At 47.3% G+C, this 1,150,961-nt stretch overlaps 2 protein-coding genes and 1 non-coding gene across 5 annotated transcripts; 2 read left to right on the plus strand and 1 right to left on the minus strand.

Annotated features, from left to right (window-relative positions):
* Positions 1–1,165: 1,165 nt before the first annotated feature.
* On the minus strand, positions 1,166–310,396 carry SYF2 (SYF2 pre-mRNA splicing factor). The gene is made up of 7 exons (XM_069648604.1): positions 310,182–310,396; positions 247,375–247,482; positions 232,241–232,366; positions 225,637–225,754; positions 167,885–167,975; positions 131,115–131,213; positions 1,166–1,533 (listed from the first exon to the last, which is right to left on the minus strand). The coding sequence occupies exons 1-7, from the start codon at positions 310,191–310,193 to the stop codon at positions 1,368–1,370; spliced, it is 720 nt and encodes a 239-aa protein (XP_069504705.1). The 5' UTR covers positions 310,194–310,396; the 3' UTR covers positions 1,166–1,367.
* A 6,948-nt stretch (positions 310,397–317,344) lies between these two features.
* LOC138570732 (5.8S ribosomal RNA) lies at positions 317,345–317,494 on the plus strand. The gene has a single exon (XR_011303765.1). It is a non-coding gene; the product is annotated as a 5.8S ribosomal RNA (ribosomal RNA).
* A 153,359-nt stretch (positions 317,495–470,853) lies between these two features.
* LRRC72 (leucine rich repeat containing 72) lies at positions 470,854–956,947 on the plus strand. Of its 3 annotated transcripts, XM_069648605.1 has the most exons (9): positions 470,859–470,989; positions 550,849–550,925; positions 579,404–579,473; positions 700,004–700,085; positions 728,814–728,927; positions 760,470–760,559; positions 846,048–846,212; positions 880,198–880,225; positions 954,232–956,947. In XM_069648605.1, the coding sequence occupies exons 1-9, from the start codon at positions 470,918–470,920 to the stop codon at positions 954,395–954,397; spliced, it is 864 nt and encodes a 287-aa protein (XP_069504706.1). In that variant the 5' UTR covers positions 470,859–470,917; the 3' UTR covers positions 954,398–956,947. The 3 variants fall into 3 exon arrangements, with proteins under 3 accessions (XP_069504707.1, XP_069504708.1, XP_069504706.1); XM_069648606.1 differs by lacking the exon at positions 579,404–579,473 and having other exon boundaries at positions 470,854–470,989; positions 550,845–550,925; XM_069648607.1 differs by lacking the exon at positions 880,198–880,225 and having other exon boundaries at positions 470,855–470,989.
* Positions 956,948–1,150,961: the final 194,014 nt, after the last annotated feature.

A 1,150,961-nucleotide genomic window follows, 5' to 3' on the forward strand; every position in this document is an offset into this window, starting at 1 on the left:
TCATGTAGTTGGCATTAGCTAATGGAGCTGGGGACGAGAAAAGTATATACAACTTGAGTTCAATTCAACTTCACATCCTTTTCCACTGGAAAAATCTGGAAAAATGTCAATGTAGTCTGTCAAAGAGACTCTTGGAGGGAAAAGGCTTTGGGGCAAAGGGCTTATTGTGTGATGTTGCGTGCCTCTGCAGACCTGTAGGGCTGAAGGCTTTTTCACATGCTCCAGTGTCCTCTAGTGGATGACAGGGGCTCAAATAGCCATCAGCCTCAGAAGATGAAGCTCAATGTCAATGACTTTGAGCTGGTGGACACCAAACTCACTCTTATCATCAAATGTGGCCAGGGTCATGATTTTTGACTTTGAAGATATTAACGATTAAGCACTCGATGTCGAACCAAGACAGCAGTGACTGTTGTGATTCCGAGTGACTTCCCAGTGCGTTAGAGCTGCCCACATATAAACCATGATGAGGTGAAAACTCTTTTCTAGAATAATTCCTCCCAGGTCCTGGGTAGGGGATCGGGAGTGCTCAGTAGAGACTCAGATTTGCTCTCAGGATGATGCCCTTCCTGTCCTTTAAACACTAGGTGGCATTTACAAAACAATTGGGCACGTAGAATTTTAGATAGAATTGACTAAGATTTAAAATTCAGAAAATATGTTTCGTGGTCCCACCCTTGGACGATCCCCATCATCGTGAATTTTAATGACCATCCACTGATGGTGAAGATGCAGTTCCATTTGTATTAGTCCCACAAACAACCAGTGATAAAACACTGTTTCTAATATGCTTGACAGTTAAACAGGTTTAATTTAATTTGCACTAATTTCTGATATGTTGTGTTACTATGCTTTTGTACTGCCCTGAATCACCACTGATGGGGTAACCAGACCCTTGTCTGCTAGGAACAAAAGTATGAAGTAAAAGTTAGAGAAAGTAGATTTTGTTTTTGCAGATGTAGGGAAGGATTTAGGCAGGGCTAAATCTCGTAGAGAGGGAACATGGAAGAGTATGGTTTAGCTATTATATGCACTGGAATTCTAGGGCAGTTGGGGAATATTGGAAAAGAAAAGTAATTAGTTCCTGGTAAATGGTTTTATGAGTTGCAAGGCAGTTTAAAAACATTCAGTATGTGTTCTCCTTTGTAAATATGCCACAAAATGCCAAGATTCAAGTTTTTAATAAAAGGGTGAGAGCACATGTCTCAAAATGTCAATACAAATTCAGGTCGGTTTCCTACATATTGAGACTTGTTGAGAATGGATAATAGTCAATTTGTTTAAAGAATAATTTACTGATGGACATTTTTAATCGTACAAGCATTTCTCGTCATAGAAGTCTTTTGAAGAAGTTTATTGAGATGAGTTTATACAGCGGTTCCTCTCTCCAAGTTCTGTTTGATCTCTGCGGTATATTTGCCATAGAACCGCTCTGCTTTCTTATTGAACTTGGCATTTCTTTCATTAATGTAGTCTATGTCTGAATCATCATTGTAGGCCCGTCTTCGACTGTATTTTTCCCGTTTTTCAATTCTGTAAGAAAATCAGAGAAAGGTCATTACCACGGACCAAAAACTATCAACAGCAAAACGTCCATGAAACCAATATGCAATCTGATCTGGTATGACATTGTTTATTTATATAGCGCCTATACACAGGCAAGTGTTTCCAAGCGCTCAAGGAGGGTGGAACATAAGAGGGGAAAAAAACTGCCTCAGAGCCCTTGAAATTCTGAGACGATAATAGTCTGCACTTGAAGAGTAAGTGCATAAACAATACATTTAACAGTTTGGGATACAGCAAATAAGCCGGACAGCGATTCTGCAGTTTTAACAGTGCAACTAAGGGGTGAATACAAGGGAGAACAGACAGACTATCTTCAGGCGAGGTGCTTACAGATGGAGCAAGTGCACTGAGGGTCACAGGGCCGGGAGGATCATGTGCACCCGTTCTTTTTAGACTGAGCTAAGTGTAGAGAGAGACACTCTCTTGGGTTAATTTCTCAGTGCATCGAGTGTGGGTGGCGTGTAGGGACCTGGGGCAAGTGCGAAAGAGGACTGGCAGGGGTGCCGAGAACCAGTGAGACTCTGAGGCACACCCGGTGGCCAGTCGGCATGCTGTAAGGAAGAGGAGGGAGGGGAAAAACAGAACTAGGTTAGCAGGGTAGAGGGAGAGAGAAGGAAGAGGTGAAGAGGAAAGTCTTGAGGAGTTTGTGGAATTTAAGGAGCTCCGGCTCAAGACGAAGGGTGGCAGGAAGGCTATTCCAGAGGGAGGCACCTGCTGAGGATAAGGATCTCCCTCCAAATCTCTGCTCGAGAACGGGCTCACTCACAGAAAGTTGGAGGTGGATGAGTGGAAGGCTTGTGAGGGACAGTATTTAGGTAGGCAGAGTTGCAGGTAGGTAGGTCCCAGGGCCAAGAAAGCATTGTGTAAAAATGCAAAGGGTCTTGAATTTGATCCTTGCGGCCACGGGGAGCCAGTGAAGGGATTTCAGCACCTGAGTGATGCAGTCCCTGGGCTTGAGGACAAGGATAAGTCTTCAAGTTCTGTTCTGCGGGAGTTGGAGGGCGCAGGGCAGAAGGAGGAAGGTTGAGGAAGAGGCTGTTGAAATAGTCCAGCCTGGAGAGAACCAGGGCTCTGGAGACAGTGAGCCTCTGGGGGAAAGTGAGAAAAGGTAGAGTACCTCCGAGTAGGTGTAGCTGATAGTTATGATTTTTTAGAGATGTCTGAAATGTGAGAGGAGAAGGGGAGAGTGGAGTCAAAGATGACCTCAAGGTTTCTTGCTTCGCAGGTGGGTGCGGACTCAGGGGCAAGGGAGGCCGGCCAGAGTGAGAGTGGGAAAGCTGGAGCAGGGGTCCCAATGCGAACAATTTCAGTCTTAGTGGCGTTGAGGCAGAGGCCGTTTGCAGCACACCATGACTGAATAGCAAACAGACCATCATATATGAGCAAGGTGGAGGCTGAGGGTAGCCTGAAAGATAGTTACATGTCATCTGCGTAGCACTGGAAGTTAGAGGTGAAAGTGACAATCACACGTGCCAGGGCAGCCATATAGACGTTGAAGAACCAGGGGGATAGGTTAGCTCCCTGGGGAACGCCACAGGTTGAGAGAGTGATAGACGAGTCAAAGGCTCAGAGTTCCTCCTGGGATGGGCTGTTGGAGAGGAAGGAGGTTATCCCTGCCAGAGCCTGACCTGTGATTACCAGAGTGTCAGAGACGTGTGATCAGGATGTTGTGGTTAACTGTGTCGAAGGCAGAGGAGAGGTCAAGGAGAATGAGGATAGAGGGGGTGTTGGTGTTTAGATTTGAGAGAGGGTCTTCGCGGGTGTTCAGAAGAGCAGTTTCCGTGCCTCTGTATGCTCGAAAGCCAGATTGGTGGTCGTGGGAGGAACCAATAGATCAGTGTGGAGGGTCAGCTGAGAGATAGCCAGTTTCTCCAGGAGTTTGCCCAGAATAGGAGTGATGGAGATAGGGCAGTAGTTTGCTGGAATGGAGGGGTCGGCAGAGGGTGCACAAGGGAGTGCTTAAGGGCAGTCGAGTGAGTCGATATTGTCTTTAATGTTTTTGGAGTGGCAGGGGTCCACCTGTTTGGATGAGGCCTTCATAGATCGGACTTGTCTAGTGACCTCATCTGATGTGACGGGTAAGAGAGAAGAGGGGGTTAAGTGGAGGCCAAGGGAGGCTCAGGTGTTGGTGTATGCTGTGGGAGAAAGTGTGGAAATGATATCCTGGGTTTTTGTGGTAAAGTGTGCAGCCAGGGCCAAGCAAAGGTACTGGATGGGTGTGACAGAAGAAGCTGCTGCAGGATTAGCCAGTTCCTTGCAGACTTTGAAAAGTTTGGCCATGTTCGATGCCGCAGAGATGTGGGCTTGAATAAAGACTCTTTTCTTTGTGCGGATGCAGAATCGATAATGATTTGAAGGAGGCAGAAGGCCAGTTTGTCAGATGGTTCGCCCGACGCATTTGATTTATTGCGGTTAAGGGCAGCCAGGTCGGAGAAGTACCAAGAGTTGCACTTTTTGGAAGGCTTCAGTCGGACCCTTATGACAGGGGCAAGAGTCAGAGTATTGGAGATTGAGGTTAGCAAGGGCTGTGTCAGGGTGGGAGTCTGCCATGGGGAATGGGTGGAGGAGAGTAGGAGGAGGCAAAAGCAGCCACTGTCACTTTTTTCATGGGTCTGATGACTTTGAAGCCAAGTGGCTGTGCTGGATGTATTGCTGCAAGAGGAGAGCTTCTGGTGTGTTGAAAGAGGAGAGTGGGCACTCCAAAGGGAGAGAGGTAATGAGAGGGATAGAGAGAGGGATGTCAGTAGAGATGAGAGCATCTAAGGTGTGGCCCGCAGTGTGAGTGGGACCAGAGGGTAAGATAGAGAGAGTCACAAATGGTTGCGGAAAGGACGAGAGGATTGGAGAGTCCAGATGGATGTGAAGCTCACCCATCAGGAGGAGGTTAGAAGAGGAGGAGAGAAGGGAGGATGCCAGGTCAGCCCATTCAGAGAGGAAGAGAGTGGACTGACCTGGCGACCCATAGAAGGTGGCCATAATGGGAGAAGATTTTGGGGATAGTGCTAGTCTGCAAACTAGGCACTCAAAGGAGGAGTAGGGATGAAGGACATAGGTATCATTCTGGTAAGCTAAGTGCCACTCCCCAACCTGTCTTCTTAGGCCTGGGCGCAGAGAGGATGTTGTAGCCTTCAGGGAGTAGTGTCAAAGCGTGTGACAGCAACTGGGAACAGCTAGATTCTTGGGAGTCCAGATGAGATGAAGAGAGGAGGGACAGTCCCAGGTGAGAAGGAAAGGATCAGTAAAGTTAGTGAGGGGAACGGACCTTCAGATAAGCGTTGGATGCTCCATTGATTACAGTGATGTCCAGAGAGCCTGGAGTTCTCCTCAGACTCAATTGCCCGTGGGGGGGGGTTGAGGGGGACCCACAGATCTGGTCAGGCAACAGACAGGGGAACAGACAGGGCCTTAAAAATTGGGCCTTTGTTGAGGGGGCCGGCTAAAGCCTGCCGGTCCCCGGTTGGACAATATAGGGATCCACATGGCCAATGAAACTTGCAGCAGGCAGGCAGGCTACAAACTTGCAGCAGGTCAATGAAATCTGTAGCAGGAAATATGGCTCCATGCATACAACTGGCAGCCGTTCCTAATGTTCTTGAAGAGACTTCACCTCCCTCTTCAGGCCTTATGCAGGTGTAGAGATTGGTATATAAATAAATATTAAAGCATGCTATGTGCATATGCAGCTAATTCATATAATCAAATTGTACCATTGTGGGAAATCAGCCACTAAATTTGACAAAAACAAGCAGCTGCCAGACAGCTGAAGTGTGAGATTTTACTACTCCGCTCTTCATTGTGCGATGAAAGCGAAACCTAGCCAGGGAAGAGAGGTAGGAGGAAAGGTGAGGGGTTGGGAATGACAGCCTGGGTCTGGAGAGGTGTGAGGGGGGTTCCATAGGTGGGTGCCCCCCCACGCTCTCTGATTACTATGAAAGAGCAGGGGGATGGTGGGGAGTCTGTGGGAGGACAGGGGTTCTCTAAAAAAAAAAAATTTAAAAAATTACATTTTTTTTCCTTTTTGGGGGTGTTATCCACCCAACCCCTTCTATACCCTTCCAGGCAGCCCCCTATTTTTAGAAAAAATTTTCCAGGGGGGGGAAAAAAAAATAAATCCATTAAAAAATGCATCATCGATGAATGGACATCGTACCCTCTGCATAGTGAGGAGGGGTAAGAGGAGGTAAGCTGTTGTGGAACAGAGCATGAGGGATCCACTTCGGAAACACCTGCTGCACAAAGAATAAAGTTCAACAGGAGTTTTGAAATTGATACATTTCTCAGTGTGCACAATCGTTTTACAATGAACGTTTCTCATAAAGCAGCCTGTTCCAAGCATTTTTCATTTATACAGAAAAACATAGATGTGAAATATAAACCTGCGTTCATTGGCAAACATGAATAGTTTGGGAAATTGCTGTTTGTTTGTTTGTTTGTTTATTTATTTGTATAGCGCACCTTACCCAGGGGCAACAGGGCGCAGGCAAAAGATAATTCGAAGCTTACAATGTTGCAGAAATATACACTTTGAGGTAGTCATAAAAATAATCAGAATTACAGGAATAAAAAATATACAAATCTTCATATATACAGAGTCAATATCTATGCAGGGGTAAATATACAGATATGTACAGGGCTGTTAGAGGCGGGTAAACCTAAAGGAATATTCAGGATTACAGAGTTAATAAGGAATAAGAGGTATACAAGTCTTCAAACATTAAAAGTCAATATCTATACAGGAGGTAAGTGTACAGAAGTGTGCGGGGCTGTTAGAGGCGAAGGCAGAGATACGAACAAGAGTATCGCTATCTATACATAGGTGTAGGAGAGTGCAGCTAAATACAAGGGTTATTGGAGTTAAGGTGACTGATGAGGTGTCTTCTAAAGTGCGAGTATGGTTGGTCAGCTCTTAGGTTGTGAGGCAGAGAGTTCCAGAGCGTGGCAGCTTTCACCGGGAAGCTGTTCCCACCAATGGTGGAGAGTTTGAATCTGGGGATTATCAGACGGTTGGAATTGATAGTTCTTGTTAGTCGGATGGAGGACTTTCTCTTTACCTTGTCCATCAGATAACTGGGGGCGGCATTGTTGAGGGCTTTATGGGTTAGGGAGGCCAACTTTAGTTTGATTTTGTTGTCTGTAGAGAGCCATTTCTGTTGGCGTCTAGTGGTTGAGATATGATCTCTCTTATTAATGCCGAGGGCAGCTCTCAAGGCATTGTTTTGTAGGATTTGGAGCCTGTGGATAATGGCTTTGTTGGCACCGCTATAGAGGGCATTACAATAATCAAGCCTAGATAGTATGAGTGCTCTTGCCAGGATCAGGCAGCTGTCATTGGATAGGAAAGGTCTACCTGCCCTTATTAATTTGCAAGTGTACGCAGTGGTAGATGTTAGTGAGTTAACCTGTTTAGTGAATGACATAGTGGCATCCAGATAAAAGCCAAGGGTTTTTACTTCCCTGGATACTCTGATGAGATTACCATCTATGTTGAAATCAGCATATTCAAGGCCTAGTTTATTGATATTAGCAGGGGTACCTAAGATGATGAGCTCTGTCTTGTCATCGTTCAAGCATAGACCATGAGATGCCATCCATGCCTGAATGATGAGATATACCCTATTCACCAACTCACTGTCCTTACTGTGATCCCCTGAAAGTGGGAGGAGAATCTGAGTGTCATCAGCATAATTAGTGTAGGTGACACCCAGATGGTCCAGATCGTCGAACAGGGGTTTGGTGAAGATGTTATATAGGGTGGGGGGGACGCAAGAGCCCTTGTTCTTTAATCAAATTTGACAATATAACTTCCATCCTGTCGACCATTAAAATCATTGCTTGATATGATCACTCTGGTGAAAACAAAATCAGTCAAACAATCCAGGGCACCAAAACTGGTTCACACCTGAGTTAGGGGACTTGAAAAAGAAAATACAGGCGCTGGAACTACTCTGGATAAAACATCCTTCTGACGCAACCCGGTTGGAGTGGAAACAATGGGACAAATCCTATAAATTCTTAATCGTAGACACAAAGAAAAATGTTTTCAACTCTCAGATGCAACAGTCTTCAAAGATTTGAAAACTGATAGATTGAAATCCGTGGAAAAACCTAAAGTCTCTGAATCCCCTTTTATAGCCAACGACTTAGACCGTTATTAAAAGGCAGCACCCTTTAAGGAGAAAATCTCCACTGCCAGGGACAGAATTTGCTAGCCCAGGGTCTAGCCACTGCCACAGGAGCACCAACCCACATGACAGAGAAAGGCACGTCTTCTCTTAGTTGCTCTTTTTCTCCGATCTGACTTGCAGATAGGACTATCATGCTCTCGTCCATGCATGGGACTACCTGGCACTTCAATCTTCTGCCCCCTAAACTCATCTTGGAGCATAAAGACCTGTTCGCACCTTTCCTTACTCAGTTTGCCAATGCTTCGTTTAGAGACTGCAAAATTCCCACGGAACTTAAGAAAGTAACTATCACTCTGATCCCAAAAAAACAAACCAATCTGGATCTCACTGACCCTAGTAATATAAGGCCAATTACCAACATCCTCCAATTCCTATTGAAAATCCTGGATAAGGTTGCAACTGCCCAATTGCAAGCCTTCACAAAACGTAACACCCTTCACAGACGACAATCAGGGTTCCACCCTTCTTTTACCAAGGAAACCGCACTCGTGGATCTCCAATACCATCTATTGAAAATTATGGAGAAAGGGAAAGCCGGGATTCTGATTCTATTAGACCTGTCCGCAGCTTTTGACCTAGTCAACCACAAGCGTCTACTTCTGTACCTACGGCATCAGGGTTCCTGTTCCTCAGATGCAGTAAATTGGGTTCAGTCCTTCCTGACCAATCACAAGTCCAATATTCAATAGGGTTCAGCTTCCTCTGCCTCCCCTATTGAGTATGGTGTGCCTCAGGGAGCCTCCATTTCGCCACTGCTTTTCAATCTTTATGTGTGTTCCTTCTGTTCACTATTGGAAGACCTGGGAGTATTTCTTACCAACTACACCGATGACACACAGCTGGTCATCGAGCTGTGTGGGGACCACTCCGAGGACTTCTTGATACTGAACAACATCTAACTCCATCGAGGGATGGATGTCCAAAAACTGGTTATGTCTTAATGGCCTCAAAACCAAGCTCCTTATATTCGGATCCCCTCAAGCTCGTTCCAAACTCGACTCCTCATATGATAACTTCCTGTTACAAGGTAACAAAATCATGACCCACACGGAAGTCAGAACCCTAGGGGTTTACCTAGAGGCCTCTCTGAATTCAGATGCACAGGTGCAACATCTTCGACAGACTTGTAATTATCATCTTAGGCTTCTCCGGACCATCCGCCCCCATCTTAATGAAAAGATTTCAGTGATCATAGCTCGAGCCACTACTTTATCAAGGCTAGATTACTGGAACACCTCGTTATGTTGTGCCTCTAAATCTAACATCCAGGCCTGCCAAATCATTCAGAACGATGCGGTCCGCGTGTTTCTCAACATCCCCAGAAGATCGCATATTTCCAATTTCAGGAAAGATCTTCACTGGCTCCCTGTGCAGGAGCGAATTCAGTTAAAAATTGGCACATTAGTGCACCACACTCTTTACGGCAAGGCCCCAGAATATCTTAAAGCCTTGGTTCTACAGTACCAACCCGCCAGAAATTTGCGATCCTCCTCCCTTGCTCAGCAGCAGGGAATTTGGTACACAATATCCAGGGGTCTAGGAAGATCCTACCCGCCCATTGTGTCCTCTTTTTGGAACACCCTACCTCTTACCATTACAGCCATGCCCAACCTGATGCTTTTCAGAGAAACTCTGAAAACTCATCTTTTCAGGTAACTCCATGGCTTTACTAGTTATGCCCCCGCCCCATGAACCCTGATTTCTTTTTACGGTTGTTCACTGTCTCGTCCTTTTGTAGTCCTTCCGTGTTTTTGTTGCGCCCCAATGCCTGCGGGATGTCGGCACATTATAAATAAATAAATAAATAAGTATTAAATAAACTTGCAGCCCAGGCATTTTTCCAGTGAGGGGAGATGCAAGTAAATACAGGATTGGTTGCAGTTTAAAATTTGAAATGCTGATCTCTTATTAAATTGCAGACCTATGTAGTCACTCTAATAACTTGTATGCCCCATGACGAGTGGCTGCCCTATTGCAGAAGACAGCGGACATACACTTTTAAAACATTCCATGGCATTACAAAAGGAAACTCAGTTGGGAAATAGACGATCCAGTTTGAGACTGAAGGAAGCCACTTTTTAAGTTTCCTTTAAAGATGATCGTCTACAGAGAGCCAAAACAAAGTAACACGAACATACAATTTTACAATAGCAATCTAAATTCAGCCTTATACTCCCTTTTGCATCCCTGAGGTGATAGGGATTTGACCGGGGAACAGATGGGGGATCAATTTTAGCAAAGGCTTTCCTAAGAAATGGAGGCAATTAAAGGATTGCATATGGCCCACGAAATCCCATCTGGTTTCAGCCAGTCAAATTATGTATGTTTTGCATGTTGCCTCAAAGGGAGACAATATCTAGCATGGCAGGACCCGCGTTTCTTTTTGGGGTAGAGATCTTGATTTGGAAGGTCCAGTCTCGATTTAAACCACACATGGAGCTGTTGTAATGTCCCTGTAATGCCACTTTTCCAGAAAACCCTGGGCATAATAGTGATTCAGTAATGGCTATACCAATTCGAAGAAGTAATTAACTAAAAATCGTTTGGCGAATTGGTGTACCTGCAGACTTGGAGTATTCTCAAAACAAGTACGGAGGCCCAGGTCTGGTAAGCAAATTTGTATTAAACCCCAATTCATTTTAAATTCTACAATATACACAACATTAAAATTCCAGTAACCTGCCCTCTCTTCACAACAGAGAGGTATGCTGTATACCGTTACATTACACATACAGATACACATCAAAGCACAGGAATTAAGTTTTATGGAAGATGGTTACATAAAGTATATCCTTGCAAGTGAGTCATATTGTTCAACAGACAAAGTTGAAAACCAAACATGGTGTGCATTTTTTGTAGAACAATCATCAGTCAAAACAGTTTGCTGAAGGGACATTGTGGCTGCAATGCAAAACAAACCAACATGTTTTTCTTTTTTTGTGTGCCAGTTATGGTTTATAAATCAACCATACAATAGCTCTGCCACAGAGGTTAGGTTCATATTATTTTCGGCGGTTTAACGGTTTGGTTAAACTCGATAGCCTAATATTTTGCTCTATGAATCTTATTTACTGCACACCGTTTTAACAGATTTCCATCCAATCATTTTATATTAACAATGTATTTGTGGCTGAAGGGCCTCTTCATTGGTATGCAGCCCCTGGATAAAGCGAAGGCCATGACAGGATGATCTTCAATCTAGAGTTGGTCAGGTCCTCATTGTGTTAATTTCCAGTGAAAGTAATGGGAATATCCAGGGGATTTTAGTTTTGTTACATCAATGTAACAATGTGTGTTACCTTTGCCCAACAGGGGATAGGCCAAGTAACTTGCGTAGTCAGTCAACATCACATCCATGAATGGTTTACCACCAACTCAGGATGTGACTGCTTACTTCGCCATGCTCACTCTTCCACTTACGGGCAGTGTGCTCCAACACTACTCCGTTTTTGTATAATTCACCTCAAGAACTACTTCTGTCATTCTCACGATGCACTTACAGGCAGAACATGCTTTTTTACCTCTCCTAGATTGGCCGACCTGGTTTTGGCTTTGAGGGGGTGGGGGGAATTGATCCTCTAAATATTCTCCTCACCTCTCCTCATTGTTTCCTCCAGCATATGGCCTTCTCGTGAATCGGATAATCCCTTACTTGGTTTTCAGCAGTAGCACATTTATTACGAGTTTCTGGTTTAGAATACTCCAAAGCTCATAGGCACTCCTGAGCACACCTCAAGGCCATCACTCAAATTCATAACATGATTAAAACAAGTAGTATTGCAGCATGACACTAGTATCTGCCTCCATGAAAGTTTGCTTGCCAATATGGGCCAGCCTGCTTTCCTCTTTAGCTTGCATTATATGTGATCAAAACAAATCTTTGCTTGTATCCCAGCGATCATTTTACACCTCTCCGTTGCATTTTCCGGCATACCTGAACTTCTGCCCATCTGTCTGGCCTCTTGCCTTCACCCATCAGCATCTCTCTGCTGCGGTCTCTAAATGTTAGAGCTAAAATACCCAGTATCCTGTTCCCTTAGTTCTTGGATAATAATCACTGCCACTACACTAGTCACCAGAGGTTCAGAACCACAATGTGCCATCTTCAGTTCTCTTGGTTGGTTCTTTGGAAACGATCAGAATCACTGCTGTACAGTCTGTGGTATTTTTATAATAACAATTTCCAGCATTCCTTTCTGACAGAATGTCATCTTTTTAATTTTTCATTTTAAAAAAATCACATTGGTAATTCCATTTGAGAAAGTAATATCTGCTGGGACGGACTACTGAACCTCCAGCAGCTTCCTTGTAGTATAGCAACATGGCAGTTACAGAGTAACATGCAAATGCCTGCAAACAGCCTGCTAGAAACCAAAGTCACAACAGCCAGGTGCTGTCTTTAACTCAGGGCAACCCTGGTCCAAATGATATATAAAATTGTATATAATTGTGTACCCGCAATACCTGGTGGCAGATTGCTAAATAAATATAAACCATACCACGCTTGAAATGGTTGTCCATCAGGGCCGGTGCTATCACTAGGCAAGGTTAGGCGAGTGGCAAAATGCTGACTGCCCTGCCTTACCTGTGATCGCACTGGCCCTGTATACTGTCTGCAGGGTGCTGCTGGCTGCCAGCAGCAGAGAGGCCAGGCAGTGCGGTGCAGTGAAGGTTGGGGGTCAGGCCTGCGTCATGCTGCTCACAAGTGGCATCATGCGTGTGGCTAAAGCTCGTGGCTGTGAGCGAGCACTGGCACCTGCACCTTGCAGAGCAAGCATTTCACGTGCCCCTCTTGCTCTGCCTTCTGTGCGTTGGTCTTCGGACTCGTTAGTCAGGGATGCGGATGGACTGACTCTGGTCTCGTCTGGCTAAGAACATGGAGAATACTGATCGATTCAGATGAGAAGTGACAACTGGGCCACCCGCAGCAGACATGATTACATTATGCAATAAAATGTGGGTTTAGCCGCACTGCCCACGTTCACTTGAAATGTGTCAATCTCTCGCAAGAACTTAAAGGAGGTGCACAATCCTTGCATTTCAATTTGCAACCTTTTTACAGAGTTTGTTTGTGGCTCCGATTTGTTGTTGGATGAGTGACTCTAGCAGAGACTATAGTTGCAAAATGGACCTAAATTTTCACATGTATTCCCAATGTGTTGAAATGCAGTCTCCTCTTTGTGGAAAGCATGGGCGAGTGGGTGACGGGTGTAAACCCAGAGAAAATAGACTTGTGAGCCACTGTTTGATATACAATTTACAGATAAGGTGGTTGCTCTGTGACCATTGGGGCAACACCATTGAGCTGCTCATCAGGCTCTAACTTACCCCCCCCCCCCCACTGAACTTTTGGGCTATGTTGTCTTGACCTGGCTGACCTACAGAGCTGTGTCAAGACAGAACAGAAAAAAGACATTAAACGGCACCTGGACTTCCCTTTTAACAAAGGCCCAACAATTACTAACTTAAAGGATTTCACAGTCAGGCTCAGCACCTGCATTCATATGCATACATTTTTAGGCAATCGAAATTGTGATGTGGGGTTAGCATTTGCATGCCAGGGGAGCGGTTGGAAGGGTATAGAGGGGACAGGGGACCACTCATTCTCACAGCAGACCTTAAGTGCTCTGTGTCATACCCTTGTCCCTGATTTTGGCAAAGAGTATACCCAACACATGTATCGCTCTCCAGATTCTCTTAACCCTGCCTGTTTCAGTGGCAAGTGGCGAAAGAAGCTTTTTAAAGCTAAAGTTGATCAAAAGTTATATTCGATCTTCTATGATGCAAGAAAGACTTGTTGGGATAGCAACCTTGCCAATAGAGCATGACATTGCTCAACACATTGATATCAAGAACCTCGTTTCCATATTTGAGAAAATTAAAGCTTGGAAAGGTAATTTCTAATATGCACTTTCCCTTGTTTTAACACACATCTGGTATGAAGTCACATGCATTCCCAGATATATGTGTGATTTATATGTCATGATGGCTTTGGTGACCCAGGCATGTTTCATAGTTTGTCAACAGGTGGCTCACGCACTTCTGCTCCTGTGTTTCTTGGGTTTTTGGATGGTTTTGGAGAGTCACTCACTGTTTTTCACTATTTTAGGTGTTTTAAAAATAAGAGACATATTGCAAATTACTGTTGAATTTATACACATCATAGTAAGTAAGAATTGGGACACGTTTAATATTTTGTACAAGGTAGTGCTGCTTATGTGCTTGCAGGTGTCTAGTATGTATTACTAAAATTGTTTTCCTACTGTCTGTATTGCCTATATACAATTTACAGAAAGGATTAGCTCTGGATGCCTCAGTATTACATTTGCTGTTGCTATAGTATCATTGACTTGTTAAATAAACCTTTATGAAATACAGAGGCTTTAATTTGACTTCTGAAACCTATCACTGTGAGTGGACGTGAGGGCGAAGAAAGTGCAATGAGATCCATCCACACTAGAAGAAGTGAGCAATGTGTTAGGTCGAGGTAATGGGTTTGCAGCAATCATTAACAAAATGAGGACGGTTGGTTGAAAATGGTGAGGATCTGTAGTGGGGGGCGAGGGGACGCCAATCTGACAGTTTGCCTAGGTAGGCAAAATTCCTTGCACCGGCCCCGTTGTCCATGGAAATGTACAATTATGCTAGCCAAGAGTGTCCACCAGATTTCATAGGTGGCTCCCATTTCCTATGTCCTCACCTCACTTCATGCAGACAAAGCATTCGGACAGATTTAATTAGACTCTTCTCAGAGCAGCCAGGTGGCTTGAAAATGACCCAACCCACCATCTAGTCCATCCAATGGACAAGATAACGGACTAACCATGCGTTTAGCATTGTACCTTTGAACATAAGAATGCTTCACCTTAAACTGTATGGGGTACAGTCTACCTACAGTATTGTTTGGACAAGTCTCATCTGCTACTCAAAAATTGGCAACCAAGATCCTGCTCAATTAGGTGACAGCCGCTGCTAATACCAATCTCTATAAAGTTTTAGGAGAGATATACTATCACTCTATCCTTAGTAACTGTAGTTACTCTAGGATGTATGAAAGAATCTCAAAGGAGGACTGTGGGTCTGCAGCAACACTGCCCATAAGGAGCGGTGTGTTGCAATAGTAAAATACAGATGCCTTTAAGAGTTATGGTGGAAAAATAGACTGCATAGGAAAAGTAGAATGCAAAGAATTAAGGAAAAAGGTCCAGAAGCCCAGCAAAAAGTGCTGGGGGCCTCATTAGGAGAGGGCATGATGCATAAAATGATAAATCTCCCCAACAACAAATACCCTGGGTTTGTCACAACAGGCAATTGTCTCCACAGCAATATCAATTCAAAATGTATGTCTTACACAGTTAAGTGTAGGCCTAAACTGTCAACTCTTAACATCTGTTTGGCCCTTAAAATCAGACGAGGGGTATTAGAGACAATTTTATTTTATTGTTTAAAGCATGGACCTAGCTTGAGTGCAGCAGAACGCTGTACAGAGTGTGTGTAGCCACTTTCTGTACCTTCATTTTTTCTGCTAGGCTTCTCAGCATTTAACCAGGAGTCTTGGTTCTCTCAGCAGCAAGCAGGTGTTGAGTAGGGAGAGACATTAACGGAATGCAGTGCGGTTTGACAGCGGCTTGTGAGTTGAAGACTTGGAGGATACAAGTAGACAATGTTGGGTTGGTGGAGTGGCAAAGCTTGGTCGGCCTCAGTTGGAGAAATGAAGACACACCTTTGGTTGCATTTTAGACATAAATAGACTTGCTGTACAGGGAAACCGCCTCTAGAACCTGAAGCTCTACTAGGATAACACTGACAAACTGTTTTCCTTCCCAGAAATCACTATCTTATATGTGTATGCTGACTAAATGCAATTATCTTATTACTTTGTGGGTTTGCGTTATTACCGACAGTACGGTAGACCTATCAAACTCTTGTAACAATTGTGCGCGTTTAGCAACTACAAACTAAGAAGTGGCCTTTTGAAAGTATAGTAAAGTATACCTATGTGTGTTGGTTTATTGTGCTAAGTATTTAACAGTGACGTGTGTAAATATAATAAATCTAGATTTTAATATAAATATATGTGTAAGTGTTTCTTTGATGTGCATTACTAACTAGGTTCAGTGTACTTCCCTACAGCTCACATATTCATCTTAAGATAAGCCTGACTGCTCTGCCACTTCACCAAGGTCTTGGAGTATTAGAGACAGATAGTAAGAGTTGGGGGATGTACAAACCACTGGGATAGCTTACTTAAATCTTACCTCCAAGTGGGGAAAAACTCCCCTAGCATTCATTGTTTCTCCCTAAGGGGGAGCCATCCCCTTTAGGACTAGGGAGTCACAGGGAGGGACTCCCCCTTAGGGCACAAGGACTCCCAATGTTTATTAACATCTCCATTAACCCCAGTTTTCTCAGCATAAATGTATGTAAACTAAAATACCAAGTTGATAAAACCTTTGTCCGATAGAAATGCTGAAACCCATCGAGTGTGAAGTCTTGTAACCAATGGAACTTTGTGTCTGGTTACAGAACCCCTATAAAGACCCATTTGAGGAGGGACCACAGATCGTACGTGATGGGCAAGCAACCATAGGAACACTGCCAAGCACAGGAGTACAGAACAAACCGGGTCCTCCTCTCGCATCCTGAGAGATGTCGACAGATGTAGAGAATGATGCTGGCAAAGCCACAAAAAAGGTTGCCATAGGAATCCCAAGAAAGATACCATCAAGAAGGATACAGGAAGGTTGCCACCAGAGGAAAACCGAGAAAGTGCTTTTGAAACCCACAAGAAGGCAGCCGTGGGAAATAAACAGAGAAAGCACCGGCGAGGCCACGAGAAGGCCGACACCAAAGAAGACCAAAGGCCCCAGTAAGCACTCTGGCTCCAAGGATCCCACCGCCACTACAGCCAGAGAGGAGAAACAGGTACGCGGTATGGGCATGAGAAAGGGAGGTGGGCGACGAGGTCCACAACAAACCCGAAGAAATAACCAATCAGACGATATCCAAGGGAGGCGAAGTGTATGACAATGCTAGCTGCCCGGTCCCTGAGGAGGTACCTTTAAACTCCAAGTGAATCCAGTATAAGCGAGGAAATACAAGAGTAGGGTGTAAACTAAGGGGCTATAGGGCTCAGTGAAGGTTGAGCGCGACCAATTAAAGATATTGAAATTCAGGATAATGAAGTGGGCGAGGAGGTCCATGAGATAATGATGGCCATAGTACAAATCCCAAGTACAGTCAGAAGAGGTGTAGTTGCCCTGGAAAGGGGGTTAGCAAAATATACCCAGAGTATCTGCAAGGGGATGAGAAAAGCAACCATTTTTCTTTTTATTCAGTGAAACTTCCAAGTTTGTGGATGAGTGAAAGGGAAACCAGTTCATTTTAAGAGGCTTAAGAGAGTCCTATTGTCATGAACTGCAGCAAATTTAAGGATCTTGGAGATGTTGACAAAGGAAAACTAGAGAAAATTGTGAACGTTCATTTTCAAGAACTGTTAACAGAGGAGGCGATCAACTACAAGATCCGAAGACTAACAGGCATTTACTTTAGGGATTATAATTTGTGTTTAGTGGTAGGGCCAGTTAGATTGGGTTAGGTTTCGAACCGAGGACAAGTGTTTTTATGTTGACTGGTCATCCAGACGAGCACCTTAGTATTTTAGTGAATATCGGGAACTCATCTTAGCACTAGGGCAAGGTAAGGTAGGATTTTCATTTGCGTTAATAAAACAAATAAAACAAATCTTTCGTCTGACCCAAGTCTTTTCGTCTGACCCTTACATCTGGTTCGCCACACCGTCTACCCAGATCTTAGGACCCAAAAGGCCCAGTTTCATCCTAAACTCTGCATTTTCTGCATTTTCATTTACAGGGGTTGGTTACTAGTGTTTTGTAAAGTGTTTTTGTATTTTCTTTTCAATTAAAGACTCGTATTTTTATAGAATCTTGTTTGGGCATTCCTTTATTTTTGTACCACAGCAATATTGTTGTGTGGATGCTTCTTTGCTAACTCAAACCGCCTCCTGAAGAGTTTTGCCTGCCTTTGGCCTACGTTACCACAAGACGTGAAGGAAGCATGCTGGTCTGGTTGCGACTGCTACCCCTCTATGATTGGGATCACTGCTTGTTTAGTATTGTGGTGCAGAGTAAGAGTTTCAATCACTACTTACCTCTGTACACCTGCAGAGCATTAGTCATTTCTTTAGATCAGTACTTAATTCTTTGGTAGTTATCAGCTAATCGTGGCTATGGTTACTGGCACTTTCAGAACCACGATTCCCAGACAGGAGTGCAATTCAAAGGTTATTTTAGGAAAAAATCCCAACATTACCTTAATTGTTTCTAGATTGCTCGTCAGCGCCACTGTGATATAATCTTGGAGTAGTAGAACCATAGCTTCCAACATGAACATTTCCTTTGGTTCCCTTTCTCTTGTAGCTCCGGGGCAGTAGTCTCCCAACATGCACCTCGCTTTACTCTACTTCCTGATCGTCTTCCACCACTTCAAATGTTTTTCTAATTCCTATGCACCAGTACCTTTAGGTTGGTTCATCAACCTCGATTTGCTGCTTTGTGTGCGTGTGTCTCACGATTTTCCATGTCCATTACAGCTTTGGATTTTGAGGCATTTCAAGAACGGCTCCTACTACTCATTCCCAGCGATCAGCTATGCTGCGATTCAGCTGGTTTGCAAGCTCCTGCCCACTTGTCAGCATCACTCACTTAAGTGTTCCTCGCTCGATCCATGTCCTTGTGGGTGTTAGAGAGTTGAGCAGTGCCATCAGTGTGCTTGCCATATGCCTCCCAGATACATGCCGTTTCTTGGCAACCCAGCTACGTATCTCTTGGCATCTCAGCCTCTCTTGGAGATGTACTTCCAACCCTTATCTGATGCCAGACTCCTTGTCTTCAGTGTCCTTTTTATTTCTGCTCCCAGAGGCTACACTGGCCATGAACAAAACATGTTTCTTCTCCCAATCTTAATGAAGGAAAAAGCCTTAAGGGTTCATGGTTATTGCAGGGAATGGGCTTCCCTATTGCTGGAAAGGGATGGATTGTCTTCCACTTTTGATTTTAAATCTCTTAATGTGCACAGAATTTTGAAATGCTTGAAAGGGCTGGTGGTGATGGGTGAAGTGCAAGTGGCTGCATTATCACAAAAAGTTCTAGGGACTGAAAGATGATGGAAATTATATATTTCCAGGACAACAGACTAATGTATCTGGCACCGTCGGCCTGAGTAGCGAAAAGGAATTCCCCTGATAATGACATGCCAAGAATCATCTGCTGCGCATGTATGGTTAAACCAGTCAACCTGATCCATGATGCTAGACCCACAAAAAGAAGATAGCAATTGGCCAAATCAGCTACAACATTGGGTGCATTTGCTACCTGATCTGGGATTCTTCAGCCTTCTTTCACTATTTCTAGCATGTCCTACTTCTTGCTCACTGGCAGAAAATATATTATCCTGTGGTGAAAGAACTATTGCCAAGTAACAGTACATGTTCCAGCACTACTACTGAAACAGTGATCCAGTCAAAGGTGAAAAAAGGCCTAAATGAATTGTATATCTCCCTCCCCTCTCAAGGTAGCTGTGTCAAGGGAAGGCTATACTCTTTGTGCTGTGTGAACCAGTACAGAAGCATCCAAACAATAGCACAGGGAATCGAAAAAACAAATGGCTGCCAACACAGGGTTCTTATAAAAAAAATAGTTACACAGAAAAATTGTCAAAAACACTGTACAATGCCACCCCTGTGAAGCAAATGCACACATCACTGGAAAGTGTGCGACTCTTGGTATAAATTAAAGGAGAGAGGAACAATAAGCATTAAACAATTAAAATGCTATTTTCAGAATGCCTTTTAAGGCAGGGAATGGTAGCCCTAAATATCTCTGCAGCCCATGGTAAACAGGTGAGATAGGCAGAATGTATAAAAGCTTGCTTTAGGAGCTTCAAGTCCACTCAAACATTACCTTATTGTTTTGTAGCGGTTTGACAGCGTTAAGCTGGTCTTCTTGGTCATGTTTCCATGGTGGGTGTTCTGGTCCAAATCGTGAGCAACTCAACTGGATTAGAGCACTGATGCATGTTGTGCAGTTTATGGGCTGCTGAAGGAACTAGATGGTGTCCAATGGCAGGTAGCAGTGGCTCCAGTTGTCCCAGCTCAAATGCTCAGCAGGTGGCTTGAAAGTAAAAAGGCAGGCGATTTGGTCTTGCTGGTTCGATGCAACAAGGAAGTCTTGAACATATGGGGGTCAGTGGAGAGTGGTTTCCATTCAAGACTGGATTTTCTGGGCAGCTCGTCGTAGCAAAGCTTAGTTCAAAACACACGTGCTAGGAAACTGTCAGCAGATTACCAGTAATTCAATGTCAGCTTGATGGGCTCGATGTAGCTCAAATCAGGAAATGCTGGATTCTAAACCCAGCATTGTCAAAGGCAGCACCCTTGGGTACTTACGACCTTTCTGTTAAAGGCCAATCCATGTCATTCTAGTGGTTTCCTCTAGTCCTTGACTTGTAAGAAGGTGTTTAGTAGGGAAAGGAGGCCAAAGTGTTCTTCCTATAGCTTTATGACCTCTTTGCTTCCCTGGACCTCCCCTGACCGCTCTGTTCCACATCAAATGGTCTCCCCCTGACCGCTCTGTTTCACATCAAATGGTCTCTGTGCTAATAATCACTTTACAAGTATTTCTGGTCTGTTCTGCACTTCCCTCAAGGTGCCTGTTGCAGACGTATTGTATTGTATTTTTGTAGAGAGCTTATACACAAATCAAGTGCTTCAAGGCGGGAAGGGAACAAGGGAATACAGTAGTCATTCTTAGGCCTTGAAGTTTCCAAATGATCTAACAAAATCAATGAGCATACTAGACCTGAGGCATTTCTACTAAGGGCATGACAGGAGGGAAGGCGAGAGGGGGGGGGGGGGGGGGGGGCGGAAGCGCATACAAGTGCAAGTCAAGTGTTATGGAGAGAGGGAGGGGAGATGAGGGGGGGGGGGGGGAAAGACATACAATCGACTAAAGTACTAGACTTGCCGACATTCTGATTGCTTGATGATAGTCCATCATCAATAATGCGACTATGCTCAAGTGTTTCAGGCGCAACCAGGCTAGGGAGGGGAGACAAGTGAGGATAGGACAATGATCTTGCTAGGCCTAGTGCATTTAAGGTTGTGCAAGTGCGCAGACAGGAAGTGCGAGGGAGGGGGAACAAGTGCACCCAGTACATCGGGGGCCTGGGTAAGTGCTGAGTCGATGCCCCTCACATGGAACGTATTCTGAGTGCAGTAGTGCAAGGGCAGAGTGCAGAGGCCTGAAGGCAAGTGTATGACTGGTGGGGGAGCCTGGGACCTGCAAGGCTCTGAAAGTACACCAGGCGGGAAGTCAGCGAGACTGAGCAGAGTTGGGGAGGATAAAGGAGGAGCAAATCCAGAGAGACGAGGAAGAAGGTTAGCAGGGGAGAGGGAGAGAGAAAGGAAGATCATGAGGAGGGTCTTGAGGAGTTTCCGGCTCAAGACGGAGAGAGGCAGGGAGGATGAACCAGAGTGAGGCACCTGCAGAGGATAGCATTCTACCCACAAATCTGGAGAAACAACTCATCCGCAGAGAGTTGGAGGAGGCAGAGCGGAGTGCTCTAGAAGGAGAGTATTTAGGAAGAGCACGTTGTAGGTAGTGTGGGCCCTGGCCCCAGAAAGCCTTGTGGACTATGCAGAAGGACTTGAACTTGATTCTTTCAGCCACTGCGAGCCAGTGGAAGGATTTCAGCGGAGAGATGCGTTCCCTGGGCTTGAGGCCAAGGATAAGTCTTGCGCTTCTGTTCTGGATAAGTTGTAGAGGTCAGAGAGTAGAAGTAGGAAGATTGTGAAAGAGGGCTCAGGAGACGAGTTGCAGATGGTAGTGGGACTTTTTAGAGATGTCTGAGATGTGAAAAGAGAAGGAGAGAGTGGAGACAAAGATGACCCCCAGATTTTTATCTCACTGGTGGGTGAGGGTGCAGAACCAAGGGAGGCAGGCCAGAGTGCAAGAGGTAGCCAGCTTCTCCAAGAGTCTGCCCAGGAAAGGAAAGAGATCAGGTGATAGTTTGTCAGAATGGAAGGGTCGGCAGAGTTTTGTTTTGGGGTGCAACAGAAAGTGCTTGAGATATGTGGGGAAAACTCCAGTGGCGATGGAGAGGTTATAGAGGTTTGCAGGGGCGAGAGAGTCGATGTTGTCCTTGATGGCTTTGGAGGGGCGGGGGTTCACCTGTTTGGAAGAGGCTTTTATAGACCGGACTTGTCTGGAAACCTCCTCAGATGTGACAAGGGAGAGGGAGGAGAGAAGAGGAGAAGGGTACGGGGCGGCCGAGGGGGAGCCAAGAGATGGTGCATGAGCGGGTGCGGAGGAGAGAGAGAGAGAGAGAGGACAGGATGTCATGAGTTTTGGCAGTGAATTGTGCATCCAGAGCTGAGCAAAAGGTCTGGATAGGTGAAGTAGACGATAAGGCTGGCTAGTTCCTTGCAGACTTTGAAAAGTTTGGCCGTGTTGTTGGATGCAGCAAAGATGCGGCCTCGAATATGGACTCTTTTCTTGGACCGGATGCAGAGTCTGTATTGCTTTCGAAGAAGGCGGCATGCCAGCATGTAAGAAGGTGCACCTCAAGATCGAACAAGGTACTGTGCGAGATTCCTTGCTAGGAGCCTTGCTGTCCAGAACGGAACTACGGACACCGATCAGTACGCTGCGGACACAATTGGACCCATAACCAACCAGAAGGAAAAAAAGACTTGGACTAACTGCGAACACCAACGCGTTGTGACATGAACAAGGCACGTAAAAGGTTGGGCTGGGTGCCCCTCTGCACGTAACGGATGGATGACTAATGATAAAATGAACTAAGGAATTGGTCCCGAGGAGGATAACCCAAACAACTGATCATTGAAATATGTCGATTAGCAACTATACGACTGTCTCCAGGTCACATGAGAGAATTGCTTGAGAGTAACAACTTTGAATGACAAGTGTCTATATGACACTAGATTGGTAAGTGTCACTGATTTAATTGATAATCACCACAATCACAAAGAAAGATACTGCAGTATTTACCATAAAAAAATGAAAAACAGTTCACGTATTATTTACGTATCCCAGTAATTCATACAAAGGACTTTCTTAACAGAGTGTGCTCGCACACTCTTCTTTTTAAACCTACCTTTTTAAGGTGGTCGATCATACTTCACGCAGGGATGATAAATGACATGGCAGTATACCATTCATCGAATACTCCCATGTGAGCTACTCCACTACCTCTTCAGTTATGGGACAGGTTTCCAAATTGATTTGAACAAAACAGGTTCTCATTGTAGGATCAGGGTAAGCTTACGCCTCTCCTTTTTCTGTTAGATAGGCGGCACCCCAGCGCATTCTAGGGTTAGAACACCAGAGGGACAGGGTGTTCTTCGGTGAGGGCAAGGACTAGGCAACACAATAACAGTTGAAAAAGTTATCTTGTTTATAATAATAATGTTGCTCCTTTTTCTGTTTTGTGTGTCAATGTTACATTGATATAATAGAAAGGACAATTTTCCCACACAAGGCATATATAGAAAATAACCCTGAGTTTGTTGCAGCTCAAGATCCCCATTTCCGTTCTGCTGCCCAGCACTTGTGTTTAAAGTCAGCCAGATCAGGGTTCTACCAAGAGTTGCACTTTTTGGCATGCTTCAGTCGAACACTCATATCGAGAGTATTGGCGATGGAAGGTGAAAGTTAGAGAGGGCTGTGTCAGGGTGGGTGTCGGCTGCAAGAATAGGAGGGGAGTAGGTGGAGGCAAAGGCAGCCACTGACACTCTTTTCATGGGTCGGGTGACCTTGAAGGTGGGAGGCAAAGTAGGGTGTGCCAGGAAGAGGTGAGAGGAGGAGGAAAGGAGAGAAGATACCAGGTCAGGCCATTCCGAGAGGAAGAGTGTGGACTGGCATGGCAGCCAATAGAAGGTGGCCAGAGTAAGAGAGGAGACAGGCGAGAGAGAGCCTGCAGACCAGACATTCGAAGGAAGAGTAGGCCTGAGTGGGAATGATGGAAACAGAGATCCACTCAGGAACGATCAGGGCTACTACCCCTCCTGGCCTGCTGGGTCTGGGCTCAGAGGATCTTACAGTCTTTGGTTAGAAGTGTCAAAACTTGGGACAGAGCGGTCCCTGAACCATGTCTCGGTGAGAGCAAAAACACCAATGTCTAGGTGAAGGAGGTGGCACATGTCTGAGGAGTGCTTGACTACAGAGCGAGAGTTGGCAACGTGGAGAAGATAGTCATTTTTGAAAGACTTATGAGGGGGTGAGCCGGGGACAGAGGTCCCCCCCCCGTAAGCGGTGCGAGTGCTTGCGAGATAAGAGGCAGGAGAAGCTGGGTACAGTGGTAGATGGCAAGTGAGCCAGTGAGGAGGAAGGTGGAAAGTTAATAAGGCGAGGGAGGAGCTTATTAAAGAGAAGCCCCCCTTCCCTCGAGGAAGCCAGCCTTCCCACCAGGCAGAGGTGTTGCTATCCCCACTAACAGTGGAATACATTTCCTAGGTGTAACCTGGACCCATGTGTTCTGGAAGCAGCTTCAAATAGCTGCAGTAGACTTCTCATCTGTAGGTCAAAGACGAAAGCCTGAGTGCAGAAATAACAGTATGCCAGCAAATTCAGCTTTTGCAGTTTAATCTGAAAGGTGCTGTTCCCCATGCTTAACAGGCCAATAGGGTGATATATGGAGTAAAGTGCATGCTGGTAGATGTAGTGTCTGGGTCTCAGGCCACATTAACTGTGGGATCTTTCGAAACATTAGCAAGACATATGGCGAGGATAGATGACTACTGGGCAGTTGTACTAATCAGCAAACGCAATGTCAAATATATCTGGCTATGCCCTGCAGGTCAACTACCCCAGGTTTAGAGAGGTCCCTGGGCTGCTCGGACTGTGTTACATCCATGTCCCTGTCGCATTTGGCAATTACTGTTGTCCAGCACAAAATATACATTGGGCATCGTATAAAGAGGTTGGTAAATTCAAATATGCACACCGAACACCTACCAAAACCTGTTTTTAAAACACAGAACACTGTCTGGAAATGAGACCGTTTCAGCAGATCTGACTTGCATGGCAGAATCCATTCACTTAAGCTCTTTATATTTAAAAAATCTGGGAGATTACCCCTTCTCGCAGATGGAAATCCGTTACACATCTTTTTAAAAAGAAATTCCACACAGACAAGTCAAATCTAGGCCAGAAGTACTAGGGTTGTTTCCACAGCGTGTGTATTGCATCTCATAAGGGAAGATACAGCTTTGCCTTGAGCCAGAGGCCCTCTCTCTTAGCTTTCCTGTATGGCATTTTCCAGCAAATGGGACACTCCTATACAGTGTGTTTGTCGGGGATATCATCTGTGCATAGGCTACGACTACCTATTTTTTCTCCCTCACTGCAGTGATAAAAAGTACAAGACAACAAAATGCGGAAAAAAAGTTTTCCTCCACAGGTTTTATGCGGTTTATAAAGCTGAGAAATGTTGTGTAAAGTTAAAAAGCTTCCCAAACCTCCATGTGAAAAAATTATTTTACTTCAAAGAACTTGCTCCTATTGGCAGTACAGTGCATGATGGAAGGCAGTAGCAATTTGCTGCCTTAAAGTGACAATTTTCTTCTCAGGTTTTCATTTCTTGCTGGTTTTCTCGTTTGTGTTTTATTTACTATAGTAACAATGTAGGAATAGGTTTGCTATTTTAACTTTCCTTCAAAAATAATGTATTTATTGTGCGTTAAGAAAAGGTTTGTCATTAATAAACATTGTTCAGTAGTCTTGCTATCTGGTGTATATGAATAGAAATGTGGATCCAAGTTGGAGAACGGAAGGACAGACCAAAATGTATGCCCAACGGCAGGATTCACTGCAAATGCAAATATGTTTACACCTGCACCAACTCACTACACCTATACTGCTTCTCTTGAACACTCTGGGAGGGAGTAGTGGTAACATTAATTAGCTGTAGCTTAATAAAGAAAAGAGAATTAACTGTTTCAACAGCTATTCCCTTGAGTCCTCAGTGACCCACAACAGTAAATTGTGTCCTTTTGGCCAAGGATTATAAACAAAGCATAAGAGGTACCGCTGAGAGCTATTTATTTTGTCACATTGTTTAAAGCGTTTCCAACACTGGCATTTCGTGTTCATTGTTAGGCAAGAATTGATGTAGTAACCCTGGAGGAAGACTACACAAACCTTGTCCTCTTAGTATTAGGTAACCCACCTATTGGTAAAGGTCTGTACTACACAAGTTGGTAGTGTGACTGAGCAGCCAGACATTTCTCAAGAGGGGTAAATGTGTGCTGGAGCAAAGAAACCCACCAATACAATTGGCTAAGTAACACCTAAACTCAAGGTTTATGCAATAAATAATTATTTAAAAGTAGTTTGTAAAGCATTCTTTAAAAGGGCAATATATGCAGCAATCAAATACACTTCAAAATACTTGTTCAGAATTAACACAACGATTAGTATATACTCTTTAGAGATGCTTCTTACACACCTCCTACACCCAGAGGTGACTTCACCAACTAGGACAGTAATTGCATTTATACATCACTTTGTAAATTCTGAGGTTTGTAGAAAGGAAAGGTTAATGGAGCATGTGAGCACTTTACATTTTCCAATGAAGTTTAGATAAAAACCTTTCCCACCAATATTAGTTTAAAACCAATATAGCACACGTGGGACAGTAAGAATCAAAGTCAAATGAAACAGAAGAGTCTGCATGGAGCCAGGACAGCCAAAGTCTATTGGAGCAAAGTCTATGGAGCCGAGGCACTTTTTAGATACTAAAAAGTCTTGCACAAAGTTAGAGTTTGTTGAAGAAAAATCACTGTATGGGCACAAGCTGTTACACTTGTGAAGGGTAGAGCTGAAATGAACTCTAGCAAAGCAGCTACTGCAAGTCTCAACTGAGACGAGCAAGCTACAGACACCGAGGTAGGTACCCCAAGTCAGAACAGTACCTTTGGTTAGAAGACGAGGGTCCAGCGGTCTTCTGTCTGGTTGCAGTGATGCAGATTCTGTGTTCCTGGGCCTCAGTCATGGGGACAAGAGGGAGGACGTGAAAGTAAGCATCCCCCAAAAGGCATATAACACTCCCCAATGAGAGTCAATGATGGACACACCCCTGGAGGGAATGAGACCAAGACCAAGTGCGGTTGAGAGTAAAAGTATTTTTATCTAAATCAATATAGGGCATGCAAAGGACTCTGCAAACTCCGAGAGCGCTCTGTCTGACAATAGCAAAGACCGTCATTTATATTACAAATACACATCATGTATGAGCTAAGCTATAGGGGCCACATAGGCTTTGGGATTGGATGGCGATGACTAGCTACTATGTCGGCTGCAGGCACAGTGCTCCATGATTGGCGGGGATCCACGTGGTGGCATCACAGAGTGCTTGGGTCAGCCGGGCTCATCGGGGTGAGGTGCCAGGACACAGGCTTTCCAAGGAGATTCACTACTTCAATACTAAAACTTGCCCTTGCGGCCACTCATACACATTTATCACACTCGTCTATGTCAAGGTGGTATTTAAAACCTTTAACACATCAATCTAGTACCAGGGAGGGGACACAGGAAAACAGTATGCAATACGAGGCTTCCTTTATACATCATCATAAAGTTGATATTAACAAAGGATCCAATCTCATGGGCCCAGGTGTCTTGTCAGGGGGCACGAGTTAGGCTATTTTCATCATTCTATTCTGTTAGATGTAGTGAGTGATAGTTTTACGGTATGTTGGTACAAGGGTGAATAACTATTTCTATGGCCCATTAAACTTAGGGTGAACTGAAATAGCGTTGGGTCGGAGGGGGCACATAGCTAATACCTCAAAAGGCGATGGAAGTTGGGGTTGTGTGGGTTGTAATTCCCCTTGGCCTGGCCAGGGCGGCACATAGTGATTTTATGGTGGCATCTGGCGTCGGAGGCATGGGGGAAGGTAAACGCTTGGTGCGGGTCCAGCAGGAATGCAGGGTGGTGTAGCTGTACTGTTTCAACAACAGAATACCGGGGGCCCTTCGAGCCCCGGCGAGCCTTGAGGGGAGGAGGGGGGGGTTAGATGTGCAGCTCTCGAGAAGGAGGGGGAGATGGCCTTGTAACTTTTCGCGGGTCCCTGTTCACGGAACAGCATGGATGCTATTACAGGGCCGAGTGGCTGGGGGCATTATGTAAAGGGCACATTTTTATAATTCACATATACTCGTGTTTACTGAATCAATACAATGAAAGGTTTTTATTAACATTACATCATATAACATTCATTACTCTGTTGTTTTGATTCCACGGGGGAAAAAATGTACACAAAACGTTAGGTCAAACCTGGTTGGTGAATGCATGGGTCTCAGTGACACGTCACAGTTTTAAACACATACTTAGGATTTGTGATTCAAGGATTGGAGAAACAACAAGTTTGTCCATCATTTCAACCACAGCGAATGTGGCTCAGAACGTCTAATAACCCACAAATATCACAACGCTCTCAATCATACTATACACAAGCATTATATATATTGCTCTTTTAATCGTTTTACACTAGCAGCAAACATTGGTCAGTAAAAGGAGGATTCGGATGTCCATACGCTTGACACCCTTACATGGAAATGTCCTGTGGGTAGGCGGGGTTCGTACCATAATAACATGAGCAACTGGCACTATGGGTTTTGAGCCTTTTAGCAAAAGGCTTAGCAGCCTTGGATAAGGCTGGGAGACCCAGGGATTGTGGGATGTTTCAACCCACTAGTCCAGGCCCTGCAACATTACTGTGCATTGCTTGCAGCAGAAACATCAGAATGGCCACCGGAAAGCATGCTGCTCGCTAAAAAGCACCAGAAAGTGCGCAGTAAACATCTGAAAAATAGGCCGCCATACACTTTTGTCTATGTCAGTGGGAACACAGGAGACCACTGCCAAAACCCATCATTTGGTTACCCACAGAGTAAAATCATTGCAAAAGAAACACAGCTGTTTTAAAAATCAGTTTTTTCCCTGGCTGTCAAATTTGCAAAAATCATGGCTCACAAACCACCCAAAAAGATACAATCTCCTTGTTGGGTGATAAACATCATTCTACTTCGAGAATCCACATAAATACAATGTCCACAGAAGTATATATTAGCTGAACAAAGTCCACTTTTGAGGATGATTGAGCTAGAAGAAATCTGTCAAAAATGGGTGTGGTACCGTTACTCACCTCTGTCAGAAGCTGGCGATTTACAACCTGTCATGTGTAAAGTTGTACATTGAACTCAAACTATGCCAATGAAAGACTTGCTATCAGAAGCCTAAGAGGTGGCTACAATTCAAAACTATATTCTGAAAAGGCTTGAAGAAATAGTTTGATGTATTTGTTAAAAATGTAAGTTATATTTTAGGATAAGACAATTTCAGACATTGTGTTAAAAGTTAAAGTTTCCCACACTGGGCTTCAAACACATTCCACACATCCTCCCTAAACAAAGGAATCTGTTCTCCTGTGCTCTGCTAAGAAACTGGTAGGCTGGTGTGAAAAGGAACTGGGAGGGGCACCCTGGCCTGTTGCTGTGAGTGCAGACAAAGGGCTCCCTTGAGCTGAATGGAGATGCTAATTTGGGGCGTCAATATAAACTGCCCTGGCAGGAAGACAAGCCATGTGACTCTCTGACTCAGCCAAAACCTTGGAGGTGGGCCAGACTGAAAATGTGGATTTGACATTGGATTAAATATATGTTTAAGGAAAATACTTCTAAAATAGTGTACCGAACTGACAAAAATATGAAACTTAAAGATTATTAAAATGAAAAATGTGTTCACAGTTTAAAACTAATCTGGAATCTGTGCGATGTTCTGAGACTGAACCACATAGGTTTTTAATATTGTAGCTAGTGTGGTTGTGCTAGGACCATGAAAAATTACAGAAGTATGACCAGAGGGTATGTGCATGTATATGTAAAAAATTGTACAGATCCAAAAATGTGTAACCAACCAAAAGCGGGAAAAAACTCATTTGTGAACCAAAACTCATAGGAACATGGGCCTTGAACAGAGACGTGCCTTAATTAATCTGTGATGTGTATATGTAATATACACAAGTTGTGCATATGGGAAATATGTTTTTCGAGAAAAATAGATTTTCTAAGTAAAAGCAAAGGGGAGGTTCTTCCCTAGGTTGTAAATGGCAGCATGACTATGACACATGATGACACACTGTTCCCTTCTCAAATCAGGGGACAGGGAATTCTCTGACCTATCAGATCCTTAGAGGGTTGGGCATAGACAATCAGCCTCCCCACTCACTTTGGAAAATGGATAAATAGGGACTGTTGAGGACCCACGGACACACTTTCTCACACATCAACTGATCCCCTGGCGAAGCACCCTGCAGGAAGAACCAGACTCCAGATCCAGACTCTAGAACCCTGAAGCAGAGGCCTAATCCAAAAAGCTGAACCCTTTTCAGCAGGCTTTTAAAAATCTTGCAAACCTGATTTTAACCCCTAAACTTCCAAGGGGCACCACAAAATCCAACAGCCTGGCTGAGCGGTTTTGCTTCTGGCCAAGAACTTGTGCTAGAACCAAGATCCAGACCCATAGAGCAGAGCTGTATCCAGAACCAACCCGTCAGATCCAATCCAAGAGGCCGCACAGACCAGAGTGCCTTGCTGAGAGCAGAGTCCAGGTGCCCTGATCCTGTCCAGTGGCGAGTGAAGTCCAAACCTTTGACCAGATCTTTGACGGGCCCATTCCATTCCAAAGCCATAGAAGTGAGTATTTAGTATAGAACTGTCCATAGTCCTCTCTTAAAGTAATCTATTCAATCCATTTCAACCTATCCAGAAGTGCATTATAGAATATTGTGCCCATCCTGAATCCTTCTCGTTATATAGTCTGTGATAATTGTAGCGATAATCATCTGTGCCCTGATATTTTCTGAAGAAAGTCAAGTGTCCTGGTGCACAGCATCTTGTACTTTCATAGCTCCTTAGTATAAGTCCATCTTGGTTCCTAATCTTTAAAGCGCATCTTTCATTTTGAATCTTTTCTGAAAAATCTTCCTCGACTAAAACCTCTAACTTTTGAACCGTACATCCTAGAAACGAAATTTAAATGTCATTTTGAAGCTAAATTCCTCAGCTTTCAAACCCAAAACGACATTCCCGTTCCTTATAGTTTTTCCGTAATCGCGTTTCCCACACGTGGAAAAATTGCAGCGAATTTGTAATTCGGCCCAATTTCACCATATGTAAAAATAGCCATTTCTTGATTTCAACTTCTGAATTTCGTTCTCCATCTGCATTGCTAGTGTGGACCTGAACCAATCCAAAGCAACTCTCACTAGTTCTGCATCCCATTTAGCGAATTAAAATCAATTTTAGCATTTTCCCCATTCATTGCAAATCACATTCAAAAGCATTCTGACCTGTTTTTAAAGCATTCCTGTTCTCTCTAAACTTGCTGGGGGGAATTGAACTGCATTGTTGATTGTTATTCCTGATACCTGTGTGTCCTCATTCCATCTCTTCATATTGCATAGGGGGGGGAGGGAGTAGTCACAGGGAAAAGAGTGATCATATTGTCTTTTGATTGAAGTCATATCTAGTCTTATTTCTGTGTTGCATTCTTTCCTATCAGTGCATTTCTTTGAACCGCACAAAGTATTCTCTGCTACATTAATCCTCCTAATTGATTAAAGAGATTGTTGATATTGTAATCTTACCCATTGCTGATCATTGTTCATATTCATAAGGAACAAGTTACTTACCTGTAACTGTTGTTCTCCAGCATGGGTCTGGCATGGATTCACATGCTCATGAATATTCCCCGTCGTCAGGCTGGGAATCCTCGGTAAAGAAAAAACCAGTATCAGTTTCGTTTCTGATCTGTCTTTCGTAGTAATAACCAATCACTGGTCTCTGCGTCATACTGACCACAGCCAATGACTGCCCTCTACCTAAGCACCGCCTCTGGCAGCCATCTTCAGATTTGGAAGCACGTGAAGTGGCAGTATGACCAAGTGAAGAGCCGCAGAGGGGTAGGCGGGAGGGTTCGCATGTGAATCCATGCCAGACCCATGCTGGAGAACAACAGTTACAGGTAAGTAACTTGTTCCTTCTCCAGCATGGGGTCTGGCATGGATTCACATGCTCATGAATAAAGAATACATAGCAGTACACACATGCACAACCACGGGAGGTGGCAAAGGCTCAACATTAAGCATCACATCAACTCAACATTAAGCATCTTACCTCCTCACCAGGCTCACCTCAGGCGAACAGGTTGCGCAGCACTGCTTGGCCGACCCTGGACTCCTCCCTGGAATCCCGGTCGACGCAGTAGAATTTCGTGAAGGTGTGCGTCGACCTCCACGTAGCAGCCCTGCATATGTCCAGCAGGGGCACACCAGATAGGAACGCCGTGGTAGCTGCGATCGCTCTGGTGGAATGGGCTCTCGGACGGCCAGGCAGCGGTCGGTTTGCCAACCGGTGACAGTACATGATACAGCCGGAGAGCCATCTGGAGATGGAAGCCTTCGAGAGAGCCTTCCCCTGATTGACAGGTCCAAAGTTCACAAAGAGTTGTGACGTCTTCCGAAAACCCTTTGTGCGGTCCACGTAGAACTTCAGCGCTCTAGCTACATCCAGCGAGTGCAAAGTCCTCTCAGCCGGCGACGAAGGCGACGGGAAGAACACAGGCAACACCAAGGGTTCGTTGAGATGGAAGTCCGACGGTACCTTGGGCATGAAGGAGGGGTGCGTCCTGAGCACTACCCTCGTGTCGTGGAAAGTCAAGTACGGGGCCTTGCAGGAAAGGGCCTGGATCTCTCCCACTCGTCGTGCGGAGGTGATGGCCACAAGAAAAGCTGTTTTCCACGATAGAAACTTCAACGGGGCCGAGTGCAGAGGCTCGAACGGAGGTCCCATGAGCTTGGTCAGCACCACGTTGAGCTCCCACGCCGGGGCCGGAGCCTTCACCGGCGGGAACGATCTGAACAGTCCCTTCCTGAACTCTTTCACCAGACGATGAGACCACAAGGACGTCCGCCCCGTGGTTCTGGTGTATCGGGAGATCGCAGCAAGATGAATCTTGATGGACGCGTGTGCCAAACCAGCTTTGGCCAGCGTCAGCAGGTACGGCAGTACTTGGGGAGCCGTAATCCGTAGAGGGTTAATCTTCTGCGCGTGGCACCAGACAGAGAACCTCTTCCATTTGTGTCCGTAGCATTTAAGAGTCGAGGACGCCCTGGCCTTTGCAAGAACCTCTCTGCAATCGGCCGGTATGTCGTATCCTCCAAACTCTAGCGCTGCAGGAGCCAGGCCTGCAAGTTCAGCGACTTCGGGTCGTGGTGGAGGATGGCGCCTCCTTCCCTGGAGAGTAGATCCGCGTCCGCCGGCAGCTTGATCGGCGGGGACGCTGACAAGTCCAGAAGGTCCGGGAACCATATCTGCCTCGGCCACGCAGGTGCGACGAGGATCATCCTGCACCGTGACCTCTTGAGCTGGTTGACGAGCCGGATTAGCAGAGGCAAGGGAGGGAACGCGTAGAGGAACAGGCCCTCCCAGGGGAACGAGAAAGCATCGCCCATGCTCCTCGTCTGGGGAAACCTGCTGGCAAACCTCCGGCACTTGGTGTTCGTCGCCGTCGCGAACAGGTCGATCTGGGGTGTGCCCCACCGTCGGAAGAGGCGATCCACCAGATCCTGCCGTAGTTCCCACTCGTGGCACGAGCGCAGCTCCCTGCTGAGTGAGTCGGCGATGGTGTTTTTTATCCCTGCCAGATGAAACGGCACCAGAAAAATCCCTTGGGCGACGGCCCAATGCCACAGGTCCTGCGCCTCCTTGGACAGCGCTGGGGACCTGGTTCCGCCCTGTTTCCTGATGTAAAACATGGTGGTGGTGTTGTCGGTGAAGATCCTCACCACCTTGCCCTTGAGGGACGAAAGGAAGGACCTGAGGGCCCAAAACACTGCACGGAGCTCCAGGACGTTGATATGCAGGGACTTCTCCGTCGGGAGCCAGAGTCCCCTCGCGTGCAGATTTTCGGTGTGCGCTCCCCACCCTTCCAGGGAGGCATCCGTGGTCACAGTCTCCTGGTGGGCTGGGGTCTGGAAGTCCATGCCCGCCGTCAGATGCGCGCGGGTGCCCCACCACCGTATCGCTCGTCGGAAATTCTCGTCGAGCTTGATCCTTTCCTCGAAGCTGCCCGTCGTCTGGATCCAGCGCGCATCCAGGAATTCTTGCAACGGGCGCATCCGGAGCCTGCACATGGGAATGAGGTAGATGCAGGAAGACATCATCCCGAGGAGGGACTTGATGGATCTCACTTTGGCCGCGTCGGCCACCAACATCCGTTGCACCTTGCCCAAGATGGTCCTGGTCCTCTCCTCCGACGGGGAGGCCAGAAGGGACACTGTGTCGAGCCTCGCTCCCAGAAACAGTGCGACTTGCGCGGGCACCAGGTGGGATTTGGCGTAATTCACGGAGAATCCCAGGTCCGTGAGGAGTTGGAAGGTCCTTGCCGTGTGGACCACGGCGAGCTCCTTCGTCTTGGCGCGGATGAGCCAGTCGTCCAGGTAGGGGTAGACGTGAATCCCCTCGCGGCGCAGCTGCGCCGCCACCGGTGCGAGGCACTTGGTGAATACCCTGGGTGCCGACCGTAGTCCGAAGGGAAGGGCTTTGAACTGGTAATGACGCCCTTGGACCACGAACCTGAGGAATTTTCGGTGCCCCTTTAGGATGGGAATGTGGAAGTAGGCATCCTCCAAATCCAACGACGATAGGAAGTCTCCTTCCTCCAGTTGACCTAGGACGTGCTGGAGGGTGACCATCCGGAACTTCTGCGCCTTGATGAACTTGTTCAGCCGTCGCAGGTCCAGGATGGGGCGCCATCCTCCCGTCTTCTTCTTCACGAGGAAGTATCGCGAGTAGACTCCGGAGCCCCGAAGCCTCTTTGGGACGAGTTCGATGGCGCCCTTTCTGAGCATCGCCTTTACCTCCAGGAGAAGTTGAGGGACGTGAAGTTCTTTCCTGGCCACGGGGGGGACGCGCGGGCACCTTCTTTGAAACTCGAGCACGTGGCCCCGGGCCAGGGCGTCCAGCACCCAACGGTCGGTGGAGATGGACTCCCACACGCTGACGAAGCCCGCCAGCCGGCCTCCCACCGGGGTGCTTCGGTGGGGGCCCGACCCCACGGCCGGTTCAATCCTGCTTGGACGCGGCCTTGCCGCCTTGACCTCCTTGGCGGCGACGGCGGGGTCCGCTAGACTTGCCTCGTCCTCTGTAGGCCTCTTGCGACGACGAGCGGGCCGCTTGACGGTAGGAAGCGAAACCGCCGCCGGAACCTTTGGAGGCGTCCTTGCCTCCGCCGCTCCGAAAGGGCGTCCGTCGTTGCTGCAGGACTCCAAGGGCCCGGGCCGTCTCAGTATCCGCCTTGATGGCCTGAAGGGAATCGTCCACTGTCTTCCCAAACAGGTTGTTCCCGTCGAAGGGCATGTCCAGGACTCTGGTCTGGACGTCCTGCCGAAAGTCCGTAGCTTTGAGCCATCCACGACGTCGAAGGCAAAAGCCGTTGCCCAGCTGGCGGAACCCAGTGTCGGCGATGTCCGTCGCCACGGTGATGGCGTGGTCCGAAGCCACTTCACCTTCCTGGAGGATCTCAAGGGCCTCCGCCCTCTTGTCGTCCGGCAGAAAATCCAGCAGGGGAGCTATCTTGTACCAGAGCTCCCTGTCGTAGCGGGCCACGATAGCCAAGGCGTTGGCCGCTTTAATCGTCGTCGCTGCCGACAAGATGACTCTACGTCCCATAGCATCCAATTTCTTCCCCTCGCCGTCCGGCGGGGAAGTCGATGTGGAGGCCGCACCCCCCCCCCGCTTTCTTCCTGGCTGCCGCGGAGACGACGGAGTCCGGGGTAGGCTGCGCCCGGAGGCATAGGGGGGCCGTGTCCGGGACCCGGTACTTTTTCTCGTACCGGTCTCTTCTAGCTGGCGTAGTGGAAGGGTTCTTGAGGAGGGAAAGGCCCTCATCCCAAATGTCGTCCAACAGAGGCACTGCGAGGACCGTCTTCCTCTTGGCCTCGCGCCGCTGATAAAGGAAGCCTTCCTTTTTCTTCTCCTCAGGGCAGAGTTGAAAAAGCTTGGAAGCCCTGGAGATCATGGAGTGGAAAGATCCGATCTCGTCGGGCGGAGAAGCCCTGGTGGGAGGCGACGACGGAAAATCCTCGTCGTATGCCTCGTCGTCCGTACCCGTCGCTGCCGTGTCAGTCCCCGTATCATCCCCTCGGGTGGACGGGGAGGAGGGCTGGACGGGGCGCGACGGTTGAAAAGGAGGTGGAGGATGGATCCTTCTTTTCTTGGTAGGGGGAACACCAGAAGGTCCCGGTTCTGGATCCCCCGACGGGAGAGGTTCCTCCGTCGGTAACGGTAGCCTCGTCCTTATCTCGGTGCATAACGACTGTATGGCCAACAAAATGGCCGCCGAGTTGTCTCGCGGCGCTGGCAGAGGGGAATCCGACGGGCGAGCAGGGGCCCCGTCGGTATCCTCGACGATGTCGTCGTCGTCACCCGCGTCGGGGTCCATTCCGACGGGCTGGCCTTGTTCCACGCCTAGGCCGTGGCTTAAGACCTCGATCAGCTCCTCTTCTGAGGTTGAGGCCGAATCTACGACGACGCCCTGCCCCCCCTTCTTCTTCCCCACGGAGGGTTTCACGGGGGTCCTATCGATGGGCACAAAAGAAGACTCCCTCCGAGGAGGCAGGGAGATTCTGGGCCCTGAGGTCGCCACCACTGGCGCAGCCTCCACAGGCTGAGCCAGGGCCGCCGCGACCGTTTCGATAGAGGGCTTGGTCGGATGGATCAAGGCCTTCACCACCTTAGGTGCGCTCACCGCCTTATCCTTGAGGGAGGGGGCACTGCCACGCTCCTCCTCTGCCTTAGAGCTCGACCGGGGCCTCTCCAGGAGCTTCGCCGGGTGCTCGGCCTTCCTCTTACCCGACCCAGAGCGTTGGCTCGTGGTTGATGGTGCCGGGGAGGGTGCGCCCTGCCTGGCGCCCGTAGAGCCCGACCGTTCGGCGCTCCCGGTGCCAGCGGACTCGCGGTGCTTGGCCTTATGTTGGGCCCCCGTCGCCGGGGCGCCCTCAAAGGTCTTAGAAGATCGCTCGGATTTCTTCTTCTTCTCGCCAGACGGGCTCTTACCCTCCAGCCAGTTGGCGAGACGTTGATGACGGTCCTTCATGGTCCGTTCCGACATGTTGCCGCAAAACGCACAGTCCTTCTCCACGTGCGTCTTGTCCTCATGAAGGCAGTAAAGGCAGAAAGAGTGTTCGTCTTCCTTAAAGACGTTCTGCAGCTGGCATCCAGGGCAGACCCTGAACAGCTTTCCGGGCGTCGAGCTTCCCTTCTCCTGGGCCATCTCCGAGACCGGGCCTGAGAAGCTTCTGGAGTCCTCCGAAGTGTAGCTCGACGAAATCTTCACCCTTGAGGGGCACAGACGAATCCGACACGGGTCCCCGTTGATCGGATGTAGGATCGGTGGAGCTTGAGGCTCTTTTGACCGAAAAAATTGAAGTTTTTTGTGAAAAAGCGCGAAAAAAAGCACTAACGCTCGAGAGCAATAGCACGAGGATCCCAACACATGAACGTGCGGTAAAAATCTGAAGATGGCTGCCAGAGGCGGTGCTTAGGTAGAGGGCAGTCATTGGCTGTGGTCAGTATGACGCAGAGACCAGTGATTGGTTATTACTACGAAAGACAGATCAGAAACGAAACTGATACTGGTTTTTTCTTTACCGAGGATTCCCAGCCTGACGACGGGGAATATTCATGAGCATGTGAATCCATGCCAGACCCCATGCTGGAGAAGTGTGATATTCAGATATTATTCATAAAAGTATAATATATGTATTGTTCAGTTCTTCAAATAAATCTTTTAATTTGCAAAACAAACCTATTTCTTGGTTCAGTGAGACTGGGAGGATTCAAAGAGAGGGGCGTTATATAAGGGTACATCATCCAGAATTAAATGAACTTTTGACATACAAATATATAAATAAGGGTTTCCATTGGGAATCCCATACTAGGCGTTGACTTAGTTGAGTGCCGGATTGAAATCACTTACAGGATTAACATTCATGTTTAACACTTTAGCTGGGGGAACAGGGTTGGGGGGGGTTCATGAGCACCATATATCATGGGTGTGGGGGGTCTGCGCAGGGTCGAGGAATACTTGATAGGACGACTTTGTTCTTTCCCAGACCCCAACTAAAAGTCAGGTCACCGCCAGGGCAATGATGTACTGCGGAAGGTAAATGATACAGTGTTTGTTCTGGTACTTGTTTGCATCTAGTTGCTCGTGAGAACGGGCCTTCAACGGATCTACCATGGGAGGGAGGCTGCGGGGAGGGGAGTGCGGGGGGGCAAGTGCAGGGCTCGCTGTGTGCGGACGAGTGGGGTGTGAGGTGCAGCTTCTTCAGGAAGCCTGTTCCACAGAGGCCTGGGTTCAGTATACTCAAAATGGAGTCTAAGTGTATTACAAAATGGAGTCTACGTTATGCTACAAGGTGAGCCGTGCAGCCCTACGTGTCGATCCGCAGCCACCCTGCCTCCTGGGCCCAGGTGCATGGGGGCTGCTGACGAGTCATGAGCCTCACTTAAGTAACGAATATTGGAACTCACCCAACCTTTCGCGTTCCTCATTAGCTACTGCTTCATCCTATGTTGGTGTCCCCTTGATGGGCATCCATGCCCTACACATCCCTTGGAGGCTCTCTCCCACCCTAGCATACTCATCCGGAGTGCAGGTCATATATGGGATACATTACTCACCGTAATCGTATTTCTGATGCTTGTATCTGCTTAGATCACATGCTGTGCATAGGCCGACATCTAGTGGAAGCTGCGGAGTATTACAGTTTGTTTTTCGAAACTCGAAAATGGGTGTCGACACAGGGCGTGCCAGTAATACTATCCCTAGTGTGACGTCCACTGTACCCAAGATCCCTCGCGCTTCTAGGATCCTCAGATTGTATTTTTTCTGACATGAGGTAGCATGAGGAGTAGCGCGAGTACAGATAATCCAAGCAGATAGATAGAAAGGTAAGACTACAAGCAACCATGCGCCTTCTCTCAGAGGGGAGGAAGGGTGGGTCGCATGTGAATCTAAGCAGATACAAGCATCAGAAATACGATTACAGTGAGTAATGTATCCCTTCTGAGGCTTGTGGAATCTGCTTAGATCACATGCTGTGCATAGATTAGCGAGCAGTACCTGAAGGAGGTGGGATGTGAGAAGGGTCATGAGCAAATAAGTGTCTCAGAACCGCTTGTCCCACTTGTGTATCTGCCTTGGAATGGGTGTCAATGCAGTAATGCGGAGTAAAAGTGTGAATAGAGCTTCAAGTAGCTGCTTTGCAAATGGTGTCAAGGGGTACATTTGCAATGAAAGCCAGAGTGGCCCCAATGCCTCTAGTAGAGTGGGCTCTTGGCGTGAAAGGCAGAGTTCTTTCAGAGAGTGAGTAACGCAGCTGGATACAGTTAATAATCCACTTCGAGATAGCACCTTTAGAGACGCGATCCCCCTCTCTGCCTGTAGATACGGAGACAAACAGTTGATCTGTTTTCCTTAGCGGTCTGGTTTTATTTACATAGTAGAGGACCGCCCTACGCACATCTAGGGTGTGTAGTTTCACCTAAGCCGAGCTTTGAGGGTCCTGGAAGAAAGCCGGAAGCTTGATGGACTGGTTTACGTGGAATTTAGATCTAAAACCAGTTTGTCTTTATGAGCAGTAAAGAAGGGATCCTGCACTGACAGGGCCTGAATTTCACTGACAGGGCCTGAATTTCACTGACCCTTCTTATAGAAGTAATAGCTACTGAGAAGGCCGTTTTATAAGTCAGGTGTTTGAGACTGCTTTTATGCATGGGCTCGAAAGGGAGGGCCCATGATCTTAGATAGCACCACATTAAGGTCCCACCCTGGTGGTGGGTTTGAAATAGGAGGGTGAAGTCTCTTTACTCCTTCCATGAAGGCTTTAACTACTGGTACTTTCCACCACGAGACCTTGTTATGGGAAGTGGTGTATGCCGACAGGTCTGCCAGGTGTACTTTCAGTGAGTTAAAAACCAATCCTGCATCTAGCAGGTGGAGCATGTATGTAACAATAGTGGAAGGAGTGCAATCAACTGGGTTGATTTGTCTACTCTGGCACCAGATAACAAATCTCTTCCACTTGTCAAAGTAGCAGTGCCTTGTGTTTGGTTTCCTAGATTCCTTTAGGATGTCCATACACCTCTGTGGTAAATTGAGATGTCCAAACTCTATGACCTCAGGAGCCATGCTGCCAGGTTCATTGAGTTGGGTTGCTGATGCACTGTTTGACCTTCTTGTTGACCACCTTCCTGATGAGAGGAGTTGGTGGAAAAGCGTATGCTAACATCCCTGACCAGTTCATCCACAGGGCGTTCCCCTGGGAGTCTGGTTGGGGAAACCTGGATGCAAATCCTGATCATTGTCTGTTTTCGCTTGTGGCGAATAAGTCTATAGTGGGGAAACCCCACTGAGAGAAGATATCTTCTACGACCTCTCTGTGTAGAACCCATTCGTGTTCCTCTGGGAGGGAGTCTCTGCTCAGAGCTTCCGCTAGGGAATTGAGCTCCCCTGGAACATGTTGTGATGACAGGAAGATGTTCCGTCTGAGTGCCCATATCCAGATTTTCTGGGCAAGCTTGGACAGATTTGGCGAACGAGTCCCTCCTTGCTTGTTCAGGTAGAACATGGCTGTCGTGCTGTCCGTCCGGATTTGCACTGACAGGTTTAGTAGGTAGGGCTTGAACGCTTGAAGCGCTCTGAATACTGCCAGAAGCTCTAGCAGGTTGATGTGGTTCTTGGCCACTGAGGGAGACCAGAGACCCTGAGCTGTGTGGTGGAGATGGTGAGCTCCCCACCTCGTCAGACATGCATCGGTAGTGACTACTGCCTGTACTTCGGGATCGTAAAAGGGTTTACCCTGTGCAAGATTCTCTCTTGTCCACCAGTGAAGGCTTTGTACTAGTGTTGGCGAAACGACCACTAGATCGTCCCACTGACCGCTTGCCTGAGACCACTGTTTCGCCAACCATTCCTGCATGGGACGCATGCGCAGGCGTGCGTGGGGGACCAGGTAAATACATGACGCCATCATGCCCAGCAAACGCATTGCTTTGCATACCGTTATTTGGTGACCGGACTGATAACGCGGAATTTGCAGTAGTATATTCCGAATTCTTTCCTCTGAAGGAAATGTCAACCCCTCTTGAGTATCTAGGATTGCTCCTAGGAACTGTTTGGAGGTGCTTGGCACCAGGCTTGACTTTTTCTCATTGATTGAGAAGCCTAATTCGTGGAGGAGGTCGATAGTCCTTTGAATGTTTGTTCTGCAAATTACTAGGGTTTCCCCCGTTATGAGCCAGTCGTCCAGATAAGGGTACACCGGGATTGCCTCCCTGCGTAGGTGTGCAGCCGCCACCGCCAGTACCTTGGTGAATACCCTTGGTGCCGAAGCTATCACGAAGGACAGTACCTTGAACTGGTAGTGCCGACTGTCCACCTTGAAGCGCAAGTACCTTCTGTGCGCTGGGAACATGGAAATATGAAAATAGGCATCTTTCATATCCAAGGTTGCAATATAATCCCCCTTTTTTAGGAGGGGGATTACCTCTTGTAGTGTAGACATTCGAAACTTTTGGGGCTTGACATACTTGTTGGCAGGCCGTAAGTCCAATACTGGGCGCATTGTGAAATCTTTTTTTGGCACAAGGAAGTAAGTTGAATAAATACCCTTGTTTACCTGGTGTCCCGGGACGAGTTCTATCGCGTCCTTTGCTAGCAGATTGGCGATCTCCTCGAGGAGAATCTTCTGATGTTCTAAAGAGTGTACTCTTTGTGTGGATACTGTTGACAGCACCCATCTGTCTGATGTGATCCCTTCCCAAGCCTGGGTGAAGTTGGAAATGCGTCCCCCTACTGGGGTTGCGTGAGAAAGGACCCTGAACTGAGCGTCACTGCTTTGGTGGAGGCGTGCCGCCTCCTCTACTGGGGCTGCCTCTGCCTTTACCACGTCCTCTCCTATTACCCCTGCCGTAACCCTGGGTAAACTGTTGGCTGTTGTTCCACTGTGTACCCTGCCCCTGGGAATAGTTTGATCCTCTCTGGTAATTTTGGCCGCGTGGGCGACGAACATTTCCATTCCCTCTCTGGTTAGGGGGTTTATTGGTTAACTGGCCAAGGGACTTGAGTGTCTCATATTCGTCCTTGGCATTCTTCAGCGCGTCCTCGACCGCCTTACCAAACAGATCGGCTTCCACCGGTTTGTCCAACAAGGATGCCTGGGTTTTTGCCTTAAAACCAGACTGCTATAACCACGCATGTCTCTTGATAACAGTACCTTCTGCTATCAATCTGCCTGCGTTGTCCGCGGCGTCAAAAGTTGCTTTTAAAATGCAACCAGACCCGGCTCTACCCTCTGCGGAAATTAGTGCCAACTGGCCCTTCAAGGGTTCTGGTGCAGAGGCTATGAGTGCCGCGACTTCTTCCCACTGATGGCAGTTGTAGCTGGCCAACAGGGTGGTGGAGTTTGCAATCCTTGCCTGATAGGCGGACGTTGAGGCTACTTTCCTGCCGAAACCATATAGTTTTTTGCTTTCCTTGTCTGGAGGAGCTTCGGACGATGCAAGGGTGTTCCAGCCCTCTTACGAGTGTTAGTGACAACCAGGGAGTCTGGCTTCAGATGTCCTATTATATAGAGAGGGTCAGACTGGGCTGCCCTGAAAAGTTTTTCAACTCTGGGATTGACTGCTCTGGTGAGGTTCGGGTTCACCAGGGACGGGTCTATTCTTCGCTGAATAGACTTAAGGATAGGGATGGTCTGGGCAACAGGCCTCCTTTCTCCCACTAACTCCTCGGCGAAGTCCCTCTCTTCCTGGACACCGTGGGTGTCAATATGGAAATGTTCTGCTGCTCGTGCGAGAACCTCGTTCAGGAGCGGTTGGTTATCGACAGGGGAGTCGGTAACCGGGGCTTCCTTCTCTACCGGGGAATCTACTCTGTAGGTTTCAGGGTCTTCCTCTTCTTGGTCCTCATCATCTCCATAGTAGCCCATCCCGGTTTGCTCTTCTACCATGCCAAATTCTTGGTCCTCATCAAAGGAAGTCTCTCCTTGATACTGCGAGTATGGTTGTACATCGAAGGGGTCCGCAGACCTCATAGGCGTCTCAAACCGGGGCTTCTTACTCGGGGGGATAGGATCATTAGAGCCTGAGGTTGTAGCCTCTTGTGGATTATATGAAAGGAAATGTCTGCATTTTTATCATAAAAGTCTGCCAAAGAAGACATCCTTGACATGACCCTATTTATGTCATCACTCGACCATTCTTTGGAACTGGGAATGACTCTCAGAAAGTCTAGGAGACTTATCCTGAGTAGATTTGCTGGTTTTAGAAATAGCAGCAGACTTGGGCTTGTCTGTCTGTTTAGGAGGAGTGGAGTGTTTCACAGGTGTGGAAGAGTGCAGTGGCTGCTTCTGCTGTTTTTCCCCCTCCCCGTGAGTGGAAAAGTGTTTTGCCTGTCCCTTTGTGGTTCTGGAGGTTTTCGACGCCTGGCGTCGAGGATCGGGGGTAGAGTCCCTGTCCTTCGAACGTGGGGCCGCGCTGATCTTGTCTGCGGGCTCCGACTCCTGGAGAGCAGCCTGGGGGTGGAAGTTGTCTTCGTCCTCCGACGATCGAACTTCTGTTAGCTTAGGGAGCGAGGCACTCTTGGCAAGAGTGGATGATTGCCTGGAGTCATGCGGCAATCTCGATCGAGAACGCCCAGAGGACACCGATTCGGACCGTTCTATATGTGCCTCTTTCCGAGAACTCGACGTCGTCGAGTCTCGGTTGGACTTCGTGTGTTTTGTGTGAGTGGTGTGTGAAGCGCTTGTGTCGCCGGGGGTCTTCTCGATAGCCGCCCTGTCGGACGACCTTCCGAGGTCGGGGACCTGCGCTCGGCTGTCTTTCGACGCCGTAATGCCCTCGCCGTCCGAGAGCACGGCGTTGCTGCCATCGCTGAAGGCGTGCCCTCGCCGTCCGAGAGCACGGCGTCGCTGCCATCGCTGAAGGCGCCCTCCGCTGCCATGGCCACCTGCCTGGCGTGGTGGGCCCAACGCTTCGTCGAACAGTCCTTAAGTGTCTTAGGTTTAAACCTACTACACGCTCTGCAGTTCGCCTCGGGGTGGTCCCTCGGCAAGCAGAGATTGCACGTGGCGTGCCTGTCGACCCAAGGGTATTTGCGATAGCACTTGGGGCAGAATTGAAAAGGGGTACCCTCCATACGCACCTTGAGGCAGCGGGCTGGTAAGTGTAGGAAATGTATAAGGTGTACCTATATACCAAGAGTGTAGGGTATGTCCAACCCCCCACTCTCCCTACTTGCAGGGCTGAGGCCAGAGGCCTTCCAAGGCCCGGCCAGAGGCCTTCCGAGGCCCAAATCCGTCGTGCAGCAGCTGACGGTCAAATTCTTCTCCAAGCCGGCGTCGAGTGTCGAAGTTCGACGTTGGGATGGGGAAAGGATGTAAATTAATCGATATTTTAGCAAAAGTATGGCTAAGGCCAGGGGACTCCGCAAAATGCTTCCGACCAGTATGGCGGAAAAAAACAATTTGAAGATCCTAGACGCGTGAGGGATCTTGGGTACAGTGGACGTCACACTAGGGATAGTATTACTGGCACGCCCTGCGTCAACGCCAATTTTCGAGTTTTGTAAAACAAACTGTAATACTCCGCAGCTTCCACTAGATGTCGGCCTATGCACAGCATGTGATCTAGGCAGATTCCACAAGCCTCAGAAATATATATATGCATATGAATGAGGGGGGAGGGAATGGAACCGACATGGGGAATGGAACCAAGATGGTCAAAGAAGGAGCCTATCTAATATGGGATGGCTTTCAGCTCGTATGGGGATATGACACTCACCCTGATCCTGAACAGCACCCAAATCATACTAGTAATAAGCTGACCCATTAGGGAGTGTTATATGCCTTTTGAGGGACGCTTACTTTCAAGTGGTGATGCCTTAGACGTGATTCGGCTTTTTGTCCCCTTTTGGCACGCGACATCCCCGGCCACAGGGGAGACGCACAGTGCGCCCCCTCAGAGAGCTGCCCGCCTACGGCAACAGGTATGCTTAGACGTGCGCATGCAGTAGGGCTAGAGGGGACGGGTCCCACTTCAAAAAGCCCTTAGTATCGCTCGCTGGGGGCGGCCATTGAGTGTGAGGCACCGCCGCCTGGACCGACCTAGTCCGGAGAGTCTCAGATCAAGACGGGCACCTGAGTATTAAGTGCGAGTGACATGAATAGATGTCGGATATTGATAGAAGTGTACGAGGTTAGGATAAACTAAAGGGGGTTCTCTTAGGGATAGATTAACTGTTGATTTAATACTCCTCTTTCTGCTGCATGTAGCTATTAGGATAAGTTAAAAGGATTACGAGGTAAAGGAAGACGGGAACCTAGCTCTGCAAGGGGGTAGAAGGTGGCACCGCATAGTGCTATCTTGACTAGTACTGGGAATAAGTGAAATAAGGGACAATATAAGTAAGAGTCTTAGAAGAGTAAGACTCTGTGTAAAAAATAGAAAACGCTTTTTTCTCTCTCCTTTTTTCTAAAACCTGCACACAAAAAAACAACAAAAAAAAAAGGGGGGTCCGACATTTCAAAGGCAAGAGGGTGTAACGGATCAGCGGGAAAGGGATCCTTAGAACAAGAATACCAGTGGACCCAGACATGTTTATCCAGGGGTTAAAAACACTGGCACGGGTGGTCCCAGAATTGAAGCACCTAGAGTGGAGGGTGCCTGCAGAATTTGTTTTTCCCCCCATAGCACGCCCAGGTATGCAATGTTCCTGGTGCCACTTGACCTGATAAGTCACACTGCACATAACTGTATATTGTAACCCTATGACTACATGCACCCTGTTATTTCATTGCTCCTTGACCTTGATCCTGCCTTGTTTATACCTGCCTATTGTAACATCGCTGATGTCTGTATTTTCCTATTTATCATGTACTTGTAACTAAGTTGAGGATATTCTTGTCTTTTGCGCCCTGATGCCCCAGGGTCTGGTGCGCTCTATAAATAATAAACTAAACTAGTGCCAGGAACAGTGATGTTGTTAGACTTGCATGCAGTTCAGGTCTCAGCACAAAGAATAGCGGTCACTGCAATGGACATACATGGCTCGAAGTGGCGCACAGTGTTGTGCATCAATGCCGTCATTGCACTGCGAGATTTATCAGATGAAGACCTCTTTACAGACTCAGATAGTGATGGGGAAATAATAATGGAAATAGCAATCCCATGTGATATTATGATACAGACAAGACAGGTACCAGTGCAACTGATGGCAGTGGTAGGAGCACCACCTTCATTCTTTGACAATGACATGCAATCAGTGCCGGGTGACCTGTGGACTACCAGCCCACATGATGTGGGACTGTTGCATGAGGTGACACCAGTTACGATAAAACTCAAACAAGGAGCATTATTACCCAGAGTATAACAGTACCCCCCTGTCTTGGGAAGCAGAAAAGGGGATAAAAGAAACAATACCGCATTGTTAGCACAGGGAATAATAGTACCATCATATTCACCATGCAATACCTGTATCTATCCCATTAAAAAAGCAGAAGGCGGGGCTTGGAGGATGATCCAAGATCTACGGCCACCCAATGACGTCATTCAAAAAGAGTTCCCATTAGTCCCCAATCCTGCATCAATTCTATGCAGCATCCCGAAAGATGCGTCTCGCTTCACAGTGGTCGATTTGAAGAACGCATTCTTCTCAGTACCACTTGCGGAAGAGTCTCGATATCCAACAGCATTTACACTGGGAGGAAAAAGGTACAAACATTGCAGACTACCCCAGGGGTACTGTGAAAGCCCAAGTATATTTAACAGAATTCTACACGAAGATCTAAGAAATGTGGTCACAGACAGCACAATTATTCAGTACGTGGATGGTTTGCTGAAAAAAATGAGGAGTGCAGGAAAGATTCTATTACACTCTTGACATTGTTGGCCCACAAAGGTTACAAGGTGGATAAAGCAAAGTTACAATATTGTCAAGAGGAAGTGCTGTACCTGGGACAACTAATTTCAAAAGACAGTAAGAGAATCATACGACAGAGTGGCTGCCATTAGAGCAGTAATCAGGCCAAAAACAGTGAAGGAAATGCAGAAATTTCTCTGCATGTTTAACTACTGCCGAGCATGGATATTAGATTATGCAGCATACACAAGGCCATTACTGCAGGGACTCAAAGAAGCTCAGAAAACATAGAAATATAATGGTCAGCGGAACTGGATGATGCCTTCACAACACTTAAAGAGCTCATTTCAAACGTGCCAGTACTCGCGAACCCAGACTATGAGCGTGAGTTTTATCTGTTCTCACATTGCAAAGGGGCACTCATGACAGCAGTACTGACACAAAAAACATCTTTGGGACATAAGCCACTGGCCTATTACAGTGGAAGACTGGATGCAGTAATGCAAGGACACTTCGTTTGCGAGAAATCTCTTGCAGCCGCAGCGTTCGCAATTGAGAAAAGTGCAGCAATAGTAATGGGATGTTCCGTGACACTGTTCGTGGAGCATTCCCTATTCGCTATATTGGAAAGGTCAAAAAGCACACTCACAACGCAGAGAGCCACAGCGTATGAAATAATTTTGTCCAGTGCAAACATACACATAGTGAGATGCAAAACAGTGAACCCTGCAAGATTCATCACAGAAACATGCACGTGGAAGACATGCAAGTGCACGACTGTGCAACTTAGAGGTGAGGAGGGGGACACACCAACAGTAAGTGAAAACGCACTAGCTGAAGGTGAAATATATTTCATAGATGGATCAGCATCCATAAACTCAGACAGGAGAGATACACTTGGAAATAGCTGTTGTAAGACTGGAGGAAGAGGAATATGAAGTGCTAGTACAGCAGCGATTACCAGCCCATTACTCAGCACAGGCTGCCAAACTGGTAGCACTTATTGAAGCCTTACATGCCGCCAAAGGGTGTGCTGTCACAATCTACACAGACTCGGCATACATGACTACCACAGTGCACGGCGGACTGGCCCGATAAGGGAGAAGGGAATTTCACAGCGCAGATGGGTCACCAGTGCAACACGCGGAATTGCTCAAGGAAATGATAGAAGCTTTGAAAGACCCTACAATTGTAGCCATCATGAAATGCCAGGCCCACACAAACACTGGTTTTCTCTCTTTGGGGAACCTGGCAGTGGACGCTGCCACCAAGGAGGCGTCTTACCGAACGAAAGAAAGAACAGGCGAGTACTTGATACAGAAAAACGTAGAGGAAGATCTCCCAGAAGGGTATAATACAAAGCCCGTATCACAAATAATAGAACTCCAAGATGGGGCAGCAAATGAGGAAAAAGAGGTGTGGGAGAAAAGAGGGTGTAGCCAGTCGCCCACAGAACTCCTATGACATCAAAACACAGGCAAGGTGGTTATGCCCTGCAAGCTACTAGAAGGGAATAGTTTCTTACCTGTAACTCCATTTCTCCAGCATTGGTATCTTTCATGGATTCACATGCTTAGAATATTCCCCGTCGTCAGGCTGGGAATCCCAGGGACATTATATAGACCCTTTCCCGTAGGAAAACTTTTTCGACGCTTATGCGTCCTATCCACCTCGTTTTGTATCATGCGTGCCCGCGCCGTCAGGACGCCATGATATAAATACAGGACCCGCCCCCGCGCTCCCTCAGATTTCGGCCCCCAAAGTAGTGGGGGTACCAGTTTGCATGGCCAGGGGAGGCAGGCGGGCGCATGTGAATCCATGAAAGATACCAATGCTGGAGAAATGGAGTTACAGGTAAGAAACTATTCCCTTCTCCAGCATTGGATCTTTCATGGATTCACATGCTTAGAATAGATTACATAGCAGTACCATCCCGAAGAGAGGAGGCGTGCATGCAAACTCACATACTTTCCTCACAATGCTAGTTCTCTATGGTCGTGCACCCCTCGGCAATAGTTAGCATAGAGAACGAACAATATTCAATCATAATTGCAACCAGATCTAACCCCTCAACCGGGGCTTACCTTATTGGAATAGGTGTCGAAGCACCGCCTGTCCCATCCGAGTATCTTCGGCATGTTGTTGTGACAGGCAGTAATGGCGGGTAAAAGTGTGTGTAGCCGCCCAGGTAGCCGCCATGCAGATGTCCCCCAGAGGGACTCCAGACCACAGCGCCGTTGACGATGCCGTCGCTCTAGTGGAATGAGCTCTTGGGCGTCGCAAAAGAGGCTTTCCAGCCTTGGAATGGCAGTACGAAATGGTAGACGATACCCATCTTGACAGTCCTTGTTTTGAAATGGCTTTGCCTTTAGCACCCAGACCATAGGCCACTAACAATTGCCTCGTTTCCCTGAAAGGTTGCGTGCGATGAAGATAAAACTTGAGAGCCCTCTTCACGTTTAATGTGTGTAACGTGCGCTCCGCTCCCGAGAATGGCTCTGGAAAAAACGTAGGTAAGACAATAGAGGAATGTTTATGGAACACTGAAGGCGCTTTCGGTATGAACTGTGGGTTAGTGGCAAGGACCACCTTGTTCTTAAAAAACCTTAAGTATGGTGGGTCTACCATTAGAGCTTGGATTTCCGAAATACGTCGGGCTGAAGTGATGGCCACCAGGAAGGCCAATTTCCAGGACAAAAACTTTAGAGACGACGATGACATTGGTTCAAAAGGAGGTTTCATAAGAGACGCTAACACGAGATTGAGGCTCCACACCGGAGGAAATCTCTTCTCGGGAGGGAAACTCCTGAACAACCCTTTAAAAAAGTGCTTAATCAGGCGGTCGCTGAATAACGGTGCAGAATGTCGTTGACGCGTAAACCTGGAGATGGCGGCCAGGTGTACTTTTATCGACGACACCGATAAGCCCTTTTGAGCTAAGAACAGCAAGTATGGAAGGAGCTGTTCCGGCATAATCGGCTGAGGATCCAAACCTGGTTGATCCCCACACCACTGACAGAAACTCCTCCATTTGTATGAGTATGAAGTGTTTGTGGAAGGTGCTCTTGCCGCTTGCAGAATACGACGACACTCCTCTGGAATCGCTAGCTGGCCAAATTCGGCGAAGTCAGGAGCCAGGCCGTCAACTTGAGGCTGTCCGGGTCGTGATGCCAGACGATACCCTCCTGTCGAGACAGAAGGTTGGGGATCTTCTTGAACCTCATTGGCTCCGCCGCAGCCAAGTGCAGCAGGTCTGAGAACCACACTTGTCTGGCCCAATACGGGGCTACCAAAATCACCCGACATGGGTACTTGAGGATCCATTGCAACGTCCTCCGGATAAGAGGAAAAGGAGGGAATGCGTACAGGAATTTGTTTGTCCATGGGAAGGAGAACGCATCTCCCAGTGAGCCCTGCTGAGGCCATCTGCTTGCATACTGCGGGCATTTTCTGTTGTCCTTCGTCGCGAACAGATCGATGGAAGGATGTCCCCACTTCTTGAATGCATGTTGTAGTTGCTGGTCGTTCAGCACCCATTCGTGAACCTCGTTCATTTCCCTGCTGAGGGCATCTGCCTCCACATTTTTCACGCCTGGTAGGTGGAACGCCAAGATTAGCATGTTGTGTTGCAGGGCCCAATGCCAGATTTTCTGTGCCTCCGTCGACAGGGACCTGGAACGTGTTCCTCCTTGTTTCCTTAAGTAAAACATTGTAGTCGTGTTGTCCGTCATGACACGCACCACAGAGTCTCTCAGTTGAGGAAGAAAAGATTTTAGAGCCCACCGCACTGCTCTCAGTTCTAGCAGGTTGATATGCAGGGAGGACTCTTCTAACGACCACCGGCCTTGAACTTGTAACGTCTCCAGATGAGCTCCCCATCTGCTCAGCGATGCATCCGTCACCACCGTCTTCTGGAACTCCGGTTCCACCAGAGGCATTCCTTTCGTTAGATGAGTAGAAACTCTCCACCAGCGGAGTGCTTGTACCAGTTGTTCGTCGATGACCAGGCTGTCGGACCAGTGACCTTGGCTCTGCATCCAACGGTCCGCTAGAAATTCCTGGCAAGGTCTCAAACAGGCGGCAGTTGTTTATCAACGGAATGCAGGACGACATAGTCCCTAGCAGGGACATGTATTTGCGCACCAACACCCTGGTACCGCATTTCCATTCCGACGCCTTGCTTTGTAGCTTCTGTGTTCTTTCGCTGGATGGTCTTACAAGGCCTGTGTGCGTATGAAACTCCGCTCCTAGAAAGACCAAGGTCCTCGAGGGCTCTACGGAGGACTTGCTGAAGTTTATCGCGAAGCCCAGTTCCTGTAAAAGGGACATCGTGGCCCCCAGACTGTTTTGTGTATGTTCCATGGACGAGCCTCTGACCAGCCAGTCGTCTAAATATGGATAGACATGGTGACCGTCCTTCCTTAAATGGGCCGCTATGGGGGCCAAGCACTTGGTGAACGTCCTTGAACTGAAAATGCTTTTGCCCGACGACGAACCTTAAATATCTCCTGTGTCGTGGACGTATTGGGATATGAAAATATGCGTCCTGAAGATCTAGCGACGACAGATAATCCATGGGTTGCACTGACCTGATAACCTCCTGGAGCTTTAGCATTTTGAATTTTGAGTTCTTTATCCATTTGTTGAGTACCCTCAGGTCGAGAATGGGCCTCCATTTTCCATTTGGCTTCTTGACGACGAAGAACCGGGAATAAACCCCTTGTCCTTCCTGTGCCACCGGAACCCGTTCTACCGCTCCTTTTAGTAGCATAAGAGCCACCTCTTGTCTTAGAACTCGAAGGTGGGGCTGGGCCGAAAACACTGGCGGAAGACTTGGAGGCTTGTTTTTGAATTGCAGCGCATGACCCATGCGAACCGTGTCCAGAACCCTTCGATCTGTGGTGATGCATTTCCATTGGTCGATATGATGAGAGACTCGACCCCCCAGGACGTTCCGAAGGCCGTCATTGGTTGCTGTTTTGCTTGTCCTTCGTCGACGAGGGACCCGAGCCTCGTCGTCTGGAGGCTTGATAATCTCTGCCTCTGCGAGCCGACTGGGATGCCCTTCTGTAGCCTTGTGAAGAGTATGAGGGCCTGTTAAATCCACGGTCCCTGGAGGCTCCAAAGTGGGAGTTTCCGGAGGCGCCCCTGAAGGGGCGAAAAGAACGAAAACTTCTACCTGTCTGGAGGGCGCCAAGAGACCTAGCGGTATCCGTGTCTTCCTTCATCCCCTTCAAGGCTTCATCAACCTTGTCTCCGAACAGATGTTCACCTTCACATGGCATGTCTAGAACTTTGTACTGGACTTCAGGTCGAAAAGTAGTACATTTGAGCCACGCTTGTCGACGAAGTACTACACCATGATTGATTTGTTTGAACCCCGACTCTGCTAGGTCCACCGCAATATTAATTGCATGGTTCGAGGCCTCCTCACCATCCCGTACTAGTAACATGGCTGCTTTGCGATGTTCTTCCGGCAGGTGTTCTAGGATAGGGGCTATTTTATGCCACATCTCCCTATCGTAACGCGATACAATCGCCAAGGAGTTGGCTGCTCTTACCGTCGTGGCGCCGACTGAGAGCACCTTTTTCCCGAAGGCGTCCTGTCTCCTTGCCTCGCTTTCTGGAGGGGTTGAACATTTTTGCTGTACTCTGGCCTTCCTAGCTGCTGCCGCCGAAACCACAGAGTCTGACAGTGGCTGTGATGTTAGACATTTTGGAGTGGACTCCGGAGCTTTAAACTTTTTCTCAATACGCCCCTTAATAGCCGGTTCCGAGAACGGATGACGCATCGTCTTGCAGCCTTCTTGCCATACGTGGTCCAGGATTGGGATGGCAAATACCGATTTCCTCCTTTGACCCATGTGATCAAAAAGAAAGCAATCTTTCTTTTGCTCCTCAGGAATTAAGCCGAACTCGGAACACGCTTTCCCCATCATTGCATGGAAGGCTCCCACATCATCCGGCGGAGATGGTTGTGCCTGGCTCCTCGTAGACTCTACCTCTACATCCGAATTCCATGTTGGGTCTCTCGACGGTGAAAGGGAGATGTCCGACCCCGAGTCACCTCGTATAGAATCGGACTCCGATAGCTCACCCTCCTCCTGCGCTCGAGGACATCTTCACCACCTGGGAGGTCGAAGGGCTTTTGGTCGTCGTGCGAGCTGCTTGTGCTTGTTCGTCGACGGAAGGTGCAGAAAATATCGACGATGAAGTGCCAGGCTGAGGGATCTGCGTATCCAGACGCTGCAGGAGCTTCTGAAGTGTATTAAGCACATCCAGAGACAAAACCGTCTGGGGAGACAGCAACGTCGAGGATAGAGGGACCACACCCCCACTCGCACTCGTCGTCGACGTCGACGTATTGGAAGGCCGTAGGCCCAAGTCCGACGGCTGCATAACCATGTCACCTTCTCCTTCCACCGACGACCCCGGCAAGGCTGTGTCTTGCAGCAGGACCTCAGGGGGGGCCGGTTCACAAACCTCTGGCTGCAAGGCCATAAATTGAGTCCCCGTCGACGAAGGAATCCCCACCGCTGCTGCCTGAATAGTAATCGGCATCGTCAGCGATACCGGGGTCGACGAGCCAGTCGCCGGCACCGAGCCTTTAGTCTTCGTAGCCGATTTCGTTGCCGACTTCCCTGCTGAAGCGTCTCGACTCACGGAAGACCTAGGACGGTCCCCTGAGGAGGATTTTGATGCCGCTTGCCTCTCCGTCTTAGAGGATGAGGAGGAGGAGGACTTTTTGTGTGATGAGGAAGACCCAGCATGCTTCCCCGCATGCTTGTCCGCAGGGCATTTTTCGACAGGCCTCACCTTCTTCGAGGGAGGTTCCGACTTGCTCCTGGAGGCCGTGGAGCCAACTTCTGATGCCGGATAGGCACCCGCTCCGTCGTTAAGCCAGTCGACCAACCTCCTTTTTCGGTCTTTAAGGGTTTTTTGGGAGAAACCCTGGCATATCTCGCATGTATCCGCCGTGTGGTGCGGGTGGAGACAGTAGATACAATCCATGTGGGCATCACCTTCATAGACTTTTTTGAGTCCACATGTCGCACAAGGACGGAATAAAGCTTTTCCAGACATATTTTCTTCAGAACGTAACTTCGCCGAAGCGAAAACACAACCTAACTTCAATTAGCAGTAACCGCGAGGATCCCACTACTTTGAAAGACGGTTGAAATCTGAGGGAGCGCGGGGGCGGGTCCTGTATTTATATCATGGCGCCCTGACGGCGCGGGCATGCATGATACAAAACGAGGTGGATAGGACGCATAAGCGTCGAAAAAGTTTTCCTACGGGAAAGGGTCTATATAATGTACCGGGGATTCCCAGCCTGACGACGGGGAATATTCTAAGCATGTGAATCCATGAAAGATCCAATGCTGGAGAAATAGCGTTCCAACAAGTCCACTTTCCAGCCCACAATGCCAAACAGCACATTGCAGCGGAGATACAAGAGAGTTGGTTTGTCCCAGGGTTACAGGACCAAATTTCCAAACTTGCAACGGAATGTACAACATGCCAAACATAATTCAGGAATGACATTGAGGACACTGCGAGGGACATTACCCAAACAGTCAGGCCCCTTCAGAGAACTGCATATTGATTATGCAGACATGGGAGAGAGGTGCAATGGGTCGCGCTACATGATCGTAGTGGTGTGCCCATTTCCAAGGTGGGTTGAGGCAGGACCGTGTGCCCACCCGGATGCGAAATGTGCTGCAAGGTTCTTAGTGCGGGAGGTATTCCCACTTTGGGGAATTTGTGACACGATTCGCTCCGACAACGGCACACACTTTGTAAACTATCTCTTCAAGGAAGTAACGGCCCTGCTAGGGATAAAATACAAGCTATGTTCTATTTATCACCCACAAACTAACGGCGTGGTTGAGAAGATCAACGGCCTACTCAAGGGGAGATTGGCAAAATTATGTTTTACTCTGAAAAGAAATTGGGTGTATAGTCTGCCCTTGGCCGTGTTTGAGCGGAGAAATCAACCCAGCAAGGACCACCACCTGTCACCCCATGAAATTGTAACAGGAAGGCGCATGCACGCGGTAAATTCTCCGCTCCGTAGGCAGTCAGACGCCCACAGAAGTGCTACAGTATTAGGTGAAGAATTCAATGATTATCTGACAAAGCTCACAAAAGCAGACCGTATGATAGCAAGACAGCTCACGCCCCGTTCATAAGTAAAGAAGGAAATGCGATAACAACCCCTACCACAGAAAATGCAACAGGCCAGCTACTGCCAGGGGAGATGGTCTATGTAAGAAGTTTTGTACGTAGGCGGAATGCTCCAAGGTTTCATGGCCCATGCGAAGTAGTGTATTGCACACAGACAGCGGTTAAAGTGAAGAGCCTGAGATATTGGATACATTTAACAGACGTTCGAAAAGCCTATGATAATGTTACACAGGGACAGGATGAGGGAGTGGAGACGAAGGAAAAACTGACATTAAGTACAAAAAGAGAGCAACTCCCACCTAGCGGTAATGATTGATGTAATATAAAAAGGATTCAATGAGTGATTCTTATAATGTACATACTGTTAATAATGCACTACAATATCTCTCTCTCTCTCTGCTTACCATTAGACAGTGGTGTAACAAACAAAATAACTGAGTAAAATAATTGAGTAACTTTTAAAAGTGTACATAATTTTGATAATGCAATACAGAGCTCTCTCAGACGAAAATGTGGAAGTAAAAATAATACATATCTTTGGAGATGCTTAATGCACTTTTATGTTTCAATATATAGGAGAAACCATGGCAACGGACGGGCCGCCCGCAACGAATCGTAATGGGGCAGACAGGAATGGGAATGTAAATTTTGATTTGCGGAGATACTCATATGAGTGTGGTCTGTTTGTATGCGCGGTCATATTTTTTACACTAATGTTTGGACTACTTCTATACTGGGCGGTCTGTCGATATGAATGAGGGTGGAGGGAATGGAACAAAGATGGTCAAAGAAGGAGCCTATCTAATATGGGACGGCTTTCAGCTCGTATGGGGATATGACACTCACCCTGATCCTGAACAGCACCCAAATCATACTAGTAATAAGCTGACCCCACGTCCCACTTCCCCGTACAATGCCTCGGAATATAGTGTCTATGGTTTAAATGATCGTAATCCCTCAGTTTAATCATGGTTATATGATACCACCGCCACCCCTGTCACGCCAACAGCCCATCCGTCCATAGAATATGAATCCCCCACAAGTATACAGGAAGAAAATGCAGAAATGACTGAAGGAACAAGTTACTTACCTGTAACTGTTGTTCTCCAGCATGGGTCTGGCATAGATTCACATGCTCATGAATATTCCCCGTCGTCAGGCTGGGAATCCTCGGTAAAGAAAAATCAGTATCAGTTTCGTTTCTGATCGGTCTTTCGTAGTAGTAACCAGATCTCTGCGTCATACTGACCACAGCCAATGACTGCCCTCTCCCTAAGCCCCGCCTCTGGCAGCCATCTTCAGATTTGGTAGCACGTGAAGTGGCAGTATGACCAAGTGAAGAGCCGCAGAGGGGTAGGCGGGATGGTTCGCATGTGAATCCATGCCAGACCCATGCTGGAGAACAACAGTTACAGGTAAGTAACTTGTTCCTTCTCCAGCATGGGGTCTGGCATGGATTCACATGCTCATGAATAAAAGAATACATAGCAGTACACACATGCACAACCACGGGAGGTGGTAAAGGCTCAACATTAAGCATTATATCCAAAACTCAACATTAAGCAATTCTTACCTCCTCACCAGGCTCACCTTAGGCGAACAGGTTGCGCAGCACTGCTTGGCCGACCCTGGACTCCTCCCTGGAATCCCGATCGACACAGTAGAATTTCGTGAAGGTGTGCGTCGACCACCACGTAGCAGCCCTGCAGATGTCCAGCAAGGGCACAGCAGATAGGAACGCCGTGGTAGCTGCGATCGCTCTGGTGGAATGGGCTCTCGGACGGCCAGGCAGCGGTCGGTTTGCCAACCGATGACAGTACATGATACAGCCGGAGAGCCATCTGGAAATGGAGGCCTTCGAGAGAGCCTTCCCCTGATTGACAGGTCCAAAGTTCACAAAAAGTTGTGACGTCTTCCAAAAACACTTTGTGCGGTCCACGTAGAACTTCAGCGCTCTAGCCACATCCAGCGAGTGCAAAGTCCTTTCAGCCGGCGACGGGAAGAAAACAGGCAACACCAAGGGTTCGTTGAGGTGGAAGTCCGACGGCACCTTGGGCATGAAGGAGGGGTGCATCCTGAGCACTACCCTTGTGTCGTGAAAAGTCAAGTACGGGGGCTTGCAGGAAAGGGCCTGGATCTCTCCCACCCGTCATGCGGAGGTGATGGCCACAAGAAACGCTGTTTTCCACGACAAGAACTTCAACGGACCCGAGTGCAGAGGCTCGAACGGAGGTCCCATGAGCTTGGTCAGCACCACGTTGAGCTCCCACGCCGGGGCTGGAGCCTTCACCGGCGGGAACGATCTGAACAGTCCCTTCATGAATTCTTTCACCAGACGATGAGACCACAAAGACGTCCGTCCCGTGGTTCTGGTGTATCGGGAGATCGCAGCAAGATGAATCTTGATGGACGCATGCGCCAGTCCAGCCTTGGCCAGCGTCAGTAGGTACGGCAGTACTTGGGGAGCCGTAATCCGTAGAGGGTTAATCTTCTGTGCGTGGCACCAGACAGAGAACCTCTTCCATTTGTGTCCATAGCATTTAAGAGTTGAGGACGCCCTGGCCTTTGCAGGAACCTCTCTGCAGTCGGCCGGTATGTCGTAGCCTCCAAACTCTAACGCTGCAGGAGCCAGGCCTGCAAGTTCAGCGACTTCGGGTCGTGATGGAGGATGGCGCCTCCTTCCCTGGAGAGAAGATCCGCGTCCACTGGCAGCTTGATTGACGGGGACGCTGACAAGTCCAGAAGGTCCGGAAACCATATCTGCCTCGGCCACGCAGGTGCGACGAGGATTATCCTGCACCGTGACCTCTTGAGCTGGTTGATGAGTCAGATCAGCAACGGCAATGGAGGGAACGCGTATAGAAACAGGCCCTCCCAGGGGAACGAGAAAGCATCGCCCATGCTCCTCGGCTGGGGAAACCTGCTGGCGAACCTCCGGCACTTGGAGTTCGTCGCCGTCGCAAACAGATCGATCTGGAAGAGGCGGTCCACTAGATCCTGTCGTAGTTCCCACTTGTGGCACGAGCGCAGCTCTCTGCTGAGCGAGTCGGCGATGGTGTTTTTTATTCCTGCCAGATGAAACGGCACCAGAAACATCCCTTGGGCGACAGCCAAATGCCACAGATCCTGCGCCTCCTTGGACAGGGCTGGGGATCTGGTACCGCCCTGCTTCCTGATGTAGAACATGGTGGTGGTGTTGTCGGTGAACATCCTCACCACCTTGCCCTTGAGGGACGGAAGAAAGGACCTGAGGGCCCAAAACACTGCACGGAGCTCCAGGACTTTGATATGGAGGGACTTCTCCGTCGGAAGCCAAAGGCCTCTCGCGTGCAGATTTTCGGTGTGCGCTCCCCACCCTTCCAGGGAGGCATCCGTGGTCACTGTCTTCTGGTGGCAGGGGGTCTGGAAGTCCATGCCCGCCGTCAGATGCGCGCGGGTGCCTCACCACCGGATAGCTCGTCGGAAACTCTCGTCGAGTGTGATCCTCTCCTCGAAGCTGCCCGTCGTCTGGATCCAGCGCGCGTCCAGGAACTCCTGCAACGGGCGCATCCGGAGCCTGCACAGGCGGATGAGATAAATGCAAGAAGACATCATTCCGAGGAGGGACTTGATGGACCTCACCCTGGCCGCGTCCGCAACCAGCAACCGCTGCACCTTGCCCAAGATGGCCCTCGTCCTTTCCTCCGACGGAGAGGCCAGAAGCGACACTGTCGAGCTTCGCTCCCAGAAACAGTGCGTCTTGCGCGGGCACCAGGTGGGATTTGGCATAGTTTATGGAGAATTCCAGGTCCGTGAGTAGTTGGACGGTCCTTTCCGTGTGCTCCACAGCGAGCTCCTTCGTCTTCGCTCGGATGAGCCAGTCGTCCAGGTAGGGGTAGACGTGGATCCCCTCTAGGCGCAGCCGCGCCGCCACCGGTGCGAGGCACTTGGGGAACACCCTGGGTGCCGACCTCAATCCGAAAGGAAGGGCTCTGAACTGGTAGTGACGCCCTTGGACCACGAATCTGAGAAACTTTCGGTGTCCCTTTAGGATGGGGATATGGAAGTAGGCATCCTCCAAATCCAACAACGACAGGAAATCGCCCTCCTCCAGTTGACCCAGGACGTGTTGGAGGGTGACCATCCTGAACTTCTGTGCCTTGATGAATTTGTTCAGTCGTCGTAGGTCCAGGATGGGACGCCATCCTCCCGTCTTCTTCTTCACGAGGAAGTATCTTGAGTAAACTCCGGAGCCCCGAAGCCTCTTTGGGACGAGCTCGATGGCGCCCTTCCTGAGCATCGCCCTTACCTCCAAGAGAAGTTGAGGGATGTGATGTTCCTTCCTGGTCACAGGGGGGACGCGCGGGCACCTCTTTAGAAACTCGAGCGCGTGACCCTGAGCCAGGGCGTCCAGCACCCAACGGTCGGTGGAGATGGACTCCCACACGCTGACAAAGCTCGCCAGCCGGCCTCCCACCAGGGTGCTTCGGTGGGGGCCCGACCCCACGGCCGGTACAGTCCTGCTTCGACGAGGCATTGCAGCCTTGTCCTCCTTGGCGACGACGGCAGGGTCCGCCCGACTTGCCTCGTCCCCTGTAGGCTTCCTGTGACGACGAACGGGCTGCTTGACGATAGGTGGAAAATCCACCGCTGGAACCTTTGGAGGAACCCTGTTTGCCTCCGCCGCTCCGAAAGGGCGGCCGTCGTTGCTGGTGAACACCAAGAGCCCAGCCCGTCTCCGTGTCTGCCTTGATGGCTTGTAGGGAATCGTCCACTGTTTTCCCAAACAGGTTGCTCCCGTCGAACGGCATGTCCAAGACTCTGGTCTGCACGTCCTGACGGAAGTCAGTAGCCTTGAGCCATCCACGCCGCCTAAGGCACACGCCGTTGCCCAACTGGCGAAATCCAGTGTCCGCGATGTCCGTCGCTATCGTAATGGCGTGGTCCGACGCCACTTCTCCTTCCTGCAAGATCTCTAGGGCCTCCGCCCTCTTGTCGTCTGGTAGAAGTCCAGCAGGGGGGGCGAGTTTGTACCACAACTCCCTGTCGTAGCGGGCTACGATAGCCAAGGCGTTGGCAGCCTTAATCGTCGTTGCTGCCGATGAGATGACTCTGCGTCCCATCGTGTCCAATTTCTTTCCCTCGCCGTCCGGCGGGGAGGTTGACGTAGAGGCTGCGCCCCCCCCCGCTTTCTTCCTGGCCGCCGCGGAGACGACCGAGTCCGGGGTCGGCTGTGCCCAAAGGCACAAGGGGGCCGCGTCCGGGACCCGGTACTTCTTCTCGTACCGATCCCTTCTAGCCGGCGTTGTGGATGGGTTCTTGAGGAGGGCGAGACCCTCATCCCAGATATCGTCCAGTAGAGGTACAGCGAGGACCGTCTTCCTCTTGGTCTCGCGCCGTTGATAAAGAAACCTTCCTTCTTCTCTTCCGGGCAGAGCTGGAAAAGCTCGGATGCCCTGGCGATCATGGCGTGAAACGATCCAATCTCGTCGGGCGGGGAAGCCCGGGTGGGAGGTGACGACGGGAGATCCTCGTCGTAAACCTCGTCGTCAGTACCCGTCGCGGCCGTGTCAGTTCCTGTATCATCCCCACGTGTCGTGGACGGGGAGGAGGGCTGAGCAGGGCGCAAAGGTTGAAAAGGAGGTGGAGGATGAATCCTTCTTCTCTTAAGAGGAGGGCTCCCAGAAGGGCCTGGCTCCGGGTCCCCCGTCGGGAGCGGTTCCTCCGTTGGTAACGGCAGTCTCGTCCTTATCTCCGAGCATAAGGACTGTATAGCCAACAAAATGGCCGCCGAGTTGTCTTGCGGCACTGGTTGAGGGGGTTCCGACGGGCGATCAGGAGCCCCGTCGGCACCCTCGACGTTCTCGTCGTCTCCCACGTCGGGGTCCCTCGCCACAGGATGGTCTTCTTCCACGCCAGCGCCGTGGCCTAAGACTTCGATCAGCTCCTCCTCAGAGGTTGAGGCCGAATCCACGACTACCTCCTGCCTCCCCTTTTTCTTCTCCGTTGGAGGTTTCACGGGGGTCCTGTCGATTGGCATGAAAGAGGACTCCCTCCGCGGTGGCAGGGAGATTCTGGGCCCCGAGGTCGCCACCACTGGTGTAGCCTCCACAGGCTGAGCCACGGCCGCCGCGACTGTCTCGATAGAGGCCTTGGCCAGATGGATCAAGGCTTTCACCACCTTAGGTGCGCTCACCGCCTTCTCCTTGGGGGGAGGGTCACCACCTCGCTCCCCCTCCGATGGGGCCTTCGAGCACGACCGGGGTCTCTCCAGGAGCTTCGCCGGGTGCTCGGCCTTCCTCTTACCTGAGCCAGAGCATTGGCTCGTGCTTGATGGCACCGGGGAGGATGCGCCCTGCCTGGCGCCCGTAGAGCCCGACCGTTCGGCGCTCCCGGTGCCAGCGGACTCGCGGTGCTTGGCCTTCTGTTGGACCCCCGTTGCTGGGGCGCCCTCAAAGGTCTTAGAAGACCGCTCGGACTTCTTCTTCTTCTTCTCGCCTGACGGGCTCTTTCCTTCCAGCCAGTTGGCGAGACGCTGATGGCGGTCCTTCATGGTCCGCTCCGACATATTGCCGCAAAACGCACAGTCCTTCTCCATGTGCATCTTTGTCTTCATGCAGGCAGTAAAGGCAAAGGGAGTGTTCGTCCTCCTTAAAGACATTCTGAAGCTGGCATCCAGGGCAGACCCTGAACAGCTTTCCGGGCGTCAAGCTTCCCTTCTCCCGGGCCATGCTCGAGAAGGGCCTGAGAAACTTCTGGAGTCCTCCAAAAGTGTGGCTCGACGAAATCTTCACCCTTGAGGGGCATAGAAGAATCCGACAGGGGTCCCCGTTGATCGGATAAAGAAACGGTGGAGCTTGAGGCTCTTTTGACCGAAAAAGAGAAAATTTTCCTAAGAAAAAGCGCGAAAAAAGCACTAACGCTCGAGAGCAATAGCACGAGGATCCCAACACTTGAACGTGCGGTAAAAATCTGAAGATGGCTGCCAGAGGCGGGGCTTAGGGAGAGGGCAGTCATTGGCTGTGGTCAGTATGACGCAGAGATCAGTGATTGGTTACTACTACGAAAGACAGATCAGAAACGAAACTGATACTGATTTTTCTTTACCGAGGATTCCCAGCCTGACGACGGGGAATATTCATGAGCATGTGAATCCATGCTAGACCCCATGCTGGAGAAAGGTTTTTGACCCTATATGATGAGTGGGAAAAGGGGGGGGTGAACAAAGCACAACACTACAAGCAGCAGGGAATCCGAGAGGTTACCTCAAGAACAGAAGGAGGAGGGAGGTTGGGCGGAGGAAATATGACGAGTATTCCGGCATGGGGCTGGACACAATAGAGGACCCTAGACACCCACATCAATCAAATAAGTGGTATGCGGATATGAGCTTCACCGCCAAGCAAACAACCAACGAGAGCTGTTACATGTGCACTCTGATACCCCACGCCTCAGGAACATCTAAGGTACTACTGCCTCAAGAATTACCTCTTGCAGATGCCCAGTGTCTCCTTCATCTCACCCTATGTAGAATCAAGAACACCTTCCAGGCGCGCACACACATGCTATTCGAGACCCAAAGGAGTGATATGTTTCAAAGAACCGTTCTTAGTGATTAAAGGAACATTATTTTTGGAAAATAAGTGGAAAGAGGATGTAATAACATGCAAAGCAGAAGCGCTACGAGGATTGCCAGCAGAGAAATTGCAATGGGTCGAGAAAACATGCACGCCAGTGTGGACTAAGCACATAACAAAGCTAACCTGGGTGACAGCCATAGAAAAACCCTTCAAATTGCAAAAAGAAATCACATATGAACTATGCTTCCTTGGCGAGGGAAAAAACACAACTTGGGCACAAATAAGAACTGTAACAAAACGCTCATCATCCCCGACATGAAGAAAGGGACAGCTGCCCTTATGAACACCTACTGGGTCTGCGGTAAACAAGCATACCTGCACCTCCCACAATCCTGGAGGGGCACATGTTCTTTGGTGACGCTGCATTCCGCCCTGATGGTGGTTCCGGAGAGCCATATCGAAGGGGGAAATGGACTGCAAGCCATCCAAGTCCCAGAGCACATGCAACCAACGGAAGAAACTCCAATGTATGCCCTATCCGCGGACAACATGCAAAGTCGGATGTCGAGAAAGCAGAGATCATCCAACTACATATCCAAAGCTTCCACAGAACTGTTGGCACAGATTCCTGACAGGTTCCGACTATTTAACTCAGCTGAAACATTTTTTGCCTCCCTCATCCCTAGTATCCAAGCGCGAGCCAACGCAAAATGGCTGCAAATAACGCGCTGGGAGCTGATCCAACTGTCCAACGACACTGAAGGAGTCAACATAATCAAGGTGGAGCTAAGGGCCCTATGGCTAATGACAATGCAGAACAGGTATGTCCTAGACCTGTTGACGGCGATGGATGGAGGCGTTTGCTGAAAAATCGGGAGCGCGTGCTGCACATTCGTACCTTCTGCGGACGCAGACAATGGAACCCTGTCACACATTATTGCGGCCGTGCACAATTTGGGGGAGCAGATGAAGAAAGAAGGTGGAGTTGACCCGAGCTCTTGGTTCGACAACATTTTTTCATGGGTGCCGACCTGGCTTGGAATGATTGTCAAAATGCTGATACCCATTATCGAGTTTTTGCTCCTGATTTTTTGTGTGTGCCAGCTAGGTGTTCGGTGCTGCGCAAAAGCAGTTCCTAACGGTACAAGGATGATGGTATGATGGTGGCAATGGGCAACCCTAGAGGAACAGCGCAAATTATGCAAAAGGCACAAGTACAAACAGGTGAGGATCCCAAACCCAAATATAGAATGGTGGCTTTATATTATGATGGGGACATAGTGGACAGGTTATACCACACAACAATAAAAGAACCCCTGGAACGAGAATGGTACAAGGAAGTATGGGTAGATTTGGGGGGGGGGGGGGGATATATATATTCCCCCCCCAAAATCTATATATATATATATATATATATATATATATATATATATATACATATATATATATATACTGCACTCCGGAGGACTATGCTAGGGCGGGAGAGAGCCTCAGAGGGGTGTGTAGGGCATGCCCATCAAGGGGACACCAGCATGGGATGAAGCAGTAGCTAAATGAGAAAGAACGCGAAAAGTTGGGTGAGTTACAATATTCGTTACCTAAGTAACGAAAGGGGGGGAAATGTATGGAGGAAAGGTCTTTAGGATCCCCCTCCCCCACATTGCACCCCTATGTGAGGCTCATGACTCGTCAGCAGCCCTCATGCACCTGGGCCCGGGAGGCCGGGTGGCAGCGGATCGACACGTGGGGCTGCACGGCTCACCTTGTAGCATAACGTAGACTCCATTTTGTAATACACTTGGGACTCCATTTTGAGTATACTGAAACCAGGCCTCTGTGGACCAGGCTGCCAGCAGAAGCTGCACCTCACCCCCCCACTCGTCCACGCACAGCGAACCCTGCACTCCCCCCCCCCCCCAGCCTCCTCCCCATGGTAGATCCATTGAAGGCTTGTTCTCACGAGCAACTAGATGCGAACAAGTAACAGAACAAACACTATCATTTACCTTCCGCAGTACATCATAGCCCTGGTGGTGACCCGACTTTTAGTTGGGGTCTGGGAAAGAACAAAGTCGTCCCTATCAAGTATACCTCGACCCTGCGCAGACCTCCCACACCCATGATATATGGTGCTCATGACCCCCCCAACCCTGTTCCCCCAGCTAAAGTGTTAAACATGAATGTTAAACCCCTGGGTCTCCCAGCCTTATCCAATGCTGCTAAGCCTTTTGCTAAAAGGCTCAAAACCCATAGTGCCAGTTGCTCGCGTTAATATGGTACGACCCCTGCCTACCTCTAGGACATTTCCGTATAAGGGTGTCAAGCGTATGGATACCCAAATCCTCCTTTTACTGACCAATGTTTGCTGCTAGTGTAAAACGATTAAAAGAACAATATATATAATGCTCGTGTATAGTATGATTGAGAGCGTTGCGATATTTGTGGGTTATTAGAAGTTCTGAGCCACATCCGCTGTGGTTGAAATGATGGACGAACTTCCCCAATCCTTGAATCACAAATTCTAAGTATATGTTTAAAGCTGTGATGCGTCATTGAGACCCATGCATCTACCAACCAGGTTCTACCTCACGTTTCGTGTACATTTTTCCCCGGTGGAATCAAAGCAACAGAGTAATGAATGCTATATGATGCAATGTTAATGAAAACCTTTCATTGGATTGATTCAGTAAACACGAGTATATATAAATTATAAAAATGTGCCCTTTACATAATGCCCACAAACTCCCAGTCACTCAGCCCTGTAATAGCATCCATACTGTTTAATGAACAGGGACCCACGAAAAGTTACAAGGCCATCTCCCCCCTCCTTCTCGAGAGCTGCACATCTAATCCCCCTCCTCCCTTAAGGCTCGCCGGGGCTCGAAGGTCCCCGGTGTTCTGTTGAAACAGTACAGCTACACCTCCCGGCATTCCTGCTGGACCCGCACCAAGCGTTTACCTTCCCCCCCCCATGCCTCCGACACCAGATGCCACCATAAAATCATTATGTGCCGCCCTGGCCAGGCCAAGGAGAATTACAAACCACACGACCCCAACTCCCACCGCCTTTTGAGATATCAGCTATGTGCCCCCTCCGACCCAACAGTATTTCAGTTCACCCTAAGTTTAATGGGCCACAGAAACAGTGTTTCACCCTTGTACTAACATACCGTAAAACTATCACTCACTACATCTAACAGAATGATGACGATAGCCTAACTCGTGCCCCCTGACAAGACACCTGGGCCCATGAGATTGGATCCTTTGTTAATGACAACTTTATGATGATGTATAAAGGAAGCCTTGCATTGCATACTGTTTTCCTGTGTCCGCTCCCTGGTACTAGATTGATGTGTTAAAGGTTTTACATACCAACTTGACAGACGAGTTTGATAAATGTGTAGGAGTGGCCACAAGGGCAAGTTTTAGTATTGAAGTAGTGAACCTACTTGGAAAGCCTGCACCCTGGCACCTCACCCCGATGAGCCCGGCTGACCCAAGCACTCCGTGATGCCACCACGTGGATCCCCGCCAATCATGGAGCACCGTGCCTGCAGCCGACATAGTAGCTAGTCGTCGCCATCCAATCCCAAAGACTATGTGGCCCCTGTAGCTTTGCTCATGCATGACGTGTATTTGTAATATAAATGACTGTCTTTGCTATTGTCAGACAGAGAGCTCTCGGAGTATGCCTTAGCAAAGTAGTCCTTTGCATGCCCTATATCGATTTAGATAAAAATACTACTTTCAACCGCACTTGATCTTGGTCTCATTCCCTCCAGGGGTGTGTCCATCATTGACTCTCATTGGTGAGTGTTATATGCCTTTTGGGGACGCTTACTTTCGGACATCTGGGGACTCCTGCACCAGCACTTCGGAGGTCAGTGGCAGCTACGGGCTCTTTTCCGATCAGCGGTACTTCGCGGTTTCACCGTTCAGTAAATAGCACCACTGCGGATCTTGGACACCTGTTGGGCTTCCTTCACTCCTCGAGTCCTTCACTCTGTTGAGGGGACTCAAGCTCTGGTCACCCTGCTTCTGGAGGTTCCTGCTGAGATTCCTAGAGCTTTTGGCCATCTTTTGCACTAGACTACGGATTTCTCGACCCCTGGCACTCGGTTCCTGCAGCAGAAAAGAACTGCGTCTTTGGTCATCATCTTCGGTTCTTCCATTCCAGTGGTTGGTCGACATGTCTTTTGCCTCAGGATCCTCGCCTTTTATCCAGGAACCCAGCCAATCAACACTCGTGCTACATTCAAACTTTGTGGAGTGGCTTTCCATTCAGGACAGCCAACCCCCCCAGTTGGAACTGGTTCCAAGCGGACACCCTACAAGACAAAGAACAGCAGAGTTTCGGACTCCTGCCCTGCTTCCTGTCCTCGCAAACACACTGGAGCATCGATGGGCTTCACAAAGGATTCCCGCCAGGGACAAAAGTCCAACAAGGACCTCGCCTACCCAGGTTGGCACAAGGCCCAAGAAAGGACAAGCACACAAGAAATGGTGAAAAAAGAAAGAAGACACCATTTTGGGTAAATAGTGACCCTTTTGTGCATAGCAGCAGCTGTCGAGATAGACTGCAAGTAAATATTGCACTATAGTGGGTAGAACACATCCACTGCCTCCAGCCATTCAGGTGTGCTTGTCACCAACATCAATGTTACAGGAGCAATGAGAAAGGGGCTACAAGGTAACCCATCAGCACTCCACATAGTGTGGTGTGTGCCGATCTCACAAAAGGAAAAGCCAAGAAGGATAAAAAGTAATATTTCTTAAGGAAAATAGAATATAAAAAGGAGATCCCAAAGGGCTCCCAGCAAAACTGAGCAAAAGGTGCTGTGTGCTGCAAAAGTGAAACACAGATGCCTTTAAAAAGTATGGAGGAAAGCCTGACTCCATAAAACAAAGAAAAAACATAATGAACAGGGTTCCCATGGTCCAAGCAAAGAGAACGAATGAGGGGAAAAAGACTCCCCTCATTCAGGATAACAAGAAAAAGGTCCAAGAGTCCAGCAAAAAGTGCTGGGGGTTTCATAGGTAGAGGGGATTTGGCATAATTATGAAAAATCTCCCCAACAATAGAATAGTTACTTGAAGCCTTCCTGAGAAACACAATATGTTTTCCCGATTTACCCAACAGCCATAAACCAGTGCAAACTTAGTAACTGTTTAACAGTGCATTGATTAGAATCCCTCATATGCAATGAGAAAGGTACTCCTTTGCTGTAGATCGAATACTGAATGTGAGAGTTTCACATTTAGAGAGATTTAAACGGTGTACTGGATTATTTCATGGCATATAGCCTCGTCTTTGAACAGCCAAAGAATGATCTACCTTCCTAAATAAGCAAGCATTGAACGCGTTTGGTGAGGAGCGCTTCCTCTATACAACACTAGTACAATATTGCAAGGCTTATATATATTGGGCGATTGTAAATTCAAAAACATTCTTGAAAGGTCACTTCAGGGAGCGTGAGGTGAGATTTTTGCGTTTTTCGGCTCATTAGGCTTACAGTGCCCTCATCGGATATTGAATCAAAAATATCAAGGTTTCATTGTGCAATTCATATTTTGGTATGGATTCGAGTACAATTCTCCCTCTGCTTACTCTTCAGATACTAAATTACTTTGTCATTTTAATTCCTCTGTAGGAGACGAATGAAAGTAAATGGGAGCAGAATCATGGATTGTTTATGGTTTCCAAATCGTCTCAAAAGCGGTGGGGTCTTTCACCATCTTGAGAGCACAAAAAGAGACTCGCATGCAAATTCCCTCCTCCAATGCAGGCCTCTACCAATGTTTTTTTCCCCATAAAACAGAGACTAGAAGATATGTGGGTGTAAAATGTTTCACTGAGAAACATCTATTTTCTAAAGGCATGAATTGCAAGCAAAGCTTCACTGATGCCCTACTTTAAAAATTAAGACTAATTTGCATATGGCTAGACCACCTCCTTTATGAAAAAGGAGCAAAAAATGCAATGGACTGCTACATACAAAAATATACTGTGGTGAAGAAGCATGAGAGAACCAAAAAGAGACGGCTGCCAATACTTGACTCAAGTGAGTTTTTAAAGTGGGTACAGGTATGCTGAGAGTGGATCCCTTGCTTGCTGGGCTCACGGAATCCAGCTACACCTCACAAGACAAGAGGCCCAACAATGCAGAGACATGTTTGTGGTGGCTGGAGTTCTCATGCAGAGGGGACACGGCCTGGAATGTGAACTTTGCAGTCAAAATAGATTCTCACATGGCTGTGGCATTTCGGAAATGTCACAGACCAACGAAAAGATAATGGAGTGGAAAACTAGTTAGCGAATTGCCCAGTGTTCGAGTAGTGCTCAGGTTGTTGCATCCATTTTTCTTTTTAGCTTTCTCCCCGTTTTTTATAGCACGGCAGGAACATCTCAAGGTATTAATAAAATTACAGGAATTTCCCATTCTATGACCAACTAAATATCTAATAAAATACAAATACGATTATGTCTAGTAAAAGTAAATCAGGTAATATCTATTGTAATATGCAGGGGAAATTAAATATTTCCCAAGTCACAATTACTTCTGAAAAAAGACAAGTATGAACCCGAATGACAGCATCTGTATTATTCTAGAAAGTTCATTACTGAGTGTCGGCATTGGTGAAGAAGAATTGAAAAGTGGTAGAGAATGATGCTGTGTACTGCTCCATGCAGACTAACCCCGGTCTGTGTTATATCACAAATGGTGGGCTCTACGATTACAAATATTTTAACCTCGTTTGGTTTGCACTGATGCCATTCAAATCTGTTTGGCCAATTGTAAACATGGCAAAAGCAAAGAAACAAACACAATTCACAGAAAAAAAACATGTGTTGCAATGTTAATTGATGCCCCTGACTTTAAATGAATTTCAAGCTTTCACAAGGACTCTCGGCTGCATGTGCCCAGAGTGCATAAAGCAGGTCACACATCCCTCACTGAGGAACACGGACGTAATCTCTTCTCGGCATACCACAGAGCCTGGGAAACTTACATTTCTATGCCAGCAGCCCCTGATCTTTCAGTCTAGGAATGCAGAGGGCATAGTTTTTACCTTTGTGAGAGGTCTTTTGAGAAACGGCACAATAGGTTATAAAATACTTCCCTGTGTTGCAACGAAGAAACACAAGCATGGTCATGACGTTGAGGGGAAAAACTGTAAATTTAAACACAGATTCCAACGTTCATACAATGGATTCCTTTCTGTGGAGAATTGGTGATCATTTAAAATTAGCATTAGAAGATATAGCGGGTAAAGAGGTGACGCGAACTATGCCATTATAAAAATACATTTATAGTAACAACGCCCGACTACCACGGAATTTCATTTTACAGCTAGTCACCACAGATAAAAGTAAATTAAACCTCTGACTATTTTCCCGTTTTGACAGTAAAAATCATATTGAATGACTCAGTGGAAAGCTGCAACAATGCTTTCACTTCATAGGTCGGAATCAAGAAATGAGCAAATGCTAGTAGGGTGTACTGCGAAAGGTAGCTGCAGCATTGCAACTTAAAGAAGCAGAGTCTTTTTTTTAGTGTTTACATGCCGGCCTCTTAAGGTTTCCCTTTATTTTGGAGGCTATGTTAAGGGCTTTCATGGTTTAAATGCAGCACTCGAATGCTTCGTGGGATTTGTATTGGTGTTCAATCAAAACAATAAGCGTCCGTGTAATAATGAAGATCACACGACGGAGAAATATATTTTGTTAATGGCATAGTTTTTTTTGACTATTAGAGTTGCAAACTAAATCTACATCATCAAGACCACCTTCATCCATCCTAGCTTTTTGCCCAGCAGCACTTTGCTTGCGGAGTTCGGCATTACAGTTTTGCCTTGCCCATTAAAAGTAGGAACCTAAAATGCCCAGCATGCAGCCTCTGCTGGCTAAATAAGTGAAATGAATAAAGAGGTCATGCTTCTTCATGGGTCTTCTATACAGCAGCCAACGGCACGGCCTCCAGGTACGTTGGGTCATTCAAGAGAAGGTGGTTACTTAAGCAATAGGCCCCGAGCAGAGGGGGTATACCACTTCAGGTAATGCCCCGGGGACCATAGTTACAGGCCCGAGCGAACCGAATGACTTAAAGGCCCTGAGGCATTACCTGAGGTGGTAGTGACCCCCCTGCGAGAGGCTCAGAGCCGGCCCTTAAGACCGGGGTACTAAAAGCATATTTATTTCTGTTCCGAAAGGCTGTGGAGTTCCGGAACAGAAAAAAAAAATGTTAATAAATTCCATGGCGGGCGGACATCGAAAAAAAAAAAAAAAGGGAAAAAAGGCAACCAAAAAAAAAGAGGACTTACCTCATTCCCCGGCAAGGGGAAATAATTGCCGCCAGCCCTGAGGAGGCTCAAAGCGGCGGTATTACTGTATGGTAACGCCCGCATTCTGAGCCTCCCCATTGGCTGGGAGGCCGCCACACACCCCTCGTCGGGTACTAAATGGGTTTAGGGAGAAGAGTAAGGATGTTGCTGCTATAATAGAGCTAATACTCTGATCAGATAAACCATGCTTTTATACAGGCAAGCGCCTGGATATAACATGCATTGGCAATGGCAACAGTTTGGGCTTTTGTGAAGGCATGACAAAGTCACTTGCCAGGCACAGCTGTGTGGTATTAACTGGCCATTGATGGTAGCAGGTGAAAAATGATGCGAGTACCTGGGCATCTAACTGGGTTCCATGTGATATAATCGTGGCAAAAATTGCTGTGGTAACAAAATATTGCAGCAAAAATGCTGCCTTTTTTGCGCCGCAGTCCATGTAAAACATGTGGGGGACCCCTGGAGTCAAACGGCAGCATTTTTACTGCAATATTTTTTTTTTACCGTGACATTTTTGCAGCGATTATATTACCGGATACCTCTAACAGCAGTGCATGGCAAATGCATAACACTTGTACATAAGCCAAAACTGTTGGCTTTGCCAATGCAGTGAAGGACAACAATAGTGCTTATAAACTAAGTGGCTGAAGGCAGACACCAGTAGCATGTTTACAACTCCAATTAAGTCATTAACTCTCAGAAGACTGCTTTGAAAAAACACTGGCAAGAACTTTGAGTGTAATGTTTGATAGAAAGGCTTGATTCAAGCGTGCTCAAAGTGTTCCCATAGGAATGTGTTTGGGCGAGGAGGGGCAGGAACTGAGTGGGAATGGCCATAGGTATTAGCATGGCCATGGCAATCAATGGGTGGGCACATTTCCAATCAATGGTTGGGCACATTTCCAAACACCACCTCCAGTCTGTGTGTCCCTCCTCATATCAGATTTCTCTCCATCTATACTCTAATGCAATGGTCTAAGCTTATAAGTGTCGCAGGTGACACATAATAGCCCAAACTTAAAGAGTGATAGCCTTTAGCCTGCCACCAGGGACAGTCCACGCTCTGTCAAGAAGGATCCAGCAGCCAATATTTACAACATGGCTCTTCCTAGAGTAGTTTGGAAAAAGCTTTTCCTTTCAGTTTTCAAACATTCGTTTTTAGTCTATAAAATGGGTATGAGCTTCAGCTGTTGTTGTCCACTTACATATATGGTATTAGGTTTCGATCTACACTAGCACAATTAAGTTACCTTCTATTTTCCTCCCCAGGATTCTTACCACTTCCTTGATGAATAACAGCTGGGATTTCAAGACAAGGAAAGACAACATTCTGTACTTTGAAGTGCAGATGGATAAATGAGCAGCAATGACTTGTAGGTCCTTTTCTGTGGTATTGCTGGCCACACCATCATTATGGCCTGGTAATAACGTCTGATATGTTTGCATATTTAAATATGATTCTCTGTGAGAACTGCACACACAGGTTAGGTATAACCTGTAGCCATGATGCATGCGTAGTACCGCTGCCCACAGCATCCCCTGAACGGCACTGAGAGCATGGTATGTCAGAATGGCTCAGTGTCATAATCCCGGTCCAAGCCCTCCCGCCCTCCCACCCCCCCCCCCAACAGAACAGGGTTTGCAGCAATGCCTTGTAGGCACAAAGCACGACCATGTTTACACAGTATCGACAGGAAATAGCATATGGCGGGTCAAGTACTCAAAGGGCAGAGGAACATTAAAAAAGGCCTTATTTGGTAAGATTCAACTATTATTTCTGAGTTTTTATCGCACACTTTATATACCTAAAGAAGTAATCACGCCAGACATTTAATTCCACTGTAGAAGCAAACATTTACTAACACTACAACATTTCGGTCCATACTTTAATCGGGCAGCATAAGCCATATTATGACTTTAGAGCGCCGGCAGACAGTAAATAGTATCCTGTAGGTATTTAAAGGGAGTGTTCACCATGATGTCCTCGCAGCGGGTATTATTTCTATTCATTAATGTGTAAACTGGCTATTGAACAAGCCTTAAACACAATAAAATAACCAAACAAAAACTTGATTAAAACACATTATGGTTAAAAGGGAAAAACATTTCATGTCTACAAATAAGCCGTTCAAATGTTGCAAAGAAAAAAGAACTTAATCATTCCATCAATTTCAAAAATAAAAGGCTGAAGATGTAATAACTAAATCAGCTCTAAACAAAGTATTCCAAAACAGGTCTGAGTCAATCAATCTGAAATCTATTCAAGTATTAGAGTACCCTCTTTTATAGTGGCTTCATCTTTTGGCAGGATGTCAAAACAGGTCTACTTGTTTCTACAGCTTTGCCGCATAGTCTACACGGACGGGCTTCATGGGGTATACCACGCTATTCTCTCAATTGATCCATAGTTTCCAATAAATTAAGGTGAAGCCTTAGAATAAAAACGCTTCAGCGTTTGCGAGCAGAAAGGTATATCAACCGTAAAACTGAGTGGACTATTCGGCATATCTACTAGTATTAGAACGTTTTCCAATGTTCCCAATTCTGTCTCTCGTTTTGGCTTTTCTTTTCAATGATAGATCCACAGAAGGGCTGGACAGTGCTTCCTCCAATGTGATTTCTAAATAGGACAGATCGTCAATAGTGAAGGACCTCAGTTCCAACAGGAACCGATTGTTATTCTTTACATGGTCTGCAGTACCCATCATAGTTAATAAGCAGCAACTATTGTGTTTGACACACACACAACAGCCAGCGTGATTGCAGTCGGAAGCGGCCGCCCAATTCTCTGATCGACTGAGTGGGAGATTGAGTGGGAGATTGTCTCTGCGGTGCGGCTTGACTGACGGCCGGTTGTTGCCAGAGGTTCTTTCCTCTAGTCCTCCAACACTCACGTCTACCAGCTCCCGGAGTGTTGTGGGGAAGCTGGGTGCCGAGTGCTGGGCGTTGGGCATTGGAGCGCTGTTGGAGTGACCAGCGCGCTGTCGGGGGAACCCGGTCGGAGAGGCAAGTACTCGCTGCGAGTGGGGAGCTGCAGGGGGCCTCTTACGGTGGTCGGCCCGCGCTTAGAAAAACACCTACACACCGAGTGTTGAGAACCTATACTTTCCCCCGACGAGGTGGAAGCGCGGAAGGAAGGTGCGAGTACGGTGCGGGTACGGTGGCCAGGACCGCTGTATGTAAGGTACCGGCATAGTTGGTGCCTATTGGTGCCTATTTGTGACCCTACTGGTGCCTATTGGTGTCCTTGCTCCCCCCCCCTTCCCCCTCTTCTTAGCACATTATAGTAAACAGCACCTGTGGTGTAGGGGACACCCTAAGTCTTTGCTGGGGTGGTGCTAGAACTGAAAGAGGGGTGGGAAATACTCCCTGTATCTACAGTAGAAGAGGCCCAACGGAGCCCCCCCCCCTCTTTATTATAACCCCTTCTTTTTTGTGTTTGTATTTTTGCTGGGGGTGTGACGGACAGGATTACCACCCTCCCTCTAATTATGCATCCAGGGAAGAAGACAGCACAAAACAAATACAATCTACGAAAGACGTCGAAAGTTCGTGAAGTAGAGGCATTGTTGGGTGAGGAGAAGGGCAGTCCTAAGGAAACCTCTATGAAGAAACTCAAAAAATCCACCCTCCCAGGTCAAGGGAAGATTACTGGTTTTTTCCCTACAAACTGTAGACCTGAAACTAACTCAACGATAATAGAGGAACCAACATACACTGGAGGAGGTGGGGGTGACTGTATGAGTTCCACTAATTTCGATGACATTGATAATAATTCTCTACTTGATTTATGCCTAAACATACAACGTGGGATGACCCCCCTGATGCCTAAGAGGCAGGATGAAAAAGATCTGACACAGGGAACGCATCCTGTGGCTTCTCCTGTCACCATCTCGGGCTATTCTGAGCAGAGGGGCAGATTATCAGCCTCCCCCAACCTAGTAATGGTATCTATGGAGGACGTCCCGAACAATGAGGATGTGGACCCTTCTATCCTGTCTCCAGGAGCAAACGCAATAGCAGAGATACAATCCTCTGTAGCCTCTATTCAGTTTGCCCTAAAAATTCTGCTCCAAATGACCGGACGCATCCTAACCAATACCACTGCGCCGATTATTCCCCAAACTGATGAAAATCCTGTGGAAGATGAAGCAGAAATCAATTTAGCAGAGGCTATTGATATAGCTGAAGAGATAAATGTTTTGCCCAATAAAGAAGCATCCGCAAACATGGACCGGAGCGAGATGGTTTTTTACTCTCGCAAACAGCGCAAACTGGCCAAGAAGGCGCAACAAAACAGGAAAAAACTGTCAGAGTGCCCCTCAGTAGAAGAACTTGCGAAAACCGGGGGCCGTTCAAAAAAAGCAAAGAAGAGGGCTGCCCGAGCTAAGAAAAGGAACAACTCTGGAGGTGGTTGCCTGACTAGTTGGCTGATTACAGACCAAGATCAGAACAAGGAACAATCGAAGATGCCGTCAATGCCTGCCAGGGAGGATGAGGATATTGAGGCTAAAGGTACATTAACTTTGGATGACCTAGAAGCATTGGACGAAGAGTGGGAACAACTTGAAGATGAAGCTCAGCTCACTGAGGAAAGGGAATGTGGGCCCTCGGTGAAACCATCCCACCCGCCGCCCCCTCAGGCTAAAACCATCCATCCTCCTAGTAAACCTATGGAGGAGGGTTCAAGTACTCCGTTCAGCAGGATATGTCGGATCAAGAACCTTTATAATAATGGCGGGCGCAGATGGTTGTCTCGGTCAGAACTCTTAACCCGCCTACACTCTGTTCCGGAATTGCGAGTATTGCAATCTGATGACTTTCAGTTTGTGGAGCCACTGAAGGGGCGGAATTCGTGTGTTTCTGCCCTGCATTGCAAGTTTCTTTCAACCGCACAGCTAATCAGGAAGTATCGTGACGAACTTTGGGCAGTTGATGTGGAGATAGATGCCGACTTGGATGATCCTGACACCTGTATCGATAACGGCGAAACAAGTGGTTTAGCTGTCCTAGATGTATGCCCGATTTTACCTAAAGGAAAGAAAGTAGAAATGGCAGAAATACAACGCGTGCTAAAATGGTTGGCTGAAGCGCTTCCTGAAGCTCTATCCAATCATTGAACCTGGACATTACTGTCGTGGAATTGTAGAGGATTTACGCACCTGCTGTCCCCCGAGGGGTCAGCAAACTTTGTCGCCAAACATGAGTTACTATGTTTACAAGAGACCTGGGCGATGGACCCATTATTATTGGATGGTTTTGTGATTTATCAGTCTTTTGCGAATAGGGGAGAGAAGGGCAGACCATTCGGCGGGTTGTTGATTGGGGTGGCAAGTTGTTTGATCTCTAAACAGATACCCTCTAGCCTAGACAATAATCTTTTGGCAGTGGAAGTCAAATATGGGCCTAAGGACAAAGAAGAATAGCTACTTTTGATAAATATATATAATCCTCCTCATGCCCGTATAAGTGAACCACTTCAAGCGGCCCTTCAAGAATTGTTGGCCTTCTGGTCAGCAACTCAGGGAAAGGGCGCGGTAATGGTAGTTGGAGATTTTAATTGCCGAATACCAGGGGAGGGAGGGTTACACCCACAAAATACTAGGCTTAGAAACAAGCGGTTACTCACACATAGCAAAAAAGATACTGAAGGCCCGCAATGGCGTCTTCTGTTTGATGACTGGGATCTTGAGATGGTGAACGGTTACACTATTAGTGATCATCCAGGAAAACAAACATGGACCAATGGTTCTTCCTCCAGTACAATTGACTATATATTTATGTGCCCTAAAATGTTGCAATGTGTTGTTGACCTAACGGTATCTTTAAATGAATGGAGTGACCATGCTGCACTTCAGTGTGTATTAAATATTGTTCACACTAAATCGAAGAAGAGCAATCTGGGTACAATCCAGGTAAATAAAAAGGGCTCTAGCATCAGGTGGACTGCCCAGAACATACATTTAGCCTCAGAAGCATTAAACATGGAGTATTGGTCCCTATTACCCAATTTCAATGATATGTCTATAGAAGCCATAGAAACCTGGATCAGTCGTTTTTCTAATATTCATGCCTTATCCCCTAATCGGAGTATGATCAAATTAGAGGGTGGGATACCCCCGTTTAACAAAAAGATTAGAGACATTAAGAGGGAACATAGAAGGGAGCTGCGTATGATCAATCAAAGGAGGGAACCCTTAGAAAATCTTAGGGCGGCTCTTAGGAAATGCAAGAATAAATATAGAACTAATATCAAAAAACTACGGCTTACCGAAAGAACTCTGGCATACCAGAAGTTGATTCACACCATCTGCTCGAAAAACACTCGTAGCATTTGGGCACTCCTACGTGAAGCTAGAGAAACTACTAAGGGGCAACTTGCAAATCCTATTGGTGTAAAGGAATGGGAGAATTTCCTGTTGAATCGTAATGCTATCATGCAGCAAGAGGAGAGTCTGCCATCGCTTCTGCCGAGATCAAGTATATCATTTGACATGTCATACACAGCAATACTTTGTAAGATAAAAACTCTAAAATCCTCTAGAGCTCCCGGCCCTAATGGCCTAGCGAACATAGTTATCAAAACCCAACCTGAGTTTTGGGCGGGATTGTTGACAATTATGTTTGAGAAAATTCTGAGCCAAGGAGTTATACCGAAGACATGGCAAACTGCCGTGTTGATCCCGGTATTTAAAAAGGGAAACCGTCTTGACCCGAATAATTACAGACTCCTCTCTATGCTAGACACGACAGGCAAATTGTTTGCCGCTCTGTTGCTTAAGGACCTTCAGATATGGGTAGATGAGGCCCATATATTATCCAAATTTCAATGTGGTTTTAGAAAAGGCTACTCCACAGGTTATAACTTGATGGTAATGAACCTACTAAGAGCAAGAGCTCGCAAAAGGGATGAGCCACCATTGTATGCACTATACATTGACTTTAAAGCAGCTTTTGATATGGTACCCAGAGAACGCCTATGGTCTAAACTGGCTTCCCTAGGCTGCCCTGCTGACGTACTATATTTTCTCAGATTACTGCATCATAACACCTCAGTCAGGTTAAAATTGGATCAGGAGGGGCATCTGACTGGTAAGGTATATCAAAACAGGGGGGTCAAACTGGGCTGTGTGACTGCCCCTCTAGTGTACAATCTTTATGTGCATGATATCCCGCTTGCTCTATCCTCTATTCGTAATTGCCCCCCCCAAAATAGGGGACTCCGCTTGTACCGTCATGGCATATGCTGATGATTTGGTCATTTTTTACCATACCATCAGTGGCTTACGTAGATCAGCTACTGCATTATGGGAGTATGCCGAATCTAATGGTCTTATCATTAATCTAGACAAAACGAAGGTACTGAGATTTACTAGCAAAAAAGTGTCTCGTGTGAACCTTATGGTAAATAACAACCTGATTTCATACGCCCCACTCTACCGTTATTTAGGTATTGATTTTGAACCTAATGGGGACTATGTGGCCCTTAAGCTTTCACGTACGATGCGAGCAGCACAAGTAACATCCTTAATAGCCAATTTTACTAATCAACAAGGAGGATTTACACTTTGGGGTACGCGTCAATTATATATGCAGGTATTTATCCCTATGATGACCTATGGTCTAGATTCACTCCTAGAATTAGATTTTAGTTGGCTTCAAATCATTGAGGGTAAGTTCTGGCGTCGCATACTTAGCCTGGGCCCGGGAGTCCCGATGGCAATTATTCGACTAGAACTAGGGTTACCCTCAATGAAGGCTATCGTCATGAAAAGGAGATTGGGGCATTTTCTGAAAATGCGCAGTACAACAGCTAATCCGCTCCTGCTTACCATCTTCCAAGAATTATGTAATAGACAAAACCCTCAGTCTCCATCTGTGACGATGACAAAATTTCTTGCTACCATTGGATGGACCTGGCGAGCAGGCCCATATACCAAGCAAGTCCAAAATGCACTTGATAAGAGGGTAGAAATGTGGGATTGGCTAGAGAATTTCGATCTTCTTAGTACGTTAAAAAGCTACGCATTTGTACAATATAGGTTGTACTCTTTCTTGCAGCCTCAAGGGTATCTCAATCTATGCCCCTCAAAAAAACTGCGACGATTTATCCTTTTATTAAGGATGGGCCAACTGCCCATTCTGTTGGTCACGGGCAGAAGACAGCAGCTGCCATTGGAACAACGCATATGTCGGTTGTGTGTAAGAAACAAAGTATTAGAGTCAGCAAGACATGTTTTGACAGAATGTGGCACTATGATTAATGTAATTCATTGTCATCTGGGAAAGTTTTCTCATAATCTAGCATCAATCGGAACGTCATTATTCTGGCATCACTGCATGAACTCTGAGAGCATGCGAGAAATGATAGCTCTCTTCAATATTTGGATTAAGGTAGAAGAATTATTGAATATTCAGATCTAAAACCAGTATCCGTAATTTTTAGCTATCTTTGACCTGGCCTTTTGGTCTTCTCTTTTTTGCACTTTTTTGTTACCGGAGCTTTGAGCTTGGAGATTGATTTATATGTGAAAATAGGTTATTATTATTACAGTGTTGTATTTTTGCTATATTGTTATTATTCTGTTTGTGGAAGTTTAATTTTTATATATGATGTTTACTTATTAACATGTGTAAAGTTTATTAATAGTTTGTTGGTATTGAGCTTACTAGGCAACATTTCTAGGTAAACCAATATAAGTTGGACTGCTTAGTTAGTAGTAAATGAAATGAGGCCCTACTCTAGCCTCAAAGCTTCAACTGGGGTAGAGGAGAGGGGGATTTAAGATTTTCCCTTCTATTTCATTTAACCAGGCGACATGGGTTTGGAGGCAAAGATGCCAGACCACACATTAGGCTTGGTATAATGCTTACCTTGTATTCCTCCAAGAGAGCCAGAATATTAGAGCCCCCACTTTTACCAATATATTGTTTTGCAGCTGACCATTTTCTCCCATTTCTACATATATATGATATGCTCGGGTACATTTTAATATTAAAACCCAAATAAAAATAATCAACTATCTCGAGGAATGTTCTCATTTAAGTTCAAGGTAAATTTGGGTTTCCTTGAAGCAGTACCATTCAAAAGCATAACCTTGGCCTTTTTAGTGTTAATGGTCATATGGTTATCTTTTGCATACAATGCTCGTGCAGCAGTGATCGATCTTTGTAGGCCTATTGGAATTAAGTCAAATAGGACAGTGTCATACCAACTTATGGGGATACCATTTATTTTAGGAGGATAATTCCGAGGTGTGCTTAGATCAAGAGGGAGGTCAGCCACATATAGGTTAAATAAAATGGGAGCTAGAGGACAGTCTTGTTTCAAACCGCGATTAGTTCTACAAGGGGCAGGTATTTGTGTATAGTCTCTTAATATAGTATAATAAACAGGGGTCTATTCCCCATTTCTCAAGTTTAGACCATAGCAGTGGGCGAGATACACTATCAAAAGCATGCAATAGAGGTCTCTTTTCCCTTTGCTCAATTTACAATTTGCCATAGGATATTGTATCAGTAGGATATTGTTCATAGTTTTTACGGAAACCCGTTTGGAATTGTTTCAGTAGCACTTTCTCATTTACCCATTTGTTTTCTTAAGAATATTGAGATGAATAGTGTATGACTTTAATTTTAAAGACAGCCCTTAAAAGTGAACTTCCTGCATGGAGCGGATTTCGGCGCAGAGCTTAGTCTGCCCCAGTCCGCCCAAGGCATCTGTGATGCTGGAAATGCATCGTAGGGACAGGGCCTCCGTATCCTTGTCCTTTATTTCTTTTTATCGTGTGTTCTGTGGTGTTTTCCGCGCAGGAGTTCATGTGGGACTCCTGGCGGTGCAGCTCTCTCTCTTTTGGTTTGGTGAACGGACCCATGGGATACCCTTATGGCACCCATGGGTGGGGGGGTAGAACCCTGTGCCCCTAGTGTATGTTTTTGGGCACCTGTGGGTGGCCCGCAGAGCAGGGTATAGGCTGGTGGCAGATCCATGCTGAATTTGACAGGTGCGCGGCGTATCCTCCATTTTGGGATACCCCGGCCCTGCCATTGGGATCAGTTGATTCCTGATGGAAAACAAGATGGCCCCTGTGGCCTCTTGCTTTCTATTACCTATTACCTTGTTTTCCCAAAGTCCTGGGAAGCCCTGATTCTGCCCCTTCCCCCCTGACTGGCTGTTGGGTGGAAGTGCCATATATGGTGTTGTTGTGAAGGCCCGGCCAGACTGCTAGCTGGAGCCTTCCCAGTGATGTATGTTGTAGGTACCTCCTGTGGGTGGGACCTGGGTGAATAGAGTGTGTGACGAATATGCATTCTGTGTTGTGGATGTCTAGTATCTGGTGGTTGACACAATGACTGAGACAGCCCTGCCCGAAACCGGTATGAATGCAGTTGGGAGTGTTGAATGGCTCGGTACTTGTCCCAATACACATAACTTGTGAGTGTCTGGAGAGACGTGAATGGCCTGAATACCTCGTGTGCCCGATTGGCTGCCTGCCTGCCTGCATGAATGCCCTTAGTCGTGATTGGATGCTTGAGTGTGACCCAGCAGAATGAATGGGAGATCAACAGTATATCTGAGGACCTCTCACTGCTAGGAATCGTGTTGAGAAGCTGAAGTCCACTACGAGTAACTGGAGTAACTGAAGCTTGACCTTGAAGCCCCGCTGGACGAGAAGAAGTGCTGTTGCTCTCCTTCACAATCTGAAAGCTGCTGTGTCTCCAAGGACTGACCCAGAGAGGACCTGGTAAGGCGCCCTCTTCCCGAGCTACGAGGGACCATCGTGCACCAGCTGATCTTTGCCAAAGCTCCCTGGTAGACAGACCTTTCGACAGGCTGCCGACCCGAGACGGGGACTTCTGCGGAATCTCAAAGAGAAGCACTCAGACTGTTGACCGCCACTGTCGCCGACCGCCGTCGCCGACCGGAGCCGCCGTGCTCCCGTTTGCCTAAGAACTTCATTCGATCATCGGACGCTCTTGTCTGCATCGTCGCCCGCTTTATCCCGCTGGAGAAGGCCCGACCGTCGACGCGCCGAGGAGCATCCGCCGGTGGGTTTCCCGCCACATATTGACCACAGAGACGCCGACAACTCGACGCCCTTGCTGGGCCACAGTTCTTCATCATCTCTTTGCGGTCCAGAACTATCGTCACCGAGGTGCCCCGCACGCCTCTTCCTTGCAGGACACCAACGCTCTGTCGTTGACGAGCACCGCTAGGAACGAAGCTGCCACTTCACGGCCGTAGTTCAACCTGTTCGCCGTCGGACGTTTGACGACCCGTGACTCCTGCCGTAAAGGGAGGGCACTCAAGAAGGGCCGTCGATTCCCTGACACCGAACGCCTAGTTCCTCGACGCCTCTCGACGATCTGTGGCTCCTGCTTTAAAGGGAGTCACTCAAGAAGGATCGGTTGACGCCTCTTCGGAGAACTCTACTCCACCAGGTACATTGGGGGGGGGGGTAAAACCTTAGTAGGAGGAAATAAGACTATTGAACAATATATGGACTGGGCTTGTGCTATATATCTTTATTTACAGGTTGCCCAGGTGGGGGGGGGATCTCCACACAGAACTGTGCCTAGCGGTAGGGGTCAGCATTCTGCCTATTGTTTCAACCATCTTGCATTCCTTCCTATCTCTATTGCTGGTTTCCTCGTTATTGATCTGTGTGACATTGTAACCGTACAGTTGATGCACTTTAATGAGATTCGATAACATTGGTGTTACCACTTTAGAATTGTATATATTTATCATTGTTGACTTCCGAGTACAAAGTGCGTTATTGTGATTGTGTACATACCTTTGAATATTTATTATATAAAGACTGTTTTCAGTAATAGTGTGTGGACATTCCTATGTGGGAGTTCGGGGACTACACCGTATTTAAGAACAAGCCTGCGGTTTTCCAAGATGGCCACCGGCATTGTGTGACGTGCCGACGGCTATTCCGACCCCACAGGCCAAGATATGGAGGTTCCACCACCCCCTTCTTGTCAGGTGGGCATCCGGGCGGCAGTGGAGGCTAGCCTCATTTGGGGGCTGCGAGAGAGTTGAATTGCGGGGCCCCTGGGATCGAGAGGTGCAGGCAAGTGCTGCGCCAGCAGGGAGGACGGGCCGCACCGACGTAGCATCTGTGATTTGGCGGCCCGCGGAGCGCTGGTGAGAGCGGAGTGGAGGCAGACTTCACCTGTGTGGATGGCCCCGGCCCCCCTGTGGGGACGAAGATAGCGCCTGGGTGGCGGCCCCGCATCAGGTTCTGGAGGAGCGCGGAACCCCTTGGCAGAAGGAGGAGGGGTGGGAAGCCGGACCGCCCTGCCCCCTCTCGGTGGAGATTCAGGCCCTGGAGGGCGACGTGCGACCGGGCGGCGGCCTCCGTGGAGCCCCCGCATTTCGGAAGGTGAGGTGCGGGGGAGGAGTGGTGCCGCCACCCCCCCCCCGGACTGTGTGCAGGCGGGCGAGCCGCCCGTTAGAACTGTGACGCGACGTCTGCTCAGTAGCGGCTCGCGAAAGTTGGCTGCAAGCTGCTCGCAATGGGACGGCTCCAGGAGACTCTGTAGAGACAGGCAAGGCGCTTTGGGGAACCTCCCGGCTAGGGGAAACGTGAGGGGCACGGTGCCTTTGGGGTGGGGGAAGCGCGTGTGGGTCCTGTTGGCCTGGCGGGTGGGTGAGCCGTGTCCCCCGTGCTGTTCGACTGGCTGGCTGGTGAGCTGTGCCCCCTCCCAATCGTGCTTGGTTTTGTAACCTGCCTGGGGAGAGGGGCTGGGAGGCTCAGTGGTGTGGTGGCATGCAGACAGATCGGTGCAACAGAATACGCACGTCAGAGGTGCTGTAGGTGGGAAGTCAAGGTCCCACATTCTGACTCTTCCCCTGGTCTGGGCCCCCGCTTTCCACAGGGTGAACATTAGTGGAGCGCTGCAGTCTCCCGTCCAATGGAGAGGATTGTCTGGTTGCAATTGGAAGAAAGCGGGGGCTCCACACGGGGGGGGGGAAATCGACTCTCGGTCTATTTTTTTTTAATAAGCGGGTTGCGGCCGGCAGAGGGGTGTTCATAATCTGCGGGGCTGTCCTGTGACGCCTGGAGTGGCTGGCTTGGCCTTGTAACAGATGTCTTCTAGATCTAAAGGAAAGTCTGGAGGGGGTGGTCACCCTGGCGGTGCTGCTCATGGAACTCTGCCTACGCTATGGACTGCTACAAATACTAGGGAGGGGCATAAATCTGGCGCAGCCGCTTCGCAGGAGAACGGAGGTGGCGAAGCAATGGCGGAATCGACGCAGATGACAAGGCAGGATCTCAGAGGGGAAATGCTGTCTCTGAGAATCGTTGGCCCAGGCGTTCCAGGAGCAGTTCCAACTCATGCGGACTGACCTCAATGCCGCTCTGGGCGATATACGCCGGGAAGTCGCTCAATTAGGAGAAAGGACAGATTTACTCGAGAGGGGACTAAAGGAGAATGAGCGAGGGACAATGGCTAATTCTGAGGCCATAGACCGGCTGGACTCCGCGACAAGGAATATGGAGATCATGCTGGAGGATCTAGAAAATAGGCCTCGGCGGGTTAATGTTCGAATTAAGTTGTTGCCCGAAGCTGTGGCGAATCATCAACTGAAGGAGGAGTGCCAGAAGATTTTCGCCGAGCTTGTGGGCGAAGAGGACCCGCGCACGATAGTTCTAGATAGGGCCCCACAGGGTGGGTCGGGCATTGGGAGGAACAAATCCTAGGCTGCAGGAGGTGGTGGTGGTGGCCTTTGCTAGGTATGGTCAGAAGGAAGCAGTGTTACGGGCAGCCAGACAGAGAGAGCCAGTTCTCTATAAGGGTCCAGAGATTCAGTTGGATCAAGACCTGGCTGCAAGCACGTTGTTGAAAAGAAGGAATATGGGCCCGGTCCTCAGAGCTGGCAAAGAAGGGGATCAAATATAGGTGGTCCTTCCCTTTTGGTCTGGTATTTACATGGGAGGGGAGTCAGAAGCGAGTGACCACTCTTCAGGAGGCGGCCAGCATTCTAAGCGTGGATCTAGATAGCGGAGGAGGGGACCTTGTTGTTGGGGATCCCGCGCCTCGGAGAGGCCAAAGGGAGAAGAGCATGCCATGGGAATGGTCGACGGTGGGAGAGCGAGGCAAGAAGAAGGGGGCAGGGCTCGGCCCCACGGGTAAGAGGTTGGCTCGAAATGCAGAGGGCGGTGGCAATGGAGAAGGGTCTGGGGCTCCCCAGGAGCTTTGGGGCAGCAGATGGGGGGTGGTGGACACATGGGGTATGAATAGCGCCTGGGGGGGGGGGTGTTAGGAAGAAACCTGTACAGTTCTCTTTGGGAACACTGCAAAAGATTTAGGACTACAGGTGTTAGCAGTAAACCCACTTGGTAGCAGTCTGTACCATCCAGATTTACCTGGTAGCTGTGGCTGAGCAGTCAGACTTCCCTCGAGAAGAGTTAGGCAGCATGCAAAGTATACACAATAGGCACTCAGATACAATAGCACAAGCAAACACTGACCAGACCTTTGGTATCAAAGTATATAATTATTTATTTAAAAACACACTAGCACTCTTATTTGTAAAACACTCTAAACAGAGTTACTATTATGAAATATACAACCCTTATTCCTTATCCGACAAGTCTTAGTTAACACCACTTATTTCCAGACAGAGGTGAGCGCTTAACTATAGATGGCACTCCAATAAGTTCATGAAAAAGGGAGGGAACAAGGCAGAATATGTAAAGATACACCACTCTAAGATTTAGGAATACTTTTAGCAAGGCAGAAGAGCAAAAGTCACATGTGAGCCAAAGTCCATAGGCCGGGCCCACTCTTAGAGAGAGCAGAGCACAAATGCGCCCAAGATCACACAGTTACACTAGGCTTTGAAAGTCTTGCAGAGAGTTCGAAAAGAGTTTAGAGAGGCTCAGAAAAGTTTAGCCAGGGTGTCCCAGCCTAATCCAGGTTCGAAAGTCGGGGGCTAAATCTACCCCGTACAGTCGGTGGCAAGGGAAGCCAGGCGGAACACAGTACCTTAAGTGGGAAGGATCCTCCAGCGGTGGCAGTTGTTCCTGGCAGCGGGTGCAAGTCTCTGCGTCGTCCAGAGGAAGAGAAGATCTCGACTTAGAGGAAAGATGAAGGTCGTTGCACTGCCAGGGAAGAAACCAGCCGCAGAGTTTTCCGGTTTAAAGGTACTACCCTTTATTTTGCAGTCGTGGTAAAACGTGGTATTCCGGTTGCTGGGGTGCTTGGCACAGGCAAGGCGGCCACGAGATGCGTCGGGAAGGTGAAAAGACGGTGAAACTGGTTATCCCCACCAGTCAAAGGAAGAAGACTCTCCAGCGGGAGATCTCCTCTGTCGTTGGGAAAAGTGGTGAGACGGACCAGCAGGGCTCCACCCGTGGTGTCGTCGTAGCAGGTCGGCTCAGCTTCTCCCTCGTCGGATTCTTAGGTCCTGTGGCGACTTCTGAAGTTCCAGTCCCCAAAGACCTGCTTTTATGCAGAAAACCCCCATTCACTCAGCCTAGCTGTCACTCAAACATGCTAAGTGGTGAGCCGGCCGGCTCACCACTTGGGCCAATCAGGACAGAGTGCGACTTGAGTTGCCTAGGCAACTCAGTCCAGGGTGCCTAAATCTCCCTCCACCCCTCCCAAGTACCCCAGACAGAGTGGCACCACTTTGGAGGGCTTCTGTGGAGAAGCCCGCCAAAAAGTGGAACAAAGGGCTCGACTTGGGTTGGAGTCACAGAAGAGAACGCCATTTTAGAACCGAGTTTTGGCAAAAAATACCAACCGGAGAATTAATAATTAAGAGAATTAAGAATACATAATAAATAAACCGGCGGTATGTTCGAGGCTATCGTAATTAAATAAATAAAGATAGTAGCCTCGAACAATGGGAAAATCCCATTGAGAAATATTTGCGGTTGAATATAAAAAGTAGTATCCACTGCCACCAGCCAAAACTCGATCAGGGGGGACGGAGACGTGGCCAGTACGTCCACAATATGATGGTTTGTACTGGTTCTGTTCAGAATTCAAGACTAGTTAAGTCAATGGTGACTTTACATTCCCTGGGAGACAGTAGTCAGTCCCAGGGTATGGAGTCTATACTGGGGGGTCACTATGACACCCCTGTGTTACTGCACTGAGGGTGCTGTGTAACACATCACAAAAACACATGAAGCCCTATGGAGTAAAAGACCCCATAGCCCATTAAACACACTCAAATAATGTGCAGGAGTGAGGGTAAAAGAGTCTGAGAGGGGGTAAGTCGTCCTTTTGCTCTTAATTGGGTAACGCATAATGTGAGGGGTTTGAATTCCCCCCTCAAGCGGGCGAAATTAGAACGTTTTGTTAGAACGCATCTCTCGGATGTTGTGGCGCTGCAGGAGACACATTTATTACGTATTGATCAGGGCCGCCTGCGTTTGAAAGGCTTTCCGCAGATCTTTTTTGCCTCAGGTCCGACTAAGAAGGGGGGAGTGGCCCTGGCGTTTGGTAGAGGGGTGGATTTCAAAGTTCAAAACGTCCTTCGAGACAAAAACGGGAGATACCTCATGGTGAAGGGAGAGTGAAGAGGGGCAACATGCACCATTGCTTCGGTGTATGCTCCGAATGCGGGACAGGAGCGGTTTTTGAGGGAGCTTCTATTGGCGCTGGATGGATTTGCGAGAGGACAGATTGTCCTGATGGGAGATTTTAATCTGGCATGGGATAGACGGTTGGATCGGACGCAGCATGCGGGCGGAGGAGGGGTGGCTTCTCCTCAACTGAGGGAACGGTTTGAAGGGGCAGGGTTGAAAGATGTATGGAGGGTGATGAGGGGAGAGGAAGAAGGTCATACTTTCCTGTCGGATGTGCACAGATCTCAATCGAGAATAGATTACATTTGGGTAGCTGCCAGCCTTGTGGGAGGTGTTGAAGAGGTAGAGACAGGCCGAATAGGTATTGCAGATCACAAGGTGGTGCAGATGAAATTGCGATTGGGTAGGCGAACGGCGATCTGGAGTTGGCGCTTCCCAGGGGAACTTCTGAGGGACCAGTTGATTAGGGAGGAGTTAACCACTTGCATTAGATCATTTTTTTAAAGAAATAATGACACTGATACGAGTCTCCGCATACGGTGGGATGCTTTTAAGGCCACCCTGAGAGGGGAACTCATTGCTCTAAAGGCAGAAAGGAACAGGCAGCTGCGTTTGTTGGAGGCTCAGCTGGAGGGGGAGGTGGAGGCGGCGAGAGTGAGTTTACGGGAGGCCCCCTCCAGGATTGCGTATAGGGAGTATAGACTGACCGAGGGGCTACTGAGGGTTTTAAGGACTAAAAAGGCCAAAGAGGCGATGTTGAGGGTTAGGCAGCTGTACTATGCGAAAGCGAATAAGGCGGACTCGTTCTTGGCGCCATTATTAAGGGGGAATAGGGAGCAAAATGCGACCATGGCTATAAAAGATGAAAGGGGGGAGGCTTTCTCGCTCGGAAGACATTGCAGAACGCTTAGTTAGATTTTATGAGGCTTTGTACACTCCGCAGGACCAGTCTTCTCAGTCCCAGCGAGATTTTATGGGGGCCATGTCCCTTCCGCGTCTTTCTGAGGAGGATGCCGAGGCATTGGGGCAGGTCATTTCGTAAGATGAGGTGTGTGCTGTCATCGCATCTCTCCCCAATAACAAAGCGCCGGGCCCCGACCTCCTTTTACAAGGCTTTCTCCAACATCTTATCCCCTTATTTAGCACAATTATTGAATTCATTTGGCACATCGGGAGGCATTACCCAGTCCATGGGAGAGGCAAAAATGTCTTTAATCCACAAGGCAGGCAAGGACGCGGAGGATTGTGCCTCCTACAGACCGATAGCACTTATTAATTAGGACGCGAAAATGTATACTCAAATTTTGGCTAAGCTCCTGAAGGCTTTCCTGCCTACGCTAATCCATCGGGACCAGTCGGGGTTCATCCAGGCCGACAAACGGCAGACAATATTAGGCGGGTGGCCCATCTGGTCGAGAAGTCGCAGAAGACCTCCACTTCGGCGATCCTCTTGGCGCTGGACGCGGAGAAGGCTTTCGACCGGGTGGAGTGGTCTTTTCTGTTTCTGACAATGGCAAGAATGGGATTGGGGGAGAGGTTTATACACATGGTGCATGCAAATTGTCAGACTCCCGTGGCACGCTTGGTGGTGAATGCCATGGTATCACGTTCTTTTAAGCTTGGCCGGGGTACGAGGCAGGGGTGCCCCCTCTCGCCGCTGTTCGCTTTGTATTTGGAACCACTTTTGGTGGCAATGAGGGAGGATGTGGATATTCGGGGTGTCCCCTTTGGGTGGCAACAGCATAAAGTGGCCGCATTCGCGCATGACATGCTACTCTCATTGACGAATCCAAGGAAGTCCAGTGGGGTGTGTATGGCGCTCTTAACCAAATTTGGGGAGGTTTCAGGTCTAAAGATTAATTTGCAGAAATCTGAAGTATTTAATCTTTCGCTGGAGGGAGTGGAGGCCAAAGCTGTGAAGGAGTCCTCTCCTTTTAAGTGGAGCCCGGGAGGGATACGGTATCTAGGGATCAAGGTTACTCCTCAATTATCGGGGTGGTTTGGGGCGAATTATCCTCCCCTTCTGACCGCAATTAAAAAGGATCTCAGGAAGTGGAGCTCCCTAAAGCTGTCGTGGCTTGGCCGGGGCGTGGCGCTGAAAATGGTGATCCTCCCGCGGCCGCTCTACCTGTTTCAAGCAATTCCATTAGCTATCCCACCCAGCTTTTTTAGGGAATTGAATAGAGCAGCTAGTGAATTTGTCTGGGACGGTAAGAAGCGCGCGTGGCCAGGCGATTGTTGATTGCGTCAAGAGCGAGAGGGCGATTGGCTTCGCCAGACTTCCGCCGCTATTATGAGGCGGCACAGTTGCGGGTAATTAGGGAGTGGATCTCTGCGGATTATATCAAACACTGGGTTCAAATGGATAGAGCGGTAGATCGGCATCATTTAGGTGAGGTACTTTGGCTTCCACGAAGGCTCAGACAGGCGCATCTTTATTTGTGCAGTATCACAAACTGTCTGTTAGATATATGGGATGGGGTTGTGAAGAAACTGGGGATTACTATGTTCCCGTCACCATTCACCCCCCTTTTTAACAATGGGGACTTCACACCGGGGTTGGGAAAGGGGGCGTTCCAGCGGTGGGAGGAAGGGGGATGCAGGGTCATTAGGGACCTGTTCCGTAACCAGCAGGTGAAATCCTTCGAAGACTGTAAACGGGAATTTGGTGTGGGCAAGGGAGAAAGGCTCCGGTATTTCCAACTCCGACATTGGGTGATGTACACAGAGATTCGTACAGCGGCAACCCGTGAGCTGACTCCTTTCGAGCGCTATCTACTCACGCATGGGGGATATAGGGGGCTGATTTCGGATCTTTATAGGCTGTTAGAGGTTATGGGCCCGATTACTAAATGGCCATATATGATTAGATGGGAGGAGATGATTGGCGAGGAGGTGGAATGGGAGGAGTGGGTGAGGCTCTGGAGACTGATTCCGAGGGTGGCTAGGGCTGTTCTACTTCAGGAAGCTTGGTATAAATATTTGCTTGGTTGGCATTACACGCCGGCTCGCCTGCATGCAATTTACCCAGGGGATTCGAATAGGTGTTGGAGGGGTTGTGGCGAAGAGGTTACAGTGGCTCATATTTGGTGTGATTGTCCGGCTATCAAGTCCTTCTGGGTGGTTGTCGTGCAGGCTTTGGTCCAGGCCCTGGGGGAAGGTGTGGGTCTGGACCCTCAGCTGATTCTTTTGGGAAGAGGTCGGGAATCGGGGGAGGGTGGGAAGAGAGTGGAGCAATGCAAAGCTCAAATAGTTTTTGTATTGGCTGCGATGGCGCTTATTGCCCAGAGGTGGAAGAGCCCGTCGATTCCGACGGAGCAGGACTGGTTGAGGAAAAAGTGGGAAATAGTGTCTCTAGAATGGGCTTCATTTGCAGCTAATAATAAGTTGGGGGATTTTGCAGAGGAATGGGGAGAGACTTTGGACTACCTGAAGGGAGACTTTCGGGAGCAATGGCGACCGCAGAGACTTAAGTTGCTAGACCTTCATACCGGATGAGTTGTGTTGGAAGGGGGCTTAGGTGGGGTCAGGGAAACGGGGGCGAGGGGGAGGGGGAGATTTAGGGGTGTTGTCACTTTGGGGAACGTTGGGATATAGGGATTGAGGGGAAGTTGAATTGTTTCGTGTTTGCCTGTTGTATTCTGTGTAAAATTAAATAAAAAGATTTTTTTAAAAAAAATTTTAAAAAAAGAACCAGCCTGCATCACCTCCCGAAAAGCTAGGCCTTGATTGCTCGTCCATTGCTACCAAATAGAGAATCTTGGCTGGGGTCCGCTGTGCCTCTCCTCTACCATATAGAGAGTGGAAGTACAGACACCCCCTACCAGTACACTGGTGGCAGCGGTGGGTTGCTTATGGTTTTAAGAATCAGTGTATAACCGTGCCACTTACAAAATATCTGCACTTTATTAAAATTAAGGTTTGGTTGTGTACAAAATAACTGCATTACAAGCAATGGAGTCTATTCCGAATGGTAAATTGACTAGGATGAGCTTAGAGGCTCTCCAGAGTGCTTGTGAAGCCAGGGAGTTAGACTTTGTGGATAAGTCTAGGGCGGAGCTGATAGCTGCCCTAGTGGACTACCAGACCGATGGTGAAACTCTTGATGAGGGGGGGAATGCAACCAATGAGGACTCTGCCCCTGGGGTTTCTACTGAAACTGTTTCTGGGAATGCCGTCATTCCTGCTGCCTCTATTCCGAACCCCAGCAATTCCTTGGAGCTTGAGTTATTAAGGATGAAATTGGCCTTTGAATAATCGCAAGTTGGAAATAGATGCTGAGTTTAAGAAGGAGGAGTTGGCTCAACAGGTTGAACTCAAGAACAGGGATCTTGAACTCAAAGACAAGGACACTGAATGTCAGAGAATCCAGCTAGAGTGGAGACTTCAGCGAAACCCAGTGAGAGGGTCAGGTCCCCACTAAATTTATGAAAGATTTGGTTGGTGCGTTTGTGGAGGGTTCTGGTATCCTCCAATGGATTGAAGCGTTTGAAATGGCTTGTGCAATTCATGATGTTGACAAAAGAGATTGGGCTAAGTGTTTGTTAAGCAGAGTGCCTCAGACTGGGTATGACTATTCTGAAGCCGAGTGTGGAAGAAAGGGGTCAGTATGAGTGTATGAAATCTGCTTTGATTGCCACGTTTGGCAAGACACCTACCCAATACCTTAAAAGGTTCAGGGATTTTAAGAAAAGAGAGAATATGTCTTGGGTTGACTGGGTGAGTGCTGCACACATGAATAAGATGGGGTGGATTGACGGTTACAAGGTGAAAACTTTGTTGAATTGTCCCACCTGTTTTTTGAGCATTTTCTGAAGCCTGTTCACCGGAGCTGCCTCAGTATGTTGCTGACCAGAACATATTGGATCCCTTTAAGCTGGCTAGGTTGGCTGACAAGTGGGTCTCCCACTGGGTGTCCCCCAAGGACTCCAGTGGGAAAGACAAGGACAAAGAAAAAAGGGGCCTCTCAGAAAGCTGAGGAGACTCAAAAGCAGTCACAGTCGGGTATACCCAAACCCTCCTCTCCGAAGATCCAAAAATCTAGTGGGGATAAGTCGTCTGTGGGTGGGAATAAGAGTAGTGGTCCACCTGCTGCAAAGCAGGCTCCCAGTGGTTCCAGTACCATACCCCGCACTCCCGGCACTTGTTGGGACTGTGGGGCTCTGGATCACAAGAGGGGTAACTCCAAGTGTAACGGTAAGGCACTTGGAGTACAGGCCGTCAGCCTGACCTACCCTTACCCCATGTCTGAGGTGGAGGCCACTGTCCTCCCCTCCTCTACAGGGATCACATTTGGTGCTCCTGTAGAGATTTCCTTAGTGTCCCTTGGGGCTTGGGACCAGTACGCGGAAGTACTGGCGACTATCCCACAGAACACCCGTAGATTTTTTAGAACTGTCCTCCTGAATGGCCAGCCTTCTACTGGTTTGAGAGACACTGGTGCAAGCATGACAGTGGTGGACAGGACCCTGCTCAAGCCAGAGGACTATGTAGATGCTCCTCCGAGAACCACCAGGTTAGCTGGTGGGCCTCCCAAATTATCGCCTGTAGCCTTAGTCACACTCGTAATGGAGACAAGACAGCAAAGCTTCCTGTCCTGGTTCAGGACAATGTCCCTGCTAACATTCTGTTAGGAAATGATCTAGTCGAGTTGGGATTGATCTCGGATGGTCTTCCCATGACTGCTGCTGCGGTCACTAGGTCACAGGTGACCCCGGGTCTGGCTGCGAGTCAGGTACCCGAGCCAAAGGCGCGGCCTAAGGCAAGACGAAGGAAGAGCAAGAAAGCCACCTCTGTGGAGGGAGCTCCTTCTCTTCCTGCTGTTCCTACAGCACCCATTGGGATCCATGCTCCGGACGGGCTGGGTCCAGTGGTAAACCCTGTCTCAACTCCTGTGGGAGAAGAGCCAGAAGACTCTCCTGTGGGAGAGGTGCTCAACCCGGAGGATCATCCCGATCTTCAATGCTTGTTAGCTGAAGGGGGACCCTCCCGGGCAGACTTCTGTAAAGGACAGAGTCACTCTCTCGAGGGTCTGAAGAAACAGTCCCTGTCCCAGGCACAAGGAGAAGTGCCTAGGACATTCCAGATTTATTGGGAGGGTGAGCTCCTTGTTAGTGAGCCCACTAAGCCTGAACCTGGTGCCCTCAAGAGGTTGGTGGTACCCCAGGTTTACAGGCCCTTCCTACTGCAGTTGGCGCATGAGGTGCCTTTGGTTGGTCATCTTGGTACCAAGAAGACTAAGCAGAGGTTCTCTGCCCATTTCTACTGGCTTCGGATGGGAGTAGAAGTGGAGTCCCACTGCAGGACCTGCCCAACTTGTCAGTTGTCTGGCAAGACTGGAGGCAGTGTCATTGCCCCACTGCAGCCATTGCCAGTGGTTGGCACGCCATTTGAGAGGGTGGGCATCGACATGGTCTGTCCCCTTGACCCGTCCACGTCAGGTGGACATCGGTTCATCCTGGTTTTGGTAGATCATGCCACCAGGTACCCTGAGGCTATACCCCTTCGGACTGTAACCGCCAAGGTGGTCGCCAGGGCTCTCCTGGGCATTTTCACCCGTGTTGGATTCCCCAAGGAGGTAGTCTCTGACAGAGGATCTCACTTCATGTCTAGTTACATGAAGACCATGTGGAAAGAGTGCGGAGTAACCTACAAGTTCTCCACCTCTTACCAACCCCAGACCAATGGTCTGGTTGAGAGATTTAATAAAACTCTTAAGGGCATGCTAGGAGCCTTGGCAGAGCCCCCACGGAGGAAATGGGATCTCCTCCTGCCATGCCTGCTGTTTGCTTACAGAGAGGTACCTCAAGAGGGTGTTGGTTTCAGCCCCTTTGAGTTACTCTTTGGACATCCCGTGAGGGGGCCCCTCGCCTTGATCAGAGAAGGTTTGGAAGCCACCCCTCCAGGTCCCGCCAAGCAAGTGGGGGACTATGTGTTAGGCCTCAAGCGGAGGATGACACAGATGATGGGTCAGGCAACAGCAAATCTCAAGGCCAGCCAGGAATTGAACAAACACTGGCATGACCTTAAAGCATCGCAAGTGGATTGGACTCCGGGACAGGAGGTTCTCTTGATGGAGCCTACCAAGCCTCGAGCATTGGCAGATAAATGGACTGGACCCTTCAGGATAATCTCCAAGATGGGCGAGGTCAATTATCTGGTCGACATGGGAATCCCAGGGGTAGCCCCTCAGGTATTCCATGTTAATAGGCTCAAGCCTTTCCACAGGCGAGACTTCAGAGCAAGAAGAGGATGAGAGTGAGCCCCTTACGGATTTGCTGCATAGCAACCCTCAGGATGGCTCAGTGGAGGGAGTGCAGCTCTCTCCAGTTTTGACAACCGAGCAGCAGATGGCCTGCAGGACTTTGCTCCAGCAGTATGCCTCTCTGTTTTCGCTGACGCCAGGCCTTACACCGTGGTGTAAGCACGAGATTGACACTGGTGACAGCGTGCCTGTCAAGAGCAGGAGCTACCGAATGTCAGATACGGTTAAGAACCATATCCAGGCTGAGGTCGCCAAGATGTTGGATCTGGGTGTTATTGAACCCTCAACCAGTCCCTGGTCCAGTCCCGTGGTCCTTGTCCCCAAGGCAAGTTCCCAGGCAGGTACCAAGGATTGGAGGTTCTGTGTGTGGACTACCGAGGAGTCAATGCCGTCACCAAAACTGACACGCACCCATTGCCCCGGGCTGATGAGCTTGTGGACACCATAGGTGCTGCCAAATTTGTGAGCTCCTTTGACCTCACCTCAGGCTTTTGGCAAATAGCTCCGACGGACCATGCCAAGGAAAAGACGGCGTTCCCAACACCAGAGGGACTCTACCAGTTTAGGGTCATGCCTTTTGGGTTGAAGAATGCCCCTGCCACCTTCCAGAGATTGGTCAATCAAGCTCTCAGTGGGCTGGAAGCCTTTTGTGTGGCTTATTTAGACGACATTGCCGTCTACAGTTCCACTTGGGAAGAGCACTTGACACATCTGGGTAGGGTGTTGCAGGCCTTGAAAAGGGCTAACCTCACTATCAAGGCCACCAAGTTCCAGATAGCTCAGGGGAAAGTCACGTATCTTGGTCATGAGGTAGGAGGGGGTCAAATCCAACCTCTCCCCAGTAAGGTACAGGATGTACAGGACTGGGAGACTCCCACTACTCAAACCCAGGTGAGAGCCTTTTTGGGCCTCACTGGGCATTATCGCAATTTCATGGCGGACTATGGAACCATAGCTGCACCACTGACAGCTCAGACTTCACCCAAACAGCCTAGGAAGGTTAATTGGACAGAAGACTGTCAGAGGGCCTTTGATGGCTTGAAAGAAAGTCTGTGTAGGGCACCTTTGTTGTGTGCGCCTGACTACAGCCAGCCCTTTATCGTCCAGACGGATGCCTGTGACACCGGAATTGGAGCCTTCTTGTCCCAGTTAGATGACAAAGGGAGAGAACATCCTATCATATTCATGAGTAGACAACTCAAGGGTAGAGAACTTAAGTGGGCTACTGTTGAACAGGAGTGTTTTAGTATAGTTTGGACCCTTAGGCGTTTTAGGCCCTACCTTACGGGGTCTACCTTCAAGGTCCAAACAGATCATAAGCCCCTGAAGTGGCTTATGCAGATGAGAACCCGAAACTGCTCAGGTGGTCCATTAGCCTGCAATCTATAGCCACCATAGAGCACAGACCAGGGAAGAGTCACGATAATGCAGATGGCCTTTCCAGAAGGTATGTTGACCGTCTGGATGAGGGTGTCTATCCCGTGGGAGATTAGGCACCCTCCACCTCAGTCTGGAGGGACAGGGCCTGTGTATCCTTGTCCTTTACTGCTTTTTATCGTGTGTTCTGTTGTGTTTTCCGTGCAGGAGTTCATGTGGGACTCCTGGCAGTGCAGCTCTCTTTTGGTTTGGTGAACTGACCCATGGGATACCCTTATGGCACCCATGGGTGGGGGGGGGTGGGTACAACCCTATGCCCCTAGTGTATGTTTTTGGGCACCTCTGGGTGGCTCGCAGAGCAGGGTATAGGCTGGTGGCAGCTCCATGCTGAATTTAACAGGTGCGCAGCGTATCCTCCATTTTGAGATACCCCGGCCCTGCCATTGGGATCAGTTGATTCCTGATGGAAAACAAGATGGCCCCTGTGGCCTCTTGCTTTCTATTACCTATTACCTTGTTTTCCCAAAGTCCCGGGAAGCCCTGACACTGCCCCTTCCCCCTTGACTGGCTGTTGGGTGGAAGTGCCATACATGGTGTTGTTGTGAAGGCCCGGGCAGACTAGCTGGAGCCTTCCCAGTGATGTATGTTGTAGGCACCTCCTGTGGGTGGGACCCGGGTGAATAGAGTGTGTGACGAATATGCATTCTGTGTTGTGGATGTCTAGTATCTGGTGGTTGACACAATGACTGAGACAGCCCTGCCCGAAACCGGTATGAATGAAGCTTGGAGTGTTGAACGGCTCGGTACTTGTCCCAATACACATAACTTGTTGTGAGTGTCTGGAGAGAAGTGAATGGCCTGAATACCTTGTGTGCCCGATTGGCTGCCTGCCTGCATGAATGACTGCCCTTAGTCGTGATTGGATGCTTGAGTGTGACCCAGCGGAATGAATGGGAGATCAACAGTATATCTGGGAAACTCTCACTGCTAGGAATCGTGTTCAGAAGCTGAAGTCCACTACGATGAGTAACTGGAGTAACTGAAGCTGGACCTTAAAGCCCCGCTGGACGAGAAGAAGTGCTGTTGCTCTCCTTCACATTCTGAAAGCTGCTGTATCTCCAAGGACTGACCCAGAGGACCTGGTAAGGCACCCTCTTCCCGAGCTACGAGGGACCATCGTGCACCAGCTGATCTTTGTCAAAGCTCCCTGGTAGACAGACCTTCGACAGGCTGCCGACCCGAGACGGGGACTGCTGCGGAATCTCAAAGAGAAGCGATCAGACTGTTGTCCGCCACTGTCGACGACCGTCGTCGCTGACCAGAGCCGCCGTGCTCCTGTTTGCCTAAGCACTTCATTTGATCATCGGACGCTCTCGTCTGCATCGTCGCCCGCTTTATCCCGCTGGAGAAGGCCCGACCGTCGAGGAGAATCCACCGGTGGGTTTCCTGCCACCTAAAGACCACAGAGACGCCGACGACTCAACGCCCTTGCTGGGCCACAGTTCAACTCTTTGAGGTCCAGAACTATCGTCACCGAGGTGCCCCGCACGCCTCTTCCTTGCAGGACGCCAACGCTCTGTCGTCGACGAGCACCGCTAGGAACGAAGCTGCCACTTCACGGCCGTAGTTCAACCTGTTCGCCGTCGGACATTGGACGACCCGCGACTCCTGCCTTAAAGGGAGGGCACTCAAGAAGGGCCGTCGATTCCCCGACACCGAACACAGAGTTCCTCGATGATCCCTGGCTCCTGCTTTAAAGGGAGTCACCAAGAAGGATCGGTCGACGCATCTTGGGAGAACTCTACTCCACCAGGTACATTGGGGGTGGGGGGTAAAACCTTAGTAGGAGGAAATAAGACTATTGAACAATATATGGACTGGGCTTTTGCTATATATCTTTATTTACAGGTTGCCCAGGTGGGGGGGGATCTCCACACAGAACTGTGCCTAGCGGTAGGGGTCAGCATTCTGCCTATTGTTTCAACCATCTTGCGTTCCTTCCTATCTCTATTGCTGGTTTCCTCGTTATTGATCTGTGTGACATTTTAACCGTACAGTTGATGCACTTTAATGAAATTCGATAACATTGGTGGTACCACTTTAGAATTGTATATATTTATCATTGTTGACTTCCGAGTACAAAGTGCGTTATTTTTGATTGTGTACATACCTTTGAATATTAATTATATAAAGACTGTTTTCAGTAATACAGTGTGTGGACATTCCTTTGTGGGAGTTCGGGGACTACACTGCCTGCATCACCTCCCGAATAGCTAGGCCTTGATTGCTCGGCCATTGCTACCAAATAGAGAATCTTGGCTGGGGTCCGCTGTGCCTCTCCTCTACCATATAGAGAGCGGAAGTACAGACCCCCCCTACCAGTCTTTACAGCATCCAGCTGACGAAGCGCAGCACGGCGGGAAGCGAGGGCTTGCACGGTCCCCAAATGCATCACAAATCACTTCATAACCGCCGAAAATTGGAAAATGGAACGCCCCTTGAGGTAAGCATACAACCGATGAACACTGGTGGTGATGCGGTTGGTTTTGTTGGCAGCGACCACATTGTACCCTCGCTTGCCTTATTAGTGCAAGCAACTCTGAATTTGTGTTCCGTAGGATGCGAGAAAAATCACGCTGACACCCAGTTAACTAACTCGGAACGTGTCAGTAAACTAGCTAATTCATCAGCTGTGTTAAATGAATTGAGACCACCGTCCTCCGTCTATGTAGATGCATGCGATGCTCCTTTTGATTTTCGATATAGCAGACATTACAGACTCAGACCTGTTAGAGATCCGGCTACCCCTTGATGTAGCACAGACAGAATATGTATGGCTCTCGCTGATGGCGCCTCAGCTAAATCAAATTGCTCACAAGTGCAAATAGACGCAAAATGGAATAATGAGATAACATACAAACCTGCTCCTCCTCCCTTTTCTGAACAGTTTACAATTTCACCATGCAAAAAGATTCACTCATGTACATCCATGGAGGCTGACCACAGAAACAACTCTTTGCGCCCAGGCTCTGAAGAAAAGTCAGTACATGCCATGAACAGTCTCTAGAAAACCACTCAAGAAGTTGTAAATGAAAAAAACACAATGTGTAAAAAGATTGTCGATTTGCCCATAGTAGACACGATACCTAGTCATACTATAGCAATTGACGTAGCGACCCCGGAAGCCCACCAGTCACAAAGACTAAAAGCCGATTTTCTATTGATGCGAGAGCCCTAGATGCCAGCTACTTACAAAAATAAGCAACAACGCCCGAAAAAGCACAAAGATTGCTTAGCGAAATTGGATAAGAATCTTACAAACAGAAGTACCCCGCTTACAAATGCTTGTCTTCAACTACAGCACGTGCTCACTTGGATTCGCCAGGTTATAGGCAAATTGTGGAAAAGGGAGTGGATATAAAATCGATGCCCGCCCAAAAAAGTACATGCTATGCGAGCCAAAGAACCTTCTACACCCAGCCCACAGACTTCAACAAATCAAGGAGAAGCTGGAAACGAATCAATTAACAAAGGAAATCTATCAATGGCTGCAGGATTACAAATCCAACAACGTATTGGCAGCCACTTCCATCGCCCTCTTACCATTTATGAAGCTGTACGAGTCTGTACCAAGGGTCTCTATTGGCAACAGCAAATAATAAGCTTCTGGCTCTGGAACAATTCACCGAACACCTCACTCAAAGGCTCGACTACGAAGCTGATCTATCTCGAAAATGGCAATCTTGTCTTTTTGAGGTTACAAGACATAAGGAGAGTGTAAAAGCTGATCTAATGGAGGCAGTGGTGTAATGCACAAAGTGGATGCGACACAATGTGTCAACAAGACAGTCGGGCAGCCCATGCACATGCAACTGTACATACGAAGAAAAAAGGCCCAAGGCACCGGCACACAATCTACAAGTGGCTACGTAAAAGGCGAACGACAACCGAAACAATCTGAAGCCCAGCATTAGTATTGAGGTGCAAACTGTTCGACCCAATACAGGAAATGCACTTTGATTCTCAAGGTCCAACAATCGAGGGAGAATAAATTGTGCCGAACAAATGCGAGTGCAATATTGCCTGCAGCAGATTTAGTCAGAGCACCTGCAGATAAAGTTGTCCCTGGTACAACTGGAACTTTGAATCAATCAATGCAGGGTGACCTGAAAGCCCAGAAACACCCAGTGGATTATGATAAAGGGCGACGTCCGACACGCCCTGAAATTCAAGATTTAACAAACAAGCTATCATTTAGAATTTTTACAGGAGCAGCAAAAACACTACAAAAGACAACTGATTCAAATGCTAAAGTAAAAGACAAATGCAATGGTCTTTTGAAAAAGCCCAATCTAAGACCAGTTGCTAAAAGAGCTCGTACTAACAAAGCAAAGAAATTCATCACAAACCTTACTACGCCACCTCGGATTGGGGTTATTGGAGCGCAGCAGCAAGGAGTCAAAAAAATCAACTCAGCAGCCAATCGTACAGAATGAAGTCACTGAAGTTCAAGCAGCCTCTAAACCTCATAAAAGATCAAGAATGGAGGCTGAAGTATCAGATGATTAAAATTCATCTTTTGATCTCTGAATTCTCAACCTATTCAATAGATGAGTACTCGGAATCAGCAGACGCTTTTGTCCACATTTCTGGCGGCAAACAAGACCCTCTGCTAATTTCGAGTCACTCAGTCAAGCAGAAGCCAACTGCTAATAATGAACAAATTGGAGTGAGGCCAAAAAAGGAAACCAATTCAAAAGTACCAAAAAGTCTGTTCAAGGGTAAAAGAGAAAATCAAGTTAACATACCCAAGAAAAATGGAAACCATAAAACACAGATAATATCAAAGCTAAACCCTAAACAGACTAAAGCCCAATCTCTATAAGAACATTAATCATATGAATTTGGAAGAAAGTCGTCAGAACAGTCAAAAAATTGTCTGTGGAAGCTGGAACTAGAAAACATTCTAGAGGAAAAAAAGGAAGTAAATCTAAACAGGAACAACATAATGAAGCTGCTGCATAGCATTCCGGCTCTACGTACAATTAGATCAGACAACATAGAAATTGTGGAATACAAGTTGGAAAGTTCCTCAGACTGGGTGATTTTGCACATGAAATCCAAGTTTATTGCCTAGTCTGTACTTGAGGCAAAAGAAGATTGATAATTTTGCGGTTTTGATATGGCTCCACATGATGAGGTGTCTACATCTCAAGAGTCATCAGAAGACTCACAAGACTCTCAAATAGAACAAACTGCAAATGAACAAAGAAGAGCGGAACTATGGGAGCAATTTAAAGTAAATCCAAAATCAGTCACGGCTAATCGCCAAAAAGGACCAAATTCGCACACTGCTTGGCCAGCACTAAACCAGTGATAAAATCAAAATTAGCAATGAAATGAAGATATTGAAGCCACCCACCTGGTGACCTTAAGGAACACTCGAGGCTTTGTCCATCTATTCCAAGATGACTGCCACTTAAATGACAAGAATTTTATAATCGGTCTTCAGGAAACCTGGCTTCGAGAGATTCCAATACGGGATGGCTATTCAATTTATTTAAATGCTGCTAGAAAGAATCTATTTGGACGGCCGTTTTCAGGACTAATCACAATGATCAAACACAACTGTAGTTGGAAGGTAATTAGCTCATCAAATCCAAATCCGTTTGTACAAGTTACCATTTTACAACACAGTGGGCCTCATTCTGAGTAGGGTGGTAAGGGTTAACTGTCCCTGGTAACGAGACCGGTGCCGTTAAACCCTTACCGCCCTACTATGAGTTCCCTTTGCGGGTCCTTCCTTAATGCCTGCTTTTAGGAGGCATTAAGGACGGGACCCGCAAAGGGACTCTGGCGTCAATAACGGTACCGTAATTTACGGTACCGTTATTGCCGCCTTCCCCCTTCCCATTGAGCCATATGGGGGCACAAATGGGAATGGGGAATGGCCCTGGTGAATGGGGAATTACTGATCCCTCCGACCTCGGAATGGACCGGTAATTACTCCATTCACCAGGCCGGAGTTTGGACTAGTTCGGAGGCAGCCATGCCGGAAATAGCGGCGTGGTTACCTCTGAACTCAGAATGAGGCCCAGTCTCATCATTGGGTCGAAACAGAAACAGTTAATGATTATAAATACTTATTGGAACCCTGCAATGATCTCCCAAATAAAATGTATTTCTTCAGTAACTGCACAAATTGACGACTGCCTGTTAGCCTATGATGACCCATTCATCTTAATATGTGGGGAATCTAAATTACTCTTGGTTCAATGACTCAAAAGATTGTATTAATCCAAAGGAACAAAATAATTCTGTCCATCAGTCAGATCGTGGCTCTTGATAGGCAAATGAGATGGCTCTAAGACAATGCGAAATGTTAAATGGTTGCACTAAAGGTGACATCTCATCAGCATTCACCTGGCACCAAGACTCATGTAAGAAGACACTGGACTACATCTGGGCCTCAAGAAACATGCTAAGTAAAATCTATGAATTAACAACGTTGATGATGACAAAGAGTGACCATGATGCTTTGATGCTGTCCTGGTTCTAGGCTGAAGAATCTGTGCATGTAAGTTACAACACACGCCTGTCTATTAACAGTGGAAAAAATAGACTATGGATAAATGCTAATCAAATAAGCAAAGTAACATCCAATTTCATCAATGTGGAATTTTGATGACCAAGTCAACTATGCTCCGCTACTGATGCAATTCAAGACCAGACAACACAGTGACAAAACTGAAATAATAGGCAGACAACATCCCTATAGCATGTCAGTTGAAAAAGAGAAGAAGCTGTTACTAAAGGAACTAAGCTGCATAAAGAAAACAAAAAGTGAAAAATGTGCAGAGTTGATAAAAAAAAACGGCGTCAGCGTTATCGAAACTGGCTGAAATGTTTAACTCAATTCGTGATCAGGAACAGGCCAAAAAATGCTACGATTGATTACGCAAAAAGACAGCAGGCACACCTGGGAAATAATAAACACGAGACAGTTAAATCAAGCATCTGCATTGGCAAATGGAGTAAACGCATCCAGCTGGGTTAAACATTTCTCATCAGTCTTTGACACCAACAGTAAAACAAAATCATCTAAATATGAAATTAACTTCAAGTTGGAAGGTCATTGAATCACAAGAAAACATCGAAATGGCAATTCAAAAACTAAAAAACTCATGGGCAGCCGGTCCCGATGGAATATCGAATGTGATGCTTAAGCAAAATAAATCCCAGTGGGCAACCTTAATTAAGGTACTGTTTGCTTTACTATGTAATTGGCCTATACAGGAGAGATGGAATGGCCAGACCTTTGAGAAATAATGAAAGGTGTATTCTGTTACAGTGCAGAAAGCTGCCACATGGTAATTATTTCCATACAGTTTTTGCATACGGCTGCTGGATGTCGCATACATTTTTCTCACTTGCAGAAGGAGAAGATTTTTACTCTCTCAAAATCTCATTTACTCTCAAAGTATAAAAATGGGCAGTAAAATACTCCCACCTCAAAATCTTATCTGGAGCACAGGATAACCCTATATACAACCAGGTTGAGAATGTTACCAGGATGAAGGAAAGTGAGCATGACAGGAGCCTTTGCAAAAACAAAGGTCGAAACCAGTCCTGGGCGCAATGTAGGAGTAACATAATTCCCATTGTTTGAGAAGAGGGGAGGGTGGCCGCAATATATAGCATGACCCCAAATGGAGAAGGACAATTTGAGCTGTAAGCTACCAAAATTGACTTCCGGGGCAGGAAAGTTGACTTATGAACTAGAACAACTGACTACAGGAATGATGCTAACAAATCGGCGACAAAGAGCTGGCTTGCCGCCACCATGGGTGAGCAGACTGATGACATATGGAAAAGGGTGGAGTACCCTGGAGTGACGCACAGAATACAGCCAATGACAGGGCACCATTTAATAATTGCAGATGTATGGAGGGCATTTAGAGGAAGCCGTGGAGCAGACCCCCTCCTTCACCAGAGGAGCAGGAGCTCCCCCGGACCCTGCAGGAGCAGTGGTCTCCCTTTCCTGGATCCATCCTGAATTGCCCTCGAATTCGGGTAAGAATCATTATTCCGTGCGAGATTCGTTTTTTCTCGCTGCTAATTGCACCAGTGATCCGCCGACCTGCAAGAATATCTACACAGCCTGCATGTTTTAAACTTGATGCCAACAGCTGCTGTGTTTGCCCCTGCCACCATTAGCCACCACGAGGTTTTTACACTTCCAAGATGGCCGCCCGCCATGTCTCAAGGAACCCCAGTGCCTAACTGAGCACATCCGACTGTCCTCGCATCCGATTGGCCATTGAGCCACCTTAAGCAGCCTATCGCCAGCCGGTAGGCGAAGCCGGCCCACTCCCAGCAAGGCCCAGGATAATAAGGCCAATACCTGTCTTCACCTGTCCCAGCCTTCCTCGCCGTTCGCCCGGACCTCCTGCCGGATTCCAGACCAACCTCAACGGTAAACGCCACTTCGCTTTTAAATTGAACTGCCTAGACTCTGGAAAAGGCTTTGTTACCACAAGCTACTTATTGCCACTCTCGTGCACTCAGGCCTTATTGCATGCTGTATCTGTGCCCAAAGTTGCTGCCATTTCCAGTACATAGGTGCTCAGTCGTATTTAGACTATTGTGTCGCTAGTCATCCCTGTAACATATAACTGCACTGTGCCTCACTGCTGCTCGGCTACCCTATGCAATTCTAGTTGCCATTTTTAACCGCATTGTGACCATCTGCTCTGTTCTGCTGATCTGCTCACCAATTGCCTCTAGATCTGTTGACCTGCAGCCCAATGTGTCCCCGCTCAACATACTTTTATAGCCACTAAACTCAATGTTGTGCTATTCTGAAGTTAGGGGTTATTCTGATTCTAGGTGTTATCTTGAATTAAGTGTTACTCTGAACCTAGGCGCTATTCCCATTCCAGTCGCTATTCTGAATACATGCTACTCTGATCCAAGATGTTAATTGGTACACTGGCGCAATTCTAAACCTAATGCTGTGCTAATTGACAAACGCTTACTATGACCACTTTGCTTACCTGTACCTAAGTCAGATGCCAATCTGCAACCTTGCACTACATGGATTAGGTAGTATTCGGCTACTCCAAGCAGGCCGCACTGTCCACTGCTAGATTTCGACCCTAGACAGGACACACACTGCACCTTACCCCCCTCACACAATGTTCCTCCCGGGCCTTTACTCTATACTAATGAGAACCATTCTCCACATCACCAATTCCGCATGCCTGCCCAGCTCACCCCTTAACTTGACCAGCCTAGGCACCGCATCACCCACCCTCACAGAGCCCAGCACCACAATCATGCTTACCCTACTCGCTCCCCCATGCCTTTCGGACAGGCTGACCAGATTACGATCCAGACTTCCCAAAATACACGAGCCTAGAGCCAGGGACTCCACACAATCCATACTCCCACACCGAACATCCATTAGCTCCTGCGCTAACCTTATGCTTAAAAAAACCCGAACCTAAACCCGTCAACTCCACTACAACCAACAATAGAGCGCTCAGCACAGCTACCACCCCCACCCCTGCCAAAGCCAAAACCCTACCTATAAAAGGTGCCCTCATCAACGCACGCTCCATGATTGCCCATGCCACGGACATCGCTGATCTCATTTTAGCTGAAGATCTAGACTTCCTAGCCATAACAGAGTCCTGGCTTCATGCAGCCGCAGGCCCAGCCCTTTCGCTAGCCATCCCCACTGACAACACCATCATCCGAGTGGACAGAACTGAAGCTAAAGGCGGTGGTTTGGCCATCATTGCCAAGACCCACCTTAACATCAGACTCAACTCCGCCACACACCTCCCATCATGTGAATCACTTACAGCCAAACTACCCATCGCTAACTCCCAAACAATATCCATTCACTTACTATACAGACCGCCCGGACCCCCGGGATCTTTCGAGGAAGACCTCAAAGCCATCCTTACCGACAACCTAAAAAACTCCTCACAATGCCTTCTCTTAGGAGACTTCAATTTAGGCTACAAAGACCCCAAAGACAATCAAGCCACTCTCATCAGTAACACCCTGTCTGAACTAGGCTTCACACAAAAAGTAACCAGCCCCACCCATAACAAAGGGAGAACCCTTGATTGGATAGCAGACTATAACTGTGCCGTATCGATCACTAACAACACTCCCCAATCCTGGACCGACCACCACCTCCTCTCCTTCTCACTTGAGGCCTCAAGCCCTACAACCAACATGGCACTAGCCCCAGCCATCCACACGAGAAGCAAAAAAAATATTACAGTAGAAAAACTGATCCCACTCATTCTTCCTACACTAAGCCAACTCCAAGACTCTAATCCCTATGACCTCGTAGAAGGCTATAACAACACCATGCGCATAGCCTTAGACGCCATTGCACCATTGAAACTTAGAAAATCCAAACCAAAAAAGCACCTCAACCAATGGTTCTCCAGCCATCTTAAAACCCTTAGATTGGAAAAGAGTAAACTGGAACAAGTCTGGAGACAATCTCCGACTGACCACAACAAACTATTGCTTAACAAAATAACGGCCAACTATAAAAAAGAAATCATAGCGGCCAAACAAGAATCCTATAACCAGAGAATCTCCCAATCCAACTCCAGCTCCAGAGAATTATTTACTATCCTGAAAGAATTGGAAACCCCGGTAACAATCCCAGATACTTGCGTTAAAAACAAACAATGGTGCACCAGTGTCCAAAATGCACTAAACAACAAAGTCACTGGCCTTCAAACAAAAATTAAAAATAAGAAAGACTCCCTCACCAATCTTACCAACCCCATCTACGCCCACTCGAGCCCTCCACCCTCACACCACACACCTAACACTGCTCGCTTCAGCTTTTCCAAAGTCTCTTCCCTCGAAGTAGAAAAAATAATTCTTGGCCTTAAACCCTCCAACTGCAAAGGTGACCTCTGCCCCCCACAAATCATTAAAGACGCGGCACGAGACCTCTCGCCATTCATCACCAGACTCATCAATGCCTCTTTTTCCTCAGGAACAGTCCCCAGTAACCTTAAAGAGTCCTGGGTCCTCCCTCTCCTCAAAAAACCCTCCCTTGACCCGTCCATCCCAACCAACTACAGACCGATTACCACCGTCCCATTCCTGCTCAAGATACTAGACAAGACAGCATACCAACAAATTCAAAAGTATCTTGAAACAAACCACCTTCTAGGAATAAGACAATCCGGCTTCAGACCCCAACATGGAACTGAAACAGCCCTGATAGATCTGAAAGCCCAAATAGACGTCCTTAGAGATAACGGGAAAACTGCATTACTACTCCTGCTAGACCTCTCTGCGGCGTTTGACCTAGTTGACCATAAAATCCTATGTAATCATTTAGACTCAGCTGCCCACTTTTCACAAGAAGCCATCAGTTGGATTGAGTCATTCCTCAACAACAGATCCATGCGAGTCTTCTCCTCCTCTGCCGCCGCCGAACCCATCCCCATTACATGTGGAGTCCCACAGGGCTCGTGCGTCTCCCCCACTCTGTACAACGTGTTCACAAAGCCCCTGTTTGATGATCTAGATGGCCTGGGTATCACCTACACTAACTACGCCGATGATACGCAGATCCTCATCCCGTTGACGGGAGATTACAACCAGGATTTGGCCTTGGTGAACAGGGTGTATCTCATCATCCAGGCATGGATGGCTTCGCACAGTCTATGCCTGAATGATGACAAAACTGAACTCATCATCCTTGGTTCTACGTCCAACCTAACCAAACTCGACCACAATTATGCCAACTTCATCATAGATGGGAACCTAATCAAGGTTTCGAAAGAAGTAAAAACCCTAGGAATATACCTCGACTCCTCCCTAACCTTCCACAAACAGGTTAGCTCGATGGCATCCTCTACGGCCTACACATGTAAGCTCATAAGAGCAGCCAAACCCTTCCTCTCCACCCACAGCTGCACTACACTAGCCAGAGCATTGGTATTATCCAAACTGGACTATTGTATGGCCCTCTACCTAGGAGCCACCAAACAAATCACCAACAAAATTCAGACGCTACAAAACAACGCCCTTAGGGCAGCACTCAATATTCCCAGGAGGGAACACATTTCCAATATAAGGAAATCCCATAACTGGCTCAGCACAACAGACAAAATCCTGCTTAAAGTAGCATCGCTCACCCACAAATGCCTGAATAATGCTGCCCCACGCTATCTGGCAGACAGAATATGCAACCACAGCCCCATCAGACCCACCAGAACCTCCAATGCTAATCTGCTCACCGTCCCCAGGTTTAAACGCACTAAAATGGGTGGCAACAGCTTCCAGGTGAAAGCACCTCAACACTGGAACTCCCTACCACCATCGCTCAGAACTCCCCAACCTTACTCACTTTTTAGACGCAACTACATCCATTGGTTAAAGAACACAAACCACTAACACCTCTAACACCACACGGCTGCTCTCCGCGTTGCATGCTTTAAGAGAATCTGTAAATTTGTAATACTAAACTTGTATATATTTGTAATTCTTTAAATACATCTACTGCATTCTCTCCTGCCAAACTGTACACATGTTCCTTCATCGTCACTCTGTAATTATGTAATGTAAAGTATAATTATGTAATGTAAAGTATAAGCATCCTGTAACCAAGCTTTGAATCACCTTGCTGCTCATGCGCCCTCATACCCTCGGGTCTGGTGCGCAATACAAATGAATAAACTAAACTAGAGTACAGTATCCAGACTCAGACATGTGTGATCATGATGCGAATGATGCATGAAGATGAAGACTCCTTTGCATGCATCCAAGAGATTCAACAGCGATGGAGTCTTGAAACTCATGAACCGCAGGACAAAAATGTGTCCATTTTGTATCATATTATGTCAAGGCCTACCAGAACCAGTGCAGAGACAAATGAAAAAAATAGGTATGGAAGCGAAACCATGGCCCGAGATCCAATTGACCATAGTTCGCCATTGTTGAATATTACAAGAGAATAACAGAAAGAAACAAAGATGGAATAAGCTAAGTTAGTGCAGAAACAATTGTCAAAATGTTCAATGGAAGGTGCAATGTTGATAAGCGGGGGGGTGGGTGGGAATGGTTATACCAGAAGCGCAGAAAGGACAGCCAATGGCTGCAGGGAACGTCGCAGGAAGGGGAAGAGTACAAATATTGGTCGCGAGAGAGGGTTCGTAGGGCTGGTATTTTTCACCCCTCCATTACAATAGGAACCTTGTTCCTAAGTGACCATAATCTGCTGAAAGCAACCTGGGAAATTCCAAATCATGCGATCCAGTTTTGTGAATCACAAAGTGAGCCCAACGCCCAACGAAACCATCTTAAATTGACAGCGGCTAGAATAAAAATGCTAACTTCCAACTACCAAAAAAAAAAAAAAACGCTTGGCAATACACCGAATATGGCAACACCGGATTACCAACCACTACTGAGCCCGTTCAAGATCAGGGCAAGAAGAAAAAAAAAAGTTGCAAAACAAACTTTCCAAGAGTAACGTTCCATGGTGTAAGCTCTCAAACAAAGATGACATCAAAGCAATCATCTGCAAACTAAAAACCTCACGAGCGCCAGGGCTGGATAGAGTACCCAACATTGATCTTAAATCCTTCCCGGAGGGGTGGGCTCCTCTCATTAGCAGGTGTTTGACAGTTCTGGGGTCGTGGACCTTCGGTTGTGCTCCCAATCTTTAAAAAGAGCGACAGGGCCGATCCGTCAAACTATCGGCCGATCACTCTTTTAGACTGCAACGGAAAAGTGTTTGACATGCTGTTAATGCACGAATTCCAAGCATGGGCAAAGTCTGCACCGCAAAACAACACGTTTCAAGTTGGTTTTCGGAAAAACTCAGGGACCTCAGTCAACATCACGATCCTGAGTGCACTGAAAAGCAAAGCACTTGAAGGGGAATCAAAAACTTATTTAGCGTTCGTAGACCTCTCCCACGCTTTCGATAAGGTAGAAGGGAATAGTTTCTTACCTGTAGCTCCATTTCTCCAGCATTGGTACCGTTCATGGATTCACATGCTTAGAATATTCCCCGTCGTCAGGCTGGGAATCCTCGGTAAATTATATAGACCTTTTCCATAGGAAAGATTGACACTTTTGTGTCCTATCTACGTCGTTTTGAGCCGCGTACGCCTGCGCCAGGTGGACGCAGAGGTATAAGTAGCCCTGCCCCCGCGGCTCCCTCAAATTTCGACCCCCAAAGTAGTATGGGGGGACATCTGGTTTGCATGCTAGGGGAGGCCGGCGGGCGCATGTGAATCCATGAAAGATACCAATGCTGGAGAAATGGAGCTACAGGTAAGAAACTATTCCCTTCTCCAGCATTTGATCTTTCATGGATTCACATGCTTAGAATAGATTGTATAGCAGTACCCCCCATAATTGGAGGTGTGTATGCAAACCAATAACACTATAACCATAAATGCATATTCGCCATGGCTAAACTTCAAATCATAGTACATGAACAGCTAAAAAACAACACTTTAAAGTACATTAGCTGAAGGATATACCCCCTTTATTGGGGCCTACCTTATTGAAACAGGTGCCGTAGGACTGCACGACCCATCTGTGTATCCTCAGCATGTTGTTGTTCGAGGCAATAATGCCGGGTAAATGTATGTGGTACCGACCAGGAAGCCACCTGACAGATATCTCCCAGCGGAATCCCGGAACACAATGCCGACGACGCCGACAAAGTGGATCTCTTCGAATGGGCTCGTGGACGTCTTTCCAGCGGTTTCCCAGCATTTGAGTGGCAAAAAGAAATGGTAGATGACACCCATCGGGACAGTCCTTGTTTTGAGATTGCTTTACCTTTAGCCGAAGGGCCATAAGCCACAAATAGCTGTCTTGTGTCCCTGAGATTTTGAGTGTGATGGAGGTAAAATTTCAGGGCTCTTCTCACGTCCAATGTATGGAGAGTCCTCTCCGAAACAGACGAAGATGTTGGAAAAAACATCGGTAGCACCATAGAAGAGTGCTTATGGAACATGGTAGGGACTTTAGGAATTAAATGAGGGTTAGTAGCCAACATGACTATTTTTGAAAAACCTCAAATATGGTGGATCGATCACTAACGCTTGTACTTCTGACAGACGTTGAGCCGAAGTAGTAGCCACCAGAAAAGCCAGTTTCCACGATAAGAATTTCAACAACGACGATGACATCAGCTCAAAAGGAGCCTTCATTAGTGCTGCTAGAAGCAGGTTAAAACTCCAGATCGGAGGAAACTTCTTTGTTGGAGGAAAAGTTCGGAATAATCCTTTCATGAAATGTTTAATCAACCGGTCACTAAACAATGGAGTCGAATGTCTCTTCCGAGTAAATCTCGAAATGGCAGCCAGATGCACTTTTATCAATGAAAAAAGATAAACCTTTTTGAGCCAGGAGTAGCAAGTATGGTAGAAGCTGCTCCTGTGTGATGTTAAGTGGATGTAAACCTGGCTGATCCCCGCACCATATACAGAATCTCTTCCATTTGTATATATACGAAGCGTTCATGGACGGCGGCCTTGCAGCTTGCAAAATGCGACAGTCCGATGGAATTGCTAACGTACCAAACTCGGAGAAATCAGGAGCCAGGCTGTCAGACTGAGGCTGTCCGGGTCGTGGTGCCAAAGCGCCCCTTTGTCGTGAGACAGAAGGTTCGGGATCCTCTGGAACCTCATGGGTTCCGCTGCTGAAAGAGGGAGTAGATCGGAGAACCACACTTGTCTCACCCAGTACGGTGCCACCAGGATCACCGACATGGATATCTGTGGATCTGTTGCAGCGTCCGACGTATGAGTGGAAACGGGGGTAACGTATACAAAAACTTGCCCGTCCACAGGAAGGAGAACGCTTCCCCCAGTGAGTCTTGCTGTGGCCACCTGCTCGCGTATTGTGAGCACTTCCTGTTCTCTCTCGTTGCAAAGAGATCTGGGGCCGGACGACCCCACTTTTCGAAGACACAGTGTAGTTGTTGGTCGTTCAATTCCCATTCATGTAGTCGATTCATCTCTCTGCTGAGAGAGTCTGCTTGCACATTTTTGACTCCTGGTAAGTGGAACGCCAATAGATATATCCTTTGGCGGAGGGCCCAATGCCAGATCTCCTGGGCTTCGGTCGACAGAGTCCTGAAGCGAGACCTCCCCGTTTTCTCAGGTAAAGCATGGTTGTCGTGTTGTCTGTCATTATCCGTACAACGGATCCCTTTATGCGTGGTAGAAAGGACTTCAGGGCCCAAAGCCCTGCCCTGAACTCCAGCACGTTGATGTGAAGGCTGGACTCCTCCGATGACCATCAACCTTGAACTTGAAGGGAATCCAGATGAACTCCCCATCAAGTCAGAGAAGCATCTGTCACCACTGTCATCTGGAACATAGGTTCCAGTAAGGGCATTCCTTTTGTTAGATTTATGGAGATTCTCCACCACTGAAGTGCCTGCACGAGCTTGCTGTTGGTCAATTTGTCTGACCAACGACCTTGATTCTGTGCCCATCGATCTGTTAAGAATTCCTGAATGGTCCTCATGAAGAGACAATTGTTGATTAAGGGTATACAGGACGCCATGGTCCCCAGCAGGGACATGTACCTTCTTATTGACACTCTGGTGTTGACTTTCCATTCCGATGCTTTGTGTCGCAGTTTCATAACTGATTCGACAGATGGTTTTAACAATCCTGACTCCGTCTGGAACTCCGCCCCCAGAAAGACCAAGTCCTTGATGGCGTTAAGGAGGACTTTTCGAAGTTTATTGCGAAGCCCAAACGCTGTAGGAGGGACATGGTGGCATTCAGACTCTCCCGTGTCCTTTCCGGAGATAATCCCCTTACTAACCAATCGTCCAGATATGGGTACACATGATGACCTTCCTTCTGTAACCAGGCTGCCACTGGAGCCAAACATTTCGTGAACGTCCTGGGAGACAATTTTAGTCCGAATGGGAGGACCTTGAACTGATAGCGGGTTCGCCCAACGACGAACCGCAGAAATCTTTTGTGTCGTCGACACATCGGTTGTATCGATCGGATAACCTCTTGCCGTGTAAGCATTTTGAACTTTAGATTCTTTAGCAGCTTGTTGAGAGCCCGCAGATCTAGAATGGGACGCCATTTTCCATTGGGTTTCTTGACCACGAAGTAACGGGAGTACACTCCCTTTCCTCTTTCTGCCACCGGGACCAGTTCTATCGCCCCTTTCTGCAGCATAAGCGTCACTTCCGGCACCAGTATCTGAAGATGGGATTGTGGCGAGAACACTGGTGGAATGTGTGGCGGCTTGTCCTTGAACTGTAGGGAGTGACCCAGATGTATCGTGTCCAAAACCCATTGGTCCGTTGTTATGCGTTCACACTCGTCGACGCGATGAGACACTCTGCCTCCCAGGACTTCTTGAAACCTGTCATTGCTGGGTTTTTGCCTGTCAATCCTTCGCGGACGAGGAGTAGGAGCCTCTCCTTCTTGAGGACTGATAATCTCTGCCTCTACGAGTAGCTTGGGCTGCTGGTCTGTAGCCTTGGGAAGAGTAGGAGGGTCTACTGAAACCTCGGTCTCTAGGTGATCCAAACCGGGAGTTTCTGGAAGCTCCTCTGAAATGACTAAAGGAACGAACATTTCTGCCACTCTGGAGGGCTCCGAGTGACCGAGCAGTGTCAGAGTCTTCTTTCATGCCCTTCAAGGCTTCATCCACTTTTTCGCCAAGCAGTTGTTCACCTTCGCACGGCATGTCCAGCACCTTGTATTGCACCTCCGGTCTAAATGTCGTGCACTTAAGCCAGGCTTGCCTTCTTAACACTACGCTGTTATTGATTTGTTTAAAACCAGCCTCCGCCAGGTCGACAGCAAAATTTATGGAGTGATTGGAAGCCTCTTCACCTTCACGTACTAGCAGTATAGTGGACTTCCTGTGTTCCTCTGGCAGAGATAGGAGCCAAACGATGCCACATCTCTCTATTATACCGTGCCATAATGGCCAGGGAGTTGGCTGCTTTTACTGTAGTCGCACCGACTGACAATACCTTCTTTCCAAACGCATTCTTGTCTCCTGGCATCGTTGTCCGGCAGGGTCGTGCATTTGTGTTGCGACCTCGCTTTTCTGGCCGCAGCAGCGGACACCACCGAATCCGGCGAAGGTTGAGACGTCAAGCACTTGGGAGTTGACTCCGGAGCCTTGAATTTCTTTTCTAACCGTCCTTTTATTGCCGGTTCTGAGAAAGGATGACGCATGGTCCTCAACCCCTCTTGCCAGACATGGTCCAAAATGGGGATAACAAACATCGATTTCCTTCTCTTGCCCATATGATCGAAGATAAAGCAATCTTTCTTCACTTCTTCCGGTGCTAAGCCAAATTCCGCACACAATTTTCCCATCATTGCATGGAAGGCCCCAATGTCATCCAGCGGTGATGGTTGTGCCGGGCTCTTTGGAGTTTCCATTTCCGCATCCGACTCCCATGTTGGGTCCCTTGAGGGGGATAATGAGACGTCTGAAAGAGACCCTTCACGTTCTGACTCCGACTCCGGCAGTTCTCCCTCCTCCGAGTGTGGGCGAGAACGATCCTCCTCCACCGGGCAAGTTGTAGGCATTCTGGTCGTCGAGAGAGGAGCCAGGCCTGGTTCGGCGATGACTGGCGTAGCCTGCGGTACCGTCGGGACACTAGTGTGAGGCAACTGCGTGTCCAAACGCTGTAACAGCTTCTGTAACATGTTCAACACCTCCAGGGACAATAGAGACTGGGGATTCAGCAAGGAAGAGGCGGCTGGGATGGCACTTCCACTCGGGAGCTCCACCGAACTGGTTGCACGTAACCCCAGATCGGTCGGCTGTACGATCGGACCACGGTCCTCCTCTGCCGACGAGATGGAGAAGGCTGCTTCTGGTTGCAACAAGGCCTCAGGCAAGATCGGGTCGAAAACTTCCGGTAGCCAACCCACCGAAAGTGCCACCGTCGACGACATTTTCTCCATAACCGCTGTTTGACCCGCCGAAGTGATCGCGGGAAGAGCAGGCGCAGATGGCAAGAAGACGTTGATGATCTGGCCGTCGTCGACGACGAAGTTTTTGGTGCAGAGCCCTGGGGCGTACTCGATGGTTTTGAACTCAACTTGTGGGTCGACGACACTCGACTCGAGACATGGCAGTCTCCCGAGGAGGATTTCAATAGACCTTTTCTCTCCTTTTTTGATGAGGAGGAAGAAGATGACGTTTTCTTTGACGAAGAATCCCTCGCAGGATGTTTATCAGAGGGGCGTTTTTCCGATGAACGTGGTTTCTTCGTGGAAGGCTCTGCCGACACAGAGTGACGAGGGGGCACCGGAGATTTAGATCTCGAGGCAGTAGAGCCTACCTCCGATGCAGGGTACGCACCCGCCCCGTCATTGAGCCAAGTTACCAGGCGTCTGTTTCGGTCCTTCAGGGTCTTCTGGGAGATGCCTTGACAGATCTCACACGTGTCAGCCGAATGATGAGGGTGAAGACAGTAAATACAGTCCATATGCCCATCACCTTCATATACTTTAAGACCGCATGTAGCACACGGACGAAACAACGCCTTTCCAGACATTTTCGAGGGAAGTCGAAGAAGAAATACGCACAACCTAGCAAAAATAGTAGATACTCGAGGTAATCCCACTACTTTGGAAGACGGTTCAAATCTGAGGGAGCCACGGGGGCGGGGCTACTTATACCTCTGCGTCCTAGTGGCGCAGGCGTATGCGGCCCAAAACGACGTAGATAGGACACAAAAGTGTTGACATTTTTCCTATGGAAAAGGTCTATATAATTTACCGAGGGTTCCCAGCCTGACGACGGGGAATATTCTAAGCATGTGAATCCATGAAAGATCCATTGTTGGAGAAAGACAGTTACTCTGGGAAAAACTTTCTGTTGCAAACTGCCCTAAAAAGATGCTGGACCCAATAAAAGCGCTATACTCAAAAACATCAATGCGGGTAAAGCTAAATGGAAACGGCACTTTATCGGAAGAAATCCCAATAAAAATGGGGTTAAAGCAGGGCTGTCCCCTAGCCCCGTTTACCGCTTTTATTGGAGACTACAAGGACTCAACGAAAGCCGTGAACACATTTCCACCAAAAGTTGGGGGAGCCCAAGTTCCAAGAATTCTCTATGCGGATGACGATCACTTTGATGGACCAGACACCAATTGGCCTTAAATGTCAGTTAGCAAACTTAGCAGATTACATCAACAAAAACAAGCAACAAATAAAAAAACCAAGATAATGATTATGGAAAAAAAGAAGAATCGTGCTCCCTCAACATTTTGGCAACTGGAAAACAGGCTAATCGAAACAGTCCCAAAGTTCAAATACCTGGGGGTCATGCTGGACAACACCCTACAAGAAACGAGCATGCAAAGTTTCATCTGGTCCAAAGCACGCACCATGACAACACTAGCGCGCATGCTGGACAATAAATTCGCCCGTTTTCCGCTGATGCCGGTACTAAAGTACAAGCAAAAGTCATCCCATGCCTGACGTACAGCGCAGAGGCAATGCCAATGTTACCGGAGAAAACCTGGCAAAAGATTGAAGGTTTTTTTGTAGAGATCAGTGCTTGCCGTCCCCAAATCTACCTCACTACCTGCAATCAGGAGAGAATTGGGGCTCATCTCCTTAAAAGCATCAGTAGAAAACAACAGCATGTCATTGTACAGAAAAATTCTTCTTCCAGAGTCATCGACCATGCTGAGCAATGAAATCAAAACAGGTGGTTCCAAAATGATAACATTGTGGGCTGCAAAAAGTCAATCGCTTGTTCGCATGAAGATCTGGTCTCAAATCCACTCAAAATAAAAAGGAAATTAGAGGAACTGGACTGGATAACCACTATGGAGATGGCTGACAAGAACAAACTCCTAAGCCATCTGCCACCTCTTCAAAAGGAAACTTAACGATCCAACGGAAATATACAAAAGATTTCCTAACAGACCACTGAGACTGCTCTTTCTAAAAGCGAGGCTGAATCTACTGCCGACAAACGAAATCTTGCACATCAGAGGCATCGCCACAACAAACATCTGAAGGCTGTGCAAAGAGGTGGAGGCTCTGGAATCAGTCCGACACTTGCATCATGTCCGGCGCTTCAGAAAATGAGACAAACTTATCTGTCAATCGTCTTAGAGCACTCTTTAATTTGTGAGGAGGAGACATGGTGGCCACGTCTAGCAAGGGGGCAAAAAACTTCATGGGCATTTCGCGTTGATAGCGCAACGAGAAAGAGAAACAGAAGGACTGCAGAAGATAGAAAATAAATTGAAAACAGAAAAAGTAACCCCTTGAAAAGACAATGAATAGACAAGAATGCGCAAAGAAACTGACAAAATTCACAAAGCTGGTAGACACCTTTCGTCTTTGTTTAAACCAGATAGTTTTTGGTAAATACAAATAAAAATAAATAAATAAAACAATTGTTACAGGAGCAGAGAGAAAGGTGATACTGAGTAACTATTAGTGGTGTGTGCTGATCTCTCATAAGGAAAAGCTAACCAGGATAAAAAGTATCCCTCTAACCTTGAGAACAGTAGTTTTTAAGGTAAGTAAAAATATAAAAAGGAGAGTCGAAAGGGCTCCCAGGAACACTGCAGAGATTTCGTGTTCACAGATTCATATGCTTGCTTTTTCTGCCACCTAGTGTCAGCCCGTTGGAACCGTATTTTTTTTTTTTTTAAATCAGCAAAATAATGTCTGCACAAATACCAAGATGACCGAAAACCCCAAATTCCCTTGCTTTCGACACCATGTTCAGATGAAATAAAAGCTCTTCGACTTTAATTTTCTTTTTCAAGCATATTCATTCTGGACCGTATGTTTCACAGGAAAGACGAAGAAAGGTTATTTCAACGTATTATATTATTCAACGCAGTCTGAACTACTCACACAACTCAAACACAAAAGGTACCGTGTATAGCTGTGATGCAAATGTGCTGCCCAGTTATACTAAAGCTGGAACTTCACTCTTGGGATACTGCTCATAATAGCCAGGCGCATCGTGTTCGCCAGCAAGCGTTCATCAGTGCATGCATCTTTGTTTTAACAGTCTCTTTTACTTTTATCATTGGTATGTGTTCTAGAGCATGTCAACCTATTGAGCCTTTTAAGAAAGGTCGACTGCCAACCCTGACTGGAGAAATAATAATGGTGATGAAATGCGCCAATTGATTAAAACATCTGAAACGCGGTTTGCAGAGAAAGTATCGCGAGACAGATAACAGCTCGTTTTTAAGGGGCATTATTAATCAATTGACGACGCACACAAGTGCAGAGTTAGCTTTTCATGAAAGAAATGTAATATCGCATCTACGTTAGCTTAAACAACCTAAGGCTATCATGTCAAAACTGGTAATCAAGCAGTGCTATTCGCAGCCTATGCAATGAATCATTCGTTTTACGTTATGTTATACAGCATGGTATATGCCACAAGTGGCATCTTGACGCCAATGAACATGGTATATGGCACAAGTGGCATCTTGACGCCAATGAACCTTTAGCTGCTGAGGAGTCTACCCACTAGAAGTGCCTGGTCTTTTTGGTGCTTCTGGAATCAGCAGATGCGTTTTGCAGGCTCGAATTCATAGCAACCGTTTTTCTAAGAGAAGGCACAGACCTCAGATTTGATGATATATATATATTTTTTATCCGGGGTGTGTTATTGCCAGCTGCAAGACTATGGGGGGGGGCGTAAACGTCTCGCCAGTGACAAAAAATGCCTTTGTCATAACCTAATTGGAGCTTTAATTCCGCTACCACTGACTGTTCTGCATGGCTGCGGTAGGTGTGGGAACAGTTTTTTGATCATACGCAATTATGATAGAAGCTAGTACTTTGCTATTACTGTACATCGCCATTTCCACATTTTCAACAATATTGGCAGGCACAGGGGTCTGTAGGCAAGGTAGATTGCATCTCCACACAGGGGGCATGGTGTACGGATTAGCATTTCAGTTTTAGATGTACTTCACGTCAGGAAAGTTTCTCCCCGTCCAGTTATCTAACGCTGGGATACAATTCCTGAAGGAATCTCATGTCTGGGATTGAAGCAGAAGGGGAGATCTCAAATAATTGGAGTATCGTCTGCATAATTAAAACCCAAACCCCAAGAGTTGGGGGATCAGGCCTGGGAGGAACCCTACATATGTTAATGTTAAAGGATATTTGTACCGTGCACTATCGCCACCGGAGTGGTCCCCTGGCGCTCTGAAAAAGGGAGGAGGGGGTGAGTTAGTGGGAATGAGCTGGACAAGTGCAATATAGCAGTGATGTGCTGTTGGCAGCCTCAGCCCGGTGGGTCCGTTGGCTGAGCTTGGGGTGTTTTTCGGTTGGTAGTCGCTGTGTGTTGTTGTGCAGTGTGGTTTGTTTTGTAGTTGCAGTGTAGTGAAGTTTGTGCGGTTTGCTGCGTTTAAGGCTTGTGGTTGTGTTTGGTTTGAGAGGTGTATGCAGAGGAGTGAAATTGTTAGTGGGTTGGTTAATGATACGCGATTGCACGCTTGGTCTAGGCTTGGCTGGAGAGTCGTATATCAATCATTAAATAACATCTCTATCTGGATGCGACGCAGGCTATGTTGAGGATTCCAGCTATGTGCGGCATATGCCGACATTTACAATTCTATCTAGATTTGTTGCATGCTAAGCTTAGGAGTTCCCTCAATGTGTGTACATGCTAACATTCACAATTCTATCTAGATGTGATGCAGGCTACGTTGAGGATTCCAACTAAGTGCAGCATATGCTGACATTTACAATTCAATCTAGATGCAACACAGGGTACTTTGAGGATTCCAACTAAGTGCGACATATGTTGACATTTACAATTCTATCTAGATGTGTCGCATGCTAAGCTTAGGAGTTCTCTCTATGTGTGCACATGCTAACATTCACATTTCTATCTAGATGTGACGCATGCTAGCGATTATTACACCTGTGAAAGGTGACATAGGCTGATCTTGACCGTTCTCTATAGGTTAGTCAACATTGGCACTAGTTAAGATTGGCTTTGCGGACCTATCAATGATATACAAAGCGCTATACAAATGGCAAGCAGCATAACATAACAGTATGTTAGTGCATAGTGTAGTGCAACATTTATGATAGTCAATGTTATGGAGGGGTAGCTAGAGTGGTGAGGGCTTTCTGGAGTAGAGTGATTGCTCTACCCCCCCCCCCCCACCCATGCGACACTTACAGGTTTGTTGGTGTCTGTTAGCTGCTGGCTTATTTTTGCTTCCCCTGCCCTACTGAGCTATATGCACAGGGTGGATTCCACGCCGTAGGCCCGGTGTTGTGGGGTATCCAGGGCCACCAATCAGGGGAACTGACCCTCCGGGAGGCGGCACAAGCCCAGAGCCTGAATATGGCTGTGGCGCACTGGAAAGCTGCGCTCCACGTGTTCTGTGAACACGATATTGGGCCGAAATGGGGTTCTGGGTGTCGAGGGCCTGCAGGGGTACTCGCCTATGCCGGGTAAATGATGGGAATGAGGCATCTCACGGGCGGATTCCACGCCGTAGGCCCGGTACATACATCATGAACAATACTAAAAAAAAGGTTTTGAGCATTAGGGCATGCAGCAAAAAACATGTGTGCAACTAAGGAGGAGGATCGGAGGCACTTCGCAGTCTCTATCTGGGAAATAATTAAATAGAAGTGATGGCTGTGCCCTTGCCACCCATCTTCCTCCATCTAGAGAGGACAGTGAATTTTATCACACTGTCAATGGTTACAGCGAGTCCTTTGCCATCGTAGATGGAGGATAGGGGCCATCTGTTTATGATATATACACAAATGCAAACACACACGCACACCACTCTGCAGCACCACCTGTAAGCAATGTTTTTACAGTGACAAAGGTTTTTATAAAGAAAATTAACCATAACTTTTATAAAGCTTATTCATTGCATTTTTTAAAAAGAATATGCTCTACAATGCGTGTCCATGCCCAGACAAGCATCTCTCCCCGCAATTCCCACTAGGACCTGCAGCCATGCCCCAGACACCGTTACCATGGCAGCACTGCCATGTTCAGACATGCACTGCCTGCTAGGCATGGCAAATATCACATTGCCAGGGCATTAAAATGCCCCGGACCCAAACTACCTTCTCAGCAATGCATAAGCCATACCAAACAGTCTGTGTGCGCCCAAGGTATGTTCTGAAGCCATGTACTGATCAGTGACCCTCGCCACACTACCTATGACCTAGCTGTCCGTGTTCTATGACCTAGGCAAAAGGACCCTGCCTGCATTGCCCACTGATCATGCCAGCAACCCTCCCTGTGCAACACTTTGGCTAAAGTTCCCAAAGGGAAAGGTTTTTTTTTTTGGACCGCCCCTTATAACTTTACATCCTCCTTGGCAGGACACCACAGAACTTTGCAGAAATCTCTGAAGTTTGCTGCACATAATTTGTGAAAAGTTTTATGCGGTAGGTAGATTGACCATTTACCATTTGTATGCTTCATCCCCTCTCCTAGTGCGACCCCAAGCACTTTTTTCTGGACTTCAGGACGTTTTTCTTTAAATCCTGAATGAGTGGAGCCTTGTTCAACTCATTCATTCTTATGGGCTCGGTCTTCTGGAACTCTGTTCTCAGTGTTTTGCCTTCACTAGGGAGTCTACTTTCCTCCATATCTCTTTTAAGGCATCTGTGTTTAACTTTTGCATCACACAACTCCTTATGGGCAGTGTTGCTGGGAACCCCTTGGGTCCTCCTTGGAGATACTTTCTGAGAGATACTTTGTATCTCTCCTAAAACTTTATATCGGGAAATTGGCACACATGGAGTGCCAAGGGAATACCTAGTATCTCCCTTCTCTCTGCTCCTGTGACCTTTTAGTTACATAGACAACCATCTAGTTCTAGCTGGTGGCAGTGAACGTGTTCTACCAACTATTGTTCTAGGTTTTACCGCAGACTGTAATCACAAACCCTGGTTGTGCACAATAGGGTCATCCAAGTACTAACTTGTTGTCGTCTTTCTTTTTTTGCCATTTCTAGCGTGGTTGTTCTTTGCTAGCCATTCTACCATTTCGGGAGGGGGAGTTCTGTGTGTGTTTTGCCTTTGGCGAGAATCCTTCGGTGTCCCCGTCTAGCCGCCAGTGTGTCTGGGCAGGCAGGAGTGTCACGCCACTTTTGGGGAGACCGGGGTCTGTTGCACCCGCTCCCTCTCCCACCTCCTGGCGGATCTACCCGCGCTTTCGCGCTTCGGCGTTCGCCGGGGGAAGAGGTGCTAGGGCCGGTGCTAGAGGGCTGCGCCGCATGCGCGGGAAACCACTGTCTCGGTTCCGCGAATGCGCTGTAGATTGGGCCTCCGCGCTGGGAAGGGCTTGCCTTCCAAGCCTCGTTCTGGGTCCGCCGGCGCTCGGAGACGAAACGGCTTGTGTTCCAGGCCTCGCGAGTGCCGGCGGCCCATAACAGGAACCGCGAGCAGTAGCAAATCGCGTCTCAACGCAGTTGCTACGGTCGTGTTGCTCGCTCCTGCTTCTTATGGTTCCTGTTCCCTGTGCCTCGTCTTGCTTCAGCTCCAGCCTTCTCTTTGGTCTCCCTGCCTTGCTGGTCCCCAGCCTGCCTGGTTCCCAGTCTCCTGTTACCTGCTTGGGTTCTCCTTGGCTCCTGTCTGTTCCACAAGCCTCCCTGGGGTCCAGTTCCCAGTCCCCTTCTTTTCCCTGGTGACCCCTGCTCCTTGTCCTGGGTTCTCACTCGGTCTTTCTGGGCTTAGCCTCTCCTCCAGCTTTCCTGGGGCCCTCGTTCACTGTCCTTGGATTTACCTTAGGGATCCCAACTCGTGGTGGTCTCCCCTCCCAATCTGGTTCCCTCTTCCTGTCTGGACCTGCCTCGTGCCTCATCCTTTGGACCTACTGTACCTCGAGCAGATCAGTCATTCCAGACCAGTTACGTGAAGCTGCTTGAACTTGTCTCCCTGTGGACTGGGGGCCTTACCTTGTATTCATCTGAGAGGTTCCTGGACTATCTTGCTTCATCACCGGATCACATACCTTTGGAATAAACTCTTTTGGACTTCACCCGTATCCAGTAACTTTCCATCAGACTGTGGCCTCTCCTACCTGTGCTTGCACAGTCCCTTCGTCACGGTAATCAGGAGAGTGCTTTCCGTGACGCTGGGAGTTGGTCCATTCACCACCCTGTGTCATTAGGGTGGTGGAGAGGCTGGTTCCCCGAGTCACATGCTCGTCATTTCACTGGATGCAGCCTGGCGGTCCCAACTAGATCCACTGTCAAGAAAACAGGTACACAGTTCTCACGCACTTCTCTGCTTGACAGATTGAGACGCCTGCCTTCAGACCCAGAGATGGAGGATTCGCAAGAGATGCGGAACGAATTACAAGCACTCAAGGCGGAGATGACCGCCTTACGCCAGGAAAATCAGACTCTACGCCAAATGATAACCCAAGGGGCTATGAGTACCTCGCAGGTTGAAGGATCCTTGGCACATACAACACCAATCAAGTTCGATGGAGATCCACGTCAAGTGGCTGAATTTTGTAACCACTGTCGAATCCATTTTCTTTTCAGGTCGACACATTTCAACAACGATAAAGCCAAGATTGGCTACATCTTGGGGAATTTAACCGGGAATGCTCTGGCCTGGGCGACTCCGTTTGTAGTAACAAACAGTCCGATTCTGAATGACTTTGCAGCCTTTGAGAAAGCATTCCTCAAGGTTTTCCAGACGCCAAACCTGGCCCCCGCTGCGCAGAATCAACTGATGGATTTAAAACAGGGGAGTGCCGACATGATAACATACATCAGTCGCTTCCGCCTATTGGCAACCGATTCCCAATGGCCTGAAATCACACAAAAAACTCTGTTTCGTCGTGGGCTGAGAGAGGAGTACAAGGATGAGCTACTCCACATTCCTGAACCAGAGTCTCTTCAACATCTAATCGATCTGGTGCTCCGAATTGATCAGAGACTGGCAGAACGAAAGGCCGAGAGACGTCGGCTTGAGAGAAGTTCTCCCAGAACGACCAGTTTCCCTGCCGGATCGTTTGGTTCTACCGAGTCTGGGCCTGAGCCAATGCAATTGGGTGCCATGAGGGGTCCGTTATCTGAGGAAGAGAGAAGCCGGAGAAGAACGTTTCGGTTATGTCTCTATTGTGGAGCTGCCGGGCATTATCTGGGTACATGCCCCTTACGACCCCATAAGAAGAAAGCGGGAAACTAGAGGACCTGTCGCGTATTGGGAAGGCAGCGACAGGTCCCATTTCCTCCTCAGACCTTTCCCCGTTTTGCTCAGAACTTTACCCCATGAAACCCGCAGTGTTACAGACTTTGAAGATTCAGATCAAGTTGCCTGACAGAACCCTGGAAGTGTTTGGCCTGTTGGATAGCGGGGCTTCCGGCAATTACATTGATGAGACCTTTGCTTCTGTAAACCGGATTCCACTCCTGCCCAGACCCACTGCTCTGCCCGTGGAAGTCATCGATGAAACCCCTTTGTCTTCCGGACCCGTCCGTCAATGTATAGTGGGCCTACTTCTTCAGATTGCGGACCATTTTGAAAACCTCGCTTTGGATGTTATCAAGTCCCCTACCTACAAGGTGGTTTTGGGGTTACCCTGGCTGCAACATCATAATCCGGCAATTGATTGGAGAACGCACACTTTGACCTTCTCCTCCGCAGTTTGTGCCCAGAAGTGCGGTTTGTCCGCTCCGATCCGAGCTTCTTCGACCCCCTTGGAATCTATTGGCAAAGGGGTCAGTGTGTGTTCCACCTCTCAAGTTCCACTGGTATATGCTGATTTTGGACAAGTGTTTTCTGAACCAGGCGATATACCTCTACCACCACATCGCTCGTTTGATTGTTCAATCGAGTTGTTACCGGACTGCGTGATTCCTCATGGGAAACTGTACGCTTTGACACGGGACGAGAGACAAGTGCTTCAAGACTACTTGTCAGATTGTTTACAGAAAGGATACATAGTTCCGTCCAAGTCGCCCGCAGGGTTTCCCCTGTTTTTTGTGAAGAAGAAAGAGGGCACTTTGAGACCTTGTGTGGACTATCGACAACTAAACGACATAACTATCAAAGACCGGTACCTACTTCCATTGATTCGCAGTATCCTGGAAACTCTACACACAGCCCGGATCTTTACCAAACTAGACTTACGTGGAGCCTATCACCTTGTGCGCATCAAGAGTGGAGATGAGTGGAAGACTGCATTTAAGACACTTTTTGGGCATTTCGAGTATAGAGTCATGCCATTCATTCTGTGTAACGCCCCAGCTATCTTTTAACGGTTCATGGACAACATCTTTGGTGATCTTATTGGCTTGTCAGTCTGGGTATATCTGGACGATATCCTGGTTTTTTCCAGAACCATCGAAGAACATGTGGGACATGTACGTGAGGTCCTTCGCCGTCTGTCTCTCAATCATTTATTCGCAAAGGAGGAGAAATGCTGCTTTCACCTGCCCAGTATAGAATTCTTGGGGTTTGTGATCAATCAGGACGGGGTAGAGATGGATCCCAAGAAAGTTCGAGCTATTCAGGAGTGGAAACAACCCCATGACATAAAATCTTTGCAATGCTTCTTGGGATTCGCTAATTTCTATAGGCGCTTTATTCCACGGTTTTCTCAAATCTCAGCGCCCCTCACCAGGCTGACCAGCAGTAAGATCATTTTCAAGTGGGATTCCCTTGCGTCTCAGGCATTCAACACCTTGAAGTCGGCCTTCATGGCTGCCCCGATTTTGCGTCACCCACAGGATGACTTACCTTATATTGTGGAAGCAGACGCTTCGAATTTCGCAGTTGGGGCAGTTCTCCTGCAAAGAGATCCGGTTACGTCTGTTGAACATCCAGTGGCCTACTTCTCATGAAAGTTGAATCCCAGCGAAAGAAATTATGCGGTCATCGAGAAGAAGCTGTTGGCCATCAAAACCGCATTCGAGGAATGGAGGCATCACCTACTTGGAGCCCGTTTTTCGGTAGAGGTTCGTACCGATCATCGTAACCTGCAGTACCTGCGCTCCCTGCAATGTCGAAGGCCCCGTCAGGCTAGGTGGGCCTTCTTTTTCTCCCCATTCGTGTTTCATGTCACATATGTCCCAGGAGCCTCCAACTTGAAGGCGGATGCCCTCTCCCGATCACTGGAAAAAGTGGAAGAAACGTCCAGTTCGGATCAGCCGCTGATTTCCCCTCACCATTTCCTGTTGACGTTGTCTCCTCATCTACAGTCAATTGCGGATGCCACCCGGACAGATCCTGAAAGATCGGCCCTTCTTTGGCGAATGTCAGTATCTGAGCATGACGGGCTCCTGTTTTGTCGGAAGAGGCTTTACATCCCCAAGGGTACGATTCGAGATGGCATATTGCATGGGTTTCATGATTCACCTATTGGGGGTCATCGAGGGGTGAGAGCTACACGTGAGATGATATCCCGACAGTTTTGGTGGCCTAGGTGGGCTACCGACGTCCAGAAATACATCAAGAGTTGTCCTGTCTGTGCCCAATGTAAGGTTTCTAGAAGACGACCTTTGGGACTGCTAGTACCCACAGAATTAGCACCATACCCATGGCATACCATCGCTACGGATTTTGTGGTTGATCTACCTCCTTCTAACGGGTTTACTTGTATAATGGTCGTGGTGGATAGCTTCACTAAATATGCTCATTTCATCCCGTTTAACAGGATCCCTACAGCTACTCAGATGGCTTCAGCTTTTTTCCATGAGATCTATCGACTACATGGTCTTCCTGAAAAGATTATCTCGGATTGTGGTTCTCAATTTCTCTCTGCTTTCTGGAACAAGGTGTGTGGTCATCTGGGAATTCGTAAAGCTTTGAGCTCTGGCTATCACCCGCAGACCAACGGGCTCACCGAAAGGACAAATCAGACTTTGGAGGAGTATCTCCGTTGTTTTGCTAACGCAACTCAGTCCAACTGGAAGGCGTACATAGATCTTGCAGAAGTATCCTACAACAATACTGTCCACGCTTCTATTGGAGTTAGTCCGTTCTTCTGCTCAGTGGGTCAACATCCCAAGTTGGTGCCATTTCATCCTGTGCCCACCAGTACAGTTCCATCTGCTGATGTCCTGGTCTCTACCATTCAACGACAACAGGAATTGGCTTGCAGGATCCTGAAGGAAGCCAAGGAGCGGATGATGGCCCAGGCTGACAGGAAAAGGAGTGTGGAACCAGACTTTCGGGTTGGGGATAGGGTTTGGTTGTCGTCCAAGAACCTGCCACTTCGCAATTTACCGGTCAAATTAGCTCCCCGGTATTTTAGTCCGTTCAAAATCACCAAACGGTTGTCTTCTGTGGCCTTTCGCCTTCAGCTACCTCCTTCTTGGCATGTACACCCTGTTTTCCATGTCTCCCTTTTGAAGCCCTATGTGGTCGATCCCTATGGCCGATCCTGTCCTCGCCCAGCTTCTGTCCTTGTGCAAGGGGTCCCAGAATTCGAGGTTCAGGAGATTTGCGATGCCCGCTATCGCAGGGGGGTGCTTCATTTTTTGGTTGATTGGAAGGGGTACCCGGCTTGTGATCGTACTTGGGAACCACGTCGGCATGTGCATGCTCCCCGCTTGGTTCGCGAGTTCTATGATCGATTTCCTTGGAAGCCTGGGGCCCCGGGCCTTTCTGGGAGGGGGCATAGTGTCACGCCACTTTTGGGGAGACCGGAGTCTGTTGCACCTGCTCCCTCTCCCACCTCCTGGCGGATCTACCCGCGCTTTCGCGCTTGGGCGTTCGCCGGGGGAAGAGGTGCTAGGGCCGGTGCTAGAGGGCTGCGGCGCATGCACGGGAAACCACTGTCTCGGTTCCGCGCATGCGCCGTAGATTGGGCCTCCGCGCTGGGAAGGGCTTGCCTTCCAAGCCTCGTTCTGGGTCCGCCGGCGCTCGGAGACGAAACGGTTTGCGTTCCAGGCCTCGCGAGTGCCGGCGGCCCATAAGAGGAACCACGAGCAGTAGCAAATCGCGTCTCAACGTGGTTGCTACGGTCGTGTTGCTCGCTCCTGCTTCTTATGATTCCTGTTCCCTGTGCCTGGTCTTGCTTCAGCTCCAGCCTTCTCTTTGGTCTCCCTGCCTTGCTGGTCCCCAGCCTGCCTGGTTCCCAGGCTCCTGTTACCTGCTTGTGTTCTCCTTGGCTCCTGTCTGTTCCACGAGCCTCCCTGGGGTCCAGTTCCCAGTCCCCTTCTTTTCCCTGGGGACCCCTGCTCCTTGTCCTGGGTTCTCCCTGGGTCTTTCTGGGCTTAGCCTCTCCTCCAGCTTTCCTGGGGCCCTCGTTCACTGCCCTTGGATTTACCTTAGGGATCCCAACTCGTGGTGGTCTCCCCTCCCAATCTGGTTCCCTCTTCCTGTCTGGACCTGCCTGGTGCTTCATCCTTTGGACCTACTGTACCTCGAGCAGGTCAGTCATTCCAGACCAGTTACGTGAAGCTGCTTGAACTTGTCTCCCTGTGGACTGGTGGCCTTAACTTGTATTCATCTGAGAGGTTCCTGGACTATCTTGCTTCATCACCGGATCACATACCTTTGGAATAAACTCTTTTGGACTTCACCCGTATCCAGTAATTTTCCATCAGACTGTGGCCTCTCCTACCTGTGCTTGCACAGTCCCTTCGTCACGTTAATCAGGAGAGTGCTTTCCGTGACGCTGGGAGTTGGTCCATTCACCACCCTGTGTCATTAGGGTGGTGGAGAGGCTGGTTCCCCGAGTCACATGCTCGTCATTTCACTGGATGCAGCCTGGCGGTCCCAACTAGATCCACTGTCAAGAAAACAGGTACACAGTTCTCACGCACTTCTCTGCTTGACAAGGAGTGGTGGAGGAGTTTTTCACTCCCCTGCTCTTCGTCTGCCCGAGTGCCTGAATGGAACCAGCTCCCACTGGGGGTCTGGCTGTCCTGATTGGACAGCCACCAAACCTTTCTGTAAACTGCAGGGAGAGATTGCAGAGAAGTGTGTGCTAAAACTTAATAAAAAGGTGAGGTTGCTGAAATGAAAGACAAGTCGACCACTGGAACTTTTAAGTAACCGAAGAAGACGGCGGCCAAAGACATCTGCAGACCCTTTTGCAACACTGAAGCAACCACTGCTGCCCTGACCCACTTTTCTATGTGACAGAGGAGCTTCAAAGAGGAGGACTACTTGGCTTTTGGAACCAACCAGCCCAGAGACCAACTGCAGTCATCTCCCGAGGATCTGTGGTGTTCCAGAGGTGCAAACAGCGAATACCAGGCTACCTTTGACCCAATCATAGTGCATCATCTTGCCAAAGCTAAATCCATCTAATTCTTTGCTGTGCTCCAGGTGAAACTGCAGAGACACAATCAGACTCATCCGAGTCCCCTCACCAGAGTGCAGGACTCCAGGAATCAGAAGATTGTCTGGGCGAATCATGTCCTTTGTTGGTGCTGCAGAAAAGGCACCGAAATTGCAGTGACCAGAGAAGCTGATGAAATCCTTGCCAGAGGTCCTCTCTCGAGACTGCTGCGGAGAGATCCGGTCCATTGTCCTGCCTTTCATCAGCAGATCAAGGAATCCAGAGTCGGTCCAGCGCTGCCACATGGAGGAGAAGCTAGTCATGAACATTTCTGCTAACCAAAAGGTACTGTGGGGAGAAAAGGTATTGCTTACCTTGATCCAAGAAGTAGCTTCAGAGCATTGCAGTGCATGTAAAGGTGTAAACTCATGCTTTGGACCCAAGATGCTGCCCATGTCCCTTTTGCGAGTCCTTTTAACAGGGTCTCCACCAATGTTATTCTTCTAATATCCTTAGCTAGAGAAAGTATCCACAGGAACTTTCGCTATTCTGCTGCTTCATAAGACTATGAGCCATCTCCGAACTGCCTTTTATCTCGGGTTGCGAATTGGACTTTAAAAGACAATGCATGATGAAACTGCCCCTAGAGCCTTAAGCTCTGCTACTGTTTTACTAATCCACTGTTTTCCTTCCTAAAAGACCATCTTATGTGGTTTTGCTAACTAAATACAATTACTGTATATCTGTGTGTGTGTGTGCACACAAGTGCGCATTATTACAGATAATACAGTTGAACTGTCATTAGACTTACAAATGTAACGCAAACTACAAATCTGTGGCCTTTGAAAAGTATCTACAAGTAATCTTATTTGTTTTGGTTTAATGTGCTAAGTATTTTAAAACATCTCTTGTGTAAATATAATAGATATTTTATATAAATGTGTTGTGTGTTTCTTTGAATTGCATTACAAACTGGGTTCAGTGTACTTACCTACAGCTCACATCTTCCTCTTATGATAAGCCTGACTGCTCCGCCACTCTACCAAGGTTCCATGAGTAGTACAGACTGATACTATGGGTTGGAGACATACCATTGGGATAGTTTTATGAAGTATTACTACTAGTGGACTTTCGGAAAACTACCCTGACAGGTAGAGTGGATTTGGCATTAAAATGAAAAATCTCCCCAAAAATATTCATTTGTTTGAGAGAGTTTTTGCATCATGTTATCAGCATCTCAAAAAAAAAAAATTCCATGGGGATTTCAATGTTATTAAAAACAGCAGTGTCACAATCACCGATTCTCCAATAAATGTAATCCAATGTGCTATGTCCTGTGGGCGGGGGAATATTCAGCACTCATGAATCTTGGGCGGACTGCTTACTGGAAACCATATCATCAACAACTTGTTTTAGAAAGACCATTTAAGAACATCTGAATTATTGCACATCGCATGAAAAATGGCACCTGTGCTAATAGTGGGTGCTAATAGTGGGTGCAATAATAGTAGGGTTCCCAGCCATGTAAGGAAAACCAGAGGAATTTCTGCCATGGTGCAATTTTAAATTAATTCAGACATGGGTTGTATTAAGGAACACTCCAGTCACAGTCAGCATTAAGAAGAGTCTGGAGAAATGCCAAGCAATGCACTTAATAAACCCTACAGGATAGGACCACTTGCTATGATAAAACAAATAGTATTTTTACAAATACCAAAGTACTTACTGCTTGTCCAAGTCTGCAACCATTCGGTCTACACCTTCCTTGGATGGCACGTGTGTTCCATGAATTAGACTGTTGGATGTTGGAAAGAATTCTTCTCCACTGAACGAGAACATAAATAAAAGAGTTACTTCGTATGGCACATCAGTAAGAGCAGCAGGAAATAATATTCTACAAGCAGCAACCTTAAATGTTGGGCCCCGCCACACTTGTTCAGAAAGCATTGATAACAGATGGACTATACCTTCCACAACAGTGAGGAAATGGATAAAATGGGCTTAAGCCATTGCTTATGGGAGAAAAATATTTCAGAAGGCACTATCCACAACTGTAAAAGGCAGGTGGTGGTAGGCAAGACTTGAACAATGAAAATGTTGCAATGTCACGATATCAGCAGAACGCCTTGGTCAGCAAATGGGACGGGTCCGAGTGATTTGCATGCCCATTCTGCCACCAGCCACTTGAAATGACTTTCGTATCATAATTCAGAGGTTGAATAAACATGGTAGCTCTACATGTATGAAATTGTGAAAGTCGCAATACAAGACATTAAGTAATAACTCCCAAGGCACGAAGTGTTGGGTACAGTTGGTACAGTCACACTGTGTGAGACAAAAAAACACATCTGCTTGGCATTAGTTAACCCACTTTTTGGTATAGGTCTGTACTACACAAGTTCGTAGTGTGACTGAGCGGCCAGGACTATCTCAAGAGAGGTGCACATGAGCTGTAGAGCTGTAGCAATGAAATCCATAAATACAAGTAAACAAGTAACACTTGCACTCAAGGTTTCAGTTACAAATAGTTCTTTAATTAACATCAATTTTCAAATAAGCATTTTTTAAAAGGCAATTCATGTAACAATGTAAATATACTTTAAAATTACTTTTCAGAATCAGCACACGTTGGTGGATACTCTTAGAATACGCTTCTTACACAATTCCGACACCCTGTGGTGACTTCAATCACAAGGACAGTAATGGCATTTATATATCACACTAGTTATACTTACTTTGCAGATTCAGAGGTTGCAGAAAGGAAAGGTTTAAAGGAAGGAAAAGGTTAAACAGGTACTCCGTATATTTGAGGACACTTAAATCTTCCAATGAAATCTAGACGAGGCTTTCCCAGTGTTAGGCAAAGTTTGAATGCAGTACCCTCTGGGAACACTACAAACAACTAGGACTACAGGTATAGGCAACCCGACATTTGATATAAGCTTGTACTACACAGTTTTGATAGCGTGTTGAGCAGCCAGGCTTATCTGAAGAGGGGAAATGTGAGCTGTAGTGGAGGTACACAAAGATTCGCAGTTACAGGTATTCAAATAAATTCTTACACTCAAGGGTTCTTACATAAACAATTAATAATGTATCAGTCAGTTATAAAGCCTTCTTCAGAAGGTAGCAATAGAATAGTAAAAGACAAATATACTTCAACACTGTACATTCTGAGTTTCTGAATCAGACAAGGCCCTTTTGGGATGACCCACAGACACAACCTACACCCACAGGTGGCTTCAGTAACAAGGTGCTGGGGACATTAATACCTTACTGTTGGCATTCAGAATACTCTTAAAAAGTTCAAGGAAAAGGTTATTAGAACACAAGAAATTACAAATGTTCATAGGCACGGCAAATATTTTCAGATAGCACTTAGAAGAGTCATTCAATTCAATAGGCTAAGCCAAAGTCAATAGGCCAAAGTCTTTGTATAAGATGCAGAACTTCAGGTAAGTAAATGCAAAAGTCTTTGCACAAGTTCTTAGGAGTCTTTGATAAAAAGAAGAACCGGATGTAGGGTCACAAGCGGATTCGAATTGTGAGTTGGAGGTTACAGGCACTTCCACAGTAAGAGGTAAGTTCTCTTAGGCTGGTGTTACAGTACCTTGGTAAAGAAGAAAAGATGCAACTGAAGACTTCAGTTCCTGTGCACTCTGCAGATCTCACTGTTCCTGGGCCTCAGTCGTGGGGACGAGGGAGGACGTCGGGGGACTCCTGCACTGTACTGGCACAGTCAAAGCTGGCAACCGGCAAACTTTACTTTCAATGGCTGTTTCGCGTTTCAGCTCCTTGCGGTACAGCAAATAGCAATAACCGCGGTTCCTTGCTGTCAAGGTGGACTTGCCTCACATCTGAGGTCCCGCACTCAACTAAGGGGGAGGGGGAGTCAGGCTTGGTCAGTCCTGCTTTTTGGGAGTCCGGAGGATCTTCCTAAAGCTTTAGGCCAGCTTACAAGCAATGCACACAATCTGGTGTCGCTCTACCTGGTTCTACGGTTTCCTGCAGCAACTCTGAGGAAATTCAACCAGCTCCGAGATGGGTGTCCAGGTGGCTTACTTGGGAGTCGATTGGTCCAACCAACTCAAAAAGGGAGAAGTCGTCCTTGCAGAGGCTTCTCTGTCAAAGCGACTTGGCGATTCGGACCTGCAGCAGGGCTTCACCGAGCAAACCAATGGTCCAAGAGTTGCAGCAGTCGTCCTCTTCAAGCTCTTCTTCGGTTCCTTCATACAGTGGTTGACTCTGCCTTCCAAGCCGAGAGACTCGCCTTTTATTCAGTTCTCTCCCATTCATTCCAGCCTAGCTGTCCTTCACCCAGCAGGGTGGCTGTCCTTGCCAGATAGTCAGCCATCCAATCACCAGAGAGCGCATTTGGGTCTCATAGGAGACTAAGCACAGGGAGTTTTGGGCACCTCCCTCACTTCCTGCCTACACCAGACACTCTGGAGCCAGAGGCGAATAAACAAAGAGACCAAACCTGGTTTGGCGCACAGAGAAAAACTCCAGCAGGACGTTTCCACAAAGACATGGCGAAAATAGAAGATTGGGCACCATTTCACCAAGGATGGCTGGACGCCATTTTGGAAAAGATGGCTCCCGCGGTTAACGTTACCGGGTCGGCGAACAGTCACAGTAAATGTAAACCACTGCCACCAGCCAATCAATTGAGGAAAGGGGAACATAAAAAATGTTATGTTAGCATTTAGACATAGGGGATACTAAGTAACCCTTCCAGCACTCTATTGTAGGATAGGGTGTGCTGGATCTAGCAAGTGCAATGCTAAGTAAAATCAATTTCACTTTACTGCTCTGGGAAACGGTGGTTTAAACCAGAGAAGGTATTTAAACCTTGGGAAATCTAAAATACTTCCCTGTGCCACTGCACCAAAGGTGCTGTGTGACAATTATAAAAGATTATGCCTATGGAGTTTGTTAGACACCATAACCAAAAAAAAAAAGAACAGTATATAAAATCACATTAAAGTACATGAGTGGAAAAAAGGGTCTCACTCTCCAGGTTAAAAAAAAATGGAGTCCTCAAAATCCAGCAAAGTTGCTAAGGTGGAGGGAATTGGCACATTTTTGAGAATTCTCCCCAACACTTGTCCCCCCCAAACTAAAGGACAGGAGGATTTAATCCACCTCTCCATGAATCTCCTTAGTCCGGTCAGTCGTACTTTCTGGAGAGACCATCAGCATTCCGGTGATTACACCCCGACCTGTGTTCAATGATAAAATCAAACCGCTGTAGGCTGATTGACCATCTTAACAATTGACGATTCTCCTCCTTCATCTGCATTAACCATCTCAAGGGTTGGTGGTCTGTATGGTCTAAACTTCAATGACCGCACAATGGCAAAACATTCCTGTTCTATGGTTGCCCACCTTGTTTCAGGTTCCTTCAGCTTCCTGCTGATGAAGCAGATTGGGTGTTCCCTGCCTTTCTCATCCAGCTGACTCAGAATTGCACCTATACCTGTATTGGAAGCATCTGTCAGTACAATAAAGAATTTGATGTAGTCAAGAGCTCTTAAAACTGGAGCTTGACAAAGGACTTCTTAGTGCACTCCTCATTCCACCTGACCTTGGGGAATTTGGGCGAGGAGATCACATTCAAGTGAGAAGCTATGGACCCATAGCTCTCAATGAAGTTCATATAGTACCCTGTGAGACCTAGAAAGGCTCTCACTTGGGTTTTAGTAGTAGGTGTGGCCCAGTCTTGTACAGCATGTACCTTGCCAGGCAATGGACTTATTTCACCTCCTCCTACCTCATGTCCAAGGTAGACCACTTTACTCGGACCAATTTGACATTTACTTGCCTTTATGGTCATATTGGCCTGCTCAAGAGCCTGTAATACATATCCTAAGTGGTGAACATGTTCTTTCCAAGTAGGGCTGAACACTGCAAGGTCATCCAAGTATGCCATGCAGAAGTCCTCCATCCCATTCAGTACATGATTCACCATACTTTTCAAATGTAGCATGTGCATTTTTTTAATCCAAAAGACATAACCTTAAACTGGTAGAGGCCTACTGGGGTTAAAAATGCAGTTTTCTCCTCGGCATGGTCGGTCAGAGCTATTTGGCAATAGCCTGATATTAGGTCAAATGTACTGAGATACATGGCTGAACCAAGCTTGTCCACCAGTTCATCTGGCCTAGGTAAAGGATGGGCATCAGTCGTGGCGACTACATTAAGGGCTCTATAGTCCACACAGAATCTCAATTCCTTGGATCCTGCCTTTGGTACTAGTACAACTGGAGTCTTAAATTAAATTGGAGAAATTAAGAGTCTTAAATTTGTATCCAAAGTAAAAAATCTGGGTTGTATGTGGCAAGACGACCTGGGCTGTGAAGCTCAGGTGGGAGCCAAGACTAAAGCAGTACATTTTGTCCTCCGAATGCTACGTCAAGCACTCCCCTATATACCAACCAAAGATCCTGCATCCGTCGTAGGAGCTTTAACTAGTGCCCACTTAGACTATTGCAATAGTCCATTGTTTGGTATTCCTACCAAACAGCTTCAGCGGCTTCAGAGGGCACAAAATGCAGCCATCAGACTAATATGTAGGTTGAGGAAAACTGATCATGTTTCACCTTTTTGCCGGAAGCTGCATTGGCCATCAGTCAATGATCGTATCAAATTCAAGACAGCTTGTATTATCTATAAATGTGTTAATGGTATCACTCTGCTGTATTTACAAGAGCAAATACAGCCATTTCAACCTATGAGACAACTGCAATTTTTTGACGGACATCTCCTTACTATCCCTCACTCGCTTTTTATAACCAGAGGTGACAGAAGCTTCTCAGTCTTTGGTCCCAGGTTGTGGAATTCTCTGCAGCTATCATTAAGAACTATGAGCTCACTTCTTCAATTTCGCCAGGCACTGAAGACTTTCCTTTTTAGGTAGATGGTCCTATTTCATCTGGGATCTTTCTCTATTTTTTTGATCTACCTTTAGTCGTGTAATCTGCGCCGATATACGGTTCATTTTGTTTGGTGCGCTTTATAAATGTAAAAAATCAAATCAAACCAAGGACTTGTAGATGACTCTATTACCCCGAGATCAAGCATCTTGTTGACCTCTTCCTTTATGTGGGCTCTTACATTGTCTGACATTCTGTAACCTAGGTTTTAACAGGTAAACAGTCACCAGTGAGAATCTCATGCTGGCCCTAAGGGGTCAAGCCTGGTGATAGTGAAAACAGAGGGGCAAACTGATTTAACAGAGCCTTGCACTCCTCCTGTTCTAGTGTCAAACCAGATGAGAGATGAACTCCCATCTTTAGGTTGTCCCCGGAGGAGGTTGGGTTGTTGTTGTTCCTCCTCCTCCTCCTCGTCCTCCTCCTCCTCCCAGAAACCCCCCCCCCCCTACAGACATAGGCCTTTAGTTGGTTGGTGTGAAAGACCCTGGGGGCCTCCTCAGGGTTGCCCAAGTCCACTAAATAATTGACCTCTCCAGGTTTTCCCACAACCTTGAAGGGTCCAATCCATTTGTCCTGCAAGGCCCTCTGCCTTGTAGGCACCATAAAAAAACTTGCTGGTCTTGAGTAAACGCAACCATGTTGGCCTTCTGTCATGCCAATGCTTAACCAGAGCCTGACCTGTTTTCAAGTTTTCTGAATCTTCAGTCATCATGTGTGTCATTCTCCTTCGGAGTCCTAACACATAGTCAGTGACTCTCACTGGCTTGTAGGAAGAAGCACTCTCCAACCCCTCCTTGATTAGGGCCAATTAACTTCTAACCGGATGACCATGGAGAAGCTCAAAGGGACTGAATGCAACCCCTTCTTGAGGGACTTCTCTATAAGCAAAGAGAAGGCATGGCAGTAGAAGGTACCACTTTCTTCTAAGGGGTTCTTCTAAAGAACCCATCATGCTCTTCATAGTTCTATTAAACCTCTCTACCAACCCATTTGTCTGGGGATGGTAGGCAGTTGAGAACACATGGCCTGCATGTAGTAGGACATACAATTTGATCCCCTGTCAGAGATAACCTCCTTAGGAAATCCTACTCTGGTAAAAATACCAAGTAGGGCCTTAGCAACTGCCTGGACAGTAACAGTCCTCATAGGTATAGCTTCAGGATACCTGGTAGCAGGGTCTACCAGAACCAATATAAATCAGGTAGGAGGGTCTAAGGGACCAACAATGTCAATTCCTACCCTCTCAAAAGGAACTCCCACCACTGGGAGGGGTGCCACATTCTTGGCTCCACTCTTGCCAGATGTCCGACGAGTTGACAGCTCCTACAGAACTTATCTACATCAGACCCCAACTTAGGCCAGTACAAATAAAGAGAAAGCCTTTCCTTGGTCTTCTTAAAACTTAAGTGACAAGCTAAAGGAATCTCATGGGCTAACTGTAGGAACTGATATATCACCTCCTGGGGCACTACAAGTCTTCTGTAGTCTCCTGGGGGGTAGACTCAGTAGGTTCACTGTAGAGAAGGCCATCCTCCCAGTATAACCTGTATTTCCCTGGATCTTGCCCTTCCAGCTGGGAAGCTGCCTGTTGGTTAAGTCCTTAAAGAGTAGGACACTCTCTTTGACCTCTGCTGAAGTCTGCCCTTCTGCCAGTAAAGACTGCAGCTCAGGATGGTCTTCAGGATCTAGATCTCCAGACAAGGGGAAGGTCTTCTTCCAGCTCTGAATCCTCAGCAGCTGACTCAACCTCTCCTGGTTGGTTCTCACACTCAGCCTCAGCTGGTTGAGTAGTCACAGGTGCTACCATGGACTGCCCTCTCGGGGATGTCCTGGTTAGATGTACAGGAGTGCTATCTTGTTTCCTAAGACCTTGGGTTTCCCCTTTGTCTCTTTCTTCTTGGAAATAGAAGTTGGCTTCTCCTGTGGACTGGGTGTTCTAGGTTCTTCTATAACAACCCAGTGAGAGTCATTTAAAGTGAGCTCTCTGGCCTGCCTAGTCTGCTCTTGCTTACTTTCACGGGGGGCCTGGAGGTTCTTGATACAACTCCAGAGTTTAAGTCATTCCCCAGTAGGACTCTCCCAGGCACCTCAATTTGTACACTAACAGGTATTCTTACAGTCATGTTGCACTGGATGAGAGCTGGTAGTATTGGAACCATCTGGATAGGGCCTCCAGCAAGCTTAGTGGGATCTTTGGGTGCCTTAGCAACATCCTCAGGTTTGAAGAAGTGTTCATCTACCACTGTGATGCTGGCCCCAGAGTCTCTAATGGCAGGGGTCTCCAGACCATTTACAAGTACACGGTCCTTGCAGTAATCTTTGGTGTTAGCAGGTATGACAATACATTACTTACCGTAAAAGCATTTCCGATGGTTGTATCTGCTTAGATTCACATGCTGTGCATAGGTCCGACATCCAGTGGTCACTGCGGAGTATTGCATTTTGTTTTTCGTAGTCGAAAAAGGGGACGTCGACAAGGCGTGTCTGTAACACTATCCCTATAGTGACGTGCGTTGTACCCACAATCCCTCACGCGTCGAGGTCCCTCTGTTTGTATTTTTCTGCCCTGAGGGAGCCTTCTAGACGTGAGTGAGTACAGAAAAGAGAGAAATATAGCAAACGGATGTCTATGTTCCTTCCATCTGAGCGGGGAGGAAGGGTGGGCGCATGTGAATCTAAGCAGATACAACCATCAGAAATGCTTTTACGGTAAGTAATGCATTGTCTTCTGATGTTTGTTAATCTGCTTAGAATCACATGCTGTGCATAGACTAGCGAGCAGTACCCAGAGTTGGCGGTGGGTTATGAGAAGGAACAGTAGAGAAAAGATATCTTAATACTGCCTGTCCCACCTGGGAGTCAGATCTAGAGTGTGCATCTAGACAGTAGTGTTTTGTAAAGGTGTGCACAGAACTCCAGGTAGCCGCTTTGCAGATGGACTCAAGGGGAACATTTGCAATGAACGCTATGGAAGCCCCAGTGCCTCGAGTGGAATGTGCTCTTGGCTTGAAGGGTAGTTCTCTCTTAGCAAGAGTGTAACAGAGAGTGATGCATTGAACAATCCATCTAGATATAGTGGACTTTGAAACTGCATCTCCTTCTCTTCCTGCTGCCACAGAGACAAAGAACTGATTAGTCTTTCTCAGTGGTCTGGTTCTTTCCATGTAGAACATGACAGCTCTGCGTTCATCTAGTGTATGCAGACTTTTTTCTCCCAAGCTGGAAGGGTTTTGAAAGAACGTTGGTAGTTCTATTGACTGGTTTACATGGAATTTCAAGATGAATTTTGGTGCAAACCTTGGGTGTGTGCGTAGAACCACCTTATCCTTGTGAACTGTTACGAAGGGGTCTAGTACAGAAAGAGCCTGTGGTTCACTTACTCTCCTAATGGAGGTGATAGATATTAGGAAAGCAGTCTTAAGAGTGAGGTCTTTAAGAGTTGCCTTGTGCATGGGTTCGAAAAGGAGGACCCATGAGTCTAGAAAGTACCACATTTAAGTCCCATCCGGGAGCTGGGTTAGCTATCGGAGGGTGTATTCTCTTTACCCCCTCCATGAGGCCTTGATAACTGGTATCTTCCACCACGGCACTTTATGTTGGGAAGTGGTGTATGCAGAAAGTGCTGCTAGGTGGACTTTAATGGAATTGAAGACTAGAGCTAAATCCAGTAAATGGGTCAAGTACAGAACAATGTTAGTGGGAGAGCAGTCAACCGGGTTGATGCTCTTACCTCTACACCAGATGACAAATCTTTTCCACTTGCTAGAATAGCAGTGGCGAGTATTAGGTTTTCTGGCTTCCCTGAGGATGTCCATACATCTCTGCGGGAGTTGTAAATGTCCAAATTCTATGATCTCAGGAGCCAGGCTGCTAAGTTCATGGTCTGAGGGCATGGATGCAGTGTCCTGCCCTTGTCCTGTAACAGCATGTTGTACGGGCAGGGAAGTTTCACTGGGGGAGATAGGGACATCTCCATCAAGTGAGATGAACCATGGCTGCCGGGCCCACATTGGGGCCACTAGTATCATGGTAACCTGCTCCTGGTGCATCTTGTGTACCACTTTGTTGAGAAGGGGAGTCGGGGGAAAGGCGTAAACAAATTTCCCTGACCATTGAATCGACAGACCGTTCCCCTTGGACTGGTTCTGGGGGTAACTGGAGGCGTAACTTTGGCATTGTGAGTTCTCCAGAGTTGCGAACAGGTCTATTTCCGGGAACCCCCATTGCGTGAAGACGTCTAAGACGATGTCTTTGTGCAATTGCCATTCGTACTCTTCGGGTAGGGGGAAGTCTCTGCTGAGTTTGTCTGCTAGCAGATTGAGTTCCCCTGGTACATGTTGTGATAGTAGAAACATGTTGTGTTTGAGAGCCCACTTCCATATATTCAGGGACAGCTTGGACAGTCCTGGAGAGTGAGTGCCCCCTTGCTTGTTGAGGTAGTACATGGCTGTGGTGCTGTCTGAGGACCATCACTGTCTTTCCTTGTAGGTGTTCCTGGAAGGCTTTCAGTGCTTTGAACACCGCTAGTAGTTCCAGCAGGTTTATATGCTTGGATGCTAGGCTCGGAGTCCACGCTCCGTGAGCAGTCTGATGGGATAGGTGAGCCCCCATCCTGTGAGGGATGCGTCTGTGGTTAGAGTGGCTTCCACTGCGGGTGTGGCAAAAGTTTTCCCTAATAACAGGTTTTCTTTTGTCCACCACCGTAGCGAGAGAACCAAGGCCTGCGAGACCACCACTAGATCCTCCCATTGTCCGCTGGCCTGACACCACTGGCTGTAGAGCCACTCTTGCATTGGGCGCATGCGCAGGCGCGCGTGAGGTACCAAATAAATACATGACACCATCATCCCTAGCAAGCGCATTGCTTTGCGTACCGTCACCTCTCGACCTGCCACATAATGGGGGATCTGAAACCTTCTGTTACCTGAGATAGGGGGACAGCCTCTATAGCTTCTTTTTTCAGTAGCTCTTCTACTTCTTGAAGAAGAATGGTGAGGTGTTCCGGTGTCATGCGTCGGTTCCGTGGGGGTCTGTACTTCGGGGAACCGTTGAATTCGATGCAGTATCCGTGGGCTATGGTGGATAAAACCCAGCGGTCTGACGATATTCCCTACCATGCTGATAGGAACGATGTTAGCCGGCCCCCGACCGGTGATGCATGGGAGGGGACCCGAATCTTCGGGTCATTTGTTGGTATTGGGCGTGGAACCTTTGGGGCTGGAGCCGCGACCTCTTCCTTTGCCACGGCGTTGGCCTCTTTGACTGAACTGGTTGTTACCCTGGTTAGAGGGCCAGTTGGTAGCAGAGTAAAATTGCTGTTGGTTTTGCTGGCGTTGGCCACGAAAGGAGCGTCTATTGCCATAGCCGCGTCTGTTAGGGGGCCTAGAAATTTGGTCAAGAGTCTTGATGGTATCAAACTCCTTCTTCGCATGTTCTAGGGCCTCATCAACTGCTTTCCCAAACAGATGTGTTTGTTCTATGGGCTTATTTATCAGGGAAGCCTGGGTTTCCGGCTTAAATCCCGAATTGCGCAGCCAGACATGGCGTTTGAGAAGTATTCCCTGAACCAGGGAACGGCCAGCCGTCTCTGCGGCATCTAAGGAGTTCTTTACGATGCCCTGGTTTACAAGAGTTCCCTCTGAGATGATAGCTAACAGGCGTGAACGCAGGGGTTCTGGTGCGTCCTCTGCTTCGCTGCGCAGCTTGCTCCACTGTGCATCTGCGTAGCTAGCTAGTAGGGAATTGTTATTTGCAATCCTAGTTGAGAAGGCTGGTCGTGATTCTCTTCCCAAGTGCATAGAGCTTCTTGCCCTCTTTGGCAGGTGGTGCCTCACTAGTGGATAGTGGTACCCCCGCTCTTTACCTTGTATTAGTAACTACAAGGGAGTCCGGAATAGAATGTCCTCTGATGTACAAGGGGTCAGAGGACGAAGGGCTGAAGAGCTTTTCTATCCGAGGGTTGACCCCTCTGACTAATGCAGGATTGGAAAGGGAAGGAGTTATTCTTCTCTTTATAGAAGCCAGGAGCGGAATAGACTGACTTACAGGGGCTTTTTCTTTAATAACTTTTTCTACAAAGTCTATGTCAGGAAGAGTTTCCCCTGTGTCTATTTCAAAATACGCTGCTGCCTTGCGCAATAGTGCATTAAGTGAAGGTTGGTCATCTATGGGAGAGGTGTTTCCAATAGGTGAATCCTTGGGAGGAGAAGGGTGAAAGGCATCAGGGTCTGAGTGCACTGATGGGGATTGCCAGGGCTGCGAGGTAGCTGTATCTTCTTCAAAAACTCCTGCACTAGTGTAAGGATCTTCTTCTAACCCCTCTTCCTCATGTTCTTCCTCTCCACCCAAACCCTCCCCATCTTCCTGGAGGTATTGCTCCTCTTCAGTGAGGTCATATACGTCTGTAGAAAGGGGAAACAGCCTAGGGATCTTGACCCTAGGGTCATCCTGGGGCCATTCTCTTGGTCTTTTGTGTGTGGGTGGGTTTTGGCTTCCCAAAAACCTTTCCATTTTCTCCATACAAGAATGGAGTCTTTCAAGGGTCTCATGGGGGACCCCTGAATAGTCTAGAGGGGGGAAATCAGTGTTTTCACCTTCCAAACGCTTAGAACGCTCCCACAACGTCGAAGAAAGGTTTCCGTCGCCCTCGGAAAAGCCCTCCGGTAGTTCAGAAGTGCCCTTAGATGAAGGGGGCAGTTCCTGGCTACTCTTGTGCTTTTTCAGCGTTTCTATAGCTTTTTGTGCGGTATTCGACGTCTGTTTCGTCGTCCGCTTACGATGGTCTTCGGAAACAATTCTCGCCAGGCTCTCGACAACGAGTTCATCAGTAGAGGGCTCTGGTGTCGACGTTGGCTGCGTTACGCGTTGTTTCTCGACGGGCGCTCTATGGAGCGTTACGTCGGATGATTTTGAGGTAGCGCCCGTGTTTGATGAAAGCCCAATCGCTGGTCGCGGCTGCGTTTGCGGGTGGGGCTTGAGACCCTTACGGTCTGAGGTAGACGCCAGAGTGCCCTGCGTCCCCTTCGGCGCTGATGGATCCTTCGTCTTCGACGAAGAAGAGCCGTGGGTTGTGTGCTTAGGCCTATGGGGTCTATGTGCGTCCTTGTCGCCGGGTTGTTCATCCCCATAAGCAGGGCGTGAGCCGAGCCCGTCGGGGACGGACGTCGAGGAGCGCGAGCGCTCCTTCTGGGGGTTAATGACTTCCGTAACGGACGTCGAGTTATCACCCTCCTCGTCACTTTCTGTAACAGCGGCGGCGGGTGAGGAAACTGACTTCGACATAGCGTAGTCCGCCCACCTCTTAACTTTCCGTTCTTTAAGAGTTCTTGGTTTCAAGAGGTTACAGGCCGCGCAGCTGTCCTCCTTATGATCGAGGGTCAAGCAACGATTACAGAGCTTGTGTTTATCCTTCCAAGTGTATTTGCCCCTACAGCGTGGGCAAAACTTAAAAGGTGTCCTCTCCATAGCTGAGGCAATAATAACTGGTGATAACAACCCCAAGGGAAAGATAGGGGAGAAAGAAAGACATTCTCAAAAAGAAGATAAAAGTTTGAACCCCCACTCTCCCTACTGTATGTTGGCCGGCGAGGCCAGGCCACGTGTTCGGCAGCGCCGAAGGATCCCCTCCGTCGAAAACTTGCTCGGCGGAGAAACAGCTTCACAGGTAACGTCGAATGGAGGGATCTTTAACAATATAATAAGTATAATTAAGGACCGAGGTCCGTAGTAAGTATTTTGCAATGTCTCTCTAGGAGCTCCGCGTAATGCGACCAGAAGCTGGGCGGAAAAAAACAATCTGAGGGACCTCGACGCGTGAGGGATTGTGGGTACAACGCACGTCACTATAGGGATAGTGTTACAGACACGCCTTGTCGACGTCCCCTTTTCGACTACGAAAAACAAAATGCAATACTCCGCAGTGACCACTGGATGTCGGACCTATGCACAGCATGTGATTCTAAGCAGATTAACAAACATCAGAAAAAATTCTACACATCTATATTCTGCTGTTCCCACAGACCAAAGGATACTAAAGAAACACTGGCAGAGACTCCAATGGGGTCTTCAGCCAATAATTGAAAGTTTCCTTTGTCCATATGTACTTCTCCCTCAGGGATGAAGGTTAAGGAGGCAGTGCGGACCCCTGAAGGTTTACCATTGCATCTGGGATCCCCTTTCACATGGTCAGTAGACCCACAAGCATAACATTTTCCAAATGTTTTGACAAATGGTGGCTTCTGCTGACCTCCCTCTAGTTTGGCACCAGATGTTTCACTAGACTGACCTGGTTTCCCCATGTGGCTTACCCTTCAGTTTGTGGCCCTCTTTTAGATTGGAGGTTTTAGAATTCTCGGTCATCTTTCTTGTGCTGCTTCCCCTCGTACTTTTTATGAGTGGCCCTAGCATCCTTGTGAGTAGCCCTGTTGGAAACCCACAAGTCGGCAGCTTTTGATAGCTTCTTGGGATCAATATCTTTAGAGTCAGCCAAATGCTACCTCAGCTCAGGAGAGCAGGCATCAAAAACATATACCAACAAAAACGGATTCCTCATTCCTTCAAAAAAAGTTCACTCTGTAACCCTTAACCGAACCATCTAAGTTTTTCAAATATTCACACACCCAGGTAGCCCAATGGGTAGCAGCAGTCTTTTGAGGGTCCTAAACATCTTAAGGTACTAGGAAGGAGTAAAAGTCATTGGTAGGAATACCTTCTCTGGTTTGTCCCAGAGAAGGTATTTAAACCTTGGGAAATCAAAAAGACTTCCCTATGCCACTGCACTGAAGGTGCTGTGTGACAATTGTAAATGATGATGCCTATGGAGTTTGTAAGACTCCATAACCAAAAAAAAGAACAGTGTATAAAAATCACATTAAAATGCATGAGAGTGGGAAAAAGGATCTAACTCTCTCCAGGTTTACAAAATCAAGTCCTCAAAATCCAGCAAAAGTTGCTCGGGGTCTCTAAGGTGGAGGGAATTAGCACATTGTTGAGAATTCTCCCCAACACCCAGCAATAACAATCTAAAACAAGTTACCACCTATGAGGGACAAACAATATCAAAAACAAAGGGCCAGAAGAGTCTGCAGGGAGTCGGGACAGCCAAAGTAATTTGAAACAGTGTATGGAGCTGAGGCACCTCTTAGAATCAAAGTCATGCACAAAGTTAGAGAGTTTGTAGAAAATCACTTGTAGGGACACACGCGGTTAAGCCTGTGGAAAGCAGAGTTGCAATACACTCTAAAAGTAAGCTACTGCAAATCTCAACTGAGAAAAGCACAGCTAAAAGACAATGCGGTAAGTACCACTGGATTCTGTTCAGTTAGCAGCGATGCAGGCCCTGGGTTCCTGAGCCTCAATCAAGAGGGAGGACGTCAGGAGGGCTCCTGCGGCAGCACTGCAGCTACGGGCTCTTTTCGGTTCAGCGCCACTTCGCGGTTTCAGCACTTAGCAAATAGCACTTCCTTTCCTCCTTGGGCTTCTAGAAGGGATTTCAGACGTTGCACTCGAATACAGATTACTCGACCCCTGGCACTCGGTTCTTGCAGCAGCAAAGAGGTACAGCCAATCAAGGAAGATGGTCCAGTGGAGTTCGTCTCGGGGTAAGTTGGTCCCACTAACCCAAGGGAAGAAGTCGTCCCTTCCGGAGCTTCTCTGTCTAATTGAAAAAGGAGTTTCAGCACAGCAGCAGGGCTTCACCGGGCAATTCACGGGTCCAGGAGGATGCAGCAAGCTTCGTTCACAGGTTCTTAGTCGGGTGTTTCTCCCAGTGGTCGACTCTGCCTCTAGTCCCAAAACCCTTGCCTTTTAAAGCAGGTTTCTCCCAGTCATGTGCAGCCTAGGCTGTCAATCACACAGCAGGGCGGTTGAACAGCCAGCCAGCCAGCCAATCAGCACTGGTTGCATTCAGGCATTCCTATAGACAAAAGACAGGGGAGTTTTTGGGAATCTCCCTCACATCCTGGTTTCCAGACACACTGGAGCCAGAGACTGGTTTCAGGGCTGAAGCCAGCCAAAGGAAAAAACAAAGGGCTCAAACCTGGCTCAACGCGCGGAGTAAAACCCAAGATAGACTTCACAAACAGAAAATGGTGAAAAAAGAAGACCGGGGCCATTTTGACCAAATGGTCACCCATTGGTGCTTTAATGCAGCCGAGGGTTCAGCCTGCGGCAGAAAAGCACAATGGTAGGAAAATGAAACCACTCCCAACAGCCAATTTAGGTAGTGAAGGTAACAAACATGTTACATGAGAAGGTAGGATAAGGGGCTACAAGGTACCCACCCCCCCAGCACTCCACACTAGATGGTGTGTGCTGGACCTACAAAGAGAAAAAAGGTTAGAAGTCAATTTCACTTTACTATTCTTGGGAACAGTAGTTTGCACAAGAAAAGGTAGTTAATCTTATGAGAAATCTAAAAGGATTTCTCTGTGACACTGCACTGAAGGTGCTGCGTGTCATCATACAAAAAGTAAATGCCTATGGAGTTTGTCAGACTCCAATAACAGTGAAAACTCATAATCCAAATCAGGTCAAAACAATTAGCACAGAAATGAGAATTCTCCCTAAGAGGGAGCATTTATGAACAGGTAAATGGCTCCGGCCCAAATTACAGGACTCAGCATGGTGAGTGCCTTAAAAGCGGCACCACCAATTGGATTATCCCTAGTAGCAGCCCAACATGATTTCTGGGTTGCTAATCACAGCTTTTGTTTAAAATTCAGAAATGGCACAGTAGCTGCTTTGCAGCTTTAAAATAACTGCAAGTAAAAATGACCGCCATGGGAGAAGGGAGAAGGGAACTACACCTAGTCCCCTCGCCCTTTCCAGCCATTGCCGGAGCAGGGAAGAAGCAAAACTGCAGGAGTGAAGGGCATCAGACGCGAAGGGGTCCTGTGTAGGTGTGTTCGAGGAGTGGGTCCGAGGCGGATGAGGCATCAGGGAACTGGGGCACGGGGGTGCAAGGCACGGGTAGAGTATGGGCTTGAGCCCTGACATGGATGATTGCAGCCTCCCTTAGTTAAGGGGGCTCAGAACACTGGCAGTATCATTTTGGTAAAGCCTGTGCTTGGAGCTTCCTGATTGGCAGGAAGGCACTATGAGGTCACCTCCCAGATGCTAAAAATTTAAGAGAGAAAACAGATTTACCCCAAACTATGTTGCACAGAAAGTTTCATGAATCACAAAAATCAATTCTCAACAAATAAATAAATCTCACAAAAACAATGCAACAACCACACTGCAGTGAAATCTGACTTAAAACCAAAAGCCTGGCTTAAGATTACCTAAATCTCACAACCTTACTCAAACAAATTAGTATTGGCCGTCTTAAGGATCTGCTAAGCACATAATGGTAAAAAGTAAACTAACTGCCTCATCTTCCTTCCCTGTAACTCATCTCTATGTTGAGCATTGAAGGCACGCCCACAAATGGCAGAACAAAAATGCAACCCGCTAGGGCAAAAAGGTCAAGAGATTCTTGCAAGGATAACAAGTTTTAATCGCACCAAAAAAGAAGCATGTCAGCAAAGAACTCTGCTGCTCAAGAACATTCTGCCGAAAAATGGTACAAGCAGAAAGTTATAAAGGAAGACCAATGGCATCACTGATGCACACATACAGTACGAAACCTTTGTGGCTGCTTGATGCGACCCTATACATGGGTGGCCTGCCCCATAAGGGGTACCAGGCTACCATTGGTCCCAGCCCTGTCCGTCTTCCATCATGTCTGGTCTGCTGGGCTCATCTCCATGGAAACAGGGCAAATTCACAATTATACACTAAGCAAGACAATGCTACTCTATCATTATGGCCTGCACCTGGGAGGCTCGGGGACTGGCACAAGGGGGGAGAGGGGGGCTAAGTTTGCGCTGACCCACACATTCCTCACTCATTCAGTTATCTCACTCTCCGCACCCAAGACTTCCACCTTCGCTTTATGGGATATTTTGACCCATTCCAATGTGCCCACTGCATCACTGTACTGCAATGGTGAAGGAAATGGCCCAAAATGGATGCGCCGACTCCTGTGCACACCAAAATCTTGAAACAGCGTTTTGTAATAACCAGAAAATGGCTGTACACCCTGGTTACACAGACGGGGGTGGGGTGGGGGTGAAAACAGAGTTCTCACTGCAGCAGCATGCCAGTGGGTTCTGCAACATTCAACATGGAGCAAAGGAAAGAAGCAGCAGTACTTTGCTGTAAACCCAAAATGCCTCTTTAAAATGTCAGCTTTTCAACCATAAAAAGTGCTGTTTTGTCACTAGATCCATTAATTTCCACTGAATCATTGAGATTAAAAGGGCCCTGCAAAGCCCAGAATCATCCAGTGTGGCTCAGAGGAACCGGGCTTCATTGAGTGACAGCTCCTAGCAACAGTATCTTTGCAAAAGCAAACCAGGGAATGTGTTGTCAGGGAAATGTGGCTAAAACTTTTTAACAAGTATCAGAATCAGCTGTGCAGAGAGAAACTCTAAACAAAGGCATGATACATGTATCCAGGCTGCAAACATCTCCGGCACTCAAGGGAAGAACTAATGCTGACAAAAATGTGTATTTGCTGCAGATGAAAATCCAATTTAAAGAAATCAGTTTAATGTGCTTTTTCATGAATGAAAGGCAAAATCGCCTGTTTTTAAAGTATGTTCTTGTGTAAAGGCTCAATTCTTTAAGAATGTCAAAGGATTGCTAATGTTAAAAAAAAAGGTTAACTTAAAGCTAGACCCAGTCTGAGTGATCAACTATTTGAAAAAAACAACACTGCTTTGACAGTTCTGAGTCCTGAGAAAGGTTGACACCTCCACTGCTGGCAGGAAAGGCTAATTGCTGCTGGGAAGCCTCGCATACTCATGACAAGACATGGCGGCTTATCAGGTACTCAGTATTTAACAGGAACTACAGCACAACTTCTGCATTCACTACCTGCATTTTACAAGAAGGGGCGGCCTGGTTGTCCAATCAGGACAGCCAGCCCCGTGACCCCCCCCCACTGAGATTTGTCCCCATTCAGGCAAGGAGCAAGAAAAAGGGCTGCAGAGTTTTGGACTCCTCCCTCATTTCCTGCCTTCACAGACAGGCTGGAGCCTGGGTGTGTAGTCCAGGGGACTCCCGCTGAAGATAAAAATCACACAAAGGAATTTCCCACCCAGGATGTCAGGGGAAGGAACAACAAAGGACAGGAAACACTAAAATGGTGAAAAAACAAGGCAGGGGCCATTTCGGTAAAATGAGCACTCTTAGGTGCCTTCACTGCAGCTGTGAACACAGCCCGCGGTAAAGGTACACCAAATTAATACAAGGTATCACTGCCACCAGCCATTGAAGGTAAGCTTGTCCATCTAACAGAATTGTTTTAGTGTGAAAGAGGATGCATTGCATCTCCCCAGCATTTCACATAAGGTGGGCTGTACAGTAACAGTAAGAAGCATTGTACAATGATAAAAAAAAAGTAGTAACAAAGTCACAAGACTAGGGAAAACAATGTTTCCCAGTACTGACAGCCTGAAGTACATGTCAGTTTCCCCTTAACAGATGAGCAAAAGACAGTGTAGTGAAGCTGAAGGCTTCTCTGCACTGTAAAAAGTACAGGCCAGGATAAAAAATAAAAGAAAACGTTTGGGGGTCCATAGAAAGTGAAGGAAAGGTGTAGTAAAAAGAAATCTTTCCTAACACCCCCTCCTCTTGTCTCTGTCACCCACTGCTTATGATACTTCTCAAGTGTCTCGATATAGTAGTAGGGCATTACACATACTCTGTTGGGGGTTCTCCTCCCATGTGGTGGTGGTCATGCCCTTATTGCCCTTCTGTTTGTACTGATGCGAAGCACACAGTGTTCTAGTTTGTCAAAAAAACACAATCGCTTTTCATACCCTCCCTCCTGTCCAAAAATTCAAACTATCGTGGAATTCAGAGGTCTGGGTGGGGGTTGGAGGTCTGCTTTCAGGTTAGCGGTGATAAATGTGCACTGTGAGGTGCCTGGTACTGTCTTGCGGCCTTACAGGGCACATTCCTTCTTGGGATAACACGCATTAACAGTAGTTATGGAACAAAGGAATGTTTCTATGGGAGCTAGTAACGTGCGTCTCTCTTATCAGCACTTGGGCCTATTTAGGTTTCTACGTTGGGTCTGTTTACCATGCAGCAATGCTGGGCCGAATGTTTCTACCATGGCTACGAAAATAGTGCTTATGTGTGCACTAAGTCTACGCATCCATATTTAGTGTGATATTTTGTTCCTGCAGGGTGTCTTAGCACGCCCCTGCCTCCTGGTACATCGCAAGTGTAATTACAGAATTTGCCTTATTGTAAAAGACTTGGGGGGTGGGAGAGGTTAATTTCCTTCCCAACAGCATTCTCATGTCATGTGTGTGTGGCGCCGGAATAAATCACACCAAATACATCAATACACAGAAAACCATTTGTAGCATTTGTTCAAACTTAGTGTGAAGGTTCAAATTTTGCTAAGTTACACACAATGGCCCTCATTACGACCCTTGCGGAAATCGACCGACCGGACCGCCATAGCGTAAATAGCGTTTCCGCCATTGCACGACGGAGCAAAGTGCGGCTCATTCCGACCCATCGGGCACGAGCACCACGCCATGGCGGAAGTGCAAAGTCCGCGATGGCGGAAATGACCCCAAAACGGCCCACACCGCCGCCGTACGGCGCCCTAGGTGCAATTCCGCCACCCATCTTAGCGGTCACCGCAATGAGCGGCAACCGGAAAGTACGGTGACCGGAAATATACGGAAACGGAAGTAAAAACATGGTCCCGGAACGGGAAACATCACGCCGTACACCTATAAAAACACTATTTCCACACAACCATTAAAAACACTACCCTGAGACACATCCCAACCCGTCAGCCACCCTAGTGAAACCAAGAACAATGGGAAAAGTAGCGAAGAAAGCGTGCGACCGCAAGCGGCAGGTCCACTTCTCCCGTGAGGAACTCACCGTGCTCACAGAGACCCTCCAGGAGAATGCTGCCGCCGTCTTCTCCACGCAAATGACCAGGACGGCACTTGCGAACAAGAAGGCCATATGGGCCCTGGTGACACAGCGGGTAAGTGCGGTGGGGACCGCACCCCGCAACCCACAGCAATGCAGAAAGCGATGGGACGACCTGCGGATCCGCGTCCGTAGCATACTTTCTGCCAACCGCAACATTGCCACAGCTACCGGTGGGGGATCGGAATCACCCATCAAGTTGACCCCCTGGGAAGAAATCTGCGCCTCCACCATTGGAATGGAGAGTATAGAGGGAGTCGGAGGGATGGAGAAAGGAGTGCAGACAACCGAAGAATCAGGTAGGTGCCCCAAATAAAACAATGCCATAACCACAATGTCCAATCATGTGAAGTACCACGTGTCCACATAGTGCAACAGTAACACATGTCCAGGAGAACGGCCACATGCATAGGCCTGATAGCACACTTTAAAAGTCACATTAAATACATAAATAATTAAAAATCCTAAAAGCACCCTCTACACGTGCAGCAGGCACACCCTAACTGCAGGCTGCAAAACAACTGCACCCTCACTCCACACACAAATGAAACCACCTCCAAGGCCCCAACCCAAATCACCCTCAGGTACCACCCCAATGCATGTGATACATTGCCATTCCAATTTCCACAGACCCATTAATAACGCTCGCCCTCCTTTACTCCACCACAGGGTCCGATTCAAACGACGAGGCTCCAGGACACCCCTACCAGCACACCTGCAAAGAGGGCCAAGACCAACGGCCAAAGACCCTCCACCTCAGCTGCACGCATCAAGACACGGCAGCAGCACAAATCGAGTGGCAGCACACAGGAGGGAACTCCAACAGGCACCCCAGCAGCCAGCATGCCCACAACAGCACCACCACAGGTCCCCCCAATGGATGCCACAGTAGGCACTGCTTCTGGTGGCAGCAGCACCATGGGTGACACTGCATTAATGGCAGCATGCTCCGACACAGAAAACGGGGATGTCGAAGTTAGATCCATCCATGACCTGTCTCAATCCCCCTGTCTGTTTCATCCCGTACACCATGAGGATACCACGCAGGGGCACCCACAAGACGACTGGCCATCCCCCACAAGCCCTGTGGCAAGGCAACATGAGGTGAGCAGCCCCTCTGTGACACCACCGCAAATGGCCATGGCACAGCAGAGGCAACAGTCCCTCGACCAGGTGATCGTGCAACAGCAGCAACTGGCCACGCTCCTCAAGGACCATGCTGATGAATGTGGGGGTACTAAGGCAGCCATAGAAACATCAACTGAGACACTTAGGGCAGAAATGGAGAGAAGTACAGAGAGCCTGAGAGTACAAATGGAGAGAAGCACCGAGAGCCTGAGGGGGGAACTGCATGCGACGTCCAAAGACGTATGTGCTGAACTTGCCGCTGTGCGCCGTGTGCTCACTGAGCTCTCACAAACCCTTAGGGACATGCATGGACGTGAGCAGGCAGAGACATCATCCGTTGCAAGTTCCGTCCAGGGCAGCCCCCAACGTAGATCTGGGAGGAACCTGCGCTCCACAGGCAGGGGTGCCCCTGATACCCGGAGAGGGGGCTTGCAATAGCGACTGCCCACTGACAATGAGCATCTTTGGACACTGGTGTTCGGGGGGGAGGTAGGAGGGTGGAGGGGGTGTGTTGGGCTTACTTGGGTGGCGGGTCGATAGGGTGTTTAACATGATATCACATATGCCATGAACAATGCACGATCATACAATGAGATGCGTGGACATTGATCTTTGTGTACGAGGCCATTATAGGCGTACAGTCCATATAGTGCATGTTCCAGACACACACTGTGCCACAAGTCCCGTGTCCATGTATCAGCCACCAGGCGTGAGTGCTAGAAGCATGCATCTATGATATGCTGACGAATGTCACGGCCCTCCTGTGCCTCGCAGACTCCTTGAGGTGCTGTCACATCCCCACCCTCATCATGACCATCTTCAGGTGCTTGCAGTTCTGTGTCAGGGGGCATGGGCACATTTCTACGTACGCACATGTTGTGTAGCATGACACATGCCATGACCATCTTTGCAACCTTCTCATGGCGGTACAGGAGTGCCCCGCCAGACCTGCTGAGGCAGCGGAAACGAGTCTTCAGTAGGCCGAATGCCTGTTCAATGACTACACGGGTACGTGAGTGGGCATGGTTGTAGTCCTCCTCATGCTGGTCCCGTGGGTTGCGGACTGGTGTAAGGAGCCATCTCTTCAGTGGATACCCGGCATCACCTGTATGTGGACAATGAAGGTATTTTGAGGAATGCCATTGCTACGTACGCACCCCCCCCCCCTTCCTGCCAGGTCATTGCCGCATCACATACCCCACACTATCATGCTTGAAATGAGACTCACCAAGTAGCCAGGATCTGTTCCCTGCGTGTCGCTCCATGTAGCGTGGTATAGTAGAGTTCCTCAAGACCATAGAATCATGGGTTGATCCTGGGAATCGGGCACAACAATGTGTAATGATCCTGTTGGAGTCACACACCATTTGTACATTCAGGGAATGAAATTGTTTTCGGTTGCGGTACTGGGCCTCCATGGCATGTGGGACAACCAATTCCACATGGGTGCAGTCGATGGCACCAATGCAACCCGGTATGCCGGCAAGTGCATGGAATCCCAATTTTGCGTTCGTAATTTCCTGCTCAGAGCGTGGTAGAGAGATGTAGTCGTCTGCGTGCAGCAGGAGGGCATCGAGCACTTGCAATAGTGTCCGTGAGAACAGTGGCTGTGAAATGCCATGCAACTGTCCGACTGTGTGCTGGTAGGTCCCTGTGGCCAGGAAGTGGAGTACAGACACCACCTTTAGTAGGGGTGGGATGGCGGTTGGGCTATCTATCATGCTGACAAGGTCAGCCTGTGTCATGTCCACAATGGCGGTTATGGTGTCCCGGTCCAAACGGTAGAGGGTGTGGATCTGCTCATCAGTGAGGTTGAACGGCTGTGCTCGGAGGCGTGGGATAGCGGGCTGCCTGCGTGGTGGTAGTGGCTGTGCTGGCGGCCCTTGCTGGCCCTGCCTTGCCCTCCTCCTCCTCCTGCGTCTCCTCCGTGCGGCCGGTTGTAGTCGGTGTTCGTCTTCTTCTTGAAGTTGGAGTACTTGCAGTGCTATCAGGTCCCCCAGGGCCAACATGGCTAGTCCTGCCGGTAGCATTTCGGAGTGGGTGTGGTTGTGGGAGGGGGTTGGGTGTGCAATCAATGTGTTTCCAGGCTGTAAGGCCTCCACCTTTGGTGATTCATTCCACCTGTGCAAGCTGCTCTCCCCTTTGGGCGAGCACGTCCCGCACACAACGCTGCAATTCGACGAATGACATCTAGCCATTACAATCATGTATTTGTACCCGATGGCAGTGTAGCATTGGTTGATATGTTCATTCTGCTTTGGTCCCATTGTTTCACATACTATCTTTGCAGTCGCGAACAGACTTGTGAAGGGTCAGTGGAACGTAGTACTCGAGTAACGGTGGACCCTCATGCAACACTGCACCGAGGTTCACCGACGGGCGGGGCGTCCCATTTGTGAGTGAAGGCAGTTGCCATTTTCACACACAGCCGCACTAGATGGATTAATTTGTGATTTCAAGCGGCCACAGATGCCTTTTCGACGTGATGTTGCAAATGAGGAATTCGAAGGACGGCGCTTTCGGTTTTCAGCTAGCGGCGAGGAGATGCCCACAGGTCTGACTGCGAATATAACGTTCTATTGTTCAATGTCCTTGGGACAGGGGCCATGGCGAGGATGCAATGATTGATATGAATAGTATGGGATGCGCAATAGCGAAGTGGGCGATGAGGCCGGACGTTCCCAATTACATGTTGCTTCACAACACTGGAATTACGGGCTGGGGGAACAGTGGATTTTGCAGGCTGCATTACGCACAGACTCAAAGGAAGTTTCACATGTCATGTGAGTATGGAAGCAGGCGTTTGTGATAGTGTTTTCACCTCGATATAGATAGTTATGATTCGCTAGTGGTTTTTGGTTGGTGATGATCCTTTGGAGTGGGCTAGCATGCATATGGCTGTGGATTTGGTGTGATCATTGAAGTGAGTTATTCAAATGTAGTTCTGATGGCCATTCTATTCTTTTTCATTTCGTTTGGGTGACAGGTATCTCCTCCCCTTTTGCCACTGCCATCTGTATGCCACTCCTGCAGATGGATTTTACTCCCGACACCTGCTGCTTCGTGTTAATCAGTGGAGCAGCATTACGATCTTATGGGACGATCGCCAATGGGCCACATGCCCTTACGCAGTACTAGTGGCCTTTCAGCTGGACTAGTGCCTCCCTATTGGGACGGCCCTGCGGGTCGAGGCGCTTCCATGTTGCCTTTTCGTACGAGAATGTAGCCCCTGTGTGCCATGAGGGTACAGGGCGTCACACAAGTAGTAGCTGGTCATTTCTTGCGGATGCAGGCCACAATGGTGAAATGTATTTTGGAGTTCATGGCCTGATGGCTGTATGGGCTTGGTGAATTTGTTGTGCATTAAATTCCTATTCTGATATGAACCGTGTAGCGTTCTTCTTTGCAGGTGATGTGTCATATTCCTATTTGGGGAGCGATGTATTGTGAGGAGATCTGCATTGGGTTCCAGCTTCGGAGTATAGTTGCGTGGTACTGTGCTGGGCGCGTTTGCCTACGAAGCCCAGTGAGGTCAGGGATGTGGGCTGCCAATGTGACTGTTTTGGTGATGTGATGCTCAGGGGCGGGGGAATGGCTTTTGTGTAACAGATGCCGGTCAGCCAGTTGGATTGGTGGTATGATGTGATTATCAGAATATGGCTGGTCACAGGTGCCTGTGTTTGCGTGCGTTTCTTGGAGGGAGACTGAGGTCATGTCCATTTGTGTGGCTTCTGTATTCGTGCCATCTGTGCCCTGCAGCTTCCATTGGCCCCTCTTGAGATTCATTTGTTCGTTGGCAGGCATGGATGACTTGTACATTTCACTGGTTGCATTGTGTGGCTTCATTGCACCTACGGGGAGTTGTACAATGTGGCCAGGGAGCGGTGTACAGGCACTCAGTAGGGCCGTTTACGGTTGGTTCGCGATGCCGTACTTCTCACCATGGCGGAATGGTACTTTCCGCCGTGCTTGATGGCGTTAGGTGCATGTCCGCTGGGGTCAGAATTCGCGTACCGTTGCGCCATGGTGGTAATTGCGGTTTGGCATGGCGCGCGTACTTGGTGCAGTTTGCGTTGGCGTTCACTGCGGTGTCGCTAATGGCATCGTACTTTACGGTGACGGGTCATAATCGCACCGAACGCTATTCGATGGCGGTATTGCATTTCCGCCATCGTTTTTCGATTTCCGCAAGGGTCGTAATGAGGGCCAATGCCTTTTATCCATCAGACTTTAATTTAATAAGGAGCATATAGTTGGGCACGGTATAACATTTAATCAAAAACTGGAATAAATGTGCCTAAATCATTGTGAATATATTTTGAGAGGAGATATATATATATATATATATATATATATATATATGCTTGTATCTGCTTAGATTCACATGCTGTGCATAGGCCGACATCTAGTGGAAGCTGCGGAGTATTACAGTTTGTTTTTCTAAACTCGAAAATGGGCGTCGTGCCAGTAATAATATCCCTAGTGTGACGTCCACTGTACCCAAGATCCCTCACGCGTCTAGGATCCTCAGATTGTATTTTTTTCTGACATGAGGTAGCATGAGGAGTAGCGCGAGTACAGATAATCCAAGCAGATAGACAGAAAGGTAAGACTACAAGCAATCATGCGCCTTCTCTCAGAGGGGAGGAAGGGTGGGTCGCATGTGAACCTAAGCAGATACAAGCATCAGAAATACGATTACGGTGAGTAATGTATCCCTTCTGAGGCTTGTGGAATCTGCTTAGATCACATGCTGTGCATAGATTAGCGAGCAGTACCTGAAGGAGGTGGGATGTGAGAAGGGTCATGAGCAAATAAGTGTCTTAGAACCGCTTGTACCACTTGTGTATCTGCCTTGGAATGGGTGTCAATGCAGTAATGCTGAGTAAAAGTGTGAATAGAGCTCCAAGTAGCTGCTTTGCAAATGGTGTCACGGGGTACATTTGCAATGAAAGCCAGAGTGGCCCCAATGCCTATAGTAGAGTGGGCTCTTGGCGTGAAAGGCAGAGTTCTTTCAGAAAGTGAGTAACACAGCTGGATACAGTTAATAATCCACTTCGAGATAGCACCCTTAGAGACGCGATCCCCCCCCTCTGCCTGTAGCTACGGAGACAAACAGTTGATCTGTTTTTCTTAGCGGTCTGGTCTTATTTACATAGTAGAGGACCGCCCTACGCACATCTAGGGTGTGTAGTTTCACCTCAGCCGAGCTTTGCGGGTCCTGGAAGAAAGCCGGAAGCTCGATGGACTGGTTTACATGGAATTTAGATATAAATTTAGGTGAGAACCTAGAGTGTGTGCGTAAAACCAGTTTGTTTTTATGGACAGTAAAGAAGGGATCCTGCACTGACAGAGCCTGAATTTCACTGACCCTTCTTATAGATGTAATAGCTACTAAGAAGGCCGTTTTATAAGTCAGGTGTTTGAGACTGCTTTTATGCATGGGTTCGAAAGGGGGGCCCATGAGCTTGGATAGCACCACATTAAGGTCCCACCCTGGTGCTGGGTTTGAAATAGGAGGGTGAAGTCTCTTTACTCCTTCCATGAAGGCTTTAACTACTGGTACTTTCCACCAACCTTGCTATGGGAAGTGGTGTAAGCCGACAGGGCTGCCAGGTGTACATTCAGTGAGTTAAAAACCAATCCTGCATCTAGCAGGTGGAGCATGTATGTAACAATAGTGGAAGGAGTGCAATCAACCGGGTTGATTTGTCTACTCTGGCACCAGATAACAAACCTCTTCCACTTGTCAAAGTAACAGTGCCTTGTGTTTGGTTTCCTAGATTCCTTTAGGATGTCCATACACCTCTGTGGCAAATTGAGATGCCCAAACTCTATGACCTCAGGAGCCATGCTGCCAGGTTCATTGAGTTGGGTTGCTGGTTCTAGTGTTAGGTTTTCTTGCTTCTTTCAAGATATTCATGCACCTTTGTGGTAGGTTAGATATCAGAATTTCTGAGAATTCAGGGTGCTGTCCCCGTAACATGGCCGCCGACCTGTCTGTTGGGGTCGGGGGCCTGCGCTTGGGAAACCAAAGTAACCCAGTCTTTGCCATCGAATACCGCGACTTTACTGCCGTTGCTGAATGCACCCTCAACCTCCATGGCCTTGAGTTGCCTGGCATGATGGGCTCAGCGTTTAGTGACGCGGTCCTTCAATGTGTTGTTTTTGAAGAACATACACGCTCGACAGGAACCATTGACGTGGTCCCGAGGGAGACACAAGTTACACACCAGGTTTGTTGACCCTCAAGCTTTTTGTTGCACTTGGGGCACAATTTAAATGGGGTCTTTTCCATAACGAAAACAAACGGCAGTTAGGCGAATGTAGTGTACGAAAAGGGGTATATACATTCTAGTATGACCTCCCCCCTCTCTCCCTATTGTGTGGGGCGAAGCCCGGCACAGCCTTCCAAGGCCGGAACTGAACCGAACGGGAGTCTTCAACTGTCGTTTCTTTTTCTCCACCGCTGTCGGATGGTCTCGATAGCCGGTGGATATAAAGGGTTATAAAGGATAGTAAGAAAAACTATTGTTAACTGTATAATAATAAATGGTGACAAGCCGAAAGAACTCTGTGAAACAGCATCCGTCTATGAATGCGGAAAAAAACAATCTGAGGGACCTCAACGCATGAAGGACCATGGGTACAGTGGACGTCACACTAGGGATAGTATTATTGGCACGCCCCATCGACGTCCCTTTTCGAGTTTCAAAAACAACAACTGTAATACTCTGCAGCTTCTATTAGGCCTATGCACAGCCATGTGATCTAAGCAGATTCCACAAGCCTCAGAAATATATATACATACTAGCTGTTGTCATTACATGCTACAATTCCACTCACTGTGGTACTCGCCTAGTGAGCTTGAACAGTGAAAAGCAAAGCAAGCCAGAGGTCATTTGAACCTATCGGTCTGTAGATAAAAGCATATCCTGGTCATTGGCGTATTAAATCACTCAGCACAGGGTCAGTAGAAGAGACGATAAGAGACGCCAGGAATATCTCAAATGTCAAAAGGTGACACTAAATACATTTATTTCACCAGGTAAGGGGGCTAAATGCCCAGAGCACTTAAAACGTCATTCACTAAGGTGAACTGTTCTAGACTGTGCGCAGGGCTTCATGGACTGCCTCCCCAGCGGTGGAAAATGTAGCGTGTTATGAAAAACAAATACGTCTGGGGGTGCGAATACATTTCACACAACAGCGGACATTCCAGGGGAAAACTATGTTGATACTAATTTTAGTTCTATTAAACCCGTGTTCGAGACTTAGAGCTTTCATTTTGTAGGCTTGTAAGCAGCATTTGAATGCATTGTGGCTTTCAATGACGGGCTTTGTTAACTTTAAGATAATCAAAACTAAAATGAATGAGATTCCTTTAAAAACTAATGCACATGGTAGTTCTCACTAGTTTCTAGAAGCTTCAACTCCCATATCAGAGTGTGAAAGCACAGCTTCCCGAAGCAGCTGTTAACTTTGTCCGTCTTGCAATTCCTAATCATTATAAAGTCAAACTTTGGCTGTGGTTTTTGGGGTAGGTGAAAGACTTCATTGAGCCAGAGATGAATGAGGCCCTTGGGTACCCAAAATGGCTCTGTTGAAAAGGGCAAAACAATCTAAGAGCTGGTGCTTGCCACACATCTAGCCTTCACTAGGGGCCTGCAAATGCTGCAGAGCTGAATACACGTTTGTTGTAATGTCTGGAATCAATCTGTGCGCAGTTTAACATTTGCACTTTATAAAGTCTACATGTCTGCAATGCATTATCCCCTGAATACCTTACTTACAAGACGGAATGTAGTATTGTATAATGCAAGAATGACAATGCATTACTTACCGTAAAAGCATTTCTGATGGTTGTATCTGCTTAGATTCACATGCTGTGCATAGGTCCGACATCCAGTGGTCACTGCGGAGTATTGCATTTTGTTTTTCGTAGTCGAAAAGGGGACGTCGTCAAGGTGTGTCTGAAACACTATCCCTATAGTGACGTGCGTTGTACCCACAATCCCTCACGCGTCGAGGTCCCTCTGTTTGTATTTTTCTGCCCTGAGGGAGCCTTCTAGACGTGAGTGAGTACAGAAAAGAGAGATATAAAAGGAAGTCTATGTTCCTTCCATCCGAGCGGGGAGGAAGGGTGGGCGCATGTGAATCTAAGCAGATACAACCATCAGAAATGCTTTTAGGGTAAGTAATGAATTGTCTTCTGATGTTTGTTAATCTGCTTAGAATCACATGCTGTGCATAGACTAGCGAGCAGTACCCGGAGTTGGCGGTGGGTTATGAGAAGGAACAGTAGAGAAAAGATGTCTTAATACTGCCTGTCCCACCTGGGAGTCAGATCTCAAGTGTGCATCTAGAAAGTAGTGTTTTTTAAAGGTGTGCACAGAACTCCAGGTAGCTGCTTTGCAGATGGACTCAAGAGGAACATTTGCAATGAATGCTATAGACGCCCCCGTGCCTGGAGTAGAGTGTGCTCTTGGGTTACAGGGCAGTTCTCTCTTAGCAAGAGTATAGCAGAGAGTGATGCATTGAACAATCCATCTAGAAATAGTGGACTTTGAAACTGCATCCCCCTTCTCTTCCTGCTGCCACCGAGACGAAGAACTGATTAGTCTTCCTCAGTGGTCTGGGTCTTTCCATGTAGAACATGACCGCTCTGCGCACATCTAGTGTGTGCAGACTTTTTTCTCCCAAGTTGGAAGGATTTTGAAAGAACGTTGGTAGTTCTATAGACTGGTTTACGTGGAATTTCAAGATGAATTTCGGAGCACACCTTGGGTGCGTGCGTAGAACCACCTTATCTCTGTGAACTGTAACGAATGGGTCTAGAACAGAAAGAGCCTGTAGTTCACTTACTCTCCTGATGGAGGTGATAGCTATTAGAAAAGCAGTCTTAAGAGTAAGGTGTTTAAGAGATGCTTTGTGCATGGGTTCAAATGGTGACCCCATGAGTCTGGTAAGTACCACGTTAAGGTCCCATCCGGGAGCTGGGTCAGGTATCGGGGGATGTATTCTCTTTACTCCCTCCATGAAGGCCTTTATAACAGGGATCTTCCACCACGACACTTTGAGTTGAGAAGTGGTGTATGCAGAAAGTGCCGCTAGGTGGACTTTAATGGAATTGAACACTAGACCTGAGTCCAATAAACAGGTCAGGTATAGAACAATATGTGTGGGAGAGCAGTCAATCGGGTTGATGCTCTTTCCTCTGCACCAGATGACAAATCTCTTCCACTTGCTAGAATAGCAGTGGCGAGTGTTAGGTTTTCTGGCTTCCCTGAGGATGTCCATGCATCTCTGCGGGAGCTGTAGATGTCCAAATTCTATGATCTCAGGAGCCAGGCTGCGAAGTTCATGTTCTGGAGGCATGGATGCAGAGTCCTGCCCTTGTCTTGTGACAGCATGTTGTACGGGCAGGGGAGTTTCACTGGGGGAGATAGAGACATCTCCATCAAGTGAGCGAACCATGGCTGTCGGGCCCACATTGGGGCCACCAGTATCATGGTCACTTGTTCCTGGTGCATCTTGTGCACCACCTTGTTGAGAAGGGGAGTCGGGGGGAAAAGCGTAAACAAATTTCCCTGACCATTGAATCGACAGACCATTCCCCTTGGATTGGTTCTGGGGGTACCTGGAGGCGTAACTTTGGCATTGTGAGTTCTCCAGGGTTGCAAACAGGTCTATTTCTGGGAATCCCCATTGCGTGAAGACGTCGAAGACGATGTCTTCGTGCAGTCGCCATTCGTACTCTTCGGGCAGGGGGAAATCTCTGCTGAGTTTGTTCGCCAGAAGATTGAGCTGCCCTGGTACATGTTGTGACAGTAGGAACATGTTTTGTTTGAGAGCCCACTTCCATATATTTTGGGCCAGTTTGGACAGTCCTGGAGAGTGGGTGCCCCCCTGCTTGTTGATGTAGTACATGGCTGTGGTGCTGTCTAAGGACCATCACTGTCTTGCCTTGTAGGTGTTCCTGGAAGCTTTTAGCGCCTTGAACACAGCTAGTAGCTCCAGTAGATTTATGTGTTTGGATGCTACGTTCGGAGTCCACACTCCGTGAGCAGTCTGATGGGATAGGTGAGCCCCCCATCCTGTGAGGGATGCGTCTGGTTAGAGTGGCTTCCGCCGCGGGTGTGGCAAAGGGTTTCCCTCTTACCAGGTTTTCCTTTGTCCACCAACGTAGCGAGAGAACCAAGGCCTGCGAGACCACCACTAGATCGTCCCATAGTCCGCTGGCCTGACACCACTGGCTGTTGAGCCACTCTTGCATTGGGCGCGTGCGCAGGCGCGCGTGAGGTACCAAATAAATACACAACGCCATCATTCCTACCAAGTGCATTGCTTTGCGTACCGTCACCTCTCGACCGGCCACATATTGAGGGATCTGAAACAGCATGTTTTGGACCCTGTCGTTGGAGGGGAAGACACGGCCGTCCTTTGTTTGAATTAGAGCCCCTAGGAATTGTTTGATCTGGCTGGGGTCTAGGCTGGACTTCTTTTCGTTGATGGAGAAGCCCAGCTGGAACAAAAGGTCTGCAGTCTTTTGGGTATTGGAGAAGCATGTTTCGTAAGAATCCCCTGTTATGAGCCAGTCGTCGAGGTAAGGGTAAACTGGGATGGACAACCTGCGCAGGTGGGCCGCTGCCACTGCCAGTACCTTTGTGAATACCCTTGGTGCAGATGCTATGCCGAAGGGTAGCACTCTGAACTGGTAGTGTTTGCCCTCTATCATGAACCGGAGGTATTTTCTGTGCGCTGGCAACATTAAAATATGAAAGTATGCATCTTTCATGTCTAGTGTTGTCATGTAATCTCCTTGTGATAGCAGGTTGATCACTTCCTGTAAGGTCACCATATGAAACTTCTGGGGTTTGACAAACTTGTTCGCTGGGCGCAGATCTAATACAGGGCACATGGTTAGATCCTTTTTGGGTACAAGGAAGTACACTGAATAAATACCTTCCGTTACCTGAGATAGAGGCACGACCTCTATGGCTCCTTTTTCCAGCAGTTGTTCTACTTCTTGGAGAAGGATGGCAAGGTGTTCTGGTGTCATGCGTCGTCCCCTCGGGGGTCTGTATGTTGGGGAACCGTTGAATTTGATGCAGTATCCGTGGGCTACGGTGGAAAGTACCCAGCGGTCTGACGTTATTCCCTCCCATGCTGGAAGAAAGGATGTTAGCCGGCCCCCGACCGGTGTTGCATGGGAGGGGACGCGAATCTTTGCGTCACTTGGTGTTGTTGGGGGCTTGGGAGCCTCTGGGGGTGGACCCCCGACCTCTCCCTTTGCCACGGCGCTGGCCTCTTTGGCTGTACTGGCCACTATTGGTCTGGTAATTGGTGGAAGGGTACTGTTGCTGCTGAATCTGTTGTTGGCGTTGGCCACGAAAAAAGCGTTTGTTGCCATAGCCGCGTCTGGTAGTGGGCTTAGAGATCTGGTCAAGAGTTTTGATAGTATCAAACTCTTTTTTAGCCATCTCCAGAGCCTCATCCACCGCTTTCCCGAAGAGGTTTGAGTCTTCAATAGGTTTATTTATTAAAGACGCCTGTGTCTCCGGTTTGAACCCTGAGTTACGCAGCCATACATGGCGTTTTAGGAGTATTCCCTGAACCAGGGAACGTCCCGCTGTCTCTGCAGCATCCAGAGAGTTCTTCACAATGCTCTGGTTGACCTGGGTTCCTTCGCCAATAGTTGATAGCAGGCGTGTCCGTAGCGGTTCCGGCGCTTCTTCGGCGTCTTTGCGCAGTTTGGCCCACTGCGCGTCCGCGTAGCTAGCTAGCAAGGAATTGTTGCTCGCAATTCTTGCAGAAAAGGCAGCTGAGGATGTGACTCTCTTTCCAAAGGCATATAATCTCTTGCCCTCCTTGTCAGGTGGTGCTCGCTGGCGGACAGTGGCACCCCTGCCCTCTTCCTTGTATTGGTTACTACAAGGGAGTCAGGAATAGAATGTCCCCTGATGTACAGCGGGTCTGAGGGTGAAGGAGTGAAAAGTTTTTCAATTATTGGATTAACTCCTCTGATTAGTGCGGGCGTGGATAGCGAAGGGATGATTCTTCTCTTCACTGAAGCGAGGAGGGGAATGGTCTGGCTGACCGGGGGTTTCTCCTTAATTACTCTTTCCACAAAGTCTATTTCAGGAGAGATCTCCCCAGTGTCCAGTTCGAAATGTGCTGCTGCTCTGCGCAACAGGGCATTGAATGTGGGCTGATCGTCTACGGGAGACGTGTTCCTAACAAGTGAATTGTCAGGAGGATTTAGGTTTAGGACATCAGTGTCCGAATATACTGATGGGGATTGCCAGGGATGTGAAGGCCCTTCTTCAGGATTTTCTCCGAAGCCTTCTCCTATCATGTCTGGGCTGTCTTCCAGACCTTCCTCCTGGTTCTGTCCCTCTTCATCGTCCACAAATTCATCCTCCTCCTACAAGTATTGTTCCTCACCAGTGAGGTCATACACATTATGGAAATCTGAGGCTGTGTCCTGCTGGGAGGGATTGAATAGTCTCGGATATTTAGCCCTGGGGACCTCCTGAGGCCCTTCTCTTGTTCTCTTGGGAGTGGGAGGGTTCTGGGTCTTCATAAACCTCTCCATTCTCTACATGCAGAGATGGAGCCTTTCCATGGTCTCATGGGGTACCCCTGAGGGGTCTAGCGGGGGAAAATTAGTGTCTTCCGCCTGAAAACGGCTCGACCTCTCCCATAACGTCGAGGAAAGTGTCCCGTCGCCTTCAGAAAAGCCTTCCGGTGTGCTGGGGGTCCCCCCGACTGAAGGGGGTAGTCCCTGTCTTTCTTCGGGCTTTTTCGGCGTGTCTTTCGACCTTTGCGTAGCGCTCGACGTGTCTTTCGGCGTACGCTTCTGGGCGTCAGCTACAACGATCCTCGCCAAGCTCTCTGCGACTCGTTTGTCAGAGGAGGGCTCTGGTTTCGACGTTACGGGTGTCGATCGTTCTACGGCGGCGTGCGCTCTCTGCTGGTGCGCGCCGGCCGATGGTTTGGGGGTGGCGCCCTTATTTGCCGAAAGCCCAGTCGCTGGTCGCTGCTGCGGTTGCGAGAGGGGCTTTGAACCTGAGCGGTCCGAGGAGGCCGCCGGTGGAACCTGCGTCTCCTTGGGCGCTGATGCTTTCTTCGTCTTCGACGAAGAAGAGCCGTGGGTTGTGTGCTTATGTGTGGTATCGTGTGCGTCAGTGTCGCCGGGGTGTTCATCCCCATAAGCAGGGCGTGAGCCGAGCCCGTCGGGGCCGGGGACAGACGACGAAGAGCGCGAGCGCTCTTTAGAGGGGTCTACGACTTCTGTAGCGGAGGTCATGTTATCACATTCCTCGTCACTGTCGGTGGTAGCAGCGGCGGGTGAGGAATCGGCCTTCGACATAGCGTAGGCCGCCCACCCCTTGACCCTACGGTCTTTTAGAGTCTTTGGCTTAAGAAGCCGACAAGCCGTGCAACCCTCCACCTTGTGATCGAGGGGCAAGCAGCGGTTACACCGTGAATGCTTGTCCTTCCAAGTGAACTTGCCCTTGCAACGCGGGCAAAACCTAAAGGGTGTCCTCTCCATAGCTGAGGCAGTAAATCGTGATAACGAACCCAAGGGAAAGGAAGGGGAAAAGGAAAGGCATTCTCAGAAAGGAAACAGATGTCCCCCGACCCCACTCTCCCTACTATATTTGGCCTGCGAAGCCAGGCCACGTGTTCGGCGACGCCGAAGGATCTCCTCCGCTCGTCCCCTCCGTCGAAGATCTTGCTCGGCGGAGAAACAGCTTCACAACTGCGTCGAGGGAGGGATCTATGTGTTATATATTAATAGGAAAGCGACCAAAGGTCGAGGAGATGAAATCTGCAATGTCTCTCGAGGAGCTCCGCGTAAAGGCGACCTGTAGCTGGGCGGAAAAAAACAATCTGAGGGACCTCGACGCGTGAGGGATTGTGGGTACAACGCACGTCACTATAGGGATAGTGTTTCAGACACGCCTTGTCGACGTCCCCTTTTCGACTACGAAAAACAAAATGCAATACTCCGCAGTGACCACTGGATGTCGGACCTATGCACAGCATGTGATTCTAAGCAGATTAACAAACATCAGAAATAAAGTTATACGCTAGTGAAAATGACAAACAAGCACGAAATAAATTAACTTTTTGGCCTTCAGAAAAAAAAACTCATAAGCACTGAAGTTACTGACAAAGTGTGCTTGAAATTTACACAAAAATTAAAACAAATTTTCTGAAAATACACAATACCAATTTGGAATGGCCAATAAAAATGGGATAGTCGCACCACTTAATCAGACGATCTGTCTAACGCCCATTTCGTTTCCAGCTTTGCCTTCCTTGCACACCTATAATCCTCTTGATTGTTTCAGGAACTATGGGTGATGCTGGAACTCCACCCCCCACCCCCAACTCGACAACCAAACAGCAGTTCTGTGCATTCCTCAACATTTCTAAAGTTGTTCCTTCCTAGGACACCCGACCTCCCAGTCCCCACCCCTCAGAAAAGTTATTTATCAACGCTTTTTTACAGATCTACAGTGACAAGTTTGATTGTTTATGCATTGAAACACATGTCATGCACTCCTCCCCACTCTACTGATTGTCTTTACACTGTATATAGTCGCTGTATTTTTTCTGCTTAGGCGAAACACCACGCGAGTTTCACTGTTCCCAAAATAGGCAGGGCGCATGAGAGTGTGGAGAACGCAGCGTGGGTCGGTATTTGTATATTCAATTACTGAGGTGTGGGGGTTGGGGGCGGGGAGAAGAAGAGTGGGTGCACAAGTTTCGGCCGCTTGTTCAGGGAAAACAGATCTGGCAAGGACACCTTCACGGTCTGAAAACGTGCCGAATAATATTTGCTCTAAAACAACTATAACGTGTGGGTGGAACTTGTGTGCAGGTTTATTTTTAATTTTATGAGCCTTTTGTGCTGGGTTCAAAGTGTGGCTCAAAGCGTAGCCAATGGTGGCTTTTAAGAACACTGATGGGGGAGTTCCACAGTGACTGAAGTGAGCGGGCACGGTCGCGAGCAGTGTTCCACTACTTTATTTTTTGCGGTTTACCATTCCTCTACTTTTTACAACCATATTCACCAGTTTATATAGTGGATTTGTCCATTGTCCCTTTACAAGTGTAAAGTTGTAATAGGAGCCTTAGTTACTAGTCACTTAAGACTATTGGAATGCCCCGCCTGCAACACTTGTCACATGTCGCACTCTGCTTCCACCTACCGTCTCCCCTGCCGAGACCACAGATCCTCTACTTTTTTTAGTCACTTCTACCAATGAGTTCCATGTGTTTCATTGGCGATTGAAAATATAGTCGTTGAAACGTTACCTGCATGCAAGACGATTGCACTTTGTGGTCTTTCACATCATTCTAAATTAAGCAGACTAAAGGACAGAAAGAAGAACATTTCACTTACTGCTTCTCACGCAACTTCTCATATTCCTCCATGTCGGGTTTGATCTGCTTGGTCAGCCTGTGATACTGACGCAACTGAGCCGCTGCATAATCTGCAGATTAAAAGAATATGGTCAATTCTAACCCTATAGACACTACACCTTTTCAGTCTCTGTGCGGATTACATGTTGGTGGAAATCCCTTTGTTAAATCAAGTAAAGCAAGTGTGAGTAAACTATTCAGAATTCAGCCTAGCTACGAACCCTAAATTCTTTCAACACTCTACTTGTAACAGATTTTATGACATGCCACACTCCAGCCAGGGACTTCTTCCACTGACACTGAAGGTGGCGCACAATAAAAACTTCTTCATTTTATTTGATTCTTGGTTGAGTAGGACCCAACACGTCTCACGCACACCTTGACAAATACCCTGTGTCGCAAATGGACCATTACCAGGCTGGTGTGTAACAATGACATTTATTTTTAGAATTCAATGGAAAAATCAGAACAAAACAAAATTTAGGGCAGCAGCCACCACTGTGTGGCAGTATATATGCAGATATCCCAGACCAGGACCCAGCAGAGAATATAATGGAGGAAATCCCTCTGCAAGATGAATAGGCAGAATACGAAGTAGAGTAGGCTCTAAGGGGGGGTGGGGAGGAGGACGCAGTAGACATTGTTTGAGGTGTGCAAACATTGACAATGTAATATGTACTGCAAGTTTGGTTTTGTGTGCTTTGTTGAAATAAAATCAAAAAAATTGTTTAAAAAAAAAAAGAAAGTGATTTTCATGAATGCAGTATGTCCCAACAGTAGAACAACTCACCCAAATCCTCCCAACAATCCATTCTGAGTTTGGAATATATATTGGTTTAAACTTTTAATATGTCAGTTCAGTCTTTAGAAATGCAAGTTACATTTATTATAGTGTATTAGTCACATTTTTTAGTAACATTTAACAATAATCTAACACAATTTAAAATCCAGAGACATAAGAACAGTACAGACTAATACAAAATATAAATTGTACAACAAATATATCATGTTATCATAAAACAACCATCATGTCAAGTCACTTCAATTAATTATGCTTTAAATGATTAATAATTTTTCTTCTACAAGCAGCCAGAGGTTAGTCAAAGCAAATACGAGAGAAACTTGTCTAGCAGACAAACATTTCCACCAAAATTCTTCTGTTTTTTTTTAATCATAGTCTAATGGTTTTCAAACTTTACCAAACTATCTCTATTGCTTGTCAAGAGTGCACAGACAGTTATTTATCACCAGTACATTTGCAGAGCAGAGCAAATACTTTGAACGCAGGTAGACGGAGCAATAACTCACAACCAGACACGCAGTTAGCAAAATAATGAGCACTTATACAGTTATTTATTTATAGCTAAGAAGCTAAGAAGCAACAAGTGATAAAACAGAAATAAATCACAGAAACGATAGAGAAATCAAGATAATGCATCACCATGGGCGTAACTGAATCCCTCATCTCGCCAGAAGCAGCTGGAAGACCCCGGTATCAGCCAGGCAGAGAGCACAACAGCCCACAGGAAGGTCAGAACAAGGCGTCCCCCCCTCCGACTGAGGTCTTTCTGTTTTTTCCAACTGGTCTTTCCAGAGCTCTGCATATATGCACTCCTCAAAAAGGGGTGGCAATTTCTCGAACCTTCTGGCATTAGCGCTTGCGCATTTCTGAGTGACTGTTGGTTGCCGGCCGGGACAACCTACAGTAACACCAAGGAGCAAAGCTTCCCTCTTCTAAAGCACCACGGAAAACAATTCCATAACTCATCCTGAACAAGACATAACAAAACCCTTTTTTTTTATATCTGGTGCCAGCCGTCAACTGTGGATCCCAGCAGCGTTCCCAGCACAGTGTCCTTGATTGAGGCCTGCATACCAGGCTCAGCAACAAATAACACTGAAAGCATGTTTTTTAGCAAAGCAAGTGCAGTTTTCACTGAGGCAATGATTAAATATCCATTATAGATTTGAGTGCCCCCAGAATTCACTGCGCATCAGCGCCATGTTTTAGCTCAAGCATAACCCTATCGCAATGTGAATCAGCTTAATTTCTATACACTGTTAATGTTAGCAACGTAGTTATACGTTACACATCTAATCTAACAATATAATAAAAGGCCAGATGTATGTTTGCTCCTGTATGTTTGTCCAATGCAGTAGCTTTGCCTGCTGTCATCACTAAAGGGAGCGGTTGCCTTAGGATACATAGCTACAATGCCAATTCGCATAACGTGATGAGCTTGGGGAAGTGAGCCCCTTGCTTATTTGCATTTGAGCTTTCTTTTTTTGAGAGGTCTGAGCCCGGCAGAGGGTGACGTATGAGAACTGTGTAGTACAAGAACTGAGCCCGAGAGTGGGGAATCTTTGCGAACTGGTTTGATGAAACATCGTTTTAAAGTCTGAGAAAATAGAATTAACGTGGAAGGCCTGGTGGGCCTTGATCCACGTGAACTGCTCATTGTGCAAGAAGTTGGACCCGAGTGTGCCACCTTGTCCCATGCTGAAAACGTGGAGAAAGGAGTTTCAGTACTCAGTCATTCTGAAATATTATTTCATGCACACTATTTTCCCATACCAATTTGTTATTTGTGTAAGGATTGGCAGTAGTTTTCTTTAGTATAGGCCATTTTGTTTTGACAGACTCCACTACTATTATTTATTATTTGATGGTCGAGACCACTCCCATCTTAGTTATAGTGCGATATAGGCGTTTTGCCACCCCATCCATGTTCAATAAAGATCCTTCAACTGTGATCACTTGTGTTGGTCTTCACTGTTTGATAACATGCCTTTCTTACAGGGTGGTGTGTGCTGCACCCACAAAAGAAAAAGGCAAGTAAGACAGGAGTCATCTTACTATTCTTGGGAACAGTAGTTCACCCAAGAAAATGTATTTAAACATTAAGAGTCCAAGAGACTGCTCAGTGGCAAAAGAGCTGGGAGTCTCAAAGGTGAAAGGGAATTAGCACAGAAATGAACATTCTCTCCAACACCTTAGGATATCCATACACCTCTGGGGAAGTTTTAAGTGCCCGAGCTATACGACTTCAGGGGCCAGGCGCCAAGTTCATAGACTGAAGATGTGGATAGAGTGTTGTCCCCCCCGGGACATCATATTGTAGGGGCAAACGAGTTTGACTGGTTTGCACATCGCCAGTTTGAGCAGATGTGGAAACCATGGTTGTCTTGCCCACACTGGAGCCATCAGGATTAGCGTGGATTGTTTTGTGTGCATCTTGTGCTATATGTTGCTGAGGACTGTTGTTGGGGTTGCGGGGGGAGGGGGTGTAAGCACATTTCGGTGACCAACTCATCCATCCACAGGGCGTTCCCCTTGGACTTTTGGTTGGGGAAACCTGGACGCGAAGTCTGGGCATGGTTTGTTTTGGCTTGTGGCGAACAAGTCTAAAGGGGGATGACCCCATAGGGAAAATATATTGTCTAGAATATCTTCAGAGTTGCCACTCGTATTCTTCTGGAAGAGGAAGTCTGCTAGAGAATGGAGTTCCCCTGGAATGTGTTGAGTTTGGACAGACCTGGAGAGAGTGTGCCACCCTGCTTGTTTAGGTAGAACATGGCAATGGTACTGTCGGTGAGGACTTGTACTGTCTGACCTAGTAAATGCTGCTGAAAAGAAAAATTGCAGAGCTTTGAGAACTGCTAGAAGTTCTAGAAGGTTCATGTGGTTTTGAGCTGTGGTGCGTGTCCACTGCCCATGAGCTGTGTGGTGCAGGAAATGAGCTCCCCATCCTGAGAGAGAAGTGTTCGTTGTTAGTATCGCCAGTATTGGTGGATTGTGAAATGGTTTTCCTTTTAATAAGTTATCCTTGGACATAGTCTGTACCAGAGTTAGCGAAACCACTAGATCGACCCATTGTCTGCTTGTAGACCATTGTTTTGTCAACCACTCTTGCATTGGGCGCATGCACAGCCTCACGTGTGGAACTAGGTAGATGCATGAGGCCATCATCCCGAGCAGGCGCATTGCTTTGCGTACAGTTATCTGGCAACCGGCTAGATAGGGAGGTATCTGTAGTAGTATGTTCTGAACTCTCATTTGAGGGGAAGACCAGATCTTCTCTGTATAATTGCACCCAGGAATTGTTTCGTTTGACTGGGTACAAGACTTGACTTTTTCTCGTCGATGGATAAACCTAATTGGAATGGAAGGTTAAAACTTCTCTGGGTGTTGAATTTGCGTTGTCTCCCGTTATCAGCCAGTTGTCTAGATAAGGGTCCACTACGATTGACTCTGCGTAGGTGCACTGCCGCTACTGCTGGCACTTTTGTGAACACCCTTGGAGCCGAGGCTATGCCAAAGGGGAGCACCTTGAACTGCTAGTGTTCTCCCGCTATCTGGAAGCGCAGATATTTTCTGTGTACTGGGAACATTGAAATATGAAAGTATGCATCCTTCATATTCTATGTTGCCATGTAGTCCCCTTACTTTAGCAGGGGAATGACTTTCTGAAGTGTTGTCATGCCAAATGTTTGTGGCTTGACATACATGTTTGCTAGGCGCAAGGCTAAGTACCGGGTGCATTGTTAGATCTTTCTTTGGCACAAGGAAGTACGTTGAATGAATACCCTTCTTTACCTGGTTTGCTGGGACGAACAATATGGCATCTTTCGCCAGTAGGGCTTTTAGTTCCTCCAATAATATGTGCCTTTCTTTCAGTGTCATTTTCTTGTGTATTGGCGAGTGCTTGGGTGTTTTTTTTTTTTTTAGAAGTTCTATACAATATCCGCTTGTCACAGTGGACAACATCCAATTGTCTGACGTGATCTCCTCCCATGCGTGGGTGAATTGAGAAATGCAACCTCCTATAGGGGTGGCATGGAAGGGGACCTGAAGCGGGGCGTCATTGTTTGGGTGGGGTAGATCCTCTGGCTGAGGCGGTTCTACCTCTGCCTGTGGATCTTTTATAGCCTCTTTGAAAATTCCAGGAAGAGGATTGTCCCTGCGAGTTGCCTCTGGATTATGATTGGCTACCCTCGCTGTAACCAGAGGATCGTTAAGGGCCCTGCCCATGGAACCTTCTTGTGTTGGAAGACCCTCTCTGCATGAAAGGCTTGTTGGACAGCTGCCCAAGAGATTGTAAGGTGTCATATTCTTCTTTGGCGCTTTTAAGGGCATCCAAAACCCTTGCCGAACAGAGTATTGTGTTCAATAGGCATGTTGAGTAATGTGGCCTGTGTTTCAAGTTGAAAACCTGATTGTCTAAGCCAGGCATTGTTAGGGACAATTCTCAGAAATGTGCCAATTCCCTCTACCTTGGAGACCCCCAGCAACATTGCTGCATTATGAGGACCTGATTTTGGACAGCTGCCAAAGGACCTGATTTTATTAACCTGAAGACAGTGAAGACTCTTTTTCCACACTCTCTCATGTATTTTAATGTGATTTTTGAACTCTGTTTCTTTTGGTTGTGCAGTCTGACAAACACCATAGTCATCATCTTTTTACATTGTGCCATAGAGCACCTTTAGTGCAGTGGCACAGGGACGTTGTCACGCCACTTCGGGGGAGACCGAGGTCCAGGGCGATCGCTCTCCCTTCTCCTTCCTGGCGGCTCTACCCGCGCTTTCGCGTCTGGGGAGCCGCCGGGAGGAGAGCTTCAGGAACCGCTGTTGGTGGGCTACGGCGCATGCGCGGGAGACCACTGTCTCAGTCCCGCGCATGCGCCGTAGATCAGGCGTGCACATCGGGAAGGGCTCGCCTTCCAAGCCTCGTTTTGGGTCCGCCGGCGCTCGGGGGTGAAACGGCTTGCGTTTCAGGCCTCGCGGGCGCCGGCGGCCCATAAAAGGAAGCGGCAACAGAAGCCAATCGCGTCTCAACGCGGAAGCTTCGTTCGTGTTGCCCGCTCCTGGTTTTCCTGTGAAACCAGCTTCCCGCTATCCTGCCCTGCCTACAGCCTGTCTGGGAATCCTCATCTACTTGCCCAGCCTACTACCTACTGCCAGCCTGGGTACCCTGTCCTACTTGCCCTGCCTGTCCTACTTGCCCTGCCTGGACTACTTGCCCTGCCTGGACTACTTGCCCTGCCTGGACTACTTGCCCTGCCTGGACTACTTGCCCTGTCTGTCTTACTTGCCCTGCCTACAACCCTCCTGGGTATCCTGTCCTACTTGTCCTGCTGGGTACCCTGTTCCACTTAGGGCCCTGTTGCTTACTTACCCTTTTGTCTGCTTGAGGGGTCCAGTTAGCTCTAGGTCTTTTGGGTCTCTCTGGTCCCTATTTCTGTACCTCGGTTCCTTGTTCTGCCCTGCGTCTTGCAGGTTCAAGGGTCCCCCCTTATTTCCCTGAGACCTTTAGCTCGTTCCCAATCTGGTTCCTCTTTTCCAGTCTGTCTCAGCCTGGTGCTTGGTGCTCCTTCTTCTTACCAGCTATCCGAAGTCAGCCTGCAGCTTGGTGCATCGACCTTCAACTTGGACCTCGCCTTGTTACGACACTTCAGACTGATCGTAGCCTCTCCTGTCTGTGCTTGCACAGTCCCATCGCCACGTTAATCGGGAGAGTGCTTTCCGTGGCGCTGGGAGTCTGCCCATCCTCCACCCTGTGCCATTTGGGTGGTGGAGAGGCGGGTTCCCCGAGTCACACACTCATCGTTCAGAAGACTGCAGTCTGGCGGCCTCAACAAGATCCACATCAAGGAAAACAGGTACACAATCATCACGAACATCTCAGCTTGACAGATTGAGACGCCTGCCTTCAGACCTTGAGATGGAAGATTCGCAAGAAGTGCGGAATGAGTTACAAGCACTCAGGGCAGAGATGATCGCCTTACGCCAGGAGAACCAGACCCTACGCCAAATGATAACCCAAGGGGTTCCGAGTACCTCACAGGTGGAAGGATCTTTGGCACACACAACGCCTATCAAGTTCGACGGAGACCCACGACGAGTAGCAGAATTCTGTAATCATTGTCGAATCCATTTTCTTTTTAGATCGACGCATTTCAATAACGACAAGGCCAAGATCGGTTATATCTTGGGTAATTTGACGGGCAATGCTCTGGCCTGGGCAACTCCGTTTGTGGTTACCAATAGCCCAATCCTGAACGACTTTGCAGCTTTCGAAAAAGCATTTCTTGAGGTCTTTCAGACCCCCAACCTGGCCTCCGCTGCGCAGAACCAGTTGATGGATCTAAAACAGGGGAATGTCGACGTAATAACATACATCAGTCGATTCCGTCTGCTGGCAACCGATTCTCAATGGCCGGAAATCACACAAAAGACACTGTTTCGCCGTGGGCTGAGGGAAGAGTTTAAGGACGAGTTACTCCATATACCCGAACCCGAGACTCTTCAACTACTAATTGAGCAGGTGCTCCGTATTGATCAGAGACTGGCGGAACGGAAGGCAGAGAGACGTCGGTTCGAGAGGGGCAGTTCCAGGATAACCGGTTTACCAGCCGGATCCTTCGGGTCTACTGAATCTGGACCAGAACCTATGCAACTAGGGGCTATGAGGGGTCCTTTATCAGAGGAAGAGAGAAGACGGAGAAGAACTTTACGTCTATGTCTCTATTGTGGAGCTGCTGGGCATTTCCTGGGTACATGCCCTCTACGGTCTCAGAAGAAAAAGGCGGAAAACTAGAGGACCTGTCGTGTGTTGGGAAGGCAGCGACAGGTCCCTCTCTCTCTTCAGTCCTTTCCGCGTTTTGTTCGGTTCTACATCCTATGCAACCTGCGGTACTACAGACTCTGAAGATTCGAATCAAGCTACCCGGCAGAAGTGTGGAGGTGTTTGCTCTGCTGGATAGCGGGGCTTCCGGCAATTACATAGATGAAACTTTTGCTTCTGTGAATCAGATTCCACTCCTGTCCAGAGCCACTGCTCTGTCTGTGCAAGTCATCGACGGAAATCCTCTGTCCTCTGGCCCAGTCCTGCAATCCACAGTGGGTCTATCTCTTCGGATCGCCAACCATCTTGAGGAACTCGCTTTGGACGTCATAAAGTCTCCCACCTACAAGGTGGTTTTGGGATTACCTTGGCTACAATATCATAACCCGGTAATCGATTGGAGAAAGCACACTCTGACCTTTTCCTCTGCTGTTTGCACTCAGAAATGCTGTGTGTCTACGCCCACTCGGGCTCCATCGACCCCCTTGAATCCTAACGGAAACGGGGTCCGTGTGTGTTCTGTCTCTCATGTTCCTCAGGACTACGCCGAGTTTGGCCACGTGTTTTCTGAACCGGGCGATATACCCCTACCACCGCATCGCCCGTTTGATTGTTCTATCGAGTTGTTACCCGACTGCGTGGTACCTCATGGGAAACTATACGCTTTAACACGGGAGGAGAAACAAGTGCTACGGGACTACTTATCGGATTGCTTACGAAAAGGGTACATCGTTCCGTCTAAGTCTCCTGCGGGGTTTCCTTTATTTTTTGTGAAGAAGAAAGAAGGTACCTTGAGACCTTGTGTTGATTATCGTGAACTCAACGAAATAACAGCTAAAGATCGGTATCCTCTCCCTTTGATACGCACTATCCTGGATACTTTACATACTGCCCGGATCTTCACTAAACTGGATTTACGCGGAGCGTACCATCTGGTACGTATCAAGAACGGGGACGAATGGAAAACGGCTTTCAAGACATCATTTGGCCATTTCGAGTATAAAGTCATGCCGTTCGGTCTGTGCAACGCCCCGGCCGTTTTTCAACGATTAATGGACAACATCTTTAGTGATCTCATTGGTTTGTCGGTCTGGGTATATCTGGACGATATCTTGGTTTTTTCCAGATCCATTGAAGACCATGTAGAACATGTTCGTGAGGTCCTTCAACGCTTATCTTCCAATCACCTATTCGCAAAGGCTGAGAAATGCAGTTTTCACTTGTCCAGCATTGAGTTTTTGGGATTTGTGATCAATCAGGATGGGATTGAAATGGACCCCAAGAAATTACAAGCCATACAGGAGTGGACTCAACCCCATGATATAAAATCTCTGCAACGCTTTTTGGGATTCGCAAATTTTTACAGGCGCTTTATACCACTGTTCTCTCAAATCTCAGCGCCCCTTACCCGTCTGACCAGCAGTAAGATCACTTTCAGGTGGGATTCTCTCGCTTCCCAGGCATTCGACACCTTGAAGTCGGCCTTTATGGTCGCCCCCATTCTGCGCCATCCTCAGGACGATCTACCTTTCATCGTAGAAGCGGACGCATCGAACTTTGCTGTGGGTGCAGTCCTTCTGCAGAAAGATCCAGAAACCTCAGTTGAACATCCGGTGGCCTACTTCTCGCGCAAGCTAAGTCCCAGTGAAAGAAACTATGCCGTTATCGAGTTAGAACTGTTGGCTATAAAAACCGCGTTCGAGGAATGGAGGCATCATCTGCTCGGAGCCCGTTTTTCGGTGGAAGTACGTACCGATCATCGCAATTTGCAGTATCTACGCTCCCTGCAATGCCGAACACCCCGACAGGCTAGGTGGGCCTTCTTTTTCTCCCCTTTCGTATTTCACGTCACTTACATTCCGGGAACAGCCAATCTGAAAGCGGATGCTCTATCACGATCCCTGGAGAAAGGGGAAGAAACGCCTAGTTTGGATCAGCCTCTGCTTTCCCCCCAACATTTCTTATTGACCTTGTCCTCTCACCTACAAGCCATCGCTGACGCCACCAGGACGGATCCTGAAAGACCGGTCCTTCTTCGGCGCAAGTTCGTATCGGAACATGATGGACTCCTGTTTTTTCGGAAGAGGCTTTACATTCCCGAGGGTTCGGTTCGTGAAGACATATTACATGGGTTACATGGCTCTCCCATTGGTGGGCATCGAGGGGTGAAAGCAACATGTGAACTGATTTCTCGACAATACTGGTGGCCTAGGTGGGCTACCGAGGTTAAGGGATTCATCGAGAGTTGTCCCGTCTGTGCTCAATGTAAAGTCCCAAGGAGACGACCTCTGGGTTTACTGGTACCCACTGAATTGGCACCATACCCGTGGCATACTATCGCCACTGATTTCGTGGTTGAACTACCTCCCTCTGACGGGTACACTTGCATCATGGTTGTGGTCGACAGTTTCACTAAATATGCCCACTTCATTCCATTCCACAAGATCCCTACGGCTGCTCAGATGGCTTCCGTCTTTCTCCACGAAATCTATCGATTACATGGTCTTCCAGAAAAGATAATCTCAGATCGTGGTTCTCAATACCTTTCTGCCTTTTGGAACAAGGTGTGTAATCATCTGGGTGTACGTAGAGCGTTGAGTTCTGGTTATCATCCCCAGACCAACGGTCTTACCGAAAGGACTAATCAGACCTTGGAGGAGTACCTCCGTTGTTTTTCCAACGCCACTCAGTCCAACTGGAAGGCATGCTTGGATCTCGCTGAAGTATCCTACAACAACACTATTCATGCTTCCATCGGAATCAGTCCGTTCTTTTGTTCTACTGGTCAACATCCCAAATTGGTGCCGTTCCATCCTGTACCCACTAGTACCGTACCATCTGCTGATGCCTTGGTCTCCAATATACAACGACAACAAGAATTGGCATGTGATATCCTGAAGAGAGCGAAGGAACGGATGAAGGCCCAGGCTGACAGGAAAAGGAGTCCGGAACCAGATTTACTAATAGGGCATAAGGTGTGGCTGTCCTCCAAAAATCTGCCTTTACGCAATTTACCGGTTAAACTGGCCCCCCGGTATTTTGGTCCATTCACGATAACCGAACGGCTATCCTCTGTGGCCTTCCGTCTTCAGCTACCTCCCTCTTGGCATGTACACCCTGTTTTTCATGTCTCCCTTTTGAAACCCTATGTAGCAGATCCCTATGGTCGGTCCTGTCCTCGCCCTGCCTCTGTCATAGTCCAAGGGGTTCCAGAATTTGAGGTACAAGAGATTTGCGATGCCCGCTATCTTAGGGGGGTGCTCCATTTCTTGGTGGATTGGAAGGGGTATCCGGCTTGTGATCGCACTTGGGAGCCTCATCAGCATGTGCATGCCTCCCGCTTGGTGCGGAAGTTCTATGATCGGTTTCCTTGGAAACCCGGGGCTCCGGGTCTTCCTGGGAGGGAACATAGTGTCACGCCACTTCGGGGGAGACCGAGGTCCAGGGCGATCGCTCTCCCTTCTCCTTCCTGGCGGCTCTACCCGCGCTTTCGCGTCTGGGAGCCGCCGGGAGGAGAGCTTCAGGAACCGCTGTTGGTGGGCTACGGCGCATGCGCGGGAGACCACTGTCTCAGTCCCGCGCATGCGCCGTAGATCAGGCGTGCACATCGGGAAGGGCTCGCCTTCCAAGCCTCGTTTTGGGTCCGCCGGCGCTCGGGGGTGAAACGGCTTGCGTTTCAGGCCTCGCGGGCGCCGGCGGCCCATAAAAGGAAGCGGCAACAGAAGCCAATCGCGTCTCAACGCGGAAGCTTCGTTCGTGTTGCCCGCTCCTGGTTTTCCTGTGAAACCAGCTTCCCGCTATCCTGCCCTGCCTACAGCCTGTCTGGGAATCCTCATCTACTTGCCCAGCCTACTACCTACTGCCAGCCTGGGTACCCTGTCCTACTTGCCCTGCCTGTCCTACTTGCCCTGCCTGGACTACTTGCCCTGCCTGTCCAACTTGCCCTGCCTGGACTACTTGCCCTGCCTGTCTTACTTGCCCTGCCTGGACTACTTGCCCTGTCTGTCTTACTTGCCCTGCCTACAACCCTCCTGGGTATCCTGTCCTACTTGTCCTGCTGGGTACCCTGTTCCACTTAGGGCCCTGTTGCTTACTTACCCTTTTGTCTGCTTGAGGGGTCCAGTTAGCTCTAGGTCTTTTGGGTCTCTCTGGTCCCTATTTCTGTACCTCGGTTCCTTGTTCTGCCCTGCGTCTTGCAGGTTCAAGGGTCCCCCCTTATTTCCCTGAGACCTTTAGCTCGTTCCCAATCTGGTTCCTCTTTTCCAGTCTGTCTCAGCCTGGTGCTTGGTGCTCCTTCTTCTTACCAGCTATCCGAAGTCAGCCTGCAGCTTGGTGCATCGACCTTCAACTTGGACCTCGCCTTGTTACGACGCTTCAGACTGATCGTAGCCTCTCCTGTCTGTGCTTGCACAGTCCCATCGCCACGTTAATCGGGAGAGTGCTTTCCGTGGCGCTGGGAGTCTGCCCATCCTCCACCCTGTGCCATTTGGGTGGTGGAGAGGCGGGTTCCCCGAGTCACACACTCATCGTTCAGAAGACTGCAGTCTGGCGGCCTCAACAAGATCCACATCAAGGAAAACAGGTACACAATCATCACGAACATCTCAGCTTGACAGACGTCTTGCAGATTTCCCAAGGTTTAAATACCTTCTCCAGGATAAACTGTTTCCCAGAGCAGTAAAGTGAAGTTCACTTCATTTCTAACTTTCTAGACTCAGCACACACTATCTTACAATAGGGTGCTGGAGGGGTTACTTAGTATCCCCTTTGTCTAGCTTCCCATGTAACATTTTTATGTTACCCTTTCCACACTGAATGGCTGGTGGCAGCGGTTTACATTTAACTACCGTGGTGTGCATTTACCGCGGGCTGCGTTCGCCATTTTTTTGTGGAAATGTCCTTCTTGAGGTTTACTCTGCGTGCCAAACCAGGGTTGGTCCCTTTTGTTCACTTTGCCTCTTGCTCCAGGGTGTCTGGCGGGGGCATGAAGTGCGGGAGATGCCCGAAAATCCCTGTGCTTAGTCTCCTAGGAGACTAATGCACTCTGTGGTGATTGGCCGGCTGACTGTCCGGCAAGGACAGCCACCCTGCTGGGTGACAGTTAGGCTGGGATGAATGGGAGAAACCTGAATAAAAGGCAAGGCTTTTGGCTTGGAAGGCAGAGTCGACCACTGGACGAAGGAACCGAAGAAGAACTTCAAGAGGAGGCCTGCTGCAACTCCTGGACCGTTGGTTTGCCCGGTGAAGTCCTGCTGCTGTGCTGAAACTCCAAATTCGTATTGACAGAGGAGCCCCTACAAGGACGACTTTTCCCTTTACCAATCAACTATCCACCTGGACATCTTCTCAGAGCTGGTTGAATTTTCACAGAGTTGCTGCTGGAAACCAAATAGCCATGGAGAGGAACACCAGATTGTGTGCATTGCTTTTACGTTCGCCTGACTCCTAGGGAGCAGGACTGGCTGAGCCTGAGCCCCCTCAGAGTGCGGGACCCCAGAAGTAAGAAAAGTCCATCTTGACAGCCAGAAACCACAGTGTTGTCATTTGCGGTAGTCGCGAGGAGCTGAAACACTGAAGTGTCACATGTTTGAAGATTGCAGTGCAGGAGTCCCCAGAAGTCCTCCCTCTTGTCCCCACGACTGAGGCCCAGGAACAGTGAGATCTGCACAGGAATAGAAGTCATCTGCTGCACTTTCTCTTCAACCCAAAAGGTACTGTAAAGTCTCAGAGAACCTACCTCTTATTGTAGAGTTGCTTGCATCTTTTTACTACTCACACGCCTAAGACTTTTTCTTACTTACCTACCAGAAGTGCTTCAGCTCATATAGACCCTTGCCATTGACTTTGGCTTAACCTAGTACACTGAATGACTCTGCTTAGGGATCCGAAAGTATTTGCTTGCTTAACAATATTTGTGATCTCTTGTTTGTTTTAATAACCTTTTCCTTTGAACAATTCCCAAGAATGTTCTTAATACAACAGTAAGATATTAATGTCCCTAGCACCCCAACTATAGAAGACAACTGTGGGCCATCCCAAAAGGGTCTTTATTGATTTAGAACTTAAGAGTGTGTAGTTTTGGAGTGTATTTGTGTGTTACTTCTATATTGCTCCCTTCTGAAGAAGGCTTATTCTAACTGACTGATAAATTAATAATTGTTTATTCAAGAAACCTTGTGTGTAAGTATTTATTGGAATACTTGTCGCTGTGAATCTCTGTAATTCCCCTACAGCTCACATTGACCTCTCTTGAGATAAGCCTGGCTGCTCAACACGCTACTAACCTGTGTAGTACAAGCTTATACTAAAGGTTGGGTGCCTATTGCCAGGAGGTAAGGGTTGTTGTAGTGAACCCAAAGGGTACTGCATACAATCTTGCCCAACAGGCATGACGCTTAATGAGCGTGCCTTCCAGGTTGTTCTTTAGGATGCAATTAACAACTTGTTTTCCTTGAGTTATAGTTTTCAGGAGCTGAGATTTTATGGGTTCTGGGACTGTTTCAATATGTAGTAGCGGTTCATCCCATTTATGGCAACTGTAGCTAGCCAAAAGGGTAGTATTTTTGGCTATCCTGGTCTGATAGGCAGCCACCTTCCTGCCAAGAGTGTACATTTGTGTTCTATATCAGGTGGGGCCTCTGAAGAGGCCAGAGGTGTGCCTGCTCTTTTCCTAGTTGTGGTAACCACCAGGGAATCTGGTTTTAGTTGACCCCCGATGTATAAAGGGCTGGTAGGGGCTGGTCTGAACACCTTCTCAATGCAGGGATGGACAGCTCGAGTAAGGTTAGGCGTTCAGTGAGCGGGCTGAATGCATTTCTGAATGGATTGCAGGAGAGGAATGAACTGTGTTGCAGACTTTTGTTTCCAAGAATGCCTTCCACAAAGTCCTTATCATCTTGGACCTCTTGTGTGTCTATGTTTAAATGTTCTGCGGCCTTGAGGAGCAGCTCATTGTATTGGAGCCGGTTGTCGACCGGGGAGTCAGTCACTGGTTGATCTTGATGGTCTGGCGACTGGATGACTTAGATGTCATCGTAAAATTGGTCTTGGTCATCCTGGACATGATAAGAATAGTCCCCTTGACTCCTGAGAGGGGCCGAGGGGTAGCCTGGCTCTGGGTGGAGGTGCTGGGCTGAACAGTGTCCAGGCGTGCCTCCTTGGCTGCTGGTTCATCCCTAGCTGTGTAAGATGGGCCCTGAAGTTTGAACAGTTCTGTAGGGTGCCAGTCCATGGAGTCTACATAAGAAGAAATCGGTTTCATGACCCTATCTAAGCTTTCTGGGGTCCACTCAGATGACCTTGGGAATTCTTCAGTAGGAGTGTCCTGTAATAGTGTAGGCTCCTTATGGTGCATGGTCCCTGAAAGGGTGTTGCAGTGTCCTTCCATCTAGAGGGCCCACTATATCTTGGGAAGTGGAGGACCCGGGACCCTTTTTTTTTTTTTATTTATTTTTTTTTTTTTTAAGGAGTTCTCTCATTTTAGAGGTAGTGGCATGGGCCATCTAAGCACCTTTCGACGCATGCCTTTCAGCGTGCGAAATGACGTCTATGCGCAGTGTCAGAAATGGACTTGTGTGTCTGTTTCGGAAGCCACTCATGCAGCGATCATGATGGCCCAGAGGACATGGATGAAGGGTTCGAAATTGGTAGGAGCTGGGAGCCATTTAGCTACTTTTTTTTAAAAAAAAAAGTATTTCTTTTTTTATGTTGAATAATTTTTATCAATATTGCTAAGCATTACAATTTAAGAATAAATAAGGTGGTTTCTTAAAACCGACATACAATCTTTGGTGGAATTTAAATTTGTTCTTTGCATAGATTTGAAAACATGTATGCTTTGTCTTGTAAAAATCTACCCAAATTGAATGCCCCATGGAATATCTTTACATCATTTAATGTAAAATACTAATGAAACCAGGAGCTACTTTTGACTCCTGGTGAAAGTGCTGCCATACAAACCTAGGTATGTGATATTAACTGTGTATTTATGGGGATGTATATAAAGGAGGTTAAAGAATACACTTCAGGGACATTTAGAGCATATTGGATAACATGAAATAGACACAAAGCTAGAGTTTGCATCTTGCACAAAGTTAGATTTGTTGCGCAGTCTGTAATAGCTCCTGGTTTCCAAGAGGTAGTTCCTGCCTAACTGGTTATGCCGGATACCAATGAGTTGCTTTTTGCTCCTGGTCAACAAATCCCAATTACGATCCCTGGGATGACCTTTCCTTTGACACTGCATGGCTTTCAACCGTCGACAGCGTGGTCGAGCGTGGGATGTGTGCTTGGGGTGGCGTGTAGTGTGCGCACTTGTGTCTCTGGGTGTAATCTCCGTAATAGGATGGCCGGCATGCTTATTGGAGTCTGTTGAATCCCGTTGGCGTCACTTAGGACATCAGCGCTGCCATCACTGAAGCTCCCTCCACATCCATGGAGGCCTCGGCCTGCATGGTGTGGGCGACCCATCGTTTAGTTTTACGGTCCTTTAAGGTCTTGGCTCGAAAGAGCTTCCAAGATTTGCAGTGCTTTATGGATCCCGTGGGAGACAGTGGTTGCACACCCTGTGTGTGTCTACTGTGATAAACCTGAAGGTCTCTCACCCACTAATCCCCGAAGAGATGTCATCCAGGTGGCCAGGACACAGCCATCGCTATTGGATCCAGTTTCTGGGGGTGGACCAGTGTGGGAGGGGTTGGGCTGTTCAGGGAGTGGAAGTGGGAAGCCGACGAGCGAGACCCAGTACCCACTTACTTATAACCTCTTTTCCCCACCCTACCCCGTAGGATACTTAGAAGCTCAACCCTCACCCCCTTTTCCGTCACAAACACTTTCCTACACTGTGAAAGACAACGGACTAACATCAGAGTCGTTTGCTTGACATGTCCCAACAGAAGGGTCAGGCAATTGACAATAACTATACACACCTGACTGGCCTTTCCCTTTCCCAGAGGGATAAAAGACGGAGCATGAGAGCACACTGAGCAAGGCCGAACGCACAAGGAAACGGCTACACAGGACCAGCAGTTGAAGCAGAGGAGAAAGGCAGTGAGACCTGGAGGGACAAAGGGGGGTGGGGGGGACAACTGCCTTTGCCCTTTTAAACTCAGACCCGCGAAGCCTCCGAAAGGGAAATCATTAAACCGTTCAGTCCAGCTGGCGTGTGGTGTGACGGGTGTCAACAGCACACTGTGCCCCGCGCTGATAGCCAAAGCGGGGAGAAGCGCTTGCCGCCGCAGTGCCATCCTTGACTCCCGAGACAGGAAACTCCAACAGTTCAGCACAGCCGGTGAGTCGGAGAAGACAGATCGTAAAAACAAACTGTGCTGAGCCCAAGTATGCAGGCGGCAACCTTATTGAAGAAAGAAATTGGGTAATTGAACTTTAAAGAAACCCTATTAGAAGGACTGGTCAGGCGTCGCAGAGCACTAATTCGAAGGACTAACTGAAGCCTTTGTGGGTGGTGTTTGTTGAAACCACGAGAACCAAGAGGCCTTAGGAGAGGCCAGTTTGACATGGCAAGTGGTCCTAAGAAGGTCGAGCAAAACCCCTCGTACACTCGAAAGTCTTTGACACATTGGAGAAAACTGATCGAACTTTGAAACTTGCATATGTGAATCCGACAGAGGGATGCCTGCAAATTAAGGGTAAACGGGGATATACCATGAACATTGTGACGACAAGTGTGAACCCGGCTGAGGGATGCCCACAATGGATAGTTGTTTAAAAAGGACACCGACACTGTTGAATGATACTTTTTTTCTGAAAGGCCGTAGTGAACCCGATTGCGGGAGGCTAACGTTGCAAGAAGGACAAGAGCCCAGCTGTGGAGAATCCAAGGGGTGAAGAGCAATCGCCCAACGTGAAAGATTACCAAAGGAATTTTTGTTTATGGTACAGCAGGTCTTCTAAGGCAAGAGACTTGCAGTAAAGAGACAAGATCCTGGCATTGTTGAAAGGAACTGTAACCTCGTGCTGGCGAGGCACAGGAGTGTGCAGTGCTCAAAAGGTCCTTCCTTGTCCTGTGCTAAAATCGTCGGGAAGGGAGACCCCATCCCTACCCATCCTGACTTATTTGGTGAACACTTCATGTGAACATTATCCCACACTACCTTGTAACATAGTTGGAAGGATTGGCAATAGTTTTAGTATAGGACCTTTTTATTTGACAAGACGCCACTAGGAATGACTTAATATTTGATGGTCGTAGCTTGCTCCCATCTTAGATTTAGGTTTAGATTAGGTGTTTTTCTCACCCATTACACAGTTTAATAAACACCCTTGGACTGTGATCAAATGTGCCTGTCTTTACTGTTGCCACCACGTGTCCCTTACACTACCCTGGGGTACTTCCTATTACAGGAAGGGCAAAACCTGAAAGCTGTTTATTTTGTGGTTAATGGAAATGGCAGCACGGCAAACAGAAGGAAATGAGGAGAAGAGATAAGGCATTCTCTAAAAGAAGAAGTATGTCCTCCCTCACTCTTCCTACTGTGATGGGCCGAGGTCCGGTGAGGCCTGTGTAGGCCGCATTCAGTGTCCGTCGAGATGATGTTTAGTTGTCGTCGACGATGCCTCCATCTGTCGAACTCCGCTGCAGAATATTTTGCGGTGGGGTAGGGCTGTTATGGAAAGAATACTAAGAAAGACAAAGATACACTTTTTCTCATCAAAGGCATCAGTCTGAGGGACCTCGACGCGTGAAGGAACATGGGTACAACAGACGTCACACTAGGGATAGTATTACTGATATGCCCAGTCAACGTCCCTTTTTGAGTTTGTGAGGGGACCTGCAGCAGGGTTGTCATTGTTTGGGAGATGTCCCTCCACCTCTGAAAGTGGAGGGTCTCCCCCGGCCGCGGGAACTGCGCTGTACTCTAGAATTGCCTTGGGACGATTGATCCCAGTTGGTGTTCCAGGTCTAAATTTTGATTTTGTCCATAGCCGGAGCCTCTTTGGGAATTTTGTCAGCGAAAACGTCAAAAATTGTTTCCGCCTCTTTACCCAGTTTGTTTATTGGTAAGTTGGCCAAGGGATTTGAGAGTATCATACTACTCTTTGGCCGACTTCAGAGCATCCTCCACTGCTTTACCGAATCGTACATTTAGTTGCACTGGCATGTTGAGCAATGCTGCCTGTGACTCCAGCTTAAAACCGGATTGGCAAAGCCAAGCATGGCGCTTGAGAATGGTTCCTTCTGCAATTATGCGTCCGGCCTCATCTGCAGCGTCGAGGTTTTTTAGCAGACTGCTGGCAGCAGCTTTGCCTTCAGCTGCTACAAGGCAAGTTTAGTTTTTAGGGCTCTGGAGCAGAGTCAACAAGGGCTGTAAACTCGTCCCATTTATTGCAGTTATAGCTCATCAACAGTGTGGAATTGTTGGCGATCCTAGCTTGGACTGCTGCCGAAGTTGCCACCTTCCTACCCATGGTGTAGATCTTCTTACTCTCCTTGTCTGGGGCAGCTTCCAAAGAGGCCAAAGGTGTACCAGCTCTCTTCCGGGTAGTTGCGACGACTAGTGAATCCAGCCTAAGCTGTCCTCTGATATATAAGGGATCAGATGGTGCCGGATGGAAAAGTTTCTCTATTCGCAGTTTGACTTCCATGGTTTGATTGGGTGTTTCAAGTGAGGGTTGGATACTCCTTTGAGCTGACTTTAAAATAGTTATGAACTAGGTGGCAGCTTTTTTTGTCCCCCAGGATATCCTCGACAAGATCTTTGTCCCACTGGGTTTCGTGAGTCTGAATCCTGAAGTGCTCAGCTGCCTTGATTAAGAGGTCATTAAACAAGGGCTGATTATCCACTGGAGAATCAGGTAAGGGGGAATCTTTTGGAACTGGAGAGTCTATAGTATAAACCTCTGACTCATCGTCATGGTTATCCCCATCATCATCCACATCATAGTATTGCTCCTCCTCCTAATCCCCTTCTGTGTCTGCACGCATATCATAAAGGTCAGCAGAAGTGCGAAACTGCTTTGTTGGAGGCTGGGATAAAGCTAGGGGCAGAGTAGTGAAAGACCTGGGCTGAGAGCTTGAGGCCTGACCAGTGGGAGGTGTATTTTGTAAACTTTCTTAGGCATGAGGGTTCTCTTCAAATAAATTTGCAAAGAAAGTCGTTCTAGACATCACTATGTCCTCTGCTGACCATTTGGTTGAGCTGGGGGATTACCACAGGGTAAGTTACAGCAGGTGTGTGGGGTGCGGGTAGGTCCTTATTATGTAGGGCCTCACTTAATGACCCCCCACTCCTCTTGTGGGAAAGTTTGAGTCTCCGTGGAAGGGGCCGACTCTACCCTATGAGACCTATCTTTCTGGGTCTTGTCTTTATGATTAGGTAAGATTTTTTGGAATACAAAAAAAAGAAAAAAAACTTTAATAAGGCTCTCTGGGGCATGTTTTTTAACCAGGTGTGATAACCCTGAATCGACTTCCCTACAGAATTTGACAAAATGCGTCCAGTTTCGGCACTGGGAAGGACCACTGCCGCATCTGCTGACGTTCTGTGTTCGGTTGAAGAAGTTTTATGGGCGGCATCTTTCGTTTTATGGGGCCTGTCATGAGGCGACCGAGTCTTGGAGTGCCCAGAGGACAGGGAATCCACTGATCTGCCCCTAGACGGCGAATCTCAGCGTTTTTCCAACGGAGCCGACAGATTGCTGCGGGTTGTGTGTTTAGTGTGGGAAGATGGAGTGCTCTTGCCGCTGGGTGTAGTCCCCCAGACCACTGCCGCCGGCCTGTCTTCCAGGGTCGGGGGCTAGCTCTTGGGAACGTGGCTGTTGCCAGTCACCCTCGCCGTCCGAAAAGGCAGCGTTGCTGCCGTCACTGGAGGCTCCCTCCACGTCCATGGCGGCCTCGGCCTGCATGGCGCGATAGGCCGTGCGTTTTGATATGCAATCTTTAATGGTCTTTGGTCGAAAGAGCTTACAAGCTCGGCATTGCCCTTCGTCGTAGTCGCGGTTTAGACATAGGTTACAAACTCTGTTTATCGACCCACTGAAACTTTTTATTACAGTTTGGGCAGAATTTAAAGGGCGTCTTATCCATGTCTGGGGAAGGCAGCCGGGTGATGAGCAGAAGGGATGGAAAATGCATTGTATAATGACCACCCCCCACTCTCCCTACTGTAAGGGCTTAGGCCCGTTGGGCCATGCAAGGCTGAAAGGGGTCCGTCGAAAGTTGACTTCATCAGCTGGGTTGTGTTGTCCTGGTCTTGATTCTTCACTGCGTCGAGAGCACGGCGTCGGGCGAAAAATGACAGAAATAGTAACTATATTTTAAACTGCATAAGCAAATGGCGTCAGCCGAAATTGAACTCCGCTTAATGCGACCCCTCACGATGGCGGAAAAAAACAATCTGAGGGGCCTCGATGCGTGAAGACCACGGGTACATGTGGACGTCACACTAGGGATAGTATTACTGGCACCCCCTGTCAACGTCCCTTTTCGAGTTTCAAAAACAACTGTAATACTCTGCAGCTTCCACTAGATGTCGGCATAGCATGTGATCTAAGCAGATTCCACAAGCCTCCATGAATTTTGACCCCCTTCCAACATGGCCACACACACACACCACCCCGTCCCCCCCCCCCCAGTTCCCTGCTCAACAAATCTTACAGCCATTAGTCTTCTTCAAACCTTTTCAGGGCTCATCCCATCATCAGGAAGGCAGTCTCAGCTTGCTGTCAGTGCAGGTGTTTTACATCAGTCAAGTTTCTGATGCCAGATGATTAAAGGACCGTTGACAGTCATTCTGCCACGTAGCACCTTCCCTTTCCCTTATTCTTTAGGAAATGTCACTTTTCTATATTGAAACCTTGTTTTCCCCTTCTATTCGTCACACCACTAAGATTAATTATTTATAGAACTGTTTTTTAAAATCGGACAGTGGATATGTTACGATTTGTTGCTTTTAAGGCAAAACTTTCCAAGGCCGTGTCTCCAGCTATTCCTTTCGCTTAGGTTGGCTGTGCCAGAACAGCTCCCTTCACATGCACAAATGGCTTGGCATCTCTTCAAATGCCCCAGGCAGTGAACGTGTAGCTGCAGCTCAGATGCGTCAGCTTTTTTAGACCACCAGTGAACATGATTCATGCTAGACTTATTATGCGAGAAGAAAGTTAATAGGGATGTGTGCACAGGGTATACAGACCTGCAAAAGCACCCAGGTTAGACTACAAACAAACACGAAGAAGGAAGTCTTGAAAAGCATAAGCTATATAAAAATTAAATACAAAACATTCTGACCCTAAAAGTAAAGGTACAGGTTTGTTCTAGAATGATGGATTTGTCAGTTGACACCAGGTCAAAGAGCACAAGTGGTTTTACAGTGCAGTGCGGTTTTACAAACATTGCCATCGACATATCACAATTTCCCTTCTTTCACAGAGATTGGCAAACCAAATCAAATCACACCACAAAGTCTGGTATTCCCATGGAAGCCTACCATGCAGTTCAGAAATTCCATTAAGTGCTGTACTGTGTCTCTGCCCAGGTTTTTTAACATGGTGTTAGGGAGAATTCTCATTTCTGTGTCAATTCCCTTCAACCTTAGAGACCCCCAGCTCTGTTGCTGGACTTAATTTTTAACCCTGGAGTAAGAGACCTTTTTCTCACTCACTCAAGTGTTTTGACCGGATTTGGATTATGTGTTATCACTGTTTTTGGAGTCTGACAAACTGCATAGGCATCTACCATTTGTATGGTGACATACAGCCCTCTCAGTGCAGTGTCAGAGAAATCCTTTAGATTTCTCATAAGGTTTAAATACCTTTTCTTGTGTGAACTACAGTTCCCAAGAATAATAAAGTGAAAGTGACTTTACTTATCTTTTCCCTTTGCAGGTCCAGCACACACCATTTTATGTGGGGTGCTGGGGTGTTACCTAGTATCCCCCTATCCTACTCTCTCATGTAACATTTTTATGTTACTCTCACTACTTTAAATGGCTGGTGGCGGCAGTTTAATTTTCCTACCATTGAGCTTTTCTACCGCAGGCTGAATCCTCCGCTGCAGCACAGCACCCACGGGTAACCATTTTGTCAAAATGGCCCTGGTCGTCTTTTTCGTCATTTTCTGTTTGTGAGGTCTTTCTTGGGTTTTAGTTTTGTCATTGACATGAATCCAAATAGTTTAGAAAAAAATTATTTCTTTGACATCAGATCTTGTGATATAGCAAATGTAATCTTTATATTGGTATCAGATGTTGTATGCAACATGGCTGGTTCCATAGGGAAGACCAACAGCAGATGCAGAACTCTTATTATTGAACATAGGAGTCGTTTGAAAAACTACATTGAGGCTGTGCCCCTAGTTAAACATTTTGTGGATAAAGGCCATTCATTCACAGATTTTCAGTGGTCCGTGCTAATGAAAGTGAGTGCCCCCAACCAATTGATTATAAATAAGAGACTGTTACAGGCAGAACAAAAAATGATATACATGACCAAGTCATCACAGGCGTGAATGAAAATATGGAGTGGCATCATGCATAAATTCAAGGAATAACTGTATAGGCCTCTTTCTATATGACCGGGGGTAGGGTTTCTGTGGATAAACAGGTGAAGCCAGAGGGAGATCGTCTGATAGGAGTGCAATCTTGTGTCACTTCCTCCTCCTCAGCATAAGGTTCCTACAAAATATGTACGTATATAATGTATACTATTTTCCATAGTGGTTAAATTGCACACAAGTGGCATAGTCTCACGAGGGTGAGCGGGCTAGGGATTGAATGGCGCTTTGGTTCTTTCGAAGGTTGACATGAGTTGCCATTTCGGAACAGTGTGACATTTGTGCGATTTAGATTACATATATGTTTACACTGTGTACTGTGATCTATGGGTGTGGTCGCTCCTTGGCATCTGTACTGTACTGTGTGCATTTGCTGGTCCTCCACGGTTGAATATGGAGGATGGCAAAGTTGTTTTAATAACTATGACCCTGGGAGGCTTTAACTTACACTGTGTCTTTAAGAGGTTGCAAGAGTGTGAAGGATCATGTGATCGGCGGCACAACGTGAAATGTAAACGTAGCATCATGCCGGTTTCTTCCTTGAAATACATACGGTTTGGAGGCTCTGCAGCCCTATATTGATGTTACAGAAACTGTTGGTGAGAACTGCGACTTTTCCTTTTTGGTAAACTACGTTTGTGGTTAGGCTATTTAACAGAAAAAACATGTTGCACACTGTTTTGTACTTCAAAAGGCAGTGTTATTGTTGGCTTAATCAAATGTTGTATAGCGTGAAAAGACACATGTGTATTGACTTGTCCATGGGCTCCGTGGTAGCGTTACCATGAGCATGGTCCGCTAGGTGAGCTCAGTCTTGTTTGTTTTTTGATTTGAAGGTGGCTGGTTTTGCACTTTGGTCACACTAGGGTCTGGTGTTTTTTAGTGTCATGATACATGCGGGGGACATGAACCTTCAAATGCATGGATACACATGATCAGTGGCATGACCATGGAATTTACCACAAAAGTTTTGTGACAGTTGAAAAGCTGAAAATTAGATGATACCCATTGGGGATGGCACACAGACACTTCCTACACCCTCAGGTGACTTAAATAGCTAGGACACTGGACAATGATTTATCACTGGTACATTCAGAGCAATACAGAGTTTGGTATAAAAGATAGATCGAGAAACAAAACATAGGTTAACAAATAATTCATAAACAGGTAAGTACTTTTTTTAAACCTTCCTATGAAGAGTAAATTAACCCTTTCCTGGGGGAAAAGGCCAACCAAGTCAGAGGTAAAGAAGAATCTAAGGGAGCCATGACAGCCTATGTTAATTGCACAATGTCATGGGGGCTGAAGATCTTTGTAGGTAGGTAGAAAAGCCTTGCACAATGTTTTTAGACATGTTTGTAATAAAAATAGAATAGAACACTTGAAGGGCCACAAGCTTGGAGGCTTGTGAGGGGCAAAGCTATAGCAACTCTGCAAGACACCCAAGACCAGTCTCAACTGAGAGCAATTAAGGCTACACAACAAGAGGTAAGTTCTATTAGACTTAACAGTACCACTGGTTAGAAGAAATGGTTCCAGCTGGCTTCTGTTTCTGTATAGCTCTGTATATCTTGTTGTACCAGAGCCTCAGTCGTGGGGACAAGAGGGAGGTCATCTGGGGACTCCTGCTCTCCAATGGGAAGGTCCACGGCAGCAATGGGCAAACTTCAATTCAGCGGTTCTTCAATGTTTCAGCTCCTCACGTCTGACAGCAAATAGCAACACTGCGGTTCTCGGATATCACTCTGGACTTTTCTCGCATCTGGGGTCCAGCACTTGGTTGAGGTGGCTCAGGCTTGATCAGTCCTGCTTCAGGGAAGTCTGGAGGATCTTCTGCACGCTCGGGCCAGACTTAAAAGCAACGCACACAATCTGGTTTTCCTCTCCCTGGCACTTTGGGTCCAGCAGCAGCAGCAGTGGAAGTACAGCCAGAGGATGTCCAAACGAGTTTATTTTGGAGTGGATTGGTCCCACCAACTCAAAGGGAGAAGTCATCCTTGCGGGGCTTCAGCACAGCAGCATGGCTTTTACAGGGGAAACCACCAGTCCAGGAGTTGGTCCAAGTTCTTCTTCATTCAGTCGTCGACTCTGCCTTCCAAGCCAAAATGCCCCGCCTTTTATGCAGGTTTCTCCCATCCATTCATTCATTCATTCATTCATTCCAGCCTAGCTTTCAATCACACAACAGTGTGGCTGTCCTTGTCGGACAGCCAGCTGGCCAATCACCTTTGGGTGCATTCCTGAAACCAAAGGGATTAAGCACAGGGAGTTATGGGCACCGCCCTGCCCCTTCCAAACATACTGAAGCCAGAGTGAATCCTGCCAAGTGCTGGAACTCGCTCTCTACAGCCATCAGGGCTGAACCTTCTTTCTGGAACTTTAGAGCTAAAGTGAAAGCTTGGCTCCTTGCCCAGCAACATTAAACCTAACCTTTTACTGCATCCTCCACTTCTATTCGCCTCCTTCTCTTCCTCTGTTGTTCTGGAGTCCCAAGTCTGACTCGTGCCCTTTTTCTGTGGGTTTTACCCCTTTTGCATGTTTGTTGACTTTCTTGTAACCATTGTTCACCATTATGCAACTATGTAGGTTTGTTGATCGTTTTGTAACCTTTGTTGACCATTACTACGGGCAACTGTGAATTGCTCCTCAGCTGCTGCAGCCCCCCATTATTCCTGATGTTGGTACGTTGACCAACTTGTAACTCTCATCAACAAGCCCTTTGTCAACTGTATATGTGTATGTACTTGTAATAATCATCTATGCTCAAGCACCCAGATACCTCAGGGTTAGGTGCACTCTACAAATAAACTAGGTGAAGGGAAGTGAATGCTGCATTGAGAAAGGAATGGAAGTGAATCCTGCATCGAAAGAAAGCAAGAAAGTGAATCCCGTAACACTTGAGAGTAAGGTGAATGTGAAGTCAAGGGTCAGCACCCAGAAGAGGAGGACCCAGGGGTGAACCCATCACCCAACAAATATTGGAAACAAACTTTCGTTTGTTAAAGGAGCTTTTTTTGTCAGATGAACACGCCAGGCCCTTGACACTTCCAAGTGAAACAAGACTTAGCCATCAATGGTCCTGCAAGCTGCCATTGGAACTGTCGTCTTGGGCTGAAGAAGCTAGAGACTGTACTGGTCTCAGGTGGATAGCCCAGCAGCAACATACTCGCCTTGGAAGCAAGACGACACGGAGCAACACTGGTTCGATCCCCGGGTCCGCGCTTATAAACCACCGAGTATTAAGAGCATTACAAATAATCTAACATATCATACTGTGCGCCAAGCTCCCACCTTACCCTGTGATCAAAAATGTGGGGAAAGGAGACCCAGGCTACTGCATCCTACTTTGAAAACACTTCTTTTTCTTAAGAAATATCCCACACCCTTTTTTGTATTAGTTGTGAGGTTTGGCAATAGGTTTCATAGTATAAGCCCTTCTTATTTTGACAACGCCACTAGGACTGCCTTATTTTTCATTTCATGGTCGACACTTGCTCCATCTTAGATTTAGGTTTAGGATAGGCGTTTTTCCAACCTGCATACAGAATTCATTGTTCAACAAACACCCTTGAACTGTGATCACTTGTGTCGGTCTTACTTGTTGTCACCACTAAGTACCTATTGTGAGAAACCAGAGGGCGTTCTCACAAGTTGTCCTCAGGGATCCGTCGCTCAGGTGACGAGGGGGGGCATCACTCTTGGATCCCAACCCTGGGGGTGGATGAGCGAGGGAGGAACACCTGGGCCGGGGGTCTTTGGGAACTGCGAGGAGAGCGTCCGAAGGAGAGACGCAGTATCCCAACAGGACGCTAAGTGGGGAAGAGAAAGTCCTGGAAGCTTTTATAGGATATGTTGGGGCCATCATCCCTGATCCAGGCCACCTTACCCTGATACAAGTGAGGACAGGAAAGGATTTGATTATAGAAAAGTAGGCGAGACAAAAGATCCAATAAAACAAATACAAGGTCTTAAGGGAAGTATCCATTCACCTTCCAGTACTCTGGACCACAGGGAATACTATCAAGTACCATGCTTGTATGCCACTATGTCAGGGGTACAGAGAGATCTACCAAGAGAGAAAGCTATCCCTTTGGTTTTCCAGTAGCTGCCGTCAGTCACCTACTAATGTTTCACTAAATAAATCTAATCAACAATCACATTTCATCCTCCCCCCTTCCCATTTCCAATAAGTACTGGGACGAGGAAGAGGCAATTGGGAGCAATGAGGATTGCCCATAGAAACATCATAGGGATACAAAGTGAGGTCTACCATCTAACACCTTTGAATTGTCCGAATAAAAGTCAGGCACTTTATTCAGACAATTCACACCCGACTACACCTGTATAAAAATGCATGGTTCTGAAAAAGAGTATGAGTGAGCTGGGAATGCTGACTGGACTGGAGACAAGGAGCTTGCAGCAAGAGAATTCTGGAGAATCCGGAGGAGAATGGTGTACCGAGACACTGGCCCGGTGTTCGTGAGGTGCTGCAGCGTGGCTAGGGAGCCGCATCTCCAGGGAGCCGGAGCGGGACAGCCTGTATCCTGCCGGCGGTATTCAGGGAAGTGCTCAATCCCTTGGGACGAGTGCCGGTGCCAAGGGTGTCTGAGGGGCAGGGAGACGAGACCCTGACCTCAACCCAAACCCATTTGGACCTGCTCGCCGGCATCAGGCTACTGTTGACATTCATGAGACACCGAAAAACTCAGTAGTGTGCGGGTGGCTGGAGCGGTCGCAGGGGCGTTGTTGAAAGTGAGCAGCCCTGTGAGCAAAAGCAGGAAGAAAGCAAGCGAAAGCTGGAAAGCAGTGAGAGAAAGCAAAGCAAGAAAAAAGGTAAAAGCGAAGCAAGCATAAGCTGGAAAGTGGTGAAAGAGAGCAAAGCGGAACGATATAAAAGGTGCGTTAGAGGCACGGAAGTAATGAAACAAAACAAAGTGTGCTGGCAGCACAGATGTTAGGCAAGAATTGATGTAGTAACACTTTGTGAGACTACACAACACTTGTCTACTTGGTATTAGGTAACCCACCTTTTGGTATAGGGCTGTAGCAAACAAGGTGATAGTGTGACTGAGCAGCCAAATGCTTTGCCTTGTACAGACTGTTGGGTAAAAGGAACCAACTAGGGATACAGAACAATGTGGGAATCCAGTTAGAAAAACTGGAATTTTGAAGGAAAATGCTAGCTTTCACCACGTGTCAAAATGGGCTTTTGCAAAACAAAGAAAATACCCGTTTTAAAAGTGTAGGTTGGATAATGTCCTGCCCTTATCTAGCAACGTGAAGGGGTTTTTGCTGTGAGATAGATATGAGGGATGTTTTATTCAACAGGCTTGTTTTTTGATTCAGAACAAAAATAAACAAAATAAGGAATTATCTGGCAGTGGCTACATGGGGGGAAAAATCAGCCCAAAACAGGTTTCTGCTGGGAGGATGCTAGCAACAAAAGGACCCTCACAGTAGATCCTAGACACACAAGTGATAATTGATTTCTACAAGAAGCTTCAAGGGAAAACTCCACGACAACCCTGAGCTTAGGGGGGTAGCTTGGAAGCTATGCCCATATACGGGGAACAATACTGAGTATTTGTTTCCAAAAACTATTTTATAAATAAAACTTGTAAGACTTTGCAAAAAAAACAGTTTAAATGTGATTTTATGGGATTTCAATTAAGACGTCAGACTTCACTGACACATGGGGAATAGAAATGGCAGAGAATTGGGTACTATAAGGAAAGTATCCATCGTGCCATTGCAAATTTTAATACTTACATCCCTTATGATAATCCACACCCATGTATAAGGATACAGAATTTTAGGCCAAATATTTCATACTCAAAATGACTAAAAAGTATTAAAAGGCGAAACAATGTCTCACAAACTGGACAGGATTGGACAGCTATGCTCTAAACAAAATATGTAATCTGCCTATGTAATTGGTTAAAATGCCACAACTGTACAAATGTGTAAATTATCTTCAGGTTCATTTTTGGCAAAAAGGTCTGTGGGAAGTCTTTTCATCTCATAAAACGTAACCTCATGAACTGAGTTACCTCCTAGAGGAGGCAACCAACATTGATTTTCGAATCCATTTGTTTAGAGGCGTGCTCAGCTAAGCCTGCCCCCACCCTATAGTCTATGATATCACTATGCATTATAAATAAGAGTCCCTGACAGGACTCCAGGCGCCATCTCCTGAATTCCATGTGCAGTGTTCCTGATATTCCATCATCCTGCCAGAATCCAGAGCCCACTGCAAAGCCAAAGCTTAGCTGATTCCAGATTTCACTGCCAGGCCAAAGGATAGCTGATTCTACTCCAGCAAAGGCCTATATTCAGAAAATCCCATAAAAGGGGAAAAGCTGGGGTACCCTTTTTGGGAAGCATCCTGAAACCAGACCAGATTCTTGTCACTACCTGCATGCACGCACGCACGCTGACCTTTAGTATCCGGTGACCAGACCTTGCCCAGCTGTCTTTTACCAGGAGAGTCCGCTATCCGGTGACCAGAACCTGTTGACTGTCCAAAAATCCCAGATTCAAAAAGTGGACTGAGTATTTTTCCCAACCGATAGAAACGCATAGCCTACCTTATCCTGGCCCTTTCATTTTGTTCCCTTTCTAGTAATCCTATCCATACCCTGGTAACTTGTTAAAACTGTAAGAAGTCTCTGTGTATCTTGTCATCTATCTCCAAGCGTTTGCGTACTTTCCTATTCCTTTTTGTCCTGCATAGATCAGAAGCCCTCAGTCATATTTGGAATAATCAAAGTAATTTCCAGATAAAGTTGAACACTGGGATGACAGGGTTGACGCTGTAAATCAACATTGGATCTTATTGTGTCTCTCTTTATCAATATAGTCTTGATAACTGAGTTTAAGTCAAACCTGTACTTTTTCTCCGCAGATTTCCTTTCCTCTTTCACGGCTTTGTTTACCCAAATCGGACCTTTTTCTATCTCACATATCTCATTCAGTTTTGTAGCTAGAGACATCCTTTCGCCTCTATAGTACCCCTGTGACATACATCTATTCCCCAACCCAAAGGCCGCATTGAAAATCCAAGTATTTCACCCGTTTTTCATAAAATTTGTTCGTCATTTTAAACAGGAATTGAAAACAAATGCAGTTTTCGAACGTGTGAATTCGGCTGCAGCATGTTCAAGCTTTCCACTCGTTTTAGAATTGTATGCCTTTTGTTGATCCATTGCCTTGTGATTGCTAGTGTTTATGCCTTACTGCCTTTGTGAGAAATCATATGTGCCTCATACATTTAACCACACATTAATTATTTGTCAATTTCCGAGTGTCATTTTATGCCTTTGCAAGGGGTTTAAAATCTGTTTTTTCCCTAGGGAAGGTCGGATTTTGATTCTGTTTGCTGCCTCTTATACCAAACTACCTGCTGCTTCTTGCTATCCACTCAAAATTTGATTATTTGTGGTTTGAGGGAACATTGCAGGGGGAAACCTTAACTTAGGTCCTGGACAGAGCAGCCAGGCTTATCTTAGGAGGGAGAGAGTGCTGTAGAATCAGTACAAATGAAACTAATACAAATTGTCCAAAGAAACAATGAAATACTATGTGTTGTAAAAAAAAAATCAATGGTTTATTTAAATAAAATTAGACCCAGATAAATCTTGGGGGAAATAAGTACTATCACATTATATGCAATCACAATTATAAAAACACAACAAAATGCTTGAAGGTACACAGGGCAAACCATACACCTTATTTGGAACACCTAACAGTAGTTCTAGGGAAGTCAAACCTTTTCATACACATTCAGTATAGGTCACAACTATTCTTGGGGAGTAAAATAAAACAATGGTTACTTTTCAGATTACATTCAGTAATTCAAGGGTAGTAGACCTTACCAGCTGTACCGTGACGCTCATCAACAAATCCCATAATCAGTCAAATGGACAGTTGTTAGGCAGGATTTGGAGCAGTACCCTTTGGGTGCACTACAACAACCCTGTCCTCCTGGCAATAGGAACCCAACCTTTAGTATAGGTCTGTACTACACAGGTAGGTAAATGGCATTAATAACGCGCCTATAAAGAAGTGTTTCAAGGCACCACGAGGCAAGGAAGGGGAACAGAGGGAGGACAGACCACGATCCTACTAGGCCAGGTGTCATTCAGACTGCGCAAGTGCATGGGAAGGGGGGGGGGGCAAGGGACAGTGCAGTACAAGGGAATAGTTAACAAAAAATAAGTAACGGCCAGCAAGTGGCAATTGCAGGGGTAAGTGCAGACATAAGGTGTCAGGGGCTGGCAGGGGACTGTAGGGATACAGAACAGTCCCCAAGTGCAGGGATTGCCAGGCGGGCAGTGCAGGTGTGACGCTGGCAGGGGATGGACCTGGGCCCGAGAGTCAGAGGGTGTCCAGGTAGCCAGTGCAGTTCTGGTTACAGCCAGGAGGTCTGCAGAGGAGAGGAGGAGAAAAAGCAGAAGCAAAGAGAAAGGTTTTGAGGTGTTTCTGGAACCGGAGATTTTTCTCCTCGAGTTTAAGGGAGGCAGGGAGGCTGTTCCAGAGGGAGGCACCAGCCGAAGAGAGAGAGATCTACCACAACTCGTTGCTTAGAGAAGCAACTGACTCTGAGGGAGTTGGAGGCGGATGAGCGAAGAGCTCGAGAAGGAAGATATTTACGAAGATGCAGTTGAAGGTATTGAGGCCCCATGCCCCAGAGAGCCTTGTGGACCATGCAGATGGTTTTGAACTTAATCCTCGCAGCCACAGGGAGCCAGTGCAGAGATTTCAGTCCTGGAGAGATACAATCCCTGGGCTTGAGGCCAAGGATAAGTCTTGCAGTCCTGTTCTGGATGAGTTGCAGTGGGCGGAGAGTAGAAGCAGGCAGATTTAGAAAGAGGCTGTTGCAATAGTCCAGCCTGGAGAGCACCAGAGCTCTGGAGACCGTGAGCTTCTGGGGAAGGAAAGGCAGTTGGTAGTGGGACTTCTTAGAGACGTCAGAGATGTGAGGAGAGAAGGAGAGTGTGGAGTCGAAGATGGCCCCAAAGTGTTTAGCCTTGCAGGTGGGAGCAGGAAGAGGGCCAAGAGATGCCGCCAGAGAGCTGTAGGAAAGGAGGGAGCGGCTGTGCCGATGAGGAGAATCTCAGTGTTGTCAAGCAGCCAGGCTCATCTCAAGAAGGGTCAATGTGAGCAGTAGGGTGGTTATTCACAGTGACAAGTATCCAAATAAACACTTAAACTCAAGGTTTTTTGATTAAACAATTATTAATTGAACAGTCAGTTTGAATAAGCCTTCTTCAGAAGGGGCAATATCTCTGTAACATACAATTACGCTCCAGAAAAACACACTCTTAAGTTTCTCTAAATCAGCAAATACCCAATGGCGATGGCACACAGACACTTCCTACACCCTCAGGTGACTTAAATAATAGGACACTGGGCATTAATATATCACTGGTGCATTTCGAGCAATACTGAAAAGCATGTCAAAGAAAAGGGTTATGGAATAAAACAAGAGATCACACAAGTATTCTGAAGCAGGTAAGTACTCTTGAACCCCCAATGCAAAATAAGTTCATCCCCTTCATGGAAGGAAAGGAGAGTTATTCAGGGAGCCAGGCCAGCCAATGGCAATTGGGCAAAAGTCTAAGTGATCTGAAGCACTTCTTGTAAGTAAGTAAAAGTCTTGCACAATGTTTTAGAAGACTTCTAGAAAAAGTAGAATCAATGTAGGGTCATAAGCTGGGAGGCTTGTGAGAGGTAGGAGATGCAAGCAACTCTACAGAAGCAACCAAGACAAGTCTCAACTGAGATCAAGTAAGGCTACAACAACAAGAGGCAAGTGCTCTCAAACTTTACAGTACCGTTGGTTAGAAGAAATGGTTCCAGCTGGCTTCTCTTCCTGTGCAGCTCTGTAGATCCTTATTCCTGGGCCTCAGTGGTGGGGACAAGAGGGAGGACGCCTGGGGACGCCTGCACTGCACTGGGACGGTCAGCGGCAGAAAAGGACAAACTTCTATACAGCGGCACATCGCGGTTTCAGCCCCTTGCCTCTTAGCAAATAGCACCATCGTGGTCTCACGGAGGATCTGTGTTGCAAGCCTGAGGATACCACTCTGAACGTTCCATGCATCTGGGGTCCAGCACTCTGTTGAGGTGGCTCAGGCTTGTTCAGGCCTGCTTCAGGGGAGTCCGTGGGGGTGGGGAGGGGGCATCTTCCTTCAGCACAGGTCCATCTTAAAAGTGATGCACTCCATTTAGTGTTCCTCTCCCAGGCACTTGTTCCAGCAGCAGAAGTACAGCCAGCTCAGAGGATGTCCAAACAAGTGCACTTTGGAGTTGATGGTCCCACCAACTCAAGGGAGGAAGTCGTCCTTGCAGGGCTTCGGAGCTTCAGCACAGCAGCAGGGCTTCACCGGGCAAACCAACGGTCCAGGAGTTGCAGCAGGCATCTCGCACTTGCCACCAGCTGGCCCTTTTTATTTATTATTTATCTTTTTTTTTTTTTTTTTTTTTTTTTTTTTTTTTTTTACGCCACTTACCTTGTTCTGCACTTTTCCCCCCACCTCCTCCCCCTGCACTTTCTCCTTTTCCCCTTACCTCTGCACTTGCGCGATCTGAATGACACCTGGCCTAGTAGGATCGTTTGTCCGTCTTCCCCTTGTTTTCCCTCCCCCCCTGCCTCGTCGCGCCTTGAAACACTTGTGTATAGGCGCGTTACAAATACCATATCATATCATATCATATCATACCAAGTTCTTCTTCGGATTCCTTCGTCCAGTGGTCGGCTCTGCTTTCCAAGCCAAAAAGCCTTGCGTTTTATGCAGGTTTCTCCCATTAATTCTAGCCTAGCTATCAATCACACAGCAGGGTGGCTGTCCTTGCCGGACAGCCAGCCAGCCAATCACCTTTGGGTGCATTCCTGTAACCAATGGGATTAAGTACAGGGAGTTCCGGGAACCTCCTGCTCTTTTTGCCCCTGCCAGGTATACTGCAGCCAGAGGCGGACTTCACTTGTGAATTCCGCCAAAGACAAAGCGAACAAAGGGACCAAACCTGGTTTGGAGCGCAGAGTTTGTTTGTTTTATTATTTGTATTGCGCACCAGAACCGTGGGTATCAGGGCGCATGGCATAAGATAATTCACAGCTCTGTTACACATCAAGGTTAAACAATATGTCTGAAATATACGGAACAAAGCCAATGTACAAGCAGAGAACTCATGTAGGAACAGAGGCATGGCAAGGTCTGACATGAGGACATATACAACGACAGTCAATAGTATATCAAATAACTAAAATATTTACATGGAAGCAGAGTCGGTTAGCTGTGGGTGTCTGGTGCATGTCTAGTTGTCAGACTCTTTGAACCATTTTATTATGTGCTAGCGGAGGTTTTGGTAAGATTGAAGATTGATCTACCCTTAGCGGGAGGTGTGAGGAGTTCCACAATTGGGTTGCCTTGACCGGGAAGCTGCAACCCCAGATTCTAGATAGCTTGAATCTGGGGACAGCTAGGTAGTTAGTATTGGATAGTCCGGTAGTCCTTGTCGAGGATTTCTTGGTGAGTCTGTCAGATAACAAGGTGCGCATTGTTCAGGCATTTATATGTAAGTGAAGTGACTTTCATTTTGATTTTGTCGTGTGTTGAGAACCAGTTGTTGGATCTTCTGATCACAGAGATATGTTCTCTCCTGGCAATTCCAAGTGCTGCTCTGAGGGCGTTATTTTGCAGGAATTGGAATTTCTTAATGGTTTATTAACTCCTATGTTCAGCGCATTATAGTAGTTTAAATTTGACAAAATGAGCGCCCGTGCCAGGGTAATACAGCTATTATTCGACAGGAAGGATTTACCTGCGCTAATCAATTTAGACGTATATGGCATTGACCTGCTTATTGAGGGATAAGGTAGAGTCCAGGTAGAAACCCAAGGTTTTCACCTCCTTGGCGATGGTGAAATTATTGTCAATATTGAAGGCAGAGTATTTGGGGCTCAATTTATTGAGAGTTGAGGTAGTGCCTAGGATGATGATGATCTCAGTCTCATTATTCAGGCATAGACCATGAGTGCCCATCCATGCCTAGATGATGAGATATATCCTATTCACCAAGGTCAAATTCTTGTCATAATCCCCAGTAACTGGTAGGAGGATCGGAGTGAAGAGGGAAAATCGAGATCAAACCCATGCCCCCTCACCCCAGGCGCATATACAGAAGAACAGCAGGAAGAACAAGGAGCGCACTTATCATTTGAACCAGGCCCCAGCGCACCCATGGGTGACAAATATGCTGAAACACACCCACTTCACCAACAGTGCAACTTCCATGCTACATTAGAATCAATGCTGCAATATCAGAATCTACAAACACAAAAATCCCTGTTTAAAGGCTTGCAAATGCCTACATGAATTAACATGGTCTAAATGCACAGTGTAAAGCCATGTTTCAGGAAAATTACAGCCAAGTTCATTTCTCTCACTGAACACTGGCTGCAGAAGCCTTCAGCAATGTTCCTCGCAAAACCTCTGAGCTGCCAAGGTCGCACATTCAAGATAAGATTGATTTCTGCAGACAAACATTTTTAATTATCCACAAATGCAAATAAATCACGGCAACCAAGAGTGCTTTTTTTTTCTTTCTGGGAAAGAAAGACATTTTCTCAAGGACTCGCACAACATTTGAAACATAAATTGTAACAAGAATGGCGCAGCCCGGCTAATCAGCGCCCAGAGCCCAGGTGCGAACTGCTTGCTTCAGCTAAAAAGTTATGGGAACAAGGTCATATTGCAACAAGTTAGAATTAGGTAATGGGGGCTGGCACAGCTAAACCAACCCACTGACGCAAAAGGCTAATATCCAATTGTCAGGCTCTCTATAAGGGCTACATAGGTAACCTATCACTTAGCAGCCAATAGCAGGAGGAGTTAGGTTCCTGGGAACTGATCAAATTCTTTGAGGTCAGCCTGCAGTGTGATCATAAAGCTGGCTTGCAAGCCAGCCCCGGGGGAGACGGCGCCTGAACTCTCGATGTGCACGATGCTCTGCATGTTTTTTTTTCTTTTTGCTGCCCAGAAATAAACGCAGTTTGGAACATGCTGCTGCCTGCTTGGGACTCTGTTGCATTTCTGGGGGCCATATGGGAGGTGTTGGGGTCTCCCATAGATGGTGAGGGTATGGCTGCTGGCCCCCACTGCCCTGGTGGGGGTCCAGCTTCTCCCCAACAGGTTGGTGCCCTCTGTGAGGCTCATTGCAACATGGGTGAATGAGCACTGCCTGCGCAAGCCCTGCGTTGAACTGAACTCCCTGCCGCCGACTCAACAAAGCTGTGGGACCCTCGCCTGCACCTGAAGACCACCGGAAAACGCGTAACCGGCTAAAGGCTTCGGGGGCCACTTGGAAATACCCCGCTTGAGGGCAGGTGAGAGCCCTGCAGGAGAAGGGGTCCGGTGAAGCGCCTTGAGGGGGTGTCCAGCAGCGGAGCAACTGCCAATGCAGCATAGGAAAATGTAAGTCAATTAGCAACATGGGCTTTGAGGGGGGAAACGTTTAAAGTATTATGATGCATTGTTAATCAGTATGTTGCAGAAATGTTAAGTTCTTTTGTTTGGGTAGAAACTGAGGGAGGCATTGTAAATTGGGTGGTGGGTGATTGTACATTGTCGCATAATTCAGCGCATTGGTGGTGATCAGCACGTCAATTGTAGTTGGGACTGGGGCGGTGGCAGTGGACCCTTCTTTTGTTTTTGAGCCTATTGGGTGGGGTAGTGACTCCCCACATATAGGACAGAAGTGTCGCACCGGTTGGTCTGGATGGCGATTTCATGTACGGGGGTCTGGATTTTCTATGAATTGACATAATAGATCAATGAGTAGATGAGGTTCCCTGCTAATTGAGCGTTTTAGTTCAGTGAGTGGATGATGTTTCCCCGCAGAGGTAGCTAGATTGTTCCCGAGTGCGGAAGATAGTTGGCTGGTTAAGGTCCCCTGGTGAGGAGCGTATCACACGTGAGGCGACGCAGCGTGTGCAGTCCAATTATAAGAGTTTTTATTATAGTTTACCTTGTTCCAGTTGAGACAGGAAGACAGCTGTGGGGATTGTGGGGTTGGGAGAAATGCGTTATTGTTCTGTGTATGCACCTTTGTCTGTTCATTTGCACTGTGTTTTTAGTTTGGTGACGTCACCTTCAGATTGATGTATAGGACACAGAGTTTTGATGGCGAGGAGATAGTGGTGTGGTTTTGGATTTGGAGAATAGGTGACCCAGAGGCGGTGTGTGGAAGACACATGCGCAAGATTGTGGGGTGTGCCGGAGAAGTCAATGGTTTGGTGGAGATGGGCTGCACGTGGAGTGCACTGGCTAAGGTGCGGAGCCAAGAAGGCTCACAGAAGTTGAAAAATGTTCAATTATCTTCTAACTTTTGCTCCCTGAACAGCGGACTATCGGAATTTTCAAATTGAATAGAGGTAAAATGTATCACACAATACAGAAATGACTCCCCTTCACCTGTTGTGTAGCACACAGCTTCCATGCCGAAATAAGTAAGTAAAACATAGTGTGCAAAGATTCAAAAGTACTGAAGGTAAATTAAAAAAGACCATGGCTGCTCATAGGCGGCTTCTCCAGAAGCGTGCAGCAATCGCTAAGGACACACATACACAGCACTTACACGGGAATAGCTTTAAAAGCACATGGCTACAGTTGAACTGTGTGCACGAAGGAAAGGGAAGATGCGAGGGGTCCGCTGATGCTGAACCAGCGCGAGCAGAGGGAAGAGGGGACTCACCCTTCTGAACCTCCGGGAGTGTAATATTTGATGACACAGATGGTAAGCAAGGAATGCATTGCATGAGAGAACTGAAAACAGCAGAAGGACATTTAAACACCACACACACACAATCACAATACACAAACAGGAAGGTGCAGAACAACCCACTAGCAGCACAGGAGTGAGCAAAGGAGGGCTGCAGTGCATGGAAGCAGATTTGAAGGCACAGGTACAGAGGAATTAAATTTATAGGGAAGATAACGAGGGAGGTGCAAGGAGTAACAATAGCAACAGAGAGGGGGAACTGGAAAGGGAAGAAAGGGATTGGAGGAGGAGAGAAGGACTGAACGAGACAGCACAGCCAAACATGATAGAGGATCAGTAAGGGGTGGTGCATCATGCATGGGGTTATGGAAGGGAGGAAGGAATGATAGCGCGCTAGACATTGACTGTGTGCATTGTAGATTGTGGCAAGAAAACGCAAGGGCAGAGAAAGGCAGATGAGGACAAGTAGGCACAAAATAAATTATTAAAGTATGCAATGGGAGGGGCAGTTAAAAACAGCCTCAACACACACGCACAAGAATCACAATAGCAGTGTCAACAACCACCACAATATGCACCGCCCATGTGGGGAGGATACATGGGGCAGGATGGGATCATTTCAGCACACACCACAAGCACCAATGCAGATACTGTCACCACTACATGTACAGACACAACAAATGACAGCACCACTACCCCAGGACTGACTAGAATCACAACACAGGGGCACTGCACAGCAGCCAGCACCCATACAGAACACTGACACAATAGCAATGTTACCGGTTACATGACTGGGTGGGGTCTTCCTGATGGGGAACAAACCTTTCAAAGGACATACATTGACATTATACCGCTAATAGGACAGCCCAAGACAAACTTGATTTGACTCACTCTGCCACACACACTCATGCTCCACCTCCCCGACAGAGCGGGCGAGACGCGCGCCGACACACACACACTCACGCACACTCAATAATGCAGAGGACAATTGCATAGGGGTGGTGATAGGTATCAAAACATTTTCTTTTCTGGGTGACAGTGGGGCGCCTAGGCCATGCATTAGGGAAGAGACATTTGTGACATCATGAGCGATGTGGATATGACCACCTTATTAACAGAGAAATCCATAACTTGTTAAACACCAGGCATACACATGTTGAAAGTAAGGAAGATTGTTTAAGGATAATGGGGGTACACGGTACAGAGGGGGGTGCATAATGATAGCGCATCACAAGGGAGTACATTTAGCTACATTTTGAGCACACATCTTTCAGTGAGGAGACTGGGCTCATGAATACACGATTAACACAGAACAATTAAATGAGACACAAGGTGGAAGAAGGTGCACTTGAGGGGGAGAGGCCTACATTTCATTGACAGTTCACCACAGGAGGAGAGAAATAGGGGTAAAGGGTGGATGATCCATGTTCCCAACAGAATTAATTTGGCGACAAAATAACAGTGCAAGTGGTGATGCCACTAGCGCTTTTGAAAATAGCACTGGCACAAATGCATTAGCCAACACACATAGGGAAAGAGGTCATTGCTGCACGAACTGGAGAATGATGGTTGTATTAAAATTTGAGAGCATAATGGGGGGATAAATATATTGTTTAAATGTAACAGTAATTAAAGTAGTGGAGTAATAAAATACTAGACTAAATGAGTAACATAGTAGGTAGGGTTTAAAAAGTGGACATGGGGTGGGATAGAGAGAATGGGAGTAAATTGTGAGGGTTGGGTTTGCAAGAAAAGAGGAAATAAATAAATAAATAAATACAAAGAGGGGGGAGGGACAGGTAGCGAATAATTGGTAGCTAATTTAATTAGTACCAGCTTAAAGTGCCTGCAGTTCACTGCGAGGCACGCCCTGAGAAGTTGAGAGAGGAGCCATAGAAAAAAAAAGAAAAAAGATTTAAAAACCCTGCGATTATCTTAACTAAGTAACATGGTGCACTTAATTTAGAAACACAGCCACCCTATATGACAAATTTACCACCCTGATGTTTCCCCATTTAGCTTGTCAGTGCCTGATGCCCCACGGGACAAAGGCACGCACTATAAATAGCTTACAACAAAAGCACAGTAAATATAAAGATCCAAAGGCCCATTTGTACACTAGCACCTAAATTGCGTATATATGATCCAAGTGTGTAATAATTTATGTGAAGATACTCAAGTGCCTACCCATTTTCTGAGTACATTTCGAATTGTGTAACAATTTACAGTCAGACCGCCATTGAACGCCACCAGGTGGTGACAGGATGGTGCACAGGTGTACCATTGGCTCCTCCCACTAGGACACTGAATAGTGTGAGTAGTGCAGAGAGGTTAGGTCAAGAAATTGAAGAATATGTAAATTCTCAGGTCTTAAGCACTTCCATTTAATTTCTCGCCAGATATAAAGGTCCCAGGGCAGGCCTGAAGACAACGGACAACCAACACCCAATGGCTATGGACTACATTTTCCCCTCCTGACAGACTTTGTTAGATGTGTGAGGCGTCAAGCCCTACAAAGCGGTGGCCACCCTGGCAACGCGGGAGCAACGACCAACAGGGCCAGCGCAAGAGATTTTCATGAACTGCAAAATAGCACGAACACTCCCGAGTTAGGGAAACATGGCCATCCTATGGTCCAACGCACACTAGCAACTAGAATAGGGACTGACACACGCATTTCCAAAGTTTAATTGAGTTTCATATTACATTTTGTGCACCTACAGCTGTAACACTGTTTTGTTCCTTCTCTTTTCCCCGCACATGCAGGTTGTTGCGTATGTATGCTGTTAGAAATGTGTAGGAAATTTCCTTAATATTATCTTCCATTAGAAACTGTGAGGCCTACTGATTAAAACATTGTGTAGCATTCCCCACTCAATTGCCCACCCTATCAAGAACCTCAGACCCCTTAGATCATGTTTTCCCTGAAGTATATTTCCTTGCTTCCATTGAATAAACAAGATTTTCCCTACCCATATTGAGAAATTTTGAAAACACGAAATGTCCAGGGGGAGGTTTGATTTTTGCCCTTAGTGATTGTTTAGTTCGCGGAGCTTGAGGTTACTAACAAGTACTAACGTATTAACGCCTTTCTTGCGATTTTCAGGCGGGCAACTTTATCATCTCATCAGCTGCAAGGACCCAGCAGCGTAAGTGGTTATGGGCAAGTAAATAAGGGCTTTTACCTTCACGATGGGACTATTAATGATGAACGAAATAATGGAGGTGGTAATTTGAAAATTATTTGTAATAGTGAGCATTACCGCTGTATCCCCTGCTAACATTCCCTAACCTAAGCAGGAAGAGTTACGGCGTCAGTGGGTGAGGAAAAGCTGCTGCTAAAGTAAGGAGAGTTAAGGGCAGACACAAAGGGAGTAAAACATACACATAACACACATATCAGAAGTGACCAACAACATGCACACATGTACAAAATTGGTAGGGACACCGCTGGAGAGAGCTGTCCTGACTGTTCTTTAAGATATGCCGGAAGAGAATTGATTACAACATAAATTACTACAGCAGAGCATGACGCCCATGTATGCCAAGGTGCGAAGAAGATTGCAAGGGAAGACAGCAACATTGAGATTGATAAGAAAAAAAAGGGGGGTAATCCCCTATGGAAGATGATTACATAAAGCAGCTAATTGGAGAACAACTGTATGTGGAAAGTGACGAGAGAAGAAACAACGAGCAAATGCACAAGTGAGCAAGCTGCAAGAGAAAAAGAAAAAAGAATAAATAAATAATAAAAGAAGAAAGAAAAACAAAAAGAGAAGAAAAAAATAAAATAAAAGAGACAAAAATATGTTAAGTGCCTAACGGAGTGAGACAAAAGAGCACAGATGGTCTCTTGGGTGGAGAATGAAGAAGGACGTATACTGTTAAGGTACCAGCGTTATGTTACCAGCACAACAGTGACAAGAAGTGGACAATCATTCTGGATGCAAGAAGGTTGAGAGAAGTTGCGAGATGAGAGCAGGAACATCACTGCTTATGGACTACTATTGAGCACATGCATAAAAAGATCAAGAGAAACTACCACTGAATTGGGGAGGAGAGTGTTCATTGGTGCGCATCAGCATGCCCTTGTTGGTGATGACCAAGGAAGATGTGAAGAGTGACACATTCACCAAGATGGAAAACAACGGAAGAAGAGAAACAGACAGAGGAGTAAAAAGAGGGGGGAATTACTTCTCGAGCGAGACAGAAGAATAATTGGGTGAAGTACCAGCATACTAAAGAATGATCAGCAAAACTGCATCTGAAAAGAGAAAGCAAAGAACTAGCTAGTGCTTCCATGGTAATGGAGGACATCATGACTGCCTGGTTGATTGAAGGTGATAACGGAAGGACTAGTACCGAGCACAGCATCATTGTGCAAGATAGAGATACATTGCAAGAGAACAACAGAAGAAGTTATCGGAATGCAAATAAGAGACATGGTGAAAGGAAGAGCCGGAATAAGATAGCGGTGTGCAACATGGTTCCAGCAGTAATAAAGGTGGCCACTCCCTGTGATCAGAGGAAGTACGAAGGGAAGTGAGTGTGGTGGAACACAGAAGGAGAACACTCCTATATGTACTGTTCATCAACAACAATGCAAAAAATTATGGACACTTCAAGGAATTGACAAAGATATGCAGACCGGAAGGAGGTGAATGTTGCTTGGTGGTGTGGTCGACAAAGTCGACCAGAGGGGGGACTGAAGAGGGAAAATCGAGATCAAACCCATGCCCCCTCAACCCAGGCGCATATACAGAAGAACAGCAGGAAGAACAAGGAGCGCACTTATCATTTGAACCAGGCCCCAGCGCACCCATGGTGACAAATATGCTTAAACACACCCACTTCACCAACAGTGCAACTTCCATGCTACATTAGAATCAATGCTGCAATATCAGAATCTACAAACACAAAAATCCCTGTTTAAAGGCTTGCAAATGCCTACATGAATTAACATGGTCTAAATGCACAGTGTAAAGCCATGTTTCAGGAAAATTACAGCCAAGTTCATTTCTCTCACTGAACACTGGCTGCAGAAGCCTTCAGCAATGTTCCTCGCAAAACCTCCGAGCTGCCAAGGTCGCACATTCAAGATAAGATTGCTTCAAACATTTTTAATTATCCACAAATGCGAATAAATCACGGCAACCCAGTGTTCTGGGAAAGAAAGACATTTTCTCAAGGACTCGCACAACATTTGAAACATAAATTGTAACAAGAATGGCGCAGCCCAGCTAATCAGCGCCCAGAGCCCAGGAGCGAACTGCTTGCTTCAGCTAAAAAGTTATGGGAACAAGGTCATATTGCAACAAGTTAGAATTAGGTAATGGGTGCTGGCACAGCTAAACCAACCCACTGACGCAAAAGGCTAATATCCAATTGTCAGGCTCTCTATAAGGGCTACATAGGTAACCTATCACTTAGCAGCCAATAGCAGGAGGAGTTAGGTTTCTGGGAACTGATCCAATTCTGTGAGGTCAGCCTGCAGTGTGATCATAAAGCTGGCTTGCAAGCCAGCCCCGGGGGAGACGGCGCCTGAACTCTCGATGTGCACGATGCTCTGCGTGTTTTTTTTTCTTTTTGCTGCCCAGAAATAAACACAATTTGGAACATGCTGCTGCCTGCTTGGGACTCTGTTGCATTTCTGGGGGCCATATGGGAGGTGTTGGGGTCTCCCATAGATGGTGAGGGTATGGCTGCTGGCCCCCACTGCCCTGGTGGGGGTCCAGCTTCTCCCCAATAGGAGTATCATCTGCATAGTTAGTGTAGGTGATACCAAGATGATCCAGATCATAGAAAAGGAGCTTAGTGAAGATATTATTTAGGGTAGGTGAAACGCAGGATCCCTGAGGCACTCCACAAGTGATGGGGATGGGGTCTGCAGCTGCAATGGGAGAGAAGACTCTCATAGTCTGGTTACTTAGAAAGGATTGTATCCAAGCTATGGCTTCTGCTGAAAATTGAGCGGCAGAGTCCAGATGGCTACATAAGACCCTGTGGTCCACAAGGTCGAATGCAGCCGATAAGTGCAGGAGAAGAAGGGCTGAATTCCCTTTATCCCCAAGTTCGTCAATCTGGGCCTTCAGGTCCATGGCACTGTGGTAATCGGTCGGTATCGAAGGTCTATTTTTTCAGTAATGGGAGCACCCACGATTCCTTAAGGTTGGATGGGATATTACCTGAAGAATATGAGGCATTCATGAGTTTCGTGATGAAAGGGGCCAGGTATCTGGCAGCATCCTTTATGAGTTGTGCAGGGCATTGATCACCCTGACAGTTAGTGTGTTTAAGCAATAATATGATTTTTTTCAGTTTCAATTATGGGGACTTTAGATAACTTAAAGCGGGGGGGGATCATCAAAGTTATTAGGTGGTATGTGGAGTGGTTATGGGGGGAATGGTGCTAGGTTTTTCTTGGCCATATTTTTTTGCTAGGTCGTAACTTTATTGGCTAGTGCTTTCTGTATTGTCGAGCACCATGGTTTATCTTTTATGCAGTTGTCTGGTACTGGGGTGGGGGCTTCTAGCTCTTTCAGGATAACGAAGAGTTCCTTTGTGCTTCATTTGGTCTGTGATATTCTGTACGTTTGCTAGAAGTATTTCACTTTTATAGAGAGCAGTTATGGAGTGGAGGTTAGTCTTATTTTCCTCAGATGGTAGTGATCTCCAGGATGCCTCGCATTGTCTTTTTTTTAAAGGGTTAAAAGGTTTTCAGGTGTGGTGTGTACCATGAGTTAAGGTGGGCTTTAGGTTTGCTTTGTCTCATTTTAAATGGTGCTATTAAATCTAGGGAAGCGGACATATCTTGATTATATTCTTTAACCAATGCATCAGGTCCCAGATTAATCAGGGAGCGCATTGAGTGTGGGAAGAATGAGAGGGAGTAGGTGGTCATAGGTAATGTTCTTTTTATTCCTTGTTTGAATGGGTAGAGCTAACGAAATGGGCATGGAAATGGGGTTTGCAGTTGCTAAGGAGAAGGTTACAAGGTGGTGGTCTGTCCAGATCTGGCGGGATATGGATGAGATTAAGGTGTTGCAATTGTAGTCTGCTACCCAGTCCAGTGTTCATTTGTTATGAATAGGGTGAAGCACTCTCTGGGTAAAGCCTAGTTCGGTATTAGTCACGCTGGCTGCATGTGAGTCTTTAGGGCCGTTGAGTCCTAAATTCATGTCCCCTAATAGGAAGAGAGGAGTTTTTTTAGGTTGTTAGACAAGATGTTGGAGATATCTTCCTCGAAGGTACCGATATGGCCTGGAGGTCTGTATTTCAGATGGATCTTAAGAGCCTTGGAGTTGTTAATAGTAAGCTAAGCTGTGAGAATCTCACATGATTTAATGTCGAGGGGTGGCGCTAGTCTGATTGGTAGGTTAGCTTTAGTGATAAGGGCAATACCTCCTCCTCGGGTTTCATTTCGGTCAGATCTTAAAATAGTGTAGCCATTAGGGATAGCCAGTGAGGGCTGGGCCTGCAGCGGCATGTAGCCATGATTCAGTGATTGCTACGAAATCGAGGTGTTCCGATTGGATAATGTCAGTTATCTCAGTTGCATGTGCGACCAGAGATCTGGCATTTATCAGAGCGCCCTTAAGGAATGGGTTGGCGGATGCTAGTGAAGGTGAGGCTTTTGAACTTTGGGTCTTAGAAGTCGTGCGATTGAATGATGCATATACTGGATGAGTGCTAAATTGGTATTTTCTTTTGATATTGGAGGTTTCAGAGTGTAGGTTAATTTTTTTATTTGGGATGGCCAGAGTTCTAGCTAAAGGTTCAAATAATTTGGCTAGTCTCGAGCGGAGACTTCGGTTTCTGGCAGTCGTGTTGCAAGGTTGGGAGTCATGCATAGGTAACTGTTGAGGGACTATGCTAAGTTTTGCTGACCATTGAGTATGAGGCGGGCTATTTGTTTTTTTTTTTCTTCTTTTTTTTTTCGACTTTACAAACTTTATTTCAATATCACAACAACAAAACGTCAGAAGCGAGCAATATAATGTCCAGACAAATAATGAGTAGCACAATTAAAAAGAACAGTTTTGTAGAGGATAGAAAAGAAGAAAGGGAAATCAAGGAGGATAGAAGAAAGAAAGCTAGAAGCCAGCAAAGGACAGAAAATCAGAAAGTAAATGGTAAACATATGGCGCCATCAATGTAAAATCAATGAAACATTAAATCAAATGATTACAGATATGAATTCGCACTGCAATAGCAAATAAAACAACATATCCTATTGTGTACAGAAATTCAATCGTAGACCTCCAGGAATATATTCCAAATGTCCCAGAACTTCCCAATATCATCCGCTTCCTTGTAAATAGTCGGGCTATTTGTATATGTAAAGTACTGGGTCGTAATACAATTAGGGATGTTATGGTAGTGGGGTACTGGAAGAATCGTGTATATACAAATTATGGCTATTAATATGGTGAGAGAGGGCAAAAGGTTCCTTAATCTAAGCATTTTAAGTATGGGAACTGTAAGGTTGTAGTCCAAGGGTACATTACATTAAAATCCTGTATCCTTGTTTCGATTTATGCAGTAGGTTCCTTAGCAGAGGTAAGACACTCAGAGCGGTCAGGTCTATACTCCAAGGGGGCAGTTGACCGAAAAGACTGGATCAAATCAGCGCAGATAGGGTGACTCAAATCTACCCCTAGTGGGCTAAATCAAATATATGCAGAACAGGCTAAATCTAAAATTGCATAGTGTAGGCTAAATCAAGTTTGCACAGAGTAGGCTAATTCATATCTACACAAGATAGGCTAAATCAGACGTACGCAGAATAGGCTAAATCAAAAATTGCATAGCGTGGGCTACATTTGCATGGTGAGGAACATACCAACATTTACTAGTGCGAGCAGGCGCGTTGTGTTAAATGTGCTGTTTGGGTTTGATTGCATGGAACAGTAGTTAAACAATGTTCAAAACCAGTGTGATATAGTCACTAAAATCTCGATGTTCGTAGGTGCTAACCTTGTATACGTGGCTAAGTATTACTTTCCCATATATGTCGGTAAGGTTGGTTTGAACAATAGTCTGTGGGTGCAAGAAAAGTCAGTTTGCTTATGGGACAGTTTATGAAATATAGCGGGCCAGGCTTTCGCTCACAGTTCATACATGCGGTACATGTCTGATAAGGATCGTGGTGTGGGTGGCGGGATACGCCGTTGATGCTCGCATCATGGGCAGGAACCCGGGAGTGGGGACTAGCAAATGCAGGATGTTTGATACGGTGCATGTACAAGCTTCCTAGTCGGAACAGTGTTTATAATGTATACAAATGACATGATATAGAGTTAGGAGGGCGGTCTTCTTTGCAAATGCTACGCTTACCAAGTTGATTCTTGTGTTCGATGGTACTGGCAAAGGTGAACCAGACAGTTTCTGGCCCTGGGCTCTGGTAAGCTCTGGTCAGGAGCCTTTGTCTGCCTTTCCTTGTAGGCCGGCTCATGCCTGCCAGTGCCTCCCGATTGGCTGTATAGCCACAGCGGGCCAATCAGGCATCGGTGCTGGTCTCCCGGGGAAGCACACTCAACAACAAAGCGGCCATTTTGGAGCGGTATTCTTTCCCCATGCATGGTATGTTGGCAGTGTTATTGTGCCAGAGGAGGATCTCCCACAATCACAATTAAGACTCTGGAGGATGGGATGAGTAGCGGGCCCACGAGTGCGCAATTTAGATTAAAAGTGGCTGCAGATCGATACGGCAAATGCACATGCCGTTGGAGACTCGTGGCTTACCTCATGTGCTCGGGTGGGCCGAGGGAGGGGAGTAGGCTGCTCTTGCAGCCAAAGGATGGAAGGAGCTCCTGCTCCGGGTGGAAGGCGGTGGTCAATGAGTAAATCAAGGACATTTCCACCAAGAAATGGCAAAAAAAAAGAAGACTGGGGACATTTTGACAAAATGGGCACCCATGGGTGCCTTAATGGAGCAGCGAATGCAGCCCGCGGTAAAAATACACAATCTTAATAAAAAGTAAACCACTGCCACTAGCCATTAATTGTAGAAAGGGTAACATAAAAACATGTTACATGAGAAACTAGACAAAGTGGATATTAAGTAACCCCTCGAGCACCCTATGGTAAGAGTGTGCTGCGTCTAGAAAGTTACAAAATGTAAGTAAAGTCAATTTCACCTCACTGCTCTTGGAAACAGTAGTTTCAGCAAAAGAAGGTATCTAAACCTTTGGGAAATCAAAAAGAATTCCCTGTGCCACTGCACTAACAGGGCTGTGTGTCGCAATGTAAAGATGATGCCTATGGAGTTTGTCAGACTCCAAAGTCACAAGTAACAGAGTCCAAATCACAGAAAAACACGAGAGAGTGGGAAAAAGGGTCTCACTCTCTCCAGGTTAAAAATGAAAAGTCCCAGAGTCCAGCAAAAGTGCTGGGTGTCTCTAAAGTAGAGAGGAACTATCACATTTCTGAGAATTCACCCTAACAGTATATGTTTTGTGAATGGTGGAACACTTCTACTAGGTACAGTAAAAACCTATAACTACTTTTGTGATAACACACAGTTATACTAGGTGAATAAAACCTAAGCATGTAATATTCAGTTACAGGTGCTTTTGAGATCAGTGAAACACAGATTGAGATAAGCAGGAACTCTGAAAAAGTATATGGGTGTTGCTTACCTTGAGTTAGGTGTGTGCCATCCAAAAATAAGTTTCAAAGAGCCATCAGCAACTTGGGGCAGGTATAAACCTAAGACTCTTTTTGTGCCTGGCTAAAACAAACCAGGGAAAGCAAAACCCAATGTTACACTTTATGAAAGACCCAAAGTTATTCTAGGTAGGTAAAACCTAAAGCAGACTTATTCTGGACAGGCTACCAGCAAGTCAGGGGAAGCAAGACCCAGTTGGGTGGACACTCCTACAATTATCCTAACGGGAATAACAAAGTGAAACCAACATCATAACTTTCAGGAAGAGGCACAACCAAATCACAGGTGAGTAATATACCCATACATCTACTTTATGAATGGAAAGTTAGAACTTGAAGAAGACGCCTACTGCAACTCCTGGACTGTTGGTTTGCCCGGTAAAGCCCTACTGCTGTGCTGAAACTCCAAATTCGGTTAGCACTGCAAGGACGACTTCTCCCATTGAGTTGGTGGGACCAATCAACTCCAAAGTAAGCATCCTCTCAGAGATGGTTGAAATTCCACTGCAGTTGCTGCTGGAACCGAATAGCCATGGAGAGGAACACCAGATTGTGTGCGTTGCTTTTAAGTTGGCCAAGAGCTCCAGGAAGATCCTCCAGACTCCCAGTAAGTAGGTCTGACCAAGCCTGAGCCACCTCAACAGAGTGCTGGATACCAGTTGCACGGAAAGCCAATCTCAACCGCCAAGAGGCCGCGGTGGTGCTATTTGCTTAGATGCAAGTAGCTGAAACCGCAAAGTGCCACTGAATAGAAGTGGATCCTTTTCCGACGCTGATCGACCTGTTGCAGTGCAGGTGTCCTCCAGACGTCCTCCCCCTTGGCACCACGACGGAGGCCCGGGAACACGGGATCTGCAGAGCTGCACAGGAACAGAAGCCAGCCAAAGCCCTTTTCTTCTAACCAAAAGGTACTGTACAGGCTAAGAGAACTTACCTCTTGTTGTATAACTGCACTTGTTCTCAGATGAGACTTGGCGTAGAGTTGCTGACAGCTTCTTTACTTCACAAGCCGAAACAGCTTGTGGCCCTACTTTGATTTCTTCTTTTCTACAAAGACTTCTAAAACATTGTGTAAGACTTATAACTACCTCTGAGCAGTGCTTCAGCTCACCTAGACATTTGGCCCAATCGACTTTGGCCTAACCTGGCTCCCTGAATGACTCTTCTTCCATCTATCATTGTGTTTGGTCTTCCTTCCAGGAAGGGGTTAACTAACTTTGCATTGGGGGGTTTTCAATGGTACTTACCTGCTTTCAGAATATTTGTGAGATGTTTTGTCCCAATAACCTTTTCCTTTGACAACCCTTAAGTCAGATTCTAAATGCTAACAGGGATATATTAATGTCCATAGTGTCCTAGTTACTAAAGTCACCTGAGGGTGTAGGACGTGTGTGTGCCATCCCAAAAGGGTACTTAATGATTAAGAAATATTAAGAGTGTGTATTTTGGAGTGTATTTGTGTGTTATTATATTATTGACCCTTCTGAAGAAGGCTTATTCAAACTGACTGATTATTAATTTAGTTATCAAGAACCTTGTGTGTAAGAGTTTATTTCAACACTTATCATTGTGAATCTCTGTGTAACTGCCCTACAGCTCACATTGATCCCTCTTGAGATGAGCCTGGCTGCTCAATCACGCTACCAACCTGTGTAGTACAGACTTATACCAAATGTTGGGTTCCTATTGCCAGGAGGTCAGGGTTGTTGTAGTGCACCCAAAGGGAACTGCAAACAATCTTGCCTAACAGGTTCTTAAGTAGCAAAAGTCAGAGTTCATTAGAAAGACTTCAAACAGATGAGTATTTTACTTTAGAGTTAGTTGAGTGTCTAGGGGCTTCACACAAGACACCCTAGCAGGATTCCAGCAGTGAGCCTGGGTGAACTGGACGAGAGGCCTCCCAATCACACAAAACTATACAGGAAACACAAGAGATTTAAGTAAGTAAATATCCAAGCCAACACAATACCACACACAAAAGAAGATGATTTCACAGCAGGAGAGCTTCAGGCTCTGCAGCCAAAAAAACAGGGTGGATTCCTTGTCGTGGTGACTGAAAACAGGACCTTGGCAGAGACTCTGCAGCAGGGATCAAAGAGGAAGGCTCTAGGCAAGGTTTTCCTCGCAGCTGGATGCGGCTCTGTGGATTCGGCACCTTTTTCAGGAGCAGAGAAGAAGACAGAATATTGCTGGTCGGATTCTCGTTGTTACAAAGGTCCAGCACTCTGGTGAGGGGAATTTTCAGGCTCGATTCCTGTCTTCAGAGATCCAGCAGGATGCCCACGGAGTTTCAGCAGGATACGTAATTCGGAAGATCATGCACCGCACAATGGCTCGAGGTCCCAGGGTATTGCAACCCCGCAAGGTCGCAGCACGACGTGGGATGGCTCAAAATGCATATCTTCCTAAGGCTAGTGGGTGTCATCAGGCTATGGGAAGGGGGCGTTGTTTTCTGAGTCCCCACGTGGATTGGAAGGAAGGGCTACAGCATGCTCAGGTTTACATAGCAGGCTCTCTGGTCGCTGGAAATCATCTCAGCCGCTTTTCCTTCATCATCCTCTTCGGTTTTAGTCCGGAACTACAGCACAACCTCTGCATTCTCTTCCTGCATTTTACAACAAGGGGCGGTCTGGTTGTCCAATCAGGACAGCCATCCCATCCTCCCCCCACTGGGATTTGTCCCCATTCAGGCAAGGGGGAAGACAAAGGTCTGAGGAGTGGGGCTCCTCCCTCACTTCCTGCCTGCACAGACAAACTGGAACCTGGGTGGGGAGACCAGGCGACTCCCGCCGAAGATAATCACAAAAAAGGATTTTCCCACCCTGGATGTCAGGGGAAGGAAGATGGAAGGACAAGAAACACTAAAATGGCAAAAAAACAAGACAGGGGCCATTTTGTTAAAATGAGCACCCTTGGGTGCCTTTACTGCAGCTGTGAATACAGCCCACGGTAAATGTGCACTGAATTAGTAAAAGATAACACTGCCACCAGCCATTAAAGGTAAGCTTGCCACTGTAACAGAATTGTTAGTTTTAGTGTGAAAGGGGGATACATTGTATCTCCCCAGCACTCTACATAAGATGGGGTGTGCTGGTTTCACCAAATAAAAATGTAGTTCACTCAAGGTTAGACAGAGAAAGTTAAAAGGGGAGCCGCTAGGGCAACCCAGCAACAACAAGCACGTATTGCCTAAACGTTGTCAAAGAGGAGAACATTTAAAAAAAAACACTGTGGAGAGTCTAAAAAATTACACGCATAAAAAGAATAAAAGATTGTGTGTGCAAAGAGGTTCCCACTCACAAGGGTATAAAGAAAAATAATCCACCAGTAAAGCAAAAATGCTCTGGGGTTGACAACAAAAGTAGCCACTGCAAGTCTCAACTGAGAAAGGCAAAACTAAAGACACTGAGATAAGTACTCCAAGTCTGAACAGTACCTCTGGTTTAAAGAGTGGTCCAGCTGGATTCTGTCCTGTTGCAGTGATGCAGATCCTGGGTTCCTGAGCCTTAGTCGTGGGGACAAGAGGGACGACATCTGAAGGATTCTTGAGCCAGCAATTTGTAGGTCGGCGGCAGTTACGCGCTCTTTTTGGATCAGTAGCAGTTTGCGGTTTCAGCGCACGGTAAACAGCACCACCGAGGATCTTGGATACCAGTTGGGCTTCCTTCACTCCTGGAGTCTTGCACTCTGGTGAGGGGACACACGCTCGAGTCCTGTTTTGGGAGGGTCCTTAGGAGACCTACTGGAGCTTCTGGCCAGATTGCAGACGTTGCCCTCTACGATGGATTTCTCGACCCCCTTCGCACTCTGCTCCTGCAGCAGCAAAGGAGTACAGCTAGTCGGGGGGTGGGAAGGGGGGAGAGTTTGTCTCGGGGTTAGTTGGTCCGACTAGCCCAAGGGAAGAAGTCGTCCCTACCGGAGCTTCTCTTGTCAAATTGAAAAAGGAGTTTCAGTACAGCAGCAGGGCTTCACCAGGCAATTCAAAGTTCCAGGAGGATGCAGCAAGCTTCGTTCACAGTTTCTTCATCGGGTGTTCTTCCCAGTGGTCAAGTCTGCCTCTAGTCCCAAGACCCTCGCCTTTTAAGCAGGTTTCTCCCATTCATGCACAGTCTAGGCTGTCAATCACAACGCAGGGTGGCTGTCCTAAAAGGACAGTCACCAAGCCAAATCGGGACTGGTTGCATTCAGGCACTCCTAGAGACAAAGGGCAGGGGAGCTTCGGGAACCACCCTCATTTCCTGCCCTTCCAGACACACTGGAGCCAGAGGCGGGTTTCAGGACTGATGCCCGCCAAAACGAACAAAGGGCTCAAACCTGGCTTGGCGCACAGAGTAAAACCCAAGAAAGACCTCACAAACAGAAAATGGGGAAAAAAGAAGACCGGGGCCACTTGTCACCCATGGGTGCTATACTGCAGCTGAGGGTCCAACCTGCGGTAAAAAAGCACAATGATAGGAACGTTAAACCATTGCCACCAGCCATTTAAAGTAGTGAGGGTAACATAAAAAATGTTATATGAGAATGTAGGATAAGGGACTACTAGGTAACCCCCCCAGCACTCCACATAAGATGGTGTGTGCTCGACCCACAAAGAAACGGTAAGTAAAGTCAATTTCACTTTACTATTCTTGGGAACGGTAGTCCGCCCAAGAAAACGGTATTTAAACCTTACGAAAAATCGAAAAGATTTCTCCTTGACACTGCGCTGAAAGTGCTGTGAGTCATCATATAAAAAGTAGATGCCTATGGAGTTTGTCCAGAGACAGTGGAAACATAATCCAAATCAGATCAAAACACACGATCAAGCGAGCAAAAGGTCTCACTCATTCCAGGGTTAATATTAAAAGGTTCTAAAGTCCAGCAAAAGAGCTGGAGGTCTCTAGGGTTGATGGGCATTAACACAGAAATGAGAATTCTCTCCAACAGCGGAAACAGCCAAGAGTGGATGCGAGAGAGACCCGAAAATAAGGAGAGGGGTGCAAGCGACCCAAAACAGGAAAGAGGGTGCGCGAGTGACCCGACATACTGGAAAAGTGAAAGTAAAAGCGACAGACAAATACAAAGAGTGCAAGAGGCACATTAAAGGGCAAATGAAGGTGCAGGAAAGCATGGTGAGAACCTGAAGGTGCAATAGAGCACGGCGAAAAGTAAGGAGAAGGGTGCAAGAGGCACAGAAAGGTGGACAGAAGGCGCAAGTGAGCACGACGGAAATAGAAAGTGTGCAGGAAGCACAGTAAAGTGGAACAGGACAGAGTGAAAGAGGCACATAAGAGGAAAATGGTGCCAGAGAAAAAGGAGAAGGGTTAGAGGTCAGAGTGGTTGCGCCTGGTAGGAGCAAAGAACCAGGCATTCTCGAAAGTCTGATACTAACCCCATGAAAGAACTACAGTGAGAGGTGCATCCTGACAAGAGGAACTTTTTGTTTGGTTTGTTGAACTTCATAAAGAGGGGCCTAGGCTTGAGAAGGCAACCCTGAGAGGCTTAAGAGGAACTGTGTCTTTGTTTGCAACTGGAAGGATCAAAGCCTGGGGAAGGGATTCCCAAGAGACCCAGAGGCATTGTGAACACCATTGACTTATGGTAAGAGCACTACGTGGAAGGCTCCAAGGGCAACCCTTATGAGTTGAACTATTTTGAACTGGTAGAACTACACCCATTGATAAGACTACCTGAAACCAGCTGTGGTTGGCATTTCTATTTTTTTAACCACTATTTTACTTTAAGACGACTTATCACATTTTGTCAAAGAGTCAGGGCAAGCATAGGTATAGACGCATGGTTTCTGCTGGGATTGGAACCCTTTTTGTACGTTGGCGTTGGATCGGGTGATGACCGTTTTCAATTGACAAGACGTTAGGGTTCTTCAATAATATTGTACACCTTGTTGACTGAAAAAATATTGGGTTTTATTGTGTCAATTGTTCACACTTGTTCGTTGGTTAACATTGGTTGTCACTTGTGTGACATACATCCTAATGCGTACGTTGTTCTCAACGCAAGTCATGAAGCTACGTGCTTAGGACTTAGGTGCCGACACGTGTTTCAACCGATGGTTTTCTCAAGGCTGTGCTTTTAAGTGAGGTGGGTGTCACTATTATTGAAGAAGAACCGAACGTCTTGCCAATTGAAAACGGGTCATCACCCGATCCAACGTACAAAAAGGGTTCCAATCCCAGCATAAAACATACTTAGAACTTGGACTGCGGGTGCTCTGTCCGTTTGGAAACCCACATACGGCAGCCGGAAATAACCAGTCCACCATAAATCAAGCCCCAACACAGACTAACAACCTAGCGCAGAGATCCACAGTTCCTACAAGCTCCAACCACATCTCACAAACTAGGTTTAGACACAGACAGAATTTTTGGACTCAGACATCGACAGCCCTTAGAAACATCAATTGAGGGTACAATCCCTTTAGAGCCAAGGCCAGTTTGGTGTTACACTAACTGTGATGCTGGAAATGCATCGGAGGGACAGGGCCTCCGTATCCTTGTCCTTTACTGCTTTTTATTGTGTGTTCTGTCGTGTTTTCCGCACAGGAGTTCATGTGGGACTCCTGGCGGTGCAGCTCTCTTTCTTTTGGTTTGGTTAACGGACCCGTGGGATACCCTTATGGCACCCATAGATGGGGGTACAATTCAATGCTGAATTTGACAGGTGCGCAGAGTATCCTCCATTTTGGGATACCCCGGCCCTGCCATTGGGATCAGTTGATCCCTGATGGAAAACAAGATGGCCCCGGTGGCCTCTTGCTTTCTATTACCCATTACCTTGTTTTCCCAAAGTCCTGGGAAGCCCTGACTCTGTCCCTTCCCCCTGACTGGCTGTTGGATGGAAGTGCCATATATGGTGTTGTTGTGAAGGCCCAGTCAGACTAGCTGGAGCCTTCCCAGTGATGTATGTTGTGGGTACCTCCTGTGGGTGGGACCTCGGTGAATTAATTGTGTGACGAATATGCATTCTGTGTTGTGGGTGTCTAGTATCTGGTGGTTGACACAATGACTGAGACAACCCTGCCCGAAACCGGTATGAATGCAGCTTGGAGTGTTGAATGGCTCGGTACTTGTCCCAATACACATAACTTGTTGTGAGTGTCTGGAGAGAAGTGAATGGCCTGAATACCTAGTGTGCCCGATTGGCTGCCTGCCTGCATGAATGCCCGTAGTCGTGATTGGATGCTTGAGTGTGACCCAGCGGAATGAATGGGAGATCAACAGTATATCTGGGGAACTCTCACTGCTAGGAATCGTGTTCAGAAGCTGAAGTCCACTACGACGAGTAACTGGATTAACTGACGCTTGACCTTGAAGCCCTGCTGGACGAGAAGAATTGCTGTTGCTCTCCTTCACAATCTGAAAGCTGCTGTGCCTCCAAGGACTGACCCAGAGAGGACCTGGTAAGGCGCCCTCTTCCCGAGCTACGAGGGACCATCGTGCAAAGCTGATCTTTGCCAACGCTCCCTGGTAGACAGATCTTCGACAGGCTGCCGACCCGATACGGGGACTGCTGCGGAACTCCAAGGAGAAGCACTCTGACTGTTGTCCGCCACTGTCAATGACCGCCGGCGCCGACCTGAGCCGCCGTGCTCCCGTTTGCCTAAGAACTTCAATTGATCATCGGACGCTCTCGTCTGCATCGTCACCCGCTTGTCTCCCGCTGGAGAAGGCCCGACCGTCGACGCACGAGGAGCATCTACCGGTGGGTTTCCCACCACCTAAAGACCGCAGAGATGCTGACGACTCGACGCCCTTGCTGGGCCACAGTTCTTCATCATCACTTTGCGGACCAGAACCATTGTCACCGAGGTGCCCCGCACGCCTCTTCCTTGCAGGACGCCAACGCTCTGTCGTCGACGAGCACCGCTAGGAACGAAGCAGCCACTTCCCTGCCATAGTTCACCCTGTTCACCGTCGGACGTTCGACGACCCGTGACTCCCGCCTTAAAGGGAGGGCACTCAAGAAAGGCCGTCGATTCCCCGACACCGAACGTCAAGTTCCCCGACACCTCTCAACGATCCGTGGCTCCCACCTGAAAGGGAGGCACTCAAGAAGGATCGGTCGGTGCATCGTCAGAGAACGCTACTCCACCAGGTACAATGGGGGGGTAAAACCTTAACAGGAAGAAGTAGGACTATCGGACAATATATGGACTGGGCTTGTGCTATATATCTTTATTTACAGGTTGCCCAGGTGGGGGGGGGATATTTCTCCACACAGAACTGCACCTAGAGGTAGGGGCCAGTGTTCTGCCTATTGTTTCAACCATCTTGCGTTCCTTCCCATCTCTATTGCTGGTTTACTCGTTATTGATCTGTGTGACATTTTAACCGTACAGTTGATGCACGTTAATGAGATTTGATAACATTAGTGGTACCACTCTAGACGTGTATATATTTATTGACTTCCAAGTACAACGTGCGTTATTGTGATCGTGTACATACCTTGGAATATTAATTATATAGACTGTTTTCAGTAATACAGTGTGTGGACATTCCTTTGTGGGGGTTCGGGGACTACACTGTACTTAAGAACCAGCCTGCATCACCTCCTGAGAAGCTAGGCCTTGATTGCTCGTCCATTGCTACCGTAATAGAGAATCTTTGCTGGGGCTCTGCTGTGCCTCTCCTCTACCATATAGAGAGCGGAAGTACAGACACCCCCTACCAGTCTTTACACCAACCCCGGAACTTTATTAAATAAGGCGTTCAAACTATTATCTTTGAGTCTGTCTCTCTTGATACCATGACTGCCTCACACTATCTACAGTCCTCTCTTCCTCTAAGGATAAGCCTGGCTGCTGTCATTGCAACCATTATCACTGTTGGTACAGGTCTATACTAAGAGTTGTAGTTTCTGTAATGCCCAAGGTATAGTTTTATAAAGCACCTGGGTGGACTTTAGAAAAACTGTCCTAACACCCACCAGCTTGAGAAACTACTGCGAAGGTTCGTCGGTGGGCATTCTGGAGGAGGAAAGACTGAGCGAATTTGCTTTACAAAAAAACAAATTACAATGTACATTTCTCGAGTGTCTCTGCTGGGCTGAAGTTGATCGCAGCTCAGCGAGTACTAGAATTCAGTCTTCTCAATCATGCAATTTTAACAAAACAGATCAACATGTAATACCAAAAATTGTTCTTTACCTGAAAATCCTATATCAGGGTTTTTTTTCTTCTTTTTCCGTTCCCATTTTTCTGCATCTTCAGCACTGATTTCCAATAACTTTGCTCGTTCATAATTTTCACCTTTAGCAGCACATTCCTTAAACAGAAAAAAAATAATTTTTAAAAGATATTTTGTGATAAATTAACAATGGGAGATGGAGTATTTCATCTTTTAAAAGTAATTTGCTGTACATGTAGCTAATAGTTCTCTTTCCTCGATACTATTGGGATGCCTGCCCTTCAGGATGGCACCAGTGCCTTACGCACAGCGAAAACTCTAATTTTTCAAAAAACACCCTTGAGGAGCCAGTGCATATGTGCGGCGCCCTTATGGAAACCGGACCGTGGCTCTGCTCTTCAGGCATTTTCATCTACCCAGCCGATCCGAACATGAAGCCAAATTAAAGTTCAGATGGTGGGAAGGAATATGGAAGAAAACAGGAATATGGAAGAAAACAGGCTATGAACTAGTACCATCATAGTCACCATATTTAGTCATTTTCACCTACGCCTACGTGCTGTCCCTTTTCCTCCATACTCTTGGTACATTCCCAGAGCAAGAATAATGCAAAGGGAGGTTACAGCAAAGCAGGGCCTCAGGCCTAGAAATGACGTCCATGCATCAACGATTAAAGAAAGAAGACATGCGTTTCCAGGAGGCTGCATTATGGGTGACATCAATTGGACTTTGAAATGCCACCAGAGCAGCTAAAGGTGCAAGATCATGTGCGTGAAGCACCTTAGAAGGCAGATTTTTGTATGCTTCTAGGATGCAGGGAACAATCCACAAAGGATGACTTGGCGAACATCCCTGGTCTGCAGGGTACATACATCTTCAGAGAAAGAATTTGTGAAGAATGTCGGTAAGCATATATGCTGGTTCATGTACAAATCTAAAATTACTTCCAGAAAGAAGAAGTGGTGAATTCAAAAGACAACATTAGCATTATGAAAAAGCGTAAATGGCTCTGAGGCTGATCAGGCTCTGAGGCTGATCAGGCTCAATTCCACAAGCTGAAGTAACTTAAATTAGAAGGGCAGCTCCAAAACAAGTGCAGGATATCTGAGAACATAGGTTTGAAAGTTTTTGGGATTTAAATATTCAACACAATATTGAAATTGCAACTTGGATGAGGTAATTTACTGGCAAGTGCAAACATTTTTAGTTTCGACTATTAATGTCCAGTGTCCTAGCTATTTAAATCACTTGAGGGTGTAGGAAGTGTCTGTGAGCCATCCCCAATGGGTGTTTGTTGATTTAGAGAAAATGAGAGTGTTGTTCTGGAGTGTATTTGTGGGTTACTATTATTGAATGGGAATTTGATTTTTTATTTCAACTGGGCCTCACTACGCAGGATTGTAACATCAACCATTAAGCACCACGAGGCTACTAGCCACTCCAAAATGGCCGTGCGCCATCTCCTTGCCAACACCTATGTGTTGAAACACATCAGGTCCACCATCTAACTGATTGGCCCATCGCATCTACTCGAAAGCCAATTCCGAGCCGGCAGGCTCAAGCCGACCCACATTCAAAGGCACACGTTTTAAGGCACCTTTTCCTGTCGTGAGCCTGTCAGGAGCCTTCGAGCCTAGGGCCATGAGTCCCACACCTCGCATACAACGTCTCGTTGTGCCCCTGCCACCCCTGCTAAGCCTATCCAACACATAGGAACTCCGGCCATGCTGTTTCACCATCTTTTTGCTGCCGCTCCCGGCGCCACCATCATGAATCAGCTCCACCGGTAAGCACTGCTGTTGACTTTACTGTGAGACACGGATTTGTTCTGGCCACCTGTTGCAATCGTCACCTTGCGCTATTCCCACCTTCCAGTAACCTACTAGCCATGGAACTATATGGATCATTATATTGTGTGATCACTACACCACTGCATAACGCTGCCTGCTCCCAAAAGTAGTCAAGATCGATTAATATGCACCTAAAACTAATGTTTAACATCACTTGTCTCAGCCCCTTGCCTCCTACCTATATCTTAGTGTGTAAAATTGGGTTTGCTTGTCTTTACATATGTACTGCCTGCAACTATTGCCCTTGACATGATGCTAGAAACTGTATGAAGTAATTATCTACAGACCATGTTAAATATCTCCTTCCCAATAGCTGTTTGTTTTGCTAATTGCTCCGTCTGCATTGCCCTCCATTTGTTTGGCCACTCAGTAAAACTTCCGCAGCTATTCAACTAAACACAGACCCTTGCCCACTGTTCATACTCTGTACTAGCCTGGCCTTATGTTGACTGCTGCTATTCTGTACTAGCCTGGCCCTATGTGGACTGCTGCTATTCTGTACTAGCCTGGCCCTATGTGGAATGCTGCTATTCGGCACTAGCCTAGCCCTATGTGGAATTCTGCTATTCGGCACTAGCCTAGCCCTATGTGGAATTCTGCTATTCGGCACTAGCCTAGCCCTATGTGGAATGCTGCTATTCGGCACTAGCCCAGCCCTAAGTGGAATGCTGCTATTCTGTACTAGCCCAGCCCTATGTTGACTGCTGCTATTCTGTACTAGCCTGGCCCCATGCCTACTGTTGTTATAGTGTACTAGCCTGGCCCTATGTTGCTACTCTGTACCAGCTTGGCCCTATGCCTACTGCTACCATCCAGAACTAGTCCATTCCTACGCCCCACACTTGCCAGTAATAGGCAAGCAGCCCTACCAACACTGAGATGACAACTCCCATGTCCAATCTATCCACTTGCTCCCTAGCCACCCTTACCACACTTACTGCCCTATCTACAATGGCAGCCCTCCACTATAGACTCCCTACAGCAACGGAACAGACTAGCAAGATGCATTTCCCAGCCTTCAACCCAACAGTCATAAGATCCCATTACCCAGATCTACCAGAGACAGGTCTGCCCGACCATACTAAGAAATTATAGATTAGGATCTAGACTGCCTAAGCCACCACGAGCCCACCAGTCACACGGCCTCTCCAAGACAGAGCCTACACAAGCCGCTTCTAACACTTCAAAAACCAAACCTATCCGTACTCAGAAACCCTGCACTAAATCTTCTGAAACCCTGATTAACAATGACCACACTAGTGATACCATGAAAGTAACATAACCTTAAGGGAGGCCTTATCAATGTTTGATCTTTGATAGCACACGCTTCTAAAATTGCCGACATCACCTGCAACCAACTCGACCTCCTAGCAGTGACTGAAACATGGCTGCATAAAGCAGCTGGCCCAGCCCTAATGCTAGCCATACCCACGAACTTCACCATCTTTAGAAAAGACAGAGAAACCTCCAAGCGGGCAAGCTTTCATCTGCAGAGCCGATCTCACTATCAAAGAAATAGATCATATTATGCCCTCAGCAGAACTACTCTCGCTAAAACTAGGAATCTCTGCATCACGTACTATTACTGTGCACCTTATCTATAGACCTCTGGGCCCACTAGGTACCTTTGAAGAAGCCATAACTACCCTTCTGCACACGAATGCCAAACCGGGGACACAAATCATCCTGCTTAGGGATTTCAACCAAGGCCTCAATGACCCTAAAGGCACTAATGCATCTATCCTAGCCAACACAATTTTGGAAGCAAGCCTCACCATTAGGAACAACGGCCCCAGGCATTCCAAAGGCTGCACAGTGGATTCGGAGGCAGATATCAACTGCGCCTCCCTTATAACGGCCATTGAACCGTGTATATGGACGATCATGTTCGGATCTCGTTGACCATCTCAGACTTACCTCAATCCAAGACAACCAAACTACCAGCACCTCCAGCACTCAACCGCTGTAAAAAAAACATAACAGTCACGAATCTCCACCCTCTGATTCAGCCCATCACCAATCACCCCAATCTGATCACTAACCCTAATGATCTGGTTGACCTGTACAACAACACCATCAACTCAGCTACAGACGCCATTGCACCTGCATGCCTCACAGAGAAATTCACCAAGCATACATCCGAACGCCCCATCAGAAAGGCTCAAGCCAATAGTATTAGAATCCTAACTTCAATCTGAAAAGAACTGGAGGTCAAGCTTCCCAGTATTGGCAGCTCATCTATGGAACTCTATCCCGGATTCCCCAAGAGCCACACCTTCCTTCCACTTGTTCAAAACCAATGTTAAACTCTGGCGACACACCAACGACTGCTGACACTTTACCTTTGACTGACCGGTTTCCACCTACCTAGACACTTGTGTTGTAACCAACACACCCACGCAAGCTCTCCTCTCCCTATACCTCTGGTAATCCTGTCACCGATCACTGTAAATGTAAACCTCATATGTCATATATTTATTAGTAACCTCACCTGTGGTGCACATATACTTGCTGCCTCCAGCTGTTTTTTTGTAAATACAAATAGAACCTCACTTGTAACTGATACCCTGACTGTAAATGTAACATATTTATGTAACTGTAACCTAAGAAATTTATGTAACTGTAACCTAAGAATTCACAAGCGCCCGGTTGCCCAACGGCCCGGTGCACTCTACAAATAAACAATACAATAGAATATTGCCCCTTCTGAAGAAGGCTTATTCAAAATGACTTAAATTAATAATGGTCTAATCAAGAAACCTTGTGTGTAAGAGTTTATTTGGATACTTGTCACTGTGAATCTGTAGAACCACACTGCTGCTCACATTGACCCCTCTTGAGGTAAGCCTGACTGCTCAGCCAAACTACCAACCTGTGTATTTGTATTTTCTTTATTTATATAATGCACCGGGCCCAAGGACATCTGGGCACATATCCGAGGAGGCAAGGTTACAATTACATACACGAAGAAATGGTAGACTACCGGCTTACAGTAAACATGCCAGTAGGGCTACGGTATGACAAAAATATATACAAAATAAAGTACAGAGAGGCATGTACATGCGGGAGGGATATACAATCAGTTCCTCTAGCAATAAAGCATAAGACTGTTATATAGGCACAGGAAGAGAAGTTAACTACGTACAAGATATAAATGCAAAGAGGATTACAGACGTTATATACACGTGAACAAAACAGGAGAATGCTAAGGTGATTGAAAAAGTAGCAGTATCCATAGTATGACGTCAAATAACTGATATGTTTTGTGCTGAGAGCCACACTTTAGTTTTGCTCTTAAAGGATTGGAAGGAGGGCTCAGCTCCGATAGCATTGGGAAGGGTATTCCAGGGTTTAGAGGCCAAGACCGGGAAGCTAGCGTCGCCAGCTTTTTATAGTTTAAACCTAGGGGAGGTGTAAACTGTGGGCTTGGGCCGCTCTTATGGGTCGAGTGTAGGCATGGGGTGTGAGTCAGTTGGCTAAGTAAACGGGGACCTGGTTAGTCGGGCACTTGTGAATGTCAGAACAATGACCCTTCTGTGCATTACTGTTGCTGGTTTGACAGCCTCCGGGTAATATTAACACACAAGTAATTGAAATATGTCCACTGCCACCAGCCATAACTGTAGGCTTTTCACAGTAACAAATATTACTGGAGCCGTGAGAAAGGGGATACTCTGTATCCCTTCAGCACTCCACACAAGGAGGGGTGTGTGCTGATCTCACAAAGGGGGTTGTAGAAAGGATACAAATTATCCTTCTATCCTTGGGAACAGTACTTCAAACAAGGTACCCAAGAGAAAATAAAAGGGGAGCACAAGGGGCACCCCAGCAATACTGCACAGTGCTGCCATGGGAAAATGCATGAGCCCAAAAAGTTATAAGAAAGTATCATTCCCAAAACTTATGGAGAGACATAAAAAGGTTGCCCATAAAAAGAGTAAAAGAGAGGGCGAGTGGGCAAAAAGAGTCCCACTCACCCAAGAACATGGAAAAATAATCACCAAGTCCAGTAAAACGTTCTGGGGGTTGGGGGCCTCACATGTAAGGAAGATTTAGCATAGAAATGAAAATCTACCATAACATCCACCTATCAGACTCAACCAGCCAGTGGGATTTGCTCCTACAACCTAATATATGTTGATACTCTAGCAGCAATAGGGGGTGCTGATGGTAGTGGGCTATGAGCTACCATGCCACAGGGATGCTGGAAAATGTTTGGGGCCTTAGATATTCTTTTTAAATTAAGCACTAAGCAAGTGGAAATGTCTGCTCCAAAGAAACAATGGCGAACAAAGACGTTTTGGTCTTGTTGAACCAAATATAGTGGAGTAATTAAATTAAAACGATTAAAAAGTTGTACAATCACACTGCGACAATCTCTGAAATGTTTGCTGTAACACTGCATTAATATTGATTGTTTGCACACATCAGCCGACAAGTGTTGCGAGCAGAAAGGCTCTTCTTCAAAGGATCCAAGTTGTGTTGTTGGGTATAGATCCAAATATTAAGGAGGCTCGTTTGCCCAGAGGTCAAATTCAAATGCCTCATCGTTTGACCTTATTGTGGTGTATTGTGCAAGATACCCACAAAACTACAATCACCCGCTGCCTTTCAGACAATATATCTTTTGTATGCAAGCGCTAGGGTGCCCGTTTCTTTTTTGCCCTTGAATGTTTGTAGTAATTAAAATACCAGTTGCAAGTTCCCACAGAAACACTATTTCACATGTACTGCCCTCAAAGCAAAAAAAGAAGAAAAAAATGATCATATCAACCTTTTTCTTTTCTTCCTCCTTCAGCTCCCATTCTAATCTGGCTTTTCTCGATTCCCAATTTGCTGGTAATTTTTGCCTTTTATCTTCTTCAACAACTTCCTGGTGGTTAAGTTTGCGCGCTTCTTGCTGAAAGAAAAATATGAAAGTACTGTTAGTCCAGACAGTGTTGTATCAGATTTCCCAATAACAGTTTCAGCATAACACAACATTGTTCTAGGGGAAGAATGGTGATTTGAGGGAAAAAAAATTGTACATGTCCCAAAGTGGATACAAGCAGCAAACCTACAGAAAGGTGAAAGACAGGGTGATCAGCAAGGTTTTAATCAGACATGTCACCAAAGGGCTAAACCTGCTCATCTACCATGGAGGTAAAGGAAGTTAAGAGACCATACATTGAGTTTTTAAAGTGAAGAAATTCTGAACTGCAATGTCCAAAAAAAAAAAAACACTTTGTGAATGGCTGAATGAAGAGAGGTCAAAGAACAAAATAATTACTTCGCCATGAAACTATAAATGCAGAGAGGCTCAATAAAAATAAATTTAAAATAAAACACAGGAATGGTTTTGCAAGCTAACTGATTCATCAAAGTAAAACGTTGCCACCAATTAACAAGAGTAAGGGAAAATCTGCCTTTTTAAATTCAGCTTTTAAATTAGAATCTAGTGCAAACCTGGACACCAAGGTCACATCGATCATTAATATGAATCTTAAGAGCGGAATAGGACTGTAGAAGGAGTGCACCACAGGCAAACCTTGAAACTTAAAAGTTTAATAAACCAGCCAGGATGCTCGCCTAAAAATGCAAATCTTCCCAAAGAGAATAGCTTAGTGTGACAAAGTGAGTAGGAATTTCTGTGCCAATTCCCTTCAACCATAGAGACCCCCAGCTGGACTTTAGGACTTTGGAGTGAGTGAGACCTTTTTGTCACTCTCTCATGTGTTTTGACCGGATTTGGATTAGGAGTTTCCTCTATTTTTGGAGGCTGACAAACTCCATAGGCATCTACTTTTTGTATGGTGATACACAGCACCTTCAGTGCAGTGTCAGAAAATTCCTTTAGATTTCTCAAAAGGACTAAACTACCTTTTCTTGTGTGTGTGTGTGTGTGAACTACAGTTCCCAAGAATAATAAAATGAAATTGACTATACTTACCTTTTCTCTTTGTAGGTCCAGCACACAGCATCTTATGTGGAGTGCTGGGGGGTTACCTGGTAGCACCTTATCCTACATTCTCATGTAAAAAGAATGTAAGTTACCCTCACTACTTTAAATGGCCGGTGGCAGTGGTTTAGTGTTCCTACCATTGTGAATTTCTACCGCAAGCTGAACCCTCAGCTGCAGTATAGCACGCACGGGTGACAAACGGCCCCAGTGTTTTTTCACCATTTTCTGTTTGCGAGGTCTTTCTTGGATTTTATTCTGTGCGTTGAGCAAGGTTTGATCCCTTTGTTAGTTTTGCCTTTGGCGGGCCTCAGCCCTGAAACCCCTCTCTTGCTATAGTGTGCCTGGAAAGGCAGGATGTGAGGGAGGTTCCTGAAACTCCCCTGTCCATTGTCTCTAGGTATGCCTGAATGCAACCAGTCCCGATTGGCTGATTGGCTGGCTGGCTGGCTTTCCTTTCAGGACAGCCACCCCTGCTGTGTGATTGACAGCTTAGGCTGTGCACGAATGGGGGAAACTTGCTTAAAAAAGGTGAAGGATTTGGGGCTAGAGGCAGAGTCGACCACTGGGAGAAAAATCTGACAAAGAAACCGTGAACGAAGCTTGCTGCAGGCTCCTGGGCCCTCTAATTGTCCGGTGAAGGCCCTGCTGCTGTGCTGAAACTCCTTTTTCAAATTTGACAAAGAAGCTCCGGAAGGGACGACTTCTTCCCTTAAGTTAGTGGGACCAACTAACCCCAAGACGAACTCCACTGGATCATCTTCCCTGACTGGCTGTACTACTTTGCTGCTGCAAGAACTGAGAGCCAGGGGTTGAGTAATCCGTAGTCGAGTGCAATGTCTGAAATCCGGCTAAAAGCTCTGGGAGTCTCCCAAGGACCCTCCAGAATCAGGAGGACCAGAGCTCGAGTCCCCTCACCAGAGTAGGACCCAAAGAGTAAAGGTAGTCCAACCGGTATCCAAGATCCGCAACTGTGCGGTTTACTAAGCACTGAAACAGCGAAGTGCAGCTGAACCGAAAACAGCCCGTAGCTGCGGACGACCTCACAACTACCGCTGCAGGAGCCCTTTGGACGTACTCCCTCTGTCCCCACGACAGACTCAGGAACACGGGGTCTGCACCGCTTTAACAGGACAGAATCCAGTATGGTTTAGACTTGGGGTACTTATCTCATTGGCTTTTAGCTGTGCTTTTCTCAGTTGGGAATGGCAGTGGCTTACTTTTTCAGTGGATTCCAACTCTCCTTTCACACAGCGTGTGGCCCTACAAGTGATTTTTCTAACAAACTCCATAACTTTGTGCAAGACTTTGATTCTAAGAAGTGCCTCGGCTCCATAGACGGTTTCAAATTGGCTTTGGCTGTCCTGGCTCTCTGCAGACTCTTCTAGCCCATTGTCGTTGATATTGTTTGGCCCTCACAGGTGGTTACTTTTTTAGAATGTTATTGCTGGGAAAGGCTCGTCTAGATTTCATTGGAAGATTTAAGTGTCCTCACATATACAGAGAACCGGTTTAACCTTTTTCCTTCCTTAACCCTTTCCTTTCTGCAACCTCAGAATATGCAAAGTATAACTAGTGTGATAGATAAATGCCTTTACTGTCCTTATGATTGAAGTCACCTCATGGTGTAGCAATTGTGTAAGAAGCATATCCAAAGATTATCCAGTAACTTGTTCTGATTCTGAAAATTATTAAGTATATTTTCATTGATACACGAATTGCCTTTTTAAAAGAATGCTCATTTAAAATGTGATGTTAAATTAAATATTTATAACTGAAACCTTAAGTGTTACTTGGTTACATGTATTGACAAATTTCGTTGCTTCAACTCTACAGCTCACATTTACCTCTCTTGAGATAGGCCTGGCTGCTCAGTCGCACTACCAACTTGTGTAGTACAGACCTATACCAAAAGCTGGGTTACCTAATACCAAGCAGATAAGTGTTGTGTAGTGTAGTCCCACAGTGTGACTGCACCAATTGTTACCTCAAAGGAGCAGACACCCTCTCGACGGCTGGAGTTCCTCCGGTTCATAGTGGACACAGAGGACTGCCTCCTGTGGCTCCCCATGGCCAAAATAGATGTGACGTGTCCGGAGATACACATGCTGTTCTGCAAAAGGAACAAGTTACTTACCTGTAACTGTTGTTCTCCAGCATGGGTCTGGCATGGATTCACATGCTCATGAATATTCCCCGTCGTCAGGCTGGGAATCCTCGGTAAAGAAAAAAAATCAGTTTCAGGTTCGTTTCTGAACTGTCTTTCTCCTAATAACCAATCACTGGTCTCTGGGTCATACTGCCCCCAGCCAATGACTGCCCCCTACCTAAGCCCCTCCTCTGGCAGCCATCTTCGGATTTGGTAGTACGGAAGTGGCAGTAGGACCAAGTGAAGAGCCGCAGAGGGGTAGGAGAGAGGGTTCGCATGTGAATCCATCCCAGACCCATGCTGGAGAAGAACAGTTACAGGTAAGTAACTTGTTCCTTCTCCAGCATGGGGTCTGGCATGGATTCACATGCTCATGAATACAAGAATACATAGCAGTACACACATGCACAACCACGGGAGGTGGCAAGGCTCAACATTAAGCATTTCATCAACTCAACATTAAGCATCTCTGACCTCCTCACCGGGCCCGCCTTCAGGCGAACAGGTTGCGCAGCACTGTCTGGCCGACTCTGGACTCCTCCCTGGAATCCCGGTCGACGCAGTAGAATCTCGTGAAGGTGTGCGTTGACCTCCATGTAGCAGCCCTGCATATTTCCAGCAGAGACACACCAGATAGGAACGCCGTGGTAACAGCGATAGCTCTGGTCGAATGGGCTCTCGGACGGCCGGGCAACGGTCGGTTTGCCAACCGGTGACAGTACATGATGCAGCCGGAGAGCCATCTGGAAATCGAAGCCTTCGAGAGGGTCTTCCCTTGGTTCACAGGTCCAAAGTTCACAAGCAGCTGTGATGTCTTCCGAAAAAACTTTGTGCAGTCCACATAGAACTTCAGCACTCTAGCTCCATCCAGCGAGTGCAAAGTCCTCTTGGCCGGCGACAAAGGCGACAGGAAGAAAACAGGTAACACCAAGGGCTCGTTGAGATGGAAGTCCGATGGCACCTTGGGCATGAAGGAGGGGTGCGTCCTCAGCACCACCCTCGTCTCGTGAAAGTCAGGTATGGGGGCTTGCAGGAGAGGGCCTGGATCTCTCCCACTCGTCGTGCGGAGGTGATGGCCACAAGAAACGCTATTTTCCACGACAGGAACTTCAACAGTGCCGAATGCAGGGGCTCGAATGACGGGCCCATGAGGCTGGTCAGCACCACGTTGAGCTCCCACGCCAGGGCCGGAGCCTTCACCGGCGGGAACGATCGGAGCAGTCTCTTCATGAACTCCATCAGGCAATGGGACGACAGGGATGAGCGTCCCGGAGTTCTGGTGTAGCAGGAGATAGCCACCAGATGGATCTTATGGAGGCATTGGCCAGCATCGCCTTGGACAGCGATAGCAAGTACGGCAACACTTGAAGGGCCGTAATCCATAGAGAGCTAATCTTCTGTGCCCGGCATCAGACAGAAAACCTCTTCCACTTGTGTCCATAGCACTTGGGAGTCGAGGACGCCCTGGCCTTTGCAAGCACCTCCTTGCAGTCCGCCGGAATATCATACCCTCCAAACTAGTGTTGCAGGAGCGAGGCCTGCAAGTTCAGCGACCCCGGGTCGTGGTGGAGCATGGCACCTCCTTCTCTGGAGAGGAGATCCGTGTCAGTCGGCAGTTTGACTGAGGGGGTGGAGGGAGGGGGAAGACGCGGACACGTCAAGAAGGTCCGAGAACGAGATCTGTATTGGCCACGCCAGTGCGACGAGGATCATCCTGCACCGGGACCGTCTGAGTTGGTTGATGAGTCGCAGCAGCAACTGTGAGAACGCATAGAGGAACAGGCCGTCCCAGGCGAAGGAGAAGGCATCGCCCATGCGCCCCGGCTGGGGAAACCTGCTGGCGAACCTCTGGCACTTGGTGTTCGTCGCCGTCGCGAATAAGTCGGTCTGGGGATTGCCCCATCGTTGGAATAGCAGATCCACTTGATCCTGTCGCAGCTCCCACTCGTGGCACGAGCGCAGCTCCCTGCTGAGTGAGTCGGCGATGGTGTTCTTTCTCCCTGCCAGGTGGAAGGGTACCAGAAACATCCCCTGGGCGACGGCCCAGTGCCACAGATCCTGGGCCTCCTTGTATAGGGCTGGAGATCTGGTGCCTTCCTGCTTCCAGATGTAGAACATCGTGGTGGTGTGGTCCGTGAAGATCCTCACCACCTTGCCCTTGAGGGATGGAAGGAAGGACCTGAGGGCCCAGAACACTGCTCGGAGCTCCAGGACTTTGATGAGTAGTGACCTCTCCTCCGGGAGCCAGAGGCCTCTTGCGTGGAGATCTCCGGTGTGCACTCCCCATCCCTCCAGGGAGGCATCCGTCGTCACCGTCTCCTGATGCGCCAGGGTCTGGAAGTCCATGCCTGCCGTCAGGTGCGCGCGGGTGCCCCACCACCGGATCGCCTGGCGGAAGGTCTCGTTGAGTGAGATCATGTCTTTGAAGCTGCCCGCCGCCTGCATCCAACGGGCGTCGAACTCTTGCAGTGGACGCATCCGTAGTCTGCACAGGCGCACGAGGTAGATGCACGAGGACATCATGCCGAGAAGGGACTTGATGGACCTCACCCTGGCCACGTCCATGGTCGGCAGCCGTCGCACCTTGCCCAGGATGGCCTTCGTCCTTTCCTTCGACGGAGAGGCCAAATCGCGCCACTGTGTCGAGCCTGGTTCCCAGAACAGTGCGACTTGCGACGGAAACAAGTGGGATTTCGCAAAGTTGATGGAAAATCCCAGATCCGTGAGCAGCTGGACGATCTTCACTGTGTTCTCGACTGCAAGTTCTCTTGTCCTTGCTTGGATGAGCCAATTGTCCAGGTAGGGGTAGACGTGGATCCCCTGCAGGCGCAGCCGCGCCGCCACTGGTGCTAGGCACTTGGTGAATATCCTGGGTGCCGATTTCAATCCAAAGTGGAGGGCCTTGAACTGGTAGTGCCTTCCTTGGACTACGAATCTGAGAAACTTTCGATGTCCTTTTAGAATGGGGATGTGGAAGTAGGCATCTCCAAGTCCAGCAACGATAGGAAGTCGCCCTCCTCCAGTTGCCCCAGCACCTGCTGGTGAGTAATCATCCGGAACTTTATGTACTTGTTTAAACGACGAAGGTCCAGGATGGGTCGCCAGCCGCCGGTCTTCTTTCTTACGAGGAAGTATCGTGAGTACACTCCAGAGCCCCAGAGCCTCTTTTGGATGATCTCGATGGCTCCTTTCTTCAGCATCGCCCTTACCTCCAGCAGCAGTTGAGGGACGTGGTTTTCCGTCCTGGCCACGGGTGGAATGCGGGGGCACTTCTTTAGAAACTCAAGAGTGTGCCCATGGGCCGGGGCATCCAGCACCCATCGGTCGGTGGATATGGACTCCCACACGCTGACGAACTTCGCCAGCCAGCCTCCCACCGGGGTTCTCAGGTGGGGGCCCGACGCTACAGCCGGTTCAGTCCTGCTTGGTAGCGGCCTTGACGCCTTTGCCTCCTTGATGACGACGAGATCCTCCCGACTTGCCGGGTCCTCTGTAGGCCTCCTGCAATGAGGAGCGGGCTGCCTGGCGGTACGTCGAGGCGCTGCCGTCGCCGAATTCTTTGGCGGCACCTTGCTTGCCTCAGGAGTTCCGAAAGGTCGGTCGTCGTTGCTGCAAAATTCCCAAGGCCCGCGCCGTGTCCGTGTCGGCCTTGATGGCTTGCAGTGACTCGTCCACTGTCTTGCCAAACAGGTTGTTTCCGTCAAAAGGCATGTCCAAAACTCTGGTTTGTACATCCTGGTGGAAATCGGTTGCCTTGAGCCAACCACGCTGGCGAAGGCAAACACTGTTGCCCATCTGGCGGAAGCCGGTGGCAGCAATTTCCATGGCCACCGTTATAGTGGTCCGACGCCACCTCACCTTCCTGCTGGATCTCCAGGGCCTCCGCCCTCTTGTCATCTGGGAGGAAGTCCAGCAGAGGAGCGATCTTAAACCACACCTCCCCATCGTAGCGGGCCACAATCGCGAGGGCGTAGGCAGCTTTAATCGTCGTCACCGCCGACAGGACATGACCTGTTGTCCCATGGCATCCAATTTCTTCCCTTCGCCGTCCGGAGGAGAGGTCGAAGTTGAAGCCATCGCCCCCGCCGCTTTCTTCTTGGCCGCCGCTGAGACGACCGAATCCGGGGGCGGCTGCGACCTAAGGCACATGGGGTCGGAATCCGGGACACGGTATTTCGTCTCGTACCCGTCTCTCTTGGCAGGGGTCGTAGACGGGTTCTTCAGGAGCTCCAGCCCCTCGTCCCAGATTTTGTCAAGTAACGGGACCGAGAGGACCGTCTTCCTCTTGGCCTCACGCCGTTGATAGAGGAAACCTTCCTTCTGTTCTACGGGGCAGAGCTGGGTGTGGAAGGAGCCAATTTTGTCGGGCGGAGAGGCCAGAGACGATGGTGATGGTGATGAAAGGCCCATCCTGTCGTCACCACCATCGTCATCCGCCTCCGTCGTGGCCGTCTGTTCCCGTGTCAACCCTTGGATCCGGGGAAGGAGATGAAGGCTGTGAGGGCCGCGCAGGCTGGAAGGGCGGTGGGGGATGAGTTCTCCTCTGCTTCCTTGAGGGCTTCCCGACGGTCCAGGCTCTGCTGGGTAAGGGCAGCCTTGTCCTTATCTCTGTACACAAGGCCTAGATCGTCATCAAGATTTCTCCCGAGTTGTCCTGTAGCCCAAGTACCGGCTGCGACAGTTGGGGAGTGGAATCCTCTGCCTCCACGGGAACCTCATCGGCGCCAACGTCGCTTTCTTCGTCCGCCCCGTCGGGATCCCTCTGTTGGGTTGAAAAGAGGATTCCCTCCGCGGTGGCAAGGAAACTCTGGGCCCCCGAGGTCGCCTCCACTGGGGTAGCCTCCATAGGCTTTGCCAGGGCCGCCACGACCCTACGAGTTGTTCCAATGCAATAGGTAGGCCAAAGTCAATGGGCTAGAGTCTAATGTAAGTAAAAACGTTTCTAGTTGTTAAACGGAAAAGTCTTTGCCACGGTTCTCAAAAGTAGTTCATAGAAGAAAGATTCAAATGTCAGGTCACAGGCTGACTAGGCCTGCAAGTTACCAAAGTTTCACACACTTTTGTAGTGAGAGGTAAGTTCTCTCGGTCGGGTTTTCACAGTACCTTATTTTGAAGAAAAAGATGCAGCTGAGGACTTCTGTTCCTGGCAGTTGCTGCAGATCTCACTGTTCCTGAGCCTCAGTCGTGGAGACAAGAGGGAGGATGTCGGGGGACTGGTCACAAAGCTGGCAAACTGGCAAATCTTCGATTCCGTTAGCTGTCCAAGCACACAAACTGGTGTCCTTCTCCCTGGCTATTCAGGTTCCTGCAGCACTCGGAGTTGGTGGGACCAATCAACTTGTAAGCCACCTGGACACTTCGGAGCTGGTTGTATTTTCCTCGAAGGAAGAAATTGTCCTTGAAGGGCATCTCTGTCGAGATGAACTTGGCGATTCGGACCTGCAGCAGGGCTTCACCGGGCAAACCGATCGGTCCTGGAGTTGCAGCAGCTGTCCTCTGCCGGCTCGTCTTTGGTTCTTTTCTTCCAGTGGTCGACGCTGCCTTCCAAGCCAAGAGACTCGCCTTTTAAACAGTTTTCTCCCATTCATTCCAGCCTAGCTGCCACTAACCCAGCAGGGTGGCTGTCCTTGGCGGACAGTCAGCCAGCCAATCACGCCAGAGTGCATTTGGGTCTCTTAGGAGACTAAGCACAGGGGGTTTGTGCACTTCCTGCCCACCCCAGACACTCAGGCGGCAGAGGCAGTCGTCAGTCCTGAAGCCCGCCAAAGGCATAGGAACAAACGGACCAAACCAAGTTTGGCACGCAGAGACAAACTCTAGAAGGACCATGGCAAATAAAGAAGACCAGGACCCGTTTAAACAAAGGGGACTCAGACACCATCTTGAAAGACATGGCTCCCGCGATTTAAAGCTACCGGTGTTTGTGGGCGGGAAAAATCATGGTAGTTCGTTGTAAAACCACTCACCAGCCATTTCAATAGGAAAGGGTAGCATTGGACTGCTACATGAGTTTCTCGACATCGGGGATACTAGGTAACCCCTGTCATGATCCTTGCCCCTGGCCCTCACTGGCAAGTCAGCCTTCCAGTTAGGGCCAGGTCAAAGGCCTTAAACCTCTTCCAAGACTCTCTTGGAGTCAGTCCTGGCACCTTTGGCGCCAGGCTCATAACCATCATGAAGACCAACATTAGAATGGGACTATTTACTTGGGACTATTTAACTTGGGGAGGGGGTTCAGCCAACATGGAGGCACACACATAGCTCAGTTACAAGGAACTGAGCTATGCCGTCTAGTCTTTTGGGTATGGCAGGCCTGGGACTACTTTACCTGGACTACTTTACCTGAGACTATTTAAACCACACCAAACAGCAGAACATGCTTTGCGTTATTCTGCTATGGGCAGCGTAATGCTCACTGCGTCCAGTTCTTTGATGCCAATTTACCTGAATCCAAGGACCTGCAGAGAGAGAAAGAACACTGCGAAACTTACCTGAACAGTATCCTGTCTTCAATCCATCGCTGACTTCAGTTCCACTCACCTGAAGGTACGAACCCAATCATCCGGCACCGCATGCATCCTGGAATACCATAACCTGGAAAGAGGAGAAAGAAAGACAGCATTAGTAAGTGTTTACTCACGTTTCCTCCCAAATGAAGAAAGCCACACAATTCTTACTGGGGTAGTCATCTCCTGGTCAGTATCATTGCTGGAACATTTGAACATCGCAACCTGCAAGGAGAGAAAAGACACAGGTTAGCAATATGAAAGGCTAAACAGCACTGCGAATCGTGCATTACTCACCAGACAGCATCGCGCACACCGCGCTTTCGCCTACCGGCCCATGCTCACCTTCAAACTGCATGACAACAGCATAATACTTTTCCATACCTAAAAAGGAAAGAAGCAAGACATTTTTCGAACTAAGAACATAAGAACTGCTTATAAAGACTGTAAAGCAGAAAACCTACGGAGTCGCAGCAGGCCTGGATTCCCACAGGGGGGCTTGCACCAGTGAAATAACTTGGTCGCTGCTCGCCCCCACATCTACGCGCCCCTGCCACGCGGAGCAGGACGGAGAATCCACCTTTTACAATATTAAGGTGAGGAGAGGGAAGGAGTTGAGGCCAAGGGAGGTGGGAAAACAAAGATAATCTGGTATTGAATCCAGCTCTCCTATATTGCAGACCCATCTTTAACCAGAGGCATTACCAAGGGTTCCAGAGTGCAAATCATCCAACCAGGGCTTGGTGGCGTCCCCGTGGATACCAGGTGAGCGCAAGACCCCTCCAGCACTCTATTGCAAGATAGGGTGTGCTGGGTCTAGGAATTTAAAAAGACTAGTAAAGTCAATTTAACTTTACTTTCTCTCGGGAAGGGTAGTTTTATCCCAGTGAAGGTATTTAAACCTTGGGACAGCCTAAAAGGTTTCCCTGCGTCACTGCACTGAGGGTGCTGTGTAACACACATGAAAAGATTATGCCTATGGAGTTGTCTAAAACTCCATAATCAAAGAACACAGGAGTAAAACACACATCAAAATACATGAGTGGGGGAAAAAAGGCTCACACGCTCGCCAGGTAAAGAAATGAAGTCCTCAAAAGCCAGCAAAGTTGCTGGGGGTCTCTAAAGTGAAGGGAATTAGCACATTTATGAGAATTCTCCCTAATAGGGTAACCCCACTGTGAGAAAATTTGATCTACGACATTTCTGTCTAGTCGCCACTCCTGATCTTCTGGTAGAGGATCTCCGTTTAGCGAGTCCGCTAGGGTGTTGAGTTCCCCTGGAACATGTTGGGAAGTCAGAAACATCCCCTGTTTGAGTGCCCATTTCCATATTTTCTGTGCTAGCTTGGACAAATTTGGAGACTGTGTGCCCCCTGCTTGTTGATATAGAACATTGCAGTGGTGCGGTCTGTGAGAATTGTGTACCGTGTGATTTGTCAGGTGCGATTCGAACGCTTGGAGCGCTTTGACTACTGCTAGCTAAATGTTCCAGCAAGTTGATGTGGCTCTGTGCTGTGATTTGAGTCCACAGACCATGTGCTGTGAAATGAAGGTAATGGGGCCCCCCACCCGGAGAGTGATGTGTCTGTTCCAACTACAGCTTGCACCACTGGGTTGTGAAAAGGTTTTCCCCTTCAACAGGTTCTCCTTTGTCCACGAGCATAAGGCTTGTAATAGTGTTGGCGAAACGACCACTAGATCGTCCCACTGACAACTTGCCCGAGACCACTGTTTCGCCAACGACTCCTGCATTGGGCGCATGCCTATTGGTGCGTGCGGGACCAGGTAAATACAAGATGCCACCATGCCGAGCAAACTCATCGCTTTGTGTACACTTATCTGGTGACCGGCTTGATACGGAGGCATTTGCAGCAGTATGTTTTGGATGCTTTCCTTTGATGGAAAGACTAGCCCTTCTTGTTTTTATGACAGCTCCTAAGAACTTTGTCATGTTTGGTAGAAGCCCAATTGAAAAATAAGGTTGATTGTTCTTGGGAGTATTTTGCTTGCAAATTTGGGTTGTTTCCCTCGTGATCAGTTAGTCATCCAGGTATGGGTACACTGGTATTGCTTCCCTGCGCTGCCACCACCGCCAGTACCTTGGTGAATAACCTTGGAGCCGAAGCTATGCCGAAGGGTAGCACCTTGAATTGGTAGTGCTAGTTTGCTATCTTGGAACGCAAGAATTGTCTGTGCACTGGGAATACTGAAATATGAAAATAGGCATCTTTCATATCCAAGGTTGCCATGTTGTCCCCTTGCTTTAGCAGTGAGATTACTTCTTGTAGCGTTGTCATGCAGAATATTTCTGGCTTGACATAGGTGTTTGCAGGGCGCAAATATAATATAGGGCGCATTGTCAGATCTTTTTTGGGCACAAGGAAGTACGTTGAATAGATGCCCTTGTTTACCTGGATCCCTGGGACAATTTCGACAGTGTCCTTTAACAACAGCCCTGCAACCTCTTCCAGGATTATGCACTGTTCCTCCCTTGTGGTGGCTCTCCGTCGCGGGGGGTGGAAGGAGGGTTGCTGCAGTAGTTCTATGCAATAACAGCCCACTACGGTAGAAAGCACCCACTTGTCCGAGGAGATTCCCTCCCATGCGTGGGTGAAGTGTGTCATCCGTCCTGACCTGAAGCGGGTGGCCATTGATTTGGGGGTGTGGACCCATCCTTGGAAGAGGAGGATCTGCCCTGGCCACAAGATTGTTCGCTAGCCGCCCCTGGAAACCTTGAGATGATTGCCCTTGATTGGAACCCCAGGATGAACCCTGACCTTGGTTTATTCGGCTACCCTCTGCAAATTTTGGCCCCTGAAACGACAAAGATGATTTCTGCCATTTTGACCCAAGGGCGTGTCAGTGAGTTGACCCAGAGACTTTAGAGTGCCATACTCTTCCTTTGCACTCTTTAATGCATCCTCTACTGCTTTGCCGAAAAGCACGTTAGGCTCTACTGGCATATTGAGGAGGGTTGCCTGTGTCGCCAATTTGAATCCTGACTGGCGCAGCCATGCATGGCGCTTTATAATTGTGCCATCTGCTATAATTCTGCCAGCGTTGTCAGTTGCATCTAAATTATTTTATTTAAACACAGTTAGATACAGCTTTCCCCTCCGCTACTGCGAGGGAATTGAGATTTTAATGGTTCCGAGGCCATAAATTGGCTATTTCCTCCCACTTGTGGCCATTGTAACTGGCCAGCAGAGCGGTGTTGTTGGCAATTCTTGTGTGAAAAGCTGCAGAGGTGGCTACTTTCCTTCTAAATGTTTATAGTTTCTTACTCTCTTTATCAGGGGGGTGCTTGCAATGAAGCAAGTGGTGTTCCCACCCTCTTCCTTGTTAACTACCAGTGAATCAGGTTTTAATTGCCCCCCTTATGTAGAGCTCTGATGGGGCTGGGAGGAACATCTTCTCAATTCTGGGTTTTACTGCCCCTGTGAGGTTATGGGGCTTGTGAGGTTATGGGGCTCTAGAGGGTTGAACCCTTTTTATGGATTTTATTAATGGGATCAATGGGGTTACTGCTTTTTTTGTCGCCCAATATGTCCTTGACAAAGTCTTTGTCGACCTCGGTTTCCTGCGTTTGAATTTGAAAATGCTCAGCTGCCTTCAGCAGCACATCATTAAACTGAAGTTGGTTGTCCACTGTTGAATCCACCACTGGCGGTTCTACATGATCTGGAGAAGGTAAGACGTAGACGTCTTCTTCATCATCAAAATAATGATCTACCTCCCCTGGGTTCTCTTGATCCTCAGAATCTGTATTGGGGTCAGAGATCTAATTGGTTTAGGTCCTACTGAGGGGTGTCTTGAAATGTGCCTGGCCGCGCTCTTTTTGCTGGGAGTTGAGACATTGTCGCCCCGGTAGCTGATGGTGTGTACTGAAGATTACCCATAGATTAAAACCCTCAATTTACAAAAAAAACAAAAAACAAAAAAAACAAAAAAAAAAAAAAAAGGAGGATGTGCATCAAGTCAATTCTGCTCAAAAGGCAGTAAACTATGTCTCTTACTCCATGTATATGGCAGTCCTGCAGAACTCTTCTAGTTGCAGTTAGTGTTTGATATTTATTCTGCACCTCTGAATAAGCTCATTCGTACTTAGGGTGTTAAACAACTACACTGTTGATACATGCCTGATGTTGAACATCTCTCCTACCAGAATCTTCTTTCAACTGGGTTAGCGGTCAATTTGCCATTAAGTTTAGGGTGAACAAGAGAACTCTGAAAATTAACCCAACCCTGACCTCTACTGTGTTGGATGAGGCATCTCAAGATGAACATCCACTCAACTTTAGAGCTGCAAGACCGTCCGAGACTGGTTTCTTAGGTGAAACGTTTTGGAGGCCGGTTTGATTTTAAGTTAACTATGATCCCACAGGTTTCATCAGTGGCTTTGTTACATTTGTTCACTTTTTTCAATGGACTTGCAAATGACATCTTTCTGAGGCACCTCCATAACAGAGCAAACTTATGCAAAGTGTCCAAAACATGCGCTGCGTGTGGGCCATATGAGCATCTCTATGTTGCTTTGCTTTAAGGTGGCTGCCTAATCAACTTGAACGATCGCTCAAGGATTTTTTTGCCAGGCCTTTCCAGTGGCAAATTGAATTCATAAAAACCCTTCTTGCAACCCTCCTTGTGTAAATCTTCCCGCTTGCTTAGCTCAATCGCCATCATTAAAAGGAGTCAGCCAGCTGAGCCTTTTTCGGTTCTTTCTGCCACGTTGTAGAATACCCGCCAAGTCTTAGAGCACTAGATGAGCCTCAAATCTTTTCAACAACAGGTGCCAATTCGAGCTACTGTTTGAGAATTATTCAGTGCCAAGCGGCCCATAATAATGTGTTAAAATGTGCTGGAGTAGAAGGAGTAGAACACAACACTTTGAAGAAACTGTAAATCCCTCCTAGAAAAACCTCAATTCATGCTTTGCACATTCAATCGGAAGAATTAAATCCTTGGGCTTCTTGTACCATTACTCTATCCTCTCCTTGTGTCCGTCTTAGTGCGAACTGCCTAAATCACGGGTCTGAAATATGCAGCTCTCAAGTTGTTTAGGACTTTACATGGAGAGTCAAAGGTTACAGAGCCCGGATCTAAATGCTCTCAATTATTGAGGGGAGGAAGGATATAAACATGCCTCCAACACGGTGAATTACAGATTTAATGTTTATTCATTTTTTCTCCAAACACAAATTAGTGGAATGAATCCATAAATAATTGCATCAAAAAAGATAATCTTCACCAACAGACAATATGCTGATTGATTGTATTGCTTTCTAACATATGGTTCTTTGTGAGGACTTTGCTTACCCGTTTCATATGAAGCTCTCTGAACTTCCTGAGCCTTTCCTCTCTTTTTTGAGCAGCCTCATCATCAGCAAAGGTGGAAGATAATACCTCAGAACTAACAGGAGATACCTGGAACAATATAAAAAAATGTGTTCAATTGCATTTGTCGACGTTACAATTTTCACAAAACAAAACGACGTCAATTAATGGAACCAGCAACAAAGAAAAACTACAACGTATAAATAAATAAAATCAACTATAGGTTTTCGGCTTCTCAATTTGTGAGGTGAACAAACTATAAAAGAATCTGAGCATCATACAAGAACACACACGAGTAAGCATACAGATATAAAATTTACAATAGGCCAAGAATGGATCAACAGATTGCTCCCCCTGGACGAATCCTCACCAAACTTGGCAAAAAAAGTTTATGGCCCACTCTGATTTTTTTTGCCAGGTTTGGTGAGGATTCGTCCGGGGCCGGCGGGGGGAGGTCGGTGGGGACGGGAGTTATAAGGGGGGTCCCAAAAAATAGATTTTTCCCCATAGACTGAATTTGGTGAAAATCCGTCCAGTAGTTTTTTAAAAAATGACCAATGCCCCGTGTCTCCCATCTTTCCGTCCTGGGTGTTAGTCTTAGCAGTGCACGGTGGTGACGCGAGTTATGGTTGCTTAGCTTACCATAACTGGTGAATTTCAAGGGTTTTTCGGTTTTAGTTGGAACCATAACGTCCCTTTAACAAAGTTTTTTCACTGAATATATATTTTCACTAACACAAACATTGCTAAAAGGGACGTTATGGTTAAGGTGCACTAGCAAAAACCTATGAAATTCAATGGAAAAACTTTTTTACAGGGACGTTATGGTTACAGGTAAAACCGAAAACCCCCCGAAATTCGACAGTTAAGCTAAGCAACCATAACTAGTGCCATCAGTGTGCCCTGCAAGGACTAACACCAATGACATCAAAGATGCCATACAAATCTCATTCATGACATCACTGATAACATCACATGTGCATTTAGTTTTAATAGGAAGCCTTCACAAGGGATTGTTATTGTAATGATGGCAGAAAATTATCAAAGATTATTGGAAGAACTATCATGAGAGAAGTAGGTCATGGAGGGATGCATTTCTGTACACAGCATTGCATTACACACTTCTTCACTGTACATGAAGGAACTCATGTGCAAACGTAGCCATTTTCTGCACCATGCCTCATGGAAGTGTAACCTTCAAAATCTTTCCACGTTACATAGTGAAATCATGAATGCATTCGTTTTAGAGTGTTGAGTACTGTGAAACATGTAAGAAGTAGCTACCATTGCCTTTATAACTAAATAATTGCAAAACTGCACATATACCATAAAGACACCACAATGCATACAAATATGACCATTTACAAGGGATTTAAAGTAAGCTAAAAAAGGAGCAGTATTACCAGAAACTGTTCATAACATTACTGATTATCTTCATGCACAGAAACCAGTGCTGTGTTTTACGCTTTCCACTTCCCTTTTATGTATATGTAGCATATGATGTGAGTGAACCGTAAGGAAAGTAGTGTAATAACATACGAGAAGGGTGCCGTACACAAATATAGAACCTTTTGAATTGTTTGTTCCCGAGTGTTAGTGAAGAAAAGCACCAGCCCTACTTATGGTAGTGAACAAAACAGAGGGAGCCACACATGTGATGTCATCAGTGATGTCATGAATGAGATTTGTGATGGCATCTTTGATGTCATGGGTGTTAATCCTTTCAGTGCACACTAGTGGCACGAGTTATGGTGGCTTAGCTTACCATAACTTTCAAATTTCAGTTTTTTTTTTGGTTTTACCTGTAACCATAACGTCCCTGTAAAAACGTTTTTCCATTGAATTTCATAGGTTTTTGCTGGTGCAACTTAACCATAACGTCCCTTTACCAATGTTTTTGTTAGTGAATTTCGTAGGTTTTTAGTAGGGCACTGTAAGGAAAACATTGCTTTAGCATAGCGTTTTCTGTTAAGAGAAAAGGCATTTGCTACGGCAACATAACCATGACGTCCGGTTTACAACGATTTGTTACCGATTGCTTGGCTGCCCTCATGATGAGCGTGTGGAAAAGGCTAATTGTCTGGTGTATGTATACATTTGCGCTACCACTTACTTTTACGAATAGTGTTGGTGTATCGTACCAATTACAGATGTCCATAGTAAATGTTGGTTAGTGCGTCAGTATCCTCTCTTTCGTGCATGGTAAATGTGTGCAGCACACTACTGGCCGAGATGAGTACACATGAGCAATATGAACGTTTCCTAGAGACACTGCACCTGGGTGGCATATGTGCAATCACAAAGCAACTCCAAGTATCCGTAGGACTCCATAGTAGGCCGCATGTCCACATCTTCGAAAGCACTTTTAAGTAGTTGTGGAAGCGCACGTGTTTCCGTTCCACACCTACACTCCATGCATAGTTCATCCACTGTATGCTGGTAACACCACCCCTGTCGCCAGCCCTACGGATTCATGCAGTAGGCTACCACATTTAAAGTACTGATGAAGACTTCATGGCTGGCTCTGCAAACCTACCAATGTCTGCCTAAAGTACTCCTAACTGTATAACGGCCACTGGTAAAAAAGGAACAGCAACCGGCAGTATGAAGAGGTCGCCTGCCGGTCGTACAGGTGAAAAAAGCATGCAAAGCTGGTGGTGCACCTTCCTCACGCACATACTAGTGTATGTAAAGGCAACTAAGGAAACAGCAGAATATGCAGAACGCAAACAACCTTAGTGTTGGTTAGAAAAGCGCTGTAGCTGCATGGGACGCACAGAATAAGTGGCTTCCTGCTGCACGTAATAAAGCTGTGGTCTGCGTTGTAGTAAACATTCTTGTATTCCACAATGTATGTATATCCCTGAATGCTGCCCCTAACACTAAAGGCGTAGCATAAAGTGTTTGTACTGCATGTTACAACAAATGAAATCGAAGTGCTAGAGACCAGTGGGCAGGCTACCGCCCGTCCAACAATTCTGTACGGTACTTTTATGTACAGCATTTCCCACATCTGCTGCGAGCAACAAGAGGGGCACTCCTTTGAAAGGGGCCCCTAGGGGACCCTGACTTCTATGGAAACAAGGCGAGTCACCACACACGATAGAGACGCCAGACACGAGGTTGTATTCCCAAAACTAGGGAATTATTGCAAAGCAAAAGTCTCAGTTGGCCAACTCGGTCTCGACGCCCCGCGACGTGTATCTCTAGACCTTGTGGGACGCAAGAGAGCGAATTACGTACATCAGTTACATATATACAAAATGTATATCAAACAATCAGCTATGTCATGGTTAACACCCCTCTTCATTGGGTTTCTTTGAACTTGGTGTGACGATGGACATCTCCGGCCACTATGACACCTTCAAAACATCTATTCTAGTAACAATTTGCAATTTGTGAGTGCGTAGGCATCTTTTGGTTATTGATTAGAACATGGCGCTTCGGTTCTTGGAAGCGAGCTACATGCAGAGGGGGTTACATTTCGGACCTTGCTATCAGGTGCTATTCGCGTCCTGGGAGCCGACATGCTCTTAGCGGGCTCAGAAAAAGGGGGCCGTTAAAAAAGCATAATTCAAGCCTTTAGCGGTATTATTCTAACATGTTCTACCATATAACAAGACTGGCTGGCAGCTGTGAAATGATTAAATGCCCTGCGGCTCTGCTTCAAGGCTACATTAAGGAGGGAGCCGGGCATTCTTCCTGGCGCTGCCTATGTTTGTGTTTCAGCAAAACTCTTGTTATCCTCTCGGCCCTGTGGCCTTGTCCTTTTCATATACAGACAGCATTGTTCCTCAGTCGAGCAGTGTAAGCGAAAAATATACTGCGAAGCAATAGGAACAGAAAGCAATGAGCAATGGTTAAAAAACAAAACGGCGATTCTTGTTACATCAAAATGGCTGTTCATTAGAACACTCGAAAACCTATATTCTGTTGTATCGTGCATGAGACGGTTGGCGCACGGCCACCAAAATACGTTTGCGGTCTCGAATTAGATTTCTAGACTGACAAACCCTCCTTTGGCCGTATGCCAAACGTCTCATCTATTTATTGAAACCTCCTCTAGTGATGATGAATCTGAAGCACTTATGTCTGAATCTCGCATGCTATCGTGGTCATTATTGCCTTCAGTAATATCTATTGCCAACAACTTTTTCATTACTCTCATCTCATTTGGGTCAGGGCTAGTTCGATCATGAGGTTGTTTCTTCTTTGTCATCATTTGCATGCATCCTTCCGTACATCCCTCAGTTACCTCTGCACCAACTATGGGTAAACAATGTATACAACAACAACACGTTAGGAATATTCCGAACACCACTACTAGTATCGAGATCAGCTTCCATCCCCAAGATCGTAGTATTCCCCAAAACCAAGATCCTATTTCCCAGCTCCCTTCTCCCGTGGGGAGTTCAGAGCTTAGAACGTGCATTTTCTTTATTGCTTCAAAGATCGTGGGGGAATAGTCATCGACATAAACGCAACATGCTGATCCCACCATTTTGCAAATTCCCCCACGATCAACCAGGATTACATCGAGAGCCATTCTATTTTGCAGCGTCATTAACCCGATTCCTCTTACTTCCAATGTCATGTTGAATAATAAATCTGTTGTTGTGTTTATTGTATTCTTTAGGATTCTGGACAATTGCCTTATATTATAGGAGTTCACTATCTGTCCTAAGAATGGAACGAATGATTTTGCTACATCAGTTGCTATTAAAACACCTTTGTTAGTCCTTTTGACTAATTCTGGTTAATTTGGCCATGGCTGCTGTCTCCAAGAGGAATACTCCTGGGAACAGTAGCCCTAGGTAACATGTACCTCCCCAGTTTCTGGGCAACCAAGGGTATGCTTTCTCTCCACATATAAAATAAACTGGATCACCTACGTACACTGGTTGTATTTCCTATTTTAGTACCACCGTATTCATACAACCAGTATATGTTCCGACCGAAAAAGATCTGTTTTGCCTGAAAAAGAAAGGGACAGTTCTTGGGCTATAATTCACTGTGTAAAATGGGGGAATCGCATCTTTGTTCCCTTCTGTTCTTACACGAAACGCCATTACAGATGTTTTTTCTGGTGGGGACAATCTATCTCGTCTATTTTGTCGTGTTATTTTACGTGTGCTTTTCCTCGTGGGCTCTGGGGTTATTACTTGTGTTTTATGGAAAATGGAACAATTCACAGGCTTCATTATTATCTCCTCAAACTCATTCATGTTGGTTCTGTCTAATTGACCCGTATTACTCTCATTCCATTTCCCATAGAACATTGCACCTAAAGATGCACTACATGCAGAACTTAATGGTAACGGCTGCACATACCAGCCTATTCCTTTCCCAGCATGCTGTGGTAAATGGGCACATACCCAGCAGTTTGTTTTCTTCAGGATTGCATGTGTCATGATTAATAATAATGTATTATTCCCAAAACCTTCCCTGTGTCTTTCTTCCATTGGGGGTAGGGTATAAGTGATCACCTGAACCAGGCTTTCAGTAGTGGATATATTAATTATCGGTAAAAACATTTCTAATGGGTGTATTGTTTCTACCCACCATAATATTAGGGCTGGTGATATTGGTGCTACCATGCTCAAAGCACATCATTATCGTTAGTGTCAGCATACAATTTGTTTTACCATGCGTTTTTCTTAAAGCTATAGTCTTTATAACTGACTCATTTTCAGCAGTGCTGGTGCAGGAGGAGGCTGGAACCGGTCCCGGCATGTTTCTCATCATCGTCCTTCCTTATCACAGTTCGTTGTGGGCATCTTTCTTCGTCGCATTTGCTCTGATGTCTATAAGTTCAATGAAATTCTTCCTGTTCAGTTTTGCCTGTCCTTTCTTGTTTTAGCCTGGATTAGATTATTCGTTTTTAGGCAAGATCACTTGTCCCTTTTTATACTGCTCAGAGGACCTTTGATCAGTTTTCGCCTCAGTATCATGCGCGCCCAGCTTGTCCGCTCTGGTTCCGGACACATGTACTTTTATAATCGCACCGAGGAGCTGCAAGTCTTGAATTGTCCGACTTGCACAATTCTGACGCTTCTCTCCTCTACACCCCTGGTTCCTTCTCTGTCCATGAGCTGAACCAGAGGTTGACATAAACACCAAAAGAAAAAGAATGCAGCTCACCTTGTCTTCCGAGGCTGCAGATTGTATCGCCTTGCTCCTGGTATCGTATGATCCGTGAACAGTGCCCGTGCACTTTCAGATTCAGGCTTCAAGTCACCCTGCGGCGCTTCTGCAGGTGCTGGTGTGCGCCACGCCAATAATGCAGATTCGGTCTTTGGCGTGCTGGAAAGTGCTGGTGGGCGCCAAAGGGGTAAACTATTTGTTTCTGCTGGTATTTGCAAGGCAGATTTCACGTCGGTCAGCAGTGATGTCGATTCTGCTGGGCAACGTTGGGGCACTCTTTGCCCTTCCCCCCTCTTTGGCAATCGTCTCAGGCTTTGTTTCGAGTTTCACTTCATGTTTTGGCAGACAAGTTTCTTTTGTCTCTGCGACCGCTGTCTCTTTCCAGTCATCTGTGTCAGGCAAGACTTTCAGTGCAGTTGGAATCTTCTTGGCATGGGTGGCATGGATCCAAGACTTCCTTCCATCCACCCGGATTGCCGTTTGCTTCGCCAAAAGTACTTGATAGGGCCCGCGCAACGTGGGTGCTAATGATGACTTTCATTCGAAGTTTTTTTAACAGCACCCAGTCTCCTGGCTTCAGCGCGTGCCCCGCACCGGTATCCCGCACGGGTAATGCCTCCTGCACCTGCTAATGAATCAAACGCAATTTCTGCATTAAAAGGCCACAATAAGTACTAAGCACAGGATGTTGTATCTCAATTAGTCGCTTTGGCTGAAGTGTGCACCAAACATTTGCCGGCCTCCCCATTATGATCTCGTATGGGGAGAGCCCAGTTTTAGCCTGTACAGAAGTACGCATGCATAATAGTGCTATTGATAATGCATCCACCCAACTCAACTTGCTTCCTGCACAAATCTTGCTAATCTTTGATTTAAGTATCCCGTTGTGCCTCTCCACAAGACCGGCAGTACTTGGATGCCTTGAACTGTGGAATCTCTTATCAATCTGGAGACCTGCACATATCTGTAACACCACTGCACCCACAAAATGTGGTCCATTATCAGACCATAGGACACGGGGCAAGCCAAATCTGGAAAAATACTCCAACATTGCTTTTGCCGTACTCATCGCTGTGCAGTCTTTTAAAGGATATGCCTCCACCCACTTACTGAATGCACAGATTACCACCAAGACGTATTTTAAGTTTTGGCACCTTTCCATCTCTATGAAATCAAAATGAACTACCTCAAACGGCATGGAGGGCGGGCCAAAACTTCCTGTTGGTGTCACTGTTCCCTTTCCTACATTGTGTTGTAAACACGTGATACAGTTCTGCACCAACCTTTCTGCATTCTTTTTTATGTTTACATTCTGCCATACTGTAGAAAAGTGCTGTATCATTTTCTTGGCACAGATGTGCGTAGGACTGTGGGCCATTGTGACCATTGCAGTCACATATGAATTTGGCAACATCCAGTTTCTAGTTCTCTTGTCCACCCAACAACCCTCCAAATCCAAATCAGCAGATCCCTCTGCCCATCCCTGTATTTCATTGGCCGTAGCCTCGGCCTGCATTTCTTTGACAGTCGCAACTCCATCTTCTATCATACAGGGTACTTCCTCTGTCTGAACCGTCATCATCTTGGTATTTAAATCAGTGGCAGTTTGTTTCGCAATCCTCTCTGCAAACGCGTTTCCCTCTCCTATTTTGCATGTAACTTTTTTATGTGCCTCGCATTTCACTATTGCTAGGCGCTTTGGAAACGTGAGTGCAGACAGCAATCGTACAATCAAAGGGCCATGTTGAATTCTGCCACCATGTGATGTCAGAAACCCTCTCTCAGCCCAGAGTCGTCCAAAGTTATGAACCACTCCAAACGTGTACTGACTGTCAGTATATATATTCACGTTCAAATTTTCAGAAATCTCGCAGGCTCTGATTACTGCTATTATTTCTGCAGCTTGTGCTGAATTATAGGGGATTCTTTTACTTCCTACAACACTCTCTAGGGTAGTGATAGCGTATGCAGCAGTTGTCGTGCCATCTGGTAATTTAAAACATGAGCAGTCACAAAATAACTCTCCATCCGGCTCTTTCTGTGGAATATCACTTAAATCAACTCTCCCCTTGGTTTCTTCCTCAGTGACCATTAAGCAATCGTGGGGGGAGGGGGGGAGATTCATTCTTCCCAATTGGTTAATGGCATTAATTCTGCAGGATTCAAAGCGCTACACCTCATAATTTGGATATGGGGCGCAAACAGCAGCCGCCGCGACAGATCGCAAACATCGTGGTAGTGCGCACGCTACAGGGTCCAGCGCAGATGAAAAATAGCCGCAAGGCCTATTTCTTCCACCTTGTTCCTGTGTCAAAACCGCCAATGCACATCCTTCACTTTCATACACAAATAGTCTGAAAATGTTCTTATAGTTCGGCGTACCCAAAACTGGAGCAGAGCATAATTCAGTTTTCAATCCATCAAATGCTCTCCGACATTCCTCATCCCACTGCAAAGGCATAACCGCATCCTTTCTAGTCAAATTCACTAATGGTTTCACAATCAACGCAAAAATTACCAATCCATTGTCGGCAATATGAAGCCATGCCCATTATGGCTCGGACTTCTTTTTGTGCCTTTGGAATAGGCATACAAGAAATACTTTCTATGCGTTCTAGCGTTAGTCTTCTCCCTCCTTTCGAAAGTAGGTAGCCCAAATAAACTACCTCCTTTCGATTATACTGAAATTTCTTCAAAATAGCTTTATGGCCATGTGCCGCTAGGTGTGACAGTAGTAATACAGTGCTTTCTTTACAAATCTCCTCTGTGTCTGCAGCTAGTAATAAATCGTCTATCTATTGCAAAAGTACACAACCCACGGGTAATTCCAGCATGTCTAGCTGCTCTTTTAATGCTCTACTGTACTTGGACTTTCCGTGTAACCTTGTGGAATCCGTGTAAATGTAAATGATTGTCCTCCTAATGTGAACGCGAACAAGTATCTACTGTCCTCGTCGACTGGAATACTAAAGAATGCGTTCTTCAAATCTATTACACTAAAATATTCTGCTGAAACAGGTATCATTGTCAATATTGTAGTGACGTCTGGCACTAAAGGAAATTGCGGTTTGTAAGCGATATTCTAACAACACTACAGCTAAGTCAATGCCTAGTCTGGGATGCTGAGGAAAACCCTTATTGATGTATTTTTATATCCAGTTCAGTACTCTGGATGACAACCCTTGTATAACACCCCCCTTTTAGAATCCCCCTGACCCCACTGAGCCAAGAAGCAGGTTTGTTTTGCAAATTAAAAGGTTTATTTGAAAATTTAAACAATATAGATATCACACTTCTATAAATAAATTGATAATGGATATTACACTTGTGAATATGAGCAGTAATCAGCAAGAGGTAACTATGAATAGGAACAGAAGAACAAGGTGGGAAGGAATGCTTCATATGGTTCAAGGAAACGCAAGGTGGAATAAAATGCAGTACAGAAATAACTTATGATTTTAGCAAAAGGTAATATGATCACTTTTTCTTTTGACACTTCCCCCCCCCCCCCCCTATGCAATACCAGAAATGGAAGGAGAGCACACAGTCTTCAAGAATCCCAACAAATCACACTTTATAATGCAATACACAGTTCCAGTTCTCCCAGCAAGCTTAGGGAAAACAGGGATGAGTTTTAAACACAGGCGAATTACTTTAATGTGGTTTGCAAGGAAGTGAAAAGGTGCTAAAATTGCTTTTAATTCCCTCTAGAGGTTCAGGGTAGGTGATGGCTACTTTATATTAGTTCAGGCTCACTTTAACAATACTCTATGAATGATTAGCAGATCGCAAACGAATTTTAGCAAAGAGAAGCAAAAAGCTGCTGATTTCTACAGATGAAGAAATCGGGCCAAATCGCAAATCGCAGTAAATTTCGCGAGTGCGTGTCTCGCGATTACGGAAAAAGTATAGGGGGTTCCGGAGATACGGATGATTTAATAAAGGTAGATTTTCGGATTTAAAGTAAAACTCAAAATGACAGGTGACAGCTTGCAGCTGCAGAATTGACAGGTGACAGTTGTGAAGCTTTACAAATGACAGATGACACGATTTCTAGGAGGCAGTGTCATGATCACTGCTTCCAAGGAGCCAGGATCAGCCCAACGTCCTTGGAAGCAGGCCCACAGGGACCTTTTGGACCTTGTCCTGGCGCCGGTGGCACCAGGCTCATCAGAAGCATCGGTCCCGGCACTGGAAGCGCCGGGCTCATCATTGGTGTGAAGGTGCTTGGGTGGACTTACCTGCGGCAAACCATGCTGCTTACTTACCAGCCTCTTAGAAGCCCTCGGTGAACAGGGACTACTTTCTTACCTGGGTGGGGCAGCTCCACTCCCTGGATACAGCACTGAAACTCTTCTGGAAGCAGGAACTCTTTCCTTACCTAGGCGGGGCCGTGGAAGAAGACGCCTCATCACTCCAAGGCTATTTAAACCACACCCGATTGATGAAACGTGCTTCGCGTTATTCTGCATCTGCAGCAGAACGCTCACCGAGTTGGTTCCAGCCTTTCTTCTTTTGATCCTGAACCTGCAAGAATTATACTTACCATTCCTGTACCCGATCAACATCAGCACCTGCAAAAGACCAGAAACAACAGGTTAGCAAGACGAACTTTAAACGCAGTGCTTACTCACCTGATCCATCGGCAGCGGCCGTGTCTCACGCTGCACCTTCGCCTGCAAAGATCAACAGCATTATTATACTTACCGGCACGCTGTGCATTCCGGATTCTTCATTCTGCATCGTCGCCTGCAAAGACAAAGAAAGAGACATTAAGCAGGTACTTACTCACGCCCATCACGCTCGTCGCAATCAAACGCCTGCGAATACTCCGGCGCCTCTTCAACACTAACTAATCTGCAAGGAAAGAGACAGTTAGAGCGCTTGCCATACTTACGAATTTCCAGGCGCTTCACTGCCACACATTAAAAGACTATAAAGACAAAAGGTGTCCAGAAACTTACCGGTCGTGCAGACAACGACGGTAACCATCCTCTGAAGTCAAGAGGCCAATGTTTCACCAGTGAAGGAACTGGCAACGGCACCCTGCACTAGACGCAGATGGAGAGCCCAGCATTCACCTATCTAAGGTGAGCACGTTGACCTGGGAGGGGGGCTCTACAGACAAGCTGGGAAGAGAGAGAGATAGGGACATTCAACAACCCAGACCTTTAATCCCCATATTCTTTCACCTGCAGAAACCTCACCCTTCGAGTCCGACACACAGTGCGAAGAGGTTCGACCCCAGAAGCCAATCGAGTCCTGCACATCACTTTTCGAGTCACAGACACCTTCCTGCCAAGACCTGCGCCTCCGTGGGAATCAGGTGAGCGTTACAGAACACAAATCCCACCACAAAACTCCTACCCAGGCGCAATGGAAACCTCAGACACTGATCAACTAGCCCAGTTGCTTGGGGAATTAAGAGCAGAAGTACATGCAGCTCGTCAGGAAACGAACTCTCTAAGAAGAGAACTGATAATTTCCAAGGAGCGAACAGAGGACCTTGCTAGGCAGTTGTTACAAACGCAGGCAGGACAGACACCTTTGCCCGTTCCAGGAGGGAGTTATCCTTCTGCATCAGCTTCAAATCCAGTGCAAATCAATCTGCCCGGTAATGTGCCCTTGGCTCCGCCCGAACGCTTTTCTGGTGATCCAAAGAAATTCGCAGTGTTCATCAACCAGTGCCTCCTGCACTTCTTATGTCGACCAGCTGCATTCCCAGCAGACCCGGCCAAGGTGGCTTTCGTGCTTTCTTATCTCAGTGGCAGCGCTGCAGATTGGTCGATCCCTTTAGTCACCCAGAATGATCCGGTTTTACACGATTTTCAGGCCTTCCAGTCCTGCATGGAGAAACCGTTCGCAAGACATGCACAAGGGCAGGCCTTGGACAATGAACTTCTCTCATTACGACAGGGTAATCAAGACCTCTTGACTTATATAGCCTCTTTCAATAGACTCATGGTGGAAACACAATGGCCCGAGGACAAGAGAATAACGCTTTTCTACAGAGGCCTGCGTGGAGAGCTCAAGGATGTGCTAGCGCAAGTTGTGAATCCTCCACAAGAATGTTCTGACTATATTGACTTAGTTGTCCAATTGGACCATAGACTACAGAACAGGAAGGCAGATCGTTCCAGATTTGATACCCGAGTGTTTTCTAAACCACAGACCTCGAATAAGGGAGCCGACACTGTGGAACCCATGCAAATAGGGGGCATGAAAGGACCTTTAACCCAGAAAGAGCGGGAAAGAAGAAGGCAGCTGCAATTATGCCTCTATTGCGGAAACTCAGGAGACTTTCTTCGGGACTGTCCAGTGAAACCAGCTAAGAAGACTGTAGGAGCCGCGGATACCTGTATCACAAATTATGAGCAGGGAAACGACCTCGCCCGACAAGAGTAGAGGTCCTCTTGCCGAGCGTTAAGATCTGTCCCGTGACCTCGCATTTCGTGATACCCATGGTCCTCATTAGTCCTGAACGTCCGGATCGTTTGCATGCAATTGAAGCTTACATTGACAGCGGAGCAATCGGTAACTATGTGGACCGTGAAATGGTATCAAGGATGAATCTACCCCTTGTCCCTGAGGCAGTAAAAGACGTCATCACTACTGTGGATGGCACGGAGATAGCCTCCGGACCAGTAACGCATGCCACCCAAGAAATGACGCTAGTGAGTCAAGATCGACACCGGGAGAGAATCGTGTTCGATGTAATCAAGGCCACTCAGTTCCATATCATTCTGGGAATCCCTTGGTTAGAGAAGCACAATCCTCAGATCGATTGGCGAGCAAAGACGGTTCAGTTTCCAGAGTGTTTTACCACTTGTTATCCTCGGCCTGATGTTTCACTGGCGGCGATCTCTTCTGAGGAGGTTCCCAAATTACCTCCCGAATACCAGGAATTCCAAGACGTCTTCCGGAAGGATCAAGCTAACACCCTGCCTCCTCATAGGTCTTGCGACTGTCAAATAGATCTGATACCTGGAACAACTCCTCCTTGCAGCAGGATCTATGCCCTCACCGAGCCAGAGAACCTTCACCTCAGACAGTACCTGGACCAATACCTAGCGAACGGGTTTATCCGTCCTTCAAAATCTCCAGCTTCATCGGCTTTGTTCTTCGTTCCGAAAAAGGAAGGAGACCTTAGGACTTGCATAGATTACCGCGCCCTGAATCAGATCACTGTTAAAAACAGATACCCGTTACCTTTGATCCCTGAACTTCTGGACCAAGTCAAAGATGCATGTATATACACAAAGCTGGATCTCAGAGGAGCCTACCACTTGGTACGGATAAAAGAGGGCGATGAATGGAAAACGGCCTTCCGCACCAAGTACGGGCTATTCGAATATCAAGTGATGCCCTTTGGACTGTGTAATGCTCCTGCTGCTTTCCAATATTTTATGAACGATGTCCTTAGAGAACTCATAGACGTGTGTGTTGTTGTCTACATTGACGACATCCTCGTCTATTCATCATCTGAAGAAGAACATCAGAGACACGTTAAAAAGGTTCGAGAGATTGCGTCAACATAATCTTTTTGCTAAGCTTGAGAAATGCGTTTTCAACGTAACAGAAGTCGAGTTCCTGGGATTCATATTGTCACCTAACGGAGTCCATATGGATTCAAAGAAAGTTGATGCAATTATCAAGTGGCCATCACCAACCTCTGTAAAAGGAGTTCAAAGCATGTTAGGATTCGCTAACTTTTACCGCAGATTTTTTCCTGAATTTTCTCGGATAGTCCAGCCCATCACCGCTCTGTTGAAAAAGAACAAACGTTTTGAGTGGTCTTCTGAAGCAGAACAAGCTTTTCAAGACTTAAAAGCTAAATTCATTTCTGCACTTGTTTTAAAACATCCTCGCCCAGAACTTCCTTACATCATGGAAACGGATGCTTCTAGTCTTGCTATGGGGGCAGTGTTATCACAAAGAGATCCGGTCACAAACCAACTACATCCTGTTGCCTTTTGGTCCCGCAAGTTTTCGCCTCCCGAGATCAACTATTCAATTACAGACAAGGAACTTTTGGCCATCAGATCGACCTTTAAAGCCTGGCGGCATTATCTTCTAGGTGCCAGACACACAGTCACCGTAATGACTGACCACCTCAATTTACAATATCTAAAGACAGCCAAAGCTCAGTCTTCCAGACAGCTTCGCTGGGCTCTGTTTCTAGCAGAATTTGACTTTATAATTACTTATCGACCAGGCAGTAAGAACGGAAAAGCGGATGCCCTCTCCCGGATGGGAGTAGATGAACATTTGATCAATCCAGATCCAATACCCATAATCCCAGAACAAAGGATTTTGGGTTTGGTCAGCACTCAATCTTTTGAAGACATCAAGACCACGGTTAAATCACTCCTAACTCCGGCCGATTTGCAGGACTGGCAATTAAAGGGAAAAGAATTCTCAGTAGATCAAGACCTACCATATTTCCGAGGACGATGGCACTTGCCCTGTGAGAAATTACAAAAACAAGTAATCTCCTGTTATCACGATTCTCTAATGGAGGGGCACCCTGGCATTACCAAAACCATGGAAAAGATTAAAAGACATTTCTGGTGGCCATCGTGGAAAAAGGATATTAGAGACTTTGTAATCTCCTGCGGTGTGTGTGCCCAGAATAAAAGTCAAAAGCAGAAACCAGCCGGCCTATTACAGCCACTTGACATCCCTCCCTGTCCTTGGCCTACCCTGTCCATGGATTTTATCACGGACTTACCTCCATGCTTGGGATATACTACCATCTTAGTAGTCGTGGATCTATTCTCCAAGATGGCTCACTTCATACCCCTGAAGGGTCTACCTTCAGCCGCAGTATTGGCCCGAGAATTCTTGGCAAACATCGTTCGCTTACACGGTTTTCCTTCGGTTTCAGTCTCCGATAGGGGAAGTCAATTCATCTCCCACTTCTGGCGCAGTTGCTGTCATCTAGCCCAAGTTGATGCAAGACTTTCGACCAGTCACCATCCCCAAACTGACGGACAAACCGAAAGGACAAATCAGACACTAGAACAATATCTACGTTGCATGCTCCAACAAACAGAAAACCCCTGGAAGGACATTCTTTGGATCGCTGAATACGCTCAACAATTCGACTCATTCTGGAACCGGGAAGACTCCTTTTTTCCTATTATACGGACACCATCCTAGAACCTCCAACCTGGATCCTCCCCAAGAAATTGAAGCACCTGCTGTGGATCACTTGCATTCGGAGATCACCTGTGCTTTTAAGGAAGCCACTGCCCATCTGCAAAGAGCTAAAGCTCAATTCAAAAAGGCAGCCGATCGGCACCGTTAAGAGGCCCCTCACTACGCTGTAGGAGATCAGGTCTGATTATCCACTAAGCACCTGCCTTTAAAAGGACCCCGCACCTTCATTCCGAGATACCTTGGACCCTACCTCATATCTGCCATAATTAATCCGGTGGCTGTCAAATTGGAATTACCTACGCATATGAAAATACATCCAGTATTCCATGTCTCCTTATTAAAACCAGTACAACCAGAAACCCGATTGACTGAACTCCCAGAACCCGTTTTGGTAGACGGAGAACTCGAATTCGAAGTAAAGAACATCCTAGACTCCAAAATCTCCAGATCTAAATTATACTATCTGCTTGATTGTAAAGGATACGGTCCCCAGGAAAGGTCTTGGGAACCCTCAGAACATGTCCACGCACCTCGTCTGGTCAAGAGATTCCATCTCAATCACCCCGACAAGCCAAAACCCCCAGAGAAGACACACTTAGGAGGGGCCTTGAGGGGGGGGGGGTACTGTCATGATCACTGCTTCCAAGAAGCAAGGATCAGCCCAGCGTCCTTGGAAGCAGGCCCCTAAACCTAATCCTAGGCACCAGCCGGTCCCCACAGGGACCTTTTGGACCTTGTCCTGGCGCCGGTGGCACCAGGCTCATCAGAAGCATCGGTCCCGGCACTGGAAGCGCCGGGCTCATCATTGGTGTGAAGGTGCTTGGGTGGACTTACCTGCGGCAGACCATGCTGCTTACTTACCAGCCTCTTAGAAGCCCTCGGTGAACAGGGACTACTTTCTTACCTGGGTGGGGCAGCTCCACTCCCTGGATACAGCACTGGAACTCTTCTGGAAGCAGGAACTCTTTTCTTACCTAGGCGGGGCCGTGGAAGAAGACGCCTCATCACTCCAAGGCTATTTAAACCACACTCGATTGATGAAACGTGCTTCGCGTTATTCTGCATCTGCAGCAGAACGCTCACCGAGTCTGTTCCGGCCTTTCTTCTTTTGATCCTGAACCTGCAAGAATTATACTTACCATTCCTGTACCCGATCAACATCAGCACCTGCAAAAGACCAGAAACAACAGGTTAGCAAGACGAACTTTACACGCAGTGCTTACTCACCTGATCCATCGGCAGCGGCCGTGTCTCACGCTGCACCTTCGCCTGCAAAGATCAACAGCATTATTATACTTACTGGCACGCTCTGCATTCCGGATTCTTCACGCTGCATCGTTGCCTGCAAAGACAAAGAAAGAGACATTAAGCAGGTACTTACTCACGGCCATCACGCTCGTCGCAATCAAACGCCTGCGAATACTCCGGCGCCTCTTCAACACTAACTAATCTGCAAGGAAAGAGACAGTTAGAGCGCTTGCCATACTTACGAATTTCCAGGCGCTTCACTGCCACGCATTAAAAGACTATAAAGACAAAAGGTGTCCAGAAACTTACCGGTCGTGCAGACAACGACGGTAACCATCCTCTGAAGTCAAGAGGCCAATGTTTCACCAGTGAAGGAACTGGCAACGGCACCCTGCACTAGACGCAGATGGAGAACCCAGCATTCACCTATCTAAGGTGAGCACGTTGACCTGGGAGGGGGGCTCTACAGACAAGCTGGGAAGAGAGAGAGATAGGGACATTCAACAACCCAGACCTTTAATCCCCATATTCTTTCACCTGCAGAAACCTCGCCCTTCGAGTCTGACACACAGTGCGAAGAGGTTCGACCCCAGAACCCAATCGAGTCCTGCACATCACTTTTCGAGTCACAGACACCTTCCTGCCAAGACCTGCGCCTCCGTGGGAATCAGGTGAGCGTTACAGGCAGTTCTACTTAGTTAAAATAATCAAATCCAATTTATTTTAACTAAGAGATTGGTTCCGCACAGTTCTGCTAGGTACTCACAATATAAATTTGATAATGGGCCTCGTCACGGTCTGGTCAGGTTGGACGGGACTTCCGGCGGGTGGTTCTGAAGTCCCGGCTATCTGGGTCAGCTCTGCTCTCTGCTGGTCTAGCCTCTCTGGATTCTGGATGTAACACTGCTTTCTGGGTACTGCTACACGTTCTTGGAAAAATTATTGGCAAAAATTCAAACAGCTCGACCGGCTGTTGAATAGTTTGGTTAGTTTTGAGGCCTGCTGAAGAGGATTCAGCTGGTGGATTCAGGCCTCTCTGCTACAAATTCTGGAGTTAATTTCTGCTACAGGTTCTGTAGATTGATGGATTTGAAGTCTGGATCTCTGGATGTGAAGTCGTCGGTCAGCATGCTCCGCAGCAAATGGAATTGAATGTCTCTACCTGTCCCAGCAGTCTCTTTTTATGTGTTTTGAAAATGGGTGTGTGCCTGGGCCTAGCTAAGCCTGCCCCTCTCTACTTGTCATTGGCCCAATTCTCCGCTCTCCCATGATTGGGGGAAGGAAATGGATTGTCAGCATGATGAGGTCTGTTTATGGGTCAGAGGATCCTCCCCTGGTCAGTTTGCCCACAAATCTATATTTGATTCAAATACATCTTTCCCAGATACACAATTTGTTGAAATTACATGTACACATTATATATTCCTTATGGTCCATGCTTGTCCGCCTCTGATCTTCCTCGGGGCTTGCATTAAAAAATGACAACATTTTGCGCTTTTTGACTGGTTTTGCAATATCGGACATTTACCCAAAATTACACACATGTGCGCAAGGAGTATGGACATTAATTGATGAAGTGTCAGATTTTTTAACATGCAGGCATTTGGAGTAAGACCCTATTTTCCGCTAGCAACCCCCCAGAATACACCACAGGGTCCTAACGCCTCTTAAAATGTGCACCGAAAAATCACAAGAATAATGGTATTACTTATATAATTCTGACAAGTCCGTACTATGAATTATCCATCTTTTTTTAAATTATGCCCTGGTCAAAAAGGGGTGTGGCTTCCCACATCACATGGTGGAATAACTGGTTTATCCACTTCCCCCAAGCCAGCTTGTTCACAGAGGCACAGCTGCCGCCCAGTTTCTCCCAAGAGGAAGCTATTTTACGACGCCCCAATATAACATTTGCCGGAGTCAAGGAAGTTGCATTGTTCTGTCCCTTCCATTTCCCAGGTGCTCCACCCCTAATCTAATCAGAGAGGTGTCAACTCCTTTTGGCAAGGGGCAGCAGGATGCAGCTAGGCCTGAGAAGAGTGGCTGAACAAGTTTCTCCTGTCGGGGGTAGAAGTCAGCCATAATCCAGTTTCATTAAGCCAGGTTTCAGCTAAATGTCACTTTTTGTTCCCAGTTTTCTACATTCAAATCAAACTGACAATGTGTACCTATACATTAAATAATTACTTCCTTCAAGTCATTTCAGGATATAGTTTTACATTGTATCCACCTCTTAGCAAGTCTTTCCTGGGTCTGGTTTTGTTTCATTTGTTCAGTTTTACACAAAAGTCTGGTGGTTTTAAAACGCCGGCTTTCTGATAGTGGTGAGTACTGGTAATGCAACCATTTTTGGGATTAAGAAAATGAATTCCCCACAGTTCCGAGTTGCTTTTTGGCAATCAGCATTGCCATTCCTAATGGTTTCAGGCTACTGTGTGTGTAGCCCAATGGTGGTTTTAGGCAGTGCCCTCCTGTGCTCACAACATAGGCAAAAATGGGTGGCAGCCTATTCTTCATGTTTTCCCTGTGCACTCTCTGGGGAGTTCTGGCCATCATGATGTTTTCCATGCCAGTACTGCACAGTTTTATGGTAGGGCTTGGATGCATGGGTAAAAACATCCCACAAGCTGTACTACCTTGTTTAATGCGCGTAGATCAATTATGAAACAGTATGGTACCTCATTACCTCCTTTTTTATAAACCGGAAGGATCGGGCTGTTACATGTACTGCCTGTGATTTCCTCTATTACCCCTAATTTCATCAAATCGGTAACAATACTCTTCAATCCTTTCTCACCTTCAACCGAAATTTTGTATTGGGGTATTCGCGGTAGGGTAACACCTTCTTTTAAAATAATCTTTACTGGCTCCATCTTTAAACATCCCACATCGTTGTCATGCATTGCCCATATACAGGTTGGTACTTTACTTAGTTCCCCTGGTAATGCTTCGGACATGAATTCTGACACAGGAGCATCGTGTGGCCATATCGTTAGAAACACTCCGTCTGCCGTGCAATGTATAACAAACTAGTTTTTTCAACAAATTCAATCCCAACAAATTTTCTCCACAATTCTCTGTTAGAAGGAAAGGACAATGTTCAGTGAATGGTCCTATGGTAACTGGGACTGGTTTGGACACTGGGTTTATGACTGGTGTACCTGCGAACCCTACAGAAATATTCTTTTGCCCTGACAGTGGTATATTTGGAACCAAGTGATGGTCTATTGAACACTTCTGTGCTCCTGTATCTACAAGAAAGCCATGCTCCTCATTCCCGACTCTCATTTCTACGTAGGGTCCTCTCTGATTCACGGGAATAGACACTGGTTCCGACCCCTGTCCTGGGCGGTCCTATTGGGGAAATAACACATCGTCCGATGTGTAATCATTACTATTACTGTAATACGTGTTTGGCTGTGTATCGAAAACATTTCCACTCTTCCTTCCATTTCCCCCATTCTAATTTCCATATTGTTGATTCTGCTGTCCCCGACTCTGGTTTGGGGCATTTTGGGTTTTGGTCTTGGTTTTAATTACCTCCATTATTACGATGCTGCTGCATACTATTCCTATTTGGTTCATTCGCTCCTGGGTGTCCTCTATGCTGTCTCCTTTGACCAGACCCATTTCTGTTCTGTAAATGCGGGCATTGCGCTCGCCAATGTCCTTACTCTTTACAATATGCACAATTCGGCCCCACTGTTCCCCCATACATATTCAAACTACTTCTCACTTGTGCGTTCCCTCGCCCTCTAGTATGTCCTACTACTTGCTGCATTAATACCTGTGTCCTTAGATTTACCCTATCCCTCGCTTTTTCTTTTCTTGCAGTCACTCTGCGCTCATAATATTGGGCCATATGCAGTACTTCGCCCAACGTTTCTGCTTGCCATGCACTCTCTGATGTCATTATTAGATAACCCCCTCACATATTTGTCAACAAATAACCTTTTCCCTGCTTCTGAACCCACATCCTGCCAGCTGAAGTCTGTGAATATTTCTTCAAATCTATTATAATAATCTGTAGCCAACTCATCTTTGCCTTGTACACATGCAGTCAGTTTGTCCCATTGGATTTTTTTCTCTGGAACAATTGTTTTTAACTTCTGTACTATACGTGCTGGTAATGCCACCAGGTTCAGTCCTGGTGTTCCTCCAACCGCTTTATTCCTATCCTCTATCATCAAATCCGCCCATGTGGCGCCAAAGGCAGTTGTGTTATCTACCTTCCTTATTTGTTTCCATATATCTGCTGGCAGGATCACCGGGAATATTAGGTCTATATCACCCATGGTAAGCACAGGTGATTGTATGCAGGACTCTACTTCCTTGCAAAACCCTGCAGGATTCTTTCTTATATCCGGAATCGTCTGCTTTATGTTGTTCACCTCTTGTCTGGAAAAGCGGACATGCAAGTATTGGGTGGTGTAATGGGCTGGTGTTACCTGCGCCGCTACATTGCACACTGCGGGAGCCTCCACTTTGGGCACAAAGGTAGGTGGGACCTCTCTCATAGGGAATGCCCCACTTACCGTCCCTCCCCCTTCTCTTAGATGCAACAATATTCCCAGATCCAATGATAGGGCCGTTTCTCCTGTTCCTCGTTCTAATGCTCTCCTATATACTGCCATTATTTCAGGCGGGCTGGCCTTATCGTTTTTTATATCTTTATCTAATAAGTGTTCAACCATCGATTGTAGCGCTTTTCTTTTCATAGAAATAGAAAATTCATCAAATATCTCGTGTATCTACATTGTGGGAATACTAGGATTTGACATCCATGTAGACGCTTCTCGCATACATACTTTTAACTTGTCACCCCTTTGTACTGATGACATCGAATGTCGTCGCTGTATATATGGCTCTACAGTTTTCTTTCTATTTCTCCCAATATCTTTTTCTCCCAATATCTTTACTCCTATATCCGGGTGCAGTAAACATTTCGGCATAGTCATTATCTAATTCATCCTTTAACTCAAAAGTCTATACACATGTTCTCTTACTTCTTCATCCCTCTCCCTACAGCGTGCTAATGCATTCAGATCTAACAATCGCTGCAGTGGTAATTTCCCAATTAGCTATTTCCATCTCTCCACCAAATATTCACCCATGCATTCCAACACTACCTGTGTTTCGTTGCTTCTACGAAAGTCATATCGAAGCCACTGTTGCCGTCCCATCATTCCCGTCTATATACAGACCCTCCAGCCCATAGCGTTTTTGCGATCCCGCAAAATGCAGCGAAAACGGCCGTTTTGCGCAAAATGCCGCAAAAATGGCCGTTTTGTGCAAAAACAGCATCTTTTTAAAAAAATGTTTACTTTTTTTTTTTTAAGTAATCTGGAAAAATTACTGTTTTGAAAAAAAGAATCCTCAGGGTGCCAGGTCCTCAACTTTTTTTTGTTTGTTTTTTTACACAAGAAATTAAATCACTTGCGCCCCAAAAAAGTGCAGCCCAATCCACAAGGGACACATGAATGGGCACAATTTATATGCGCGCCCATTCAGATGGCCTTTTTCTCCTCCTTGATCAAATAAAGTGGCGTTTCTGTCAATTTAAAAGCGCATCCCTCATTTCCAAGCAAGATGCACTTTTAAATGTGCAGAAATTGTAGGCAACCCTACGCGCACGGGATGTGGGGCTGCCACTGCACGACAGGGTCTTTCCTGACCCCGTCATGCATTTCTTTTAAGGTATGAACCGCTGCTGAGTCGCTTGCATTTCTGTTCCTCAAACAGGATAAAAATGCATTTTTTGGGTCGCATTTTACAGCGGCAGGCACCTGGAGTGCCTGTCCCTGTGAAAGGCGCTAGGAGCTTGCAGAACACTGTCGGGAGAGCTATTCTATGCAAAGTACTGTCCCTTTTGATGACAAAAATCTATCGAATGTTACAATTTGACCAATTTCGTCCAATACTATTCGATCGATTTTTATAAATAGTGAACATGTGTTGGGGGGTATCACCCGCTCCCCATGTTCAGTATTTTTGGTCTATGGTGGTTGCAGAAGTGTTTTCCCCTTTTTTCCTCAAAATTGGAGGCGGGGACAGAAAAAAAAGAAAATAACGAAAAATGGATCCTGCGGAGTCGGATCCGACCCGCGTTCGAGGGACGGATCTGGCACCGCAGGGTTGCAGGGGAAGCGGCAGCGAGCAAGCAGTTAAGTAGGGGAGGGGGTCGGGTGGTGACTACGGTCAATTCTGCCGCAAATAATTACACTTCGGTCAAACAACCCAGAACACCATTCAAGGCAGCTGCCAGCGCACAATTTGCGCTACAGCTCAAGCCTGTGGAAATGCGCCGGTCACCTTTGAGAATAAGGTGACCGGCTCATTTCCAAAAATGGGTTGTCTAAAAATAGCATATCCTCCGTTCTTTTTTTAAATGCCCCATTATATGAGGAACTGGGTCAAAATCTACATTTAAAAAAATAAAAAAATAGTTTCACTATGAGAGAGAGGGCGAATGATGGGTGAGATGTGAAGTGATAGGCAAGAAAGCAGAGGGAGAGCAGTCAGTGGAGGAAGTGCTGCACAAGAGAGCAGAGGAAGCAGTGATGCGGTGGGCCAGAAATCTGAGGGCGAGCAGAGGTACAGAAAGTAGAGGGAGTGTGTGGTCAGTGAGCCAGAAAGCAGAGAAGAAGCGGTTGGCCAGAAAGAGGTAGTGAGCTGCAGATTGGGAAAAAGGATGAGGGAAGAATGCGATAGAATGGGAGAAAAGATGCAAGATGCAGAAGCAACACAAGAATGAAGGACTGTATATTGAGGGAGGAATTGTAGAGTGTAAGGTGTGAGTTGGGAGTATGATTCGGAGTGTGGCACGGGCTGGGCAGTGCAAATTGTGACTTGACAGTGTGACATAGCACGTGAGTATTTGTATGACAGAGTGAGAGGTTAAGGAATGTAAGTTGTGATGGAGAGTTGGTGAGATGTGTGTTGTGAGAGAGGTGTGTGGGTGGGGGATTGGAGAACATAGCAGGGGAATATTTTCAGCATTACAATTGATAATGATCAATTTAGTTAATACTATTAAATAGGCATGAACATTAAACCAGAAATGTAGCCAAAGCAAACACTGTTCTGCCAAGCCAGAGACAGCTGGGGCTCTTCCTATTAAATTAATACAAAAGATACATAATAATGATACCCTGGCTCTCTTCTAGCCTTGCACTCTGCCTATTTCCTGCAATGTGGCAATCTTACACCCTCCAGTTAATACAAAATGTCCTGCAAAAATGCTGCAATAAATAAAGGTTTGTGCCGCAAAATTTGCCATTTCATGCCGCAAAATTTGCCATTTCATGCCGCAAAATCCTGGAAGGTCTGTATATACATCTCTGCCTGTTGCTGCAATTCCACCTTCCTCTCCTTGCCGATTGCGCTGTGGGTTACCCTTGTGCACTGCCGTTGGTCAGTCCCGCCTCTTGCCCCCGCGGTTTCAACTTCAACCCCGGGACGAACGGACGGTACCGAGTCTGTGTCTAAGGCGGGAGGTGCGGATGGGACAATGGGAACAGCGAGTGTCTGTTGTGGGCCGGGTTGGCTAGTAGGAAGTGTTACGTGCGCGGTCTGTGGCTGTGGGAGGGCTTGAGCTACCGGAGGGGGAGCCTGAGCTACGGGCGGGGTCTGGGCAATAGTTACTAACGTATCTAGTCTTTGTATGAGTCAATATATTTTCTATCAATTCATCTGTCATGTGTAATTCTCGTTGTGGGTATATCTTTTCTATATTCATCTAGTCACACCTGCCTCCCCTTCCTAGACTCTCAGTCCACTCCTCCTCTTCTTTTTCTTCCGCTACCTCACCTTTTGATTTATGCCTGCGCGCAGGCTTGCTCTGCTTTTAAATCGGAGCATTGCTTCTTTTCTCCAGTCTTTAATAGTTTCAAATGCCGCAGGGCGCGCTTTCTTTCTTATCAACACCCTTTCCAAGTTATCTATCCTCGCCATCTCAAAATTACCATTAATCGGCCACTGGTGGTCTTGTTGCTTTCTGGTTTGCCTATGCCAAGTCTCACAGAATATTATCGCACCCACTCCATACTTCACATACATCTCATACGCCGGCGTTCCCCCAGGTGGTACAATTTGGCCATCTTCCAAAGATTGTCTACCACAGCGGAAAAAACCCTGCTAAGGTGGACAATACCCCAGGCATGTTTCAACCTTCCCCTTGGTTAATCAGCCTTACCTAGGGCGTTTGGTTTTGCAAAGTCAACTCTCAACCAATATCAGGATGCTATGAATCGGGGAATGACTCACCTGATAAATCAAGTCGGCTGTATACTGACGCACCAAAGGACGTTGTGTCTGCGTTTCTTGGCTTCCGCCTCGTTTCAGGACCCTCGCCTCCTTGTTCTCTAGCCAGGCACGTCGATCAGGGATCAGATGTGTGCAGATCTGCAAAGGTGACACTTCACTTTTACAAGGCCGAACACATCTTGATCCCGGCTCGATCGTCCCGTCCTCGCTGTTCTCTGCCTTTCTCAATTACAACGTTACGCGAAGGAACAAGTGGGGGAGGGTCCCTATTCGGGTGCCATCTTGAAAGGGGCCCCTAGGGGACCCTGACGTCTATGGAAACAAGGCAAGTCATCACACACGATAGAGACGTCAGAAACAAGGTTGTATTCCCAATGCTAGGGTTTTATTGCAAAGCAAAAGTCTGTTAGCCAACTCGGTCTCAACGCCCCGCGACGTGTATTTCTAGACCTCGTGGGACGCAAGAGAGCGAATTACGTAGATCAGTTACATATATACAAAATGCATATGAAACAATCAGCTATGCCATGGTTAACACCCCTCTTCATTGGGTTACTTTGAACTTGGTGCGACAATGGACATCTCCGGCCACTATAACACCTTCAAAACATCTATTCTAGTAACAATTTGCAATTTGTGAGTGCGTATGCATCTTTTGGTTATTGAATAGAACATGGTGCTTCTGTTCTTGGAAGCGAACTACATGCAGAGGGGGTTACATTCCGGACCTTGCTATCTATCAGGTGCTATTCGCGTCCTGGTAGCCGACATGCTCTTAGCGGGCTCAGCAAAGGGGGGCCGTTAGAAAAGCATAATTCAAGCCTTTAGCGGTATTATTCTAACATATTTTACCATATAACGAGACTGGCTGGCAGCTGTGAAATGATTAAATGCCCTGCGGCTCTGCTTCAAGGCTACATTAAGGAGGGAGCCGGGAATTCTTCCTGGCGCTGCCTACGTTTGTGCTTCAGCGAAACTCTTGTTATCCTCTCGGCCCTGTGGCCTTGTCCTTTTCATATACAGACAGCATTGTTCCTGAGTCGAGCAGTGTAAGCGAAAAATATACTGCAAAGCAATAGGAACAGAAAGCAATGAGCAATGGTTAAAAAAACAAAATGGCGATTCTTGTTACATCAAAATGGCTGTTCATTAGAACACTCGAAAACCTATATTCTGTCGTATCGTGCATGAGACGGTTGGCCCACGGCCACCAAAATATGTTTGCGGTCTCGAATTAGATTTCTAGACTGACACCTTTAGGGCAGCAGAGCTGTAAAACAACCTTTGCAAACCATATGCAGCGCTACAGACCCTTACCCTGCAAAGGGCACTGTATTGTGCAAATACTGCAACGCGCTAATGTACAGAGGGAAGGTACTTGAAGTGCGTGGGAATGATCCTTACGGGAGCATTACAATGACTGGTGCCCAGGTAGGTGAGGGCCACCCAATAATTCAGTCTCCCGGCATGTCCCCTATAGTATCCAGGCAGGTGCTGGGCCTTCTGTACCGGACCTTTCCTGCCGTTCCTTCTGTGGCGGTTTTGAGAACAGCATAATAAAAGGAAAATGAACTGGGAAAGAAAAAAAAAATGGTTAACAAAGCACCTTTCACAAATCAATGCACGCATGCAGGATTGGAGGTGTGGCAGTGTGGTAAACACTATAGTTTAATCGGTTAGAAAGGGCATCGCTGTGCAAAGAGGTTTCTTTACGTGTTTCAGAGCGTTTTGAAGAGAGTCAGTGCACAGCACTTAGACAAAAATCTCACTACTTTCAAGAAGGGCACCAAGCCAATTTAGATTGGGTGTGCAGAAATCGGGAGGCTGGCATAGTAAGATGAACGTTATAGCTGGGGAAAAGTATTTGTACTCTGAAACGTCATATTCCCATGGGCGAAGTATGCCATTGGCACATGGCGAACAAAGGCACAAATCCACTTCCTTGCAATGTACCGCGCTGTCTGCATTCACGGACCAAAGAGAAATTACGCTGCCACATCGGTGGCTGCATAATGTGATAGACGCTTATGCAAGAGATCGAAAACAAATGCATGAACTGGGCAAGTGCCTCCTTCATCGCAAACGGCACGGAAACTCGTGTAACATGCTGTGCAATTTTCCCTGCACAATGAACAACAATAATAATCGGCATGATTGCAGGTCTCCAAAGTATCAAACAGAGAAACCAAAATCAGGCACTTCATTGTAGCTACTCCATACCACGACATATGCACATGATAGATTACAAAATGAGTAGCCACTACACAGTGTTTTCCGTTCACTTTCAGTCAATGCATGTCTGAATCCACTAAAACCCGCACATTGTGCCTCATGAAACACAGCCATAACTGTACCCTCTGCATTTCTGTCGACAAATACACTGTCTAGCGCAATCTCGCCATACACACCACACCGACAAACTATTTCCCAACCCCGTAGCCTTTACAGGCCCATTTCTATGGCCGTCATCTGCAAAAGGTGTGTAACACGTGCCACCCTGCAACTATCGCGATATTAGCTGACTTTTCGTGCCGGGCGCGCGTGGGAGTGGGGGAATAACTTTCAACCAGGGGAGCGTACGCCGTTAGTTGTGGTGGGTCTTAATAATAATGATTACCACAAAGGTTCTTTTATTTTTTTTAAAGGTTCCAAACACTTTTTGCAGTTTTCATACGTAAATGTGCGTTTTCAACATTAGCTCACATTCTTACAATAGGGTATTCACTGCAGTCTGTAGATTGTGAAACAACATTTCATTGCCACTCTTCGACAAAGACATACCATTTGCCTTGAAAAGGTGCATGTATCGCGAACCAATGTTCTCATTCTCACAGGAGAACATACCAGCAGCACTCAAAGTCACAAATGCTTCTGTTGATGAGACCCCTTCTGACAGTTGGCTAGCGACAGGAATCATTGGAATACTTCCACACTATTCTCGGGGGTATACATGAGAAAAGCACCTTGGCAGTAGGAAAAATGTGCTGCACTGCTTTCATCATGATCTTCAGTTGACTGGACACACAGTAACCAGGCAAGTAACCCAAAAAGAAGGCTCCAAAGTGCACAATCACAACATCAACAGTTGCTGAAGACGCCACGCGTCGACATTCTACAAGCAGTCTGCCAAAACAGCACGATTCAACACTACACCACAAAGTGTCACTCCCTCCAAACCGAAATTGCCAGACAAGTCTTCTTGGAGGGCATACACGCACAGATCATCCACAAAGCCATCACCCACGATGCAAAAATGTGCGTTTTATCATTTTTGCCAACCGCAGTACACAAAGTAATGGAAAAAGTGAATGCCATCCTTTTCTGTGACCCAGGGCACCTGAATGTCCAAAGGCAATAGTCCCATTCCCATTGGCCACCGTGGTAAGAAGCACAAACTGTGCTATGTGCCTTTCCCCAATGACCGCGAGGGCCGCGCCCCGGTGAAGCAGGAGGACTCCCTCTCCCTATTGGTGCCCTTTCTTGTAACGTACACCCTGAGCACCTGATTGGCTGAAGGCCATAGTCCCATTTCCATTGGTCAGCATGCTGAAAAGCGCACAATGTGGCACGTGCCTTTCTCCTAGAACGGCGAGGGTCACACCCCAGTAAAGCTGGAGTCGTTCTTCCTACTGGCGCGCTTTCCTGTAACGCACACCCCCAGCACCACCTGATAAGACAATTGCTACAGTCCCATTTCCAAAGGCCAGCATGGTGAGAAGCGGCTAATGTGGCATGTGCGGCTCCCCAAGTACGGCTAGGGCCGGCTCTGAGTGAAGCAGAGGTCCCTCTTCCTATTGGCGCACACCCTAAGCATCTGATTGGACAATCCCCAGTGTTACATTTCCGTGGCCACCACCTGCAAAATCCCCGGATTTGGCTTTCATGCTGCGTACGGGCATGGGGATGTGACTTCCAATCAGAATGGGGCGGGTGGGGAAAGAGAAGGGGTAATTTGCGTTAAGGGGCGACTCTTAAGAGCCCGTTTTTCTTTTTTTTTATGCTTCCACAGAACCGCCTTTTTCTCGGTTTTTTTTAGATTTTGTGTTTTCTTGTGCTCACATTAGTACAGTAAACTTTTCACCGCAACCTGTAGATGAGCAAACAAAACTGCATTGCCAAAGGGTGACAAAAAATGCAATTTTCTTGAAAAAAAACTCTGCATTTTCACAACTAATTAGGTCATTGTTGCAGAAGAACATTCCACAAGTGGACAAAAAAGTATACATGCTTCTGTTGGTGGGACACCTTCCTGCGTCTGGCTCAGACAACATCCATGAGCAGTGGCCCATACTCTTGTGGTATTATGGATTAGAAAAGGACCTTGGCGGTGGGGAAAAAGCGTCCTCACGACATCTCCTCAGTCTACAGAACAAATCAAAGCAAGCCAGGTAACCCAAATGTATGCCACCGTAGTGGATGACTGCTGGAAAACTGGCGAGATCTTTGCAAAGTGCATGCATGTCGAAGAAATTGCACTCATACACAGCGTTCCACAATGCGTCCACTCCTTCCAAACCAAAATTGCAGTCAAAAGTGTCTTTCCAGGGCATAGTTGTGCAGGTCTAGCACAAAGGGATCACCTACAGTCAACACAATGCGTTTCGCCATGTCAGCCAACCTCAGAACGCAGAGTATATATAATGTACAACAGTTTCACCTCCCCTTCCCGATAACCACAGACACACTACCCGATTGGCTAATCCCCACACTGCCATGTCAATAGGGCAAGGTGGTGTAAGGTCAGATTTTGCACATACGCCTCCCAAAGTAGCACGAGGGCCGCGCCCCTGTGAAGCTGGAGTACTCTTTCTGCCCTTTCCACTATCTTCTCTGCAGCTCTACTTCATTGGGTTACGTGTAAATGGGCACACACGCATCCACCAGTCGCATCAAAGCCGCCATCATCCAACACCGTTACTTCTGTAAAACACTTTAAATGTACTGTTACACATTTACAGTACAAATGTTATGCCATTCCAAAGCACGTCCACTACAAAAGGTCAATGCAAGTAGGCACGATTTCTCCATCCGCATAGCCACCCAGGATGTGGCACGTTTAATCCTGAAAGTACCGCATAATCCACTACCTTTTTGTGATAGTGATGTTGGGGGGGTGGGGTGTCGGAGTAAACAATATCAAACTGGGTAGGGGATTCGGTCTTCCATCGTTGATGTATAAAGGTTTTTCTGTTTTTTTGACATGCATACAGCATTTTAGACTTTGTGTATTTTCTCTTTATAGGCGTTTGCCTCTACTCCCATTTTTACCACATTCTGGTCAATGCTTCTTACAGTGTAAAAGAAAAGAGCATTGCCAATGGCGCTCAAATAAATGCCATTTCTTCAAAACCACAGCATATTTTGCGACCTCATGATCTCATAGTGAGTGGAGAACATGCCAGCAGTCTGCATAAACGCATGCATAATTCTGTTTAAAGCACACCTTTCGACCTCTGGCTGGTGACAAATTACACCATCATGGAACTATACTTCTCTTGGTGTTATGCATGAGAAAGCAACCTTGGCAGTATCACTGTGGTCAGCAACCTCTTCAGGTGACAGATTAATCGTCCAAACAACATGTAACCCAAATGTAGACTTCAGTTGTGCACCACGTTCGTGACGGACGCCACTTCTGCAAAGGCAAACCATCCCGCTGAAACTGCTGTCACCCTCACGGGCCCAGAAAGCGTCCACTGCTTCCAAACCGAAATTACCAGCAACGCCTCTTTGCACACAACACCAGTGCAGATGGCAGACAGACAAAAAAAAAAAAAAGAAAAAAAATGTGCATCACCGACGATAAGCAGCACTGTGCGTCTCTCCATCTCGACCACCCTCAAGACACACTATTGGGAAGAAATGGTACCTCCCCTTCCTATGAACCACGCCCTAAACTGCTAATTGGCCATTTCCCTTTCCACCCTGCTCATAATGGCAGGATGTGCACGTGCGCTTTCCCATTTACAGTGAGGGCCACGGGCCGGTAAAGCTCACACTATAATTCTTCCCTTTGCACAGTCATCTTTTGCAGCACTCCCCCTTTGGGTGATGTCAAATTTTTCAAACACGCATGCAGAAAGCACATACAAAACATCTGTATTGTACCGTGTCATTTCTATATCCCAGTCCATATTTACTGTTAAACACCATCAGTACACGTTCCGTTTGATTGCAAAGCCCCCCCACCAGAATCATCTGCTAAAGATGCACGATTGCAGCATCCACAAAAATCCAAAGATGCACCCAACACAGTACCCAACACAACACATCCAAGGAAGCGACCATGTGGGCACCTAACATTATGCACAAACGTAACATATGTAGCACCACTTCTACCCAACTCCCCCACACCATAAAACGTCCAATCACGAAAACGTGTCACACTTCGCAGAATCCACAAATATACCACAGCCTGCACCACCCCTATGTACTGCCATTCACAAAGTATTGTGTCACTGGCAACCTATGCACAACAGCTTCACAACATTGGGCCTACTTCAATAAATCTACACACATCACAGTAACCAACCCGATATAAGCTGCACTTCACTCATACCCACTTCCATACTCCCATTATTTACACACTGCACCCTGTGGCCACACTACACAACTTCTCACTGCACCATCTCCTGCCGCACACCAAGTACTGTAGCATGTTGGAACTATCACCACAACCATGGAACGCACAATACACGCTTCGCAACTCACTTGTGGTACTGTAGCATGTCGACAATGCGCTCCACACCCATTCTCCAAAGATCACCACCCTGTGCCTAATGCACCGTCAAAACTGCATTTCTCCAGTGGGTGTGCTCCTTGCACACATTCCCTCCACCATAATCAGCAACTACCACTATGCACATACGCACCACTGGCACCAGCACTCCTAACCAACCTCCAGACTGCAATGGAGATGCACAGTGTTACATGCAACAGTTACCATAATGTATAAATAGTACACCGTCTCTGGCACCCCTACGCCCTTTCATTCATATACTATTGTCCTACCCACTTCCACTCAGAAAGTATTGTGTCACTGCCAACTTAACCACAAAAGGTTTACAACATTGCCCATACTTCAAGCATTCTCCACACAGCACACTATCCAAGCACATATAAGCAGCTCTTCAACCATATCCTCTACCATACTGACAGTATGCAAACTCTGCACCCAGTGTGCACACTGCATGACTTTTCACTGCAACATCTCCAACCAGAGGGCACCGCCAGCACCACTGTGTACTTTCATTCACATACTATGGGTTTACCGACTTCCATTCACAAAGTACTGCGTCACTGCCAACCTACCCACATTCTGTTTGCAACACTGGCCCTACTGAAAGCAATCTGCACACACCACACTATGCAAGCACCACCCTGTACCAGATTCAGAGGCAAACATGTCTTCCTGCGGTGGTTATGGTGCAGCCATACACAAGTGCATGCCCTACAGCCTACGGCCATGCACCCAATAGGGTAATCCTTCCACAGACCCACTGCACCTTCATTCAACCATGCATGCCTCCATGTGCCCAACTACCGAATTCTATCCGCAGCACATCACCACCCGCGCTCCCACACAATCTATGTCATGTGCAATGGACTCCCCATCTGCAAATGACCTGCCACCACGAAAAGAACAGATTGCGGCAGAAGCTATGGGACAGTTACAACAGCTGCCTCCAATAACCACAGAAAGTACTCGCCTACATATGTCACATGAACCACTTCTCACTCCCCCAGCCTTTACCTTCCTTATGGCCGCCAACACAAAGCCTACGTTACATTTTCGAGACCCTCCCCCCCCCCCGCCGCACTGTACTCTGATACACCATGGCGGCTTTCCCCCAAAAAAAAATGTTTTAAAAGTGGACACACAGCACGCTTCCCTCCAGCCAACCACGCGCCGTGTCCAAACTTCTCCGACACCACGTCATACCGCGATCCAATGACACTTCTGTCCACAGAGCGAACAGGGAAATGGGTCCGCAGAGCGCACCCAGATATCACAAATTTTTGGGGACGTGCATTTCAGTATTTATAAGAAATTACGGATCGGATTTCCACCAAACACACAAAAGCACACTATCTGACCTAAAAGTTGGGACCCCTCCCCTATAACTTTGCCCCCTCTGCAGGAAACATGCTGTGGAATATATATTTCTAATTAAATAAGATACCTACTGCTCAAACTAGAACCACCCGCCCCACAAACCACTATGGACTTAAGAATTGGCTTACGCTTGAAACTCTTTGGACAGTGCTTGATGCCTTCATTGCACCCTCAAACCTCTCAGGTGCTCAAATCGCTGGCAAATTATATGGAAATTGGGATGTAGCAGCATATAGGGTCATAGGCCAACAAAGGCAATTCTTTTCCAATGTCTATAGACATTTGCAACGAGGATACACAAATGGTGAATGTGAATCCTAATATCAAGGACATCTTCCTGCAGCTCCATTTATAGTTTTAAGAAGATCGGAAAGCAGTAGGCAATGGGAGGTTGATGACCTGTATGACAGGCCAGTAAACAGTCTTTATTCACAAGGGGACACAAACCCCTCTCTGCGAGGGGCCAGAGGCTACACAGAGACATCCAGAGCCAGTCCTACCCCCGAGGTGGACGGTGGCAGCAGAGAGGTTGCCAATTCAAACCCACCTTTATGCCAGAATGCTTGCAGGCAGACCCCTTTTTTACTACAATGCCTTTGGAACAAGATGCTTGCCTGCGTTTCGCTTCTCTTTTGTTTTCAGACCCAGAGCTGTTCAAGATCATAGGCACAACTGACACAAAAGTTCGGAAGAACAAAAAGGAACAGAAACGGAAACCCTCCAGCACTGTGGCACGACCCGTGACCCAGAACCCCACTGGCATGGTCACATGCCAGGTAGGGTTAGGGCTCGGGGTTCATTTGGGGCCCCAAGGGCCTTGCATTTTTACCGTGGACTCTTCTGGAGTCAGTCCTGGCGCCTTTGGCGCCAGGCTCATATTTGGAATGGGACTTGAGGGGACTACTTTTTGTGTGGAGGCCTGCAGCCAACATGGACACCCACACAGTTTAGCCCCTAAGGACCAGACTGTGCGGTGCAGTGTTTTAGCGTGTGGTAGCCCGGACTACTTTACAGGGTAGGCTATATAAACCACACCCAAGCTAAAGAACGTGCTTCGCGTTATTCTGCAGCAAGCAGCGTGACGCTCACCGTGTTCAGAGACCAGCACCTGGCGTTCCTGGAATCGCGGACCTGCAGAGGAGACAAAAGAACATCATTAGCAGTTCCAGCTTACCTGCAGCCTTCTATTCTTCAATCCCGGCTGCTCGCGGTCTTCCATCCCGTTGGCTGCATCTTCAGGACATCGCGCTCGCACCGGAACGAAGCACCTGGAGGGGAGAGAAAAAGGGACAATGTTAAACAGGTTACGCACGGCAATCACAGCAGCAACCAAGATCTCCTCAACTGGCTGGGCATATCTTGGCCGGTTCCGCTCTGGAAATCACTGCACGCCCAGAAAGATCATCGTAACCTGAAAAGGAATAAAGAATACAGGTTAGCCCAAAAAGACATTAGCGCGCCACACTTTGCGCTGAACTTACCTTTCTTCATACGCTCCGCGTCCATAAATCCCGGCAGCAGGAGCCTAACCCAACCAGCGCACCCAGCGAACCTCTGCATACCTAAGGGGGAAACAATCAGGGAAAGACATTAATAGCCCGAAAGAAAAGCAAAGGCCCTCAGAGACTGCTATAATCGAACTTACCTCCTTAAAGACAATTGAATGGGTTGGCACCAGTGAAGTTAACTCGGTCGCTTCAACCCGCAGAAAACTACGCGCCCCTGCGCAGAAAGCAGGATGGAGTGCATGCCAGACATCATAACAAGGTGAGGAGGGGGGGGGCCATCAGGTGGAGTCCAAGGGGCTGGTGGGAGGAAATGAAATCTGTGCCCAAGTCCAGTCCTCCTGTGTTTTCAGACCCACCTGCCATAGAAGACATCATTCCGAATTGAGTACATCTGGGGGGAATCCGGCAACCAGGGCATACAGACGTCCCCGTGGATACCAGGTGAGCGTAACACGATGCTTTAACAGGGAGAGCCAACCTGAAGCAGCCTGGAGAATGTGGGGGTGGGTGAGGGGGGGGGGGAGAAAGAGCAAGAGAAACCGCAGAAAGCCGAAAGCCTGTGCAGCAGTCAGAGACGAGGCAGGGCTGCCAGGAAACACTGGCAGAAACCTGCAGTGACTAAAAGAGGAACTCCGCTTGCTGCATGCCCATCCTACTCCATTCAGCAAACCAGGAACACAAACTGTTGGTTTCAACTGGGCATGCCACAAAGGACAGTACACAGCGAGCCTACGTTGAGACAATGGGCAGGGCTTAAACCTCTTTTCAAAGGTTTCCTGTGCACATACACCTCCTGGGGAGAAAGAGCAGCTCAGAGTGGCTGGGAAAATGTAACCAATCCCAAACGATGGAGGGGTCGTTAAGGGAAGAACTAGAAGCAGGAAGTGTGGGTTAATCAGGTGAGGTCAGAGGTGGAGCATGACCAAGAGACCAGCCGGGGGAAGGAGAGAGTGGCAGGGAATTCTGGAGGGCAGTATTGGTTTAGGAGTGAAACTGCAATTTAATTGTGTGTGGAGAGTAAGTAGAAGAAGTTAATGCAAGTAGAGGAAGATAGTGCAAGGAGTGCATGTGGAGTGGTTGGTACAGAGCGGGAGAAGGGTGCCTTTGTAGCTTGGATGGAGGAGTGGGAAGAGGAGTGAGGGAAGGAATGCAAGAATGGGAGGAGTAGAAGTTTGAAGAAAAGTATTAAGAGCAATATGGAAAGTTTTCTGTGCCATCTGCTACACTTGATGATCCTCAGGTTGACCAATAGGTATGGGTTAGACAGAAATAAAAGGTGGTCAAGCATCATCAATTTTCACCCATGCAGTTGATACAGTGAGCACTGGAAGGTTGATCTGGTGCTTCACATTTTGACCAGTTAGAAACATTTTTAAAAAGCGGTCAAAAAACTGCACCCCAATCGCCTTTCACCCATGGGGCAGCCCAAATGTTCAAGGAGGACCCAGTGGAGCGGGCTCGGCAGCCACCAAGGAAGGCAACGTAAGAGGGCAATGAACTTTAAAAAAAAAGGGGGGCTCCTCTCCCCACCAACGCACCAAGGTTCTGATAAACAAAGCACCCTCACTCAGGAAAGGGGGCATCCGGTGATGGCCCACCACACACCGCACCCAACATATACGTGCTGGGCCAAAGGAGAGGCGGACCAAGAAGCTCCATAGGGTCGGGTCATCAGGGAGCCCCGCGGAACCTAGACAACCCCACGCTGACCCCTGACTCGTGCCCTTCACGGAGACACAGAGAGATACCAAACCAAGGACAGCATTAGGCAGCCAGTAGAGTGGTATATGAGATCACCACCCAGCACCCCCTCACCCCCCTCCCCCCAGCAGGAGCCAATGTCAAAATTCAGGGGCAGGGGGGAGCCCATATGACATCGTCACACTCCGAGTGGAGGGGACTGCCCTCTCCAGACAGGTCCTGTATTACAGCAAGAAGAAAGACGGCTCAAATCGCGCTCCAGGCACAACAACCTCCGCATTATCGGGATTCCAGAGGATAAGATAGGCAGTCCCATGAAAGACTACATCGAACGCACCCTGCTTAGGTTTCTAGATTCCCCGAAACTCTTCCCGCAGTTCGCAATAGAGAGAGCCCATCAAACCCGACAGCAAATCCCAGACTGGGAGCACCTCCTCGCCCCATAATTGCAAGAGTATTAAACTACCGGGATAGAGCTGCTCTTCTTCGTGCGGCAAGAGCCAAGGGCGGCCTCTTCCTCTGCTCCTCCAGAATCCACCTGTATCCAGATTTCTCTGCGACTGTTCAACAAGAGAGAGTAAGACCTTTCTGACTACCAAGAAGAGGCTGCGAGACCTAGGGGTCAACTACTCAATGCTTTACCCTGCTAAACTCAGGATTGAACACTCGAACCAAGTCTTTCTTCAGCATCCCCGAAGAGGCCTCTAAATGTATCGATGAACATTTCCCAGGATGATCAATCACGACGCAGATGCTGTAGTCACGCCGATTTGTCCCTCGAGGATTGTGCAACAATACCAAGAGTGAAACTGGGTTTTGTCAATAGTGGACCCTAGTTTGCTACTGCACCGGATCAACTGATATCCAGTTCCGTTTTGAAAATGGCAAAACGAAAAGGTGATGGCTGGAAGGTTTTGAATAAATCATAACCACGGGCAAAGCTCTGGGCAACCCTCCAGACCATCGTTTTTCAGTCTGCCAAGCCATTACAGAAGGGGAAAAAACATATGCAAATCAGGCATGGTCCTACCCCAAAAGGGGCAGTCCAGCCCGAACTGCTAGGTCACATCCCTTCTGCACGAGACCACAAGCATCCCCAGACATGTTTCAGCCTTGTTGGGCGTCATCAGTGAGGAGTAGCTTGGGTCTCTAGGCCCGGCAGACTCGGGACCCACGTCTGGGCATACCCGTCCCACTCGGGGTGACTTTAGCAAAACGAAAAGGTGATGGCTGGAAGGTTTTGAATAAATCATAACCACGGGCAAAGCTCTGGGCAACACTCCAGACCATCATTTTTCAGTCTGCCAAGCCATTACAGAAGGGGAAAAACCATATGCAAATCAGGCATGGTCCTACCCCAAAAGGGGCAGTCCAGCCCGAACTGCTAGGTCACATCCCTTCTGCACGAGACCACAAGCAAAACGTTTAGCAAAACGAAAAGGTGATGGCAGTGGTTAAGATTCATTCTAAACCTTCCAGCCATCACCTCTTTGTTTTTGCTGTGTCACCCCGAGTGGGACGGGTATGCCCAGACGTGGGTCCCGTGCCTGCTGGGCCTAGAGACCCAAGCTACTCCTCACTGATGAGCCCCAACAAGGGCGAAACATGTTTGGGGATGCTTGTGGTCTCGTGCAGAGGGAATGTGACCTAGCAGTTCGGGCTGGACTGCCCCTTTTGGGGTGGGGCCAAGCCTGATTTGCATATGGTCTTTTCCCTTCTGTAATGGCTTGGCAGGCGAAGAACGGTGGTCTGGAGGGTTGCCCAGAGCAACGCCAGTGGTTAAGATTCATTCTAAACCTTCCAGCCATCACCTCTTTGTTTTTGCTGTGTCACCCCGAGTGGGACGGGTATGCCCAGACGTGGGTCCCGTGCCTGCTGGGCCTAGAGACCCAAGCTACTCCTCACTGATGAGCCCCAACAAGGGCGAAACATGTTTGGGGATGCTTGTGGTCTCGTGCAGAGGGAATGTGACCTAGCAGTTCGGGCTGGACTGCCCCTTTTGGGGTGGGGCCAAGCCTGATTTGCATATGGTCTTTTCCCTTCTGTAATGGCTTGGCAGGCGAAGAACGGTGGTCTGGAGGGTTGCCCAGAGCAACGCCAGTGGTTAAGATTCATTCTAAACCTTCCAGCCATCACCTCTTTGTTTTTGCCGTTTTGAAAATGGTCATCATCTATTATACATTGTTCTTACATTATGGACCACATAATGCCTAGTCAATTCCCCATCTCAGAAGCATTGCCACTGATGGCCAGCGCACAACCTCCCCCCCCCCCTCAAGCGATGTTGCCACTGTCCTTGGTTGCGTTTGAAGTTGTTTGGGTTTTCACCTCTCTGATTGGGGGAGCAGTGGGAGAAGGCTGCAAGGGATTGTTTTGTTAAAAAATGCATGACATGCGACGGGGAGCTAGAGTACTCAAATCGGCGTCTATAGTTCGTGGTCCTACACACAGTTGTGCTAGGCCCAGTGACCAAACCTCAGATTCAGTCTTCCGTCTATAGATACCCGTTATCGATCCTAATGGCTGAGGATAGCAGCGTTTGCATGAGTTGGAATGTCAGCGGACTGGGTAATCGCACCAAAGTGCATATATTACAGTTATATACTGAACGGCACAAAGTTAATTTACTTTTTGTGCAAGAAACGCATGCTTGCGCTGGCGGATACGAGAGGTACGCTAAAGCATGGGGTTCCCGACGCTATTACACTGACTATTTCACCCAAACCATGGAGTCATGATCCTAATACATAAGCAATTCCCAATAAGTTCGAGCATAAAGTGATTCATGTCGACTACCTGGGTAGCTATGTTTTACTGTTTGGGACTCTGCTGAACAGAGAGGTTGTGTGTGTTTGTTAATTTATTTAGTAAAGCCCTTATGTTACTTAACATATATGGCCCCAACATAGATGACCCTGACTTTTATACAAATCTTTCATGCCCGCTTTCTGGGTTCCCCCTTGTCCCTATCCTTTGGGGTGAGAACTGCAACACGATCTTAGATGTAGACCTTGATAAATCAGTCTCCAGACCCCGCCAACTCTCCAAAGCAGTCAAAACCATCATAGAAGCGCATGCCCAGTTGATGGTGTTGGACGCATGGAGGCCGTTTCACCCAGATTCATGATCGTACTCCTTTTACTCCTCAGTACATGATTCACATTCACAAATTGACAGATTGCTCGTCTCGGGTATACTAATCAGAACCATTACACATATGGCGATCCTCCCCAGAACATTTTCTGACCATTCACTGATAACCTCCCTTAGGTGGGGTGCAGACAACCCAGGGGCTCGCACATGGAGGTTGAAATCACATTCTTTATTAGACACTGCCTTTGAGACAGAGATCGGGACAGCCACTGATGACTTGTACATTAAACACAGGTTCAATCCAATCCCAGATTACCCTCTAGGAGTCGTTCAAACTCTACATTAGGGGCATTGCGATCTCCAAAGAGCCCGGAAATCTTAAAGTAATCCAGAGGGGCATCACAGAGAGCGAATCTCTCCCTGGAGACACAGTACGCTTCCTCTCAGTCGCTCGGATACCCTTTCTGATATAGGCATGGAATTCGATACATTCCGCTAATATGGAGAGGGTGAATGCCCTGGTCGTGTCTTGGCTAGGCTGCTCTGCCAGGAATCAGGTTTACCCAACATTCCGGCTATAAAGAGGGCCGATGGCACCCTGGCCCTATCATTGCAAGACATTAATGCAGAACTCTGCTCATTCTATGAAACACTCTGTTCCAATGTTGAAAATGTCTCCACAGCTGTTGAGATATACCTGGACAGACTTCCACTCTCCGTCCTCTCCACCGAAACCAGGGATACCTTAGACCCTGGCCTCTGGAAAAGCCCTGGGATCCGACGGCCTTCCTGTTGAATTTTACAAGCGCTACAAAGCCTGCTTGGTCCCCCAACTGTCTGCCCTGTGGGAGGAATCTTGTGAACTGGCCATTCCCCACCCCTCCCTTTGAGAAACTATCATTTCTGAATTACTCAAACCAGGTAAACCACCCCCCAAACAGTGTGGTTCATACCGCCCTCACTCCCTTATCAATTACGATGTCAAAATCTATGCTAAAGTGTTGGCCTTGAGACTGGCCCCATACATGTCATATTACACACCCAGACCAGTCTGGGTTTATCCCGGGGCGCTCCACTTCTCTCAATCTGCGTCCCCTATTTAACATTCTCGCCTGGGTCGACGCGAGCATACAGGCAGTGGTGGCCACCCTCAATATGCAGAAAGCATCTCCTGGAGCTACCCCTGGCGGGTCCTCGTGAGGTGCAACTTTGGACCCCTTTTTCAGTCCTGGGTCAGACTCCTTTACTCCTCTCCCATTGGCAGGGTCTGCACAGAGGATTGGTGTTCGCCCTTATCCATATAGCCAAGGGCACGAGGCAGGGTTGACCCTTCTTGCCCTTAATATTTGCTATAGCCATCATGCCCTTAGCTGACAGGATACGCCAAATGCATGCACATGGAGGCTTGAGACTATCCGGCTCCCCCGAGATCATCTCCCTATATGCCAATGATGCCCCTCTTTTTCATTCGATCTCCTGCACAAAACCTTGCCCCTATTCTAGATGATTATGTTCTCTTTGGCGAGATATCAGGACTTGGGGTGAACGGCTCTAAATCTATACCATTTCCTTTAACCAAAGTCACCTCCCGACCCTTTAGGCTTCACATGGTCACAAGCCGAGATCACCTATCTTGAAGAGGTGGTTGCACGCCAACAAAATTCCCTATACATAGCCAACTTTGGGAAATACCCGACCACCCTTGCTAGAAAATGCGCAAGCTAGGCTAGGCTAAATTACCAATCTCCCTGGCCGGTAAGGTCGGCATCTTTAAAATGATTGTGCTGCCGCAACCCCTATACAAGTACCTGAACATCCCCCTACGGCCAGGCCGCAAATTCTTTCAGATACTGACCCGAATCGTCAATACCTTTCGGTGGCATTCTGGCGCTGTCCGCCTAAAACTATAAACACTAAATACCCCAATGTCCGGGGGCGGCTTTAGCACCCCTAACTTTGAGAGGTATTGGATAGTTGCTCAAGCACAATATGCCTCGCACTGATTTATATCCACTGACCCACCACTGCACACAAGGCTTAAACGCCTAGCTGTGGAGGACCGCAATATCCGTTCACTAGTTCACCCCCTCACAGCATGTCAAATTCGAACCCCTCTACCCCGTTGGATCTACGACACTGGCCTTGACTAAGCTGTGGAAACAGGCTAATACCTCACAAACCTTTCATGGTAACTGTCCCTTTGGAACCCGGAATTTCCCCATGTAGCACCCGCAACAACACGCCTCTGGACTAGGTTTCGAGTCTGCCCGAGATGTCTTTGACCAGGGTAACTTCCTCGAATGGCGAGATCTACCAGTGCCCCTGCGAGGGAAGCCCCCTCCATTGGCTACAATGTTTGGGTCTCTGCCGCTCCCTTAAGAACAGGTACCCGGACTTCCCCACAATCCCCTCAGATGATGCTGTATTGTCTTCACCATGTCCTTCAAGGTGAAGGTCTCCAGATTGTATACTCTTCTTCAGTCCAAGGCCACACCCTCTTTTGATAAAACTCAGACGCACCTGGGGCAAGGACCTTGATATGGAAATAACTGACCAACGCTGGGACTGCATGTGTGCCCATATCGACGAAATCTCATTCAATTCCAGTTTCAAACTGATCCAATTTAAGGTACGCCACAGATTCCACTATACACCCGATTAGACTACATTGGATGTCAAGGGACCACCCGGCCAGGGTGGCCCAGGTGTGGCCCGGATGATGCAAATTACATACATATGATGTGGTCCTGTCCACGCCTCTCTCACTTCTGGGAGGAAGTATGTTCGATCACGTCTAGAATCCTAGATTACATTATTACCCCCATCCCCATTGACATTTCTCTTTCACAAACTCCCCCAACTAGGGTGCGAATCCAGGAAATTAGCTGGGCTATGTATGCTGCTAGCAATCCGTTGTATTATACTGCTCTGGCTCCACCCTCGGGCCCCTACACATGCTCAGTGGCTCCGGGCTGCCACCTGGACCTCCGCCACAGAGGAGGCTTAGGCAGGCCAGCAACCACTAGTGTGTAGGCCCAGAAACATCTGGACTCCATTTTGCTCCCATGTCTCTTCCTTGTTGGCTGACACCGATGATACTGTCGATCTACCTTCCCCAGCTCCAATAACCGTTTAATGCATTTACCTTAATTGCCACACTGATATGTTTATTTCGGATTACTGTACCGCCAGTTGGCTCGCTACTGCCCTGTACAAGCTGCGTCATTCTGTGTATGTCGATTCTTTATCTACAAGATGCCCCTCTTGTTGTAATGTCAAGCACAATAAATTCAAAAAATAAGAATCCTGGGGGGGTTGGGGGTGGGGTGGGCCCCCCCCCTTAGACAGGTAATGGTGCAAAGAAAGCCCAGGAGGGAGGCAAACAAAAGATGTGGGGGCGAGGAGCGGCCTCCTCACCCCTGCAAGAGCAAATCCAGGAGCACTCCGACAGCGGGGACCCATCACCTCACGAACCACAGGACCAAGCAGTCACCCACTCTCTCCTCAAGCAATGTTTCCTGGAATTTGGAGACAAGATCACCAAGACTGTTCAGACCCAAATGGATAAAATGAGGGGGGACCTGGCAGTCACCCTGCAGGAAATTAAGGCCGATGTTAGCAAATTGGAGGAGAGGGTAGACGTCAATGAAAGAGCACTACAAGAGCTGGCGGATGACTCTAGAAAGTCGGAGGTTCTACTGGAACAGTTGGCGAATGCAACGCACAACCTCGAAATTCAGACGGAGGACCTGGAAAACTCGTCGAGGAGATTGTACATTCGCATGAGGTCCCTACCGGAAGAGGTACATAAGGATCTGAAAGCAGTCCAGAACATCTTCACAGACCTACTGGGGGGAGGGGGAGAGGGGAGACGGCAATGGAGGTCCAACTGGACAGTGTGTACAGAGTGGACGTGCGCAAATCTGATCCGGGGGGGGGACCGGCCAAGGGACGTGCTGGCAGCCGTTCACGACTACTCCACGAAGGAGAGGATTCTGGGGGCTGCAAAGAACGCAGATCACATAACATACAACAGAACTGACCTATCCCTGTTTCAGGACCTATCCTCAGTCACACTGGCGAAGTGGAAACACATGGCTCCAGTCAGAAGGGCCCTCCAAGACAAAGGGGTCCGCTACAGGTGGACCTTCCCCTTTGGGGTGGTATTTGAGTGGCAGGGGAAGCAAAGAAGGATTGCCTCACTGGAGGAGGGGGCAAAATTGCTTGGCATGGAGGAAGAACAAGTCGCAAGCACCCCAGCGACAAGCAGCCAAAGCAAGCCAAGAAGCTTGGAATGGTCTACGATCCGACCGAAAAAGAGCAAGAAAGGAGGGTACCAACCCCAACTGAAGGGCCAGCCGACCGGTGGACCGGGAAAGATGGCACAGATACCGATGAGGGACCCACAAGGGGAAAGAAGCATGAAGAAAGAAAAGGTCAAAAGCCGGCAGCAAAGCCTGGGAAGGGCAACTAAGGGAGGCTTCAAGTTAGGTCTCAGGGGGATACGGGGAGGGGTGGGATCTACACACGGTTTTAGGATACCCTGCATATGACTCTGGTCAGTATTAGTAGGTCTCTACCATGTATGGGAACCGCAAGAAGAGTGGCTAGGGGGGCCTATGCCAGGGTGGGGAGGGAGGGGAGAGAGGAGTGGGAGAAGGGGGGCAGGAAGTGGGGGGGCACAAACAGAGGGTTCAAAAAGGGCCACACATGCCAAACACTAACAGGGTAGATACCACCCAACAACGGTGTGAGCAACGGGATACAAAGGCATACTAAGTTAGATCCACATTCAATTGTCTGACACTTAAAATCCGGGGTTTAAATACCCCATCCAAACACGTAAACTGGAAGGCCTCCTATCAAACTCCACCACACCTGGTAGCTCTCCAGGAGACAAGATAAACATAAGCTGAAATTGAGGCACTACCCCAAGATCATGCAGGCAAATGCGGGAGGGAAGAATGCAGGGTTTTTTTAAAAACGCAGAATGACAAACATGCTCTAAATGTGGCGAGGAAAATGACGGGATGACGCATATGTTCTGGGCATGTCCAGAAATTGAGAAATTTTGGAGTGGCCCACAAATTGGAAGAAAAAGGGATACAGATAAACATGGAAATAGCATGGGCATGTCTGATAGACGGGGGGGGGGGGTTCCCAGATTGTGTAAAAACTTAAACATATAAGCAAACTAAATGATTTGGCATATATACTTGCGAAGCACCGAATAGCTATGGGATGGAAGGTGAGTCAAAGGCAGAGGATAGAAATATGGTGGAAAGACCTTCAGAAATGGGCAGAAGCTGAAACTACTGTGGCAGGAAGCTAGCAACACTGGAGGTGAAGAAGAAGCAGAAGCCCTGACAGCCTGGAAACATCTAATGATCACATTGTTTGAGCCCGCACAGAGCTGGTCGGCCGACCAGGACTCAGAAGAGAGTACGGCTGAGAGAACCTCGCTGCAAGGTGAAGAGGCATAGCGTGAAGCAGAGTAGGCTCAGTTGGGGGGGGGGGTGGTATGGGAGATGCAGTAGACACTGACTAAGGTGTTAAAAATTTGTAATATCGTGACATGTAATACAAGTTTGGTTGTTGGTTGGAAATAAAACTAATAAAAATTATTTTAAAAAATAAAAAAATAAAAAGAATGCAGGGGTTCTTATCGCTTTTAAGTGGGATACTCAAGTGTCTGTCCTGAAGTGCCTGGCAGATAGGGCTGGCCGCTCCCCGTTTCACTGTCTGAGGCTTGGCCCACTCACCCTTACGGTGGTGTCGGTTTATGCGCCAAATGCAGGTCAAGAGGGGTTACTGAAAATGGTCGTCTCCAAACTTGAACATTTCACCAAGGGGGGGGACATAATTCGCCTGAAGGACCCGAATATTGCTTGGGATCAAAGTATTCCCAACACCCGGTGTCAAAGGCCCTCAAGGAGAGTTTCCAGAGGATGACCCTTAGAGATGTCTGGATTTCGATTAAAGGGGATGAAATTGCATATACACATTACTCGCACATGCACAAGTAATTCTCGAGAATCGACTATGTCTGAGCTGCGGGCACGCTCATAGGCAGGGACAGAGGTAAAACAGATCATGCATAAAATGGAGATCGACTCCTCCCCGGATCTCTACAGGCAATATAGATTCGCTAAGGGACAACTGGACCTCCTTCACACTAAACAAGCGGAAAAGAGTCCGCTTTACTTGAAACATTTAGCCAGACAGCTTCGGCAAAAGAACGTGGCGCAATCCATCCAGGCTATCGAAACCACCGCGGGCAATAGGATTATGGCCACAGAGCACATAGCAGCACAGTTCCACGCCTATTATACAGCTCTGTGCATCGGATAGCCCCAAACAGAGTTTGCAACAGGAGTATTTCAAATCTGCACCCATAAGACGATATCGGTCCAAGATAGAGACTCCCTGGAGAGGGAGATCACACAGGAAGAAATTCTCACACTATTGAACCTCCCCTCAAACTGAGCGCCAGGCCCAGCTTCATTTAAGTGTTTCAAGGCAACGATGACCCCCAGACTGGTGACTGTGTTTAACTCCTTTGCTGTCTCAGGAAAGATGACTAACTATGGAGGAAGCCAAGATGGTACTCTTCCCCAAGGCAGGGAAGAACCCCACTAACTGCGGGTCCTACCGCCCTACTGCTCTGATAAATACAGATGCTAAAATCTATACAAAGATTCATGCCGACATTGATCCATCTGCAGCATACAGGGTTCCTAAAGGGGTATGAAACGCACAATAACCTCATGAGAATATGCCATCTGTTAGAAAAAAGGTCGAGAAAAAGGGGGGCCCTGCAGTGCTGGTGTCCTTGGACGCGAAGAAGGCATTCTACCAAGTCAAATGGTCCTTCCTCTTCAGTTCACTCCACAGTATGGGGTTTGGCCCTAAATTTATAGCGATGATTTGGGCAAACTATGCCCACCCCAGAGCGTGGCTGATGGTAAACAGCCAGCTCTCGTCTCCGGCTATCCTCCAGAGGGGAACTAGGCAAGGTTGTCCCCTCTCCAGCCCCCTGCTCTATGCACTGCATCTAGAGCCGCTTCTCGCAAGACTGCGTAACTTACTCAATCAGGGGCATCTCCTTTGGGGGGAGGAGGGGTGAGAACCATAGGCTCATGGCATATGCAGATGACATGCTGCTCACTGTCACCAAACCGATCTCTTCCCTTCCAGCGGCGTTGGGGGAGCTGAAAGGTTTGGCATGGTCGCCGGTTTAAAAAAATCAACATATCGAAGTCAGAAGTCCTGAACCTATTGGTTAATCAGGCTGACTTGAGAGTGGCGAAAGCGGTAACGCAACTTAAGTGGGTAACGGAAAGCATCCATATCCTGGGGGTGTCCATCATGTGTACGTTAAAGGGGCTATATGTAGCGAACTACCATCTATTGTTTGCCCAGATTCGGGCAAAACTACAGACATGGTCGCCCTAGCGGTTTCCTGGCTGGGGAGTGTTAAAGCTATTAAAATGCTCATACTTCCATGTGCGCTATATGCCTATTCCAGGCTCTGCCGATCTCCATCCATACTGCCTATTTTAGGACACTAAATAAATTGATTTCCAAATACAAATGGCCGAACAAAACACCCCGAATCGCATTGAGAAGTCTGATGCTCCTGCCCTGAATAGGGGTTGCCTAGGTCTCCCAAACCTCTACGAATACCACCGGCAGCGCAGCTTAGGGTCATTAGGAAGTGGTTTGGGGGAAAGCAAAAACAAAGATGGGTGCAAATGGAGAGGGCGGTTGCAGGACCCCATATGGAGGTGCGGGGGAGGACTATGGCTGCTAAGAACAGACGAACCCCGCAATATCCACTACAGCTATATCACGAAAGTGGTGGAGGACACATGGGATCAAGCAGTGCGCATCCACCACCTCACGACATTCCCATCCCCATTCACACCACTTTTCAATAAACCGCAATTCTCCCTGGGTCTGGACCCGGGCGCATTCCCCCATTGGAAGTCAGCTGGACACATATTTGGCGCAACTGCCCAGCACTGCGGGCATACTGGGAGGACGTCAATAAGATCGTAAGAGACATGTATGGCCTTAAAGCAGACAGGGCGTATGGGGAAATCCTCCTGAGATTGACAGGCCTAGACAATAATGAGTGGCCAAATTAAAAAATAATGATCTTTTATATCTTGCACTTGGAGGTACTTCTGGTTATTGCTCACAAATGGAAGGCACCGGACCCCCGGGTGTAAGCAGTCTGGCTTCATAAACTGTGGGAAATGAGAGCCTTAGAATGGGTCACCTATCCATTCAGGGGAATCAAGCCAAATTCTCAAAAGAGTGGCCCCCAATCCTAAACATTTTGCAGGGGGACTTTCTGGTTCAGCATTGCCCGCACAAATTGCGGCTATTGGACATCTCTCAGTTGCGCTGAATCTACACTGTGGGTCTAGAGGAACTCTGTGTGCCAGGAGGGGGTGTTTTCTGTATCGATTGTACAAAACGAATAAAAATACATTTGAAAAAACTGGGCATATACTACTCATCCCAGTAATAAAACGAGTAGTCGAGAGTCAGAATAGCTTAGATATTGACGGAGGACAGGCTTTACTTTGGACTTCACTACTGACATGCACCCAAGTTAGTTGCGTTAGGCATGGAAATCCTTAAATTAGAGATAGGGAGGCATTTTTCTAATAACAATGTGTTACAAATGTCCACAATGAGTCTGTATCCTCCTTCGGATTCTCCACAACACACAAATTACCATTCAGATGCCCAAACATATGCCTCCTTTCAAGACAATTGTTGTCACACACAAAAAAGTGTTAAACAATCTCTTTTGTGCGTCTGCATTTGACACACCAAAAAGTGTTTTAGTACATCATCACATTTTCCACACATATGAAGCAGGACTTTGCAAACCATGAGAAACACCCAGTTTCTGTTTTCAATCTTTTGTTAGGAAACTACATTTTGAAAGTACATTTACAAAACCCACAGATCAAACTCTTAACCTTCTTTGTAGTCAGACATTTGTGTGATAAAATAACACCACAATCGTAATCTTATTGCTATTTCTATAAGCATTTATATATTTGGTGTGTGTACTTTTCAAGACTTTTTCATAACCCGGAGTATTGTTGAAAATTCAAACATGGCAGGCGAGGATGGAAAGAGGGTATTGATGATTTGCAGTTACAGGGATTTGGGAATGGAGCGCCTTGTCTGGAAACTGGAGAGGTTATTATTCTCCCTGTCGCTGGGCATGTGTTGATTTTCAAGGCACAAGTCCATGACACATATAGTTGGATGGCGTACCGCCCACTTATTCCAGGAGGGCAGGCGTCATCTCTCTTGGGTGTTTTAAGGACAGCATTTAAAACATGTTTTCAATTGTGCGGCCACCAGGATTTAGGGACAGCCTATCACTGTTTCAGGAAACTAGCCTACTGTGAGAAACCTGAAGGTGTCTCATTTACTAGTCCCCGGGGTTCTGTCATCCAGGTGGCCAGGACACGGCCATCACTATTGGATCTAGTTCCTGGGGGTGGACCAGTAGGGGAGAATCACCTGGATGAGGGGTCTTTGGGGCAGTGGAAGTGGAACGGCCAAGGGTGAGACGCGGTACCCCCTTCCTTTTGACACCTTTTCCCCAGCCTACCCTGTAGGATACGTCGAATGTCTACCCCTCCACCCCTTTTCACACACAAACACTTTTACACTGTGACAAACAATGGACTTACACCAGAGCGGTTTACCTGACATGTCCCAACACTAGAGTCAGGCAGAGTCCGGCAATTTCAGATAATTACACACACCAGACTGCCCTTTCACTTCCCTACAGGGATTTAAGGCGGAGCATGAAAGCACACTATGAGCAGGGCCCAACGCACGAGGAAACAGTTATTCCCGGACTGGCAGTTCAAACGAAGAAGAAAGGAGACGAGACCCGAAAGGTTGACAAGGAAAGACGACAACGAGGGAAGTGCCCTTGCCCTTTTCAGCCCAGACCCGCGAAGCCTCTGCAGAAGGAAACATGAGACCGGGAAGTACAGCTGGCGTGTGGTGCGACAGGTGTCATGAACACACAGGGCCCTCCCACACTGATAGACAAAGCAGGGAAAAACACTGGCTACCGTGGTGCCATCCTTGACTCCCAAGACAAGAAACTACAGCAAGTTCAGCACAGCCAGTGAGCCAGAGAAAAGTGATAATAAAACAGAACTGTGATGGGTCCATGGTTGCAAACGGCAACATTGTATGAACAAACAACTTTTGTGTGCGTGTTTGAACTTTAAAGAAAGCCCAGTTGAGGTCCAAATGCAGAGTGGTGCGACACCATGTGGGCGTTCATACGAAAGACTCTGATCGGGACCGGTTTGTTGAAACTGCATATACCAGGAGGCCTTAGGAGAGGCCTTGGGAGAGGCCAGCATGAGGTGTCAGAACGGTCCTACAAGGGTCATGGAAAATCCTTTGTACAATCGAAAGTCTCTAACCCATTGCCAAGAGAAAGCTGGGGAAGGGAACCCCCTCCCACCCGCTTTTTTGATGAGATTGTGAACTTTTTGTTAAAATGGCTGTGAACCCTACAGTGGGTTGCCAAGGAGAAAACGAGCGAGAGTGAATCCCAACTGTGATAAAGCGAAGTGAACTGTATCTGGCAAATGTGAACCCAGCGGAGGGATGCCAGAGAATCGGGGTGAAGCATAATACTCCCGATAACATTTTGAAAAGCCGTAGTGAACCCGACAGAGGGAGGTCAAGACAGAAAAGGATCGAAGGCCGACAGAGGGGGATCCTAAAACGAAAAGTAACCACCCAACGTGGAAGATTTATTCAAGGAACTTTGTTGTTTTTGTGACACATACGGTCCTCTGAGGCAAGAGACTTGCGAGAGAGAGAGACTTGGCCATAGAAGGCCCTGATATTTTGGAAACAAATTGTTAACCTTGTGCTGACGAGGCCCAGGAAGACCTGCCTTGTCACGTGCTGAAAACATGGGGAAGGGAGACCCCAGCATAACATCCTGACATTTTGAGAACACTTTTTCTGGTGAACATTATCCCACACTATTTTGTCACTTAGCAGCAAGGATTGGCAATAGGTTTTTTATTTATTTATTTGTAATGCGCCGGCAACTCACAAGTTTCGGGGCGCAGAAACATGGACACGAGGACTAACAGAAATGGGACGAGACAGTTCCTAGAAATAAAAGGTTTAGGGGTTCAGGAGTGGCGAGGTCAGTTAAAGAGATACGTTTTCACTAACTTACGAAAGCGTAAGTAGTTAGGTTCTTTCCTTTTGTGGACTGGAAACATTTGACTTGCAATGTTCACCTCCTGAGCGTATGTTAATGAGCCTCCCACTTTTATTTTTAGGACTGGAGCTCTGTTGATTCTGCTAACATTTAAGGGCCTGCAAAACTGCTTACTCTCAATCTCTCAAGACCTTCCAACTAAAAAGGCTCTGCCTCGATTGCCCTATAAGGTAATCCTGTAGTAGCAGCAAACTGTCCCGTCTGCCCTAGGCCCAACCCTTCTCGGACATCCGTTAAACCGACACAGTAGGAGACATTCTACAGGCATGTAGCTCTGTGTAGGTTTCAAAAACAGGCATTGGCAATGGCAATAGTTTTGGCGTTTACTGCTGTTCATTGCATATGCCAGTCAGCACCACTCCGGATTATGAAATGGCTGGTGCAGAGACAGGTATGTAACATTACCCTTTACCTGCTCACAGCCCTACAGATATGGAGACTATTGGCTACTGTCACTCCCTAAAAACAGGCAAATACTCTGCAAAAATAAAAATAGGGAGTATAAATACTGCCAACACAAAACTGGAGACACATAGAACCATGTGCCCCTGCTCCCACCAACAGAGCCCCAAGGCTATGTTTGGACCAGTAGTGCACGTAGTACCACAGAAAGATACTATTCTTATTATTATTTGTTCATTTAAGCAATAAACCTGCACCTTTTACAATGTGCATGAATAACTAGTGGCAAATAAATAATGATTACAAAACAAATCTGTGTTCCATTTACAAAATAATTTTACTCGCTTAAAATTGGACTTGCGTGTTTTTACTCTAAAAAATAATTTTACACCCAAGTGAAATACTCCCACTTCCAAATCATATCTGGAGCACGGCCTGCTCATAACTCCTTCATGTTCATAATGCAGGGCCGAGTCGATAACAATGAAGCGTCTGCATAACGGTGCGTCGGTCCAATAGCAGACGTTTAAGTGCTAAACGACAAGCAGAAACTAATACATATATTCCCTGCAACTAAAACACGGCAGTTTGGAAGAAACTGAAGCTGTTCTTCAAACGACTTAGCCATACGCTGTCCCTGTGTTCGGCTGAATAGGTTTAGGGACAAGCAGAGCATTGTAGTGTCTTAAGCAGCTCAGCTCTACTGACCCCGCACCTGAGATTAGCACATCAGGCAGGCGCAGCCCGTCCTCACACTAACCCACTGGCTCAGGCCATGTGCTTCAACTCCACAGGCCAGCAATGCTCCAGATTGTTACTGTTGGGAGTGGCGGGCGGCACGGATTACAAAATTACATCACCCCTTCCTTACCTGCTCACATTTCCATTCTGTGGTCGGAAGTTGGAATACAGGGTTCACAACAACTAAACAATGCAGTCAGACAACAGGATTAGGTTGCACGTTAGCCCTGCAGGCGTTCATTCTGCGGCTATTTTTCAGAGGCTGTTGTTCAGAGTCTATGATGTGAAGTGCCCGCAATGCCCAAGAGACAGGAGGTTATAGGCCTGCGGTTATTTGGGGCCTCAAAAGCGGCGGATTGGCAGCAAGTCACATCAAAGCTAAGTAATCACTTGTTAAAACATTCAGGTTCACAACTTTACTGCAAGTGTGCATACTTTCAACAGATAATCGGAGGTGGAGGTGGAGGCAGACAGGAGGCAAACGACCAGTTCACAGCCCAGTAATTTCTACTGCCACCTCTACTTTAAAAAATAAAAATAAAAGGAGGTATTCAATCATACCTTAAGGTCGTATGTCGGATCTGAGCAGAATCCGGTTGTAAACTGTATTCTACCATGTAATGAAAGAAGGCTTCGTTACGAGCAAGGTTCAACAGTTTACAAAAATGCAAACTTGGAGAAAAAATTAGGAATGCTTCTTTAGGAGCGAAGACAAGCCGAGTAAATGTCTTTTCAGCTAAATCCGCTTAAGCCGGGCCAGCTGCCCAGTTAAGATAACCGGAGCCCGGCCGGCGGACGTGGAAGAAGCCAACGTGTAGAGCCCCAGGCTGTGCTGAACTGCTGTATGCCCCGGGCAGGAATGCAGACTTCAGAACTTGGCATTTCCACACCGAAAAAGCCACTGCAGATTGCCCTCTATGGTAAATAAAGTGTAAGGCAAAGGGGGCGGGTATCCAGGGCTGAAAACTTCTCTACGCAGAAAATAAAATAAAATTGGCGCACTGCCACCGGCGTGCACAGGGATAGAGGGAGCTTACCCCTCTTCTAATGCTGAAATAAAATGGCTTCCTGGGGGAAATAAACCCAGACTGGAGATCCAATCACATCATGCTGGCATCACTAACTTCAAATCCAATCCAGTACTACTTACAGCAGAAAACACTAGACACCCACAAGCAAGTACATGGACATTTTAAGAGACATTTTAGAACAAAACGTAACTATAACTAGTTTATTTTTTAGTACAAAATACATTCAAATATGTAACATAACGCATCTATCCAGTCAAATAACTTTTTATTAACATTAAAACATTGCAGCTGCCATTTTGGAAGTAAAAATGTCATGACAAATTCAGCACACAATACAAACGCATGCAGGTAAAGAGTGCAGAAAGGGGTGGAGAGGAGTGCAAGGCATAAAATAAGCAGTATTGCATTGCAATTTGCGATACAATAACGCTGGTTTGCTTAATACATTTAGTAATCACGTTGCAACAACTGCAATACGATTCATGGTACCGAGTGCAGAGTGCAGAGCTTAAAGGCACAGATAACTGTGCCTTTTTATTTAAGCTCTGCGCTCCGTGCACCTACAGCGTGCAGGCAGAAGCTCCCGGGTTGGGCCAAATACATTGTATCAATGTATGAGCCCAACCTGGGTGCAGCATCATGAAGTCATGCAGACAAGAGACTACAGCAGGAGCACCCCAGCTCCACTCACAGACCTGGCTACAATCCAAGGTAAGCAGTCACGCTGGAGAGGTTGGGCGAGGCCTTCCGCAAGCCCCTTGTCTGTGGGGCTGGGTTTTAGCAAATGGCCGGTGCTAGGAAGAAATATTCCCCCTGCCCGTTTGGGTGGGAGAAAGATCAATTCTGGGCACTTGCTAGCACCCAGTCCGACAATAATATGGAATGCTTGTGATTAAAGGTGCCATAAGCACTTTAATCACAAGACTGAAAGAAAATGCCCTCTGCAAGCAGACTATGTTATTACTGCAGGCCTGGGTGCTTAGAAAGTGGGTGGAAATAATTGCCACTTTCTAAGCACCCACGCCCTACACTAATAAAAGCATGGTTCTGCAGAAGGCATTTAAATATTCCTTCAGTCTCATGGGTAAGGTGCCACGGGCACTTTAATAATGAGACTGAGATGCCAACATTCTGGGATGAGTTTGAACAATATTATGTAGCATATGATGACATTACAGGAAATGTCATCACTTTTACCCAATAAAATGACAATTAAATAATCTGGGTGTTAAGAGATGCTGATTATTGCTAAATAGCCAGGCACCAGGAAGCTGAAACAATAATACCCACTGAAAAGCTATAAATCCTATGTCAGCAAGTGCCTGCTGTGGAGGAATCAGAGTGAAAAGGCAACGAGGTGATAACACTTCTGTATACCCCAAGAGAAGTGACGGCCACAAGGTCCCCCGCAAATGCAGCTTGTAAGGCATTAAGGCCCAGAACAAAAATATATAGAGATAAATATATTGATGTGCTATGTAATAACACTGGTAACTGGCAACACAGGGCAGTTGCTGGGACATCCCTGAGGCTCATGGCCCTTGTCAACTGAAAAGATTGAAAGGCCCCAACGCTGTCCCTGGTTGCCGGGCTTGGTGTTAGCAAGTGGCTGGCAGTAATATTTCTCCTACCCTACCCGTTCAGGTGGGACAATATTATTTCCAGCCACTTAGTAACCAGATTGCTGTGGGTAATCAGTTGCTCTTTCTCTATTTCGTAGACATGGAATGTGTCTGTAGAGGAAGATAACGGGCAAGAGTGGACCTTCACACTGACTTGAAAACAAAGGAAGAGTTACCCGAGAGGCAAGCAAAGCATATCCCATCTTTTTACACAAGAAGAAAATATCTTTTCCGTTTTGTCCCATGGGCAGGGCTTTAGGAGAATGGAAGAATATTTAAAAGGCATTCTGCAAGCAGGTTGTGTTATTGGGGGTTGTCACCTGTAGTCTTATTTTCAGGGTGGTGCAAATACTCCCCCTAAAGGTGGTTGCTTTGAGCGATTTGTATCCTTTGTAAATAAACAACCATATTGTGGTTCTTGAAACATAACAAACGTGTACTAATTAGAGTTTGGAAAGTATTTGGCAAGTTGCTTAAATTACTGGTAAATTCTGGCTTCACTGCTTAATCAAGCTGTGTGATCCTGGACAAATCATTTGACCCAACCCAAACACGCCAGTGTGCTGGAAAGAACAGAAATGTGCATTATTTATCCTTCAGCGGTGTTGGTGGCCTGACGGGCATTACATTGCACAATTTGCTGCTAACTTGCCACTCAGTACTTCCCACAATGCCGTGGAGTCACAAAAGGCAGTGCCTGTGTGCCATATTTGCTGCTAACTTGCCACTCAGTACTTCCCACAATGCCGTGGAGTCACAAAAGGTAGTGCCGGTGTGCCATATGTTTAGGAAAGAGATTTCCAACCTCTTTGGCACACTCATGATGTTTGTTGGCTTTTAGGTGTCTGGGACGGTACTCCCTCTTTAGATCATTTATTTTAATCTTTTAAATCATCTCAGCTTTTGCTGACTTGCAATACGCCAGAACACAAATGGATGATTAACTTGCTGCGCCCATTTGTCTTGGAGACAAGACTTTACAGCACTAGTTACTGGTAAGTGCTGCATCAGTGCCTAACTGACCTAGTTAGGCAGACCAAGAGACTGGCATCTGGGCATTTGGTTCCGCAGAATGAGATATCTAAGGTCCCCCAAGTTGTTGCCCCCAGTTTGTCACAAACTCCTTGTAGCTGCTGTCCTCATGTTGAGCAGTTGCTTGTGGCTGTTTTATGCCAAACACTAGCTAAATTAAACTTGATAATGAAATAAAAATGGCACAGGCACAATTGAGTCTTTATTGATGGCTTGTTAACAATTTGATGGACCCTGCACTATGCACCACGGACTGCTGCAAGACCCAGCTGCACAGAGCCTTTAACTGAAAAAGGCTTTCAGAACTTTGTTTCTTTTTAAATCAGATCAATTTTTTTGGTCCATTCATGCAGTGAACCTTTACATTTTACAGACACTCTTTTCACTAGTGTAGGACTTAAGGACTTATGAGGTACATAGAAATGCTATATTGTTGCTAGTAGTAGGTCTTGGGGTGCAATTAACTTCTGGTGACACTTAAAATAGGAGTACACCATTGCTTATCAAATAAGTTTGTTTGCTAATCAAAACAATGTTATAGTAAATTCTGCTAATCAATTTGTGAAAACTAATGTATACCTGGAGTGGGAATAGTTTTGACTTGGAGATGGACGTTAAATGGGTGGGACAATAAGCCAAACACAAATCCATCCTCATAGGTCATCTGCATTGAAAAGCATTGGAGACCTTTGTTCAACGCCCCAATTTGAAGCTCTTACGGTAAAGCTCTTATTTTAATGACAATACTTTAGGCTTAAAAGGTAGCGGATTCAGTGCCACCTAATAGCCAAAACTAATAAAAGCATTGTTTGAAGGATCATTTAGTTTGAGAGTCAAAATAAACATCTGTAGGTTCTTAAAAGGTTATAGTTTGGACAACATGCCTAAATGTATAGACCACAAAAAATGTATAGACCATAAAAATAAAAGCAAACGGGAAACATACACAAAAACAGTTTGCCTGATCTATCAAAACCCAACCACTGTTTTTTGTACTGCATTCAACAGTCAGCTGGCGTTTTCAACCTAAAGTTGCAAAAAAGCCGGTAGCAAGGAATAATTCTAACTACAGCTGGTAAGATGTGACAAAGTGTCTGAGTTGCAGACTGGTCATCTCATTGACTTTGCCACAAAACCGAAATGTGCGCTCCTGTGCAAATCATTTTATCTAATTGCAAATCATTTTATCTAATTAGGCCTTATCTGCCAAAACTAAAAGTCTATACAAGTGATTTAGCCAATTCTGTTCGCAACTGCAATGAAGCCTCACTCCTGAAATTATCCAAAATGTAATATTAACAGTGTCAATTACATTTAATATACTGGATATCATAGGTTATCTATCTCTTGGCAACTTGCTTTACTAACTTCTCATAATGCACTTGTGATGTCACCACATACACAAACAAGGGGGCTGCACACATTTTTTCATGCCCAGGACCACGCAAATCCAAGGACCTGGTCGGGCAACTTCTTCTCGGGGAGATGTGGGAGGAGCTTGGGATGTGTGACAAAGCACCATCCGTTCGAGACTTCCCTCGGCACAAGTGGAATGTAACTAGCAACTGGGTGTGGGAAGGAAGTGGAGCTGAGAGCAGCACACTTCACGGGCCGGCTCTGTGTGCCAATGCCCACACAACGTCCCCACGCTGGCACACCACGGCTGCCGGTCAACAGTGTACCAGACAGAGATGGAAGGCTTGCTCTCCCAGATAGGGGTTGCTTGTGTGGCCCAATCTCTGCTCACATAGGCTGAATACTAGGCCACACCACTGTTAATATGAATATCTAAACACTAACCTGGCGGGCAGAAGTTTAGGAGGCCACCCTAGTTTAGTGGAACAGGAGTATCTTTAGGACAAACCAGATCAATCTACGATAACTTGGCAGGCGGAGGTCCAGACTAAGTCTCAGGAGGAGTGAGAGTGATTGGAAGCCCACAGTGAGTGCACACACTAAGACTCCACAGATTACTCTTAGACAGATGTATCAAAAATACATTTATTATAGTCCTTATAATCAAAAACACAATTAACCCAGTTTGAAGAAACAATGCCACACACATACACTTACATATATACAATAATGCTATGAGCCTACGGCTGATGATGGGGGAGAAAATAACTACGAACTGTAACAGCAAAGGGGTTAAATCAACATAAATATCAGTTTCGGCAGTCCTTCAACAATCTCCAACTTGTGTAGTCCAGCCCAACGAAGAGAGGAGCCTAGCGCTCAAAGTAGAGATGCGAGTTAACAACACGGTCGTGTGCGTAAATGAACAAGCTTGATGCAATGAACCTTAAATTCCTATTCCCAGAAGAGGGTCTACCCTTGCGGATAGAGTGACTTTTGGAGTTCGGGCATAGCTGGGAGCGCAGGCTAGCCCAGCCAAGGAGAGTATCTTTTGAGGGACACTCCTGCGCAAAAATGAATGGATGTGCCAGGGGGCCACCGTAAGTTAGGAAAGTACTCCCCGACCCTCAACGCAGTCCAGACCAAACTTTGGCAGTCTAGCCCCTTTTGCCTGTTGGTGTTAACCCTGCAGTTTCAGGATGCTCTGACTCTCAGCAGCTGTGGTACAGGGCAATTATCCGTGACGGGACGTTTGCTTTTTCTCAGCCCTTGAAGGGAGAAGGTTTGCTACGGTGCGGCTCGTCTCAGGACACAGAAGGTAAGAACTGCAGACACGTTCAGCGATGGTCAGCACAGCGATGGTCATCACAGCGTGGCGACGCATTGACCGCAAATGCTCGCAGTGTGGCACACTCTTGTAAAACGTGACCCAGAGGATCTAGGACAGCGAGTTTTGGTGGGAGAAAGGCCAGGACCACAACCTAGCGATTCCTCAAGTGTCCAGTCTCAACTCAGGATGGCAGCGTTCCTGTGCGATACCCTGGGCTCGAGCTTGTCAATTCACTGGATGGCCCAGGAACACTTCCGAAGAGGCTCTTTTCAAGGATAAGTAGAAGAAGCCGAGAGTAGTTGTTCCCACTACTCCAAGGGAGAGAATCACCCTTACAGGCCTTCTTGGTGTGATTAAGAAACAGAGGGCCGAAGGGACAGCAGCAGGGTTAGGGTGCCAAACCTTCCAAACAAGTCACTGGTGCTTCCTCAAGTCGGCTTTCTTCTTAAAGATACTTAGCTCCTTATGACGTTTGGTGTGAACCTCAGTAGCTCGACCTGGAATGGATGCAGAGCCCCTTCCCTTATCCAAGATTCGGTTTGCGCTCAATTCTCAGATAGCCAATGGAAGATCTGATCTCTTGCATGCATGCCAGACGTGAGCCAATCGTGGCCCACTGTGTTCCAGTCATACATGGCTATGGGACATACTGGCACCGGTAGTGTGGATTGGGACCAGACAGTCCCAACCCTCTTGCTGGGCACTAGCACATGTGACATGCAGGAGCCCGCAAAAGTTGCGGTTTCCGCAGGAGGCTGCATGTCCAAATAAGGAATACCTGGGTCTCTCAACCTGGGGAAAGGCAAAGGGACGAATTAGCCAACAAAAGTGGCATGGCCATTTTCAGCCCCGACCTCAGTCTTGGGCCAAATGCGGTAAACATGGTATGGTCCGTAAAAACGAAGTAAAAATACTTTAAAAGTGAACTGCTGCCACCAGTTTGTCCTAGGCATACCCGTACGAACACCAACAAATCCTTATAAAGTGGCTAGGGACATAAACAAAAAAGGACCCCTATCCGCGGTACTGTAAGGTACTTGGCACATAGATAAAAAGTTACCCAAAAATGGCAATTAATTCAAAGACCAAGGGAAACAGTTTTCCAGTACCAACAGCCTAAAGGACGTGCCAGTTTCTTCATAACAAAATGAGTGAAAACCCAGGAGAAGCACAGCTGAAGGCTGTGCTTCACTGGAAAAAGTCGGCTTAGCTACTCCATACAAAAGCAAAAAGTTTGGGGGGGGTTCACAAAAGGAGGGAATATTTCACCCAAGGGAAATCTTTCCTAACAACCACCACCACTTTCGGAGAAGCAAGCAGGTTACCCTAGGATGAACCAGCAAAGTGGGTCTCACTGAAGGTACTGGGAATAAACGACAACAAAATAAAGCAGTGAAAAGGCTGGAAATACTAACCATAACCAGACCAGGGGGACAGCAACTGACGGTGAAGAGAAAACCACACTGGTGGCTACACTGCCCCACAGTTAACCATGCAGAAGTGCCAGTGAAGAAACATCAGAATTTGCCCTTGCCAACCAAAATAGATAGTGGCGGTGGGAGGTGGGGGGGGGAAATCTTTCTCCTTGTCCACCTCTATGTATCAAAGAGGATCCAGGTCTCTAGCAAGCATGAGACCACAGTCCACACCCCAGACACACCATGCATTCCAAGGATGCACTGTGGTAGATATTGATGTTCATGAGGCATCTGCCACACAAGGGCCCCGCTGGGATCTATAGATGGAAAAGCTAGAAATGTTTATCAATGCCTCCGCGAGATGGAAGATGCCGCCATCAAGTCGATGCAGATGTTCTAGGTAGGTATTCATACGCAGCAGTCAAACACGCGATACATACTAATCGCTGGTCAACAAGGACTGGGAGCAATTCCGCTTCTACAGGATCTTTTCTCTTTTTTTTTTTTAAATAGTTTATTGTATTTGGTTAACATAACCTTTTACAACCAAAAAGAGCATAAAACATCACAGAGGATATGATATGGCATTTATAACGCGCCTATACACAAGTGTTTCAAGGTGCGAGATAGGTATATCTATATAAAACAAAAGAACAGATTTCATATCTCATTTTGAAATCCATTCCAAATAAAATACACCCCTACCAAGTTTTCTATTCCTCTTTCATCCTCGCATACTTCATCTTAAAAATTAAACAATCAGAAAGTTTTCTATCATTTCCATCTAAAAGATCGTACTCCCAACCATATCTGAAACAGTCAAAGCCTTCCACACCAGATTGTGGCAGCTGGCAAGATTGTACATTCCGGAAGATGAAATCTGAGCACAAATCCAGCAGAGTTTCTCCGCCCAGCTCTGCAGACAAATATTGCATGAACCTGGCATTTCCTTACAACACATCCTGGAATTCAGCAGGTCCCCATCAGCATCGTACAAGGTAGAAACAATAAAAGTGCGACACGTTGAAGAGATGCACACTGTAAGAACCCGACACACAAACTAAAAGGGCATGGTTCTCCGACTCACATGGCAGGCCACAACGAGCTCTGAACAGGTAAATGGGATATGTGACGCATGCAGAGGATCCTTCACACATGCCCAATGGTGTACAGCAGCGGACAGACCTGCCGAAGGTGCAGCAAGCAAAATCTATGTCAGGACATGCAGGACACCAGGTCTGTTACAACATTGACTAGCGCCATCACCCAGCACCAGCAAGCCGGGGAGGAGAGAGGGTGGGGGGAGCTACAATCATCAAGGAAGACCAGGTTTCTATTGCAGACCCAGAAAACAATGAGACATGGAAGAGGTGTTGATCTTCTCTGCAGTGTGAGAAGGAAGAAACACCAAGCAGTGGCAACCATGCAATGCTGCAGCAGTCCAATTGGAACAAGTGTCTGTCCAAGTGCCTGTCCTACTAGACAATGGAGCACCAGTAAATGTTATGCCACGGCCAAGTTCAGACTCCTCAGCTCAACTCCTCCTGTTGCCAAACACAAGATCTGCATCTTTGCATGCGGCTGGAGCCACCCATTTACCTTTGAGGGGACATGCAACATTTAACTAATGCATGACCACAACTCATCACTGCCCACGTTCTACGTCAGTCCTGAAGCTAAAGACACTTTGCTCGGATGTGATATTGTCGAAGCGCTAGGGTTGGGCTACTTTGTGCTCAGCGAATGAGGATGATGTCAAAGCACTTCCAGAAACCTACCACAATCTGTTCAAGGGCATAGGCTGCCTGAAAAGTCAAGATGTATGGACGCACATAGACCTGAAAGTTCAGTCCTTGGCTCTCAGGGAATCACTGGATTCCATTTCACATATAGTGTAAAGTAGGAGGTGGCCACGAAGCAGCTGAAAGATTATGAAATAATTAAAAGCGTGGAGGGACCAACAATTTGGGTTTCACCAATAATGGTGGCCCACAAATCGAAGAAGCTGGACCAGGTCCGGATTTGCATGGACATGAGGTTGCCCAACCGGGCTACATTAAGAGGGGACACTCCACTCCCACGTTGGACGATACCATAATAGACTTACAAGGATCCATTATATTCTCAACTCAAATCCGACTACCATCAGGTGCCACTAAACTAACGGTCACACAACCCATCATGGTTTCTCTTCACATGTCGGCGTACTCAAGTATAAAAGGCTTACTTTCAGAGTCTCGCCAGCAGCCAATGTGTTTCAACACATCAAAATGGGCATGTTGTTAGAGTCCCATGGGTCTTGAAAGTCAGTGGCGATACGCTAACAAACACCTCTTCTGAAAGAGAACATCTGAAACAACTGGCAGCAAGATTTTAGAGGCTGAAACACCTTGGTCGGACGCTTAATCAGAAAATTGCAAATTTTTGGAAAGGAAAGTGGATTTCTGTTCCAGGAAAAAGGCCTCTCGGTGGACTCAGGTAAAGTTGACAACATGAAAGTAGATGCACCCTCATCACCCCAATTCCCCCATCAACACGATCCAAGTTACGAAACTATCGGGAGGCTCCCTGTTCAAGCAGCATTTGAGAATACCAAAAGAGCCCTGGTTGCCGAAACAACTACAGCATTCTTTAACCCCAATTGAGTCAAGAGTCTAAAATAATTGCGGACCCCAGCCCATTGGGCTTGGAAGCAGTCCTAGTTCATCGCGACCAAGCAGGTGTCAGAGGGCTGACTGCATATGTCAGCAAAGCCGAGACGCCAACAGAGCAATGATATTAGCAAATCGAACAGGAAGCTATGGCTCTAACATAGGGTATTGCCGTTTTCACATTTTTGGACACCGCATAACGGTAATCAACCCCCATTCCGCCTTGAGCACTGGCTGCTTTAGCTTCATGACTTCGGGGTCTCCTTCCATTTCAGAGGTGGGGTAATCTTCATTACACCGAGTTCTGGTCTTTCTAGTCACAGTCCTACAAGGACTGCGACGAGGAAGACGGGCAGAGGTTATGTATTTGAGTAACTATTGCTGCATTTTTTTGTAACGCGTTGAAAGTGATATTGTGACTAAGGACTCCCCATCTGTGCGGGACTTCCCTCGCCACCATGACATGTGAGCGAATAAACAAACGGATCGCGTTACAGGTCATCTCTTCACGTTAGGACTGGATATGTCAGCGTAGTCCTCAAAGGGGACCCCCATTAACACGAGCCCTAGACAATTGACAACTCAATTCATAGGAGCAATACTATTAATGTACAGAAGACCACATTACACGGCGACAAGGCAACACATTTGTCGCATACATTACCTCAGTCGCCATGAATTCTCTTCAGCTTCCCGTCTGATCTATTTGTCAACACAGGGGCCGGGCTGCAGACTCTTCTTATTAGAGGAAAGGCCGTAGCAACGCGTCCTCGCGTGCTTACTATCCCTTTCCACGGGACGTTGGTCCTTCGCTAGATCATGCTATAACCAGGTCAAGTTACACGGTAGCGACTAGTTCCCATCCGAGAAAAGGACCATAGCAAGCCCGCCCCTCGTTGTCACGTGACCTCTGATGTCATCCGTGTGCTTTTCAGAGCAGAGAAGCAATTCCGGAGCACGTTCAGTAAGCGGGCGGGGGCTGAGCGGGAATTTTGAACGCTCTGGCTACCGCCGGTGCCAGTGCAACCGGACCCTGCCAGCCTTTTGCTTGCAGCGTTTGGGTTTGGCATTTCAACACCGGGAACATTTCTAGGAGGCCCTGGAGCGTCCTGAGCGGCAAGGCTCAGGCTGCAGGAACAGCAGCAACTCGTGTGCTTTTGGCTGTAAATACAATTGGAATTTTGTGCTTTTGGCTGTAAATACAATTGGAATTTTCTTCCGGATACCGTGAACGTTCCTGCAAGACACCCGATTTAGACGGGGGAGCAGGAAATTACATTTACTTTAAAAATCATGCTCAGCTATTCAACATGAAAGGTATGGAGGGCTAAGAAAAGGAATAGGGAGACAGTGTATGCTTGTGTTTAACTGATCAACGGGGTTAATAGAGTGATTTAATGTTTTATGAGGGTGTGATTATTAGGATGCGTGGTTTTAGAGGGTTGGCTGGGGCTATCTGCGTGTGATTCGGAATGGCACACAGGCGTCTGTTGCAAGGGGGAAGGGGCATGTTGCTATTTGGAAGAAGGATCAGGCATTATGGTATTGGACTAGAGGGAGGGATTGGGCATCTTGCCGGGGTCTGAATGGTTGGATAGGGGCATGCTGGTGTAGGTCTGGTGGGATGGGGCACTTTTGTGTGGCTCTGGAGAAAGGGGGCACATTTGGTGTGGGTCTGGAGGGATGGATAGGACATAGTGGTGTGGGTCTGGGTGAGGGATAGGGACAGTGGTATGGGTTGGGGTACATTGGTGTGGGTCTGGGGAGGAATGGAGGGCATGGGTGTGTTTCTGGAGGGAGAGATGGAGCACAGTGGGTCTGGAGGGTGGCATGGGTCATCTAGGTGTGGGTTGTGAAGTGGCACAGGGCATTTTGGTGTGGCTCTGGAGGGAGGTGGTGGGGCACATTGGTGTGGATCTTGGCAGAGGGATGGTGCACCTGGGTGTGTTTCTGGAGGGAGAGATGGGGCACAGGGGGTCTGGTGGGTAGCATGGGTCATCTAGGTGTGGGTTAGGAAGTTGGACGGGACATCTTGGTGTGGCTCTGGAGGGAGGTGGTGGGGGCACATTGGTGTGGATCTGGGTGGAGGGATGGTGCACATGGGTGTGTTTCTGAAGGGAGAGATGGGGCACAGTGTGTCTGGAGGGTGCCATGGGTCATCTAGGTATGGGTTGGGAAGTGGCATTTTGGTGTGGCTCTGGAGGGAGGTGGTGGGGGCACATTGGTGTGGCTCTGGAGGGAGGTGGTGGGGCACATTGGTGTGGATCTTGGCGGAGGGATGTTGCACATGGGTGTATTTCTGGAGGGAGAGATGGGGCCCAGTGGGTCTGGTGGGTAGCATGGGTCATCTAGGTGTGGGTTAGGAAGTTGGACGGGGCATCTTGGTGTGGCTCTGGAGGGAGGTGGTGGGGCACATTGGTGTGGCTCTGGGGGAGGTGATGGGGCACATGGGCGTGTTTCTGGAGGGAGAAATGGGGCACAGTGGGTTTGGAGGGTGGCATGGGTCATCTAGGTGTGGGTTGGGAAGTTGGACAGGGCATCTTGGTGTGGCTCTGGAGGGAGGTGGTGGGGGCACATTGGTGTGGATCTGGGTGTAGGGATGGTGCACATGGGTGTGTTTCTGGAGGAAGAGATGGGGCACAGTGTGTCTGGAGGGTGGCATGGGTCATCTAGGTGTGGATTGGGAAGTGGGACGGGGCATTTTGGTGTGGCTCTGGAGGGAGGTGGTTGGGGCACATTGGTGTGGCTCTGGAGGGAGGTGGTGGGGAACATTGGTATGGATCTTGGCGGAAAGATGGTGCACATGGGTGTTTCTGGAGGGAGAGATGGGGCAGAGTGGGTCTGGTGGGTAGCATGGGTCATCTAGGTGTGGGTTAGGAAGTTGGGCGGGGCATCTTGGTGTGGCTCTGGAGGGAGGTGGTGGGGCACATGGGTGTGTTTCTGGAGGGAGAGATGTGGCACAGTGGGTCTGGAGGGTGGCATGGGTCATCTAGGTGTGGGTTGGGAAGTTGGACGGGGCATCTTGGTGTGGCTCTGGAGGGAGGTGGTGGGGGCACATTTATGTGGATCTGGGTGGAGGGATGGTACACATGGGTGTGTTTCTGGAGGGAGAGATGGGGACGGTGTGTCTGGAGGGTGGCATGGGTCATCTAGGTGTGGGTTGGGAAGTGGGACGGGGCATTTTGGTGTGGCTCTGGAGGGAGGTGGTGGGGGCACATTGGTGTGGCTCTGGAGGGAGGTGGTTGGACACATTGGTGTGGATCTTGGCGGAGGGATGGTGCACATGGGTGTGTTTCTGGAGGGAGAGATGGGGCACGGTGGGTCTGGTGGGTAGCATGGGTCATCTAGTTGTGGGTTAGGAAGTTGGACGGGGCATCTTGGTGTGGCTCTGGAGGGAGGTGGTGGGGCACATTGGTGTGGATCTGGGTGTAGGGATGGTGCACATGGGTGTGTTTCTGGAGGAAGAGATGGGGCACAGTGTGTCTGGAGGGTGGCATGGGTCATCTAGGTGTGGATTGGGAAGTGGGACGGGGCATTTTGGTGTGGCTCTGGAGGGAGGTGGTTGGGGCACATTGGTGTGGCTCTGGAGGGAGGTGGTGGGGAACATTGGTGTGGATCTTGGCGGAAAGATGGTGCACATGGGTGTGTTTCTGGAGGGAGAGATGGGTCACAATGGGTCTGGTGGGTAGCATGGGTCATCTAGGTGTGGGTTAGGAAGTTGGGCGGGGCATCTTGGTGTGGCTCTGGAGGGAGGTGGTGGGGCACATGGGTGTGTTTCTGGAGGGAGAGATGTGGCACAGTGGGTCTGGAGGGTGGCATGGGTCATCTAGGTGTGGGTTGGGAAGTTGGACGAGGCATCTTGGTGTGGCTCTGGAGGGAGGTTGTGGGGGCACATTTATGTGGATCTGGGTGGAGGGATGGTACACATGGGTGTGTTTCTGGAGGGAGAGATGGGGACGGTGTGTCTGGAGGGTGGCATGGGTCATCTAGGTGTGGGTTGGGAAGTGGGACGGGGCATTTTGGTGTGGCTCTGGAGGGAGGTGGTGGGGGCACATTGGTGTGGCTCTGGAGGGAGGTGGTGGGGAACATTGGTGTGGATCTTGGCGGAAAGATGGTGCACATGGGTGTGTTTCTGGAGGGAGAGATGGGGCACAGTGGGTCTGGTGGGTAGCATGGGTCATCTAGGTGTGGGTTAGGAAGTTGGGCGGGGCATCTTGGTGTGGCTCTGGAGGGAGGTGGTGGGGCACATGGGTGTGTTTCTGGAGGGAGAGATGTGGCACAGTGGGTCTGGAGGGTGGCATGGGTCATCTAGGTGTGGGTTGGGAAGTTGGACGGGGCATCTTGGTGTGGCTCTGGAGGGAGGTGGTGGGGGCACATTTATGTGGATCTGGGTGGAGGGATGGTACACATGGGTGTGTTTCTGGTGGGAGAGATGGGGCACAGTGGGTCTGGTGGGTAGCATGGGTCATCTAGGTGTGGGTTAGGAAGTTGGGCGGGGCATCTTGGTGTGGCTCTGGAGGGAGGTGGTGGGGCACATGGGTGTGTTTCTGGAGGGAGAGATGTGGCACAGTGGGTCTGGAGGGTGGCATGGGTCATCTAGGTGTGGATTGGGAAGTGGGACGGGGCATTTTGGTGTGGCTCTGGAGGGAGGTGGTTGGGGCAGATTGGTGTGGCTCTGGAGGGAGGTGGTGGGGAACATTGGTGTGGATCTTGGCGGAAAGATGGTGCACATGGGTGTGTTTCTGGAGGGAGAGATGGGGCACAGTGGGTCTGGTGGGTAGCATGGGTCATCTAGGTGTGGGTTAGGAAGTTAGGCGGGGCATCTTGGTGTGGCTCTGGAGGGAGGTGGTGGGGCACATGGGTGTGTTTCTGGAGGGAGAGATGTGGCACAGTGGGTCTGGAGGGTGGCATGGGTCATCTAGGTGTGGGTTGGGAAGTTGGACGGGGCATCTTGGTGTGGCTCTGGAGGGAGGTGGTGGGGGCACATTTATGTGGATCTGGGTGGAGGGATGGTACACATGGGTGTGTTTCTGGAGGGAGAGATGGGGACGGTGTGTCTGGAGGGTGGCATGGGTCATCTAGGTGTGGGTTGGGAAGTGGGACGGGGCATTTTGGTGCGGCTCTGGAGGGAGGTGGTGGGGGCACATTGGTGTGGCTCTGGAGGGAGGTGGTTGGACACATTGGTGTGGATCTTGGCGGAGGGATGGTGCACATGGGTGTGTTTCTGGAGGGAGAGATGGGGCACGGTGGGTCTGGTGGGTAGCATGGGTCATCTAGTTGTGGGTTAGGAAGTTGGACGGGGCATCTTGGTGTGGCTCTGGAGGGAGGTGGTGAGGCACATTGGTGTGGCTCTGGAGGGAGGGGGATGGAGTACATGGGCGTGTTTTTGGAGGGAGAGATGGGGCACAGTGGGTCTGGAGGGTGGCATGGGTCATCTAGGTGTGGGTTGGGAAGTGGAACATGGCATTTTGGTGTGGCTCTGGAGGGAAGTGGTGGGGGCACATCAGTGTGGCTCTGGAGGGAGGTGGTGGGGCACATTGGTGTGTATCTTGGTGGAGGGATGGTGCACATGGGTGTGTTTCTGGAGGGAGAGATGGGGGAACAGTGTGTCTGGAGGGTGGCATGGGTCATCTAGGTGTGGGTTGGGAAGTGGAACGGGGCACTTTGGTGTGGCTCTGGAGGGAGGTGGTGGGGCACATTGGTGTGGATCTTGGCGGAAGGATTGTGCACATGGGTATGTTTCTGGAGGGAGAGATGGGGAACAGTGGGTCTGGTGGGTAGCATGGGTCATCTAGGTGTGGGTTAGGAAGTTGGACGGGGCATCTTGGTGTGGCTCTGGAGAGAGGTGGTGGGGGCACATGGGTGTGTTTCTGGAGGGAGAGATGGGGCACAGTGGTTCTGGAGGGTGGCATGGGTCATCTAGGTGTGGGTTGGGAAGTTGGACTGGGCATCTTGGTGTGGCTCTGTAGGGAGGTGTTGGGGGCACATTGGTGTGGGTTTGATGGGAGGGATGGGGACATTGGTCTGGGAAGGGATGACCGCATATTGGTGTGGGTCTGGAAGGAGGGGACGGGGCACATTGGTGTGGGTCTGGGCGGATGGGGGCATACTAGGATGGGTGGTTTTAGAGGGGGTTGGCTGGGGCTATCTGCATGTGATTCAGGATCGGCACATGGGCATCTGATGCAAGGGGAAGGGGCATCTTGCTATGTGGAGGGAGGATGGGGCATTATGGTTTTGGTCTAGAGGGAGGGATGGGGCATCTTGGTGTGGTTCTGAGAGGAAGGGATGGTGCACATGGGTGTGGGTCTGTAGGGAGGGATGGGGACATTGCTGTGGGTATGAAGGGAGGCATAGGACACATTGGTGTGCATCTGGAGGGAGGGATGGGGCACATTGGTGTGGGTCTGGAGGGAAGGATTGGGGCTCATGGGTCGGAGGACGGATAGGGGCATCTTTCTGTGTGGAGGGAGCATGGGACATCATGGTATGTGTCTTGAGGAAGGGATTGGGCATTCTGGCGTCTGGATCGGAGGGGGCATTGTTGATCTGGAATGGAGGGACAGGGCATATAATGGGGGCATGTCGGAATGGTGGAGCTTGTGGGTCAGGGCTGGAGCGCTCTGGTGGGAAGGAAGGGGGCATCTGGGTGTGAATGGAGGGATATGGGGTATGTTTGTCTGGAGAGAAGGCTGTTGGTTTATTGGAGTGGTGGGAGCATGTGTGTGTCGAAGGGATGGGGTAATCGGGTGTGGGTATAGAGAGGGCGAATGGCGCCATCTGAGTGTGGAGGTAGAGATGAAGCATATGGGTGTGGCTCTGAGGGGTGGAGCATCTTGGTGTAGGTATGGAGGGACGGATGTTGGTGTCTTTGTGTGGGTTCGGATGGAGGGATGGTGGCATGTAGGTCAGGAGGGAGGTGGCATTTGAATCTGGAACGTGTTTGGAAGGAGAAATGGGGCGTTTGAGTGTGAATGTTTTCTGCTTGTGGGTGGGGGCATAAAGGATCATTAACAGCGGAGCAGCGGGAGAGGGAGCCGTGGGCCCGACCTCGGTTGCATCCCAGACGTGCACACCCACAGCCCGGGGCACCTCTCGCAGAGCGGTCCAGTGCGCGTGGTCAACCAGCCCCCTCTCCTCACTGAGCCCGCATCTGCGCTGGCCGGGGGCGCACACTCCTCTCTCTGACCTGCAAGCTAGGCTTGGTGGGCACACCCCGGTCACCAGGGAAGCCCCGAGTGGGGGCAGCCGGGAGCCGAGGGAAACATAACTGTTCTCGAGGGGTGCCTCCCCAAGCAGACAGGCTGCCTCCCCATGGTGCAGCTGGCTCACTTGACGGTGGGCGCCAAGGTTCCAGCCGCCCAGATCTGTGTGTGAGCAATGGCCAGGCCTGCTTGCACAGTGGGTGACCTTCCCTCTTGCCCAGGTACCTGGAGCTGGGCCCTATGCAGCAGGGCTGGGGTTTGAAGACTCTAGTGGTCCCACCCGACCCCCTGTCTGTCTGTCTGTCTGTGCTGTCTCTGGCCTGCCTCGTTGTCCATCTCCCAGCCCCCCCTCCCAAAGGGGAAGGGGTCGGGAAGGATGAGTGGATCGGGCCGTGTGGGCAGGTGGCGGAGCGGCCTACCTCCATCCCCCTGGGAAGCGCTGTGCTGCTGCAGCTGGCGGTCAGGCTGAGCACCTGGATTATTATTATTATTATTATTATTTTTAAAACCACAATGGCTAGACAGGGAGCTGGGCTGTCCTGCCACAGCCAGCGCTGCCTCCCCCAACCTCTCCTGCACCGGCAGGGTCAGGCCGACGTCTAGGACAAAAAAAGTTGCCTGTGGCTCTTGGCGGTGGATCACTCGACTTGTGCATCGATGAAGAACGCAGCTAGCTGCGAGAATTAGTGTGAATTGCAGACACATTGATCAACACGTCGAACGCACCATGTGGCCCTGGGTTTTTCCCGGGACTACCCCTGTCTGAGGGTCGCTGGTACATGAATCGCCCCGGGGTTCACTCCCAGGGTCGTGGCTGGGGCTGTTGCAGGGACCCCATTCCATTCATCCCCCTAAGGTCAGACCCCGATCAGCACCGTCGCTGGATCCTTGGATCTCGCGCGCAAGCTCATTGCCGACGCGTCCTGGCTTCCCCAGTTTCCCCTCCTCATGCTGGTTTCGGGAGGGCCGGGTGGCCGACGCGCCCTGTATGTGGTGGCGGCGGCAGCAGGCTTTAAAAAAGCCTGGCGCACCTTCACCCCACCCCGGGGCACCTGGCCGTGCTGTGTGTGTGGCTGTCTTTGGTGTCCCACGGCTGCCGGCGCAGGATGACCATGGAGCGCGGACCTCATGACCATGTGGGCTTCGGTCACAGATTGGGACAGAATACACTCGCCTGCGCCAAGGGCTCGGGCAACCCCATGTACGGGCCCGAGGCCAGCTGCCCTGAGCTTTGTGCTCCCCGACCAAGGCCTCAGATCAGACGTGGTGACCTGCTGAATTTAAGCATATTACTAAGCAGAGGAAAATTAACTAACCAAGATTCCCTCAGTAAAGGCCAGTGAAAAGGGAAGAGCCCAGCGCCGAATCCCCATTCAGCAGCAGGCATGGGAAATGTGGCGTACAGAAGACCGACTCCCCGGCATCGCTCAGGGGGCTCAAGTCCTTCTGATCGAGTCTCCCCACGCGGATGGTGTTAGGCCGATAGCGGCCTCTTGCACACCGGGATCAGGTCTTCTTGGAGTCAGGTTGCTTGGGAATGCAGCCCAAAGCGTGTGGTAAATAAGGCTAAATACGGGCGCGAGGCTGGTGGCCAACAAGTACCGTAAGGGAAATTTGAAGAGTTCAAGAAGTTGTGAAACGGTTCAGCGGTAAACTGGTGGGGTCTGTGCAGTCCACCCACAGGATTCAACAGGGCAGGCAGGTTGGTCACCTGGAACGGTGGAGGCCCTTGCAGGTCTGCGGCCCGGGCACATCCAGCCCCAGCAGGGCGCATTTCCTCTGTATCGGTGCAACACGACAGGCTGGGAAGGCCCCAGGGGGCAGGTGGCTCTCTGCTCCAGCAGAGAGTGTTACAGCCCCCTGACAGCAGTTTTGCTGTGTCCACTGGGCTGAGGGAGATAGACCGCCACCGGGCCCTTATCCGGCAACTGTCCTGGCCCCTCTTGGGGGTTGCTAGAGTGTCATGGGAGACGGGGCTCCCGATGTGACTGTGGTGGACTGCCCTCTATACGCCCCAACCACGTTGTGCTGCCGGGCGGGGAGGCCCACAAAGGGTGCCAGGGGTCTGAGGTGATGTTGGTTAACCACCCGACCTGTCTGGAAACACTGACTAAGAGTATAACTCCTGCCCGAGTCAGAGGGATGAATGAAACCCTGTGATGTAATGATGTTGAGGGCCGGTGCCCGGCGATTGCAGTGGCATCCTGTCGCGCTGGGCCCTCCACCGACCCGTCTCGCCCGCTCTGTCAGAGAGATGATGCATGAGCGTGTGTGATAGGACCCGAAAGATGGTGAACTCGGCCTGGTGGAGGTCCGTAGCGGTCCTGATGTGTAAATCGGTCATCCGACCTGGGTATAGGGGCAAAAGACTAATCGAATGATATAGTAGCTGGTTCTCTCCGAAGTTTCACTCAGGATAGCTGGCGCACGGAAACCCCAGTTTTATCTAGCAAAGCGAATGCTTAGAGGTCTTGGGGCCAAAATTAGCTCAACCTGCTCTCAAACTTTAAATGGGTATGAAGCCCGGCTTGCTGGCGTGGAGCCGGGTATTGTATGAAAGTGCTCAGTGGCCAACTTTTGGTAAGCAGAACAGGCGCTGCGGGATGAACCGCACCCGGGGTTAAGGCGCATGATGCAGATGCTCATGAGTCCCCAGAAACGGTGTTGGTTGATATAGACAGCAGGATGGTGGCCATGGTAGTCGGAATCCGCTAAGGAGTGTGTAACAACTCACCTGTCGAATCAACTAGCCCTGAAAATGGATGGCCCTGGAGCATCAGGCCCATACCAGGCCAGCGTTGAGAGCCGCGGGGGCTAAGTCAGGCGAGTAGGAGGGCTGCTGCAGTACGCACAGAAGCCCGGGGCGAGGGCCCGCGTTGAGCTGCCGCAGGTGCAGATCTTGGTTGTAGTAGCAAATATTAAAACGAGAACTTTGAAGGATCAAGTGGAGAAGGGTTCCATGTGAACAGAAGTTGAACATGGGTCAGTCAGTCCTAAGAGATGGGCGAGCGCCGTTCGGAAGGGATGGGCTATGGCCTCCATTGCCCTCAGCCGATCGACAGGAAGTTGGGTTCAGATCCCCGAACCCAGAGTGGCAGGGACGGGCGCCCTTGCGGCATCCAGTGCGGTAATGCAAATGATCCCAGAGAAGCCGGCAGGAGCCGCAGTTTTTATTATTTCTTTTTAAAACAATTTTTATTTTATATAACACATTAAACATTACAATTCTTGGGACTTCCATCATCCGATTCAGCGTCAGTGTTACAATCAGCATTGTACAGTCCCATTCCCTCCCTCCCCCCTGACCTGAGCCAATATGTCCATGTCATCATCCTGTGATTTTTCAGGCGGGTTTATCGTCGTCTCTTTATCCGTTTCATCATCGCTCTTGATCAGACTGTGGGGGCCACTCATGGTAGCCACCAGCTGCCTCCATTCAATTAGGGGTCCTACCTCCTCCTCCCCTCCCCTACAAACCGTGTCCCACCAAACAGCCATTTCTGCCTCTGCCCATTTTAAGAGGTCAGCCCACCACAACTCTATCCTCGGCCTCTTGGCTGCCTTCCAGCACATTGCTATCCTTCGTTTGGCCAGGACATATGCTAGATCTTTCATTTTGCTTATGTGCTTTAAGTTACGTGGCCTAGGGAATTCCCCCCCCCCCCCCAGCATGCATGCCCAGGCCGACTCCACCTCCAGTGTAATACCGGTTCCTGCTAAGCGTGTCTTCACTTCTTGCCAAAACCGCCCCACCTCAGGGCTGGCCCAAAACATGTGGAGTAGCCCAGCCTCCTCCACCCCACATCTAGGGCATTTCTGAGTCGTATGGCCCTCAAACCTAGCGATCTTACTGGGGGTGAGATATGCTCCTTGTGACATATAGTTGGATCTGCTGGAGCCTTGCGTTCCGGGACACTTTTTTTATATCATCTTTGGGCTATTTTCCAGAGCCCATCCGACATAGGCTCTCCCACCTCATCCTCCCAAAGTTGTCTCAGTTGGGTCAAGTCCTTCCCCACCTTGGACCCCAACAGCTCGTATATGCAGGAAATCTCATGCCCACCCTCTGAAATATCATATATAGCCTCCATGGTGGCATCCGGTTGTCCGGTGAGCACCTCTGTTGGCCACTTCGCTCGTACTCTCTTGACAATTCTGGTGTAAGTTATGTACTGCCCTTTATGCACCCCAGTATCTTCGATCACGTTCGGGAACTCTAATGCCTCCCCTTCCAGCCATATGTCTCCCAGGGTACTTGCGGACCCCTTGTATCAGCTGGGGATCCTCTCCACATAGTGCTGCAAGCGGCACCTGCCTAGAGTACAGAACCAGGTGTCCCGCAATCTGCCACGTTCTGTGCCTTATCTCCCATCCCAGTACCAGCAGCCCGCCATCCCCCGGACCCTCGACTTGGACAGCCACACCACTTCTTTGAAGAAGAAGGGGAGCGGTTCCCTGCACAGCAGCCTGGTTTCTGCCGTCTCCTCGTCAGACAGCCATCTTGTTGCATACTGCAGCTGCCCTGCCAGATAGTATAGCTCAAAATTTGGCAGGTTGATGCCTCCCCTATCACACGAGTTCTGTAGTTTCCAGAGGGCCACCCTGTTCCTGGAGTTGCCCCAGATGAAGCCCCTACACGGGCTATGGAGGCTAGCGAAAAAGCGCCTCGGGATCCCATGCGGGATGTTAACAAAGAAATGCAACAGTCTGGGCAAAACTACCATTTTTAACAGAGCAGCCCTCCCCACCATAGCCAGGGGTAACCTGGACCAGAATCCCATGCTGTTCTTAATTCCTTCTACTGCTTTAACCGTGTTGCGTGCATGTTCTTCTTCTGCCGTATGGTATATGTCAATTCCGAGATATCGGAACGACTTTGTGTGCCAGGGTATCGGCAACACTGGCAGACTCCCGGGCAAGACAGGCTTGTATCTCCCGAGAGGGAACACGCTAGACTTTTTGGGGTTAACCGCTATGCCAGAAAGAACGGCAAATTGCTCCATCATGTCTAGAATATATTTCATGTTCTCTTCTGGGTAGCGTAAATATAACAGTATGTCGTCCGCATATAAAGAAACCAGGTGCATGCCACCCGCTGTGCGAATACCTATCTCCTCGTATTGCTGTCTCAGGCAGGTGGCCAATGGCTCCAGTGCCAATATGTATAACGTGGGTGACCACGGGCAGCCCTGTCTAGTGCCTCTGCTTAGTTGCCATTTGTCCGAAATGATAGCACCCGTTTTGACCCTGGCGATCGGGGAGCTGTATAACATTGTCACCCACCTGAGGTACCCCGGTCCCATTCGATAGCCCTCTAAGGTCGCGATCAACCAGGGCCATCTCACTCGTCGAAGGCCTTGACTGCGTCTAGTGAAACTATTGCCAGTTCACCTGGGTCATTTTTTGCCTGGTCTAGGATGTGATACAGTCTTCTGAGATTATCAGTTATGTTCCTGCCCGGGACATAGCCCGTTTGGTCGGCGTGTATCAGTTTACCAATGACAGCCTTAAGCCTATTTGCCAGTACAGCAGTGAGGATTTTACTATCCTGATTGAGCATCGATAAGGGCCTGTACGACCCACAATCAGTGCTAGGCTTGCCCGGCTTCAGAAGCGGGATAATCACCGCCTCTCGCAGAGTCTCTGGTAGCCTGCCTTGCTCATACGACTTGTTAAGCATGGCCAGCAGCGGGGGAAGCAACTCTTGTTTATAGGTTTTATAAAATTCACTTGGAAGCCCATCGGACCCGGGGGCCTTACAGGTGAGCAAGTAGCGAACCACAAGTTCGAGTTTTTCCATCGTAATAGGGGCATCTTGGTCTGCGCGTTCTGCCTCATCTAAGGTGGGTAGGCCCATGTCCTCCAATGTTACCCGAATTTCGTGGTCTCTAGGGCCACCTGGGTCCCCATAAAGATGTTTATAGAATCTCAGGACCTCCTCATTCACCCCCTCCTGGGTATTCTGAGTCCACCCTCCCTTGCCTTTAATTTCCCTGATCACCGTTCGCGGCGTCTCACTCTTGTATAGCCAGGCCAGCAACCTGCCGGGCTATCTCCCCCTGCGTGCTGTCTCTCCACATATTTCTTATAGCTTAGTTTACATAACCTGTCCCAGCAGTCCCCACTGGCCTTTTGTAATTGCCTTATCCTGTCTCTGTCCTCGTCAGCGGTGCCTTCCTTACTCATCCTGCCCTCCAACTCCTCCTCAATTCCCTTCAACTCCTGCTCTATGCCCCCCTGCACCCCCATAGACTTCGAAATGGCAACCCCCCGCAAAACCACCTTAAACGCCTCCCAAACAGTTCCCATAGAGCTTACACTACCAGTATTTATCTCGAAGTACTCAGTGATCGCCTCTCTTAAATCCTCCCTGAATCCCGGGTCCTGCAGAGGCTCGGCTCTGAGTTTCCAAGTGGGAATCCGTGCCCTGGGAGGTTGATGCCGCCACTCCAGGACCAGGGGGGAGTGGTCCGAAAGCACCCTAGCTTTGTATTCCGCACCTTCCATCTCTCCTGCCAACTCTGTGGAGGCGAACACATAGTTTAATCTTGTATGAAGGGCGTGTGGTGCCGTATAGTGCGAGTATTGTCTATCCACTGGATGCAACTGCCTCCAGACATCCACTAGGTCGAAGTCCCTCAGGAGGGCTTGTAGCACCTTTGCTGCTGGGGTTGGTTTGTCTATCTTACTATCCGATCTGTCAACATTAGGGTTAAGTACACAGTTAAAATCACCTCCCCAAATAATCCCAGCAGAGGGCCGACTCTAACGTACAGGGTCCTAAAGTAAGCCTCTGTGTCCTGGTTAGGGGCATATAAATTTACAATACACACTTCTCGGTTTTCCAATGTACCCTTCACAACAATCAATCTACCATCTGGGTCACCCTTGACCTGAAGCGGCTTAAATGGCACCTGCGGCGCCACCCAGATGATAACTCCTCTAGCGTAGGCCGAGTATGTGGATCCCACCAGGCACCCCCTCCACTTCTTCTTAACCACCTCCAATTTCTCCCTAGTGAGGTGGGTCTCTTGCAATAATGCTATGTCGGTCCTCATCCTTTTCAGATACATCATCACCTTGTTACGTTTCAGATAGCTGTTGAGGCCCCTGACATTCCAGGTAACCACTCTAAGGCACCCTGGCGCCATCACCATGATATCCGGCACTCCTTCCCCGTCTCTTATCCCGCCTGTTAAGGGTCACATTTTGGCTCAATACCTTTTCCCTCCCATCAAACATCCCTCCAACTCCCCATTCCCCAACTTCAAACCACTGCACACCCACTCCCCCCCCCCTTAGTCTACCCCAACCCCAACAAGTGCCCAGCTCCATCCCTGGATCTCAGGCCCCCCCGCGTTTGCTTCTGCCCTAAAAGGCCCCGGCCCAGACCCCAGCAGGGTGTCACCGAACTACCAGTGACCTAACTAAACTATTCGCTATGGGGTTGTGAGGTCATGCTCCGTATAGCTCCTATATCTATATCAAGGTTTCCAGTGCCACCGTATCATATTTATAATTGTAGCTCTGAACACACTCCTCTGCCGGTATATGCAATGCTATATTCAAGTCCCATTGTCATGAGCTGCAGCACCTAGGGCGCTTTACCGACGCATGTTACTTATCTCCACCTTCTGCTCCCTGGATGTCCGGTTCCTGGGGACAGCTCTGCGCATCTAACCAGCCCATGGCGTCCTCTGGGGTGTCAAAAAACAAGGTTCTGCTCTTGTAGAAAACCTTCAGTTTAGCTGGATAAAGCAGCATGTACCTATGGCCCACATCCCGCAATCTTCTTTTCACGGACCCAAAGTTCATGCGGCTGCGCTGTACTTGCAAGGTATAATCCGGGTATGCCGTTATGTTCGCAGCACCTCTTTGTATCTTGCCGCCCTTTTTCCCGGTAGTTTAGGATCTTCGCTATCACCGGCCTGGGGGTGTTCCCCGGCGGTGGCTTCCTCATCAGGGCCCTGTGTGCCCTCTCTACAGCGAACCCCTAGGACAGGGCTCCCCCGGTTATCTCCTGTAATAGCATAGACTCAATGTATTCCGTAGGGTTAGTTCCCTCAGCTCCTTCCGACAATGCGAATATTGTTCCTTCGGGCGCGACCCTCCGCCTCTTCCGCCCTGCTCTCCAGATTGCCCACACGTTGTACCAAGGCGTGAAGTTCAGATTTATGGGCAGCACAGGCTGCTGTGTTCAGGGCCACCTCTTTTTCCAGGTCCTCCGTGCGCTCAGCCAACAATCGTACGTCTTGCTGGAGAAGATTTATGTCCACCTGCACCGCTCCAACTTTGAGCTCAAGTGCAACTTTCAATTCACTGATTGCCAGGCCCAGTTTGGTCTCCAAGGCCACTTTCAGGTCAGCAATCGCCGCAAGTACCTCCTGGTTGCCCATAATGTCTGGGCCCCCAGCGGGGGTCCTGTCTTTCTTCCTGGCCCCTTCAGCACCTGGTGGTGTTTTGGCAAAATCGTCCAGTGTGGGCTGCTTGCCTTTCTGTCTGATGGGTTTGTAGTGAGTCGGCCCCAAAACGTGCTGTCCTCTTTTAGAACGTGCTAAATTGCCCAAAATGTCTAGGCCCGGCCTGATCGTTTCAGGGGTGTCCTCCAGCGACCTCCCCTATTTCTAGAATGGACTGTGTCCTCCCACGTACCCATGTGGGTTAATTCCTCCTTCACAGGACTAAGGCCCTGCCCCAGTCGATCTGGCTCCCCGGGATGTCTGCCTGGCGCTGGTGTGGCTCTGCGGGCTTCGGTGGCCAATCTTGCCGGTCCCCACTTTCATGGGGCAACCCCGTACACCTTCATCTGCAGTTACCTCTTGCAGCCACCTCGGGCACGTTGTGTGCGTCTTTGTTCCCACTTCAGGCGGCTGCAAGTCTCTGTGTTTCTGTCTATGCCTGTCTGTGCCCCTCGGGTGGCTGGATCAGCATTCGTGAATCAATCATAGGCATGTCTTGTGCTTTGTTGTGCTATTGTGTTTACTAGCCTCCACAGGATGGTTTAGTGGAATTTGTTTCAGGTTGGGTTGCAGATGTGTGCCTGCGCCTGTTCGTCTCATGGTGCGGCGCTGGGTTTATTGTGTCATGGGCATTTCAGCTTATCAGCTGTCTGAGCAGCTACGGTGCTCTTTTCTCTCCTCCCGTCACCTCGTTAAAGGAGACGGACGCTCCCAGCGTCGCCTCCCTCTGAGCGATCCGCTTGGCGCACAGCGTACCGGGCAGCTCCCCGCGTCTATATACACGCGCGCATTGGCGCAATTTTGAATGCGCTATCCAAGCTCTGCATCGCAACCCATTCAAAGAATTGCTTGGCAACGTGATAGTCAGTTCAATATAAGTCAGTAGTGCTCTGGTCGCCACCGGTTCATTCTAGTTACTGGTTCCACATTCCACCATGCAATAGTTCCATGTTTGCAGGGTCAGCGCTGTGAATGACCCTGCCCTGTGCTACAATTGCAAGATCAAGTCCCTTGTCCCCGGTGGATGCGTGAACTTATACACGTTGCAAAGGGTAATATGATTAAGCTGACATCTGTTTTGCTAGGAGCTGCTACCACATCTAATCGGGGTCCCCCTGTGTGCCTCCGTCAGGTCTTAGGCAACCCTTAGGCTGTGCTCGGCTTTACTATCAGTGAAACTTCATTGCATCCGTTTCAGGGTCTTCCTGTGTGGCACTCCGTATACTAAGCTGGCCCTGTACCTCCGTCCGGATGGCCGCAACACAGAGCCTGCAGCCGTGGGCACCATGCGCAACCCGAAAGGCTGCCCCATCATGGGCCTGTCTAATGGCCAAGTCTCCACTGCGGCTGCAAGTGAACCCGCCCATAATGCTTGGACGGCTCACACGCCGTCACTTCGCTACAGCTGCTTGTGGGAACGCCGGTGCCTCGTATGTGTTGCGCATACACTGCTGAGTATTGCAGTGTATATTGTACTGTCACTTATTCGTGGGTGAGCAGCCTCGTAGTCTATCACGCATACACGCGGACTGCTTGGGGTTCCAGTCCCACTTCGTCGCGCACCGGGCATGCACTTTTCAATCACGGCACTGTTTGTTTGCCGTTTTACTCCGACGTCGGGCTTCTCCCCCGGGTCCCGCACTGTGGCCACAGAGGGTCTTCACAGCTCCGCTCTACTCGCGGCCCCTTCTGGCAGACCCGATCTGAGCGCAGCTCGCTCTCCTACAACGGGCTGCGCGCGAGTCAGTTGTCCTCCACATCTCTTTGTTGTTGGCGGATCACCATTTTGGATTCCTCAAAAGCGCACCGCCACAAAATTCTTCTGGCTGATTTCGCTCGCATCACAGCGCTGATCCTCACCATCTCCAGCTCCGGTTGGGCAGTGTTAGTTCATGAACTCTGGCAAACGATGTATTCCGACCAGGATGGTTTCAATGTGTCACATTTTCTCGGATCATTTCAGGATCATCAGGAGCCTCCTTGGAAACGCGTCCTCCTACATGGCTCTGTAGCCAAGCCCCCAGCCGCACAGAGTTCTTTTCTTTTCTTTGTGAAGGGCAGGGCACCCTGGAATGGGTTTGCCCCGAGAAAGGGGCCCGAGCTTTGCAAAGCGTCGCTGTTCTGGCGGCGTCCGGTGAGCTCCCGCTGGTCCTTAAAAATCTGGGTGAGATTTTGTAAATCTCGCGCCAGGCCTTACCCATATCCGCAGCATGTCTCCAAGGCGGACCACCTCTGGCATGTCAGAACAATGTAGGTACGGGAAGTCAGCAAGTTAGATCCGTAACTTCGGGAAAAGGATTGGCTCTAAGGGCTGGGTCGGTCGGGGTGGGGCGCGAAGCAGGGCTGGGTGCGCACCATGGCTGGATGAGGCGTCTTCCCGCCTCCCCCCGGGGGCGGCTCTGCCTCTGGATGCGAGCCGGGCCCTTCCTGGGGATCACCCCAGCTGCAGTGTTCGCCAATCTCCCCCCTCTGGGGGTTCAGGGCCGGCATTCTGCCTCGGCCGACACCTAGCAGCTGACTTGGAACTGGTGCGGACCAGGGGAATCTGACTGTTTAATTAAAACAAAGCATTGCGAAGGCCCGTGGAGGGTGTTGACGCAATGTGATTTCAGCCAAGTGCTCTGAATGTCAAAGTGAAGAAATTCAATGAAGCGTGGGTAAACGGCTGGGGTAACTATGACCTTTAAGGTAGCCACATGCCTCGTCATCTATTTAGTGATGTGCATGAATGTATGAATGAGATTCCCACTGTCCCTATCTACTATCTAGCGAAACCATAGCCAAGGGAACAAGCTTGGCAGAATCACCGGGGAAAGAAGACCCGGTTGAGTTTGACTCTAGTCTGGCACTGTGAAGAGACATGAGGTAGGATAAGTGGGAGGCCCTCGAGCCACTGGTGAAATACCACTACTCTTATTGTTTTTCCACTTACCCGGTGAGGCGGGGGGCGAGCCCCGTGGGGCTCTTGCTTCTTGCTCCAAGCACCCGGCACCTGCCGGGCACGACCCGCTCCGGGGACAGTGGCAGGTGGGGCGTTTGACTGGGGTGGTACACCCTGTCAAAGGATAACGCAGGTGTCCTAAGGCGAACTCAAGGAGGACAGAAACCTCCCGCGGAGCAGAAGGGTAAAAGCTAGCTTGATCTCGATTTTTCAGTATGAATACAGACCGTGAAAGCAGGGCTTCACGATCCTGCTAACTCTTTGGGTTTCAAGCAGGAGGTATCAGAAAGGTTACCACAGGGATAACAGGCTTGTGGCGGCCAAGCCTTCATAGCGACGGCGCTTTTCGATCCTTCGATGTCGACTCTTCCTATCATTATGAAACGGAATTCACCAAGCATCCGATTGTTCACCCACTAATGGGGAACGTGAGGTGGATTTAGACCGTCGTGAGACAGGTTAGTTTTACCCTACTGATGATGTGTTGTTGCAATAGTAATCCTGTTAAGTACGAGAGGAACCGCAGGTTCGGACATCTGGTGTGCATGCTTGGCTGAGGAGCCAATGGGATGAAGCTACCATCTGTGGGATTATGACTGAACGCCTCTACGTCCGAAATCCCCCCTCCACCCCAGACCGTGATACTGCAGCGCTGTCGAGCATCGGTTAGCTTAGGATAGCTGGCCTCGGGGGCTGGTGTGTAGAGCCGCTTGCCTCAGGACTTGAGTGTGGACAGAAGGGGGCCACCTCTCTCACCCATAGTGCACCCCATGTTTGTGGGGAATCTGGTGCTAAATCATTCATCGACAACCTGATTCTGGTTCAGGGTTTCGTAAGTAGCAGAGCAGCTACGTCGCTGCGATATATTGGAAGTCATCCTCTGAGCCAAGCTTTTGTTGCAAGGCGGCAGCACCGCCAAGGTTCTCCATCCTTCCTCCTGGGGCCTGCGGGGTGCACAGGCAAATACCACCCACCCTAGGGGCGCACCCGCGGGGGTGTGCGGGCTGGGCGGGGAGCACTCTTCTCAACTTTCCTGGTCAGCCTGGCAGACCAGATGGCCTTGGGCCCGGGCCTTCGAGGTGGTGCCTTAAGCCCCCGGACAGGGCCGGGGAAGAGAGGATGCAGCCACCCCAGGGCGCAGGGTTGTAGCTAAAGCCTGTGCCCCTGGACAGTGGGGTTGGGGCAGGCCCGGCTGGCCACTGGGCCACCTGGCCTGGTAGGCCGAGATGGCCCAAGTTGTGGCTGGTGGACCAGATGGCCCGAGTTGCGGCTGACTCCTGCATTTGTCTCCGGTCGGGTTCCGTAAGCTTAATAGTCGGCGTGGAAGTGTCTTCCCGGCCCGAGAGCACTGAGGTGGTGCCTTAAGCCCAGGGCGGGGAAGAGAGGCAGCAGCTTAAGCACCCACCCCAGAGCACGCAGGGTGGTACCTTAAGCCTGTGCCCCTGGGCGGTGGGGGCAGGTACGGCCGCTGGGCCATCTGGCCCGGGGAGTAGGCCCAGATGGCCCGAGTTGTGGTTGCCGCGGCCGACTCCTGCATTTGTCTACGGTTGGCATGGAAGTGCCACCTTGCGGCCTTCAGGGCGGCCGTGGCGCAATTACCGGCTTTAGTTCAATGGCGTTCGTGGGTTGCTCCCGGTCCTCTGTCTAGTATCAACCACGTGTGGTCCGGTCCAAGACGAGGTGCGTGTGTCGAGGGGCGCCCTGAGCGGGTCCCTTTCCTCCGCATGGGGGTAAATGCGCTCGCAGTGGCCGGCCCTGAGTTCCACAGTGTTTGTGGGTTAGTCCTGGAGGGAAAGGCTCTAATGTTGTGGGAGCAGCTCAGGCCAGACCTCCAGGGTGAAAGCCCCCGGACCCAGTGGTAGTCGCATCGCTCCACACAGGGAAAAGCTCTAAAGGGGCCCTGCTAAAGCTCCAGGGTGGCTGGCGGCGGGGGTTTCCTGGCCTTGGGTGCCCATCTCACGTCTGGGTTGACTATCCCCAAGCCTGGTGGTGATCGTGGGGAGCCCTGTCCCTCTCTGGAGGGTAAAGCTCTAATGTGGCGGACAAAGCTCTAAGGCGGCCCGGGCCAGAGCTCCAGGGTGGCTGGGGCTGCTGCCCCCACTGGCCTTGGGTGCCAGCCTTGTGCGTGTGGGTGGAGTCCCCAAGCCTTGCGGTAATTGCGGGGAGCCCTGGAAGGAGAAGCTCTAAATGGGCCCTGTTAAATCTCCAGGATGGCTGGGGGGGTGCTGGTCCCCCCAAGCACCCAGCCTTGGGTACCTGTCTCACATGTGAGGCGACTGTCCCTCCCCAGAGGGATAAGCTCCAGGGTGGATCAAAAACCTCTTACGTGGAGGGAGGGGGGGGACTCTAAGGTGGCCTTGCCAGAGCTCGAGGATGACGATTGGTGCTGGCCCATGCCTTTGGGCACCTGCCGGTGCCCTGTCCTTTGTCAGGTGGGGGGGGGGCCAAAGGCCCTTCCCATCCAGGCCCATTGGAATGCTTTGACCTACCAGATGGCCGCTCTCCGAGCCCGGCCATCTGGTTATTGGCCAGAGGAATGTCTGCAAGGACCAGGCGGCTTGGCTGCTCTGGAAGTTCTGATGGGCGTCAGTTTAAAATGTTTCTCCAGTTGGGTCTATAAGGAGCCCGACGCTTTTGCCGAGAGGTCCCACTCTGTCACTCTGGGTACACAGATGACAAAACTTAGTCTCCTTCCTCTGGATTACTATAGACTGGGTGAGAGGGACATGTCTGCGCTCCTCTTGGTTCTCGTTGCCCAACCCGGGCTCTATGGTGAAAACCCGGGCCAGCCAGGGGGCGTGCCCCACGCAATGCCCCAGCAGAGACTGGCCTGCTGGGGGTGCTCTTCCGAGCACTCCATGGGATCGATTTGGTGCACTTGGTCTGTCTAGGGTTGGACTGCTTGGCCATCCTCGGCTGTTTCAAGCAATTTGCTTCCACCCGCCTTGGGACCGTGTCAAGGGTTTGCTTCCCTCGGGGAGGGCCCCCTCGTGTGGGCAGCTCTAGAGCGAAGGCTAAGCAGCCCGGCAACTCCCCAGTGGTCAGATCAGACTGGATCCCCTCGCAAGCCACGACGCGGCCCCTCCTCCACCAAGCACGTTTCTCCAGCAGTTCGGAACACACGTTGGCTGCTGACCCCCTCTGTCGCCATACCAGTGGCAGCGTGCTGGCAAACCCCCCACCACCGCCCCCCCCCCACCGGTTCAAGTTGTGCCTGGCCTCTCCCACCCACCCTGTGGCATGGCTGAGCAGACCCGGCCGCCGGCACCCTCGTGACCAACCTGTCCACCTGACACGCACACGTCTAGGGATGCTCTTTGGCGCTCGGGTCCTGCAGGCAGCCCCAGAGGGTGCGAAGGTTGGCTCTGAGGCAGTCGCGCGGCTCCCCCCGTTGCCACCCTCCATCAGGTGCGGCTCCCTCATTGATCCTGCCAGTAGCATATGCGTGTCTGAAAGATTAAGCCATGCACGTGTAAGTACAAACGACTGGTACAGTGAAACTGCAAATGGCTCATTAAATCAGTTATGGTTCCATTGATCACGCCATCTGTTACTTGGATAACTGGTAATTCTAGAGCTAATACATGTCGACGAGCGCGGACCTCCCGGGATGCATGCATTTATCAGACCAAGAGCAATCCGGGCTCGCCCGCCCGCTTTGGTGACTCTCTAAATAACCTCATGCCGATTGCACATCCATGTGACCGCGATGATGCATTCAGATCAACTTTCGATGGTACTTTGGTGACCCGGGCAATGGGGAATCGGGGTTTGATTCTGGAGAGGGAGCCTGAGAAACGGCTACCACATCAAGGAATGCAGCAGGCGCCAAAATTACCCAATCCCGACTCCGGGAGTTAGTGACGAAAAATAACAGTACAGGACTCTTTCGAGGCACTGTAATTGGAATGAGTACAATTTTTAAATCCTTTAACGAGTACCCATTGGTGGGCAAGTCTGGTGCCAGCAGCCACAGTAATTCCAGCTCCAATAGCATATATTAAAGTTGCTGCAGTTAAAAAGCTTGTAGTTGGATCTTGGGATTGAGCTGCCGGTCCGCCATGAGGCGAGCTACCACTGCCTGTCCCAGCCCCTGCCTGAACGTCCGGGGGGTCTGAAGTGTTTACTTTGAAAAAAGTACAGTGTTCAAAGCAGGCTGGTCGCCTGAATACTTAAACTAGGAATAATGGAATAGGACACTAGTTCTATTTTGTTGTTTTTCGGAACTGGGGCCGTGATTAAGAGGGACGGCCAGGGGCATTCGTATTGTGTCGTTAGGTGACATTCTTGGACCAGCGCAAGACGAACCAAAGTGAAAGCATTAGCCAATAATGTTTCCATTAATCGACTGTTGTTTTTGGTTGTTGGTCTTCAGGTCTGCCACTCTGCCAAATTCCCTTAGGAGTGTTGTTAACTTCCCGAGGGGAAGTGTCCATGTCTGTTAGCACGACTAGGAGGTCGTCGGCAAAGGCCATTGCCTTATGGTCTTCCCCACCGAATGTAATCCCTTTTATTCCCCTCGCCTGTCTAATTCTAGCTAGGAAGGGCTCGAGAAAGTTTGCGTACAGGAATGGTGACATGGGCAGCCCTGCTTAGTACCCCTAGTGATCCTTATCGCCTGGGAGACATGCCTATTGATAGCCAGTCTGATAAGTGGTGCTCCATAGTTGACTTTGACCAGGTGGACAAGGCCCGGCTAAACCCCATAACCATCATGGTAGCAAACAAGAATGACCATTTGACTCGGTCAAATGCCTTCTCTGCATCTAGTGCTAACACTCCCTGCCCTCTGGACTGCCCTGTTTGACTTCTCTATCAGGTGGGATATTCGCCTAATGTTGACAAACGTTTGTCGCCCCTTGACAAAGCCTGCTTGATCCGGGTGGATCAGGTCAGTGATTACTTTATCCATTCTAGATGTTAGAATTTTTTGTAAAGATTTTGGCATCAAGGTTCATTAGGGCAGTAGGGCGGTAGGAGCTACAGAGGGTTTGTTTCTTGTTTGGCTTAGGGAAGAGGATTACCTTGGCCTCCTCCATGGACTGGTAGATGCGGCCCGTATCGGAGAAGGAGTTGAACAGGGATGTCATTAACGGGACTAATGTGGTATGGAATGCTTTATAGAATGTGGCGGGGTACCCGTCCGGGCCTAGGAATTTGGTTGTAGCGCTTGGATCGCTGCACGCACCTCTTCTTAGGTAATCGTCCCTTCTAAAGCGTCACGCTGGCTCTGTTCTAATCTTTTTAGCCAGCAAGATTTTAAGAAGGCCTTTTGGAGGTCACTCTCCGGTGCCTCCGCAGAGTAGAGGCTTGTATAGTACTCTGTGAACGCCTGAAGGATCTCTTCTGCACGTGTGGTTTCCTGTCCCTGCACCATCTGAATGTGGCGTATTGTACCTGCCGCCTCCTTCTGCTTAACCTACCTGGCTAAGAGCCGGCCTGTCTTGTTTGCCTGGAGGTAATACTTCTGCCTCAAGAATCGGAGCGATTTTACTGCTTGTTTAGCTAGAAGGATATTGACTTGCCCTTTGATATGCCTATACTCCCTCCTGATCATTACCCCCACTATCGGTCTCCATTACCCCTGTTCTAGGTCCACCTGAAGGGCCTTCTCCTGTTTGGCTCGAGATGTCTGCTTTGCTATGAGCATCCCCCACATGGTTGCCCTAAAGGCGTCCCATACTACATGTTCCTGCACTTCTGGGGTCTTATTTTCCCCAAAGAAGTTGCGGATGGACTTGTGTATCTCGTCGCAAATTACTGCATCTCTCAGCAGATGTCAGGGGAACCGCCACTTCCAGAACCCCCCCCCCCATTGGATTTGTAGCTGCAGGGGAGTGTGGTCGGGCATGGCTATTGTTTCCCTTTCTATGATCCATACTTGGTAAAGCATTGTCTCCGAAACCAATATGTACTCAATTCTTGAGAATGTTCGGTGCACATGTGAGTAGTAAGTATACCCCTTGGAGTCCCCTTTTAGTTCATGCCATGCATCTGCTAATGCCATTCTGTGCTAGCCTGTAGTTTACTAGATGGGCCTTCAGATGTGGGTGTCCTGTCTGCGCTTCTGTCCGTGGATGGGCGCCACGCCAAGTTAAAATCCCGTCAGTATTAGCTGGCTTGTTGTTAATTGGTTTAGCTTCTCCAAAACCCCTTGCAAGTATTCGTCCTGCCCGGAGTTGGGGGCGTACACTGTGGCGATTGTGAGAGGCCACCCCCCATTGTAGCTGGACGAAGAGGAATCTACCTTCCTTGTCGACTTTTGTGCCTATTATTTCGACGTCAGGTAGGTGTCTAAACGCTATGAGGACCCCTCAAGCTTCGTTGGCCTGCAGAACCTGGGGTTATCCTCAACTTCATTCTGTATCTGTCTTGCTTACGGATATCGGTCCCCTGGAGCGTCACAATGTCGGGCTTGGTATCCTGGAGGAGGTTCTCCAGTTTCTGTCTCTTTAGTCGGTGTGTTTAGTCCTCTAACATTGAGTTTTAGTATTTGGATCCCTACCCATACCCTGTTACATTCTGACAGTAACCATGTCGAAACGATCCCCCTCCGGCTGGACTCGGCTCAACTTCCCCAGGCCGTAACATCGCCCCCTCCGGCTGGACTCGGCTCAACTTCCCCAAGCCGTAACGTCGTCCTAGGTTGCTGGATCTCGTTCCCATCCCAGAGAATAACTGTGCGGGGAGAGCCATTCCTCTGCTCTCCCCTGTTTCCAAGATCCGTCACCCCCCCAGCCACACCCTGCCCCCCTCCCCGTCTCCCGGAGCCGACCCTTAGGCTGACAATCCCTGTGTAACCCCACCGGGTCTTAACCCTTGTCTCGTGATTTCCCCCCCCCCCCCCTGCTGCTGTTAAGTGGACAGCCTATTCAGCCTGGGGCTTCGGTTGCTATTTCCCCCCCCCCCCCAAACCCTGCAATTGTTTGTGTCTCGGCTCTAACCTCTCTACTCTTCTCCACTCCCATGGCTTCTCTTGGTGGCTTTCATGTTCTGGCCTCCTATTAGGTCCTCCCCCTGCATCCCCTTCTTCAATATTCAGGATCTTGGGTCCCTCATCCAACTTAGTGATGAGGTGTTGGCACCCTTCCCACTTGAAGGCCATTCCAAAGGGGAATGTCCACCTGGATCTTGTCTGGGCTTTGGTCACCGGGCCCATTTGCCTCCTTATTGTTAGTATGGATTTGGCCAGGTCCTGGAAAAGTTCTGACGGCGCTGTTCGCTTTTATCAGGGTTGCTTTCCTCGCCGCTTGGAGGATCCATTTGTTTCAGTTGTATCGCTGTAAAGCCATCGCCACTTCTCTTGGCCTGGCCCCGGGTTCTTCTCGCTGCGGACCTTCTATCTGAGAATTTCTCCCCCAGCCATGCCCAGCAAATCTTTGAACACGTGCTGCATCGTTTCCCTGAGGTCGGCATCGCTCACACTTTCTGGCAGCCCCTTCACCCTGATGTTGGACCTTCCCGAGCGGTTCTCCAAGACCTTGGCTTGGAGCTCCAGGTTGTGTCGCTACCGCCTGCTGCTTCGCTAATACATCTATCTTCTGGGTGTTTTAAGTGAGTTCTTGAATTGCGTTTCATTTGTATCAATTCAACTGTCGCCTTTGATTTCCTGCAGGGATTGTGCAAGTTCTCTGTATATTAGGCTTAATTGTGTCTGAAGGGTAGCAGTCATTTGGTCACTGAATGCCTTAAAGCACTGTTGCAGCCCCTTGCTCGTGACCTCTTGCCCCTGTGGTAGCGTCAGGGGTTCCTCCAACTGCTGCCTCTCTGTCACCGATGGATCCTCTTCCTCCAAGGCTTCCCCCTCATTTCTCCATAGCTTTTGGAGGGTCCCTTCTGTTTTCTTGAGATCTTTTTGGCCTCCTTGGCCTTGTTGTGCAACATTCCTGCTGATGGCGAGTGCCTGCCTGCACCTTACTGTAGGGGGCTTCTTCCCAGGCCTCTGAGGTTCTTCTTGACCCCGGGGTATTGGCCAGTTGTTCTGTAGGAAGGGGATGCTTTTCTCTCCCTCCTGTGCGCAGCGGGGGTCTAGCTCCCCTTTAGAGCCTAGGTTGGTTGCCCCCTGGGGGCCGTGGGGCTAATATGCTCAAAGGTGAAAGTGGTTATGGTCGCAGTGTCACACAGGCCTGGAGTCCAGGAGCTTCTTGAATTTCTTCCCGGGGGGCCCCCGTGCTCCCTCCACTCCTGAGCCTCTAAGTATGCTCTTAAACCCATGGAGGTTCCTTCTCGGTTAATCTTGCATGGCAGGGTTAGCTTTCATAAGGGTGGGTGTTGGAGCGAAGCAGCGCTCTCCTGCAGAGTCAAATGCTGAGGGTTGGGGGCACGTGCCATCCCCACCCCTCGCCCCCGGGTTCCTTCCCTGGCCGTTAGCAGGGGGGATGCTGCAGGAGACTTAGTGCTGTCACCCTTCTATTACTGCAGTTTGCCTCTGATGTTGCTGAATGGTATGGGCATGGGCCTTTAGCGGGGTCCGGTTATGCTGCGGGTCTCCTGCCATAGGGGGGTCCCCTTCCAAGTGTAGGTTATGGTGCGCTGGGGCAGATGCTTTCATAAACCTCCATGTCCGTTGTTTGGGAGGGGAGCGTCTTGCGTGCGCCTGCTTCATGGCTGCCAACTCCCTTAATTATGCCTACTTACCCTGCGCCAGCTGGGGGCATCACAGCTCATTGTGGTCCTGCGCCGTGTGGTTCGTGGAGGCCCTGTGCTGCGTGGAGCCGGGCTTGCTGTATGGGGCAGAGGCAGGCGCAGGATTTCTGGGGGATACTACCCGCTCCCTCTCATTTGTAGCTGGGTGTCGGGCTGCGCCAGCTCTGCTGTACTGCCAGTGGATCCGCGGTGGTCCGCTCACACTCCCCAGTCTTGCCTATGTTGCCTTGGCTGAATGGGCACCCTGCGTCTTCTGCACCACCCGCGTGGGTTCGCTGATCTCCTCCGGCTCGACTGCCAGTCCCCACACAGGCATCGCTGCTGGCGGTCTCAGGTCCACTAACTCTGCCCCCAAACGCTGCAGTTGGAGTTTTCTTGGGGACCGCTCGCTTCACGGGTCGTCCCCTTTGCTTTTACTGCCCTGGAGTCTTGTAACGCCGTTTACTGCTCCTTTTTCGGATGGCCGGGGAGGAGCGCGCTCCTCACGGTGGGGTGGTCATGGGGGCCCTTTTGGAATCTTCTTATGAAGCTTTTTGAACCTTCATCTGCCCTTTCTTGAGTAATCTTTCTTCCACACTTCTCAATCCATTTTTCGTCCAGGATGTGGCACAGAGGGGGTGCTGGTCTCCAACGTTGATGATGCGGCTTGGCTGCACAACTCTGGCAGCGTCGGTGCTTATTACTTGATTTATCTGCCGCCTTTGAAACCGTTGACCATGCCGCCTTGCTCGTCTGGGCCGGCCTTTCTGGTGCCGTACTTTCCTGGTTTTCTTTGCTTCTCTCTAACCGAACAGTCAATTTCCATCCCCCCTTTTCACTCTGTACCGTCTGCCTTGAGATGTGGATTCCCTCAGGTTTCCTCCATCTTCCAGGTTTTGTTTAACATGTACATGTAACCTCTTACCAAGCTTATCTGCTATCACGGCTTCCACTGTTATTCTTAACAGATCACACAGATCCTGGTCTGTTTAGATCTCTCTTGTCAAGGCAGCGACCAGATTTAGGTCCTGTCTCGAAGCTGTGGGTGCATGGATGTGTAATAGCTGGTTCAAGGGGAAAAAATGAGGTGTTGGTGGTGGGCCCTCCTTCCTCTACTGCCTTTTGGACCCCCTCTTTTTGGCCATCTTTACGGGTAAATATGTCATCTGAGATTCCGCAGACAGAAAAGTTAAGTCCAGTATGTCAAAGGGGCCATCTTCAACTGAAAACCCCATAGTAAGGTTCTTTGTTTACTCCTTTCTCAGTTACGTGCCCCTGTGGTGTCCTTACTTGTTATGTCCTCCATGGAACACTGCAACGCCCCATTTCTGGCACAAACTGGCTACTTCTTATGGCACCTTCAGGTCCTGCAGAAATCTGCAGCCAGAGTAACACACCTAGTTGTGCTCACATTACTCCATGTGTGCACCATCTTCATTGGCTACCCATGGCAAAGCCCATTCAGGTCAAGGGCTAATGTCTAGTGCATCATGCCTTTTAGGGAACTGGGGCAGAATATCTACAGGCCAAATTCTGTTTGTACATTTGTGCTCGGCCACTCCGCTTGGAATGCCTGATATTAAATACCGAAAAAAACTGCCTTGTACATATAAATCCATTATACATCCATAAGTGCTGTGTGCAAATGCGTCATAAAGTCAAAGCAGAACCATATTACTTCAAGGCAAATCGTAACTATTGGAAATGCCTGATTAAAGTGTAAAGTGCAAAGAGTATAACAGATTCAAAAAGTGCCGAGTGCGCTTGAGAAAAGTGTCAAGTGTTTCTGAGTTCCTTCCACTCTAATCACATTTTTAATTTTAGGCAGTGTGAGTTGCTTTTCATGTTATTTTAGCTCACTGTCCTATAAATCCATATTTCGAGTGACATTTTTAACTTGGAAATGTTCTGAGACATTTAGTTGTCTATAGTTTACCTGTACTTGTTCACATTACAGCACCATTATGAAAAGCAAATAATTTAGATCGATAATTGCGTTACAAACCTCTGGCACTGTGTATCATCGTGCCCCTGCTTAAGGTGTTAAGTCGTGATATCTGTTGAGCCCTTACAGGAAATATTGTGACAAAAGATTGTGAACATTTGCAATAATACAGTTTACTTTTTCTTTTATCCAATTCATGCAACGACTCATGTGCAGTTATGAGAACTGTTTTTCCATAAATGTTTCACTATTCGGCTTCTTTTTCCTTCCAATCCCCCAGGTAAAACAGGTTCACTTCATATGGCTCCACCAATTTGATCTTTGGTTTACACATGTATATGTATTATTTGTTGCTTTACAGTGTAAGCACTTGTCATAATAAAAACACTTAATTACCCAATTGTCTATTTCTTTAAGCTAACGTGTTATTTGTTTTTAACCCCTTAACTGCCAATGACTCCCACCGCGCGCCAAGCCCTTTTTTGGTGGTTTCGGTATGTCGCCATTCAATCCCTTGTAATGCTTTATTTACATGTATCTGTATTTGTATTTATTTATAAAGCGCAGCCAGGCCCGGGGGCATACGGGCGCGTAAGGTAGAGCTGGTTACAGAGGAGCAGTTAAACAGAGTTATGTTACAGTTACATAAATGTTCAATCAAAACAATACAGTCAGCCAATAAGTTCCATAATAGTTACAGGTAAGAACAGGCATAATAAGCAAGTGCATACGCAGATATATTAATTCCAGGTGATTGGCCAATGTCCATAAGGCTAAGGTTAGGCTGTCAGGAGTCCATGTTATCGAGCCAACACTTCGTGCTATGTTTGAACCGGTTAAAGGAAGGTTTTGCACGTAAATGCGTGGGAATGGTGTTCCATAGTTTGGATGCTTGTACCGGGAAGCTAGCTCCACCCGAGTTGTGGAGTTTAAATCTTGGTATGGTCAAGGTGTTAGTTTGTGCTGCTCTAAGAGGTCTCAAGGAGGAGTGTGGTGTGAAATGGTTAGTGAGGTATGCTGGAGCAAGGTTACCCTAACTTTGTGTGTGAGGGCCAACGTTATCAGGGATATTCTATGCTTGACAGGGAGCCAGCGTAGGTTACGTCTGATCTCCGATATGTGTGCTTTTTTGGGGATGTTAAGGGCAGCTCTGATTGCATTGTTTTGGACTACTTGTTATTTATTAATATTTTTGTGGCTAGTGCCCAAGTAGAGGGCGTTGCAGTAGTCTATTTTGGAAAGAGAGTGATACAGTTGGGTGCAGAGATGAATGGTCTGCAGGCAGTGATAAGCTTGCAAGTGTATGCAGCTGATGACGCTACTGCGTTAGTTTGTTTAGAGAGGGATAAGGTAGCATCGATGTAAATACCAAGAGTTTTAGTGTTATTTGAGACTGAGATTGCCATCTATAGTAAAGGCTTTGAATGAAGGATTAAGATTTTTAAGTTTGGCATGAGTGCCCAAGATGATCAGCTCGGTTTTATCGTCATTGAGACACAAGCCATGGTGTGCCATCCATGCTTGTATAACGGAGTAGATTTCATTGAGGGTAGTGCTGTCAATTTCGTAGTCGTAGTCATCCGCATAGTTGGTATACATGACACCCAGATAGTCTAAGATATCGAAGAGGGGTTTTGTGAATATATTATAAAGTGTCGGGGACACGCATGAGCCTTGCGGGACACCACAAGGTACTGGGGCAGCCTCGGCGGAATCTGTGGGAGAGAAGACCCTCATGGTTCTGTTCACCAGGAAGGAGCTGATCCAAGCCGTGGCTGCATCTGAAAAGTGGGCTGCGGATTTCAGGTGTTGACAGAGTGTTTGATGGTTGACCAAATCAAATGCTGCTGACAGGTCAAGCAACAAAAGGAGTGCAAGTTTGCCATGGTCTTTCATGGTTTGGATCTGGGTGGTAAGGTCAATTAGTGCAGTTTACGTACCGTGTCTCGGTCGGAAGCCTGATTGCCTGAGCCCTAGGAGATTATTAGCTTCTAGATAAGCCTGTATTTGTAGGTAGGCTGCTCTATCCAGTATTTTTAATAGGAACGGTACAGTCGTTATTGGTCTATAATTAGACGGGTTGGCTGGGTCAAGCGTGAGTTTTTTGAGGAGTGGAATGACCCAAGCGTCTTTAAGATTGTCAGGAACTATTCCAGATTTGAAAGAGGCATTGATGAGATTGGTGATGAATGGCGCCAGATCGTGTGCAGCTGCTTTAACAATCGGGGCAGGGCAGGCATCACCTTGGCAGTTTGAAGGTTTTAGTTTCCTGATGATGTTTACTACTTCCCAAGTTGAAAGGGGTGAGAAGCTGAAAGGTTTACAAGTAGTCTGGAAGGTTGGAGATATGTTAGGTAGTTGTTTGTGGTTAGGGACGCAGATAGCACAGATTTTTTTTTGCGTTCAATTTTGGATTGTAGGCGGGCTATTTTATCTAATAAGGCTTTCTGGATGTTGCTACACCACAGTGCGTCAGTAATACATTTGTCAGTAGGGGCAATAGGGGATTCTAATTCTTTGAATATTTTGAAAAGTTCTTTAGTATTGGATTCCGCTTGTGTAATCCTTTTGTTATAGGAGTCTTTTTTGGCAAGGAGTATGGCTTCTTTGTAGCTAGAAGATACAAGGGTTAGTTCAGATTTGTTAGGAGCTGTGGGGTGTTTTTTCTAGAGTGCCTCAGCGGTTCTTTTGGCTTTACGTAATTCTCTTAACTGTGGCGTGAACCATGTGTTAAGGTGACGCTGTGGTTTCGGTTTCCGCAGTTTTAGAGGGGCAATGGAATCCAGAGCTTTAAGTATAGCCTGGTTGTAAGTGTCCACTAGAGCTGTAGGGTCTGCATCTGAATCAATATTATTCAATATGGGGATTAGTATAGGTAGGAGTTTGTCAGGAATAATGTCTTTCTTGTTCCTCGTGCGGATGGCAGGGGCGATGATCGGCGCCAAATGAGTTCTACCTTTTGATATGGGTGGATTCGTGGATGATGTGCGATAATCATTAGGCATTGCGAGGGCCAGAGATGGGCTGGATGCCTCATTAAGCCAGGTTTCAGTGACTGCGAGGACATCAAGGTTTTCATAGGTTATAAAGTCAGCAATGTCGAGAGCATGGGCAGGAAGAGACCTGGCATTCACTAGAGCTGCTTTGATGAGTTTATCTTTTTTGAGGTTTTTTCCAAATGTTAACGGTGGATTATGGGCTAGACTATCGACGTCAATGGGGGGAGCAACGTGATTATGGGCAAAATGCAAGTGTTTCATGGTGCGGGCCCTTAGTCTGGAGTTTCTGCTTAAGATGCTAGGGTGGTGAGAGTACGGGGAGGTAGGAGGACTGGTTCGGAAGTTCAGTCTAGTATTTCTCTTCAGTGTGCTAGGGTGGAACGAGCCTATGGGTGGGTGGTCTAGTTTTAGAGTTCAGTCTTGAATTTCTGATGGTGATAGTACAGGGTTGGTTAGGTATTGGTTTGGAGGCAAAGTAGCGTATCCAGAGTGCTGGATCATCCAAGTATGGATTTGCAGGTGTCATGGTACTAGGCCTCAGGGAGGAGGTGGTGGGTGCCATACCTAACCTAGTGGAAGTGTAATGTTTAGAGTGTGGGTTGGGCTGACTAGACCAATAACTACTGTAAGTATACAGTAGGTGGATGAGCGTTGATAGGCACCAATACATGATGTTTAAGGTGATACTGGTACACAGGGTGACGGGGGTGGTCTATTAGCAAACAGGCACAACATAGATTGATTCAATGTGATCGAGGAGTAGCTATGCAGGGCATCATAACAAACAACGTGGTCTGTAGGCGACCAAAAGGCACAACAACTGGTAAATGTGGTCTAGTAGGCGACCAAAAGGCACAACACGATGGTAAATGTGGTCTGATAGGCGACCAAAAGGCACAACACGGTGGTAAATGTGGTCTGATAGGCGACCAAAAGGCACAACACAATGGTAGATGTGGTCTGATAGGCGACCAAAGGCACAGCTCAATAGTAAATGTGGTCTGATAGGCGACCAAAGGCACAGCTCAATAGTAAATGTGGTCTGATAGGCGACCAAAGGGGCACAACAACTGGCAAATGTGGTCTAGTAGGTGACCAACGGCACAGCACAGTGGACAGCGGTAAGTAGGTGACCATGAAGAGCAATAGTCAAAGTGGTCTGTAAGTGACCAAAAGGTACAACATAGACCTTAAATGCGTGGATTAGTGATATGTGGACTGTCCAGTGTTATAAGACACCCGACCATCATGGTCCAAGGGCGGCATCAATAAGTGTTTGCTAAGAACAGATGCGTAGACAACAGCGGAGTTGAGCACGCTGCATGATCTGGGTGCACAACATGTGATCGGAGGATGTGCCATACGGGTGTAATATACAGTAAACAGAGACACAAGTGAGGCTTCGTATGAGTGCAGGAATAAGGGCACAAATCTTACCAGAGTGTTAACGGGGGTAGCTCTAAGCCTGCTTGGCGATGGGCGGCACGTGTGCATTGTCCTGAAGGCAGCAAAGGTTCCTCCAAGGTCGAACTATGAGGAGCGAAGCAGTGTCCCGCGCCGTGCCGCTGGGTGCGGACAGGGTGCAGACAGGAAGGTCCTTGTGCTGCGTGGGCCTTAGGTGTGGTGGGCCGGCTTCCGCCTCAGGCTCACCTCCTGGCCTATGAGTTCCACAGAGGGAGGTTGCGATATCTCGCTCAAATTTGGCCCCCTTTCTTCCCACATGTAGGTGATCATAACGCCACCTAGGAATCCTAGTTTGCTGTATGGGGGTGAGAGAAAATAACCGAAAACGGAGCACATTTCGTGTTTTTTCAGACAATGGCAATAAAATTATGTACAAAGAAGCCGGTGGGTGTTTCCTTGTAAGAGCTAGGAACAAATGATTTGCTGTGCTGAATTTGCCATTTTCCAGGCTTTCAAGAACAGGTTGAGTGAAAACCAAAAAAATAAGGTTACTATCAATTTTGTGAGAGCTATGCAAGTTTACCACTCCCCCCCCCCCCCCCCCCAAAATAGTCCATGCGTGGATGGAATGGAAGAGGAGGGTAGGAAAGCTGAAAGGGAAGACCAAGGCATACATTTCTGAAAAGTAGACAAAATTCCAAGTTTAGGAAAAGTGATTTGCGCAGGTGAGGCAACATCTATGTAGGGAAAATGTCCATAGTTTGGGGAAAGATTTGAAAAATTAGTTAAAAAAGGTATGTGCTGGACATGGTTGGAACTGTAAGGTAACGGCTTCTATGAATATTGAGAAAAGCAGTGCCCTGTTACATTCCCCTGACTTTTCCAGTTAGGAAATCGCATGTACCATAAGCCAAAAACGGAGCCATAGTACACAGGAATTTTATGCTGACGGCCTAAACAGACATACTTAGCATGTGTAAATAAGGAAAATAAATGTGAGGAATGGCAAGCATACCATTTTTGAAAGAGCACAGGCAGCCCTTTTGAAGGGTAGGTGACATGAACAGGTTACAAAAGCACACAGTGCTTAAATCGGCAACTACATGTAGTTCACATTTGGGAAATTAAAGGGTTGTGTAACAAAGTGCAATAGCAAATGTATGAAAATGTTAAACCAAGAGAAAACAACAAATGTCCTACCATCCGACATACACACACATGTCCTGACGAAAACTGTACCTCATGTGTCGGTGCAACTACCTGGGTACAAATGGAAAAGGCTAAACCACTGGTAACCGAAGTGTTTCACGAGAGCAGACTCCCGTAGGAACCCACAGAGGTCTGACTTGTGCCAATTGCCTTAGAACTTATTACCAAAAATCCTGGCAAAGTCTGAACTTTAGGGAAAATAAACACAATTTTCAGACATTTCCAACCTGGAAACTACTGAAACATACCGCCGACACATGGCCTACCTTCCCAAAGGTGTCTGGATGAAAACAGTACCTCGTGTGGGTGTACCTACCTGGGTGAAAAAGTGTTGACCATCCCCCAAGTCCAACGGCAGTCCCAAGGAGCACCAGCAGGGTCTCCATCCGTTCCCTGAGGGGAAATTCTGTAATGCTTCCCAACCAGAGCTCCAGGATGGTCTGGGGTGATGTCCCCGACCTTGGATGACTATCATGTGGGTCCACCATCTCCAAGTGCAGCAGGACTCCCAGGGAGCCCCGGCGGGTTCCCCGACCTTTCCCAGAGGGAGAAGCTGTAAGTCAGGCCAGCCAGAACTCCAGGATAGTTTGTTCCTGGCCTTGGGCAGCTATCTCCCATATGGAGTGACCATGTCCAAGTGCAGCGGCTGTACCAGGGAGCCCTGACAGGGTCACCTACCCTGAGGGAGTGGCACCCTTCTGAGGCTTCCTGGAACCGCTGCTGGGCTGCAGGATGGTCAACCCACATGGGAGACAGCCGCCCAAGGCCGGGCACTTTACCTGCAACCATCTTGGAGCACTGGCTGGCCTATGCTTCAGCTTTCCCCCACCAGGGAGCCCCGGCAGTGTGCCTAAACCTCCACGAAGGGAAAAGCTATAATGTAACCCAGCCAAAACTCAAGGACGGCTGGAGGTGATGTCCACGGCCTTCGGCATCTGTCTCCCATGTGAGTCTACCATCCCCAAGTGCAGTGGCAGCGACCTACCCCAAAATATGACATTTAAAAAAATTGGTACAAAACATTTGGAAAAAATGCAACTACTTCAGGTTCAATTTCAACACATAGATCCATAATTATGCCAATGGCTAAAATATTTCACACTTTGGTCCAATTAAATGGTTCTAATAAATCTTGAATATGATAAATATGTAAGAACCACGAACTGATAACTCAAGTAATAAAATAAATGAAAATAAGGCCTACTTTAACACTATAAATACTTTCATGGAATATAAATGACTTAAAATATGAAACTGTCAATGAAAAGAATTACATGTTGAGTACAACAATGAACTGAGTGACAGCATAAAAAAGGAGAGAACTGTGAATATGTTTCTAGGTGGACATATGGGAATGGAGCTACGAGACCCTGGAGGGGCCTGTACTTTCAGAAAGATAATAGCCAGTATATAAGGTAATCCCAAGGTGTCTACCCTATCCACTTCATCCTTTGCCAGGTACCGGTCTGTAATTCAAGACCTGGTAGGTTTTGAAGAATGAACAACTCTGCATTAGAAGGTCAAAAGATTTGTGGGTATCGTCTTTGATCCCACTAAAAGTACATTTGAATACACAGTCTGCAGGATAGACTGTGGAAAAGACCTACTTGAGCTTGGTTATGTAATGAAGTTGGCATATGAGGAGGTTCAAGGTTGGCAGAGTTATTGTGCAGCTGCCTGCAGGATGCACCATGGTGGGGACAGGCAGCTACCATGACAGCGCTGCTTGACTTCAAGTTGGCAGCTTACAATTTATAACTGATACGGATCCCTAGATCTGAAGATGGCGAGTTACTCAGAAGAGCCAATGACTTTGTCACGTACACACAAGGAGTTGGGCACATTAATTAACACCTTTCCTTTTCCAGTATAAAAAGGGGCAGGACTATACAGTGAGGCTTTGGTAGAAGGCCTGGTATGGGAGTTTGGAAACAAGCGTTGCAGTAAAGAGCGAAGTAAAAGAGGAAGAAGGAAGGCGAAGGGAGTTGAAGGAGATTAAGACTTGAGGTGGATGGGAGAGGAAGGTGAAGATGCGTCAAAGGAAGGGAAAGGGGAGAGCAGCGTGAAAAGGGGAAAACTAGCAAGGGGAGACACAAGAGAAAGGAAGAAATTACTTGGAGAACAGATGAAATCGGTGTAGGAAGAGGGCCACCGATGGAGGAACATTTTTGGAAAGGTACTGAGGAAGAAAAGGAAGGTGGAGGAAGGAGAAGTGCAGAAGGTGGACCCTGAAAATAAGGTAAATGGTGTGGACGAAAGCCTGTGTCCATTAAGTATTATGCTAGCTGGTGCCTTGTTGTACATCTTAACCTAATACCTAGCCCATCAAAAGTAGAGAGGGGTATTGGAAAGATGAGGAGGGGTGCAGTACCCAGGGTAAACACACTTGACCGTGGTTTAACTCTCAACACCAAGCTGAGTGGGCCTCTCTTCGGTTTCTGGCCCTGCCGATGCATCACATCATCAGTTTCTGGCCCCTGGAAGGGCCTATCTTTGTCTTCAAGCCCAGGAGTGCCAGCGCATCTTCAAGCCCAGGACAGACAAATGGTCTTTCTGGCCAGGAGAGCAAACAAATCTTCATGCCCAATAGGGCCAATGCATCGTCAATCCGAGGAGGATCAACCTATGCTCATATAGAGCACTAGAGGGGGACTAACTGAACCATTCCCACTTGGCAATACAACTCTAGTTGAGTAATATTAGAATACGGAAAGTGGCCATGGGATTAAAGTCCTCTAGAAGAAAGGGGGACTCCTTACAGTGTTAGGAATGTCAGCAGAGGGAATCTTATGGGTGTAGCATGTGAACAGAGAACACTAGAAGAGAATGCAAGGCAAGTTGTATGGTGGTTGGTGTAAGGGTGAGGACAGAGAGTTGTTACAGCATAAAGATGAACTTAAAAGAAATGAAGTCACACATACTGGCTGTGTTCTGGTTCACTTCCTTAAATGGTGATGAGTTGCGGCAATGACAAAGAGCCTGCACTTGCCATTGAGTGTGGTTGCCCCGGCTGAACAGGTACAGGGTTAGTTGCACAGTCAAAAAGGTGGCTCAGTGGGACTCTCCAGGCATGTATTGGGGATTATCTGGGCTGTGCGTGAGCCTATGAGGACACAGGAAGCACCCTAGCAGCATAGCTGTGCATGCAGACAACGGCCACGTGATCCAAGGACGCATCGTCCGGTGTTGCAAGTTATTACCTGGCAATTTTAGACATAAGGAGTTGACATGTCTGTTGCTTAGCTATGTAACAAGCTGAAGGCCTTCACTGCGGACACTGCGCTCCGTGCTGTGCCTGTTCCACGTGCACTGTAGCGACCGAAAGAAACACTTGCACACATAAAGAATGGAGCATGCCGTAGCACAATTGGCTGTTACTCTGAGAGGTGTTTTTTCATTGCACCTTAAAAGGGAGATTACAGACATTTGTCCCTGTGAACAAGGTGACAAATACCAAGAGCACAAAAATAGGGAAGCAACAGAAACTAATTCAAAGATTATGGGAAATATACCAGGCACTGGGTTATTCCTAGGTTATTAAATCGAAAGAAAGATTGCAGAAGTATATGTTAGCAGTATATGGTCCTAATTATTTGAGTAAAAAGAAAGAGGCACTGTTTCTTTGTCGAAGTCGGGCTGGACAACAATTTCTTGAAACAAGCTGAATGCATCAAGATGGGCAACCAGCTTGATGTATGATAGCCAAGATGGACAAGCATTACGAGGCAAGGGGAATAACATTTTGGCTTGTTATCAATTTTCCATCAGACAACAGAAATGTTGTGAGACCATTGAGGAGTTTGTTACAGCACTGAAAGGGTTGGCTATAAAGTGTTGTTTTGAACATTATCAGAAAGAGGACATTCGGGACAAGTTGATGATCAACAGGAGATCAATTGGTCCCCTTGTCTAATGGGAACTAGCCCACTCACACTGAAGCAGCTATTTCCCATTAGAGAAACGGCCCTCTGGCCTGGAGAGGCAGAAAAGTCGGAGGGCCGTTTCTCTAATGGGAAATAGCTGCTTCAGTGTGAGTGGGCTAGTTCCCATTAGCCGAGAGGACCTTTCTGCCTTTCCAGGTCGGAGGGCCCTTTCTCTAATGGGAAATAGCTGCTTCAGTGTGAGTGGGCTAGTTCCCATTAGACGAGAGGACCTTTCTGCCTTTCCAGGTCGGAGGGCCGTTTCTCTAATGGGAAATAGCTGCATCAGTGTGAGTGGGCTAGTTCCCATTAGACGAGAGGACGTTTCTGCCTTTCCAGGTCGGAGGGCCCTTTCTCTAATGGGAAATAGCTGCTTCAGTGTGAGTGGGCTAGTTCCCATTAGCCGAGAGGACCTTTCTGCCTTTCCAGGTCGGAGGGCCCTTTCTATAACGGGAAATAGGTGCTTCAGTGTGAGTGGGCTAGTTCCCATTAGCCGAGGGGACCTTTCTGCCTTTCCAGGTCGGAGGGCCCTTTCTCTAACGGGAAATAGCTGCTTCAGTGTGAGTGGGCTAGTTCCCATTACCCGAGAGGACCTTTCTGCCTTTCCAGGTCGGAGGGCCCTTTCTCTAACGGGAAATAGCTGCTTCAGTGTGAGTGGGCTAGTTCCCATTAGCCGAGAGGACCTTTCTGCCTTTCCAGGTCGGAGGGCCGTTTCTCTAACGGGAAATAGCTGCTTCAGTGTGAGTGGGCTAGTTCCCATTAGCCGAGAGGACCTTTCTGCCTTTCCAGGTCGAGGGCCCTTTCTCTAACGGGAAATAGCTGCTTCAGTGTGAGTGGGCTAGTTCCCATTAGCCGAGAGGACCTTTCTGCCTTTCCAGGTCGGAGGGCCCTTTCTCTAACGGGAAATAGCTGCTTCAGTGTGAGTGGGCTAGTTCCCATTAGCCGAGAGGACCTTTCTGCCTTTCCAGGTCGGAGGGCCCTTTCTCTAACGGGAAATAGCTGCTTCAGTGTGAGTGGGCTAGTTCCCATTAGCCGAGAGGACCTTTCTGCCTTTCCAGGTCGGAGGGCCCTTTCTCTAACGGGAAATAGCTGCTTCAGTGTGAGTGGGCTAGTTCCCATTAGCCGAGAGGACCTTTCTGCCTTTCCAGGTCGGAGGGCCCTTTCTCTAACGGGAAATAGCTGCTTCAGTGTGAGTGGGCTAGTTCCCATTAGCCGAGAGGACCTTTCTGCCTTTCCAGGTCGGAGGGCCCTTTCTCTAACGGGAAATAGCTGCTTCAGTGTGAGTGGGCTAGTTCCCATTAGCCGAGAGGACCTTTCTGCCTTTCCAGGTCGGAGGGCCCTTTCTCTAACGGGAAATAGCTGCTTCAGTGTGAGTGGGCTAGTTCCCATTAGCCGAGAGGACCTTTCTGCCTTTCCAGGTCGGAGGGCCCTTTCTCTAACGGGAAATAGCTGCTTCAGTGTGAGTGAGCTAGTTCCCATTAGCCGAGAGGACCTTTCTGCCTTTCCAGGTCGGAGGGCCCTTTCTCTAACGGGAAATAGCTGCTTCAGTGTGAGTGGGCTAGTTCCCATTAGCCGAGAGGACCTTTCTGCCTTTCCAGGTCGGAGGGCCGTTTCTCTAATGCGAAATAGCTGCTTCAGTGTGAGTGGGCTAGTTCCCATTAGCCGAGAGGACCTTTCTGCCTTTCCAGGTCGGAGGGCCCTTTCTCTAATGGGAAATAGCTGCTTCAGTGTGAGTGGGCTAGTTCCCATTAGCCGAGAGGACCTTTCTGCCTTTCCAGGTCGGAGGGCCCTTTCTCTAATGGCAAATAGCTGCTTCAGTGTGAGTGGGCTAGTTCCCATTAGCCGAGAGGACCTTTCTGCCTTTCCAGGTCGGAGGGCCCTTTCTCTAACGGGAAATAGCTGCTTCAGTGTGAGTGAGCTAGTTCCCATTAGCCGAGAGGACCTTTCTGCCTTTCCAGGTCGGAGGGCCCTTTCTCTAACGGGAAATAGCTGCTTCAGTGTGAGTGGGCTAGTTCCCATTAGCCGAGAGGACCTTTCTGCCTTTCCAGGTCGGAGGGCCGTTTCTCTAACGGGAAATAGCTGCTTCAGTGTGAGTGGGCTAGTTCCCATTAGCCAAGAGGACCTTTCTGCCTGTCCAGGTCGGAGGGCCCTTTCTCTAATGGGAAATAGCTGCTTCAGTGTGAGTGGGCTAGTTCCCATTAGACGAGAGGACCTTTCTGCCTGTCCAGGTCGGAGGGCCCTTTCTCTAATGGGAAATAACTGCTTCAGTGTGAGTGGGCTAGTTCCCATTAGCCGAGAGGACCTTTCTGCCTTTCCAGGTCGGAGGGCCGTTTCTCTAATGGGAAATAGCTGCTTCAGTGTGAGTGGGCTAGTTCCCATTAGCCCAGAGGACCTTTCTGCCTTTCCAGGTCGGAGGGCCCTTTCTCTAATGGGAAATAGCTGCTTCAGTGTGAGTGGGCTAGTTCCCATTAGCCCAGAGGACCTTTCTGCCTTTCCAGGTCGGAGGGCCCTTTCTCTAATGGGAAATAGCTGCTTCAGTGTGAGTGGGCTAGTTCCCATTAGCCGAGAGGACCTTTCTGCCTTTCCAGGTCGGAGGGCCGTTTCTCTAATGGGAAATAGCTGCTTCAGTGTTAGTGGGCTAGTTCCCATTAGCCGAGAGGACCTTTCTGCCTTTCCAGGTCGGAGGGACCTTTCTCTAATGGGAAATAGCTGCTTCAGTGTGAGTGGGCTAGTTCCCATTAGACGAGAGGACCTTTCTGCCTTTCCATGTCGGAGGGCACTTTCTCTAATGGGAAATAGCTGCTTCAGTGTGAGTGGGCTAGTTCCCACTATTATGCAGGACTTGGCCACTAGGAGCAAAAAGGGCCATTTTTCTAATGGGAACTAGCCTTCTCAGTGTGAGTAGGCTAGTTCCCATTTTTATGCAGGACGTGGCCACTAGGGGAGCAAAAAGGGCCATTTCTCTAATGGGAACTAGCCTTCTTTGTGTGAGTGGGCTAGTTCCCATTATTATGCAGGGCTTGGCCACTAGGGCCAAAAAGGACCACTTCTCTAATGGGAAATAGCAGGACTTGGCCACTAGGGGCAAAACGGGCCATTTCTCTAATGGGAACTAGCCTTCTCTGTGTGAGTGGGCTAGTTCCCATTATTATGCAGGACCTGGCCACTAGGGGAGCAAAAAGGGCCATTTGTCTAATGGGAACTAGCTATCTCTGTGTGAGTGGGCTAGTTCCCATTATTATGCAGGATTGGCCACTGGGGCAAAAAGGGCAATTTCTCTAATGGGAACTAGCCTTCTCTGTGTGAGTGGGCTAGTTCCCATAATTATGCAGGACTTGGCCACTAGGGGAGCAAAAAGGGCCATTTCTCTAATGGGAACTAGCCTTCTCTGTGTGAGTGGGCTAGTTCCCATTATTATGCAGGACTTAGCCACTAGGGGGCAAAAAAGGGCCATTTCTCTAATGGGAACTAGCTCACTCACACTGAAGCAGCTATTTCCCATCTGAGAAATGGCCCTAACAACCGATGGTCCGTTTCTCGGATTGGAACTAGTATCAACCCTCGTTACAGTCCAGCTAGCAATACCTACATTTCTTGAGGAAGAACTGACTGATGTCGTTCCGGAGCAACGCTCTGACTGACAGTTTATGATGTATGCCAACACGGGCAATCTGATTTGTTGTCACATAACGCTTGCTTCTCAGTTAAGGTCTTTCAGATTGTTAGCGGGCGATCCCGCCGCCCCCGTGAGCCCCCACACCCCCGTGCACACAGAGACACACGGAGACCGATGTTGTTCGTGTGGGCTCCCCGGTGGCTCTGCTGCCGCCGGGCGACGCCCCTTTATTTATATGGCACGCGACGGAGTGAACGTCACTCCGTCGCGTGCTTGCCCTTAAAGGGGCCACGCCACACTCCTCCTTTTCCATAACAACAAACACAAAGGAGGATACAATTGTTCTACGTTCTACAGCACACAAAACTGACTAATCACTACTTTACAGCACACACATTAGGAATCCCCCATTTATTGGCAACCACCCTGGATCCCCAGCGGTGCCTTCATACAGTCCGGCGACCCATCGCCAACATGACCCCAGATCAGTCCGTCACATAGTCACTCAGGTGGGCAGGTTTCCCACGCCCTGTTCTCAGGGGGTACCTCCTGCCACTGTCCCTTACCGGAGTACTTGAGTCGGTTCTTCCACGAACAGGCGAGTCCATGGTGGGGACATCTCCTCCACTATCGTCGGGTAGTTCTTCGCCAGCCTCTACTCGATTCGCTCCCGGGTCACCCAGTCTCCTAAAGAAACTGGCATTTCTGGTCACCGACGATGTCCCGTCTGATGCAGTCACCATAGACCCCTTCACCGCTACAACATCCAGGGGGGCGGGCTCGTATGTGAGGGAGAGCTTGCCCTGCGGATGACGGTTCCTCACTAATACCTCATCCCCTGGGGCAATGTTGGGTGGCTTCAGACCTCTTCTCATGTCTTCCGCCCGAGTTCTTGCCAGCCGATCTTCCTCCACCTGCTCATTGTCAATGATGGCGGGCTCTCGGGCCCCTACCTCAGGTACGACATCCCGAGGGCACCTCTGGAAGAGGGCCTCCGCCGGTGCTACTCCTGTCGATGAATGGGGAGTGGTTCTGTATCCCCGTAGGAATACATACAGGGCCCTCTGCAGACATTCACCCTTGCCTTGGGCGATCCGGAACACCTTGTTAAGGGTGCGCATCATGCGCTCGGCCTCCCCGTTTGCCCTGGGCCAGAGGGGTGTGACCTTCCTGTGCTGAATGCCATAGTTCTTTAAGAGTTCAGCAAAGCTCTCACCCTGATACGGTGCGCCATTGTCAGTGCACACAACCGATGGAAGGCCATGGGTGGCGAAGATCTTTTCCACGGCGATCACCACGTCACCAAACGCCAGCGACTCCACAAATTCCACCTCCGGGTATCGCGACCACTCGTCGACCATCACTAGGAAGTGTGTCCCTCTAGATGTAGAGCCGAAGTCAGCATGCACTACTTCCCATGGCTTGGTTCCCCTAGGCATTGTCTCAATGGATGGGTCCCGCTGGGCTGGGGATGCGGCCTGACACCACCGACACGAGGCCACAAACTCTTCTACCCTCCGCTCTAGCTCCGGGAACCACACCTTCTGGCGAAGCCGAGCCTTTGTTTTGGGCGCCCCTTGATGGCCCTGGTGGGCGAGAGCGATTATCTGTGGGATCTTCGTCTGTGGCACCACTATTCTGTCGCCTCTCAGCAGGAGTCCCGATTCCGAGAACGCAAGTTCTTCCCGCACCTTCCAGAGCTGTTCCAGTGCCTCCCTGGCTTCGCATGTTCGACGGTCAAGCGATTCAAGCACCGTCTTCCACGCACCTTGTTGCATGGCCAGTCTTAGAATGGCGAAGCACTCGTCATCATTCGACGCCAGCTCCAGCTCTTCCACCTGCATGGAGTTGGGGGTGGCAGACTCAACGACGAGACGAACGTGTTCATCAGCCTCCTCCGCGGACACAGACGCCCAGGCATCCCCACATGGGTGACGTGACAGATAGTCTGCAGCGTTGCTTACACCAGGCCGATACACCAGCGACACGCCGTATTCAAGCAGGGCAAGCATCCAGCGCTCTATCCTTACTGGTGGTCTGGAGGAGGAGCCTGCCATGATGGGTAGCAGTGGTTTGTGGTCAGTGATGACAGTCACAGGACGCCCTAGAATGTATAGGCGAAAATGCCTGCAACCCCACAACACCGCCAGGGCCTCCCTCTCGATTTGCGAGTAGCGTTGTTCAGTGTCCGAGAGTGCCTTGCTCGCATAGGCTATTGGCCGAACTTCCTGCTCGCGCCCCACTTGAGTGAGGACCGCCCCCAGACCATAGGGACTGGCGTCCACGACTATTTCCGTCTGCAGGCTAGGGTCAAAGAACGCCATGGTGTCTTCTGCCGCTAGGGCACCCCGGATGTCATCAAATGCCGCCTGCTCGAGGGGCCCCCACTGCCACACAGAGTCTTTCTTGGTTAAAGATCTTAGAGGCTCAGAGCGGGACGCTAGATTCCTGATGAAGCGGCCACAATAAGTGACCATGCCCAGAAAACTCCTCACCTCAGCGACGTTTTCAGGTGGGCGGGCCTCTCTAATGTCCTTCACCTTACGGGGGTCGGGTGACACCCCATCCGCTTTAAACACGAACCCAAAGAACTCGATTGTTGTCCTGAGGAATTCGCATTTCTCTTTGTGTAAGGTGAGTCCCAAGAGACGTAGGCGCTCAAATGTCTTCGCAAGGCGGGCCATGTGTTCTGCCTCTGACTTGGAGTGTACTAAGATGTCGTCACTGATGTTGATGACCCCATCCAGATCTGCTAACGCCCCTCTTATGATATTTTGAAAAACTTCCGCTGCAGAGGACACTCCAAAACTCAGCCTCTTATACCGATACAGGCCCCGATGGGTGGTGAAGGTGGTGATGTATCGGGACTCAGGGTGCAGAACCACCTGATGATATCCTGCCCTCAAGTCCAGCTTGGAGAAGAATCTCGCCCCCTGTAATTCTGCAATGATGTCGTCCATGGTGGGGGTTAGGTGTCTCTCTCTTTTGATCGCCTTGTTGGGCAGGCGCATGTCGACACAAATCCTTACTGCATCTGGTTGTTTGGGCTTCCGTGCGACGACAATGGGTGAGACCCAAGGAGTGGGGCCTTCCACCTTCTCAATTATGTCCAGCTGAACAAGGTTGTCTAATTCCTGGTCTACCAGATCCCTGAGGTGAAACGGTATGCGCCGGTGCTTCAGAGCCACCGGTTGTATGGACTCATCAATGTGCAAGCGGACTGGTTCCCCCACCAACTGTCCAATGCCTTCAAAGAGGGATGTGTGCTTCTCCAGGAGCTCCTGGATGTCGTCAAGATATACGTTGTATGCGAATGTCACAATCCCCAAAGCTTCAGAAGCTGCGCAGCAGAGGAGCGTGTTGGTGCTCACCGGCGTGACGTAAAACCTTGCCCGAATGCCTGAGTTGCCATATTGAGTGTCAGCCACAAACACACCATCCAGTGGGATTGGATGGTTGCCTCCAAATGTGAAAATGCGTGCTCTCGGTGCCGCCAGCGGTGGCGGTGCCTGCATTGCATCATAGTGTTGCCTGGCCATCACGTTCACGGACGCCCCCGTGTCCACCAACATGGGTACTGAATCCCCATTGACCAGTACATCGCATCTCGGCTGTCTCTTGGAGTGCGATTTCAGCATTCTTACGCATGACACGAAGAAAACATTCTCTTCATCATCTTCTTCCTCCTCACCTTCTTGAGGGGGGCCATCGTCGGCCTGGTCCACCTGGGCAACATTGGATGTTCTCTGGGGGCGGAAAGAGCCAGCCCGAACAGGTCCCCTGGGGACCATTTTCGGGACCGTCGATCTGCACACTCTTGCAAAATGGTCTGTGCCCCCACATCGTCCACACTTCACTCCCGCTGCTGGACAGTCTGCTGGGTGCGGGAGGTCATATCCACATTTTAGGCACGAGGACTGCGCCCCTTGGGGCCGTGGACTTTGAGTATTCATGGGGCGTCTTGATCCGCGACCTCTTCCGACTGCGCATACCTCTTCCACCCTACCAGGGCGCACGCCCGCTTCCATCCTTGATGCCCGCAGCTCCGACACCTCGTGGCACCTCCCCAGTTCTAGGATGCGGGGTAGTGTTATACCAGGCTCGCGCAGGATTTGACGTCTCAGCTTACCAGAGGAACAGCCCTGAATGAGGTGGTTGCGAATCATCTCATCAGGGTCATTCCAAGCACAAGGTGCCGCCAGCCTGCGCAGCCGCCCATAAAACACATCCAAAGTCTCGTCATCTTTCTGTCTGGTGTTGCCCATTAGGAACCGTTCGTAATCCACATTGGCCATGGGCAGGAAGTGATTGTGGAGCGCAGTTTTGGCGGCATCAAAAGACCCATCCGCTGGTTGCAAGGACAAGAAGATCTCGTGCACAGCAGGGCCTGCAGAATACAGGAGAGTGGCCAACTTACTGTCGTCACTCGTCTCCATCGTGGCCCTGAAGTACATTTCCAGCCTGTCCATCCACATCTTCCACCTCTGTCCCAGGCTTGATGGCGTGCCCGAGACATCAAACTCTGGCATTGGCTGCAGGGTACCGGGAGGTCTCTGCAATGGTCTTGGTGGAAGGGCAGGCGGAGGTTGGGCTGGAGCAGCAGCCTGCTGTTGGGCCACGGCGGCCGCTGCACCTTGATCCATGGTGTAAAGCGCACAGGCACCCCGTGATGGGGCCGCAACTTGGACACCAAACACAACCAGTACCTTGATGAGGATCCCAGCCCCTCAGATGATTCAGATGATGTCCAGGTTCGAGGGTTTTCCAGGCAAATGTAGGACCACCAGGTTCCAGACTTCAGCCGGTGTAGGATTGAAGAGTCCAAAAATTGAGCAGGGTGGGCCCCAGTGTGCATCCAGTAGGCCTCCAGGTAGCTCCACCCTTAAACTCGATGAAAAACAGTGAAAATGCAAATGACTTGCATTTCCACCAGCATGTGTTGCAAGCAGTGACTGTCCGCCACTGGATTCTCCAAAAATTGGGTCCGGATCTCTCACAGATGCTTCGTTATGAAGCCGTGAGTTTCCGAGGCCTTGCCGTCAAAATGGCCGCCGGCCATGCGTGTCTCTCCCCTCTCCGCGGCCAACATTCACGGATGCGCTCACACGCGATCATCTGCGCATCTCGGAAACGTTGCCACCTGTCCCAGGGATCGATCCGACTTCGTCGCCATTGTTAGCGGGCGATCCCGCCGCCCCCGTGAGCCCCCACACCCCCGTGCACACAGAGACACACGGAGACCGATGTTGTTCGTGTGGGCTCCCCGGTGGCTCTGCTGCCGCCGGGCGACGCCCCTTTATTTATATGGCACGCGACGGAGTGAACGTCACTCCGTCGCGTGCTTGCCCTTAAAGGGGCCACGCCACACAGATGTTTCAATTGAAATAGGGCATCCCGTTACTAGGGGGCGTGCGACTCTGACAAGACAAAAAAAGCTTAATAGCTGTTTTAAGTTGTCATTTACGATTTCAAATCTGTGCTGGCTGCCTTTGTTTTTCTAATGGACAAGCCAATACATATATCCCATGATCTGCAACAAACTATTCATCCAATATGTTCATTGCTTTATGCAGGATCTTGTCACCGAATGAAGCTCGAATGTGGGGCTGGCTGAAGATAATCGCATATTTCCTAAGGAAGCACCGTCTTCACAAACTAAAGGCAGTGTCACTTTAAAGGCAGGCTGCGAAAGACAGGCCTCTTTAAAAGGTGTTAACATATCACAGATGTGTTTTACCATCCTCATAGCTCTCAACCATTTATGTCGCAAAGGCGGGTGAAAACCCCCGATTTTATTTTTGGCGGGTGAGAGGCCCATTGAAACGAATGGGCATGCATGAGGCTTAGTGGGTGAGAGAGCTGTTTACAAGGCGGGTGACACCCGCCTAAAGCGTGTGAGTTGAGAGCTATGTATCCTTTCATGTCTTTGGTATTGGGGTAGTGTAGTGCTGTAAATGGAAAAAATTACTGGGGCAACCTCTCCCCCCCCTTCTTTCAAGGGGGGTGGATTGTCAGTGGTATGGGCAGGACTGAGAGGCAAAGCTAAGTGGCACATTTTTATTTTTTTATTTTTATTGACATAGCTGATATAAATCAACTTTACAATATCATCATATAAAAAAGCATAATAAAATTCATTGTACACATGAAAATTATAAAAAGAAGAGAGCACATAAAAAAAGACAAAAAGAACTCATTTTAAAACAAACACGAAAGGACTTTCGAACACAAAGCCAGATTAATATATCCAATTTTTAAATCAACTTCTAATCATAGGGGGGATGTGGCTACAGGGTCATGTAGACCGATGTGTTCGCGGAGGAGCTCCTGCTGATCCTCCATTGATCCGGCATAAAAGTGCACAAAAAACTACTGGTAACACATGAAACTACCAGTGCACATGTGTGGAACAGCGAGGCTGGGCAGGAGCGTGTTTTTACTTCACTGGATAACGTAACTCAGAAGTTCTGAGCCCTGGAAGATCGAGACGGCTCGCTGAGAGATGATCCAAGATGGCGAACTGCCAAGAACAAAGGAGTGGGGCGAGACAGTAAATGGTTGGCGAAATCGGAGCGCACACAAGCGCCACAGACAGACCGCGAATGGCGAGGAGGCTTTGAAGCAGGACCGGCGTGCAGTGCCTGTGAGGGCGCGGGCTGACAGTACTGAGAGTTAGGGGAGAATTACCACCGGGACTGTGTACCCGACAACAACTGCGGGGCAAGCGGTCTGGCCGCCGGCATCTGAACTTTGCTTTTTCACAGGCTGCTCGCCAGCCCACGGGACATCGCCCCCAACACGGCTCCGATCACTCACGCGGAAGCAAGCGGACACAGGAAGGGGGAAGAAGCGGAGCACCAGGCGCCCAGGAGAAACTGCGTGAAAGGCGGGCCCACAGTGACACTATATCTCATGTGGATCCAACCGCATGGGCAGACCAACAAAGCAGACACAGAATAAGAACACTGGGTAACAGCCGAAGGTCAAATGGAACAGCGAGCAGAGATGCTCGTCGAGACAAGATATGGGTGTGGATGAACGCGTAGCGCCCGCAGGAAACACAGCTACAAGCGCATTGCAAGCCCCGTGCTATGCCTAATATACAACAACGAGAGCGCCCATAAGGTCGCGGGGGGCACAGAAGCCTGATGCACGACTAGGCAGGCATAATAGACACTTTGCCTGGACAGAGGCATAAACGGCAACATATCAGAACACAGCTACAGATAACTTGGAGGCCGCCTGGGGGCTCAAGGAACAAAGGCGCGCTGCGCCTCCCGTAAGACATCTGGGAGAGCACTCGCAGTGCGCTGAGAAGCACGCATGTGAAACTTCACCGTGCCGGCACCGGAGAGAACCAGAGAAACAAACCAAGGTCCGGTGGGTTGCAACCAGAAGGGGAGCCCGAAATATAAAGCAGAGCGGGCCGGCGCAGTGGGCAGAGATCGGTGGCAAGAGGTGACAGGAGGAGGCAGCATGTAGCTGGGAACAGAACCCCTGTCAGCAGAACAAAGGAACCGCCCACGACCATAACCTGCAGAGTGGGGATCTGTAAGACCCAGAACGAAGAGTGGAAGTGTGGAGCCCTGCTGCGGTCTCAGGTGATGCTTGTGTGACACCAGGAAGCTGTAATGCCCTTCAGCTAAACTCAAGCGGGCCCAGAAGAAGACCAGAGGCAACTAGTTACCCGCAGCAGGTAACGAGGTACGGACAGGGGGTCAGATGTATACCGATCGTGCCCGGCATATGCGCAGCACAAGTGCATAACAAGCACTAGACAGCGCGTACAGAACTTGTCAATAGAAACAGATGTGCTGGCAACCAAACTGAGAGCCGGGCAAGCAAGACCGTCCCACAGAGATCCACTAATACAAGTGGCCCGAGCAGGACAGAGGTGCAATACAAGTGCCACGCAATAGAGTACCTGAGTGGCAAACCAAGGCACAGCGCACAACCGAGAGGAAAACGCAATTGTTACCCAGAAGAATATAGCAACAAAGGAGGGGCCCGACATGGCTGTCAAGAGGGTGGACAAGTCCAAGGCGCCCACCCATAGCGAAATACTGCGATCACAATCAGGAACTGTCAGGTCCAACACAGGCTGGAGCAGGACCACAAACCCTCGAGAGTGCAGGCAGTGACACGACCCAACAAGGGCAGGGATATAAAGACAACAGAAGTAGCAGCGGCCAGGGACGTGGGAGAGCACAACCCACTCGAGAAACAACACAAATAGCACACGCAGACTTCAACCACAGCCTCCCTCATGCACCAAAGTTGATTACAAAATAGTCTCGAAGAGCCGGAGACCACACTCCCGATAGCCCAAATTGAAGTATACGATAACATCGAGATGGCGAGCAAACAGACCAAAGCAAAAGCGAAACAACTGACGCTGGAGGAATTCGCAAGAACACCGCAATCGATATAAGGAGCAGGGAGAAGATCCCCGCCACGGCAAGCAAAGATCAGCAGATCATGGAAGCAATTGCGGATCTGAAACTAGCGTGGGAAACTACACTGGAATCAGCCATGGTCGAACTGAAGGCAGCACTGGAACTTAGAGTTGGCGCATTCCAGGAGGAAGTGAATCTCCTCAGACAAGACGTCAGAGCGCTAGCAGAACACACAGGTGAACTGGAAAAATAAGTGACCCCAAATACAGCTGCATGTGCGTCCCATACATCGGATATCCACATCTTGGAACAACGCGTGAGCAACCTGGAAAATAGAGCAGAAGAAGCGGAGGGACGCGCCCGTAGAAACGGCATACTATCGTGGGACTACCGGTAGGAGCGGAGGCATCAACCCAACGGACTATGTCGAGATGATGCTGCTGCTGCAAGAAATTGGAGGAGGGGCGCTCACTCAAGGATTCGCAGTGGAAAGAGCGCACAGAGCCCTAACAAAGAGGCCGCCGCCAGGAGCTCCCCCCCAAGACCAATAATTGCCAAAATCCTGAACTATCGAGACAGGGAAAAGATCCTAGAACATTTCCGGAAAGGAGGCACGATACAAAGGGCATCAGCGAATATCACAGCGTATCCGGACTATACACTTTTGGTGCAGGGATGACAAATGAACTATGGGTCAGTGAAGAAGAGACTGCGAGAGGCAGGCTACAAATATATGTTAATGTACCTGGCGAAACTGAAGGTGTACCACAAAAATAGAGCACTGTTCTTTGACACCCCAGCAGACGCGTCGGAGTGGTTGGACACCCAGAACTGCCCATCGGAAACAAACAACCAGAAAGAAGACGGAGCAGATAAGTAAAACAGAGACTGCAGTATCCAAGGTGTGGTAGAATTAGACACTGGGACTGGAATATAAGATAGGGCGAAGCCAGCTGGGATAGACACGAGAGGGGCTGCATAAACATAAATGCCCAAGCATGGCGAAATAGAGCAAATTCGCAGGAGACTTGAGGGACTCGCTCTCTCATCCCCATAGATAGATTAGTTAGGTTACCGACAGATTGGTAACACCCTGCTGGGCTCCTGATATCGGTACTACTGAGAAAGGACCAAATGCGGGAGAGCCTGAGATCCAGGGATGGAGCTGGGCAACAGTTGGGGACGGGAAGGGAGGGAACGTAGTTGGGAGAATTGGGGGTGGGGGGGCCATTTGGGGAGTTCATGTTGAAATAGGACAGGGAACAAGTCCACATTCACGCCAAGCAAATTCGGGGAGAAGAACAAGGAGGGAGGGAGAAGGGATAAAGTATGGATGTTTGTTTGTTTGTTTGTTTGTTTATTTATTTATTGTGCGCACCAGACCCTGGGGTAGCAGGGCGCAAGAGAACAAGGAGGTTTACAGCTTAGTTAACGTTTACAGGTTACAGATTAGTTAACGTTACAGGTTACAGGCATAGTGGACATTTCGAATCTGCAGGGTAGGGCAAGTGCAAGTGCAGATAAGGCGTAGCTAAACAGTCAAATCTATGGCGATCAAACAGTAAAAGCAGGTTAGTACAAACATTATAAGAAGACGTTACGTATAAAGTGACAATGAGACATGACAATGGGAGATCTTAGAATAGTAACCTGGAAAGTTAGAGGCCTCAACAGCTACTTGAAGAGGAATAAAGTAATGATGTACCTGAGAAGGCAAAAAGTGGACATAGCATTACTGCAAGAAACCCCCCTCACCAAAGAAAAACTAGAGGTGGTTAAGAAAAAGTGGAGAGGGACCACCATAGGAGCAACGTACTCAGCATACCAGGGGGGTAATCATTTGGGTGGCACCACACATGCCCTTCCAGATGTTTCAGGCCACGGTGGAGCCAGACAGGAGGATGGTAGTGATGTGGGGGCTGTTAGAGAATAGAGAACTGAGCATCATAAATACATACGCCCCCAACCAAGACACAGCGGCCTACTTTAGGATACTATATAGCAAAATCAGCACCCACATAGGAGGCGCGATCAAATGGGGAGGGTACTTCAATTGCACGCTAATCCCCAAAATGGACAGATCAGACACAAAATCAGATAAACCCAGCCCCGCCGTGAAAACGCTACAGGCCCTGCTAAGAGACTTTGGGCTGGAGGATATTTGGAGGCAGCAACACCCGTATGATAAGCACTACTCACACTATGCCGCCCTGCATAACCTGTACACGAGACTGGATTACATCTTCACCACCCCGGGACTTGCTGTGGAAATGACGGGCTCAGAATATAAGGCGAGAATATTGTCGGACAACTTCCCTCTGGTCCTGGAGTGGCGACATCAGCCCCCCAGAGCTAGAATCCCAACATGGAGGCTTAGGGCCGAGGCTCTGAAGGATACTGCATTTCGAGAGGACCTAAGGGAGGAGATTATCAGGTATTTCGACAATAATACAGGGAGTGTGGAGTCAGAAGGTACCCTATGGGAGGCCTTTAAGGTGGTAGTCAGGGGGGCAGCCATATCTAAATCTAGAGGGCTCCAAGGGGGCATAGAGCGAGAGTTGCAGGAGACAGAAAACAAACTAGAAGAAATTATGAAAAGAGGAGGTACCTCACAGGAGGACGCCGAGCAAGTGAGCCAACTACAATAAGCTAGCAGGGGGCTCTCGGAGAAGCTATGTAATCTGAATTACAAAAAGTATATTGAAAGGCAACATGCAGGGAGGAGCAAACCGGGAGGCTTCTAGCATGGCTATACAAAAATGAGACACAAGATCAGCAATCATGGAGATAATGGGAGAAGAAGGCAAGGTCTGGAACACCCAGGAGAGAGTGAACAAGGGTTTCCTTAGATTTTACAAACGCCTCTATGAAGACGCAGGGGAGGCTGCAGAGCGGGAGATTCAGGAGACGCTGGAAGACATAGGATTACCTAAATTAAATGAGGAAGAAAGGGAGAACCTGGAGGCTCCAATCACAATAGAGGAATTAGAGACAGTGGTATTGCATCTACCCTCGAGCAAAGCCCTGGGGTCAGACATGCTCCCTAGTGAATTCTATAAAACATATAGACAAGAAGTGATCCCCACGCTACTGGCAATGCTAAATGAGGCCTTTGAGAAAAGAAGATTGCCGGAATCCCTGAGGGAGGCAGTAATTATTCCGCTCCCCAAACCCGATAAGCCAAGCACGGAATACGGGTCGTACAGACCCCTATCCATGTTAAATCAGGACAGCAAAATTCTTACGGCTGTGTTAGTGTTACGCTCACCTGGTATCCACAGCGACGCCACCCAGCCGGGTTACTCGCTGGTATGCTTCTTAGCTTTGCCCTGATGTGGTCTGCGGGGAAGGTTCTGCCTAAAAATACTGGAGGACTGTGTTCAAGACTGACCAACTGGGGTAAGTATCCTCCCACCACCCCCGTATGATTTCAGTCCCTCTGGCCCCCTCTCCTCACCTTGTGGTAGAATTAGGCGTGCTCTCCGTCCTGCCTTCTTTGCAGGGGCACGTTGTCTTTCATGGGTGAGTGCGGTCCAGTTACTTCACTGACGGCAGCCCGTTTGATATTGTTCAGCTAAGTCTTATTGCTGTTCTTTAGTTTTGTTGCTATCCTGCATGCCTTTCTTTGTTTAAAATGTCTCTTTTTTTTCTCCCTTAGGTATGCAGAGCTTCAGCGTGGCAAACTGGCTTGGTTGAGCCCCGCTGGTAAATGATGCCGCATTAAGAGCGCTATGATGCGGTAAGTAAGCGCTATGCGCAGCGCTGCAAAGTCTTTCCTTTGCTAATCTGTGTTTGCCTTCCTTGTAGGTCGCAGTGTTCTTCAGCGCGAGTGGAATGTTCGGAGTGGTGCCAGCTGAGAGGCGACCAGCCAGGTAAGCCTTTGGAGCAGTTCGTAATTTATAAATGTCTCTGCTGCTTTCTTTAATGTTGCCTCTATCTTCCTCTTTCAGGTCGTTCTGTCCGGGAGGCATGCAGATTCGAGGAAGCTGTTCTCAGTAGCTGTGAGTGTTTAAAGACGAAGAGTGCAGATAAGATGCTGCTGCTGATGATGTTCCTTTTGTCTCCTTGCAGGTTCTGCTTCTCCGAAGTTCGAGGGAATAGCTGGACACGGTGAGCGTCACGTTGCAAGCTGCAAAGTAACGCGAAGCGTGTTGTCTTGCTCGGGTTTGGTCTAAATAGCCCCAACAAAATAGTCCAGGTAAAGTAGCCCCTAGGCTACCACACCCAAAACACTAGACCACATAGCTTGGTTCTTAGGAAGCTATGTGGATGCCTCCATGTTGGCTGACAATACAATAAAGTAGTTCCAAAGCACATTGTTTTTCATGGTGTATGAGCCTGGCGCCATAGGCACCAGGAATGGCCCCATGAGGGCTTTTGAAGAGGATGCCAGGCTCTAGAGGCCCGAGTCCTGACTCCACCTGGCCAATGGGTTTGCCAGAGGGGGTTTGGGGCGAGGGTCGTGACAGTTAGCGAACCGACTTAAAAGGGTAATAAACAAACTCATACACCCCGATCAAACCGGTTATGTCCCAGGCAGAAGTATATCCGATAACCATAGGAGGCTCCACCATATCATAGAACAGACAGAGGGTGACCCAAGTGAAATAGCAATAGTCTCGTTAGGCGCAGTTAAAGCCTTCAACTCCGTAAGGTGGCCTTGGATGATGGCGACCTTGAAAGAATACAGGATGGGACCAGGGTACCTGCGGTGGGTGAAAATGGTGTATAGCTCTCCAACAGCCAGGGTCAAAATGGGAGCCTTCATTTCAGATAAATGGCAATTTAGCAGAGGCACGAGACAGGGCTGCCCATGGTCCCCCATGCTGTATATCCTTGCACTAGAGCCATTAGCGATCTGTCTAAGACAGCAGTACGAAGAAATAGGGGTCCACACTTGATATCATTGTATGCGGACGATATGCTGCTATACCTGCGCTTCCCAGAGCAATATATCTTGGAGGTGATGGAGCGCTACGCGACTCTTTCGGGCATAGCGGTGAACCCCAAAAAGCCATGCATGTTCCCCCTGGGGAGGTACATGGGAGTCCCACACGAGAACCTACCTATCCTGCAGATACCCTGGCAGAACATTCAGATATCTGGGGATTAATATATACCACACGATTGCAGACGAATATAAACACAATACAGAGAGGGCAGTGGAAGGTATCAAGAACAGCATGGGGTTCTGGGTGAAGCTCCCCCTAGCCATGGTGGATAGGGCGGCCTTGCTCAAGATGGTGATCCTGCCCAGGCTACTACACTTCTTCACAAATATCCCATATATGCTGCCCAAACGCTTCTTTACTAGACTCCAGAGCTTATGCAGGGGCTTTCTATGGCACAACTCTAAAAATAGAGTAGCCCTATGGAAATTGCAGAACTCGTATGACAGAGGGGACATAAACCTGCTGAATCTTGACATATACCACTTGTCAGGGCAGCTACAATATGTCGCCAGGTGGTTGTCGGAAGACGAGACAGCAGAATCCAGACTGCTGAGGAGTGACTGCGACCCTTACTTTTTAAAAGATCTGATATGGCTACCTAAACCAGAGCTGCAAGGGCGATCGAGATAGCTGGAACTAGGCTGGAAGATATGGCGCAAAGAGTGCCGAGTCGTGGGAAACCCGACCCAATGCTCCCTGCAGGTGCCACTCGTGGAACTATGTGGAGTGGACGAGCAACTGAAGAAAGGGATCCGTAAATACTGGGAGATATATGGCAAGAGGGGAAGGCACTAGACTTTCAAACGATAGTGGAAGGAACCAGGGTACATATGGGGCAATACATCACATATACTAGAATAATCAAACGGGTGGGGGAAACGTGGTACGAGGTAGCATTAGCAGAACAACCCAACACCGCCATTGAAATGATGTATGATATCTCGGAGGGAGGGCACAAAATATCCGGATCTATGAACTGCCGATGTCTAGAGTAGGTAAGGAGTTGCTCCAACGGAGGCAGGATTGGGAGGAGGAAGCGGGAGAACCTATGCAAGACGGGCAGTGGGAAAGAGCCCAGAGATATCATAAAAAGGTGTCCAGGAATGCGAGGTTGTAGCAGAATCAGTTATATGTCACCCATAGGGCATACATGACCCCCCGAAAGATCGCCAGGTTCGGGAGCACAGTAGCACAAAAATGCCCCACTTGCAGGGAGGTGGATACTGGGATGATTCATATGTTCTGGGCGTGCCCGGAGGTGGGAAAATTCAGGGAGGAAGTCAATCAACGATTATCCAAAAATGGAATTAAGCTAGATGTGGAATCTGTATGGGCATGCATGATGGGGGGATTTACCAGACCACGCAACCTAAAACATATCTGTAAACTCAAAGACCTGGCCTACATTCTGGCCAAAAGGAGAATTGCTATGGGCTAGAAAGCAGCCCACAGACCCAATTTAGAGGTGTGGTGGAATGATCACCTGAAATGGGCAGACGCTGAGACAGTATCATGGAATGAGGCAGCTAGTAGAGGAGGGGAAGAGGAAGTGGGACCTCTGATAGCATGGAGACAAATGGTAGCCACACTGTCGGGATCCTCCCATGCTGAATCCAGTGAATATGACACGTCTGAGAACGGTGAAGGGGATTAACCCCAAGAGAAATGAAATCCATGGTACTGAGGTGGAAGCTCAGGTTAAAGGGGACAGAGGGGGGAAGACAGCAATGAACAATATGTAAATGTATGCTAAGAAGCTTGTAAACGGAAATGTTGGATGTGTTGGTTATGTTTGGTGTGTTGTAAAAATCAATAAATATTTTTTTTAAAAAAGATTCTAATCATAGTTAGAAAAGTCTAAACAGTTCTTGGACAACCATCTATAATCCTAGTCCACAAACACTCACATCTACTAGACTGTTGTCATTCTTGTTCCTGACTTAGCATGGTCTCATTGACAGTACTTTCATTGCTCTCCTGCAATTTCAGACCACGAAGAAACACAATGGCCCTTAATCTAGTCTGGGTGTAAATTCCAGAGTGTATTATCTTCCATAGAATTTCAGGAGTAAGGAATCGGATAAGTTCTTTCAGTGTTAATCCAGTCACTCTGAAAGAGTTTTGTCTTAACTTGATTAGGACTTTGAATCAGAGTGACTAGAGAAACATCTGCAAGTGCGAGGGCATAGATGACTAACTTCCGCCACTTCAAGATAAAAGAGTCAGTTGAAGAAAGGACAAATTCTGATAGTGTGCCTAACACAGAACAAGTTTGCAAAGCTATCAGACATTTTCTAAATAGAGCAACTAACTGCCACATGTACCGAGCAAATAAGGAGATCAGACCCAACTCATTATGAATCAAGGCTACTGAAGTCAAGGGTGGAAGCTGCAGAATTCCTCGCCAGTATTTGCCCTCAAGCCTTGACCAAAACACTTTTGATAAGGTCAATTTTGACTCAGATGCATAGAGGAGAATAGGAGTGGTCTTCTGTCGATAATAAGTCAAGGCTGGCACGATAGTACATTTTCCAAACTTGGCTTGGATTAGTGTGGCTTGATGACTAGAGGTAATAGTTTTATCTTGTAATAATTGTTGGTGAGCACAGGATCCTCTTTGACTGGTGATCAGGGTGCCCAAATAGATGTAATGTTTGACAATTTCGAGTTGGGTTCCCCCCAGAAACCATTTTGGGGTTCTCTTAATAGAGTTCTTGGGACGAAGAAACTGCATCATCTTGGTTTTCTCTAGATTTATGGTGAGAATATTGTCTTCAGTGTATGTGGCCAAGGCATTTAAGGCTGTCTGCAGACCCTTCAGTGTTTTAGAAACACGCACAAGGTCATCGGCATACAGCAAAAACAAAACCACTTTGTTCGCCAGTTTAGGGGGATCAGTGAGAAGATGTAAAAAAGCTCTTCCAATATCTGGAATGAAGAAGTTAAAGAGAGCCGAGCCCAAGGTAAAACCTTGTCTCACCCCTCTAAACGTCTCAATAGGTTCCGAAAGTTTGCCATTAGATGTTAGTCTCACACGTATGGTGTTCTGTGTGTGGAGGGCTTCAATGAGCGACACAAGGTATGAGGGACACCCATGCAGGTGCAGTTTTTGAAACAAGAGCTCCCGCGAAACAGAGTCGAAGGCGGCTCTTAAATCAACAAAGGTGACATATATTGGTTGTTTCGCGATGCAATGATGTGAGTGTTAGTAGATTCACACCAGTGCCCATGCTAAGTGGCAAATAATGTGGGTGTCCTGAACATAGGATGCTGGCTGCTTTGTTTAAAAACATAAGACTGACCACCAATTTATCAAACATGTCTGTCTTAGTAATTCAACTGTGCCTTCCAAAGCATGAGACATATATATTTATATATATATATATATCCAAGGAAAATACTTTAGTTGCGATGTTAAGGTGAGAACTTAACGCAACAAAACCCCTGAAATTCAGCTAAAGCCACCTTGATTTCGCACCCCCTTTTGCGCAGCCTATGACCACGATGATGACATCACAGATTAGATCACTGATGACATCACTAATTACATTACAACAGTAACTGGCATACAGCCATGGTCAGTGTGCATGGGCAAATATATTTTAACACATGAATAGGTACTAGTGAGGGCCTTCAGTTATGGACAGTGGTCACAACCTTCACCCATATGCACTGAATATTTTAAAACACTAACAGGCTACCAACCATAGATGTTGGCCTTTACCAGTGATCTGCTTTCAACCGTGTCCACTGTAAAATATATACACTGCAGGGATCCCCAAAGACCCTCAGAGCAAAACGAATCCGCTGCAAAAATGTGGGCATTGGGCCATATGACATCTTCAGCTGGAAACACAGGGACATTTATTTCCGACGAGAGGTCTAGCAGCCTCGAATTAGAGATGGCGGCCTCAAAAGACGACTTTGCAACAAGCTTCCAGGAATTTCAGGATAAGTTCCTGGCCTCATTTCAACTGCAGTTTTCTTCTTCTACCACGGAACTTAGGCAATATCCGACTTCAGCAAGGACATTGCTTCCCTCAGAGAGCATGTAGATATCAATGAGCGGGCAATCCAGGAACTGACACAGCAGAGCAAACAGTCTGATATTGCCCTTGAAGATTTGGCCAGGCCATGTGAGGACCTTGAGAATAGATCTAGATGCTCTAACATACGGATAAGAAACTTGCCGGAATCGATCACGGAGGCCGACTTGGTGGTGGTGGCATAGGATACTGTGGTTGACCAGGTAAAAGGCAGTAGAAAGATCTAACAAAAGAATGAGGGCTGGCTTGCATTCGTCTCTGATGGGGTCTAGTTGATTTTTTTAGGTCCAGCAGGGCTGTTTCAGTCCCCTGACCAGGTCTGAAACTGGATTGGTGTAGTCCAAGCATCCAGCTGGATTCCAGATAGTGCTGGATCTGACGATATGCAGCCCTCTCCAAAATCGTGAGCAGAAAACCCACTGTTGTGATGGGTCTGTAGTTGCTAGGCATAGCTGGGTCAAGTGAGTTTTTTTTAGGAGGGGGAGGACCCATGCTTCCTTCAGTGCAGTAGGCACTGCACTAGAGGAGAAAGAGGCGTTGATGAAACTAGTGATGTATGGGATGAGTGCTTCTGCGCATTCTTTGATGACGGGGTAGGGCAGGTATCTCCCTTACATCTTGAAGGTTTGAAACTTTTAAGGATGGTACTCACTTCGGTTTCTGAGATGTGTCGGAAGTGCAAGGAGACTTGGTTTAGGCTGCCAGAATGTGGCGGGTTCGGTAGCTAGGCTTTAACAGAGGATTGTTTAATTGCAATTTGTTCCTGAAGAGTGGCCACTTTATTTAGGAGGGCCTCTTGAATGGTTGCACACCAGGCTTTGTCTTTGATAATACCTGGGGGGCTGGTGCCGGGGCTTCCAGGTCCTTAAGGATGGTGAAAAGCTCCTTTGTGTTTGAGTTTGCTTTAGCAATTCTCTAATTTTAGGAAGTGGCCTTGGCCTGGATGATGGCAAGTAAGACTTGGCTGCAGACCTAAACAGTACTTTGAGGGAGTCTGTTTGGTGTTTTTTTCCAGGAGGCTTCCACCTGGCGCTTCTTAGCTCTCAGGATTTGGAGGTCACCAGAAAACCATGAGTTAGCATGGGAGTTACGGGGAGCCAAGGGGGCGACTGTATCAACTGCACTTTCTAGTGTCTTTTGCCAGCCAGCAGTGCTTGTGTTTTGCCCAATGCATCAAGTGGTCTGGGTGAAGGTTGGAAAGGAGTGGTACTATCATTGGTGATTTTGCGGGAGCTTCTTGCCCAGTTAGGGGGTCTCAAAGTATAGGTAGGCTAGTTGTGCTGGGCTAGTAGGATGTCAAAGCTTATGACAAAGTGGTCAGACCACGGGCATGGAGAGATATCTGTGACGTTCACCAAACAATTTAGGTCTCCCAACCAGTCCAGGGTGTGGCCCTTGGCATGGGTAGGAGTATTGATGCAGAGTGTGAGGCCTAGTATTTTTAGCACATTCGCCATTGAGGTAGTGTTGTGGTCTGCAGGGACATTGAAGCCTATGTTCAATAAGCATAGGACGATAACTTTAGAAGTCGGTTGGGGGTTGGCATTGGGGAGATGGGTGAGATCGTCCTCGAAGGTGCCTACATATCCTGGTGGCCTGTAGAGTAGGTTGAGTTATATTTTACTAGTGGCATAGGTGGTGGTTTAATGGAGAGCAGGTTGCAGTTCCCGCCTAGTTTTGCTGGGCACTCTCTTTATGGATTAGAGCAACCTCACTTCCCCTAGTTTCCTGCCTGTCTGCTCTTAGAATGGGTGGTGACAAGGGATAACGCTGGTTCTGAGGCTGGGTAGAGCCAGGACTCAGTGATGGCGAGGCGGTCCAAGTTGTGTGAGATGATGAGGTCATGGTTATCTAGGGCATGGGCTGACACTGTATAATCAGAGCACTTCTTAGTAGGATTGGTTGCGAGATCGGAGTGTTGGTGAGGCCTGGTCCAACAATGGTGTTATCGGGTGTGCCTTAGTAGGGACTACGTCAGATGTTGTAGGGAGCTCAGAGGGTGCATAGTGTGAGGCTCTGGTGGGGTGGGATACATAGTTTCTATGGTAGGCTGAGGTGTGTGCTGGATGCGGCCTACTAGCCTGAGGTTTTCATGGCGATGGGCTGTGTATATATTGGATATTCGGGGGCTGTTCTGCTTAGTATCCTCTCATTTCTTGATACCAGGGTGGATTTATAGGTGATAAATTAAGATTGACTAAGAATTGATTTTTGATTTGGCATTGTAAGTGGAAATTAAGCGGGAACAGGGGGATTTTTGCCCCTGCGCAAAGGAAATTCTACATAAATTACAAAAAGGCCATTTGTAAAAATGAATATATTTGAATTAGATGACGCATCCGAGCGAGTACCGAGTTGAGTACCGCTTTGCCGCTCAACGCTCCCCATTTGCTTCTGCTCGGATTGCTCTTTTGTGGATGCCGTCTGCTGCTGCTGCCGGCTTCGACTCAGCCAACAGCTGAGAACATTGTGAGAACAGATTGAGTGACAAAGGCAGATTTGCCCGCCCTCCCTACACAGGGATTGGTTCTCTCCACCTCTACGCTCCATTGGCTATTGTATTTGTATTTGCGCCGCACGCGCATCCGAGCGAGTACCGAGTTGAGTACCGCTTTGCCACTTAGCCGCATAGCCGCGGCGCGGGGGGTAAGCTGCTCCACGCAGTATTTCTTGTCTGTCCTATTCACATTTTCAAAAGCAAGCATTTGTGAAAATATTCATTTCTTTGTTTAATCTTGTTGTGTTCACTATTACAAATATTGGTGGCAATTAATGTTTCTCTATAACATAACCCCAAAATTTTGGATTGTTTGAAGTGTGCGTGAGTGATAGAGTATAAGTGAGCGTTTCGATTTATTTACATAAATCGCACGCTATAAGGATGACCTTCTATACGTCATATAAGCTCACGACCAATATGCCTCCCATTGCACTGTTGACTCTTGTCCCACAGATACAATCTTCTGCCTTGGGGCATCCCAACTCTGCCTTACCTTAATCCTTTTTTACAGCTATGTCAGTTACTCCTCAATCTTCACGCAGACAAACTCGTTTTCCGTTTAATGCCCCAAATGACAAAATAAGCATGTCTTCGCCGTTGTCCTCGGCTTCTGGGTCACTCAATGAGACACGCACTCCTTCACCTCTAACCATAGGGAAAGTCAGTGCCATGTCCCGAACCCCCTCGAGACAAATTAATAATCGACCCATCTCTGATTTGACAATGATGGAATCGACTAAAAATTGTCCCTTGGTGCGCATTCGAACATGTCTATTTCCCCAATTTCCTTCCCTCAACTAGTATCAGATTCTATCGCTATTTCCATTCACGCAAGCACATGCGATTCGGAACGTGTCTCTAGTGTGCCGTCTGTGTCATGTATACCTAATGATATGCCGTTAAGCAATGCCATTCCAATGCTCAAGTCCTTCGCCTTACCGACTCCACGACCTAAAGAACTCTATCCCATTGATAATGCTGCCCAATCGCTGCTAATGATCCAACCTACATTAACTGCAATTAACACTGCCATCTTTAGTTTATGCAAATTATTCGAAGCATTGGATACCAAAGTAGCCTGTCAATCCAATCAGTTGGAAGAATTAATGAAATGGCTTTCTATGCAACAACTTATTAAAGCGTCACTGAGCAAAGAACACCTTGAAGATTATTATGTTACCTAGCGAAGTGGCGCAGTCTAATGATATTCCACCTCCTGTTCAAGCGCCAACACCTTTGGTAACACAGGTCATCCCCGTTGTGTTGGCACCTTGCCCACTTCCACCAATTTCGGGCATCATAGGCCTTGAACCTATAACCACTGACTCCATTTCACAGCTGGTAATTGAAGACCGAATGAACAAAGCGATGTCTCATCACTCTGGAAAATTGCCCGCTTAGCAAATTCCACAGAATACTAATCAGGGTCTGAGTCATTTGCAAAAATTGAAAGTTAAAAATCCTAAATGTGTGAATAATAGCAAGAAAACTCTGATCTCCATAAAAAAGACAAAAAATATGATTGGAGCAAAAAACTCGAAAAGCACATTGTCTACTTTTTTTAAAGCTCTTGGTAAGTCATCTACCACAGTAGACAAACAAATTACTAGTGCCATGGTTCCCGTAATAGATGTGCATTCGACAATGGCAGGAGTTGTCAAACAACCTACTCCGCTCCGTCACACCACAGAAGATAAATTACATCCAATTTGCCTATTTCGCCCCTGACACAATTGGTAAATGCCCTAAGCAACCCACACAAGTCTTCTGCACTTTCCTCTGCACCAGACAAGCCCAGTAGGATTGGAAACAGCCAGAATATTGTGAACACTGGATTTTTCCTTCCAACTCAGGCATAATCCCAAGCATCTTTTGTTCCTTTACCCCAACCGAAATCTGTCTCGTTTGTGCCTATGCCACAAGTGACACCATCCTTGAATGTTGCCTCTCAACAAATCTTAACAGAAGAACTCAAAAAGAGTGTAGACGAATATCTATCTGCTAAATTGGTGGATACTCTTGCACAATCCCAATCTGAGTCTGCCCGCCCCATTGAAGAGCAAGGGAGAGGCTACCTTAAGTCTGGTGAGCAACAACAGCCCTCCAGAGTTGCTTCTAATGACATTATGACATCAAGACAGGGCTGGCCATCTGGATTCCCAAGCACTCCCAGCAACAATAAATGGATACCGTGTAATACTGATAAACGGTGGCTCTCGCGACACATTCACCCCCAAAGAGCAAAATTTCACACCTTAATTCTCAAATGCAGAGAAGGTAACCACCCGGTCTATGACCTCAATTGAAGTAGTGTATTGAACATATTTGGGGACATAGACGAATTATGCAACATTACCACAGATGACATTGACCAAATTGAATTCCTAACTGACTCTCCACTCACAATAATACGACTTTGGATTCCATCAGGGGTAATTTTTCAATCTATTTGGCGCAATAAAATGGTCCTATTTAATATGAGTTTTCTCTTGGCCAAAGACCCAGAAATTTCTTGTTTAACCCCCGAAGACCAACTGCTATACCGAAAATATATCAAGGCCAACGTAGTGATTCTCGAGAAGCATGGTCGTCTGAGAACTCATGACAATAACCATCACAAAGTGACAATACAAGCCAAATTAATGTTGTAAGTTGGAACACAAGGGGGCATAAACATTTAACTGCGTCTTTTAGCGACAAATCTGCTCACCATCATATTATAGCGTTACAGGAAATCTGGCTCATTAAACCCCCCCCCCTATGGGACAATTATGAATTGGCCCTTATTCCAGCAAACCCAACTGGAGGTAGACCTTCTTCAGGCATCCTTGTGGCTGTCAATATCACAAAGGGCTTCTGAATTGTCCCATGGGCCCCTGTTGGAGCACACATCCAACTAGTTCGAATCACAAACAATGATTTGGTTTTTGCCCTAGTTAATATATATCGTAACCCGGGCAGCATGTCTGATGATATCTTTTTTGCGGGCCTTCTTGACATATTCCACATTATTTCACTGGATAAATTGGTTACATATACCATATTCCTAGGTGACTTAAATCTAAATTGTTGGAAGGTGGGACCACAAATCCAAGGGGTCCGCCAATGGTTATCGATCATGAATGAACGTAAGTACCATATGGTAAATGGTTCAGTAAAAGGAGATGTCCCGGCTAATTATACATGTCATCGTGGGCAGGTTAACAGCATCATTGACTACATATATGTTGACTCTAAACTAATTCTATATACGGAGCACTTTAGCGTAAAAGACCACCCAAATAGTGACCATTGTATGTTGATCCTCCAGCTCAAACTGAATCTCACGTCAACACAGAGAGATCTATATAGTTCCACCAATTTGAGAGTTAATAACTCTGGAATTCTTCTGAAATGTACTGTGACCACCTTGAATCAATTTGAGCAACAAATTGCGGCTAATTCCTCTTATCACAGTGCTAACGAATATACAGATTTGTTGCACTCATTTGCCGAAACAGTAGTTATTCCTCAGTTCAATGTTGTCAAACATTCCCATGTCTTTGATGCCTCTGTATCCAAAAGGAAGGCAGAGTACAGAATGTTAAAAAGGCAAATCCTACACTCTGAGTCTGCAAACAAGTGGCAGGCACTAAAGTCAGCCAAATGTACATATAAGAACTGGCTCTGTGGGCGGAAGTCCATACTTTTTCAACAAGATAGCGAGGCAATGGCCCATGCCATGCGAAATAAAAATTCAGCCGGAATGTGGTCTCTTCTGAATAATCACACCTGCCACCATCAAGCAGATGCCCAACTAAATGGCGTAGCCGAGCACTTGTGGGTCAAGCACTTTTCTACCTTGTATGCTGATCCCAAATATGAAAATTTCGGCCAGCAAGTGTTGTCAATATCGTCTTGGGAACTAGAAGCCTCAGAAGAAGCCATTTATGATATCATCAAGAAGTTAAGCTCTTCGAGAGCTGAGGGTCCAGATGGCCTTTCAAACTATATGTTTAAAAAACATCCATATAGATGGGCACACATCCATAATTTTTCGGGATATTCTAACCACTCGTCTTATTCCACCTTCGTGGAAAGCTTCAATTATAATCCCAATATTTAAAAAGGGTGATCGGACTGTCCCGGCAAATTATCGACCCTATTAGATGCCCCTGGAAAAATCTTTACTAAACTGGTACTTCATAAATTTAACTGCTGGACTGGAATCAATAACCATCGTGATTCAAATCAGACAGGTTTCATGGCTGGCCAACATCAACCTTCTGACCTTGAATGCTATAAAGGCTCATTGCCACGAGAATAAGCAACAAGTCTTTTTTGTGTTCATTGATTTAAATGCCGCCTTTGATCCTGTTAGTCGCTATCTTTTACTACAGAAGCTTGCAAGAGATAATGGCCTCACAACATTATTTGATATCATTCACGCACTACATTATAACACTTTTGTTCAAATACGCATTACTCTAGATGGTATTCTAACGAAAAATATTCCCACACACCGAGGCCTAAAACAGGGATGCTCGTTAGCATCAGCAGTGTTTAATTACTACATCCACAATGTGAAAATACAGTTGGCACAAGTCATATCAGACTCTCCAAAACTGAATGATCAACAAGTACAATCATTGATGTACGCTGACGACCTGGTTCTTGTCTCTAGAACCCAGGTCGGACTACAACGGCTATTAGGTGTGTTCCAAGAATATGTAAAGATTAACAAATTATCTATTAATCCAACTAAAACCCAGATCGTACAATACTCGCCTAGACACTCAGGGCCCTTAACATACATGTGGACCATTGGTGCAATTCCAATTAGTGTGGTCCCAAACTATTGTTACTTGGGTACGATCTTTGATGGTCAGCAAGGAGCACATGGGCAGATGGAGAGGGTGGAGTGCAAGTTGGTATCGGCCATCTCACAGGCACACATTATAATGCATAAATATGTAAAGTTTTCCAGTCTACCTGCATGGCACTTTTGGACAAAAGAAATTGTCCCTGTTCTTTTATATGGCCTTGAAACTTTCCCGATTGATTCAAAATTCAAATTTACACAATGGGAAGCAAAATTGTGGCGTAAAATTCTTCTTCTTCCCCAATGCACTACGATCCCGTGGATGAGATACAAACTTGGTCTACTTTCTGTCGAAGCCCAATACAGCTGGCGCATGTGCTCATTATTCAGAAAATGTCTGATGTCAACAAATGACAATACACTGCTTGAAATCCTTTTGCAATATCTCTTTTAAAAAAAAAACAATCTAAGTTTATCTCTAACTGGTTAGACAATGTGTATGCGACACTAGCGAAAGCTGAAATTTCCATTAATTTGTTGATGTATAATCCTGACAAAGCCAAGTCCAAAATCTATCAAACTGACTGGATTAATACTTGCGAATCATGTCGATTGTATCGCGATGGTGATGCAGTACGATTTCCTCCAAAAAAACTAAGCATCTTGCCAAACTACCTGATTCGCTCACCTGCCCCGAAATATCGGTGTGAAATACTCCGCCTTCGCTTTAACCTGTGGAATACACGGGACATCAAAGCAAGACGAGGAGTAGTGAATCCTGAACAAAATGTATGTCGATTTTGTAAAGACAATACTAAGTGTGAGACTCTTGCCCACCTGTTTACAGAGTTTAGCATGTTCACAACTCAGAGACAAATAGCGTTCACCAGACATTGCCAATTTTTGGGAAATATATCCCAAGCTGAATGCTGGGCGGCCCTGCTAGGGTGCAATAACATGGCAATTCAAATCGCAGCTGTTAACTTTTTAACTAGTCTCAATTTGGAGGTGGAGAAGCAAGAAAATTAATCTACCTCGTTAGAATATATCATGAATAATGACCAGCAAAACAAAATATGTGTGTATTGACAATATAGAGCTTCTATCAATCAAATGGCCATAATTGGTATGCACCTCCAATTGAGTGGTTTGTTGTACATATGTATTTTCTTTTTTTTTATATTAATCTTTTTATATGAAATATGTTGATTTTGTTGCTGCTTAATGATTTATGCATGTATATTGAAATGATTTATGTATGTGTTGTATGAATATGTTTTGAAAGGTTGATTGAATTCAACCATATCAAATAAAAAAAACAAATAAAAAAAATTAGATGATGCCAGAAGACATCTTATTAAGCTGATCATTTGTGATGAGTGGATGAAGGGAGCTGGCAAGCTAAAATGAGGCAAGATGTCGCATCAGAAGGAATTGCCATTTGGTGTCAAGTTGGGATATGGCACAAAGCATTATAGGCATTTTACATGACATGAAATGCACAAGAAGAACTGAGTGAAATGTCTCAGCTCACAACTTGTCTACTTTTCCACTTGCAGTTAGTGGAGGAGCAAGTGCAGAAGAGTGAGATCTGTGTGCGGAGGAGTCGGACTGAGATTCTAAATGAGGCGCAGAAAGAACTTAACCAGTTAGAATATCAAGCACAAAAGAACCATACTTTGAGTTAAAACAAGAAATCCTCATGGAACAAATCAAAAATGTGTTAAAATCCCAGCAGCAGGAGAGTGCAGAGCGTGAAACTGACAGGCTAATTCATAGAATCCAGCGCACAAGTAGCGCACGCGGCTGGCGCACAGCGTGCGCCTGCGATAGTCTGCGCCAGGCACGTGCGCTAAAACAGATTTCCGCGCACAGCGTATTCATGGATTTCAAGCTCCCAAACCAGCCGTGGCGCAGAGAATCGCAGCGAGCCTGCAGCAGCGCCAGTAACGCCCCCAAGAACTCCCTCGCGCAAGGAAAAGCCATCAAAATCGCTAAATCATCGCTAAGGGCTGCGCTAACCCTGGACCACTTCACAGGGCAGGCAAACAAGGAAAGCAAAGCGGGCAATCTTCAAATCATGAGTACGCGGGAAGTACTACACGCGACTAGGCAGGGAACGTGAATTACAGGGGTACGCGGGAATCACCACACGCGAACAGCCAGGGTGCGTGTATTACAGGGGTACGCGTGAAGTAGAACACGCGATAGGCCAGGGAACGTGTATTACAGGGGTACGCGGGAATCACCACACGCGAACAGCCAGGGTGCGTGTATTACAGGGGTACGCGTGAAGTAGAACACGCGATAGGCCAGGGAACGTGTATTACAGGGGTACGCGGGAATCACCACATGCGAACAGCCAGGGTACGTGTATTACAGGGGTACGCGTGAAGTAGAACACGCGATAGGCCAGGGAACGTGTATTACAGGGGTACGCGGGAATCATCACACGCGAACAGCCAGGGTGCGTGTATTACAGGGGTAGCGGGAAGTCCAACACGCGATTGGCCAGGGTACGTGTATTACAGGGGTACGCGTGAAGTAGAACACGCGATAGGCCAGGGAACGTGTATTACAGGGGTACGCGGGAATTATCACACGCGAACAGCCAGGGTGCGTGTATCACAGGGGTAGCGGGAAGTCCAACACGCGATTGGCCAGGGTACGTGTATGACAGGGGTACGCGTGAAGTAGAACACGCGATAGGCCAGGGAACGTGTATGACAGGGGTACGCGGGAATTATCACACGCGAACAGCCAGGGTGCGTGTATTACAGGGGTAGCGGGAAGTTCAACACGCGATTGGCCAGGGAACGTGTATTACAGGGGGACGCGTGAAGTAGAACACGCGATAGGCCAGGGAACGTGTATCACAGGGGTACGCGGGAATCATCACACGCGAATAGGCTGGGTGGGCCCTCACAGGTGTACCCTGTACACCCTCCACGGCCCCTGCAGGCAGCCCACAAAACAGTGGACTACCCTGCACACCTGATCATGTCCCCCTGCACCCCCATCCACCAGGGGCACCCTCCACCAGGCCCCCACCCATGTCTCCCACCACCCCCACCCCCCAGCAGTGCAGGGGCACCTGCCATCAGGCCCCCACCCATGTCTCCCACCACCCCCACCCCCCATCCACCAGGGGCACCCTCCACCAGGCCCCCACCCATGTCTCCCACCACCCCCACCCACCAGCACTGTGGGGCACGTGGCCAGCAGGCAGTCAGGCAGCAGCAGATGGCAGGTGGGAGCGTGCTCAGGGCTCTGGGGGACTTTAATTTGGCCTCCTGGCCAGGAGCGTGGACTTTCGTGTTTGAACGCGTGGACAGCCTGATAGGGAGTGATTTTGCACGTGAAAACCCCACACTCAGCGAATCGCGTTAAAAGCCGTCCCCAGCATATGTGCGTCAATAGTTACCTGCACGTGCAGTGTCAAAGCGAGTGATTGGTGAAAAAGGATCTACACGCAGGAGTGACAAAGCGTGTGATTGGTGAAAAGTGAGCTACACGCAGGAGTGTCAAAGCGTGTGATTGGTGAAAACGGATCCACACGCAGGAGTGACAAAGCGTGTGATTGGTGAAAAGTGAGCTACACGCAGGAGTGTCAAAGCGTGTGATTGGTGAAAAAGGATCCACACGCAGAAGTGACAAAGCGTGTGATTGGTGAACATGGGCCAAGCACGTACACGCCGTAAGTGACGCTGTACGTGTGGGCCTGTATAAAAGGTAGTGTTGAACACCATTTCCTTGTACGTGCTTTTCGTGGAGAGCGAGTGGGTGAATTCTGTACTTCTTGTCGTTTCACACGCGATTGACTTCACGGCGTTTCCAGTTCGTACTCCCTGTTACCTCTGACAGCTTTTTCTCTTTTTCCTCTAGTACTGGTTTACCTGGGCCTGTTCCCTCAAACAGTGTCCCCTTCTACTGTTGTCCTGTCTCCTCAGACAGCGTACACATCTTCTTTTGGCGGGGGTGTTGCCAACCAAACGCGCTCATTTTTCACGCTCTTTTACCTGGCAGACGGTGAGTCACGCACGTATCTAACTTCTGTGCTTGCCCCGTGTGTAGCCTACCCCTTCAGAGGTCATTCTAGGCTGCGTGTGACACGCATACGTTCATTGTGTTACTGGATGCCACAGCGTAGTGCAGGGTTTTCCATCAGCACACGTGGTCTAGGAGGGGTATTGTGCACGTTCCTTAACTTTTTTGGGGTGCCTGTGCGTTGCGTGACCCGTCATCTTTCCCCAGGGGTGTCATATAGCCTTGCCACTGCACTAGGGTACGAATACCATCTGGTACCCAACCCCTTTGACACCCAATTGCCCAGGACAATTGTGCACACCGACTCCCATACGCACAATACCATCAGTGCCATGGTTGGGAGGCGTGCAAGCCGTAAGGGTGGCAAAGGTGGCCGAGCCACACGTGGTGGCCGTGGAGGATCCACTAGGGGACGCGGTTGTGACTTGCAGGGTGCCCCTGTCCCCCCCAGTCTGGAGGACCAGTCAGGGACACCCATGCCCCCCCCCCCCCCCAGTTGAGAGTCATGTGGCTGATACCAACCCTGATCAGCCCTTGTCGGACCAGGCCATTGTGGCACCAGACCTGTCCGAGGGTGATCCCATCGCTGACACCCAGGTCAGCAGGTCCACTGCACGTGCACCGGTGCACATTGGTGTCATCAGGGCACGCGCATCTATGCCAGATAGGTCATCTGCTGGCCCCCGTAGCCAGGGTGTGGCTCCATCCACCCCACCTCTCATACACCCTGCCAAGACTGTGTCGGTCCTAGTTCATGCACCTCAGATCAGGCCTGACCCCATCCCACTACACCCAATGCCTGCACCTACTCCCATGCTGAGTGGGCAATCCCACACACCCAGTACTGAGTCCACCACGGCTCCTGCCCCTAGTGTCCACAGCGGCGTAGGACACTCTGGATCCCCACGCAAGAGGAAGAGTGCACGTCCGGCACAGGCTGATGCACCAGGCACGGCTGCACAGTCCGGCCCATCAAGGAAGCCAAGCTTCACAGACGCCGAACTGAATGCACTTGTTCAGTATGTGTCAGATCATGATAGGGAAATGGTCATCGTTGCAGGGTCCAAGACCACACATGCCAGACGCCAGGCACACTGGCAGACCATTGCTGACAGAATAAGTGCCCTTGGAGTAGTGAGGCGCACAGCTAGTGATTGCCAGAAGCGCTGGAATGACCTTAAGCGCAGGGCAAAGGATAAGCTGGCCTCAAGTCATGCCGCAACCTTGGTGACTGGAGGTGGGTCCCCAGCACAGGAAATAGAACTCACACCACACGAGTCCGTAGCTGGATCCTACGTCACCGAGGGACAACTCCAAGGTGTGGGAGACCTCCCTGATTACGAGGCATCATCCGGTGAGTGCACATGCATGTGTGTATTATCCATGTGCATGGTGTGTGTGTGAAGCATTCATGTTGGGTGCCTGTCAAGGGGGTGTGTGGCAGAGTTGATAGTGGCACCCATGTGCCCCATCCAGTATGTTCAGTGCAACACCATCTGCCCACAGCACTATCCCTACTGGCAACAGTGCACATATGGCCCGACACCATGGAAGTTGCCCTTGAATTGTCATTTTGTCACTACATTGTTGCTCATACTCCCCTGTCTATTCATCTGATGTCTTACATACCATTCCTATACTTTCCCCCAGCCATTCAAGTTTCATCTTCACATGCCTGACATGCAATGATACCACATGCTAATGCGTCCTCTGTATATAAATGCCAACCAACATGCTGTCATACTGTGGATGTTGCCTTGACATCCACCTCCTACCTGTGGGCTTTGGTACCGTCTGGTTTCGAGCCCCATTCCCTCACACTCCATGCTGCTCTTCATGGTCTATCTTCCATGACTTCTACAGTTCAGACCATCGTGCCCTACTCACGACACCTGCTTGCCAAAAGTCAAATGAGGGCACCCTGCCCTCCAATGCGACCCACCCTATTGCTGACCAGTGCATCTGAGCCTACTCAAAGCTAACTCTCACTGACATCTGCTCATACATGCCTTTGCCTGTCCCATAGACCCTTCACATGGTCCCTGTCCTCTCTCCTTGCTCCTCTTCCACCATCAATGGTGGGACCCGTTGGGGTGTACTCCTGGCCTCCTTCCAATCCTCAGAGGCCACTATTGATGTGCATGGTAATGGGAGCGTCCCAGTCCAAGGCCCTTAGGCCAACCTCAATCTCCTTGAGAAATGCTACCCACATCTCATCAACTTCCTTACCTCTCCTGCTGTCCCCCCTCCTCTCTCCTCATCAATCCTGCACTGCCTCCCTGCACCCTCCCATGAACCTTCTCCGCCTCCCACTCCAACTCCTACACATGCTGCACCCCTGATCTCTAGCACTCCCCGTAAGTCCTACAAGGCTGTCAACCTCCTCCACAATTACACTCCTTTCACTGCGGCTGCATCAGGCATTCCTCCGATATCTGTCACTTACATGAGGTTATGCACCTTGACATCCTTGGTCTCATGGAAACATGTCTGACGGCCAGCTCTGTCTGCATCCTTCACACACTCCTACCTGATGTTCAGGAGACCCTCTCCTTGGCCCGCCACTACTGTGCAGGGGGGGTGTGCCCTTGGCTTCCCTGAGGGTATTCCTGCCACTGTCACTCCTACTTAGACCTACTCCACTCTGGAATGGCTTGTGTGACGTCTCTCTCCACCACACCTTGACATTCTCAAACAGTGCGTACTGTGTCTGGGAAAACTGGTCAAATGTACTACTTCCTTTCTGAGTGTCCTCACCTCTCCTCCTCACTCATGTCCCCAGACACAGAAATCCTCATCCTTGGTGCTGTACGCATCCACCTGCATGCTTGTTGACGCCCCCACGTGACCTTTCTGTGACCTCAGCAACTCCCTCTCACCCTCTAGACTCCCGTCTGTCCCTACTCATTCTGCAGGGCACACTCTTGATGCTCTGATCTCATCTGACTTTCCCCTCTCCGTCCATCTCTGCACTCCTCTCTCCTGGAGTGATCACATTCTCCTCTCCTCCCAGCTCACCCTCACCACCCCACAGGCAAAGCCACCCTCACCACTGTCACACACCTTCTTGGTATTCCGACCCATGAAGTGTGTGTCAGTCGAGGCTCATGCTGCCAAAATCTCCCCCCCATCCAGCTCCCCCTTAGGCTCACTCCCATCCTGACAGGGCACACTCCATGCTCCACTCCATGTCAGGTACACTGGATGTCTTTGCCACGGTCATGACCACCTGTCTGAAGCCCCATGCCAATGCAGAGTCCTGGCATGACTCGGATCTTGTGAACCCAAACCACAGGTGCCGGGTGGCAGAGAGGGAATGTCCTGCATCATGGCCATCCTCTGGCAAACTGGCCTGCCACATGCTCCAAAGGCAATAGCGCCTCACCCTTTTCACCAAGATGAGATCCCCAATCCAAGGGCACATATCTGCGGCATGTGACAACTCTGCAGGACACATAGAAATCTGCAAGGACCTTGCCGAGCCAGATGCAGTGTGTACCTCCCCTGTCCCCTCCGAGCCCACAGCACTGCATGATTGACTCTGTACCCCTATAGGCCACCCCCCCAGCACTTGTCTGCGCCTAACACCATCTGCCCTTGACGTCAAGTCCTACTTACCTTGTACAGCACTTCCAGCCGCCACTTCCCCTTGCACTTCATTGTGCCACCCACCCCTGCACTTGTGTGACATGAATGACACCAGCACCAGTAGGATTGTTGACTGGCATCCCCTTCTGCCCCACCACCCCTCAGTGCTCCGCTGTACCTTCATACATTTCTGGACCGGTGCTTCACGAATGCAATATGATTCCTTTACAGGTGATGGGGAGGTGGAATCACATTGTTTACTGCATTTTGTTGATGTAGACAAGGCACTGTGCATCGTGGCCTATTTGGACTAGCAGATCCATGTACAACATGTATACTTATTGAAGTGACGATGCAATGTCAGGACCAGAGTGGTTGAAATCCAAAAAACTCGCCCTCCTCTCCCTCTTCACTTGGTGGCTATGTCACATGCCATGTGTGTGATGGCATGTGCCTTTGACATGGCAATCACCGGCCAATGTGTGATGGCAGTGCTAGGCAGCATGGTGAGCAGGCGTTGCTCTCCAATCTGTACATTGTATGCCCTGAGCCTCCCCTACAGACCCAGTGATGGTGAATGCATAGGAGGTCTCCCAGTCATGTGGGACATGTGTCGTAGAACTACTGCCTCTGTTGTTCATCAGCCCTTGTTGCATGCCATGGTGCTAATGCCTGTTTCCATTTTTCTCTTTCATGTCTTTGCAGGGGACGAAGCACTTGTTGATGCTGGGGATGTGGTGGTTGAGCCGTCCCAGGAGGGCAACCCGGGCCGACCTACCACAAGTGAGGGACGTGGTGTGTTTGTGGGTGAAAACCCACAAGTGCTGCAGGCCGTGCTGTCGAGGGGTGTCTCTGGGGGTTCCTCCCCCGAGCAGTATTCAGGTGTAGACTCGGAGGATGACACCTTTGTGCAGTCGCAGGTGAGTGTTCTTGGGAGAGAATCTCCTCTGTCCGACCCACCTGCAGCCGGGCCATTGCCCTCAATGGGGATGTCAGTGTCGGCAGATCAGCCTCCGGTGGTTACGGATGCAGGGCCACACCACCCAATCTCTGATCCTGTTCCTGGGGCTGCAGATCAGAGAGGGAATGCAGTCCTGCAGCCTGAGGCCTTGCCGGCACAGCAAGGCGCAGTCCGCCTTGCCCCAGGCAGGTGTGGTGCCCGTCAACGTGGTGGCCGTATGCCACCTGGCAATACCGTTTGGGAGCAATCCATCTACGGTATGGCCACCCAACAGGCAGCATCATCCGAGATGATTGCACAGGCCATGGATAGGGTGGCCACTTCCATTGTCCCCCCAGAAAGGCTGATGGAGCGACTGGAGCAGGCTACAGAGTCCATCTGCCAGGCACACAGGGAGGATATGTTGGCGTCCAACATGGACAGGCGGGCGGCACTGGCGACTCTGCGGGAATCACTTTCCATGGAGTCCCAGCGCCACAGGGAAGGCCTGAGGGAAGAACTCCGTCACCTCAGGTCGACCCTGTTAGAGCTTGAGGCTTCATCCCATAGAAGGACAGAGGAGCAGCTGGAGCGTCTGACACGGACGCTCTCGGCCGAGATGCAGGCAACTCGTGCGGAGGTCAGGTCATCCCGGGAGTTACTGCATGGGGACCTCCGCATGATTATAACCCAGAACCAGAACTACCAGACCCGCCTGCTTGCAGCCATGGAGGAGCAAACTCGTGCTTTGCGTGGGCTGCCTCCCATTGTCACACCATCTTCTGAGGCAGCTCCCCCACCTCCAGAGTCAGCTGCAGGGTCTGGCCAGAGCCATAGCGACTCATCTCCCACAACAGAGTAGCCGTGTGGGCCACGAGCCTATGGGGGGTTTTCGTTTCCCATGATCCACACAGGTGGATTGTGGCGTGCATCCTGTCCTCGGACCTCATAGGTGCCCCCCCCCCCCCCGCCGGCCCTTTCATGGCCATTTTTTCTCTATTTTATTTTTATTTTGCAAGAGTGTTGCCTTGTGTGGGTACCTGGGCATACACTGTATTGTGGCTGGGCACATGCAGGCTTGTCCTGAGTTTGGTTTCGATGCTTGGGTAGCAGACATCCACACCCCTCCTGCTTCCCTTTCCATGGGCTTGCAAAGGGTGTGCCCAAGTGACATCAAATTACACGGTGACATTGGACTCCCATGAGCTGTTGGCCAGTCCATAGTCAATACTGTGTAGACATTCATAGTGTTCATTGTTGTTGCACCTAACTATGCATGATGGTTTGATATGTGCCTCTACTTACATATGTTGCTCATGTTTTGCAGGTATTTCACACAGATCTTCACAAGGGCATACTCTCTGGAGTCAGACTACATGTCGGTAGATGTGCACTGACACTTTTGCATGGCGCCATCACTGTACATCTGGACGGTGAGGACATACCAGCAGAATCAGGTAATGAGACTACCATTGATTACATGCATTGTGTCTTGTTTGGGTGGGCTTCAGGGTGGGTTGGTGTGTAATTTGATTGAAATTACTCTTACACAGGTGTGTAGTAGTGGCTCCAGGTCCGTTAGCTGCTCAAGTGCGGCTATGTTCCATTTGGGGCACTGCTATTTGTGACACTGGTGTCATGTTGTGATGGCCAGTTTGTTTGCTGTCACATACCATGACATGGTGTCCTCAGTGGCGGGACTGTGAAGGGAATGGGTGACATGGCAATGTTGTCATGTAGTGAATCGCCTGTGGCAATGCATATTAGATTGATGGAGTTGTGTCTTTGCGTTGTGATGCATTGCTGGTGTATGTGTAGCTAGGGGTGCACACATATTGACACTTCCATGTTAACAATCTCAGGCTGATGTGTATCTGACAGTTTATTGTCAAGTAAATTTCAGACATTGTCAGGTAGTGTCATCATTGATTGTCAGATGGTATGTGCCAGAGCAGTGTGCACTAGCCAGCACTGTGATTCCTAGGTGAAGAAGTTGGCCACCAGTTGCGTACGGGCTGCCTCCCCCCGTGCCCTTTCCCCTCCCATGCGCAGCGGGCGTGCATGTGGTTGTGGATGTGGGGGCACCACCATGTCCACGGGCAGGCCCCGGCGTGTTGCAACGTTGTGCAGGACACATGCTGCCACTATGATCCTGCACACTATTCGGGGAGCATATAACAGCTGCCCGCCAGAACGGTCAAGGGAGCGAAAGCGTGACTTGAGCACTCCGAATGTGCGCTCCACTATGCCCCGTGTTGCAATGTGGGCTGTGTTGTACCTTACCTGGGGTGGCGTGGTGGGGTTCCGGATTGGGGTCATCATGTGGGGGCTGATAGGGTAGGCACTGTCCCCTGTGGAGGTGGTGATGGGTATCATTAGTGGTGTTGTGTCATGACCCAGTATCTGACATGCATGCATGTGCAGTGGCATTCATGCTCACCAAGCAGCCATGTATCTCCATGCTGTCCAGCCTCTAGGTCCCGGCATAGGGTAGACATTCTGTAGATGAAGCTGTCGTGGGTGGACCCTGGATAGTTGGCATATACTGATGTGATTATTCCCTTGGCATTGCATACAACTTGCACGTTGATGGAATGCCAGTGCTTGCGGTTTCTATAGATGCTCTGTTGCCCTGGGTGGACGTAGAGCCACATGTGTGCAGTCAATTGCACCAAGCACTTTGGGGAATTGAGCCACACCATAGAATTCCTGGATGCACGTCCGCCTTTCTGCATGAGTCCTGGGGAGATATATGTGCCTGCGGACTGATGGCCGTGCAGTGATGATGTTCAAGACCTGGTGTAGGCAGCGTGACTGCGTGGCCTGTGACACCCCACCCACTATGGCACTTGTCCGCTGAAAGGATCCAGTGGCCAAGAAGTGCAGTACATTCAGGACCTTCTGCAGGGGGCTGAGTGCTTGGGAGCACAGGGTGGGTGATGTGAGGTCATCCTCCCACTCACTGACCAGGTCCAGTATGATGTGTGCTGGAAACCTGTACCTCCCATACACCTGGTCATCAGGCATCCCGAATAGGCTGGTTCTGGGTGTGAATATTCTGGCCCTGACTCTCCTCCTCCTCCTCCTTTGGTAGCCCACTGCCACTGCTGCTAGGAACGGTATGTTCATCCTGGCATCTGGCTTGTTTTTTGAAAAGTGCGCAAATTAATGCCTTGCGCGTGTTGTAGGCGAGCGTGTGAGCCTCGCACCCCTGGAATCGAGTTCCCACTCCAATCGCGTGTGGAAATTCCCACGCAGCAGGCATACAGGTGCGCTGACGTACTTGCTTGTGTAAGTGGCCGCGCACCCCTGAAATACACGTACATAGGCCAATGGCGTGTACGCGCACTTTTGGCCAATTACACGCGATGAAATACACGTACATAGGCCAATGGCGTGTACGCGCACTTTTGGCCAATTACACGCGATGAAATACACGTACATAGGCCAATGGCGTGTACGCGCACTTTTGGCCAATTACACGCGATGACACTCTGACGTGCAGTATTTCCGCGTGTGCTCCGTCTTCACGTGCTGAGTGGGGAACGCCCGTGCGGATCACGTCAGACGCGCTTACGCGATGAGGGACTCTGGTCCAATAGAATCGCGTATGCGTGCTGACGCACTTACGCGCTAAGGGCCTTTCCTCGGATTTCACGCTGACGTGCAGGAATTTCACGTGCCAAATCACTCCGTATCAAGCTGGCCACCCGAAAACACACGGAACACCACGCTCCTGCCCCGAAGGCCGAGTTACTGCCCCCCCAGTGCCCTGAGCAGCCTCCCACGTGCTATCTGCTGCTGCCTGCCTGCCTGCCTGCCTGCTGCCACCGTGCCCTGCCATTTGGTGCCTGCACATCAGCCATCTGCAGGGGTCCAGTTGCTGTGTCCACCCCTGCTGGAACTGAAGACTCCCAACTGGGATTACATCGCTCCACAGCCCAGCCCCAGGACCCAGTTGCCCACCCACACCTGCCTCTGGGGTTGCCATGTCGGGCACTTCTACATCTGGCACCAGTGGCAACCCCAGGCCAGAGGGGCAGAGGGGCACCAGCTTCACTGCCACCGAAGTTGGTGTCCTGGTGGAGCATGTCCTGGGGCAGTATGATGCCCTCTTTGGATCGTCCCGCGCCAGCAAGGAAGGACGGGAGAGGATTTGGGCCGACTGTGTGGTTGCCATCAACGAGGAGGGGGTGGCAACCCGCAACGTCTTGAAGATCAAGAAGCGCTGGGAGGACTTGAGGTCCAGGACCCTTGTGAAGGCCCGGCGCCTCGTGGAGGGGGGCCGGGGCCACATGAGTTCCATCCAGAAGAGGGTCCTGGAACGCGTACGCCCAGCGCTCCACGCCCAGATCCTTGAGAGGGAGACCCGTCTGGAGTTGAGCGGTAAGTGTCCAAGCATCACTGTGTGAGACAGTGCATGTTGCGGTGTGCTGGTTCTATGATACTTGCCTGTATGTGTGCCATGGGCCATGTATGCATGTATGTGTGCTGGGACATCATGGTAATGCATGTGCGACCAGTGATGTGTGACCCACATGGTTGTTGCATGTGTTGAAATGCGGCATGGGGAGCACTATGCAGATTTGGGACATGAGAGCATGCCAGTCTCTGTACCTGGACATGGATGGGGGTGAAGGATGGGTGCTGATGCCAGGTACATATATGGTAGTCATGTCTGTGTGCCTGACCTGCATGTCTGTGACTTGTGCATGCCATGGATGCATGACACATGTGTGTGACAATGCACAGATTCAGTGACGCACCCAACTTCCCCTTGTTTTGCCTGTGTTCGGTGTGATTGGGGCCAGATGGATGTGACTGAGGTGAAGTGTGTGCATGTGATATGCATGAGCCATGATGCATGTGAGTTACATATCATTGAATGTTTCAAGAGTCAATTGGACATGCATGGAAATGTGCATGGCATGCACCATGCCTGTTACTGTGTGTGTTTTGCCTGGACTGACCCATGTGTTGTGGAGGGACATGATGGAAGTGTACTTTGACAGGGGTGCTCATCTGCTATTGCTTCCTGTCTAGGGGACCATTGTACAGTAGCCTGATGCTTGTGTCCTTTGTCTCCCTCTACGCAGCGGCTAGTGAAGAAGAGGGCGGAGACGGCGCTGTGGAGCAAGGCGGCGGGGATGCCCCCACGGCTGCAGCGGAAGGGGTGGGTGAGCCCCCACAGGGGCCTGCTACGGCGGGAGACGGTGAGGAGCCATCCAGGTTGGTGGTTTGCACAGAGGAGGAGGAGGCCGACACTGGTGCACACATGGGGCCTGGTGGGAGCATCCCTGCTGGTGCAAGTGGTGCAGTCCAGGGCCAGGGGCAGGAGGCAGCACAGGTCACCGTGGAGGTGCCTGTGCATGTCGCTGTCCCTGACCCTGTGAGTGCACCACCATGCACCAGCAGGGATGCCCCGTCCCAGGCCCGTCCGCAGGTAGAGGGGATGTCCATGTCAACTGACTCCCCTCCACCTGCGGCCGTGGGAACCCCTGGCCGCGTGGAGCAGGTCCTGATTGGGGTCGCGATGCGCACGGCTGTGATTCGTGATGCCGTGCGTGCTTCCCGGGAGGAGCACGCACGTCATCACGAAGTGCACCGTGCCGACGTGGCCCAATTGGGATCGGCCATGTTCGGGGGGTTCCTGCATGTGTTGGCCAATCTGACGGCCCTCTCCTCCTCTGTGCAGGCTATCCACCGGTCGTTCTCCTTGCCGTCTTCCGGCCCAGATGCCACCATGGCCCCCTGTGGACCTGCCCCGACCAATGCAGCCAGCTCGGTGGGGATCCCATCCCTGCCGCAGTTGGGAGTCGGAGGTCCAGCAGGGGTGGACGACACAGCAAGTGGACCCCAGCAGATGGAAGATGTGCCGGCATCATCGGGCAGGGCACGTGCACGACGGCGTCGGTGGTTACCATCAGCCTGGATGCCGTCGTGCTGGCAGAGGCAGTGGCGTCGGAGGCAGCAGCGGGCTCGACGTGGGAGGCATCATGGCTCAGGGCCATCAAGATCAGAGGGGCAGGCATCGGCCGGAGGGCAGGGCAACCCTGGCATGGCGGTGTGTTCCGTGTGGGAGGAGTTTGGCCAGCGGATAGGTGCGGAGCGGCAGCGGGCGGAAGAGGAGCGGCTCGCCATGGCCAGGGCGGAGATCTCCATGCATCAGGCATTGAGGCGGGCTGAGTGCCTCGAGGAGGCTCGCAGGGAATTTGGTGAGCACATGGGGTTGTCCCTGCGAGACCTCGGGGCCAGGACTGAGTCCCGCCTCCAGGACATTGACATGGAGTTCGAGGATGCCCTGGCCAGCATCACCAAGTGAGCCGCAGGACTAGCCCGCTGCCTTTGTATATAGTTTTTTAGTTAGTTAGTGCTAGGTTTCCTTTATTTCTTTTTATTATTTTGGACCGCTTGGACAATGGCCACTTTTTTGTACATATTTTTTAACTTAGTTAGTATTAGGTTTCATTAGTGGTGTTGGGCTCATGGACCCTTGAACATTCCTGTATATATTGTTATTTTTTGGGAGATACATTTTTTTAATTTCATATTGTTTACACCATGTCGTAATGGTTTATCTTTGATTTCATGCTACATGTGTTTGCTTTGGACATAATCTATTGATTTTTCTATCCTTTGTTTTTTGGTTTCTCATTTTTGTTCCCGGACATGGACCTTTTATTTGCTTTGCCAGATAGTTGTATTAGTTTATTTTGTTTTTTATTTAATACATTTTTATATTATCTTACACTTGTGTCATTTTTTCTTTGGTTTCTTACATGTCATGATATGGGTTTTGACATTCACTTGCACCCATTGTGTATGTGTGTGTGGCGGACATGTGTTCTTTTGCATACTTGCCTTTGGGGTTGTGTCATGTGATTGCATTCACTATGTGGGTGCATGCAATCCTTGCCTGGGTGTTTGTGCTGGGTATGCTGGCCATTACTGCCATTATTGTGTATCGTCAGGACCAGGGGCCAGGGGGACATGGGTGGGGGCCTGGTGGAGGGTGTCCCTGGTGGGTGGGGGGTGGGGGTGGTGGGAGACATGGGTTGGACATGGGTGGGGGCCTGCTGGCAGGTTCCCCACAGTGCTGGGGGTGGGGGTGGTGGGAGACATGGGTGGGGGCCTGGTGGAGGGTGTCCCTGGTGGGTGGGGGGTGGGGGTGGTGGGAGACATGGGTTGGACATGGGTGGGGGCCTGCTGGCAGGTTCCCCACAGTGCTGGGGGTGGGGGTGGTGGGAGACATGGGTGGGGGCCTGGTGGAGGGTGTCCCTGGTGGGTGGGGGGTGGGGGTGGTGGGAGACATGGGTTGGACATGGGTGGGGGCCTGGTGGAGGGTGTCCCTGGTGGATGGGGGGTTGGGGGTGGTGGGAGACATGGGTGGGGGCCTGGTGGAGGGTGTCCCTGGTGGATGGGGGTTGGGGGTGGTGGGAGACATGGGTTGGACATGGGTGGGGGCCTGCTGGCAGGTTCCCCACAGTGCTGGGGGTGGTGGGAGACATGGGTGGGGGCCTGGTGGAGGGTGCCCCTGGTGGATGGGGGGTGGGGGTGGTGGGAGACATGGGTTGGACATGGGTGGGGGCCTGCTGGCAGGTTCCCCACAGTGCTGGGGGTGGGGGTGGTGGGAGACATGGGTGGGGGCCTGGTGGAGGGTGTCCCTGGTGGATGGGGGGTGGGGGTGGTGGGAGACATGAGCAGGTGTGCAGGGTAGTTCCCTGTTGTGTGTGCTGCCTGCAGGGGCCGTGGAGGGTGTACAGGTAATGCCTGGGAGCACACAGCCAATTCGCGTGTGGAACTTCCCGCGCACCCCTGGAATCCACGTACCCTGCCATATCGCGTGTTGAACTTCCCGCGCACCCATGAAATCCGCGTAGCCGGCCATTTCGCGTGTGCAACTTCCCGCGCACCCCTGGAATCCACGTACCCTGCCATATCGCGTGTTGAACTTCCCGCGCACCCCTGAAATCCGCGTAGCCGGCCATTTCGCGTGTGCAACTTCCCGCGCACCCCTGGAATCCACGTACCCTGCCATATCGCGTGTTGAACTTCCCGCGCACCCCTGAAATCCACGTAGCCGGCCATTTCGCGTGTGGAACTTCCCGCGCACCCCTGGAATCCACGTACCCTGCCATATCGCGTGCGGAACTTCCCGCGCACCCCTGGAATCCACGTAGCCGGCCATATCGCGTGTGGAACTTTCCGCGCACCCCTGGAATCCACGTACCCTGCCATATCGCGTGCGGAACTTCCCGCGCACCCCTGGAATCCACGTAGCCGGCCATATCGCGTGTGGAACTTCCCGCGCACCCCTGAAATCCACGTAGCCGGCCATTTCGCGTGTGCAACTTCCCGCGCACCCCTGAAATCCACGTAGCCGGCCATATCGCGTGTGGAACTTCCCGCGCACCCCTGAAATCCACGTACCCTGCCATATCGCGTGTGTAACTTCCCGCGCACCCCTGAAATCCACGTACCCTGCCATATCGCGTGTGTAACTTCCCGCGCACCCCTGCAATCCACGTAGCCGGCCATATCGCGTGTGGAACTTCCCGCGCACCCCTGAAATCCACGTTCCCTGCCATTTCGCGTGTGGAACTTCCCGCGCACCCCTGGAATCCACGTACCCTGCCATATCGCGTGTGGAACTTCCCGCGCACCCCTGCAATCCACGTAGCCGGCCATATCGCGTGTGCAACTTCCCGCGCACCCCTGAAATCCACGTTCCCTGCCATTTCGCGTGTGGAACTTCCCGCGCACCCCTGCAATCCACGTACCCTGCCATATCGCGTGTGGAACTTCCCGCGCACCCCTGCAATCCACGTAGCCGGCCATATCGCGTGTGGAACTTCCCGCGCACCCCTGAAATCCACGTTCCCTGCCATTTCGCGTGTGGAACTTCCCGCGCACCCCTGCAATCCACGTACCCTGCCATATCGCGTGTGGAACTTCCCGCGCACCCCTGCAATCCACGTAGCCGGCCATATCGCGTGTGGAACTTCCCGCGCACCCCTGAAATCCACGTTCCCTGCCATGTCGCGTGTGGAACTTCCCGCGCACCCCTGTAATCCACGTACCCTGCCATATCGCGTGTGGAACTTCCCGCGCACCCCTGAAATCCACGTACCCGGCCATATCGCGTGTGCAACTTACCGCGCACCCCGGTATGCACGCACACGTTTATTTTTTCTCTCTGCGCGTGTCTGTGTTTGTGGGTACCCCTTTGTACGTCATTTGTCCTGGAGGGCCACAGTATTGGACATTGATCATGTCTGTATATATGTGCTATTTGTTGGCGCACCTTTTAGCGCACATTTCTTGCAGGCGCAGAGACGCTACCGCCTGCTTTCTTGTGGCGGTCGTGTTTGTGCCTGTTTGTGCCTGTGCGCTGCTTTGAGCGTGCGCTTTTTTGCCCTATTCTATTCCATGAATACGTGTTGTATGCGAGCGTGTGGGCGTTCCGCGCACTTGCCTCCTTGAATTTCCCCGTGCCGCCCACATTCTTCCCCATTCCGAGTGTTGTGCCCCATTTTATTCCCCATTCCGAGTGTCCCGCCCTGTGTCCCGCCTACTTTAGAGCTGTGCGCTGCGCTCGGAGTGATGGCGCAGTGGCCGTGGCGCACGACGTTGGTTGACCTGTGCGCCGGCCTGCGCCGCGCGTTTTTTCCGCGCACGTCCTCTGCTTTTCTTGCGCAGGGACTTCCATGAATCGACGTGCGCTGGTTTCCCTGCGCTTTGCGCTGATTTTCGGCGCAGCGCACGTATTGGCCCCTCTGCGCCGGGATTTTCGGCGCACATTTATTCCATGAATCGGCCTGAAAGTTTTCTACATATAAAGAGTGTGGGGAAGGTTTTACCACACTGCCACATAAGGTAAATTATCAGACTATTTATAATAGAGGGCTGTTAGATGACATTATGGTCTTTCAATTACAAATAAATGAGTTGAAAAATTAAAAGTCAGTTAATTATAAAATTACTTTGATCAGAAATATCACCAGGTACATACTTTAAAACAACTGAAAATTCAACTGGTGAAGGAAAAATACCTCTTGAACCAGGAAAAAATGGTTTCTTTGCACAGGAGGTGTACCAGTTGAAAAGGGATTTATAAAAGAGTCAGTCAGGTTCTCAGATAATGACTGGAGCTAGGCAAACAAATGTAGAACTCATGGACAAAGTGTGTTATGACTTTGTGAATTTCTTTACAGAGAATCTAACATTTGACTTTAGGTTGGTTCATTGAACCCTTACCTGATAGGTACCAAGTAATGGGGAGCCTTCCCGACTCCACCTCTGGCCCTGAGAAGGAGAGAAAGGGACAAGGGTAAAGCTGGGGAAACCCTCCTGGGGAGAAAAACATGTGAAGAGCGTGAAGATAATTGACCAGTGACGGATTGTCTGAAGATTTTAATGAAAGCTTCATGGGTAGGCTATGTAGCCTTTCAGTGTGGCACAGGAATAAGGAGGTCTTCTATTGTAATTCAGTTCCCCACAAAGCTTCCATGTAGGGATAGAGAAAGAAAGAAAAAAGGAGTTTAGTGTGTGCTGAGTTTTCAAAACAGAGATGGTTGAAGTCAGGAATACAGGAATAGTTCAGAAAGACTTATGTAATTTGTACTTACCTTTAGGAAAGACTCTCTGCACTTTTAACTGGAAGAATGGTGCACAGGTTGAAGAGGCTGGAGAATGATGCACGTGTTGCGTATCATTGCAGGTTTGTTTTGGATAACTGGTATGGTATGATATGATATGATATGGCATTTATAACGTGCCTATACACAAGTGTTTCAAGGTACGATGAGGCAAGGGTAGGAGAACAGAAGGAGGACAGACAGCGATCCTACTAAGCCAGGTGTCATTCAGATCACGCAAGTGCATGGAAAGGGGAAGGAGGAGAGGTGCGAGAGAGAAAGGGGAGAGGATAGTGCGGTACATGGTGTAAAAAAAACACAAAATTAAACAGTAAGTAAAAGTACGGCCAGCAGGTGGCAAATGCAAGGATAAGTGCCGACACCAGGTGTCAAGTGCTGGTAGTGGGACTGTAGGATACAGAAACAGTCCCCAAGTGTGGGGGTTGCAAGGAGGGCAGTGTAGAAGTGCGACTGGCAGGGGAGGGCACTTGGGCCCGAGATCAGGGGGTGACCAGTTAACCAGTGCAAATTCAGTGCCAGCCAGGAAGTTAGCAAGGGAGAGGAGGAGAAAAAGCAGAAGCAAAGAGAAGGGTTTTGAGGGGCTTCCAGAACCGGAGATGATTCTCCTCAAGTTTCAGGAAGGCAGGGATGCTGTTCCAGAGGGAGACCCCAGCCGAAGAAAGAGATCTACCACCAACTCGTTGATTGGAGAAGCGACTGACCCTGAGGGAGTTTGAGGTAGATGAGCGAAGAGCTCGAGAAGGAAGGTATTTGGGGAGAGAGAGTTGAAGGTATTGAGACCTCTGGCCCCAGAAGGCCTTGTGGACGATGCAGAGGGCTTTGAACTTAATCCTCGCAGCCACTGGGAGCCAGTGCAGAGATTTCAGTCCTGGAGAGATACGATCCCTGGGCTTGAGTGATGCACGAGTTGTGATGATAAAGCACTCATGGTTTAGATGGAAGCTGAGATTGCACGAGGATATTTTTAAAGACTCTTGGATTGAATGAACAGAGTTTGCTGGGCCAGTGATTCCTCCGATGCAGATAGTCCTCTACAATGGAATTGGGAGAGTGGAGCTTTGAAAGGCGCCAGTCCGCTAATGTACAGTTTGCATAAACAAACACACGGCACCGAAAAGGCGGAATAAAGCTCACAGTGAAGTGCGCATAATGCAATAATGGGGGTTAAGTCATAAGAGTTTGTTTCCCGATATAATAGTTCACTCGAGATTAACAATGGAAGGAATTTCGGGCATATGGGCTGTGCAGCGAAATGCCCAGAAATGCTAATTTCAGAAATAAAGGAGGGAGAGAAAGGCACAAGGAAGTTGGGAAGGGAGAGGTAGGAAGGAAGAAAGCAAGGAGCACTTACTCGGTATGAAGTCCGGGAGCTCAGCAAGCAGTCAGCTTTGAAGTAACGCGAGGTCCGCAATGCAAGGAGTGCAGTTTAAAGAGTAGAAAGGGAGGAGTCATGGCAGCCATCCTTGAAAACAACTAGATTGTGCAAGATGAATATAAAGAATAGAACTGTTAGATGCCATGTTGGAGGTGGGATGAAAAGGAATTATTTGTGTACTTTCCATTTCTTCCACAGAGAATAGCGATGCATGACAGAGTGAGGCAAGCAGAGGCTGACGCGCAAGAGAAAGAGATTGGTATTTTGAAAGCAAACCGCTTTGAATATGCGCGCGCAATGCAGGCAGCACAAAACAAAAATGAGTCAAGTTAGAATGAAATCAGAGAATTGAAAGATTGCTTAATAGCCCAGAGTAAAGTGCTCGAGACGAATCAGGCCCTGGTCTCAGAGTTAAAAAGCCAACTCTCTGAACACCGTCAGGAAATGAGGACAGAGAGAAGCAGGTGTGAATATTTGGCAAATGAAATTGACCAATCAGGATATGGGATAGGGCCCTCTGATCCAGGGGTGATACCATCCCCATCAGGAACCTCATGCCAGTTAACTACAACTTCCTATGAGCTGACTGCGACTGACCTTATGCTTTCCACCTACCAGGCCCAGAGAAACATGAGGCACCTAGACTTACCCAGCCCTAGCAAACTGATTCTGAAGGCCTTATCTGAGATTGAGGAGTATTCACCTCTACCATATGGAAGGGGAAGTGGCTGGACCAGTGTATCCTGGGAAGTAAGAAATAATCTAGTGAGTACTTCAGACCATGAAAACTCCCTTGATGAGAAAATGAGGGAGTTGGACTTAACACAAATGAGATTGCAGAGAGACCAACTAGCTTGCTTCAGCTGGAGAAGACCCTTTAAAGCTTTAGCCCAGGTGGGGCATGATAAAAAACCTCTGTACATTCAGGAGAAGGGGGGAATTCCCCAGATTCCCAGGAAGGAGGGATGAGGAAACTGGATTCTATAAAGATTCTATCCTGGGCCTAAAAGTAACTACAGGGAGAATGGCCCTTAGAGTTCACTTATGCCCAGGCGATAGGAGTCCAAACCCTGTGGTTCTGGGAGATATTCCCAGTCTCATATAGATAGGGAGCACCTAGAAGACAGGAAAGGGAGTACCAGTAGCAGTTCTGAGTCAGAAGGTGAATGGACTCCAATGCAGAAGAAGAAAACGACAAGGGAAACTGAGCAGTGGTTTTGTGAAAGACCCAATAAGACAAATAAGGCCATAAAGAGATTCCTGACCCGATACCACAAGGATGCCAAGTAATCGGTATGGGAGCACCTGGAACTTTATGAGCAGATGATGGCATCCTTCCAGACAAAAAATGTGAATTATATAGCATTTGCAAAATTATTTTTCACGTGAATACTCCAGTTTCTTTGCAGTACTGGAGGACCAGGATAATTATACATGGTCCACCCATAAAGCAGCCATTTCTACAACATTTCTCCTCACACAGAAACCCACAGGAGGCCCGTAAGGCTGCATATAATTTGCAATGTGGGGAGGATCAGGCTCCTAGGGAGTTTGTGCAGGAGCTAAAGCGTGCATTTGCTCAGATTTCCTGGTGGGTGAACACAAATAGTAGGGAGTTCCTAACTATATATTTCTATGCGCTCCCCAAATCCTGACTCAATTGGTGCATGATTTTCATGAGCAAAGGACCCTGGATTGGGTGATTGAACTGGCACCAGGATCTATGCGGTCCAAAAGCCAACTGAGAGTAAAAAACACCCCCAAACCATCTAATACCCTGCAGCTGCAAAGGTGGCAGTGGTAAAAATGACCCCTCCATTGGACCTGGAGACAACGTGGCAGAAGGGACCCCCACCAACCCGGCCCAACTGAATGGTAGTCAGGCAGGGGCCCAGAACAATGATCCCTCAGACCCTGCCACCTATATAAACCCTATGTACAAGGGTACCAAACCAATCCTGGGATATGTACTCACACCCCCGGCCAAAGCGAGGGGAACCAATCAGGTAAGTACTGTTGGGGAAACATCCCTCCAAACTTCCCTCAGGAGAGAAATATCACCCCACCTGCCAATTTGACATTTTTCCCCAGATATCTCCCGAACCAAAACTTCCAAAATAATCAACTTTGCTCATGCTGATGCATGCTATGTAGTTATGTACGTAATCCCATTCCTCTATGAACTGTGCTGAGTTTATTGTCCTTCACCGCACCACTTCTATCGCTGGGTTTGTTAGTATTACCTCATACCCTGAAGATCTCTGAGTTGTCAGTGTTGATTTTGTTTTCTCCAGTATGGCAAATAATGCATGTTCCATGTATAAAACTACTGGACAGTGCCATAGATATTGCTGAAGCTTTCTCAACAGCAAATGCAACAGCAGCAAGTGCCTGCTCACATGGAAAATGTCCCTGCATTACTGCATCCAGTGACCCACTGTAATATGCAAGTGGCTTTTTGTGTCCTTGTCTCCTTTTTCTGTGTCAGTGCTGCTGTCAACACGTTTTTTACATCTGAATGAGAGAACAGTTGAAACATCTCTTTGTAACAGGGAGTTGCTAACACTGGTGCATTTACTAGCTCATGATTTAGCTCATCAAAGCTTATTCCCATTTAAGCTGTCCATTTTATGTGTGTTTTGTTTTTCTGTGCTTCTTTTAGTGCTTGCAACAATGGTCTGGTGTATGTGGAATAATCAAACACCCATGCTCTGAAGTAGTTGCACAAGCCCCAAAACTGCTGCATCTCTTTTACTGATTTTGGTCGTGGAGTCTTGTGTATGGCCGCTACTCTTTCTGGTGTTATTTTTCTCCCATCTACTGACACAATCTGACCCAAGTATACCACCTCTTTTTGACAGTATTGTAATTTCTCCCTGTCCTCTTTGTATCCTTTGTCTGCTAGTGAAGTCAATAGTGTCACTGAGTCCCTTCTACACTCCTCTTCTGTCTGGTTGCACACCAATAAATCATCAACGTACTGTATTACTGTGCTAGCAACCTGCAAATTGCTCAAGTCCATTTGTATTACTCTGTTGAAGATGCTAGGCCCATTGTAGTACCCCCGAGGCATTCTAGTATGTTCGAACTGCGTCCCGCAATACGTAAAGGTGGTGAGATACCTGGAGTCTGGGTGTAGTGCAATGGAGAAAAAGGGTTTTTTAAAATCAACTACTGTGCAATAGTTTGCCTTTGTGGGAATGCTGCAAAGAATTGTAGTGGGGTTGGGGACCAACGGATACTCTGCCTCAATGTCTTTCAGAGGGTGTAAATCCTGTATAAACGCCATGCCCCTCCCTTTGGATAGATTGCTGTGTTGCAAGGTGATGAGTTTAGGCCCTCATCTGCTTCTCGAGAAAGTGGGTACTGCTTTACTCATGGCAATAGTGCTCCTTCTTTTAACTTGATATGTACTGTCCCTGCCACTTTGAGTATTCCTACATCATGGGGTCCTGTTGTCCACAAACATTTGGGAACTTTTTCCAAATCTTCCTGCAAATATTGTGCTTTCTTTTCTGTTATCTGAGTCATCTGGGGAACTGCCCTTTCTTTTATGTGTACTGGGCGGTATCAGTTAATATCGGCCTCATACATATGGTCGCCATACATAATGTCGCTGGGAAACGGTTGTGACTACATTATATATGGTGACAATAAATATGGGGTCAAGGGGAGTAGGATTTGCGGGGGTGTCCCCCGCTCCCTTTGACAAACAAAAGTTTTGGGGGTTGCAGCAGTGTCCCCCGCATGTTCAATGTAATAATGTAAAAATTGCCATTTTTCCAGCGACTTTTTTGCCAGGCGACATGTTTGCAGGGACATTATTACATGGAACCTACTGGGCAAGGTATGCTCAGTTCAAAAACTACCTCTCCTTCCTCATTGTCTTTTGTTGCAAGCAATTCTGTGTCACTTTTGTCAATGTCAGTGTGGGGTCATTACATTATATTGAACGACATTTCAGTGGCAACTGGTATAATCATGACTTTTCGTACCACTACTTCCTCCAGGTACAATAGAGTGTGTGTGCCTGAGCTAACTGAGGAGGGACACTGAGTCCTGAACAGAAATGTGTTGGACAGCCAGAACACCTTCCCCTCAATCCCTGTCAACCATCCCAACAACATGAATAGCCTGTACAGAAACACCTCTACGTGTGTGGGTATGCCTCTCATTGTGCTGTGTGCATAGCATGCCTGAATCAGTACTGCGCATAAGCTAGATACATCCCGGGTGTGATACACACCGTCCCAATCTCTGAAAATGAAATTGTGGTGTTAAGTTTGCTGAGCAGGTGCCTCCCTAGAATGCTGATGGGAGTGTCTTTTGAATACAGCAAAGGCGCTACAATATGCTGTGTTCCTATTGCCAGTGGTAAATCGTTTTTTGTCAGAGGAACTTTCAAAATTGTCCCCGAAAAGCATTGTGTGTCCAAACTTTTATCAGATAATGGAAATCCTTCTTCCTGCATGATCTAGTTGCTCGAGTATCTATAAGAAAGGAACCACCCCACTGTCCTATCTGGACTGCTACCTCTGTTTCCTCCTCTGAGTCTTCAGTTACTGCTAGAACAGGACACACTCGCACTCCCGGTGGCCACCCCTATTGGGAAAATGTGTTTGCGGATTTATTTTATTTTGTTGCATTTGTATAGCGCACTTGCAGCCCAGAGGCATCGAGGCGCTGTTACGGGCATTTTGTAGGAAATTTTGATTATTAGGTAAAATGGCGACCCAAAGGTCTCTTAGTTACAGGTACAATGTACATGGCAGACAAGTCTGATCGGAGTTACACAAGGTGAACAGAGTTACACATAGATAATTAATACAGTGGAGCAATATACATAGTGATCATCATCAATATAAAGTCAGACAAAAAGCTTGGTTTTGATTGCTTTGCAGAATGCTTGGTGGGACTCAATAATTCTCAAGTTGGTGGGGAGTGCATTCCAATGGGTGGCTGCCAGGGTAGGAAAACTGGAGTCCCCAGCGCAGACTTTTCGCATCTTGGGCGTGAGAATCATGTTGGAGTATACCTTCCTCAGAGGTCTGATAGCGGTGTGCTTGGTGATTCTTTGAGCCAAGTAACGGGGTGCAAGTTCATGCAGGCATTTATGTGTGAGGGCCAGGGCTTTGAAGACAATTCTCTCTTTGACAGGGAGCCAGTGAGCCTGGTTTCTCACTTCAGAGGTGTGGTCTTTTCTTGAGGTTCCTGTGGCCGCCCTGAGGGCGTTGTTTTGGAACAGTTGGAGTTTGGCCAGATTTTTGCATGAGGATCCTCCAAGGAGGGCGTTACAATAATCAAGCCTAGATCCAATTATTGCCCTAGCAATGGTGAGGCAGTTCTGGCGTGATAAGAAGGGTCTAGCTGCGTTAAGGCCTTTGGAATAATAGGCTGACGAGGAGGCGATAGCATTAACCTGTCTATCCATAGTCAGATCCGAGTCTAGGTAGACTCCCCGTGTCGTAACGTTGTTGGAAACCTTAATGGGAATATTGTCAATGGTGAAGGAGGTGTACTGCTGATCGAGGTTGCCCAAGGTGGTGGGTCACCCTATGAGCAGCAGTTCAGTTTTTTCACTGTTAAGGCATAGCCAGTTGTCTGCCATCCATGATTGGATAGTGGAGTAGATGGTGGTGAGGGTGTTTGTGTCTGCTTCATAGTCACCAGAGAGTGGGATAAGCACCTGTGTGTCAGATGATGGATTACTGCCCACCACTGTCACCCCAGTGTATTGGGGCATGGTGTTCTGTCCCAATATACACCTTCTGGGATTTGTGTCTGTAATGGTGCCTGAAGTACACTCACTGCACCTTGAGTTCCTGCCGTTACCACACTTTGTACCTGCACTTGTCCCTGGGAAGCAATAACTTATGTTTGCGTGGGCTTTATTTGTAATTGCTGTTGCTGCAGAATTACCTACACCTGTTAAGGAGTCTGCTACACGAATGCCTGCTGTTGCTGAACTGCCTGTACAATAAGTGGGTATATACGTGCACAATGTCCAAAATTCCCAAATGCGAAGCACTGTACTCCGAAATGTGGAGTCATTGCCCTCTATACCATTCCCCTTCCACGTGCATCATATTCTCTTCCATTCTGATACTGTCCCATGTACCCATTTCCCGCTCCTGCCTCCATGACCCCTGGCTGCTGCACATTTATGAATGCAGGCTGATGCTGCATCTGCACCGTTCCCCACAGCTGGTTGGTCGGCACCTGAGTGCAACCTCCTGGCTGCATTACTGCGGCCACTGGAAGCCATCCTTGCTGAGCTTGGGGAACGACAACTGACCCTGTGAGTACTGCTCCCTCCATATGTATTCCCCCAGTTTTTTCTGAACTCATTTGTTTTCTGCTTTGGTTGCATGTCGACTGTCTCCTTATCCTTCTCCTGCTTCCTTTTGCAACAGTGTTCAATTGTCACCTGTATCTCAGGCCACCACTTTGCCTCAATTCCCACTATCATTTCTAAAGAGACCTGCATATCTGCAGGGAACCCTCTCACTAAAATATGGTAACAAGGGTATTTTTTCTTCCATTACTGTTTATTTTCCTGTCTCCACATTTCTTTTATGGATTGTATGTATTCCGCAGGATCCTCATCAGGCTTCATTTTACGAGCCAATATAGAACCCATGTCTAACGTATCTGGATACAGCTCCCTTAGAGCCTTCCAAACATGTGCTCGATAGTTATTGAAAGGTGCTCCATCGTGTATATTAGAGCTTAATTTTACCCCTGTGTATTCAGCCTGTTGCCATATTTTGTCACTTCTCTCCCTGACCAATACTGCCAATAAACCTTTTATGTCTCCTATGGCCAATGGGATTCCAGCTGTCTCCTTTTCGAAAACAGAAATCCACTTGCTCGCCCCCACCATCAATGAAGGTAGACTGTAAACTAAATTATCCCTGTTCATTGTCTGCCATTGTAATGAACCTCACCCCTTGCTTTCTGTAAACGGGTCATTTGTGTGCGAGCTCTGCGTTTATTGCCACGTTGTGGTCTTTTCGCTACCCCCTCAGCTGTTTTTTCTGCTCCGAAGCCTATTACCCAGTCTCCCATTGATTCTTCTCTTTCCTCCTCTTCTCTCTCATATCTTCTCCTTTCCCTTCTTCTATCTGTCAAACTGTGTGTCTCTATTTCGTCATTCCCATGATCGCTATCACACTGTCTTCCCAGTCTGATATAGTGTGCCCTTCTTCTGCCGTATCAGTTTCACTATGGACTGAGTCCTGTCCCCACTTGTCTGTTTTATACTTTATGCATCCTGCGGTCCACCCCTGTTCGTTGGCTACATTATCGTGTTCCTTTCCTTTCTCCTCTATTTCCATTGCTTTTTCTGCTTCCTTGAGCACACTGTCAAATTGCAGCTGTGCGTTCGTTTTTATGTCACTTAAATATTTCCTCCTCCTTTTCTCGTCCTTGCTAATAATGCTTGTGTCGCTCTCCTCTTTCTTTTTATGTGTTTCTTCCTTGTTTTGAGACACACATTTAGGATTCGCACACCTTGCAGCAGGTTTTAATAACGGGTATATTGTGTAGGGAGGGGGCGGTGCACTTCCCTGCTCCTCCTCCACATTCACTTTCTCCGTCCCTTTTTCCTTCTCTTCGTAAAATTTCCAAAGCCTCAGAATGTCCTGTCTCTTTTTAAGCTTTGCTCCTTTGTATGTAGCTGCTAAATACAAATACATACTTTCTATAATAACTTTATTGAATGCTCCCTCTTCAGGCCATTCTTTATAACACTTTTCCACTGTGTTGTGGACCCACTTAAAATGGTAATTTGCTATTTTATCACGATATTGGGGCAATTTATTGCACATGTGATTAAACAGAGCATCCATCCAATAGGAAGACCTTGTCTCCGCCTTGTTCCTTACTATTGAAATATTCTTCCCTCCCTTTCCCTTCCTTCCCCTTATTATTTTAAAACTTTAAACTCTCACTCCCTCTTCAAGTAGTCCCACTCACTCAATTTTTATACTTACCACTTTGCTCAATCACCCTAGTTTCACTCGCTCTGGGCTTCTCCGCAGGTCCTACCCTTTCACTTTCACACCTCGCACTCAGTGCTTGCACACAATGGCCTTGTCAACAAGAACAAATCAAACTGCACTCCTGATTTATCCACAAGATTCGTTTTTTAGAATTGTAAACTGAGAATTAAATAATATCAAGGTGCGGAGGAGAAAAGAAACAACCCTGGCATATGGGTTGCAAATATGTACCAAAAGATAAAGTTCCCAAATGCAGGAACTCCTGTCCTCTGCACTCTATCAATGGCTCACATAGGAGTCCTGAATTTTTATATATTAGATACATTGTTAAATGGTGGTCTTATGTTTAGAATAAACATACACAAGAATTAGGTAATTTGCTTAATAATACACGTTAGTACACATTAACACAATTGAGTATTTTTAGAACAAATCCAATAATTTATTTGGAGCCCAATGCGTTTCGTGAAAGAATTCACTTTTTCAGGGGCAATTTGCATAAATCTTTCACAAAGAAATCTGTAAAACAAAATATTAAAGCAAGTACATATTATTCCCAATTTTCTAAATAAGTTTTATACTTTTATACTTTCAAAAGAGACAAAGTATTATATGGATCAATCTCCTATATACATTTCAATAAAGTGTTCAACAACCTAAAAAGTTGACATTAGTCAGACATGTCATCCAAATTAACATTTCCATATTATCTGTATTATTCATTGTGTAACCATTATGTCATTTTTGTATTGAAAAATTAATTACCTATGGAAATATATCCATGAGTCATGAGTTGCTGCCTGTTCATCACAGAGAGAAAAGTTGCACCAAGAGAAGAGTCCCCTCAGTCACCAAAATGTATGGGAAAGTCTTAGTGGGATGAAGGCTGTTTACCGAGATGCAGAGTATTTTTTCAGACACTATGTAATTCCATGCGGGAGAATTCTATTCTGTGGAGATGACATTATTAGTTTCCATTGACCATTCACGAGCCAGTAGATGGTAAGTGATCACTCTACTTAGTTTCAATCCTTTTATCTCACACATCAGATCCTTTATTCTTGATTTTCTTTGTTTATTTTTCTGCATCTCGGTAAACAGCCTTCATCCCACTAAGACTTTTCCATACATTTTGGTGACTGAGGGGACTCTTCTCTTGGTGCAACTTTTCTCTCTGTGATGAACAGGCAGCAACCCATGACTCATGGATATATTTCCATAGGTAATGTATTTTTCAATACAAAAATGACATAATGGTTACACAATGAATAATACATATAATATGGAAATGTTCATTTGGATGACATGTCTGACTAATGTCCATTTTTTAGGTTGTTGAACACTTTATTGAAATGTATATAGGATATTGATCCATATAATACTTTGTCTCTTTTGAAAGTATAAAACCTATTTAGAAAATTGGGACTAATATGTACTTGCTTTAATATTTTGTTTTAACAGATTTCTTTGTGAAAAATGTATGCTAATTGCCCCTGACGAAGTGAATTATTTCACGAAATGCGTTGGGCTCCAAATAAATTATTGGATTTGTTCTAAAAATACTTGTGTTAATGTGTACTATGTGTATTATTAAGCAAATTACCTAATTCTCCACAGACCCGCCTTGTTATATTGTATTAGTACAGAAATGGCCTTCTCCCCAGGTCCACCACTATAACAAGAAAGCCCTATGTTAGTACGTTAGAAAAAGCAGTTTCCTCTCACTCAACTGCATGAGTTACTCGCGCTACGCTGCTTTGAGCTATTTACAAGATATTTCGGCTCCGGCTCTTCTGTTTTTTCCACAGCCACATAAAACGAACACTACGACCACCATCCACAACACTAAAAAACAAACTGCCACTACTCACAAAACATGTACCCAAAAAGATTTTTTCCCCAAAGAAAGATAAAATTACACAAGTATACCAATTGCCTGCACTACATGCAACTCTTGTCTAACAAGGTCAGCCACTTACTACGCAACCCTCTGCTCTAGTGCAGATGTGCCACCGTCTACCTGCTCCCTATGGGAATGGCAGACCTAACATCTAATACTACGGTCAATCGCCCTCCACCACTAATAAAGGTACGTCATACACACCATAAAAAGGGTCCCTCCCGCCCCTAGGGTTTTCATGCATGGGAACACCATACTTGCCAACCCTACTGATTTAGGCAGCAAGCTACTACTTTTTGAGCAGTCCTACTGCCAACAGATTTGGGTGACAGATCCTACTGCTTTTTACAGGGGCAGGTAATTTATGTGACTCTAAGGCAGGCTGCTTGAGACAGGCCCTGGACAAAGCATGCAACACATTAGTAAGTTAGTCTGTCTGTGCAGTGGGCAGGTAAGTGATTACTTTGAGTGATGGACTCGGACCAATCAACTAACCTGACAACTTCGTGACTCTGCCCTGCACTCTGGCCGGGAAAGGTCTTCGGTGAATCACCAGTGAAGGCAAGTGGCAGAGAGTACCACCATCACAGAGCATCTACATATCAGACTGAGGAGGATATCAATCTCCATGTTGTTCAGTTATTCATCTTGCACTGCAGGAATAAATATGTATTGCCCAGGCTTCTGCTACAGAGCAATGGGAAACATTGCCTACCAGCTCTGTGTGATTACCTTCTGTGAAGATAGGTAATTGGATTCGGTGTTAATTTACCATTCACAATTATACATTTTAAACGGTGTCCAGTCATAATTTCGAAAACATAATTTCGAAAGTCAAAAAAGTCGAATCAAAAATGTCGAAAAAAAAAATGTCGAATTGTTTTTTTTTTCAATATTTTTTTTTGGGCTCTAGTTTCTGTGAAAAAAATAGGTAAAAATAAAAAAAAGGGGGGTTAGGGGGGGAACCCCCCATTTCGAAAAAAACGTCATTAAAAAAAATTCGACATTTTTTTTCCGACGGTTTTTTTTCGACTTTTTGACTTTCGAATATTTTGTATTCGAAATTATGTCTATGAACCATTTTAAACATTTGAGCATCTTTCCATGTTGTGCTTTATGATGGGTTGTGCATTTTAGAATGCTGCAGTGGTGCCAACAACGTATGTTTTGTATTTTCCTGTGATGTCATTGTTATGTAAAGTATGCTTTTTGAAACTTGAAAAATCCTACATCTTTTTGGTCACAGAATGTCGGCAAGTATGGAACACATATACCTTTAGGAGAGTCTTCACTTCTCTCGACCTCAGAGTCTCCCTTTAAAGGCCTGCACTTCAGTCGAAGTGAAGGCAGCGCCGGACTATGCAGACCGTTGGGAAGTGGCGTCCACTGACCTCTCCTAGCTTGAGCTCTTAGTACTGACCAACGGACGCTGTCCAGCACTCCCCCGGGAGCACAGCTGGAATTCCCACGCCTCGCTCGAAATACAGAGATATCTCGCTGGGGCCTCCAAAAATATATCGGGCGTCACCTCGCAAAACTCACCAAAATATTACAAAAGTAGTCAAAAAGGAGTGTAAATATACACCATAGATTGGATAAGAGCGCAAGAGGAATGACAATCACTGAAGTCATTTGGAAAACCTGTACAAGAAAAGAGATGTCTCAACTCACTCCCAAAATACTTGTGCTTGTTTCCGAATTGGCACTACAGGGATCAATTTCTGAGGCTGAGATTGAATCTGTTTGCAACCAGGGTCAATTTACACAATAGAAAGGGAGCCGAAGGTTTGATAACATGCAGACTATGTGAAGACGAGAACTCAGTGGAAACACTCAGACACTTGTTATTTGTCTGCCCGGCAACAAAAGAAAATAGAAGAACTCTATTGGCACATGAGTTAAGCTTGTATCGAACAAGATGTGTGGGCGAATGGTGGAAAGAACTAGTACTAGGAGAACAGACTTCGACGAGTCTTGCATGGATTAAGCTTTTGAAACTAACAATGAAGAGTCTTCAAGAACTGAAAGAGTGAAGATATGATGCATCTGTACAATGGGCGTTGTGCATTTAAAGAAACGACCAAATTAAGCAAATATGGACGTGATAGAGTACTATTTGTTGTTTTTTATTTTTCATCTTTTTAAATGCTAAATTCACTCTACTCTGCTTTTTGTGTGTTTTGCTGCAACGCTTTTCTTTTAACCCCTTAACTGCCCTAGGTCCCACCCCCCAGTGACAAGGCCTTTTTTGGTGATTTAGGTATGTCGCCATTCAATCCCTTGTTACCTTTTTGTTACATGAGATATCTCAGGCAAATCTGGCCCTTTTTTCCCCGCAGGTAGGCAGTCGTAACGCCACCTAGGCATCCTAGTTTGCTGTAGGGGGATGAGAGAAAATAACCAAAAAGCGAGAAAGATTTGTTTTTGTAAGAAAATGGCAAAAAAATTATTTTAAAGAAGCCTGTGGTTTTTTTCTTGCAAGAGCTAGGAACAAATGGTTTGCTGTCCTGAATTTGCCATTTTCCAGGCTTTGAAGAACAGGTTGGGTGGAAACCAAAAAAACATATTTTGATATGGTTACGAGCCGTTTTTTGAGAGGTGGGCGATTTTGGCCTTTTTTTCCAATGGGACATGTGTGGACGGAATGGAAGAAAAGGGTAGGAAAGCTGAATCGGAGGACAGAAAGGCACACATTTCTGAAAAGTAGACAAAATTCCAAATTAAGGAAGGGGTGATTTGCGCAGGTCAGGCAACAACTATGTAGGGATAAATTCCATAGTTTGGAGAAAGACTGGGAAAATGACAGAAAAAAAGGTATGTGGTGGACATGGTTGGCCTGGTAAGGCAATGACCTCTGTGAATTTTGAGAAAAGCAATGCTCCGGTACATTCCCCCGACTCTTCCAGTTAAGAAATCACAATTTCTTTGTAATGTTTCGCAAAACAAGCAATACCACAAGACAAAAACAGAGCCATGGTACACAGGTTTTTTATGCTTACGGCCTAAACAGACGTTCTTAGCATGTGTAAGTAAAGAAAACAAATGTGGCGAGGAAGCGCTCGTATACATTTTCTTAAAGAGCACAGACAGACCTTTTGAAGGGTAGGTGACTTGTGCAGGTTACAAAAGTGTATAGTGCCTAAAGCAGCTACTAAATGTAGGTCACATTTTGGAAAAGAAAGGGATGTGTGACAAAGTGCAGCAGCAAATGGTTGAAAACGTTATGAAAACCACACAAACACAACACATTTCCTACCTTTCCGCATTCCTACAGGTGTCCCAACGAAAACGGTACCTAACATGTGTGGGTGCACCTACCTGGGTGCAAAGGGAAAAGGATAAACCACTGGTAACCCAAAGTCTTTCGGTAGAGCAGATTTTGCAGGATTTTGCTCATGTGGACAACCTGCAGATTTGGGCCTAGGGTGTCGAAGCCACCAAGGAAAACAGGGAACCCCATGCATTTCTGAAAAGAAGACACCCCTGGGAACCCACAGAGGTCTGACTTGCGTGAATCGGCCCAGAATTTATTACCCACAATCCTCTGCAAAGTTCAAAATTTGGCAAAAAACCCACAATTTTCAGATTTCCCTCTGCCCACTCACCGAAACACATTGCCAACACCACATGTCCTACCTTCCCATGTTCCCACAGGTGTCCCTACGAAAACGTTACCTCACCTGTATGGCTGCACCTACCTGGGCGCAAAGGAAAAAGGCTAAACCACTGTTAACCCCAAATATTTCGGCAGAGCAGATTTTGTGGGATTTTGCATGCACATGTGGACTACTGTCATGACCCGGAGATTACTACGCCGTCGAACCGGCATCAGGACCTGGCGTTTGCCCTGGCGTTTGGATCATCAGCACCAGCGCTTATAGGGCACTATGGGATCCAGCTGGCCTTGCACTCCGTCCTTGCCCCGGCGCCTCCCTCAAGTGTTCCAAGCCTCGTTTGAGGAGTCTTGCTACTTAGGCCACGCCCCCTCAGACCTCGCTGCTCCGAAACCGTCTCCTTACGGTAGCAGCGTTTCATTCCTTGATCTGTTTTTTCCTGCCTGCTTGATTCCTGGTATTTCGACTCCTGCCTGTGATTTGATCCTGTTTCTGGATTACGTTCTGTGCATTAGATATTCTTTGTGCTTCACACGGTAAACAAACTCGGACTGCTTGTGACCTCTCTCTGCACGCCACTTTTCAAGTCTGTTTGCCAGCTTCCCTCCCTCCTCCAGTTCATTGTATAGAACCTGTGTTTTGCCCTCTTCACTCCTTCACCCCAGCTCTCGTGGAGTGACATCTCTTTGTGTCAATCTCTGCGCTCTTGATTCTTGGTTCTCTGCGACCAGCTGGGAACCATGTTACTTACTTATACACACTTACCATTGGATTACTGCTTGCCCGCCCCTCACTCCACTGGACACTCTGCTGATTGAGTGAAGGTTGTAGTCTGATTCTCACGTTCAGATACTACCTTGGACACTCTGCTGGTGTAGGTAGTAAGGTAAAGGACGCTCTCCTGATTCCCTGTGGATTGTGATTGCTACCCACCTTAGCTGCGTCCTCGTTCCGCCTGGGTCAGGGATCTCCTCACGGGATTTGACTCTCCAACAAAAACGCTTTGCTGAGGCCACTGTGGACTTTTCATCTTTCCTTCTGTTGCGTCCTCGTTCCGCCCGGGTCAGGGATTACTGTGTACCATCAACACCACCTGCATTACTTTTGAGACTTTTACCAGTATCATCCATGATTCCAGCTTGTGTCATAACACAAGTAGGTATACCAACAATCCAGGGACATGCACAGGTAAGCCTGGGGAATTGCTGGAGTGGGAGATTGGCATACGTGCCAGACAACAGTGTGTAATAGTTGCCTTGTTTTTCTCCCTTTTAGCTCTGCTGTTTGTCCCGCCTTTTTGCCCGAGCCCTCGGCCTGAAAGGTTGTACTACCCTGCAGGCGGTTGTCATGCGCTGCATGCCATGGAGTCTGTGGTCCCGAGTACGACTATCTCGTGCCATTACAGAGTCCACCACGTTTTTCTACGCAGCGTTTTTAGTGGTCTAGTGTTGCGGCTACCACATCTGGGGAGGCATATTAGACACACCCTCCCTGGGTGCTGTGCGTTGCAACCCTGCTTGGTCAGCCTGGCGGCTGCTGTGCTATTTTCTCTGTTGCCACAACGCTTGTGTTTTTTTCCTTTTTCCACTGTTTTTCCTCTTGGGACGCTGTCCCTGTACTTTTCGCTCTCGGTACGCCTCAGGGTGCGCCACTCTCCTTGATTCCGCTGTTGTTCCTTTGGGGACGCCTGTCTCTCCCTTCCGCTCCGCCAGTCCTCGCGGAGGGCGGCTTCCTCGCTCTCTTCCGCTCCTTTCGGTTTCTCTCCTTCGCGCTTGCCATTCTCTCATCTCTCTCCTTTCCTAGCATCTGCTTATCAAATTTCTGATTCCACAGCTTTTGTGGATGTGCTCAATACTCTTGTTCAGTAGTTCATTAATGCACTTGGGTTACTTACCTTGGGTACACACTCATTTACATCTCCGTGAAGTCTGTGGAGCCCATTTTCCACTCTGCATTGGAGCGGTCTGATCTTCGACATCTGCTACTCTGCTGCTTGGGTTTTTTTGTGCCTGAATAGGCTTTTTCCCCAAACTGTCCCTGTCGGAAGAGGAGTCACAGGTTGTGCTGTTGGACAGTTTTCTACTGTGGCTTCCTTCCGGGAGAGAGAAGTATTCTACAAAAGAAAAGGAAGAAAGAAGAAGGATTACAGAGCCCAAAGACCCCTTTCCTCTGAAACTCCAGACTTTAGTCTGTCAGGTGAGGAGGAGGAAGGAAGTCAGGGTCTTTGGGAGGATCAGCCGCAAGGGGTTGACAGTTTGCAATGCCTAGATCAAAGGATGGCCACTGCCGAACAGCTACAGGAGATGGTAGAAGCGGTCCAGAACCTCTCAGTAGAAGTACGGAACCTCTCAGTGAAGGTACAGAATTTAAAGACAGAGAACAATGTGTTAAAACAGATGGTTACAGCTCGTGACGCTAGACAGGTCGATTTGCCACCCATGGCACTCCCTTCTAGGAAATATGATGGCACTCAAAATAGGTTGAAGGAGTTTCTGGATGCCTGTAGTATTCATTTCACATTCCGGCCAAACACTTTCACTACGGACCACACTTGTGTGGGTTTTGTGATCTCAAATATGTCAGGGAATGCCTTGGCATGGGCAACTCCGCTTGTGACTGGAGCTGATACGGTGCTCCAAGATTACAAGGCTTTTCTCACTCTGCTGAAACAGAATTTCGAAAGGCTTGAGATCACCTTTGCTGCCTGTGAAGACCTCCCGGATGTGCGCCAAGGCCAGGCTGATGTTCTCACTTATATATCGGCTTTCAAGCGGTTAGCCACGGAGACAGGATGGCCTGAACAATCACATTTTGTCATATTCCGGAGAGGCCTCCGGGAGGACATAAAAGATGAGTTGGCAAGATCCCCTCGGTCAGCATCTTTTTCCGAGCTATTTGCTGCAGCAATTCTGATTGAATATCGACTTCAAAAAAGAAGACATGAGAGACGAAGATTTTGCAATCCTGCACTTTCCACGGCTATTCCTCCTCCTTCATCACCTGCACCGATAGGAACAGAAGATCCCATGCAAATAGCTACTACTCGACCATCATTAACCCCCGAAGAACAAAAGAGACGAAGAGAACAGGGGCTATGTGCCTATTGGGGTTCCGACCAGCGCCGGATAAGGAATTGTATGGAAATTCCCTCCCGGAGGCCGGGAAACAAGAACCCTCGGTCCTAGGAGGGACGGGATACCGAGGGGTTACGTCCAGTCTCTATGTTTCCTTATCTGTTGGGCCAACTAATCTTTCAGATGATTCACAACTCATGGTACTTAAGGTTCTGCTCACTATGAATCAACGTCAAGTGGAAGCTTTGGCCCTGTTGGACTGTGGCACGGCGGGGAATTTTGTCGACCCAATATGGGCTGACAAGGTAGGCCTACGCAGAATTGATCGCAAGGAAGACCAGAAGGTGGAAGAGGTGGACGGTAGCCCTCTAAGCTCCGGACCAATCACGCAGACTACGGAACATTTGAAGCTGTGTATAAAGCAACATTTTGAAGATATCCAGTTCGATATTATCCGCACCGCACACTTTCCATTAATACTGGGAATAACATGGTTACAGAAACACAATCCCCAGATTGACTGGTCTACCAGCAGTATAAGTTTCGACTCAGTGTTTTGTGGCAAGTGTTGACTGCAAGATTTGCTTTACCTGAAGGCAAAGGCACATATCATTCCTCCGGGCAGCACTGTTGGGGTACACTCTCTTCCATTTGATATCCCTGGCTTTGAGGCAGTATTCGCAGAGAAGACCCCACTGGATCTACCACCACACCGGACAGAAGACTGCTCTATAGATCTAATACCCAACCCGTTGGTTCCTTTTGGTAGGATGTTTTCTTTGTCCCAGGTGGAAAGGAAAGCTCTCCATTCATATTTGGATGTAAATCTACAAAACTGACTCATACGTCCATCTAAATCCCTGGCGGGGGCCCCACTGTTTTTTATTCATAAGAGGGATTGCCTTGATCTTCGACCCTGCATCGATTATCGAGGGTTAAACAAAGTTACTGTTCGGGATCGCTATCCCATGCCTCTCATGACAGACATCTTGGAGGCGGTGCAGGGAGCTAAAATATTCACTAAGCTAGATCTTCGCAGTGCTTACCATTTACTTAGGATCCGTTCAGGTGATGAATGGAAAACTGCGTTTAGAACACCTTTTGGCCTGTACGAGTATCACGTGATGCCATTTGGGATAGTCAACGCCCCAGCTGTGTTTCAGCGGTTCATGGACCGTGTGTTCTCGGATCTCATGTTCGTGTCAGTTATTGTGTATCTGGACGATATACTGATATTTTGTCAAGACCCACAGCAACATAAATCCCACCTAACAGAAGTTCTCAATCGTCTGAAGCAACATCGGCTCCTCAGCAAAAATGTCAGTTTGGTGTCCGCTCTGTACCCTATTTAGGGTACATTTTGTCATCAAAGGCTTTCCAGATGGATAAGAGAAAGACAGAAGCCATTCTGAGCTGGCGCTCTCCCACATCGATCAAGGAGGTACAGAGGTTCTTGGGGGTGGCTAATTTCTATATGCGCTTCATGCCCTCTTTCTCAGAGGTGGTCTTGCCTAACACTCGCCTATTGAAGAAGTCCTCCTCTCCCTTTGCCTGGGATTCCAAGGCTGAAGAGGGTTTTACATGTCTCAAAGAACTGATTTGTAGCGCTCCCATCTTGCGCCATCCAGATCAAAGTAAACCTTTCATACTATAAACCGATGCCTCCGCCACAGCTGTTGGAGCAGTATTACTGCAAGAACAAGACCACGAGGAACATCCTATAGCTTATCTGTCATGTACACTCACAGTAAGTCAAAGAAATTATTCAGTGATTGAGCGGGAGCTCCTCACAATGAAACTGGCCTGTGAAGAATGGAGACACTTGTTACAAGGAAGTAATCACCCATTTAACAGATCAGATAACAAGAATCTGCAAGTGCTCCAAACCATGGATTGTGTAAATTCACGCCAAGCCCGTTGGGCTCACTTCTTTGCTCAGTACGACTTCCGGATAACCTTCATCCCTGGAAGTCAGAACACTCTGGCAGCTGTTCTATCTCGCAAAGGGGTGTCTCTGGGTTCTAGTCTCCCACCTTTGGAAAGGCTTTTTCCCAGAAACAACTTGGTCAGCCAAGTGACAAATTTCCTACAACAAGTCAAAGAGGCTTTGGTTACGACAGGGCCAGAAGAAGAAAGGGAAAGACTCGCAGAGCAAGACAGACTATTATTCCATGAACAACGGCTGTACATACCCACGGGCTCCCTCCGTCGTCAGGTTCTGGCTTGGTGTCATGATCACAAGATTGCTGGCCATCGTGGTAAATCAGGTACTTTGGACCTTATCCGGAGATCTTTCTACTGGCCCGGTTTACGGTCCGATGTTAAGAGTTATGGTCAGTACTGTAAGGTGCGCAATAGCAATAAATATCGTACCACCAAGCCCTTAGGCCTGCTTGAACAAAGTCCACTACCTTTACGCCCCTGGAGCCATATCTCCACTGACTTCATTGTAGACCTTCCGGAGTCTCAGGCTTGTACATATATTATGGTAACTATAGGTACCATGTCCAAACAGGCCCATTTTTCCCCTCTCTGTAGTTTACCGACAGCTGCAGAAATGGGCGAGATTTTCATAAAGGATATTTTCCGTTTACATGGTCTTCCTGATAAGATCACCTCAGATAGAGGCAGTCAATACATCTCAAAATTCTGGTCAGCCATGTGGCGTAGCTTGGGCATTGAACGGGCCTTATCTTCTGGATTCCACCCCCAGACCAATGGGCAGTCAGAACGATTAAATGGCACGCTCGAGCAGTATCTCCGCAGCTATATCAACCAAGAACAGGACAATTGGGTATCTCTTCTTCCTACGGCTGAATTCTCTTATAATAATTCAAGGCATACTGCGTCCAGTCTCACTCCATTCTTTTGTACATATGGGTTTCATCCCCGTGCCATACTACCCACTGTCCCAGCTACATCCAATCTACCAGCGGTGGAAGATACATTGACCAAGATACAGGAAGCCCATAGGACTGCCTAACGGAGCCTTGTAGACAGTCAAAAGACGTACAAGATTCAAACCGACCGACACCGTTTGAATGTGCCAGAGTGGAAGGTGGGCACCAGGGTATGGCTCTCTATGAAGTTCTTACCTCGTTGGACACGTCCATCCAAGCTGTCTCCTCGCTTTATTGGTCCCTATCCCATTGTGGCCAAGATCAACCCAGTTGCGTTTCGACTTAAATTGCCCCCTAGCCTACAGCGAGTACACCCATTTTTTCATCCCTCTTTGCTTCGAGAGGAGGTGCCGGGCTCAACTTCCAGACCAATTCCGCTGCGGCCCCCGCCTGATTTAGACGAAGAATATGATGTGTCTCAAATATGTGATTCCCACTATAGGCTGGGTTGTCTTGAATACCTGGTTCATTGGAAGGGGTATTCCAGGGCGGAAGACCCATGGGAATCATCCTCTCACATTAAGGACCCTATTTTGCTTAGGAAGTTCCATCGGGCTCACCCCGGTAAGCCGAGGGGCTCCCGGCTCGAGGGGGCATGCGGTCATGCACTGCATGCCATGGAGCCTGTGGTCCTGAGTATGACTATCTCACGGCCATTAGAGACTCCACCATGTTTTTCTACGCAGTGCTTTCAGCCGTCTAGTGTTGCAGCTAAAACATCCGGGGAGGCATATTAGCCACGCCCTCCCTGGGCAATGTGCTTTGCAACCCTGCTTGGTCAGCCTCGCGGCTGCTGTGCTATTTTCTCTGTTGCAACAACGCTTGTGTTTCTTTCCTTTTTCTGCTGTTTTTCATCTTAGTAAGCTGTTCCCGCACTTTTCGCTCTCGGTGCGCCTCCAGGTGTGCCATTCTCCTTGAATCCGCTGTTGTTCCTTCGGGGACGCCTGTCTCTCCCTTGCGGTATGCCATTCCTTCCGGAGGGCTGTTTCCTTGTTCTCTTCCGCTCCTTTCTGTTTCTCTCCTTTGCGCTTGCCATTCTCTCATCTCTCTCCTTTCCTAGCATCTGCTTATCGCATTTCTGATTCCACAGCTTTTGTGGATGCGCTTAATACTTTTTATCATTAGTTGATTACTGTACTTGGGTTACTTACCTTGGGTACACACTCATCTACATCTCCGTGAAGTCTGCAGAGCTAATTTTCCACTATGCATTGGAGCGGTCGGATCTTCGACATCTGCTACTCTGCTGCTTGGGTTTTTTTGTGCCTGAATAGGCTTTTTCCCCAAACTGTCCCTTTTGGGTGAGGAGTCACAGGTTGTGCTGTTGGACAGCGTTCCACTGTGTCTTCCTTCCGGGAGAGAGATGTATTCTACGAAAAAAAGGAAGAAAGAAGAGGGATTACAGAGCCCGAAGACCCCTTTCATCTGCAACTCCAGACTTTAGTCTGTCAGGTGAGGAGGAGGAAGGAAGTCAGGGTCTTTGGGAGGATCAGCCGCAAGGGGTTGACTGCGATGCTCTCGGGAAGAAAGTCTATTTTTCTTCAGAGGCGTGAGGTCGGCTTGGTCGCTCGGACCACTGGCGGAATCTACGGAGCACGACAACTACCTACAGATTTGGCCATAGGGTGTCGAAGCCAAGGATCCCCATGCATTTCCAAAAAGAAGACACCTGTGGCAATCCTCAGAGGTCTGACCTGCACGAATCGCCCCAGAATGTATTACCCACAATCCCCGGAAAATCCGAAATTTGGGCGAAGAAGCTCAATGTTCAAACATTTCCCTCTGCCCACTCACCAAAATACACACCCAACACCACATGTCCTACCTTCTCGCATTCCCACAGGTGTCCCGATGCAAACGGTACCTCACATGTGTTGGTGCACCTACCTGGGCGCAAAGGGAAAAGGCTAAACAACTGGTAACCCCAAGTCTTTCGGCAGAGCAGATTTTGCAGGATTTTGCTCATGTGGACAACCTACAGATTTGGGCATAGGGTGTCCAAGCCACCAAGGAAAACGGAACCCCAAGCATTTTTGAAAATAAGATACCCATGGGAATCCATAGAGGTCTGACTTGCGCGAATCGGCCAGAATTTATTACCCACAATCCCCAGCAAATTCAGAAACTTGGGGGGAAAAAAACACACATTTCAGACAATTCCCTCTGCCCACCCACCGAAACATGCCGCCAACACCCCATGTCCTACCTTCCCACGTTCCCACAGGTGTCCCGACAAAAACGGGACCTCACATGTGTGGATGTACCTACCTGAGCACAAAGGGAAAATGCTAAACCACAGGTAACCCCAAGTCTTTCGGCAGAGCAGATTTTGCAGGATTTTGCTCATATCGACAACCTACAGATTTGGGCCTAGTGTGTTGAAGCCACCAAGGAAAACAGGGAACCCCATGCATTTCTGAAAGGAAGACACCCGGGGGAATACACAGAGGTCTGATTGCACGAATCGGCCAGAATTTATTACCCACAATCCCCAGCAAATTCAGAAACTTGGGGGGAAAAAAACACAAATTTCAGACAATTCCCTCTGCCCACCCACACGCCGCCAACGCCCCATGTCCTACCTTCCCACGTTCCCACAGGTGTCCCGATGAAAACGGTACCTCATATGTGTGGGTGCACCTACTGGGGCGCAAAGGGAAAAGGCTAAACCACTGGTAACCCCAAGTTTTTCGGCAGAGCAGATTTTGCAGGATTTTGCTAATGTGGACAACCTACAGGTTTGGGCCTAGGGTGTCGAAGCCACCAAGGAAAACAGGGAACACCTAGCATTTTCAAAAATAAGATACACGCGGGAACCCACAGAGGTCTGACTTGAGCGAACCACCCCAGAATGTATTACCCACAATTCCCAGCAAAATAAGAAATTTGGGGAAGAAAACACAATTTTCAGATATTTCCCTCTGCCCACCCACCAAAACACGCAGCCAACAACAAATGTCCTACCTTTCCGCGTTCCCACAGGTGTCCCAACAAAAACGGGACCTCACATGTGTGGGTGCACCTACCTGGGCGCTGAGGGAAAAGGCTAAACCACTGGTAACCCCAATTCTTTTGTGAACATGATAAGTTCCTGATGGAGGAACTCCAGTCCCCTGCACACTTTCACAAGCTCATAGATGAGCTAAACATTTAGGATAATTTTTAGAAGTAAATTTCAATTCATACATTCAATTATAGTTGCTGATATGCAAGCATATTGTAGTTTCCAATGATTAATCTCAAAGATGAGGATATTTCTTCAAAGGTGTTTTTATTATTCAAAAGTTCATAGTTGGCCCAACGCGTTTCCAGATAAACATCTCTTCTTCAGGGGTATATTCAACATTAGTACCCGGCGAGAGTCAAGCAGAATGCAACACGCATTCTGATTGGCTCTCTTTTCCTTCGATTCTCGGCCGGGACTCCAGCTGCCTTGTCCTCGGCGGGGGGGCGTGGCAGCCCTCAGCCAATGAGGAGGCTCGAAGCAGGGCCATCCCAGCTCCGAGCCTCCCCACGGCTGAGAGGCTGCCTCCGCCCCCCGCTGGGGACTCGGGTAAGCTTTTTTTTTCCCTTCCCTCTCTCCTCCCTCCCCCACCCCACTTACCTTCTTGCCCCTGCGTCCCTGGTGGGGGACGATGGCAGCCTCCAGCAGTGTGGAGACTATGCGCCTCCACACAGCTGGAGGCTTCCATCGTCCCCTGGCAGGGACGAAGGGAGAGTTTCCCCTTTACAACGACACCTCCCTCAATCTGAACGGCACAATAGTGCCGCAGATTGAGGGGGTGAAAGGTGGAGACTCACCTTTCATTTTCACTGCGGCAGCCGAAAATGGCTGCCTCAGTGAAACTGAAAGAAATCCAACCCCTGGGCTGTGACGAAGAACCTCCCCCTCACATAGCCCAGGGGTTGGATTTCAGTTTTTGTGCGATCCCTGCTTTGCAGGGATAGCACAAAACGAAGTGTCAAAAAGGACAAGCTATCTCGTCCTTGGCACTGGGAAAGTTTTTGGCACTTAAGAGGTTAGTATATGTAAAGGACTTGAAAAGGCAAAAGGTTATTTTTAATAGACATATAAGTCTAATAAAATAATAAAAATAAACTAATCAGAACAGAGCTACAAGGTTCCATAATGCTGGAATACTTACAGAACGGAATCTTCTCCCATGTCCTAGTAGTCAGAAATGAACCAAGACTCTTCCCGGACAATAAGAACTTTATAGTGCAATGGAGTTATATTGGTAACAAATGCAGAAGAGACTGGGTGATCTTAATTATAGACACCACAAAAGAAGTAACGGAAAAGATACTAATCGACCTACATACAAAAGAGGAAGAAATTTAAAAACTGGTCCCATTAGACTAGCAGAAGAACTACTGTCAGAAATGAAAGAATTTAAAGAGGATCTAACAAGGGAGCTTATAAGAAGAATGAAAAAAGATGTATACATCTTTATGCATGGAAAAGCATTTAGGTACACTCAGGAAAATTAAAACCCAAAAGAACAGGAAGAGACTGTGAAAAATCAAAAACAGCCCAATGAAAAAAGAAGAGTGAGATTCAGAGGTACCTCCTTCAGCTCGACTGATGACAATATGGGAGATGGTAGAAATGTAGGAAGAAGAGGGAGAAACTTTTACTACACAGCAGGGAGAAGGAACCCTAGAGGAAGACAAGGAAGGAATAGAAGGAATAGCAATAGGAGTGGATACAATGGACACATTTTTTTAGAAAGGGACCAACAAGACTGGGATGTGGAGCCAAGAATAACTCGCAGTATGAAAGCATTTTGGTAAACATATCTAAATATAGCTTAATGAGAACTGAAATCACAACTCTAGGGAAAGGGTTAGGATACATCACCAGCAAAAAATATAATCGCTTTGGCTTCTGAGAAGAATTCTCGGAATTCATGCGGAAGATTAATTTAAAAAAAAATTGCCAGATAAGGAGTATGAAAACGAAGAAGACAGTGGACTGCATAACAAATCAAGATTTACACCTCCTGCACAAACACTAAGTGCAGAATCCAGAGTATCTGAAAACAGAGTTCTACAAGATCTAGAAGAACTAGAAAAGAAGACAACCAAAGAAAAGAGCTACCAGAACATCAGTAAAATGGAAAAAGTGACGTTGAGATCACTACTACAAAATGAAAACATAATTATCCACAGAGCGGACAAAGGAGGTGCAATTGTGATCTTGGATATACATTTATATATTCAATAATGCAACAAACAACTAGAGAATGTGGAAATCTATTAATTGCTGGAAGGAGATCCAACACGGAAACTAGAGACCATGATATATCATCAAGTTGACAAAGCATTGGAAAGAGGATGGTTATCAAACAAAGAAGCAGACTTTCTCCAGTTTGAAAAACCAAGAATACCGCAGTTCTACATCCTCACTAAAATACATAAACCACTCAATACACCACAGGGACGACTGATTGTATCAGGAATAGACTAGGTACTAGAACCACTATCCGAATTTGCAGACAGATTCATGCGACCCATGGTTAAGAAAATGACATTGTATATTAAAGATACAACCCAGATGATACAAGAAATAGCAGTTTCCTTTTCACAAAACAATGTGATTTTGATCTGTCTAGATGAAGTTGCATTGTACACAAACATCCCACAAAGATTATCCATAGACATGTTAGAGGAACGCTTGCAACTGGAAACAAGAAACTCCAAAACCCGTCATCATTCATTCTGTGGTGTGCGGAAGTTGGCCTAACAGAACATTAATTTCACTTCAATAGGAAATTTTACAAACAGACCCAAGGGACAGCGATGGGAGCTATCCTGGCCCCCAGTATTGCAAGCCTTTATATGGAAAGTTTTGAGGAGAATTTCATATATAAGGAAACCAATCCTTTTAAAACACATTTTCGTCTGTGGTGACACTACATAGATGATGTCTTTGTATTATGGAAAGGTGTGAAGAAGAAGCAACATCCTTCTTTTCATGGATAAATATGCATGATAGACATCTGAAATTCACAAATAGTTACAATAAAGATGAAATAAACTAGTTGGACATTACAATCAATGTAGATATAGAAAACAGCAAACTCTTTGTAAAGCCATACAAGAAACCAACAGACAAGAACTTGATCCTGCATTACAAAAGCTTTCACCCACGACATGTACAGGCTAATTTAACCCTGGCCCAATTTCTGTGATTAAAAAGGAATAGCTCAATAAAACTGATTACAAAGATGAATCCTGCAAACTGAGAGAAAAATTACATGGAAGGGGCTACCCACCAGAATTAACAGCAAAAGCCATGAAAAGAGCAAGTAATAATAATCGAGAAGCCCTATTAGAACACAAGAAGAAAGAAACAGATGGGAAAGGAGAGAACATAGTATTTGTTAATACGTACAGTAACTTGTCTAATCGGTTTAAAAAGATCATTAACAGAAACTGGAAGATAATGGCAAAAGGGAAACACCCAGTAGAGAGACCATTAATTGCATATAAGAGAAGCAAAACAATCAAAGACCAGATCATGCATAATGACATTTAAACACAAATAAAGCAACAACCAACTCTACAGAAAGCTGTGGAATGGAATCCCCAAAAGAGAACACTATCTCTGTGGAAATTGCACATGCTCCGGACAGACAAAAAAAAAGTACGGAAATAGATCTGGGCCTGAATAAAGCATGCTGACAGGAAGCATTGACAAACTGCAACTCCAAAATGGTGGTATATGCCATATGGTGTCCATGCAAAAAGATCTATGTAGGGAAAACAGAAAGGGAAATTAAAACACGGATCACAGAACACAAGAGGTGTATAAGAAATAGATTACACACAGCGCCACTTGTGAGTCATTTCATAGAACAGACACATAAAGCGGATGAACTAACATGGAAAGTAATATACCAAATAAAACTGGGAAATTATACTAACACAGACAAAAACAGACTCATAAAAAAAGAAAAATAATTAATCTTCCTTACTAAAAGTATTGAAATAGAGTTAAATGAAAGATCAGAATAATAAATGAGTAAGTGGATCGGTGGTCCGAAAAACTAGAAGCAACTCGTTCTGAATAAGTTGCGAAAAATAGAAGATCTGTAAAAATATACTCAAAATTACAAAATGGATAATAGAAAAACTAAAATGAAAAGCATGAAAAAAAGACGAAAGGGGCAGATGAGATAGGATTCAGATGTATCATCATAGTATCAACTGTATTTACCTGAAGAGGTATGAATTAGTACGAGGTGCCATATTACATACTTTAATGGATGCTGAAACAATGGAACCAACATCCAATAAAAACACAGAAATAATCAGGTCATGCAATGAGGATGAAATCTCAAAAAACGGCAGTTGTTTATTAGGTTCAAGGTTGCCATAGTTAACGCGCAGTATGAAGAAGAGTAGAAAAAATACATACAATCGACAAGAATTTAAACTAAAACATTACGCTCACAAATATGCCAATACACTATACGTGATGCAGAGTAAATCTTGTAGAAATCGTAGCTATTTACTAGGTTCTAGGTTGCCATAGCAATGCCTGGCATGAAGAATGCATGAGAAAAGCACATAAAAAACAGAAACCAGAATCATAACAACACGCTCACTGATGTGCTAAATAGACCTGACCCTAAGCACTTTGGGTAGTATAGAGTAAAGAACCCTATCAAAGTGCATAAAAAAGAAATGCCGTGGACCAGGGACGATTAACATGAATATCCGGGAACACGAAAATGGAACATGAAAGAATGAACTGTGCAGGAAGTAAGGTAAGCGAGCGATCGACAGTAGAATGCAATTCAAAAAGCTTAAGAAGAATTTAGAGATGCACTTGTTTGCCGCAGGAAACTTAGAAATTGAATTCACTTTAAATCTGCAGCACAAGGACAAACAGTGAGTGCAGAGAAACTTTACACGTCGCGCTCGCGGAAACTAAGAAACACCTGGAATGCCTGGACTGTATTCAAGACGAATAACGGTAAGCACTGTCAAAATTAACTGATGGTCTTTGATAAATAGTAATGAAAGAAACCCAAGAGATTAGCTTAACTAGACATAAAATTAAAAGGAGGTTTCGTTTTTATCAACAAACAGTAAACACACCAATGTAATAACAAGTGAGATGGAAAAATGTTTGGATTTTGACATTTAGAAATCCTGTAAACAACGTTAGGATACCAGCATAGACGGTGAGTACCTGTGGCAACATATATATATGAAATTCTATCTATAAATGTTTGTGCTTTAGTGAAAACAACGACCCTTATGGTCTGTCTCCGCATTTCTGTAGCGCAGATATTGAGAACGTGCTGTTTCTCATTAAAAAAGAGGGAAAGGAACTAAAATTAAACTAAAGGAGTAATGCCCAGATAGAAGAGATGGAATGAATTTATACAATTCAAATTGAATAAGAAAACTGCCAGCTAACAGTTGGAGTCATGTAAGTAATGGAGCATTCGAAAATTACGCTGTAGAAAAACAAAGGGAATTAATCTCCCGCCTCGATTAAAGAGCATAAAATACAACTCAGATGTAATAAGCTTGGTCAAAATTAAACCAAGCTTATTTGTCTTTTCAGGAAAACATCATGACTGATGGAAAAACCCAAACAACAAGGAATTTAATAAAATCAATGATTGTTCTGATAACAGACAATAACAGAACAAAGGAGAATAAAGATGACTGATTGTTACTGAAGTGTATACCCCTGAAGAATTTCCAGTATATAGAATGTGAATTAATGATTAGTGAGGAATTAAATATGTTGGGACGAATGTATTGATTGAAAAGAGGAATAGAGAGTAGAGACCCCTAAACCTAAACAATTGATTAATTGAATGTTTTTCGATGTTCAATGGTTCTCTCCAAGAAAAACGAAGAAAAACAATAACATAGATTCTCGATTGATTACAAGAGGTGGAGAAAAAAAATAATTATACATCTTCAAAAATTGATCAATCAAATCTTGTTAACACAATGTTTTCAAAAAAAATATGTTTTTAAGATTAATACAAATGTATATTTTTGGATAAATATTGCATTGTTCTGTGAATTTGTCAATGATAGATAAGAAAGAAAGATATATCTCATTAAAAAGTTCTATCTGAAGTAGGCTGGAGCGCCAGCGATGTGGCTGCTCCCCTGAGGCCCGCCGTGCGAGGCCCGCCGCTTCTGGGCCCCTAATGCGGCTCTACGCCTCGATACCGGAGCCAGGCTGATTCTATGGATGTCGGATGGCCTGGGGCTCATACAGGCTGAAGCGGGGATCATAACGCCCAGCGGGGACGACGTTATTCGCCCCGGCTTCCCGAGCCGTCTTCAGCGACGAATTCCCAAGATGGCGGCCGAGCTCATCCCCCGGCCCAGGAGGGCGAAGAGAGCTCCTTGAGGCCGCATCCGGACGCGGCTCAACTCCTCGAGTGCCCGGGGCACGGCGGAGTGGCACCAGCCCCCCGGACTTTTCCTCCGGTGGTCTCCCCGAAGCGACCGCTGCGCAGCTGAGCCGCCCGCGGGGGGCCTCCGCTTCCCGCGCTACCGGCCCAGGCCTGCCCGCCGCTACCCGACGAAGAACGGCACGGACGGTGCCTATCAGGTAGGGGCTGCTGAGGGTGAGGACCCGGGTGGCGGGCTGGCCTCCCATCCCTCCGGGGCCACACGAGAGGAGCCCTCCAGACCTGCCACAGCACCTGAGGTGGGGGCCACACCACCCCCCCCCCCTCCATCCCCCGGCGGCCCCGGAGCGGGCTCCAGCCTCCACTCCTCGCTACCCGACCAATACCCGGAGATCCTGACCCCATACGGCGCATTCCTGGGGCGCCCCGGCCCATACCGACGTCTGGGGCCTCCGTCCTGGCCCGGGACCTGGAGGTCCCCTCCCATTATCATCCCCACCAGGGGATCCGGGCCTGGGTCCACGGAGGAGGGGTGGTCCTGGCCTGGCCGCGTTGGGGGGTCCACAGCTGCAAGCCCCGAGGAGGGCCTGACCTACGCACCACGAACCAACGCCGCCCACCTGGAGCCCCGGCCTAAGGCCCTAACCGACGCCCCCCGACGCGGCAAGGCTAACCCCCGGGCCTGGCCGCCCCTCCGCCCCGGGCTACCCCTGACTCCGGAGGGGAAGCCCCCCCTCAGCTACAGAAGCGACTTGGCTGCGTGTTTCCTGGGGCGCCCCGGCCCACTGTATCACCCGCTCTTTCTCCCTGGCCCAGTCCCAAGCGGGCGCACAACAATCTATCTACCCACCGGGACCTATGCCCCACACATCTGCCCACCACCAAGATCTGGAGAGCTCACCCCCTTATTTGAAGCCACTGTGCACCGGCCAAGCTCGGAACCAGCATTCCCTCTCCTCAATCAAGAGCCTTGACGCCCGACCACAGGGTGGGCCTTCCAAACCATCTTCCCACCCACGATTCGCCACCATGTCTAGACAGTCGAAAGCTACTAAAAACGTGGACATTGCCACCATGCTCACCGCTCCTGACAAGGGAAAGAAACCGGATTCAGCTAAACCCACCCCAACGATCTCCCAGGAGGAGGGTGACACCCCAGCTACCAGAGGTGATCTACTGGCGTTTATGGCAGACATCAAAGCTGAGTTTCGGTCCTGCATGTCGGAACTCACCACCAAATTGGAACAAACGGACCACAGGGTGACCGAGGTGGAGCAGAGACTGAGTGAGATCGAGGACCGCTCCCAAGACCAAACATCTGCTATGGGAGATATCCAGCAAACAGTAAGAGCCCTCCAAGACAGGTGCGAAATCCTCGAACACAAACAAGAAGACTTAGAAAACAGAGCCCGTCAGAATAACCTCCGAATCCGGGGAGTTCCGTCCTCAGTCCTCGACAAAAATCTTGCAGACTACATAGGAGACCTCTTCCAAACCCTCCTCCCACAACTAGATAAATCCCAACTGCTGCTGGATCGGACTCACAGACTGCGTCCGCGTCGGGGAGTAGACTCCGACCAGTTCCCAGATGTCATTACAAGAGTTCACTATTTCTCCACAAAAGAAGCTATCTCTGTTATCAGTCGGTCCGGAGATGAACTCTCCTTCCAAGGTCACCCTCTTCAAATTTATCAGGACCTCTCCCTCTCAACCCTACAGAAAAGAAGGGCTCTCCGACCTTTAGCCCTCTTCCTCCAGGAGCGTCAAGTCAAATATAGATGGCTCTTCCCCACAGCATTGCAATTTTCTTATAATGGCTCCCTCCGGAGAATATCCCATTTAGAAGATGCCGCTAAAATCATGCAGAAATCCTCCTCCCCCGAAGGAACTACCTCCCCAGACTTTGATGCTTCAGGGAGCCCTACGTCAGCCTTTCCTCCCCAACCCAGGCGACCCTCATGGTCCAGGGCCTCCCGAAACAACAGAAAAAGATAGCCGGAGTCCGAGCGGCCCTAAATATCTTCCGCTCCTCCGGCGTCCCAGACGCCCGACGCCCTTTCAGCTAAACCCAGAAGCGGCAACTCCGGCCCAACACAGTCCTATGTTCACCCAGTGCGGCGGGCTTCTTTCACGGCCTATGCCCCCCTCCAAGGTCCGCTCCATTTTAGAGTCCTTGGATGCGTACGTTACTTTTTCAGATACAATTGGCCCTGTTGGCCTGGGGTGGGGTTACACCCACAATGTTTCCCACCCCGCCAGTTAAAAAGTTGGCCTCCCGTTGGGGGCCTCCGTTAAAACTGCAAGTGCGGTACAGATCGCTTCTACACCCTCTTCACGATGGCAGCTAATGGACAACCTGGAGTCCCCCCTCCATCCCCCAAGCATGGAACCTCTAGCTCCCCGATCCCGGAACACCAGACGCTGAGATGCCTTTCCTGGAATGTTAACGGACTCAACTCTCCCCCCAAGCGCAAATCGATTCTCCAGAAGCTACAAGATGAGGAGGCCGGAGTGGTGTTCCTTCAAGAGACTCATCTCCTCCCGGCAGACTTCGGTCGTCTCCGATCTAGCATGTATCCACGCCAGTTTTTCACCTCGGGGAACTCTAAAAAGGGGGGCACAGCAATTATGTTCTGGAAAGACCTGCACCCCCAGATCTTAGATTCCATGATGTGCCCGGAGGGCCGCTTCGTGGCCATCAAGTGCTTCCTACTGGGGGACCTCTACACCCTGGTATCGGCATATGCACCCAATTCGGGACAGGCAACTTTCTATGATTCACTGGGCTCCTCCCTCTCAAGCTTTGCGGAAGGCCAGACAATAATTGGAGGGGACTTCAATGGGGTTCCAGACCCCACTAAGGACAAATCCCACCCCCCTGCTCTTGGCGAGTTTGGTCAGGCCCTCAGTCTGCTGCGGCTCTTCAGAACCCTGGAGGTGGTGGATACATGGCGGGTGCTTCACCCCACCGAGAAAGATTACTCTTTATTCTCAGGCGTTCACCGAACTTATTCCAGAATTGACCTCCTCCTATCTTCCCCCCAAACTCTCGCCCTCGCTAATGAGGTATCTATAGGCCAGCGAATTCTATCAGACCATGCTCCGATAATAATGGAATTAAGCATTCAGAACACCCACGCTAAGGCGCCACGCAGATGGGCACTCTATGACCCGATCCTCGATGATATGTCAATCAGAGACAATATAACTACCACCATCAAGAACTTCTTTGAGGAGAACCCAGCCGCGGACACCTCCCTAGCCAATAACTGGGATGCAATGAAGGCTGTAGTTCGGGGATCCCTGATAGCCCAAGGCGTAGCATACCATCGAAACCGGAAACACGTCCGTTTATCCTTGGAGGAGGACTTGCGAGCAGCTGAGGAAGCCCAGAAAAAGAGTGGCTGGTCTCCCAGAACGCAAAGAGCGCTTCGTTCGGCCAGGAAGAAACTGGAGGCCCATTATGCGGAACACACTGCGCAACTTTTGGCGAAGACCAAACAATTTTACTATGCCAAAAGCAACAAGGCCAACAAGCTGCTGGTAGCCAAGCTAGCTAAAACAAGACGGACTAACACAATTATAGGGCTCCGAGACCCACGGGGGGTGATGCATCACTCCGAACAGATGAAACTACAACTAGCTTCGGACCACTTAACCCAGGTCATGACAGCGCCCCCCCCGAGATCGGACGAGGCAGGAGGCATACCTGCGAAACGCAGCCTTAACGCGTCTCCCAGACTCCACACGAGAGCAGTTGGAAGCCCCAATAACAGATGAAGAAGTCGACGAAGCCATCAAGGCCCTCAAACCGCGAGCCCCGGGCCCAGATGGATTCTCCCCGAGGTTCTATAAGATATTTAAGCTCCAGCTCATCCCCCACATGGTGGCTCTTTTCAACTCTTTCCAGGTTTCGGGTTCCGTAACCCCCACAATGCAAGAGTCGGTGACGATCCTCCTTCCTAAGCCGGGGAAAGACCCGAGGGATCCGGCGTCATACAGACCCATCGCCCTACTGAATATTGACGCCAACCTGTATTCGAAGATTTTGGCTAACCGCCTGGCACTTATTCTCCCGGAAATAATCCACCCCGACCAAACAGGCTTCATTCTTCATCGAGCAGCAGGGGACAACATCCGGCGGACTCTGAATCTGGTGGACATTGCCCACCGCAACTCCCAAGGCCTGGCCTTAATGGCCCTGGACGCAACCAAAGCCTTTGACAGAGTCGATTGGTCCTATCTGGAATGTACCCTGGAAGCATTTGGGTTCGGCCCGACAACCTGAGCCATGATCCTAGCGAACTACAAGCAGCCAAAAACCATCCTCAGGATCAATGGCGCCCACTCAGCCCCGATATCTCTGACCTGTGGGACAAGGCAGGGCTGCCCGCTGTCACCCCTGCTCTTCGCCCTCACGATGGAGACCTTCGCCCAGAAGATCAGGCGGCATGAGTCCATCAAGGGACTTCAGGTGGGCCCGTCCCACCACAAAATTGCTCTCTACGCGGACGATGTACTACTGACACTCACAGAAGCCAGTACCTCAGCGAAGCACGCCCTGGCCGAAATAAAGGAATTGGAGGAGGTTACCGGCTTTACTGTTAACTTCGCCAAATCAGTGGCCCTGGGAATCGGCCTCCGCCCAGAGGAAAAAGAGGCGTTAACGGGTCTATGCCCGATCGAATGGCGGGACCACTCGATCCCCTACCTAGGAGTTTTCATCCCGGCGAACCCAAGGGAGACCTATCAGGCGAACTTTCCCAAACTGATCAGGGAGCTGGAGGGAGACCTGAAGCGCTGGACCACGCAAGAGATCTCACTAATGGGCCGGATTACAGCCGTCAAAATGAACTTGCTCCCTAGGTTCCTCTATGCCTGCTCGTCCCTATCGGTGCCTTTCCCGGCCCAGACCCTCCACCACTTACAGAGGAAGATATCGAAATTCATATGGAAAGGCAAAAAGGCCAGGATCCCCCACAAGACCCTGATTGGTAACGCCAGGCTAGGAGGCCTGGGGGTCCCGGACCTGCAGGCCTATAGCGCAGCGGCGCAACTATCACACATACACGCCTGGCAGTCGAGCACAGCCCGCCCCAGATGGGTGGAACTGGAGCAAGCCCAGCTTCCGCTCCCCCTCCGGTTCCTCCCTCACATCCAACCCTCCCTCAGGGCGCGTTGGAAGGACGTCCTACTGACAACGAAGCAGACCCTAAGCTCCTGGGACTGGGCTCTAAAGCAGAAAGGAATCCCGAGGGGCCAGAGCCCCCTCTCGCCGATCTTCCACAATCCCAACTTCTCCCCGGGAACTCATCCCCGCAACTTCCAGAATTGGATAGACGGGGGCCTTGAAACCCTGGGGCAGATGTACTCGGAAAACAAACCCCGGACCTTCAAACAGTGCAAGGAGACATTTCGGCTTCAAGAGAGGGACAGATTCACGTACTGCCAGCTCCGCCACTGGTGTTCGCACCCCCGGACCCTCCAAGCGGCAACTCGCCCCCCGACTCCTCTGGAGCTAACTCTCGCGGATCTGCCGGCTAGAGGAAGAACTTCAGCCATATATAGACGCTTCTTGGGGGATTTCCTGGTGGCAAAACCCTGATGCATGGCCCAGTGGGAGGCGGACCTAGGCCACCCGATTGAGGACCAAACATGGGTGGACATATGGTCCCGCACCCACTCCTCCTCCACCTGCGTCACCAACAAAGAATGTGCATACAAACTCACCCTGCGTTGGTATTACCCCCCTCTCAGACTCCACCACATGAATCCACAAGTGGACCCCGCCTGTTGGAGAGGCTGCACTCAGCCAGGCTCTTACCTTCACATGTGGTGGACGTGCCCCAAGATCCAGCAATTCTGGACCAGGTGTCTCTCAACCATTGAACAAATCACCGGCTCCGCCCTCCCACTGGACCCTGAAACAATTCTGCTGGGGATCCCGGTCCCCGGAATCTACCCCCGGTCCGGCAACAGGGCTAAGCTCCTCACACAATGCCTCTTGGCGGGCAAGACAGTTCTGGCCCGTTTCTGGAAGTCGCAAGATGGCCCCTGCCTAGCCCACTGGTGGGGAAAACTGTGGGACATCTTGATAGCGGAAAAGGTCACCGCAGCGAGAGCAGGGACTCTGCACCGCTTCCAGAATGTATGGGCCCCAGTGCTGGACTATGATCAGCGATTTCCCGCAATGACGTTCAAACCAATCAACGCCCGTTGGGCCCTGAGGGACCGGGAGAGTACACACCAGGCGGGGGTGATAGACTGAATCTCTGGCCCGGGAAAACCGGAATGATGGGGGGAAAAGGACACACAGCCAGAATCTTTCTTTTGCTATGTTATACTGCCATCCGATACTGTTTGTAACCTATACTGCCTTGCTATAAATAAACATTTAAAAAAAAAAAAAAAAAAGTTCTATCCAACAGTCATTTGGTGAAAACCTATGAAGACAAAGGACCATCCAAACATCTTGGTTGTACCATTATTGCAAATGCATCCCCCATTTATGATCTGTAGCCACCAACTTCAAACAACTAACTTCATACAACAAAAACACTAACAAAAAACTATGGTCACAGGCTGGCCGAGAGTGATAAATGGCCTGGAGGAAGCAGAGTCCTCATTTGCTGATCATACAGATTTACAACTAATTTAAAAGGACTAACTTAGGCCTTTTTCCCAGCAACCACAAGTCCTATTGCATTGATTTATGTGTCATTTTTGGGATAATTTCAAGGCGATTTTGTTGAAATAAAAATCATCCATCTGCGACTTAGGGAACTGTAATGACGAGCTGAAATGGTTTTCTGGCTGATCTGAAAATATTCCGGAGTTAAGAGTTGGCGAACTTGTGGAGGGTAAAATTTGTAATGTGGGAAGTAAATTGAATGCTCATAATTGTTATGCGTTTTGTGTAAACCCAAAGAAGGTGGCATGTGTAGTCTAGTGTAATTTCTATTACCTATAATTCAAATAAATACAAATATATTTCCTGTACACCGGCCTGATTCTTGGCTCATTGGTAGCTCAGGGGGAGGGATCAGATGGGCATGATATGAGGCTGAAATAGGGCTGGATAAAAGAACTGACATTAAACGTTTATTGTGTGACGATTAGCCTCTCCCTGTGTTGAGGGTGGTCTCTCAATAAACCGTTTCAGTTTGCTGGCCGATTGGTTTGGCTGAGGAGACACTGATGGATCTATACAGGTAAGTGCACTTAGATTAAGTAGAAGTAAGGAGCTTGCTGCTACAGCGTTGACAAACACTCTTCTCTCTCCCGTTGTAGAAAGTAACGCCTTTGCTTCATTCTGTTGCAGGTTTAGGTGTGTGGTTCCTCTGCAATCTGCTGGAGTCTCTCGTAGGCTGTTCTGTTATTTTCCACTCCCTGTGCATGGTGGCACAGGTAGTTTTCTAAGAGAAACAGAAGGATACTGGGCCGCATCATGCAAGACAAGTATGGGGTGATTGACAGTGGTACTCTGCAGAAGCATGCTGGCACTATAAGAAGGGACAGAGATTGGGGTCTTCCCAACTGCCACCTTTCCTGCACTTGGCTTCCTCTCTGGTAGGCCTCAAACCCCAAGTTGATAAGGGTCCCCATCCCCTCTTGACCGGGTCCGCTTTCCGACCCTGTCACGGCTGCCCAAAACTTATTGGTGTCATATTCATGTCAGCTTAGTTGCTAATGACTACAGGGTTGTAAGTTTATCAGCGTCTTGGATTTGGGTTCCCTTATTGATCTGTCTGGAAAGGTTTGTCACCTTAAGCTGGGTTAGCCTGGAACTACTTTTTCAAGGAGAGCCCTGCCAGTACGATGCCGGACTCACACCAGTGTGGTAATAAACAGAAGCTCTGCTGCAGTACAGACCGGAGACAGGGTGGAGTTAGAGTAATCAGTAGAAACACCATATTGGATTCCTCCAGGGCTCCCACACTGCCTGTGTGCCTCCTCCATAATTCCTGCAGACAAAGCACTCTGGGTATGTCCTCGCCAGGTAATGGGCTCTGAATCAGCAGCCAGGATTGGACCCCATAGTGATCCTGTCACCCTGGCCTTGACCCCTAGTTAAAAGTAAAACCCCACTCCCTAACCTTTTAAAAACCATTGGCAGTGAATTTGACTCTGCTGTTGAAATTATTGCTTGTGCACACCCATCTTCAGGCCCAGAGTTCCTCCTTTCATTAAAATGTCGGCATATTATATATTGTCTCTTACAAGTGTGAGTAATAGTGTGTTTTACTTTTGTGTTTTTATTTATTTTGTATAAAGTGTCCTGTTTTTATAGGACCTTCGCTGAACATTATTTTATTTTGGTATCACAGTACTATTGTTTGGACTGCTTTTGTGCTAACTCACATCTCTCCTGAGGTCTATAGCCTGCCCTTGTCCAACATTGCCAAAAGAGGCAAAGGCACTATATCTGTCGAGATATGCTTGTTTAACATTTATGAATGGGATCACTGCTGATTTAATAGATTTAGCAGTGGTCATTTTGTCACAGCAGTCCCTTTACTCCTGTTACCATCTCAGCTGGGCATGACAAATCTGAGGCACAACTACACCAACTGTGGAAACCAGGCCATAATCCCTTAAGTAACCCAGACAGCAAAGATAGAGTCAGCTTTTATTTCCATGCAGCTGTGCAGAAAAGGACACAGAAACTGGCAGAGTATACCCGTCCTCAAAATGTGCCCCCTAAACTGACAATCCTCAGACTTTTTTAGGGTTTTATACAGGACATCATATAGAAAAGTGAGTAAAATACATTTCGTCAGTTAGATTAACAATGAGCTTCCCAATAGAACATCATCTGGCCTTGAGAGACATGGCTTTATAGCACCATGCAGGCCTGCACAATTCAGCTCAGCCGATCCACGTGACACAACGTGTCACTAGGCATGCTATCGCCCGGCTAAGACTAACGTCATGGTCACCTAGCCTAAAGGCAAATCTCAATTTCTTAACTTTTCAATGTGTCATTGCCCCAGCAATGGCTGTGGCTCTTCTTGTCCGTGGCAAATGTACGTCTAGGGGCCTGTGCGAAATACAAAATACTGCCAGTTTCGACAAGAGCAATAGTTTGCCTAGCTAAGGACGTTCAATGATTACATTGAATGTGAGGTAAGAGGATAGAGGAAATCAAGAGGGATCTGGATTGAGGCAGAGATTCAGCGGCGCTGGGGAATATTGGGAAAGAGCGCTAGAGAGGTGAAAAAATAGGAGAGAAAACCACAGAAGGAGGCGATATTGCAAAGTAGAGCGAGGCAGAATTGGAAAGAAAGGGTGTAGTCACTGCAGGAGCTGGGCCAGATGTTCCACAGATTCGGAACCTAGCTGATGTGGGCTGGTCTGTGTTGCCTCCAGAGGCTTGCAGGTGATGAGAGAGGTTACCTTTTACATACATTCTTTGGTATAGGAAAGTGAAACAAAAACCATATTTGCAAGAAAAACCATTTCAAACCCATAGTGTTCGCATCTGCTTTTGCACTTTAATTAGATACACAAGATATGAGCAATGAAGCATGTCAAAATATAAGCAGTTGGATTCTTTGATGCAAACAAGCAATGTTATAGCAATGGACATAAATAGATATAGATGAATTGTGGGGCTTACGGCCCTTAGTCTATGAGATCTCCAGCTCACTCTTGGCCCTGGTAATCCCTTCAGAAGGGCTGCCGATTCACATGCCTCGTCGTACCGGGGCCCCTCACGCGTGCATTTGAATTGAACATTGGCCAGTGAAGCCTTCTCTGCAGTGCAGGATTTAGCTGCCCGAATCAGGGGTGTCCGGTGTTTGGCAGAATCTGCACACCTCTCCAAGATGGGGTCTGCAGCTAATCATAGAGTGCTCACCGTGCTTTAAGTGGGATTAGAAATCAAGGGGGGCTCTCATTAGGGTGTGTGTCCTACTTAGGCTGAACCCCCTAATGAGAGTCCCCCCGTCGCCTAAGGGGGGGTGGGCTGGTAAAAGAAGTAGAGCAGGGGCGCACTGGCATTACTACCTTTGATGCGCCAAGCTCTTGCATTTAAACAAAATTAGGGGCTGAGCGCATCAAAGGTGTGACACCAGTGTACCCCAACACACATGCAGAAGGCACTCCATTCATTCAAGCAGCCGCGTGGTAGCAAACGTTTTAACCACAGGCTACTTGAATGAAATGTCTGCCTGCTGCTGCAGCTGTCTCGGTACTCTGCAACAGGAGGAGGGCTGCGTTGCCCAGCTCTCCTTTTGATTCTGAGTAGTCATCACCCAGCATGAATCAAAGGGGCTTTTCTGGCTCATTTCGCACATGTACTACACTTAGTGAGCTCTCTTCCCGACATTGGACAGCACTGGGTAAGAGGGTACCTGTAGGCAAGATGACACACTCTGACTCAGACTCTTAACACAGTTCACCAAAAAGTTCACATTGTCCTCCTCTATCAGCCTCAGACCTCTTAAAGCAAAAGTTCACATCGGGCTCCCTCAGTCGGGTTCAGAGCTTTCACAGCAAAGGTTCACATTGGTCTCACTCAGTCGGGCTCAGACCTTTGAAAGCAAAACAAAACACTTACACGGGTTCCCTTCCCCAAGCTTAATTCACCTACTTTAGGGGTTCCCATCACCCAACTTATTACACCTTCAGTCTTCCTCATTCGGGCTCAGACGGTTTCCTGATGTCGAAGACTTTCGAATATGCGTGGCTTTTAATATGGACCTCCGCAGGACCACTTCGACTTTCAGCTTTCAACTCCCACTCCTATATTATTTTCCCCAGTGCTTCCTGGTCTGGGTAGTTCACTGCAGCCTCCCCTGTACTCACCGGCAGGCAATTAGGCAGTCCTTGGTCCTCCAGGCCTTCCAGGGTCTCTTCAGCTAGAATTCTCCTCCTGGCCTCTGTGCTCCATCCAGCATCCCCAGCTCGCTTAGAAAGTGCCTGTGTGCTCTGTCTTTTATATTGTTTGGGAGGCTCAACAGGTTTCTGGGGGGAATGATTGTGGAGGGAGGCTTGGCCTTGCCTGGCCTCATTACTGGGACTAAATGGCGACTGCCCATCGGAATCCCTAGTACATTGGTTCCTATGGGTATTCTTCATTGTTACCTTTTTCCTCTTCTTCTTCTTAGTGTTTTGGTGTTCTAGTATAGAAATTGGATTCCTAGAATGGAAGTAGGAATTGTGGGAGTTGTTGTTTTTTTGAGTGGTGTTAGAAAAAGGAAGAAGAATATTGTCAGAAGAAGGGGAACGATTTTGTTGTTGTGAAATATAGGGTGTTGTTTTTATTCTCCTACGCCTCCCCTCGATGTTGGTACCTGTTGGAATTGGGGTGGGGGCAACGGGACAGAATTTACAACAACCTATATAGGTGGAGGTGTCAGGTAGGAGTGTGTCGTAAGGGGAGGAATACCGCCTCTCTCCCGAGGGCATTTCTCCAGCAGTCCCCAAGGACACCCTGCCCAGGTGATCCTCCCGCACTGGTCCACCCCCAGGGTCTGGTTCCAAAGGTGATGCCCATGCCCTGGCCACCTGAACAAGTGAGAACGCCCTCAGGTTTCTCACAGTACATAGATATCAGGCAGACCGCACTGCATGGTTACTTCTGCTACTTGTAGATGTCAGTACTTCGGTTTAGAAAAAAAGAAAAGGTGAAGCCTTTTCTTATTTTCTAATCTGAAGTGCTGACACCTGTAGGCAGCTTGTGTAACCTGTTGGGGTATTTTGTGAGCCCCAGAGACACAGGACTACCTGGTGTTATTCATATATTGGGCTCAGGAGCGTCAAGCACAAAACCCGGAGCTTGTGCGCACTAGGGTAGAATTTCTCCACCTTAGTGGTATTATATTGGGGGTATTTCATTGGTGGTAGAGGCTCAGAATAGACTTACCAGGTCACCTGAAAACTGCAATATGGAGAATCAGCGCCTTTGGATTTGCCCCAGCTCACAGTATTCTGGTATTTAATTATTTTTTTAATAAAGCGCCTATTACCATATCGGAGTTCGGTTTGTAAGCGCGGATCCAGGATTCAAACCTCTGTTGCTCTGCGTGGTCTTGCTTCCCCTGTGCTGTCCTCCGTGCTATACTTCGCTTTTACCACGGGCAGTAATTGAAAATACCTCCTTAGCTCTTGTCAGCTCTATGAGTTATCACAAGTGATTATGGCACACAAAAAATAGACCAAACTGATATATTTCATTCATATACTTTATAAGTAAGACTGCCGGTTTTATGGTATTTATTTTTCTGCCATTTCCGTCTGTGTTTATTCATATTTATTTGTTGCACTTTTTCATATAAAAAGATAATTCAAAATCAGTATTTTTCTGCATATGACTAATAAAAAATGTATTTATTAATGCACACATGCGGTCAAATAGGAAAGAAATGCTAGCTCAATTTTTTCCCTAACAACAAACGGTTGCTCCTGTGACTGCTGCTGCCTCAAGATATATGCTGTCTGCAATTTGAAGAACTGTAACGCTATTTGTATGCAACGTTTATACTCTCGATGCTGCCAATCTACAATACGATTGGCCCGCGATGTATGAGTGACATCATAGAGAACCAGTCAGAAAGACCAGTTTTCTGTTTTTTCCATTTTTATAAATAAATACAGACAGAAAGCAGATTGATTTCCATGTGTATTTATGTGTAAAAATCAATCTGGAAGCCTTATTTATAAGCAACTGAGATTCATGAGTGACACCAAACAGCATATTCAATGCAATGAGTTTGTTTATGTTTATGTTTGTTTATTCATTTATATTGCGCGCCAAACCCGAAGGTATGAGGGCGCAGGAGCAGAAAGGTTATTCTCAGCTTAGTTACAGTGCTGTACATTAATTTACAGTGTGTACATATGTTAATACAGTTACGATGAATACAGTAAGATACAGTTTACAATATATACATATTTACAGCATTTGCAAAGGCTATGTCAGTTATTGGTCCTTGTTCTTTAACCACTGAATGTAATTACGTATCAAGTATGGGTAGGTTTGCGGTGTCCATAAGGAGGGTGGTAAAGAGTTCAAATGTTGGGCTGCTTTCACCTGGAAGCTGTTGCCGCCCATTTTGGTACGTTTGAACCTGGGAACTGTGAGCAAGTTAGCATTGCTAGTCCTAGTGGGCCTATTGGGGGTGTATCTCATTATTCTGTCGGCTAGGTAGCGGGGGCTGCGTTATTGAGGCATTTGTGTGTTAAAGAGGCTACTTTGAGCAGGATTTTGTCGGTGGTAGTGAGCCAGTTATGGGTTCTCCTAATGTTAGAGATGTGTTCTCTCTTAGGGAAGCTAAGCGCTGCTCTGAGAGCATTATTTTGTAGGGTCTGGATTTTATTGGTAACTTGTTTGTTGACTCCTACATAAAGGGCATTACAATAATCCAGTTTAGATAGTACAAGGGCTATGGCTAGAGTAATGCAGTTCTGAGTGGATAGGAAGGGTTTGGCTGCTCTTATAAGCTTGCATGTGTAGGCTGTGGTGGAGGCCAAGGAGCTAACCTGTTTATGGAAGGAGAGGGCGGAGTCAAGGTAGATACAAAGGGTTTTCACTTCCTTGGCTACCTTGATGGGATTGCCGTCTATAATGAAGCTGATGTAGTTGTGCTCCCGTTTTAGATTTGGGGTGGATCCGAGGATAATGAGTTCAGTCTTGTCATCATTCAGGCATAGACTGTGGGAGGCCATCCATGCCTGGATGATGAGGTACACCTTGTTCACCAAGGCCAAATCCTTGTTGTAATCTCCCGTCAACGGGATGAGGATCTGGGTATCATCGGCATAATTAGTGTAGGTGATACCCAGACCATCAAGATCATCAAACAGGGGCTTCGTGAACACGTTGTACAGTGTGGGGGAGACGCATGAGCCCTGAGGGATCCCACATGTGATGGGGATGGGGTCAGCGGAGGCCGAGGTGGAAAAGACGCACATAGATCTGTTGCTCAGGAACGACTCAATCCAACCGATAGCTTCTAGGGAGAAGTGGGCAGCCGAGTCTAAGTGGTTGCATATAATTTTGTGATCAACAAGATCGAATGCTGCCGAGAGGTCTAGAGAAGCAGTAAAGCAGTTTTCCCATTATCTCTCAGAGTGTCGATTTGGGCCTTAAGATCAATGAGAGCAGTTTCTGTCCCATGTTAGGGTCTGAAGCCTGATTGCCGGATTCCTAGGAGATGGTTTTGTTCGAGGTATTTTTTCATTTGGTGATAGGCTGTCTTATCTAGAATTTTGAGCAGGAAGGGGACGGTGGTGATGGGTCTGTAGTTAGTAGGTATAGAAGGGTCTAGGGAGGGTTTTTTGAGTATAGGGAGGACCCAGGATTCTTTGAGGTAATTGGGGATGGTACCTGAGGAGAAGGAGGCGTTAATGAGTTTGGTAATTAATGGTGAGAGGTCTCTTGCCGCATCTTTGATGATTTGTGAGGGGAAAGCGTCGCCCTGGCAGTTTGACGGTTTAAGGCAGAGTATGATCTTTTCCACTTCTAGCGTAGAGACTTTGGAGAATCTGAAGCGGGTGAGTGGGTTGGGTGTAGGGTTCTGATGAATGGGGCATAGGGGAGTGTTGGTGGAGTTAGTGGAGTTAGTTAGTGAGTCTTTCTTGTTGCTGATTTTGATTTGAAGGCCTACGACTTTATTGGATAGGGCGTTTTGGACACTGGTGCACCATTGTTTATCTTTCACACAAGTGTCTGGGACTAAGACAGGTGTTTCCAGCTCTTTGATGATAGTGAACAGTTCATTAGCGCTGGATTTGGCTTGTAATATTCTCTGGTTATAAGATTCTTGTTTAGCGATAATGATTTCTTTTTTGTAGGTAGAAACTATTTTGTTGAGGATCAGCTTGTTGATGTCTGTAGGGGATTGTCTCCAGGCTTGTTCCTTTTTGCGTTTCTCTAGTCTGAGAGCTTTTAGGTGGCCAGAGAACCAGGTGTTCAAGTGTTTTTTCGGCTTACATTTTCTCAGTTTTAGTGGTGCGATGGCGTCTAAGGCTGATCGCATACTATTGTTGTAGCTTTCTACAAGATAGTGGGGGTTGGAGTTAGCAGAGAGTTGGTTCAAGGTTGGGAGTATGATGGGGATGAGTTTTTCCACTGCGATGTTTTTCTTGCTTCTCGTAGGGATAGCTGTGGCTAATAATTTATTGGAGATGGGGCTTGAGGCTTTAAGTGTGAAGGTGAGGAGGTGGTGGTCGGACCATGGTTGCGGGGTGATAGCGGTGATAGAGGCCACACAGTTGTGGTCTGCTATCCAGTGAAGGGTTCTCCCTTTATTGTGGGTAGGGGTGGACACCCTTTGGGTGAAGCCTAATTCTAACAGTGTATTGTTGATGATGGTAGAGCTGGGGGTCTTTGGGGTCTTTTAGGCCAAGGTTAAAATCTCCTAAGAGTAGGCTCTGGGAGGTATATTTTAGGTTGTTGGAGAGGATGGAAGTGAGGTCTTCCTCTAAGGAGTGTAGGTGCTTTTCCCTGTCTTACTACGTGTGAGAGAAAAAATAAAATAGCAGACAACACCCCTTGTCGGGGAAAGAGGCACTGAGACCCGGCTGCAAGAGTTCAAAGGATGGTTTATTTCTCCAGCTAGGAAATAACCCAAAAAACTCTATCACATTACATCAGTGCCAACATTTATATTAGTTAAATTAACTCTAACAAAAAATACTAAAAGACGGTGTGGTGCTGTAGGTGTGGGTAGCATCTCTTCCTCCTGGTTGGCTGAGTAGCTGACGGACGTCAAACATCTTGTGCTCCATGTAGGTCAGAGTCCGGTCACTGTGGTCACTACCTAAGCTAGTATTGTTACATACTAAATGACAAAATATTTAAAACATTTTATGCTACTTGTCACATTTCTACATAAGTTACACACAATGATTATTGTCAGTATAATTGGGTCATTCGTGGCTTTAATTGAAGGCCTTGACCTTTATTGTGCATGTAAAAGAATGAGGCTATGTTTCACATCTCTTTCTAGGTTTCAAACTCATTAGTGCAAGTAAAAGCATATATAATAATAAAAATGCTTAAGGTTAGTAGTGGGTGTGTTGGGTGGGTTTCGCAACACAGGCGAGGGTCTGGCACTTGAAAGAAATACCTTACAGGGGGTGCAGGGTCAGGATGGCAATAAATTGTTCTAATGGGGGTGGGTGGCTTGCACGTTTATGAGGATGAATCGAGCAGAAAGTGCCTAGCTCATCTTGGTTCACATGCCGGTTCTCAGGCGAACAGTGATCTCAGAGGAAGAAAACTGTAGCATATTGATTGTTGCCACTTTCTCCGGCTTCAGCATGAGAATGGAAGCACAGAGCTTTCCTTCGCAGGGGGAGTGCAAGGGAGGGGGCCAGCCAACTGCCTGCGCGCCTTGAGTGTGTGTCTTTGTCCTTTGCTGCTGCGGTGGAAAGGGGAGCTGACTCCAAGATGGAGTCGAAAGGGGGCACAAAAGATGGATGCCCCGTGTCCTGCTCAGTAGTCCCATCTATGCAGCAGTCAACCGTGGTTAACTTTACATAAGGGCAAGGGGCAATCCCACTACCGGAGGCACGTGGTCCAAACCTCGTACTGAGGAGTGAACGACGCGAGGGGGCCTGAGGACCCTTCGCTCCCATACAGGAGCCTAGGGGTCCAGGAGGTCTGTAGAGTAAGTGGATGATAATGGTTTGGGAGTTGGAAGTGGAAAGCTTAGCTGTGAGTGATTCACATGATGACTTGTGGTTTGTGGTGTCAAGTCTGATGTTGAGGTGTGTTTTGGCAATTATGGCGAGGCCTCCGCCTCTGGATTCTATCTGTCCGCTCGGAGGATAGTGTAGTCATCAGGGATGGCTAGCGAGAGAGCTGGGCCAGCGGGTGCATGAAGCCAGGACTCAGTGATGGCTAGGAAATCTAATTCTTCTGTCAGAATGAGATCTGCTATATCTGTGGCATGGGCTACTACAGGTTGCGCATTAATTAACGTGCCTCTTATGGGCGAGGTGATAGTTTTGGTGCCTGTAGGTTGGTGGTTAAGTTGTGAACCTTATGCTTAGTCGTAGTATTAGTTAGGCTGTGCTTGGGAATATCTGTGGGCGGTTGGTAGGGGTGACCGCGTGCATAGGTGGGGTCCGGTTGGTCAGTTTAGACTGGATGGTGTCCCTGGCTCGAGGCTCATATAGTTTGGGTAGTCTGGCACGTATTTTGGCATTTCTGGCGGAGAGGCTGCAAGGCGTAGAGAGGTGCATGATGAGTGGAGAGGTGGTGCCTATGGGGGCAGGGCTGGAGGTAGGGCTAAGATAGCTGGATGTGTGGATGAGGTAGAGAATGACTCTCAGCAGTGCTGAGTAGATGCCTGGTAGGTACATTCTGTTGGGTGTAGGTGAGGTGCAGCAGTCAGGTGGCAGTTAGCTACTAGGTACTAGTTACTAGCTACTAGGTGCATCTTAGATGACCTGAGTGGAATTCAGAAGCAGGGCAGCTAGGTCCAAAGTGCAGTAATCAAATGCAGTAGTTAGATAGAGGGTAGGTGGCTACAGCTCTACTATACAACATTCTGGCAACAATTATGGCAACAGGGTCTGTCTAGTTCAAAATTCCCCAAAAAAGCATAAATCACAGTAGAATATACTATGTAAAATGAGTCTGGGGGCAGTGTTTCACCTAGATTCGAAATTCCCAAAAACAGCAGAAATCACAGTAGAATACACTATGTAAAATGAGTCTGGGGGCAGTGTTTCACTTAGATTCGAAATTCCCACAAACAGAATAAATCACAGACGAATACACTATGTAAAATGAGTCTGGGGGCAGTGTTTCACCTAGATTCGAAATTCCCAAAAACAGCATAAATCACAGTAGATTTCCAGTCAGTATGACTTTTTCTGCAATACAGAAATGAAAGCGCACATCGCTACTTCATATTTTACCTTTGCAGTGATAGCAGACTCCACACTTCAGGCCAAAACAGAACTGTGGGCACATTTCATGGTAACTGCCTCTCCCACGATAAAGCCTTTCTCCCACAATAGATTCCAATTACACTTTTAGTAGTGCAATTCAAAATACTCTTATATAATGGCCTTGAAACATATCGTTCACTTAAGCAGAGCCTTGAGCTTTCAATTTATTAATAAAAAATCTGCTTCTTGGACAGAGAAGAAAATGCATGAAAATAGCTGTCTACATTTGTAAGTGTAAACGTTTGCCAGCCTGCACCTGAGCTGCCCACAATATGCAAACACACAAACACACACCTCACTTGTTACTTTTGTCCTCACCTAAAGAACGCTTGAAATCTTCTCGCCAGTGAATTCAGGGAAGTATCGGTTCAGTCTGCTGGATGTGAATTGTCTCACCTTTCTCTGCTGCTGAAATTCTCTCACTCCACAAGCTCACAGGAAAAGAACAGCAGGCTGCCAACCAGCCCACAGTCAGCAAACAGCAGCCAGATCCTCCGAGAGACAGACCCTCTTTCTCTCTCTGCACCACCCTTTTAAGGCTTCTCTCTGTGATCTGCTCCTTGATGCATGTTTTCCTACAGAAAGTATAAGAATTGCCTGCCCCTGCCTGTGATGTCACCTCCCAATCAGACACCACCTCCCAATTGGCCAAACCTCTACAAAGTTCCAGAGAACACGTGTTTTGCCTGTTACCTTTCCACAGAGATTCAAGGCAGCAAACGGATGGCAAAGTGTTACATTTCTCTATGCTGGCTTCCTGCAGCAGGACAAGAACCATGGAGCTAGATTGAGCAACGTGAATTTTCACATTTCTCAGCTCACATCTTCATTGCAGAAGCAGCTTTATTTCTTGTATTTTTCAAGCAACGACGCACTGCCTGTGCTTGCAATCTTATGCAATGGGTGTCAAGGCCACAGGCCCCAGAACACAAAAACCACACCATCTAGAGATGGAGGCAATGGGTCACTTGACTCACGTATGTCCCTCTGGGACCCATAAACACAGGGGCCCTGGCTGGACTCAGTCCTGGTGCTTTTGGCGCCTAGCTTATATAGAGATGTTAGCAGGAACACTTTATTTCAGTGCAGGAGTGCTTTTACTTTATTTCAGTGCAGGAGTGCTTTTATTTTACAAGAACTGTGGCAGGGTGTGGCAGGCAGGCTGAACCTGGTGGGCGTGGCTTCAGAAGCTCAGCTATATAAGCTGCTCCATATTTAAGGCCGGTGCTTCGTGTTACTGTGCACTCGCATGCAATGTGATGCTCACCGCCGCTTGGACCAGTTTACTTACCTTTGAAACCAGGCGTTCTCCTGCATACTCACCTCCAGGAAACCGGTACTTAATTGCTTCATCTGCAGACTCATCTCCTGACATCCACTGATCTTGATCCCGATGCCGAAGCACCACACTCCACATCCACAAACTCGGACCCTGTGAAGAAGAAGAAAGACAAGGTTAGAACATCCGTCCTAGGGCCGCGCCGCATTTGAACCTTGCACGCCCGCTAGTTAACAACTTACTAGCTACTGTACTGCTGCAGCTTCGTTCCTCATTCCTTCCGGCTGCCGTCTCGAGCTCCGCAGCTTCTGCCAGGTTGGCAACATCACCTGCAAGGGAAGAAAGCAAAATACCAAACAGCACAAGTGGAACGGACAGCAATACAAGACAACAAACTTTACAATACAACAAAAACAGACGAGGAAAGACAAAGGCAAACAGGAACACTTACCTGAAGTATAGTGGTTTAGTCGCAGCAGGACTGGACTACCACGTGCAAAGGACCAGTGAAGGAACTTGGTCCAGATCATACAAGCGGCCCTACCAGAAGCAGCAAGATGGGGTGCTCACCAAAACTAATCAACAGGAGCAGTCCAGAGCAGCATCACTGATTACCACCAGTCACCACATAAGCACAGAGGGCGAAGTCAGACCCGAGTGACCTCACCTCGTGAGGGCTGCAACCGTGCCCCAACACCTTCGCAGAGACCAGGTGAGCGTAACAATAGGCCAATTTGTACCAATAATCCGCACCAATGAGCTATGGACTGAGCTGCCTTCAATATTAGTAAGGAATTAAAGATTAGTAGGTTAGAGTATTAATGGTGATTAATTATTAGTCTTATGCTTCATTGCAACTCAGTCCAAGCTATACCATGATGTGGCACTATGCTATGGTATGGCCACCATGCAAAGCTAGGTTCAAACCCCAATTTATTTCTATTGCCTTATATGACTACACAGTTCTGACTCACACCAAATTTACATCAGAGTCTCACACCCCTTGCTGTCAGAGTCTGAGTTTTTGATACAATTTTGGCCCCAGCTGAAATTCGGCAATCCATTTTCACTCCAAACTGTGCAGCCGCAACACGGGTTGCCCGAGGTGTCTGCGTGGCTGGGGCTAGTCCTTCGGCGGACAATACAATAACTATTCTCCCCGGCTTGGTCATCTGACATAAATATATGACCTTGTCTTCGCAGCAGAAATACATGTTTACTAGCTGAGCCCAGAGCCCAGGAAAACGTAGGCTTTTATTGCTGTTTCATTGCAGTAAATGGAAGTGAATATCCAAGATGGCCGCGCATCAGCGCCATGTTTTCTGGCTCATTTCGCACACGCACTACACTGAGTCAGCTCTCTTCCCCACGTTGGACAGCACTGGGTAAGGCGGTCCCTATAGGCAAGATGACACACTCTGGCTCAGGCTCTTAACACAAAGGCAGTTAAAGACATGATTTGAGACCCACCTGGCCTTCCACGTTAAAGTCTTACTATCCAATTTCCAAAACACAGTTCACCAAAAAGTTCACGTCGGTCCGCCTCTATTGACCTCAGACCTCTTAAAGCAAATGTTCACATTGGGCTCCCTCAGTTGGGTTCAGACCTTTCACAGCAAAACAAAACACTTGCAAAGGTTCCCTTCCCCAAACTTAATTCACCTCCTTTAGGGGTTCCCATCATCTAACTTATTACACCTTCGGTCTTCCTCATTCAGGCTCATACGGTTTCCTGATGTCGAAGACTTTTGAATATGCATGACTTTTACTATGGACCTCCGCAGGATCACTTCAAGTTTCAGCTTTCAACTCACACTCCTATGTTATTTGCCCCTGTGCTTCCTGGTCTGGGTAGTTCACTGCAGCCTCCCCTGTACTCCCAGGCCAGGCAATTAGGCAGTGCATGGTCCTCCAGGCCTTCCAGGGTCTCTTAAACTAGAATTCTCCTCCTGGCCTCTGTGCTCCATCCAGCATCCCCAGCTCGCTCAAAGTGTGCCTGTGTGCTCTGTCTTTTATACTGTCTGGGAGGGACAACAGGTTTCAGGCGGGAATGATTGTGGAGAGAGGCCTGCCCTTGCCTGACCTCATTACTGGGACTAAATGAAGACTACCCATAGGAATCCCTAGCACATTGGTTCCTATGGGTAATCTTCATTGCTCCGTTTTTCCTCTTCTTAGTGTTTTGGTGTTCTAGTATAGAAATGGGATTCCTAGAGTGGAAGTAGGAATTGTGGGAGCTGTAGCTTTTTTGAGTGGTGTTAGAAAAAGGAAGAAGAATATTGTCAGAAGAAGGAGAGCGATTTTGATGTTGTGAAATATAGTGTGTTGTTTTTACTCTCCCATGCCTCCCGTCGATGTTGGTACCTGTTGGAATTGGGGAGGGGGCAATGGGACAGGACTTACAACAACCTATAAAGGTGGCGGTGTCAGGTAGGGGTGTGTTGTAAAGGGGGGAATATCGCCTCTCTCCCGAGGGCAATTCTCCAGCAGTCCTGAAGGACCTCCTGCCCAGGTGATCCTCCCGCATTGGTCCACCTCCAGGGTCTGGATCCAAAGGTGATGGCCATGCCCTGGCCACCTGAACAAAGAATCCCTGGGGTCTATAAGTGAGAACGCCCTGAGGTTTCTCACAGTACATAGATATCAGGCAGCCCGCACTGCATGGTTACTTCTGCTGCCTGTAGGTGTCAGTACCTTGGTTTAGAAAAAAATAAAAGGCAATGCCTTTTCTTATTTTCTAATCCGAAGTGCTGACATCTGTAGGCAGCTTGTGTAACCTGTTAGAGTATTTTGTGAGCCTCAGAGACACAGGACTACCTGGTGTTATTCTTATATTGGGCTCAGGAGCGTCAAGCACAAAACCCGGAGCTTGTGCACACTAGGGTAGAATTTCTCCACCATAGTGGTATTACATTGGTGTTTTTTTATTGGTGGTATTTCATTGGTGGTAGAGGCTCAGAATAGACTTACTAGGTCAACTGAAAACTGCAATATGGAGAATCAGCTCCTTTTGATTTGCCCCAGCTCACAGTATTATGGTATTTAATTGTTTAAAAAAAAAAAAATAAAGGCCAATTACCAGATCTGAGTTTGGTTTGTAAGCGCAGATCCAGGATTCAAACGTCTGTTGCTCTGCGTGGTCTTGCTTCCAAACCAGCACATTGCCCCTGTGCTATCCTCCGTACTATACCTCGCTTTTTACCACGAGCAGTAATGGAAACTACCTCCTTAGCTCTTGTCATCTCTATGAGTTATCACAAGTGATTATGGCACACAATAAATAGACCAAACTGATATATTTCATTCACATACTTTATAAGTAAGACTCCCGGTTTTATGGTATTTATTTTTCTGACATTTCTGTCTGTACTTATCCATATTTATTTGTTGCCCTTTTTTCTGTATTGATCCACATTTACTTTTTGTCATGAAAAAAAAGATAATTCATAATCATTATTTTTCTGCATATCTTCTAATAATATGTTATATTTATTATTGCACACATGCGGTCATATAGGAAAGAAATGCTTGCTCAATTTTTTCCATAACAACAAATGGTTGCTCCTGTGACTGCTGCTGCCTTAAGAAATATGCTGTCAGCAATTTGAAAAATTGTAACGCTATTTTTATACAACGTTTACACTCTCCATGCTGCCAATCTGCAATACGATTGGCCCGCAATGTATGAGTGACATCACAGAGAACCAGACAGAAAGACCAGTTTTTGTTTGTTTCCATTTTTATAAATAAACACAGACAGAAAGCAGATGGATTTCGCTCTGTATTTATGTGTAAAAATCAAACTGGAAGCCTTATGTATAAGCAACTGAGATTCATGAGCCTATGAAGTGCAATGAGTTCCAGTCAGTATGACGTTTTCTGCAATACAGAGATGAAAGCGTACATCGCTATTTCATATTTTACTTTTGCAGTAATAGCAGCCTCCACATTTCAGGCCAAAACAGAACTGTGGGCACACTTCACGGTAACTGCCTCTCCCACGATAAAGCCCTTTCTGCCACAATAGATTCCAATTACACTTATAATATTGCAATTAAAAATACTCTCATCTAATGGCCTTGAAACATATCGTTCACTTTAGCAGAGCCTTGAGCTTTCAATTTATACATGTAAAATCTGCTTCTTGGACAGAGAAGAAAATGCATGAAAATAGCTTTCTACATTTGTAAGTGTAAAAGTTTGCCACCTGCACCTGAGCTGCCCACAATATGCAAACACACACCTCACTTGGTACTTTTGTCCTCACCTAAAGAATGCTTGAAATATTCTTGCCAGTGAATTCAGGGAAGTATCGGTTCTGCCTGCCTCGGTCTGCAGGACGTGAATTGCCCCATCTTTCTCTGCTGCTGAAATTCTCTCACTCCACAAGCTCACAGGAAAAGAACAGCAGGCTGCCAACCAGCCCACAGTCAGTAAACAGCATCGAGATCCTCCGAGAGATAGACCCTCTTTCTCTCTCTGCACCACCCTTTTAAAGCTTCTCTCTGTGATCTGCTCCTTGATGTATGTTTTCCTACAGAAAGTATAAGAATTGCCTGTCCCTGCCTGTGATGTAACCTCCCAATCAGACACCACCTCCCAATTGGCCAAACCTCTACAAGGTTCCAGAGAACACGTGTTTTGCCTGTTACCACAGAGATTCGGGGCAGCAAACGGATACCAAAGTGTTACATTTCTCTATGCTGGCTTCCTGCAGCAGGACATGAACAATGGAGCTAGATTGAGCAACGTGACTTTTCACATTTCTCAGCTCACATCTTCATTGCAGAAGCAGCTTTATTTCTTGTATTTTTCAAGCAACGCTTCACAGCCTGTGCTTGCGATCTCAAATTTGTACCAATAATCCACACCAATGAGCTATGGACTGAGCTGCCTTAATTAAAGATGGAGAGGAATTAAAGATTAGTAGGTCAGAGTATTAATGGTGATTAATTATTAGTCTTATGCTTCATTGAACTCAGTCCAAGCTATACCATGATGTGGCACCATGCTATGGTTGGCCACCATGCAAAGCTAGGTTTAAACCCCAATTTTGTTCTATTGCCTTATATGAATACACAGTCCTGACTCACACCAGATTTACATCAGAATCTCACACCAGAGTCTCACATCCCTTGCTGTCAGAGACTGAGTTTTTGATGCAATTCTGCCCCAGCTGAAATTCGGCATCCCATTTTCCCTACAAACCGTGCAGCCGCAACACAGGCTGCCTGTGGTGCCTGCGTGGCTGGGGCTAGCCGGAGGTGGGTCCCAGCTCGGAAGCCCTTTTTGGAAGCTTTTTGGAGCCAGGCCTTGGCCCCTGCCCACTTAAAGCCCTGAGTGATCCCCTTACATAGCTTTCTCTATTTGTGCAGTGGTTAGGCAACACTTCTAGAAATGTCCCACACCATTCAACAGATATTACATGTTTCTTGCCAATAGTGCTACACAGTGAAGGCTGTGCTGGGCTGGAAACAACAGTTTGTAAAAGAGAAATCTGCCAAAAAATTGTACATTCCTTTTATGTCGCATACAAAGAGCTGAAACTCTAAATCCGTTGGTTTGCTGAAATTCTGTAGCGGTTAAGAAATACACGTTCTTTCATTAGTTCTGCATAACAGCAGCAGGCAAGCACATATATATTATTTCACTTGTCTTTTATTCTAACATAATGTATCTCTTTTCCCATGTTTTCCTTGCTTCCGGCCGGCCCACTACACCAGCAAGCAGAATCTGAATCTTGCCTCCACAGACTGTACACATCATGATTAGCTCTCCCCAGCCTTGGTGATGAACTTTAAAGCTAAGAGGAGGCTCTGCTTTGTGAAATAATCACTTTATTCTGATAATGATTTGGTATTTAAATAACGATTTTGCCAAAACCGTGTACATAGAAAGAACATTTACATACAATTTTCACCAACCAAAGTCGGTACTCATTTATCGAAGATTGAAAGACTGTGTTGGCATTGCTGGGATTCAAACCAGCGGCCCAGAGATCACATACAGATCACACACAGATCGTACCAGCGAACGTTCAACCTGCTGAGCTATCTTTCTGGGTTTCAGTGATTGGAATGGATATGTAGCTGTCTTGATAGTAATTTAAACCCTGATTACTTTTTAGGGTGAAATTACTTTATATGCTGGTAACTGTAGGCTTCCATCCGGGATGTACAAAATAAAGCGATCACACTCTTTGTGCTCAAAATTATTTATACGGTCAAGTAGGTTTACTATAGGACCTGTGCACACTTGAAGGCATCTACATAATTGGTTTTGTCGAATTTTGGTGGTGTAGCCACCAGAATATTGGCAAAACATTGCTACTGTATAACAACTGTAAAGGGGAGTTTGGGAGCAGTGTATGGAGCTGTCATGGGATTGTATGATTAAGCTGCTACCTTGTTGCACGTGTATTTTTAAATTAATTTTTGCTCCCTAAATTTCCCTTTGGTGATTCCTTTTATTTCGTGTGTACACGACTTTGCCTCCCGCGGTATAGCAGCGTAGTCTTTCTTTACACGCTTGCTATTGCCACAATCTGCCATTCATTTTCGCGTATCTTGCGGTCACATGGCACTCCTAGCTGCCTTATATGTGTCATCCTTGCTGGCAGTGCAGCGGACAGGTGCAGTAGGCACACCTGATGTGCGCCAAAGGTGTGCAAAAGGCACGCCCGTCTGGGTTGCAGCAGGGTCGGTGGGTCCGGGTTTCTCCCCCTTAACTGGTGAGGCTGTTTCTAGTTCTTCCGCTTTTGGCAGATGGAAACAGCTTAATGCTCTGGCCCTGGCCCCACCCAAAAGTATCTGGCCCTCTGGATTTCCACTTAAATTAGCAGCTATTACTTCTGGCCCAGTATCTAAACCCTATCAGTTGAACTGTCTGTTATGTAATGCTAGGTCTTTGGTGGCCCATGCTGCGCATTGTTTTGATTTGTTATCCAACTTCAAACCAGACTGTTTACTGGTGAGTGAAACCTGGCTTTCTGAGTCTTCAGGACGTGGTGGTAGCAATGCTTCCTGATGGTTAAAATATCCCGAGAACTGACCGAGTTGCCATTCATCCTGGGGGTGGCGTTGTCTTCATTTTTAAATCCAGATTTGATCTACTGCGATTCCTTTATCCTTTCACTGCAAGATTGAAGCACTTCTGTGCAGATGGTTCTTTCTGCGACTACAACTGTTCCTTTTCTAGTGGCTTACCGCCCACCAGGCTGTGACTCTACTTTATTGATATGTTTGCTGGTCCTGTAGCTTCATTACAGCTTCAATACACACATTTGATGGTCGTTGGGGGATTTTAATTATAGGTGCAATGACCCTTCTGATAAAGCTGCTGTCAAGTTCATTGCTGCTATGGATGATCTTTCACTGGTGCAGCTCGTCACTGAGTCAACACATATTCTTGGAAATCGTCTGGATCTGGTGTTTTCTAAATGTGACCTGGTGGTTGTTTCCACTTCTTTTTCGGATCACCTGGTCTGATCATTTTGTTATCCCATTTGTGTATGATTATATTGATTGCCTTTTGTCTCTGGGAATCAGAGAGTACAGAAGTGCAATTGGAGTGCGGTCAATCTCTTTTTGTTTGCTGCCCATATTAATGCTTGCTGCGGTGTTGTTCCTTCTCTGGATCTTGGTGCTCTTTCTGAAACATTTACCAATGCGGCTGATTTACTGGCCCCTTTGGTTGAGATTTGGGTAAGTGGTCGGCCATCTTAGCCTTGGTTTAGTGACGGTCCTCTAACTCCGCTGGGGATAGGACTGATTTCTGTGCCATCACCTTGTCTTATTATCTGGCCATTAAACAGGCTAAACAAAAGTTCTTCACCACCCAAATTGAGAGTTTGATCACTCATCCTAAAGAGCTTTTTAGGGTAGTGCATTCTCTGTCTGGCAAAGAGCCTTCTGATGACTCCACTCCTCTGACCCAAAAAAGTTGTGATTCTTTGGCTGCTTTTTTTGTCCATAAAATAGACGCTATTCGGGATAATATCTCTGTCACCCGCAATCAGGCTCTGGTGACGCCAGGTTTATCCTCTGCTTTTCTCCCGGAGCCCATTTTACCATCTGGTACTCTCTGGGACTCCTTTCCGCTCTTTACTCCTTTCCGCGGATGTCACTTCAGCAGTTGAGAGAATGAAGTCGGCCTCTCCTACTGATACCATCCCTTTGAAAATGGTGAAAGACATTCTGCCTTTGATTATGTCTAACATCATGGTTGTGGTCAATCATTCTTGCTCGACTGGGACTATTCCTTCTGTCCTAAAATGCGCAACAGTGCTTCCTTTATTAAAAAAGCCTTCTTTGGACCATTTAGTCCTTGCAAATCTTCTCCCTATTTCACTTTTGCCGTTTTTTATGAAGTTGTTGGAATGCCTGTTCTCCCTGCTGCTTGGGCAGTTTTGTGAAAATATGTCCTTATTTGATCCTTTTCAGTCGGGTTTAAGACCAGGACGGGGTACCCAGACTGTTCTGGTCTCGGTGCTTGATGACCCGACGCTCATTGCTGATCAGGGTGGAGTGGTGGTATTGATCCTTTTGGATATATCTGCCGCTTTTGATACTGTCGATTACGCCATCCTGATCAGCAGTCTTTTAGTGTCTGGAGTGTCCGTTTCCGTCCATTCTTGGTTCCACTCTTTTCTTTCTGATCGTTCGCAGATGCTTTCACTCCAGCTCTTTCTCTCTGCGGTTTCTGCTCTGGTGTGTGGGGGTCCTCAAGGCTCTGCCTTATCTCCCACTCTTTTTAATATCTACATCCAGCCTCTGGTCGTTCTCATCCGTTCCCATGGGTTCAGATGTTACTCTTATGCTGATGATACTCAGATTCTTGTTCGGCTAGACCTTGGCCCATGCCTCACAGAAACAAGAATATATGTCTGTTGTGGAGTGTGGGATGAGTGACAATAGGCTTAACTTGATTGAGGATAAGTCAGAGGTTATGGTTGTGGGTTCTATTGCTGTCATGTCTCCTTGGACTTCCTCTTTCTGGCCCTTTTCTTTTGGTTCTTTTCCTGCTGCTGTCCCTGTGATTTAAAACGTGGGTGTGAAGCTGTCTGCTTCTCTTTCTATGACTTCCCAGATCAGCTCAGTTTGTCAGGCTGGTCATTCTTAGTTGAAGATACTTAGGAAGGTTTTGCAGTTTATTCCTTTCCATCTACGGGCCTGTAAGGGTGCGGATGGGAAAGACCACTCTGGAAACAGATTGTGTTGAAATCACTATAATTTATTAACTTATATGGCTAACAAACTGTGTCTTTCTGTAGGCAGACCGCTCGACCCTCCTTTCTCATAGGCAGTCTTTTGATAAATGAGGGTTTCAGCTTATGTTTAGGGAGACTTAACTGGCCGATGTTTCAGAATGTAAAGTCCAGGGACCAACTCATGGGAAGGACTCTACTCGAGCAAACAGTTATCCCTTCCATTCAAAAGGCAGGTGTGGTAATTTCCAACAGGCTCTCTCTCTCATTTCCCAAATCTTAATGCGTTATTATTCAATAACCAGTTCTTTTAATATCCTCTTCGGCCTTCCTAGTCAGTTCATCTCATCCCCTTGGTAAGCGCAGCATTTTACGTCTTCTCCTCCTCTCCTCCCATGTGGGAAGCCTTCCCCTCCTCACCTCCTTGCTTCGTGCTTCGTTTCGCTGGAAGCGGCCGCAGGGATTCCACACTCCTCCTCGGTATTTAGCTTCGCTTCCCAGTCTCCACGAGACCGACTGTCTCCGGAGACTTCGCCCCTTCTTTAACTGTGCCCCGATGACCGTTGACAGATCACGGCCGGCTTGTCTCCTTCGTTACAAAGACTCCGTGTCAGCTGTCACACGGCCCGGCTCCGCCCTTCCAAGGGTGGGGGCCGGAGTGAGGGAGCGATCACCGCTCAGCTGTTTGTACGTGCGGCTTGTAGCGTACACAGCTGACTTTCGCTTGGTCGGGGTTTATCGACAGGCTCCGACAAAGCCGCTCCGCATCAGGCGAACTTCTCATAAAATATAAACGTGCTCAACAGGAGCGCTTTAACTTCTGGTATTAGTCTCTTTCTCTAATACGCCCACTCATACTTGGTAGGTTCTTCCTGAGAATCTTCTTCCTCCTCATTTCTCTCTGTAACCTGCCGGCCAAACAAAAAAAACAAATAATAACAACATGACCCACGGAAAAAGAAAAAAAACAGTAATATTCAAGAAAAGCACCTCCTAGGCAATCCTTCCTCTCTCACAGGACCAAAGCCATGTCTTTCCTAGGAAGACCCTCCCATAGTGACATCGTGACCTGCGTGACATCACAATCCTCTCAGTCCTCCCAGCCTTCCTGGATGACTGCACCATTACTTAATTGGCTCTGACCTGCAGCTTTTCTCCCTGATTTGTCACAGGGCCCGGGTGGTCTCTGCGTTGGTCCTTAGTCGGATTGACTATTGAAATTCTCTTTATCTGGCCCACCCTGACTACTTATTACGCTACCTTCAAATTCTTCAAAATTCAGCTGCCTGGCTTGCCACTGGTGCTCCATATCAGGAGCACATTTCTCCAGTTCTCAATGCTTTGCATTGGCTGCCAGTGGCTAAACGGGTGCATTTCAAATCTCTCTGTCTGGTGCACAGGGCTTTTTATGCAGCGGGCCCTGAGTATCTGCAGTCGAAGTTTCAACCCTACAGCCCTGCCCGTGAGCTATGTTCTAAGGATAGTTTCCTTCTGGCTGTCCCTAGGTTTTACTGTGCCAGAATTGGCAGCCGTTCATTCACTGTTAAGGCTGCCATGTTATGGAATGCCCTACCTATTGCTCTCCACTCTGTTGCCACCCATTTGCAATTTAGAAAGGCTCTGAAGACTTTACTCTTCAAAGCCCATCTTCCTTTAATAGTGCTAATTCATGCTTAGCGCCAGGTTGCCTTTGGGTGTCAGTTGCACTGCACCTTGGTAAGAAAAATCCTAACATAAAATGCCAACGCTTGGCGATGGAATGGCCGAAACAACAGCTGGACCTTCACCCTCTCAGCGATGTCCGCTGCTGCTGCCGGTGAGCTGTGTACGCTAACCAAGTAAAAGCAAAATGCCTGCATTTATCTATATGGATTTTCATTTGTATGCACCAATGCTTTTTTTTAAGTTGAAATCCATTTTGTTCCTTTGTGTCGTGTCGAGAGGCAGAGATAGTGCCTCTGTGGAGCTGCAGAGCGTAGTCCCTGGAAAGCGGTGACCAGCAGTGGGGTGCTGTGTCTTTAATACATGCCCTGCTCAGAATGCGCAGAAAAGGAGGAGGCTGCCAAGAATGATTGGCCTTGTGTGTCAATCCCACCCTGTCCATGGCTGGATTGCTTTCCTTCAATTCCTCTTCTGTGCGCTCTGTTTTTCGTATGAAACAAGGTTAGTGCACTGGGGTGTGGGGTTAGTGGGAGCATTGTGTATGTAGCCCCTACTCCCCTCCTCGGTTGGCAGTGGGGTGGTAGTTATGGGATACGGGTGGCCTTTATGAGGGCAATGGTCACGACTTGATGGTTTCTAGTCTCAGCAGGGAGGCCAGGGGTGAATGGGCAGTCATGTCTTCGCAAGTCGGGATGGATGGGGGAGTGGGGGGAAAGGTATTGCAGTGGGGAGGCCAGTGTTCAATCATAGCTCTCAACCATTTGTGTGGCAAAGGCGGGTGAAAACACCCGATTTTGTTTTTGGCGGGTGAGACGCCCATTGGAATGAATGGGCGTGCAGGAGGCTTGGTGGGTGAGTCAGCTGTTTACAAGGCGGATGACACCCGCCAAAAGCGTGTGAGTTGAGAGCTATGGTTCAATGCGCAAGCACATCAGCGACGGTCTAGTAAAGTCAACGGGGCAGCTGTTCCCCGCACAAACGACATGGCACACTGCCCGACATGCATTCTGATGTGCCTTGAAGCAATGGTTGGGTAGGGGGGAACAGGCAGGGCTCAGGATGTATTGGGGCCTGTGGGAATGGGGGTGGGGTAGTACTTTGGGGGGGAAGGAGTTGCTAAGAGAGCTTATTCACCAGGGCTATGGAAAGCCAGTTGTTAGGCCGGGGAGTTCATTGGCTGCATCAGGTAAATAAGCATTGAGCTAGGTTTATAGCAATGGGGGAGAAGGGCATGGGCGTAGGACATGGGGGACAGGGAGAACAAATCTCCCCCACCATTTTAAGTGGAGGGTATATAATGGCATTTATCCCCCTCAGAATATGTAAGTAGAAGTGTTGTGCATGCAGCGTGTTTACATTTGCAGCGTTTAATTTATACTTATGCAGCAGGGGTCAAGTTCCAAAAATTAAGGTGGGGGGACTCGTCAACAAATGCAATGGGCTGCGATGTCACCAGAAATTAGCATATCAAGGTGAAATATGCACATTTCATTAAATTGGCTTTGCATAACCACCCAAATTGCAGAGGACGAATGTCATTTGCCTTTCATGAAAACAACACACACACAAATCCCAGCAAGGATTTTTCTTCTAAAAGTGTTTTTGAAAACGTTAAAAGACGTTTTAAACTCCAAGCACCAATACAAATGTTTTCCCTGGGAATTGCAGTACAGAAATGAAACATTTTACCTTTAGTTGTTTGTTATTTTTGATCAGGTTATATAATGCAGTGGTGAAGTGTCCGGCCTACAAACCTGACGACAGTGGTTCGATCCCTTGGTCGGCTATAATGCATAAATTCAAAGAGGACATTAACTGTTTATCATTTTAGCTGTAGGGGAGTGAGTCCACCCTCTGAAAAAAGTGGGTGGACTATGTCACCCCACGTGTACCCTCGACTTGAGCCCTAAGTACTTCTGCTCGCTTTGTGCCATGCGCCTGCATATTTGGTACATGCCCAGGCCGGGGAATAAACTGCACGTGCCCCTGCGCAGTGCCCTGTTGCGCAGCCTCAGCCTGCGTTTGTCCAGAGGCCAGAGGCCAGAGCGAAGTGGAGCAGCCAGGCAGTGACGCGTGCAGAGAACTCTGCAACAGCATTTGATTATTGAGGCGAGGGAGTGGGAGACTAAAGAGAGACTCGACTCGAGCTAGCTGAGGTAAGTGACTCAGTAGTAGTGTCTGTGTGATGTCGTGTGACTGGACGAGAAGGGACAGCGTGACTGAGTGTGATGTCGTGAGGGGGGCTGTCAGGTTCCCTTGGCCTTGGCCACAGTCCTCCAGACCAATAGCACCCGCAAAGGCAATGGCAGTGCACTCAGGCCAGGCCAAGAAACAGGCCTGGAAGTGGAATGGATCTGAGTTTAAAATGCTGCAAAACGTGTTGCTCAAGCCAAGCGACACTCATGACTTCTGCACTCTCGCCTGGTGTAGCACGCATAAAGTCCCTCCCATATCGCTGAGGTCTCCCAGGGGGCATGTGGCTATATCACACCAGGACCCCAGACACGCACCCACGGCACGAGGTGGTGTTCTCTTCTGACAGTGCTCTGGGGCTCCTCGCCCTCAAGGACCCCCTAGCTCCCTTGACCCCCTGCACACTAGCAACCCAACCCTGCCTCTTCTTAAGTCACTCCTATCTTTCCAATAAGGAGGACCCTCCTGTTGTGCACCTGGCAGATGTGCTCGATAATTCTGCACGGCCGGGCCCACATAGCATTCCACGTCACCTGAAGAGGTCCTCACATGCTGGATACATCCCTGAAGATTACCAGGCCATGTGAAAGTCACGCGGAGGGGCCCTCGCAGCCTTTAACATCATTACTGGGGTCCTCATGCACGACCCATATAAGGTGCTGAAAATGGAAAAAGTGAGCATTGCCTGGGTTTGGGTCTCGGGGCGCTACTGCATGGCACACTTTGCCTTAGTCCAGTTCTGCCTTACTCTGGTATTGCATACCCTGTCCCCATCAAATGATGGGCCCTTCCTCCTACTGTCATACAATGGGACTCGCGTCTGCATCACATGTCAGAAGCCACTAGATCCTCTGTGAGTTGCCCATACAGTCCCGGCTTTCATCTGCATTCTGGGACGCTTTTCTCGTTTTGAATAAGTGGCTGCAATCCACATATTCCAAAGAGCTATGCCTTCAGAATGCTATGAACATCTCTGGAATGTTCTGGAGTGTGTAGCCCCTTGCCCCAGCTCTTGATTTCCCTCCTTCCCTAAAAATGTTACCCCATCACTGACCTCAGCACTCTGTGCAGAAAAGCAATGCAAACCAACAGGACGTATCCTAGTGAAAGGACTCCCAACACTTGTTTCCCGATTAAAAATGCTTTTGGAGGCCGCAGAAGTTAATCAAATGTAAATGCCTACACGTGTGTCAAAAGTAACCTGAAACATAATAATTGCAGGCTGATACTTTAAATGTGGCCTAGTGTAGGAGGAATGATTATTCACTACAACTCTAGGTGTATTGCCTACCCAGATCTCAGTATAGACATCTATGGCTCCCAGGACCCTTTAACACCTGCACCCAACAACCTGTCATGTACATTCCCAGAGTCACATAATGGAGACAATGCCGAGCACGGGGGTGCATGTGGGGGGCTGAAGCTTCCATGTTAGGGCCTGGTCGGCAGGGGGTGCATGTGGGGTCTGAAGCTTCCATGTTAGGTTCTGGTCGGCACCGGATGCATATGGGGGGCTCAAGCTTCCATGTTAGAACCTGGTCGGCGGGGGGTGCATGTGGGGGGGCTGAAGCTTCCATGTTAGGGTCTTGTCTGCGGGGGGTGCATGTGGGGGGCTGAAGCTTCCATGTTTGGGCCTGGACACCGGGGAGGGGCATGTGGGGGACTCACACTTCCATGTTAGGGCCTGGTCGGCGAGGGTGCATGTGAGGAGGGGCTCACGTTTCCATGTTAGCGTCTGGTCGGCACGGGATGCATATGGGGGGGCTCAAGCTTGCATGTTAGAACCTGGTCGGCGGGGGGTGCATGTGGGGGGCTGAAGCTTCCATGTTAGGGTCTGGTCTGCGGGGGGTGCATGTGGGGGGCTGAAGCTTCCATGTTAGGGCCTGGACAGCGGGGGGGGCATGTGGGGGACTCAAACTTCCATGTTAGGGCCTGGTCGGCAGGGGGTGCATGTGAGGGGCTCACGTTTCCATGTTAGGGCCTGGTCAGCGGGGGGTGCATGTGGGGGGTTCAGGCTTCCATGTTAGGGCCTGGTCGGCGGGGGGTGCATGTGGTGGGCTGAAGCTTCTATGTTAGGGCCTGGTCGGCGGGGGGGGGTGCATGCGGGGTGGCCCAAGCGTCCATGTTAGGGCCTGGTCGGTGGGGGGTGCATGTGGGGGGCTGAAACTTCCATGTTAGGGCCTGGTAGGCAGGGGGTGCATGTGGGGGGCTGAAGCTTCAATGTTAGGGCCTCGTCGGCGGGGGGTGCATGTGGGGGGTTGAAGCTTCCATGTTACGGCCTGGTCGGAGGGGAGTGCATGTGGGGTGCTCACGCTTCCATGTTAGGGCCTGATTGGCGGAGGTGCATGTTGGGGCTCAAGCTTCCATGTTAGGGCCTGGTCGGCAGGAGGTCCATGTGGGGGGCTCAAGCTTCCATGATAGGGCCTGGTCGGATGGGGGTGCAGGTGGGGGGTTCAAGCTTCTATGTTAGGGCCCGGTCACCGGGAGATGCATGTGGGGGGCTCAAGCTTCCATGTTAGGTCCTGGTCGGCTGACCTGCAGAAAATGACATGTCATGTTATAACGCAGAACTATATAATTGGCAGCGTTTTGTTGGTGGGCAATCTGATTGTCCTACCATTCCATTATAAATGCACAGCTCTAGCTTAGTTGGAAGAAAGCCACGTTTCCTAAATGAATGGAAGCAGAGTCAGGGAAGCAGAGCAAACGTACCCTGTGGTTGGCAAACAGTGCCAGCAAACGAGCAAAGCGCGAACTCTGAAGAGGCAGCCGTGTCTCACATATATGGCAATGGCCAGATGTCTACGTAATTAGGGGCTGCACTGTCTATTTTTAAGCACTAATGTAAATTAACAGCACGCGTTTTGGGAGCTGTGTTATGAATGTAATATTGAAGCATCTTCTGATGACTAAAGAGGAAACCATATGGCCGACATCCCAGGCATCCCTCCAAAAGAGTTCCATATTAGTGGCCCCAACCTTAATGCAGGGGTGCACAACTTGTTTAGCTCGGGGGCCGGATGTTTGATCCTCCCACCATGATTGGTACAGGTTCATGATGATAGAAATTACAGGTGACCACGTGGCAGCCAGTGGGGTAAGGAGGGATTAGGGAGAGGTTGTGGATGGGTGGGGGAAAGTAGGGAATACGGGAAGAGGGTTAGGGTAACAAAATTGGATAGGTAGAGGGATGTTAGGGGATAAAACACACCTTGATACCCTGCATACCCACCTAGCGACCTGACCTCACCTAATAGTAACCAAATCTGCCTGCAAAAATAGACTACTGCCTTCCTAAATCACTACAAACATACATTCCTCTGACCCCCTTGTACCTGAACATCAGAAACAAAGCATCAGACATGTAACACCCCCTTAATGGGAGTTGAGGCAGCAAAATGTACATAGCAACATAATGAAATAAAACAGCAGGGAGCTTCTCCCCTCATGATTGACAAAATTCATGGAAAGGGCCCAAGGGTTCTGCTTGAGCGGCTGGGGGAAGAAGGGCACATGGTAAGTGGGAACATGGTGCAACTTATGTCAAGGGCTTGAGGCTGGTACACGTTAACGGCCAAGTGGGTAAAACCGGAAAAACAATGTGGCCCCCCAAGGGCAGCATAAAGGCCTTTCAACCATTTCATTTAAAAGGGGCCTCGAACTTCCAGATGACATTGACCCGCCATTTTGCCAAACGGCACCTACAACATAGCAATATATTCCTTTGTATATTACATTCGTTCTGGGGCTTATAATGTGCGCTTTGCTGGAGACCTTCCGGACGTCATTTCCCTCAAGTCTACCTTGGGCACTTCCCTCATACACAAAAGCAAAGCCCCCAGGGTGTCCCCCCCAGATTTTATGTGTCTCCTACACCCCTGGAGAAAGGCATGCAGGCCATACAGCGGTGCGAGTCACCTGAGCAGCCCATCCCTGGTCACCATTTTCGTTTCTGCCCATATTCTTTGCACCTTGACTGGGAAATGGCCAGCGTGTGTGCCCCCCACCCCACCTGTATGCTCCATCCATCTCAGGTGTTCACCATAGGAACCTCCTAGGATAGGGGGAAACACAGCACCGTCCTAGAGCCTATCGTTCGGGACATGAATTTAAAGCCACGATGATAGGATTGTGGTGCAACATGTGAGAAGGTTTTTACATCTGAGAATGGGGGACGTGATCAACTTGTGCTTGGTAATAGCTTTATTGCAGGTCTCGGACAAGTACTGGCGATTCAGGGGGAGACCAGAATGTCAGGTAGGCATTATCTTGCCTGGTGAAACTTACAGGGCACAGGGACGTCCTGTTAACACTTGGCAAGCAGAGGTAGGGTGGATGGGCGGCTAAGGCGTCTGGGGATCATTTTTTGACCCCCAATTTAGCTGCCAGGCACAGTGCTGGCACCGAAACACAGTGGGGGAGGAATTAGCGAAAGGTGTGGAGGGCGGGTCTAGGGGGACAGCAAGATATCCCTACAGGGAGGCGGGGGGGTCAAATTGTTGGGAGGCACACACCAGGTTTCAAAATATAAACGGGCAAAGATGGGGACACGGAGATGGTTTGTGATCCCCAGGGTCGCACGCGCATTTCTTGTATCAGTGACAGAGCCTTTCACGCGAGCGATCGAACATTTCCAAAATTGGAAGCTCGTGGCGCGCCTTGCAGGCATGTGAGAGTTGGAACGAGCAACACAAGGCGCCATGATGCCTCAGGTCTGCTGTGCACTATATAAATGCTAATAAATAAATAAATGTGGAGATTGGCAGGGTCGGACTAGGGCATAAAATTGTCTCGGGCACAAATGAAAAATTCCTTTCGTGACAGATTGTTTGAATAGCACCCAAGACCGAGTTTTTTAAAATAAAAATGTGATGCAAATTGTGCATTTTAAAGATATTCATTAAATTCATTCAGCAAAACTGGTCAAAACTACTAGCTGCATAGTTAAGTAAATCATCAAACTGGACCACATTGGCCAAAAAAGTGGCCCACTTTGACCACACAAAAAAAAAGCTGGCTACACCAGCATTTTGCATTGTTGGTTCGGGCATTGCCCTATAGGCCAGTCCCAGCCTGGGGATTGGGTATGCCAATGATGTATGGTGTAATGACAGGCAAAACTGGAGAGGCTTTAGGATCCTAGTCAAGTGTTTTCAACCTTGTATATGACAGTGAGCTGGAAGTGCTTGTGACCGGGTGCCGGCATGCCTAATTTGGTTATTCCACACCTGCCTTCATTACATGTCTTTGGTGCATTTCGGGAATCACAGACAGTACAGCTGGGCTGGCTGGAATGTCGAGGGTGGCAGCGCAGCTACTGGATGGTTAGGGCGATGGGCACTGTTGTGGGGGCCGGCTACTGTCATCATGCCGGCCCCCTTGGTGCTACAGACATCAGCACCTTAGAGGCCCAGCACTTCGGGTTGCGGGGTGGCACCCAGTCTTAGTTCGGGTAGGGCGAACCATACCCAGACCATGCAGACCCTAGCCACCTTGCTGGCACGAGGGTCTGGCTGCATTATGGCCGGCACGCCCATGCTCACACAGTATGGGCCTGCAAGCCTAAATGAGACAGAGACTCAGTCGTACCCGTCTGGAGCAGACTGAGGCACGTGCCTGTAGTTGCTCCTTTTATTAGCTTTGGCCATGACACAATCATGGCTCACCTTAAAAGGGCAATACACATGGGAGGGCCGCACATACAGCTGCCCATCTTAAAAGGGCAATACCCAAGGGAGGGTCACACACCACAGGCACTGGGAAGACCAACTGAACTGGGCGGTGTATGCAACATTCCACAATGGGGAAGTTCCTCAGGAACACAGTGGGGCTGGCCACGGGGGCTAAAAAAGCCTGGGAACCAAAGGGGGTGGCGTTGTTCGATAGAATGTGAGGCAGAGTGTGCATTTTAAAGGATATTCATTCAGTAACACTGGTCGAAACCACTAGCTTCATGACGAATTAACTCATCAAAGTGGCACCATAGCTCTCAACTCTCACGCTTTTGGCGGGTGTCACCCGCCTTGTAAACAGCTGACTCACCCGCCAATCCTCCAGCACGCCCATTCATTTCAATGGGCGTCTCACCCGCCAAAACTAAAATCGGGTGTTTTCACCCGCCTTCGCGACCCAAATGGTTGAGAGCTATGAGTGGCACACTTTGATCAATAAACTAGGCAAGTACTGGGATTTTGTGTTGGGGTTTGGGCATTGCCCTATAGGACAGTCAGAGCAAAGCAGGGGAGGTTGGGATAGGGGGTGCAAGCTTGCTCTTGGAGCAGGGGGAAAGCAATATGCGTGAACACGCAGAGCCACGTGGGGATGCTGCAAACAGGGCTGGGTAGCTCGGTGAGGGATGGCGCCTGCAGCAATAGGGGTATAGTACGCAGACTGCGTTTGACGGCGTTTGGCAATAACGCACGGGAATCAATGAGCCATAAATTATCACTGGGGTGATTTTACATCCTGGTGCCTATAAATGCAAAAAGCAAACAACAGTAAACACCAAAACTACTGGCATTGCCAATGCTTGTTTTTCTTTGGTGTTTACACTTGACTGGATTGCCATTACCTCCACTTCCACTCTTCCTCGTCCCAGTACTTACCTCATGAGGCACCCGCCTCCGACACAGGACCTTCTTCTATTTCTTCTTATTTCTATAACTCCTCCCCCACACCCACGTCACTTAGTTTAATTTTTCCTGCCTCCGGCAGGTTGGGCTTGTTTTTTCTTCCCGGCGCGGGGCGCTGGGGAGCTCCGAATGCTGGCCCCCTGGTGGGGCTGTGTGGCGGGGCCTTCGGCTCCTTCAGGTGTGGCAAGACTCCTGGGTTCCCTGTGGGGCTTGGGACCCGGTTGAGTCAGGCTGCCTTGCCTGGTTTCTGCTGGGCTTTGGCCAGCGCAGGGCATCGTGGCCCGGTTCTGGGAGAACGGACCCGGGTTAAGGTAAGGAGAAGGGGGGCATGTTTTTCCTGTTGCATGGCCATGCTGCATGGGCGGTTGTGCACGGATTGGCGGCTCCTTTTTCTTGTTTGAGCCACGTGCTCTGGAGGAGGGTGGGCTCCTCCTCTGGTGCTACAGGCATGTTGCCATAGGAATTAATTGATGTTGTTCCTATTGGTTGTTGTTCTTTCTGGCCTCTATTTGAATGTGGGAGAGGCACGTTAGCAATTGTTTGTATGTGGTGCCTTGATTCGGTGTACAGGGGTCTTTGGTGAAGCAGGCTTCCTTGGTCACTGTTTTTGAGCTTACTCAACATGGGAAAACATTCTACAAAGAGCAGGCATCTGGTCCTGCCTTCTTTTTCTTCGTCTTCCTCTTCTCCTGATTTACACAGAAAGAGAAAGAAGAAGGCTAAGCGTTTTTCCCTGACCAGAAAGGAGTTGAAGAAGCTGCTTAAGCATCATAGAGGGTGTCGCACACGTGCTCATGGACACAAGCGCAGGCGTCTGTCTTCCTCATCCTCCTCTTCTTCTGGCGCTGAGTCATCGGCCTCTTCTTGTTCCTCTTCGGCTGATGCTGAAGGGAAGTATCTGGACAGAGAGGGAGTGGAGGAGGTGCTGGCTCAAGTTGGGGATTGCATGGGATTTTCAGAGCCCCTGGTGCCGGTGGAGGGGGCCGACCCTTCTATTAGCCAGTATATGCATACACCTAGGAAGGGGTTGCCATTGGTTTCCGATATCCGGGAAAAAATCCTCCGGGAATGGCATGACCCGGAGAAGATTGCAATGCCCCGCCTCATGTCCAAACTTTACCCTTTGAAGGGCGAGACTTTGCTGTCTGATCCAGTTGAAGTCGACGATATCCTCGCCAGCCTGGTGGGTCGCTCCTCCATGTCGGCCGAGGAGGCGGCCGTCCGGGATCCAGTGGACCGCTGAGTTAATTCATGCAGGGGCGCATCTGGCCCTTTGAGCAAATATCTATGGTTCCTACACAGCTGAAACAGTGTTGAATGGTTTCAGTGAGTTGAAAAAGGCTGTCAATGAAGGCTCTGATTGTGCCCCTTTGCTTACAGACATGCAGAGACAGGTTGAGTTTTTGGCCGATCTTGCTTTTGATGGGGTGCATGGTTCAGCCATGGCCATGGGGGCTGGTATATCTGCCCAGAGGCATTTGCACCTAAGGGACTGGAAGACTGATGGGTCTGAGAAGGCGGCTGCCCTGAAACTTCCTTTCACTGGGTCCAGGCTTTTTGGTGATTGCCTTGAGGATAAGGTGCACAAAGTTTTTAGGGCGGACAAACATGCTGACAAACTTCGACGCAAGCCTCCTTCAACGGCCAAGAAATCTTCCTCTGGGGCTGGTCCAGTGACCAGCAGGTCTTTTCCTGGCTCCTCATCACATTCTTTTCGGAGAGCTAGGGGGGGTCGGGGTCCTCCACGCTCTTCACGTCCTGGGCCGGCACCTAAGTCCCGACGGTTTGGAATTGCCGGTGGGCGGGCGGCTCCGGCAGTTTTTTCCAGTATGGGAAAGGTGGTGTTCCGACTCATGGGTTCTGGACACAGTACATTGGGGGTATCGAGTGCATTTCCTGTCTCCTCCTGTCCAGCATTGCATGGTTTGGACTGTGGTTCCCAGGTCTCGGCTCAAGAGGTTGGCCATGGACGCCGCGCTCTCCAAATTAGTGTTGAAGGCGGCCATCATGCCCGTTCCTCTCCCTGTGCAGGGTCAGGGGTTCTACTCACGGGTGTTCCTGTTCGCCAAACCTTCAGGGAAGTACCGTCTAATTCTGGACCTCAAAGTCCTGAACTGCTTCGTCCAAAAGGAACACATCAAGATGGAGACTTTACAGATCATTCTTCCGATGTTATTAAAGGGGGATTGGATGACATCTCTGGATCTCCAGGACGCTTATTACCATGTGGCTCTCCGTCCCTGGCACATGCAGTTCTTCCGCTTTGCAGTGGGATCCCGACATTTTCAGTTCAGGGTGCTCCCGTTCGGACTGCGATCTGCCCCCAGAGTTTTCACGAAGCTGGTGGCTCCCCTGGTGGCGCACTTACATCTGCGGGGCATTCAGATATTTCCCTACCTGGACGATTGGTTGATCAAAGCGTCCTGCCGGCAGACTGTCATTTCTCATTTCCGATTGGTCTGCCAGGCATTGCAGGACTGGGGTTTCCTGGTGAACTGGCAGAAGTCCCAACTGGAGGCTTCACAGGATCTAGTTTTCATTGGTGCACAGGTTTGCACCAGGATGGGGAAGGTGTTCCTGTCCCTGGAGAGGGTCCGTCGCTTGCTGACTGTTCTGGGCAGGGTTCTTGGGAGGCAGTATGTCCCGCCCTGCCTATTGCTGAAATTGCAGGGGCACATGGCTTCTTGCGTGTTTCTAGTTCCATGGGCCCGTCTTCATCTACGCCCCCTGGTATCCTACCTTCTCTCCCACTGGCTCCCTTCATCTCAAGCTTTCGAGGCTTTGATTCCGGTGTCTCTGGCGCTGCGGGTCTCCCTGCAGTGGTGGTTGAGGTTTCCGAAACTACGGGCTGGGGTGTCCCTGAGCATTCCTCCTGTGACCACACTTACTACCGACGCCAGTGGAAGGGGCTGGGGAGCTACGTTGGGAGTCCTCTCTGCTCAGGGGTTGTGGGATCCGGAAGAGAGCCATCGGACATCCAATTGGCGAGAGTTGTGTGCCATTCTCCGGGCTCTGGTGTACTTCAGGAGGTTGCTGATGGGCTGGGCAGTTTTGGTCCTGACGGACAATACGACAGCTTTGGCTTACGTCAACCGCCAAGGGGGTTCCGGCCGCTCCTTGAATGCCCTGGCAGCTCAGATAGGTGCTTGGGGGGAATCACATCTGGTGTCCCTGGTGGCTTCACATATCAGGGGGGTGGACAATGTTCGGGCGGATCGACTCAGCCGCCAGTTTCCCTCCTCGGTGGAACTGGTCCTCTCGACCCAGGTTTTTGCAGAGATCTGTGTCAGGTTCGGGACCCCTATTCTGGACCTGTTTGCGTCTCCAGCCTCAGCAAAAGTTCCCCTCTTCTGCTCTCGTTTTCAGACAGAGGGTGCGTGGGGGGTGGACGCCCTCTCTGTGCAGTGGCCTCAGGGTCTCCTTTATGCTTTTCCACCTATTCCTCTTCTGCCTCGGGTGGTTCAGCGCATCAGAATATCCAGGGTGACTGTATTGTTGTTCGCTCCGTACTGGCCCCGCCGGAGTTGGTTCCCCTCTCTGATGGAGCTTGGGTGCCAGGAGCCTTGGCTGGTTCCGAAGTGGCCTTGTCCCCTTCTGGGGGAGCTACGGTTGGGGGTCCGCCAGATACAATGGGCAGTGTGGATATTGCACGGGCTAGGCTGATATCTCAGGGGTTTTCTGGTCCTGTGGTGGATTCCATAATGAATACTCTTAGACCCTCCACTCTGAAGGCTTACGGCAGACATTGGAGCCATTTCCGGGACTGGTGTGGGCGGTCTGGGATTCCCCCCCTGCGTTCTGGCCTCCCCGCTATCCTTCAATTCCTCCGGGATGGGTTTGACAAGGGCCTGGCGGTTTCCACGCTTCGCTCTCAGTGGGCCTCCATAAAATTCCTTTTGGGGGACTCTGATGGGCACTTGGATGGGGAGGTGTTGGTGGGGAAGTTGCTCAAGGGTTTTTCTTCTTCCCTTCCTTGTACTTATAAGGGGCTTCCTCCTTGGGATCTCCCTCTTGTCCTAAAGTTTCTTCAAGGGCCTCCCTTTGAGCCCATTTCCGAAATTGATATGAAACATCTGACGCTGAAGACTGCTTTTCTGATTGCCATAACTTCTGCCCGTAGGCTTGGGGAGATTGGGGCTCTGTTATGTCACCCCCCTTTCCTGAGGGTTCTGCCGGACTCAGTGGTGCTGAGGTGTGATCCGAAGTTTCTCCCTAGAGTTGTTTCTCGTTTTCACACCTCTCAGGATCTGGTTCTCCCTGCCTTTTTTCAAAATCCGCAAACGCCAGAGGAAGTGACTTGGCATAACATTGATGTGCGGCGGGCGGTGTTGGAGTACTTGGCTAGAACTGCCCCTTTCCGCCGCTCTGACAGTCTTCTGATTACTTTTGGCCCGGCTGGGGCTGGGCGTAAGGCATCTGTAGTGTCCATTAGCCGATGGATCCGTCTTGTGGTCTCCATGGCCTACGTGGCTTCAGGCCTGCCTGTGCCTGCGCACGTTCAGGGGCGGTCCACCAGAGGTTTGGCGGCCTCATGGGCCGATGCTAGGGGGGTTTCTCTACAGGAGATATGTAGAGCTGCCACTTGGGCTGATCAGAGCACCTTCATCAACCACTATAGGTTGAATGTCTCCCACTCGGGGGTTGGTTCCTTCGGGGTTGGAGTTTTGTCTGTGGGGATGTAAAATTGGAGTTATTAAAGGTGTGTGTTTCTGCACTGTTTTGTGTCTCATTGGGACCTTTTTCCCCGTTTGTTGCTTTGGTATACCTCATGAGGTAAGTACTGGGACAAGGAAGAGTGGACGTGGAGGTAATGTTCTGATTACTTACCGGTAATCTTCATTACTCCTAGTCCTACTCTTCCTCGTCACAGTACTGACGACCCTCCTCACCCTCCCTGCGGGGAAGGTCCCATGCTACGGCTTGGTAATATAAAACTAAGTGACGTGGGTGTGGGGATGAGTTATAGAAATAAGAAGAAATAGAAGAAGGTCTTGTGTCGGAGGCGGGTGCCTCATGAGGTAAGTACTGTGACGAGGAAGAGTAGGATTAGGAGTAATGAAGATTACCGGTAAGTAATCAGAACATGACTCCGCTCGTAACCCTGCACAACGTTTACCCACCCCAAACCACTCACTCCGCAAGCTGACTCCCCTCTCCCCATCTCTGAGGAATGCTTTCCCGTTTGCAGCACTCAGCAAGTGAGGCAAGGGAAGTGGATCAAGTGCCTGGGTGAGAAGGGAACTGTAAGGAGAAAGAAAACAAGAAAAAGGGCGAAGGACAAATGGACAGTAATGGTGAGGACAGAGAAGGGGCGAGAGGAAAACAAGGGAAAGAAAACGGCAAAACGTGAAAGCAAAAGAGAAGGGGGAGAGAGAAATAGAATTAAAGAAATGGGGTGACATAGAAAAGGTATAATAAATTGAAAGAGAAATAAAGGTGATAAAGTAAGGAGAGGAAAAGCGAGGGGGTTCAATAGCCACAGAGAAGAATGGACAAGGCACAGAAATACTGAAGAGCGAAAAGAGCGAAACAGCGAGGAGCGAGGGAGAAAAAAAAGAGAACAAGCAGAGAAACAAATGAGCAGACGAAATATAGAAGGGGCGAGTACAGGATGGGCGTTTGAAGTGGCCCAGATCTCTGATAATGTATGAAACAAGTACTGCTAAGGAGCCATGCGACTGGTCTATTTTGGCTTAGTTGTCGGTTTTCATTTGAGCAAAACTTTTGCCAAAAGCGGGTCAACCCATATATCGTGCTTTAAGTCGGTCAGTTCCTTTTGAATAGGGCGTCTCTATCTGAACCTTCCCGGACGCCCACACAAGCGTCTCACGCAGTAAACGCCCCACCCAATCACCTTGCAGAAATAAAACGATTTTAGCTTCGAGGGCGGAGCAGTGCCACGTACACGGGCGTAGCTGGTTCACGTGGAAGCGTAGGATGTGCTTTGCATGGAAACAAAACACGTTTGTCACGTGACAGGGACGCGTTGCTATGGTACTCACAAATGCGTTTTGGTAAAAATAGTCCAGTCCAGGCGGGAAGCAGAAAGCATCAAAGTTCTAGAATGGCGAGTAAGGTAAATTAAACATGTGATGAAGGAACTCAGTGTGATGGGGGTGTTCACCAGTAGACGGAGTAGTCGATATGTCATGAACTCTAACATCTCACAAAGGGTTCTTATAGTTACTGAAGAAAACGAGCCTATCCGCGCTGGAAATGGCAATTTTAATTGTTAAAAGATTGAGCTGTAGCTAAGCTCTCGAGTTGATCAATAATGATTCGATAAGAATGCGCATGCGAATGCTTTAAAAAAGACTCAGGATAGCCTTTCATACTTTATTGATTGTACGTACCTTTAACATTATTTCTTGCACTCTGCTTGTACACCGACATGCATTTTAACCTTTACCACGCCTCTCGGGGAGATATTTACACAATTAAAAAGTTAAAAAGTGTTTACTATATTAAACATCGCATTGTTATCATAGTTGACAATATACTGTTACACAGAAAATGCAAGTGTTGGCTATAAGGCACTTATGTGTTTTATCCGCTTCACATTTTGGCTTTAAAACATTTTTTTTGTTTCGATTCTTTTAAGTATATGAAATTAATTTATTAGGATTTATTATTATATTTAATGTGATGAGGTCGTGGTTGAAGATTCTTGGGACCCATCTCAACTTCCTGGCCACCTTTATTATCTCCTGTGGCCATGCATATTGATTTCACATTCTTTCTATAAATAATTCATTTGATAAATTAGATGTCATGATTTTTTATAGATCTTACATTTTATATTCATTGGTGTTTTGGATGAGTGAATTGATGATTGACGGATGCTTGTGGATGAATGGTTGCAAGTTTGAATAGTATGAATTTTATTATTATATAGATGTTTTCTTAAAGGTTTTTTCCTGCTATGTACATTTTCGCAGTAAGTGCAGATTAAATCATGATTTAATTCATGTCCAAAATGTATCAGGTCTAATAAAATCCCTTGATACCCACCTTCAAATTGTACCCTTTGGATGTTTTTTCCATGATGAATTATTATATTAATACCCTAATCCAGAGCGTGGGGTTCCCTGTGTCTTTCAGAAAATATACACATTTTATGCTACCCTCCTGACACAAATATAGTATGTTGTTGCTCATACAATATTTGTGTCTGGACAATTAGCTCATATTACAAAATAATGAACCAAAACATAACCTTGTTTTTTTTTTAAAGAGAGTTGGTAGTGATGCTAGTGATCTAATCAGAGAATGTAAAGTTCAGCTAATGTTCACAAATCTTTGTTAATCGGTTATTTAGGAAATACTGTCATAAAGTGTATGACCCAAATGTATAAATAGTGCCTAAATGCCCCTGTGCTTCAGGCCATAAATTTGACACTGATCACTAAAGCCATTTATTTACTAATTTAATTAATTATGATGTATTATATAAATATGTATACATTTGGTCTACTGTACATTTGCTTGATAGAATATGCCAGATACACAGGACACCAAGGTCAAGGTAGCATTTGGAATATCTTTCACTAACAGTGATAGTCGAGTAAACGGGTACCTGTTTATTTTAACCCCAAGAGCTGGTATCAAATATCCCACTCCCGCAATAAAGGTTTCCCAATCTGTGCTTGTCATAGAGTGGGGCTGAGTGGGAAACGTAGGAGCTACAGACATAATACATCTCATATAACAACTCCCTTCCCAATTGATGGGCAACCAGGGGTAAGCTTTTTCCCCACAGAGGAAGTAGGTTCCGGAATAAATAGCATATCCAAATTAGGAAAATTAAGATTTCAGTTTGAAGACGAATGTGACATTATTCATCACCACACTAGAGTTAGTGGACTGGTAATACTGACATTTGCTGCTCTTTGGTTGGTATAACATAGGATGTCAACTGCTGGGGAGGAAAGAGGGAGGGCAGCGGGTTTAATGTGTACTAGGTCTAGGGTGGGAAAATTTGGAGGATCGATAAAACCCAAGTGGGAATGTGCATCCCTGCAAGGTCCTGGGCCCAGGGATTGGATAACCAACTTGAGATCCAAACAGACATCCCCCCACTGGAAGGGGATAGGTGCAATAGGAAACCTGGAGGATAGATCATGTGGCAAATGGGCACAAGCACAACAATCGGTCAGATTAAATATGTAGGCATACTGCCAGGAGAGGTGTAAATAAGTATTTTCACTGTGAGGGACTGTCACGTCACTGCAAGTGGTGCGGAAGTTGTCTGTCTGTCACAGCGAAACAAGAGTATATCAAGATTAACAACCACCATGGAAATATAGTGTGAGGAATCAGGAAAGAACTCAGACACAAGACGAACACGGTTTTGGCCAAAGACCTTTATTGATAAATAAAAGGGAATTGGAAAATGCCTTGCTATCCCTATGCTAAAGGTGTTTACCTACATAAACTCAAAACTAAGGATCTGTCAGCATCAGAATGTCCAAAACAGAACCGTCCTGTGTCTAAAGTACTATTCTGACCTTCACATTATAGGGAAATAAATCTTAAGATAAGACGGATAATGTCTTTGGCCTTCAGTGTTTCAAAAATGTTGAAATGATTAAAGTAATAAATGACTCCAACAAAAAGTCTCTCAAGGATATTGCTCCTTGATTTAAAGGGGTGTTTCCCCTCCCCTGTATTCTTATTTATGGCTTCTTGAATAATGACAGTTCTTGTTTTTCCTCTTGTTTAGTACCAATGTCATGTATAATTATCTTAGGCCTTTGGGTTGTCGGGATACCTAGTATACCCTCCTGCCAGGGTTTCTCTCTTCCCTTATAGTCACACACTTGTGATTGCCTTGTATACTCGCCTGCCAGGACTTCTTGTATTCAAACACTTGTGATTGCATGGTATACTATCCTGCCAGAACCTCTTGTATTTATACACTTTTGACTGCCTGGTATTACCCCCTGCCAGGATGTCTTGTATTTGTACACTTGTTACACACTTGTAATTGCCTATCACTGCAATTCCAGTTTTTCTTTGTTAGTGTCTTGCTCACACTTCCAATTTTGGTAGTTCACCACCCCCCCCAGCACTATCGGCTAATTCACATTGTCCAGTAAACATTGACTTGTTACTGTTTCTTATCCTTTGTACATGAGGGCAAACTTCAAGGATCCCCTTTCGTGGTGAATGTACTTTTACTTTCTCACTTTCTTTCTTTATCCGCTTTGAGTGCACGCAGCCCACTGATGACAGCTGCTGGGTGTTTTCTTTCTCGCGCTGTTCGTCTTTCCTGCTTTCTGTGGGTTCTCTTGAGCTTTTACTCACCTCGCGGGTCTCTAGTAAGCGTCCTGAGGCTACTTTCCACCGGTGGGCGCCACGGAGTTCTATACTTGTGTCTGGCATTCCTGTGTGACATCTTTTTCTCACAGCCTTTCTCTGCTTGACGCGTGAGCTGGTTGGCTCTGTTTCCTTCTCAGCTCTTCGGTAGCACGAAGAGCGGCCGTCCGCTCCCACCAGCAGTCTGCCATTTCTTGTGGCGAACCATTTTTAAAGGTGCCGGGCACTGGTGCATGCTCCCAACAACTAGAGCGTTCCCAGTGCTTGGGGCTTCGCCCGCTCTGTATTCATCCATTCCTCTTCCTCGTCGCAGTGTTAAGGTGTTTCTGGGAACAGTAATTCCTTTGAACTAACTTGCACATTGGAGAAAAGGTTTTAACATGTTCTGAAGGCAAGTCCGTGTTTGAAAAGTTATTTTCAGATTGAATTGAGAGAAAGTCAGCACTCTTCTTTTGAGAGAGCAGGGAAAAAGAAGCACAATAGGCCATTATGGTGTTTCCTATGGAAGATTCATTCTGCAAGGGGAAATGGGGATGCCATGTCTCATTCATGGATATCACCAATCCCTCTCGGCAGCCACCTCCTCCCATGTGATCCTCCCTCATATAGCCGTCTCTAGGATCAGGATCAGGTAGCGGCTGTCGTCCCCTGGCCTCATTGGAGAAAGTCACCCCTGGGAAAAAAGTGATGACTCCATCGGTTTCATCACACTAGCCTGACATTGTTCGCATCTGATCCACTCTTCGTGTGTCCATGTCCTGAAATCTAGTTGTTCCTTTGTGACAACATTTCGTAGTCTGGAGAACAAATTTCACTTCAGTTTATCAAGCGCAGTAGGATACAGGATGCAGGCAAAATAAATCCACTGGACCAAACTTCCAGTTCAAAGTTCTCGGGCTCTGTGAAGAATGTGATGAATCCGGTGGGATCATCACTGAAACCCCAGTACGGACCTCCTCTGATGTGGCATGGGAAAGGCAGCAGCTACCTAATTCTCACCCTGGGGGCGGTATTATCTTGGTAGAGCACATGGGAGGGGATTCATATCAGGAGGAATTGATGACCTCTTTAATTCAAGATTCCCCTATCATTCCTACATTCATAGCATATTGTAAAATAGAGCAAATTAATGTAACTGCCATGCAATCCATTATGTTCTTCAAGATCCATAATGCCCTTGATACTGGGATGAGGAAGAGAGGCCCAGAGCTGGTGAGGATCAACAATACCAGAAAGTGCGGTCTAGTTGTAATAGACTAAACCACCTGAGTGGGACATTTAAACTAAGGAATGAGTTGCAGGTGAAGAGAGATGCCGAATTAGTAGCTGAGGCGTTGGCAGATCAGAGTGCTTAGTCTGTTGCAGAAGTTGAAGGGAGAACTCCAGCTGATGCCAACGCGAGATATGCAGGCTTGCCACATTGCAGAGTAAGAACAGCTGGACACAGTGTCTGGAAAAAAGACCCAGCCAAGAAGGAAATGCCCTCCCAAACCGACGTGCAGAGCTCTAGTGTGCAGGAAGCAGCATAGGGCCAGCAGAGTTGGTGGACCTCTGGAAAGCAACTGCACAGACTGCTTAAAACACGGGAGTACTGGCAGGAGACAGGCGACCCACTGCAGCATCGGCAAGGGGAACAGAGATGCCAGAGAAGACCAGTGAATGTGCCTAACGCTAAAGGTGACCCTGGTGCGCTCCGAGCAGGACGTTTTACAGAAACCCATAATTTTGAATACCGAACAAATAAAGCAGTACAAAGGCAACAAGGGCGTAACTCTCCTTCTTTGGGACACCAACTAGGGGAAACAGCCGAGAGGCAGCAAAGGAGTGATATTAAGGCAATAAGGGTGCAACTCCTCTTTTAGGGACACCACTAGGGAAAACCTATAACCTGCATTGCCAACAGCCAGGAGGCTGCAAAGGAGTAGTACAGAGGTGACGGAGGCACAACACCCCTTTTATGAGACACCAATTAGGGGAGACCTGTAACCCACATTGCCAAGAGTCAAGAGACTATAAACACAGGCAGCCATTGTTCAACCATCCTCACATAGGATACCTGTGTGGAAAATCTTGGAACAAATATTGCCACTAAGAACAATTGTAGTTGTAGTAGGAATTTTACATCCTGGCAGGCGAGTAAACCAGGAAAGAAGATGTTGATCTGAAGCAGTACGTTAGTGCCAAAGAGGTGTAATGAAAATAACTTATTAACACTATTTTATTTGAAGCACAAGTGTGGCTTTACCAGAAGTAGTTGCTGTGCTATTCTGACAAAAGCATTTTATTTGAAGAACAAGTATGTGTGAGAAACTTGAAGGTATCTCACCCGCTAGTCCCCGGAGATCTGTCGTCCAGGTGGCCAGGACACGGCCATGGCTATTTGATCCAGTTCCTGGGGGTAGACCAGTGGGGGAGGATCACCTGCATGAGGGGTCTTCGGGGAGTGGAAGTGGGACACTGACGGGCGAGACATGGTACCCCCTTCCTTGTAACACCTTTTCCCCATCCTACGCCGTAGGATATTTAGAAGCTGTACCACCACCCCTTTTCCGAAACAAACACTTTCTTACACCGTGAAAGACAACGGACTAACACCAGAGCCACTTACCTGACATGTCCCAACACAACTGTCAGGCAATTGACAATAACTACACACACCTGACGGCCCTTTCCCTTCTCCACAGGGATAAAAGGCAGAGCACGAGAACACACTTTGAGCAAGGCCAACCGCATGAGCAAGCAGCTATTCCGGACCAGCAGTTCAAACAGATAAGAAGGGCAGTGAGACCCAAAAGGGTGACAAGGAGTGAAGTGCCTTGGCCCTTTTCAACCCTGTCAAGCTTTTGCGTATGAATGGGCTAAATACAACACTGAGCAGAGGCTTTATTCTAAACTCTTTATTTGTATTTTTAAAGACCTTTTCTTTGTTCAAAAGGGGTAAAACATTTGGGTAGATGCAGCTGCTTGGTACTCGCACGTTTATTATGGCACTGCTCACTCCTCATGTGGGTATGTCCCTTGCCTGCTGTCCCAAAAAAGATAGTGCCTGTTTTAATAGATAGTGGTTGTTAGCTTTAATAACGAAAGTTCCTGCAATTGGCACTGGTAGATACAATTTTATAGGAGTGTATATTTTCTCTCTCTTCTCTGACTTTGATTACTTCAGTCTCTAGATTTAAACTAAATGTCTATTGTTTAGTTTCCAGGATACTGAAGGAACAGTGTAAGGATCTGTCTTTTCCTGCATCCTAGTGGAATCTGGAGTGAGTGTTATGAGTGACATTGGAATGTTACTGGATGGAATGTTTGTGTATGACTGGTGTTCTCTGGAGGGGAGTTGAAGATGTAAGCCTGAGAGAGAGGATGCCGGTGCTTGCCTATGTGAACTGGAATCTACTATCTGATTAATATGACTCTAGAAACTGGATGTTATGCTTGGAAACATAATAAAGAAGTCACTCATCCATACCATGATATCAGAGTCATTCTACCTGAACCCAGATTTCCACATTGGCGACGAGGATGCTGGCTGTGCTGGGGGGACAGCACAGAAAAAGAGACAAGCACCGCCCCCCAAACCAAGGAAGACCCTCTCTCTCAGGTAAGGCGAACGCTAAATGCAGTAGACGCAGAAGGGCCTAGCGCCAAGGGCACAGGCGAAGGCAATAAGGAGCTGCGCCAGGGCCAGATGCCAGCTGGCCTGTCAACAGTTGGACAGGTCAAGCACAGAGAAAGTCAAGAGACGTTGGCAGGGCTGAGGGCCCAGAAACAGTTTTAAGGGGTTTGGAAAACCAAGCTGCGGCATGGAGGGCTTGGAGCCCAGGGAAGTAGCAAGTGAAGAGGCCTGGGGCCTAAGTTACGCCTGGAAATATGGGAAGCCATGCTTCGCAGCTGGGGGCTTGGAGCCTAGGGCAGCAGTATTAGAAGAGATTGGGAACCTAAGCTGCCCCTAGAAGTGACAGAGAAGTTGGATGAAGAAGCTGAAGAAACTTGTGGTTCATGTGCAAGGCACCTGGAGCAGAGGAGGGTCCTGATGGTCATTCTAGCGCTTGGAGGGGTTTGGAGCCTGTGACTCGGCTTATAAAGGAGCTCGGAGCCCATTTGCAGCAACACCATAATGAGTTGGAGCCCACAACAGTAGCGTCTTGTGGGGCTGGGAGCCTGTGCAAGTGGGTTTGAAGGAGCTTGAAGTTTTTTGCTACGTTCTGCTGGCATTGTGAATTCGTGGTTCAGCACCTGTGAGCTTTGACTGGACTTGAAGAGTGCTTGGAGTTCGTGATGTGCCTAGGAGGGGCATGGTGTCTCTTGCCAGATAGCAGAGGGGCAGTGTCTTTGCCTATGGTTTGGAGAACTGTGTGTTTATTGTTTTGGGAACTGCATTATACAAGGATCCCCAGAGGTACTTTTGACTTTAAAAGATGCTGCCACGAGGAACAGTAAAAGAAGAAAATTGAGTTTTGCTTTTGATGATTTTGGTTTAAGTAGTCAATTTTAGTTGTTGACTTGTATGTCATTGTCATGTGAGGCTTGTTGATTAATTGGTCGTTTCTGTGTGAATGAATTGGAGTAAATGGAGTGAAGGTAGAGTGCATGTAGTAGCCGCTGTGGTTTTAATAGGTATTTAGCAAAATGATGATTCTAGGTCATTGGCGTGTATAACAAATTGTTTTTCACACAGATGGTCTCAAAAGTGAATTACAGTGTTGATTGACCAGGATGGTAGAGATACCTGGCTCAAGTTAATATGACACGTGTTTGCTGCACTAATAATTTTCTTTTCCAGGATGGACATTTTAGTTGAGAGTGGAAAACACTGATGTTTTAAATTCAAATGCTATGACTTGACTAATATTTTAATTTTTCAGGTGGATCGGTTTATACATGCTAGAGTTTTAAGAGTTTTAAAGTAGTGTGTACAATGTTGTTATTAAGTGCAATGTTAGGAACATTATATGTGAAGATTAGGTAATGAGTATAACGTGAGTGATTCTAGTGATAAGTGATACACTAGTGGTATGTATGTAGTGTAGTACTCCAGGAGTTAGGTTTTTGTGTGACGAGAACTTTCAAAACGGGGAAATGAGGGGTAGTGGGGTCACTGAGTTTGTGAAGTAGTTACCCGAGTATTAGATATACTCAGCCTGGTTGGAAGTGGTGTGTGTTTAGGCACACCTGGGTCTTGTGATTGTAGGGTGTAAGGGAGTTAAGTGTGTGTTCTATTGTGGGATGGTGGAGTTAGGATTGGTATGAGAGGTCTGGGTGCCTCTATGTGTGGAAAGTTTAGTTATGGTATTTCAGTAGTCGGACGTGCCTCTTCTTCACTTAGCAGAAAGGGGAAGGGACATTGTTTTAAAGTGTGTCCCACGGCTGTGAGGACGTTCATTGGTGTTGGGAAGTTGTTAGCAGAATGTCTTTGTTTGGTGAGTTGATGCATGTGCATTAAACGTGTAGGTGTCTGTGTGTGTGGGTGTTTTATATAGCTGTCATGCTGAGTTAGCTGGTCGTGTTTTTGATATCTCTAAGGAGGGGAGATATGTAAGGATCTGTCTTCTCCTGCATCCTAGTGGAATCTGGAGTGAGTGTTATGAGTGACATTGGAATGTTACTGGATGGAATGTTTGTGTATGACTGGTGTTCTCTGGAGGGGAGTTGAAGATGTAAGCCTGAGAGAGAGGATGCCGGTGCTTGCCTATGTGAACTGGAATCTACTATCTGATTAATATGACTCTAGAAACTGGATGTTATGCTTGGAAACATAATAAAGAAGTCACTCATCCATACCATGATATCAGAGTCATTCTACCTGAACCCAGATTTCCACAAACAGCTTTACAGTTCAAATCCAATGTTCGCCCCTCACACTGTTTTTTTTTTCACTGCCTGTGCTAAATACCTTCTGTGTTAGTCTGAGGTGCAGATAGATGTCATATTTATAATCCTATGCACTTTGTCTCAGAGTGTGCGTCAGTTCCACTCAACACAAAATGGATACGTTTGCAATTCGATCAGGGCCTCCCAACTTCTGCTGCTTTTCCCTAACACGTTCGTGGTTCGTGTCCGGTCCTCCGCTCACCTTCTTTCTGGCTTTCTGTGTACCTTTGGTCTCACTGCTTTTCCGCCTGTCCCTATGGACTTGCTCGTTGACGGAACTCCTTCCGCGTCGGGCGATCCCCTTCACGTCTCATCTTACGGGGTTCGCGCTGCAAGCGTTCTGGCTTCCCCAGTCTCCCGTGACAGGAATTCGACCAGCTGAGGCGTTGTCCTTCTTCCCTCGCTCTCTCTTTCGTTTCCTCTCGCCAGCTTCTCTCACGCACCAGGCTTCGCGCCCCGGTCTTCCCTCGCAGGAATTCGATCAACAGCAGAGCATACGCCAAACACGAGCTGCCTAACGAACTTGAATCGTTAACTCTTTACTAACCAAACGTGGCTGCAACTTCTACCGTTAAAGTGAATAACTCTGGAATTTCATTCGGAGAGTCTTTTCAGTACGCCCACTCAAAGTTCTCCTCCTCTTCCAGCCTTCCAGTCCCTGTCAGGAAATAAACAACAACAACCCCACCATTAGTTAGGGGGCAGACCCTTGACCATTCCTCCTCACTGGTTACTTGTAGGAATTCAGGTCTGACAATTTCCCCAGAGACCCTCCCCCATGGCTATCCATGCACCCTTTCACTGCCATGATGGCCTGTAACGCCCAAGCTCCTATCCAGTTTCTGCTCCTGTGGATTAACCCCTTCACATACCTCCCCCTCTAAGCCCTTACGCTCGGGAAGTGCATGGGACAGAAAGTCTGCTTGGGCCAACCTTCGACCAGGCTGATGAGTGGTTTGGAAGGAGAAAGGCTGAAGGGACAAGAACCATCCTAGAATTCTTGGATTGGTATCTTTGTTCCTGGCTAGCCAAAACAAGGGGGCATGGCCTGTCACTAGGGTGAAATGACGTCTTAGGAGGTAATAGTGAGGGATTCTATGGCCCATTTGATGGCCAGACATTCCTTCTCTATTTTCGCATAACCCATCTCATGGGTAAGTAATTTCCGGCTGATGAAGGATATGGGTCTTTCTTTCTCTCCTTGGTTTTGATATAGACTGCCCCCAGGCCTGTTCCCGATGCGTCGGTATAAAGGTAGAAGGGTGCTTCGTAATCTGGGCATTGCAGCACCGCTTGTTCTGTGAGAGCGTTAATGCATTGAAGGTAACCTTGGTTGTCTCGTTTTGCCATTGGTTTCTGGCTGGTGCAGTGTTTTTTAGTAGTTCTGTTAGCGGTGCCGCTATGGTGGAGAAGTGGGGCTTGAACCGGTGGTAGACCCAATGAACCCTAGGAAAGCCCGGACCTGTCGAGGATTAGCTGGATATTGTAGCCTCTGAATTGCCTCCATCTTCTCTTTCTGCGGTCTGATTTTCCTTGTCCAACATTATACCCTAGCTATTTCATGTGGAAGTTGGCCAGGTGGGTTTTCTTTGGGTTGATATGTAATCCAGCTTTTTGTAAGGTCTTCAGGATGGCTTCTAGGTGTTTCATGTGTTCACTCCAAGACTGACTGTATATAATTATGTCGTAGAGGTATGCTCCAATGTACTGCACCTGACACCTCAAAAGGGTATTCATGAGTCTCTGGAAGGTGGCTGGTGCTCTGTGAAGACCAAAAGGTAGTACGGTAAACTGGTAGAGGCCGTTGGGAGTTGCGAAGGCAGTTTTCTCTTTATCAGGTGGGTATAGTGGAATTTGACAGTACCCTTTTGAGAGATCCACGCTGGTGAGATACCGAGCCTTACTGAGTTTGTTGAGGAGGTCTTCAATTGTTGGCATGGGGTATGCGTCAAACTTTGAAATCTCATTTAGTTTACGGAAATCCATGCAAAATCTAGAGCTTGCGTCCAGTTCAGGCACCAAGACCATGGGAGAACAGCAGTTACTGTGGGAAGGTTCTATAACATTTGTAGCACTGCCTGTACTTCTTGGTTGATAGTTTGGATCCTGGCTTCGGGAATTCGGTAGGGCCGAGGTCTAACAATAATAGTATCCGGAGTGGTCTCTATATGGTGGTAAGCCAGTGTGGTTCATTCTGGACAGGATGAGAACACCGATGTATACTGATTCACCAACTGCAGGAGCTCAGTCCTTTGGGTGGGGTTCAGTTCGTAATTTATATTCGAGGCTTTTTTTCCCCACATTTTCCCAAATTTGAGGAAAGTATTCTGCAGTTATTTCTTCATTGTTTATAATAGCGACTGTCGTAGCAGGAGCTATCCATTTTTAAGCAGGTTAATGTGATAGGTTTGCAGCACACCTCTGTGGTCTGTTTGACATACCTGGTAGGTTACAGGCCCCAGGACTGTCTCTGTTGTGTAGGGTCCTCTCCACACCGCCAACATCTTGTTTTCTGTGGTTGTAAGTAGCACTAGTACTTGATCTCCTACCTGGAAGGATCGCATTTGCGTCTTTTGATTATAGTATTGCTCCTGTCTTCCTTGAGCCTGCTGTAGATTAGCTTGCGCCTAAGCTTGTAAATTCTCCACCCTCTCTCTGAGCTGGGAAGCATATTCCGTAAGTGTAAGCTCTTGGTCGGGTTGTTCTTCCCACCCTTCTTTTAAGAGGTCGCGTAGCAATTGCACTGGTCGACCAAACAGGAGTTTGAATGGAGCAAATCCCGTGGAGGACTGTGGGGTATTACGCAAAGTCATCAGTATCCATGTTATCAGCCTGTCCCAGTTTCTGGCTTCCGGATTTGTTGTTTTCCTTAACATTTGCTTGATGGTTTGGTTATATCATTCCACCAAACCATCTGTTTGATGATTATATACCGCTGTTCTCAATTGTTCAATGTGTAAGGTCTCACATACTTGCTTGAGTACGGAGGACATGAAGTTAGTACACTGGTCTGTCACAATTTTGCGGGGAATGCCCACATAAGCTATAAAAGAGACTAATGCGTTGCAGATCTGTTGAGCATTGACAGACCTCAGTGGAAAGGCTTTCAGGTAACGGGTGGCATAGTCCACTATCACCAGTATGTACTTATGACCTCTGCTAGTGGGATCCAGCAGCCCTATGATATCCATTCCAATGCAGTGAAACAGCTCCTGAATTAATGGCATAGGCTGTAACGGAGCTTTATCGATGTTGGCTCTATTCTTCTTTTGACACTCTCCAAGCTGCTGGCAGAATCTTGCTACTTGTCCATAGATTCCTGGCCAATAAAATCTTCCGAGTATCTTCTGGGTCGTTTTCTCAGCTCCCAAATGTCCCTCCCCCACTTGTATGTGAGCCGCTTCTAATACTGCACGCTGGTACTTCCTCGGAACCACAAGCTGCCGAATGGATTCTTCTCAATGGCCCTTCGAGATTCAGTAGAGTAAGCCTTTGTCTTTTATGAACTGTGGACCGTCCCCAGCCTGGTCTGTTTCAGCAGAAGCTCAGGCATGATTCAGCACCAGATCCAACCTGTGTGCCATTCAGAAACTGTCTCCTTGTTCATCCAATTTTCAATCTACGGCCACAGGAAACATGTTTTGTTTGTACCACTCTTTCTATACCTTCCGTTTCTCTGCTCTGCTTTTTTTTACTTGGTGGGTGGTGCCACAATCTCTTGGTCATGGAAGGGAGCCCTCTTTAGCCAGCTTTTCTCTATATTTTGTATTATGCGGGGCAGGTTGGGGACCTCCGAGCCAATCGGGAGCGGCTCTGGTAAAACAGGCATCACGGCAGCCCTTACATCTACTTGTTCCCCTGCCTATTTGATTTGAATCTCCTTAGTTGGGTGTCTTTTTACATCCCCATGCACACATCTGATTGGGATAGTTCTAGCAGATATAGGGGGGTCACCTACCAGTTCAGGACAGAAGGCTGTTTGTAGACTTACGGAGTCGATCATCGCTCTTGTCTGCCTTCCCTCCACCTCTGCATCACATGTATATACATAGCGAGATTTAATGTTCTGGTCAGGTTCCAAAACCTCTCCTTCTCTTGGTACATCAAAGGTTCCGACATTCATAGGCTCTGTCTTGGATCTTTTAGGACATAGGGGAGCAAGATGTCCCCACTCCCCGCATTCAAAGCATTGTGGACCTTGTGACCCAAATCTGGACGTTCTACTCCCTACAGTTCCCTCGCCAGTGGGAGAGGATCTTGGGCCCTCCAACTCTGGTTGCTTGATCATGGAGTTAGGCCATCTCGGAGGGGCTGTATTTTTAATGGCATTGGAAGTAGAACCAGTGCTGGTTCTGGGTTGTATAGGGTATGTCACTAGTCGGCCTTGCCCAGCCTTCTGATAAGCAGAGGCGATGTTAACTGCCTCCATTAGGCTGGGTTGATGATGTTGTCTCACCCATCGTTGTATGGGAATAGGAAGTGCCTCCACAAACTGTTCAAGGACAATCTTTTCTGCCATTTCCTTGGTCGTGGTAGTGACGGTCTGCAGCCATTTGTCTCCCAATTCTTTTACCCTGTAAAAGAGTTGTCGAGGAGCTTCTTCATGTAGTAGTTTTGTTTCCCTAAATATTATCCTGTATGCCTCTTCATCATGGCCCAGTCTCTCTAACACCACCCTCTTCATGTCAACATAAGTTGTATCCCTGGTAGGATTAGCCGCCTGATAGGCACTCTGCATCTCTCCTGTCATCGGGGGCGCAATATAGTGACACCACCTCTCTGCTGGCCATTGGGCATTCCTGGCTACTCTCTCAAAATGTACAAAGAAATGTGCTGGGTCTTCTCCGGGGGTGAACCTCTGCAAGACAGTAGCTGGTACCTGGGAGGTACCTAGGAGTGTCTTCTTAAATTAGTATCCTCAATTAATTGTGCTTGCTGCACCTGCAGTGCCTGTTGAAAAGCCTGCCTGTCCGGTTGCGCTTGTTGATTTTGTAATTGCAGGGCTTGTTGCAGTTGATGTTGAGTTAATTAAGGCCTCCATGGATTCCTCACATCCCACAGCTGCCACCAAATGTCAAGCTTTTGTGTATGACTGGGCTAAATAAAACACTGAGCTGAGGCTTTATTCCAAACACTTTATTTCTATTTTTAAAGACCTTTTCTTTGTTCAAAAGGGGTAAAAACTTTGGGTAGATGTGGCTGCTTGGTACTCGCACGTTTATTATGGCACTGCTCACTCCTCATGTGGGTTTGTCCGTTGTCTGCTGTTTTAATAGTTTGAAAGTTCCTGCAATTGGCACTTGTAGATACAATTCTATAGGAGTGTGTATTTTCTCTCTCTTCTCTGACTTTCTTGATTACCTCAGTGTCTGCATTTAAACTAAATGTCTATTGTTTGCTTTCCAGGATACTGAAGAACAGCTTTACAGTTCAAGTACAATGTTCGCCCTTTCGCTGGTTTTGTTTCACTGCCTGTGCTAAATATCTTCCGTGTTAGTCTCGGGTACAGATATATTTCATATTTATAATCCTACGCACTTCGTCTCAGAGTGCGCGTCAGTTTCACTCAACATAAAACGGATACTTTTGTAATCCGATGGGGGCCTCCCAGCTTCTGCCGCTTTTCCCTGACACGTTTGTGGTTCATGTCAGGTCCTCCGCTCACCTTCTTTCCGGCTTTCTGTGTACCTTCGGTCTCACTGCTTTTCCGCCTCTCCCTCTGGACTTGCTCACTGATGGAACTCCTTCCGCATCGGGCGATTCCCCTTTACCATCTCATTTTACAGGGTTTCGGCTGTAAGCGTTCTGGCTTCCCCAGTCTCCTGTGACAGGAATTCGATCAGCTGAGGCGTTGTCCTTCTTCCCTCGAACTCTCTCTCATTTCCTCTCGCCGGCTTCTCTCACGCACCAGGCTCCGTGTCCCTGGTCTTCCCTCACAGGAATTCGATCAACAGCTGGGCATATGTCAAACACGCGCTGCCTAACGAACTTGAAGCGTTTACCCTTTCCTAACCAAACGTGGCTGCAACTTCTAGGACCTCATCACGACCTCGGCGGTAACCCTTAAATCCGGCAGTAGCGCTATTACCGCTGGATTTAAGGGCCCGCCGAATCAGGGCCTCGGCGGATTTCAACCCAGCTCTGAGCGGGAAATCCGCCGGCAGTATGAGCGCGAAATTTCCCCATTGAGCCCAATGGAGAATGGGGCATTCCCGAATGGGCTTAATGGGGAATGGGGACTTCCAAGTCCGCCCAACTCGTGATCCAGCTGTATTAGCGCCGGGGGCTATGGCGGTCGCGCTAATAGCCCCTGCGTTAATACCGCCGAGGTCGTGATGAGGCCACTACTGTTAAAGTGTATAACTCTGGAATTTCATTCAGAAAGTCTTTTCAGTACGCCCACTCGAAGTTCTCCTCCTCTTCCAGCCTTCCAGTCCCCTGTCAGGAAAAAAACAACAACAACCCCACCATTAGTTAGGGGGCAGACCCTTGACCTTTCCACCTCACTGGTTACTTGTAGGAATTCCTGTCTGTCAATTTCCCCAGAGACCCTCCCCCATGGCTATCCATGCACCCTTTCACTGCCATGATGACCTGTGACGCCCAAGCTCCTCTCCAGTTTCTGCTACTGTGGATTAACCCCTTCACAAACCCAGATCCCCGAAATATCAGTGAAAAGAATCATAAGACTGTGATTTACAGCTGGCGTGGGGTGTAACAGATGTCAACGGTGCACAGGTGCGTCCCACATGGATAACCCAGGTGGGGAGGCTCGCTTGCTACTCTGGTACCGTCCTTGATTCCAGAAGTAAGACAAGCCAACAAGTTCAGAATAGTCAGTGAGTCGGAGAGAGCCGATAGCGAACCAAACTGTGTGGAGCCCAAGGTTTCAAACGGCAACATTATAGGAACTTGTGAACAAAGAATTTATGTGTGTTTGAGCTTGAAAGAAAGTCCATTGAAGGATCAGCTGCAGAGTGGTCCAGTGCCATGTGATCGCTCCTGCGAAGGACACTGGGTGGTCCCCTTTCGTTGAAACTGTAAAGACCAGTTGGGCAAGAGAAAGCTAGGGGAAGGGGAACCCCTCTTTCTGATGAAATGAGCAAATCATGAACTGTCTTAGAATGGCTATGTGAACCCGATCGAGGGATTCCAAGGGGAAAGCTAAGGAGAGTGAATCCTGCATTGTGATATAGCAAAGTGAACTGTGTATTTGGCAAATGTGAACCCGGCTGAGGGATGCCTGCGAATTGCAGTGAACTGTGATACACCTGTGAACACTGTGTTGACAAGAGTGAACACAGCTGAGGGATGTCCACAGTGAATGGTTGTTTAAAAAGACATTGAGACTCTTAAATGTTACTTTTTGATTTGAAAGGCCGTAGTGAACCCGACCAAGGGAGGCACACGTTTCAAGAAGGATCAGGAGCCCGATGGAGGGAGATCCGAGGGGCGAAGAACAGTCGCCCAACATGAAAGATTACTGAAGGAACATTTGTTTGTTTGTTGTTTATGGTCCAGCAGGCCTTTGAAGGCAAGAGTCTTTGCAGAAAAGAAGCTTGGCCCCAGAAGGTCCTGGTATCGTCGAAAGGAACTGTGAACCTCGTGCTGGCCAGGCCCAGGAGTGTGCTGTGCTCAGGAGTCCTGCCTTGTCCCGTGCTAAAAACGTGGGGAAGGGAGACCCCAGCTATACCACCCTGACTTCTCACTTCATAACACTTCTTTCTTTTCTTGTGAACATTATCCCACACCATTTTTGTAGCATAACAGTAAGTATTGGCAATAGGTTTTTTAGTATAGGCCCTTTTGATTTGACTAGACGCCACTTGGACAGCGTTATTATTATGTGATGGTCGTAGCTTGCTCCCATCTTAGATTTAGGTTTAGATTAGATGTTTTTCTCACTCATTATACAGTTTAATAAACACCCTTGAACTGTGATCACTTGTGTCTGTCTATTCTTGATACCATGCCTTCCTTACATATGGCATTACCAGAAGCAATTGCTGTGCTATCCTGGAAAAAGTATTCCATTTGAAGAAGAAATGTGATATGCTGATAATTGCTTTACATCCTGTGAAAACCAATTACCTTGATGTATGAACTTATAGTTTGAGAGAGACATTTTTGCTTTACCAAGAGGGATATTGGGAAAGGCATCAATTGCTTTTATTTGTGGAACCAGTGTTTATGAAAGGGACATTTACTTTGACAAGTTAAAAGTAGCATTTGAAGGAAAGGATTTTTTGTGTTGAACTGAGCTGAACTTCTCAAAAGGTATTCCTGCATTGATCCAGGGGAAGGGAATCCTACCCTGGTCACAAGGAGTACTTTCAAGAACCTATAACTTTGAGCTGTTATTCTGTTGTATTGAATTGAAGACAGCCAAATATTCCTTACTCGTGTAAAAGCCTGTGTAATCAGGCTAACGTGTGTAAAGAAAGACATTGGGCTTCATTACGAGTCACCCGGTCTGGAAATAATGGTGGCGGTAAACCCGCCGCCACCATTGTTTCCGGACGGGGTGATCTCGAGTTCTGCAGGTGGGAGCTGTCATTCCCACCAGTTCTGACCTGGCGGGTTTAACACCACCCACCTGCAGGCGGACATGGAAACACCGGAACCATCACGAGATGGTGCCGGTGTTTCCACTTCCCCATTCCCATTGAGTCCTATAGGACTCAATGGGAATGGGGATTTACCTAATTCCGCCTCCGGAATTCCCAAGTCACCGGGGTCATAATGCCCCGGGAATCACAGAGGTGGAATGGTAATACGAGTCCGGCGTTAACCTGCCGGAATTACAGGCACGGTTACCGCCGGACTGTCAATAGAAAAAAAGAATTGTAAAGGATCTTGCTCCTTTTATGTGGAGGAGTAATAACCTCAAACAAAATTTGTCAGAATCCAATGAAAGAGCACCATAGTACATACAGCCAATTTGTATCTGCTCCGTTTTGTCTTGGATTTCACTTACGGGTTTTGGAATCAATTATATAATGTTGAGGGATGTCAGAGTAATACAATTCACGTGCAGCATGATTCTCTTCATTCAACTTGAAGAATGCTGTTAAAGAGGTATCCCTGTCTTTGGCCTTTTCTGCAGCTAATTGTATGTTATCATTATTGAAATACACATTTTGTTCGCCTGGAAGATGAGCTTGAAGTCGTCTTATTGTATACATAAGGCAACAGCTTCTGCTAGAAGTGATAACATACATCTGGCATTTTATTATATAGATGTTATTTTGTTGTATATATTAGTGTGAGGGTCAGAGACCTCTGGACACTAGGTCATTTTTCTTTAGTTTAGTGTGCTAGATAGGGACATCTTCGTTAGGATAGGGAAAGATAGGCATTTATCTCACCCCTTTTTATTTAATAAATGGCAAACATTGAGAAAACATTACCTTTGTGTCTGTTTTGCATTTCTGACCCCTCACAAGAAGCAATAAAGTACAAAGCAATGCTCGAAAGTTCCACCCAGATTCAGTGATGAGCAACAAAATCCACGGCTCACAGTTTAGGATTGATAGTTCCACCTAAGAGTCCAAACTACAAATATCTCAGATACCAGAGCCAAGAAATATAAGAGTCACTGTAACAAAGAGCATGACCAACAAATGATAGTAGCGAAGGACCGTAACTTGCAGATCTTGGGGAATTGGCATCAGTGGCATCTACTCTTTGCCAGAGCACCACAACCTCAGGGGGTGTTCATCGTCGTTGAGAGATCGTTCCAAAGGCGAGTAAATTGACCAGTTGCCACTTTGTTCAAAACTACTGTTCAAAACGACTGACTTTCTGGTATCTTCCCACTGGGCCATACAGCGTACCTCTGACAGATTGTACTCTAAGGTCCAGAGGGGTCACACACTGAAGATGATATGCCAACAGAGGGGCCTGAGTCATGGTTGTTCCTTCTGGGACTTTGATCTGCTGATGAAAGAGCTTTAGCAGTAGCTCCTGCCGAGTCCTCACTGTGTTGAAAAGACTCAGAAGTTGGGGATTGCGTTTCAGCACGTGAATGTATTGATTTGTCTTGGGTCGTGCCCTCGCCCTCTGTTGCAATTCGCTGTGTGTGTTCAAGAAACCCCTAAGAGTTGAAGGCACGCGTCCCCAACCAGCACGATCCTCCCCGCAATGAGAGACAATGATGGACTCTCCCAGAATGGGAATAAGGCCAAGACAAGTGCGGGTGAGCGTAAATGGGAATTTATCAATCAGAATAGGGCATGCAAAGAACTCTGCAAACTCTGAGAGCGCTCTGTCCGACAATAGCAAAGACAGGTGTATATATTTACAAAAAACTTCATCAAAACCTACACACTATAGGGGGCATACGTTCAATGGGATTGGGTGCCAACGACTAGCTATAGGTGCTGCTGTGATTGGTCTTGGCTGGAGGACATCACTGGTCAGCCTCGTGGGTTGGGCTGGGCCTGGCGGGTCAGCTGGGTCCATCTGGGCGGTGTTGTTGTGCCATTGTGGCCAGTGTCAGAGATGAATGTCTTTTCCTGACTTCTTTGCCCAAGGCCATGCACACCGCAGTCATTCAGTCATTTGCAATATTATCCTCTTGAGTAAATCTCCCAATAGGTTATGCTACAGGTTAATGCAACACAGGAGGAATGCACCTTGAGAGGGGTTTAATGACGATTCATCAGTACATGGTTACCAGTGTCCTGTTGACCGGGTACCATAGGTCGTGGGGCTGGGTCTCAGGGCATGGGACAGACGGTACATGTCCTCCTGTCTTGTTAGAAGTCGTTATGAATGCGTTGCTGTAATGTTGCCATAATATTGGGTGTCCTAATTGTACAGGGGCCATTAACCTAAGGTGATCCGGTGGGTTGTGGGGTTTAAGAGAGGGCGCCTCTGGATTTGTGTATTCAGGCGGAGGTTTACTGCTGGGCTGTAAATAATGCAGGTGGCGGGCCGTGGCCTTGGGTGCTGCAGAGGGAACTACAAAATCTTTGAAGCGGCTCCAGCCTAGTTGGGGGAGGTGGAGCAGCGCGGTGCGGCCCTTTGCTCTCTCGTCTGGCAGGCTTCGCAGGGAGGGAGGGGGAATGGCCTTGCACATATTCACAAAAGGTATCTTCCTTGTGTGTTGCCGATTTTAGGTGAAAGCATCATAAACATTCGAATACTATACCATACTCATTGAATCATTCCAAAGCTTACATTTTAACTTTGCTAAATGCCTCTCAAATATAGCCAGTCCGAGCACATTATTTGTACACTATGTTTTAACAACTACAACATTTTGTCATATGCATATACATTTGCAGTGAGTGATGTTGGTTGGGCACATAGAAAACGACTCGCCACCGTACGTGACGGTAGTGGCACATAAAGGGCTTGGACATACACCCATGAAGGATGCATGCCCGCGCGTCCTTCACATGAGCCCTCAGTATGGTTGCATTTGTCTTTCTTTGCACTCTAGCAGCATTAGTTCGGTTATGGCGCGGGACCGTGGGGTGTAAACTTTTCAATGATACACATAACAAATAACCCCCCGGGACGCTTCTACTATTTGTACATAACTGTAGTGGTGTGGGTGCTTCATTGCTAATGCCATGTAAACATGCATTCTACCATATTTATACATTTTACAGGTTTTCTTAATCAAGGAGGTTTGTGGAGAAAATGCGCCTATCGCAGGTAGTTTTGGCATTAGTATTTGGGAACTTTTGCTTTTCTCCGAGGGCCATTTTACAGTTCTTTTTTCCACCCAGGCTCTGCTGGCCGGGTCATGTTGGGAGCAGTGATACACTGCGGAAGGTGAAATGCTACAGTGTTTGTATCTTACACTAGCTCATGTCCGTCTTGCTCGTGGGAACGTGCTCACAGCGGATCTGCCAGGGAGCTGTGAACACAGGGATAATTGAAACTCTCCAAAGGTGGGGGCGCGCTGTAGTGCGCCGAGCTCACACCATCTTTATTAGACAAAATGGTTTCTGAGGCCTAGCTAAATTCAATATGTTTGGGCGATGTCTTCAAAAGGTGAGCCATCCACCACCTGGGCCCTGGTGGTAAGGAGGGGACGCCTGATGAGGCATGGCTCTCACCGGGGGAGGGGATGTAGGCAAGGGGGGGTCTTTTGGACCAATCCTCCCCTACAGAGTCTAACATTGGAAAATAGTTGTAGACGTCACTGATGATGATGGTGGTGGTATCTGTGGTCGTGGTGGAACTGGAGCCAGCCAAAGGATGATCGGGGAACACTGAGGTGATGGCATCGACGGGGGTGGTGTCTTTGCAGCATTTTGATGCGTAGATCCAGGCCGGGATCCCCTCACATTTGATTGTTGCGTTGGTCATGAACAGAATTCAAAAAGATCCCTGTTTCCTTGTCTGGAGCACAAACCTTCGCTGATGGACCTTCACCAGGACCCAGTGTCCTGGCTGTGGGGATGGAAGGGTCCAGTAACCAGTTCAGGCAGACCTTCACGGACCTAGGCATGAGTTTGCTGATGGCCCTTCACCAGGACCCATTGTCCTGGCTGTGGAGGCAGACCTTCACGGACTTGGACATGAAGAGATCAAACTGTTTTAATCAATGTGGTACAATATTTAATCAAAGAGTCCTCCTCTCAAGATAAACTTTAACTGGGAGGAACTGCTGGGGTGCAGTCCCTATTCTCATTGGACGACCAGTGAGGATTTGGTAAGCAGACAATTTGTGTTTACATTGGGGGTTGTTTCTCATAGCGAACAAAACCAGTGGCGGGGCTTGGGTCCACTTCAATCCCGTTTCTTTGCACACTTTGGACAGCCTCATCTTGTGGCCGCCGTTCCGGCGTTCTAGATGTGCACTTGAGCGCAGGCGATGAGCACAGTTGAACTGCTGAGCTATTGTTAGAGCTTTGCAGACTTCCCTAATTACCTGACCAGTCAAATGGGTACCTCAGTGGCTGTCTATACTGAGGGGTAATCTGCGATATAAACTCAGCTAACAACTTCTTGTCGCAGTGAGAGCAGCTGTTTTTCTACAAGGATAGGCCTCCACGCACCCAGAAAACACACCTACCAAAATTAAGCAATTAAGATAAGTCATACAAGAGGGGCGCTGTATGAAGTTTGCCTGCACGTTGTCAAGGCATTGTGAAGGATACAGGGACAACAGAATTAAAACTTTGGGATATAAACTTTTATTAAAAGAAGGTTGGAAAAGGCCCAACTTGCCCTATGCTAAGGTGGGATTTACCTACCTAAATAAAACGAAGGATAGTCTGTGTCAGGAAGTCCAAAGCAAATGGCTGTCTGTGTCCAAAACCTATACTTGCCCTCACATCTATTTGTATACAATGTGTAGGGATGTCAGCATCAAAATGATAAGTGTTCAAATAAAAGTTATGCGCTTCTTCCAGCTCTTGGTTTTCAAAGGGGTTCCCTTCCCCAAGCTTTCAAGTCTTTCAACAACTTCAAAATAACATACTATTTCCCGGCCCTTCTGATTTGGTTACCTTTCACCAATTTCATAGAGTTCAGCTCCTTAATTTCAGATCACACAAGATTTCCTTATAGTCAGTCCCAAACTTTTTTGGGAGTGCTTTAAGTGGCTTTTCCATAGATGGGTGTACTCTGTCTAGGTGCAGTTGTTGGACTGCACGGTCCACCCATTACAGGTCATACAACCAACACGCCTTGCTTGCTTCTTCTGTATATACTCATTGCTACTGCTTCAGCTTTGCAGTGGTACTTGCTTCATTCTCATTTCACACCCTTGTGATGCTTTATCATAACTTGTTTTGCCACCGTTCACTTGATGCACCTTCACATACTTTCCTTGCTCTTGCCAATGCTTGTTCACTCAAGTTACACAGTTGCTTTATGGCTCTTGACAATGCTTGTTCACTCCAATTACACAGTTTATTTTATATTGTGTGATTTCACAAAACTGCTTTCTTCCATAACAGTATTCAACCGTACTTGCTTTAATTTTAGATTAGTATTTAAAATACTGGCTTTTTATTCAAGCGGTCTTCAATATGCTTGCTTTTGCTTTCATCAACTTTCTTATAAGTCTTACATGCTTGCATGCTGTCCTGGTGTCCCCCTTCCTAGGTTGACTCACCGGTCGGTGCTTACAGCATCCCAGGGAGGCTTCCGGCTGTCGCGCGCTCTCTCTCGCTCGTGCAGCACCTCGCTCTGTCTCCTCAGCGGCTTTCTGTGGCTTCACTCCCACCTCTGATGCGTTCTCGCAGCTCGGGCCGCAGCTCCGCCTGGTCACGCCGGTTTCGTATTCTGCCACAGGCCTCAAGCTTTCGTTAGCCTCGCTTCCTGCTGCATACACTCTGCATCTTTCCGGGGGCCCTCGAGCACTCCGTCTGCAAAGCCGCATTCCAAGAGAGGTCTGCTCTCGTCCAGCAGTCCTTATACTTGCTTCCACAGCCAAATCCATGTTTACTGTTCTTCCTGCTTTTAAACCTCCCACCAGGCTGATTGGTCCCAAAAGGACTTGACCACTTATTGCTGTTTTGGGAGTTCTGTATTGCTCTTGTTTGCCACCTCCTCATCCCAGTACCTAACTGGTGTGAGTGTGGGTGAGTCAATAAAGGGAGGATGTATGGTTCTGGGTTGTCGCTTCCTCGTCCCAGTATTTAACTGGTGTTTACTAGGAGATGGTTTACTAGAAAAATAGGGAAGGGACTGGTAATAGCCCACAAAGGCCTGGGGAATTTTGAACTCATTATAAAAGGGAAATGGGTGATACCGTGTCTCACCTAAGGGTGTCTCATCCCCACTCCCCATGTCTCCTCTACCCAGGTGATCCTCCCTCGCATATCCACCCCGAGGGTCAGGATCCGATAGCGACGGCCTTTCCCCGGCCACCTGGGAGGATGATATATGGGAGAAAGAAGTGAGGACACCCTCTGATTCCTCACAACGTACAAACTGCTCTCCTGATATTATATGTCGAAAATGTCACACAATTTTCCCAATAATTCTGGGCCATTGAGGCTAAACCATAAGCCATCCAATCTCGATGCAACAGGGCAGTCAAGGTGTTTATACCTGAATGAGCCACGCTGTGAGCTTCACAGACCAGATAGGGGAGGAGTACCTTGGGTGCCACCAGGCGGCCGTCTCAGGAACGCTGCAGCGAGTCTACTCCCATGCTAAACCTACATTGAGTCCAACTCACGTTTTCATTCTCTGGAGCTTGATCTTGGAGAATCACGAGACTGAAAAGGGATGGGATAGGTGATTTGTGGAACCGCAACACAAACAAGACATTCATTAGGATCCAGGGGCCCTTGATTCATTAGGATCCAAGGCCACTGAGCGAGCTGCACCATCTGCTAAAGCATGTCCTTAGGGTGTGAATGACTGAGGGATCACTTCCCTTCCATTTCACAATGGCTACTGCTGCAGGGATTAACAGGTTTTTAGTAGAGCTGATACGTATTTTACATTCAATATTGGGGTACCCGTGGACATTAATGGCCTGATTCATGGAAGCATTTTATAATGGTGCAGTCCCGTTGGAAAACTCTCTGTGAATCATAGTGTCGGTATCCATGCTGCTTCCATAACAATCAATTGTGGACCACCTCTTCGGCATACCTGGGCTTGATATAGATCAAGACAGACCTATCTTGAACCAGTGCACACGCATGGGTGAGGGCCACAAATTTCACAACCTGTGCTGATTTTGCCAGAGGTAGTTGATATGCTTCTAGAACATCATGGGGGTACATACAGAATATCCAGAACCCAATTCCCCTGCTTCCGGAACACAAATACAATTTCTGTCAACTAAGAGATTGATGTCAGGGTTCAATAAAGGTACATCGGACAACCAGGGGTGACACGAGTGTCTCTATGACAACTTGATAGTCACGTGGCTCCTCATTCTCAGAAGTTGGTACAAAGAGGCAGGATTCAGAACTGAACAGTGACTCAGAGTTACATTAACAATGGAAATGAGCAACCTTTCATATCAGGTGAGACAGGAATTTGAGACGGGAATTCGACACATGCTGTGTCTTTCTCTTCTGCAATAAAGACAATCCAGCACGGGGAACCGCAATTGTGACAGGATGCCCTTGGACTAAGTCAATTTCCGCTATCAATATGGCAGCAGTGGTGATGGCTCACGGGCAAACTGGGAATCCTGCAGCTACTTGGACTAGAGCTATGCTGTGATAAGATACAGGCTGATGTTTATCTCTGTGTAACTGAGTCAACACGCCTTGAGCAAACCTATTGCGCTCATCTCAAAACAAGACACTGGGCTTACTACAATCCGGCAGACCTAAAGCTGGAGCCGTTGTGAGTGCTTGCTTAGTTGTGAGACAGGCATCTTCTGCTTCCTGAGACTATGGCAGGGGCTCAGGGGTCGAATTGTGCATGAGGTATTGTAGGGGCTTAACTTTGGACATATCCTGGGACCCATTGTCTGCAGTAACTGACCATCCCGATGAATCCCATTATCTGCTTCTTGGTCTTGGGCTTAGGGACTTTCTGGATCACTGCACTCCGATCCTGAGACAAATGTCTTTCCCCAGCAGAAATCTCATGGCCCAGGTATCGCACATAGGGCAGATACAACTGTAATTTATCTTAAGGTGCATTGTGACCCTTTTCGGCAAGCGCTTTCAACAGGACAATTGAGTCTTCCTCACAAGCTTCCAAGGAGGGGGGAGAATTATGAGCAGATCATCTACTTACGAGATCTGTTAGAGTATTCTCTATCACAGTAACCCTAACTGTACGCATAACTCTGAACAGAAAACCGTTACCCATTATTCATTTTGTATTGTATTTTTGTATGTACATACTTTTGCTTTACTGCCAAGAACCAGAGCCCAGATGTCTTAGGGTTCAGTGCGCTTTACAAGTGTCAAAATAAATACTGCACCAGCATCGACCCTCCTGGATACTGTACCAAATCCAGATCTTTCTTTAAGATTTGGGAAAACAGGGTAGGGCTTTCTACATACCCCATTGGAAGCCTAGTGAATGTGTATTGCGTTACTTTATGGGTAAATGCGAAAAGTTACTGACTATCAGGATGTTTGGTTATGGAGAAAAACACTGAACACAAAGCTACAACATTAAAATACTGTCATGACATGCAGCGGATGGAAGCTTTGGCATGTCTGGAGATGCTGCCATTGACGTGCCGTATCATTGCTCTACTGACTTGCTCCACCTTTCTAGTTGTTTTCAAGATGGCGCTGTACCATTCCACTTATCATTCAGACAGTTCCACTCGCCGACGCATTGCAACCCTTTCCTACTTTTCAGGGTAAGATGCTGGTGTACTAGCTATGCTCTGCTTCTGTCTACTTCTCCGCTAGCTACCGGCACTCTGCCCCTCATTGTTACTGGTAATTCTATCCACCTTCTGTCCTGCCTTGTGTTCCTCCTTCTGTGCTTGCTGCTTCTACCTTTCTATTATGCCTGCCTCATTGCTCATGAAAGGGACCCTCCATAGGATCTGCATCTCTTCTGCTGTGCCTACTTCCATTGCATTCGCATCTCTATTGAGCAGCTGGAGCTCCCAGAAGACCCAGAGGTTTTTTGTGCCTGTTTGCTTTTTCCACCTATTGAGGGCTGTGCCCAGGGGACCACCCAGTTAGCTGTATTAAGAGGCTGACAGAGTGGCTTCCTCAAGGGGCAGATCTTACCTCTTTGAGGGTCCGCGCTCCAGAAGAAAGAAGACGCCCAGCCTTCGGCAGACTAAGGACTCTTCCGATTCCGAATCAGGAACACTAGGTGAGGAAGAGGAAGAAGTTTGTGAGAGTTTGCAACACCCATATAAGATGTCAACAGCAGAACAGCTTCAATAACTGGTCTCTGCTGTTCAGGTACTCGCATTAGAAGTCCAGTCCCTAAAAGCTGAAAATGCCATCCTCAAGCAGTTCGTGGCTAACCGAGAGGGTCATTCTTCGGATCTACCACTCTTGAACTTGGCTTGTGGCAAGTTTGATGGGTCCCCTAAGAGGCTGCTGGAGTTAATCGATACCTGCGTTGTGTATTTCACCTTTCACCCAGCCACCTATGCCAAAGATTGGCCCAGAGTGGGATTTATGGTTTCCAACATGATGGGAAATGCCTTGGCTTGGGCAACTACGTTAGTGACTTCTGCCAACCAGGTTCTTCAGGATTCTTCAGCCTTCGCTACATCTTTGAGACAAACCTTTGAATTACCTGAAGTTGCTTTTTCAGCCTGCAAGTCCTTATTGAATGTTCGACAAGGTACCATTGACCTTATGTCTTATATCTCCACTTTCAAATATATAGCCACTGAGGCTGGATGGCCGGAGGCCGCACAATATACAGTGTATAGAAGGGGCCTCAACAAGAACTTAAAGAACGAGTTAGCTTGCACAACTCGTGCTGATTCTTTATCTGAGTTGGTGTCACTAGCTCTTCAGATAGAGTACAGAATGTCCGAAAGAAAGGCTGAATGGAAGAAGAAGGGCCCCACTGGACCTCCACCCACTGTAGGGAACCCAAATTTAGTAGCAGGCCAAGACCGAGGAGAACCTATGCAGATAGGATCTGCATGTCGACCTCTTACCACAGCAGAACGAAAAAGAAGGGACATGGGATTGTGTTTATACTGCGGGTCCAGTGTCCATCTACTCAGTGACTGCCCTGAAGTGCCTCCCCGACATCATGGAAACAACAGACCCCGGTCTTAAAAGGGGCATCTAACCGGGGTAAGCTGCATTGTCCCACTCTGTCTACTCTCTTTTTCGGGAGCCCTGGATTCACAATTAATGGTGGTTCCCATCGCCTGGTACTTTCTGAAGGAAGAGAAATTTAGACGTCTGCATTATTGGACAGCGGGGCAGTTGGCAATATTGTGGATATCATCTGGGCCGATAAGGAGAAGATACCCTGTTGTGCTAAAGAAACCAACCAACCAGTGGAAGGGGTGGATGGCAGGCTCCTTTGTTCAGGTCCTATTACTCATTGCTCCCTACCAGTGTTGGTGACTATTTTTGAACACCAAGAAACCATCAGTTTTGACTTGATTAGAGCAGCCCATTTCCCAGTCACATTAGGAATACCATGGCTGCGTTTGCATATTCCTGCTATCGATTGGACTAGGAATACGCAACACTTTACTTCTGACTATTGTATAGTGCTAGTCAACGGCCTGGCAAGGACCATGCTATGCACCCATGCAGCCTTACCTTTCTGGAGTTTTTCAGCTTCCAGAGTCTTTACAGGAATACTTTGATATTTCTGAGGATAAGATGCCTAAGGAACTCCCTCCGCATTGAGCAGAAGATTGTACCATAGACCTGGTTCATGAGGCTATAGTTCTGCTGTTTGGTAGGATGTATTCCCTCACTTTGCCAGAGAAACAAGCCTTGAGAGAATATCTGGATACCAACTTGCAGAATGGTCTCATTCGGCAATCAACATCGCCAGCAGGAGCCTTGTTGTTCTTCGTTCCTAAGAAAGACACTAAGGAAATAAGACCATGCATAGACGTTAGAGGTCTTAACAAGGTTACCATCCGGGATCGCTACACCATGGCACTCATTAAGGACATTCTTGAAGCGGTTCAGGGGGCCAAGGTTTTTTTTCAAGCTCGATCTCGGGCAGTGTATCACTTGCTCAGAATACGAAGAGGAGATGAATGGAAGACAGGGTTCAGGATGCCGTTCTGACACTTTGAGTACCAAGTGATGCCCTTTGGCCTGGTAAATGCAGCATACATTTTGCAGCTTTTTATGGACAGACTATTTTCGTATCTCTTGTTCCATTCAGTAATCGTTTATCTTGACGGACGATATTCTTGTGTTTTCTAACTCTATGGAGGTCCATTGAATCTGTATCAAGGAAGTTCTGGAGTGGCTACAGGGTAATCGACTACTGGACAAACCTGAGAAATGCTTGTTCAAGATGTCCTCCGTTCCCTATCTGAGATTCATCCTTTCGGGCAAGGGCGTTGAAATGGACCCATGGAAAACGTCTGCAGTACTTCAATGGCTAGTTCCCAATACCGTGAATGACATCCAGCATTTCTTGGGACTAGTTAACTTTTATCGGAAGTTCATCAAGAACTTTTCAGAATGTGTCCTTCCCATCACAGCATTGCTCAAGAAAGACACTCCCTTTAAATGGCATTCTGAAGCCTCAGAGGCTTTCAAACGGCTGAAAGACAACTTTTGCTCAGCGCCTATTCTTCTGCAACCAGATGAAACACAGCCTTTCATTGTTTAGACTGATGCAGCTTCAGAGGCCATAGGAACGGTTCTTAAACAACGCACAGGGGATAAGGAACATCTTATTGCTTACCTGTCCAAGACTTTAAACACCAGTAAACCAACTATTCTGTCATAGAGCAAGAGTTGTTAGCCATGAAATATGCATGCACGCAGTGGCATCATTTGTTAATGGTGGCAGTCTTTCCCTTCGAAATACGCACTGATCACTGAAACTTAAAGGTACTCCAACAGATGAATTGCTCCAATGCAAGGCAAGCTTGCTAAGCTTATTTCTTTACACAATTCGACTCCCAAATCACCTATATTCCAGGAAGTAAAAATGTTCTTGCTGATTGTTTATCCAGGAATCCTGCAATCATATCTGACCTCCCTTCTCACAAGGAACATTTACTTCCTGGAAAGCGTTTTGTGTCTGTGGTTACATCATTCCTACAAGAAGTCCAGGAAGCTTCATCGGGTTATCAGATACCTGAAACAAGCAGGATACGACCTCCTTTGATAAATAGGGATGGCTTACCTTTTCACTGAGAAAGACTGGCGATTCCTACTCGTTTCATTCAAAGACAAGTAATGGCATGGAGTCGTGATTCATAGATTGCACACCCCTTATGCCGTCACTCGTGATTTAGTCTTTCGGTCTTGTTGGTGGCATACCGCTTGAGAAGATATCAAGGAGTACATCAGTGCCTGTCCCATTTGTGGCCAGGGGAAATACACTACCTCCAAACCCTTTGGGTTAGTAGTACAAAAAGCAACACCAACGATACCCTGGTGTCCTCTGTCTACCGATTTTGTGGTGGACCTGCCTGCATCACAAGGCTTTACCTTGACTCTTTCAGTAAGATGGCTAATTCTTCTCCCCTTCCAGGATTACCTACTGTACCCGAGATGGCTAAGGCATTCTTTCAGGACATATTCCACATACATGGGCTTCCAACGGCTACCACATCTGACCGAGGTTCTTAGTATACCTTCGCCATCTGGACGTCTTTGTGCTCTTTTCGTGGGGTTCAGCGGTCTTTGTCATCTGGTTACCAACACCAAAACAAATGGGTAGACGGAAAGGTTAAATCATACTTGAAGCTCCCGGTTTTATGGTATTATTTTTCTGTCATTTCTGTCTATATTTATCCATATTTATTTTTTGTCATATAAAAAGATAATTCATAACCAGTATTTTGCAGCATATATTCTAATAGAAAAATGCATTCATTAACGTACACATGCAGTCTTATATGAATGAAATGCTAGCTCCATTTATTCCATTAGAACAAACGGTTGCTTGTGTGACTGCTGCTGCCTTAAGATATATGCTGTCAGCAATTTGAAGAACTTTAATGCTATTTTTATACAGCGTTCACACTCTCTGTGCTGCCAATCTGCAAGGCGATTGGCCCATGATGTAGGAGTGACCGCGATTGGCCCACGATGTAGGAGTGACCTGATAGAGAACCAGACAGACCAGTTTTTTTCAATTTTATATAATTAAATTGATTTCTGTCTGTATTTATGTGTAAAAATCAGAAAAAACAGAAAACTGGAATCCTTACTCATACTATGGAGCAATATTTGCGCTGTTTCACCAATGATAAACAAGACAATTGGGTAGAATGATTGTCAACTGCCGAATTCTGCTACAACACCCTTCACTCATCGATTGGGATGAGTATGATTTATTGCACATGCATATATCATCCTAGATATCTGCCCTGTGGACCTTTCCTTCCTTCTCGCATACCTCCAGTTGACTCCCTGTTAGAAACTTTAGGCAAACTCATGCTCTTGCTTACAGCAATTTGGTGAAGAGTAAGCAACACAACAAGGAGTATGCAGACAAACATTGCAGTCCCGTGCCAGAATGGAATAAAGACAGTTTGGTTTGGTTTTCGACCGAATACTTACCAAGATGGTTTCGTCCTTCCAAGTCATCACCAAGATTTATAGGACTTTACAGGATCGACAAGAGGATCAACCCAGTGGCCTTCAGACTACACTTAACCAGATACCTACAGAGGATATACCCCGTTTTCCATGCATCCTTGTTGCGCTCTTACCAAACAGATGATTATTCCCGAAGGACATTGTCCAATCAGACTTTACCAACTGATGATTCCGATGAATATGAGGTTGCAAGGATAGTGGATTCCAGGTACTGCAAGGGTACTCTGCAGTATTTGGTACATTGGAAAGTCTCACACAACAAGGCCCCCGCTTTAGTTTCCATCGACTACATCCTGGCAAACTTGGTACGGTGAGGCTGAGAAGGAGTCATGAAATCACTCTACCGCCCTCTTTGGACCTCCTGGTCCATTCAACAGCGTGCCAGAATGCTCCCCACACCCTCTCAACATGGCGGACGCCTCTCCTCGATTAGCGGTATAGTTTCTAGCGCGCCTAGATAAGCGCCACGCCCCTGCGGTTCTGTGCGTGTCAATGCGCTCACAATTCCTTGTTCGAGTGTTGTTCCTCGCGCTCGCTCCTAGGAATTTCCTTCGCCTCGTTGTGCCTTCCTGGTTCTTCGCGACCGTGTCTTCCTCCTGCCACGGTGCTCTTGCGGTTGCCCTCGGACCGCCTTACCTCTACCCAGGATTTCCAGAGACTTCCGGACCTCGACAGCAGCTGCGACTCACCGCCTTCCGGGGCTGCCCATCCAGGACTGCTCCTGCGGTTGCCCTCGGACCGCCTTAGCTCATACCCAGGATTCCCAGAGCTTTCCGGATCCCGACTGCGACTGCAACTCACCGCCTTCCACAGCACTCCCTCCAGGACTTCTGCAGTTGCCTTCGGACCACCACATCGGGCCACACAATTCATCAGTTGAACGCTGAACTCTAGGTTAGCTGCCATAGACAGAGTGGCGTCTGAAGAAGCCCATCCTTACTTCCGCGAGACCCGCACCTCCAGGAAACACGGGCAGCCAGATCAACAAGAAAGAAGCTTACTAAGCCTAAACAGGTGAGCCCTCAAACCAGCAGTGACAGAAGGGGGCATACTGTCATGACATGGCGGATGGAAGCTTTTGCATGTCTAGAGATGCAGAAAAAGGGGGTAAAGGTGGGCAAAACCAATTAATTAGATGATTGTATTCAATATATGCAGTGATTTTTAATGTAAAATCAACAAAATCTCTGGAGCAAACGGGAGAAAATCCCTAGCCCAGGGCAAAACATTGCAAAAAGAGGATCAGGGAACAACCCTGGTCCGGCCTGTTGCTCACAGTATGTAAGTCGTTAAACTATCATCATATTTGAGACGCTTTGGTCCATTAGTCTAACAACCTATTCCTTTACAAGATACCAATAGATAAAAGTTCAGTAGGTATTTATTTCATCTTTTCAAAAAATGCAGTATGCATTGCAGAAACCAATGCGTTTCGGAGCGGTTTCCGTCTTAAGGGCTAATAACCAATGGTATAGCCAGTGTTCAAACAATACATCAAACAAAACATCAAACCAATATAATATGTCACATATAATTTCATAACATATAGCCCCCCCAAGAAATTAGATACAATACATATGCATGAAAAACTGATTAACTGACACAGAAATAAAGTAAAAGAGAAAGAGACAAAAGGATTGCCATTAGCATCTCTGTTGGCTGGGCCCAATGCATAAAAAGGAGTGATATATATATATATATATATATATATATATATATATATATATATATATATATATATATATATATATATATATAGTGCTTGTTTACCAGCAATTAAAGACTATCATCGCGTGATACTACAAAAATAAAGAGATGACACAAAAGCACATGAAATATCTGTTGGTACCTAAACACCCATTTTGATCATTGAAAAAATATAGTTGCAGCCAAAATGTAAGGAATATTACTTTACCTCAGTCTTGTCATTCCACCTAGTGGTGCTTGTTAAAAAACGCTGTGTTAAATAAACAGAAGAAAGAAAGAAAAAGGGAAGAAGTGCTGTCACGTTGCTCTGCCGACTTGCTTCACCTTTCTAGTTGTTTTCAAGATGGCGCTGTGCCGTTCCACTTATTATTCAGGCAGTTCCACTTGCGAACGAGTTGCAACCCTTTCCTACATTTCAGGGAAAGACTATTGTGTTCTTGCTATGCTCTTCTTCTGTCTACCTTTTCGCTAGCCACCAGCACTCTGCCCTAAATGTTACTGGTCCTTCTATCCACCTTCTTTCCTGCCTTGTGTTCCTCCTTCCGTGCTTGCTGCTTCTACCTTTCCATTATGCCTGCCTCATTGCTCGTGAAAGAGACCCTCCGTAGGATCCGCATCTCTTCTGCTGTGCCTACTTCCATTGCATTCACATCTACGGTGAGCAGCTGGAGCCACATTGAGGGCTGTGCCCAGGGGACCACCCAGTTAGCTGTATTAAGAGGCTGACAGAGTGGCTTCTTCAAGAGGCAGAACTTACCTCTTCAGTGCTCCAAAGAAAGAAGATGCCCAGCCCGCGGCTGACCAAGGACTCTTCTGATTCCCTGTCAGGAACACCAGGTGAGGAAGAGGAAGCAGTCTGTGAGAAATACTTGGCTGTGTAGGGGATTATAGTGTCTGTGTTCACAGGATACTTGGCTAAGATGCAGGAGGCACGCAGGAGCTGGTAAGTATGGAAGTAGATGAAGCTTTGTTACGTTACAAGGTATGAAGGAGCGAGAGAGGTCTGGTAAAAGCATCCCTCAAGCTATCACTCCCATACTGAAGTCCAAACTGACATTCCGGAACCCTGAGGGGACCCAGGGTTCCGTTACTACTAAACATTCCATAGGCTTGTATTGAATACAGCAATGCAAGCACCACACTACACATCCCCCTTCCTTATAAAACTGCAGGAAGGGTTAACACACACTCATCCACGCCAGACAAACTATCTATAAGCATTGCCACATTCGCAACCACCAAAGCGTAGTCAATCAACCCCGTAGCTAACAATCAACCCCATGAAATGAAAACATGCCAACATATATCCGATAGCTACCACCTTTGACCACAAACCACACTGTACAACCATCACAGCGTATTCTCCTTTCACCCCACCTGCCACACAGGGTCTAGGGCCTGCCACGCCCAAGCACATTTGCATCCATGAATAGAAACAAAACAGTGTTCGTGACCCGAGCCCATTCACAGCCACCTAACAACAAAACCATAACCTAACACACCACTGCACTCTCACACTTGGATTCTGTCACACGCAAAGCCAACTCCAAAATAAGACGTTTCCAAAATAGAACACATGAGCACCGGACGTCGACTACCGCAGACGGTAGAACTACATCTCCCTAAAAGGCTCACAGAAAAGAAAGGAAAGCCACAAACAATACAACAAGCACATAGAAACGGATGTTGCTGCTGGAGAAGGTGGAGAAGAAGAACATCAATAAAGACACACAGGCACAGGTTAATTACTCCTATATAACTGCGTTGAGAAGATGGAATACCTGCATGCATGCCAACACAACTAGTATCACATTTAATGTGCACAGAATTATAGCACTTTAATCTAGTCATACTCTCCGTACAATGGCACTTAAATGCATTATAAGGCTCACCAATCATTTATCTCCTTTTCAAACTCTAGATATAAAAATGGCTCACAGACATCAACTTATTGTTCATGGCAGTAAAACGAGAATAATAATGTATATTATCAGGCACATAGCCACATCACATTCATTTATCACGTATAGCATACCAAGACATACATTTCTAAATTCACATTTTAAATGCATCTATTAAAATACACATGTGGGGATGTGAAGTCATCATAATATAAGTCACAGACAACAGATTAAAATTTGTTCTCAAATCTTTTTTATTAACTTAAAAGTCAGGCTGGAGTAAGGCCTAATTTGCCCTATGCTAAGGTGGGATTCCCTACCTAAAGAAAACTAAGGATAGTCTGTCAGTAAGTCCAAATATAATGTGTGTCTGTGTTGAACACCTAACTGTATACAATGTGTAGGGCTGTAAGCATCAAAATGAATAGTGTTCAAAAGAAACTTCAGAGCATCTTCCCCTTCCCCAAGTTCAAAATAGTTCACAATACATCAGGGTTCCCTTCCCCAAGAGTTCAAATATTCCAGCTTTCAAAAATAACAGTTCCTTGGGACACTTCCCAGTTCCTTTGATAGCAATACATCAAAAAATGTTTCTAGTTCACGTAGGCATTTCTGTTTCTTGGCTTCAAAGTCACACACCAGGTTGTTGCAAAACACAAGATTCTTTATGTATACATTCATTATTCATTCTATGCAGGGCACTCGGTCTAGGCGCAGTTGTTGGACCACACAGTCCACCCATTGCAGGTCACGTAGCCGATATCCCTTCTTGCTGCTTCCATCAACAATTAGCCACTGCTTCCATCTGCAAGTGATGTCTAGTTGATTCCCCAGTGTCAGACTCTGTTGTCACTGTAATGTGGCTTGCTTTGCCACCATACACTTTGTTACACTTTTCTGTATTCCGCTGGCTCTTGCCAATACAGGTTTCCTATTAACCTTCAATTCCTAGGACCCGTTCTGCTTTGGGGTCAATACTTGGTTTCTCCTTCCATACCCTTCTTGGTAATCGCTTGACTTTGCCACAACTTTTTTTCATACAATACATTCCATGGTATTGGCTGCATGCATCCATTTTCTTTCACTCCTTTCACGAGTGCTTAGCTTGCGTTTTTACTCTGTGCAGCATTCATAAAGTGCTTATACCAGCATGGGCACCGGGGCCATGCCATAACAATAGTGCAGGCACGGGGGCAGGGGGAGTGGCTGGCAGCCATGGTGTAGGGCTGCCTTGCGTAGAGCTCCTGCCTGATCCTGCAATATCCAACGAATAAAGGCAGAGATAGCGGTTCATATTAACCAGGAATGCTGCCACATCGGTGGGAAGGTGCGTAGCGCAGATGCCAGCTATCCAGAGCTCTAACCGAGCAAGGATCATTGTGTAACACGGAGGGGAGGACTGTTGGCGAGGATATGAAAATGGCGGACGGAGGGAGAACAAAGCAGTTCCGCTGAAGTCAATTGAAGCGGGATGCCAGGATCACCCTGTGCACCTGGAATCCACCCCATGACTAAGGCAGGACCTGAGCGATCGGCCCCAAGAGACAGCACCCTTGCAAGCGAGGTGCGGAGGAACGAGAAGAACATCAGGATTGCATGCACATCGTGGAAGCGGGTCTCCCAGCGATTGGTGGTGTGGTTGCGGGCAGTGGCAGGCGGCTGGGGACATGAGTGCACAGCGGAAAACAGACAGAGGTGCGACGGCACCTATTCCAAGGTCGTGGTGACCCCCGTTTGCTGATCTGGAGCTGCGGGTTACCCGCATGAAGTATAAAAATTTGCCAGAGACTGTGGTGCATTGGCTGGATTTTAGCTGTGATGGCAGTAGACATAGGGGTTAGGGGGGGCAAATAACGTGCACCGGATGAAGCGAAGGCTGGGGTGCAGGAAGATGAACTGTTAGGCAATGAGAAAGCCCCAGGTGCCACACAATTGACTTGCGATCGTTGACTGCAGACCCTGCTGTCGCGCAGCTGGAGCACCTCCCTGTGAGAGGGAGAGCATTGTGGAACGTGTAAGCAGCTGTCACAATGCCCGCTCCCGGGGAGCCGGCTCAGGCCCTGCGTCCCCGAAAGCGGACATCAAGTCCCCGGGGAAGGTCCCAGCAACCCCTTATAGGTGCCCTTTGTACAGCGTCCTGGCGCATATGGCGCCAGGCTCATAGAAAACGTCAGTCCTGGCGCCATAGGCGCCAGGCTCATTATGAAAGTGTTTGGGTGCACTTACCTGATGCAGACCATGCTGCAGAACCCCGGCTTCCTTGAGGCCTGAAAGGAACTACTTTACCTTTGGGACTCATTTACCACCCGGGCGTGGTCGGGGAAGGATACATACCTGATTGGAGGAAGGACACATTCTAGGAACTTCTTCCAAGGCTATTTAAACCACACCCGATCAGCCACACGTGCTTCGCGTTGTTCTGCATCTAGCAGCTGGACGCTCACCGTGTCTGCTCCTCCATCTTGACTTCTGCCACACCTGCCAGCATCCTGAATCACCTGCAAAGGAAGGGAGCAAGAGAACAGAAGAAGGAAAAGGCCTCACCTGCTAAATTTGCATCCCAGAGACATTTCGCCGACAATCCTGAAAAGGAAGACATTTATTTTTAAAAGCACATCGCATCGATCGCTGCAGCGCCGCATTCTACTCACCTTTACAGGGCGCCTCCATGTTCAGAAGCGACCAACCGGAATCGCAGTCGCGCCCCCGCGCCTAGGGAGAAAAAGACAAGAACAAAGGTGAGAGAAAGAAGGGAAAAGGGAAGCTAAAACTCCATGTCAAGACTTACCAGTTGGGTCATTCCCTTTTCATTTCGGGTCCGCGCCGCATCCAGGCATTTTCGGACCCCGGCTCCTAAGGGGAAAAAAGACATCAGCGTTAATGAGTGAATGAAAAGACATTACCGAAACACTCATTAAAGACTTACCTGATTTCCACAAGGATTTCACTGCTCACCTCGGGTCGGTGCCTGTTCCCCGGCATTCCGTACCCCGGCCCCTATGGGGAAAAAGACACTAGCATTAGAACATTAATGCATGGACACAAGGGGAACCACTTAGAGAAAACTTACCTGGAAGCCAAGCAAGTTTGGTTCTCACCCATCCGAAAATCCAGTGACGTAACTGGATACCAAAGCGCCCCTGCATCAGAAGCAGGATGGAGAGCTCGTCCTTCCAGACCCTAAGGTGAGACGCTACGGGGAAGCACTGAAGGGTTTTGAGGAGGGTGAGAGGGGTAAGTGGGAGGCCGATTGCATTACCCCGCAGACAGTTAACCCCATATTCTCACCTACAGAAGGATACTTCTGCGAGTCAGACAAGCCAGATCTGGGGCCCGGTCCAGTCCGTCTTCCGAACCCTGCGCATCACCTTAGACGAGGTCACAGCAGCGCGAACCAGGCCAGCGCCCCCGTGGGAGTCAGGTGAGGTCACAGAATGCGAAGCCTTCCTACAAATTCCCACCCAGGCGCTATGGAAACTTCTGAGACTGATCAGTTGGCCCAATTACTGGGGCCGAAGTACATGCCGCTCGTCAAGAGACTAATGCCCTCAAGAGGGAATTAATAATATCATAGGAAAGAACTGATGACCTGGCCAGACAGCTTTTGCAACGTCAAGCTGGACAAACTCCTCTACCCTGTTCCGGAGGGAACCCCGCTCCTGTGGTTCCCAGTAACCCTGTGCAGATTAATCTACCTGGAAACATGCCGCTGGCCCCACCTGAACGCTTTGCTGGGGACCCCAAACGATTCGCCGTATTCATGAATCAGTGTCGTTTGCACTTCCTATGCAGACCTGGGGCCTTCCCTAATGATCAGACCAAAGTAGTCTTTGTATTGTCATATCTCAGCGGCTGCGCTGCCGATTGGTCAGTTCCACTGGTTACTCAAGAAGACCCGATTCTCCGTGATTTTCAAGGGTTTCAAGCAAGCATGGAAAGGTTATTTGCTCGACACTCTCGGGGGCAGGCTATGGATGACGAACTTCTATCCCTGCGACCGGGCAATCAGGACCTCCTATCCTATATTGCAACCTTTAATAGACTAATTGTGGAAACGGGATGGCCAGAGGATAAAAGAGTCACGTTATTTTATCGAGGTCTATGCGCAGAACTTAAAGATGTCTTGGCCCAAGTTGTAAATCCGCCCCAGGAATGCACAGAATATATAGACTTAGTGGTCCAATTGGATCACAGACTTCAAAACAGAAAAACAGATCAGTCCAGGTTTGAGACCCGGGTGTTGGTCAAGACCCATGCTAACCCCAAGGGAGTTGATGTCTCTGAGCCTATGCAAATTGGAGGGGTTAAAGAACCCTTAACTCGAAAGGAACGTGAAAGGAGGCGGCAGTTAAAATTATGTCTTTATTGTGGGAACTCTGGACACTTTCTACAAGATTGCCCGGCAAAACCGCCCCGAAAAGCGGTAGGAGCCGCTGATAAAAACCATGAAGACTCTGTTTCGTGAAACGACTCAGCCCGACAAGCGTAGGGGTCCGCTTGCCGAGCTTGAAAACTAACTCTCAGACCTCGCATTTCATTGTGCCAATGATTCTCGTAGATCCAGAAAAGCCTAAGCGGTTGCATGCAATAAAGGCATACATCGATAGTGGGGCTATTGGAAACCATGTGGATCGTGAATTGGCCTCTAGGATTACCTCCCTCTCCGTCCTAAAACCAGCAAAGATGTCATCACCACAGTCGATGGAACTGAAATTGCCTCTGGACCGGTAACACATTCCACTACTGGGGTGACTCTTATTGGTCCTGACGGCCATCGGGAGGCAGTTGTGTTTGGTGTAATCAAGGCTCCACAGTTTCAGGTTATTCTTGGAATTCCTTGGTTAGAGACACATAATCCTCGAATTGATTGGCGAGCTAAGAGAATAACCTTCCCGGATTGTGCACAAACATGCTACCCAGAAAACCTGAAGATTAATCTAGCATCTGTAACCTCTGCCTCCACGCAATTACCTCCGGAATACCAGGACTTTCAGGACGTCTTCCAAAAGGAACAGGCCAACACATTACCTCCTCACCGATCGTACGATTGCCAAATCGATCTGGTGCCCGGTGCACAACCCCCTTCTAGCAGGATTTAAGCCCTTACCGAACCTGAGAACCTGCATTTGAGACAATATTTGGATCAATACCTTGCCAATGGTTTTATTTGCCCGTCAAAGTCCCCGGCATCCTCGGCTTTGTTCTTCGTGCCTAAAAAAGAAGGCGACCTTAGAACTTGTATCGATTACCGCGCATTGAACCAGATAACGGTTAAGAAACGTTATCCTCTGCCTCTGATTCCTGAACTCCTTGACCAGGTGAAGGACGCTTGCATATACACCAAGTTAGATCTCCAGGGGGCATATCATCTGGTGCGAGTAAAAGAAGGCGACGAATGGAAAACAGCCTTCTGTACAAAATATGGATTATTCGAATACCAGGTAATGCCTTTCGGGTTGTGCAATGTGCCTGCTGCCTTCCAATTCTTCATGAATGATGTCCTTCGGGAACTCATCGATGTTTGTGTTGTCGTCTATATCGATGACATTCTAGTGTACTCCTCTTCGGAATCTGATCACAGAAAACACGTTAGAGCAGTTCTGGAAAAACTGCGCCAACACAAACTATTTGCTAAACTGGAGAAATGTGTTTTCCAACTACAGAAGTTGTGTTTCTCGGTTTCATCCTGACACGCAAAGGAGTCCGAATGGACTCAAGAAAAGTGGATGCCATCCTCAAATGGCCATCACCTAGCTCTGTAAAAGGGGTTCAAAGCATGCTCGGCTTTGCCAATTTCTATCGCAGGTTTATCCCGGAATTTTCACGCATAGTACAACCCATTACAGCACTCTTGAGGAAAAATAAACGTTTTGAATGGTCTGAAGAAGCCGAGCAGGCCTTCCAGGATTTAAAAGCTAAGTTTACCTCCGCACCTATATTGAAACACCCACGTCCAGATCTCCCGTATGTCGTCGAAACTGACGCATCCAGCCTAGCCATGGGAGCAGTTCTGTCTTAAAGAGATCCTGAAACCAACTAACTGCATCCCGTAGCATTTTGGTCCAGAAAATTCTCGGCACCAGAGATTAATTACGCAATCACTGACAAAGAACTGTTAGCCATAAAGTCCGCTTTTAAAGCCTGACGGCATTACCTGCTTGGCGCTCGACATACCATCACGGTGATCACTGATCACCGGAATTTACAGTATTTGAAAACCGCCAAGGCTCAGTCATCACGGCAGCTCCGATGGGCTTTGTTTTTCGCTGAATTTGATTTCGTGATTACCTGTCGACCTGGCTGCAAGAACGGCAAAGCAGACGCCTTATCCCGAATTGGAATGGGAGAATCTGATACAAACTCAGAACCAGTACCAATAATTCCCGAACAGAGAATTCTAGGCATGACTTTGTTACAGACGCTTGAAGACATTCAAGTCAGAGTGAAACAACTCCTGGACCCTACAGTCCTACAGGATCGGATACAAAAGGGATCAGACTTTACCATAGATAATGGTTTACCTTATTACCAAGGATGCTTATTCCTGCCGCACAAGGATTTACACAAACTAGTTATTTCAGGTTATCATGATACATTAATAGAGGGACACCCCGGTATTGCCAAGACAATGGGAAAGGTGAAACGACAATTTTGGTGGCCCTCTTGGCGAAAAGATGTTAAATCTTTTGTGATGTCTTGTGGTGTTTGCGCCCAAAATAAAGGTCAAAAGAAAAGACCAGCCGGTCTCCTTCAACCTCTAGACATACCACCAGCACCCTGGCACACCCTATCAATGGATTTTATTACGGACTTGCCTCCTTGTTCGGGATACAATACCATTCTGGTAATTGTGGATTTGTTTTCCAAAATGGCTCACTTCATTCCTTTGAAAGGTTTACCTTCAGCTTCTGTCCTAGCCAAAGAATTCCTCAAAAATATTGTTCGGCTACATGGATTCCCATCTATACTAATCTCTGACCGGGGAAGCCAATTAATTTCCCACTTCTGGCGCAAATGTTGTCAAATGGCAAAAATCAACGTAAGATTATCGACCAGTCACCACCCTCAGACCGATGGTCCGACCGAGAGGACAAATCAGACCATTGAGCAGTACTTACGGTGTATGTTACAGCAATCTGAAAGCAACTAGAAAGACATTCTTTGGATAGCCGAATACGCATATAATAATTCGGTACACTCTGGAACTGGCCATAGTCCTTTTTATACCTTGTTTGGACATCACCCTCGAACCTCAAACCTCGACTCACCTCGGAGTGCCCGCAGTAGAACATCTGCATTCTACCATTACCTGAGCCTTCAAAGAGGCAATCACGCATTTACAACAAGCCAAGAGAAAATACAAGGAGAATGCTGACCTACATCGGAGTGAAGCACCTCCGTATCAGATTGGGGATCAAGTGTGGTTAGCTACCAGACATTTACCCCTCAAAGGGCCTCGAACTTTTAACCCAAAATATCTGGGACCTTATTCTATTACGGCAATAATGAACCCAGTAGTGGTTAAACTTGATTTACCAGCTAATATGCAAATTCACCCTGTTTTTCATGTGCCACTTCTGAAACCAGTGGTCCCCGGAACCCGACTACTCAAACCTCCAGAACCTATTCAAATAGATGGGGAACCCGAATTCGAAGTGAAGAACATTTTAGATTAAAAAATGTTTAGGTCAAAGCTTTTCTACCTAATTGATTGGAAGGGGTACGGACCTCAGGAGAGGTCGTGGGAACCCAGTGACCAAGTGCATGCACCTCGATTAGTCAGGAAATTCCACCGACTCTTCCCAAACAAACCAAAACCCCCGGAGGGAACAACCTTGGGGGGGGGAGTGCTGTCACGGTGCCCGCTCCCCCGGGGAGCCGACTCAGGCCCTGCGTCCCCGAAAGCGGACATCAAGTCCCTGGGGAAGGTCCCAGCAACCCCTTATAGGGGCGCTTTGGACAGCCTCCTGACGCCTATGGCGCCAGGCTCATAGAAAACGTCAGTCGGCGCCAGGCTCATTATGAAAGTGTTTGGGTGCACTTACCTGATGCAGACCATGATGCAGAACCCCGGCCTCCTTGAGGCCTGAAAGGAACTACTTTACCTGTGGGACTCATTTACCACCTGGGCGTGGTCGGGGAAGGATACATACCTGATTGGAGGAAGGACACATTCTAGGAACTTCTTCCAAGGCTATTTAAACCACACCCGATCAGCCACACGTGCTTCGCGTTGTTCTGCATCTAGCAGCTGGACGCTCACCGTGTCTGCTCCTGCATCTTGACTTCTGCCACACCTGCCAGCATCCTGAATCACCTGCAAAGGAAGGGAACAAGAGAACAGAAGAAGGAAAAGGCCTCACCTGCTAAATCTGCATCCCAGAGACATTTCGCCGACAATCCTGAAAAGGAAGACATTTATTTTTAAAAGCACATCGCATCGATCGCTGCAGCGCCGCATTCTACTCACCTTTACAGGGCGCCTCCATGTTCAGCAGCGACCATCCGGATTCGCAGTCGCGCCCCCGTGCCTAGGGAGAAAAAGACAAGAACAAAGGTGAGAGAAAGAAGGGAAAAGGGAAGCTAAAACTCCATGTCAAGACTTACCTGTTGGGTCATTCCTTTTTCATTTCGGGTCCGCGCCGCATCCAGGCATTTTCGGACCCCGGCCCCTAAGGGGAAAAAAGACATCAGCGTTAATGAGTGAATGAAAAGACATTACCAAAACACTCATTAAAGACTTACCTGATTTCCACAAGGATTTCACCGCTCACCTCGGGTCGGTGCCTGTTCCCCGGCATTCAGTACCCCGGCCCCTATGGGGAAAAAGACACTAGCATTAGAACATTAATGCATGGACACAAGGGGAACCACTTATAGAAAACTTACCTGGAAGCCAAGCAAGTTTGGTTCTCACCCATCCGAAAATCCAGTGACGTAACTGGATACCAACGCGCGCCTGCATCAGAAGCAGGATGGAGAGCTCGTCCTTCCAGACCCTAAGGTGAGACGCTACGGGGAAGCACAGAAGGGTTTTGAGGAGGGTGAGAGGGGTAAGTGGGAGGCCGATTGCATTACCCCGCAGCCAGTTAACCCCATATTCTCCCCTACAGAAGGATACTTCTGCGAGTCAGACAAGCCAGATCTGGGGCCCGGTCCAGTCCGTCTTCCGAACCCTGCGCATCACCTTAGATGAGGTCACAGCAGCGCGAACCAGGCCAGCGCCCCCGTGGGAGTCAAGTGAGCGTCACAGCAGCTCAATTCTGGAACGAACAAAACGCTCCAGTAGACTTTTCTCATAAGACTCCCGCTGCAGGACTGTGGCATTGGCCAGCCCGAGACATCCGGCTGCCGCGAGCACACTTCAGCCAACTTCCCAGTCCCACTGCCCTGGGCCCTTGCCACTTCTTGCAGATGTTTTTGCCGACACCGGGCTCCTTGTGTCAGCACCCCCGAGAGATGAGCACTGCAGCCAGGTATGTGGACCTCCGCTACTCAACCTCAGTGGGACATAACCGCTTATCTAGGGAAGAATACGGCAGCAATATAGGAGGGAGGCCCAGAGGCAGGCGGGGACAGCAAGTCAAGAGGGTGCTGTTGGCTTAACGCGACTAAAGAGCGTACTCCCGAGTGGCGATGGGTGCTATCTCTTGTAGGGGTGTTGCAGCCCCCTTACGCTGGTATAAGAGGGGAGGTAGGCAGCTTGAAGGGGCAATTGAGTCCTGCCCTGGCTTCACAGCGCTATACCAGCAGGCAGTTGAGCGCTGAGGCCCCTGAAAAGTGCAGGCCCTATTAAGAGCACCAGAACACTTAAGTTCCTGGGTAAGAATCAAGAGGAAGCAGAGCCTGGAAGCCTGAGCTGAGACTGACACAGGCAAACAAGAGGTGCAAGGACATTTTAAAGGGTCCGGCCATGCCAAATACGCTAGGTGCCTCCTGCTGGTCAACCACACGTACTCACCACACGTACTCCAGCGTCCATTAAGGCAAGGTGCCGGCCATTGGTACTGCGGCACTCGCACGCAAAGCTACGGCAGAGGTCCTGGAGGGAATCTCTTCCTGCTTGTGGCCTACGAGGTGAGCCACTGACCCAGCAGGTAAAGGAAGATACCATGTTACATCCTTTCCGACCTATCTGATGACAAAGCTGCGTAAGTAAGGAGCGGTTGTATGGGAAAGGAGAAGGCCCAGCGCCCTTTCGCAGTGCATTTGGGGCACTGCTATTGGAGATACGATTAGACGGGCTGCTACCTTGGAGGTCCTCCCATGGGCATTGAGAGTACCGAATGCCCCCTGAAGCTCCAAAGACGAAGGGCAACCAACGGACACTCGACAGCTGCACTGCTACACAGCTGCAAACTCCCACAGACGACATGGCAACGTCACGTGATAAGCCCAAGTCATCAGGAGATGAAAATGGTCAGATCCTAGAGGCCATTGCGGAATTGAGGACTGCGCTTAGCTCCAAGATAGATGTTGTTATAGTCGATGTAGGACTACTGCGCCAAGATGTGAGAAAGCTGGCCCGAGAGAACCACTGCGTCGAGGAACAACTGAAGGAAAACATGGCGACGACGCAGGAGCATGACACCAAATTTGCATCCTGCAACAAAAGGTCAAGAGGGGAACAGAGCGGAGGATGCCGAAGGCAGCGCCTGGCGTAATAACGTATGCATAGTGGGCCTATCGGAAGGGGAGGAAGGGGCGGGCCCTACGACTTACATTGAGAACATGTTTCGCCAGGACATTGGCCCGGGGATCCTCTCAAAGGGCTTCACAATCAAGAGAGCGCATAGGGCCTTCATCGGGAAACTGTAGAGGTACAGTCAGACATCCTCACTCCAAGCTCCGCCCCTATGTTGCCTATATGTTGGGAACCAGAGATGATGACATGTGCAGTCCCTGTCAGTATACCAATACCGCAGAGAAGATTCGAGACAAGGTATCCTTTGTGGAAACCCTAATTAAATACACAGAGACATAGTATTCTTTTGGATGAAGTACCGGAAGAAATGTGCATTTGAACAAAGAAAGGAGCCTGATGACGTCACATGAAATAGGAGTTGACGTATCTAGAGGCTGAATGAAGAGAAGAAACATTACAGTATTCACTAAGAATTGAAAAACAGATGGTACAGATGAACAACATTTCAGGCTCGAGATGGAGTTGCTCATGCTACAGAAACGCTGAAGAATATGTAAATCAGTTTACACGTGTACAGTTGCTAAAACGCAAGTAGGGAAAAGTATTCACGAGGCTTGCTACGTAGTAAATTAGATTGCGGCGATGCACCAATGTATATACATAGGAATGTATATAACCTGGATGATTCCACAACACACTTTAGCATGAACAAGAAAAAGACTTTCAAATGAATGGGGCCGTTGGAAATTACTGATGGCAAGGCAAGTTTCAGAGAAGATGGGGCTGGCCCAGAACCAAGCAGATAAGACCACAGTGAAACTGATGCATGTCAAGAAGGCTACAACGAATGTGAGAAAGAACACTCTTCTGCTTGAAGTAGTATGAAAAAACACTAAAGGTTTCAACAGTTCATCATTTAATAGGATTAAATGCTGTAAATGTGCCGAAACTAAAAGACAGTGAAGCTGTACCCCCGTTTATTTCTCAGACGAAGTCAACCGTTACAAAGCCAAGTTCAAAAGCTTAATTGTCTGATAGACTGAAGGAGTGTTGATGGACAGTGGGTTAATTGGAGCAGAGGCATGATCAAGCCGAGCTTCCATGCACCCGGGATGGTAGCCTGCGTGTTGCTAGCGTGTGGAATATTTTAGAGGGGTACAAGGGTGCCAAACCATTCATAGTTGGCGGGGTAATGAAGAGCCCTATAGTTTGAAGAACCAATTAATCGTTGTGTATTTAGTGACGGCAATGATGACCAGTTATTGGGGGTGGGTTTTGATGCCCACCTGACTTGGGTACCCAATCATAACCAGTGGCTATATAGAACGTATACGTAGATGTTCACTGAAAGCCAACCACAGGTACTCGTAGGTTTTGTAGTTTACCACGTAGGATGACGTCAGCAGTGACACATTTTTGTTATAAAAGAGCTGTTTTTGAGGATTGGCCACCAGGGGGCGCACAGATGATGTTCTCTTCCGTGTGAGCTCCGTCCCCGTAGGTCTGCGAGGTGACCTTAGCCCCCACCTCGTGACACCCCCACGGTGAAAAGAGCAGTGCATCGTGCGTTGGAATACTCCTGCACCTCCCTGGAGAAAACCCGATCGAATTCGGACCCGGGAAGCCCGATTAAACTTCGGGTGAAGTTCTTCGCCGGTGACGGCGCGAAATCGGAAGCGGATGGGCCGGGCCAGCGAACGGGCCCATTGGGAGAGTGACTCGCAGCATGTGCGGCCCTGGCCAACGCGCCCCCCCCCCTCCGCCCCACAGAGCTGCTCCCTTGCAGTGCCCCCACTCGACCCACGGCATGGACCCTCCAGCCGCGCCCTCGGGCCTGCGGACTATTGGAACACGGCGGAGGCCCCGCCAAGAGGTAAGCTGCGCCTCCAACCCTGTACAGCCCACGCTGTCTCACGCGACCACGGTGCATCAGAGCACCGCTTCTTGTATGCAGGGCCCCAGCTCTCAGAGGAACTAGCTGAGCTCACGTAGTGGTGGGCCTCCACGACGAATGTTCTGCACATCGTGGATACATACCCTGGCACACACGAAAGACACGTGGGGTCCCGCTTGATCGTGGGCGCCTGACTCCAGGACCTCCGCCCACTTGAGAAGCACGGCCTATGGTGCCTGGTCCCCCTCTGTCCTAGCAGACAAGCTAGAGGGCTCGATTTGGGGGGGCCTGCTGCCTCCCCCCCCTTGAAATCCCATCTGGGGAAACAGCCTATAGCGACAACGGACGAGCGATCGACCCACTAGGGCAGGGGTGAGACGACGTATCAACCAAGTGCCCTGCGAAGACCCCTACGCCCAGACCTCTAACACCTAGGGGTGCACTCCAGGGCCACTACAACTTCCCTGAGTACCTACAACGAACATTGTTACGTGCAAAATGGAGATACACGGGGCGAGCTGAACCCCAACATCGCACAGTCTTTTACCAACCCCCCCTCCTCATGGACACACAGCCTCCCGGGCCTCGCATATCATCTGCCCCTCCCAGTGCACAGGGCATCGATCCTTCGGACTGAGCGTAGGGCCCCCGAAACAGGGGCGTGTGCCTCCTCAGGTCCCCAGTACCGATCGGAGTTGAGACCAGGGAGACATCTTTCAACCTCGTTCCTGCACCAGGGATCCAGCAAATTCCGAAGATTACCTGCTGGGGGGTGTCGCCAACTTATCCCCCCTACTGGGCGAGCGCATTGCCACTGGCAGACGACTGAGAACTGCGTGAGGTTACAGAGCAGTCTAAGGGTGAAGCCCACACGTCCCTCCCACGCCTTCCCAAATCTGGGACATTGAGGTGAAGCACCTACGTATATGCAGGCCAAAATAAAGCTAGCCAGTTATGCTTACGCTCCTTCCACCCACACACTCATCGCCCCCACGATGGCAACGGAATCCGTGGCACATGTAGAGACAGCAGCCACGAAAGGTGACATAGCAGCCCTCCTGATGGAGATAAAGAATATGGGGGCCAACATAGGCGGCAAGATTGATAAAATCACCCAACGCATGGATAAGATTGAGGACTGGTTGGAGGGGGTAGAAAATAACCAAACCTCCATAGATACTATGGAAATACAACTCGAACACAGAATCACGGATCTTGAACAGCGGGAAGAGGAATACAGGCTAAAGATGGATGATTTGGAAAACCGGGAGAGGCGGAACAATTTACATTTTTTTGGGATCCCGGAACAGGATGGGGAGACAGAGGAGAGCTTCAAGGCAACACTTCATGATATCATCAAAATCTTGGCAGCAGATAATGAGATTGACGAACCGAGAAACGAACGGATCCACAGAGCAGGTGGCCCACCTGGAGGCCTGGGATTGGTCCTTGCTCACTTCCATAGATACCAGGACAAAGGTAAGATTCTCGAGAAGGCAAGGCGTGGAGGCGTGATCACCCTCAACGGTGCCCAGGTCACCATATATCAAGACCTGTCTGCCATGACATTGGCGCTGAGAAGGATGTGTGGCCCCCTGACGAAATGGTTGAAGGAACGAGACACCAGATATTGGTGGGGATACCCCTTCTCGCTCTCTTTTGAACACGAAGGCACGAGAATCAGACTACGGTCGGAGAGGGAAATAAAGGCCTGCATAGCCGAACTTGTTGATCCCCGCGAACGATGGGAAGATGGAAATAACCCGAGAAACGAAGGGAGAGAATGGAAACTCCAAGGACCTAAGAGGCAGAGAGTTAAAGGGCTGAGAACATTTCAGAGAGGTAACAGCTCCCCGGAGGGGGACAAGTGAACTGGACTAGCGGCGACTACGTTGGCACTATGAGTATGTTCGAGACATGGGCCGTTTTCGGCCCAACCCAAAAGTTATATTCAATGGTTGTAAGTTGCGGTTGAAGGGGGGATGGGGGCGGGGGGGGGGGGGCTCAGACCTATGTGGTGTTCATTGATAATTAAAGGACCGCGCGATGATGGTCCCTACTGGTGGTCCGGGGCTAGTTCAGTGAATCTAACTGGACCTGCTCGGATGCCGACACATGCGGGGGATGGGCTGCGTGGGAAGGAGAGGGAGGGATATGCAAGACAAGGGGGAAGGTGGAACTGTTATAGAACTTTTACTCGCTGCTGAGATGGGACAAACACTAATATTGGTTGAGGGCTCTAAACACAAGGTATGGCAATGCATTGTTGTGAATATTGTACTGTCATATACTGATGGCCACCTCTGATGGTAACACACGAGGCCCCTTGAAAGTCGGGACGCTTAACGTCAATGGCCTTAACTCACCTACTAAGAGGTCGTTAGTGCTACGGGAATTTAGAAGGGCTAATATTGATATCCTACTCTTACAGGAAACAAAATATATGAAGGGGAGGAGAGGTCCATTCTGGAGAAACGTTTCGGCATGGAGTTTTGGGGCTTGGGGGCACTGCGTAAAGGGGGAGTGGGAATCCTTATCAGAAAGGGACTTGATTTTCTTGTCTCCAAGACCTGGTCAGATGCAGAAGGGCGAGCCTTACTAGTTGTGGGGACTATTGGGAAGGTGGAAGTAACAATTGCCACAATCTATTCCTCCAATGTAGGACAGCTCCGATTCCTCTCTAAAACTGTCCCCAAAATAATGTTGGAGGCCACCTTATACTAGGTGGGGACTTCAACTTGTGGGCGGATCACGACCTGGACTGGAAAGCGAGGCGCCCGGGAGTTGAAGTTCCTGTGAGAGGGGAACGTAGTGACTTTGTAAACATGATGCAGGTATATGCGCTGGTAGACACATGGAGGGCGATGCATCCTGATGAAAGAGGGTATACATTTTATTCACCCCCACACAATACTTTTACCCAAATAGATTACATCTACCTTTCACGAGAGCTGAACGACACCACCACACATTCGGGGATTACTCCAATAACATAGTCCGACCATGACATGGTCACGGTTGATATACAATGGGAACATCTACAGATTAAGGGTGGGAAGTGGAGATGTAACGAGGCCCTGTGGAGAGACCCTGTTTTCAAAGAAGAACTCGAAACAGAGATCAAAGAATACTTTAAAGCCAACGATACTGGGGAGGTCTCTAAGCAGAGTGTGTGGGAGGCGGCCAAAGCAAGCTGGAAGGGGATCCTGATACAAGAGGGGGCTCGGAAGAAAAGGGAGAGAGCCCTTATCGAGAATAAGCTCCGGAGTGAAATATGTCAACTTGATAGAGAGGCTACGGTGGGGGACACCATAGACCCCGATAAGATCCAAGAGGCTAAGAAAAATTGGGAAGAACTCTGCCACCTAGAGCATGGCCAGATAGCACGTAAACTACATTTATTGAAGCAGAAATTCTATGAGAAGGGATATGAGGCAGACGCGCTGCTAGCGGCTAGACTCAGGATCCAGTGGGCAGAACGTAGGGTGAAAGAGATCACGGATCCAACCCCTGACCAAGCGCAACATACATCCGCCATCCCAGAACTGTTCGCAAACTTCTATGAGTCCCTATACACTTCAGAAGTAAATCCACACTCACAGGAGATAGACGATTACCTCGCCAGCATTGCCCTTCCATAAGTTGCAAGCGCTGACTCTGCCCATCTAGAATCCCCCATAACTGAGGACGAAATACACGAGGCGATCAAACTACTCACACTGGGCAAGTCCCCTGGTGAAGATGGTTTCACTGCCGGCTTCTACAAAACATTTTGTGCCCTCCTAACTCCATTCCTGACCACCCTATTTAACGATATCCTTGACCCGGGGACTGTCCCGGACTCCTTCGACCGAGCACACGTATCGGTCATTCCCAAGGAAGGAAGAGACCCCACGTGTTGCGGATCATACCGCCCCATATCCTTGCTCAATCTTGATGCCAAAATGTACACACGAGTCCTGGCAGCCAGGTTAGAGGTCCACATGCCCCATCTTATCCACCCCGACCAGGTAGGGTTCATAATTGGACGACAAGGTGCAGACACCATGAGAAAGACTCTCCATTTGATCGAGGCCTCCCAAACCATGTGCAATGATCCCGCTTTACTCTCCGTCGACGCTGAAAAAGCCTTCGATAGAGTGGAATGGGGTTTCCTTGCTGCACTTCTCCATGCCGAGGGAGTAGGACTGAAATTTAGACGGGGGATAAAAACAGTTTACACTGCTCCAAAGGCCTCAGTGTCTGTTACCGGGGAGTACTCGAGATGGTTCGAGCTGAAACGCGGTACCCGGCAGGGATGCCCCCTATCGGCCATCCTCTTCGCCCTCTCCGTAGAGCCCTTGGCCCAAAAATTACGACAGGATACCGAAGTAGCAGGCATGCGTCTGGGGAAGAGGAATTTAAAGTAGCGCTGTATGCCGATGACCTACTTCTTCATGTGACGAACCCCACCACATCCATTCCCAGAGCGTTGTACCTCCTGGATGAATACGGCCAAGTATCCGGGTTCAAGGTTAACAAATCCAAGTCCACACTTTTCCCCTTATAGGGCTCATTGGAAGCAAACACTGAAAGATACCAGACCCTGGGCCTTATGATTGAACATGAAAAAATTAAGTACTTAGGAATACAGGTCACAAGGTCGCTAAAAGAATTATATGAAGCCAATTTCCCAGCGCTTCTCCAAAAATTTCACGCAGACCTCGCCAGATGGGACAACCTAACCATATCCTGGTTGGGGCGTTTAAACGCGATAAAAATTACCTGTCTCCCGAGATTTGTATACCCCTTTCAAATGCTCCCCATTCAGATGCCACGCCAATTCTTTACAGAAGTCAAGAAGGCGATTCTGAAATTTCTATGGCTGTCAGTCTAGAAATACGGATACCTCTACTTTGAGACCGCAAACGCATTTTGGTGGCCGTGGGCCAACCGTCTCATGCACGATACAACAGAATATAGGTTTTCGAGTTTGCCAATGAACGGCCATTTTGATGTAACAAGAATCGCCATTTTGTTTTCTAACCATTGCTCATTGCTTTCTGTTCCTATTGCTTCGCAGTATATTTTCCGCTTACACTGCTCGACTGTGGAACATTGTTGTCTCTATGTGAAAAGGACAAGGGCGCAGGGCCGTGAGGATAACAAGAGTTCGCTGAAACACAAACGTAGGCAGCGCCAGGAAGAATGCCCAGCTCCCTCCCGAATGTAGCCCAGAAGCAGAGCTGCAGGGCATTTAATCATTTCACAGCTGCCAGCCAGTCTCGTTATATAGTAGAATATGTTGGAATAATACCGCTAAAGGTTGAATTATGCTTTTCTTACGGCCCCCCTTTTGCTGAGCCCGCTAAAGCATGTCGGCTCCCAGGACGCGAATAGCACCTGATAGATGGCAAGGTCCGGAATGCAACTCCCCCCCCCCGTATGTAGTTCGCTTCCAAGAACAGAAGCGCTGTGTTCTATTCAATAACCGAAAGATGCCTTCGCACTCACAAATTGCAAATTGTTACTAGAATAGATGTTTGAAGGTGTCATAGTGGTCGGAGATGTCCATCATCACACCAAGTTCTAAGAAACCCAATAAAGGGGGGTGTTAAACATGTCATAGCTGATTGTTTGATATGCATTTTGTATATATGTAACTGATGTACGTAATTCATTCTCTTGTGTCCCTCGAGGTCTAGAAATACACGTCGCGGGGCGTGAGACCAAGTTGGCCAACTGAGACTTTTGCTTTGCAATAAAACCCTAGCTTTGGGAATACAACTTGTGCCTGGCGTCTCTATCGTGTGTGGTGACTCGCCTTGTTTCCATAGACGTCAGGGGCCCCTTTCATGGCAAGGGGAAAAGCCCAGGATTGCTTACTCCTTACTCCAACTTGACATTACCGACAGACAAGGGTGGAGTGGGCCTCCCAGACATCCAAAAATATTACGAGGCGGCTCAATTACAAATCCTTATTCCCCATCTCCGTAACTAAAAATTGCCCCAGTGGATCTCTATGGACAATCATTATCTGTCCCCAGCAACAATCTCTGAATGGCTGTGGTCCCCTAGAAGTCACCTCTGGTCACCGGGCATTAACGACAAGATCCCTAATGTGGAGAGGTTTCAAGCTTGGTATGAGGCAGGCCTGGAGAGGGTGGGACAGCTCTTGAGGAAAGACTCCTTCATCACGCTTCGTGAACTAGAAGAGGCACTTGGAATAGGCACACTGTCAGCATTCCGCTTTCTGCAAATTAAGGGAGTTTTGACAAAACCAGAATGGAAGGATAAGCTGAGCAGGGAACTTACCCCGTTTGAAATCATACTCGACTCCAGGACAGAAACGAAAGGGTTGATATCTGTTTTGTATAAAACACTAATGGAAGCTGGAAAGGGCTCAACAGAACCGCTTAGGCTAAAATGGGAAAGGGACATGGGCGAGCATATCGACCCAGAGACATGGGATAAGATATGTAGGATTGCGCCAAAAGCCTCGATCTCATGCCAATATAAGTTGCACTCGATCAAACTGTTGAATAGGCTCTCTAAGATGTATCAGTCATCTAGTCCAATGTGTTGGCGGGGATGTGGGGCCACAGCGGATTACTGGCACATGTGGTGGGGTTGTCCTCAGATCAAAATTTACTGGAACGAGGTGCTAGGTTGGATTAGGGATCTAGACGGGATCCAGCGAACAGCGGACCCCTACCTGATCTTATTTGGTCTTGAGAAAATCGAGCATGAGTTGAGAAGGGTCACAGACATAGCTGCACCACTCTTACTAGCTGCAAGGGCTCTATTGACCATAAAATGGAAATCCCCAGTTACCCCCACAGAAAAAGAATGGGTTAACGTGGCCTCCAATATGTGCATGATGGAAAAAATTGCAGCATCAATACATGGGGAAAGCCACGCAATGTGACATCTTATGGTTGGAGTTTGTCAATAAATACATCCCCGGAATAGCTCACTAACACCTACCGAGCAATCAGTGCCATGGGTAATGAAACATCATAATGTCCTCCCGAACAAGGTAGGCCTCAAGGCCTGACAGACCTATTAACCAATCCGCCAATTGCTAGACAATACATCTCTTGGCGGCAGAGTATAAAGTCTTATGGGGTAGAGGGAGGGGGCAGGGAGGGGAAAAATGGGAGAAGATTAATCAATGTTTGGTGACGATGTAAAGAGGAGCTACTTATTGATAGAACGGAATGCAAGAATTTTGCTGCAATATAACACTGAATCTTAAACGCGTTCTCTATTTTACTGTAATACCTGCTTCTATGTTATGATGGTTCGTTTTGGATGTATAAGCTGTAATCTGTTTGATATAAACTCCAATAGAACTAAGTTTAAAACAATTAAAAAAAGAGCTGTTTTTATGAAATCTTTCGAGATCGAACTGTGCGTTGTCGGATGATGCCCGTTGTACTCCCTGTTTTAGATAATTGATATTAAAACAGAAACGCACTTTCCCAAACTTCCTGATTCGTTTTGATTATTGATGTTTGAGTAACTTCTGCATTCCTCTGAATATTGCTACCTCGTCTTAAAGGGCTCTTAGGAGTAAGAGTTCAAAACCACTGCCAGGAGCCCCACAGCGACCAATAATCGTTTTGAATTACAGAGACAGAGAAAAGATTTTGTCCTTTTCAAGGCAAGGCGGTACGATACAAAGGCCGTCTGCAAGCATATCGGTGTATCCGGATTACACCTTCTAAGTCCAGAAAAATGGGGCACAATTCACATCTGCTAAGACAAGGCTCTGCAACACAGGTCTGAAATATATGTTAATTTACCCTGCCCACCTCAGGGTCCTGTATAAAAATCGAGCCCTATTCTTTGATCTCCCTGAAGACTGGATGGACAAGGAGAAGATCAATCCACCGACGGAGGATAGTACCTCCAACAGGAAGCAGAAAAACACTTTGAATACGGATGCCTGCACCAAAGATGGCCCGGACTGTAGCTGAAACACGCTGACCACTAGAGCATTTCACCTGGGTCTGCTCTGCGGCCCTCTGTCCAGATACAGAGACATGATGGGAAGCCGCCCCTGTGGGCTACAGGCGTTGGCCTGAGATTGTATAGGTGGCAGGATGCATTCCGCAGCTTCACTCTACAAACTTGAACAAAGAGACCTCACCTACAGCTGCCATAAACCCACCCACAGAATTTTATTTCCTCTTGTTCTTTCTTTGGAGTGCTTGTTTATGCGCAGAGCCCCTCTGCACAAATCTGGGATCGGCCTTCCGGAGACAATTGCGAAGAACGGATACGCCTGAGTATGGGTAACTACGCTGGGCGATTGTTGTTTGTTGTAGAAGTTGGGGTAGTTAGTAGGGGGGGTTGCTAGTATTAAGCATTACACTTGTAATCCCCTCCTTGAAACTGGGGCACTCACCACGGTGTAGGGTGGAAGGTTGGGGAAAGGGGCTGGGTGAAAAACCATGTTTGATAAGAGAGCTTGATGGCGGCTAAAGGGATAAAACTATTGCTTGGGACAGAAGGGGCCTGAACAATTTTGTGAAAAGGAATAGAGTGTTCACTTATCTCTGCAGGCACCATGTTGAAATAGCCATGTTACAAGAGAACCACCTCACGGCAGAGAAGCAGGTGTTGTTAGCCAGAAAATGGGGAGGACAGATGATAGGTTCCACATATTCGGCGTATGCCCGTGGGGTACTGACTTGGATTGCACCCTCAGTGCCCTTTAATGTAACCCAGTCTAAGACAGATAATGAGGGCAGGAGCTCTTAGAAAACGTTGACACCTTTCGGGTAAATACGTACGCACCCAACCACAATACGGCTGCTTTCTTCCAAAGTTTGTACCCTATGCTGGGGCCGTTTAGGAATGGAAACATGATATGGGGGCGGGGAGGTAGACTTCATCTGTGTCATGAACCCTTGCATAGACAGGTCGGACTCCAAACACTCGCGGCCAACCCCACTCGCTGTTGGAGTCATTTGAATTGGTTGATATTTGGAGGAAGCTCCACCCGAACACCATTACTCCCACACCATTTCACTACAAGCTGTCCAAACCAGGCTTGACTATTTCTTTGTGGGGGAGGTGTGGCTAGCGCACATGGCGTGAAGTAGCTAAACTGCTGAGCTCCCGTCCGTGATCCTGTAATAGATCCTGCAGCGGCATATGGACATTTAACCTACAGCTACAAAATGCTGATTCCGGCAGGGGAACCCTTTCCCCACCACCCGGTGTGCAATCTGACACAGGTGGGACTCAGAAAGCCGCTACGGAGACCGTTTTTGGAGACCCTCCCCCCTGCTCACAAAATGGTGCTGACGGCCTGAGGACGATGTTCGGAGCGGGGGTGCGACTGTGGAGCCCTGTGGTTCGCTGGCCCCACAGCAGTAGATCAGGTCTCTCCCCGAACGGCCCTGCCTGCACCATCCAGCAGAACACCCACACAGTTGCAGCCGGGGGATGTGACGCCTGGACCCGCGGCTGGCCGCCCGCATAGCGTTGGCCCTTGGTGGTAAGCTGTGATGAGATGGAAGCGCCCGCGGCTGCCGCCGAGAGAGGAGCTCCAGGAGTGCCCCAAGATGTGCCTGGAGAACTGGAGCCAAGAGGAGGAAGGAGGTGACACCCGATGAGCATACTCGGGTACGCGGAGCTCCTGCTTTGCGGTCCCCAGTGTGCAGGCATGTTCTGGAGGCCTGGGAGGGCCCCTGACACCCCCATCCCCCGACCCCCACCACGGGAGGAGGCATTGAGCCCAATTGGTGCGCTCGAGAGGTGGGGAAGCGACAAGACCCCACGCACATACTGGAGCCGCCAACCCCCGGGTTATGCGGCCTTAACTGCAAACGAAACACAGGATGGGGCGCAGTAACGCCACAAACAAAGTCGGGGGGGCACCCCAGAGACAACACCGGACTGGCCGATAACGGGGAGGAGGAAACCTCCCTGCTCCTGCATGGTTAATCGCCACATGGGCATCACCTCCCCAGGGGCAGCAAATAACAAGCCCCGGACACCAAGGCAGAGAACAAAGCTGTCACAGGAGGGAGGACACATTGGTGAACCCCATGAGGGGCACAAACAGAGAAGAAGACTGATCAGGGCCAGCTAGAGACACCGCAATACGTGGTATTGCAGCCAAATAAAACAGAAAGGGAAGGTAATTATTCTACCACTGAGGAAGCTCTAATAAGGCACCAGCACTGCTGCCAACACAAGGAGAACTTTGTTGCCTCACAACCATTCCCCTTTTCAGTTTCCTAGACCTGGACTGCTGGAGTAATTAGCCCAAAGGACAATGAGCACACAGATTACACGCAGGCCGAGACACTCTGGAGGTACAGTGACATTGAACAAAGGCCACCATATCTACAGCACTAGCCCATCCGCAACTGGTTGAGTTTAAGTGATAGAGCAGAGGCTCGCTCCTACAGCTGAGACCGGCAGTTCGAAAGGACCTACCTTCCTGAAACTGCCATAAAACCCAACTCAACCTGTTGGCAGGTGAACCTGACGGCGTATATCCTGAAGACGCTTTGCCAAGCAAAATAAAAACAGCACAGTGCGAAAAAAAGGCCTGCAGGGTACAGCTCTGCACCCGACTCATTAGAGGAATTACGACATAACGCCGGCGGCCGCGCCAGTCCACCTAATACCACGACACCATTCGGAATGCCACAATACCGGAGAGTCAAGGCTGAACCCTAGAATGCTGCAATAGGCAATGTCCCTCACTAAGAACAAACCTAAAGCGTCCATAATGGATTAATTCTCGGCGGCCAGGCCGAAGATGCAGTCGCAGCAGGAGACTTCTGAGTGCCATGAATCTCTCCCATTGGATGACACTTCCAAAGATATGCAGGTGCTGCAGGCCATTGCGGCCCTGAGGACATTGATCGACACAAAGATAGATGAGGTGAAAACTGACATGCAGCTAATGCGCCAAGACGCCCGTAATCTGGCAGAAAGAGTGACCACGGCAGAAACAGGACTTCAGGAAACCATAGAAACGAACACTGACCTGAAAGCCAAGGTACAAGAACTGGAAATGAAGGTAGCGCGACTAGAAGAGAGGTCAGAAAATGCAGAAGGACGTGCACGCCATTACAACGTCCATATTCTAGGGATCCCGGAGGGAATGGAAGGGTTAAACCCGACGGAATTTGTAGAAACTATGTTGCAGCAAGAAGTTGGAGCAGGGTAGTTGTCACAGGGTTTCTCAGTGGAAAGGGCCCACAGATCACTACAAAAGAGGCCCCCACCGGGCTCCTACCACCGTCCAATGATAGCGAAGATTTTGAATTTTCGAGACAGGGAAACAATACTCTGGGACTCCCGAGAAGGGGGTGGGGGGGAATAAAGAGTGACGGCTCCAAGATTGCTATCTACCCAGACTACACCCCTGTGGTACAACGAGCCAGGAACTCTTTTGTGCCAGTCAAAGCAAGGCTCCGGAAACGGAACCTCAAATATATGCTACTATATCCGTCTCGTCTCAAGGTGATGTATAATGGGAAAACAATCTTCCTACAAACATGTGCAGTGGCCAACATGTGGATGGAACACAATGGACTCTCTGGAGATGAGGAGCCCATTACTTGAACACCATTTGTATGGGTGGGAGGGCTGGGTTGTACCTAAAGCTGTAGAACAACGTAAGAAGATGTGGCCCGTCGACCACATCGCTTAATTAACTGGCCGCAATATCTTCTAAACCGCCAAATCGGATGGCGAACTCGCAGAGCCACACTCGCAGCAGACCGGTACCCAGCCCCCGAGAGACCAGTTGCCAGCACTTCACCCACGCCGAATGACCTGGAAAGGTCCAAATGGCGAGGGGGCTCCTGAGCGCTGCCACCCTGGGGCATCAGCTGGGAGCAGTTGTTTGTTAATGTTTTTTCTTTTTAGGTTCATTGTGTTATATGTTCTGTTGGTTACAAAGTCTCCAGAAGATGGGGGGATGGGGGGTGGCACTGGGCGGAGGGAGTGGGGGGGATATGATCGAGGCATCCAAGACGCAGACTCTGTCCATGTTCTGAGCGAAAGGGAGGGGCCGGGGTCGGGCGACCGCAAAAGTCACTTAAAAATAGTATGGCTGCACGATCAAAATCATAACATGGAATGTCCTGGAGATTGGCTCGTTCCTTCGGAGGAACAGAATTAAATCCTCCCTGAAGAGAAAGAAGGTGGGAATAGCCCTGCTACAGGAGACCCATCTGACGAAGGAATCTACGGCCAAACTGCAGGGGCAATGGGGAGGACAGGGCTACGGAGAGGCATATTCCAAGTTTGCCAGAGCGGTGTACACATAGATAAATTCACTTTCAACTGGCGGGGTTGGTATCGGACCCGGAGGGCAGATACACAATATTGTGGGGCCACATTGAACAGACTGAACTATGCATAGTAAACTCCTACTGTCCCAACTGTAATAGTCCGGCCCACCTAGATCTGGTCCACACCAAGATAGCCCAATACAGGAGCTGCTTCTTTCTCTGGGTTGGGGACTTCAATTGTGTCCGTGACCCGGACCTGGATAGGTCGGTTCCTCCATCAAACCACATAACTGCCTCCACCGCATTGAATGCGGCGGTGGAATGGTTAGACTTGGCAGATATCTGGCGTGAGCTGCATCCGGGGGTGAGGGGTTACTCTTACTATTCTTCCCCACATGGCCTTTACACCAGGTTGGACCACATATTCATAGGAAAAGAACATATGCCCCAGATGGAATCTGCACACTACTTGGGGCGATCTATTTCTGACCACTCCCCCTTGATAGTAGAATGGAGGGTGGCTGGTCCTAGGACCCCCATCCCGATATGGAGGATGCCTACTGATGCAATGAAAGACCTTGCCTTTAGGGAGGAGCTCTGTGACATTCTTGAGAAGTACATAGAGGAAAACGAGGGCAGTGTGGCACAGTTTAGTACGGTATGGGAGGTCCTAAAAGTTGTAATCCGAGGGGAAGTCATAGCGAAAGCGGGTGGCATCAGGAAGCTACTGCGAACTGAGCTGGAACAGCAGGAAGACGAAATCCAAAACATAGAAGCCGCCACCTTGAGTGGTGAGGGGGAGGAGGACAGACTAAATCTGCTTAGGAAAGAGTGCAAAGAGATATGGGGCAGACTAGTCAAATTTGATTACACTGCAAGGACCATTAAAGCACATATGGAGGCAGATAAACTAGGCCTCCTACTGGCATGGCTCTGTAAAAGAGAGCACCCCAAGCACCTAACGACAGCACTGAGAGATGCGGGAGGTGCACTGAGACTGACTCAGCAGGAAATCAATGACACTTTCCAGTCATTTTATGCCCACCTATATTCACATGATGCCCCGGTTCCCCAGGAGGATATTCAGAACACGTTGGAGGAGATGGTCTCCCGAAGCTGACACCAGCACAAAGAGAAGCCTTAGACACCGAAATCACTATTGATGACGTGACAGAGGCGATAAAGTCCATAGCCACAAATAAGACCCCGGGTACCGACGGGTTATCCCCCGAGTTCTACAAAATATACGGGTCCTCCCTTGCACCGCTCCTGCATAAAGTATTTCAGGAGGCATACGACAGAGGGGTGCTGCCAGAAAGCATGAGGGAGACGCTAGTGGTCTTGATGCTCAAACCTGGAAAAAAGCCAGAAGAGCGTGATTCGTACCACCCACTTGCCACGCTCAATTATGATATCAAAAAACTGACCTCGATACTGGCGAAGCGGCTTTCCAAGCAGATAGGTGCATGCAGACCAATGCGGTATCGTGCCCGGTCGCAACACAACAATGAATCTTCGCCGGCTCCAACATGTTATGGACCAGGTGGGTCAGCGATGGGGATCTTATGCATTGCTATCACTGGATGCTATAAAAGCATTTGATTCCATCTACTGGGAATGGCTCTTAGCAACCCTTAAGGAATTCGGATTTGGGGATGGTTTCATCAAATGGGTGAGAATGCTATACACTAGACCGAGGGCGAGGGTGAAATCTGGGAAGTTTATTTCCTCGGCATGGGACATACGCAGGGGCACCAGGCAAGGATGCCCGCTATCCCCTATGCTTTACATACTGGGCCTCGAACCCATCGCTGTTTTTTTCAGGAAGCAATTTTCCGATGCTAGGATTTGAGTGGGAGGAGTGAACCATACAATATCATTATACGCAGATGATGTCCTCCTGTATGTGAGGGACCCGCATCTGAATGTGCCGACCATGCAGGAGGTCCTGGATAATTATTCAAAAGTCTCTGGCATTCAGTTTAGCAGACAAAAGTCCTGCATGTTCCCGCTGGCAGACATAGGAGGCAGCGATGTGAAAGACCTGCCCATGGTGGGAATTCAATGGCAGACAGAGTCATTTAAATTTTTAGGAGTTAACATAATGCATACACCAGAGAAAATGTATGAACACAACACGGGGGACACACTTAAGGTGTTACGCAAATCAATCAGATTTTGGTCCAAGCTTCCCCTATCTGTAATGGGCAGGGCGTTAATCACCAAGATGATCCATTCTCCCCAGGTTTCTGTACCATTTCCAGAATGTGTGCTACTACATTCGGTCCTCCTTTTTCCATCTACTTGAGACAATACTTCGTTTTTTTTGTGGGGAACAGGCAGACATAGACTGCACTGACCACGCTGACTCTCCCCTGTCGCGTGGGAGGCATCCAACTCCCCGATCTAGAGAAATATTACCTGGCAGCACAACTTGGCTAAGTGGCTCGGTGGTTATCGGACGATGTCACGACGGAAACCGGACTGCTACAGCACTTGGTGACCCCGCTACACTTGAGGGAAATTATCTGGGCTCCTCCCAATGGCCTGGACAATATGCCCATGATAGTAACACTGGGGAGGCAGATTCGGCATAGGACCAGGACACTGTTACGGCTGGATCACCCCTACTCCCCCAAGATCCCATTGATCTCAGACTTGGGCAAAACCACAACGGATCTAGTGAACATCGGACACTGGGAAAGAAAGGGGGTTTATTCCTGGGGAGACCTATATGACGAGGGAACATTTATGGACTTCACATCACTTCAATCTGTAGTGGGACTGCCTGGAAGTCAATTCCTGTGGTACCAACGCATCAAGTGGGTAGCATAGACAAAATGGGGCGAGTGGCCAGAAGAAACAACGGCTGACCCCCGTGGAAGAGTGTCAAGGGACCACAATTCTCTGCGTGGTATAGTGAGCTGGAGCGCTGGGTAGAAGCGGAAACCAGTGCCTGGGAGGACGGCATCTCCAGATCCCCTGATGACGCCAGTGCGACATTCAAGGCATGGAAGGCTTTGACAAGAGAAGTGTTTCACCCCTCTGATGATAAGCCCCCTTGAACCACTGCTCATACCAGCAACAATAAGCTTGGCATGATAGGGGGCCTGAGCCACTATGTCACTCTGCTCTATGAAGTGCAACCTTCCTCCCTCCCCCCGCTTGCCCCTGCCTCATGCTTTCCACTCATTATAAACTGCAAAATGTGCTATACATGGAGACAGTTATTTTTGTTTGTTATGTACCATTGAAGTTGTTGTTAGAATACTCAGATTGCTTCTAGTGAAAAACACTGATTCGGATAAGATTGTATGCGACTGTAAATTAAGAAAATGCCAATAAAGAAATTTAAAAATAAAATTGACTATTTCTTTGTGGGGGACAATTTGGCGGAAGGATCACTGACAGTGGAATATAAGAGTACGGTGCTATACGATCATGTCCCCTTGCTACTGCAATGGCAATACACAGCCCGAGACCCCCCATTCCGGCATGGAAATTGAGAGGCAAAGCCCTAACAGATTCCACTTTCCGGGAGGATATTAAAGTGGGTATCAAAGAATACTTCCAACATAACAATGGTAGTGTCGACATCGCGGGCACCCTTTGAGAAGCCTTAAAGTTAGTCACTAGAGGCATAGCTATTGCCAAGTCGGTGGGGGCATCCAAGCCACACTCAGCAGGGAATTGTCTGCTGCCGAGGACGCACTGCAAGCGCTAGCACAATCCCATGCTGACTAAGGGTACAGATAAATGAGGGAAATAGCCTTACAGCAACAGTGCCTAAACTAGTGGAGATGCCTGGGTAAGCACAGTTACAGTAAATATGTGGAGAGGCAACACGTGGAGGGGGATAAGCCAGGCACGATTTTGGCGTGGCTAAGTAAAAAGTAAAAAGGATGGTAGAATTTGAGAGGAACCCCGGGTGTGCACTCATGTAACAAATGTTTGAGTGCTGCCTCTATCTATTCCCGGATTAACACCACTCACCCATTTTTGTAAGACAGACATAGCAAGGCACCATGTGCCACACCCAGGAAGGTATTAACGCGGTGCTCTACGAGTTCTACCGCAGTCTATACAAAGACATGCGCGCCCACATCCCCACAGACATGGAAGAGATCCTGAACGACATTGATCTCCCTAAACTGAGCGAGGAGGCATCACACGATCTAGACACACCAATCACATTAGAAGGGATGATAAACACCATAAGAACGCTACCCATTGGGAAAACTCTGGGTTCAGATGGTCTGCCGAGCGAGTTCTACAAAGAATTTGCCATGGATCTGGCCCAACACCTCCTGCAAGCTCTGACGGAGGCGCATGATAATTGCATCCTCCTGCTCAGCTTGAGAGAGTCTATAATAATCCCCCTGCTGAAACCCAATAAACCGCCACACGATTGTAACTCATCTAGACCCTTGTCTATGCTCAACCAAGATAGCAAACTTTTAACGTCAATGTTAGAGACAGATTGAAGAGGGTAATACACACGCTAGTGCACCCCGATCAAACAGGATATGTGCCGGGCAGGAATATGTCCTGTAACCTGAGGCTGCTACATCATATGTATAGCACAGCCTCTTGGGACACACTGTGCGCTATCGCAGCCTTAGATGCCATAAAGGCTTTCGACTACATTAGATGGGACTGGCTATTTGCCACCTTGCGCAGGATATGCTTTGGGCCATACTACCTCCAATGGGTCAAAATTATTTACAAAGACCCGATGGCTAGAGTCAGGACAAGCAGGCACTTCTCGGAGTCCTGGGTGCTGGAAAAGGGCACTAGACAGGGATGCCCACAACCCCCCCGCTGTTGTACATTTTAGCAATGGAACCGGTGGCTGCATATCTGCGGGTGGAATATATTACAGCAGGTATACCGATTCTAGGGAGGCATCACCTGATCTCTGTATGCAGACGACACACTTATACGTGCAAAAACCCGAAGACAATCTAGAATTGATAATCAAAGCACTAGCGTGCTTCTCTCAGATTTCGGGTATTACGGTCAGCATGGACAAGTCATCCCTGCTTCCATTGGCTGCACTGTCGAAAACAAAACCCAACAAACTTCCAGTGCTGGCTCTTAAGTGGAGCACGGCCTTGTTCTGATACTTAGGAGTCGACATGTATCAAGATCCGGCCGAGGAACACAGTAATAACACACTAAAAGCCTTGTGGAGGGGGGCAAGAACTCCATAACGTTTTGGACTAAGATGCTCCTCTCATTGATGGGCAGGGTGGCGTTCTAAGGATGGTTGTCCTCCCATGTCTACTACATTACTTTGTGAATGTGCCATATAATAGTCCGAAAGCCTTCTTTAAGAAGTTAGACAAAGTGTGCAGGGAATTCTTGTGGCGTAACGGCACCTTCAGGATAGCATTGGCTTTAATACAAAGACCCTACGAAGAAGGGGGCATTAGAGTGCCCCATTTTGAGCCGTACTACTTAGCAGGACAGCTACAGTTCATGGTAGGGTGGCTAGTGGACAAATCTATCCTGGATACTCGGCTTCTCCAACCGGCGGATCCACGTATCGTCCTGAAGGAAGTATTGTGGAATAAGCGACTGCACGCAGGGGCCCATCCTTATCTGGTGACACTGGGCATTCACTTATGGGACAGAGCAATGGCTTTACTTAAGATGAAAGACCCATTTATGGTACAGATTGCCCTGGCCTCGCTAGCACCAGACGCAACCCAAGTGCGACAGGTTATCCGCACACACTGGAAGCCGAAAAGGTGTTGCCACGGTGGGAGACCTGCTCACAGGTACTGGATTTACACCATTCTAGGAGTTAGTGGACAACACGGGTCTCCACCATGGTCAATTTCTACTACACAGAACTCTGATGAACGCGATCATATGTAGATGGCCCATGTATGTGGAGTCGCTGGAAACATACTCAGTTATAGACACCCTGTATGATATTGCCGAAAGCACACACCATTTCTAAGCTGTACTTATGGCTCCTTACGAGCAGGCCCATACCCGAGCTGTCCATACAAGCTAAGTTGGAGAAAGATTTGGGGGCCCGATTCAAGACACACAGTGGGCACACATACTGAGGTACCACAAGAAGGTGTCCAGGAATGCGAGATTACAGTTGATCGAACTGTATGTGATGCACCGAGTGTACCGAACTCCCCTTAGAATATCAAAATTCCCTGGAGCAGTTGCGCATGGCTGTCCTAGATGCACAGCCTCGGATTCTGGGCATTCTGCATATGTTCTGGTCCTGTCCCATCATAAGGAAGTACTGGGAGAATATTGCAGATAAAATGAAAGAGGGGAACCTGAACATATATCCACTATCGCCTGCAGCCTGCTTACTAGGCCGGTTTACACGCCCGGATCATTCATGCTCAGCTTTTGTGCTGGCGAAACGCAAGATAGCAATGACATGGAAATCTCAATAGGGTTCCTGTATAGCGGATTGGTGGCGGGACCTTAAACAATGGGCACTGGCAGAAACAACGGTGTGGAAACGGGCGGCACACTTAAGCCGCTCAGATACCAATGCTGATATCCAGGCATTATTCACGCCTGCGCCACCAGGAACAGAGGCTGAACAAGCACCCCACGCAGCCACCTAGACAGACCTACACCAACACCAGCATATTACGGGAGCAGTGCATCGAGTACTGCATCACTAGCAACTGGGAGGGGGGGATGATATGTTGGGGGGCTGAGGGTTTGGTAGCAGAGGTTGGCTATTTCCTTTTGGTTAAAGTGGTGCAACTTGGCATATTGTATTGTTTGCTCTTGTCTGATTATGTATTTCTTGTTCCGCTGATGTCATGTGTATGAGTCATATTAAAATCAATAATAACTGTTAAAAAAACAAAACAATAGTGCAGGCACAGACCTGTTAAAAGTTCTTGGAGCTCCTTGTGCCTCACTCCGCATAAACAGTCACATGACTGTAATGAAAGTGCAACGCAGCCCTACCCCACGGGCATAAAAACCTGGAGGGACATTTCACAACAGCTTGACCCTTATCACCCTGCGCATGCATTTCATCACGGAAGACTGAAATTCAATAAGGACTCTGACAACGCCTCACCAATTTATAGTTTATGGGTTCACAGGATACTATGGTACGATGCAACAAGCACTCAGGAGCTAGTGAGCTTGAAAGTAGATGTAGCTTTATTATGTTACCGGGTATAAAGTATGAAGGAGGGAGAGGGGCCTGGTAAAATCATCCTACAAGCTATCACTCAAATCCTTAATGTCCAAACTGACATGCTAAGGTGGGATTTCCCTACCTAAACTAAGGATAGTCTCCGTCAAGAAGTTCAAAGTAAAAGTCTGTCTGTGTCCAAAACCTAAGCTTACCCTCACAGCTATTTGTATACAATGTGTAGGGATGTCAGAGTCAAAAATAGAAGTGTTCAAACAAAAGTTCAGAGCGTCTTCCAGCTCATAGTTTGGGAAGGGCTAGCCCTCCCCCCAAGGTTCAAGATTGTCCACAATGCAAAAGGGGTCCTTTTCCCAAGCTTTAAGCTTTTGAAAAACAAAGTTCTTCGTGATAATTTCCAGTTCTTCTGGTTTGGTTATCTTTTACAGTTCCATATTCCTTAATTTCAGTTCACACCAAATTTTCTTAACACTCAATTACAAGCTACTTTACTGGTATTTTAGGTGGCTTTCACATAAGTAGGTGTCCTCGGTCTAGGTGCACACGGTCCACCCTTTACAGCTCACGCAACCGACACACCTGTCTTGCCTCTTCTTCCTAGTATACATGTTGCCACTGTTTCAGCTCTACAGTGGTACTTGCTTTATTCCCATTTCACATCCTCATGATGCTTTTACATTTCTTGCATTGCCACTACTCACTTGTTGCCCTTTCATATATTTCTATGGCTCTTGCCAATGCTACCTCTCACAATTAACACAGTTCCTGTGCTTATTTTCTTGCGTTCGTTCTCCCTTGGCAAGGCTTAAAACCTCCTCTTGGCATTCGACAAAGCTTGCTTAAACTCACATTTTCATGTAATTCACCCTGGGGTTTAGCTTGGCTACAGGTTAGCCTTTATTTTATATCTTTTATAGCTCGGTATTCACAAAACCTTTCATTCGGTTTTCTTAGCAGTTTCATGTCACCATGATTATCAAAAGTATTCAGTAATTTGACTGAATTCAAACTTGAGTAACCACAAAGGGGAGTTTAAAGGCAGTTCCCTCCTGCTTATGCCAAAGTATTGTAACACTCAAACAACAGAAGGTAAAGTAATTATAAAGTTATTCCTATGGCTAAATCCCTAGCCAACATTTAAATGACCCTATCTGTGCGTAATCTCTTACCAATTGAATAGGGGCCCTAGTTGGTGCTGCTGGGCCGACTACAAGTGGTGTTGAGATCTTGTCCCTGAACTCTCTAAAAACACTTTCCTGGTGTCTAGTACGTGCACACAGATTGGAGGTCGATTCTTGTATTTTTAATTTGTCGCCCCCAATGTGTGTGTCTTATCATTAAAAACACAACAACACAACACCCAAAGAAACTGGTTTAGAGAACAGTTGTCAGTGGGAGAGATTTTGCTAAAAACAAGGGGCAAAACGCGTATTTCTCGCTAGTCCAAACTTCAAATGAACCACTGTGTGTGTGGATAACAGGTTAAATTTCTTTAAACAAGCCCTTAATTTTCTTTATAAGGGAATGAAGGTCTGGGTTATCCACCAGGCCTAGCGAGAAATACACGTTTTGCCCCTTGTTTTTAGCAAAATCTCTCCCACTGACAACTGTTCTCTAAACCAGTTGCTTTGGGTGTTGTGTTGTTGTGTTTTTAATGAAAAGACACACACATTGGGGGCGACAAATTAAAAATACAAGAATCGACCTCCAATCTGTGTGCACGTACTGGACTCCAGGAAGGTGTTTTTAGAGAGTTCAGGGACAAGATCTCAACACCACTTGTAGTCGGCCCAGCAGCACCAATTAGGGCCCCTATTCAATTGATAAGAGATTACGCACAGATAGGGTCATTTAAATGTTGTCTAGGGATTTAGCCATATGAATAACTTTATAATTACTTTACCTTCTGTTGTTTGAATTCAAACTTGACCGGCATTCATATCACCCAAACGGTTTCTCCCTTCCTTGCGAGCAACCCGACCTGCAGCAACCACGCGGTCTATACCTCAGTGTCCCAGAGTCAATCAGGCTTCTTGGACTAACCGGGTTCGCTGTCTCCAGGTGCTCTTCTCTGTAACGGCAGGCCCGCTGTGGCTGTCGCTTCTCCTGGCTCGGCATGCCTTTCCTCCCGGGTGTCCACTGCCTCTGCTGTACGGAGAGCGAATCTCTCTGACTCCAGGAAGTATCCAGACCAGCTCTGCTGCCAGAGACCTCTCGTATGCTCCTGCCACAATCAGCTTCCACTGCAACAACTCTGCAGCTCGTCGGCGCTATGGGCACGCGTCTCTCTGACTTTACCTCCAGCTTCTCCAGCAAGTGTTCCATTGATGATTCTCTTGGCCTCACCTGAGGTGGGCCATTTATACCGCCCGCTTGGCTTCAGGTGTAGGCAATGTTCATTTATTAGATAATGCTCTTGGTACTCGGCATCCCTCTTCCTCGTCCCAGTACCAGAGTGGTGTTTATTAGGGAACGATTTTCGGGAAAACCATGGAAGGGATTGACAACAGCCTATAAAGGCTTGGGAGACATTGGACTCATGGTGAAAGACAAATGGGGGACACTGTGCCTCACCCAAGGGTGACTCGTCTCCACTCCCCAAGTCTCCTCCACCCAGGTAGTCCTCCCTCGCATATTCACTCCCAGGGTCAGGATCCAAAATCGACAGCCTTGCCCTGCCCACTTGGGGGGGGGGGGGAGAAGAGAACTGAGGACACCCTCGATTCCTCACACTGTCGAATTCGGGAATCATTCAAAAGCACCTGAGGATGGCGAAACCCATTTAGAAATTTGAGCTCGTATTTCAGGAGTAAACGGGCCAGTCATATGATTTATTGGAGTGGACTGATGTTAAGTTGTCGGTTGGATGGAATCTGGGCTAGCAGGTCGTAGATTGGGAATGACGTTATAAGTGTCCAAAATATCTTCTGGGCTTTCTTTTATCAAGGGCTCCCCTTGGACAACAGGATATAATGGTTCATGCCTGGCTTTATGGGCCTTTATCATCAGGTTGGAGTAACTCGGTTTTCATGGATTTTACCTGCTCCTGGAGCTTTTCTTGAGAGTCTTGCAGTGTCCGGGTCTTAGATTCAGTCTGTACCTTAGTGGCTTGGGTATACCAGTCGCGGTAAATGTCCCATTGGCATTGGTGTACACCTGCTCCTTTCATCTCTAATGCCTTACGTAAATGTGTTATCCTGTCTAAGTCGATTGTGCCTTCCTGATGAAAATGTTTAGGTGGCTCACTCTTTTTATATTCGTTCCATTGTTCCAGGTACTGGAAGGGTCCAGAAGTAGACATGGGATACAACGGTGGCATGCTTGTCGGCATGAACTTTAATTTAACAGAAAAATAAGGAAGAACCTTATCTATCCCTGTAACGAGGGGCTTCCCTGCCTCAAATAAAACTAAGTATGGTGTCAGAACATCCGTCAAAATCAAATGGTCCATTGTCCTGTGCCCAAACCTATATCCGTCCCTTACACTTCAAAAGAAAACAATATAATAGGTTGTGCCATGATTCATTAATTTTTGTTTTTTTTTAAACTTTATTTTTGAAATTTTACAGAACAACAGAAAACACAAGCACACCATCAGGGTGCACTAACTGAGCAAGGCGGAACAGAGGAGAAAAGGGGACGAATTGAAGAGAGGGTAGGGAAAGGAAGGGAATAGAATAAAGCGAAAAGAAAACATAACATTTCCTGCTCCCGGGTTCGACCGCAGAGCCACCCCACCCCACCCATGACCACAACAACAAGCATCAGGAATTTCCTGGTTAATTGTCAATCACCATTAAGGCACAAATATATAGTGTCTCCCAACCTCACAGATCTGTTTCGGAATTAGGAGCTCTCAGTAGTGGAAGGAGCTGCACTGTTTAGCAGATATGTAATACACGGCCCCCAGATGTCGGGGGGTCGAACATGCAGTGGTAGGGTTCTTATAAATTCACTCTCTACATCCTGACAATAGGTAATGTCTTTTTAACAATCTACAATTTTGGGTAGGGGGCCCCGGCTCCAGGCCATAGCTATCCGCCTACGGGCCAACACCAGGAGGAGCGCTGCCAGTCTGCGGGATGTGGAACGTAGGGATTTTGTGAGGCCGAGGAGGGCCGCCAACGGTAACAGGGCTACTTGTTCCCCAATAATATCGGCGACGATCTGCAGGACTGAGGCCCAGAACCACTGGATTCCGGAGCAATCCCATGCCAGTGCCCTGATTCATTAATGATAGGGGGGGGATATCCTACTTCCCCTGTCCCACACTATGCTTGTCTGTACAGTTCCACATGACAAGGGTGGAGTCTCCCTTCCCCATGCCTTCTCAAGCGATTCTTTGCAGTACAACAAAGGTTGGGAAGTTTCTCTCTTTCCCAGGCCTTTCTGAGGCTCTCCTTCAATAGTCTCAATGATGTCTTGACTTTTGCTAGAGGATATAACTTTCCTCCTCTGCTCTTCTCCTGACTTTTGCCAAAGCATATCTCTCTCTCCCCCTTGTTTTCTCTTCTCATTGTGTGGGTCCCAGACCCCCTTCTCAGGTTTATGTCTCTTAATCGGGCCCGGTTCACTATCCTGCCAGGCATTATCTTGCATGCACAGTTTTCTGATTCTCTCAGCATATGGATCCCAGACCCTTGTAGCTCTTTTGGTTTCTCCAGGGTGCTCTCTCACCCAGTATGTTTCAGTTTCATTTCTCTTCTCAGTCCCACTGGGACGAGGAAGATGGTTCTGCACTTCCTCCCAAGCAAAAGCCTCCAGGAGTTCCCCGTGCCTTCCCAGTCTCCCTTGCATACCTTTCAACTTGGTCCACAGGGCCTATGGTCCTCCTCAACACCAGCAAGGTTCTCTGGCATCCCCTGGGCTCTCGCACTGTGCTCATGGCTTTCAGGAACTGCACCACGCTGGTTTCTCCCTGCACGTCGGATCTCACCTGGACCACTCTGTTGGATTCCTTCCTGCCACCGGATGTCGGGTTTCCCAGCCTAACGGTAATTTTAGGATTTCCTCCGCCTTTTCAGACTCTCACTGCTTTCTACAGGTGTCCGGGTCTGCAGCTTGTCTTCTCTGCGCAGCGTCCCTCTCCTCCTGAGGAAAGTCCTTTGTCAGTTTTTATGGTAGTCCTTCGTCAGTTTTTATGGTTCGTCAGCTCTGTAATCTCAAATAGCTACTTTGTCTTGGTTCCACGTTGGGCTCTTTATTGGTCTACTCTTCGTGTCAGTACTTGTGTAGTCAACTACTCCTACAATTTGACAGGGCTACTATGCATGAAGTAACTAACAGAATAAAGAGGAGACATAGAGGGGTGCTTGGGCTCTATCCTTGTTGTGTGGTGGATAATGTATGGCAAAATGGTGGTTGTCATACTGCGCTCTCCCTTGATGGTCTTCCCTTCTCCCTCCGAGGGGGTCCGCTCCCATGGGATCCTCCTGATGAGCACCAGCCCCAGGGGGACTATTGTGTAGCAGCCTCACCTTCCTGGCCTCATGGTAAGGGTCCACCTCCCGAGGAGAAGTCACGACATCAAGTGATTCGTCACAGTACTTGCATGCTTTTGGCAAGTAGTGAGTAAACATGAAGTGTGCTGGGCTTCCTTTAAGAGGAAGTGGCAATTGTCTAGACTGCTCTGAACCCATTCTCATATCGGGCGGAGGGTGAGACATGGTAGAACTTTTTTTGGACCCAGCTCTGTTCCGAACTCAGTCTGCTTCGGGACACTGTTGAGTCCTGTGGCTGGCGACGTGGGTACGGCTCATTAGCTTAACTGCTCTGCCATGTCTATTCAGAGGCTCAGGTATCATCCCCTGAACCCCGCTCCTCCCCGGTACAGACATTTCAGAAACCCCCTCAGTTGTTGGTCAGATTCAGATGACAGCTGAATACCAGCTTGTATCCCATTACGCTCCCCAAATGCAGAATGGTATTCAGCTTTTTGGAGACATGTGTAGGTAAGGGTCAAAGACAAAACACATAATCGGTTGATACAAAGCCTATTACATCTCTAGTACGCGCATAGGGAATATTGTGAAATATACAGCCTGGTCACCACTGAGTTGCACACTTAGGGTTTCAAGTAACAAAGTGCTGTTTAAGACAAGACAATTAAGGGGCTCTCATCCAAATATTTTCGTCGCACTCATACAGAGCACATTCATCCTAGTCCCTGATCGGTACTACCCTACTCTGACCGGTACAGTAGTCTCATGTACACTTGAGCCAGTAGGGAGCATGGAGGTGCTGCTGTGGCCAGCCACTTTTACTTTTTCTCACTTCAGGTAAACAGTTAGGCAGAGTACTTTCCCTTTTGTATTCTCAGACAATCCCAGCAGATTTTAGACTTCAGGTTTCAGTATCGATTTTCAGATTTCAAAGACAAACATTTACCCCAACCTATTTCAGACAACAGAATGCAAGACATAACAATAAAGTGACACAATTACCTGTGTTCACTAAACCATGATTTTACGATCGGCTCTTGCTACCATGACTGCTCTGCCTATCCTCCTTGAGTGTCTGGTTGCTACGGGCCAGCTCTTCCGTCTCTCTTTCGTGTCTTTCCTGGGGCCGGGAGATCACTGGGAAGTGTGCCTGGTGGCCCTTGGACCTGGCTGGAGAGCAGCAGGAATCCGAGTCACGGAAACAAACCTGTGTTGAAAAAATGACCACTCACGATTCCAGTGGTTTGTGAACAATTTATTAGTCGAGGCAATAACAAACAGAACCAACGGCACCACGAGACTGTTGCACAAATGACCGCCCGCCCCTATGTGCACTGTTCTCTTTTACCCAAAGGAACACATGCATCATGGAAGGGGTGGTCCTAACCCGGCAAGCTCTCACCTTAAAAATTATTGCTGACAGACAACAAAGCCCCATTATGCAATCCTTTGATGCCAGCTGCAATCTGTCCTCATGGAGGACAGCATAGCATAATATATTTAGTCAAAGTGAATATACACCTTAAAGATTTACACACACTCAAAGCCAGAAGGGAGCACTTGCAATATGATGACTTCCATCTACTATTGCAGCTTTTCCTTGGAAGGGAGAGCCTAAAACACACTTACATAAGCCAAAAGGGAAACATGTCAGATGCAAGACCTGTTTATTTTCAAATTTGTTTATTGGTATTTGTTATTTGGTACAACCACTAGGCAACCAACACATCTGCAATCAAAGGATAAGGCGCTTTGCATCTTAAACAATAATAACTTAACATTACAACATTAACTATCTCCAAGTGTTTTGTTTCCTGATAAGCCTGTGTTGTTTGGTGGCGCCGGGGGGGGGGGGTCTGGTTCATCAGGGGAGGGGGGTTTCCAGCTGGCAAGGACCGCATGGAGTTATGACTGGTTGGTCTCAGGGACTCCGATTTAGTCCATAGATCTGCCTTCAGTGGTTTGGTCCCAGCTCATGGGGACTTGTCATCGGAGGGGTAGAACAAGGGGTCTGTGAGTACTTTCCAGGCATTCAAGGTCATGTTCGAGGCGTCTGTAGATCTGGCCACACTCTCCTCCCAGGCCTTCGTTTCCGCTAGCACCCACCGTTTCAGTTCTCTGTGCCAGATTTTCTGTTGAGGTCCCAGTGGTTTCTTCCAGGACATCGCAATTGTCCTCCTAGCCAGTATGCACATGATGTCCATTAATCTAGCAAGGTGCTTTAGCTTCACCGGTCTGGGATATGTGCCCAGGAGGCATTCCGCGGGAGTCCATTCATATCTGGTCAACCCCAGAGACTCACTTGTCTGTTGTATGGAAGTCCACAGGAGCTGTGTCTTGGCACACAACCAGAATACATGAAGCAAGTCTGCATCGTCCATTTCACACCATGTACATTTGGAGCTCTAAGTTTTATTAAATTTGGCCAGCCTGGATGGGGTTAAGTATGTCCGATGTAAGAGGTTCAGTTGTATTTGTCTAAATCTATGGTTTCTGGATACTGTTTTGGGAAATGTGAGAGCCCTCTCCCATTCAACGTCTGTCAATTCCCGGCCTATATCTGCTTCCCATCTTGTTTTTAATTCAGCACTGCGTGGGTTGGGGGTGTCACTTAGGTGGCTATAGATCTGAGACACTGGCCTCCTTCCCTCTCCCAGTTCGTACAGTAGCGTGATCAAGGGGTTTGATTCTGGTTCCTCTGGCCATGTCGACCACCTGGTTCGTGCCGTAGATCTTATCCTTTGGTACCACAGGAACTCGCCTGTGTGGACGCCATTTTCTTCCTGAAGCGTTTCAAATTCTTTAAACTCCCCCTCTGTATATAGGTCCTCCCATGAGTATATCCCTTTCTGTTCCCAGTGTCTGAGGTGTTGTAGGTCCTCAGGGGATCTGCATAGGTCCGAGAGCAGCGGTATGTTCGGGGAGTACTGGTGTTTAGCATGGGCGAGGGTTTCGGTCCTATGCCAAATTTTTCGTCCTAGGGTGGCCATGAAGGGAGCATCTCGTATTAGGTGGGTGGGGGCCCAGGAAAGTTCTCTCATATACAACGGGGGGATCAGTGGCTGCAAGAGTGGCGTCTCAGATGTGGCATCATCTGCTAGCCACTTGGTGATAAAGCTGAGCTGTGCTGCCAGATAATATTTTTCAAAGTTTGGGAGTTGGATTCCCCCTTGGGTGTATGGTAATGTCAAGGTGGCGAGTGCTATCTTGCGTCTTCCCTTCTCCCACAGGAAATCTCTCAGTATTCTTTCCAATAGGCGGAAGAAATGCGCTTTGATGTGGAAATGTACATTTTGGAATCCATACAAGAATCTCAGAAGAACCATCATTTTAATTATTGAGGCCCTGCCCATCATGGATAGGGGAAGTTGCGCCCAGAAGGTCATGGATTTTCTTAAGGCAGGAAGAGCGGCTTTAGTGTTGTGCTCATGCATTTGCTCCGGGGAATGCATTATGTGTATCCCTAAATATTTGAACAAGGTTCTTTCCCATTGTATTCCCACCAAGGGAAGTTTTGTTACATCTTTTCCCTCAAGGCCTGCCAAAGGGAAGAGGCAGGATTTTGCCCTGCTGAATTTTATGCCTGAAACCTTTGCAAAATTGTCTAGGACGTCCAACATCGTGGGCACATTGTTGTGTGGGTCCCTGACGAATAATAGTACATCATCCGCATAGAGAGAGATAATGTGGTCAATACCGCCCAGCCGGATCCCAGCATCAAAGAATTGCTTTCGAAAATAGATGGCAATAGGTTCTAGTCCTAGTACGTAGAGCATGGGGGAGAGAGGACATCCCTGTCTGGTGCCTCTGCATATGTTCCAGACCTCTGATATATGTTTCCCGGTTTTTACTCTGGCCCTGGGTTTTGTGTATAGTATTTTGATCCACCTAATGAACCCCGGGCCGAAGCCAAACCCTTCTAGAACTGCCACTAGCCACTCCCAAAATATCGAATCAAACGCCTTGATGGCATCGCGGGACAGCAGTGCGTATGCTTCTGTGTGGGCCTCGGTTTGGGCGATGACATGCTGCACTCTGCGCAAGTTCATGGTTGTGTTCCGGGCTGGTATGAAGCCGCATTGATCTTCATGTACTACTTCCCCTATGATTCTGGCCAATCTGTTTGCTAACACTGTTGTAAAAATGTTCACATCATAGTTGAGCATTGCTGTCGGGCGGTAAGAGTCGCATTTATCGGGGGGTTTATTGGGCTTGATGATCGGGATCAGAAGGGTCTCCCTCATGCTGTCAGGTAATATCTCTCTCTCGTGTGCTTCCTGAAAAACCTCGTGTAGTAGGGGTGTTAGGGTGGACTCATAAGCTTTATAGAACTCAGTGGGTAGGCCATCGCTCCCAGGAGTCTTGCCTGTGGCTAGTGACTTAATTGCCTCCGTGATATCCTCAGTTGTAATATCTGCGTCTAGGGCTTCAGATAGTTCAGGGGACATCTTGGGGAGTCCTATCTCTTCCAGGGTGTCCATGATTTGCTCTAGGGGAACCTGGTCATTGTGAGAGTAGAGGTGTTCATAGAAGCTCTTAAAGGTGTCATTTATGGCTTGCTGTGTCTGCGCTACCCCTTCGTCTACAGTCTGTATCCCAGTGATTGTGTGTCTGGGGTGTTCTTTCTTGCAGAGCCAAGCCAGCATTCTGCCTGGTTTATCTGCTTCTGTATGTATTCTATTAGTTTTGGTGGCATAGTCAAATTTGGCGAGTCTATCCCATGCTAGAGCAGAGTTAGTTCTAAGTTCTTTGAGGTTGTCTTCCCTTTGTTCAGTGGCCACCGGGGTTTCTTCGAGTTGTTCAATCCGCTGCTCCCAGTGGTTAAGTTCACCCCTCAGTTGTTTTGTAATGCCCCCTGCCTTCGCTATGATTTCCCCTCTCATCACTACTTTTAGGGCGTCCCACATTGTGCTTAAATGGTCAACACTTCCAGTGTTTCTCTCAACAAAACTTTCTATAAATTTGTGTAGCTCTTCCCTGAATGCCGGGTCACCAAGGGCGTCAATCGGCATTCTCCACATTGGAATAGGAGGTTTGGGGCCAGCGTGATTCCATTCCACTAGGAGTGGCGAGTGGTCGGAAATGGTTCTGCCTAGGTGTTGGGCCTCTTCTATTTGTGACAGATGCTCATTACTTATGAAGACATAGTCTAGTCTCGTGTGGAGATCGTGTGGGGAGGAGAAATATGAGTACCCCCTGGCGTCAGGATGACACTCTCTCCAGGTGTCAGCCAGGTGCAACCTGTCGGTTAATAGGGAGAGGGCTGTCGTAGCCGCTGAGGGCACTTTTGGGTGCGGGAAGGACCTATCAAGTATCGGATCATGGACACAGTTGAAGTCTCCCCCCCCAGAAAAGGATACCGTGTCTGTATGGCGCAATTTTGGCGTACATGTTTAGGTGCGTTGGAATGTTGGTGTTGGGGAGGTAAGAATTTACTATGCAGATCTCTTCTTGTTCTAACCGGCCCCATAGTATCACAAACCTACCCTCTGGGTCTGTCTCGGACTTGATTAGATGGAATGGGAGTTGTGGGTGAATCCAAGTGTATACCCCTCTTGCGTATTCAGAGTACGAAGTTCCAACCCCCTGACCTCCCCAGTGTTCTCCCAGTTTCGCCAGGGAGACCGCCGTGCAGTGTGTCTCTTGCAGCAGTGCTATCTGCACTTTCTTTCTGTTCAGATAGGACTTGATTCTATTCCGGCCTAGGTAAGAGCCCAGGCCCCTTACATTTCAGGTCATTATTTTTATATTTGCTTTAGACGCCATAGCGGAGCGGTTGGGTTTCAATCGCCGTTGCCCGGCCTCTGCTTGTGTCCTTTACTCGTTCACCTTGTCCTGGCCTTCTCCCCCCCTGTCCTCCTGTCACGGCTTCAAGCTTTTCGTTAGTTGGAGATTTTTTAACTTGTGTAACTCCCATTGCGTTGAATGGGGAAAACTCAACAAAACTATTCAAACTGTCCCCAGCAGTTGCTTTTAACTTGCAGTGCTCCGGGGGTTCCTGAGCCTTCCAGGCCACTCCTGGCCTTCTGGATCAGGTAGTGTGTGAGCAAACTGCTTACACCTTTTCTGGTGGGGTGGGTTGCTTGACTGTCGCTCGTATGTTCCTCCGAGCTCTCGTCCGATGTAGCTTACTTTGCAGTAGAACTTCATAGTGATTCGTTTGCCTACTGTTCGTTTTTAATTCCCCCTTCGAGGGGACAGCCCGTTTCTTGCGCTCACTGGGAGGTGTGTGGTCAATTTCGGTCTGAGTTCGGTGGTTCTTCCCTGTCGTCGGCCAGGTTATTATGTTCGAGCCACATGTTGGCTGCGGCTGGGGTCTCTAGGAATGTTGCCTTTCCTTTATATAGTATCTTGAGATGTGACGGATAGAGCAGCATGTATTTCAGGTTGAGCTTCCTCAGCCGGGTTTTTATTGGAATGTAGGAGTTTCTAGCTCGTTGCACTGCAGGGGTATAGTCCAGGTATATAACTATTTTTCAAGATGCAAGACTTGTTAAGGTGAGCAGTCCTACATGCTAGGTGAAGGGTCTTCATGGAAAAGACATGCACAGTGCAATCTACTGTCTCGCCCTACTCAAGCAAGAAGCAGTGGTTTAAATATGGCAGAAAAGTGCGTCCGCAACATTATACTGTGGTAATATGTAAAGTGAGTCATAGCATGTTTCATTTCCCAAACCTTCCTCCACAGTCTGATGTGAGGGGTATCTAGCTGCCCATAAAAGCAGGGGTTGAGAGAGATGAAGCAAGGTGCAGAATATAACCTTGAGTAGTAGATGAAACCCCAATTTGAAGAAACAACATCGATTTGTTGTCATCTCCACCCCATTTCTATTCTTTGTAATGTGTCCCAAGAAGTTCCCATGGAAGGAAGTACTGCAAAATAAGAGAAATTAAATATTACTTTTGTGGTGATTCATGTGCTCTTCATTTGTAACTCTCTCCCCTTCAAAATCCTCACTACCATCCACTCGTTCATATGTTACTGTCCCCATGTTAGTGTTTGGCATAAGCCACAGTAAGAAATCGGGTTTACTTGCTTGCTCCAATTCCAGGAAAATCTTCACGGCCCATCTGTTTAGAAGTTCATTGTTTCATTCAGTTCTCTGAGGTCAGGTAGAGAACTGCTGTAGGGGGGGGGACATGGTCGCAGGTCTTATACATTCCAGTGATGTGCCAGCACTCGATGCCGAATTGACTTTCTACAGTGATATCATGTCAGAACAGTGTACAACTTGAACACCGGATGGCCATATGCAACAATAACCTTTTTAATTTAGATTATTCTGCAAATTCATTAAAGCATTCTAAAATTAAATCAAATGTTTCTGCGCCACAAAGAAAATTAAACAATGACAATGTTTTAGGTGATTCGTGTATACAAAATATAGTTCATAATACTTTTCAGCTTTGACATTTTACATGCATTTTTGTAAAGCTCATTTATTATGTGTGCATTTATTTGTATTCATTTATTTTATTGTTCATTTATAACCTGTGTTGCGCTGCATTGCCTTGCTTCCAAGACAAACACGTTATATATGTGTATATGTTACGTTTTCCCATGTATTTTTAACGTAACAATGAGTCTTTCTGTGTAAGTTAGCAGGCAATAGAAGACCAGCTACAGAAACGGGTCTACAAAAGGGCTACAGACGTCGAAGAATTATACCTTGCAAGAAAGTGAGTATGCGTTGAATTCAGTTCAAACTGCTGTGCATACTGAATAGTTTACATAATCGCTTACAAGCAGTCATTTCAACCATACCTAAACATCTACACACATTTTAGGCCTGTATTTAAATAGAATGAGGAGATTAATGATAATTTACAGAGGGCACTGCACCATGCAGAATGTTCACTAAGAAATAAAAGGGAAGATGATTTATTGATAGAATTGTGCAGCATGTAAGGTATTGTAAAATTAGGTACATGTCGAGATGTGGTCATGTTCCTACTCTGTTGTATTATGGAAGACTTGGGAATATGTCAACAGCTTGCTACTGACCTTGAAAGTCTTTATCATTCTCCTTGAAGCATGAAGTGTTCTTCAGGTTGTCTCATCTGAGTCTTTTCTACCTGCTGCAAGGCCAGGAGATGGTTCACCTGACAGGGAAGACCGAGTTTGTATGTGATCTTTTATTGTCCACTATCAAGGGCATGTAATCACACCTACTATTAGCCACTGGTGGCAAAGTACAGGAGCTCGCTATCCTCAAGCTATTGCTTGTGGCAGTCTAGAGGCAGAAAAACACAGGTGCGTTCAAGTAGGCTCTTCGCCTCTCCTCTCCTGTTTCACTTCCTTGCCAAAGTCTTTAAGTGCTTACATGGCATTGCTCCTCCCTATCTTTCCTCTCTTATTTCTCTCTACACTCCTTCCTGCACCTTGCGGTCGCAATCTCAATTTCACCTTACTGCCCCCACTCCTCCTTGTGCCTCTTCTCGTTTCCACTCTTTCTCTTTTCTCGCGCCTAAGCTTTGGAACTCTCTCCCTTTAATTATTCGCTCTACTCCCTTGCTGCATCTCTTCCGCACTCGTCTTAAACCTCATCTTCTCGCTACTCTTTAAACTAAATTTATACTTTTTCTTTCCTTGTTTTCCTTTGAATTACATATTACATTTTGTTTGTACCGCTATAATTGAATTGTACAGCACTTTGGCGAAAGCGCTTTAAAGCTTAAATAAATACACATAAATACAAACAAGATTCTGGTTCTCAGACCTTTTACAGAGAAGATGGACTTCCTTTATTAGTAGAAGGGTTTTTCCCTGCATAGTTATCTCTGAGCTTTGCATTCTTGTTCATTGAGCACTTGACACTCTGTCATCTGGGATTACCTAACTACAAACTGGAAATTGGACAAGCAACAAGAACATCTTCCATGAGGCTACTGTATTGCAGCAAATGCTTAGGATTTTGCATTTAAACCCTTAAGAGGGAATACAACTAACTTGTTTGGTCCGTATCTCATGTATCATTTACTCATCTGGTCAGGTATTCAGGTGGGCCCTTGCAAATGATACCGTTCATATATTTATGTGCTAAAGGCCATACAGAGGCCAAGCTGCCCGGCCTCCCAAAATTGAGACTTGGAAAATGGCAAAGCTGCACAGGGGCATTTACAAGTAATGCAAGTTCCTAAAATCTATCACACGGGTTGCATCCCTTCCAAGTGACCAGATACTGTGGTTGACTGCAACAATATCTAGTATTGCAAATCTGAGCTAACTCATATTTCAGGTCCTGATCACATAGGAAATGTGAAGGAGGTGGGTGATGTCCTGAGGATGGTAGAAAAGAATGCTTCGGTTAACACACATAGAAAACAGGGTAGACTCTTCTCCATGTATACCCCTCCCATGATACCCCTGCCCCTCTAGCTCCTCCTCCCCAATCCTTCCCCTCTTTCCCCATGATCATCTCCCTCCACCCCATTCTCACCCGTTTACCCCTTCTGTTTCCCTCCTCCTCCTCCTCCTCCTCCTACCTATCCCTCCCTCTTCCTCCCAGTTCTACTGCACTACTCTCCCTCTTCCTTTCTGACTAATTGCTCTACTTACTGTTTTGTTGGTCTGATTCATAATTGTAAATTGCTTCTACTGTTACTGTTATTATGTTAATTGTTATATGTATCCTGTTGTTAACATGTGCAGCGTTTTGGAGTAAAGCACTATATAAACTTAATAAATGCAAATACAGATACAAATACATGTAGGAGGGAGCTGCAAGTGATCAGTCACAGATTTGACCATGAGAATAATACAGAAGGGTTCAAAGTATCAAGGAGACAACTTGGACGGGGTTAGGTGTCTTGGAAGATATCGAGAAGACAGCCATAACAGCCCATTGGCGGCATAAAAGAGTGGGGAGTTCGTTTGGCAGTCAGCAAACTTCTTAGTTGTGGGATGGGCCTGATCCAGATTATCCACAGTCTCTTTTTGGATCTTCTGGAGATCTGTCAACCATCAATCCACAGAGGGTAACTGGTTAGTTTTGGATTGGAATGTGCAAAGCACATTCAGATGAAACCCATTCGTTCTTTAGAATGGGCTGAACTTAGCAGACATGTGCATGGTGTTATTATAGGAGAACTTTGCAAACAGAAACAAGGAAGCCCAGTTGTGTTGTGCCACCTACGAAAAGCTGCACAGATGCTGCTCAAACATTTGGTTTACGCTCTCAATGATTCCATTACTTTGAGGGTGATACCCCAATGAAGAGGCTTTTTTGTATCCTAATCCAGGGCTCTCCGGGACTTTAATGCATACTAAGTGCTAAGGTCCGAGATGATTGTTTCAGGAGGCCATCTAACCAGAAAATGTCTGTAAAGAATTCTTTGGACATTTTGGCATTAGTGGGTATTTTTTGGATTGTGGAAACATTAGCCATTCTGGTAAACAGATAATCTGTGACCATGATAGTAGTACCTCCTCTGATATTGATTTTGATATTTTATTTATATCACGCTCGTACACAAGTGTTTCAGAGCACGACCAGACAGGGAGGGGAAAGAACGGTCTTACTAGGCCCAGTGACATTGAGAACGCGCAAGTGCATCGGAGGGGGGGAGAAGTGGAAAGTGTGGAGCAAGGAGAAAAACAAAATAAGTAATAAATAATAATAATAGATAAAAATAAAGAAAACAAACATTGGTAGTGCAGCCAGCAAGTGGCAAGTGCTGGGTTTAAGGCAGCAAACAGGGTATGTCTGATAAGTGCAGGAAGAAGAGGGGGCTGTAGGGGTACAGATACAGACCCCAGTGCAAGGGGTGGCCCTGAGGCATGCAGGAGGGTGGCAGGGTGAGCAGATACCTTGGCATGGAAGACCGAGGGTAGGTCAGGTGCACAGAGCCAAGAAAGAACAGATTAGTAGGGGAGACAGGGGGGGGGGTGAAGGCAGAAGCAAAGAGGAAGGTCTTGAGAAGCTTCCGGAACCACAGATGGTTCTCCTCATGTTTCAAGGTGGCAGGGAGGCTGTTCCAGAGAGAAGCCCCAGCCGAAGACATAGATCTACCCTCCCGCTCGTGCCTTTGAAAAATGACTGACCATGAGGGAGTTAGAGGTAGAGGAGCGAAGGGCTCGAGAGGGGAGGTATTTGCGGAGGGATAGCTGAAGGTATTTTCGACCATGGCCCCAGAAAGCCTTGTGGATAATGCAGAGGGTTTTGAATTTAATCCTTGAATCCACTGGGAGCCAATGGAGAGATTGCAGTGCTGGAGAGATACGATCCCAGGGCTTGAGGCCGAGGACAAGTCTTGCAGTCCTGTTCTGGATAAGTTGCAGAGGGCGGAGAGTAGAGGCAGGTAGATTTAGAAAGAGGCTGTTACAATAGTCCAACCTAGAGAGAACCAGAGCTTGAGAGACAGAGAGCTTCTCGGGGAAGGAGAGGAAAGGCAGAGTACCTCCGAGGAGGTGAAGTAGGAAGTTTGACTTTTTAGAGACATCAGAGATGTGGGCGAAGAAGTAAAATGTGGAGTCAAAGATGACCCAGAGGTTCTTGGTCTCGCTGGTGGGGGTAGGTGTGCCTATGAGGAGGATCGCCGTCTGCTGGTATTCAGAAAAAGATTGTTGGCGGCACACCAATCACGAATGGCAGTTAGGCGATGAGAGAAGGAGAGGAGATGGCCGAGGGCAGCCTGGAAATGAGTTGAGTGTCGTCAGCATAGCACTGGAAGTTGGAGCAGAAAATGGGTTGCCAGGTATTGGTTAAAAAGCCAGGGCGAGAGGTTAGACCCTTGGGGAACACCACAGGTAGAGAGGGAGATAGCCGTGGAGACAGCCAACAGAATCAGAATGAAAGTTAAGCTGAGAGATGGTCAGCTTTTCAAGGAGTTTGCTCAGAAAAGGAGTAATGGAAATTGGGCAATAGTTAGCTGGACAAGCAGGATCAGCAGTGGGTTTCTTGAGAAGAGGCTGCACAAGGGAGTGCTTCAGAGGGGAGGGGAAGGATCCTTAGGCAAAGGAGTGGTTGCAGGAATCGGCATGGGCCGGAGATAGTGCATCAATGTGGTCCTTGATGGTTTTAGAGGAACAGGGATGAACCTGTTTTGACGAGGCTTTCATAGATAGGACTTGTCTAGCGACCTCATCAGGTGAGAAAAGCGGAAAGGATGAGAAAGAGGGTGGTGGTAGGTGGTTGAAGGAGGTCTAGCATGCACAGACAAGAGGGGAGAGGAGTGGGAGGAGAGGAGAGGGTGGACAGGATATCCTTGGTTTCCGACATAAGGTGAGAGGCAAGGGCATTGCAAAGAGCCTGGGAGGCAACAGGAGGGGAAGAGACTGCAGTAGGGTTGGCCAACTCCTTGCAGATTTTAAAAAGTTTGGCCGGGTTGTTAGATGCCGCAGAGACGCAGACTTCAATGTGGACTCTCTTCTTGGTGAGGACAGCAAGTCAGTATTGCCTTTGGAGCAGGCAACAGGTCAGTTTGTCAGAGGATGAGCAAGAAGCCCTCCATTTCCTCTCAGGAATTTCCTGAACAAAGACTCTGCTGCCACTGACCATTTATAGTAATGTACCCCATTGACTGCAAGGTTAAATGGATGTAAACTAGATCGTGTATAGTCATAATTTTACACACTGTTTTTATAATTAGAGTGGAAATTAAATTATAAGTATAAAAATGATCTGCCTCTGCATGATTATGCACTCAGGACAGGAAGTCTGAAAAATACAATTGTGCAATACTGGTTTGCTTTCACTGGAAAAAAGCATAATTTGTTAGAAAATTGTAACGCTCACCTGATTCTCGCAGAGGCGCCGGTCTTGACTGGGCGACTACCGTATCTCCAAAGGTGATGTGTAGCACCCGGTTGGCTCTTGGGCTGGACCTCTGTGCACTGTATGCCTGACGTGTAGAGTAAGATGTCTGCAGATAGAAAATATGGGGTTAATGAACTGGGGTTATTGGGGTGTCCCTATCTCTTTCCTCTTCTCCTCTCCTGTAGACCCCCAAAGGTTAACGCTCTCACCTTAGGTAAGTGAATGCCGAGCTCTCCATCTGCCTCGGGGCAGGGTGCTGTAACCAGTTTGTTCACTGGATAGGTAGCGCAGGCCTCTTGACTTCAGAGGACTGCTGTCCGTCGTTTACTGCACGAACGGTAAGTTTTGAGTCATTCAAATGTCTTTAAAGTCTTTAGTAATGATGTCTCTTGTTTTGCAGGGTTCCGACGATGGCGGATGACGGGCTGAAGTGAGTTGAAGATGGAGCCCGTGTGATGAATAGAAGCGCCTGGAAGCACGTAAGTAAGCGCTTGTTGCCTGCTTCACGATGCGCTCTAACTGTCTTTTTATTTTGCAGGTACGAGTTCGGAGCGGCTGCAGGGTGCCGGAATACCCACTGGATTAGATGTGGAAAGGAGTAATGGCACGTGAGTATTAAAGTTCCCCAATGTCTTTAAACGCACCTTGTTTTGTCTTTCAGATGCGGGATGCAGCGCCGAAGGCCTCCGGAGCGTGCGAAGAGTTGGTAAGCTTTTGTCTTTCAGATGCCGGAATGCAGTGTGAAGACCTCCGGAGCGCACGAAGAGTAGGTAAGCCTTTGCCTTTCAGATGCCGGAATGCTAACCTGTTCTTTCTTGTCTTTATAGGTGTTGCTGAAGAGTGGATTCAGGATGGTAAGCCTTTGCCTTTCAGATGCCGGAATGCTAACCTGTTCTTTCTTGTCTTTATAGGTGTTGCTGAAGACTGGATTCAGGATGGTAAGCCTTTTTCCTTAGGCCCAGGACCGGATGCAGAAGACACGATGAGCGTTCTGCTGCAGAGGTTGCAGAATAACGCAAAGCAAGATTCATCCACCGGGTGTGGTTTAAATAGCCTCCTGTAGTGATTCGGTGTCTCCTTCCACAGCCACGCCTAGGTAAGAAAAGAGTTCCTGCTTTCCAGAAGAGTTCCAGTGTTCTGAATCTAGGGAGTGGCTCCAGCCCCACCCAACAGGAAAAGTAGTTCCAAACAGAAGGGGATCAGAGGCTCAACTGGCAAGCAAGTAAGCAGCATGGTCTGCTGCAGGTAAGTCCACCCAAGCATTATGAGCCCAGCGCTTCCAGCGCTGGGACTGGGCATATTTATGAGCCTGGTGCCACTGGCGCCAGGACTGGGTCCAAAAGGTCCCAATTGGGACTGGTTGGCACTCGGAACCTGGGTTATGGATCTGCTTCCAAGGGAGTTGGGAAAACCCTGACCTTTTGGAAGCAGAGATCATGACAGTACCCCCCCTCAAGGCCCCTCCCAAACCGGGCTTCTGCGGGGGTTTTGGCTTGTCAGGAAATGTTCGGTGAAATCTTTTGATTAGGCGAGGAGCGTGGACATATTCAGCAGGTTCCCAGGATCTCTCTTGGGGGCCGTAGCCTTTCCAGTCAATTAGGTAGAATAGTTTAGATTTGGAGATCTTGGAGTCCAGAATGCTTTTAACTTCAAACTCGAGTTCTCCATCAACTAGGATAGGTTTTGGAGATTTGGTTAGTCGGGTTTGAGGTTGCACGGGTTTTAATAGAGAGACGTGGAAGACCGGATGTATCTTCATGTGCGGGGGCAAGTCCAACTTGACCGCTACTGGGTTTACTATGGTAGTGATGGAATAGGGACCAAGGTATCTTGGGTTGAATGTGCGTGGCCCTTTTAGAGATAGATATTTGGTGGATAACCAGACTTGATCCCCTACTTGATAGTGAGGGGCTTCCTTCCGATGTTGATCTGCTCCTTTCTTGTATTGTTCTTTAGCCCTTTGAAGGTGAGAAACAGCTTCCTTAAAGGCTTGGGTGATTGTAGAATGCAGGTAGTCTACTGCTGGTGTTTCAAGATCTTGGAGGGGATCCAACTCCGAGGTTCGAGGGTGACTGCCGTACAAAAGAAAAAACGGGGTTTTCCCAGTTCCCGAATGGACAGAGTTATTGTAGGCATATTCGGCTATCCAAAGGATATCTTTCCAAGTTTTTTCAGTTTGTTGCAGCATGCAGCGTAAATACTGTTCCAGAGTTTGATTGGTCCTCTCGGTTTGTCCGTCGGTCTGAGGGTGGTGACTGGTCGATAGTCTCACATCAATTTGAGCCGACCGACAGCAACTTCGCCAAAAATGAGAAATAAATTGACTACCTCGATCCGAAATTAGAACCGAAGGAAAACCGTGCAGTCGGACAATGTTTTCGAGAAATTCTCGGGCCAGAGTTGCTGCTGTTGGCAAGCCTTTGAGCGGAATGAAATGCGCCATCTTGGAGAATAAGTCCACGATTACTAGAATCGTATTGTATCCGGAGCATGGAGGTAGATCGGTGATGAAGTCCATAGAAAGCGTATGCCAAGGGCGAGGTGGGATGTCAATAGGGCGTAAGAGGCCTGCTGGTCTTTCCTTTTGACTCTTGTTTTGGGCGCATACTCCACAGGACATTATAAAGTCTCTGATATCTTTCTTCCAAGACGGCCACCAGAAGTAGCGCTTGATCTTTTCTGAGGTCTTGGCCATACCGGGATGACCTTCCATTAAAGAGTCGTGATAACAAGAGATTACTTTTTTCTGTAAATCTGTGCTGGGTAGGTATAATCGTTCTTGGAAATACAATAAGTTGTCCTTTACTGCAAAGTCCTTTCCCTGCAGATGCCAATTCTGTATGTCTGCTGGAGTTACAAGTTGCCTGGCTTTATCCTTAACTTCCTCTATGGATTCGGTGGCGATTACACCCAGAATTCTTTGTTCGGGAATGATTGGTACAGGTTTGGGGTTGATCAAGTGTTCTTCCACTCCCATCCGAGAAAGGGCATCAGCTTTACCGTTCTTTTGTACCAGGTCGATAGGTAATTATGAAGTCAAACTCAGCAAAGAATAATGCCCAACGGAGTTGTCTAGAGGATTGGGCTTTTGCGGTTTTCAAATATTGCAGGTTTCGGTGATCCGTAATCACAGTAACGGTGTGTCGGGCCCCCAGCAGGTAATGCCGCCAAGCCTCAAAGGCAGACTTGATAGCCAGAAGTTCCTTGTCAGTAATCGTGTAATTGATTTCAGGAGGCGAGAATTTGCGGGACCAAAATGCCACGGGATGCAACTGATTGGTTACCGGGTCCTTTTGTGATAGAACTGCCCCCATGGCAAGGCTTGAAGCATCAGTTTCCACGATGTAGGGGAGTTCGGGGCGAGGGTGTTTTAAGATTGGTGCAGAGATAAATTTAGTCTTCAAATCCTGGAAAGCTTGTTCCGCCTCGGTAGACCATTCAAAACGTTTGTTTTTCTTTAACAAGGCAGTGATGGGCTTGACTATTCGAGAGAATTCGGGGATAAACCTGCGGTAAAAGTTAGCGAAGCCTAACATGCTTTGCACACCTTTTACGGAGGATGGTGATGGCCATTTGAGAACTGCATCGACCTTCTTCGAATCCATACGCACTCCGCCAGGTGATAATATGAATCCCAAGAATTCAACTTCAGTCACGTTGAAAACACATTTTTCCAACTTAGCGAAAAGTTTGTGTTGACGCAATCTTTCGAGGACCATTTTCACGTGTTTCCGATGTTCAGATTCCGATGAAGAATAAACGAGGATGTCGTCAATGTAAACAACAACACATACATCTATGAGCTCTCTGAGGACATCGTTCATAAAATATTGAAAGGCGGCCGGGGCATTGCAAAGTCCGAAGGGCATGACCCGATATTCAAATAGCCCATACTTGGTGCGGAAGGCCGTCTTCCATTCATCGCCCTCTTTTACTCGTACCAAGTGGTAAGCTCCTCTAAGATCCAGCTTTGTATATATGCATGCTTTTCTGACTTGGTCCAGGAGTTCAGGGATCAAAGGTAACGGATATCTATTCTTAACGGTGATCTGGTTCAGGGAGCGATAATCGATACAAGTTCTAAGGTCTCCTTCCTTTTTTGGAACGAAGAACAAAGCTGAAGAAGCAGGGGACTTGGAAGGACGAATAAACCCATTTGCCAGGTATTGATCCAGGTATTGTCGAAGGTGAAGGTTCTCAGGCTCGGTGAGGGCATAAATTCTACTACAAGGAGGAGTAGATCCAGGTATCAGGTCTATCTGGCAGTCATAAGACCTATGAGGAGGTAGAGAGTTAGCCTGATCCTTCCGGAAAACATCTTGGTATTCTAGGTATTCGGGAGGTAACTGGGGAGTCTCTGAAGAAATTGCGGCCAGTGCAACACCAGGTGGAGGGTGACAAGTAGAGACACATTCTGGAAACTGGACCGTTCTTGCTCGCCAATCGATCAGAGGATTGTGTTTCTCTAACCAAGGTATTCCTAGAATAATCTGAAACTGAGGGGCCTTGATCACATCGAACACGATCTTCTCATGGTGTCCATCTTGACTTACTAGCGTCACCTCTTGAGTGGTATGCGTTACTGGCCCGGAGGCTATCTCCGTACCATCCACCGTAGTAATGACGTCCTTTACAGCCTTGGGACAAAGAGTTAGATTCATCCTCAAAACCATTTCATGATCCACATAATTGCCGATGGCACCGCTGTCGACGTAAGCTTCAATTGCATGTAATCGATCCGGATTATCAGGGCTAATGAGGACCATAGGTATCACGAAATGCGAGGTCACGGAACTGGTTTTCACGCTCGGCAAGAGGACCTCTATTCTTGTCGGGCGAGGTCGTTTCCCTGCTCAGAGTTTGTAACTTTGGTAACTGCAGCTCCTACTGCCTTCTTGGCAGGTTTCACCGGACAGTCTCGAAGAAAGTGCCCTGAGTTTCCGCAATATAGGCATAATTGCAACTGTTTCCTCCTTTCCCGCTCCCTTTGTGTTAGAGGACCTTTCAGACCCCCTATTTGCATGGGTTCCCCGGAGTCTACTCCTTTGGAAGGAGTTGGCGGTTTGGAAAATACTCGAGCATCAAACTTGGAACGATCGGCCTTCCTGTTCTGCAGCCTGTGATCTATTTGAACGACCAAGTCTATATAATCCGAACAGTCTTGTGGGGGATTCACTACTTGGGCTAAAACGTCTTTGAGCTCTCCACGTAGACCTCTATAAAACAGCGTAATCCTTTTGTCCTCAGGCCATTGAGTTTCCACTATTAGTCTATTGAAAGATGCAATATAAGCCAAAAGGTCTTGATTACCCTGTCGCAACGAAAGAAGTTCATTGTCCAAGGCCTGCCCCTGTGAATGTCTTGCGAACAGTTTTTCCATTCTAAGCTGAAAGGCTTGAAAATCATGGAGAACCGGATCATCTTGATTAACTAGAGGGATCGACCAGTCTGCCGCATTGCCACTAAGGTACGAAAGTACAAAAGCTACTTTTGCTTGATCAGTTGGAAAGGCTGCTGGCCGGCATAAGAAGTTCAACCGGCACTGATTGATAAATACTGCAAACCTCTTTGGGTCACCAGAAAATCGTTCGGGCGGAGCCAGAGGTACATTCCCAGGTAGGTTGATCTGCACTGGATTCATAGAGGATGTTGAAGGAAGATTTGCCCCTGATGCGGGTAACGGGGTCTGTCCGGCTTGTGACTGTAGCACTTGTCTAGCAAGATTGTCTGTTCTCTCCTTGGAAATAATTAGTTCCCTTCTTAGAGCATTCGTTTCCTGACGAGCTGCATGCACTTCTGCCCTTAGTTCCCCAAGTAACCGGGCTAGGGGGTCAGTATCCGAGGTTTCCATAGCGCCTGGGCGAGAGTTTTGCGGTAGGCTTTGCGTTCTGTAACGCTCACCTGATTCTCGCAGAGGCGCCGGTCTTGACTGGGCGACTACCGTATCTCCAAAGGTGATGTGTAGCACCCGGTTGGCTCTTGGGCTGGACCTCTGTGCACTGTATGCCTGACGTGTAGAGTAAGATGTCTGCAGATAGAAAATATGGGGTTAATGAACTGGGGTTATTGGGGTGTCCCTATCTCTTTCCTCTTCTCCTCTCCTGTAGACCCCCAAAGGTTAACGCTCTCACCTTAGGTAAGTGAATGCCGAGCTCTCCATCTGCCTCGGGGCAGGGTGCTGTAACCAGTTTGTTCACTGGATAGGTAGCGCAGGCCTCTTGACTTCAGAGGACTGCTGTCCGTCGTTTACTGCACGAACGGTAAGTTTTGAGTCATTCAAATGTCTTTAAAGTCTTTAGTAATGATGTCTCTTGTTTTGCAGGGTTCCGACGATGGCGGATGACGGGCTGAAGTGAGTTGAAGATGGAGCCCGTGTGATGAATAGAAGCGCCTGGAAGCACGTAAGTAAGCGCTTGTTGCCTGCTTCACGATGCGCTCTAACTGTCTTTTTATTTTGCAGGTACGAGTTCGGAGCGGCTGCAGGGTGCCGGAATACCCACTGGATTAGATGTGGAAAGGAGTAATGGCACGTGAGTATTAAAGTTCCCCAATGTCTTTAAACGCACCTTGTTTTGTCTTTCAGATGCGGGATGCAGCGCCGAAGGCCTCCGGAGCGTGCGAAGAGTTGGTAAGCTTTTGTCTTTCAGATGCCGGAATGCAGTGTGAAGACCTCCGGAGCGCACGAAGAGTAGGCAAGCCTTTGCCTTTCAGATGCCGGAATGCTAACCTGTTCTTTCTTGTCTTTATAGGTGTTGCTGAAGACTGGATTCAGGATGGTAAGCCTTTGCCTTTCAGATGCCGGAATGCTAACCTGTTCTTTCTTGTCTTTATAGGTGTTGCTGAAGACTGGATTCAGGATGGTAAGCCTTTTTCCTTAGGCCCAGGACCGGATGCAGAAGACACGAGGAGCGTTCTGCTGCAGAGGTTGCAGAATAACGCAAAGCAAGATTCATCCACCGGGTGTGGTTTAAATAGCCTCCTGTAGTGATTCGGTGTCTCCTTCCACAGCCACGCCTAGGTAAGAAAAGAGTTCCTGCTTTCCAGAAGAGTTCCAGTGTTCTGAATCTAGGGAGTGGCTCCAGCCCCACCCAACAGGAAAAGTAGTTCCAAACAGAAGGGGATCAGAGGCTCAACTGGCAAGCAAGTAAGCAGCATGGACTGCTGCAGGTAAGTCCACCCAAGCATTATGAGCCCAGCGCTTCCAGCGCTGGGACTGGGCATATTTATGAGCCTGGTGCCACTGGCGCCAGGACTGGGTCCAAAAGGTCCCAATTGGGACTGGTTGGCACTCGGAACCTGAGTTATGGATCTGCTTCCAAGGGAGTTGGGAAAACCCTGACCTTTTGGAAGCAGAGATCATGACAAAAATATTAATTCTCAATTGCAGCTTAGTTATCCATTTTATTAATTTTACAATCCTAAAATGCTAGTAAAATAAATATGCACAGTGCTTCTGTTTGCTCCATGAGCAGCAACACAGCAGAAGCTGAATGGGAAAAAATATTTCTTTTATCACAGTGTGAAGTTTCTTTCTTTTGAAAGGCTTCAGAGAAATACATTCTGTTTCAAAGGGTGCTTTTTCATGGCTTGTCATTACATCCATGTAGATAAAAATCAAAAGAAGCCTTCTGGTGTCTGTCAAGTAACCTGACCTTTACACTGCCCTCTGCCCTAAACTTGTGTGCAAATGTAGACAGAAAAATAAGCTGTAGTATTTACATGATTTTCATGCGTAAAAAGGCCTGGTACGCACCTTATCTGGAGGCCTGAGTGTAACTTTATGTGCAGTTTAAAGATGCTACTCTGTTCGTCAAAGTAAAATGTTTTGAAGAATTATGCTATTGTTAGGACCCATCTGCCATCTGTCTTGCTAAGTGGCAGCGTTACAATTAGAATGCTTCTGTTATTCAGACCTCAATGTATATACAGAATGTATTATGGAAATGGATGCTTGTGTGTGAGATAAATGCACGCAGGTTCATTTCATTTTTTTTGACAAACTTTGATTGTGTAACATTGTGGTGACTTCCCATGTATAAAGCCGGGGATAACCTTTCCATTGATTTTATTTTAATAAAAACAAAATATTGATTCTGAAACTAGCCTGTTTCTTATAACCAGAATTATGAGGAGGGGCTATATGTCAGAGGGTATTATATTAGCGCTGTGCACATGATGTAGTAACCATGCGTTTGCAAAAATATATCTTGCAACTATCATCAAGGTGTATATACTTACATTTATCAGCCTCAGAGAGAGGCACGGCTAAATCTGTTTTGCCAGGTTTCGAAACTCTGATCTGGCAAATGAACACAAATCTCTGTACAAGTGCTTGACTCACTGATCTATCTTCTAAACCAATGTGGCACTAACCTCTCATCAACATACGTTTCATACTTGGTTATTGACGTGATCAATATATTTCACAAAGAAAGGTGAATAAGGAACATATTTTGTGCTGTGGTTAACACAAATAGCATGTACAACAATGAATCCAGAATTCATTAGTGGATGAATTGATCAATTAAAACCTTACTTTTCAACAACAGCCAGAAAGCCTGCTGAGCCCCTCAGCAGAACACCATACAATATCGTAAATTGTTACTTGCATTTCTAAAACATGCGCACTGACTTCTGTGATGACTTTGATGGAGTCACCACTGTTTTCCAGGCGGTCACCTCCACCCACCCCCACATGGCCAGGGGACAGCAGCTGATACCTGATCCTGACCCTGGGGTGGCTGAATAAGGGAGGATCACATTGGGGGAGACAACCTCTGGGGAGATGTCTTGACTTCATTGGATGAGACATGGTTTCCCCCATTTTCCCTTGAGGATAACCCTCTCATACCTAATACCCTCATGGCCTATTGTCATACGTCTCCTCATAATCCTATGAAGGGTAGTAAAAAGCTTTTGCCAGTACCCTTAGGCCAACCTTAAAACTCTGAACTGCGTTGTGAAACATATGAAAACGCCTTTTCCAGTTCCACCTACCAATCATCCTGAACTGACTTGCCCTTGAAAACTATTAAGAATGTTTATCCAAGTTTATCGTGCAAATTGTCAAGAATGGACTTCCTTTCCCAGAATGACCAGAATACTGGGATGAGGAGAAACTGAGCAATGCAGAATGAATGAGGCCACAAGCGCAGGAGCACTCCAGTTGTTACATATACACACCTGTGATCGGGAAATGTAAAGAGCAGAAGCAGAGAGTTGAAGTCTGCTGCTGGCGGCAGAGAGCTGCACCTCTCCATGCGGATCGAGACTGAAAGGCTGACACCAGTGTTGTGGAGCTCGAGAGCTAAAATGAAAGAAAACTGCCACGTGAAGAGGACATGCTGCAGGAGCACCAGGAGCCAACGGTAGACTGCTGGGTGTTTGCAGGTGAGAGAGAGCAATGTTCAAATCACTGGAGCCTGGAACAAAGCAGACAAGCCCAGCGGAAACCAAAAGGGATGGGAAAGCCAAGGGGAACCATCGCGAGAAGGAACCAACCAAAAGACTGTCACAGGCAGACCGTGGGAGACACCAGGAACGCCAACAAGAACTGTTGAGTACAACCAGAGATAGCGCAGACACCAGGGCGTATCGGCAGCCATGCCGAATGCAAGCAATTGTAAATAAAGAAACCAAGAGAGAAAGAGCTTATTGTTAAAAGGGGAAATGAACTGCGAATGAAAACCTTACAAATATGTGAATGTATACAAGTATATGGGACACCCGCAGAGGAAAATATATCAAACAGATACATCATCAAAGAAAGTAAATGTGAAAGTCTGTGTGAGAGGGCAGAGGGCCCATATGAACAGAAGCCCTTGCAGAAGAGTACACTGGGCAATTACAAGTGTGTGAATACAAGAAGCCCTGGCAGAAGAGTACACTGGGCAATTACAAGTGTGTGAATACAAGAAGCCCTGGCAGGAGATTATACCAGATAATTACAAGTGCGTGAGTACAAGAAGCCCTGGCAGGAGAGTATACCATGTAATTACAAATGTGTGACTTCAAAAAGCCCTGGCCGGATAGTATACCAGGCAATTACAAGTGTGTAATTACAAGAAGCCCTGACAGAAGGGTATACCAGGCAGTTACAAGAAATGTACAAAACTTAAAAAGGTCCTGAGAAGAAATATCAGGACTAGAAAAAGGATGGTGTTAACCAGGAGAGAAGGAGCAAAAGCCTGGCAGGAGAGTATACCAGGTGTCCTAAAAGAGACAAAAGTAGAGAAACAGACAGTTTTTTGTGCAAGTGTTATTTATGGTCAAGAAAGGCACACAGAACTGTTACTTGTGAACATATCAGAAAGTAAAGAGGAATCCAGGGGAAGGGAGCCACCCACTTGAGCAAGGATGTTGTTCTTTGAAGAACTTTAGTGTTGGAGCTATTTATTCTTCATTTAATTTTTAAACACCTTTCTAAACCACCCAATGCTAAAGAAATTACCGTCTTCAGCCATAGAATTTAGTTTATGGTGTAAGGGTCAGAATAGAACTTTGGACACAGGACTTTTTTCTTTTGGACATTCTGACACAGACCGATCTTGAGTTTTGGTTTAGGTAGGGAAATTCCTCTTGGAGCAGGGCCAGAGTAACATTTTCCAAACCACTTTATTTTCAATAAAATTCTTTAATCAAAGTCATGACTCACTTGTCTCGGAGTTTCATTCCTGACTCCTCACATTTCTTTGTATCGGACAACCATGTGAAGGGTTTAAATATGTTTACATATACATTCATTTAATAATTGAACAAGGCATATCCCCACTCAACACTCTTCCCATCCCCTGTCTTTAATGAGAATGGCTGTACCCCAGGGAATAGAGAGTGGGGCTTTCCCCTCAGTCCTGTCTACATTACAGAGATGGGAGATTGGAGGAAGGCAGCTGGAAGTAGGAGAGGTTGAGGGGGAGAAGAGAGTGTGCCATTGGAAAGAGGTACCCCTAGGTATGCAAACAGAAATAAGGAGAATAGTGTTTAAGGAGTGTCATATGAGGATGAAAAGAACATCGGAGGAAAGGGGGTAGACAAGTCCTAAGGAGAAGCTTGGAAATCACAGCAAAGGAGAGCAGGAGGTGAGTCATAAGAGGAAGCTGGAAAGAACAGCAGAAGAAAGGAGGAGTCAAAAAGAGGGACACAGGAGGAACATCAAAGGAAAGGAGGAAGAAAATAATGATGGGGTTGAGAGGTCCTCAAAGTGGAGAAATGGTGAAACCTTTGGAAAACTCTTCAACAAAATGAAAAAGGAAAGGGTGAGGAGAACACCCAGGGTGAGAGTATTAAGGTGGTGGTTAGAGACAGGAAGGGAGAGGGGAAGGCATCGAGGGAAGAAGTGGGGTTTTAATGAGGAGGATGCTGAGGAATGGACCACAACGAAGGGGCAGGGGGGCTCCAATGGGTGAGAGTGTGAAAAAGAGATTGCAAGTAAAGCAGGAGGATAAGACAAACTGAAGAAAATGGAGCAGGGAAGTATCAAGCCTGTGGGGAGAGACTTAAGGTAAGAGAGGCGGAACAAGCAAGTGTCACAGCATTGAGGCAAAGACTGAGGACAGAGGAGGAGATGGGATGTTGGAAACGGAACAATAAACTCAACAGAGGTCGCCTTAGGTACGTGACCCTTGTAAATCATTGAGGAAGAAGATGAGGACTGATTTTCAGGAACCAAAGCCAGGATCCTGAGGCAGGGAGGTTGCTAAATTGTTCCAAATAATCTCTCTAGCCAAAGTCCTTCACACAACCATATGGTGAGCTCTATGGAGACTTGGTCAATGCTGTTCAAACCAAAAGCTACCCTTTCCTAGGCTAAACATGCAAGCACATGTGGAGGCCTTGATAACCAAAAGCAGGGTCTTCCTGAAGACGTCAACCAGTAAATGTGGCCCTGATCTATCGAGACCAGAAATACCAGAAAGAAGTACAGGAGACAAATTATCCCCCACCACCTGAGGCCCCACTTATCCTCTGAAACTCTGACAGACTAAGTAAACACCAGGACACCACAGGAGTAGAGGCTATTAGAACCTGAACACCAGGAGCTTGAATTCCAAGGAGACGTCTTCCTGAATATTTCTTTCTTGTTTTCCTGGGATGGTCAGTATGGTGCCTTTGAAGTATTTTGTGGAGGATTGCTTACTTTATCCCTTCTTTGTTAAACATTCCTAATAAAAACTCTCCTGAGACAAATAACTTCTGTCTGTCTTCTGGTGTTGATCCTGTACAGCTTCCTGACAATAGTCTGCAAGTATGCATTCCTGGAAGTGCCCCATTAGATATTGCATTTTCTCCTGGGTAGGGTGGGATCACATTTCAGATATAGCTTCCAAGTAGGTTTTCTTCACCATCTGTCTGTTACCATGCCTGATAGCTTGAAGATGGATGTATTCCATTTCTGGAGGAAAGACATTTCATGCTTCATCAGAGCATCATAGGATAATCAGCAAGCCCTCACATTTATGCAGCTTCCATGCTTATGTGCATTACCTACTGTAGTCAAGAGTACATCGAGACATATCACTATTTTCTCCTCACTGGAGAGGTAGAACAGTGAGATAAATCCACAAAAAGAATGTTGACTTTGGCTTGGCATTCAACTGCAGAGATGCAGGTCCACTCAAAGATTGCAGCTGCCAAAATACACAGGTATCAGAAAAGGAAACAACGGCTCCTTCTAGTCTGAATCACAATCCTTCATTCATGTGTTTATTCACTAAAGTAAAGAACCAATTTGTAAATGCAAACAGAATGCAGTTACATCTTAACTACCAAGATGTGCATCGCAGCACTTTTAAAAATATTAAAATATAATTTTCCAAAATGTAGATATTTAAAAAGTCAAAACTGCTTTTTTTAATAAAAACGAAATCCAACATCACTTAAACACAATTTAAACATAGTTAAAAATGCATGTAGTCCAGGAACCAATGAGTGGATTGTAAGGGTGCAGAAGGAGGAGACTGACGCACAGGTGGCATAGTGGTTGCTGTAGACTTTTATTTGAAATTAAAATAAAGAGCAAATCTACCTCTGCCTATATCTATGAGGAACTCCCTGCCTCAACTAAAGTACTAATGAGTCTGTCAGGATGTCTTACGTGATGAACCCAAGGTTTACATTCATTTTTATCCCCAAGAAAATCTTCTTACTATTAAGGGAACACATACACTAGAACAATCAAGATATTTCTGTAAGTCGCAGTGGGAGAGAGATCTAGGGCATCCGATCCAGGATCAGGCCTGGACCGATATCTGGTCAAGCACACACTCATCCTCCTTCTGCATTACCAATCGGGAATGTGCGCATAAACTTCTCCTGAGATGGTATTTCCCACCGCTTCAACTACACCACTTCAATCAGTCGCTGGACCCACAGTGCTGACGCTGCTGCGGCTCGCCAGGCTCCTAACTACACATGTGGTGGACGTGCCCGATGGTGACAGTTTTTTGGACCCAATGCATCGCTACCATCGCAGACATTACCCAGATCACCCTGCCACTAGAACCGGAACCACTCCTGCTGGGGTCCCCGATTCCAGGCATTTACCCAAGATCTGGCGCGCTTGCGGCCCTCATCAAACAATTGCTCTTGGCCGCGAAAATCACAATTGCCCGGACGTGGAAGTCCCGGAGGGCCCCCTAGCGGTGCTGTGGTGGTTGAAAATCTGGGACATCTTCATCGCTGAGAAGATCATGGCGGTAAATGGAGGCCGCCTCCACCGCTTCACGAACATTTGGTCTCCGGTAATAGACTACGTACGACCTGCGCTTCCCAGCGCTGACATACAAACCACGTCTGGTGGCAAATGCCCAGCGGGCTGCAGACGGGGAACAGGCTGGGTTGGCAGGGGAGCAGGCCCCGGGAGACAGCCAGAATCAGGACACGGAGACGGAAGCTCGGGATAGAGGTGGAAGACTCTTTGGTGTAAGATATGACAGGGGATGAGAAGTCGGGGATCGAACTTAATGGGCAAAGTGACAGTCCACAAGAGGCAGACCGAACTAAAGGGTGGTAACGGGTATGGGGGGGATATTCAACTATGTGTTAATGCTGCTAAAAAGTGCTGAATGTATAAGCAAATTTTGTTTTCCTGTGTGCTAACCAAAAATAAACAAGCTAAAAAAAAAAAAAGTCCTTTTGTACATGAAAGGCACTGAAACGAGGCCCTGTACTGTGGTAAAGAACTGAGGGAACTGCTGGCAACTTTCCTGTTGTTGCCAAAACACAAAATGCAACCATCTAATAAAAAGCGAGCAAATACAAAGTAATGATAGACAAAGTAGTAGCAGTTGCGGTTGTAATAGCAGTAGAAGTGGTGAAGGGAAGCTGAGAAGTGTTGGCCATGGAGTGGGACTGAGAGATTGCTGCAGGTGAATAAGAAAGGAAGAAACAGAAGAAAATGAAAGTAAAGGCTTTTCAACCAGCACACAAAGCCAGCAACAGAAAAGCAGCCTGAAGCAAGATAGGTACAAACACTGTGACCGGTATGGGAACGCGGGAAGCGTTCATGGAAGCTAGCAGCAGTGGGTGAAAGCAAGTTGGGAAGTATTGAGTGGGTTTGCGGACTCGATAAATAATCTGGCAACATATAAACCGGCGAAGCTGAGAAGAAGCCGGCAATCAACAGGGTGCAGCAGAGAGGGGAAGCACGAAGCAGCAGTGGGGAACGGTGGCTGCCGATGCAGTAACCAGTTATTTAACCCATGATCCCCACGACAAGGGGAAGGACGGAGTAGCACGGGGCAAAAGGAAGCTGCAATTAAGCATGCTGGAGACCAGACTGGCAATCTGCCTGTTGGCTTGTATTCCCCGACCCAAGAAGTGAGAGGAGGGGATATCTTGGGAGAAGTCCACTTCCTGGAGTTATGTTATGTTATTGAATTCTTATACGGTGCAACACGCCCAAAGGCCTCAGTCCGCTGAAAGAAAGGGGGCCAATACCCGGGGCCAGAACCAGGCCACCTGCGCAGAGACCCAAAGGGAGTAGGAGTGAGAATACCCTTAGGTTTCTTACAGTAGATCCATTTACTATTTGCTTGAAATGCAATGTTTCCAGGAGTGCACAGAGTAAGTTTGCTGTGGGTTTATTTTCTTTATTGAACCAGATGTTGAAGTCTCCCAGTATGACTAGGTTGTCATGGTAGGTTAATAAAATGGCGGTGGTGTCAGCTAATTTTGTTGCGAAGTTGGGGCTGTAAGGTGGTGGTCTGTAGATCAGGAGCAATACTACAAATAGTAGTGCAAATGAAATATTGCCACATCCAAGTAAAAATGACATAAACAATTGTTTATGTACAACAGGGCCATGGGTCAACTAGGCAGCAGTAAGAAACGATGAACATAACCGGGCCAGATGAGACTGAATAAAGTAACCTGTATAGACACCAGGAGGAGCAAAATGTATACCTTATTATAACACCAAGGAATAGGATTGTCCCTTTGGCACTGAGTACCGGACAGTAAAGACCAGGAAAGGGGATTTTTCCCCGGGCATTATAAGAGCAAGGAAGCGGTTTGTCCCTTTGGCATGGGATGGGCTTCTTTTGTCTACCACTAAGGAAGAAGGCCGCTTCCTTGGAAATAGCACACAGGCATCACTGAGCCAAATAGGCAGTGAGCCATAAATGGAGAACATATTGTTTTCTTCTCTAATAGCAGTTTTGGTAGGAATGTAGTGTGAAGGTTAGAATAGGTTTTGGCCGCAGGACAGTGGACTTTATTTTGGACACCCTGACAATGACTGGTCCACTAGTTAGTTGTGTTGAGGCAGGAAAACCCTTTATAAAGTTAGGGTCAGTGAGGCATTTTTACCACCCCACTTTTTATTTGGATAAAAAAGTTATGAAGCAAACAACCCTGTGTCCGTCTCCTTACTCTGGCCCTTCACACTTATTAACTTAAAGAGTCCACCATCCTGTGTCAAAAATTCCCCATCTGTCTCTTACACCTGTAACTAAACTAAACAATTGTACCAAAGTTCTTAGTCCAGGATAATGACTCTGTCCTCCTGGACTAGGTGGTACAGTTCTGGCTGAAAGTTCTCCAGTAGGGCGAGATGGCTCTCTTCCACTGTTTCCAGCACTTCACAAATAAATAAAAAGGGTGTAAATCCTTGAACGCTCTGCATCACAAAGTTCAATAATTTGTATCCAAGGGGGAATGACTCCCTTCCTTGATCCTTGATGCTTGATCCTCCTTGTGGTTGGCTTGCCAGGAGAATTACTCTCTTCTCCTGGCCCCTGTTAGTTTTGCTTTCCCAGCACACAACACCAGGGGGAATACCTCCCTTCCCCTGGTCCATTTTAGACTTTAGTTCACAGTTCACAGCACCAGGGGGGAATGTCTCTCTTCCCCTGGCCTTTCTTAGGCTCTACTTTACAGTTCACAACAGCAGAGGGAAAGACTCTGTCCCCCCTGACCATTCTCAGGCTCTGCTTTACAGTTCACAACACCAGGGGAATGGCTACCTTCCCCTGACCTTTCTCAACAAGCAAAGAGCCTATTGTGGGAAGGGTCCCTACCCTGGTTTCCTTTTTTCTTCTCCAGATGTACTCGGTGTAGTTTCCTGCCAAGTGCTGCAATGCGATATAGGGGTTCATACCCTTCTCTTTTGGGTGCGTGTCCCAGACCCGCACTTATTTATGGTTTGTTTTTGGCAAACCTGGTTCACTCTCCTGCCAGGTACTGTCACGAAGAAAACAACTTCCAATATGTTCTCTTTCACTTTTTTACTTTGGGAGTGGTTTTTGACCAACCACTGTGCCAAGGAAGATGATCCCTGATGCACTATTTCTCACTCTTGACTATGGCTTTCACACCCGGTCCCGATCCGGACTTCCTTCCTTTCTCTCCCGTTATCTGTTTCCTGGGAGCTCTGCACTGGATCTCTGCAGGGCAGCAGATCTTGGTTTGCACTGCTCATGTTTGCTCTGGGAGATCTTGCATGGCTTTGCTGCAGGATATTGTTGGCGGCCACAGTGTTGTTCTCTGGACACCTCGTCATCCCACTTCGGCTCACGCCACTGTCCTTCAGCCTTCAGCTCTGTCTGAGTGGTTCCAGTCCACCGGGACAGGGGTTCCCCTCTCCAGTCTCCTGCCTTGGAGAGCAGGTTTGCTTGCGGCTTTCCTGGCATCCTCTCTTTGAACTTCCTGGGCTGGACTGCCTCTCCTGCTGGCTGGTTGGCTCCCTTCATGGAGTCCTTCATCTATTTTTATATCGGGTGGTTGGCAATGGTTAGCATAATATACTAAGTTCCTTTTCAGTGTCTTTGGCCTTTTAATCGTTATTCCTCTGTGCCTCCTCCTCATCCAACTACTTCTATTAATACTCTCGCTTGGGTAGTCCATGAAGTCAAGTCTCCGGATCCACATAAATACATGGGTTGGATTGGTATAGGACTGGGATTTACAAGGTGGGCAGGTGTATAGGGTGGTGGGTGGTCGAAGTTTATTATACTGCATCTCTCTTGGATGTTCATCCTTGTCCCTAGAGGGGGAGTCTCCCTCCCCATTAGATCCTCCTGCTTAGCACCACCCCCAGGCAGACTTTCAGGTAGCGGCCTCACCTCCCAGGCCTCATGGGAAGGGGCTCCTCCTCGGCAGAAGTGACAACATTCAAGGGTTCGTCATAGGATATAGCAAATACTTTGGCATACTCTGTGTGAAACAGTGGGTGAAATCTTAATTCCAAGATGGCCGCTATTGTTGCATAAATTGTTTTTTCTACTGTTTTTGGCAGAACAACATGGAAGGCAACAAGGAAAGTAAAATTGCTGCGAGCAAAATGCAGCCAATCATATTGAACGAAAAGGGACATTTTTATCTCATTTGAAATTACAAATGTGATCACAACATTAGGATAATGCTCAGTGAATTAAAGAGATTTCCCCTAAACCTACAGTTTTAGCCATGTTGTTGATTTAGGACTTTCTATCCAAGGCTCGTGTTTTTAAAGTTGAGTATTTGCAATTTGAATAGGTGCTATTAGTAACAAGCTTTTCAAGTTAACCTTTTCTCTACCAGGATTTCACAACATAATTAATTGCGGTGGAAGATTCATCTCCAAAGACCTCTTTCTGGGCTTAAGGCCTTTACTGATGTTTTCGGGAGTATATCAAGGGTGCACCTCTATGGCGTGCCGCTGTGCAGGAAATACTCCACAGCGGCACGCCATAGAAGGATATGCTTGACATTTTACTTGGGTACTATGGGAATTAATGAGGCAAAGCCATATATCCTGTTGAAGTTACAACCTGGAAAGGTGTCACAGCACAATTGCGTAGGTTTTTCAATATGGAGTTTCAAAGAGTTACTTGGTATGACTGACATGCCCAAATATTTAAATTACTTTCCCCTCACCATAAAGATATCTTCAAGGTGCCACCTCCTATTGACTTTGATGTTGCAGCGCTCTAGTTTTCATTCTATGGTGCTGATCCATAATCCATTCCTACTTGAGAAGGGATGTATGACATCCTTCACTTTCTACTGACCCAATGGGGTCTGCATTACAACATTATCATCAGAGTATATCAATGCTGGATTTAGGGCTGTTTTAATTCTCTGGGACACAAGCATTGATGTCTGTCAAGACTCTAAGTAACCTGGTCATGTAGGCGTTGAATACGAATTGCACTAGCACACAACCAGGGCTTATTTTGCGAATCCCCATAAATTACGTGTAGGGCATCAGTCACGTTTGCACTTTGGCGCTCAAAAGTTCCCTGTGTAATTTTCTTCATTTTCACATCGGAGTACAAAACCGAGGTGTTAATTGGAGGCAGACCCACCTTTTCGCCTGCATTTTGCACTCCACCATGTACATCGAATAAACAAAGCCTGCCATGTATGCATGACAGGCAGCGTTTACAATGGTTTCCTATTGAAGGAGCCTGCGCCACCATGAAAATGTCATGGTGACTTAGCTGTTGCAGCATTTGTTTGGTGGAGAGGATGAGTGAGGCAGAAATTGATATTTCTTACTGTGCCCCCTCTCTTGCTTACAAGTTTAACGCATTACTTTTTTACGCAATAATTTTTACTTTACTCCTCGACGAACATGAGCCCCAGACATGCGTTAGGCCACTTTTGAAGTGACTGTTGTAAGTACTAATGCCGTTTCCATCAACCCCCAACTGTAGTCCGGTTTTATGTGCGTATTGCTCTTTTCCACAATAACTACCACAATAGAGCTCTTAAAAAAACATAAAATGCTGCAAGCTAATGATGAAACTTATTTAAATGGAGGACTCTTCAAAATCACCAGCCATGTGAACTCTCACTGATATTTCAGTCATTAGTTGCTATGGAACATGCATGGTTCATGACAGCCGAAAGTGACTCTATCTGCATATAGGCTGTTCACCCTTCATGTTTCTATTTAAAGCATTAGTTTGTTACAAATAGCCGGCGACACACCGTTTCCCCCCACAGTATGCATTGCAATTGCTTTCTACATGTTAGCTACTAGAAGAGATGTGCATGAGAGGTAGCATGGGATGAAGTAATGTTATTAATTTAAGGAATAAAGTACCTCTCACAGTACTTGAACAGGATATTGCAATTGGCCATAAAGTTCTTAGACCTAAAAAGCTCTTTAGGTCCAGTGAAGCTGGGCGTTCGGCCTACTTCCTCCTTCAGGTCTTCTGAACTCCTCAGGTCTCTACATATCCTATAAGCTAGGGGAAAATGTCACCTATGTGAGAAACCTGAAGGTGTCTCGCCCGCTATTCCCCAGGGATCTGTCATCCTGGTGGCCAGGACATGGCCATCGCTTTTGGATTCAGTTCCTGGGGGTGGACCAAAGCGGGAGGCTCACCTGGATGAAGGGTCTTCGGGGAGTGGAGGTAGGACACCTGACGGTGAGACGCGATATACCCTTCCCTGTAACACCTTTCCCCCATCCTACTAGGTAGGATACTTGGGCACTGACACCTTGACCCCCTGGCCCCCCGGACTAACACCCGAGCCGTATACCTGACATGTCCCAACACAATGGTCGGGCAGAGTCGGGCAACTACTGATAATTACACACACCTGACTTCATCACACTTCTCCACACAGATAAAAGGCGGAGTACGAAAGCACACTCATAGCGAGACAAAGCACACGAGGAAGCAGCAGTTCCAAGATGGCAGTTTAATACGAGGAGAAAGACGGCAAGACCGGCGAGGGTTGCAAGGAGGGAAGTGCCCTTGACCTTTTCAGAGCAAGACCGTTCCTGTCGAGAGCCTTCAAGAATAAGAAACATAAGACCTGGAATCAAAGCTGAACAGACCTGCAGTGTGTGTCGGAGGTACCCGGGGCTCTCCCGCGTTGATAGCCAAGGCAGGCAGAAGCATTTTCCACTGTGGTACTGTCATTGTCTCCTACAACAAAGCAGCACCAGTAAAGTCAGCACAGCCAGTGAGTCAGGGAGACTAAAACCAGTCCGGATTGTATTAGCGGCAAGGTTGCAAGTGGCAACATTGTATAGAGAGATCTGAAGAAGAACAGTGTGTGAAACGTATGTGACGAATGACGTGAATAACTAAACGGCAGATGAGTGACTGAATTCTTGAAGCCAAGACGGATACCATAAACCGAGTTGTCCGGAGCCACGTGGGTGCTCCTTCAAAAGTCTCTGTCAGATATCCAACTGAAAGCTGTTGTAAAAGAGATCTGTGGAATCAAAATGGTCCTGCAATGGGTCAAGCTAAACTCTGTGCACATTCGAAAGTCTTCGATAGTTGAAACTCAAGGAAATTGGTCCAAGCCCGGCTGAGGGAGACTAATTGTATAAAAGGGGATCTGAGCCCAGAAGAGGGGGACCCAAAGTATTGAACATTGTATAGAAGGATCTGAGCCCGGCTGAGGGGGATCCGGTGTGTACCGTGAGTCACCCGAGCAAGAATATACAATGGACATTGTATAAAGGGATCTGAGCCTGGCTGAGGGGGATCCGGAATGAAGAGTGAATCACCTGAATTGAAGGCTTGTAAGAAGTGAAGAACTTTTCATTTGTTTTTGTACATCATGCCATCTGAATCAACAGACTGTGATAAGGAAAGTGTAAGGAACTCATGGTGGTAACAGTAAAGACAGACCAAAGTGATCACAGTTCAAGGTGTTTATTAAACTGCAAATGCAGGGTTGAAAAATGCCTAACCAAAATCTAAGATGGGAGGAAGTGTCGACCATCAAATGATAAATAATGCTGTCCTTGTGGCGTCTTGTCAAAGTAAAAAGTCCTATACTAAAAAACTATCGCCAAATCCTTACAACTAATTACAGAAAGAATGTGGGATTGGGTTTTCAATAAAGAAAGAAGTGTTCAAAAATAATAATTCAGGATGTGATTGCCAAGCTTCTCCCTTCTCCACGTTTTGAGCACGGGACAAGGCGGGTCTCCTGAACACAGCACACACTTGAGCTTTCCCAGCATGAGCCGACAGTTCTGCATCCGCTATCAGGTTCTTCGAGGGCCAAGTCTCCTTTAACAAAAAGTCTCTTGCCTTCAAGGCCTGATGTTCTCGACAAACATACAAAGACCCCTCAGAAGTCGTAGTTAACAAATTAACAAGACAGTTCCTTTTTCAGTGAACTTTGGGTGATAACTTCCCACCCCTGGATCTCCCTCGGCCGGGCTCAGACCCAAGATGACAAGGGGGACACTTCCCTTCCCCTTGTCTTGCAATGCTTCTTGCTTTCACAAATCTTTGTCCTTTTAAACAGGTTCTCTGTCTTTTCTCTTATTTGTCGGCTTCCCTCTGCCGGGCTCACTCTTGCCAACCTTTATGAGACACAGTTCATGTACTAGTTTTCATCATGCAGGATTAACTTCCCTTAGCTTTCACAATTCTCTGTCGGTCAAAGAGTTTCAATGGTACAGAGGAGTTTACTTTACAAGACCCCTGTATGACCACTTTGACCGTTCTTTGCCTCTTCCCAAGGCCTTCTGGTTACGGGTAATTCTGTTGGGCAATTGCCCAAAGTTTACTGCGTGAACACCCACTTGGTGCCAGACCCCTCTGTATCTGGTTTCCCCCTTCTTCGTTAATAGTAGCTTTTTTGCTTTTCAAAGTTCAACTTAACCTTCGACTACTTTTGTGTCAACACAGTTTGGTTTCTTATGGACACTCCCCTCTACTCACTGGCTGTGATGAACTGCTTGGCTTTCTTTTGCCTCAGAGTCAAGGTTGGTACCGCTGAGACAAGCGTCTCTACCCGTCTTGGCAATCAGCGAAGGAGGGTCTTGTGTACCGTTGACATTTGGTGCAATACATGCTGGCTATTGTTCACATACTTATTTCCTCTGTGGAGGTTTCACGGGCCATGGTCGGAAAGGGCAAGATCGACTCTCTCCTTATCACCCTCTCGGTCTGCGCCGTCTTTCTCCTCCTCTTGAACTGCTGTGCTGTCTTCGCTCTTACGTCATGCTGTCTGCCTTGCTCGTAGTGTGCTGTCCTGCTCCACCTTTTATCACTGTGTGGAAGGAAAAGGCCAGCCAGATGTGTATGATTCTGATCAATTGCCTGACTTTGCCTGACCCTTGTATTAGGACATGTCAGGTAAACGGCTCTGGTGTTTGGCCATTGTCATTTGTGTTGTGCAAAAGTGTTTGTGCAAGAAAAGGTGGGGGCAGTGTCCTGGAATATCCTACATGGTAGGAGGGGGAAAAGATGTTAGAAGAAGGGGGATACCACGCCTCACCCGTCGGTGTCCCACTCCCCAAGGACCCCCCATCCAGGTGATCCTCCCACACTGGTCCATCGCTAGGAGCTGGATCCAAAAGCGATGGCCGTGTCCTGGCCACCTGGATGACAGATCCCCAGAGACTAGACAGGGAGACACCTTCAGGTTTCCCACAAAAGAGACTTGGACACAGAAGGCCCTGATGATAGTGACTGAAGTGTATCCTCGTACCAAGAAGCCAGAGATTGTACTTCGCTTGGGCGAACCGCCTTGTCTTGTGCTGAAAACGTGGGGACGGGAGGCCAACGGCCTGAGCATCCTGACATATTTTTGTGAACACTTCTTTCTTTTTCATAAACACTACGTCCAAACTATTTGTATTTAGAGGTAAGGATTGGCAATAGGTTTTTTTTATAATATAAGCCCTTTTTATTTGAAAAAGACACCACTAGGACTGCGTTATTATTTGATGGTCATAGCTTGCTCCCATCTGTAAATTTAAGATTACATAGGCGTTCATCATACCCTTGTTGAAGTTCAATAAACACCCTTGATCTGCAGTCCTTTGTGTCTGTCTTACTGTTGATGCCATGCCTTTCTTACACCTATCGTAAGAGTTATTACCATTTATGTCAATGCACTGAGATATAATGAAATCAAAATCCAATTGCTATAATTATACTCACTCAAAATATTCTCTGAAAAAGAAATGTTCTTCTTTATTTATCCCAGAGGACTGAAAGAGGTTGATGACTTATCAAAGTTCAAGACACTGAAATATTTGTGGCTGAACCATAACAAGGTATGTGTGGTAATCAGGAACCTATCCAATATCTGCATTAATTATTTGATTTCATTTTGACAACTGAATAAATCATGAAATTCATGTGAAGTGTTTTCTTTCAAGTTTCCTATTAGACTGACAATGTTCTCCTTCAATCATTCATTCCGTTTTAACTCTAACTTTTGCAAACTAGATATCTGTAACTTGGTTATCTATTTATTCTCTTTGCCTGGTGAGCCCATATCCAACAGGCAACGTAAAGCTGCACTGCATCCTCCATCGCCTCTTTCGAAAGGGCCTGAAAATATATTGGTTCCTCCATACATTATCCAGCTATTCTACTTCCACTGATACCACTTGTCTATCCTAATCTTCCTGTCCTATCCTGCAAATGTTTAGTAACTTTTGTTTCACCTCACACCTTTTGAACCTAGTAATGTGCTGTGAGATCTTCTGCGTATGGCCAGCACTGAATAACATTTCTAATAAATGACTTTACTAAAAATTAGAAAAATTATGCTAGTGGGTATAGTTTCTTATCCCATGAGAGCTAATTCCTGGCTTAAGCGTCACCAGTCTCTGGCAAAACTGACTCGGATTAGACATGAGAAGCCCAGGCTGCAGAAATATTGTGCCAAAGTGACGAGGGCAAAAGCCACCAGTGAGATAGGCGAGGAGGTTCTGTGTATCCAGTATTGCTAGCAAGTATGGACCTTTTGCATTCTGTCCAATCTTTTACCTTTTGAATTGAAAGTGATGGCCTTGGATATTGTTGCAAGGACACCGTGGAGTCTGTGGGAAGCAGCTCGTGATTTAAAGAAAAGAAAGTAAAACGCTGAATTTCATGTGCGCAAGATGGCTGCAACATTTCTTTCTCTCTGAAACCTTTGAGGAAACAGGTGTCTGTTGTGACCACCCTCAGTGAACAGTGACGGTGGCAGCACGTTGATCTCCACTTAAAGCAGTATTAACCCAGTTACAACTTAAGGGTAGACTAAGGCCTCATCACTTGATCTATGGACACAGTTTCTAGATGCTGCTGAGTTGTGATCTTCATTGATCTGTGATGCTTTAAGAGATTGCCAGTAATCTGTGTGGACAGCCTTTATGCAGGGAACAACACTCTTCCCTTTTACTGGAATCACTGCCACACAACGTCCAGTTTTGTTAAATATGGTGGTGCATTTGTCCTCCAAAAGAATCTTCATTGCCATCCAAAAGTGATTGCTGTTGGTAAATCCTGTATCTTGCATTTAAAAGACAGCCTAGAGTCTATTTATTGTTGACAGATGACGGTCACATAAATTGTCACATGCTACACTAAGGTATTTGCAAATCATGGAAGAACTTGATGTGTTCCTATTTTTAATGTCAATTCAGATTTGTGCATTGTATGAGTTTCTATGTGAAGAAAATAAATAATTTTGCCTTCTGGCAAATACACATCAAGCTCCAGTGCCAAATACTATTGAGAGGGTGGAGAGTGGGGCACACCAAGCTTCTTAGCATATCCTAGTGCTAAATGTCAGATGATTGTTCAGCAACTCCATCAGCTTTCATATGCTTGAACCCTAACACTATAAGGGCAATTTGTTACACATTGGAGTCAACTTTTAGACAGAGTGGGCAATTTCAAGAGACAGAACTGTATGTCAAGACACATGCATCAGTCTCCGGATGTGCTGAAGTTCAGTGCTCATGGAGCATTTTTTGGTTTGTAGAAACGCTTTATTAAGTTGGCAATAAGAAAATACAAGTGTTTATAAGACTATTCTAAATTTACTACTTGTCAAAGCTCAAACAGATGAAACATAATATAGAGTTAGTAACCCGTTCCAAGGGCTGGAATGGGGGGGGGTAACAGCCCGGCAGCCTGAGTTATCGGCCCAAAGTGGTAACCCGGGGTGTTAAAACAAATAAATATATTCTCATTAAAAAAAACAGGATGTGCTTGCGTTCATTGAATGAAAATACTGTGCCAAGATGGCCGCCATGGTTATGGAAGGCCGGGCTCCTCTTTCATTTCCAATGGCGGCCGCAAACCAAGAAGTAGGAACGCTGCTTCAGCGGCAGGTGCCACCCCCACAATCGGGTAAGTGGAACTGGGGAAGGAGGCTGGGATAAGTTTAAAAAAAACAAGGGAAAGGGTGGGTAGAAGATGGTGGCCCGGGGCGGGGGAGGCTGCCTGTGGGTACCATGGAACCTGGAACGTGGGCTCAGATCGCTGGTTTCAGCCCGCGATCCGCTGAACCTGATTGGCTGCTCCCGCCCCGGGTGCTAATTATGTTTTACTATGGGCTTATATCGAGTCCATATTTTGTTCCCCCAAAACCAAAAAAATGAATTGTATGACCCAAGAAATACTTCCCCTCACCAGTTAGAGTCGCAAATAACCTAAAGAGGATTAGCATTATGCATTGAGCAAGTGTGACATATTTATCAGAAGCTCTGTGACTCTGTTAGCTTATGGTATCTTAATTGCCATTATCTGTGAGCTAAACAGCCTCATTATGAGTTGTGCAGTGCAGCTCAAAATTACCGCCACATTACTGCACTGCCCAACTATGGTTTTGATGGTGGGTTGGAGGAAAATCCTCCATCAAAATGCTGGAGGTCATTCCACCACCTTACTGCCAAAAAACAGCAATTTGGGGGCGTGGTCAACACGTGAACGATGCGGACGTGAGCCTGGTGAGCTCCCGCAGGCGCCAAAATAATCCTGCGTTTACATCCTGATTTCTGGGGATCTCGTGCTGACCAAGCACCTCGACCGAAACCATGAGGCGGTGGGCTCTCGTCGACGGAGTTTGCAACACCTACCCGGCCAGGCGACAGAGAAATCCCACAAAACACAGAGGGCCGGCATCCCTGGAGCCGCCGACCAAGATGGCCACCGGCGCTTGAGGACGGCTTCCATCCAGCCGCCTGAGACGTACGTGGCGGCCCGGCTTTGCAGGGCACAGAGAAGAAACTGAAGCCGACATCGGTGACCTCCCCCGAAACACAAACGAAGGGGGGAGAGCGGGGACCGCAGGGTCTGCGGATGCCCCATTGGAAATCGCAGGACATCCTGACGGAGCCGATCTGCCGGAGCTGTGTGCTTTGAAGAGGGGCGCGGTGCCCAAGAGACGATGGGAGAAGAGCAGGGCCCTCCTGCGGTCCCGGCAACGCGAGGCTCCCATCTCCTGGGTTTGCGTGCCGCTCGCCGCAGGCGAACGTTCTGCCTTCTGGATTCCCAGACGCGGCTGCACTCTGGGAGGAGTAGTGCACCCTGGCGAAGTGCGGCCTGAATGCAGCACAAGTAAGTGGGCCCCCCCCGTTGACCGAGTCTTGTAAATGGTGCCCAGCACTGACTGAAGCACACCGGGAGCAAAGGGGCGGCCACTGCTCACTTGGGAAGGCTGATGGAGGTGCTGAAGGTCCATGTGCACTAAGAGGGCAAGAAGGGCCCAACAAGGGATACGGGCCCCAGGTGTGGGCCTCTTGGGGGAATTCTTACCCCATAATCTTCCGGCCCGCCACGGGGGGATCCCCTCACCCCCAGCGGAAATCGCTCTGGGGTACTGACAACCACCCAATTGACCCATTACAAAAGCTACAATACAGTGTACCTGTTGGGTGCAGCCATCTTGACTCTGCACAAACAGTGGTATCAGACCCCAGCGCACCCGGTCTGCCATCCCTGGGTCAGGATACATTGGGCGGATTCTCCCATCGCAGTATAAACCTCACAACCTCCGTAAAGATGGGCAAAGATAGGCCAATGAAACCCTCCACACAAAGCAGCATGGACCAATTTGCGGTCGCTACTACCCCGGCCCCAGCAGCACGACCAAGCTCCCCCACGGGCAAAGACCCTCTCTCCTACGAGACGTGATGGCTTCCATCGCCAGCTCCCGCTCCTCCATGGAGATTAAAATGGATAGTATCGCAGTGGATGTCTCCTTCCTGCGCCACGATTTACAGAAGCTGACTTCCATAACTGGAGAGGTGGAACACCGAAGCAGAGGACAACATCAACGGGATTAATCGGCAGCTGTCCCAAGCTTTAAACCACCTGAAAACCCTAGAATATAGAGTGGACGAGGGAGAAGGAAGGTCCCGCCGCAATCATTTTCGCATTTTTGGTCTGCCGGAGGGGGAGGAGGGACAATGCATGGAATTGTTCCTGGTACAGTGGCTTGTGGACATCTTTAAACCCCATTCCTTTTCAAAATTCTTCTCAGTGGAAAGGGCCCACAAAATGCCGTCGGGCAAACCGATTCCAGGTGCTCCGCCCCGAACAATAATCGCTAGATTACTTAATTATCGCGACAGGGAGGCTCTCCTGCAGATGTCACGCTCACAAGGGACGATCACCCATAACGGTTCACGAATTGCCTTCTTTCCGGACTATACCAGAGAAGTGCAGCGCGCACGACAATCGTTTCAACCACTCAAAAATCAACTTTCTCAGCTGAATGTGAAATACGGCCTGCTCTTCCCGGCTCTAATCAAGTTTTATCATAAAGGAACCACGGTTGACTCTACTGATCCACAAGAGGCCTGGAAATGGGCAGAGGCTCACATTGAGGGGGATTGGACCACAAGACCAAGGAGACAAAGAGGAAGGCCCTGACCCGGGCCAAGGCGGGCCTCCCCGACGAGAAACCTAGAACTGGCGGGACAAGTGGTCCTGGAGCCAGCTGCGGAACGGGATGAACGCTGAACAAATCACTATCCTTTATCAGAAGGTGTAGGTGAATTGCCGCAACGCACGGACACGCTGCGTTCATGCCTCCGATCCCGTCACATGATGTTATCCACCATGAATGATGTTCACAATGGGCGCAAGAGAGGGGACTCCGGGAAAGGCTCAAACCCCTCCCCCCCCCCCCGGTGAACCCCCTTCTCTTTTTGAACACTATCTAAGTGTTGGGATTTCGAGCTGACACCCTAACTTTGGGTGTCAGCAATGTTTGGGCGACAGGTACTTCGTGTTGGGGTGGAGTATAGGGAGGGGGAGGGTTGGGAGAGTTTGAAAGTTGTTTTGTTGTTCCAGGACTACTACATGTTCACAGGTCGATTTAATCACTATCCCCCCATTTGGACCACCTCGCACCACTCCACATGGTAACCTCACTCCCACTCCCACTGCACAGGCGGGAAGAATACCGCCATCTCTCTTTGGTCACAATAGCCTGAAAATCTCCACCATGACCCGTAAATGACGTCTACACAAGCCCAGATATCTAAAACTGCTCACCTGGAATGTGAACGTAATGGGATCAGGGATCAAAAGACGCCTCATCATGCAATTTTTAAATAGACATTCTCCTGACGTGGCCCTTTTAACTGAGACGCATCTGGCTGGGTCAAAATGTGCCTTCTTCCAAAGAACCAATTATCGTCCTGCTTTCCATGCGGGGTACACAATGGGATCTCGGGGCACCCTTATTCTAATACACAAGCGTATCCCATTTATCCTGCAAACTGTAAAACAGGACCCCAGGGGCCGCTACATGTTCATTTTAGGAACGCTTTGGGGTGAGAATATGGCTATTTCTTTGATCTACTCTCCACCTGGGCTGGGGCAGGAATTATTAGATGACCTAACCACTCTTATATGGAAACATCACCCTGACACGTACATTCTGGTGGGGACTTCAATGATGCCATGAGCAACAGCATTGACCGCTCCCACCTTAGGAAACATAGCCCAGATACCCCTACCAGACTGGCCAACTTTACATCTGCTTTGGGGCTCCGGGATGTGTGGCGGGAGTTACACCCCGGTACTAGAGAGTACTCTTTCCACTCGGGAGCTCACGGCTCCATGTTCAGGCTAGATTACTTCTTTCTACCAAATACTGACCTCCACAAGGCGATGTCCGAAGAATTGCTTCCCCGAGGTATCTCGGACCATTCATTGTCAATGGAAATACGTATGCAAGGTGCTCTTCCCCCTAGAACATGGAGATCAAATAACTACTACCTAGGGTTCCCAGAACTGATTGATCGCCTTGATGAAGTGTCAACCAAATATTTCGAAATTAATGAAGAATTGGTAGACAGCCCTGTGACAACATGGGAAGCGTATAAAACGGTGGCGAGAGGAGAGATACTCTCCTGGACGGCACATAAAAGGAATACTCGGCTCCAGAAGATACTGGAGGCCGAAGGCGAAGTGAACAGTTGGGAAGCTAAACACATCACTGATCCCACCCCTGAGACTCACCGATCCCTTCAACGCGCCCAAGAGCGCCTTCGGAACAGGATGATGGATAACGCTAAACAGGTCCACTGGCACTCTAGAGCGAGAATATATGAACTAGGGGACAAGGCGGGCAAAATGCTTGCCTGGTTGGAGAAAAGGCACGAGGGACAGCGCCATGTCCGGGAGATAATCACTTCACAGGGCAACCAGTGTCAATTAGACGCTGAGATAGCAGAGGCTTTTGCCGAGTTTTATGCAGACTTGTACCGAGCCCCAACTCTCCCACTAGACCCCTCCTTCTTAGATACCATAACACTGCCGGCTCTCTCTGCGCAACAGAAGGACCAATTAGACTCCGCCTTATCAGAAACCGAAATTTCAGAAGCGTTATCTCAACTACAAACAGGGAAAACGCCGGGTCCAAACGGATTCCCAGTTGAAACTTGGCAAAAATTAGGGGGAGACAAGATAGCGCTCCCCTTCATAGAATGTTTCTCAGCGTCCGAGAACAAGGGACCCTCCACCCAGACCTATGCAAGGCGACCATCGTAGTCATCCGCAAACCTGACAAACCCCCTGACAAATGTGCTTCCAACAGACCCATATCACTGATTAACGGGGAAGCCAAGGTCCTCGCTAAGCTCCTAGCAAACCGATTACAACTAGTTGCACCCATCCTGATCCACCCGGACCAGTTTGGATTTATGCCACACAAATCGACCCGGAAGAATCTACGATGTCTCTATCTGGCACTGGAGCGGTCTCCGGTTATAGATGGAGCTTTAGCTATATTGGCAATTGATTTCGAAAAGGCGTTTGATTCAATTCGATGGGACAGCCTTTGGGAAATCATGCGCCGTATGGGGTTTGGAGAGGCCTTTTTGGGATGGGTACGGTTGCTCTACACCAACACCCAGGCAGAGGTAAAAGTAAACGGATGGTCCTCCCGATCCTTCCTTCTTGGTAGGGGCACGCGTCAAGAGTGCCCACTTTCCCCCCTTCTCTTTTCCCTTGCAATTGAGCCGCTTTCTCTTTGGCTTCGACAGAATACAGCCTGGATAGGGTTTAGATGGCCAGAGGGTTACGACGATCGGACATCTTTGTACGCAGACGATCTCCTGATATACCTGGGGAATCCAACTCGGTCCTCTCCCACTGTGACGCAGATGCTCGTCCGTTTTGGTGAGTTTAGCGGACTTAGAATCAATTGGGGAAAATCTGTTTTCTTTACTGTAAAGGGCGGAGCATAGGCCACCCCCAAGGACTGCCCGTACCGAGTGGAACGACAGGGCATCCGATATCTGGGGATTTGACAGGGTATATAAAGCATAATCTCTGACTGATCACGGACCGCTTCATCATCGATGTTCAACATTGGAAACTCCTCCCCCTGACTCTTATGGGCAGAGCTGCGCTCTTTAAAATGATGACCCTTCCAAGATTCCTTTACATACTTCAGAATGCCCCGCTCAAGATCCCAGACTCGGAGTTTCACCAGGTGAAGGTACTTCTCGGAGAACTCGCTAACCACACTCCAGAGATCGATCTGGGACGACGGAATAGGAGTCCCTAGTCTCCAAACCTATTATTGGGCATCACAATTGGCAGTGGTTAATGACCTGCTCCATGGAGACCGAGAACTGCCCCACATACGGGCCGAGATAGCTACTATACATAACATAGACCCACTGACCCTCCTCTATCAACCCCTTCCGAGACCCTCTCCACGAACAACCACAAAACACCTCATTATGGTCTGGAGACAAGCACACCATTTTATAGGGTGGGAGAACAAAGTCACTACCGCACAACCCCTATGGCAAAATAGCAACTTGACTGAAATCTGGAAATTCGAGCCATGGCCCAAATGGGTGAGCGCCGCGGTCATGAGAGTTGGGGATATTCTCACAGATGGGAAGCTAGGCTCATTTGACACTCTGCAATTACAATTCCAGATCCCGATTACAGAACTATATCACTATACGTGGCTGGCCCATGCCTTAAAAACCCACATACCAGCAGACGCAAATGTACCAGAATACACCCCTATTGAGCGTAATATGTTACCGTCGTACATCCTCCACTAAATGCACCTCTATTCTATATAACGCTATATCATCCTTTGCCACCCCCAAACTGATCAATTTGAAAGCGAAATGGGAAGTGGATGTGGGGATAATAGACCCGGAGGACTGGATACAGGTTCTCATGCACCTCCTCGAGGCTTCGACTTGTACAGCTGAAAATATTGCACCGGGTATACTACCCTAGGACACGCCTATACAGTTGGAAACGGGCTGCAAATCCAAACTGTCTTCAATGCGGGGAGGGAGAAGGAACCTTCATTCACATCCTATGGGCATGTCCCCGGATACAAACCTTTTGGAATGCATGCTGTAGTGAAATTTCCAAAGTCCTGGCCCCTACTATACCATTGGACCCAAGGGCCTTACTCCTAGGCATGCCTTACGAAATAGAGGTTAACAAATGGGAGAGACTGCTCCTACATACGGCAACAGGACTAATTAAGCGTAATATAGCGCAGAAATGGGGAGCTCCTGACTCCCCGACACTGGACCAATGGAAGACGGATATGGACACATGCGCCATGATATAACATAGGATCTATTCAGCAACGGGTTGTCCCAACAAAGCCTCGAAAATATGGGATAGGTGGGAAGAAGAGGTGACCCAAGACTCCTTTCCACATGTTGTGGGAGCACGAACTATACACAAATGTACTTAATTTAAAAGCCTTTCGACCATTGACAACATGTGTCATACCTTTTGATTACGAATGAACATGATAGTCCTTATGTTGGTTTTGTTTTTGTGATTGTTATATTAAAACAATAAAAAATGTTTTATTAAAAAAGACAGCAATTTGGCAGAATTCCCACTAGCGGTAATTCCGCCTGCAATATGGACTCCATAAATGGGCACTTACACTGCCATACAGCCACTTGAAATCCAACTGTCATTCCGCCGGACCAAGTGGTGGTAACTTAGTTTGGTGGTATCTTGGCAGATTTACCGCCGAGATACCACCAAACTCAAAATGAGGCCAACGGCTTCTTGAGACAATAATATAGATTGCAGTTATGTTATTCTGCTTACAAATTGATGTACATTATTAAAATTATGAAGTTCTCATTGATCTAGAAGGGATTATCACTGCCCATCGCTCGATGTTGGGGTGTGTCTATATGGTATTAGAATATATATGCATTCTTTTGTGCATCAGGCAAGCTTTCTCGTTTACATGTAGGAGACTGGATGAAAATGCCCTTCTTGAAGGCAAATGTACTTTTATTGTTGTGGACAGACACACTCTGTTTTAATGCAATTTAATTGCATGGAAGCTGAATGTCAGACCTGAGATGAAGCATCAGTAAACATTGTTCTTAGTGTAGTCTCAGCTGACAATAGACATTATGGAATGTTCAGGGCATGTTTAATTTTGATCTGTACAGAAACCAGGAACAAATGTGGTCTCCGGTAGTTTAGCATCAGTTCCGCCTCAGGCTGCATGGGGTCCTGAGCGGTCGTCAATGTCTTTGGGGCAGAATCAACGCCCGTAAACCTGTGTGCAGGGTTGTCATCAGAAGGCGGTGTAAGTGCACAATCTTACACGATTCAGGACACTCCAGTTTCACAGAGAAATGATGGAGCTGTGCATGAGTGTGGTAGGGTCAGTGAAGACTTCGAGAATGGTGCTGTAGTTGGCTGAGATATGGAAATAAGTATTGAAGTGTGAACACCTTTTACAGTTGTATCTTTGCAATGTGGATATGTCTGTGACAATCTGCTCCTTCTTTCTTGGAGAGCTGCTGGCAGATCCTTGAGTTCTATTGGTTTTGCTATTTGGAGAAAGGCAAAGTCGGCTTTAGTTAAAATTAAAGATAGCTTACCTAGTTTGGTCTAAACTAGTGGTTTGCCAGTCTTTTCAGCCCATTTTCATTGGAAGAATCTTTAGGTTGAAGGCATTGTGAGTGGCCAGAAATGCGAGGCGAACACAAAGGTATAGTTTTCTCAATGTTTGCCATTTATTAAATGAAAAAGTGTGAGATAAACGCCTATCTTTCCTATCCTAACAAGATTGTCCCTACCTAGCACACTAAAATAAAAGAAAGATGACCTAAAGATCTCTTACCATCACACTAATACAAACAACAGAAGTATACAAGGAATATTTGACTGTCTTAAGTTCAACAAAGCAATGTCAAAGTTCAAACTTAGAAACTACTCTTTGTGAACAGGGTTGAGCTCCCTTCCCCTGGTTCAATTCAGGAATACCCTTCGAAAAGTTCTAATTCAATAAAGTTATTTTCAGTTCAATACAAAATGTCATTTCCTTTCTACTGCTTCCTTCCACTTGGTAAAGTAAATGTCTCTTCCACAAACACTTGTTCAAAAATCAAAGCAATTGTTATTTCCACAATATCCTTCTTGGTAAGGCAAATGTCTAGTGAGGAAAGGGGGAGGAGGCACTACAATAGGTTATTTGTACGTGTCTATTATTCACTGATGACAGAATTTATCCGTGTGTTGTTTATTTATAGTGTAGTTAAGGTTTCAGGTGCTCCAGGGCAAATGTCACGGGGCCACTCGGGACTGGTAAAGAAACTGGAGAGAGAGAGGCATGTATTATTACCTGTCAACCCTTAGTGCACTCCCAAGGGAATATAATCCCAAAACATGTAAATGTGGCAGGCACGTGAGCTCCGATAAAGCTTCCACTGCTTGCGATTCTGAGTTTAGCTAAAGGTGTCGATCTCTTTTATCTAGGGTTCACAGTTGGTGGGGTAAATGGAGTGGTCAGGTGTGTGATCGCTGCTACCCGATAAGGTTGCCAAGCAGTTGTGTTTACCTTTCTAAATTCACTTCACAGAGTTTTACAATAAGTATATTAATTCATTGATGTAAACCAATAGAACTTTTGGGAAAGTAAAGAGACCCTTCATGGGTTGTTTTTAATGAAACCAAAACAATTTTTTCACTTTCAAAATTCGTCAAGATCCATAATTTGTACAGTTAACGACATCTTATTCATAAATACATAAGGTTCGGTTCTTTATGTACATAAATTCACAAAGACCCTTTACGGTAACAACAAAAAATAACTAATTTTTAGAGTAGCAACAAGAAAAGTAGTCAAACAGATTTCCTAGTTATAGTCAACAAAACAAATTAGTATCCAGATTTATCAATGTGTTACCAACGCGTTTCTGACTTTTCTGACAGTCCATCTTCAGGGCTAAATGATACTACTTCTTCCAAAATTCAATTCCTACCGTAAAAACATATAGATAGTATTATACTCTAAGTGTTTCAAAACTTGTTCAAGATAAGACAGCTTAACAACACGGGGTTGTAATTTATAATATTATATTACTGATACCATAAAACAGGTTTACTCTTAACGCACCTTTTTCTGATGCCACTGGCATCTGCTTTCTGATTTTTGGACAACCTCTTGTAGATAGGTATGGCTGCACCTAATCTGTTCTGTGTAAGGACACTCGTACTTCATGGAGTTTATTCTTCGTCAAAACAGTTTCTAAAGAAAATGGGAAGGAATAGTGGTCTGCTTAGTGTATCTGTCACTGGAAGGTGTTTCAAGATTTACAGGTTACACCAATATAGAACGGAAATGCCATTCCCCCCTATGGGGAATCTGGCTGTATTATCCCAATCAGGTAAATGGTCTGGTTGTAGTATTCGAGTCAGGCTAGAACCAGTCTAATCTCTTAGAATTTCAAGACGGTTACTGTAGTGCGGTTATTCTCAATCTAAGGCTACTGCCCAATAAGCCTTGCTGAATCATGCATTTTGTATAAATAGTTGTAGGGTGCTAATCAGACCGAATCTAGTCTGGCCCCTTAAACCTTGCATAGAGTTTATCCAGTGCAGTGGTTCACAATCAAAGAGATTTTGCCTAATGGGATCGTATAGATTCTGTCTCTTACCCACACGTCCGGCGTGCATGTATCCACGGAGGTCCTGAGGTCCACGGAGCATCGGATGCGGTGCTTCGGTCCCTAGCGTACTTACTGATTGTGGTTTTATGTGTTTGTCCCAGGGGTTATTGCGCATGTTCACCCGCGGGCTGGAACGCTAATCTATAGCGCATGCACAACGTAGTGATCTCTATCCTACGTGTGTGCGCATGCGCGTGAGCGGGCTGGACCGCTAATCACTTGCGTGCGTGTAAACGTGGGGATTGGTAGAACTCTTATCATGCATGCGCGGTTCTGCAGTGCGCAGCAACTACTGCTGGTACACTGTTTCTTCGTGCCTGCGCATATATGTTTCTAACTGCCTCGGGAGCGGACTGTGTATTATATGTAAGGGCTGATCAGAGCCACGAATGGTGACCTGTCGGTTCCAATACCAGGCAAATGTCTTGCTCATAAAACACAAGTGCATAAACCAAGGCAATGGTTCTCCTCAGGATGTAAAGCAATTATTAGCAAATCACACTTATTCTTACAATGGAATATTTTTTTCAGGATCGCACAGCAGCTACCTTTAGTGATGGAACCCGTTTGTCAAAATGAAAATAAAGTTAACACGTTCTTTGTAACATGCCTTTTTGCCACAACCACACTTCTTCAAAACATCTTCTTCTTTCCTGGTACAGTCGCATGCCAGGACTAACTACTATGATCACTTTCCTGGTGTACTCACCTGCCAGGAAGAAAACTCCTGCAACTACAATTGATCTTAGTGACAATATTTGTTCCAAGATTCTCCACACCAATATCCCATGTGAGGAGGGTTGAACAATGGCTGCCTCCTTTTATACTCTCTTGACTCTTGGCATTGCATGTTACAGGTTTCCCTCAGTTGGTGTCCCATAAAAGGGGATTTACACCGTTGTCGCCTTTGTACTTTACTTGTTTGGTATTCAAAAATATTTTATTCTGCCAATTCATCTTTTGACTCGGGCCAACTTATCGGTCTTCTTTGGTGTCTCTACTTTCCTGCTAACTGCGGCGGCAGACCTCTTGCGTCCTGGCCGCTTTGCTGCCAGCTGTTGCGTAACTTCAGCGGACTGCACAGCTCTTCTCCGGAGCTCTGCCAGCACTGTTGGTCCTCTGCTTCCTCTCGCACACCGAAGCGCCACACGTTGGGCTGGGAGCACGTCTGCCCCCTTGGCTGGACTTCTCTTCCTGATGCTGCTTCTTGCTGTGCACACTCTGCAAGGTAATACGCCTTCACTCCTTGCGTCGGCATCAGCTGGTGTTCTTCCTTCTACTTCTACGGCAATCCCCACACACTGGATTGCCTCTGCCTCAGCTACTCCTTCCGCATCTCTCCCCAGCTGCAACTTATTCCTTAGTTTAATTGTCCCACTCAGGTATCTTGCTGTATAACAACAAGACTGCATATTCTGGTTAATAGCACCTTTGATGCTTACTAACTACGGCCCTTCTTCCTCATCCCAGTACCACAGGCATTATGGATCCTGAAGTCCTTATTGGTTTTGGTCCCTTGATATTTAGTTAGCTTGGACTTCTTTGTGAACTGAGAGTTGTCAAACTTACGGGATGTTAGGAAAAAGGTTTGATTTAACATTGGAGGTTAGGACTTCTATCTAAGGCAGAATTATGACTATTAGAGGATATTATATTTAATTCCTGAACTCCCATTGTGCAAACCTTGTTCCGTGTAGATGACTTTTCACAGCATGTTCTTTGGATAGTTTCATGGGAGGGACTTGTTCACTGAAAACGTGCCATTAGGTCTTTGTGAATTATGGGACCCTTCTCCTGACAAGAAGATGAATACTGCGTCTCTTCCAAAGGAGTCACCACTTCCCCCCTGACAGCCACCTCCTCCCATGTGATCCTTCCTCAGGTTACAACCCCAGGGTTATGGTCAGGCAATGGCTGCCTTCCCTTGGCCTCATGAGAGGAGATCCTAGGCACGGGTTCAGTGATGACTCAACAGGAGTCATTACAGCATCCTCCTGACTTCATTATTTACAAATGTGTACACACGTTGTGTGTGTTTTCTACATGACAAGCCGTATTCATATTTACCAAAATTTCCCTCCTGCTTTAATGTGTGCCCAGCCCATGACATTTTGCAAGGCCTGTTAATTTGTTCACATCTCCTTGCTGATGGAATCTCAATTAGTAACTCTGAGTGAGAAGGCCTGTGAAGTGTAGTGGAACATTTTTCTGTCATGGTCCATTAGGGTAGTTGGGTTGATTGAATACCCACTCACCCCAGAGCATCTAATTCTGAAGATCGATTTCCCCGAGTGTTTGCAAGTAAGCCTCTGGGTATCCCAGGTGTGGCATTAGATAGTTCTCTTGTCCACTTGTCTATTTTTCTGCTCATATACCTTCTCTGGTGACTAAAAGATGTCTAGTAAAGTACGTAAGGTGAACAAACCCAGTATGCAGCTTCGGAGCCACTCTGTCCCATGCACTCTGAATGGCACACATTCAGCTCACCTTGATGGTGATGGTCATACCGCTTTACTAATTTCCACTAAAGAGGTGGACATATCCCCAGCCAAGTCTGTGCAGGGGGAAATGACATCAGCAGAGTCATCGGTTATAACAGAGGCACAGGATGGGGGTCATTCCCTTTCTCGTGATACAGTACTAGAAGGCTCACCCACAGAGGAGGGTGCTGAAAGAGAGTGATGTAGAGGTTATGGTATCCTCACGAAACATGGATCCAAGTGCAATCTCCAGAGAGCAAGGTCCCGTGACAAACAACCCACATATTTTCCCCTGGGAAATGTATGAACACACTAAGGTAAAAGACAGCGAACCATGAGGAAGCCAAGAAAAGGAGAGCAAACCAAAGCAGCATTTTGCCGACAGCAGTAACGTCCGCATACGAGACGTTGGAGCAGCGTGCTTACCAAAGAAAGGAAACTGCTTACAAACAATGGGTTTCCCAGAGAAGCATTATGAGACAGAACAATATGTACACTTACGGGGCCTCAAAGGGATGACTCTGAGACAGCTAGGTGCTTTACATAAAATCGGACCGGTGCAGGCATGGAAGGCGACATTATGGAGTAAAAGTCTGGCAGTATCCAAGGGTGTGGGAAGAGCTATGACTTTAAACTCACGTTCGACGTGGGAATACAAGAAAGGTGATTGTTGGATGGGGAGGAAATGGGGGATAAAAGACAACAAGCCTGATACATTGGGTCTTTTGTGTTTCCCACATCAAAGGAACAGGACTACAACGATACGATCCAGGAAGTTTACCCTTGGGCATACTAAACTTCAAAGAGCCAGGAGCCGGCGGAATCACCCTTATCGAAGAAGCAGTTGTGATAAGGACATTGGTGTTATTTTGCTACAACTGAAGTTGAATAAAGGAATTTTTCATTAACAGCACTAATGTCTCCCGTCTCCTCCTTATAACAATGGTGGCAGCTTTGGTATTTGGAGGAACAACGCCATGGAGACGTTGATAAAAATCCTCGCTCAGGCACAGCAGCAGCTGCAACAGTTAATACAAATGCAATGCCATCATGCACAAGCCGACAAGCAAGCACTGTCTTAAACTATCCAGAGCAAGGGAGCTGCCCAGAAGAAAAATTAGGAAGCTATCAAACAACTGCAAGGGGCTGTCGGCTCCACACGAGTACACCCTGTGGTGCCAGCCGCGATTTTGCAGAAATACCAGCCGGGAGAGGACCCATGTTTTATTTTTTTTTTCACCAATTTTGAACATATTGCCCGGAATTCTCAATGACCGCCCGAACGCTGGGGACATTATGTGGCACTGCTCCCTACAGGCACTATGCAGGGTGCCTATCAAAAAGCAAACCCCACAGGAGAAACCTTGTATGGAGAGGTGAAAAGGGTGATCTTGGAAAGACTGGGTATGGATGATGAGACATACCGGTTACAATTCAGAGAACAAGCTAAGAACCGGAGAAACAGCAAGACAATTGTTTTATCGTATCCAAGATTTGATAGAAAAATGGTTACAAACCCAGATGGCTACAGTTGCTCAAATTAGGGATAGAATTCTACTAGAACAGTTTGTGGAAGCCCTTCCACCACCAGTTCAGAGGTCGGTGCAGCAACACCACAAACCCACTCTTCAGGAGGCTATTGATATAGACACAACCTACCAAAAGGCAGGATTCCCTTCGGTTCTCCGGTGTGCCCCGGATAAATTAAGCCCAGAACTCAGCCATGTAAAACCACTGATGTCCCTTTGGTCATCAGGAGAACAAAAACCAGGGAAAGAGGAATTCTGTTCTCCCTTGACAAACCCGGTACCGAGGCAACCCCAATGTTTCAAATGCAGTGAGTGGGGCCTGTAAGGAACTCGTGGTGGCAACAGTAAAGACAGACATAATTTGTCACAGTTCAAGGGTGTTTATTAAAATGTATGCAGGTTGGAAGAATGCATAATCTAAAACTAAATCTATGATGGGACCATGCGCCGACCATCAAATGAAAATAAGGCAGTCCTTGTGGCGTTGTGTAAAATAAAAAGGGCCTATACTAAGAAACATATTGCCAAACCTTACAACTAATGCAAAAAGGGCGTGGGATGGTTTTCAAGAAAAGAAAGAAGTGTTCACAAATAATATGTCAGGATGCAGTAGCTTGGATCTCCGTTCCCTACGTTTTGAGCACGGGGTAAGATGGGATCTTGGAGCACAGCACACACTTGAGCTTTTCCAGCACCAGTCGACAGTTCCACTTGCAGCAGCTGTCAGGACCGTCGATGGCCAAGTCTCGTTCCTCCTGAAAGTCTCTTGCCTTCGAGGGCGTGACGTATTCAATAACAAAACAAAAAGTTCCTTCAACAAAATTTAAGATTGCTTCCTGGTTTTATTTTGGGTGAGTATTTCTGACCCCTGGTTCCCCCTCTTCTGGGTGTTGACCCCTCTTTACTTTCTGCCTCCCTCCTCCGGGTTCACTATGGCTTTTCCTTCGCCCACAAATCTTAATGTCTTTTCAAACAGCTCCAGTGTACATCCATCGGTCGGGTTCACCTTTGTCAACACACTGTTTCTTGGGACTTTAGACTTTGCCCCTTTCTCGACAGCATCCCTCTACCAAGTTCACACTTGCCAACTTCACATTTACATTTACTTCAATGTTTATGGGATTCAATTCTCTTGCTTTCTTTAAAGTTCATAGGTTAAAGGCTTTCGACTGTACTGGGATTTTGCTTGACCTCCTGTATGACCACTTTGACCTATCTTGGCGGCTCTCCTATGGCCTTTTGGTTTCTGTAATTTTACACAGGTGGGGCTCGACCAGAGTTTCTCAGAGCAGCACCTACGTGGTGCCGGTCCCCTTCTACAACTGGTCTCCCCTTCATAATTTTACAGTTCTTTGAAATTTTTCACTTTGCAACTTTCATTCACCACATCCCGGTTCTTATCGGCTCTCCCCTCGACTCACCGGCTGTGATGAACTGCTTGGCTTTCCACTTCACTTGCGTCAAGGCTGGTACCACGGAAGCAGGAGTCTCCCTCGCTCCGGCTTATCGGCGTAGATATGCTCGGTGTACCCTTGACATCTGCAGCACACTTGGGCTGTTGTCCTTGGTCTTACGTTTCTTTCAGCAGGGGGCTCTCTTCTCGTCAGCCTCTGAAGATTTGCTGCCTTTCTCCTCCTCTTGCATTGCCAGGTCTGGATAGTTGTTTCAATGTGCGGTCTGCATTTCTCGTACTGTGCTCTCTTGCTCCATCTTTTATCCCTGTGGGGAAGTGAAAGGGCCATCAGGTGTGTGTGATTCTGATCAATTGCCTGACTTTGCCTGACCCTTGTATTGGGACATGTCAGGTAAACAGCTCTGGTGTTAGTCCATTCTCTGGGGTGTCGTGTGAAAGTGTTTGTGTCGGAAAGGGGGGGGGCATTGTTTTTGAATGTCCTATGGGGTAGGGAGGGGAAAAGGTGTTGAAAGAAGGGGGGTACCACTCCCCGAGAACCCCACATCCAGGTGATCCTCCCTCACTGCTCCACTCATAGGAACTGGATCCAATAGCGATGGCCGTGTCCTGGCCACCTGTTGACAGATCCCTGGGGACTAGCTAGAGAGACACCTTCAGGTTTCTCATAGGTCATATTGCCAGATTTTTTCTGAGGCGAAGCAAGTCAGAAACTATGGAAATCAGAATGTTGCAAACACAGAAGTATCGCAGATGGCGACTGCCCTACACTATGGAAGTGACAGTGGATGGGACGGCCACTCAGGTCCTAGTAGATAGTGGAAGCCAATAGACAGCAGTGAGTCCACAACTAAGTGAAGCAGATTTAACTAATCCTGTATGTATTATCTATTCGAAGTGTACACAAAGATGTTAAGTTCTACCTATCCCGCATGATAAAACTAGGTACTCCCATGACAACTACAAACATAAGGGCCACCATGAAGCCTACCTTGCCTGTACCAGTCTTAATAGGGATGGACCTACCATATTTTCAGGAAAATAGCAGAACAAGAATGGTTGCTGTGGAAAACCCGAGGGTCTTTCCCACCCTACTCCAGGGGGACCTTCTACACAGGTGGCCAGGGCAGGGCCATCACTATTGGATCCCGACCCTGGGGGTGGGACGAGCAAGAGAGGATCACCTAGGTGGAGGGTCCTTTGGGATTGGAGAGAGATTTCCCCAAGGTGATACATGGGACCCCCCTTTTTCCAATAACCCCCACCCGACATTCCCTCATATTATATGATTGCAGACTGTCCCCCTTTCCCTTTGACAAAACCTCCCTGCTCTGCTAAAATCCGACGAAATCCAACACAGGCACTTTTCCATTTCTATCAATGTCCCATTAACAAGGACAAGCAAAGTCAGGCACTGAATACAGACCGAACACACCTGAGGACTGTTAACACACCATAAGGGGAGTGAGCCAGAAAGACAGCATGAGCGAGCTGGAGCCCGAGGAGTTCCACAAGTCTGAGTACAAGATCACGAACGAACTAGGATGTCCAAAGAACCCATGAGCTACTGGGGGAGAACAGAGGGGTGAGAAAGTGAGAGCCAAGGGTGTAAAAGGGCTAACAAAAGCGTGGCGAGGGAGTTGTCTCCAAGGCGCCAGAAGGGGGTTATGTGAAAAGCTGTTCTTCATAGTGAAGTCTGTGGAAGGGTGTTCATTATCCTGGACCAGAGAAGCCGCCAAGAGAGTTGGAGGGGCGCTGAGGAGCCCTTGGTCTTCAGTCGATGAGACGGCAACAGTGACGTTAAATAAATCACAACCAGTGAGTTCAAAGCCAAAGGGTATCCCGGTTGATGATAGCGGCAAAGCACGACGATTCAAATGTTGCAAGAAGTAAAATAATTACAAGGACGAGCATAGGATAAGAAGCATGCTGAAGAGGAAAGCTTCGATTGTCCGTTGTAGAAGTTTAAACATGAGAGAAACAAAGTAGCTAACATTCACTTGTATGTAAACACGTGGTGAAAGGAGCTCTAGTGAACAGAGACATTGTGTGCAGGAGTGAAGTTCACGGAGACAGCAAATATGGAAGCAACTGAAGGGGGGGCTATGCTTGAGGAAAAACGCACGCTGATAGACCGTGAAAACTGATAGAGAGGCCTAGGTATCAGTGGTCCCACACAGGGCCGGAACTACTGTGTGTTCATCGAAAGTCTCTGATACGTTGAGCAGCTGAATAACTATGTGAGAAGAGCCAAGGGGTCAGAGGGGTCCCGCATGGGGCTGAGGAATACTGGGCGTTGTTGAAAGGCTCTGATACACCAATACATCAACCTGTTGTGAACTGTGAAAGTATCGTGAACTAATGATAAATTGCAGACTTCCTGAGGAGAGGTGACGCAGAGTAACTGTTACCGAAACTGTTTGAACTTTATAAAAGGAACTTTATGCAGTTCCTTTGAAAGTCGAGGAATGCATGCTGAATCCCAAGTGGCTCAAGACTTGGGGAAGGGAGCTGTGGACCAGCTCCAGTACTATCCTGACCTTTACTTTGAAACACCCTTTTTATTTAGTCCAATCCCATGCATATTATTGTATTAGAAAGTGTGATGGCAAGCATAGGTTTAACGCAGACACATTTGTTTTGAATAACTTGACTGACTTTGGACTTATATTTTTGTTGATGGTCGAGACTACTTCCATTATAGATGTAGGACAAGTTAGGCAGTCTCCAAACCCCCTTCTTTACAAAATAAAGGTTTTATAAACTTGAATCATTGTTTCTCTCATGATACCATGCCTGTCTCACACTGCGGACAGCGCAGTTCTCTCAGGAAGAAGTAATATCCGACCCTAAAAACCAAAGAAAGACCTGTAGCAAAGTCTGACCAATCAGATTGGAATGGAATCGAACCCAAAGAAACATATGCATAACTGACTGGAAGTTAGACAACCATATACCCTCATTTAAAACCGAAAGCCAAACCGATGAGACCCTACAAAGAGCCAGAGAACAAACTATAAGGTCGAACACAACCCAGTTGGATGGTAGCCCGTGGTTTAAGGAGAAACATAAGCTATACTACTGGGTGACTAGAGGACCAGATCAGAAGGACAGAGAACAGTTGTTGGTTCCTAAATCATATAGGGAACAAGTACTGAAGCTTGCATGCATTTGTGCCTCTGGAGGACACCTGGCAGAAATCAAAATGTTGCTAAACACATTACAAAGGTTTTATTGGCCAGAGATGTACAGAGAGGTAGCTAAATACTGTCAAAGATGCCCCACGTGCCAACGGACCAGTACCTACATACTTCCACATGCCCCTGTTCAGAAAATGCCCCTCATTGTGGTGCTGTTTCAAAGAGCTGGTATAGAACCTGATCGGACCTATGGAACCAAGTAGCCGTGGATTTTCCATGAGAGTTGCCTCAGCCAAACAGGTCTGCGACTTATTGTTGCCTTATTTCGCAAGGAGATAATAGTTGACAAAGGGCGTAACTTTATGTTGAAGGTCATGAAGCAAGTCTACCAAGCATTACATATTACCCATTTACCTACTCATATCTATCACCCACAGACCGACAGTTTAGTCGAGAGATCTAATAAAATGATAAAACAAATGCTAAGAAAAGCAACAGATCCCAGTGCCATAACTGGGAAAGAGCCTTACCGTGCTTTTGATGATTTTACAGGACACACCTCAATCTTCCACTGGTTTTTTCCCCATTGGAGTTGTTGTTCAGTCGATCACCAAGGACGATCCTGGACATCGACAAGGATTAGTGGGAGAATCCAGAAGAGAAAAACAACTCAGAGTAAGTGAATGGACTGAATGTCCATCTGGATCACTTAAGGAACGTGGCACAGGAATATCTAGCACAAAAAAAACTAAGAAGAACAATCTAACATGAATAGCCGAATTAGGTCCTTCCAGGTTGGCATGGTTCTTGCACTGCTTCCCACAAGTAACAATAAGATGCTGGCCTGGTGGAGGAGGCCTTATCTGATCAAACAGGCATTAGGTCCTGTAAATTACCTGGGCAGCCAACCCGACAGAAAAAACAAAGAACAGAACTACCACATAAATATGTTCAAAGAATGGAAGGAAGCCCCTACCAACATGTCATTAATCATGGTATACTAAGATATACCAGCAGAACAAACCTTTCAGATGCAAACCCAGACTATCCAAGATGTCCAATGGTAGACACACTTACCTAAAGACAAGCAGGAAGAACTATTGTTCCGGCTTGATCCACTTTCACACGTCTTCTCCAATGTACCAGGTAAAACAACACTGGTGGAACATGCCATCTAAATGGTCCCAGGAAAGGTGATCCAACACCGTCCATGTTGCATCCCCGAAACAAGGAAAAACGATATAAAGAAAGAAGCTGAACTTGGGCATTACTGAACCATCTAAAAGCCCATGGTGTTCACCAATCGTCTTAGTTCCCAAACCAGATGGTCCTACCCGTTTCTGTATGCATTTCAGCCAGCTCAATGCCATTTACACTTATGAAGCCTATCCGATGCCCAGGATAGACACGCTGTTAGAAAATCTTGGTTCAGCCCACTACTTGACTACTATAGATCTGACCAAGGGATATCGGCAAATCCCTTTGAGGGAGCAGGACAAAGAAAAGACAGCTTATTCCAGCCCTCAAGAATTTTACCAGTTCACAGTATTGCCTTTTGATCTACATGGGGCTCAAGTCATTTTTCAAACCCTGATGGATCACATCCTGCAGCATAACGGGGACTATGCTTCAGCATATTGTAAGGAACTCATGGTGGCAACAGTAAAGACAGACACAAGTGACCACAGTTCAAGGGTGTTGGTTAAACTGCAAAGGTAGGTTGGAAAAATGCCTAATCTAAACCTAAATTCAAGATGGGAGCAAGCTTTGACCATCATATAATAATAAGGCAGTCCTAGAGGCGTTGTGTCAAATTAAAGGGCCTATGCTAAGAAAAACCTATAGCCAATCCTTACGCTAAATACAAAAAGAAGTGTGGGATAATGTTCTTAAGAAAAGGAGGAAGTGTTCACAAATTATAAGTCAGGATGCGGTACTTGAGGTCCCCCTTCCCCACGTTTTGAGCACAAGACTAGGTGGGACTTTGGAGCACAGCACACACTTGAGCCTTCCCAACACGAGCCAACAGTTCCGCTTTCAACATTCAGGGCATTTGATGGATAAGTCTCTTTTCTGCTAATAGTCTTTTGCCGCTGTGGGCCTGATGTATGCAAATAACAAAGAGTTCCTTTTCACATATACATTGGGTGATGTCTTTTCCCACCCTTGCCAATTTTAGGCTTCCCTCTGCCGTGTTCACTGTGGCTTTCAACAGAATCTTCCTTGTGACTTTCACAAATCTAAATGTCTTTTTCAACAGTTCACTGTAGACATCCCTCGGTCGGGCTCACTATTGTCAACACACTGTATTTCAGTACTTTTAGACTTCACCCCCCCCCCCCCCCCCTTTGTTGGCCTCCCTCCTTCGGGTTCACACTAGCCAATCTGTTAATCGTAGATGCGTTATTCACTTCCCTTAACTTTACAATCATCTGTCAGTCAAAGACTTTCGACTGTACAGAGGATTTTACAAGACCCCTGTATAACCACTTTGACCCCTTTTCTTGCCTTCCCCAAGACCTTCTGGTTTTGGTAGTTTCAATACTTGGGTAATCGGCCAGAGTTTCCTGAGTGAGCACCCACGTGGTGCCGGACTCCTCTGTTGCTGGTTTTCCCCCTTTCACATCAATTGCTTCTTTATGCTTTCAAAGTTCAATTAGCCTTTTGCTACTTTTCGTTCAACACAGTTCAGATTCTTATCGACTCTCCGCTCCAGTCACCGGCTGTGATGAACTGCTTGGCTTTCTTTCTCCTCGGAGTCAAGGTTCGTACCATGAGAGACAAGCATCTCTCCCCGGCTTGGTTATCAGCGGAGGAGGGTCTTGTGTACTGTAGACATCAGTTGCTAAACACGCTGGCTATTGTTTGTGGTCTTATGATTCCTTCTGCCGAGGTCTCGTGGGCCATGGTAGGAAAGGTCCAGGTCGCTTCTATCCTGGTCACCCTCTCGGTATGTGCCTGCTTTCTCCTCCTCTTGAACTGCTGTGCTGTGTCAGCTACCTAAATGTGTGGTCTGCCATGCTCGTATTGTGCTCCACCGTTTATCCCTGTGGGGAAGGGAAAGGGTTGCCAGGTGTGTGGTTCTGGCCAGTTGCATGACTTTCCCTGACCCTGGTGTTGGGACATGTCAGGTAAATGGCTCGAGTGTTAGTCCGTCATCCTTCGTAATGTGCGAAAGTGTTTGGGTCGGAAAAGGTGGGGGTAAAGTGCTTGTGTATCCTACGTGGTAGGTTGGGGAAAAGTTGTCGGAAGAAGGGGGCTACTGCTTCTCACCCATCGGTGCCCCACTTCCACTCGCCGAGGACCCCCATCCAGGTGATCCTCCCTCACTGGTCGACCCCCCAGGAACTGGATCCAATAGCAATGGCTGTGTCCTGGCCACCTGGATGATAAACCTCCAGGGACTAGTAAGGGAGACACCTTCAGGTTTCTCACAATGTATAGACAACATCGTGGTCTTCAGCTCCACTTGGGAGAAACATCTGGAACACCTCCATCAAGTGGTTTGGGTTCTCGAATTTGCAGGATTACAAATAAATCCAATGAAAACTGTGCTGGGGGCAGACCAGACCAAGTACCTTGGGTACACTGTAGGACGTGGGGTGATTACGACTCAACTGAATTGGATTCCAGTCATACGAGGACTACCATTTCTTGATGCAAAGAAGGAAATATGGGCATTTCTGGGGTTCGTTGGATACTATTGGCGGTTCTTGTTAAATCCCTAACTGAAGCGCCTGATAAACAACTACAGCAGGGTCCTGCGGGAATATGAGCAAGCAAGAATAGCTTTGCAGCAGTTAGTGAACATAATATCAACTTCAATCTGCCATTTTACCTACAGACAGACACCTCAAGAAGTGGCATGGATGCCTGTCTTGATATGGGCCAAATCGTCCTCGGGACCAGCCCTCGGGAGCAATAATTACCCAATTCAGCCCAAAATACAGGTTCTATTGTGCTGAGCAGTGATCTCATGCTAGTGACAAATGACACCTTCAATAAGTTTTAGTATTTATTCTAAACAGTGAATTTCATATACATTTGGTATTCAAGTTAGAGAAGATTACAAAGCACAAAACTTAGAGAAATGCAACATATAGAGAAACATAGAACTTAGATAAACATAGAGAAACATTGAGAAACACAGTCTTACGCCCCTTCAATCAGCACTGGGAGACCCTGGCCCTCATAAGCTAGCTGTAACAAGCCCCGCTCAGAGGATAGCGCTGTCGGGATGCCGTCAGAGCTCCAATTCCGGGCACTTGATCTGGCTCGAACCAAGTCCACATGACGATCTCCCACCCGAGTCATGTGAGCATGCATATTTTATAATCTCGTGCTGCCCGTCCATGACGCACAGTTCCAGAACTTTCCCTGTGCAAAATATAGGCTGGCTCATGGAAAAAACCCAACTCTGTTAATTTCCACTGCTCCTTCTTCTGAGCCCCTCCCTGGCTCCCATCTGCGCGAAAGCTCAGGAATGTCTTATCAGTGCCTTCCCAGAGAAAAGGAGATTAGCTTGGGGCCATGCAGGGCTACCGTTAGTGAGGCAGAATATTCTAAGGGAAGCAGGGATGTATTAACCCCATCTGCAAGCTCTAAAAGGCATGCACTCATAGCTTAGTGTTCATAGCGCTTAAGACTGGCTATCTAAGCGCTATATAGGTGCCATAATGTTCCAAACACTCCAAAAATGTCCATTAGCTTACAGAGCTGGGGCCTTCGCCCTGCCTGTCTATCAACAATGCATAATGTGACCTATCACTCATACTAGGCCTGCATATTCCTTGTAGCTCACTACTGCATAATGGAAGTGCTACAACAGACTACTGTCAGCATTTTTTGCACATACTTTGAATACACTATTGGCTTTCAGCGGCTAATGCTGTCATCTAAAGCCCTGTTTGGCAAGGTTGCAATTTTGTGTATCACTACAGTGCCATACTATCTCAAGGTGATGAAGAAGATCTGCGCCCAGTTGCCTTCATCATTCGGAAACCTTTTCCAGATGAACTACCTTACTCGACCATTGAAAAGGAATGCTTGACCATCAAGTGGGCGATTGAGTCCTTTAGATACTACCTTCTGGGTCGGCACTTTACCCTGTTTATGGACCAATGCGCCTCTCCAGTGTTTGGCCGTCCAAAAGGACTCCAATCATAGGGTGTTGCAGTGGTTCCTTTCTCTTCAACCTTTTGATTTTACAATGTTACACAAACCATCCCCGTTCCAGTCCATTGCAGACTATCTGTCCCGAATATCAGATTCACCCAACCGGCTTGATCCCTCAGTGGGAGTTTGTGATGCAGAGGTTATGGTATCCTCCTGAAACACAGATGAAAGTGCAATATCCAGAGAGCAAGGTCCTGTGACAGACAACCCACGTATTTTCCCCTGGGCAATGTATGAACGGACAAAGGTAAAAGACACCCAACCATGAGGAAGCCAAGAAAAGCAGAGCAACCCAAAGCAGGGTTTCGCTGACAGCAGTAACACTAGCATATGGGACGTCAGAGTAACATGTTTACCAAAGGAAGGAAACAAAGGAAACTGCTTACAAACAATGGGTTTCCCAGAGAAGCATTACAGGACAAAACTATATGTACACTTACAGTGCCTCAAAGTGATGACTCTGGGACAGCTCAGGGCTTTACATAAAATCCGACCGGTGCAGGCACGGAAGGTGACATTATGGAGTCCAAGCCTGGCAGTTCTAATGGTGTGGAGGGCGGCGGGGGCATGGCTTTAAACTCATGTTCGACGTGGGAATACAGGAAAGGTGATTGGTGGCTGGGAAGGAAATGGGAGATAAAAGACAACAAGCCAGATACATTGGGTCTTTTGTGTTTCCCACATCAAAGGAACAGGACTACGATGATACGATCCAGGTTGTTTACTGTTGGGCATACTAAGTTTCAAAGGGCCAGGAGCCGGCGGAATCACTCTTATTGAAGAAGTAGCCACGAGAAGGACATCACAGTGTAATTTTGCTACAACTGAGCCTGAATAAAGGAAAATTTCGTTAACGGCACTAACGTCTCCCATCTCCTCCTTATAAGAAAGAGCCCTGGGTGAGACTGGCTACATCCAGGGTAAGGGCCTTGGACATTTTTAAGAGGAAATGGTATCCCTTTTAAAAGCAAATTTGGGGGATCCGAGTGCATAATCCATCTCGATCACCGGAAAAAAGCTAAGGAAAAGCGTAAGCGCCTGGCTGAGATTGTCTTTACCTCCATAGCAGGACAGTGTGAGACAGACCACAGACTCAAGTTTCAAAGAACTTTATTAAAATGTCAGGATGGTGAAAGGCCTAACTTGCCCTATAACTAAGGTATGGATTTCTCCTGCCTAAAGAAAACGAAGGGAAGCCTGTGTCTGTAAATCAAAAGTCTGTGTGTGTCAAAACCCATGCTTGCCCTCACAGCTAGAAATAAAAATGGTGTGGGGTTTCTCTTTGGAAAACAGTGTTCAAAAGTAAAGTCTCAGCTGCTCTCAGCGAAAGTCCTTCTTGGGCTTTTTTTTTCAGGCTCAATAGAGCTCCAATAGCTGTTTGTCCCACCAATGTTCAACCAGGCCTTGAGGTTCCCTTCCCCAAGTTCAATATGGTACATTTCACACAGACGCTTGACCCTCTCATTCCCACCAACTACCGCCCCATCACCACGGTACCCTTTCTACTGAAAATCTTGGACAAAGTGGCCTATGTCCAGATTCAAAAATACCTAGAACTACACAAATTACTAGGCTCCAGACAATCAGGTTTCCGCCCATTACACGGCACGGAAACTGCCCTCATTGACTTGAAGACCCAAATTGATGACCTGAGGGACAAGGGAAAGACAGCACTCCTCCTCCTACTTGACCTCTCCGCGGCATTCGACCTTGTCGACCACAAGGTCCTCTGCAGACACCTGGACTCAGCTGCTCATTTCTCCCCAGAAGCCATTAGATGGATTGAATCCTTTCTGAGCGAGAGAACAATGAGAGTCTTCTCCCCATCAGCAGCAGCAGACCCCTCTCCTATTACCTGCGGAGTCCCGCAGGGCTCATGCGTCTCCCCCACATTATACAACATCTTCACCAAACCTCTGTTCGACGATCTGGATCATCTGGGTGTCACCTACACCAACTACGCGGATGACACTCAGATTCTCCTCCCACTTTCAGGGGATCGCAGTAAGGACAGAGAGTTGGTGAATAGGGTGTATCTCATCATTCAGGCATGGATGGCATCTCATGGCCTATGCCTGAATGATGACAAGATAGAGCTCATCATCCTGGGTATCCCCGCTAATATCAATAAACTAGGACTTAAATATGCCGAATTCAACATTGACGGCAACATTATCAAAGTATCCAGGGAGGTAAAAACCCTCGGCTTTTACCTGGATGCCACTATGTCTTTCACTAAACACGTCAACTCACTAGCATCCACCACTGCGTATACCTGCAAATTAGTAAGATCAGGCAGACCATTCCTATCCAATGATAGCTGTATGATCTTGGCAAGAGCACTCATACTCTCCAGGCTCGATTATTGTAATGCCCTATATAGCGGTGCTAACAAAGCCATTACCCATAGGCTACAAATCCTACAAAATAATGCTTTGAGAGCTGCCCTCGGCATTAATAAAAGAGAACATATCTCTGCTACCAGACGCCAACACAAATGGCTCTCCACCGACAATAAAATCAAACTAAAGCTGGCCTCCCTAACCCATAAAGCCCTCAACAATGCTGCCCCTAGTTACCTGATGGACAAAGTAAAGAGAAAGTCATCCATCAGACAAACAAGAACTATCAATTCCAACTGTCTGATAATTCCCAGATTCAAACTCTCCACCATTGGAGGTAACAGCTTCCCTGTGAAAGCTGCTACATTTTGGAATTCTTTGCCACACAACCTGAGAGCCGATCAACCCTTCTTGCACTTTAGAAGGAATCTCATCAGTCATTTGAATTCCAACAACCCCCGCATTTAATTGCACATTTTACACTTCTGTATAGATACTGTTACTTTCTGTTAGAGGCCTCTGCTCTCGCCACAAACAGCCCTGTACATATCTGTATATTTCACTCCTTTGTATAGATATTGATATTTTTATGTGTGAAGATTTGTATTTTTCTCATTCCTGTAACCCTTAATTGCATATGTCTATAATTTTATCTCAACTGTATATTTCTGTAACATTGTAAGCTTCGCATATTCTTTCTGCCTGCGCCCTGTTGCCCCTGGGTATGGTGCGCCATATAAATAAATAAATAAACAAACAAACAAACACAAAAAGAAGATCTTGAGTTTCCCTTCCCCAAGACAACACTTCTCAGTCCCTTTGATTCTCAGCGTTCCCTTCCCCAAGATTTCTATGTAGAACTTATTCTAAAGTCACTTGTTCAATGCAACAAAACAACAGGTTCACCTGATCTGCCTTCTGTCTTGCTTCATCAATTAGTTCTCAGTGGTCTACGCAATGTCCTTTGCTGGTCATCGTTTAGGGCTCCCTGGTCTAAGCACAGTTTTTAGACCCCCACGGTCCACCCATCACAAGTCATGCAACCAGGATCCCAATGCTTCTGCTTGGCTTGATTCAGGATGACTGTGATGTTCACAGTTGAGAGCTCCTTGGTCTATGCACAGTTGTCAACTGCACGGTCCACCAAATACAGGTCGCCCAACCATCCGCCTCCCTCTTTAGGTTTGTTTGGCCCCTCAAAGGTTCTTCTGCCTTGGGCTTTGGGGTTTCCACGCTTTTGTTTTACCTAGTGCAACCCTTTTCTGCACCAGTCTTTGCTGTGTCACAAGTTCATAAATCTTCCTCACATTTGTAGTTTGAATACTTAAGTATTTGTTCAATTTGCTTTAGTTCTGTTTACAATGTTGCGGATAGAACAATTTGACATTCACTATCACGATTTAACTTCAAAATGTTCTTTTGGTATTCAATATCACTTGTTCTTAATCAAATAGCAGTTTCCATTCAGTTCGACATTCAATATTACTCACATTCACTTGTGCTTATGGACTGTTACTTGCCTGCGGTCCCATGGGAGCGCTCGGGTCTTCCCGTGTCCTCTGACACTCAGCGGCTCTTCACGTCTCCCCAGCGGTGGTCCCTCCTGCACCTGCTCGCCTCTTCCGTAGTCTGGAAGCAGACTGCATATGCTCTACTCATTCGCCAGGCACGTCCCGGCACACGCCAGCATCCCAGTTCATCGCAATGAATGTGGAGCGCATTATCTCTACTCCCAGCTCCTTTCTGCAGGTCTGCTGTTTGGCCGCTCTGTCTGCCCGCCTTCCACTTTGAAGGCTCCCGGTCCTGCGAACGTAACGCAACCTGTTCTCCCCAGGTCCTGCAGGTCTTCCAGGATCGTTTCCGGTCTTCAGACTGCCTAGTCTCACTCCAACCTCCATCTCTCTGCACATGGTTGTCTTTCTTTCCTTTATGCACCTGAGCCTTTTTAAGGGGCCTCAGGTGTGTGTTGTTGATTTGATTTGCCTGGCTATAATGACCCCAATTAATGGGACTTGCCTGAACTTCAGTACTGCATGCTCTTACACCTCTCTTCTTCGTCTCAATACTAGAGTGGTATTGGTAATTGTAAGTGTTCATTGCTCCTAGTTGCCTCTTCCTCTTCTCAGTACTTTGTGGGCATTTACAGGGAAAGATAGGGCATGAGTAGACATAGCCCATGAAGGCTGAGGGAAGGAAGGGCAAATCTGTATTGGGGAAGTGGGGATACCATGGCTTGCCATCCAGCACTCTCTCCTGAAGGATCCTCCACCCTGGTGATCCTCCCTCGTTTGTCCACCACCAGGGTCGGGATCCAAAAGCGATCGCCCTTCCTTGGCCACCTAAGCAAAAGATCCCTGGGGAGTGGTTGTGAGAGTGCCTTCTGGTTTTTGACATACCCTATCCCTATGCGGGTTGGTGATGCTTTGCAGGGGAATATGGAGGGGAAGTCCACATTCCCTTACTCTCTTCCTTTTTGATGTTCCACTGAGAAGCAGTATGGTTGTAGGTCCAGAAACCACCACATAAGCCTGGGGTCTGATTCCTTTATTTGGCTATTCCAGACTAATGAAGAATGGTCTGTGATTAATCTGAATTTACGCCCCAGTAAATGGTCCTTAAAATGTAATATAGCCCATTTTAAGGCCAAGGCTTCTAGTTCAATAACAGAGTAGTTTTTCTCCATGGGGAATAATTTCCGACTGATGTACAGAATCAGATGTTCTAGACCATCATGATTCTGTGATAAGACGGCACCTAGTCCTGTCAGGGAAGCGTCGGTCTGTAGAATGAACTCCTTGGAAAAGTCAGCCACTTTTAAAATGGGGCTCTTGCGGTTTGTTTTTAAATTAGTATAGCAGATGTCATCTTCCTCATCACATTTAACCCTTTAGGGCTGTGCACTCTTCAGCTTATCTGTATGTCTGGAGGTTGTGTTAGAAGAAGATAAACCTGTGGGAATATCCTACTTGTCCCAGGAAAGCTCTTAAGTCCCTTTTAGTTTTTGGGGTAGGGGTTTCAAGAACAGCTCTTACTTTTTCCTGTTGGGGTTGTACACTATCATTACCTATGAAAATCTCAAGATAATTAACAGCAGACTGGGATAGTTTACATTTTTTCGGGTTGGCAGTTAAACCAGCTTTCCTTCGAACTCTCATGACTCTATATGGATGGTATAAGTGATCTTCACAGGTTCTATTGTGGATTACAATGTCCTCAATGTATGCCCGCAAAAGTCTGAGTATGTTTGTAATATTCGGTCCATTCGTCTCTGGAATGTTGCAGAGCACCATGTAATCCAAAGGGCAGGACCTTAAAATGGAATAGTCCTATGCGGGTGGCAAATAGTGGAACCTGCCAATACCCTTTGGTGAGATCTTGACAAGTAGACAGCATTACCTAATGTATTTATCTATAAGTTTGTCAATACGTGGCATTGGGCAAGCATCAAAAACGGAGATCGTATTGATTCTCCTAAAATCCAGGTGCAATCTCAAGCTACCATCAGTTTTGCCACCAATACGATGGGTGAGGACCAGGGATTGTTTGAAGGCTCTATTATATTGGCTTTGAGCATTTGTGCTATTTCCTTAATCATGATATTCTTTCGAGATTCAGGTAGTCGATAAGGTTTTAAATGTACTGCCTTGCCTGGGGGAGTGCAAATGTGGTGATATATATATTTCACTCACCCCGGCTCCTCACAAAACAAATTGGGAAAATGGCTCACTAGGTCAATAAGGTCTTGTTTCTGATTATTTGTAATGATAGAAGGAATTAAGGTGGCATTCTCTACTTCTTCTGGGACCAAACAGGACAGTATGGCAGCATTGGCTTCAAAGGGATTCTCATTCTACTCCTTGAGTAGGTTTATATGATAAACCTGTGTTTTTAGGCGGCAGTGAGGCTGCAAGATGTTATAATTGCAGAGCCCAACCTGCTCTACTTCCTCAAATGGTCCATGCCACTTATAAACCAACCTATTATTGGACGTAGGCAAAGTACCAATACCTTTTGTCCCATAGAATAGGTTCTCAAGGCACGTTTTTGATTATAAGAAATTTCTGTTGCGCCTGGGCTCTAACCATATGAGTACTAAGGGTCTTACGGCGGTATGAGACAGGCATGGTATCAAGAGAGACACAGACTCAAGGACACTTGTTTCAAAAACCTTTATTTGCTAAAGTTCCTGGGATGGTGTAATGCCTAACTGTCCCTAACACTAGTTTGTCAGGATGTACCTTTCTTTCATATCCAGTTGTTTCAAAGGGGTAGCATCAGAGACTTTTGAAAACACCAGGTTATTTTCTCCTCCCATGCGCGACCACTCCGAGCTTTAACCCCTCTTTTATTTCCTGCTTTTAACCTTTTGCCTTCAGGGGCTTTTGGCACCCCTTCTTGTTCCCTTATGTTTTCTTGACTTTTTCCTCATGCCCACTGGCACCTTTCTTTCTTTCTTGTGCTCTCTTGCACCTTCCTCTCCTTCTTGTGCCCACTGGCACCTTCTTTAACTTCCTCCATGCACACTTGCACCTTCTTTAGCTTTCCTGTGCACACTTACACTTTCTTTGCCTTTCCTTGCCCACTGGCACCTTTTCCAGCTTTCTTGGGCACACTCCTCTTGCAAATTCCGGCACTACCTGAATTGTCGTCAGGCAAAGTAATGTTGCTGCTTGTTTGTCTCATTCTCTTAACCACCCCTCTACCCTTCCTTATCATTGTCAATTAGCTCTTACTCTATCACTTATGTCTCATGACCTGTGAACGGAAGCGCCCCCAATTCAGCACGATCCTCCCCGCAATGAGAGACAATAAGGGACTCTCCCGTAGTGGGAATAAGACCAAGACAGAGTGCGGGTGAGCGTAAGTGGGAGTTTATCCAAGGATAAGGCATGCAAAGAACTCTGCAACCTACGAGAGCGCTCTGCCTGACAATAGCAAAGACAGGCGTATTTCTAATACAAAAAACGTCATCAACACCTAAACACTATAGGGGGCACAAGTCAATTGGGATTGGGTGGTGTCGACTAACTATAAGTGTTGCTGGCGCGGGGTTGGTCTTGGCGGGACAACGTCACTGGTCAGCCTCGTGGGTTGGGTTGGGCCTGGCAGGCCGGCTTGAGGTCATCCATGCGGTGTTGATGTGCTGGGGCAGCCTGTGACAGTAACGAATACCTTTCCTGTCTCATTTGCCCTAGGCCATGCACACTACAGTTATTCAGAAAATGACATTTACGTTCATTAATAAATCGCTTCACTAGCTTATCTTATAAAATAAACACAACACATGAGGAATGCACCTCGTGAGAGGTCTGGTGGTTGTTGGTTGGGGTGAGATTTACCTGAGTCTTATTGACCGGTATTTTAGGTCACGGGACGGGGCTCTGGGACCTGGGCCGAGTGATACATGTCTGTCTGCTGCGTTAGAAGTTATTATATAGATGGGTCTCTGTGTCTTGTCCCAATGATGGGGGTCGTCCTTACACGGGGTCAGGATTCTTGGGGGGGTTCGTGGGGATTTATGAGAGGGTGCTGGTAGATCAGTGGGTTCATCCGTGGGTTTATTACCGTGCTGTAAATAACACAGGTGGCGGGCTGTGGCCTTGGTTGCGGCGCCGGGGCCTCTGACTCTCTGAAGTAACGCCAGCTTGGTTGGGGGAGGTGAGGGAGCGCAGCACAAGTCTTAGCTTTTTTATCTGGCAGGCTTGGTGGGGTGGGAGAGGGAATGACCTTGCATATACTCACAAAGGTATTTTCCTCGTGCGTTGCTGATCAGTGAATGCAGAAGTTTTATACTGTTCTGCCTCATTTTAACGTTATTCAGACACACATATATATATATATATATTTCATTTTCGTTACACATTTCTTTAATACAGTCGGTTCCAGTACCTTTTCATTACCTAACATTATGTTCACTACATTGTGTGCGTATTGTATGTACATTAGACGTTATACGAGGGATATCTAGGTTATGGCCTACAGAGATTGATGCTCGCCGCTTTGGGTGATTCAAAACATATATGAGTTCAAGTTTCTACATACTATTGAAAAACACTTTTACAAATAGAGGTTACACGTTTGGTCAACATCTTTCTCCGTGGTTATAGCAGCATTAGTCCAGACCTGGAGGGATATCATATAACGTTACATTTTTATGGTTCGTTCACATTTTAAACAGAGGTAGTTCATTAACACCAATACTTGAACTATTTTCTACCTTCTTCAGATAGTGATGCTTCAGCTTTTTTCCCCGTTGCCCCGGCCTTGCGGTCTGGGTCATACGGGGTGCAATATCACATTGTTACTAATATAATGTTGCCGTGTTGGCATCTCGGGTTTAGCTCATCTCCGACTTTCTCATGGGAACGCGCTCGCAGCGGATCTGCCAGGGCTGCTGAGGCGGCAGAGATGCATGAAAGGCCCTCCAAAGGTGGGGGCCTCGTTACAGTGTGCTGAACTCACACCATGTTTGCTGTGCACGATGGCGTCTAGGCCTAACTTAAGTTTCGGTAAATGCAAAGACAGGGTGCGTGTGGGCAATGTCGTCGGCGGGTGAACCCCCCTCCACCTGGGCCCGGGTGGCATGAGGGTGCTCCCACCGAGCCATGGTCCTCACCTGGGGAGGGAGCTGTAGGTGAGGAGGGCCTCGTGGCCATTCCTCCCCTACATTTCCCCCCTTTCGTTACTTAAAGTAACGAATTTCTTTAGCTCTTCTAATCTTCTACATTCTTGTTCTTCTAACACTGCACCATCCCATGCAGGGGTTCCTTTTATAGGCATCCATGCTCTGCACACCCCCCTTAAGCTCTCACCTCTCCTAGCATACTCGTCTGGTGTACATGTCAAATATATACAGTCGCCGGTCTCTTCCAGATCTACCCAGACCTCCTCATACCATTCCAGTTCTACGTCTCGTGGTTCTTTAATCGTGGTGTGCCATAGCTTATCTACTATGTACTTGTCACGGCACATAGGCACTAACTGGTACCTGGGGGTGTTGTCTGTTCCTGTCTGCACATGTACTTCTTGTGTTGCTTTAATTGCACCACCGGAGTTGCCCATTGTCACCATCATCATTGCACCGTTAGGGACTGCATTAGCACAACATCGGAGGCCCACCTGGCACAGGCAGAACATCACAAGGATGATCACCACTATTGGTATCAGGAACTTCATTGTCACTCCAAGCCATGAGGGAACCCAGGAGAAGATATTGTCGAACCACGAGCTATCCTCAGCTCCACCTTCCATTTTCATCTTCTCGCCCAGGTTATGTACTGCTTCAATAAAGTGGGACAGGGACCCATTTTCTGCGTCTTCAGAAGGTACGAACGTGCAGCATGCACTTCCTATTTTTCGGCAAACACCTCCATCGATTGCTGTTAACAGGTCTAGGACATACCTGTTTTGCATGGTCATTAATCGCAGAGCTCGTAGTTCCACCTTTATTATGTTGAACCCTTCTTCAGTGTCATTGGCCAACTGGATCAGTTCCCACCGTGTGATCTGGAGCCATTTTGCATTTGCTCTTGCTTGGACACTTGATACTAGTGAAGCAAAGAATGTTTCCACGGAGCTGAACAGGCGATACTTGTCTGGGATCTGTGCCAATAAATCAGATGATGCTTGTGATATGTAGTTCGAGGCTCGCTTGTTCCTTGAGAGCTCTTCTCCTTTCCCTCCGGAGGACAGGACATAAAGGTGCGCTTGTGTAGTTGGAGACGCTGCATTCTGGTTCAAGCCTTCGTTCATCGTGTTACTTCTGTCAATATGGCTTTCAGGAATCACCATTAGTGTTGAATGCAAAGTGGCCATTGAGCAGCTACCACTCCATGATTGGGGAAGGTGCAGGTACGCCTTGTTCCCGCATACCCAGTAGGTGTCCATTAGTGCTGCTGTTCCTTTTTTCATATCTGGGATGGTGAGAGTTTTGTTACAGTTCTTGTTCGTTCCTATTGCCATTTTTCCTTCTCCCTTGAAACATAGTTTGTTTTGTATTTCACTTTGTAGCTTAAAGGGTTTTTCCATCGCTGTTACCCATGTTAATTTAGGGATGTGTTCTTTCCATATTGGCAAGCACGTTCTTTCCATCCACCGCAACTTTTCCGGTTGAACACCCTTCAGTGCTTCTGCCTTGCACAGCACTTCTTCGTCTTTCCATTTGCTTTCGGAAAACAGTGTCCCTTGTATTGCAAAGAAAGGTTCTTTAAGGCAGATCACTCCAGACGCTTGCGAATAGCACGTTTTGTTGTTCTGTACCATTCTGAAAGAGACATCGTGTGCTTGGAAAGTGTTCTTTATTCTACACAGCGTGAGATGAAGGAGACATTGGGCATCCACAATGGGCAATTCTCGTGGCAACAATACTTTAGGTGTGCCTGATGCATGGGGGATAAGTGAGCAGACATAACAGCTCTCATTGGTTGTTTGTTTAGCTGTTGTGCTCATATCTGCATACCATTTATTTGCTTGGTGAGGGTGTCGTGGGTCTTCCATTTTGTCTAACCCTAGCCCATAATACTCATCATACCCTTTTCCACCAGTCTCTCTTCTCCGCCTACTTTTCTCCCTTCTTCTGTACCTTCTCGTTATAGGAGGTGAAGAACCAGGCCCCCCTTCCTCCCTCCCACCCCCCTTTTCTAATTCTTCATATAGGGACGTGTGTTCTGTCATCATAATCACTTTTCCATCCTCATTAATAAACAAGAGATCGTTGTTTGAAATTGGGGCGGGAGGGATCGTGTGGTTGTTGTATGTTCCAGGTTGGGACATTGTGTCATTATCTACATTTTTGGTTCTCCATTGTGAGAGGACAGCAGTGGGTGGTGTAGTATAGTATCCCCACACAAAGTGTGATCCATCCCAGATCAAGAAATCACCTTCTTTGATACCTACAGTCGGAATTGTTTTCGTTCCAGGAGCAAGGGTGGTGTTGTTCCCCCCTCCCCCCTCGTTCATCTCGGTAGAGATGAACGCTATAATCCAGTGTAACACCAGACAAAACATTGAGATGAAGAACACGATAGCACACATTGATAAACCACATTCAAATGAATATGTTAATCTAGCCACTAACATTTCTCTAAATCTAACATATCTATTAGTTGCAGGCTGCCCATTCGATGCCATGATAAATCCTGTTTGAGACACAAAAGTTCATTAAATACAAACATGTAAGCATTTCCACATTGTAACGTTTCGGTGATAAAATATAGGGTTGGGTGAGGAAGGGGGTTTGTTGACAGACAAGGTAGCTTTAGTCAATATTATTCGTAACTTACTATATATATATATAAATAATAAAAAAAACATGACATTTTTAAAAACAACAATAATAAAAAACATCTTAAATAGTACAGGAAGGAAAAAAAGAACCCCACGCAAAACTTTCAAAAATTGTAAAAAGAAAATTTACATATACATGTGTACATGTTTTAGTCCAGGACATTTGTTGCGCGCTAATTGTGTTCACTGTTCATCTCATGAAGCACACAAAATTCAAATCATTCATTCCGCACAACTTCATCGTCCGCTGTTGCCTGTGCCTCATCCTGCACCTCACTCTCCGCAGCGCTGTAAGCTTTACGTACATCTGTCAAATGCACCCAATATCGCAGGCCCTTAACCTTTACTGCTGTAGGCGTGCAAAACACTACCTCATAGGGGCCATGGAAGCGTGGTGCGTTCCACCTCCGCACAAAACTTCTAACATATATAAGGTCCCCAGGCATTAGCTGTAGTGGTTTTTCAGGCAAACCGTTTGGTTCAGTCGCGTTCCCCTCCTCTCTTGTCGAGGGGGGGGCTAGTTGCTTTGAAATTACGCGCGCTGCCCGTGTCAATTTTCGCAGGTATTCTGTGAACTCCTCCCCCAATATGGCTGCGCTTCTGTGTGCATCAGAACGCTCACGGAGAGGCGAATGCGCTGTGTGCATTCTTCTTCCCGTGACGATCTCGTGCGGGGACAAATGGTGATCCTTACTTGGCTGGTTTCGTAGCTCAAACAAGGCCAAAGGCAGGCAGTACATCCAAGTCTTTTTAAGGGAAAAACAAAGTTTTGATAATCTGCTTTTTAACAGGCCGTTTATCTTTTCTACGACGCCATTACTTTGAGGATGATAAATCGAACATAATTTGTGCTTTATTCCCAATAATGTAGTCACTTCTTTAAAGAGTTCATTAACAAAATGCGTCCCGTTATCTGAGCGAATAACGTCGCAAATTCCCCAGCGCGGAAACACTTCCCGCACTAGGAATTTCGCGGCGCCCTTCGCGTCAGGGCGGGCACAAGGGCCTGCCTCCACCCACCTCGAAAATGGACATACAACCACAATCATGTATCGAGCCCCGTTACACCTTTCTCCCATGTCTACATAATCAATGTGGAGCTCTCTGAATGGGCCACTTGGTTTTGGTATCGTACCCCTTAGTGTACGCAATGTCATACCTGAGTTGTAAATTTGACATGTCGTGCATTCTAGAGCTAACCTTGTGACGTGTTCCTGGAGGCAAGGTGTAAACCAATCTTCTTGTATCTCTGCCATTATGTGTTTCTTTGTGTTGTGTGCAGGAAAGTGTAGTTGTTGAAATGCTATTTCTAACAGCGTGATTGGCATTACCACTTTTCCTGAACTCTCTTGTCGCCACAATAAATCAGTCGGTGATTTGCTGCATCCTCTCTTAGTCCACAGCAATTTTTCCTCTGCACTAGCTCCCTCTTGCAGCTCTATTATCTCCTGTGTGGACATCATGTTGTATCCTGTGGGGACTTCTTGGCTTGCTGTGTGGTGCAACATGTACTCTCCTATTTCACCTTTTTGTAGATATGAAGCTGCTTTGGCAGCGGCGTCTGCTGCCGCGTTCCCCAAAGATACAAAATCTGTATTGGTGGTATGAGCTTGACATTTTACGATGGCCACTGCCGTGGGGTCTTGCAGGGCCTCAATCAGTTCTTTCAATAATTCTGCATGCTGGACTGGCGTTCCGTCTGCTCGTCGGAACCCTCTCCGCCCCCACCGGGCCAACCCGCCGTGAACTGTTGTTGTCATGTATGCTGAGTCTGTATATATGGTCACTGCGCACCCCTTGGCGGCATGCAATGCTTCTATTAGCGCTATTAGTTCTGCTGCTTGCGCTGAATAGTGTGATGGGAGGCGGTGTTGTACTAGTATCTCATATTCATCTTCCTCTAATCGTACCACTGCCATACCCACATGCTTTTCTCCTGTCTCCATGTCTATTGATGCTGACCCGTCCACAAAATACACCTCACCCTCGGTCAGGGCATTTTCAAAAATCACTTGATCCTTACTTTCGTCACCTGTGTACGTGGCGCAGTTGTGGTTTTGCATGTCCTCTATGGTGCATGCCTCTGTGATGAATGTGGCTGGGTTCACTGTTTTACATCTTACTATATGGATGTTAGCGCTGGACAGTATTATCTCATATGCTGTGGCGCGTTGTGTTGTCAATGTGCTCTTTGTTCGCTCTAATATTGCAAAAAGTGAGTGTTCCACGAACAGTGTCACCGGGCAGCCCATTACTATCGTGGCACTTTTTTCAATTGCGAACGCGGCTGCAGCTAGGGATTGCTCGCACGCGAAATGACCTTGCATTACTGCGTCTAGGGTGCCGCTGTAGTAAGCTAGTGGTTTGTGCCCTAAGGATGTTTTCTGTGTCAGTACTGCTGTCATCAATGTTCCTTTGCAGTGTGAAAATAAGAAGAACTCGCGCCCATAATCTGGGTTTGCTAGTACTGGAGCGCTTGATATCAGCTCTTTTAGTGAGTTAAATGCTGTGTTCGTCACCTCTGTCCATTCTATGTGTTTGTGTTCTTGTTGTGCTTCTTTCAGTGCCTGTAGCAGGGGCCTTGTGTACGCCGCATAGTCCAATATCCATGCTCGGCAATAGTTACACATACCCAGAAATTTCTGCATCTCTTTTACTGTTTTGGGCTCCCCAATTGTTCTAATCGCCTGTGCCCTGTCTGGTATAATTCGCTTGCCATCCTTTGATATCAACTGACCCAAGTATAGGACCTCCGTCAGACAGTATTGTAACTTCCCCTTGTCCACCTTGTACCCCTTATTTGCCAATAATGTCAAGAGTGTTATCGAGTCCTGTCTGCATTCTTCCTCAGCCTGTGCACAAACCAATAAATCATCAACGTACTGAATCACTGTGCTTTCTACAGACAAATTCCCCAGATCTTCATGTAGTACCCTATTAAATATGCTTGGGCTCTCGCAATATCCTTGTGGTAGTCTGCAGTGTTCGAACCTCCTTCCTCCCAATGTAAATGCTGTCAAGTACCTGCTCTCTTCTGCCAAGGTAATCGAAAAGAATGCATTTTTTAAGTCAATTACTGTGAAGTGTGATGCTATTTTTGGAATGTTGCACAGTATTGTCGCCGGGTTCGGGACTAAAGGGAACTCCTTCATTACCACATCGTTCAATGGGCGTAAATCTTGTATCATCCTCCATGAACCCCCCTTCGCTTTTTTGATTGGGTAAATGCATGTGTTGCATGGGGAGTTTGAGGGCACTATTATACCCTGTGCTAGCAGTGCTTCTATTGTCTCTCTGATCCCTTCTTCTGCTTCTCGCGACAGTGGATATTGTTTCACCCGGGGTAGTATTGCTCCTTGTTTTACTTTTATCACCACAGGCTGAACTTCATGTAGCAACCCTACATCGTGGGGGCCATTAGTCCATAAGTTAGCGGGTACTGAACTCATGTCTTCATCAAAAAATGTATGCGGTGCTCCTACTACCGCCATTAGTTCAACTTTAGTTTGTCTGGCTGTAACTACGATGTCGCAGGGCATTGCCAGTTCCATCACTACTTCACCATCTCCCTCAGTGTCAGAAAATAGCTCCTCGTCCGAGAGCTCTCTCAGGGGGATATTTGCATTTGTACACAATACTGTCCGCCACTCACACCCTTCCATGTCAATACCAATCACGCATATTCTGTTTGCTGATACATGTATTGCATGCAAATCCAATGATAGTACTTCCCCAAGAGCAGTGTCAGGGCTTGCTATGGGACGAAAAAGGAATTCTGCTGGTATTCTCCACTCCACCCTTTTTAGTTCTGGTACTATGAGAGCCAATGTTCTCATGCCTTCAACAAACATCTCCTCATTTCTTGGTACCCCTCTGATCTCTTTTATTGTTGTGTGGCCGTGTATTACTGCTAATATACGGAGGGGGCATATGCCTGGCGTTGAACATACGATGCCGCTCCCTGTGAATGATATGGTCATGTTTAGTTTGCTCAAGAGATCTCTCCCCAGTAAGTTGATGGGAGAGTTTTAATAGTACAGTAAGGGTGCTTTCACTGTTTTACCCCCCACTGTCACATCCAATACCTCTGTGTAAGGAACTTCAATTACAGCCCCAGAGAACCCCTGCGTCTCTAACGTTCTATTAGATAACGGGAACCGGCCCTCTCTAATGCATGATTTCTCCGCTCCCGAATCCACCATGAATATGAATTGCTTGTCTCCTGTCTGCGCTCCTATCAATGGTTCCTCTGATGCATTGTGGGTCGTAGACAGTACTGGACACGCAAGTGCTCTCTGTGGGCTGTCCTATGCGGGGTGTCTCATTGCCCCCCCTTGATCGAAAATATTCCCCGAAACTACTGACACTCCACTGTAAGGTGCGGGGGCTGGTGCCCCATTAGCTCCTGTGGCGAAAGTATTACCAGGCGTGTAGTGCACATTGTCATTATTCTGTGGGCTGGTTTGTGTTCGGTATTGATGTCCGTGTAGTTGTGCGTTACTCCTTTGTACTACATTGTCTGGTTGCTGGTATTGTCCCATGGGGAGGCCGTAGGGGCTTCCTGGATGGGGGTGTCCGTACTGTTCTATCTCTTGGAAACCGTTGTTTTGTCTGCTCCTACATTCCCTTGAGTAATGCCCCCATCTCCCACAATTCCAACAGCTCCCCTGTGGACCTCTGGGACCCTGCCACCCATTTCCTCCCATTCCTCCATACCCTTGTCCTCCTCTTCGCCCCCTGTACCCACCTCTTCCTCCTCTTGGGGCCCACTCTTGCCACGTTGGACCTCCGTTCTGCTCCTGCTCTGTCCACTGTCGTTGCCCTTGTCCTGCCCAATTCGCTGCTATTCTTCCTTGTATTGCTATTTGCCCCTCCTCTCCTTCCTCTCCCTCCCGTATGAGTGGGAGTCCCGCTACCGCTGCTGCGACCTTCACCAATTTTGATTGCACCAACTTCGCCTCGTCCGCCAACCTTTTCTGTGCTACTTCCCTCTCTCTTTCTTTGATCCTTTTACAATGGTGTACTATTATGCTTTGGATCTCCGGCCAGCCTTTTGCCTCAACACCTGCTATTTTATCTAGTGCCTTTTGCACTTCCTTTGGGAGCCCTCTTTTAATGATGAAGTAAAATAGAGACGTGGATTGGTGCCAGGGCGTACCCGTTTCCGCTCTCCACATCTCCTGCACCCGGAGAATGTAATCCATAGCGTCCTCCCCATCATTCATGGTACATTGCATTACTGACTGCAGATCAGGGGTATCTGGGAAAGTTTCCCGCAGTGCGTCCCACACCCTTGCTCGCACGGTGTTAAAAGAAGCCCCATCATGGCGATCACACTCCAAAGTTACAGCTGGAAAACCCGCTTTAGCCCACACTCTGTCTGCCTGATCCCCTACTGAGGACACTAGTAGGCTTTTCACATCGCCTACTGCCAGCGGTATACCCGCGGTATGTTTTTCAAATTCATATATCCACTTGCTTGCCCCTCCTGACAGCTGTGGTAGTAATTTCATTAAGTTAGCCTTGTCCATCTGAGCCCACGGTATATAGTTCGGCCTCCCACCTCCCCTGTGGAGTAATGGTAGTTGTAATTTCCCTTTTGCCGTTGCAGCTTCCTTTTCCTTAGTCACTGCTTACTCTAATGACGCCATCTTCCCCACCCTATTTCTTAGTCGTCCTATCCATTCATCCTCTATAGTCCCCAGTGAACATGCCCCATCTAGCTCCTCGCCTTCTCCTCCTACTGCCATGCTCAATCTATCACTCTCATCCCCCCCTCCTCTGACATCACATAACAAATCCTCTCTGATCCCTCTCTCTCTCGAGACATCACCAATGCTTCCTTCTGCTGTCCCTACTTCTATTATCCTGGTCGGTTCTTCCTCAATTCTGAACAGTATTTCCCCCTTTTTCCATCCTTCCTCAATTTGTCTACTTTCGCTCGACGCTCTAGACGTGCGTCCAGATTGTGTGGGGGCGCACGCTGTGCGTTCACATATGTCTTTTATTCTTGAGAGCTCATCTCGTGCCACTGTAAGCCTCGACTCTAAGTCACTCGTTAACTTCTCTATGTCCACTCTCTGTGTGCCTCCCTGGGTGTGCTCTCTAGTGTTTTCGTATGGTGGGGGTGCAGTTGGTCTTTGTGGCGTGCTGGTTGAAGGGGGAGGCACATAAATCGGGTCGCTATATCCTGTTGCAGGGGCTGGTTTAGGTAATATTGGGTACAACATAACCACTTCCGCAGGCTGTTCTGTACTTAACTGTTCCTTTTCCTCTCGCGGGATCATTAGTGGATTGTCTGTGGTGGAGGGTAAATCAATATTTGGAGCTGGAGCTTTGGGTGGGGGTACTTCCTCAAACAATCTCCAAAGATCTAATATCTCCTTCCTGTTCTGCCATTTTTTTCCCTTATACTTAAGGCGAATACATGTACATACCATATCAAGAACGCTTTTGTCAAAAGACCCTCCTTCTGGCCAAATCTGGGGCAACCCCTCCCCTTTCAATTCTGTTAACCATTGATCATGATATTTATTTATGCGTTCAGCATATCCCGGCAAGCTCTTGCAAATGTGTGACAAGGGAGTTTCAGCCCCCATCCTTTAAATCGCTAGCGCTACCTTGTTCGCTTTCGTTACCTTTTATTAGCTGTAAATATGCGTATGTATTCCTTTATGGCACAGACAAGAGCGGACCTCTTAAAATTATCACCCACCGTTATTCACTGCACAAATCTCTTCTCACTCACCATATCTCATCTCCTTCCCATTCCCAGGCACTCTTATGTGATCTCACTTGTAATTGATCAAGTACTGGTTATGGCCACACTCTCTGACACCACCTCGCGGCCACCCGTTCGTCTCTCACACTCGTACGGTGCGCGCACCCTTCACAATGCTTTCCACTCACACTCTTTGTCTTTCTCCTCCCTTTCCTCCCTAACCAGCTGTCCCTGTTTTCCTGCTAAGGTTACTGTGTTCACGTCTGTACGTGCCACTACTGAGTCCCCGCTTTTTAAGATGTTCTAACTTCTTTATACCCTTCTCATTTTCGCCCCCTACCCCGTGGAAATGGAAAAACAAGAAATAGAGAGAGAGAGCACAATCACTAAAAAATATTCCCGGTGTCTCCTTTTGCTAGACACCAATAACTTATTTCTCACTTCTTCATATATTCCCAGTACTAGTCTAGATAGCACTATGCGGCGCCGCCTTCCACCCCCTCTCGGAGCTAGGTTTCCGTCACTTCTACCACGTCACTTATTTCTTACTCCTAATGGCCATATGCAAAAGAAAGAATAAAGAAAATTTCAAGACCCGTCTGTAGTAGACCCCCGATATTCTTCTCCTCTACCTGTCCCCGTTCTGTTATTCCCAATTCCCTTTCTTTTCCCCTTGACGATCACTCGCACTCGGTACTCACGTGCCCGTCTTGAACCGATACTCTCCGAAACTGGGTCCGTCCAGGCGGCGTCACCGGTAACTCAACGGTCAGCCCCTGGCTCCGGCGAGCGGCACTCAAAGGGGATTTTTTTCCAATCGGGATCCCGTACCCTTTCTCATTGAGTGCGCACTTCTTATTGTGCCGGTCGCCGTTGGCGGGCGGCCTCCCGGAGACGGCTCACCGTGCGTATCCCTTCTCGACCGGAGATTCTCGTGCCACAAGGGGGTCGTTTAAGAAGGAGTTAGGAAAAATAGTTTGGAGATATCACGCTATCGGGGTCACCACTGAACGGAAGCGCCCCCAATTCAGCACGATCCTCCCCGCAATGAGAGACAATAAGGGACTCTCCCGTAGTGGGAATAAGACCAAGACAGAGTGCGGGTGAGCGTAAGTGGGAGTTTATCCAAGGATAAGGCATGCAAAGAACTCTGCAACCTACGAGAGCGCTCTGCCTGACAATAGCAAAGACAGGCGTATTTCTAATACAAAAAACGTCATCAACACCTAAACACTATAGGGGGCACAAGTCAATTGGGATTGGGTGGTGTCGACTAACTATAAGTGTTGCTGGCGCGGGGTTGGTCTTGGCGGGACGACGTCACTGGTCAGCCTCGTGGGTTGGGTTGGGCCTGGCAGGCCGGCTTGAGGTCATCCATGCGGTGTTGATGTGCTGGGGCAGCCTGTGACAGTAACGAATACCTTTCCTGTCTCATTTGCCCTAGGCCATGCACACTACAGTTATTCAGAAAATGACATTTACGTTCATTAATAAATCGCTTCACTAGCTTATCTTATAAAATAAACACAACACATGAGGAATGCACCTCGTGAGAGGTCTGGTGGTTGTTGGTTGGGGTGAGATTTACCTGAGTCTTATTGACCGGTATTTTAGGTCACGGGACGGGGCTCTGGGACCTGGGCCGAGTGATACATGTCTGTCTGCTGCGTTAGAAGTTATTATATAGATGGGTCTCTGTGTCTTGTCCCAATGATGGGGGTCGTCCTTACACGGGGTCAGGATTCTTGGGGGGGTTCGTGGGGATTTATGAGAGGGTGCTGGTAGATCAGTGGGTTCATCCGTGGGTTTATTACCGTGCTGTAAATAACACAGGTGGCGGGCTGTGGCCTTGGTTGCGGCGCCGGGGCCTCTGACTCTCTGAAGTAACGCCAGCTTGGTTGGGGGAGGTGAGGGAGCGCAGCACAAGTCTTAGCTTTTTTATCTGGCAGGCTTGGTGGGGTGGGAGAGGGAATGACCTTGCATATACTCACAAAGGTATTTTCCTCGTGCGTTGCTGATCAGTGAATGCAGAAGTTTTATACTGTTCTGCCTCATTTTAACGTTATTCAGACACACATATATATATATATATATTTCATTTTCGTTACACATTTCTTTAATACAGTCGGTTCCAGTACCTTTTCATTACCTAACATTATGTTCACTACATTGTGTGCGTATTGTATGTACATTAGACGTTATACGAGGGATATCTAGGTTATGGCCTACAGAGATTGATGCTCGCCGCTTTGGGTGATTCAAAACATATATGAGTTCAAGTTTCTACATACTATTGAAAAACACTTTTACAAATAGAGGTTACACGTTTGGTCAACATCTTTCTCCGTGGTTATAGCAGCATTAGTCCAGACCTGGAGGGATATCATATAACGTTACATTTTTATGGTTCGTTCACATTTTAAACAGAGGTAGTTCATTAACACCAATACTTGAACTATTTTCTACCTTCTTCAGATAGTGATGCTTCAGCTTTTTTCCCCGTTGCCCCGGCCTTGCGGTCTGGGTCATACGGGGTGCAATATCACATTGTTACTAATATAATGTTGCCGTGTTGGCATCTCGGGTTTAGCTCATCTCCGACTTTCTCATGGGAACGCGCTCGCAGCGGATCTGCCAGGGCTGCTGAGGCGGCAGAGATGCATGAAAGGCCCTCCAAAGGTGGGGGCCTCGTTACAGTGTGCTGAACTCACACCATGTTTGCTGTGCACGATGGCGTCTAGGCCTAACTTAAGTTTCGGTAAATGCAAAGACAGGGTGCGTGTGGGCAATGTCGTCGGCGGGTGAACCCCCCTCCACCTGGGCCCGGGTGGCATGAGGGTGCTCCCACCGAGCCATGGTCCTCACCTGGGGAGGGAGCTGTAGGTGAGGAGGGCCTCGTGGCCATTCCTCCCCTACACCTGTTTGATAGCAGCTTGTCTGTCTCTTTCCCCCCTTTTGCTTTCTCCTCCCTCTCCCCCTCCAGCACAATCTATTTGTTGTCAGGCCTAGTATGATAGTCGCTTGATTTGTTTTTCTCCTTCTCCCTTTACGCCAACCCTCCCCACACCCCCACCCCTGTTAATTCCGGCACTAACTCAATTGTAGCCACTTGTCTTTCTCTTTCTCCCACCCACCCCCTCCCCATCATTATCTATAGCACTTGCACTATCTGAAATGTCACCAGGCTGATTATGATAGTTAATTTTTCACATTCTGAATGTATCAAGGACTTGTAAGAATGTCACTGTATTTTCACATGTTCCCTCCCTGCCTTGAAACACTTTGAAACACATAGTGTGTAGGCGCCATATTAATAAACAATCAAATCCAATCACTTGCACACTTTCCACTCTGCTGGGTCACTTGCACCATTCTCTCTCATTTCAGGTCTCTCGCGCCCTATTTATTACTGTCCTTTTACTTGGCACCCCTTGTGCACTCTGCTTTCTTTCAATTTTGCTTTCTTTCAATCTAGATTGCTTTACTACTTCCCTTTTCTTTCCTCTTTTTCGCTCCATGCCACTTTAAGCATTTTCTTTTGCCTGCTCCTCTACAGTCAGTCACATACTCCTCAGTCTCTCTCTCTCTCTCTCTTTCATGAGACTAACCCGGGCAGCAGCGTGCTGACGTGCAGGCCTGAGGTCATGATCTCACCACCTGCCCATCAGGCACTCTTAGGGCCGGCACAGGGCCCAAGGGAATGAGCAATGTTCTGACTGCCGACAGCAGCCTGCAGGGTACTTCGTTCCGGCTCTCGAGACACAGCACCCTAGCCACGCTTTAGCCCTTCACAAACACAGAGCCAGCCTCTCGGCACGCCATTCGCCTCTGGGCCGTTGATACTGCTGCTCTCTGCTCCTTGGCTCTTCTGGTCCAAACAACGTCCCCAGCTTGCTCTTTCAACTGTGTAGAACCACACCTTTTATAGTTAAAAAATCAGTCAAGTGGAGTCAGGTGTGAGTGATAATTAGTAAATGCCTGACTCTATCAATGACACAACTTAAGATATTTTTGCTGCTGGCTTCCCTTAGACTCCCCATATTATTCCTATGGGAAATCTTCACTACTCCCGGTTGCCTCGTCCGAGTATTTGTTTGAAATTGGGAGGGGGAGATGGAATGGGTTTGGAAATGCCCCATGAAAGTTGAGTGAACAGGTTTTGAAGTGGATTGGGAAAAGGGGGAATACCATGTCTTGCCCTTGGATGTTCTCCGTCCAATCCTCTGTGACCCTCCACTCGGGATCCTCCCTCACTTGTCCACCCCCAGGGTTGGGATCCAAAAGCTATAGCACTTCCCTCGCTGTAAAACGTGATATTATATGAAGAGGCCTGGTATGTTATCATTAGAAATTCATTACTCATTTAGTGATTCATTAGTAATTCATTCATTCTGAGTAGTGACATTAGCCATCCATATTATTCAGCCATTTGGTTTGCTAGAGAAATAGGCCCTGTTATATGAAGTGCCTTGCTTATACATGTTTAGACATATTGTATTATGTATTATGTATGCAATTAGACACACGCATTAATGTGCACTTAGAAGTATGCATTGAATCCACATTGGTTTAGAGCTTGGTTTGTGAGTGAATTTGTTTGGCACTATAGAGCATGGAACTGGCATTCTGAAGCCATTCTAAAGAGACATACAGAGCAGCTCCATTAGGCTCTGCGTAGACATTGTTATGGTACACGGTGTGGGAGGAATGTAAACAGTTTCTTGGCAGAAGAGGTGACTTTTGCCTGAGTAGAGAAGGAGACGGGAAGCTTATCAGCAGGCCCTGGGTTGCTCACAGACAGACAGAAAGGTGGGGACATTTGCAGGGAGTGAGGGAGTGAAGAGCTTTGCACAGAGACATGCATGGAGAGAGGGATTTCAGTGAATGAGAGAAATGGGAGGATGGTTTCGTAACACAGTAACTCAGACAGGAGAAGGCCATAGAACACAGACAAGATAGGATGTACAATGTCACGATGGCAGAACAGACTTGAATAGTAGAGGACAAGATTTAACAGACATGTTGACGCTTGTAGAAATGCTGGCTTGACAAGAGAGTGAATCTTAGCTTAGAGAGGATGTAACCATGGAGAAAGAGTATGTCATTTGACACTATAACTGGAAGCCTGAAATGAGCAGTAGGGGAAGACGTTTCGATTGAGTGGTGGCATTGGGGTTGGCATTGGAGATAGAGGCGTTTGGAGTTTAGAGGGAGACGATTGGGGGAAAGCGTTTCGGGTGCAGTTTGGGATGAGATTGGCATGCAGCCTTGGCAGACCAGCTTGGGAGAGATCAATGAGCTTTGCAGAGGCTTGAGGGAGGCAGTTCCAAAGAGAAGTTCTGCAAGGGAGCTGGAGAGGGAGGCTCAAATCGTGCTGGGAGAAGACCTGTCTAGCAGAGACGGGATGACACATTCGGGGAAGCAGTGAGGCTGCCTGTGAAGATTGTCCACACACACAGGGGAGTAATGTTGATTGAGGCCTATTGATTAGACTGTTTGTAAGACACGTGCAATGGGTAATTTATACAGACACTTACACAGAGCTTTTGGTTTTATAGAATGGGAGATTAGACAGGGCTTGTCTGAGAGAGAGTGTGATGTGTGGTGTGGATTGGAGAGGAATGCTGACGCTTTGTTGAAATTAGATTGCTTGCATAGAAGCCAGTATGTTTTGCTAGTATTGTTTATCATGCACACAGAACTGTGCATGAATAAAAGTGTTTTTATTATTAAATTGATTCATGTGTTTTCTTTGTGTCTTATGTTATTTCATTACATTTTGTGTCTATTCTTAGGATTATGGTATTGGGGTATGTTTGTGTGTCCATAGCATAGCAATTTGGCAGTAACACAGTGCACAACCGCCCTGAGATATACTTGCAGGGGGGGTCAGAGTGGTCCACCCCCCCCCCGAGGTAGATTTGTCAGTTTGACATGACCACCTGACTAGAGCATCCCGGGGGAGTAGGCGGAAGAAAACCATCAGGTTTCTCAAAGCAGCCATGTGTTCTTTAAGTCTAGTCGCCGTTTGTAAGAGTGGTATTGGAGCCTCTCTGCTTTCCTCCCAGGTTTCTCTCGGCATGTCCATGATGTCCCAGGGCTGCCGCCCATAAAGCAATTCAAACGGAGAAAACCCAGTGGAGGCCTGAGTTGTTTTCCTGATTGCAAACAGAGCCCAATGTATCATTTGATCCCAGTTATTGCCATCCCGGTCTACTATTTCATGTAGAATGGTTTTAAGAGTCTTATTAAACCGTTCTACAAGGACATTGATTTTAGGATGGTACACAGATGTGCGCAGAGTAGGTATGTGTAATAGTTCCTAAACTTCTCCCATAAGTTTACTCATGAAGTTAGAGAATTGGTCCGTTAATATTTCCCTTAGGAAACCAACCCGAGAGAAGAAAGGGAGCAGATGTTTTATTAGTTCTCAGGGGGAAGGCCTCAGGGTATCGGGTAGCATAATCCACTATCAATAGTACCTGTTTGTTACCCAATTTAGAAGGCTCGAGGGGACCAAATATATCCATCACGATCCTTGAAAAGGGAATTTCAATAATGGGTAAGAAGTTCAATGGACCTGGTGGTGGTATGTGAGTACTAGTACTCTGAACGATATCACAGGCTTGGACAAAGGTCTTAATGTGCTTATGAATCCCTGGCCAATGGAATATATTGCTTATGTGTGCTTGTGTTTTGGTCTGTCGTAGGTGTCCCCCTATTAGGTGAGAATGGGCTATTTCAAGAACCACTTGCTTGTGGCTCCTGAAAACCACCAATTGACTTGTGGCCAGGCCTTCAGTGGTCATGTCCCCTCTGTATAGCATTCCATGTTTTAGAAAAAAAAGGCACTCCTTTTCCTCGCCCTTCAGATTCAGGTTTTACCTGCAGAAGGGTCATGGCCATTAGAGGGTTGTTTCTCTGGGCAAAAGCAAAGTCAGGCAGGGTTTCAGCTTCGTCCTCAATTGGTTTACAGGGCAATGAGATGGTAGGTTTTCCATCAGCCTCCCCAAAACCCTAAGTGCCCCCATCAGTCTCCTCTTTCTCGGTTTCTTCTTTACACTTGGGAAACACTGCCCTTTCAAGTATCCCTTGGGTGATCTTCTCCCCTGTTGCATCTGAAAAACGTCATTCCTATGACTCTGTAACAATAGTCAATAACACCGGCCAGGACATCTAGCCCAAACTTCCAAACGAGTCCTGACTTGGGTGCCAGTCGTATGTAAGTGCGAGGGGGTGGTACAAGCACTAAGTCAGTAGGTATTAGCTTTATTTCCCCAGGAGGCTTGGTCCATTCCTGCTACTACAGATATCAATCCAATGAAGTCCCTTCCAGCCACCATGGGACTTGATGCTATGTCACTTAGCTTCTCATATTTCAGGGTCCCCCAATCTGTATGGGTTGAGCTGCATCCCACTCTGACACCATATGTGAGACAGGCATGGTGTCAAGAGAGACGACACAGACAAAATAACCAAGTTTCAAAGAACATTATTAAAATGTCGGGATGGTCTAAGGCCTAATTTGCCCTATAACTGTCATGCCTGCGCCATGGGCGCATACATTGGCGATCAATATGGACCTTTTTTCCCATTTGCGAGACTTTGGTGCTTTTCTATTTTTTCCAACAAACTTCACTTACCACAATGCACTTGGCTATAACCATCTATTCCTGGCTATTCCTATTTGTCATCATCGGAACTACAATCCCCAGAAGCCCTAGGGATCAGCTCTGCTCCCACCTACTCAGGAACAGAGAGGGAGGAGGCAGATTGTATGCAGGTGTGCTGATCCAGGTGCGACCAATTAGCCTGCCTCTGTGCTGGGCTGGGCGGTATAAAAGCTGCTGCCTGCAGGATCTCAGTCTCTTGCATTAAGAGTCCTTCCGGCACCTTGTTGCTTCGAGCTACGGATCTTGCATGCGGTTCCTCCTTACTCCGGCTTTGGATCCAGTGCCCTGCCGGGCTCTCTACATTGTAGCTGATCACGCTCTGCTGCTTTCCAGCCTCCGCCCTTGCCCTGCCGGGCTCTCTGCTTTGCAGCCGATCACACTCTGCTGCTTTCCAGCCTCCGCCTTTGCCCTTCCGGGCTTCTGCCTTGCAGCCGATCATGCTCAGCTGCTACCTTCTGCCCTGGTCTTCCAGGCTCCTGCCATGCAGCCTGCCTCACTCCGGCTGCCTACAGTCCTTGTCCTCTGGGCTCCCTGCTCTGCAGCCTGCCTCACTCCGGCTGCCCAAAGCACTTGTCCTCTGGGCTCCCTACCTTGCAGCTTACAGTCCTCTGCAGCCTTCTACAGTCAGCGGCCCTGCTCCTCTGGGCTTACTCCTTGCTGCCGGTCCTTCTGGCTCCTTGCCACGCAGTCTGCTTCTCTTCGCTGCCAACAGCCCTTGTCCTCGGGGCTTCCTACCTTGCAGCCGATCACGCTCTGCTGCTTGCTATCTACAGCCTTTGTCCGCTTGGTTCTCAGCCTAGCAGCCCTCTACAGTCCTCTGCAGCCTTCCACGGTCAGCAGCCCTGCTCCCAAGGGCTCACTCCTGGCTGCCCGGCCCTTCTGGGCTCCTTGCCGTGCAGCCTGCTTTACTCCGCTGCCTTAAGCCCTTTCCCTCTGAGCTCCCTACCTTACAGCCCTGCTCCTGTGGGCTTGCTCATTGCTTTCCTGCTCCTCTGAGCTCTCAACCCTGTTCCTTACTGTCCTCTGCTATCCAGTCCTGTTACACAACTTTCCCTTCATTTCCTTCTGCTAGTTTGCTACCAACTTCCTTTTCCTGGATTTGTCTGTAAGTATCTTCTCTTGTACTGTTTGTAGACCCTTTTGTACAGAGCTTGTCTGTTGGTTTCCATCAGGCAACCTCTGCCCCTTCCCTTGTCTCGTTTCTACGTTACAGACACCCAGGGCTCCAGATAAGGTGAGTACTAGGCCTTTTTACGCATGAAAATCTTGTAAATACGCCAGCTTTATTATTTTCCTGGGTACATTTACACACAGGTTTAGAGCAGAGGGCAGTGCAAAGGTCAGCTTACTTGAAGAAACCAGAAGGCTTCTTGTGATTTTTATCTACATGGATGTAATTGCAAGCCACCTCTGAAACAGAATGCATTTCTCTGAAGCCTTTCAAAAAAATAAACTGCACACTGATAAAAGGAATGGTTTCTTTCCATTCAGCTTCAGAAGCACTGTGCATGTTTTCCTAGAATTTTAGGATTGTATAATTAATAAGATGGAAAACTAAGTTGCAACTGAGAATTTTATTTTTTTAACAAGTTATGCTTTTTTTCCAGTGAAAGCAAACCATTATTAGACATTTGTATTTTTCAGAGTTCCGGTGCCGCGTGCATAATCATGCAGAGGCAGATCATTTTTACACTCCCAGTTTAATTTAGTCTATTTATAAAAACAGTGTGTAAAATGATGACTATGCACAGTCTAGTTTACATCCATTCAACCTTGCAGTCAATGGGGTACATTACTATAAATGGGCAGTGGCAGCAGAGTCTTTGCTCAAGGGTGAGTAAGTTCACAAATCTTGAAGACTACAAATAAAACATCCAAACCCTGATTCTCAAGAAAGTGCAAGCGCTGTTCAAAAACAAACACATGAAGGTTACATTGCTAATTGAAATAGAAACTCAGCAAATCCTGTCCCTGTGATAATCCAGATAGGTATTTAACTTTATGTAGCACTTCATAAATGGTTCGTCATACATCTAGGTGCTGTGATCATTATACCTCAGTCGATACTCAGTTAACCAACCTCGGAAAGATGTTAGCCAATAAGATAGCTCAGCCGGTTGAGCACTTCCTGCAATCTCTGCATGATCTGTGGGTTGCGGGTTGGAATCCCGGCAAGTCCAACTCAGCCTTTCATCCTTTCGAGGTTGCTAAAGGAGTACTGACTTTGGTTTGGTGGTAATTGTGATAAATATGTTCTATGTACAGCGTTTTTCCAAAGGAGCTATAGAAATAACCATTTGATCACTAGATTAGATATAGAATTTAGCCTGGAGTCCTTGCCTCTCTGGACTGTTGTATCATAACATTGGCATACCATTAGGTAGTAATAGCTCCAGGAAATTAGGACTTTCATTAAACATCAAAAGACAATTCTGCTATCAAATCTCAAAACACACAATACAAATTCATGTATGCTTTACTATATAATTGGCGAGGTTTTTGTGATTTCCACATTTAAATATATACAGGAGAGATCAAATAGCCAGAAATAATAAAGGTGTACTCTGTCACAATGCAAAAAGCTGCCGCATACTAATGATTTCCATACAGTTTTTTCACACGTCGGCTGGATGTCGCATACATTTTACACTCCTGCGAAGGGGAAAAGTCATTTTTACTCTCTTAAAATCACATTTACTCTCAAAGTTTAAAAATAGACAGTAAAATACTCCCACCTCAAAATCTTATCTGGAGCACTGCAGACACCCATAGCTGTTGTTCCAAGCCATGAGCAAACAGCGTGGGCCTCTGTTATAGCAAACTGTGCAGAAGGCTAGAGTTTTTCCTAAGGTCCGTGGAATACTCTTTTCCTATATCTGCATACACCCCTAGAGGGAATCCATTCTGTTGTACCTTATTCCTTGCTACACTTGCCTACTCTTCGTTCTCATTACTTTCAGCTGTGTGTGTACTTATCTGTCCGCCTTACTTCGGCACAGCCACCCAAAACCCTTCCTGGGTGTCCTGTGCCTCTCTTAACAGGGTGCCATTCCGTGACAATAACTAAGGTATGGATTTCTCCTGCCTAAGGAAAATGAAGGGAAGTCCATGTCTGTAACTCCAAATCAAAAGTCTGTCTGTGTCAAAACCAATTCTTGCCCTCACATATAGAAATAAACATTTTAATTGTGTTGGATGAAAAATTCAATAACAACTCCAGTTTATTTTTACACGAAAGGAGAGGTAATATTCTCAAATTTTTCTTTCTGTCTGGGATAACCTACATAACCATATTAGAGTGGCGATCTACCCAAACGTCTAAGGAAATGATAATCTCTCCAGCTGGAACCACCCCTTCCTGCGTACAGAACAGACCGTAACTGTTCCCCTCCACTGTTTTCGGTATAGGAATAATGGCCTGGGGTAATAATGAGTGAAAGGTTATTCCCATCTCTGGACTTAGAAGGGATCGGGTCCCACACTTTCCCGCCTTTCCCAAATCTGATGGTCTTGACTCACCGGAATTGGACCGCTTGCCTCTAACCTTTGGGGAAAAGACTGGCTGAAAACAAAAATAAGATTGGCTGTCTCAATTCTCCTGAGGTTATTCTCCAGGTTAGAGATTCCACTATCTAATTCCCCTGATTGTGTCAATTCCTCCCAGTTGTTACTCAGGTTAATTTTAACGAGAAGTGACTCAGAGGCTTTAGTAAATTTGTCCTTCTCAAGGACTCACCAACTTGAATCGGTTGAGTCGCATCCCGCTGCTAACATCATTTGTGAAGGCATCATGAAGTAGACACAGACAACAGATTCAAAATTGGTTCTCAAAAGTTTTATTTATTCAAAAGGTAGGATGGAGTAAGGCTTAACTTGCCCTATGCTAAGGTGGGATTTCCCTACCTATAGAAAACTAAGGCTAGTCTGTGTCAGGAAGTCCAAATAAAATATCTGTCTGTGTCCAAAACGTATACTTGCCCTAACAACTAACTGTAAACAATGAGTAAGGATGTCAGAATTAAAATGTGTTAAAAAGAAAGTTCAGTGCTTCGTCCAGCTCTTGGCTTATAATCAACTTCCCCAAGTTCAAAACATTTCACAATATCTCAGGGTTCCCTTTGCCAAGAGTTCAAATCTCCAGCTTCCAAAACAACACAATTCTTTGGGACACTTCCCAGCTCCTCTGATATCAGTACTTTTCACCAGTTGACATAGGCAGTTCTCTTTCTTGACTTCAAAATCACATGCAAGATTGTTGGTAAACAAAAGCTTCTTTTTATTGGCTTTTCCATACAGGGGCACTCAGTCTAGGTGAAATTGTCGGACCTCATGGTCTGCCCATTACAGGTCACGCAACCGATACCCCTTCTTCACTGCTTTCCATCTTCAACATACAGGGGCACTCGGTTTAGGTGCAGTTGACGGACCTCACGGTCCACTCATTATAGGTCACGCCACCGATACCCCTTCTTGACTGCTTTCCATCAACAATTGACCACTGCTTTTCTTTGGCATTGAAGTTTGGTTTCTTCATCAGTGTCAAACACTTCTAACACTGTACCGTGGCTGGGTTGGCCACCATGCACTCTGTTACACTTTTCTGTATTCCTCTGTATGCCAACACACGGTTCCCCCTAACATGCAATTCCTGACATAGTTTTACCTTTGGGCCAATACGTGGTTTCTAATCTCATACCCTTCTTGGTATTCTCTTGACTTCGCCAATGCTTGTGTTTTATACAATACATTCCATGGTATCTGCTACATGCACCACCTTTCCTTCACTCCATTCACGAGTGCTCAACTTTCTTCTGACTCTGTGGCATTCAAAAAGTGCTAACAATGACTTTCAGTTTGTTCGATATTCAAAAGGACTTGTTTCAGCATTCAAAAGTATTTGCAATAACTTTCAGTCTGTTCGGTATTCAAATGACTTTGTTACAGGTTCCTGGTGTGCCCCTGTACGAGTGGTTCCCTGGTTCCCATTCACCAGTGTCATACAGCAGCTCCATTCTGCTTGTTCTCCTTCGCGACAGACCTCTCAATGCTCCTCACTCTGCTTTCTGGCTTCCCCAAGCTTTGCCTTTCTCTCACGGCAGCCACAGAGAGCAATATTCGCTCTCCTGGTCTCCTACGGTGGCTGGGATTCATGGGAGTGCCACAGCTCTGGCTGTGCAGACCCAATAAGAAGGGTAGCAGGACCTCCAAACTCTCTTGAGGCTGGCCTCACATCTTTCTCTCCTGATCGATACTACTCCCAGCACCTGGGTCTCCAGCTCCCTTCTCTCCAGCCCATCTCTCTTCGTTCCATGCGGCAAGCATTTTTATATCCGTTAGGTGTGTTAAGTGACCCCAGATGTGGGTCATTAAATACAATTACCTGACATTGGCAAAACCTATTAGGTGGACAGACCTGGTTGTTCCACCTGTGTTCCTTCATATCCCTCTTCTTCGTCTCAGTACCAGAGTGGTGTGTGTTTGTGGAGGTTTGATTTAATAAAATAAGTATGTATAACTCTATGTTGTCTCTGATAGTTGTTTGTATCAATCAAATGAGGATGCGTCTTCTAGTTGGTCTGGTCCTCGTCCCAGTATGGAGGTGAGTTTAAAGGGGATAGTTTGGGGGGGGGAAGCAAAGGGAAAGGGCTGACAGTAGCCTACAAAGGCTTGAGGGATAGAGGGTTCATTCTGAAATGGGAATGGGGGGGGATACCATGTCTCACCTAGGAACGTCCTCTCCCCATTCCCCAAGTTCCTTCCATCCAGGTGATCCTCCCTCGCATATCCACCCCAGGATCAGGATTCAAAAGCGATGGCCTTTCTCTGGCCAACTGAGGGGAGGATATTTTGGGGAAAGAAGTGAGGATGCCCTCCCATTCCTCACAGCTCCCACTTCAGAAAGAAATTTCAAAGAGAATGTTGTGAATAACAAAGTGAAGGGGGTCTGGGACCCATTCCCTGACCAGTAATAAAGGGGAATACAAACTGTGCATATAAAGATGATATTCACAGACCTTGGCAGGGAAGTAAACTAAGGCTGTGGCTTGAAGAAAGATCAGACAAAGAGAACTGCGAGAATAACCAAGTGAAGGGGCTCTGGCACCCACACTGGGGAAATGCACCCCAAACAATAATAGAGAGGAATATGAACAATTGTACTCACGCTCCCCTCTTGCTTCTCCACTCTTTTGACTGCTAACTCTCTGTTCTCTCCTCCTTTCCCTTCTCCCTTTTCCTATCTCCTCCCCTTACTTCTATGCACTTACTGTATCAGAATTGTCCCTGGAGCTAGTATGATAGCAACCTTGTTGGTCTTCTGCCCCCTCCCTTTACTGGTTCCCTCCCCACCACTATCTGAAATGTCGTCAGGTCTAGTATGATAGTTGCTTGTTTTGTTCCTCCCCTACATTTCTGCACCCCTCTCCCTCACCTTTTGTTTTTCTCCTGCTCTACCAGAAATGTCGCCAGGCCTAGTACGGTAGTCACCTGTCTGATTCCATTTCCTTCTCACTCTCCCTCTCCCTTCCTTATCTATGTCTTAGCTCTTGCACTATCTGAAATGCCGTCAGGCCGAGTACAATAGTTAATTTCACATCCTTACTGTTCATGGCCTGTAAGAATGTCATTGTAGTTTCCCTTGTTCCCTCCCTTGCCTTGAAGCGCTTTGAAACACATTGTGTATAGGCGCTATATAAATAAACTATCATATCATATCAGATATAAGTGGTACTCACAGACCTTGGCAGGAAAGTGAACCAAGGCTGTCGGGTGAACAGAGAATTATAAGAGCAACCAAGTGAAGCGGGTCTGGAACTCCTGGTGGGGTCATGCACCCCAAACAGTGATTGAGAAGAATACGAAGCTTACATGTACAAGTGACACTGGAAGACCTTGGCAGGAGAGTAAACCAAGGCTGTAGGTGGAAGTGAAGACGGAGAGAGAGTACTGTGAATCCAAGAACATTGAGTACCCTACTTGGCGCGCGTTTGCAGAGTGCTTGGTGAGTGCAGTTGTGCAGGAGGAACCGCCGGATTTGGATGTACAACACTAATCTTGAGCTATTTTTGAACAGTGTTTGAACTTTTGTGGATATTGTATACGCTCCCCCTTTTGCTCCGCCCCATTGCCACCAACTGCCTATAAAAACAATGGTTGTGCTCATTTGCCTGCTCGCATTTGCAGAGTGGTTGGCAAGTGCAGTTTGGCAGGGGGCAAGGGGCTGTGGGTTGTACATCTGTTTGACTGTTAAACTTTGCCTATAAGAGCTTTCTAATATTTAGAAACAAGTGGCTCTTTATTTTCATTTTTAATTTATAAATGAGCTATGTGTATACTTTGAAATCAGCTGTGCCGCCTATTAACAGCTCGGCCATTAGAGCGATCTTGCTTTCCACCAAATGTGCAGGGAATGAGCCGTCTAAACCAGCTTTGTGACAGAGATCTTTTCGCGCTGGACAGCGAGCACTATCCCTAACTACTGACATTAGAGGATTCCAGAAGTATGGAGCTTTCACATAGCGCGGCCCCTGAAATCTCTGACCAGATACTAATTGACTTTGTTGATTCTCCAACGCTGGAAGTCGCGTTGGGTTCCTTATCGTCTACCCAACGCCCGACTCTTATTCACACTCACCACCTGCCGACTGTCGCCACTCTGGCTTTTTAATACCCTGCAGACTCTAACACGTCCGAGTGGCTATAAAGTCCCTTTCTTTATTTAATAATGTACAGACTATAACGACTCATGTTAAGGATCCCTCTCCTCTAAGTAAGAGTGTTTCTGGTAACCTTGTTTCATATTCGCTAGATTCCAGTACTTACTGACCCACTTCAGCCCCGTTTGTCTGCGATTGATCGAGGGGGGAGGCAATTCACCCTCATTTGGTGTCAGCTGTTTTCAATCCCACCCCACCCCACTCCCCCCGCCCCATGCTCTAACTGTGTCAGCTGTTATTCATTCCTCTCCGCCTCCACCTTCTGGTTTGCCACAGTTACCTGCTATGTTCTCAAATTCTTCCGCCACTTCTTCACCCTTATCAATCTTATATGCTAATCCCACACCGAGGAGAATATCATATCCACAACAGCCCTCCAACACTTGTTGAGGTGACCTTAGGAGCAATGAACACAGCACTAGCTTCCATGGCTAAACTTTATGAAGCGCTGCATGCAAAAATGCATATACAGAATTATTTACTGGCAGATCCTATTTCCAAAAGCGCATTGAACGATGGTGTTGCTTTTTTTAATGTACCTGGATGTGTGTGTCAAAAATATGCTTCAAACGCCATATGTGATCTTCAAGGCACTGAGATAGCTCCTTCCATTCAGTCCTCCAGGAAAATAATTTGCGTTCTCTTACACTCAAACCTAGTTACTTCGATATTATTCAGGAAGGCACTATTGAAGCAGCCCAAGATTTAATACACCATTCAAAATGTAATTACTTCCAATTCTACCGGCCCTTCTTTCACTATCTTTTCCAATACGAAAATGCAGGTGACCCAAATGACCAAAAAAACGAAAAATCAAAAGGCTCCCCCAAGTCATCTCATACAAGTACACAAAACTCTATTCAATCATTAACATTGCCTGATAAACTTTACGAGCAAAAAATGTTATAACAAAGAAATATGCTAAGATGACACAGGCCTAAAATGATTCGGAGAGAGTTAAATTAGCTCACTTACCTAACTCATCCTCTTCTCCTCCTATACATTATGAACCTTTTGATGACTTCATTTCTGCAGCAGAGCTCTTAAGTCATGCAACTGGATCTCACCAAAGTTAGGGCTGAGCGCAAAAAGGTCATTCCCGATGAACTTGAGTCTAGTGAAATCAAGGCAAGTCAAAATGTGAACACCAATGCGAAAATGTGCATTTAATGCCAAGGTGACTTCTACTGATCACGAAAATAATTTGGGTGCTTTTCGAACTTATCATACTTTAATACTACAGTGTAGAGGAGGCTCCCATCAGACTTGGGGCCTTATCACGACTTTGGCGGTAACCCTTAAATCCGGCGGTCGCGCTATTACCGCCGGATTTAAGGGTCCGCCAAATCAGGACTTCGGCGGATTTCGCCCCAGCTCTTGGCTGGGGGGAAATCCGCCGAAAATTTGCGCTATTACCGCCAGCGGGAAATTCGCCGGCGGTAAGAGCGCACATTTTCCCCATTGAGCCCAATGGGGAATGGGGCATTCCCGAATGGGCTCAATGGGGAATTACATTACCACCAAACTCGTGATCCGGCACTATTAGCGCCGAGGAGTTCGGCGATAGGGCTTTACCGCCAAAGTCGTGATCAGGCCCATACACTCTTAATCGATCTAGCATACTGAGTATATTTAGTGATATCACGGCATTGGAAGACCTTTGCTCTTTGGATATTAATCAAGTTGAATTCCATCTTGATCAAAACTGGACTCAGGCTAGACTATAGATCTAGTCTGGTATCGTCTTAAATACCATATGGAAAGTAAGACATGAGCTATTCCAGTTGGGATTTACTTTAAAACAAGATTATCTTCCCAAATGAACACAGGCAATTGATCAGGGTGTTTTAAATGGCAATTATTCTGTCAGTACTGCCTCTACATCTTCTTTAATAATTACGTGCTCTCGAGGTGCCTTCTGTTAGGCAGAAACCTGTGCAGTTCCCTCTGGGACCACTGCAAAAGATTTAAAACTATAGGTGTTTGGCAGTAAACCCACTTTGTAGCAGTCTGTACCACACAGATTCACTTGGTAGCTGTGGCTGAGCAGTCAGACTTCCCTCAAGAAGAGTTAGGCAGTATACAGAGTATTCACAATAGGTCAAGAGAACACAATAGAACAAGTAAACACTGACCAGGGCTTGGTGTAAAAGAGATATAATTATTTATTTAAAACCACATCTAGAAAAACACACAGGCACTAATAGTAAGCAATTCAAAAACACGGTCGCTAAAAGATATACACTCCCTTAAAAGAATATTAGACAAGTCTTAAGTAAAGCCCCACTTATTTTCAGACAGCGGTGAGCGCTTAACGTAGATGGCACTCTAATAGTTCGTTTTAAAAAGGGAGAGAAAAGCAGAGAACAAATTTAAACAGATCCCAACGCTTTTACGAGAACATAACAAGAGAGGAAGGCAAAGTAAAACCGTGAATTCAGAGTCAGTAGGCTGGATCCGCTTTAAGAGGATCGAAACTAAATGTGTCCAAGGTCACACGGCTGCAGTGTGCTAAAGTCTTGAAAAGGTTCAAAAAGGAGTTGGACCAAAGAAAGGGACCAGTTAGAGGGTCAAGGTGGCCAGCCCAGTTCAGAAGGTTAAGGAGTTATTATTACCTTGTAGCAATCTTTAGAAAGGGAGGCCTGGCGGATACAGTACCTTAAAGTGGTGAGAAGACTCCAGCGGGGGCAGTTGTTCCTGGCAGCGGGTGCAAGTCGGTGCTTCGTCCGGGGGAAGAGAAGATCTCGTCGTGGAGGAAGGCAGGAGTCCGTTGCACTGCCAGGGAAGAAACCAGCCACAGAGTTTCTCAGGTACAAGGAGCGGTCCGTTGATTTGCGGTTCAGTGGAAAGTGGCTATACGGCCGCCGGGGTGCTTGGCACGGGCAGTTCGACCACAAACCGGTCTGAGGTGCGAAGAAGGAAGGTAAAACTGCTTGTGCCCACCAGTCAGGGGAAGAAGCCTCTCCAGCCGGGAGATCTTCTCTGTCGTCGGGAAGTGGTGAGTCGGTTCCGCAGGGCTCCACCGGTGGTGTCGTCGTGGTAGGTCGGCTCAGCTTCTCCCTTGTCGGATTCTCAGGTCCTGTGGCGACTTCTGAAGTTCCAGTCCCCAAAGCCCTGCTTTTATGCAGCATACCCCCATTCACTCAGCCTAGCTGTCAATCAAACATGCTAAGTGGTGAGCCGGCTGGCTCACCACTTGGGCCAATCACACAAGAGTGCGACTTGAGTTACCAAGGTAACTCAGTCCAGGGTGCCTAAACCCTCTCCCACACCCCCTGTGGTACCCAGACAGAGTGGCACCACTTTTGGAGGCTTCTGTGGAGAAGCCTGCCAAAAAGTGGAACAAAGGGCTCGACTTGGGTTGGAGTTACAGAAGAGAACACAAACGCCATTTTAGAATCGAGTCCTGGCAAAAAATACCAACCAGTGAATTAATATTAATTAAATAAACCAGCGGTATGTTCGAGGCTATGAAAATTAAATAATTAAAGTTGGTCGTCTCGAACAATGGGAAAATCCCATAGGAAAATATTTGCGGTCGAATATAAAAAGTAGTTTCCACTGCCACCAGCCAAAACTCGATCAGGGGGGACGGAGACGTGCCCCCTCGACTAACAGACCCCGGGGCAATCGAATTGCCCCTACCAGTACGTCCACAATATGATGGTTTGTACTGGTTTCTGTTAATAATTTGGGACTAGTAAAGCCAATGGTGACTTTACATGCCCTTGGAGACAGTAGTCAGTCCCAAGGTATGGAGTCTATGGTGGGGTGTCACTATGACACCCCTGTGTTACTGCACGGAGGGTGCTGTGTAACACACATAGTAAAAACACATGAGACCCTATGGAGTAAAGGACCCCATAGCCCATAAAACACATTAACAGTCAAAGGAACACCATAAATCATGTCCAAGAGTGGGAGAAAGAGTCTCACTCTTGGCAGGAGAAAAAAAACAAACTCCAGAAATCCAGCAAAGCTGCTGGGGGACTCACTAGGTTAGGAAATTCAGCCTAAAGAGAGAATTCTCCCTAACACCTTCGACTCAATGAGACAAGTCAAATCCATTCCAGCACCTAACTCACAGGGTATCTGGACATCTAGACATCCTCAAGTTACTCAAGGTGCATTTGAAGCATAACAATCCAACAATGTCCATTTAAATACCTGCAAGCAAGGGAGTTGGAGCACCAGAGGATTTAAACACCTATTGTCCATAGACCAAAATCCTCTAAATAATTTCTATATCATCTTATTGCAGGAAACGTGGTTTCCTGCTGCCCACCAAAACATCGACTTGACGCAGAGCATCGGGGGGACTCATGTTTGACATTAAAGCAAATATAGGCCTTGTTTTGGAGCATTTGGCCGCCCCCAATAACTTTACACAATTAGTTAAAATAAAAACTTCCTCGGCCACTCTTGCTGTACTAAACGTATCCTGGAATCATCTTGGAATTGTTGACACTATTTTTTTTCTTTATCTAGAGCAAATGCTAGATTTCATTTTTACATGATCCCACTATAACCTTTGTTCTTTTTAGCAGGTTACTTGAACATTCATTGCCTTTCGAACAAGGCTGATAAGAGATCTGATATAGCTAAAAAATGGCTCGCATTGATACACAAAATGCTGAATGGAGCCCTTAAGGGGGACATTGCGCCACAACCGACATGGAGAAGAGGTAACCAAACATAAATAATTGATTACATATTTGTCCAAAGAAATATGCTTGACATCATCAAGGACTTTCAAGTCCTATCGTACGTCATAGTGATCATGAACTATTAGCAATGATTTGGTCATGGTCTACCCCTCTATTGACCCAATGTATTATAACTACTCTCTAGAGTTTCTGGGTGGGCGCAATAGGCTTAAGTGGTCCATCCACCTAGTGGCTGAGATCGAACAGTGTTTCACGAACCGTCCATCTAAACCCTGATCCTATTGTGTGCTGCGTGGTTGGTCATGTGGCAGTTATAAGCCTATTTAAATTGCAGCCCTCACTGAATCAAAAAACAGTGTTCAGACATAAACATGCTTTTGACCACGAGGTGAGCATTAAAAATACAGAATTGAGAGAAAATATGACGGCTAGATCATCTAGCCATGGGTCAAAGGTTAATTGAGAAACAGACCCTATATTGCAGTATACAAATTGGCTCAAATGTCATCATGCTGCTATTTATCAAAGAGACTCTGCCTTGATGCTCTCAACTTTAGATTAAAAAAACAGTGCTCAAATATGTTTTTTTTTAAACTCGGCTAATCATGCCGCTCAAACCCCTTAGGTTAATTCTGTCTCAAAGGAGACTTGGGGTCAATACTTTGAAGATGTATATGATTGCCAGTATTGATAATATGGTATTTGATAATGATGATATATTAAATCAAATATCAAGTAAATACCTCTAGAGCTCCGAGACCGGATGGTCTCACAAACTCAATGTTAAAAGTTCATCCAATACAATGGGCGGCGGTGTTTGTTATATGTCATCTTTTTAAAGGTAACTAAGCAAAGGCAGATTCCGCTGACCTGAAGAAAGTTCATTATTAGCCTGCCATTACTTTTTGCATTTCGAATTTGCCTGCCATTACTTTTTGCATTTCGTTTTTGCCTTGCTATTGCATATGTTGACTATCTGTGCCCAATTAGCCTGCCTTTTCCATTTCGTTATTGCCTGCCTTTACTTTTTGCATTTCGTTATTGCCTGCCTTTATCTTTTGCATTTCGTTATTGCATACGTTGACTATCTGTGCCCAAATAGCCTGCCATTTCCTTTTGTACTTCGCTTGTGCCTAGCTAATGCATACGTTGATTATCTATGTCCATATAGCCTGCCAGTACCATTTTGCACCTCATTTGTATTTTGCAACTGCCACCGCCGAGAGTATCTATGCCCAAACTACATGGCAATATGTTATTATTCGCCACAAGGACTCTGCCAACTGCGCCTAGTAGGACAATCCTCCTCCCAAACAACATACTTTGCTACCTACCGTGCCACCCCTCACCTCTCCCAATGTAGCCGCATCTCAGTATTTGCTGCTTTACCATACCTTACAGTGCTCATAGTGAAAGCCCAGGCCTCCTGCCATTCGTGCCCTTCGCTCTACTATCTACTACTTCAGCTACTACATTACTCGCTCCCCCTGCAACTACACACTTATCCATGCTGTCATAAGCTCAGAACCACTGGCCTACCTACACCACACTTATGCACACCACACCATAAAGATGATATATTACATGAAATATCAAAAGTAAATACCTCTCGAGCTCCGGGACCGGATGGTCTCAGAAACTCAATGTTAAAAGCTCATCCAATACAATGGGCGGCAGTGTTATATGTCACCTTTTTAGAGGTAACTAAGCAAAGGCAGATTCCGCCGACCTGAAACAAGTCCATTATTATCCTGCCATTAGCTTTTGCATTTCGAATTTGCCTGCCATTACCTTTTGCATTTCCTTTTTGCCTAGCTATTGCATACGTTGACTATTTATGCCCAATTAGCCTGCCTTCACCTTTTGCATTTCGTTTTTGCCTAGCTATTGCATACGTTGACTATCTATGCCCAATTAGCCTGCCTTCACCTTTTGCATTTTGTTATTGCCTGCCTTTACTTTTTGCATTTCGTTATTGCCTGCCTTTCCCTTTTGCTTTTCGTTATTGCCTGCCATTACCCTTTGCATTTTGTTATTGCATACGTTGTCTATCTGTGCCCAAATAGCCTGCCATTTCCTTTTGCACTTCTCTTGTGCCTAGCTAATGCATACGTTGATTATCTATGTCCATATAGCCTGCCAGTACCATTTTGCACCTCATTTGTATTTTGCAACTGCCTACGCCCAAAGTATCTATTCCCGAACTACATGGCAATACGTTACTATTCGCCACAAGGACTCTGCCAACTGCGCCTAGTATGACAATCCTCCTCCCAATCAACATACTTTGCTACCTACCGTGCCACCCCTCACCTCTCCCAATATAGCCGCATCTCAGTATTTGCTGCTTTACCATACCTTACAGTGCTTATAGTGAAAGCCCAGGCCTCCTGCCATTCTCACCCTTCGCTCTACTATCTACTACTTCAGCTACTACATTACTCGCTCCCCATGCAACTGCACACTTATCCATACTGTCATAAGCTCAGCACCACTGGCCTACCTACACCACACTTATGCACACCACACCATAAAGATGATATATTACATGAAATATCAAAAGTAAATACCTCTCGAGCTCCGGGACCGGATGGTCTCAGAAACTCAATGTTAAAAGCTCATCCAATACAATGGGCGGCAGTGTTATATGTCACCTTTTTAGAGGTAACTAAGCAAAGGCAGATTCCGCCGACCTGAAACAAGTCCATTATTATCCTGCCATTAGCTTTTGCATTTCGAATTTGCCTGCCATTACCTTTTGCATTTCCTTTTTGCCTAGCTATTGCATACGTTGACTATGTATGCCCAATTAGCCTGCCTTCACCTTTTGCATTTCGTTTTTGCCTAGCTATTGCATACGTTGACTATCTATGCCCAATTAGCCTGCCTTCACCTTTTGCATTTTGTTATTGCCTGCCTTTACTTTTTGCATTTCGTTATTGCCTGCCTTTCCCTTTTGCTTTTCGTTATTGCCTGCCATTACCCTTTGCATTTTGTTATTGCATACGTTGTCTATCTGTGCCCAAATAGCCTGCCATTTCCTTTTGCACTTCTCTTGTGCCTAGCTAATGCATACGTTGATTATCTATGTCCATATAGCCTGCCAGTACCATTTTGCACCTCATTTGTATTTTGCAACTGCCTACGCCCAAAGTATCTATTCCCGAACTACATGGCAATACGTTACTATTCGCCACAAGGACTCTGCCAACTGCGCCTAGTATGACAATCCTCCTCCCAATCAACATACTTTGCTACCTACCGTGCCACCCCTCACCTCTCCCAATATAGCCGCATCTCAGTATTTGCTGCTTTACCATACCTTACAGTGCTTATAGTGAAAGCCCAGGCCTCCTGCCATTCTCACCCTTCGCTCTACTATCTACTACTTCAGCTACTACATTACTCGCTCCCCATGCAACTGCACACTTATCCATACTGTCATAAGCTCAGCACCACTGGCCTACCTACACCACACCTATGCACACCTCTCTCCACCACTCTTCACACAATATGCATCTAGCTTACACAATTCACTACCTACCACTTATACCCTGCACCGTTGTACAGCTTATCACGTATGCAAAAACAACCACGCACCCATGCTCTCCTCTACAGCCTGCAACATGCCCAACTACACCACGCTGACCCTGAGCAACAGGCTCCCCCCATCAGACAACATTTCCCCTTCAACATTCCTACCATCCTGTCTTAATCATGCCTCTAAAACCATACAGCCCGCCTCGTCTACACAAAATGACCCCTATCTCAATTCACCAACCCTTTGGCTCAAACAATTTGCTTGGAAACCTACTCCTAACATACCATGCGACCTAAAATACAGGAATGATAGACTAAGTACTAGATTCCTTCCAATCCCACCTCCCCCCCAAGTCTTCCTCATTGGCCAATCCTTGGCCAATCCACAGGCAAGCTCTTCACACCGAGCCAACCTCCCCAACAATATACTTACTAGCGAGACCCCACTGCGGGTAACCACCTCACATACACACAACAAGCAGATTCCAGACAAAACCTCCTCACACGCACACAATAAGCAGAATCGGGACAAAACCTCACACTCCGTCAAAAGTGCCCTAATCAATGCCAGATCTCTACCAGCCCATGCATTAGATATTGCAGACTACATCACTACCCATAACCTTGACATCACTGAGACCTGGCTACATGCTGCAGCCGGGCCCGCTCTCTCACTAGCCATACCCAATGGGTATTGCATCATGAGATGCAACAGGGATTCTCACCTAACCAAAGGGGGAGGTGTCGCTTTTATCCACAAAACCTCCCTAAGCCACAGATCATTATGTAGCCACTCTACCCTCAGCAGAATGACTATCTGTCAAACTCCCAGTCTCAGCCACCCAAACGTTTACTATGCACCTTATCTATAGGCCACCCGGCTCAATATCCACCTTCGAGGAAGATATTGCCACCCTTCTGTCCGCAAAAACTAAACTGAGCTTGCAGATCATTCTACTGGGTGATCTCAACCTTGGGTTCCAAGACACCAAAGATGCCAAAGCCTTAGACATTGCTAATACCATAACTGAACTTGGCTTTACTCATCGCATATTCGAACCCACCCTCACCAAAGGCAGGACTCTCGACTGGGTAGCAGATCTCAACTGTAACATCAATTTTCTAGCCTACACACCCTGTGTCTGGTCAGACCACCATCTGATCTCCTTCACCATCAAGTACAACAACCAGAGACCCAAGCTGAATCCATCCCCACCTATACGTACCAGAAACAATAGGGACATCACACTCGAGAAACTGCTCCCTTTCATACTACCCATCATCAACAACCCTACCGAATCCCATCCAGACTCTGCTGCATTAGTGGACCTGTACAACCTAACCATCCTTAAGGCCATGAACTCCATCACCCCTCTCAAACTGCGTAAGCCTAAAGCTCCAGCTCATCTTAACTTGTGGTTCACACCACACCTCCGACCCTTACGCAAACTAAAAAGAAATGCAGCGTCTCTGTGGAAAAGCCTCCCTATAGCAATGAACAAGGATAATCTATTGATAGCTACCCTCAACTACAAAGTTTACTCAAAGAACTTGAATCCCCGTCAGCGCCACCCGACACCTGCATCAAAGTCATAAGCGAGTGCGCCAGCATTCAACAAGCACTCCTGGGTAAAAACACGATGCTCCAAGAAAAAAAAATAGAGTTTAAAAAGTCTAGTCTCTCAATCACCTCACCAACTCTCAACACTTCTCAAACCTCAGCCCAAAATACCAGTAAGCCTTTCAAATTATCCCCACTTTCAATTAAATAATAATAATAATAAATAATAATAATAATAATTTGGCACTTATATAGCGCTACGAACCCTCAGGTATCTGAGCGCTGATTATTATTACCCACAGTGTGTGGTGCTCATTTATCGACCTCGGAAGGATGAAAGGCTGAGTTTGGCCCCGCCGGGATTCAAACCTGCGTTAGCAGGCTCTGCACGGATGTCAAAGCGAGCGCTCTACTCGCTGTGCCACTTGACCGGCTTAAAGATGTTGAAAATTTAATACTTAAATTAAAACCATCCGATACTCCTAAAATGGCTGCCGGGGCAGGGAGACGTGTCTAGGTCTCTCTCCCACCGGGCTGCTGGGGAGCACCACAATAAAAAAGGATAATTTAAACTTAATGAAAGTAAACACCAACCTGTAACTCCACCGCAGCAGCCGGCACACCGGGCATGAAATTGCCGCCCCCGCAGAAGCGGACTAAAGGAGACACGGGAGCGGAGAAGCGCGGCCCACCCCTCCCCTTCTGAGGAAATTCATAGGAGCCCGCAGAAGGGGAGGCCGACAGACAAGGAAGATACTGGTGGCAACAGGGGAACCCAGCAACGCAGAGCTCATGGACCGGCACTTGTGAGCAGTGGAGCACCTCCCATCCTGGCCACGGAGAATACGCTGCCGTGGCGGAGTCCTGCGGCGGGCGCGCCAGTGTTGAGACAGGGCGCCTCTCTGTGGGGGAATGCGCGGCCCCTCATTTAAGGAAGCAGTGCACCGGGGACCGCGCCGTGGGGCAGCTGCCAACAGTCGCCACGTGGCGCAGGAGGTGAGCAGATCCCACCCCACTCCCCCCGCCGCCGCAAAGAAGACAAAGGGGCATCTAACCTCACAAGAGGCACCCCTCCACTACAAAGTCCCCCTGGTAGGGCGGCCCGTGGTCCCCAGCAACGAGGCCACATACTGCAGGGGTGGAGCTGAGGGGGTGAAGGAGGAATATCAAGCAGAGTGTCCCCCTCCCCCAGTTCAAGCCCCGCCAGAGGCTGGGGGGGGTGTTGGACTGCAGCTCCCACATCTATAACACAGACCCAACGCTCCCAAGGGGCAGTAGAAACGGCCCCCCCCCCCACACTGCCAAGACAAGGTCTGCCCCCCCTTCTGCCCCGTTTCGGCCAAGTGGAGGACTGCAAGGGCAAAAACTGAAGGCACGGCAATGAAGTCATCGTAAGGCGCCCTCCTCCAACAGAGGAGCTACCCAACAGAGGCCATGTCCAAGGCAAAGGGGAAAGGGGGCTCGACCCTAACAAACCCACAATCAGCCAAACAAGACGCTAATCTGATGCAAATGTGGGTGTCGGATACCCCGGTACATACTAGAGGAAGGGTACGGAGAAGCCCCCAGTTGTCCGCAACCCTCCCAACACATGTCAAACACCACCATAAAGGGAGGACATGCATGCATGCATGCATGGTTCATGGAGCTACAGGACAAGTTTATGTCAACGGTTCAGGACCAGTTCGCCTCGATGTGGAATGAAATGAAGCAGGTGGTCCAAGAACTGAAGTTAGATGTGGCCAGACTGGAAGAGAGGACCAACAAGCTTGAAGAGAATCATCCAGAATGCAGAAGAAGAAGCACAGCAAAACAGCGAAACGCAGAAACACTTGGTAAGGCTGACCCACAACCTAGAGATTCAATGTGAGGACCTAGAAAACCGGTTCCGCAGATCCAATATTCGGATTAAGAACATGGCGGAGACGGTACTCGATAAGGATCTCAAAAGTGCAGTGCAGGAGTTGTTTAGAGATATTCTTGAGGTCCAAGATGCAGAAATCATTGGAATCGACACGGTGCACAGAGTGGGCACAAAAAGAACAGGTGCGCCAGGGGAAAGACCAAGAGATGTGCTAGTGGCTCTCTCCTCATACCCGCAAAAGGAACAAATCCTGTGGAGGGTGAGGCAGTTGGACCACATAAGGATGAACGGGACGGACATCCAGTTATACCAGGACTTCGTCTTGGTGACTCTACAAAAAAGAAGAGAGATGGCACTGTTGATCAAGGAACTGGTGGCGAGGGAAATACCATACAAATGGACGTTCCCATTTGGTCTGCTGTTCGCGTGGGAAGGTAAACAGAAGAGTGGCTACTTATGAAGAAGGGCTCCACATAATGGACATACCAGCAGAAGGGGCGGAGGGAGGGGACAACAAGGCAAGGGGAGAGTACCACAAAAGGGCGAGAGGCTGGGAAGAGGTACAAAAGAACAAGCAAACTGGAGGAAGTACAGCACAATGAACACAGATGAGTAGAGGGAAATTAAAGTCAAGACAAATGCACAGGGGACACAGCCAGAGCAACAGGAGGTTGGAGAGGCGAACACTTAAGAATATCCGGTGAACTTACAAAGCAGCAGCCCGGCCAAGGGCAATGGAACTGGAACTCAGTAAGGACGGAGGAAGATGCGGAGTATAGGAACCCCCGCGAAGTTCACCCCGAGATCATTGAGGTCTCGGAGCGATAGGCTCCACGCCCTAGCATCCTTAGGTACCCGAGCCCTCCTCTGGATAATAATTGGTTCAAAGTTTATTGTTGGGGGGGGGGGTGTTAGCAGGTTTGGGGGGTTGGGGTGGGAGGAGAACTCCGGAAGAAGGAAGGGTACACAGTATTTGGGAATCCTTAACACTCACAACGGGTCAAGACAATATGGGGAAAAGTAGAATTCTAACATATAACATAAGGGGTCTGAACTCCCCTGTCAAGAGGAAAAAGGTAGAGAGCATGCTCAAGAGGGAAAAGGCGAACATTCCTCTACTACAAGAAACCTACATAAGAGCCCAGGACAAACAGAAGGTGCACCTAAGAGGGTACAAGATATTGGCTCGATCCAATGCTTTAGATAAAAGGGCTGGGGTGCTGATAGCAGTAAAAGAGGGAGCGGACGTTATGCTTACTGATGAGCTAACGGATAGGGATGGGAGGTTTACGTTTGCTAACATAATGTTAGACGGATGCCGTCTCACCCTGGCTACGATTTAAGATGGTTTCTTATGGGACACGATGGGGAAGCTTGAGGACTTCGCGAAAGGAGAGGTGATTCTTGGGGGTGACCTAAACATAGCGTGGCACCCACAGACAGATTGGAGCACCTGGGGGGGTGGTTCCCAAAGCCAGGGGACACCGTCCAAGCGTCTCAAGCAAAAGATGGACCAGATGACGCTTTGTGACGTATGGAGGGAACTAAAGGGCCAACAGAGAGGGTACACGTATTACTTGCATGTCTATAATGCAATGTCAAGAATAGACTATTTCTGCGTGTCGGTGGGCTGATGGGCAAAATACAAGGAACGGAATTAGGCTCCATATCATTGTCGGACCATGCACCATCTTGGTTGGAGGTTGTGACCCCCGGGAAGGGGGGGGGGGGCTATGGCGTTTGAGGCTCCCACAGGACCTTCTCCTGGACCCGTTAATGGGAGAAGCGATAAGGGACAATATCACAGAATATTTTGCACAAAACGACACAGGGGATATCCCATTGGGAACAGTTTGGGAAGCATTCAAAGCGGTAATTAGAGGCCAATTGATAGCACTGAAAGCCTCCAAAGACCACCAGAGGCACTGCTGGGAAAGAGAACTAGAAAAGAAAATAACAGATACACGAGATAAACTACTAAAGCACCCCACCAGCAGTCTCAAGAAGGCTCTGAGAGACGTGCAGGGGCAACTGGAAATGCTGCGCACCAAAAAAGCAGAGAAATCCCTCCTGTATCTAAAACAACTATACTACATCAGAGCCAATAAGGCAGATAGATACCTGGCAAGGCAACTTTGCTAAAAACAAAAGTCAATGAACATCATGAACATTCGAAACGTACAAGGAGAGACTCAAACGCGCACCCAGGATATGGGGGAGGCCTTCAGGGAATTCTATCAAAAGCTGTACACCACGGAACACCCGGTTGGAAGCGACCAAGACAAGTATCTGTAATCTCTCCCCATTCCAAAAATACCAGAGGAGGACAGAAAGGCACTTGAGAACCCGATCAGCGAAGAGGAAGTGAAGAAGGCAATAGCAGAACTCCCAAATAACAAGGCACCTGGCCCAGATGGCTTCACTGCCCCATTCTATAAAAAGTATGCGGACATACTTGCCCCAGTTTTGACGAGGCTGTTAAACACCTTCAAAGAAAGTGGAAGCGTAACCCCGTCAATGAATGAGGCTAAGGTTTTGGTGTTCCATAAAGTAGGAAAAGACCCCTCCTTCCCCGGCTCCTACCGCCCAATAGCTCTGATTAATTTGGACTCTAAGATTTACACAAACATTTTGGCAACTAGATTATCCCCACTATTGCCCAGCTTCATAAACACTGACCAATCTGGCTTTATACCGGGTAGACAAACGCATGATAACCTGAGAAGACTAATACACCTAGTGGAAAAGACGGGCATTACACACACTCCGGCAATCCTGCTCTCACTAGATGCCAAAAAGGCATTTGACCGGGTTGAGTGGTCACTACTATTTAAAACACTGAAATGCATGGGTTTTGGAGATCAATACATAAATATGTTAAGAGCCAATTATAACACCCCATCAATAAGGATTGCCATAAATGGAGAGGTCTCTGATAGGGTTGAAATAACTAGGAGCACCAAACAAGGATGTCCTCTTTCCCCCCTCCTATATGCCATATTCTTGGAGCCACTGCTAATCAGAATCAGGGAGTCACTCCATATAAAGGGGATAGAGATGGCAGGCAGACAGCATAAAGTAATAGCCTACGCAGATGACATGATGTTGGCCTTAGCAGAGCCGGGGAGGACATTAGCCCTAGCAATAAAAGAATTGGAGACATTCGGGGCAATCTATGGCCTTAAAAATTAACAGAAAAACGTTGGAGATATTACTCTTGGCAGGCGAGAGAAAAGAAATGGAAAGGGAGGCAGCAGCACTAGACCTAAAAATAGCAGAAAAGGGAATCAAGTACCTGGGTATAACACAAGGTTGACCTACTGTATAAGGGAAACTATCCCCCACTATTGGAGCGGGTAAGGAGGGATCTAGAGCGCTGGAGTCCTCTAATGGTCTCATGGTAGGGCAGAATCCAGTCAGTGAAAATGAACATTCTCCCCAGGATGCTATACTATTTTCAGGCCCTCTCAATAGCGGTCCCTAGATCCTTCTTCAGGGCACTTTCAAAGGCAATCTCGACCTATATTTGGAATAGAAAACCCCCAAGGGTTGCTAGAGCGACCCTAACGGCACCAACTAGAGCGGGGGGAATGTCCCTTCCACATTTTCAAAAATACTACCGAGCAGCGCAACTATGGGTACTGAAGGAATGGCTGAGGGAAGACCATCAAACAATATGGGTAACACAAGATAGGGTGGTAGCCAGATCTCCATTGGAGGAAATATTATGGAAAACAAAACAACATAGGCACCCTAATCTCTATATCAGCGAGGTCATGAGGACTACTCTGGAAGCCTGGGATGAACAAACGTGGAGGGGCATCATGACCTCAGTGGAAGCCCCCTTCACACCCATGTGTAGAAACCCCCAATTCCCGCCGGGAATGGAACGTGGGGCCTTTGAGAAATGGGAAGCCGTAGGGTGCACAAAAATTGGGGAAATGTTCCAAGACAAAGAAATAAGATCATTCGAGGAGTGTAAAGCTCTACTAAACGTAATAGAGGCGGACAGGTACAAGTACGACCAGCTCAGGCATTGGCTGGTGACACCAGAAGTCAAACAAGCGGCCACAAGGGACCGCACTCCTTTTGAAAAGTACTTGATAACCAACTCGGATCCAGGAAGTTAGTCTCCTCCCTATATAACTTTATCAACTCCTAAGCGGAAGAAATGACATGGGCCTACATGATTAAATGGGGGAGAACTTTGTGGGAGGATATCCTAAAACATCAGTGGGTGGATCTGTGGAACAACATTCCAAAAATGACCCGATCAGGGCAAAAAAGGGAAACTTGGTTAAAATAGTGACCCTATGGCACTACACACCGGAAAGACTGCACAATATGTATCTGCAAACTCCCAATCAATGCTGGAGGGGCTGCTCAGAGGCTGGCACATGGAAACACATATGGTAGGACTGCCCGGGGATCAAAGGCTTCTGGTCTGAAGTGAAGACCGAGATGAGGAAGATGTTCCCAGATGTGGAGCAGTTAGGGGAGAAAGTGTGGCTTTGCGGGTTGAAAGACCAGACGTACAAAAAATTCAAGAAATCACAATGGAGGAGTTTTATGGGACTAGTCATAGCGGCATGGGCTGCAATAGCCCGAAACTGGAAAAAGAAAGACCCACCACTACTGTTCGCATGGCTACAGAAGCTCTGGTCACAAATAACCATGGAAAAGCTTACACATATCATACAGGGCTCAAATGAATCCTTCACAAAGGAATGGGGAGAGGTGCTGGACTACCTACAATCAGACTATATGGAACAATGGTGCCCGCATAATATTAGAATAACAGACATATTTAGTTCATAGTCATTCCCAAGAACAAAAGAACCATAGAGAAGATCTTCTGGGGTGGGCGGGGGAGTTTGGGGGAGTTGCGGGATGATACTCATTTTCTTTTTCCTTTTGTGTATGCATTTGAAAATAATAAAAACATATCTAAAAAAAAAAATTAAAACCATCCATCCAAATGCAGGGAGACCCCTACCCCCCCACCATCATTAAGGAGGCCTACAAAAAACTAGCACCATTCATAACATCATTTATCAATGCCTCATTCAACACCATTACAGTCCCTAACAACCTTAAAGATGCATGGGTCCTCCCACTACTCTAGAAACCATCACTAGACCCCAGTATCCCCACTTACTACAGGCCCATTACCACAGTCCCCTTCCTCTTGAAAATCCTGGACAGAGCAGCCTACCTGTAGATCCAGGAGCACCTCGAAACCAACAACCTCCTCGGCAGCAGGCAATCAGGCTTCAGGCCAAGGCACGGGACGGAGACAGCCCTCATCGACCTGAAGATTCAAATTGATACACTCAAAGATAATGGCAAATGTGCCCTTCTCCTATTGCTGGACCTGTCAGCTGCTTTCGACTTGGTTAATCACCAAGTCTTATGCAACCATCTCATCTCGGCAGCCCACTTCTCCAACAAATCCACCACATGGGTACAATCCTTACTTGAAAACCGATCCATGAAGGTCTATTCCCCTTCAGCCGCAGCCAATCCGGCTCCAGTCACATGCAGAGTCCCCCAAGGCTCATGTGCGTCTCCAACGCTTTATAACGTGTTTACGAAGCCCTTGTTCGACATCCTCGATCCTTTGAGTGTCACCTACACCAAGTATGCAGATGACACCCAAATACACATCCCATCATAGGAGACCACAAAGCTCATTCCAAAGCACTGAATGACATTTACCTTGTAATTCAGGCCTGGATGGCACAGCACGGGCTCTGTCTTAACGACGACAAGACAGAGCTACACCTCTTTGGAGCACAACAGAGACTTAATAAGCTTAGCACCGACTTTGACTCATTCATCATAGATGGTAACTCTATCAAAGTGTCCAAAAATGTAAAAACACTCAGCATCTACCTAGATTCCGCTCTTACATTAGACAGACAAACGAATGCCATAACGTCCCCAACACATGCAAACTAATCACTGCATGCAGACCATTTCTAACCACCAGAAATTGCACAACCATATCCAGAGCATTAGTTATGACTAAACTTGACTATTGCAATGCACTATATCTAGGGACAAGCCGACGTAACACCAACAGGATACAAGTACTACAAAATAATGCCATTATGGCGGCGTTAAATATCCCAAGATCCCATCACATCTGAGAATTCAGACACAGTCTCAACTGGCTTTCGATCAATCAAAGAATCTCCTACAAATCTCTCTCTCTCACGCACAAGTGTCTAGCAAACTGTGCGCCTATCTACTTGTCCAATTTATTTGCACACAATTCTTCAGACCGCCCTGCCAGAGTTGCTCAAGCTCACTGTCTGAAAATCCCAAGATTTAAGCTGCAAAATGCGGGGGGAGCAGCTTCCCTGTGCTCACCGCCAAACTCTGGAACTCACTACCTTTTTCACTCAGATCAGAGCCCTCCTACCATTCCTTTAGAAGCAAAGCCAAAACCGGGCTTCTAGCGCAAGAGAACTAATCTACCCACTCTAACGCCTATTAGAAACCTGCGAGCAACTTCCTAAAACATGTATATATGTTCTGGTTTTGCATTCATGTTTTAATGTCTATAATATTTATGTTAATTATCGAACGCTAGCGTTCATGTGTTACTCTAGTCATCTCTGCTATCTCTGCTATCTCTGTATATATGTAAACTTTGTATCATTGTAAATTTAAGAAATACAAATGTAATGTAAAATGCAACACTGTAAAACTAAGAAATGCAACCAGTTGCCCGTGGGCTTGGCGTGCATTACAAATAAACAAAATACAAATTATTCCAATATTTAATAAGGGCGATCAAGAACGACCAGAAAATTATAGTCCTATTGCATTGTTGGACATTGCGGGCAAAATCTTTGCACGCCTACTACTCGGATATTTCTCTTTATGGGTTAGAGAGGCAAAGGTGTTTGACATCTTTCAGACAGGTTTTGTTCCGGGTCTAGGAACAGAAGTTCATTTATTTTCAATCTCAGCTATTAAGAATCATGGGTTGCAAACTAAACAGCCTATCTACGTGGCATTTGTAGATTTTAAATCAGCGTTTGATTCTGTATCAAAAGAGTTGCTAACTGTCAAGATGGAAAAGGCGAACGGTCCACCCTGTATACAAGCCTTGGTCTCGCAATTCTATTTGCAGACCGCTGTTCAGATTCGGTTATCGACAAATGGTCAGTTATCAGAGTCCATTCCACCATTCAGGGATCTGAAACAGGGCTATATTGTAGCGTCTTCCCTCTATAACTATATTTTTTTAATATTTGTCGATATTTTAAATCTGTAATCTCTGATTCTTCGAAACTTGGCTCTACTACTTTGTTGTAGCTATTATATGCTGACGACCTCCTACCTCTCTAAAACTCTGAGAGGTCTACAAAATTTGCTATCAGCGCTGGAGTTATATGCCACAAACAATCAATTGGTCATAAATCTGGACAAAACCAAGATACTGATTTGTGCCACTAAACGGCAAGCTAAGAAGTGCAGGTTTACTTGGCATCTCCAGAGATCCCGCCGAGAGGTAATAAATGAGTATTGTTATCTTGGCTTAAATAAATCATCCCTCGGATCTTCCGCACCATTTCGAAAAAAAAAAAGAAAAGTAAAGACTGCAGCTGCTCAAACCTCGGTGGTTCACAGAACTTATTGTAAATTTTCATTGGAGCCACTTTTAAAATTTTACAGTTTACAAGCAAGAAGTGCTACTGGTTATTACATGTGGTGCAGAGACCAGGGCTCATATGGACACACCCTTCTGGACTAGGCTTGAAAGTCGCTTCAGGAAGAAGGTTCTGTCTCTCCCATCCACCATGTGTATTTTGCATCCCTAGAGGTTAATTGCTCATAGGAAATGCTTTATTTGTACAAAAAATGCACCACCAGCAATGAACCTGGCTCCCTGCTGTCGATGTTAGCTTTATATCTTGACTCAACTGATGATGTCATAGTAAAGTGGAAAAAATAAGTTATTGCTGTTATATTGGCAGCAGACATTACATTAGATTTGTTGCTAACTAATCCAGATCCGGCAAAAATAGAATTGTGGATCTGTGATTGGATTACCACCGACAACAATGTATTAAATATAACACATTCAGAGACCGGGGTTTTAGAATCAAAGATCTAAATAACACAGAATTGTACTTAATCAAGTTCCCAGGTCAGAATTACAGAACAATGTTTTTACGATTGAGACTGAACCTTTGGCTCATGAGACAGGTGGTGGGTACAAGGACGAAGGCTCCACACCAGTATAGGGTGTGCAGATTCTGTAATAATATTTTGTAACTTGAAACACTTAAGCATCTTCTCACTGTTTGTCCAATTTTGCTTCATAAGAAAGCACTTTTTACAACACTTCTTTCGAACCATCAGCCTCTAACTTGTGATATGCTATGGCAGAGCATTTTTAATGGGGAGAGAATCTCTGTAATTATTGCAGCCATTCATTTTTTGAGTTCACTTTGTTTAGACTTGACCAGCTAACATATATCAAATACATTCTAAATGAATGAAAGTTGAGTTATCATACCTTGCCAAGTCAGCTTGGGCTCATTAATCATGTAGTATTCGCCTACGCTAATTTCCTAGGCTAATTCCCAGATATTAACTCAAAAAGAAAATGTTATGCCCATTTTGAAAAAATCTGCATTATGTATATATATATAGGTATTTCTTTGAAGAGTAACTTTTGTGTTTTTAAATGTGGCTCATGGATACTAGTTTGATCTATTTTTGATGTAATTTGAAAGTAACATATTGTATATTGTATATGATGAAAGGTTGATATTACAACCATATCAATACAAACTTTAAAAAATGTGTCGGGATAGTGGGCCATGAAGAGGGTACTAAGAAAGGGTTGAAAGGGTTGTGGACCCTCAGCACAGCTTGGGAGAGAGAACCAGGCTATTCATGATTGATGCAACTCTTTCCTGGGACAGTCTAACAGGGCAAAGTCTTCAACCCCCCCTTAAACAAGAGACTGTCTATAACCTTCCTAAGAGGTCTCATACCCAAATATCTTTTGGGACAAACAGGAGGAGCGTGAACCATTAACCCCAGGGACACCCCTCAGTGATTTCCTGGGATCGGAGACACCCGATAGACCTAAAGGTAGCGGACCAGGCTCAGACGCTATAGTGATAGGGGGTGAAAAAGGAGATCTACCTTCAATTATTCCCCCATCTCCTACCCTAGACCAGAAGTGCTTCTCCTGTGGAGACTTTGGCTACCCTGCAAGACATTGTCCCTTCTATATCTTACCTCCAGATTTATTAACATCCAAGGAAGAAGACCCTATGAGTGATCTAAGTCCCAATAAGAGCAGGGAAACCCAAGGAACAAGTCCTAATCTACTTTTTCGCCAACATCCTTTGTACAGGGACCACCACCCTAAATCCAGAAGACAAAATCCAAAAATGTTCCCTTATAAAGAAAAAGCGACCCCTGTTAAAGAACAAAAACACCTGCCTGTTCACAAGTGTGAGTAACCTTTATAGGATGCACACCACTATTCAAGAGGAAAGGATGAGAGCAAGTCTAGATACTTGAAGTAAGGGTTGCTCCATCCATCCTCAGTTTCTGCCCATAGGCTGTAAGGAAGTCTTCCGGAACAAAGCACAGTGTGTTCACGGCCATACCGAGTCTTACCCTTGGACCAAGTTACGGGTGACCATTAAGAGGTGTTCTGCTTGAGCTAAAACATGGCGCTGGTGCCCAGTGTATTCTGGGAGCGCTCAGAGTCATAATGGATATTTACTTCATGCCGCAGTGAAAAGCTGTACTCATTTTGCTGAGAGCTAGATTTACTATGCAGAAGAAAACATGCTTTCCAAACCTGGTATGCAGTCAAGGACATTCTGCTGGGAAAGCTAGCTTTGTTATGTCTTGTTATGAGTTATGGGACTGTTTTCCATGGCGCTTGTTTTTAGAGGAGGGAAGCACTTTGCTCCTTGAGGTTACTGCCGGTTGACCCAGCTGGCAACCAACGGCTGCCTATCAATGCGCAAGTGCGTTGCCAGAAGGTTCGAGAAATTACCACCCCTTTTTGAGGAGCGCATATATGCGGAACCCCTTAACGGTCAGACCGGACCTCAGTCGGAGGGGGGACGCTTCCGTCCGGCATACCTGTGGGCTGTTGTGCTCTCGGCCTGGCTGTTATCGGGGTCTTCCAGCCGCTTCTGGCGAGATGAGGAATCCAGTTACGCCCACGGTGATTCTCTTTTGAATTCTCTGTTTCTTCTGTGATTTATTTCTATGTTATCACTTGTTGCTTCCAAGCTTTGAATGAATAGCCGTATAAGTGCTCATTATTTTCTAAGAGTGTGTGTGGTTGCAAGTTATTGCGTCTACCTATTTATTTATTTATTTAAATTTTTGTAACGCGCCAACATGCCCGTGGGCTTCAGGGCGCACATAGAACAAAACAAGACGAGGACAAACAAGAAAGTGGAAGAGGAGAAATGAGTCAGGACATTATTCCAAGTTGAATAAGTGAGTCTTGACGGCACGTTTGAACGCGGTGTTACTCTGGATCTGCCGTATACCTGCTGGAAGTGTGTTCCACAAAAGGGGACCCTGAGCATCCAGTGTTGTGCCTCCAAATTTGGTTGTCCTGAATTTGGGATAATTGAGAGTGACCACCAAAGAAGAACGAAGGTTCCTCACGTTGGGTTTGATGCCTATACGGGATGACAGATAGGTTGGGCTGCTAAAACTGAGGCATTTATGGGTCGTAGTAAGCATCTTATGCGTTATGCGGTATATAACGGGTAGCCAGTGGAGTCTTTTCCTAAAAGTAGAGATGTGTGTGCGACGTGACTGATTGAAGATGTTACGCACGGCATTGTTCTGTGCCACTTGTAAGGATTGAATAGAGGCTGTGGTACCCGCCAGGAGGCTGTTACAGAAGTCCATTCTTCAATTTATCAATGCAGTGGACAATAGAGCACAGTTCTCTTCTGATATGAATGGTTGAATATATCTGATTCTCTTGTTTATAATGCTACAACTAGATTTTATGCTGGAAATGAGGTTTCATGGAGAGTACCTCATCAAGAACTACTCCCAAGGTCATGACTTTTTTTTGAGCTGTGATGGTGTTGTTGGCAATATGAAAATAGGCGTAGTTCGGATCCAGTTTTGCCCAGGTGTTTTTAGATGCCACAATAAGGAGTTCGGTCTTTATGTCATTAAGGGCCAGGGAATTACAAGCCATCCAATCGTGTATGGCTTTATATATTCGGTTAATGGTTACAGAGTCACCACTGTATGAGCCACTCAACTGAATAACAAACTGAGTGTCATCGGTGTAGTTTGTATATTGCACTCCTAGTTTGTTCAAAAGATCGAGAAGGGGTCGGATGTAAAGGTTGAGGAGCAGCGGCGACAGACAGGAGCCCTGAGGGACGCCACATGTCTGAGAGATAGGGGAAGATTGTTTATCACCCACGCAGACCCTTACCATTCTGGGACCCAGAAAGGAGGCGATCCATTTGGATGCAATTGCAGAGCAGTTGGCGACCTCTCTGCGCCTTGACACTAGTAAGCTGTGATCAACTAGGTTAAAGGCTGCGGAGAGGTCCAATAGCATGAGCAGAGCAGCTTGGTTTTTGTCAGCTATGCTAGCAAGTGTAGATTTGAGATCAAGCATAGCTGTCTCAGTTCCATGACGAGCCCTATATCCCGACTGACGGGTGCCCAAGATATCGTATTTTTTCAACATGGGCCTGTAGCTGTAAGTAGGCCAGTTTATCAAGTATCTTGAGAACATAGGGCACGTTAGTTATGGGTCGGTAGTTGTCATTATTGGCTGGGTCTAGGCCTTCTTTTTTCAGTAGAGGAGTGATCCATGCCGACTTAAGCAGGTCGTGCACTAGACCCTCATCAAAGGAGAGGTTAACCAGTTTGGTGATCCATGGGACCAGGGTCTCTAATGACTCCTTAAGAATACTGGTGGGGCAGTCATCTGCTGGACAAGATGTAGCTTTGAGATCCTGAATGATTTTGAATACTTCCTCTTCAGTGTAGTGCGTGAAAAATAATGGGGGGATAGTATTTTCACAGGTGTTGGGTGAGGTGGTATCAGAAGTGGATTGTGTAATGACTACATTATCAAGGGCTTTACTGATTTTTTTCTTTGTGAGAATCAATCTTGAGTAGAAAGGCATCATGAATGCCCTGACCCCACTTATCATCCTTGATAATGCTGTTCGTGGGAGGAGGCTGATTTTGAAATTCCGCTAAGATTTTAAATAGCTCCCCAGTGTTAGATTTAGCGTTAACTATTCTGTCATTATAGTGTGTGGCCTTAGCTTCAGTGATGAGCTTTTTATAGTTGAGGACAGATTTTTTGTATTTGGTTAGGGTGTTATCATTGGGGTCTTTTCTCCAAGCTCTTTCAAGAGCTCTTTTTTCTTGTCTAGCTGTGAGAATTTCATTATTGAACCACGTGTTCTTTGTGGTTTCAATCTTTATTGCCTTCATCTTCAGAGGGGCAAGGTTGTTTACTACTTCTTTGATGTTGGTAGACAGATGGTTAATCAATTTTGTGGGATCATCAAAGTTGTCTAGGGATTGAAGCTTGATTAACACACGTTCAGTGAGTTTTGGTGCTGTTAGATTCTTTAGATTGCAAAACATTTTGTGAATACGTGAGTTCGTATTACGTTTGGGAGGAGGTGGTGAGATCTTGGTTTGGATGAGAAAGTGGTCCGACCAGATGCACGGTGTAACCATGATGTCAGAAATATTGGTATTTTGGGACAACAGCCAATCTAAGGTATGTCCCTTGCTTTGCGTGGGAGACTCTATCCACTGGGTAAGGCCAAAGGAGGTGATAGTATCCATAAGGTTGGTACCTACTTTGTCCTGCTGGTCATTGGCCCAATAGTTAAAATCACCCATGACAATAACAGGGCCTTTAGTGGCACAGATCTGGGTTAGGAGATCACTAAACTGTTCTTCAAAAAGGGGCATGATTTTAGGTGGACGATAAATCGTGACTGTGCTTAGTGTGGTGTTTGGGGAGGTTTTTATTTTTACCCATAGACTCTCACAGCCTTCCGGAGAAGTGTGGGGAATTTCGTGACATTCAAGGCTTGACTTGCACATCATTGCCACTCCACCACCTTTGCCCAGCAAACGGTCTGCTCTGAAAAGAGTGTAATCGTCAGGCAGGGAGAGTGCGGCCTGGGTGGGTAAGTCAGGGTTGAGCCAGGTTTCCGTAATACCAAAGAAATCGGGCTTCTGATCCTTGGCATAATCGGAGATTTCAACGCCATGTTTGTATAGCGAGCGTGTGTTAAGAAGAGAGAGAGATAAAACTAGCAATGGCGCAATCTTAGATCTATTCATGGTTGACTGGTTCAGTGTTTTCTTCAAACACATGAATAAGCAGTGGAAAGAAGTATCTAAAACTTACTTTGTGAGAGAGAGGATGTATGGGCTAGCTAGTCACTTGGCCCACAGACGCGGGAGTTACCAGCAAGCCGGCGAGCTGCGGCGTGACCGGTGAAGACCGGCGCGACCCAGAAGTTCCGGCGCTGAAGCGCCTGAACAATAAACAAATACCCTAGGGGTCTTGGGAAATGTAGTTCAAGAAAAGTACTTTCCCTTTCCCGAGAATCCAGACAATCAAAACGAGAGTGCTTATCTCTCTGCCACTCGCACAAGCAAACACACAGATTGAAGTTAGTAGCACTTGTGTAAAACAGAAAAGAAATGCTTTAACAGTGCAACTTCAAATGGACCAAATATAAAGAAACGTGGAGCAGTGCGTGATGTATAAGCACTGGCAAATAAGAAAAAGCCTTTAAAGCGAACAGCAGCAGCAGTACCTGTTGGAGAAAGAGGAACTGCAGGGAGTCCACAGGTTAAATAGGGTGCGCGGCGTGACCGGTGAAGACCGGCGCGACTCAGAAGAGCCTGCGCTGAAGCGACTGAACAATAAACAAATACCCTAGGGGTCTTGGGAAATGTAGTTCAAGAAAACTACTCTCCCTTTCCTGAGAATCCAGACAATCAAAACGAGAGTGCTTATCTCTCTGCCACTCGCACAAGCAAACACACAGATTGAAGTTAATAGCACTTGTGTAAAACAGAAAAGAAATGCTTTAACAGTGTAACTTCAAATGGACCAAATATAAAGAAACGTGGAGCCGTGCGTGATGTATAAGCACTGGCAAATAAGAAAAAGCCTTTAAAGCGAACAGCAGCAACAGTACCTGTTGCTGCTGCGTTTAAAGTATTAGCTCCGTAATTGCACTGGTGATTAATGACTGTCCGTGCACTCTGGGCGAGTGTTCTGCTTAATTTATGCTTAGTTCAAAATGGCGCGGGCGTGCAATGCATTCTGGGAGCGTTCAGAGCCATGTTGGATATTTACTTCACTCCGCAGTGAAAGGCTGCACACATTTTGCTGAAGTATTAGATTCACAGTGCTGAGACAAACATGCTTTTTCAAACTTGGTATGCAGTCAAGGCCATTTCTGCTGGGAAAAGCTCATGTTGTTATGACTTGCTACTATTCTCCGTGGAGCATGTTTTTAGAGCAGGGAGGCCCTGCGTTCCTTGGGGGGAGCTCTCGATTGACCCAGCTGGCAATCGATGGCTGTTCCTAAACTGCGCAGGTGCAATTCCAGAAGGTTCGAGAATGAACTCCCCTTTTGTGGAGTTCCTATATATGCGGAAACCCAGAGGGGTCAGGTGAGACTTCAGCCAGAGAAGGACGCTCCATCTGGCCTTCCTGTGAGCTGTAGCACTCTCCTCCTGGCTGCCCCCGGAGTCTTCCAGCCGCTTCTGGACGAGATGAGGACAAGAATTACGCTCACGGTGATGTATTTCTTTTGACTTCTTTTGACTTCTTTACTTCTTCTGTGATCTATGTCCATGTTAGTTTTATGAGTTATTTCTATGTACTTGTGAATAAATAGCCGTAAAGAGCTGATTATCTTCTAAAGAGTGCGTGGCTGTGAGTTATTGTGTCTGTCTGTTTACGGGTTGAAGTATTTGCTCTATAATTGCATTGGTGATTTATGGTAGTTCTGTGCACTTTTAGAGAGAGAGCAATACATTATGGCGCTGTGAGCAGGGTTATTTGTGATGAAGTGTTCCAAATATTCCAGCATCTGTTTGAACGTAGATAGGCTTCGGTTATCTTGCAAGCGAAAGTAAGTTGGCAGTGAGTGTTGAACTGTGTTAAGCTGTTTTTTTTTTTCTTTTTTTCTTTGCTGGTGTATGTGCTTGTGGGAGTGATTGCAGAGAAAAGAAAAAAAAATAGATATAAAGAGTGTTAAAAAAAGGGGCCGCACCAGGTAGGTTACAACAATCTTTATTGTAACAGAAGTGTCTTGAGCACATAGACTAAAGACCCCCAGCCTCTCCCACAACCAAGGCTCAACTGACACTCTTTGAGGAACAACAGCAACATAAACTCCACATTCCAGAATAGATACCTCATAGGTTCATTCTAAGAATGAACCTATGAACACAGCAATTCTAACAATCCAGGTAAATGGACATTTATACAACACACCCCCCTCCCTTCAAAAAAAAAAAAAATTCTTTATTTGAAGAAATACACATATAGAAAAACAAAATGTATACAGAATGATGATGAAAATAATACCGAAACATCATGTAACTCTAACTCTTTATCTTTGCAACTCTAGACATATTCCAAATTTGCCAGCTCTCCAAATCCACAGCATTTCGGAAAACTCTCACAACCTTAACTGGGTCCGAATAAACAGGTTCCCCTTTCATAGAGACCACAGCCTTTCTTATCCGAACCCGTTCTCCAATCTCAACCTCAGTTTTTCTTCTTCTTGGATGCTTTTCATTGACCTTTTTCACCCATTTGTCCTTACGCGCATCCATCCTCTTTCTCACTGCATCTACAACAACATCAGTCTCCTTTGCCCTACCTAACCAAGCTGGAGACACCACCGTGTTCGCCCTTCGACCTCTCATAAGTTCAAACAAACTCACACCTGTCTCAAGACCTGGGGCCATTCGCAACGCAAATAGTCTTTCTCTCACAGCCACTCTCCTGTCTAGACCACATGCATTTGCTCCTCTGATGGCTTCCATGATGCATCGATTGGCCCTTTCAACCATACCATTACCTTGGGATAGTATAGGGGAGTTCTTTTGTGTGAAATCCCACATTTCTCAAGATATTCCAAGAAGAACTTCCCTAAAAACTGCAGACCATTATCAGAGAGAATGCTCCTGGGAAGACCTTCTCTCTCAAACACACCCTCCAAGAATTCTATGATCCGCTGACATGTCACTTCTCTCAAAATCTTAAATTCAGTCCACCTTGAAAAAGTGTCAACTAAGACCAAGATAAATCTACCTTGACCCGTACCCATGTCAACCGGACCGAAACGTCCATTGCCAGATCCTGCCACACTCCATCGGGTGCTTTGGTCTTACCCATCGGCTGAGACACCGCCACTAAATTCTTTCCTGATTTAACACAATCAGTACATGCACCAACTACTTTTTAAATTTCACGACCGATCCCTAGCCACCAGTAATCCGCCTTTATCACCTCTTTGGTCTTATACACACCTATATGTTTTTGATGAGCAGATCTTATTAACCTTTCCCTCAAACATCCAGGAACGACCAATTTGTCCCACCGATACAACATTCCATTCCTCACTGATAGTTCCATCCTCACCTCCCATAATGATCTTTCCTCACTGCACAACAATCTCTTCTCAGGCCATTCTCCTTTTACAAAATTTATAATGCGTTTTCACATTTCATCGGATTCCAAGACACAAATCCATTCTTGCTTTTGTACAATACCTTCCACTGTGACCATATCATTTTCACCACACGTTTTGACACATCCCTCACTTTCGCAGTCTTCCAATTTTACCCTAGAAGCATGATCAGCTTGTACATTCTCCTTTCCAGCAACAACCTCTATATTAAATTTGTGGAACTGCATTCTTGTCACCCAACACGCTACTCTCCTTGATACTTTGTCAAGTACTTTACTCTCAAAAATTGATTTGAGTGGCTTATGATCAGTTCTTAATGTAAAATCCTGACCCCACACGAAATTCTTTAACTTCTCTATGCCCCAATGGCACGCCAACGCTTCTTTTTCCAACACAGAATAATTGAGTTCCGCCCCCTTCAACATGCGAGAAGCGTGCATCACGACCTGCTCTGAACCATCTATATCCGGTTGCAACATCACAACCCCTACACCTGTGTCGCTGGCATCAACGGAAAGAATGGTTTTCTTTCTCGTATCAAACATTGCTAAGGGTTTTGGGCATATCAATTTTTCTTTTTATTTCCTCAAATTCACTTTCACAATCCCTGTTCCATTCAAAATCAACACCCTTCTTCAACAACGCCCTCAAATTCATTACACAGTCAGCATAGTTCTCAACAAACCAATGATAAAATTCAATGGTACCCAGGAATTACCTCAATTCAGCTTTATTCTTAGGCGGTTGAGTTTTCAAAATGGAATTTACTAAATTTCTTTTTGGTTTTAGACCCTGTTCTGATATTTCATGACCCAGATACTCAACAACTCGGGTCATAAAAACACACCTTTCTCCACACAACGTTATACCTCTCCTTTTGAATACTCCCAGGACCACCTCAAGTCTCTTCCTCACCTCTTCCTCGTCCTTTCCACATATGAGAACATCGTCTTGGAAACACCACACTCCACTGACATCCCACAACAACTTGTCCATAACCTTCTGAAATACGGAGGACGCTGATATTAATCCAAAAGGCATCCGCCGAAATTGATAAATCCATTTGTATGAATGCAGTTAATTTGCGAGATTCAATGTCTAAATTGATCTGATGATACGCACTAGCCATATCCAGTTTTGCAAAGAATTTTGCATCCCCAATCCTACTCAGTAGTTCTCCCATGTTCGGGGGTGGATGGCGATCAGCCACAACACACCGATTAAGCTCCCTCAAATCAATGCACACTCTCAAATCACCATTGCCTTTCTTTACAGCCACCAATGGAGAAATCCATTCTACTGCCTTGGCAGGTTCAATGATGCCTTCTCTTTCTAGCTTCACTAACTCCTCCCGCACAGCTTTTCACATAGACGGTGGTAAAGGTCTGAGTTTGGCTGCAACTGGTCTACTTCCCTCTTTTATAACAATTTTATGCACCATCCCTTCAAGACATCCTACACCTTTGCTGAAGACCTGGATATTTCAAAATCACCTCATGACCTTTATTGCTGTTTCTATCCGACCCCAGTACATTGCTCACATTGAGAACTTGTTCCTCACTATTAGGATCTAACTTGATCCACAATCCCCTCTGCTCCCTCCATCCCAGCAAAGTTTTCCCTCTTTTGGTGACATATATTTTTCCATAGGTTACTCTTCCTTTAAACTTAAATTCAGCATTGCAACATCCTTAAATATCAATTTTGTCACCATTGTATCCACCAGGAATCTTGTTAGAGGGAAACAGGTGTTTCATCAAACCTCCTATCACATTCTCAAATACCACCCTGGACATCAAAGTAATCTTCGAGCAGGAGTCTGCCAGCATTTTTACTTGATGACCATTCACTTCTATCCATGCCGAGGGATGTTTGCTCTCATCCGACCCCGTGCACCGTACCATGTGCACAGTAACAATTTAATTCTCTGACACATCGCCTTCTTCAGACGATGCACCATCATATTCTTCAATAAGAAGAGTTCCTTTCCCACCACCAATCCTACAATTTTTATAACAGTTTTCGAAATGGCCCCATTTCTTACAAATGCTACAATTTGCGCACCTCCCAGGACATATGGGAGATGTAGATAAGTGACGTGCACTCCCACAACAAAAGCACAATCTATCTTCTCTTTTTACATTTACTTGTGTGGCGTCTTTCTGAATATGCCTACTGCCTTGATCACCACCTCCACCCTTGTTTTGAATACTCTCATACCGTCTACTCGCTCTAGCTTTGTATTTCTTTTTCTCTTTTGGCACAATATTTCTCTTATCTCCCACTTTTAATACCTCAGTAATTTGAGCAGGTTTACTCTCTTTACCAGACAATTTTGCCACACACTGTAACGTATGCTCGGTCCTTTTTGCAATGCTTATAACCTCTTCCAAATTTGGATCATCCTTTAACCAAATTTCTTCACAAATTTTGTCATTAGAACAATGGAGCATAAACAGATCCCTAATTTGTTCATCTAGACCGACACCAAACTTGCAATTTAGTGACAAATGCCTTAAAGCAGTAATGTAATCTTCAACAGATTCTCCTTCATGCTGGAACCTCATGCCAAAATGATACCGTTCCAGCACCGTGCTTGTTTTGGATTCAAAGTGCTTGTCCAACTTAGCCAATGCTTCATCAAAGTCATTAGAACCCCCTTCTACATCCAATTCAGATATTTCTGGGAGAGTGTCATATATCCTCTGACCTTCATATCCCAGAAAATGCATTAGCATTGCCACCTTGCGTTCCACTGACATACCATTGCCACATGTGGCCTTGACATAGTGTAGGAAACCCTTTTTCCAGGGAGTCCACTTGATCCTGGGCGGACCCGGGGAGGGCATAAACACCTGTGGACCAGGAACCCCAGAAAGTGCCATATTACAATTCCAAAGCGAAAACTGGATGCAGTACATAAGTCACAGTTACAGATAAACAATTTCTGCTTCCTTCAATTCCCAGAACACGGTAAAAATTAGTCAATATGTCACAGACAGTTCAATTGCCCATAGCAGTGCATCAACTATGCTCCTGTGATGCACTTCACCAGATTCCTTTTTCTTTCGTCATGCACGCTCTCACCTGTGCCATTTACAACATACCATCATTCCTGGACTGGTGGCGGTGTCAAAATGTGCTTCTTGTATACCCCACTGCTTGCGCCGACACCGCCTTCCCAAACGGGCCCTGGGCGTGTCGGCAATGCCTCCCGATTCGTCTCTCCGCAGAGACACACAGTACTTCCTGGTACTGGCTGCGTGTCGCCTCACGTAATCAGGATATGTGGGGCGGAGTTTCCCCTGTGCGATCCGACTTGTACTCCGATTGGACGGAGAAACACAGCGGAACCAGGAGGGCTCACTCCCTGCACCTTACACGGAGGCGCGGAGGTTCCAGACCAAGCTCCTCCTCTTGAAGGGAGCGGGCAAGAAAGCTCTCTCCGGGGACCCGCTCGTTGCGGGGAAACTGCAGCTGGTCCGGAGCGTGCACGGGACGGTTTCCTCGATGCCCGCCACTCCTCGCGGGACCAAAAACCAAGCCGCTCCTCCCGATCAGCTCTACACCCAGCTGGCTGCGCAGGTATAGCTTTCCCCAATAGCCTTGCGCAGAGCTGGGAGCTCAACAGCCGCTCCCAATCCGGTCCGCGATCGGCAGCTATACGATCAGCTGGCAGCACGGAGATGGCTCTTCCCAGTTGCTTCACACGGAACGGGAGGATGGATAACTTCTCCCAATCGGCTCCACGGTCAGCAGGCGGAGACTGAGAGGGATTGGCAGCAACTTCCTCCGTTGGGGGTCTTTAGATTGCGGCACGATTTCCAATTCTGTTCCTCCATCCCATCCCCGTCTCCAATGTCAATAAAAGGGGCCGCACCAGGTAAGTTACAACAATCTTTATTGTAACAGAAGTGTCTTGAGCACATATACTAAAGACCCCTAGCCTCTCCCACAACCAAGGCTCAACTGACACTCTTTAAGGAACAACAGCAACATAAACTCCACATTCCAGAATAGATACCTCATAGGTTCATTCAAAGAATGAACCTATGAACACAGCAATTCTAACAACCCTGGTAAATGGACATTTATACAACAAATAGGTTTTGTACCATTTTGCAGTAATGAATAGTTTGTTCAGAAAAAAGAGTTTTCCCGCTGGCGGTGAATGCTCTGATGTTATCATTCCAGGCCGGACTAAGAGTCCATATGTTAAGTTGGCTCAGGCATGAGCCTGTGGTGCCGGGCTAAGTGAGACTTGGGATCAAGGATTAGGGGATGCCGATCCGGCTGATGTAATTGCATGCTTGCAACAAGTTTCAGTAGAACGTGGTAAAGAAGGTGTGGCATTGGGCAGGCGAGGTTGGGTTCTTTTGCATGCTTATAGGAAAATACATCAAAGGCAAATGGATATGAAAAATTAGGTTTTGAGATTAGAAAGAGAGCTGGCTGCAGAACGGCAGACTGCGTTAATGCAGCAGATTCAAATGAAACTGTTTAAAGATACGGCTGACACATATCAGGCGGTGGCCGAGAGGGCAGCAGTCAGAGTAGCTCCTTATAAGTATAGGAAAAGACGGGGAGGGGTCAACAAAAGAAAGGTTGCAACTGTAATCGCTACCGCTGGCGCAGACTGGGATCCAGACAAATGGGATGGTGATATTTTTGATTCCACCAGTCCAGAAAGTAGTTCTGCAGAAGAGTCTGACCCCAAACCAGAGGTGAAACAGAAAACAGTGGCGGCAAAGCCTGTTAGAAGGCGGCGAGTCGGACCACACCCGCAGAATCCTGGTGGTGGTATGGTGGATTTAACCACTTTGGAAGATTACACACAACAGGAGGTTGGGGAAATGATTACCCGTTTGAGGCAAAAATCAGGGGAAGCTTTATTGACATGGATGGTGAAATTGCTAGATGGGGGTGCTGCAGGGTTGTTGGTAGATTCTACTGATTCACCACATTTTGTACCCCTGTCAATTGACACCAATGTACAGGACGTCTTAAGAGCAGGACCGCCCCCTGATGCAAATGGTCAAGATACGCAGGTGTCTTTGTTGCTCCTGATAGCCCAAGCCTGTAACCGTAAATACCCCATTACCACAGACTGGCCTAGTGAAGCAACAAAGTGGTATACATTGAGAGAAGCAATTCAAAAAGTCAGAGAGCATGCTATGAAAGAGGCGATTCACATAGATGCTCCTGATCACATGGGAGCCGTACCGCTCTCAGTTTCAACTCGCAACATGGTTATTAGAACTGCGCCACCCGCATACAAAAGTATCATTATGACTTTGCTCGTAGGTATGACGGGCAAGGCTACTGATGAGGTAGCAGATGCAGATTTGGGAGAGTGGGACAAGAGTGATAACAAGCCACGAGAGAGAGAGGGGCGCAGTGAGAGAAGAACTGAAGGCAGGCAGCAAGATAGCAGAGACTCCCGAGTGTCCCGAAAAGACATGTTTTTGGCTTTGTTAAAAGATGGTGTGCCACATGAAGAAATTGATGGCATTAAAACCAGAGTAATGTATGAATTATACAAAAAACGAGGACTTTCATCAAAAGCGCGCTATAAACAGGTTAAGAAACAAGTAGTCACCACACCACAGGGGGATGCCTCACCTTCTGTTCCCCTGCAGAAGAACAAGATGAAGGGTCTATGGGGACACCTTCCCCGTACCAGCCGACATACGCTGATTTGATAAAGGTGGTGAGTGCAATGCTAGAGGCAGAGTCAAGTCACACTCATTCGAAGTTTGACTAGGGCTTCGGCCAAGCTCCGGCAGCGTCTGGCATCACGAACAGGATATTTGTGATGAATTGTTCCAAATATTAAAGAATTTGTTTGAACGCAGATAAGCTTTGCTTACATTGCAAGCGAAAGTAATTTGGCAGTGAGTGTTGAACTGTGTTAAGCTGTTTTTTTTCTTTTCTGGTGTGTGCGTGCTTGCGTGAGTGATTGCAGTGTGGAAAGAACAAAAAAATATAGATATAAAGAGGTTTTGTACAGTTTTGCAATAATGAATAGTTTGTTCAGGAAAAAGAGCGTTCCCGCTGGCGGTGAATTGTTCTGATGTTATCATTCCAGGCTGGACTAAGAGCCCATATGATAAATTGGCCCAGGTATGGGCAGAGCCCATATGATAAATTGGCCCAGGTGTGGGCATGCGGTGCGGGGCTAAGTGAAACATGGGATCAGGGATTAGGCGATGCTGATTTGTCTGATGTAATGTTGTACTTACAACAAGTTTCAGTGGAACGGGGCAGGGACTGCGCTGCGCTGGGTAGGTGGGGTTGGGTCCTCCTGCATGCTTCTAGGAAAATACATCAAAGGAATTTGGAAATGAAAAATGAGATTTTGCGATTGGAAAGAGAGTTGGCTGCAGAAAGGCAGACTGCGTTAATGCAGCAGATTGAAATGAAACTTTTTAAAGATAAGGCTGACACATACCAGGCTGTGGCCGAGAGGGCAGCAGTCAGAGTAGCCCGGTATAAGTATAGGAAAAGACTGGGAGGGGTCAATCGAAGAAAGGTGGCAGCTGTAATCGCTACCGCCGGTGTGGACTGGGATCCGGATAATTGGGGTGGTGATTTTTTTGACTCAACCAGTCCAGAGAGTAGTTCAGCCAATGAGTCAGACCCCAAAATGGAAATTAAGCAGAAGACAGTGGTTGCTAAGCCAGTTAGAAGACAGCGAGCCGTGCCCCTCCCGCAGAATCCTGCAGGCGGGGTTGTGGAGTGAACCCGTTTGAGGCAAAGATCAGGGGAACCTTTATTGACATGGATGGTGAGGTTGCTAGATGGGGGCACTGCGGGGTTGTTGGTAGATTCCACGGACTCGCCGCGTTTTCTACCCTTGTCAACTGACACCAATGTACAGGAGGTCTTAAGGGCAGGGCCGCCCCCTGATGAGAGTGGTCACAATTCACAGGTGTCTTTGTTGCACCTAGCAGCCCAAGCATGTAACTGTAAATACCCCATTACCACAGATTGGCCTAGCGATGAAACACAGTGGTATACTGCACCACCCGCATACAAAAGTGTCATTATGACTTTGCTCGTAGGTATGACGGGCAAACCCACTGATGAGGTAGTGGATGCCATTCGGCAACTGGCAGATTTATGGGAGTGGGACTAGAGTGATGACAAGCCACGGTAGAGAGAGGGGCGTAGTGAGAGAAGAACTGAAGGCAGGAGGAAAGATAGTAGAGACTCCCGAGTGTCCAGAAAGGACATGTTTCTGGCTTTGTTAAAAGATGGTGTGCCAGGAGAAGAAATTGATGGCATTGAAACTAGGGTAATGTATGAATTATACAAGAAGAGAGGGCTTGCAGCCAAAGAGCGCTATAAACAGGTTAAGAAACAGGTAGTAACCAAGCCACAGGGAGACACCTCACCTTCCGCTCCTCCTGAGGAAGAACAAGAACAAGAAGAAGGGTCTATGGGGACACCTTCCCCGTACCAGCCAACATACGCTGATTTGAGGAAGGTGGTGAGTGCAATGCTAGAGGCAGAGTCAAGTCACACTCATTCGAAATTTGACTAGGGCTTTGGCCAAACTCCGGCAGCGTCTGCTCGCATAAAAGTTGATAGGCGGCCCCATGTTAATGTTAAGATTTTTTGGAGGCCAGGAAATAAGCAAGGGGTGTGAGCATTGATAGACACCGGGGCGGAGGCCTCTCTGATTCATGGCAATCCAGCACGATTCAAAGGCAGACAATTTACTATTACAGGTCTCGGGGGAAAGGAGACCCCCGCAGTACAAACGGAAGTGGAGATGAAAATAGGCAATTTGAATAGGCAGAAATACCAAGTGTTGATTGTCCCGATACCTGAGTATATAATTGGCTTTGACATTCTGGAAGGGTTGACTTTGGGACTTGGAGGTAAAACGTACCAGTTTGGGGTGAGTGCATTGATCTGCACACCCATTACCGTAGGCAAATTGAGGATGCCCCCAGTGCGAGTGCCTGTGGCAACGAAGCGGGTAGCAATGAAGCAATACCGCATTCCTGGGGGCACAAGGAAATTTCAGACACCATCAAAGGGTATGTGGAGGCGGGTGTGTTACGCCCTATCACCACCGCATGGAACAATCCTCTCTGGCCTATTAAAAAGGGGGATGGGTCTTGGAGGATGACGGTGGATTCCCGTGATTTGAATAAACACACTCCTCCCTTAGTGCCCGCGGTCCCAGGTGCCATTACCTTGATTGAGAATGTCCAAAGGTTTGAGGGGACTTGGTATGCAGTGGTAGATTTAGCCAATGCATTTTTCTCTGTGCCAATTGCTGAAGAGTGTCTAGAGCAGTTTGCATTTTTTTGGAGCGGGCGTCAGTACACCTTTACAAGGTTACCTATGGGGTACATACATGGCCCGACTATCTGTCACCGGCTGGTGGCAGAGCACTTAGACAAGATACCGTGTAAACCTGACATACCAATCTCTCACTACATTGATGATATTTTGATTCAGGGCAAGGATGAGCACAGTGTGCAAAACCAGTTAGATGTCATTATGGAAGGACTGAAGAAGGAAGGGTGGGAGATTAACCCGAATAAAATTCAAGGCCCAGCTGAAACAGTGATATTCCTAGGGATTCAGTGGCATAATGGGCATCGAGAAATGGTGCCAAAGGCCTGACAGAAAATACTTGAGTTCACCATTCCAATTAACAAAAAGCAAGCTCAGCAGTTTATAGGGCTGTTTGGGTTCTGGAGACAGCACATTCCCCATTTAGGGCAGATATTGTCCCCCCTCTACAAAGTGACACGAAAGAAATATTAGTTTCAGTGGGGGGAAGAGCAGCAGGAAGCATTTGATTTGGTGAAAGACACCGTGCAGCAGGTGCTTGATTTATGGCCATTGAAGGAAGGCGAAGTGGAATTGAATGTGTCTGTACAAGACAATTATGCTAACTGGAGTGTGTGGCAGAAACAGGACAGGAAACATGTGCCATTGGGGTTCTGGAGTCGTAAGTTACCCGATGCTGGTAACTCATACACTTCGTTTGAGAAGCAGTTGCTGGCATGTTATTGGGCCCTTGTTGATACCGAGCAAATGACGGTGGGCCATGATGTATTGATGAGGCTAGAAATACTGATTATGCAATGGGTACTGAGCTCTCCTAAAACACATAGGACATGCTCAAGAAGCCAGCATAATTAAATGGAAATGGTACATTCAAGACAGAGCCAAATCAGGGAAGGGTGGAGTTGTGAAATTACACGAGCAAGTAGCCAACATACCGCCCTCAGATTACATACCACCGGAAGTGCCTGAAAAACGCGAGTCTCCCGTAAAATGGGGAGTACCTTATGGCGATTTGACCATGGAGCAGACAGAGCATGCCTGGTTCTCGGATGGCTCAGCCCGATATCTGGGAACTGAGCGACACTGGAAAGCAGTGTCGTACAATCCCAAGACAAAAAAGATTTTGACAACGTCAGGGAAAGGGAAGAGCAGTCAGTTTGCAGAGCTTTACGCAGTTTACCAGGCATTGAAACAAGAGACCCCTGGTCGATGTCATGTGTACACGGATTCATGGTCAGTGGCGAATGGATTGGCGTTGTGGTTGCCAACCTGGCAAAAGAATGGGTGGAATATTCATTCAAAAGAGTTGTGGGGAAAAGAACTGTGGCAAGATGTGCAGAAATGTTATCACAAAGTGAAGTCACTGTGTATCATGTGGACGTACATTGTGCTACAGACTTATTAGAACGTTGGTTTAATTCTGTTGCAGATGAACACACCAAGATTTCATCTGTGGATGCGGAGGCTCAGGAAGACGATTTGGAGGGTTTGGCCAAGTGGGCTCACCAGCAATGTGGGCACCTTGGAGAAAAGGCTTCTATCTGGTGGGCACAAGCTCGAGGAATCAGTATTCCTTTAGAGGTAGTAAAAACAATCATTTTGCAATGTTCAGTGTGCCACACCAACAGCATAGGCCTATCCCTCAGATTGTTCGTGGTACATTGCGAAGAGGAAAACTACCAGGTCAAATTTGGCAGATTGATTATATCGGTCCCCTGCCAATCAGTAAAGGTTGTCAGTATGCATGCACTATTGTGGATACATACTCAGGATACATGATGGTTTTGCCGTGCAAGCGTGCCACACAACTGAACACCATTAGGTTGTTAGATCAGATCATATTGCATTACGAAGTGCCTTTGCAGATTCAAAGTGACAATGGGTCACACTTCAAAGGCAAATTGATACAGGAATTTTCTCAGGAAAAGAGCATTGAGTGGCTCTACCATGTGCCTTATTACCCTGCCGCTTCAGGGCTAATTGAACGAATGAATGGGTTGTTGAAAGAACAGCTGCGCAAATCTGGAGATGGCAATTTGGCAGGCTGGCGTGATCGTGTGTTTGATGCGGTGCAAGTGCTAAACATTAGGCCTGTGAATGAGCATGAAACTCCTTTGATGCGGCTAATGACTCCTGCTTTACAGATTCAACCCAATTCAATCAGAGAAACCCTATTGTACTGGGAAATTACCCTGGGTTCTTTAGCTCCCTATCGGGCGATTCCATAGTCAGCAGGGGTAGACTTGCATTCCCATGAGGAAATCAGATTAGACCCAATAGGAATTGTTGTAATTGAAACAGGGATTGGAGTACAAATTCCCCCAGAACATATGGGGTGGAATGGCCCTAGATCTGGCCCAGCATTGAAGGGAGTTCAAGTGTTGGGAGGGGTAATTGATGCCGATTACCAAGGCGAGATCAAAGTCATCCTGATGAATAGTGGGGACCAATTGTTACCGATCCACAAGGGTTCGGGAGAGTTAAACGGCATGCTGCTACCAATGAAAAATGTCACATCTGTGCCAGCGATCAAGGAGAAACTGATAATGATGAGTAAAGATGTTCAAAAGCAGCCCTATGCCGATGCCGAAAAGCCAGCCAGACCGAAGACATGGATTTGTGAAATGCGGCAAACACGTCAGGCACAAGTGAAAACAGCATTGATGCCAGTCAGGCGAGAGGCATCTTCAGTACGGCGAAAACATTCTCCCATAATCACCCAAACGGAGAATATGTAGATATACCTGGCACAACAGGTGCTCAACTTTACGCACTTTTGCCTTACTGACGTGCCCAATGCTGAAGCCTTACTGACTACATGCTTAGTAGCAGTGCCAATGCCATTTCCGGTTCTAAAGCATATTTTCGGCATCATCCACAATGATTCCTTGGTTCAAGATTCCGATATCAGGCAATCCTTTTCCGTCGATGAGTACTGCAGGTTTTGCCAGGAAACAGATCGCAAATGGAGAAATTTGATATGTATTATAACCTATAATATAACTCAAGGTGATGTGTGTTACCTTATGACATGAAATGCAAAAGAAATTGGCAAATGCCAACAGCTCAATTTAACCAAACAGCAAAATCAAACTGTGTTCGAGCAACAATTGTGTTCGCGAGTTCCACGCACATGTACCAGTGTGAATAACACTATGGGCCTCTTTACGAGTCCGGCGGTAACCGAGGCGGTAAAACCGCCTGGTTACCGCCGGACTCGTATTACCATTCCGCCTCTGTGATTCACGGAATTACCGGGGCATTACAACCCCGGTTTCCCGGGAATCACGGAGGCGGAATGGTGTTAATCCCCATCCCCATTGAGTCCTATCGGACTCAATTGGAATGGGGATCATGGAAACACCGGCAGCATCTCGTAATGCTGCCAGTGTTGCCTCGTCCACCAGCAGGCCGGCGGTGTTAAACCCGCCAGGTCAGACCTGGCGGGAACATCACCTCCCGCCTGCAGGAGTCGGGATCAGGCGGTCCGGAAACAACGGTTGCGGCGGATTTACTGCCACCGTTATTTCTGGACCGCCTGATTTGTAATGAGGCCCTATGTCTTGTAATCATACAGTGATAGCTGCCAGTCATCTTAATCATGTGAAACTTCCAACAGGATGGCTCTTTTCATGTGGCAACATCACATACACTTATATTCCAGCTAACATTTCCATGTGCCTTAACTCGATTAGGACTAATGATGTTCCCTTTACACCCAGAGATATCTCGAGGCAAAAGGTCAACATTTGAGTCTGTGGGTCTATCCCCCGATTGTGATTCACATGTGCATTTGCTATCAGAAGCTGAGGTCCTAGCATTAACCCTTTCATTAGTGAGAGTTTGGGGTTTAGCTGCTGGGGGTTACAAATCTTTGATCAAATTAGCATGTTTAGTAGTAAAAGGACTTAATCATACTTCTCAGGCATTAGAAGAGTTACTCCTTGATAGCAAAGTTATTAGAAAAGCAACTTTGCAAAACAGAGCTGCTGTTGATTATCTATTGCTAAAGCATAATTTAGGTTGTAACGCAGTTGAAGGTATGTGTTGTTTCAATCTAAGTGACCATTCACGATCCATTGAAAGTCATATTCGAGGTTTGAGGGATCTCATTTCTCAAGTGTCCCAAGATCAAACTGGAATTGGTGGGATTGGTTATTTTCATGGATTCCTGATATTGGGGGTACACTGCGTTACGCTTTTGCTTGTATTTGCATTATATTAGCTATCATAATAGCTTGTTGTTGTTGTATTCAATGCATTTCCTACTTAGTTTTCATATTTCGTCGGTTTCAGAGACCGGCTCCTCTGCCACTGGGCTATGGAAGATAAATACCCAAGGGTGGAATTGTTATGCTTCAGCTAAAACATGGCGCTGGTGCGCAGTGTATTCTGGGAGCACTCGGAGCCATAATGGATATTTACTTCATTTTGCAGTGAAAAGCTGTACTCATTTTGCTGAGAGCTAGATTTACTATGCTGAAGAAAACATGCTTTCCAAACCTGGTATGCAGTCAAGGACATTCTGCTTGGAAAGCTAGCTTTGTTATGTCTTGTTATGAGTTATGGGACTGTTTTCTGTGGCGCTTGTTTTTAGAGGAGGGAAGCACTTTACTCCTTGAGGTTACTCTCGGTTGACCCAGCTGGCAACCAACGGCTGCCTATCAGTGCGCAAGTGCGTTGCCAGAAGGTTCGAGAAATTACCACCCCTTTTTGAGGAGTGCATATATGCGGAACCCCTTAACAGTCAGACGGGACCTCAGTCAGAGGGCTGTTGTGCTCTCGGCCTGGCTGTTATCGGGGTCTTCCAGCCGCTTCTGGCGAGATGAGGAATCCAGTTACGCCCACGGTGATGTATTCTCTTTTGAATTCTCTGTTTCTTCTGTGATTTATTTCTATGTTATCACTTGTTGCTTCCAAGCTTTGAATAAATAGCCGTATAAGTGCTCATTATTTTCTAAGAGTGTGTGTGGTTGCAAGTTGTTGCGTCTACCTGCGTTTAAAGTATTGGTTCAGTAATTGCACTGGTGATTAATGACTGTCCGTGCACTCTGGGCGAGCAATACAGGGGGAAAGAAGTGGCAATAATTCCCAACTTACTGGCACAGTTAGTCTTAGAAAGTTGAGTAGTCTTCTTGGTACGAGAGTGGGCCACGAAGAAGTGTACCAAGAAAGAACCAGGCTATTCTTGATTGTTGTAGTACCTGGGAGCTAGGCCTACTTAGAAAGGGTCAGGGTACCTCAGCACAGCCTAGTAGAGAGAACCAGGCTATTCTTCATTGACGCAGAACCTGGGAGCTGGGCCTGCTCAGAAATGGTCAGGGACCCTCAGTATAGCTTAGGAGAGAGATCAAGGCTATTCTTCCTCGTCGCAGTACCTGAGAGGGGTACTGAGAGTAGGGTCTGGGGCCTGTAGCAATTGAGAGAAAATAAGAGCGCAGCTTGGGGAGAAAGAAACAGGCTATTCTTTATTGTTGCAATACGTGGAAGTCGAGTCTGCCCACCAAGGCGCTAGGACCCTGAAGACTGCTTGGAAAAGGTGTCCATGCCATTCTATCTTGTTGCAGGGCCTAGGCGCCAGGCCTACTAAGTAAAGATTAAAATGTATCCTGGCCATAAAAGATACAGAGGCAATCATGGATAACGTGGAAAGACTCTAGGGGGGGCGAGAGGTGGGAATGAACTCCTCGAGTCTTGTGGACTTTTGTTTGCTTTTTACACCTTTTTGGAACTTTTGTTTTGAACCACAAGGCCGGGCTGCATGTCGCCAGTCAAAGAGACATTTCTTTTTTTCACCTTATTTTGAGTTTAGCTTGTGAGGGATAGGTTAGGATTTGGACACAAGACGGCGAACTTTACTTTGGACATCCTGACACAGACCGTTTATTTAGCTAGTTTTGTTAAGGTAGGGAACCCCCTCTTAGGGGTAGGGTTAGTTGGGATTTCCTCAAGCCCCCTCCGCTTTTGTTATTAATAAACGTCTTTGGCAATCAACATGCCACCCTTGTATCTGACTCTTACTCCTACACCCTCATATAACATGACTACATTTTAAATTCCATGATGGATGGCTCAGCCCTACATAATTTTGAAGTTGATAAATTATCAATACCATTTGTTACTGCGCTTATCAGGAATAATCCTTCATCAAGTGCTATATACAAAGTTATATCACTTATTATTAGTAAAGGGCAATGTGGAGAATCCTGTGGATCCCCCACTAAAACCCTGCCTAAAGTCTCCTCCCAGGTGGCCAGGAGAGGGAAGATGCTTCCTGCTCCCAATCCTGGGGGTGGTGTACTGCGGGTGGATCACCTGGGTGGAGATATGGCCCAGGGCGGTAGGGTGATTTCACAGGGTGAGACACAGTATTTCTCCTTGTAGAGGGATACTCTTGTGACTGGGTTAAAGGGGGAATGGGCTTATTGGCAATTTAAAATATCTCAACCTCCTGCTAAAGATGGAAAGATAAACTTCCAGGATATAAGTCAACAAAATTTGTAGATGCCTCCATAAAAATATATATCCTTCCCAATGCCAAAGGTATACCAAAGGGGATGATGGAAATGTGATCTTTTCTGTCCCACCTATCTCTAAAAAGGTTAAGCCCTATGATTCCTCTTCCAACAATATCAGGGAAAGTGAAAGTACTATCAAAAGTAGTAAGGGAACAAGAAAACTGGATTTCCCTAAAAGGGACTACATGTCCCAGAATCCCTCAGGGACTATGACAAAGAAGAGGGCTGAAGAGGCATGTAGAGGACAGGCTGGCAAGCCTAACAGCCTGGGCCAGGGTCAGGCAATCAACTCTAAGGGCCTGCACCTGAAGCCAATTAACGCACCTGAGGGGCATAAAAGGCTTTTGCAGGAAGGAGCAGCAGAAAGAAGCTGCAGTAGGAGTCAGCAGAAAAAGAAGCAGAGCATGAGGCTGACAGTTCACTAGGAAGTGTGACCACAGAAGGGACGCCAGAGCGAAGGAAGATCAGATGTCGCCTGCAGGCTCTGAGTTGGTCCTGTGTTTACAAACCCTATTTGGCTGTGGCTGCATTGGAGACTGGAAGAAACTGTCATTTTTCCAGGTGCACCTAATAGCTGTGAATGCAGGGCTGAAGTGTTACGCTCACCTGGTATCCACGGGGACGCCACCCAGCCCTGGTTGGATGATTTACACTCTCGAAACCTCTCCCGGTCCCTTGGTAAGGCCTCTGGTTAAAGATGGGTATTAATATTGTAAAAGGTGGATTCTCCGTCCTGCTCCTCGTGGCAGGGGCGCGTAGATGTGGAGGGGGGCGAGCAGCAACCAAGTTACTTCACTGATGCAAACCCCCTGTGGGAATCCAGGCCTGCTGCGACTCCGTAGGTTTGCTGCTTTGCAGTCTTTATATGCAGTTCTTATGTTTGAGTATAGGATATCCTTTGTTTCAAACTCTGGTTCTCCGTCACCTAATACTGGGTTTGGTGGTGTTGTAACCCGAGTACCAGGTTGTACTGGTTTCAGGGTGATATGTGAAACACAGGATGAATCTGCATAGTGGGTGGTAGGGCTAATTTAACTGCCACTGGATTTATTATGGATTCAATAGAATAAGGTCCCAGATATCGGGGACGAAAGGTCCGAGTCCCTTTTATGGGCACATATTTTGATGCTAACCAGACCTTGTCTCCAATTTGATATTCGGGGGCTTTACTACGATGTTGGTCAGCAATTTTCTTTTCTGTTCTTGGCTTGGAGTAAATGTTCTGCTGCTTCTTTGAAGGCCTGGGAAATAGTTGTATGTAGGGTTTTAACCGCTGGCATTTCCAAAGGGGTTGGGAGATCCAATTCTGAAGTATGTGGATGTCTACCATATATAGTGTAGAAAGGGGTTTGTCCAGTGCTGGTGTGTAATGAATTATTATAGGCATATTCAGCTATCAATAACAAGTCCTTCCAATTTCTTTCCACTTGATGTAATATGCAACGTAAGTATTGCTCGAGCGTTTGGTTTGTTCTTTCTGTTTGGCCATCTGTTTGAGGATGGTGACTTGTGGATAGTCGAATGTCAATTTCGGCCATTGAACAGCATTTCCTCCAGAAGTTGGATACGAACTGACTGCCTCGATCCGAGATCAAGACCGATGGAAAGCCATGTAGCTGTACGATTTCCTCCAAGAATATTTTTGCTAAACTGGATGCATTTGGAAGACCCTTAAAAGGAATAAAGTGTGCCATTTTTAGAGAACAAGTCTACAATTACCAAGATGGTGTTGAATCCTTGACTGGGAGGTAGATCTGTGATGAAATCAAGGGTCAGTGTGTGCCATGGTGCGGGAGGAATTTCCAATGGTTGGAGAAGACCAGCTGGTTTTTGCTTTTGGGACTTGTTTTGTGCACACACACCGCAAGATTGGATAAATTGGATGATGTCTTTACGCCATGTGGGCCACCAATAGTTTCGTTTTACTTTAGCTAGAGTTTTGGCAATTCCAGGATGACCTTCAATCGGGGAGTCGTGAAAACCCGAAATAACCTGCTCTTGTAAATCTTTACTTGGCAGGTATAGATGGTTCCTAAAATATGGTAAACGGTCTTTAATGGTGTAATGTTCTCCTTGAGTACACCACTCTTGTGAGAGAGTGGGATCCATTAAGAATTGGATCTTGTTTTGGAGTTCACCCTGTGTCAATGTTGTCGTAAGACCCAGGAGTTTGTCTTCTGGAATGATGGCTACTGGATCTGGAGTTATGTATACCTTTTCATCAACACCCATGCGGGACAAGGCGTCTGTCTTTCCGTTCCTGGCCGGTAGGTGATCACATAGTCATATTCAGCGAAGAAAAGTGCCCACCGTAGTTGACGGGATGATTGAGCCTTTGCTGTTTTTAGGTATTGCAGGTTTCTATGATCAGTTATGACCGTGACAGTATGTCTGGCACCAAGGAGATAGTGTAGCCATGCCTTGAAAGCTGATTTTATAGCCAAGAGTTATGTGTCTGTGATAGCATAGTTGAGTTCGGAAGGTGAGAATCTTAGTGACCAGAAGGCCACAGGGTGTAACTGGCCAGTTCCTGGGTCCCTTTGTGAGAGAACAGCTCCCATTGCCATGCTAGAGGCATCTGTTTCAACTATATAAGGGAGGTCTGGGCGAGGATGCCGTAGAACTGGAGCAGAAGTAAATTTTTTCTTAAGTTCTTGAAAGGCCTTCTCTGCTTCTTCGGTCCAATGGAACTTTATATAGTTTTTTCGCAATAGTGATGTAATTGGATGCACTATTTGGGAAAAATCTGTGATGAATCAGCGGTAAAAGTTTGCAAAGCCCAACATAATCTGGATTCCTTTAAATGAAGTTGGTGACGGCCAGTTAAGAATGGCATCTACCTTGTGCCTATCCATTCTGATACGTTTTGGTGTGAGGATAAAACCGAGGAACTCCTCTTCGGTGACATGAAAAGAGCATTTTTCGAGTTTAGCATACAGTTTATGTTGGCAGAGTTTAGTAAGGACGGAGCGGACATGCCTGACATGGTCTTCTTTTGTAGCAGAATACACTAAAATGTCATCAATGTAAACCAGGGCGCAAAACGTCGATTAACTCCCGCAAAACATCATTCATAAAGTACTGGAATGCAGCAGGAGCATTGCAAAGTCCAAAAGGCATTACCTGGTATTCATACAAGCTGTATTTGGTGTGAAAGGCGGTTTTCCATTCGTCTCCTTTCTTCACTCGAACAAGATGGTACGCCCCCTAAGGTCCAGTTTGGTATAGATTTGGGCGTCTTTGACTTGATCCAATAATTCAGGAATAAGGGGCAGTGGATAACGGATTTTTACTGTGATCTGGTTTAATGCGCGATAGTCGATGCAAGTCCTCAAATCTCCTTCCTTCTTTGGAACGAAGAATAAGGGACTGGCTACCGGTGATTTAGATGGGCAGATTAATCCATTTGCCAGCACTGATCAAGATAAGATTTCAAATGGAGGTTTTCTGGTTCAGTAAGTGCATAGATTCGGCCACAAGGAATTTGCACACCAGGTATGAGGTCGATCTGACAATCGTATGGCCTGTGCGGTGGTAGAATATTGGTTTGTTCTTTCTGGAACACGTCTTGAAAATCTTGGTATTCATTTGGTAGAGTACTAGTCACACCTAGTACAATCGCCGCCGTACTGGGAGTAGCAGATGTACATAAGTAAATCTATTAGAGGGTTGTGAGATACCAACCATGGCATCCCTAAGATTAGTCGAAACTGAGGAGCTTTGATGAGATCGAATTCAATAGATTCTCGGTGTCCATCCTGGCACAGTAGGGTTAGTGCTGCTGTACATTGGGTTACTGGTCCGGAAGCTATTTCTGTCCCAACAGTAGTAACTTTTTCAGTAGTCAACTTAGAGCATAAGGGAAGCCCCATCTCTGCTGCCAGATCTTGGCCTACATAATTCCCAACTGCTCCACTGTCTATGTATGCTTTGACAGCATGCATCCGAGATGGTTTTTGGTGATTGATCAAAATTACTGGCAATGCAAAGTGTGAGGTCTGTGGCTCATCCTTCTCGCTCGACAAGTGGACCTCTACGCTTGCTGGGCTTGATAGTTTTCCGACTCCTTGTTATTATCTTCCTTCTCTGTGGCTCCAACAGTTCTCCTTGGTGGTTTCACTGGACATTCTTTGAGGAAGTGGCATGATTTTCCGCAATATAAGCATAATTGCTGTTGCCTTCTCTTGTCTCTTTCAGTATTAGCTAAAGGGGGCCATACACCTCCGATTTGCATGGGTTCTACCGTGTTTTCCAATGTACGTGGAACATTATCCTTTGACCGGACATACACAGCTTGAGTGTCTAACCTTATCCGGTCTGCTTTTCGGTCTTGTAATCTGTGATCTAATTGCACCACAAGGTTGATGAATTCTGCACAGTCGTTAGGTGGGTTAACCACTTGAGCAAGGACATCCTTTAGTTCCCCTCGTAGACCCAGATTAAATAGTGTGGTCCTTTTTTCCTCAGGCCACCCAGCTTCAACGACTAGTCTGTTAAATGTTGCTATATATGTAAGCAAGTCTTGACTTCCTTGACGGAGTGACAAAAGTTCATTGTCTAATGCTTGGCCTTGGGTATGACGAGCAAAGAGTTTTTCCATTTCCATCTGGAAACCCCCAAAGTCATGTAACAACGGGTAATCCTGACTTATCAATGGTACCGACCAATCCGCAGCACTGCCACTCAGATATGACACGACAAAAGCAACCCGCGCTTGGTCGTTAGGAAAAGCCCCAGGTCTGCATAGGAAATGAAGACGACACTTGTTCATGAACGTTGCGTACTTCTTGGGGTCCCCTGTAAATCGTTCAGGTGGAGCTAAAGGAACTGCCCCAGGAAGGGTTATTTGTACTGGATTGGTGGAAGAAGTTGGTACAGGTGCTGGCGGAATGTTACCAGGCAATGGGGTCTGTCCTGCCTGTGATTGGAGCAGTTGTTTACTTATTTTGTCGGTACGATCCTTAGTAACAATGAAATCCCTCCTAAGAGCGTTGGTTTCTTGCCTGGCTGAATGTACTTCAGCGCGTAAATGTCCCAACAACTGAGCTAACTGGTCAATCTCTGAAGTCTCCATGACGCCCAGGTGGATAATATTATTGAGGCTTCGTGTTCTTTTACGCTCACCTGGTATCAAAGGGGACGCCACCCAGCCCTGGTTGGATGATTTGCACTCTTGAACCCTCTCCCAGTCCCTTGGTAAGGCCTCTGGTTAAATATGGGTCTTAATATTGCAAAAGGTGGATTCTCCGTCCTGCTCCTCGTGGCAGGGGCGCGTAGATGTGGGGGGCGAGCAGCGACCAAGTTACTTCACTGGTGCAAGCCCCCTGAGGGAATCCAGGCCTGCTGCGACTCCGTAGGTTTGCTGCTTTATAGTCTTTATATGCAGTTCTTATGTTCCTCTTAGTTCGAATAATAATGTCTTGCTTCTTTCCTTTTAGGTATGGAAAGGTATTTTGGTGTTGTCATGCAGTTTGAAGATGAGCATGGGCCGGTAGGCAAAAGCGCGGTGTGCGCGATGCTGTCCGGTGAGTATTGCGCGATGCGGCGCTGTTTCGCCTTTTATATTGCTAACCTGTGTCTTTTCTCTCCTTGCAGGTTGCGATGTTCCTCGCCGAGCGATGTGATGCTCCAGCAATGATACTGACCAGGAGATGACTACCCAGGTAAGAATTGTGTGGCTTTCTTTGTTCGGGAGGAAACGTGAGTAAACGCTTATTAATGCTGTCTTTCTTCCTCCTCTTTCCAGGTTATGGTATTCCAGGATGCATGCGGTGCCGGATGATGGAGTTCGTACCTTCAGGTGAGTGGAACTGAAGTCGGTGATGGATTGAAGACAGGCTACTATTGCAGGTAAGTTCCATAGTGTTCTTTCTCACTCTGCAGGTCCTTGGTTTCAGGTAAGCTAGCATCAAAGAACTGGACACGGTGAGCGTTATGCTGCCCACAGCAGAATAACACGAAGCATGTTCTGCTGTTTGGGTGTGGTTTAAATAGTCTCAGGTAAAGTAGTCCCAGGCCTGCCACACCCAAAAGACTAGACCGCATAGCTCAGTTCCTTGTAACTGAGCTATGTGTGTGCCTCCATGTTGGCTGAACCCTCCAAGTTAAATAGTCCCAAGTAAATAGTGCCATTCTAATGTTGGTCTTCATGATAGTTCATGATGGTTATGAGCCAAAGGCGCCAGGCCTACTCCAAGAGAGTCTTGGATAAGTCTCTTCCAGTTAGGGCCTTTGACCTGGCCCTAACTGGAAGGCTGAGGGTTAAGGGTCATGACATGAAGCTGTGCGTTTACCCGAGGCCTGTGTGCAGAAGCAAGCCGAGGGAAGCTGGAGTGGAGACTTTCCCTTATTGAGGCTGGATCGGAGACACCCGTACTGTGGAGAGGTGTGGGTCCCAAGAAAGCCTGTAGCAGTAGCAGAAGTCAGAAAGTCGGGAAGTAGATGCAGCCCACAACCGTTGTGATTTCGGAGTCGGTGAGTGAAGCTGTGTACTCCAACTCACTTAAAATACCTTGCCGGTAACTTTAACCAGCAAAGTTCACACTCGCGTAGAAGTTAAAGCAAGAAGAATCATTCACAGTCGCAGTCGTGGAAAGTCCTGTTTATAAAAGGGAATTGTAGCACGCGCAAAAGGGAACGCAAGTTTATAAGTCGAAGTTCTTCATCAAAAGGAGATCACGTATACCTAAATTTGTTTCTGAAGGGAAACCTGAATCTTGTAACACTTAGAAGAAACGTTTTAATAATTGCAGAAGTTATTTAAGTCACAGAAAGAACAAGCATTACCCAAGCCAGTACACAGAGCCTTCCTAAGGTTAAACCAGCCCAATTAAGAACTGAACACTGTGGTTTTGGAGTTGTTCAAACTGTTGTAAACCAAGGGCCCTCTGATGCAAGGGTGACAAGATTATCCAAGGGTGGAAGAGTAGTAGTACAGCTTTGGGGTAACTACTGGAAAAAGAAAGGTGTCTCTAAAGCTAAAGGGAGTTGGGTGCTTGTTAAAATAACTAATCAAGAATCTGTGAAGCTGAGACTGGTGAAGCAGGGAGGGAGAAGCAGTCCAAGAGCTCAGACAGATTTCTTTGGTAAATTTGATGACCGTGTACCCACGATCGGGTTGCGCGACTCGCACTGGATATTTAACTGCATGCCGGGTACAGATTGCCTGTATTGGAGACCGCACTATGTTGCCCGCTTAGTAGGTTCCATCACTCCCATATAGTAAACGATCAGCCTTATTTTCTGTGCAAACGCGCTCACATACTAACCCACAGCGCTTTTGGGTAACCCACAGATCCTGTCACTGTGCTCTAGCTAGCACTCTATTAATGACCACACACCGTCCACGGCACCCATCGAACAGGTTTTTGACGCTCCTAGACAGATATTCACCTCGCCTGGGTGAGTGATTGACCCTTTAATTTATACCTACCTTGTTGTCACTTCGTGAAACCATGCTGAAAATAGATTATCCACATTATTTATTGCAGCTCACTGGGCACCCGCTTTACGCTGAATTATTTTAGAATTCACTGTCCGTTTGAATCCTCTGTTTATGCAGAGCCACCACTAAAACATATCAGCACAAAGGACTTCTTTAGTCTTGGTGAGCATTTCCAGACATTTTTTTCAGAATATCCATTCTTATTGAACTCTGCCATTTCACTATCGCCCTGACAATTGACTATTTGGCCATACTTTGTTTTGGTTGCCTGTGACTTTGGATATAACTCAATCTCGAACTGTGTAATTTGATCCTGAATACGATTTTTTTGTTGTCAGTACAATTGTTGAGACACTGTACGTGTCATCCTACTGGTAGAATTCGACTGTATGATGATAAACACTTGATAGATTGTGGAATTGATTTGATAGCAACACTATCCTGATTGTTCTTTTCTTTATTTTCTCTACATTTTTTACATCTAGTTCTTGTACATGATCTTTGGCTCATGAAGAAGAGAATATACTTCTTGAAACGAGTCAGCCGTCTTCAATGAACTGAATTTTCTCTGGCTTCTGCGTTTGGAATAAATAATACTTGTTTTTTACATTTAAAGAATGGATTGCATTATTAACTTCAGTTAAACCTGTTCTCTAATTGAAATGTGTACTTACACTATAATCTTCTTGAATTAATATCAAGGCGTCATTCTGATGCATTTTTACAGTGTGCAGGGGACGGGAGGGTTCCAGTTTGGATCCTCTTTCCTCTCTTAGATTTCTTTGGTAGCTCAGCAAGACTGAAAGGAAAGGCAAAGAGGCTGCCCTTTCATATAATATAGAGAGAAGAGTTTCTTTCCCTATGGGGGCTCAAATGGGAATGGGGAATGGTCAACTGAATGGGGACTTACCGGGTCCGCATAGGTCGGAATGTCCCGGTAAGTCCCCATTCAGCCAGACCGGACACGGACCTGGGTTTGGAGGCAGCCCTGGTGCTAATAGCGCCATGGCTACCTCCAAACTCGTAACTCGTAATGACCCCCACTGTGTCTACCCTAGTTCGTGAAATGAAATCAGTCAAAGCCAAATGTGATGATTTCAAGTCAAGGTCAAGAAGAAATAATATACGCATCGTTGGGGTCCCGGAGAACGCGCTCAAAGGCCGGCTGGAACTGGCAACCGAAAACCTGCTCAAGGACTTGCTAGGAGACCCCGCCTTCTTCGCTGTTGAATGAGCCCATCGTGCCTTGGCCCCGCGCCCTAAACCTGGAGAGACCAGGATCACATACTCCGGCTTGCACGAGAGAAGGGAGAACTCAGACTTAGACTTAATGCGCAGGTTATCAGGATCTCCCCAGACTTCTCCACAGGAGTGCAACGGGAGCATTGTCAATTCACTGGAGTTAAAAAAAACTGCTTAGGGAAAGGAACATTGCTTATGCCATACTGTTTCCTGCTCGACTGAAGTTCACCTTTAATAACAAACTATACTTCGTAGGGATTGTGTCCCCCGACGTATTCCTTATCTTTGATAATACATTTCCAGCTTGCTGGCCTCGGAAATGTATTCTGTAGAGGGCTCTGCGCGTCGACGTCCGCCAAGTCGATGTCCCTCGACAGCCACCGTATCAGCGCCGACATCGCCATGCCCATAAATAGCCATGCGCTGCTTCCATTGCTCAGTTCCGTTTTTCCGCGCTTCGTGGTGCCTCGGAACGTCGTTGCTCAGTTCAGTCAGGATAACCCTATATCTACTCGAATAAATACCTACTTGTTCTCGATGGCATCTTCGATAACGGATCCACACAGGATCTGCTTGTGGTGCTTGGGAGCCGAGCACCATTGTTCGGAGTGTGAGGACTGCATGTCCATGACGGCGAAAGCCTTGAAGGAGCGCAAGGAGAAGCTCGAGAGAGGTAAGTCAGTCAAAACCTCCTCGAAGGTTTCTTCGGCTGAGTCGAGGCATTCGTCTCCTCGCCGTCGAAAACATTCCCATTCTAGATCTCGAAGTAGCTCCCACCATTCATCGAGATCAAGACACTCAAAAAAGAGACGTCGAAGATCCCCTTCCTCGTTGTCTTCTGTTTCCCCAGAAAGGGTCTCCTGTCCCACAAAACACAGCTCTCAGGCTGAGTGTGAGGAATTCAGAAAGAAAATGTTAAGCGTCTTCAAGAAAGCAGCCTCGACCCCCTCGAAGACAGCTGAGGGTGATACCCCGGGTGAAAAACCCAAAAAATCAAAACACCGCGAGTCACAGCACCCAGCGAAACATTCCACCCGAGAGCACTACGAGCCATCCCAGGGGAACATGCTGAAACACCCTATAGAACCCTTATGGCAAGAATTATTGAATTTATGGGTTGGTCTGCGCTTTCGCCTGTTTTTCAACAGGATGACTTAACAGACATATTAGACAAAGGTCCACAGGAGGACCCTGTGGTCCTCTTCCATGCAGCCTTACAAAGGAAAATTACATCTAATTGGGAAACTCCTGAAGTTATCCCTGCGGTCAATAAAAGATTGTCAGCCAAGTATAGGGTAGCGGCTGCTGACCCTGAATACTTATCAAAACACCCGACTCCAGAGAGCCTGGTGGTTCAAGCGGCAACTTCATCTAGCAGTAGGACCGCTTACCCTACTGTCCCAAAGGATAGAGATAACAAGAAGTAATATTCTATGGCCAAGAAAGTCTTCTCTGCTTGTAGTATGGCGTTGAAGTCCATCAACGCCACCTGTACGCTCGCCAGGTTCAGTCACACACTGTGGGAGTGTGCTTCATCAGCGGCTGACTACATACCCGAAGGAGAGGAAAAGGAAGCCTTCCTTAACATTAGTAAAGATGCCATGTGCGAATCACTTCAAACGGGCATCGATTCCGCTGACAGTATCAGCAGGGCCATGGCGGCAAGTACAACAATCCGCAGGCATGCGTGGTTGCAAAAGTCTGGCTTTGCTCCAGATGTACAGGCCAGACTTTTGAATATGCCCTTTGACGACTCTTCACTATTCATAAAAAAGACTGATGACAGTCTGGAAAAGTTGCAGACTTCTAAAGCAGCAGCAAAATCTTTAGGAGCTGCTATACGCCAAACTCCTTTTTGCCCCTCAGGAACCTCTGGGAGAGGAAAGTCCTTTCGCTATTATTCCGCATTCGGGAAAGGCAGAGGACAGCTGACTCAAAGAGGCCAAAGGAGATCCACCCGAGGTGGACGGGTCAAAGGTACTAAGGCCGCAGCAGCAGCAGGTGCCTCTTTACCCTCGGCATCTGCATCAGCCGCCCCCAAACCACTCTGAGGCCTTTCCACACAATACACCTCTAGGGGGCAGGTTAACTCACCATCTGACGGAATGGCAGGCTACAACGTCAGATGCTTGGGCATTGGAGACAGTTGCCCAGGGTTACTGCCTACCTTTTCTACACATCCCTCAGAGTCATCCACCGGGGAACAGCTCTCTAAAAGTTCCAGATCCGCTCCTCTTGCAGGAAATTATAGACCTGCTAGAGAAAGGTGCCATAGAACCGGTACCTGTAGCAGACAGGAACAAGGGCTGGTACTCCCCCCTACTTTCTCATACCAAAGAAGGACGGAGGACTGAGACCCATCCTGGACTTACGAGAATTGAACAAGTTCCTCAGGAAGGACAAGTTCAAGATGGTAACTCTCTCTCAGATCCTTCAGGCGCTCCAGCTCCAGGACTGGCTGGAATCTCTGGACCTTCAGGTTGCTTATTTCCATGTGCCAATCCATCTCAAACACAGGAAATACCCGAGGTTCGCAATTGGCGACTCTCATTATCAATTTGTCATTTGGGCTGACCTCCGCCCCGAGGGTCTTCACCAAGCTTATGTCGGTAGTGGCGGCGAGTCTAAGGAGGGAAGGGATCCACGTCTACCCCTACCTGGACGATTGGCTGATCAGGGCTGTATCTTTGAAACAAGCCCAGGCCCAGCTAGATTATGTCTGCCACTTCCTTCACAAACTGGGCTTCTCGCTCAATTTAAAAACAGATGATACAATCACAGGGACTCCAGTTCATTGGGGCGGTCCTGGACACTTCCCTGGGAAAAGCCTCGTCACCAGAGGTGAGGGCTCAAGATATTCTACAGATGGTCACCAAGTTTCAAAATGGCCAACGTCTCCCAGCCTTCGACTTTTTGAGGTTGCTAGGCCTCATGGCATCCTGCATCTTCCTTGTGCCAGAGGCTCGCCTGAGAATGAGATCTCTTCAGTGGGCACTGAGAAGTCAGTGGTCGCAATTCTCAGGGAGAGTGACAGATTCCGGACAAGGTAGCCCGCGACCTTCAATGGTGGGCCTATTCAGAGAACATCTTGAAAGGAGAATTGTTTTGGCAACCATGGCCAGAGATAACAGTAGTCACAGACGCCTCACTCACGGGGTGGGGAGCCCATGCCAACGACTTGACCATCAGCGGTCGTTGGTCTCCATCGGAGTCCAGACTACACATCAACCTATTGGAGCTGAGTTTGATCAGACTATCGCTGAAAGCTTTCCTGCCATCAGTACAAGGGAGAAATGTCCTAATAATGACGGACAACACAGTGGCCATGCACTACCTCAGCAAAAGAGGAGGCGTAGCATCACTGCCACTGTGCAGAGAGGCAATGCAGCTCTGGTTTTGGGCAATCCAAGAAGGAATCTCTCTATCGGCAGTATACCTAGCCGGAGAAAAGAACTTGACAGCGGACGCTCTGAGCAGGCAGAGCACAGTCTCCCACGAGTGGGAGCTAGCTCAGGAAGTCCTTCAAGAGATCTTCGCCCTTTGGGGAACCCCTCAGGTGGATCTGTTCGCCACAAGCACCAACAGGAAGTGCGATCTGTTCTGCTCAAGGGAATTTCCCCCGAGAGCAGCTCTAGGAGACGCGTTCGTAGTGGACTGGGAGTTTCCACTCCTTTACGCGTTCCCACCAGTCCCTGTTAGTCCTCAAATGATCAGGAGGTTGAGAAGATTCCGGAAACCATGATCCTACTTGCCCCGGATTGGGCCAGGAGAAAGTGGTACCCGGACCTTCTAGATATGTCCATCTGTCCTCCAATCCGTCTTACACTCAAAGAGAATCTTCTCTCGCAGAAGGGAGGTCAGGTTCTCCATCCAGACACCAGAACCCTCAACCTTCACGCTTGAATCATGACATAGAACATTCGGGGGATAGGCAACTTCACCAAGGCAAGTAAAATAATGGCCTACGCACAGAGACATGGGGTAAAGATACTCCTACTAATGGAGACCCATGCCTCGGGCCGCATGGCAACATGTGTGGCACCTTCCTGGGGCCCCAGTAGGTTTTACACAACATACTCCACACAGTCCAGGGGGGTGATGACTCTTCTCCATAAAACGGTACTATTCGTGCTGAAGAAAAGCCACATTCACCCTGAGGGAAGATATGTTGTCCTATACTGTGCTTTAGCGAATGAGGAGTACCTGTTGGTAAACACACATTGCCCAAATGTAGACTCCCCAGAATTTTTGGACACTATTGTCACAATGTTGATGGGATACATCGGGGTTCCTGTGATCTGGGGAGGGGACATGAATTTAGTTATGGACAGCGCTCTAGACAGAACGGGAACGGATCCGCGAGCACTATCCGGGGCAGCTAAATTGGGCATGCGCGATGTATGGAGAACTTTACATCCCCAAGCCAGAGAATACACCTTTTACTCATCTGTACATGATAGCTCGTCCAGGATAGATCTGATCCTAGCGACGGGCACACTACTGGGCAGGGCTGTGGACACACAAATACTTACATGCATTCTGTCAGATCACACCTCAGTGGTAATGCTCGTGGAGCTTTGGACAACCCCACCTCCCCGCTCTGCTTGGCGCTTCAAATCTGTTGGATATAGTGTTCAACGCAGAAATCCTCTCAGACATAAAAGCCTTCTTTGAGTGTAATACACCACAAGATACAACCTGCGGGGTCCGCTGGGAAGGTACGACGTCCTTTCATCGCCTGCTTTTTCATCCCCAGGCTTTTAAACGTGCACATTCCATCAAATGTGCTCATCGAATTTTTTAGTGGGGGTGGCAAGGGGCAGATAAGGGTTTGGGCGGGTGGGCAATAGCAAAAAATGTGTGGGAGAGGGGGCTGGGAGGTACCCCTCCCAAAAAAAACAAAAACCATGAGCACATTCGATGGAATGTGCACATTAAAAAGCCTGGGGATGAACAGGCAGGCGATGAAATGACATGGAACCCGCTGTGAAGCCTTTAAGGTATACATAAGGGACATGGCGATCTCCAGGGAAGCGGAAATACTGAAAACTATTAGGAGGGACTTAGCTCATGCTGAAGCAAGGTTAAAGGTACTGGAACGTAACTGTCCAACAAAGCTACACCCTCTAAGCTTGCACTAATCAGGGAGGAATTGGAAACATATGAGTCCCATGCCCAACGGGAAATAATATACTTTGGCCACCCGTGTGCAGCGAGGAAATATGGGGTGGGAGAAATGCCGGGGAGAACGCTCGCCAGGCTTGTTCGTGCTGAGGGTGGCAAAGTCTGTATTAAATGTGTAAACTACACATGGGGTTCAACAATGGTCAGACCAACAAATATTTGACATTTTCTCACAATTTTACAAGGACCTGTACACACCGAAGCACGAGCACAATCTGCAAGACATTCGAGAAACACTTGATCAAATCCCCATGACATACATATCCCAGGAGACTAGGGAACAGTTGGAGGCCCCAATTACACTAGAGGAAATAGTCGAAGCCATCACAGACCTCCCTAGAGGTAAAGCACCGGGCCCAGATGGCCTCACGCCAGAATTTTACGAGGAGCACGTGACACTGCTGGCACGTAGGTGTCATGACCACTGTGAGGGGGCACAAGTTGTGCCACAAGCAGGCTCCCACCAGAACCCTGAGGGCCTTAATACCACTGCAAAAGGGGTCCTGGAGCCAGTCCTGGCACCTTTGGCACCAAGCTCATATGTAGGAAGAAAGGGCTGCTCAAACTAGGTCCCATTTATGGACATGGGCCTTTAAATCCAACATGAAAGCACCCACACAGTCTAGTTCTAAGAACCAAGCCATGCAGTCTAGTGCTTTGGGAGTGGCAGGCCTGGAACTACTTTCCCTGGTACTATTTTACCTGGGCTATATAAACCACACCCTGACTACAGAACACGCTTCGTGTTATTCTGCAACCAGCAGCGTGATGCTCACCGTGTGCAGCTCCTGGTCTTCAGCATCTTCCTGTAATCCTGCAAGAACAAGAACAAGATTATTCTGTCTTGCCTGAGAAAACACCATCCAGCACTCAGCATCTCAACTGGGCTGCAATCTGTGGAAACCGAGAGAAGAAGAAACATCACTCACCTGTGAGTACTAGCTTATGGACCTCCGGCGAACTGCTACCACAGCTGCTGTTCGAACATTGTGACCTGCAATAACGAGAAAGGGAAAAACAATATTAGAATGCGTGCCAAAACATTGAATTCCATCAGTCTTACCTGAATTCCATCGCGCTACGCCACGCTTCCATCCCGAGCACCACAGCAACATCTGCAAAGGAAAAGAGACATATTCAGGTTCGCTTTAAATGTTAAACAACCGCACAGCGCTGTACTTACCTTAACGGATTCTCGGGGCCTGTTTTTCATCGCGCTCTCATCCACTCGCAGCACCACAGCGGCCTGTGAGGAGAAGAAGAAGAAAAATCAGGTTCGCTTTAAAAAACAATAAAGGCGCTGCGCTTCGCACTTTCTCTTGCCTAGAAACGTGCCTCTCTGTCCGACACACCAGAATCAAGATCTTCGCACCTGAAAAGAAGGAGATAAAGACATTAACAAATTCCCACCATAAACAGAACAAAGACTTACAATTAACAAACCTACCTGCCTACCAGCAGATTCGGGGACACAGAAGGCCTGGTCCCAAGGAAGGCGTACTGCACCAGTGAAGCAACTCGGGCAGTTCGCCAAAAAAAACATCAAGCGCCCCATGACAAGAAACGCAGGATGGATAGTTTACCCACCGGCTCGGCACTTGTGATGTTACAGTACTATAGACTGCGGGCCGCTGTTCGAGATAGATGGTCTACATTTCCTACCGAACCTCCAGACACACCCACAATGCAATACATAGCTAACTCTAGCAACGGCCGAGGGGTAGTGTCCTCGCTTTATAAAACACTGCTATCAGGAACTCCAGTCCTACTGACCAAGTCACATGCTGCATGGGCCAATGAGCTGGGTCTTGAGATTATGGATGCTATGTGGAGGAAAATGTGCTTGCACACATGCAAGGTCTCACTCAATTTCAGATATTGCTGCATACTATACAAGCTACTAAATAGAGTATACTATACCCCAGCTAGGCTGTCTAGGTTCGACCGGAGTCGTGCACATAATTGCTCTAGGTGTGGCTCTGAGAGCGCTGACTACATGCACATGTTCTGGTCTTGCAATTCACTGTTCTGGGGTGACATTTTTGAGGCCCTCTCTGATATTGTGGAAATTGGTCTTGACCCTGACCCGTTGTGTGTGCTGTTTGGGTTGTGGAGTGGGGATGATGTCAGGAAAATGGCAAAGTTTCTGAATGTGGGTGTTATAGTATCCAAAAAATGCATCCTTCAGTGCTGGAAACGTCCCTCTCCTCCCACGTTCAAAATGTGGCTGGAGAAACTGACCTGGACTCAAACCTGCGAAGAGGAATACATTGCCTCAGTTGACGCAAATTCACGCCCCAGGAACATATGGTCTGCCTTCCCCAGCTACCTTAATCGGCAAGTCGAGGCGGAACCTGACTCGCCAGTGCCACCTGCAATGTAGACTTAGCCTTGAGTACTAGGTAGCTTGCATGACTTGTTTTCACCACATGCTGTTGTGCTCATTGCCTATTGAGTTGCTCTGAGATGTATCTGTGTGATTGTACACCTTTGTATACTTTGCCCTTCTGCCACTGTACCACTGCCAATGGCTTCATTAAGTTCAGTATTCAATGTATCTCAGTTTCTATTTAGTTTGAAGATCTCAATGAATATTAAAAAAAACAATGTTGAATTTCCATTTAGTTAGGTATTCAATATGAATTGGAATTTTAAATGCTGAATTTCCATTTAGATCGGTATTCAAAATGTGTGCAATTATTTATTCTTCTGGAGAGTTACTCACTTGTGGTCCTTTAGGAGCTCCCCTGTGCAAGAGCGCCTCACCGACATTCGCCTGTCTTCCCTGCTTCCACCCGCTGATTTCTCACATCTTCCTTTCACATTCTGAAATCGGGAAAACCCACCGTCGCGAACTCTGCTCGTTCGCCATATGCTACCTGCTTCATACCGGCACCTTTGATGCTGGTTTCCAGATGCAGACAGCATCCTTGGCATTCCAGGCTCCTTAGCAGCTCATGCTGCACACACACAGGTGTGGGGGCTCCCAGGGTTGTGGGGATACAGCGCCCACTTAAATCGAGTCCCACAAGTCCACTGGAACTTTCAACGGCGTCTTTCTCTTGGGCCACCACGGCTGCCCCCTTTGACGGGTCTCCTGCTGCTTCCCCTGTCGCGCCCTGCCCTGTTGGACGGATCTCCTTTGACAGGCTGCAGGTGTGGAACTCTGATTAGTCCTGCCTGACCACAATTACAGGGACATGCCTGACCCTCACAGTTCCTTGAAGGCATCTTATTCGTCCCAGTACCAGAGTGATGTAAAGGGGTAATCTTCATCACTCTTAGTTGCATCTTCTTCGCCCCAGTACTGTCATGTAAGATTTGAGGGGAACTAGTTTATAACAACCACTGAAGGTGGGGGAGGGGGTTGGGTTGGTCACTTATAGGAAAAGGGGTGTACTATGCCTCACCCATCTTACTCTTAGTCCTTTTCCCCTTCTTTCTGGTGTGTCTGGACTGGTGATATTTTCTATTACTTTCTAAGCCAGTAGAATAGGAATAACAATATCACATGATTGACTCTGGAATCCCAGAGAACCCTCCACCCAGGTGATCCTCCCTTGCTTCACCCCCAGTTTCAGGATCCAAAAGTGCTGGCCACCTGTGCAGAGGATCCAAGGGAAATAGATGTGAGGAAGCACTCAGGTTTCTCACAATGCTCAATTTGAAATACTTCATAAAGAAATATGATCCAGCTCATGTTGCATGTTTTGTGCAAAATATTAAGAAACACAACAGCACAGAAAGAAAACCATTTTACAAAGATGTATATGGTGGGTAAAAATCTATATACACTGCCTAATAGTTGTTCTCACATTTCAGATACAGAAAATCATGTGCTTGACGAATAACTACTGTCTCTCAGAACTATATCTTAACAACAATGAGCTCAAAGATATATCAGGTACTGTACTAGTTCACATTTTCACAGATTTCATTTTTAGAACTGTTTAATAAGTGCATTTGCAATGTCTCTAACAATGTCCAAACCATATCTTCAAAACCATACCTTCCGATTGTACTCCTTAACATGCGTAGTCTTAATGGTGAGATCTGAATTTAGATTTTTCCATGCATTTTTGTCACTCTTAAAATGTGTTCTTCCCATAGCATTTCATTTAAAAATGAAACCTGTCGCGTATTTGCTGTAGGCATGTCATGCTTTTAAACTCAGTAATGTCAACATACGAACCAGAACACAGCTATACACTGTTAGGGACAGTGGCAGAGTTGTATACATCATGTGATGATTCACAGGTTCTAGTAACTTCTCCCCTGAGGGGAGCCCTTCTCTATGAGGCTAGGGAGGTGAGACCACTACCCAATCATCCCCCTGGTATGGTAATACGTGGTAGGACCTCATAGGGAGAGACTCTGATCTGGGGATAAGGACTCTTTCCTTTAGACCCTTTCATCCTTCTAAAGTATAAGCCCCTCAAGTTTCTGTTTATTACTGTGATGCTTCACCACTCGCACATACACTCCTTAAAGGTAGTGAGAAGAGGAATAATGGAAAATCCATAAAGAGTGCTTGTTGGTTGGCAGCCAACCATACTGAGACAAAGAAGAGGGAAAAAAGAATGGAGATCAATCCACAAAAACAAATGTAAGACTATGACAGTCTGCTGAGGAGGAAACGGCTACAAAGTATAAAGAGGAGGGTCTAGCAGAAGGGAGAAGCCGGCATGGACGCTGGAAACCCTGGGAAGTTCAAACCTGGAAGCAAGCTGCAGCAACCAGTCCTCGGCAGAGAGGATACCTTGCCCTGGTCGGCTGAGCACCTGAGGGAAGACAAGAGAGCCAATGTGCCTGACAATTGGGAGAAGGACTTTCGTGGCGTGACCTCAGAGAGGTGGACTGTTAGGTCCTACAATGACGCAGAAACCGAAGGGCCACAGACAGCGCAGAGCCAGAGCGGAACACTGGAGATGGGAGAACGAAGAAGAAGCAACGGCAATGAAAAGTGACCGAATCCAAGATCCCAGGAAGAGCCAGCAACATGATTGCTCCAAAAACAAGGTAAGAGGAGCCACGGTCGACCCGGTAGAGTTTTGGGGGATGTAAGAAAGGCATGGTATCAAACAGTGAAGACAGACAACAGTGATCAGAGTTTAAGGGTGTTTATTGAACTTCAGGGGGTTGGTTGAACGCCTATCTAAGCCTAAATCTAAGGGTGGGAGCAAGCTACAACCATCAAATAATAATGCCATCCTAGTGGAGTCTCTGTCAAAATAAAAGGGCCTATACTAATAAACCTATTGCCTATCCTTACTTCTAAACACAAAAGGTGTAGGACAATAATGTATGCAAACCGAAAAGTGTTCAAGAAATAATACGTCAGGATAATTGAGCAATTCACTTCCCTTCCCCACGTTTTCATCACGGGGCAAGGCGGCACATTCAAGCTTTGCACACACTCTGGCATGAGGATACAGTTCAAAACATAGGTATCGGGGCCGTCTGCCAAAGCCTCTTTTCCAATAACAGTCTCTTATTGCAGAGGGCCTGTCGTAACAAACAAGCACCAAAGTTCCTTTCTCATCAGGATTTTCACATTCACATGTTCTCGCTTCCAGTGTTCATCATGGGTCCTCCTCCTTCAGGCTCTGACCCCTTTTAACACAATGTTCACAATTGGTCTCCTTCGTTCGAGCTCGAACCATCTAATCTCTCTTTTTAAGTTTTCCTCTTTATAATAAAAAATCGAAGACTTTCGAATGTGCGAAGGGTTTTGCTTAAACCGTTGCAGTACCACTTAGATTCACTTCACTTCTCATTCATACCAATCTTCTACTTTCATTTCTGCCACTTCTTGGATGGATACCTTACAGAGACCTTCGATTGAGCACCCTCACAGTGCTGGAACTCTCTGTCATTAGTATTGTATATTTCTGCGTTAATGTTCAAACATCAGCAATTAAGCTTTCCTCGCTTCTTTCATCACACGTGTTACCAATCTTCGTTCTTGCGCTCTTTATACAATGTTTGCCGCTTGCAACCTTGACTTCAACACAGACCGGCCTTGCATCAGTCTCCCCAACTCACCGGCTGTGTTGATCTCTGTAGTGCTGCTTTGATCTTGGAGCCAAGGGCGGTACCAAAGCAGCTGCTGTTCCTCCCCGACTCGGTGAGTCATGCTTTAGGGCCCCGGGTATCTCTGACACACAATACAGGATTCTTCAGTCCGGTTTCCTGGCCTTACGCTTTTTAATCTGAAGGGTTCTGGAAAGTAACGGAAAGTAACGGTTTCTAGACGGAAAGGTCAAGGGTATCTCCCTCCTTATGTACCCTTCTTGGTTAGCCGTCTTTCTTCCCTCATTCAGCTGCCATCGGGAAAATACTGTTCCTTCGTGTGCTTTGCCTCGCTCAGAGTGTGCTTGCGCGTTCTGCCAGTAATTGCCTGACCTTGCCTGACAATAGTAGTGGGACATGTTTGGTACAATGCTCGGGTGTGAGTCTATTTTTCCCCAGAGCAGACTGTCCGTGTAAAAGTGTTTGTGAAGGGAAAGGGAGGGAAGGGTAGAGTTTCTAAATATTCTACTGAGTAGGATGGGGGTAAAGGTGTTACATGGAGGGGGATACCACGTCTCGCCATCAGGTGTCCCACTCCCTGAACACCACTGACCAAGGTGATCCTCCCGCACTAGTCCACCCCAGGAACTGGATCCAAAAGCAGTGGCAGTGTCCTTGCCACCTGGATGACAGATCCCCGAGGACTACTGCTTGAAACACCTTCTGGTTTCTCACAGGGAGCTTAACCGATGCATCAGGAGTTATCTTCCTCATCGCAGTAGCCCCAAGGAAGCTACTGAACCTGACGTATTTCTTGGGAATAGTCTCCCTCGTCACAATAGCCCACAGTAGTGATATACAGAGCTGCAGGAGTAAAATATTTCTCTAAAGTAATCTCCCTCATCACAGTAGTGATACTGAGGAAACCAAGAGCCAAGTTTTCTTCGGGAGCAATCTCCCTCGTCCGAATGGTGACATGAGAAACCATAAATCTGCAGAGTCCCACAGGAGTGAACTTCCTTGTCACAGTGGAAACTCAGCATATGTGAAAAGTACCAAAACATCCAAGAACTGTTGGGGTAATCTCCAATAGTCAAGATATGAAAAGTCCTAACAAGGCTCCTGCAATAAGAAGAAGAGTTGATAAAGTCTTAACTCTGTTGTATTCAAACCCTTGCGAGCAATTAAAGAGACTTTTAAAGACGTGTCTAAAGGACTATCAAGGGACAGTCACCAGAACTCTTCCAGATAGACCAGGAGAAGGCAGTCCTTCTCCAGGTCTAGGCATTTTTGGTAAATCAGACCCTATTGCAAGAGGCTGTTGTTAAATATCCAAAGATTGGATTGTTTGAACAGGAGAAGGGAGTAATTCTACTGGTGACTTGGATGAGAAGTTCATTGAACTCTTTTCTTGTTGGTGTATTTGTTAGTGGTAGGGATAGAGTAGCAGGTTTGGACAGAGGACAATATTTTTGTTTCTTTTTACTTACATCCTGACAAGCACCAGAGTTATCCTGTGTTGAGGTAGGGAAAACACCTCTAGGTTAGGGAGACATAGGTTTTCCTCATTATTTTGAATAAAAGTCTATAGCCAAAAAGATACCATCTTGTCAGTCTCCTTACTCCGTTACACCATAGTCAGTAACTTTAGTAAACTACAGATGTCAAGGAATGTGTTTAGTTTCCAAATACCATCTAAAGTAGGCAGGGCTTCATGTCATCACCCATCCAATATGAAGCAGTCTCCCAAAATAATTATTTGACACAGTATCGTTTTTTTCTTAATAAATATTTAATTATAACATTCTTGAATTAAATGTAGCGATACGATATTCAGTCATGGAAGTGTGGATATATTAAATACAGTTAGATTTCTTCATGTTAAGTCTACTTGACTAGCATCCTCGGGAAAGCATCTGAACAGTGTGTCCAGTTCAAACATCATAAAGACATCCTGCCCTTTCGCCATGCAGTCATCCAAAATGAACCTCTGCGAGAAACATCGAATATACTTTGATGATATTACAGATAGCATCACTTCTCCATGGAGAGACCCCTCTCCCCATGAGGCCAGGGCAGTGCGGCCACTACCCAACAATACCCATGGGGGCGGTGGACTGTGGGAGGATCTCCTGGTGGGAAATGTCCCTCATGGGGAAAGTGGCATAGGGCCGTACCAGGGGTCCTGTAACATCAACACCTGCGACTTAAAACCCTTCCCCTATTCCTCCTCAATGGGCAATGTAGTAGAAACAATGTGTTTTTGTAAAACCTCTAAAACCTGTAATTCATTAACCATCATGACGAGGAAGAAATGGCAAAAGCAAATAGTAAGGCGCAACCATATCAATACACCTGAAAGTCAGGTGACTGACGCTATGCAAGGGATGGACTTCCTATTTAAACCTGAACGCAAAGGACGATGAGGTTCGCTAGCATGGAGCTGCTCTGGTAATTAAAAAGTCCCTGAAAAAAGAAAGATGAACGAGCTCCAGGAGGACTTGCCAAGTTCGTAGTTTTACTCTGGTCGCCAGAGTCCTATTGAGCCCTACTTGCCCCAGAGAACTAGCAAGCAGGGATACCTGTGAACCCGGTGAGCAGGCGAACCTTAGAAGAGAGGTCAAGGTGAGTGCCGACCGAAAGGCGTGAAGATGTGGGACCCAAGGAGGAGGGAGGACCAAAGGCGCGGCCGAAAGCTGCGTCTTCCAACGTTGAGCAGCAGCAGCAGGAAGGCGAGCCCAGGCGAGGGTGATAAGGGTGATAAGGGTTGAAAGCAAACCGCAACCCTATCACCAACATCGGCCTCCAGGGGACGAGCGCTGAATTGTTTAAGACGGAGAGGAAGTACCTTGTATAGTCTTGGTTCCCGCGACCAGAGGAAGAACTGGTGTTGAACTTGCCGAATCAAGGTACTTGGGAGATGCTAAAGTCTGGGTGGGGTCGGGAACCTAACCATAAAATACCCCGTAGTGGACATCACTTTCGGTCTCAAGTACCTGGCCAATATACCACAAGGAGATAATACTTGAGGGATTGGAGGAAAATCCACTACTACTAAAATCCTTATTGTCCCAGGCGGGACCACATTGACGTTTTAGTTTGTTTGCTTTGGAACATTTTCGATGAACTTTGTTTGTTACACAACACTTTGAGCCTTACTTTACTTTGGAACTGTTTACTTTCGTCACAAGGAGCACCGTTTGTCTCTAAGAGGATTCCGCTGGGAGGAGGGAGACATCCTTCCAGGTTTATCGGACCTTTGTTTTGAGACTTTTTTTTACCCCCAATAAATTGTCAATTTTGCTGAAGGGGAGAGAATGATCCCCCTTGGAGTACAGGGCATCCTATAGTTGGGTTAGGTTTTGCTGTATTATTAGGCATAGCAGGATTTTGACCAGAACTGTTTATTTTAAGAAATCGACTGACCTGACCGCCCCAGTTTATCTTTTGTTAGGTAGGGAAACCACCTTAGAATATGAATGGATAGGCGTTTTCTTTTTGTTTAACAATAAAAACATTGTAAACCATGCCTTCTCTTGGTCAACCTCCTGCTTCCTCAAGGCCACAATGCCCAAATGGATAAAGATAAAAACCAGAGCCCTCTAAGATCTGTGGCAAGCCAGAGGAAGGATTAGGACCAGAGGACATAGTTTACACGTAACTTTAATTTAAAGAAAATGCCTCACTGACCCTATTCTAAAAGGGAGATCCTTTCCCAAAAAATATTAACTAAGATACTTGTTGATATCCCAATATAGAGTAGTCTTGTTTCAAACCTATACACTAAATGGGACCTACCACTTAGAAAAACGTATAAGAAAAATAGGTTGAGTGCCCTGCACTCTGGGGTTTTCACCACAATCTCTCTTGGCGTCCCAGGAATCCCTACTAGGTCTTGATCCAATAGTCCTTAGTTAATACCAGTTCCGCTCAAAGAAACAGTTCTTGACAGTCTGTAAAGGTTCCTCAAAGGTTTCCTCAAAATTCCAACAAAAAATCTCAACTCCCTGAAAATACAAAATGACCACATTTCTTTAGGTGGAGGGATATTTTCCAGATCCCTCTCCATCACTTCTAGTTGATGTCTCCCCACTTAAATTAACTGTTGGGTGCATCCATGCACCCCTTATATCTGTTCTTTACTAGTTTATTTGGCCCTTGTGGCTCATTTGGGTCCCACTGTCCCAATGTTTCACTTAACTCTCTTGGGTTTTGATGACCCCTCTGACCGTTTGTCTCTCTTATCTTTCATGGGTCCCTCTGACCCTTCTGAAGGTTTGTACAGCTCGTGTTTCTCGTGCTCCTGCAACTCTTCAGGGATTCCCTCTCGTCTCATATCCATGTGGTCCCTTCGGATGGGGCTAGGTTAGTCCTTCTCTCTGCCCAAGTCGTTTGTTCCTGTCCTCTCCTCCCGCTGATATGGGCAACACGTGTATTTTCCCTTCCCCCCTGAAGCACTCTCTTGTGCACCCTCTTCTTAAGAAACCCTCCGCCAACCCCTACTGTCCGGCTAACTATCGCCCGATTGCCACCACTCCTTTCCTGGGCAAACTCTTGGAAAAGCTGGCCATCTCCCATCTTAATCTTCACACTGAATCTGTTGGTTGCCTCCATGACCATCAGTCTGGCTTCAGAGCCGCCAAAAGCACGAAAACTGCTCTCCTGAACATCCGTGAAGATCTGCTCTCCAACCTTGATTCTAATACCCTGTGTCCTCATCTTACTTGATTTCTCTTCTGCCTGTGACACAGTCAACTATGCCATCCTGCTCAACTATCTCCGTGATAACATGGGTATCACCGATCAGGCCCTTGCTTGGCTGACCTCTTTCCTCTCCGATCGACTATTCCAGATCCAACTTGGGTTCTTCCTCTCCTCTATCTCTCTCTCTACCTGTGGTGTTCCTCAGGGGTCTTACCTATCTCCCTGGCTATTTAACCAATACGTGGCACTTCTTGCCCACCGCATTGCAGCTCTATGCCCCAACTTTCAGTGCTATGCGGATGGCAATCAGCTAATTCTCAGGCTCCCTTTTGCCCCCTCTTCTCCTTCTCTCATCTCTGACTTCCTGTCTGCTATCCAGGAGTGGTGTGCTGACAATGATCTCTGCCTTAATGCCAGTAAGACTGATATTCTCCCCGTTGACACACCTGCTCCCTTCTTTCCTGTCATTCTCTGGCTGGCCTCTCTTGGCCCTCTTCCTGCTCCCACCTGGGAAGCTAAAAACCTTGGGGTCATCTTCGACTACACACTCTCCTTTTCTCCTCACATCTCCAACGTCTCTAAGAAGTCACACTACAAACTGCACCTCCTCAGAGGTATTCTTCCTTTCCTTCCCCCAGAAGCTCACTGTCTCCAGAGCTCTGGTTCTATCTAGGCTAGACTACTCCAACAGACTCTTTCTAACTCTGCCTGCTTCTACTCTCCGCCCTTTGCAACTCATCCAGAACAGGACTGCGAGACTTGTCCTAGGCCTTAAACCCAGGCATCATATCTCTCCAGGACTGAAATCTCTTCACTGGCTCCCAGTGGCTGCGAGGATTAAGTTCAGAACCCACTGCATTGTCCACAAGGCCTTCTGGGGGCTGGAGCCTCAATACCTTCAACTCTCTCTTTGCAAATATCTTCCTTCTCGAGCCCTTCGCTCCTCCGCCTCCAACTCAGTCAGGGTCAGTCGCTTCTCCAAGAAACGAGTTGGTGGTAGATCTCTTTCCTCGGCTGTGCCCTCCCTCTAGAACAGCCTCCCTGCCTCTCTGAAACTTAAGGAGAACCATTAACCGCAAGACTTTCCTCTTTGCTTCTGCTTTCTCTTCCTCTCCCCTGCTGAACTCCTGATTGAAATTGAAACTGCACTGGTCACCTGGGTACCCTCTGATCTAGGGGCCCAGGTTCTGTATCCGTACTGTCCCCCACCAGCACATGCCACTTGATGTCTACACTTACCCTTGCACTTGCCACCAGCTGGCCTCCCTTTTTATTTATTTGTATTTATTTGTTTTGTTTTCTGTGTATTATAATATGGCATTTGATATAATATTGCATTTATAACGCGCCTATATACAAGTGTTTCAAGGCGCGAAATCCCATGTACCGCACTGTCCCCTCCCCTTTCCCCTTGCACTTCTCCCCTCCCTTCTCCCCTGCACTTGGGCGATCTCAATGTCACCTGGCCTAGCAAGATTGTTGTCTGTCTTCCCTTTGTTCCCCGCCGCATGCATCGTAGCGCCTTGAAACACTTAACGTGAATAGGCACATTACAAATGCCATATCATATCATACCTGCGGTGTTGCAGGGTTTGCTCCAGTGAGGGTTGTTTCCACAGCAGCGTTAGCGTTCTCCACGACTTGCAGCCCTTCAGTAGTGGATGCTAGCATTTTTTGCGTCCCGCTCGTCTCAGCATTCACTGGCCGGTTTGCTCTCGTGTTGAGTGCGGAGCACCCCGTTCTCCCTTGTGTCCTTATTCAGTAGATGTTTGTGGGCTCTGGGCCCATCACATCCTGTACGGAATCACGCCTCCAGGTATGTCCTTCTTTGCACGGCCTCTGCTTCTCATGCTGCTGCTGGAAGGATGTCCTCTCCCTCGGCTCCGCTGTCCTGGGTGGCTATGCCCCTCGCTGACGTTTGTAAAGAATGCACTGTATCAAAGTAAGACAGACACAAGTGACCACAGTTCAAGGGTGTTTAATGAATTTTATCAAAGGTGTTTATAAACACCTATCTAAACCTAAATCTAAGATGTGAGCAAGCTACGACCATCAAATCATAATAATGCTGTCCTAGTGGAGTCTCGTCAAAATAAAAAGGGCCTATACTAAAAAACCTACTGCCAATCCTTACCGCTATGCTACAAATAGGGTGGCATAATGTTCATGAAAAAGAAAGAAGTGTTCACAAAATGATAAGTTAGGATCTTCAGGCCGTTGGCCTCCCGTCCCCATGTTTTTAGCACGGGACAAGGCGGTTCACTCGAGCATGGCACACTCTTGGTCTTCTTCGGCACGGGGACACAATTCCTTTTACCAACATTAGGGCCTTCTGTGCCTAAGTCTCTTATGTTCAAAGTCTCTTGATTCAGAGGGCCTGATAAATCAAAAACAGCAAAAAAGTTCCTTTCTAAATATTTAAGTCGGGCGAGTCATTCTTCACTCTGGACCCCCCTCAGCTGGGCTCAGATCCTTTTTGTGCAATTAGCCTCCCTTAGCCAGGCTTGGACCAATTTTAGTTTGGCGGCATCCCTCAGTCGGGTACACATTTACAATATCTTCTCGGGTGACTCACGGTTCACCCCGGATCCGCCTCTTCCGGGCTCAGATCCCCTTTTATACAATTCGTCTCCCTCAGCCGGGCTCAGACCAGTTAAAGTTTGTTTTTAGCTTAGAAAGACTTTCGAATGTGCACAGGGTTTGGCTTGACCCGTTGCAGGACCACTTCGATGTTACAGTTCACAATTCTTGCATGCTCAGTTGGATACCAAACACGATACCAAGACCTTCGAATGAGCAGCCACGTGGCACCAGACCACTCTGTATATGGTACCTATTTTGGTTTCATAAAGTTCAATCACATATGAGTCATCTTACCTCATACAATGTTGCCGCTTGCAACCTCCATCGTAACACAGTCTGGTCTGCTATCAGTCCCTCTGACTCACCGGCTGTGCTGAATTCACTGTCTGCTTTGTTGTCAGAGCCAAGGACAGTACCACGGCAGCAATTGCTTCTCCCCTCCTTGGCTATCTATGCGGGAGGGCCCTGTGTACCTTCGACATACACTACACTGCTCTTCAGCTGTAATTCCCAGGCTTATGCTTCTTTTCCTTGAGGCCTCTTGAAAGCTGCGGTTCTTCTCCAAGAAGGTCAAGGGGGTAGTTCCCTCCTTGCAGCCCTCTCTGGTCTCGCCGCCTTTCTCCTCGGTTTAAACTGCCATCTCAGAATTGCTGCTTCCTCGTGTGTTTGGCCTTGCTCAGATTGTGCTTTCATGCTCCAACTTTTATCCTTGTGGGGAAGGGTAATGGAAGTCAGGTGTGTGTAATTATCAGTAATTATCTGATTCTGACTGACCCTTGTTTTGGGACATGTCCGGTATACGGCTCTGGTGTTAGTCCATTGTCGCTCACAGTGAACTATCCGCGAGAAAGTGTACCTGTTGGAAAAGGGGAAGGCACTGAGTTCCTAGATATCTTCCCTGGTAGGATGGAGAAAAGGTGATATTGGGAAGGGGATAGTGCATCTCAACCTCCGGTGCCCCACTTCCACTCCCTGAGGACCCTCATCCAGGTGATCCTCCTGCACTGGTCCGCCCCCTGGAACCTGTTTCAATAGCAATGGCTCTGTCCAGGCCACCTGGATGACAGGTCCCTATGGACTTGCTGGTTGAGTCACCTTCAGGTTTTTCTCAAACCCTTCCTCGATGCGATGTAGCCGCATCTGTTTCATAAGGGAACCGACAAAGGAAACCCACGTTCCCTTGATCTTTACCTTTTCGGTGCTCCACAGTAAAGCAGTAGGGTTGCAGGTCTAAGAACCATTGCATGATTCGAGGGTTAGAGTCTTTTCGTTGGCTAATACAAACTAGTGGAGAATGGTCAGTGATGAGTGTGAACTTTCTTCCTAGGAGGTAGTATCTAAGATGTATAGTGGCCCACTTGATAGTAAGGGCCTCTAATTTCAGCACAGAGAATTTCTTTTCACGTGGGGAAAGTTTGCGACACGTAAACAAGATGGGATGTTCCAATCCGTCACAAACTTGTGATAAGACGGCTCCTAACCCTGTAAGGGAGGCGTCTGTCTGCAGCAGAAATTCTTTTGAGAAATGTACTACCTTTAGTATCTGGTTCTGGCACAGGGTTCTTTTTAGGTTGTTGTAACATATATTATCCTCATCAGTCCCATTTATTTTCTGGGGTTCGGCATTCATTAGTTTATCTGTCCGCCTAGCTGTCCTGTCTGAGAAGTTAGGGCAGCTTCTCTGATAGCTCTCATTATAGTAAAGAGATGGAAAAGGTGGTTGTCCCAAGTTTTACTATAAATGACAATAATGTCAATATAAGCTCCACAGAAATCAGAATAGGGATGTAATATTTTACCCATTAGCCGTTGGAAAGTGGCTGGAGCCCAGTGTATGCCAAAAGGGAGGACTTTGAACTAAAACAGGCCTAGGGGTGTCAAGAAAGCTGTCTTTTCCTAATCGGGTCCATAAACTTGGACCTGCCAGTACCCTTTTGTTAAGTCTAGTGTTGATAGAAAGATGGCATTTCCAAGTTTATTAATTAGGTCATCGATGCGTGGCATGGGATAAGCATCGCAGTCGGAAATGGCATTAACCTGGTGGAAGTCTATGCAAAACCTTCAGGAATGGTCATGTGTGGTGACCAATACGATGTGGGAGGACCATGGGCTTGAAGCGGGTTTGATATTGTTTGCTGTTAACATCTTATTCACTACCTCAACCACTATCTGTTTGCAGGCTAGCGGGACTCTATATGGCTTCAGATGAACCGCTTTTCCCTTGTGTGCCTCACTCTTCCTGGTTTCTCAGAGAATCCATCGGGGAATGGGAAAATTAAGTCTCTTAAGTTCAAAGTCTCTTGATTCAGAGGGCCTGATATAGCAAAAACTAGAAAAAAGTTCCTTTTCAGATATTCAAGTCAGGCGAGTCAGTCTTCACCCTGGATCTCCCTCAGCTGGGCTCAGATCCTTTTTGTACAATTAGCCTCCCTCAGCCGGGCTCACACCAATTTATGTTGGTAGGGATCCCTCAGTCGGGTTTACATTTGCCACAACAATATCTTCTCGGGTGACTCAAGGTTCACCCCGCATCCACCTCTTCCCAGCTCAAATCCCATTTTATACAATTTGTCTCTCTCAGCCAGGCTCAGACCAATTACAGTTCTTTTTAGCTATTGAAGACTTTCTAATGTGCACAGGGGTTTAGCTTGACTCATTGCAGGAACACTTTGTTGTTACAGTTCACAATTCTCACACGCTCAGGCGGATACCAAACAGAGACCTTCAAATGAGCACCAACGTGGTGCAGCACCACTCTGTGGGCCTCATTACGACCTCGGCTGTAACCCTTAAATCCGGCGGTAGCGCTATTACTGCCGGATTTAAGAGTCCGCCGAATCAGGGCCTCGGCGGATTTCAACCCAGCTCTGAGCTGGTGTGAAATCCGCTGAGAATTCGCGCTCATACCGCCGGCGGGAAATCTGCCGGTGGTATGAGCGCGAAATTTCCCCATTGAGCCCAATGGGGAATGGGGCATTCCCGAATGGGCTCAATGGGGAATGGGGACTTCCAAGTCTGCCCAACTCGTGATCCCGCGCTATTAGCGCCGGGGGCTATGGCGGTCGCGCTAATGGCCCCCGCGCTAATACCGCCGGCGTTACCGCAGAGGTCGTAATGAGGCCCTGTATATGGTACCTATTTCGGTTTCATAAAGTTCAATCACACACAAGTCATCTTTCTTCATACAATCTTGCCGCTTGCAGCCTTGATTGTAACACAGTCCGTTCTGCTATCAGTCTCTCCGACTCCGGCTGTGCTGAATTCACTGGCTGCTTTGTTGTCAGAGCCAAGGACAGTACCACAGCGGCAACCACTTCTCCTCGCCTTGGCTATCAATGCGGGAGGGCCCTCTGTACCTTCGGCATACACTACACTGTTCTTCCGCTGTAATTCCTGGTTGTATGTTTCTTTTCCTCGAAGCCTCTTGAAAGTACTGGTTCTTCTCCGAAAAGGTCAAGGGTAGTTCCCTCCTTTCAGCCCTCTCTGCTCTCGCCGCCTTTCTCCACGGTTTAAAATGGCATCTTGGAATTTCTGCTTCCTCGTGTGTTTTGCCTTGCTCAGAGTATGCTTTCATGCTCCGTCTTTTATCCGTGTGGGGAAGTGTAATGGAATCAGGTGTGTTTATTTATCAGGAATTGCCTGACTCTGCCTGACCCTTGTGTTGGGACATATCAGGTATACGACTCTGGTGTTAGTCCATTGTCGCTCATGGTGAACTGTCCGCGAGAAATTGTTTGTGTCAGAAAGGGGGCCGCTGGGGGCTGAATGCCTAGGTATCCTACCTTGTAGGATGGGGAAAAGGTGTTATTTGGAGGGGTTAACCGCATCTCACACTCCGGTGTCCCACTTCCACTCCCTGAGGACCCCTCATCCAGGTGATCCTCCCGCACTGGTCCACTCCCAGGAACTGGCTCCAATAGCGATGGCCATGTCCTGGCCACCTGGATGACAGATCCCAGGGGGCTAGCGGGTGAGACACTTTCAGGTTTCTCACACGTTGTCACACCAGAGGCTCGCCTCGGCATAGGGTTTTTCCTCTTCCATTCAAGGGTTGTTAGCCCTTTGTTCTCGCTCTGAGATGGAAAAGGGGAGGACTGTTCACCACCGGCTGTCAAGTCTGTAGGAAGGTCAGCACTACCTTGAACTAAACTCATAGAGGTAATGTCAATGTAACCTGAGTCCATCATATAGATGTCACGTCAGCTCTTTCTTACTCCCATGTAGGCAGATAATAAGTATGTATAGAGAGTTCCCCATGAGAATGAGAGTCCTTTTCCCCTGAGGGGGAGTGACTCCCAGTGAAGTAGCACTTTCCTGAAACCCTATGATATGGCATTTATAACACACCTATACACAAGTGTTTCAAGGCGCGACGAGGCAAGGGTGGGGGGAACAGAGGGAAGACAGGCAGCGATCCTACTAGGCCAGGTGTCATTCAGATCGTGCGAGTGCATGGGAAGGGGGTGAGTGCGGGTGGGGGGATGGGACAGTGCAGTACATGGGATAAACGAATAAATAACAATAAGTAAAAGTACGGCCAACAGGTGGCAAGTGCAAGGGTAAATGCAGACAACAGGTGTCAAGTGCTGGTAGTGGGACTGTAAGGATACAGAAAAGAGCCCCCAAGTACAGGGGTTGCCAGGAAGGAAGAGCAGGTGTGCAACTGGTGGGGGAGGGGACCTGAGCCCGAGATCAGAGGGTGGCCAGGTAACCAGTGCAGTTTCGGTTTCAGCCAGGAAGTCAGCAGTGGAGAGGAGGAGAAATGGCAGTAGCAAATAGAAAGGTTTTGAGGTGCTTCCGGAAACGGAGATGATTCTCCTCAAGTTTCAGGGAGGCTGCTCCAGAGGGAGGCCCCAGCCGAAGAAAGAGATCACCAACTTGTTGCTTGGAGAAGCGACTGACCCTGAGGGAGTTGGAGGCGGATGAGCGAAGAGCTCGAGAAGGAAGATATTTAGGAAGAAATAGTTGAAGGTATTGAGGCCCCAGGCTGCAGAAGGCCTTGTGGACAATGCAGAGGGTTTTGAACTTAATCCTCGCAGCCACTGGGAGCCAGTGCAGAGATTTCAGTCCTGGAGAGATATGATCCCTGGGATGAGTTGCAGAGGGCGGAAGCAGAGAGATTTAGAAAGAGGCTGTTGCAATAGTCCAGCCTAAAGAGAACCAGAGCCTTGGAGACAGTGAGCTTCTTAGAGACGTCGGAGATGTGAGGAGAGAAGGAGAGTGTGGAGTTGAAGATGACCCCAAGGTTTTTAGCCTCACAGATGGGAGCAGAATGAGAGCCAAGAGGGGCCGGCCAGAGAGTGACCGGAAAGGAGGGAGTGGGTGTGCTGATGAGGAGAATCTCGGTCTTACTGGCATTAAGTCAGCAATCATTGGCGGCACACCACTCCCGGATGGCCGACAGACAGTCAGAGATGCGAGAGGGAGAAGAGGTGGCTGTGCGTAGCCTGAAAATGAGCTGAGTGTCATCCGCATAGCACTGGAAGTTGGGGCAGAGTGCGGCAATGCAGTGGGCAAGAAGTGCCACGTATTGGTTGAAAAGCCAGGGAGAGAAGTTAGACCCTTGGGGAACACCACAGGTAGAGATAGAGATAGAGGAGAGGAAGGACCCGAGTTGAACCTGGGCAGGTCGATCAGAGAGGAAAGAGGTCAGCCACGCCAGGGCCTGAACAGTGATCCCCAGGTTATCACAGAGACGGTTGAGCAGGATGTCATGGTTGACCATGTCAAAGGCAGAAGAGAGATCAAGTAAGATGAGGAACAGGGGGTGTTGGACTCAAGGTTGGAGAGCAGGTCTTCACGGATGTTCAGGAGTGCAGTTTCCGTGCTTCTGGCAGCTCTGAAGCCAGATTGATGATCATGGAGACAGCCAACAGATTCAGTGGAGAGATTGAGCTGGTAGATGGCCAGCTTTTCCAAGAGTTTGCCCAGGAAATGAGTGATGGAGATTGGGCGATAGTTAGCCGGGCAGGACGGGTCGGCAGAGGGTCTATTAAGAAGAGGGTGCACAAGGGAGTGCCTCAGGGAGGAAGGGAAGACTCCAGTGGCAAAGGAATGGCTGAGAAGTCGGCCAGGGCAGGAGCCAGGGCGTCAATGTGGTCCTTGGTGGTTTTGGAGGAACAAGGATGAACCTGTTTAGACGAGACCTTCATAGATCAGACTTGTCTAGAAACCTTGCCTGCGGAGTACAGGGGAAAGCAGAGCAGGAGGGAGGAGAGGTGGCCGAAGAAGGGCCAGAGGAAGAGCAGGGAGTAAAGGTAGGAAGGGGAGAGGAGGAGAGAGAGGACAGGATGTCCTGAGTTTTAAAGATGAAATGAGAAGCCAGTGCCGTGCAGAGGGCCTGGCAAGGGAGAGGACAAGTAGAGACTGCGGCAGGATTGGCCAGTTCCTTGTAGATTTTAAAGAGTTCATCCACGTTGTTAGATGCCGCAGAGACGCAGGCTTGGATGTGACCTCTCTTCTATGGAGGCTTTTGCTGAATGGGCTCACCTCCCTAGCCTCAAAGGTGGTGGGTCCCCCTAGGGAAGAAGGGATGAAGTCTACAGATTTGTCACATACCCCTCCCATTAAGCAGGAAGCACCCCCCCATCAGAGGTAAGAAACGATTGCTAAGGAAGTCCACATTCTCTTGTTCTTTTCCTTTCTGATGTTCCACAAAAAAACAAAAAGGTTGTAGATCCAAAAACCAGCTCATAACTTGGGCATTCTAATCTTTCTTGAGACTCATCCAGACCAGTAGTGAATGGTCAGTTACCAGTCTGAATTTCCTCCCTGTCAGAAAGTAGCAAAGATTGACTACTGCCAACTCGGTGGCTAGGACTTCCAACTCACCAGTGGTATTGGTCTGTTTCCTAGGAAACACCTTTCTGCTGGTAGATAGGAGAGGATATTCTAATCCGTCATGTTCCTTGGAAAGTACTGCCCCAAGCGTACTTTGTAGGGATCTGTTTTGAAGTATAAATTCCCGGTTGAAGTCGGGCATCTTCAACTCAGGCTCCTGACAGAGTACTTGTTTCAGGCCTTCAAGGCTTAGCTTATTTGCCTTTCCCCTGAAGCGTTTTTGTAGCTGACAATTCTTTAACTTATCAGTAAGACTGGCGGCTAGAGTAGAATAGTTGGGGATAAACCGCCCGTAATACCCTGTCAGTCCGAGGAAGGCTCAGAGATCTTGTTTTGTCTTGGGGATCGGTGTTAACTAGACTGCCTTAACCTTCTCAGCTGTGTTGATTATTTGTGTTGTAATTATCTTTTTACTATGTGAAGCCACTTTGAGAGTAACTTTTCCTGTAACAGCGCCCTGATGCCCCTGGGCTTAGGCACTTTATAAATGTAAAAATAAATAAAGCTTGGGGCTGAATTAACCCATTCTTTATGAGGTATCCGAGATACTTCACAGCAGATTCAGCTAGGTGTCACTTATTGGGGTTAGCACGAAGGCCTGCTTGCTGCAAGGCACAAGTAATCTTGTAGCGATGGTGCATATGTTCTGGCCAGGTGTTATAATGTATGACAATTGTACAATGTCAGGTAGGGCCTACCTGGACAACGTATAGTCCAGGTAGGCCCCCTGCGAAATTGGAGTATGGCCTTTTTACTTTATCCATTAATATCGAATGTGGTGGGGGCCCTGTGCAACCCAAAGGGGAGGACTTTAAACTGTAAGAGTCCCTGTGATGTATAAAGAGTGTATTTCTCCCTCTAAGATGGATTCAGAGGAACTTGCCAGTAATTTGCAAGAGGGCCAGGGACTCTCAGAGGGTTCAATTATGTTTGCCTTAAGCATGGCTGAAAGCTCTTCCTCAATGGTCTTTCTCCAGGCTACTGGAATCCTATATGGTATTCGATTTACTGTTTGTCCCAGCAGAGTATGAATAGAGTGGAAACAATTGCATTCCCGACCAGGTTCTTCTTAGAAGACTTCCGAAAACTGTTTCAAAAGATTATGGAGGTCTTCCTGTTGGGAAAGAGGCAGGTTTTTTAATATTAATTGAATTCCATTCCTTTAAGAGATTGCTATGATATATTTGAGTCTTTTGGCATCGGTCTGGCTGAGCAACTACATAGTTTAGGGCTACTTTTTCTAGGATCTTATAAGAGTCTCCTATGGAAAAGGACCGGGCTACAGCCTGTTTATCATGTACAGCTTTTTGGTGTTCTTGTGCCCTGGTTATATGATGTCTCCCAATTTCTTGGACCACAGCCATATGGGTCTTAAGCTTCTGGGCAGTCTGAGAGATGAGTATGGTAGCCTCTTTCCTTTCTTCCCAAGTTTAAGACTTCTCGCTGTTCCCGGCCATATAACGGCTCGAATTGGGAATATCATAAGAATGCCTGGGGTGTTTTCCTAATGGCAAAAAGAGCCGAGGGGATTATTATGTCCCAGTGTTAGGGAGAATTCTCTTATAAGGCTAATTTCCCAAACCTAGTGAGTCCCCCAGCAGCTTTGCTGGATTTTTGGGGTTTGTTTTGTTCTCCTGCTAAGAGTGAGACTCTTTTACTCCCACTCTTAGGCATGATTTGAGGTATGTCTTTGACTTGTTATGTGCTTATGGGCTATGGGGTTTCTTTTTACTCCATAGGGTATCATCTGTTTTTCTGTATGTGTGGTACACAGCACCCTCAGTGCAGTAACACAGGCGCATCACAGTGACCCCCAAACATATACTCCATATCCTGGGACTGACTACTGTCTCCCAGGGCATGTAAAGTCACCATTGTCTTTACTAGTCCAAAATTGTGAACAGAACCAGTACAAACCATCATATTGTGGAAGTACTGGTAAGGGGTAATTCGATTACCCCAGGGTCTGTTTTCGAGGGGGCACTGTCCCGTCCCCCCTTGTCAAGTTTCTGGCTGGTGGCAGTGATTACCACGCAAAATATTCCACCGGAATATTCTCTATGGGATTTTCTCATTGATTTTAAACGCACCACTTTTTTGTGCAATGTTAAAGATACCACCAGTTTATTTATTTAATATTAAATCACCGGTTGGGTCTTTTTGCCAGAACTCGATTCTAAAATGGTGTTCGTGTCCATCTCTGTAACTCTGACCAAGGTCGAGCCCTTTGTTCCACTTTTTGACGGGCTTCCCCACAGAAGCCCTCCAAATGGTGCCACTCTGTCTGGGTTCCACAGGAAGGGTGGATGGGGGAATTGGCACCCTGGACTGCGTTGCCTTAGCAATCCAAGTCGCACTCTACTCTGATTGGCCCAGTGGTGAGCCACCTGGCTCACCACTTAGCATGTGTGATTGACAGCTAGGCTGATGAATGGGGGTTTTTCTGCATAAAAGCAGGGCCTTTGGGACTGGAACTTCAGAAGTCGCCACAGGACCTAAGAATCCGAAGAGCGAAGAAGCTGAGCCATCTGCAACGACGACACCACCGGTGAAGCCCTGCTGCAACTACCTCACCACTTTCCCGACGACAAGAGAAGATCTTCTGCTGGACGAATCTTCTTCCTCTGAGCTGGTGGGACCAACCAGTTCGCCCTTTTCGCCTTCCAAAGACGTCTCTTGGCCGAACCACCTGTGCCAAGCACCCCGGCAGCCAGATAGCCAAGCTCACCACTTTTGACTGCGAATAAAAGGACTGCACCTTTTAATCAGGAACCCTGCGGCTGGTTTCATCCCTGTGCAGTGCAACGACTCCCCGTTCCCTCCTCGACGAGATCTTCTCTTCCCCTTGTCGGAACCATGAACTTCAACCACTGCCAGGAACAACTGCCCCCGCTGGAGCTTCCTTTCTCTTTAAGGTACTGTGTCCTGCCTGGCCTCCCTTTCTACAGATTGCTAAAGGTGACCCTTAAATCCTTGGCTTCTAAACTGGGTTGGCTCCAGGCCTTCTAACTATATCTTCTGAATCACCCCAACCTCTTTTGAACACGCTGCAAAGACTTTTAGTGGACTTTAAACACTGTGATCCTGGGCACATTTCGCTTTGCTCCATTTAAAGTGGGCCTGGCCTATGAACTTTGGCTCTACAATATAACATGCCTTTCTCCCCCTGCTCTGAACTCTTAAAAGTGTTGGGAACTGTTTTATTTTTATGCTCTGCCTTTTTCTCTCCCTTTAACTACATCATCAGAGTGCCATCTTGGTTAAGCGCTCACATCTGTTCTAACAAATAGTGTTTTAACCCTGACTTGTCTGATAACTATTAAGGGAGGTGTGTATACTTTACCTGACTGTGTTTTAGCTTGCTTTTGATTGAGAGTGCTAGTATATGCCATAAAGTGTGTTTTAAATAAATAATTATATACTTTTTATACAAAGCTCTGGTCAGTGTTTGTTTGCTGTACTGTGTTTTGGCCCTATTGTGTATACCCTACATACTGCCCTACTCTTCTTGAGAAGTCTGACTGCTCAGCCACAGCTACCAGGTAAATCTTGGAGGTGCAGACTGCTACCAGTTGGGTTTACTGCTTACTCCTGTAGTCTTAATCTTTTTGCAGTGTTCCCCAAGGGAACTGCACAGGATTCTGCCTAACACCCAGTTACGAGCTTCACTTTCTACTAACTAATGGAGGATACTTTTGAGAGTCTGATTAAATCGCACCACAAATGCATCGGTCTGAGTTTCAAGGTTCATAAGGTTTTAATGTGTAGGATCTTCTTTACCTCCTGTATGATTTTGGAAATAAAGGTGGTGTCTTGACCCATAATGATCTCTTTAGGTAACCCTACCCCGGAAAGAAAGGGAAATATGTGTTTCAGAATTTTTTGACTGGTGTTATTCCTTAGTGGAAACGATTCGGAGTACCCTGTAGCTTAGTCAACTATTACTAGTATACATTTATACTCCAGCTTAGATGTCTCTAGTAGTCCCACAATGTCCATAGCCATGCACAGAGTGGAATCTCAATAATAGGTAGGAGTTATAATGGATCGCGGGATACTGGAGTAGTTTGGTTTTGGCAATGCTTGTTGATGTCTTGTTCAACTATTGCCTTCCTCACTCTGGCAATAATGGTTATAGTCTTTCTGTGATGATGTTCTCTTGTTATTTAGCCAATGTGATTTACATGCTTGTTGATGTATTGCCCTCTCTTTACTTTGGCAATACTTGTTATAGCCAACTTGGTTCAGTATTGCCCCCCTCTTTGTCTTGTTAACACTATAGGCTTTGATGGTAATGATTATGACCTTTCTTTATAAAATGTGTATGATGCCAATGGGACTTTCTGTTATTTCTGTATTCAAAATTATGATTAGTGGCCAGCGGTTGATTACGGAACGTACTGGAATTTCCTTACAATGGTTAACTCACCAATGTCTGCTAATGTGTCCACTCAATCCGCTGCACATCTTTGTTCTGCCTCTTCTGCTGCCTCTTGCATGGCAGACTGCTTTGTTTTTCCCAGGGCCCGCACCGATTGGGAAAGAGCTTTTCTCGCTCCCAGTGCACTCCTGTGCTTGCCAGCCAGTGCAACACAGCACACAATAAAGAGAGCCTTTCTTTCTCCAAGGGGAAAGCTTGCTGCGACAACGCTTCCCACTGCTCAATCTCTGAATTTAACAGCATCAATCAAGGAGACCCTCTCAGTACCCACATCTGCATTAAAGAGAGCGGCGGCTTTGGCATCTCAGTTTCCTTTCTTCTTCCACTGCAACTGGCAACCTCTGCAACTACTCCACATCCTTGTTCTAATGGCCTGCACCTGAGGAGGCTTTATATATTCAAATGTCCTGCTCAAGTGTGGGTCATTAGAACCACTAGACTGCATAATGCAGTTTAGTGCCTCTGAAACCCTCTTCCTCGTCCCAGTACTCAGGGCACTATGGGACTTGGAAGTCCCCAATTTTCGGATTACCTTTTCCTTCATGAATACAAACTTTAACTTTATTGGATTTACTCTATATATTGGAACGATCTCCAAAGAAGTGTTTTAGATGTGTCAATGTTTGTTCCAGATTTAAGGGTAAATTATATTCATCAGAAGTCAGGATATTACGGTTCGGGCTTCCAACCATATTTTTCCCCTTTTGATAGTTTTCACTGCCATCAATGTGGGTAGCTTTGTGAAGGGAATTCTTACTCTGACAACAAGCCATTAAATATTCTGGTCCCATTGAAAGCTCTCTCTCTGAGAATGATTAATACTGCTTCTATCCTAGAGGAGCCCTCCTATTCCTTTGGTGCCCTTCTACTCCCAGGTGATCCTCCCGGCTGGTACCACCGCCAGGGTTAGGATCAGGTAGCGGCTGCCTTCCCGTGGCCACCTGGAAGTAGACTTTAGGCAGGGATTCTGTGAAGACTCTGCAGGATTCATCAAACTCCTTTGGGTCCCTCTGTCCTAGTGTCTGTTTTAACTCTCCCCTAGCTCTCATGGGTTTCTGTGACCCTTCTGAAGGATTGTACACCTCTGGATTTCCCTGGCTCCTGCAACCCGTCTTCTCTTCTGGTAGTCCTTTCCTCTAGGGTCCCTGTGATACTTGCATGGGGTTAGGGTAGTACTTCCTACTCCCCCACTCATTTTTTCCTCTCCTCTCCCTCTGACCTGGGCAACACGCGTATCTGCTGGGTTGTAGTGATCGCTCCAGTGAGGGTGCATTTCCCCAGCGGCGGTAGTGTTCTCTGCGGCTTCCCGCCCTTCAGTAGTGGAGACTAGAGGTTTTTGTGTCCCGCTCGTCTCGGCGTTGTCTCCCTGGTTGACTCTCTGGTTGCCCTCCCTTCTTTCCTAGAATCGGCAGCTGTTTGCAGGCTCTGGGCCCACCACGTCCTGTATGTGGTTGTGCCTCTTTGCGAGGCGATTGCCACTAAGGTCCAGTGCGTTTTGCTCTGTTGGGCGCCGTCTCCCTCGGGCGCCTGCTTTCTCCCACGCTACAACTGGCTCTGCTGTTCTGCGTAGCTGCAGCTCTCGCCGATGTTGTCACGCCAGAGGCTTGCTTCAGCGAAGGGTTTCTACTCCTCCATTCAAGTGTTAGCCCTTTTATCCTCACTCCGAGATGGAAAAAGGGCAACTGCTCACCGCCGGCTGTCAAGTCTGTAGGAAGTTCTGCACTACCTTTAACTAAACACATAGAGGTAAGGTCACTGTTACCTCGAGTCCAACACATAGATGTGATGTCAGTATTTCTTACTCCCATGTAGGCAGAAAATACATAAGGAGTTCCTTATGGGAGCCTTGTCTCCTGAAGAGTAGTCGTTCCCAGTGATGTCCTATTTTCCCAAACCCCTAGGGAGCGTTTTGCTGAGCTGGCTCCCCTCCCTAGCCTCAAAGAGGGTGCCTCCTGCTTGGAAAGAAGATAGAAAGTCTCCAGATTCGTCACAGACCCCATACATACACTTACCATGTCTTCAACTTCTACATTTCTAATGGTTAGCAGCCTTCCCCATTTCTTTAGAATTGTATTATATTTCGTCCGTCCACAGGAACATTAAGGGGACATTAGGGGTAATCTGGCTGCAGTGATATAAGACATTCAGCCCATATATCACCCATTGGGCCCTCCCCCTTCGCAACGTTTTGCTCCATCAATAATGCCTTCTCTATTTTAACCCATTTGATCATATCCATATACTATTTTTCTAATTGTGTATGGGAAGTCCCAATCAAAGGTTTTGCGATTAAACTTTATACAACAGGATCCGAAGACCAATTCATTTTCCCTTCAACATTATTTTTGTTTTGTTTTGGAAAATGCCCAGTATTTGAGCACATGTAATTCATCACACCCAGTGCTCATACATAATTTGTGGTTCGACTCCATTTCCTGTGAAAAGGCACACATGTCCATATCATGTGTATGAAATCCACTATGCCCTGCCTGCACTTGTTACATTTGGGGGAATCGTTCATTTATTTATCCTCCTCTGGGTCAGGTAGACCCTCTGCCATATCTTAAATTGCGTCAGTTTAAAGCTGGCCTTCAGGGAAACCCACTTGAGGTGAACACAGATAATTACCCATTCCAGCTGAGAAAAGTCAGAACCTATGTCCTGCTCCCAGTTTGTCCTGATGTTGATATAGTCCTGTAACAACGGAGAAAGTAATGCTTGGTGTACCACTGCCATTTTCTTCCGCCCTTCTACCAATATCACCATAGCATGTGTCAATGTAGATGCCGCTGGTTCTGCTGCAAGTTCTGGTGTCATGTCTCCCAGCGTTCGGCAGCATCACCCACCAGTCATTCACCACCATCGGAGCTCACGTGACTTTCGTGTCCCTGCACACGAACGGCAGAGATATCCCGCCAAACAAAGGAGACCCGTTCATTACGGCCCGAGGGCTCTTCGCCCCTTTCTTCACTGGCACCTCCCATGGAGGTTCTCGCACGACTGGCGCTACCGCTTGGGCACACACAGGACCGTGCGTCATGTGACGAGGCATCCACAACGGCCTTCGTCATCATTACGGGTCATGTGACCCGGACCCTCACGTCCCCTACGTGATGTGGATCAGGTGACCCTCCACACAGTTAAAAGAAGCAGGGAAACACGGAAGCACCGCTTCACAGCTGCTTCTTTCACGGACTGCTTTGGCGTTTTGGATACTCTTGACTACTACGATTGCTCGACCACGGAACGTTACACGGATTGCCTCATCTCTGCCCCGGATATCACGTTGCTTTGTCTGCCTTGTTGGAAATCATCCCAGGATTGTTAACCCGTTGGTTTCCATTGCCTCTTACTGGTTTTTTGACTCGGATATGTTCACTGGACTGCCCACGGATCTCCTCTAGCTGAACTTAATGGTTAACCTTTGGCCCTCGACCTCGGAACTGTTTTTTCTGGACTGCTCACGGATTGCCCTACGTATTTGTCTCAGGTGTTTCCATCTTCCTGAATACTATCAGAGAAACAACCGACCAGTGTATGCTGTACCCCCACTACTCCTCCATATCTCACAGGCCGCCATCTCCCTCACTTTTGGGTAAGCCCCTTTCTGAGCTTCTATCACATGGTATTGTTATTCATTCCCTGTTTTGATTAACTCTCCATTGCCTTACAGTGGTCGGGGGATCCTTTGGCGTTTCTGGTTCCTGATCAACGGCATTTCTTCACCTGTGACCTCAAGTGCCGCACGGGTAGTGTTTTTTTTCTTCTGGCCGTGTGGTGCTTGGGGACGGAGGTAGTACTAATCTGCACGACCACCAAGAGTTGAACATCTGGCCACAACTTCCTTTGCTCCATTTGGACTTTTATTCACGTACAAATGGCTGCAGTATACCTGCTCCACTTACTACTACCTTCTGTCCTCTCCTATATGGAGCTCTCTTACTGCTATGCTTCTGTGAATTTCCAGTTTACTACTCAGTCTCTTCGTGGTCACAGGGATTCCCCAGCTGCTGTTTGATGAGTCTCAGAGCTTAAATCATAGGGGATGAACACCCTGACCGCTGGGTGCTTGAGAACAATGCAGGGAAGGTTTGATAATTCACACATTTCAGTGAAAACAGTTTGTGATTCCAAAATATCTGGACATACACTACCACAAGAGGATGGACAATGTTTGTTTTGTATGTATTTGTTTGGAGATACAGAGCTCACATAATAATTTCTGGGTAACAGCAAAGACGGAGACAGTTTTATTTTCTTGCCAAACAATCAACAGAGCCTCGTGTTCACGCTATCAGAACTATCCGCAACAGCCTGACCCACCCACCAAGCCTCGCCACTATGTCACCGACACCGAAACGTAAAGAAGAACCTCAAGTACAATAGGCCACTATCCAGTGTCTGGGAGGAGAATGTCCTCCTCTGTCCAGTTCTTTCTAGAAGATTGGAAAAGTCAGCCATATTTTCTGTCTGCTGATCACCGGACCTGTATCCTTCTGAAAGGCTCCAGACCAAATGATGATTTGGATGACCATTTTACACCTCATTCCTGTCTGTAAATGTCCATTGCTGATTGTCTGTAAAACATGGTACCCCTGGTTTCTTCAACAGAACTGCTGACTTGGCAGCTTCCTTGTTGGCAAACAAAAGATGCATTTGGTCGCGAAAGTGAATTTAATAGCGGGAAATGACGCATTAATAATACATCGATCATTATATTGAAGTCTAACCAATGGCACAGTGAGCTCACGTGATTGGTAAAGAAGAAAACATAACAAATAATACATCTCCATCTCATTAAAATTGGATGCACTCCTAAAAGTGTATGTACCTGTACACAGTACGCTTGGGTATGCTAATCACCCGACAATTAAAGCAGCCTCATTTCATTCTGAGGATATTTGTAAATATGTACTTGGACATGGAATCCTTTATTAACACATTGATGAATTCACACTTTCTAATTTAGAAAATTCACCTTTTTAAAATATTTTGTATTAAACATAAGTGAATAAAGAAGCAAAATCTTCCTGAACAAGATATATTTTTTATCAAGCATTGAAGCGCTTTGAAACACATTGTGTATAGGCGCTATATAAATAAATGATCATATTATATAATTAACTACTAAAACAGGTTGCTTCATAAAAACCATAACGGAAACGAATAGCTATATAAAAACAAAAATAGGTAGATATGACACAAGAAGTTATTTTATACAGGTCACACACAACAGCACAACACAGTGTTCATTCGTAAAATGATGACAAGATTGCACCATATTTGTTGCAGCAATGTCTTAAAGTATTAAACCTTTCCCCTGCTGATAGCACTGTTAAGTTCTAGATCTATTCCTTATGATGTCCAATATTTCAAAAAGGTCTTTTTGCCATGATCAGGGATCAATAGTACTAACAATCTGATATTTTGCATGGCTTGAAATGAAGATTTGACGAGCGGGAGCAAAATGTAGCTCCTGTTATCATGCATGCTGGCATACTACTTTGAGGCAAGGAGGACTCTAGATCATAGTGTTCTCCAAATATAACTTCCAACTGAGGTACATTTTTGTCCATAGTCTGGGACCCGGTATGCTTGTAGTTTCTTCTCCATGTCTTCTACTGCTCCTTTATACCCATTGTTAAAAATATCAGGTTAAAGCCTCATGTTTCAATGGCACCCGTTGAACTGTGGAGTCAGCAGTGATTGCCCCTGTTGGTGTTCAGCAAACCAGACTCTTTCTTAGTACAAGCAGGAGCTAAATAGTTCCCATCACTTTCACTCCCTCTCTTGGTTAGTTCTAATGAGAGGGCTAAGTAACCACAAATGTGTAGAAGAGGATTATTATGCTTCTTTAATGAGAAGTCAAGTTAAATGGGGAGAAAGACTTCTGTCCAATGTCCCTTGGCCCGTCACTCCACCAAAACCTTTGCAGATATGCTCCTTTCTTTGATCGGCACTGCCAGCAGCAGTCCGAATCAAGTAATTTGCTGCCAAGTATCCATTTGAAGACCAATACAGGCGGTAACGCTTTTTTGTGCAAAGTATAGATAAAGGTGTATTGGTTACCTTTCCCTTAAGTGCTAGGCTATTATGCAAGTCTATGCAAAAAGGACGAGCATACTCGTTCTTGGCAGTTAAGGGTTAATATTAACATGGCGGATTTAAGAAGTTGCGCATACCTTTCATACAATTGCCTGCAAGGTTACACCAATATTTATTTTCTTGTATAGATTTTAAACTTTTCCAGTCATCTTTATAAAACAGAGGGCCTACGTCTCACAAAATTGAGCTGCTGCAAATAGTACAGTGGATGTAAAGCCAGAGATCACCTTCCTCATAAATGATATGTGCATTTCCGGGTACAGTGGGCTGTGCACCAGCGAAAATGGTGGGTTGGCCAGCCACTTGCACACACTGGGGTCCGAATTGCACTCTCAATCTTTTTAGAGTGATGGGTCTATTATTCTAAAATTTCAAGAAAATATAATTTCTGTCCCTGTTTGATATATATACGCAGAACTCAGCAGTTCATAACACTGCTATAGCACTTAAAATCCCCCTCTCATGCATTGTACACCCCTTTGTGCTGGTCTTCTCGTGCATTGTACACCCGCTGTGCCTGTTCCAAACAGGCTCAAGGATATGTTTTAGTTTGTTTTCTGTGCGGATCAGATCGCATCCCGTTTGTGATTTCAAGATGCACTTTGAAACCGCAATGCCGAGTGCTTTGCACAAATGAGTATAGGAGGGAAAAAGCCCTTCACACCCTACGTGGCAGCTTGATTTGAGAGGATAGGTGGTCAAATGTTGAAAGAGCAGACTTGCCTCAAATCTCTACTTCACCTCATAACTGAAGTGTAGGATACTGGGTAAATAATTGTATCTCACTGTGAAGTGTCCACAAGCATGCCGGGTATGTTTTTTTTCTTTTCAGTGTTGGGAGTCACGGCACCCTGTATGTGTTTTGTGTCTAGTGGTTATTTGTGGTGTGTGAAGGGTTCGGGTAGAGGGGCTAAGGTATGGGTCTTTTGCCGGCTCAGCTCATGTTTTCCTCCCGGGCTCGGTTCTACCCATACATTCCTCCTCTTCAGACAATTCTACTGTTCCTCCCTTCTCTTCGGACTCCCCTCCTCTCCTCTCTCCCCTCTCGAATCCATCTACCACTCTGCCATCCGTTCTCTATGTCTTCTCTCCCCTCTTGATTCCATCTCATCCTCACTCACCTCTCTAGGTTGGCTCTCTTTCCACTCCCAACTCAAGTTCAAGTTCCTCTGTCTTGTCTTCAAATCCCTGTATGATCTTGCTCCCCCTTACCTCTCCTCCCTTCTTTCCTTCTACACCCCTTCCCGTCCTCTCCGCTCTGCTAATCTTTTCCTACTCTCTCCTCCTTCCCCACCCTGTACCCCCTCCAGCTTCCGCTCCTTCCAACTCTTTGCTCCTTTCCACTGGAACCGCCTCCCCCCTTCACATTTTGCTCTTCTCTAAAATCTTACCTCTTCCACTCACCTCCCTAACACCCCACCTTCCCTACCTCCTCCCTTCTCCTTTACCCTTACATCTTACTCCTCCTTTTCCTTACCCTCTCCTTCCCTCTGATCCCCTCTCTCCCTTCCCCCCCTTGACTCTTGTCTCGCCTTCTCCGCTCTTCCTCTCTCTCATTCTTGCTCGTTCCCCCATACTTACCTCCCCTTACACCTACCACTCCCTTGCTCACCTCCCCCCTCCCACACCCTCCTCACCGCTACAATACTGTAAGTTGCTCTTTATGCTGTTATCTGGTTGTGGTTCATTGTCATCTAATGCTGGCTGTATATTACTTGTTCTTATGTAAAGCACTTTGGAGTAAAGAGCTATATAAATTCAATAAAATACAAATACAAATACATTCTCAGGCTCCCTCACCTGTAATTCTATTGCATTTTCATCTGATTATCAATAATACAATTATTTAGGAATAAAATCTGTGTTTATTCCACCTGCACAAACGTTTATCTTTCTATAACTGCAGACCAATTATCAGAATTGTAAACATTTCTTTTTTTGTGGCAGGTTCGCTGAAACACTTAACATCACTGCAGATTCTGATGCTGCACAGCAACCACCTGACAAACCTGGAGGCCACAGTCAACGAACTGAAGAAAATGATTGGTCTACATACGCTAAGTAATTGTTATTGTTGTTGCGGGACTGCAAAGATTTAACCATAATTCCCTCACAATAGCGAACAGTCTCTTCGTACCTAAAGAATGTGTTATTTCCTATGCCAAGTACATTAGAAGTTGGGACCAAATGTAAGTGCTTCAAAGTGCATGATATAGATCATTGAGAAAAATGAGTGCTTAAACATATATATAGCATGATCGGAACCAGGTATATTATAAAAAAAGCAAAAGGTAGAAAAAATGGTTGGCTGAATTCAATAGGCATAAAAATGAAAGGTATACAAAAAAGCTGAAAAACATAACTAAACACGATAAAGCTGCCACAGTCCCCTGTATCCGCTGTGATGAAGTCTGCCCATTTCCTTCAAAGGAGAGTCAGAGGATTTACCAACCAACAAGGAAGAAGGTCTTTTTTCAATACTAACCATTAAGCAAGGATAGCTACATGTCACAGAAATTGAAGGTGACCTAGAAGATTTACATTGTGGAAAGATGTCAGACCTGTCCGATTCTTAAACGTTCTTTGCATGGAATCCACCCAAGCGAGAGTGCTACGTGAGACACCCCCTAATCTCTGAAGTCCAGACAGGAGCTGCAATGATGATTGAAAAGACAATCATAATTAGGAAAAACAATACTCATAAAAGAAGGTCATTCCTTTTTAGACAGGCCTGGGAAAGAGCTGCTGTCCTCAGTAAACCTAATAATCCAAATAGAGAAGACAGTCAAGGTAAAGTAACTAAGCCTAATCGCCTAGTTCCCTAACATTGACCTGCTTCCAGAGTCCAGGATCGATACCAAGAACACTGCTTACTTCACTGGTGCTGCTATTTAACAGTGATTTCCTGCTCACTTGACGGGATCCTAAATCGTGACCACGCGGCTAGAGAAAGCACCCAACTGCGTGACTACGCTCCACGCACAGCCACCTCATTGGGCATTGTGGATGACATGTCCCAACATCATTTTCGTCATGTGTTACCATGGTGCTATTGGGACACTCCTAATCCCCAGGGCTCACAGAACTCTCATAAGAAGGGGTTTGCCTTTGGCGCTGTCTGCATTCCCAGTCACATTGGCAACCTAATCCTAACAAGATAGAACGTGCAGCAAAGTTTACTTCCATAGCCTGTCTGATTCCTGCTCCAGAGGCAGAAGCTACATGAAAATACCAATTTTCATTGTGCTCGGATGTCAAGTCCGATTAGGTGTAAGAGATGTCGATGTGAGTTGCTCTAACAGAAATCCTCAATATACAAAGCATTGTTGGTATCAGGAGATGCAGACAGTAGCGCACAAACTCAAGAGTAAGTTCACAAGAAAGATCTCTAGTCAAAGCCGAGCACCAGGGAGAGGAACACCTCACCATACTCCCCAGTAATTGATGTGGTGACTAAGAAGGGCAATCCTGAAAAGACAGCCAGGGAGCACTCACGCAAACGGGTATAAGAGGCTGGCAGAAGCTGAAGACGAGGATGGTCTCTAGGGCAGAACCATTAAAGCACCCTGAAATTTACACAGGGGGAGCCAAAGACGGACACCCCTGAAAGAGAGAATTTGCCATCAGTTCCAGCACTCCAAAGAAACATAACACAGTGGTGCTGACCTAGTCAAGGGAACATGAATATAATTACATGTTTGGAGTTGTGATTCCAACGCTCCAGAGACAGAGCACAGAGGTGATAACAGACTTAGGGGAACATTGCCTATTGTAAGTAGTGGTTAAACCACTCCAAAGACATAGCATGGAGGCGCTGACCAAACTGTGTGAACCGATGAACATTGTCTATTGTCAATTGTGGTTCACCCACACCATCGACATTGCATGGTAACACTGACAAAGACAGGTGAACCAGAGGAACCTTACGTATTTGAAATTGTCTCGTTCATTCCAAGGAAGTAGCATAGAGGTGCTGACAAAGTGGCTTGAGCCAGAGTCATGTGAACGACATGAGTATTGCATAGTGGTTTTAAAAACAACTGTGACCAATATATGTCTCTCGGTATAGACACGTTGACCTAATGTTAAAGTATAACACCCAAACTAGAGCAAGAGAAAGCCCACATTAAAAGAAGACTATGCATCAGAGCAGAAGAGACTAAACCCAAGAGACATAATTCCCATCCTCTTTCCATGTGGTGGAAATATGAAAAAGACTGACCCTGACGAGGGGACAGAAGAAAAGTCACATGCCACAGGTGCAATTCTAGAATTCTGACTTCATCCCTTTTGAAAATGGGTAGTTGGCATAAAAGAGAGCTACAGAGGGTGGAAAAAAGAGACATTGATAAGCCTGGGAAGACCACAGAAGAAGGAAATGGTGATGACACATCTGGGAATGTTACCTGACATCATGGCACAGGCAAGGACAGGGGAGCGTAGTGAGTAGAGCAATATAGATGATTAGGCACGAACAGGGCATACAGTAAAGCAACAGAAAAATTCAGGATGGGCATAGAGATACCAGTGGGTTTTGGAGAGTGCTCTGGGCGGGTGAATGATAAAGTGGTATAGGCAGGGAAAGGGGAGGTGCACAGTCGTGGTGAAATGATTCACTGCGTCTCAGCAGCACAGCCGTGCTCTAGAACCTTAATGTGCTTCTATTATTTTTAAATTGGTTCTACATGGTTCAATCAAGAGGAGTATTTACGCAAATATAAACTTTATGCAAATGATCAGAACATTTGGTGATGGGGTTGAGGGTAGGAAGATGTATGAGGGTGGGTGTGAGTCTTTCTGCTTTCCTTTACCAAGTGGTAGCAGTGGTCAAGCAGTCAACGTCATCTATCAAGAAAGGAGCAGGGTAGACAAGAATATATGGTAAAAGGTTCTTATTTTGAATAATGGAATGTCCACCCAGAGGTATTCAGAAAATATTCTTCATATTTCCTGATAATATTCTATAGATTACTCGCTAACCAGGAGGTAAGTGTTCACAATGGGGTGTTTGTGGCACACTTGATGTCAACCCAAAGTTGTTCCCACAGGTGCTTGGCTGGTGGCGCACAGTACTCTTTATATCCTCACTGGACATACCTTGAATTGAACATTTGGAACAATAGACCTCCGAAGCTGTTAGTTACCAGCTGTGTGAGTGCATGTGCTCTTGCCTCTTAATTATCGGGGCCAGTAAACTGACCCAAGCAAGCAATGCTTCTGGAACACACATGTTTTGAGGCATGCAGCTCAAACATAGCGTAGTTCTGTTTTAGGTAGCAACCACAGGCCTTGTGCTCTGTTGGTTTCCAATGGTTTTAACAATTGGTATTGGGCCAGCACTGAAAAGGCTTTCCTTTTAGAGCTTGCAACATATCTGGTACTACTGGGTCAAGAGAATAGAGCATCATGAACTCTCTCTGGTCCATAGAAATGTGGTGTCTGCAGATTTCTGACCGAGCTTCGCCATCAGACAAGTTTTTGAAAGAGTGCAGAGGCTATCAATGCCTTTCAACTAGCCATCTTCTTTTATGCTTCAGGGCTTGTCCCCAGGTTCCACAACATTAGGATCCCTGAGTAAAATGAGAATGAGAACTGAGTGGGAAGCAAAGCTCCCAAACACAAGATTGCTTTAATTAAAACATTTCTCTGCCAATCAATCACTCTGAGGCTGCCACGTTCAATATTTGCAGGCTTCTTCCAAGACTTTATCTCAGATTTGGATTTAGAACTTAAATCCTATATGCCGTTCACAAACTGCTTATAGCTGGTCCTGGCAATTGTAGCTGTCCCTTTTTAAGACAGATAGTAGCCAGGCCTGTATACAACAACATTTGTATCCCGCTCACTCTCTCTTCTGGACATGATACAGGATTTATAGCCAAAGGCACATGCAAGCTGTACTGATCTATTCACCAGCCAGTGGATCCCACACCACCAGCAATGAACGGTGACTCACACAGGAAGATTGGTACCTTGAGACATCCTAACCCTGAGAAACGTAGTCTCTCATGAGATCCAAAGAGTATTTTCATCCCAGATAAGGGTTCGTGAGTAAAAGGTCGGGTAAAACGGGTCCGGGAAAATCGAGAATCCTCAGGCCTTTAAATAGAAGTGGAGGTTGGTTCCATCTGAAAAAGTGTATGTGTGTGTGTGTAACTTTGTTAAAGGGACGTTATGGTTACAAGTAAAACCGAAAACCCCATGAAATTTGCCATTTATGGGAAGCTAAGCAACCATGACTCGCGCCACCACCATGCACCCTTAATCTGCTACAAGTTCCTTATATTGTATTCACCTCCAATGTAGCATCTGTCCTATACAAATGTCCGCGGACAGAAGGCAGTATTCAAAAAGCGCAGTAGCACAGAAAATGTTCTTCATATCAACCAACAAACACATGTACATAAAGCAACATTACTTCTATTTACTACACCCAAATATACCTTTTTGTAGAAATGATTATTTGAAAATGTATCTTTTTTTTATTTTTAACACACAATATAGTGGAATGCACCAAGCATAAACCATAAGTGTGCACCTCATATTATCGCTTCAATACAACTACTCATAGAGACAGACATACACCAAGCGCTTATTCTAAAACAATCTCTCACCAAAAAGTAAGTACACTGTATTTATTTCATTATTATTAGCATTCATTATGTAAACATGTATTATAAACAAAAAGCAATATTTTTTTGTTTTGACAGAAATGGCAAACACACTTGAATGGTAAGAGGAGAACTTCCCAAAAGAAGAAATGAGTGACGATAACATCTCTAACGGTATCCAATACATGTTCTAGTGTACAAAAATAATTTGTATAGACCTCACTAAAATAATAATTTCTTTTTTTCATGAAGAAAGCATGCCCCAATTTAATTAGACCTAATCCCAAGAATCACAAAGAAGCCCTAGCCCCAACTGTACATAATCAAATCATGAACATGTCTACAAAATTGGATGAACCAAGTAATGATTTTAAAGAACTTTTGCAATATGTGTTAAATCACGTCATTAAAAATGTTCCCTATCACTGTCCTTCTTGCACCTGTCCTCCTTGTCCCCAGCAATCATCCCCATCAAAGACGCTTTCAGGAAACCTCACGTCCTTCCTCCCCTGGTCATTATTGTACAGAAATTCCTAGTTCTCCTATTTATGTTTCCCATTCCGAGACCCCATCCTGTTCATGAATAAATGTATTTTGTTTATGTTATAAATATGTTGTATACCATTGTGTGATATTATTATTTTTTTTAAACCCCAGTTATGAGTCCACGGAGACTACCACTGTCCGGGGTGTCCGCACTCAAAATGGAGGTGGCCTAGGACAGCCGCGGTGTCCGGACATGTCCGGTATCGCATGATGCTCTTTTAATTAGTCCACCAACACTGCGCCTGTTCTTCGGACACCCACGCACATGCGCCCTGTGGTTCCCGTCCAATAGGAGTCAGCGGACGATCCCGGACGTCATCATGTGACCGCACCCATGCAGCCTTACGGCCTGTTCCCGACTAGTGACCGCGCTCTGCGGACAGTTTAAAACTGAATTTACAGTCAATCTAGGGTGTTTCAAGCAGAAATGTTATCCTTCCACAGCTCACAGACCCATTCTTGGTTGATCTGGCAACTTTTACCCACTTTTCAAGGCCTATTTGCGACTCGGGAGTCCGCAGACATTACGACTGTCCGCGGACGGTTCCTCTAAAGGGACACACCCATTACTTTTCCTCATTCTCAATCTGGCTATCCAGAAGATAGCAGCTCCGAGCACCTGCTTTGCAGATCAGCTACTCATCCTACAATGGCATCTCTCATGGCCGTTAATCTTCCCCAACCACCACCACCTGAACAACCTGGAGGGCCTGGACAGGGTCACAGGCGCAATGATGTAGAGGAGGATCAAGATGAAGACAAAGATGAGTTGGAGGAAGTGCCTACCTCCAGCACCTAGAGTGAGTCCTGGATGTGACGGTTCTTTAGGACTGTGGGTGGGGTCCCGAAGGCGAATGCTGCCTGTGTTGAATGCATTGAGTGTGGGGTAAAACTCAGTTGCAGACAGCAGGGGCCCTACTCCTTCGGAACCACATCAATGCGCTGTAATGTCCGTTCTAACCACCCAGTTGCACTGAGAAAGGCTGTTCCTTTCTCAGGCTATATTTCTTTGCACCATCTTCCTCAACTGCTCCTGCCAGGACAAAGGGTACTCCTTTGGGACAGAAGATCCCACCAGCCGCTAAGAAGGTCATATGGGATGCTGTAGATCCCTACCTTTCGAGGGACAGTTTTCTGCATGTACTGCAACACAACGCTCTGCCGAGTGGAGCAGTTTCTAAGTGCTTTTGAGGCAGTTGTAAAGAAACACTGCCCCCTACCTTAAATTTAAATCACGCCCAACATCTTCCCCTGTCCACCTGAGCCTCCGTCTCTGTGGTTGGTGCCCCTTCCCTCCCGGTCTTTCCTCCTACACCTTACCTTCCTTTTCCTGAAAAAAAACCTCAAAAAATACAAAACAATAAAAGCACAAAAAAGGATCCTTTAGGAGCGAACCTTCACAGTTAAAAAATAGAAGTGCAAAAAAAAGTCTCAGGCCCTTCTGCAGCATTCATAGTCCGGGAACAGCACAGTAGTCCGCTGACAACTGAAAACATTCCAGGCATGAGGTTGGAGAATTAAAATCATTTTAATTCTTTCACGTAAAAAAATTGTGGCTCTTAAAAGAACCCTTTTTTGGGGTTTTCGGCTTTTATATATATTTTTTTAATTTTTGGTTTTATAAACTGAACTGAAGAACATTTTAGTGAACTTAATAATTTCTTCGAATTCAACAAAAAATGTTTCTTTCTGGTCTTTCCATTTTCTTTATTTGAACTACTAAAGAACACTTAAATCCCTACTTTATATGTTCACAACAAACTGCTTCAAAACATTTTGAAAGTTTTTCAGAAGAATCTGATTACCCACATAAGTTAGATGGACTCCATCGCTCCGAAAAATGTTGTCCGTGCCAAATTTAAAGTTCTCATTATGAAAGGATGTCATTCCAACATCTCGTAAAAAGGAGCACACAGATTTATTGGCATTGTGCCTTGGTTTTTCCATTTGTGGACAAAATAAATTTTAGCTCATCCACATTTGTCTTTGAGCCATACGCGAAAACATAATTTGGGATCCCAGGAGGGAAGTGCCAAGGAATACCAAGGTGGGAGGCCACTGGCTAACTGCTGGGGAAGAGCAGTCCCAAGGGTAGGGTGCATCTTAACTGTAACACCCCTTAAATAATGTTTTTTCTGTCAATGTAATAGGTTTTACCTGTGAAAATGTTTCATTATATTACATCATTGTATATAAGTTATGAATTCCTATTTTAATATATATTGTAAACCTCCTTTAAAAAGATTATTTTGCAACTCATACTTATGTCAATTGTTATTAGCAGCACATGCTCCGTATGCAAATCATCAATGAATTGCCAACGGCATAAGGCTCAACCATGACCCCAGCTCCACCAAACCACCCCTATTATTCACTGCACCTACCTTGCATCCTAGCTCAGTGTCCACAATACCCTCATAATGTGACCAATGGTCAGTGCTCATGGCTTGCATCCATGGCCAGTCTCCAAATTCATGGGGAATGGGCCTGTGGCCATGCTGCATTCCCCAATAAGCAGATCGGGCCCACTACCCAGACACCAATTGTATATCACTAGTTTTTCCACTTACATTCTGACACTTTGGAAAAATAAAACACAAGACAGGTTTCCAAAGAAGTATGTTGTTATAATTGACAGATTTGTGGGGGTATTTTGCTTAGAAAATGGAGTATGTCAGCCCGCTTCATTCCTCGCACTCCATACCATGATACTTCAAATTCATGGACTCCAAGATTTTCAGCCAATCCACAGTGCTCAGAATAGACCTTCAGCCAATGGATCCAAGAGTCCCCCATAATCCATACACTCTGCCACCTCAAATACATGGCCATAGCCATCTTCACTTCTCTTACCAAACAAAACTCCTGCTACCCTCTCTTCCTGTACACCACAGCCAGGAAACCTGATTGGCTGATCCCCTGATGTCTGCAAACATCCATGACTGTCCGCTTTCTCTGCAGTACCCTTTCCATACCAGGCATCCTTAAATGACCTGAATGGCACGTCCCGTCCGTGGACTACAATGATGTCCACGAACGGAAAGTCAAATCGTAGGGGATGGGAGGGAGAGTTTTAACTCAATTACAGTTATTTATTCTTTAGTGTTGGCTCTGAAATGAACCTTTGTTTTTTCTGTTCGTTAACACCTTTTCTGCTTTTATGTACAGTAGCACTATACCCTCTTCATCTTCCCTTACAATTTTCTTACTTGAACTGTTTCAATGCATTCCTAACATTGTAAAATCGCATTTCTGACATTGTGAAATTAATTCCATCTTCACGAAAAAGATTTGCACCATCAAACTTGGTATTGTCATTTTCAGACAGCTTTATTCACAAGCTGCCACTATTATTCCATTTGCACACTGAAAAAGTTTACACATCTCCATGTTTGCATCTGATCTATTTGAGAAAAAATAATCTTTGCAGCAGGAAACGGTTCCATTAGACTTTTTTGAAAAAATCCTTTAGGGCAAACTGCAAATACATTGCAGTCACATACCCCAAACTGCTCCCTCCACAATGTGTGTAATATTTTCTAACAAAAAAATTGGTGTGGAATTTTAATATGTTGGCAGTACATGCATACCTGCCAACATATAACCCATTCCAATCTATAGGTGCTCATCAAGTCAGTCTTAATTTTTCTCTTTGCATTCTGTGACTTACAATTCTACTCTTGCCATTATAAAACATGGACTACAAGTCCCAGAATGCAAACAAAAAACAGGACTAGACTCCAAGATTTAAAAGTGCGACATTTATATCGAATGAAAAATATAAAATGCTGTGCATTTAGAAAAGTTTCTTTTTAGGAGCATTTTCATAAAAGTATAAAAGTAAAAAAATGCATATGCATTTGTAGCAGCACTGTGTGTAACATTTTTCTAAAATAAAGAAAAAGCAGATGGAAAAGATTTGTACACCATTTTTAAGTGCACCATTTTGAAGAGCAACCATTTTTTACCACCATTCTCCTGTATCGACCACTGGTGCAACTCGTTCTAATGTACTTCAATATTTCACTGTTATATATATTCTGGTTCTACTATGCGTAACTGGTTTTTAACAACCAGCGCCTTGTTGCACAATGGCTTAACGCGCTATACAAATTTAAAAACAAATAAATAAATAATAAGTGGCACTTGGTATGTGGAAGTATAATACATTTACATTACATGCATACTTCCTAACATAACCCATTCCAATCTGTAGGTGTTTATCCAGTCCTGGATTATTCTCTGCAATCTGGAACGTTTAGTCAAGTTTTATAATGGGAAAAGTAGAACTTCCAGTCCAAGAACATAAACAAAAAACTAGCACTACATAAGTCTCCTTCGACGTCTTGAGAGACTCTGACTCAAATCTCCTGCACTTTCCAACAAATCCTCCTACTTCTCTTATCATTCCCTCTATGTCTCCTGCCTCTCCTCAGCTAAACTCTCCTACTTCTCTAACCTTCTTCATTCCCAAGCTTCCCACCCACGCCGCATCTTCCAAACGCTCTCTCGTCTTCTCTCTCCCCAACCCCTGATCCCTCTACCTCCTCCATCCTCTCTCCTTCTGACTTTGCAAACTTCTTCTCTTCCAAGATTCTTGCTCTTCAGCAAAAAATAATTTCCTCATCCTTCTCCCCCCCCTCTCCTTCCTCAGCCTCCATTTGATTGACTATTCTCCCCAGTTTCCCCTTCTGAAGTTTCTATCCTCCTCTCCAAGGCCCACCACTCCTCTGCTCCATCTGACCCTGTCCCTCCCTTCTTGTTCCTAAAATCTACCATCTTCTTATTCCCTACATAACCTCCTTCTTCAACACCTACCTTTCCTCTGCCACTTTCCCCTCTGTTTTCAAGCATGCCACTATCATTCCGATTCTGAAGAAACCTTCCGCTGATCCCCTGCTCACCTCCAACTTCCATCCTATCTCCCTTCTCCCATTCCTCTCTAAACTTCTTGAGCGCCTTGCCTACTCTCAGCTCTCAACCTTTGTCACTAACCTCTCTCTCCTTCCCCCTTCTCAATCTGGCTTTCGCCCCAAACACTCCCCTGAAACTGCCCTCACTTACATCCTTAATTCCCTCCTCTCTGCCCGTCATGCTAAGCAATCCTCTGTCCTTATTCTTCTTGATCTCTCTGCTGCCTTCGACACTCTTGATCACCCCCTTCTTCTCAACACTCTATCCTCCTTTGGTTTCAAAGGTTCTGTACTCAACTGGCTATCCTCTTACCTCTCCTCCCGCTCTTTTACTGTTACCTGGGGAGGCTGCTGTTCACCCACCCACCCTCTAGAATACGGAGTTCCCCAAGGCTTAGTGCTTGGTCCTTTCCTATTCTCTCTTTATACCTCCCTTCTTGCCCCTGTTATCTCCTCATTTGACATTTCTCACCATTTCTATGCCGATGACACGCAGCTCTTTCTTTCATTTTGTTCCTTCTCTCGTGATCTCCACCTCAAACTGTCCTTGTCTTACTGCTATTAAGAACTGGATGTCCTCTCGCTTTCTTTCCCTTATCTCAGACACAACGGAAGTAGTTTTCTTCCCTTCCAACTCGCTCCAACCCTCCTTTCATCCATTTTCCTCCCTCTAATCTTACTTTCTCCCCCCACGCCTGCAACTTAGGCTTTCACTTCGACTCTTCTCTCACTTTTGCCCATCACATCTCCCTTACCTCTCGCGCCTGTCGCTTCCACCTCTACAATATTCGCAAAATTCGCTCCTCCCTTACATTGCATGCTACTAAACTCTTAATCTCCTCCCTTATCTTCTCTCGTCTCTTCTACTGCTCATCCTTACTTTTTGGTCTACCTGCATCACATCTTGCCCCCCTCAAATCTATCTATCACTCTGCCATCCGTACCCTCTGTCTCCTCTCCCCTCGTGACTCCATCTCTGCTTCCCTATCCTTCATTAGCTGGCTCCCATTTCACTCTCAACTTAAATTTCATTTTCTCTGCCTAGTCTTTAAATCTCTCCACGATCTTGCTCCCCCTTATATCTCTTCCCTTCTCTCTTTCTACGCTCCCCCTCGTTCCCTTTGTTCTGCTGACCACTTCCTCCTCACTGTTCCGCCCTCCCCTTGTGCCTCCTTCCGGTTCCGTTTCTTCCAACTCCTGGCCCCCCTCCACTGGAAATCCTTACCTCTCGCAATCCGTTCTATCCCCACCTTTTCCTCTTTCCGCACGTCTCTTAAGTCTCTCCTTCTCCATTCCACGCCATGATCCCCCTCCCCCTTCTCTTCCTCCCGTTCTTCCACCCTTCTCTCTCCCCTCCTCATGCCTCTCCCTCCATTCCCCCTTTCCATCCCTCCCCTTCCTTTACTCCTCCTCCCACCTCCCTCCCTCCCTCTTTCTCATAGTTCTACTCCACTTCTCTCCCCTTCCCTTCATCTAATTGCTCTACATACTGTTTTGTTGACTGATTCATGTTAGTAATGCTTCTATTGTTACTTTTATTATTACATTAATTGTATCCTGTTGTTGTTATATGTGCAGCGCTTTGGTCTAAAGCGCTATATAAGCCTAATAAAATACAAATACAAATAATCACCTACAGATTGGAATGGATCATGTTGGCAAGTATTCATGTACTGCCAAAATATTAAACACACAGAGCCTAATATCTCTTGGGAAGAAAACCCTCACAACAGTAGGTATAATATACCACACTGGTACCACAACCACTTCAGAGCACTATACTGCATATGTCAAAAGGAAGTGGTTGATTTGAATGCAACCACACCTCTGTTACTTCAAAACATAGGTCACCAGCAAATCTAACAAATGCCTACTTAATATTCCTTCGACCCAAACTGTAGCACAATAAACAGTTAGAATATGCCAAGTCAAGATAGTTTGAATACGCCAACAAGCATATAACTACTTAAAAAATACCCTAAGCACTTTCCTCAATTGAACTACAATCATAAATACGAAATGCTTTCTACTCCCCCTACAGTACCAATAATTACTATACACATATTACTATAATGGTTGTGGCCAGTGGTCAGATTCTTGGGGCCATGGCCTACAACCATGTCCCCAAGGATGTGGCCACTGGCCACAACCTCCACAATATAATTAAACCATATAACAAGTACATAACAAAACTTGCCCTGAACCCCCTGTCATTGAAATGATGTCTGCATACAACAAAATCGACCGCGGACAGCGCAGCACCTGCACACCCTTTTTCCAACTATGAAAAGAGACCCATATGATCTTTATTCCACTAACCCACTCTTTCCAGACCCTCTTTCAACCACCAAATAACCTAAAATATGTTTTCTAGACTTGTTCCCCAGTGCGCTATTCGCGGTCAACGGCTGCCATCCGCAAATTCTACATGGCGACCATTTAAAAAAATATGACGCACCTCGCGTTTTTCAACATCCAGCCAGCAGGCGCGTACAATGTCATAGCCGCCCTGTAGTTATGGTAAAGTTGCTCAACTGATTGAGCACTTTTTGGGCGGCTTATACACTTGTCCCGCTCCTCCCCAGGACGAATCCTCACAAAACCTTGCAAAAAAAGTATATGGCCTCGGAATGATTATGTGAAGTTTGGTGCTGTTTTGTCAAGGGGGCGGGGCAACGTTATAGGGGTAGGGTCTCAAAATGTGTGGAAATCCTCATAGTTGCACTGGAAAGAAAATGTTGATCACGCCTACAGCCCTAACCGCTGGACGGATCTTCACCAAATTTGCGGCAGTTGTGGCAGCTTGGTCCAGAAAGCTTGCTTTTGTAAAACAGTCCAGTCGTTTTCTATTAAAACAGCCAAAAATTAGGTAAACAAAAATTGTAATATCTGGGTCCGATCAGCGGATTCACTTCCCTATTTAGTCTGTGGACATCCCTCTGGACCATTCAGGAATGTGGTGATGTCCACTGATATTGGGCGCACCCGCTTTATTGGATGGTGAAAAACATGAGGTGCGTCATATTTTTCTGAACGGTTGCCATGTTGAATCCACGGACAGCAGCCGCTGTCTGTGGATACCACGGTGGGGAAAAAGTCTGGGAAATACATTTGGAGTTATTTGGTGGATGTTAGAGGAGCTGGAAAGGTTGGTGGGTAGAATAAAGATGATATGGAGCTGGGGCATGGCTTACCACCATGCTGCGAACACGCATTTCCAAGAGCTCCTGCTAGATCCGACCAGATCTGCACCGAACAAGGAACATAAATGCGCAATCCAGTAGCTCTCCTCAGTATATAAAGACCCACTGCACTCAAAGTGCAGCAGGACTTGTGTGGTGTACCGCGTTCGCAGTGCTGAGACAGGCAACCGGCTACCTCACAGTGGGCTCCGTAGGCAGCTGGCATCCCCAAGATGTCAGTGCAGGCGTAACTGCAGAAGAAAACAACTTAGTTTGTGTGGTGCAGGAGCCAAGAGAAAAGTTTAATGACTGCTGTCTGGAGTACACGGAGGAGTCCGTTTAGCGCGCATACGCGCAATGGCTGAGGCACTGGTAAGTGTGTCCCTCCCCACGACCCCAGACGTGCAGTGACAAGGCGCAAAGGTGCTCGCTGTAGAGGGACAGCACATGCCATTGTAGATACTTGTAAGAGCAGTAGCCATGAGCTGTGCCTCATGCTGCAAGTGGAGCGCTCCAACTGTTTACCTGACTACCTTCACGCATGTGCAGACACTAATTAGCCAGCTAAAACATGCAAAGTGCTGGTATCTAACCCTGGCACACTACGCTGCAGGCCCCAGAGTCACGGCACACAAGTAAAGTGGGAGGATATGTCTAAACCCAACCTGTATAAAGAACAAGTAGTGCACGACATTGTGCCCATGTATTTAATGGGATAGTCAATTTATGCCTAGCTCCTGTAACACACAGAAGAGACAGTAATAAGAGCAGTGCCAGAGAAGTGAATGGATTGCCTATACTTATAAGAGTACACTGGAGCATAGATCCGTAAACACAAATGAGCAGTGCTGCTCCTGTGGACCCACACTGAGACTTTTGGCAGGGAGCTGAGGCACGAGGAACTATACTCCAAACTAAATTTACAGGCCTGCAATAGCCCAATCCTGAACATGACACGAAAGTACTGTACCCCCAGGGAGTGGGCATGCAGTGAAGCACACGTACCCCCTGTGTAGCAGTGCCTCCCATATGCCATCTAAAGCAGCTAAAAACAAAACCAAACAAATCACCATGAAGGCATATACCACAACGGTACCTCCAGCACAAGGGCCGAAAACTAATACACAACCTAATACCGCGCTGATAGATCAAATGGAGGGCGAACATAAAATCCTGCAGGTGATTGCCACCCTAAAATCCTCCCATTAATCCAAAATGGACTCTGTTATCATTGATATGGGTCTCCTGAGACAAGATGTCTGAGCCTTGGCAGACAGAACCCGGACGCTGGAGAAACAAGTCACAGAAAATACGATGAACATGAAAACCATGCTAAGTGAGGTCAAGACCCTACAACAACAAGTCGCAAACTTGGAGAGCAGAGCAGATGATGACAAAGGCCAAAGGCAGAGCTATAAGGAACAATGTCAGAATAATCGGATTACCAGAAAGAGAGGAAGGTACAGATGAAAAAACTTATTTCGAGAATATGCTGTTGCAGGAAATCAGCCCAGGCAACTTGACACAAGGCTTCACATTTGAACGAGCGCATAAGGCACTAAGCAGAAAATCTCCACCAGGTGCCTCTCCATGACCTATAATAGCCAAAATCATGAATTATAAAGACTGGGAAAAAATATTGGCATTCTTCAGAACCAGAGGCAGCATATGAAGAGCGCCAGCATCACTGACAGCATACCCAGACTATACCTTACAAGTGCAGAAACGCAGAATGCAGTTTGGTTCGGTCAAGGAGCGCCTTTGTAAGACTAACCTGAAGTACATGCTGATGTACCCAGCTAGGGTGAAAGTTATATACAAGAGCTGCACCCTTTTTTTTGACAACCCGTAAAGTACGCACGACTGGATGGACAACGAGAAACTGGTACCAGGACAAGAATACCACGACAAGAATAATGCCCCCATCGTGTATTGAACACTGAATACTTAAGCCCCGTCAAACACCTAGGGGGCTGTCCAGAATTATGCACCATTACAGTCGGGTGATCAGGGAGCACTTGTTTCCTCTCTGACCGACCCTCCAAGGTCCAACTTTGGTCCTTCCTCTCCTCTATCTTTATCTCTACCTGTGGTGTCCCCCAGGGGTCTAACCTCTCTACCTGGCTGTTCAACCAATACCTGGCACTTCTTGCCCACCGCATTGCCGCTCTCTGCCCCAACTTTCAGTGCTACACGGATGACACTCCGCTCATTTTCAGGCTTTCTTCGGCCACCTCTTCTCTGTCTCTCATCTCTGACTGTCTGTCTGCTATCCAGGATTGGTGGGCCGCCAATGAGCTCTGCCTTAACGCCAGTAAGACTGAGATTCTCCTCATCGGCACACTCTCTCCCTCCTTTCCTGTAACTCTCTGGCTGGCCTCTGTTGGCCCTCTTCCTGCTCCCACCTGCGAGGCTAAAAACCTCAGGGTCATCTTCGACTCCACACTCTCCTTCTCTTCTCACATCTCTGACATCTCTAAGAAGTCACATTACCAGCTGCACCTCCTCAGTTGTATTCTTCCTATCCTCTCCTTCCCCCAGAAGCTCACTGTCAACAGAGCTCTGATGCTCTCTAGGCTGGATTATTGCAACAGCCTCTTTCTAAATCTTCCTGCTTCTACTCTCTGCCCTCTGCAACTCATCCAAAACAGGACTGCAAGACTTGTCCTTGGCCTCAAGCCCAGGGATCGCATCTCTCCAGGACTGAAATCTCTGCACTGTCTCCCAGTGGCTGTGAGGATTAAGTTCAAAACCCTCTTCATTGTCCACAAGGCCTTCTTGGGTCTGGGGACTCAATACCTTCAACTCTCTCTTCCTAAATATCTTCCTTCTCAAGCTCTTTGCTCGTCCGCCTCCAACTCCCTCGGGGTCAGTTGCTACTCCAAGTAACGATGAAGTGGGAAAAGGGAACAAAAGGCTCCCACCAATCCCCTCTCATCCCTGGCCTAGAGGATCACGGCCCAGACACCCGCCATGAGAGGAGTTTGCCCATCTACCAGACGACCAAATACCCTGGTACAGGAACATACGGATGTGCCCACTCGCGTGCCCACCCGCCTGCCCACCAGCCTGCCCTGCACATGCCGACACCTGCGGCATGGATGGACTCGACTGAACCATCCAGCACTAAATCAACACATCGTTAGAGATGCCATGACGACCTAGCCAATGGTCAGCACACCCGTGCAAACATGCACACTGGACACTCCCACACCAATCCACATGAAGAACATACTCAGTGCTATGACGTAGGTGACGGGCACACCCACGGACGTGCATCTTTATTATTTTTAACATAGGCTTTTCAAAATACAGAAACGCAAGACGCATAATGAACTCATCTAAAAAGCTTGCTCGCGCTCCATAATGAGAAATATAACGAAGACACGATACTGGGGATGAAGCAATATGATACCATAACCTAAAGCGCCTGTGTATCAAATGGCTCCACCTATGCACCAGACCCAAGTAGGCCGCAAGCAAAAGCTTCCATGAACATTGAATGAGCAAGAGTTCGGTTGCTGACCCTGCAGAATGAGCCCGGCAAAAGCAGACAGTCAAGGGCACAACGTTGCAAACTCGCATACCGCAAGCCGACGCCAAGGTCACACCTGCAAATTAAGCCAGGCACACAGTGGAAAATGCAATATTAATTGTGCAGAATTCTGCCTCAACCACGGTCCCACCTCACGTGACCAAGCCGAACCTGATAGGGTGCCAAGCCCAGGAGGAGGGAGGCGCCTGGATCCCCCGTCTCAAGACACAGGCAGATACAATTAAGCGACTCAATGGACATCTGCGGCGGTGGGAGTAGTCGGCCTTCCAGCATATGAATAAATCCTCACATTGTCTGCACACACCCATAGTGAAACATTGTTGCAAATGACAGGTGCACCGCGAGCTGGGAACAGCGATGGTCCCAGACTGGGGGGCTCGCGGGTGGTCCAATCAGAACATGGGGCTCTTATCACTGACGCCATTAACATTGACCAATCCTCAGGGGTCTTCATGTAACAATTTTTATGTATCAAATTGAAGGGACAACCCAAGTATACCACCTGACTGATATACTACCACTAACAACGTTCTCTATACGTATGCTATACTAACCCTACCACTCGGGGAACCAATCCAGAGTGGCGATAGGTTTTTTGCTAACTTTCCCAGGTGACTCAAGTAGCGCGTCATGCTAAGGTAAAAAGGGCCTGCGAGCCCCACGATGAGGAGAGAGTGTCAGGACGGACACGTACGATCCTCGACCCATCCCTGCCATTTTGTTTAATAAACAGCAGAATCACCTTACTTCTTGCGTGTGTCTCATACTCTATCTCTTTTTTTGGGATATACGGGAGGAGTTGGGGCCTCCCTGCCCGGAGGTCCGCGGACGGCCCAGCCGACCCCAGGAGAATTTCCCCCCGACAATGAGTTAGTGGTAGATCTCTTTCTTCGCCTGCGGCCTCCCTCTGGAACAGTCTCCCTTCCTCTCTGAAACTTGAGGAGAACCATCTGCGGTTCCAGAAGCACCTCAAAACCTTCCTCTTTGCTTCTGCTTTCTCTCCTGCTCTCCCCTGCTGAATTCATGGTTGAAACTGTACTGGTAACCTGGCCACCGTCGGATCCCGGGCCCAGGTCCCCTCCCCCGCCAGTTTCTCACCTGCACTGCCTCCCTGGCAATCCCTGCACTTGGGGACTGTTTCTGTATCCCTACAGTCCTCCCACCAGCACTTGACACCTGATGTCTGCACTTACCCTAGCACTTGCCACCAGCTGGCCCTACTTCTCTTATTTTTATTTATTCTTTTACCCCTTGTTCTGCACTGTCCCCACCCTCCTCCCACTCCGCACTTCTCCTCCTCCCCCTTCCTCTGCACTTGCGCAATCTGAATGACACTTGGCCTAGTAGGATTGCTGTCTCTGTCTTCCCTCTGTTCCCCCTCCCTTGCCAAATCGCGCCTTGAAACACTTGTGTATAGGTGCGTTATAAATGCCATATCATATCATATCATAAAGGTATGACATAAGAGCACAGACTGGAGATCACCAAGTATCCTGTGATTTCGTTTTTCGGTACATTACAGTGGCAAGAAAAGCAGGAGACCTGCAGTAGGAACCCTTTTGCCCAAACGCGAAAGGGGATGAGCTGTAGCCCCTGCCCCAAGGTAGCTGCACCTTTTTGGGAAACTGGTTCTAGAGTATACACCGGCTGCACTCCGACTGCTGCAGACTCTGTTGGAGCAGATTTGGCACGTGAAAAGTCCTGCACGTCTGCGTGTAATTCGAGGAAAGTCTCTTAGCGCGTAAGCGCGTCTGCACCATACGCGATTTCATTGGCCCAAAGGCCCCCATGCGCAGCTGTGACGTCACGCGCATGGCCGTAGAGAATGGCGCGTGTAAAAAAAAGAGATACACGTCCGAGTGTCAAAGTGCGTAATTGGTGGAAATGGCCTCATCGCGTATGCGCGTCTGTGACGTGTGTATAAAAGGTACGTGTAGAACGCCATTTCCTTGTACGTGCTTTTCGTGGAGAGCGAGTGGGTGAAATCTGTACTTCTTGTCGGTTCACACGCGATTTACTTCACGGCGTTTCCAGTTCATACTCCCTGTTACCTCTGACAGCTTTTTCTCTTTTTCTCTTTTTCCTGGGCCTGTTTCCTCAAACAGCGTTCCCTTCTACTGTTGTCCTGTCTCCTCAGACAGCGTACAATTCTTTTGGCGGGGGTTTTGCCAACGCGCACACGCGCATATTTTTCACGCTTTTGTTCCTGGCAGACGGTGAGTCGCGCATGTATTTCACATCTGTGCTTGCCCCGTGTGTCGCGTACCCCTTCAGAGGTCATTCTAGGCTGCGTGTGACACGCATACGTTCATTCTTGTGTTTCTGGGTGCCACAGCGTAGTGCAGGTTTATTTTTCCACGACGTGCTCTAGGAGGGGTTGCGTGCACCTTACTTCCCTTTTTTGGGGTGCCTGTGCGTTGCGTGACCAGTCATCTTTCCCCAGGGGTGACATACAGCCTTGCTAGAGCACTAGGGTACGATTACCATCTGGTACCCAACCCCTTTGACCCCCAATTGCCCAGGACAATAGTTCACATCGACTTCCATACGCACAATAACATCAGTGCCATGGCTGGGAGGCGAACAAGCTGTAAGGGTGGCAAAGGTGGCTGAGCCCCAAGTGGTGGCCGTGGTGGATCCGGTAGGGGACGTGGCCGTGACTTGCAGGGTGCCCCTAGCCCCCCATGTGTGGAGGAGCAGTCAGGGACACCCATGCCCCCCCCCCCCCCTGGTTGAGGTTAACGTGGCTGACACCATCCATGCTCAGCCTTTGTTGGACCAACCCACTGTGGAACCAGACCTGGCACAGGGTGACTCCATGGCTGACTTCCAGGTCAGCAGGTCTAGGCCACGTGCGCCGGTGCACGTTGGTGTCATCAGGCCACGTGGATCAGGGGCAGCTAGGTCATCTGCTGCCCCGCGTAGGCAGGCTGGGGAGGCTGCAGGGGCAGCTGCGGCTCCATTCACCCCACCTCTCACACACCCAGCCAGGACAGTGTTGGTCCAAGTCCATCATGCTGACATTCCCGCTGACACCATCACACTTGAGCTAATGCCTGCACCAACTCCCATGCTGAGTGTGCAATCCCACACTCCTAGTACAGAGTCCACCGGGGCGCCTGCCCCTAGTGTCCAGAGCGGCGTAGGACACTCAGGATCCCCACCACCTTCCAAGCGGAAGAGGAAGAGTGCTCGTCCAGTAGAGGCTGATGCCCCAGACACGGCTACACAGTCCGGCCCGTCAAGGAAGCCCAGCTTCAATGAGGCCGAACTGAATGCACTTGTAGAGTATGTGTCCGCACATGACCGCAAAATGGTGATTGTTGCAGGATCCAAGACCACACCTGCACAACGTCAGGCACACTGGCAGACCATTGCGGACATCATAAGTGCCCTTGGAATCGTGAGGCGCACAGCTACTGAATGCTACAAGCGCTGGAATTAACTGAAGCGCAGGGCAAAGAATAAGCTGGCTTGAAGTCATGCCGCAACTCTAGTGACTGGAGGTGGGTCTCCAGCAGACGACATAGAACTCACTCCACATGAGCAGGTTGCTGGGACCTATGTCATGGAGGAACAGATCCAAGGCGTGGGAGAACTGGCAGATTACGAGGCATTGTCCGGTGAGTGCACATGCATGTGTGTGTCATCCATGTGCATGGTGTGTGTGGGAGAGCTTCTGTTTGGGTGCCAGGTGAGGGTGTGTGTGCCTGAGTGGTTTGGGTCACCCATGTGCCTCTTCCTATACATTCTGCGCACCAGCATTTGGGTATAGCAGCATCCCTTCTGCCAACATTAGACATCCAGCCCAACACCACGCCAGTTGCCCTTGGAGTGTCATCTTGCCACAACATTGTTGCTTATTTACCTCTGTTTATTCAGGCAGATTGTTTGCATACCGCCACTTTTACTCGGGATTTCTCAGTCCTATTGTCACATGTCTGACATGGCTATGGTACAGTGGACTGGCTTTGTTTCCTGGACATGATTTGTTCAGACATGTCCCTGTGCTATAGGAACATTTTGGACTGGCAGCTGCAGGTTAAACATTTGAACCATTTCAATGAACAAATCTATTTCATTAGCAAACTGGACTGAATGAACAATTGGTGACCTCCTCTCCCTCTTCACTTCATGGCTAGGGTACATGCCATCTGTGTGATGGCATGTGTATTTGACCTGCCAATCACTGGCCAATGTGTGATGCCACTGCTAGGCAGCATGCAGAAAATGTGTTCATCTTCCATCTTGGTGTCATCAATGTGTGCCATCTGCCTACCCTTAAACGCAGTGACGGTGCATGCATGGGAGGGTTTTAGTCATGTGGGACATGTGTCAATCAAGTACTGTTTCTGTAGCCTCTCAGCCCTAATTGTGTTCCATAGTGCTAATGCCTGTTTCCATTTGTTTTCTTTTATGTCTTTGCAGGGGATGACGCACTTGATACTGCTGGGGTAGTGGAGATGGTGCAGACCCAGGAGGGGTCTGAGGGCCGACCGACCACTAGTGAGGGACGTGGTGTGGTGGTGGGTGAGAACCCACAACTGCTGCAGGTCGTGCTCTCAAGGGGTGTCTCTGGCTGCACCTCCCCGAGCTGTATTCAGGTGTCGATTCGGATGATGAGACCTATGTGCCGTCGCAGGTGAGTGTTCCTGGGAGGGATTCTGTTCTGTCCAACCCACCTGCTCCAGGGTTAGAACTCTCAATGGGGATGTCAGTGTTGGCAGGTACGCCTTTGGTGGTTACGGATGCAGGGTCACACTCCGCGACATCTGATCCTGTTCCTGGGCCAGCAGATCAGAGGGGGAATGCAGTCCTGCAGCCTCAGGCAGTTCCGGCACAGCAAGGCGCAGTTCGCCGTGCCCCAGACAGGTGTGGTGCCCGCCGACGTGGTGGCCGTCAGCCACCTGGCAATACCGCATGGTAGCAATCCATATACGGTATGGCAACCCAACAGGCAGCATCATCAGAGATGATGGCTCAGGCCATGGATAGGGTGGCCAATTCCATTGTCCCCCCCGAAAGGCTGATGGAGCGACTACAGCAGGCAACCGACTCCATCTGCCAGTCACACAGGGAGGACATGTTGGCGTCCGACAAGGACGGGTGGGCGGCACTGGCGACTCTGCAGGAAGCCATTTCCATAGAGTCCCAGGGCCACAGGGAAGCCCTGAGGGGGAACTCCTTCACCTCAGGACGACTCTTGTTGAGCTTGAGGCTTCAACAAACAGAAGGACAGAACAGCAGCTGGAGTGTCTCACACGTACGCTCTCAGCTGAGATGTAGGCAACTAGGCCGGAGGTCCGGGCATCCCGTGAGTTGTTGCATGGGGACTTCCGCACACTTATCCTCCAGAACGAGACCTACCACACCTGCATGCTTGCAGCCATGGAGGAACAGACTAGGGCTTTGCGTGGGCTACCTCCCATAGTGTCACCACCTCCTGATGCAGCTGCAGAGGGTGAGGAGAGCGACAGCAGTGATACTCCCACAATAGGGTAGCCGTGTAGGCCATGAGCCCATGGAGGTGTTTTTTTTTCGCAAGGTCCACACAGGTGGGTTTTGGTGTGCACCCTGTCCTCGGACCTCCTGGGTGGCCTTCCCCACCACCCCCTGGCCCATTAATGGCCCTTTTTTTTTTTTTGGGACAGTGTGTTGCCTTGTGTGGCTCCCGTGGGCATACGCTGCATTGTGGCTGGGCACATGCAGGCTTGTCATGAATTTGGTTCAGATGCTTGGGTTTTTGTGACACACACCCCTCCTGCTTCCCGTTTCCATGGGCTTGCAAAGGGTGTGCCCAAGTGACATTGACGTACATGGTGACATTGGACTCCCATTCGATGTGTGGGCAGTCTGTAGTCAATACTGTGTATACATTCATAGTGCATATTGTTGTTGTATTGTGCACTGCATGGTGTATTGATATGCGCCTCTGCATCCATCTCATCCTCCTAATTTGCAGTCCATTCCTCATGTCTTCACAATGCGGTCCACCTTGGAACTGGAGTCCATGTTGTAAGCAGTCCACCTACACTCTTGCGTGGCGCTAACACTGTATACTTGGAAGTGTTCGGAGGGCTGGCATCATCAGGTAGTGAGGCTAGCAAATTTTTAAGTCTGTAATGTCATGTTTAAGGTAGGTTGGAGGTTGTGTAGGTGATTGGTATTATTTGTAAGTATTTGGTAATGTGTGTTGTAGGTCCTGCATTACTGTGAGCATTTCATGTGTGGCCAGGTTTCCATTAGGGACACTGTAGCTGGTGACACTTGGGGCACGTTGTGGGGATTAATTTGTTTCCTCTCACATTGCATGACATGCCATGGTGTGTTGTGTGGCCGTGCCGGGGATGGGTTGGGTGACATAGCACTGTTTTCATGTAGTATTTTGCGAGTGGGTATTCATTTCTGCAGCATGGAAGTGTGTCTTTTGATGACACTGCATTGGTGGTGTTTGTGTAGGTAGGGATGCACACATTGTGACACTTCCACATGAACAATCTCAGGCTGCTATGGTTTTGACAGTTGACTGTCCCTTTGTTCGTCATAATTGTCAGGTCGAGTCATCATTGCTTATCAGATGGTATGTGCCAGGGCTGTTTGCACTCCACTGGGGTGTGCTTTCTATGTGAAGTAATTAGCCACCAGCTGCATACGGGCTGCCTCACCCCGTGCCCTCTCCCCTCCCATGCGCAGCGGGCGTGCATGTGGTTGGGGATGTGGGGGCACCACCATGTCCTCAGCCAGGCCCCGGCGTGTTGCAACATTGTGCAGGACACATGCTGCCACTATGATCCTGCACACTACTGGGGGCGCATATAACAGCTGCCCGCCAGAACGGTCAAGGGAGCGAAAGCGTGACTTGAGCACTCCGAATGTGCGCTCCACTATGCCCCGGGTTGCAATATGGGCTGTGTTGTATCTTACCTCTGGAGGCGTGATGGGGTTCCGAATTGGCGTCATCATGTGGGTGCTCAGAGGGTAGGCACTGTCCCCTGGTGAGGAGGTGATGGGTATCATTAGTGGGGTAGTGCCATAACTCTGCATCTGACATGCATGCATGTGCAGTGGCATTCATACTCACCAAGCAGCCATGTATCGTCATGCCGCCCAGCTTCTAGGTCCCGTCTTAGGGTAGACATTCGGTAAATGAAGCTGTCGTGGGTGGACCCTGGATAGTTGGCATATACTGAGGTGATGATTCCCTTGGCATTACATACCACCTGCACGTTGATGGAATGCCAGTGCTTGCGGTTCCTATAGATGTGCTCAGATGCCCTGGGGGGACGTAGTGCCACATGGGTGCAGTCAATGGCACCTACCACTTTTGGGAATTATGCCACACCGTAGAAATCGAGGGCGGCAGCCTGCCTTTCTGCAGGTGTCCTGGGCAGGTATATGTGCCTACGGACGATGGGCGTGCAGTGATGATGTTCAAGACCTGGTATAGGCAGCGTGACTGCGTGGCCTGTGACAACCCACCCACTATGGCACTTGTCCGCTGAAATTATCCTGTGGCCAAGAAGTCCAGTACATTGAGGACCTTCTCCAGGGGACTGAGTGCTTGGGAGCACAGGGTGGGTGATGTGAGGTCATCCTCCCACTCACTGACCAGGTCCAGTATTATGTGTGGTGGAAACCTGTACCTCCCATACACCTGGTCATCAGGCATCCCAAAAAGGCTGCTTCTGGGAGTGAAAATTCGGGCCCTCACTATCCTCCTCCTCCTTTGGTAACCCACGGCCACTGCTGCTAGGAACGGTATATTCATCCTGGCGTCTGAGCTTGTCTGTTGTTCGCGCGTACTTTTTTGCTGCGCGGGTCGACGTACGCCTCCTTCATGCTGGCGTACATGTTTCAGGGTTGGACCATTTATTTTTCGGTGCGTCGTAGGCGAACGTGTGAATCTTCCCGCCCACCCCAGGAATACACGTAGCACGCTCTCCCAGGCCTAGTCGCGAGTAAATATTCCTGCCCATCCCTGCAATACACGTACCCCACTCTCACAGGCCCAGTCGCGTGTGGAAGTTCACGCGCACCCTGAAATACACGTACCCAGGCCAATCGCGTGTGGAACTTCCCGCGTACCCCGAAACACACGTAGCCAGGCTAATCGCGTGTGGAACTTCCTGCGCACCCCGTAGTACACGTAGCCAGGCTAATCGCATGTGGAACTTCCCGCGCACCCCGTAGTACACGTACCCAGGCAAATTGCACAGCTGGGAGGTGGGGGTGCAGGGGGACATGTGTGGGGGCCTGGTGGAGGGTGCCCCTGCAGTGCTGGGGGGTGGGGGTGCAGGGAGACATGAGTTGGACATGAGTGGGGGCCTGGTAGAGGCTGCCCCTGGTGGCCGGGGGGTGGGGGTGATGGTAGACATGAGTGGGGGCCTGGTGGAGGCTGCCCCTGCACTGCTGGGGGGTGGGGGTGGTGGGAGACATGAGTGGGGGCCTGGTGGAGGCTACCCCTGCACTGCTGGGGGGTGGGGGTGGTGGGAGACATGAGTGGGGGCCTGGTGGAGGGTGCCCCTGGTGGCTGGGGGGTGGGGGTGCAGGGAGACATGAGTTGGACATGAGTGGGGGCCTGGTGGAGGCTGCCCCTGGTGGCTGGGGGGGTGGGGGTGATGGTAGACATGTGTGGGGGCCTGGTGGAGGGTGCCCCTGCGCTGCTGGGGGGTGGGGGTGCAGGGAGACATGAGTGGGGGCCTGGTGGAGGGTGCTCCTGCACTGCTGGGGGGTGGGGGTGCAGGGAAACATGAGTTGGACATGAGTGGGGGCCTGGTGGAGGCTGCCCCTGCACTGCTGGGGGGTGGGGGTGGTGGGAGACATGAGTGGGGGCCTGGTGGAGGGTGCCCCTTGTGGCTGGGGGTGATGGTAGACATGAGTGGGGCCTAGTGGAGGCTGCCCCTGCACTGCTTGGGGGTGCAGGGAGACATGAGTGGGGGCCTGGTGGAGGCTGCCCCTGCACTGCTGGGGGGTGGGGGTGCAGGGAGACATGAGTGGGGGCCTGGTGGAGGCTGCCCCTGGTGGCTGGGGGGTGGGGGTGGTGGGAGACATGAGTGGGGGCCTGGTGGAGGCTGCCCCTGCACTGCTGGGGGGTGGGGGTGGTGGGAGACATGAGTGGGGGCCTGGTGGAGGCTGCCCCTGGTGGCTGGGGGGTGGGGGTGGTGGGAGACATGAGTGGGGGCCTGGTGGAGGCTGCCCCTAGTGGCTGGGGGGGTGGGGGTGGTGGGAGACATGAGTGGAGGCCTAGTGGAGGCTGCCCCTGGTGGCTGGGGGGTGGGGGTGGTGGGAGACATGAGTGGGGGCCTGGTGGAGGGTGCCCCTGGTGGCTGGGGGTGGGGGTGGTGGGAGACATGAGTGGGGGCCTGGTGGAGGCTACCCCTGCACTGCTGGGTGGTGGGGTGGTGGGAGACATGAGTGGGGGCCTGGTGGAGGCTGCCCCTGCACTGCTGGGGGTGGGGGTGGTGGGAGACATGAGTGGGGGCCTGGTGGAGGCTGCCCCTGCACTGCTGGGGGGTGGGGGTGGTGGGAGACATGAGTGGGGGCCTGGTGGAGGGTGCTCCTGGCGGCTGGGGGGTGGGGGTGCAGGGAGACATGAGTTGGACATGAGTGGGGGCCTGGTGGAGGCTGCCCCTGGTGGCTGGGGGGTGGGGGTGATGGTAGACATGAGTGGGGGCCTGGTGGAGGGTGCCCCTGCACTGCTGGGGGTGGGGGTGCAGGGAGACATGAGTGGGGGCCTGGTGGTGGCTGCCCCTACACCGCTGGGGGGTGGGGGTGGTGGGAGACATGAGTGGGGGCCTGGTGGAGGGTGCCCCTGGTGGCTGGGGGGGGATGCAGGGAGACATGAGTTGGACATGAGTGGGGGCCTGGTGGAGGGTGCCCCTGGTGGCTGGGGATGGGGGTGGTGGGAGACATGAGTGGGGGCCTGGTGGAGGCTGCCCCTGCACTGCTGGGGGGTGGGGGTGGTGGGAGACATGAGTGGGGGCCTAGTGGAGGCTGCCCCTGGTGGCTGGGGGGTGGGGGTGGTGGGAGACATGAGTGGGGGCTTGGTGGAGGGTGCCCCTGCACTGCTGGGGGGTGGGGGTGCAGGGAGACATGAGTTGGACATGAGTGGGGGCCTGGTGGAGGCTGCCCCTGGTGGCTGGGGGGTGGGGGTGATGGTAGACATGAGTGGGGGCCTGGTGGAGGGTCCCCCTGCACTGCTGGGAGGTGGGGGTGCTGGGAGTGCTGGGAGACATGTGTTGCTGATCAGTAGTGCAAGGTGACATGTGGGTTGGCTGGTGGCCATGGCCATGGTGGATGGGTTGCCTGTGGGACATGAGCAGGGGTGCAGGGTAGTCCCCTGTGGTGTGGGCTGCCAGCAGGGGCCGTGGAGGGTGTAGAGGGATCACCTGGGAGGACCCACATGGCCAAATCACGTGTAGCATTCCCCGGCACCACCGAAATACACGTACCCTGCTGAAATCGACAGGGGAATCTTCCCACGCACCTAGGAATACACGTACTCAGGCCAATCGCGTGTGGAACTTCCCACGCACCCGAAGTACACGTACCCAGGACAATCGCGTGTGGAACTTCCCGCGCACCCCATAGTACACGTACCCAGGCTAATCGCTTGTGGAACTTCCCGCGCACCCCGAAGTACACGTAGCCAGGCCAATCGCGTGTGGAACTTCCTGCGCACCCAGGAACACACGCACACGCTATTTTTCACACAGCGGGTGTCCGTGTTTGTCGGTACCCCTTTGCACCTCATTTGTCCTAGAGGGCCACTGTATGGCCCATTCATCATGGCTGTATTTGGGTGCTTTTTGTTAGCGCACATTTTGGTACACATTTTTTTCAGTCGCAGGGGCGCTACCGCCTTTTGTGGCGTACTTGTTTGGCCCTGTGTGCGTCTTTGACCGTGCGCTGGTTTGCCCTATTCGATTCCATGAATACGGGTTGTAGGCGAGCGTGTGGGCGTTCCGCGCACTTGCCTCCTGTACTTCCCCCGTGATGCCCATATTTTCACGCGTTGTTCCCCATTCCGAGTGTTACGCCCCGTGTTCCACCTACTTTTGTGATGTGAGCCGCGCTATGTGCGATTTCGCAGTGGCCGTGGCGCACGCTGTTGGATGACCTGTGTGCCGGCATGCGCGGCGCACATTTTTAGCGCACATCCAATGTTTTTCTCGCGCACGGACTTCCATGAATCGATGTGCGCTGGTTTGCCTGCGATTTTCACACTTGCATTGCGATTCGCATGTTTTGGCACCTCTGCGCGGGAATTTTCGGCGCACATTATTTCCATGAATCGACCCCAGAGAGAATTGTTCTCTATGTACACACTTTTGTTTGAAAAGAAGGAAACGTGTTATTGCCCGGCCAATTTATTTAACTTCTGTAAGTTTGCCAAAGTGGATGTTGCCAAACTGCATGTTGTTGTCATGTGGATATGTTTGGAAGCCAACAACTGTGCCAATTGCTTCATTGACTCACCCTTGTTCTATGTCAAGGTTATGTTTTACAATTAATCTGCAGTTTAGACACAATCTTCACATTTTCTCCAATCCAGCTGTGTTGGAGATAAATTTTTCTGAGCTATTTGGTCGTGCTGTTGCTCATTGACACATAGGGAGTGTCATGCTGTGCACTTCTAGTTTGTCTGTGGAGCTGATATTTAGTATGGGTTGCATTTCTTTTTTTAACATTGTCTTTTTCAATTGTTTACTGCTTACAAGGGTTGGCATTAAGGACATGCATTTTATATTTTGTTTAGTATATTTTCCATGACATCAGGAGCAGATGTGTTTTGGCTATATAGCTCATGGATTAGTCTACTATTTAAGATGGATTTTGCATCTTCAGTAAACAGACCAGTTCTAACGCTTTGTAAAATGTTAGCATAGCTGAGGTCTGCATGTTTTGAGTTAGTTCTCTGTACTGAAAATGTTGCCTGATATTCACTTTTCCAATGCTGCCAGGTGTTTTGCAGCATTATTTATGTCCTAATACTTTGAATATAGGTTGACCTTTTACTGGTGCTAACTGTAGGAGGTCTCCAAAAACAATACATTGTTTTCCTCAAAACTGTTCTTAGTAGTCGGATTTTAGGACTTCTTGCATTCTGAAGTGAATTAAAGCCAACATGAGATTGGAAACCATTCTTACTTAATCTATTAGGAGCACTTTCATTTGTTTCAGAATTCTGCGTACTTCATAAGTAGCTTCTGCTGATAATCTGTAGTATTCTAATTTGTTTTGTTGTTCTACTGGAACGAGCAGTAGCCAGTGTATAGTTACACCTACTTTGTTGTAGGCAGCTAAACCTGTGGGGGTTGTTACAACAGCCAAAAGGTTGTTTAAGTTTTGTAGAAATGTGCCTATTATTTGAATTAAGAACGTTTTACCAGAACCAGCTTTGCCACTTATAAACAGATGCAGAGGTTTGTAATGTGTGCAGGTACAACTTTTAGTTTCATGTTTAAAATCATGTTCAATTTCTTCATTGACTTCTAGATAAATGATGAGTTGTTCATCATTTAGCTGTGATTTGAGCACTGAAAATTCTTCTTCAGATTGTTTATATTGATACATGGTATGTTCTACCTCAGTCATGGCTATTTCTGCTTCATTTGGAATGATTGGTTCTCTAAGAGATTCTTGGCTTCCTGCGAGGGAAGGCTGACTGCCCTCAGGAGTATCTTTATCCAGTTGAGCTTCAATGTCTTCCTCTTGTTGACGTTCATTGTTGAACATTTCTTTGTATTGTTTGAAATTGACATTCAATTTGCTTTGAATGCAGCTTCAAATGAGCCATAGTCACCTAATAATTCTTCTTCTTTTCTCCAAGGTTTAAAAAATTGCAGTAGGGCCATGTAATACAGTTCTCTATGTTGCAGAGATTTAAATAACTTTATTTGGTTAATTAGGCTGGTTTTAGTAAGTTTTACTAGGTTCCATTCACAAGTTGAGACTCAATATTTGCCAGTTGTCTCATCTGGTGCGAGCTTGTTTTTGTCGGAGTAGTTTTGGGCTATGTCGTACAGGCACAGGTTTTCAAAAGCAGTACTTCTGTTTGGGTAGTATATGTCAATGAAATAATTTATTTAAATGTCCTGGCTGTTGCGCTCATTTGTGGCTATTGTTTCTATCTCTTGGTAGGATTTTAGTACTCTTTTTCGGGATGAAGCTGACCAAGGTTTAGCCACATAATGTGTTCAGAATTTTCATATAAGGCTGTGCCTGTTAAATGGTCTGCAGCTTCGTAAGCACCCGAATTCTCTATGAGAGAGCATTTTTATACCTAAGCTGCAAAATGTTTTTGACAGTGTTTTGTCAGATGATATGTCACCCCAGAGGTCCTTTAGCTCTGTTTTCTCAGCTTTGGTGAGGTAGGCTGTGACATATCTTGCAACTGCAGTTGAATTGCAATGTATTGTATGTCTATGATTGCACTCCACAAGAGGGCAATAATTGCTTTGTAATCATTGATGTACTTGGATGCTTTGTCCCTTTTAATGTTGTATGTGTTTTTAGGTGATTTACCCTTTACGCTGTGTCTAACAGAAGACATCAAGCTATTCACTTGTCCTTTTTGCAAACTGGTCTAGGGAAGCCAAAGCGACATTTGGTATAGTTTTTACCTTTGTTTTTATATCTACGTCGGCAGTATTTGCCACACTTACATTTTTGGATGCGTAAGATTTGTGTACGTAGGACACTATGTGAGGTTTCTGAAGGGATGTTGTCATGGCCAAATTTGGGAGCATCTTTTATCCACAAAAGCATGTGGATGTGTGGGCGTCCTCTGGAATGATATTCTTTACACCAAAAAAGCGTTGCACTTCTCCGAGCGGAGCACTAGTTTCATTGCAGATGAATTGCAGCATGGCATTGAAGCGATGGTCAAAGTACCTAGATACATTGACAGGGTCAAGAGAACATAGTGATCCTGGTGTTTTTATATCTATTCCATCTTAATTTTGGTTTGCAGCATGTAAGAAGATGTGCAAGTCATCCCATGCGTACTCTGCACAACTTAAAGTAACAAACCATGTGGGTGTGCCTACGTTCCTTAGCATGCAACGTACATCGGCATGACGTTGGGACCAGTATTCTTTTGTACCACACATGTTTGCCAAGACTTGACTGCAAAACTTAATCTGTGTCTTTTATTTTTTGATGCAGCTGGGTAGCGGATATGTTTTAGAAATTAGAGCCTGTTTTTAATGTGTGTGCAACTCCATAACATAGAGTTGCTAGTTCACTTTCGAACAGGAGGTGGAAAATGTATTAAACATTTTGTCTGAATCTGGGGTCTTCAGAATACATTCGTAAAGTGCGATATTCTGATGTACTAATGTGTGTGGACCTTTCATCATATCTGCCTCCTTTTCCTGTTGGAAAGAGTAGAGGAAAAGAATGTGCTTCTGCACTTTTTTCCCATATGCTCATTGAGGATTCTTTGGCTTGACGCATTTGATATAATTCTAATGCATCTTCAATGGTGTCTTTGGTGTGTAGTGGGTGAATTGTATACTGGTCTAAAATATTAGCTGCAGTAACAAGATCTACACGTTCAAATTGGCCAGTTGCTGGTGAATCTTGAATTATTTGGGTGGTTTCTGTGGCAAATACTTCATGGGCCATCCTCGGGCAATGGTAAAAATTGGCTATATATTACCTGATTAATATTTAGTGTTTATTTGCTGTTTATTCTTATCTAGTAGATTAAAAAGAAACACATTATGCACATTTTTGTTGATCTGTCAAAGTATATTATCTCATGTGTGTTGTCCTTTGTCTTTTTCCAGATATGTTTTATAATCCTCTTTCTCAAGATACTGGATACCGTTTTTATGTGATAAACCATCTGCCATCAGTGCAACTTCTGGATCGCCACAGTAAGTCCAAATTTCTATCAATTTCTTTCAATTTTTCCCAAATATTGTTAATTGGGCATAAGTTATTAAATGTAATTGCAAGTAAATGTAATTGCAAACTAGTTTTTTTTCCTATTGTGTGTGGTTTTGTTTTTATTTCAGCCATATTATCCTCAGTACTTGTTCTATTATTATATGAATGGTGTGATTGATCTTGTTTCAAATAACAATGATCTAGTCAAACATTTTAATGGGCCTTGTACCACACACCATTGCCACTTGCGTGGTCTCTTGGCGCTGTGACGGGTCTGCAATTAAAGGGTCTGTTAGTGGGATTAAGAGGGAGAAGAGTAAGAGAGCTTTGATATGTTGTTGGTAGCTTCAGTTCGGGGAAATCGGTAACTGAGCATTGGTGTGTTTTCAGTTAGTAGCCATCAGGTGGTGTTGAGGCTTAATTATGTATGGTTTGGTTTCATGTTGGGTGTTGTGAAGTGCGTGTGGTTTGTGGTGCAGTAGAGGAATGGTTGTGTTTAGTTCAGAGTTTGAGGGTGAGTATGCAGAATGGTGAGTTTTTAGTACTTTTATTTAGTAGCATACATTTCCTACTCCCAACAATCTGTCTCACTGCAATACATTTTCCCCACAACAGTCCATCTAAGTGTGACACATATCCTACCCCCAACAACCCATCCAAGTGTGATACATTTCTTGTCCCCAACAGTCAATCCAAGTGTGAAGTGTTTCCACACACAACTTCCACCCCAAACAATCAATTCAGGTGCTATGCACCTCCCATCCCCAGCAGTCCATCCAAGTGCAACACAATTCCCACCCCCAACAATCCATCTAAGTGCTATACAATTCCGCCAACAATAGTCCACCCAAGTGTGACGCTTCTCCTACCACTGCCATCCGTCCAATTGCCACACTTCCCACCCCCAAACAGTTAATCCAAGTGCGACACACTTCCCGCCCCAACAGTCCACCCAAGTGTGACACATCTCCCACCCCAGAAATCCATCCAAGTGGGACATACCTGCCACCCCAAAGAGTCCATCCAAGTCCGACACGTCTGGCGCCCCCAACTGTCCATCCAAGTGTGATGCATGTCCCACGCCTAACAATCTGTCTCAGGCATCAGAACCAACACAATACCGATGTTACAAAGTGCCTATCTAAGGGCACAGGATGGGTCATAAGGCTTAGCTATACAATTAGGCCATATGCAGAAAATGGCTGATCGATACTAAGTGCAAAATATGGCTAATTTACAAAGATCGGCTACGTGCACGATAAGGCTAACCAGTACAAGTAGACTAAATGCGGGTAAGTGTATGATATCAGATAATAAGAGTGGTTGGTTTTTACTAGAGTACAATCATTTCTGTACTCCCCGCCTTTCTGGTAGGTGTATCTTGCTGGATTATGCATGGTTTAGCGAGTTGGGATGTGTTGATGGGGATGGGTCCCTTTGCTTGGTATTGGTCCATGTTGGGCTTGTCACTGTTTTGTGAGGTTCCTTTCCATGTATTTTGCATATTTCATTGTACGTAGATATTGTTCAGCCATTTTTTGATTCACTTCAGAGTTGAATAGCCAGGTTTTTAGAAGTTTTCTGAATTTTAGATGGTCCTCTGTAGTGCAAATTTCTTTCAGGAGGCAGTTCCATAGTTTTACAGCTATGCAAGAGAAGGCTGATCCTCTAAGTTTTTGTTTCCCATAGTGTTTAGGTTTCAGGTAGATGTCGTTGCTGGATCGAAGTGGTTTGTAGATGGTGATTTTCTTTTGTATGAATTCCGATCCCTGGCCGTGGACTGCTCTGTGTGTAATGCACATTGTTTTGAAGGTAATTCGTTTTTTGACTGGGAGTCAATGTAGCATCCTTAGTGCTGATCTGATGTGGTCTCTTCGGGAGAGTTTAAGGAGAAGTCTGGCAGCTGCATTCTCTATTCGTTGTAGTTTCCTCAGCAAGTATTTCGGCATTCCAAGGTATATGCTGTTGGCGTAGTCTATTCTGGACATGATGAGGGAGAATATGGCAAGTGTTCTGTGCGTGAAGGAAAAGAAAGGTAGTATCTTTTTGATAGTGTGCAGATGGAATAAGCATTTCTTAATTATCATGTTGATTTGTGGTTCTAGTGTTAGGATTCCAAGATTTCTGACTACTTTGGATGGGTCAGGTGGGGTTAAGAGTTCTGTGGGCCATGAGATGTCCTGGTTGTTTCCTTGGATGTTGGGTGAAATCATGATCTCCATTTTGTCCGGGTCAATTGGTGCTCATCAATTGGTAAAGTTCTTTGAGACAGTCTGTTAGCTTAGGGTTCTCCTCTTCATTTCCGTTGATTTTGTAGATGATTTGGGTATCGTCTGTGTAATTTTAGCATGTGAGGCTGTGTTGTCTTATGAGGCTGATTAGGGGCGTCATGTCGACGTTGAACAATAGTGGGGATAGCGAGGAGCCCCGTGGGACTCCACATGTGGTGTTTTCCGGGGTGTGGCTTTGATTGGTCTTAGCCATATTGTTTGTGTTCTTCTGGACAGGAAAGATTTAATCAAAAGGAGGGCTGTGTTGCCGATCCCTAGCCCTTCTAGTCTTTTGACCAGGGCATCATGGTTGACCAAGGCTGCAGAGAGATCAAGTAGTATCAGTTTTGAGTTTGTGTTGGCTGCATTGGTCTTTAGGTCATCCCATGTAGAGAGTAGTGCCGTCTCTGTTTCTCTCATGGGTCTGAAGCCTACTTGTGCCTGATCTAATATCTGCTTATTGTAAACGCTTTCCAGTATTTGTTTGTAGACATAGGTCTCTATTAGTTTTACCGGGTATGGTATTTTTGAGATAGGTCTGTAGTTTGAAAGGTCTTCCATATCGCCTGACGTATCTTTGAGGAGTGGTTTGATGTCGGCTGATTTGAAGGTTTGTGCTATTCTTCCCGTTGAAAGCGACAGGTTGAAGAGGTTTAGATAGTATCCTGATGGTGTTCCCTGTGCAAGGATCGATTTGTAGATGCCTCGTTGGCAGGGATCAGCCAGGGAGTCTGCCTTCTTGCTTTTGTTCACCAGGCTGATGAATTATTCTCTTGTGATTTGGGGAAAGAGGTGCAGTGTGGTCTGTGGGTTGAGGGTTGGTTGGTTGAGGTGAGCGGGCAAGTAGGTTGGTCTACCTTGTATGATCTGTTGTATGTTGGTGATTTCAGATCTGCAAGATCGTCGTAATGTTTTTTGCATCGGGACTGGTGTGTTCTTGAACCCGGGTGGGTTTCTCAACTCGATTATGATGTTGAACAAGGTTTATAGTGATAATTTCGAATAACATAATGTCGAAAGTCAAAATGTCAAAAGAAATGGCCGAATCTTTTTTTTTTCAAATTTCTTTTATTTATTTTTTTTCGAAATGGGGGGATTCCTATCCCAACCCCCCTTTTTAACATTTTTTAACCCTTTTTTTAACGCACGAAAGCAAAACAATCGCCCAATTTTTTTCCACATTTTTGTCATTCGACATTAGGGATTCGACATTTTAACTGGACACCATTGAACAATTCTTTCTGAGTGTTGTTGGCTTTCGTGATCTGTTCATTGCATTGTAGTATTTCTTTTTTGCTTTGAGCATTTCTACTTTGTAAGATCTGATCATTCTTTGATATGCCTTTGTCTTGGTTGTCGTTTTTCCTCCATTCTTGTTCTAGTTTCCATTTTTTGTATTGCTTTGAGGGGAGACCTGAACCATCTAGCCACCGATTCCTTTCTATGTCAGTTCCTTCCAGGGTGGCAATCGATGGCTTTGAGGATTCTAGTTTTTCCTCCAGGTCACTGCTTTTGAGAATTTCCAGTTTCTTTTCCAGATAGGGGGTTATTTGGGGGCTTGTTGGATGTTTTTATGATATTTTGGATCACAGATGGTGTAATAAGGTGGTTGCTCTGAAGTATTTGGATTGGGGGTGCTGTTGTCATCAGATTTATTTTGGCGAAGTTTGCATCTAGGGTGTGGCCTGCTGTGTGTCTGGCTTTTTTCACCATTTGTCATAGTTGCATTGTCTCAAGCTGTTCTGTTGGTGTTTTCGGCGAGTTTGCGTTCTCTTCTTCGAACCATACGTTGCAGTTGATGAGTATGATCAGGTGATCATGTTGAATGGCCGTGTCAGTGACAGCTTCTACGAAAGTGTCTACAACGGTTGCGTCGTAGGTCAGGATCTCTAGACGTGTATACATGTGAAGTATGTTTTCTGGTCTGAGGTTAGGTGTAGGATGAGGGGGTTGCAGTTTGGGATGTTCAGCAGTTTTGGCTTTTCTTATTTTTAGATGTTCCTTGTATGCCATGGCGAGACCTCCTCCTCTTGTTCCTTTTCTGTTTGCCTGTATGGACTTGAAGTTGTCAGGCAGACAGCTGTGCATTATGACTTTTGTAGTTTTGTGCAAGCCAGGTTTCCGTGATGAATAGGATGTCTATCCCATCGTCGCAAAGTAGAATATAGGTCTCTGTTGTGTGTTTGGACATAGATTTGGCATTGATTAGGTTGCAGTGTATTGCTTTCTTTTTTGAGGCCTGTTTTTTCTTTGATTCTGTCTTCTCATTGTGAAAACAAAGTCAAAATATCGAGGCTGAGTACCCCAAAAGGAAATACACCGAACATGGGTTACAAAGGAACATACAAAGTACTTTATTTTATACTGAATTCAGTTACGAAGAACAGAGCAAAATCAGATAAGAGTGCCGAAACACGTGTCATCCTAAACGGCAAGAAAATAAAATACAGGAAGGAAATTATGAAATTGACTCTGGTTGATATTGAATACTTCCTAGTGGAGCAGTAATAGATGTGTGCAGACAAATTCTTTCTACTTATGACAAACGAAGTAGGGAAACTCTTTGTCTTCGGTTTCCGCACGCACCAATGCGACACTAAAGATACTAAAATCATTGTGATACTAGTGGAAGTCGCGGAGGTCTAAGGGTGAAATAAAAAAGTTTCCTGTGTTTCTCCATGCTTGTGGATTAGTTTCATTGCACGAGTAATCCTTTACACACAGGTCAACGAAGGACAAGGTCTCGGTTCATGACCTCAACAAGTGGCCTGCAGGCAAGTTACATATTAGCTACATACAGAGGTCAAGACAGCCATGTTATATTTCAGAATGACATCGTCCACCATTTTAACTCACAGGGTGACTTTAAAAAGCGAACCTAAAATGGCGGATGATCCTAAAATGGCGGCTTACGTTGATTTTAAGGTCAGGACCTTGCACCGCGGATTTCTTCGCCAGTGACTTATAAGCAGCTTGGGGTAGGCCAATATATATATATTCATTGCAATAGGAGGCACAATATGATTCCTCATTTGACAAACCCTCCTTTTGGCCTATGCCAAGTGCTAAAACTACTTTGGATCTCCTTGCAAAACTCTGTGCATCATTGTCCATGCACCCTGAATCGCTGTCGGAAATATCTATTGCCATCAGGTCATTCGCTAAAATTTCTTTCAACACATATTCTTTGGAAGTTTTATCTGGGGCATACACTTTATGTCCTATCGTACCTATCGCTTGTGCGCAACATCCTCCTAGCATCGAACATATACTAGGTAGACACTGAATACAGCAACAAAGAAACAACAGGATTCCCAAAATAATCAGCTAGACCGAAAGTACTTTCCAACCCCAAAGATCGCAAGAAGTCCCAGAACCAAGCGCTAAGATCCCAGTTTCCCTCGGGAACATGCACTTCTGAACAAAGGACGTGCAGATTCTGTATTGCCTTGAAGATGGTTGGGGAGGAATCTGGTACGAAAACACAGCAAGCGGACCCCACTAATTTACACACTCCACCACGTTCAGCCAGAATGACATCTAATGCCATCCGGTTCTGAAGCGCTACTAGTCTTATCGCCTTCTGTTCTAATGTCATATTATAGAGTATGTCCGTGGTCCGGTTGATGTTCTCTCCAGTACTTTCGCTAGTCTTCTGATATCTTCAGAATTCGCAATCTGCCCCCAAAATGGCACAACTGATTTTGCTATATCTCCCAAGATTTGTGCTGGAGTGTCACCATCCTCGTCCCGCCATGGACGAGCCTTTGAAACTTCTATTGTAGTAGCTATAAACACCCCGGGTAATAGGATCCCTAAATAACAGGTTCCCTGCCAATCCCTGGGCAACCATGGGAATGCTACATTACCGCAGACAAAGTAGACAGGTTCGCCTACATACAAAGGTCTGTTTTCCCCAGTCAAATTTGCAACGTTGGCACAACCTAGAAAATCTCCCATTGACTGAGTTCCATTCCTATGTATGCAAAAAGAAACTGAATCGGGGCTATGGTTAACAGTGTAAGAATGAGGCATGGCATCCTTATTGCCTATCGGAGCCATCTTAAAGGAAATCAAAGATTGGAAAGGGCGACACAATCTATCAGAAGGCCTAATAGAAGCAACGTTAGGTTTACTCCTGTTTGCGGAAAGCGAGCATCCCAGGGGAGTCAAAACACGTTTCTCAAAACTATTAAAATTGGTGCCACCAAAGTTCCCTGAGAAGCTATCATTCCAACGGCCAAGGAACAGTGCTCTAAGAGAAGCATAACAAGCAGTTGTCCAAGGTAAAGGATGAATATACCAACCTATCCCCTTATCCCCGTGTTGCGGTAAATGAGAGCAGACCCAACAGTTAGACTGATTAAAAATGGCATGTGTAGCGTTCATGATAAGTAGCAGAGTATTATTGTGGTACCTTTGTCTATGCTGAGAGTCCCTGGGGGACAGAGTATGCAAATGTATAAAGGGAGTAGGAACAGTAGGTACACTTTCAGAAGGTAACAAGGACTCTAAAGGATGAGTTTCCTAAGGTACCTTTGTCTATGCTGAGAGTCCCTGGGGGACAGAGTATGCAAATGTATAAAGGGAGTAGGAACAGTAGGTACACTTTCAGAAGGTAACAAGGACTCTAAAGGATGAGTTTCCTAAGGTACCTTTGTCTATGCTGAGAGTCCCTGGGGGACAGAGTATGCAAATGTATAAAGGGAGTAGGAACAGTAGGTACACTTTCAGAAGGTAACAAGGACTCTAAAGGATGAGTTTCCTAAGGTACCTTTGTCTATGCTGAGAGTCCCTGGGGGACAGAGTATGCAAATGTATAAAGGGAGTAGGAACAGTAGGTACACTTTCAGAAGGTAACAAGGACTCTAAAGGATGAGTTTCCTCAAGGTACCACAAACCTAAGACAGTGACTATCAAAAACCCAAATATCATTATAAAAACACAGCAATACGTTTTCAGGGCCCAGGTGCATTGATCATTGTCCCGGTTGGTCGCCCCATAATTTATAAGTCCCACACGAGCGGTGGCAGGCATTGTAGTCTTCAAATGGAAACCCCAATGTTCGTTGCTGGCGACCTCCCGGCCATGCAACTTCTTAGTCCTTCCACAACCCTAGCCAACAGAATCCCCTTTCTCAAATTTGGGCAAAAACAAGCCCTCGGTGATCCTTTCCTTCTCCAAATGCACAGCCGAACCGTGCCGTAAGTCTATCAGATGCACAGCAGAACCGTGCCTTAAGTCTATTTTCTTGGAGGCAGATTGTACCTTGCTTTTCCCGGTACTGATTGATCCGGAAACAATGTTTTGTTACTTCCCATTGGAAACAACGTATCAGAGACCAGTGAAGATGCCGATTTGAAACAGCAGTTTCCGGATGCAAAACTTTTGGAGAGTGTGGAGACAAAATGGCTGTTTCCCCAAGCCTCACAGGCTCAGAAAGATTATCCGACACACTCTCAGATCTATTTACTGCTTTGGTATCGTTGGTTTCAGCGTTAGCAAGGGGTTCTGTTTCTTCTATATCGTGTAGCACAGGGTGAGGAAGTTTCTTGACGTGGGACGCGTGGATCCAATTCTTTCTTCCAGAAACCGGCACCGCTGTTTGGGTGACCAACAGGACTTGGAACGGGCCCCGCCAGCGAGGTGCAAGGCAAGAAGAGCGCTCAAACGCCTTGATGAGCAGCCAGCTTCCAGGCCGTATGCTATGGCCCGGGCCCTCGTATCGCACAGGTAAAGCCTCTCGTACCTGGTGATAAATCAAATACAGATTTTTAGTCAACTGGCTGCAATAATCTGAAAGTAATACATTTTCAACATTTCTTAACAATCTGCATTTAGGAAGGTTCCAGATATTGGCAGGTATCCCCATTACCACCTCAAATGGAGAGAGCCCAGTCTTAGTTTGAGGGGTTGTACGCATGGATAATAACACGATCGGTAAGGCGTCTGGCCATTTCAATTTAGTGCCGGCACACGTCTTAGCGAGCTTGTTCTTGATTATACCGTTGTGTCTTTCTACAAGTCCGGCGCTCTGAGCATGTCTGGCCGAATGGAACCGTTTGTCGATCTGTAATGCCGCACATATCTGCAGAATTACAGCAGCAACAAAATGTGGACCATTGTCCGACCAGATGACTCTTGGTAGCCCGAACCGAGGAAAATATTCCTTTAACATGGTTTTCGCAGTAGTCATGGCTGTAGCATCTTTGACGGGGAAAGCCTCAACCCATTTGCTAAAAGCACAAATGACCACCAGAACGTATTTCATATTGTTGCACCGCTCCATTTCAATAAAATCAAAGTGGATAACTTCAAAGGGGACAGAGGGTGGCCCAAAACTTCTCCTTGGAGTTGCTGTCCCCTTTCCCACATTGTGTTGTAGGCAAATCATGCAATCCTGGACGTAGCGCTGGGCAATTTTCGAAATTTTATCATTTGCCCACACTTTTTCTAACATTTTTGTCACTTTCTGGGCATATACATGCGTAGGACCATGGGCCATGATGACCATCATCATTATATACGCGTCACCGAGTAGCCATTTCCCTTCAACTATATCCACTCAACACCCGTCATCAAGTTTCCCCAAGCCTTCAGCCCACCTCTTGGATTCTTCTAATGTGGCATCAGCTTGGATATCCCAGACAGACCCAACACCCTCATCCATTGCATAAGCATTTACAGTCTCCCTTGAAACATACATCTCCGTAAGGGGATCGGTAGCAGTTTGTCTAGCTGTCTGATCAGCGAAGCATACCCTTTCCCTATGTCATCTGTAATCTTTCGATGTGCTGCACATTTCATAAGAGCTAACTGAGTAGGGAGCGCAAGCGCTGAGAGTAGTTGTACTATTAGGGAGCCATGTTGGATTTTAGTGCCATGTGAAGTTAAGAACCCTCTCTCTGACCAATGTCTCCCAAGTTGTGAACCACCCCAAAGGCATACTGACTATCAGTATATATGTTAACTGCAAGCCCTTCGGAAAGTTCACAAGCTCGGGTCAATGCTATAATCTCTGCGGCCTGCGCAGAGTTATGTGTGATTCTCTCGGTTTCCACGACCGTGCTTAATGTGGTGATGCATAAGCAGCTGTGGATGTACCATCTGGAAGTTTGAAGCAGGAGCCATCACAAAACAGCTCTCCTTGCGGATTATCCAAAGAGTGTCTTTCAAATCAATTCTACCCTTTGTCTCTTGTTCGGAAGTATACAGACAGTCATGTGACTCTTCATCGCTGCAAATAGTGCCTTGCGGGAAAGGTAGGAGTTCAGCCGGATTAAGAACACAACACCTCTTAATTTGAATGTGAGGAGCAAACAAGATCAATTCATATCTTGTCAACCGTGCAGAAGTGAGGTGTTGTGTTTGGGTTCGGTTCAGTAGAACATCTACAGAGTGAGGCACCATCAGGGTTAGATCATGGCCTAGGACCATTCCCTCACTCTGTTTTACAGACGCAGCAGCAGCAGCGACAGTCCCCAAACATCCTGGCAAAGCGCATGCTACAGGATCAAGGGCGGAAGAAAAGTAACCGCACGGCCTATTCTTCCCTCCATGTTCCTGCGTTAATACAGCCAAAGCACATCCATCACATTCATGCACAAACAACACAAAGGCCTTTTCATAGTTTGGTGTGCCCAAAACTGGTGCAGAGCATAATGCAAGTCAAACGATTGCTGGTGTTCCGCATTGCACGGCAATGGCGAGGAAATGCCCTTCTTTGTCAAAGCCAACATCGGTTTGATCACTAGTGAAAAATTTGGGATCCACAACCTACAGTAAGAAGCCATACCTATCAAGGCTCTAACTTCCTTCTGTGTATTTGGGACAGACATGTCAGAAATGTGTTTTATTCTTTCAGGTGTCAATCTTCTTCCCTCATTTGACAGGAGATAGCCTAAATAGGTGACCTCCTTGCAACAATATTGAAACTTTTTAAGCGAAGCTTTGTGACCATGTTTAGCTAGATGGATAAGCAATAACACAGTGCCCTCCTTACAGGCGCTTTCAGAGTCAGCAGCTAGAAGCAAGTCATCAACATACTGAAGCAATGTACAAATAGAGGGCAATTCAAGGGTATCCAGCTGTTCTTTCAAAGCCCTACTATAGATGCTAGGACTCTGTGTACCCTTGAGGTGCACGAGTAAATGTGAACGAGCGTCCCCCTAAGGTCAACGCGAACAAGTATCTACTATCCTTTTGTATAGGAATACTAAAGAAAGCATTCTTTAGATCCACAATACTAAAGTAAGTAGTTGTAGCTGGAATAATGGTTAATATCGTCATCACATCAGGCACAATTGGAAATTGTGGAGCGACGACTTTATTAATGGCACGTAAATCAATTATGAAACGGAATGGAATTGCATTATCGCATTTCTTGTACACGGGTAAAATCGGACTATTGCACAAACTTCCTGAAATTTCTTCAATCACCCCGCGATGCACAAAATCGGAAACAATGCATTTCAAACTCGCTCGCCCTCAACTGAAATCTTATACTGGGGAATGCATGGCAGCTCAATTGCATGTTTCAAAACTATCTTAACAGGTTCAATCTGTAAAACACCGACATCATTGTCGTCAACAGCCCATAAGCTCTCTGGTACATTAATGAATTCTGGCGGCAAAGGTCTAGTCAAGAATTGTGAGACAGAAAATTGCTATGGTGAAATCGTCAAGCGCACTCCATCAGAAGAACAATAAATCACTGCATTTAATTCTTTTAACAGGTTCAACCCCAGCAGATTCTCTCCACAATTCAAAGTCAACAGAAATGGACAGTGGTCCGTAAAGGGACCCAAAGAAATGGGTACCGGCTAAGAAACCGGACAAACAACTGGCGTGCCAGAAAACCCTACAGAAACATTGGTTTGCCCTGACAGTGGAATGTTTGGAACCCGTGAATGATTAATGGAACACTTCTGTGCTCCAGTATCTATCAAAAAGTGATGTTTCCTATTTCCCACCACCATTTCAACGTAGGGACCTTTCTGATTGACGGGAATAGGTGTAGGTTCCAAACCCCGCTTCGGGCAATCCTAACGAAACAAAATGTCATCAAAAGGAAGCTCTTCAGATAAATATGCAGCAGAAGGATGATCATATATGTTCCTAGTATCCACACTCAGAGTCTGATTATCCTGTGAAAAAGGTTCCTGAGGATCCTGTGTAAACTGACCTCTACCAGGGCCCCCTAGACCCAGGCGACCTCTGGATCGTCTACCCATATTCCCAAATGTGTTATTCAACCTTTGTCGAAGGACGGGGCATGGTGCACGCCAGTGACCCTCTTGACGACAATAGGCGCACTGGTTAATGTTCACAGGACCCAAGGGCACATTCCTTTGCTGGACATACTGACCTCTAATCTGCGAACTACCCCTTCTGGGGCCTCTAACAATTTGCTGTAATAGCACTTTAGTCTTCAAATCACCTTTTCGTTTTTCAACTCTATCTTTTTCATTATTGACACGGTTCTCGTAGTACTGAGCCATATGCAGCACTTCTGATTGGGACTTGACCTGCCAAGCGCTCTCAGAAGACATAATTTGTGACTGGATATCAATTTACAGCAAGGAAGGAACCGTTTCTGCACATATATACTCTGTAACCTTTCTAACTCCTTTCTATACCCAAATAACCTCTCGACATGCTCATTTACTTGCTCCACAGTGTCTCTAGAAAACGCTAAAGTATTTAGATCCCTTAACCCTTGCGGGAGATCTGCGTTATTTAATTTACCCCACGTTACACATAAATGAATCCCTAAACCTTCAATAAAAACATTTTACTCAGGAAAATTGTCCATATTACAAAGTGTGGCAAAAACATTAGCTTGATCATCCCTCTCCATACAATGCTTAGCCCATGCAATCAACTCACGTTTCTTCTCTGGTGGTACAGTATTGCGAGTGACAACCTTCGACCCTGCACCTCGATCGACTACAAGCGGCTCAGGACCACTTGGAAGAGAGGAAGCAGGCAAATTCAATGGAGGTACTGTTACAGGTGCGATAAGGAGAGGTGGAGGAGCTGGAGGAAGAGGAACATTAGGAGGAGCAGAAACAACGGGAACAACAGCAGGTAGAGCAGGAATAGCAGGAGGAAGAGGCAAAGCAGCAGGAAGAGGAACATACGGACGTGGCGCAGAGGCACCAGGCCTTCGTTCATTTAACAATTTGTCTATGAATTCATCGGAAGCATGGAGGTCTTTGGAAGGATAGATTTTCTGAATTCCAAGTGAGAAAGCCCTATCCATATTCCTAGTCGACTCAGAATGTTTATCTTGGTCATACAATAATGCTTTTTCGGCGTTTGTCTTATGCCGGCGCGCATGTTTTTCTCTAATTTTAAGTTGCTGCAACGCTTCTTTTTTCCAATTCTGCAAAACATCAAATGCTGCAGGTCTAGCCTTTTTCTTTAATAGAATTGACTCTAAATACTCAATACGAGGAATTTCAAAACTGCCATTGATTGGCCACTGAAGTTCAGAGGCATGTCTGGTTTGTCTGTGCCAAATGTCATTAAACACTATACTTCCAATGCCATGCTTACAGTACATAGTACATGCCGGCGACCCCTCCTGTGGTGCTGGACGGCTACATTCCAAAGATTGTCTATCACTGCGGAACAACGCCCTGAAGCAGGTAGACAATTTCCCAGGCATATCAAATTATTGGTGTTACCTTTTCAATAATTGTGTCTGCAGATACAATACGCCAAAATCAAATTATCAGGATTATATTAAGAGTCGGGTCAAGACTCACCTGATCAAGCCTAAGGAGGTCCGATCGGATTACAAAGAATCTTACCTAACTAATCTTACCTCGTGTATTGTGATTTTGGCAAATCTGCCCGCCTCCATAAGTGGACCCTCGTCAAGATGCCGTCTCAGGCCACAAGCTAATCGTCCAGGGATCGGGTCGTGCAGCGCTGCTGAGGTGTCGCGTCTCATTCAGTGGGGCCTCTTTTTGTCACACCATCCGATCCCGGTCCGATAGCTTGCGTCAACCTTTGACAATCCGACATCAATCTTGAGGGTCCCTATTCGGGCGCCAACCGTGAAAACAAAGTCAAAATATCGAGGCTGAGTACCTCAAAAGGAAATACACCGAACACAGGTTACAAAGGAACATACAAAGTACTTTATTTTATACTGAATTCAGTTACGAAGAACAGAGCAAAATCAGATAGCCCTTAGTGCAACACAGCGAACTCCAGCGTGGTTCAGTGTGGTCAGTGAGAGACGCTGTACATTGGAATTCATGGCTCTTTTATACTATTTGCGAACACGATGTCCAACCCTACTTCGGGTTAATATTCCTCTAATACATTACTGATCTAGGGTTCATGCCAAGTCCGCACATCCACATGTAACTGGTTTGCTTTTAATACATATATCATCAAGCCTACATGGCAACTGTGTATTCTGGGATTTCCCATGCAGGTCTTCTCAAACATTAATACAATGTAGTTAAACAAGTGTTCTACGTTCAGTATTTGAATACATTGTTCTTAACATATCCTTGTGGATTAGTTTCATTGCACGAGTAATCCTTTACACACAGGTCAACGAAGGACAAGGTCTCAGTTCACGACCTCCACAAGTGGCCTGCAGGCAAGTTGCATATTAGCTACATACAGAGGTCAAGACAGCCATGTTGTATTTCGGAATGACATCGTCCACCATTTTAACTCACAGGGTGACTTTACAAAGCGAACTTAAAATGGCGGATGATCCTAAAATGGCGGCTTATGTTGATTTTAAGGTCAGGACCTTGCAACACGGATTTCTTCGCAAGTGACTTATAAGCAGCTTGGCGTAGGTCAATATACATATATTCATTGCAATAGGAGGCCCGACATAATTTCTCATTTGACATCATGGTCTAGTTGATGATGCTCATTATTGTCATTGGGGTGCAGGTTATGTTCTGTTGAGTCTGTTTCATCATTAAGTAGTTCGGTTAGGTTTCTTATTGGGTTCACGTCTTCTTCTGGATCCTCTTCTGTTTCAGGTTGATGGTGCTATTGGTCCCCCTGTTTTTTTGTAATCTATGTAGTGGAGATGTTGTTTCCAATTGTTTTATTTCTGTGTATTTCTTGCCTTTCTCTTTGGAGTCCCGATATCCTGCTGATGTGTCTAATGTTTCTGATTGTTGGTTGCTGCTCTGGCGGATGGTCTGTTGACAGGTAAGGCGTTGGGTAGAGTGATTCTGCCCTAGTTTATGTGGTGTCTCTAATTTCAGTATGGCTTGTGAATTCTATTGCTGTGTTTATGTTGTCTGGTGTGGTAGCCTAGTGTAATTCCATTTTGCTTGTCCTTTTTCCATGGTTTCTCACACGTCGCCCTCTCCTGTGGCATATTGTGTGTTTCTATGTCTTCTTGTGGTTTTGCGTTGAATACTTGGATGTGTTGGTGTAGTTCACAGCTACGAGTGCCTTCCTGTGAATCTGAGGTTTATTTATTTTATTTATTTGTTAATTACGCACCAAAGCCTGCAGACATTAGGGCGTACATTAACACCAAGGACATATCACCAGAAGAAGAGCAATCCGATGGCCTTTTAATCAAACAAGGTGTCCTTTAACCGTTTCCGAAATGTAAACAAATTCCTTTCTTTACAAAAGTCAACTGGCAGATTGTTCCTGGCAACAGCTGCTTTGACAGGGAAAGAGCGACTTCTCCCCCTTTCTCGTTTTGCTTTCGGGCATATTAGACACAAGGTGTTACAAGTCTTTGTGGACCTACAGGGAGTATGCTGTGTGAGACTCTCTTTAAGGTAAGAAGGGGCAACCCATAGGGGTAAAAGACTTTGGACCTCATTACGAGTCCGGCGGTAACCGAGGCGGTAAAACCGCCTGGTTACCGCCGGACTCGTATTAACATTCCGCCTCCGTGATTCCCGGAATTACCGGGGCATTACAACCCCGGTTTCCCGGGAATCACGGAGGCGGAATGGTGTTAATCCCCATTCCCATTGAGTCCTATGGGACTCAATGGGAATGGGGATCATGGAAACACTGGCAGCATCTCGTAATGCTGCCGGTGTTTCCTCGTCCGCCTGCAGGCGGGCGGTGTTAAACCCGCCAGGTCAGACCTGGCGGGAACATCACCTCCTGCCTGCAGGAGTTGTGATAGCCTGGCATGGAAACAACGGTAGCGGCGGGTTTACCGCCACCGTTGTTTCCATACCGGGTGATTTGTAATGAGGCCCATTATCTTAAAATAGATTCTGGATGCCACTGGCAGCCAGTGAAGCTCTTTCCTAAAAGTGGAAATGTGCTCCCTTCTAGGTACCTTCTAAATACATTCTTGACAATACGCACTGCATCGCAGTGGCGTAGCACAAAATGTGGGCTCCCACCCGGCGAGCCATGCTGAAGGCCCTTTCCCCCCAGCTCGGAAACAAATCATGGGTCGTGCCACACTCTGGGCTGGCCTAGATTACCATACTTGCGCAATACGCACACATGTGCTGCTGCAGGGATATGCTGCACACTTGTCTAAGAGAAAGATATAAATATGTGCTTTAATGCGTTCTACAGCACACTTTCTGACAATAATTGGCTAAAAAGCCAGAGTGGTTGCAATTGTTTTGTAGGGTAACACAGTCCAAAAATCCAGTACATGCAAGGCACCAACAGTGCACACGAACATTAATGCTAATGCATTGCTATTGAAGATGCTATGCAACAATGAAAACATGTCGAACTGACTGCACAATGTAGACCAATCTAGACACGTACAACATATTACAGTAAGTCATGCCAGGCCACATTTAGATATGCCTAGTCTGTTTGCACCAAAATGCCATTTGAAGCAATAACACATATCATGGTTATTTTATCACAGATGCCAAGAAAAATATACAATTCCACAGTAAGAAATGGCTAGACTGGCGACACTCAAATGCCAGTCTAGTCAGGTAATTACACTTAACAGAACTGCTTCATCAGAGATGCCCAGTTAAAAAAAAAATCAAGCCAAACCTAGAAATGACTAGACTTGCTGCACCAAAATGCCTCTCTATCCACTAATAACAAATATGCCTGCTTAGCCTGGACATGGATGACCATTATGATTTATCGCACAATCCCTGCCCTACCCCACCCATCCCCTCCCCCTCCCACACGCTAAAATTAGTTCCTCTGCCCTCTTCCTTGTCCCAGTGCTTATGTATGAGGTGCCTTGCTTCATAGTGACGTACTGGGATGAAGAAGAGTGGGACTAGGAGTAAGCCAGGCATTACCTCCATGTCCCCCTACCTCATCGCAGTGCTTGTGTATGAGCCAAAATGCCTCATACACAAGTACTTGGACGAGGAAGAATATCTCTAGGAGCAATGAAGATTACCAATAAGTAATGAAGTCATTAAACACAAGCAATGGTGCAACACCATTGAGCTAACTGGGCTTCAACCCACCACCCAATCTGAAATGTTGGGCTATATTGACTCAACCTGGCTGACCTACAGAGCCGTTGCCGGACAGAACAGGACACAGAAACGGCAGCTGGGTTTTGCTGTTATCAAAGGCCAAGAAATTACTAACGTAAAGCATTACACTGCTAGTACCTGCGTTCAAATGCTTAATTTTCTGGTTAGTTGAAATCGTGACATGGTTTTAGTACTTGCATACCAAAGGAGTGATTCGAAGGGTAGAGCAGGGACAGGAGACCGCTCATTCTCACAGCAGTCCATGCGTGGGTTCTTTCAGACTAAAAGGAGATAGTTAAACGCTTGTAACATTGGAGCTGCACTAGAATAGTCTCATTAGAATGCGTAAAGATGTTACATGACCCCCCAAATGTGCTCCTTCCCCACCACCCGTGAAGTTAGCGCCTCTCCCAACATTTGAAGAGTTAGCTCCCCAAAATGTAGGTTTCATTGTGCCCCTGAACACAATCACAAACCAACATTCACCATACACACACACACACACACACACACAGCCACTATACATATAAGTGTACACCCTCTCACCATATACTCACACAGGCACACCAAGGCAGCCATCCATAAACTCATATGTGCACATTACATTATATACATATATACACACACTCACACACACACATTTAAAGAAAATACATTTTCTTAACTTTAATACATTGGTCCAGGGAACAAGGCCTTTTGCTCCTTGCAGCAGCCAGGACTGCTTGTTCCCGTCATCTGCAGAGGTTCTTGAGGCCAACATGTCATGGGGTTGAGGGGAGCCCTATTACTTCAAAAGAAATGTTTTTTTTTAAGTCTCTCTGACTTCATAAAGAAATGATTTCCATTAAAAGACCAAACCATGACTTAAAAAATAAAGTATTTATTTTTTAAGTCATGGGACTCCCCTCACCTCATGACATGATTGCCTCCATGTCATGGGATGGGGCAGCCCTCAGACTTCAAAAAGAAATTGTTTCTTTTTAAGTCAATTAGAATGACTTCTTTATGAAGGCAGATTGACTTATAAAAGAAACTTTCTTGTATTGTTTTTTTGAAAACCAAAATGTGAATTTGTTTTTATTTTTCGAGTGCTGCATCGTTCTGCATGATCTGGACTTTGCAGATGCAATTCTTGCTAGCACGGCTCAGGAGCGCATTACAATATTCCAGTCGGGGCATGATTGTTGCCCTCCCCAAGGTTTCGCAATTCTTTGGAGATACATAAGATTTGACTAACCACAGTAGTCTCAAATGATACTGAAACTTTTTTATCGACCAGTGGGTCAGCACTAAGGGAGGACTCAAAGAGGACACCAAGAGTTTTAACTCTATCTAGCACTTCAATACAGTTGTCCTTGATAATAGAACTCATGTATTTGGGTCTAGTTTAGCCGTCACCTGTGTTGACCAGAAAATCAGGTGCCTCGTTTTTGCACTGTTTAAACACATCCAATTGATGGCATCCAACATTTTACGCCTTATAGATGCTTGATCCTATTGGCTCCGTTGGTGCAATCAGTGCTCAGTTCAATCACCAGCTGTTTGTCGTCAGCGTAGTTTGTTAATTGTGCTCCCATTTTCTAGATTTAGTCACAGAGAGGTCAAATATAAACGTTGAAGAGGGTTGGCAAAAGGCACCCATCCTGTTGTACTCCAGAAGTAATTTTTGCTGGGTCAGAAGAAGCATGACTCTAGCAGAGTTTAGATTTTCAATTGGTGAGAATCCAGTCAACGGCCTCTCTGGAGCAGCCTCCTATACTGGATAAGGTTTTCAAGAGCCTCTCGTGATTGAGAAGATCAAAGGCCGCTGATAGATCGAGTAACATCAGCAGCCCAGTCTTACTTCTATCGATAACACCGGACATCTGAGTCTAAAGGTCCCCTAAGGCACACTGTAAGAAAGGCATGGTATCAAACAGTAAGACAGAAACCAGTGATCACAGTTCAAAGGTGTTTGTTGAACTTCAATTGGGTTTGAAAAACGCCTAGCTAAACCTAAATCTAAAGATGGGAGTAAGCTACAAACATCAAATAATAATGCAGTGCTAGTTGTGTCTTGTCAAAATAAAAGGGCTCTTGTTAATAACCCTATTGCCAATCCTTACTTCTAAATACAAATAGTATGGGAAACAATGTTATGCAAAAGAACAGAGTTCCAAAAATGATATGTCAGGATGTTCAAGTCGTTGGTTTCCCTTCGCCATGTTTTCAGCATGGGACACGGAGGCACACACAAGCTTAGCCCAGTCTTTGGCTTCTCTAGCCCGAGGGTGCAGTTCAAAACCTCCACATCACTGCCTTCTGTGTCAAAGTCTCTTTGCCATTCAAGGTCTCTTTTTCAGAGGGCCTGATGCAATACGACAAACATCAAAAGTTCCTTTCTTCTTAGGATTTCACATGTACAAATTCTCAGGTGATTTTCTGTTCACCTCGGGTCCCCCTCTGCTGGGATTCGACCCACTTTAACACAAAGCTTTCTTTTGATCTCCCTCTTCCGGGCTCGGTTGAACTTGATCAACTTTGCCACAAACTTTCTTTACTGCATCAATATCGAACACTTGATTGTGCGTGGGATTGTGTTTGGCCCGTCGCAGGACCACTTCAATTCACAATTCATTACAATAATAATAATCTTCCAGTGTGTAGGCTTGGGACAAAAGTGGTGATTCCTCAGGTTCCACAGGCACCCACTCCATCTACACCTAGCAACCACCCCCACCCTTGTGTATCTCAAGAATTGACCCTTGGGCAGGCCTGACTGTCGGTTCAGATTTTCCAAGTCCCTGAAGGACCCGTTGTCATATAAGTCTCCCCAGGTGTATATGCTTAGTTACTCCCAGCGCATAGCCCCGACCAGGTCTTCCCTGCACGTGCATACATCTGCCACTATTGGGGTATTAGGGGTAGGTCACCTTGAGTACCTTCAGGGCTCTAGACCCGATTTGTCTGCCTATTGCGACCAGCCAGGGCAGGGAGTTCATGCAGTTTTCCGAGAGCCACAACACTTCAAGTTTGGCTGTTGACACCAGGTGTTGCAGCAGTATCGTTTTGGCTGTGGGAGTGTCTGAGAAAGATTATGGAAAAATTAATATCCTTCATCGTACATACATGACCCCTGACGGAATAGCCAAATTCTGTACGAGTTCGCCACCTACATGCCCCTGGTGCCTCCAAGATAACGCAAACCTTATCCACATGTTCTGGCAGTGTGTCATACTACAGAATTTCTGGGTCCAAATTGAACAATTGTGTATGTCAGCCGGGGTCACCAGATACGACTTGTCACCAAAGGAGTGCCTATTGGACACATACACTCGATAGAGCAAACTTAAACATGTCAACAAAACTATGGACCTAGTGTGTATATTTGGCAAGAGGCGAATAGCCATGTCCTGGAAATCGCTGAGGGGCCTTCAATATAATGCATAGCTATGTGACTTTAAGACCTGGAGCGAAGCTGAAACAAGTCCATGGCGAGCATCGCTACACTCCCACAGCGACAGCCACACCAGCACATTTACGGCCTAGAAGTCACTGATCTCAACTATGTTCCACCCCTCCGACGATAAACCACCATGAGCCCGTAAGTGCTTATTACAAATCCAACTAAATTTCAAAAAACACTGTGCCTCACCCCAGGTTGACTCGCACCGTACCAGGTTGATTCCTCCCCATGATGGCCCACCCAGTGACACCCACGCTAACGCACTGCAATGTAAAATCAACAGCTGGACTTCCTCTTCCACATTCTTTGTATATAAGCCCCGTTTATGTATGGAAAGTTACGTTTCTTAGTTTTATTACGTTAATTTGCTGCACTACAGAGACCGACTTGAACATGTAATGCTGTAAATGATAATACCTATACGTCTGCCTTTAACACTGCATTATCTCTTATGTGCAATAAACACATTTTAAAATAAATAAACTAAGACAGTATTACTGACAATCATGGTGTGAGCTAGTTTGATTTGATCAGAGAAGGCCTGCTCAGCCGTAACACAGTCTTAGTTAGTAGGGATGAAGGACCAGGGTAGTACGTGGGGCTTCTCCAGATTTTTTTACATTTCAAAAAGTTTCTTATTATTATTCTCTGCGTTCTCCGTTTGTCTATTAAAAAAATCTTTTCTTAGCTTCATATATTTCCAATCAGTCCTGTTTTCTACCGCTTTGCTTTTTGTCCAGGTCTGTTCAGCCCGTCTTTTATCTTGTTTAAGATTAGTCAGAATGTATGTGAACCAACTATGGTGGTTCACTCCATATCTGACTATCTTAGTTTTCATGGGAGCCACTCGGTCCAATAGTTCGGTCAAGTGTTTCCTGTAACAAGCAGCCAGGACATGCGGGGGGTCAAGATCTGTAGTAGTATTCATAAGTCTATTCATGCAGTCAGCTAAATCATCTAAGTGGATTCAGGTTCCTTCTGATTACTTTTTGGGATATATTCATTTCCAGTACTATTTCTTTTGGTAATGTAAACTGAAAATGTACAAAGTAACGATCCAACCAAACACAAGGCTTGGTGCTCAAAGGGCTAATATTCTTATTCCTAGATGCTGCCCAGTCTATAATATTTCCTTTTGTCTGGGTCGGCTCTTTGTTATGTACAGTGACCTCAATATTATTAAACTGCTGCTCTAAAAGCGTGGCCTCATTATCAGAGATATTTCCCAGCCATCGATTAAAATCACCCAAAACAATGGTAGAGCAATTAGACTTGTTCAACGTGGCAAGAAGGCTGGTTATTTCTTAGGTAAAGCTAGGCATTTCAATAGGCGGATGCTAGAGCAAAATAATGTTCACACAATTATTAGGGAAGGGAGTGATTTTAAGAAGTATAATTTGACATCCTTCACAGGTTACAGATTACTGAAATAGGCCAAAATGGCAACTCCTCTGTCCCCAATTTCACAGTTTTGGCCCAAGAAATTGTATCCTTCTAGTGTGGCCAAATCGTTATTTGGTCCACTTGAGTCTTATAACCAGGTTTCTGTTAGGCACATGACATCGATACCGTTATCCAAGACATAATCATGGATATCATTGGCATGTTTGCCTAGGGTGTGGGTAGGTAAAAGTGATGCTTTAATAGCCTGCCTACCAAGCACAGTACTATTCGTATCAGGGGAAATCAATTCTACTGCACTTATTAGGCCTGATTCACAGAACATTTTCCTATGGGATTGCGCCATTATAAAACGCATCCATGAATCAGGCCCAGTGTCTTGAGTAGATGAGTTTTTACACATTTTATCAAGGGGACAAGGACATGTTTGCTATTTTATTGTTGTGAAGTATTGTGGCGTTGACTCAAAGGTGGTACTTGCTGATTTGAGTTTCTCCCTGTGGCTCCTTGGGCTTTCCGTTCAATACTTGGATGTGTTGGTGCAGTTCACAGTTGCAACTGCCTTTCTGTGAGTCTGAGGTTTTCTCTTTTCTGTGGGGTTTGTGGCTTTGTTCCAAGTGTGGTAGTTTTCGATGTGAAGTTCTTCCTATGATTTATTTGGTGTTTTTTTCTCTTTTGTTTTCCTTCATTCCTTTTCTTTTTGGTTCCTTTAGTTGGGTCTTTGGTGTATATGTTATTGAATTATAGAGGCATTAGCCTTCGTGTGACGTTGAGTGGCTTTCATCCAGAGTGGTTGTTTGGTTTGCAGGCTCCTTTATATTGTTGGAGATTCTTTGTATTGTCTGTTGTTAGTGTTGGTGAATTGTGAATGGAACCGGGTAGTGGGTTGGTAGCTTTCAGTGGGCTACCTCCGCATTAGGCAGGTCATCAGGTGGTCATCAGGTGCCTCGGAAGCGGCCAGTTCTGTGCTCTGTTACTCTGTTACGAGCGCTGGAACATGGTGCGGCTTGACGCGTATCATCACGGCAACAGGTTCGTTACTCTAACCGCAAAGGCTGCGGGAGAGTACAGCGTTGCCGAAGGGAAGCACTGCCGAAGCCCCCTGCTACCCCCGTATACTGAGTATCCACATCAGTGGCCCCGTACGTTGCCTAGGGGCTGGCAATCGGTGGTGGGCACTCGACTGATATACACTGTGATACCGCGATACCACGGCCCGGAATTACGGCGGTCCTGCGCCTGGGCTGCAGAGGGCTCTGCGGGCGGTTCACGGAATTGCAGGAAAGCGGAGGGCGGCCTGGATCAGTGAAATCTGCCTACCAGCAGAAGCGCCCATGCGAGGACTTGGCACTTGGTAAGATCCATTATAAGGAAACCCGGCTACTTTTTTCTTTTTGTTTCTGGGCTGTTTGATTTGGCATTTGCTAGGTCTTAGGTCCTATATTGGAAGGACCTAATCTGCATTTTGCACTAGGTCTGGAGGCCTAGTCAGACGCTGACCATATTAGGAGACTGTAGGTCACCCTTGGAACCGGGCTTCATACTTTACACATAATCTGCTCCCTGTGACTATTTGAACTCCATTTGGACAAGTATATCCTATAGACTGTGATCGGGTGCTTGCAATTGAGCTTATAGGCATACCTAGCCCAGGGAACTGCTAATACACTGCTCTAAACAGTGTCTCTACACACGAGACACTGAGTTACCAGAGACTATTAAAGAAGCATCTCAAGAGCCATCATGCTATCAGTTAGGAAATGCTCTGCGACGAGATATAATCTACGTAATCAGAAGAGCAGAACCCCGACAATAAAAACAAACAAAAGTAAAGGATCCAAAGAAGCACCTGTGGAGAAAGGTGCAATCACGGATATCTTCTCACTCCCCGATACCGCTAATATTACAATACCAACACCCCTGATGGATAAATCTACGGGGGGCTCTGGTATGAATACCTCTATGGAGGCACTTGGTGAAAGTGTAATAGATAACAATTCATTATTGGACTTGTGTTTATCTATGCAGAGATCTATGACTCCTTACCCAGGAAGCAATTTGGCTATCCAGAATGATAGCTACCAACACCTGCCTACTCGCACACAGCGTGAAACATACAACAGTCTATCTGCTTCTCCTAATTTGGATGTACATTTGGAATCTTCATAACCTGATTGTGGTAGGGATCAAGGAGAAAGTCAAATAACCCTGGGTGACTTGCAATCTTCAGTTGCATCTCTGCAATTTGCTCTAAACATCCTACTAAAGATGTGTGGGAGGATATTGGAAGTCACCCTTACCCTACCATCAGCAAATAACAGTAACGGTGATCTGCCTCACAAGGAAGAGAAGACCATCCACCCAGACTGCCCGGAGATTGAAGACATTGATTCTAACACCACAATGAATGTGGACGTCTTCTACTCACGTAAACAGCGACGACTGGTGAAAAGAGCCCTTGCGAGGAAAAAGCGCCAAATGGCAACCTTAAGACCACCGGACACAGTGGAGCAGGAAGAAGAAATATCTACTCCTACCAAAGGCAGCACCCCTAAACAAGACAAGAAAAAACCCAAACACAAGGCACCTCGAGAGAATAAAGGCACTGCTAGCAGGGAGAACAAACTGACTAGTTGGCTTATTCTTGAGAATAGCACTATCAGTAATACTGTTGAGGAGATTGTCTCTAATAAGAGTATTATTGTACCTCAAGCAGATGAGCGAGATCCAGACCATTCAACATGTCTTGATTAGTTGAAGGACAATCCCGCAGTTGACACTACAAATGCCGTACCAATCAATCCAGCTCGAACAGATATAGTATCTGTACCATTAGGGGAACTTCAAAATGACGACAAAGGCAATAATATACCATATCAAGGTGGAAGGATATGTATTATCAAAAACCTGTACCAAAATAGCGATCATGATTGGCTCTCTAGATCGGCGCTGTTAACTAGACTGTATTCTATACCACAGCTTAGGGTGCTGAGATCAGAAGACTTCGAATATGTGGAGCCCTTGAAAGCAAAGAATTCCAATACCTCTGCACTACACTGTACATTTTTAGTGACTGCCAATCTGATTCGCAGCTACAAAGCAAGCTTGTGGGAAGTGGATATTGAAGTAGATGCTGATTAAAATATAATCGATCCACAATACATATACCAAACACCAAAGCGGTTGAAACTATAGTACCGAAATTACCTAAAGGCAACACAGTACAACTAGCGAATGTGCAAAATGTTCTTAAATGGCTTGCCGAATCCCTACCGTCGCTCTCCTTAACCCAAAGAGATCAAAGCTTAATCGCATGGAATTGCCGGGGATTTAGCCACTTATTATCGGCAGTGTGCTCATCTTCTCTGCTAGTAGGGAAAACATGTATTTGTCTACAGGAGACATGGATCACTACTCAGGCACTTCTCAATGGCTATTCAATTAATCAGGAATTAGCCAAAAAGGGTCCCAAGGGAAGACCGAATGGGGGCCTTATAACTGGAATTATACACCCACTAAAATCTTTGAGGATCCACTCGAACTTTGACGAATTTGTATTAGCTGTTGAGATTGAACTTACTGGTAAAGATAAAATGGAGAAGATGTTAGTGATTAATCTCTACAATCCGCCTGATATTCCACACAGAGATCTCATTCGGGATGCTTGTCATTCGTTACTGATTGACTGGATGATAGATTCTGACCACAATCTAATAACAATTGTAGGTGACTTCAACTGTCATATGGTGGGTCCTATGAGTAAGACCAATAACCCATTGCTGAAGAATACAGGCACGATGTGGCATAAGGAGGCGAATGCGGAGGAACTGCTGTGGCTCAATTTTTTCAACGCTTGGGATTTTGAAATCTTGAATGGTAGAACTCCCAGTGACTATCCAGGTCAATCTACTTGGAGAAATAACAGAGCCCGCAGTACTCTAGATTACATCTTTGTAAGTCCATCAATGGCTAATCTGACGGCGGACATGAAGGTCAGTGACAACGATTGGAGCGACCATTCCTCTTTATTGTTCACATTTAATTTTGTTCTTCAACATATTTGCCCTCGATCGATTGGCGATTTGAGAACGAACCACACCTCTTCAAATATTCGCTGGTCAGATAAAAACATCATAAAAGCTGTAGAAGCTATGAAAAAAATTCCAGATATTGGCCATGCTGCTGTCCTCAGTATGTCCGGTAACGATATTGAAAAGTGGATAACTTCCTTCTCTCACAAGCATGCTGCTATGAAGATTAACATAATCGCTCCTGATGTTAAAACAACTAATACATTTGATGTCGAAATCAGAGACGCTAAAAGAATCTTAAGAGCAGAACTTAAGATGCTACAGAAAAACTCTACCACCTGGGATAGTTACCTGATCTCCAGTAAGAAATGCAAGAATGCCTTTAGATCTTGGCTTAGACAAAAACGCTATGCGTCCAAATGAGCTAAATGGCAAAAGACAGTTCAAAGATTATGCACAAGAAACTCCCGCTCCATATGGAGTATATTGAGTCAGGCCAGAGGCGAAACGAATAGTAGTCTTAACAATCCCATTGACAAGGGCCAGTGGGAGGAATTCTTGAGAAGCCGCAATAACCAGTTATCTGGTCTGTCTATGGTGCCGACGGTCTGGAGCAGCCCTGCCCCTCCTTTCAAGGTGTCGATTGATTCATTGATAATCATGATCAAAAATCTCAAATCATTGAGAGCGCCTGGGCCTAATGGCCTAGCGAATGTTATATTAAAAAGCAACCCTGAATATTGGGCAGAGGTCCTGAAAATACTGTTTGAAAAAACTTTGAAAGACGGCCTTATACCGGACTCTTGGCGAACTGCAACCTTGGTCCCCATATATAAGAGGGGAAGTCGCACAGACCCCTTAAACTATCGATTATTATCTATGTTGGATTCCACTGGCAAACTATTTTCGACATATTTACTACAAGAGCTCCATATATTTGATGGACAGAGAAAAGATCTTGGACCAATTCCAATGTGGTTTTAGGAGTGGATATTCTACGGTGCACAACCTTATCACAATGGATATACTCCGTAACAAGGCCAGATCTCCCGACAGTCCTCCATTATACATATTATTCATTGATTTTAAGGCTGCCTTTGATCTAGTGCCGAGAGACTTGCTGTGGACCAAATTAGAAAATCTAGGATGCCGAAGGGAAAATCTAGGATGCCGAAGGGAATATTATACTATCTCAAACAGTCTCTCTAAAATTAGATGCAAAGGATAACAGGACCAATAAGATCGACCAATCGCGAGGTGTCAAACAAGGCTGTGGGACAGCACCAACATTATATAATCTCTTTGTTCATGACATCCCAAAAGCCTTATCTGAAGTCCATAACTGCCCACCTAAGATTGGCCCTGCTCACTGTGCAGTTCTAGCCTATGCGGATGACATAGTTATTATGGCCATACTATCAAAGGTCTTCGAAATTCTGCAGAGGCATTATGGAGCTATGCCAATAGGAATGGCCTTACTATCAACCTAGCCAAAAACCCAGATGATGGTCATCAACAATAAGAAAATCGCCAGAGTGAGTCTACAAATACAAGGGTCCAGAATTCAATATACTCCCTTTTATAGATACCTGGGAATTGAAATAGAACCAAAGGGTCAATATGCGATGTGCAAACAAGTTCGAATCACGAGAGCGGCACAAATTAGTGTTTTAATATATCGTTTTTCCACTTCTCACTGTGGATACACAGTTTGGGCTGCACGACAACTGTATCTACAGGTACTAACCCCTATGCTTATTTATGGATTAGAAGCCCTGCAGCTCATGGATTTGGGGTGGCTCCAGATATTAGAAGGAAAATTCTGGAAGAAATTACTTGGCTTCCCAAACTGTATACTGTATACCAATGGCTATCTTAAAAGCACAAGTTCTCAGAAAAAGAGCTGAACTATATTTAAAGATGTCACCAGTTACAGAAAATCCTCTCCTGAACACATTGCATAATGAAATAAATAAATCGTCTTCATTCCCTCTCATGAAAAAACAAATGGAGGAATATCTGGAAAAGATTGGTTGGTCAAATAGGCACAACGGCATTCGAACTTCTACCTTGTGTGCCTTATCTAAAAAATCTGAATTATATGATTGGATTGAAAACTATGCACACTTGGAAGAGTTGAAACGATATAAATTTGTCCAACATATGAGATACATTTTCAAGAAACCAGTTCCCTATCTTTCTTTGTACCCTTCTCCGCGATTAAGACGATTTATTATATTACTGCGGATGGACCAACTGCCGGTATTGGCTATCAGCGGGATTATGAGTAATCTCACCAAGATAGAACAATCCTGCCGGTTATCCAAGAATAATATGGCGATTGAATCAGGAAAACATGTATTAACTAGATATTTGGCCATGCAAAAAACCTATGCAGTTTGTTATGGGGACTTTGTCCATCATTTGGACCATATTTGCAGCGAAGATTTCTGGCTTAGGGTGCTCAATGGCTCAGGAATGAAGCTCTATATTGCTGTATATAATGTATGGCTAACAATTGAAAAATTACTAGAAATAGCTATATAGAGATATTTTACCTACTTTTATTATTGTGAATATAACTAGTCATTTTGCTGTTTGTATTAGTTAGGGTTTATAAGAGATATTGACATGCAAGTCTTATAATATAGCTTGAATGTCTATTTTATATAAGTTACATTATTACTAGATACGGATTAATGATATTATCTTTGTTTTGTTTAAATAGAACTTTATTCTATAAAATGTTTTATTGATTTATATGTGAAAAGCTTATGTTAAGCTGTTAACACATTAATAAATAAATTAAATTAAATTAGGCAGGTCAACACCACCCTCAACGAGAATGTAGACTTACTCTCCTTCAAGTTATCCCCTCACCAATCTGCACCATCTCGGCCCCCTTCTAAGTTTTGAAGAAAACCTCCTCCATATCCTGGCAGATAATATCAAAGTCTCCTCGAAAATCATTCTCTTGGGAGCCCTGAACTTGGGTCTGAATGACCCTAAAGAAATTCAAGCCACCTCACTCGCCAATGCCCTTGTAACCCTAGGTTGAAGACACTGCATCACAAATCCCACCTACGTAAAGGGACGTACACTGGACTGGATCGCCAACCTTAACTGTCAGGTCCTAATCAGCTCCAACTCCTCCTGCCCTTGGTCTGATCACTATATCATTGATGTTTCCATCCCACACCCTATGAAACCTAAATTCACTGCCACACCATTACCTCAAGCACTTGCACGTAGATCACGAAAGCTCACAAAAGAATGTATCCTGCTATGGCTGTACACACCCAGCTTTAAGCCTCCTTTCTCCAACGACCCTAATTTACTAGCTGACACATATGCCACAACCTTATCTATAGCAGTTAACACCATTTCCCCTCTGGCGCCTCGCAAAACCAAACCTGTCAGACACTCCTTCTGCTTGTTCACCCCTGACCTCCTAAAATTGTGCAACAGAAAACGCCAGTTTGAATTAATGTGGCAAAAAACAAACATCAGACACCCTGAGAGGAAAATTCACTAAAATATCTAAACTCTACAAGCTAGCGATCGTCTCAGCCAAATCCACCGTCTTCAGTGATAGAATCTCCAATGCGAAGTCAGATAGGAGAGAGATCTTCACTACATTTAGAGAACTTGAGACCCCTGTACTCCCACCACCGACCCTCACTAATGATGAAGCCTGGTGCACAAGCATCCAATTAGCAATGCTCGGCAAAATCAACACTCTTAACAAAGACATTCTGAGCAACCAAGCCAACTGCCATACACACCCCCATGCCTCAGCTATAACTACCTACTCAGTCAGCCCTAACTGTGAGAAACCTGAAGGTGTCTCACGTGCTAATCCACAGGGGTCTGTCATCCAGGTGGCCCGTGCGGGAGGATCACCTGAATGAGGGGTCCTCGGGGAGTGGAAGAGGGACAGCGGAGGGTGACACACAGTATCCCCGTCCCAAGAACACCTCTTCCCCATCCTACCAGGTAGTATACCTTGGAATGCTACCCACCCCCCAGCCCCCTTTTCCAACACAAACACTTTCTCTCGGACAGTTCACTGTGAGCGACAACAGACTAACACCAGAGCCCTATACCTGACATATCACAACACCATGGGCAGGCAAGGTCAGGCAATTATGGAGTATTACACACACCTGACTTCCATCACGCTTCCCCCCACGGATAAAAGGCGGAGCACAAAAGCACACTCTGAGCGACGCAAACCACACGAGGAAACAGCAGTTCCATACAAGCAGAAAGAAGGTGAGACCAGAGAGAGTCGCAAAGAGGGAAATACCCATGACCTCTAAAGACCGTTATTTTTCGTGAGCCTTGGAAAGTAAGAAAAGACCAGGAACTAAGGCTGATCAAACCTGCACAGTGTGCCAGAGGTACCCGGGGCTCTCCCGTGTCAATAACCAAGGCAGGGAGGAGCGATTGCTGCTGTGGTACTCTCCTTGGCTCCTACAACAAAGAGGCATCAGAAAAGACAGCACAGCCGATGAGACTGATATCAACCCAGCTTGTTACGCTCACCTGGTATCCACGGGGACGCCACCCAGCTCTGGGGACTCTGGTACCCTTCTCAGCCGCTCCCAGGTATAATCAGCGGATAAGTTCTGCCTGGAAAACAGGTAGGCAATGTTCAAGACTGGGCAACTGGGGTAAGAGCCTCCCAACACCCTGTATGCCCGCAGCTCCTCCCCGGACCTTTCCTCACCTTGTTATGGGTTTTGGCATGCTCTCTGTCCTGCTTTCTTGGCAGGGGCGCGTTGTCCTTTCTGGGCGAGTGCGATCTAGTTACTTCACTGATGCCGGCCCTTCAGAGTCTTTCAGGTAGGTCTTATTACTGTTATACTGTATGCCTTTCTTGGATTTAAATAATGTCTTTTCTCTCTCCTTAGGTGTGCGGAAGTTCGCTGTGGAACGTTGGCTGAATTGGGACTCGCCGGCAGGTGATGGTGCTTCGAGAGCGTCTTGATGCGGTCAGTAGGCGCTATGCGCAGTGCTATGATGCCTTGCCTTTGCTAACCTGTTGTCTTTCGTTCCCGTAGGTTGCGGTGCTCACCCGGAGCAAGAAGTCCCAAGGCGATGCTGGTCGATGGGCGACTCGTGAGGTAAGCTGCCGGCACAATTGTAAAATGTCTAATGTCCTGTTTCTCTCCTTTTTGCATATCCGACGGTCCGGGAGGCTCGCTGTTCCTTGGATGTTGTTTGCAGGAGCGGAGGGCAGCTTGCAGTGGAATCACAGGTAAGCTGCTGCTATTAACAATGTCCTTTGTTTTTCAGATGCTGTTCTTCCGAGGTTCGCAGATGCAGCTGAACACGATGAGCGTCACGTTGCAGGATTGAAAAGTAACGCAAAGCGTGCTATCCAAGTCGGGTGTGGTTTAAATAGCATGAAGAAAGTAGTCCAGGTAAAATAGTCCCTAGGCTACCACACCCAAAACACTATACCACATAGCTTGGTTCCAAGGAGCCAAGCTAAGTGGATGCCTCCATGTTGACTGGCACTGAAATAAAGTAGTTCCCAAGCACAAGTCTTCATTAAGTATGAGCCTGGCGCCAAAGGCGCCAGGACTGGCCCCAAGAGGGCCTAGGCAAAGGATGCCTAAGCTTGTTGGGATCCCGAGCCGAGACCCCTCCTGGCCCATGGACCTGCCGGGGGGGTTTCAGGAAGTGGATCGTGACACAGCTTGTGTTTTGAACAAAGGTTGCAAGCGGCAACATTGTACAAAGAGAACAGTGTGTGAGGGGTTTGCAAAGAGTGACACGAATATAATTGAAACCACATGAGTAATTAAACTTTACATATTGAACTTTGGGAGGCAAAAAATAGATACCTTACACAGAATAGTCAGGCGCCATGTGGGCGCTCTTTGGAAAGTCTGTCAGGTATCCAACTGAAGCTGAGTGTGAGAAAAAGGAATAACAAAATCGAAGTGGTCCTGCAACATGTCAAACTAAGCCCTGTGCACATTTGAAATTCTTTGATAGTTTAAGGTAAATCACAATTGGTCCGAGCCCGCTGAGGAAGACTAATTGACCGAAAGAAAGGGATATGAGCCCGGCAGAGCGGTATCCGGGGTGAACCGTGACTCACCCAAGAAGGAATTCTCTGAACATTGGTTTAAAAAGGGATCTGAGCCCAGAAGGGGGGAATCCTACTTGGAACTTATGAAAAGGATCTGAGCCGGCTGAGGGGGATCCAGGGTGAACACCCAACTTTCAATACATTTGAATGGAAAAGAACGTTTACATATTGTTTTTGCACAGCAGGCCCTTTTGAGCCTAGAGACTTGACAGTAGTAAAAAGGCTTCAACCCAGAAGGTCTTGAACTGTGAAGATTGAACTGTTTCCTCGTGCTGCAGAAGCCAAAGTGTGCGCTTTGCTCAAGTGAACCGCCTTGCCCTGTGCTGAAAACATAGGGAAGGGAGGCCAAGAGCCCAATTATCCTGACTTATCATTTTGTAAACACTTTCTTTTTCATGAATTTCACCCCACACTATTTGTATTTAACAGTAAGGATTTGCAATAGGTTTTTTACTATAGGCCCTTTTATTTTGACAAGACTCCACTAGGACTGCATTATTATTCTTAGATGGTTGTAGCTTGCTCCCATCTTAAGATTTAGGTTTAGATAGGCGTTTATCACACCCCTGCAAAAGTTCAATAAACACCCTTGAACTGTGGTCACTTGTCTGTGTTACTGTTGATACCATGCCTTACTTACATAACCCAGTGATCCCCAGTTTCAATGTAAAGAGATTTTGGAGATAGAAGTTTTAGCCATCATCAAACGCCTAAAACCCTCAAGTTGCAAAGGAGATTGTTAGGGGGAATTCTCTGTTTAGGCTGAATTTCCTAACCTAGTGAGTCCCCCAGCAGCTTTGCTGGATTTCTGGAGTTTGTTTTTTCCATCCTGCCAAGAGTGAGACTCTTTTTATCCCACTCTTGGACATGAATGTGTGTAATTCCTTTGAATGTCAATGTGTTCTATGGGCTATGGGGTCTTTTACTCCATAGGGTCTCGTATGTTTTTCTATGTGTGTTACACTGCACCCTCCGTGCCGTAGCACTGGGGCGTCCTAGCGGACCTCCCTCATAGACTCCATACCCGGGGACTGACTACTGTCTCCCGGGCATGTAAAGTCACCATTTGCTTTACTAGACCTAAATTTACTAACAGAACTAGTACACACCATCTTATTGTGGACGTGCTAGTAGGGGTAATTTGATTACTCCTAGGTCTGTTACTCGAGGGGGCACTGTCCCGTCCCCCCTCGTTTTGGCTGGTGGCAGTGGAAACTACTTGTTATGTTCGACCCCGAATATAACCCTATGGGATTCGTCCCATTGTTAGAGATTGATATTGTTTCTCGTTAATCTCTAACATACCTCCGGTCTACTTATCTTAAATAAGTCTATCGGATGGTATTTTCTGCCAGAACTCGGCTTTTTAAAATGGCGTCTGTGTTCGTCTCTGTGACTCCTAAACCAAAGGTTGAGCCCTTTGTTCCACTTTTGGCGGGCTTCTGTACAGAGACCCTCCAAAGTGGTGCCATTCTGTCTGGGTTAGCACAGGAGTGTGGGAGGGGATTTAGGCACCCTGGACCGAGTTGCCTTGCCAACTCCGGTCGCACTCTGGTGTGATTGGCCCAAGTGGTGAGCCTCCCCGCTCACCACTTAGCATGTTTTAAGTGACAGCTAGGCTGAATGAATGGGGGTTTTCTGCATAAAAGCAGGGCTTTTGGGATTGGATCTTCAGAAGTCGCCACAGGACCTAAGAATCCGACGAGGGTAAAGCTGAGCCGACCTGCAACGACGACACCTCCGGTGGAGCCCTGCTGAACCGACTCACCACTTCCCGACGACAGAGGAGATCTCCCTGCCGGAGAGTCTCTTCCCCCGACTGGTGGGAACAACCAGTCCGCTTTGCTTTTTCTTCGCCTCAGGACGCAGTGGTCGAATTGCCCGTGCAGAGCACCTCGGCAACCGGATAGCCACTACCCCTGTACCGCGACCAAAAGGTGGTGCCTTGTGACGGAGCACTCCGCGGCTGGTCTCTTCCCTGGTGGTGCACCGATCTTCAACTTTCCTTCGACGACGAGATCATCTCTTCTCGTAGCCAAGACCGGACGTGCATCCACCACCAGGAACAACTGCCCCCGCCGGAGCTGTCTCTCCACAATCAAGGTACTGTGTCTGCCTGGCTTCCCTTGTTGCCGGATAGAGTAAGGTGTCTTAATCCTCGCCTCTCCATAAGGTCGCCTCCAAGCTTTCTCTAGCGTGTTGTTCTGAACGGTCCAATCTGCCGATAACAATTTGCTTCAAAAACTCGAACGCATTTCCACTAAGATACTTTTCGGGACATATCGCCTTGCCTCTCTCCGAGTGTGCCTGGCCTCTGAACTTTATGATCTACTGTGGTTCTTGCCTTCTTGCCTTGCATTTGTCCGTAACATATTGGAACCATGTTGATTTCGTAACCTGCTTATTTTTCTCTCCCGTCCTAACAAATACTAAAGTGCCATCTAGATTGAAGCATACACCTCTGTCTGCAAATAAGTGATGCTGGTAAAACCTAGACTTGTCGAAATATTGTTAGGGGGATTGATCTTTTTCTTCGTAGAGTAATTGTAATTGAAGTGTTTGCCGTAATAGTGCCAGAGTGTTTTCTATAGATGTGTCGTTATAAATAAATACCTTTATATCTTTACACTGAAGCCTTGTTGCGTGTTTGCTTGTCTTACGGTGTAAAATTGCCCTATGTTGTATACTCCACATACTGCCTAACTCTTCTTGAGGGAAGTCTGACTGCTCAGCCACATCTAACAAGTGAATCTGTGTGGTACAGACTGCTACCAAGCGGGTTTACTGCCAAACACCTGTAGTCCTAAATCTTTTGCAGTGGTCCCAGAGGGAACTGCACAGGTTTCCGCCTAACAGAGAGGTATCTCCTGCCTCCATTATCAAAGACTGTGCAGAACTCCTAACACCGTTCATCACCACATTTATGAACTCCTTCTTCTCGACAAGCACAGTGCCTGTCGGCCTCAAGGAAGCTTGGGTACTACCACTCCTGAAAAAGCCTTCCTTAGACTCACCTATCCCTCTAACTACAGGCCCATCACAACTCTCCCCTTCCAGCTAAAAATCCTATATCGAGCAGCCCATCTGCAAGTGCAGAAATTTTTTGAAGCCAACCACATATAGGTATGCAGCAATCTGGCTTCCGCCCAGGCCATGGCACAGAATCTGCCTTCCTGGACCTAAAAAAACTGTTTGATCAGATCAGGTGCAAGGCAAAGCCAGCAATTCTCCTCCTCCTTGATCTGTCTGCGGCATTTGACTTGGTTGATCATAAAATCTTCTGCCACCACCTCACTACCCCAGCCAGCGTCTCCCCTACGGCTATCGACTGGATAGCCTCCTTTCTTGATGGGAGAGTCATGAGGGTATTTGCAGAGAATGCCAATGCCTCGCCATCCCCTATTTCATGTGGGGTACCTCAAGGCTCCTGCATTTCCCAGAGCTTATACAACATCTTCACATGGCCGCTTTTTGACATCCTGAACTCCAATGGCATAGCCTACACTAACTATGCCGACGACACCCACATTTTACTTCCAATCACAGGCAACTAACTGGACGACTCCAACACCCTTAACAACACCTACTCCATGATTCAGTCGTGGATGGCGACCAACCGCCTGTGCCTAAAAGGAGACAAGACCGAAATCTTGCTCGTCGTAACCCCAGCAGTTCTAGAAAATCTTAACAAACAATGCATTGCCTTCTATATTGACAACATCTTGTTCCCTGTCTCTGCCTCTGTAAAAACCTTAGGGGTCTCGACGCTACTCTCTCTGTAACGCCAAGTGAACGTTATTGCCTCCTTAGCCGATTATGCCACCAAAGTATTAAATGTAGTGCGGCCCTTCCTTTCCATAGGCAGCTGCCTAACAATCACCCGAGCAGTCATTGGCTCGAGGATTGACTACTGCAATGTCCTCTTCGCAGACACTTCTTGCAGAAACCTTCAAAACCTACAAATAATACAAAACAATGCCCTTCAAGCAGCGCTCAACATTCCAAAAAAAAGAACATATCTCAGCAGTCTGAAGAGATGCATATTGGCTGGCGGTACGAGAACTCCTACTTTTCAAAACCCTGTCTTATCACCCAGAAGTGCCTTTCAAACACAGCTACCCCGCCCAGATAATAGCCAAAGCTCAGTCAACAAGAGCTACCAGGACACCATATGCTCACTGCCTTCTTCTACCCAAAGTCAGACGTGCTAAAGCCAGAGGCTCCAGCTTCCCCTACATTGCAGTCAAACAGTGAAACTCCCTTCCCGCTATGTTGAGAGTGGAAAAATCATACTCAGTATTCCGAAAAGCTTTAAAAACACAGTTGTTTGACTAAGACTGGTGTACGCGTCTTGATTCTCCAGCCCACGTGCAAAAACATCACGACTATCTACACAACATGTTTAACATATGAACTTGAATGCCAATAACTTGTATCTGTAACAGCGCCTCAATGCCCTTGGGTTGTTTGTGTGCTTTATAAATGAGATAAAAAAATAAAAAAATACACTGTAGCTATATTGAGCGCCAAGATGAACACTACTAACTGTACCGGGTAGGGGCGGGTCCTAGTGAGCCAGAGCAGGACAGAGGGAAGCAAACCGCAAAATGGCTATCCCTGAGCGCAGCTGGGAGCAAGACACCACGCAGTCGATATGCCAGTTTGTTTAATAGCGGGCAGGTTATCCGCCAAATCGGGTGTAACATAATACCTATCTCTGTGCGCAGTAGGGAGCCAAGTCCAGCAGATTGTAAATATGACACAATGCTTCTCCAGCATGGGGTCTGGCATGGATTCACATGCTCATGAATATTCCCCTTCGTCAGGCTGGGAATCCTCGGTAAAGAAAAAACCAGTATCAGTTTTGTTTCTGATCTGTCTTTCGTAGTAGTAACCAATCACTGGTCTCTGCGTCATACTGACCACAGCCAATGACTGCCCTCTACCTAAGCCTCACCTCTGGCAGCCATCTTCAGATTTTTACCGCACGTTCATGTGTTGGGATCCTCGTGCTATTGCTCTCTAGCGTTAGTGCTATTTTTTCACGTTTTTTCTCAAAAACTTAGTTTTTTTCGGTCAAAAGAGCCTCAAGCTCCACCGACTCTCCATCCGATCAACGGGGACCCGTGTCGGATTCGTCCACGCCCCTCAAGGGTGAAGATTCGTCGAGCTATGCTTTTGGAGGACTCCAGAAGTTTCTCAGGCCCATCTCTGTCATGGCCCAGGAGAAGGGAAGCTCGACGCCCGGAAAGCTATTCAGGGTCTGCCCTGGATGCCAGCTGCAGAATGTCTTTAAGGAAGACGAACACTCCTTTTGTCTTTACTGCCTACATGATGACAAGACGCACGTGCGACTGTGCGTTTTGCGGCAACATGTCGGAGCGGACAATGAAGGACCGCCATCAACGTCTCGCCAACTGGCTGGAAGGGAAGAGCCCGTCCGGCGAGAAGAAGAGGAAGAAATCCGAGCGGTCTTCTAAGACCTTTGAGGACGCCCCGGCGACGGGGGTCCATCATAAGGCCAAGCACCGCGAGTCCGCTGGCACCGGGAGCGCCGAACGGTCGGGCTCTACGGGCGCCAGGCAGGGCGCACCCTCCCCGGCACCATCAACCACGAGCCAACGCTCTGGGTTGGGTAAGAGGAAGGCCGAGCACCCGGCGAAGCTCCTGGAGAGGCCCCGGTCGAGCTCGAAGGTGGAGGGGGAGCGAGGCAGTGTCATGATCTCTGCTTCCAAAAGATCAGGACTTGCCCGACTCCCTTGGAAGCAGACCCATAACCCCGGTTCCGAGTCCCAGCCAGTCCCAATTGGGACCTTTTGGACCCTGTCCTGGCGCCAGTGGCACCAGGCTCATAAAGATGCCCAGTCCCAGCGCTGGAAGCGCCGGGCTCATAATGCTTGGGTGGACTTACCTGCAGCAGACCATGCTGCTTACTTACCTGCCAGTTGAACCCCTGATCCTCTTCTGTTTGGGACTACTTTTCCTGTTGGGTGGGGCAGGAGCCACTCCCTAGGTTCAGAACACTGGAACTCTTCTGGAAAGCAGGAACTCTTTTCTTACCTAGGCGTGGCTGTGGAAGGAGACACCTAAGCACTACAGGAGGCTATTTAAACCACACCCGATGGATGAATCTTGCTTTGCGTCATTCTGCATTCTCTGCAGCAGAACGCTCATCGTGTCTTCTGCTTCTGATCCTGGGCCTAAGGGAACAAAGGCTTACCATCCTGGAATCCAGTCTTCAGCAGCACCTGTAAAGACAAAGAAAGAACAGGTTAGCACTACGGTCTTCAGTGGCAGCGCATCTCTTACCTGGTCCATCGGCTGTCACCAACGCCTCGCGCTGCATTCCGGCATCTGAAAGACAAAGGCTTACCTACTCTTCGCATGCTCCGGAGGTCTTCGCACTGCATTCCGGCATCTGAAAGACAAAAGCTTACCAGCTCTTTGCACGCTCCGGAGGCCTTCGGCGCTGCATCCCGCATCTGAAAGACAAAAGAAGGTGCGTTTAAAGACATTGGGCAACTTTATTACTCACGTGCCATTACTCCTTCCCACGCCGAATCCAGTGGGTATTCCAGCACCCTTCAGCTTCTCTAAAGCTCCGAACTTGTACCTGCAAGATAAAAGGGACAGTTAGTGCGCATCGTGAAGCAGGCTACAAGCGCTTACTTACGTGCTTCCAGGCGCTTCTATTCCTCACGCGGTTTCGATCCTCAACTCCAGCCCGCCATCCGCCATCGCCGGAACCCTGCAAAACAAGAGATATCATTACAAAAGACTTTTAAGACATTTGAAGTGCCCAGAACTTACCGTTTGTGCAGTTAACGACGGACAGCAGTCCTCTGAGGTCAAGAGGCCTGCACCCTTATCCAGTGAAGAAACTGGTTACGGAACCCTGCCCCGAGGCAGATGGAGAGCCCGGCGTTCACTTACCTAAGACATCTTACTCTTCGAGTCAGACATACAGTGCACAGAGGTCCAGCCCAAAGAGCCAACCGTGTGTTACACATCACCTTTGAAGATACGGCATTCACCCAGTCAAGACCGGCGCCTCTGCGGGAATCAGGTGAGCGTTACAGAACGCAAAGCCTATCGCAAAACTCCCACCCAGGCGCTATGGAAACCTCGGATACCGACCAGCTAGCCCAGTTACTTGGGGAACTAAGAGCAGAAGTGCATGCAGCCCGTCAGGAAACGAATGCTCTAAGAAGGGAACTGATTATTTCCAAGGAGCGAACAGACGATCTCGCTAGACAATTGCTACAGTCACAAGCCGGACAAACTCCGTTACCCGCATCAGGGGCAAATCTTCCTTCAACATCCTCTACGAACCCAGTGCAGATCAACCTACCTGGGAATGTACCTCTGGCTCCGCCCGAACGATTTTCTGGTGACCCTAAGAGGTTTGCAGTATTTATTATTCAGTGCCGGTTGCACTTCTTATGCCGGCCAGCAGCCTTTCCAACTGATCAAGCTAAGGTAGCTTTCGTGCTTTCGTACCTTAGTGGCAATGCGGCAGACTGGTCGATCCCTCTAGTTAATCAAGATGATCCGGTTCTCCATGATTTTCAAGCTTTTCAGCTCAGTATGGAAAAACTGTTTGCAAGACATTCACAGGGGCAGGCCTTGGACAATGAGCTCCTTTCATTGCGACAGGGTAATCAAGACCTTTTCGCTTATATTGCGTCTTTCAACATACTGATAGTGGAAACTCGATGGCCTGAGGACAAAAGGATTACGCTGTTTTATAGAGGTCTACGTGGAGAGCTCAAAGATGTGTTAGCCCAAGTAGTGAATCCCCCGCAAGACTGTTCGGACTATATTGACTTAGTCGTTCAAATTGACCACAGACTGCAGAACAGGAAGGCCGATCGTTCCAAGTTTGATGCTCGAGTATTTTCCAAACCACCAACTCCTACCAAAGGAGTAGACTCCGGGGAACCCATGCAAATAGGGGGCCTGAAAGGACCACTAACACAAAAGGAGCGGGAAAGGAGAAAACAGCTGCAATTATGCCTCTATTGCGGAAACCCGGGGCACTTTCTTCGAGACTGTCCGGTGAAACCAGCCAAGAAGGCAGTAGGAGCTGCAGTTACCAGGGTCACAAACTCTGAGCAGGGAAACGACCTCGCCCGACAAGAATAGAGGTCCTCTTGCCGAGCGTTAAAACCAGTTCCGTGACCTCGCATTTCGTGATGCCTATGGTCCTCATTAGCCCTGAACATCCGGATCGATTACATGCGATTGAAGCTTACGTCGACAGCGGTGCCATCGGCAATTATGTGGATCATGAAATGGTTTTGAGGATGAATCTGACTCTTTGTCCAAAGGCTGTAAAGGACGTCATTACTACGGTGGATGGTACGGAGATAGCCTCCGGACCAGTAACGCATACCACCCAAGAAGTGACGCTAGTAAGTCAAGATGGACACCATGAGAAGATCGTGTTCGATGTGATCAAGGCCCCCCAGTTCCAGATTATTCTAGGAATTCCTTGGTTAGAGAAGCACAATCCTCAGATCGATTGGCGAGCAAGAACGGTTCAGTTTCCAGAATGTGTCTCTACTTGTCACCCTCGACCTGGTGTTGCACTGGCAGCATTTTCCTCGGAGGCTCCTCAGTTACCTCCTGAATACCTAGAATTCCAAGATGTTTTCCGGAAGGATCAGGCTAACTCTCTACCTCCTCATAGGTCTTATGACTGCCAGATAGACCTGATACCTGGATCTACTCCTCCTTGTAGTAGAATTTATGCCCTCACCGAGCCTGAGAATCTTCACCTCCGACAATACCTGGATCAATACCTAGCAAATGGGTTTATTCGTCCTTCGAAGTCCCCTGCTTCCTCAGCTTTGTTCTTCGTTCCAAAAAAAGAAGGGGACCTTAGAACTTGTATAGATTATAGCGCCCTGAACCAGATCACCGTTAAGAATAGATATCCGTTACCTTTGATCCCTGAACTCCTGGACCAAGTCAGAAAAGCATGCATATATACAAAGCTGGATCTTAGAGTAGCCTACCACTTGGAACGAGTAAAAGAGGGCGATGAATGGAAGACGGCCTTCCGCACCAAGTATGGGCTATTTGAATATCAGGTCATGCCCTTCGGACTTTGCAATGCCCCGGCCGCCTTTCAATATTTTATGAACGATGTCCTCAGAGAGCTCATAGATGTGTGTGTTGTTGTTTACATTGACGACATCCTCGTTTATTCTTCATCGGAAACTGAAAATCGGAAACATGTGAAAATGGTCCTCGAGAGATTGCGTCAACACAAACTTTTCGCTAAGTTGGAAAAATGTGTTTTCAACGTGACTGAAGTTGAATTCTTGGGATTCATATTTTCACCTAGCGGAGTGCGTATGGATTCAAAGAAGGTCGATGCAATTCTCAAATGGCCATCGCCATCCTCCGTAAAAGGTGTTCAAAGCATGTTAGGCTTCGCTAACTTTTACTGCAGGTTTATCCCCGAATTCTCTCGAATAGTCCAGCCCATCACCGCCATGTTAAAGAAAAACAAACGTTTTGAATGGTCTACCGAGGCGGAACAAGCTTTCCAGAATTTGAAGACTAGATTTATCTCTGCACCGATCTTAAAACATCCTCGCCCAGAACTCCCCTACATCGTTGAAACTGATGCTTCGAGCCTTGCCATGGGGGCAGTTCTATCACAAAAGGACCCAGTAACCAATCAGTTGCATCCCGTGGCATTTTGGTCCCGCAAATTCTCGCCTCCTGAAATCAATTACACTATTACTGATAAGGAACTTCTAGCTATCAAGTCCGCCTTTAAGGCTTGGCGGCATTATCTTCTGGGGGCCCGACACACCGTTACTGTGATTACAGATCACCGAAACCTGCAATATTTGAAAACCGCAAAAGCTCAATCCTCTAGGCAACTCCGTTGGGCACTATTCTTTGCCGAGTTTGACTTCATAATTACCTATCGACCTGGTACAAAAAACGGTAAAGCTGATGCCCTTTCTCGGATGGGAGTGAAGAACATTTGATCAATCCTAAACCTGTACCTATCATTCCCGAACAAAGAATTCTAGGTGTAATCGCCACACAATCCATAGAGGAAGTTAAGGATAAAGCCAGGCTACTGGTAACTCCAGCAGACATACAGAATTGGCATCTGCAGGGAAAGGACTTTACGGTGAAGGACAACCTATTATATTTCCAAGAACGGTTATACCTGCCCAGCACAGATTTACAGAAAAAGGTAATCTCTTGTTATCACGATTCTTTAATGGAAGGACATCCCGGTATGACCAAGACCTCGGAAAAGATCAAGCGCTACTTCTGGTGGCCGTCTTGGAAAAAAGATATCGGAGACTTTATAATGTCCTGTGGAGTAAGCGCCCAAAACAAGGGTCAAAAGGAAAAACCAGCCGGCCTCTTACGCCCTATTGACATCCCGCCTCGCCCTTGGCATACGCTTTCTATGGACTTCATCACTGATCTACCTCCATGCTCCGGATACAATACGATCCTAGTAATCGTGGACCTATTCTCCAAGATGGCGCATTTCATTCCACTCAAAGGCTTACCAACAGCAGCAACTCTGGCCCGAGAATTTCTCGAAAACATCGTCCGACTGCACGGTTTTCCTTCAGTTCTAATTTCGGATTGAGGTAGTCAATTTATTTCTCATTTTTGGCGAAGTTGCTGTCGGTCGGCTCAAATTGATGTGAGACTTTCGACCAGCCACCACCCTCAAACCGACGGACAAACCGAGAGGACCAATCAAACTCTGGAACAGTATTTGCGCTGCATGCTACAACAAACTGAAAAAACTTGGAAAGATATCCTTTGGATAGCCGAATATGCCTAGAATAACTCTGCCCACTCGGGAACTGGGAAGACCCCGTTTTTTCTTTTATACGGTAGTCACCCTCGAACCTCGGAGTTGGATCCACTCCAAGATCTTGGAACACCAGCAGTAGACCACCTGCATTCTACAATCACCCAAGCCTTTAAGGAAGCCGTTTCTCACCTTCAAAGGGCTAAAGAACAATACAAGAAAGGAGCAGACCAACATCGGAAGGAAGCCCCCCAATATCAAGTAGGAGATCAAGTCTGGTTATCCACCAAATATCTACCTCTAAAAGGACCACGCACATTCAACCCAAGATACCTTGGTCCCTATTCCATCACTACCATAGTAAATCCAGTAGCGGTCAAGTTGGACTTGCCCCCTCACATGAAGATACATCCGGTCTTCCACGTCTCTCTATTAAAACCCGTGCAACCTCAAACCGGACTAACTACATCTCCAAAACCTATTCTAGTTGATGGAGAACTCGAGTTTGAAGTCAAAAGCATCCTGGATTCCAAGATCTCCAAATCTAAACTATTTTACCTGATTGACTGGAAAGGCTACGGTCCCCAAGAAAGATCCTGGGAACCTGCAGAATATGTCCCCGCGCCTCGTCTAATCAAAAGATTTCATCGAACATTTCCTAACAAGCCCAAACCCCCGGAGAAGCCCGGTTTGGGAGGGGCCTTGAGGGGGGGTGCTGTCATGATCTCTGCTTCCAAAAGATCAGGACTTGCCCGACTCCCTTGGAAGCAGACCCATAACCCCGGTTCAGAGTGCCAGCCAGTCCCAATTGGGACCTTTTGGACCCTGTCCTGGCGCCAGTGGCACCAGGCTCATAAAGATGCCCAGTCCCAGCACTGGAAGCGCCGGGCTCATAATGCTTGGGTGGACTTACCTGCAGCAGACCATGCTGCTTACTTACCTGCCAGTTGAACCCCTGATCCTCTTCTGTTTGGGACTACTTTTCCTGTTGGGTAGGGCAGGAGCCACTCCCTAGGTTCAGAACACTGGAACTCTTCTGGAAAGCAGGAACTCTTTTCTTACCTAGGCGTGGCTGTGGAAGGAGACACCTAAGCACTACAGGAGGCTATTTAAACCACACCATATGGATGAATCTTGCTTTGCGTTATTCTGCATTCTCTGCAGCAGATCGCTCATCGTGTCTTCTGCTTCTGATCCTGGGCCTAAGGGAACAAAGGCTTACCATCCTGGAATCCAGTCTTCAGCAGCACCTGTAAAGACAAAGAAAGAACAGGTTAGCACTACGGTCTTCAGTGGCAGCGCATCTCTTACCTGGTCCATCGGCTGTCACCAACGCCTCGCGCTGCATTCCGGCATCTGAAAGACAAAGGCTTACCTACTCTTCGCATGCTCCGGAGGTCTTCGCACTGCATTCCGGCATCTGAAAGACAAAAGCTTACCAGCTCTTTGCACGCTCCGGAGGCCTTCGGCGCTGCATCCCGCATCTGAAAGACAAAAGAAGGTGCGTTTAAAGACATTGGGCAACTTTATTACTCACGTGCCATTACTCCTTCCCACGCCGAATCCAGTGGGTATTCCAGCACCCTTCAGCTTCTCTAAAGCTCCGAACTTGTACCTGCAAGATAAAAGGGACAGTTAGTGCGCATCGTGAAGCAGGCTACAAGCGCTTACTTACGTGCTTCCAGGCGCTTCTATTCCTCACGCGGGTTCGATCCTCAACTCCAGCCCGCCATCCGCCATCGCCGGAACCCTGCAAAACAAGAGATATCATTACAAAAGACTTTTAAGACATTTGAAGTGCCCAGAACTTACCGTTCGTGCAGTTAACGACGGACAGCAGTCCTCTGAGGTCAAGAGGCCTGCACCCTTATCCAGTGAAGAAACTGGTTACGGAACCCTGCCCCGAGGCAGATGGAGAGCCCGGCGTTCACTTACCTAAGACATCTTACTCTTCGAGTCAGACATACAGTGCACAGAGGTCCAGCCCAAAGAGCCAACCGTGTGTTACACATCACCTTTGAAGATACGGCATTCACCCAGTCAAGACCGGCGCCTCTGCGGGAATCAGGTGAGCGTTACAGTCCCCCCCCCCCTCAAGGAGAAGGCGGTGAGCGCACCTAAGGTGGTGAAAGCCTTAATCCATCCGGCCAAGGCCTCTATCGAGACAGTCGCGGCGGCCCTGGCTCAGCCTGTGGAGGCTACACCAGTGGTGGCGACCTCGGGGCTCAGAGTCTCCCTGCCACCGCAGAGGGAGTCCTCTTTTATGCCCATCGACAGGACCCCCGTGAAACCTCCGACGGAGAAGAAAAAGGGGGGGCAGGAGGTCGTCATGGATTCGGCCTCAACCTCTGAGGAAGAACTGATCGAGGTCTTAAGCCACGGCGTTAGCGTGGAAGAAGACCAGCCCGTCGGGAGGGATCCCGACGCAGGAGACGACGACATCGTCGAGGGTACCGATGGGGCCCCTGACCGCCCGTCGGATTCCCCTCTGCCAGTGCCGCAAGACAACTCGGCGTCCATTTTGTTGGCTATACAGTCCTTATGCTCAGAGATAAGGACGAGACTGGCGTTACCAGCGGAGGAACCACACCCGTCGGGGGACCCAGAACCAGGCCTTTCGGGCAGCCCCCCTCCTAAGAAAAGAAGGATTCACCCTCCACCTCCTTTTCAGCCGTCGCGCCCCGTTCAGCCCTCCTCCCCGTCCACGACTCGAGGGGATGATACGGGGACTGACACGGCCGCGACGGGTACGGACGACGAGGTGTACGACGATGATCTGCCGTCGTCTCCTCCCACCCGGGCTTCCCCGCCCGACGAGATTGGATCTTTTCACTCCATGATCGCCAGGGCATCCGAGCTCTTCCAGCTCTGCCCGGAGGAGAAGAAGAAGGAAGGTTTCCTTTATCAGCGGCGCGAGGCCAAGAGGAAGACGGTCCTCGCGGTACTTCTACTGGACGATATTTGGAATGAGGGCCTAGCCCTCCTCAAGAACCAATCCACAACGCCGGCTAGAAGAGACCGGTACGAGAAGAAGTACCGGGTCCCGGACGCGGCCCCCTTGTGCCTCCGGGCACAGCCTACCGCTGACTCCGTCGTCTCTGCGGCGGCTAGGAAGAAAGCGGGGGGGGGGTGCGGCCTCCACGTCGACTTCCCCGCCGGACGGCGAGGGAAAGAAATTGGACACGATGGGGCGCAGGGTCATCTCGTCTGCAGCGACGACGATTAAGGTGGCTAACGCCTTGGCTATCGTAGCCCGCTACGACAGGGAGCTGTGGTACAAACTGGCTCCCCTGCTGGACTTCCTACCGGACGACAAGAGGGCGGATGCCCTGGAGATCTTGCAGGAAGGTGAGGTGGCGTTGGACCACGCCATCACGATTGCGACGGACATTGCCGACACTGGATTTCGCCAGTTGGGCAACGGCGTGTGCCTTAGGCGGCGTGGATGGCTCAAGGCTACTGACTTCTGTCAAGACGTACAGACCAGAGTCCTGGACATGCCGTTCGATGGGAACAACCTCTTTGGGAAAACAGTGGACGATTCCCTTCAAGCCATTGAAGCGGACACGGAGACGGCCCGGGCGCTCGGGGTTCTCCAGCAACGGCGGCCACCCTTTCGGAGCGGCGGAGGCAAGGGCGCCTCCAAAGGTTCCGGCGGCGGATTTTCCACCTACCGTCAAGCGGCCCGTTCGTCGTCTCAGGAAGCTTACAGGGGACGAGGCAAGTCAGGCGGACCCCGCCGTCATCGCCAAGGAGGTCAAGGCGGCAAAGCCTCGTCTAAGCAGGATTGAACCGGCCATGGGGTCGGGCCCCCACCGAAGAACCCCGGTGGGAGGCTGGCTGGCAAGCTTCGTCAGCGTGTGGGAGTCCATCTCCACCGACCGTTGGGTGCTGGACGCCCTAGCCCAGGGCCACGCGCTCGAATTTCAAAGAAGGTGCCCGCGCGTCCCCCCTGTGGCCAGGAAAGAGCTTCACGTCCCTCAGCTTCTCCGGGAGGTAAAGGCGATGCTCAGGAAGGGCGCCATCGAACTCGTCCCAAAGAGGCTTCGGGGCTCCGGAGTTTACTCAAGATACTTCCTCGTGAAGAAGAAGACGGGAGGATGGCGCCCCATCCTAGACCTACGACGGCTGAACAAGTTCATCAAGGCACAGAAGTTCCGGATGGTCACCCTCCAGCACGTCCTGGGTCAGCTGGAGGAGGGGGACTTCCTGTCGTTGTTGGATTTGGAGGATGCCTACTTCCATATTCCCATCCTAAAGGGGCACCGAAAATTTCTCAGGTTCGTGGTCCAAGGGTGTCACTATCAGTTCAGAGCCCTTCCCTTCGGTCTACGGTCGGCACCCAGGGTATTCACCAAGTGCCTTGCACCAGTGGCGGCGCGGCTGCGCCGAGAGGGGATCCACGTCTGCCCCTACCTGGACGACTGGCTTATCCGAGCCAAGACGAGGGAGCTCGCCGTGGAGCACACGGCAAGGACCGTCCAACTTCTCACGGACCTGGGATTCTCTGTGAACTACGCCAAGTCCCACCTGGTACCCGCGCAAGACGCACTGTTTCTGGGAGCGAAGCTCGACACAGTGTCCCTTCTGGCCTCCCCGTCGGAGGAAAGGACCAGGGCCATCCTGGGCAAGGTACAGCGGATGTTGGTTGCCGACGCGGCCAAGGTGAGGTCCATCAAGTCCCTCCTCGGAATGATGTCTTCTTGCATCTACCTCATTCCCATGTGCAGGCTCCGGATGCGCCCGTTGCAGGAGTTCCTGGACGCGCGCTGGATCCAAACGACGGGCGACTTCGAGGAGAGGATCACACTCGACGAGAGTTTCCGACGAGCGATCCAGTGGTGGGGCACCCGTGCGCATCTGACGGCGGGCATGGACTTCCAGGCCACCAGGAGACAGTGACCACGGATGCCTCCCTGGAAGGGTGGGGAGCGCACACCGAAAATCTGCACGCGAGAGGCCTTTGGCTCCCGACTGAGAAGTCCCTCCATATCAACGTCCTGGTGCTCCGTGCAGTGTTTTGGGCCCTCGGGTCCTTCCTTCCGTCCCTCAAGGGCAAGGTGGTGAGGATCTTCACCGACAACACCACCACCATGTTTTACATCAGGAAACAGGGTGGGACCAGGTCCCCAGCACTGTCCAAGGAGGCGCAGGACCTGTGGCATTGGGCCGTTGCCCAAAGGATGTTTCTGGTGCCGTTTCATCTGGCAGGGATAAAAAAACACCATCACCGACTCACTCAGCAGGGAGCTGCGCTCGTGCCACGAGTGGGAACTACGGCAGGATCTAGTGGATCGCCTCTTCCGACGGTGGGGCACACCCCAGATCGACCTGTTCGCGACGGCGACGAAGTCCAAGTGCCGGAGGTTCGCCAGCAGGTTTCCCCAGCCGAGGAGCATGGGCGATGCTTTCTCGTTCCCCTGGGAAGGCCTGTTCCTATACGCGTTCCCTCCACTGCGACTGCTGATCCGGCTCATCAACCAGCTCAAGAGGTCACGGTGCAGGATGATCCTCGTCGCACCTGCGTGGCTGAGGCAGATATGGTTCCCGGACCTTCTGGACTTGTCAGCGTCCCCGTCAATCAAGCTGCCAGTGGACGCGGATCTGCTCTCCAGGGAAGGAGGCGCCATCCTCCACCACGACCCGAAGTCGCTGAACTTGCAGGCCTGGCTCATGCAGCGCTAGAGTTTGGAGGATACGACATACCGGCCGACTGCAGAGAGGTTCTTGCAAAGGCCAGGGCGTCCTCGACTCTTAAATGCTACGGACACAAATGGAAGAGGTTCTCTGTCTGGTGCCACGCACAGAAGACTAACCCTCTAAGGATTACGGCTCCCCAAGTACTGCCGTACCTGTTGACGCTGGCCAAGGCTGGACTGGCACACGCGTCCATCAAGATTCATCTTGCTGCGATCTCCCGATACACCAGAACCACGGGGCGGACGTCCTTGTGGTCTCATCGTCTGGTGAAAGAGTTCATGAAGGGACTGTTCAGATCGTTCCCGCCGGTGAAGGCTCCGGCCCCGGCGTGGGAGCTCAACGTGGTGCTGACCAAGCTCATGGGACCTCCGTTCGAGCCTCTGCACTCGGCCCCGTTGAAGTTCCTGTCGTGGAAAACGGCGTTTCTTGTGGCCATCACCTCCGCACGACGAGTGGGAGAGATCCAGGACCTATCTTGCAAGCCACCATACTTGACTTTTCACGACACGAGGGTTGTGCTCAGGACGCACCCCTCCTGCATGCCCAAGATGCTTTCGGACTTCCACCTCAACGAACCCTTGGTGTTGCCTGTGTTTTTCCCGTCGCCTTCGTCGCCGGCTGAGAGGACTTTGCACTCGCTTGATGTGGCTAGAACGCTGAAGTTCTACGTGGACCGCACAAAGTGTTTTCGGAAGACGTCACAACTCTTTGTGAACTTTGGACCTGTCAATCAGGGGAAGGCTCTCTCGAAGGCTTCCATTTCCAGATGGCTCTCCGGCTGTATCATGTACTGTCATCGGTTGGCAAACCGACCGCTGCCTGGCCGTCCGAGAGCCCATTCCACCAGAGCGATCGCAGCTACCACGGCGTTCCTATCTGGTGTGCCCCTGCTGGACATATGCAGGGCTGCTACGTGGAGGTCGACGCACACCTTCACGAAATTCTACTGCGTCGATCGGGATTCCAGGGAGGAGTCCAGGGTCGGCCAAGCAGTGCTGCGCAACCTGTTCGCCTGAGGTGAGCCTGGTGAGGAGGTAAGATTGCTTAATGTTGAGTTTGATGTAATGCTTAATGTTGAGCCTTTGCCACCTCCCGTGGTTGTGCATGTGTGTACTGCTATGTATTCTTTATTCATGAGCATGTGAATCCATGCCAGACCCCATGCTGGAGAAGGAATAAGTTACTTACCTGTAACTGTTGTTCTCCAGCATGGGGCTGGCATGGATTCACATGCCGAACCCTCCCGCCTACCCCTCTGCGGCTCTTCACTTGGTCATACTGCCACTTCACGTGCTTCCAAATCTGAAGATGGCTGCCAGAGGCGGTGCTTAGGTAGAGGGCAGTCATTGGCTGTGGTCAGTATGACGCAGAGACCAGTGATTGGTTACTACTACGAAAGACAGATCAGAAACGAAACTGATACTGGTTTTTTCTTTACCGAGGATTCCCAGCCTGACGACGGGGAATATTCATGAGCATGTGAATCCATGCCAGACCCATGCTGGAGAACAACAGTTACAGGTAAGTAACTTGTTCCTTATCTCTGAATGCAGCAGGGAGCGGAACACCACACAATATAGATGTTACACACAGCAGCAGGGGGTATATGTAGCTAATCTATACAGTTTGGGCCAGATGAAAAGTAAGCAAACTTACTCAGTTGGGCCACTTCCAAGATATGGGCACCTTGCACAATTAGGTCAAGTGCATACTGTGGCCACCTTACACAGATAGGTTATTTATTTGTTTGTTTATTCATTGGGTATTTATAAAGCGCCTATACATTAAATGGTGGTTCAAGGTGCTACAAGACAAAAAACGGTGGGGGGTACGGGAGAAAACAACAATAACGGTCCTACTATGCCTTGTGTCATTCGGATTGTGCAAGTGCAGTAACAAGAAGTTCAGCGGGGAGGAGAGTGGGAGTACCAGTCGAGGTAGAAGGGAAAATGCTAGGCTGGAAGTGAAGTTAAGTGCAGGGTGGGGAGGAGGGGAAGAAGGAGGCCACTGGGGCAAGGCAAGTGCTAAGGGGAGGACAGGAGGGCAAGCGCCAGGGGATGCAGGAAGTACAGGGAGTGAGGATCACATGCTAAGTGATAGAGACCATCGCAATAGAGACCATCTGCTTCGAGTAGCCCGAGAGAAAAAGGAATTGAGCTGGGGTCCCAAACCATCCGCATTTTTCCCCGACTTCTCCATCCCAGTGCAACAAGAACGTCGACAATTCACAGGCGTGAAGAAGATGCTCCGGGAGCGCAGCATACAGTAGTACGCTATGCTTTTCCCGGCCGACTAAGGCTCCAATTCTGGGGTAAAATTTACTTCTTCAAGGTCCCGGGGGAAGCAGTCACATTTATTGAAGCCCAGATCCCTCTTGTTGACCCCGTCGCTGATCCAGCGACTGAGAACTTGCCTGACCCTTAGGTCAAACCGTCTACCTTAAGATACTTGGATCCTAGGCCCAATACTAGTTGATAGTAGTGTAATTTACTAAACGGCCACCTCTGTATTCTATATAAGTCGAAAGGCGCAGTACTAATATTATGCTTAAAGCCGTGCGGCAACAGCATGCCCCATTGCAGTTTCTTTGTGTGGATTGAGGGCTAAACTCCCTCCCGAGCCAGGTTGGACTGTTAGGGGGAGGGGTGGGAGGTGTAGTTAAACTGCTGGGTTGGGGGAGGCACTGGGGGAGGGAGGTCAGGGCCGGGCCATCAGGCGAAGGACCATGCAATGATTATGCGCACACCGAGAGTACAGACAGGTGGAAAAGTTTAAAAGTTTGGCAACCGAGTACATGGAGGGTCTGATCCCAAGATACATGGCACACTTAGGATACGCGAACATTATCCACATCATGGGTGGATGTATGTCCCAACAGTTGAAAATATTAAGCTGGAATATCCGGGGCCTGGGAGATTTTGCCAAAACACTCAAGATAATGTCATACGTACATAGACACAGAGCAAACCTGCTATTCCTGCAAGAATCCCATGCCAGAGAAACACATGCTGGAGTGTGGCCCCTGGGTGTGGCAGAAACAAGTATTGCACCTCATAATCCTCACAGTCAAAGAGTGTGATGATACTTATTCATAAGGCCCTAAAGTTTGTGGAAATTAAAATGCACGTTGATCCGGAACGGAGAAATGTGGCAATCAACTGTACACTAGAAGGTACTGAACTAATACTTATAAACACATACTGTCCTAATATAGACTCTCCTGAGTTTTTTGAGTTTATGTGACGGTATTGGTATGCTTTTGTCTAGGTATAGTGGTATTCCCGTGATATGGGGGGGATATGGGGGTTAAGATATGAACTTGATCTTAGATTGCGCACTGGACAGGTACAATCCAGCACATAGACCCCAGTCCAGGGCCGCCCGCCGACTGCTCTCCCTTATACAGTCCTTAGGTTTGCAGGATGCATAGCGCATAATACACCCACTATCGAGGGAATACATATTCTACTCATCAGTACATGACATGGCATCACAAATTGATATGTTTTTGATCTCTGACATGTTAATGGGGAAAGTTCTTGATGCAGACATTAGACCTTGTACACTATCGGACCATTCCCCAGTGATTCTGTCATTGCAGCTTGGCCGCAAGCCCACGGGTTGCACTTGGAGGTTTAAGTCGGCTGCTTTGGAAGACATAGCGTTCCGAGCTGAAATCAAGGCTGATATTGATACTTTCTTTGCCTGCAATGCGGCCAACGCCACCTCCGAGGGCCTCAGATGGCAGGTCTTTCACGTCGATATAAGGGGGATGGCGATCCCAAGGGAGGCTGGGGTTCGTAAATCCATACAGAGGGATTTGGAGAAATCTGAGGCAGCCCTTAAGAACCTTGAAACAGAATATTCCCGGTCCCCGAACCCGCAAGTATTACTGCAGATACGTTCCAAACTAAAGGCCTTTGACGTTAACGCTCTAAGGAAAGTTTGCTACTTTTCTCACCCATAAGCAGCCTGCCATTATGGTGAGGGAGAAAGGCCAGGGAGAACACTGGTGAGGCTGGTTCCGGCTGAGAGAGGTAGGTCCCAAGTGGATTCTGTTCTGGACGAACAGGGGAATAACAAGTGGGCAGATGCAGAGGTGGTGGGAGTATTCCACGATTTCTATCGCTCTCTATATACCGCAGAGCAATCCAGGGGGAACATGCTATACATTCACTTTTAGAGGACGTCCCATTATTGCGCCTTAATGCCCAGATCAGTGAAAAACTCGATAGTCCCGTCACGCTTGAAGAAATTATGGCGGTCATTGGCAACTTACCCAAAGCGAAGGCCCCGGTCCCTGATGGACTCACTTCAGAATTCTATCCAGAATATGTGTGTATATTGGCCCCCACCCTCCTGGGGGTATGGGAGGAGGCTCTCTGGGATTTGCTGCTGCGTGAATCGCTTCGGGAAGCCGTGATCACGGTACTCCTTAAACTTGATAAGCCAAGCGATCAATGCGGCTCCTATAGACCTCTGTCCCTAATGAATTGTGACACAAAAATGTTTGCCAAGGTCCTAGCCAACCGCTTTCTCCCTCCAATGCCACACCTGGTCCATCCCGACCAAGCAGGATTTATTCGCAAAAGATCTACGTCACAAAATATTAGACGGCTATTCAGTGTTATGGCCAGAATAGGTCCCCCGGCGGAGGCGGTGGCAGTGACCATAGACGCTCTAAAGGCCTTTCATACGGTATTGTGGGAGTTCCTGCTGACCGTTCTGGGAAAGGTGGGGATGGGCCCAGCCATGATAAGTTATGTTAAATTACTATATACACAACCACTGGCCAGAGTTCTAGTCAACGCTTGTATATCCAAGCAATTTCAGTTCGGTAGAGGCACCCGGCAGGGATGCCCTCTCTCCCCTATCCTCTTAGCTCTCGCCATAGAGCCCATGGCGGATTTCATCAGAGAGCGCCATGGACGACGTGGGATCCGACTGGGTGGCCTTCCTGAGATCATCTCATTATATGGGATGATGTATTATTATATGTTAGAGACCCACATATTAATCTTGATCCCATTTTATTGGATATTAAACGAATAGGCAAATTTTCCAGGTTCACAATCAACTGTTCCAAATTTGAAATGTTCCCGCTTACAGATAAAACCCACGAAAGTCAGGGTGTTTTCCCCCTCCAATGGCCGCCCGATCGCATCAAATACCTGGGGGTGGTAATATCCAGGACGCACACCTCATTAATCCGGGACAACTATGACACAGTCAAGGCCCATGTTGAGAATAAACTTATCAGACAGGTAACACACCTGCTCTCCCCACTGCTAAACTCTTCCTAATTAAAATGATGTTACTACCGAAGTTATTATATATATTTTTTAACGTGCCGATATGGCTCGAGAAATCCTATTTTGTTAAGCTACATGCTCTTCTCGAACAATTCCTGTGGCAATCTGGGGCAGTTCACAAAAAGTGGACTGAACTAGCCTTGCCAAACTAACAAGGGGTTTTCTCAGCACCTCATTTAGAATTATACTGGGCAGCTGCACAGGCACAATTCGCCTCCTTCTGGTGCATCTTAGACCACCACCCACTTCAAGTTGGAGGCACTAGCAGCGGAACGTACTGATCTTAAAATAATACTACTTGACCGACTTTATAAAGATGACTGCCCATATGACCCTGTCGTGTCCACGCTTAAGGCTTGCCGATCAATCTTCACCCTCACCTACGCAGACGCCCCATATTACTGTTGGCTCCCGCTGTGGAAGTTTCCTGAGTTACAGCCAACATGAGACAGAGCAATACAGGCAAGGTGGGAGGGGCTGGGCTATAGAGCATTAGCTGATTTATTTCCAGATGGGGAATTTATTAAACCTACTACCTGGAGGCCGGCCACGGGGTGGCGGCAGGGGAACGTCTTCCATATTACAGGCTCCGTTCTGCAGTTGCCAGATAGATGGCCGGGTTACCATAGTGAACCTCCTGAGACACCTATACTGGCATACATAGCCAATTCAAGGGACTGTAGGCATATCCTATCTACTCTGTACAATATGATACGTGATAAGGCAGCCTCCCCTGCTTCCCGGGCCTGTTCCCCATGGTCCGAGGAACTGGGCATAGATCTCTCAGATGCCAGTGGCTACGTATGTGCACTCACACTAAGAAAGTGTCCCTAAACTTCAGGTTTAAATGTATGCAATTTAAAATTCTAAATAGACTAAACTATACCCCTGCTGCAAATGCCATCATACACCAGCAGATCACCTACACATGTTCTGGGAGTGTCCACACCCACGAGAGTCTTGGGGCAAGATACTAGACACCTTGGTGGGGGTGGTGAACCTCTGGCTAGAGTGATGTCCACTCAGCGCATTGTTTGTTATGTGGCCTAATATCCAGTGCAGAAATCACTGTGCGTTTGTAAACATGGGCTGTATGATTGCCACAAGATCCATCCTTTTGAAATGGAAAAATAAGATCCCCTGACCCCCTCCACCTCCCAAAATGAGGAAGATTGGTTTTATGCTGGTTCATTTAAAAATAGAGAGAATGATGAGAGAGAGATCTGAACTGCAGTGATACAGATACAATCACCCACAGAAATTGCCCTGGAGGTCAAACCTCACCATAAATTGTGCATTAGCTCCGAGCAAAGACCGTTGCAGCCAAGGAGGAAGCGGGTAGAATAAACATTGGCTCAAGCAGATGGCCTGGTCACATACCCCTAAGAGAAATGGAAACTTGGAGGGGAAAGGGTGGGGTGCAGATATGAAACTACGTCTCATATAATGCAGTGCATTGATTAACATTGGGCCACCTTTTCTTTAATTAAAAGAGAATCGTATGTCCCAGAGAGCTCATCCCGGATTCAGATTAAAAGGGATAAAAAGCCCATCGGGACCACGTAAAAACACATTTTTTTGTAATGGATACAACTTGAGTTATGAGAATAAATATGATTACGGCTTTCCCATAATTCCGAGGGAATAGAAAGTTGTTGTAAAGATAGGTTATGGGAGTAAGGGTGAATTCAGGAAGGGGCAGATTTGTGACTATTTCGGCTCAGGAGCAAATCGTGAAAAAGTGTAGCTCCGCCCAAGAACGGAGTGCCAACATAAAATTAATATTGTCCAACTCGCCATAAAATGTAGAATCCAAAAATATATAGGTTCATGCAGTTATCTGAAAAATTAGGGTGGCTGTCAAGTTGTTAGATTTTCAGAACCCAAAAGTGTAAAACCCACTTGTCATTTTGGGATGCTGAATCTTTCTCCTCCTTCAGCTTCCATAACCCATACCTCCCAACTTCTGATCCTATCAGCAGCTAGTGGGTGTCTTGGAGGGAGGTGAAGGGAACCATTGCGTGGGAAATATTCTAATAATGAAGTGTCACAAGCCCTATAAGATCTCAGTTGTCTATCTGAGAGGGACTGACTTGCTGATCTTTCTTTGACTTCATCTCTTGGGCCTTTCTTTGGACATTTGATTTTTTTCCTTGACTTTCCCACTCTATTGGTGTAGGTAGTTTGGTTCTGGACTCTTGCAGAGAACTAGCAGAGAGACAGGAGAGCTACCAAGGCCTTAAACATTGAGTGGGAGACAAAGACCGGAAAATCTAGAAGCTAGCTGGGCCTGCCAATTGAGGAGCCAGAGAAAGTCAGGGTACTGGGGACTACACTTGACTAAAGCCTTTGACCAGATCTGTGCTGTCCTCAGAGGAGCCCTGATGTTTCCCTGGATGCCCCATAACTAAGGTCTCCCATGTAAGTAGATATATCCCAAAGCTATCAGAAGTGTGACGGGCATCTGCCAGTCTTATTCTCCATCTCCATCTCGCATAGCGGGTAGAGAGGTGGAACTGGGGAGACCCGTGGCACATTTTTTTAAAATCTAATTCAAATAAAAAACCCAAAACGATTTTGCTACTGTATTCCCACTCCCTGTACATTGCCTTCAGATCAGAGGGGTCCTATCTAATTGATGCCTGGAGGGTGGGGGTTGCTGGGAGAAAGGAGTATTGTTCCAAACTAAGCAATCACTGTGTGTTTTGTATGTTTCCTGTTGGTTAATTTGCAAGAAATTGGATGTAAATTGTGACTGCCAACTTCAACATTTTACCTGGGTGTTGTAGTATCTATCAGTTCATTAGAAATTAGAAATTAGAAATAGAAGTTCGGGCAAGAACTTTGAATGTGGGATGTTGTGTAGTGTCACAGCGTGGATGGCTGAAGTTTTGGTTGCTATTAAATTTAGTCAAACCTTAAATAATATATATTCTTACTATACACTGGGCTGGTTCCCAGCACATTTCTGGTACAGAGGGTATTTGTTGGGGTGGTCCAATATGGGTTGGAGGTCTCACTCAAGTTGAATCTGTATAAGCGCTTTGGGTGTGTGCCACCTTGCTTTGGGGGGTGAATGAACTCCCGAGTTGAGAGTGACTGCCTAATTAGTCGTGACATAACAGCCCTCCAGCCGTGCCTATGCATGCCAGAACGAGCAGATGACCCTTGGGTGGCTGGAATAAGCGGGCCCTTGGGTGACTGGAATCAGCGGCCAGTAACAGTGTGTTCTCGCCCGCTATTCCAGCCACCTGATTGGCTGAGCGCCCTACCCCAGATATGAATAGACAGTGTATCTCCTAGTGCATGTTTTTAGTGTGGAATAAATGTCTCAAATGGGTATATTAGAACCAGAGAGGAACTCCATATACCCCGGGAACTAAATGGAGTAGAACACTGAAGCAAAACAAAAGGGTGTTCCTGTGTGGATTAAGTTATAGTAATTACTTCTAGACACCAGCGATAACTGGGCCATGCAGTGAATGAATCACGTGATATTATAGAAATATGATACCTGTCATGCTGTTGAGATACACTATGCAATTATCAACACAAATACTGCAGAGGAAATAGATCCAGACAATATTCAAAACTATGTTTTATTATTACAATGGTTGTGAAGCAAAAGATAAACATGTCATCACGGAATTTTGATGTCTAAAAAGAAATGGTTAATAATGGCAAAAGAAAATTGTCTTAGACATGTGCAGTTAGACACGAGAAATACATTAATATACAGGTAGAACTGTGTGATGAAAACACAGGTAGGGAGCTGATAAATTAAACAGAGACACGTGCAATTTAATGACAAAAGAACAAACCGTTAAGGAAGTTAAACTAAAGTCAACCTATATAAATCAAATAGGCACATCTTTTCATAGTGCTAATAGTGATCAGCAAACTGAATTTGACAATAAAGGCACCAAACAATAGTTTTGTGAAATACAACTAACTGCCCCCATCTGAATTATTGGTAATAGCATTCAGTGTGTCGTGGCGGGCAGTCAGCAAACACTGTCTTATAGTTTGATGCAGCATGAATGCTTTCCTCAAAGGTGAATACAAATGAGGCTGATACAAAACTACGCCATCTGCTGTCGTGAGTGGTTGTAAGCGTGATGAGCCACGTTCACTTGTCAGGGGTGTGGTAACACACCTCACACTCGTACAGTGGCAAAACTGGTGTTTCGATGGTAAATAGAGGAAAATATACCACCTTCGTCAGGATGAGGAATTGTTTTTACAGCCCCTAAGAAACAAACAATGAAACAATAATAAATATGTTGTACCAACAACATGAAGGGTATCAGTTAAAAAGCAAATAGTCACTTACATGTACAACCGTGCATTCACAACTACAGAGATAAATGTCCAGGGAGCAACCTCATTACCCAAAAGAATGGAAACCATCCGTCACCAGTAGGTTCAAAGGGATAGAAAGAGCACCGTGTTCATGAAATGAAAAGGACCTGGAAAGAGATTAGTGCTTATGGCATGCTAGACATCCCAGAAGCTATGGTGCAAACACTGTTAAATAGATGATCAAGTGTGGGGAAGAGGCGGAAAAATGCAAGAGGTGCCAGTCTTCGTTCCACGCTGTTACCTACCAAAAATGAAAAATCAAAATATCGGGCATGGGAATGCAATGATGCCATTATGCAAATAGTCGCATCACTAAGCAATCAAACAGGGAACCTTCCGAACCCTGTTGGGCATGTGTATAATCTGATGAGATAAACCACAAGAAAAATTGTTGTTAAACATGGGCGGGTGCTCTAAAGCTCAAATGTGCAATGAATTCTGCAACATCGCAGTCTCCGTATGGGCTCACCTACCTAGTGGGAGTCCTCTGTGTGTGAGGCGATGGATGCCTTGTGACTAAGACAGTAACAAAAGTTGTATCCAACTTCAAGTGGCTGGCAGCATAACAATGATTTACTGGCGAGGGAAGAGTAGAGAAAGCACAGCAGCAGAGGGACATGCTTGTTAATGCAAGGTCCTCGGCTGACTTTAAATTATTAATTGAAATTGAATGCTGAAAAAAGGCTAACCTGAGAAAGCAACTGAAATCTGCCAAATTGCACATATCGGTCGCAGGCGTTCCACCATTAGAGAAGCTCCCGTAACTACGGCGGTAGGGAAACGAAAAGCCTAGGGAAGGGGGGGTGGTTAAACAAAGAGGAAGTGAATAGAATCACAGACGGCAAAAGAGGACTGAGGATGGACACGCATGAATGTGTGAAGTCCTGGGAGCGCATAGAAGTCGCTCGGGGGAAAAAAGAGGATCTCTCATATCGTATCCATTGAGAGAGAGAGAGAGCAATATAATCCTGCGATATTATTGAGAGGTTGTCGCAGTGATAATGCCAAGAAATTCAAGATGACCGCGTGGAATTCAGTGAAGACACACGGGAATAAACAATGCCCTAAAACTGTGCAAGAGACAGAGAGGCCGATTCATGGAATAATTAGCGCGGCGCAAGTGGGCAAAAACGTGCGAATCGCAGTGGAATAGCGAAAATCGCAGTGCAATTGCGAAAATCGCACGAAAAGCAGCGCACGTCGATTCATGGAAGGCCGTGTGCGAGAAAACTAGCGGATGTGCGATAAAAAGTGCGCGGCGCACGTTGGCGCACAGGCCATCTAACAGCGTGCGCCAGGTCACTGCGAAAATCGCACAGGCCACAGCGAAAATCGCACATAGCGCGGCGCACGCAACAAAAGTAGGCGGAACACGGGCGTAACACTCGGAATGGGGAACAACTTGCCAAAACGTGGGCGTCACGGGGGAAGTACAGGGCACAAGTGCGCGGAACGCCCACACGCTCGCCTACAACACGTATTCATGGAATAGAATAGGGGAAAAAAGCGCACGCTCAAACCAGCGCACAGGCACAAACACGACCGCCACAAGAAAGCAGGCGGTAGCGTCTCTGCGGCTGTAAGAAATGTGCGCCAAAAGGTGCGCCAACAAATCGCACCTATATACTGCCATGATGAATGTCCCATACTGTGGCCCTCCAGGAAAAATGACGTGCAAAGGGGTACCCACAAACACGGACACCCGCTGACAAAAAATACGTGTGCGTGTATACCGGGGTGCGCGGGAAGTCTAACACGCGATTTCAGCAGGGTACGTGCATCACAGGGGTCGCGTGAAGTTTCACACGCGATCGGGTCTGGGGGAGCGGGCTACGTGTATATCAGGGGTTCGCGTGAAGTTCCACACGCGAACAGCCTGGGCGCGTGTATTTCGGGGGTGCGCGGGAAGTTCCACACGCGAATAGCCTGGGCGCGTGTATTTCAGGGGTGCGGGGGAAGTTCCACACGCGAACAGCCTGGGCGCGTGTATTTCAGGGGTGCGCGGGAAGTTCCACACGCGAACAGCCTGGGCGCGTGTATTTCAGGGGTGCGCGGGAAGTTCCACACGCGAACAGCCTGGGCGCGTGTATTTCAGGGGTGCGCGGGAAGTTCCACACGCGAACAGCCTGGGCGCGTGGTGCGCGGGAAGTTCCACACGCGAACAGCCTGGGCGCGTGTATTTCAGGGGTGCGCGGGAAGTTCCACACGCGAACAGCCTGGGCGCGTGTATTTCAGGGGTGCGCGGGAAGTTCCACACGCGAACAGCCTGGGCGCGTGTATTCCAGGGGTGCGCGGGAAGTTCCACACGCGAACAGCCTGGGCGCGTGTATTTCAGGGGTGCGCGGGAAGTTCCACACGCGAACAGCCTGGGCGCGTGTATATCAGGGGTGCGCGTGAAGTTCCACATGTGATTTGACAGTGTGGGTCCTCCCAGGTGTACCCTGTACACCCTCCACGGCCCCTGCAGGCAGCCCACACCACAGGGGACTACCCTGCATCCCTGGTCATGTCCCGCAGGCAACCCACCCACCATGGGCATGCCCCCCAGCAAAGGCACATGTCTCCTTGAACTAATGAACACCAACTCATGTCCCCTTGCACCCCCACCCCCCAGCACTGTGGGGCACCTGCCAGCAGGCCCCCACCCATGTCCAACTCATGTCCCCCACCACCCCCACCCCCCAGCACTGTGGGGCACCTGCCAGCAGGCCCCCACCCATGTCCAACTCATGTCCCCCACCCCCCCCCAGCACTGTGGGGCACCTGCCAGCAGGCCCCCACCCATGTCCAACTCATGTCTCCCACCACCCCCACCCCCCAGCCACCAGGGGCAGCCTCCACCAGGCCCCCACTCATGTCTCCCACCACCCCCACACCCCAGCAGTGCAGGGTCACCCTCCACCAGGCCCCCACTCATGTCACCCACCACCCCCACACCCCAGCAGTGCAGGGTCACCCTCCACCAGGCCCCCACTCATGTCTACCACCACCCCCACCCCCCAGCCACCAGGGGCACCCTCCACCAGGCCCCCACTCATGTCACCCACCACCCCCACACCCCAGCAGTGCAGGGTCACCCTCCACCAGGCCCCCACTCATGTCACCCACCACCGCCACACCCCAGCACTGTGGGGCACCTGCCAGCAGGCCCCCACCCATGTCCAACTCATGTCCCCCACCCCCCCACCCCCCAGCAGTGCAGGGTCACCCTCCACCAGGCCCCCACTCATGTCTCCCACCCCCCCCCCCACCCCCCCAGCACTGTGGGGCACCTGCCAGCAGGCCCCCACCCATGTCCAACTCATGTCCCCCACCACCCCCCCCAGCACTGTGGGGCACCTGCCAGCAGGCCCCCACCCATGTCCAACTCATGTCCCCCACCCCCCCCCACCCCCCAGCCACCAGGGTCAGCCTCCACCAGGCCCCCACTCATGTCTCCCACCACCCCCACACCCCAGCAGTGCAGGGTCACCCTCCACCAGGCCCCCACTCATGTCACCCACCACCCCCACACCCCAGCAGTGCAGGGTCACCCTCCACCAGGCCCCCACTCATGTCACCCACCACCCCCACCCCCCAGCAGTGCAGGGTCACCCTCCACCAGGCCCCCACTCATGTCTCCCACCCCCCCCCCACCCCCCCAGCACTGTGGGGCACCTGCCAGCAGGCCCCCACCAATGTCCAATCCATGCCCCCCTGCACCTGGGTCCCAACATTCCCCAATCATGTCCGTAATGCCCATCCTCCCCTGCCAAAAGGCCCAACCAACTATCACACCCACCCACATATCAAAGGCAATTACATGTTACACCCCCAATTTAAATAATGCAATTTAACACATGTCTGTCACACACAATGGCTGCAAGTGAATGACAAAACACCCAACATGACATGCCTGAAAGCAATGAGATGATACGACACATTGAAGAATAAAAAAATAATATGTATTTAACAGCAAGTAGAATGGAAATGAAATAAGAAAAAACACAAAGCAAATCAAACAAAACAAGATGAATGTCCAAGAAAAAATTCTGAAAAATTAAAATAAGCCAATTAAGAAGATCATCCTGGGTCCATGAGCCCTACCAAATGAAACCTAACTGACTACTAACTAAAAAGTGAACTATATACAAAAAAGTGGTGCATTGTCCAATCGCAACCAAAAAATAATCAAAAAAACAAAGGAAACCTAACCCTAACTATACAACTATATACAAAGGCAGCGGGCTATTCGGACGGCTCACTGGTTGTTGTCATGGGCCAGGGCATCATCGAACTCCTGGTCAATGGCTTGGAGGCGGGCATGTTCCCTGGCCCCGAGGTCCCGCAGGGATAACGCAGTGTCAAGCTCAAACTCCCTGCGAAGACCCTCGAGGCACTCAGCCCGCCTCAGCGCCCTCCGCATGGAGTCCTCCGCCCTGACCATCGTGAGCCGTTCCTCCTCTGCCTGCTGCCGCTCCGCACCTATCCGCTGGCACAACCTCTCCCACACGGAAGCCACTCCCATTCCAGGGTTCTCCTGCCCTCCGGCCGATGCCTGCACCCCTGATGTTGATGGCCCCGAGCCATGATGCCTCCCACGTTGAGCCTGCTGCTGCCTCCGACGCAACTGCCTGTGCCAGCACGACGGCATCCAGGCTGATGGAAACCACCGACGCCGTCGTGCACGTGCCCTGCCCGATGATGCCGTCACATCCTCCATCTGCTGGGGTCCAGTTGCTCTGGTGTCCACCCCTGCTGGATCTCTGACTCCCGACTGTGGCAGGGATGGGATCCCCACCGAGCTGGCTGCATTGGTCGGGGCAGGTCCACAGGGGGCCCTGGTGGCATCTGGGCTGGAAGACGGCAAGGAGAACGACTGGTGGATAGCCTGCACAGAGGAGGAGAGGGCCGCCACATTGGCCAACACATGCAGGAAACCCCCGAACATGTCAGATCCCAATTGGGCCACGTCGGCACAGTGCACTTCGTGATGACGTGCGTGCTCCTCCCGGGAAGCACGCACGGCATCACGAATCACAGCCGTGCGCATCGCGACCCCAATCAGGACCTTCTCCGCACGGCCAGGGGTTCCCACGTCCGCAGGTGGAGGGGAGTCAGGTGACATGGACATCCCCTCTACCTGCGGACAGGCCTGGGACGGGGCATCCCTGCTGGTGCATGGTGGTGCACTCACAGGGTCAGGGACAGCGACATGCACAGGCCCCTCCACGGTGACCTGTGCTGCCTCCTGCCCCTGGCCCTGGACTGCACCACTTGCACCAGCAGGGATGCCCCCACCAGGCCCCATGTGTGCCCCAGTGGCGGCCTCCTCCTCCTCTGTGCAAACCACCAACCTGGATGGCTCCTCACCGTCTCCCACCGTAGCAGGCCCCTGTGGGGGCTCACCCACCCCTTCCGCTGCAGCCGTGGGGGCATCCCCGCCGCCTTGCTCCACAGCGCCGTCTCCGCCCTCTTCTTCACTAGCCGCTGCGTAGAGGGAGACAAAGAACACAAGCATCAGGGCACTGTACAATGGTCCCCTAGACAGGAAGCAATAGCAGATGAGCACCCCTGTCAAAGTACACTTCCATCATGTCCCTCCACAACACATGGGTCAGTCCAGGCAAAACACACACAGTAACAGGCATGGTGCATGCCATGGACATTTCCATGCATGTCCAATGGACTCTTGAAACATTCAATGATATGTAACTCACATGCATCATGCCTCATGCCCATCACATGCACACACTTTACCTCAGTCACATCCATCTGGCCCCAAACACACCAAACACAGCGGATACAAGGGTAATTTGGCTGCTTTACTGAATCTCTGCATTGTCACACACATGTGTCATGCATCCATGGCATGCACAAGTCACAGACACGCAGGTCAGGCACACAGACATGGCTACCATATATGTACCTGGCATCAGCACCCATCCCTCACCCCCACCCATGTCCAGGTACAGAGACTGGCATGCTCTCATGTTCAAAATCTGAATAGGGCTCCCCATGCGGCATTTCAACACATGCAACAACCATGTGCATCACACATCACTGGTCGCACATGCATTACCATGATGTCCCTGCACACATACATGCATACATGGCCTATGGCACACATACAGGCAAGTATCATAGAACCAGCACACCGCAACATGCCCTGTCTCACACAGTAATGCATGGACACTTACCGCTCAACTCCAGACGGGCCTCCCTCTCAAGGATCTGGGCGTGGAGCGCTGGGCGTACGCGTTCCAGGACCCTCATCTGGATGGAACTCATGCGGCCCCGGCCCCCCTCCACGAGGCGCCGGGCCTTCACAAGGGTCCTGGACCTCAAGTCCTCCCAGCGCTTCTTGATCTTCAGGACGTCGCGGGTTGCCACCCCCTCCGCGTTGATGGCAACCACACAGTCGGCCCAGATCCTCTGCCGTCCTTCCTTGCTGGCGCGGGACGATCCAAAGAGGGCATCATACTGCCCCAGGACATGCTCCACCAGGACACCAACTTCGGTGACAGTGAAGCTGGTGCCCCTCTGCCCCTCTGGCCTGGGGTTGCCACTGGTGCCAGATGTGGAAGTGCCCGACATGGCAACCCCAGAGGCAGGTGTGGGTGGGCAACTGGGTCCTGGGGCTGGGCTGTGGAGCGATGTAATACCAGTCGGGAGTCTTCAGTTCCAGCAGGGGTGGACACAGCAACTGGACCCCTGCAGATGGCTGATGTGCAGGCACCAAATGGCAGGGCACGGTGGCAGCAGGCAGGCAGGCAGGCAGGCAGCAGCAGATGGCACGTGGGAGGCTGCTCGGGGCACTGGGGAGCAGTAACTCGGCCTTCTGGGCAGGAGCGTGGGCTTCCGTGTGTTTTCGCGTGGCCAGCTTGATACGGAGTGATTTGGCACGTGAAAATCCTGCACGTCAGCGTGAAATCCGAGGAAAGGCCCTTAGCGCGTCAGCACGCATACACGATTCTATTGGACCAGAGTCCCTCACCGCGTAAGCGCGTCTGTGACGTGACCCGCACGGGTGTTCCCCACTCAGCACGTGATGACGGGGCACACGTGGAGATACTGCACGTCAGAGTGTCATCGCGTGTAATTGGACAAAAGTGCGCGTACACGCGATTGGCCTATGTACGTGTATTTAATGGGTGCGCGGCCACTTACACACGCAAGTACGTCAGCGAACCTGTATCACGTGGTGCGTGTGAATTTCCACACGCTATTGGACTGGGAACTGGATTCCAGGGGTGCGCGGGTCACACGCTGTATCCCGTGGTGCGTGTGAATTTCCACACGCTATTGGACTGGGAACTGGATTCCAGGGGTGCGCGGGTCACACGCTCGCCTAGAACACGCGCTAAGCATAAATTGCGGACTTTAACAATAACAAGCTCAGACGCCAGGATGAACATACCGTTCCTAGCAGCAGTGGCAGTGGGCTACCAAAGGAGGAGGAGGAGGAGGATAGTCAGGGCCAGAATATTCACACCCAGAACCAGCCTTTTCGGGATGCCTGATGACCAGGTGTATGGGAGGTACAGGTTTCCACCACACATCATACTGGACCTGGTGAGTGAGTGGGAGGATGACCTCACATCACCCACCCTGTGCTCCCAAGCACTCAGCCCCCTGGAGAAGGTCCTCAATGTACTGCACTTCTTAGCCACTGGATCATTTCAGCGGACAAGTGCCATAGTGGGTGGGGTGTCACAGGCCACCCAGTCACGCTGCCTACACCAGGTCTTGAACATCATGACTGCACACCCATCAGTCCGCAGGCACATATACCTGCCCAGAACACCTGCAGAAAGGCATGCTGCCGCCCTGGATTTTTACGCAGTGGCACGATTCCCCAAAGTGCTAGGTGCCATCGACTGCACCCATGTGGCTCTACGTCCCCCCAGGGCATCTGAGCACATCTATAGGAACCGCAAGCACTGGCATTCCATCAACGTGCAGGTAGCATGTAATGCCAAGGGAATCATCACCTCAGTATATGCCAACTATCCCGGCTCCACCCACGACAGCTTCATTTACCGAATGTCCACCCTAAGCCGGGACCTAGAAGCTGGGCGGCATGGCGATACATGGCTGCTTGGTGAGTATGTATGCCACTGCACATGCATGCATGTTGGATACTGAGCAAGGTCACAACCTCACCAATGATACCAATCCCCACCTCCACAGGGGACAGTGCCTACCCTCTCAGCCCCCACATGATGACGCCAATTCGGAACCCCACCACGCCACCCCAGGTAAGATATAACACAGCCCACATTACTAGCAGGGGCATAGTGGAGCGCACATTCGGAGTGCTAAAGTCACGCTTTCGCTCCCTTGACCGTTCTGGCGGGCAGCTGTTATACGCTCCCCCAGTAGTGTGCAGGATCATAGTGGCAGCATGTGTCCTGCACAACGTTGCAACACGCCGGGGCCTGGCCGTGGACATGGTGGTGGCCCCACATCCCCAACCACATGCACAGCCGCTGCGCATGGGAGGGGAAAGGGCACGGGGGAGGCAGCCCGTACACAGCTAGTGGCTAATTACTTCACATAGAAATCACACCCCTGTGGAGTGCACACTGCCCTGGCACATTCCATCTGACAATCAATGATGACTCAACCTGACACTGATCCTGAATGTCTGGAGAATGAACCGGGAATTCCATGTCAGCCTGAGATTGTTCACCTGGAAGTGTCACAATGTGTGCATCCCTACCCACACAGACACCACCAATGCAGTTTTGTGAAGTTACACATTGAAGCAGCTAAAATGAATACCCACTTGCAAAATGCAACAAGAGGACAGTGCCATGTCAGCCAACCCAACCCCAGCACTGCCACACGACACACCGTGCCATGTCATGCTAATTACAGGTAAACAAAGTAATCCCCACAACATGACATCACTCTCACTATGTACAGTGGCACTATTAGAAACCTGCAACACCTGAAATGCTCACAGCAATGCCGGACCAACAACATACTTGAGCACGTAGTACCATTAACATGACATCAAAAATGTTACATATTAGTAGTCTCACCACCTGGAAATGCCTGCACTCCCACCACTACCAACTGTGCAGTGTTGGTGCCATGTAGAGTTGTAGGTGCACTGCTGCCAACATGGTCCCCATCGCCAGACTAGAGGCTCCTTGTGTGGACTTGAGGAAGGGACCTGCAAATTGGGAGGTAGACACAGAAGAAGAGTTACACATCAATGCAACATGCAGTGTACAACACAACAGCAATATGCACTATGAATGTATACACAGTATTGACTACAGACTGGCCACACAGCTCATGGGAGTCCAACGTCACTGTGTAATTCACTGTCACTTGGGCACACCCTTTGCAAGCCCATGGAAACGGGAAGCAGGAGGGGTGTGTGTGACTCAAACCCAAGCATCTGAACCAAATACATTACAAGCCTGCATGTGCCCAGCCACAATGCAGCGTATGCCCACAGGAACCACGGAAGCCAACAGATCGAAGCCAACACATCGAAGCCAACACATCGAAGCCAACACATCGAAGCCAACACATCGAAGCCAACACATCGAAGCCAACACATCGAAGCCAACAGATCGAAGCCAACAGATCGAAGCCAACAGATCGAAGCCAACAGATCGAAGCCAACAGATCGTCCCAAAAAAATTGGGAATAAAAGAAATCAAAATAAAAATAAGAAACAATCAAAAATGGCCATTGATGGGCCCGGGGGGGTTGGGGAGGCCACCCAGGAGGTCCGAGGACAGGATGCACACCAGAACCCACCTGCGTGGATCCTGGGAAGATAAAACACCTCCATGGGCTCATGGCCCACACGGCTACCCTATTGTGGGAGTATCACTGCTGTCGCTATTATCACCCTGTGCAGCTGCATCCGGAGGTGGTTGCACTATGGGAGGCAGCCCACGCAAGGCCCTAGTCTGCTCCTCCATGGCTGCAAGCATGCGGGTGTGGTAGGTCTGGTTCTGGAGGATGAGTGTGCGGAGGTCCCCATGCAACAACTCACGGGATGCCCGGACCTCCGCCCTCGTTGCCTGCATCTCAGCTGAGAGCGTACGGGTGAGACGCTCCAGCTGCTGTTCTGTCCTTTGGTGTGTTGAAGCCTCAAGCTCAACAAGAGTCGTCCTGAGGTGTAGGAGCTCCTGCCTCAGGGCTTCCCTGTGGCCCTGGGACTCAATGGAGATGGCCTCCTGCAGAGTCGCCAGTGCCGCCCGCCTGTCCCTGTTGGACCCCAACATGTCCTCCCTGTGTGACTGGCAGATGGAGTCGGTTGCCTGCTCTAGTCGCTCCATCAGCCTTTCTGGGGGGACAATGGAAGTGGCCACCCTATCCATGGCCTGAGCCATCATCTCGGATGATGCAGCCTGTTGGGTAGCCATACCGTAAATGGATTGCTCCCATGCGGTATTGCCGGGTGGCGTACGGCCACCACGTCGGCGGGCACCACACCTGTCTGGGGCAAGGCGAACTGCGCCTTGCTGTGCCGGCACTGCCTGAGGCTGCAGGACTGCATTCCCCCTCTGATCTGCTGGCCCAGGAACAGGATCAGATGTCGCGGAGTGTGACCCTGCATCCGTAACCACCGAAGGCGTAGCTGCCAACACTGACATCCCCATGGAGGGTACTGACCCTGGTGCAGGTGGGTGAGACAGAACAGAATCCCTCCCTGGAACACTCACCTGCGACGGCACGTAGGTCTCATCCGAATCAACACCTGAGTACAGCTCGGGGGAGGTGCAGCCAGAGACACCCCTTGAGAGCACGACCTGCAGCACTTGTGGGTTCTCCCCCACCACCACACCACGTCCCTCACTGGTGGTTGGTCGGCCCTGGGACACCTCCTGGGTCTGCACCATCTCCACAACCCCAGCAGTATCAGGTGCGTCTTCCCCTGCAAAGACATGAAAACAAAGTAATGGAAACAGGCATTAGCACCATGGCACACATTGAGGGCTGAGAAGCAAGAGAACCAGTACTTGATTGACACATGTCCCACATGACTAAAACCCTCCCATGCATGCACCCTCACTGCGTATGAAGTGCAGGCAAATGGCACACACTGATGACACCAAGATGGAAGATGAACAAATTTTCTGCATGCTGCCTGGCAGTGGCATCACACATTGGCCTGTGATTGGCAGGTGAAACACACATGCCATCACACAGATGGCATGTACCATTGCTATTGAGTGAAGATGGAGAGGAGGGCAGCACCTATTCATTCAGTCCAGTTCCCGCATGTAATAGCTTTTCTGATTCTAACAGGTCAGATTTTTCACCTGGAGCTGCCAGTCTGAAATGGTCAAATTGCACAGGGACATGTGTGTACAAATGATATCCAGGTAACAAAGTCACTCCACTTTACCATAGCCATGTCAGACATGTGACTAGTGGACAGCGACATGCCTAGTGAAAGTGGTGGAATGCAAACAAACTGACTGAATGAACAGTGAAAAATAAGCAAATATGTTGTGTCAAGGTGACACTTCAAGGGCAACTGGCGTGCAGTTGTGCTAGATGTCTACTGTTGGCAGAAGGGATACTGCTATGGCCAAATGCAGCTGCGCAGGAAGTATTGCATGAAGCACATGGCTGACCCATACGACTGAGGCGCACACACTCTCACCTGGCACCCAAACAGAAGCCCTCACACACACACCATGCACATGGATGACACACACATGCATGTGCACTCACCGGACAATGCCTCGTAATCAGCCAGATCTCCCACGCCTTGGATCTGTTCCTCCGTGACGTAGGTCCCAGCGACTGACTCATGTGGAGTGAGTTCCATGTCTACTACTGGAGACCCACCTCCAGTCACTAGAGTTGCGGCATGACTTGAGGCCAGCTTACTCTTTGCCCTGCGCTTTAGGTCATTCCAGCGCTTATAGCAATCATTGGCTGTGCGCCTCACGATTCCAAGGGCACTTACGATGTCCGCAACGGTCTGCCAGTGTGCCTGGCGTTGTGCAGGTGTGGTCTTGGATCCTGCAACAATGACCATCTCGTTGTCATGTCCGGACACATACTCGACAAGTGCATTCAGTTCGTCATCCGTGAAGCTGGGCTTCCTGGACGGGCCGGACTGTGTAGCCGTGTCTGGGGCATCAGCCTGTGCCGGACGAGCACTCTTCCTCTTCCGCTTGGAAGGTGGTGGTGATCCTGAGTGTCCTGCGTCGCTCTGGACACTAGGGGCAGGAGCCCTGGTGGACTCTGTATCAGGAGTGTGGGATTGCACACTCAGCATGGGAGTTGGTGCAGGCATTGGCTCTAGTGTGATGGTGTCAGGGGGAATGTCAGCAGCATGGACTAGGACCGACACTGTCCTGGCTGGGTGTGTGAGGGCTGGGGTGGATAGAGCCGCAGCTGCCCCTGCAGCCACTCCGCCCTGCCTCCTTGGTGCAGCAGATGACCTTGCTGCCCCAGATCCACGTGGCATGATGGCATCAACGTGCACCAGCGCACGTGTCGTAGCCCTGCTGACCTGGAAGTCAGCCATGGAGTCAGCCAGGTCTGGTGCCACAATGGGCTGGTCCAACAAGGGCTGAGCATGGATGGTGTCAGCCACTTCAGCCTCAACGGGAGGGGGGGAGGGGGGAGGGGGGGGGATGATGGGTGCCCTTGACTGGTCCTCCACACATGGGGGGACAGGCTCACCCTGCAAGTTACGACCACGTCCCCTACCGGATCCACCACGGCCACCACTTGTGGCTCTTCCACCTTTGCCACCCTTACGGAATCCTCGCCTCCCAGCCATGGCACTGATATTAATGTGCGTATGGGAGTGGCTGTAGACAGTTGTCCTGGGCAATTGGGGGTCAAAGGGGTTGGGTACCAGATGGTAATTGTACCCTAGTGCTCTAGCACGGCTGATTGTAACCCCTGGGGAAAGATGACGGGTCACGCAACGCACAGGAGGCCCAAAAAAGGGAGATGACGTGCACGCAACCCCTCCTAGACCACGTGTGCACAAAGAAAAACCTGCACTACGCTGTGGCACCCAGTAACACAAGAATGAACGTATGCGTGTCACACGCAGCCTAGAATGACCTCTGAAGGGGTAGGCTACACACGGGGCAAGCACAGAAGTTGGATACGTGCGTGACTCACCGTCTGCCAGGTAAAAGAGCGTGAAGAATGAGCGCGTTTGGCTGGCTAAACCCCCGCCAAAAGAAGATGTGTACGCTGTCTGAGAAGACAGGACAACAGTAGAAGGGGACACTGTTTGAGGGAACAGGCCCAGGTAAACCAGTAAAAGAGAAAAAAGAGAAAAAGCTGTCAGAGGTAACAGGGAATACGAACTGGAAACGCCGTGAAGTAAATCGCGTGTGAAACGACAAGAAGTACAGAATTCACCCACTCGCTCTCCACGAAAAGCACGTACAAGGAAATGGTGTTCTACATGTACCTTATATACAGGCCCACACGTACAGCGTCACTTACGCGGCGTGTACGTTCACCAATCACACGCTTTGTCACTCCTGCGTGTAGATCCATTTTCACCAATCACACGCTTTGTCACTTCTGCGTGTAGATCCATTTTCACCATTCACACGCTTTGTCACTTCTGCGTGTAGATCCATTTTCACCAATCACACGCTTTGTCACTTCTGCGTGTAGATCCATTTTCACCAATCACATGCTTTGACACTGGGACGTGTCACGCAACAATTTCCTGCACGTGCAGGTGACTATAGGCGCGCATATGCTGTTGACGGGTTTACGCGCTAAGGGCCTTTGCTGACGTGTGGGATTTCACTCCCTATCAGGCTGTCCACGCGTTCACACACGAGAGACCACGCTCCTGGCCAGGAGGCAAAATTACTGCCCCCCAGAGCCCTGAGCACGCTCCCACCTGCCATCTGCTGCTGCCTGACTGCCTGCTGGCCACGTGCCCCACAGTGCTGGTGGGTGGGGGTGTTGGGAGACATGGGTGGGGGCCTGGTGAAGGGTGCCCCTGCACTGGTGGGGGTGGTGGGAGACATGGGTGGGGGCTTGGTGGAGAGTGCCCCTGGTGGCGGGGGGTGTGGGTGGTGGGAGACATGGGTGGGGGCCTGGTGGAGGGTGCCCATGCACTGCTGGGGGGTGGGGGTGCAGGGGGACATGAGTGGGGGCCTGGTGGAGGCTGCCCCTGGTGGCGGGAGGGTGGGGGTGGTGGGAGACATGAGTGGGGGCCTGGTGGAGGCTGCCCCTGCACTGCTGGGGGGTGGGGGTGCAGGGGGACATGAGCAGGTGTGCAGGGTAGTCCCCTGTTTTGTAGGCTGCCTGCAGGGGCCGTGGAGGGTGTACAGGGAACACCTGTGAGGACCCACCCAGCCTAATCGCGTGTGATGATTCCCACGCACCCCTGTAATACACGTACCCTGGCCAATCGCGTGTTAAACTTCCCGCATACCCCTGTAATACACGTACCCTGGCCAATCGCGTGTTAAACTTCCCGCATACCCCTGTAATACACGTACCCTGGCCAATCGCGTGTTAAACTTCCCGCGTACCCCTGTAATACACGTACCCTGGCTAATCGCGTGTTAAACTTCCCGCGTACCCCTGTAATACACTTACCCTGGCTAATCGCGTGTTAAACTTCCCGCGTACCCCTGTAATACACGTACCCTGGCCAATCGCGTGTTAAACTTCCCGCGTACCCCTGTAATACACGTACCCTGGCTAATCGCGTGTTAAACTTCCCGCATACCCCTGTAATACACGTACCCTGGCCAATCGCGTGTTAAACTTTTCGCGTACCCCTGTAATACACGTACCCTGGCTAATCGCGTGTTAAACTTCCCGCGTACCCCTGTAATACACGTACCCTGGCCAATCGCGTGTTAAACTTCCCGCGTACCCCTGTAATACACGTAGCCTGGCTAATCGCGTGTATAACTTCACGCGTACCCCTGTAATACACGTACCCTGGCCAATCGCGTGTTAAACTTCCCGCGTACCCCTGTAATACACGTACCCTGGCTAATCGCGTGTATAACTTCACGCGTACCCCTGATATGCACGTTACCCGCTTTGCGTTCCTTCTTTGGCAGCCCTGTAAACTGGTCCAGGGTTAGCGCAGCCCTTTGCGATGATTTAGCGATTTTGATGGCTTTTCCTTGCGCGAGGGCGTTCTTGGGGGCGTTACTGGCGCTGCTGCAGGGTCGCTGCGATACTCTGCGCCACAGCTGGTTTGGGAGCATGAAATCCATGAATACGCTGTGCGCGGGAATCGGTTTTAGCGCACGTGCCTGGCGCAGTCAATCGCACGCGGACACTCTGCGCCAGCCGCTTGCGACACTTTTCTGCGAAATTCTATGAATTACCCTGAGAATCTCTGAAAATTGAAGAGAAAAATAGAAGAGGGCAAATAAATGAATAGAAAACAGCGTCAAAGTCTAAGATCCCAAGTGCGGGATATTGCAAGTGTGTATTGACTGGCAAATCTGGATCATTAAGCAAGCATGCAGTAGTCCTGAATAACAAAATAAAATAGAGGACCTACCAGATGGTGGATATTTAATTTAGACCATGGTCAATCGTGTTCAGAAGAAAAATCCAGCAGGCTTCCTTGTAAGCCAATGCCTGGTGAGGGTTAGCAGCATTTTTGACAACATCAATAACCCACCAACGTAGATCTTCTGTGGAGTGGCCATACTCCATACAATGGCTTACTAGTGGTGAGTTAATGGGTTTGCATCTAATGCGGGAACGGTGTTCTGTAATGCGAGTATGTACAGGGTGAGTTGTTTTGCCAATATATTTGAGCCCACAAGGGCACTCAATACAATAAACTGCCCAGGCTGTTTTACAGTTCAAGTGATGCCGTAAGGCCCAAATTTTACCATCGACCAAGAATGCTTTGGTTTTATGTACAAATTTGCAGACCGAACAGGACCCACAGGGAAAGTGACCTGTGAGAGGCCGCAGGTTCCAGCTGGTTGTGATCTATCTAGAGGATTTTTTAGGGGCAGAGGCATGGACCAATTGGTCCTTCAGATCTTTTTGCCTTTTCATTGCAAAAATTGGTAGTGGTTCTTCAGGTAACAAATGTTGTGCTATAGACCAATATTTCTTAATAGTCTTTCTTTTTAATCATGAAGGTGTGTGGACTGTATGTCAGTGCACATACCATTTTATCATTTAGCTCCTGGCTCGTTTATAGGAATCTGAAATTAACTGTTTTGGCTAACCCCGTTGTCTAAATTTGGTGGTCAAATTCTGGGCATGGTGGTCATAGTCGGGTAATAGAGTGAAGTTCCTTCTAAGTCTAAGAAACTGAGAGTATTAAAGGCTTTCTTTTTGATTTCGTGGGTGGAAGCTGTCAAAGTGCAACAAGGTGTTCCGGTCAGCGGGTTTGGTATAAAGTGAACAAATGAGTTATTGGCCTGATGTTGAATGAGAAGGTCCAGAAAGGATATCTGGGTGTTACTCATTGTGATTGTGAATGTAATTGTATTATGACATTGATTTAGCCATGTCAGGAAAGCATTTTTTTTTAATTTCATTTTGTTTAGTTTATACAAACTTTTTGACGAGAATTCTTTATCCCTCCTCCTTTAGTGTGTCGGAGGTCCTAGAGAAAACAACTTTTAGCAGAGTTTCAATACATAGTAACAGCAGAGTCTTTGCCACAGCTATTCTTTTGACTGTCCTATGGTTCCCAATGATTCTCTCTTGTTCAATCAACCAGCTTTGTTTCCACCGCGCCGGCATCCGAAGAATAGTTTGGCTCAAATTCGCACTTCTTTGTCTCCGACACACTGGTATTAGTTTCGGTATGATTTCCATTCCTTTCTTATTGGGTTTTTAACAGAATCTCCAAGGATTGTAGAAAGTTTGTCAACCCATATATGTCTTTTTCACGCGGACTGTAGAATTTTTGCCATAAATCTTCGCCACAGAGGGTAGAGTATTGTCGTACCAGGTTTCCCAAATGCACAGATCTCAAGTCTTTCAAGCTTTCACAGTATAGGGTTAGATGCTTGAGAGTCTCTTGCTGTTTACTGCAAAAGCGACAGCTTAAGATCGCTGTCATTTTTCGTGCCCTTATCACTTGACTCACCCTGGTGTTAAAGAGATTTAGTCGGAATTTCATGTAGATAGCTCGATGTCTTGCATTAGCTGACTTCATCACGTATTGCAGCGGTTTCTTTCGATCTTTAGCCTCAGTTGCTGCATCTTCCATGAGCTTGTGACAATTCCGATCATCAATCGTTGTACACCAGTCGAGCTCCCATAACTTTTTTTTAACATAGTTTGGGTTATTTTTCAGTGTGTCTTGATCTGTACCCAGGAGTGTTAGTTGATTGCTGCATCCAATGGCCCATTTACACAAGAGGGCTTCTTGGTTGCCTTGCAGTGCATCTTGTAGGATCTTAAACTGCAGAGTACAGTTTGTTAGGATAGTTTTCCTGTATATGGAGAACATATTCCATAACACTCGGGCCTGCATGGATATTAGATTGAGTTCATTCGCACGCAAGCACTCGTGATTCCCTTTTGTAGGTGTAGTACTCGCCTCCAGTACTGATTTTCTAATTCTGGCCGCAGCGTTGCTGATACTCCTAAGGCACTTACAGCACCATAGATCAATGTTGGTGTCACTTTTTGATTATAGTGGGCTAGCACAGGCAACAAGGAAAATTTTCGGAACTTTTTGTTTATGATTACTCCTTGACATGCGAGTTGTTTTACATTTTTGTTTGGCGTTTTCGTCCCATGGTGCATCAGTTATATTACTGTTGATCCAAGTTCCTAGGTACTTTGCCTTATTTACACATTTCAGATTTTCATTAGATAACCTCCATTTTGGGGCACATTTCGTGTTTCTGTTATTGGTTCGAGAGAGATCTTGCAGTATTATTATTTCGGACTTGGCAGGATTGATTTTTAGTTTGTTTTTTCTTACATACCCTTCAAGAGCGGATAGCTTTCGTGTTAGGCCAATGGGCGTTAAATCTAACAATGCAATGTCATCCGCATAGAGCATCCAGTTTACAATCATCCCATTGATTTTCGGTGGAAAGGAATTTACAGCTTCTAAATCTTCTCCAATATCTGACAGAAATAGGCCAAACAGCGTGGCTGCTAGGGGACAGCCTTGTTTCACGCCTTGATTTGTTCTTATTGACTTACTTAATGTTCCACAGGCGTCTAGTCTGACCTTAATTTCTGTATCTGTGTGTAGCTCTTTTATGGGTTGGAGCAGGTTGTCCGGGCATTTCCATTTCGTTAGCTTGTTCCAGAGCATCTCTCGGTCGATGGTATCAAAGGCACTGGACAAATCGACAAATGCCACGTAGATCTTCTTATTTTGACGGATTGCTTCCATCTTTATGAAATTTAGAATTGTCAAATTTAGTCCGCAACCAACCCCCTTCACAAATCCGGATTGCCGTGGATCATATCTTTTGGAGTCCTGGATCCATTTTAACAGTTGGATTTGGAGCTGAGTCGCAAACATTTTTCCCACCACATCTAGCAATGCTATTGGTCGAAAGTTCTTCGGGTTTGTGCGGTCTCCCTTTTTGAAGATCGGTACAACAATAGTACTTCGCCAGGACGATGGAATCATCCGGTTCTGTAGGTTCGATGTAAACAATGAGTGGCATAAGGCAAGAGTTCCGGATGTTGTTTTAAGAGATGATTTGTTAAGCCATCTGGCCCGGGAGCTCTTGATGTACTCTCTCTTTATTTCACTTGACCACTCAGACTCTGAGGTTAATGATGCAATTCCCTTGGCGATGTCATTATAGAAGATTTCTGTATAATGTTTTACCCATGTTTCTTCCGATATTATGGATTTTATGATTGCTCCTTGGGGACTTGAGATGTTATTCAAGTATGCCCAGAAATCGCTTGTATTTCGGTTAGCAAGCGTTGTCATCATGCTTTCTGCGTCTCTTTGAAGCATTATGTGTTTATGGATAATTAGCCAATTCTTATACCTTTGTTTCAACTGTTTTATTTTACTTTTGCTATTTAGATCAGTTTTATTCTTTAGCAATCTTAGTTCTTTGTTCATTTTTTTTTCCTCAGATTAAGCTCAGCATCCCATACATGACGTTGTGAGAAATTAGATCTACTTTTGTAAGTTTTCTTCTCTCGATAAGTTTCCAAGAGAGTAGTATATTCAATTTTATCCTTGTCTTGTTTTGTTTCTAATGATGTCCGCAGTGAAATTATTTGGGTTGCTTTCAGTCGCAGTCTGTTGCGTCCTGGCCCCACTTCAAGAGCATTTTTGACTGCGTCTATTGTTCTGCCACATTGTTGTAATTTCACATCCAGCTTAACCAGGCTGTGGTCACTAGATTTCATTTCGATGATTTCCAGCCGTTTTACTTCACTTCTTAACTTCTCATTTATGAACATGTAATCGATTGTTGAGCTTTGCTCATTTCTTCGCCAAGTTGGATGGGCGGGAATATCTCCTATGGTCTGTCCGTTTAGAATCTGTAAATTCCATGCGTTCCTTTCTAGCATCCAGAGTGTTGCCGCGTGTCCATCTTTGGTTTTTGTCTCAACGTGGTTATTATGGATTTTATCTTGGAAGCAATATATATTGAAATCACCACATATTAAGATATATACATCTTTTTCATGTCTTTTAATTTCGCAGATGAGTTCCGAAATTGTTTCAATGAAGTTTTCCAGTTGTATGGCAACATGTTGCCAGTAGATATTTACTAGTATTAACACGTTCTCCTCTTTAACATATCTCGCCGGGAGTTTGATTTTACATACTTGTATGTACGTTGATACGTTAGTTGATGATAAGATTCGTATACCACTTTTGATTTTGGCAAGGATCACCATCCCGGACATGGGGCGTCCTTTGGTCCCTTTAATCGCTGGATTAAACGCAATCTCAAATCCTTCTGCAATTGGTGGTTCTAGTAGCCAAGTCTCTTGCAAGCAAAGTAAGTCTACATCCTGCACCTCCTTGGGTATGTTTCCAAATAAATGAGTATGCCCTCGCGTGTTCCATGAGGCTACGCATATGTTACCAGGATCCTTAAGGTTTAAACATTAGCTTTTTTTAGTGATGTTGATCGTTTTAGAGACCCAGGTCCAATCAAGATCCTCATTTTGTACATTGATGTTCTTCTGTATTTCATTGTCTAGGTTCACATCTATTACTACAGAGCAATCATTGATCTGATTTTTCATTTCGTCATTATTTGTTCTCATGACAGAGACAAATTTGCTCTCTGGGTTGCCTTTTTCGGCTTGTTGTACTGTCCCACAATTAGATCTTGTTTTGAATTTTGGAGATAATTTTGAATCTCTCGATAGTTCTTTCTCTTTTGGGTTCCAGATTTCATTTATATCGAATCCCAATGAGTTCAAGATCATACTCACATTTAGTATTGAATCACGGATAATTTTGGAAGCTATGTGTATTACCACACAGTCATTGATTTTTTCCCTTTTGAATTCCACCACTTGGATGTCTTCGGAAACCACAGTTCTTAGTTGTGGGATGTGTTGTAATATATTCATCACATTTTTCCTATTTAGCAGGAGTCCATCTCTTTCTCTTACTATTCGCTCGAGTCGCAAAAGATATTTCCCCGTTTTTTTGTTGTTTCTATCTTGAAGACCTTGATAGTCATAGTTATTGCTGATATCCGTGTTACTTTTAGAATGATAATGCCTGGTCTCTGACAGTGGCTGAAGGTGATTGCATGATCTCCTTGATTGTGAGGAAATATCTTTAGTCAACTTCTAGGAATAAAGTTCAGATTTTTCCTAGTGCAGAGCTCCGCATCTTCCTTCTAGCTTTGGTAGGGCTTTAGCTAAGCCAACATCCATTAGGGCCATTTTTGCCTCTAGTGCTCCGAATTCTTGCTCGTATTTCCATAAATTCGTATTACGAGAACTAAGCTTCGTGACAAATTGATCCCGTTTCATAGAGGTCAGAGTTAACATTCTTTTAGCTTCAAGTGTAATGAATTTTTTGGATGTGTCTCCTGATGAAGGTGGTGAATCGTCGTCATGTTTCGATGGGTCTGAAGTCGCACTTCTTTGCGGATTTACAAGTTTCTCACTTGGAAGACAACTTAAATTGTGGTTATTTCCAGTTTCAGAAAGAATTGATGGCTTATTTGGAATAGTCTTTTTTGCAGATGTTGTGACTTCGTCCAGTGGAGCAGTGAGGTCGATGTTAATTAGGACCTCAGTAAATGCTTCGTTCAATGCTAGATCAGGAGTCTCAATTAGGCTGCCTTTGTCTCTTTCACATTCATCATATGTCGAGAAATTTAAAAGATCTTCAGTAGAGCTCTCAACGAGCATTGGCTCATCATTTAGTGCCTCGATGGTTTCCATATGGTTGAGATTTACCGAAGCTGCTTGGTTGGTGGTATTAGCCTTTACCAATGGTCCTGCCGCTTGCTTGGATGATGTTGTAAAGCTAAAGCTTTTAATATTCCTTAGAAATGAACGCACGCTTGCTCTAGTTCGCGTTTTCCTTTTCTTCATATTTTTCGTTTGTTTCCCATCTTTTGGTTCCACTGTTTTAGGATTTTTGTCAGGCTCCGTTTTTTTTGGTTCAAAAATTGCGAACACATCTTTTGAAGTAGCCTTTGCTTTCTTCAACCTAGCATCCTCTACCTCGTTCTCTTTACAGTTTTCCAGATTATGATTGTCTTTATACTTGGAAACCAAGTTAGATTCAGATTGATCAGCATGTAATACAGATTCAATCTCCACACTTTTGTTCAAGTTGGTCGCTGATCCACCACATCCAGATGGCAGCGGCGTTACAGCACCCGCACATCTAGGATGAATCACAATTGATCGAGGTAAGTTCTGCTTTTCTTTCTCTCCAACACTTGCAGAGGTTCCATTTATTAAGGCAAATTTCTCATTAGTTTGGTCGGCATTGTTGTTGCTAGTTGAACCAATTAGTCGTTTCAGTTTTTGTTTACATTTGGTCGGTCTGTCATTCATACAATCTTCTCCGTTGCTTAGTTCTTGTAGGTTCGTCTTAGCAACGTTTCTCGTCCTCCGGACTGCAGGTTGCACATTCGAGTCGGTTAGATTGGTAACCCATGTCATTTTCGCACTGACGTCCAGGAGCTCTCTGTTCTCATTTATTTCCATCTCCGTTGATGTGGAGTTCAGCTTCTGTTGTTTTAGCAGAGCGATTGCTTCTCTGGCTACTTCTGCAAATAGTCGTTTGTCGAGAGCACTGTTTTTGGTGTGTTCCAATATAATTTTCACATTTGTTGCAGCTCTTAAATGATCATCTTGCCATATTTGTTTTGAAATTTTCAGATCTTGCTCTACATTGATCATTTTTTGTGTTCAACATAGCTAAAAGTGTGGTTTGGTCCTTTAAATTCTCATTCAATTGTTCGTATAGTTTCATATATGGCACCATGGATATGGTGTGTGCGGACATTATAAGTGCATTCAATTCTCTAGAGATTTCTTTAGATAGGCATTCTGCTATGTTTTGTATTTTAGAGTTTGATTTGTTGTTATGTGTCAACCTTAATCTGGTGATTTTTGACATTTCTTTCCGACGCTTCTTTTTCTTTGTGGGTAGATCTCGTATATGGGGATCAGCGGAGAGCGGCACAAAGTATGACTCAAATCCAAGACAATCCAGGCCTGCTGATTCTCGCACCTCGGCATGTCTTTTTTGCGATGCAAACAGCTGGTCTCTGTGATCATCATCTAAAGAATCAAGTCTTTTCTTTTTAGCCATAGGTTTGAGCCTCGGATTCTGTTTTTCCTGGGATTCTTGGATTTTGGGTTGTAAATTTGAGGTATCTTTCATGTTTTCCGCTTGGAGCTCCATTTGGGGCTCATGCTCGTGTTCTTGTTCTTTGTGCAGTTCCCTAGAATGTACTTCCTCTCTGTTTTCAGCAGTATACTTGCTTCTCAGACTGGTATCTATTTGGATAAGATCTTTTAGTACTTTGTCCACAGTAGCAATCGAGCTACGTCGATTTGGGCTTCTGGTAATACTGACTAGTTGGTCAGATAGGCAGGCTGAGTTGGACCACACCGCATTGTTTTGTAAGCCAGTTGAGCCTGCCGCTGGCAATTCACTTTTGGAATTAGATAAATTGTCGCTGGTGCACCACCATTCGATTTGAATTTGGGCACGGTGAGTTGATGTAATAGAGTCTTTACGGCTGCTTTCAATATCCTCGTCAAGCGATCGATCAAAGCTCTCTTCGCTTTCATTCTCCTCAGACCTAACTTTACAGTCGCCTAAGGCGTGGTCCCTTGACAGAGGCGCCGTGATAGGTTGGTTTTCACGGGCTCCAATTTTATTATCAGCTGTCGTGATCTGATGAACTTGTGTATCACTAGGGATATCTTTGTTTTCTACATTTTCGTCGGTGGCAAGATCAATAACAACCTCTGGGAATACTTCAGACATGACAAGGCTCTTGTTTGCTCTCTCATGGTTTATATCATGAGTTGTATCAATTATGCCATTCGATGTATGTGTTGTTAAAAATGTTTGCAGTGTAGAAGGGGCTGTAGCCATTGCAAGTAAAGGAGACCTGCTTGTTCGGCAATCAAAAAAAGTTTCAGAGTTAGTTGAAGGAATAGAAACACAGGTCCTTTTACGGGACCTGCTACAGCTTACCGGCGGGGCCACTCGCGTTTCAAAAGGCGTGCTTCCACAGGCAGCGGTAGCCAGAAAGCGACGCTGCTGTCTCGTGAGCGGGTGTGCTCCTCCGCCATCTCCAGGAAATACCGCACCCGCTTCGGTCAGGAGAAGACCCGAAGGACCTGGCTCATTCATTCGACCTCCAGGAAGCACTTCGTCGATATTTGTTTAAATTAAACTTTGGTTTGGAGTGAAAGTGAGTCTGCCCGGCACCTCCGTGCACCCCTGGCAACACTGACAACACTCAGCTTCACTCCGCCTAGTCTCCAAAGTGTAGGACCTTCAACAAGTCGTCTGATTGTCAGGTCCTAATAACGGCGCCTTCCAGGGCCAAACAGCGGCAAAACAGTTCTTGTAGAAAGACATGATGCACCGCCCTTTACTCCGCGGCCGTGCTTAACGCCGCAAGGGTGACTGTGGCAGTCCTTTAAGGTGGTTGGCAGTCACGTGATGATGCACGTGACCGGCAGCAATTTCCGCCCCCTCCGGGGAGCGAGCGTGATGCAGCAAGAGTCTTTCTGACTCGCAGTGCTGCTATTGAGATAGTAAAAGTAAACGCACATTCGTTTTCAATGAGCCAGATTAAAGAGCAGCAAATACACTCAGGAAAGCATTTAAATTGTCTGGGGTGCTGTAGCAGATGAAAATTATATCATCGATATACCTTCGCCAGCTGTCAATGTGTTGACGGTATGGGTTGAGATCTGAGAAAATTAATTTGTCTTCAAAGGCTGCCATAAATATAATGGCCAGGTTTGGGGCAAATGCCGCCCCCATGGCCTTGCCTTGAGTTTGTTCGTAAAACTGATCTTGGTATTTGAAGACATTTTTGGTAAGTGATAATGTGAGCAGTTCCATTATGAATTCCACTGGTACATGGGCAGGTGGTATGGAGTGTGCCAAATTGGAACAAATACAGTCAATAGCCTCATCATGAGGAATATTGGTGTACAGCGCTACGATGTCAAGCGAGACCAAGAGACTATTTGAGGGGTCAAATTGTTTGCCCTCGAAAAGCGAAATGACAGAAGTGCTGTCCCTAAGGTAGGTGGCCATTTGTTGGCTAATTGGTTGAAGATACTTGTCAATGAATTGACAGACTGGCTCAAGTATAGTTTGTTCTTTTGTCATTAATGCGCTCTTTTGTCATTAAATCGCATGTGTCTCTGTTTAATTTTTCAGCGCCCTACCTGTGTTTTCATCGCACAGCTCTACTTGTATATTAGTGTATTTCTCTTGTGTCTAATTGTAAATTTTCTTTTGCCATTATTAACTATTTCTTTTTAGACATCAAAATTCCGTGATGACATGTTTTTCTTTTTCTTCACAACCATTGTAATAATAAAACATAGTTTTGAATATTGTTCGGATCTATTTCCTCCGTAGTATTTGTGTTGATAATTGCATACTGTACCTCAACAGCATGACAGGTATCATATTTCTATAAAATCACGTGATTCATTCACTGCATGGCACAGCCCAGTTATCGCTGGTGTCTATAAGTAATTCCTATAATTTAATCCACACAGGAACACCCCTTTGTTTTGTGCAAATATAACCACACAGGAACACCCCTTTGTTTTGCGCAAATAGGTATATGGCTAACCTAAACCCAACTGTAATTTGCTCTGAATAACTCTTCCGTCTAAAGAAAACCCATAACCTAACACCTCCCAGAATATTGTATCACCTGCTAGCACTATCTTGCCTGGTTTCATTTTTTAAATACATTACAGTTTTTGTCAGCCATGTATCTTTGTGGATGATTCAATCCCATAGACATCCTGCCCCCAGGTGGGGGCAGTAACCAGGTGGTAGAAGTCCAAAGTCCCTCGATGGGTCCATAAGCCTGAAGTGAACACTAAGATTCCAGAAAGTTGCATCAGGAATACTTCCAAAGCAGCCGCCATCCCTGTAGTTTAGGAGGAATCCCATACTCTTCGGTGAGCTGTCTGGCCCAGACTTGGTATTGGTTTATGGTATTACCATATGTTCTTCCTGTCTTGCATATTTTCCCTGTAAAAGTAGCTATTATAGTTTACAGAAAATTGACTTTTCAGATAAACATGTTCACTATTCTGGTAATAGATGTTGTAGAAGACCTTACAAATGTATCCTGCAATTAGGCCTCCCTACTCACCATGGGGATGACACAACATTTTACTAGCTGTTCTGATGTGTACTGCACCTTTACTGGACAGTAGACATAATATCGGGCAGGAGGATTACTGAGATTCAGGCCCTCTGGATGTAATAGGCTTTCCGGAAAGCAACAATAATAGGCTGGTTACTAAGACTGATCCTTCTATCCTTTTTGAAGGTGGTTTCTGCTTTCCACATTAATGACACCGTTGGTTTTTCCCTAAGCCTCCAAACCTGTTAAGTAGAAATGATGGGGAGTGGAAGTCTAAGAAGGGAATTGAGGGTGGGGGCAACCACTTAAAATCAAAAAGAAGATGAACATGTAAACCAATCCATTTTGGTTACATATTTTCAACCAGCATGCCTCTTTATTGATCTTTTCCTCTGCCCTCACCCTCATTTAATGGGGGATGATGTTGCTATTCAGTCATTGTTTCAATGACGATCCCATGATGGAGAATGAAGAGTTACCTCATTGTAGTCCTTGTTTCGCCATCATGGGTATCTTTGTCATATTCGTAAATACCTCACATACCTTACTAAGCGACCATGAAGGAATAGGATGGCTACAAGATGTGGATTCCCTTTTTAGTTTTCGCCTCTAGGTGCCACTTTGACTCCAAAACGATTCCACTGGATACAGAAAGTGGGAAATGCAGCGTGAGGCGGGACACACAACCTTTTTAGGTGTTCTTTGTTTGTTTTATACACCCGTTGACAGTGTGTGGCCATTCCAACCCACTGCTGTCCCTCCCCATCAGAAATTCACTCTCCTGGGATCACTTTGGGTTAGCTCTGTAGCATAGTAACATCACACTTTGTGCTTTATACTGCCTACCAGTGTTGGTTCTAAGCAATCTTCTTAGAGTTAATGGCTTAGTGACAGCTTTAATTGAGAACTTAGTGTAATCAAAATGTCTTAACTAAGCGTGCCTTCAGCCACTTCATTTATAAGCAATGTGTGTATCCTCACACCTGCACCTTGTACTAATGTCCTGTTAAAAACAAACATTGGCAAAGCAAACAGATCTGATTTCGTTTTCTTCAGTATTAGTTAGGCATTTGCCAGGCATTGTGATCATATGCCAAGGTACTCGGACCATTTGCAGATGTTGCCATCTGATGGCCAGGTACCATCATGACCCTGCCTTGCAAATACCTACCCCATGCCTACACAAAAGCCGGGACTGTTAGCTTTGTCAATGCTGGTTATTGAAATGTTACAATTAACTAAACTCCAACTGCCGTTCTGGTTTACCACGGGATGCTGGAACATCCTGGCAGTGGCCGTTTCTAGTTTCACTTTTGCATGCCAGTCGTTCCATTTAACTGGTTTCACTTTTTTTCCGTCATAACATTCAGGGAAATGAGTTGCTAATGATAACGTAATGATTATTAGTTTGCTGGTTGTTGTTGCTAATTCTGATAGGTTATAAAGGAAAAGCAGACATTTTCTATTTAGCGAAGCCTTCCAAGATCCTGCACACATTCAGGGATTTGCAATATTGATTAATTCACTGAAGGTATGAGGGGGGACTAGGGTTACAGGCAAGTAGCCTTTATGTGAATATTGTAGCACTAAATCGTACAGGTAAATGGGGGATGCACGGAAATGAATTAAGTGAGGCTAAAACATGACTGAGTCTACTCTTGTCCTTTCTCAACACTGCAGCCAGGATGACAAAATGTGTCTATCTAGTCATACCTTGGCTCCCTCTAATTCGACAGCCCCTATTGAAATAGTTTGTTTTTGCATTTATCAATTCAGAAATCCTAATAGTCAGCGTTTCCTAGTTTTATCTCCAATAATATTTTCTTTAAATTTACAGAAGTTACACTAAAGGAAAGGAAAGCAGCATTTGAGGTATGCAACCCCAAGGAGGCCCATGTCCTCCAAACCCTTGCCTTTGGACGGAGGTCTGGCACTGTGCTTGTTCCTAAAAGTGCTTTGTTCCTGAAGACAGCTCCGGGGTATGGATCAAACACTCACACAGGTAACAAAGGTGTTTACAATTGATTTTCTTACGTACTGTTTTTGAACAAATAGATAAAGGAATAAATAAATCCATATAGTTCCGTTTTTGGAAGTGAATTGGCTGGAGGCGCTTCCTCTTCCTGGTAGACATCAGTGGGTGGAGGAATCAGAACGTATTAACATGGAGGTTTCCTCAGTAGGTGTGTTGCTTGGTTTTGGTGCTGATGGGTATCAGCGCTCTTTCCAGAACCAGGAGCCTATAACTGCAAAGTGGCTGCCTACTTAAAGGCACTGTCCAGTCATTTGGTCAAAAGACAAATGGTCGACGGAATTTGGTCGAAAGCCAAATGGTCGAATTTTATTTTTTTATTTATATATATATTTTTTAGGTTTTCGTTTAGGGAAAAAAAGGGATTTTTAGAAAAAAAAGGGGTTGGGGGACCCCCCCCCCCAAAAAAAGGTGAAAATACTAAAAAAAAAGAAAAAAATTCACCATTTGGCTTTCGACCAAATTGTGTCGACCAATTGTCCTGTCGACCATTTTTTTCGACCAAATGACCTGTAACCCTTAAAAGCTTCAGCATTTTCAGGGGATTGTGGGACCTACCAATGGATATATTTGGGGTTGAAGCAGAGGGATTTGAAGATGATTCAGGAAATGACTGGGAAACCCCAGTAGAGGTTTTTGTGGGTGTTGGTCCATGATCATCGTACCAGCTGCACTGATTTGTAGCACTTAAAAATGGACGATTCAATGCTAGACATATGTAGATTCAGTTGGTCTAGTTAATACTGTCCACACTTTTACTCAGTGTTTCAAGAACCGAATGAAATGGAAGATGCAGTCTTAGGTGATGGGGGGGATGTGTTGAGTAGTAAATCATTTTCACTCCTAGTTTTTGGGACCTTGAGCTGACTGATTTTCCCAGAATAAGCAGCTGGGGTAGGAAGATGTGAGTATCTGTTGCATTTGTTGGTGAGGGACAGTGGCTAGGTGTTGCTTGCATTCAGTTGCATTCAGTTTTTGGAAACTTTGTTTTCTAGGATTCAGTGCTGAAAGGCATGTTTATAGGGCCTGGCATTGAGTTTCTGGATTTATCCACTTCCCCCATGACAACACTCTCAGAATACAGGAGGGCGGAACACGATTTTCCAAAGAAGGTACTGCACTGTAGTCCATTGTTTGTGCTGGCAAGAGTGCTTCCAACAGAGGCCGCCAATACCCCAAGAAGAATAAGGACCTATCTTTACTGGGTGGAGCATTGGGAGGCTGTCTTCTGGGGCTGGGCTAGTGTTGAGTGAGGTGAGAGTGCAGTGGCTAACGGAGTGGGGTTTGTGGTGGTAAAACCCCCATGCAAGGATCTTACAGAAGTTCATAGGGGATTACTTGGGAGACGGTTGGTGAGAAGGGCAGATTACCCCATTAAGGTATCAAGATAGTGATATGGGAGGCGGTAGCCGGAAAAATAGTTGATTCTCAGAATCTAAATGAGTGAAAGTGCAGGATTCGGTTAAAACACAGATCAGATCCAATTTTACTTAGTTAAGATGCATAGGTAGAGTGGAGCGCCACTGATGTACGAGTGGCAGAGTAAGTCATGGTAGCCTATGATCTTAACTGAGGCGAAAGAGATCGTTTAGGGTGTGGACGTAGTAGAAATCCACAAACGACTTGATTGGTGCTTAGTTTTAGGTGAGATTGTGTGAGAATTAAGGACACAAAGAAAGGGTGAGAGGAACTCCAAACTCCTGCAACCTCTTAACTGTGATGGAGACAATTGTTGTTTTGCAGGCTGCTCAGTAGACAAAATCCCAAATGAGCATTGTTAAATATAGAGTGCATGATTTTTTGTATAGCCCCACTAGATAAAAAGGTCATACACTCTACATTTGCAGCATTTATTATTACTTATTATTGTAGATTTGCCTATGATAAGTAAGGTTTTAGGTGCTTCAACTTCAAGATGGCTTTCATATTGCCAAGCATTGTGGTATGCTGTATAGCCTTTGTGTTTTAATTTCTCTGAGCAGCACCTAACATGTATGCTCCAGACATCAGGTGGGCTACATTTGCATACCCCTGGAGCCCTGTTTGGATTACACACCGCTGCCTTTTTACTGTTACTCATGTTCTATCTTCATGCAGGATACATTGCAGAGGATCTAGTAGAGATAGTTTAGTGGATGGACATTGGTGGGAGAATAAGTGTTCAAAGGTCAGTCTAAGTATTAATTTTTCAGAAATTGTGCTATAAATAACGATTTGCTCTACTTCGGAAAAGCTTGGTCAGTGCAATACACTGACAGTAATGACCACTTCCCGTTTTACCAAAAGCGACCGCCCTCCACTGTCCAGCAGTTGTGTAACGCTTCCTAAGCACAATTAAACTACCTTGCCAAAAATACTGATCGTAACAAGAAATGTTGTGAATAGGGGCTCTCCACATGCCCTTCCAAGAGATTTGTGAGAGAGCAAGCTCTCTCTAACCAGACTAAAAAGTGTTTAGTTTAGCTTGTTTATTTGTATAGCGCAGCCGAACCCTGGGGTAACTGGGCACTTTATCATTCGGATCAATAGTGGTTACAGAAGGTTGCATATACAGTGTGCAGGCAGAGGAGACAATATGGCGGTTAGTGTGAGGGACCGGGTTACAAGCTGGTCCTGGATAAGGCAGCAATTAGTTACAGAATACATGCGTCACATCTTTGAAGCACAGGCAGCATAAAATGCAAATGAGACAGGTGCAATACTAGGTGTCGATGAGTCTATTGCTGAGATGTGAGTAGTTCCTTTACCTTGGATCGGAAAGACCAAAACAAAGTGTCCACTCTGATGGTCATCGGTAGTGCATTCCATTCTTTGGCTGCTAGCACAGGAAAGCTAGCTCCACCTGCTGACTTAAGGTTGAATCTAGGGATAATGAGTTGGTGTAGGTAAGGTGATCTGGTGGGTCTAGTGGAGTTCTGTCTTGTAAATTTGTCTGTTAGATAGTGTGGGGTTGTCAGATATAGGCATTTGTGTGTGATGACTAATGCTCGAAGTTTAACTCTGTCATCGATGGGGAGCCTAGAACTCGGGCCTATAACTCGCCCTGGGAGCATTACCTGGGGTGGTATTGGCCCGCCACCTCATGGCTTATTGCCACAACATGGAAAATATCAGATATTGTGCTGCACAGCTTTTTTATGTGTACACTGCTTGTTTTTGACTCAGGGTTAAGTTGCTGTTCTATTAGAATATATGGGAAGATTATAGAACTGGCAGCAGCTTAACCATCCAGCAGCAGCCTTCCCTCAAGATACCCTAAATACAGATTTTGGGCGCCGAAGTGGAGCAAGCAAGGCCAGAGGGAGATCAGAAGCCCGATCCAGAGAAGAACCAAGATATGGCTAGAGGTAGCAGCTCTTCATAACCCCCAGCCCCCTAAGACAGGCCAATGCTACTCATGAATGAGGTCAAGCTGCCCATTCATAATTTCAGGGAAACCATACTGGAAATGGAGACAGACCAGTGGGAGATTACAAAGCTCCCCCAGACTATAGAAAATAAATCGACTTTAGTCGAGAACTGGGTCACTGTCTTGGATTAAGCTCTTGCCTCCTGGTTCCTCCTGCTAGACTCCATCAACAAAAAGTTTCAAATCAGAATAGTTTCTCGTTGAGTAACAGGCTTCTAAGGGAGTTGACAACTTAATCCCTATTCAATATCTTCGAAATGCTATTCTCGAGATCTTGAATTTAATGCCCATGAAAATCCTGGATATTGAAAGGACTCATTGCACTTTGGCACCTAATTCAACCAAAGGTTGGCACTGCTGTTATTTTGATCATTACATTTGGAAGGTTTCCAGTTAAGGAACATATATGCTCAAAAAGGCAACAGATCTGGGAGATGCAGGATATAAAATCATGTTGTTAAATGATCTCAGCAAGAATATGGCTGACCTAAGAAAACACTGCATAACATCCAGCTTGCTGGCCAGAGAAAAAGGATTAAAAGATGTTATGTAACGATCGCAGCACAATGTCATCATTCAACCCCATTGGATCCTTATTCGATTATGGAGACCTTCATTTTTTCTTACCAAGATCCCATTTAGATCCGCTAGCATCTTGCTAAGCTTCGTCAAAAGGGTGTATTATTTATCATTAGGATTCTACACTCAGCCTTGGTACATTATGCATGTATACAATGTTCCTATTCCCCCATCGTACATTATTTATTCATTTTGTATTACACGTCTGATTTAATTATAAAACCTTTCTTGTCACAAAACAAAAACATGTATAAACATATACAAACATGAACATTAACTAACACCCTGTTACATCATATTAATAGAATTCATTAGTACCAAATCCTTGTCACATAAAAGAACAGTATAAAAGAATGAATGCCTCAATTCATTCTAAGCAATCACCTACTATATCCAAACAAACAATTGCAGCACAATGCTATCATTCAACCCCATTGGATCCTTATTCGATTATGGAGACCTTCATTTTTCCTTACCAATGCCCCATTTACGTCTGCTTGCGTCTTGCTAAGCTTTAGCAAAAAGGCTGTATTATTTGTCATTAAGATGCTATTCCATAATAATAAATGATTTGAAATAAAGTTCTCAGCACCTAATGTGATATAATGCTTCTTGATCAGATCTCTCATACCCTCACAGTACAATATTAAGTGTTTACATTGATTCTAACTCTTCAGGCTTGCAAAATCTACATGGTTTTTTTATTTCCACAAATTTAAAACGCATACCAAGCAGTAGGCATAAGATTTAGTTGGAAATGTATTAAGCAAGTCCTGAAATAGGCTGATGGAAATGTTCTCATAAAAACCGGTAAGAAACCTCTGGTTTTGGGAATTAGTGCAAAGTCTCTATACAATGGGTATGATTTGGTTTCCTCTTTGTTCATGGCCCAATCTAAAGTAAAGACTTTTTTCTTTGTGAAACACGGAGTGGCAAGTAGCTCTTCTTCACTGGACTCAATCAATTTAAGATAAGATACCACTGCCTCTACAAACTCTACTACTTCCAGGACCGATTTGTTTTTTAAAACTTTGTATAGATGCATGTAGATAGAGAGAGTAACTGGAACCAACATTTTTCTCCACAGTTGGATTCTTTTCCATCAATACCTATGCTGTTAGGGAGGACAAACATAACTCTCTCACGAGTGAGATAAGGACAGAAGTCGGAGAACCCAAAATTGATTTTCACATTTATCCCCTCAATCTTTTTTAAAATCCTCCTGAACGGTCATTGGTACATATTTTATTTTGATTCCTTTCATTTGGGCCCTTACAGCTATCGGGTAATTAGCCAACCTTTCATAAATCATACCTAAATTCTTTTTTTTAAAATGTAATATAACAGATACCCACAGAAACGTGCTCTAGATGGACTCCCCCCCCCCCCCCCAAACTGGCAGGCACATTTGTCATGTTTCCTTTTATTTGTAAATATCATGATACTTGTTTTTTTATATTTAGTTTCAAGTTATTAATGAAAGCATATTGTTCAAAGGCCACCGATTTCCTTTGTAACCCTATTTGTGTCTGATCAAAGAGCATTAAATCATTGGTGTAGGAAATCCATGTAAACCTGGACGTCCCACATTTTATGGGGAATGAGATACCGGCCTCCACTCTATCTCCAAGATCCAATAAGTAGGAATTAAAAAGTATTGGAGCTATGACCACGAGACATGACAAGACTTGGATAATCTAACCATAACTTTGGTGTCTAAATGTAACAATATCAACATTTTCAAAAGACTTGATGGAATACCCCAGTTGTGCAGCTTATGCCACAACAATGTTCTGTTAAAGTTGCACTCGGGTCCAAAACAATCCATAAACACTGGTGAATTACCCTTTCCTACAGCTCTAGAGTGAAGAAATGTCAAAATTAGGCCATTTAAGTTGGTTCCCAAATTTAACTTGAACCCACATTGTTCTTTCTTAATGTGATTGGTATTAATGGCCCATTCCTCTAAATGGGAAAGTAATAAAGTTGCTAAACCTTTGCTAGACACGTCCAATAATGCAATGGGATAGTAAAATTATCATCTATGTAACGCTTCCAAATGACAATTTTGTCAAGCCACTTAGGATTATCCAGGTGGCCCAGGACTTCTACAGGGTAGCACACTTCCCCAAAGTGCTTGGTGCCATAGGTTGCCCCCATGTGGCCCTATGTTCACATAGGGCCACTGAGAACATCTACCGCAAACCGCAAGCACTGGCATTCCATCAAGGTGCAGGTTGTATGCGATGCCAAGGGACTCATCACCTCTGTCTATGCAAACTATACAGGGTCCACCCATAACAGTTTTATATACAGAATGTCTGCCATGAGCCGGGACCTGGAAGCTGGGAAGCATGGCAACACATGGCTCATTTGGTGAGTACAAATGCCTGTGCACATGCATGCATGTCACAAACAGATAAATACACCAACCCAACTAATGACAAACATTATAACCACCCCAGGGGACAGTGCCTACCCTCTGAGCACCTACATGAAAGCCAATGCGGAACCCCACCACACCACCCCAGGTAAGATACAACGCAGCCCATATTTCAACCAGGGCCATAGTGGAGCGCACATTTGGAGTGCTCAAGTCACGCTTCCGCTCCCTTGACCGCTCTGGCGGGCAGCTACTATATGCACCCCCAGTAGTGTGCAGGATCATTGTGGCAGCATATGTCCTGCACAACGTTGCAACACGGTGGGGCGTACCGGTGGACATGGTGGTGCCCCCACATCCCCAACCACACGCACAGGCGCTGCGCATGGGAGGGGAAAGGGCACGTGGTGAGGCAGCCCGTACCCAGCTTGTGGCCACATTCTTCACCTAAATGTTAAACCATATTCGCATAAATATCATCTGATTATGAATATTGTCCTAAGCCATTTCGCATTTGTATTAAAACCTGCAGTTAATTAGAATTTACTTCAAACGCCATTTTGGAAAATATCCTGCATCTTGATTCTAACATCTGCCCTCTGTTCAGTAATGATTAACCATGTTTTCAGCTGCCAGAGCAGAAACAACCTTTGAGCCTATGTCAACACTGGGGCTGGCAGAGCAGACTATTTGTCCTGTGCAAACAGACCTTGTAGTCAGAATGAACTCTCATTCAAAGTGTTATCTATGTCTACAAAACTCATCCTCCCTCAAACAGTGATATACAATGCATGTAAACTAATGCTGTGTGTTTTTGAAGGAATCCTTTGTACATTTCTTGAAACAGGATTTACTCTGAAAAACTAAAGATCCACACAGCTGACTACAACAAAGATTGTCAGTATGTTTAAGGAACCTTGTAGCCAAAGTGAACTTCAATTTAAAGTGTTGTCTGCATCAATAGCCTCAGCCATATTCAAACATAAGAACTGAATGTTAGACAAACTAGAACTATGTACCTTAGCCATAAGCTATTGAATTTGTTTCTTGAAACTAGGATCAACCTAAGCTGGAGAACCAACAACACCATTGAATCTTCAAGGATGGGACAACATGTCAAAAGTACAAACCAATATTGTATATTTGTTATGTGAACTGGGCACAAACCCAAATTTGTAGCCTATAGGTTTGGAGATCGGCTGGGCTATGATCAGGACTGTGTAAAACTACTGCATGTTTTGTGATGACCAGTACTCACTCCCCTCAGTGTTTTCTGGTACACACTGCGAGGTGTTGGGAGCCAGATAGCTATCTGCTTCGATATTTGAATCTGTACAGAATAAATCTATATTCTTTTTGAATTCGTGACTGGCGGATCCAATTTTTGGTGGTACTAAGCCTCAATATTCCTTGATTGATCTTGCAAGATGGCGCCCGAATAGGCACCCTCAAGATTGATGTCACCTCGCTGATTAAGGACGCGGCTACCGGACTGGGATCTGAGCGTGAGAAAAGGGGCCCCTTTTTTATGAGACGCGACACCTCAACAGTACTGCACGATCTGATTCCTGAACGGTGAGCAAGCGGTTCGAGAGGACATCTTGACAAGGGTCCCCATATCGAGGCAGGTATTTTTGCCGGAATCGCCAGCCACGTCGATCCTTTGTAATCCGATCGGACCTCCCTTACTTCTTTGAATCAGGTGAGTCGTGCCCCAATTCCAAAGTATCCTGATATTTGGTTGTAGTATTGTTCTCACGAGCACAATTGCCAGGTAACACCAGTAATCCGATATGCCTGGGAAATTGTCTGCCTGTTTCAGGGCGTTATTTCACAGAGACAGACAATCTTTGGAATTTGGCCGTCCGGCACCACAGGAGGGGTCGCCGGCATGTACTATGTACTGTAAGTACGGCATTGGTAGTATAGTATTCAATGATATTTGGCACAGACAAACTAGACATGCTTCCAAACTTTAGTGGCCAATCAATGGTAGCTTTGTGATTTCCTGTATAGAGTATTTAGAATCTATATTGTTAAAGAAAAAAGCTAGACATGCAGCATTTGATATATTACAAAATTGGAAAAAAGAAGCTATGCAGCAGCTTATAAGTAAAGAGAAACATGCGCGTCAACATATGTCAAACGCTGAAAAGTATTGTAATATGACCAACAAAAACAGTCAGAGTCTGTTAGAAATATGGATAGGGCTTTTCAACTTGGTATACAGAAAATATATCTGTCTAAAGACTTTCATGCATCAGATGACTTGATTGATAAACTCTTAAATGATCGTAGGCCTGGTGCCACTGCACCACCTCCTTATGTACCTATTCCTGTTGTCTTACCTCTTCCTGCTGTTGCTCCTCCTCCCGTAGTAATTCCTGCTCCTCTTATTACTTCTCCTATTGCTCCTCTTATTGCTCCTCCGCCGCTAGCTATTGCTCCGTTTCCTATTGTTGCTGCTCCGCCTGTTCCTCCACCTTTGCCTCCTGTTGTGGTCCTGGTAGATATGTCTTTTGCGCCAGTAATAGCACCTTCATTGCCTATTGTACAGGATTTGTCTACAGTTTCTTTTCCATGCGGTTCTGCTCCGCTTGTAGTTGATAAGGGAGCAGGTGTTGAATCAAAAATTGTAACTCGTAATACTGTTTCTAAAGAGAAAAGAGAGACTTGAATGCGTGGGCTAGACAATGCATGGAGAAAGGTGAACAATCTGATGTTTTCGCTACACACTCTAATCTAGAAAGTTTTCCTGAGAAAAATGTCTTTATTGAAGGGATGGGAATCCATTTAACTGTAATGTGGAACGATGCAGATACCCCACAAGTGTTGAGAGATCTGAATGTTTTAGCTTATTCAAGATATACTGCGGAGAAAGTATATGAGCACATCAAGAGGGATTTTGAGTTTAGGAGGGAGTTAGAAAAGTTACAGAATGATGAAATAGATGGTGATAGTTTGGATGCTTTTTATGTACAGAAACAGTTCCTTTCTCTTTGTAAGTCAATGAGTGAAGAAATGCGAATTTGCACAAGAGATGCACTTAGATGGGTTTCAGACATGTCGATATCTCCCGTTGAAGTGTATGACACATATGGTCAGTATACTCTAAAAATGCAGATGAAAGTGATACAGGTAATGGTAGAATACCTGCAGGATGAATGTATAAAGAGAAAGATTTGTTGTACCGCAGAATTATTGATTATATATAAGAGAGCTTTCTCATCTGACACTGCTTCCACCGCTCTAGCGCTCGATTTAGCTCAGTTGCTTAGTAAACTTTCGGAGTTGCCTATTTCTCAGTTGCCTATGACATTTGTTCCTAAAGTTGAGGTCCTGGCTAATGCTGCAACGGGTGTAGCCGCTTATGATATTGATGCACATTATGTATCACAGTTTGTTCACGTCCTGTTCTGTCCATTCCAGATATTAGAAAGAATCCAACAGGATTTTACAAAGAAATAGAATCTGTCTTGAAATCATCAGTTTTCACTTTGGGTGATATAGATTTGTTGTTTCCTGTGCTCCTACCTGCTGACTTATGGAAACAGATTAGGACTGTAGACGATGCAGCGGGGTTAGGTGACACATGGGATAGCTTGGTTAGGTAAGATAGGGAAAGGAAAACTGGTGAAAGACCACGACAGGTGATACTGACTTTGCCTGATAGAATAGTGAGAAAATTGAAAACCTTAATTCCTGAGAGAAGGATAGTTTGCGACCTTGTACCCAAGGAAAATCTGAAAGTGCTACCAAATTCTTTAATCGGTTTGAACAAGTATTCTCAGATTTTAGCAGACAGGATTTAAGCACTGAGTCCGGAAAACGATTATTTGTGGACAAATTTGTGCATGGATTGTTGCCTGCTATCCAAGCACAAATTATGACTTCTGAGAGAGGACAAATTTGTGCATGGATTGTTGCCTGATATCCAAGCACAAATTATGACTTCTGAGAGAGCTTGGCGAGCTAAGTCGCAGTCTGAAGTATTGCCTATGGCTCAGTAATATGAGAACAGAGTCAATAATGAAAAGGAAAGAATTGAAAATGAAAAAGGAGACTTGAAAACTAAGGTATTGTTGCAACAGATAGAGGACCTAGAGGGAGTAGTACACAGTTTCAGGGACAGTATGTTCCACAAGGTAATGCGCCGTTGGGTCCTGTACATGCGAACCAATGTGCTTATTGCAGACAAGAGGGTCATTGGCGAGCACAATGCCCGATCCTCCAGCAGAGGTCGAATAACGCATATGGTGTCATGGGTAGACGATCCAGAGGCCACCCTGGGGTAGCGGGTCCTGGTAGAAGCCAGTTTTCTCAAAATTCTCAGTCTTTTTCGCAAGACAATCAGCAACCAAGTGTGGATAGCAGAAATATTTTTGATAATCCTTCCACTGCCTATCTTTCTGAAGATCTGCCCTTTGACGATATATTGTTTCGCTAGGACAGCCCAAAGCAGGGTTTGGAACCAACGCCTATTCCCGTTAATCAGAAAGGTCCCAGAGCACAGAAGTGTTCCATTGACCATTCACAGGCTCCAGACATTCCACTGTCAGGGCAGACTAACGTTTCTGTAGGGTTTTCTGGTATGCCAGTGGTTAATCCGGTTTCTTTGCCGGTACCAATTTCACTGGGTCCATTTACGGATCACTGTCCGTTTCTTTTGACAACGAACTGTGGAGAGAATTTGTTGGGGTTGAATCTGTTGAAAGAATTAAATGCGGCAATTCATTGTTCTTTGGATGGAATGTGTTTGACGATTTCACCACAGCAATTTTCTGCCTCACAGTTTCTGATTAGACCTTTGCCACCCGGAATTTAGTGAAGTTCCGGAGTGTTTATGGGCGATTGATGATAATGATGTTGGTGTTTTATAAATTGAGCCTGTCAGAATCATCTTGAAAACAGGAGTGAATTTGGCACAAATTCCACAGTGTAAGATTTCAGTTGATGGTGAGCAAGCTTTGAAGTGAATAGTTTCTGATTTTGTACACTGTGGGGTAATTGAAGAAATTGCAGGAAGTTTGTGCAATAGTCCGATTTTACCTGTGTATAAAAAAGGGGATAATGCAATTTCTTTCCGTTTCATTATCGATTTACGCGCTATCAATAAGATTGTTGCTCCACAATTTCCAATTGTGCCTCATGTAACGACGATACTAACGATGATTCCAGCGTCTGCTACTCATTTCAGTGTTGTAGATCTTAAGAATGCCTTCTTTAGCATTCCTGTACACAAGGATAGTAGATATTTGTTCGCGTTTACCCTAGGGGGACGCTCGTTTACATTCACCCGTGCGCCACAAGGGTACACGGAGAGTCCAAGTATCTATAGTAGGGCTTTGAAAAAGCAGCTCGATACACTTGAATTGCCATCTACTTGTACATTGTTACAATAAGTTGATGATCTTCTTTTGGCTGCAGATTCGGAAAGTGCTTGCAAGGAAGGCACTGTGTTATTGCTTATTCATCTACAAAACATGGACATAAAGCTTCACTGAAAGTTTCAATATTGTAGACAGGAGGAGAGGGCCTTTCCAGGTCATATTGGCCACACAGACTGCCGTACGAGTAGCTGGAAAGAGACACTGGATCCACGCTACTCATGTCAAGAGGATACCTTTTCCTTTACCACACGATGGAGAAGGTAAAAAGAAACCTACTTGCTCTGTTCCCAATGATCAGTCAATCTTGAACAGCATCAAGGGTGTTTCGGAGACACTTCCTAAGCCCACGGGGCCTGGGGAGACTGCTGCTTTGTCTCTGAACTCTTCTGCAGATCCTCTTGCACCCTTGCACGATCCTGCTGTTATTTCACCACTTCGCAACAACACACTGTTCGCAGATCACTCAATACCAGGAGTCTCAAGGTACAATCTGCGTCCATGGCACTAGACTTACGGCACGTATGTGCCCTCCGGAAACAACTGTTGAGCTTGTCCTTTGCCATTTTTTGCGCTGAAGTATAAGCAAGTGGCTGGGGACTGGAAATAACTGTCTTCAATCAGGAAATCACGTGATCAGGAAATCACCAGCAAACGGACTACAGAGTTTTTCGTAGGAACTTTTCGGAAAAGAGTTTTGAGGAACAATGCCTGTCGTTATCCCTACTTGTGCGGAACAATCTAATAATTGTGTGGCCAACAATGACATTGGACGATCAAATACGTGGTTCTTGAAGACGTATTGTTTTCTTGTAATTGCGTTAACCAGTCTTACAGTATTGATTGCTTTTGGATTTTGGTATATTGAAGAGGTGCACCCACTTGAAACATTTCTGCCTACTGAAAGTGTTCCTACTATGTCTGCACCTTTCGTGCACCTGCGCACCCTATCTCCTAGGGACTCCCAACAAAGACAGAGCTATCATAACAATACACTTCTGTTAATAATGGATGCAACTCACGCAATTCTGAATAGAACAAACTGTTGGATCTGTTTGCATTTACTACAGCATGGGGAAAAAGGGTTGGGGTGGTATATTCATCCTTTGCCTTTAACTACTGCATGTTATGCCTCTCTAAGGGCACTATTCTTTGGCCGTTGCAATGATAGCATCTCAGGGAACTTTGACTGGACTAATTTGAACAAATTTGAAAGGCGGGTCCTGATGCCTCTGGGATGCTCACTCTTTGCAAATAGGAGCAAGCTTAATGTAGCTTCTATTAGGCCTCCTGATAGACTGTGCCGACCTTTCCAATCAATGATTTCTTTCGTTCTCCTCTGACTTCCTCCAAAACCCCCGGTTTAAGCTCACCTTATGGTTTGGAAGGATGAACTCTCCATCCTGCTTCTGGTGCAGGGGCGCGCGTTCGTCCAGTTACTTCACTGGTTTTCAGAATGGCGCTGGCAAATCCACTTGACTTTACTGAGCGATACGCCGTAAGTATGAAGATGCAAAAGTTCAAGTGTGAGCCTCCTTTTATGTTGTCTTTTTCTGTCCTTTATTTCAGGTGCAGAACAAAGGTGATGCGTTGAGGGGTTAAATTGCCGGGGTAAAATCAGGTGAGTCAGTGATGAGGGCAACCCCTCTAAATGTCTTTATAATTCCCCAGTAATGTCTTTTGTCCTTTCCCCATAGGGGCCGGGATGCGGTACCTGCCAGAGATGAGGAGCCGACCCGAGATGTGGAAAGGCTCACCAAGAATAGCCAGTAAGTAATATGGCTGAAAATCCGGCTTTCCTCTTGTGTTCCCTTGCTCACCTTTTGTCTCTTCTTCTCTCCCTTAGGTGCGGTGCAGAGATGTGGCGACCGGCACTGAGAGCCGCGATGGAGCCGGGCGGCGTCTCGGGAACAGGTGAGTGAAGCGCTGCGCTGCAGCGAGTAACGCAGTGCTTTTAAATGGAAGTCTTCCTTCAGGAATGCTGGCGTGAAGATTCCGGTTGCAGGTAAGAAGGTTGAAATAGTTCTTGGTTTTCACCTTTCTCTTCTCTTATTCCCTTACAGGTGTTCCAGGTTCGAGGCGGGCGTGGCTGGAGTCCAAGTGCAGGAGCAGACACGGTGAGCGTTCAGCTGCTGGGATGCAGAACAACGCGAAGCACGTGTGGCTGTCCGGGTGTGGCTTAAATAGCCTTGGAAGAAGTTCCAGGTGAGTATTCTTCCACAGCCCCACCCAAGTAACAAAATAGTTCCTTCAGAAAAATAGTCCCTCCTAAGCCTCATTTGGCTTGGTTCTTCATGCAGCATGATCTGCATCAGGTGAGTGTGCAGCATGGTCTGCTTCAGGTAAGTGCACCAAACACTTCCCTTTATGAGCCTGGCGCCTACGGCGCCAGGACTGCTGTCCAACATGAGCCTGGCGCCAACGGCGCCAGGACAGAGTCCAAAGAGCCCCTATAAAGGGCCGCTGGTCTTTTACCCAGGGGCGTGATGCCTGCTCCCGGGGGTAGGCATCATGACAGTTCTCGTACCTGACTCCTCCCCTACTATATTCAAGGCAATTCAAAATCTACATACCTTGAGTACTGAAGTACATTTCCCAGAGGGAAACTAGAATCTTAGTACTTGGTTCTGGGACTTATTACGATCATGGGGTTGGAAGATCTTTGCAGTCTTAATGGTGATTCCTGGTATTCTCCTTTTCTGTTGTTGTGTACATTGCCTCCCTGTCAAATGTTCCATGATAGGAGGATGTTGTACACAAGCAGTAGGTACACTAGGACCTAGGATACAAATGCCTGAAAAAGCAACCAATGCCCTAGTAATGCAGGAAATAACTATTAAAGAGTTAATGGCAATTGATGTTTTTGAATCCAACAACTCTGTTCTGATTATGACAAATGGTCATCGTATGGTCAGACTGTTTGAGTTATGCTCTTGGTTTAGGCCAAAAGGAAGGTTCGTTAAACCAAATTTGCATAAATATCATCTGATTATGAATCAGCCATCCTTGTGAGCCCATGGAAAGCGGAAGCAGGAGTGGCATATGTGTCAGGACCCCAAGCCACAAACACATACACTAGACAAGCCTGTATGGGCCCAGCTGGAACACACAATGGATGCTTTTATATGCTACAAAGCACCACACTGTCACATGAATGCATAATAGACAAACAATAAAAAAAATGTCCATATATGACCCGTGGGGGGGGGGGAGGGAGCACACCCAGGAGGGGGGAGGTACATGGTGCACCTCAACACACAAGTGTCGATGTTGAGATAAAAAAAAATATCCTCCATGGTCTCAACATCTGCACTGCCCGACCTGTGTGAGAGATAAATCGTTGTCACCCTCTGGATGTAAATCAGAAGGTGGGCGTGCCACAGTTGCCTGATCACGCCTATCCGCAGCAAGCGCCTCCACGGCAGCAAGCATGTGGGTCTGGTAAGCCTGGTCCTGCATGGCTATGGCACGTAGGTCTGCATGCAGCACATCACGTGATACACGTGCCTCCTCCTGCAAGGTCTCACATGTATGACAGAGTTCTGCCTGCCCAGCCTCACATGACATACGGAGCACTGCAGCCGAGATGGTGTTTTCAAGCGGCTCCATCCTCTCTTCTGACCGCGTCCTCTTTGTTATCATGAGCACACCCAGAGTATATCTGAGGGATTGGTGTTCTTCCCTCAGGACCGTCCTGTGTGCCTCTGCCTGAGCAGCAAGTGCTTCACGCAGAGCCACCATTTCAGCCCGGCGTGCCCTGTCGGAGGCCGCCATGCCCAGCCTGAGTGAGTGGCACGTGGACTGCGTTGTCTGCTGCTGGAGCTCCACCTGCCTCTCAGGGGGGAGGATGGAATGGGCCACACTTTCCATGCCTTGAGCCATCATCTCAACTGCTCCCCCCTGTTGCTGTGCTATGGCATACATGGCATGCTCTCACTCAGTGGTCTCCGGTGGCGCACAGCCACCGCGTTACCGTACACTACACCTGCTGGGCCCAAGGAGCCGTGGTCCTTGCTGGGTTGGCACTACCCATGGCTGCAGGACTGCATCCCTCTGTTGACCTGATACCCCAGGAACATGAGCAACTGGTGCGGAGTGTGACCCTGCACCCGTAACCACCACAGACAGACATTCCATAACTGCCTGGCCCCTTGAGGGCACTACCCTCACTGCAGGTGTCGCGGACAGAAGATCATCCACTTCAGGATCACTCACCGGCGACGATACGTCATGATGCACATCCAATTCAACATTGTGGTCAGATAGTTCATCAGAGCTTGGCTCATAGTCAGCCCTGGACACGATGGTCTGGAGCAACAATGAGTTTTCGTGGTCTACCACCCCACGACCACCACTGGTGCTAGGCTGTTGACTTAAACCCACCACTGTGTCTGGAATCACATGCTCATCCTCTGCCTCCAGTGCCTCATCACCTGTAACATAAACAAAAGAAATGTGAGCAGCACATACCACACACATAGACATCACAACATCGACAGCCAACACATGAAGCAGGCATGTCACACACAACTCAAACTCCCACATGCATCCAGTGGCATTGCAATGCAAGGGTATCCTAAAAGCAGAAATGAATGTGTATAAAATTTGAAGCCTACACATGTACTACATGTTGCATATCACCTTCATCACACACAAACTCTGGCAGGCACAGATCCAAGGCAGAAATGAGACATGGCAACAAAGAGATGGCACGTAGTATAGGCATGGTGGAACGCCCAAATAGAACAGGTGCAAGTGAAAACAAACACGCCATGACACCTGTAATATGCATGTTGACATGCAGCACTCATCAACTATCATCAATACAGAGAACATGTGTCACAGGATGCACCTAGGCTAGTGCGTTTCAATACAGTGAAGGGATGAACATGGCAACATACATGCCAGGTCACTTTGACATAGCAGCATTGCGTAGGCATGTTGAAGGGTGGAACATGGTACAGAAGTGGGTGGGTGCAGTGCAGTGCATGTGTACCGCCTCAACTTCCAACATTAACATGTATGTAGTGATGCCAATCTCTTAACATGACGGCAGTGTAAGGGCAAGTGCAGCCATCACGTGCAAAGTGCATGCAATGGGTTGCATGGATACAGTGAACCCCCTACCCTTTGGGGAATTTCAGGTAGGCAGTGCATGGCAATGAAATGTTGACCAGAGAACTGTGCATTGGCAGACAGTGTTAAGGATTTCAATCAGGCGACACACACCTTGGTCTCGGTCTAGTATGCAGCGCACAACTGATGCTTATTTTTATGTTAGATTTAATATTGAGATGGGAGACCACTTATGTCACTCCCCCTTTTCAAATACCCCGGGTCATAATGGACCATGAACCAGGCTGGTTGATAAAATGTAATATTTATTTATTTATTTATTTGAAAATTAAAAGAAATCATACGTTTAATATGGGGCAGTGATCACCAATGGGGTGACAATAACAATAGGAACTTAAGCAATGCACTTAGTTTAACCTTCTATTGACACATATACAAAACACCAGGAAATAGTAGCACTTTTTATTTTAGGAAAGATAGCACTCAAGTTAGAATTTACCCCTGCAAGGTTACCTCAACCTACAAATAATCAATTCTGAGTGGATAAACAGAAGCAGCAGGTAATCAGGAATGACTAATAGGAAACAGAATTGAAATCTGACCTTCCCTCTGCAAATAAGAGAGAAAAACGGATTTCAAACCCCTTTGCAATGTTGTAAAATGACACTCGGAAATGGACAATTAAATAAAGAATGTGTGTGAAAAACCGTGAAGCAAATATAATTCCTTACTAAAGCTACAATGCAAGTACACTAACAATCACAAAGAATGGATAACCAAGAGCATACAGTTCGGAAATGAGTGGCAGGGTTTAACACATGTTGCAGCAAATGACACTTTGGAAACTTTGCAAACTTTGCAATTCCCTCCTGAAATTACCCCAAACGGTTTTTAATAATTTGAAGTGCGGTTTCTATGTTGGGGGATAGCTGTAGATCACAGATACAATATGGAAGTGAAATTAAGTCTCTAGCTGGTAAATTGAATGAGTTATGCAAGATCTAGAAAGGTGCATTTTGAGTGAAAGGAAGCAGTGAAAAAGGAAAGGAAATCAGTTTTGACAAGAACAGTTTTACTCTACACTAGAGTATTCAGGCTAGGCCACCAAAGAGGAACACAGTAAGCTCCAAGGTTGATTCGCGAGTTCAACCCCAGCACCTCAGCGCCCGACCCTGGTGGAACCAGTCCGATCACTCGAAATAGGACTAAGCGCTTAGGATTTACACAAGGCAAAATTACTAAAGAGATGGCGCGAGCACTAGAAATCAAAGGCAGGGTTGCAAGAATGATTCTGACAGTATTACAAGTTATCATGGTAAGGATAGGATGACTTAGAGAGGGGAATTAAGGACAAGGCAAGGTATCCTATGGTTTTCTATGGTATCTAGTGATACTCACAGTCCTCTTTAGTTTAGGATTTTGTGACAGTCACCATACAGATCTGGTCTAACAAAGGATAGCCGGACAAAATCAGCGGTACAGGATCAACTGGGCAGGGTCTGGATACCAAAGGATAGTTCTGGTCACCGGATGGCACAGGTACCTCTGGATGCAGTTATTGGGCAGCAATTGGTGGGCTGCAAGCCAGGCTGGTGTCAGGAGACGTCCCACAAAAATACCTCTGCTTCTACCCTTTAAGTATTGGGATTTTAAAATTGAGGCCTTGCTGGAAGGGTCAGCAATGCTTGGCCTGGTAGTTGGATCTGGAATCTGGACCAGTGCAAGCAAGATGAAGGAAACACGAACAGGACGCCGCGCAGGAAATCAGGAAGAGAGTGTGTGTCTGGAGTCCTGTCAGGGACCCTTTATATAGAGCATAGTGTCATCATTGACTATATTGCTGGGCCGGCTTAGCTAAGCACGCATTTAAACAAATGGATTGGGCAATCAATGTTGGTTGACTCCCCTGAGTTGTACCCAGTTTATGAGGTTGTATTTTATGATGGAAAAAGACTTTCCACAGACCTTTTTGCCAAAAATCTGTCACATCAGTATTTACACTTTTGTACAATGGTGGCACCTTAACTTGCATAATCAGGTCACATATTTTATGTAAGGGACAGCCGCCCAAGCCTGCAATCTCTGAGAAATTACTTTGGACGGTTACTAATTTTTGATCATTTTAAGCATGAAAGGTTCGGCCTAAAATTCCATAACTTTATACATATGTGTGGTTAATCATAAGGTATATGTATACAAATTTATATTTGGGATAGGTATATATTTTGTTACTTCTGATCCCTATGCAGCAATGAAACCTATGGCATCTTAAAAGAAAGGCCATAAAATTACTTCTAAACAGTGAGCTATTTACATTTTCCCAAAGTCCTGATGCAGAGTTAAAAAGTCTTTATCGTTTATTCCTGAAATAGTCTTTGTGAACAAATGGCAGTTCCTTTGTTGGGTCATTTTTTTTTCTTTAACTTCAACTGCTGCCAACTGTCATTTCCTTCAGCATGGTGGGGGGTTTTCAGCTTAATTGAAGGTTTTATTGCCCCTTCACACTTCACAGGTTAGTGTCCCAGGACTTCTATTGTCCCAGCCTGGAGCACAGACAAATATCTGACGAGCGTGTGAACTTTCTTTGTGTTGGCCCATTCAAAGTTTTTCAAGCTGGAAATTATCACTTTCCTGTCCTGGAAGTTTATGGTGTGCCTCCCTTCCTAGGGGGGGAGTTTCAGGGCTGGCACTTGAATAACTGTTTTTTTTGGAGCTTGCAAACTCATCCCATGTATCTTAATATTTATTTCTTATTTTGAGTCTTGAATTAAAACAAACCTCTGGAATAAAAATCGCCTATTTGTGTATTATCACCAGCCACAAACCCCTTCACATTGCTAGGTAATAGCAGGCTTTCCTTCAACAGTTTACTTTTTAAATAGGCCATTTTTTTCTCCAGTCAGCAAAGCCCATTTTTACACGTGTTGAAAACTGCTAGAATTTCTTCCTTTAAATTCGGTTTGGCATCTGTTTTTCCAATATGGTTTACACAACAGTCTGGACAAGGCAAAGGTCTCCATAAAATTGATAAACAGTGATTTTGATGCTTTTTAGCCAAAGTTAAGTGCTTTTCTGTGTTGGATGCAGTACAGCTTTTGTTCGTTTTCAGGTTTTGGCTGGCACAGCCTGTCATTCTGGAATAAGGCTTGGTTTTGCTGAGGGACAGTGGGGATATGCATGGTCATGGCATGGCCTTATTAATCACAGTGGTTGGAGGAAGAACAGATGGAAATAGTGTCAGAGCAGCATTTTTAAAGGCGAAAAAGGGTTTTTCCACTTTCTTCCTTTTGTTTATGTGGAAACCCACTGGCAATCTCCTTTAATGTGCCCCCTGGTTCCATCCTGCCCGATATGTGCTTGGCAGGACGGTGCAGCCATTTTCGTCATTGTTGCAAAATGCGGTTTTGAGCCAAGGCGCTCACAGGAGCCAGCACAACCCTTTTGTGGTTGTTTCTGCGCAGATGCAACTTAGTGATGTGGGGCAATGCAGTTGAGTGGGTCAATATATTCAACAACAGTGTTGGCATGCGTCAATTGCATCTCGTCAGTCAAATGACAGTACAGCAGATGAGAAGTGGACATTAAGCAGGACACATGAGAAACCATCAGTAGTACACCCATGCATGCAGAAGCCACGACACCAGTTGAACAGAGGCAGGGGGCCTGTAACAGGATGAGGCCTGTACATGACACAGACAAGGAGACCCTAAACTGAGATGTCACCACTGCCCCAGATACATGTGCCTCGGTCACAACAACCCTGGTCACACGTGGCTTGTGCTTCATGACCACCTGGAATTCTGTCTGGGAGTCCTCAGGTGCCAACGCATCATGCGCTGGCTGACCCTGAGCCTGGTTGGTGGTCGCCACAGCTGCACCTGCAGCTTCCACTACCGGTGGACCCGTGACAGCAGATGTAACTGAACGTCGGGTCATATGGGAAAATGGGTGCCTGGGTCGGATGCAACAGCTGCATCTCCCAGAGCCGCAGGGGGTGGTGGCATGGCTGCCCCAGCATGTGGCTGGGCATCCTGCCAGTACCTGTGCACCCCTGGCTCTTCCCCCTCTGCGGCCACCCTGGACTCCCTGTACTCCTTGGTCACCCCAGCCACGTGCCTGACCACGCACAACACTGGGAGAATGCCCAACTTTGCCGCCCTTTACCTTTGGTGGCCTCCCAACCATAGCACGGATGTGCTAATGCTAATGGAAGGTGCACACAACAATTGTCCTGGACAATTGGGGTCAAGGGTGCAGGGTACGTGATGTTAAACACACCCCTGTGCTCCTGCAAGGCTGTGTGTGACCCCTGGTGTAATATGACGGGTCACGCAACGCTCAGGCACCCCAAAAATACTATAAAAATGTGCATGCAACCCCCGGTAGCCCACATGCGTGTAATAAATCTCCCGCAGTGCGCTGTGGCACCCAGGGACACACAAACCTCATACCCATAGAACACGCAGGCTACTATGACCTTGAAAATGGGTATGCGATACACATGGGGGAACCACAGTGGAAAAAATAGCATGCGCGACTCACCGTCTGCTTTGCGTTGAAAAGAAAAACAGACGCGCTTGTGCGCGTAGGCAACACACCCGCCAAAAGAAGAAGTATGAACTCTATCCGCTGTGAAGTAATCGCGTGTGAAACCAGAAGAAAAAGAAACCCATGCGTCGGTCTCCACGAAAAGCACATATAGCGAAATGCTGGCCCGCACTCACCTTTAACCCGTGCTGAGGGAAACGCCCGCGCGCGTCATGTCACTTACGCACTTAGGGCCTTTCCTTTAATTACACGCTTGTGTGCTTTTTTTCACGTGCTGAATCACTCTGCATCGAGCTGGCCACGTGACAACACATGAAAGACCACACTCCTGCCCAGAAGGCCATTTACCTGCCCCCGCGAGCCCCGAGCAGCCTACTACAAGCGATCTGCTGCTGCCTGCCTGCCTGCTGCCAATGTGCCATGCTATTTGGTGCCTGCACATCAGCCATTGCCAGGGGTCCAGTTGCTGTGACCCACCCCTGCTGGAACAGAAGACTCCCGACTGGTGTTCCATCGCTCCACAGCCCTGCCCCAGGGCCCAGTTGCCCACCCACACCTGCCTCGGGGGTTGCCATGTCGGGCCAAACTCCATCTGGGACCAGTGGCGACCCACTGGCAAAGAGGCAGAGGGCTGCCAGCTTCACTGCAAAAGAAGTTTGCATCCTGGTGGAGCAAGTCCTGGGGCATTATGATGCCCTCTTCGGATGACCACGCTCCGACAAGGATGGTCGGGAGAGGAGCTGGTTGGATATTGTGGGTGCGGAGGGGGTGGCACCCCGCAACCTCAAACACGTCCATAAGTGCTGAGACGACTTCAAGTCCAGGACCCTCAAGTAGGCCCGGCACCTCTTGGACACAGCGGATGCAGTGGGGCACTGGGTCCTGCTTACCACTAACCAGATGAAGGTCCTGGAGCGCATTCGCCCAGTGCTTCACCACCAGGTCCTCGAGAGGTAGACCCGTCTGGAGTTGAGTGGTAAGTGTCCATGCGTTCTCATTCGACACAGTGCATGTTGAGGTGTGGCAGGAGTGTGCAGCTTGGACATATGTCTGACATGGCCCATGTATATAGATGTGTGTGTGCAGGGACATGACCGTGCTGCATGTGAGTTCGGTCATGTGTGCTGCACCTCAATGGTGTATGTGTTCCGATGCATGATGCACAACTGCATGTGAAGATGCACACATGTTTGCATGACTGTGTATGTACTCAGCCATGTTTGGGGTGTGACACATTGATGCTCGTCCCACCTGCATGTACGTGCGCAGTGTAAATGTGTGTGTGTGTGTGTCTGTGTGTCTGTTTGGTATGTGTGTGACTGTGAGACGCCATTGATGCGTGTTAGGGAGAATTCTCTTCTAAGGCTAATTTCCCTCACCTATAGAGTCCCCCAGCAGCTTTGCTGAATTTGAAGGGTTTATTTTTTTCTCCTGCTAAGAATGCGGCCCTTTTTTCCCACTCTTAGACAGATTGCTAGTGTGTTTTAGGCTATCTTGTGTGCTTATGACGTATGGGGTTTTTCTCACCCTCATAGGAATCATCTTTTTAACATGTGTGTTACACAGCATCCTCAGTGCAGTGACACAGGGGTGTCATAGTGACCCCCAAATATAGACTCCATACCCTGGGACTGACTACTGTGTCCCAGAGCATGTAAAGTCCCCATTGACTTTATTTGTCAATAATTATGAACTAAACCAGTACAACCCATCTTCCTATGGAAGTACTGGCAAGGGTTAATAGTTTTTCCCTGGTGTTCATTTTCGAGATGGTATCGTACAGTCCCTCTCTCCAAAGTTTCTGGCTGGTGGCAGTGGTTACTACCGTAAATATTCGACCGCAAATATTTCCCTATGGGAATTTCCCATTGTTCGAGGCTACCACTTTTACTGACAGCCTCTAACATACCGCCGGTTTATTTTAATATTAACTTTAAATCGGTGGGTTTTTTTTGCCAGAACTTTAATAATATTTCTTTCTCGTGTCTTTCTGTGAAATTCTAACCCGGGTCGGGGATCCTTTGTTTGTCCTTTTGGAGGGCTTCTGCACAGAAGCCCTACACTCGGCGCCACTAAGTCTGGGGTAGACAGGATGTGTGGGGAGGGGGGAATAGGCACCCTGGACAGGGTTGCCTACGCAACCCAAGTCGCACTCTGCCCTGATAGGCTGGGGGGTTCTCCCACCAGGAGAGCCACCCCACTGTGTGAGTGACAGCTAGGCTGTGTGAATGGGGGTCTTGCTGCATAAAAGACAGGGTCCTGAGGACTGGAGGACAAGACGTCGCCACTGGAACTAGAAACCCGAAGAGGAGAGAAGCTGAAGACATCTGCAACGACAGAACCACTGGTCAAGCCCTGCTGCAGATCCTCACCACTTTTCTCCAGCGACTCGATAAGATCTTCACCTGCAAGAGTCTTCTTCCCTTGAGGTGGTGGGGCCAACCAGTTCACCAATCGCCTTCCAGGACCTGCCTTGGTCGAATCGCCAGTGCCCTGCACTCGGAGACCGGATAGCGAGGCACCCGTCCACCACGACCGCGATTTAAAGGAGCGTACCTTTTATACGTTTTGGCAGCGCCGTGGCTGGCTTCATCCCTGGGCAGTGCAGTAACTCAATCTTCCTCCACGACGAGAGCCTCTCTTCCTCTGCTGGATCTCCCGAACTGCAGGAACTGCCAGGAACTAGAGCCACCGTTTCGTTGGGTATCGCTAAAGGTTTTTTAAATCCTTTACTTACCTACTGGGTTGGCCGCCCCTATCGTCTACCATTGTCTTTTACCTTCTGCAACCACCTTTTCAAATCGTTAAACAAAGACTTAACTGCAGCTACTAGAACCGTTTGATCCTGGGCACTTTGCCTTGTACCACTGACTCTGGCACAGGCCTATTGACTCTGGCTAAAACTGTTACAACTGCCTTCTCTAGATTGCTTCTCACCTAGAAATGTGTTGGTGCACCTAACTCTTGAAACCACCTTTTTCTTTCCCCTTTTTAATATTGTGAAGTGCCATTTTGCTTGGTTTTCACCTCAGTATTGCATATGCTAAAGTACTGCCTTGCCTAACTTGTTTACAATCTACTTGGGAAGTGTTGCTGGTGTGTTAAAGAGTCTAAACCTATATAACTTGTCCTTTCCCTCCCTTTTGAGAAATTGTTAGAGTGCCATTTCTGCTTGGTTTACACTATGCCGTTTTGCTCAGTTTTCACTCATGCTCAAACTTGTCTACAATTTAAATAGGGAGTTGTGTATACTTTTCTTGACTGTTTTAACTTGCTTTAATAATAGTGAATTGTGTGTGGAACATGAGAGTATGTAAAATAAATATATATTCTTTTTAATACACAGCTTTGGTCAGTGTTTCCTTGCTCTATAGTATTATAGTCCTATTGTGTAAATCCTGAATACTGCTAATCTCTCTTGAGATAAGTCTGACTGCTCAGCCACAGCTACCAACTAAATCTGTGTGGTACAGACTGATACCAAAGGGGATTTATTGCATATACCTGTAGTCCTAATCTTCTGTAGTGCTCCCTAAGGGAACTGCATAGGATTCTGCCTAACACTGCATGTGACACGGACATCTAGGTACCCGATTGGCAGATGTGACATAGTTGACAATGATTGCACTGTGACAAGAGGTAGAGATGGCCAGATGCAGGTCTGTCTGGTGGCGTGTGTGCATGTGAATGGCATGCTCCATGATGCTTGTGACGTCATGCAACCCTTAGGATGTTCATGCAGTTCCATGTGAATGGATGCAGATGCTTGTTGCACCTTCCCTGCTATTTTGTGCATGTGTGTGGGTTCAATTGACCTGAGTGATGGGGAGTGTGATGCCGTCTGTGATGTTTGAGACTGCCACTCATGTGCAATAGTTATGTGTGTAGCAGACCCTTGTACGGTGTCCTGATGCCTGTTTTCTGGCTCTCCCTGTCTGCTGCGTCAACTGATGAAGAGGACGGAGACAGCCCTGTGCAGCCCAGCAGCAGGGATGCCACCGCCAGCCGGAGACGCAAGGCCCTGCCCCCCTCCTAGGTAATAATATCTTCCGGGAGTGAGGGGTCTGGTGCTGCCTCCATGGCTGCAGCTGCCGAGGGGAGGTTGGATGGTTGGATGTGGACTCCTCGGCAGCAGAAAGGCAGGTGAGCCCACACAGGGGCATACTACAGAAGATGGCACAGAGTCATCCAGGTTGGTGGGGGGTGTGGTTGAGGAGGAGGCCGTATCGGACCCACGCATGGGGCCTCGAGGGGGTGGTTACACTGGTGCAAGTGGTGCAGTCCAGGGGCAGGAGGCAGCACAGGTCACTGTGAAGGTGCCTGTGTGTAATCCTGTCCCTGATCCTGTGACTGCATCATCCTGCACCAGCAGGGATGCCTCTGTCCAGGCCTGTTCGCAGGTAGGGGAACCGTCTACGTCAACTGACCTTCCTCTACCTGCGGACGTGGCAATCCGTGACAGTGTTGAGCCGTCCTAGCCGGTGTCGCGTTGCACACATGGCGGATTCGGGATGATGTGCGTTGTTCCAGGCATGACAACACACATCATTTCGAACACCTGTGTGCCCGCGTCGACTTGCTAGGACAGGTCCTTGGCACAGGGTTCCTCTGTGTGCTGGATGCTCTTGCGACCCCCCCCCCCCTCCTCATCTGCACACCCTATGCTCCAGTCATCCTCCGTGCCGTCTTCTCACCCATGTGTCAGCTGGGCACCCTGTGGACGTGCCCCATCCACCGCGGCCAGGCTGGTGGAGATCACATCCCTACCACAGTCGGGAGTCGAAGGACCAGCAAAGGTGGTCGCCACCACAACTGGACCCCTGCCAATGGAGGATGTGCAGGTACCTCTGAGCAGGGCACGTTAACAGCGGCACCAGGGGATTTCATCATCCCGGAGGCCGTCATGGTGGTACAGGCAGATGGCATTTGGGCAGCAGCAGAATCGACGTGGGAGGCATCAGCACTCGGGGACAACAACATCCCGGGGGCAGGCATTGGCCGATGGGTAGGAGGACCTGGGACTGAGTGTGTCTTCCATGTGGCAGCTGATTGGCCAGCGTATAGATGCAGAGCAGCGGCGGGCGGAGATGGCATGGCTCACGATGGTCAGGGCGGAGAACTCCATGAGCCGGGCATTGAGGCAGGCAGCGTTCCTTGAGACTCGCAAAGAGTTGGTGGAGACCATGGCGACGTCCCTGCGAGCCCTCGAGGACAGAGCCCAGGGCCGCCTCCGGGACAAATGCTCTGGCCAAAGACATTAACAACAGAAGTGAGCCATAGGACTAGCCCACCGCCGTTGTAAATAGTTCTTTAGGTATAAGTTTCCTTTTCTTTTTTGATTTATTTTGGAGTTATTGGACATTGCTCCACTTTTTGTGAATAGTTGGATTTCTGATGGACCTTCTTCCTGGATTGTTCATTTCCTTGGGGATCATGGACCCTTGTGGATATTACCAGTACATAGTTGGATGTTCTGTGGATTTCATTTTTATTTTTGCCATGAGGTAATGGTTTTTTTTATTTATTTTTTCCTTGTGGATATGGTGGAAGTGGTGAAGGTCAATGGACCATATTTTTCTTTGTCATGTTTTTCATGGATTTCTTTTCAGTTTCCGATTTTGTTTTCATTTACATTTTCATTATTTGTTTATTCATAGTCATGATTCTTTTTAATTTTGTCATATTATTTCATAATTAATACATTTCATTCATGTTCAGTGTTGGTATGGTCTGCTATTATTAGCTTGATGCATTTGTCAGTTGTCATTGGCTCAGTCATGTGTAACTGCTGTGTGCCTATGTTGCACATGTCTAGGGGTGCATGCACATGTGCTTCTGTGATTGACGTGGGATGGGGCATGTGCTGGGGAGTGGCAACAATGGATGGTCGTGGACTTGCATTGTGGGGGCTTGATATGGACTTACATTTGGGTGTGCTTCATCCCTCAATAACCGTAAACAGATTTTGTGATAGAATACAGAGTTTATGTTACGCTCACCTGACTCCCACGGAGGTGCTGGCCTGGTTCGCGCTTCTGTGACCTCTTCTAAGGTGATGCGCAGGGTTCGGAAGACGGACTGGACCGGGCCCCCAAATCTGGCTTGTCTGGCTCGCAGAAGTATCCTTCTGTAGGTGAAAATAGGGGATTAACTGTCTGCGGGGTAATGCAATTGGCCTCCCACTTTCCCCTCTCACCCTCCTCGAAACCCTTCTGTGATTCCTCGTAGCGTCTCACCTTAGGGTCTGGAAGGACGAGCTCTCCATCCTGCTTCTGATGCAGGTATCCAATTACTTCACTGGATTTTCGGATTGATGAGAACCAAACTTGCTTGGCTTCCAGGTAAGTTTTTTGATAAGAGGTTCCCCTTGTGTCCATGCATTAATGTACTAATGCTAGTGTCTTTTTCCCCATAGGGGCCGGGGTACGAAATGCCGGGGAACAGGCACCTACCCGAGATGAGAGGTGAAATCCTTGTAGAAATCAGGTAAGTCTTTAATGAGCGTTTTTTGGTAATGTCTTTTCATTTGCTCATTAACGCTTATGTCTCTTTTTCCCCTTAGGGGCCGGGGTCCGGAAATGCCAGGATGCGGCACGGACCCGAAATGAAGAGGGAATGAATCAACAGGTAAGTCTTAACATGGAGATTTAGCTTTCCTTATTCCCTTCTCTCACCTTTTGTTCTGGTCTTTTTCTCCCTAGGCGCTGGGGCGTGACTGCGAATCCGGATGATCGCTGCTGAACATGGAGGCGCCCTGTAAAGGTGAGTGGAATGCGGCGCTGCAGCGATCGACGCGATGAGCTTTTAAATAATAGTTTTCCTTTTCAGGATTGTCGGCGAGATGTCTCCGGGATGCGGATTTTAGCAGGTAAGGACTTTTCCTTCTTCTGTTCTCTTCTTCTCTTCCTTTGCAGGTGATCCAGGATGCTGGCAGGCGTGGCAGAAGTCAAGATGCAGGAGCAGACACGGTGAGCGTCCAGCTGCCAGATGCAGAACAACGCGAAGCACGTGTGGCTGTTTGGGTGGGGTTTAAATAGCCTTGGAAGAAGTTCCAGGTATGTATCCTTCCCCAACCACGCCCGGATGGTAAATTAGTCCCACAGGTAAAGTAGTTCCTTTCAGGCCTCAAGGAGGCTGGGATCCTGCAGCATGGTCTGCATCAGGTAAGTGCACCCAAGCACTCCCATAATGAGCCTGGCGCCTATGGCGCCAGGACTGATGTCTTTTATGAGCCTGGCGCCATAGGCGCCAGGACACTGTCCAAAGGGCCCCTATATGGGGTTGCTGGGTCCTTCCTTGGGGACTGGATGTCCGCTTTCGGGGACGCAGGGCTTGAACCGGCTCCCCGGGAGCGGGCATCATGACCGCACTACCCCCCAAGGCCCCTCCCAAGGTTGTTCCCTCCGGGGGTTTTGGTTTGTCTGGGAAGAGTCGGTGGAATTTCCTGACTAATCGAGGTGCATGCACATGGTCGCTGGGTTCCCACGACCTCTCCTGAGGTCCGTACCCCTTCCAATCAATTAGGTAGAACAGTTTTGACCTAAACATTTTTGAGTCCAAAATGTTCTTCACTTCGAATTCGGGCTCCCCATCTCTTAGAATAGGTTCTGGAGGTTTGAGTAGTCGGGTTCCGGGTACCACTGGTTTCAGAAGTGACACATGAAAAACAGGGTGAATACGCATATTAGCTGGTAAATCAAGTTTAACAGCCACTGGGTTAATTATTGCCGTAACAGAATAAGGTCCCAGATATTGTGAGTTAAAGGTTCGAGGCCCTTTGAGTGGTAAATGTCTGGTAGCTAACCACACTTGATCCCCAATCTGATACGGAGGTGCTTCACTCCGATGTAGATCAGCATTCTCCTTGTATTTTCTCTTGGCTTGTTGGAATGCGTAGTTGCCTCTTTGAAGGCTTGGGTAATTGTAGAATGCAGATGTTCTACTGCAGGCATTCCGAGGTTCTGAGGTGAGTCAAGGTTTGAGGTTCAAGGGTGATGCCCAAACAAAGTATAAAAAGGACTGCGGCCAGTTCCAGAGTGTACCGAATTATTATATGCGTATTTGGCTATCCAAAGAATGTCTTTCCAGTTGCTTTCAGATTGCTGTAACATACACCGTAAGTACTGCTCAAGGGTCTGATTTGTCCTCTTGGTCTGACCATCGGTCTGAGGGTGGTGACTGGTCGATAATCTTACGTCGATCTGCGCCATTTGACCACATTTGCGCCAGAAGTGGGAAGTGAATTGGCTTCCCCGGTCAGAGATTAGTATAGATGGCAATCCATGTAGCCGAACAATATTTTCGAGGAATTCTTTGGCTAGGACAGAAGCTGAAGGTAAACCTTTCAAAGGAATAAAGTGGATTTGGAAAACAAATCCACAATTACCAGAATAGTATTGTACCCCGAACAAGGAGGCAGGTCCGTAATAAAATCCATTGATAGGGTGTGCCAGGGTGCTAGCGGTATGTCTAGAGGTTGAAGGAGACCGGCTGGTCTTTTCTTTTGACTTTTATTTTGGGCGCAAACACCACAGGACATCACAAAAGATTTAACATCTTTTCGCCAAGAGGGCCACCAAAATTGTCGTTTCACCTTTTCCTCTGTCTTGGCAATACCGGGGTGTCCCTCTATTAATGTATCATGATAACCGGAGATAACTAGTTCGTGTAATTCCTTATGTGGCAGGAATAAGCATCCTTGGAAATAAGGTAAACCATTATCTATGGTAAAGTCTGATCCCTTTTGTATCCATTCCTGTAAGGTTGTAGGGTCCAGGAGTTGTTTCACTCTGGCTTGAATGTCTTCAAGCGTCTGTAACGAAGTCATGCCTAGAATCCTCTGTTCGGGAATTATTGGTACTGGTTCTGAGTTTGCATCAGATTCTCCCATTCCAATTCAGGATAAGGCGTCTGCTTTGCCATTCTTGCAGCCAGGTCGATAGGTAATCACGAAATCAAATTCAGTGAAAAACAAAGCCCGTCGGAGCTGCCGTGATGACTGAGCCTTGGCGGTTTTCAAATACTGTAAATTCCGGTGATCAGTGATCACTGTGATGGTATGTCGAGCGCCAAGCAGATAATGCCGCCAGGCTTTAAAAGCGGACTTAATGGCTAACAGTTCTTTGTCCGTGATTGCATAATTAACCTCGGGTGCCGAGAATTTTCTAGACCAAAATGCTACGGGATGCAGTTGATTGGTTTCGGGATCTCTTTGGGACAGGACAGCTCCCATGGCTAGGCTGGATGCGTCAGTCTTGACGACATAAGGGAGATCTGGACGCGGGTGTTTCAATATAGGTGCGGAGGTAAACTTAGATTTTAAATCCTGAAAGGCCTGCTCGGCTTCTTCAGACCATTCAAAACGTTTATTTTTCCTCAAGAGTGCAGTAATGGGTTGTACCACGCATGAAAATTCCGGGATAAACCTGCGATAGAAATTGGCAAAGCCGAGCATGCTTTGAACCCCTTTTACAGAGCTAGGTGATGGGCATTTGAGGATGGCATCCACTTTTCTTGAGTCCATTCGGACTCCTTGGGGTGTCAGGATGAAACCTAGAAACTAGACTTCTGTGGTATGGAAAACACATTTCTCCAATTTAGCAAATAGTTTGTGTTGGCGCAGTTTTTCAAGTACTGCCCTGACGTGTTTTCTGTGATCAGATTCCGAAGAGGAGTACACCAGAATGTCATCGATATATACGACAACACAAACATCGATGAGTTCCCGAAGGACATCATTCATGAAATATTGGAAGGCAGCCGGCGCGTTACACAATCCGAAAGGCATCACCTGGTACTTGAATAATCCGTATTTAGTACTGAAGGCAGTTTTCCATTCGTCGCCTTCTTTAACTCGTACCAGATGATAAGCCCCCCGGAGATCTAACTTGGTGTATATGCAAGCGTCCTTCACCTGGTCAAGGAGTTCAGGGATCAGAGGCAGAGGATAACGGTTTTTAACCGTTATCTGGTTCAATGCGCGGTAATCGATATAAGTTATAAGGTCGCCTTCTTTTTTGGGCACGAAGAACAAAGCCGAGGATGCCGGGGACTTTGACGGGCGAATAAAACAATTAGCTAGGTATTGATCCAAATATTGTCTCAAATGCAGATTCTCAGGTTCGGTAAGGGCATAAATCCTGCTACAAGGGGGTTGTGCACCGGGCACCAGATTGATTTGGCAATCGTACGATCTGTGAGGAGGTAACGTGTTGGCCTGTTCCTTTTGGAAGACGTCCTGAAAGTCTTGGTATTCCGGAGGTAGTTGCATGGAGGCAGAGGCTACAGATGCTAGATTAATCTTCAGGTTTTCTGGGTAGCAGGTTTGTGTACAATCCAGGAAGGTTATTCTCTTAGCTCGCCAATCAATTCGAGGATTATGTGTCTCTAACCAAGGGATTCCAAGAATAACCTGAAACTGTGGAGCCTTGATTACATCAAACACAACACCCTCCCGATGGCCGTCGGGACCAATAAGAGTCACCTCAGTAGTGGAATGTGTTACCGAGAGCAATTTCAGTTCCATCGACTGTGGTGATGACATCTTTGCTGGTTTTAGGACGGAGAGGGAGGTTAATCCTAGAGACCAATTCACGATCCACATAGTTTCCAATAGCCCCACTATCGATGTATGCCTTTATTGCATGCAACCGCTTAGGCTGTTCTGGATCTACGAGAACCATTGGCACAATGAAATGCAAGGTCTGAGAGTTAGTTTTCAAGCTCGGCAAGCGGACCCCTACACTTGTCGGGCAGAGTCGTTTCCCGAAACAGTCTTCATAGTTTTTATCAGCAGCTCCTACCGCCTTTCGGGGCGGTTTTGCCGGGCAATCTCGTAGAAAGTGTCCAGAATTCCCACAATAAAGACTTAATTTTAACTGCCGCCTCCTTTCACGTTCCTTTTGAGTTAAGGGTCCTTTAACCCCTCCAATTTGCATAGGCTCAGAGACATCAACTCCCTAGGGATTAGCATGGGTCTTGACCAACACCCGGGTCATTGTTTATAAATATAAATGTTTGGTGCCAGCTGAGGTCTATGATATAATATGATATGGCATTTATAACGTGCCTATACACAAGTGTTTCAAGGCACGACGAGGCACGGGGGGGGGGAACAAAGGGAGGACAGACAACGATCCTACTAGGCCAGTTGTCATTCAGATCATGCAACTGCAAGGGTTGGGGGAAGGGAAAGTGCAGGGGGGAGGGACAAGGGAATAAGTAATCCCAAAAGCAAGAACAGGCCAACAGGTAGAAAGTGCGAAGGTAAGTGCAGAAATCAGGTGTCAAGTGCTGATGGTGGGACTGTAGGGATACAGGAACAGTCCCAAGTGCAGGGGTTACCAGGCAGGCAGTGCAGGTGTGTGTGACTGGCGGAGAAGGGACCTGGGCCCAAGAGCAGAGGGTGGCCAGGTAACCAGTGCCGTTTCAGCCAGGAGGTCAGCAGGGGAGCGGAGGAGAAAAAGCAGAAGCAAAGAGAAAGGTTTTGAGGTGCTTCCGGAACCGGAGATGGTTCTCCTCAAGTTTCAGGGAGGCAGGGAGGCTGTTCCAGAGGGAGGCCCCAACCGAGGAAAGAGATCTACCACCAACTTGTTGCTTGGAGAAGCGACTGACCTTGAGGAAGTTGGAGGCGGATGAGCGCAGGGCTCGAGAAGGAAGCTATTTAGGAAGAGAGAGCTGAAGGTATTGAGGCCCCAGGCCCCAGAAGGCCTTGTGGACAATGCAGAGGGTTTTGAACTTAATCCTCGGAGCCAGTGCAGAGATTTCAGTCCTGGAGAGATACGATCCCTGGGCTTGAGGCCAAGGACAAGTCTCGCAGTCCTGTTCTGGATGAGTTGCAGAGGGCGGAGAGTAGAGGCAGGCAGATTTAGAAAGAGGATGTTGCAGTAGTCCACCCTAGAGAGAACCAGAGCTCTGGAGACAGTGAACTTCGGGGGGAAGGAGAGGAGAGGAAAGGAAGAATACCTCTGAGGAGGTGCAGCTGGTAGTGTGACTTCTTAGAGATGTCAGAGATGTGAGGAGAGAAGGAGAGTGTGGACCCTGAGGTTTTTAGCCTCACAGGTGGAAGCAGGAAGAGTGCCAAGAGAGGTCGGCCAGATAGAGATAGAGGAGGAGGGAGTGGGTGTGCCGATGAGGAGAATCTCAGTCTTCCTACCATTAAGGCAGAGGTCATTAGCGGCACACCACTCTTAGATAGCTGACAGACAGTCAGTGAGGAGACGGAGAGGAGGTGGCCGAAGGTAGCCTGAAAATGAGCCGAGTGTCATCAGCATTGCACTGAAAGTTGGGGCAGAAAGCAGCAATGCGGTGGGCAAGAAGTGCCAGGTATTGGTTGAACAGCCAGGGAGAGAGGTTAGACCCTTGGGGGACACCACATGGGCATGTGGCACGGGGAAAAACAAATCATTTTTTTAAAAAGAGGGATAATTATTTTTTGTTTTACTTTGCCATTAATATTTTTAAACCAATCTAATTTAGAGTCTTCTAAATAAAATAGCTTTCAACTAGTTTTATGTTGTTAAATTGTCGTGTCAACCCATATAAAAAGTGTAATAACTTTTTTTTTCTTTTCAGATCACGAAATTGGAAATAACTTAAGTAGGTGAGTAAAATTGCTTAAATGAGTTGGAAGGCCATAGCTCACCTATCTACATCAGATCATTCTGTGGTACCTAGAGGTCCCGTACGCTGCTAGGTGATTCCTAAGAGACTCCCATTCCCCGCAGCAGAAATGTTACTTCCATAACCTGCATCAGGGAGTACATTTACCAAACAACCTGACAATTAAATTAGTACATATCTTGTTAAGGTTGTGCTATAACATAAATATACAAGAATGCCAATGAAACGCTGTATTAATTGTATTAATTTTATAGCTTTGATGTATTTAGCTATTATGTAGATTCATTAATGTGATAAACTGTTATTTTGTTATTTTGTTTCTTTAAAAAACTGGTATTTAACGCACTGTGGGAAACATTAGATGCATAAACATAACAATCACAGTTCAAGAACATATAATGACAAAGTCTTACATATTGCAGGTCTTGCGCATATTAAAGACAGATCCACAATACAACAACCCTCCACCCCTTAAGCTGCATCAGCCCCTCTGCCTTCCCAAGTCCATACAGCATTACATCAGCGAGAAGTGCCGCATCAGAGGAGGCTTAACCGCCATTGTAGGGTAGCTCACTGCAAAATCAATAAATGGCTTCCAAACAGTATTTACCATACCACCCCTCACAAAGCGCCGTAATTGTATCTGCAACAAGAATGTTCCATACCTTTAGCCACCACATCTGAACCACTGGGCCATCCACGGACTCCAAGTTTCGAGCAGTAGTCAGCTTTGCTGCCAAAAGGAGATGCTCAATTAGAGTGGACATTGGGCCCGTGAACAGTTTTTTTTATTTGTTTGTACAATTTAATGCACATTTTTAAGAAAATAGAAATAAAGTATTTTAGAAGTAAAATACTTATTTTAGAAGTATTTTAGAAGTAAAGTATTTAGACTGACAGTAATTAATAAAAGAATGTATGCATTAAGCATGTCCTTATTTTCCTGGTTATGGTACTTTATTTCAATGGTAAGGTAATAGTTTCAATGGTATAGCCCGAAGACCAGAAAATCACTCTCCTAAATCTCTCACGCTCTTGTGCAGTGTCCACGTGGGCCATAGCCCACTTTTTCATAAACCACGGTGCTGAGTGGATTTCATAATCCACTACAGCACTGAGCACCACTTTCACCCACGTGACTCACCCAGAGCAGGCACTCTGAATCTCACATTGTAACATTCTCCAGCATTCCACTTCACCACAATCGAAGCTGCTTGATCTCCTTCTGCCCCGGCTCTGGTGGTGGGCTCATACAGTCCTTGCCTAGCTGTTGCTGGGTAGTGTTGTAATCTGCAGTACTGTGCCCTCTGATTCACCTCCCATGATGAACTTAAAAGTCTCCCTGTCGAGCCTCTATTCAGGTCAAGCCCCATATCTCATCTCTGGGGCATCTCAGCATCCACACGTTCACAGCAGCGATCCATTTTCTACCGGGGTTTGTAAACAATTATCAGGCGCAAGATCTACAGCACCTGTTAGTAGTATAGCTAGTAATGAGTTAATCTTTTTGCCATTGTTTCACTAAGTTCACAAAACACTTCATCAAATTTCTGTAAACATTTCCACATGTGCATAATTTGGGGGAAATATGTTCAGCCACATTAGCTAATCGAGCGCTTAAATGGCAGAAGAGCAATGCTACATTGTTGGTGGATGTTTTCATTAAAGGATATGGATCTACTTAAAAGAAAACATAATCATCCTATCTCGTTTAATTTCTATGTGGATGGACATTTTCAACATCAAAGATCATTGGAGGATTGTTTTTGGTGACCGAAATGATTGCATTTGAGTCTTAAAAACTTGACTTGTTAGAATGCCTTATTGAACAAAGCACCTTGGATTAAGGTGCTGTGTAAAACAATAAAAATACAAAGGCGTTGAGGAAGCGCTGGGTGCAGAGGACATGTTTCACAAGCAGCACCGATTGAAGCTATATGTTTTGAATTGGGTCCAATTCTAAACCCGAAAAATGAATGTGGCATGTTATTTTTATATAAAACAAAGACTTTGGCAAAGTCTGCAGGTGTGCCAGAATGGGTGACGATACTGGCTCAGGTCCTGATTCAGAACCCTCAAGGAGGTAAAAGGGGTGGGCAAGGGGGAGAGGCGACCTCGAAACAGCCCTATCAGGTCGTCTCTCAAGCCATGGAGGTCTCATCCACAGACGACGATCAGCAGTCCATGCATACGGTCCACGATGACGAGGAAGACGGCGGCAACAACGGTGCAGGGCTTAGTTTCCCTGTGTTGGCTTCTGTAAGGAAGGCATGGCATCAAAGACGGACACAAGTGATCACAGTTCGAGGGTGTTTATTAAACTGTTAAATAGGTGACATAAACGCCTAATCTAAACCTAAATCTAAGATGGGCGCAAGCTACGCCATCAAATAACAATGATACAGCGCTAGTGGAGTCTAGTCAAATAAAAAGGGCATATACAAAAACGTTTGCCAATCACTACCGCTATGCTACAAATGAGTGTGGGATAATGTTCACAAGAAAAGAAAGAAGTGTTCACTAAATAATAAATTAGGATGTTATGGCCGGCGTCTCCGTTCCCCATGTTTATAGCATGGGACAAGGCGGGACACTCAAGCAAAGCACACTCCTGGGCTTCTCCAGCACGAGCTTACAGTTCCCTTTCTCACTATTAGGGCATTCTGTGCCCAAATCTCTTCTCATGCAAAGTCTTTTGCTTCAGAGGGCCCGATACGCGAAAACAACAAAACTAAAGTTCCTTCTGTTAACCCTTACATCGTGTCACAGTTTATAACATAGTCGCACTCAACATAGGGAGTTTATTTATTTATTTATTGTTCTTGTATAGCGCCCAAAACCTGGAGGTGTTGGGGCGCTTTCGCTTAAGGTTACAGAGCAAAGTACATTAAGTGCTTCCGGTTACAGTGGTATAGCAAAAGTAGTAGGCAAGTATATGGTGCCTGCCATATGTTGCATGCCGGCAGCTACACACAAATGCAAGGTCACAATCAGGGCAAATACATGGTGCCAGCCACATGCATGGCAGCAGCTACACACAAATGCAAGGTCACAATCAGGAAAAATACATGCCGCCAGCCACATGTTGCATGGCGGCAGCTACACACAAATCCATAGGGGATCATTACGAGGTTGGAGGTAAAAAACAGTTTTTACCAGCATGGAACAAATACTGGGTCTGTGTAGGAATGAGGGCGCTAACAACGGTGTAGTACAAATTTGCGTGCATGAGCGTAGCGGCATGGCGGTATCAACATTACCGGCATGTTGCTAAAGTCCCCAAAAAGCCCCTTAGCGGCATCATCAGAAGCGCAGGTAGCACTACCGCGCCGTCTACCTCTAAGTAACGGGCTCGGCATCAGTGGATACGGCAATAGCGGGCACCGCTATTAGCGGTGCCCACTATTAAGCAGAACCGGAAGTAACATCATCGCGCCGGAACGGGAAAGGGCACGGCAGCCATCTTTAAAAACACAATCCATTGTCATCCTCACTACACAGCACCTGGAGACTCATATCGACAGCAGAAAAATATCATCATCACCACCAGCATCATGCCAAAATCAGCGAAAAAAGGGGCATCCCATCAGCGTAAAGAGCGATTCACGGAGGACGAGCTCACAGTGCTCGCAGACATGCTGGCAGAAAATGCTGAGGTTGTCTTTGCCAATATCGTCGAGAGAGAGAAGGTCAGATCAAGCACAGAAAGTGAGTTCTGTTGGGAACACCCCCCGCACAGTCAAGGACGTGCACAAACGATGGGACGACCTGCGCCTCAGAGTCCGAAACATCATGTCGGCCAACCGGAGCCAAAGCCTGGCTACTGGTGGTGGGCCTAGCTCCCCAATCAAACTAAGCCGCTGGGAGGAAACCGGCGCCAGCACTATTGGCATTGAGGCGATTGAAGGTGTTGGCGACATGGAATTTGGCGCCTCCTCATCGGCAGATGGAGGTGAGTGTCCTAAGAAAACACTGTAATGCAAAGTATGATGATAGTCCACCAAGCTGACCGTGCCATGAAGCAATGCATGGCCCATTACAGACAGGACACATCCCTGCCTATATGCCGTCCTCAGCAGTGACCCATCCACATGCATGCAGCATGCCAATGCCATACCTGAGACACACCCCACAAACATGGAAAGGGCATTAGTCACACTGCACGCAGTCCACAACAGAAATGCATGTCACACAGCATACACAACCTCAAACATGTGTGACCCTGACGTATGCCTGCATGCTCCCCCCATATAGCAAGCAACCTGATTGTCAAAACTCCAATACCTAATCCCCTCTAATGTGTAGAACAGCAATAATAGCAATGTATGCATGATGCTTGTAGAACCATCACTGATGCCGTCCTTCTCTCGGTCCCCTGCAGGCTCAGATCCTAACAGTGAGGCCTGGTACTCAGTGGCACAGGCAACAACTCCCAGGAAGAAGGCCAGGGCAGGGAAGAAGGCAACAGGCCTTAAGCATCAAAAGGGCCAGCCAAGCCACGACTGCCACAGAAGGGGAAGGCACCACATGATGCCACGTCACTGGTGCAGCTAAGGGCCACTGCTCCAGCAACAGTCCCCCCAACATCTGTGTCCCCTGTACAGGGGCCAGTGGCTTATGGGGCCCTTTCAGCTGCCAACAGCTCTGTTGGGGAGGCGGCAGCCACGGCACCACAGACCGACGAGGATGCGCAGAGCCATGGCCAGGTGTGTGTCCCTGTGGAGGATGACTCATCTGACTTACCTGCCACACCCAGTCCCCCACCATCACCCCAGATCACACCATTGTACTCCACCAATGACAGCACACAGGAGCAGTCTGGAGGGGAGCCAGGGCAAGGGCGCATGAGCCCCATGGAGGAGCCACACGATTTTGGTAATTTACCACATGACGCAATCCACCTCCAATGGTGTCCGTGATGGGATGCAGCAAATGGCACGTACCGTGCAGCACCAGGAGGAGCTGACAGCCCTAGTCAGGCAGTTTGTAATGGACAGTGCCCAGACAAGGCAGGAGGGGTGGTAGAACCCTGCGTCCATGAGACAGGCCATTGAGGCCAGCACTACTCGCATCTGCGAGGGGGTGTCTGCTCTGAGGCAGGTCCTTTCCCGCATAGCAGATACCTTGGAGGCAGAGCGTCCTGCCCCGAGACTGGTGAAAGGGGGCACAGCATCTTCATCGAGCGCCACTCAGACCAGCCCCTTTCGCAGGTCTGCGTTAACCTTGCGTCGCTCAGACATGCCACCACCAGATGCGGGACGTGGACATAAGTAGATGGGGCAGCCTTATAATGGCAATTGATGCTGATACCTGCAGCATTTGTTTGGACACCATGTGTGGGGGAGTTGTGGGGGGAGGGGGCGGGGGGAGATGGTGTGTGGGGGAGTTGGAGGGGGAGGGGGAAGAGGGTTTGCAGGGGAGTTGTGGGGGGAGGCAGAGGGGGAGCAGGTGTGTGGGGGAGTTGTGGGGGGAGGGGGAGAGGGTGTGTTTGAGGTAGAGGGCATGAGCACTGTTCACTATTTTACTGTTTAATACACCCATTGTGTACCAGAAAAAATACTTGAGTGGACATTCATTATTGTATATGTGTCATTTATTGGTCTACAGTGCATAGTGTACATGTAATCCCACACCCAGTGCCCTCAGTCCCACTTTCATGGCACCCTCTGCACCCATGTGTCTTAGAAATATTGGCCAATCACAGACTGGCGCACAGCACGTTCCTCCTGTGCATCTGCGCCACGATGATGTGCACCCACATCTTCTTCCTCTTCATCATCACCTGATGGTTGCAATGCAATGTCAGGGAGCAGGGGCACGTTCCGTCGGATACGCATGTTGTGCATCATGACACATGCCATGATGATCTTGGCCGCCTTCTCATGCCTGTAGAGGAGTGCCCCACCTGACCGGCTGAGGCAGCGAAAACGTGCCTTCAACAGGCCAAAGGACTGCTCCATGACTACACGGGTACGGGAACGATTGTAGTCCTCTTCGTGCCTGTTCTGCGGGTTCCGGACAGGGGTGAGGAGCCATGACTTCAAGGGGTAGCCACTATCACCTGCATGGATGCAAAATAAGGTATGTGTTAGTCAATTCATGATGGACTGCTGTAGTTATCACGCATGCCTGCAGATATTTGTTGGTCACATGCACATGTCCCTGGTTGTAGCACACATTTTACCTTGCTTCAATGTGTGCTGTGCCATGGTCTTATGGTGTGGATTGCATCTTCAAGATGATACACGGTGTACACTGCCTTGATGTTGTTCATGCATTGTGGACGCATACCGCCATGTTTGTGTTATATATGTGATGTGTAGTGACCTGTATGATTTGCTTACTGGTAGCGTTGGCAGTAGTCTCTGCATTATTTGGCATTCAGTGCTGATTATTCCCATGGTGACATGCTGCACTACTGTAGTGGTGGCCCTGTGACAAGCAGTGGATTCCCTCAGTGATTTTGTTTAGTGCACTCTCATGGATGCTTGTCCTGTGTAGTGAGTTGATGCTGACATTTACGCTGTGTATACTCACAGTACGTTGCTGGATTGTGTTACGGAGGGTGAGGTCTGATGATGGGTGGTGCACGTGTTGTGGGATGTGGGCTGGTTGAAAGTTTGGCATGTTGTGATTGGTGTGCAGCTTCCTTCATTGCTATGGGGATTGGTTGTCAGGTTCAGTTAGGGATGCTTTGGGGCACAGTTTTGTGGGATGTGGACATAGTGCAGTCACAACAATGAGACCATGATGGTGTGTGCATCTCTCCCCCCATTTCACTTCCATGTGCCTGTCATGCAACTTACCAAGCAGCCAGGCACGTCGTCCAGCATGTCGCTTCATGTAGCGTGGTAGCGTGGAGTTCTGCAGGACCATTGAGTCTTGAGTTGATCCTGGAAATCGGGCACAACAATGTGTGATGATCTTGCTGGAATCACATACCATCTGTACTTTAATTGAGTGATATAGCTTACGATTGCAGTACACCACCTCCGTTGCATGCGGAACCACCAATTCCACATGGGTGCAGTAAAGTGCACCAATACAATTTGGCATGCCTGCCAGTGCGTGGAAGCCAACTTTTGTGTCAAACATCTCCTGGGCAATCCGTGGTAGGGATATGTAGTTCCTTGTGTGCTTCAGGAGGGCATCCAGCACTTGGATCAGCATGCGAGAAAATAAGGGTTGTGAAATGCCATGCATGTGCCCCACTGTGTGCTGATAGGTGCCTGTGGCCAGGAAGTGGAGCATAGACACTACCTTCAGTAGAGGTGGGATGGCGGTGCGTAATTCAATCAGGCTGAAAATGTTGTGTATCATGTCCACAATGGTGGAGATGGTGTCCCGGTCCAGACGGTACAGGGTGTGGATCTGCTCAGGGGTTAGGTTGAATGGACTGGCTCTGATGCGAGGGATTGGGTGCTGCCTGCGAGGTACGACTGGCTGCACTGGTGGGGCTTGCTGGCCCTGTCTGACCCTCCTCCTTCTGCGTCTCCTCTGTGGTGCCTTTTGTTGTTGCTGGTGTAGCAATGCAAGCATGTCCTCCAGCCCCAGTATTGCTACTATAAGTGGAATCATTTTGCTGTGGTAAGGGGTGTGATGTGTGGGTGTGCTACTTTTGTGCTGGCCAGACTCCATTGCCACCACCTGTGCTGATTGTGTTCACCTGTGGCAGTTGGGAACACAGCACATTGCTGTTTGCGGGTGGATCGCGATACCGGCATTGCCGGCATCCCGGTATCCCTCTTTTCCGCCTTCATGATGCCGGTATTTGCATGTCCACCTCACTTGTGATGACCTCCTGTTAGCGGCTTCCTGCTATTGCTGGGCCCAAGGGCCGCGTGCCTGCGTGCATGCCGGTACGGGGGAGCATGCTATCAGCGGTGGCGCTAATACCGGGTTGTTGAGTTGGAATAACCCGGAGCGGTATGCGGTGCCGGTAATCCCTTACCGGCATCGTTTTTCCATTACCTCAAACCTCGTAATGACCCCCATAGTCAAAAATATTGGTCAGGTACATATAGTCAGCCGCATATTACATAGCGGCCACTTCACACTAATGCAGAGTTAAACTCAAGCAGACATTAGCATGGTGATATGATATGGCATTTATAACGCGCTTATATACAAGTGTTTCAAGGCGCAACGAGGCAAGGGAGGGGGGAGCAAAGGGAAGACAGACAACGATCTTACTAGGCCAGGTGTCATTCAGATCGCGCAAGTGCATGGGAAGGGGGAAAGGGAAGTGCGAGGGGGAAGGGAGAGGGGAAAGTGCAGTACATGGGATAGTAGAATAAATAAGAATAATAAAGGGCCAGCTGGTGGCACGTGCAGGGTAAGAGCAGGCATAAGTGCTGGGAGGGGGACTGCAGGGATGCAGAAAACAGTCTGAGGTGCAGGGGTTGCCAGGGAGGCAGTGCCGGTGGGCAACTGGCGGGACCTGGACCCGAGATCAGTGAGAGTGGCCAGGTAACCAGTGCAGTTTCTGTCAGGAATTTAGAAGGGTAGAGGGGGAGAGAAAGCAGAAGCAAAGAGGAAGGTTTTGAGGTGCTTCCGGAACCGGTGATGGTTCTCAAGTTTCAGGGAGGCAGGAAGGCTCTTCCAGCGGAAGGCCCCTGCCGAAGAGAGAGATGTACCCCCAACTTGTTGCTTGGAGAAGCGACTGACCCTGAGGGAGTTGGAGGCGGATGAGCAAAGAGCTTGAGAAGGAAGATATTTAGGAAGAGAGAGTTGAGGGTATTTCGGCCCCAGGCCCCAGAAGGCCTTGTGGACAATGCAGAGGGTTTTGAACTTAATCCTTGCAGCCACTGGGAGCCAGTGCAGAGATTTAAGTCGTGGAGAGATACAATCCCTGGGCTTGAGGCCAAGGACAAGTCTCGCAGTCCTGTTCTGGGTAAGTTGCAGAGGGCAAATAGTAGAGGCAGGCAGATTTAGATAGAGGCTGTTACAATAGTCCAGCCTAGAGAGAACCACGGCTCTAGAGACAGTGAGCTTCTGGGGAAAGGAGAGGAAAGGAAGAATACCTCTGAGGAGGTGCAGCTGGTAGTGTGACTTCTTAGAGACATCAGAGATGTGAGGAGAGAAGGAGAGTGTGGAGTCGATGATGACCCTGAGGGTTTTAGCCTTGCAGGTGGGAACAGGAAGAGGGCCAAGAGAGGCCAGCCAGAGAGCTGTAGGGAAGGAGGGAGTGGGTGTGCCAATGAGTAGAATCTCAGTCTTACTGGCATTAAGGCAGAGGTCATTGGCGGCACACCGCCCCTGGATGGCAGACAGACAGTCAGAGATGAGGGAAGGAGAGGAGGAGGCCGAGGGTAGCCTGGTAATGAGCTGGGTATCATCCGCATAGCAGTGAAAGTTGGGGCAGAGAGCAGCGATGCGGTGGGCAAGGAGTGCCAGATATTGGTTGAACAGCCACGGAGAGAGGTTAGATCCCTGGGGGACACCACAGGTAGAGAAAAAGATATCGGAGAGGAAGGACCAAAGTTGGACCTGGGTGGGTCGGTTGGAGAGGAAAGAAGTCAGCGACGCCAGAGCCTGACCAGTGATACCCAGTTTATCACGGAGACGGTTGAGCAGGATGGCATGGTTGACAGTGTCAAAGGCAGAAGACAGATCAAGCAAGATGAGAACGCACAGAGTGTTAGAGTCAAGGTTGGAGAGCAGTTTTTCACGGATGCTCAGGAGAGCAGTTTCCGTGCTCATGGCAGCTCTGAAGCCAGACTGATGGTCATGAAGACAACCAACAGATTCAGTGTGGTGCCAGCCCTATGTTGCAGGGCGGCGTGAGCACACAAATGCATAGTTAAGGTCATCCATCAAGAGCATGGTGCCAGCCTCATGGTACAGAGCGGCAGCTACACATAGATGTGTAATCGTGTCAGAGGGACACACAAACATGCACACACACAGGCGACCAAGGGAGGGGGTGGGGGTCATGCATACGCACAGGTGACGAAAGAGGGGCGTATGGGTTCATGACCAAGGGATGGGGGTCATGCATACACACAGGCGACCAAGGGAGGGAGTGTGGGGGGTCATGCATAGACACAGGCGACCAAGTGAGGGGGTGTGGGAGGTCATGCATACACACAGGCGACCAGGTTGGGGTGGAGGGTCATGCATACACACAGGCAACCGAGGGGGGGCTGGGTGGTGTACCGTGGTGGACAGGGTCTTAGGAGTGGGCCTTGTGAGGAGGGCCGGCCAAGCCTGCCGGCCTTCCCATTGACCCAGATGATCGGGGCAGCAACCAATCCCGTGTCCCAAGGAGTTCCTTTCCCCCCAATCAAGGTGGCTGGCACACAACAAAGCACTATCAGTTTGTTAAGGTTCACTTTGGTAAGGCCTCCAACCCGTCTCACACCCAACCCCAACAAATACCCGGTGCCACAATGGACTAGGAACCAGGCTGGTGTGTAGTAAGAATATGGATTCATTAATTTATTTAAACCAAATTTGACAAACAGACTAGCATCATCCACCAATGCTCTGGCAACACAAGAACTAAAATGACTTCCGTAATGGCACCAACACAGAGATAATAGTGAGATATGCAGTCACAATTTCCTGCAGCTTTCTTTTCAAATCACCCTCACCAATACAGAAAAAGAACAATCCAAAACACACAGCAATTGATTTGGTTATATTAATGTTCTCCCACAACCCCAACCCTCCAAACATGAATTAGATTTGGCCCCTCTGAATTGAAGGGCAGTGGAAGAGAGTGGGAACACAATGGTGAAATCGTTTTGGGATTCTGATAAAATACACTTTTTGGGGAAAAGGGATTCAAGGGGAAAAAAATATTTTTTTACTTATTACCACAGACGCAATATGAGGGAAAGAAAAGCAAATGGTTGCCACACCTAAAAAGAACAGGCAGGGCTTTGTGGTTTGGGTCGGAGCACAATGGCAACAAAGAGGCAATTTCATTTTTCCCACCACACATGCAAAGGAAATACAAGGCTTCCCACTTCGGATTTAAAATGAAGGGGATCAATGGGGAATTTCGTCTTGCACCCTGCACATTCACTTGGAAACAGGGTTTTGGGATTAATTCTTTTGGCAAATCTTTGTCTATACCGCCTCAAAACACACTGGGAAGAGCTTGTTAGTTTCGAATACTGGAGTGACGACGGAGTGTTCCTTGTGTGGGGCTGATGACTTTTCCTGTACCTGGATACTGGATTGCAGTGTTTTTTTTCTTTCACTTGTGCAAAGGAGGAGCTATTCTTTCAAAAATACCTCTCACTCGTGGAGCGACGCGGAGTGACGAGGGAGTCTTCCTTGTGTTCCGTGTGGAACGTTGGAAAATCGAATCTTTTCTCCTCAGAGGTGCTGCAAGAACCAGGCAGCAGCTGTCTGCACGGTCCAAGCTCAGACGCTGTGAGTCTGCACCGGCGCGGGTACCAAAAAGGCTGGTGCTCATAACACAAGTAAGTGAAAGTAAAAGTGAAAGGAAGCGCAATGAGGTTTTTTTGTCCGATGACGGTGGGGAGGGGGAAGGCGAGGATGGAAGAGATTACCGGGAGAATAAAGCGTTTTCAACAATGTGCGAGGAATAAGGGTAACGCAATTGTGTGTGGATCTCTTAGCTGTGTGGGCGAGCGGACTGAAGGTTGGTCGAACTGCAAAGGTTCCGACGATCCTGCCTTTGCCGCCTGCGCAGCCTGCTCAGTTTATTCTAAAAGGACCTATTCAATCTGGCAGCCCTAAGGAACAATATATTGGCACTGATCACTCTTCTATAGGCATGGCCCCCTCTCCTTCTCTTCCGTCTTCTCTTCTGCCCTCTCCGGATAACAATTCACAAATAGCGGGTGCGGCCCGCTTATCCGAAGTCCTTGATGTGGCATCCAACGCCGAGAGCGAAGATGGGAAAATCATAAACTCTGGTGAAGTTCTACAAGACCCTGTGGACCCTCAAGCAAAGAGAACTATGTTGGCTAATTTGAATGATGTGGAAATCGCCGAGCTATATTTTGATTGTCTTAGCTCCGCTTTAGGGAGCTGTTGAGAACAAAAGGTGTCTAAAACCAAAGACAGACGCAATTCCTTAGCTGTTGCAGACCAGCTGATAAAAGATCTTATTGAGATGACTGATAAAGTCAACACACGTAATGAGGAGGTAGCAGCCCGGAATCAGAACAATGAATTGAATAACAACATAAGCGACACAGTCCCTACATCGCTGCCCGAACTACGCTTTTGTAGAGAATTAAGAAGTGAAGTTAGTGGTGGTGTGTCTATGGAAAAAGAGGAAAGTGTAAATAAGCATATGCCACTCGCAAGAACCCATGTGGCAAAAAGAAGAATTATTGACTCAAGTCCCATGCCAGCGATCTGCTGTTCTAAAAAGAGAAACTTTTTGAGAGAGGAATCATGCTCTAGAAAAGCAAAAAGTCTGATGCTAACTAAAAAAAGAACAAAGACTTGGAATTCCATCTCTGAAACAATGACAGAAAATACCTCCTTGGATGAAACATCCTTTGGCTCCCCTCTCTATTACAGAAAATACAAGTCAACGAGACAGTTTAACACTTCTAAATCAAGATGTAGTAACAAAAACTTGATGCAAAGAAATGTATTCAAGATGTGACGGAAATTGGAATGAATGAACTAAGGCCCAATTTAATGTCAGCAACGGCCATTGCAATAACTCCTTTGACTACATTTAACAATTATGAACAATTTAACGAGAGCTATGGAGATCAAAACACACTTATTGCCCTCCTAGATACAAAAATGGTGAACTTGGAGATGAGTATCCAAGAAATGAAAATTCAATTACAAAAAGACAAACATAAAGATGAGCTAACGGCAAACATATTGAAAGAAGCTCTGAGAATCACAGGTGAAGATAAAAAATTGCTAGCAGAGGTTGCTAAAGAGGCCTTGGCAATATTGAAAAAATATCACAATCGAGATGACGGTAGGTGCTATGTAAAACCAAATGATGTTAAAGACTCGGACCAACAATTCATGAATGATGTCCCTGGAAATGATTATAATTTGCAAAACGCAAATTCAAGAATTGATCTGACAGAAACAATCCTAAGTGAAACGGGGGTGCAGGGTACGTCTCGGAATTTCTACCAGTGTGAGAATAATGAGTCCAACAAAAATACATATGCAATAAACGCAGAAAGAACGAGCTCAGAGACGATAGTGGCTTCAATGTCCAGAGACACTGATGGTTCTTCTATTGATACAATTGTGATAGATACTATTGCTGCAGCTGCTCAAACGAAAAAAGGGCCCTGAGAATGAGAAGTATGTGCAAGAAATTGGCCTTGGTTCTTTAGCTCTTTCGGTAACACTAAACGAAGTTGATTCTCAGGTGAAAGAAAGGCTATAAAGGAAAGCTATGCCATTTTTGAAAATGATAAAAAGATACCTGAAATTGCAACATGAAGAAAAAAACAAAGAATATGGCAAAACCTAAGAATCCTAATGCTAAGAATTCTTGTGCATTTTTGAGAGATTTGAAGGCCTTGAATGTGACAATCCCAACAAATAGCTCTAATCTAGTGGAAAAACAACCTAATGCAGCTAAAAGTCAGGAGCATGACGTTGAAAATGAGGTCAGCATAGTCACAGAAAAGGAGCTGCTCTCTGAAGAAATGTCTGATGCTGTGACTATGAAGGAATTAGTAAACCTGTCTACTTAAGAAATAGATGATGAAGATGACGAAAGACCACAAAGCAATGAATACGTGGAAGAGAGGGCAATATCATCTTCCGAAGCTGAGGATGATGTTTTGTTAAATCCTCCGAAAGAACTTGCGTGTGGATCAGTAAAAACATGGAATAGAATAGTGGCCAGCTCCTCACCTGGAAAAAGGATGGCGACCATGAGGCTGGAAATCCGGTAGAGTATGAGGAGTTTGTAACAATGGAAGATAGAAGGCAAAAGGCCTTATGCAAAATGAGGTCAGCCAGAACAAGAATGGAAATCAAAACCTGTGGGCCTAAGCTTCTAAAGCAGACCGAAAGAGAGAAACAAAAACTTGAAACAAGAATAATAGAACAATCTAATAAAAGGTGGCATTCTGTGGACTGGGAAAGTGAGGAATCTTGGAGAGTTCATAAAAGAAAGAGCGAGACAAATAAAGGACCTACAAACAAAAAATCTTGTAAAGGCGAGACAACATTACGACTTCTGCTGGAGAGCAACATACCTAGTGGTTGCTCTCCAGCAGAAGTTGTGGATGATGGTTTGATCCTAAATCGCTATAATGTCTGGCAGCTGTTGAATCATCTGTCAGCCACAAAGGTGATATCATCCAACGATATTAAGACTGTTGAATTTATTACGGATTCGACATTGGACAGAGTAGTGCTGCATATCCATTCGAGGATTGTCTACGACTTTATAATCCATAATGCCCAAGATCTATGGGGGCTAGGCTTTAAAGTAAAAGAGATCAACACAAAGTGTATTACTGAAAGAAAGCCGGAACGCCAAGCCGACAAAAAAGGTTATGTACTAGTAGCAGCAGAGGCTTCTGTCCAGCATCTGAAAAAGGCCCCAGAAAATATGGACCCATCGGAGTCAGATCAGGATGAGTTGGATATTGATCATGAAAAACTTACTAAGCTAGTGAAACTGAAAAAGCTCTTTAAAATCACCATAGAAACACAGGACCATGAAAAGGTCACAAAGAAAACGAACGTAGAACATAATACAAGGGGCATTGTTTTTAAAATGTTATTAATTTTATTCAAACCAAACAACAATACAAACAAACCCAACACGCAGTGTAATTTACAACAATTCCATTAAACACCATTTGTATTTCCATTTTGCCACTGCTCCCCAAGTCCCACCCTCCATTATGAGCCTATTTGTACTTCACGTTCAACATCTGCTACATGTGGCCGGGTCTCACTATCTTCGGATGCCGTCGGGTCCGATATAGATCCGAACAGTTCCGCTATTAATAATTTCCATGCCATCAAGGTACCCACTTCTTCCTCCCCACTCATGCCGCTCGCCTCCTGCCATACAACCGTTTCAGCCTCCGCTCATTTCTGTAACTCCTTCCACCATACCTCCACCCGTGGCTTGTGGAACTTCTTTCATCCCATGGCGATCCTCCGTTTTGCTAACACATATGCCAAGTTTCTCAGTTTCTCAACATGTTTAAGTTTCCGTGGTCTGGGGAACCCCCCCAGCAAGCAGGTCCAGGCCGTATCTATGACAAGCGTGACCCCTTTTGTCGCTAATTTTTGTGCCACTTCACCCCAGAAACCTTCGATTACTGGGCATGACCAAAACATGTGTGTCATGTCAGCATTTTCCATGTCGCACTTAGGGCACGCCTGTCGCCCAGCGTTCCGGAACTTGGATATCCTCAGAGGGGTCATATATGCTCTATGCATTATGTACAGCTGTATTTGTTTAAGTCTGGCACTTTTTTGTGATATCCCAGGGCGCGTTCCCACATCCCATCTCCCATTGGGGCCCCCACCTCCTCCTCCCAATCAAGTCTCAAATGTGTCAATTCCTTCCCCACCTTGGTCATCACCATCTCATACAATCTAGAAATCTCATGCCCCCCTTCCGATATGTCATATATTACCCCCACAGTAGCATCTGGTTCCTCTGCCAACACTGTTTCAGGCCATGTTTTCCGAATTTTCTGAACCATCCTATGGTATGTAACATATTGGCCAGTGTGTAATCCCACCTCCTCCCCAAGTTCTTCGAAAATCTCTAATGGTCCCCTCTTGCCAGATGTCCCCTAACGTTACCAGCCCTACCGATTCCCAGTAGGTTCTGATAATCACCCTCAGCTGCTTGTCCCCCCCCCTGCTAATGCGACCAGCGGTACTTGCGGGGAGCACGGGAATGTGTCCTCCATCATCCGACACGCTCAACGCCACATTTTCCACCCCAACATCATCATCTTGGGGCGCTCCTTCATATCTGTCTCATGCAACCATATCATTTCCCTTAAGTAAAATGGGGTACAAACCCGCCCAAACAACCTATGTTCAGGGATCACTTCATCGGAGAGCCAATTGGCCACATATTGTAATTGACTTGCTATATAGTAGACCACAAAATTGGGCAGCCTGATACCTCCCTTTTTGTAGAAGTTCTGCAACTTCCATAGCGCTACTCTATTTCGGGTACCATGCCATAGGAAGTCCTGCACACACTATTCAATTTAGCGAAGAACTTCTTGGGTATCATATGTGGGATATTATTAAAATAATGTAAGAGCCTAGGTAGGACCACCATCTTAAGCATTGCCCCCCGTCCCATCATAGCTAGGGGCAACTTCTCCCAAAACTACATGCATTTCCGTATTTTCTCAACAGCTACCTCAGTGTTGTACTTATGTTCCCCTTCTGCGGTGTGATACACATCTATGCCAAGGTAACAGAAAGAACCAATCACCCATGGTATCTGTAACACCGGCAACCTTTCCTCCGGGGTCCCCTTATAGCTACCTAGGGGGAATATACTAGATTTTTGAGGATTTACCGCTATGCCGGACAACCCCGCGTATTTCTCCATCACTTCAAGGATATATTGAAGATTCTCTTCCGGGTATTTCAAGTACAGTAATAAATCTTCGGCGTATAAGGATATTAGATGCCGCTCCTCCCCAACCTCAATACCTATCATATCGTATTCTTGCCTGAGGTATATCGCTAGGGGCTCCAGGGCTAGGATGTAAAGCATCGGGGGCCAGGGGCACCCCTGCCTGGTACCTCTACTAAGCTGCCATCTCTCGGATATCACTGATCCCGTTCGAACTCTGGCTAACGGCTCACTGTATAGCATTTTCGCTCACCTGATATAACCCGGCCCTACTCCGTAACCTCCCAGGGCCGCCAGCAGCCATGGCCACTTAACGGAGTCAAAAGCTTTAACTGCGTCTAGGGATACAATCGCCATTTCACCTTTATTTCTATCAGCCCATTCGATCACACGGTGGAGTCTCCTATGATTATGGGTTATATTCCTGTTCGGGACATAGCCCGTTTGATCCGGGTGGATTAATTTACTAATTATATTCTCCGCAATCTGTTTGCCAGGACAACCGTCAGTATCATGCTGTCCTGGTTCAGCATCGACAAAGGCCTGTAGGAGCTACAGCTATACCCCGGTTAGTTGGGTTTAGGAAGCGGTATTACGATCGCTTCTCTGAGTGACTCCGGCAACCTTCCCATCTCAAAAGCTTCGTTAAGCATGTTCTAGCATTGGGGGTAGCACTTCTTCTCTATATACTTTGTAAAATTCGCTAGGGAACCCGTCTGCTCCTGGGGTCTTACTGGGAGGCAACTGCTTCACAACCTCCCTCAGCTCCTCCAGGGTAATTGGTGCATCAAGCTCTTCTCTCTCCTCATCACTTATCTTAGGTAATCCTATATCCTCTAGTGTTTCGGTTATCTCCTCTTGCCTACACTCCTCCTTGTCCCCATATAGCACCCTATACTAGTCTGCAAATTCCTTGTTAACTCCTTCTTGAGTGTCTACTACATCGCCATCTTCTCTAGTTATTGTCCTAATCGGGGGTCTAGGGGTCTCACTCTTGTACAGCCACGCTAAAAGCCTACCCGTTTTATCTCCTCCTGCGTGCTGTCTTTCTACATACTTTTTATAATTGAGGTTACAGAGCCTTTCCCAGTGTTCCGCACATTGCTGTTGTAGTTTAAGTACTAGCTCGGTGTCCACACTGTCACTTTCTAATGTTCTTTCTAGTTCATCTTCAACTCTTTGTAGGTCAGCCAGAACCCCACCTTGCAGGCCCTTTGACTTAGCTATGGCTGCCCCCCAGATCACCACCTTAAAAGCTTCCCATAGTGTACCCGCCGAGTCAACACTACCAGTATGTATTTCAAAATAGTTAATGATCTCATCTCTTATGTCCTCACGAAAGACCGGATCTTTGAGTGCCTCCGCTCGGAGGCGCCACGTCGGAATCTGCGCCCTCGGGGGGCAGTATTGCCACCCAAGGATCAGGGGCGAGTGATCCGAGAGGACCCTCGCCTTGTATTCTATTTGAGTGCTCTCTGCCATCACATCCGGCGTGGCAAAGACATAGTCCAATCTCGTGTGTAGCTGCTGCGGGGCAGAATAATGCGAATATTGCCTATCATTGGGATGTTTTGTTCTCCATACATCTACCAAGCCGAAATCATCTAGTAACACCTGCAATGCTTTGGCCGCTGGGGTGGGCCTATCAATCCTGCTGTCAGATCTATCCACCTTGGGGTTCATTACACAATTGAAATCCCCGCCCCAAATAACCATGCTTCCCACACACATACTAAGATTGGCGCACATCGTCCTGAAGTATGCCGCCGTGTTATGGTTAGGGGCATACGTATTCACGATGCATACCTCTTTATTCTCCAACATCCCTCTCAATATAACCATCCTTCCGTCAGTTTCCGCCATTTCCTGCAGTAGCTGAAACGAGACATGAGGTGCCACCCAGACAAGCACTCCCCTAGCGTAAGCAGAGTACGACAAACCAACCACAATCCCTTTCCATTTTTTCCCAACTAGCTCCAGCTTCTCCCGCGTCAAATGCGTCTCCTGTATCAATGCAACATCTATCTTTTGCCTTTTCAAATACAGCATGACCTTATTCCTCTTCATATAACTGTTAAGTCCCCTGACATTCCACGTCACTATCCTGAGATCTCCCATAGCGCTCTGATATCTTCCTCCCTCATTTCCAACCGAACCCTCCCGGTCATGCTATGCAGATACAACCCTTCAGCTCTTCCATGTAGGCTCATATTTAAACTTAAACTCCCCAAAACTATGTACACCCCAAACTTCCCACCTCCCTTCCCTCCCCCCACTCAACCCTTCCCCAACAACGCCCCCTCCAACTGTTGCCTAGCTCCATCCCTGGATCTCAGGCACCCCCACATCTAGCCCCGTCCAGCACAAACTTATGCTCAGGGCTCAGTAGGGTAAAGTCGCCCTAATGGCCACTTAACTATTCGTATTTCAGGGGTGGGTTGCCTCCATCCTATTGCTCCTATTACCAAATGTATTACGCATTGTGTTAACCCTATGCAGCTTCCAATTACAATTTACCTACTATATTCCAGTCCATGACGGGCACAAGGCCCGAATGCTATCCAGTGTTCAACCAGTCTCACTTCCCGGTATAATCCGGTACCCCCAATGTCCGTGGCACCAGTTTTCAGCCGTCCTGTTCCTGCCGGTCACGGTCCACCTCTTGTTCCGGGCAGCCTTGCAAATCCAGCCACGTTACCACCTCCTCGGGAGTGTCAAAAAAGAGCGCTCTGCTCTTATGTAGCACCTTCAGCTTTGTCAGGTACAGGAGCATGTACTTGATGCTTGACGGCCACATAGCTGTATCTCAGTCTCTGCACCAGCATTGTATAATCCGGGTATGCTGTAATGTTGGCGGATGCTCTCTGTATTGTCCCACCTTTACGAAAATATTCCAGGATCTTCTCCCTATCTCTATAGTTCAAGATCCTCGCGATGATAGGTCACAGCGGAGCCCCAGGTCACGGTTTCCTCATCAAGGCTCGGTGCGCCCACTCCACAGTGAATCCCTGCGAAAGCTTATCTGCTCCTATTTCTTGTAGGATCATGTTTTCCACATAGTTTGTAGGGTCTTGACCTTCCCCCCCCCCTCCGGCAGACCGACCACCCGTATGTTATTTCTCCTCGCTCTTCCCTCCGCTTCTTCCACCTGATTTTCGAGGTTAGCAACCTGCTGTTTGAGCACATGAACTTCCTTTGCATTATTTGTGCTGACATCAGTATTGGTCTTTACGGCACTCTCCAGCCCACTTGGTCTCTCCGCCAGCCCCCTGACATCTTGCCGTAATAGGGTAAGTTCAGTCCCGACCGCATCTATTTTGCCCTCCAGGGCTGTCCGTCAGTCCGCCATTGCCGCGCCCCACTTGGTGCTCAGTTCCGATATAGCCTCCAGGATTTGGTGCTTATCTCCTTCTGGGGCTTCTTCAGCAGTAGTCGTGGACGCGCTCCGCTCCGATGTTGTGGGGGTCCTCTGCGCTTTCGCGAAGACCTCCATTGTGGGTTGTTTGGTCTTGGTTCTCAGACTTTTCACCGATATGATGCAACCTTGCCCACATGTCTGGCTCCGGCCCGGTGCCGCTTAGTTGTTGTTGGAGTCTCTGCATATCAACCTACACCAATTGTTACACATGGAGTTGTTATTCAGGTGGATTGTAACTTTCCGCGTCACAATTACCTCTCAGTGTCCGTGCCCGTTATCAGCAGAGTGCTGTCTTCAGCATCTCCGGAGCTTTTTCATGGTCTTTGCACTTATCAAAGGCTGATGGTACATACAAGATGCATATACTCATTTGCTGCGTCCCAACCCTTACGAGGCCGCTTCACGGTCCACCAGTGCAATCCTTTGTTCAGGATCGGTCGCCATTTTGTTTCGGGCGTACAGGTCTCGGCGCCACTTATTGTGTCCGTATTTGCTCATCCACTCCTCGGTGCGGCTTTGGGATGTAATCCCTGCATGCTCGACGCTTCCAACCTATTGTGGGAACGCTGTCATTCTTCTTGTCCGTTTCGTGTATACATCGTCCTGGTCTAGTGGGAGCACCAAGGACGTGCCGCCTATCTCATGGCCCAGTGGCCCAACGCTGTGTACATCCTCTCGGGCTATTCGTGGGCTTCTCTCCGGTAGTCGGCCACTCACTGTTCCATCCGCCGCTGCACGCCTGCAGTCCATTCACTGCCCGCCTGGCACCCGATTTCAAGTGCCGCCGGGGGTCTCTTTGTGTTAGCAAGCCGCCATCTTAGTATCAATTGTAAAATTATGACTAAGAGAATCTCTGAGATGAAGGTTATCAAAACAGATCTTAGTGATCATAATTTAATAATCACCACTTTTAAAATGAAATTAACAAAAGCATGTGAGAAGTGGAATCAAAGATTGAAGTGGAGTGCGGGGGAAACAGGCTGAGAATGAACAGCGATAAAATAAAAAATCTGACAGCTATACTAGATGTTTCAAGAACAGATCAAGATTGCACCATGATCGATGATGGTCTCTTACAAATATATAAAATGCAAAAACATTAAGGCATGAAAGGTTTGGTAAAGAAGCATATATATGACCCGGAGGTGGTCAGAGAAAAAAAGAGCACTACGGAAACAGTGGGAAGGCTTGAATATGGCGAGACTTGAGAAAAATAAAGCGAAAAAGAAAAGCAAGATGCAGTATAAAAATTTGTTGAAGTGGTATAAAACAGCTTTGCAGCAAAATGATGCTGAAAGTATGCCTGCTTTTCTGGCACAAAGAAACTCAAGAGACATTTGGGCAGCAATTAACGAGCTAGAAAGACCTCAGAATGCGAGCTTATGCAACCTGGTGACAGAGGATAAGTGGATCTCCCACTATACAGTGCTGTTTCAGAAACTGAAGTGTAAAAACATCTATGATGAGCTGAAGGAACACTCTTTGAACCTCATTATTGAGAGAGATGATATCTATAATAACATCAAGAAATTGAGTGGATCTCGTGTCCCAGGGCCTGACGGCTTGACCAACCACATTCTAAAACAGAATCCGGAGGAATGGGCTGATTTCTGTTATAAGCTTTTCAAGATGATAATAAACAAAGGCAGAATACCAAAGGCCTGGAAAAGAGCCATAATCGTACCCATTTTTAAAAAAGGTTCAAGATTATAACCAAATAACTACAGACCTATTGCACTACTGGACGTAGTGGGGAAAATCTTTGCCACCCGCTGTTCAATAATTTAACAACTTGGAGTAAACAGTCTGGTGTGGCGGACGCAAGGCAAACAGGCTTTGTTAAAGGTGTAGGCTGTAGTCTCAATTTGTTTATCTTGAACATATTGAAAATGGAAGTGATAAGGAAGAAAATACCTGTATACATCCCATTTATTGATCTGGCTCATGCCTTTGATGGGGTCGACAGAGAACGTCTGTGGAACAAAATGGCAAGAAAAGGATGTCCAACGAGTTTAATCTCTGCAATAAAGGCTCTTTATACAGAGACATCAGTGCAAGTTCGTCTGGATCAGAGTGGGCATATTACAGCCCCTATAACTACTACCCATTGTGTCAAGCAGGGCTGCCTCTTAGGAGCAACGCTCTTTAACTTCTTCATCTCGGGTGTGGTTGAAGCCCTGGAGGATGTCATCTCTTTTCCCCCAAACATCAATGAAGAGCATATTAATAGGATCACATATGCTGATGATATCGTAATTTTAGAACTGACTCCCATTGGTCTACAGAGGGAAATTTCAGCCCTAAAGTATTGCATTGAATAGAACAAACTTGAGATTAATGTACAAAAAACAGAGATCTTAATTCTCAAGAATTTACAAGGCTCTCAAAAGCAAAAAGACAGCCACATTTTTAAATGGAGATTAGGTAACGATATCCTCAAGGTTGTGACAGAGGCTAAATATCTGGGCATTACAATAAGTGCAAGCATCAGAGACGAACCCATGGTTAAAAAGCTTACCTTTAAATGTAAAGAACTTGCTGCCGAAGCTGCAAATGCTACATGCGAAATATGGGAAATATTAGATTGTGCCTGTACACTTTTACAGAAACAAAATGATCCCAGCACTCCCATATGGAGCTGAGACTTTGCTAGGGTGCGATCATGAATTCTGGTCAAGATGTGAACATGTGATATGGCGAAAAATACTCAAACTGCCTAAGGGTTTTCCAACTGCATGCATGAGGTATGAGATGAGCTTATCTTCAGTTAATGCAATTGTTATATGGAACACACTAACCTTATATAGGAAGATAGTGGGGGCTGATAACATTTTACAATTTTGCATATTCACGAACATACGCGCTACTGAAGACCTTTTGGGACTCTGGAGATCTTCTTGTGATACTATATTTAAGCAGATCAATACTGATAGAGAAACTCTTCTGCATAATCCAAATGCAGTAAAAAAAAAAAAAAAAAAAATTCAACAAGATGGGATAGATACTTATGATAAAAGAAAGCAACACACAGGAATGAAAAACGCGCTGCCCGAAGCAAAGAAACTAAACGTCCTCCCCAAGTATATGACAACATTTCTGTGTAAAAGGAAAAGAATACATTTTTTAAGATTCAGACTAAACGCATGGAAAACGAAAGAAACAACGTACGAGAAGACTGAGAACGGCTGTTTGGATCAATTGTGTCATTTTTGTAATGGTTTTGAGGAATCATTGAAACATCTGGCGTTGTTCTGCCCTTATATGAGAGATGAAAGAATGAGATGTATGGGTCAGGAGATGGAAAAACAGCCGACTCGTACTGCAGAGGATTGGTGGTCAATGATGCATGCAGGTGAAAATAATAAACTGATATTTGCATTGACGGCCTCTTTAGATAATATAGAGAGAAGTCTGAAAATCATCAGTGACTCCTTAAATGACGACTTTTAAAAAACAGTCCGAAGTGGTTATTTGTATATGGAGTAGCCATGGATTTTTAACTGATGGGAAACAAAATGATTCTGGTTTGAGGTAGCTTTCGTTTTTTAAGCATTTTAGAAAATGTCTACCTCATATTGAAATTATGATGTAATGTATTTCTTTTTTTTTAAAGTTTGTAATAAACGAAAAAAACTTAAAAAAAATAACAAAACACATCCTGTGATTTCTATAGGGGAAAGAATTGATTTACTTTAAATAAATATGATAAGGATCTACACAGACAAACAGGGTATTTTGCTATTGGGAAATAACTGGAACAATACTTGAAAAATGCAGGGCCTATACAATCTATGGCTTGGGAACAGTTTTACCTACAGGAGAAGCCTTGTAATGGGCATCAGGGAACAACTGGGCACCTTTGGGACAGCAGGGGTGTCAGTCAAGGATAGTCCCCTCTGATTCCCGCAAGGGGTACCAGTCACCTTCTATGTCTCCTGGTCCCTGTCTCCAATTCAAGATTTGGGGCCTCTCTGCTTGGGTGTTTATCACAAGAGTTCAGCAGCAGGTTACCTCCCAGAATAAGTGGAAAAAGCCCCAGTTCTGATGCAAACTGGTTTACTTAGAGGGCAAATGACATCACAAACTTGTCACACTTCCCGCGAAAGGACATGTTTGGTTTTCTCTCCCACCTGTGTACTAATATAAGACAAGGAGATGAAGGGTATGAGTTAGGAAAGCTGTAGAAGGAGAAAGCTTTATCATCCCAAACTGACATGTGGGCTTGACATGTTCAAACTCTGAAAACCTATCAACATGGCAAGAACTCACATTTTTCAAATCTTTACATGTATGGATATATTTTTAAGAACTACATTTTAAGGCAAATCAGATGATGCTAATGTGAAGTTGGCATGCCCTTCCTATGCAGAGATAAGTTTTTTCTTCGTTTACTAAGGAGCTGTATCAGTGAAAAATATGCCACTTCATAGTTCCCATGTTAATTTTGTCCTTCACCCTCACACCAGCTTTCAAACCTTTCAGAATCAAGGGAAGGCCCAAGTCAAATTTTCCTTAACAATTTCTGTTATGTTTATCACACAAAAATAGTTTTGACATGGTTCAAAGGGGGTTACGGTCACCCTTAATAAAAGTCTGTAATTACAGTTGTGGCATATCTGCTGCCCTTTTTATGCAATAATATGTATTTTTCCATTAACTAAACTCCAGCCTTTCCTTTGTTCGTTTGTTTCATTTCCCCTTAAGTATGTGATCAGCCAGCGGCTGGCTCATGTTTGTCTTCGCCTGTCCCTTCTTGGACTTGTAATTGTCCTGGCTGCAACTCTAATGTACATTTTATGGGAGTTGTGACCTCAAGGTCACTTCTGCTGAAAGAACAGGCATGGCTTTATCTATTTCCACCATGGTTTAAATATAGGCAGTGTACCAGCAGAGGAAAGGTCTTGGAGGTTAAGTTTCATTTTCAGGAGAAATGGCCGGCTGCATGTACAAATCTGCAAGAAATGGCTTTTAAACTCACACACAATGCATTTTACATGACATTTTTTTATTACCATATCCATGTGTAATGTACTTCTTTAATCCCACAGTTACAAAAGACATGAGTATCACTCCTGGATTGTCCATATATATATATAGGGCAGTTATATGAGAAAATAATGTTCAAACTCTGAAAGTCTAGTAGGCATTGCTCTCTGCAAAAAGGACGTTCTTTTATTTCGTATAATTGCAATAAGTTTGGTTTCACTTGAGATTACTGGAGCACAATCTGGTATTACATTAAAGATAATGTACACACTGCTATCTGTCTCTTTAAAGATAAAGTGTAGCTTTCCAAGGATTTAGTAAAACGGCATGCTCAGCCACATGTCTTTCTTTTCCTTGCTGAAATGCATTGCGTATATCTTTGTACTTTTGAACTTCCCAGCATATGTCTCCTTCATTTGAGATTTAGGCCTGTCTTTGTTTGTTTGTTTGTTTATATATTTGTAATGCGTGCCAGACCCAAGGGTATCAGGGCGCAAAGGATACATGAATATTTTCAGCTTAGGGTTACACAGTTATCATATAGTCAATAGGGTTACACAGTTATCTTTGGTTAGGCCTCATGTCCGACCTCACCATTTCTGTGCTGGCTTTAGACTTCAATGGGACTTTACAAATCACTCTGGCCTCTTTGATTCTGGCATTCAGGGGCTATACTGCACCCCACAGGTCTCCCTCTTGGATCTTTGATTCCAGTGAGACGGAGAGAAGAGCCATGAGAGAGTGCGTTTTCTGTTTCCTTGTGGCCTTGGTTCATCCCAGGAATCTCTGTCAGAGCACAACTGTTCTTTTCCCCATCCTGAGGAAGTGGTACTCTGGTCTGCACTCTACTCTTTTCGGATTTGGGATTTTTGTCCTGGATCCATCCCTTTCCGGTAGCTCCACCTCTGTCCTGTAGAGGCAAGGAGTTATTTATACATTACTAATTTCCCTGGAATTGACAACAAAACAACCAGTTAGACAATATTTTTCACATGACGTATGCAATTCAGACCATGATCATTACTTTTGGTACATTCCTGATAGGTATACGTTGTTTTACTCCCTGTAAATGTGTGATTTTCTCCATCCTGGTTTCCATTCCTTACTTATATTCTTCAGATCCTTCCTGGGCTCTACCCTCACTGGGTTCTTTAATCAGTCACAAGTTCTGCCTGGCCTGGGATGGCAGCTGAACCCAATTCTCTTCCGTCTGTTCTCCTTTAGGGATGCAGATCTTATAGGCGACAGGTGAGATTTTGTCGACAATTCCTAATTTCCAAAGCACTGCGTCAAGAGGGGAGGAACTTCCGCTCTCTGGTCTGGTTCCTTTGGAAATTGTACAGCTAGACCCTGTCTCCTACTTCGTACTCTTTCTTGGTGGTGTTTAAGTCGTAGTGGGTTTTCATCCCCGCTGAGCGTAAGCATGCTGAAGGAGTTTTCAATGTACTCATGAGTCATGGACGCGTTGATCAGGGTCTGCTCTTGAGTTCTGTAGAGCAGATGTTGAGGTAGCACCATTTCTCATCTGTCCAGTCATGAGCTTGAATGGAGACATTTTGGTCACAGAAGATGGTGTAGACCTGATGGCCATCAGGACAAGCAGTAATCGGATGACCAAACTAGTTCCAGAGTCCGCCACAAACTTCTTCAAGATGCCCACAATTGTTTTATTGTACCGCTCAACTCCCCCTCTCAACTCCGCCGCTCAAGGCTGGGCGGTAGGCAATGTGGAGTTTTCTCTCTACCCCTAGTATCTCCCACATCTTTGTCATCACCTCACTAGTAAAATGACTTCCTCGGTCCGACTCAATCCTTTGGGGAAGGCCGAAATGAGAGAAGATGTGGTTGATCATTAGGGCGGCAGCTGTTTCCGCCTTGCAATTTGGGGCCAGAAGACATTCCTTGGTAAACAAGCATGTCACGATTAACATGTACTTGTTTCCTCTAGAGGAACAAATCACTGGCCTGAGGAAAAAGACCTGTAAATCTGACCAAGGCAGTGTCTATCCCCTTTTCTGTAGGGGAGCTCGGTGTGTGAGGGAACTTGGCTGAAACTGAGCACACGCAAGACACCCCTTTAAGTATAGGTCGATGTCCTGACCCATATGTGGCCAGTATGTGACCTCTCGCAAGATTTCTAAGGTTGTATGAAACCCCCTATGACTGGCAGTGGCCACGTCATTGGTGTGACTTAACATCAGGCTTCGGAATGAGGTAGGTACCACCCACTGGTCACATCCATAAATGAATCGCCGTACCAACAAACCATCAATGATTCGGAGCATTTTGGAAAACGTCATCACCTGGAGATCCTCCTACTCGATATAATTGGTTTCTGTCAGAGGAAAATTCATGGGGTCTTCAATATGTTGATAACATTTCCAAGTAATCGGGTCCTTCCATTGTGTGATAATCAAATCAGCATCTGGGGTTTCTTTACTGCACTGGGCAGTTGAGAGTTCATTTTGGGCATGTTTGCGACCTGGTGACAGCAGCAACCTGGATTTTCCCCAACAGGGATTTGGCTTCTATGAAATCCCTGTGGATGGCTACGTTTTTGGCCAACTTGTCAGCCATGTCATTTCCAGTTTTGTCTCGTCCCTCTATTTTGGTGTGTCCTCTGATCTTTTTCCAATAGATGGTCATCTCATTAGAGGTTACCAGATCATCAATTGCTAGGATTCATTTCCCATGCTTGAGCGGTTTGTTATTCGCACACAGCATGCCTCGATTGTTTCAATTAATCAGGTGCTCCGTGAACCCATTCCTGACATAATCTGAATCAGTCTTTAAGTTGGTGTTGCACGGCAATGAGGATGGCTTGATGGACCGCCATCAACTCTGCCACCTGACTACTTTGGGGACCTGTTTTGTACCCAGCAGAGGGCTCTGGGGCATCTTTAACCCAGGCATTCCCAAGGCCAGCCTCTAGTTTTCTTTCCCGTGATTATCAACATGGTAGGAGCACCCGTCCACATAAATTGTGGGTATCCCGTGGCATGTGTCTTCTTCATAGACTTTGTGCGGGGAAGTAACGTATGCCTCCATATTGTCTTTGGTCTTTAGACTTTCATCCTCGAGACAGTTTTCTTGAGCACAGTCATGCAAGTACGCCAAACCTTGTGCTGAGGGACTCTTCTTGTTTTGGCCATATCTGACCTCCACAGGAAAGCCTTGCATGGACAGAATCCAGGAAGTAATCCTGGAATTACTCACGTTCCCTATTTGGATTTGGTCACTTTGGAGATATTGCAAGGGCTGGTGAGAAGTCTTGAACAATGATGTGCTCCCCCTGGGTGAATGGGCGGTAATTCTCCAACACCCACACCGTTGCAAGGAGTGTCTTTTCGCTATTGTTGAATTTTTCCTCCACAGAGAACAAAGTCTTGCTCGCGTACGAGATTACTTTGTTGACCTTGTCCTGCTTTTAGTATAACACCGCTGTTAAGCAAGTATTTGAGAACCCTGGCTCTAAGAAGAATTCCTTGTTCTTTATTGGGTAAGCCAAACAAGGGGCTTGGGAAACTTGGGAAAGACTTATCTTTGGTTGTTTTACTGCCTTGGATTGTTCTGGACCCCACTCCCACTTGACCCCGGCCTTTAATAAATGGACCAAGGGTCTTGTGACCTCTGCGTAGTCTTCAATAAATATTCTACTATAATTGGTAAGTCCAAGAAGGCTTCTGAGTTCTCGCAGAGAAGTAGGGTCTGTTAATTTCAATAATGCCTCCACCTTTTTCGCCTGGGGACTGAGACCCTCAGGGGTGATTTCATGCCCTAAGAAGTTCACGCGGGTCTTACACCACTGTGCCTTCTGAAAGGACAGTTCGCTCCAGCTTTCTGAAACTGGGTCAGAACATAGCGTATTTCAGCAATATGTTCCTCCACCGTTGAGCTCTTGATTAAGACATCATCTACATAGGCTAGGTTTCCCCTTTTGCCCAAGTCGGGCATGGCCTTATGTAGGAAGATATTACATTTGTTGCCAGACTTTATGTATTCAAAGCGGGTTTGGGTCCACATGTATTGCTGCTTCCTGAAGGTAACGGCAAGCTTGTACTGGTCTTCCCTACTCACAGGTACGGGCCAGTCCCTTATCGATGTAGGGAAGGGGCCATCTTCACATGTGGACCCATTTAATTAGCTTCCTAAGGCCTGCGCAAAGTCTCCATTGGCCTTTGGGTTTGAGTATCCCCAGTATCGGGTTGGTGAAGGTACTGTGGGCTGGATGAATTATCCCACAGGATTCTACATTTTTAATAATCTCTGTGAGTGACTCCATGGACGTGAGAGGCAACATGTATTGCTCCACAAACACTGGAGCCATATCAGGGTCCACAGTCGTACACATCTGCGGCAAAGATATCCTGAAAATCCCAAAACACCTGTTTCAGCTTCTGCCTTTGCTCCTCATTCTCACAGGCATCAGCAAGATTGATTTGTTCTTCGACCATCTGCTTAAAGCCTGGATTTGGCAATTTCAGTGGTATCCTCCAGTTGCTCTGGGTCAGTCTCCATTCTTACTCGGGCTAAGTCGGGTTCTTTGGGACCCATTTTACCTTGGGATGTATCCCTCCATCCCTGAAAGAGAAGATTTTCTTCCCTGAATCCTCCAGGCATACTTCCCCTTCGAATGGGATGATGCAAACTTCCTCCACAAAGTGGCTTCTCTTTGGCTCTTGATTCTTCCTACTTACCCTTGGTTCCCTATGTTCTAACTTTTCAGGGGGTAGAAGATTTGTGTTCAGGTTCAGAGGTATCCTGGGGTTTTGTTCTGGTGAGAGAGAAATCTTCCTCTAGGGCTTTGCATCTTCCTTCTGCCTGGGTCCCCTCCTTTGGAACCTATTGGTTGTCAGAGGTTTCTTTCCGTCATTGCTCCGGGGCACCAGACCCGGTTGTTGAACTGTTCTGGGCAGCAATTTCCATTTGAGGGCTCTGCTGAGCCCTCAACATGCGACCCAGGTCTTGTATTAAATGTTGGACGTGGCACTCCAGTTGAGACATCCTTTCTTGTTGGCAGGGGGGGTCCGGATTCATACCTTTGTTGAGACATACTTTCTTGTTGGCAGGGGGGTCTGGGTTCATACCTTTGCTGCTCCCGATAAGGGTAGTTGTCCCTTCTCCCAGAGTAGCTCGGGTATCGAGTATTTCCCTTATAACCCTCCATCCTGGGTCTCTCTTCTGCCTGATTTGGGAATCTATTGTCCTGAAAGCGGGGAGAGAGAGGAGGATTGTTCTGGACATTGGGGTTTGAAGGGTATCTGGGAAAGAAAACAATGAATTTTGGGTTCGGGAAGGCTTCTCTCTTGCGAGGCACAATTTTCCAGGCATCAGCCCTACATACCTTTAGAGGGATCTATCCCATGAGAAGAGAGGAGCATTTATTAGTCATGCAATTTTCAGAAGGTTGACTTAGAAACGTCAACAAGGTTATTCCACGTATCCCATATCCAGATACAGGAATCTAAGCGCAAGAGTGACTTAATACAGTGAGTGGATAATCCCACATCTTGACGGCGCGTTAATTCAGCGTATGCGATAATATCTCAATCCTACCAAGGGACCAAAAGTTTGACTTTTGGGTGGGCCTTGACAATGACCAGGGGGTCGAACCACTTGTCGGCTGACTACAATTTGAAGAATAAACATTAATTTAATTATTATCTGACTTATTTCAGTGATAAATTTCTGATACCAGTGGACTCTGAAACTTTTAAGGATGTTTGAGCGCGAGTCACCTTCCCGAACCCAAAATTAATTATTTACTTAATCCAACCTTTGTGGGAAGCGTTAAGGAAGTGGTTCACTCGCTGCCACCCTTTCTTTCTTGAAAAATCAGATTGAATATACTAACTCGTGAGTGGAAACTAGCGCAGACGTAATAGATTGATCCCACAATAATTATCTGGGAAAGAAACTTAGGTTTGGGAGTGAAATATTTCTTCCCTCCTGTGGGAGGCTTTGAAAGAGGTTTCATGGGGCAGTACTTACCTGATTGGACCCCCGTCTTGTGCCGGGGGAATCAATACATACCCCAAGATGGGTCTGTTACCCTTGTATCTAGGGCTGATATAGGTGGCAGGGTCAGATGGAGCGTTGGTCAGATACCCTGCCTGGCTACCACCCAATTGGGTTGGATCAGAGGGTCTCCTCTGCCTCTCATTCTGCTTATTAGTATTAGTATTAGCGGGAGGGGTATTTTTAGGCACCCCCATTTCCAAGTCCGATATGGGGGTATTTTTCAGCTCTGCCACCTTTGCAGCAGCGGGTGTGGTTGACGGTTTGGGGTTTTTAGGATATTTTTTTTTCAGAGGGCTTTTGTACTTCATAAATCCGGGTGGCCTGTTCTATCACCCAATCCAGGGTCCTACGCTCATGGAAGTTCCTTACCAGTTGGTTCATAATGTATTTGGGGAGCGCATAGAAGTAAGTGTTAATGAACTCCCAGCTATTTGTGTTCACCCCCCCCTAGAGGTCTGTGCAAATGTCGGCTTCAGCTCTTGCACAAACTCTCTAGGTGCTTGATCTGCCCCACACTGCAGGTTGTAGGTGTCATGATTCCTACCCCCGGGCATCCAGACCAGGTCCATCTGTCCCGGGAGCAGGCATCCAGATACTTGGGAAAAACCCAGCAGCCCCGGCTATGTGTTCAAGGGTATATTCTGATTAAAGAGTATGTTGTGTCAAAAAGTATCTTGCTTTCAGGAGAATACTTCTTCGGGTCAAGCAGACGAAATTAGGTGGGCCGGTCCAGTCTGTCATCTCGGCACTACACGTCACGTGGGTGGAAACCGCAGCTGTCCAGTTCCGATCGACGCCCCTGTGGGAGCCAGGTGAGCGTAACAGAACGCAAAGCCTACCCACAAAATCCCACCCGGGTGTTATGGAGACCTCAGAAACTGACCAACTGGCCCAATTACTAGGGGAACTAAGGGCTGAAGTACATTCTGCCCGCCAAGAAACTAATGCGCTCAGGAGAGAACTGATTTTGTCAAAGGAGCGAACTGATGACCTTGCTAGGCAATTGCTGCAAAGCAGGCTGGACAAACACCCCTGCCTGGACTAGGGGGAAACCCAACTCCTGTTTCATCAAGCAACCCTGTGCAAGTAATCCTACCAGGAACTATTCCTTTAGCTCCGCCCGAATGCTTTGCTGGGGACCCCAAAAGGTTCGCCGTGTTAATGAATCAATGCCACCTGCACTTTTTATGCAGACCTGGAGCCTTTCCAAATGATCAAGCCAAAGTATCCTTCGTACTATCATATCTCAATGGTAGCGCAGCCGATTGGTCGATTCCTCTAGTCAACCAGGACGACCCTCTTCTTCGTGACTTTCAGGGTTTTCAATTGAGCATGGAAAGACTATTCACCCGACATTCAGGCCCTGGATAACGAACTTTTGTCCCTGCAACAGGGTAACCAGGATCTACTAACCTTTATCGCTACCTTCAATAGGTTGGTGGTGGAAACAGGATGGCCCGAGGTAAAGCGAATTACATTATTCCATCGTGGACTGCAAGGAGAACTCAAAGATGTTTTGGCTCAAGTTGTGAACCCACCTCAGGATTGTGCTGAATATATATACTTAGTGGTCCAGATAGATCACCGACTTCAGAATAGAAAGGCGGATCGAGCTAAGTTCGAGAATCGAGTGTTGGTTAAACCCAATGTTACCCCCAAAGGAATGGATGCACAGAAACCCATGCAGATCGGGGGCGGGGGTTAGGGGACCTTTAACTCAGAAGGAAAGAGAAAAGAGACGGCAGTTGCACTTGTGTCTGTACTGTGGAACCTCGGGACATTTTCTACGGGATTGCCCGGTAAAACCACCCAAAAAGGTGGTAGGAGCTGCAGACAAGAGTCAAACAGAGTCTGATCCGGGAAACGACCACGCCCGACAAGCGTAGAGGTCCGCTTGCCGAGCTTAAAGAAGGACATTCAGACCTCGCACCTAATCGTGCCAATGGTCCTCATTGATCCTAGACAGCCATCACATATGCACGCAGTAAGAGCGTACATAGATAGCGGGGCCATAGGAAACTATATGGATCAAGAACTGGCTTCAAGGATGAACCTATCTCTTTGCAAGAGAACCACTACAGATGTCATCACTACCGTCGATGGAACTGAAATTGCCTCTGGGCCAGTAACTCATTCCACTACAGAGATGACACTGTTGAGAGATGACCAGTACTTTCTGTCCTAAAGAAAGCGATCTTAAGCTCACCTTCCTGTCATAAGGGGATTTTTGCTGACTCTGGGCTTTTCCGCGGACTAGATTGCGAACAAGTCTCATATGTTCCCACATTCTAGTAGCTGTTTGCGAGATGGGAATGGGAGCCTCTTCTCGGTCTTCCCAGGTTTCCCGGAGCATGTCAAGGACATCTCTAGGCTCTCTACCATACAGTAGTTCGAAAGTAGAGAATCCTGTAGAGGGCTGAGGGGTTTTCCTTATTGCAAATAGTGCCCAAGGGATCATTCAGTCCCAGTCTTTCCTGTCCGTATCTACCAATTTCCGTAGGATTAATTTCAGTGTTTTATTGAATCTTTCCACCAAGCCATCGGTGTGGGGATGGTATACAGGGTTTGTAAGGTGGTAATATGGAGTGCCTTCTGCCATAAACTTGCTCATAAAATTTGAACCTTGATCATTTAGTATTTCTTTGGGAAAGCCGACCCTGGAAAAATACAGCAAGAGGTGTTTAAGGATTTGTTGTGTGGTATTGATTCGCATCGGGAAGGCTTCGGGGTATCTGGAATCACAAGGAAATATTTGTTACATAATCAGGATGTTTCTAAACGTCCAATGATGTCCATCCCGATTCTTGAAAAAGGGATTTGTATGATTGGTAAGAGATTCAGAGGGTCAGGTAGTGGGATGTGCATGCTGTTGTTTTGAAAAATGTCACACGTCTGAACAAAGGTTTTGATTTCAGCGTGGATACCTGTCCAGTAAAACTTCCCACTGATATGTGCTTGAGTTTTGGATTGTCAAATGGGATTTCACAATGATTCTTTAAGAAAACCTTTACGTCTCCCCGTAAGTCAGAATCGATGACGCCTGCTAAAACGTCTATACCGAACTTCCACACTAGGCCAGATTTTGAGGCCAACCTTATATAACGCCCCAGTGGGGGGATCAAAACCAAATCGGAAGGAATTATTCCTCTTTTCCCAGGGGGAACTGCTACAAATATCGAAACCTATCAATTATTTCATGGCAACAGAGGGGCTAGATACCTGTGACTGAGATTTTGAAATCGTAGGGCTCCCCAATTAGTTTCAATTGAGTCAGATCCAACTCCTGACTCCATATGTAAGGAAGGTATGGTAACAAAGTAAGACAGACACAAGTGATCACAGTTCAAGGGTCTTTATTAAACTGTAAAATGGGTGAGATAAACGCCTAATCTAAACCTAAATCTAAGATGGGAGCAAGCTACGACCATCAAATAATTATAATACAGTCCTAGTGGAGTCTAGTCAAATAAAAGGGCCTATACAAAAAAAAACTATTGCCAATCCTTACCGCTATGCTACAAAAGAGTGTGGGATAGTGTTGTGCTCCGGGACCCCCAACCGGGCCATAGAGTTGGGGTTTACCCAGAAACACTTTAAGACAAGATAGCAGCACCTGTGAGATGGATGGGGGTGCAGATTAAATACTCCAACACCAATTCAATAATGACAACTCAACGGTTTGGCAAAGTGAGTCCGTTTAATGACAAGTACAAAAAACAGGGAGTATGAATATCAGCAATGGCGTGATCTTCCTTCTCGCTTCAACTCTAACGAACTTCATAAAAATCATAACATTTATACTGAAAACTCATCATCATTGACTTGTAACACTCAAAAGTTGGCATACATATCTGTATATGGTAACATAGTAAGGGGATTGGGTAAACACTGTCAGATGGGCATCTAAGCCCTTCCTCCAAAACGGCTACTGCAGACGTCACTTAAAGTACGACGTCCTATTGGTTCCACTAACTATAGGATCCTAGATTACTTGGTCCATTGTGATTGGATTGGCACCAACCCCATGCATACATTTCCACTTTGCTTAGCAGAAGGCAGAATGGTCGGCCAGGTGCGGGGTGCCCCTTAGTTACCCGGCCTTCCTCCAATTATTGTTACAATCCATCATCACTTTAGTAGCCATGTGTCAATTATTTCACTGTGGTTGGCCTCGAGACTGCATCTTCTGTCTGGAAAAGTTCTGATATCTTCGCCTGGCCTGCTGCCATGCGTAGGTGTGAGCTCTCGCTTCTTCTTGCTCCCGGTCACGTGATTCGGACACTGTGAAGTTGCCTCTTTCTCCATCAATTTGTCTATTTGATTTCAGTTTTACCCACCACCTGGCTTCATCTTCTTATCTTGACCTTTCAGAGGCAGGATATTCTGTTCTTAGTTTGAATTCATTGTAGCTACCGTTCGTCTCTTCTATTGATACGACCTTGGCTTCTCTGGCACGAGGTGCCTCTGCTCAGTTTAGTTTCTGCTGCTTCTTCTCGATTTTGCTAAATATGAAGCTTTCCTCATGTGGCCTTTAGTAACCGTTTGAGGTAGATTATGTATAGTGGTGCTTGCCACACTATCTTTCTACTAAGCATAGCAAGCCGCACAGTTTCCTTAGCTTTTTTGCGGTTCCAAGCCACTCTGAACTGCACCGGCTCTGGTCATACCAGCATAAGTAGGCTAAGCAGTGTAGCAAGGGGTTAAAGATTTCTGTCAACCGGGGTGGATAGATTGACAGTATGTTTAGCCAGTCACAGCCGAGATTCAAGTGTTGATTATTTTTCTTTGTCTCTCTGTCGTTGCTAGGAGACAGGGGAAGGAGAGCTGGAAAGTGACAGTTATGAATGGGCGTATTAAAAAAAAAAGCCCAGATGAAGCGGAACGAAAACAAGGATATTTTATTTATTTGAAGTTAAGTGAAGAGGGGCGCCGTTGCGCTTTCATATAGTTTATTGTTGAAGTCCTGAAGACCCGACCGCAGCTGTGTGGCAGAGAATCGGAGTCGGTGATTCGAACAGAGGGTCGAGGCGCTGCCGTCCCTGAGAGAACGACGATCCGACAGCACAGACGAAGTGAAGAGGAAATCACAGCCTCCTATGAAAGTAGCTGAAGAGGCTACTTAAATTCATAATCCCAAGGATCGCACAGCGGGGAAGCCGCAACGTGAAACTGACTCGGAGTCGCCGGGTCAAGAAAGCCAGCTGAGAAGGGGGCAGAGAAACCCAGCAGCCGCTGAAAGGAAGCAGAGAAGGAGTAGACGGAGTTCCGTCGACGAAATTGAGCAACAGTAAGCAGCTGATTAGAGGAACGAAAAGGCTTTCGTAGCGAAGGAGGCAGGAGGGAAAAACTGTACGAAGTTAGAAAGCGATGAACGTTGTTTTGTCTTACAGACTTGGTAAAGTATTACTTTAAAGAGACTTATAAAAGGGTCGTTTGAAACCCAGAATGGACAAAGGGATAAGAAAGTAAAAGTATGTGCCATTAAGCTGCGGGGCAAGTGCGAATGAAAAACAAAACAGACAAAGCACAGTCTTCAGCTGATTCCGGCGCTACTCTAAGGTTGAGCTTGATGTGCGTGTAGAAGCAGCAAGGCACAGGTCTAAATCTCTCAGACTGCAGAGAGAACAAAATTAGTACTACTTCAAACTAGACCTCTGCTTGAACCGAAGAAGTATTCTCCTGAATAGCAAGATACTTTTTGACACAACATACTCTTTAATCAGAATATACCCTTGAACACATAGGCGGCCCTGGGTTTTTTCCCAATCCAACATGGCGTCATGTTAGCTGCAGCACGTTGAGAGTTCACGTGATATATGCGTGAGAGTTCTTTCTCACGTGATCTGATTCAAACGCGACAGCGCGGACCACAGTTTGCTCGGCAATCGTACCGCTGGAGTATACGCTGTATACACTGCAGGATTTCGGTAATACATAGGTAAGATGCATCCAATCTTTTCAATAGTTACTTGGATAAGCACGGCAACCAAACATTTATCTTCCGTAAATGGAGATTCTAAAAACGTTTTGTTTCTTTTTACCTACACAATTTAGACTTGTTTATGGAGACACCATGTCAGAATCGAATTTGAGATTTGTGAAGCACCACATTTTGACTTACAGACTGCACATGTAAGTTTATTGACCTTTTTTGGCTCGACCACTCTATCACTTCTAAAAAGCAGCCTTGAAGATTACATCTTGATTATATTTGAAAATATTTACAGCCCCTTATTTGTTTTTCCATTTCTTTTTTGCTCCATTAGGATTGCAATGTCTAATTATCAACCTTTATGCAAGAGAATAATGTGTATGATATAGTGAGAACCTTCAGCCATTAAAACCCCTGAGGAACCGCCACACAATAGGCGGGGGAACACGTGTCGGGACAAGGGACAAGGCTGGTTAACAGAAACTTTACTATTATTTCTTTCAAGTTTGAATGAGCCTTTGAATTCAAATTGAAGTGACTTTCTTTCAACTAATAATAAATCAAGACCTGGAAGGCTAAGAAAACCAAAACAGTTGTCGTATTCAAGAGTTTTCTGTGTCTATCCAGACATATACAACGAGTAATTTCCAAAATGTGCAATTTCTGTTTGAGCGCGGGCTACAATGAGGTCTAGTTTGAAGTAGTACAAGTGCGAATGAAAGCATGAGAGGGGAAATGTGAAGATAATCCAGACACAGCAAAGTGTAGGCGTGTTTTAAAACGGTGACAAGAAGGTATTTATACTTTGAGTGGGAATTTGTACGCACTGTAAAAACAACAACAGAGCTAAAGGCCAGAAACTGAGGGAAAGGAGCTGAGAATATACAAAGACAGTAAAGTGAAGAAGTCAGAAAAGAGATAATTCCAGAAGGAGTCAAAGTAATAAGGAAGATCTTAAGATAACGGTGACTGTAAAGAGAACTTTAACATTGAAGAGAGTAAAACCTGAAAGACTTACCTGTATAATCCCACCAAGTTGCCTGAAGTTGTTACCTCATGTCAAGGCTGCCAGAAGAGTTCAAGACGTATCCTTTACCTATAAGAAAAAGAAACTTAAAGTTAATAAAAGTTGTTTTCCCTGAAACAGAATACCCTACTTACAGTCTCTGAGTAATCATTTCATGTGGCACAGAGCACAGGTTTACAATGAAGCTTTCCTCATTTCCTCGTTTGAGGTAGATTATGTATAGTGGTATTTGCCGCACTATCTTTCTACTAAGCATAGCAAGCCGCACAGTTAGCTTTCTTGCGGTTCCAAGCATATGTACAGGTGTAAACTGGTCAAATATCTTCGCCATGCTTACAGCTTAAGCTTTTTACATTTGACATTGTCCTTCCACTTTAGGTTCACGATATCCTTGTTCATGGCATTTTCGTCTCTTTACGTCATTCTCTGGTCATCATTTCTTCTATATGCGAGTCAGTCCGGGTTCTCGTGACGTCACCATTCGTCTTCCATTAAGACCTTTTTGGTTTCTTCAGGGACTGTACCTAGACGATCTTCATTTCGTTTCATCTGTTGATAGGGTTTCCTCAATGGATACCTTACTGTCCATGGTTTCCTTGGTATTGGTACTTCAATAGGTGCTGTTCTTCTAATAGGTACTGGAGCCACTGCGGCTCTCTGCTGGTTTATTTGCTCATCATACGTCACATATTTCGGTGTGAACGTTCCTCGTACTTCAAAATGGACGGTTGGAGTGCAGGCTGTATTTGGGACCTCCTCTACAGTGTTCACAAGAAAGAAGTGTTCACAAAATGATAAGCCAGGATGTTATGGCCGGGGTCACCCTTCCCCACGTTTTCAGCACTGGACAAGACGGGACTCTCAAGCACAGCACACTCCTGGGCTTCTCCAGCACGAATTTACAGTTCCTTTTCTCAGTATCAGGGCCTACTTTCCCCAACTCTCTTCTCATGCAAAGTCTATTGGTTCAGAGGGCCTGATACTCTAAAATAACAAAACAAAAGTTCCTTCTGTTAAACTTTATGTCGGGTGATTACCCTTCACCCTTGGATCCCCCTCAGCCGGGGGCCAATCCTTTTCTCAGTCGTCAGCCTCCCTCAGCCTGGCTCAGACCAACCAGAGCGCTTGCCAATTTAAACAGAGACTTCTGAAGGGCGATCTCGTCTCGCTGGGTCACTCTGTTAGGCTACGGCATGCGCAGGCTTCATACCATCACATTTTGTGCAGCGTTCCCCTCAGCTGGGCGCAAACACCTGTTTCACAACATCAAAAACTTCTGCAATGTGTCAGACTTTCGATTGTACAAGGGATTTGGCTTGACACTTGTATGACCACCTTAACACCTTATACCGGCCTTCCCTATGGCATGTTGGTACTTGTCGTTTTGTTACTCACAATGTTCAACATAGTCTCTTCGTTCAGGAGAGGGGTACCAGATGGAGACCTTCGACTGAGCGATGTTAGGTATATTTTATAGAGGAGTTACACCTGATCTTGTGATATTTTATTATTAATTCCTTTAGAAATTAGGACCCTTGAATCATTATATCAGTTTCATAAGGCCATGAAGACATTTCTGTTTAGATAGTCTTCTTTTCTACATCTGTGTTTTTTGGTTTGCTTCCCTTTTCTGGGCTTGACTTTGTTTCCATCTGCGCTGCTATACGTTTTGGTCTGTCATGTGCGCGATAAAAATGTAAAAATCAAATCAAATTATCTGACCAATAACAGTTTGTCCCACACTGGCTAGGTGATGAGCCCTCACAAGACACAATACTCTTGCAACCCGCACTGGACAAACATTACTTAAAAGAAATAATATGGTCGAGCCAAGAGGCTCCCTCACTCATTGCATTGGTTCTCCACATTGTGGAGAAGAACATGGAAGATCCTAAAAACCCCAGACCCTTGCTCCACACATGTTCCCCTAGCAGGGCTTACAGGCGACAAACCGGGAGCGCTGGGTACATTCCGTAGGCACTGGGAAACCAAAGGGATTGCTCAGATAGGCGATCTGAGGAACGAAGGATGCTGGGTGGAGTTTCATGAGCTGATGGCGGTCTATGGAATGCACAAGGACCATCTTATGTTATGCAAAAGCATGACCGAGACGAGACATTGAACAAAAGACGGCCACGGCTAAAAAAGGGAGGGGGAACCACCAAAGTGCTGGACACCTGGTTTGATGTGGCGGAAGGGGCGGCACACCTTGTCCAGATTATATTAACTACTCCTACGTAACTGCAACACCAAGACACTGCCCACACTCAGCAAGTGGGAGAATGAACTTGGGAGAGACCTGACAGATGCAGAGTGGGAAAGAGCCCTGCAGTATATTAAAAAAGTCTCCAGCGACACCCAAGATGGCCGTCGGGGCGAGGGGACGCAGTTAATCGGCGCTCCGCCCAGGCCGCCAAAAATAAAGCACATATAATGCAGTAAGGGCCCGTTCCTCGGCCCCCCCCCGACAGCTGAGGCTCCCCCCCCCCGGCGTGGGGGCGGCGACGCGGCAGGAAAACCGAGCGCGAACAGCGGGAGAATAGATCCGGCCCCTCCCCCATAGGAGCCGTACGGGACTTCACCGCGCAGACCAGCGCATCAGAAGAAGGCGGTGCGGCGGGGGTAGCCCAGCGTGGGAGCAGGCTCGGGAGCTCCGCTGGACCCCCCCCCCTGCTCGGCAAGCCCTGACAGGCGGTCCCGAGGATCAGGGACCCGCCCGCGAACGTGTCAGAGGCGAGGAGGAGGAGCGGCACGGGGGAAGGAGCGGAGCCGCCCGCGGAAGAGGGGAAGCAGAACACCGGCAGCAGAAAAGGTGAGCCAGCCGGGGGGGGGGGCGGCAGATGAGCCATCCACCGAGGCAGCAGAATGTGACCCAGCACCCACCTCCATAATGCTGTGAAGGAGGAAGACACGGAGCAGGTGGGATTGGGAGAGGTGGGAGTGGCGCACTAACGGAGATCGAGACTGTCTCGGGAAGACACGCGGAAGAGGGTCTTCCATAAGAATTCCCAGCTAGGAACAGCACCCAGGCATTGGACCGGCTGGGGAACTCTCCCCCCTGCACGGCACGACCAGGGCACAAAGGAGTCCACCGCTGGAGTCGCCTCCCCCATAAAGCGGGGGGATCGCAGAGTGGGGGAACGCAAGAATAAGGGAGAGTCTCATAGCCACAGGGGTGAGGGCGAGTCGACAGGGAAAGAAGAGGAATAGGGGACACCACGTCCAGAAAAACAAGAGCTTCCCCCCTCCCCCACACTCACAGGAGTACGCCGGAGGAACCGAACGGGGGAAAACACTACTGGAAGGCTACAAAAGGGTACAGAACCCCATAGACCCTCCAATAAAACACTCCGCCATGTCAAGAGCAAAAGGGAAGGGCAACCCCTCCCAACAGACACCCCAATCGATAAAACAAGGCGCAGATATATTACAAATGTGGACTACGGAGGGAGCATCACAACCGAAAGGGAGAACCCAGGAAGGAACCGATGGCGAGGCAGAAACACTCTCCCAGAAACGACATCCATTGACCAGGGAAGATATGCAATCATGGTTCATGGATTTTCAAGAGAAGTTCATGTCTACAGTTCAAGAGCAATTTGCAACCATGAAGAGCGAAATGAAACAAGCGGTACAAGACATAAGACTGGCTATAAACAACCTCGAAGAGAGAACAGATATGGTGGAAAAATCAGTGCAAAGTCTTGAAGAAGATACGAGCCAAATAGGCGAAGCACAGGAACGGTTGGTATCTCTCACTCAAAACCTGGAAATACAATGTGAGGATCTGGAGAATCGCTCCAGACGCTCGAACATTAGAATCAAAAACATGGTGGAATCAGTACTAGATAAAGACCTGAAAGAAGCGGCAAAAGAAGTGTTTAGAGACATATTGGGGACGCAAGATGCGGAAGCTATCGGAATCGACAGAATACATAGGGTTGGACCCAAAAGATCTGGAGCCCCAGGGGAAAGACCACGCGACGTCCTGGTGGCCCTCTCTTCTTATCCGCAGAAAGAACAGATTCTAAGAAGGGCGAGGGAAATGGAGCATATCAAAATGAACGGGCAAGACATCCAATTGTATCAAGACTTGGCCATGGTCACCCTCCAAAAAAGAAGAGCAATGGCCCCACTAGTGAAAGTATTAATTGAAAAACAGATCCGCTACAAATGGACCTTCCCATTTGGGCTGCTATTTACCTGGGAAGGAAAACAGAGAAGGGTCACCACGCTGGAAGAAGGCCTCAGCACTCTGGGACTACAAGAGGAAGAGGTGGAACGAGGAGAAGCCTCATACAGGAGAGATCGTACAAGAAACCTAATGGGCTGGGAATCCAGTAAGAAGAAAAAGACAAGCACAGGGAGGGAAACCCGAAGGAAAGTACCATGAGAAAATAAGAAAGAACGCATAACTGGGGGACAACATGGAAACCGGATGCTGAGTATGGACAGGGGGGTGGCGGGGGTGCGGCGCCCAAGGGACAATCCACGGTTGGCGGCCCGGGTGAGCCCCGACAGGGTGGTAATCGGAAAGAACAAGTGGATTACTGGGGTTTAGGACTCCCCATGGCATACCCCCCGAGGGTATGGAGGGCAGGGAGCGAGAGGCGCAACGCCTCAGCATCAATAGGAAGCCTAGCCCTACTCGGGGGACAGTTTGTTGAGTTTAAAGTTACAAGTTGGGGGAGGGGGGACGTTGGGGGGAGGAGAGAGGATCGGAGAAATCTAAGAGGCAAGAAACGCAAAGAAGAAGACAGGATGTATCGACACACTAATACAACAAAATGGGGATGGTACGCATATTAACCTACAATATTAGAGGCATGAATCACCCAACAAAAAGAGCGAAATTAGAGAGGCAGTTTAAAAGAGGAAATGCTGATATACTGCTTCTCCAAGAAACCCATATAAGAACAAGGGATAAGCAGAAAATAAGGCTAAAAGGATACACAATTTGGGCTCAAGCAACGACAGGGGAAAAAAAAGCGGGGGTATTGATAGCGGTTAAAGAAGGAAAGGACTATAAAATGCGGGACACAAAAGTAGATAAAGATGGAAGATACGCCTTCGCCAATATAGAAGTGGAAGGCTATAACATTACACTGGCCTCAATCTACGCCCCTAACCAAGGACAGGATGGGTTTATTAAAGATATGCTATCGAAGTTGGAAGAATTTGCAAAAGGGGAAGTGATCATGGGAGGGGACTTTAATTTGGCATGGAACCCACATTTGGATAGGAGCACGGGGAATATTCAGGGACAAGGGGCGCCATCGAAGAACCTGAGGCAAAGAATGGACCACTTGGCCCTGAATGACGTTTGGAGGGAATTGAAGGGCGAACAGAGGGGGTACACATATTTCTCACATGTCCATAATACCATGTCCAGGATAGACTATTTATGGGTATCAGTGGGACTACTGGGAAAAATACAAGGGGTGGAAAAGGGCACGATCGCCCTATCGGATCATGCCCCACTGTGGCTGGATGTGGCATTCCCAGGGAAAAAGAACGGGCTCTGGAGGTGGAAGCTCCCGCAGGAGTTGATCCAGGACCCAGCAACAGGGGAGACAATAAGGGAAATGATAGAGGAATACTTTACACAAAACGACACCGGGGAGGTGGCAGTGAGTACAGTCTGGGATGCATTTAAAGCAGTGCTGCGGGGGAAGATGATAGCGTTGAAAATCACAAGAGATAAACAAAAGTTTCAATGGGAAAAGGAATTGGAAAGAACAATAGAAGATATACAAGAAAAAGTACTGACACACCCCACCAGGCTTTTGAAAAAATCACTAAGACATACACAAGGGCAATTAGAGATGCTACGTACAAAGGGTGCAGAACGGAATCTACTATATCTGAAACAGAGATATTACATTAAGGCGAACAAGGCAGATAGACTACTGGCGAGACAGCTAAGGGCCAAAAAGAAAGAAACGACGATCAAGGCCATGTGCGATGCGAAGGGGGACGTCCAAACCCGCACACACGAAATGGGGGAAGCACTGAGGCAATACTATCAAGATCTCTACTCCACCGAAAGCCCTAACATAAACGCCCAAGAAGCATATCTAATGACCCTACAGATACCGAAAATAGCAGAAGAAGATAAACAAACATTAGAAGCCCCCATTAGGGAAGAAGAAGTCAGCAAAGCAATAAAAGGACTCCCAAGTAACAAAGCCCCGGGCCCTGATGGTTTTACAGCCCCATTTTATAAAAAATACTCAGATATACTGACCCCGATACTAACCAGACTCTTGAACTCATTTAAAGATAGCGGTAATGTGACCCCCACAATGAATGAAGCAAAAGTTCTGGTGTTCCACAAACCAGGTAAAGACCCAACTAACCCAGCATCATATAGGCCAATATCCCTGATTAATCTAGACGCAAAAATTTATACGAAAATCCTGGCGACTAGGCTATCCCCACTACTTCCAAACCTAATTAGTAAGGATCAGTCGGGATTTATCCCAGGTAGGCAAACCCACGATAACACTAGGAGGCTCGCACATCTAGTAGAGAAAATTGGTATCTCCCACCCCCCAGCGATACTATTGTCGGTAGACGCAGAGAAGGCGTTCGATCGGGTGGAGTGGTCCTTGTTATTTAAAGTATTGCAGCACATGGGATTTGGAGAACAATATATCGCGCGCATTAAAGCAAACTACAACTCACCATCCAGCAGAATAGTCATTAATGGTGAGGTTTCGGATAAGATTATAATCTCAAGAGGAACGAAACAGGGATGCCCCCTTTCACCACTGCTGTACGCCCTATTCCTGGAACCTCTTCTTATAAAAATACGAGAATCAATAAATATTAAAGGGATCAACATGGCTGGACAGGAACATAAAGTTATAGCATATGCGGATGACATGCTAATTACCTTAGAAAACCCCGAATCCACCCTTCCAGCCGCGGTGCGAGAGCTAGAAACCTATGGGACCATATCCGGTCTAAAGATTAATAGAAAAAAATCAGAGATCCTAATATTGGCAGGGGACAGAGCAAATATAGAAAGGGAAGCAAAGAAACTAGACCTCACGATTGTAGAGGGGGGCATAAGATATCTGGGAATAGTGATCCCTCAGAAAATAGAACAATTTTATGGGGAAAACTATCCGTCGCTACTCACAAACATCCGTAAGGAATTGAGCAGATGGAATCCCCTGCAGATATCATGGTGGGGTAGAATACAATCAGTAAAGATGACTATCCTCCCAAGGGTGTTATACTACTTTCAGGCTCTCCCGGTGAGTGTCCCCGACTCGTTCTTCAAAACCCTAGCAAAAATAGTATCGTCTTTTGTGTGGAAAGGGAAATCGCCTAGGATAGCGAGAATGGTCCTCACCGCTCCAACCAGGGAAGGGGGGATGGCACTCCCCCATTTCAAAAAATACTTTCAGGCGGCACAGCTTAGAGTCCTAAGGGAATGGGTTGGGGAGAACCCACAACAAATTTGGGCCAAACAGGATAGAGAAGTGGCAAGGACCCCGTTGGTAGAACTTCTCTGGAAGCAAAAGCAGCATAGGCATAAGAATGTAGGGATCAGTGAAATTATGAGGACCACATTGAAAGTATGGGATATCCAGACACGAAAAGGAATAATGACCACCGCGCTGGGACCCTTTACCCCCATATGCAGAAATCCACAGTTCCCCCCGGGAATGGAACAAGGGGCATACGATAGCTGGGAGGAGGGGGGCATAACCAAAATAGGCGAGATGTTCATTGGTAAGGAAATTAGATCACTGGAATCCTGCAGTATAGACGAAAAAAACCCCAAAAGTAACAGATATAGATATGAACAGCTAAAACACTGGCTGAACTCCCCGGAAATCACCGAAGCAGCAACCAGGGATCTCACAGGGTTCGAGACATATATCATATCCAATACGGGGGAGAAAAAGTGGGTATCCATACTATATAAATTCATAAACACACAAGGAGAAGACATTAAATGGTCATATAGAATAAAATGGGGTAGAACGCTGGAGGTAGAACCAACGGATAAGCAGTGGGAAGACCTTTGGAAGCAAATCCCCAGAATGACCCGCTCGGCACAAACAAGGGAAATGTGGGTAAAAATTATGACCCAATGGCACTTTACCCCAGAGAGGCTCCATTCAATGTACCCAAACACATCTGACCAATGCTGGAGGGGGTGTGAGGAAGTGGGTACTTGGAGACACATTTGGTGGGACTGCAAAGGTGTTAAACCCTTCTGGGAAGAGGTGAAAAGCGAAATGGGTAAAATTTTCCCGGATGTGGGTTTGCTGGGGGAGGGAGTGTGGCTCTGTGGAATCAGAGACGATACAGCAATGCAATACAGCAAATCACAATGGAGAAGCTGTATGGGCCTACTTATAGCGGCATGGACCACTATAGCGCAGAACTGGAAGAATAAAAATACTCCACTGACCTGCACTTGGCTTCGGAAAGTGTGGGCCCACATAACTATGGAAAAAATTACACATAAGATCCAAGGAACTGGAGACACATTCGGAAAGGAATGGGAAGGGATATTGCAATACCTGCAGTCAGACTTTATGGGTCAATGGTGCCCTCATAATGTTAAGGTTTCAGACATCTTCAATGCATAAGTGGAACAATGGACTTTAAGATTTCATCCGACCAGAGGGGAGGGAGGGGGTGGGAGGAGGGAAAGTTCTAATGTTAAATGTAATTATACCTGCCTTATTTCAGTAAAACCAATAAACACAGTTTAAAAAAATAAATAAAAAAAAAAAAAGTCTCCAGGATAGCTAAATTCCAATTGACACAATTATATGTAATGCAAAGAGCATACTTGATGCCGGATAGACTAACAAAAATGGGGGACAGCACAGAGCAAACATGCCCGAGATGTGCCAGGCCAAATGCAAACATGTTACATATGTTCTGGTACTGCCCGGTGATTGAGAACTTCTGGGGGGAGATTAAACAAAGAGTGACTGCGAGTGGCATCCAACTGTAAGCGGGGCCACCAGAATGCTACCTACTGGGGCTATTTCCAAGAGGCAATAGACAGCAGGCGCACCATGCCAAAATGAAAGACCTAATGTTCATCCTGGCAAAGTGCAGGATTGCAATAACCTGGAAATCCGAAACCGGTCCAAAGATATAATGTAGGACGGATTTAAGATGTTGGTCGCTGACCGAGTCGACAGTATGGCATAGGGCACAGCAACGTGGTCTGCATGAGAACACTTTTGGGTTGGAAGCCTGGAATGCACTGGTACAAACAATGTTCTCCCCCAATCGAGACTAAATTCAGTTGAGTGACTCTGGTGATATGGGTCAGGACGGAAATATCCCCTGAGAGCAATGCGGAAACAAAACATCACCGGAAATGATAAATAGGGGACATTGCCCCCCCTGGACCCCCCCCCCCACACGTGTGAGAACAATCCTAGACTTGCTTAAGATCATACCCACACAAGATGATACAAGGACCATGAAGGTGCTCTGAATCACTACATTATGCTGTATAATGTACTCGCCTAATGTTTGTTGGATTGTATGCCTGACTGTTCTATTGTTAAATGGTTGCACTTAAAAAACAATAAAGTTTAAACAAAAAACAAGTATATATTATATTTACATCAGAATCACTTTAAATTCTTTAAACGTTTATACTAGAACACTTACGAGTACTTGATAATACACTTCAAAGGGAACTTTCAATTTTGTGTTTGTTCACAGTTACATTTGTAGCAACATTAGAAAGGGAAAAGACAATGTTATGGTATTACTGGTTATTACGCATTCGTGCGGTTTTCAACGGTTTATACGGTAATGCATTTTCTCTGCAAACACATATAGTAAAGTCACTTAAAGGGAGAACAATGGTTAGTGTAACATGATCCTGGTTCAAGGTTCTAGAGAGGGTTTCTTTGCATAGAGTCTTCTAAGTCCCAAAACGCAACCCTAGCTAAAAGCAGTTGAGAGAGGGCTTGAAGTCTTGACAAGCAGCACATTGTGAACCGTTCCTGTGGATTTCTTCCAGTCTCTAGTGTTATTGAAGCAGCAAATTAACAACTAACAAGGGCGACCTTAAAACGGACTCGAGGAAGGGACACAAGCACCGGCTTGGGCTGATGTAATAGGGGGTTGCCTCTGCCTGCACTCCAAAGGCTTTTATACCGGCCAGGAAAGAGAGCTGTGACAAATCTGAAGGCTTCCTTCCTTTTTCACTGGGAGAGCCACCATATTTGAGGCCAGGAAGATGAGCCGCTAAGCAAAACCCTCTCTAGGGATTTGGGAAAGTGGGACTTCACTGGGAGTGACTCCCCTGAAACGGACAGGGACTCCCATTCCCTTCGGAAAGCCTTATATTTAAAGCATCAGCATTTATAGGAATCTGGAAACTGATGTTGCGGTCAGCTGTGGGGATCAAAATAATACTGAAAGTGCCTTTGGATATTTGTCTCAAGACAATACTGGTATTTCCGTGGGCCTGACAGTTGAACATAAACAACACACCCCTTTTTGGTCACGGAGCAAGAATAAAGGCACAATGACCTGTGAAAGACCTGAAGGTTTTTCACGACTCGGTCACCGAGGAACCCTTATTTAGGTGGCCAGGGAAGTGCCATTGCTATTGGATCCCGACCCTGGGGGTGGACATGTGAGGGAGGATCACATGGGTAGGTGAAACATGTTATTCCCTGTTTCCTGACAGTTATTCACCCCATATTCCCTCTACCATTATGGGATGCTACAACTCACAAAACTCCCCTCTTTACCTAAACAGCCCAACTACTGAGACGAGGAAGAGGAAGACTGTGACTAGGAAGATTACCACTAGTAACATGGAGCACGGAAAGACGAGGAGGAAGGCAGGGCCGAGAAGGAAGGCAAGCTGGAGGGCGAGACGGAGGAGCAGCTGAGCGACAGCGGCTTAGAATCAGGTCAGGGAGAATGGGGTGCCGAGACGTTGACAGGCTCCAAGTTGAGGCAAGAGAAAGCGTGGCGAGGGAGCTGTGTCTCCAAGAAGCCAGAAGAGTTCAGAGAAAGGAGCTCAGGTGCCGGCTAGTCTCTTTCCTCCATGCACCAGCAAACTGCTCGTTTCCTCCCCTGGCCGCAAGGCCACCCAGGAGTGTCTAAGGGGCAGGTGGACAAGACCCTGACCTCGACGAGTTGAAAGCTGAAGGACGTGCAAAGGCAATCACAGCCGGTGATTTCAAAGAAAGGGAGAGCCTGGTATGTGATACGCATGATTGTGAAAGCTACAGTGTTACACGCAAGGCTATGCGTTGAAGGATAAATACACTGAATTGAAAGCTTGGCAGTATTTAGCTGGCGAAGGAGCCGATGAGAAACAAAGTAACGCAGCAGTGCCATGTGAGAAGGCACATTGTTGAGCTCTTCGTGAAAGATAAAAGAACAGTGAATAATGGAAGTGAAATGTGTTGAAAGCCATTGAAGGGAAGGGCAGGGCACAAGGGAAAGAGAATGTGCAGAGATCCCAAAAGGCTAATGTGAAAATGAACAGACATTTTTGTGAAACGAGGAACAGAGTGACCGTGGGCCAGTCCTAGTGAAGCATATGCTATTGTGAAATGAGGAACCGAGTGGCCGAAGGCCCGTTCTGTGAAACAAAGTCGAAGAGGCACAGATATGAAGACACTAACCCTATTGTCAGAGTGGTCATGCATAGGGGCAGAATACTATGCAGCTGCAAAGGTCTCTGACAGGTGAACATTGTGAAAGAGAAGTACAAAGGTTGTAGAAGGGAGATTGCCCCAAACTCTGAGAAGTAGAGCTGTTCAGCTGGAAAGTGTTTCAGCCATGTTTAAGTGTTTGAAGACAGGCAAGGACAGCCTGTGAAGCGCTGAGAAGCAGAGCAGTTTGAAGCCGAGTGAGAACTGTGATGCATATTGAACTTACATGGAAATAGGCGAGGTAAGCCAGATCTATCAGATATCTTTGAACTGTGCATACTACCCACCTTGAAGGAACTTTGTAAGAACCCCATTGAACTGAACGAGTGGAGAGCCACTTTCATTGCCATTCTGTGATTCTTTGCATACCCTCTTTATTTTCATCCAATTTCCTGCACTTGGTTGTTGTGAAACGTAAGGGCAGGTATAGGTTTCTGACACAGACCTTTTCCTTTGTTTGACTGACTTGATATGATATGATATGATGAGTTATTTATAATCCGCTTAATACCCAGAGGTTTCTAAGCTCGGACCTGGGGATCAAACCTGTGGTGCTCTGTGTCATCTTGCTTCCAAGGCGAGCACGTTGCCCATGAGCTATCCTCCCTAGAATTGGACCATTTTATTTAACTTTGATGGTCTAGACTACGCCCATTATAGAATTAGGGTCAGTTAGGAATTCTCAAACCCCAGTCAAAAAGGTGTTTGTTTCCTTACTTGTGATAACAGGCGGAGTGAGACGGAGTGTTCTGTGTGTTGGAATGTCTGAAGGTTGTGGACTGAACTTGTCTTTCATTTCCATTGCAACAGCCTATGGAGGCGGAACTTTTAAAAACCTCACTTCCACACGGAGCGTCGCAGAGTGAGGCGGAGTGTTCTGTGTGTTCCGTGTGATACGGGCGATACGAGCGCAACTTCCCTATTTGCTCCTAACTTTTCCATCTTGCATCTCTCCTCGTTGCCTCTCCGTGGTTATTTGAAAAAAGAAGAACTAGAAACAAATGGAGCCACAAAAGCAACATCTAATGCATCCGCAGCAGAGGGGCTGTGACTCGGTCCCAACATCTGTACCGGCCTTCACGTCTGGAGTTTCGCCTGAAACAACTCTGAAAGTAAGTGAGCAAATTTGTGGTTGCGGTTTTGTGTCAAAAGACGCTCAAAACATTGTGGGTGGCCCTGAGTGTTTGTATGCGGGGGCAGCTGGACTTGCAATTGTAAATGCACCTTTGGAAAATGCATGGACAGAGAATGCCATTCTAATTGACAATGTATTTGAAAACGAAAAGCAAGAGGTAACTGATGAAAATGAAAGTCAAAGAATCAGCCCTGATGCGCCTGAGCCTACACCTGCTGTAGTGGTGCCAAAAATAACTACCCCAGCGTCTACCATACTGAGAGAGCTGTCCATCCCCCAGTTAAGAGATGCAAATATCATTGACATGCTCGTAAGGGATGCAGGATGAATAGCAAATGCAGGTCAGAAGTTGCTTGCCTGGCAGCTAACATAGACAACATTGCCAACACTGTGGGCAGGGTATTATGCTGCGAGTTTGATGTTGGTGACGTTGGGCGATGCCTAGCTCCTCCTGGCGGATGGAAAACAACTGGTAAATGTGGTCTCCCCACTCTTAGACCCAAGGGGGCGACTGACCCCTAGAGGTTTATCTATTGTAGTGGAGAATCTGACGTGAACGAAGATGACTCCGTGTTCAAGGTTAGCATGGTGGAAAAGTCTGCTAAAGGAGACGGCCTACACAGTGGAGGGCAGTACTAACAAATCTGGACCACGTCCCATTGCCTATAGTCCTGTTGATGGGGACTTTCAGACACCATTCTCATTTTCTAGCGAGCTTGAGAATAAACAGATTGTCTCAAATGATAAGAGCATAGATGGAAAAGAACTGAGAAATTTGTTGGCGGTTGCTGATCGCCTCCTTTTGGAATTGATACAGATGAATAAGCAAATTAATGCGAATAAGGAAGAACTTAACGCACCGAGAGTAGGCGGCGTACAAACAAAAGAAATTGAGAGATTGTCTAACGATAGGAGTCCGCCTAGGCAATCTGAAGTTGAGAAAACTTTGAGAGAAACGGTGGTATGCAATATCTCCCAGGCAGTGAATAACAGCTATAATGAAGAGTACAAATGCAGACGATATTTTGGGAGAACGCAGCCCGGCAAAAGAAGAATAATCGCTTCGAGCTCTTCCCCTGCGGTTTGCTGTTCCCAAAAAAGATCTACAAAGAGAGAAACATCCGATAGAAATGATGAATGGTGACTATACACAAGAAAAGATAAGCTCCCGGAAACTTCTGAATCATCTTCTCATCTGACGTATCAAGTAGCGAGTCACTACAAGCGAGGAACAACTTTAGACTTGCTAGACAAATGAGATCTGCAAAGCTGAAAATAGAGGAAACAATGGGTGTCTCTTGACCTGTCACAAACAAACAATTGAATGTATAATAAATGAGCTCAAGCCAATTCTAATGTCTGCCACTACTATAGCAATTGCTCCCCTAGCTAAAATCTATGAGCAGTTCAACGAAAGCTATAGAGATCAGAATACTCTTATTGTGTTAGAAAATGCTAAAATGATAAGTCGAAATGGACATGCAAGAGCTCAAGTCTCAAAACCAATGGACAGGCATAAAGATGAGATGACACAACATTTTTTGAGAGATGCTTTGAAATCCTCAGGAGAGGATAAGAGACTCTTAGCAGAAGTCGCAGAAGAGGCTCTTGGTCTTCTAAAAAAAAAAAAAAGCAAAGTGTCGATGACAATGTGCCAGCTGATAGTTCGAATCTTGAGTTAAGATGGATGTCAGTACAAGAGAAAACGCTAGTGTCAAAAGCTAGCCAAAACCAAATATCTGATCCAGCTGGGCCAGATAAATCGAAGTCCTTGCCTTATCAGGAGTCTCAAGATGTCCTTTGCGAGTTGGCCTCGACATCCAAAGAAGCTGTGACCCAGAAAGCTATAGCTGAATCAACGGCGTCTGCCAATATGGCCACAGAAGGTTCTAAATCTGAATCTGAAGATACGAAGTCTACTCAGATAGAAGTGATTGATACAGAAGATAACCAAGTAAAGAACAAGGAGGCAACATCATTGGTTGATGAACTCGTGATCCCAACGGTAAAAGAGACCTATCCTATTTTTGAGAAAGATAAAAAAGTAATAGAGAAATCAACAAATGCGGTAAACGTGGCACCTGCTGGAAGGAAAAGAACAAAAAAAACAAAGAACATGACCAACTGCAAGAATTTGATCGCCAGAATGCTGTCAAATTCTTGAGAAATTTGAAAGCGCTTAACGTGACGATTCAAACTAGGACTGAGAATTTTAAGGAAACACAAAAGCCGATAGTAAACCAGGACAGTGAAAAACCATTGACTAGGGATCCCGATGTGCCCCCAAATTCACCATTAGACAGAGATGAGAAGGTTGATGCTGGATCGACGGACAAGCTTCCAAATATGTCTACTTATGACATCACAGTTGAAGAAGATGATGGTGCAGTGCTAGAAGTGAGTCCAAAACAGAGTGTAGCATGTCCATCAGATGCTGATGCAGGGCCTGACGCTAAACTAAAATCAGCAGAGGGAATGCGCAAGGCACAAGTTTGGAGACGGGTGGTATTTGATCCCTCACCTGTCAAAGCCTGCCCTGAAGTACAAAAGCAGACCCCAGATTTGAATGATTTAAATGCCTTTAAAACAATTGAGGACCGCAGAAAGATGGGAATAATGAAAGCCTCGGGATCCCTGGTAATAGACACAGTAAGAAAAGCCATTGAACCTGTACTTCAACCTAATGAACTTGAGAGAAAAACTTACCTGAAAAGGGTGGTGGAACAGACGACTGAGAAACAAAATAGTGCCAGCGTGGAGGATATTGAATCATGGAGAATTGATTGACGAGCAAATGAGCAAAGGAAAGAAAAGATCATGCAAAAAGGGTGAATTGGGGATGCTGCAGTACGAGTTTTTCTGAAACAAAATAAATTAGTAAATGACGGTCTGATTATGAACAGATTCAACGTCTTGCAATTACTCCATCACGTTTCTACGTTGAAAAGAATTACGACGTCTGACCTAAAAACAGTGGAATTCATTGAAGTTTCCTCATTGGATAGAGTTGTGCTTCACATCCAGTCTAAAATTGTCAGAGACCTGATAATGGATAATGCCCATTATCTTTGGGACCTAGGTTTCCGTGTGACAGAGATTGCAGCAAAGAAGGTCCAAGAAAGAGGGAAAAATGTGATGCCTATTAAAAAAGGCTTGGATTCTTTTACAACTATGGCCTATACACCAGCGCCAGAAGAGCACAAAATGTTGCTTGAAAGTAACCATCAAGAAATTGACGAACAAGAAACGTCATATAAACAATTTATGGAATTCCACAAATCGAAAAAAACATTTAAAATCATAATTGAAACTCAGCCTAAAGAGAAGGATTCAGCCACAAGCAACAAAAATTAACAACACGGATGAAGACAACTGGAGCTGGATCGCTGGCTATCTTAATCCAAGACCGAGGGTTGCTGGAACACTCAAGGTTTTAGGCATTTGATATTGAAATCCCGAAATTTGCTACTACCACTTGATATTATATGTCTACAGGCGATATGGATGAAATATCCACCCATCGTAGAGGGGTTTGAAGTAGAATTCAACCCTGCCATAATTCAAAACAAAGGACGTCCCATGGCTGGATTGATAGCAACCCTTCTCCATATATCCAACTAACCAAGATTGGCCTGAGAGACCGTGGTGCAAATGAGATGACAACAATTAACATCATGAACCTCTACTGGCAGCATAAAGCAGCCGGCAAGCTAGAATTCATTGACCAGATATGCGAACTGTTGGATAATATAACCACGCGGGAAGCAATTTCACGTATTATTCTGTGTGGCGACTTCAATCTGAATCAAAGAGACAAAAAAGAAAGTAATCAAATGAGAAGCTGCAAACAGTAATTCTTGAAGAGCTAGATGTCAGAAGCATGGACATTCTTAATGGAAATGTGCTGGTGGACATTCCAGAGCAAGTGACATGGGAACGGGACGAGCAAACATCGATCCTCAACTATATAATCACTTCGAAAAACATGATAACCAAGATATGTGAACTAAAAGTCATCAAAACAGGACAAAGTGATCATAATCGGCTGATTACCTTGTTTGAATTTGAAACCGCGAAAAAAAGAGCTCAGAAGCAGCAGAAGATTGAGGTTGTACCAGGAAGAAATCGTCCAAGATTAAATAGCCAGAAATTTATTAAACTGACCGGAGACTTGTTAGAGCAGCAGATGAGAGAGGGAATGAGCTGCTTAGAATATAATGCCTTAATAGAAGTGGATAAACCTCGAATTCACAAACAAACACAACGGCAAGTAAAGAAACATATGTATGACTCAAATGTAGTGCACAAGAAAAGAGAACTGTGAAAAATCTTCAGAGAAATAGAACAATCCACCATGGAGAGAGACAAAAAGACCGTTGAAATATAAAAACTGGCTAAAATGGCATAAAATGAGCATGGAACAAAATGATGCGGAACGAATGATGAGCTGTCTCGCCCAAAGAAATTATAGAGATTTTTGGGCAATTATAAATGAAACAGAATTCCCTCAGAACTCCAGTATCTGAAACCTGGTGACAGAAGAAAAGTGGATCAGACACTACAGTGAGCTTTTCCAAAAACAACATCCTAGTGACAACCAAGAGGAACACTTAGAAGAAGCTTGAAATATTGGCATCACGAGGCAAGAGATTCTGGATAATATCAGGAAGATCAGCTCATCTCGAGCCCCTGGCCCCGACGGTCTGAGGAACACCATTCTTTAAAAAAAAACAGAAGAATGGGCAGATTTTTGTCATCAACTATTCAAGATGATACTAAGCCAGGGAAAAGTACCAACAACGTGGAAACAGGCCTTAATTGTGCCTATCTTCAAAAAAAGGCTCAAGGCTTGAACCAAAGAATTATAGGCCGATAGCCTTACTGGATGTAGTAGGGAAAATCGTTGCTACCCAGCTATTAGCCCAATTAATAACATGGATCAAGCAAGCAAATGTTGCTGATGTGAGACAAACAGGATTTGTTAAAGGTGTGGGCTGTTGTCAGGATGTTCAAAATTTTCTCATTTTGAACATCCTGAAAATGAAAGCGATAAGGAAGAAGACCCCGATCTACGCCGCTTTCATCGACCTTCGATGGTGTGGACCGAGAGCTGTTATGGACACAAATGGCAAGCGAAGGATGTCCAGCAAGCTTAATTGCTGCCATAAAGGTGCTCTACTCAGAAACATCTGTGCAAATTCGGCTAGACAAAACAGGACACATAACTTCACCCATAAGAACATCACGTGGATTGAAACAAGGATGCCGCTTAGGAGCAACGCTGTTCAACTTCTTTATCTCCGATGTGAGAGGGACTGTTAAAGGAGTTCACTCCTTCCCACCAAAAATGTACGGTTTTCACATCAGCACCTTGATATATGCTGAGGACATTGTTCTCCTTGATATGACACCAATTGGCCTCCAAAGAAAAATCGACACCCTGAAAACCTATATCAATAAAAACAGCCTCGAGATAAACTTAAAGAAATCCGAGATATTGGTGCTCAAAAACCTACAAGAAGAAAAAGACCAGCAGAACAAGAAAGTTTACTTGGATGCTTGAAAAGGAGACTTTGAACATGGTCAAGGAAGCTAAATATCTGGGAATTACAATAAACTCTAGCATTAATGATGAGCCGATGATGAAGAAAATTGCATCCAAATGCAATCAGATGTCGGCCCACGCGGTCAGATTGCACTTAAAGTATAGCAAATTCTCGTTGCTCCCTGTTATCTCCTTCTACAGGAATAAAATCATCCCAGCTTTGACCTATGGCGCAGAGACGCTGCTTGGTTGTCATTATGAGATCTGGACAAGGTGCAAACATGTTATTTGGAGGAGGATCCTAAATTTACCGAAATATTTTCCTACAGCCTGCATGAGATACAAGGTCAGCCAATTGTTGATTGCCGCTGTAGTGATGTGGAATGCTCTGGTGCTTTATAGAAAGGTGATTAGAGGTGATAACATCCCTCAGTTTAAAATACTAAAAGGCGAAACAGGCAATGAGGTGGATAGCCTCCTAAATCTACGGAAAAGTGCTTGTGAAACCATACTGGAACAGCTGTATACTGATAAGAAACTGCTAGTAGATAATCCAAATGCAGTTTAAAAAAAGTTAGATGAGAAGGATTGGATCGAAACCAGCGAAAAAAGAACCCACCATGCAAGAACGAGAAATGCACTGATAGAAGCCAAACAAATTGCACCTTACAGCTGCATTTATGATTAAGTTCCCTTGCAAGAATATAAGAACAACATTTTTGAAGTTCAGACTGAACCATTTTGACACACGTGATGTCGGTTATGGCACGTAGGACGTGAAAAAAAAACTAAACTCATATGTAGGCTCTGTAACTTACAAGAAGACTCCCTGAAACATTTAGTTCTTTTCTGCCCCAAGATGAGCGAAAGAACGAGTCACAGGTTCTGAACTGAGAAAATACCCAGACCGATGTGCAGAGGATTGGTGCCAGATTCTCCACAAGGGCACGAACACTAAAATCATGTTTGCATTATTCTTTTTTTCAGGAGAAGCTGAAACAGAGGCTAACCAAAGTAAATGAGTAAAGGGATGAAACGATTCCTAGTGATGACATGCAGAACAGCTCAACTTTTGACTCTTACTTGTTAAATTTATCCAGATGGCTTTCGGTGATAAGACCAAACACGAAATTGCACTTCATTTTGCTTTTTCTCTTCCTTTTTAAAAGATGTATGAACATATCTTTGTTTTTAAAGGTTTGTAATAAAGTAATAATTTAAAAAAAATTAAAATTAAAAAAAGATACCATGCCTGCCGTACACACTCTTGAATGGAGAAGAAGCAATAAACAGAGGCAAGCCTCCGACGTGAGCACGTCACTGTGGGGCCGAGCCGTGATATACAGCAGAGCCGGGTATTGTGCGGAAAGAGGCAGGAGATGGAGCGAGACGTTGCTGACAAGGCATAGAGACGTGCCGATTCTGCAGGACCAAGGCCGAGCAGAGCTTGACTTATCTGGAGGCTGTTAGGACAGTTTTTCTGAAGTCCAACTAAGGGCTTAGTAAAACCATTCAACTGAGACAGTACAAGACTTCACTCTTAATATAAGGCTGTACCACCTAAGTATGTGGTAGCATAGACAGAACAGCCAGGCTTATCTTAGTAGGGAGAGAGGGTTGCAGAAAAGTAAATAGTACCTGTAGAACACCAAGGATTAAATAGAAACAGTGACAATCAGAAGTATTATACAAAATAAAGGTTATCATAAATGCAAGTAGTCCAAATTAAGTCTTGGGGTTAGTACTGGTCATAGAGTCATAAACACATTTATAAAAAACACACCACTATGCTTGAAGGTACATAGACCAAAGCCTAAAAAAGGTCAGTATAGCAGTTGTACTGTGACGCTCAGCAAATAAATCACATAGTAAACCAACCTGCAATTATACTTTTCTGAACAGTAGAACACTAATTCAAGGAACAGTAGGAACATATAACTACATTGATGATAATGCACAGTTATACTAGGTTAGTAAGACCTTTTGGTGTAATATACAATTAGTTGTTTTTCAGCTCAATGGAACACAGTCTAAGATAATCAATAACTTATTACACTATTTAAGGAACGCAGCTGACAAAAGGTAGGTAAAACCTATAGACTTTTAATAGGAGCTATAAGCAACTTAAGGTTAAGTATAACCTAAGGTAGATTTATTCTGGACAGGCTAAAAGCAGGTCAGGAGAAGCAAGACCCAATTGGGGACACTCATACATTTATATTGTAACATGAATAGTAAAGTGAATCTAACAGCATTACTTTTGGGAAGAGGGGGACCCAATTCACAAGTGAGTAAATTAACCTATCTACTTTCAGTTAGAATGGCGGAACTGTTTCTAAGGAAAGAAGACTTTAAATATATTTTTCATAATGGTAGAACATTTCCAAGGTAAGTAAAATAACCTTGCATACTTTTACAAGTGGCAGAATACGTTCATGGTAAGTAAGAATTTTTGTAACTTCACTCTCAGAGTTACAGTTACCAACTAACACTTTCACACTTGTTATACTTTTCAAGACAGAATCCTTTACTTGAGTTCACTCAGAGGCAGAAGAGGGACCCTAGTGGTCTTGGGGCTAGCTGTAAGCAGGGTGAGATAGGGTTCTGTTGCAGGCAAAGTCAGAGTTCCTGTGAAAGACTGTTCAACAAGTAGTTCACTCTAAAGTTAGTTAGGTTCCAGGGATTTCATAGAAGACCCCCTAGGAGGATTCCAGCAGTGGGCTTGGATGAACTGAATGAGTGGCCTCCCAATCACAGAAAACACCCCAAAAGCTTTGTAGAAATCACAAAGGCTTAAGGTAAGTAAATACCACAGCCAACATAGTGCCTCAGCGCAGAAGACGAGTTGCAGCTTGAAGACTTCAGGATCTGCAGCCAAAAGCACAGTGGATGGATTGTTATATTAAGAAGACAGAAAACAGGGCTTGGGAAGGACTTTTGTAGCTAGCAGGGATCACAGGCAAAGGCCCCCGGCAAGAGTTTCCTTGCGGCTGGATGCGGCTGTGTGGATTTGGTACCCTTTTCAGGAGTCCGAGGAAGACTGAATATCGCTGGTTGGATTCCTGTCGTTTGCAAGGTCCAGCACTCTGATGAGGGGACTTTTCAGACTCGATCCATGCCTCTGGGGGTCCAGCAGGCTGCCCATAAAGTTTCAGCAAGATACAGATTTCAGAAGACTGGGCACTATACAATGGATCAAAGTCCCAGGGTACTGGGGTATTGCAGCCCCGCATGGTCGCAGCACGACGTGGGATGGTTCAAAATGTAGGGCTTCTGGAGTCTAGTGGGTCTCACCAGGCTCTGGGTCGCGGTCATCCATTTTGGGATCCGCAGGACGATTGGAAGGAAGGGTTACAGCAGGCTTCCGAATACACAAAAGGTTCTCTGGTAGCTGCAAATCGCTACGGCCTTCGTTTCTTCATCTTCCTCTTCGGTTTCAGCTCCAGTGGTCGACTACCTCTTCAGCTTCCAGGATCGGACTTTTATGCAGGAGCCCAGCCAATCTAACAGCCATGCAACATTCAAACTTGGTTTGTACTGGATTCTCGCAGTCAGGCTGGAAGACAAAGGATTTCAGAGTTTTGGAATCCTCCCTCGCTTACTGCCATCACAGACACTCTGGGGCCAGGGCAGGGAATTCACAGGATTCCCGCTTAAGACAAAATGGACTCAAAGGATTTTCCCATCCTGGAGGTCGGGGAAAGGAACAGGAAAGGACAAGTAACACTGAAATGGCAAAAAAAGAAGACAGGGGCCATTTTGGTAAAATCAGCACCAATGGGTGCCTTTACTGGGTCTATGGAAACAGCCTGCGGTAAAGGTGTGCCGAATTAGTTAAAAGGTTCACTGGCACCAGCCATTAAAGGTAAGCTTGTCCCTGTAACCAAAATGTTACAGTGAAAATGAGAAAGGGGATACACTGTATTTCCCCAGGACTCCACATACGGTAGGGGGTGCTGGTCTCACCTAATAAAATGTAAAAGGGATACAAAGATCCTTTCTACCCTTGGGAATTGTAGTTCTCAGAAGGGTAGCAAGAGAAAGTTGAAAGGGGACCCAGCAACCATAGGCAGTATGTGCCAAATGTTGTCAAAGAGGATACAATTAAAAAGATACTATTGAGAGTCTTAAAAATGGCACCCATAAAAAGAGTAAAAGACTGTGAGTGTGGAAAATGTTTCCCACTCACTGGGATATTGGGAAAAATAATCTTACCAGTCTAGCAAAATGTTCTGGGGTTGACATTATTGCATGGATATGAAAATCTTACCTAACAGAGGCGCAACCATGTGGAGGAAGTAGTGGGCCCTGGGGCCGAGAAACAATGCCAAACCCAGAACCTGGGAGAGGAACAAATCCTCTGCTCGCAACAAAGGAGACGAGGAGCAGGGAATCGCTCTGACAAGTGGAACAAAAAACTCACTTGTATCCACACGGAAATGGCAAAAAGCCACAGCTACCGAGCAGATGCCACCTCACTGGAGCAAACCCTGTGATGTAGAAGGTACCCAGGTCAGAGAGCGAAAGAAGTAGAAGGAAGGATATCCTTAACCCCATACCAGGGGTACAAAGGCCCGAAGAGAGAAAGAACCAAGTAACAACAAAGGTTATGGGAGCCTAAGGTACCCGAATATTGTAATCAGCCAAACAGCGCACAGAAACCCCCGAGAACCAAGAGAGGCATATGTCAAGAGGGGTTATCAATACCCTTGGGAGACAAGTAAGACATTGGGACCAATGCACCCGAGTGGTGGTAAGAGGGATCGCCTATATCCCAGAGAAATAAGTGAAATATTGAAAGAGAGGGTTCAAGAAGCCTGATTGTTGTAAACTTCCAGACAGCTCACAGAAGCCCCTTCAAGAGTTGAGAGCCACATAGGAAAAGGGGTTATTCATACCCCAGAAAGATAAGTGAGACATTGGGACAGAGAAACTCCAGGGTTTTGGGAGTCTGAGAAATCTGAAAATTGTTATTAACCAAATGGCTCATAGAAAACTACGAGAATCAAGAATGTGAAAGGGACATAAGTGAAGCATTGGGACAGAGAAACAGAAGGGAGCCAGAGGTGCCTGATATGACAAATGAAGAGCAAATTGAAGGAGTACATAGACACAACCTAGTGGGGAGAAACCCAAACAAATGGTGGAGAGTGTCATGATGCCCGCTCCCGGGGAGCCGGTTCAAGCCCTGCGTCCCCGAAAGCGGACATCCAGTCCCCAAGGAAGGACCCAGCAACCCCATATAGGGGCCCTTTGGACAGTGTCCTGGCGCCTATGGCGCCAGGCTCATCATAGGCGCCAGGCTCATTATGGAAGTGCTTGGGTGCACTTACCTGATGCAGACCATGCTGCAGGATCCCGGCCTCCTTGAGGCCTGAAAGGAACTACTTTACCTGTGGAACTAATTTACCATCCGGGCGTGGTCGGGGAAGGATACATACCTGATTGGAGGAAGGATACATACCTGGAACTTCTTCAAAGGCTATTTAAACCTCACCCGAACAGCCACACGTGCTTCGCGTTGTTCTGCATCTAGCAGCTGGACGCTCACCGTGTCTGCTCCTGCATCCTGACTTCTGCCACACCTGCCAGCATCCTGGATCACCTGCAAAGGAAGAGAAGAAGAGAACAGAAGAAGGAAAAGTCCTTACCTGCTAAATCCGCATCCCGGAGACATCTCGCCGACAATCCTGAAAAGGAAGACTTTTATTTAAAAGCTCATCGCGTCGATCACTGCAGCGCCGCATTCCACTCACCTTTACAGGGCGCCTCCATGTTCAGCAGCGAACTTCCGGATTCGCAGTCACGCCCCAGCGGCTAGGGAGAAAAAGACCAGAACAAAAGGTGAGAGAGAGAAGGGAATAAGGAAAGCTAAATCTCCATGTTAAGACTTACCTGTTGATTCAATCCCTCTTCATTTCGGGTCCGCGCCGCATCCTGGCATTTCCGGACCCCGGCCCCTAAGGGGAAAAAGAGACATCAGCGTTAATGAGCGAATGAAAAGACATTACCAAAAAACGCTCATTAAAGACTTACCTGATTTCTACAAGGATTTCACCTCTCATCTCGGGTCGGTGCCTGTTCCCCGGCATTCCGTACCCCGGCCCCTATGGGGAAAAAGACACTAGCATTAGTACATTAATGCGTGGACACAAGGGGAACCTCTTATCAAAAAACTTACCTGCAATCCAAGCAAGTTTGGTTCTCACCAATCCGAAAATCCAGTGAAGTAACTGGATACCAACGCGCCCCTGCATCAGAAGCAGGATGGACAGCTCGTCCTTCCAGACCCTAAGGTGAGACGCTACGAGGAATCACAGAAGGGTTTCGAGGAGGGTGAGAGGGAAAAGTGGGAGGCTGATTGCATTACCCCGCAGACAGTTAATCCCCTATTTTCGCCTACAGAAGGATACTTCTGCGAGCCAGACAAGCCAGATTTGGGGGCCCGGTCCAGTCCGTCTTCCGAACCCTGCGCATCACCTTAGAAGAGGTTACAGCAGCGCGAACCAGGCCAGCGCCTCCGTGGGAGTCAGGTGAGCGTTACAGAACGCGAAGCCTTCCTACAAATTCCCACCCAGGCGCTATGGAAAGTTCTGAGACTGATCAGTTGGCCCAATTACTGGGGGAATTACGGGCCGAAGTACATGCCGCTCGTCAAGAGACTAATGCCCTCAGGAGGGAATTAATAATATCAAAGGAAAGAACTGATGACCTGGGCAGACAGCTTTTGCAAGGTCAAGCTGGGCAAACTCCTCTACCCGGTTCCGGAGGGAACCCCGCTCCTGTGGTTTCCAGTAACCCTGTGCAGATTAATCTACCTGGAAACATGCTGCTGGCCCCACCCGAACGCTTTGCTGGGGATCCCAAACGATTCACCGTATTCATGAATCAGTGTCGTTTGCACTTCCTATGCAGACCTGGGGCCTTCCCTAATGATCAGACCAAGGTAGCCTTTATATTGTCATATCTCAGCGGCTGCGCTGCCGATTGGTCAGTTCCACTGGTTACTCAAGATGACCCGATTCTGCTTGATTTTCAAAGGTTTCAAGCAAGCATGGAAAGGTTATTTGCTCGACACTCTCAGGGGCAGGCTCTGGATGACGAACTTCTATCCCTGCGTCAGGGCAATCAGGACCTCCTATCCTATATTGCAACCTTTAATAGACTAATTGTGGAAACGGGATGGCCAGAGGATAAAAGAGTCACGTTGTTTTATCGAGGCCTACGCGGAGAACTTAAAGATGTCTTGGCCCAAGTTGTAAATCCGCCCCAAGAATGCACAGAGTATATAGACTTAGTGGTCCAATTGGATCACAGACTTCAAAACAGAAAAGCAGATCGGTCCAGGTTTGAGACCCGGGTGTTGGTCAAGACCCATGCTAATCCCAAGGGAGTTGATGTCTCTGAGCCTATGCAAATTGGAGGGGTTAAAGGACCCTTAACTCAAAAGGAACATGAAAGGAGGCGACAGTTAAAATGATGTCTTTATTGTGGGAATTCTGGACACTTTCTACGAGATTGCACGGCAAAACCGCCCGAAAGGCGGTAGGAGCCGCTGATAAAAACCATGAAGACTCTGTTTCGGGAAACGACTCCGCCCGACAAGTGTAAGGGTCCGCTTGCCGAGCTTGAAAACTAACTCTCAGACCTCGCATTTCATTGTGCCAATGGTTCTCGTAGATCCAGAACAGCCTAAGCGGTTGCATGCAATAAAGGCATACATCGATAGTGGGGCTATTGGAAACTATGTGGATCGTGAATTGGTCTCTAGGATTAACCTCCCTCTCCGTCCTAAAACCAGCAAAGATGTCATCACCACAGTCGATGGAACTGAAATTGCCTCTAGACCGGTAACACATTCCACTACTGAGGTGACTCTTATTGGTCCCGACGGCCATCGGGAGGGTGTTTTGTTTGTTGTAATCAAGGCTCCACAGTTTCAGGTTATTCTTGGAATCCCTTGGTTAGAGACACATAATCCTCGAATTGATTGGCGAGCTAAGAGAATAACCTTCCCGGATTGTGCACAAACCTGCTACCCAGAAAACCTGAAGATTAATCTAGCATCTGTATCCTCTGCCTCCATGCAACTACCTCCGGAGTACCAAGACTTTCAGGATGTCTTCCAAAAGGAACAGGCCAACACGTTACCTCCTCACAGATCGTACGATTGCCCAATCGATCTGGTGCCCGGTGCACAACCCCCTTGTAGCAGGATTTATGCCCTTACCGAACCTGAGAACCTGCATTTGAGACAATATTTGGATCAATACCTAGCTAATGGTTTTATTCGCCCGTCAAAGTCCCCGGCATCCTCGGCTTTGTTCTTCGTGCCCAAAAAAGAAGGCGACCTTAGAACTTGTATTGATTACTGCGCATTGAACCAGATAACGGTTAAAAACCGTTATCCTCTGCCTCTGATCCCTGAACTCCTTGACCAGGTGAAGGACGCTTGCATATACACCAAGTTAGATCTTCGGGGGGCTTATCATCTGGTACGAGTTAAAGAAGGCGACAAATGGAAAACTGCCTTCCGTACTAAATACGGATTATTCGAGTACCAGGTGATGCCTTTCGGATTGTGTAACGCGCCGGCTGCCTTCCAATACTTCATGAATGATGTCCTTCGGGAACTCATCGATGTTTGTGTAGTCGTATATATCGATGACATTCTGGTGTACTCCTCTTCGGAATCTGATCACAGAAAACACGTCAGGGCAGTACTTGAAAAACTGCACCAACACAAACTATTTGCTAAATTGGAGAAATGTGTTTTCCATACCACAGAAGTCGAGTTTCTAGGTTTCATCCTGACACCCAAAGGAGTCCGAATGGACTCAAGAAAAGTGGATGCCATCCTCAAATGGCCATCACCTAGCTCTGTAAAAGGGGTTCAAAGCATGCTCGGCTTTGCCAATTTCCATCGCAGGTTTATCCCGGAATTTTCACGCGTGGTACAACCCATTACTGCACTCTTGAGGAAAAATAAACGTTTTGAATGGTCTGAAGAAGCCGAGCAGGCCTTTCACGATTTAAAAGCTAAGTTTACCTCCGCACCTATATTGAAACACCCGCGTCCAGGTCTCCCTTATGTCGTCGAGACTGACGCATCCAGCCTAGCCATGGAAGCTGTCCTGTCCCAAAGAGATCCCGAAACCAACCAACTGCATCCCGTAGCATTTTGGTCCAGAAAATTCTCGGCACCCGAGGTTAATTATGCAATCACGGACAAAGAACTGTTAGCCATTAAGTCTGCTTTTAAAGCCTGGCGGCATTATCTGCTTGGCGCTCGACATACCATCACAGTGATCACTGATCACTGGAATTTACAGTATTTGAAAACCGCCAAGGCTCAGTCATCACGGCAGCTCCGATGGGCTTTGTTTTTCGCTGAATTTGATTTCGTGATTACCTATCGACCTGGCTGCAAGAATGGCAAAGCAGACGCCTTATCCCGAATTGGAATGGGAGAATCTGATACAAACTCAGAACCAGTACCAATAATTCCCAAACAGAGGATTCTAGGCATGACTTCGTTACAGACGCTTGAAGACATTCAAGCCAGAGTGAAAAAACTCCTGGACCCTACAACCTTACAGGATTGGATACAAACGGGATCAGACTTTACCATAGATAATGGTTTACCTTATTTCCAAGGACGCTTATTCCTGCCACATAAGGAATTACACGGACTAGTTATTTCCGGTTATCATGATGCACTAATAGAGGGACACCCCGGTATTGCCAAGACAGAGGAAAAGGTGAAACGACAATTTTGGTGGCCCTCTTGGCGAAAAGATGTTAAATCTTTTTTGATGTCCTGTGGTGTTTGCGCCCAAAATAAAAATCAAAAGAAAAGACCAGCCGGTCTCCTTCAACCTCTAGACATACCGCCAGCACCCTGGCACACCCTATCAATGGATTTTATTACGGACCTGCCTCCTTGTTCGGGGTACAATACTATTCTGGTAATTGTGGATGTGTTTTCCAAAATGGCCCACTTTATTCCTTTGAAAGGTTTACCTTCAGTTTCTGTCCTAGCCAAAGAATTCCTCGAAAATATTGTTCGGCTACATGGATTCCCATCTATACTAATCTCTGACAGGGGAAGCCAATTAATTTCCCACTTCTGGCGCAAATGTTGTCAAATGGCGCAGGTCGACGTAAGATTATCGACCAGTCACCACCCTCAGACCGATGGTCAGACCGAGAGGACAAATCAGATCCTTGAGCAATACTTACGGTGTATGTTAAAGCAATCTGAAAGCAACTGGAAAGACATTCTTTGGATAGCCGAATACGCATTTAATAATTCGGTACACTCTGGAACTGGCTACAGTCCTTTTTATACTTTGTTTGGGCATCACCCTCGAACCTCAAACCTTGACTCACCTCAGAACCTCGGAATGCCTGCAGTAGAACATCTGCATTCTACAATTACCCAAGCCTTCAAAGAGGCAACTACGCATTTACAACAAGCCAAGAGAAAATACAAGGCGAATGCTGATCTACATCGGAGTGAAGCACCTCCGTATCAGATTGGGGATCAAGTGTGGTTAGCTACCAGACATTTACCACTCAAAGGGCCTCGAACTTTTAACCCAAAATATCTGGGACCTTATTCTATTACGGCAATAATTAACCCTGTGGCTGTTAAACTTGATTTACCAGCTAGTATGCAAATTCACCCTGTTTTTCATGTGTCACTTCTGAAACCAGTGGTACCCGGAACCCGACTACTCAAACCACCAGAACCTATTCTAATAGATGGGGGGCCCGAATTCGAAGTGAAGAACATTTTAGACTCAAAAATGTTTAGGTCAAAACTGTTCTACCTAATTGATTGGAAGGGGTACGGACCTCAGGAGAGGTCGTGGGAACCCAGCGACCATGTGCATGCACCTCGATTAGTCAGGAAATTCCACCGACTCTTCCCAGACAAACCAAATCCCCCGGAGAGAACAACCTTGGGAGGGGCCTTGGGGGGGGGGGGAGGGGAGTGCTGTCATGATGCCTGCTCCCGGGGAGCCGGTTCAAGCCCTGCGTCCCCGAAAGCGGACATCCAGTCCCCAAGGAAGGACCCAGCAACCCCATATAGGGGCCCTTTGGACAGTGTCCTGGCGCCTATGGCGCCAGGCTCATAAAAGACATCAGTCCTGGCGCCATAGGCGCCAGGCTCATTATGGAAGTGCTTGGGTGCACTTACCTGATGCAGACCATGCTGCAGGATCCCGGCCTCCTTGAGGCCTGAAAGGAACTACTTTACCCGTGGGACTAATTTACCATCCGGGCGTGGTCGGGGAAGGATACATACCTGATTGGAGGAAGGATACATACCTGGAACTTCTTCCTAGGCTATTTAAACCCCCCCCGAACAGCCACACGTGCTTCGCGTTGTTCTGCATCTAGCAGCTGGACGCTCACCGTGTCTGCTCCTGCATCCTGACTTCTGCCACGCCTGCCAGCATCCTGGATCACCTGCAAAGGAAGAGAAGAAGAGAACAGAAGAAGGAAAAGTCCTTACCTGCTAAATCCGCATCCCGGAGACATCTCGCCGACAATCCTGAAAAGGAAGACTTTTATTTAAAAGCTCATCGCGTCGATCGCTGCAGCGCCGCATTCCACTCACCTTTACAGGGCGCCTCCATGTTCAGCAGCGATCATCCGGATTCGCAGTCACGCCCCAGCGCCTAGGGAGAAAAAGACCAGAACAAAAGGTGAGAGAGAGAGAAGGGAATAAGGAAAGCTAAATCTCCATGTTAGGACTTACCTGTTGATTCAATCCCTCTTCATTTCGGGTCCGTGCCGCATCCTGGCATTTCCGGACCCCGGCCCCTAAGGGGAAAAAGAGACATCAGCGTTAATGAGCGAATGAAAAGACATTACCAAAAAACGCTCATTAAAGACTTACCTGATTTCTACAAGGATTTCACCTCTCATCTCGGGTCGGTGCCTGTTCCCCGGCATTCCGTACCCCGGCCCCTATGGGGAAAAAGACACTAGCATTAGTACATTAATGCATGGACACAAGGGGAACCTCTTATCAAAAAACGTACCTGGAAGCTAAGCAAGTTTGGTTCTCACCAATCCGAAAATCCAGTGAAGTAACTGGATACCAACGCGCTCCTGCATCAGAAGCAGGATGGAGAGCTTGTCCTTCCAGACCCTAAGGTGAGACGCTACGAGGAATCACAGAAGGGTTTCGAGGAGGGTGAGAGGGGAAAGTGGGAGGCTGATTGCATTACCCCGCAGACAGTTAATCCCCTATTTTCGCCTGCAGAAGGATACTTCTGGGAGCCAGACAAGCCAGATTTGGGGGTCCAGTCCGTCTTCCGAACCCTGCGCATCACCTTAGAAGAGGTCACAGCAGCGCGAACCGGGCCAGCGCCTCCGTGGGAGTCAGGTGAGCGTTACAGAGAGGGATTAAGGAGGTATTGCTTCACCTATGACAACGTGAGCATTTGATATTTTCAGGAACTTGAGACTTTATTTTTGTAAACTTGAGAAAGTTTTGAAACTTTGACAAGGTGGCCAAGAACTGTTAAACCAAGGAGAATTGTTTTCTACAGATAAGCATTGGTGCTGAAACAAGGAGGATTTCTGGAAACCTTGAGGGAGATCGGGGTGAACAACTCTGAAGGCAGGGCACTCTCCCTAGTTAGCTTTTATATTGGGCCAGTGTAGAGGTTAGGTATGGACAGAGTACTATGATGAATCAGTGGTGATTATCCCAGAAACCCTGGCCTGGGACCCTTCTCATGTGGCCAGGGAAAGGCAGACACTTCCTGATCCTGACCCTGATGGCGGAATCCGATCAGGAAAACTGGGAGAACCGCTTTACTAATTTCCCTAGAGACCCTACAATCTTAATGGCATATTTTAGAATTGAAACCTTTAAAGAAATAACTTATCAGAACATTGGGGACTTGAAGTCCCACGATGCCGTAAGTACTGTGACGAAGGAAGAGGGACCCAGAGACACTAAACTGCAAGGTGCAGTCTACTGGTTCTAATGACCCTCACCCAAGGTGGACCTTTGAATATATGAGACCCCTAAGGTGCAGGCCATTAGAACCAGAAGGCAAGAGTTGCAGAGACCACATGTCGCAGTTGCAGCAGAAAAATGAAGAAAACAGACTCCGGAGCTGCTGCTATCGTTGAAGCAGATGTCGGTTCTGAGAGAGTCTCCAAGATTGAAGACTTTAATTGCAGTGGTTGCGCAGAGGGAAGTGTTGTAGCAAGCTTTCCCCCTAAAGAAAGAGGCTCTCCTGATTGCGTGCTGTGTCCCAGTGGCTGGCGAGCACCGGTGTACACCCAAATCAGTCTGCTGTGTAGGAGGCAACAGAGGAATCCTAATAAGCAGTAGCAACGGATCGAGCCGACGCGTGTGCAGAAACCAGTGAGTTTACCATTGTCGTGTAATCCTGGTACGCTCCGTAATCGACCACTGGCTACTGATAAGAGTTTTGAATACCAAACTAAAATTAGGAAGTCACATTGGTGCAATAAGAATTTTGTGAAACGACCAAAAGAGGAAGGTTACAATCTTTGCTACCAAAGCGAACACCATTGCCAAAGAAAAGAGGGGTTCAATGTCGGTGTCCATTCCAGGCCAGAAAAAAACATTTCCATTATATAGTTCTGAGTTTTGGACTGTCCCGGATGCTCTGGCACTTAGCTTTTCCAATATTAGGGTTCCCCAACTTGTATCAGTCGAGCCACATCCCACTTCTGACACCAATTGTGAAGGCATCATGAAGCAAGACACAGACAACAGATTCAAAGTTCATTAAATGAAATGTCAGGATGGTTGAAGGCCTAACTTGCCCTATGCTAAAGTGGGATTTCCCTATGTGAAAAAAACTAAGGGAAGTCTGAGTCAGAAAGTTCAGTTTAAATGTCTGTCTGTGTCCAAATCCTATCCTTGCCGTCACAACTAAAGCTAATAAAAGTATAGGGATACCAGTAACCAAAGAAACAGTGTCCAAAATAGAGTTCTGAGCTTCTTCCCGCTCGCAGCTTTCTTTCAGCTCCCTTGCCCAAGTGTAAAACAGTTCCACACAAACTCAAAGTTACCTTTCTTAGGTTAACAGTGATACAGTTTCAAACAATCCTCAGGGTTCCCATCCCCAAGTTCCAAGCAACACAGTGCAAACACAAAAGGGTCTTGACGCTCTGCCCTCAAGACAACAAGTGTCGTTCCTCAAGTCTCATGGTTCCTTTCACCAAAGCTTTAAGTTCTACTCAGTTAGATCTTCAATGTACCTTTATTTTGCTTAATTTTAAAGTTCCATTCCGTTCGGAATTCAACATGTCTGACTTTGCTTAATTGTAAAGTTTTTATTCAGTTCGGTATTCAATGTGCATTCGTTTTGCTTAAGGTTCAATTTCCATTCAGCCCGATGTTCATTATTCATTTGTTTTACTTCCATTAAAATGCTCAGACTTTCGAAAACATTCTTCTTGAGACACACGACCACTCCAATACAAAGTATTCTTTCTTGTGCTTTAACAATCAACAATGGAAATGTTCTTAAACAGAGACTTTCGAAAACACTCTCTCTGAGACAAGCGACCACTCCGATACAAAGTATACTTTAACAATGGAAATGTTCAGGCATTCGCACACCAAGTTATACCGGGTTTCTCAACTGCCAGAAACTCACCCGCCTCATTGATAGTTTTCACCGCCACGTGGAGCACACATACTTCTGCTGTCAGGGGTCCAACTCCTGCCCCTCAGGCACTCCTGTGTCGGCTTATTGACACAGGGGAACAAGCTCTTCAGTTCAGAGGGAAAGGGACAGCCACTCCACACAGCTCCCTTCTCTGCCCTCAGTCCGCTCCACGGAGCTCCAGCTCCGACAACACACTTCACAATGCCACCTCTCTCTGTAGTCCCCAGCATCTGGGCGTGAAGCATACTCACGGGCCGACTCACAGCAGTTCCCCTCCAGCGGATCGCTTCTCCAAAAACAAGGTTCCTTTCAGGTCACAAAGGCCTCCCAGCTGCTTCTCCCTTTGTTGCTTTCTCTCTGTCATTTTATACACCTGCAACCCTTAAACAGGTTTCAGGTGTGCTTTCCCAATTAAGATTGCCTGACCATAATTAAGGGGACATGCCTGACCTTCACAACAATTTGCAGGCATTTTCTTCGTCCTAATACTAACGTGGTGAAATGGTATAGTGTTCATTACTCTCAGCTGCCTCTTCCTCGTCTCAGTACTGTAAAGTGTCACATGAGGCAGACCCTCCAGGATATTGTGGCATGAAATGGTATATTCTGCGGCATTAAATGGCAAATATTGTGGCACAAACCTTAATTTATTGAATCATTTTTGCTGACATTTTACTATTAACTGGAGGCTGTAAGATTGCAGGAAAGAGGCAGAGTGCAATGCTACAAGAGAGCAATGGTGTCATTATGATGTATCTTTTCTATTAATTTAATAGGAAGAGTCCCAGATGTCTCTGGCTTGGCAGAACAGTGTTTGTTTTGGCCACATTTTTGGTTTAATGTGCATGTCTATTTAATAGTATTAACTAAATTGATCATTATCATTTGTAATGCTGAAAATGTTCTCCACTCCCCCAAACACCAATACACCTCTCTCGCACACCTCTCGCCAACACACATCACACATCTCACCAACTCCCCATCACAACTTGCATCCCTGAACCTCTCACTCTGTCATACACATACCCACGCGCAGTCATACTGCCAAGTCACAATTTGCACTCCCCAGCCCCTGCCACACTCCAAGTCATACTCCCAACTCACACCTTACGCTCTCCAATTCCTCCCGCAGTATACAGTCCTTCATTCTTTTGTGCTGCTGGAAGAGAAAGACCTGAGGAGTTTCGGCGTCCTCCCAGATTCCTGTTCTCCCAGACACACTGGTGCCTTCAGGCAGGCGTCCCAGTGGGAGCCTGTCGAAGAAAAAAGAGTGAGCAGGACATCCCCCACCCAGGTCGGCAGAGGAACGCTCAAGAAAGGACAAGTCATCATGAGTTGGTGAAAAAGAAAAGACAGGCCCCATTTTAGATCAATGGCCACCCATGAGTCCCCTTACTGCAGCTGCGTATGCAGCCTGTGAGGCAAGTTTCACACAATAGGTAGACAATCATCTATTGCCACCAGTAACTCAAATAAACCTGCTACTTTAACTAGAAAGTTACAGGAGAAGTGGAAAAATGTATACACTGGGCCTCATTCCGAGTCCGGCGGTAACTCTGCCAGTGCTACCGGCGGATTGCCACCGAACTTGGAATAATTTACCGGCGCCTGACTTCGCCGTAACGCCAGGGGATTCCAACACCGGCGATCCGGGAAGTCAGGCGCCGGCAAATCGTAAGTCCCCATTCCCACAGGAATGGGGACAACGGAAGCACTGACACCATTCCTAGCGGTGCCGGTGCTTCTGTGACAGCCTGCCTGCCGGAGCCGCTGTGCCCGGCAGGGTCAGACCTGTCGCGCACAGCGGCTCCGGCAGGCAGACTTGTACTTTTCCGGACCAGCAAGGTTATAATTCCACAAAATAGAAGTCACGTAGGATAAAAAGCATCCCCCTGTCCTTGGTAACGTTTGATATCACAAATAAAATAAACAGGGCAGCTCAAGAGCTCCCAGCAACACTGCACAGAAAGTGCTGTTTGCTGCATTAATACATTGCCGATGCCATACAAGTTAGTAAGAAAGAATGACTCCAAAAAGGTACAACAAAAAGGATTGAAACAGGCTCCTAAAGGTAGAGTAAAAAAGAATGAGTGAGTGGGGAAAATTACACACACGGATGCATACAAAATGTATAGCTGTTGTCATGGTGTTAAAGCTCTATAAAGGAATCTTTAATTTCCAAGTCTGAGTTGAGATAACTATGTTGCCTGGCTTCAGCTTGGTGGTGACTGCAGTTGGCACTAGGGTGAATGGAACGTTCTAAGCTAGGCCAAGAACTTGGTTCAAGCCCCTTACCCTGTAAGCATGCCAGGGCGAGATCTGCCACATCTGAGTATGCTTCTTTTAAGAAATGGTTTTGGCCAATAATCAGGCAACACGTTGTCTCTTAAATTTAGGGTAGAATCATCTACAGTTCCCCTTAATAATTAATATCTACCCTCCTTATCTTGTTAACACAGATGCCAACATCTTTGACAATTGGATACCAACCCACAATTTTGTGAAGTGTCTGAGAACCATCATTCTTGCATTAATAGTAAATTCATTTGCTTTATCTGCGTGAACTTCTTGTAGAAATATGCACGCAGAAGACTGTCTTTTACACTCTCTAGCTATGAGCGCATGTTTAGACCTCTCATATTTTATGTTATAATTGTTATAATCTTTGTTGTTTGTAATGTTTGAGGCACCATGTGCAAATAAAGCCACCAATTCCACTAATGTATTAATGGATCAGGATAGGCAAAAATAATTATTCTTGGGGAGTGAACTGTGAAACACTTAACATGCAATATAAGATTGTAAGGTTGCGAAATGGGATGCGGCCTCCACGCCACAGAGGCCATGGCAGTTAACTTAACTCATTGCTGTTTTAAATAAATGTTGGTCGCAAAGAACGATTAATGGGGTGAAGATGCACGTATAGGCCTTGGTTCCTTTTTTAGTGTTTCTTTGTTCAATTAGGGGAGCAGTGCTTCTTTAATCCATATCATTTTTATTTTTGTTTGTAGAGTTCGCTTTTCTGACCCTGAAGATGCTGTTTTCCTGAGAGCAATGCAAAGATCTGAAATGCACTTTTCATTAGTGGACTGGCATCAAATACCCAACTCCAACCAAAGGCGCATTCATCAGCAATCGGCAGAAGCTCCGCAGCTCATAACAGTGAAACTCAGATAGCCATAATCAATCTCCCTAAGACATTGCAAACATTATCAATACGTGAAATTGTCTGTTACAATATGCTACTTATATATTACTATATCAATATACACTGTCAGAGTGTTGTAATAGCTTATATAAATCAAATTGAACTGTTGACTGTCTAAGTTACTTTTTCATACCGTGACACACCTGGAACATTTCTTATCCTGTTTCATTGCCTGTCCAAATGAGGTGTGCTGAAAAGAAGAATTTTAGAACAGAGAATAAATGAAAAATGTAACACTATGTATGAAAAATACGGTGGCAGATCCCATTATTAAGTGGTTCCAAGTGCATTGGAAAAACCGCACTTGGAAATCAAGACTAGGACAATGCATTTTTATCTCTGTTGCAGTTTTGCATTCTACCAGATATATTTTTTTACAAGACGTTTTTTCAACTTTTCCTTACTGTTCAGGAGATTACCTTTTTGCACATTTCTTCCTTTGAGCCCATCAGCACTGATGAACTGCCTGAATTTTTCATTGGCTATGAAGGTGAGTGGGATTTCTCAACCACATTCCCCAGCTGCTTTCCTTTTGGTTCTAGGACACTGGTAACCTTCTATTTGGGTACCAGCATTGGGAGACGTATCCCAATACAATGACATCTATGTTTGACTTATTGTAGCACTGTTTACCTTGAAGTGCTGCCAGGGGCCCATAAGAGTCCCTTTTCTATGTTGTTTTGCGTACACTCTGTAGCCCCTATTCCTAAAATGCCTGGGGACCACATCCCCTTTTGATGACATGTGCAACACAAACCATCTTCCATGAGGTGATGTGGGGACACTTTAGGTACTTCCCATGCTTTTGCTGAACAGGAGTGTGGAAGTTGACACCTGTCTACCTTTGTTTGCAGATCCAAGATCGTGCGCTGCCTTTTCATCTGTGATAGTGCATTTTGGAGGATCATGTACTCAAAATGGCTCCTCCTCGTGTTGCAAGTCCTGTTAAAGATGGCACAGCCTTTGTTGGCCATCCGTATGCCTTTCAAGGTGAGGGAGGGTCCTTGTTCATGCACCTTTACAGGCTTTCTGCTAGAAAGCCTGGGATGTGTGATCAGTGTGTTCGAGCTGGTGTGGAGAGAGGCAGCATTTTCCCTAATCCACATTCCTTCAGAGGCATGGCTGTTGGTGTACAGATTTTGGAAGCCTGGCTGTCTACTATTAGACAGCCATCTCCACATATGAATTTTGCAAATTGCCTTATTTGAGCGCTGGCTTAACCCCAAGCCTGATTTCTGGATTTGAAGAGAGGAACTGAACGCAGGAAACTTGTCAATGACTGGAACATGAAGAGATTCCAAACAGAAGATGGCAGAGTTACATCAGAGGACTGCTGCAGGAACCAGCATGGCCCAGCCAACACCACAGCATTTTAAACCTCGACTTTCTGCTCGACAGGGAAGACCTTTGCAAAGTGCCTCTCTCCCTTTGACTGGTGGGCAAACCATTCAGCGGTCCTTCTCGACCTGCATCGCCATCCTCTGCCATAGAAGCTTACATCTCTGTAATTCTTCTGTGATAACTGGTACCAGCTTTGCAACTCTACAAAGGGCTTCTATCCAGGTGCTACAAACTTTGTGGGCTCAGGGCTCTTCGCACTGGGACCCTGCTGTGCCGACCACCAGAAGAGGGGCCTGCCAGGAACCTGATGACCAGCCTCTAAGCCACTGAGAGCCTGCTGACCCTGCTGTGGTCAATGCAAAACATCCATTGCTCCACTCATCTGTGAGGGTCTTTGCTATATTGTGGGACTGAGCCAAGCTTGTTCGACTACCATCAAAGGTATTCAGAGAAGTCTAAAGAAAACTGCCTGTGAACACCCTCAAACCTACACCCTGATGACCCTGCACAATGATGGGCAAATCCGATCAACGGGGGGTGTTCCTCCCTTTGTGGGACCTCCAGCGGCCAAGATCACTTTAATCTTTTTAACCACCCCTCTCTCCATTGGGTTTGCATTGAGCACAAAGTCCTGTTTACCATAGCAATATGCAGGGCTGGCCCAGGTCGGTGGTGCGCAGGCCAGTACTTCTAAGTCCTCTTGGACCCTGTGGGCAGTTGCTGCTCCCTAAAACTCTTACAGCTTGACTTAAGTCACCTTCTACCTAGTACATATGGCTCTGAACTTGGTGCTTCTTTATCCTGAGCTCCCTATCGGAGTGGCCTCTCCTAGTGTTGCTGACCTGTGAATCCAACAGAACCTTTGGGACACCTTAATACTTTGAGACGTTGAGACTCCCACTAGATAGCGATTGAATTGCCTAAAAGTTAGCTACATGGTATTCTGAACTGCTTTCTAAAATTAAGGCATATGGATTTTGGTGTGCTAACATTCTTTTCCCTGCTTTAGTAATTATGGTAAATGTGTCTTACCTGTCGTGTGCATATCTAGAGTAGTGATGCAACCCATAATGGGCTACGAAACTGTGGATTGTATATCTGTATAGTGTTATGTGTTCCTATCTTTAATTGCATGTGTGCTGTAGTGTGACCGAATAATAAACAAAATTATTTTCATACTTGCTTGTCTGGTGTAAGTGTTGACTGTACCATTCAACAGTAACCCCTCCCTCCTTAGTTTAGCCCAACTGCTCTGCCTTGCTACCATAAGAATGTTTATGCTTAACTGTGGTTGAAACAGCCTTGTTGCCCAGTTTGGCTTTCCAAAGTCCTTCCCAAGGTAGAGACTTTGAAAAAATCTCCTGACACTCACGAAAAAGAATATAGTACCTGCAGCCAATTTACAATATTGCTCAGTGCAACATGTCATGTTATGTTGATTTATACTGCGCTCCGCTAGCACCAAGGACAGTCTCCAGGTGCTTGCCTGGCTCTGGAAGAAAAGGGGGCGAGGAAATTAGTGAGGATAGGATGAGAGAATAGGTTCAGAACCAAGGGGAACTGGCATCTGTGATTGTTGTTTTGCGTGTGGGAGTTGGTGTGGATGGCCCAGTGCGTTGTAACCGTATGGGTAAGACTCTGTGCCTCTGGTGTGTGTTAGTGCTGGTGTTGGTTTTAGTGTGTTGTGTGATGTCGGGGTGTGTTGTGGTTTTGTGTACTCGTTAGATAGTGCTCATAAGGGATCCAGTCTCACAGGTGCCCATAGCTGTAAGATTATCTGGTGGCTTGGTGTGTACTTGCGTGATGACGATTTGATGGACTATGTGGGCATTTTAGAGAAGGTAGGTGTGAACATAGAATTGATTCTTGGTTTGTTTATGTTTAATGTGGCTAGCCCAAGGTCTAGAGTAGTGGCGATAGTTTTGTCGAAGGAGCAGGAAGGGGAAGTGGGTTAGTAATTTTGTTGGTTTGTTGGAGCTTCTGGTGTGACTCTTTGGTTGCCACCCAATGGTATCTGCACAGGTTTTTGGTTGTGGTTCATCGGTTCATCTCGCCTCTGTTACAAATATCATATCATACACCTCCTTTCTAGTTGTTTATCTGTGAAGTTATTGCCTCTGGTGCCGCTTTGCAGCTATTATTGCCTGTTGAATAACCAGGTTTTGAGTCGTTTCATGAAGGTGATGTGGTCTTCTGCGGTTCTCATTTCTTTGGCCGTGGTGTTCCAGAGGTTAGCAATTAGACGTGAGAATGCTGCTCTGCCGAATTTCCTTTTTTTGAAATTTTGTTCCCCTATTTGTAGGTTGTTGCTGGATTTTAGATCCCTTCTTGGGCGGTACTGGCTGATCTTGTCTTAGAGGAATTCAGCTCTTTGTTTGTGCAAGGCTTTGTTAGCGATGCAGAGTGCTTTGAATTTGATGCGTTTTTTTCCTGGTAACCAGTGTAGGCTTTTCAGTGCTGGCATGATGTGGTCTCTACTGTTTAGTCTTAATGGAATCCTGGCTGCTGTACTTTGCACGCTTTACAGTTTCTTGGTGAGTCTTTCCGGCATTTCTAGGTAGAGGTTGTTTGCGTAATCAATTCTTGTATCAGGGATATGATTGTGAGGGTTGTGTGAGGGAAGGAGAGGTAGGGGAGTAATCCTCTCAATAGTCTTAGGAGGAAGAAGCATTTTTTGGTGTCAAGGCTTGTTTGACTATCCTCTCGGATAGGTATGTAGGGGCTACATGATTAGTGCATTTATGCATAAGAGCGAAGGTTTTAAGCAATATTTTGTCATTAGTCTTAAGCCATTTGACCTGTCTCCTCAGATGTGACATATGTTCTCTCATAATATACCTAGGGAGGCTCTTAGGGTGTTATTTTGCAGTGTTTGGATTTTTTGATTAGGTGTTTGTTAGCCCCCAGATAAAGAGCATTGCATTAATCCAATTTCGAAAGTATACATGCTCTCGCTAGGGTGATACAACTTTTCTGTGAGAGAAATGGTCTGCATGCTCTAATCAGCTTACAAGTGTAGGCAGTGGCGGATGCTACGGCATTAAGAGTGAAGGCAGAGTCTTAGAAACCTAAGGTTTTTACTTCTTTTGCCACTTTGATAGAGTTGCCATCAATGTTGAAGGTAGTGTAATTCTGGTTTAATTTGTTGAGATTAGGTGTAGAGCCGAGAATTAGTAGTTCAGTCTTGTCATCATTCAGGCATAGGCGTGAGTGGGCATCCATGCCTGGATGATGAGGTATATTTTATCGTTGAGTTCTATCTTGATGAGGAGGGATTCACAGTCTTCTACGTCGGTTGTGATGAGTTGAGATGCTTGCGTGTGTTCCTTGTGTATGACCCTCTTCGGTTTCATCCGTTAGCGTGTATTAGTTTAAAGTTGGCCGGTATGGCTTCACTCGCGATGGCTTTGAAGTTGTCCGATAACAAGTTTTCTGTAAGAAAGAGCACATATGTGCCTCCTTCTCTTAGAAGGTCATGGATTTCTATTAAGTGTTTTGCCATGGATATATTTATATGTGTATTTGGCACATGTTAGGTGCTTATACAATTAGCAAAACTCTTTCAAAGCACCCATAGGGCAATTAGGGAGGGGAAAGGGGAAGGTAGATAATGAATTACAGCAAGGATAAATGATTTAATTAATAGTACAAACAATTAACAAGAGTAAAGGGAAGGGCAGACAAACCTACTATGCCTAGTGAGTGTTCAGAACGTGCAAGTGCAGAGGGGTGAGGGGGGAGGGATAGGTGCTTTGATGCTCATGAAGAAGCGCTCAGGGTAAGTGCTAAGAGGAGATGTATGTAAGTGCAACCACCGGTGGGTAGGGTGAGCCTAAGTAAGTGCAGCAGAAAGACAGCAGCTGGGAGGAGAGATGTGGGGGGTGGGGTCAAGGCCCCGAGGACACATAAGGGCCCTGCACATCAGTCACGCTGCTGTAAAATTAGCAGGGAAGAGAGAAGGAGAAGGAAGAGGTAAAGAGTAAGTTGTTGAGGCTTTTCCGGAACTTACGGAGGACCCGCTCAAGACAAAGAGGGAGAGGGAGGTTGTACCACAGGAGGGAGCCAGCTGAGGAAAGTGATCGCCCATCAGCTCTCTGTTAAGCAAAGCGCTTAACACACAGGGAGTTGGTGCAGAGGAACCGAGGAGTTTAGAAGGGGAGTATTTGGTCAGGAAGCGTTGAAGATAGAGTGGTCCCCGGCCCCAGATATCCTTGTGGATGATACGGAGGGATTTGAATTTAATCTTTGCTGAGAGGGGGAGCCAGTGAAGGCTTTATAGGGCAGGAGAGATGCAGTCCCTGGGTTTGAGGCCAAAGATAAGTCCTATTCTGGGTTGGCTGGAGGGGTCGCAGGGTGGAGGAAGGAAGATTAAGGAGGAGGCTATTGCAGTAGTCTAGCCTGGAGAGAACCAGAGCACGGGTAACATTGAGTCTCTGGGGGAAGGTGAGGAAGGGTAGAGTCCCTTTGAGAAGGAAGAGCTGAAAGTGGGATTTCTTGACAATGTCCTGAATCTGAGGAATAAAGGAAAGGGAGGAGTCGAAGATGGCTCAGAGATTCCTATCTTCAGTGGAGGGGGGTGGGAGGGCTCATGGAGGAAGACCAGAGTGCAGAGAAGAAGTATGATGCAGGGGACCCAATAGGGAGAATCTCTGTTTTGATGGCATTGAGGCAGAGGTAATTAGCAGTGCACCAGGACGGGATGGCAGAGAGTCAGGAGGGTGCAAGGGCATCAGTGAGATGTTTGAAGAAAAATTGTGCATCATCAGTTTACCACTCGAGGTTGGGGGAGAAGGAGGATATGAGTCGTGCCAGCAGAGAGAGGTATATGTTAAAGGACCATAGCAAAAGAATGGAGCCCTGGGGTACGCCACAGGTGGCGGAGTAAGGAGAGGAAGAGAAAGGACCCAGAATGATTTTGGAGGAACGGTCAGTTAGGAAGGAGGTAAGCCAGTCCAGTGCCCGCTCCGAGATGCCATGGGTGTCATGGAGCCTTTTTTATGAGGATGGAATGGGTCACTGTGTCAAATGCAGAAGGGAGATCAAGAAGGATGAGGACAGCAGGTGAGATGGCATCAAGAGATGCGAGTAGTTCTTCACGGGTGTTCAGAAGAGCAGTTTCTGTGCCTCTGGATGCTCGGAATCCAGACTTGTGGTCATGAAGGCCACCTACAAGTTCAGTATGACCGTTGAGTTGGGGGAGGGCCAGCTTCTCAAGCAGTTTTCCTAGGAAGGGGTGATAGAAATGGGGCAGTAGTTGGCTGGCCAGGAAGGGTCTGCAGGGGTTTTTTTAAGGAGGGGTCGCTTAAGGGAGTGCTTTAGGGAAGATGGAAAAGAGTAAGTAGTACAGGAGTGGTTGCAGAGATCAGCCAGAGCAGGGGCGAGAGGCAACATTTTCCTTGATGGTTCTGATGGAGCAAGGGGCAACCTGTTTGGACGAGACCTTCATGGAGTTGACAACTCTGTTGACTACTTCAGGGGAGACAGGAGTGAAGAAGGGGAAGGAGGATGAATGGTGGGGGGACAGGGGTGAAGGGTTGGTTTCGGAGAGTGTGGGGTTCGGAGAGTGCGTGACAAGGCTGTTCAGTATGTTCTGGGTTTTGGAAGTGAAGTGAGAGGCGAGTGCATTGCAGAGGGCCTGGGAAAGAGTAGGGGTAGAGGATGCTGTGGATGGTTTGGCAAGTTCCCTACAGATTTTGAAGAGTTCAGCTTGTTGTTGGATACATTGGGCACTCGTGCCTGAATGTGGTCTCTTTTTTTGGCACGAATGGAGAGTCTGTATTGTCTCTGGATCAGCCGGCAGGCCAGTTTGTCAGAGGGTGAGCCTGAAGTGTGCCATTTCCGTTCAGCAGCCCTGCACTTACGTTTTGGTCTGCAAGATCATAGTTGTACCAGGTGTTACTCTTGGAGGCAGGTTTCAAGCGGATCCTCATGACTGGGGCAAGGATGTCACAGATGTTGGTTATGGATTGGCAGATAGAGGTTGCTGAGGACAGAATCACCAGAAACATCTGTGTTGGGTGGGCAAGGGGAAAGGAAGGTGGAAGAGAAGGCGGCAGCTGACACTCGTTTCATCGGACGGATGTTCGTGAACGAGGTTAGCAGAGCTTTATGTGGAGTTGTCACAGGGCCATAGGGACCCAAGTGGGAGGTGAAGAGAGAGTGGTCAGACCAGGAGAGAGGGGCCCCAGGGGAGTAGAAAGAGTGAGGTTGGAATGGATGATGGCATCTAGCATGTGTCCAGCAGAATGGGTAGGGCCAGAGGGAAGAATGGAGAGGGATAGGGAGGAGCAGAGGTCAGTGAAGAGTCTAGGTGGATGTTGAAGTCACCTAGTCGCATCAGGTTGGAGCTGGTATGGAGTAGGGAGGAACAGAGGTCTGCCCACTCAGATAGGAAGAGAGAAGAAGTGTTAGGGGGCCGGTAGATGGTAGCAATGGTCAAGTTGGAGGAAGGAGAGATTACCAATTTGCACACTAGGCTCTAAAAGGATGAATAGTGCTGAGTGGGTAGGATGGTAGAAGGAATCCACTCTTGGAAGATTAAGGCAATTACACCGCCAGCACATTGAGGTTGAGGTTTAGAGGTGGTCTTAAAGTCGTTTAGGAGGAGTGAGTCAAAGGAAGTAACTGAGCTGTCATTGAACCAAGTTTCTGTGAGTGCAAGTATGTCCAGGTCAGTGTCTTCAAGGAGAAGGCAGATGTCAGCAGAATGTTTGAAGGCTGAGCGTGAGTTGAGGGTTGCCAGATGGAGACAATCGCTACCTTGAAGGTTTTTTGAGGTGGAGTGACGTGACGTGCGGCATCGATCTGGAGAAGTGGCGTAGAGTGGGCAAAAGGGGGAGAGGATGGGGAAGGAAGTAAGATGATGAGAGAAGGTAGGAGCCGGTGAAATAGGAGGAGGTTGGCCCGAGGGCCTTGAACCAGGACTGTGCCCGTGTTGTAAACATTGATACAGCAGTGAGATGAGAAGAAGCCCACAATTAGGACTTCCCACTTGGTGCCACCATTTAATGGAAGTTGAGGATTAAGGTGGGAGATTGGCTATAAGGTGAAAGGTCCATAGGTCAGGAGATGGGACGGAAAAGAGGATGTCAGTGAAAAATTCTCTTGAGGATGCACTGACATAGGTGTCTGCAAATTGAAGGTCTGGGTTAGCAGCAGGGATGTCTTTCTTATGCTTTTTCCGTCCGGATTTAGTGAGAGAGGGAGGATAGGTGATGATGTAGCAGTTGGAGAAAATAGGGGAGATGGAGAGTGCCATCTCGTAACGAGGGAGGAAGTGAGAGGCAGAGAGAAAGTGAGAGGTGAGGTGGGGGTGAGTATGCTGCAAAGCACAGTTCTGAACCTGATCCATTTGGCACAGTAGGCCAAATGGGCAATAGGTGTAACGTCAAACAAGTAGGATGGAGGAACAACTATAAATGATTTTTTTCACACAAACTGGCAATTTCAATACAGGAAGGAGGCACAGCTAAAAACGATTTAAGCAACCAGGCACTTTCAACGAAGCAAACGGGCATAGGTAAAAAACGATTTTCAAGCAAACCAGTACTTTCAATGCAGGAAGGAGGCACAGCTAAAAACGATTTTCAAGCAAACATGCAATTTCAATGCAGGAAGGAGACCAGCTAAAAAACGATTTTTTATCAAACAGGCACTTTCAATGCAGGAAGGAGGCACGGCTAAAAACGATTTTCATGCAAAAAGGCACTTTCAATGCAGGAAGGAACCACAACTAAAAACGATTTTCAAGCAAAGAGGCACTTTCAATGAAGCAAACGGGCACATCTAAAAAACGATTTTCATGGGGGCGTGGATTGCCGAGGAAGCCGACCGATGTAGGCTCCTGCGCTCGGCCCGCCTTACCGCCAAAAACTTCCCCAAAATTAAAACAAAATTGGTCAGGGCAACTTCGGTGAGGGGCTGAGGTGGATTTACCGGCAAATCGAGGAGAATTACAGAGCCCGCCCGGCGACACTGCAAGATGGTGGCCAGGATGTGGGTGGGAGCAACAGCAGTGAGGTGGCAAGCCTGCGGTGGGCACAGGCAAGGCTGGAGGAGAGGAGAGCCCTCATGTGCCCTTGGGGGTGGGGAAAACGAAGCAGTCGCACTTCCTCCCGACAGGCGACCCCTCAATTGAGGGACAGAGACGCAACAGCTCCAGTGAGAACAGAGACCCCTGGTGGGGTGAAGGACAACAGCCGAGAAGACTCCCCCAGGTAGGAAGAAAGGAGGAGGAGTGAGCGGGTCCGCTGGAGGCGCAGAGAGACTGAGTCCTGGAGTGCCTGGGGGCCGGAACAGAGGGAGAGCGCGGCCTGAAGCATGAGGCGAGGGGAGAAAGGAGTAACAAACGGGTAACAAACAGGGCACTCCTCCCAGGAGGTGGGACCAGCACACTGAGAAGCTGGGATACACGGAGAAGCTGGGAGACCGTGGAAGCTTTTTCCTTCACGTCAGTGGGGGGCCTTAAATGAGAGGAGGGGCACCTTGAGAGGCAGCTGAATCAGGGATACCAGGTGGCACCAAACGGCAGAAGGAAGCAGGAGAGCGCCTTGGTGTCCACACAGAACATTGGAGCATTGGGTTCAGTTCCACGTCACTTGGGCCGCAGGTGCATGCTTAGGCCCCATAGAAGCTGGAGACCATGGAGCTCCCAACACACCCCCTATAGTTCCTCTCTCCCGCAGGAGGTGGTATTGAAGATCTGGACCCTCACATTGGAGGGGGGGTCTGGTGTGAGCGGAGGGACACCCGGAGCAGCAGGCAAGTTGGAGGTCCCGGGGGGGCACCAAATGTAAAAACAAAGCAAGAGGGAACCTTGGTGCTCACACAGGGCACAGGAGCTAGGAGGGCTACTCACCCCTTGGGGAGGCCAACTGAAACATTACCGCCTGCTGGCAGCTATGGTCTGGGTCAGTGGTGAGATCAGGATTCCGTGGCACTTGAGACTCATAATCTGCCAGTGGGCCAGAGTTCTGGCAACAGGAGACATAACTGCAGAATTGGGACTCGGCAGTACACCCACGGTCCCCGGAAAAGAATGATTGCGAAACAAGCGGTAAAACAAAAGGGGCCATCCTCTGGGGACTTTAAAGCTCTTATGCAAGGCACAGAATCGTGCAAACGCAGCCAGAAACAAATGGCCGCCCATATACACTCAACCCCCACTATCATCTCCAAGAGGAGGAGGAGGAGGAGGATCCATCCATAAGGAGGTCAGACCTGACGGCGATGTTGATGGAGTTCAAATAAGACATTAAAGAAAGCGCCTCTGACCTAGCCAAATCAATTACGGACTGCAATAGAAATGTCCTGGCTGTTGTAAGAAGAGTGGACGGGGTGGAAACCACAGTGGCACAACATGGGCACGAGCAAGATGAGCTTGCCAGGGGGGTGCAAGCACTGGAGCAGAAGATGGACCGGGTGCAGTGTAAAGAAGAGGATGCCGAAAATAGGTCATGGTGTAATAATGTACTCATCAGGGGGATTCCCAAATCTGTACCGGACGTAGGCCTGCAGCAATATATGGTGGACTTGTTTTGCCATATCCTGGACCCAGCAGGGGGGGAAGGAAATCCTGCTGGATCGCACCCACAGACTATATTCCTTGTACCAGTGAAGCAAAAACCTGACCCCTGACGTGCTGACCAGGGTCCACCTATTTCAATTGAAAGAAGAAATCTGCAACCAATCTGCTTTCATGCGGCGTCAATCTCACTTTATCAAGACCTACCCCAAGCAACTCTATTGAAAAGAAAGTGCCTAATGGTGGCTACAAACTGGTTATGATCCGAAGAGCTGCGATATCGCTGGATGTTTCCGAATGGGCTCTGGTTTGAATGGAAGGGGCAGCGACACACTATCTCTAAGGAGGAAGAAATGGCAGAGCTAATGAGAGATGATGAAAACATTGGAACTAGCGACCTGGAAGATAATCCGAAAGATGGCTTGTTGGAGGTGACACAGCCAGGGAAGGAGAAATGGAGGCCGGGTCGTCCTCGCCCAAAAGGACGGAGCAGAGAGGCTAAGAACTTTGACCATACATGAGCAGCCTACATGTGGGATAGGGTCCAGGCAAGGTCTGAACCAACTCAGTACAATCTTGGTCCTGACTTTAGAGAAGAGAACCAACGTAAGAGGGGGATGGTCGCTAGAAGTCTGGACCCTTCCTAATAAGGGGGTTAACATGGGGAAATCTAGCTGATACATGTAAATGAAAAGGGGGGTGGGGGAGGGATGGAATCTGACCCTACATATCCCGGGTGCACACTAAAACCCGGTGAAATACTGTTGTACAGCAATAGTATACACTTTTCTTTGTTGGTTTAATGGGGGATTTTAAAGTTGGAGAAAAGGGGGAGGGATGAGCGGACAAGCTATCAAAAGGGTGAGCAGGCGTGCAATGCACTTTTACAGCACAGAGGAATAGAAGAGGTCAGAGAGTCAATAAGTCGAATGGTAAGAAATCCAGAGTATGGCTGACCTGACATTTACTACTTCGAACGGACAGGGGTTAAACTCTCTGATAAAAATAAAGTCGATTATGAGGAGACTGTCGGAGTTGCAAGCCCCAGTAGTATGGGTGCAGGAGACGCACTGGCTGCCGGGGGACGAACATAGGCTAAAGCATAGGGCCTTTCCCACGCAATATTTGGCTTCAAGTGGTATGAAGAGAAGGGGAGTGGGTATATTGTTTGCAAAGTGGGTATGGTTTGGGAAACAGTTTAAACTTCGGGATCCCGAGGGTCGTTATTTGGTGTTGGGAGGGAAATTGATGAGCCAGCAAGTAACATTTATTCCAGTTTATGCTCCTAATGAAAAAAGGACCATTTCCTGGCAAGTTTGTTAGCTAAGATTGCAGAGTGGTGTGTAGGACAGGTCTTAGTTGGGGGGACTTCAACTGTGGGACGGATGCCTTCATGGGCAAGACTCTCCCCGCCACCCCCAACAGCAATAAAAGTAGGCAGGCTTTAGCCCCTTTTCTCAGGGAATTGCACCTTATAGAGACTTGGCGGTTTTTCCTTCCGCAGGATAAATCATACACACACTACTCGGCAGCACACAGGGGCATCTCGCGGATAGATATGATCTTGATCTCAGATACACTGGTCCCACAGGTCACAGAGTTGGAAATAGGGGTGAGATACCTGTCGGGCCACGTGCCGGTTTCCCTCAAGGTGGACCCTATAGTGCTGCTCCCACGTGTTTGCAAACCATGGTGACTGAATGAGCTGATCCTAAGGGATCAAGTCCTTAGGTCACACCTAGAATCAACGCAGAGAAACTACTTTAAATAGAAAATTACGGCAGGTTTAGATTGGGGCACAATGTGGGACGGCAGTAATAAGGGGAGAATTTATTGCACAAACCGCAAACTTCCTGAGGGAGAAAGAAGAAGCTGGAGGTGGGGATCGCTGAGGCACAACACACGGCAAAGGGATCACAAAAGGCCTGGCGGGAACTTAAGAAGGCAAGCGCTAAACTCGAGGCACATCTCACAGATAAATCTGTGCAACTCCTCCTGCAAACAAAACAAACGTATTACATAAAAGGGGACAAGGCTAATCGGTTCCTAGTGGCCAAGCTCAGAAAACAAAAGTCCCAAAACTATTAGTCAACTTAAAAATGTTGGGGGTGAATTGAAAAGAGGGGAAACGGAAATAGCGGAAACTATGCATGAATTTTTTACACAAAACCTAACGGGAGAGAATTTAGAGATGGGAGTACAGCGGGAATTTCTGGGGTCGGTGGACCTGCCACAGATACGAGAGGCGGATAGGCAGGTGCTTGAAGCCCCTATAACAAAGGAGGCGGTGGGGCACGCCATAAGCTCCTTCAAAGGAAATAAAGCCCCGGGCCCAGACTAGGTTCGGAAATGCCTTCTACAAGACGTTCAGAGCCATACTGGTGCGCCCCTACCAAACCTTTTAACCACATAAGGGACACTAGGCTAATCACTAGGGATATGGGTCCCTCCACCACAGTGTTATTGTTAAAACCGGGTAAGGACCCGACAGAATGCGCAAGCTATCGCCCCATCTCATTACTTAAAGGAGATGCAAAATTGTACACAAAGATTCTGGCACAGAGGCTGGACGGTGTTCTACCGGGGATTGTTCACCCGGACCAGGCTGGTTTTGTAATGGGACGCCACACATATGATAATATTTCGAAGAGCTATGAACGTCATCGAATGGGGCTGAAAGAAAGGGCAACGCATGTCTGTATTGGCCTTGGGCGCCACCAGGGCTTTCGACAGCCTAGATTGGAACTTCTTACAGCTAACACTGGAAAAGTTTGGGTGCAGGGTGATTTTCTCTCGCATGGTTTTAGCCAATTATGGTAACTCTACTAGAATATTGGTTAACGGGCAGTTCACAAACAGCATTCCTATATACAAAGGGACTCATCAGGGGTGCCCATTATCCCTGCTAATGTTTGCCATGGCCATGGAGCCGTTGGCACAGGCGGTCAGGGTGGATCAAAGGGTTCAAGGGATATCCACGGTAGCCAGTGGCACACAAAAAGTCGCTTTATATGCGAACGATGTTCTACTGTCCTAAAGGACACGGCTAATTTCCCTTACCTATAGAGTCCCCCAGCAGTTTTGCTGGATTTGAAGGGTTTATTTCTTTTTTACCTGCTAAGAATGAGACTCTTTTTCCCACTCTTAGGCATTTTTGCTATGTGTGTTCTATGCTATTTTTGTGTTTAATGCCTATGGGATCTTTTCTCTCACCCATAGGAACCATCTTTATGCACATGTGTCACACAGCACCCTCCGTGCTGTGACACAGGGGTGTTGTAGCGACCCAAAAACATAGACTCCATACCCTGGGACTGACTACTGTCTCCCAGGTCATGTAAAGTCCCCATTGACTTTACTAGTCAATTTTTATGAACTTAACCAGTACACCCCATCTTAATATGGAAGTCCTGGAAAGGGTTAATAGTATTTCTCATATGTTCATTTTCGAGAGGGTACCTTAAAGTCCCCCTGTACAAAGTTTCTGGCTGGTGGCAGTGGTTACTACCTTTTATATTCGACCGCAAATATTTCTCTATGGGATTTTCCCATTGTTCGAGGCTACCACTTTTACTGACAGCCTCTAACATACCGCCGGTCTATTTTATTATTAACTTTACTCAGGTAGGTTTTATTTTCCAGAACGTTGATAAAACTTCTTTCTCGAGTCTTACTCCATTTTCCTAACCCAGGTCGGGGATCCTTTGTTCGTCCTTTTGGCGGGTTTTTGCCGAGAAGCCCTCCTTTCAGCGCCACTTAGTCTGGGGTGGGTCTGTTGTTTGGTAGGGGGAGTAGAACCCCTGGACAGAGTTGCCACAACAACTCAGGTCACACTCTAACCTGATAGGCTGGAGGGTCTCCCGCCAAGATGACCACTCCACTGTGTGAGTGACAGCTAGGCTGAATGAATGGGTCTCTTTCTGCATAAAAGCAGGGTCCTGAGGACTGGAAGAGCAAGACGTTGCCACTGGAACTACGGAACCGAAGGGGAGGGAAGCCAGAGACATCTTCAGCATCTACACTACCGGTGAAGCCCTGCCGGATCGTCTCACCACTTTTCTTCCACACGACGAGAGGAGATCTTCAGCGAAGTGCCTCCTTCCCTTGAGCTGGTGGGGTCAACCAGTTCGCCCATCGCATCCTCGGACCTGCCTTGGTCGAATCGACAGTGCCCTGCACTTGGAGACCGGATAGCCAGGCAGCTATCGACCTGGACCACGATTAAAAGGAGCGTACCTTTTAAACTTCGTTTGGCAGCACCGTGGCTGGTTTCATCCCTGGGTAGTGCAGCGACTCGAACCTTCCTCCACAACAAGAGCCTCTCTTCCTCTGTTGGATCCCTTAACCTGCAGGAACTACCAGGAGCAACCGCCACCGTTGGAGCCACTTCTCGACGTATAAGGTACATTGTTCCGCCAGGCCGCCCTTTCTCCGTGGTAGCCCTAAATCCTTTAAGTACTTGTGGGGTCGGCCGCCCTTTCTTTTAACATTGTCTGTCGCCTTGAATCTACCTCTTCAAAAGTTTTCTATTAAAGACTTGACTGCAGCTACAAGAACATTTTTGCTCCTAAGCTCTTGGTCCTGTACCACTGACTCTGGCTCAGGTCTATTGACTTTGGCTGATTTGTTAGATCTGCTCTCACTAGATTAGTTTTCAATGAGAAATGTGTTGATGCACTGAAATCTTCTAAACCCCTCTTCCTTCCTACTGTTTTAACCTGTGGAGTGCCATTTTGCTCAGTTTTCATTTACTTATCCTTTGGTTTACGTGTTACTGTGTGTAATGCTCACCTGATTCCCGCAGAGGCGCCGGTCTTGACTGGGTGAATGCCGTATCTTCAAAGGTGATGTGTAACACACGGTTGGCTCTTTGGGCTGGACCTCTGTGCACTGTATGTCTGACTCGAAGAGTAAGATGTCTGCAGATAGAAAATATGGGATTAATGAACTGGGGTTATTGGGTGCCTCTCTCCTCTTCCCTTTCTCTTCTCCTGTAGAACCCCAAAGGTTAACACCCTCACCTTAGGTAAGTGAACGCCGAGCTCTCCATCTGCCTCGGGGCAGGGTGCCGTAACCAGTTTCTTCACTGGATAAGGGTGCAGGCCTCTTGACCTCAGAGGACTGCTGTCCGTCGTTAACTGCACGAACGGTAAGTTCTGGGCACTTCAAATGTCTTAAAAGTCTTTTGTAATGATATCTCTTGTTTTGCAGGGTTCCGGCGATGGCGGATGGCGGGCTGATGAGAGTTGAGGATCGAACCCGCGTGAGGAATAGAAGCGCCTGGAAGCACGTAAGTAAGCGCTTGTAGCCTGCTTCACGATGCGCACTAACTGTCCCTTTTATCTTGCAGGTACAAGTTCGGAGCTTTAGAGAAGCTGAAGGGTGCTGGAATACCCACTGGATTCGGCGTGGGAAGGAGTAATGGCACGTGAGTAATAAAGTTTCCCAATGTCTTTAAACGCACCTTCTTTTGTCTTTCAGATGCCGGATGCAGCGCCGAAGGCCTCTGGAGCGTGCGAAGAGCTGGTAAGCTTTTGTCTTTCAGATGCCGGAATGCAGCGCGAGGCGTTGGTGACAGCCGATGGACCAGGTAAGAGATGTGCTGCCACTGAAGACCGTAGTGCTAACCTGTTCTTTCTTTGTCTTTACTGGTGCTGCTGAAGACTGGATTCCAGGATGGTAAGCCTTTGTTCCCTTAGGCCCAGGATCAGAAGCAGAAGACACGATGAGCGTTCTGCTGCAGAGAATGCAGAATAACGCAAAAAAGATTCATCCATCGGGTGTGGTTTAAATAGCCTCCTGTAGTGCTTAGGTGTCTCCTTCCACAGCCACGCCTAGGTAAGAAAAGAGTTCCTGCTTTCCAGAAGAGTTCCAGTGTTCTGAACCTAGAGAGTGGCTCCTGCCCCACCCAACAGGAAAAGTAGTCCCAAACAGAAGAGGATCAGGGGTTCAACTGGCAGGTAAGTAAGCAGCATGGTCTGCTGCAGGTAAGTCCACCCAAGCATTATGAGCCCGGCGCTTCCAGCGCTGGGACTGGGCATCTTTATGAGCCTGGTGCCACTGGCGCCAGGACAGGGTCCAAAAGGTCCCAATTGGGACTGGCTGGCACTCGGAACCGGGGTTATGGGTCTGCTTCCAAGGGAGTCGGGCAAGTCCTGATCTTTTGGAAGCAGAGATCATGACACTGTGCATTACTTGTCCACCAAACTTCAGGGAAGTGTTGCTAGGGGTTGTCTGAGGATATTTCAACTTAACTTGTACTTTCCCTCCCTTTCGTTGAATTGTTAGAGTGCCATTTGTAGTTGGCTTTTACTGTGCCGTTTTGCTCAGGTTTCACTATAGCGCAAACTTGTCTACAATTGAATAGGGAGTTTTATATGCTTTTCTTTTTACTAAACTTAACTTACTTTATTAACTGTGATCTATGTGTTGACTTAGAAGTGTATAAAATAAATATATATTCTCTTTTTAATACAAAACTTTGGTCAGTGTTTCCTTGCTCCATAGTACTGTATTGCCTATTGTGTCAACCCTGAATACTGCTCATCTTCCTCTTGAGATAAGTCTGACTGCTCAGCCACAGCTACCAACTAAATCTTTGTGGTGCAGACGGATACCAAAGGGGATCTATTGCTCTCACCTGTAGTCCTAATCTGGGGTAGTGCTCCCTAAGGGAACTGCCCTGGATTCTGCCTAAAACTGCCGATGGGGTGGGGCAACCTAGATTTGGAGCTTTTTGCTAGGTGGGAGAGCTGGCTTATGTGAATCCCGCTGTGGGTGGAGGTTTCTTGGTTGGAGACACAGCGATTGCTCAAAAGGGCATCCTGTACTTTAGCTACCAGGGGTTCTGGTGGGGCCTAAGCTGGGGCACAGCAGCAGTACCTAGCATTAAGATTCCTGGTAAGTGGGTGAAAGCCTAGGATTGCGGTCACAACCCTAAAAGCGTTGATGCCTAGATGTGGGGTACCTCACTGATGGGAGAGAAGCTCAGATTGAGGACACAGCAGCAATGCCAGCTATGGCTAACAAACACAGTTGCCCTAGATGCCAGATATAGCAAACTGCAACGTGGCTATCTCAAATCTAATAAAACCTAGATTTGGGACACATGGATAGGGGGAGAAGGGGCCAAAGTGGGGCACAACAGCAAATGCAGCAACCCCCTGGCCCGGGACACCTTGGGCCCAAAATCAGTCACAAAAAATAAGTGTTGGACCTATTCTTAAGACTGAAGTCAAATTTTCTGTGCATTACAGAAACTTGGATTCTGCCCTACGACACCAAAGTTGACGCTTCATTGATCACATCTTCTACTTTGTTCTGCCATATTCCCCGCACCACTACTCTTGTAGGGGTACTGGCATACTCTTTCGCTCCTCATTTTCTACTATCTGTTCCCCTTCTCTTCTACCGACTTATTCTTCCTTCGAATTTATCTATAAAATATTTTCAAAACCCTTTCCTATTTCTTTTTTTGTTGTCTATCGTCCTCCTGGCCCCATTGGTTCTTTTTGTGAAGACATTGACCATTTCTTGTCTCATATCTTATCTACTCCCACCCCTGTTGTTCTGTTAGCAGACTTTAATCTTCATTTGTCCTCTACACACTCCGCTACTCCCTTTCGCTCTATTCTTGATTCTCATTTTCTTCAACCCCTTTCTACTCACCCATTCATATTTCTGGTTCCTCTCTGAATTTGATCTGTATCTCGATTTTTACTGCTTCACCTGTTTTAGCTCTTCCTGTTTGTCTTTCTGATAATTATTTACTTTCTACATCATTACTCCCACTTATTTCTGCTTGTTGCTTTTCTTCTTTCTTCTGGTCCTATTTTTTCCCGATGTGATCTACGTGACTTTAATTCTTCACTATTTCACACTACCTGTACTTTGGCACTTTCTACTCCTCTCACCTTCCCAGCCCTGAATGCCGATGAGGCAGCATCTTCCATTACCTCATCCCTTATCACTTCTCTTGATCAACTCTACCCTCTGTCTCCCTTCCACCCCACTCATAAACCCTCTCAACCCTGGTTTTCTCCCACTTGTGCTCAATGCTCTGCTTTCTTCATCACCTGTAAAGGCGTTGGCTCAAGACCAAATCCATGCCTGATCGCTCCTCCTATTTCTCTTATCATACTCTCTATGACAATTGTTTATGCTCTGCTAAATGTCTTTCTTTCTTGGATCTTCTACAAACTGAGTCTATTCACCTTAGGCGTCTTTTTCAAACTCTTGCGCGTCTTCTCTCTCTGCCTACTATTGATCACTCTGCAAATTCTACTCTCTCTGCTTCTGACTTTGCTCACATCTTTTTCTCAAAAGTTCTTTCTCTTCGTCATGGCATTGAAGCATCTAAGCTTCCACAACGGTCCCCCCCTACTGATGCTCTTACCTTTCATTCCACCATTACTCACTTTACTCCTGTTTCGAACTCTGATGTTTTTCTTTTACTTGCTAAAGCTCATCCCACTGCCTCCCCTATCAACCCTATTCCTTCTATGTTAATCCCTAAGATCTACCCTTTTCTTGTACCCTATCTTTTCTCCTTTTTCAATATCTGTCTCTTTACCTCTATTTTTCCCACATCACTTAAGCACGCTTCTATTATTTCAATTTTGAAGAAACCTACTGCCGATACCTAGCTTGTTTCAAATTTCCATCCTATTTCTTTATTGCCCTACTCCTTTCAAAACTTCTAGAACGGCTTGTCTATTCTCAGATTTTAACCTTTGTTTCCAATTCATCTATTCTCACAAATTGTTAGTCTGGTTTCCTTCCTTTTCATTCTACAGAAACCGCTCTCCTTTCGGTGCGATATTCTAAGCACTCATCCATTCTTATTCTTCTAGATCAATCAGTAGCCTTCGACACTGTTGATCACTCTGAATTCTTAGCTTCATTTTCATCTTTTGGTCTCAGGTCCTGTTCTTTCTTGGTTTCATTCCGATCTTTCTAATAGAAAATGTTCAGTCTCTTGTGTGGGCAAGTCCTCTGAATTGTTCCCGCCTCCCCCACAGTGTGCCTCAAGGATCTGTTCTGGACCCTTTCCTATTCTCCCTCTACACATCTCATCTTGCAGCAGTTATTTCCTCCTTTGGGTTGTCCCACCACTTCTATGTGGACGACTCCCAATTATTTCTTTCTTTCTCTTCTTTTTCTCCTGAAATTCACGTTAATCTTTCTGCATGCCTTGTCGCAGTAAAATCATGGATGTCCTCCCTTTATCTCACCCTCAATGTTGCGAAGACTGACTTACTGTTTTTTCCTGCCAACAATCTTTCTCCTCATTTTACACCCTCCTTTATATCTTTTCCACCATCCAAGCTTCCAATTTCACCTACAGCTCGTAATCTTGGTCTTTATTTGGATAAAAATCTCGTTTTCTCACCCCATCTCATTAACTGCCCGTTCCTGACGCTTTCATATCTATAATACTGGAAAGGCTCATCCGTCTTTTACTTTTCAGGCATCCAAACTTCTAATTTCTTCTTCAATTTTTTCTTGACTTTTCTTTTGCTCCTCTGCCCTATTTCCCCTCTCTAACTCTTGCCTTGCCCCACTTAAATCTGTGTTCAACTCTTCCATTAATCTTTTGTGTCTTCTCTCGTCGCGGGATTCTAATCCCTATTACTGCTTCTCTTGAAACACTTAGCTGGCTACCTTTCCATCCTCAAATGAAATAACATTTTCTTTGTCTTGTATTTAAATCTCTGCACGGTCTTGCTCCCAGCTACCTTGCTGCACTAATATCTTTTTTATATCCCTGCACGCTCTCTCCGTTCTTCTTCTCAATTCTTACTCTTGTCTCCCCATCCCCTGTGTAAACAGTCTCGTTTTCGTTCCTTTCAGCTTCTTGGTTCATTGGAACGTTCCTCTGCTTTCTCTACGCTCCATCTCCACTTATTCGCTGTTTCATGGTTCTCTGAAATCCCATCTACTTCCAAACGTTTGAGTGATTAGGTTCTGGATTTTATTGTTTATACATTTATTTTGTGACCATTTTATAACCTATTTACAGCGCTTTGCCTTAAGGCGCTAAATAAAACATGAATCCAAACCAAATACAAAAGTGCAGCAACCCTAGATTCCGGATACCTGGGTAAAGTGAGATTGGCCTAAACTGGGGACACAACAGTAAATGCAATAACCCCTAGATTTGGGACACCTGGATAGAGGGAGAATGGCCTAAAATGGGGTACAACAATAAATGCAGCAACACCTAGATTTGGGACACCTGGATGGGGGAGAATGGCCTAAAATGGGGGGCACAAACAGTAAATGCAGTAACATGGGAGGGCTGGGGAGAGGTCCGTAGGGGGGAACATGGAAACAGCTATCACAGGGCCTGCCAAGGAGGCGAGATGGTGCCGGAGTGCACAGCAAGTTTCAATTGAAACAAACATGCACTAAAACTATGGCCTGCATGCAAGAAACGGGCGAAAACACTTACCCTGGCACTGAAAGCTAAAGAAAGTGCACAGATCAGTGTAGAGGGGGATGGAGCTTCGTTCTAACTAGATCTGGTGCAATAACCAATCACAGGGCGGTGGGAGGGGTAGGGGGAAAGTCCAGAGGGGGAACAAGGTAACAACTAACACAGGGCCTGCTTTAAGGAACTCATGGTGACAACAGTAAGACAGACGCAAGTGATCACGGTTCAACAGTGTTTATTGAACTATGAAAAGAGTATGCAGCTTGGAAAAACGCCTAATCTAAACCTAATTCTAAGATGGGAACAACCGTCGGCCATCAAATGAAAATAAGGTAGTCCTATTGGTGTCGTGTCAAACAAAAGGGCCTATGCCATGGTTTGAACACGGGGTAAGGTTGTAGCTTGTAGCACAATATGGTCTCAGGCTTCTACAGCACGAGACAACAGTTTCAATGGCAGTTCTCAGAGCCGTCGATGGCGAAGCCTTGTTTCCTGTGAAAGTCTCTGGCCTTCCGGGCCTGATGTGTTTAAACAACAAATCAAAAGTTCCTTTAATAAATGATAAGTCTCTCAGGTAATATTGATTCACCCCTGTGTCCCCCTCTACGAGGTGCAAATCTTCCTCAGCCTTTAGCTACTGTTCCAACAGGGTGATAGTTTTCCCCTCCTGGGTCCCCCTCTTCTGGGCAGACCATTTTGTCACTCCTCAGCTTTTAGCTACAGTTCTAACAGGGTGATGGGTTTCACCCCCTGGGTCCACCTCTTCTGGGCTGATCCTTCCTTAGCAGTATTCCTTTACAACTGTTCAAATAGGGTGAGGACTTCACCTCTGGATCCCCCTATTCTGGGCTGACCCTTTCTTACTAGCAAAACTTTGGGTGATAGCTTAACTCCTTGGATCTCCCTCGTCCAGGCTCGGATCCTCTTCACCAATTCACAAATCAAAGTCTTTCGAAAGTACGGGGCCTTTGCTTGACCATCACGTATGACCACTTTGAGTTCCTTTGGCGACCTTCCTATGGCCTTCTGGTTTCTATAATTCTATTCTGGCAGGGAGTAACCAGCGCTTCTTGACTTTGCACCCACATGGTGCTGGTCTCTGTCTTCGGCTGGTTTCCCCTTCATACCTTTACATTACAATTATAGTTCAAATTAATATGTTCAAACTTGCCACTTTGTGATTCTCACTCAACACATCCCGGTTCTTATCGATTCTCCCATCGACTCACCGGCTGTGTTTAATCACCTGGCTTTGGGCTTCTTCAAGGCTGGTACCACAGGCATGGGAGCCTCCTCTGCTCCACCTTCTCAACATAGGCTGGCCCTGTGTACCGTTGACATCTGCAGATTGTCACTGAGACTATTGTCTGCGGTCTTAGATTCTCCTCCACAAAGGTTCTGCGGGTCTGGGTTGAAAATGGCAAAGTTACCTCTCTCCTCGCCACCCTCTCGCTTCCCACCGCCTTTCTCCTTCTTTTGAACTGCCGCTTCGTAGCCGTCTCCTCGTGCTGTGTGCCGTGTTCGCCTTTTGCGTCTTTCTCGCCTTGCTTGTAGTGCACTCTCCTGCTCCACCTTTTATCCCTGTGGGGAAAAGGAAGGGCTGTCGGGTGTGTGTGATTAGAATTAATTTCCTGACGTTGCCTGACCTTCGTGTCGGGACATGTAAGGTAAAGAGCTTTATTACCAGTCCGTAAAACAATATGTATATCAGGATGTCCTATGGGACAGGATTGGGAAACAGTGCTATTGTAAAAAGGGGGTTGAGTGGTAGACTGAGAAGAACAGAATGTGTAGGGTTTGTGAAATGGACGGGAATAACTGGGATGGAGAACAGAACATAGGGGATTGTGGGGACTTTAGTATTTTACCTGGGCAAGTTGGGAGTACGGGAAATAATAATCAGAGGGACGGGAAGGATAAAGATTCGGATAGGGAACAGGAGACAGGAATTCTGAGAGAGATGGTATTTAATGCATCGGAGTGTAGAATCCGAGGAGATTTGTTACATACGGAGGGGATGGCAGATTTTGGTGAGATAGATCGAACGGGAGGAAGCTGGGTGAATGTACTATAGCCTACAAAGGCCGTCCTCCTCTCCTTCCCCGTTACAATACTGCATCTCACCTGGGGGGATTCCCTGAGCATAACCACGGGCTCCCCCTTCCACGTGATCTCCCCCAGGAACTGAATCCAACAGGGATGGCTGTGTCCTGGCCAACTGAATAAGGGTTTCCTGGGCTCTACTCGGGAGAACACCCTCAGGTTTCTCACACTGATGAGGTGGGAACATGGTGCTGGAGTGCGCAGCAAGTTTTCAACGAAGCAAATATGCACTATGCACTAAAGCTATGGCCTGCACACAAGAAACGGAGGCAAGCACTTAACCTGGCACTGAAAGCTAAAATCACACACATGTAGAAGCATTGACCATGGTCGCAGATGCAAGGGCCCACAGAGGTGTCTGCAAATGGTTCATTATTGTGCCAGTATTGCCTAGAGCAAACTTCATGAAGCACCTAACATGACATACACATGTTTGGGGATTCTTATATCTCTTTTTTCTGCCTCTTCATGCCCTTGTTTGATCTGAGTAGTGGCGTTCTAGCTCAGTTATGCCCCTTGTGTGTGCATGTACTCTCAATACCTTTAGGGTGTCTAAAGATAAGGGTGCATTAGGATGGCTCAGGGAGCATGATGTGATCATGATAGGTGAGAAAATGTTCCCTCCAATTGTGTATATGTGGGAACTCTTGTGCGTGGAGTGTAGGGCTCCACATAAGGGGGACCATTTGATGGGGAGCATAGGTGCAAGTCATGTAGCCTGCCTCAATTCTATAGCCAATTTTTCTCTGCCCTGGCCGAAAAGGTGGTACAACACCATGCACAAAGGGAACTTTAGGTCTGTTCCCTTTGTCCATCGTGTTGGCACCATCTTTCCGATGGATGCCAGTCCACACAGTGGAAGAGCAAATGTTTGCTAGTCTGGAAAGCCCTTGTGCTTGAATTTTGTCTCCATCAACTTGTTAGATAAAGTCTGTCCTACCCACCTGTTGATGAAAGTCATGCCTAGGTAAGTCTCACAGATCTGAGGTGACTGCCCTGTGCACTCACCCTTAGCTCTGCCTCTGGTAAGGGCTGGACAGGTAAGCGAAGTATGCTGAAGTGGCTGTACATTACTAGATCTACCCCTGTAAAAGGTGGTATATGTGTCTCTCTTGATGATGTACTTACCTGCACTGGCAGATTGTATTGAGATCTGCTGAGAAAAATATCATCGGATTCGGGCCTCCCGCCTGAGAGGGCGGCCTGCCCCTAAGAGCCTTCTTCTCTTCTCTCCGGGGGCATGCAGCTGTTGTTTTGGGGGGCTCCGACTGTGGATTCCTCCTGCTTCCTAGGCATTCACCCAGCTACTCATGGTCTCTGAGAACTCGGCGTCCCCACATAAGGACAGAACTTCTTGCTTACCGCGCAGTTGGGAGGCTTGTGGTTGTCGGGGCCGTGGCATGTCCATCCATTGGAAACTACCCCTCTGCTGCATAAAGATCCACGGCGTAGCTTGCCGGTCCCGACCGAGTTCATAGGCCTCGCGTGACCCAGTGGGATCACAGTTGAGTGGGGGAGCTGAATAAATCGGCAGATTCTCGCTCTCTCCAAGAAGGTGGGTCCTATTCCCCTGGGTTGCGGCAGACACAAGAACTTTTCAACAGAGGAGTACTGGCAAGCCACTGCTGAAGAGACCCGGAGGCACCCCATCTCCCATTGAGCATCGTGCTGCAATGGCTAAGAGCAGCAAAGCTACTAAACAAACAGACATTGCTACGCTGCTGAGTAACAATGCCCTCCAGTGGCTGCAGAGGACAGAATCACCCGGGGAGCAGATGAGCAGCCCTGTTTCCACCCAAAAAGCCCCGGACCCAGAAACCCTGGCCACGAAGGTGGACCTGCGGGACCTTTTACTAGCCCTGACGAAAGAAATTCAGAAGGGAACGGAGGATGTTACAAAAAAGATCGATTCCCTTGACAGGAGGGTTGAAGCAGTCGAGAATCATACGGCAGAGTTAGAGAATGCCATTTGTGAACAAACCGATGAATGGAAAAAAGGCCGAGAGAGACTATCGGCTCTGGAAGCTCGCTGTGAAGCTCTCGAGGCGAGGCAGGAGGACAGGGAGAACAGGTCGCGAAGGAACAACATCCACCTTAGGGAGATTCCTTTATCCATCCCCGTTGCAGAACTGGAGGATTATGTATTGGACTTGTTCAGATTCATTATCACCCTCCCAGACGGCTCTCCCTTGAAGCTGGATCGGGTACACAGAACGGTCCTGCGCCAGATGTCTGCTGCTCCTCCCAAAGTCCTTGCCATAGTCCATTTCTTCAAACTAAAAGAAGAGATTATGCTTGAAGCCAGAGTAATGCAGAAAATCTCCTTCAGAGGCTCCAATATCTCACTGTACCAAGACCTTGCAACCTCCACCCTTCAGAAAAAAAAGCCCTCAAGCCCCTCACTGACTGGCTCCGTGAAAGGAAGGTGGTGTACAACTGGGGCCTTACAACATCCGTAAGATTTTCCTAGGAGGGCTCACAGCACCAGATTCACTCCATGAAGAAGGCCGAGGGTCTTATGGGCATCGCGGAAGGGGACGAGGGATCTGAATCGGAAGTCCGTTCTCGGGACCTCAGCAAGAAGCAAACTGCAACGTCTTGGACGCGAGTCAGCAGAAGGCGTAGAATCTGGAGACCATCCCGCAAGAAGCCTGACCCGGATTGATCTGAGCCGTGTCTCTAGCTGGAACTTTCCTAGAAGCTGGGGCAGCTATATGGGTGGTACCAGTGTCTGTTTTCAGGGCACCTTCTTGAGCATTGGGGTTGGATGATTGGATGGGCCTGCCTCTCCAGGCGGCTTCCGGTTACTTTTTGGGTGGTGGAGGGGGGTGGGTTTGGTGTTTTGCGCCCTCCTGGGCCCTAGTTGGAATCACAGCAAAGTTATAGCACTTACCAAGCTCTGATCACATGGGGATATAGAGCACTTTACCGGTCCGATCGCTTTCACGCTGGGCCCAGTTGGCCATTGCGCTCCTGGTTGGAGCCTTCCAGTTGCCCTGTTGGGAATGATGGTTCTCAAGTTGGAGGTGGGGGGAGAGGGGGTGGAGATTCCCCTAGCCGGGTTAGAGTCCCTCCGATCCTCCTTACACAAGGTGGGGAAAATCTCACTGTCTTGTTGTTTATGTTGAACTCGGGATCACATTGCCAGGTCAATTACTCTACAGCATCATTTGAAGATGCTGGTAGGTCACGCTCCAACGCCAAACTCCCTACCTTTCCTTGCGATGCAGGATGATGGAAGCACCTTGAAAATCCTCTCCTGGAATGTACAGGGCTTAAATTACCCTGGAAAGCGCAGATCCGTGGAGCACAGGCTCGACCTTTTACTGGGGGACATAATTCTCCTTTAGGAGACTCATTTGTTACAAGTAGATGAAAAACGCATTCGATTTAAGAGGTTCAAAAGGGCTTTCTTTGCCACCTCGGGTCGAAGAAAAGGGGAGTAGCCATACTATTGAGTGAAAGGGCCCCCCTATCCAGAATTGCAGTTAGAAGGGACCCAAATGGGAGATTTCTTCTACTGAAGGCATTACTGGTGGAACCCCAGCAACGAACACTGGCTGATAAATCTGGTATTCCTAGAATCAACTTTTACTAGCACATGCAGTGATAAATTGTATATAATGTTGTAAGGCTGCCTCCACAACTTGGAGTGCTATCGTGCAGATGCATTTTCCTAGCAATTGCAATTAAATTCTATCCTCCCCAGCATTAGCCAGATGCATTTACCTAGCAATTGCAATTAAATTCTATCCTCCCCAGCATTAGCCTATCAATACACAGAATCACTACCTAGATGCCCATACCATAACTGTCTGTATGTATAGTTAAGGTCTTATACTGGGTTAAATGACAAACAACATAACCCCTCGCTGTACCTATATCTTAGACACAAGTAAGCATCTATTGTCCTAGACTGTGTGCGTACACCGAAATAGCCTACTGCTATAGCGTGTGTGCTTACCTGAATCAGCCTGTTACTATAGATTGTGTGCTTACCTGAATCAGCCTGTTACTATAGATTTTGTGCTTACCTGTTACTATAGCCATATATATACTATGGTGTGTGTGCTTATCTGTACTAGCCCATTACTCTAGATTGTGGACCTATGCCGAACCAGCTTATTACATCAGATTATGCGCATATCTTGATCTAGCCTACTACCACAACCGGGCTATAGATATCAAACTAGCCTATTGCTACTTATTGAGTACACTATTTGGATCAGCTGCTTGCTACTAGTGTGTCACTATACAGGCCCTACCTAGCTATTCACTCCAGCATGGCATCACTAAGACATGTGACACTCACTATGGCCTCTATCCTCCCACTATTCCACAACATAGCACCATCTAACCTCCCTCCTAACGCTTGGGACAAATCATGGCCAAAGTTACCTACAGGAACTACCCCCCCCCCCGCTGCAACCACCTCTATCATCGACAGAATGGATTGCCAAATTTGCCACCCCACCTACACCTCTCATACCATGCCCTACACACTAGCGAAATGCAAAACTAGGCTCCCACTCGAAGAGACCTAACATCTTGAATCTGGACATTGCATGCCCCTTGCACTCAAGAACTGCTCGACTAAGCTCCCGCTTCTGCTCTAAGCATATACCCACCAGGACCCCCCTCATCACAATTAGGGGATGCCAAAGCACCACACTGCACTATACCATCACCCCACACTGACGAATCAAACAACCTCTACCCGGCTACACCATGTACTCGACTGTTTGATGACTCAGTGGCTACTGCCGCCACCACACTCAAAGGTGCCCTCATCAACGCACGCTCCTTAGTTGCCCACTCTTCTGACATTGCGGACGTGATCACATCCAACAAGTTGGATTTCCTCTCAGTAACTGAAACCTGGCTACATCCCGCTGCCGGACTGTCAATATCTATTGCTGTCCCAGAGAACTACTCTATCATCACAACAGACAGAACATCGGGGATAGGGGGTGGAGTAGCCATTATTGCTAAATCTAACTTAAATATCAGAGAAGTCACCAACATAGACATCCTCTGCTGAACTGCTATCCTTCAAACTCCCGCTATCCAGCTCCCGAATCATACTCTTCCACCTTATTTACAGACCTCCAGGTGCTATCACTTCCTTTGAGGAGGACATTTCCCATCTATTGACAGCTAATACAAAACTAGGCGCCCAAATCACCCTACTGGGCGACTTCAACCTCGGCCTTCAAGACCCCAATGATGCGAATGCCTCCCTGATTAATGACACCATCACACAACTAGGCCTGACACAACACATCAACAAATCCACACATGTTAAAGGTAGAACACTGGATTGGCTTGCTGAAGTCAACTGTGATATTTCTGTGACTGAATTTATACCATGTTCCTGGTCAAACCACCATCTTATTACCTTTACTATACCCAAAGTCACACAAAAAAGTTATCCCTTCCACCGACGCACCGCAAACCTTAGCCAGAAACAAAGGCAATATTACCATTGAGAACCTGAGACACCTAATAAAGCCAATCCTACCAATAATAATCCCACAGCCCTAGTCAAACTCTACAACGACACACTGGAACAAGCCCTGAATCAAATAGTACCACTTAAACTAAGAAAGACTAAACCCATTGCTCATGTGAACAAATGGTTCTCGGCAGAACTAAAGGCACTTCGTAACCTCAAGAGAACAGCTGAATCCAGCTGGAGAAAAGCCCTGTCTATCACCACCAAGGAAAAAGTCTCACTGACAGCAGCCACATATAAAGCTGCTATTACGAATGCCAAAAAAGAGATCTTCAATACAAGAATACACAATGCTAAATCTGGCACGAAAGAGCTTTTTTCCATTCTAAGAGAATTAGAATCACCCGCGCCCCCCACTGATGACTGCATCAAGGACAAAACGGTGCAATAACATCCAGCAAGCGCTCTCAAATAAAATGGCTCTCCTGCAAGCCAAAATAGAATCCAAAAAAGCCAGTCTCACGGCCAAACACCACGTCAGCTATTCGCATAGCTCTCCTCGGCCCGACTGCCCCCATCTTCACTTCTCACCAGTCACATAGGATGAAGTTATAAACATAATTGCGAGCCTAAAACCATCTAACTGCCTAGGTGACTTTTGCCATGCCCCAGTCATTAAGGATGGGGACAGAGAGCTAGCTCCCTTCATCACCTCCTTGATCAATGCCTCGTTCAAAAACACGGTGGTCCCGAACAACCTTAAAGAAACCTGGGTCCTACATCGGTTTAAAAAACTCAATTTAGACCCCAACACACCCACGAACTACAGCCCATCACAACGGTCCCCTTTCTCTTAAAAATACTAGACAGAGTAGCATACCTCCAAATACAACGACATTTGGAAGACAACAACCTTCTAGGACTGCGACAATCTGGCTTTAGACACAGGCATGGGACGGAAACAGCCCTCTTGGATCTAAAAATCCAAATGGATGAAGCTAAAGACAAGGGAAATTTGGCCATCTTGCTCTTGTTGGATCTCTCCGCAGCCTTCGACTTAGTTGACCACCAAATTCTCACCAAACACCTTTCCTCAGCTGCTGCATTCTCTCAGGATGCCACCAATTGGATTCGGTCCTTCCTATCGGAGATAACAACGAGGGTCTTTGCCCCATCTGGCGGCGCCACGGCCGACCCGGTCTCAATCCAATTTGGAGTACCCCAAGGATCCTGCATCTCCCCCACGTTTTACAATGTTTTCACTAAGCTCCTCTTTGACCACCTTGATGACCTGGGCATCACATATACAAACTATGCTGACGACACCCAGGTACTCAGTGCTCTCACGGGGAGCTATGACAAGGATGTTGCAAAGCTGAATGAGATCTACCTTGAAATCCAAGCATGAATGGCCACCCATAGCCTCTGCTTAAACGATGACAAGACGGAACTGCTTATTGTCGGCTCACAGGCCCGACTCAACAAACTCGACCCCAGATACCTATCCTTCACCATTGATGTCAACATCATAAAAGTGTCAAAAGAAGTCAAAACACTAGGGGTGTATCTTGACTCCACACTCTCGCTTAAAAAGAAAATCAACGCCTCCATCTCATCCACAGCCTACACCAATATACGTATAAATGCCTGTAAACCTTTTCTATCCACCAACAGATGCCTCACACTGGCCAGAGCCCTCATATTGTCCAAATTGGACTATTGTAACACACTTTTCCTGGGCTCCACCAACCTCAATCTGAACAGACTACAGATACTCCAAAATAACGCCCTCCGATGTGCACTCAATCTTCCACGTAAAGCCGACATCTCCACTTTCAGAAAGGAATCTCATTGGCTCTCCATCCGTGAGAGAATTAAACTACGTGCACTGGTCATTACACACAAATGCCTATATATGACAGCCCCACATTACTTATCAGACAAATTTGCAAGACAGAACTCTACCAGACCAATTCGATCCCCCTATCTACACCATCTCAACATACCGAAGTTCAACCTGAAAACGGCCGGGGGGAGCAAGTTTTCCTGTACTAGCAGCGAAATGCTGGAATGCACTACCTATGATAATTAGAGCTGACACATCATTTTGGTTTAAGAGCCAAAGTCAAGGAACTGCTCACAAACCAACATCTGTCAACCGCACTTAGCTATATCCACTATCGAATCTATGCCACTATGTACGTCATTCTGACACTGTATCTTTGTTTAAATGTAAGACATGATTGCGGTGGACCAACCTGTAACCCGGTCCCGCCAAGATCTGCTATGCCCTTTTTTCGGACCATTCTGTAAGCTGGTCCCTTTCACCATTCACAAGACTGTATCTTTCTTAGCGCCCAGTTACCTAGGGTTCGGCTGCACTTTACAAATAAACTAAACGCCCAATTACCATAGGGGCGATTCACTGCCCTAATTCGGCCCAGGACAAATTTATCTCAGACATGATTCCATCCATCCTCGCCTTTGCCGAAGAGGTTCTCTTCTTGGGAAGGGATTTTAACCTGGTCCCAAACCCTCTCCTGGACAAAACTCTCCCCCCAACGAAATCAGACTATGCCCAAGCTCTGTCCTCCGCGAGGCTCCTAAGGGAAACGACTACCGTTGATGCATGGAGACTGTTTAATGACAGTTCGAAAGATTACACGCATTATTCACACGCACACCAGGGTTTCTCACGTATAGACCCCCTTCTTACTTCTGGCGAGATCTTCCCATGTCTGGACAAGGTGGAAATTCTCACTCAAGCTCTTTCTGATCATGCCCCAGTGGCCGCAACCCTTAGCATAACAGGTCATGCTCACCCCCGCCAACGTTATTGGAAACTTTTTGACCCCATTCTACTGGATGCTGGGGTCAGAAGTGGAATAGGCGATGTCCTTACTAATTACTTCACTGAGAACTCCACCCCCGATGTGGCGGTGGCTACGATCTGGGACGCCATGAAGGCGGTGGTGAGAGGCGCTTTTTATCAGCGCAGGGGCATAACAGAGCCAGGTATCTAGGTTAGAGGCGGCAGGGTTGGAAAAAGAAGTGGCATGTCTGGAGAAAGAATTACAATCCAGTAGGACTCGAAAAGTTCAGAGGGCCTTATTGAAAGCCAAGACCGCTCTCGAGATGCACTGGGCTGACTGATCCGCCAGATCACTAGCTTTCATGAAACAATTTTATTATAGTAGGGGCAATAAAGTACACCGAATACTCGCATACAAGCTCAAAAAGACCCATAACGGGAACAACATCTCTCGCCTTATTGGGGCTGACGGTCGGCCCTGTTACACGGAGGTGGACAGGATGGCTGTGTTGGTGGAGCACCACAAGGCTGTAATGGCCGGACCACCGACGACCATTGGGAATTTACCTTCATACTTACAACCTCGTAGCCTCCGATCAGAAATGAACCTATTAGCCCTTGAAAACCCAATCACGGCGGAAGAAATCCTAGAGGCCATTAAATCCCTTAAAAACGCGGCTCCGGGCCCTGACGGGCTTACTGCAAAATTGTTTAAAACTTATCCGCAAGTCCTGGTTCCCCAGCTCACCATTCTGTTTAACTCCTTTCTGACTACTGGCTCGATCACCAAGTCAATGGCGTAATCAATTACGGTTCTGATAAACAATTCGGGGAAGGACCCGGAACTGGCCTCCTCCTATAGACCAATTTCCCTCATGAACAACGATGGGAAGATATTCTCGAAAGTACTAGCATCCCGACTGAAACCATACCTCCCGAATATCATCTGCAGTGATCAAACGGGGTTCATCCCTGGGAGGGGGACTCAGGATAACATTAGACGAACCATAGATATCAGAGAAAGTGCACAAAAGTTGGGAGAGAGCATGGTGGTTGTATCCTTGGATGCTCACAAAGCGTTTGATCCGGTGGACTGGGGATATATTAATGCGGTGATGTCACACTTTGGGTTTGGGCAAAACTTTTGTAAATGGATTATGGCAAACTATCCGTTCCCCACCACGCAATTGCGGGTCAACAGCATTAGATCTGAGACTATCAGGATCACCAGGTGGACGAGACAGGGTTGCCCCCTCTCGCCAAAGGCCTTCGCTCTGTCAATGGAGCCCTTTGCGAATAGAATCCATGGTAACCGAATGTGAAGGGGTTTAAGGTGGGGGGACATGAATATAAGATTGCGCTTTAAACAGACGATGTACTTTTGACCCTCACTATACCAAGCTTATTCCTGGGCTTTCTATGGGAGGAGATCAAGGAATTCGGGCTACTTTCAGGGTTTCGGGTCAATCTGGGCTGAGCTTTGCTGCGGGGGGAGGGATGGGTGTGGGGTCCGATTTATGCAGTACTTAGATGTTCCGCTGACTTTACTAATATGATTGGTTCATGTTAAAAATGTAATGATGCTGTTTTGATGCAGTTGTTCCTATTATATCTTAGGCAGAATATAAAAATAGTACATAGAGCAAAGGAATGAATGACTGGATATTATAAACACTTGGCAAATGCTAAACATATCAGTGCCTACAGATTCAGAGTGTTATGCAGCCAATCATATCGCAGCCAAGGGCACATCATTTGTCAACCAATATTAAAAAGCAAATACTAAAGATTGTCTGAGCAATAGTGGAAAGAAGTGCATCCTTATCATGTGACCTTCGTCATCCCAAGGTGGTTGCAGAACATTAATGAGGATTTTCTACATGTCAGAATTTCCAGAGAAGTGATCATGGGCAGAATGGCTTGGATTTAGAGCAGTGACAAGCAAAGTCTCCGGCACATCAGTAGCTTGTGCCAACGCTCGGGTACGAGACCAAGGGACTCTGCGATCAGTTCAATGGGTCCCTCATTTGAATGGTCCAAGTGTTTGCTGAAAACTATAGAAGTCAATCGACAAAATACATGTCCTGTCTGCTCACTGCCTATGAAAGGCTACAGCAGACAACATGGTTTTTTCCCACCTTCAAAATCCTCTATGGGTGGCACGTCCACGGGAACTCACAGATAGCTGTGAGGACATTTATTTTAATTTTATCGTTTATAGTATGAACCTGGCTTGTGAGCAGCAGAGCGCTTTAGAACTTGTGGAAGCCAGCACTGGGCATGGTGTTTTTGTACAGCAGCACAGTGCTGTTGGTTGAAGTGTGAAAATGTGTTGGTTTAGTCATGTGGGATGTATTGATGAAAGAGCATTGTTTTTAGTGTTCTGCGTAACTGAAGGATAGTGGGGACATTCCTTGCCTGCAACGGTTTGATTTCCAGAAGGCCAGGTCTGGCAGGAGAAGGATTGTTTGGAGGTTTTCTCTTTGTGGGCTGACATTTACTCCAACACTTTGATGGATTTGCTATGGGAGGCGCGAGAGCCTTGTAAGGGAGGCTCTATCACACTGACACAAAAGGTACAATTTGTAAAACCTTTATGTAATTCTTGGGGTTTAGATAAACTCCTACTATGCCGTGTAGCTAAGATGGGAGTAGTCTTGACCATCAGATAATAAAGAAAACACAGTCCTCGTCAGTCTGTCAAATCAAAACGGCCTATACTACAAAACCTAATGCCTGCCCTATTTCTTATACAGAAAATGTGTAAAGGGAAATATGTATGCAAAGGAAATCAGTGGGAAAAATCAAAGAATCAAAGTGGCTGAGTCAGCTCTCCTCCTCACTGTGGACAGCACGAAGTAAGGCAGTCCCCGTAGACAGGATGACACACTCTGGCCCAGTCAAAACAAAGCAGTACAAAAACATGGACTGAAGCCCACCTGGACTTCCACGTTAAAGTCTCTTTTCCAGCATTAACAAAGTTCTTTCACAGTTCAACAAAAAGGTTCTTAGTTCAATCAAACGTTCACGTAGGCCTCCCTCGATCGGGCTCAGACCTTTCAAAGTAAAACGTTCACATAGGCCTCCCACAGTCGGTCTTGGACCTCTCACTCACAGAACTTGCGGGGGTTCCCTTCCCCAAGCTTTATTCACCTTTGTTAGTGGTTCCCTTCCCCTAACTTATCACACTTCACTTCCGGTCTCCCTCAGTCGGGCTCAGACCTTTTCCGGATGTCGAATACTTTCGACTGTGCGAGGCTTTTACTATAGACCTCTGCAGGACCACTTCGACTTTCCTTTCAACTCGCACTCTTGTGTTATTTTCCCCATTGCTTCTTGGGCTATGGAGTTCAACCTCATAAACACAAGAGTTCAATATTCACTCTCTACTTCCCCTTTTTCCAGGTTCACTTCTGATCACCACGCTCTTTAAAGCTCATTCAATTCGTTGCGTTTTAGAAAAACATTTCACCTTTCACAGAGACTTTTGAAGTGGGCTACTTCCTTTTGCCGGACCACTCTGCTACTCTGTATTACTGGCTACACAGTTATGCCTTTCTTTGCGTCTCATCCACACGCGTGCAGCCTCCAATTGTGCAATATACTTTTGCAACTTCAATCTTTCCTTAAAACACACCAGCTTTTCATGTGCATTTCTTTCTTGTCTTTGCCTTTTAATGCATGAGTCAAGGTTAATACCACAGGCTTCGCCTCACCTCCCTAACTCTGTCGTTCACCCGAGAGGGTCGCAGGTGCCTTTGAAAGACAATGCAGTCTCCTTGTCTGGAAATTGGCTTTCTCCACATTTCTATTATGATACTTTGGAGCAATGACTTACTGCATGGAACTCCTGGGTTCCTTCACCCCTGGCTTTTGTCCCTCGATTGGTCGCTCTGCTACAGTAGGTTTGCCTACTCCCCGTTCGTACTGCTGCTTCTCATGTTCCACCTTGCTCAGAGTGTGTCTCTATGTTTCTCCTTTTATCCATGTAGGGAGAGCTAATGGGTTTAAGATGTATGTGATTCAAGGCAAGTGCCTGACTTTGCCTGATCCGATTAGCAGGACATGTTCAATTGGATGTGTTGGGGTTAACCTTGTTACTCTGTTGCCCTCTTCCTCGGCCCAGTGTTTGTTTGGAAAAGGGGAGGGAAGTTGGGCATCAGAGAATCCTATGAAATAGGAGTGATCTGGGATGCAGAAAAGGGGGGAATACTGTGTCTCACCATCAGTCGCCGCATCCCCACTCCCCGAAGACCCCTCACCCAGGTGATCCTTCTGCACTGGTCTACCCCCAGGATCTGGATTCAAAGGTGCTGGCCGTTCCCTGGCCACCTGAGAGAGAGAGATCCCTGGGGACTAGTAGGCGAGACACACTTTGGTTTCTCACAACCTCCAGAAGTAACGAGTTTAGCCACCAGGTACGTTGGTGTGCCCTTCAAGATTGCGTTCAAGATGATAAAAGCAGTTTTGAATAGGATCCTGGCAGGGTATGAGGGCCAGTGAAGCTTGCACAAGGAGGGCGAGATGTGGTTGAATTTGTGGGCACCTGTAATGAGGCAGGCTGTGGCGTGCTGGACAGCCTTGCGGTGTGCTAGATGCATGGTTGGGAGTCTGATTACAATGGCATTGCCCCCATCAATGTGTGAGATCACGAGAGCCTGTACCACTGTGCAGAAGTCATGTATGGCGATCTGTAGCTGGGCCGTTTGGGCTTTCTTGGCTATGTGCTTTGGAAGAAGGGGCTGCTTTTGTAGGGGAGGCATAGTTTCACAAGTATGATACTGACACAATGGATACAATTTGAAAAAGCTTTATTGAAGTTTGCAGGGTTGGAAAACTCCTACTCTGCCCTATAACTAATATGGGACTAGTCTCGACCATCAAACGATAAACAAAACAGTACCAGTAGAGTCTGTCAAATCAAAATGGCCTATGCTAACAAAACCTAATACCTGCCCTTTCTCTTGTAAAAACTGTGTATAATGGGGAAATGTATGCAAAAGAACAATCAGTGTTCAAATTAATAAAGGTAGCTGAATCAGCTCTCCTCCTCACGTTAGACCCCACAGAGTAAGGGAGTCTTTGTAGGCAGGATGACACACTCTGGCTTGAGTTCTCAGTACATTAAACCATTCCAAAATGTGGTTCGAGGCCTGCCTGGCCTTCCATGTTAAAGTCTCTCATTCAGATCTCCAAATACTGTTTCAACACAAAGCTCATGTAACCCCCACCCCTGTCAGGCTCAGACCTCTTCAGCACAAAGTTCAACAATACGTTCAAAGGGGCTCCCTTCCTCAAGCTTATTACACTTTGGGTCTCCTTCAGCGGGGTTCAGACCACTTTCGGGTGTTGAAGACTTTAGAATGTGCAAGGCTTTCTTTACAGACCTCCGCAGGACCACTTCGAATACAAGCTCAAGATTCAACTTCCACTCTCCCCTTCCGTAGGAGGTAATTCTGCTTACTTTGCTTTTGTACTTCATTTGCTTTATCGTTACAAACAATGCACCTTTCACAGAGACTTTTGAGTGGGTTACTTCCTTTAGCGGGACCTCTCCGCTACTCTGTATCACTGATTGCACAGCTGTCTTTTTACTTCAAAGTTCATTCACGGGTCTGCCTTTCCTTGCATCTCATCCACACGCGTGCATCCTTCACTTGTGATATAATGTTGCCACTTCAAACTTTCCGTAACACACACCGGTCTCTCAGGTCGTTTGGCAACTCACCGGCTGTGTGCCATTCTTTCTTGTTTTTTTACGATTTCCAATTAACGAGTCAAGGTTAGTATCACAGGCTTGGCCTCGCCTCCCCAACTCTGCCGTTCACCTAGGAGGGTCGCTGGCGTCCTTGAAATACAATGCAGTCTTCACTTGAGGGCTCTGGCCTACTCCACGTGTCTTTCGCAACCTGTCGGAGGCAATGACCTTCAGAGTGGAACTCTTGGGGTTTTTCGACCCGCTGCTCTCGGTCCTTGGTCCGTCGCTCTGCTCCAGTAGGTTTGCCTTCGCTCCGGAAGTCCTGCTCGTACTCGTGTTCCACCTTGCTCAGTGTGAGTGTTTAGGTGTTGCCTTTTATTGTGTGAGGCGAGCTAATTGGTATCAGGTGTATGCACTGCAGAGTCCATGGTGTGAGCCCGGTGTGAGCTCCCGCTCTGATCCTGACAACGATCCTTACACGAATCTGCACTGCATAAAGCTGTGGCAGCGTTGGGCTGACTTGGTGGCCTCCTCTGGTGTGTTCTGGAGCCATAGAAGGAGATTTACCGACCGGGGGTCTCGTAGAATTGCAAATGGCAGTTGCGCCAGCACTGGCCACACAGTGAAGGTGGGCCGGGAGATCGCTGTTCCCTCCTTTCTACATTCGAAGCTGCGGCGGAGGACACTTCAGGGCCATGGCCCGTGGCGGAGACGGTACACCGCCTGCGGGACAGCACGGCTGGAGCAACGGTGGGGGCAAGCACCCCTGCTGATCGAGGCTTGATACGGCCGTGTTACGCTGCAGCAAGTTGAGGCTGCAGCTTTGGGACGTCCACCACCCAGGAGAAATTGGTTGCGCAGTGGCACACTCAACTCCCTTGCCACCCGCCTTCCCCTATGAGACTGCCATGGAGGTGGCGGCATCTCAGGTGTGCCCAAGTTCTGTGCGCGCTGAGCACTTGATGGCGGCTTACTAATAATGGTGACTCACTCTGAGACTTCATATTTATACACGGTGAGAGCTGCAGCGGGTGGCGCTCATGATCAGAGACATATTTGTGTAGTTGAGACCCTGGTATGGAGATTACAATGCAGTATGGACTCATTTTGAGTGGCTTGCTGGGGGAAAACACATCTCACCACAGTTGCGCATTGGTGGTTGCTTGACAGAGGCCGCCCTGTGCGGGGGGCTATTGTGTGGCTGCATCTACTTTTCTCACTACCACCCACAATGGCCACTTTTGCACTCTTGGCGACCTAACTTTCCACACAGCGTGCCCTACAGTTGGGCTTGGTAGTCCCATGGGGGCTCACCCCTCCATCGTGTCCCTCTCCCTGTGCACAGCCTATTATGATATGATATGACATGGCATTTATAACGCGCCTATGTACAAGTGTTTCAAGGCGTGGCGAGGCAAGGGAGGGAGATAAAGGGAAGACAGAGACAATGATCTAACTAGGCCAAGTGACATTGAGATCACGCAAGTGCAGGGGAGAGAGGGCTGGGGAAAAGTGTGAGGGGGAGTGGAGGGGGAAAGTGCTGTGCATGGGATCAAACAATAACAAGAAGTGCGGCCAACTGATGGCAGGTGCAAGGGTAAGTGCAGACAGCAAGTGTCCAAGTGCAGGTAAGGGGACTGTAGGGTTACAGATACAGAACCAAGTGAAAGGGTTGCAGGGGGGCAGTGCAGGTGTACAACTGGGCGAGCAGGGACCTGGGCCCAAGATCAGAGGGTAGCCAGGTGATCAGTGCAGATTTAGGCAGGACATCAGCAAGGGAGAGGAAGAGAGAACGCAGAAGCAAAGATGAAGGTCTTGAGGTGCTTCTGGAATCAGAAATGGTTCTCCTTAAGTTTCAGAGAGGCAGGGAGGCCGTTCCAAAAGGAAGACCCAGCCGAAGAAATAGATCTACCACCAACTTGTTGCTTGGAGAAGCGATTGACCCTGATACAGTTGGCGGCAGAGGAGTGAAGAGCTTGAGTAGGAAGGTATTTACGAAGAGAGAGTTGGAGGTATTAGAAGGCCTATTATTGTGCTGACGGCCCACCTTTAGAAATGCACAAAATGGCTAGTTTAAGAGCCTCGCCCCGGACTTGCAGCTCTTCGAGTTTGCCACCTTCTGCCATGCTACTGCAGGACCCACAGCTCACGCGAGGACATAGGAGTATAAATTCAACAATGCAATATAATGGGCGCCTCCAGGACCCGCTGACACTGATCTTCCCAAAACAATCCTCCAACAGGGAGAGCAACTATAGCAGTAGCAAACGCTTGGGTCATTCTGTACAAAACGCCCCCAAACCCAGCAATACGATCCTACGAGACCTGCCTCTGGGCCATTAACACCCATGCAACTTTCTGAAGTTCTGGCAGGCTGGCACTACTCTGAAAGGCCCTATTGTTTGCACTCTGGTAACATGCTTACATGATAGTTTAGCCACTAAACAGATTGCAGCACCTCAGACTATGCCACCACAGAGGAGTCCACCTGGAGTTTGCCAAGAGCTACCCTGCAAACACAGCTGGGCCACAGCTGAACCACAGGAATCACCACAACCAATATTACCCACAAAGCTGCGTTACAGCATGTCACCCACCAAAAATAAGAATAAGTCCATGACAATGGAATCCTTTGTGGTACAAGGGAATAACTGCAACTCCGCACATGCAGTGAACTCGAACCAGCAACTGATCCCTGCAACCCTGCAAGACCCACAAGAAACCAATGTACTCGCAGCAATTAGCAGCCTTATGCACGTCCTTAGAGTCGAGGATAGATGAAGTCAAAATCGATGTACAACTCCTCCGACAGGACGTCAGACAGCTAGCCGAGAGGGTCACGTCTGCTGTAGTGCTACTGCAAGAAACAACAGACTCTACCAAGGACCTAGACAAGAGAGTCAAGGAGCTCAAGAAACGCAACACCCCCCCCTGGAAATGCTTGCGGAGGACGCAGAAGGCTGGTTGCGTCGAAACAATGTGCGTGTGCTTGGTATACCGGAGGAAACTGAAGGGCCAGACCCCACTTGGTATATTGAAAATCTACTACCCCAGGAGATTGGACGAGGTAAGCTCTCACAAGGGTTTGCTATTGAAAGGGCCCACTGATCCCTCCAGAAAAGATCTCCACCACCTGTCCCCTAGTTACTAAAAGTCTTCAGCCTGTTACTGGACCCTACTCCTGGTACACAGTGGCTGGACCAAGCCTTGTAGGTACCAGACTGCCTGAAAAACTTGAAGTTGTTGGGCACCATGTTCAAGTTTGGGTTTTGTTTTTGTTGTCCTTATAGCTTATCCACACAAAATGACTCTTGGGAGTTCCCGTCTGGCAGACGAGACGAACATTAAAATTCTTGAACTGGGGTATCTGCTAAATTCATGCTTGTGCTGGGACTCTAGCGGAATCCGCAACCAACTGGCGGAATGCTATTAGGGACACGGGGGCTGCAATATTCCTTGGGATTAGATGTACAGGTCACGGTAGAGCCAACCAATACACAATACAATGTCCACTAACATAAGAATAAAGTCGTGGAATGTGCAAGGCCTGGGATCATACCTCCGTAGAAACAGGGTTAAATACTATGTAGAACGCAAACAAATATCTGTAGTGTTGCTCCAGGAGACGCACCTCCTTGCTGAGGGCCAGGAGGCACTACTATCGCATTGTGGAGGGACGGGGTATGGAGCCACCTATTCCAGGTTCGCCAGAAGAGTGCTTACCTGGATCGATGGCACACTACCCTTTCAATTACTGGACATAGAAAGAGACAAGGAGGGGAGGTACCTAATTGTCAGAGGATACCTTGAACATAGGGAGGTTTGCATAGTCAAATCATACTTTCCAAATCATAAGATCTCGGTGCACGCACACACCTGGCCTTATTCTGTGGGGCGGAGATTTTTAACTGTGTGCTGAACCCTGCATTGGGTAGATCGTCTCCTCTGGCTAACAACCCCTCCCCAGCTTCCACTGCATTCAACAAGATACTAACAGACCTCGACTTAGTTGATGTCTGGAGGGAAATACGCCCAGACAGTAAGGGTTACTCCTACTGCCCCCCCATAAACTGCACACACAAATCAATTATTTCTTTGTGGGATCAGTACATCTTGCAGAGATCACTAGCACAATCTACTTGGGCCACACAATTGTGTACCAATCCCCTTTTGTAATTGAATGCTGCCTTGCGTACCCCAGACCTCCTATCCCGATATGGCGCCTACCTATCAGGGCACTAACTGAAGTAGCTTTCAGAAAGTCACTATCATACTTCCTAACCGACTTCCTTGAGAACAATGTTGGCAGGAGGTTATTGACATGGCTTTGCAAATGAGAACACCCCAAGCCACGTACCACGTTACTCCATGACGAATGCAGGGCCCAATGGAGGTCCCAGCTGGCTATTAATGAGACCTCTACCTCCTTCTATACACTATTATACAGACATGATAATCCATTTCCTCAAAAGGACCTGGATGAGGTGTTCTACCAGATACGTCTCCCAAAGCTCTCGGACAGTGAACGAGACTCCCTGAACTGAACTTACCCATTACTGTTGAGGAATTGAGTGAAGCTATCACTTCCCTGCCGATCAGTAAGACCCCGTGCACAGATGGGCTCCCCTTGGAATTTAATAAGGCTTATGCCGCTACCCTGTCTTCAACTCTCCTGAAAGTCTTTATGGATGCTTATGACACAGGTACCCTCTCAGCTGGCATGAGGGAGACCCTAGTGATACCCATCCTTAAACCTGAGAAACCAGCAGACAGGTGCGATTCATATCGAACTTTGGCAATGCTAAACACTGACATAAAGATACTCACGACAGTACTAGCTAGACGCCTCCGCAAAGTTATCACAACACTGGTACACACAGATCACACAGGATTTGTCCCCAGGCGCAGTACAACCCTAAACCTTAGAAGACTCCCAACACATCATTGACCAGGCATACACTTGCAAAGAACACTACGTAGTGGCATCCCTTGACGCCACCAAGTCATTTGATTTGGTCTAATGGGAGTGGGTGCATACATCCCTGGAAAATGTTGGGCTGGGCCCGGAATTCCTTCGCCGGGTTAAACTACTATACACCTCCCTGACGGCTAGGCTAAAGTCGGCATGCAGGTATCGGAAATATGGAATATCCAACGCGGTACCCGTCAAGGCTGCCCACTCTCGCCTATGTTATACATACTGGCTATGGAACCCATAGTGACATATTTACACCAAGAATACTTAGAAGCGGGTATACTGATAGGCATCTCTAAACACTTAATATTGCTCTATACAGATGACGCATTACTCTACCTCTGCGAACCCCAACACAACCTCCCCATTATCCTAGACGTGCACGATAGATTTGTTGAGCTATCTGGGATATCGTTCAACAGACATAAATCTTGTCTTTTCCTATTAGCTGGCCAATGTGCCTACCCTATTTGGGACTCCCTTGGGAGACTTAATCATTCAGATACCTGGGTATACGGATCACCCACACACCCAAAGACACACACAATTGCAACACCTTCAGGGTACTGAGGGCGTCTGGAAAAATCAATGTCCTTCTGGTCCGAAGTGTCACTATCGACCGTGGGCAGAATTGCCGTAATTAAAATGATAGTGCTCCCAAGATTTCTTTATGGTTTTACAAATGTCCATTACTACATAGGAGCAGCCTTCTTTTGCCTCCTGGACTCGATAATTAGCGACTTTGTTTGGTTGCTGGTCGCCGCAGACTGGCCCTCAGCGTGTTGCAATTGCCTCACAAAGATGGCAGGACACAGTTACCTAACTTTGAACTTTATTACCTAGCCTCTCAACTAAGTGGCTGGCAGACCCTCACACATCAGAATCGCGGCTGCAGCAGCAACTGGTGTCTCCAGCCAGACTCAGCAAAATCCTGTGGCTCCCAGCAGGCTGCCCAAACACAATCCCAATTAAACTGGGCAGGCAGATATGGCATAGGGCAATGAATCTCCTGAAAGTACACAGTCCATGCTCACCTAATGTTCCGATAATCACAGATGTGTGCACAAACAGAGCATACATGGGAGCTGCCTAACTCTGCGAACAATGGGGGGTCTGTACGTTGGGAGATTTGTATGAGGATGGCCAGTTCATAGACATTCATCATCTGTCACAGCAGTTGGGCATACCCAAGGGCCAATTCTTACAATACACGAGAGGGAGGAGTACAGCTAGATGCAAATGGGCAGGGTGGCCAGAGGAACCAGAGAAGACCGGAGTTCTGGCCTTATTGTAATTGCTGGAGGGTGGCTGGAGACCGGTAACTAGACTATATAGTCTCCTAATAGAAGGAGTTAGCGTCAGAGACCCCAAACTGAAACTAAAATGGGAGGCGGACTTGGGAATTGTCATCACTGATCCGGAATGGGAACTAGCGCTTAACTCCTGCAAACAGGTGCCCCGAAACGCCAGGTTTAAACTCCTACAAATGAATGTGCTACATTGCACGTACAAAACCCCCAACAGGGTAGCCAAATTCAACACAGAGGCTTTGTCGCAGTGCCCCAGATGCCACCAAGAGAAGGCAGACTTTATACACATGTTCTGGAACTGCAACAAAGTACAGATCTTTTAGTCACAAATTGTACAGGCTTGCAGGGCGGCGGGAGTTTTCAGATACTCCTGGAACCCACTGGAGTGCCTACTGGGAACATACCCAAGACAAAGTAAACATAAGCACATTGTCAGATTCATGAACTTGGCATGTATACATGCGAAAAGACAAATCGCCATACTATGGAAATCGCCAAAAGGCCCCCAATACAAACGCTGGCTACATGACTTTAAAATCTGGTGCGAAGCAGAGTCTTGGGCTTGGGCAAAATCTGCATTGACACAAGATGATAACCTTGTGGATACCTTGTAAGCCTGGAAATTATTGGTGGATGCTATGTTCCATCCATCAAATGCTAAACCACCATGAAAAAAACAATGCTACAACTACATACAACGCAACATCCTATATTGCTGACCCAGGAACATTTTACTGGGGACTCCCCACCTGTGAATTGGCCTGCCATTGACATTCTGACAAAACCCTTATACCAGTAAATCACCCCACTCCTACTCAGCAAATAAACCTGCATTATATGGAATGTTGTTTGTTGTTTGATTTACCTGTCCCATTGGCCTTCTGATCTAATATGCGTACGTGCAGATATGTACTTGATCATTAACCCGGTGCCTGTAACTTGCCGTGCCTGCTGGTCCATGTTTGGGAAACACCAATAAACTAAGTTTGAAATAGTTAATAAGGCAGGCAAGGCCTTGTAGCCCAGAACCCACTGCTGGGTGGTACATCTCTTGTAAAACCAATACCGCCAAACGATAGCACAGCCCCTGAACTAATGAACCCCTCACCTGATTGTTAGACGAGTCTGAATTTGTATGGAACGTTTGTTTGTTGTTTAGTTCAACTAGTTCTATTGGCCTTTCTGGCTGGCTGAACAATTACCGAGACGTGATTGTATTATTCTTTTGCTACTATGATTATTGTAATTAATATAATGTATTTGAAAATGCCAATAAACAATTTGGTTAATCCCCATTCCCATAGAGTCCCATCGGACACCATTGTTAACGGTGCCGATGCTTCCATTGTGGCTTTGCCTGCTATGACCACTGTGCCCGGCAGGGTCAGACCCGCCGGGCACAGCGGCTCTGGCAGGCAAACCCATAGTTTGCCGTTCTGGACCAACAAACTTCGAATGAGACCCTAGTCTTGTTACTCTCAGTCACCCTCTTGATCGGCCCAGTGTCTGTGTAAAAAGGGTGTGCGGGGAGTTGGGACCTCCAGAGAATCCTACAAAGTAGGATTGGGTAGATGAACGAAAAAGGGGGATGCATCTCAGCATCGCCTGCCCCACCCCCACTCCCCGAAGACTCCTCACACAGGTGATTCTGTCTCACTGGTCCACCCCCAGGAACTGGATCCAAAAGCGATTGCTGTGACTTAGCCACTTGGATGACAAGTTTCAGAGGACTAGCGGGTGAGACGCCCCTCAGTTTCTCACAGAAGCCACTTTTGGACGTGCTGTTTGGCACTGGGATCGATGAGAGCAAATTCAGTCTTGTTGGGGTTGAGCATAAAAAGGTGTTCAACATCCAGGTTTGGATGGTGGCGGGTGATGTCCTGGGGGCTTTGACCTTGAGGTACAGCTATGTGATGATTAAAAGTTATGTTAGAGCCTTTTAGGAACATTCCAAGAGGTTCTTTATAGAAATTAAAATGATTGCGGAGAAGATGGCACCTTTAGACCACACATGTGGTTAGGTCATTTGAATCTGAGCAGATCCATCTGACTGGATTTGTGTCTGCCGGAAAGGTAGAAAGTGGACCATTTTAGGACGGTACTGGAGAAGCTGTGCCTGTCAGCAAAGAGGTTGAGGAGTGTCTGAGGGTTGATGGTGTTGAATGCAGCCGAAATGTTTAAGAGGACAAGTCACCCTTGCCAACAAATTGCAATCTATTAGCCACGATTTGGATGGTGACAGTCTTGAAACTGCATTTGGGGCAGAAGCCAAACTAGTAGTCATGGAGGAGGCTGAGTTTTTCAATTTTAGCCAATAGTTATTATTATTATAATTATATTTATTGAGCGCAGACCTAGCTTTGAGAAGTAACAGAGCGATTTACAGAGGTATACACCAATACAGATACATAACGGAGCACTTTTCAGTGGTAACAACAGATATACAGAAGGACTAGGATACAGAGGGCGCAGAGGAGGGGTACACTTGTACCGGGTGGTGGAGAGGAGAGGAGCGGGGGGCATCTAGCAAGTCAGGGGGCGCGAGGGGCGACGTGTTGGCCTAGGTGTTGAGGAGAAGAGACTCCATGAAGAGGTGGGTCTTGAGTTCTTTTCTGAATTGTAGCTGCGTGCGGGCGAGCCTGATGCCGATGGGGAGGAGGCTCCATAGTCTTGAGGCGTAGTGTAAGAAAGGCATGGTATTAAAGCAAGACAGACACAAGTGATCACAGTTCAAGGGTGTTTATTAAACTGTAAAATGGGTGAGATAAAAGCCTAATCTAAACCTAAATCTAAGATGGGAGCAAGCTACAGCCATCAAATAATAACAATACCGTCCAAGTGGAGTCTAGTCAAATAAAAGGGCCTATACCAAAAAACCTACTGCCAATCCTTACCGCTATGCTACAAAAGAGTGTGGGATAATGTTCACAAGAAAAGAAAGAAGTGTTCACAAAATGATAAGTCAGGATGTTATGGCCGGGGTCTACCTTTCCCATGTTTTTAGCACGGGTTCAGGTGGAACTCTTGAGCAAAGCACACTCTTGGGCTTCTGTGGCACAATTTCACAGTTCCTTCTACCATATCAGGGCCTTCTGTGCCCAAGTCTTTTCTCATGCAAAGTCTCTTGCTTCAAAGGGCCTGATATGCCAAAACAAAAGTTCCTTCTGTTACCCTCCACATAGGGTGATTACCCTTCACCCTTGAATCCCCCTCAGCTGGGCTCCGATCCTTCTCTCACTCGTTAGCCTCCCTCAATCGGACCAACCACTCACTGTGAACATCCCTCAGTCAGGTTCATACTTGTCATCACAATGTTGTTCACTTAACTTCTTCACAACTTTTCTCTTGGCGTCCCTCAGTCGGGTTCACTACTGCCTTTCAATCATAATCTCCTTATTTGTAATATTCCAAAGTCTCGTGTAAATAAAGAGATGTACCCTTTCTAGTGGACAAAGCTCGAGGCAATTATGCTATACAGATACAGGGTTATGGGCCTGTCCGTGAATTAATGTGAGGGTTGGTCAGCTGAGTAGCGGATCCCAACCTAAAGTCAAGGGTGTGTTAACCGCTCACTGAGTAACAAATACAATTGGTAGCAAACAAAGATTTATTTGCTAAACATACAAACCGATGCTTCATTTATAAAAACTTAAGAAATGATGTTGAAAAGTGTAACATACATAAACAGAGAATAATTAACAATGACTGATACCAACGATTTGGCAAAAAAAGGGACAAAGAAAGGTGCATTATTTACAACAAAAGTGAACAAAAAAATGCTGTATTTTCAATATACTTGGACACATATTAATCCTTTATGAATGAATCCCAAGGTCATGGAATAAAGGTGAAAAAGACTATATCATTGCCCAATTTTGTATGGGTGTCCTAATTAGTGGAAACTTTCCTAGTCAGTTTCCTGATTTCCTTTCAATATTGCTTTTTGGTTATAACAATGAATGTTCCAGGGTCTTTATGAGATATCTTTGAAAGGGCGTGATATGTCAAAACAAATGTTCCTTCTGTTACCCTCCACATAGGGTGATTACCCTTCACCCTTGAATCCCCCTCAGCTGGGCTCCGATCCTTCTCTCACTCGTTAGCCTCCCTCCATCGGACTCAGACCAACCACTCACTGTGAACATCCCTCAGTCAAGTTCATACTTGTCATCACAATGTTGTTCACTTAACTTCTTCACAACTTTTCTCTTGGCGTCCCTCAGTCGGGTTCACTACTGCCTTTCAATCATAATCTCCTTATCTGTAATATTCCAAAGTCTCAACAACCAACTAGGTCCCTCTCATCTGGGCTCAGACCTTCCACAGCACTTGCCAACTGTAAACAAAGACTTCCAAAGGGCGATCATGTCTCAGTGGGTAACTCTGTTCGCCTATGGCCAGTGTGTGTTTATTCACAAAATCACAGTTCGCACAGCGTTCCCCTCTGCCAGGCGCAAATGCCTGTTTCACAATTCCCTCAGTTGGGATCACAATTTTACAATCGTCAAAAACTTCTGCAACGTGTCAAGGACTTTTGATTGTACAAGGGGTTTGACTTGACCCTTGTATGACCACCGTGACACTGCATGTTGGCCTTCCCAATAGCCTCTTGGTACTTGTAGTTTATTTACCCTTTTAGTTCAACACAGTCTCTTGGTTCAGGAGAGTGGTACCAGCCAGAGACCTCTGAACGAGCGCCCACGTGGCGCCGGACCCCTCTATCTCTGGTACCGAGTTTGTTCACAAAATACCTTTTGTATCTTAATCTTCTTAATGTTGCCACTGCAACCTTAAGCCTAACACAGTCCGATCTACTATCAGGTTCTTCCGACTCACTGGCTGTGCTGTACTCATTGGCATTTCTTGTGCTGCTGGAGTCAAGGACGTTACCATGATGGAAACCCCGTCTCCCTCCCTGGCTATCTGTACGGGAGGGTTCCATGTACCGCTGACATGCGTCACCCCATTTGCGAGTTACGATTCCTGGTCTTATGTTTCTTTTGTCAGAGGCTTTGTGAATCTGGTTTGAAAAGGAAAAGGGCAACTCCCTACTTGACGTCCTTTCAGGTCTCACCGCCTTTCGCCTCCGTTTCAACTGCTGTCCTGGAATAGCTGCTTCTTCATGCGTTCGGCCTTGCTCAGAGTGTGCTCTTATGCTCTGCCTTTTATCCCTAAGGGGAAGAGAAAGGGAAGTCAGATGTGTGTGGTTATCAGTAATTTCCTGACTCTGCCTGGTCTCAAAACGGGGACAATCTAGTGAGCTTTCATAGGGAATTATGACCCTCGTCCTAGGGGGCCTGGTAGACTCCAAAGGGTGAGAATTGTAGGGTTTGTGAAATGAATGGGAAAAGTCTGTAAAATAATAGTTTTGAGGTCTGTTGTGGGAATGACCGGGATTGTGGGAACTGTAGTGTTTTGTCAAAACCGATTGGGAGTTTGAGAAATAATAGTCAGAGGGACAGGGAGAAAAATGACTGGGAGTACTCGGATAGGCGACAGGAAAATAGGGACTCTGGAAGATGTAATTCCCCACTGCGATGGGGTTTGGGTTCCTAATAGCTTTACCGGATGCAGAGGGGTTGTTGGATTCTGGTAAGGGAGATTAATTGAGTAGAAGGGAAGTTGACTTGGAACAGCCTATAAAAGCCTCAGGTACTTCGTCGTCCTCATCCTCTTCCCCGGTGTAGTACTGCATCTCACTTGGGGTATTCCCCCGAGCGTAACCCCGGGTTCCCCAACCCATGTGATCCTCCCTTGCTTGTCCACCCCCAGGGTTGGGATCTGAGAGCGGCAGCCCTTCCCTGGCCACCTGAATAAGGGCTCTTGGGATCTGCTTGGGAGAACACCCTTAATTTTCTCGCAGTAGACAGAGAAGTCTTGTTTTCTGGTCCTTTCTATTTTGCAGCGGTGCGTTTCAAGTCTGCACGTGTCCTGGCTTCTGGTGGTGCGCTGTCTGCCGGAGATGCAGAGTTTATCTGCAAGGTAGCTGGGTGACTTGAGGGCGACTGCCTTATATATGATGCAGCAAGACTTGAAGGTTGGTTCACAATAACCTTTCCTATGGGTTTCCTGAGCAACGAGAGGTCTTGTGAAGGGTCTGTAGCTAGCTAGGTTCTCTGGGTTGAGTGTGAGCTTCTTTAAGAGGGGTGTATGAGACCTGTCTTAAGTGCGTATACAAATGAGCCCTCATGGGGGACGCGTTCACAATGCCTAGAAGTGCATTGAGCACTGCGCCAGTGAATTGTTTGATATAGGAGGCTGGAACGACATTGTCCATGTAAGCGGTGGGTTTGAGGGAAGTGAGTGGATCCAAGCGATTCTTGGGGGAGAAGGGTGTGAAGTTGGTCCAAGGGAGAGTGTGCAAGGGGGATGAAAAGCGGACCAAGGGACAAGTTTGTCTTTGGGATGGTAGACTGTATAATAAGTTAATCAAGCTTCTTTTTCAATGTGACATGGCGTACGAGAAAGAACTGGTGGATGAAGATGGAGATTTTTCTCAAGTGCATTAAGAAGGTGTCTTTTGAAGTTGAAGTGAATGTTAAAACAATGCCTCCTCACTACTTTGATCCCAAAATCAGGGCCTCAAAAGGTCAAAAACAGAAAGCCATTGGGCCTCATTATAACTCCGGCGGTAGCCGTGCCGGTAAAAACGGCAGGCTGTTGCCAGAGTTATGCTTTTTTTCCAGACTGGCATACTCATAATGAGGCCCATTATGTTGTTGAAGGCTAAGAATCTTCCCCTGAATGAATATCTAACCCACAGGAGACGCGCTTGCTAGCGACATAGACATTTTGTCAAATCTCTAAAATACAATCTGTATTTGAGAGATAATCAGACTATGTTTAGGATTCTTTTAAAATCAAACTCTGGACAATTTTTGCCACACATTAACAACAAGCTGGGACCGATGTTTCCTGTGTTGGAGATGTCGTCCAGGAATCTACCTAGGTGTCTTTTTTGTTGTTGAAGAAATGTAGTGTTCGAGAACCATGTGGATCCTTTTGGGGGATGTGTTATTTATGGTCTTTGTCCCTGGGAAGTTCAGGATATAAGTATGGGCCATAATAAAACTTAAACCATCTAGGGCCCCTTGTCCTGGTGGTTTTCCACCATTTTAATTGAAAAAGGACCCTCTTGTATGGGCCCATTTCCTCAAACCCTACTTTGACCACATCTATGCAACACATAGAACCAGATTCTTGGTTGTACTCCACCGTTAATCCTATCTATAAAAAGGGAGACCCAAATGATCCAGGTAATTATAGGCCAATTGTTTTGATGGACTCAGTAAGCAAGGTCTTTGCTATCTTGCTGCTAACACCTTCTTGAATCAACATAACATCTCAGCTCCTTTTCAGGTGGGTTTTCGCCAAAATATGGGAACGTCTCTTAATGCCACTATACTTAAACATCTGTTGTGTAAAGTTAAACATAATCAAGGTGGCAATATATACATGGTTTCGTCAGACTTGTCATCAGCATACGACTGTGCTATACGAGAACATCTTTGGAATAAATTGCTCAAATAAAAAACACTAAAACTGGTACAGCTGATTCCTCACTTACATCAAAAATCTATGCTGAGAGTTCGCATGAATCAAGAAGGTGCAGTTTCACGGCCAATCTCTGTCAAATTGGGACTCAGACAGGGGTGTATCTTGGCATTGACACTTTGTATTGCCTATTTAAGCAATATAGAGGATTTGTGTCAGAGTAGCTGCATGGTACCAGTAAATTGGGTCATCTAAAGATTCATTGGTTGGCCTTTGTGGATGATATTATTCTATTCACAGGAATCCACAAGGTCTAAAAAAAAAAATGTAATCTATTCATTCAATATTGCTTAAGTAATAATTTGGTGGTCAATGGTGCAAAATCGAAGGAGGTTATCTTTACGAACAACTACAAAAAAAATCTATGTGGTGGTCTATGGGGACTAAAAGAGTTGAGTTGGTTTCCTCTCTTCATTATTTTGGCTATAATCATACCAATATGTCTTCTATAAATATTTGTACGATAGCCTTAAAAGATAGAGTCTCTCCACATATGAAACGGATATTTGGAAAATTGTGTTGATTCTCTATTCTTCGACCTTGAAATATTATGAAGGCAAGATTGAGCTAGCTCTATTGTATGGGCTGGATATGGCACCTGCAAATGTGGTTCCATATCTTGACGATCTCCAAGGTACAGTTTGGAAGAATGTATTGAGGCTTTCTCTCTCGATTCCCAACCCTATTGTATGTCACAAACTGAACATAACTTAACTCCAAACTCGATATCATTGGCGACAACTGTCAACTTATTATAGGTTGTTGTCTCAGCCGCCCAATTCTTTGTATACTGATTTGAAACAGATATTGGTAGACTGCTCCGTAAAAACAGTTACCATATTTAGGGATGAAATGCAAAATCTGCTGGAGAGAATTGATTCATCAGAGACAGCTATTATCTAATCCTGATGCGGTGAAGCAAAGACTTTTTGAGGATGACTGGAGATTGATTCTAAATATTCCTCATATGGGGAATACGCCAGGTTTCCTCGTAGGAGAGGTCAGATGTCAACTTACCTGCAGTGTTTTCCATGTATGAACAGTTTCAAGATGTATATGGGATTTAAACTCAATCAGATTCATACCAAACAGAGGATGAAAAACTGGTCTACAACTCAATCTGAGGATGCAGCGTGGGCTTGTCATTTTTGTAACTGGATGACTGGTATTGAAAGCCTCAAACACTGGATCCATGACTGTCAAGCCCTGAATGGGATTATATCGACCTCATTTTGTAAAGAATTTAATTGTTTTTTATTTTGATTATTCTAAGGATTTACTGTGGTTGAGATTTATGTGGGGTGATAATGTGTCTTTAATTATTGCATTAGTTTGCTTTCTGAATATAATTGATTCTATTATCTAAAAAATGTGGATGGTTTTAATATTTACGTAATATGTATCAAATCTATTTTTGCACAAATGTTCTATTTTATTTTTTATACATTTTTATGTAAACCGATTCACAATAAAAATTAAAAAAAGAAAGCGGTCTTTTGTCCACCTTAGAGGTGTCGATTTGTTTATTTTGTTTGAGAAGAATGCATTGTGGAAGCAGGCCAGGCACAATCTTTAATTTTCGGGGATGGAAAACAGGTGAGTTTATTCATTGGCTTGTAAGCCAAGGAAAAAACATAACATCCCTCAGCAAATCGCATTTAACTAACCTAACCCCATTCCAGGCCACGTAAGTATATAGTGTGCTGATCATGTAATTGATAATTCTCTAGGAATCCCTCCCTAGGCCTTCCGGCACCATCATCCTGCCTTGTTGAGACCAATAGACGTAGTCATATATACAAATGTTGCCAGTTTCAAGAAGAAGATGCAACACAGTTTTGGTGCGTCATAGTCTACCAAAGGGTAGAGATTACTTCTGGGAGAGTCAGCGAATCAGCCGAGGGCATTGTTCCTACCCATGTGACTACTTCTACTGTAATAAAATAATACGTTGTTTGTAGAGGTTTGCAGCATTCAGATCCATTGGACATGAGCCTGCATCCCTGCTCCAGTAATCCGAACAGGGAACAGAGCAGGACAGTCCTTCAATCATGCATGCATAAATGTCCAGCAGTGCATTCAGCCAAGAAGGGAAAAGAGACCTAATAAAAGTCCACTAAAAACACAGAAAAACTGGGGCTATGCAGGACATAATCTTGTAGGAAAGGGCACCTCCACCCACTTCATATCTCTGTTACTTATGTTCATGGGTTTACTTAATTACTTATTCAAAGGAGGGTCATCAACTTCGACGGCCTTGTATTGTCATGTTTTACTTGTGAAGCCAGCACCTCAGGGTCAGATGTGGGCTTGGTGCACTGCTTTATTACTTCGAATAAGGCTGTGCTCCTGTTGGAGGCTCCCTTGATGGTGGATGCCTTAGATTTCATGTGTCTGTGTTGTGTGCCATGGGATTTCAGTAATGTGGCAACCTCCAAGCTGCGTTCTTTTGTGCCACTGCTTTTACAAGGATCTTACTGAATGTTTATTGGAGAAAAGCTTGGGTGGTTAGCACAGCATAAATGCTTTGGCATGGCTAGACTTTAGGGGTGCTTGGGCATCCACTACCTCCTTGGCAGAGTGGTTGAATGATTCCAGAAGGGCTGCAGCATCCCCTGTGATGGGGAATGTCACAAAGGCTTCCTCTAAGGGGTTGAATGTGAAGTTCTTCAAAGAGCAGCGTTCAATAACTGGGCATGTAGTCTGGCCTTAATGTGGCAATGATGTGTATGATAAGAGAAGAGGGATTGCGGTGTGGTCAGTCCAGTCAAGAGGTAGTGTGTCTGTGCAGGAAATGAGCAGGGGCATGGCAAATACAAGGTCAAGCTTTTGGCCTTTGACGTGTGGGGGTGAGTGCAATTTGTTTGAGGTCCATGGTGAGGGAGAGAAGTGAGTCATGCATGTGTTTTACTGGTCGAGGCTCAGGGCATTGAAGTCTCATAGAAAGATGTTATTAGAGAAGGAAATCATTACTGAGCAGAGAAGTCGTCCATGCAGTCACCACTCCCCTAAGGTGGCCTGCAGATGAGGTGAAAGGTGACAGAATCTTGGTGTATAAAGTGGAACTGGAATGAGAGGGATTTCCAAGGGCTGGTTGTGGGTGTCCCAATGACTTGTGCAGCCAGTATGTTGGATATAATAACCATGAGGTGGGAGGATGTCAAATATGTGGGTGGAAGTGGGTGTGAACCAGGATTCGCCGATGAAAATGGCATCAAGATAATTTTAGGATATGAGGTTGGAGATGTCAGCAGTTTGAGTAACCACATGTTAGTCTAGAAAAATGGATACCTCTACTTTGTGACCGCAAACGCATTTTGGTGGCCCTGGGCCAACCGTCTCATGCATGATATGACAGAATATAGGTTTTCGAGTTTGCCAATGAACGGCCATTTTGATGTAACAAGAATCGCCATTTTGTTTTCTAACCATTGCTCATTGCTTTCTGTTCCTATTGCTTCGCAGTATATTTTCCGCTTACACTGCTCGACTGTAAAACATTGTTGTCTGTATGTGAAAAGGACAAGGCCGCAGGGCCGAGAGGATAACAAGAGTTCATTGAAACACAAACGTAGGCAGCACCAGGAAGAATGTCTGGCTCCCTCCCGAATGTAGTCTTGAAGCAGAGCTGCAGGGCATTTAATAATTTCGCAGCTGCAAGCCAGTCTCGGTATATGGTAGAATATGTTAGAATAATACCGCTAAAGGCTTGAATTATGCTTTTCTTACGGCCCCCCTTTGCTGAGCCCACTAGAGCGTGTCGGCTCGCAGGACACAAATAGCACCTAATAGATAGCAAGGTCCGGAATGCAACTCTTCCCCCCCCGCGTCCGTAGCTCGCTTCCAAGAACAGATGCGCTGTGTTCTATTCAACAACTGAAACATGCCTTCGCACTCACAAATTACAAATTGTTACTAGAATAGATGTTTGAACGTGTCATAGTTGTTGGAGATGTCCATCATCAGAGCAAGTTCAAAGAAACCCAATAAAAGGGGGGAATTAAACATGTCATAGCTGATTGTTTGATATGCATTTTGTATATATGTAACTGATGTAAGTAATTCACTGTCTTGTGTCCATCGAGGTCTAGAGATACACGTCGCGGGGCATGAGACCAGGTTGGCCAACTGAGACTTTTGCTTTGCCATAAATCCTAGCTTTGGGAATACAACCTCGTGTGTGGCGTATCTATTGTGTGTGGTGACTCGCCTTGTTTCCATAGACGTCAGGGTCCCCTAGGGGCCCCTTTCAAGATGGCGCCCGAATAGGGACCCTCCCCCACTTGTTCCATTGCATAACGTTGTAATTGAGTAAGGCGGAGAACAGCAAGGACGGGACGATCGAGCCGGGATCAAGAGGTGTTCGGGGTGCCCTGTAAAAGTGATGAGAGAATCCTTTGCAGATCTGCACACATCTGATCCCTGATCGACGTGCCTGGCTAGAGAACAAGGAGACGAGGGTCCCGAAACGAGGCGGAAGCCAAGAAACGCAGACACGACGTCCTGTGGTGCATCAGTATACAGACGACTTGATTTATCAGGTGAGTCATTCCCCGATTCAAAGTAATCCTGATATTGGTTGAGAGTTGACTTTGCAAAATCAAACGCCTGGGGTATTGTCCACCTTAGCAGGGTTTTTCCGCTGTGGTAGACAATCTTTGGAAGATGGCGAAATTGTACCATCTGGGGGAACGCCGGCGTATGAGATGTATGTGAAGTATGGAATGGGTGCGATAATATTCTGTGAGACTTAGGCAAGGCATAGGCAAACCAGAAAGCAACAAGATCATCAGTGGCCGATTAATGGTAGTTTTGAGATAGCGAGGATAGAGAACCTGGAAAGGGTGTTGATAAGAAAGAAAGCGCGTCCTGCAGCATTTGAGACTATTAAAGACTGGAGAAAGGAAGCAATGCTCCGATTTAAAAGCAGAGCAAAGCATGCACGCAGGCATAAATCGAAAGGTGAAGTAGCGGTAGAGAAAGAAGAGGAGGAGTGGACAGAGTCTAAGAAGGGCAGGTAGGCCTGACCAGTTGAATATAGAAAAGATATACCCACAACGAGAATTACACATAGCAGATGAATTGATAGAAAATATATCGACCCATACAAAACAAGGACCAAGATCAGAAGTAAGACCAGACACGTCAGTAGCTGTTGCCCAGACCCCGCCCGTAGCTCAAGCTCCCCCTCCGGTAGCTCAAGCCCTCCCACAGCCACAGACTGCGCGCGTAACACTTCCTATTAGCCAACCAGGCCCACAACAGACACTCCGTGTTCCCATTGTCCCATCCGCACCTCCCGCCTGAGACACATAATCGGTACCGTCCATTCCTCCCGGGGTTGAAGTTGAAACCACGGGGGCAAGAATCGGGACTGACCAACGGGGATGCACGAGGGTAACTCGCAGCGCAATCAGCAAAGAAAGGAAGGTGGAATTGCAGCAACAGGCATAGATGTATATAGACGGGAATGATGGGACGGCAGCATTGGCTTCGATGTATGACTTCCGAAGAAGCAACGAAAGACAGGTAGTGTTGGAATGCATGGGTGAATATTTGGTGGAGAAATGGAAACAGTTAATTGGGAAATTACCACCGCAGCGATTGATAGATTTGAATGCATTAGCATGCTGTAGGGAGAGGGTTGAAGAAGTGAGAGAACATGTATATAGACTTTTTGAGCTTAGAGATGAATTAGATAATGATTATGTTGAAATGTTTACTACACCTGTCAAAACGTTTACTACACCTGCGTACATGAGTAGGGATATCGGAAGACCTGGGAAGGGGGAAAAGGGGTCGCATAATAAACAGCAGCAGTTACCATCACCGGGGCAGAAGAAGATGGTGACCGAATTATCGTTGCTAAAACAGGTGGGGGCAGACTTGAAAGAATGTCTAATAAGAACACAGGTACTATTGCAGCAAGTAACAGGACATAATATAGGGTGAGGGAACACACAAGGAAGGAGTAATTTGAATATGCATGGGGGAACTGTGGGGCTGAATCAGTGTGCGTATTGTAAGGAGGAAGGACATTGGCAAGCGCAATGTCCGCATCTATAGAATAGAAATGGGTCTGGTCAGAGGAGACAGCATAGAGGACACCCAGGAGCGAATGGACCAAATAGGAATAGTATGCAGCAGCATCACAATAACGGAGGTAATAAAAACCAAGGCCAAAACCAAAATGCCCCAAACCAGAGTCAGGCACAGCAAAATCAACAATATGGAAACCAGAGTGGGGGAAATAGAGGAAAGAGTGGGAACGTTTTCGATACACAGCCAAACACGTATTACAGTAATAGTAATGATTACACATCGGACAATGTGTTATTTCCCCAATAGGACAGCCCAGGACAGGGGTCGGAACCAGTGTCTATTCCCGTGAATCAGAGAGGACCCTACGTAGAAATGAGAGTCGGGAATGAGGAGTACCGCTTTCTTGTAGATACAGGAGCACAGAAGTGTTCAATAGACCATCACTTGGTTCCGGATATACCACTGTCAGGGCAAAAGAATATTTCCGTAGGGTTCGCAAGTACACCAGTCATAAACCCAGTGTCCAAACCAGTCCCAGTTACTATAGGACCATTCACTGAATATTGTCCTTTCCTTTTAACAGAAAATTGTGGGGAGAACTTGTTGGGATTAAACTTGTTGAAAAAACTAGGTTCCGTTATACATTGCACGGCAGACGGAGTGTTTCTAACTATTTGGCCACACGATGCCCCTGTGTCAGAATTCATGTCGGAAGCGTTACCAGGGGAACTAAGTAAAGTACCAACCTGTATATCGGCAATGCATGACAATGATGTAGGATGTTTAAAGATAGAGCCAGTAAAGATCATTTTGAAAGAAGGTGTTACCCTACCGCGAATACCCCAATACAGAATTTCGGCTGAAGGTGAGAAAGGATTGAAGAGTATTGTTACAGATTTGGTGAAATTAGGGGTAATCGAGGAAATTACAGGCAGTTCATACAACAGCCTGATTCTTCCGGTTTATAAAAAGGGAGGCAATGAGGTACCATACCGTTTCATAATAATTGATTTGCACGCATTGAATAAGGTAGTAGATCCACAATTCCCTCTAGTACCAGACGTCACAACAGTATTGACAATGATACCTGTTTCAGCAGAATATTTTAGTGTAGTAGATTTGAAAAACGTGTTCTTCAGTATTCCAGTGGACAAGGACAGCAGATATTTGTTTGCATTCACATTAGGAGGGCGATCATTTACATTTACGCGGATTCCGCAAGGTTACACGGAAAGTCCAAGTATTTACAGTAGAGCATTAAAAGAGCAGCTAGACATGCTGGAATTACCTGTGGGGTGTGTACTCTTGCAATACATAGACGATCTATTGCTAGCTGCAGACACAGAGGAGATTTTTAAAGAAAGCACTGTATTACTACTGTCACACTTAGCGGCACATTGCCATAAAGCTAGTTTGAAGAAATTTCAGTATAATCGAAAGGAGGTAGCCTATTTGGGCTACCTACTTTCGAAAGGAGGGAGAAGACTAACGCCAGAACGCATAGAAAGGTTTTCTTGTGTGCCTATTGCAAAGACACAAAAAGGAGTCAGAGCCATAATAGGCATGGCTTCATATTGACGACAATGGATTGGTAATTTTTCGTTAATTGTGAAGCCGCTGGTGAATTTATCTAGAAAGGATGCGGTTATGCCTTTGCAGTGGGATGAGGAATGTCAGAAAGCATTTGATGGATTGAAAACTGCATTATGCTTGGCTCCAGTTTTGGGTACGGCGAATTATGAGAACATTTTTAGACTATTTATGTGTGAAAGTGAAGGATGTGTATTGGCGGTTTTGACACAGGAACAAGGTGGAAGAAATAGGCCGTGCGGCTATTTTTCTTCTGCGCTGGACCCTGTAGCGCGCACACTACCACGATGTTTGCGATCTGTCGTGGCGGCTGCTGCGTCAGTGAAACAAACAGAAGGGATGGTATTGGAGCACTCTTTAATTTTGATGGTGCCACATGCCATAGACGTTCTATTAAATAGGACAAAGACGCAACACCTCACCTCTGCTAGATTGACAAGATATGAAATTATCTTGTTCGCGCCCCATATCCAAATTATGAGGTGTAGCGCTTTGAATCCTGCAGAATTAATGCCACCAACCATAAAAGAAATTGGGAAGAATGAATCACCCCCCACGATTGCTTAATGGTCACTGAGGAAGAAACCAAGGGGAGAGTTGATTTAAGTGACATCCCACAGAAAGAGCCAGATGGAGAGTTATTTTGTGACGGCTCATGTTTTAAATTACCAGATGGCACGACAACTGCCGCATATGCTATCGCTACCCTAGAGAGCGTTGTAGAAAGCAAAAGAATTCCCTATAATTCAGCACATGCCGCAGAAATAATAGCATTAAACAGAGCCTGCGAGTTTTCTGAAAATTGGAATGTGTAAATATATACTGATAGTCAGTATGCTTTTGGAGTGGTTCATAACTTTGGTCGACTCTGGGCTGAGAGAGGGTTTTTGACATCACATGGCGCCAGAATTCAACATGGCCCTTTGATTATACGATTGCTGTCTGCACTCACGTTTCCAAAGCGCCTAGCAATAGTGAAACGCGAGGCACATAAAAAAGTAACATGCAAAGTAGGAGAGGGAAACGCGTTTGCAGACAGAATTGCAAAACAAACTGCCATTGATTTGAATACCAAAATGATGCCGGTTCAGACAGAGGAAGTACCCTGTATGATAGAAAATGGAGTTGCCACTGTCAAAGAAATGCAGGCCGAAGCTACGGCAGATGAAATACAGGGGTGGGCAGAGGGATCTGCTGAGTTGGATCTGGAGGGTTGTTGGGTGGACAAGGGAACTAGCAACTGGATGTTGCCAAATTCGTACGTGACTGCAATGGTCACAATGGCCCACAGCCCTACGCACATCTGTGCGAAGAAAATAATACAGCACCTTTCTACAGTTTGGCAAAATGCAAACATAAAAAAGAATGCAGAGAGGTTGGTGCAGAACTGTATCACGTGTTTGCAACACAATGTAGGGAAGGGAACAGTGACTCCAACAGGCTGTTTTGGCCCGCCCTCTATGCCATTTGAGGTGATTCATTTTGATTTCATAGAGATGGAGAGGTGCCAAAACTTAAAATACGTCTTGGTGGTGATCTGTGCATTAAGTAAGTGGGTGGAGGCATATCCCTTGAAGGACTGCACAGCAATGAGCACGGCAAAAGTAATGTTAAATGAGTACTTTTCCAGATTTGGCTTGCCCCGTGTCCTATGGTCTGATAATGGACCACATTTTGTGGGCGCAGTGGTATTACAGATATGTGCTGGTCTTCAGATTGATAAGAGATTCCATAGTTCAAGGCACCCGAGTTCTGCCGGTCTTGTGGAGAGGCACAACGGGATTCTTAAATCAAAGATTAGCAAGATTTGTGCGGGAAGCAAGTTGAGTTGGGTGGATGCATTACCAATAGCACTATAATGCATGCGTACGTCTGTACAGGCTAAAACTGGGCTCTCCCCGTACGAGATAAGTGATGGGAAGGCCGGCAAATGTATGGTGCGCACCTCAGCCAAAACGGCTTAGTGAGATAGAACATCCTGTGCTTAGTACTTATTGTGGCCTTTTAATGCAGAAATTGTGTTTGATTTATCAGCAGGTGCAGGAGGCATTATCAGTGAGATATACCGGTCCGGGGCACGCGCTGGAGCCAGGAGACTCGGTGCTGCTAAAGAATATTGAAAGAAAGTCATCATTAGCACCCAGGTGGCACGGGCCCTATCAAGTACTCTTGGCGACGCAGACGGCAATACGGGTGGATGGAAGGAAGTCGTGGATCCATGCCACCCATGCCATGAAGATTCCAACTGCACTGAAAGACTTGCTTGACACTGATGACCGGAAAGAGACAGCGGTCCCAGAAACGAAAGAAACTGTTGCCAGTAAGTAGCCACCTAATATGCCAAAATGAGAAGTGAAACTCGAAACAAAGCCTGAGACGATTGCCAAAGAGGGGGAAGGGCAAAGAGTGCCCCAACGTTGCTCAGCACAATCGACATCACTGCTGGCCGACACGAAATCTGCCCTGCAAATACCAGCAGAAACCAATCGTGTACCCCTTTGGTGCCCACCAGCACTTGCCAGCACGCCAAAGAATGGATCTGCATCATTGGCACGGCGCACACCAGCACCTGCAGTAGCGCCACAGGCTGACTTTGAGCCTGAATCTGGAAGTGCATCGGCACTGTTCACGGATCATACGATACCAGGAGCAAGGCGATACAACTTGCGGCCTCGGAAGACAAAGTGATCCGCAGTTCTTTTTGGTGTTTATGTCAACCTCTGGTTCAGCTCATGGACGGAGAAGGAACCAGAGGTGTAGAGGAGAGAAGCGTGAGAATTGTGCAAATCGGACAATTCAAGACCTGCGGCTCCTCGGTGCGATCATAAAAAGTACATGTGTCCTGAACCAGAACGGACAAGCTGGGCGCACATGATACTAAGGCGATAAGATAACTGATCAAAGGTCCTCTGAGCGGTATAAGAAAGGACAAGTGATCTCGCCTAGAAACGAATAATCAAATCCAGGCTAAAAAGGACAGGCAGAACTGAACTGTGACAATTCCATTGAACTTATTAACATCAGACCAAGTTCAAAGAAACCCAATAAAATGGGGGGGAATTAAACATGTCATAGCTGATTGTTTGATATGCATTTGGATATATGTAACTGATGTACGTAATTCACTCTCTTGCGTCCCTCGAGGTCTAGAGATACACGTCGCGGGGTGTGAGACCGAGTTGGCCAACTGAGACTTTTGCTTTGCAATAAACCCTAGCTTTGGGAATACAACATTGTGTCTGGCGTATCTATTGTGTGTGGTGACTCGCCTTGTTTCCATAGACGTCAGGGTCCCCTAGGGGCCCCTTTCAAGATGGCACCCGAATAGGGACCCTCCCCCACTTGTTCCATTGCATAACGTTGTAATTGAGTAAGGCGGAGAACAGCGAGGACGGGACGATCGAGCCGGGATCAAGAGGTGTTCGGGGTGCCTTGTAAACGTGATGAGAGACTCCTTTGCAGATCTGCACACATCTGATCCCTGATCGACGTGCCTGGCTAGAGAACAAGGAGACGAGGATCCCAAAACGAGGCGGAAGCCAAGAAACGCAGACACGATGTCCTGTGGTGCGTCAGTATACAGACGACTTGATTTATCAGGTGAGTCATTCCCCGATTCAAAGTAATCCTGATATTGGTTGAGAGTTGACTTTGCAAAATCAAACGCCCTAGGTAAGGTTGATTGACCAGGGGGAAGGTTGAAACATGCCTGGGGTATTGTCCACCTTAGCAGGGTTTTTCCGCTGTGGTAGACAATCTTTGGAAGATGGCCAAATTGTACCACCTGGGGGAACGCCGGCGTATGAGATGTATGTAAAGTATGGAATGGGTGCGATAATATTCTGTGAGACTTGGCATAGGCAAACCAAAAAGCAACAAGACCATCAGTGGATGATTAATGGTAGTTTTGAGATAGCGAGGATAGACAACCTGGAAAGGGTGTTGATAAGAAAGAAAGCGCGTCCTGTAGCATTTGAGACTATTAAAGACTGGAGAAAGGAAGCAATGCTCCGATTTAAAAGCAGAGCAAAGCATGCGCGCAGGCATAAATCGAAAGGTGAAGTAGCGGAAGAGAAAGAAGAGGAGGAGTGGACTGAGAGTCTAAGAAGGGCAGGTAGGCGTGACCAGTTGAATATAGAAAAGATATACCCACGACGAGAATTACACATAGCAGATGAATTGATAGAAAATATATTGACCCATACAAAACAAGGCCCAAGATCAGAAGTAAGACCAGACACGTCAGTAGCTGTTGCCCAGACCCTGCCCGTAGCTCAAGCTCCCCCTCCGGTAGCTCAAGCCCTCCCACAGCCACAGACTGCGGCGTAACACTTCCTATTAGCCAACCAGGCCCACAACAGACACTCCCTGTTCCCATTGTCCCATCCGCACCTCCAGCCTCAGACACATACTCGGTACCGTCCGTTCCTCCCGGGGTTGAAGTTGAAACCACGGGGGCAAGAGGCGGGACTGACCAACGGGGATGTACGAGGGTAACTCGCAGCACAATCAGCAAAGAAAGGAAGGTGGAATTGCAGCAACAGGCAGAGATGTATATAGACGGGAATGATGGGACGGCAGCATTGGCTTCGATGTATGACTTCAGAAGAAGCAACGAAAGACAGGTAGTGTTGGAATGCCTGGGTGAATATTTGGTGGAGAAATGGAAATAGTTGATTGGGAAATTACCACCGCAGCGATTGTTAGATTTTAATGCATTAGCACGCTGTAGGGAGAGGGATGAAGAAGTGAGAGAACATGTATATAGACTTTTTGAGCTTAGAGATGAATTAGATAATGATTATGTCGAAATGTTTACTACACCTGTCAAAACGTTTACTACACCTGCGTACAGGATTAGGGATATCGGGAGACCTGGGAAGGGGGAAAAGGGGTCGCATAATAAACAGCAGCAGTTACCATCACCGGGGCAGAAGAAGATGGTGAACAAATTATTGTTGCTAAAACAGGTGGGGGCAGACTTGAAAGAATGTCTAATAAGAACACAGGTACTATTGCAGCAAGTAACAGGACATAATATAGGGCGAGGGAACGCGCAAGGAAGGAGTAATTTGAATATGCATGGGGGAACAGTGGGACCGAATCAGTGTGCGTATTGTAAGGAGGAAGGACATTGGCAAGCGCAATGTCCGCATCTACAGAATAGAAATGGGTCTGGTCAGAGGAGACAGCATAGAGGACACCCAGGAGCGAATGGACCAAATAGGAATAGTATGCAGCAGCATCACAATAACGGAGGTAATCAAAACCAAGGCCAAAACCAAAATGCCCCAAACCAGAGTCAGGGACTGCAAAATCAACAATACGGAAACCAGAGTGGGGGAAATAGAGGAAAGAGTGGGAACGTTTTCGATACACAGCCAAGCACGTATTACAGTAATAGTAATGATTACACATCGGACGATGTGTTATTTCCCCAATAGGACAGCCCAGGACAGGGGTCGGAACCAGTGTATATTCCTGTGAATCATTGAGGACCCTACGTAGAAATGAGAGTCGGGAATGAGGAGCACCGCTTTCTTGTAGGTACAGGAGCACAGAAGTGTTCAATAGACCATCACTTGGTTCCGGATATACCACTGTCAGGGCAAAAGAATATTTCCGTAGGGTTCACAGGTACACCAGTCATAAACCCAGTGTTCAAACCAGTCCCAGTTACTATAGGACCATTCACTGAATATTGTCCTTTCCTTTTAACAGAAAATTGTGGGTAGAACTTGTTGGGATTAAACTTGTTGAAAAAACTAGGTTCCGTTATACATTGCACGGCAGACGGAGTGTTTCTAACGATATGGCCACACGATGCCCCTGTGTCAGAATTCATGTCTGAAGCGTTACCGGGGGAAATAAGTAAAGTACCAACCTGTATATGGGCAATGCATGACAATGATGTAGGATGTTTAAAGATAGAGCCAATAAAGATCATTTTGAAAGAAGGTGTTACCCTACCGCGAATACCCCAATACAGAATTTCGGCTGAAGGTGAGAAAGGATTGAAGAGTATTGTTACAGATTTGGTGAAATTAGGGGTAATCGAGGAAATTACAGGCAGTACATACAACAGCCCGATTCTTCCGGTTTATAAAAAAGGAGGCAATGAGGTACCATACCGTTTCATAATAATTGATTTGCGTGCATTGAATAAGGTAGTAGATCCACAATTCCCTCTAGTACCAGACATCACAACAATATTGACAATGATACCTGTTTCAGCAGAATATTTTAATGTAGTAGATTTGAAAAACGGGTTCTTCAGTATTCCAGTGGACAAGGACAGCAGATATTTGTTCGCATTCACATTAGGAGGACGATCATTTACATTTACGCGGATTCCGCAAGGTTACACGGAAAGTCCAAGTATTTACAGTAGAGCATTAAAAGAGCAGCTAGACATGCTGGAATTACCCGTGGGGTGTGTACTCTTGCAATACATAGACAATCTATTGCTAGCTGCAGACACAGAGGAGATTTGTAAAGAAAGCACTGTATTACTACTGTCACACCTAGTGGCACATGACCATAAAGCTAGTTTGAAGAAATTTCAATATAATCGAAAGGAGGTAGCATATTTGGGCTACCCACTTTTGAAAGGAGGGAGAAGACTAACGCCAGAACGCATAGAAAGTATTTCTTGTATGCCTATTCCAAAGACACAAAAAGGAGTCAGACCCATAATAGGCATGGCTTCATATTGCCGACAATGGATTGGTAATTTTGCGTTAATTGTGAAGCCGCTGGTGAATTTAACTAGAAAGGATGCGGTTATGCCTTTGCAGTGGGATGAGGAATGTCAGAAAGCATTTGATGGATTGAAAACTGCATTATGCTCGGCTCAAGTTTTGGGTACGCCGAATTATGAGAACATTTTTAGACTATTTGTGTGTGAAAGTGAAGGATGTGCATTGGCGGTTTTGACACAGGAACAAAGTGGAAGAAATAGGCTGTGCGGCTATTTTTCTTCTGCGCTGGACCCTGTAGCGTGCACACTACCACGATGTTTGCGATCTGTCGTGGCGGCTGCTGCGTCAGTGAAACAAACGGAAGGGATGGTATTGGGGCACACTTTAATTTTGATGGTGCCACATGCCATAGACGTTCTATTAAATAGGACACAGACGCAACACCTCACCTCTGCTAGATTGACAAGATATGAAATTATCTTGTTCGCGCCCCATATCCAAATTATGAGGTGTAGCACTTTGATTCCTGCAGAATTAATGCCAACAATCATAAAAGAAATTGGGAAGAATGAATCACCCCCCACGATTGCTTAATGGTCACTGACGAAGAAACCAAGGAGAGAGTTGATTTAAGTGATATCCCACAGAAAGAGCCAGATCGAGAGTTATTTTGTGACGGCTCATGTTTTAAATTACCAGATGGCACGACAACTGCCGCATATGCTATCACTAACCTAGAGAGCATTGTAGAAAGCAAAAGAATTCCCTATAATTCAACACATGCCGCAGAAATAATAGCATTAACCAGAGCCTGCGAGCTTTCTGAAAATTTGAATGTGAATATATATACTGATATTCAGTATGCTTTTGGAGTGGTTCATAACTTTGGTCGACTCTGGGCTGAGAGAGGGTTTTTGACATCACATGGTGCCAGAATTCAGCATGGCCCTTTGATTGTACGATTGCTGTCTGCACTCACGTTTCCAAAGCGGCTAGCAATAGTGAAATGCGAGGCACATAAAAAAGTAACATGCAAAGTAGGAGAGGGAAACGCGTTTGCAGACAGAATTGCGAAACAAACTGCCATTGATTTGAATACCAAAATGATGACGTTCAGACAGAGGAAGTACCCTGTATGATAGAAAATGGAGTTACCACTGTCAAAGAAATGCAGGCCAAAGCTACGGCCGATGAAATACAGGGGTGGGCAGAGGGATCTGCTGAGTTGGATCTGGAGGGTTGTTGGGTGGACAAGGGAACTAGCAACTGGATGTTGCCAAATTCGTACGTGACTGCAATGGTCACAATGGCCCACAGCCCTACGCACATCTGTGCGAAGAAAATAATACAGCACCTTTCTACAGTTTGGCAAAATGCAAACATAAAAAAGAATGCAGAGTGGTTGGTGCAGAACTGTATCACGTGTTTGCAACACAATGTAGGGAAGGGAACAGTGACTCCAACAGGCTGTTTTGGCCCGCCCTCTATGCCATTTGAGGTGATTCATTTTGATTTCATAGAGATGGAGAGGTGCCAAAACTTAAAATACGTCTTGGTGGTGATCTGTGCATTCAGTAAGTGGGTGGAGGCATATCCCTTGAAGGACTGCACAGCAATGAGCACGGCAAAAGTAATGTTGAAGGAGTACTTTCCCAGATTTGGCTTGCCCCGTGTCCTATGGTCTGATAATGGACCACATTTTGTGGGCGCAGTGGTATTACAGATATGTGCTGATCTTCAGATTGATAAGAGATTCCATAGTTCAAGGCATCCGAGTTCTGCCGGTTTTGTGGAGAGGCACAATGGGATTCTTAAATCAAAGATTAGCAAGATTTGTGCGGGAAGCAAGTTGAGTTGGGTGGATGCATTACCAATAGCACTATAATGCATGCGTACGTCTGTACAGGCTAAAACTGGGCTCTCCCCGTACGAGATAAGTGATGGGGAGGCCGGCAAATGTATGGTGCGCACCTCAGCCAAAATGACTTAGTGAGATAGAACATCCTGTGCTTAGTACTTATTGTGGCCTTTTAATGCAGAAATTGTGTTTGATTTATCAGCAGGTGCAGGAGGCATTACCAGTGAGATATACCGGTCCGGGTAACGCGCTGGAGTCAGGAGACTGGGTGCTGCTAAAGAATTTTGAAAGAAAGTCATCATTAGCACCCAGGTGGCGCGGGCCCTATCAAGTACTCTTGGCGACGCAGACGGCAATACGGGTGGATGGAAGGAAGTCGTGGATCCATGCCACCCATGCCAAGAAGATTCCAACTGCACTGAAAGACTTGCCTGACACTGATGACCGGAAAGAGACAGCGGGCCCAGAAACGAAAGAAACTGTTGCCAGTAAGCAGCCACCTAATCTGCCAAAACGAGAAGTGAAACTCGAAACAAAGCCTGAGATGATTGCCAAAGAGGGGGAAGGGCAAAGAGTGCCCCAACGTTGCTCAGCAGAATCGACATCACTGCTGGCCGACACAAAATCTGCCTTGCAAATACCAGCAGAAACCAATCGTGTACCCCTTTGGCGCCCACCAGCACTTGCCAGTACGCCAAAGAACGGATCTGCATCATTGGCACGGCGCACACCAGCACCTGCAGTAGCGCCACAGGCTGACTTTGACCCTGAATCTGGAAGTAGTGCACCGGCACTGTTCACGGATCATACGATACCAGGAGCAAGGCGATACAACTTGCGGCCTCGGAAGACAAAGTGATCCGCAGTTCTTTTTGGTGTTTATGTCAACCTCTGGTTCAGCTCATGGACGGAGAAGGAACCAGAGGTGTAGAGGAGAGAAGCGTGAGAATTGTGCAAATCGGACAATTCAAGACTTGCGGCTCCTCGGTGCGATCATAAAAAGTACATGTGTCCTGAACCAGAGCGGACAAGCTGGGCGCACATGATACTAAGGCGATAAGATAACTGATCAAAGGTCCTCTGAGCAGTATAAGAAAGGACAAGTGATCTCGCCTAAAAACGAATAATCGAATCCAGGCTAAAAAGGACAGGCAGAACTGAACTGTGACAATTTCATTGAATTTATTAACATCAGAGCAAGCGCAATGAAGAGAGAGATCCACAACGAACTGTGATAAGAAAGAAGAAGGACGACGAGAAACATGCCGGGACCGGTTCCAGCCTCCTCCTGAACCACCACCGCTGAGAATGAGTCAATTATAAAGACTGTAAGCCTAAGGAAAACGCATGGTCAAACAAATTGTATGCTGCTACTAACAATAATAATGTGCTTTATGAGCGTGGTAGCCCCAATATCGACAGCCCTAATATTATGGTGGGTGGAAACAATATACCCATTAGAAATGTTTTTTTTACCAATAATGAATATATCCACTACTGAAAGCCCGGTTCAGGTAATCACTTATACCCTGCCCCCAATGGAAGAAAGACACAGGGAAGGTTTTGGAAATAATACTTTGCTATTGATCATGAACATGACACATGCAATTCTGAAGAAAACAAATTGCTGGGTATGTGCCCATTTACCACAGCATGCTGGGAAAGGAATAGGGTGGTATGTGCAGCCATTACCATTAAGTTCTGCATGTAGTGCGTCTTTAGGTGCAATGTTCTATGGGAAATGGAATGAGAGTAATACGGGTCAATTAGACAGAACCAACATGAATGAGTTTGAGGAGATAATAATGAAGCCTGTGGGTTGCTCCATTTTCCATAAAGCACAAGTAATAGCCCCAGAGCCCACGAGGAAAAGTACACAAAAGATAACACAACAAAATAGACGCGATAGATTGTCCCCACCAGAAATGTAATGACGTTTCGTGTAAGAATGGAAGGGGACAAAGATGCAATTCCCCCATCTTACACAGTGAATTATAGCCCAAGAACCGCCCCTTTTTGTCTAAAAAAGAAAGGCTCTTTTTCAGTCGGAACATATACTGGTTGCATGAATACAGTGGTATTAAAATGGGAAATAGAACCATTATATGTAGGTGATCCAGTTTATTTTATATGTGGAGAAAAAGCATATCCTTGGTTGCCCAGAAACTGGGGAGGTACATGTTACCTAGGGCTACTGTTCCCAGGTGTATTCCTCTTAGAAACAGCAGCCATGGCCAGATTATCCAGAAACAGAGTCAAAAGGACTGACAAGGGTGTTTTAATAGCAACTGATGTAGCAGAATCATTCATTCCATTCTTAGGGCAGATAGTGAACTCCTATAATATAAGGCAACTGTCCAGAATCCTAAAAAATACAATAAACACAACAACAGATATACTATTTAACATGACGTTGGAAGAAAGAGGAATCGGGTTAATGACGCTGCCAAATAGAATGGCTCTCGATGTGATCCTGGTTTATCGTGGGGGAATTTGCAAAATAGTGGGATCAGCATGTTGTGTTTATGTCGATGACTATTCCCCCACGATCTTTGAAGCAATAAAGAAAATGCACGTCCTAAACTCTGAACTCCCTACTGGAGAAGGGAGCTGGGGAATAGGATCTTGGTTTTGGGGAATACTACGTTCTTGGGGATGGAAATTGATCTCAATATTAGTAGTCGTGTTTGGAATATTCCTAAAGTGCTGTTGTTGTATACATTGTCTACCCATAGTTTGTGCTGAGGTAACTGAGGGATGTACGGAAGGATGTATGCATATGATGACAAAGAAAAAACAACCTCATGGTCGAACTGACCCAGACCCAAATGAGGTGAGAGCAGTAAAAGAGTTGATGCCAATAGATATTGATGAAGACGATGATGTCTACGATAGCATGCATGCAAAATTCAGACATAAGTACTTCAGACTCATCATCACTAGAGGAGGTTTCAAAAAAATAAATGAGACGTTTGGCATACGGCCAAAGGAGGGTTTGTTAGTCTAGAAAAATGGATACCTCTACTTTGTGACCGCAAACGCATTTTCGTGGCCATGGGCCAACCGTCTCATGCACGATATGACAGAATATAGGTTTTCGAGTTTGTCAATGAACGGCCATTTTGATGTAACAAGAATCGCCATTTTGTTTTCTAACCATTGCTCATTGCTTTCTGTTCCTATTGCTTCACAGTATATTTTCCGCTTACACTGCTTGACTGTAAACATTGTTGTGTGTATGTGAAAAAGATAAGGCCGCAGGGCCGAGAGGATAACAAGAGTTTGTTGACACACAAACGTAGGCAGCGCCAGGAAGAATGCCCGGCTCCCTCCCGAATGTAGCCTTGAAGCAGAGCTGCAGGGCATTTAATCATTTCGCAACTGCCAGCCAGTCTCGGTATATGGTAGAATATGTTAGAATAATACTGCTGAGCCCGCTAGAGCGTGTCGGCTCCCAGGAAACAAATAGCACCTAATAGATAGCAACTCTTCCCCCGTACGTAGCTCGCTTCCAAGAAAAGAAGCGCTGTGTTCTATTCAACAACTGAAAGATGCCTTCGCACTGACAAATTGCAAATTGTTACTAGAATAGATGTTTGAAGGGGTCATAGTTGTTGGAGATGTCCATCATCAGACCAAGTTCAAAGAAACCCAATAAAAGGGGGGTGTTAAACATGTCATAGCTGATTGTTTGATATGCATTTTGTATATATGTAACTGATGTACGTAATTCACTCTCTTGCGTCCCTCGAGGTCTAGAGATACACGGCGCGGGGCGTGAGACCGAGTTGGCCAACTGAGACTTTTGCTTTGCAATAAACCCTAGCTTTGGGAATACAACCTTGTGTCTGGCGTATCTATCGTGTTTGGTGACTCGCCTTGTTTCCATAGACGTCAGGGTCCCCTAGGGGCCCCTTTCACACAGAGCCAGTGTTAATCAGTGTAGGCAGGCAGGTGCAGTGCATTTTGTCAGAAGTCACCCTATTCAGTAGAGAACAAGCTGGAATCCAGATGAGAAGTGGATGAGCGGCGCACGTCCATCTTGCACTACCTCATGGTAAAATCTGTCCTCAACCCTTCTTGGTGACTAGGAATACCCAGGAAATCCCAGCAGAGGGGAGGTGACTGCCCTGGACAATAATCATGAGAGTGGTGAATATCTGGTGGTATAACTAACTCTGTAGGATCTGTGTGTCACTTGATCTTGTCTGGTTCCTATAGAGGAAGAGTGTGTCCTGTTGTACTGCTCTTCTGTGTGGCCCATTGTGAGCCTTCTCGGAAATAAATCCTTTTTCTGCCAATTGATTTAGCAAAGCTCACCTCAGTGTCAGAGGGTTCTTCGGTATTGTTTAATTAATGTTTCAAGTGGCCTGATCACCCAATAAGTTTCTCAAACTTATTGTGGGTTATAGATACAGGCTATATTGAATATATGTATATTTTGGTATAAACATAGTATTGTCATCTATTCTTAAGTAAATCATTTCGGTATCTTGACCTTGCTTGTAAGGTACTCACAGGAAGGCTGAGCTCTTCGATGCCTGCTGGCAGGGTGACATAGACCCATCACTTCACCCTATGTTACAGCACCCAATGGACCATAAATATATGTGTATAAAACATTGGGTATAGTGCAAGAGACAGTGTGATGTGTCAACATCAATGAATTCTTGATAGTGCTCCCTACCCATAGAACTGTAAAATCAATAAACTGCTTACCTAGTAAGCTTAAAAAAAGGTGCATTTACAAATGTGTTTGTGTTGCATTAGTACAGTAACTCCCCAAGTAACTAAGGATCTTGAGAACCGGAAGAGATGAACAATGAGTTAGTTCAGAGATACTGTAACATTAATATTTGTCAATAAGGACCTTCATTGGAAGATAGAGCAGTTTGGCATTCTTGATCATAAGAGCCGTTGGAAGTCTTGACAGTCACTGTGGATAAATTAACTGCACGGTGGCAGGCACACTACTGGAAACGTGGCATTATTTTAAGCCATGAATCAGGGAGACTGTTTTAGAACATAGAAATCATCATCAGACAGACAACACTTGGTTCTTCTAATCATAGTAGAACACATTTACTGATGTTTATAGTCCATAATTGGGTTTGTGTGCCTTTGTTCATGAATCTGTAGCGTGGTTATTGATTGCCTCACAGTACAGGTCTTTCAGGTACAGATTAGAAAATGAAGCAGATTCTACTGAACATTTAACAAGCACTTTGCTGTACAATCACCATATTTTTGTCTTGTGAAGGCTAATTGAGAAACCAGTTCTTCAGGAGAAATGTGTCTACTTTACTATGTAATGAGCATAACTTGTGACTTTAAAATTAGTAGAATAATGTCCTAAGATTTACACAGAGCTTAGTTCTCCTCGCGGCTGCGTTCCTTGCAACTAAGCTCCTTTTTGCAAATTACTCAAATTATTACAAGAAACTAGGTTAGAAATCATTGGGCTCATGTCTGGTTTTGAGAAAGACCAAGGGCCAAAACACGTCTAAACCATAAGACATAATTGAAATAAAAGTACTTGGAGCAGTTTGTGAAGTGGCAACTGATTCTTTTACTAACACTAGGAGTAGGGGGTTTCACTCCTTGGCCACTTCCAATGTGACGGGGCACCGATTGAGGTCAACTAATGATATAAACTAACAAACCAGAAATCAGAGACACATCAAGAATCCAAGTCGCAGTGGGACTCTCCTTAATACCCCAAGTTTACACTGTGTACTTTAGAATTAGTAGGCTCTTCATTTTTTTTTGTTTACTAATACCCCCCACATTTTTAAATATTGCAATTATTGGTTGTCATTGTGAACATAAGATGTCCATTTGCATGTTATAATTGTTAGTGTGGGCATGCAAGACTCCTTTGAAAGCTCATGTCTTGAAACAATAATTGTATGACTAAAGATTCATACATACAGGGCAAGAAGATATTTCTGAAAAGGACCTATATTTTGTTCTAGAGACTATTCAGACTTGTAGGCTAAATACACTGGGCCTCATTACGACCTCGGCGGTATGGCATGGCTGCTGCCGAAATCGCGTCCGGGTCCTCAGAATGAGGAATTACCGGGCCATTCCGAGTTCGGAAGGCCTGGTAATTCCTCCCTCCGAGGACCCGGTCCTTCCCCATTCCCATTTCAGCCCCCATAGAGCTGAATGGGAATGGGAGAGGGAGCAAACAATGGGCCATTACGAGTTGGCCCGTTGTTTGCTCCCTCTTGCCCTTGCGGGACCCGGTAAGCACGCCTGCTTTGACCAGGCGTTACTTCCTGGGTCCCGCGAGGGGGCCTCGTAATGAGGCGGTACGGGGTAAACGGCACCGGCACCTTTTACGGCGCCGTTTACCCCGTACCGCCAGGGTCGTAATGAGGCCCACTATCCCTAATGCACAGTCACATAACAAACACGACCCATGCCACCTTATTGCTGACCTCATTCTTCTACCCGATAACATGGATATATAGTCTTAATTTAATTTACAACCATCATTTAATGTTAAGCTAATTTAATTTAAAAGAAAACAGAAACAAATTTTCCAGATTGGTTTCTTTCTTATACAGAGTCTTTGGGGGTCATTACGGGTTGGGCGGTAAGAGGTTAACGGTGCCGGTAAAGGTGCCGGCACCGTTAACCCCTTACCGCCCTATTACAAGCCTGCTCGCGGGACCCGCAAAGGGCGCCTGGTAAAACCAGGCGCCCTTAGCGGGTCCCGCTAGCAGTCCAGGGAGCTAACAATGGGTCCATAATTAACGGGCCCGTTGTAATCTCCCTCCCCATTCCCATTGAGCCCTATGGGAGCTCAAATGGGAATGGGGATGGGTTCATTGAATGAGGAATTACCGGGTCCTCCAAGGTTGGAATGGCCTGGTAATTCCTCATTCAACGAACCCGGACCCGAGTTTGGAGGCAGCCATGCACTTAATACTCCAAACTCGTAATGACCCCCTTTGTGACCGGAGCTTGGTGAACTGTCCACAATGTAGTTCCCATCCTGCACCCATCAAAAGTCCTACTCATTTTATTTTTTCCTCGTGAGCATAACACATTGTTTGGAGTAAAACGTGTATCCTAGTCTAAATTGCCAAACAGTTACTATCACAAGAAGATACTGAAAACATAATTTAGGTACATTTTGAAGTGCTTGTTCATTCACATACCACTCTGAATGCTTTACAACAAGCTTTGATAAATAAAAGTGCGCATATGGTTCAGTTCTAGAGCCTCCTTCAACCCTTGTGGACTTTGTTCTAATATCTTATGTTACTGCCTCCTACTATCAGAATACCATAGCAGAAGCTGCCAACAAAAGCAGAGCCCTCTTCAAAGCTGTCAAGCACTACTTCAACCAGCTACCAGCCCCTACCATACCACACTCTATTGAAAAATCCACCGCCATCTACACCTTCTTCATTGACAAAATCATCTAGATTCGCCAGCACATAGACATCAGCTCTGCATACAAAGATCAATCTCAAGTCCCTCCTCGGGAAATCTCCACACCCTGGACAACATTAAAGACACTCTCGACAGAGGTCCTGGTATAAACTCTGGCCGCCCTCAAAGCCACATCGTATGCAGACAACATCCTCCCAGCATCCATCCTCAAGACCCTCCACGCAGAAGCTCTCCTTCCCTACCTGGACAGCTCCCTAACTCAAGGTACCTTCCCATTGACCCTAAAACAGGACAAATACTCCCTCTACTAAAGAACCCCACTCTGGTTCCCAACTACCTAGGTAACTATCGCCCCATCACCCATCTTCCCTTCCTAGGTAAGATCATCGAGAAAGCGGTAGGCGTGCAACTGCAGCAACAGATCAACACCAACTATCTCCTCCAAACCTACCAATCCGGGTTCAGACCCAGATGCAGCACGGAGACAGCAACCATACAGGTGGTCAACAATGCCCTCAACATCCTTGATGACGGCCACCCCTGTCTCCTGCTTCTACTCGACCTCTCAGCCGCTTTTGACACAGTAGACCACCAGGATCTGAAGGACACCCTACATCGGTACATGGGGATCACGAACCTTGTCCTACGCTGGTTCACGTCTTACCTCGCCAGCAGTTTGTTCAGATGGACTCCTCTAAATAGCTAATGCTACCCGTAACCTGTGTAGTCCTGCAGGGTTACATCCTCTTGCCAGTGATGATCTTCAATCTATGCATGGACCCTTTGGGAGCCCTCCTAGCCACACATAACATCCACCAATACGCCGACGACACAGCTATACCTCAAGATCGACTCCATCAAGGACATCCATAGCTCAACCCCTCCAAGACCAAATTTCTACTCCTCACCAACAACACCGAACACCCAGACATACCGACCTGGCTATCAACCATGAACTCTGAGGGCTTCACACATGAGCTCACCTCCTGCGCCAAGTCCCACGGGTTCCACATCGACAAACACCTCTCCTTCAAGACGCACGTAGCTAAGAAAACTCGGACAGCTTGGTATCAGCTCTCCCTCCTGCGGAAAGTCAAGCCCTTCCTCACTCCGGACAGCTTTAGATCCACTGTTCTAGCACTGGTCCTATCCCACCTGGATGGGGGCAATGCACTCCTCTAAGGCCTCCCGTCGTCCACCCTTGTTCCCCTGAGAAGTGTCCAACATGCGGCTGCATGCCTCATCAAGGGTCTACGCAGATACGGTCACATCACCCCGGCCGTCATCGACCTTCACTGGCTCCCACTGCACGTATAAATCACCTTCAAGTCTTGCTGCATCATCTATAAGGAAGTCGCATTCAGGTCTCCCAGCCTTGCAGAGAAACTCTGCATCTCCGACAGACAGAGCACCACCAGAAGCCAGGACAGGTGCAGATTTGACATTCGCTGCTGAAAAAAGAAAAGGACCACAAATTTGTTCTATGTGCTTCTGGATACATGCCTTGAAAACGACCGAATAGGTCGAAACACGTGTCGGCTGTTCTACTAGCAATAAATTGTGCATTGAAGCAAATTAATACGTACTTTTCATGGACCTCCTAACTTAATCTCTGGATCTGTGCACTGTGCTCACCTTCAGTGTTTAGTTTTCAACTTACCTGTCCTGGTGCTTACTAGGGGGCATCAGTGGAAGGGTACCAATGCAGCAGGCCTAAATACTACACAATACTTGTGGTACCAACCAGCGCACTGTTTACTTACGACCCCCAGATCCTTTTAATATTTAAAACTGACACCGCTGAACAGAACGAGAGAGAGACAGAGACTGCTGCTTAATCCAACTTCTTCGGATGGGACACCGGAGGCGAGCAGACTGTGGGACACAGCACAAAGGCTGACGAGAACGGCATGCAGCGAAACTGAGCCAAGAGCAGTTTGCTGCAATATTCCCATGGGCAGCTGGATCCTCCAAAAGCAGAGGAGGGCAAAGCGGGAACCAAACGGCTAACGGGATGCACTCCCAGTCAGTGGTCCAGCAGCAAAGAAGGCGGTGAGATGCATGGAAGACCAAAGCTGCCAGTGAAGACCGGTAAGGTCAGTGAGAGTGAATGGGACACCACGGTGCATACCATGTACTGTTGACAGTGCCAGAGAGCCTAATTAAAGGAATTGGAATACGAAAATTGTTAAGAAAGGGTCTGTTACCCAGTATTTGAAAAGCATTATTTCCAGGATGCAATAGAGTGAATGGAGAACGGACAACCCCTGGCAGGATAGTGAACCAGGCAAACAGTGGACTCACATCCATGAAAGAATATAAAAAGCCCTGGCAGGAAAGTAAACCAGGCAGTGTGCAATTCTGGGACCCGCACCCAAGTGTGATACTCTGGCAGGAGAGTAAATCAGGGGTAAGAAGAGAAGTGAGAAAAGTCAGGGGTAAAAACCGTGTCCTGAAATTGTTGTTCAGTGATAACCAATATAAAAAGGGAAGAATCATACACCTTTAAGGATAATTAACAGATTTGCTAATGGCCTGGCAGGAGAGTACACCAGGTATAGAAAAAGGATTGAGAAAGCCCAGGGGTTAAGACCCCTCTGTAAAATTGGGAAACCGTGGCCATCAATAAAAAGAAATAAGAACCATACCTCTTTGAAAGATAATTAAGACCCAGAGAACGAGAGAAGTAATAAAGCTACAAGTAGCCTTGCAGGAGAGTACACGAGGGGTAGGAAAAGGATTGAGATAGCCTAGAGTCAAAACCCCTCCTTGAAATTGTGGAACAGTGACAATAAATGGAAAAGGGGAAGATCCATACCCCTTTAAGGATAACTGAGATTCAGAGAGTGAGGGAATGAAACATTCAAAAGAACTGTGCTTAAGGGAAACTCAAGGGAGGAGTCGTCCCCCTTGAAACTGTGAAGTAAAACATTGTATGAAAGGAGAAGCACAGGGGAATAGTCATCCCCCTGTGAAGCAGTGGAACATTATTCCTTTTCTGCACTTTAGAACTTTATTTTTTGGAACTTTGAAAGAAAGCTATAAGTGCATAGCTTACTAAAATCCCTGAGTTGTACATTATATTGAGTTTAGAATGTGAGGGTCAGTTTAAGGTTTTTGGACACAGGACGGCGGACGCTTTTTGGTTGAACTTCCTGACAAAGAAGGCCCTTAGGTTTGTAGAGGTAGGGAAACCCCTCATAGAGTTAGGGCAAGGTAGGATTTTCTCCCAAACCTTTCTTTATTTCATCTTAATAAAAGTCTATGGGGGTCATTCCGACCCTGGCGATAGGTGGTTAACGGCACCTGTAAGGATGCAGGTGCCATTAACCCCCTACCGCCGCATTCCGAGGTCCCTTAGCGGGTCCCACCAGGAATGGCAGCTCTGACCAGCTGTCCTTAGCGAGACCCGTTAAGGGACCATGGAGCTAATAACGGGCCCGCAATTTGCTGGGTCGTTATTAGCTCCTTCCCCCTTCCCATGGAGCCCTATGGGGGAGACTATCGGGTAGCAGATTTATCACAATACCTTACTGCTGATATAATGTCCTTATAGCCTATGATGTCCTTTAACTGTGACCATATTTCAAAGGACCCAGCTAAATGCTCTAACCATTTTGTATGAAGCTACAGTTCATCTGGTGGCCACTTGCCTCCTGTTGAAACCGAACTGCACCTGGCGTCCCAGCCCATCCTTGTGGCAGCTGATTGTATTACTACACCCTTCCTATTACTAAATCCGGGGAATTACAGAAGACAACTCAACAGTTCTACGGTTCCATGTGCTGAAGCCACCGGTTGAGCTCTGGGATACTGTCCCAATGCAACTGCACTCTTCTATGATAGCCTTGGCCGTCCTGTATGGTCCCAATCTTCAGTTTGTGAAGTTCCCGGTAGTGGAGTAGGCCAGTGAAGATCACTTGAATTGAAGCAGTTAGAAATCTTACTACCTGGCTGATCCTCTGAATGATCCTTGTCCTTTCTGTGAAACTGCTCTTAACTCCTTTGTTATGTATCTTCTACCTGGAACTACCGTATTGCTTTCAAGTATCTGTCTCAAAACGTCTGTTTTTCTGGTTCCAGCTGTAATATATCCCAGTTTATGAGAACTCCTAGAGGTTGTAGCAGAGTGGTCACATATGCTACTTGGCCAATGAGCTCTACTCTGTCCTTTGCCCTCAAGATCATATAATTGAGGTAAAGTACGAGTTTAATGCACCTTTTTCTGAGCATTCCTTTGGAAAAAACCCACAGAGCAGAAGACAGCCAAGTGGAAGCCACATGAACTCCAATATTTTCTCTGCCATTTGAGCTGAGAAACTTCCTGTCTTGAGGGTTTATTAGTGAAATATGCATTCTTTAGGTCTTGATTCGCCAACTGAGAATATTTCTGTCTGTATATATATATATTCCATCTATTTTGAAATGCATGTAGACTAGCCAGTTGTGTTTTGTTCACCTCAATTAAATGTATTATTTGTTGTTTAGTGGCTTCTGTCCTAGTGCCCAAAAAGGGTTTCCTAGCCCGAGCCACACTCCTTTTCAGGATGCCGCACCAGCTCATGGTTCTCCAGGAAACTCCCTCCTGATGCTGGCTCTGCCCCTCTTTCGCTCTGCCTTTGCCTTTTTAGAGGCCATCTCTGGCAGGGAGGCGCACATGCCGCCTAAAGCCCAGATCTCTCGTGCTGCTGCTGTAGTGTTGGGCCAGTTTACGCAACACAGCTTCTCTGTAATCCTGTTGTGGCTCTGCTGCCTGTTCGGCGGTCGTGGTTCCTCACGGTGGACACTCCACATTCTTACCCAGTAAGGAGGGTTTGGAAGGTGGACTGCCTGCACTCGTTCAGGCAACTCGGTGGGTGTTAGGGGTTGAGCTCCTCCCCCCCCCCCCCCGACAGGGCAGTGTTTGTGGCCCTGTCACAATACCCACACCTTGCAAAAAGGACTGTTGACTGAAGTAGAACTGTCAGAATAACCGAAAGACCAGCAGAGACAGAAAAGGAAGGGCAGGTTTCAAAGATGGTTCTTTGGGGCTGTGACAAATCTGGACAATTCATCCCCTCTTCCCAGGGGTGAACAACCCCTTTTGGGGCTAGGGAGGTGAGCCCACTAAGCAAGACACTCTCTATGGTTCTTGGGAAGTGGGACCTCACTGCAAGTGACTCCTGTCAATTGGACAATTACTCTCATTCCTATAAGGAACTCCATAAGAAAAATAAAATACACTGTCTACATACATGGAAGTAGAAAAGAATGATGTTACTTCTGTTCTTCAACCAACCAATATTGACATTGCTTATATCTGTTTGGCTTCAGGTAATGCTCGATTGTGCTTGAATTCAACAACCAAAGAGGAGCAACACGCCCCTTTGAAAGAAGGCAGTGGAAATAAAGAGACGAATAACCATGAGAGGAGCAGAGAGAATCCTATGCAGAAGCGAGCTTCTGACGTACAGACATCCTGGAGGGCCGGACATCAGCTACACAACTGAGCCAGCGGTAGTGGAGCAAGAGAGCAGGGACGCCGGAAAGCCAGCACTGAGAAAGGCAATACAGTCGGGAGGGGGATAGAAAGACCTCTTACCTACTGGCATAACCACGCTGCAGTCGTCGTGGGTCAGGGACCCGCAAACCTACACCGAGACCTGGATGAAACGTAGGAAAGAATCCTATGCCTGGAACGCGAAAATCGATGAGAGTGCCAAACACACTGAATCCAGAAAGCAAATGCTTACAAGCTGGCGACACAGAGGAGTGGGGCGAGCAGCAGCATCCCCACTGGAACTCCAACCCTCTGGAGCACGCCCTTTGCAGAGATAGGCAAGTGGATTCTAAGCAAGAGAAAGAAGCTGACACAGAAGGTTACAGAAGCCCTAGAAACTCGAGCATTGAATATTGGCATGAAACACTGAAACAAATACAACGGTTAAAACAATCAGAAAAACAGAGGGTCCTAGAGATCCCTAGAGAAAGAAGGGACATTTGTGAAAACATAAAGAGCAAGGAACTTGGAGGGCTCATGCCAAGAAAGAGAAAGTGGCGAAGTTGATTGAAAAGAAATAACCAAATCACTCCTGCACGTGAAGAATCGGAAACCTTTTGATTTACACAGAGACTTGCAACTTCTTTTAAAGAGCTTAAAGGGAGAGCTGAAACCATTTCATTTGTGTTCATTAAAGACCCGCCAAACATTGGCTGATCAAGCTTGAGATGAGAGTCTTGTGATCTGGTGTATTTTGAGTTATTTTTCTACAATGATAGTGCCAGATAGTGAATAGGTTTATGGACTGAAGACTGTTTATGATTTGGAAGACTGACAAGCACCCTTCATTTAGTAGGTAGGGAAATCCATCTTATCAGTAGGGGCAGATGTGCGTTTTCCTTTTCATTTTAATAAAGGCCATTCAAAATGTAATCCTTAAGGCCGTCTCCTTCTTCTGGTTCGCCACAGGACCTATACCTTTTCAGTAGAGTAGGTATAACAGCTTGCTTGCTCGCTTCCAGGAATGAAGAACAGAGTAAAGTTCAGGAGCAGTAATGCCAGATATAGTAATGTCAGTGGATCTAGTGTTATGATGTGCAGGGTTAGAAGGGTTAAAGAAGGACACGTGAAAGATGGGATGTATACCCTAATGCTTGGGATGTTTCAATTTAGCAGCTGCTAACATATTTTGAAATCCTTAAAGGACCTACGAAGCAGGGGTTGAGCTTCCAGTGACATGGAGGGATGTGGATGTTTCCTGTTGTATGCATAGGCAGAAGCCAGTCATTACTTACAGTAAGCAAGGTTCTTGTAAGAGTCATTTAACTTTTTGTAGTATGTGCTGAGCTGTGTGATGTTGGCTAAGACTCATGCTGCTGAGATAAAACTATTTCAAAGGCAAGGCGGCAACCATCAGGCAGTTGAAAGGGGACATACCAATGAATATGTGATGATGGTCGTTTTGGGAACATTTGGCTAGTTTAATGACTTCACTCCCGTCCGCGGAGTCCTGTGTGTCCACTTTACTCTGCACTGGAGGAGAGCTCGTGCCCTGGAGGAGGAGGAGGGGCCATTCACTTAAAAAGGACTTCTGGGAGCGGAGTGAGCGGAGTCCGCCGAGTCCTTTGTGTCCTTCGTGTTAAGCATGCAGCAGTAGATGATTGCAGCCAAACACCATTATAGAAAGTAAAAAGCGTGGTCAGCAACAATCCCTCTGTTAAGGGCCACACCAGTAAACCTGAGCGTAAGACAGATCCACACCCTGTGCCCGGCTAGACAGGAACACCATCATTCATATAGTGGAAATGATACATGATGACCTGGTCAGCCTCATAAATATACGCATATCAACCCCCGCCCCCTTGCTGAAGGTAGTGTCTGTGCTACACTTCCTTGCCATAGGCACATTCCAATACACAGTTGGAGTGCTGCATGGGATATTGCAACCCTGTTTTTCACATGTCCTGTTCCAGGTCATTGTTGCACTACTGCGTCACGTTTAAGACCACATCAGTCTACCCAGAACAGCAGACAAGGTCAATGGCACGAAAATAGCCTTCCATGCCCTTGCAGACATGCCGAATGTCATTGGTGTCCTGGAGTGCACACATGTGGAGCGGGTGGCCAGGCAAGCTGTGGAGGCTGTGTACCGCAACAGAAAACTTACTTTATCACTCACTGAACGTGCAGATGGTGTGTGATGCCCGCCTCATCATCACCCATTGCGCTGCCAGATTTCCCAGTTCCACCGATGACTCCATGGTGCTGCGGTACTCCACGCTGCCTCAGTACATGGGACGTCACCGTGGACATCTTACCTGGTTGCTGGATGAGTCCAACTAGAAGGCCATGATAACAATTGAATGGGGGTGGGGGCATGAAACAGCATAGTATACCTAGCTGCTGGGTGAGTCCAACTAGAAGGCCATGATCACAATTGAATGGTGGGGTGGGGGGGCATGAAACAGCATAGCGTATTTGGCTGCTGGGTGAGTCCAACTAGAAGGTTATGATCACAATTGAATTGGGGCGATGTCTAACACACATCACCAGGGGCTGTGCACATTGAATGCTTCATTCCATCTTACAACCCACTTACCTGTACTTCTTAAATAACAAACACCATGGAATGCAACATGTGCAGGATAGGGAGTGTAAAGGGGAATGGTTGACATGAATACGACTAATTGGGGTCATTACGACCCTGGCGTTAACGGTTTAACAGCGCCGTAAAAGTTGTCGGCGCCGTTAAATCCTTAACGCCTGATTACGAGGTCCCTTTGCGGCTCTCGACCTTAACGGCTGGTCTGGACCAGCCGTTAAAGTAGGGACCCGCAAAGGGACTTCCGAGCTAATTACGGTACCGCAATTTGCGGTACCGTCATTTCCGCCTTCCCCAGTCCAATTGAGCAAAAATGGGAATGGGGAAGGGCCAATGGTAAATGGGGAATTACCGCCCCGCCAACTTTGGAATGGGGCGGTATTTCCCCATTTACCATTGGCGGACTTGTTACAATACCGGCAGCAACCATGGTGCTAATAGCGCCATTGGTTACCGCCGGTGTTGTAATGAGGGCCATTGTCAGGATACAAGCCATGAGTACTACACGTAAAGTCACTAAATGAAAGGGGAGAGGCATCAACTTTGTGCTGTGCGTGCATCAAACATGAAAGTGTACAGGTGTGACTCAAGCTGTTACACAGTTATAGCATGCCTGACTGCTCGGCTTTGACAGGCGTGGCACAATGTTAGTAATGAATCCAGTGCATGCATGAGAGCAGCTATTCTGTAAAACTATAGATAAGAAAACAACATGTACCAGAATGCACCACAACAGATTGAAAACATGAAGCAATAACACAGCACCTGCTGGACAGACAGAGAACTATACTGCACCCACCCACATAACAGTGCATGTCAACACACCAATTGTCCATGTCCCCTGACTGTTAGACTGTTAGAACCACACAATCACACATGCTTTTCATTTCGATTCTAAAAGTACACTAGTGCATGGACTTCTTGTTAAAATTTCCTTCAAAACACAAGAATGAAAGATGCTGCATTTCAATTACGGGGCCTCATTACGACCCTGGCACTCCCGTAATGAAAGGTGCCGGTACGGGACCTGCACCCTTCATTACGGGAGCGCCTATTACAAGGTTCCCTTTGCAGGAACCGGAACAGACGTCTGGTAAAACCAGACATGCTTTCCGGGTTCCGCGAGGGGAAGAGGGAGCTAATAACGGGCCATTTGTAATGTGCCCGCTATTACCTCCCTCCCCATTCCCATTGAGCCCTATGGGGGCTCAAATGGGGATGGGTTCCTGCAAGGAGGAATTACCGGGTCCTCCAATGTCGGAATGACCCAGTAATTCCTCATTGCATGAACCCGGTATTGGAGCCCGGTATGGAGGGAGCCATGGCGCTAATAGCACCATGGCTACCTCCATACTCGCAATGAGGCCCTCTCTCTTTGGTACTATTAAGGTCGGAGGTCATGTTGCCTGTGAATGTCCCAAGTGAATGCCACTGCAGACCACACGCATTTTAACATAGTGCATTTCAGGTACCTAATACAGGACATATGCTAGTTTAACTGAATATTGCATGTTCATGTCTGTCCACTGAAATGAACACTTTAGAGCCTGTGCCAACATAACATGGACAGAGGAATGACATTGTACACTTTATGGTGCCCCCGTGCAGGTTATGCTGGTTACCCCCTTTCGCCATGATTGATGACACCCGTGAGGCAACCACACAACATCCACGAGCAGGCATACAATCATGCCCATGTACATATTTGAGGCATAATTGAACAGACATTTGGCCTGTTGAAGGCAAGTTTCCGCTTCCTAAGCAGATCGGGGGAGCACTGATGGACAGTCCGGAAAAGGTTGGAAAGATAGTGCTTGCCTTTGCCATGTTGCACAACATGTGCATCAGACGCAACGTCCCCGTGCCCCCGACATGGACATGCACCCACTTGAGGCGGAGGATGACAGCAGTGATGATCAGGATATTGGCCTGCGCCATGACGGAATGGATGGGCGTGTTACACGGGATGAACTTATGCAGCACTACTTCTAATCACCAGTCACACACGTGGCACAGGGCACCTTGCGCACTGGGCACCGCACGTAGATAAATACAATCACACTTAATGATGAATGTCCAGTCCTTATGTGAATAGGAACTATGTACAAATGTTAAGTTGCTATATTAGTGATATTGGGCACCTCAACTACCACCATCCCCCCACCCATGCCCCAACTACCCACCCCCACCCCAACTATCTGCCACACACCCCCGCCCCAACTACCCCACCACACCCCCTCACCAAAGTGTCCATGGCAAAATCCTGTCCTGTATATCTATGTACATTATCAGACTTGTAAGACAGGCCACCCGTGGATCCATGGCCTATTTGCAGCCCCTTTTATGCTCTGGGTGCAGACAGCCGTGCGTAGCGATGCCTCGGGCTGCTCTGTAATGAACTCCCGGGTGTGGAGCTGGTGGAGGGAGCCTGTGGTGTTGACAGGGGCCTTTGGTCCAGGAAGGCCTGGAGCAACATGGCCATTGTTTCTGCTACTGAGGACATGACACTGTTGCCCTCCCTCACCCGGCGTGACATTTGCACAATGGCATGTGTACATCTCCCCAGTGCCTGCGCATTCTGCCTAGCACTGGCCTGCACACTCTCCAGCATCAGTTGTGCCTCATGAAGGTGCTGTTGTACAAGTGAGGTCAGAGCATCCTGGCATTGCTCCATACGTGTCAGGTACCCTTTTATGTCCCTCATAGTGCGGAAAGGTGGACGTTGGGGGCTCATTGGACCCATGGGACTGAAGGCCATGGGCTCTTCATAGCTGTTGTCTGTGTCAACAGTATCAGCACCAGCCTCGACGAGTGTTTTCATCAGGACGCCCTTGTGCCCAACCTTGCAGCTGGGAGGCAGGTGCCACCGGGATCGGGGGTGGCTGGTGTGCAGGTACCACCGGCATTGGGGTGGCTGGGGTGCAGGTGCCACCGGGATATGGGGTGGCTGGGCTGCAGGTGCCACCAGGATCGGGAGTGGCTGGGCTGCAGGTGCCACTGTGATTGGAGGCGGCTGGGCTGCAGATGCCACCGGGATCGGGGGTGGCTGGGCTGCAGATGCCACATGGATTGTGCCTGGCTGGGCTGCAGGTGCCACTGTGATTGTAAGCAGCTGTGCTGCAGGTGCCACCGGGATTCGAGGCGGCTGGAGGGAAGCAGATGGGGTTGCACTTTCACGTCTGCCTGTGGAGGCTGTGGAGTCCTATGTCGAGGTGGTGGTGGTGGTCCTTCTGCAGTGAGGCCTGGTGGCCCTCGATGTGGCGATCTTCCCCTCTACCGCCTGTGCTCAGGTCACCTGTACAGGCTGCCTGCGCAGGTTCACGGACTCCGTGTCAGTAATAATTGGCATGCCGGAGCCTCTAATGCTTTGTCGGCTTAGCAGGGGCCCTGCGCTTCTCTTTGTTAGTTATGGGTACATGCAGCAAAGGCGGAGCAGGCCGTCAGAAGAATGTCCATGCATCCCCAGGTTCTTCACCTTTCTGAGCGTAGCGCTTATTATTCCAGCATGTAGATGGATCACCTCTGTGTTTGTTTTACTCCAGTAGCTATGCGCCCGCAGGCAGCTCTTCCGCGGGATGTCCTTTAATGCGGTGGGTGTTCCAAGACGCATGCAGCTCCCTGCAACACCGGATGCACAGCCTCTACGTACTGACTTCTGCTGTGGTTTCCTTGGAAATCATTTGTCACGGCTCGCACCCGGACAAGGAGCTTGTCGTCCTGACACTCCGACAGACTTCGCAGCTGTTCTGGGTCATAATAGCGCAGTCATTTGCCTTCTTTTGTCAGATTATGTAGGATCTGGCAAGAGCTCTCCCTGAAGCAGCCCTACACCATAGCTGCCAGCCACGCTCCCCTCTTTTTTAAACTTTATGCATCCTGTTCATATGCTCCTTTCTTGTGTTCCCTCCCTTTCTCCTCTATTTCCCTTTCCATAGCTTTTTCTGTCTCCTTGAACACACTGGCAAATTGTTGCTGCACGCTCTTTTTTATATCATTTAAATATTTCCTCTTCCCCATCCCGTCCTTGCCGATAATGCCTGTGCTGTCCTCGTCTTTCTTTATATTTGTTCCTTTCTTGTCTTGAGACACTTGTTTAGGATTTGTAAAACTTGTAGCTGGTTTTAATAATGGCTATATTGTATAGGGTGGCGGTGGTGCACTTCCCCGCTCCTACTCCTCTTTCCCTTTGTCTGTTTCTTTCTCTTAATCTTCGTACAATTTCCAAACCCCCAGAATGTCCTGATACAAGTACATACTTTCTATAATATCTTTATCGAACGTTCCCTCTCCGGGCCATTCTTTATAACACTTGCACACTCTGTCGTGCACCCACTCAAAATGGTACTTTGATATTTTATTGCAGAACTGGGGTACCTTCCTACACATGTGTTTCAACTGAGCATCCATCTAGTAGGATGTCATTGTCTCCGCCTTATTTCTTTCTTATCGAAATATTCTTCTCTCCCTACTATATCAGCAACTCGCGCTACATGGCTTTGCACTATTTACATGTTAATTTGGCTCTGGATCTTCCATCCCTTCCACATAAAACAAACACTATGATCACTTTTTTCAACACTGAAAAACAAACTGCTGCTACTCACAAACACGTGCATGCATATACCTGAGTAAATTCTTCCCCAGGAAAAATAAAATGACACAACTATACCAATTGCCTGTGCTACGCACAACTCTAGTCTAACAAGGTCCACCACTTACTTTGCAACCCTCTGCTCTAGTATAGATGTGCCACAGTCTACCTGCTTCCTATTGGAACGGCAGACCCGATATCTAATACTAGCATGGCCAATCACCCTCTTCAGCACTAACGCGGGTGCGTCCTATACACCATAAAAAGAATCCCTCCCATCCCTGGCGCTTTCGTGCACGGGTACGCTCACATATCCTTTTAGGAGATTCTCCACTTCTTTCGACCTCAAGCTCTCCCTTTAAAGGCCTGCACTTTCAGTCGGAGTGAAGGTAGTGCCGGACCACACAGACTTTTGGGAAGTGGTGTCCAAGGACCTCTTTTGGCTCAAACGTTTTGTACTGGCCAACGGACTCTGTCCCACACTCCTCCGGGAGCACGGCTGGAATTTTCACGCCTCAGTCGAACGGCAAATATATCTTGCTGGGGCCTCCAAAGATGTGTCGGGGGTCACCTCGTAGAATTCACAAAATAATTACAAAAGTAGTCAAAAAGGAGTGTACGCCGGTGCAAGAAGTAATGCTGTTCTTGAGGAGAGGAATTCTCTGACGGGCCCATTGGTCAGCACTCACCCTCTAGAACTTGTAAGACAAGATAGCTGCACCATGTGAGGACAGGGGGTGCAGGATTCACTTACTCTGATACGACTCAATAACGAGGACTCAATAGGTTGGCAAAGGGAAGTCCGTTTAATGACAAGTACATCAAACAGGGAAACAAATGGGAATCAGCTGTAGTGCGATCACCTGTCTCGCTCCGACTTCCTCGGACTTCAATTGAACATAGATTCTTATAGGCAATGTTCGTCATCATTGACGTCTAACTTTACAAAACTCGACATGCAATATAATTGGTTAGGAAAGGTAACTTAAGTATAGGTGTTATATCTGTATATGATAATAGGGTATGTGGATTGGATAACTCTTATCGGGTGGGCGTCTACGCCCATCCCTCTACATCACGCGTGACAGACGTCACTACAACTACGATGTCCTATTGGTTAAAATATCTATAGGACTTCAGATAACTTGGTCCATTGTGATTGGGCAGGTTGCACCCCTAGACATAAATGTCCACTTTTAATTAGCAGCATGCAGAATGGACACCCCTGTGCCTAGTGTCCCAAGTTTCACCCTGCCTCCCTTCCATCAATCAGTGTTTTAGGGCGACGTGTCAATTAGTTGGCTAAGGATGGCCTTGAAACTGTAGTCTCTTATCGGGAAAAGTCATGGCATCCTCGGGTCCTGGATGACATCAGGCAATGGTACTTCTTCGCGCCTGGCTGGTCACGTGTTAGTTCACCATGAATCTGCTTCAGTTTCCAGCTTTTAATTCATTTAATTCTGTGTCAGCCTAGCCACCTGCATGGGCCCCCCTTATCGTGACCTTCATGAGGCAGGCTGGTATGCTCTGAAGTTAGAGTCTTGTGAGCTGAAGCTCTCCTCCCCTTCTATGGTTGACCTCGATTTCCTAGGCATGAGCCGCTCTTTGTTGAGTTTCGATTCCGCTCCTTTTCTTGCCTTTGGCTGGGCTTAGAAACTTGGCCTGTCATGCCTCTGGCCGCCTGGGTACCTTTCTGCTTTTACAAAGTGGAGTCGCACTTGTATAATGTGCCTTATTGAGGTAAATATATGGTTGGCGCTTGCCACTCTATCTTTTACTAAGCATTGCAAGCAGTATCGATTTCTTAGCATCTTGCGTTTCAAGCCCATTTACACACGTTTAACAGGATGGTTGCTTCCATCTTGTCTCGTAACACTGTTTTCTCATGATGTAACATTATCTCCTCTCTGTGCCTATTCCATTCAATTTCGTAGTTACTCGCACTGGCGTGTTATCTTCGATAGCTGCTTTTGTTCCTTCACGGATCTGTTCAGGCCCTTGTGTCATTTCCACTGGTCTTCCATTAAGGCTTTTGGGGTCTCTTCGTGGACTCGTATCAGCGGCTGTCTGATAGGGCACCGTGCTGCCCAGGGTTGTCTGGTTATGGGTGCTTCAACCGGTATGGATCTTCTGATGTAAACTGGGCACAGTCCCAGTACAGCTCTTTGTAGGTTCATTTGCTCTTCATACGTCACATACCTTGGCGAGCGCGCTCCTGGTACCTCGAAATGAGGGGAAGGGGTGCAGGCCATGTCTGGGACCTCCTCTACACCCCCCCTCTGGTTGGTTCTTCGACCACTTCTGCAATCTCCTTTGCATTCATTTCTTTTGCTTCTTCAGTGTCATGCTCATCGTCCTCTGTGTTGGTACATGATGGTGTGAATGTGTGAGCCTTTGGAGTGCATATTTTTATCACTCCCTTCAAACTCCCGGCTGTCTTCACATGTTCGTCTTTGTTCCATGTCATTAGCTGACATTGTCCATTTGGGCTGCAGTAGATCCATTTTCCTTCATACCTTCTTTGTTTCTTAGGGTATGTGAACTTAGTTCCCACTGGCGCAAATTTGCTGGCTTTCACAAAGTCTCTTATTTCTTCATCAGTCAGGTCTCTGGGCTTCCATCCTGGTTCGACATCAATCATTATTTTCATCCCTATGGCTTTCTTTGCAGTTTTCTGCTACTGTGTAATGATTATCTTGATAACACAGAATCCTAGCAATATCATTGCTAGTAGAGCTCCCAAAAACTTGAATATATCTGCCATCCATTGTGGGACCCATGAGAATAGGTCTCCAAACCAGCTGTTATCATCTACTTCGTCACTTTCATCGATCATCTGGTTTTTCAGGCTTGTCAGCATGCTTATGGCCTCTGTTAGGGTTCCGTTTTCTTCATCATGTGATGGTACGAATGTGCAACATGATTCTCCGATTTTTGCACAAACACCTCCATCCATTGCAGTGATCATGTCAAGCACATATCTGTTTTGGAGGGTCATCAGTCTGATTGCTCTCAGCTCTTCTTTGATCGCGTTGAATCCTTTTATAGAGGTATTGATGGTCTGCAATAACTCCCATCTGGTTATCTGCAACCATTTAGTATTCACTCCAACTTGGATGTGGGGCAGGAGTAATGTTGTGAATACTGTTGTTCGTACGGGATTGCATGGAATGCCTCTTCTGATTTGGGAGAAAAGTAATTTTCCCTCTTCTTCCTAGATACCAGTTCCACAGATCTTCTTCTTCTTAGATGAGCATCTGCTTTTGGGAAACTTTCCAACTTTAGGTCATTCTTAGGGATCACTAGTGCGGGAACATGGATGTTCACTAGTGTGCATATGCCTCTCCAGTTTTTCGGCAGCCTTATGCATGCCTTGGATCCACACGCCCAGAATTGGTCCATAATAACTGTGGTTCCTTGTGTCATTCCTGTAGCTTCAAAGATTTGTCCGCAGGTTTGATTCTCTCCCATCTTCCTTGTGCCATTGTTTCTGAAGCATAGTTTCGGGCTCTTCAGTGGCACTATCTGTAGGGGTCCCCCTCTATCTTTGACCCATGTTAGTAAATTTACTAGCTTTGGCCACAGAGGTTTGCATAACCTCTGCAAATTCTCTATTGCTTCCTTGCAGGCTCCAAGGAACATCCACGCTCGGCAGATTACTACTCCGTCTTCCCATCCATATGGGGAGACCACTGACCCCCATATCTGCATTTGGCCTCTGTTCTTCCAGATTTGAGCCTCCTCTGCAGTTTTTCCTTGAACGTTTAGTCTTGCGTTTATTTCCCATCTTATCCCTTATCCTTTGACGCCAGGGTTTTCGTACCTGATCACATGATTTCTGGTGTGCGCTCAGTTTCTTATTTTAATGTCCTGGACGTAGCCATCTTCATCCGGGTAATCCTTTTCGTTGGCCCATATCAACGAGGCGTCTCTTCCCATGAATTGTCCTCTGGTGTTGCACATTGCTACATGTGACATACAGTGTGCTGTAGGGACATCAATTTCTACAGACACGAAGATCTTGGATTTTCCCATGCTGTATGGTAGGAGTGCACAGACGAAGCATTCTCCTTTTGACTGCCTTCGTCCCACTTCCTTCATGTGTTGGTACCATATGTTGTTTCCGAGATGGGCTGTGCTGTCCAGGTAATCATTAGTTCATTGTTATCTTCATGAGGGCTTCTCTTGATTCTCAGCGTTCTTCTGTAGTTTGCTATGACTACGTCTCTGAATGCATCTGTGCTGCTTTTCCACTTCGGGTATCTCGATGGAGCAGGCTGCCTCGACTGCATCGCTGTGGTAGGAGGAGGATTTGTGCTTCATTTCCTTCCCTTTTGCAGTCTGCCATAAACTCCCTGTAACCATCATTGGTTCACCAACCTCCCAACATGTGGCTGTGTTGTAGGCCTGCGGCTTGTTCCTTGCGTTGGAGCAGGTGTGCTTGCAGTTATAGTTTCTATAGTTCTGTTTTTCAGCTCCTCGTGTAGTTTCTTTGCTTGGACTATGAATGGGAACAAATACTTTATTAGCATGTGGGTCTTCTCTGTGAGTTCTTTTGTGGCCACTTCTGTTCTTTTGAGGGATCTTGCTATTCCCTCCTTCTTTGGCATTTCACTTGGCATTTCTTGGTCACTTCCAATATTCTCTGGACTCGGATGTTCGGTAGGCAGTTTCTCCTTCTCTGCTGCCTTCGTTGGAGGCCTTGTAGCCATTGGGTGCTTTTGTGGGATTCGTATGTACATTATCTGGTAGGTGCACTGACATTGGGACAGTTCGTGCACCAATAAAAAATGCAGTTCTTATAGTCAAGGATAAAAACACAACGATAATTACTATGCATGTACACATTATAGTCTTATACGATAGCTGGCAGCATTTCCTTCCAGGGAAGCGGGGGCGTCCCTCTGTTTGGGGTAAATCTAAGTTACTGTTCTGGGCCCCCATGTCGATCAAGTCCATAGTCAATAGTTTATTTCTTTTCTTATTCTGATCTTGTCGCTCCAAGGTTCAGTAACTACTAAGGTGATGAGTGACATTCAACAGTCCCTTCTCACGGGTGAAAACAGTATTCTCTGGATATGCAGTACAGTACCGTTTGCTAAACTATGGAGAAAGGTTAGACTACCGGGTTTAGCACATCACATTCATTCTGCATTTCTATAATAAACACCGTCCCAGGGTACTTCTCCAATTTTCCTCGGCCTTGAGGACATGCAGGAATCTGTTCACTGTGAAAGGCTGAAAAGATCGAAATGCTAAAAATCATACAAAAATAGAATGTCGTAAAAATAAAAACAAAAATAAAAATAAAAGTGAACATATGAAAAAATAGACAAAAATAAGAAAAATGAAGAAAATAAGATGGTGAAGTTCTTGGGTCTGCTCCTTTCTCTCGGTCCCTCAGCGACAAGTTGAAGAACAGTGTCTCTTTTCTCTATCTGCTCCACAGTGAAATGATGACGACAAAGTTCTATTTTGGATTTCCTCTTTCTAAGGCTCTCCTCAGCAGTGGATGTCCATAATTGCTTCTTAGTTGCGCTGCAATATCCCTCAGGAGCCTGTTCAGTTGCGCGGCTTTTGCTGGATTAGTGAGGAATGCGGGTATGTCAACATTGCTGGGTCTACCCACTGGTTCTGGAAAGTTTTCAATGAGGTGGAAGAAAACACGGTATGCATATTATCTGTCTTCTGGTGTTAATGACATTTGCTCTGATTTTCTAGCCTCTTGATCTTGAATTCTTTTTGCAGCGTTAACAGGGTTTGTCTCCTCGATCTGTCCCTCGGCTAAAAGTCTCACTGGAATCTCCTTAGGAATTCTCACTGGAAGTTGGACAGTTCCACTTGGAGCATTATGCTATGGAGAAGTGTGCCCATGTGAGGGGCGTTGTCCGGATCTCTGAGGAAGGTGATGACGTCAACATCTGCAGGCCTTCCTACCATTTCAGGATAGTCTGTGACTAGTCTGAGCATGACATTGTGGGCTAGCTGGGTATCTGCAGGAGTCAGGGACATCTGCCTTGTTTGCTGGGTCCTGGTCACAACCCTTTCTTTAGACGTGAACAGTTTTTACACTTTCCTGCTGCGTGGATTGCAACCATGTAATTCAATTTGTACCATACTTGGTTGAGAAATTAATTGTTTCTTGGATCTCTGATAAAGGTTAGGGTATCTGTGGTTCTCCCAACGAGTCCTGGGCATTCCTCTATGATGCGGAAAAATAGGGTATATGTAAGTTCATCAATGATCACTTGAGGTGGGAGCATTTGTGTCCTCTTCGCTGTGCTCGGGCAGTTTGATGAAGGCTTCCATTGTGACAGTCAGCAGTTGCCAGATTACCTTCTTGTTTGCAGGATCTTGATTGAAGTCTGTGACGCTGGCTTCTCTCCCTATGAGGGATAAGTATGATAACACCACAAGTTGAAAATATGTTAGCACATCCCACTTGAGACTTCTGCTGGGATGTACCATAAGTTCAGTGACCAAAGTCTTGATACTGGCTTAAAACGAGTCTTTGGGTCTTTTCAATAATTCGTGCGGCTTTAAATGTTCATATGAGTAGCGTCACTGCAGCTTTGGATGTGCAACTCTCTTCTTTTGCTTTGTAACTTTGGCTGTACTGAATGTCCATATCATTGTCCTTTTTATCACCCTTCACTTGGTTTGAGGAAATGACCTGTTTTGAAAGCCACAATTTATCAGATTCCTTTGGCACTGTGTTGCTGCTCATGCGTCCTTCTTCCTCGCCATGGATCTTGTCTGCACATGCTGAGGTTCTTCCCCATTGTCTGTGGTTTCTGCGGAGTTGGGTGCAGCAGGAGGGTTCTCTCCTGCAAAAGGCTTAATGTCATTTAGGAAGATCCAGGTTCTCCTGCCCTGGAGCTTGACAGCTGACGGGGTGCAGTCCTCTACGATGAAAGAGCCATTAAACCTTGGCTTGTCCCACCCTTTTCTGGTAAAGTTTCTTACGAGGACGCTGTCACCAGGGAAGACGAGGGGCGCACAAAGGCCGTGAGCTGCGGCTGCATCAGCACTATCTGTTGTGGTTTGTGCTGTGCTGTCCCCTTTCCGCCGTCGCTGCAGTTGGTATGAAATGACAAAGGCGCTGGATGTCAAACAGTCAAGATGGGCTTTAATCTCTGCTCCCAGAACCTCCCTAGTTGGCTGGGCATCACATCTAGCTCTGTCTCGGGGGGGTAAGAGGGATCCTCATCCTTCTACCAGTAACTATTTCGTGCGGCGTGAGATGATGGTCGGAGCCTGGTTGGTTTCCAAAGAGCATATAATGCCAGTGGTAGACAGTGCAACCATCCCTTCCTTAATGTGAGATTCAACTTGGCTATCCTCTCCTTAAGCAAGCCGTTGATCCGTTCACATACCCCATTCCCCTCTGGATGATACGCTGATGAGAACTTGTGCTTTATACCAACCAATGAACTAATCCGTTTTAACACCGAATTTACAAAGTGGGCCCCATTATCTCATCTCATTACCTCGCACACCCCCCATCTAGGGAACACTTCCCTCACCAGAAATTTTGCGGCACAGGTTGCATCGGGGTGTGTACAGGGACCTGCTTCTACCCATCTTGAAAAAGGACACACCACCACAATTAAATACCTGTACCCATTACACACCTGAATCATATCGACATAATCGATATGCAGGTGAGGTGCTGGAAAGGTCCATTTGGTCTGGGGATGATTCCTCTCACTACTTTTAGTGTGTGCCCAGAGGTGAAATACTGGCAGATTATGCAGTTTACCATAGAAAATGCAACATGCTCTGCTAAATTCGGCGTGAACCAGTCTTCTGCAGGCGTTGCAGCAAGATTTTCTTTTGACATGTGTATGGGGTAGTGAAGTTGTTCTAACGCTACCTTTAGAAGGGTGACAGGCATTACTGGTTTACCAGTGCTGTCTTACCTCCACAATCCGTCAGAGGGGTTTAAAGAACACCCTTGACGCTTCCATAAATTCTTTCCTCCTGAGGTGCCTCCCCTTGGAGCTCCATTAGCTAAGTCTGCCCCATATTGCTATAGGCCTCTGGTGTGGCTCCTGTTACCATCATTCTTTCATGGTACGTGCCACCTCCAGGTCCATGATTGTTTCATTCTTGGATGCCATGCGCTTGGCTTCTAGGTCTGCTTCATTATTTCCGCGAGACACGAAATCTGTCCCTTTGTTATGAGCGGCGCATTTCACGACCACTGGGAGCTGTAGTGCTTTTATCAGCCTGTCCAATAAGGCTGCATGTTGCACTGGCATGCCATCTGCTCAGAGGTAGCCCCTCCTTTTCCATCGCGCTAGTCCTGCATGTACTGTGGACGTCACATAGGCTGAGTCACTGTACACAGTTACTTCCTGGTCTGCATGATTCTCAATGGCGAGTATCAGTGCCAGCAGTTCTGCAGCTTGCACAGAATAGTGAGAGGGTATTCGCGCACTGACGAGTACCTGAAACTCTCCATTCTCTAGGTGCTTTACCACGGCCACCCCTGTATACCTTTGTCCGTCTTGTTGGTCAATTCTCGAAGACCCATCAATAAAGACGATCTCTCCACCTGCCAGGGCATTTTCTTTTGCCCTGGGGATTTCATCATAGAATTCGTCATAGTTTGCACAGTCGTGTATGGGTTCTCCCTCTGTGACTGGCTCAGCTATGCCTCAGCTATGAACGTAGCAGGGTTTACAGTTTAACATCGCACTATTTTGATCGATGGATTAGAGATGATTACTTCATAGGCGGATGCTCTCTGGGATGTCAGTGTGCCCTTTGGCTTTTCTAGTATGGTAAACAGTGAGTGCTCAACATACAATGTCATGGAGAATCCCATCACAATGGATGATGGTTTTTCAATAGCAAATGCGGCAGCAGCTAGATTTTGTTTCCATGGGAAGTGGCCCTTCATGACCGGGTCCAGACTCCTACTGTAATATGCTAGAGGCTTATACCCCAGCGAGGTTCGCTGCGCGAGCCCTGCCGTCATAAAATTGCCATCGGTATGTGAGAACAAGTAGAATTCCTCTATGTAATTAGGAATCCCGAGAACTGGGGCCTTACAAATTGCCCCCTTGAGTTCTGTAAACCCTTTCTCCATTGCTTCATTCCATTCAATTTCTTCTTTTGTTGCCTGGGCCTTTTTAAGGGCCTGTAACAAGGGCTTGGTATACGAGCTGTAGTCAAAGACCCATGCTCTGACATAATTGCACAGGACTAAAAAGCTTTGCATTTGTTTTATTGTGCGCGGCTTGACCATGTTCATGATAGCTTCAGCCCTTTCTGGGGTTACCTTCTTTCCCTCATGTGAGATCAGTTGCCCTATGTACAACACCTCCTGTTGGCAGTACTGCAACTTTTCCTTGTCAACTTTGTATCCCTTCTCAGCCAGTATAGTCAATAGCTGGACGGAATCGTGCCTGCATTGCTCTTCAGTGAGGCTACAGATCAGAATGTCATCTACATACTGCAAAACAACACTGTCCACCGCGATATTGCTTCGGTCCATTTGCAGGACTCTGTTGAAAATAGACGGGGACTCGCAGTACCCCTGTGGCAACCTCGTACTTTTCAGGCGCATTTTTCTGAAAGTAAATGATGTCATATCTTGCGAGTCACGGTGCAACGGGATTGAGAAGAACACATTTTTCAAATCGATCACCGTGAAATATTTTGCCTCAGTGGGTATGTTGCACAGAATTGTGGATGGATTAGGGACTAGAGGGAATTCGGCTTCAACTATATCGTTTAATGCTTGTAAATCTTGGATTAAACACCAAGACCCTCCCTTTGATTTTTTGACAGGGTAAATCACTGTGTTGCAAGGTGATTCTGACGTCACTAGGATACCCTGCTCCATCATGGCTCCATCACCTCCACCCTTGTCTCTTCTAGGTCCGGGTGTTCTTCGAACAGATCGTCATCGGTGACGTCAGTCACTCGATACCCTTCTTCAATGGCAATAATCGTAGAAACTCATCAGGTGTCCTCATAGTTTTATCTGCCTGGCAGTCCCGCCATAAGCACCCGCACGCCATATGCAAAAACCTCTGGTTCCAACGGTGTAGCCCTTATTGCTACACATCCTGAGTATGCTCTGATCATTTCGCACACGTTTGAATAATGCATTCCTGGGGTGGAGCACACTATACCATTCTCAGTAAACAAGATGGTCATGTTTAATTTAGTCATCAGGTCCTGACCCAGAATATTTACTGGGGTCTGGCGTGAATATAATAGAGGTACATTCATTTCGCGCTGTCCCACTGAGACTGGGAGTGCATCTATAAAGGGAACTCTACTATGAGCTCCAGTGAAACTCTGGGTATCTATGGCCTCACCGGAAAAGGAAAATGTGCCTTCTCGTATGCACGAACGCGTTGCACCCGTGTCAACTAGGAAGGAATATTCTTTACCCCCTATGGTGACATTCACCGTAGGTTCCCTATTAGGATCTGGTGTCACTGGTAGGAGAGAGTCTCCCGTGAGCTGTCCTATTTTATATATAGGTTCGGTCCACTGTACACTTGTGGGTTTCCCCCATTTCCAGGGTTAATTCCCCCTCCGGGATTATTGCCCTGAGCCATCTGCGGCGGTGCCTGCTGGGGTTGTCCCTGCGGCAAGTTCCCCATGTTCGGTGGTTGAACCACTTGCTGTGCACCTTGCTGCAAGCCTGCCGCCTGCTGTTGCACGGTGTAATTTTGTGCATCGTCCTGTTGCAGGATGGCAGGTTGATTCGCCATGCCTGCCCCCATCCCTTGGTTATTTTGCCACATGCCATGACTTCTGCACATGTCAATCTGGCGTAGTTGGATTGCCCATCTGTGTGTTCTGGAAAGCCACCTTGAACATTCTGAAACCCTCCTTGGTTACCTCGAAACCCTCTCTGATTATTTTGCCAACCTCTTCCTCCAAAACCTCTTCCTCTTGGGTAAAATCCTGTGTTACCCTGATTATTCTGTGATGAGTTAGTCACGTGTTGTGCACTTGGCTCGGCTGGGCTGGTGAGCATGGCTTCCTCGAGAGCATACTTCAAGAGTTTCCTTTGCACTAGCTTCGCCTCCTCTCCCTTACGAGTTGCCTCATTTTTTCAATTCTTTTCTACAGCAATCTACAATAGTGTGCAATTGTCAATTGTATTTTGGCCCATGATTTAGCTTCGATCCCTACCAATTTCTTGAGCTGTTTTTGCACCGGTTCTGGTAACCCTTGGCACAATATATGGTAGAATACAGGGATGGATTTCGTCCAAGATTCATGCGTTTCGAGATTCTGGATATAAAGCACCGGATCCTCTGACTCTTTCATTCATCGAGTCATTATAGCTCCCATTTCAGACGTGTCTGGATAAAATGTACGCACTTTCTACACTGCTGCCCTACAGTTATTGAATGGCGCTTCATCATGGGAGGCGTTAGTTAGGGTTACCCTAGGGTAGCCTGCCCATCTCCATACATCATCGGCTCTTTCACCAAGTATGGCGATTAGGAGGCCCTTTATGTCTCCTATAGTTAAGGTGACACCCCCCGTCATTTTCTCTAACTCATGTATCCACTTTCCGGCTCCCGATGTCAACACTGGAAGTTTATTTTTAAGGTTCTCTTGGTCAATGTGTGGCCATGGAATATATTGTGGTCTTGCTCCCCCCTTTTCTAGCAACGGGAATTGGAAAGCACAGTCCTCCTTCTCTTTCCCCATAGTTCTCTGGTCTACCGCCGGGGTTACGGTCCCGCCTTGCCGTCTGCTTGGAATGCCCTTAACCTGTCTGCATAGGCAGGCGCCGACACCCCCCTCTGACCGTGGGGTGTTTCTTCATGTCGGCTGGATAGTCCAGCGGACTTCGGTGCCCTACTTGTGGACCCTCTAGCATCTGGACCATCGTACCTCTCGATCCCTTGGGAGCCGTTTTCGCACCGTCTCCCTTCGTCATGTGCCACTTCCTCCGTTTCCTCACCGGAGTCCGATCCTGAATACTCCCAGTTTACACAACTTCTTGCATTCTTCATTCTGCCCAATCTCTAGCCTGTCTAGGGACAGTCCCCTGCTCCCACTACTTCGGGTGACATCCTCAGTGTCATATAGCCGAGTGCTCTCTAAGCGCTCATCCTCCCTTCCCCCTTGGGAAATTAGTTCCAGCCCCATCTCATCATAAATTTTAACAATCGTTTCCCCGATGCTTCTGGTGTTGAAGTCATCTTCAATATTTGTCCCGCTTGTACCTGGTACTGCATCGCTTGCAGGAAAGAATTCTTCTATGTCTTCCCATTCTACAACCGGGTTGGGTTTTTTAACTTCCCGTTGCAAATATTCTAGATCTCGTGCCTTCTGTCTGCACTTATGTTCTGATTCCTCATCTATTTATTTTCGCTTCTTCTCTAGCCCTATTTACTTCGCTCACACGTTCATTTCTACGTTCTTTTGCCCTTCGACTTTCCTCGTCTTCCCGCTTCTTTACTTTCCTTTCTTGCACTCTTCTTTCTTCCTCTAACTTTAGCATGTTCTGCCTGTACCTTTTGTAGGCTGTGTATTGTGTGCGACTGAGCGGTATTCCTTGCTCTTCGCGATATAGTTGTTCTCGCCTCAACCTATCCATCTTTCTTACCCTCTCGTCTCTCATGTCCTTTTCTTTCTCTTTTTCCTTTCTCTGCGCCTCATCGGACCGTTCACTCGGCCTTACGTCATCACTTCCTTTTCCATCTAATTTCAATAGTATCTGTCCTCCCATCCATTCATCTTTTGCGAATGTTAACTCATCGTCTCCTTTCCGCTTTTTTCCATCCCTCTCTTTCTCGAGAGATGTTCTATTCTGTATCTGATCCTTTACTTCATCGTTGCGTCTTTCCTTGTCCCTCGGGACTACGGAGGCAAGATTATTTCCTGCTCCTTTTCTCTGATGTCGTCACTACTGTATGTAGACGACTCATATGCCGGGTTGCTGTACCCCATGGCAGCCTTAAGTTCTCTTAGTGGGTAAAGATCCTCTGACTTACTCCCTTCGATCACTGGCTCAGGTGGGGCAGGTGGCGCGGTAGGCGTCTCACCCCCCTCTGTACATACATTTAATATCCAATCTTCAGGTGGCTCTTCCTCTTTCGTCTGCTCGAACATTTTCCAAAGTTCGAAGATGGCAAGGCGTTTTTCTGTAGCTTTTTGCCGGTATATGTGGCATGTAGGAAGGTGGTCATGTGCTGTAAAACAGCCGTAGAGAGTGACCCGTTCTGGGGCCATGGCATAAATATCTTATTTGCGGTGCCCTTAACTCACTCCTGGCTATATTTCTTCAGCCTTGTTGCATGCTTGGGCAGTTGCTTGCATAAATGCGCAAGCGGGTTAACTGTCACGACCCTCGCCCAAAACCCCCTCTGGCAAGCTCATTGGCCAGGTGGAGTCAGGACTCGGGCCTCTAGAGCCTGGCATCCTCTTCAAAAGCCCTCATGGGGCCAGTCCTGGTGTCTACGGTGCCAGGCTCATACACCATGAAAAACAATGTGCTTGGGAACTACTTTATTGTATTTTCAGCCAACATGAAGGCATCCACATAGCTTGGTGCCTAAGAACCAAGCTATGCTGTCTAGTGTTTTGGGTGTGGTAGCCTAGGGACTACTTTACCTGGACTATTTTGTTGGGGCTATTTAAACCACACCCGAGCAAGACAACACTCCTCGCGTTACTTTGCAGCTTGCAACGTGACGCTCACTGTGTCCAGCTATTCCCTCGAACCTCGGAGAAGCAGAACTTGCATGGAGACAAAAGGAACATCATTAGCAGCAGCATCTTGCCTGCAGTCTTCATATTTAAACACTCGCAGCTACTGAGAACAGCTTCCTTGAATCTGCACGCCTCCCGGACAGAACGACCTGAAAGAGGAAGATAGAGGCAACATTAAAGAAAGCAGTAGAGACATTTACAAATTGCGAACTGCTCAAAAAGCTTACCTGGCTGGTCGCCTCTCGGCTGGCACCACTCCGGATATTTCACCCGCGCTGAAGAACACTGCGACCTACAAGGAAGGAAAACGCAGGTTAGCAAAGGCAAGACTTCATAGCGCTTACTTACCGCATCATAGCGCTCTAAATGCGCCATCATTTACCAGCGGGGCTCAACCAAGCCAGTTCGCCGCGCTGAAGCTCTGCATACCTAAGGGTGAAAAAAGAGACATTTTAAACAAAGAAAGGCATGCAGGATAGCAACAAAACTAAAGAACAGCAATAAGACCTACCTGAACAATATGAAACGGGCCTGCGTCAGTGAAGTAACTGGACCGCACTCGCCCATGAAAGACAACGCGCCCCTGCAAAAAAGGCAGAACAGAGAGCACGCCTAATTCTACCACAAGGTAAGGAGAGGGAGCCAGAGGGACTGAAATCATACGGGGTTGGAGGGAGGATACTTACCCCAGTCGGTCAGTCTTGAACACAGTCCTCCTGTATGTTCAGGCAGAACCTTAACCACAAACCACATCAGGGCAAAGCTGAGAAGCATACCAGCGAGTAACCTGGCTGGGTGGCGTCCCTGTGGATACCAGGTGAGCGTAACAGTAACTTCCTCCATTCTTAATTCCGTCACCAACAATAATTATACAGCTCTTTCAATCTTTCAATAGTATGAGCGAGCACCAAATACGCTAGCTCCAATCCAATCTTTTCCTGCCAAAATGTTATACCAACAATTTACTCAAAACTCATCAATTCAGTGGCGATTCCCTCTCAGTTACAGAATCGCATAAATACAAAATACATTTTAAACAATCACCAATACAACTATTTTACATTTGACATACAACAGAACACATATGACAGACGTTTGACAAACTAGACAGACACCAGCTGGTCATACGTATACCTGCCTTCTAATTAATACCCCGTCATGGGATTTGAACGAACGCCCTTTATGACGTCTTTAAACGTCATTGTAGCCTAAATTGTCCCCCCACTGTGGGCTCTGGGTTCACGTTCCTTCTGACCACTCTTTAAAGCGCAGGAACAAGGCAAATCTTTATGTTTTTAGTCAGGTGCCCCCTGGTATTCCTTACATTTTATTCTTCTTTGGTGCCCCCTGGTATTCCTTACGTTTTATTTCTTATGCTCGAGTCATTACCCCCTATATATATACAGTCTTCTCTACTTCTAACTATTTTATTGTTTCTCCACCACCCTCCATTACCTTTCCCTTGCTGGCTCTAATGCCTACACGACATTTGCCAAAATAACGAGTTTTATTGCTTCACTCAACGATCACATCGTTTCCTCTCTGGAACTTTGGGATCACCGCCCCTTCCTCTTCCTGCTTTTAAGGTTTTCGTCCGATCCACTGCCCGTGGGAATGAGAAGGGTTATGCTTGGAAAGGCGGGTTCCTTCAGACCCACTGCAGATTTTTGAAATTTTACTCTACCATTGTCCACGGGGAGCTTCTCAGTCTACTCAGCCGGAATGGCGAAAGGACTTGTGATCTTACCAAACCCAGAGTTACTTCGTGCCTTCGGTCTAAAGGTGTCTTATGAATATATCAATCGATAATCTATAATCGATGGCCGTAAACCATCCTCACGCTACCAAGTGTTCTCGAGGAGAGGAATTCGCTGACGGGCCCATTGGTCAGCACTCACCCTCTAGAACTTGTAAGACAAGATAGCTGCACCATGTGAGGACAGGGGGTGCAGGATTCACTTACTCCGACACGACTCAATAACGAGGACTCAATAGGTTGGCAAAGGGAAGTCCGTTTAATGACAAGTACATCAAACAGGGAAACAAATGGGAATCAGCTGTAGTGCGATCACCTGTCTCGCTCCGACTACCTCGAACTTCAATTGAACAGAGATTCTTATAGGCAATGTTCATCATCATTGACGTCTAACTTTACAAAACTCGACATGCAATATAATTGGTTAGGAAAGGTAACTTAAGTATAGGTGTTATATCTGTATATGATAATAGGGTATGTGGATTGGATAACTCTTATCGGGTGGGTGTCTACGTCCATCCCTCTATATCACGCGTGATAGACGTCACTACAACTATGACGTCCTATTGGTTACAATATCTATAGGACTTCAGATAACTTGGTCCATTGTGATTGGGAAGGTTACACCCCTAGACATAAATTTCCACTTTTAATTAGCAGCATGCAGAATGGACACCCCTGTGCCTAGTGTCCCAGGTTTCACCCTGCCTCCCTTCCATCAATCAGTGTTTTAGGGCGACGTGTCAATTAGTTGGCTAAGGATGGCCTTGAAACTGTAGTCTCTTATCGGGAAAAGTTATGGCATCCTCGGGTCCTGGATGACATCAGGCGATGGTACTTCTTCGCGCATGGCTGGTCACGTGTTAGTTCACCAGTTTCCAGCTTTTAGTGCATTTAATTCTGTATCGGCCTAGCCACCTGCATGGGCCCCCCTTATCTTGACCTTCATGAGGCAGGCTGGTATGCTCTGAAGTGAGAGTCTTGTGAGCTGACGCTCTCCTCCCCTTCTCTGGTTGACCTCGATTTCCTAGGCTTGAGCCGCTCTTTGTTGAGTTTCGATTCCGCTCCTTTTCTTGCCTTTGGCTGGGTTTCGAAACTTGGCCTGTTAGGCCTCTGGCCGCCTGGGTACCTTTCTGTTTTTACAAAATGGAGTCACACTTGTATAATGTGCCTTATTGAGGTAGATATATGGTTAGCGCTTGCCACTCTATTTTCTACTGTGATGACAGGGGGTGCAGGATTCACTTACTCTGACACGACTCAATAACGAGGACTCAATAGGTTGGCAAAGGGAAGTCTGTTTAATGACAAGTACATCAAACAGGGAAACAAATGGGAATCAGCTGTAGTGCGATCACCTGTCTCGCTCCGACTACCTCGAACTTCAATTGAACAGAGATTCTTATAGGCAATGTTCGTCATCATTGACGTCTAACTTTACAAAACTCGACATGCAATATAATTGGTTAGGAAAGGTAACTTAAGTATAGGTGTTATATCTGTATATGATAATAGGGTATGTGGATTGGATAACTCGTATCGGGTGGGTGTCTACGTCCATCCCTCTACATCACGCATGATAGACGTCACTACAACTACGACGTCCTATTGGTTACAATATCTATAGGACTTCAGATAACTTGGTCCATTGGGATTGGGAAGGTTACACCCCTAGACATACATTTCCACTTTTAATTAGCAGCATGCAGAATGGACACCCCTGTGCCTAGTGTCCCAGGTTTCACCCTGCCTCCCTTCCATCAATCAGTGTTTTAGGGCGACGTGTCAATTAGTTGGATGGCCTCGAAACTGTAGTCTCTTATCGGGAAAAGTTATGGCATCCTCGGGTCCTGGATGACATCAGGCGATGGTACTTCTTCGCGCATGGCTGGTCACATGTTAGTTCACCAGTTTCCAGCTTTTAGTGCATTTAATTCTGTGTCGGCCTAGCCACCTGCATGGGCCCCCCTTATCTTGACCTTCATGAGGCAGGCTGGTGTGCTCTGAAGTGAGAGTCTTGTGAGCTGACGCTCTCCTCCCCTTCTCTGGTTGAACTCGATTTCCTAGGCATGAGCCACTCTTTGTTGAGTTTCGATTCCGCTCCTTTTCTTGCCTTTGGCTGGGTTTCGAAACTTGGCCTGTTAGGCCTCTGGCCGCCTGGGTACCTTTCCGTTTTTACAAAATGGAGTCGCACTTGTATAATGTGACTTATTGAGGTAGATATATGGTTGGCGCATGCCACTCTATTTTCTACTAGGCATTGCAAGCAGTATCGATTTCTTAGCATCTTGCGTTTCAAGCCTATTTACACACATTTAACAGGACGGTTGCTTCCATCTTGTCTCATAACACTGTTTCCTCACGATGTAACATTATCTCCTCTCTGTGCGTATTCCATTCAATTTCGTAGTTACTCGCACTGGCGTGTTATCTTCGATAGCTGCTTTTGTTCCTTCACGGATCTGTTCAGGCCCGTGTGTCATTTTCACTGGTCTTCCATTAAGGCTTTTGGGGTCTCTTCGTGGACCGTGTGTAGGTACTCATTTCGTATCAGCGGCTGGTATGGCTGTCTGATAGGGTACCATGCTGCCCAGGGTTGTCTGGTTATGGGTTCTTCAACCGATATGGATCTTCTGATGTATACTGGGCAGAGTTCCAGTGCAGCTCTATGTAGGTTCATTTGCTCTTCTTACGTCACATACCTTGGCGAGCGTGCTCCTGGTACCTCGGGGGAAGGGGTGCAGGACATGTCTGGGACCTCCTCTACAACACAATTTTATTCAAGGCCCCGACGCAGCTGGGACAGCAAATCCAAGCGGAACAGAACTGCATGAAAAGGTGCTGTCAAAGAACCGCCCCCAAAATAAAGACTTTTATAGAAAGCAAAATAATTAGCATTTGCAATCGTGCAACATGAAAACATCTCCCCAAACAGAAATGATTGGGCTCTGCGGACCTTTATATAGACATGTACATTGCGATCAATCATTGGGTCCATGAACATTCCCACACCGCCATCAATTTCAGTGTTGTCATAATACACCCCCCAATTCCCACAGCACAAAATTATGTGATTGAAACAGTTGAGATGACCAGCTGAACTTAATTTTTCTTCACAGGTCGCCTCTTCCTGACTCTCATGGGAACAGCTACCCACCATGGCACCATCAGAGCCTTGAACCGCGGACACACTGCTGCATTATTATTGCATATTGGGAACACTCTAACCCTCTTCCCAGGGAAACAGTCTACAGGCGATTTGAAACTGCTGTGGTTTTTGCCGGCTCCATTAGAAAATCACATTTCATTTTTCACTAGCAGAACCTGTGAACTCGAAAGATAACAACTATTGTGTGCTTCTCTTATCGCTGGCCTGGGCTTGCATGCTCTGTACTAAAAAAACAGCTTCATAGCTGACAAAATGCTTGCACACGTTTAAAGCAGAAGCAAACTTTTAGGGCCCATTTACTGCATTTTATTCTACCACTAAGTTTGATTATACTTACCTGTGCTTTGCTATTTATGGATTTGTTTTATTAAGCTTTTAATTTCAATATTATCAGAAAGAGCCCTCTCCCCTTTTACAGTGCTACTCTCACAGTTTGTAGGTGCGCTCCTTCATACCACGCTCAACTTGCATTTTTATTACAACGACATGAGACGGGTGGGGTGAGAGAAGGCCAATGACACATGTTATGTGTGCTCTCTCATTCCACACGTTATAGGGGCGCCCAAACTCGTTCACCCGCAAGAAGTGTCAATCGAAAAGGTGATGGTGTTTGATGCATTTGTCATTATGTAAAACAAGAGGTTTGGTTCAGGGACGCTCGGTTACTGTCCACGGGATAGATGAGGGAGAGGAAGTATATGCCGACAATTATATGACATTTATGAGAATGGCGAATAAGGAGGCTACAAAGCACATATTAGAATATGCGACAGAAGGGGGAGCAAGTTTTTACAATCCACAGCAAATTAAAGTGTCACAAGGCCACAGAGCACAGTATTCCATGGTGCCATACAAAAACATTGATGCACATTTGAGGTGTCTGTTTTCCATGATGGGGCATGAGAGTGGGGAATGTTGCAATGTAGGGCAGAAGGACTGGTAGGGTTAAAAGAAAATGTAGTAAGAAAAATGAATAACAGCTGTCTTAGAATTTGGAACAACCATGTTCCTTCTCTAATGTGGATTGATAAGGGAACTCACACACTTTTCTCTGTGTTTTAGATCCACCGGCTCGATATATTTAGGAGCCAATATCGGATGAACCAAAGTGATGAGTATCCCGGTGCTGAGGAGATGAACTGCAGTTGTTATGGCAAAATGGTGGGCATGAGGCACCCAGGCATATGCCCAGCTTCCCCCAGACTGGGGAGGCACTTGCTCCCTCATCACTCTGCACAGCCCGGCCCTGGTGGTGCAACACATTCTGTTTATCAAGCACTAGAGGAAGAGAAGCCGAATGGAACCGACCCTCCCACCTTGGTTGGCACAGATCCCTGATGTTTAATGCATGGGTGACCACAAGGCAGCCAATGCAGGGCAAGAGGGATTAGGAAGAGGTTGTGGATTGGTAGGAGGATTATAGGGAAACCGGAAAGAGGGTTAGGGTTGTGGGCCATTCAGACACGGCCTTCACTTTCTTACTGTCTATGATCACTCCAACTGGTGTCAAAATGAAACCCAAAAATTCCACTTGCTCAATATAAGACAAACACTTCTCCAATTTTGCATACAACCGATATGCTTGCAACCGCTGAAACACAGAGTTGACATGCCCAACATGTTGCTCCTTTGACTTAGAATAAATCAGAATATCATCAATATATACAATGACAAATACACCAATGTAGTCTCTCAATACTTCCTGCACAAAGTGTTGAAAGACAGCGGGTATATTACACAGGCCAAACGGCATGACTAAATACTCAGATAGACCAAACTTTACCAAGTTGAGTACCCTCAAGGCCATTTTCCACTCATCCCCAGCCTTTACACATATCAAGGGGTATGCACCTCGTAAATCCAACTTTGTACATATCATTGCCGACTTATCTTGATCAAGGAGTACCGCAATCAATGGCAGAAGGAACCGATTTTGTATCGTGACCTTGTTCAGAGCACGATAGTCAATACATGTCCTCAACGCACCTTCTTTCTTCGGAACGCAAAATAGAGGGGATGATGCTGGAGAGGTAGAGTGTCTAATGAAACCCCTCACTAGCAGGTCATACAAATATTGTCTCAAATGTTTGTTCCCTCCTTCTGTGAGAGCATGGATCCTACTACATGGTAACCTAGTACCTGGTTCTAAATTGATTACAGTCATGTGCATGAGGCAGAGGTAGAATTTCTGCTTCCCCCTTATCAAACACCTCTGCATACTAACTATACACCTCCAGGAGAACCACCTCTACTGCCCCCACTATATTCTGCTCCTCCACTAGGAATGTAGCAGGACATGCCAAGTCATGCAAATGAGAATTACACCATTGAGGATCAAACGACAATCTTTGCTTTGCCCAATTGATTACTGGATTATGTATTCCCATCCACGGCATGACCAGTATAAGTCCAAACTGGGATGCAGCAATCAAATCAAAGGCAATTTCCTCCTCATGCCTTGGTAGGCATAGAATACGCACTGACTGTGTTTGTGATGTGATCGGACATGACATTAAAGGAGATCCATCCACTGAATGCACTGCTTTTGGACTTTTCTTGTCTTGAATTGGCAGACCCAATTTTTCTGCCAGAGTGATGTCTATAAAATGACCCGTTGGCACCAGAGTCTACCATTGCAGACACCGGGCCTCATTACGAGTATGGCGGTAGGGGGTTAACTGCACCGGTAAGGATGACGGTGCCGATAGCCCCCTACCGCCGCATTCCGAGGTCCCTTAGCGGGTCCCACTAAGGCCGGCTGGTTTTACCAGCCACCCTTAGCGGGAGCCGCTAAGGGACCAGGGAGCTAATAACGGGCCCGAAAATTGCAGGCCAGTTATTTGCTCCTTGCCCATTCCCATTGAGCCCTATGGGGGCTCGAATGGGAATGGGGAATGGTTTTCAGAATGGGGATTTACCGGGTCGTCCAAGGTTGGAATGACCCGGTAAGTCCCCATTCCAACTACCCGGACACGGACACAGGTTTGGAGGCAGCCATGGCGCTATTAGCACCATGGCTACCTCCAAACTTGTAATGAGGCCCACTGTCTGTTTGGTCACTGCAATATGCAGATGTGGGGATTTGCCTTGCAATGTAGCCGCCACCATGCTCGGGAACGTATTCTCAGATTGGCCCGACACCCGCATCCACTCTAAGGTCGAGCTAGCCCTTTTCCTGCCTCTTTCTTTGTTCTATCAGACCCAAAACCCTTTTGCAGAGTATTGGGACACGTCCTGCCAGGCTTGCCACAATACAAGCAAAGGGTATTCACTTTCCTTTTCTCTTTTTCTTCCTCAGTCTGCCGTGTTCCAACGTTCCTACTCTTATCCAAACAAAAAAAGGGTTGCGTCTCTGGTTTCTTCCTCTCCCCCTTACATTCATTTATACAGTGATCTAACCGTAAAGACAAATCAATCATAGCGGAACGAGACATAGGTTGAGGCTCTACCTAATGTAAGGAAGGCATGGTATCAAGTAGTAGACACAGACAAAATGAATACAAGTTTTGAAAACCTCTATTTGGTATTTTGATTTGGCTTGGTAAAATTCCTAACTGGCCCCAACTCTAGAATGGGAGTAATCTCGACCATTAAATAAATAAGAAAACAAGTCCAAGTCAGCCTGGTGAAAATAAAAAGGCCTATACTAAAAAAAGCTAACCTTGCCCTCCTTCTCAAAATGACAAATTGTGTTAAGGGAATACAAAAGGAAAATAGTGTCTCAAAAGAAATGTCAGAATGGCTTAAATAACAAGTCCCATCCCCACGTTTAGCACCACAGGGTCTTGATGGATAGGTGGATGGCACAGTTCTATCAGTCTTGCACACTTTGGCTTACTGTTACAATGTAACAGCTCAGGCTTGGGCTTCAAGCGTCTGGTAGTACAGTCACTTCCTTAGGCTTCCTCCGCCTTGTCATAAATACACAATGCTACTCCTGACCTTTTACTTTCTCACAGTTCTTCACAGGCTTCCCTCCGCTGGGCTCGAGCCTGACTCTTGCTTGACATTCACTTTTTCACAGTTCTGCACAGGATTCCCTCTTCCAGGCTCGAGCCTGCCTTACTTTTCCATGGGGGGTTCCTTTCCTCACATTTGGCTTTAGGTGTCTTTTCACTGTCAAAGACTTTCGAAACTGCAAGGATTTTACGTAGACCTCTGAATGACCACTTCCACCTCTATTTATACAATTCTACAATCAGCTTTCTTCCTCATTTTGCAACACCAACGCCTCTTGGTACTTGTAGTTTATTGTTCTCTTTGCTCTGCCCTCTTGGCCTCTTTCAAAATTCCTACGCAACAGCAATACTTCTTGGTATCTGTAATGTCTTATTCTCCTTACTTTGCCCTCTTGGCATCTTTCAATGTTCATATACAACACCAATGCTTCTTGGTATTTTTTTCTCTCTTGGCTTTGCCCTCTTGACCTCTGTATAAAGTTAATATATTTTGCCTTCTTGGCTTATTCAGAGTTTACATACTTTGCTTTCCACATATTTAACATCAGGATTGCGGTAACTTTCTTGCCTTTGGTTCCCGCTGCAATATTTTCCAGCCTCACTCACAGTGTGCCTATATGTGCCACCTTTTATCCTGACAGGCAGTGCTATCAAGTGGCAGATGTGTGTAGTTAGGATTACATGCCTGACTTTGCCTGGCCTCATTACAGGGACCGAGCCATTGCGTGTCAGTAGAGGTAATCTTTCTAGCCTCATTCCTCGTCTTCCTCGGCTCAGTAGTGTTGTCAATGTAAAGTGGGGAGGAATTATGGGAGTTGTAGTTTCCCATAAAATAAGCAGGGATAGGGGTTAAATAGGTTATGGAAAAGGGGGATACCACGTCTCACCATCGGGTGTTTCTCCCTCACTCCCAGAGGACCCCCTACCCAGGTTATCCTGCCTCGCTTGTCCACCTCCAGGGTCGGGATCCAAAAGCGATGGCCTTTCCCCGGCCACCTGAGGACAGGATCCCCGTGGACTAGGTTGTGAAACACCTTCTGGCTTTTCACCCTGAGCTATTGTTTCCTTCAATTCCTCTTTAAGGCACTGATAAAACCAAAACCGTCTGTTTTGCCTCTGCCAATCAGTCTCAATTATAAGCCTGTTGAATTGTGTAACATAAGAAACCAGGTCTCTCGCTCCCTGATGCAAGGCTAATAACTCCTTATACTGTGTCAAAGACACCTCCCGCCGATCAAACAATCTTCCATACTCTGTAATGAACAAATCCCAATGTACAACAAAGGATTATCCTTTTGCACGAAGAGCATGGTCCATGCTGCAGCATCACCTGTCAAGCAGAACATGACAAAGTCTGTCCTGGCCTTCGTGCTTTCAAACGCTGCAGGTTTAAACAAGAAATGCAGCTGACACTGTGTTAAAAACATTACGTATTTCTGCAGGTCCCCTGTGAAGTGCTCTGGAGTGACCAAGGGAACATTGGCTGGCTGGTGTACGATCACCATAGGCAGACGTCTTACTGCCTCTGGTGGTGAAGATGAAGTAGACGCCTGTAAGCGTGTCCCTTGGGCCATCAAGTCATGCACCTGAGCCTTTAATGCTGTGGTCACCTGTCTTGCATGTGCTAACTCAACTTGCATTTCCTGTAAAACCTTCAGCACCTCAGCTAAAGGGGGAGAATTCCTGTCTACTTGGCCTGGGTGGTTTGAAATAACCTATACTGGGGGCAGTTTATTGTGTCAAGCACCCGAACAACAGAACCTGAATTGAACTGACCCTCCCACTTTGGTTGGCACAGGTCCCTGATGTTGAATTCACAGGTGACCATGAGGAAGCTCGTGGGGGAGGAGGGTGGAAGAGGGATTAGAGAGAGGTTGTGGATGTGTACGGAGATTATAGTGAAACCAGAAATAGCGTTAGGATACCCTGATTGGACAGATTGGGGGAATATAGGAGGAAAAAACCTGATACACTGCAATTCACTCTCATGTATCACCTGACCTCCTAATCCAATTAACAGACCTAGCTCCTACCTTGCATACCTACAACATGCACTCACTCAACATAATAGTTATCAAGCGCTTGACACACTGATATTGTAACTAAACATTTAAGCCCCTTGAGTATGAAAGTTTCTTGCACAAGAGACACTTAACATAGAAGACAACATACATCAAAACTGAGCTCAAGCCCATAAACACATTGCAGTGCAATGGATACAAACAATAGGAATGATTACCTGATGAATAACAAAACACATGGCCTTTCGGCAAAGCGTGCAATGAAATAGAAGCATGAAATGAAAATACAATATAAAGGTGCTGTTGAAGCCTGACGTGGCACACAGCCTGTCCTTATGACCCTGTAATGACTAAACCTTAGTCCAATACCACATGTTAATAGTCACACCTGTACCCACTGGTTAATGAAGCATGGCAAACATAGTATTTGACTTAACTGATGCCCGGGAACATCATGAGGATTCCAGGGCGTGGACGATTCCAATGTTGAGCAGACTGAGTCCTGCCGAGAATTTGGAGCGACCTCCATCACTCCCCAAGCTCCTTGGTATAACCCTGTGGAGCTGCCGCCTGAGTGCAGAGTTCTTACGCCATCCTGCTCAAAGCCACTGTGCCCGCTCATGTCATAATCCTCAATCAACTGCAACCAGCACAGGCGGGAGGCAGACTTACAAAGAATCCACAGCGTGAGGCCTACACTGCCCTCTGGGTAACAAGCCACATCTCCAAGGCTGATAGCCTTAAAATAATGGCTTGGCCACATGAAGTTCCACATGCCCCCACCACATTCCTAATACTGTTCACTGATCACCCTACACTATTGAATAAAGATTTACACACAAATAAAGCATTAAGCTGGGGGATGCATACACAACTAGCCCGATCCTTCACCTTGAAGAGAACTCACAGGGACAGCAATTATTGGTCCCAAAGATCATCAGAGAGACTTGCTGCTATTTTATCAGAATATTGTTTATTCAACAAAGCATCAATCTTTTTTGCTGCACTATTACTTCCAGGTATCCAGGCAACGGCCAATGCAAAGTGGGTGCAAATGACCCACTTCGAAGTATTACAGGTGCAAAATTCAATGGGAAAGGGCTTGAATGTTGTGCGGTAAGATTAGTTGCCCTGCAGAACAGGTATATTTTGGATTTGTTAACACAATGGAGGGAGGGGTGTGTAAGAAGATCGGGAGCAGCTGCTGCACATTTGTGCATGCAAATGAGGCAGCCAACGGAACTTTGATGTTGGCTATGGAGGAGCAGCACACACTCCATGTGTCTATGACAAAGGAAACAATCACAGTAACATCAGACAACAGGCTTGACAGCATATTCGCCTGATTCCCCATGTGGTTGGTGAACATTTTTAAGAAAACTGTCCCAATCCTCATTTTGGTGCTCATCAGTGTTTGTGCATGCCAATTAGGGTTAAAAACTTGTAAAAGAAACAGGGAAGGGGGACTATATGATTCCCCTGAATGTTGATGGGGCTGGGAAAATGACACCCCATATACGACACACAGAAACACAAATAAATGCCTGAGTATGGTCCACCGGGAATGCTCACAATGCCACTCGTGGATATAGACAACTATGAGGCATTTTGGGTAGACTGTTCAGCTGATGCGGAAGCTTATATAATAATGGGTTGCTCACCGGAGGACTATGAGACTCAAGAGGAGAGTTTGCATAGGGAAACAAGGGTAAGGATACCAAAGGAAAAGAGCACAGAACTGTTGGCCCAAAATGTGTCGATTGATAGACGGGGGAAATCTTGTAAAGGTCCAGGTTCAACGCTGCCAAGGGGGTGTGGAGTGCATGTACCAGTTGTGCTAGTAACATGTTGAGATTAAGAGTGACGTGAGGGTGACATCGGGGTGGGGACATCATTGAATACAGTGCTGCTTGCATAAGAAGACACAGATTATGGTGGAATGCAATGAAGGGTGGGTGCTTCGGGCATAGTAAATTACAAGTTACTGACCGGCGTGACTGACATACTCCTAGTCCATAGTCCCCTTTCCTCCACTCTGTATGGCCCTCCCTCGCTTTTTCATCAGAAATAATTGTCTTTGCCTTTAAACTGCTGCACACAGGGGCGCGGCCTGGGAGCATGTGCTCCCTTGACCCCACCCACCAGAGCCACACCTCAGTCCCCTTTGATGCATCGGATGTACTAAATCGCCTATGGATGCTGCTATTTTTTTAGGGCGCAGGATGTTGGGACGTATGGAGGAAAGGGGACTACGGACTAGGAGTAGGTTAGTCACTCGTTAAGTCATTTGTAATTACTCCTACGTCCCATCCCTTTTCCACCATCATGTATGGGCAATTATCACCGATTGAAGCCCTGGGGAGGAGTGCTGTTTTCAAGTCTAGGCAAACAGATTTTGCAGCACTGCTTGGCCAAAGGCTGCGTCAGCATGCGCACTGGCATCCAGGCGGTAATGCTTGCAGAAGGCTGATGTGGTGGCCCGCTGTTGCGTTGGCCCAACGGCGTGAGCGTGTATGTTCTTTGGAAACTACTCTGCACCTTACATGCTTCGTGAATGGCCAAGACCATCCATCTAGCCATTGAAGCATTGGCCGCTTGTCCGCCTGGTTTCAACCCGCCAAAGGTGCCACCATGGGCATCCGACTTGCAGAAATCTTTGGTACTATCCAGGCAGAATTGCAATGCTCTCCTGATGTCAAGACAGTGAAGCACTTTCTCTGCCTCTTCTGTGGAATTAGGAAAGAAAGTGGGAAGTACGATTTCCTCGTTGAGGTGGAATGATGAGACCACCTTTGGGAGAAAGGAAGGATGAGTGCGGAGCACCACCTTGTCTCAATGACATGTAGTGTACGGCTCTGTAGCCACTAGAGCATGAATCTCACCGATTCTGCATGCCGAGGTGAGGCCCACTAGGAGCGCTGATTGTGACTCATTTGATATTTATCACTGCCATGGGCTTAAAAGGTTTATGCGCAAGGGCGCTGAGGACTACATTGAGGTCCCAGACTGGGTGTGGGTGCCTGGCAGGCAGGTACATCCTTGTCAATCCCACCAGATGTCTTTTAACCACTGGGTTGGAAGAGGAACCTATGGCTGCCAGGTAGGTCTGGCATGTGTCTACCTGGACCCCTGAACTAGCTAGGTGCGCTGAGAATGATAACACCTGGTCAAGAGAGCACGATGGGGGATCCAATCTTGCTTCACTGGCCCAAAAGCAGAATCTGGTCCATTTGCTTTTGTATTGCCTGACGTAGCATGGCTTCTGGCACCTTGGATGATTTTGAGATTGTCCTGAGACAGATCGAGGTGCTGTGGAGTAATTTGCTCAGGGACCAGGCTGCTAGGGCTAACCTCGACAGGGGGGGGGGGGGTGAGCCACCCCCCCCCCCCCACTGCACCAGGAGTGGGTCCGTCTCGATAGGGAGGAGAACCGAAGGCTGATGTGACATTTGCAGGAGGTCCAAGAACCAAGGCCTGGCTGGCCACTGCAGCGCTATTAGGATCAGTCACAGTTGACTAGCTTCTCCGATTTTGCAAATAACCTTGTGAAGCAGGGGGGTCAGAGGGAATGCAAAAGCCCACATTCCATCCTACTGCATCTGCAATGCGTCCCCCATTGAGATTCTGCTCTTTCCCCCCAGAACGCAAACTGTTGTCATGTCCGGTTGTGCTCCATCCCGAACAAGTCTATGTGAGGGTGCTCCCACCTGTTGAAAATGTCCAGAAGGACCTTCTTGCTCAACTGCCACTCGTAATTGTCAGAACCCAGCCTGCTGAGTTTGTCCGCTACTAGGTTCAATTCCCCGGGGAGATGAACTGCTGATATCCATATGTTTTGTGTGATGGCCCACTCCCTTATGTTGATGGCAAGCCTACACAGCAGGGGAGACCTAGTGCTCCCCTGTTTGTTGAGGTAGTACATGCAAGTGGAGTTATCTGTCTGAATACAGACTGAACTGCCTTGGACCATTGGAAGGAAAGCCTTGAACGTGAGCCAGATGGCGATCATCTCCAACCAGTTGATATGATTCTGCTGTTCCTCTTTTGACCACAGATCATGTACCACGTGGATGCCCAGGGTGGCTCCCCACCCTTGGAGGGAGGAATCTGTTGTAATCTTATATTGCAGCTTGGGCTGCCATGAGGTTGGTTTCCTGCCTCCACCATCCAAGATCCTGGTGCAGGTGTGCCGGTATACTAACTGCTGCCACCTGAGCACCGGTCTCTCGGCTCCATGAGGCTGAAAAATGCAGCTGCAGCCTCCTCATTTTGAGCCTGCTGTGAGGAACCACCAGGAGACATGCAGCCATTATCCCTAACAGGTGCAGATAACAGCAGGACGTGGTTGCCGCTCTGCTGAGGAAATACCCTGCCGCCTCCTTGACTGCTGCTACTTTTTCCCTTGTGGGGAATATCCTCTGCCTCTGTGTGTCCCACAAGAGTGCTAAAACACTAGGGTTTGTGTAGGCTGAAGGTGCGACTTCTGGAAGTGGATCGAGAACCCTAGGTCATATAATGTGCTCATGAGCTTGCAAGTCATGCTCCCTACCTGCTCTGACAACTTCGCTCCGACAAGCCAGTCGTTGAGGTGCAGATATACATGTTGGCCCTCTGACCTGAGCAGCGAAGCCACCACATTCATGAGCCCTGTGAAGTGCTCAGTTGAGGCCAAACGGTAACACCTTGTATTGAAAATGCAGTCCCATGACCCAAAATCTGAAGAACGATCGATGAGGCTGCCAAATCGAGATTTGTAAGTATGCATCCTTCAGATCCAGGGAGCATGTCCAGTCTCCCCCACACAGAGCCTCCGCTATCAGAGCTGGCATAACCATTTTGAACTTATGCAAGGCCAGGCACATGTTTAAAAAGGATCGATCTAGGACCACTCGCAGGCCTGCCTGGTTCTTCTTTTGGCTAGCGAAGATGTAATAGTAAAATCCCGATCCTTGTTGCAGGATTGGGACTTACTCTACCACCTCGCTCGCGATATGCAAGCTTATCTCCGCTAGGAGTGATGGTGTCCCGATCTGGGGAAGGGTTGAGGATAGAGAGGGGGACGGAAGCCTTGAGAGACTGCCAAGACCACCCATGGGTCTGCAAACAGTGGCCGTCAGGACTGACTGTGGAGGGCTAACCTGCCTCCCACTGGGGTACTGTGGAGCAACCTGTCATTGTTTCTTTGCCTCTTGAGGCTGGGGCTTGGGAGGGGGACTGGAAGAACACTTTATGGGATGATTTCTGTTACTTCCGTCGATGCTGACTGGGAGATCGGTCTGGTTGCATGGTTCTACGGTCATGGGATCCCTGGAAGCTGCCAAATGTTTGATCTCTATCTGCTTGAGCCTGCCCCTGCCCAAAGCTTTTAGCTGCTTGCTTTGTAGGAATAGCAAATGACTTGGCTGCCTGGGAGCTGCTTTTCTTTTTGTCCAGCTCCTCATCTCTGGTGGAGTTTAACAAGTCACTGCCTTCAAATGGAAGATCAAGAATTCTTTCCTGGACATCGGGATTGAATCTGGTGGCTCAAAGCCAGGCTGTCCGTTTCATGTCCATTGCCACACATATGGCTCTGCCTGCCGTATGGATGTGTGCTATTGTGGCTTCAATAAGGTCTTGTGCCACTATCTTGGCCTCAGCCAGGCTGGCCTTAAATGAGGCTTGCTTGTGGGTTGGCAGGTCTGGGAAGAAGTCCGCGATTTCCCGCCACAGCCTTTAATTTGCAGCGGCCAAAATGGCACCGGAATTGGCCTGCCTGAGGTGAAGTCCTGCGTTAGGGTTCATCTTTTTGCCTTAGGCCTCTAGGACCTTCTCTTCCTTGCCCAACACCACCAATGTTGATGTGTTGGCCGAGGATGCCTGGGGTTTGGCATTTATGGACGCCGCTTCGATGATAGAGGCTGAGGGTGCACGGACAAGAGTAGCGAGTCGCCCTCCACTTGCCTATACATAGCATCAAGCTTTTTGTTGACTGGCTGTGTAGAGTGTGGCTCAGTCCATCCCTTTGTAGCCAGGGTCTCCACGTCTTTCTCCAGTGGCATACCAGATCTGCATCTGCATGGATGGTGAGGACCTCTGCAAAGACCCCTTCTTCCGGCTGCTCCTTCTGGGCCTGGGGAATGCCCAGGTACTCAGCCACACCAACAAGCATGTTGTGAAATGCTCTTGCTGAGGAAGGTGTGTCTTGTTCTTCTTCATCTGTGTCCTGTTTATCCCCGGTATCTAGCGGGTCTGCTGGGTCCGCTGGTGATGTGCTAGCGGACAGAGGAATGGCCACTGGAGATGGAGGCAATGCTGTGCCAACAGGCGTTGTCGTGGCGGAGTAGGTTGAGGGAGCAATATGCTTCCACTTGGTACCTGTGGCTGCAGGGTGGGAGGGAGCATGGGAAGGTCCATGTCCTGGATCATACCTTTTTGAGGGGACCACATGAGTGTCAGTAACTTATCAAAGAAGTGCTCCTCACAGGCTGGTCGAGTGCATTCCTGCACCAGGACCTGCATAGGCAGAGTCATGTATACTTGCTGTCTACCCCCGCTGTGACTGTCGTATGTGCATGAGGCCTCTGTGAAGCACATTTGCCCCGCTTTGGTTGGATAGGTGGTGCACCATTGTTTTGCCTTCTTGTTTTCTTAGTAATTGAAAAATATCTTTTTTACTAAAGGGGTTCCCCTCTGCACTTACAAAAAAAGGCTGAGATGCAATGTGATTTTTCTTGGAACACGAGAATTCATTCACACGGTTCCATGTGATAATTTTGCCGCAATAATATCGCCATACAAAAATATCGCCATATTTTTGCGGCAAAATTCACAATGGACCCTGCAGGGGACACCCCCGCAAACCCTACTCCCACATAATATCCCCAATAAAAATATCACCTATGGCAAACCAAACGGCCATATTTACGGCAATATTTTTGTTGGGGATATTATTACCTGATACCATTCACACTTCATGTAGATTTTGAACTAGACCTGTCTCATGTCTCTTTATTATCGCAATTAAAAATGACCACAGCAAAATACAGATAGACATAAAGCAAGAATACATCACCATTAGCGTTTCTCTAGCATTCCTCCTCTCTGCCAAGTCTGCACTGGAAACTACCAGGGTTGGGGGGAGAGAGTCACTCAACGACGGACCAGGCTGAAGGAAACACGTCTGCTTCGGTCAGCCAAGCCGGAGTTCAAAGCGACTTGCTCTTTCTCTGTCTGTGTGATGTCTTTACCTCAAAATGTAATCCAGTATTTTTGCAGAGATGTTTACCATCAGTACAACCCCACAGCTGTGCGGCCGTTTCAGCTACTGGACTTCACTGAATTTGTAAATAATCCCTGGTTTCTTATGAGAAGCCAACAGACCTTGCTCTCGGCTGCTAAAAGAATGCAAAATAAGCTTCATCTGAACACATAAACAAGCTGTCTTTCCAGGACTCCAGCAAACGCACATTGTGCTCAGAAATGGGCTTCTCTTTAAGCCTGAAATCTAATGTAGACTGGTGTTCCCAGATTGCCTCTCATCTTGACTCCAAAGCTAATACATTTTTAAATGCATTACAATCATGTGACCTGTGGCGTAGATACCGGAGAACATTTAGCCTTGGTACCCTTCTCACCGGTAACAGAGCCTGATTGGCCTCTCCTGCTGGCAGACTTCCCTGGGAAGGAGTCACCCTTACGGGGTTCCTTAGAAAATAATATACTTGCTTTCTTGGTTTTCCTTCTCATGTACTCCTTTATGTCGTCTGGTAGAGAACTGGCAAACAGCTCCCTCCACTGCGCTGCCGATTCTTTAGGGACCGGGGAGAACGCGAGTTGCACGCAGAGCAGCCTTCGCATCCGTAGTCCTCACCAAGGCACCGGAGGCAGAGGCCATGCGGGTCCGATGTGGGAAAAGAACAGTCGCAAGATGGGGACCTACTGAAGCCTGCCACGGCTGATATGCGCTGGGGCTGGGCGGGGCACCCGTCGATGGTGTCCTGTAAAAATTAGAAGTTAATAAGCTTATAAAATGTTATGAAAATAGGGAAAAGGCATGGAATTATGTGTCACAGAGACCCAACCTCGAGCACTGGTGAAGTCGGTCCGCTCCCGTCAACGTGGAAAAGAGGACTGGGGTGTGGCGCTGGTGGGCAGAGTCAAGGGAGCGCATCCTCCCTGGGCCGCGCCACCATGCGTAACTACATTCAAAGGGAAATAAAAAAAATTCTGATGAGAAAGGTTCAGTTCCCGTCCCTTGTGAGGGACGCCCATACAGGATGGAGGAAAGGGGATGGGACGTAGGAGTATGGGTAGTTGTATAGGGCATACACTGTGTGGTGATGCAAGGGGCCTTAGGGGGTTAAGGTGTTAAGGGGAACTTTGAGCAATATGTCAACAATAGAGAAGCTATTTTCTTATGGCCCATGTTAGGAAAGCACTTCTGCAGACCACGCATAATAAAAGAGCTGCAGGCCTTTGTGTCACAAGCAGTATGTATTTCTTTAACATTCAGCAAGAAAAAGTGTGCAGAAATGTTGCACTGCTGAAGTTTCCCAGGAGAATGCCTCCCGCTGTAGATAAGAGAAACTGACTCTACTTAATTTTAGGGGAAAAAAGGGAAAAACCTTTTGGTCTAGTTTGTGGTCCGATAGAACACGTTACTTACCGACCGGTAACGTCCTTTCGATTGCATGTTCCTCTAACGTATTCCACATCTTTGCCATGTAATGTCCACAGCTGTGTACTTCCGAAACTTTTTCGGCAGAGGGCGTCCTGCATCGATGGCATCGGGTCGATGTCCCTCAAAGACCTCCGTCGATGTTATAAATAGGACGCACAGTGCCTGTAGCCCCATTTTATGTTTTTTCCTCCATAAAGTGTGACAGCACACACCCAATGCCTGCTTGACTGCACATAGCCTTGCGGAAACGTAAGCTGCAATCGCATCGGAAATTCTCCAGAGATCCTGGGAGACCGAGATTGGAATCTGAACGGGATCCGACATCTTGCCTGAGAACTGTGACCACTGCATCTTGAGGACCCATTGCAGGGATCTCATCCTCAGCCGGAAGACTCTGGCCATGTTAAAACTTGTTAACTTATTCACTATCTGCACAATGTGATGAGCCCTTAGCTTGGGAGGTGAGCACTTCCCCCAAGGACGTGTCCAACACAGCCCGATGTACTGGAGCTGTTGTGAAGGTGTCAGATGTGACTTCTTGAAATTGAGGGAGAAGCCTAGCTTGTGGAGAGAGCGGCAGGTGAGACTGAGGTGATCCACTGCTTGCTCGGGAGAACATGCACAGATCAGCCAGTCGTCCAGGTAGGGGTAGACGTGAATCCCCCCTCGCCTGAGATACCCTGCCACCACCACCATTAGCTTGAAGACCCTCGGGCAGAGGTCAATCTGAATGGCAGGACCTGAAACTGAAAGTGTGAGTCGCCAGCCGCAAACCTCAGGTATTTCCTGTGCTTGGGATGAATCGGCACATGAAAGTAAGCATCCTGTAGTTCCAGCGACACCAACCAATCCTGAAGTTGAAGGGCCTGGAGGACTTGAGAAAGAGTGACCATCTTGAACCTGTCCTTCCTGAGAAGTTTGTTCAACCAACGCAAATCCAGGATGGGTCTCAATCCCCCATCTTTCTTTGGAATCAAAAAATTTGAGGAATGCCATCCCTTGTTCCTCGACGCTACAGGCACCAGTTCTATAGCGCCTTTCTCTAGCAGGGTCAAGATTTCCTGCACAAGGAGCGGATCCGGAAGCTTTAAAGAGAGATTCCCCGGTGGATTGTCGTGAGCCCTCTGTAGGAAGATGCTGAGACAGTCTGCCCCCAGCCGGCGAACCATGGGACATGGCCTCATGACTGTTTTGGAGCGGCTTCGGCAGCGCCTGAAGGCAAATAGGCCGCTACCTGAGCGGCTTTGGTACCTCTATTTCCCCGACCACCACGGGTACTTTGACGCTGACCCCTTTGACTGGCAGCTGCTCTCGTTCTACCAAAGGAGGAGTAGTAACGGTAAGAACCTCCCATCCACTGCTGTCCCCTAGGATGAAAAGGCGGAGGTTGACGCACAGCTGCACTTAAAGATTTTGCCGCAGCTTTGGAGGACCAACTTCTCAAGGCTCTCGTCAGCCTTGCTGCCAAACAAATGCACACCATCAAAGGGCATGTTCAAAAGACGGGCTTGCACATCCGGGGCAAAATCCGACTTCCGCAACCACGTAAATCTGCGTATAACAGTGCTCGCAGCCATAGACCGGCTAACACTGTCGGATGTGTCCAAACCCGACTGAAGGGATTCACACATGGCATCCTTGCCATCTTGCACGAGAGCAAGGAACCCTTCCCTTTGTTCCCCCTCAAGAATATGCTCATCCGCAAGAGAAACACAATTCCACAGAGTGTGTGAAAATCTTGCCAAGGCACAAGTGGAGCTGGCGGATTTCAGCACCATACTCCCCTCAGAAAACACTGTGCGTGTCCAACCATCGAAGCGGTTGTCATCCCTATCAGGAGGGATGGTAGTGTACGCCGCCTGCCTCGAGGTGGCCATAGCTGCCTGAACCACCAAACTCTTGGGAGTGGGGTGAGATGAAAGGTAACTAGGGTTGCTACCGGAAGGGCAGTATTTTTTAGTTAACGATTTGTTAACTACCGGAAGAGATTCCGGGGTCTGCCAATCAGCCGCCACCCTTTTCTGCAAGGTCAAATGAAAAGGTAATACCGGGTCAGAGGACCTTGATTCAAAATATCCATCAAGTCATCCTGAACAAAAGCTTCAGGAGGAGTGGACCAACCAAGATATTCTGTGACCCTAGCCATCAGTCTCCTGTAGGAGGACTCAGCATGAGCCCCAGGCTCAGGCCTGCCAAATTCCACCTCAGGAGCAGTGTCTAAGCCACTGGCATCATGAAGAGATTGCCTTAACTCTTCCAATTGACTACCCCCTGAAAAGACAGGAGCCACATCAGGCTCAACAGGGTCAAAATCTAAATCTGACCTCTCCTCCTCCTCATAAATGTTATCCAGAGGGAGCTAAAAGTCCTGTCTCGGGACAGCCAAGGGTCTGGAGTCCTTAACAGGCCTTACAGACTTGGAAGTAGCCTTCCTTGGAGGATCCACCGTACCAGGGACCTCTGACGGCAAATCCCGGCCAAAAGGCCCCGAAGGCGTCGAGGGAGATGATGGCTTCGGCATTGAGAGTGCCGACGGCTTCGGCGTCGACATCAACAACAGTGCCAATGGCACTGCGGGCTGGTACGAAGGCAAAGCTTCGACATCCGCATCCGACAGACACGGCACCGACGGAGTCAACGCCGACCTCGAGTCCTTAGCAGGTTTCTGCGGTCACACTGCGGACGAGGACTGAGACCTGGAAGCACATCTCTTGCAACTATGCTGAGCCTTGTCCGAACGCGACCTCGAAGGTTCCCGATGAGTATCGCGCCGAGGACCCGAGCCCGAATGCGCACAAGCCACGGATTGAGACCATTCCTTGCCGGCTTCATTAGAAGGCACAGACGGAACTGTGCCCTTGCGATTGGAAAATTGCCAACATCTGCTCCCTGAAGGCAGCCCATTCCTCCTGAGTCAAGGACTTTGTTGGACAAGCCACTTTCCTTGCAGCTCCATCCTCCGCGGAGGACTGGGAAGGCGACCGGTGACGGTGCTTCCTAGAATGCCGAGCCGAGGAGGACAAATGACGGGAACCACCCAGGGCCGAGACCCCTGGGACTCCTTCTGACGCGGAGAGTCACCCCTCGAATCGTCGGTGGACATACCCTTGGACTTAGATTTACGGGGACTTACTGGGTTAGAACCCCTACCTACCTGAAGCTTTCCCTTACGCTCCCGCAAGGCCTTAGCAGTCAGCGACTGGCATTTGGAACAGTCGTCGGTGTCGTGACTCTCGCCCAAGCACCACAAACAAATGCGATGCAGGTCGGTAATCAACATCTTAGACTTGCAGTCCCGGCAAGTCTTCAAGCCACACCGCAGAGTCAGAGCGGTCGAAGAAGAAGACATATTCACGAGGAATACACAAGGTGTGCCGAGTTTCCGAAGCAAACACGTTTGCGGGAAAAATTGAACTGGGGCTACGGGCGCTGTGCGTCCTATTTATAACATCCGGTGACGTCGCCCTCGACGGAGGCCTTCGAGGGACATCGACCCGACGCCATCGACATAGGAGGCCCTCTGCCGAAAAAGTTTCCGAAGTACACAGCTGTGGACATTACATGTTGGAGGACACAATCCATTGGAATCCTTGATTATACCCTTGTATAATGGTCGGGCTATGAGAAACTGATTGTGTAGTAGAGCCAGCACAAATAGACAAATAAACAAAACAAAGCTCTTGAACCAGGTGCATATGTCATGGTTTTTCGGTAAGGTTTTCATATTTATGATAAATCTTCCTGACCTGTGTCAAACCCAGAACATTTTGCTTGGACTTGGTGATTATTTGTCCTTGTCCCTAGGTCAGTGGGAATCCTTTTCCCCTCTCACCTAGTCTTTTACTCTTTTTATAGGTGACCTTTTTATGTCTCTCCATAGTGTGTGTATGGCTCTATAGTTCACTATAATTTGGGCTTCCGTTTATAATTTCTGTTAATATCTATTGGGTGTGCTACTGTTTCCAAGAAGTAAAGTGGGATTTACATTTGTTAGGGAGAATTCTCAAGAATGTGCTAATTTCCCTTACCTTTTGAGACCCCGAGCAACTTTGCTGGATTTCTAGGATTTTAATTTGTACCTGGAAAGAGCGTGAGCCTTTTTTCCCCACTCCTTCATGTATTTTGATGTGTGTTTTACTTTTGTGTTCTTTGGATATGGTGTTTTTAGAAAACTCCATAGGCATCATCTTTTTCTTGAGTGTCACACAGCACCTTCAGTGCAGTGGTACAGGGATGTCTTTCAGACTCCCCAAGGTTTAAATACCTTCTCTGGGACTGACTACCGTCTCCCAGAGAATGTGAAGTTAAATTGACTTTATTAGTCCTTTTAAATTCATAGACCCAGCACACTCCATCTTCTATAGAGTGCTAGAAAGGTTGCTTAGCATCCCCTGTGTCTAAACACTCATGTAACAGTCAAATGTTACCCTTTCCTCTTGAAATGGCTGGTGGCAGTGATTTTAGAACAAACTACCATGATTTTTCCCGTCTGCGAACATCGGTAGCTAAAACCCATGACCCCTCTGCAAAAACAGACTCCGGTCATCTTTTTGTAATGTACAGGATGTTCAACATTCTGCTCGAATGATGGCTTCCTTCTTCTTTGCCATTTTTAAGTATCCTTGTTGTTTCTTGGGTCTTCTTCTGCTGTCCTGGGGGTAGGGAGTCTTGATCGTAGTTTTGTCTTTGGCGAGAGTCCTTTGTGTTCCCCGCCTAGGCTCCAGAGTTTTTGTGAAGGCAGGAAGTGAGGGAGGAGTCAGAAACTCGGCAGCCCTTTCTCTTCCACCTTGCTTGAAAGGAACCGGCTCTGGCGAGCTGGCTGTCCTGATTGGACAGCCAGCCATCCTTTTCTGTAAACTGCAGGGAGAGTTCTCAGAAGTTATGATGTAGTTCTTGATAAATAGTCCAAAGCTGCTGACAAGTTGAGCACTGGGACCAAATCCGAAGAGGAAGATGAAGAAAAGATGGCTGTAACAATTTCCAGAGACCTCAGAGCCTGCTGTGTGTAACCGCAGACTGATGCAACTCTTCCTTCCAAGCGACCTGGGGTTCTCGAAAATGATGACTCCTACCAAGAGGCTGGTGAGACCCACTAGTCTCAAGACGATCTGCATTTTGAGCCATGTCTCGGCAAGCTTTGACCTTGCTCGGCTGCAAACCGCCAATACCTAGAGACTTCAAGCCAGTTTACAGTGCATGGTCTTCTGAAATCCGATTTTGGCTGAAGCTCTGGTGGACTCCTGCTGAACCTCCAGAGACCTGATATGAATCCTTGACGTCCCCTCAACAGAGTGCAGGACCAGATTAGTGAAGAGAATCGGACCAGCAATATTCGTTCTTCATCAGGTACCTGTCAAAGTTCACCAAAACTGCAGACCTACTAGAAGCCTTGAAGAATACTTTGTTGAAAGCCTTTCCTGGCAGCTGCTGTTGCCAGTTTCCATCCAGTGTCTATTATTCAATCACAAGACCAAGAATCCAGGGACCAGGTCCTGTGCTGCTGTCTCGGGAAGAAGAAAGACTCCAAGCTCTTCTCAGCTGTGGTAATGTGTTGGCCTGGGTAATACTTATCTTACGTCTTGTGTGAATCCAGTGAGGCTGAGTAGGTGATTTGTGTAGTTGGGAGTTTGCACATGCCATTTGCCCAGGCCTAATACTGAAACGAATATAGGGAGTCTTCTGTGTAATCCGTAAACACTTTTTCACTAACTCTGAAGTGGATACTTACTTTTTTGAAGAGATATCCCCAGGAACTCTGATGATAAGGCTTGTGTCCTGAAATCTATAACAAGTGTTGAAAATACCTGCTTGTAAATGAGTTGTTGAGTAACTATGGTTCTTGTACAGAATAAGTTACAAAGTGTTTTTGAAGTGGATACCTTTAAGTTGCTTGTTGTTCCTTTAAAAAGTATAGAAGTTATTTTACTCGCTTTGAATTGGATTTCACTCTTCTAAAAAGTAATATTGTTGGTACAGTTTTATCATTTCTAAAGTGAACAAGTGTAAACGCTGACCAATAGGATTTCCCCACCTTGATTAGCTGTGTGCTCTTATAAATATGTGTTATTGGGTTTTGTTTCCCCTGATCTGCTTTAGTGCGTTTCTAAAACAAGCTTGGAGTTAATACTTACCTGTGAATTGCTGAATGCAATTCTTAAAAGTATAACAGGTTGCTTACTTACCTTGAATAGCTTGGCTCTTCCAAAGTGTATAATTGGGTTATGCTCTCCCTGCACTGCTTTGGAGCACCTCTAAAACAGTCATAACGTTCCTACTTACATTAGAACTGCATAATACACTTCTGAAAAGTATCACTGGCTAAACAGTCTATTGTTGTGTTAGAAATACTTTAATCAGTTTATATACCAATAGGTTATACTGACCTTGAATAGCTGTTCTTCTTAAACTGTAATTGGGTTAGGCTTTCCCTGAATTGCTTTAAAGCACTTCTAAAATAGTTTATAGGGTTCTTACTTGTCCACGAGTAGCTGAATTGCCCTCTGAAAAGTATGAGAGTTACTTTACTAGTTCTGAACTGTGTTCTTAAAAGTAATACTAGTGGTGTAACTTTATCCATTCATAATAGAAGAAAGTTACATATGTTGCAAGATATATTTGTAACAGTGTTGGTCTAATTAAGTGATTCTGCAACTGAATAACACGTTATGCTATGACCAATAGGGTCTGCTGCCCAATTACTTTTTGTAATCTAAAAGAAACTAAACTTGTCTTATTCCTCCGCTGTAACCCTCCAAGACCAGCATATTGCCTTTCTGAATGTATAACTTTAGGTTTGACTCATCTTGAACTGCTTATTGCTATTCTTAATAGGGTTATACTTTGGTTTGTATATCGTAAGTATTAAGTTGTTTTTTATAAATGTGTTTATAAAACGTATGTGATAGTACTTACTTCCCCAAGATTTATCTTGCCTACTATATTTAAAACAATGGAGGGCGAGGCGCGCACTCCAGGTCCTGGTCAATTAAACCTGTTGCAAAAAATATACATCTGGGTTAAATTCCACCCTCCTTCATTTTTTCACTTAATGCTATGGGAGTCCCGGGCTCCAGAGGCAGTGGCACCGGGGTTATTGTGCTCCACTTTAGAGAAACATAAAGATGGTTCTCTCCCCTCCCCCAAACTTGGGAAGGACTTGTGCTTTTGGAGGGGTGTCGGTCCCTGGTCACCTTAACTGAAACAACATTTTCACTACAGCTACCAGAATCCTTTGAGTCTAATCAGTAACACCTGTTAAAGAAACACAGCCTCCCTGATGATTGAGATAAGAAAGTGCTAAGAGGAGAAGAACTACAGAAAACAGAACTGCAGCTGATGAGTTCTAACCCTGTTAATACTGAGCAACTGAATTGCAGCAGAATGGATCTAACCCTGTTAATACCTGTTCATCTTTGGAATTTGCAGCAGATGGGATTTAACCCTGGTGAATACTTGTCCATTTTGGGATTTAACCCAGATATATATTTTTTGCAACAGGTTTAATTGACCACGACCTGGAGTGCGCGCCTCACCCTCCTTCATTTTTTCACTATATTTAAAACAAACCATTATTTTTTACAATACTTAGCGCATTTGGGTTTCTTTGAACCATATGTATGCTAGAATTTCTTTGGAATGACCTACAGCCCTCTCCCCTTCCAAAGATAAGCCTGGCTACTCTATCTATGCTACCAAATGTTCTCAGGTGGTACGGCCTTGTACTAACAGTGGAGTTTTTTTGTACTGCCTCAGATATGGTGAAGCCCTTAGTTGTACTCCTTGTACAATGAGTGCCCAGGCGAGTGCTGTTTGGATGAGTTCCTGTGGGGAGACTCGGCTGCTGCAATCAGGTACAGATGAAGACCAGCCTAACCTCATACTAGCACGGACATCTATAATAACAAGTGGTCTAATACAGACTGGGCCTCATTACACGGATGGTGCTAAGGGATTACCGGCACCGGTAAGGGCACCGGTGCCGGTAATCCCTTAGCGCCATACTACGAGGTCCCTCAGCGGGTCCCGTCCTTAACGTGTGGCCAGACCACACGTTAAGGAAGGGACCCGCTGAGGGACTTCAGGGCAAATAACGGTACCGCTAACAGTGGTACCGTTATTTGCTCCTTCCCCATTCCCATTGAGCCCTATGGGGGCTCAAATGGGAATGGGGAAGGGCCTTGGTGAATGGGGAATTACCGCCCCGCCAACCTTGGAATGGGGCGGTAATTCCCCCATTCACCAAGGTGGAATCGGTAAAATACCGGCGGCAACCATGGCGCTAATAGCGCCATGGTTACCGCTGTCCGTGTAATGAGGCCCACTGTTTTTTTCCTTTCCTTAGACCTGCATACTTTGAGGATTACTAATTGGACTCTGCTTGGATGTTAAAAAGAACACATTGGGCAGTAGCAGTGCCGGTAAAACCAGCAGGCTGCGGCCGGACTTGCAAATTGTTCCGGCGCCTGGTTATTCTTGTTAATCCCCATTCCCATTTCAGTCTCATAGAACTCAATGGGAATGGGGATGACGGATGCACCGACGCCATTAATAATGGTGCTGATGCATCCCTGTAAGTCTGCGGGCGGGTGCCGCCCGCCCGCCAAGTCAGACCTGGCGGGTGGAACGGCTGCCACCTGCAGACTGGGAGTATGTCGTTCCAGTAACAACGGTGTCGGTAGGCTTACTGGCACCGTTGTTACCGGACCAGCACACTCGTAATGAGGCCCATTGATTTATTTTTCTCGCAAATAAGCCACCAAAAACCGCCATAAAACAAACCGCACACACGTGTGCATCAGAGGAGTGCCCAGGCGAGTGCTGTTGGGCTGTTAGGCTGTTCGGCGGTAAGGTGGGTAATTTTGCTGGTTAGTGGGCAGGTATTGAGGACTGCCTGACATCGCTGTTTACACAAGTCTACTGATGCCTGCAATGGCAAAAAGCTACGACTGGGTAGCTCTATAAAAATGGACTGTAAGAGGGGAAAGTGGTTATTGGTAGGGGCAAGGCAATTGGTTAAAAAAAGTCAATGGGAAATAATTCCAAACTACAAACGATTGGTGCTGCAGTTTCAGTAGTCAAGGCTGTCTGGGACAATAGAGGGGAGCTCCATTTGGCGAAAGACAAAATTAACACTTACGTTAAGCCGATTGGTATTGAATCCTCCACCCCTACCCAAGATCTACTGCAAAATAAAAGTCGGCCTCCAGAAGGTCATGATCAGGTGGTAGATCCAACGGAAATATCAGAAGTTGAACCCATTGATAAAAACGTACTTCTCAATATGGTTGTAAATTTGAAGAACGCCACACCACAGAATGTTGTGGCAGTGACAATTGAACCAGTAAACAATATAATTGGGTTCCAACCCCCATTGACAAACTTGGAGAAATCCCCTGATTTGGTGAACATTGCTGAAAAAGCTTATGCCTCTTCTCCTATAGAGGAGGATACATTTTCATCATCTGATTACTCAGAGGATGACGATGTCCATGAACCGGAGTATCTTAGAATATTAAAAGCCCCCTTTACCTTATGTAGTACAGTACATAGAGATAAAAAATACTTAAAAGATGAAGTCAGTAAATTAGAGAATGCTATTAGCCAAATGACAAATTCAAGGGAACCAGAAGGTAATCGGGAGAGCCCTGTGGTGTTAAACCCCGCCCCATTGCCTATTGCTTTGAATCCTGCGGTAGCACCTATGAATACAGAAGATTTGATATTACCCTTAGAAGATGTGGAGGATGCGAACGATGGGAAGAATGACAGTGTGATAGTAAATAACCAGGGCAATGCCATAAACACTAATGTAGCTAAAAAAACAAGGTAAGGCCCTAAGGAGGTAAAAAAAAAAAAAAAAAAAGAGGAATATGAAAAAAGATTTCGCTAGAAGATCTTTATCATTAGCGGAAACTGTAGCTGAAAGTGTGACTTGTGTCGGGTCCGATAAGCAGTACGCTATAGTGGAACAAAATATGCAGCCGAGGAAGGAGTGAACAACTAAAAGTAGAAATAACATCATTGCAAATAAACAAGATAATTTAAGCAAGTGGTTGTTGAAGAAGAATGAGCATAGTGGTAGGGCTCCTGTAAGGGGCACATCCTTATCTGGGCCTGATGAAGGGATATTTGACATTGATGATATATCGATAGGTGACTAGTCAGAAGATCCATCAAGGGTGTGTATGGTGGTGGACGAGATGACTAATGGGAATGACGTTAACACTATGATTGATTTAAAGAAAATACTTTGTCCTTCAACGTCTAAGTCAGTAAGCATTAAAATTATAGACACTTTTGCAACAAACAATAGCCCTTTCCATAATAGAAATAATGTTCTGCAATTAATGCATCAGGTACCGGATTTAAGAGCTATCTCGTCCAATGATATCAAACTAGTTGAAATTACCTACACATCTTCTGAGCCAAATTGGTCTATGATTCATCTTGTTTCACCCATCCTATCAGAGCTCATATTAATATATGCCAATACCTTTAAGAGGATGGACTAGGAGTTCACCAGAATAGAGGAGTTTACACCAAAAAATGGATTAAAGAAATTAGATCAAAAGGACAAAAAAGGAGATGGAAAAAGCCATTTGATGTTGATATGATGGTTAAGAGGATTGTGGCTGATATAAAATGAATTTGTATCCTAGTGCCGAGGAGGCAGATTGACCACATGTGCATGGAATAATAAAATAACTTGAATGTCATATCATGGAACACAAGAGGCTATCACTCATTCATTTGCAACAACATTGGTAGAAATATAATACTAGAGGCAGATGTTTTTGCTTTACAGGAAACTTGCATGTTGGATGATTGATGGCTACCATATAGTGCATGGGAAAGCAAATAGAAATTAATGAGGTAGACCATTTGGTGGTAGAATTGATTGGGGTTTGTAGCCACTTTGAGATAAGTGAATTTTGACCTACTGGTAAAAGTCGATTGACTCACATAAGATTGAGATCGTAAATGTATACATATATCTGGGAATGTTTATATCGAACATGCTGAATCAGAAATCATTAGAGGGCTATGTACGACAAAAATCTGAAAAATGATTTATGTCAGTACTTTATTTTGTAAGACCTAATAGTGGCTACTCGATTGAAGGCTTGATCAATTTGTATAAAACCTGTCTTGTCCCATGTGCATTTTACAGTTTGTAAGTATTTACGGTCAAAGAAAACAGCTTTTGGATTGTGAACTGGATTGATATCATTAATTACAAAGAAGAGGATAATGATGGGTATTGCCTATATCAGAATGAGAAATAGAAGTGACGAGAAGATCTGTATATATTCAAATTTTTTAAAGAAATTACAGAGTGAAAGTAAGGATGTTATACTGAAAGAATGGAGGGAGGATGCCCTAGAGTTAAGACTTGAACTACTTCGGACACTTTCGAAAACGGGGGCGTAGAAAATATAACATACTTCCAACAACTGTGTAGGTTATGTGAATGTGCGATTGAGACTCCTAGACATTTGTTAACGAAATATACAAATCTAAAAGAGATACACCAGAAGGGATATTTTAATGTGAGAGATAATGTTGGATAATTAGCAGAGTGATCAGATCTGTAGTTTACTGTATTCAGGGAATTGCACAATTCTGAATTTTACTACATACCATATGTGGTTGAAGACTTTAGAATGCCTTAATGAAATTATATAAGGGATTGAATTTTTATATTTTTTTGTGTTACTTAGAGTTTATCTGAATTTAGAGTGTAATACAGTGTGTATGTATTGATACTATTCTTATTTGTAATGACTTATACACGAGTGTTTCAAGGCGCGATGAGGCAAGGGAGGGGGAACAGAGGGAAGACAGAGACAACAATCTTACTAGGCCAGGTGACATTGAGATTGCGCAAGTGCAGGGGAAGGGGAAAGTAAAGAAGGGGGGGCAGTGCAGTACATAGGATCGACAGTAAGAAATAATAGAAAAATAAGCTCAATAAGTAAAAAGTGCAGCCAGCTGGTGGCAAGTGCAAAGGTAAGTGCAGACATCAGGTGTCAGGTGCTGCTAGGGGACTGTAGGGATACAGAAAACAGTCCCCAAGTGTGGGGGTTGCCAGGAAGGCAGTGCAGGTGTGCAACTGGTGTGGGAGGGGACCTGGGCCTGAGATCAGAGGGTTGCCAGGTGACCAGTGCAGTTTCAGTTTCTGCCAGGAGTTCAGCAGGGGAGAAGAGGAGAGAAGGCAGAAGCAAAGAGGAAGGTCTTGAGGTGCTTCCGGAACCGGAGATGGTTATCCTCAAATTTCAGGGAGGTAGGGAGGCTGTTCTAGAGGGAGGCCCTAGCCGATGAAAGCAATCTACCACCAATTCGTTGCTTGGAGAAGCAACCGACCTGAGGGAGTTGATGTCGGATGAGCAAAGAGCTCCAGAAGGAAGCTATTTAGGAAGAGAGTTGAAACTATTGAGGCCTCAGGCCCCATAAGGCGTTGTGGACAATGCAGAGAGTTTTAAACTTAATCCTCGCAGCCACTGGGAGCCAGTGCAGCGATTTCAGTCTTGGAGAGATGCGATCCCTGGGCTTGAGGCCAAGGACAATTCTCGTAGTCCTGTTCTGGATGATTTGCAGAGGGTGATATGATATACGATAGGTTATTTATAACGCGCTTAATACCCAGAGGTTTCTAAGCGTGGACCCAGGGATCGAACCTGTGTTGTTTTGTGTCGTCTTACATCTTGCTTCCAAGGCAAGCATGTTGCCGCCGAGCTATCCTGCGGAGAGTAGAAGCAGGCAGATTTAGAAAGATGCTGTTGCAGTAGTCCAGCCTAGAGTGAACCAGAGCTCTGGAGACAGTGAGCGTCTGAGGGAAGGAGAGGAAAGGAAGAATACCTCTGAGGTGGTGCAGCTGGTAGTGTACCTTCCTAGAGACGGCAGATATGTGAGGAGAGAGTGGAGTCGAAGATGACCCCGATGTGTTTTGCCTCACAGGTGGGAGCAGAAAGAGGGCCAAGAGAGGCTGGCCAGAGAGTGACAGGAAAGGAGGCAACAGGTGTGCCGCTGAGGAGAATCTCGGTCTTACTGGCATTAAGGCAGGGATCATTGAAATGAGTTGAGTGTCATCAGCATAGCACTGAAAATTTGGGCAGAGAGTGGCAATGCGTTGGGCAAGAAGTGCCAGGTATTTGTTGAACAGCCAAGGAAAGAGGTCAGACCCCTGGGGAACACCACAGGTAGAGATAGAGATAGAGGAGAGGAAGGACCCAAGTTGGACCAGGGAGGGACGATCAAAGAGGAAAGCGGTCAGCCAAGTCAGGGCCTGATCGGTGATACCCAGGTTATCACGGAGATGGCTGAGCAGGATGGCATGGTTGACCGTGTCAAAGGCTGAAGAGAGATCAAGTAAGATGAGGACACAGGGGGTGTTGGAATCGAGGTTGGAGAGCAGTTTCTGTGCTTATGGCAGCTCTGAAGCCAGACTGATGGCCATGAAGACAACCAACCGATTTAGTGTGAAGATTAAGCTGGGAGCTTAAGCTGGGAGATGGTATATTTAACCATAATAACAATTAAAAAAATAAAAGAAAGTTGTACTTAAGAAAAACAGATTTAACAATGGCGATGACTTACTAATGGAAGTCGCCATTGGCACAGTGGTGGCGTGGGCCCTTCCAGGTATTGTTAACCAAAAACACATTCCTTAACTTCTGTACGATCCTCACTTTGGTGCATGCAACATAGTGCAGGCACATTGTAGCACTAGTCTAAACTGCCCATCAACTATGATACTCTAGCTGTTCCCACTCTAAGTGAATTACAGTCTGTCCCTACACAACCCAGATTTGGATGGAGGTTGTGAAGGAATCATGAAGCAAGACAAAGACAATAGATTGAAAATTCAAACAAACTCACTTTATTTACCTGAAATGTCAGGATGGGTAAATGCCTAATTTACCCTAAGCTAAGGTGGTATGTCCCTACCTAAAGAAACTAAGGATGGTCTGAGTCAAAGAGTTCAGCTTAATAGTTTGTCTGTGGCCTCACAATTAAAGCTAAACTATGTGTAGGGATGTCAATAATGAAAGAAAGTGTTCTAAACAAAGTTCATAGCTTCGTCCAGCTCCTGGCTTACTTTCCAGGTTCAAAACAGTTCCACAAATCTCTCGGGGCTCCCTTCCCCAAGTTCAAGATAGACATTTTAAGTTCAAACAAAACAATTCCCAAATGATTGCGATCCTCCACAACCCTCTTGCCACAGGTAGTTTCTTTGGTTCACCAATGCAAGGTTTACACTCTTGATTCCTCCTTTCATTTGCTTTACATGCAGGGCCCTTGGTCTCGGTGCAGTTGACAGACCACATGGTCCACACATCACAGGCCATGCCTTTTCATCAGCTTTTGCAACAATTGTCCACTACTTTTAGTATCAGAAATATCATCTTTCAATCTTTTATCGTGGTTAGCTTGCTGACCATTCACTTGGTTATGCTGTTGATACTCGTTTTCCTACACACACCCTACTTGGAATTTTACTTGCTTTGCCAACACTTGTATTTCATTCAACTTTTTTGGGGGGATATTTGCCACCTGCACCATGTTGCTTTTGTTCCATTCAAAACATTCTCTTTGTTTGCTTTATCTCTGTGCGGCATTCAGAAATACTTGTACAATCATACTTTCATGTTACTTTGATTTTAGACGGTATTCAATAATGCTTTCAGTTTGCTTGGTATTCAAAAGGTGCATTTGGAACTCACACATGTTACTCGCTAACTTTGATATTCCGAATTCAAAGTATTCTTCCTTATGTAGCTCTCTTGCATTTATGATTCACAGTTTTTCTGTATGTTCCCTTCATGTATCAGACTCATAGCATAGCGCTCTTCCCATTCTAGACCACTATTTTCCCCACTGGTGTCTGGCAGGCTCACCTGTCTTTTCAGTGTTCCTTTATAGGAAGGCGACCATTTTCATTTTTTTTTCATATGACATTTTATTGATTTTATAGTTATGAACCATTACACACACTCTTGGACATCACACAACATTGTTATCCACACATTGGCGTTCTGAACCACTTTAAAGTGATCGGCACCCCGAAATGCCCATGCAGATATGAATCATCCCCAGATTTCAATTCCCAGCCTCCCATTTATCCCAAATCCTCCTTGCTTTTTCTGGGCATCCTCTTGCTGCGTAAATATGCTGTTCCTTTGCCATACATATGTCTACGTCAGCGACCCATTGTTTGAAGAGAGGACATTCCTGAGATACCCATAACTTTGCAATGTTCCAATGAATCAAGCCTGTCGTTGTAGATCATCATTAGGATCTCTGTTGTTTAGGAGGAAGCGCTGTGTGTTAGCTCTCCCTGTGGAGTGTGGAGTATAATTACCAAATCTGTGCACTTCCTATATGATACTCTGTTTACGGTGTTCTACTTTTTTCAATTAATCTTTTACAGGTAACATTTTTTAAATTGCTCTCACTACGCTTTTTATTACATATTTGCTAGAAATATATTGTGTGCTCTTTCAGCTGCCACATTGCCTTAGCCAGTGTTAGCAGACACCTCTGTCATTCCTTGACTACTGACTTTGCATCGTACCAGGGCTGTAAAAGACAGATAGTGTTAGGAACTACAAGTCACAGCATACTTGTAGTCCCTTCAGACTTTAAATTCACCCGACATGTGTATCAGCGCCGGCACGTCGGGGCCGGTCCGTAGAAGGTACAAAGAAGTATGGCCGTCTACTTTATTAAGATATGGGTCTTCAGGAAGTCCTGGACGCCATTAAACAGGCAAAACATGCCTCGAGGTAAGAAGTGTGTTATGTACAGATATGGCTCAATCTAGTCATAGTCGCCAGCATGAGTTACGGGTAATCGACCAGGTGGATGTTTACCCCGTCCTTTCTCCCATGACCCCGGTTATCTCCGCCTCCGCTCTTCCTGAGGAATTTATGAGAGAACCCCTGATAAAATCCCACCCTATCCTCAAACATACCACTGTCCTTGGAAACATGAGGAGTAAGGAGGCCGGTAGCTCGAAGCCTGGTACTCTTCATCTTACTCCGGCCCCCCTTACCTTCTTTCCTGTTACTAACATTGGCAACCATGACTCCACAACACATTATAATTCCTCGGAATTGAAGTGCTGACTTTTAAATACTCGCTCTCTTGTCAAGCACTCAGTGGAAATTGCAGATAAAATTCAGGAATTGGATCTTGATATCCTATTTCTTACAGAGACCTGGATGTCCGAATCCACACACCATGCTATGCTTCTCGCTACTCCTGCGGGCTACCATACTGCCCAAACTATGCGAGAAAATGGCAGAGGTGGGGGAGTGGCTATTATCTTTAAACAACATCTAAAAATGCATTTTATTAACCTGCCTAACCTAGAAAAATGTGAAATTCTCATGGCAAAATTAAATATTAACGCCACTTCCTCTATCAGCATACTATTGATATATCGTCCCCCTAGAGTATCTACTGGGTTTGAAGAACAACTACTGGCTACCATTGGCAATATATCTAAAGATTCAACCTCTTTTCCTATTCTTGGAGATTTTAACTATTGGTACAATAATCCTCTTGACGAAGTCTCTTCGGACTTAGTCTGGTCGCTGGAATCCATTGGATTCCAACAACAAATTGGTAGTGCCACCCACAAAGATGGGAATACATTGGACTGGATTGTTACAAAAAATTAACAAACCAGTATCTCTGCATTACGGAATGTATCTGGTCTGATCACTATCTCATCAATTTTTAATGTGTAACTCAAGGTCCTGTAACTTGCATCAGGAATAAAACTTTCCCTTGAAGAATTGGCTTAACCTCAAAAAAACGTGACATGATGCATTTAAGGAACTGGTTATTCCTCTTCTTCCACCACTTCAAAAACATCATTCCCTTGATGAATTCACCAAATTGTTTAAGCTAACTAATAATATAGCTTTTGACACACCTTAAACCTGCTAAATTTAACAAATCCACTAACCAGAATAAATGGTTTTCCGAAGACATTCCGACAGAGAGAGGTATCAAACGTACTGCTGAAAGATGTTGGAGAAAAGTCCTGTCCATGGAAAATCTTAAGTGTTATAAACAGGCTGTAAAAAGCTACAAACAAATCCTTTTTGATGCCAAAGCAAACCATTTTAATGACAGAATTCATCAGCCCAAATCCCATAGTAAGGACATTTTCACCATACTGGAAAAATTAAAGAACCCCTTGGTTATTAACCATCTACAAGAAAGCAATGCCTGGTTTCAAGCTATCCATAACGGTTTTAATAACACCAACAGGCTATCAAAGAGCAATTGAATACTCTTCTTAATCATACTGTGGTACCAGAGAATCTGGACCATGACATTAAACCACCCTTGGAAATGTTCTTGTTTAAAAAAGTATCAGAACTGGAAGTTCTGGAGATTATTCATAAATTGAAGCCATCATCCTGTAAAGGCGATGCCTTTCCCGCAAAAATCTTCAAAGACTTTGCTGTCACCTTTGCTCCTTGTGTCACACATTTTGTCAATCAGTCTTTTGACAAATCGTATATACCTAACAACCTCAAAGAGGCCTGGATCACTCCTCTGTTAAAGAAAGAGAACCTTGACCGAGCTATACCTGCTAATTTTAGACTTATTACCAAAGTACCATTCTTGTTGAAGATTATTGACAAGATCACGTACGAACAATATCAGAAAATTGTAGAAGGTAACAATATCCTTGCTGAGGAACAGTCTGGGCTCCGAGCCAATCATGGCACTGAGACAGCCCTCCTGGACCTTCAGAACAATATTGTGTCTATCAAAGAGAAAGGAAATCTGGCCCTCCTCCTGTTAGTGGATCTTTCTTCGGCATTCGACCTGATTAACCCTGAGCTCTTGGCCAAAATACTTATTTCAGTAGGCAGATGCTCCAAGGCCACAGCAGACTGGTTCAAATCCTTTTTAGGTCCTAGATCAGCAGCTGTCATCAAGGGGAATGTCTCCTCCTTAACCATTCCACTCTTATGTAGTGTCCCTCAGGGCTCTTGCTTGTTGCCTCTTTCGTTTAATATCTTCTCTAAACTCCTATGTGACATGCTACGATCCATGGGTGTCAGTTTTACAAATTATGCTGATGACACTCAGCTGGTGTTCACGTGGTCAGGAGACTATGAACAAGATGCCTTTAGAGTTAGAGATGTTTTCTCAGCGATACAAACCCGGATGGCATCAAACTCGATGGCTCTTAATGAAGCTAAAACAGAGCTAATGATTATTGGTACTCCCCAGAGACTTAAACTCCTCGAGGATAAGTATCATAGTTTCAGAATTAACAAGAGTATCATTAAAGTTTCTGACATAGTAAAAACCCTAGGGGTTTACATGGACTCTCATCTTTCGTACAAAAGACATATATCCTATCTTAAATCAACCTGTGCCTTCCTCTCCAACCTTCTTTGGCAAATTCTCCCGTATTTATCCAAGTCCAACTTGGCTATAATAGCCGGTGCGATTGTTAATTCCAAACTTGATTACTGCAACAGTCTGATGATGGCTAACATAAGTAAGCTACAGACTATCCAAAATGGAGCTGCAAGGGCAGTAAACAGTTTAAGCAAATACTCTAAGGTATCAGCAGAGAGGAGGAGTCTACATTGGCTCCCAGTCAGACAACAAATTAAATTTAAAAGTGCTGTAACTGTCTTCAAATGTTTGTCCGGGATGGCTGCCAAATACCTCTCATATAAAATACAGAAAGCACCCATTAGGAGATGCTTGCGATCCAACAGTGACATTGATTTATTACAACCTCGCCAAATCCTCAAAAGAGCTGGCAGTACTAACTTCGGCTTTTGGGCTCCCAAGGCCTGGAACTCACTGCCGCTGCCGATAAAAAATTGTGGATCCATCAGTATATTTAAAAAACAACTCAATACATGGTTGTTCGATGGTGGTACTGAGTAACCCATGCCCAAAGCGTTTGGTCTTTGCTTACTGCCTGCTTTATGTTCTCTGTGGCGTTCGTCCATGAGAGCGCTCTGAGGCCTTCGGGTGATTTTGTGCAATACAAAAACCAATATAGATAGATGGGAAAGCTTCTCGTAGCGAGTAGTAAGTGCTTCCCCTCCAATCCCCAACAGCAATACTTTAGGGTCCTGCTGTACCTCTTGTCCTATCACTCCCGTTAACATAGCACAACATTGTTTCCAAAAAGGCTGTATTCGGGGACATTCCAATAGAATATTGATAAACTTACCCTCCAACCCCCGAAATCGATGCTAGTTAGGGCCATTGGTTTGGTTCCATCGTTGCAGCGCAACCTTTGAGCAATAGATTCTGTGCAGGACTTTGAGTTGTTTCAGTCGTAGTCCAGAGGAGATTGCGGTTTCCCCATGGATCCATCAATGCAAGTATCCAGTCCTCTGGTTCAATGGTCCCTACATCGGTTTCCCACTTTGCTTTAAGGTTAGACAATTCTGGTGTTGCAAAAGCGGTTATAACATTGTACATTGTGGTGGTGACCTTGGTGGGTATCCGTTCTAGGAGAATGTTACGTTCTAGTGGTGTGCATTGCAGCTTCTCCAGGTGTGCGGGGAGCATGTGGGTGAGCTGGAGATAGTAGTAGTGTTCAGTGCCTAGGAGAGTGAATTTGCCTCAAGTCTTCAAAGGAGTAAACCTTTCCTTCCGTGAATACACCCTCCTATCTTCACCACGCCAGCCTCCACCCATTCCGGCCAGATCGGGAGTCTGCCCACATCTGGGAGACTATCATTCTTCCATAGGGACTGCACCGGGGTCAGTGTTTTACCCCACCCAATATGTTTGTGGGCTTCCCTCCATTTCACCGTGACTTGTGCCGCCATTGTCTGGCAGGGAGCGGATCTTCTGAGGGGTTGATATAAGTGCATAAGAGGTGGTGTATCTTGTAGTCCCATGATTTCCACCCAGACTTGTGGGAGTTCCCAATCGACGTGAAGGAGATCATTGATGACCATCATTTGACTCGCCCAGTAATATGATTGACGGTGTGTTAGTCCTATACCCACCTCCCAAACAGAGTGCTGCAGTGTGCAAAGGGCGATCCATGGGTGCCCCCTCTCCCAGAGTAGACCCCTCAGTATGGTATCTATTTTATGAAATTCCAGATTTGGAATACTCTGAGGGGTATTTTGTAAGATGAGTAAAAAGTGTGGTAATGCAAGCATTTTGAACAGGGCTGTTCTCCCGAGCAAGGTCGTGGAAGCAGTGCCCAGTGTCGGGCATCAGCCATGAATCGTGCAATAAGTGGATGTAGGGTATGGGTGAGGTATTGCGAGGGATCTGCTGTCACCTGTATGCCTAGATAGCAAAAGTGGACATATATGATATGATATAGGCAGTCTTGGGGGAAGTGTATGTTCCACCCCTTTAATCGGGGAAAGATATTGATTTGTTCCAATTAACCCGTAGGCCACTGAAGGTACCATATTTCACCAGGATACGGGAGGCGTTTGGACAGGCATGGGCCGGGTCGCATAAATGCATCAGGTCGTCATCGGCATATAATTATACTTTATCCTCGCCACCCATAGGCCATCTAAATCTCCCTGATGCCCCCGTTTGTTGAAGTAAGGCAGCAAAGGGTTCAATCGCCATTGCAAATAACAATGGGGATTTGGGGCATCCCTGGCGCGTCCCCCTCCTGAGCGGGAAGGGCTTGGAAGGCCCTCCGTTGACCCGGATCTCCGCCAGTGGGGAATCGTATAGCAGCTGAACCCATCCCAGTAAGGTCTCCCATTTTACGCATAATTCGCCACAGGCTCTCCCATATCACTGAATCAAAGGCTTTTTCAAAATCAATGGCCAGCAATGCAAGGGGTTCACAAAGGACAGGTACCCTCTCCAGCAGAAGACAGAGTCTACGTATGTTCATATGTGTCGATGTGTCCAGCATAAAGCCAATGAATTAAGAAAGGGATCACTGCTTACCGTCTGGCTGCTAGTACCTTTGCAAGCACCTTCATTTCGCTGTTGATCAATGATATTGGTCGATAAGATTGACAGAGTTCAGGCGGCTTACCCAGTTTAGGGATGACCACTATCGTAGCTTTGTGTAAGTAAGGGGGGAGTGATCCCCGTTCCTTGCAGTGGAGGAACATTTTGTATAAGGGACCGGCTATCCTGTCTTCTCCCAATCGTTTCTAAGTTTTGATAGGGTACACATTGGGGCCTGGTGTCTTACAAGAGTGTAATTGGGAGATGGCATTTGCAATTTCTGACTCCGTAATATCTGCTTCTAGTTGCCTCTGCTGAGCCTCCGACAAACAGGGGAGAACAATGTCATCTAATATAGTTGTGTACACCGGTGTGGCCAGGCTTTTGTATAATGTAGCATAATAATTTGCGAAAGCACCAGCAATTTCGCTGTCTGAGTGTTACTAGTCCTAGTTGTGCAGTTTGTATCTTCCTGACATGGCAGTGCCCCTCATCCCTTTTTTCAAGCCAGGCTAGTATCTGGCTTGCTTTGTCCCCGGTTGCATATATGCATGTGTGCATCTCCCAATGGGCCTGTCTGGCATTATCGAGGGCGACATTCCGGAGGCGTTGCCAGGCCGTTAGATGGTATTGGTGCATCTCAGGTAAACCAATCAATATATGTTCTGTTTCCTTTTATGATGCATCTTTCTCAACTTGTTGCAGGTGGACTTTCTTTTTAGCGGAAGTCAAGGTGATCTTTTCTCCCCGAAGTACCATTTTGTATGCCTCCCATACCACCACTGGGCCATCCACAGTGCCCGTATTAATCTCGAACTATTCATCCGTCTTCTCTCGGATATGATCAACAAATTCCGGGTAGCCAAGATAATAATTGTTTAAACACCATGATAGGGGTGGGGTGAGTCTATTTGTCTTAATTTCTAATATCAGGGGTCAGTGATCTGAGATTCCTCTAGGGAGTAGGATTGCACTTGTTGTCCTGTATGCGTCCGTGGAAGGGAGAAAGAAATAGGCAAGCCTTGATATGGAGGCGTGGACCCCAGAGTGATAGGAGTTGCTGCGTTATCGCGGGTGAAGCTCTCGCCACACATCCGTCAAGCCTAGTGCAGAGACGAATGTTGCTAGCTTTGGTCGTGTTTGGGGATTTCTCCCGTGTATATGCGTGCGATCCAGCGGCACATCCATGACATCATCAAAGTCACCCCCAGGATCCACAAGTCTGGTCAGGGGTTTGTGAGCATAGGTATTATGTCGTCAAGTAGCTCCGTAGTGAGTGGAGGAGGAGCATATATCGCAACTATCCCAACAGTTTCTCCCTATATCGTGCCCTGTAGTAAGACAAATTACCTCTGGAGTCCTGTTCCTGAATCAGGACCACCCCCCCCACCCCGAAGCCCAATGAAAAACCTGTGTGAACTGCTGTGCGGCAGTTTGTTCTACAGAAGAGTGCCTGTTGTACCGGACAAATGTGTCTCTGTGAGAAGAACTAAGTCAGGGCAGTGCCTATTGAGGAATTGGGTAACTAAACAAAGTTCAATTCCCGAAGCTAGTCCCACTGATGTTCCAGGTGAGGAGTTTGAGAAGGCTTAGATTATTCCTAGCCATACCTAGCCTGGATATAAGGGGCATGTCTGCTTGTCAAATGACATTCAGGGAGTGTTCCCTCTGTACGCCAATAGATTCGGGAAAATTAGTGTGTGGCCAAATCATTCAAATACATATATGAACAAAAACAAACCCAACAAAACCCTTTCCCCCCAACCCATACCCCACCACAACCTGAAGTATCTGTCACCCAAACATCGCTGATAGCCCAAATATTGCTAACAGCAGAACTCGGACCATATTATGCCCATACAAACTGTGGTTTACTCTGTAACCAAACACTAAACCATACAAACCAGTCAATCAAACACACCAAACAAATATACGTAGGGGGAGGGCGTGTTGAATTAGGCTGCGGTTGTCAAATTCCGACAGTTCCTAGGTGATAGCCACCCAGAGCATGGGGATTCATTGGTCCGTCAATCGGCCAGTACCTGCTTATAATGTCGGTGACACCCATTCTTCACCCATTTGATTCCGATCAGGAATTGTGCACAAGGTCAGTTCTTGCGCTTTTATCAGAGGTTCTGGAGGGGATCGTCCCGGGCGGGCTCCAGATATTGTATTTTGTTTTCTTCCTGTCTGGTGTCCAGTCACCATCTAAGTGTAGTTCTGCCCATTTCCAAGCCTCCCGGGGGTCAGTAAGGTGTACCGTGGTACCCTTATGGAAGACCTTCAGTTGTGCTAATTCAAGAGTATGTAAAGGGCGCCTGGCGAAGTCCTGATATGCCCAGGAGGGTACTTGTAGGTAGATAGATAGAAATCAGTACTCACTTGTATTTCGCAAAAAAAGAAATATCTGTCCACCTAACCTTTCGTGCTTATCAAAAGTTTTGTAAATGTTTAAAAATACTCATCTGTGCAAAATATTTTTGAAGGCAAAATAAAATAGCTTCAAAAACTTGACAGCTGCTTTCGGATCTCTCACCCTGATTTCTATCTATCTACCTACTAGACCTTCAGCTGTGCCAGGAATAACAGGTTATATTTAACGTTCACAGTGTACAGGCGCTTTTTCAGTTGGTTGAAGGATTGTCTGACACGTTGCACCTCCCTGGTGTAATCTGGGAAGAAGGCAATCCGGGCTCCATTGTAGGTAATCGCTCCCTTAGCCTGTGCCATCTGTTTTAGTGCACCTCGGTCTCCATAATTTAGTAGTTTGGCAATTACTGTGCCTGGTGGCGTGCCTTGGGTAGGTCGTCTCAAGGGCATGCAATGGGCTCTCTCGAACGAAAGTTTGAAAAAGTCTTAGGCGCAAACAGGTCACTCAACCACTGTTCAAGGAAGAGTTCCATATTAGGCCCCTCTGCCTTTCGGGCAGTCCCAGGATGTGTATATTATTATGACCCGATCTGCCCTCACCTTCATCGATGCAGTCTTCCATTGTTTTCATACGCGCTAGTACCTTCGACATCTGTTGTTCCATTGCGTGGAGCCCATCTCCCGTTCCAGAAATCTGACGTTCCCCCTCTCCTGTGCGGGAGGATCGTTTTTGCAGGTCATGGCGCAGCAGCAACACCTCTGCGCTGATTCCATCCCTCCTCCTTTCCATGGAAAGGAATCCTGGAAATCAGTAACCTTCTAGGACTAAGACAGTCAGGTCTCAGACCAAGACAGAGGACTGAAACTGCACTCATTGATTTTTTTTTTAAAACCTTTATTTTTGAATTTTTAACACAATTTACAACTTCACACCCACATTAGGGTGGACTTAAACTCTGCACCGAATCCCATTCTCTGTCCCCTCCCCTCTCCCCCCGTCCGCTTCCCCTTTTAGTTTATGTTCTCAATTGTATGTGCAGCCCATTCCAGTCCATAGCTTCATGGGGGCAGAGGTACCTAGTCTGTGTCTTCACTGGAGCATTTCTTCTGTTTCTGAAGTGTGGAAGGAGCCTCCTCTGCTTCATTTATCAAGAATAGTACCAGAGGGCCCCAGATGTCAGGTGGACGGGCATGTAAGGGTAATAGTTTAACAAAGTCTGTTTCTATGTCCTGGCAGTAGAGAATGTCCTTGCGCCAGGCAGCGATTGTTGGGGGCGGGGGGGCCTCGGCCCCAGGCCATGGCAACTCTCCTACGAGCCAGTGTCAGCAGAAGTCCTGTCAGTTTCCTTATCGGAGCAGAGAGTAGTTTTGTCATACCAAGTAGGGCTGCTGTTTGGCTCGGTTGTATCGCCTCTCCCACGATTGTGGCCGTTGTCTCTAGGACTTGGTTCCAGAACGGGGTTAGTTCGGGGCAGTCTCATGCGAGGTGGACGAAGTCTGCAGAGTGTGCCCCACATCTTTCGCATTTTGCAGCTGCGTCAGGGTGATGTTTGTTAGCTTTTTCATGTGTGTAATAGGTTTGGTGAAGGAAGTTGAAGTGGATTAGTTTAAAGCGTGAGTTGAGGGTGATTTTTTGTGTCCGTTTCAGGATGTAGGTCCAGTCTTCTTCTGATATGGTCACGTGCAGTGACTTTTCCCATCTGGCCTTTGCGCGAGTGATGTTGGGAGTTGTGTCGGCGATAATAGATTTGTAAATTTGCTACACCAGCCTGCCTTTCGCCTTGTGCCTGTATTGTGTTGTGCAGCAGATGCCAGGTTGGTGACTGACATGGGAAGTCTGGTAGGAGTGCTTGCATGGTGTACCTGGTCCTGAAGTAGAGGAATACGTTGAGTGCGGTGTTACCGCCTTTCAGTTTTGCTTGTTGAGGAGTTATAAAGCCGTCCTCGGTGAAGAGGTCTCCCAGGGTCTCTATGTGCAGCTTTTCAATCCATTGGTGGAATACTTTCTCTGACGTCAGTGGAACCCCTGGTATGAACTTGACGGGCAGAAGGGGAGAGTATCGCGTTTGTACCCCGTACCTTTGAGCTAGCGTCTTCCAGATTTTGTACGTCGAAAGCATTACATTCATGGTGGTATTGGGGACGGGGGTTTGGCTGAAGATGACAGCAGTTTAACAGGTTAGGTGTTGCCAGGGCTTGTTCCACTTGCACGTGCGGTCTGATTGTTTGAGTGGCATACCAGTGACTGAGGAATTGTGCCTGGGCTGCCCAAAAGTACTTTTCTAGATCTGGAAGGGCTAGGCCTCCACTTGTTACCAGGAGTGTTAGTGTTGCGTGTGCCACTCTAGCCGGTTTGCCCGCCCATAGTAGCTCGAGGACCAGGCTTTTCAGTCTTCTCAGGAAGGTTTGGGGTAGCAGTATAGGGATGTTGGTGAATAGGCATAGCAGTCTTGGCAGGATCACCGTCTTGACCAGTGAAGTTCTTCCCCAGAGCGTTAGTGGTAGGGTCTTCCAACGTGTCATTTTTTCCTGTAGGGATTTGACCACCTCATCGTAGTTGTCTCGGAACACCTCATGGTAGTTTAGCGACATTTGGATCCCCAGGTATCGGACTTTGGACGTTTTCCAAGTGAACTGGAAGTCGTCTGCAAACAGCTTGGTAGCTGGGGTCAGCGGGAATATGATGGATTTTGATTGGTTGATTTTCAGTCCGGAGGCCGCTCCGAATTTAAGGACTTCCCTCATGACTGGGTTCAGATTGTCTTCGGGGTCGCGTATGAACAGTACTACGTCATCTGCATATAGTGATATGATGAGCTTGTGTGGTCCTATTATGAGTCCTCTTTGTTGTCGTCGTTCTCTTAGGTTGGAGGCCAGTGGTTCCATTACCAGGGCAAAGATCAGTGCCGATAGCGGGCAACCCTGTCTGGTGCCTCGTTGGAGCTCTATGGGAGCCGATTTTGCTGTGCCCACAATGGTGTTAGATCGTGGCTTGTTGTACAATAGAGATACGAGTTTGATAAAGCGGGCACCCAGACCCATCCTGGTGAGTACGGCGAACAGGAATGGCCATTCCACCGAGTCAAATGCCTTTTCCGTGTCAAGAAGGACCGGGATTGCTTGTTTTGAGGGGTCAAGTGCTTCAATGACGTTGAACAGCCTCCTGATTCCGAAGGTCGTGTTGCGGCCAGGTATGAAACCTGCTTGGTCTGCCAGCACCAGGGCGGGCATCAGTGGCATCAACCTGTTAGTGAGCACCTTTGCAAGTATTTTATTACCGAGGTTAAGCAGGGAGATGGGTCGATAGGATGCGCAGTCCTCAGGTGGCTTGCCGGGTTTGTGTAAAAGGATTATGTTGGCTTTGCAGGAGGATTGGGGAAGGTTCCCTTTTTCCAGTGCCTCTTCGTATACTGCCGCCAGGAGAGGGGCAAGGGTGTTTGCGAAAGCTTTGTAGAATTCTCCCGTCAAGCCATCTGGACTAGGAGCTTTGGCGTTAGGGAGGGTCTTGATGGCCTCCATGATCTCTTCTTGCGTTATTAGTTCATTCAGAGGTTCACGCAGTGGGTGTTCGACCCAGTACAACTCTGTGTCTTCAAGGTACTCCAGTGGAGCGTTTGGATCACCGTTGTGTTGGGTGCTGTAGAGATCTTGATAGAAGAGCCTGAATTCTTCCACTATTCCTTCGTCGGTGTGAACTAACTTTCCCTGCTTGGTTCGAATCCCTTCTATTGGAGAAAGCTTGCTGTTGGCCTTGATCAGGTTTGCTAGGAGGGCGCCGGGTTTTTGACCTTCTCCATACTGTCTGACCTGACTGCTGCGGTTGAAAAATTTGATTTCGCGATCTGCTGCGGTGTTGAATTTTTGTAGTTCCTCTTTCAGAGCGGCTGGAATTCTTGGGTCGGCTGTGTTTGTGTGCTGGAGTTCCAGCTGTTTTAGCTTCTCTTCGCTGGTTGCCAGCTCGCGCCTAATGAGTTTAAGTATGCCATTTTCTTTGGCGTGGCAGACCCCTCTAATGAAGCATTTTAGTGTTTCCCAGAGTGTGCTGGCAGAAGGAACCAACCCTGTGTTAGCTTTGAGGAACACGGAAATCTCCTCTCTCAGTTCGGAGGCAAATACCTCGTCTCGCATCGAGCCGGTCTTGAAACGCCACCGTTGTAGTGGGGATTCGGGGTCGGATGGATTGAGACTGAGGATTATTGGGGAGTGGTCGGAGAGAGTTCTTGGTTGGATGTCACACGGGCCACTTGTCCATGGGCCATTCGCTGATGTGAAGAGGTAGTCGATCCAGGAGCTCGTGTTGTGTACCAGGGAGTGAAAGGTGCATTCCCGCTGCTCCCCTTTGGATGCTCTCCATGCGTCTTTCAGGTCGAATGCTTTGCAGATTTCTTTAATTTGTAGGCAGGCTTTGGATAGGGGCTGTGGGGTAGACCGAGATCTGTCCCTCACTGGGTCTAGTACTGTGTTCATGTCTTCCCCCCTCCCCCCAGATTATGGTTGCAGGGTCTCGGGATGAGAGATGGGATAATACCCAGCTGAAGTTGTCGGGGCCGTCTATGTTTGGTGCATAGGAGTTGACGAAGGTAATTTTCTGGCCCGCTATGATGCCACTCACTAGAACTGGCCTCCCTTCTGTTTCTTTTGCCGTGTGAACAAGCCGGAAGCTGGTCCTCTTGTGTATAAGGATTGCAACTCCTCTAGGGAAGGATGAGTAAGAGGAGAAGTATCTATGGCATCCCCAGCCCTTAGCCCACTAGTGGTCTTTCCCAGGGAGTAGGTGTTTCTTGGAGCATAGCTAGGTCCACTTCATGTCTTCTTAGGTATTAGAGGATTTTCCTGGTTTAAGATGGGATATTGCCTCCTCTTATGTTCCAGGTTAAGATCTTGAATGGAATGAGTTAAGGATTATAGTTTGGTTTGGCCTGGCGTTGTGGTCAGTGCCTGGAGGACCGTTAGCTGGATGGTGCAGCCGCATTGCTGGTGAGCTGGGGGGGTGAATGGTCAGAGGGTGGTGTGGAACAGGTGGCGCAAAACTTTCCTATTTCCCTTGGTGAGTACTGTTCACGAGCAAACCCCAACTAGCCCATACCGTTTCCCTCCCTAGGGTGGGCAACCCCCAACTGGCGCACAGAGAGGTTCCTCGACAACAAAAAGGAACAAATGGCGGACCATGGTGTTACCATGCCGCCGGGTATATCCCAACCCGTTAACTCAACTTGTGAACCGAACAGTTGCTGTGCTAGAGGCACTTGGGGCCTCCCAAGTACCCCAGCCCCGCCTTGGATTCATTGTGGTCGTTCCGGTACTCTCGGTGAAGTGAGTGAGCCGGATGCCTGGCTCGGATCGCTTCTGGTTATGGTGGATTCCTGTGGTTTCTGTCACTTTGAGGTCTGGGGCGAATCTGGTTTTGATCGGGGTAGCCTTTTTGGTCCAGAAACATATTTGCTTCGTCCGGAGTTTGAAAAAAGTGGACTCTCCCGTCGTGTTGTATTCCAAGCCTCGCTGGGAAGAGCATTGAGTAGGCTATTTGGTTGTTTCGGAGCCTCTGCTTGATATTGGCAAACGTTTTCCTCTGTGATTGTACTGCGGGAAGAAATTGAGGAAGAAATGTATTTTGTCTCCTTCATGGAGAAGGTCTCCTTTGTCTCTGGCTAGTCGAAGGATGGTTTCTCGATCCCTGTAGTTGAGCAGCCTTGCGATGATTGGTCTAGGTGGCTTGCCGGGAGCAGGTCTGGTTGAGGGTATCCTGTGCGCTCTCTCTATTGTGAAGAGTTGAGACAACGCATCTTGGCTGAAAAGGGCTATGCAGAGGGACTCCACATAGTCCTCCATTTTTCCTTGCGATTGGTGTTCTCGCACTCCGACGATCCGGAGATTATTTCTTCTTGAGCGGCCTTCAAGATCCTCGCACTTAGCTATAGCTGCCCCAGAACCTTGCTGTGAGAGGTCGTGCTTCTGTACCAGTGCTCCACTTTCACCGCGTTTTATCGCGTTTCACCTTTAAGGAAAAAAAAAAAAAAATCCAGCCCAACCAACCTTCAAAAACCCCGTGGCCGCGCGGAGCGCGCGCGGAGTTCCGAGCAGAGTTCCAGTCTGCCCCAGTCCGCCCCGGGTGCAGCGGGCTGGCAGCTGGCGGCTCTCCAAGGACTCACGATCTGAGGGACTGATGTGCTGAAGTGCTACAAGGATAAAGAGGTAGGATTCCTCCTGTTTTCTTGTGTCTGCTGGCGCTGGCTGCGACCCCACGAACCAGAAGCGGCTTTACCTCAGCGCCCGACAGCCTCCCAAGATTTACCGCTACCGCCGGCTCACAATTGGCGGCAAAGCTACTGACTTGGTTCCTCTCTCCCCCCCACCCATCCACTTTCTCCCTTCCCCCTTCCCTTCCCCCTCTTTCCCTCTGTCCGTCTCTCGCTCCCTCTCTGTCCCTATCCCTCCCCTATCTCTGGCAAGCTTTTTTTGCCCCCCCGCCTCCTCCTCCTCCTCCCTTCTCTTTTTTCCCCCTTTTCCCACTGCCGCTCCTCTTCCCTCTCTTCCCCTTCCCTTTCCCCCCCTTTCCCCTTCCCCCCTCCTACCCGTGATGGAGGATGACCTGGACCAGCGTCTCCTAAGGAGCCGCACAAAGAAAACCTTAACGTTAGCGCCCAGCAGCGCCGCAGGCTATGTCCCGTCTCTGCATCCGTCAAGAGCGTCAGCGGCCAGCAACCCGCTTTCGCGAGAAAACCTGGGTCAACCTGACATATACTTGGATCACGCTCACCCTGGGTCCACCAAAGAATCCTCTCTCCCTGGTAGAGACAACGATCACAGACAGAACCCACCCTTCCATCTGGTGGGTCCAAGCAATGCATCTGTACTACCTACATTCTGCCCGTCCTTAGAGCCACGGTCCTCTCTGTCTCTACAGGCTCCTAAAGGCAGAGCACTAGGAGGCCGCTTGGGCCAGCGGCAGTCTTGGGATATCGAACCCTTCACGGCCCACCCCCGCACCGCCTCGGCGAGTGACCACCCCTGTGCGGGGACCGGAGGGCCCCTGTCAGGGGGTCTGGGGGCGGGCCCAGTCCCAAGTGAAGCGACATGCGAAACACAACTTCCTCTAAACCCGCCTGCTCGGCCGGCCACCAACCTCCAAGAAAGTTCAAGTGTCTCCGACTTGTCTCAACAGCCACAAGACGCCCAGCGGTCACTCCACCTGACCACCAACCTTCCCGCTCAGCACCCGCTCTTCATTTCACATGTCATTCCGGCTGCTCAGACCACTACGGCCTTAATTCATCCTGCTACGCCGGGCAGCCGGGTCCCTTCCTACTGCGGTGGTGAAGGATGTCTAGAGAACCCATTGGCCCCTCCCACCCCAGTCAAGACAGCCCAGCACCCCGCACCGGATGCGTTTATACCACCAGAGATGGGCAAAGCGCCAGCCTCGCCCGGCAACATCCCCGACACCGGGGCATCAAGGACGTTCGACATCCTGCCCCCAGTTCTGCATAATCTCCCAACTTCCTCGAATCCCCTCCTGGAGGAGCCTAGTGAGGCAGACTCCGACCCCTGTTCTGAAACCTCAGACAAGGGCAGCCGTAAACTGACAACCCACCAAAAGAAAAAAAGATCTATCTCCAAAAAAAAAGGCAATATGGCTTCTAAGTCCACCGATCCACTGTTCACAGTCAAACCTACAGTCGCCTCCAGACAGCCTAAAAAGGCTGCGTTACAACAAGGCCAGAAGAAGAAGCCCCACACAAAAACTACTCTACCTATTCCACTTCTGTCGAATGCTTTGCTGAATTTCTTCCAGACGCAAGGCAAACGGAAACTGTCCAATGACTCAGAACTCTCAGATGCGGAAATCCTTGAAGCCCTGGATGAGACGCCTCAGACGTCTAAGTCTAGGAAAATCTCCACTTTCGTCAACCCCCAGGACACGTTTCCCGGGCAAGTCCCGGCTCCAACGACATCACCCTGCGGGCCACTAGAAAAGCCCTTCCCGCAGTCTGATTTAGGATCCGTCCATTTGGTCACCCTGACTCAAACTGCATCCGAAGCTGTTCAACCAACTGCACCAGCGCCAGCCACGCCAAGATGGCAGGTCTCAGCTTCAAGTCCACCAGAGCTTGGTCAGGCGAAGGCTCCATCGCCACCGCTTCCAAGGCCGGCGGTCACTACAGCGATCGATACACTAAGCAACAAAAGGACCTCCTATCAGCCCCTTTTAGAAATCTTTGACTTGCAGCACCCCAAAGGGGGGCCACAAAGAGAAACGTCGCCTCAACCCTGGACAACAAACCACCTGTTCACCACGTTGCCTGCCGCCAGTCACCAAGACGCCCTGACTCAGATTCCTCAAACAAGGGACCCAAATCTGAGATCTTTTAGCACGTCTGACCCTGGAGAGTACAATACCAGGCGCAGGCGCTCACTGGCAAACCCGGCGGCTCCAGGACCAAAGGTCTCGTCAGCAAACGGCAGATCTGATCTGTCCTCATCATCTCAGAAAGACTCACCCAACACCAGAAAAGACCTGACAACAATAATGTCGGCAATTACCATCTCTATGGCCCCGTTCTGCAAATTGTACGAAACGCTAAGTGATGTTTCAAAAGACAACACGGCCATCTTAGCAAGTATACAGTCGAAGCTAACCTTCTTAGAAGGCTACATAACAGCTATTGACTTAAAGTACGAATCCCCGCCCTTAACAAAAGAGGCGATAGCCTCAGATCTGGAGCGGTCTGTGGCCTCGTCATCAACACAAGGCCCTTTACCACCAACGATAAAGCACAAATCTACACAGACGTCCCAGGCAAAATATTCAAACGAAATTGCTCCAGTGTTCCTACACAAAGCAAAAGTGTCGCAAACACCCAACCTGCCTACACCGATCCCAAATCTGGCTTTGGGAACCTGCCTAGGTCCGATTCAACCCCTGCCTAAAGGAAAGAAAATCCTGAAATTACGCGGGATCGATATACCAATCCCATTAGTCGACAAACTAAATGAACGTACCCCCCCACGGGAGGACCTGCCCTCCACCTCTAGAGATCCTGGAAGCACGGCTGTAAATATCACACGCTCAGGCTCCGTGATGGATCTCACCCATTCCCCTAGACCGATAGCAGAATGTGTGACCTCAGGCATACAATCATCAACGCCGCCTGGCAAGGGGCATTCCGCCCCTGCGAACGACTCTACTCCTTGTGAGACTAACCTGAACTCCAGAGCGCATCATCGCTCCAGCCGAAGGGAGGCCCCAGAGCTGAACAAAACGACGAAGACCCGACATACTGATGCTCCATCAAGATACTTGTCGGATGCCCAAAGCAGACTCAGGACGAGAACTCACTCAGCCAGGTCGTCCCCGCAGGAGCTGCGGACATCCAGAAGTGCAACAGACAACCACACTCTCCGCACAAGGGACAATTCTACTCGCGTCTTTAAAATAGAGCAACTTTCTAACAAAGATAAGTACATCATCCTGAATAGAAAAACTGTGTTAAAAATTACAGCGACTACACCCTCGCTACGCAAACTAACCTCGGATGATTTCAAAAGGGTGGAGCCTTATCACAGAGACAACAAAGCGAAAGCCTACCTACACATCTACTCGTCTGCAACTCAAGATATAGGCCCCCTAGCTAGCGACGAACTTAAAGCACAAGGCCTTCTACTGTCAGAATTAAAGACTCCGGCCCTTAAGAACACCACACAGGACCGGCAATCCCCACACGGAAGACCTGGTGCCCATAGTCCATTCCAACGGCATACCGATCGAAGAGAGACACTGAAGTCACACTTTTTTGATCCATCAAGAACCCGGAAGCCAAGGCAAGACTCACCTGAACGCCCCACAAGACCCGCCGGGGGATCTCCGGACCCACTTCTACGGCCATCACAACTTTCCAAGCGGTCTATCGACACTCAAGACCAAGCCAGACAACGTCTGCGGCACTCTCCTTATCAGCGACCTCGCAGGGCGCAAAGGAAACTAAGCTGGAGAGAGCAATCTCCACGAAGAGCTCTCACACCTCATAGATCGGGTGGGCAATCCAAACCACCACCGTCGCCAGTTCCGAAAAAGTCTGTTCCTCAAACTGGCCCTTGGGACTGGATAAAAGGGGCTCTATCATCCCACCGCCTCAGATAGCAATTACCCAAGGAAGCCGATGACCACCTATGCGACAAACTCTTGTCACTGGCCTCCTGGAATACCAGAGGTCACGCCCATCTGACTGACCCTAATACCTCTGACCTGGGCCATTTTGACATCTTCTGTCTGCAAGAAACTTGGCTCCAAGATACACCCTCTATGGATGGGTATGACATTGTGATTTCGCCGGCGACAAAAGGGCTACTAGGCCGTCCCTCAGCGGGTCTGCTCATCGGTGTACGGTCAGACCAAAATCTAAAAATGCTCAGGACCACAGCTAGATCATACGGGGTATTGGCAGTCCTAATTGATTGGAACCCTGCTTCGGGCCCTCTAAATCGCCGGTCAAAGCAACCTTCATCCCCACCACTCGCTTTGATCACCACTTACTGGAACCCGCAAAGAACCACAACGCAACTTTTCTGCCAAACTATGGCAGAGGTCCTTGATGAGATCCTTATTGAATGGAACACTCCCTTCATACTGGTATGCGGTGATCTCAATGCGAAGTGCAGCCAGCAGAAGACAGACCGAAAAAAACCATCCGACGCAACTGAAGCAGAGCACAGAGGACAAGCATGGATGACCCTCATGGCATCCCGGAACCTACACAACGTTGCCTGGATCCGCGAAGGGCAGACGCCTCTCCCGACCTGGGAGAGGGGCCGGCTGACAGCCACATTGGATTATATTTTTGCGTCTCAAGCTTTGTGTGCTGCAATTCAAGACTTCAAGGTGGTTAAAACGGCCGCCAGCGACCATAACATGCTCACCACTTCTTGGAGCTCCCTAGCGAGGAATTCAACTTCCTATTTACCATCGATTGAAACAAATCCCAAACAATCACGCCTGCGACTGACCCTGACCAACATTAGAGCTATCACCGATCAATACGTGGCTGAATTTGGGATCGACCAACCTTCCGTGCCATCGTCCAGGCCGGACTACTATCCCATGCTCCTAAAATATAGGTGTCACCCGGCAGTGGGCCTAGCTACCCCCAAATCTTGCACCCACCAGTATGACCTGGAAACTGCGGGGAAAAAAAACGGCCTGAGAAATCTCAGAAGGCGTGCAAAGGCCACCAATACCGAAGAGGCATGGGACCGCTGGAGAACTGAAAAAAAAGCCTACAAATCATGGATTAGGGCACGTCGTGCTGTTTTATACCAACAGGACGCAGAATCTATGATGAAAGTTCTACACGCAAAAAAAACGGCAGATTTCTGGGACTTGGTAAACGCCTCGCAAGGATCCACAACCTATAACATGAGTAATTCTGTTCCAGAACAAGTTTGGGTCACGTTCTACACTGATCTTTTCGCCAGCCTAGCGCCGGATACGAATTCGTCCTTTGTCACCACCGGAGCACCCTGGATTGATCTCTCTCTAACATCAACCATAAGTATTGCCATCCAAAAGTTAAAATCTTCCAGAGCCCCAGGCCCGGACGGCCTGTCGAACATAGATCTAAAAAAGCACCACGTGGAATGGGCTGCCTTTATGAGCATTCTGTTTGCCCACTGTAGATCTACCAGACAGATCCCAGCATCATGGTGCAAAGCAATCATCATACCTATCTTCAAACGTGGAACCAGAGAAGCACCGGAAAATTACCGTCCGATTGCCCTATTGGACATAATGGGAAAAATATTTGCCTCCCTTCTTTTAGATCATTTCCACCGATGGGAGAAAACAGCTCCCTGCAGCGATCCTTACCAACTAGGCTTCAAGAAAAACGGTAGCACCACAGTGAACATCTTCATACTTTCAATTCTAAAAGCCAAAATAAAACAGGGAGCTCCTGCGGTGTACGTGGCTTTTATCGACCTTTCTCAGGCGTTCGACAAAGTGGACCGACCTAGACTATGGAGAAAGCTGGCAAACTGGAACTGTCCACCGGCCATATTACACCCTATAATAGCCCTGCATACCAACACCTCTCTTAACGTCCGTCTAAACAAACAGGGGGCCCTGTCCAGAAATATTCAGGCGTTCAGAGGTGTCAAACAAGGCTGTCCTCTAGCTCCGGCACTTTTCGTGGCTTTTTTGGGGGACTTCAAAGATTCGGAAGCGCTGGTGCGTTGCTTCCCCCCAAAGTTTGGCAATCTCCCCCTGTCCCGCCTCTTATATGCCGATGATATGATCCTGTTTGACCAAACTCCGATCGGCCTCCAAAGGCAGCTGGACAATTTGGCAACCTACATGACCACCAACAATCTCCAAATAAACCAGACCAAAACCAAAATCATGATCTTGTCCTCTCCACGCCACCCACCGAAAACCACCGGGTCTTGGGCAGTTTGCGAAACCAGAATCGAAGTGGTTCAACAATTTAAATATCTAGGTGTGCTCTTAGACGGGTCGCCTCATGAAATCAAAATGCAGCAACACCTCTGGTCCAAAACAAGGCAACTGACTTCCCAATTACGAGCACTCGACAGGAAGTTTGGCAAATTTTCATTAATGCCGGCCATCAACTTCTACAAGGGTAAAATGGTACCCTCTCTGACCTACGGCATGGATGCCATGTTCACCATACCGCCCCAACTATGGCGAAAACTAGAGGCCTACATATGGAAGTCCCTTTTAGGTCTGCCGAACGCTATTCCCATAGAAGCAATCAGACGAGATCTGGGCCTTTTGTCTCTAGGCGCCACTGTCAGTGGGGCTGCTCTTGCCCTATTCAGGAAAACCTTAATTAAAGACAGTCTGCCAATCTTCAAAACAATTGGGCAGGAACTTGAATCAACCACTACCAAGTCGGTCCAAAAGTGGGTGGATCTTCAAAAAACCAAATTGGAAGGCCTGCAATGTTCACTCAATGACCTGATAACGAACCCACAAAGAGTAAGTGAAAAACTAAAACTGCAGGACTGGATCACCACCGTGGACAAAGCAGCTTCCATCAAGTGCTTAAACCATCTTCCTCCAACCTACAATAAACTGAAATCTCCCATGACGTACTGTCTGCGATTTCCAGATAAAAAACTGCGCTCAACTTTTCTAAGGGCTCGTTTAAATCTGCTCCACACCCGCGAAACCTTGGGAAGAAGACTGCAGACCAGTTCAACTACATGCAGACTGTGTGAAGACCCTGGCTCTGTGGAGAACATCCGCCATCTGCTCCTAATCTGCCCGGCTTTGAACGACATTCGCGCCCCATTTCTGTCTCCGCTTTGGTTAGACTCGGCCTTGATCGAAGAGCACACGTGGTGGTGCCGCTTAATATCTGGCGAGAAGTCTCGTTGGGCGGTTGTCACGGCCAAAATATTGGAAGCAGCCTTCATTAAAATTGGCGGCACAGCTAGTGGCCTGCCGACCATGGCTGTTTAACTGTTGGTTCTCTGCTACTTTTGAAAACTACTGTGCAGCTGAGTCGCTGGGTCTTAACTTGGCGAACCTTTCTTTTGATTTTCTTTTGATTTTCATCTACTGTAACCATCAACTTCTTGTAAAAATCATTTTCTTTTTCTTTGATTATACACAAGTAAAATAAAAAAAAATAAAAAAAAATAGTTGATTTCATTTGGGATTCTAATTGTGAGACTTTGTTTGATAGGGTTGTTGCGTTGTCGTCAAGGTTAGACACGCTTTGCTCAACCTCGTTCAAGCGTTCAGAATGGGTGTCCATATGGTGTTGCAGGAGGTCGACTTTAGAGGCTAGCCCATCCATTTTATTGTTCAAACTGCCGATGCCCACTTTTAAGTCGAGGAGTATTTCTTTGATCTCCGATGGGTTATCGTTTATTGCAACAGGGTGTGGGCAGTCGGCTGCTGGGGCCTGGTCATCTTGTTGGAGAGGTGCTTTTGGAGTTGTGCCACTCTCGAAGTTCAGTTTCCTTTGAGATTTATCATTTTTCCCCATCGTGCCTGAGGTTTATTGGCCCCCTGATTGGTGAGACTGGCGGACCTGTGGCCATGCGGTTGGGCGGTCTTCTTGAATTGAGGTTAATGGACTCTCTGTCAATTTTGTCCTCTTTTTTTTTTTTTTCTTGGGGTGCATTTCAGAGCGTGTCTGGCGTGGGTAAAAGACCTCTGACTTCTCCTTCCTTCAGGGATGGGGGGTGTCTCAGCGGGGAGTTTTTGGGCAGATATTTGATCGAGGCTGCTTTGTACTGTTTCCCGCTGGTGGCTATTTGTGACTGAGAAGGATTGAGGGCATCCGGCTAATGTTGGTGTGCAGTGGGGGTGGATATTGTGGTAATCGGGGGGGGGAGGGCATTCCCTTTATGATGTGGCTGGCTTCTCTTATTTAGGATGATGTTGTCCACTGGAGTGTGGGAAGTCTCGGAACGCTCTGGTTCTGATGGCGCGATCAGTGCGCGTGGCTGCTGCTGTGTTTATGGCTTGGCGGGGGATAGTTCGTATTAAGCTGACTGCCTCCCCGCCAGCGCCGGCGGCAATAGGGGCTCCGTGCTGCCTGTATGCGGGCGGGCCTTCTCTTCAGCTGGGTCCACCGTTGATTTAGGCACGCGTGGGGGGGGGGGTGGCTGATGGTAGGCCGGCTCCGTTCGGGGAGCAGCGCAACCTCCCTCCCTCTCCTTACCTCCGCGCGTGACTGACGACTTCTCCTCCTCGAGGCGGCGGGGGCTGCTCTGGACGATGCAGCGCCCTCGGGTCCTGTGGGGAGCTCCCGCCTCTGGTCCTGCAGCCGGGACGCTGGATGCCAGAGCAGGCACGGTGGATGGGGGCGGAGCTAGGGGGGGAGAGAGAGCCCGTCCTTCGGCGAGCTGTCTCCACTGTCAGCGGTGCTGTCCGCCAGGTAGCTGTGCTGCTGCTGCCCCTTCTCGATCGCCGGCTCCGAACGGGGGGAGGGAGTCTGGATCCTCCGCTGGCCCGTTGACGGTCGGCAGGCTCCTCACGCCCGCTTCTCTGCCGACACACCGGGCGCCCTCTCCGTGTCACGGCGTCAGGAGAGTTCAGGATTCTTCTGGGAAAGGGGCCGGTCTCGAATGTGATGGCGCCCCGCAGACCAGCTACACGGCGCTCGGTGTTGAGGCTCCGTGGGCCATTTTTTGGCAGGGAAGGGCCGATTTTGCCCAGATTTCGTGGGGTTGTAGCTGGGGAGACCAGAAAGTCAGGAATCGGGGGTAAAGCTCACAAAGTCACCGGGATCCGCAGGATTTTACAGGATTGATGCGGGGCTGAGTGGGAGCTTAGACCCAGGCGGCCATCTTGGTTGGCCCTCTAGCGCCCTCTTGCACTCATTGATTTAAAGACACAAATCCAGACACTAAAAGACTAGGATCCACAGCCAAACTTAAACTAGGAACCTCCTTTAAAGCTTTCAATATCGACGGTAATATTATTGAAGTAGCAGACAATGTGAAAACTCTCTATATTTATATTGACTCCACTTTATCTCTTACGAGACAAACTAACGCCCTAGCATCTAAGACATCATACACCTGCAAACCTATCACAGCCTGCCGCCCATACCTCTCCACCACAAACTGTATCACAGTAGCAAGAGCACTAGTATTATCTAAGCTTGACTACTGTAATGCTTGCTACTTAGGTACATCAGAACATCAATAAAATGGAAGTTCTCCAAAATAATGCAGTTAGATCAGCTTGCAATATACCTAGAAGACAGCATATCACAACAGCCAGACAGAATTTAAAATGACTGAATATTAAGCAAAGGATCAATCTCAAATCACTCACTAACACACAAGTGCCTTTATAATCAGGCACCCCTATACCTCTGTGACACCTTTATACGACACCCATCAATACGTCCCAGCAGATCTGCCCAATCACACTGCATCAACATACCTCGCTATTATCAACAACGGGCTGGCGCGGTCAGCTTCCCAGTCATGGCTGCCAAAAAATGGAACACACTTCCTATTTACATTAGAGCTGAACCGTCCTTCATGGTCTACCGTAAGAAGCTAAAAAACTGGTTACAGGATCAAGAACACAACTGACCCATCCTATAATCCTAGCAATGTTACTCGACTCCTATTATGGTATAAATTGTATCATTTGTTTATCTTCATGTTACTGGATATAAATATCTGTCTATTGTAAAATATGCATAATGTATAAAATGTATAAATTGTAAGAACAGCGCTCAGTTGACTCAGGGCTGGAGGAGCTATACAAATGAACAAAAGACAAATGGAGGAAAGGGAGCCAGCTATGGCCGCCATCACATCCTTGAGGGAGTGATTTTCTTCTGGTGCTGCAGCCCCACATTGCAATGCCTGATCCACAGAAGGAGCACCGGCAGAAGGGTTTGTGACAGCTGTTGCGTATTGCTCAATTTTGCTCTGTGTGGAAACCTTCCTTAGTTTATCCTTGACCATGATGAGTGTGGTCTTTGGATGGGGCAAGGATGATATTCTGACTGTAGTGCCTGTGTAATCGCACCGATGTCCCAGAGGCGTTTGTCCCCAGTGAGTACCAGATGCATATGTCAGGGTGTAGTGTGCCCTACTGGGATGGTAACGGTGTGGTTCTTGCCTGCCCCTAGTCTGAAGGGCGAGATCACCAGGCCCACTGGTGCCTGGGATAGGTTTTGTCTGCGGCCAGGCACAGCCGGTTCCTGCAATGTCAAGCTTACTGAGTGGTCCCGCACCACCTGACTGCGCAGCAGGTAAGCACACTAAGTGCAAGGTATGATCCGCTGGGTACAATTCGCTGTGGCGAAGTAGGGTCTGTGTGTTGGCCTCCACCTAGGTCTGTGGCCCAGTATTAGGTTGCTTTGCTTACGGTCCTCCTGCGGCCCCTTCTGCTCTGGCCTGCCGTCTTGCCGCCTGCTCCCTCTCTCTGCTCTGCCTCGCCAAGTGTCACAGCCTCTAAGTTGCACGCCAGTTCCCTTCATGCCGCTCGCTTCAGCACCTGCTTCCCATAAGCAGGTTTCTCCGTTCCGCCTCCTTGAACTGTCTGCTGTCTTACACTCATGAGGCTTGTTAAATGACCTCAGATGTGGGCCATTTAATCCAATTGCCTGACCATAGTTAAAGGGACATGCCTGATCTTTACAATACTCTGCAGGCCTCTTCCTCATCACAGTACTAGAGGGGTGAAATGGTCTACAAGTATTCATCACTTAGTTGACTTTTCCTCGTCTCAGTACCATAGTAAGTTACATGATGGAACATGTGGGGAAAAGTGGTACAATAGCCCATAAAGGCTGAGGAAGGGTTAGGCTGATCTTCACAAGGGAAAGGGGCATAGCCTGTTTCATCTGTGGATATCCTCTTCCCAATCCCCAAAGACCCTCCCGCCAGATGATCCTTCCTCGCTTCACCGCTCCCAGGGTCAGGATTCAAAAGCGATGGCCTTTCCCTGGCCACCTGAGAAGAGGATCCAAGGGGAGTAGGTGTGAGGATACCCTCAGGTTTCTCACAACGTATCATTTATTTAATGTGTTAACCACTGCAGAAGTTGAATCATGGCCCAATATAGTCAGTGGTATATACTATCGTGGCATGGTGGGGCTGTGATGTCAGCGGTAGTGGGGAGTGTGACATTGATGATCTTCTAAGATTTCTACCTAAACCAGCCCAATGGCAGACAAGTCAAGATCCATACCCATGTGAGTCTCTTTGACCCCAACTGGCTCGCAGATGAGAGGTATGCCAGAGTCCTAGCTGCAGATCAACAGCCTTTAACTCCTAGTCAAATTGTTCACATTAAGACTGTACCCAATGATGTTAAGCCTCATGATGGGACTGAAGATGTATGGGCCGACACATATTTCTGACCTAATGCACTGCTGTTTCTTGGTTTTACACTTTGGACAAAGGCAATATGGAATTCAGCGAGCTACATGTTGGTTCCATAACAAAACAGTCGACAAAGGTACAGTGACTGTAACAACTTAGTAAAATGGTATACCTACCTGCGGTTTTCCACTGGGTGGCTGTATGGGGCAGGTGTACTATAGAGGAACCAAGTATATGGTCTTAAAAGCTTTGAAGTGAAAACATTGTTATCAATCATACTAATTTGAGTCAAAGTCTTTATGCTATGATATGTGGGGTACATTTACCAGCCCAATAGAAATCCCCTGCATCACAAAACTGCATTTTAGCAGTAACAGAAATAATGGCTGCGCTGTGTCTGCTGAGCACATATGGGGCGAGATGGAACGTAGACCCCCCGCTGCATGGCTGCATTTATCATATTCATGTGAACCTAAAGAGAAGAATTCAAAGGCAGAATGGCTCAGCGCTGCTGTGCTGTCATCTAAAAACACTTAAAACTGCACAGGAAAATGTCCTGCATTTAAAATGACCTTGTACTGGTGCTACTATCAGCTTTAAACATCACAGAGTTTTGTTCAAGGAAAACACAGCCATGTCCATCTACTTCCCATTCTGGGGTGGTAGGTCAGATTTCCAATCCGATTTCTCCCTCTTATATCTGACTCCTTGCTACTCCTCTCCACCCACACAAAACTTGTTTAACAGGGGTTTGGGGGGAGTGTTGCAGCGGGAGTGCCATCTAAAAGTATGACCAAAAAAGTGATCTTGCTTACATTCATAGCTGCATTGATGTATCTGCTGTCAGAAGGTTAAATTAAGCGTAGCATATCATTTTGCTGTGTAATTATCACCACACTGGTGATTGCTGCCCTATATTGAATTTTTTGATTTTCATTTGAATTTAAAAATAAAGAAGAACAAGTTACTTTCTTACCTGGTAACGTTTTTTCGATGGGATGGTCCGATGACGTATTCCATATCTATGACATGTAATCACCACAGCTGTGCTGCTTCGGAAACTTTTTTCCTGGCGTCTGCGTCCTGCGTCGATGACGTCGATGCGCCGTCGTCGAGGACCTCCTCCGACGTCATCCGATGTGATAAGTAGGACGCACGACGCCCGTAGCCTCAGTTGTAGTTTTTTCCCCCAGAATGTGTGACATTAGTCAACTGCCAGTCAGACACAAAGCCTTGCGGAATGTAAGCTGCAATCGCAAAAGAAATTCTGCAGCGGGGAAGGCAGGGCGGGAGCGATATGGAATACGTCGTCGGACCATCCCATCGAAAGAACGTTACCAGGTAAGAAAGTAACTTGTTCTTCGAGGGGATTGGGTCCTCCGACGTATTCCATATCTATGACAGACTCCCAAAGCAGTACCAGAGCAAGGAGGAGGGAAAGAATTTAGAATCAAAATTTAGAATAGCCAATCAAATAGCAGAGCAAAGGACCGCCTTGCCAAAGGCCAGATCCTGCCCTCGGATGGAATCGAGGGAATAGTGACGTACAAATGTATGTACTGAAGCCCAGGTGGCTGCATCACAGATGTTGCAAATAGGAACACCCCTCTGCAGGGCAGTAGATGCAGCCACACCCCTGGTAGAATGGGCCCGCAAGCCAGCCGGTGGGTCCCTACCCGCCAAGCGGTAACACTCCGAGATGGCTAAAATAATCCAGCGAGACAAAGTCTGTTTCGTCACAGCTTGCCCCAAACGCTTTCCAGCGTAACCAATTAGGAGTTGATCGTCCACTCTTACCCGGGACATGCGTGAAACATAAAAGCTTAAAGCTCTCCTAGGATCAAGCCTATGGAGCCTCTCCTCTTCCTTACCAGGATGAGGAGGAGGATAGAATGCCGGAAGAACAACCTTCTGGGCCAAATGAAATTCCGTCACTACCCTCAAACGGAGCACCCATAAGAAACTTAAGAACAAGGTTTAAATCCCAACCGGGCACCAGGAAAGGTGACGGAGGGAACACATTAGTGAGCCCTTTCAGAAACTGTGAAATTAAAGGGATTTTAAAGTAAGAACACTCTTCAGACGAGCGCTTAAAGATGGACAGCGCCGCCAGGTAACCTTTAATGGTACCCACTTGCAAGCCCCTGTGGGCCAAAGAAAGTAAAAAGGACAGAACCATGGGGATGTCACATGCAAAAGGACCCACATTCTGAACCCTGCACCAGTCGCAAAACTTACGCCAACGGCAACGGTACAGAGACTTTGTTGCTGGCCTTCGGGCCGAAAGCAACACCTCCATCACGTCTTCAGGGAGGTCCCAATCCTTATACCTCAACCTTTCAGAAGCCAAGCGTGAAGGTTGAGGGATATGACCTCTGGATGGAGAACCTGACCCCCCTCCCGTGAGAGCAGATCGTCTCGGTAGGGAAGACGACGTGGAGGGCAGATGGACAAGTCGAGAAGGTCCGGGTACCACGTCCTCCGAGCCCACGCCGGAGCAATGAGGATCATCCGGGAACCGAACTTCCGTAACCTCCGCAGCACTTGCGGGATGATGGGGACTGGAGGAAACGCGTACAGCAGCGGGAATGACCACTCCACCACAAACGCGTCTCCTAAGGCTCCTTTTGGAGGAAATTCCCGCGAGCAAAACCTTTCGCACTTCCGGTTGACACTGGAGGCGAAGAGATCCACTTGAGGGGTCCCCCAAAGGGCGAAGATCTCCAGGAGAATCTCCTGAGCCAACTCCCACTCGTGAGAGATCACGCTCTGCCTGCTCAGAGCGTCCGCCGTCACATTTTCGTCTCCGGCCAGATGAACTGCCGAGATCGAAACTTCCTGATGGATGGCCCAGAACTCGAGCTGCATCACCTCCCTGCACAGAGGAAGTGACCCTGCCCCCCCCCTTTTTGTTGAGGTAGTGCATGGCCACTGTGTTGTCCGTCAGGATCAGGACATTCTTTCCTCGCACAGTCGGCAGAAAAGCCTTCAGGGCTAGCCTGACGGCCCTCAGCTCCAACAGATTGATATGTAGTCTGGGCTCCGACGGAGACCAACGACCGCTGACTGTCAGCCCGTTGGCATGAGCTCCCCATCCCGTGAGGGATGCATCCGTCACGATCGTCACCTCCGGCCAGGGAAGCCAAAATGGAGCCCCCTTCATCAAGTTGCCTTCGACGGCCCACCACAGAAGGTCCCGGGCGACCGAGGGCGGCACCAGAAACGAGTCCGACATCCTGCCGGAGGACTGCGACCATTGCGTCTTGAGTGCCCACTGCAAAGATCTCATCCGCAGGCGAGCCTCTGGCACCAGAAGAATGCAGGATGCCATGAGGCCGAGCAACCTCAAGAACTCGAACGCTGGGAGCGTCTGGGCATGCTGAAACTTGTGCACCATCTGCTGAATGTGAAGAGCCCTCACCTGGGGAGGAAAACACAGCCCCAGGGAAGTGTCGAGCACTGCTCCGATGTACTGGAGCCGCTGTGTTGGCGTCAAATGGGACTTCTTTAAATTGAGGGAGAAGCCCAGCCTGTGAAGGGAGTGGCAGGTGATGGACAATGATCCAGGACTTGCTCGGGAGAGCTCCCCCTGATCAACCAATCGTCCAGGTAGGGGTAGACGTGAATCCCCCCTTGTCCGAGATGCGCTGCCACCACCACCATGAGCTTGGTGAAAACCCTCGGGGCGGAGGTCAATCCGAACGGCAGGACCCGAAACTGAAAGTGCGAGTCGCCAACCGCGAACCTCAGGTACTTTTTGTGCTTGGGATGGATCGGCACATGGAAGTAAGCATCCTTGAGGTCGAGAGACACCAACCAGTCCTGAAGCTGAAGGGCCTGGAGGACTTGAGAGAGAGTAACCATCTTGAACTTGTCTTTCCTGAGGAGTTTGTTCAAACCGCGCAAGTCCATGATGGGTCTCAATCCCCCGTCTTTCTTCTAAATCAAAAAATAAGGGGAATACCATCCCTTGTTCCTCTCCGCTACAGGCACCAGCTCTATGGCGCCTTTCTCCAGCAGGGCTTGAATTTCCTGCGCAAGGAACGGATCCGGACTCTGCAAAGAGAGGTTCCCCGGTGGATTGTCGCGAGGCCTGTGCCGAAAAGGAAGACAGTAGCCGTGGGTTATGATCTCCAGAACCCACACATCTGAAGTAATGGCTTGCCACTCTACCAGATGCTGCGCCAGCCTTCCCCCAACCGGCAAACCATGGGACATGGCCTCATGACTGAGTGGGAGCGGCTGCGGCGTTACCTGAGGGCAAAGAGGCAACTGCCCGAGCGGCCTTGGCACCACGGGTACCCTGTCGTCCACCTCTGGTACCCCTGTGTGGGCCCCTTTGACTGCCAGCTCCTCTCGCTTTACTGAAGGACGAGTAATAGCGAAAGGAACCACCCCTCCACTGCTGTCCCCTAGGACGAAAAGGCGGAGGTTGGCGAACTGCAGCGCCCAACGACTTCGCTGCAGCTTTTAAGGTCTGCAACCTCTCAAGGCTCTCGTCAGCCTTGCTGCCAAAAAAGTGTTCACCGTCAAAGGGCATGTTGAGGAGCCGAGACTGCACATCAGGAGCAAACCCCGACTTCCGCAACCACGCAAACCTGCGTATCACGGTGCTCGCCGCCATGGACCTACTGACGCATTCAGCTAAGTCCAAACCCGACTGAACGGACTCACACATGGCATCTTTACCATACCATAGCAAGGAAACCATCCCGTTCGTCCCCTTCGGGAATATGTTCAGCCGCTAACGCAACACAGTTCCACAGAGTGTGCGTGAAACGAGACAAGGCACAAATGGAGTTGGCCGCCTGAAGCGCCATACCACCAGAAGAAAACACTTTCTTCGCCCAGCCATCAAAACGTTTGTCGTCCCTATCAGGAGGGATGGTAGGGTACGACGCCTGCTTTGCCGGGGCCGTGGCCGCCTGCACCACCAAACTCTCCGGAGTGGGGTGCCTGGTCAAGGAGCAGGGGTCGCTACTGGCTGGACGGTATTTTCGCGACAAGGACCTGCCCACCGCCGGGAGACTCTCCGAAGCAGTCCAAGCCGCCGCCACCCTTCTCTGTAAAGCCATATGGAACGGCAGTACCGGGTCAGTTGGGGGACCAACATCAAGGATGTCCGTCAGATCATCCTGCACAAACTCCCCTGGAGGAGCAGACCATTCCAAGTACTCAGAAACCCTAGCCATAAGGCGCCGGTACGAGGAATCGGCATGAGAGCCAGGCTCAGGCCTACAAAACTCCACCTCCGGAGAGGTGTCCAGTCCACTGGCATCATGCCGTCGAGAGAACCGGCATCGGCGCCGAGAGGATCAGCGTCGGCGTCGAGGAAATCGGCGTCGACGTCGAGGAAATCGGCGTCGACGTCAGATGCAGCGCCTCCAGCATCGGCGGCGTCGACACAGCCCTCGAAGCCGGAGCCCCGAGCGTGTCCTTTGACGACCTGAGCGTCGACGGCTTCGACTACTTCCTCGGAGCCTCGAGAAAGCCTGTCGACGCCCTCGACACCTCAGACGTCGATGTCTTCCTCGAAGACCTCACAGGTGCACACAGTCTCGAACGTGTCGAGGACTGGGACCTAGAACGGGTACGTCGAGAACGAGTCTCCTTGTCCGAACGGGACCTCTCCCGTAACTCGTGCCGACCACTCTTGCGAGCGGTGTCTCTCGACATCTCACGGCCGACCCCACTCGGGGGCGCGGACGGCTTAGTACCCTGCGACTCAAGAATCGCCAGCATTTTCTTCCCGAATGAAGCCCATTCCTCCGACGTCGCACGGCTGGTGGGATAAGCGACGCGCCGGGCAGAGTCCTCTGAAGAGGACCTGGAAGTCGACCGGTGTCGGCGCTTCCGAGAATGCCCCGAAGAGGTTGAGAAGTGGCGAGACCGACTCCTAGAAGGAGACCCACGAGACATCCGACGATGACGCGGAGAGTCACCCCTCGAATCATCCGTCGAAAGCCCTGCAGACTTCGACTTCCGGGGCTTGGACACCCGACCTACCGACAACTTCTTCTTACGTTCGCGTAAGGCTTTGGACGTGAGCGACTGGCAGTCGATACAGTCATCCGTGTCGTGGGCCTCCCTGAGGCACCAGAGGCAGGCGTCGTGCAAGTCCGTCACCGACATCTTGGACCCACACTCCCCGCACTTCTTGAAGCTCGGACGCGGGGTCGAAGACGAAGTAGAAGACATCTTCACACGAAGGATTTTCACAAAACGAACAGGTTCGAAGAACCGAGAAGAACAGAACTCCAAAGAGTCGAAGCGTTCAACCGAGAAACACGAAGCAACACGTTCGCGGAAAAAACAGAAATGAGGCTACGGGCGTCGTGCTTCCTACTTATCACATCGGATGACGTCGGAGGAGGTCCTCGACGACGGCGCATCGACGCGGGACGCAGACGCCAGGAAAAAAGTTTCCGAAGCAGCACAGCTGTGGTGATTACATGTCATAGATATGGAATACGTCGGAGGACCCAATCCCCTCGAAATATTTCATTATTGCACACTGGACCGATTCATGGTCCATTGCAACACAAGGTGTTCGTCAAGGGGGGTGTTCGACGGGTTGGCTGCCTTCTCAAAGCAGAATCTGAAATTAATGAACTTAAAATCATTTTTATTGTGCGCTAGATCCCTCGCAAGTGATCTGCGTTTGCCAATATTCTATTGAAATACTTCCTTGGGTATGATGTTTTTCAATTTCTTTATCCGTATTTCGGTACACAACACAGTTTGCCAATTGCTTAGAAGGAGCCACAGTGAGGGTTCAACAGCAGTACAAGGAGATATTTATGAGAAGGGGTAAGAGAAGTGGCTATCAGGCTTGGGATGGTGCAAGTAACGATCTTGTAACTTGGAGAATCTATTAGTGCCAAAGGTTGAATGACCGTTTGGGTCGATTAGAAAGTGTGGCTGGGCTCATCACTGGGGCACAACCGACACACCATTGGAGATTTCTTGTTATGTACATTTCCAAATTAATATTGGAGAACTTCATGTAATTAGAACTCACAGCAAGATAACCCAAGATATAATGGTTCAACTAATAAAAGGAGTTGTATCGCCAGGAAGAATGCTGCAATCGGACATTGCCTGTGGGGAAGTGCAAGACTACTTAAACAATGAGCTTCTCTGCATCAGAGAAGATGTGCTACACAACAGCTGGCGAAGGACCTAGGGCCTGAGAGAGACCTTAGGACGTACATCAGAGGGCAATACAAGAGCAGAGCATTTACTTTCAAGGTAAAAGACCCAGTGAAAGAAATATGTGCGGAGGCTATCAAGAGTTTCCTTGGCCCCTAGGCAGGCTGCAACTGTTTCTTTACATATTCAACATGTCTTGGTCATGTAAAAATGTTTTTTATTTTTTGTTACCTATACTGTAAATATGTTGTGCTTAATATAATTTAGGTAAATTGCATTATACCTTAAATAGTTGTAGACTTATCCATAGCTCTAAAATGTACTCCGTAGATTACTGTATCTATACATTGATTGTGCTACCTGAATAACATAGTGACTAAATCTGTACTAGAGTCCACTGGGAACAGTCCGACCCCCTTTTGGTATGTGTAACTGGGACCCAGTCACCCACAGAAATATGTGGAAAGTGCAACCTCCCAACACTATTGTATGACAGGCTTCCAGCAACCACGTGGTTAGGAGCACATCTCACAGAGATGGGGCGTTAAAGGGCCAATCCAATAAAACACATTTCCATCCCTGTTTGTGGGACTGAAATTCTAAAGTGACAGCCAAGTTTTAAACCGCGGCTGACACACTTCAAAAGAAAATCATCCAAGATGTGATCATTCAGATGCACTTTGTTAATTGGGCTCCTACTTTTTTGTTAGGAGATGCGCTCGTTTTGAGAATCTGGCCCATAGAGTTTCATCATAGAGTTTCAACAGAGATGGCCCCTAAGGTTGTGCCCATATGGTTTGATAAGCTGTTAGTATTGTTACCAGTAGTGAAAAGGATAGCAGATATAACAAGAGTTTGCAGGTATTGGAAGTTGTATTGAATGACCAGAAATAGACATTTGAATTCGCCCATCTACCTTGGGTTCTCCCTATGATGTTATTTGTTCGATTGTTAATGAAATCTCTGAACAACCTTACACAATGTTTTACTGTTGCCGATGCTGCTGTAGAGGAAGTGAGCTTTTAGTTTTCAACGCCCCTTACAGATTTGTTCTTTTATTGTATGAGGTTTTCTATCCATTTACCATGTTGCAGCAAATGTCAGAAGAACCTGATCAATTGCAGATTGAGCTGGAAATGTTGAAGTCAATCCAAGTTGAATCATTTTCTTTCTTTCTTGAATTAGACTGTAGTTTAGGGGAGCAGTAAAGACCCCCCTCAGCATTGTCCCAGTTCCCATACATTCTCCTTATGTAATTAAAGCGATAAGGAAGGTGGTTGCACTGAAGTGCAAAAGAGGGGATTGTTGACATGTTTTCTTGCAATAAACCAACATGTGGGAGATGAGGGCAGGGATTTTTCCATTGCAGGAGGGATCAGATCGGGGGTACATCCCACATGTACTATGGCAACAAAATACCAATGCCCCCTCATGCCCATAGTGTCTTTTCTTTCTAGCACACTTTTAAAAGGTTAGCCCTCTTCTCATTTGGATAATGCCAATACATGTTGGACCACATATTATAAGACGTTTGCACAGAGACGAGGACTACAGGCTCCAACTCCAGGGCTGCGGGCCTGAGCCATTTTAAAACAAAACCATACTAAGCTGGACTGAACACTGGACTGTTATGATACAGCATAAACCATCATGTTGGTGGAGGGCCTATGCCCGGCTAACCAGGAGAGACCAGGAGCGCCTCTTTGAAAGGGATCCCTGCACTCTGTCAGGTCACGCTTGACCAGAAGTCCATCAGGATACATCACTACCATTCATGAACATTGTGGATGGACCTTTGTCTTAGATGAAAGATGATTGGGCTTATTGTTTGGCAAGAGGCAGGACAAAGGACTGGAAAGCATACTCAAAGGCCTCTCGAACCGTCTATGGTCGGATGACTAGAAGTCTATGGAGATAACGGATCTGAAAGGCAGGGCAGGTTAGTTAGATAGGTTTTTGAATAAAACCTTTCTGTTTGCCATCAACCTAAATTGAAGTATGAGCCTATTTTCTCCGACAGTTCCTTCTAGTTGCATTCTGGGAGTTGCAGTTCTGAAATACAAAAGAGGGAACTCTGGCCAGATACAGCACTGGGAGGCATCATGTGGCAGAGGGTGAGACAGACATGAACAGGCATGGGACATTTAAGGACTGAGCACCCTTCCCGCCTCTATCACAGAGCTGGCTCGAGCCCATGTAGTGCCCACTATCTCGGGTCGTGAGCGGTCTCAAGTCACCTATGACAGGGTCAGGTCCCTGACCCCTGTCAAAAGCTGAATAGATTGAGTGGGATATACTGTGTGTTGTGATACAGGACTTTTTGAATGACCAGCTATGAGCCATCCATGAGGACATCTGGTACCAAGCTTAGCCGAAGGCTCTCACAAATGCTGTGGAATTCTATTGACCTGTGGCCCTGGTGATTATAGTGGCGATATCCTGGTTAGCAGTGCAGACACTCACAATACCCATTTCAAGTATACAGACGCATTCAAGTAGTGTGGGGCCCTCCACGTATCCAATACTGCCAGGACATTTGGTGAGATGCCTATGGGAGCCACCATGACATCTGGGACAGAAGGACTTTTGAAGGACCAAGCCGATTTGTAATAAATGCCACAGTGGTACCTCCTGATGTCTGTTGGGAGAAGGACTAAAGTGGTAATTCTGGCCAAAGGAACCACCACAGATCTGAAATATATGGGATACATTACTCACCGTATTCGTATTTCTGATGCTTGTATCTGTTCACGTTGTGCATAGGCAGACATCTCGTGGAAGCTGCTGAGTATTACAGTTTGTTTTTCGAAACTCGAAAATGGGCGTCGACACAGGGCGTGCCAGTAATACTATCGCTAGTGTGACGTCCACTGTACCCATGATCCCTCACGCATGTAGGACCCTCAGATTGTATTTTTTCTGACATGACGTAGCATGAGGAGTATCGGGAGTACAGGTTATCCAAGCACATAGATAAGACTACAAGCAGCCATGCGCCTTCTCTCAGAGTGGAGGATGGGCGGGCGCATGTGAATCTAAGCAGATACAAGCATCAGAAATACGATTACAGTGAGTAATGTATCCCTTCTGAGGCTTGTGGAATCTGCTTAGATCACATGCTGTGCATAGATTAGCAAGCCGTGTTAGAGGAAGGAGGTGGGATGTGAGAAGGGTCATAAGAGAAAACAGGTGTCTTACAACCGCTTGTCCCACTTGAGTATCTATCTTGGAATGAGTGTCAATGCAGTAGTGCTGAGTAAAAGTGTGAATAGAGCTCCATGTAGCTGCTTTGCAAATGGTGTCAAGGGGTATATTTGCAATGAAAGCCAGAGTGGCCCCAATGCCTCTTGCAGAGTGGGCTCTTGGCGTAATAGGCTGAGTCTTTTCAGAAAGAGAATAACATAGTGGATACAATTGACTATCCACTTGGAGATAGCACCTTTAGAGAAGCGATCTCCCTCTCTGCCTGTAGCTACCGAGACAAACAGTTGGTCTGTTTTTCTTAGCGGCTTGGTCTGGTCTACATAGTAGAGGACCGCTATTCGCACATCTAGAGTGTGTAGTTTCACCTCAGCAGAGCTCTTGGGTTCTTGGAAGAAGGCTGGAAGCTCAATGGACTGGTTAACGTGGAATTTAGAAATACACTTAGGTGAGAACCTAGGGTGTGTTCGTAGAACCAGTTTATCCTTATGAACAGTAAAGAAAGGATCCTGCACTGACAGAGCCTGAATTTCACTGACCCTTCTTATGGATGTAATGGCTACTAAGAAGGCAGTTTTATAGGTCAGGTGTTTGAGACCGGCTTTATGCATGGGTTCAAAGGGTGGACCCATGAGCTTAGAAAGCACCACATTAAGGTCCCATCCAGGTGGTGGGTTTGAAATTGGAGGGTGGAGTCTCTTTACCCCTTCCATGAAGGCTTTAACCACTGGTACTTTCCACCACAGAACTTTGTTATGGGAGGTGGTGTAGGCTGACAGCGCCGCCAGGTGTACCTTGAGTGAATTAAATACCAACCCTGCATCCAGCAGGTGGAGCATGTAGGTGACAATATTGGAACGAGTGCAATCAACCGGGTTGATTTGCTTATTCTGGTACCAGATAACAAATCTCTTCCATTTATCAAAATAACAGTGCCTCGTGTTTGGTTTCCTAGATTCCTTTACGATGTCCATGCACCTCTGTGGTAAATTGAGATGCCCAAACTCTATGACTTCAGGAGCCATGCTGCCAAATTCATTGAGCCGGGTTGAGGATGCACTGTTTGACCTTGGTGCTGGGATAGTAGGTTGTGCCAGCACGGGAGTCTGATGGGTTCACACGCTGCTAGTCTGCGCAGGTGTGGGAACCACAGTTCTCTCGCCCACATGGGAGCAACTAGGATGAGCGTCATTGATTCCCTGTGCATCTTGTTGACCACTTTCGCTATGAGAGGAGTTGGTGGAAAAGAGTAGGCAAACATCCCTAACCAGTTCATCCACAGGGTGTTCCCCCTTGGAGTCTGGCTGGGGGAACCTGGATGCGAATCCTGGGCATTGTCTGTTTTCGCTTGTGGCGAATAGGTCTATAGTGGGGAAACCCCACTGTGAGAAGAGATCTTCTACGATTTCTTCTGTGCAGACACCATTCATGTTCTTCCGGGAGGGGATCTCTGCTCAAAGCATCTGCTAGTGAATTAAGATCCCCTGGAACATGTTGAGATGACAGGTAAATGTTCCGTCTGAGTGCCCATGTCAAATTTTCTGGGCAAGCCTGGACAGATTTGGCGAACGAGTCCCTCCCTGTTTGTTTATGTAAAACATAGCTGTTTTACTGTCTGTTAAGATCTGTACCGACAGGTTCAACAGGTGGGGTTCGAACGCTCGAAGCGCTCTGAAGACTGCCAGAAGCTCTAGCAGATTGATACGATTCTTGGCCACTGTGTGAGACCAGAGACCCTGAGCTGTGTGGTGAAGGAGGTGTGCTCCCCACCCCGACAGAGACGCATCTGTAGTGACTACAGCTTGTATCTCCGGATCGTAAAAGGTTTTCCCCTTTGACAGGTTCTCTCTTGTCCACTTTTAAGATGGATTTCTGAACTCGGACCTGGAGGGGCAGAGGTTCAGAAGGCTAGCCTAGTTTCTTGGAACAGGGTAACCTCTGGACAAGCCAGACCAATCAGGGTAGCGATGGCGGCGGTCAAGACTAAGTCTCAAGAGGGGTGAGGGTGACTGAAAGACCGCAATGAACACACAAAGCAAGGACACTTACAAATTTTTCCAGACAGGTGTTATATTAAAAATATAGGCACATGTATTACAAGGCCTTTGTAACATTGACCATAGAAAAGAATCACAGTAATACTAAAGTAAACCAACACATCACAATCAATACAATATATATACAAGACCGAGGGGTCTAAGGAGTTAGGAGCACGTAATATGTAGACCACCTAGATGGGGAGGAAAACAGGCAGTGCAAGTAATCATTAGACCCAGTTCGACATCTGAAATACACCTAACTAGGAGGAAGTCCGAGCCCTACGAAGAGAGGAGCCTTGTGCTCAAAAGTACCTGCACGCGCTGGTGCCAATGGACAAAAGAGGGCCTCTTCAAGGATATCAGGCAGTTCAGGAAGGTGAATAAAGCGATGCAGAACAAGTCCCCACTAATCAAGTAAGGCCTCCACTTGTGGGCAGAGGCAGGGTGAGTGCGGGATAGAGTCGCTATTTCGCAATAGCGGTAGAAAAGGAATGGGCTCCTCCGCGAGGGACCACCGGTTGGGGTATGGACTACTCACCGGTCCCCGACGCAGGCAGATCCAGACTTCTCCAGTTCGGTTCACGTTGCTGGCAGGTTCAGCTGCGATGATCAGGACGTCTCGACACCGTGTAGATTCTGCGTAGCAGGATGCAGGGTCGAGGGTGTCCCAAATGCAGCGGACGTGCACAGGTTGTTACCACAGCAGGGCAACACGGCAACCGCGTTTACTCTGGTCCGGGCGCACTCATCTCACTTCAGACTTGGGAATGCCAAGTGTACGAAATTCAGTGTGAGGGTGCCGTGGACGCAGAGCAAGCAGTAAACCAAGTTTCGAGGGCTTCACCGAAACGGCGGCGGTGACAGAGCAAAGCGTCCTGCGTAAGCTGGTCAGCCCACTGGTTGGCCCAGGGACACTTCCGAAGAGGCTTACTTGCAGGGTTTGATGAAGGTGCCAGGAATAGTTGACCCCACTAGGTCAAAGCGCCTTCGCAGACCTTCGAGGTCGATCAGATGCAGAGAGGTCTCGCAGGACGACAGCGGCTCAGGGTGCCACACCTTCAGCTGGTCACCAGCGGTTCCTCGACTCAGCTTCTTGTTGCAGGATGGCTCCTTATCCCTTGTTCAGTGTGAACTCAGATCATCGACATGGTAGTGGTGTTTTCAGCCTCCTCTTATCCAAAGTTCCCTTCGCGCCAAAACGGAGAGGACCCATTGGGAGATTTGCTCACAAACACTCACACCATATGTGGACCGATCATGGACCACGGTGGTCCCAGGCATTCAGGACACTCCAGACTCTCTGGCACCCACGATGTGTATTGGGACCAGACATCCCAGCCCACATCCTGGACGTACACACAAGGCATGCAGAAGCCCGCGAAAGCTTTGGGGTTTCGCGGGAAAGTGCATGACCAAATAAGGACTGCCCCGGGTCGGCTCGACCTGGGGGAAGGTGAAGGGGCAAGACGGTCAGCGGACAGGACAAAGAACCTCGTGGTATGGCCATTTTGGAGCCAGGCCACTCATTTGTGCCAAACGCGGTAAGCGCGGATAACATGGCGAAAAAGGGTTCAAAACACAAGAGAAACGATAGCTGGCACCAGTCCCGTCCGTGACACATTTGCACAGTTCATAATAAGTCCAGCGAGAGTTTCTAGGGCCTTTGGAATGACTAGAGACCCAAGAGCGCGGTAATGTAAGTTACGGTGCACTCTTGTTTCATGTTGCACAAAAGCTGCAACATGAGGAAAGGACTAAGGGAAACGAAGTCTCCCAGTACCGATTGTCTTAAGGGCATGTCAGCTTCCCCATAAGAATTGAGCGAAAGCCCAGAGGAGTGCGGCGGAAGGCTGCGCTTCTCTGGCAAAGTCTAGATCAGGGTGTAAAACAGCAGCAAAAAGTTTGGGGGTTGCCACATGGAGGGAAAATTACATACAATTATGAAATCTTTCCTAACATCCACCAGTGAGGAATTTGTACAAGTGTTGGCGAAAGGACCACTAGATCGTGCCACTGAACACTTGCCTGAGACCACTGTTTCGCCAACCATTCTTGCATGGGTCGCATGCGCAGGCGTGCGTGGGGGACCAGGTAAATACATGACGTCTAGCAAATGCATCGCTTTGCGCACCCTTATCTGGTGCCCGGACTGATATTGAGGAATTTGCAGTAATATATTCCGAATTCTTTCATCTGATGGAAAGGCCAACCCCTCTTGAGTGTTTAGGACAGCTCCTAGGAACTGTTTGGAGGTGCTTGGCACCAGGCTTGATTTTTTCTCGTTGATCGAGAAACCCAATTCGAAGAGGAGGTCGATTGTTCTTTGGATGTTGGATCAGCAAATTACTGGGGTTTCTCCCGTGATGAGCCAGTCGTCCAGGTAAGGGTACACTGGGATTGCCTCCCTGCGTAGGTGTGCCGCCGCCACCGCCAGTACCTTGGTGAATACCCTTGGAGCCGAGGCTATACCAAAGGGCAGCACCTTGAACTGGTAGTGCTGACTGTCCACCTTGAAGCGCAAGAATCTTCTGTGCGCTGGGAACATGGAAATATGAAACTAGGCGTCTTTCATGTCCAATGTTGCCAAGTTATCCCCTCTTTTTAGGAGTGGGATCACCTCTTGTAGAGTAGTCATGCGAAATTTCTGGGGCTTGACATACTTGTTTGCAGGGCGTAAGTCTAATACTGGGCACATTGTCACATCTTTTTTTGGCACAAGGAAGTAAGTTGGATACCCTTGTTTGCCTGGTTGCCCAGGACGAGTTCTATCGCGTCCTTTGCGAGAAGATTGATGATTTCCTCAGGGAGGATCTTCTGGTGGTCCAGGGAATGTATTTTTTGTTGTGGAGGGTGGTTGTGGGGGCGCTCTAGCAGTTTAATGCAGTATCCTGCGGACACTGTGGACAGCACCCATCTGTCCGATGTGATCCCTTCCCATGCCTGGGTGAAGTTGGATATGCGCCCCCCTATTGGGGATGCATGGGAAGGGACCCCGAGTGGAACGTCACTGCTTTGCGGGAGGCGTACCGCCTCTGCCGGGGCTGCCTCTACCTTTACCACGGCCCCTCTTGTTACCTCTGCCGTAACTCTGGGTAGTCTGCTGGTTGCCACCCCATGATGTACCCTGTCCCTGTGTATAATTGGAGCCCCGTTGCGAATTTTGGCCGCGTGAGCGACGAAAATTACCATTCCCTCTTTGATTAGTGGGATTATTCGTCAATTGTCCCAGGGACTTCAGAGTATCATACTCGTCTTTGGCAGTTTTTAGTACGTCCTCTACCGCTTTGCCAAACAAGACATTCGGTTCGACTGGCATGTCACTAAGGGTCACCTGTGTTTCGGGTTTAAACCTTGACTGTCTTAGCCAGGCGTGCCTTTTAATGACAGTGCTCTCTGCTATGAGCCGGCCTGCATTGTCTGCGGCGTCAAAGGTTGTCTTGAGCATGCAACCTGACACGGCTCTACCCTCCGACGCGATCTGGGCCAACTGACCCTTCGGTGGTTCCAGTGCGGAGTCAATGAGAGCAGATACCTGCTCCCACTGGTGGCAATTATAGCTTGCCAGCAGAGTGGTGGTGTTGGCAATTCTCGCTTGGTAAGCGGAAGTGGAGGCTACCTTCCTTCCTAACCCATACATTCTCTTGCACTCCTTGTCTGGGGGAGCCTCAGATGATGATAGCGGTGTGCCCCCTCTCTTTCTGGTGTTAGTAATTACTAAGGAGTCGGGCTTCAATGGACCCCTTATGTAAAGAGGGTCTGTCAGGGCGGCTCTGAACATCTTCTCAATTCTGGGGTTTACAGCCCTGGTGAGATTAGGATTAAGAAGGGAAGGATCAATTCTACGTTGGATTTATTTGAGAATAGGAATGGCTTGAGCAATGGGTTTCTTGTCTCCCACTAGCTCTTCTGCGAAGTCCCTCTCCTCTTGTGCCCCCTGAGTGTCAATGCAGAAATGCTCTGCCGCTTTAGCCAAGATCTCATTTAGCAGGGGCTGGTTATCTACTGGAGAGTCGGTAACCTGAGGTTCTTTGTGAACAGGAGAGTCTATATTGTAGACCTCTGCAACGTCTTCCTCCTCCCGATCCTGGCCCTCGTCATCTCCATAATAATCTACCCCCATTTGGTCATCCAACAATTGGAAGTCTGGATCCTCAGTATATTGTTGTGGATCCTCACTATACTGTTGATAAGGTTGTATATAGTAAGGGTCTGAAATCAGACTCTGAGTTGGAGTCTGAAACCGGGTTTTTTTTACTGGGGGGCTGAGGGTCCATGGATCCTGAAGGAGTAGCGCTGTCTGGAGTGTAAGCGAGGAAATGTTGTGGGTTTTTAGAGTAGAAATCAGCCAGGAAAGACATTCTCCTCATTACCCTGTCTATATCTTCACTGTTCCATTCTCTGGAGCTGGGGATGACAACTTCTTGAGAAGGTTCCCCTCCTATTTCCCTAACGTGAGGAGTGGGAGGATCAGGTTTTGTCTTAGGGGCAGAGACAGGGGTCTTGGAACTTCCTTTATCTGAAGACTTAAGTGTCTGTGGTGCAGAAGTGGAGTGTACTGACTTTCTGCTTTTTACCCCCTTCCCCTTGAGTAGAAGTGTGTTTTCCTGAAGTTTTCACTTTTTCTAAGCTTTTCGACGCCTGGCGTCGAGAATTGGGGGTACTCTCTCTCTCTCTCTTTTTCGAGTGTACACGTCGGGACTCAGAAGCAGACGCCGAACGGGCTGCCAGAGCCGACTTCTGGTGTGCGGGCTGGGGGTGGAGGTCGGATTCGTCTTCTGACGAACGTACCTCCGTGACTTGGGCAGCGAGGCATTCTTGGCAACTGGGGATTGTTGCCTTGTGTCATGCGGCGATCTTGACCTGGAACGCCCAGAGGACACCGACTCTGTGGACCGCTCTCTTCGTGCCTCTTTTTTCCGAGAACTCGACACGCGTGTCTAGTCGCAGTTGGATTTGGAGTGTTTATGTGTAGTAGTAGTGTGGGTAGCGCTCGTGTCGCCGGGTGTGTTCCCCATAACTGCCCTGCCGGACAATCCTCCGGGGTCGGGGACTAGCGCTTGGGCGTCTTTTGATACCTCTGTGCCCTCGCCGTCCGAAAGTACGGCGTCGCTGCCATCACTGAAGGTAACCGCCGCTTCCATGGCCTTGAGTTGCCTGGTGTGGTGGGCCCAACGTTTAGTGGAGTGGTCCTTTAGTGTTTTCGCCTTAAACAGGCTACACACTCTGCAATTAGCCTCGGGGTGATCCCTCGGCAAGCAGAGGTTACAGGTGGCGTGTTTATCAACCCAAGGGTACTTGCGGTTGCACTTGGGGCAAAATGTAAATGGAGTACTCTCCATATGCACCTAGTGGCAGCGGGCTTGTGTGTAGGAAATAATAAGAGTGTAGAGTATGTTACCACTCCCCACTCTCCCTACTTGCAGGGGCGAGGCCAGAGGCCTTCCAAGGCCCGGGCCGAGGCAAGAGGCCTTCCGAGGCCCAAAGTCCGCCGTGCAGCTCACAACGTTTGTTTGTTCTTCGGACCGGCGTCAATCTTCGATGTCTCGACGTGGGAGTGAAAGAAAGTGGAAATTAATATCGATTTTTTGCTGAAAGCCAGGGAACTCCGCGCAATGCTTCCGACAAGTATGGCAGAAAAAATCAATCTGAGGGTCCTACACGCGTGAGGGATCATGGGTACAGTGGACGTCGCACTAGGGCTAGTATTACTGGCACGCCCTGTGTCGACACCCATTTTCGAGTTTCGAAAAACAAACTGTAATACTCAGCAGCTTCCACGAGATGTCGGCCTATGCACAACATGTGAATCTAAACAGATACAAGCATCAGAAATACGAATACGGTGAGTAATGTATCCCATATATTTCAGATCTGTGGTGGTTCCTTTGGCCAGAATTACCACTTTAGTCCTTCTCCCAACGGACATCAGGAGGTACCACTGTGGCATTTATTACAAATCGGCTTGGTCCTTCAAAGGTCCTTCTGTCCCAGATGTCATGGTGGCTCCCATAGGCATCTCACCAAATGTCCTGGCAGTATTGGATATGTGGAGGGCCCCACACTACTTGAATGAGTCTGTATACTTGAAATGGGTATTGTGAGTGTCTGCACTGCAAACCAGGATATCGCCAGTATAATCACCATGGCCACAGGTCAATAGAATTCCAGAGCATTTGTGAGAGCCTTCGGCTAAGCTTGGTACCAGATGTCCTCATGGATTGCTCATAGCTGGTCATTCAAAAAGTCCTGTATCACAACACACACTATATCCCACTCAATCTATTCAGCTTTTGACAGGGGTCAGGGACCTGACCCTGTCATAGGTGACTTTAGACCGCTCACGACCCAAGATAGTGGGCACTACATGGGCTCGAGCCCGCTCTGTGCTAGAGGCGGGAGGGGTGCTCAGTCCTTAAATGTCCCATGCCTGTTCATGTCTGTCTCACCCTCTGCCACATGATGCCTCCCAGTGCTGTATCTGGCCAGAGTTCTCTCTTTTGTATTTCAGAACTGCAACTCCCAGAATGCAACTAGGAGGAACTGTCGGAGAAAATAGACTCATACTTCAATTTAGGTTGATGGCAAACAGAAAGGATTTATTCAAAAACCTATCTAACTAACCTGCCCTGCCTTTCAGATCCGTTATCTCCATAGACTTCTAGTCATCCGACCATAGACGGTTCGAGAGGCCTTTGAGTATGCTTTCCAGTCCTTTGTCCTGCCTCTTGCCAAACAATAAGCCCAATCATCTTTCATCTAAGACAAAGGTCCATCCACAATGTTCATGAATGGTAGTGATGTATCCTGATGGACTTCTGGTCAAGCGTGACATGACAGAGTGCAGGGATCCCTTTCAAAGAGGCGCTCCTGGTCTCTCCTGGTTAGCCGGGCATAGGCCCTCCACCAACATGATGGTTTATGCTGTATCATAACAGTCCAGTGTTCAGTCCAGCTTAGTATGGTTTTGTTTTAAAATGGCTCAGGCCCGCAGCCCTGGAGTTGGAGCCTGTAGTCCTCGTCTCTGTGCAAACGTCTTATAATATGTGGTCCAACATGTATTGGCATTATCCAAATGAGAAGAGGGCTAACCTTTTAAAAGTGTGCTAGAAAGAAAAGACACTATGGGCATGAGGGGGCATTGGTATTTTGTTGCCATATTACATGTGGGATGTACCCCCGATCTGATCCCTCCTGCAATGGAAAAATCCCTGCCCTCATCTCCCACATGTTGGTTTATTGCAAGAAAACATGTCAACAATCCCCTCTTTTGCAACCACCTTCCTTATCACTTTAATTACATAAGGAAAATGTATGGGAACTGGGACAATGCTGAGGGGGGTCTTTACTGCTCCCCTAAACTACAGTCTAATTCAAGAAGGAAAACAAATGATTCAACTTGGATTGACTTCAACATTTCCAGCTCAATCTGCAATTGATCAGGTTCTTCTGACATTTGCTGCAACATGGTAAATGGATAGAAAACCTCATACAATAAAAGAACAAATCTGTAAGGGGCGTTGAAAACTAAAAGCTCACTTCCTCTACAGCAGCATCGGCAACAGTAAAACATTGTGTAAGGTTGTTCAGAGATTTCATTAACAATCGAACAAATAACATCATAGGGAGAACCCAAGGTAGATGGGCGAATTCAAATGTCTATTTCTGGTCATTCAATACAACTTCCAATACCTGCAAACTCTTGTTATATCTGCTATCCTTTTCACTACAGGTAACAATACTAACAGCTTATCAAACCATCTGGGCACAACCTTAGGGGCCATCTCTGTTGAAACTCTATGTTGTCTTCCACTAGATGTCGGCCTATGCACAGCATGTGATCTAAGCAGATTCCACAAGCGCCAGAAATATATATATATATATATAAATAAAAAAATATAGTACAGGTCAAATAGTAACAATCGGTAAGACCTTTTGGCAGATGGAAAGATATTATTTGGTGCCACGGATAGTTGCAGCCGGCTAAATGATACCATTAGACAAGACATCTAGTTCACAATAAACACCCGATACAGAGAGTATACTGACTGTTGGGCACACAACAGGTAAATCAATTATTAGTCATGGTATCCCTTTTAACTGCCCCACCGCAGTATCCATGGCTTTCCAAAATATAATTGAGCTCCTAGCATAGAGAAGGTCACAGATTTAGATCAAATAGACATGATGCAGATTTCATGACACTGAAAGACATGCCTTTCATTCATTCACGATGAAGAACTTCCAACTTACGCAACCCAAGTGACATTCTGTGTTTTGCAGCAAAAGCTGTACGTCTGCCACAATGTTCCCTATGGGCCTATTGTTAATAATATGGATCTTAATTGTTGTCCTAGATCGTTGTTGCCATAAGTTCTACACTTCCTTTAGGTTCTCTTTCTCTGACTGCTCTTGTTCTTGTTGCCCTGATAACTTGGTTGTTGTGCATCATACTGCCCTGTGATCGTTGTGCTTCTATGAATTGTCTTTGTGTACTGCTGTGCTCTTCCTTCCTCTAGGTTCTCTTCTTTGACTGCTCTGGTTCTTGTTGCCCTGCTAACCTGGTTGTTCATCATACCGTCTTGTGATTTTTGTGCTCTCTCAGGAGCCCTCCATCTAGCTTAGTTAGTTATCTACTTAACACCTGTTCTTGTCTCTCTGCGTCTCCTCTGCTTGCACCCCCCTGTGTTCACCTCCAGTGTCACCCCACCTCCGCTCTTCTCTCTCCACCCCCCTATCTCTCCCACCCACCACCTACCCCCCCCCCCTCTCTGCACCATTTATGGTGCTCTCGGTTTCTCCTATCTTCTCCAAACGCTTTTCTATCGACTATCCTCCCCTTCTCACTAAGTCTGGCAGGAAGAAGTTCAAAAAGGATAACCTTGTCTCCAACCCAGGCTTCCCGATTGCTGATACCTACACCAGCACTTCCTCCAGAAGAGACCCTCACTGACATCCTCTTTGTTGTTCCTTCGCCAGACCTATGGGCTCTTCATAAGGTCTCTGTGCTCTATCCTTTCTCTTTCTCTCCCATTAATGATGGCACCCGGTGGCAGGCCCTCCTGGCTTCCTTCAACTCTTCTAAGGTTATCATTAATGTTTACCTGAATGGCACAGTCTTGGTCCAAGACCCTCAGACCAACATCCTACACTTTTATAGACGCTTCCTGCGCCTTATCAATTTCCTTTCCTCTCCCGCTGTCCCTTCTCTCCCTTCTTCGGCTTACTTGCCTCCACACTCTACCACTTCTCTGGTACCCTCTTCCTCCTCGGCTACCTTGCCCTCTCCTCCCATCTCCTCAGCCCACCCTCGGGCTTCTTCTACACCTCTGTAGGGAGTACCTCTGATTTGTACCCCTCCCCGGTAGTCTTTCAAGGATGGCAACCTTCTCAACCTCGCCACTCTTAACTCTCGCTCATCTGTCAAACACTCCTCTGACATCTGCCTTCTCCTGGAAGAACTCGACCTTGATGTCCTTGTCTGACCGAGACGTGGTTCAGGGCCAGCTCTGTCACAAGCTTTGACACTCTCCTCTCTGATAGCTACAAGATCAGCTCCGCGCAAAGATCCAACCGTTCCGGTGGGGGTGTAACTTGGTCTTCACAGAGTGGATTCCTGCCTCTTTCATTCCTATACAGGCCTAGTCCTCCTTTGAACACCTGGTCTGTAGCCTCTCTCTCTCTCACTCCTGACCACTCTCACAGTGGCAACTATCTACCGACCACCTGGTCAGATCACCTCTTTTCTCTCTGAGTTGGCGGGCCTCTTTTCCTCCCTCCTGGCCTCGACCACTCAACTCCTCCTCCTAGGAGACTTCAACATCCACCTGGATGCTTCCTGTCCCGCCACGGGACTCTTTCAAAACCTTTGCAACTCTCTATCTCTCCCTCTCTCTCTCCATTCTTCCCTCTGGCCCGACTCATTTTGCAAGGCACACTCGATGTTCTGATCTCCTCAGATCTCCCCCTCTTCAACCCTGTAACCACTCATCTCTGCTGGAGTGACCACTTTCTCGCTCTCGCTTTCCCCCTCAGGCCAAGCCAACCCCCACAGTGCCACCCACCTGCTCAGTCATTCGACCCATGAAGCGTGTTTTCAGTTGAGACTTTCGCTGCATCTTTCTTGCTCCCTCCTGCATCTCTGGCTGACTCACACCCTAACACAGCCCTTTCTATGCTCCACTCTGCTATCTCCGACACGCTCAATGTACTTGCCCCTGTATTCAGGATCCGCATGAAGTCTAAAACCAAGTTGAACTGCTGGTATGACTCTGACCTTGTCACCCTTAAACACAAGTGTAGAGTGGCTGAGAGGAAATGGTTGGCAACTTGTACACTCTCTGACAAACTGGCCAGCCACTTACTCCAAAGGCAATACAGACGATCTGTCCTCACCAAGAAGAGAGCTCACATCCAAGCCTGCGCCTCTGTGGCATCTAACAACTCGGCCAAACTCTTTAAAATCTGCAACGAACTGGCCATTCCTGCCACAGTCTCTACCTCTCCTGTCCCTTCCTAGGCGCTCTGTACGGCCCTGGCTTCTCAATTCATCTCTAAAACTCAGGACATCCTATCCACCCTTTCATCCTCTCCTGCTTCTCCCTCCACTCTCTTCCTCTGCCTCCCCTCCCTTCTCTGCCTTTCCTCTCTTCAACCCAGACAAGGTTTCTAGACAAGTACAATATATGAAAACCTCATCAAAACAGGTTCTTCCCTGTTCTCCCAAAACTATCAAGGACCACATTGACACCCTCGCTCCACACTTGGCCGACTTCTGCGACCACTCTTTCCCCACTGGAAACTTTGCTTCCCCTCTGAAGCACTCTTGTGCACCCCCTTCTCAAAAACCCCTCAGCTGACCCATCCCTTCTGGCTAATTATTACCAGATCTCCATCTCTCCTTTCTTGGGCAAACTCCAGGAAATGCTGGCCATCGCCCAGCTTAATCTTCACACTGAATCTGTTGACTGTCTCCATGATCATCAGTCTGGCTTCAGAGCAGCCAGAAGCACGGAAACCGCTCTCCTGAACATCCGTGATGACCTGCTCTGTAACCTTTATGCTAATCTCCCCTCTGTCCTCATCCTAGTTGATCTTTCTTCTGCCTTTGACACGGTCAACCAGGCCACCCTGCTCAACCGGCTTTGTGATAACCTGGGTATCACTGATCAGGCTCTGGCCTGGCTGACTTCTTTCCTCTCGGACCGACCCTCCCAGGTCCAATTTGGGTCCTTCCTCTCCTATAGCTCTCTCTCCACATGTGGTTTTCCCCAGGGGTCTACCTTTTCTCCCTGGTTGTTCAACCAATACCTGGCACCTCTTGCCCACCGCATTACTGCTCTCTGTTCCAACCTCCAGTGCTGTGTGGATGACAAGCAGCTTGCTTTCAGGCTCCCCCCCCCTCCCTCTGCCGCCTCTTCTTCTCTCATCCCGGATTGCCTGTCCGCAATCCAGGAGTGGTGTGCCACCAATGATCTCTGCCTGAATGCCAGTAAAACAGAGATCATGCTCATTGGCACATCTGCACCTTTCTTTCCTGCCACTCTCTGGCCGGTCTCCCTTGGCCCTTTTCCTGCTCCCACCTGTGAGGCTAAGAACCTTGGGGTCATCTTCGACTCCACACTTTCCTTCTCTCCTCACATCTCCGACGTTTCCAAGAAGTCAAACTACCAACTGCACCTCCTCAGAGGTTTTTTTCCTTTACTCTCCTTCCCTCAGAAGCTCTCCGTCTTCAGAGCTCTGATTCTCTCTAGGCTGGACTACTGCAACAGCCTCTTTTTAAATCTGCCTGCCTTTACTCTCTGTCCTCTGCAACACACACAGAACAGGACTGAGAGACTTGTACTTGGCCTCAAGCACAGGGATTGTATCTCTCCAACCCTGAAATCTCACAAATGGCTCCGAGTGGCTGCAAGGATCATGTTCGTTCAAGACCATCTACATTGGCCACAAGGCCTTCTGGGGCCTGGGACCACAATATCTCCAACTCGCTCTTCGGAAGTATCTTCCTATTCGAGCTCTTCGCTCCTCCAACCCCTTGAGGGTCAGTCGCTTTTCCAAGCAACAAGTTGGGGGCAGATCTCGCTCTTCACTGGCGCCTCCCTCTGGAACAGCCTCTCTGAAACTTGAGCAGAACCATCTCCGGTTCCGGAAGCATCTCAAAACATTCCTTTTTGCTTCTGCCTTCCCACTTCCTTGCTGATCACCTGTCTGATACTGCACTGGACACCTGGCTACCCTCTGAACTACGGGCCCAGGTTCCTGCCAGTTGCACACCTGCACTGCCTCCAGGCAACCCTGCACTTGAGTCTGCATCTGCATCCCTACAGTCCCCCCTACCGGCACTTATCAGACACATGTTGTCTGCAGAAAACCTTGCGCTGCCACCTGCTGGCCACACTACCGGTTCTTATCTTTGATGTTTGATCCTGTGTCATGCACTTGCTCCTTCTCCCATTCTCCTGGCACCTTTACCCTTCCCTCTCCACTGCACTTGCGCGATCTCAATTTCACTAGGCCTAGTAAGATCATTGTATTGTCCTCCCTTTGTTTCCCCTCCTTTACCTGGTTACGTCTTGAAACACTTGGGTATAGGCGCGTTATAAATACCATATCATATCACAAAGAAATGTTAGTACATAGCCATACACAATCTAAACATTTTTAGGGGAAGTGATACAGTAATAAACACATTTTCAACAAGCCATGAAGATCAATAATTTCATGTGCATAAAAATGGTCCAAGATTTCATTTAGCAAACTGTGTAGGCAGGGTTAGTAAAATAAAAATCCGTCCCAGTTAGGAATATAGTTGTAATATATTTTTATGTATCGGTGTGCATGAAGTAGAAGGGGAGGGAGTTGTGGAAGCATGTACATATTAACTGCTATGAAATATGGTTTTAGAAGCAGGGACATGTTTGTTGGTACAGAGAAGCAGGAAGGACCGCACAGTATTGTAATTAGAAAATGGCAGGGTACATAAAATGCTGCAGAGTCAGTGGAACGCATAGCATGCGACTAGCGGGAGCAAGGATGCGTAAATGAGGAATCATAGATGTGATCAAATGAAGAGATGTGCTGGCCAGAGACAGTTTTGCTTTTGGAAAATGACTGAATATAACAAGAGAAGAGCACAACTGCAAATTGTCAATGTGATTTTTTTTCCAGTTTTCTAACTTGGCTTACTGCTAAAAAGGCTACAGGCTGGCGAAATTGCATTCGACAAATCAAACCTATGAAGTCAGAAACTATGAATATGCATATACCCACCTTCCTTCCCCATGATGTCTTGCCCTACCTATTCTACTTGGCAAAATCTGACCTGTAGCATGTGTCAAATCAGATTGCATGCATCTGCTGTGGTGGGTCAGAAGAAGGGCGTGCACTCTGACGATTCATTTGACGGAATACTTTATTAAAGAAAAGGGGTAAATACCCAACTTTCCCCATACTATAATGCGTCGCTACCTAACAAAACTAGCTATGGTGCTCGTCAGTCATCAGTGAAAAGTCTTAAATGAATCTGTCCACTGTCCAGACTAACGATCTCTGGCCCTACCACTATCCTAATAATTAAAGACAGGAGAATGACTCCTTATACTAATGGGTTTGGTGCCTGCAAACTTTAATTTAATATGTTATCTTCAAATAGTCTGGTGACTTCTTTTGGCAATTCACACAATACTTTCTGGGGTTTTCCTCTTCCTTTTCTTTAGTTTTGGTTTTCACATTCTTTTCTTATCTTCCTCTTGACTTTTACTATCAATGTGACCATTTCTTTTTTCCCCGTTAGGGCTGTCCAATAATGACTAATTCCTCCCTTTATGCCTTCTCTTTTTCGTGGTCTCTTCTTTACTTCGTCTTTTCTAATTGACCCCAATATGACCATTCCAACAGGTTTATGTTTCCCTGCACTCCCTAGACTATAAATGTCCTCCTTCTCAGAGTCCTCTTCCTGCCCTCTATGCTCCCTTACATCTTAGGCCGCGTGCGCCCCCTCGAACGTAGGTCCATGCACCCCGTCTCTCTTGCTGTGTGCGCTCCCTCACATCGTAGGTCTCTGCAGCCTGTTCAGTTCCACCTCCCTGCATTCCCACCCTACTCGCATCTCAGCTCTTTCCCATCTCTGTTCTATTGTGTACTGTACTTGACATTGTGTTGTGCTCCGCTGTGTGCTGCAATTACATCACAGTGCCTGCATTCATTATTCCTAGGATCCTGTTGTGTTTTGTGCCTCGTTGAGGGTATTGACTGTGTGTTCTCTACGGTTTTGACATTCTCCCTCCCTCCTTTTCTCCTTCAGTCTCGCACTCTATCCTGTGCTGTGCCTCAAGGCTCTGCCTCGTCTCCAATGTTATTTAATCTTTACGTTCAGTCGCTAGTTGCTCTCATCTGCTCCCGCAGCTTCAGATGCTACACATTATGTGGGCGACACCCAGATCTTGGTACAGTTAGATCTAGACCAATCTGAGGGGTCGTCAAGACTGTGCGAGTGTCTGTCGGCCGCGAAGGATTAGATGGACAGCAACTGGCTTAAACTAAACAGGGATAAGACGGAGGGTCTTTCTTTTGGGATTTCTCAGTGGACCCTGGCGTTCTAGCCATTAGCTCTGGGTGATCTTCCCTCTCCGGTTACGTCAGTCAAAAACGTAGGAGTTGTGCTATCATCTACACTGTCAATGGCTGGACAAGTTAGCTCGGTCTGTAAGACGGGCTTCTATCTACTGAAGCTACTTCGCAAGATCATGCCTTTTCTTCCAGAGGACCTGCGTGCTCAGGTAGTGGCAGCGTTAATTTCTAGCTGCATTGACTACTGTAATGCTCTCTACCTGGCAGGACCTAAGGGCCCGATTCAACAACTGCAGATTATGGTGGCCACTGTGGCAACGGTATCACTATATGGTGCCCACATTAGGCCAGTGATTCAGGCGCTACACTGGCTGCTGGTGGCAAAGAGAGTTCAATTTAAGGCCCTGTGCATTGTACATGGGGCGTATTAGGGGTTGGGGGCTGGATTTCTCCAATTCAGGCCATACATCCCCACCAGGTCCTTATGGTCAGAAGTGGCAAATATGGTTACTATCCCGAAATTCCAGAGATCCCGTCTGGGAGGACGGGCTTTCTCGGTCGCGGTAGGTACCTTATGGAATGAGCTTTCTACTGGCATGCCGAAATTAAATCACTTGCAGTTCCGGTTTGCGTTAAAAACCTTGCTTTTCTAGACGTGTAGCTAACTGCCCTGGTTTTGAGTCCCAGCACCAAGGTGCCTTTGTGGTGGATGTGCGCTCTATAAATACATGTAACATAACAATGTTGTTCTCTACGGTTTTTGGCATTATATTGCATTGCCTGCATTCTTCACTTCTAGGCTCACTGTTGTGCTTTGTTCTTGGTTTCTGTATTGCATCTGCATTCTTTACTTCTAGGTTCCCTGTTGTGCTGTGTGCTTTGCTGTAGGTTCTGTATTGCATCTGATTTTGCAGGTCCGTTCTTGTTCTCTGTTGTTCTACCTCCCTTTCATGACCCCCGCTTGTGCCTCCCTTCTGTCTGTCCCCAAGCACTAACCCCCCTCTGCTGCTTGGGCTCCCTTCTCCCCCCACACTCTTTCCTCCCGCACCCTTTATTGTGCTCTCTGTCTCACCCATCTTCTCCAATTGCTTTTCTAATGACTATTCTATCCCTCTAACTAAGTCTGGCAGCAAGAAGCTCAAAAGGGACACCCTGTTCTCCAACCCAGGACTCCCTATCGCTGATACCTACACCAGTGCTTCCTCCAGACAGACCCTTACCGACATCCTCTTTGTTCTCTCTCCAGGCCTATGGACCCCCATATGGTCTCTGTTCTCTCTACTTTCTCCTCTTCTCCCATTAATGGTTGCACCCACTACTCTACGACCATAATTCAGGTCTACTTGAATAGCACCGTCTTGGTCCAGGGACCTCAGGCAAATCTCCTTTTTGATAGATGCTTCCAGCGCCTTATCAACGTACTTTCCTCTCCTGCTATCCCCTCTTACCCCTCTCTGGTTCCTCTGCTGCCTTCTTCCTCAGCCACCTCTCTGGCACCCCCCCACCGCTGCTTCTCTGGACACTCTTTTCTCTCCTTCCTCCGCCACCCCTCTGGCACTCTCTTCTTCCTCTCCGACTGCCCTGCTTTCTCCTCCATCCTCCACTTCCCACCCTCGGACACCTGCAACACTTCCGCAGGGCGTACCTCTGGACTTTACCCCTCCACAGAAGTCCTTAAAAAGTGACAACCTGCTCCACATCGCTACTCTCAACTCTCGCTCAGCTGTCAAACATTCCTCCGACATCTGCGTCTCCTGGAAGAGCTTGATGTGGATGTACTCTGTCTCACTGAGACTTGGTTCACGGCCAGCTCTGTCACAAGTTTTGACACTCTCCTTCCTGACGGCTGCAAGATCATCTCCGCACCCAGTACTAACGGTCCCTGTGGGGGTGTAGCCTTGAATTTCTCAGAGTGGATCCCTGCTTGCATCACTCCAGTGCAGGACTACACCTCCTTCGAATGCCTGATGTGCAGGCTCTCTCTCTCCTGGCCTCTCTCTCTCAGTAGCCACTATCTACATGCTGCCTGGCCGGGTCACCCTCTTCCTCTCTGAGTGGGCTGCTCTCTCCTCCTCCCTCCTCCTCCCTCCTTGCCTCTAACTCTCAATATGAACATCCATCTGGATGCTACTAGCCCTTCTTCGGGACTCTTTCACAACCTCTGCGACTCTCTCTCTCACTATAATCTTCCCTCTGGCCCGACTCACTCATGCAGGGCATACCCTGGATGTTCTGACCTCCTCAGACCTCCCCTTATCTAAACCTCTCAGTGCTCCTCTGTCTTGGAATGACAACTTTCTCCTTTCCTCCCACCTCTCTCTCTACCCTTAAGGTTAAGATGACTCCAGTAATGCCACCTACCTTCACGGTAATCCGACCCATGAAGCGTGTCTCAGTTGAGGCTTTCACCACCAGTTTCTCTCTTCCGCCTGCACCTTTGGCTGACTCACACCCTAACACAGCCCTCTCTAACCTTCATCTCTCTATCTCTAACACTCTGGATGTCCATGCCCTGTCATGAGGCTCCGCTTGAAGCTCAAATACAAGTGCAACTCTTGGTACGACTCAGACCTCGCCACCTTTAAACACAAGTGTAGGGCGGCTGAGAGGAAGTGGAGGGCAGCAGGTGCACCCCCTGACAAACTGGCCTGCCGCCAGCTCCAAAGGCAATACAGACTCTCTGTACTCTCTAAGAAGAGAGCCTCCATCCACGCCTGCATCTCCGTGGCATCTAACAACTAGGCTGAACTTTTCAAAATCTGCAAGGAGCTGGCTAATCTTCCTGCAGTCTCTACCTCTCTTGTTCCCTCCTACGCCCTCTGCACAGCCAGTTCACTACTAAAACTCAGGACATCCTGTCCACCCTCTCTTAGTCTACCTCCTGTTCCTCCTCCTCTACCATTCCTGGTCAGTCTGTGGCCGTCCCTCCTCCTCCTTTCCCTTTTTCACCCCAGACGATGTTTCTAGACAAGTCCGATCTATGAAAGTCTTGTCAAAGCAGGTTCTCCCCTGCTCATCCAAAATCATCAAGGACCACATAGACACCCTTGCTCCAGCCTTGGCTAATTTCTGCAATCACTACTTTGCCACTGGAACCTTCCTCTCCCCCCTCAAGCACTCCATTGTGCACCACCTTCTTAAGAAGACCTCTGCCAATCCTTCCTCTATGGCTAGCTATTGCCCGACCTCCATCACTCCCTTCCTGGGCAAACTCCTACACATGCTGGCCATCTCCCAGCTTAATCTGCATACTGAATCTGTTGGTTGTCTCCGCGACCACCAGTGTGGTTTCAGAGCTGCCAGAAGCATGGAAATTGCTCGCCTGACTCCCCGTGAAGACCTGCTCTCTAATCTTGACTCCAATCTTCCTTCTGTCCTCATTCCCCTCAATCTATCCTCTGCCTTTGATACGGTCAAACATGCCACCCTGCTCAATTACCTCTGTGATAAGCTTGGTATCACTGATGAGGCTGTGGCTTGGTTGACCTCCTTTCTCACCGACCAACTCTCTCAGGTCCAACTGGCGTCTTTCCTCTCTTCTATCTCTCGCTCTACTTGTGGTGTTCCCAGGGGTTTAACTTTTATTTTCTCGCTTTCTCTCTCTCTCCTCTCTCTCAGCAAATCTTATCTCTCCAGCTCTGAAATCTCTCCACTGGCTCCCTGTGGCTTCAAGGATCAAGTTCAAGACCCTTTGCATCGTCCACAAGGCTTTCTGGGGCCTGGGACCATACTACGTCCAACTTTCTCTTCCTAAACATCTTCCTTTTCGAACTCTCCGCTCATCCACCTGCAACTCTCTTCTCCAAGCAGAGTGGGGGGCAGATCCCTTTCCTCATCTGGGGCAGATCGCTCTCCTCGTCTGGGGCCTCCCTCTGGAACAGCCTCCCTGCCTCTCTCAAACATGACCAGAACCACCTCCGGTTCTAGAAGCAACTCAAGACCGTCCTTTTCGCTTCAGCTTTTTCTCTTCCTCTCCCCTGCTGATGTCCCTGACTGCTCTGGGGCCCAGGCTCCTGCATGTCCAGTTGCCCTTGCACTGCCTCCAGGCTCCCCGTGTACTCAAGGTTCTGTACCTGCAACTGTACAGTCCCTTCTCACTGCGCTTCTGAGTCACCCTCTGGCTGCACTTATTGAGTTACCTGTACTTCTCCCCTCTCCTGCCCTTGCCCCTTGGCACTTCTACCCTCCCTCTTCCCCACACTTGTGCGATCTGAATGACAAAAGGCAGAGTAAGAATGCTGTTTTTGTCCTCCTTTGTTTCCCCCTCCTTGTCTTGTTACACCTAGAAACACTTGTGTACAGGCGCGTTATAAATGTCATTTTTTTTTTAAAAAACGTATTTTATTGATTTTAGTGGAAAAAAAACGTGCAATACAACAAGAAATCAAACAGTGGTTCAAACAAAGGAGGGGACAGTGCAAGGGGGGCAGGGGAGGGGGAGGGAACAAACAAATCAACAACAGTCTTCATGTTACAGCGAACTTACAGTGGATGGATGGGTTAGGGGCTGCGGCCCGGAGTTTCAGGATGCAGGGGGGGTCGCATATGAAGGCTGTCCCTCCAGTGCTGGCTTCAGGGGATAGTGTCAGTGTGATGCTGCAAGATTTCAGGGGGGTTTGTAGTCGGCGCTGAAGCGTATGTCTCTGAGGAGGGCCTTCCATGATTCCAGGGTGCCGCATTCGGCTTCGCCGCTTGACGTGATTCCCTCTTGCCAGGCTCTGGTTTCTGCAACTGTCCATCTCTCGAGTTCTTTGAGCCATCGTTCATGCCTGGGGCCCGACGGCGTCTTCCAGGCCATTGCAATTGTTCTCTTGGCCAGGATGCATGAGATGTCCATTAGTCTGACAGCATGCTTGGACTTGCTAGGTCTGGGGTAAATCCCCAGGAGGCACTCGGCGGGGGTCCATTTGTACCTCGTCATTCCGGCGTCCATGCAAGTCTGTTTGGCTTTGGACCATAGTGTCATCGCCTTAGTGCAAGTCCAGAACATGTGGATCATGTCCGCTTTATCATTCCCACACCATGGGCATGCAGGGGAGGATGTCTTATAGAAGGAGGCGACCCTGTGAGGGGTCATGTATGTCCTGTACAGGACGTTCAGTTGGATCTGACCGAATCTGGTATTCCTGGACACTTTTTTGGGAAATATTAGCGCTCTCTCCCATTCTTTATCCGTGATCGAGGTCCTGAGATCCGCCTCCCATTTCGCTCTCAGTTCTTTGCCTTTAGGGTTAGGTTTGTCGCATAGTCTGCTGTAGAGTCTGGAGACTGGTCTCCAGCCATCCGAGAGGTCATGCATTTCCTGAAGTAGAGGGTCAGGGGAGAATTCCTCCGGCCAGCCTGTCCACTGTTTCTTGGCAGTCTGTTTAAGGCGGTGGTACCAGAGGAACTGGCCCGGGGGTATTCCTTCGGCGGCCTCAAGAGATTCAAAGTCCCTGAATTCCCCTTCCTCGTACATGTCGCCCCATGTGTATATGCCGGCTTCTTCCCACCTCCTTGCCGTAGAGAGGTCTGCATCCGTTCGGCAGGTATCTGCTAAGATGGGGTTATCCGGGGAATATGGGTGTTGTACTCTCCTGATGTAACAGGACCTGGCCCATATCTTCCTTCCCAGGTCAATCAGTTGTGAGATGACCAGGGATTGCCGTGTAGGATGCCACAGGGTCTCCTTGGGGATCACATTGTTCGAGGATTGCCTCAGTAGTTCCGTCTCAGCCGAAGATTCGTCCGAGAGCCATTTCGTTATGTGACTCAGCGCGTTATAAATGTCATATCATCTCATTGTGGATATGACATAGTTAAGGATCAGCCACCTACACTTTCCCCTTCACTTCTTTCTTAAAGTTTTTCCAATTTGTGTTTTAGCCTAATGTTACCTTCTGCAAGTCAATTTAAGAACATTCCCCATTGCTGTGGTTTTACAATGGAGGCTTAAACGTCTAAAACACATCTCAACTGAAACAACTTTATTATGCCGAACATCCCATCTGTTCGGAATTGTTGATGGACCTTTGCAATTCCACTATATTTTTAAATATCTACATGTTTCTGGTTGGTAATTCATAAACAAAGTAAGTTGCGGTTGCCTATTTTTGGGGGTTTCCGGTTCTGTCAACTGACTTTTACCCATGATTGTTCTCTTATGCCTGGTTCAATCATCTTTTGTGTTTTCTTTTTATTTACATTACACTTATTCTCCGTTAGCAGATATTTTAGCATTCCAGACGTATTTCTGGTGTTTTCTGGCTTCCACCCACAGCATCTTTTTCCGAAATGGCTTCCCCCTCATTTCCCATTAATTATCAACTTCAGTAACTTAATTACATTTTTGTGCGGTGTCAAATTTTGGCAATTTTCCTTTTTTTTTCTAAAAAAGAAAAACAATCTTTTAGTTATTATATAATACCAATATGTAGCAGTACTGCCCTTAAATAATACTAGCTTTCATGCAACCCAAAAAGAAATGCTAAACTTCAAGGGGCGCCCACCGCTGAAACCCATTTTCGAGGTTTCAGGTAAGTAATTTAGCATCTGAGGCCATACCTTTGCATCTGTACAAGACCAAATTGGCATACACCACTGCTCTAGTGAACCTTTCCTTATAGCGTCCCACCTCTAGTGGACATTTCCTCATTGCGCATTGGTAGCAGACTCAGCAGCTCTCTGCCCACGTACTTTGCCGTTCAGGTTCCCAGGCTCTTAACCTATATTTGTGATGCACACACTGTTAACAGGACAGTGTTGGGGCATAACTGGGCATTTCTAAGCCCTGGACTGAGCCTAACATAATAGACACTGCCTTATGGGCTTATGTGTGAATGCTACCAATTCCATGCCACTCCCCTAAACATGGCTGCAGTTCATCGCCCGGTCCATAAATATGGAAGCAACTTAGCTCGGTCCATGACTCATGTATGTTCAGGAGCCTATACTAAAATAATGTCAGTTCCGACAAACAGATTGAAGCAGACTAAAATGTGGGCATGGTCCCCCAACAAACAAACACAGCAAGCTGGAAGTAGTAAAAGTAACTGTAAGGGAGGCATGGTATCACAAGTATGACACTGACAAAAGAGGTACAAGTTTCAAAACCTTCATTACATTTTCAGGGTTTGGAAAAACTCCTGTTTTGCCATATAGCTATGTTGGGAGTAGTCTGTACGGTCAAATAATAAAGAATGCAGTCCTAGTCAGTCTTTGTCAAATCAAAATGGCCTATACTAACAAAACCTAATGCCTGCCCTATCTCTTATACGAAACGTTTGTAAAGTGGAATATGTATGCAAAAGAAATTCAGTGTTATAACACAAAGGATCAAAGTGACTGAGTCAGCTCTCCTCCCCACAATGTACGGAGTAAGGCGGTCCCCGTAGATAGGATGACACACTCTGGCTCAGGTTCCCAAAACAAAGGCAGTTCAAAACGTGGATCGATGCCCGCCTGGCCTTCAACATTTAAGTCACTTATTCCAGCATTCCAAAAGTTATTTTCGCAGTTCAACAAAAGGTTCAAGTAGGCCTCCCTCAGTCGGGCTCGGACCTCGCAATCACAGCACTTGCAGGCGTTCCCTCCCCCAAGCTTAATTCACATTCGTTAGGGGTTCCCTTCCCCCAACTTATCACACTTCCAGTTTCCCTCAATCAGGCTTGGCCCTTTCACGGATGTAAGACTCAAATATGCGAGGCTT

This window comes from Ambystoma mexicanum, chromosome 2q (genome assembly GCF_040938575.1).
Source record: "Ambystoma mexicanum isolate Mex_15411 chromosome 2q, UKY_AmexF1_1, whole genome shotgun sequence".
NCBI lineage: Eukaryota > Metazoa > Chordata > Amphibia > Caudata > Ambystomatidae > Ambystoma > Ambystoma mexicanum.

Coding starts and splice junctions, on each gene's coding strand:
- SYF2 (XM_069648604.1), bottom strand. Junction 232,367..247,374: donor GAGAGCTTCATATGAAACGG/GTAAGCAAAGTC, acceptor TTTTTCTTTCAG/CAAGAAGCGCGCAAACTTAA. Junction 131,214..167,884: donor GAGAAGTTGCGTGAGAAGCA/GTAAGTGAAATG, acceptor GTTCTCGTTCAG/TGGAGAAGAATTCTTTCCAA.
- LRRC72 (XM_069648605.1), top strand. CDS start 470,918: ATGCGTTTTGGTAAAAATAGTCCAGTCCAGGCGGGAAGCAGAAAGCAT. Junction 550,926..579,403: donor GAATTATACCTTGCAAGAAA/GTGAGTATGCGT, acceptor TATTTATCCCAG/AGGACTGAAAGAGGTTGATG. Junction 700,086..728,813: donor TGAGCTCAAAGATATATCAG/GTACTGTACTAG, acceptor TTTTTGTGGCAG/GTTCGCTGAAACACTTAACA.